This window comes from Carcharhinus amblyrhynchos, chromosome 12 (genome assembly GCF_965287045.1).
Source record: "Carcharhinus amblyrhynchos chromosome 12, sCarAmb.v2.hapA, whole genome shotgun sequence".
Lineage (NCBI taxonomy): Eukaryota > Metazoa > Chordata > Chondrichthyes > Carcharhiniformes > Carcharhinidae > Carcharhinus > Carcharhinus amblyrhynchos.
In genome coordinates, this window is record NC_137335.1 from 4,625,913 (window position 1) to 5,771,420 (window position 1,145,508).

Sequence of the window (1,145,508 nt, forward strand, 5' to 3'; positions counted from 1 at the left end):
TTCCACCTGGCTGCCAATATTTCACATTGACATGGAGAAGAGTGCAGAGGAAGCTATGTTTGAGGTTCAGTTGCAGGTTTCCCTACTATCAGTGCGTATCACAGACAGCAGTTTTCTTTGGCCAACAAAGAGAGAGGACCGCTTTGCTTTGCAAATTACCACAACCAGATATGGGAGGGATATGGTCTCGTTGGATGAACTGTCCCTGCTGCTATCTGAGGATTTCCATAGAGTCGTCCTGGTGTGGCCAGAGGAGAGAATCATCAGGACGAGCTCATTGCTGATAGTGGTTTTTAGAAATTCTCTGAATTTAAAAAAGTGTCTGGAAATGGCCACTTGAAGTACAATGGAGAAATACAAACCCATCGAAAGCCTGAGTGACTGTGGACTGTTGCTTATAAGTGCAATTCAGTGGAGAGCATGATAAATTGAAAAGGGGAATATTCCAATCTATCATTTAAAATATAAGTCAGCCACTAAAAGACAATGGTGCTTAGTCAACAGTGCTTTTAGTCATTTGTTACAGTAAAATCTTAACATGTGAAATCTTGCCATTTCATACTTTTCTGCTATTAAATGTACATTTGAATTTTTTTTACATTTGTCAGGTGCTTCGGGGATTGTGACATTTGTAATGTCTTGCCACTGGGTACTGCCCTAAATGAGGTTTATTGGTGTGTGTATAGATTCAAGGCTGATAAACTTAACATTGGCACTTAGCTTTGCAGTAGCTCATTAATATAATCAAATGGCCTTAGGATGATCTGGATGGTGTTGTAAGATATCTTGAATCATCCTACCCCTTTGGATATTTTGAAGCTGACAGTCATTTAAGGAAGGATGTAAATGTATTGGGGATGGTTCAGCAGCGGTTCACTAGATTGATGCTTGGAGTGAGCACGTTGCCATACGAGGAAAAGTTAGACAGACTGGGCTTGTTTCCACTGGAGTTTAGAGGAGTGAGAGGCTGACTTGGTTGAAGTGTGTAAGATCCTGAAAGGTCTAAGATGTTTCCTCTTATGGATGAGTCCAGAATTAAGGGGCACTGCTTTAAAATTAGGGGTCACCCTTCTAGGACAGAGATGAGGAGAATTTGGGGTTGTGCGACTTTGGAACACTCTGCCTCAGATGGCAGTGGAATCAGAGTCACGAAATATTGCCAAGGCAGAGAATCACAGACTACCCAGAGAAGATGGGAATGTGGAATTTGAAACAAACATCAGCCATGATCGTAATTATGAGGGAGCCAGTGGCCTAAAGGTATTAATCCAGAATATCTGGGAACCCGGGTTCAAATCCTGCCATGGCAGATGGTGGAATTTGAATTCAGTAAAAATAAAAAAAATCTGGAATTAGGAATCTATTGGTGACCTTGAAACCATTGTCGATTGTGGAAAAACCCATGTGGTTCGCATGATGTGGACTGCCGGCGTTGGACAGGGGTGGGCACAGTAAGTAGTCTCTCAACACCAGGTTTATTTGGAATCATGAGCTTTCGGAGCACTGCTCCTTCATCAGGTGAGTGAAGAGGTAAGGCAGTTGTGTCTTTGCCTATATATGCCGTGTTTGTGAACCCAACTCTGCACTCATCTGAGGAAGGTGCGGCGCTCCAAGAGCTCGAGCTACCAAATTAACCTGTTGGACTTTAACCTGGTGTTGTGAGACTACTTACTGATTTATTAGCGTCCTTTAGGGAAGGAAATCTGTCATCTTTACTTGATCTGGTCTACATGTGACTCCAGAGCCACCGCAATGTGGTTGACTCTCAACTGCTGTCAGGCAACGGGGGATGGGCAATAAATGCTGGCCAGCCAGCGACACCCTTGTCCCACGAATGAATAAAAAATAATATTGAATGGCAGAGCAGGCTTGAGGGGCCAAATGGCCCACTTCTCCTATTACGTATGTTCGGATGTACAGTTGCTACACATATTTTGTGATGATGTTTTGCTATCTGGCCCATCAAATTTATATTGCTGTTTAATTCTTCTGCCAGTAAGGAAATAGAAAACTAGAACATAGTGCTCTTCTATCACTAAAAACTGAATAGAAACTTGTATTTAGTTAAAAAGTTTGGATTCTGTTGTACTTGATTTTGATTTTCCTGATGGCATTGCTCTGAAAATGTCCTGAGATTTAGTTCTTTTATTCTCCTGTATTGGAAATACTGGAGCACTCAGTTATTTATCTTCTAGGTACAATAGATAAAATCAGATGTTTTATGATCTGTATTCAGCTTATCTGTCTTCTTCAGGATACTTAAACAAGCGTGCCTGAGTGAAAAGGTGATAATATCCTACTTGTATCCTACTGACACACACACTTCCTGCAGTTGTTTACTCAGTAAGAGCTTGAAATGCTTTTTTCATTTTTGGCAAATGAGACTGATAAATTTGCTTGCTTTCGCCAGATCGGTGGCCTGGAATTCCCTCCAAAGAAGTTGTTTGGAAACCGGGATGAAAGAGTGATTGCTGAGAGACGATCACACTTAGAGGTATTATTGCATTTTTATTCAAATGTAAAGCTAAACAACTGTCTCACTTTGCCTTTATTGCAATAGTCAACAATTGATACATTTCCTTCCTAAACTGAAAGGTTATAGCACATGCTTTAAGTGAACATCGAATGTAGTATCAGTAATCTGTGCCTCGGTCAGAGAGCACAGAGGTGACAGATGAGTGCAATTTGGTGCAAGTTATTTGATTTATTATTGTCATGTATTAATATGCAATGAAAAGTATTTCTTGTGCGCTATTCAGACAAAGCATACCTTGCATAGAAAAGACCCTAAGATATAGGAACAGAATTAGGCCACTCAGCTCATTGAGCCTACTACGCCATTCAACCATGGCTGATATTTTTTTCATCTCCATTCTCCTGCCGTTGCCCATAACTTGTGATCCCTTTATTAATCAAGAGCCTATCTGTCTCTATCTTAAAGACACTGGATGACCTGGCCTCCACAGCCTTCTGCGGCAAAAAGTTCCACAGAAGAAAAAGAAAGGGTGCAGAATGTGGTGTTATAGTCATAAAGAGGGTGTAGGGACAGATCTACTTAATATGAGGTAGGTCCATTCAAAAGTCTGATGGCTAGGATGGCAGTGGCAGGGTTTTGGATGGGCTCAAGTGTATGGAGGGTAATAAAATGGGAAATCAGTCAGGAGCAGGTTGGAATGGTCAAGGCCAGAGGTAACAAAGGAATGCCTGAGGGTGCAGCAGTAGGTGAACTAACTTGGTAATTGAACAGATAAGTGACAGAGAACGTTAATAGTGGTTTTTATTTTAAAAGCCCATAATCAATGGGCACGAAATTGGCCGATGGAATACAATGTGAAAAATTGTAAAGTTATCCACTTTGATAGGAGAAACTGAAATTCAAAGCATTTCTTAAATGGTAAGAGATTTGGAAGTGTTGATGTCCAAAGAGACCTTGGTGTTCTTATTCATGTGTCATTGAAAGTTGACATGCAGGTTCAGCAAACAATTAGAAAGGCACTTGGTATGTTGGCCTTTATTACAAGAGGATTTGAATACAGGAGTGAGGGAGTTTTGTTGCAATTGTGTAGAGACTTGGTGAGACCCCACCTAGAGTATCGTGTACAGTTTTAGTCGTCTGACCCAAGAAAGGATATACTTGCCACAGAGGGAGTGCAACAATGGTTCACCAAACTGATCCCTGGAATATTGGGATTGCCTTATGAAGAGAAATTGTGGAGACTGAGCCTATATTCACTAGAGTTTAGAAGAATGAGATCCATTGAAGCATACAAAAGTCTTACAGGGCTCAATCGGACAGATACAGGAAAGATGTTCCCCCTGGCTGGGGCGGGGTTGGAATCAGGAGACCCAGTCTCAATAGTATTGGCTATGTAGGAATGAGATGAAAAGGAATTTCTTCACTCAACAGTGGGGTGAATGTTTGGAATTCTCTACGCTAGAGGGCTGTGTTGGCTCAGTCATTGAGATTTATTCAAGAGATATGAGTTGATTTATTACTGTCATGTATTAACATAGTGGAAAGTATTGTTTCTTGTGTGTTATACAGACAAAACATACTGTTCATAGAGAATAAAATGAGAGAGTGCAGAATGTAGTGTTACAGTCATAGCTAGAGTGTAGAGAAAGATCAACTTAATGCAAGGTAAGTCCATTCAAAAATCTGACAGTAGCAGGGAAGAAGCTGTTCTTGAATCGGTTGTTATGTGACTCAAATTTTTGTATCTTTTTCCTGACGGAAGAAGGTGAAAGAGAGGCTGTCTGGGGTGCGTTATTATGCTGGCTGCTTTGCCGAGGCAGCGGGAAGTTTAGACAGTCAGTGGATGGGAAGTTGGTTTGCATGATGGATTGGGCTACATTCATGACCTTTTGTAGTTTTTTGCAGTCTTAGGCAGAGCAGGAGCCATACTAAGCAGTCATACTACCAGAAAGAATGCTTTCTAAGATGCATCTGTGAACGTTGGTGGGAGTTGTAGCTGACGTGCTAAATTTCTTTAGTCTTCTGAGAAAGTAGAGGTGTTGGTGGGCTTTCTTAATTATAGTGCCAAAAGGCATGGAGAGGCCAGGACAGGTTGTTGGTGATCTGGACATCTAAAAATTTAAAGCTCTCGACCCTTTCTGTTTCGTCCCTGTTGATGTAAACAGGGGCATGTTCTCCTTCATGCTTCCTGAAGTCAATGACAGTCTCCTTCGTTTTGACATTGAGGCAGAGATTATTGTTGCAGCACTAGTTCATATTTCTAGATATTAAAGATATTTAAGGATTTTGCAGGAAAATGTTGAGGTAGATGATCAACTGTGATCTAGTTAAATGGTGGAGCAGGTTCAAAGGGCGACTAGCTGCCTCCTGCTCCTATTTCCTATTAACCGTGATCTAATTGAACATCAGTGGCATAGACTCCAGGAGTTAACTGGCCACCTCCTTGTTCCTATGCCCCTATGTTAGAAATGATCCATTAACTCAATCCACTGTTAAAATAATAGACACAGAAGGCAGTCTTTGGGCTCATCATGCCTTTGCTAATTAGTCCAGTTCCTCTGCCTTTTGACCAGAGCCATGTAAATGTTTCCCACTCGTGGTATATATCCAACTGCCTTTTGAAGGTGGTCAGTGAATGTGCTTCACCCCAGCACCCAGCCCCCTTTTTGGATATTGCATTACAGATCACTCACTGTGTAAGCAGAAATCTCGTCATTGTACCCTCTGCTCCCTTTGCTAGTTGCCTTAAATGTGTGTCCTTTGGTTACTGGCCCTCCTGCCAGGGGAATGGTTTCTCTCTAACTACTTGCTGAGTGTTTTTTTGAACAGATGGAACACTCAGCCTGTTTATTCTGCTTCTCCTGCAGAGATACCTCAGGAACTTCCTCACGTTGATGCTAAAGTGTCCGACTTCACCAATAAACCCACACAACAAGGATTTTACGCTTTCAAAGCACACTCTGTGTGAGTTTACACCGTTCTTCAGGAAAGGAGTTTTTGACTTCAGCAGTCATGGAACTGGGTAATGGTATGAGACAACTGGAAAATTTATTCTTATTTAAAAGTATCAGGACCAAACGCCGTGCCTTCTCACCATCAGACCAGATTTTCTAACCAAACACACAGCTTATCTGGTATCCAGCAGTCCCATTCTGAAAGGTATCTCCAGTTTCTTCTGTTTACATTTTAATATAAAGCACCACCATATGCTATGTGAAAATAATATATGCACAGTCAATAAGCTCTGTCTTGTGTTAAAAGTGATTTTCTCCCATTATGGTCCATTGAATAAAACTCTCCAGCAGCCAGAGGCAGGCGCACACAATGCATCAATCTGGCAGGTATGATTGATTATTGCAATGCTGCATGCCACAAATCAAACTGTGTTTGCCTAGATTAGTAAGTTGTTACAAATGCCAGATGATGCATTTCGCTATCCGTAGTTATCACTTGAGCTAGTCTAATGTGAACCATTAGCTGAATTGCTCCAGTCACCATTGAGCCCTAACCATTCCAAAGATGTGCGGGTTAAGTGGATTGACCAGGCTAAATTGCCCCTTAATGTCAGTGGGACTAGCCGGGTAAACACGTGGGGTTATGTGGATAGGGCCTGGGTGGGATTATTGTTGGTGCAGATTCAATGGGCCAAATGGCCTCCTCCTGCGCTGTCAAGATTCTATGATTGTAAATGCACAGAGTCCAGCTTTAAGAGTACATATGGACTTCTCATCTCCAGTTTTGCTGTGATGTTTTTAGACAAAGAAAATGGGACTGAAGCTTTTAAAATATTTTTAACCAATGACAGGCCCATTTGATCTAATAAAATGGCTCTATTGATCTAATAAAGTATACTTAGCAATTACTGTAATACCTGTACCATGACTATGAGGATAGGGCCTGGGTGGGATTGTGATCAGTGCAGACTGAATGGCTGAATGGCCTCTTTCTACACTGTAGGGATTCTATGATTCAATGACTATTTATAGTGGCCCAATGGTGTACGAGGTGTACAACAGTTTAACCTGGTATGAATCTCTCGATGTTGCTTTCAATCCTGAAAAACATTGCAAGGTTTAACTTGAACTAAGTTAGCAACTTGACATGAAGTGGTCTGTTTATGGGCAGCAATGGCCACCTGACTGGTGTAGAAATCAGTACCTGATGTGGGCCAGCAAGGGCTATAACATATTACTGCTAGACATGCACAGATGCGCTCCAGAGATGTGCGGATTAGGTTAATTGACCTTGCTAAATTGACCCTAGTGTCAGGTAGATTAGCAGGGTAAATATGTTGGTGGGATTGCAGTCGGTGCAAACCTGATGGGCTGAATGGCCCCTTCTGCACTGTGGGGTTTCTATGGTTCTATAGAATACTTCAGGAAATCACACTGGGGGATAGTTTGAATCGATGCCACAAAATATTTTGTAATTACCTATAAATAGATATCTCAGGCATTCTTAATTGATTCTCATTTAAATGCTAATCCATTTTAAAAAATGCTTCCTTCCTTAAAATCACTTGGCCTTCTGAAATTTAGGTGAGATTTTTGATCTGACAATGGGCTTTATAAAGGCATCGGGATGGGAATTCGTCTCGGGCAATGGCACAGAATGGATAGCATCAGATCCGCTGGCCATTAGATATCTATTCCACTGCAGGGTGTGAAGCTAAGTATCAGACGCGCTGTATAACAGGTGGCTGGTCTGGTAGCTCCTGCCCCCTTCAGCGCACAAATTCCTTCATCATTTGTTTTTTAATGTTATGGCAAGTCAACAGAAGTGGAACAGACGTTCATCAAATTAATCCCTAGGATGTTGGGATTGTCCTAGGATGAATGATTGTGGAGACTGAGCCTGTGTTCTCTAGAGTTTGAACCATGATGTGGAGATGCCGGTGTTGGACTGGGGTGGGCACAGTAAGAAGTCTCTCAACACCAGGTTAAAGTCCAACAGGTTTATTTGATATCACAGGCTTTCGGAGGGCAGCTCCTTGATCAGGTGACTCACCTGATGAAGGAGCAGTGTTCCAAAAGATGATTCCAAATAAACCTGTTGGACTTTAACCTGGTGTTATGAGACTTCTTACTGTCTCTAGACTTTAGAAGAATTAGAGGTGATGCATTGAAGTGTACAAAAGTCTTGCAGGAAGGATGTTCCCTCTGGCTGGGGTTGGGGGTTGGAACCAGGGGACCCAGTCTCAGAATATTGTAGGCTATTTAGGACTGAGATGATAAGGAATTTCTTCACTTGTGTGTGGTGAATATTTGGAATTCTGTATCCCAGAGGGCTGTGTTGGCTCCATCATTGAGTGTGTTCAAGGCAGAGATTGTCAAAGATAAACCTGTTTATTTCACTAATACTCAAAGCGGTATTTTTTTCTCTTAGAAACAATTTGTTCCTACTGATTTAGTAAGCAAGCTTACATAATGGGATGACATTAAAATACCCACTTATCATGAAAGCTAGGTTTTCAGCTAAAACTTTGTAGCTTTGGAAATTGTGCAAATGCAATATTTTGTGCCTCTGGCGAATTGTATTGCTCTGTTCACATGGCTGGGCTCAAAATTACTTTTCTCACTCAAACTATCAATGCAGAGCTCAGTAATGCAACCAGAAATTAAATTGGGTTGTATCAGCAGTGCAGCAGAATATTTGGCTTGAGGATTTGTTTCCTAAGTTGTGTGAAGATAAGATTGGAGAGCACCTCAGGGAGTGTAAGTTGCCCCAATTCTTGTCTTGTATCCACTTTCAATATTAAACTGCAGAAGGTACAGCCGCCTGACGCTCAATCTGGTGAGCTTTGATTATTTGCTAAGACTGCAGACCTGAGTGATGTAGAGCTATTAAGACTTGATTCACCCCACTGAAATAGCCACAGTCCGCATGTTAGGCGGATTGGCTGTGCTAAATTGCCCCTTAGAATCACGAGATATGTAGGTTAAGGGATAAGACCTGCTAAGTTGCCTTTTAGTGTGCAAGGATATGTAGGGTTGGTGGATTGGCCATAGTGTATGTGTGCGGATGGAACAGTGGAGTGGACCTGGGTGAGATGCTCCTTCAGAGAGTCAGTGGGAACTCAGTGGGCTGAGTGGCTTTCTTCTGCACAGTAGGAATTGTATGATTGAGAAGTCACAGGGAATCTAAGCTAATCACATCAAAGCAAGCATGAACAAAAATGAGTTAGAATCATAGAATCCCTACAGTGCAGAAGGAGGCGATTCAGCCCATTGAGTGTGCACTGACCACAATCTCACCCAGGCCCTATCCCCATAACCCCATGCATTTACCCTAGGTAAGGGCCAATTTAGTATGGCCAATCCTCCAAACCCACACATCTTTCAGACTGTGGGAGGAAGCTGGAGCACCAGAAGGAAACCCACTCAGACACGGGGAGAATGTGCAAACTCCACACAGACGGGGATCCAAGCTGGGAATTGAACATGGGTCCCTGGCGCTGCGGCGGCAGTGCTAACCACTGTGCCACTTGTTAAGAAATGCAGGGAAAGTAAGAGAGGTGATAACATTATGCCATTTTGTACAAAGTATCATCTTAATATGTTTATATTTAATATTTTTTAAGGAAAGGGGCAGAAGTTTAGCGGGGAGGTGAGGAAAAACATTTTTCACCAAAAGGGTGGTGGGAATCTGGAACTCACTGCCTGAAAAGGTGGTGGAGGCAGAGACCCTCATAACGTTTAAGAAGCATTTAGATGAGCACTTGCGATGCTAAGGCACACGAGACCAAAGTACAGGAAGATAGGATTAAATGGCTTGTCTTTGACCAGCGCAGATGTGATGGGCCAAAGGATCTTTTCCTGTGCTGTTTACTTCTGACTATAATTAAGAAGCAATTGGAATTGGTGTCATTCTTTTGTGTTGAATCACCTATTCATTACAGACTGAAGCTCCATTGACATGTATAGTTGTTACAACACTCCTCCTGAGTTTCTTTGCATCTTTGATCAGTTAACATTCAGGTACTTTATTGAGATAAACTTTCAGTGCGAGTGATAATCACGCCCTCAACTAATTAATTATTCATATGTTGTTGATAGATTTCTGAAAATAATTCCTTGAAGTAAAATGAGCTTGTTTTGTACAACTTCTAAAATGCTTAGCTATTTGCTGCTGATGTTTATTTATTGAAAGCACTGCCGCAAGCTATGCACAATTTACAGATCAGCTTGGAGATAGTGCACCAAAGTTTTAAACGCTCGACTACAATGATTACTTTCATTGCTGTAGCCTTCAGTACATCAAAGAATGTTGCTATGCTAATTTTTTCTCGTGAGTGTACCATTCACATTTTACTATAATGCTCAAAGCTAAATATTCATCTTTCAGTTTAAATATATATGTTTGTAGAAACCGTAACTACTTCCTTCGCTTCCCATAATGGCCTCTGCTTTTTAATTATTTAAAGTTTTACAGGTAGTCATCTCAATTCATAAATCTTCCATTCAGTTAGAGAAGCATGGATTGTTCCGATGTGGAATAGCATCCATAGCTGCTTTGGTGAAGAACAAAATGCAGGTTTCGATGGTCAACAGAAATTGGTATGTGAAAACTGGACATTTAGACACAATTCCTAATTTGTTACCATGTTGTGAAGCACAATTTCACACTGAATGAATGAATTACTTTGAAGTGCAGTGCCTGTTCATGGGAAATCTTGGGTAACGTTTGTCCAGGATGGACTCAATTGGCTGAAATTTGATTGGTGTGTACTATGCAACAAAAGTTATTCCCACCACCCATGCCAAAGCCACATTTAAAACTATTACCCCGTGAAGATCCATTACATAGGAATAGTTTCCCATGACTTTCATTATTTTTCAGGTAACTTGATTGCAAAGAGAGGTTTCAAACAATCCAGAATTGTTGTAGTGTGTTTATTTTTCACCATGTTATGGATGCAAAATGTTTACTGTATGGAGTTTGTATTTTTTTCTGTTGTATGAACTATTAGTCACTAATGACCATTACTACTTTGGAGTAGTTTTCATGTGAATGGAGCGACACTGAACAGCTTCGGGTTCACAAGTTTTACATTTATAATGTATTTTGTGACAATCATAAAGTTCATTAAACCAGTTATGGTCCTGATTGTAGGCTGGTTCTAATATATGTTCTTAGCTACTAGGTAGACTGTTAAGTAACGAGGAAACAGTATAAATATTGTACAAGGAAAAATGTGTAAAGTTTTTTTAACATTTTTTTTTAGTGACTATGGGAATTTATTGAGGGCCCTGTAATTACCAAGATGATCTATTTGTAAACTGTGTATATAAGCATAAATAATGCAAATCTCAGCCTGATTCTGCACCTAATTGTATAATCATTTATAATTTATAACTGCGGTGAAAGCACTTTGTGTTTTTATAGTGTTTAAAACTGCTATTTGTAAACTCACTGACCTCAAATAAAATGTTACGCTGAACAGCTGCTCGCATTCTGCGCCTCGTGTGCATAAAACTAAAAGCTTCATTTATGAAGGAACAACATTTCAGATGTTTGGTAATAAGATTCAGGGCTCTCCTGAGATCAATAGAACATTGCTGCACAGATTGTTGGTGTCAGCACCATATGTACCAAGCAACCACTGATCAAGGGCACCAAAGAAGTTCAGTTCACATTATCACACTGGTGTAGTCTGCAAACTTAGGGGAATAAATGTTATTCCCACCATTGTTCCATCATTGCTTCCAATTACTTCCCAATTTGATGGTTTTTTTATCTGCAAAGTCGGCCACCTCCAGTGGTATCTTGTTCCTTAATACATTAACTATATTCCTACAAGTCATTACATGGAGCATGGGAGTGATCAATAGTTTATGCCATGAGGACAGCAACATGGAACATTTCCTCTGTGAGAACTTTTTCATTCTTAAATCATTAGGTATGAAATATAAAAGTCAAACCAACATTTGAGACGGTCATTAGGGAACTAATTGATTGGCACCACCTTGAGCATTCACTTCCTTCACAACGGTGCAGCGTGGCTGCAGTTTGTGTCATCTGTAAGATGCATGGCTGCAACTCTTCAGCGCTATTTAAACAGCACCATCCACGCCTGTGACCCCACTTTCACTGGGAAGGGCAGCAGCCCTTATGGGAAAACCACCTCTTCAAGTTCCTCACCAAATCGTATGGTAACCTGACTTAGAAATACATCACACCCTCACTGTCGCTGGGTCAAAACCCTGAAACTCCTTCCCTAATTGCAGCGTATGAGTTACATTTACCAGATTGACTGCAATGGTTTAAGAAGGGGGTGCTGTCATCACCTTCTCAGGGACAATTAGAGATGGGCAATGAATACTGGCCTTGCCAGTGACAATCACAATAACTAGAAAATAGGCAATATTAAAGTAATTGACTGCAGATACTTTTTAAAAAAAAATACATTTATGAGACATGGGCATTGCTGCATTATTGCACATCTCAAATTGCCCTTGGAGAGCAGTTGAGAGTCAACTACATTGCTGTGGCTCTGAAGTCGCATGTAGGCCACACCAAGTAAGGACAGCAGATTTCCTTCCCTAAAACCACTTGGGTTTTTTTTCTCATAATCAGCAATGGTTTCACAGTCATCATGGAATTTGAAACAAAAACACAAAATCTCAGCAGGTCTGACAGTGACTGTGGAGAGAGAATAGAGCGAATGTTTCGAGCCTGGGTGACCCGTGGGTGGCACAGTGGTTATCATTGCTGGCTCATAGTGCTCGGGACCCAGGTTCGATTCCTGGTTTGGGTCACTGTCTGTGCAGAGTCTGCACATTCTCTCCTACCTTGGGTGGGTTTCCTCCCACAGTCTGAAAGACGTGCTGGTTAGATGGATTGGCCATGCTAAATTCTCCCTCAGTGCACCCGAACAGGTGTCAGAGTATGGTGACTACAGGAATTTCACAGTAACTTCATTGCAGTACTAATGTAAGCCTACTTGTGACACAAATAAACTTAAAATTTAAAAATCTTTGTCAAAGCTGAAGAAAACGAAATATAAGATGAGATTTATACTGTTAGGGTGAGGCCAGGGGAATTGACAAATGTCATAGAGAAAGGGCAGTGTTCATGGCTAAGAAGGGTGCTGACAGCAACCCATTAAGAGATCAGAATGTGTAAATGGCAGAACAAAGGTAAGCAGTGTGACAAAGATTTCAACTTTAAACTAAACATAATTAATAGATGTTACAGCTAGAACACCTTGCATTTATATAATGCCTTTCTCAACCTCTGGTCATCCCAAAGTGCATCAAGCTAATGAAGTAGTTTTGAATTGTAATTGCTGTTGTAAATGTGGCAGATAATTTTCACACAGCAAAGTCCCTTAAACAATGAGTTAAATGGCCAGATAACGTGGTTTTGGTGCTATTGGTTGAAGGATAAATTTGTCAAGGACTCCATTTAGAAAGGCTCTTCCTGTTCTTTGAATACTACTGTGGGATTTTATTGCCCACCTGAGAGGGCAGGCCTGGCCTTTATTTATCTCCTCATCAGAAAGAGAGCACTTCCTGGCAATGAAGCATTACCCCAGTACCGCACTGAAGCGTCAGCTGAGATTATGCCCTCCCCCTTCTGGAATGGGGCTGGAGCCCACAGCTTTCAGACTCGGAAGGAAGAGTGAGCCAATGCTAACACTGTGTTGTTAGCCGTGGCCAAGTCTGGACATGTAGGGTCAGATGTTAAAAATAGGCATTCAGCGCTGCAGTAACCGGATTGGTTAATCAATGAAATAAAGTCATAAAGTCTTGGACCAAAATATTAAAGGAAGTCAAAGCTTTTTAGGCAACTTTACACACCTCTCAATTATTAATTTTGATAGCATTAGTGCTTTTCATTAGAAGGCTTTCAAATGGTTCAGATCTCAAAATATCATCCGTGGTGAGATCTAGACATAATGTACTCCAATATCAGCTAAAGAGCTCTCAGCTCAGTACATCTATTATCTAGCATTGCTGTCATTGTAGCAGCATCATTTACAAATTCATCTCTTCAGCTTACTAGAAGTTTGTCAGCATGACATGAACGCGTGGACACCCATTAACTTATCTTGGCGGTGAGATGGAAGAAATTCATAGAAACATACAGTGCGGAAGAGACCCTTTGACCCATTGACTCTGCACCCTGGATTTCTTGTTGGAGGAAGATACAAAGGAAGGCACTTTCTCGAAGGGAGGGAAGGAAAATTGGCTGGTGCCGATCCTTGTTCATGCCCTATTATTTGATTGCAAAATGTAATTGATGGGAGCTCATCAATGAGCATATGGCAGATCTCAAATCAAGATTTGAAAATAAATTGGAAAGGAGGTGAAGTCACAACAATAGCAGGAAGCATTATAGGTTACAAGTAATTGTAATTGTAAATTTATTAAATGTCTAAAATTCATAGAAATTATTTTAGGCACGTGATACTTCATTCTAAGATGATGTCTTGACTCTTCAATGCTTAGGGGTGGCACAGTGCCACGGATTCAGGTTCATAGAATCCGTCCAGTACAGAAGGAGGCCATTTGGTCCATCAAGTCTGCACTGACCACAATCCCACAGGCCCTTTTCCCAATTCCTGGCTTGTCTGAGCAGAGTCAGCACGTTCTCCCCGTGTCTGCATGAGTTTCCTCCAGGTGCTGCGGTTTTCTCCCAAAGTCCAAATGACGTGCTAGTTAGGTGGATTGGCCACGTTAAATTCTCCCTCAGTGTACCCAAACAGGCACCGGAGTGTGGCGACTATGGGATTTTCACAGTAACACTGTGTTAATGTAAGCCTACTTGTGACACTAATAAATAAACTTTAAACATTTTCACTCATGACTAACCATTCATTCTCTCAGTATATACAGTGAAGCTCTCATTGAGTTCCTTTGCCTTTAAGTGATATATATTTAATTGCAATAATGCTTGCACAGTCTGAAGGATCAAAAACTGGAATTAATGATTTAAATGTTGTGTTTTGTTCGTTTGTGGGACATGTGTGTTGCTGGCTAGCCAGCATTTGTTGCCCATCCCTAGTTTTGCCGGGGGGCAGTTGAGAGTCAACCACATTGCTGTGGCTCTGGAGTCACATGTAGGCCAGATCAAGTAAGGAGAGCAGATTTCCTTCCGTAAAGGACATTAGTGAACCAGGTGGGTTTTTCCCACAATCGACAATGGTTGCATGGTCATCAGTAGATTCTAAAATTCCAGATATTCTTTATTGAATTCAAACTCCACCATCTGCTGTGGTGGGATTCGAACCCAGGTTCCCAGTACATGAGCTGAGTTCCTGGATTAATAGTCTAGCGATAATATCACTAAACCATCACCTAACACACAATAGCAAGGAAGATAATACATTGGTAACAAATACATTAGGCAGAATTAAAAGCTTTACTTTTATCGTCAGGCTTGGAAAACAGTTTCACTCTTGCAATGTCATTAGAACCCCTGGATGCAATTACCATCAGTATATGCTGTTCCCAAGTATCTATTACCATCTACATAACCTTTCACCATGCTGTTAGTATCTCAGCTCAGTGCTGTTCTGAACACTGAGATAGCAGATTGCATGAAGGCTAGGAAAGATATATAATTTATAATGACCTCCTTCCGTTACATTTGTGTTATTTTCATCTGCATATTTAAAGGTTAACCACGTAACTGATTTGACATGTTTGGATTAGATATATATATAAAAACTTAACCTGCAAATTACATCCTTTCAACAATTTAGTCTCAACGGGAATAAGAGGAAAATAGCAACCTATCTGGCACATTCAGATGACACCCAACATCTACTGCTGTCCTTCAGGGAAATATGGTGATATATACACATTGTTTCACATACTCCAGAGTAGGTGGGCTATAGTGCTAGAAGACATAGGTAATTTTTATGTCTCTCCTGATACCTCAGTTCACCAGGTCTGTCAGCAGGTATGTAGAGTAAGAAGCCTCACAACACCAGGTTTATTTGGTAATAAATGCCACTAGCTTTCGGAATGCCGTCCCTTCGTCAGGTGAGTGGAGAGTTAGAACATAAGAAATAGGAGCAGGAGTAGGCCAACTAGCCCTTCGAGCCTGCCCCGCCATTCAATAAGATCATGGCTGATCTGTCTTGGCTCAGTTCCACATTTCTTTCTTGATCTTTCTCTACACCCTGACTGTAACACTACATTCTGCACTCTGTGTTTTCTCTGAAAGATCCTGATTGATAAAGATGACAGCCTCAACCAGGATCTTAGGTTCATGTCACACTATCTGTAATGCCCCATGACTTACCTGGGCTTGCAAAATCTCACTAACTGTCCTGGCTTGAGACAATTCATACCTCTAACCTGTGCTTAATCCTCTTTCCATTCATATTGTCTGCACCTGCAAAGACTTGATTACTTGTTAAGACTCGCATTCCAACCATTATCTTGCAATTGAGTTTATGTCTATATATGCCCTATTTGTGAACCCAACTCTCCACTCACCTGATGAAGGAGCAGCGCTCCAAAAGCTTGTGCTACCAAATAAACCTGTTGGACTTTAACCTGGTGTTGTGAGACTTCTTATTCCGAATCTGCTTAAACCCTGCTTCATCACATTTTCTGCTTCTGATGAAAAGGCCATTGACCTGAAAGGTTAACCAGTTTCTGTTAATTTGATTTTTAACAACTGACGTTGTTAGCAGCAAGTTCCATTTGCAGTTGTCACAGCTACCACTATGTGAGATTGGGGGCATAGCCTCAAAATAAGGGGAAGCAGATTTAGGACTAATTTGTGGAGGAACTTCTTCACCCAAAGGGCTTTGAATCTATGGAATTCCCTTCTCAGTGAAGCAGTTGAGGCTACCTTATTGAATGTTTTTAAGGCAAGGATAGATAAATTTTTGAACAGTAAAGGAATTAAGGGTTATGGTGAGTGGGTGGGCAAGTGGGGCTGAGTCTACAAAAAGATCAGCCATGATCTTATTGAATGGTAGAGCAGACTCGAGGGGTTAGATGGCCTATTCCTCCTGGTTTTTATGTTCTTATTGCTGTTGCCAGGAGTTCAGAATTGCTGCTTTAATTTCAGGGTGTCACAATAGCACAGTGGTTAGCACTGTTACCTCACAGCACCAGGGATCCAGGTTCCAATCCAGGCTTGGGTCACTGCCTGTGTGGAGTTTGCACATTCTCCCGTGTCTGCGTGGGTTTCCTCCGGGTGCTCCAGTTTCGTCCCACAGTCCAAAGGTGAATGATCCTTCGTGTCAGGGGAGCTAGCCAGGGTAAATGCATGATATTATGGGAATAGGGCCTGGATGGGATTTAGTCAGTGCAGATTTGATGGGCCAAATGGCCTCTTTCTGCACTGTAGGATTCTAGAATTGCCACAGAATATTGCTTCTTTTCCCCCAGGAAAATCTATTGGAACACAATAGGAAGCAGGAGACGTTTTTCAATTAATAATTGTCCTGGATGTCTTCAGGCGTGGTAATAATTGTACCAGTATTTCAGTTTACAAGGTGTTGTGACATTCAGGCTAAATTTAAAGTTTGTGAACATTGGTCGTGGGGACTCTTCATCCATCGCTTAACCTTCAATTATCCAGTTCATCTTGAAACCCATCAAAAGGTCATAAGAAGCATTCACAGTCATACGTCCATCAACACTTTGCCAGTTAGGCCAGATACAGTGGAGATGGAAGTAGGACAGGAAGATGCTGAAAGTGTCACTTGAGTGAGAATGCAGAGGGAAAATGGATTTTGGTATGGATCTGAATTGCTAGTTTCTGCAGAGAACTGGCGATGCTCCGTTGCGAAAACGAAAATCCTCGGAAATGAAATGTCAGTTGTTCTCAACAAAGCTTAGCATTCAGGTTAACAAAACAGAGCCAGCAGGTGACATTATTTTAGGTACAAAAAAACATTTTTGGTAAAAAATTTTATTAAAGTCAGTATTAAACTTTATGACAGTCAAGGTACTGAAAAAATGGGTATTGCTGGAAAAAGAGGCTTTGTTTTGTCAAAGTTTTTTTTATCTGGCACGCATTGGGACAATCACCAAGAATACCACATATGAACAGAGGGAACATATACACACACTGTGCCTGTTCCAGCTAAACAGGGTGGCACAGTGGCAAAGTGGTTGGCACTGCTGCCTCACAGCACCAGGGACTAGGTTCGATTCTGGCCTGGAGTTATAGGGCAGGTTATACATAAAAAGGGGCATTGTCCTATACTCAATCTTTCACCATTCTGATTAATCTGATGCTAAATCTACAATAATGGTACAGTCGATCAAATCTCTAATCTCAAAGGTTTTCCTTTTTGTCCCCACACTTCCCGAAGAGATTGAAGCAACCCCCATGGATAGACTTCCAGAGGAACTAGCAGCCCTCCAGAGCTGGTTTTGTATTCATTCGTGGGACATGGCAATTCCTGCATTTATTTAGTTGCTCTTGCTAAGCCATTTCAGAGGACAGTTGCGAGTAAACCATGTCGCTGTGGCTCTGGAGTCACATGTAGGCCTGATCAGGTAAGGATGGCAGATTTCCTTCCCTAAAGGGCATTAGTGACAATTGGCAGTGGTTTCATGGTCACCAGTAGATTCTTAATTCCAGATATATTTTGTGGTTTTTAAGTTTATTTACTAGTTTTATAAGTAAGCTTACATTAACACTGCAATGAAGTTACTGTGAAAATCCTCTAGTCGCCGCACTCCGGCGCCTGTTTGGGTGCACTGAGGGAGAATTTAGCACTGCCAGTGCGCCTAACCGGCATGTCTTTTGGACTGTGGGAGAAAACCAGAGCACCCAGAGGAAATCCATGCAATGTGCAGACTCTGCACAGACAGTGACCCAAGCCAGGAATCAAAACCTGATCCCTGATGCTCTGAGGTAGCAGTACTAACCACCATGCCGTCCATTCAAATTCCACCATCTGCTGTGGCGGAATTCGAACCCGGATCCCTAGAACCTTAGCTGAGTTTCTGGATTGATACTCTAGCGGTAATACCACGAGGCCATCGCCTCCCCTTGTAAATGAACAGCGACTGGACAAGATTGCAGAGTCACAGAATATCATAGTGCAGAAGAGGCCCTTCAGCCCATCGAGTCTGATTGACTGTAGAGGATCTTCATCGAACCAACATGTGTGTTTCCAACATGTCTCATTTTGCTGTGATTAAAATGATACTGGGCCAAAAAGGGATAAACTATGAGGGCTAGGCTTTTATCCCCTTGAATATAGTAAGGGAGTGCAATTGTGTCTATTTTGTGAAACCTACTTCTCCACTCACCTGATGAAGGAGTAGCGCTCTGAAAGCTCGTGATTCCAAATAAACCTGTTGGAATTTAACCTGGTGTTCTGAGACTTCTTTCTTAAATTCCGCCAGTAGTTATGAAGGGAATCGAACCTGTGTCCCCAGCGTATTAGCCTGGGGCTCTGGATTACAGGACATTACCACCACACCATAGTCTCCTCATTGGACCAATAAATCCAATCAGAAATTCAGGAGAAAGTTCTTCACCCAGATAGTGGTGAGAATGTGGAACTCACTGCCCCAAGGAACACTCGAGATGAACAGTGTAGATTAATTCAAGGAGAAGCTACCTAATTAGATGAGGGGAAATGGAAGCAAAGGATACGATTACAATGTTATGAAGAAGGGGAAAAAGGACTGGAGCGTAAACCGACATGGATCAGTTCACATGAATGGCCTCATTCAAAGCTGCAAATACTTTGAAAGGAATTCCTTCGGGTTGTGTCCAAGGCCCAGCCATCTTCAGCTTTTTTATCAATGACCTTCCTTCCATCATAAGGACAGAAGTGGGGATGTTCGCTGATTACTGCATTATGTTCAGCACCATTCATGACTTCTCAAATATGAAAACAGTCCATGTCCAAATGCAGCCAGACCAGGACAATACCCAGCCTTGGATTGACAAGTAACATGTACCATTCATGCCACACAGGTGCCAGGCAATGACCATTCTCCGACAAGAGAGGACCTAACCATCACTCCTTGATATTCAATGACATTACCATCACTGAATCCCCTGCTATCAACATCTTGGGTGTTACCATTAACCAGAAACTGAACTGGACCCAGCCGTATAAATACAGTGGCTGCAGGAACAGATCAGAGGCTGGGAATTCTGTGAGAAGTACGTCACTTCCTGACTCCTCAAAGCCTGTCCACCATCAACAAGGTTCAAGTCATGAATTTGATGGAACGCTTTGCATTTGCCTGGATGGGTGCATCTCCAAGAACAGTAAAGAAGCTTGTCACCATCCAGGACAAAGCAACTTGCACCCCATCCACAAACATTCACTCCTTCCACCACCAACGAACCATGGCAGCAGCGTGCAACATCTACAAGATGCACTGCAGCAACTCACCAAGGTTCCTTAGACAGTATCTTCCAAACTCACCTCCACCACCACCTAGAAGGACAAGGGCAACAGATACATGGGGACACCATCACCTGGAAGTTCCCCTCCAAGTCATTCACCATTCTTACTTGGTGGACGTTCCATCACAATTATTGGATCAAAAATCACAGAATCCATAAAATCTACAGTGCAGAAGGAGGCCATTTGACCCATTGGGTCTGCACCAATCCCAATCCCACTCTGACCCTATCCCCATAACCCTATGTATTTCCCTAGCTAGTCCTCCTGACACTAAGGGGCAATTTAGCATGGCTAATCTACCTAGCTTACACAGCTTTGGGCCGTGGGAGGAAACTGGAGCACCCGGAGGAAACCCATGCAGACACGGGGAGAACATGCAGATTCCATACAGTGACCCAAGCTGGGAATTGAATCCAGATCCCTGGCGCTGTGAGGCAGCAGTGCTAAGCACTTTACCACTGTACCACCCTGGCATTCCCTCCCTAATAGCATTGTGGTGTAACCACACAACAGGGACTGCACTGTGGCACGGTGGTTAGCACTACTGCCTCACAGCACCAGGGACCCGGATTCGATTCCTGACTTGAATCACTGTCTGGGTGGAGTTTGCACATTCCGTGTCTACGTAGGTTTCCTCCGGGTGCTCCAGTTTCCTCCCACAATCGAAAGATGTGCAGGTTAGGTGGATTGGCCATGACAAATTGCCCGTTAGTGTCGGGGGGCTAGCTAGGATAAATGCATGGGGCTAAGGGGATAGGGCCTGGGTGAGAATGCAGTCAGTGCAGAGTCAGGCTGAATGGCCTCTTTCTGCACTGTATGATTCAAGAAGGTAGCTCACCGTTACCTTTTGAAGGGAATTAAGGATGGGCAATAAATGTTGACCTAACCAGCGACACCCACATCCTTGAATGATTTTTTTTTTTCAAAGTCTATTTCTCCTGGTGGGAAAGTTAACAAGTGACCTTAAGCTTAAAGTTGGAACTGGGCTGTTGAGGAAGGCGTGTTAGGAAACACTTTTTCACACTGAGTAGTGAAAGTCTCAAACTCTCTTTATCAGAAAACTTGAGTTGGATAGATTTGTGTTGGGTGAGATGATTATGAGTTAGCACCCCAAGGTTAATAAATGGAGTTAAAATGTAGATCAGCCATTGAATTGTGGCCATGATGTGGAGATGACAGCATTGGACTGGGGTGGGCACAGTAAGAGGTTTCACAGCACTAGGTTAAAGTCCAACGGGTTTATTTGGAATCAGGAGCTTTCGGAGCGCCGCTCCTTCATCAGGTGAGTGAAGAGGTAAGGCAGTTGTGTCTCTGCCTATATATATATGCCGCGTTTGTAAATCTACCTCTCCACTCACCTGGTGAAGGAGCAGTGCTCCGAAAGCTCGTGCTACCAAATTAAACTTGTCGGACTTTAACCCGGTGTTGTGAGACTTCTTATTGAAGTGTAGAACAGACTGGAAGGGCTGCATGGCCTCCTCCTGAGCTCAGTCTCTCACCCCTCGTTCTTACTTCCCAGGGAACGATTTCAAAAATTCAAATAAATTGTGAGCCGCTGACAAAAACTTTTCGCGGCTGATTTCAGTGACCTGTGGTTTGATTGGCGGAGCGCTTGCTTCTCTTCGATAGACCTAAGTTTTCATGTTTACTTTTCAAAGCTGGGTTGAATGATTAAATAAGCCTCGTGGGATAATGCTAAAGCGACTTGTGCAGCCTGGCTCCCGTTTTAGCAGTTTGTCAGGCAATCAAATCAGAATTCCACTCACTGATAAATTTATACTGTGCCTGGAATAACTCCACATAAATTAAGCAACCTTGAGGGTTCTAAGTAACTTGGGTAACTGAATCCATCAGATTTTTTGCGGCGTTCGAAATCCAATTATAAACTGTGCAGCAAAATGAGTACTAAAGGCGCTAATTACACATGTATAGTTTGAGCAACTGCTAAGGCAAAGTCATCTAAATGGAGTTGATTGGAACAAGCCACTTCAGTCACTGAACAAAATCAGATCAGTAAACAGACTGAATTGCCCCTTGCGCAACAACATTTAACAATGGCATTTCAATGTTTGAGCTTCCAAGAGGCACGGTGGTGCAGTGTTTAGCACTATAGCCTCACAGGAACCCGGGTTCAATTCCCAACTTGGGTGACTGTCTACACGGAGTCTGCCTGTGCCTGTGCGGGTTTGCTCCAGTTTCCTCCCACAGTCTGAAAGACGTGCGCTGGCTGTGCTGAATTCTCCCTCAGTGTACCCAAACAGGCACCGGAGTGTGGCGACTAGAGGATTTTTACAGTGACTTTATTGCAGTGTAAATGTAAGCCTACATGTGACACCAATAAGTTAACTTTAACTTTAAAATTCATCGCATGACTTCCAAAAGTTCTAAATGTTAACAAGTCAAATTCTAAAATTTCAGACCTTGCTTGAACCCGAATACGATCACATAGAAAAAGGGCTGAGAGTTTGAGCACTGTTCTTCCTTCTGAAAAACAAATGTCCAATTAAAGTTTCATGGTTGACAGATATAACAGGTGAATTTCTTTGGGGTTTTTCTCTTTCTCTCTCTCTTGATCCCTCTTGACATAAGTTCTAGAACAAAGAACAATGAGAACAAAGAACAGTACAGCACAGGAACAGGCCCTTCGGCCCTCCAGGCCTATACCGATCATATGTCTGAACTAAACTAAAACCATATGCACTTACAGAGTCCGTATCCTTCCATTCCCATCCTATTCATGTATTAGTCTTCCAGACATTCACTGTATAAAAAACTTGCCTCACACATCTCCTCTAAACTTTTCCCCACGCACCTTAAACCTATGACACCTAGTTCTTGACTTTTCTACCCTAGGAAAGAACATCTGACTATCCAGTCTTTCCGTGCCACTCATAATCTTGTAAACCTCTATCAGGTCACCCCTCAACCTCCGCCGTTCCAGTGAGAACAAACTGGCGCTGTGAGGCAGCACTGCTAACCACTATGCCACCATGCCGCCAAGGCATGCGCTATGCCAGATGGAAGGCAAGCCTATGACCACGTGACCTCACTCTCCATTGAACAGGTTAGCACTGACGGGAATCAGGGTGCAGTAAGCAGGAGGTAATGAGGAGCAGGAAGTGTAGTTTTGGATTCAGGGCACATCGTTCTGGGCACAGCAAAGGCGCCACTTTGTTAAGTTAGAGGCTGATAGCTGATTTCCTGTCACAGGATGTAACTGATCACTTTCAGCATTACCTGATTCAATCAATAGAGGTTTTCTGATGTGACTGATGGTCAGGAGCAGTTTGGACTGATTGTCAATTCCATAGCTCTCAGGGAGGTCACTGTGGGGCATCACTTACTTGGCGCTAGGCTGCAGACGTTTTAATGTGATCTGCTCGTAGCTGCCCTTGTCGACTGATTGATCTTTACAGAAGATTTCAGAGATAAATTCTCAGTGAAGGGCAGCGTGAGAGTGAAGTAATTTCGAGGCAAGGTGTGAGTAAAGACTTAGATTAACTACCTGACAACCTAGAAACAGCAATGTGACTAAATTTCCCTAGGCAACTTGAACCAAAAAAACCCCCATATTCTTCATATACACCACGCACCACTTCCAATACTGCACACTAGAATCCAGTGAATGGATATTCAATGGACATCCATTCATTGTGACCATGATGTGGAGATGCCGGCGTTGGACTGGGCTGGGCACATTAAGAAGTCTGTCAACACCAGGTTAAAGTCCAACAGGTTTATTTGCTAGCACGAGCTTTTGGACCGTGGCCCTTCATCAGGTGAATGAAGAGTTGGCTTCACAAACAGGGCACATATAGACACAGACTCAATTACAAGATAACGGATGGAATGCTAGTCTTAACAGGTAATCAAGTCTTAAAGGTACAGACAATGTGAGTGGAGAGAGGGTTAATCACTGGTTAAGGAGATGTGTATTGTCTCCAGACAGGACAGTTAGTGAGATTTTGTAAGTCCAGACGAGTCATGGATAGTGTGACATGAACGCAAGATCCTGGTTGAGGCCGTCCTCGTGTGTACGGAACTTGGCTATCAGTTTCTGCTCGGCGATTCTGTGTTGTCTTGTGTCGTAAAGGCCGCCTTGGAGAACGCTTACCCAAAACTCAGAAGCTGAATGCCCGTGACTGCTGAAGGAAGGGATCATGGCTAATCTGTCGTGGCTCAGTTCCGCTTTCCCACCCTCTCCCCATAACCCTTAATCCCCTCGCTTATCAAAAACCCATCAACCCGCGTCTTAAAAATATTTAGCAAGGCAGCCTCCACCACTTCAACGGGCAGAGAATTCCAGAGATTCACCACCCTTTGAGTGAAGAAGTTCCTCCTCAACTCCGTTCTAAACCGCCCCCCCTTTATCTTGAGGTTGTGCCCCCTAGTCCTACTGTCCTTTCTGAGCGGGAAGAGTCTCTCCACCTCTATCCTATCCATCCCATTCATCATCTTATATGTCTCAATGAGACCTCCCCTCATTCTTCTAAACTCTAACAAGTACAAGCCTAGTTTATTCAGCCTCTCCTCATAGCTCAACCCCCTCAACTCCAGCATCAGCCTAGTAAACCTCCTCTGCACTCCCTCCAACGCCAAAATATCCTTGCGTAAGTGCGGCGACCAAAACTGCACACAGTACTCCAACTGCGGCCTCACCAGTGCCCTATACAGCTGCAGCAAGACCTCCCTACTTTTATATTCAATCCCCTTCGCTATGAAGGCCAGCATCCCATTCGCCTTCCTGACCACCTGCTGCACCTACAAGCTGGGTTTTTGCGACTCATGCACAAGGACCCCGAGGTTCCTCTGCACCGTCGCCTGCTGCAGTTTTTCTCCACGTAAGTAATAGTCCTTCCTACCATTCTTCCTACCAAAGTGGACCACCTCGCACTTGCCAACATTAAATTGCATTTGCCAGTTCCTGGCCCATTCGCCCAGCGTCTGTCAGGTCTCCCAACCATTCGCCCAACCTCTGTCAGGTCTCGTCTCAGCCTCTGTCTTTATTCAACCTCTCCTCATAGCCAACACCCTCAAGACCAGACAACATCCTGGTGAACCTTCTTTACACTCTCTCCAAAGCTCCAAAGTTCTTCTGATAATGTGGTGACCAGAACTGCACACAATACTTAACTGCTGAATGAGGGATTACCTGCTAAAGTCAGGGGGCAAGGCACGAGCAATGCCAAGATTGTTAGCAAGCTGGTGTTATATTTGCAAACAGGGAACTGGCCGACAATGGACTTTCCGGGATTCATTGATTCAACTCTTCTCGTTTACTAATATTCATCAAAGGGCTGGCGGAAGGGAAAGGGAATTAATTAGCAATCCCATTTGCTGATGATTGCGAGTTGTATGGTACACTCCGGAACTTGGGAGAGACGCAAAAGGATCTAGAGAGACATTTGGGAAGTGTACACACGATTGATAAATATCCAGAGGGCTGGATGCTGAGAACATTTAAGATGGAGACCAGTAGATTTTTGGATATTAAGGATAGTGCAGGAAGATGGTGAAGGGGGTGGAGCAGGTTTGATGGGCCAAATGGACATCTCCAGCTCCTACATCTTACGTTCTTGTGAGAAAAGCCTGATCATCCCTTGGTCTGAGCAGAGTGATTGGGTTTTAAGAGAGGGATTGCTTTGTGTTGTAGAGTACACAGTTTGGGCATCCCCTTACCTTAAGTAGATTGTCAAGAAAATGTTACAATGATTATGTACATGTTCTTAAAGCAATTAATTTTCTTTTAACAAGTCTCGTGGCCGAGGAATGAGTCTCATCATGTGGGAGTGACGAGATGGAGCTCAGATGTTAAAGTTTATTTATTAGTCACAAGTAGGCTTACATTCACATTGCAATGAAGCTATTGTGAAAATCCCCTAGCTGCCATGCTCCGGCGCCTGTTCGGGTTACACTGAGGGAGAATTTAGCATGACCAATGCACCAAACCAGCACATCTTTGGTCTGTGGGAGGAAACCGGAGCACCCGGAGGAAACCCACGCAGACACAGGGAGAATGTGCAGGGTCCGCACTGACAGTGACCCAAACCAGGAATCCAACCTGGGTCCCTGGCACTGTGAGGCAGCAGTGCTAACCCGCTGTGCCTTTGTGCTGCCCATTATCTCTGTTTGAGAACAAATAAGAAAGCTGCAACCTAAATTTGAGAAACCACCTTAAATATTTCCATGGTTCAAGCTCCTTTGAGTTATCGCAGAACTTGGCTTTCCTCCAGTTAATTGTGAGCCACCTAATCCTACCGGTCTTCTAATAACTTTTGTCCTTGTATGTTTTGCAAAGACAGTGTTACTCATATCAGGGTCAGATGGATGGAGGCTGGGATGCATTGCCAAAGAAGTACAGCTTTATGTGGATTCTGAGCCCATTAAAATTAACAGAGTGGGAGATATTCATTTTCCCCCTCATTTCACAGTGCGATACACAGAAAGGCGCTGCGTGTTCCTCTTACACAAATAACCACTGTTCACCTTTGGAAACAAGGGACAGACTGGTTCTGTGGCTCTTGAATGAAGGTGCAGTTTCTGCAGTGAAATTATTAACCCCGACACGTGGAGTAGGGACTGCTGAAGGTTCAACTCTGTAATCTGACAAGCAGCAACATACAGCGAATGGTTGAATTGGGAGTGTAATGCTGTGTTACTACATGACCGAGTTAAAACACAGAGTTCTGCTCAGAGAGGATGGCACAGTTATTAGTAAATATGACTTGTGAGAATAAAACTGCACTTAAAAATCCTCCCCTGTCATTCCAAAGATGCGACGAAGTCTAATTGTAAGTCCCCTGCTTTAGAGTAAGTTTTCACCTTGATTTGATTTGATTTATTATTGTCACATGTATCAATAGAGTAAGAAGTCTCACAACAAAGTCCAACAGGTTTATTTGGAATCACGAGCTTTCGGAGCAGTGCTCCTTCATCAGGTGAGGTGTCACATGTAGGCCAGACTGGGTAAAGGATGGCAGATTTCCTTCCCTAAAGGACATTAGTGAACCAGATGGGTTTTACGACAATAGTTTGCATCACCATTATTAAACTTTTAATTCCAGATTTTGCTGGATTCAAATTTCACCATTTGCCGTGGTGGGATTTGAACCCAGGTCCCCAGAGTATTACCCTGGGTGTCTGGATTATTAGTCCAGTGATAATACCACCACCAGACCACCACCTCCCCTTTTGCAGTGGGTGGGAGCTTTGCGAAAATAGGAGTTTTTCAATGTTTAACCATTGAAAAGTTCCCATCTCCAGAACAGCCTTGGTGACTGCGGTCTCTGGACAAAACTCTTGGTGCGTGCTCACTGCCCTCCCAGACCAGATGACCAGTCCACTCTGTGCTCTGCGTACCCCATCCCAACCTCCGGAAAATCTCTACGGATCCCAATTTGAGAACCACCCATGCAGAGGCATTCCTAACTCAGAGTACTGTAGTTATTATTAATGCAAAACGCTACTTTGATATCCCATTAAACATTTAACACAATTCAAAATAATTTTGAATCATCCCCAACTACAAATGGAAAATACAGCACCTACTATAACATTATGCAGCCAATCAGGGAAATGTCCCTTGAACTGTGAAAGCAAGAGGGAGGATTATTAACTTATTAATGTAGATAGCGCTGCAGTTTCTGGAATTCAGTGTTGCTTCAGGAACTCTCATTTCAAACCAGTTTCTCTAATAATTCCATTCACTCTGTTAATGTAGTTCGAGCCAACATATTGTATTTATTTAATCCCTGGTAGAATGATGTAAACATGGATTCACTAGTCGCAGATCCACTTAATTCTGCAGCTCACGATCATTTGTGATCATTTGCTTAAAAAAACCTCCTGTATTCGCAAAGGCGGTAACTCTGTGTCAAGGCTCTATGGGCGGCACTACTGTCTCAGAACGCCAGGGATCCATGTTCGATCACAGTTTATGTCACTGTCTGTGTGGAGTTTGCACGTTCTCCCTGTGTCTGCATGGGTTTCCTCCGGGTGTTCTGGTTTCCGCCCACAGTCCAAAGATGTGCAGGTTAGATGGATTGGCCGTGCTAAATTGCGCCTTAGTGTCGGGGGACTAGCCAAGGTAAATGTCTGGGATTATGGGGATAAGGCCTGGGGTTCATGTTGGTGCAGACTCGATGGGCTGAATGGCCTCCTTCTGTAGTGTAGAGATTCTATGATAAAGGCAGCCAATCAGTCCTTGACCCAAATGGCCATGTCCGAGGCACCGGCTTCAATGGGAAAGGTTAGAAAGCTGCAGCTGATCCTGAGCAGCCAGCATCAGACGTCCACTAGCACACACATATCAGTGAAACTCGCAGGGATATTGATGCAGTGTAGGATTTTCAATCATCACCAAGGGAGCGCCGTCCCAGCAGTCAAATCGAACACCTCTGCTGCCGTTCTGATTGAGCCATTGCATTGAGAACAGCCCAGGGACTGAACCATTTGCAAAGCTTTGAATCATCCTCAACTACAAGTGGAAAGCTCAGTGCCCACAATCACTACAACACAGTTTGGGGCGGCACGGTGGCACAGTGGGTTAGCACTGCTGCCTCACAGCATCAGGACCCGAGTTCAATTCCTGGCTTGGTACGGTCTGTGTGGAGTTTGCACATTCTTCCTGTGTCTGTGTGGGTTTCCTCCAGGTTCCCCAGTTTCCTCCCACAGTCTGACAGACGGTAAGCAGTCTCACAACAACAAACTGAAGTCCAAAATGTTTATTTGGAATTACTCCGAAAGCTCGCGATTCCAAGTAAACCTGTTGGGACTTTCACCTGGTGTTGTGAAACTCCTTACTGTGCCCACCCCAGTCCAACGCCGGCATTTCCACATTAAGTCCAAAAGATGTGCTGGTTAGATGCATCGGCCATGCTAAATCCTCCCTCAGTCTACCCGAACAGGCGCCGGAGTGTGGTGACTAGGGGATTTTCACAGTAACTTCACTGCAGCGTTAATGCAAGCCTACTTATGACATGAATAAATAAACTTTAAACATTATGCAGCCAATCAGGGAAATGTCCCTTGAACTGTGAAAGCAAGAGGGAGGATTATTAACTTATTAATGTAGATAGCGCTGCAGTTTCTGCAATTCAGTGCCGCTTCAGGAACTCTCATTTCAAACCAGTTTCTCTATAATTCCATTCACTCTGTTAATGTAGTTCGAGCCAACATATTGTATTTATTTAATCCCTGGCAAAATGACGTGAACATGGATTCACAAGTCGCAGATCCATTCAAACAGGGAAATATGTCATGTCAGCAACAACTCTCACCAACTTTTACAGATGCCCCATAGAAAGCGTTCTTTCTGGTTCTATCACAGCTTGGTACGGGCTCCTGCTCTGCCCAAGACCGCAAGGAACTACAAAAGGTCATGAATGTAGCCCAATCCATCATGCAAAACAGCCTCCCATCCGTTGACTTTGTCTACATTTTCCATTGCCTCAGAAAAGCAGCCAGCATAATTAAGGACCCCACGCACCCCGGACATTCTCTCTTCCACCTTCTTCCATCAGGAACAAGATACAAAAGTCCGAGGTCACGTACCAACTGACTCAAGAACAGCTTCTTCCCTGCTGCTGTCAGACGTTTGAATGGACCTACCTCGCATTAAGTTGATCTTTCTCTACACCCTAGCTATGACTGTTACACTACATTCTGCACTCTCTCCTTTCCTTCTTGATGAACAGTATGCTTTGTCTATATGGCGCACAAGAAACAATACTTTTCACTGTATGTTAATACATGTGACAATAATAAATCAAAAAAATGTCTCAAGCACTACCTGTTGTGATGTACCTTTAAGGAAGCATATCTTAAACTGCTGTCCATCAAGACCTGGGGGAGGCAATAGCCTAGTGGTATTATCGCTAGGCTATTAATCCAGAAACTCAGTTTCTGTTCTGGGGACTAAGTTTCGAATCCCACCACAGCAAGTAGTGGAATTTGAATTCAATTAAAAAAAAATCTGGAATTCTGTTAATCATGAAACCATTGTCGATTGTTGGAAAATCCCATCTGGTTCACTAATAGCCTTTGGGGAAGGAAATGTGCCGTCCTTACCTAGTCTGGCCTACATGTGACTCCAGAGACACAGCAATGTGGGGCTGACTCTCAACTGCCCTCTGAAATGGCAAAGCGAGACACTGAGTTGTATTGAAGAAGGCAACTCACCACCACCTCCTCGAGGGCAACAAATGGGCAATAAACGCTGGCCAGCCAGCGACGCCCATGTCCTGAGAATGAATTTTAAAAATCCGCCATGAGACAAGATGTGATATATAATCCATAATGTAGGGTTCTCCGTGGGTGTCAAGGTATTTTAGTCTGAGATAGTCCAACAATAATTTTGTTCACTGCTGGAAACTATATAGCGATATGCAGTAAAGTGTTTAAGCTAGAAACTGTCTCCATGCTTGCTTGCGCACACAGCTCTGTCCAACACTGGACTGACCCCTATGTGTGGGTCATGCATTCTCTTACATCATGGCAGAATCAATAAGGTGGTTGACTTTGGTGTGACCTGTGATGTAATCGGAAGGTTGCTGCAATTGTTTTACCGATGAATCGGATCTGAGTGAAACCACACGACTTTCTCTCTCATTACTCTTGAACTATTCCCAGTCCCCGTTTACAGGTTCAACACCAGCTCAGCCAGCTTGCTAACTATCTCAGCATTGCTCGTGCCTTGCCCCCTGACTCCAGCAGCTAATCCTTCACGTGACGGTTGAGTATTGCGTGCAGTTCTGGTCACCACAAAACCAGAAGGACGTGGAAGCTTTGGACAGAGTGCAAACGAGGTTCACCAGGATGTGGCCTAGTCTCGGGGCATTGGCTACGAGGAGAGGGTGAATTAACCAGGATTGTTTTCACTGGAAAGACGGAAGCCGAGGGGAGACCTGATAGAGGTCTACGCAATCACAAGAGGCATGGACAGGGTGGATAGTCAGAAGCAAAGGTCAAATGCAAGAGAGCACAGGTTTAAGGTGAGGTTGAAAAGTTTAAGGGAGACGTGCAGGGGAAGTTTTTTACGCAGAGAGTGGTGGGTGCCTGGAATGCGCTGCCAGATCGTTTTCTTGACAGCATTATCAAACACTTCTGTTATACAGCATTTTCATTGCAAATATTACACGTCACTGTGTGGGTGGCACAGTATTCAGCTTAATGTTGACCCTGGCAGTGCCAGTAGAGCCTTATACTACACTCTATCAGCAGAATGTAACAGCAGTCTGACTGGTCAGACATGTCTACATAGTCTCCCCACTACCATCGTCTCTACATAGTCTAGTTTTCAAATGGCGAACGCACACTATTGTTTTACCAGTCCTCTTTGTATGATTGGTCCAGCTTTGATTTTTTACTTGTTTATTTTGATTCGATTCAATGTATTACCGTCACATGTATTGGGATATACGCTATACAGAAAAAGCATACTGTTCATAGAGCAGGAAAGGAGACAGTGCAGAATGTAGTGTCACAGTCATAGCGAGGATGTAGAGAAAGATCAACTTAATGCGAGGTAGGTCCATTCAAAAGTCTGACAGCAGCAGGGAAGAAGCTGTTCTTGAGTGGTGGTACGTGACCTCAGACTTTTGTATCTTTTTCCCGAAGGAAGAAGGTGGAAGAGAGAATGGATTGCATCACTTCACTGAAAAAATTGTAGGACGGTACAGCACAGGAGGTCATCGTGCAGGTAAGCAAGATTTCCATCTCAATCCTAGCAAGGATGTAGAACGGGTCCAGCTCTGGAGAATTTCCTGATCGAGGTGCATAGACGTGTCTATCACAAACAGTACGTACATTTTCTCAGACTAACTTCAGAAAAGGGGAAATGGGATATTTAAAATCTGAACTAGTTTTTAGTCAGAGTGGTCTTACTTTATGATTCATTTAGCATTCTCTGGACAAAGTTAAATGGGATCAATTTAATTTCAATGTGGATAAAGCTGAAGGCAGATGGCATTGAAAGAGGTGTGGTCTGTAACGTTTAGGGTGGGATTCTCCAGCTGCCCTAGTCCCAAGGCTGGAGAATCTCGCCCGAGATCAAAGGACCATGTTTCCCTCCCACCCCAGCTACGATTCCCTTGGTGGGCGGGACAGGAAAATTCTGCCCTTAATTTCAGATATGGAACTGGTCTCATAAAACTCGCCTCAGACTTTGGCAGGAATTTTACTACCTGAATTTCCCATCCTGCCACTGTGAACGGAGATTTGGCTGGCTGCCGGATTCTCCGACTTTGCCACAGCGAGGGAGTGGATTGAATGGCTGTTAAGGTCGCGTCCTCTGTTTGCAAAGATATAAGTACGTTATTATCATGATTCATACATGTACCACCCATATCTTCCTGCCTCCATTCGATCATTGGAGACTGGAAAGATGACCCAAGTTGTGTGCCTGGACCCTATGAAAGTCCTGCTCTGCTGATCTCCGTCGGAATTACCCTGCAAATTCAAACTTCCGATAACCAATTCCTCAGTTTCCCTGGATGATCCACAAATGTCTCCAATTCAGAATTAAATTCAGAGACTTTGAACAGTTTCAACTTACTCACAAAACTGGTGATAGATCCAGGCAACTTGGGACAACAATTTACTGATTTCTATCTTTAGCTGTGCAAGTGTGGACTCCGGAAGGCTTGTTACGTTCGCTCCATAATAAGAAAGCATTGTTAGACAGACTATTACCATAGAATCCCTAGAGTGTAGAAGGAGGTCATTCAGCCCATCAAGTCTGCATCAACCACAATCCCAACCAGGTCCTGTCTTCATTATCCCACGTATCTACCCTGCTAATCCCCCTGACACTAAGGGATAATTTAGCATAGCCAATCAACCCACACATCTTTGGACTGTGGAAGGAAACCGGAGCACCCGGAGGAAACTCATGCAGACACAGGGAGAATGTGCAAACTCTGCACAGATTTGAACCTGGGTCCCTGGCACTGTGAGGCAGCAGTGCTGCTGGAATAACTGTTCAATAACTCTCAAACTGGAAACTGCTAATTAAAAATAAAAAGAACTTAACGTGTGCATCAAGTAAATTATCCACAACTCCCTCAGTACATCAGAATAATTCAGCACAGTGTGATGATTAAAGTCAGATTCCTTAGGGCGTATTTAACTCTGTACAGAGTTATCTAACGTGGCACAGTGGTTAGCACTACCGCCTCACAGCGCCAGGGACACAGGTTTGATTCCCGGCTAGGATCACTGTCGGTGTGGAGCTTGCATGTTCTCCCCGTGTCTGCATGGGTTTCCTCCCACATTCCAAATATGAGCGGGTTAGGTTGATTGACCATGATAAATTGCACCTTAATGTCAGGGAGGTTAGGAAGATAAACATGTGCGGTTACAGAAACAGGACAGAACCTGGGTGAGATTGTTGCTGGTGCAGGCTCGATGGGCCAAATGGCCTCTTTCTGCACTGTAGCTTCTGCAACAAAGGACTGAGTTGGGATGTAAGGCCACACCTGGAATACTGTGTACAGTTCTGGTCACCCGATTATAGCAAGGATATTATTGAACTAGAGAGAGTGCAGGAAAGATTTACTAGGATGCTACCAGGACTTGATGGTTTGAGTTATAAGGAGAGGCTGGATAGATTGGGACATTTTTCTATGGAGCATAGGAGGCTGAGGGGTGATGTTATAGAGGTCTAATGTTATAGAGGTCTGTACAATAATGAGGGGCATAAATCAGCTAGATAGTCAATATCATTTCCCAAAGGTAGGGGAGTCTAAAACTAGAGGGCATAGGTTTAAGGCGAGAGGGAGAGATACAAAAGGCTCCAGAGGGGCAATTTCTTCACACAGAGGGTGGTGAGTGTCTGGAACAAGATGCCAGAGGCAATAATAGAGCTGGGTACAATTTTATCTTTGAAACAACATTTAGACAGTTACATGGGTACGATGTGTATAGAGGGATATGGGCCAAATGCGGGCAATTGGGATTAGTTCAGGGGTTTTAAATAAAAGGGCGGCATGGACAAGTTGGGCCGAAGGGCCTGTTTCCATGCTGTAAACCTCTTTGATTTTATGACTGTATGAGTCACCACAGAAACCCAGGAGTGGTTTTTATCAAGTTAAAAAGTACAAATGCTCACATTTCCAGAGAAATTAAATGAAAATTAACACAATGCAATGAATAAATACCAAAAAAATTCAAATAATTATTGCAACAGCGGAACAAACAAATCAAATTAAAATAATTTAAAAATTCTATTTTTGTTTCGTATCGAATTCTGATCTGTTTTCTTGTCGGCATTTCAAAAACAAGAAAAGTTAAATTTGGGCAAAGTTGCAAATTTCAAAATATCCCTGAAATCAATTACATTCCTATTTATTTTCAAACCCTGGAGTGGTTTCCACGGATTCTTTCTTCCTCTAATCGCAACTTTGTATGAAATCCAATTAACTGAAAAATATTTTCATTTTTCCAAAGGAGTTTTATCACCCCTTCATTAAAAGTTTAATTTATTTATTTGGCTCTGTATAATTGATCTTTTATTCATTGCATATAATATTTCCAAAAGGTGTTTCATATACATATAGAGCCAGTGCTCCCAGCACCACTCCCTGGGATAAGTCACTCAGTACTTGTCCTGGCACAATATAACTCCAGCAACTACCTACTGTTTTCTACCTTTCAACCAGTCTCAAATCCACAACATCCATACATTACATCCCTTTTGCTTTAAGCTTAAACAAAAGTTTTGTGTATTGCTGAAAAAAAGAGACATACTATCAAAGTTTTTCATCTTGCACTCAACAGGACAAGATAAACCAAAAGTAAAGGGAACTGCAATTTACACTGCACAGGAGGAGAGTGCTAATTGGCTAGCAAGTGGACTAGGATTGGTCAAGACATTGCCATGACGAATGCAGCAGAGAGCAGTTAATTGCCAAACTAAAAGCAAAATACTGCAGATGCTGGAAAGTGAAATAAAAACAGAAAATGCTGGAAAATCTCAGCAGGTCTGACAGCATCCGTGGGGAGAGAATAGAGCCAGTGTTTTGAATCTAGGTGACCCTTCATCAGAGCTCTGAAAGAGCTCACTCAGAGACTGGAAACATTGACTCTATTCTCTCCCTACAGATGCTGTCAGACCTGCTGAGATTTTCCAGCATTTTCTGGTTTTAATTGCCAACCTTTTGTTTCAATTTCAAACCAGGCAAGTTGGCTCTGATTGGTCAAAATATTACTATGGACAATGAATCAGCTAATGGCTATCTCCCAAGGTTTTTTTTAGTTGAAAAAAGCACAATGTCTGCAAAGGACAGGGCACACTGTGTATGAATATATGTATATAGGAATATATATGTAGCTTCACCCTACAAGCCTTGCAGATAATTTTAATCGATTAATCTTTAAATAATTAATAATTAATCTTTAATCTTTAATTAAGTGCAATTCTTAGCACATTCAGGATTGTTTAGCAGGTGTTGTCCAATTGTGGAATCACATCTAATGTTGGACTCTATGCTCTAAGCTTTGCAATCATGGGCTGGTCACTCCTTTACCTGTGGTGAACAGGGGAAGGGACTGTTTGATTTTATGACTCTATGAGTCACCACAGAAACCCAGGAGTGGTTTTTATCAAGTTAAAAAGTACACAGCCTACATACTCAGCATCACACTGACACTGAAATTCATATACACATCATTCATTTGTGTAAGAGACAGAAAGTCTTTTAGCTTGACCGAAGCATCCTTTTTTTATTATTTATTTGTGGGACAGGGGTGTCGCTAGTTGGCCAGCATTTATTGCCCATCCCTAGTTTCCCTTGATCAGAGAGCAGTTGAGAGTCAGTCACATTGCTGTGGCTGTGGAGTCACGTGTAGGCCAGACCAGGTCAGGACAGCAATTTCCTTCCCTAAAGCACACTAATGAACCAGATGGGGTTTTTCTGATAAACGTCAAAGTTTCATGGTCATAGAATCCCTACAGTGCAGAGAAGGAGGCCATTTAGCCCATCGAGTCTGCACCGATTACAGCCTGGCCCTATCCCCATGCATTTACCTTAGCCAGTGCCCCTGACACTAAGGGGTAATTTAGCATGGCCACTCCACCTAACCCACACATCTTTGGACGGTGGGAGGAAACCAGGGCACCTGGAGAAAACCATGCGGACTTGGGAACAATGTGCAAACCCCACACAGACAGTGCCACAAGCTGGGAATAGAACCCAGGTCTCTGGTGATATGAGGCAGCAGTGCTAACCACTGTGCCACCGTGTCGACCACCATCTGTTGATTCCTAATTCCAGATTTTTTTTTACTGAATTCAAATTTCACCATCTGCCATGGCGGGATTCGAACCCAAGTCCCCAGAACATTGGCTGAGTTTCTGGATTAATAGTCCAACAATAATATCACTTGGCCATCACCTCCCCATACTAGTGGTGAATCCTGTTTGTGGTGAATATCACTCATGTTGCTGCTGCATAGTAACAGTGTGAAACAGCCGACTTTAGCTGTTGCTCAAATTTTGGAGGTACCTTACCCTTTCATGGTAATCTGAGGAAGAATGGGATTCAATTCGGGGCTGCTGAAAGTGGCAGCCTTGGACCTATTCATGAGTTTGTGTGAGATAATAATCTGACAAGGTAGCCATTATTCTGCAGAAATAATGCAGCACGGTGACACAGTGGTTAGCACTACTGCCTCACAGCACCAGGGACCCGGGTTCGATTCCCAGCTTGGGTCACTTCTCTGTGCAGTCTGCATGTTCTCCCCATGTCTGCGTGGGTTTCCTCCAGGTGCTCCGGTTTCCTCCCACAGTCTGAAAGATGTGCTGGTTAGAGTGCATTGCTAAATTCTCCCTCAGTGTACCTGAACAGATGCTGGAGTGTGGCGACTAGGGGATTTTCACAGTAACTTCATTGCAATGTTAATGTAAGCTGACTTATGACTTATGAATAAATAAACATTAAACTTTGAAAGTTTTGACGAGCCTATTTGAGTATCAACTTTGCAAGATGAGCAAATGACTTGAGCTCCATGTATGACGTTGGCAATGAGGCCAATCTAATGGTGAATGGAATGAGAGGAATCCCAATGCATGTACTGACCATTGAAGGTAGGCTTCCAGTTGGCAGTAGTAGAGAACCAGATTTCTCAACCCGCAAAAAATAGAGCTCATTCAACTGTTCATTTCAGAGGTGAATTTGGTTGCAGAGTGGAGCCCTAGGGTGTGGAGGGAAGTTCTTGCAATGGAGCTGCAAATTCAAGTACAACAAACGTGTCATCTATGTGTTGGAAATATGCAAGGTTAGGAGGTTAGGTGTCATCAGGTGCCTTTCTTGTGGAAACTGGGAAAAATGTGTGTGAGAGCTAGACCTCGAGGATTTCCCTTGGCAATGCTCTCTATTGGGACAAACATGGCCTCTGTCCCCGCTGAGATGATAGAGAGGCTGAGAGGTTTAGGGAGGAAATTCCAGAACTAGGGCATTTTGTAGCTGAAGGCATGGATCCAAAGGAGAAGCATTTAAAAAGAAGCGGTTGGGGGCAGGGGGGGAAACAATAGGCCAGAATATTGGAAGAGATCAGAGAATTCCTACAGTGCAGGAGGTTTTTCCACCCATCGAATCTCCACTGACTCCCTGACACAACATCCCACTTAGACCCTAACCCCGTAACCCCAGGTATTTACCCTGCTAATTCCTCTAACATGTATATCTTTGGACACTAAGGGGCAATTTAGCATGGTCAATCCATCTAATCTACACATCTTTGGACACTGAGGGGCAATTTAGCATGGCCAATCCACTCAACCTGAGCATCTTTGAACATTCAGGGGCAACTTAGCGTGGCCTATCCAGCTAACCTACACATCTTCGGGCTCTAAAGGGCAACTTAGCATGGCCAATCCACCGAGCTTGCACATCTACTTCCTCCATCTTTCCAGAACAGTGCTTTCTGATTTGATTTATTATTGTCGCATGTATTAACACACAGCGAAAAGTATTGTTTCTTGCGCACTGTACAGACAAAGCATACCGTACATAGAGAAGGAAACAAGAGAGTGCAGAATGTAGTGTTACAGTCATAGCTAGGGTGCAGAGAAAGATCAACTTAATGTGAGGTAGGTCCATGCGAAAGGGAAGAAGCTGTTCTTGATTTGATTGGTACGTGTCCTCAGACTTTTGTATCTTTTTCCCGATGGAAGAAGATAGAAGAGAGAATGTCCGGGGTGTGTGGGCTCCTTAATTATACTGGCTGCTTTGCTGAGGCAGTGGGAAGTGTAGACAGAGTCAATGGATGGGAGGCTGGTTTGCGTGATGGGACTGGGCTTCATTCACAACCTTTTGTAGTTCCTTGCGGTCTTGGGCAGAGCAGGAGCCCGTACCAAGCTGTGATACAACCAGAAAGAATGCTTTCTGTGGTGCATCTGTAAAAGTTGATGGAAGTCCTAGCTAACATGCCAAATTTCCTTAATAACTTGCAACATTTAAATAAAGTCCCCTCTTGCCAATTAACTTATGTCTTTGTGTTGTGTGTGTTATTGACCCTCCGCTCAGTGCCAGACAGTTTCTCCTTATTTATTCTGTGATTGGCTCCAGGCTGCTGTCTGAACTCTCTGTTACTGAGAGCAATGACAACCTGCATTTAAATAATGCTTTGAACACAGCGGCACATCGTGAAGCGTTGTGACCCCAGCATCCTGCTTAGGTGCCGGATTGCAACTGCCTGAGGCAGGGAGTGCTCCCTGCTGCCTTCGTCAATATTTACACCTCAATCGATATTCCCAAAACAGATTATCCAGTCATCATCACATGGCTGCGTCCAGGAGCTTGCCGTGTACAACTTGCCTGCGGCGTTCCTTACATTCCAACAACGATCACACTTCAAAGGTGTCTCACTGGCTGGTAAAAATACTTTCAGACATCTCGCGGTTGTGGAAGGCGCTATATCAATGCAAGCCTTTCTTTTTCTCTTTGAAATCACGGGAAGTAGCAACATTTGTCAATAAGAAAGGCAAGCCAAACACTGGCTTCATTTCTAGAGGGATAGAATTGAAATGCAGCTATGTTCAACTTGTGTAGAACCTCAGTTCAGCCACACTGACGTCCGTAGAATCCCTACGGTGCAGAAGGAGGCCATTCAGCCCATTGACTCTGCACTGACTCTCCCACCCTTTTCCTGTAACTCCACATATTTAGCCCAGCTAATCCCCCTAATTTATACTCCTTTGGACATTAAGGGGCAATTTAGCACGGCCAGTCCACCTAACCTGCACATCTTTGGACTGTGGGAGGAAACCGGAGCACCCGGAGGAAACCCATGCAGACACGGGGAGAACGTGCAAACTCCACACAGTCCGGGTCCCTGGAGCTGTGAGACAGCAGAGATAAGCAATGTCACTGTGCCACCCGTACTTTGCTCCTTGGGCAATGCCAGGTAGCACTACCAAGGTGGCCATGCCCAAGGGCAACCCTTTCCCTTACCCCTGACCCCCTCGGGGACCTCAATGGCTTCCCCTTCGCTCCAGCAGGATCGGCCTGTTAATTAGCGGGGACTCATTGCAAATCCCGCTGGAGTGAACAGTCCTGGTGGGTAGGGGGGGAGATGTTAGCAGGCCTGGAGACTTCCGTCCTGGGCCTGCTAATTACATGTTAAATATATTTAAGTTATAATTTGCATACATTATGCAGCTCCGTGCTGGTTTCTGGCAGGGAGCTGACAGAGCCTGAAATCCAGTGTCGGAGACGAGCAGAGGCTCTGGTGCCCAGTGGGAATTCCCCAAAACAGTCTCCACTTGATCTCCTGGCCCACTGCACCACAAGAGCAGTGTGGTGGGATGGGAGAATTATCCCAGTATCAATCAGGAAAAATTGAACAGGCTGCAGAAATCTTTCCCCGAGAAGGGATAAGGCCTGACCTGATAGAGACCTTGAAGACTATGAAAATGTTTGATAGGATTGATATTGAGAGTTGCTTCTACTGTAGGAGGATCCAAAATGAGGGGTCAAAAGAATCGATTTGGACTTTGGCTGACTGTGTGACGTTTACATATTCTCCCCATGTCTGCATGGGTTTCCTCTGGGAACTGCAGTTTCCTCCCACAGTCCAAAGATGTTTACGTCAGGTGGACTAGCTACGCTAAATGTGTGGGGTTACGGGGATAGGGATGTGGGCCTGGGTAAGATGTTCTTTCTGAGAGTCAGTGGGGCAGGTGGCCTCTTTCTGCACTGCAGGAATTCCACAGTACAGTGGCACAGTGGTTGGCACTGCTGCCTCACATCACTAGAACCCGGGTTCGATTTCCAGCTTGGGTCACTGTGTTGTGTCTGCACATTCTCCCCGTGCCTGCGTGGGTTTCCTCCGGTTGCACCGGTTTCCTCCCACAGTCTGAAAGACGTGCTGGTTAGGTGCATTGGCCATGCTAAGTTCTCCCTCAGTGTACCTGAGCGGGCACCAGAGTGTGGCGACTAGGGGATTTTCCCAGTAACTTCATTGCAGTGTTAATGTAAGCCTATTTGTGACACTAATAAATAAACTTTCTTTTCTTTCCCTGGTTCTATGATTGTATAACTTGGTCACCTATGAATCCAACTTAGAACTCAGTAGAAACTCCCTGACCAAGAGAGTGGAGGGAATATGGAACTCGCTCCCAGAGTGTAGTTCAGACTAATACGGATGAAGAGGTGTGGAAGGAGAGGGGCAGAATGAGGAGAATGGACATCAGCGTGGAGCAGAGAGGCAGAATGGCCTGTCTCAATGGTGGAAACACTTTGTAACTCCAGCCAATAAGCTCAATTTCTCAATTAAAATACCCCGTGATAGGATTCCATGAACAGAGATAAATAAATGTCCGATTAGTTTGTGTTTTCAATGAAACAAAGTTCAAGGTGACTTTATATATGCATTTTAACTTCACTCTTTAGTTTTGCATACGTGTCATTGCCTTGTGATAACGAGGTTGGATATAATTGACAGCAAATCCCATTAACACTGAATTTCAATGATCAATAATGTGATTAGTAACAACCAATGGTCAAATAGAATGCTTTTAAGGAGTATCTATATATTACTTTCCAAATGGCAGATTTATCTGAATAGAGAGAGAGAGATAGCAATCATGGCACTGTGTTCTAAATGGTTTATAATGGACCGGGCAGGGGAAAAATGCGTTAATCTCCAGCCCATTGTTAAAGGTCTGCAGACGGGATTGATAGCCTGAGCTTACTATTCAAAAAGGGAGGTAGCGAGAAAATAAGGAACTATAGACCAGTGTGTTTGGCGGATGGTGACTAGTGGAGTGCCCCAGGGGTCGGTGCTGGGGCCTCAGCTATTTACCATTTATATAGATGATCTGGAGGAGGGAACCGAGTGTAGGGTGTCGAAATTTGCTGATGACACCAAAATTGGTGGAAAGGCAAATTGTGCGGAGGGTGTGGAGAGTCTGCAGAAGGATCTAGATAGGCTGGGCGAATGGGCCGGGAAATGGCAAATGGAATTTAATGTTGGCAAGTGCGAGGTGGTCCACTTTGGTAGGAATAATGGTAGGAAGGATTATTACTTACGTGGAGAAAAACTGCAGCAGGCGGCGGTGCAGAGGGACCTCGGGGTCCTTGTGCATGAGTCGCAAAAACCCAGCTTGCAGGTGCAGCAGGTGGTCAGGAAGGCGAATGGGATGCTGGCCTTCATAGCGAGGGGGATTGAATATAAAAGTAGGGAGGTCTTGCTGCGGCTGTATAGGGCATTGGTGAGGCCGCAGCTGGAGTACTGTGTGCAGTTTTGGGTGCCGTACTTACGCAAGGATATTTTGGCCTTGGAGGGAGTGCAGAGGAGGTTTACTAGGCTGCTGCCGGAGTTGAGGGGGTTGAGCTATGAGGAGAGGCTGAATAAACTAGGCTTGTACTCGTTAGAGTTTAGAAGAATGAGGGGAGATCTCATTGAGACGTATAAGATGATGAATGGGATGGATAGGATAGAGGTGGAGAGACTCTTCCCGCTCAGAAAGGACAGTAGGACTAGGGGGCACAGCCTCAAGATAAAGGGGGGGGGCGGTTTAGAACAGAGTTGAGGAGGAACTTCTTCACTCAAAGGTGGTGAATCTCTGGAATTCTCTGCCCGTTGAAGTGGTGGAGGCTACCTCGCTAAATATTTTTAAGACGCAGGTTGATGGGTTTTTGATAAGAGAGGGGATTAAGGGTTATGGGGAGAGGGCGGGATTGTGGAACTGAGCCACGACAGATCAGCCATGATCTTATTGAATGGCGGGGCAGGCTCGAAGGGCTAGTTGGCCTACTCCTGCTCCTATTTCTTATGTTCTTATGAGCCTGACGTCAGTACTGAGGAAGGTGCTAGAGTCCATCATCAAGGATTTCATAACTCCTTGGAAGGCAGTGGTATAATCAGACAAAGTCAGCATGGATTTACAAAAGGGAAATCATGCTTGATGAATCTACTGGAGTTTTTGAGGATGTAACTGGTAGAATTAACCGAGGAGAACCAGTGGATGTGGTTTATTTAGACTTTCAGAAGGCTTTCGACAAGGTTTCACTATGTAAAGTTAAAACAACATGGGAGTGCAAGGCTTGAGATGGATAGAAAGCTGGTTAGCAGACAGGAAGCAAAGAGTTGGCATAAATGGGCCTTTTTCTGATTGGTAGTCAGTGACTAGTGGGGTCTGTGATAGGACCCCAGCTGTTCACTTTATATGTTAATGATTTGGAAGAGGGAGCTGAATGTATTATCTCCAAAATTTGCAGATGATCCCGAGAGATCTTGGAGTCCTTGTGCATCAGTTGCTGAAAGTAAGTGCGCAGGTACAGCAGGCAGCAAAGAAGGGAAATTGTATGTTGGCCTTCACAGTGAGAGGATTTGAGTATAGGGATAGGGATGTTTTGCTGCAATTGTATAGGGTGTTGATGAAGCCATACTTGGTGCATTATCCGTAGTTTTGGTATCTTCATCTGGGAAAGGATGTCCTTGCTATAGACATTAAGGTTTACCAGGCTGTTTCCTGGGATGGCAGTTTGTCATATGAGGAGAGATTAAGTCGGTTAGGATTATATTCACTGGAGCTTAGAAGAATGAGAAGGGATCTCATAGAAACTTATGAAATTCTAACAGGGTAGATTCAGAAAGAATGTTCCCGATGGTGGGGGAGTCCAGAACTAGGGGTCATAGTTTGAGGATAAGGAGTAAACCTATTAGGACTGAGGTGAGGAGTGATTTCAAGAAGAAATTAGATATAGCTCTTGGGGCTAAAGGGATCAAGGGATATGGGAGGAAGTGGGGGGGGGGCGGGTGGTGTCAGGATATTGAATTTGATGATTGGCTATAATCAAAATGAATGGTGGAGCAGGCTGAAAGGGCTGAGTGGTCTACTTTTTTATTCATTTGATATAGTCATTGCTGCCTGGCCAGCATTTATTGTCCATCCCTAATTGCCCTTGGAAGGCAGTTGCAAGTCAACCACATTGCTGTGGCTCTGGAGTCACAGGTAGGCCAGACCAGATAGGGATGGCAGATTTCCTTCACTAAAGGAACCAGATGGGTTTTTGCAACAATCGACAGACATGATCATCAGTGGATTCCTAATTCCAGATATTTTACTGAATTCAATTTCTGCTATCGCCATGGCCTGATTCGGACCTGGGTCCCCAGCACATTAGCTGAGTTTCTGGATTAATGGTCTAGCAATAATACCTTTAGGCCACTGCCTCCCCTGTACTCCTGCTTCTATGTTTTTATGAGATGCTACAGGGATGGGAAGGATAGCCCACAGTGCAATCTGCTGTTCTTCACTCTGATGTGCATTAAACATAGATGTGTCAGATTAGCTCCGCACTCCATTAACTTCATGACTCTCTTTTTGACAAGGTGTTTAAACAAGTCACTGCCCAGATCTTGTCTTGGCGTAGCTTGTCTTAGTTGAAGGAAGATAACGGATGTGCACTCGGCACATTACAGAGTCGGCAGTGATGTACTGAATGTTAAAGCGTCTCGACTTGTAGCCAGGCGAGTGTTAGCTTCTCATTCCCTCTTGAAGCTTTCCAACGCAAACCAAGCGTGTTGTAATTCAATCATTGCCGTCTCCAATCAAGCGATATTTTCTCTTCACAAAACAATTTTAAAGAACATCTGAGCTTTCTGACAACAATATTTAATACAGTTTGTGACTGGCTGGCCAAAAAATACTTTGACTTTACACTTAACATGGAACAAGGTGGCAAAGTAGGAATTTGGACTAAAACAGTCCAATTCCTGTGGTTGCTGCCGAAATAAAGACCGAGGGCGGAATTTTCCAGCCACACTCGCCAAATGGGGGAAATTCTTGCCCGAGGTCAACGGACCTTGCATGGTTTGGCCCCCGCCCCCCCCACTACGATTCCCGGGATGGGAAAATTCCACCCTAAAACTTAGAACCATTGAACATTACAGCACAGAAACAGGCCTTTTGGCCCTTCTTGGCTGTGCTGAACCATTTTTCTGCCTAGTCCCACTGACCTACACCTGGACCATATCCCTCCACACCCCTCCCATCCATGTACCTGTCCAGGTTTATAGAACAACACTTCTGGAAAAGCTTGGCAAGTCTGCCAGCACAGTTGGAGGGAGTCAAAAGATTGACAACTGCTGTTGGATCGGGGATCTGGTGAGGGTGACCATCGAAAAATTGCAGTCGCAGAGGATCCTTCCGGAACAGTTTTGGAATTCCAAGGAGGGAGGGAGGGAGGAGTAGCCAACGCTAATTAATTCAGAATTAGGAGCTCGTTAAGTGCTTGCCACGTGCAGTCCCGTGGCCTCCATTAACCATCGCTGGGACAGTGTGAGACGCCGAGGGCAGTGGAGGGGGTGGGAAGAATGGGAGTGTATGGAGATTGGAATGTTGAGGGTCACACTGAAGACAGAACGGGCATGATCCTCAAGGTGATTCCCCCAATCGGAAATGAAAGAAGGGCTGCAGGAAAAAAATAGGAGTATGACACTAGGTGAAGTGTTCTTTTGGAAATCCATCGCACATACAACGGGCTGAGTGGCCTCATTCCATGCTGTCACAATTTTGTGAATCTGTTATCTGTGATGGGACTGTACTGCTAAAAAACGTATTTTAATCATGTATCTCTACAGGATGATTTGTCGGCACTGTGTTGTCTGTACCCGGTGTCATTTATTGTCACTGCGGCTGTATAATTGATATTGTGTTAATTTTAATCTGAACTAATGCAGTGTTCTGTTGCTTTAATGTTCCTCTGGGATTGCTGAGTAGAGCTTGATCGGGGATGATTGCCAGGTCATGTCATGTGACTGAGGATAGCTATTTTTCGCAGAGCATTATGGTTTTAGTTTTATTTTAAAATTTTTTTCAAGTTTATTTATCAGTGTCACAAGTAGGCTTACATTAGCCCTGCAATGAAGTTACTGTGAAAATCCCCCCAGTCGCCACACTGCTGAGCCTGTTTGGGTACACTAAGAGAGAATTTAACAGGGCCAATGTACCTAACGTTGATTTCAGAAGCAGCTTGAAGCTAAGACAAACAACATTGTTTTTCCCTCCTCTCTCTGTGGAGTTGAGGTTTTTGCTGTTTAAGTGTTGCTGTATTGGAAGCTCCCAGAGACTGGGTTTACCTCTCTGAGGCTGGAAGATTTACCCTTCCCTGAAAATTGCTGCCGGGTTCGCTGTCCAGAAGTATTATAACAGCTGGAAATCTGGCATCACATGAGTATACTGGTTTTTGTGCAAACAAAGTTTGAAGGAGGGTATATGCTTGTGGAATTTTGCTTCAGCTTGGAACAACAGAGATAACTAGCTGAAATCAACTAGGGCACAGTGGTTTCAGATTCCAGCACTCGCAGTAATTTGCTTTTATCCAGTTATTATAGAGACAGTTAGCTGTAAGGAGTTAATTTGTGTCCTGCTTCAGTCTTGTAATTGGTAAAAAAAAGTTGTATTAATTCTTTTTGTTACATTCTGTGTTTTTAAATAAACTTTATCCGATAAAAGCTTCCTAGTCGGTCACTTGAATCATACCTGGAGTGAAACACCTTATCCTCGCCCTAATGCCAAAATCAAATGTAAAACTTTGGCTCTTGGCTAACTTCACAAAGCATCTTGGAGTTTCTGACATGGGTCTTAACAATATCTGTGTTTGGTGTCCCCAAGGAGAAGTGTACTGATCCGAGAAAAGTATAAGTAAAATGCTGTCTCATCTTAAGGAGTGCTGAATAAAGAGTTGCCACAATATATAATCCATTTCTGAATTACTTTTAACCAAGTGCATTTCAGATTCATCCAGATGGTGGAAACTACTGATCAAAAGGTGTCTAACCTGCCTCTTACTGGTGACCCCCTGGGGGGAGGTTGAGCATGGAGCATTAAATTTACAAGCATTCCCAACCTGCATTCCCAATATGTTTGTTTCTTTCCTTCAGGAGGAAGATAGAGGGAAAGAGCCAACTGTGTCGGAGATGGGAATCACCGAGAGAGCAACAGTAAGGAGCTACATTTCTGTAGCTGCCCGATCTCCAAACCCAGTGTGGATACTGTTTTCCCCTAGAGGTTTGTTCATGTAGATATTCCACTAGCCCTGGGTCATTGTCTGTGTGGAATCTGCACATTCTCGCCGTGTCTGCATGGGTTTCCTCTGGGTGCTCCGGTTTCCTCCCACACGCCAAAGATGTGCAGGTTAGGCTGATTGGCCATGCTAAATTGTCCCTTAGTGTCCAAAGATATGCAGGTTAGATGCAGTTTCTCCATAATTCTATTCACTCTGATAATGTAGTTCAAACCAATATATTGCATTTATGTGACTGTGGATTCACTAGTCGCAGATCCTGTGATTCATTCTGCAGCTCATCATCATTTATGACTCAGCTTGCTTAAAAAAGCCTCCTGTATTCACAACGGTGGGAACTTTGTGACAAGGCTCCATGGGCAACACGGTGGCACAGTGGTTAGCACTGCTGCCCCACAGGATTAACACTGCTGCCTCACAGCGCCAGAGACCTGGGTTCAATTCCCGGCTTGGATGACCGTCTGTGTGGTGTTTGCACATTCTCCCCGTGTCTGCATGGGTCCCCTCCGGGTGCTCCAGTTTCCTCCCACAATCCAAAGATGAGTGGCTAGGTGGATTGTCCATGCTAAATTGACCCTGGAGTCAGGTAGATTTGCAAGATAAATGTGTGGGGTTACAGGAAGAGGGCCTGGGTGGAATTGTGGTCAGTACAAACCTGATGGGCTGAATGGCCTCGTTTTGCACTAACTTACATTTATATAACACCTTTAATGTAGTAGAACATCTCAATCTGCTTCCAGGAACATTATAAAATAAATGCAGACATGTAAGGAGATATTAGGATAGATGATGGAAAGTTTGGGCATGGAGGTTGATATTTAAGGAGTGTTGTAAAGAAGGAAAATGTGGGGAAGAGGCGAAAGGAGGGCATTTCATCATATAGTACAGGGAGAGGCTTGTGTTGCCTAGTTTAACATCACCAATCCGCAACCTCCCCCAGTGGGGAAATGGGACAATTGTCTCTTTGCACCAAGTGTATCTAAATCACAAACAGAGGGTGGAATTTACCATCCCGTTTCCTCATCCTGCCTACCACTGGAATTGTAGCGGGAACGGGGCGGACTGTGCAAAGGTCCATTGACCTTGGGTGGGATTTTTTTGGGGCAAGAGCAGCCAGAAAATCCCGTCCATAGTCTTGATATGAGGTGACAGGGGCTGCCCTCAATAGCAAGACAGCCTTTGACTGAGTGTGACATCAAGGAGCCCTAGTAAAAGTTTAGAGGAGATGAGCGAGGCAAGATTTTTACACAGAGGGTGGTGAATGTCTGGAACACGCTGCCCGGGGAGGGGGTGGGAGCAGGTACAATAACGGCATTTAAGGGGCATCTAGACTAATACATGAATAGGATGGGAATGGAAGGATATGGACTCTGTAAGTGCACACGGTTTTAGTTTAGGCAGACATCACCATCGGTGCAGGCTTGGAGGGCTGAAGGGCCTGTTCCTGTGTTGTACTGTACAAAACTGGAGTCATGGAATCGAAGGAAAACACTCCACTGGAGTCATACCTGGCACAAAAGAAGATGGTTGTGATGGTCTCTGGCCAAGCATCTCATCTCCAGGACATCACCAGGAGTTCCTCAGGATAGTATTCCGATTCCACCATCTTCAGCTGCTCCATCATTCTGCACTTACCTGGATGAGTACAGCTCCAACAACACTTAAGAAACTTGACCAGCTCTGGCAAAGCAGCCCACTTGATTGGCACCATGTACCACCTTCAACACCAGCAGTGCGCGGTGGCAGCAAGTGTGTACCACACAGGATGCACTGCAGCAATTTGCCAAGGATGCTGCCACAGCACTTTCCAAATCTGTGATCTCTACCACCTGGAAGGACAAGAGCAGCAGACACCTGGGAACACCGTCACCTGCAGATTCCCCTCCACGCCACTCACCATCCTGACTGGGCACCACGTTGTTCCTTCACTGTCACTGAGTCAAAATCCAGGAACTCCCTCCGTAACAACACTGTGGGTATTCCTACACCATGGTCACTGTCATCTCTCAAAGGCCAATTAGGATTGGTTGATAAATGTCCACCCTTGCCAGTGACACTGAGATCTTGTGAATGAATAATTTTTAAAAATTCATTGACAATTGTATATAGTGCATAATATTTTAAACCCCGCACTGTTTAAAATAAACTATCCAAATTTTATTTAAAAAAGAAAATGAAGATAATGTGAGGATTATATAAAAAAACTACCAGTGACTCTTACATTAACTCGGTATGCAGATGCAGCATGTAATAAAAAAGCCAAATGGAATGTTGGCTTTTATTGCAAAGGGACTGGGGTATAAAAGTAGTGAAGTGTTGTTGCAATTGTATAGGGTTTTAGTGAGACCACATCCGTAGTGTTGTGTCCAGTTTTGGTCTCCGTAAGTGAGGAAGGATGTGGAGGCATTGAAGGCAATTGAGAAGGGGTTCACCAGATTGATTCCGGGGATGAAAGGGTTGGCGTATGAGGAGAGATTAAACAGTTTGGGCTTGTACTTCTTGGCATTTAGAAGGATAAAGTTGAAGTTTATTAGTCACAAGAAGGCTTACATTAACAGTGCAATGAAGTTACTGTCAAAATCCCCTAGTTGCCACACTCCGGCACCTGTTCGGGTGCATTGAGAGAGAATTTAGCATGGCCAATGTACCTAACCAGCACCTCTTTTGGACTGTGGGAGGAAACCAGAGCACCCAGATGAAACCCATGCAGACACAGGGAGAATCCACACAGACAGTGACCCAAGCTAGGAATCGAACCCAGGTCCCTGGCGCTGCAGTGCTAACCACTGTGCCAATGAGAGGGGATCTGATCGAGGTATATAAAAAGGGATTGATAAAGTAAATGTAGACCAAATGTTTCCCCTTGTGGGGGCAACCGGGAACAAGAGGTCACAGGTATGGGTTGAGAGACGGTAGATTTAAAACTGAGATGAAGAGGGTGGTGGAATCTGTGGAACTCGCTGCCCCCATAGTGCGGTGGATTCTGAATCATTGAATGGTTTCAATAAGGCGATAGATACATTTCTAATAAAAAGGGATAAGGGGAGATGGGGAACAGGTGGGGAGGTGGATTTGAGAGATCAGCCATGATCTGATTGAGTGGCGGAGCAGGCTCGAAGGGCTGAATTTGCCGACCTCTGCTTCTAATTCCTATGTCCCTAAATAATTAAACCAAGAGACTAAGGAAAGGATGGTTTGAAGGTGCGTCCCCTCAAAGCAACGTCCATATAATTTTAATCTCATGTCTTGCCCGGGTGACTGTTGCACACACAATAGCAACATTTTGTGGGGTTATTACTGCCCGCTTGATTGAACTGCCGTAAGAATAATAGCAGCTGTCATCAGAACTGCTAACGGAACTAAGCAACTCTCCTTTCGCAGTCTTCCTGTCCCGGAACCCAATTACGTTAAGAAGCTTAGAGATCATATCAAATCCCTGCTCCGCACAAAGCAGTGAATCAGGAGCCGGCTGCAGCTTACTGGCTGAGTGCTGGAATGAAAGAGAGGACAGCTTTGTACAATCTACAAACCGGATCAGACAAACATGCGTGCCCATAATCGTGAGTAGCTCATTCAGGACTCCTCCGTTTCTGAGTTAACAAATTAATTGCAGAAGCTGCGGCTTACCCCGATTCAGCATTTAAAGAAAACATAACTACTCAATAATAAAAAAAACAATTGTTTAAACCTGCCTGGGTGATCATTACGTGCTATTGTTAGATCCATTCTCAGAAAGCCAGCTTCCTAGGAGATGAACTTTCTATCTAATAAACTCCAGTTTGAAATGGGATTCATATCAAAAATAAATGTAAACTTTTATTCCGTTTCCAGTGTACGCACAAAGGTTTCGCTCACTCGCTTTAAACTGGGCTCTCAAGCTGAAATTACCTTTTGTTATAAAAAGGATTGAGTATTTTTCGGTCTTCTTGCTGCCAGCTTTGCTTTTTCTCTTTCCTCTCTTCTTGCAGCTTCTGTAGTATTTCACATTGTGCTGAATTCCCCCTCTGTATTCTCCATTACGTTACGAGTGGTAACGATGAGTGGTGGGCATTGGGGGAAGGGGAGGCGGGGGAGAGGGGAGAGGTGCGAAGATGTAGAAATGGGAGCAGTGAAAACAGGAAGAGGTGACCGACAGAAGGTAGAATGTATCCAGAAGAAGGTAACAGAGCAAAACTCAGCTTGGGATGGCGGGGAGGAGGGCGAGATCTGTATTTCTGTAGTGCCTGTCAGGACAGCATGGTGGTCAGCACTGCTGCCTCACAGCGCCAGGGACCTGGCAGAGTCTGCACGTTCTCCCCGTGTCTGCGTGGGTTTGCATCAGATGCTCCGGTTTCCTCCCACAGTCTGAAAGACGTGCTGGTTAGGATGCATTGGCTGTGCTAAATTCTCCCTCGGTGTACCCGAACAGACACTGGAGTGTGGCAACTAGAGGATTTTCACAGTAACTTCATTGCAGTGTTAATGTAAACCTACTTGCGACACTAATAAATGAACTTGAAGCTGTGTGAATTTAGCCTTGAAATGACAGCTACTTTTAATGGGGACTGATCAAATTCTGATCATCTCAAAGTTAAAGAGATGTGCAAAGCTCTCCCTCAGTGTACCCGAACAGGTGCTGGAGAGTGGTGACTGGGGGATTTTCACAGTCACTTCATTGCAGTGTTAATGTAAGCCTACTGTTGACACTAATAAATAAACCAACAAAACAAACAAGAAGCACCAGATGGATCAAAGTGTTTTGCAGCCAACTAAGTACTTCTTGAAGTGTAGTCACTGTTGTAATGTCGGAACTACATGGATCACAGCTCCCACACACACAGCAATGTGATCATAACCCAGCTTTTGTGATGTTGCTTGAAGGGTGAATATCGACCAGGATGAACACACCCCCCTCCACCCGCTTTTCTTCGAAATAATCATAGAATCCTACAGTGCAGGAGGCCATCTGGCCCATCGAGTCTGTACTGCAGCTGTATAGGGCATTGGTGAGGCCACAGCTGGAGTACTGTATGCAGTTTTGGGCGCCGCACCTGCGCAAAGATATTTTGGCCTTGGAGGGAGTGCAGAGGAGGTTTACTAGGCTGATACCGGAGTTGAGGGGGTTGAACTATGAGGAGAGGCTGAATAAACTAGGCTTGTACTCGTTAGAGTTTAGAAGAATGAGGGGCGATCTCATTGAGACATATAAGATGATGAATGGGATGGATAGGATAGAGGTGGAGAGACTCTTCCCACTGAAAAAAGACAGTAGGACTAGGGGGCACAGCCTCAAGATAAAGGGGGGGGCGTTTTAAAACGGAGTTGAGGAGGAACTTCTTCACTCAAAGGGTGGTGAATCTCTGGAATTCTCTACCCATTGAAGTGGTGGAGGCTACCTCGCTAAATATTTTCAAGAAGCGGGTTGATGGGTTTTTGATAAGAGAGGGGATTAAGGGTTATGGGGAGAGGGCGGGAATGTGGAACTGAGCCACGACAGATCAGCCATGATCTTATTGAATGGCGGGGCAGGCTCGAAGATGGCCTACTCCTGCTCCTATTTCTTATGTTCTTATGTTCTTATGTACTGGCAACAATCCCACCTTGGCCCTATCCCTGTAATGCCATGCATTTACCCCACTAATCCCCCGACACTAAGGCACAATTTAGCACGGCCAATCCACCTACCCCGCGGGTTCTTTCATGTCTGATTGAGAGGACAGACGGGATCTTGGTTCAACACCTATTCCAAAAGACAGCATCTCCAACAGCGCGGCACTCCCTCAGTTATTGCACAGGGGCAGCAGCTAAGACTGTCGTGCTCACACTTACGAATGAGACTCGACGGCAGAATCTTCTGTCCTGGGGGCAAGCCAGCTGCCAGTGGGAGCCACAGCTGGCACAAGGTAGGAAGGTGTAACGTGTTAAAAATACAGAGAGTGAAGTGGATATTGAGTTTCAGAGTGATAATGGAGATATTCCGAGTACAGTGAGCTGTCGGGTAGCCTTCTCTGTTTGTGTAGAATCTGACCAAGTCCTTGTTGATTGTGTGGTTGACACGGCAAAGACTTTACCAAGGACCATGATGTCTCCACTCACCTGCTGAAGGAGCAGTGCTCCAAAAGCTCGTGATTCCAAATGAACCTGTTGGACTTCAACCTGGTGTTGTGAGATTTTCTTACTTTACCAACTAACAAACCAAAGTGAACTCTGAATTTACACGGGTGGTGTGTGATGCAGAGGTGCTTGCAAGTTGTACGTCCTATTTCTTACGTTCTTATGTATGATAATCTACAAAAGCTGTTATTAGTTTGAAAGGGTTATTACAGCATCAAACATATCAATAGATCTTTCCAAATCTTTACATCATATTTGATCAGGTTTCTGGTAAGGTCAGGCATTTGGATTAGGCAAAAGCTACTAACATTATGATGATATAATTACTGAATTCTCCAGTGATGTTCCTGTCCGAATGCTCTCCATCTGGAAATTCGGTCTACACGGAAACATGAACATTGAAGCTTTGCTTCCTTTTTCCCAGCAGGCTATTTTTCCACAAAAGATGGGGAGTGGCCTCTTTATTACGGATTCTGCAGCGTTCAATTCCACTCACAACTCTTCCAATGTGAAGGTTTCCATGCCAGCGTACAGGAAGATCTGAATTTCATTCAGGCTTGGGTTGACAACTGACTGAGTCTTTTTTTTAACATCACAGTGGGTAAGGTGGCAGGGCGGGTAAGGTCATGAGGTTAGGTCACCAGGGTTAGAGGACGGGCGAGAAGTTGGAGGGGTTGGGGGAGTCAGCGGGTCAGGGAAGAGTCAGAGAGTTAGGGCTGGTCGGAAGGTTGGGGAGGGGGAGTTGGATTGTCGGCGTGGAGTCAGGGTCGGGGGAGTCGGAGGGTTAGGGGTAGGAGGAGTGTTTAGGGTGGTTGAAGGGTGGAGGGGATGGGCAACATCAGTGGGACCTATGTTTAGGTGTTGGGGTGGGGATGGCAGTTGTGTGGTTACCTAGTTGTTGGACCAAAGGCTGGATTTTCCAACCACGCTCACCCTGAAACCGGAAAGTCCTGCCCGAAGTCAGTGGACCTTTGCACTGTCCGCCCCTCGCCTGCTATGATTCCCATGGCGGGCAGGACCGAACACCCAATAGCATTTCTTTGTCTATCATTTCCTGGGTGAGTATACGGTTAACTGAGTCGGAATTGTTGAAAACCTTCTTGGAAGGTTCCGGGGAGCAGGGGATGCGCCCACCAGGAGTTCAAACTTCCCAGGCAATTCCCACAGAGTCAGAGGGCAGACTTTTACCCGCCATGGGAATTGTAGTGGGAGAGGGGTACACCATGCAAAGGTCCGTTGACCTTGGGCAGGATCTTCCAGTCTTGGGGCGAGTGCAGCCGGCAAATCCCACCCATTGGGTTGGGACTTCCGAAAGATCCCCGGGGTGCATCTTCCAGGTATGACTATCCGCCAACCATCAGATCCGGGCCAAATTCTACTTCAGGCAACTTTATTCATTATTTTTTATTCGTGTCACAAGTCGGCTTACATTAACACTGCAATGAAGTTACTGTGAAAATCCCCTAGTTGCCACACTCCTGCGCCTGTTTGGGTATGTTGAGGGAGAATTTAGCACGGCCAATGCACCCTAAGCAGCACAGGAAGAAACCGGAGCACCCTGACGAAACCCACGCAGACATGGGGAGAATGTGCAGACTCCACACAGACAGTGACCCAAGCTGGAAATTGAGCTCGGGTGCTTAGCGCTGTGAGGCAGCAGTGCCAACCACTGCGCCACCCTGCTGTCAAGTGGTAATCTAAACCAGTTGTTGGTTTACCAGAGTGCATGTATCAATAACAGCCAAAAGTGGAAGGTTGAACTAATACATTAGGATGAATGAGCTAATAAGAGAACGAAACCCAGCCCAGAAATACCTTTTGGAATAAGTGAAGAGTCGTGTCTTTCGAAGTGCTGTTATCCCTCATTTTATTCCACAGACATAATATGAAGGTATCATTTTCTATTGATGACAATCCAAATTCATGGCACAAAGAGAGAATAAGAAGAAAAATCCTTTTCTTGATTATGTAATGCTGGCTATAAAACAGGTTGACAACAAGGCAGTAAAGTAGACCAACAAGATAGTTTCCGCTTTGATCCACTTGTCTCGAGGTTACAAGCGATGACTGCCAGTTACTATTACATACCATCAGGTAAGGCAAATCTTTAAAGCATCCAAGGGAAAAAAAACTATCATATTCCAGAAAGGTCTATGGAAAGTAAGACATCTATCTAAACATATTCTGAAGCAAAGCAGGCATGCATTGCAAAGTGAAGTTTCACAAGAATGCATTAATCCGGTAAAGAGCGTCTCTTGAACTTTTTTTTTGCTTTAAGTCAGACAGAATCTGGAGCTTTGAACTGTAGATTTGGAAACAAGTCTTCATATCAACCAGATGATGACTCAATGGGGGGGGGAGTTAGACTTTGTGTAGAATGGTCGATAGTGAGCCTGATTTACATCCCCCCCGACCCACCCCCGCACTGGTAACAATAGTAAGCAGGTGGGGGTGTAAAGCAGGTTGCTGATTCGCTCATGTCCGCTGCACAGTGCCAATGCAAAGTCAAGATCCACCCCAAATTCTGTGCATCACACCTCAGAGTGCCACCAATCCCATCACAACAGTAAGGTGCTGCCTCCAAATCAGCGGGGAGAATTCTGTCGGGTGTTGTTCCCGTAGACTTGCGTCAAGTGTCTCCCAACTGGACAGCTTTGTCAAGGGGCCAACACATGCACAATGGGCTGAGTGGCCACTCTCCCCGTCACATCGTTCTGCGGTTTGAAAAAGTGGATTCCCTTCCCTTGTCCCCGGCAGCCAATCCTTGAGGGAAAAGGCTAAATCCTGGAGCAGCGAGCCCTTTCCCGATTAGGGAGGCAACCAACATTGGCTGCCTGGGTTACCCTTTACCCCTGTGAGCTGGAAATTAATAAATGGGAATAGCAGCACGTAATCCCCTTGTTGATCTCCTGGTCAAATAAAACACAGATGGAGTTTTTTTTAATTTTTCTGCTAATGCCTAAGTTTGTGGACAATTTGAGAAAAGAAAATCAGTAAAATTATTATACTGTTAAAAGTATATCCAAAATTCCGAGACTGGCCCTGAGCACTTGTTAAAATGATCCTGCAGATATTGAAAGGATGTGGGAGCAGCTGCAAGGATGGAGGTATAGAACTATGAAGAGTGGCAATTCTAAATTGGGCTTGTTCTGACTGAAAAAGAGGAGACTGAGAGGTGATTATAGAGACACACTGCACTGAAGGAGGTCCTTTGGTTCACTGTGTCTCATTGATATGATTGCTACTTTTAGGATTTCAAAGAGTTTGCAGCTATTTCATCTTGTCCAGAGCAAGAGAACCAGCAGGGAGATGGATCACCGATAACAGCTTGGCTACGATATGATCCTTCCCGGGGTGGTGGACGAATTGGACCCTGGGTCTTCCCTTGTTTAGACGTTACCTTGTCCTAAAATAATGTACCTCCTTTTAAAGAGCGTTGTTATATTCTGTGCCGATTGCGGGTGAGGCTTCCCATTTAGCCCAACACAACAAGCCTGGCATTGATCTGTGCCCTGGAGGTTCACAGCACCCTGGGCCTTCTCTAGCCCAGAGAGCTGGCCAGGCACACTGTGGCAGGAGGGAGAAGGGCAGTGACCAGGCATACCAGCCCCAAATAAAACTCCACACGGTCTGCCTTTGTCTAGTCTTGAGTATCCTTAAGGATGATGCAAAGTGCCAGGGCCTGTCTCAGTAGCAGCCTTCAGCATTTGAGTGTGCTGGGATCGGGGAGGGGGTGGGGATTTAAATTGAAAAGGGTGTGCGCGTGTGAATGGGTTACAGGTCCACAAGGAAGAGGCAGAGGGAGAGGAGTGGGACCATTGAGTTATTGTCGGAGACAATATTGTGCTGGATGGCTTCCTTGTGTGCTGTGACCATTCTATAACTTCAGGTTGAATGAAGGCCATTTGAAACTGAGATGTGCTGCGTCAGAACTTCATGTTGAGAATGTTAACGGGTGGACATTAATAAATATTTCGATATGACTCCACTGAGTTTCAATAACCCCCAATGTACCAGCTTCAATTTGGTGGAGCAGAAATAGACCAATGTAAGGGGGGGCGGCACGGTGGCACAGTGGTTAGCACTGCTGCCTCACAGCGCCAGGGACTCGGGTTCAATTCCAGCCTCGGGTCACTGTCTGTGCAGATTTGGCATGTTCTTTGCATGGGTTTCCTCCGGGTACTCTGGTTTCCTCCCACACTCCATAGATGCGAGGGTCAGGTTGGCTGGCCAGGCTAAATTGCCCCTTAGAGTCAGGGCGATCACCAGGGTGAATACGTAGGGTTACGGGGATAGGGTCTGGGTGGGGTTGTGCAGGCTCGATGGGCTGAGTGGCCTCCTTCTGCACTGTAGGGATTCTATGCTTCTTCACAAAATTAAAATAATATCCATCTATCCCAATAGGAAATATTGATTGTAAGATTCCCAACTAACCTACTTGCTTCATCAAATCTCCTACACTCTCCATTTTTGTAAAAATGTGACGCAGGGTTTTTAGATCAATACATTGGGGCCAGTGTTAATGAAATTAATTCCTCTGAAATGTGAATTATATATATTTCTAAAAAGCCTGGTGCCAATATGTAAAACTGTGAGGGGAATGGGTGGTAGTTGGTCTTTTTCTGCAATGTTATATGCATCTGTAACGCAAGGGGTGCCAGAATAGGTTAAAAGCAAACAAGGTGACACAGGAGCGGAAGACAACTCAAACATTTCTCCATGCAGGGCAAAAAGGGAGAGGATTAGGGGACCCATATCACACATCTCCCGCCCCAGCGAACATCTCTGTATTGGAGGAATCTTATGAGGAACGGTTGAGGACTCTGGGTCTGTACTCATTGGAGTTTAGAAGGATGAGGGTGGATCTTATTGAAACTTACAGGAAACTGCGAGGCCTGGATAGAGTGGACATGGACATAGTAGGAAAAACTAGAACCAGAGGGCACAACCTCAGGCTAAAGGGACGATCCTTTAAAACAGAGACGAGGAGGAATTTCTTCAGCCAGAGGGTGGTGAATCTGTGGAACTCTTTGCCGAAGGAGGCTGTGGAGGCCAGATCATTGAGTGTCTTTAAGACAGAGATAGATAGGTTCTTGATCAATAAGGGGATCAGGAGTTACGGGGAAAAAGCAGGAGAAAGGGGATGAGAAAAATATCAGCCGTGATTGAATGGCAGACTCGATGGGCCGAGTGGCCTAATTCTGCTGCTATGTCATATAGTCTTATGAGAGAGAGAAAGAGAAGTCTGAGGGGAGCATTAATTAGCACCCACCTTGTCCATGTTAAATTGCCAGTCCAATGACGTGCGGGTTAAGTCGATTGGCTGTGCTAAATTGACCCTAGTGTCTGGGGGAATTATCTGGGGGTTAAGAGGATAAGGGCTGGGTGGGATTGTGGCCAGTACAGACTCGTTGGGCCGAATGGCCTCCTTCTGCATTGTATGGTTTCTATGATTCTGTCAAATGAGCTACAATACATGGCAGTGAAGACATTGCTTGGGGTAATGTGACTTTTTAAAGTAACCAAAAAGTATTTTAGTCCATTAAGCTGGAATTCCCCAGTTGATAGGAATGACTTGATCTGCATCAATGCTGAATTATCCTGAGCTCAACAGGAACATATTATCCACCAGTTTTCAGGTTATCAGATCTGCATTAACAATTTTCAAATAGCTGCTCGATTACAAACTAATGGCTGGCAGCAAATAGCAAGTCGCAGGATGATTTTCCAAATTAACTACAACTTTACGACCAATTAGTTCGAATGATTAGTAGCCACTATTAATACTTTACACTTCTGTTTATTAAGCGGAGCCAGTCCTCACCACCACTTCTGACTCCTTAAAGGTCTGATAATCATAGAATCCCTGCAGTGCAGAAGGAGGCCATTTGGCCCATCGAGTCTTCACCCACCACAATTCCACCCTGGCCCTATTCCCATAACTCCACGCATTTATCCTGGCTAATCCCCCTGACACTAAGGGTAATTTAGCACCTAACCCGCGTATCGTTTGGGCAGTGGGAGGAAACTGGAGCACCCGGAGGAAACCCACACAGACACGGGGAGAATGTGCAGACTCCGCACAGACAGTGACCCGAGCCGGGAATCGAACCCCGGTCCCTGGCACTGTGAGGCAGCAGTGCTAACCACTGTGCCAAAACACTCTGGGGGAAAATAAAGCCACCGAAATGTTTTGGGGTGAGTTTCAATGTATGAGGGGCTGTCTCTGTGTTGGGGTGTTAGGGAATGTAGAGGTTAGACTGTCCAGTCCCCAGTTTTCAGAGCAGGGACCTGGGCTTGTACTGAGACAATACAACACTGCAGCTCCATATCAGAGAATCCAAAACCAACAGCGTCACTTGTGATAAAAGTTAACACACCCCCGCACCCCCACCGCCATTTAAAATCTGAAAAAATGTTGAAACCGCTTCAAGTACCCAGCAAGGTTGGTCAGTAACCCAAAGACCAGATGCCCCAATCGGCCAAGGAACTGATTTTTTCATAATCAGAAGCTGGTTTACCCAATCTACATCTTCCAGGCTTTCATTCCATTTTAATCCGAGCTCACGCTCAGTGAGGTGAGCACTTAAGGGAGGGGTTGGAGGTGGCAACAGCGACTTGCATTTAGGTAGCGCCGACAGTGCAGCAAAACATCACGAGGCACTTCCACGGCAGCAGGAGCCAGTCAAAGTTTGACGCCGGGATAACATAAGGGAGACATTAAGATAAGGAGACCAAAATGTTTGGGCAGAGCGATAGGTTTCAAGAAATGTCTTGAAGGAAAAGAGATTGTGGGGGGGCGGGGGGGAGGGGGGGGGGGGCGGTGCTGATTTTGGGAGAGAATATTCCACAACTTTGGACCTCAGCAGCTGAAAAAAACGAGGGTCTGACAGGAGAGGAACCGATCGAAGGTGTCAAAGTGAGGCAAAGCCTGGGCAAATTGGAAAAAAAAACGAAAGGATTCCCAAAGACAAAGCGAGACAGAGACAGAGAAAGTCAGTCTCTTACCACCATCCCCATCAACTACTTTGTCTGTTATTTCTCAGTTTTGTGGTAAAACACGTCACTCTTGGGTTTTGCAAAAACCATCTGAGATCTTACCAAAAACCCAGCCAATCTTCAAAGGCAAATCACTTTTTCTTTCTTCACAAGTTGAGAAAGAATCTTTACTTTATCGAGGGATTGCCAAAGGAGGTGGTGGGGTGGGGAGTCGGGGGGGGAAGAGAAAAGAACGAGAGAATCAACATTTTCATTCACCCACTATCTCGAACCAAAAAAAGATTCCAAATATCTGGCCGCCGACATAGTGCTGAACAAAGTGAGTTCAGAGGTTTAGGCAAAGTCATCACGCACTCGATGGAAATATTAGTATTACACTCTGTAGTTGTTTCGGGGTCAATTCTCAAGTCAGTAATGGGGATCAGAACAGCGATATACCCGGTGTAACGGAGGTGAATGCAACCTGCTCTATCATCTGGTGTGAAGCTGATATGATACTGGCTTCATTAATCAACAGAACAACAGTTGCAGGCAGTGAAAGTATTATTCAGAAGCACATCATTAAGCCAAAATATTCCTTCAATAATACAGTTACTGAACATAATACAACTCAGAATTCTAATACACAAAACTGAACAAGGTGGCTACCTAAAAACGAGCACAAAATTGTACCATACACCTTCCGGAGGTCTAAAGGGGTTACGGTCTGCCGTCACAGGCATCGGTGTGTCTTGATCCGGTCAAGCGTAGTCCTTTCTCACTGTCCGCTTTCTGTGGAGAACAGAAACATGAATTTCACCAAAGAAGTCGCCAGGCGAAGGAAGGGAGCGTTCCGTATAAAAGGGCAAAGAAAGATGTGTGTTAACTCAAACGTGCTGAACTCAAACTGCGGTGGAAAAAGGCCACATCGACATTGAGCGGAACCACCAACCGAGGCTTCTGCTTACAAGCGACATTCATTCATTCCTGTTAAAATGTTCAACAGGGGCAGAAACAGCCTTGGCTCTCGAGTCCTCATGGCTGAACAAAGGTCCCACTTTAAGAATGGCCACAAATGGAACCGTCTGGCGTCAGACATTCCAGAGTACATCTGGGTGCCAGACAGGAGGACCAGACCCAACTGTCTGCCCATATACCATGGCTACATCCTACTGGACAATGTAACCTCTACGTTCCCTAACACCCCATCACAGAGACAGCCCTTAATACACTGAAACTCACCCCAAAACATTTCGGTGGCTTTATTTTCCCCCAGAGTGTTTTGGCACAGTGGTTAGCACTGCTGCCTCATCGTGCCAGGGACCCGGGTTTGATTCCCAGCTTGGGTGTCCCTGGAGAGGGAGCAGGCAGTGTCCAAGGGCACTGTTGAGGCCTTCCATGCCCGCTGGGCACCGCAGGGGTGGGGGTGCATTATCGACCCCTTCAATCACATTTCAGTTTGATGTTTTAAGTTTCATTTCTACTTTGTCTTTTGTTTCAGGCTGTTCCTTTCTTTTTGGGGACCGCCCCTTTTGGTTTGTCCCTCAGTCAATTTAATTGTCTTGGCAAAAAAGAGTTAGCGATTTATCCCTCGTCTAATTGGAAATGAGGAATTTTGCCAAGAAGATTAACAGAATGTTTATTTATCCCCCGTTTGATTTGATTTAGTTTCATTGCTTTAGCAGGGAGACCAGCTGATTAAAATGGCTGCACAGTGGTGCGGATCCAGAAATGGATAGTATTCTTTCTCTGCTGGTGGACAGAATATCCAACCGCAGGTAGAAGCTGAATAAACAAACAATTAAAATGCCTTATCTTCAAATTAATTTGGTTCAAAAAGTGCTCATTAAAATGATAAACAATTCTGGAAAATTGGGATCTTGGTTAATCCACATTTTCCAGCTCTTTTGTCACTCTCTCATTTTGTTTTTCAAATGTTTCAGTTTTATTATTTCTACCACTCATTATCGTGAAACGAGAACTTGTCCTACCATCTTCACATTCATCAATATAGGGTATGCGGTCGTTATTTTCCTTATCTTCTCCTGAAAAACATTAAAACGAGGGCTTTGTCAGGTGTGTGAACTTGTGTTTCATGGGCTTCATTTATTGTCCATCCCTAGCTGCCCGCGGACACTTCAGAGTCAACCACATTGCTGTGGCTCTGGAGTCACATGTGGGCCAGACCAGGCAAGGACGGCAGATTCCCTTCCCTAAAGGACCAGATGGGTTTCTCCAACAATCGACAATGGTTCTGTGGTCATCAGTAGATTCTTAATCTTAGATTTTTTTTTGAGTTCGAATTCTACCATCTACTGTGGCGGGATTCGAACCCGGGGTCCCCAGAACATTGGCTGAGTTTCTGGGTTAATAGTCCAGCGATAATACCACCAGGCCATTGCCTGTGGGAAGAAACTGGAGCACCTGAAGAAAACCCATGCAGACATGGGGAGAACTTGCAAACTCCACACAGACGGTGACCCAAGGATGGAATTGAACCCGGGTCTCTGGAGCTGTGAGGCAGCAGTGCCAACCACCGTGCTGCCCACAAATGTCTGCAAGAGATTGACAATATAAATGGTGGCCTACCTAGCCCATATCCTATGAAAATAATAGTACTAAAAATGCAAACCTGCTATCCTAACCTAATCTGACTTACACGTGACTCCAGACCCAAAGTAATGTACTTATCCCCTAACAACCCTCTGAAATGGCTTGCTCAGATCCAGGGCAATTAAAGATGGTGATAAATTATGGCCTTCTCACTGACGCCCTCATCCCACAAAAGAATAGGGAAATATTTGAGTTTAACAACTTTAGTTCTTAACCACATCTCTCATTTTATCTTGGGCAGCAGATGCCGGAATTGAGAAAGGGTGCACCGGGATTGGGAGCAGGGGAGGTGTGACCTGGTATTTGGGGAGGGGAAGTTCCAATGGTACACGATTGGTAGGAATAGTCTGCACCCCCAAGGTTTTACTCCCACCCAATTCCTGGGCCGTGGGAGCTTTCTCTGCATTTTCCATGATTCCCTCCACCGCTACGATTCTATAGTAACCATTGACACCCTACTCTGGGCCTATCTCTTGTCCCTTTACATGTCTCATTACCAGTCGCCTTGCAGGGATTCTGACGGCAACTTTGAAATGAGAAATGCTTGCCCACAATTTGTGACTGGGGTCAATTCAATGGAGAGCGACAGTGGGGGGAGGGGGGAGCAGGGGTGAGGAATGGGGGAAGACTGGGTTTCTTCCCACAGTCCGAAAGACACGCTGGTTAGGGTGCATTGGCTAAATTCTCTCTCAGTGTACCCGAACAGGCGCCAGAGTGTGGCAACTTGGGGATTTTCACAGTCACTTCATTGCAGTGTTCATGTAAGCCTACTTGTGACTAATAAATAAACTTAAAAAATATACACACAGGACTCAGATATAGGGTGATCTCATCAGATAAGGGCAGATTGGTCACCCTTGGTGGAACCTATCTCTCCCAGAGTGGTCTCTTCAGCTACCGGCGAAAGTGTATCATTATGGCGCCACTCTATCCCTGACAGGATTTGGTTTGCTGTGCAATTTAAGTAAACAGAAGGATGCCGGCAACCAGGGACCCGGGTTCAATTCCCGGCTTGGATCACTGTCTGTGCGGAGTCTGCATGTTCCCCCCATGTCTGCGTGGGTTTCCTCCGTGTGCTCTGGTTTCCTCCCACAGTCCAAAGAAGTGTAGGTTAGGTGGATTGGCTGTGCTAAATTGTCCTTCAGTGTCAGGGGAATTAGCAGGGTAAATACATGGGGTTACAGTGATAGGGCCTAGGTGGGGATGTCGTCTGTCCAACTTAGTAAGCTAAATGGCCTCCTTCTGCACTGTAAGGATTCTATGATTTTGAGCTGCCTCACAGTTCCCGGGGCCCAGGTTTGATTCTGGACTTAGGTCTATATGAAGAATGCACATTCTACCCATGTCTGCGTGGGTTTCCTCCAGGTGCTCCAGTTTTCTGCAACACTCCAAAGATGTGCGGGTTAGGTTGATTGGCCTGTTAAATTGACCCTTAATGTCAGGGGGACTAGCTAGGGTAAATGCATGGGGTTACAGGGATAGGGCCTGGGTGGGATTGTTGTTGGTCTAGGCTCAATGGGCCGAATGGCCTCTTGCTGCACTGTAGGGGTTCTATGACAATTCTTACCTTGAGTTGGAGAATTTTCTTCATCTTCACTCAATTTCTGCGTACCTGTTTGAACAAAAAGAAACCACATTTAGGCAGGTATAGAGTTTGGAGGGGAGCACAGAGTTGGGAATTATTGGACTATGTGAATGCCTTTCCCCTCCTCACTGTGATCTAACGTGGAGCTTGTGAGGAATGGGTTAGTGTTGTTGAAACTGGTGACAACGAATCAACTAATCCAGAGTCAATGGATTGCTTCCAAGATTTTGGTTTTGATGAATATGAGCAGGCTCCTTATAATTTCCTCATTACACTGAGAACAAATAAATTCATACGATATTGAAGCAGAATTAGGCCATACGGCCCATCGAGTCCGCTCTGCTATTCGATCATGGCTGATCTGCTCCTCATCTCCATTTTCCTGCCTTCTCCCCATAACCCTTCAACCCATTAACAATCTGTCCAACTCCTCCTTGCACATTCCAGCATCCACCACATTTTGGGGTAGCGAATTCCACAGATAAATGAACATTAACTTTCTGAGCACTGCTGTGATTTCTACCATGGAGAGTGAGTCAAACTATTTAACTTCATGCCATAGAATTTGACCCTTTTAAATGCAGCATACAGTCTCATTCAAATAAGAGACTTGTACAGGTTCAATAGGAGTCCAAGTGTACGAAATGGCAGCACAAGGTAAACTGGTGAAGCCTTCATAGCAACTAGGAGATCTCCTGTGGCGTTGTTCAGTTCAGAGTCAGGAGATCTGCTACATTGTCGAAGGAACATTGAACCATGTGGGTAGCCCTCTTCCTTTTGAGTCGGAAGGTCGTGGCTTCAGGTCTCGCTCTGGAGACTTGAACACCAAAAAAAAAATCAAGGTTGATGTCCTGAGGGAGTGCTGCACAGTCAGCGGTACCAACTTTTGAATGAGATGTTAAAATTGGGGTCCCATCTGTCCCCTCGGGTGGACAAAAATGATCCTCCGATACCATTGTTGTAAAGGAAGTTGTTCCCCTCTCTAGGAACTAACACTGAACCACTCAAAAAGGAGTACCTTGCTTTATAATCTGTAAAGAGTAAGTGTGAAGTGGTACAATCTGCTGTTCAGCAACCTTTTGTGGTTAAATCAAAATAACTCCCTGACGCTCTCTGTAAAATCAACAAATAACACTTTATTTATCTACCTAACAGTGAACAAGTTAATTAACTATTAACAAACCAAATAAACCACAATTCTAGTGGAATGCTGTTTATATAAATACAATTTCCACTTATTAACAAAAAAAAATAGAATTTTAGTCATTCTCTAAATTATAGCCAGATTTGGAGTCCTCCGGAATATTCTGGGTTTCTCTGTTGATTCTTCTGTCTGGAATGTCTGTATTCTTTCTTTCTTTGCTATCTTTGGTACCTTCGCTATTAAGATGGTGCTTTCTTTTAAGACATAAGTGAGGCTGTTATCTGGCAGATGGCAGCTGCGCTCCTGCATTTCTCCCACTGCCTTCTTCTTTTATACCTGTGATGACACATCCCTACAACAGGATTGGTCCCTGGTTGCCAAAACTATCAAATTTAAATCTAATAGGTTGCTGGTATCCAAGTGCTTGATTTAAACTGATTGGTTGAATTCAAAAGCCTGTTCTGATTCATAAAGCCTGAAAGCCTGTTGCCTTGGTAACCTTACTGCTTGGCCTTCGATACAAATGTTTCACTTTGGGCACTCGATCTGTTCTTGCATTTTTTTAACTTTCGAAGCACAGAAAAACCTCCACCTTTTAAAAGAGACAATGCAACACTTTCACCCCTAAGCAATTTACATTTTTTAAAAAATAAGTTTGCAAACACCAAATTCTAACATTCTACTTCTCAATCTACAATCACTCTACTCAACTTCGCAACACCATTTTAGAAAACAAGATGGGGCCATTTCCCTGATGCACTGGCCAATATTCATCCCTCAATCAACATCACAAAAGCAAATTATCTGGTCATCATCACCCTGCTGTTTGTGGGATCTTGCTCTGCACATTACAACAGTGACTGGCACAATAGTTAGCACTGCTGCCTTACAGCGCCAGGGACCTGGGTTCAATTCTAGCCTTGGGTGACTGCCTGTGTGGAATTTGCACATTCTCCCCGTGTCTGCATGGGTTTCCTCCGGGTGCTCCGGTTTCCTCCAAAGATGTGCAGGTTAGGTGGATTGGCCATGCTAAACTGCCCCTTAGTGTCCCAAGATGTTAGGGGGATTAGCAAAGTAAACACTTGGGGTTATGGGGAACAGGTCTGGGTAAGATTTCCCCTTAGAGTCGGGAGGAATTCTGTGAGGCTACTAGGTTAAGGCTTAGATGGGATTGCTGTTGGTGCACACTCGATGGGCCAAATGGCCTCCTTTTGCACTGCAGGGATTCTATTCTATGACTACACTTTGAAACTACTGCATTGGCTGGAAAGTGTTGAGACATCATGACAAGCGCTATCGAAATGTAATCCATTCTTAAGTTCATTCAGTGTACCATAATATTCACCCATCACATTGTTCATGACTAAAACAATCTCTCTTATTCTGTAACCATCTTGCTGTTTGTTTTTATGTTGCTTTTCTCAGTTACATCACCCTTTTGTACCATCTTCTCTCCCATCCAGGAGTCCAGCAACAACATTAGAAGTGCGTTGTGCATAATGCATGGAATCTACAGGAATCTGGAGACATAACTGCAGGGAAAGGTTGAAAACTTTCCAGCATTCTGGAAAGTTCATGTTCATAAATATCTGCTGAGATATTCATGTGATGTATATCACATGAGATGATGTATCCTGCTTTGAGTTCTGTACTATGTTGGAATTAACTAGTCAGCAAATGACTCTCACTTCAAGTTGTTCCTTAATAGATCACTAAATGTTTTTACGTTTTTAAAGTTTATTTATTAGTGTCACAAGTAGGCTTACATTAACAATGCAATGAAGTTACTGTGAAAATCCCCTAGTTGCCGCACTCGGCACCTGTTCAGGTACACTGAGGGAGAATTTAGCCCAGCCAATCCACCTAACCAGCACGTCTTTTGGACTGTGGGAAGAAACTGGAGGGAACCCACACAGACACAGGGAGAGTGTGCAGGCTCCACGCAGACAGTGACCCAAGCCGAGAATCGAACCCGGGTCCCTGGCACTGTGAGGCAGCAGTGCGAAACATTTTGCCACCGTGCCATCCCTGCAGGGAAGGTTTCCATCAAGTCGCTGCTTACTCTATGAAACTCGAGTTGATATAAACCTAATTTTTTTGTCACAATGCATCCTGCCCATTCCTGGTATTAGATTAGTAAACCTTCTCTGAACTGCTTCTAACGCATTTGCATCTTTCCTTAAATAAGGAAACCGATATTGTACACACCACTCCAGATGTGGTGTATCAATGCCTTGTACAACCGAAGCATAGTGGATAATGAGATCGATTGATTGATATTCTGAAGCCATGAATACAGCAGGTAAGGAGATAAGGGTTATAGATGGGGAAAGGCTGCAACAATAATTTCACAACAACAATGCAATAGTGGCTTTAAAACGGCTTTTCTGGCTGAGAGCTAAGCATGCTGGGATTTTTGATCAACATATAGATTAAAACCAGATGCAGGTCGTAAAAAGGCTCTGGTTTGGGAGCTGTGATCTGAAGCTTCCTGTGTTTGCCGAGAGAAGGGAAGTTGTTTACATTAACCGAGACAGTGCATCTCTGATTTATATGACTGCTATGTACGGGACATGTCAAATGAACTGAGCATCATGGCCTCGTTCAAAAGTGATTTCACTGGATGCTCGAGCCACGTGATCAGTTTTTCGGTGACACAGTTGGCTGGAGTTTTTTCCGGCAGTGAGTGGAGAATTGTGGAGGAAGAAATATGCGAATCCATTGTTTGGCAGCAATAACTCGAAGAGGCCAACCATCGCAACAAAACCTGTACCCTAAAGGTGCTTCAGAGAAGGAGAAGATAGATTCTACATTGAGGATATTTCTTGGCCAAGCTCTTCCTAAACTTGGTGGCATATACTATCAGTTAAATAGTTTAAAAAATTGACGTTCAGTTAAAGTGCAATTTAAGAGTTAAAGTTCAGTTGAGTGTTGACGTTCGGTTAAAGTTCAGTAAAGAGTCAATGAGTTGCAACTGTTTATGTTTGAGTTGGTCCCAGAAGTGTTAAATAAAGAAATAATTGAGTTACTGGCCTTGTTTGTCTCATTAAACTGGAACACTTGGAAGGTGTTTAAATTAAGACTGTATAACATAGTGAACTCCTATAAGATCCTGGAACAAAACTGTGGACCACATTAATGAACAAAAAGGACAGTTTCAGGAACATAATTATAGGAAGGATGCAAAGCCAGTGGGAAAAGAACAGCGTGGATTCACTTGGCATGTCGCAAAAATAAGAACTGCATGCGTGAAAAGAGATCTAAGAAGTTAGGCCTTTATTTCCGCCCGAAAGTTGAGTGGTGGCCTCCGGAGTTATGGAGCATGATGATGAAGGAAGCTGAGGTACATTGTTTCCAGCAGTCAGCAAAGTGACAATGAAATAGCAGAAACCGCAAGATAATTACACAAAGACAATGAGGGGAAGTTGGAAAGAAAAAAAAAATCAACCACTTGAATAAGATAGGTAAGTGGAATCTCGATGATATAAGTGAGTGGATAATAAAGTAATTAGGAAATGATATGGCCATTAGAGATACTGAACTATTGAGAAGCATACACAACTCGACCCAATTCAAACCATAATTGAACTCCTCGTTATCTTTATAATGGTATTTATGCAAATCCCAGTGCCAATACTTCAACTTTTATACAGTAATTCTGCAGCAACTGAGACTCACTGGGAAATGTGAGATATTTAGCTTATCAATATTCGCAAACTGATGCATCTATTTCAAGATTCGCAAAAAGAAATGTAATTGCCAATCAAACGCAGAGTAAAGAAGCATTTTTTAAAATTAATTCGTAAGACATGGGCCTTGCTGGCTGGGCCAGCATTCAGTGCCCATCCCTAGTTGCCCTTACTGAGTGGCTTGATAGGCCATTTCAGAGGGCATTTGAAAGTCAAACATATTGCTGTGGATTTAGAATCACATGTCAGCCAGACCAGGTAGGGACAGCAGATTTCCTTCCAAAGATCAAAGAACTGTACAGCACAGGAACAGGCCCTTCGGCCCTCCAAGCCTGCGCTGATCACATTGTCCTATCTAGACCTATATCCCTCTATTCCTCGTCTGACCATGCGTCTATCCAGATAAGTCTTAAATGTCAGTAATGTATCTGCCTCAACCACCTCACTTGGCAGTGCCACCACCACCCTCTGTGTAAAAAAACTTCCCCCGCACATTCCAACTGAACTTTCCCCCCTTTACCTTGAACCTGTTCCCCCTTGTAATTATCATTTCTGCCCTGGGAAAAAGCTTCCAACTGCTCACCCTATCCATACCCCTCATAATTTTATAAACTTCTATCAGCTCACCCCCTCAGCCTCCATCTTTTGAGGGAGAAGAAAGGACATGAGTGAACCAGATGGGTTTTTCTGACAATTGACAATGGTTTTGTAGATTCTTAATTCCAGGTTTTTGTTATTGAGTTTAAATTCTACCATCTGCCATGGCAGGAATCGAACCCAGGTCCCTGGATTAATAGTCTGGTGATAATATCACTAGGCCATTGCCTCCCCAATTCTCCAATGTAAGCTTTCCCAGGACAGGTGGTGCAGGAGTAAAGCCCCCTTAAAGGGTTATGCTGGACTACCACATGATATAGAGTGGGACAAAGCTCATATGGAACATGAAGATTGGTATGGAGTGGCTGGGTTGAATGACCTGCTTGGTGTTGTCGTTCCGACATTATTTTACAGAATACGAGGGCCTGCATTTATATTGTTCCCTGGTACTGTCAGGCAGCAGTGCTAACCACTGTGCCACCCATTTTTTGACCTTTACCAATATGACCCACCATTGGTGGCCATCCCTTCAGTTACTACGGGCCTAATCTCTGGAATTTCATCCCTAATCTTCTCTCTCCTCTTCAAGACGCTCCTATTTCCTTGACCAGGTTTTTGGCAATGTATCTTAATCTTCCCTCACGTGGCTCTTTGCCAGATTTTCTTTGATAACTGCTCCTCTGATAGCCTTGGGGAGTTTTTACTTTGGGAAAAGTGTCATAGAAATCTAAATTGCAAGGCTCGGGTTTCTGGTGGGTTTTAAAATCTGACCTTGGCAGTCCTTCAATGCTCCAGAGCAAATTTCAGACTGCTAGCTGGTTAGGCCACGATAGAACACAAAAGCTTCTCAGGATTTGTGCAGTACAAGTACCAAAGGGGCTTTTGCCCATTCGAATTGGGGAACAGGTGCAGGAGTCTTGTTTGTACACTTAAACTTGGCAAAAGCTGATTTCAGCAGGGTGTTAGGACACAAAGAAGCTACAAAATAGTGTTAAGGATGTCACTGCTGCCTTGTGTGGGCAGAAATAAGTACACGTTTTATGTCTGAGTAACAGGCAAATTGTACACAATTTCTACTGCTGGTGTGTAACAGCAGTGCTACATGGCAAATAGTCGAGGGGGGGGATTGATTTAGCTCAGTTGGCTGGAGGCTGGTTAGTGATGCAGAGCGATGCCAGCAGCGTGGGTTCAATTTCTGTACCGGCTGAGGTTAGCCATGGTTATCTCTGCCTTCTCAACCTTGCTCCTCGCCCGAGGTGTGGTGACCCCCAGGTTAAATCGCCACCAGCCATCCTACAGTTACCTGGGACTCTGGAGACTTTACCTTTTAATGGAAACAGTCCACAAAGTAGCATTTAGACTAAAATGCCCCCATTTATTAAATGGCATTTTCGCTTTCAAGTGAGTTTACTTACTTGAAATTTCTGAAATTAAATTAATTTTCAGGACCTGGGAGTTTTACACTCAAGGCTGCAATTGTATAGAATCCTACTCTGAGAATCAGCTCACTAATTACCTAAACATTCAGCCATTCCATTTGCTTTCTCATTGCCCAGAGGTGCTCAGATAGGTGTGTACACTCTGAATCCATTAAGCAGTGCCCTGTGACCTGCCTAAAGGGAAGTGGCCCCATGTTAAATACCCCCGACCAGTGAAACACACACAAATACACTAAGTGGGCACAGGGTTCATCATCAATATTCCCCAGATTAAAAACAAGAAAGGGGGCCTCCTACGCTCGCTGACATGTGGCTTTGAGTAACCTTACAAGATTTCCCTTTGCAAATCTTTATTGAAATCACTCAGGTCTTTAGTCAATCCCCTGCAGTGTCTGAAAGGCTGAATTTAATTGCACGACACTAAGACATGCTTGATGTGATGGGAAAACCCCGGAGCTTTAAAAGGCTGAAATCTCTGACCATCTGCTTGCCATGTCGACGGACAAACAATGGAAGCAAAGAGAAAGGCTCGAGCCACGGGCATTGGGTACCAGGGATTCTTTTAATAATCAGGTCAGTGAGACCGTCAGCAATGTGGGGAGTGGGGGGGTGGTGGTGGGGTGGGGAAGACACACATATGAAAGCCAGTGTGTGGAATACCAGCTCCCAGAGCGACTATTTAAAATAAATAGGAAGCACCTGTCAATCACGTTGGCGTTTAATTCTCTTGACGCTTATTTGACAAGGATGTAATCCTGCCAAACGCAATCCGTCACAAAAGGAGTCACAAGCAGACGAACACTGGTTGTAATTCAGCAAAATTATAAATAAACTGGCCTCGCCGTAGAGCGTGAAGTAACTTGGAGTGCATTTGTTGAAAATAGCTGTGATATTAATTTTCGCAGTGGCTGGAACAGGGCAGGGTTTAAATGTACAAACAAGGGTCCTGCATCTGTTTCACAATTTGTTGGGGGCTAAACCCCCTTTGGTACCTGTACTGCACAAACTCTGAGAGGTTCTAATGCAGGGTTTTGGCTGTTTGCCCTTCTCTGAGCAAAGTGCAAGTTGGCTGAGAAATGTAAGTTGATCACCATGCATCAACGTTGCACATTTTAAAGTTAAAAATTTATTTATTAGTGTAGGTTTACATTAACACCGCAATGAAGTTACTGTGAAAATTGCCACACTCCGGCGCCTGCTCGGGTACACCGAGGGAGAATTTAGCATGGCCAATGCACCTAACCAGCACATCTTTTGGACTGTGGGAGTAAACCAGAGCACCTGGAGGAAACCCATACAGACACGGGGAGAAGGTGCAGACTCCGCACAGACAGTGACCCAAGCTGGGAATCGAACCCAGGTCTCTGGAGGCAGTAGTGCTAACCATTGTGCCACGGTGTCACCCTCATGGTTTGAGAACTGATTAAGTCTCAGAATGTAAGGCTAGTACCTCAAGCGCTATGCTCTTGGCATTTAGCTGTTACAAAAAAGGTTTTTTTAAAAAATACATAAATACACTTTCAAAGTGCTGTATAACAAAGTAAAACACTGTTCCATCTTAATTTGTCCCATGTTTTGGACAAGAGTAATTTAAAAATTAGCCCCATGTTTTAGACGAAGTCTTATATAAAGGGTGACACAGTGGTTAGCATCGCTGCCTTACAGCGCCAGGGACCCGGATTCGATCTCAGCCTGGAGTGACTGTCTGTGTGGAGTTTGCACATTCTCTGCGTGGGTTTCCTCCGGGTACTCCAGTTTCCTCCCACAGTCCAAAGATGTTTGGGTCAGGTTGTTTGGCCGTGCTAAATTGCCCCTTAGGGTCAGGAGGACTAGCTAGGGTAAATACATGGGGTTATGGGAATAGGGCCTGGGTGGGACCGTGGTTGCTGCAGACTCAATGGGCTGAATGGCCTCCTCCTGCGCTGCAGGGATTCTATAATAAACTGGTCTGGCCAAAAGGTAACCACAGCAGTGTATGTTGAACAGTACCCTCAGGGGTCGCTGCAAATCAGAAGGTTTCCTTTTGGATTGAAGAATACTTTTGACAGTCTGGCCTCATTTTCACTGACCAGCTGGCAAACTGACAAATCCAGAAAATGTCTCTGAGTATTTCACATAAATCAATAATCACAACCACCGAGCAGAAAGAGGCCATTTGGCCCATCGAGTCTGCACCTACCACAATCCCAACCGGTTGGGGAGGGTGATGCATGGATGGGACTCCCTCTTGTATCCTGCCTCCCCCGAACCAATGCAGTTTCACTGTGGGGCAGGGTCAGACCTTGGACAGCTAAACCACCCATGCCCCTATTGAGGCCCATAAGTGACCACTTAAGGGTCCTTTCCTGCCTTACGGGCCTGCTTCTGCATTCCATTCATGGGATGGAAATTAGTTCCACGCCAGACCCTGGGGAGGGTTTTCCGGGCTACCATGGCAGGCATCAGTGGATGATCCCAGTGTAAATTCCAGCTGGCGTGAAACTGATTTCCAGTCCTGCTGCTATATTCTCCTGGGCGGCACGGTGGCACAGTGGTTAGCACTCCTCACAGCGGCAGGAACCCGGGTTCAATTCTGGCATTGGGTGACTGTCTGCGTGGGTTTTCTCCGGGTGCTCTGGTTTGCTCCCATACTCTAAAGATGTGCAGGTTACGTTGATTGACCGTGCTAAATTGCCATCGGTGTCTGGGGCCTAGGAAAGTAGATACATGGAGTTAAGGGGATTGGGCCTGGCTGGAATTGTTGTCAGTGCAGACTTGATGGACCGAATGGCCTCCTTCTGCCCTGTAGAAATTCTATGATGAGGGAGCTTGGTGGAATTCCGATCTCTTGCTACTAATTGGAGCTACTTAGTTCAACTTTAGTTGAAAGAGTAAGCAACCTCTGCAGTGTGCAAGTTACACGTGGATCCAAAGAAAATTCTAACATGAAATGTCACAAAATACTTTGAAGTGTAGATTTACATTCTGCAGAATGTTCATTTCCAGTTTGTGTGGAATAGAACATCATAAAACATCGGAACGTCCAAAACTAGAAAGACAGGACCAGTTAAGGGACAAGTTTTACGCACTATTGCCTCCATTGTGTTCCCACTCGTCCATATCGCTGTGAATTAGCAAGTTAGCATTTGCCAATCCATCGTCAGGTGGAAAGGGGGAGACACATGCGCTTAGAGACATTTTTAATGTCTGAACTGTGTGCTAAAACGCTAATTAAAGTTTTATTCATTAGTGTCTCAAGTAGGCTTACATTAACACTGCAATAAAGTTACTATGAAAATCCCCTGGTTGCCACACTCTGACACCTGTTCGGGTACACTGAGGGAGAATTTAGCATGGCCAATGCACCTAACCAGACATGTGAGGGGAAACCGGAGCACCTGGAGGAAATCCACGCAGACACGGGGAGAATGTGCAGACTCTGCATGGTGACCCAAGCCAGGAATTGAACCCAGGTCCTTGGCACTTTGAGGCAGCAATGCTAACCACTGTGCCACCATGACACCCTTATCTGAAGCAGGCTAGTCGGTGGTCTAAATAGCACTGGAGAAATTAACCATTCTGTGTCTTATAATGAGCTGTGCCTGCATCTCTTTTCCACTCATCAATTTCCATCCATCTCTTCCCTCTAACCGGCCTGGAGTTGGAGACAATGAACAGGCACATCTCTGGTTAATGTTGCTCCCCAGGGACACTAGCTTAAATGGAAAGTGTCTTGAAGCTCCACACGTAAAAAAATAAAAATGCTAAGATTACACTGCGAGCGAGGGTTGTGTAGGTTGGAGGGCCTCATCTCTGCTCCTGGGCCGAATAAAAGTGGCCACCTAACAGGTCGTGGCTGGATAGCCTCCAGGGGGCACAGAGTGATTGCTGCACAGTTGATATCCACAATCATATTTACATCTATGTATTATTTGATTAATTAATGGTGGCACAGTGGTTAGCACTGCTGCCTCACGGCACCAGAGACTCGGGTTCAATTCTGGACTCGGGTTACTGTCTGTGTGGAGTTTGCACGTTCTCCTCGTGTCTGTGTGGGTTTCCTCCGGGTGCTCCGGTTTCCTCCCACAGTCCAAAGTTGTGCGGGTTAGGTTGATTGGCCGTGCTAAATTACCCCCTGGTGTCAGGGGGATTAGGAGGATAAATACATGGGGTTACGGGGATAAGGCCCGAGTGGGATTGTTGTCGGTGGGCTGAATGGCTTTCTTCTGTACTGTAGAGATTCTATGCTCCAATTCTATAACAATTATTTTGGGGTTGGGGGGGAGGTGAAGAAGAGGAGGAAGCAATGGCTTGGTGGTATTGTCACTGGATTGGTAATCTGGAGACCCAGGATAATGTTCTGGGGACAAGGGTTCAAATCCCGTCATGGTGAAATTTGAATTCAATGAATCTGGTGGTGACCATTGTCAATTGTTGTAAAAACCCAACTGATTCACTAGTGTCCTGTAGGGAAGGAAATCTGTCCTTCCCAGTCTGGCCTACATGAGCCTCCAAACCCACAGCAAAATGGTTGACTCTTAAATGTCCTGTGGAGTTGAAGGGCAGTTCAGGATTAGCAATTAACGCAGCAGCTAATTCCCACACACTCAGTAACAGCAAAATGATCTGATTCAGTGATACTCACTGAGGGACAGGAGATGAGGGATAATTCTCTTTCTCTCCAGAAAGCACACCTGGGTGCCATGGTGGCACAGAGACCCGGGTTCAATTTCAGTCTTGGGTCACTGTCTGTGTGGAGTTTGCATGTATTCCCCGTGACTGTGTGGGTTTCCCCCGGGTGCTCCGGTTTCCTCCCACAGTCCAAAGACGTGCTGATTAGGTGGACTGGCCTTGCTAAGTGCATAGGTTACGGGGGTCAGGCCGAGAGGAGGGCCTGGGTGGGATGCTCTTTCGGCGAGTCAGTACAGACTCGATGGGTTGAATGGCCTCTTTCTACACTGTAGGGATTCTATGGCTGTCTGAATATTTTGCACTTGGGAAGGGCTATGTTTTAACTCCCACCTCTGGAAGTGCAGCACCCTCTTCTGTGAGGGATCAACTTCAATTTAGTGCACACGTCTCCAGAGTGGGGTTCAAACCCACTAACATTTGACTCAGTGGTGAGAGTGTGACCCACTGAGCCACAGCGAACAGCATCCAGGCCTGATAATGTGCTCACAGACAGTCTCACTCTGTCCAGTTTGTGATCTGAGTCATAGTCCCTTCTTAACACAGCTGTTAGATATGGTGGATGAAGAAAGAGGATAAACAAGCTAAAGCAAGGGATAAATCTGTCCAAATACTGCCAAAATATAAAATTAAATACACATGGCTAAGGCAAAAATGTAAGGGGATCTTTAAACCACTGCAATAGAGTGGGCATAGTAACAAACTGGTTAGTACTGCTGCCTCACGGTGCCAGGACCCGGGTTCAATTCCTGGCTTGGGTCACTGTGAAGTCAGCACGTTTTCCCCATGTCTGCGTGGGTTTCCTCTAGGTGCTCTGGTTTCCTCCTACAGTCTGAAAGATGTGCTGGTTAGGGTGCATTGGGCCAATGCTAAATTCTCCCTCAGTGTATCCGAACAGACACCAGAACGTGGCGACTATGGGATTTTCATATTAACTTCATTGCAGTGTTAATGTAAGTCGACTTGTGACACTGATAAATAAACTTAACTTAAAAAAAATTCCATTGTGCCCATTGGGAGTGTGAAGAATTAAAACTGAGTTGCTAAATCATCTCAGTTTGTTTTGCTTTGTACTGGGGCAACTTGTGTTCAAGTCAGACCCTCTGCACCATTTCATTACCTCCTGGTAAAATACAGAATATATTTGGCTGGTATTCCAAATTGTTTCATTCTTGGCCTCGTACTCTTTGATTTCTCAGGCCCATGACAGGAACTCTCATCAGATTCCTGTGCGTTACTGATAGAGATTTTTTCTGTAAGCATTGTACACCAATACATAGACATCTCAGTACAACCTGAGGGTGGAGTTACTGGTCTTTGTCGAAAACTGTTAGAACAATGCATCCCTCGTGATGACTGACAGGAACACTAATGATCAGGTGAACATGAACTCAGATCTAAGCCAGACATGATGTTGGCAGTTCAGTAGACCTGCCACATGGACTCTGTTAACTCTGTTTTTCTCTCCGGGGGCCCTGCCAGACCTGCTGAGTATACCCAGCATTTTCTGCTTTTATTTCTGATTTCCAGCATCTGCAATACTTTGCTTTTATGTCATATTGGGATAGGTGTTTCCAATAGACATGGACTCAACAGGCAGCAAGCACGGTGACACGGTGATTAGCACTGCTGCCTCACGGTGCCAGGGACCTGGGTTCGATTCCTGGCTTGGGTCACTGTGCGGAGTCTGCATGTTCTCCCCGTGTCTGTGAGGGTTTCCTCCGGGTGCTCTGGTTTCCTCCCACAATTGGAAAGACGTGCTGGTTGGGCGCATTGGTCTAAATTCTCCCTCAGTGTACCCGAACAGGCGCTGGAGTGTGGTGATTTTCACAGTGACTTCATTGCAACGTTAACTTGTGACACTAATAAACAAACTTTAAAATTGAACTCGCATCCATTCCACCTATTACATTTTAAGTCCATCTTCTCTTGGCACTGGGTCTTTTTCTATCTTTATATTTTTCACAAACCGTACAATGAGTAAGGCCTGAAGTGCTTCATACTTGGATCTATTAATTTTAAATTCTTCCAAGCGGTGATTCGAGTTAAAAGGTGAAAAGAGAGATCTCAGAGTTATGTGCAGGGCTAAAATAATCCTCCATCCTGTTGACTTGCACAGCCAATCTTACTGTCTGCTGATTAAGCGTGTTTCAGAGACAGAAAAGGCTTGAATCAGTCAAACAATCCTCTTAACAATAAGAGGCTTGCAAGCCAGAGACAGAATTCTGCAGCTTTACAGCAGAACAATAACTTTGAAACTGCCCCTTGTGCCAGACAAATGAGGGTGAAATTAATCTTACTGCCTCTGTGCAGTTCCGGTGGATTTGAATGTTGGAATAAATTGCTGCACAATTTTAGCCACGAGGGAGCTGATTTTCAGCCCGCAGCGAGTGGCAGCAGGAGGGAGAGGGGGTGAGAAATCCGGCCGCAAAGCCAGTTTCATGATGGCTTGAAGGCCTCCGCGTTGTTTGACCTACACGGGGTCTGAAATGCCTGCCAGGCGCTAGCGAGGGACAGTCTTCGGTTGCACTCGCTCGAGGGGCTATGTATGTCCATGACTCGAGTGAAGGAATACAGCTGTAACGGGGATGTAGAGTTGTTACTTGGAATGCAACCCGGAATCACGGAATCATAGAATCCCTACAGTGCAGAAGGAGGCCATTCGACCCATCGAGCCTGTACCAACCACAATCCCACCCAGGCCCTATCCCTGTAACCTCACATATCTATCCTGTTAATCCCCCTAGCGCTAGGGCCAATTTAAAAGCAAAAGTAAATAAAGTTTATTTATTAGTCACAAGTAAGGCTTACATTAACACTGCAATGAAGTTACTGTGAAATTCCCCTAGTGGCCACACTTTCTCTACACTCTAGCTATGACTGTAACACTACATTCTGCACTCTCTCCATTCCTTCTCTATGAACGGTATGCTTTGTCTGTGCAGCATGCAAGAAACAATACTTTTCACTGTATACTAATACAAGTGACAATAATAAATCAAATCAAGAGTCAATGGGTTGATGGCTTCCTTCTGCTCTGTAGGGATCCTATCAAATGGATGATGTTTCTGAATGAGCAGTGTAAATAGTTGGCCAATTCACGAAGATGGAAAGAGATGCAGCAATTGTGTATGCAATTGGGTTGAAAAATGCTCTAAAATAAGCAAAATACCGCAGATGCTGGAATCTGAATCGAAACATTAGACACATTACATCCCTCAGCACATCTTCAGATTGTGACCTTTCTCTTCCACTGTAACCCCTTCCCTATACCCTATACGTTTTTACCTCCATACAAACCCTCTCTTCCCTCCCTCACAATGGGTCCTCTGTCCCTTGTTCATAGAAGCATTGAATCATCCAGTGTAGAAGGAGACCATTCGGCCCATCAAGTCTGCACTGACCACACTCCCTCCCAGGCCCTATCCCTCCAAGCCCCATGCATTTACCCTACACAGTCTCCCTGCCACTAAGAGGCAATTTAGAATGGCCAATCCACCTAACCCACACGTCTTATTAACTGTGGGAGGAAACCAGAGCACCCGGAAGAAATCCACGCAGACACGGGAGAGGATGGGCACACGGACAGTGACCCAAGACGGGAATCGAACCCGGGTCCCTGGCACTGTGAGGCAGCAGTGCTAACTGGGCCGCCCCATTTGCTACATCTTTCTTGCAATCACTCCCAGCCACAGCACACTATCCAGCACATTTCCCCTCTTCATTCCTGGAGAAGATTCAAATGGATTCGAGACACATACTCTGCTTCTTCTCCCAACAGATGCTGCCAAACTCGCTGAGTTTTTCCAGCTTGGTTTGTGAAACATACTCGAGTCGTTATCTTGTTAGAGTGTAAATAACCTCTTACCCTCTGACTGAACTTGAGAGTTGTCCATTTCCATTTCTTCTGTTTGGGTGCAAGGCTGGCTAAGCATTTCACTTTCTTCAGGCTTATCTGGAAAGCAAAGTTATTTTTAAAACCGCAAAGAAAAACATTTTTTTTCCTGAAAACTCTAAACCACCCCATATCCTGTGGGGCTACGGTACCAGGTAAACTAGCAAAAAAAAAAATTATCAGAGGTTGCTGGTACTCCAAACAATCAGACTGGGTCAGGCCAATCAGTTATTTCAAGAAAATCTGTACACAGCCCAATTTGGAGTGACCCACTTGGGAAAATCTCTAGCGCATAGCCAGTGAGGGATATGTGTTGCTCCGTTCAAAGTCGAATTTCTTCATCCGACAATGAGGAGTCTATCATAGAAACCCTACAATGCAGAAGGAGGCCATTTGGCCCATCAAGTCTGCACCGACCACAATCCTACCCAGGCCCTACCCTCATATTTCTACATGTTTACCCGCTAATCCCTCTAATCTACGCATCTCAGGACTCTAAGGGGCAATTTTTAGCATGGCCAATGCACCTAACCCGTGCAGCTTTGGACTGTGGGAGGAAACTGGAGCACCCGGAGGAAACCCACGTAGACACGAGGAGAATGTGCAAACTCCACACAGACAATGACCCAAACTGGAATCGAACCCAGGTCCCTGCAGCTATGAAGCAACAGTGCTAACCACTGTGCTACCGTGCTGCCCGTCTATCTAGTCTATTGGGTGTGGTAGAATAGCAGGTATGTCAGCAGAACTAATATTTCAGAGACTTGTACTAATGATCCAGAGACATAAAAAGAAAACAAAGAACAATACAGCACAGGAACAGGCCCTCCCGGCCCTCCAAGCCTGCACCGATCATGATGTCTGCCTAAACTAAAACCGTACGCACTTACGGAGTCTGTATCCTTCCATTCCCATCCTATTCATGTATTGGTCTAGATGCCCCTTAAATGCTGCTATCATACCTGCTCCCACCTCCTCCCCAGGCAGCGTGTTCCAGACATTCACCACCCTCTGTGTAAAAAACTTGGCTCGCACATCTCCTCTAACCTTTCCCCCACACACCTACGTCCCTGAGTACTTGAGGGGGTTTGACGTATGAAGAGAGATTGAACAGTTTAGGCCGACACTGTCTGGGATTTAGTAACACTCTCATTTCCTCTGCCCACGTGGAATTTAGGACAATGAGAGGGGATCAAATTGAGGTATATAAGATGGTAAAAGGTCTGGATAAAGTAGATGTGGAGCGGATGCTTCCTCTTGAGGGGCATTCTGGTACGAGAGGTCATAGTCTTAGGATAAGGGGTAGCAAATTTAAAACAGACTTGGGGATAAACTAGTTTTCACAAAGGGTTGTGAATCTGTGGAATTTGCTATCCCAGAGTGCGATGGATGCTGGAACAGTGATTAAATTTCAGGAGTTGGACAGATTTTTAATTGATAATGGGCTGAAGGGTTATGGGGAGAAGGCAGGAAAATAGGGATGAGGAGCATATCAGCCAGGATCGAATGGCGGGGTGGACTCGATGGACTGTTCATGAGATGTGGGTGTCGCTGGATGGGCCTGCATTTATTGCCCATCCCTGTAGGCATTTCAGGGTCAACCACATTGCTGTGGCTCTGGAGTCACATGTAGGCCAGACCAGATAAAGATGGCAGATTTCCTTCCCTAAAGGACATTAGTGATGGGTTTTTACAACAATCGATAACGGTTTCATGGTCATCAGTAGGTTCTTAATTCCAGTTATTTATTGAGTTTCCAAATTTCACCATCTGCTGTAGTTGGATTTGAACTCAGGTCCCCAGAACATTACTCTGGATCACTAGTCCAGAGACAATAACACTACGCCACCACTTCCCCCAAGTAAAGGTGGCAGGTTCCCTTCCCTAAGGGGATTGGTGAATCATACAGATTTTTATGATGATTGATAATAGTTTCATGGCCATGTCTACTGATACTAACTTTCAATTCCAGATGTCTCTTTATTGAATTTTAATTCTAACAGCTGCCATGGTGGGATTTGAACCTGTGTCTCCAGAGCATTTGCCTTTGAGTTACCAGTCCGGCAGTATTCCCACTACATCACCATCTCTCCAGCGTGGACACAGTATATTGTGCATCCTGCATTGACTTTAGTTGTGCCAACTGTAGTTCCTACCTTCAACCTGGCTGTCCATGTACACGTCACTGGGTTTAGAATCAGCATCTTGACTCCCTAATGGCGCTGCTGAAACAAACAGAACACCAGAGTACAGTCAGGTATAGAAGCACTTGCATCGAAACCCTTCCTCAGTGAGGCTGAAAAATTCTTAAGCTCAGTTTCTTGGAATCTATTTACACACAGTTTAAGCAAAGCGAAAGGTACAAGATTTGAGCAAACACAAAGTTTGAAAATCTTACAAGATGAATCAACACATTTCTCAGCTTCTGTCTTTTTTGGTGAATTTTCTGCCTGACCATCGGGACTTTCTTCTGTTGAAACTGTAGAAATGAAAGAGAGAGACAAACATATTTTCATTTGATAAGTCTGAGCTCAATAAGTCGGGGGGGGCAGCACGATGGCACAGTGGTTAGCACAGCTGTCTCACGGCTCCAGAGACCTGGGTTCGATTCCTGGCTTAGGTCACTGTTTATGTAGAGTCTGCATGTTCTCCCCAAGTCTGCGTGGGCTTCCTCTGGGTGCTCCGCTTTCCTCCCACAGTCTGAAAGCTGTGCTGGTTAGGGTGAATTGATCTGAATAGGCGCCAGACTGTGGCGACTAGGGGAATTTCATAGTAACTTCATTGCAGTGTTAATGTGACTAATAAATAAACTTTAACTTAACTTTTAACAGTGAAATTTATTGCATGGTAAAATTGACTCAATTGAATTATTAAAACTGAACAGGCCATTTTTGTAAGAGAACGACGGGGGTTGAGGGACGATCTGATAGAAGTCTACAAGATTATAAGGGGCACGGACAGAGTGGATAATCAGAAACTTTTTCCCAGGGTGGAAGAGTTAATTACTGAGGGGCGTAGGTTTAAGGTCCGAGGGGCAAGGTTTAAAGGAGTTCTAGGAGGCGAGTTTTTTACACTGAGGATGGTGGGTGCCTGGAACTCACTGACAGGGGAGGTAGTGGAAGCGGATACGATAGTGACTTTTAAGGGGCACCTTGACAAATACATGAATAGGGTGGGAATAGAGGGATACAGTCTCCAGAAGGGTAGGGGGTTGGAGTTCAGTCGGACAGCATGGTTGGTGCAGGCTTAGAGGGCCAAAGGGCCTGTTCCTGTGCTGTAATTTTCTTTGTTCTTTATTCTTTAAACATATTATTTTTAAATATTTTTGTCAACACGTGAAGAAAAAGTTTTTTGCCAAAGTTACTTGCTTAGACGTCCAATAATCAGAGGGACAATAGAAATCCTCCATTCGTTTGGTTTCTCCATTCCAAGCAATCTGGGTGGAATTTTCCCCGTCCCACCCACCACGGGAGTCGCAGAGGGCGGGATACAGACCACATGAAACCTCGGGTGGGATTTTCTGATCTTGGGGCGAGCGCAGCCAGAAAATCCCGCCCTGTGTGTCCAAGAGTGCAAGTCAGCGCTCGGTGTGCCAGAATGATTACAATGTGGAACCCACTACCACAAGAAGTGGTTGAAGGCAATTAGCATAGCTTTACTAAATGAGAAGCTTGATAAAACGAGGAATAAAGGATTGGAAGGATATGTTGATAGGATGAGATGAGGTTGGGAGAAAGAGGCCAAGTGTTTAAGATAAACTCCAGCACAGAGTAGTCGGGGCAAGTGGCCTGTTTCTGTGCTGTGGACTCAGTGTAATTCTCTGCAGATCAATGATGATAATAATAAAATAATTCATTCTTATGATCCTCTTCTGGAGCAGCTTTTCAACTTTTTTATTCAGTACTGGATCATGGGTGTCGCTGGCTAGGCCAGCATTTATTGCCCATCCCCAACTGTCCTTGAGAAGGGGGTGGTGAGCTGCCTTCTTGAAACACCGCAGTCCATATGGGAAACATAACTGGATAAAGATGACTTTGTTGAGACACTCACGTGCAAGTTGGATGGAGTAGGACTGTGTGGAGTACAAATTCCAGTACAGACTAGCTATCTCTATCGTTCCAATTTATGCAAAATTCCCACAGACATAAAACCCTCTACAGGATCAGTGAGCACAAAAAACATACAGGTTCACATGGATGCTAAGTTTCCAGCTTTTTAACCCTCTGGACAAAGATACAGAAAGACATCCATCTTCTGACTCTCACTCCAGAGAAAAATCAATCTTCAAACAATAGAACATTAGAGAAAGAGATCTATTTTCTGGCAGGTCCCAGTCTCCAATCTCCAGAGAAAGAAAGAGAGATACTTCTCTCTAAAGATCCCAAGCAGCAACTGAGCTTGTGTCTCCCTCTGTGAGCCAGCCCCGCCCAGTTACATGATTTTTCCTGTCAATCAACCTAATAAAACTCTACTCCGAAAAACCCCAGGGACAACACAAAAATAACAACACTGCATTAACCCAGATTAAATCAAACATTCCAGCAATTAAGATCAATTATACTTCTGCAGCACCAAGATGTAGGCTGCCAGTTTTAAACAAAGCGGCGCCTATAAATAGAACTGACTTCTTAAAAAAAATCCTGCACAAGAAACGTGACACAAATACATTTCTTACAGTCACAGTTCAAGGAAATAATATGAGAAAGCAGGTAGATTTTCATTCCAAATGGGACTGAGTTAATTCTATCTTTTAACTATCAACATTTTTTTCTCAATGGATATGAATCCTGGTGAAACTTAGAAGTGTGAAAGGTAAAACAAGAAGGAACATTTCGTGGTGATGAGTAGTTAAAAAAACAGAAAGCGAGGAAAGCAACGAGCAAGTATTAAAATCTTTAAATTCAAAAAATATTAAATCTTTAAAATTAAAGTCCAAATATGGGCATGTGAAAGTGGTAGAGGAGGTTGATCCTTGTCCAGTAAGGCATGGTTGTCTGCAGTAGTGAGGACCAACTGGGTTATTGCAGGAGGGAAACTGACAAGAAATGGCCAGCCAACAGCTGAAAGAATCTTGTGTCCAAGCTTTTAAAAGACCTATGGATATATGCCCGGGGTTGGAAGACAGCAAAACTAGCGACCACAAATATAAGATAGGCATGGCGGTGGCAAGCGGTTAGCACTGTTACCTCACAGTGCCAGGGGCCTGGGTTCGATACCTGGATTGGGTTACTATCTGTGTGGAGTCTGCATGCTTTCCCCTCGTCTGCGTGGGTTTCCTCCGGGTGCTCTGGTTTCCTCCCACAGTCCATGCTAGTTAGGGTGCATTGGCTGTGCTAAATTCTCCCTCAGTGTACCCCCGAACAGGCGCCAGAGTGTGGCGACCAGGGGATTTTCACAGTAACTTCATTGCAGTGTTAATGTAAGCCTATTGTTTCACTAATAAAATAAATGTTAAGGTAATCACTAATAAGTCCAATGGGGAATTCAGGAGAAAATTCCTTAACCAGAGAGAGGGATTGGGGGTCACAGCAAATAGTTCAGGTGGGTAACACTGATGCATTTAAGGATGAGCTGGATAAACTCATTGGGGGTAATTAATAGACGGTTATGCTGATAGGCATTGGGTGAAAAAGGAGGTTTGAATGGAGCATGGGTCCCAGTATAGACCAAATGGGCTGAATGGCCTGTTTCTGCACAGTAGACTTGACGTAATTCTACATGACCTTTTCAATGATTAATTTAGAAAGGTTAATAAAATGAGGAATACATTTTAGAAAAGAAGGCAAAGAATAAAAGAGGACACACACTTCTGGAACAAAATGATTACCTTTTCAATTATCGCGACAGGACCACTAAGCACGGTACATAAATGTGGCTATCTTTCTTGATGTACATCCTAAAAACTGATGACAAAATCCTGATAAAAATTAAGCGATTGGACATACCTTGTTAACTTTCAGCCTTTTGACCAGGTTGCATTTTATAATCCCAATTTTATTCAGGGCAGGAAAAGCACTTTGTTTTATTAGGCAAGTGAATAGGGCAGCTGTATAGGGCATTGGTGAGGCCGCAGCTGGAGTACTGTGTGCAGTTTTGGGCGCCGCACCTGCGCAAGGATATTTTGGCCTTGGAGGGAGTGCAGAGGAGGTTTACTAGGCTGATACCGGAGTTGAGGGGGTTGAGCTATGAGGAGAGGCTGAATAAACTAGGCTTGTACTCGTTAGAGTTTAGAAGAATGAGGGGAGATCTCATTGAGACGTATAAGATGATGAATGGGATGGATAGGATAGAGGTGGAAAGACTCTTCCCGCTCAAAAAAGACAGTAGGACTAGGGGGCACAGCCTCAAGATAAAGGGGGGGCGGTTCAGAACGGAGTTGAGGAGGAACTTCTTCACTCAAAGGGTGGTGAATCTCTGGAATTCTCTGCCCGTTGAAGTGGTGGAGGCTGCCTCGCTAAATATTTTTAAGACGCGGGTTGATGGGTTTTTGATAAGAGAGGGGATTAAGGGTTATGGGGAGAGGGCGGGAAAGTGGAACTGAGCCACGACAGATCAGCCATGATCTTATTGAATGGCGGGGCAGGCTCGAAGGGCCAGATGGCCTACTCCTGCTCCTATTTCTTATGTTCTTATGTTCTTATTGGTAGAAGGTGAAATTTAGCAGCAACTAAAGTACGCTGACTGACATAGTCAGCGAGAATTAGAGAGAGGGGGGATATTTGATAGAGGCATACAAAGTCACGGATGGAGAAAAACTGTTCCCATTGTAGCAAGGATCGAGAGGACACAGATTTAAGACAATTGTCAAAAGAAGGCAAAGATATGTGAGTTAGGTGGATTGACAGTTATTAAACTGTGTCCCCTAGTTTCTAGACTCCCCCCCCCATGGGGAAACATCCTCTGGAAATCCACCCTTTAATCACAGTGCAGTGCAACGAGTCCGCACCAACCACAATCCCACCCAGGCCCAATCCCCTGTCAAGCTCTCTCAGGATAAATGTTTCAGGAAGATCACCTCTCATTCGTCTAAACTCCCAGGGTGTGGGCTCAACCTGCTCACCCTTGTCTTATAAGAGTAACCCCCTCATCCTAGGAATCAGTCAAGTGTGTTAATAGTAAGCTCCAGAACCTGAGTGAAGGAAATAGTACGAATTAAGGAATTAAATTTAATCTCAAAGGCAGCTAATAGTCGGCAGCAACAATGTTTCAGTTACGTTTTGAGGTTGTTGCATTCAAAAACCATTGCAATTTGCCTCTCCAAAATGCTCCAAAAGGTACTGACGTTCACATGCAAAGCTAAAGAGATAGCTTAGCTGTCAGCAGTGGCTCAGTGGGTAGCAGTCTCAGCACTGAGTCTGATGAATGTGGGTTCAAGTCCCGCTCTGGGCGCACAAAGGAATCAAGGCTGATACTCCAGAGAGATTTTCTGATGATATCCCAAAGTAAAGCCCGATGATAATCAGGGATGGTGAGTAATAGTTGGATGAATGTAGGCTGTCTGGGGCAAAGTAGTCAGCATAATTAAGGACCCCACGCACCCTGGACATTTTCTCTTCCACCTTCTGCCGTCAGGAAAAAGATACAAAAGTCTGAGGTCACGTACCAACCGACTCAAGAACAGCTTCCTCCCTGCTGCTGTCAGACATTTGAATGGACCTACCTCGCATTAAGTTGATCTTTCTCTACACCCTAGCTATGACTGTAACACTACATTCTGCACTCTCTCCTTTCCTTCTCTATGTACAGTATGCTTTGTCTGTAAAAGGTGCAAGAAACAATACTTTTCACTGTATACATATGACAATAATAAATCAAATCAAACCAAATCAATTGTTTCAAGAACAGCTTCTTCCCTGCTGCTGTCAGACTTTCGAATGGACCTATCTCGCATTAAGTTGATTTTTCTCTGCACCCGAGCAATGACTGTAACACTACATTGCGCGCTCTCTCCTTTCCTTCTCTATGTACAGTATGCTTTGTCTGTTTAGCGGACAAGAAACAATACTTTTCAACGTGTACCAATGTATGTGGCAATAATAAATCAGATCAAATTATTGTAACACTACATTCTGCACCCTCTCCTTTCCTTCTCTATGAACGGTATGCTTTGTCCGTATAGTTCGCAAGAAACTATACTTTTCGCTGCATACTAATACATGTAACAATAATAAATCAAATCAGAGAAAACATATGTACAGAAACTACCCTCTCTGGTGGCATTAAAGATCCTGCGATGATGTTGGGAAGAGAAGCTATGGAATTATTCTTGGAATGGCAATCAAATTTACCCTCAATCAACTTCACAAAAAACACATTGGGTGGAATTTTCCCGTCGCGCTCGCCATGGGAATCGTGGCAGGCGGGACACGGGCCATGCAAAGCTCTGTTGACCTCAGATTGGATTTTCCGGCCTTGGAGCGAGCGTGGCTGGAAAATCCTGCCCATTGTCTCAGTCATCATCACATCACTGTTTGTGGGATCTTGCTGTGCACAAATGAGCCGCTGCGTTTCCTACATCGGGAAAAAGGGGCTTCTTGCAATGGCCGGTGCCCATGGATGGTGCTATACAAATGCAATCCCTTCTCCTTCCTCGTGAGGCTATGTTCTCCAAGTGCAAGGCTGGATAGTAAGTCTCGGAGGGTTACTTAATCACAGGGAGCATCTCAAACAAGCTGCCTTCACCCAATATCCATACTCGCAAACTTCCCGGCAATGACTAGTTGGCGCTTGCGTCGTTCCTCATTGCTTAATACCCCTTTAAACCGAGCGGCTTTTAAACAGGAAACCGGGGCAAATTCATGCAGAAAACACAAAGTCGGCAAAGATGAAAGGCAGGTTAAAGGGGAGCGCAGATATAGATTTCACATTCTATCTTTTCGCTGCGGACACCATCATTGTGCTGAGGAGCAGAAAATGGGACCACAGCCAAGACCTGGTATTTGAATAGCGTAGGATAGCAGAAAAGGAAGAAAATCATCTTCGCTGGCATGTGGTATGAAAAGACTGTGCTTAAACTGATGGGTATAATTTATATTGAAAAAGCAGACTATAATAGCAGGTTTCACCATCGGTCGGTGCCTCATTTCTTTCCTTTTTTCTGCATGACCTGGGGAGGTTAACGATTCTTGTATCATCCATTCCAGAATTGTTTGGGGCAGCACAATGAATCTGCTTAAAGTAAATAATAATCCAGTAGGTGGCACTTGTGTACTGATGTTGCTGTGCGATCCTGCCTAATAATATCTCTTCGACCATTGGCTTCAGACAACTGGCCACAGCAAGGCAGGGAGACAATGTACCTCCAACATTTCCAATGCTCCACTGGCTACTGCCACAAGTTCAATGCAGGTGTGGTCTCCACGTTAAGCTTTCATGCCTGGATTGCGCAGTCAGGCTTACTGGATAGTCCACCGCTGAGTCAGAGGGTTGTGGCATGGTGGCACAGTGCTAACCACTGCTGCCTCACAGTTGCCACAAACCCGGGTTCGATTTCCAGCTCGGGTCACTGTCTGCGCACAGTGTGCACATTTTCCCCGTGTCTGCGTGGGTTTCCTCCGGGGGCTCCGGTTTCCTCCCAAAGTCCGAAAGACGTGCTGGTTAGATGCATTGGCCAAGGTAAATTCTCCCTCAGTGTACCCGAACAGGCACCGGAGTGCGGCAACGAGGGGGGATATTCACAGTAACTTCACTGCAGTGTTAGTGTTAAGCCTATTTGTGACACCAATAAATAAACTACCTCACAGAGCCAGGAACCTGGGATTGATTCCCAGTTTGGGTCCCTGTATGGGCATGTTCTCCTCGTGTCTGCGTAGGTTTTCTCCCACAGTCCAAAAGATATGCTGGTTAGGGTGCACTGGCCATGCTAAATTCTCCTTCAGTGCACCTAGACAGGGGATTTTCACAGTACCTTCACTGCACTGTTAATGTAAGATACTTGTGACACTAATAAATAAATTTTAAACTTGGATCCCACTTGGCGTGACTTTAACGGTAGCTATCGTTGGTGCAGACTGGATGGGCTAAAGAGCCTTTCCTGCGCTGTGTAACTCTATGATTCAGAGAAGTGGGCATCAGATTCTGGGCTGAGGGAGTGCTGCATTGTTGGATGTGACATCTTTTGGATGAGACTTTAAACAGAGGCCCCATCTGCTGTCTCAGGTGGACAGAAAACTTCCCATGGCACTGTTTCATTGAAGAGTGGGTGTCCCACCCACCCCCACCAAATCTCCAAACAGTTATTCTTCAACTAACATCATTCAAACACGGTATCTGGTCATTGACACACTGCTGCGTGTGGGATCATGCTGTGCACAGATTGGCTGCCGCACTTCCTATATTACCACATTGGCTACGCTTTATAAGGTACTCCTATAAAGCACTTTGGGTCATCCACGAAAGCCCAATGCCTCACAGACATAGAATATTCTGGAAATCCTTGGCAGGTCAGGCAGCGTTGATGGAGAAAGAGAGTTAATGTTCCGTCAGAACTTGTTTCTGTTACATTCTTCTTCTCTTCAACGTAAAGGTGCCAATCACACACAAGGATTGGTGAAGCAATATTGTGGGTTCTTGAAGATAAGACTATATACAGATAGAGATTACTGTTGTACATGAATCTTACTCTTAGCTCTGCTGCTCACACACTTTTGGACACTTAAAGGGGCAATTTAACATGGCCAATCCACCGAACCTGCACATCTTGAGACACTAATGGGCAGCTTGCAAGGCCAATCCACTGAGAATCATAGAATCCCTACAGTACAGGAGGAGGCCATTTGGTCCATCGAATCTGTACCAACCACTATCCCACCCAGGACTATTCCCATGATCCTCATTTACCCTGCTAATCCCCCTGACAATAAGATCAAGTTACGATGGCCAATCAACCTGACCCACACATCTTTGGACTCTGGCAGGAAACCGGAGCACCTGGAGGAAACCCATGCAGACACGGGGAGAATGTGTAGACTCCACACACAGACAGTCATTGAAGCCAGGATTGAACCCGGGTCCCTGGCGCTGTGAAGCAGCAGTGCCATACCACTGTGCCGCCCAACATGACAACAGTTGCATTGAAGACCTACAGACACATAGAAGATAGGAGCAGAAAGAGTCCCTTTGAGCCTGCTCTGCCATTCAATACGATCATGGCTGATCGTGCAACTCAAAAGCCTAATCCTGCTTTCTCCCCATAACCTTTGATCCCATTCACCCCAAGTGTAATATCTATAGGAACACCTAACCAGTTGCTATTTTTCATGCTTTTAAGGGGTTAAGAGGATAGGGTCTCTGTAAGATGCTCTGCTGGAGAGTCGGTGCAGACACGATGGGCCAAATGGCCTCCTCCTGCACTGTCTATCAGCTGTGTTAATACAAATTAAATCGTAATGAAAATAGCAACTATGCACAACTGTGGTGCTAGTAGATAAGGGACAATTGGATCGATAGAGTAATCATGGTACAAGCACCCACTAAGACTTGCACATGAATATCAATGCTCACTTAGATACAGGAGAACGAATATTGCTGAATCCAGAGAGGTCATTTCATTTATATACTTAGCATAAGCTTCCTGTGCATTTTCCCTCAGTCTCGGATGCTAAATAATTGGATTTTGGGGCTGCTGTCTTGAGTTACAAGCAGCTGACTTTTATTCTGCAGGAGTTTACAAGCCTTGCCTGCAATGGGATACTCCGTCGGGAATTGCCAGGAGAACTCTACAGGCTCCCCGGCTGTGCTGATAACCCAGAGAAAATGAATTCAGCTCCTGTCGTGGCAGCTTGAGAATTGAAGTTCAGTTTCTTTTATGTTCCAGTTCAGCAGGAAGATACGACAATCAGATCTTACTGAACGGTGGAGCAGGCTCGAGGGGCTGAATGGCTCACTCCTGCACCTATTTTCGGATCTTTCTACTTGTTTAAAAAGCAAAAGGAAACAGGAAAATAAAATGCTGCTACCAGTGGGAATTGGATTGTTGCACATTGAAATCATAGAATAAGAGCCATAAAATCATAGAATCCCCACAGTGCACAGCTTCTTCCCTGCTGCTGTCAGACTTTTGAATGGACCTACCTCGCATTAAGTTGATCTTTCTCTATACCCTAGCTATGACTGTAACACTACACTCTACACTCTCGCCTTTCCTTCTCTATGAACGGCTTCATCTATGTAACGCACAAGAAATAATATTTTCACTGTATACTAATACATGTGACAATAAGAAATTAAATCAAAATCAGAAAGAGGCCATTCAGCCCATCGAGTCTGCACCGACCACAATCCCAAACAGGCCCTATTCCCGTAACTCCACATAGTTATCCTGCTAATCCCGCTAGCTTACACACTAAGGGGCAATTTAGAATGGCCAATGCATCTAACCTGCACACCTTTGGACCAATCAAAGCTAATACTTCAGTGCAGTACCAGGGGAGTACTGCACTGTCAGAGGTGCCATCTTCAGCTGAGACTTTAGCCCCACCCGCTCCCTCTGGTGGATGCAAAATGTCACTATTTTGAAGAGGAGTAGGGGAGTTATCTCTGGTGGCCAATATCCATCCCTCAGCGACAACATCACAATAAAGAGATTATCTGGGTCATTATCACGTTGTTGTTTACGGGAGCTTGCTGTGTACAAATCGGTTGCCATATTTGCTACATTAGAATTGTGACTGCACATCAAACATGAGTGGCACAGTGGTTAGCACTGCTACCTCACAGTGCCAGGAACCTGGGTTCAATCCCTGGCTTGGGTCACTGACTGTGTGGAGTTTGCACATTCTCCCCGTGACTGCGTGGGTTTCCTCCGGGTGCTCCAGTTTCCTCCCACAGTCCAAAGATGTGCGGGTTAGGTTGATTGGCCGTGCTAAATTGACCCTTAGTGGGTCAGCAGGGTAAACATGTGAGGTTAGGGGGATAGGACCTGGGTGGGATTGTGGTTGGTGCAGACTCGATGGGCTGAATGGCCTCATTCTGCACTGTAGGGATTCGATGATACAAATATAAGTTGTTGCTGTTATTGATCAGTAACTAATGATGCAGAGGCTGTCAACAGGCCCCTCATTAACATATTCAAATTACCCAAAATCCATTTTACACCCAGGAGGGAGAGGATCCCACAAATTTATCAGAGAGCCAAGTGGGGGAATGGAGTTGGACATATACATTCCTGCCAGATAATGAAGCAATTAAAAATGAATCTGCCTCTTGGTTCAGACGTGCGCTGATGTGGTGAGAGGCCCAGAGCAGATTCCACTCCGTTGTGTCTCAAGATCTGCCTCTGAAAGCTCAGGCTGGCCTCTGAGAAACGGAGAGAGTATCCGGCGGATTAACAGCAATCGTGCAAAGTGGGACTGAGCAGAAATCCGTAAATTCTTTAAACCGTGGCTTCTTAACTTTGTCTTTCCTTTTATGAAACTCCAGGGATACAGAAAGCGGGGAAAAGCCTGTTGAAATATCACGGCCTTTGGGGAGCACTGCCTCTCTGATCTCTCCTGAGAAAAGCAGCTCCTTTTACACTCCCCATTTCATGACTAAAGTGTCTCATGGAGTCACAGAGGTTTACAGCACGGAAACAGGCCCTTCGGCCCAACTTGCCCATGCCGTCCTTTTTTTTTAAACCCCTAAGCTAGTCCCAATTGCCCGTGTTTGGCCCATATCCCTCGATACCCGTCTTACCCATGTAACTGTCTAAATGCTTTTTAAAAGACAAAATTGCACCTGCCTCTATTACTACCTCTGGCAGCTTGTTCCAGACACTCACCACCCACTGTGTGAAAAAAATTGTCCCTCTGGACCCTTTTGTATCTCTCCCCTCTCATCTTAAGCCTATACGCTCTAGTTTTAGACTCCCTTACCTTTGGGACAAGATATTGACTATCTAGCTGATCTGTGCCCCTCATTATTTTATAGACCTCTATAAGATCACTCCTAAGCCTCCTACGCTCCAGAGAAAAATGTCCCAGCCTATCCAGCCTCTCCTTATAACTCAAACCATCAAGTCCCGGTAGCATCCTAGTAAATCTTTCCTGCTCTCTTTCTTGTTTAATAATGTCCTTTCTATAATAGGGGTGGCCAGAATTGCATTGAGTATTCCAAGTGTGGAAGCTGATTCAGTTATGTTATTGCGGTCTGTCCTAAATGCAAGAAGAGTAAGATGGGGGACATTGCAATCAATAAGTCTTGAAGCAATAATTTAACACAGTTACAAGGGACAAGACGACATTGTACCTCAGCAATAAACATAAGCGACAGCAACTGACAAAGCATACACTGACCACAAGACTTAGACAAAAACTTAACTGATCCAATCAATAGCTCCATATCCTCCTGTTTTAAATCATACAAAGCAGCCATCTTGTAACACAATCGATCATGTATAAAAATAAAGCCCCATGAAATAAAAACTGAATCCACACAGCAATGAGATAGATTATTAACAAACCCAACCAGCAAAGCTGTATAAAAGTGGTCCTACTTACTATTCCCAGTCAGAACTGATTCAATCCAAAGATGTGCGGGTTAGGTTTTAAACTTTATTAGTCCCAAGTAGGCTTGCATTAACACTGCAATGAAGTTACTGTGAAAATCCCCTAGTCGCCACATTCCAGCACCTGTTCGGGTACACTGAGGGAGAATTTAGCACGGCCGATGCGTCTAACCAGCACGTCTTTCGGACTGTGGAAGGAACCCCGGAGCACCCAGAGGAAACCCATGTAGACACGGGGAGAATGTGCAGGCTCCACATAGACAGTGACCCAAAGCAGGAAGCGAACTGGAGTCCCTAAGCTGTGAGACAGCAGTGCTAATCACTGTGCTGCCCGACTGGCTATGCTAAATTGACCTGAGTGCCAGAGGGATTAGCAGGGTAAATATGTGGCGATATTGGAATAGGGCCTGGTGAGATTGTGGTCGGTGCAGACTCGATGGGCCAAATGGCCTCCTTCTGCACTGCAGGGATTCTATGATTGAGACTATGCTGCTGTAAGTGAGCAGGATTGATGTCACGTGCATTATTTATTGGGTGTTTGATGGCCTAGTGGTATTATCGCTAGACCTTCAATCCAGAAACTCAGCTAACGTTCTGGGGACCCGGGTTCGAATCCCGTCACGGCAGATGGTGGAATTTGAATTCAATAAAAAAATCTGGAATTAAGAATCCACTGATGACCATGAAACCATTGTTGCAAAAACAGATCTGGTTCACTAATGTCCTTTCGAGAAGGAAATCTGCCTTCCTACCAGGCCTGGCCTACACGTAACTCCAGAGCCACAGCAATACCATGGAGGGATTGAAAGCGTGAGGTGGTGAGAATGTAAAGCAATAAAAGGCCATTCGGCCCAATGAGCACGTGCTTCTATACACAATTTGGCTGTCAAGGCAAGTGATTTCTCCCGCCTCCCACAGGCAGATCAGCGAACCAGTGTTTAATCCCGACAAGCCATAGAATTTCCTTCTGATCACCTACTTTCCTTTGCGTAATATTGTCACCGTTCCAGCTACCACAGGAACCATCGTGCCACACAGAACCATCTCTATTTCTATCTGCCCTCGTAACTGCAAATAAATAATTAATCAGCAGCAGAAGGTAATGCTATAAATAACATTCCATCCCACTCATAAGTAGATATTTATTCTGTTTTTTTAATAAGTTAATCAATACATGGACAGTTCCACCTTTTCGGAAATTTGTAGAAGTATTACTTCACATTTCCCACCTTGATTAAGGTTTATTAATCCCATGCATGTTTTCATCTGGGATCTACATTCATTACTAGATAATAATATTGTTTGCGCTGAATATTTAATTCTCTTTTCCAGAAACTTGCATCATGATTTGCCTTAAGGTGGCACGGTGGTTAGCACTGCTGCCTCACAGCGCCTTTGACCCGGGTTCGATTCCCGGCTTGGGTCACTGTCTGTATGGAGTTTGTACATTCTCCCCGTGGGTTTCCTCCGGACGCTCCGGCTTCCTCCCACACGCTACAAAAACAGAACTCCGACTGTGCAGAAGGGGGCCGTTCGGCCCATCGAGCCTGTACTGACAACAATCCCACCCAGATCCTGTCCCCGTAACCCAAAGGTTTACCTTCCTAGTCCCCCTGACACTAAGCGGCAATTTAGCATGGCCAATCAACCTAACCCGCATAACTTTGGATTGTGGGAGGAAATTGGAGCATCTGTAGGAAACCCGTCCAGACATGGGGAGAATGTGCAAACTTCATACAGACGGTGACCCGAGGCCGGATTTGAATCCGGCTCTCTGGCACTGTGAGCTGCGGTGCTAACCACTGTGCCGCTGTACCGCTCCACAATTCATGGGCCATGCTAAATTGCCCCTTAGTGTCTCGAGATGTATTGGCAAGGGGGATTAGCCATGGTAAATACATGGGGTGACAGGGATAGAGTATGATGTCCTTTTGGAGAGTTGGTGCATAGCTGATGGGCCAAATGGTCTCCTTAAATGGGCTCCTATGATTCTACCACCCTGACCTTGAATCATATTTCCATTCCTTCACTATCGCTGGATCAAATACCTGGAATCCCCGTCCTAACAGCAGTGTAGATGTACCTACACTTCAGGGAGTGCAGCAGTTCAAGAAGGCAGCTCACCATCACCTTCTCAAGGGTAGTTAGGGATGGGCAATAAATGCTGGCCTAGCCAGCAATGGACTACGTTCCATAAATTAATTCTAAAAAGCTACATGACATTTCATGAACACTTAATAATCAATACTAAATGCTGTGCACCTTTTGCCCGGACAGCACTGTGTCACAGATTCTTCTTCCAATAGGCATTAGGTTCCCACTTCCAATAGTACGTTATAAAGCTTTAAAGTTTATTTGTTAGTGTCACAAGTAGGCTTACATTAACAGTGCAATGAAGTTACCATGAAAATTCTCAAGTCGTCAGACTCCGGCACCTGTTCGGGTACACTGAGGGAGAATTTAGCACGGCCAACGCACCCTAACCAGCACGTCTTTTGGACTGTGGGAGGAAACTGGGACACTCAGAGGAAACCCACGCAGACACAGGGAAGACGTGCAGACTCTGCACAGACAGTGGCCCGAGCTGGGAATCGAACCCGGGTCCCTGGCACTGTGAGGCAGCAGTGCTAAACACTGTACCGCCCCAATATAAACACCTATACCAGGTCACTGGGGTACTGCTTAGGATCACATATTGCAAATAAAAATCTCATACCTTCAATCTTATCATCATTTTTCTGTGATGATTCTCTATTTCTATACTTCTTTGTAGATGGGGAGTTTTCATGCAGATCTTCTTCATCTGGAGAACAAAAAGAAATCATGTGAAAGCGAGATCTGTGGCAAGCTCACCTTTATATTTCCCTAACTGGCACCAACATGAGTTTAGTGGAATCAAGTCTGTTGCTTGTCTACTGCCTGAATGAGACAAATCCATGGTTATCTTCTAAGTGCCCATGAAGGGCACTTCAGCTGATTACTGCAGCAAGGAGTATCTCTTGCAGGCTAGTCTGTCAGTCAGAATATAACAACACAGCATTAGAACTTTGCAATGCAAGCTCTTCAACATGAAAAACTTTAATGCTTTACCCGGAGAAACAAGTGATTTAAATGTCCTGAAAGATATGCAACACATTATTAGAGGCATGAATAAATGATGATATATGTTTTTTCACTACAAATCCCAAAGCATAGTCTATTACTTCAGAGTACATGAAATTCCTGAACAAACGCTTTATTCCATTTGAACTTTCCAAACTTGGATGAAGATAAAATACAATTTAATTAAATCTACATTCGGCAACTACCAATATGAAGAAAACTGGAATCAAAGTGCCACTAGATGGCTTTTTATAAAAATATTCCTACAATGTATTAATAATTACACTGTCCAATCTAACAAAGTATTTGATTTGATTTAATATTTTCACATGTATTAGTACACAGTGAAAAATATGGTTTCTTGCACACTATATAGACAAAGCATACTGTTCATGGAGAAGGTGTGGTGACGAGGGGAATTTCACAGTAACCTCATTGCAGTGTTAATGTAAACCTTATTCGTGACTAATAAATAAACTTTAACTTTAACTAAATAAATAACTAACTAAAGGTAAGGAGAGAGTGCAGAACATAGTGTTGCAGTCATAGCTAGGGTGTAGAGAAAGATCAACTTAGTGCGAGGTAGGTCCATTCAAAATTTTGATGGCAGCAGGGAAGCAGCTGTTCTTGAGTCGGCTGGTATGTGACCTCAGACTTTTGTATCTGAACTGTTTCCTTTCCTTATATCTCTTTATTTAATTAATGCTTCAGCTGCTTTAGGTATTCCCATCTGTCTACACTTCCCACTGTCTTGGAAAAGCAGCCAGCATAATCAAGGACTCCACACACCCCAGACATTCTCTCTTCCACCCTCTTCCACTGGAAAAAGATACAAAAGTCTGACGTCACGTACCAACCGACTCAAGAACAGCTTCTTCCCTGCTGAATTTTGAATGGACCTACCTCGCATTAAGTTGATCTTTCTCTGCACCCTAGCTGTGACTGTAACACTACATTCTGCACTCACTCCTCTCCAAATCAGTCCATGTGTGCTTAAGGCATTGTAGACATGTTTCCACGCTTGAAAGAAACAATTGTCACGTGAGCATCTTCAATGGTATTCAGGAGGCATGTAATGTCAAGCAGAAGAGATTTATTTTATGCAGTAGGATTGACTGAGCAGCTACAAGCTCTGACATTTCAACAATCCTGATTTATCTGTAACACTTGTTTAAGCACAACCCCAATCCTAGCCAATATTAGAGTTTATCTGGCAAGTATTCTAGCTTTCCATTCTCTTGTCAATGAAAATTCTTCCAAGAACCACCTCCGATTTTCAAGGGACTGGGAATATCTACACACTTTTTCTCAAACCCCAGGACCAATGGTGGGATAGGAGCAGGAGTCGGCCACTTCGAGCCTGCTCCGCACCATTCAATAAGATCACGACTAATCTGGTTGTGGCTCAGCTTCACTTTGCCATCTCCCATTACCCTTGACTGCCTTATTTATCAACAATCTGTGTATCTGGCCTTGAATAAACTCAGTGCCCCAGTTTCTACTGATTTCTGGGAAGAGAATTCCACAGACTAATGAATCTCTGCGAGAGAAAATGTCTCCTCATCTCTATCTTAAAAAGGAGACCTCTTGTTCCTAAACTCTGCCTCCTGGTGGGTGGCACAGTGGTTAGCACTGGTGCCTCTCAGTGCCAGGGACCCGGGTTCGATTCCGGCCTTGGCTGTGTGTGGAGTTTGCACGTTCTCCCCGTGTCTGCGTGGGTTTCCTCCGGGTGCGCCGGTTTCCTCCCACAGTCGACAGATGTGCAGGTTAGGTGGATTGGCCATGCTAAATCGCCCTTTAATGTCAGGGAGACTAGCTAGGGTAAACACCTGGGGTTATGGGGAAAGGGCCCTGCTTGGATTGTGGCTGGTGCAGACTCGATGGGCTGAATGGCCTCCTTCTGCACCGTGGGGTTCTGCAATTCTATGATTCCAGGAAGAGCTTCTTTGACTGGAAAGCTCTTTGAGATGTTTGGTGACTACGAAAAGTGTTGCCTAAATAGAAAAACACCATCTCCGGCAGGGAGTCCAGCATGGTGACTCACAGGAGAGTTCTGATCAAAGTAAAGCGGTTAATTCTGGTGTTTGTTGTTTAAATGTTCAGACAAATGGGGTTTCCCGAGTCTGGCAACAGATGGTATTGGCTGGACAAAAGAATATTCTTCTCAGGTTAAAAGGCCCCGGGCCTTGCTTCGGAACTAAAAGCACAGTGCGATGACTGAAAGCATTTCGTAATAAATCTACCGGCTACACGTTATCTTGCTCGACTTCCCAAGCTGACAGTGACAGCTCCTCCACAACTGACCTGTGTCCCCGTGTGACATCTATAAGAGGGGGGTCTGAAGTGAGCAAATTGGTCGCTGATTAGTTAACACACTTAAAGTGGAGGCTTTCTTTGTGGCAACCTAAGGCATTTAGTATCCGTTCACGTAATGGGAGGAGGTTCTGCAATGTGTACACAGCAAGTGTTAGAAGACTCGAGGGGGCTCTTAAAGGTAGAGTGTTTCACGATGCAAAGCACCAACTGCCAAGAAGTTCAGAAAAATAACATGGTGCAACAACTGAAAAAAACAGCCCATCGCGTGATGCCCAGATATCTTTTTGAAGCCAGTTTGGCATTGTCCGATGTCACAGTGAGCAGCGACAGGGCAAGAGGTCTGATTTTCCTGCTCACTTCACCAACGGGGCAAAATCGGTACTCAGGAAAAGACAACTTTCTCTCCCCGTGTCCGTGTGGGTTTCGTCCGGGTGCTCCAGTTTCCTCCCACAGTCCAAAGGCGTGCAGGTTAAGTGAGTTGGCCGTGCTAAATTCTCCCTTAGCGTCAAGGGGGACGCGCAGGGTAACTGCGTGGGGTTATGGGGATAGGCGGGATTGTTGTCGGCGCAGGCTCGATGGGCCGAATGGCCTCCTGCAGTGATTGTATTGGTTTACTGATGTCCCTATAGGGAAGGAAACCTGCCATCCTTACCCGGTCTGGCCTACCTGTGACTCCAGAGTCACAGCAATGTGGTTGACTCTCAACTGCTCTCCATGGGCAGTAAGTGCTGGCCCAGACAGCGACACCCACGTCCCATGAATGAACAATAAAAAACAATAATGGGCAAGTGTTGATTGCTCCCGAGTATCGTTATTACTTGAAGCAAATGGAGAAAGCTCCTAATATATCGGGAGTGCAATTAGAATGGCATTTCAGGAAATAAATCATTACCTTACGAACAATTTAAATTTCCTTCCTACAAGCAACACCTTTGCACAAGATGTACATTTAAACAGATTCGCTTGGTTACTGTGGGCTGACCCTCAGAATTGAAAGGTAATTTATTTGCTGCAGACAAGAATGTAATTCATTTACTGAGCCCTGGAGGGCTGGAGAAAAAAATGAATTTTCACTCAAGCCATCAATTCTGCTGTGCCAAGCAAACTGGTATTTAGTGGACAGGCTTCAAATAGAATCTTAGAATGATACAGCGCAGAGGAAGGCCTATCAATCTGTCTTGCCTGCACTACCTCTCTGAAACGCTGTCCAATATAGCTTGCACCTTAGCCTTACCCCCGTAAATCAGCCCCCTCTGAGTGACCGGGGTACCTTTTCAAAGCCCCTTGACGCTCCAACCCTATCGCCTCGCACCGTGCCTCCCACCACTCTCTGTGCGAAGGAATCCCTTCTCCTTGCGCCCCTAGTTCCCTTTGCTAATTATTTAACATCCATCAACCAAATTAATCTCAATTGTTAAATTACATTTTCTCAAAACAAACGCTTGGCAGCGGAAAGGCAGAGACGGGAGACTCCCAGATAAATTCTAAGTGCGGCATTCACGGGAAAACTGGAGTAAATCTCGCTGGTTTTTTTTTCAGTGGGAGATCAGAGAAGAATCTCCCACGCTCTGTGCACTGCAGAAGTACCCTAGAATCATAGCATCCCTGCGGTGTAGGAGGAGGCCATTCGGCCCATCAAGTCTGCACCGGCCACAATCCCATCCCTGTAACCCTATTTATTTACCCTAGCTAGTCCCCCTGACATTAAGCAGCAATTCACCTTTGGCCAAAGCACCTAACCCGCACATCTTTCGGACTGTGGGAGGAAACCGGATCACCCGGAGGAAACACGTGCAGACACGGGGAGAACGTGCAAACTCTGCATAGTGAGCCAAGGTCGGAATCGAACCCGGGTCCCTGGCACTGTGAGGTGGCAGTGCTACCCATTGCGCCACCATGCCACCCAGCATAAATCATGCTGAAAATCAGTGGGTGAGGGTAGGACCCCCCCCCCCCCCCCCCCCCCCATAGATCACCCCCTAGGCCCTGCCCCCTTGCCTGGTGGACAATGCCAAGATGCCCTCTGGGCACTGGCACTTCAGCCCTTGGGAAGTGCCAGTGGGCCCAGGCTGGCAATGCCCAGGGGGCACTTCCCAACCTGGCGCCCAACCCTCTGTTGCCCCTGCATAGCGGTTTCGCACCTATTTCTGGTACGGAGCTGACAGTGCCAGGAGACACACTTGGGGTTGGACGCCCAGTGCGGATCCTGCGGATCGGGCAATGCTTCAGTCTCCCAGCCCGCTGCACTGATTTTTTAGCGCAGCAGGATGGGAGAATCATCCCAATTGTACAAGCCCTTTTTGTTCAATCTTGCTTTAATTAATTTAAACATGAGGACAATAACATCCTAACAAGTCACTGCGGCTTCCAGGAACCTGGGGAAGATGAGTTGGCTGCTTTAATACATTTCAGTGCAGAAACAGACCACAGTTAAGAGGTCAGAGTGATTAGCTCACAAAGTAGATTGTCTTGTTTCAAAGTTCCTTGAACGTTTCTCTTTATCAGATACATAAATATTTTGAATGGAGGAGAAAAAAGGGTTCAATTGACTGACACGGGTAAGCATCATGCAGTTGGGGAAGGAGTGTTTTTGCTTTTCAGTTGGAGTAGGAAGGCAGTAGTATATCACAAGGATGGATGGGTTGGCTGATGAATGTGGGGGCAAGTCATGAGATGAAATACACTGAATCACAGTTGGCAGCCCCCACACCCAACATGTACACACACTGATCTACAGCTCTGCATCATGTGGAGATGCCAGCATTGGACTGTGGTGGGCACAGTAAGAAGTCTCACAACCCCAGGTTAAAGTCCAATAGGTTTATTTGGAAGCACGAGCTTTCGGAGCGCTGCTCCTTCCTCAGATGAGTCGAGAATTGGGTTCACAAACATGGCATATACAGACAAAGGCACAGTTACAAGATGATGCTTGGGATGTGAGTCTTTACAGGTAATCAAGTCTTTACAGATACAGACAACGTGGGAAACACATCTCCACTCGCACTGTCCGTACCTGTAAAGACTTGACTACCTGCTAAGACTTGTATTCCGACCATCATCCCTGTCTATGTAAGCTGTGTTTGTGAACCCAACTCTCCACTCACCTGAGGAAGCAGCAGTGCTCTGCAAGCTCGTGATTCCAAATAAACCTGTTGGACTTTAACCTGGTGTCGTGAGACTTCTTACTAAAGCTCTGCATGTCAACAAAAGGTAAAACAATAAAGGGCAACATCAGAAAGTCAGACAGCAGAGATTTAGATTTGCGAAGAGGGAAAAACGCTTCGATTAAACTGTCTAATTTAAGGAAGAATTCACTCATGGATGAAAAACCCAATAATTAACTCACCGAAATAGCTCAGTTGTGCAATTACTGTGCACTATGAAAAACACTAAATTAAAAAAAAGAATCTCAGCCACTGCAACGGCAGCAATGACAAATATTTCTTCTTGGTTCCAGAGATCAGCATCTCTTTCCACAAGACATTGAGTTTCCTTTTACTTTATTAGCGGTAAGGATGATTACCAGCTTTGTGCAGATGTTGCATATTGTGCTGTGCGTCACAGCCATTTTCAAATGCCATCCTTTTGAATAAATTGCTCTGATACATAGCACAAACTCTGCTCCCTGACGATATTAGTATTTCTGTACAAAAGCAAATGCTTAGCTTTATTATTTTCCAGGGAATACACGCATTTATTTCTGTTGTCACATCAGCTGCATGTAACCGCAGAAGTCTTCATTTCTTAACAGAGACTAACCTCCAAAAGATGCTTCGTAGGCTGCACACTGGCGCAGCGCCAGGAACCCGGGCTCGATTCTAGCCTCACGTGACTGTCTGTGTGGAGTTTGCATGTTCTCTCCATGTCTGCGTGGGTTTCCTCCGGGTGTCTGGTTTCCTCCCAAACTCCAAAGGTGTGCAGGTTAGATGGATTGGCCATGCTAAATTGCCCCTTAGTGTCCCAAAATGTGCAGCTTAGGTGAATTGGCCATGCTAAATTGCTCCATAGCACCCAAAGATGTGTAAGCTAGGTGGATTGGCCATGCTAAATTGCCCCTGAGTGTCCAAAAATGTGTAGGTTAAGTGGATTGGCCATGGGAAATGTCTGGGGTTATGGGGTTGGAGGGAGGGAAGGGGCAGCGGGCGCAGTCGGGGAAGCTTCTGGGTGAGATACTGTGTTGGTGAGTCAATGCAGACTCGATGAGCCGAATGACCTCCTTCTGCACAGCAGGAATTCTGGGATTCTGTGAAAATGTTTTGGTCATCCAGGGCCTGTGAAAGGCTCTATATTAATGCAAGACCTTTGTCACTCATGGCTTCAGACAGGTGTATATGGCTCCAGGGAATTTTCTTTTCTTCTTTCTCCTAATTTCCAACGTTACCCAAATTGTCTTGCTCCCACACTTACCCCCACCTTCTCTGAATTAGTGGTTGGATTTTCCTTTTGAGTTACGGTCATTCAAGTGGTTTTTTTGTGATGTAAGACCCCTTTTATTAAAAATTCCTTTACAGGATGTAGTGCCACTGTGTAGTCAGCATTTATTATCCATCCTTAATTGCCCTTTATATTAATCGAATTTAAATTCCACCAGCCGCTGTGGGTGGGATTTGAACCCTTGTCCACTGGGCATAAGCCTGAGTCTGTGGATTATATTCCAGTGCCTTTACCACTACACCACTGTTGCCCCTTGAATGCCATTCACACATACTGGGGCAGACTACCGGGGTGAGTTAAATAGCAAAAAAATTTCTATGCTATTGTGTGAAGTCATTTCGAGGGCAAGATTTCAGGATGGCTTTCATACATTTATAGTCACATGGAGGAACAGAACTTGAGTGTTGTTAAAAAAAAACACATGCTGTCGAAGCTTTTCATCCTGCATTCATCAGGACAAAGGAGGTGGGGGTCAGCTACCTTCTTTAACTGCCGCAGTCCACATGATGTTGATACACCCGCAGCACTGCCAGGGAGGGAATCCCAGGATCTTGACCTTCTGATGATGAAGAAATGGCGATATCACTCCAAGTCAGGGTGGTGAGAGACCCTGAGGGGAACTTGCAGGTAGTGGCATTCCCATCCACCCACTGCCCTTGTCCTTTTGGGTGTAGTGGCATTCCCCTCTAACTCTCCCCGGTATCCTGGAGAGACTCAGACTAATGCCCAGTGGACGCAGGTTCAAGTTCCACCATGGTAGCTGGTGGAATTTAAATTCAATTTATTCTCAGTAATGGTCACCATGGAGTTATCATTGATTGTCGTAAAATCACATCTGGTTCATAACCCCCTATAGGGGAAGGAATCTGTAGTTCTTACCTGGCCTGGCCTACACGTGACTCCAGACCCACAGTAATGTGGTTGACTCTCAAATGCCCTCTGAAATCATAGAATCCTGACAGTGCAGAATGAGGCCATTCAGCCCATCGAGTCTGCATCAACCACAATTTCATCCTGGCCCTATTCCTGTAACCCCATACATTTGGGTAGCACAGTGGTTAGCGTCAGGGACCCAGGTTCGATTCCCAGCTTGGGTCACTGTCTATGTGGCATTTGCACATTTTCCCCATGGGTTTCCTCTGGGTGCTTTGGCTTTCCTCCCACAATCTGAAAGACATGCTGGTTAGGTGCATTGACCCAAACAGGCGCCGGAGTGTAATGACTAGGGGAATTTCACAGTAACTTCATTGCAGTGTTAATGTAAGCCTTACTTGTGACTAATAAATAAACTTTACTTTTACCCTGCTAATCCCCTGACACTAAGGCCAATTTATCCTGGCCAATCAACCTAACCCTCACATCTTTGGACTGTGGGAGAAAACCGGAGCACCCGGAGGAAACCCAAGCAGGCACGGGGAGAATGTGCAAACTCCACACAGACGGTGACCTGAGGCCGGAATTGAACCAGGATTCCTGGCGCTGTGAGGCAGCAATGCCATGAAATGGCCTAGCAAGCCACTCCGTCGAATGACAAATAAGAACGGACAACATATACTGGCCTCGCCAGCATTGCCCACATCCCGTGAAAGAATAAAAAAGAAAATATATACATGCCAAATATTGTCAATGATGTTAGAATTGATCAGGTGTTAATAACATATTAACAGGATTTATAGTTGCCAATATGAGTAAACATTTACACTGGTGATTTTAGACCTTGGAATTGTAAAATTGAGTGGCAATGTGCATTAATAAACGCAAGAACAAAATAAGAAGTGACATCTGATTATTGCCCTCTCAGTTCTGTCTATGCAAAGTTGCTGTCCTATCATTTTGACCATTACTAACACAGCAATTTGTATATTTCATACCATGGAATAGAATCATAGATTCCCTACAGTGCAGATGAGGCCATTTGGCCCATCGAGTCTGCACCAACTCTCTGACAGAGTATTTTACCAGGCCCTCTCACCCACTCTATCCCTGTTAACCCTACTCATTTCCCATAGCTAATTCATCTAACCTACACATCTTTGGGCACTAAGGGGCAATTTAGCATGGCCAATCCACCTAACATTCACATCTTTGGACACTAAGGGGCAATTTAGCATGGCCAATCCATCTTACCAGCACATCTTTGGACATTATGGAGCAATCTAGCAAGGCCAATCTACCCAGCCTTCCCATCTTTGGGCACTAAGGGGCAATTTAGCATGGCCAATCCGCCTAACCTGCACATCTTTGGATAGTCAGGGGCAATTTAGTATGGCCAATCCATCTTACCGGCACATCTTTGGACATTATGGAGCAATCTAGCATGGCCAATCCACCCAGCCTTCACATTTTTGGACACTAAGGGGCAATTTAGCATGGCCAATCCACATAAGCTGCACATCTTTGGACACTAAGGGGCAATTTAGCACAACCAATCCACCTAATCTACATTTCTTTGGATACTAAGGGGCAATTTAGCATGGCCAATCCATCTAACCTGCACATCTTTGGACTGTAGAAGGAAACCCATGCAGACAACAGGGAGGATGTGCAAACATTTGAGGCCAAGGAGGCTATTACGTACCCAAATAAAGGACATTGTGTGACCAAATTGCCAGGCCTTCATTTAATGATTAAACTAACCCATTTGTGAGTTGTTCATCCCCTTAGAAAATCGCAATATCTTGCTGGCGAAATTGCGATCTCAGACCTCCCCCCATTCGCCAGCGATGTCATCAGTATCAAAGACTAAACCTTATTTTTTGTAAAATTGTACTTATTTAAATAACGCACCTATAGGGAAGTGGTGAAGCATCTTCTCCTGGTAGATCTTATGGTCACTTTCCAAGAAAACGCAGAAGATAACACGATCCACCTGGAAATAAAAGCACCAAGTTTAATTTTTGCTATAGAGGAGATCCAATATAACCTGCAACAGGGAACAGGATGTACATTTGAATGAAAAAAAAATTACAGGGCCAAGGGGAAAGGGGCAGGAATGTGGAATTAATCTGAAAACACTTTCAAAAGAGCCAGCACAGGTAATGATGACCAAATGGCCTCCTTCCATGATTCTAAGACTGAGAAAGGAAATAGTTTCCATATATTGTGGGCAAAAGAGAGATATGTTGCTAAAACTTTTTAAGCTTGCACTCATCGGGACAAACACAAGAATACAAAATTTCAAACCATCACAACAATTTCAGTCCAGGAGGAAAGGGGTGCTGATTGGTTGGCAAGTTGACTCTGATTGGCCAATACTACGTCATGTATTTACCTATGTCGTCCAGGCATTAGAAACAAGGGGGTGTAAATATTCTGGTCCCGCCTGCAGGCAGGATGGACAATTTGAAAGGTCAGGTGACCTTGGGCTTGAATTTCTGGTTCCAGGGTGGACGGGTCCGGAATGTTCCACCCAGGATTTACAAACGGCAAGTTACAAAAATGTTTCTATGCTGCTGTATGAAGTAATTTTGAGGGCCAGATTTCAGGATAACTATAATACGTTTGTAGTCACTTGGACAAGCAAAACTTGAGTTTTGTTGAAAAAAGAGACACGCTGTCAAAGTTTTTCATCCTGCACTCATCAGGACAAACTCATAAGGATACCGAATTTAAATGGAACCACAATTTATACTGCATGAGAATAGCATGCTGATTGGTTGGTAAGAGGACACTGATTGGTATAGGCATTGCCAGGGAGAATGTCCCAGGGGTCAGTTAACTGCCAAATATTTGTTTAAATAGAAGCGGGTACATCAGTTCTGATTGGTCAAGCACTGTCATGGGGAATGAATGGCTGTGCCCCAATCCTTTGTTCATCTGAAAATGGTGCAATGTATGGACACACTTCTTTTGTCTGCGAAGGATAAGGCTGTGTATGCAAATACAGTAAGAAGTCTCACAACACCAGGTTTAAGTCCAAACCAGTTTATTTGATAGTAAACCCACAAGCTTTCGGAACCGGTGTTCCTTCGTCAGGTGTGTAGAAGGTTCCGATCAGAGAAAGGCGTATAAAGACACACACAAGTTGATCAGAACCTTCCACATACCTGATGAAGGAACACCGTTTCCGAAAGCTTGTGGGATTACTATCAAATAAACTGGTTGGACTTAAACCTTGTCTTGTGAGACTTCTTGCTGTGTTTATCCCAGTCCAACGCCGGCATCTCCATATTATGCAAATATATGCAGCTTCTCGCATGCATAAGTGAGCCACGTTATAATATATTTAGTGAGCTACTGTAGAAAACATACCGTACAATAGATTGTTCATCAAAAGTTAAATTATGCCTCAGCAAAATGCTACATTGACTTCATACACTACTTAAAGAAACTTCACTGCTTTGTAAAAGTTAACTTTGATTGCACAGTGTGAATCAACACAATTTTCCAGCCAGTCACAATAATTCCAATTTGCACGGTGGCACAGTGGTTAACCCTGCTGCCTCACAGCACCGGGGACCCAGGTCCAATTCTGGTCTTGGGTCTCAGTTTGTGAGGAGTTTGCACATTCTCCTCGTGTCTGTGTGGGTTTCCTCCAGGTGCTCCAATTTTCTCCCACACTCCAAAGATATGCGGGTGAGGTTGATTGGCCATGCTAAAATTGCCCCTTAGTGTCGGGGAGAACTCAGAAGGTAAATATGTGGGGTTACGGGAATAGGGCCTGGATGGAATTGTTGTCGGTGTAGGCTCGATGGGCCAAATAGCCTTCTTCTGCGCTGTAGGAATTTTATGATTCAATCAACAGCTATTTGATTGCAACTGAAGAAACCCCATCTGGATGAAAACAAGAAAATAGCAAGATATAGAAAGATCAAAGGTACAGAATGAGGTCCTTCGGCCCATCATGCCTGTGCCGGCTGGGCGAAAAGAACTACTTGGTCTAATCCCATCTTCCAGCTTTTAGTCCGTACCTCTGTAGGGTACGGCACTTCAAGTGTGCATCCAAGTGTTTCTTTAGTAAGAGTGATGGTGGGTTTCTGTCTTGTTTGCCACCCTTTCGTGGTAGAGGGCTTCAAACCCCCACTAACCTCTCAATACCCCTCTAACAGTCCTGCCAATTACTTCAAATCTGAGCCTCATGATTAATGGCCTCTCTACCGATGGAAAACGGCTCCTTCTCTCCACTTTGCCTGGGCATGGTAGCACCGTGGTTAGCTCTGCTGCCTCACAGCACCAGGGACCCAGGTTCAATTCCAACCTCGGGTCACTGTCTGTGTGGAGTTTGCACATTCTCCCCGCGGGTTTCCTCTGGGTCTCCAGTTTCCTCCCACAGTCCAAAAGTGTGTAGGTTAGGTGGATTGGCCGTGCTAAATTGTCCCTCGGGGGATTAGCAGGGTAAATATGTGAGGTTGCAGGAATAGGGCCTGGACGGGATTGTGGGCGGTACAGATTCGATGGGCTGAATGGCTCCCTTCTGTGCTGTAGGGATTCCAAATTCACCTGCTCAGCCTTCTCTCTTCAAAAGAAACTAACTCTAGCCCATTCAGTGTTGTTTTCTCATTGTTAAAACCTGCTTGTATATCTCTTCTGTGCCTTTTCTAGAATGTTCAAAATAAGTGAGAAAATAAACTGCATTAACAACACATCAGTCGCTGGTGTATGGGCAGGATACTGACGCCAAGTATCAATTTTTCACACTGACTGTTGCTCTTGAGTTGAATTAGTCAGCGTTCCAGCATTTGGAGGAGCTATTGGAACGCAGATTTGGATAAAATGGTTAAACCGGCTCTATTTCAAAGAACATCAGGGGAGTTATCTCTGGTGCCCTGACCAACATTCATCCTCAATTAACAACGTGCATGAAAATACAGATTATCTGGTCATTGACACATCGATGTTTGTGGGAGCTTGCTGTGCGTAAATCCACCTGCATCCTTCATACAGTCAACCGCTGACCACACTTCAAAAGTGCCCCTTGGCTTAAGATGCTATTTTTACCTGAGGTTGTGTGCTAATGGACTCACTGAAACCTCAGTGCCATTCCTAATGGCAGCAATCCGTGAGCAGGAACTTTTCTAGGAATGGGAGTTCTTGTCAGTGATATAGAAACATAGAAACTAGAAGCATGAGTAGGCCATTCGGCCCTTCAAGTCTGCTCTGCCATTCATTATAATCACGGCTGATCATCAAATTCAATATCCTGATTCCCCCCATATCCCTCGATCCCTTTAGCCCCAAGAGCAATATCTAATTTCTTCTTGAAATCACACAACGTTTTGGCCTCAACTGCTTTCTGTGGTAGTGAGTTCCACACATTCACCATCCTCTGGGTCAAGAAATTTCTCCTCACCTCAGTTCTAAAAAATTTACCCCTTATCCTCAAAGTAACACCCCTAATTCTGGACTTCCCCACTATTGGGAGCATTCTTTCTGAATCTATCCTGTTTAACCCTGTTAGAATTTTATAAGTTTCTATGGGACCCCCCCTCACTCTGCTAAACTCCAACCATTGTCAATTGTTGAAAAAACCCATCTGGTTCACTAACGTCCTTTAGGGAAGGAAATCTGCCGTCCTTATCTGGTCTGGCCTACATGAGACTCCAGAGCCACAGCAATGTGGTTGACTCTCAACTGCCCTCCAGTTGAGAGTCAACCCCCACATTCTAACTGAGTTAGTATCTCCTCATAGGACAGACCTGCCATCCCAGGAATCAGCCTGGTAAAGCTTCACTGTATTCCCTCTATAGCAAGGGCATCCTTCCTCAGATAAGGACACCAAAATTGCAGTGAAACAGCCCTATCCTTATACTCAAATCCTCTCACTATGAAGGCCAACATACCATTTGTCTTCTTTACAGACACAAGGCTGTCTGCTCTTTCGAGGTACATTGCAGAGAGTTCTGGTCTGGTACAATGGCAGTGAAACTTAAGTAGCCAGGGAAAGGAGAGGGACAATGGCAATGTGGAAGGCAATGGATGGAAAGAGGTTAATGATATAAAGAATGGAGGAGAAACCTTTTGAGGTGAGATATTGGTGTGAGCGTGGAACTCTCTACCACATGAGAGCATAGATAGATTCAAGACAAAACTAGATAAGTACAAGAGGGACAACGGAATATGTGATAGGGTTAGATGAAGAGGGTGGGAGGAGGTTCAAGAGGAGTTTGAATGCTGGCATGGATTAGATGGGCAGATTGGCCTGTTTCCTTAGTTTAAAGGTTTATTTATTAGTGTCACAGGTAGGCTTACGTTAACACTGCAATGAAGTTACTGTGAAAATCTCCTAGTCGCCACACTCCGGGGCCTGTTCAGGTACACTGAGGTAGAATTTAGCACGGGCCAATGCACCTTAACCAGCACGTCTTTCAGACTGCGGGAGGAAACCGGAGCAGCTGGAGGAAACCCATGCAGACACGGGGAGAACATACAAACTCCACACCGACAGTGACCCAAGCTGGGAATTGAACCCGGGGGCCCTGGCGCTGTGAGGCAACAGTGCTAACCACTGTGCCACCGTGCTCTGTAAATACAGTGTAAAAATTAATGCCAGTCTTGGTTCATTCCTCTTAGATTTGATTCACTGAGGATTATACCAGATCACCTGGAGGCAACAGAAACTATACTGGATAATTGATAAATAATAATAAATAACCACTGTAATCCAAGCGAGACAGGCTTTTCCAGTAGCACGCCAAACCCTCAAACATAATACATCATTAATAAACTGCCTACTTTAAATTCCCCTACATAAAGCTCACTGCAGTCTTATTTATTGCTTAAGTAAATATCACTATGGAACAATCTAGTTTGAAAGACCCTGAGACAGATCACTTAGACAAATAATTGTGTCATCTGATATCATTAATCAGACACAGCTTCAATTATCTTTTAATTGCGCTTGCAAACAACATTTTCTAATTAAAAAAAAACAATCTGACAATCAAATAATCACAGAATCTCTAGAGTGCAGAAAAAGGCCATTTGACCCATTGGATCTGGGCTGACAATAATCCCACCCAGGACCTATCCTCGTAACCCCATGTAATTACTCTGCTAATCCCCCTGACACTAAGGGGCAATTTAGCACGGCCAATCCACTTATCTTGCACATCTTTGAACACTGAGGGGCAATTTAGCACGGCCAATCCACCTAACCCGCACATCTTTGGACTGTGGAAGGAAACCAGAGCACCCGGAGGAAACCTACAAAGACACGTGGGAGAATGTGCAAACTCCACACAGACAGTGACCCAAGGTCGGAATTGAACCCGTTCCGTGGCACTGTGGGAGGTGTGATTTTCACAGTAACTTCATTGCGGTGTTAACTTAAGCCTACTTGCAACTCATAAATAAACTTTGCTTTTCACTTTGTGAGGCGGCAGTGCTAACCACGGTGCTGCAATTTAGTTGAACACTATGGAACCTGTCGGGGTTACAACAGATACGGAAATTAGTTGAATTGAGTCCGGAGGCCAACCATCCTTCGGAATATTTATATCTGTCAGGTGCAGAGACAAACTTGGTAATGGGAATGAGCTTCAGTGAACAGCAGAACGTGGTTGCTCAGTTGTCTCAGCGGCCACAGACATAGCGACACCGTCCCCATTTGTCTTCCTCGCTGCTGTCCTGAAGCGAGTTACAAAGTGATGCATGTTCGGAATGCCGAAAGGGTCCCGCTTTTCCCGCACTTCACAGTGAAAGGGTGGGGGGGGGGGGGAAGGGAGCTGACACACACACACACACACACACACACACACACACACACACACACACACACACACACACACAGAGGTAATCCTGTACCCAGCGAGTCGGGGCCAGGGCGGAGTAAGATGGATGTACATTGCTGAGTGATGAATGATAAAATGAAAGGCAAGGCAATGTACATGCAAATTCAATGAAGAGACGAAGAATGGATTGAGCCCACAGCAACACTATTAATATTTAATATGCAATTTCACGTCCGATCTACTACTTCTGAAGGAGTCCATCTGGAATAGATATGAGGAAGTGTCAGTAGGACAAGTTCAGCTTGTGTGGACTGAGGCTACAGACACAGCAAATTGCTCATATATTGATGCCCAGTGTTATTTATTAGCATGAAATCATCAAAGTGGAGCTTGGTTCATTGCAGGGTCGCACCGTGAGGGCTCTAAGCAGAAAGGGGAAAAAAAAACATTTCCGTCAATGCAAAACTTGTCAAAGAGATGCTTTAGTTTTTCTGCAGTTTTGTAGGAGGAATGATAAGGCTGATTATCTCATTTTAATATCTCCGTGAGGTAGCTGTCCCCAGCTTTAAATTATTAATTACATCGTAGATTAAAACCAGGGATTGAGCATTATCCATGGATGAGAAATCACTAGTCCTACTTTATCCCCAATAATACTTAAAAAAAAAATGAAATACTCTGAGGGTCTGAATGATATATCAATGCGCACTGCCACAGAGTGCTGACAAGTCCTTTCAGCCCTCCCAGTGAGCCACCTATCTCATCACGTTACAGGAGTCGTGCACAAACTAGCATAAACAAGAGCTTTCAAATATAAGAAATAGGAGCAGGAATAGGCTACTCAGCCCCTTGAGTCTGCTTCACCTGATCAGCAGTTTCCTGCGTTATTCCCATATTATTAATTCCCCAAGCGCCCAGTGCTCTGTCTTGAATACCAACGTCCAGAGCCTCGGGGGGTAGAGAATTGCAGAGATCCTTAATCCTCGAACGAAGAACCTGCAGTTCCCAAATTAGTGGGAGAGACTTGGATCCGAGGGCATAGCCTCAGAGTAAAGGGACGACCCATTATAACAAAGAACAAAGAACAGGAACAGGCCCTTCGGCCCTCCAAACCTGTGCCAGTCACATTGTGCTATCTAGACCAACAGCCTGTATCCCTCTATTTCCCACCTGTTCATGTGTATCCAGAAAAGGCTTAAGTGTCACTAACATGTCTGGCTCGACAACCTCACTTGGCAGTGCATCCAGGCCCCCACCACCCTCTGTATAATAAGTTCCCCGCACAGCTCCACTGAACCTTTCCCCCCTTACCTTGAACCCGCTCCCCCTTGTAATTGTCATTTCTGTCCTAGGGAAAAAGCTTCCAACTGTTCATCCTATCTATACCCCTCATAATTTTATAAACTTCTATCGGATCGCCCCTCAGCCTCCATCTTTCCAGGGAGAACAATCCCAGTTTATTAAATCTCACCTCATAGCTAATATCCTCCATACCAGGCAACATCCTGGTAAACCTTTTCTGTACCCTCTCCAAAGCCTCCATGTTCTTCTGGTAGATTCGAGATGAGGAAGCGTGTCTTCAGCCAGAGGGTGGTGAATCTATGGAATTCATTGCCACAGAAGGCTGTGGACGCCAGATCATTGAGTGCGCTTAAGACAGTCTCACAACACCAGGTTAATGTCCAACAGGTTTATTTGGAATCATGAGCTTTTGGAGCGCTGCTCCATCGTCAGGTAATCTCATCACACACCTGGTGAAAGAACAGCGCTCCAAAAACTTGTGATTCCAAATAAACCTATTGAGCTTTAACCTGGTGTTGTGAGACATCTTACTGTGCCCACCCCAGTCCAACGCCGACACCTCCACATCATGGTATTTAAGACAGAGATAGATAAGTTGTTGATTGGTAAGGGGATCAAAGATTAAGGGGAAAAGGTGGGAGAATGGGGTTCAGAAACTTATCAGCCATGATCGAATGGCAGAACAGACTTGATGGGCCGAATGGCCTCGTCCTGCTCCTATATCTTACGGTCTTATCAATGGCTGATGACCAATGCCCTGTCTCCCCACACCGAACCCCCAAGGCTTATCCTGAAACTGTGACCTCCAAGTTCTAGATTCTCCACCCAGCGAGTATATCCTCCCAGCACAACTTCCCTTCCACCTCCCCCCCACCATGAGAAGTTTATATCTTTACTGGAGATCACCATTCCATCTTCTAAACTTGAGGAAACATAAGTCTAGTCTACTCAACAGAAGGTGAGTGATTCTCTGCTTTGCCTGAGAAAGAAAACTGAAATGGCACCAGTTTAGGGTTGCTGGCTTTATTCCTTCAGGTTTGATTACTGGTCCTCCAACTGCAGCGCCCCCCCTCCCCCCCGACTCCACCCACCATTGGTTACTGCACACATACTCTTCCTGGTGCCCCAGCTACCCAGCAGATAATTTGAAAGTTCATGGTTGCGTATCTCAGTCTGTTATTGGAATTTTGCCACTATCCAGCGGAATCTGTACTTTGTACCCTCGGCAGACCAGACAAAGCTTTTGGAATTTTAAATCAATCTTTATTCAAGCCATAGTGAGGAAGTCTGCCTTCCTTCCACAAGGTGGCGTACAGACTTGCTAAGTGTTACAAGGCATGAGGAATTATACCTTTGCTTATCTTATAAGTAATTTGTATAACTCAATCACAAGTATACATTTATGCTGAAGTCATTAATGCCCAATTACAACCAATAGTTCTAATTATTTCATTTATGTCAGATGAATATAGTTAACCAGTTACATCGGAGTTTAGAGGAGTGAGAGGGGATCTCATAGGAACTTGAGAAATTCTAACAGGGTTAGACAGGGTGGATTCAGAACGAACGTTCCTGATGGTGGGGGGAGTCCAGAACGAAGGGCCATAGTTTGAGGATAAGAGGTAAACCTTTTAGGACAGAGGTGAGGAGAAATTTCTTGACCCAGAGGGTGGTGAATGCGTGGAATTCACTACCACAGAATGCAGCTGAGACCAAAGTCTTGTGTGATATCAAGAAGAAATTAGATGTAGTTCTTGGGACTAAAGGGATCAATGGATATGGGAGGGAGAGGGGGATCAGGAGATTGAATTTGATGATCACTATGACCAAAATGAATGGTGGAGCAGGGTCCAAGGGCTGAATAACCTCCTCCTACTTCTAGTTTCTATGAGAGCTTTTGCCCTCAGGTGAATGGATCCGGAAATGATTTCTTTTCCTGCAACTGCACCACACTTGGAACATTTTCTTGAGAAGCATCGCTCCCCCTTTTCCATAGATTATTTCAGGTTTGTTGAACGAGGAGGTTATAGAATCGCAGAGTTAGGTCACAACTCAAACAGCATCACTATGAATTAAAACTAACATTCATTTTCGTTCAAGGTGACTTATCTCACAAGCTTGTCGAGTAAAGAATTTGCTTGCAAAGTCCATCGGCAGACTTTCGAGATCAGAACGTAACAATCATCTAAACTGATTTGACCATTAGAACCTTCCAGCTGCTTCCGAGGGGTGTGTTTTTTTCACAAATGCAATTGCCCTTACAGTATACGATCCCGTAATGATTAGAGTATGTCAACTCCCAACATAATGCTATCAACCTAATGAGACCCTGGGGACCTTCTGCTTGTTTTGCATGGTTTAAAGTACTTAAATAATAAGGTGATTTGCACCTGGCAGTTGGAGTCAGAACAAGGTTATATATCATTAGCATACAGCAATCCATTGAGTGGTCACGGTAATATTAGCCCTTCAATTTGAGATTGGTTAAGAACATTCCTGCTTTAAGGAACACTCGAGACCAAACAAAGTGGACGTAAGGGGCAATGGGTTAACAGGAAAATGAATTAAGATATGGGTACATATTTACATGTATCAATTAAAATTAATCCAACCTTGAACTTTTTTCTGCAAATCATTACGTTAGTCTAGACTATCTGAGATGTTATCAGTTTCTTGATGAATGGCAGCATTCAGCAGTAAGCAACCAATGGCGTTTCTTGCATCAGCATGCCAGGAAATCACCAGCTGGAACGGCCAATTGAATTTCTTTTTGGTGTGTGTGTACAGGAGGAAGCAGGGAAAGGTGAGCAGTGCCGTTTTTGCTGGAAGGGAACACTAATAAAAGTTCATTACACTTCGAATCATACTTCAGACTTAATGGGGTGGAAATTGCAGTCATACAGAACTGATCGGTATATCAGGGGTGGCACAGCGGTGAACACTGCTGCCTCGCAGCACTCGGGGCCTGGGTTCAATTCCAGCCTCGGGTGACTCCCTACGTGGAATATGTGCATTCTCCCCAGCCTCCCATCCATTGACTCTGTCTACACTTCCTGCTGCCTCAGAAAAGCAGTCAGCATAATCAAGGGCCCCACACAGCCCAGGCATACTCTCTTCCACCTTCTTCCATTGGGAAAAGGGTGCAGAAGTCTGAGGTCACGTACCAATTGACTCAAGAACAGCTTCTTCCTTGTTGCTATCAGGCTTTCGAATGGACTTACCTCACATTAAGTTGATCTTTCTCTACACCCTAGCAATGACTAACACTACATTCTGCACTCTCACCTTTCCTTCTCCTCTCAATAGTCGAGAGTTGAGAGCTTCAAGATTTTAGCTGTCCAGATCACCAGCAACCTGTCCTGGTTCCCCCCATGCTGACACTATGGTTAAGAAAGCCCATCAATACCTCTACTTTCTCAAAAGACTAAGGAAATTTGGTATGTCAGCTACGACTCTCACCAACTTATACAGATGCACCATAGAAAGCATTCTTTCTGGTTGTATCTCAGCTTGGTATGGGCTCCTGCTCTGTCCAAGATTGCAAGGAACTACAAAAGGTCATGAATGTAGCCCAATCCATCACACAAACCAGCTTCCCATCTATTGACTCCGTCTACGCTTCCCATTGCCTTGGAAAAGCAGCCAGCATAATCAACGATCCCACACACCCCGACGTTCTCTCTTCTACCTTTTTCCATTGAGAAAAAGATACAGAAGTCTGAGGTCACATACCAACTGACTCAAGAACAGCTTCTTCCCTGCTGCCATTAGACTTTTGAATGGTTCTACCTTACATTAAGCTGATCTTTCTCTACGCCTTAGCTATGACTGTGAAACCACGTTCTGCACTCTCTCTTTTCCTTTTCTATGAATGGTATGCTTTGTCTGCATAGCACGCAAGGAACAAGATTTTTCACTGTATATTAGTAGATGTGACAATAATAAATCAAATAAATAAAAAAAACAAGTCAAATAAAAGTGTGAGTGGGTTTTTTCCGGGTGCTCCAGTTTCCTCCCACAGTCAAAAGATGTGTAGGTTAGGTGGATTGACCATGCTAAATTTTCCTTAGTATCCAAGGGTGTGTAGATTGGATGGGTTGGCCGTGCTAAATTGTCCCTTAGTGTCAGGGAGACCAGCAGCGTAAATTATCAGGGTTACGAGGATAGAGTCTGGGTGGGATTGTTATCAGTGCAGGCTCAATGGGCAGAATGGCCTCCTTCTGCACTGTAGAGATTCTATGATGCTAATTAGTTGTCTGTTATAAGTAGTAGCTGAGATTTGATTCCCTTAGCTGCAGTGGGACTGAATATCTGGTGCTGAGTGTAGCAGACGGCACAGTAGTAAGCACTGCTGCCTCGTTGCGCCAGGGACCCAGGTGACTCTTTGTGTGGAGTTTGCACATTCCCCCCGTGTCTGTGTGGGTTTCCTCCGGGAGCTCCGGTTTCCTCCCACAGTCCAAAAGATGTGCGGGTTGTGTTGATTGGCCAGGCTCAATTGCCCCTCGTTTCGGGGGGATTAGCAGGGTAAATATGTGGGGTTATGGGGATAGCGCCTCGGTGGTCAGTGCAGACTCAATGGGCCGAATGGCCTCCTTCTGTGCTTTAGGGATTTATTTCTGCACCAACGTCTCTCACCCCACTGGACCACGGTGCACATTTTGTCAAATCACCCACCGCAATCTACAAGAATCCGTTGCAAAATGAGTTTAATCAGCTTTGAACCAGTTTGGGGATGATGGGTGGGTGCGCACACACACACAAACAAACACACACAAAATTCCCCACAACAAAGGGAAAAAAGGGGGAGGACTGGTGTGGGAAATGTTATTTAAATGGTCGCTCTGATGAAGGCACATTTTGGTGGCAGAATAGGGGAAGCATTGAGCAGGGGCTGTCTTCAGTTGTGCTGCCCCTATCCTGTTGCGCACCAAGTCTCATTCAGAATTCACAGAACCAAAGAATCCCTACAGAAGGAGGTCATTCGGCCCATCGAGTCTGCACTGACCACAATCCCATCCAGGCCTCACTCCTGTAGCCCCACACATTAACTCTGCTAGGATCAATTTAGCATAGCCAATCAACGTATCCCGCACATTATAGAAAGGGTATTATTAAGCTAGAAAGAGTGCAGAAAAGATTTACTAGAATTCTACTGGGGCTTGATGGTTTGAGTTATAAAGAGAGGCTGGATGGACTGGGATTTTTTTTCCTCTGGAGCGTAAAAGAGCATAGATCAGCTAGATAGTCAATATCTTTACTCAAAGGTACAGGAGTCGAAAATTAAAGGGCATAAGTTAAAAGTGAGAGGGGAGAGATACAAAAGGGTCACGAGGGGCAATTGTTTCACACAGAGGGTGGTGAGTGTCTGGAACGAGTTGCCAGAGGTAACAGTAGATGCAGATATAATTCTGTCTTTTAAAAAGCATTTAGATAGTTACATGGGTAAGATGGGTATAGAGGGATAAGGGCCAAACGCGGACAACTGGGACTAGCTTAGTGGTTAAAAAAAAGGGGTGGCATGGACAAATTGGGTTGAAGGGCCTGTTTCCATGCTGTAAACCTCTATGACTGTATCTTTGGACTGTGGGAGGAAACCGGAACACCGGGGGGGGGGGGGGGGGGAACCCACGCAGACATGGGGACTACGTGCAGACTCCATATAGACAGTGACCCAAGCTGGGAATCGAACCTGGGTCCCTGGCGCTGAGAGGCAGTGCTGTGCCACCGCGCTGTCAACCTGACAGGAAAAGGGTGTGTTTGAACCATTTCAATTTAAATTTCAAAATAAAGTCCAGTTGGTTAAACAATTAATTCAGATACACTGCTAATTATAGATCAGGGTGGGGGATAAAACAATTTTCACACAGTATCTGATATGCTGGAGGTGAAAATAAATTTAGCTTTGATTTTCCATTTGTTTTAATTACAGTGATCTATTAAATATTACCCGTGACAAATGTTTCTCATTTTTTCCATCAGTATTAATTAAAACTGCAGGAACACTCCATGCTTACAAAGTGATGTCTGATTATGTTTACAGTTGGCTTCAAACTAAGATGATAAAGAAAAGTGCAATGAAATATTTCATTTTTAATGAGATATTGTGTCTCCAACATTTGCAGTGACCTTTATTGACAGGTTCATATATTACTATTTAAATACAGATCAAACTCACCTCATCTTGTCTTACACAAAAGGGTAGACTCCAGAGTTAAGGAGCAGCATTAGTGTAACTTGTGTCTTTGGAGGTGGGAGGTTAAATCATTAAATCATAGAATTCTTACAGTGCAGAAGGAGGCCATTTGGCTCATCAAGTTTGCACCAATTCTCAGCATCTTACCGAAGCTTATCCACACCCACCTGTTAACCCCACACATTTCTCATGGCTAATCCCCTTAACCTGTACATTTTGTGACACTAAGGGGCAATTTAGCTTGGCCAATCCACCTAACTTCTTTGGATTGTGGGAGGAAACTGGAGCATCCAGAGAAAACCCGCACAGACACAGGGAGAATGTGCAAACTGCACACAGACAGTGACCCAAGCTGGGAATCGAACCCAGTCCCCTAGCGCTGGGAAGCAGCAGTGCTAACCACCGTGTCACCCAATGAATTCAAATCGTTTCAACCCTGCTCGTGGGAGCAAATGTCTACATATACATGCACACAAGCCAAAGATGTGTAGGTTAGGTTGATTGGCCATGGCAAACAGTCCTTTCATGTCAGGGGGATTAGCAGGATGAATATGTGGAATTACAGGGGTATATTGGGTTTGGGTGGGATTGTCATCTGTGCAGGTTTGATGGGCCAAATGGCCTCATTCTGCACTGTAGGAAATCTATGGTTCTATGTATATGCACGCACACACACCCATAGATCACAAAATAGTGCACAATATTGCTCGGTTGCTGGGTAAGGAAATCTTTCATGTTTGTTAAGGGACAATTTGGGGGAGGAATAGAGGAAACATTAAGCAGGCACTGGCTTCACAGTTCAGCCTAAACTCAGATGCCCTTATCCTGTGGCACAGCAGCTCCCATTCAGAATTGGAGGAGTGCAGAGTTCACACAGGCAGAGGGCTGGAGGAGATTACAGAGATTAAGGGTTATGGGGAGAAAGTGGGAAAGTGGAACTGATTCACTTCAGATCAGCCATGATCTTATTAAATGGTGGGGCAGGTTCGAAGGGCTAGACGGCCTACTCCTGCTCCTGTTTTTTATGTTCTTATAGCGACATGCTTTAGGTGACGGTGGAGCGTATCCATGTGGCTGTGTGTGCGTCTGTGCTAACTGGTATTTTCTAACAAACCAGCTTAGAAAATATCAGAATGATGAAGTCTGTTATTATCACTGAAACTCTTCATTGCTGATATTTCCTGACATGCTTCAACCAGACCTTATTCCGTCTTCCCACCATCACTGACAATGGATGTGTCATCCCAACGTCTCCGTACAAGAGGGTAATTCCGAGCTGCCACCGGAGATAATCACGGATATTAGCCGGTCAGGTGCCTTGCATATTGGAGCAAGCCAACTGGTCTGACTATTTTCTATCACCTTCCCCCATGGACAACAGGCAGTTAGCTGTATGAAGGAGCAGTGTAGGGATGCCCTCAAGGTCAAAGGAGACTTTGTTTGCACCTGTAGCCCCATGCGTGCCCAACAGAAAAGACCTCCGCTCATGCAATGTGGTTAGCTGAACAGAACCAGGGACCTGGGTTCAATTCCGATCTTGGGTGAGTCATGGAATCATAGAATCCCTACAGTGCAGAAGGGGGCTATTTGTCCCATCGATTCTGCACCAACAACAATCCCATCGAGGCCCTATCCCCACAAACCCACATATTTACCTCATTATTCCCTTTAACCTACGCATCCCGAGACACCGAGGACAATTTATCATGGCCAATGAACCTAACCAGCACATCTTTTGGACTGTGGGAGGAAACGGGAGCACCCGGAGGAAACCCATGCAGACACGGGGAGAACATGCAAACTCCACACAGCCAGTCACCCAAGCCGGGAATTGAACTCAGGTCCCTGGAGCTGTGAGGCATCAGTGCTAACCACTGTGCCACCATGCCGCACAACTGTCGTCGTGACTGTGTAGAGTTTGTACGTTCTCTTCGTGTCTGCGAGGGTTTTCTTCACGTGCTTCGGTTTCCTCCCACACTCCACGCAGGTTAGGTGGATTGACCATGCTAAATTACCCCTTAGTGTCCCAAGAAGTGTAGGTTGGGTGGACTGACCATGTTATATGCGCAGGTTTAAAGGGATAGGGTGACCAGGAGAGCCTGGGTGTGATGCTCTTTTGGAAAATTGGTGCAGAGCTGATGGGCCGAATGGCCTCCTATAGGGATTCTATGGGATCATTCAAGTGAGTATTCACTTTTTTTGGTAGCCCCTAGGGTGCCTTTCTTTTCACATCAGATAATCTAACACATCGCAAGTTCCCACAGGTCAGAATGTGACATTGACTGGACAGGCAGTTAATAAGTACGTTGGTTGAAGAATAACTATTGATCCAGGATTTATTTGAGAGGTTGGAAAAGGTTAACTTCAGTGTTGTGTGAAGTTAAATGGTGAAGTGAGACAAGGTGGTTCAAGTTCAAATGAGCAAAACATCATGTTCATATCGATATCAGGAAATTTGTTCATGATTGATGCAACGCTGGAAATGGGCTTTTGAGAAAAGTAGCAGAGATAAAAAAGTTTAGATCTTCTAAGAAATAGCTAAAGCTGAAATGGGAAAATGTCAGGATCTTTCTAGTTAGATGAATGAAGATGCATTCCACCTCTTTTCTAATCTGTAACTATCATGTGATTTTGGGTACCCAAGAGTCATTGTTACATTGCATTCACAAATCTGTTTGTCTTTTGAATACTTCAACAACGAGGTGGGACGTTGTGAGTTTGTGTAGTAGCTGGCCCCTTGTGACCCGACTGCCCAATGGGGAACGAATGGGGGGGGTGGTTTTGCAATCAGAGTGGATCCTAAAGCTGGAAATGTTAACATTGTGAAAGTACTCTGTATATCTATCTGCTTATGAATAAACCGTTACAGTTCGTTATATACTAACTGGCAGCCACCAATCCTTCCTAACTAAGGTAAATGCATGGGGTTATAGGGATAGGGCCTGGGTGGGATTGTGGTTGGTGCAGGCTCGATGGGCTGAATGGCCTCCTTCCGCATTGTGGGATTCCATGAAGAGTCAAACACTTTGAGCACTATTGGCATTTCCTTTGTGATATTAATATCCCTATTTTGACTCAGATTAGTTCTTTTGTTTGCAGCACTTCACAAACATGTCCATCATTCTCACAGACTATCCTTTAGTTTACAGGAATCAATACTTAACAAAGTTTGTAAGCGTGAGTTTCAATATCTCAAAGCGGCAACAGCCCACATTAAGATGGTGCTGTTAATAACAACACGCACTTCCCAGAAGCATAGTCAGACAAAACTAGGCACCTCGCAAACCACCCGTTTTGAGAACACATGCCCTCCAAGTATGCACAAATCACGCTTACCCACCTAAACCATAATGTGCCCAATTCACCCTGATAATTTAAATTGATTTGATTTGACTTATTATTGTTACATGTATTAACATACAATGAAAAGTATTGTTTCTTGCGCACTATACAGACAAAACATAGCGTTCATAGAGAAGGAAAGAAGAGAGTGCAGAATGTAGTGTTACAGTCATGGCTAGGGTGTAGAGAAAGATCAATTTAATGCAAGGTAGGTCCATTCAAAAGTCTGACAGCAGCAGGGAAGAAGCTGTTCTTGAGTCCGTTGGTACATGACCTCAGACTTTCGTATCTTTTTCCCCATGGAAGAAGGTGGAAGAGAGAATGTCCAGGGTGTGTGGGGTCCTTAATGATGCTGGCTGCTTTGCCAAGGCAGCGGGAAGTATAGACAGAGTCAATGGATGGGAGGCTGGTTTGCGTGATGGACTGGGCTACATTCACGACCTTTTGTAGTTCCTTGCGGTCTTGGGCAGAGCAGGAGCCATACCAAGCTGTGATACAACCAGAAAGAATGCTTTCTATGGTGCATCTGTAAAAGTTGATGAGAGTTGTAGCTGACATGCCAAATTCCCTTAGTCTTCTGAGAAAGTAAAGGCGTTGGTGGGCTTTCTTAACTATAGTGTCAGCATGGGGGGGGACCAGGACAGGTTGTTGGTGATCTGGACACCTAAAAACTTGAAGCCCTCGACCCTTTCTGCTTCATCCCTGTTGATGTAGACAGGGACATGGTCTCCTTTATGCTTCCTGAAGATGAAGACAATTTCCTTTGTTTTGTTAACATTGAGGGAGAGATTATTACCAGGAGGAATGAACAGGAGAAATACAATTGTGGAAATTTGTGACAGTCATTCTTTTGGTAAGCGTATCTAACATGCTGCTCAGGGAAGCATCAGAACAACTAAAACAAATGATGTTCCAAGTTGGAGTTACTATGGTACATAATTCAAAACGCTTGACGTAGAATTTTGTCTTCAAGTAAATAATTGAAATCTTGAATCGTTTTTACACAGTAAAGCCCCCACTAATCTTTAATCAGATACCTTCTAAATGAATAAATGAAAATACAGTGTAAATCCTTGGAAGCTGGAATTTGCTTTGAGACATTGGAGCCCTTGCTTAGAAACCTTGTTAAAAATTTATTCGAGTAGATTAAGGGATAGTCTGTAAGAGTGATTGATGCGTATAGCAAGCATTACAAATATAAAATCAATCTGAGTCAAAATAAGGAGATTTCTATATTTTACAATGTGTGAATTTCAATAAGCAGGCTAAATCCAATTCAAAGATTGCCTCAGTCGGCTGCCTCTCAAAGGGAGTTCTTTCTGAGGCAGTTGCGGAAGTGGAGGAATCTTGAGCTGAGATTCACTCAGCAGTTTCCAGAAGGGATAGTTAAAATACTGCATCAACCTCACTGTGTTTCAGAGAACATTCCTACAAGGTTCTTTCACTCCGACAGCAGGAGCATTGGACAGGATTATTCGCCCCTCGTTAGAGTGAGATTGGAAATGCCCGCCCAGGATCAGTGGACATTTCCGTTGTCCGCTCCTCACCCGCTCCGATTCCGTGACGGGCGAGGTGGTAGAGTCTCCGCGAATGGGTCAGCTCATTTTGGGTTAGTGCATGGCAGAGGATGGAGGGAGACAGGGAGCGCAATCTTAGCGACCGTTCACTCCACGCTCCCGCTGCTGTGAGATTGGAGAATTTGGTGCCTAGCCAAATCTCTGTCCCCTGCAGTGGGGTAGGAAAATCCCGTCGGTCTGAACGGCCATAACATTCCAGCCAGCGGATTGGATTCTCTGACCTCACCGGCAGCCGGGATTTTCCGGTTCCGTTGCTGTGAACGGAAATTTGGCTGAACACCAAACTCTCCATTCCCACTGGCAGTGGGGTGTGGAAGATAGAGTCATAGAGGCTTACAGCATGGAAACAGGCCCTTCGGCCCAACTTGTCCACGCTACCCCTTTTTTTCTTAATCACTAAGCTAGTCCCAATTGCCTGCGTTTGGCCCATATCCCTCTATACCCATCTTACCCATGTAACTGTCTAGATGCTTTCTAAAAGACAAAATTGTACCCACGTCTACTACTACCTCAGGCAGCTTATTTTAGACACTCACCACCCTCTGTGTGAAACAATTGCCCCTCTGGACACTTCTGTATCTCGCCCCTCTCATCTTAAACCGATGCCCCTTAGTTTTAGACTCCCCTACCCTTGAAGATCACAGAATTCCGGTTATTATCTCTGATAAGCTGACACAGAATTTTGTGGGATTCTCCTTTGCCCACTTGTGCAGGCCCAGTTCAATTGCTCCATTGCCAGCTGTTGTGCTTCCAGCTGCCTGGATCCTAACCTCTGGAATTTCCCTCTTCCTCTGTCTCTCTTCCCTTCAATATGCTCCTAAAAGCTAAGGGCTTGCTAAGGCCAGCTGGAAGAGGGATCCTGCTGTTAATGTGCAATGGGAGAATGGCAAGCTGATTTTACACTGACGGCTTTCCGACTTTTGGTCTCTCTTTGAATTTACCAGACCCGCTCACCAGCAAACACGCCATTGGGGGGGCGGGGGGGGCGGCGATGGGAGAGGGTTCCACCGAATGTTCTCAGGTTATGGTGTAAACCTGGTCCTGCTACTTTGCTTCCAATGTATGTGCATCTAATTCAAATCCTAACATTACAGCGAGATCCCCCCTCCCCCTCCCCGGGACTTAAAGTCCCTGAGCTCTCAATCCCAATCCTATCAAAGCGAAACCTGTTAAATCCATCACTGAGTTGAAGATATGGGCAGGCGATGGCTTAGTGGTATTATCGTTAGACTATTAATCCATAAACTCAGCGAATGTTCTGGGGACCCGGGTTCGAATCCTGCCATGGCCGATGATGAAATTTGAATCCAATAAAAAAATTTGGAATTAAGAATTGACTGACGACCATAAAACCACTGGGAAAAACCCATCTGATTCACTAATGTCCTTCAGGGAAGGAAATCTGCTGTCCTTACCTGGTCTGGCCTACCCAAGCCACAGCATAGGACACAGGAGCAGAATTAGGCCACTCGGCCCTTCGAGTCTGCTCCACCATTCAATCATGGCTGATATTTTTCTCATCCCCATTCTCCTGCCTTTTCCCCATAACCCCAATCCCCTTATTAATCAAGAACCTAACTGTCTCTGCCTTAAAGACACTCAATGACCCGGCCTCCACAGCCTTCTGTGGCAAAGAGTTCCACAGATTCCCCACTCTTTGGCTGAAGAAATTCCTCCTCATCTCTGTTTTAAAGGATCGTCCCTTTAGCCTGAGGTTGTGCCCTCTGATTCTAGTTTTTCCTACTAGTGGAAACATCCTCTCCACGTCCACTCTATCCAGGCCTTGCAGTATCCTGTAAGCTTCAATAAGATCCCCCCTCATCCTTCTAAACTCCAATGAGTACAGACCCGTGCGGTTGACTCTCAACTGCCCTCCAAGGGCAACTCGGGATGGGCAATAAATGCCGGCCAGCCAGCGACGCCCATGTCCCACGAACGCATATATAAAAAGAATTCCCGCAATGGATGGAGACTGTCAAAGCTCCTCTCTCAAGTGGCTTGTTATCGATCATAACTGAACTGGACTTGGGTGACTTTTGCCTCATTTATCCCAAGCTTAGGTTTTACCAGTTCTTCGGAGAAAGAAAGAAAGTTAACAACTAGGATTAATGTTTCTGCCTCTTAAAAAAAAAACCTCTGTACCAACTGGCAAAGAGATGGCAGAAATCCAAGCCGTTTTTTATCAGATGACTTACAAGTAAGCTGTCAGGCGTTTGATAATCTGACTGCAGCCACCAACCCAAAAAAAAACATTGATTCTCAGAGAAAGGAGGAGCGTCTTGTGGTCCTTGGGGCTTATCGTATCTTTTGATAATACCCTCTGCTGCGGCCACCAAAAGTCAAAGTTGCAGTTTTAAAAAAAATACACAAACCATGTCAAAAATGCACAGCAGACTCATAGAGGCATTAAGGTTCACAATGTCGAGGTGCTGTAGATGGAACGCAGACCAGAGGGGAGACAAAGATAATCCCTTAAAAGGTAATAAAGATACTAAATCTACACAAGCCATCACATAAATCTGTTAACTGCAAAGCCGTCTAAGTAAACCACTGCTAAGTTAAAGCAGTAAATGCATAATAAGTTGCATTTTAATTTTTTTTTAGGAAATTAAATCAAAGCCTAACAATCCAATTAAAAGTGCAGAAAATACAATCATTTTCAATTGATTCTGATTCAAATGGGTCAGCCAACTGATTTCATAATTTTCCAAATTGCCCAAATATGAATAAAAAAGACCACTACAATGATTGTCGCAATGATCTGTACTTTATAAGTGATTACAAGTCAAAGGTACTCAGTGACAATTCAACCAAAATATTAATGATGTTGAAAAGGGGAAGTAAATAAGTTTGCAACCTCACTCATTATTCCTCAAAAAATAAACTTGAGTATTGAAGGTGGCACAGTGGTTAGCACTGCTGCCCCACAGTGCCAGGGACCTGGGTTCGATTCCCAGTTCGGGTCGCTGTCTGTGTGGAGATTGTATGTTCTCCCTGTGTCTGTGTGGGTTTTCCCCAGGTGCTCCAGTTTCCTTCCACAGTCCAAAGATGTGCAGGCTAGGTGGATTGGTCATGGCAAATTACCCGTTAGTGTCCAAAGATGTTGGGGTTACGTGGATTGGCCATGGTAAATTACCACTTTTTGTCCAACGATGTAAGGGTTAGGTGGATTGGATGCTAAGCTGCCATTCGTGATCTGCACCCGAGTCCTGTGATTGCGGGGGGTGCAATCGGTCTGAGAAGTGGGGGGGGGTCGATAAGGGGGTTAGTGATGTGTGTGTGTGTCTATTATCCTCCCCACCCCCCCCCTTACCCACACACATTACTGTCCCCCTTATCCACACCCCCACTACCCAGAACGATCACCCCACACTGCCTCCGCTCCCTTCCCCGCTATTAGTTACCTGCAGAGGACCAGCGGACCCACCAGAGATCCATCTGCCCGCCCCCCCCACCCCGAGATACATCTTACCTGCCTCCCTTCCCCCCCTCTCATCCCCGAGATACACCGTTGCTTTTACTTTTCGCTCCCGGGCCGCTTTCTCTGCTTTCTGTGACTTGGGAGCGATCTGACGTGGGCGCGCTTTTTCAAATTTTTTCTAACTGTGCGTGCGCAGTTCAGAGCTCTGATCATTCCGGCAGTGCTAAGTGCGGATCAGACTGGAGATGGCTGACAGCATATGGGGGGGCGGGGGCCGCCTGACAGCGGATTTCTGAATCGGATCTGTACTACACTCAGAATCGGCACTGAGAATGAAAATGGTAAAATCGGGTCCTTAGTATCCACAGGCAAGCCAGTTAGGTGGATCGGCAATGGTAAATTGCCCCATAGCATCGGGGGGTTAGCTTTGTTTTTGGAAGAGCATGGATGTTGAGTAGAAATTGTTGAGAGCCTTAAAGTAATGTGGTTACTTTATCCACAGTGTTTGAATATTTGATGGAGAGAGTGAGCAGAGAGTGAGGAGGCATTAGCTCAAGTCACAAAGGCAAAGGTTTAAGTTGTCCAGCCATTCTCACCAACGGGATCTTCCAGTCCTGCCAACTGTGAGCCCCTGATGCAGATTTTCCAGCAGCAGAAGGAATCCCTGTCAACAGCAGCGGGTAATCATGATGTAGAGATGCCAGCGTTGGACTGGGGTAAACACACTAAGAAGTCTCACAACACCAGGTTAGAGTCCGACCAGTGAGATTACTATCAGATAAACCGATTGGACTCTAACCTGGTGTTGTGAGACTTCTAACAGCAGCGGGATCAGGAGATCCCACTGCCAGCCAATGGCAGGCTGCCTCCGGCCTTTTGTCTCCCACAAAACACGCCACAGGCGGGCGCGGAAAATCCTGCCCAAAGAGTTGGGTTGGGATGAGAAAGAACTTCCGTTTTGGGAAAGGGTAACTGACTTCTGCTGGAGGTTGCCAGCATTTGTGAGCATAAATTCCCTGGTGACATTCCAATGGGATGTGCAAGAGTGAGAAGAGTTCCCAAAAGTGGAAGCATGTGTCATTTCCTTTTTTTTTATTCATTCGTGGGACATGGACGCCGTTGGCTGGCCAGCACTTATCCCCAGTTGCCTTTGGATTTGATACAACTGACTGTCTTTCTAGGCCATTTCAGAGGGCAGTTGAGAGTTGCTGTAGTTCTGGAGTCACATGTAAACCAGACCAAGTAAGGACAACAGGTTTCCTTCCCTCAAGGACATTAGGAAATTTGGCATGTCAGCCACAATTCTCAGCTTTTACAGATGCGGTATAGAAAGCATTCTTTCTGGTCGTATCATAGCTTGGTATGGGCTCCTGCTCTGCCCAAGGGCGCAAGAAACTACAAAAGGTCATGAAAGTCGCCCAATCCACCAAGCAAACCATCCTCCCATCCACTGACTCTGTCTACACTTCCCGCTGCCTCGGAAAGGCTGCCAGCATAATTAGGGACCCCACGCACCCCAGACATTCTCTCTTCCACCTTCTTCTTTCGGGTAAAAAGATATAAAAGTCTGAGGTCCCGTACCAACCGACTCAAGAACAGCTTCTTCCCTGCTGCTGTCAGACTTTTGAATGGACCTACCTTGCAATAAGTTGATCTTTCTCTGCACCCGAGATATGACAGTAGCACTACATTCTGCACTCTCTCCTTTCCTTCTCTATGAATGGTATGCTTTGTCTGTATAGAGCGCAAGAGTCAATGCTTTTCACTGTATGCTATGACACGTGACAATAATAAATCAAATCAAATAGTGAACCAGATGGGCTTTTCTGATATGGTTTTCATGGTCATCCGTAACTTCTTAATTCTAATATTTTTTAATTCAAATTCGAACCTGAGACCCCAGAACATTACCTGAGTTTCTGGGTAAATAGCCTAGCAATAATTCCACTCGGCCATCACCTCCCCACAGAAGGAAGGTCAGATTTTCGGGGATCTAATGCACCGCAGCCTCCTGCAGCTTGTTTGTTTGCTTTTGGGAGTCAGGGAGGAAGCTTTCTGTGTGTTTTCCTCAGTTGGGGTCTGGTATTTATTTTACTGCCTTGCCCAGGAGGGGAGGATAGGGGATGGAGTTGACAGCGAGTGTAGACTGCACCATGAGGAATTATGACAGGTTTTTTTAATGACCACATAGGTCTTTGCCTTTTCTGCACCCTCCCCCCACCCCACGCGTTTGTGAGTTGGGCTTTTAATGCACTAAGATGATCTTTTTGTTCTCAATCGGGCGGCACAGTGGTTAGCACTGCTGCTTCACAGTGCCTGTGAGAGATCTGGGTTTGATTTCCAGCTTGGGTCACTGTCTGTCTGGAGTCTGCATGTTCTCCCCGTGTCTGCATGGGTTTCCTCCCACAGTCCGAAAGACTGGTTAGGTGCATCGGCCATGCTAAATGCTCCCAAACAGGCGCCAGAGTGTGGCGACTGGGGGATTTTCACAGTAACTCCATTGCAGTATTAATGAAAGCCTACTCATGATTAATAAATAAACTTTAAGTGGCTTTGGGTGGGAGACAGAGGAGGGAGGCGATACAGCAAGTTGTAAAAGATATGAAGTGATAATGAAGCAGGAGAAAAATATTGAAGAACAGCGGGAGACATACCATGTTATTACTCACAAAAACCTACGAATGTCTCGGTCTTGTTTAGCAGGTGAGGAGGTTCGGTGGAAAATATCCCACTGAACCGGTACAATTCATTTGAGAATGAATTAAAAAGCAAACGTGGACAACACAATTCCGCTCCAAACGTGACAGCGGGTCACGGAATGGTTGCCACACAGGAGGAGATCCTTCACCCCATCGTGTCTGTGCTAGCTCGCTGAAAAAGCAAACACTCACAATCTGCCTGTCTCAGACTAATGATGCGTTTTGACTCGGTCCCCAGAGGGGCTGTATTGGCACATTATTTCATTTGCATGTGTGGAAGAGCTTCTGTTTCTGCAGCACAATAGGGGTTCCACAGGGACCTTTAATAAAGGTTACTTCCCACAGTACATGTACCATTTACTGACATAACACAGGCAGCCAAGACACCGTTGATAAATGATGGAGCTGCAAATGTGAAAAGCAGTCATATAATTTTTCATTCCAAGGCTGACTGGCTGTTGCATTAACAAACTGAAATGTCCTAATCAGACATCACCTCTTAAAAATGGAATGAGATATTTTAATTAACTTTACACAGTTGGCAGAGATGCAGTTATCTAGACAGCAAGCGAGTCGCTCAGAACAATGCCAACAGTGGGGTGGGGGTTCCAACCACTTTCGCACTGAGGTAGACTCTGGCCTGCTTCCTCACCCTGCCACACAATAGAAATATGGGTGGTGCAGCGGTTAGCACTGCTGCCTCACAGCGTCAGGGACTCGGGTTTGATTCCGGCCTCAGGTCACTGTCTGTGTGGAGTCTCCCCGTGCCTGCGTGGATTCCCTCCGGGTGCTCCAGTTTCCTCCCACACTCCAAAGATTAGGTGTATACATTAGGTGGACTTGCCATGCTAAATTTCCCCTTGGTAGCCCAATGTGTGTAGGTGCTAAATCTGCATCATGCTTTTCTCTGATGGAGGTGATGACAAATTCAAGTAGGAGCCCAGCGGACAAATTTAGGAGAGATGATTCGAATAAAGTAGGTTTTTCACAGCTGGCATAGACGTGATGGGCTGAAGGGCCTCTTTTTTGTGCTGTAAGACTGAAAGAGGTTTCCGAGGGTAAAATATTTCCAAACAACTTTGATTTTTTAAAAAATCGAACTTAAATCTCATTTATATGGAAGTAATAAGCCCAGAATGTTATTGCCACAGAGGTCTGCACATGCGCAATGGTGCCCTCTGCTGCCACAGCAGGCAATTTAAGCCTTGTCCTTTCCCCTACAGGTGAGGAATGGGTTAGCCCACTTTTTCTTGCGCTGAGTGGATACAATACTGGGTTGGAACTCACCCAAAAACTGGGTGAGAAACTTTCCTGTTTTCCAAACCAACCTGGACTTAGAATTTATTTGGTGAGATCAACCCCAAAGTTTTTCTCTGCCATTTCCTTATTCCCCATTAAACCTTATATTCAGTCTTTAAATGCTAGCCATTGCCTGTCTAACTTCATATCTTTCAGTGTAATTTCCCAATATACCACGATCAATTTGTCTCTCCTGCCCTCGTAGTTTTCTTTGTTTATATTTGAGACCCAAGTTTGGAATTGAACTATATCACTTTCAAATGTAATCTATAATTCCATCATGCTATGATCACTCTTCCCTAGAGCCCCCTTTACAATGAGATTATTAATTATCTCTTTCTCATATTGCTTGATACTAGATCTATTTTCTAGTTAATTCCTTCACCTACTCTTCTAAAAAATTATACATTGCAGGAATTTGTTCTCCATAGTATTTGTGCTAACTAGGTTTCTGCAGATGGAAGTCCCCCATGATTACAATCTTACTCCTGTTACCTTCAACAAGACACAGGAGGGATAGCTGTGTAATGTAAAGTAGGTGCATAAAATCAATCCTAGTCATTACGGCGGTGTTCCATGTCATAAATCCAGGCGTGATTGATGGGGGGATTAAATAATCCATCATAACTGCAAAAAAATGGTGGCACTACACCCATCAAGCCATGACACATGATCCTCCTGCCATTTCCTTGTTAGTCTTAAATTCAAAGCACTTAAAACTTTTCACTGGTGAATCACAGTGCGGAATTTTGCCAGTAAAAACTGATGCACAGACAGCACCTGAGAACTGTTGATAGCTCATGCATATCACAAACACTGAGCATCTCCGCACTTACTTCACAGGATTTGGCAGCCTGAGCTCAAAAGAAGACTAATAAAACTGCAATTTCCATCCCTTCACAGATCAGCAGAATGGAGCGACTCTTGTTCAGAACTCAATGCACCTGCCTAACAATTGCTTTTTGCAATTTGCCACATTTAATAATGGGTGGCACAGTGGTTAGCACTGCTGTCTCACTGCGCCAGGGACTCGGGTTCAATTCCAGCCTCGCTTCACTATCCAGGAGATAGAGAATCTGGTGAACTGGTACAGTGACAATATCCTCTCCCTCAATGTTAACGAAATGAAGGAGATTGTCATCGGCTTCAGGAAGCGTAGTGGGGAAAACGTCCCTGTCTACATCAGTGGGGACGAAGTAGAAAGGGTCGAGAACTTCAAGTTTTTAGGTGTCCAGATCACCAACAATCAGTCGTGGTTTCCCACTCCCACCCCCCCACTCTCCCACTGCACCTCCCCACCCACTCCCCCCCCAGTGCTGACACTATAGTTAAGAAAGCCTCTACTTTCTCAGAAGACTAAGGAAATTTGGCATGTCAGCTAAGACTCTCACCAACTTTTACGGATGCACCATAGAAAGCATTCTTTCTGTTCGTAACAGCTTGGTATGGGCTCCTGCTCTGCCCAAGACCGTAAGGAACTACAAAAAATTGTGAATGTAGCCCAATCCATCACTCAAACCAGCCTCCCATCCATTGATTCGGTCTACACTTCCCACTATCTTGGGAAAGCAGCCAGCATAATTAAGGAACCCACACATTGCAGACAAACTCTCTATACTCTCTTCCGCCTTCTTCTGTCGGGAAAAAGATACAAAAGTTTGATGTCACGTACCAACCAACTCAAGAATATGCTGCTATCAGACTTTTGAATGAACCTACATCGTACTAAGTTGATCTTTCTCTACACTATAGCTATGACTATAACACTACATTCTGCACTTTCCTTTCCTTCTCTATGAACGGTATGCTTTGTCTGTATAATGTGCGAGAAACAATACGTTTCACTGTATACTAATACGTGACAATAATACATCAAATCAAATCAAATTGAATCAAATATCTGTGTGGAGTTTGCACATTCTCCCCATGTCTGCGTGGGTTTCCTCCAGGTACTCCAGTTTCCTCCCACAGTCCAAAGACGTATGGATTTAGGTTGATTGGCCATATTAAATTGACACTGCTGGTGGAGGGATTAGCTAGGGTAAATACGAGGGGTTACGGGAATAGGGCCTGGGTGGAATTGTGGTCAATGCAGAGTCGATGGGCCGAATGGCCTCCTTCTGTAGGGATTCTATGGTAAGATAATCGCTAATTAATCCAATCAGGAATTCTGAAGAAACTTCTTCACACAGGGCGCGGTGAGAATGTGGAACTCACGACCACAGGGAGTGATTGAAGCAAAGAGTATAGGTGCACTCAAATATGATGTGGAGATGCCGGCATTGGACTGGGGTGGGCACTGTAAGTAGTCTCACAAAGCCAGGTTAAAGTCCAACAGGTTTATTTGGTAGCACGAGCTTTCAGAGCACTGCTCCTTCAACTCACCTGATGAATGAGCAATGGTTTGAAAGCTCTTGCTACCAAATAAACCTGTTGGACTTTAACCTGGTGTTGTGAGACTCCTTACTGTGCATTCAAATAGAAAGCTAGAACAATGGATGGGATGATTACAGCAGGAAAGGAGGCCATTCAGCCTATTGTGCACATGCCAGCTCTCTGCAAGGGCAACTCCTCTAGACCCACTTCCCCACGGCTCTGCAAATTCTCTTCTTCAGTTTCTCAAAGCCCTGATTATATTTGACTCCACCACGCTCTCTGACAGTGCTTGAATGGAACAGAACAGAATAAAAGGAAATAGAATAGAATAGCATAGAATCGTAGAATCCCTACAGTGCAGAAGGAGGCCATTTGGCCCATTGATCCTGCACTGACAACAACCCGACCTGTTTCCTATTCCTGTAGCCCTTGTATTTGCCTTGCTAGTCCCCTTGCCATAAGGGGCAATTTAGCATGGTCAATCCACCTAACTCGCACATCTTTGTACTATGGGAGGAAACCAGAGCACCAGGAGGAAACCCACGCAGACACGAGGAGAATACGCAAACTCCATACAGACAGTGACCCAAGCCTGGAATCGAACCCGGGTCCCTGGCACAACAAGGTAGCAGTGCTAACCACTGTGCCACTGGCACAGGAATGGAATAAACTAAATGGCAATGGGATGAAACAAAATAGAACAAGAGCAGGACAGAACTGAATGCGTGAGATTGGAGGAGGCCTGTGTGGGGCAGTACAGACTGGGAGGACCAAAGAGCCTGCTTCTGTTAGAAAGGCTGGAAAATCTCAGCAAGCCCGGCAAAATCAGTGGATGGCGACACAGGGATAATGTTTCTTGTCCAACATGACTTCTTCGAAATGTTTCCGAATACATTGTAAAACAGGGAATGGAGAAAATCAGGGGTGTCGGTAACTCCAGAAACTTATCCAAGTTCAGGGATGGTGCCATTCTTTTCCTATGATTCATTCTGCTCACCACGTCCCACTCATTTACTGAGCCACACAGGCATTTATTGCACCACAGCACATTGACACACAGCATGTTGCCATGTTAAATTGTGCTCAAAGGGGCTTCCTGCACCCAGCTTCCTAACATATGTTCCTCCTCCAGTTTTGTAGGCATTTCCCCAAGAAACAGTGACTGCTTCAAACGCTGTCAAAGAAGCCAAGACTTTGAGTCATTCCCTCCATCTGTTACAAACAAGAGCGGCGGTGCATTGCTCAGGACAATATCAAAAGACTTAGCTCTCAATGAGACAGTGAGCAGCATGGTGGCACAGTGGTTAGCCCTGCTGCCTCACAGTGCCAGGGACTCGGGTTCAATTCCTGGCTTGGGTCACTATCTGTGAGGAGTCCGCACGTTCTCCTCGTGTCTGCATGGGTTTCCTTTGGGCATGCCGGTTTTCTCCCACAGTTCAAAGATGTGCGGGTTTGGTGGATTGGCCACGCTCATGGGTGGCACAGTGACATAGTGGTTAGCACTGCTGCCTTAGAGTGCCAGAGACCCGGGTTCAAAACCCGTCTTGGGTCACTGTCTGTGCAGAAACTGCACATTCTCCCCATGTCTGCTTGGGTTTCCTCTGTGTTCTCCGGATTCCTCCCACAGTGAGAAAGACGTGCTGGTTAGGTTCATTTGCCGTGCTAAATTCTCCCTCAGTGTACCCGAACAGGCGCTGGAGTGTGGCGACTAGAGGATTTTCACAGTAACTCCATTGCAGTATTAATGTAAGCCCACTTGTGACACTAATAAATAAACTTTAAATTGCCCCTTAGCGTCAGGGGGACTAGCTAGGATAAATGCATGGGGCTATGGGATTGCAGTCGGTGCAGACTCGATGGGCCGAATGGCCTCCTTCTGCACTGTAGGGATTCTGTGATTCGATGATAAGCATTAAGCAGATAAGGAGGAGACAGTGGATGTGCCAGTGAAGGAAGAAGGAACAAGCGAGGTCATTGAAGAGAATAGTCTGGGTTCTAGATAGGGGCATGAGGGAAGAAGGAATAGAGGCTAAAGTTCGGAGACTGAGATACAGCAAGGTGGAGAAAGGTTCATGTGAAACATAAACACCAACATGGACCCGCTACACTAAACTGCCCATTTCTGTGCAGTAAATTCAATGTGATTGTGTGTAATAAGGGCACAGGGGAGATATTTGTGAGGTCCAGTACACCTGGACACCTGGTCAACTGCACATCCACATCTGAAAGAGTGTGACCAGGGGAGACCTGGGTCCCATACCTCGCCACCTCTGACCCGTGGCTCCACAGTAGCTGGCTGAGTGAACCTGGCATCTCAGCTTGGCAGCCATGCGAAGCTAATTGAGGAGCCTACCAGTGCTGTGGTGCGGGGACAGGCACCCCTCAAGACATCGATTTGTTTAATGTGTGTAGCAGTGTTTAAAGTTCCAAGGGTGGCACAGTGGTTAGCACAGCTGCCTCACGGCGCCAGGGACTCGGGTTCGGTTCCCTGCTTGGGTCATGGTCTGTGCAGAGTCTGCACATTCTCTCCGTGTCTGCGTGGGTTTCGTCCCTGTGTTTCAGTTTCCTCCCACACTCTGGAAGATGTGCTGGTTAGGGTGCATTGGCCGTGCTAAATTCTCCCTCAGTGTACCCGAACAGGCACCACAGTATAGCGACTAGGGGATTTCCACAGTAACTTCATTGCAGTGTTAAGGTAAGCTTACTTGTGAGACTAATAAATAAATTTTTAACGTTAAGAAAGAAAGACTGGGAATGGCTGAAGAGGCAGGAGGATCCCTACAAGCTTGTCGGAGAATGGTTCAGAAGATGGAGCCCAGTCAGGTGGATGACATGCACCTGAGGGCACGATTATGATGCCAAGGAAGGCAATGTGGCCAGAGCAACGTGGTGAAGAGCTGGCACCTCACTTACTCTCAGCCCCCTAGCTAGTCGGGAATGCCGCAGGGAGGGATTTTCCTGCAGCCTCATGGGGGGGGGGTCGCCCGGTCTTGCCAAAACTCAATGGACTTGTCTGAGCCGTACTCAGGGAGAGCTACTGAGGAAATTGAGCTGCTGCAAACACACAGTGGGTGGCTCGCTTTCACAGATGGCCTACAGCAGACACGTGAAGATAGCAAGACAGGCGGACGTGACGTATACCATGATAGAAGTTCTCGAAGACTTGGCTACGCAGAAGCACTGACAAACCTGTCATAACCTGTGTCAACCTTTCCCTGGGTGGAATCTTTCCGTCCTGCCCACCATGACGATCGTAGAAGGGGCGGGGGGGGGGCGACCATGCGAAGGTCCGTTGATCTCGGTTGAGTATTTCCGGCCTTGGAGCGAGCAGAACCGGAAAATCCCAGCCCTCCATCTCTCTCCTTGGCTAACAAGCTATTTTATCTCTTCTTTGTTTCCCAGTTCTGACGAGAGGTCATTGAGCCAAAAGGTTAATTTTTGCTCCTTTCTCCACAGATGCTGCCTGACCTCCTGAGTGTTATCAACACTTTGATTTATCTGGTCGGCTGGGAATTTTAGTAATCAGCTCTCGCAGTTCATAAGATATTTTGACTGCAGACGGGACACTCGATGGAGTATCGAACAGACTTTACTGACATACAATCATTAGCTTAACCAATACAAAGAGAACTGCCATTTAGCTTATACACCCTTCCAGCTCCCACTGTTGAAAACCGTGCTCCTTTATCCTTAACCTACATCAATGATGCATGACACAGTTAAGGCCCTACGACTTACCCATTTTCAAATCCTTTGAAGATATTCAGTTGTTTACTGCAGACTTGCTTCCCTCAGCCAAGACTTCCTGACATAATCGTGCTTAACCTCTTAGAAGACAGGTTGCCATTTTCTATGGGTGGGATTCCCCCTGCCCCAGTGTGCTTTGTGGTGGCCATTGGCAGCCTGCCAATAGCATTTCCCGTTGTCCGCATTCTCTGCCTTTGGAGGACCTCATCGGATCCCTACAGTGCAGAAGGAGGCCACTCGGCCCATCAAGTCTGTGCCGACTACAATCCCAGTCGGCCCTACTCCTGTAACCCCAAACAACTGCACCGTTAATCCCCCCTAACACTAGTGTCAATTTAGCGTGGCCAATCAACCCAACCCGTACATCTCTTGAACCTGTAGCAGGAGTGTTGCCATCGGTGGGATTGGAAACTTCTGCCAGCAGGAACAGCCGGAAAGCCGCACCCAATGTATCTGAAGCATTGCAGGTTCTATACATCTGGGCAGCACGGTGGCACAGTGGTTAGCACTGCTGCTTCACAACACCAGGGACTCGGGTTTGATTCCAGCCTTGGGACACTTCTTTTATTCGTTCGTGGGACACGGACGTCACTGGCTGGCCAGCATTTATTGCCCATCCCTTGTTGAGAAGGTGGTGGTGAGCTGCCTTCTTGAATCGCTGCAGTCCATGTGCCATGGGTTGACTCACACTGCCGTTAGGGAGGGAATTCCAGGATTTTGACCCAGTGGCTGTGAAGGAACGATGATACATTTCCAAGGTGAGTGGCTTGGAGGGAAACTTGCAGGTGATGGTGTTCCTATGTGTCTGCTGCACTTGTCCTTCTAGATGGAAGTGGTTATGGGTTTGGAAGGTGCTGTTTAAGGATCTTTGGTGAACTGCTGCAGTGCATCTTGTAGATAGTACACACTGCTGCTACTGAGTGTTGGTGGTGGAGGGAGTGGATGTTTGTAGGTGTGGTGCCAATCAAGTGGGCTGCTTTGTCCTGGATGGTGTCGAGCTTGTTGAGTGTTGTTGGAGCTGCACCCATCCAGGCAAGTGGGGAGTGTTCCATCACACTCCTGACTTGTGCCTTGTAGATGGTGGACAGGCTTTGGAGAGTCAGGAGGTGAGTTACTCAGCACAATATTCCTAGCTGCTGATCTGCTTTTGTAGCCACTGTGTTTATGTGGTGAGTCCAGTTCAGTTCCTGGTCTTGGGTAACTGTCTGTGTGAAGTTTGCACATTCTCCCAGTGTCTGCGTGGGTTTCCTCCGGGTGCTCCAGTTTCCTTCCACAGCCCCAAGATGTACAGGTTCGATGGATTAGGTATGGTACGTGCAGGGGATTGGGGGGATGGGGGTGGGGTATGGGCCTGGATGGGATGCTGTTTTGGAGAGTTGGTGCAGACTCGATGGGCCAAATTGCCTCCTTCTGCACTGAAGGGTTTCTACTGGTCTCTGTACCTTTAAATTAACCAGTCTTGAAAGTTAGGAAGGGCTTTAGGCGGGATATCATTTTGAGCAGAAATCCCAACCACTGCCCAACCCCCCACCCCCCAAACTTACTTCCTATAATAGAATTCTTACAGGTAAGGGTGGCATGGTGGCACAGTGGTTAGCACTGCTACCTGGCAGTGCCAGGGACCTGGGTTCAATTCCTGACTTGGGTCACTGTCTGTGTTGCACATTCTTCCCATGTCTGCATGGGTTTCCTCCCACAGTCCAAAGATGTGTGTGTCAAAGGGTCATCTGGACTCGAAACGTCAGCTCTTTTCTCTCCCTACAGATGCTGCCAGACCTGCTGAGATTTTCCAGCATTTTCTCTTTTGGGTTGAGGATTAGTGTGACTGGCCATGCTAAATTGCCTCTTGGTGTCAGGAGAATTGGTTAGGGTAAACACATGAGGTTATGGGGATAGGATCTGGGTGGGATTGTAGTCAGTGCGGGCTTGATGGGCCAAATGGCCTCCTTCTGCACTGCAGGGATTTTATGATTTGAAACTTTAGAATCAAATCCACCTGATATACTTTAACAACAAGCTTGAATTTATATAGTGCCTTCAAAGGAGTAAAATATCCTCAGGGGGGAGATTATCAGGCCCAATTTGACATCAAAGCGTGCCAGCAGGCATGAACGAAAGGAGGTGGGTATTAATGATCCTGTTAAAGGAAGATAGAGAAGCAGGGAAGTTTAGGAAGGGAATGGTAACCACACTGCCACCAAGGATGAAAACCAGAGGATACGCAACCGTCAGTGTACAACATTTACCGAGCATCATCTCTTTCTCAGCCAGTGGAACCCAACGGTGCATTTCCATTCGATCCAATTTGACAATGGGGACTCTTTTTTTCCCTCTTGCAAGCTGAAAACGCGATGTGAGCCAATTGTCCACAAATACAATTCCCAGGGACTCTGAATCAGCGCAGAGGCGATTGGGTTCAGAGCTTGGGAGTGAATTAGAATCAATCCCATCTTTATACTCCGGGTCACAGCTGAGGCAAATATTGATTCAGGGGAAACTTAATGAGAGGCTTCAATTCAAAGTTAGCTTTGGGGGGGGGGGGCCTGGGTGACTGTCTGTGCAGAGTTTGCACATTCTCCCCATGTCTGTGTGGGTTTCCTCCTGGTGCTCCGGTTTCCTCCCACAGTTCGAAAGATGTACTGACCAGGTAATCAGTGCACCCAAACAGGCGCCAGGATGAGATGACTAGGGAATTTTCACAGTAACTTCATTGCAGTGTTAATGTAAGGCTACCGGTGACTGATAAACTTTAAAACGGGCTACTCTTTTTTGTTGTAGGGATGGGTCTGAATTGGACGCAATGCCACCAGGAGAGAGAGAATGGGCTAAAGCAAAGACAAGTTGGTCAGTGCACAGCAGTAGCTGCAATGGCAGGAATTCTATTACGCTGCCTCATTGCATCGCAAAATACCCCAGGAGGGTAAGAACCATCTGGAAATTTCTATGTGGGAGGTAAAAGGCCCAGCTAGATAGATGTGCAGACATCTTTGTCGTGGGGACAAACCAAAAGCAGCAACTGTGGCAGCAAACCAAACATCTGCTGTTAATTGAGCCCTGTACCCAGAGTACAGACCGAGAGATCGTTCCAGCTGCAGTACGAGTCCTTACAATGTGTGCCACCTATACAGCACACAACAGTTGCTGGTTTCGGTACATCAAAGTTTTCAAGCAGGGTTAGACTTGCTACATGTTTTTTCTCTCCCCCACCCCCCCTCAGCCCCTAGAGAGGCTGAAGGCCCTCCCTGTACTCATTAGCAATCAGAAATTCACTGCGTTTGCCAACGATAATATCTCGCACATCATCGCTCCAGCCTTGAGGCTTACAATCTGCTCCAGCACAGACAGCTAGCATCCCGTGCCAAGTGCAGTTTTGTTTGACACAGAGCGCTCTGACGCTTATTTCCTCGTGCAAACAGGCCAACCCCCTCCTGAGCTAGCTATCCAGTCCATGGTGGGGGGGGGGTGGGGGGAGCGGGGGTGCGTGGAGATAACTCACTTTGCGGCTTACAGAGCACCGCATTCAAGTCCAGCCAAACCCAAAACTTCTTAAAATGCCCAGGGTGGTCATGTCTTAAGCGACCGCCTCACTTTTTAATCTCGTCAGGTTGGGCGTTAAGACGTAACGCGGAGGCACTGACAGAATTTCTTTGATTGCACCCAGTTTCCCAGCGTGGCTTCACGCAGGCTGTAAATTTAATTCACCAACCGTCACGAAGGAGGCAAGAGAAAAAAAGCAACCTCCAACTTGGTCACGATTCACTGGAATAGTCAATAGTATTTCTTATCAGTGGGGGCATAACATCTTAGCCAAGCACAAGTCAACAGCAAACAGATCTGTAGAAATAGCGGCTAAGTAATCAACGACTGCAGAAATGTTATTTTATCCAATAAAACACAAAGTGGGGAAGCAATTGAAATGAATCCACTTAGGCCTTTATTTGAACTCTCTCCTAATAACAGCTCCTGACAGGAAAGTCACACAACTTCTCCCCGTTGAAATGCGTTTCCGTCCTCTTAAAAACAAGTCTGTTTTAATCTTGTTGAATCCCTGCTCCCCTCCCCAACCCCCACGACAGAATTCTAACTGCCGGGACCTGTCTGCCCCGGAGGAAAGGTCAGAGCTCTTTTGAGGCACGGCTTTTGATGTACGGTTCTGCCTAACCTTGCTTACATTAAACAAACCGCTCGGTCAGGCCCAATACCTCGATGGATAGTCGGCACAGCTGCGCTCGCGAGTTAAAAAAGACCCAGACAAAACAGGAAGGAATGCAAAGAAGTCTACTGAACCATTGAAATCCCTTCTCCCCCCCCCCCCCGGCACCCACCCAGCCCCTTAACAATCGAGGAAAAAGTGAGTGCGGGGGGGTGGGGAGGAGAAGCAGCTCTGAGTCTTCCATCACACCAAGCATTTAAGCAGCACACCACTACCTTGCTGATCGATAACCAGGCTCGTTCTTGCCGTCTAATCATTTTCTGTGACGGTAAAGTGTTGGCAAATCCACGCCAAATCGGGCCTTGTTTCAAGGCTCAATGCGGTCTTACCACAAGCCGCAAAGTAAAACAGAAAATTGATTTTGATTTGGATTCCATTGTCACATGTAGACAGTGAAAGGTATTGTTTCTTGCGCGCTATACAGACAAAGCATCCCGTTCATAGAGAAGGAAAAGGCGAGGGTGCAGAATGTAGTGTCACAGTCATAGCTAGGGTCTAGAGAAAGATCAACTTAATGCAAGGTAGGTTCATTCAAAAGTCTGACAGCAGCAGGGAAGAAGCTGTTCTTGAGTCGGTTGGTACATGACCTCAGACTCCTGTATCTTTTTCCCCAATGGAAGAAGGTAGAAGAGAGAATGTCTGGGGGGGGCGGGGGTCCTTAAACAATTATGGTGGTTGCTCTGCTGAGGCAGCGGCAAGTGTAGACAGGGTCAGTGGACGGGAGGTGTGCTTTGAACACGCTTTAGAATGATAGAATCCCTTCAGTACAGAAGGAGGCTGTTCGGCCCTTCGAGTGTGTACCGACCAGAATCCCACCTAGGCCCTATTCCCGTAACTCCACACATTTACCCTACTGATACCCCTGCCACTAGGGTCAATTTAGCACAGCCAATCAACCTAACCTGCAAATCTATGGACTGTGAGAGGAAACCCACGCAGACACGGGGAGAATGTGCAAACTCCACACAGACAGTCACCTGAGGCCAGAATTGAACCATAGAAAATTACAGCTCAGAAACAGGCCTTTTGGCCCTTCTTGTCTGTGCCGAACCATTTTTTGCTTAGTCCCACTGACCTGCACTGGGACCGTATCTCTCCACACCCCTCTCATCCATGTACCTGTCCACGTTTTTCTTAAAGGTTAAAAAGTGACCCCGCATTTACCACTTTATCCGGCAGCTCATTCCACATTCCTGCCACTCTCTGCGTGAACCTGGATCCCTGGCGCTGTGGGGCAGTAGTGCTTACCACTGTGCCACCGCGCCACCAGAAGATCAATAAAAAGAAGCCCAATACCCAAAACACCAAAATACCCAGGTATAAAGTGTCTGAATGTCTAAAATAGAAAACCACTACCATTTGCCAACAACTATCATTCAGTTCAAACTTGGACCTCTGCTTATCACTCTGTTACATTTTATCCTGAGATGAGGTTCTGGCCTCATGTTGGTTCCATCACTAAGACTGCTTATTTCAAGCCCCATAACATCGCCCAAGGTCAGCTCATCTGTTGCTGAAGCTCTCACTCATACCTCCGTTAGCTCTAGATTCGACTATTTTGATGCCCCCATGGCTGCTATCCCATATACGACCCTCTGAAAACCTGAGGTCATGCAAACCTCTGCTGTCCACATCTCAACTTGCACCAAGTTCCATTCCCCTATCACCCCTGTGCTCGCTGAACTACACTGGGTCCCCATCAAACAACACCTTGATATTAAAATTCTCTGCCTTGCTTGCAAATCCCTCCACAGTCTTGTTCCCCTTTATCTCTGTAACCCCCTCCAGCTCCACATCCCTCCTGGGACGGCATGGTGGCACAGTGGTTAGCATTGCTGCCCCACAGTTACAGGGACCCGGGTTTGATTCCTGGCTTCGGTCACAGTCTGCATGGAGCTTGTATGTCGTTCCCGTGTCTGCGTGGGTTTATTCCGGGTCCAGTGGTTTCCTCCAATAATCTAAAGATGTGCAGGTTAGATGGATTGGCCATGCTAAATTGCCCCTAAGTGTCAGGGGGGTTAGCAGGGTAAATACGTGGGGTTATGGGGGATCGGGCCTGGGTGGGATTGTGGTTGGCGCAGACTCGATGGGCCAAATGGCCTCCTTCTGCGCTGCAGGGATTCTATGAGTCTACAAAATCGCTGCACTACTCTAATTTTGTTTTCTAATGTCTCCCTGATTTTACCATTGGTGGCTGTGTCTTTAGCTGCCTGGATCCCAAGCTCTGGAATACTCCCGTCTTTGAATCCTGATCTCCTGTTCCTGCTTTAAGGCAATCCTTAAATCCTTCCTCTTTGGCCAAGCTTTCGAACACGCGGCCTGCGATGCCTCATCCTGGGGTCCGGTGTCATACTTAGTTTCCGAATACTCCCATGAAACATTTCATTGCATTAAAGGTGCTATACAAGTATAAGCTGTTGCTGTTAGTTGCTCCGTAGGGAACTTTACAGAGGATCCAGGGGGATTTAGATTAAGTTTAGTTCAAGCTTCATATCAATCTTATTGTTTGTTGTAGGACATTGATGCATAGTCGCTGTAAAAAAAATCTGACATCTGGTCTGATTGTCCTGTAAGTGCAGAGTACAGAGGTGATTGTGTTAGACGGCAGCATTCTGTGGTCCGCCCTCAGGCAAATAAAGTCACTCCAACCGTATGGCAAGGAAATGGGATAGCAGCTCTCTAGTGACATGTCAAAATGTTCCTGTAAGATAAAATCCAAAGACGTGCGAGTTTGGTGGATTGGCCATGCTAAATTGCCCCTTAGTGTCAGGGGGGCTAACAGGGTAAATACTTGGGGTTACATAGAACATAGATCATTACAGCGCAGTACAGGCCCTTCGGCCCTCGATGTTGTGCCGACCAGTGGAACCAATCTATTGACCCTCTAACCTAAACTATTCCAATGTTATCCATATGCCTATCCACAGACCATTTGAACGTCCTTAAAGTTGGCGAGTCCACAACTGCTGCAGACAGGGCATTCCACACCCTTACTACCCTCTGAGTAAAGAACCTACCTCTGACATCCGTCCTATAATTATCACCCCTCAGTTTAAAGCTATGTCCCTTCGTGTTAGCCATCACCATCCGAGGAAAAAGGCTCTCACTGTCCACCCTATCTAATCCTCTGATCATCTTGTCTGCCTCAATTAGGTCACCTCTCAACCTTCTTCTCTCTAACGAAAACAACCTCAAGACCCTCAGCCTTTCCTCATAAGACCTTCCCACTGTACCAGGCAACATCCTGGTAAGCATCCTCTGCACCCTTTCCAATGCTTCCACATCTATTTTATAATGCGGCGACCAGTTACGGGGATAGGGCCTGGGTGGGATTGTTGTCGGTGCAGGCTCAACGGGCTGAATGGTCTCAACGGGCTGAATGGTCTCCTTCTGTACTGTAGGGATTTTAAGACAATGGCCTTTCTTTTCATGATCCAAACAGATGTTTCAGAATGTTGATTAATGAACCCACAAAGCGTGCTTTAACTGTAAGGCATCCATCGCAAGATCATAACTAAGGCATGGTGGCACGGTGGTTAGCACTGCTGCCTCACAACGCCAGGGATCTGGGTTCGATTCCCAGCTTGGGTCGCTGTCTGTGCGGAGTCTGCACGTTCTCCCTGGGTGGGATTTTACGGCCTCACTCGTACCAAAACCGTAAAATCCCACCCCAGGTCAACAGACCTTCTCATTGTCTGCCCCACGTCCGTGTTGATTTCCGTGGTGGGCGGGGTGGTAATATTCCAGCCCGTGTCTGCATGGGTTTCCTCCGGGTGCTCCGGTTTCCTCCCTCCAACCGAAAGACATGCTGGTTAGGTGGATTGGCCGTGCTAAATTCTCCCTCAGTGTACCCGAACAGGCGCCGGAGTGTGGCAACTAGGGGATTTTCACAGTAATTTCATTGCTGCGTTAACATAAGTCTACTTGTGATACTAATAAATAAACTTCAAATTTAACTGGGTGGCACAGCGGTTAGCACTGCTGCCTCTCAGCGCCAGGGACCGAGGTTCGATTCCTGGCTTGGGTCACTGTCTGTGTGGAGTTTGCACGTTCTCCCTGTGCCTGCGTGGGTTTCCTCCGCATGCACCAGTTTTCTCCCACAGTCTGAATGGCGTGCTGGTTAGGGTGCATTGACCCGAACAAGCGCCGTAGTGTGGGAATTTCACAGTAACTTCATTGCAGTGTTCATGTAAGCCTTACTTGTGACTAATAAATAAACTTTATAACTTTAAACTTCACATGTTCTCAGTGTATCGATAAAGGTGCCTGCGGGTACTCTTTAAATTTCGACCACTAAAAGCGCCCCAGCCTCGCCAACCGACGCAGTTGGAAAAATAAATCAGACAATAGTAAACACAACGGATTGGGGCTGTTCTGCCCATGGTGTAAATAAAACTGAATACAGTCAAAGCAAGATAAACATGTCATTATTTTATGGGAAAGTCGGATGAGTGTCCCTGTGCCCCATTTAAATGGTCACATTCCTGTGAAAAATCAAGCTTTTTCAGAAAGATTCTATTCTTCCTCAGCCCAGCTATGGTTCGATTTCTTAGCCTCTCTTATCTCAGGAGATGAATCCTTTGCTTTCAGACTCAGAGTTTTTACACTCCTTCTTGTTACTCATCTCGTCCTATCCACAGGACCCTTTTGATGTTCTGTCTCGGTGTAGAATGGAAAGTACAAGCGAGTTGCATCAGTAAAATCAGTGAGAGTCCAGAGAAACTTCTCTAAGCCCAGGTTTCTGATAGACCTTTGCCTGTTTCAGTTACCTGGTTTTGTGAACTGATGCGGCAAAACTCTGTATTTAAACTTCTGCTTCTGCTAACACCATCTCGCAGAGAATCTCACGCCAAGAGGTTACACTGCCCCGATTTCACTGCTTGCATTGTGAAACCCCGTCTCACAGAAGGTTATGTGCATTAGTATTCATTATTATCAAGGGTAGCCACGATAAACATGGAGCCCTGACCTAACTGCAGAGGATCATCATTGCTTTATTTCCATCACTAGCTGCACCTTTGCCCCTACATGGCACGGTGGCACACTGGTTAGCACCGCTGCCTCACAGCGCCAGGGACCTGGGTTCGATTCCAGCCTTGGGTCATTGTCTAGGCGGTGTCTGCACGCTCTCACTGTGTCTGTGTGGGTTTCCTCCGGATGCTCCAGTTTCCTCCCACATTCCAAAGATATACGGGTTAGGTGGATTGGCCATCTAAGTTGACCCTTGGTGTCCCAAGATGGAATCATACAGCTCCTACAATGCAGAAGGTGGCCATTCAGCCCATGGAGCCTGCACCTACCACAATCCCCCCCTTTACCTTAGCTAGTCCCCCTAACACTAAGGTGTGCAGGTTGGGTGGATTGGCCATGCTAAACTGCACCTTAAGTTAGATAGATCAGCCATGGGGAAGGGATGGTGTTACAAGTTAGGGCAGAGTAGAAGGCCTGGCTAAAATGCTCTGTCAGAGGCACAAGGGAAAAATGGTCTCTTCTACACTGTGGGGTAAGTCCAATTCTTGCATCTCCCTAAATTTAATTGCTCCATCGTTAGCAGTCCTTTCCCAAACCTCTCTGCTTCTCTCCTCCTTTGAGAGGCTTTTTCAAACCTACCTCGTCCATCAGACCTTTGCTCATCTGACCCAAAACCCCCGACCCAGCTTGGTGTCAAATTTGGTTTGATCACCGCGCCTGTGAGATGCCACGTAGGGCATTTTATGACATTATAAAGATGTCAAGGGCAAACTTGCTTTTCGTAGAACGGTTACAGCATAGAATGAGGCCATTTGGCCCTTTGAGTTGGTGCCAGTCCTCTGCAAATATTTGTGTAGACTGAACATAGTCTAGGAGCAATATATGAGTTAGATCCACAGTCTGGAAATTGAGGTTACAATACTGAATTCTCACTGTGTCTCTTCCACTGGCTTGCTGCAATGAATATTCTCTGTCATAAATACTCAAAATGGATTGTAACTTGTACAGCAATCAAACAGGAGTCAATACTCTGACAGTAGGACACTGATAGTTCGATCCAGTAACCAGCACAAACTCAGAAAGGTACCCTGAACATATAAAGACAGCTTGCCTGGATAATGACTAAGATCACAAACTTTCCAGTTTACAATCAGTGGTGTAGAAGGACTCACGTGCACAGTATTTTTTTTAGTGTAGCAGCAATTTGTACTGCAATTCTAATTCTTTAGGGAAATAGGAAAAGGAGGAAGCCACATTCAAGAAGGCAGCTCACCACCACCTTCTCAAGGGCGACTAGGGATGGGCAATAAATGCTGGCCAAACAGTGACACCCATGTCCCACGAATGAATAAAACAAACACAGCCCTCAAGCCTGTTCCCTCATTCATCGGGATCCCAGCTGGTTTGTGTCCCAATTTCACACACTTGTCTGTGGTCCGTATATGGTGGCACATTGATAGCACCGCTGCCTCACAGTGCCAGGGACCCAGGTTCGAATCCCGGCTTGGGTCAGTAGTTGTGCAGAACCTGCATGTTCTCCCCGTGGCCGCGTGGGTTTCTTCCCACAGTCTGAAAGACGTGCTGGTTAGGGTGGACTGGCCGTGCTAAATTCTCCCTCAGTGTACCCGAACCGGTGCTGGAATGTGGCAACTCGGGGAGTTTCACAGTAACTTCATTGCAGCGTTAATGTCGTGCCCACCCATGCCTGTGTGATGTGATTTGCGGCAGTGGAGGCAGCATGCCATTGGGATCCTGCTGCTATCAACAGGGTTTCCCGTTGCATGCATAACCTCCCACCCCCCCGGCCCCGCCCAACTCCAAGAAATCCCGTGGCGGGAGTCACCATCGGCAGTCACCACCAAAAGATCCCACCAACTGGAATGGCCAGAAAATTCCAGCCATATTTGGTTTGATTTATTATTGTCGCATGTATTGGTATGCAGTGAAAAGTATTGTTTCTTGCGCACAAAACATACCATTCATAGAGAAGGAAAGGAGAGAGTGCAGAATGTAGTGTTACAGCCATAGCTAGGGTGTAGAGAAAGATCAACTTAGTGCGAGGTAGGTCCGTTCAAAAGTCTGATGGCAGCAGGGAAGAAGCTGTCCTTGAGTGGGTTGATGCGTGACCTCAGACTTTTGAATCTTTTTCCCGACAGAAGAAGGTGGAAAAGAAAATGTCTGGGGTGCGTGGGGTCCTTAATTATGCTGGCTGCTTTTCCAAAGCAGTGGGAAGTGTAGAAGGAATCAATGGACGGGAGGCTAGTTAATCCCCAAAAAAATCCCATGGTGTTTTCTATCGACACATCTCTTGCCTTTAATTGAATCGAGTCACCCCTAACCTTTTCCATCACGGGAATTAGATCCTGGCTTGTGTAATCTCTTCAATAATTTAACATCTTTTAACGCTAAGAAATAAATTGAACTAAGTTTCGGATAAAACTGCTGCTGTGTCTAATGTGTTTGGATTCCCTCTCCATGTTACACAGCATGAGAGATACTCCTTGACGTCCTCCACCCTCCCCCCTGCTCTACACCCACCTCAGAACTGTGAAAAAGCAGATTTCCAGGTGTAATGCAATCCAAGGTGCAATTAGTGGAAGCCAAGTTTTAGGTTCGTAGTGAGGAAGTAGTTGAGTTTCAGTCTCAAGTGACAGGTTTGTAGCGCATTCTGTGCAATAAATCTTACAACACCTCTCTGGGCTGCTATTTAATTGGCGCTCGAAGCTCAAGTGATGCCAATGGTCTTTGGGGCCTACTTCCCAAAGATTCCACTGGAAGGTTATAAATCCCAATGCATTACCTTCCACATGCAGCTTTCCGCATTCCTGAGTATTCAAGCAAACCCTCGCAGACAAAATGAAGCAACTGCTCTTGCTCCCAGTTCGAATTTGGTCAGACATTACTCAAGCGTGTCTGTCATTCATTGCTGCCCTGTTTGAAAACAGTCGCCTTCTGCTTCAATGCCTTCGTTAGTTAATCTTGTTAACTGCACAAGATTTAACCAGTTTGCAATAGCGTGCTACACGGAAATACAGCGTTCACAACACACAGAAAAAGGCCATTCAGCCCAGCCATTCCATGCTGGTATTCATGACTTATTCCAAAGGTGTGTAGGTTAGGCAGATTGGCCATGCTAAGTTACCCCTTCATGTCCAAAGATGCACAGGTTAGGGGGATTGACCATACTAAATTGCCCCTTAGTGTCCAAAGATGCACAGGTTAGGGGGATTGACCATACTAAATTGCCCCTTAGTGTCCAAAGATGCACAGGTTAGGGGGATTGACCATACTAAATTGCCCCTTAGTGTCCCAAAATGTGTAGGTTAGGGGGATTAGTGGGGTAAATACTTGGGGTTATGGGGAACAGGTCATAGAGTCATGGAGGTTTACAGCATGGAAACAGGCCCTCTGGCCCAACTTGTCCGCACTATCCTTTTTTTAAACCACTGAGCTAGTCCCAATTGCCCGAGTTCGGCCCATATCCCTCTATACCCATCCTACCCATGTGACTGCCATCAGTGTTCCCTCTGGGCAGGATTGCCCCTTAGTGTCAGGGAGATTGCCTGGGGTTACAAGAATAGGGCCTGGGTGGGGTCAGTGCAGGCTTGATGGGCTGAATGGCCTCCTTCTGCACTGTAGGGATTCTCTACTCAGGGATTTGAGTTTAGGGATAGGGATGTTTTGCTGCAATTGTACAGTGTGTTGGTGAGGCCACACCTGGAGTATTGTGGGCAGTTTTGGTGCCCTGATCTGAGAAGGACGTCCTTGTTACAGACACAGTACAGCAAAGGTTTCCCAGGCTGATTCCTGGGATGGCAGGTCTGTCATATGAGGAGATACTAAGTTGGTTAGGGTTATAGTGACTGGAGTTTAGAAGAGTGAGAGGGGAATTTCATAGAAACTTATAAAATTTTAACAGGGTTAGACAGGGTAGATTCAGAAAGAATGTTCCCAATGGTGGGGGGAGTCCAGAACTAGGGGTCAGAGTCTGAGGATAAGGAGTAAACCTATTAGGACTGAGGTGAGGAGAAATTTCTTCACCCAGAGGATGGTGAATGTGTGGAATTCTCTACCACAGAAAGTAGTTGAGAGCAAAACATTGTGTGTTTTCAAGAAGAAATTAGATATAGCTCTTGGGGCTAAAGGGATCAAGGGATATGGGGGAAGAGGGAATCAGGAGATTGAATTTGATGATCAGCCATGATCAAAATGACTGGCGGAGCAGGCTCGATCAGATGGTCAGGTCTGCCCAGAGAAGGTGATCACAGCGGTGAGCACTGCTGCCTCACAGCGTCAGGGAAGAGGGTTCAGCTCCCAGCTTGGGCCTTATGATGTGCACTTTCCTGCTTCTGATCGTGACTTTTGAATCTGGAACTTTAATCTATTTTAAGATCAAGGTTCACTGATGTCCTTTAGGGAAGGAAATCTGCTAACGTTACAAGGTCTGGCCTACAGAGCCACAGCAATGTTGTTGACTCTCAACCGCCCTGCAAGGGCAACTAGGGATGGGCAATAAATGTTGGCCCAGCCAGCGACGCCCATGTCCCACGAAAGAATAAAAAAAGACTAGCTGGATTGGGAGGGCTGTCGCTGATACCACAATAGCAGCATTGCAACCTTTGCCAGGTAATCGATGTTGAGTTCCCTTCAGGCACGATGGCACAGTGGTTAGCAGTGCTGCCTCACTGCACCAGGGAATCAGGTTCGATTCCCGGTTTGGGTCTCTGTCTGTGTGGAGTTTGCACGTTCTCCCCGTGTCTGCGTGGGTTTCCTCCACGTGCTCCAGTTTCGTCCCACAGTCCAAAGATGTGCAGGTTAGGTTAATTGGCCATGATAAATTGCCCTTTAGTATCAGGGAGACTAGCTGGGGTAAATGCATGGGGTTATGGGTGTGGGGTCTGGATGGGATTGTGGTCGGTGTGTTTCGATGGGCCGAGTGGCCTCCTTCCGCACTATTGGGGTTTTATGATTCTAAGTGCAATTAATAATATTTACAAAATAAGCGGACAATGTTGGTTACTCTAGAATTCCAAGATGATCCTCAGTAATAGATTAAGTTCCGCTAACAGCAGGATACATTTGAATGCCATTGAGAATAAATTCTTATTAACACATGTAAGTTCCAGTTATTTCTCATGAAAATTCAGAGTTTATCCAAGCAGTGGATTGTTTCTGACAATTTACACAAGCAAAAAAAATTGTTGCCCTTCAAGTGTCAAAAGAAAACTCATTAGAGAAGACCGAGCAACTCCAAGAAACAATCTTTATGACCATACGTAAGCAGAAAGGGATTTTTTAAAAAAATGTGCGGCAGACACAGGCCGTATGTTTTTGGGGTTTTCTGGTTCATGGCGGCTCTCAGCCAATGGGGGGGTATCTGGTGGACAGTTAAGGTCAGCGACCTGAAATATTAACCCAGGGCGGAATTTAGTTTGAGGCGATAGAGTGGTTGGAGAACTGGTGGGAACTGATAGTCTTTCCTTGTTAGCCCCAGTGCAGTCTAAGTGCCCTACTGCGTCTGGCCTCCCACTCGATGAGGTCCTCAGTCAGACTGAAATCCTAACCCCCTCCAGCAACACCCCCCCCTCTCCTGAGAACTACCAGTTTGATATTTCTTCACCTGGAAACAAGGCTCCCACAAAAAGTTTATTTATTAGTTTCACAAGTAGGCTTACATTTACACTGCGAAGCAGTCACTGTGAAAATCCCCTAGTTGCCACACTCTGGCGCCTGTTTGGGTACACTGAGGGAGAATTTAGCACGGCCAATGCACCTAACTAGCACGTCTTTCAGACTGTGGGAGGAAACCGGAGCACCTGAAGGAAACCCACGCAGACACGGGGAGAATGTGCAGACTCTGCACAGACAGTGACCCAAGCCAGGAGTCGAACTCAGGTCCCTGGCATTGTGAGGCAGCAGTGCTGACCGCTGTGTCACTGCGCTGCACAGTAAGATCTTCTGGGGCCTCACAAAATGCTGCTTCCCTGTTGGCGCAAATTGGATGTGGAGCCTTCCACTTGACTCTCTAAACTGCCCACATGTCTGCATGGGTTTCCTCCAGGTGCTCTGGTGTCCTCTTACAGTCCAAAGATGTGCAGGTTAGGTGCTTTAGCCATGATAAGTTGCTCTTTAGTGTCAGGGGACTAGCTAGAGTAAATTTGTGGGCTTATTGTCGGAGCAATCTTGGTGGGCTGAATGGCCTCCTTCTGCACTGTAGGGATTTTGTGATAAGGTGTTAAATGCATGTCTGTTTTACCAAATGGGCATATTGGGGGGGGGCAAATTTTCCCATTCGGCCCACCATGGAAACCGGAGCAGGCGAGGGGCAGACCACGGAAAGGTTCTTTGACCTGGGGCAGGATTTTCCGGTTTCGGGGCGAGCGAGGCTGGAAAATCCCAGCCAGGGTGTAGGATTACAGGTTGAAGTGAATAAGTAAAGTCCTTGACTTGGGCAGTAATGAAGAGTTGCGCAGCCAGGATAAATATTTGAAAAATACACAGGCATTCACCAAGCACAGTGAGTCAACAAAGAGGAACGTGAAAGGTTCTCCTCTTGGGGCGTACAGTTAGATGATTAAAGAGACAGGCAGACACATATAAAGCCAACTTATGTGACAGCTGAGACTGCATGGACAGTCACTGATAAGAAAACCCTCTCAGTGTTCTGGCAAATCTCTTGGTTGTCATGGCTTTTCATGTAAACAAGGCTTTAGTGCTTTTAATGAGTCACTAATACATTCCATAAAAGCTCGGAGCTTTAACCTTCACAATCTCTTTGTTTTAGTGAAGTATCACGTTTTATATTGACTGGAGAACGGTGCTTTGAGAATGTATGTGTGGCACTTACTGGTGTTTTTCTTAAAAGATGAATAGTACAAAGACATTTTTATGGAGGCCTAACAAGCCAGAGACACACAAGTGTGAAAAAAACATGGCGATGTGGAAACTGAATGTACAAACGTGCAATGATGTATGTCACATTATTCAGTAGCGGAGCTGCCATGGACAAGTGTGTGTTTGGGATCATTCAAAATCTCCGGTTGAGAGTTAAATCTATTCACAGTTCGAGACTTTCAGCAACATTAGGTTATTACAAAGCTCAGGACAAAGATTTGAATGGTTAGCTGCACAATAACAATAATAAGGCGCAGGAGTGCGAATATGCCACCCAGTCCCTCAGGCGTTTAATAAGATTATGGCTGAACTTCTCCAGCAATATTCTGGCTGTGCTTCTCATATCTCCCAATCTGCCTAGTGTTCAAAAATCTAACAATTAGAAGGGGAGGCAATAGACTATTAATTCAGAAACCCAGCTAATGCTTTGGGGACCCCAGTTCGAATCCCGCCACAGCAGGATAAAAATGATCTGGGATGAAGAATCGACCATGAAACCATTGTTGATTGGTCAGAAAAACCCATCCAGTTCACTAATGTCCTTTAGAGAAGGAAATCTCCCGTCCTTACATGATCTGTCCTACATGTGACTCCAGAGCCACAGCAATGTGGTTGACTCTCAACTGCCCTCTGAACAAGGGCAGCTAGGGGTGGGCAATAAATGCTGGCCCAGCCCAGCGATGCCCATATCCCAGGACTGAATTTAAAAGAAATCTCAGTCTCGATTAAACGCAATGACTGAGCGTCCACAGTGCACCGGGCTGGAGAGTTCCAAAGCTTCACAAAGGATCTCTCTTCACCTCAGTCCAAAACGGCCGGCCCCTTATCCTCAGACCGTGACCCCCTGGTTCAAGATTTTCCAGACAGGATCTGCCCTGTCAGGCCTTTTAACAGGTTTCAATGAAATCACCTCTCAGTCTTTAAACTCCATTTGAAATTGAATCCCATTTCGCTCCAATACGTCTCTCAAGATAACCAACATTGAATCAACCTTGAGGTATAAGGAACCATTGAATCCCTACACTATAGAAGAGGCCATTCGGCCCATCAAGTCTGTGCCAAACCTTTCACAGAATATCTCACCCAAGCCTTCTCCCCTGCCCAATCTCTGTAACCCTGCACATTTAGCATGGCTAATCCAGGTAACCTACACATCCTGGGAGACTAAGGGCCAACTTTATGGTCAATCCACCTAAGCTGCACATCTTTGGACTGTGGGAGGAAACCGGTGCACCCGGAGGAAATCCAGGCAGACACAGGGAGAATGTGCAGACTCTGCACAGACAGTGACCCAAGGCCAGAGTTGACCCCGGGTCCCTGGCGCTGTGAGGTGACTGGGCTAAGCACTGGTGCCGACTCAGCAACACAAACGACACAACTTTTATTAGGTGGAACACTGTGCTGGCGGGGGTGAGAGTGAGGAGTGGGGTGGTGGGGGAAGCATCTTGGATGATGGGAGAAATTAGAAGGCAGACTCTGACAGATTCAACTCCAATTTCAAGGCAAGTACTCCGAATGATGACCACGCTCAGTGTCCCCCTACAGCGTGGCACTGGGGGAAGTGTCAGTGGAAACAAAAGGGTAAATAATGAGGAAAAAAGAAATGCAAAAACAAAACACGCACCCACGTGGATTACTCTTGCTTTATGCTGGAAAGTTCTGATGAAAATGGGACTGAAATTACAGCAATCTTTCGTGGAATGCTGCAGATAATTGATTGCAAACCACAAAGGGATTTACAACCTTTTCCTCCTAAACTATCAAGTGGCACTAAGTGAAACCAGACTGTCTAATTAACATTGTGCTGAGATTAGAATCTGAAACAAATAAATGTTGCAGAGAAAAGACATTTAATCAGCTCTGAGGTGGGGGGGTGGCGGGGGGACTGGTCGGGAGAAACTCATGGTGTGGAGATGCCGGCGTTGGACTGGGGTAAACACAGTCAGAAGTCTCACAACACCAGGTTAAAGTCCAATAGGTTTACAGATGAGAAACTGATGAGAAACTTATCAGTATAAACTCTGATTATTCTCACATTTTAACAGAGCACAAGCGCATATTAAGGGCAAGAGCCTAATGTGGGCTGGATCCTACTTCCAACTGTGTGCTCACTATTAGTGGGTGCAGACATTTTTTTCAACAAAAGTAGAACCATAGAGAAGTTACAGCACAGAAAGAGGCCATTCAGCCCGTTATGTCTGCTCCGGCTACCAGCACGGCGGGTTAGCACTGCTACCTCGCAGCGTCAGGGGCCTGGGTTCAATTCCAACCTGTCTGTGCAGGTTAGGCTGATTCGCCATGCTAAATTGCCTCTTAGTGTCAGGGATATTAGCAGGGTAAATATGTGGGTTATGGGGACAGAGCCTGGGTGGGATTGAGGCTGGTGCAAACTCAATGAGCTGAATAGCCTCCTGCTGCGCTGTAGGGATTCTATAACATGGATGATGCTTTTGAGTGAGCACTGTAAATAATAGGCCAAGTTCAGAAAGATGGAAAGACATGGAGGCTCGATGGACCGAATGGTCTCTTTTTGCACTGTAGTGATACCATGAACATAGCCCATAAACACCTTTCATAATTCTTAAGTCCTCTACTAAGTAATGCTTCAGTTTTCTATTTTCTACTGAGAACAACCCCATCGAAGCCCAGATGGCACAATGGTTAGTGCTGCTGCCTCACAGCACCAGGGACCCGGGTTCGATTCCCGCCTTGGGTCACTGTCTGTGCAGAGTTTGCACATTCTCCCCGTGTCTGTGTGGGTTTCCTCCAGGTGCTCTGGTTTCCTCCCACAGTCTGAAGATGTGCTGGTTAGGGTGCATTGGCTGTGCTAAATTCTCTCTCAGTGTACCCAAACAGGCACCAGAGTGTGGCAACTCGGGGATTTTCACAGCAACTTCATTGCAGTATTAATATAAGCTGACTTGTGATGAATAAATAAATTTCTAAAACATCCTGTTCAAACTTTCCTGATACTCATTAGCCCTCAACCGTGATACCATCCGTAGGAATCTACTTCCTCCACAGCCTCAATGCCATTTTCTTATATAATGGAAACCAGAAGCGTACACAATACTCTAATTTTGTTTTAGCAAGGTTCTATGTAAAGTAAGCATGACTTCCTCCCAGAATGTTAAATTTTTCTATTCCAGCTTCTAACTAACTTATGATGCGCTTCCAACATTTTCTGGCCTTTCTCCATCTCTGTGCATTCTCCCTTGAATCAGGAAACAAGAGGGGAGCTTTGGCCTCTTTTAGGTAAAGGGGAGTTTTGGCTGTAACAGGGATCTGCAATCAATAGCTGGTCGGCTGGAGGTTGAAGGCAAATCAAGTTCAGTTCATTGATTCTACAACATGAGTCATAAAGAACAGTTACTTACTAACACAAGATAGTTCAAACCAATGCAAGGCTCTTGCAGTGCAGTATATTTTGCTTTGATTTGATTTATTATTGTCACATGTATTAGTATACAGTGAAAAGTATTGTTTCTTGCGCACTATACAGACAAAGCATACCGTTCATAGAGAGGGAAAGGAGGGAGTGCAGAATGTAGTGTTACAGTCATAGCTAGGGTGTCATAGCTAGAGAACAATCAACTTAATTAATGCAAGGTAGGTCCATTCAAAAATCTGATGGCAGCAGGGAAGAAGCTGTTCTTGAGTCAGTTGGTACGTGACCCCAGACTTTTGTATCTTCTTCCCGAGAGAAGAAGGTGGAAGAGAGAATGTCCGGGGTGCATGGGGTCCTTAATTACGCTGGCTGCTTTTTCAAGGCAGCAGGAAGTGCAGACTGGATGGGAGGCTGGTTTGCGTGATGGATTGGGCTACATTCACAACCTTTTGTAGTTTCTTGCAGGGGGCACAGTGGTTAGCACTGTTGCCTCACAGCACCAGGGACCCGGGTTTGATCCCAGTTGGGGTGGCTGTGTTGAACTTGCAACATCCTCCCCGAGTCTGCGTGAGTTTCCTCCGGGTGCTCCGGTTTCCTCCCACAGTCCAAAGATGTTTAGGTTAGGTGGATTGGCCATACTAAGTTGCTCCTTGGTGTCCAACAATTTGTAGGTTTGGTGGATTAGCCATGGCTAATCCACCAAACCCAGGATTGTGGGGATAGGTTGGAGGGAAGGGCCTGGTTACTATTTTGGAGAGTTGGTGCAGACTCGATGGAAAAATGGCCTCTTTTTGAAATGAAGAGGTTCTATGATTCACAAAACTGCCAGACAAGGACTATCTCCAACAAGACAGAATGTAACTATCTTCCCTTGACAATCAATGGAATTACCATCATTGAATCCCCCATTGGGAGTTACCATTGACCAGAAGCAGAACTGGATTTCAGAGAGTTGTTTTTCAAGTGGGAGGCCTGTGACTAGCGGTGTGCCTCAGGGATCGGTGCTGGGCCCACTGTTATTTGTGATTTATATTAATGACTTGGATGAGAATATAGGGGGCACGGTTAGTAAGTTTGCAGATGACACTAAGATTAGTGGACAGTGAAGAAAGTTATCTCCAATTGCAACGGGATCTTGATCGATTTGGCCAGTGGGCTGACAATTGGCAGATGGGGTTTAATTTAGACAAATGCGAGGTGATGCATTTTGATAGACTGAACCAGGCCAGGACTTACTCAGTTAATGGTAGGGCGTTGGGGAGAGTTACAGAACAAAGGGATCTCGGGGTACAGGTTCATAGCTCCTTGAAAGTGGAGTCACAGGTCGACAGAGTGGTGAAGAAGGCATTCGGCATGCTTGGTTTCATCGGTCAGAACATTGAATACAGGAGTTGGAATACCTTGTTGAAGTTATACAACACATTGGTAAGGCCATACTTGGAATACTCTGTGCAATTCTGGTCACCCTATTGTAGAAAGGATATTATTAAACTAGAAACAGTGCAGAAACGGTTTACTCGGATGCTACCGGGACATGATGGATTGAGTTATAAGGGGAGGCTGCATAGGCTGGAACTTTTTTCCCTGAAGCCTAGGAGGCTGAGGGGTGATCTTATAGAGGTCGAGAAAATAATGAGAGGCTCAGATCAGCTAGATAGTCAATATCTTTTCTCAAAGGTAGGGGAGTCTAAAACTAGAGGGCATAGGTTTAAGGTGAGAGGGGAGAGATACAAAAAAGTGTCCAGAGGGGCAATTTTTTCACACAAAGGGACTGATTGTCTGGAACGAGCTGCCAGAGGTAGTAGTGGAGGTGGGTACAATTTTATCTTTTAAAAAGCATTTAGATAGTTACATGGGTATGATGAGAGAGATATGGGCCAAATGCGGGCAATTGGGATTAGCTTAGGAGTTTTAAAAAGAAAGGGTGGCATGGAGAAGTTGGCCAAAGGGCCTGTTTCCATGCTGTAAACCTCTATGAATGGCCTCCTTCTGCGTTGTAGGGATTCTATGCAAGTTTCTCCACAAGCCATCCACCATCCTGACTTGGAAATGTATTACTGTTCCTTTACTGTCGCTGGGTCAAAAGCTTGAAACTCCCTTGCGAACAGCACTGTTGGTGTACCTACACCACGTGGACTGTTGCAGTTACAGGCAGTGTACCATCACTTTCTCAAGGGCAGTAAGGGCTGGACAACAAATATTGATCTTGCCAGCGATGCTCACATGAAAAACTTTGTTAAAACTTGTAATCGTGGTCAGTACAGACTCGATGGGCCAAATGGCCTCCTTCTGTACTGTAGGGATCCTCCGTAAAGCTTGTCCTTAACAGGAAAATTGTTGTTGGTACCTATTCAAAGCTGGAGTTACAGCGGTAGAAAACAAATGTACATTTTTGTAGCACCATCCACAATCTCAGGGCATCTGTAACTAAAACTTTATCATCAACTAAGTATTTTTTCTCTGAAGTGTAGTCACTATTGTGACTGAGGGAAGGTGGCAGCCAGTTTGCATTCAGCAACTCCCACACGTAGCAATGTGATAACAACCAGAGCTTCTGCTTTTTGTGATGTTGACGGAGGGATCATCACCAAAACACCGGGGATATACCCCTGCCTTTGTTGAAAATGCTGCCAAAGATCGTTTGTGTCTGCCTGAGAGAGCGCGCCTCAGCACAACGTCTTGTCCGGGTGACAGTGTATCACTCCTTCAGTACTGTGTGGAGTTCGCACCTTCTCCCCGTATCTGCGTGGGTTTCTCCGGGTGCTCCAGTTTCCTCCCATAGTTCAAAGATGTGCTAGTTGGGTGGATTGACCAGGGTAAATTGCCCCTGGGGAACTAGTTAGGGTAAATGCATGGGGTTATAGGGATTGGGCCTGGGTGGGATTGTGGTCGGTGCAGACTCGATGGGCCAAATGACCTCCTTCTGCACTATAGGGATTGTATGATTCTACTCTTCAGGGAGTGTCAGCCTTAATTTTTGTGCTCACATCTCTGGGAACGCGAACGAACAATTTTCTGACTCACCAGCAAGATTGGTACAGACTGGGCCAGAGCAGACAGCAATAAACCTACAGAGCATCCTGCACCATGTGTACTCAGGCTGCTACCTACACCGATGTAACTGGCTTCTAGCTCAGTGACTAAGTTAGCTGCACAAGCATATAACTGTGCAGCGCTGAATCCTCCAAGCTGATTTATTAAAGAGCAAGCAAATCAGTGCACAAATGTGATGAGAAACCTCCCGAGTTCAGATGCCATAGGCTTAGTTAAACCGCCTCAGAAGCTAGCACTTGTGTTACCATAGGCTGCACCAAACTATCACTGGAGCTGCCTCCCTAACAGCACTGTACCTGTAACCTGCAGGGCTTTGGTGGGGGCAGGAATATGGGATTAGAAATGGCACCTGGGCGTCGTTGGGTTGGCAGGGGCAAGATGAGCCAAATGGCTTCTTTCTGTGCTGTAACTCTTCTATGGTTCTATATCAGGGGCAATTAGAGATTGGTCCCCATCCTATGAATGAATAAAAGAAAACACAAGGCCAGTCAGGGTGGGGTCCAACCAGGATAGGGAAGACAGGGTGGGTGCAGCCAGGGTGGGGTCCAGCCAAGGTGGGGTGCAACCAGGGTGGGTGAAGCCAAGGTGGGTTCTTTCCCTTTTATTGAACAAATAGGGCAGCATGGTGGCACAGTGATCAGCGCTGCTGCCTCACAGCACAGGGACCCGGCTTCAATTCCTGGCTCTGTGTGGAATCTGCACATTCTCCCCATGTCTGTGTGGGTTTCCTCCGGGTGCTCCAGTTTTCTCCTGCACTCGAAAGATGTGTGGGTTAGGTTGATTGGCCATGTTAATTTGCTCCTTAGTGTTAGGGGGGCCAGCAGGGTAAATAGGTGGGGTTAAGGGGATAGGGTCTGGGTGAGATTGTGGTCAGTGCAGACTCGATGGGCCAAATGGCCTCCTTCTGCACTGCAGGGATTTTATGAAATCTGATTTTTATTCTTCTGAAACCAGTGGGATGGAGATCAGATGGGTTCTATCAGAAGTGAGTAATCTGTCCTGAGGTTATTCCCAGGTGGTGAAGACTACAAAGACCCGGGAACATTATTTTTGCTGGCTTCCAGAGAATGTTCCTCTTGCCTATCTCTCTGCCTTTCTGTGACACACAATGTCCCCTCTAATTGCCCGCAATTAATTTGCCCCTTCACAAAGTTCTGCACAACTGCACACACGTGGTGTCTTAAAGGGGTTGACTTGTGCCCTGGAACTTTTACATTGCTATGAGGCCACGCACCTCGGAGTGAACACTGGCACTGGAGCTCTTAACCAATTTCAACAGGACAGGTTGACAAATTCAATTGTATTTGCAAGTTTGATGAGGGCAAATAGAATTCAAATTTGCATCTCTGAAAGAGCAGGCTGACAAGTGTCGCCCCTGAGTGTGTTATCACCTTGAAAATTTTTGACAGTATCTCCTGCCATTCCTTGGGGAGTCTCTCCAATCAGCCTTCTGTGCACTTAAACAGACTGAATTGTAGTGCGTTGCCCTTCCCTCCTCTGATACTGTTGACTGCACCGGCCTCCTCCAATATCCACGTAGATGCAGTGGGCCTTCTGTGGGTTCTGCAATAACCTCTCCAAACATACTCAGATAACCTGTGGAAATAGTTTTGTCTCTGGCCCTATTCGAAAGCTTCAAGTTTTTCAATGTCCAGATCACCAACAACTTGCCCTGGTCCCCCCATGCCAACACTATAGTTAAGAAAGCCCACCAACGCCTCTGCTTTCTCAGAAGACTAAGGAAATTTGGCATGTCAGCAACAACTCTCACCAACTTTTACAGACTCTGTCTATACTTCCCGCTGCCTTGGCAAAGCAGCCAGCATAATTAAGAATTCTGAACATTCTCTCTTCCACCTTCTTCAGGAAAAAGATGCAAAATTCTGAGATCATGCACCAACTGAACAGCTTCTTCCCTGCTACCATCAGACTTTTGAATGGACTTACCTTGCATTAAGTTGATCTTTCTCTACACCCAGCTATGACTGCAATACTACATTTTGCACTCTCTCTTTTCCTTCTCTATGAATGGTATGCTTTCCCTGTATAGAGTGCAAGAAACAATATTTTTCATTCTATACTAATACATGTGACAATAATAAATCAAATCAAAAATAAAATTACCTAATGTACAAAACAAGACCTCCCACAGCCCCCACCGGTCCCATCCCCAACCCCAACACCCCACTTCCACCTCAGCCACATGCAATCCCTGAGCAAAATCATCCACTGACATGAAGGTCAGCTCTCCATGTATATTCCATCACACCCCCACCCCTTTCTCTATGCTAGCGTGCTAAAGTGACATGCAGGATTGCTACACACCAAGTACCAACTCATAGAATAGAATCATTGGATCATGGAATCCCCACAGCGCAGAAGGTGGCCATTTGGCCCAACGAGCCTGTACCGACAACAATCTCACACAGTCCCAAAAGCCACAACCCCACGTATTTACCCCGCTGATCCGCCTGACATTAAGGGGCAACATACTTTAACTCTAACTTTCAATTTAGCATGGCCAATCAACCTAACCCACACATCTTTGAACTTCTGAGGGAGCAAAAAATTCCACCGGTGGGAGGGGCCATTAACTTTTGACCCTTGAGAGAGGCACCAAAGGGCCCGAGACACATGTGGGATCACATGCCGATAAGCTCGCAAGTTTACAAAGGGAAATCAGGGCGGAATAAAACTTGCTATTAACTTTTCTGATTATGCCCCATGACTCTTTCAAAAAACATCTTTTAGTTCCACGGTTTGTTGATGTCCACCCCCATTCCTCCAGAAAGGTGGGGTTTTAGTTTATTTATTAGTGTCACAAGTAGGCTTGTGTTAACACAGCAATGAAGTTACTGTGAAAATCCCCCAGTCGCCACACTCTGGCACCTGTTCGGGTACATTGAGGGAGAATTCAGCATGGCCAATGCACCTAACCAGCACATCTTTTGGATTGCGGGAGGGAACTGGAGCAGCTGGAGGAAACCCATGCAGACACGGGGAGAATGTGCAGACTTCGCACAGACGATGACCCAAGCCGGGAATTGAACCCAGATCCCTGTAGCCGTGACACAGCAGTGCTAACCACTGTGCCACCCTAATGCCCCCCGTGATATTGGAAGGAGTCCCATGTGGTCAATACAGTATTGAGAGGAGGAGGGCAATTTGCCGCAATTTTGACGAAGGCAAAATTCTCCAGATCTGAAATGAAAACAGAAAATGCTGGAAAATCTCAGGAGATCTGACAGCATCTGTGGAGGTGAGTCACGTCTTTGTATAAGAATTTAACAAAAAGATCAAACTTGCATGCATGGTATCTGTCCCAAAGGACTCGGAATGTTGGCTCTATTCTCTCTCCACAGATGCTGTCAGACCTGCTGAGATTTTCCAGCATCTTCTGTTTTTGCAGTACAACACAGAACATGTTGCTGACACACACCCTGTGATGGTACGGTGGCATAGTGGCTAACACTGCAGCCTCACAGCGCCAGGGACCTGGGTTCGATTCCAGGCTTGGGTCACTGTTTGTGTGGAGTTTGCACGTCCTCTGTGCAGGTTTCCTCCACATGCTCCGTTTTCCTTCCAGTCTGGAAGATGTGCTGGTTAGGTGCAGTGGCCCTGCTGGAGTGTGGCAACTAAGGGACTTTCATAGTAACTTCATTGCGGTTTTAATGTGAGCCTTACTTGTGACTAATAAATAAACTCTACTTATTTTTTTAATATGACAGTGCCTCCCTCACACTGCCTCTCTGCCGCCGGTGTTACCGGGCTCAGGGGAGCTGACCCAATGTGGAAGGTCAGGAAGATAAACACCCCATACCTACACCAGAGGTGAGACTACCCCAAAAGAGGACTGTCGCGCCGGCGGTGATAACACATTGCCGAGGCACAGGGGGCTGATCCTGCCAGAGAGGGCACGTCTTTCAAAGAGAAAGCAAGCCGGCTGTACCGCAATGCATTTTAATTATTGACGGCAGTCACCACACCAGACTCTTTGAAATGATCAAGAGTCTCAGCGGCAGGGACAGGCTGCTGAGTGGTATACTTTGCACAGGTTTCAAGTGCACAGTGGGAGACCTGCATCCAGGATCACCCTGCGGGGATGTGAGCAGAGGATCAGAATACAGTTTCCTCCTCGCAGCACTCGGGAAACTGAAGACCCTGCCCGCTCAACGCAGTGCCGAGATGGCTTTATAGTCCCCACGGCTAACGTCACGCTGCTGCGGACTAAACGGGACTGCTCCGGTCCACAACTCCCCAGCAGCCCTCAAATGATCGATCATTGGCACGTCTCGTTCAAACGAAAACCTCTGCCTTCATCGGATTTGTGACACACACTGCTGCCTCACAATGGCAGGGACCCGGGTTCAATTCCCGGCTCAGGTCACTGTCTGTGTTGTGTCTGCACATTCTCCCTGTGTCTGCGTGGGTTTCCTCTGGATGCTCTGGTTTCCTCGCATTGTCCAAAGACATGCTGGTTAGGTGCACTGGCCATGCTAAATTCCCCCTCTGTTCACAAACAGGTGCTGGAATATAGCTGGAGGGATTTTCACAGTAATCTCATTGCAGTGTTAATGTAAGCCTACTCCTGACACTAATGAATAAACCTTAGTTTAAACTTTTATATGAAGCCATTCTAGGCCACAATGCAAGCAGGCTTTGGGAGTTCATAGAATCATAGACTTCCTACAGTGCAGAGAAGGCCATTTGGTGTCTGCACCAAACACAATTCCACCCACGTCCTATCCCTACAAACCCATGTAGTCTCCCTGTCATTAAGGGGCAATTTACCATGGCCAATCCATCTAACCCATGCATCTTTGGACTGTGGGAGGAATCTGGAGCACCCAGAGGAAACTCACGGGGAGAATGTGCAGACTCCACGAGGACAGTGACCTGAGGCCAGAATTGAACCCTGGTCCCTGGTGCTGGGAGGCAGCAGTGCTGACCATTGTGCCACCCTCTTATATACAAGTGATTGAATTTTCACAAAAAACAGCCCGCAATAAAATAGCTAAAGTTATGCATAACTACAGTCCGTGTTCACAAACCCCTCTGACCTGTGTTCAGTCAGAATATAGAACGAGCTCGGGGGGAAACACGGGGTGTGAAACAGAGGCAGGCATTTGCCTTTTATATTCCCAGTCCTGTTGCGAGCAGGGAGCGTTGGAAACATTCGTAATTATTGATCACAGTTTGGGTTCCCTGCACTATTAGCTGACCCTGGATATCTGCTTCTGCTCAATGTGAAGTGTGAGTGCTCATTGGAGTTAAGCTATTGAATCAAGGTATTAAGGGATTGACGTGTGGTAGCAATACGATGCATTTCATAGATACTTTAAGGTAGACTTCATACTTACAACATTAAGTGGAACGGTGGCCTGTTGGTAATGCCATAGAAACAAAGGAACTATACATCAGGAGGCCATTCAGCCCTTCCAGCCTGCTCTGCTATTCATTATGACCATGGCTGATCATTGAATTCAATATCCTGATCCCCCCCTTCCCCTCATATCCCTTGATTCCTTCAGCCCCAAGAGCTTTACCTAATTTCTTCCTGAAATCAGACAACATTTTGTCCTCAACTACTTTCTGTGGTAGAGAATTCCACACATTCACCACTCTCTGGGTGAAGAAATTTCTCCTCACCTCAGTTCTAAAAGATTAACCTCTTATCCTCAAACTATGACCCCTAGTCCTGGACTCCCCCACCATCGAGAACATTCTTTCTGATTCTACCCTGTTCTAACCCTGTTAGAATTTTATAAATTTCTATCCCCTCTCAGTGAATTTAACCCCAACTGACTGAATCGCTCCTCATATGACAGACCTGCCATCCCAGGAATCAGCCTAGTAAACCTTCACAGAGTCATTGGGCAGGATTTTCTCGCCTCGCTCACTATGGGAATCGTAGCAGGTGGGACACGGACCATGCAAAGGTCCATTGACCTTGGGCGGGATTTTCTGGTCTTGGAGTGAGTGTGGCCAGAAAATCCCATTCATAGAGTTTTATAACACAAAAAGTGGCCCTTTGGCCCATCATGTCTACACCAGTCACCCAGCACCTATTTACTCTAATCCTACTTTCCAGCACATGGTCTACAGCCTTGTATGCGACCGCCTTTCAAGTGTTCACCTAAATGCTTCTCAAATGCTTTCCCACCTCCCCTGCCCTTTCAAGCATTGAGTTCCAGTTTCCCACCACCCTCTGGATGGAAAGGCTTTTCCTCAAATCCCCACTAAACCTCCTGGCCCTTATCTTAAATCTGTGCCACTTGGTTATTGACCCCTCTACTATGCAGAAGAGTTTTGTCCTATCCATGTCCTTCATAATTTTGTACAGCTCGATTAGGTTGCCCCCTCAGCCTTCTCTGCTCTATAACAAGCCCAGCCTATCCAGCCTCTCTTCACAGCTGAAATGCTCCAGTTCACACAACATCCTGGTGAATCTCTACTCCACCCTCTCTTGTGCAATCACATCCTTCCCACAGTGCGGTGACCAGAGCTGAACACAGTACTCTAGCTGTGGCCTGATGAGCGTTTTATACAGCTCCACTGTAACCTCTTAAATTCTATGTCTTGTCTAATAAAGGCATCGCATGTGCCTTCTCAACCACCTGATCTGCTTGTCTTCGGTGGCATGGTGGCACAGTGGTTAGCACTGCTGCTTCACAGCGCCAGGGACCTGGGTTCGATTCCTGGCCTCGGGTCACTGTCTGTGTGGAGTTTGCATGTTCTCTCTATGTCTGCGTGGGTTTCCTCTGGGTGTTCCGGTACCCTCCCACTGTCTGAAAGATGTGCCAGTTAGGGTGCATTGACCCGAACAGGTGCCAAACTGGCAACATGGAGAATTTCACAGTAACCTCATTGCAGTGTTAACCTAAGCCTTAGTTGTGACTAACATTAACTTTAACTTCAGGGATCTATGAACATATACCCCAAGATCCCTCTGGGCTAGTAATCCAAAGGCCCAGACTAATATCCTGGGGACACAGGTTCAAATCCCACCATGGCAGTTGGTGAATTCAATTAAAAAAATTTAGAATATAAAGCTAGTTTCAGCAGCAGTGACCATGAAACTATTATTGATTGTTGTAAAGAAAAAGTATCAGAGCAAGGCGATGCGTTGCAAACTGTTCACAGCATACCCTCTAACTGTATCTATTATTTCCGTTCTGTGCTTCTAAAGCTGCATTCTAAATCTTTTAACCATCTAATTCTCCCATCTATTAAGCTGATCTTTCTCTCCTGTAACTGTAACACTACGTTCTGCACTCTCTCCTTTCCTTCTCCCCTATGTACTCGATGAATGGTATGCTTTGTACAGCCCGCAAGAAACAATACTTTTCACTGTATCCCAATTACATTTGACAATAATAAATCAAATCAAATCAAAACCCACCTGGTTCACTAATGTCCTTTAGGGAAGGAAATCTGCCATCTTTACCTGGTCTGGCCTACCTTTGGTAATGTGTTGACTCTTAACTTCTCTCTGAAATTGCTGAGCAAGGCACTCATTTGAAGATAAATTAGAGATGGGCAATAAATGTTGGCTTTCCCAGTTACGCCGTTGTGAGGACTTCAGCCAGGCTAATGAGATTGGCTTGCCAGAGTGTGAACTACCTGATGAGTCCACCCTTAAGTTAATTTGAGTCCATTTATTTGGTTGGTGTTGAAAGAGATACCTGAGGAATCCTAACTGATGGTTAAATCAGGGAGCCTCATGCTCAATTGCCCCTTTGTGCGCTGAGATGTGTAGGTTACAGGGATTAACGGGGTAAATATGCGAGATTACGGGGATAGGGCCTGGATGGGATTGTTGTCAGTGTAAGCTCAATGGGCTGAATGGCCTTCTTCTGCACTCTAGAGTCTCGAAGAGACCATCCAATTAATCACCATCCAAACTCCATCCACCTGAATTGATCCAAATCCTGAATCCAAATTTGCAGCTGTGACAAGGGGGCAAAACTATAAGATTCATGGTGGGAGATATAGGAGGGATGTCCGAGGTAGATTCTATACTCAGAGAGTGGTTGGGGTGTGGAATGCACTGCCTGCTGCGATAGTGGAGTCGGACACTTTAGGAACTTTCAAGCGGTTATTGGATAGGCACATGGAGCACTCCAGAATGATAGGGAGAGGGATAGCTTGATCTTGGGTTCGGACATAGCTCGGCACAACATCGAGGGCCGAAGGGCCTGTACTGTGCCGTACAGTTCTATGTTCTAAACCTTTATGTAACAAAAATCAATCTCAGATTTAAAATTAAGTTACCTTGCACCTACGGATTTTTTTTTTGCACAGCAGAGTTTCTCACTTGCACCGTGTTTTATGTGAAAGATGTGACTCCTACTTCACTACTGAATGTGTGTCAGGCTCCCAACCTGCAGGGAGCAACTGGAGAGCTGGCTGTGTACAGATGTACGGTGCAAATAAAGTAACTTGGTGGTGGGACTTCTGCCTCTGTGGAGTTATTACAGCCGTCTGCCTTACAAGAAAGAATAAAAAGGATGACTCAGCCTCTGATTTTTCCTCCATGTTTGTCTGACAGATTAATTTATATTCGGCTGCTCTACCTGCTTGAACCCCAGGAGGTGAGGCCGCACTTTTCTTTTTCCTCCTGTTTTTGAAAGTGAATTCTGTCAGTGTATTGGAATGCAACACACCCCCGGACACCCTCTCTGTGGCTGCTGGGCTTTGGGAGAGGTGTAAATAATAGACAAGCCAGAGACATGAAAAATACAATCATCTGGAGCTATTCCTGTGGGAAACTATTGTTGTTATGGATACCACTGAAGGAGCCAGTCTCTTTATTGAAGATTTATTGTTCAATATTTAATCAGAAAAAAATGGGAAAAAAATATCCATGACATTTGATTTAATTTCTCTGCTTTCAAAAATGCTACACAAATAAAAAATCTAATTTTTTTTTTACCAACTCCAATATTGATTCTCAAATAACAAGCCAACACTTTGATGGCAGGCTAAAATATATTAGAGAACAAATAACATAGCTCTGGGGTGGGGGGTGGGGGTGGTGGTTAGTGGTGAGACAGGTTAGTAACGTGGCTTTGCTTTTATGCAAACCACGGTATGAATATTTAATGAAGTGGATTACACCTCCCTTTCACTGATCTTTATGTGCATAAGCAGCCTGGGATGTTTTATTGAGTTAAAGGTGCTATATTAACAAAAGTGGTTTTTGTAATAAGGCTTGCATTCAACATTTTGAAAACATTTTGAAACACTTTAGAATGTAGTTTTGGGACCTCGTTCGAAAAAATAACAACTCCTTGAGTCTTTCCGTCATGTTAATGGTATGTCAGTTATAGTGTTCAGATGCACAAGTAAAGAGGTTTGTTTAAAGTTCATTTTATTGAGTTGGCTTGCATTCACACTGCGACGGTGTTACTGTGAAAATCCCCTCGTTGCCACACTCTGGCAACTGTTCGGGTACACTGAGGGAGAACTTAGCATGACCGCTGGAATTATCACTGGACTCTGGGGACCCAGCTTTGAATTCCACCACAGTCAATGTTGAAATCTGAATTCAGTTAAAAGTCTAATGATGAACCTTGAAACGACACAGTGGTTAGCACCGCTGCCTCACAGCGCCAGGGACCTGGGCTCGATTCCCAGTTTGGGTGGCTGTCTATGCGGAGTCTGCACGTTCTTCCAATGTCTGCTTGGGTACCCCCCCATTGACTTCATACCCTTAATAAACCTTTATGTAGCAAAAATCAATCTCAGATTTAAAATTATTAAGTTACCTTGCACTTACTGATTTTTTTGCACTAGAGTGTTTCTCACCTGTACTGTGTTTTATGTGAAGATGTGTTTCCTATCTTCAAAACTGAATGGCCTGTCCCTCTTTTTAACGGTTATGTCCCATTGTCCTAATCCCCACCCCCACCTGCAGGAAAAGTTGCTCTCTCTCTCTATACCCTAGTAATTCTTAAGATTCTAAAAGCCCCAATCAAATCACCACTTAACTTTCTATCTACTTGGCAAATACAAGACAGGTTTATGTTTCAATCTTACCTTTGGAACCTTGGATAATATTCTGCCAGATCTGCGCTGCATGACTTCTGCAGGCTAAATCATACAGTGCAGGAGGAGGCAATTCGGCCCATCGAGTCTGTACGGATTCTCCAACAGAGCATCCCACCCAGGTCCCAGCCACATAACTTCAAGTATTGCTCTGCTAATCTACCTAACCAGTGATAATTCCACTGGTCATGCTAAGTTCTCCCTCAGTGTACCCGAACAGAGCATGGCAACTAGGGGATTTTCACAATGACACCATTGCAGTGTGAATGCGAGCCAACTCATGACACTGATAAAATAAGCTTTCAGCAATTTTCTTTACTTGTGCATCTGAACAATATAACTGATACACCATTAACATGACAGAAAGACTCAAGAAATTGTTTTTTTTTCAAACAAGGTCCCAAAACTACGTTCTAAAATGTTCTCTGTTGATCTTGGAAATATCAAGGGCAATTTACCATGGTTAATCCACCATTGGACAGTGGGAGTCACCTGAGGCTAGAATTGAACCTGGCGCTGTGAGGCAGCAGTGTTAACAACTGTGCCATCCTCTACTGGGGTCTAAATCTACAAAACCAACACATCGAGCCATCTTCCTCTGAACTCTGACCTCTTACACGGTGCTGGAACAAAACCACAAAGATAAGATACTTCACTGAAGAACTCTGAAATGTGGGCCAGAATTCTCCAGCCGTTCATGCCAGCGGGATTCCCCAGTCCCGCTGGTGGCACGTCCCCTGCCGTGGGTTTCCCGCTGCTGTGAGGAGATGCCAGTGGGAATTCCCACTGACAGCGATGGGACCAGATGCAGCCAGACTGAAGGATGGCCAGAGAATCCCACCTTGACATTATTTTGGTGAATCGTTCCTCGCACAGAATGCGTTATTGCAGAAGAGATTAGTTTTCGAGGCTCGTTTATAATGTTTGACAGTGGTACCTCAGTGAGAATGTGAAGGTGAACATTAGAGCTTCAAATTTTTAGTTGTCCAGATCTGTCCTGGTCCCCCCATGCCAACACTATAGTTAAGAGAGCCCACTAACGCCTCTACTTTCTCAGAAGACTAAAGAAATTTGGCATGTCAGCTACGACTCTCACCAACTTTTACAGATGCACCATAGAAAGCATTCTTTCTAGTTGTATCACAGCTTGGTATGGGCTCCTGCTCTGCCCAAGATCGCAAGAAACTACAAAAGGTCATGAACGTAGCCCAATCCATCAGGCAAACCAGCCTCCCATCCATTGACTCTGTCTACACTTCCCGCTGCCTCGGGAAAGCAGCCAGCATAATCAAGGATCCCACGGACCCCGGACGTTCTCTCTTCCACCTTCTTCCTTCAGGAAAAAGATACAAAAGTCTGAGGACAAGGACCCCCACCCGACTCAGGAACAGCTTCTTCCCGGCTGTTATCAGACTTTTGAATGGACCTACCTTGCATTAAGTTGATCTTTCTCTACACCCTAGCTCTGAATGTAACATTATATTCTGCACTCTCTCATTTCCTTCTCTATGAATGGTATGCTTTGCATAGCGTGCATGAAACAATACTTTTCACTGTATACTAATATATGAGACAATAATAAATCAAATCAAATGAAGTTGATTATTTCTAATGAATGTTGATCAGGGAGAGTTGAAGAATTTACGTTTGGCACGGACAGATTCCTCACTCTCTGTCCTGTACAGGGCAGCACGATTCAAGACTTGAGAATCGAATTTTAAGAGTAAAGTCTATCATATGAGAGATAATTAAAGAAAGCCTGCCAAGCTTTATATCTTATTAGAAATGGTCAGCTAATGTTTCATAGCCATGAGTTGCTGACATGCCATGGGGCGGCATGACGGTACAGTGGTTAGCACTGCTGCCTCACAGCGCCAGGGACCTGGGTTCGATTACCGGCTTGGGTTACTGTCTGTGTGGAGTCTGAATGTTCTCCCCGTGTCTGTGTGGGTTTCCTCCGGATGCTCCGGTTTCCTTCCACAGTCCAAAGGTGTGAGGGTTAGGTTGATTGGCCATGCTCAATTGACCCTTAGTGTCAGGGGGATTAGCGGGGTTATGGGAATAGTGCCTAGGTGGGATTGGTGCAGACTCGATGGGCTGGAGGGTCTCCTTCTGAACTGTACGCATTCTATGGTTGCCTTGAGCTTTCGATAGGTCAGCATCCAGGGAACACTGCAGCAGATGGACAGAGGCACTGTCCAAAAGTGGTAGTGGAAGCAGATTGAATAACATGAAGAAATAAGGATTTCCCCCATGCTGAAGATTAGATATAACTGGTCCATGCACACAACTGTCTCCACACAGTTATGTCTCTGATCAGAAAACCAGTATTGTTTGAGAATCCACAGCACAGAGCTCAATCTTATCATTTTTTTAGAAAGAAAGTATTATTTCATGGAATCATTTGTTAGGCCAGCATTTATTGCCCATCTCTAATTGCCCTTGAGAAGGTGATGGTGAGCGTCCATCTTGAACTGCTGCAGTCCATATGGTGTAGGTATAACCAGAGCGCTGTTAGGGAGGGAGTTCACAGTACTGAAGGAGGACATTTGGCCCATCAAGTCTGCACTGCCAACAATCCCACCCTATCCCTGCAACTCCACATATTTACCCTGCTAATCCCCCCCAAAACTAGGGCCAATTTAGCACGGCCAATTGACCCAACCCGCACATCTTTGGACTGTGGGAGGAAACTGGAGCACCCGGAGGAAACCCATGCAGATACGGGGAGAACATGTTCACTCCACGCAGACAGTGACCTAACCCAGGAATCGAACCCGGGTCCCTGGCGCTGTGAGACAGCAGCACTAACCACTGTGCCACCCCAGGAGTTCCAGGATTTTGACTCAGTGAAGGAACGGCCAATATGTTTCTAGGTCAGGATGGTGAGTGACGTGAAGGAGAACTTGCAGGTATGGTGTTCCCATGTCACTGTTGCCCTTGTCCTTCACACAATAATAAAGAAGCTCCCCCTTCAAGAGACCAAAAACAGATATGTTTCCACAAACAATACCCACTGACGTGCAAGATTAATTAACTTCCACTTAAATATGTACATAATAGAGATATCATTAATTATTCTCTTTTTGGGAGAGTTTCCTCACATTCTCCAGCTATAATTCAGAAGTTAGCATGAATTCTATTGCCTTCTGAATTTTGTTTTTGAACTGTTTTGATTTCCTACATTGTAAACCGTCTTTGTAAATTCAACGTCAGTGGGACTGTTTGAAGTTTCTTTTTTAATGAACAGGAAGGTGATATATATTTAAAATTCAGAAGTACAACTGTCCAAAGATTCGAGAAGAAAACAAAGGAATCAACTTAAAGTCTAATTATGCTGTCTTCCAAAGGAAGACAAGTTTCGCATTCATTCACCCTATTTCCTTTGATTCAAACACTGCTTTGAAAACATTAATCCATCAAATTTAACAATCCAATTGCTCTCACTTCTCAATTTTCTAAAATTAAGTCATTATTGTTTATTTGCAGTTTTGGCGTTTTAAAATTCCGACACTTTTTTGTTTCTTGGAGATTTGCGCGGTTATTAATTACATGTTCAGACAAACATGTGAACTGTACCAACTGTCCTTCATCCAAGTTATTTAAAGTTTATTTATTAGTGTCACAATTAGGCTTACATTAACACTGCAATGAAGTTACTGTGAAAATCCCCTACTCGCCACACTCAGGCGCCTGTTCGGGTACGCTGAGAGAGAATTTAGCACGGCCAATGCACTTAACCAGCATGTCTTTCGGAAACGGCAGCACCCAGAAAAAACCCATGCAGACACAGGGAGGATGTGCAGACTCCACACAGACAGTGACCCAAGCCAGGAATTGAGCTCAGGTCCCCGGTGCTTTGAAGCAGCAATGCTGAACACTGTGCCTCTGTGCCGCCCTAAGTTGTAAAAAGTTGAGGCCACAGCACTGATCCCTGTGGGTCACCACTCGTTACATCTCACCCAACTAGAAAACGATCCATTTATGGCTACCCTTGTGCTTCCTGTCAGCTAGCCTATCTTTTATCCAGGTCAATGTGCTATAACCACACCAATGAGCTTTTATTCGCCGCAATAACCTTTGACGTGGCACCTTATCAAATGTTTTTTGAAACTCTAAGTTCAGTACATCCATCGGTTCACCTGGATCTGCAGCACATGTGACTCCTTTAAAGGACTCCGACAAATTGGTCAAACATGATTTCCCTTGCACAAAATTATGTGGGACATAGGCAGGGTGGATAGGAAGAAATTTTCCCCTTAGTAGAGCTGATAATAACCGGGGGCAAAGGTTTAAGAGAAGGGGCAAAAAATTTAGAGGGGATTTGAGAAAAATCTTTTTCACCCAGATGGTGGTGGGAATGTGGGACTCACTGCCTGAAAGGGTGGTGGAGGGGGGAACCCTCACAATGACTCTCACCAACTTTTATAGATGTACCATACAAAGCATCCTTTCTGGCTGTATCGCAGCTTGGTATGGTTCCTACTCTGCCCAAGACCACAAGAAATCACAAAGGGTCACGAATGAAACCCAGTCCATCACGCAAACCAGCCTCCCATCCATTGACTCCGTCTACACTTCCCACCGCCTCGGAAAAGCAACCAGCATGATCAAGGACTCCACGTATCCTCGACATTCTCTCTTCCATCTTCTCCCATTGGGAAAAAGATACAAAAGTCTGAGATCACGTACCCACCGACTCAAGAACAGCCCTGCTGCTGTCAGACTTTTGAATGGACCAATTCATATTAAGTTGACCTTTCTCTACAACTGTAACACTACATTCTACACTCTCTCCTTTTCTTCTCTATGAATGGTATGCTTTGTCTGTACAGCACGCAAGAAACAATACTTTTCACTGCATGTTAATACATGTGACAATAATAAATCAAATCAAAATTAAATTAGGAAGGTGATCTCATTGAAACGTATAAAATGCTGAGCGGAATTGAAAAGGTGGTTACCATGGCGGATGTTTCCTCTTGTGGGGGAGACCAGAATAGTGCTGGAAAACGGGATTAGAATCCTCCATTTCCCAACTAACAGCTATTTCTGGGATATTAACTTGTATCCTCCATGGTGAAGACTGATGCAAACTACTTGTTCAATCCATCTGCCATCTCTTTACCTTCCACTATAAATTCCCCAGACTCAAGGGCCCATGTTCGATGTGTTAACTCTTTTCTTATTTAAATACATATCGAAAGTCTCCTACTCTAATATTTCCCTCCTTATTAATCTTTAATGTAAAGGCATTGAAATGAAGCAAATCGGACAGAAAAAGAATAATCTCTCTCAAACAGCTGGTTCAGCCTTTGTTCCGTCAATATTAAAGACTGTTCTCCTTTTGCTTCATTATCTTATTAATTGCTTTCCCTCACATCATCGGGACCACTCACTTCTCTGTCCTGAGCTTTTTTCCCTCTGATCTTTTCTGGCTTAACGATAAAATATTCAAAAAGTTAGACGACTGTCCATCAGCAGGATTGACCTCTTTTAACCTCCAGAACATCACTTGTCTCCACCCTTCCTCAGGCCTGTTGCTGACACCCGCTAAACCCTACTCATTCCAATGTATTCCTGGCTGGCCTCCTCCACGCTAAGCTTGAGATAAGCCAAAACTCTCCAAAGCTCAGTGTGTTGTAATTTGCACCATTCACCCATCACCCCTGTCCTCATGGACCTACATTTCCAGGTGAGCAATGTGGCGATTTAAAAATTCTCACGCAGTGGTCAGCACTGCTGCCTCACAGCGCCAGGGACCTGGGCTTGATTCCCGGCTTGGGTCACTGTCTGTGTGGAGTCTGCACATTCTCCTCGCGTCTGCGTTGGGTTTCCTCCAGGTGCTCCGGTTTCCTCCCACAGTCCAAAGAAGTGCGGGTTAGGTTGATTGATCTTGCTAAAATTGCCCCTTAGTGTCCTGAGGTAGGTAGGAAATTAGGGATTAGCGGGTAAAATATGTAGGGATAAGGGGGTAGAGCCTGGGTGGGATTGTGGTCGGTACAGACTCGATGGACTGAATGGTCTCTTTCTGTACTGTAGGATTTCTATGATACCGCCCTTTGTCCACTAAGCTAATCCCAAATGCCCATGTTTGGCCATATTCCTCTATACCCATCTTACCCATGTAACTGTCTAAATGCTTTTTAAGACAAAATTGTATCCACCTCTACCGCTACCTCTGGTAGCTTGTTCCAGAGGCTCACCATCCTCTGTGTGAAAGAACTGCCCCTGGACCCTTCTGTATCTCTCCCCTCTCACCTTAAACCTACACCCTCTAGTTTTAGACTCCCCTACCTTTGGGAAAAGGTATTGACTGTCTAGCTGATCTATGCCCCTTATTATTTTATAGACCTTGATAAGATCACCCATAAGCCTCCTAGGCTGCAGGGAAAAAAAGTCCCAGTCTATCCAGCCTCTCCTTAAAACTCAAACTCATCAAATCCCGGTAGCATCCCAGTAAATCTTTTCTGCCATTGGCCATGATCAATTGCCCCTTAGGTGTTCAGAGATGTGCAGCTTAGGGAGACTAATGGGGTAAATGCATGGGGTTACAGGAATAGTGAAGGAGGATGTGCTGTTTTGGAGAGTTGGTCCAGAGGACATCTACCAACTGACTCAAGAACAGCTTCTTCCCTGCAGTCATCAGAGTTTTGAATGGACCTACCTCGCATTAAGTTTCTCTACACCCTAGCTATGGCTGTAACACTACATTCTGCACTGTCTCCTTCCCTTCTCTATGAACGACATGCTTTGTCTGTATAGCATGCAAGAAACAATATTTTTCACTGTATCCCAAAAAATGTGACAATAATAAATCAAATCAAAGACTCATTGGCACAAATCATAGAATCCTACAGTGCAGAAGGAGGCCATTTGACCCATCGAGTCTGCACCGTCCACAATCCCATCCAGGCCCTATCCCCATAACCCCATGCATTTACCCTAGCTAGTCCCCTGTCACTAAGGAACAATGCATCTAACCAGCACGGCTTTAGGACTGTTGGAGGGAACTGGAGCACCCAGACAAAACCCACGCAGACACGGGGAGAATGTGCAAACTCCACACACACACACACACACACACACACAGACACACACACACAGTAAGAAGACTCACAACATCAAGTTAAAGTCCGCCAGGTTTATTTGGAATCATGAGCTTTCGGAGTGCTGCCCCTTCATCAGGCGAGTCAAAACTCCACACAGACAGTGACCCAAGCCAGGAACTGGAACCTGGATCCCTGGTGCTGTGAGGCAGCTGTGTTAATCACTGTGCTTCCTTCCACACTGTAGGGATTCTATGGCTGCACTCTTTTATGTGTGAGATTTTTATCTTATGGAAGGTAAAATGAAAGCTATGGCAGGATTGACAAAGGGCAGAAGAAGAGCAAAGTGAAGATCCACTGAAGGTGTTGGCAAGAGAGGTGCTCACATAAGTACTGAGAAGGGAGGGGTGCGATCTGGATGTAGAAAAGCGCTAACACTAAGCCTTGACTGCACCGTGAACAGCTACTGTAAATACCTGACTGACAAATCACCGAGATTTCTTTTAAAGTTCCGTTTATCTGTTCAAATGTGACAGTTTTGTTCTAATTTCATTGCAGCGCCAGAACAGCTAAGTAACTCTGCCTATTTGTCATTTGGTGCTCCCTAATTCGCTCTTGTACTGCATTATTGTTTGAATGTCAGCAATTATCGTTACATTAAGTAAAGTCACTTCGCAAATAATGTGTTATTCGCAGCAACCTTCCGAGCAACGGTAACCTTTTCAGAGTTGCCGAAGCTAACGTCACCTTTTTTTTTGATGCCTTTGCCTTTTGAATGCTACCTGAGTCCTCTGGACTGCCTCTGTTTTACAGTCAGCTCCTGACTGTACATCACACATACATGATTTTAAAAGTTCAAACAATGCAACGCTGTTATTACTCAAGCTCAGACAACTGCTTTTGTTGTTAATGCCTGGATTTATCCTCCCCAGCGGGTGGAACCGCTTACTTTCCTGCTCACATTTGCCATTTTAACCTGCCGGGTGAAGTGCCTGATCGGCTAATGCAAATGCTGACCAACTGTACCAGGCAGCTTTATCCAGTTCAACAATGTTACCTCTGAACTTTCCCCTCCACCTTTTAGTTTGGTTCCCCTCTCATCCCGCACCCCTTCCCCACGTTGAAATTCAATAAATGAATCAGCAACCTGAAGCTAAAATATAACAACCTTGATAACTATCATTAATATTTATTTGTTAGCGCCAAAAGTAGGTTTACATTAACGCTGCAATGAAGTTACTGTGAAAATCCCCCTAGTCGCCACACTCTGGCGGGTGACACTGAGGGAGAATTTAGCACGGCCCAATGCACCCTAAACAGCATGTCTTTCAGACTGTGGGAGGAAACTGGAGCACCTGGAGGAAACCCGCGCAGACATGGGGAGAATGTGCTGACCCAAGCCGGGAATTGAACCTGGGTCCCTGGCGTTGTGAGGCAGTGGTGCTAACCACTGTGCCGCCCCAGCATTTTGCGCTAGCCCTGACAACAGTCCAGTTGAAACTGCCCTCTCAACCCCAGTCTTTGAATCTCACAGAATCTTTACGTTGCAGGAGAAGGCTATTGAGCCGGAATCTGCACCGACTCTCTGAAAGAGCATCCCACTCCCCTGCTTTATCCCCATAATCTTGTACATTCTTTTCAGATAGTAATCCAATTCCCTTTCAAACACCTCGATCGAACCTGCCTCCACCACTCTCTCTGAAAGTTCATTCCAGACTCCAAACACCCTCTGGGTGGAAAGGTCTTTCCTCATATCACTTTCTGCCAATTACTTTGAATCCCTGCCCTCTAGTTCCTGATGCTCTGTTGAGTGTGCAATAAATCTGAAGGCCACTCTTTGTGGCTTCAGGTTACAAAGGGTTTATTAACAAAAGTGTTTCCATATGTACCAGCGATGGTGTACAGAATTGCAATATGCATCCGCCCTCTCCTGCTCCCTGGCTCCAACTGAGCTTCCCCCCTCATGCGAGGTCTGCACTCTTGCTCCCCATTGGCTCAGCTTCCCATGCTGTCTCCCCATAGACTCCGACCCAATCACGTGGCCCTCAGAGATCGCACCCCCCCACCCCCGCCTCCCTTAAAGGGACGACCACACCACAGAACGGAAAGTGTTCCTCACTTTTTACACCTCAGGATCTTACATATCTCTATCAAATCCACCCTCAACCTTCTTTTCTCCAAGGAAAACGTTCCCAACCTCTCCTCCTAGCTACACTTTTTTATCATAGAAAACCATAGAATCATACAGTGCAGAAGGAGGCCATTTGGCCCATCGAGTCTGCACCGACCACAATCCCACCTATTCCCCACGCATATAAATGCGTATAACCCCATGCATTTAGCCTAGCTAACCTCCCTGACACTAAGGAACAACTCACCTAAGCAGCACATCTTTCGGGCTATTGGAGGAAACCAGAAAACCTGGAGGACACCCACGCAGACACTGGGAGAACATGCAAACTCCACACAGGCGGTGACCTGAGGCCGGAATTGAATCCAGGTCCTTGGGCAGCAGCGCTAATCACTGTGCCACCCCAAGAATCCTTGGAATCATTCTTGTGAATTTCTGGTTCTTCATTTTTTTATTGGCTTGTTGAAGCTAGCTGTTAACTTAATCCAGAGAGATAAATATGGGCCATGTGGCAGAATATCACAGGAGCTGGCGTGGCAGGAAGGACCCAGCTATTTACTGTTGAATGACTTGCACTGCAGCCATTTTTACTCCAGGGATCTCGGAAGAAACACAGAGAGTTTCGAGGCATCAGGTTTTGTTTGGTTGGAATGACAGGGCGTGGGGATGGGGGGGAGTGGGGATTGGGGGGAGTGGGGATGGGGAGTGGGGGGCTGGGAGGGAGTGGGGAGTGGGGGACTGGGGGGGAGTGGGGATGGGGCTGGGGGGAGTGGGGGACTGGGGGGGAGTGGGGATGGGGCTGGGGGGAGTGGGGGACTGGGGGGGAGTGGGGATGGGGAGTGTGGGGCTGGGGGGGAGTGGGGGTGGGGAAGAGTGGGGATGGGGAGCGGGGGGCTGGGGGGGGGTGGGGATGGGGATTGGGGGGCTGGAGTGGGGATTGGGGGGCTGGAGTGGGGATTGGGGGGCTGGAGGGGGGAGTGGGGATGGGGAGCGGGGGGCTGGGGGGGAGTGGGGGTGGGGAAGAGTGGGGATGGGGAGCGGGGGGCTGGGGGGGGGTGGGGATGGGGATTGGGGGGCTGGAGGGGGGAGTGGGGGGCTGGAGGGGGAGTGGGGATGGGGAGGGGGTGCTGGGGGGGTAGTGGGGATGGGGAGCGGGGGGCTGGGGGGAGTGGGGATGGGGAAGAGTGGGGATGGGGAGCGGGGGGCTGGGGGGGGAGTGGGGATGGGGAGTTGTGGGGTGGGGGGAGTGGGGATGGGGATTGGGGGGCTGGAGGGGGGAGTGGGGGGCTGGAGGGGGGCGTGGGGGCTGGGGGGGGAGTGGGGATGGGGAGGGGGTGCTGGGGGGGTAGTGGGGATGGGGATTGGGGGGGGGGGGAGTGGGGATGGGGAGTGGGGGGCTGGGGTGGAGGAGTGTGGTGGAGGAGGAAAGAACATCTCCAAGAATCAGAGTTACTCAAGAGCAGGATTGGGGTGGGAGGTTTGTGAAGAAGGTTAAAGAGGATGTGGGAATTCACAGGTTGGCCCTCAGATGTTCCGGGGAACGTAGCTGACAATCCCGCTGCCTCCCTCCCCCCCCCGGTCAAACTTTACTTCAACTGAGTGAACACGATGCAAAGCAACATTTGCTTGCTGTTCTATGCTTTGGTAATTCCCACCTAACAAGCTTTCGTGTTAATCCTCAGGCTTTGCTCTTTATCAAAAGCAGCATTGGAGGAAGCATTTTTTCTCCCCCCACCAAACAGTTGGATTTGCAACAACATTCAAAAGAAAAACTAATAATATGGTTGACAGAGTTGAATAATTGTGAATAAACCCATTAACAAACAAAGCTAGAGATTTCCTTTGCAAAGTTAATAGATTGCTTTCTGCTGTCTGTCGGCTAAAATGCACATCACAACTGCAAACAGTCATTTATTTGGAGGACTGATTAGTCCTGGCCATTGCAATGCAATATACCAGAGTCAGGAGACTTATCAGTGCCAGGACTTCTGTATTCAGCCTTTTGAGTTCATTGGCTAGGGCTAATAGCTAATCAATACCCATGATATGGAGTTAGTGCACAATAAAGGTGGCCAGGCTTTTAACTGTGATAATCTCTCAAATTTAACGAATGGAATGGCTATACTCTGTTACCCTGGAGTACAGTGCTGACACACTCTAGGGAAAGTAGCCAGGGTTGATTTTACAATACAATACCACAATCAGATAAGAGGACTTGTTTATGAGTGGATAGATTGTCCTCATCTATCCCCTGGGAGCATCTTATCATTTTAATATTTATGGGCACCATATCCGTTTCATTTGGAATTGTGAAGTGCACCGCAGAGAGGCTCAAAATATGCTGAACAGAATGGAACGGTGGAGCAGTGGTTAACACTGCTGCCTCACAGCGCCAGGGACATGGGTTCAATTCCCGGCTTGGGTCACTGTATGTGTGGAGTTTGCACATTCCCCCCATGTCTGCGTGGGTTTCCTCCGGGTGCTCTGGTTTGCTCCCACAGTCCAAAGACGTACTGGTTAGGGTGCATTGGACATGCTACATTCTCCCTCAGTGTACCCGAACTGGCTCCGGAGTGTGGCGACTAGGGGATTTTCACAGTAACTTCATTGCAGTGTTAATGCAACTCTACTTGTAACTAATAACTAAACTTTAAACTTTGTTTGAAGCCAGACAAGCGACATAACAAAACACAAACTCCAAAATGTTTTGGTGGTCCAACACAAACTTTCAAGCACTCTTCAAATTGATGGAGTGACAGCCTGGAAAAAGCAGCTTAAAATTAATTCCCACAAAAATGGGCTGCTCAAATGTTACAAATATTTGAAACTACCTATTTCAGGCAGGGATCACATTCTGAAAAGTTATTTCCTCATTACTGTAATGTTATAACCCCTAATAAAGCAGCTCGTGGTCCTATCAAGGCAATGAAGTTTAAAGTTTATTTATTACTGTCACTAGTAGGCTTACCTTAACACTGCAATGAAGTTACTGTGAAGATCCCCTAGTTGCCACACTCCGGCGCCTGTTCGGGTTCACTGAGGGCGAATTTAGCGTGGCCAATGCACCCTAACCAGCACTTCCTTCAGGCCGTGGGAGGAAACCGGAGCACCCGGAGGAAACCCATGCAGACACAGAGTGGGGAAAGGACTGAGACTCCACACAGACAGTGACTCAGCCAGAATTGAATCTGGATCCCTGGCGTTGTGAGGCAGCACTGTGCCACTCCCCTTATTTTTTCCCACTAGTCCCGTGAATTTGCCCCCTTTAAGTGTTTGTCCAATTCCCTTCTGTGATTGAATCTGCAATAACCCGCTGCGTAAAAAATAGTTTTCATCCTGTTTCCTCTTTTGCCAATGTCATTAAATCGGTGTCCAATCCAAGCCACTGGAAACAGTCCTCTTTCTCGCTAACAGAACCCTTCATGCTTCTGAACATCAAATCTGCCCTTCCATCTCTTTGCTACAAGGAAAAGATACCCCTGTTCCTGCAGTCACCCCTTGTAACTCGATCCCTCATCCTGGTACATCGAGGAATGATTATGACATAAGAAGTGGAAGTGGTGAAATATTTCAGAAACAGAGCCCTCACAAACAGTTAGTGATCTCAAAGCTGTGAAGCCTTTCATGTGGTTAATGTTGACATTGGACGTGCCAAACAGATTAGACAGTGGGGAAGATGGCATTAGCTGCTAGATCTCTCCACAAGCTTCTTGACCAGAACACACTAGCTTCAAAGGTCTGCTACTCTCTGCAAAATATCAACAAGCTACAAGCTGAAAGTGAAGGGTAACAAAGGGTAACTTCAGAATGGCTGTACAATTGGCCATCTGGCTGGAGGGAGCGTGTCACGCAAGTTCATCAAACTCCTGTGGGCCAAACAAAAAATAAAAAACACTACACACCGTCCCTCACGACTTTGCTTTAATCATCATTTCTCGGAAATTCTTCTCTTCAGACCGAACCTCAGCTGGTATTTTTTTTGACAGGATAAAGTGCATACAGATCGTGCTTTGCCCAGTATTTTATCTGTACTTTGCCAGCCCTGTCTCCACATCAAACATAAAGATTTTAAACGTTCTTTACCTCCAGGCATTTTGACTACAATGTTGGGAATTTTGTTGAATTAGTGAAAAGTTCCTGTTCTACAATATTTTCTCTTTGATCCCTGCACAATTTATGTTCATAAACATGTGTTACTTGTTTCGTGTCACAGAGAGTTCCAAGATTGTGGGTTTTTAAACACGTCAACACCAAATACATTCAGTTTAAGCGAGGGCGATAAACTTTGGCACCTGCCCCTAAATAATTCATTCCAATGCTCTTTGCACTGAGCTGTCCAAGAGTTCTGCCTTTCTCGGTGACCGCAGGATGTTTCGAAGCTATCTGCAGTGAGCGAGGGTCTTTATGAAGTGTAGTCACCGTGTGATGGAGGGAACAGAGTGGTCAATTTGCCCACAGCAAGCTCCCAAAAACAGCAATGTGACAATGACCACAGAATCTGTCCTTGCAATGAAAACAGAAAGTGCTAGAAAAATATAGCAGGTCTGGTGGCATTCAGGTTGGCACGGTGGCACTGCTGCCTCACAGCGCCAGGGACCTGGGTTTGATTTCTGCTTGTGTGAGTTTGCAGCTTCCCCCAATGTCTGCGTGGGTTTCCTCCGGGCGCTCCAGTTTCCTCCCACGCTCCAAAGACGTGCAGGTTAGAGGGGAATTTTCCCATCCTGCCCACCACAGGAATTGTAGCAAAGATCCGTTGACCTTGGGCAGGAATTTCTGGTCTGGGAGCGAGTGCAGCTGGGAAATCTGGCCTTAGTGCCCAAAGGTGTGTAGGTTAGGGTGGATTGGCTGTGGTAAATGTGCGGGGTTACGGGGGAGTCGGGGGGCATGGGGCCTGCTTACTTTTTGGAGAGTTGGTGCAGATTTGATTGGTCAAAGGGCATCCATCTACACTGTAGAGATTCTACGATTCCATGATTGCTGTGTAACCCATTCGAATCAAACATGGCAGATCAGTTTCCTCCCACAGTCCAAAGATGTGCAGGTTAGGTGGATAGGCCATGCTAAATTGCCCTTAGTGTCCAAAGATGTGCAGGTTGGGTGGATTGGCCTTGCTAAATTGCCCTTAGTGTCCAAAGATATGTAGGTTAAGTAAATTGGCCATGCTAAATTGCCCTGAGTGTCCAAAGATGTGCAGGTTAGGGGGATTGGCCATACTAAATTGCCCCTTAATGTCCAAAGATGTCTAAATTCGGTGATTTTCCCAAGGTGTCTCTTGAGAGCAAATATTCTTTCTAGAATTAAAGTACAGTGCAATTATTTTGTTGTTTGGTTGATTGAATTCTAGTGCCTGATTCCTGTTGGTCAGGGAGCTCTTTGCAGCTCTGACAAGTTTCTATGTCTAGATCGCATTGAAGTCCAACACTGGGGCTTTGTTCCAGTGGTTAGGTGGATTGGCCATGCTGAATTGTCCTTGAGTGTACAAAGATGTGCAGGTTAGGGGGATTGGCCATGCTGAATTGTCCTTGAGTGTACAAAGATGTGCAGGTTAGGGGGATTGGCCATGCTGAATTGTCCTTGAGTGTACAAAGATGTGCAGGTTAGGGGGATTGGCCATGGTGCATTGTTGGTTTACAAGATTGGGGAGGGTGCAGTTGGGCCTGGGTATGAGAGCCAGTGCAGCCTCGGTGGCTTGAATGGCCTCCTACTGCACTGTAAGGATCCTATGAGATTCTATTCTCCGGTCAAATCTCATCGCAGTGAGAATACCAGCTGAGACACATCTCAGACCTTTCGGAGTCATGGAACAAAGCCCCAGTGCTGGACTTCAATGTGATCTAGACATAGAAACCTGTCAGAGTTGCAAAGAGCTCCCTGACCAACAGGAACAGGCACTAGAAGGCAGTCAATTTCTAATCAGAGAATTCAATCAACCAAACAACAAAATAATTGCACTGTACTTTAATTCTAGAAAGAGTATTTGCTCTCAAGAGACACCTTGGGAAAAGCACCGAATTTAGAATTGGTGTTGGGAGAAACATCAAGACTCCAAGACAACATTTGATCTGCACAACTAGTGCACAGCATCAGTGTGAAGTCGCTTTGTCAACTCAGAGCTGACAGCACAATAATCTATTTCTCCCTCGTCCCTTAGAAAGGCAATTAAAAAAATGACCAAAACCCTCACAGAGCAACAGAAGGAGGAGTATCTGATAGCACTCCCAGTCAGCAAAGGGTAAAGTGCGTCAGAGAGGAAAGGAATGTTGTATGAGGAGCAGTTGAGGACTCTGGGTCTGCACTCCTTGGAGTTTAGAAGGATGAGGGGTGTTCTTATTGAAATGTACAGGACACTGCGAGCCCTGCACAGAGTGGACATGGAGAGCATGTTTCCACTAGTAGGAAAAATTAGAACCACAGGGCAAAACCTCACGGTAAAGGGACGATCCTTTAAAACAGAGACAAGGAGGAATTTCACCAGAGGGTGGCATTCTGTGGAACTCTTTGCTGCAGAAAGTTGTGGAGGCCAGGTCATTGAGTGTCTTTAAGTCAGAGATAGATAGGTTCTTCATTAATAAGGAGATCAGGGGTTATGGGAAAAGGCAGGAAAATAAGGATGAGAAAAAATATCAGCCATGATAGAATGGAGGAACAGACTCGAAGGGCCGAGTGGTCTAATTCTGTTCCTATGTTTTATGGCCTCATTGAAATAAAGTTTTGCATTAAGCCTCAAGCTGGCTGGTTCAAGCAATCATAGGGTTTCAGCAGATTAAGCTTCCCATCAATTCACAGAATTTATCACGATAGATTAGAAACAAATAAATTCTTCTTGTATTTATTCATTCAGTTGAGCGAGATTCTCAATTACAGTTTTGTTTTAGTTTTTAAGTTGCCTCACTCCTGCGCCTGTTCGGGTACACTGAGGGAGAATTTAGCATGTGTTTCGGACTGTGGGAGCCATGAGGTTGAATTGCTGGTGTTGGACTGGGGTGGGCACAGTAAGAAGTCTCACAACACCAGGTTAAAGCCCAAGAGGTTTATTTGGAATCACGAGCTTTCGGATCGCTGCTCCTTCACCAGGTGAGTCAACCTGACGCTGAGAGACTTCAGACCATGGGAGGAAACCCACGCAGACACACAGGGAGAATGTGCAAACTGCGCACAGGCAGTGACCCAAGCTGGGAATCGAACCCAGGCCCCTGGCACTGCGAGGTAGCAGTGCTCACCACTGTGCCACCTTCCCCTCCTTGCAGTTATCTAAGCGGAAGGGAGGTCTGTCTCTACAGGGCTGGCTTTGAAGAGCTGTTCGTACTCAGGGATGTTAACTACAGGCTCCCTATTACTGTCAGTATACATGTTTAAACAGCTGATGTTCATTAAACATGAGTTCAATCTCTTTAATCACCTCGCACATACTAAAATGACTGCACTGAAACAGTATGCAAACACGTGTGAGAGTTTGCACTGCTGTCCAATATTTGTACAGGGATGCTCATCATGAGATCTTTAGAGACCATTTGTAAATAAGCATCAGCTGAGAATTCTAGAATCAGCAGTGTACTTTTCCCTCTCTTCCTTAAGATGCTAGCTAAGCCACTTCTACTGATGATTCCAGAGATTAAAAGTAATAAAATGCTGTGGCATAGATGGGAACCTGTAACCATATTGATTGTGCAGCAGCCTGTGTTTGTTTAAAGTGTGTACACTCGCTGAACGTCCACAAAATTACCAGGGACAGTACAGAACATGCAGTGAAAGCCAGTACAGTTGAAAAAAGAAACACGGCAAAACTAAAGGTGAATTATTTTTACTCAATGAGTAAAACTGTCTGGAAGCATCTCCGCTGAGGAAGTGAGGAGACTGGGTGCCCACCACCCCACCTCTGAAATATGAAGTGTGATGTGGGAGGATGGTTAATAGACAGAGTTCAGGAAAGAGGTGGAGAATCTGGCGAACTGGTCCCTCAATGTCAGTAAAACGAAGGAGATTGTCATCGACTTCAGGAAGCGTAGTGGAGGATGTGCCTCTGTCTACAACAATGTGAATGAAATGGAAATGGTTGAAAGCTTCATGTTCCTAAGTGTCCAGATCATCAACAATTTGTCCTATTCCCTCCATGCTGATGCTATAGTTAAGAAAGCCCACCTACATTCTTACAAAACTAAGGAAATTTGGCATATCTGCTACGACTCTCACCAACTTTTACAGATGCACCATAGAAAGCATCCTTTCTGGTTGTAACACAGATTGGTATGGGCTCCTGCTCTGCCCAAGACCACAAGAAACTATGAAGGGTTGTAGACATAGCCCAACCCATCACTCAAACCAGCCTCCCATCCATTGACTCTGTCTACACTTCTCGCTACCTCGGAAGAGCAGCCAGCATAATTAAGGACCCCCACACATCCCGGACATTCTCTCTTCCACCTTCTTCCATCAGGAAAAAGATACAAAAATCTGAGGTCACGTACCGACCGACTCAGGAACAGCTTCTTCCCTGCTGCCATCAGACTTTTGAATGGATCTACCTCGCATTAAGTTGACCTTTCTCTGCATCCTTGCTATGACTGTAATGCTACATTCTGCACCTTCTCCTTTTCCTCTCCCCTGTATACTCTATGAATAGTATGTTTCGAGTCTGGATGACCCTGTTTCAGCTGAGGAAAGAGTCATCCAGCCTCGAAACACTGGCTCTATTCTCTCTCCACAGATGCTGTCAGACCTGCTGAGATTTTCCTGCATTTTCTGTTCTGGCCTCGGGTTTGCCGAGCTAACGGCACAGTGAATCTCAACACCGTAGATGCTTCACATTCAAAGCTGCTCTCCTCCCATTCACTAAGTTTGCCCTTTCACTTACATTCTCCAAGTCATTAAATTCTACTCTTTAAAATTCATTTTTTTACAAAAATCAGCAATTTGAGCTCAAGCAGAGTGTAAATGACGTTAGAAAATTGCTGTCCAAGACAAATAAACCCGGTGAAATGAGTTATTACTGTTAAAAGAATGCTCATTAACAAACACAGTGTTTGGCAAAGTGAGTGGTGAAAATGCAAAGCAGGTCCCGTGAGCATCTGTGAAGGGCAAAGACCGGCGCAGGTGGGTTCTGTTCATCAGCCCAGGAAATATCACTAGCAGGTTTTCGTTACAGCTGTGAGCACTGGGGGAGGCACAGTGGCACAGTGGTTAGCATGGCTGCCTCACAGCGCCAGAGACCCCAGTTCAATTCCCAGCTTGAGTCACTATCTGTGTGGAGTCTGCACATTCTCCACGTGTCTGCGTGGGTTTCCTCCAGGTGCTCTGGTTTCCTCCCACAGTTGGAAAGACATGCTGGTTAGGTGCATTGGCCGTGCTAAATTCTCCCTCAGTGTACCCGAACAGACGCTGGAGTGTGGTGATTAGGGGGTTTTCACGTTGCAGTTTTAATGTAAGCCTTACTTGTGACTAACAAATAAATGTTACTTTAGCACTGCTGCCTCACAGTGCCAGGGACCTTGATTCAATTCTGGGTGACTGTGTGGAGTTTGCACATTCTCCCCGTGCCTGCGTGGGTTTCCTCCGTGTGCTCCAGTTTCCTCCCGTTGTCACAAAGCTGTGCGGGTTAGGTAGATTGGCCATGCTACGTTGTCCCTTAGTGTCCCAAGATGTGTAGGTTAGGGGGGAGGTGTTAAATACATGGGGTTACGGGGATAGGGCCTGGGTAAGATGCTCTGCTGGAGGATCGGTCCCCTGCTTCTACACTGTAGGGATTCTGTGGCCGGAATTTTACCATTTTGCTCACAACAAAATGGGAGCAGACGAGGCTCACAGAACAGCATTTTCAATTGGCCTTGGGTGGGATCTTATGAATCTCGGGCGGGATCTTATGAATCTCGGGCGGTCGAGGGGATAGATGGGCGTGTGATTCTGCACCACTTGTCCTTTACCCTGTCTCAGAAAGTAGTAACTTCATTGGCTAGACAATGCGATCAGCAGCGAGAAAGCAGCACAATTCTGTGTATTTCTGATCTGGATCATTCATGCAATCGTTAGTTCCCAGTTAAGCAATGAAGAAGCGACCATCCCCTTGAGAAAGAAGGCATCAGGAGCATTGGGAGCTGGGCTGAAAGGGTGAGGTTCACCGGATCATACACTTCAGCACTGTCTGTTTCATCCTTTTCCGCCCCAATCTATTGGGAAGCATTTTCACCGCGATTTAATTACAAATGCAAGGAGTACATTTGAAAAGGAAAGGTTCAGTTTTATGCTGAGTGCAACGTTCTGCAGCTCTGCTGCTGTGTGATACTCAGCAGAAAACTCAACAGCACTGCCACAGATTTATAAAACCTATTTTTAACAACCTGTTGCGTCCAGCATGAAAAATAACCACCTCAATTTTAGATAATGAATATTTTGGGGCTTTTCTCGTGGTGCAGGCGAAGGTAAGGGATTGTCATTGGGAAACATAGAAACATTGAAGAGAGCAGCAGGAGGAGGCCATTTGGCCCGTCATGCCTGCTCTGCCGCTCGGTGACTGTCTGTGCGGAAGTTGCACGTTCTCCCTGTATCTGTGTGGGTTTCCTCCGGGTGCTTTGGTTTCTCAGAATCATAGAAACCCTACCATGCAGAAGAGGCCATTCTGCCCATCGAGTCTGCACCAACAGCAATCCCATCCAAGCCCCATCCCCGTAAACCCTGCACATTTAGCCCCTCCAACATACACATCCCAGGAGATTAAGGAGCAATTTAACATGGCCAGTGCACCTAACTGCACATCTTTGGAGTGTGGGAGGAAGTCGGAGCACACAGGCAGGGGGACAACATGCAGACTCTACACAGACAGTCACCCGAACCGGGAATCGAACCCAGGTCCTTGGCGCTGTGAGGCAGCAGTGCTACCCCTTCCGTCCTGACATCGATATTCGGATAATGTTCAGCAACAAAGTGAAGTCATGCAGAGTTCCCTCTCTCTAAATGGAAAAGCTTGATTAATGCTTCTGCCCGGTTTTGAACTGGGGACCACTACATTACAGAAACTATACTCCTCCCGCACTCCAAAGGTGTGCAGGTTGGGTTGATTGGCCATGCTAAATTGTTCCTTAGTGTCAGGGGGACTCAGAGGGTGAACATGTGGGGTTAAGGGAAAAGGGTGGAATTATTGTCGGAGCAGGCTCGATGGGTCGAATGGCCTCTTTCTGCACTGTAGGGATTCTATGATTCGATGAACTAATTCCTTAAACTACAAGATACAAAATGCTGGGACATAGCTATTGTGAACCAGAGTGGCACTCTTCTCCGACCCTAAAATTAAGCCACACCTTTCTTGTCTGACCTCCTGACCCAGGCCGCGTTATAACAGCAGCTCTTCGAGGTTATGTATCGAGGGCTGGTGAGTCAGGGGTAAGGAAGATGGGCCCCTTTTTGGAAGCTTCACGTTGAGGATCCGGGGAGAAGGTAGATTTATAAAGTCAATGGGTAGGATGGAGACTGTTTGAAGGCAATCTTTCCGCAGAGGTCTTTAGTCGGGGTTGGAGCCGGGAGAGTGGGTTTTGTTCCCCAGTGTATCTTTGGGGCAGCACCTCCCATTCCGATCCCCCCACCCCCAGGTATGATAGCCCTGGGAACAGTAGTTAGAGGTCATTCTTTCTTTACATCAGGACTGAACTTGACATCATGAATGCCAACGTGTAAAGGGGAGGTGATGGGCTAGTGGTATTATTGCTCTGCTATTAATCCTAAAACTCAGCAACTATTCTGGGGACCCGGGTTCGAATCCCACCATGGCAGACCCGTGGAATTCGAATTCAATAAAAAAAAATCTGGAATTAAGAATCTACTGATGACCATGAAACCATTGTCGAAAAAACCCATCTGGGTTCACCGATGTCCTTTAGGGAAGGAAATCTGCTGTCCTTACCCAGTCTGGCCTACGTGTGACTCCAGAACCACAGCAATGTGGTTGACTCTCATCTCCCTCCAAGGACAACTAGGGTTGGGTAATAAATGCTGGTCCAGCCAGTGACACCCATGTCCTAGGAATGAATTAAAAAAGGTACGAGCCTAATTCTAACTTTTATGCAAGTAAAAGGGTTTTGAATGAATTCAAGTATTGCCTGCTGTGTCAACAGAAAGATTGCTGGCAAGAGAGAGAGAGAAAAGACATATTTCATGACAACATTGTGCATAATTGATGTAATGTTAACATTTTGATCTGATTTGCAACATTTATCAAATGCTTGTTTTGAAGAAAAAAACTATTAAATTGTTTTTGTGAAGAATTTGGCTGATTAAAGTGAAGTTTGCTTAACCAATCCACCAAACGAATGTCTTATTAGGAATATATTCGATTTCATTGTCCAGTAATCCATGTAGGAAGTAAAACTTGCTCACGTTGTCTTGGCTAATGTGAAGCAAATCATTTGAGTGGCACAGTGGTTAGCACTGCTGCCTCACAGTGCCAGGGCCCCAGATTTGATACTAGCCCCGGGTCACTGTCTGTGTGGAGTCTGCACGTTCTCCCCGTGTCAGTGTGGGTTTCCTCTGGTTTCCTCCCACAGTCCAAAGATGTGTGGGTTAGGTTGATTGGCCATGCTAAATTGACCCTTAGTGTCAGCGGGATCAGGGTAAACATGTGGGGTTATGGGGATTGGGCCTGGGTGGGATTGCTGTCGGTGCAGACTCGATGGGCCGAATGGCGCTGCACTGTGGGATTCAATGAAGTCTTCTTTTAAGAATGATTAAGGCTAATTAAGTCTTTAACATTATTCTCTCATTCCTGCTTGATTGTCAAGTTTTCTTTGGCACTTGACGAGGAATTCACTGAAATTTTTATAGTGGGGGGGCGGGTGAAATTCTTAACTTACATCGAGTTGAATAATGCAATTGTGGATCTAACCCTTTCACGCCCGCCAATGTCTGGAGGGCACAGTGTGAACAAAACATCACCAGGGCAAAGCAGTCAAACAGAAACTGACCCTTTCCTGGTGGCTTTTAACATTTTTGTGTGTGAGCGATTATTCTGGGCCTCAGGCCATTGTTGTACATCAGGATGTTTGATGTCATTGGCACGGACATGACTGGGTCAAAACAGTGACCTCTGAGCGAGTGCACTGCTTTCAGACGTTCCTTGCCATTAATACTGAGGCCGGAATTTTCCAATCTTTGGGCAAAATGTTGCCTCTGGTGGGAAAAGCGGAGGCTTGCCCGCCAGCAGTCTTGCCAAGTTTTCCGACTAAGGTTTCAAACACTTTGATTTGATTTGATTTATTATTGTCACATGTATTAACATACAGTGAAAAGTATTGTTTCTTGCGTGCTATACAGATAAAGCATACCGTTCATAGAGAAGGAAATGAGAGAGTGCAGAATGTAGTTTTACAGTCACAGCAATGGTGTAGAGAAAAATCAACTTAATGCAAGGTAGCTCCATTCAAAAGTCTGACAGTAGCAGGGAAAAAGCTGTTCTTGAGTCAGTTGGTACATGAACTCAGGCTTTTGTATCTTTTTCCTGACGGAAGAAGGTGGAAGAGAGAATGTCCGGGGTGCGTGGGGTCCTTAATTATGCTGGCTGCTTTGCCGAGGCAGCAGAAAGTGTAGACAGAGTCAATGGATGGGAGACTGGTTTATGTGATGGACTGTGCTACATTCACAAGCTTTTGTATGTTTTTGTGGTCTTGAGCAGAGCAGGAGCCATACCCAGCCGTGATACAACTAGAAAGAATGCTTTCTATGGTGCATCTGTACAAGTTAGTGAGAGTTGTAGCTGACATGCCAAATTTCCTTCGTCTTCTGAGAAAGTGGTAGGCTTTCTGAACTATAATGTCGGCATGGAGAGACCAGAACAGGTTGTTGGTGATCTGGACACCTAAAAACTTGAAGCTCTCGACCCTTTCTACTTCATCCCCATTGATGTAGACAGGGGCATGTTCTCCACTACGCTTCCTGAAGTCAATGACAATCTCCTTTGTTTTGTTGACATTGAAGGAGAGATTATTGTTGCCGCACCAGTTCACCAGATTCTCTATCTCATTCTTGTACTCTGTTTCATCATCATTTGACAGCTGACCCACTATAGTGGTGTTGTCAGCAAACTTGAAAATCAAGTACCAAAAAAAAGGGAAGGGGAGATCCCAGGACCCCCATGCTGGCTCTGATTGAGCCTACCCTGCCAACAACTTAAGAACAAAGAACAGCACAGCAAAAGAACTGGCTCTTGAGTCCACTCAGCCTGGGCCAACATACGACCAAACCAAAGACCTTTTGCCTCTATGTGGTCCGTATTCCTCTTTTTTAAATTCATTCCTGAGACATGGGTGTCTTTGTCTGTCAACCATTTATTGCTCATCCCTAGTTGCTCAAGAGGAGTCAACCACTGAACGTGGTTAACTCTTAACACTTCACAAGGGATGGTCATGAAATCTTCTCCTTGTCAACAACACCTATATCCAATCAATAAATAAAAAGGATGAAGCTACTGTATAATGAACTTTTGAATTTATATTTTGCCTACAGTATTGGAAATACTAAACAAACATTCCACCACTTATTTTGGCATGTTTCTTGATTTTCTAAATGCATTAGATATGAAAATCAGTATTCAACTGCACATTTTCTAACATTTGCGTCAAGTTGCTTACGTTTTCGGGCAGCACAGTGGTTAGCATTGCTGCCTCTCAGCGCCAGGGACCCGGGTTTGATTCCCGCCTTGGGTCGCTGTCTATGTGGAGTCTGCACATTCTCCCCATGTCTGCTTGAGTTTCCTCCAGATGCTCTGGTTTCCTCCCACAGTCCAAAGGTGTGCGGGTTAGGCGAATTGGCCATGCTAAATTGACCCTTAGTGTCGGGGGGATTAAGCAGGGTAGATATTTGGGATTACCTGGATTGGGTGGGATTGTGTTCGGTGCAGGCTCAATGGGCTGATTGGCCTCCTTCTGCATATGTAATGAACAGAACAATCTTTACCATCAAACCCCAGGATCGCTGGAGGAGTGTTCCAGACTCCCCGCCCCCGGCCCATTCCAGCTATTTGCTCAGAAATTTTCTGTGACCTCTACAAGTTATTTGCTGATTTAATCCGATAATTATAGCATGGTAAGGACTGAGCACGGAATTGGCCAGTTAAAGTTTAATATATTGCTGCCTCGCAGAAGAATGGAGTGGTTTGTAAATTTCAAACTATTTAACTTTTGCTTCAATTAAATTTACAATATTACAACAACCTTTTGTATTACGGGGCATTCATTTTAATGGGTGAAAACATTGACAGTCCGATTAAAAACTGGTTAATCATTTGCTCCAATAACACAATGATCTGGTGTATTATTCCAGTTTATGAGCTGGATACGGTTTGTCGAGGCAGGTTATTGGTATGAGGCACAGAGGTGACGGAATTTTGGAAAGTTCCCACACCAGATCCTCAATATCGGGAACGGACAAAACCAGAAAATGCTGGAAATACTCGGTGGCTCTCATCAGTAACAGCGGAGAGAGAATCAGAGTTAACTGGCGAGGTTCTCTGCCCTCCCAGCTGTGTGTTTCCCGCCAGCGCGGGACCCCGCGTGACTATCTGGAGGAAACCGGAGCACCTGGAGGAAACCACTCAGACATGGGGAGAATGTGCAGCCTCCAAGCCCTTCGAGCCCGCTCCGCCCCATTCAATATGACCATGGCTGATAATCCAACTCAGTAGCCTGATCCTGCCTTCCCCCCGCGCCCCCCCCTCCATATTCTTTGATCTCCTTCGCCCCAAGAGCTATCTCTAACTCCTTCTTGAAAACTACATTCTGCACTCTCTCCTTACCTTCTCTATGAATGGTATGCTTTAGTGTAGTATGTCTAGCGTGCAAGAAACAATACTTTTCGCTGTATCCCAATATGTGTGACAATAATAAATCAAAAAACAATGTTTTGGCCTGAACTACTTTCTGTGGTAGTGAATTCCACACATTCACCACTCTCTGGGCGTAGACATTTCTCCTCACCTCAGTCCCAAAGGTTTACCCTGTTTCCTCAGACTGTGACCCCTGGTTTTGGACACCTCCAACTATCGGGAACATCCTTCCTACATCTACCCCGTCTAGTCCAGTTGGAACTTAACAGGCTTCAGTGAAGTTGTGTCTCCCCCCCTCTCCCCCAACCCCCCCATTCTTCTGAGCTCCAGCGAATATCCAGCAGGATCGGGCTACTGAGTTGGATGATCAGCCATGGTTATATTGAAATGGCGGACCAGGCTCGAAGGGCTTAGTTCGTTGTCTGTGTGGATTCTGCATGTTCTCCCTGTGTCTGCGTGGGTTTCCTCCAGGTGCTCCGGTTTCCTCCCACAGTCCAAAAGACATGCTGATTAGGGTGCACTGGCCGTTCTAAATGCTCCCTCAGTGTACCCAAACAGGTGTCGGAGTGTGACGACTAGGGGATTTTTACAATAACTTCATCGCAGGGTTAACGTAAGCCTACTTGTGACACTAATAAATAAACTTAAACTTGAATAAGTGAACTTAAATAAGGGCTGAGTAATCTACTCCTGCTCTTATTCTCTATGTTTCTAATGTGGAACTTTTCAAGTGTCCATTCTGTCCTTTAGAAGTTTTCCGAAGCCCATTCACAAACCACGTTGAGGGAAACCTAAATATTTTGGATGTCTACGACACTGTTGGTGCAAGGTAGTGAGTGGGCACCACCTGTCCATGATATTCTTTAATTCAGGCTCTGTAGACATAGACATCATTATTCCCCAGCACAAATGGTGGCTGTAGTGATTCTACGATGTAACTATATTTCTATGATGTAACCAGCACTGCTACCTCACAGCTTCAGGGACCCGGGTTCGATTCCGGCCTCAGGTCACTGTCTGTGTGGAGTTTGCACATTCTCCCTATGTCTGCGTGGGTTTCCTCTGGGTTCTCCGATTTCCTCCCACAGTTCAACGAGAGGTTTACAAGCATGGAAACAGGACCTTCGGCCTATGCCAACCTTTTTTTTTAAAATCCCTTAGCTAGTCCCAATTGCCCTCATTTGGTCCATACCCTTCCATACCCATCTTATCCATGTAACTGTCTAAAAGCTTTTTAAAAGACAAAGTTGTATCTGCCTCCACTATTACCTCTGGCAGTTTGTTCCAGACACTCACCACCCTCTGAGTGAAAAAATTACCCCTCTAGACCCTATTGTGTCTCTCCCCTCTCACCTTAAACCTATGCCCTCTAGTTTTAGACTCCCCCACCTTTGGGAAAAGATATTGACTATCTAGCTGATCTATGCCCCTCATTATTTTATAGACCTCTATAAGATCACCCTTCAGCCTTCTAGGCTCCAGAGGAAAAAAATCCAGTCTTTCCATCCTCTCCTTATAACTCAATCCATCAAGTCCCGGTAGCATCCTAGTAAATCTTTTCTGCACTCTTTCTAGTTTAATAATATCCTTTCTATTATAGAGTGACCAGAACTGTACACAGTATTTCAAATGCGGACTGACCAATGTCTTGTACAACTTCAACCAGATGTCCCAACTCCTGTATTCAATGTTCTGATCAATGAAACCCACCAATGCCTTCTTCACCAACCTGTCTGCCTGTAACTCCACTTTCAAGGAGCTATGAACCTGTACCCCAAGATCCCTTTGCTCTGTAACTCTCCCTAACAACTTACCATTAACTGAGTAAGTCCTGTTCTGGTTCAATCTACCAAAATGCATTACCTCACATTTATCTAAATTAAATTCCATCTGCGTTTGTCAGCCCACTGGCCCAATTGATCAAGATCCCATTTCAATCTGGGATAACCTTCTACACTGTCCACTATGCCACCAATCCTGGTGTCATCTGCAAACTTACTAACCATGCCTTCTATATTCTCATCCAAATCATTAATATAAATGACAAATAACAGTGGGCCCAGCACCAACCCTTGAGGCACACCGCTGGTCACAGGTCTCCAGTTTGAAAAACAATTCTCTACAACCACCCTCTGGCTTCTGTCTTCAAGTCAATTTTATATCCATTTAGCTACCTCACCCTGGATTCCATGAGATTTAACCTTATGCAACAACCTAGCATGCGGTACCTCGTCAAAGGCCTTGCTAAAGTCCATGAGTTCAACATCAACTGCATTACCCTCATCTATCTTCTTGGTGACCCCTTCAAAAAACTCAAATTTGTGAGGCTTGATTTTCCACTCACAAAGCCATGCTGACTGTCTCTAATCAGTCCTTGCGTCTCTAAATGCCTGTAGATCCTATCTGTCAAAATACCTTCCGACAATTTACCCACCACAGATGTGAGACTCACTGACCTATAGTTCCCAGGTTTTTCCCTGCAGCTCTTTTTAAACAAAGGCACAACATTTGCCACCCTCCAATCTTCAGGCACTTCACCTGTGACTATCGAGGATTCAAATATGTCTGCTGGAGGATCCACAATTTCCTCCCCAGCCTCCCACAATGTCCTGGGATACACTTCACCAGGTCTTGGGGATTTTTCTATCTTGATGCGCTTTAAAACTTCCAGCACCTCCTTCTCTTTAATACATACATTCCTCAAGACATCACTATTTATTTTCCCAAGTTCCCTAACATCCATGCTTTTCTCAACAGTAAATATTGATGAGAGAATACTGATGAGAAATATTCATTTAGGATCTTACCCATCTCTTGTGGATCTGCACATAGATGATCTTGTTGATCCTTAAGAGGCCCTACTCTCTTCCTAGTTACTCTTTATATATCTATGCTCTATGGCTTCTCCTTTGCCTTATCTGCCAAAACAATCTTGTGTCCCCCTTTTGCCCTTCTGATTTCTCTCTTAACTCTACTTCTACACACTCTATACTCTTCAAGGGATTCACTTGATCCCAGCTGCCTATACACGTCATGTGCCTCTTTCTTCTTCTTGACCAGGGCCTCAATATCCCGAGTCATCCAGGGTTCCCTACTTCTACCAGCCTTGCACTTCACTCTAAGAGAAATGTGCTTACCCTGAACCCTGGTTAACACACTTTTGAAAACCTGCCACTTACCAGACATCCCTTTGCCTTCCCACAGACTCCCCCAATTAACTTTTGAAAGTTCCTGCCTGATACCGTAAAAATTTAGAATTTTAACTTTTGGGCCTCACCTATTATTCTCCATTGTTGTCTTAAAACTAATAGAATTATGATCACTGGTCCCAAAGTAATCCCTCACTAACACTTCTGTCACCTGCCCTTCCTTATTTCCCAAGTGGAGGTCAAGTTTTGCCCCCCTCTCTAGTCAGGCCACCCACATACTGAATGAGAAATTCCTCCTGAATGCACTCAACAGATTTCTCTCCATGCAACCCTCTATTACTACGGATATGCGGGTTAGGTGCATTAACTATGCTAAACTGCCCCTTAGTGTCCTGGGATGTGTAGGTTAGAGGGATTAGCAGGGTAAATGTGTGAGGTTATGGGAATAAGGCCTGGGGTGGGATTGTTGTCAGTGCAGACTCGATGGGCCAAATGGCCTCCTTCTGCAGTGTAGGGTTTCTATGACCTCCCTGTCCCTCGTGAATCGCTACTGGAAATACCGTAAGTAATGGGGATTGTTTATAAGCACAAACATTGTGTTCACAATCATCCTCCACTCACTGCATTTTACTGGAGACATGGGCCTGGATTCTCCAGCCTCATCTGCGGCTGGGATTCTCCAGTCCCGCTGCAGTGAATGGCGATTCGGGCTGAGCGCCAAATTCTCTGCTCTCGTCGGCAGTGGCAGCAAGACAAACAAGATCGGAGAATTCTGGCAAACAAAATCTCTGCAGTAAACAGAGTTTGCTTGCTGAGAAACAGATGCAAGTCCCACGTGGCCTCCCACTCAAGTGGTTGTGACTGTGGGCTCAGTTGGTAGCGCTCTGAGTTACAAGTTCTGGGCTCAAGTCCCACTCCAGAACTTGAGGACAAACATCCTAAACTGAGATTGGGCTGCACTTCCGCAGGTGCCATCTTTCAGACAAGGCTGAGGTCCCTTCTTTCCTCTGTGGTTGGCGTTAAAAATCCCCAGGGCACATTGTTCCAAGGAAAGAACTGAAGTTATTCCCAGTGTCATGCCCAATTTTTAATCTGTGAATCAGCAGATTATCCGGTCTTTCGCATGGTGTTCTTAATGGGAGCTTGCTGTGCACAAATTGGCTCCCGTGTTTCCATCGTTACAGCACCCACTCCATTCAAGAAGTAGCTCATTGGTTGAAAAGTGCACTGGCTTGTCCTGAGGCCATGAAGGGTGCTACATGAATGAAAGTTGCTTTCTCCCTCTCCTCGACTCTCGAGCGATTGAAGGGTTAACTTTGAGTTGGCTCAAGTTCAGGAACTTTGTCGGCAGAATATAGGGAACGTGCTGGGATTACTGCCAACAAATCCTGATTTGAAGATAATTACGTACAAACTATGTGCACAAAATCAATCCCAAGTCACGTTAAGCAGTGCAGACTCGGCAGATAGTGAGGAAAGAGTTCCTCGCCAGAGTGGGGAGAGGAGAATGAACCAATCAGCACAATTCTGAGTCACAAGATGCAGTCACCCTTAAAATCAATTCCAATCTCACCAGAGGAGCTACATACCCTGTAATCTTTGAATTGATTTGATTTATTATTGTAACATGTATAGATATACAGTGAAAAGTACTGTTTCTTGCGCGCTATACAGATAAACCATACCGTCATAGAGAAGGAGAGAAGGTGCAGAATGTAGTGTTACAGTCATAGCTTGGGTGCAGAGAAAGAGTAAATTTATTTATTAGTCACAGGTAAGGCTTACATTAACACTGCAATGAAGTTACTGTGAAATTCCCCTAGTCATCACACTCCAGCGCCCGTTTGGGTCAATGCACCCTAACCAGCACACCTTACAGACTGTGGGAGGAAACCGGAGTACCTGGAGGAAACCCACGCAGACACAGGGAGAACATGCAAACTCCGCACAGATAGAGACCAAGCCGGGAGTTGAACCCAGGTCCCTGGCGCTGTGAGGCAACATTGCTAACCACTGTGCTGTCTTAGATCAACCTAATATGAGGTAGGTCCATTCAAACCTCTGGTGGCAGCAGGGAAGAAGCTGCTCTTGAGTTGGTTTGTTCGTGACCTCAGATTTTTGTATCATTCTCCTGACGGAAGATGGTGGAAGAGAGAATGTCCAGGGTATGTGGGATCCTTAATTATGTTGGCTGCTTTGCCGAGGCAGCGGGAAGTGTAGACAGAGTCAATGGATGGGAGGCTGGTTTGCATGATGGACTGGGCTACATTCATACACTTTTGTAGTTTATTGCTGCCTTGGGGAGAGCAGGAGCTGCGATACAACCAGAAAGAATGTACTGACCACAATTCCACCCACCTATTCCCATAACACCACACATTTATCCTACTAATCCCCCTGACACTAGTGTCAACTTAATGTGGCCAATCCACCTAATATGCACATAGTTGGAGTCAGTCAGTGATTCCCCCATGCAAGTCAGGGTAAATACATGGGGATAGGGCCTGGGTGGGATTGTGGTCGGTACAGACTCGATGGGCTGAATGGCGTCCTTCTGCACTGTAGGGATTCTGTGATTCTACGAAGTCCCGGGGGTTATTCGCAGCCTCGAGAGAATTAGCCTGGGCCTCTGGCTAATGTTACCACTGCGCTGCCATCTCAAATGGATAGTACTACCATCAAAGAGAAGCCAATCTTATTAACTTAGGAGCAGGAACTTGGTCCCAAGAGGTTAACGACCGTACCAATGAGTTAGCGGGATCGCTGGAGCAGCATGGAGAGTTAGCCGGGATCAGAACTGACAGCTGTATAGCCAAGTCAGTTCCACCCATTTGATTCCACCCCCCCGCTCCGCCCTGCAGCACAGATCTAGTTTTTCTCAAGAGGGTCTCTTGCTGCTCTTACATTAAACAAAAGGCTTTTGCAACAAAAGATAAATTATTTTGAAAACAGAAAATTTCACAATAGGGACACAAACCAAGCAGCTGAAGCCTCCAGCTAACATCAAATGTGCAGCACAATGCACTCGCTGACAGCAAAACAGCTCAGCACTGGTAATCAATGAGAATACTTTATCCAAACAAATTGATTCTCCCCCAACGTAGGCTTTTTTTCGTTTTGCTGCTTTATCTCTGCAGGTTCTCAGTGGGAATAAGAGAATGCCACTGTGAAAGGTGAAGCACGTTCCCTTTTTGGCTTTATCTCTTTACTTTCACAATACGCAATAAGGTGCCGTGGTGGTACAGCTTTGTGGCATTCTGAAAGTGGTCGCTCGAAGATTCACAAAAGCAGCAATCCCTTCCCTCACTGTGAGCTGCCCACCTCATTCCGTCCACAGCTTGGATTCCAATCCTCCTTCAATTTACAGTTGTGAGATTATGATGCTTCGCTCTGGATCGTTAAACTTGGGGGTTGAAAACAAATGGGGTGGGCGTGGTCGCCGGTATCGGGGACACAATGGCCTAGTGGGTATTATCGCTAGACTATTAATCCAGAAACTCAGCTAACGTCCTGCGGACCCAGGTTCGAATCCTGCCACACTCCAGCACCTGTTCGGGTACAGCGCACCCTAACCAGCGCGTCATTCAGACTGTGGGAGGAAACCGGAGCATCCAGTGGAAAGCCTGGAGACACAGAGAGAAAATGCAGACTCTGCACAAACAGTGACCCAAGCTGGGAATTGAACCAGGGTTCTTGGTACTGTGAGGCAGCGCTGCTAACCACTGCGCCACCCCTGAGTGGTAATGGGAACAAAATTAGGCTGCATAAGTACTTTTGAGTTCAGCATTTTGTTGTACAAGCTGGGGCTTTTTTAATAGTTATTGCCAGAAGAAATTAAAATGTTAAGCTTATTTATTTGTCACAGGTAAGGCTTACATTAACACGGCAATAAAGTCACTGTGAAATTCCCCTATCTAATTATGAACAGCAATACAAGCAACAACAACATTACTGTGCGAGGCGGTAAGGGTTCGATTCCCAGCTTGGGTCACTGTCTATGCACAGTCTCCCCGTGTCTGCGTGGGTTTCCTCTGGGCGCTTCAGTTTCCTCCCAAACTCCAAAGATGTGCGGATTAGGTGGATTGGCCATGCTAAATTACCCCATAGTGTAAGGGGCACTAGGAGGGTAAATACGTGGGGTAATGAGGGGAGGGCCTGGGTGGGAGTGTGGTCTGTGCAGACTTGGTGGGATTCCTTCTGCACTGTCGGGATTCTGTATTTCTATGTTTATGTTTCAAGGCAGTACACTTGCTGCTTGAGGTTACAATGGCACACCTGGTGAGGATAACCTGAAGAACAGGCTTTTTGGATCCCTTTTGGATTAAGGTTCTATTCACATGCTCTTTCCACTTAGAACTGATGAAACCTATCAGGTGTTACTTTACTCAGGCTCGACTGAAGTTACCTACACCTAATGCGCTGATGGACATAACTGTCTGAAACCAGAACAATAAACACTGCAGAGGCTGGAAAGAAAAATACAAAGTGAATAAGAATACATTGCCAGTTTGGCTCAATGACACCGGTGGTGGGAACAGACTTGTTAATGTTGGTGGTATGACCGCCGTGTTGAAGGATCCGCTACTGAGACTACAAAACCAAGCTCTGACATCTGAGAAGCTTCAAAAACTATTCTGAAATTGTTCTGGGGACATTGAGGTAGAGGTTCAGTAGGCTTGGTCGATATTCCAGGTCGATACTCCAACGTATGAAGTTAAGTTTTGAAGTTTATTTATTAGTGCCACAAGTAGGCTTACATTAACACTGCAACGTTAATGTAAATCCCCTGGTCGCCTGTTCGGGTACATTGAGGAAGAATTTAGTACGTCCCATGCACCCTAACCAGCTTGTCTTTCGGACTGTGGGAGGAGACCAGAGCCATCTATCCATCGACTCCGTCTACATTTTCCTCTGCCTCGGCAAAGCAGCCAGCATAATTAAGGGCCCCCACGCATCCCAGACATTCTCTCTTCCACCTTCTTCCACTGGGAAAAAGATACAAAAGTCTGAGGTCACGTACCGACCGATTCAAGAACAGCTTTTCCCCTGCTGCCATCAGATTTTTGAATAGATCTATCTTGCATTAAGTTGATCTTTTCCTACACCCTAGCTATGACTGTAACACTACATTCTGCACTCTCTCCTTTCCTTCTCTAGGAACGGTATGCTTAGAATGAAAGAAACAATACTTTTCACTGTATACTAATACATGTGACAATAATAAATCAAATCCATGCATACACGGGGAGATTGAGCAAACTCCACGCAGGCAGTGACCCAAGCTGGGAATTGAACCCTGGTCCCTGGCACTGTGAAGCAGCAGTGCTAACCACTGTGCCACCCATTTCTAAAGGGGCTGGACAGCTTAGATGTTTCCCCTGGTTGGGGAATCCACAACATGGAGGCTGGATTTTGCCCTTTCCTCCGTCAGCATATTTGAAGGTGGGGATGGGAGGAGGATTTGTGGGTGTGAGGGGGTGTGGCGCAGAGACATGTAAAATGCAGTAGGTGGCCTACCACCAACTCCAACTCTTTCTGAAATGTAATGGGGGTGGTGTGGGGAGGGACAGAGCGTCGAGTATCTCTCCTGCCCTTGGATCCATTGAGGCCCCTCAGTGGTCAGTTAATGGGCGTTTAAGGACCTCATCCTGTTGGCACTGGCATTTTACCTGTAATGAGGAGAGGACTACGCCATGTGGGAGGCACGGCAGTTTTATCCATGTGGGTTGCTTTCAGGATATGTGTGGGGGAGGAATCAACCCTGGACCATTGGGCGCTGAAGCACCCTCTCCACATCTACAACCCTTGTCCAGACCTCTTGATCAGACCCCCAATCCCCCCTTACCCTGCCTCTCGCCGAGACTCCCAATGCCAAAGTAAGCTCCTCAGCACAGGTGGGGCTACCTGTAATCCCAGCGGTGACCACCACACCCAGCTGGCACTATTGCTTTTACCAAGCTGCCAGCCAATCGGATTAAACAACAACTCTCTCTACGGTGGGGCTTCCTCCTGAGAAATGGGCAGAAGTATCAGCTTCAAGCAAATAATGCATGTAACTGCAAATGATACGTCAGCCTTCATTGTGAGAGGTTCTGTGTAAAGGGATAGGGATGTTTTGCTGCAGTTGGATAGAGAGTTGGTGAGGCCTGGAGTATTGTATGCAGTTTTGGTGTCCTTATCTGAGGGAGGATGTCCTTGCTATAGAGGGAACGCACCAAAGGTTTACCAGAGTGATTGACTGGAGTTTAGAAGAGTGAGAGGGAGCTCTCACAGAAACTTACAAAATCCTAACAGGGTTAGACAGGGTAGGTTCAGAAAGAATATTCCCGATGATGGGGGAGTCCAGAACAAGAGGTCATAGTTTGAGGATAAGGGATAAACCTTTTAGAACTGAGGTGAGGAGAAATTTCTTCACCCAGAGGGTGGTGAATGTGTGGAGTTCACTCCCACAGAAAGCAGTTGAGGACAAAAGGTTGTGTGATTTCAAGAAGGACTTAGATATAGCTCTTGGGGCTAAAGGGATCAAGGGATATGGGAAAAAAGGGGGAATCAGGATATTGAGTTTGATGATAAAACCATGATAAAAATGAATGGCAAAGGAGGCTCGAAGGGCCAAGTGGCCTATCCTGCTTCTAGTTTCTATGTATGCTGTGCCCAGCATGAAACTAATGTAGAGCTCTCAGAGTTATCATAGGCAGAGATCCCTTGAGCTTTCAGCCAGGTGGAACCCAGAAGATTGTGCCACAAAAAAATCCAGCTGGGGTCACATATCTCCAATTCAGGCCCATTTGAAACTGAGATTGGGATAAATTTCTTCACTCAAACAGTTGTGAATTTGAAATTCACAGATTGATCGAATGGGGGGAGATCTTCTCGAAACAGGGGTGGCACGGTGATTAGCACTGCTGCCTCACAGCACCACGGACCCGGGTTCAATTCCAGCCTCAGGTCACTGTTTATATGGACTTTGCATGTTTTTCCCGTGTCTGCTTGGGTTTTCCTCCAGGTGCTTCAATTTCCTCCCACACTCCAAAGATGTGCAGGTTAGGTTGACTGGGCATGCTAAATTGACCCTTAGTGTCAGGGGGACTGGCTAGAGTAAATATGTGGGATTATGGGAATAGGGCCTGGGTGGGATTGTGGTTGGTGTAGACTCAATGGGCTGAAAGGCCTCCTTCTGCACTGTAGGGATTCTATGATTCTAAGATTATGAAGAAAATAAATAAGACAGAAGCAGGGAAGTTGTTTCCACTGGGAGGTGAAACTCGAACTAGGGGGCAAAGCTTCAAAATAAGGGGGAGCAGATTTAGGATTGAGTTGAAGAGAAACTTCTTCACACAATGGGTTGTGAATCTGTGGAATTTCCTGCCCAGTGAAGCAGTTGAGGCCCCTCGTTGAATGTTTTTAAGGCAAGGATAGATAAATTTTTTGAACAGTAAAGGAATTAAGGGTTATGGTGAGTGGGCGGGTAAGTGGAGCTGAGTCCACAAAAAGATCAGCTATGATCTTATTGAATGGCGAAGCAGGCTCGAGGGTCCAGAGGGCCGACTCCTGCTCCTAGTTCCTGTGTTCTAACGTTCTTGTTTTCCCTTTTCTACAATCCCACAATTTGCCCCTGATTAAATTGGCCAAATGTGGACATCTCCAGAAACTCTCCAAAATAAAAGCTACAAAGCGAAATGCCAGTGAGTCAATTCACATAAGGAAGAATTAAAAGCCCCAGGCTGGTTGGCTGCACAAAGTAGGTGACATCTCCCCGGTGTAAATGTCAAGACGAGACAGGAAGGGGTGACTTCAACCTCTATAACTGAAAACAGAGTGTTTTAAATTGAAAAAGGTTCGCACTCTAAGGAAGTTCCAGCAAACAGCGTAAGACTGGCAGAGAGAGAGAGGGAGGGAGGCAGAGCCTGTTCTTGTGTGGCTTGCCTTCAGCACCAAAGCCCGGTGTCACACTTCACGGATACATTACCTGAGCTGTGACAGCAGGTGCACTGCAATAGGAAACAGCGGTCCCTGTCTGGCAACCACTCTGGTTACTCATTTTGCAAGGAGGAATGTACAGAGCAGGGAGCAAGTGAAACTTGATCCGCTCGCCACTGATGCACCGCATTCCATTCTTATTAACGACTCCTTTGTACAACGTGGAACAAAGGGTGCAATTATCACAACAAGTCGCGCCTTCATTAGTCAGCATGTTAAAGAAAAGTTACACTCGCAATGTTTTCCGTATGCAGCAGTGTGCAGTTTCTTTAATGTTCTCCTTTCAAACACTTCAATAAATTATTAACAGCCTCTCACCGGCAACATCCAGTAGTCATCCTGCTTTCTAAATGTTATTATTGTTAAGTAAGCGCAAGAGGTAGTATTTAATAGGCCAGGTTCTAAGTATAAGACACTGATGAATGGACAATTGCAGGAACTGTTCAGGGAAAAAGAAATGGTGGCTGATTATAACCACTATTGCTGAGGCTGGTAAAACTATCAATGGGGAATGTTACCTTATTCTCATTTATTTTTCGGGGGGTGGTGGGGAGATGGTCTTTGACACATGAACATTAAAGAAATCAACCATTGCAAGCATAAAATATAGGTGCTCAGAATTTTCTTTAATTTTAAGAAAACTGGCCAAACTAGCCGTATCAACAAAGGTTCATCTGGACTCGAAACTCTTCTCTCTCCTTACAGATGCTGCTAGACCTGCTGAGATTTTCCAGCATTTTCTCTTTTGGCTCCAGATTCCAGCATCCGCAGTAATTTGCCTTATCAATACTGTGGCTCCAAGAGCAGGTCAGGGGCTGGGAACTCTCACCTTCTGACTCCCGAAAACCTGAGCGCCAAGTCGGGAGCGTGATGGAATACTCTCCACTGGCCTGGATAAGTGCGGCACCAAAAGCACTCAAGAAGCTCTACGCCACCCAGGACACCCACTTCCAACATCAGAACCACTCCCTCCCTCTACCCCCGGCGCGCAGCGGCAGCAGGGCACAAACCACCCACCGAGCATGGAAACAGAGAAGACGGCCAGGATCAAAGCGTGAAACGTGGTGAGGGAAGGGAAGAATAAAAATAAAAATAAAAAAGACGCAAGTTACTTTGAGCATAAATTGAATTTCCACAGTCCTCAATGCCAACTTCAAAGCATCTTTCTGAAGCACTCCGCATATACAAAACTAGTCGGATCAAATAAATCAGTCAGGATAGTTTCAGCTGATTGCGCCTGGCCCACTTAGCTCTTCATATTAATCTCTTCGTTTTAGCTGCGAAGGCAACAGTCGGCATGTTTTAAATAGCAAAAAAATTTACTAAGAAAGTGACTACACCATGGTCTTGCCCCTCCCTTTCTCTACAACTGGTGTCCTAGTGGTATTATTGCTAGACTACAATCCAGAAACTTGGCTAATGTTCTGGGGGTTGGGATCCACGGCAGTTGGTGGAACTTGAATCCAATAAAAAAAAATCTGGAATTAGGAATCTACTGATGATCACGAAAGTGTTGTTGATTGCTGGAAAAACCCATCTGATTCATTAATGTCTTTCAGGGAAGGAAATCTTCCATCTTTACCTGGTCTGGCCTACATGTGACTCCAGAGCCACAGCAACGTGGTTGACTCTCAACTGCCCCCAAGGACAACCAGGGATGGACAATAAATTCCAGCGATGCCCGTGTCTCATGAATGAATAAAAACCTCTTCCAGCCCTACAACCCTTCAAAACTGGAGTTTTCTCAACTCTTGTCCCTGCGTGGGGAATGAAACACCAGGCCTAGGTTCTACATTGCGGTATGGAATGGTCAGAATTCGGTTTGCCTGAGTGCCAATATATTCCTAGACGTATTGTCTGCAGGTTCATTCCTGTGAGAGAGTTTTAAAAGCTTCGCTGGGTGTTGTGGGATCCTGACTGTATATTAAAACGAGGCAAGCAGAAAAAGATGACAGGAGGGACAGCAGAGCAACTGAGATTTATTTTTCTTTCAGTGAATGAAGGAACGAATGGAGGTCCGTGATAATCCTTCTGGTGTGAAGATGCCGGCGTTGGACTGGGGTAAACACAGTAAGAAGTCTCACAACACCAGGTTAAAGTCCAACAGGTTTATTTGGTAATAAAATCCACAAGCTTTCAGAATGCTGTTCCTTTGTCAGGTGAATGGAGACCTGATCAAGGAACAGTGTTCCGAAAGCTTGTGGATTTTATTACCAAATAAACCTGTTGGACTTTAACCTGGTGTTGTGAGACTTCTTACTGTATAATCCTTCAGAGGCAGAAGTCCCTTCACCAAAATCCCTTTATTCACAAACTCTAACAGCAGCACACAGAGTGCTCACAGTCAGCAGTCTATCTCTGGGGGTGCCAGAGGAACCGACAGTCCCCGGTTAAGTAGAAGGCAAAGATTCCCTGATTGGCCCATCATTTGGATCCTTGATCAAGGAGTTCATACTCCAGTAGGCCAACCTCAATGGCCTGATTGAAGTCATTGCAAAGCAGAAATAATGAGCACTTTGCAAAGTGAACACAGCACTTACAATGGAGCTGAATATCAGGCGCTGTGTATGATATAATAGATGACTGATCTGAACCTATGGAATTCACCATCCCGGAAAATTGTGGATGTTCCAGCAAGAAACATATTCAAAGCTGGGATATGTAGGTTTCTGAGCTGGAATTCTCCAGCTATTCACGTCATCGGGACCTGCCGATAGCACACCCCAGCCCAGGGTGACATCAATGGGAATTCCCATTGACAGGGGCAGCACAGTGGCTAGCACTGCTGCCTCACAGCGTCAGGGACATGGGTTCGATTCCCGGCACCACAGTGGGTTATCACCGCTGCCTCACAGCGCCAGGGACCCGGATTCAATTCCCGGCTTGGGTCATTGTCTGTGCAGAGTCTGTGCGTTCTCCCCGTATCTGCATGACCTTCCTCCGGGTGATCCAGTTTCCCCCTACACTCCAAAAGTGTGCGGGTTAGGTGCATTGGTCATGCTAAATTGCCCCTTAGTGTCCCAGAATGCGTAGGTTAGAGAGATTAGTGGGGGGGGGGGTTACGGGATGGGGCCTGGGTGGGTAGAATGGCCTCCTGCACTGTCGGGATTCTATGGTCCTTTCTGTGACCAAAGAATCCTGCCGCTAGCAAACAAAACACCATTCCTGCCGGCAGGGAACACTCAGCTGGGAGGCCGGAGAATCTCGTCCTTGATCTCTCAAGGATCGAAGGGATATGGGAAACAGTTGGGAAAGTAGAAACTAAGCAAATGATCACAGTGAACGGCGGAGCAGGCTCGAAGGAGCCAATACCCCAGTTCCTATTTCTCATGTTTCTGGAATACCTGTATTCTTGTCATTCTGGCTCCAGCATTTTAAACACTCCACCACTGGAAGCTGTTCCTCTGCTACCTCAACCCTTAAGCTGTGGACTTTCTTTCTTAAATCTTTCTGCCTCTCTCTCTCTCTCTCTCTCCATATTCTTACTTCTTTGACCAGCTGCTGGCCTTAAGGTTTCCTTACACGGCTTAGTGTCAAATATTGTTGAAATTACGCTCGTCTGAATCACCTTGGGACCTTTAACAATGTCCGAAGTGGTCTATAAATGCCAGCCGCTGTTTACTGTGTCATCCCCAGTGATCTGAGCAAATCCACAAGTTTACATTGCAGTTAAAATGAAACGTGCGCGGAATAACATCGAGCAGGCCCTCAGGACTAAGGCAGGCTTTCATAAAGCCTGAGTTCTTAAATTAGATAGCTGTTAGATAGTTGTGAAGACTGCAAGAAACTACAAAGTGTTGTATGTCTGTAGCCCAATCCATCACGTGAACCAACCTCCCATCCACCATCCATTGCCTCTGTCTGCACTTCCCGCTGCCTCAGCAAAGCAGCCAGCATAATTAAGGACCCCACACACTCCCTCTTCCACCTTCTTCCGTTGGGAAATAAATACCAAAGTCTGAGGTTACATACCAGCCGACTCAAAAACAGCTTCTTCCCTGCTGCCATCAGACTTTTGAATGGACCTACCTCATATTAAGTTGATCTTTCTCAACACCCTAGCTATAACTGTAACACTACATTCTGCACTCTCTCCTTTCCTTCCCAATGAACGGTATGCTTTGTTTCTATAGCACGCAAGAAACAATACTTTTCACTGTATCCCAATACATGTGGCAATAATAAATCAAAATCAAATCAAACATGGATGACGTGTAGCCCATCAAGAAAGGAAGCTCAGCAACTTTTACCTATGCTGCTGGCGACACATTTTGGGCATCTCATAGGAAGGAAAATCACAAAGGTGGGGGCAGCCGCTCAATGGCAAAGCTCCCACGGGCAGCATGTTGGCACTCATTGAACACAGGTGGCTGGCTCGGGGCATGTTTGCAGGATGGGAGATGGTCACACACTCAAGGATTATCTGTGTGAGGAGGAAGCCGGAGTCAGAGGCCACTGGGGCCCCCTAAGTTCTACCAAGAATATCCGCAAGACGACGTGAGGAGACAATTTTCACACCTGGTAGACACCAACCAACAACGGAGGAAAATGTCTTCATTGCCTGTGGGCCAGTGTACATCGCCATGACGATCAGTGGCTACAGCAGCTTGGCAACAGGCGCCAACACAGGCAACCATCGGTGATACAGGCTAACCACATCATGTGCAGCACTTCTGGCAGAATCTCAAGGTTTGGTATCTGCAGCCAAAGTAGCACTATATGAAGCTACCCACCTCCCACCATCTCCAACAGACGATAAGATCATAAGATATAGGAGCAGAATTAGGCCATATGGCCCATCGAGACGGCTCCACCATTTTTCTTGGCTAATAAGTTTCTCAACCCAATTCTCCCATCTGTTCCCCGTAACCTTTGATCCCCTTACCAATCAAGAATCTGTCCATCTCTGTCTTAAATACATTCAATGACCTGGTCTCCATAGTCTTCTGTGGCAACAAATTCCACAGATTCACCACCCTCCGGATCTGTTTGACAGTGCTGAGCGTGCCATTGTCCTTTCTGGTGCCTAGGTGGGTGTTGGGTTATGCGGAATAAGTCGTTCTCGAGTAGGTTGGTACATGATCTCAGACTCACCGCTCCCTGGCTGAAGAAGTTCCTCCTCTCAGTTCTAAAGGGTCGTCCCTTCACTCCAAGGCTGCGCCCTTGGATCCCAGTCTCTTCTACTTCTGGAAACATCTTCCCCATGTCCACTCTATCCAGGTCTTTCAGTACTCTGTAAGTTTCAATGAGATCCCCCCCCAGCCACTCATCCTTCTAAACTCCATCGAATACAGACCCAGAGTCCTCAAACGCTCCTCATGCGCCAACCTTTTCTTTCCCGTAATCCCGTGAACCTCCTCTGCGTCCTCTCCAAGGCCAGCACATCCTTCCTGAGATAGGGAGCCTCGATTTCTACACGCCTGTCCTCTTGTGGAGATGGACGGGTGCTGATGACTATGGCATTGTGGTTGACAACCGTTGCATGAAATGTGCCCATCAACTGCATTGGCAGGAGTTTTCTCCGGGCAACATGAATGCTGCTCTGTCTGGAACCCAGCTATGAGTAAACAGCTACATTACCTAGCCACAGAGCAGAAGGTAACCGGGCCATGAGTAAGCTGTCGAAGTCCACGGTGTGCCATTTGATATGGTAGAGAGAGGCAGCTGAAACATTGGGATCCCAGAGCGCAGGAGGGTAATTGTTCACCACTACACCGTCGCAGCAAATGCAAAAATCTTGCTTGCAATCAGCCACAGGATGTTCTGTAATTTCGATGTGCAATCAGCAATGTGTAATGCGGCACTTTAAAAATAAACCAGCTTTTAATTTTTTTTTTACACCGCTAATTAAAACGAAAATGACTGCAAATGAAAGCGCCACAATAAGCTGCCAACATTATAAAAACATTTTACTCAAGATGACACCCACTTAATTCTAATTACAGTAAAAACTCATTAATTCAAATTGCACTTAACTGGAAACTTCAATTTATCAAGGAAAGAAAGCGCCTTTGTAATCATGATGAATACGCTCCCATTTTATTTGGGCACTTAAGCACATTACAAGGAACGGAATTATGCAGAACAGTTCTGTCGGCAAACAGGCTAGGGCTTCCCAAGACGCGAGGTCCGTTGACCGAAGCAGTCGTGTGTCCGTGTTGTGAAAAGAAAATGGCAATGGTAGAAAATCAGCAGGTGGACCAACAAACAAGGGGACTGCCATCAAAGCAAATGGTGATGGGCTTGTGTGAAGGCACAGTGCAGAGAGCCAGAGGCACGCTGCTTACACAATGGCACAGTGGTTACCACTGCAGCCTCATAGCGGGTTCGATTCCCGATTGGGTCATGAGGAGTCTGCACGTTCTCCCCATGTCTGCATGGGTTTCCTCTGATGCTCTGGTTTCCTCCCACAGTCCGAAAGACATGCTGGTTAGGTGCACTGACCGTGCTAAATTCTCCCTCAGTGTACCTGAACAGGTGCCGGAGTGTGGCGACTAAGGGATTTTCACAGTGACTTTGTTGCAAGGCGAATGTAAGCCTAATAAATGGACTTTACTATTCTTGGCTTGGGCCACTGTATGGAGTCTGCACTTTCTCCCCATGTCTGCGTGGGTTTCCTCCACAGTCTAAAGGAGATGCGGTTAGGTGCACTGACCATGCTAAATTGACCCTCTGCATACCCAACAGGTGCCGGAGTGTGGCGACTGGGGGATTTTCACAGTAACTTCTTTGCAGTGTCAATATAAGCCTACTTGTGATACTAATGAATAAACATTAACTTAGACACTGTCCAGCAATGCTAAAAAGACATTTATTAATTGAAGCTATTTGAAAAAAAGTGCGTGGAAAATTAAGAAGCCCGCATCAATTTTTTGATGCTAACCTCTACTGATGGTGCCTCTAGTATCTCACCATCAGAGCTAAACAGCATCAGCTCAAAATTAGATTTACGTCCTGTAAAAGACAATTATCCATGCAGTGAATAAATGTCCGCTGTGAATGCAAATATCATTCATTTGCTGATAAAGGTCCATGATAAATGCCACAAAGCGAAATGCTATTCCATTTAGGTTGTTGTTATTACCTTAGAGAGGACATTTCTAATTATAACTAAGAGCAAGCTAAGGATTACACAAACTGCAGACGTTTAAATGCATTTTCAGAATTAAATAATTGTTTTCAAATCAGATCCGAATCAATAACACATTCCTTTTTTGGATTATACTTCTGCATGTTTTGATAGTGGGATCTGTTCTGTGCAATTGTTTTTTCCAGAAGGGTGAGTGTGACAGGGCCACATTTGCCACCTATCTCCAATTGCCCTTGAGAAGATGCATGTTCTGCTGCATGCTTTGAAACCTTGCAGTCCATGTTGTGTAGGTACACCCGTAGTACTGGGGGATTTCCAGGAATTTGACCAGGCAATGCTGAAGGGATGGTCAATAAAGTTCCAAGTCTGGGACAGTATTTGGCTTGGAGGGGAACTTGCAGATGGTGGTGTCCTTATGTATCTGCTGCCCTTGTCCTTCCGGCTGGTAGAGGCTGCGAATTTGGAATGTGCTGTCGAAGGAGCCTTAGTGGATTGTTGCAATGCATACAGTACACACTGCTGCCATTGTGCATTGGTAAGGTGGGAGCAAATGTTTAAGCTAAATGGACGGGAGGCTTTGTCCTGGACGGTGTAAAACTTCTCAAGTGCTGCTGGAGCTGCACTCAATCGACTCAAGAGCAGCTTCTTCCCTGCTGCTGTCAGGCTTTTGAATGGACCTACCTCGCATTAAGTTAATCTTTCTCTACACCCTAGCTAAGACTGTAACACTACATTCTGCACTCTATCCTTTTGTTTTCCCCTGTGTACTCTACGAATGGTATGCTTTGTCTGTATAGCGCGCAAGAAACAATATTTTCCATTGTATACATGTGACAATAATAAATCAAATCAAACTTCAGAAATTGGAGAGAATCCATCATTCTCCTGTCTTGAGTATTGAAGGTGGGGTGACAGCTTTGGGAGTCAGACTCTTTGTCACAAAATACTCTGCCCCTGTATTTATGAGGCGGGTCCAGTTAAGATTCTGGTGAATGGTAATACGGAGGAAGTTGATGGTGGGGGATTGAGCGATGGCCATCCCCACTGACCTTCAAGGGGAGATGGTTAGATTCTTTCTCGTGGGAGATAGTCAATGATTGGATGGCACTTCTGTGACATAAATGTTCCTTACCACCCCAAAGCTGAATGTTGTTCAGGTGCATGTGGGAATGGACTGTGACATGCTTTGATGTCATTTAAATGTCGGTGAAGGTCACAGTACTGGCTGTTTAAGAAATACAAGTGTTTCTATTCAATTCTACCTGTCGGTGCAGCCTGAGCGTCTGTCTATGACATTAAATTGCATCTCAGTCCAGATGCCATTCAAATTAAACTACTTGTGTTTGTCTGTGTGTCTGCGTGTGCATCTGTGTGCGTGATCTGTGATTGCATGTGTATCTGCGTGTGTGTGTGTGTATGTATGTGCGTGCATGTGCGTATGTGTCTGCATGTGCATCTGTGTGTACACCTGCGTGTCTGCATGTATCTGCATGCGTGTGGTTGCATGTGCATCTGCCTCTGCCTCTGTGTGTGTGTGTGTGTGTGTGTGTGTGCATCTGCATGTCTCTACATGTACGTGTGTGTCTCTTTGCCTGCATGTGCCTCTGCATGTGTGTGTGTGTGTGTGTGTGACACTTTTTAAAAATCATGTTCTCTGTAGCTCTCAGCTGATATCACTGTTGCTGAGTTGTCTGGAGAGGTCCTTTTATTGCTCCTTAAATGATTAAAAGTGGTTTTTACTTTGGGGATTAGTTTTAGGACCCTGCATTGTCAGGTGGAAGAATCTTTGCAGACCAGCTGACAGGAGTTCTTCCATTTTCAGTCCTGAGCTGCTGTTTAGTTTTAGAAGGGACATCAAGCTGGAAAGAAATCTCTCTCTCCCCTCAGTTTTGGAAATTCTGCTGGTAAGCTGAAAGCCTTCCTTAAGTAGAAAATCTGTTGTTGGTGGTTTGACCAGCGTCTCCCTGATATTCTGGGAAGCTGTTCTGACATCAAACTGTTCTGAGTCTATCAGGAGGTCTGCAGCATTCATCCAAAGGACTTAATTCCAGAGTCACATGAGCTTAGCTGTGTTAAATCTGTGAAAAGGTGTGTTTGTGGGATTGGTCTGATATTAGATGTGTTTGTTAAGGGTTATACATTGCTGTGGTTGTTTCGTGTTGTTGGTAATTGATAGAAGTTGTTGTGAATATTCTTACTATACACGTGAACTATGTTCTTAAATAAACTATGTTTGATAAAAGCTCCCTAGTAGTTTACAGAATCACAGAATACTACAGTGCAGAAGTGGCCCTTCGGCCCATCGAGTCTGCACCGACACAAGAAAGGTCCTGACCTGCCCAATAATCCCACTTGCCAGCATTTGTCCCATAGCCTTGAATGTTTTGGCGTGCCGAATACTCATCCAGATACCTTTTAAAGGATGTGAGACTCCACCACCCTCACAGGCACCGCATTCCAGACTGTCACCGCCCTCTGGGTAAAAACATTTTTCCTCAAATCCCCCCTGTAAACCTCCCACCCCTCACATTTAACTTGTATCCCCTCGTAACTGGCCGTTCAACTAAAGGGAACACTTGCTCCCTATCCACCCTGTCCATGTCCCTCATAATCTTGAGCACCTCAATCAGGTCGCCCCTCAGCCCTCTCTGCTCCGGTGTCAGTTGAATCTCACCTGAAGTGAAACATCTCGTGCTTTTCTTCGCCAAAGTCCAGAGGCAAAACTTCTGATCCAGGCGGGTTCAACAAAACACTTTGGAGTTTCTGACCTGATCCGTATCAGTGTGTGTCTGTGTGTATGTGTGCATGTGTCTGCTTGTGTGTGTCTGTGTGTATGTGCGCGTGTCTGCTTGTGTGTGTCTGTGTGTACGTGCGCGTGTCTGCTTGTGTGTGTCTGTGTGTATGTGCGCGTGTCTGCTTGTGTGTGTCTGTGTGTACGTGCGCGTGTCTGCTTGTGTGTGTCTGTGTGTATGTGCGCGTGTCTGCTTGTGTGTGTATGTGCGCGTGTCTGCTTGTGCGTGTCTGTGTGTATGTGCGCGTGTCTGCTTGTGTGTGTCTGTGTGTATGTGCATGTGTCTGCTTGTGTGTGTATGTGCGCGTGTCTGCTTGTGCGTGTCTGTGTGTGTGCGTCTACATGTGCATGCGTGCACTCAAAGAAAACATGCATGTCTTTTACTTGACAATGAATTTTTCATTTTGTGGATCAGTATAGTGTTGAAGAATGGAAGCTTTCAAACAAATGAGTGACTCAAATGGCCAATCCATCAGAAAAACTAACCTTTACAATACAGAAGCAGGTCAGGGATGTGATCTGCTTGTTGAGGAGACTCTGGCTGCTCCAGAAAGGCCAGGCAGGTGAGTGGGGGAGCGGGAGGAGTTGCAATTTACATTTTGTGTTACCGGAAAGGTATAATTAGAATCATAGAATCCTACGGTGCAAAAGGAGACCATTCGACCCACTGAGCCTGCACTGACCACAATCCCACCACAGGCCTACACTTCCCGCTGCCTCAGCAAAGCAGCCAGCATAATCAAGGACCCCACGCACCCATCTCTTCCACCTTTTTCCTTTGGGAAAAAGATAAAGAAGTTTGAGGCCACGTACCAACTGATTCAAGAACAGCTTCTTCCCTGCTGCTGTCAGACTTTTGAATGGACCTACCTTGTATTAAGTTGATTTTTCTCTACACACTAGCTATGATTGTAACACTATGTTCTGCACTCTCTCCTTTCCTTCTCTATGAACGGTGTGTTTTGTCTGTTTGGCACGCAAGAAACAATACTTTTCACTGTATACTGATACATGTGACAATAATAAATCAAATCAAATCTCCATACATTTACCCTAGCTAGTCCCCCTGACACCAAGGGGCAATTTAGCATGGCCAATCAACCTAACCCGCACATCTTTGGCGTGTGGGAGGAAACGGGAGCACATGGAAGAAACCCATGCAGACATGGGGAGAATGTGCAGACTCCACACAGACAGAGACCCAAGCTGGGAATTGAATCCAGATCCCTGGCACTGTGAGGCAGCAGTGCTAACCACTGGGCCATCGTATCCCTCGAATTAATTAAGGGTATCCTAAAAGACCTGAAACTTTCTTTAAGAAAAAATTGTTCAGTGAGAAAAACTGACTCCTTTGTTCTGAATTGTGAGAAGCTGCTTGAATCTGTAGACCTAGATCTTCAATTGATTTCTCAACAGGTAGTGCAGCTCACCGCAGTGAGGTAGAACTCTGAGCACAAAGGCATGTGATTACTTACAATGCTTGTCAAAAATCTCTCCGAGTTCTGGTTGCTAGCTACCTATCATCCCACCTCCAACCTCCCTTCCCTCACCCAGTCCCTGAGCTTGACAGTCAAGCTCTAAATGCATTTGTCCAACGTCTTTAATTTGCAAATTCCTTAAACCTTGTTTCTGTTCTTCCAGCTTCACTGAATCAGCCTTGAACAAAGTCACAAGGGGTATTTTTTGGTGCTGATTGGGGTTCATCATAGAATCCCTACGGTACAGTAGGAGGCCATTCAGCCCATCGAGTCTGCACTGACTATATCCCACCCAGGCCCCATCCCCACAACCCTGCTAGTCCCCCTGACACTAAGTGACAATTTAGCTTGGCCAATCAACCTGACCCGCATATCTTTGGGCTGTGGGAGGAAACCGGAGCACCCAGAGGAAACCCATGCAGACACAGGGAGAATGTGTAAATTCCACACACACAGTGACCCAAGCCAGGAATTGAATGCAGGTCCCTGGCGCTGTGAGGCAGCACTGCCAACCACTATGCCACCATTCCCCCCCATCCTGCCTCTCGCCTTCTCTGCAACTACCCCTGTCCTGCCTCTCGCCTTCTCTGCATCTACTAGGCTTGAAGGGTCAAAGGAGCTACTCCTGCTCCTCATTTCCATTTTACTCTCTTGTTCCAGATACTCACCACCCTCTGGACCCTTTTGTATCTCTCTCCTCCCACCTTAAACCTATGCCCTCAAATATTAGACTCTCCTACTTTTGGGAAAAGATATTGACTATCTAACTGATCTATGCCCCTCATTATTTTATAGACCTCAGCCTCCAATGCTCCAGAGAAACAAGTCCTAATCTATCCAGCCTCTTCTTCCTCACCTGAGGAAGGAGCAGCACTCCGAAAGCTCGTGATTCCAAATAAACCTGGTGTTGTGAGACTTCTTACTGTGCATGTCTTTGCTCATTGCCAAGTAGTAGACAATGCCACTGTGATAACATTCATTCTTGCTGCTGGTACCTTTGCCCTGTGGAGCTAGGAGTGCATCTGTTGCCAAAGTGACTTCTGCTGATGGGGTTGGCCTGCAGCAAGAGAGTCTCTCAGGGCACTGATGCTGGGTCAGGATGAAATCTACCAGCGAGATTTCAAATCAGCTGAGTGTGGAGTAGATTCCTGGTTGAGAAAGAGTTGAGCCAAAGCAAACTCAAACTGTACAGGTAAGGCTGTCATCAGATCAGCAATCTGTTAGTAGATTTTCACTGGAACCCATCTGCAGAAGATACACAATTCTTGAGCATCTTTGAGCGATATGGAGGCTTTGAGACTTTCTGCTTGGAAAAACCACGCTCTGAATACAGGAGTTGAGATGGGCTGTGTCTAAGATTTATCGTAACTGACCGCAAATCACCGCTCCTGAACTGCAATGAGTCGCTGCTTCAGGGCTGATTGAGTAGATTCCAGACAAGAGGGTCTGACAAGCTATTCATTCAGGGGAGAGGTAAAAATGGAGATTTGGCACCCTGTGAAGATTTGTGACGAGGGACTGACACTTTGTGAAACTCTGGGTGCTGAGGAGGACAAGTGGAAATATCTCGCACTAATTGCTTTGCCCTTTGAGGTCCGTAGCGAAGCAGAGGAGCTTTCAAGTAACATAAAGAAGTGGTCAATGTTCAGGCTGCTAGCTAACTCCCTGACTGAATAACACAAACTAATCCTGAATCTTGCAAGAGAAGTTGTTTTAAAAACCGGGGGTTTTGCACTGGATTGAGTTATCCAGCTCTGAAGAAGCACAAGACACATCTACCGGCATAGTGGTTAGCACTGCTGCCTCACGGCGTCAGAGACCTGGGTTCGATTCCCAGCTCGGATCACCGCCTGTGCGGAGTTTGCACATTCTCCCTGTGTCTGTGTGGGTTTCTTCCAGATGCTCTGGTTTCCTCCCGCAGTCCGAAAGATGTGCTGGTTAGGGTGCATTGGCCGTGCTAAATTCTCCCTCAGTGTACCCGAACAGGCGCCGGAGTGTGGCGACTGGGGGATTTTCACAGCAACTTCATTGCAGTGTTCATGTAAGCCTACTTGTGACACTAATAAATAAACTTTAAAATTATCCAAATCTCTTGACCCCAGCAGACAATGTCATTAGCATTGTGAGAAGCTGCAGCGCATATTGGCCAAACTCGGGGATTGTGCAGGTACTCAACCCAGTATCTGGGAGTCTCAAGAGCGGGTGTGGGTCAGCTTTGGGATTTTATGGATTTTTGGGTCACCGTAACATAGCCTGTGTACCAACTCAGCTTGTTACCCAGGGTACCAGCTCTGAAAAAGGGTCATCCACACTCGAAACATTGGTTCTATTCTCTCTCCACAGATGCTGCCATGTCTGCCGAGGTATTACAGCACTTTCTGTTTTTGTTTCAGCGACCTGCATCCGTAGGATTTTGCTTTTAGCTTAGAATGTTTCTGGGTCATTCCGGCTTTTGGGACGCCGGATTAGTGAACTGGCCCCTAGACTGGCAAACCGGAAGGGGCAGCCTCTGGCCACTATACGTTTGCAGTGATTTTTACTTTGTTTGTTGCCAGCCTCAGTAAGTCACTCCCCAAGTGAATGGAAGATGGAATGACACGGTGGTGGTGGTGCTGGTGGTGGGTGGTGGCGGAGTGGAGATTCATGAGGAATGGCACTCGTGAAGGAGACAGTCATCGACTTCAGGAAGCATAGAGCAGAACATGCCGCTGTCTACATCAACGGGGACAAAAGGAGCAAGAGCTTCAAGTTTCTTGGTGTCCAGATCACCAACAACCTGTCCTGGTACCCTCATGCCGACACTACAGTTAAGGAAATCCGCCAATGCTTGTACTTTCTCAGAAGACTAAAGAAATTTGGCATGTCAGCTACAAATCTCACCAATCTTTTACAGATGCGCCATAGAAAGCATTCTTTCTGGTTGTGTCACAGCTTGGTATGGCTCCTGCTCTGCCCAAGACCGCAAGAAACTACAAAGGATTGTGAACATAGCCCAGTCCATCACGCAAACCAACCTCCCATCCATTGACTCTGCCTACACTTCTCGCTGCCTCGGAAAAGCAGCCAGCATAATTAAGGACCCCACACATCCCGGACATTCTCTCTTCCACCTTCTTCCGTTGGGAAAAAGATACAAAAGTCTGAGGTCACGTACCAACCGACCCATGAACAGCTTCTTTCCTGCTGCTATCAGACTTTTGAACGGACCTACCTCGCATTAAGTTGATCTTTCTCTACACCCTAGCTATGACTGTAACACTACATTCTGCACTCTCTTCTTTCCTTCTCTATGAACGGTATGTATAGCACACAAGAAACAATACTTTTCACTGTATGTTAATACATGTGAGAATATTAAATCAAATCAAATCAAATTGTGAGAACCTTTTGTCTCCTGTCCGGGCAGCTGAGGTATGAGGAAGGGGAACCTCGCGCCGAGCGGGAGAAGTTCAGGTTCTGTGCCCAATTTGTTTTATTTTTGAAGGAACTGCTTCCACCCAGCAATTTCTCAACCTGACTGAGGGGAGAAGAAAAATGCTTTTCCTGTCAAAAAGTAGTTTCAGTGGCTGCTGCTCTTTCCCCCCACGGGAGTTGTAATGACTGTTGAATTCTGCAGCGCAAAACAGCAGAAGTCAGGATTTAGCCTCCGAGTACCAGGCACACACAGCATCACCAGCTGCTATTACTGTTGGCTCTGGCTCAGTGGATAGCCCTCTCACCTCTGGAGCCAGAAGGCGGTGGGTTCAAGACCCATTCCAGCGCCAGGAGCACAAAATCCTGACTGGCGCTCCCAATGAAATGTGCAGTCGGCAGTGAGAATCTCCAGGTGAGTTATTAAACCAAGGCTCCAACTGCCTGTCATGTGGACGTAAAAGATTTCTTTTCATAGAACTCTTGCAGAGCAGGAGGAGGCCATTTGGCCCATCGAGTCTGCACCGACCACCCGAACTCCATAACCACAGGCATTTACCCTCGCTAGTTCCCTCTGACACCAAGGAGCAACTTATCATGGCCAATTCACCTAATCTGCACATCTTTGGACGGTGGGAGGAAACTGGAGCACCCGGAGGAAACCCACGCAGACCGAGGGTGAACATGCAAACTCCACACAGACAGTGACCCAAGCCGGGATTCGAACCTGGGTTCCTGGAGTTGTGAGGCAGCAGTGCCACTGTGCTGCCTACTTAAAAGCTCACTTTATAAAATTCCAAGACTCCTGCCTTTGTTTCAACATGTCCAGATTGTTCAGATGTATTTTACTGCAGAGTTGGATTGGGCAATTCTTAGATCTTGTCAATTTTCTTTCCTCAACAATTGCTACGTTGCAGATTTCTCAAGTTTCTCAGTTTTTCTTAAGGCCGTTCTCCACCAAACACAAATTTCAGTACACAAGATGTTCCAATCGCTCCTGCAAACTGAACCAGTAGGATGGAAGAATTTCACATACTTACCCAGTGGTTTATTTCAGTTGACAAATCGTTCGGAAACCCTTTGGTAGTTTGTGGAATGTAAATTAATAAACAGAAGCCCAGCGATTGCCAAGGCCATTGAGGCTCACAGTATCTAGATTGTGGTCACCTTGTTAGGCAGTGAAGATATCATCCTCCATTCCATTAGCCGCATGGACCAAACCTCATACCTTCACTAAACACTTTTTCTTCAGATTTAGCTTTGAAAAGCTAAATGTCTGGATCTGAAAATAGACCTTGGGATAAACACAAGAGATAGGGGCAAGAGTTGAGTCTGTTCCATCATTCAATGTGATCATGGCTGATCTTGGGCCTCGTAAAATCAAGGTTAATGTGAAATCTATTACTGCGGCTCTGAAGTGTTCTGATCTGTGGCATATCTATTGAGTGGGAATCGGTTTAGCTCAGTTGACTGGATGGTTGGTTAGTGATACAGAGCGATGTCAACAGCATGGGTTCAATTCCCGTCCCGGCTGGGATTATTCATGAAGATCCCACCTTCTCAACCTTGTCCCTTGCCTGAGATGTGGTGACCCTCAAGTTAAATCACCACCAGTCAGCTCTCCCTCTCTAAGGGGACAGCAGCCTTTGGCCATCTGGGACTATGGCAACTTTACCTTTATGAAGTACTAAAAATTCTGTATCTGCAAAGACGTCTTGTCAATTTCTATGAATTAATTACCAAACCATCATTAATGACTAAGTCTCCCTTAACAAATCGTGCTAGTTTGATACAGTCAACGTCTCTGCAAAGGGGAAGAACGACAGCTAGTCCCGGAACTTTCCGGCTGTTGACTCTGGCGAGATGTTCTGGTCCTGCCGATGGCACACCACTGCCATGGGTTTCCTGGCTCTGTGGGGTGGAATCAATGAGAAATCCCATTGACAATGGTGGGACCAGAAGATCCCACCACTGGGCAATTACCGCCCTATCCCGCCCTATCACCATAATCCCACTCTATTCCCGTAACCACATACATTTACCCTAGCTGGTCCCCCTGAAAAGCAGCAGCAATTTATCAGGGCCAATCCATCTAACCTGCACGTCTTTCAGGAGGAAACCAGAGCAGTTGGAGGAAACCCACGCAGACACAGGGAGAATGTGCAAACTCCACACAGATGGTGACCCGAGCCGGGAATTGAACCCAGGGACCCTGAAGCTGTGATGCAGCAGTGCTAACCGCTGTGCCGCTCTCTTTGGAGAAGAGCAGGTGAGTTCTCCCCAGTGTCCTAGCCGATATTTATCCCTCATTCAACAGCACAAAAAAAATGCTGTTTGTACAGCTTCACTCTGAGCGAGTCGACTCTTGTGTTTCCTGCAACAACAATTACATTTCACGAGTGCCTAATTAGCGGTAAAGCATTTTGGCGCATCATAAAAGCCACTACGGAAACAAAAGGCTTGCTTTCTATTTTCAAATGAAGGCACTTTGCCCACAATACACATCAGGCGTGCAGGGACAAAAACAGAAAATGCTGGAACATCTCAGCAGGTCTGACAGCATCTGTGGAAAGAGAATAGAGTAAGAAGTCTCACAACACCAGGTTAAAGTCCAACAGGTTTATTTATCCAACAGGACTTTAACCTGGTGTTGTGAGACTTCTAACTGTGTATACCCCAGTCCAACGCTGGCATCTTCACATCAGACAGAATAGAGCCAACGCTTCCACTCACAAGCTTTTGGAGCGCTGCTCCTTCATTGGATAAGTCATCGGAGCAGCGCTCCGAAAGCTCATGAGTCCAAATAAACCTGGTGGACTTTAACCTGGAGTTGTGAGGCTACTTGCTGTGTCTACCCCAGTCCAACGCTTGGCATCTCCACATCATGACTTTCTCAGCCTATGTAAGCTCTCACCATGGATGGTTAAATCCATAAATCCGCGAGAATTATTTCCATTAATGCAGGACATTTTACTGACTTGTCCTCTCGTAAAGCAATAACCATTAACAGTAAATTAATTATTTTCCAATCATACTTAGTTTCAACCCCATTGGCATCCTTTAATGTTCTCAAGCCTTTCCTGGCTTCTTGTTGTAAGGGTAAAAAATTTTTCCAAGTATATTTGATACTTGTTCTTGGATCCTTGTCACACTGACCATGGCCAGAATTTTACTGGCACGCCTGCCCCATTCCAGGGGTGGGCGAGGCTCAGAAAATAGCATTCTCCATTGGCCTCAGCTGGGATCATACGAATCTTGAACGGATATGCCGGTAAAATTCCACCCTATTTCTCTGACATACTTCTGAAATGTTTTCATAGAATCCCACGGTGTAGAAGGAGGCCAGTCGGCCCATCGAGTCTGCACTGTCCACAATACCACCCTGGCTCTATTCTCACAACTTCACGTATTAACCCTGCAAACTAGGCTCAATTTACCTTGGCCAATCTACCTAACCCCCACATCTTTGGACTGTGGGAGGAAACCAGAGCACCTGGAGGAAATCCACGCAGACATGGGTAAAATGTGCAAGCTCCACGCAGGCAGTAACCCAAGGCCGGAATTGAGCACGGGTCCTCGGCTCTGTGAGGCAGCCGTGCTAACCACTGTGCCACTATGCCACCCCCCATTCTTGCATTTGTCCTGATAAGTGCAAGGTGAAAAACTTTGGCAGCATGTCTCTCTTTGCATTAACATTCAAATTCTCTACTGGTTGGGGCAGATAGGCAGCACATGTAATTCAATGTAGAAAGTTTGAGTGATCCAGCCGTGCTATTCTGTTTACATTAGTAATCCACCTTGTTCCCTCCCCTCCTGTGAGAGTAGAAGATTCTGGCAATGGATTCAAATCTCACTAAGGCAACCGGGGAATTTAAGTTCAGCTGCTGAACTAAATCTGGAATTAAAAAAGCTCGTATCAGTGCCGGTGACCATGAAACATATCAAAATACCATAAAAACCCAGTTGGTTCACTGACGTCTTTTCCGGAAAATATTTGACATCCTTGCACGGTAGCACAGTGGGTTAGCACTGCTGCTACACAGCTCCAGGGACCTGGGTTCGATTCCCGGCTCGGGTCACTGTCTGTGTGGAGTTTGCACGTTCTCCTCGTGTCTGCGTGGGTTTCCTCCGGGTGCTCCGGTTTCCTCCCGCAGTCCAAAGATGTGGCTGATTGGCCATGCTAAAATTGCCCCTTAGTGAGATGCTTTGTTACAGGGATTAGTGGGTAAAATATGTAGGGATGTGGGGGTAGGGCCTGGGTGGGATTGTGGTCGGTGCAGATTCGATGGGCTGAAGGGCCTCTTTCTGCGCTGTAGGGTTCTATGATTCTATGATCCTTACCCAGCCTGCAGCCTACGCGTGACTGCAGACCGACAGCAGAGTGACTGACTCCTAACTGCCCTCTGAGATGTCCCAGCAAATCACTCAGTGGTATTCAAAAAGGCTGTTCATGCCTAACTTCTCAGGGGCCACTCAGGATGGGGAATAAATATTGATTGAAACAGTGTAAGTTTAATTCCAAAAAATTAAAACTTATTTGGAAAATTATACACCTTAATTTTTAAGATTTTTGATGGAACATAATGGCTAAGATACCTTTTGTTGTTACAGTGGTTAGCACTGCTGTTTCACAGCGTCAGGGATCTGGGTTCAATTCTCGGCTTGGGTCACTATCTGTGCAGAGGCTGCACATTCTCCCCATGTCTGCGTGGGTTTTGTCCCAGCTGCTCCGCTTTCCTTCCACACAGTCTGAAAAACGTACTGATTAGACGCATTGGCCATGCTAAACTTAGTGTCCCCGAGCAGGCAGGGGAGTGTGGCGACTAGGAGATTTTCACAGAAACTTCATTGCGGTGTTAATGCAGCCATGATGTGGAGATGCCAGTGTTGGACTGGGTGGGCACAGTAAAAAAATCTCATAACACCAGGTTAAAGTCCAACAGGATTATTCGGAATCATCAGGTGAAGGATCAGCACCCTGGAAGCTCGTGATTCCAAAGAAATTGGTTGAACTTTAACCTGGCGTCCACACCAGTCCAACGCCGGCATCTTCACTCCATGGCTGTCTTTTGGTGTCACAGTGGTTAGAACTGCTGCCTTACAGCTCCAGGGACCCGGGTTCAATTCCTGGCTTGGGTCACTGTCTGTGTGGAGTTTGCACATTCTCCCTGTGTTGGTGTGGGTTTCCTCTGGGTGCTCCGGTTTCCTCCCAGAAAAGACCTGCTGCTTAGGGTGCATTGGCCATGTTAAATTCTCCCTCAGTGTACCCGAACAGGTGCCAGAGTGTGGCGACTCGGGGAATTTTCACAGTAACTTCATTGCAGTGTTAATGTAAGTCTACTTGTGACACTAATAAATAAACTTTGAACTTTCATCATTAAGAGGTGGCAGTACAAGTAAATAAGGGCACACCACAGCCAAATGTAATCATTGGTTTTGTACCAATAAGTCAGAGAATAGCCAAACAGAAAGACAATTTGGAACTTGCAAAGGACATGAGTTCAGGTTGCATTTGAGCATAGTTTGAGGCATCCCATCATACAATGGATATCAAACTGGATCCATTAAGCTGGTATTAGGGATGAGGGTTTGGAGTTATGGAAAGAAACTTGAGGCATTATGGCATTTAAAAAAAAAAGCTACAGCTGGCTGGGTTAATGGACACTCCGTCAGAGGTATTTAGGTTATGAAGGGCAATGATCAGTGATGTATTGTTTCTACTGACTGCAATTATTTAAGATCGTCAGAAAATGAATTGAAGGGGAGGAGGTTAGAGAGAAAATCCTTTATACGGAGGGCAGTTAGAATATGGAATTCTTTGCCATAAATCACCGGTGAAACAAAGTCCATAAATTATTTGAAAGAGGAATTAAGGACTTGCTTGAAGAACAACTTGCATTTATATAATCACTTTAATGTTGACAAACGTCCCAAGAGTCTCCCGAGGCATAATCAGAAATCAATGGAAGCCAAGCCAAGGACAGACTTGCATTCCTAAAGCGCCTTCCACCACTTGTGCACAATTTTGGTCCCCTTATTTGAGAAAGGGTATGGTTGCATTGGAGACAGTTCAGAGGAGGTTCACTAGATTGATTCCAGAGATGAGGGGTTTGTCGCATGAAGAGAGATTGAACTGTTTAGGCCAATACTGTCTGGAATTGAGAAGAATGAGGGGAGATCAGATTGAGGTATACAAGATGATAAAAGGTATGGATAAAGTAGGCGTTTGCTGGTGGGGTATTCTTGGACGAGAGGCCATAGTCTTAGGATAAGGGGTAGCAAATTTAAAAAAGGGTTGAGGAGAAACTACTTCTCGCAAAGGTTTGTGAATCTGTGGAATTCACTACCTCAATGTGCGGTGGATGCTGGGACAGTGAGTAAATTTAAGGAGTGAGACAGATTTTCAATTGGTAATGGGTTGAAGGGTTATGGGGAAAAGGTAGGAAAATGGGAATGAGGAGCACATCAGTCATGATCGAATGGCGGAGCAGACTTGATGGGCCAAATGGCTTAATTCTGCTCCTACATCTTATGAACTGCAGGACAATCCTAAGCGCTTTACAGCCAATGCAATACTAGTGAAATGCCGTCAGTGTTGGAACAAATATGTTCGGAGGGATGACCACAAACCTGGGTGAAGGCGTGAATTTTAAGGGAGATCTTAAAAGCAAGGGAGATGGAGCGACTTTATAGAATCACAGAATCCCCACAGTGCAGAAGGAGGCCATTCAGCCCATCAGTCCGGATGTTTTGACCAAGTCAACAAAGCTCAACAAGAACAGGTGTAAGCAGAAAGCACAGAGTACAGGGCTTGAGATGAACTTGAGTTTACTGATGCCGAGAGATGAGGGGCAGCATGATGGCATGGCGGTTAGCCCTGCTGCCTCATAGCTCCAGGGACCCGGATTCAACTCCTGTGTGGAGTCTGCACGTTCTCCCCATGTCTGCATGGGTTTCGTCCGGGTGCTTCGTGTTTCCTCCCACACTCCAAACACGTGCAGGTGGATTGACCATGCTAAATTGCCCCTTAGCGTCCAAAGGATTACAGGGATTAGCAGAATAAATGCGTGGGGTTACGGGAAAGCTCTGTTGGAGACTGGTGGCAGACTCAATGGGCCAAATCCCTGCACTGTAGGGATAGTATGGAGAGGCTGGCCAGACAAGCTTTGGGAGAGCCAAGCACATGGAAATAACAAACCATACGTGAAAGTTTCAGCAGCACATGAGCTGAAGATATTAATAAACTTGCATAACAGGTAATTCAAAGGCAGATTAATTTCAATATAGACATGTGTGAGATGGTCCATGTTGGACAGAATAATCAGGAAGAGACTGACTCAGGTTGAGTGGGTAATTAGGGAGATAAATGCAACGTTAGCATTCATTTCAAGAGGACTGGAATACAGGCAGAGATGTACTGCTGAGGCTTTCTATGGCTCTGGTCAGACCCCATTTGGAGTATTGTGAGCAATTGTGGGCCCAGTATCTAAGGAAGGATGCACTGGCCTTGGAGAGGGTCCAGAGGAGGTTCACAAGAATGGACCTGGGAATGAAATGATTGATGTACGAGGAGTGTTTGAGGACTCTGGGTCTTTGGAGTTTAGAAGGATGAGGGGGGGGTGGATCTCATTGAAACTTACATAATACTGAAAGGCCTGGATAGAGTGGGCATGGGGAAGATGTTTCCATTAGTAGGAGAGACTGGGATCTGAGGGCGCAGCCTCAAAGGAAAGTGATGACCCTTTAGGAATTTCTTCAGCCAGAGGGTGGTGAATCTGTGGAACTCATTGCCAAAGAGGGCTGTGGACGCCAGGTCATTGAATGTATTTAAGGCAGAGATAGATAGGTTCTTGATTGGCAAGGGAATCTAAAGTTATGGGGAAAAAGTGGCAGAATGGGGTTGAGAAACTTATCAGCCATGATTGAATGGTGGAGCAAACTCAATGGGCCTATTAGCCTAATTCTGCTCCTATATCTGATGGCCTCCTTGGAAGGCAAGAGTCTAAAAGGGATCGAGTGCTGTACAGACTCAGAAATTGTTAACAACAGTGTCACGGGTTTGAAAAGTTGTAAGAAATTAGACAAGCACTACCCTGGGGTTTGTCTCAGCAAAAACAGCATTCAAAAGAAGAGAAATTATGTCGAGCCTACACAGAACATCAGTTAGGCCACACACGGAGCACTGTGAAAGGTGCTGGTCTGCACATTACCAAGATGATGAGGAAGAACCAGAGAAAGTGTAAAAGATTTATGAAGATAACAGCAAGAAATGTTAGAACAACCAAGAAAGATTGAACAGGCTGGGGCTCGTGCCCCTGGATGAGACTCAGGGGTGCCCTGATTGAGCTCTTTACCATAATGAAAGTGTCCGATAGGGCAGACATTGAAAATAAGTCTCAATTTATTGACCAATCCAGAACTAAAAGGGCCATAAATATAAGATAGTCATGAAAAAATCAAATAAAGAATTTAGGAGAAACCTATTTACTTGCACGGTGGTGAGAATGTGGAACTCGCTGTCACATGGAGTGACTGAGGCCAATAATGTGATTACACTGAAGGGGAAGTTAGACAAGTTTCTTCTCTTTCCTGGAATGTGGGTGTCACCGGCTAAGCCAGCATTTATTGCCCATCCCTAATTGCCCTTGAACATGTGGTGGTGAGCTGCCTTCTTGAAACACTGCAGTCCACGCGGTGTAGGTACACCCACAGTGCTGTTAGGGAGGGAGTTCCAGAATTTTGACCCAACAACAGGGAAGGAAAGGAGATATATTTCCACGTCTGGGTGGTGAGTGGCTTGGAGCGGAAATTGGTGATGTTCCCATGTGTCTACTGCCCTTGTCCTTCCAGGTGGCAGAGGTCACGGCTTTGGAAGGTAGACAAGAGGTAGAAAGAAATTTACGGATATATTTAGAAGGCTGGGATGAAGTAATTGGAGGAACCTTCATGTTCTTGTGCTGTAAAACCATAGAATCCCTACAGTGCAGAAAAAGGCCATTCAGCCCATCAAGTCTGCAGCGACCACAATCCCACCCAGTTTTTTTTTTATTCATTCATGGGACGTGGTGTTGCTGGCTGGCCAGCATTTATTGCCCAGCCCGAGTTGCCCAAGGGCAGTTGAGAGTCAACCACATTGCTGTGGCTCTGGAGTTATATGTCGGCCAGACCAGGTAAGGATGGCAGATTTCCTTCCCTAAAGAGAAACCAGATGGGTGTTTTCAACAACTGACAATGGTTTCATGGACATCAGTAGATTCTCAATTCCAGATATTTTTATTGAATTCAAATTTCACCATCTGCCGTGCCGGGATTTGAACCCAGGTCCCCAGAACATTAGCTGAGTTTCTGGATTAATAGTCTCGCGATAATACCACTTGGCCATCACCTCCCCATTTTCTGTAACCCCACATATTTACACTGCTAATCCACCTGACACTGGAGTCAATTTAGCATGGCCATGTAAATCTTTGTAATCGAGAGGATGTGGGGTTGGAAATTTCAACTTTGTGTTAAGTCATGGCCCAGGGTTGCTGACGATCTAGCTCAACCTAAGATCAGGTCTGGGGGAGGGGAGGAGGAATGGAATTGGTGGCGAGCATTTGGTGCATGTGATGGGGTCCAAGGACGATGGTTGCAGTCAACGCTGATCTGAAGTAAACTTGTTCACCCAAGATTGGAACTATGACTAACAACCGAATGATGTTGAGACACTGGGGGGGGGAGGGGGGTTGAGAGTTAATGGAGAGATAGAGAGCTTAGATTCATTCAAGAACAAATGTAGGCTGATTCCAAAAGTCTGTGGATCATGTCACCAAGGAACAGATGAGGAAAAGCAAGCGGCTAGGGATAGATCCTTGGGAGAATCTGGAAGTAATGGTGTAGAATGGGACAAAAAGCCATTGCTTGCGATTGGAATGAGAAGAGGACGATCGTGTACAAGCTTAAGTTCATTTATTAGTGTCACAAGTAGGCTTACATTAACACAACAATGAACGCGCTGGAGTGCGGCAACTAGGGGATTTTCACAGTAACTTCATTGCAGTGTTGATGTAAGGCCACTTGTGACCAATAAACAAACTTTAATTTTAACAATGAACTCCTGTTCGGGTACACTGAGGCAGAATTTAGCACCTAACCAGCACGTCCTTCGGACTCTGGGAGGAAACTGGAGCACCTGGAGGAAACCCACGCAGACACAGGGAGAATGTACAAACTTCACACAGACAGCAGCCCAAGCCGGGAATCGAACTCGGGTCCCTGGCGCTGTGAGGCAGCAGTGCTAACCACTGTGCACCCGCGCTGTAACAATGGGAAAAAGGTCACTAAAAGAGAAAATGCTGGAAAATCTCAGCAGGTCTGGCAACATCTGTAAGGAGAGAAAAGAGCTGACCCTTTGTCAAAGCTTCAGATTCCAGCATCTGCGGTAATTTGCTTTTCTGTAACGGGGGAGAGGGTGGTGACTGCTGAGTAGTTAAGGCGGAGGAGGAAGGATAACAAGCCAAGGTCACAGCAGAACATTCATGGCTTTGGGAGCTTGCAGGAAAGTAGGGTCAAAAGAGATTGCTCACGTGGAGAAAAACACTGGCACAGACCTGATCAGGAAATTTCTGTCTCACACACACGCGAGTGAATGTCTGTGAAAGAGGCAACGGAACACAAATGTACGGACGCAGCACACAAATACAACATTTATACCACAGCTGGGCAAGAACAGCCAACATCACCCTAGGCTCATTGACAAAGTCAATAAAAGCAACCTCATTTATATCTCCACTGCCGACAGGGGACTGATATAAAGCTTCACACGCGCGCCTTATGGCATGCTCAAGGCGGTTTGACATATATCTGACACATGATGAACACTGCTGCACTCTGAGGGTGAGGCGGACACGCTATTTACACTGCATACCTTAGCAGTTTGTACGTTGGCAGTAAATGCACTGAGAAACTCACCCACTCGTTATTGGACACAACCACAGACCGTTCGACACAAGAAGATGGGATAAACATTGAAACCAGTTAAATTCTGCAATAACAGGTGCAGTATGTGTTCATTTCAGTTTAGTACCAGGCTAACAGATGGGATATATATTTATGCCAATTTAGGACTGCACCAACAGATGGGAAATGAATAATACTACATTAACAGATGGGACCTTTTTTTGCGACTGGTTCTCGAAGCTAACAGTATGCTCTGGCACTCTGATGCCTTGCTGTTTCTGTCTCAGCCCTGGGACACTGTGTGACCCTTTCTGCCTGGCTTTCTTCATAGCGAGGGGGATTGAATATAAAAGTAGGGAGGTCTTGCTGCAACTGTACAGGGCACTGGTGAGGCCGCAGCTGGAGTACTGTGTGCAGTTTTGGTCGCCACACTTAACGCAAGGATATTTTGGCCTTGGAGGGAGTGCAGAGGAGGTTTACTAGGCTGATACTGGAGTTGAGGGGGTTGAGCTATGAGGAGAGGCTGAATAAACTAGGCTTGTACTCGCTAGAGTTTAGAAGAATGAGGGGAGATCTCATTGAGATGTATAAGATGATGAATGGGATGGATAGGATAGAGGTGGAGAGGCTCTTCCCGCTCAGAAAGGACAGTAGGACAGCCTCAAGATAAAGGGGGGGCAGTTTAGAACGGAGTTGAGGAGGAACTTCTTCACTCAAAGGGTGGTGAATCTCTGGAATTCTCTGCCCGTTGAAGTGGTGGAGGCTGCCTCACTAAATATTTTTAAGACGCGGGTTGATGGGTTTTTGATAAGCGAGGGGATTAAAGGTTATGGGGAGAGGGCGGGAAAGTGGAACTGAGCAGCGACAGATCAGCCATGATCTTATTGAATGGCGGGGCAGGCTCAAGGGGCTAGATGGCCTACTCCTGCTCCTGTTTCTTATGTTCTTATGTTGTTCTTATGTAATAAATCAAATCAAATCAAATCAAAATCGCACAAACTAGATTTGTGTACAGAAAATAAGAGGGATCCCATTGTTGAGGCAAAAGTAAAATACCACAGAAGCTGGAATCTGAAACAGAAACAGAAAATGTTGGAAAATCTTAGCAGGTCTGACAGCGTCTGTGGGGAGTGAACTCCATGCAGACTGCGACCTGAGACTGGAATCAAACCCGGGGTCCCTGGTGCTGTGAGACAGTAGTGCTAACCACTGTGCCAACCAACCCACGTTCTCTGTTCCAATGGTCTTATGACAAATTCTGGAATTTTCCATTTGGGGATTGACCTCGGTGGAGGCTGCCAATGTAGCAATGGCCCCTTTTCTCAACCACAACTTAATTTCGAGAAAGGTCTTACTTAACCTGCAAGCGGAGTTCAAATCTAAGACTTACATGTAAGATCTCAGGCCATGCAGCTGAAAAGTTTACTTAATTCAAACATAAATACTGATACAAATTTTTGTTTGCAATCTATTACGGCAGTGCAAGGCACAAAATGTGCTTGAGCTTAATAATGACAGAACCCCTATTGGGCCAATCGACACAGTTCCTCTGTGTTAATACAGAGATGGTCCGTGCTAAAGAATGGGGGATAACGCTTCTCCATTCACCCAAGTTTGCCAACAATTAGAGGAGTGACGCTGCTTTTATTTTAACAGCAACATGGAAGGATTTTCTTTAAAGGACGAAGCTTCAAATCAGCAATTAGAAATTCAAATGTCAACGTACACTAGTTAGCACAATGTTTCTGTGCTTGGATAACCGTCATGATTCACGGCACTGGGTTCAAATGCTTTTAATTGCCCCTGGGTCAGCGTGGATGTCAGATTCACATGCAATTAATCAGCGTAATTAAAAATGAATCCACTTTTTTCCTTTAATTGATGACATTGGGTTTTTTTTTTGTTTTGGTTTGGTCTGTTACTGACAGGGCTGGTGAGCATTTTATGTAGAGATGGCGACGTGACCACGATTCTCTGGGCTCCCCGCCGCGACCTTCTCGTGGCGGGAGGTGGCGGGCAGTTGCCTCGTGGTCAGATCTCCTGGTCCTGCCGCTGTCGATAAGATTTCTCACTGGTTCCACCCCACACAGCCAGGAAACCCGCGGCAGTGGTGTTCCGTCAGCAGGACCGGAATATCTTGCCGGAGTGGACAGCCGGAAAGTTCCAGGATGAGCTGTCATTCCTCCCCTTTGCAGAGACGTTGACCGTATCAGACTAACACGATTTGTTAAGGGAGGCTTAGTCATTAATGATGGTTTGGTAATTAATTCATAGAAGTTGACAAGAAGTCTTTGCAGATACGGAATTTTTAGTACTTCATAAAGGTAAAGTTGCCATAGTCCCAGATGGCCAAAAGGCTGCTGTCCCCTTGGAGAGGGAGAGCTGACTGGTGGTGATTTAACCTGAGGGTCACCACATCTCAGGCAAGGGACAAGGCGGGATCTTCATGAATAATCCCAGCCGGGACGGGAATTGAACCCATGCTGTTGGCGTCGCTCTGTATCACTAACCAGCATCCAGTCAACTGAGCTAAACCGATTCCCACTCAATAGATATGCCACAGATCACAACACCACAGAGCCGCAGTAATAGATTTCACATTAACCTTGATTTTACGAGGCCCAAGATCAGCCATGATCACATTGAACGATGGAACAGACTCAACTCTTGCCCCCATCTCTTGTGTTTATCCCAAGATCTATTTTCAGATCCAGACATTTAGCTTTTCAAAGCTAAATCTGAAGAAAAAGTGTTTAGTGAAGGTATGAGGTTTGCTCCATGCGGCTAATGGAATGGAGGATGATATCTTCACTGCCTAACAAGGTGACCACAATCTAGATACTGTGAGCCTCAATGGCCTTGGCAATTGCTGGGCTTCTGTTTATTAACTTACATTCCACAAACTACCAAAGGGTTTCCGAAGAATTTGCCAACTGAATAAACCAATGGATAAATACATGAAATTCTTCCATCCTACTGGTTCAGTTTGCAGGAGCGATTGGAACATCTTGTGTACTGAAATTTGTGTTTGGTGGAGAACGGCCATAAGAAAAACTGAGAAACTTGAGAAATCTGCAACGTAGCAATTGTTGAGGGAAGAAAATTGACAAGATCTAAGAATTGCCCAATCCAACTCTGCAGTAAAATACAGCTGAACAATCTGAACATGTTGAAACAAAGGCAGGAGTCTTGGAGCTTTATAAAATGAGTTTTTAAGTGTGCGGCACAGTAGTACTGCTGCCTCACAGCGCCAGGGACCTGGGGTCAACTCTTGGCTTAGGTCACTGTCTGTGTGGATTTTGCACATTCTCCCTGTGTCTGCGTGGGTTTCCTCCGGGTGCTCCAGTTTCCTCCCACAGTCCAAAGAAGTGCGGGTTAAGTGGATTGGCTGTGCTAAATTGCTCCTTAGTGTCAGGGAGACTAGCTAGGGTAAATGCATGGGGTTATGGGGATAGGGCTTGGATAAAGAACAAAGAACATCCCAGCACGGGAAACAGGCCCTTCGGCCCAACGAGCCCGCGCCGCCGCATCTTCCTACACCTATCCTGCCCTGCGTGTATGTGAGTGGAACCCCTAACGTAGCCAGATTCAGGGGAGAATAGTGTCAATTTGGTACACCAATCAGCCTAAGAGCACAACTTTGGGGTGTGGGAGGAAACCGGAGCGCTGGGAGGAAACCCACGCAACCACAGGGAGAATGCGCAAACTCCCACAGACACAGGCCCGGATGAATTGTGATTGGTGCAGACCTGATGGACCGAATGGCCTCCTTCTGCACTGTAGGATTCTATGATAAGTGATTCCTCTGGCACTAAGATCTACCAATCCTAGTTCCTCCTGACCTCATGACCGCTGCTACCTAGGAGGACAAAGGCACCAGAATCGTGGAAACACCACTTCCAAGTTCCTCCAAAAAACACAGACCATCCCGACTTGAAACAAATTCTACCGGCCAAACAACCAGCGCAGAGAGTCAGTAAAATCGCGGGAGAGGCTGAAAATAGATTTGATCTATTCTAAATGAATAGTTTTTAAGTTTTTAGTTGCTGTAGGAGGGATGAAGATGAATCAATACCGTCAAAACAAAACTATAGACAGTTGTGTCAAATGGTCAAAGCAAAACATGAATGTGGCACAGAGTAGGTCCTTGAATACACAAATGATGCAATTGGAGATGAGTGAAGGAGCAGATACACTACGAGTCCTCTGGTCCCTGGTGGGAGCCCAGAAGGAAAACCACTGCACACAGGTAGACAAAAGGTAGGTGACCAAACTGGGGCCACTTCTACTTGTGTGAGCAGCTGCACTGAAATTTAACTGGTTAATTGGTTGAACATTTCTGGCTTACTTATCACGAGCAGAGATTGCAAACAAGTCTGATTCACCAGTGCAGGGACAAGCTATACCCAGTGGACCTTCTCAGATACATGGAGCCATTTGGCTCACACGCTTACAGCATTTGCAGTTCAGCCCTATTAACAAATACAACTAAGTATCATTCAGCCTCCCTCGTGCAGATATCCTGGCAATTTGGCCGGGCATCACAAGAAATAAACAGGTCCAATGCGCTGTCATCAAGTCAGCACAGTGGGTTGCACTGCTGCTTCACAGCCCCAGGGACCTGGGTTCGATTCCCGGTTTGGATCACTGTCTGTGTGGAATTTGCACAGTCTCCTCATGTCTGCGTGGGTTTCCTCCGGGTGCTCCGGTTTCCTCCCACAGTCCAAAGATGTGCGGGGTAGGTTGATTGGCTATGCTTAAATTGCCCTTTAGTGTCCTGGGATGCGTAGGTTAGAAAAGTTAGTGGGTAAAATATGTAGGGATATGGGGGTTGGACCTGGACGGGATTATGGTAGGTGCAGACTCGATGGGCTGAATGGCCTCTTTCTGTACTGTAAAGTTTCTATTTCTATGATGAGGTTGAAATGGGAATCCTATCTTATGCAGCTGAACACAATCGAGAAACTCCTGAATGGGCAAGCATCGCGCCTTTTATCACAAAACAGTGCGATGGAAAGCCACTATGAACTCACAACTGGCCACTTTTTTTTTCCAAATGTTTAACATAGAAACATAGAAGATAGGAGCAGGAAAAGGCCATTCGGCCCTTTGAGCCTGCTCCACCATTCATCAGGATCATGGCTGATCATCCAACTCAATAGCCTAATCCTGCTTTCTCCCCAGAACCTTTGAACCCATTCACCCCAAGTGCGATATCCAGTTGCCTCTTGAATACATTCAATGTTTTGGCATCAACTACTTCCTGTGGTAATGAATTCCACAGGCTCACCACTCTTTGGATGAAGAAATGTCTCCTCATCTCCGTTCTAAATGGTCTACCCCGAATCCCCAGACTGTGACCCTTGGTTTTGACTCTCCCGCCATCGGGAACATCCTCCCTGCATCTACCCTGTCTCGTCCTGTTGGAATTAGTATTGGTCCTGAAATTCCACAGTGTGGCTGGGCTTTCCGATTGTGTGTTGAGTGTTACAGGAGAGGGAAACATCCCAGTGTTTACACTTTGAACCCCAAAAGTGCTATTCGGTCCATGATGTCTGCACTGATTCTCTGAAGGAGCATCTCACCCAACCAAACCAGACCCCCCATCCCATCCCCGCCACCCCATGCATTTACCATGGCCAATCCACCCAACCTATGCATCTTTGGACACCAAGGGGCAAATTCTCTCGTTCCACAGGAATCGTAGTGGGTGAGGGGCAGACCATGGAAAAGTCTGTTGACGGGATTTTCCGGTTTTGGGGCGAGTGAGGCCGGAAAATCCCTCGCTATGTGACAATCTGCATGACCGCTTCACCTAACCCACGCACCTTTGCGACACTAAGGGGCGATTTAGCATGGCCAATCCACCTAACCTGAACATCTTTGGACCGTGGGAGGAAAGCGGAGCACCCGGAGAAAACCCATGCAGACACGGGGAGAATGTGCAGACTCCACACAGACAGTGACCCAAGGCGGGAGTTGAACTCGGGTCCCTGACACTGTGAGGCAGCAGTGCTAACCACTGTCCCACCATGCTGTCCCAACATGGTCAATTTCAAAATAATAAAAGAAATATACACTCGATGCTTATCTGTGTGGCCGCTGTGGAGCAAGAGCAGGTGATCAAATAGGAAAACTCGTTGATGGGCTCAGTGCACCCTTTTACAAGTTGCAAATGAAATAACTGGTTGTAAATCAGAGCGCTGGCACAGTAACATAAATCACTTAGCTGTAGGCTGGTGATTAAAGCTTACTCGAATTAACAGTCAATCTAAATTAAACAGAGCCACCTAATTGTTATGAATTTGCATAAGTCAAAGTGAATCTGATTTGAAAAGGCACCCTTGCAATTACAGGATTAACTCTGAATTAAATTCATTCTTGAGCTGTCTAAACCAGTGCAAGCATCTGATCCTAATTAAAATCAGCTCAAGTGTCCATTATGGACTTCTGCATGTTTGTCAATGCACATGTGTCCTATGTTACACTGGGATAAACCCAGGATGCAACCAGATGACATGAAATTCTATTTTTTTTGGCCAACCATTTCGTTTAGGAGTGAACACGTCCTCCCTGATGAGGTGTCAGCAACTCTTTGACTCTGGCTGTTTGTTCACCATGAGAAAATCACTCAAACCAGTCTACCATCCACAGTGGTTAGCACTGCTGCCTCACAGGGCCAGGGACCCGGGTTCGATTCCCGGCTTGGGTCACTGACTGTGTGGAGTCTGCATGTTCTCCCCGTGTCTGCATGAGTTTCCTCCGGCTGCTCCGGTTTCCTCCCACAGTCTAAAAGTCATGTAGGTTAGGTGCATTGGCCATGCTAAATTCTCCCTCAGGGTAGCCAAACAAGTGCCAGAGTGTGGTGACTAGGGGATTTTCACAATAACTTCAGTGCAGTGTTAATGTAAGCCTACTTGTGACACTAATAAATGGATGGCCTCCCATCCATTGACTCCATCTCTGCTTCCCGCTGCCTCAGCAAAGCAGCCGGCATAATCAAGGGCCCCACGCACCCCGGACATTCTCTCTTCCACCTTCTTTTGCCGGGAAAAAGATACAAAAGCCTGAAGTCATGTACCAACCAACTCAAGAACAGCTTCAAATTTTTGAATGGACCTACCTCGCATTAAGTTGATCTTTCTCTACACCCTAGCTATGACTGTAACATAAGAACATAAGAAATAGGAGCAGGAGTAGGCCATCTAGCCCTTCGAGCCTGCCCCACCATTCAATAAGATCATGGCTGATCTGAAGTGGATCAGTTCCACTTTTCCGCTTTCTCCCCAAAACCCTTAATTCCCTTGTCTATCAGAAAGCTATCTACCCACGACTTAAATATATTCAGCGAGGTAGCCTCCACCACTTCAACGGGCAGAGAATTCCAGAGATTCACTACATTCTGCACTCTCGCCTTTCCTTTTCTATGAACGGTATAGCACGCAAGAAACAATACTTTTCATTGTGTACTGATAAATGTGACAATAATAAATCAAATCAAAAATCAAAATGAAGTTAACTCACGCTTACTGATACTGGGAGATTATTAATGACATAAGCTGTTGGTCAGTTTCTAGATCTAGGGATCGTTCCCCAGACTGGTTACCTACCTGGATTCTGTGCCGCTCCGAGGGATCCGGACCGAGATAAATACCAACTGTAGCAGGAGGACCATCGACTTGGTGACAAAACGTCACTTGGTCTGCCCAAAATGAGTTGGTTGCCCAGTGAAACAAGTGGGTGGGGCAGACTGGCACATTCCAAGGTCCAAGAATATACAGGTGGCGTGGTGGCACAGTCGTTAGCACTGCTGCTTCACAGCGCCAGGGACCTGGGTTCAATTCCCGGCTTGGGTCACTGTCTGTGTGGAGTTTATATATTCTCCCCGTCTCTGTGTGGGCTTCCTCCGGGTGCTCCGGTTTCCTTCCAGAGTCTGAAAGACATGCTGGTTAATCGGCCATGCTAAATCACCCTTTAGTGTCAGGGGATGAGGAGGATAAATATGTGGGATTGTAGGGAGATGTCCGGGGTGGGATTGTTGTCAGTGCAGGCTCAATGGACTGAGTGCCCACCTCCTGCACTGTAGGGATTCAATGGTTCTATTCTATGTGTTGAGTGACACACTCAGCCATGGCAGAGATGCAATCAGCAAAGGCCATCCTCTAAAACCTTTCAGGCGTAGTACACCGAGGGGCTGAAAACTGGGCAGTCCCTGTGTAGCTCGGGATTTGGTTAGCTCAGTTGGCTGGACGGCTGGTTCGTGACGCAGAGCAATACCAACAGTGCAGGTTCAATTCCTGTACCGGCTGAGGTTATTCAGGAAGGCCGCGCCTTCTCAATCTTACCCTCGCCTGTGGTGTAGTGATCCCCAGGTTAAATCACCATCAGACGGCTCTCCTCTTCGGAGGGTGAGCAGCCTCTGGTCACCTGGGACTATGGCGGCTGACATGGAATGTAAATTGTGGAGATCAAGAGTGTTGAAATTGTACTGAGACACTTCAAAGTGCCTTATGGAGACGAGTTGAATTTTATTGCACTTTCTGTAATCACAGAATCAAACCGTACAGAAGGAGGCCATTCGGCCCATCAGCAACCACAATCCCACCCAGACCCTATTCCCATACATTTCCTCTAGCTAATTCCCCGACACTAAGGGTCAATTCTGTATGGCCAATCCACCAAACCTCCATATCTTTCGGACTGTGGGAGGAAACCGGAGCACCTGCAGGAAACCCACGCAGACATGGAGAGAATGTGCAAACTCCACATAGACAGTGACCCCAGCTGGGAGTCGAACCCTGGTCCCCGGCGCTGTGAGGCAGCGGTGCTAACCACTGTGCCACCGTGCCACTCACGTTCAGTTTGAAATGTTTCTGAATGTACTTTTTCAAATTTTATGAAGTGTATTTTGGTTAAAAATAAACTTTGTCAGCTGGGTGATCAGTCATCAGGCACATTCCGTCAAATAGGAACAGTAATTGGCTGAAAATCCCGCCCCTTAGATCAGATTTAAATGTTCCTGACGCAACAAGCCATCAAACGGCATTATGTTTCTTCCCCGTTGCTACCAATCATCCCCTCAGCTGGCGTCCAGGCTTCCTGCCTCAAGATGCTGAGAAACAGCAGAGAAATAACAAATCGCATCTTTTCCACGGAGTGTGTTTAGAATATGCAAAAGCTTCACTGCTTGACTTGACCTTGGAATCATCAACACACCTACCCCATATCAGACTCCAAATATTCATACTGCCTGCCTCTCCAGAGGTTCCCTGTAAATCTGGATGAAGGGGGAGTTGCAGAGACTCAAACCTTCACAGAATACAGCCTCCTTATATCTAAACTGGGAGCTGTCATGTTTGTACTTACAACTATTTGAACTAAACTTGGCATCACCTCAATCTCAAAACACCATCAGATCATAAGAGCAGAATTAGGCCATTTGGCTCATCTAGTTTCCTCCGCCATTCTATTGTGGCTGATGAGTTTCTCAACCCCATTCTCCCACCTTTTCCCTGTAACCTTTGATCCCCTTACCAATCAAGAACCTATCTACCTCTGTCTTCAATACACTCAATGACCTGGCCTCCACAGCCTTCTGTGGCAATGATTCCCACAGATTCACTACCCTCTAGCTAAAGAAATCTTCCCTGCTGCCATCATATTTTTGAATGGACCTACCTCGCACTAAGTTGATCCTTCTCTACACCCTAGCTATGATTGTAATGCTACATTCTGCACTCTCTCCTTTCCTTCGTTATAAACAGTATGCTTTGTCTGTATAGCGCGCAAAAAACAATACTTTTCATTGTATCCCAATATATGTGACAATAATAAATCAAATCAAATCAAAAGAAATTCCTCCTCATCTCAGTTCTAATGAATCTTCCCTTTCCTCTGAGGCTGTGCCCTTGGATCCGAGTCTCTCCCACTCATGGAAACATCTTCCCCACGTCAATTTTATCCAGGCCTTTTAGTACTCTGTAAGTTTCAATGAGATCCCCCCCACCTCCATCCTTTTAAACTCCATCGAGTACAGACCCAGAGCGCTCAAACACTCCTCATACGCCAAGCCTTCCATTCCTGGGATCATTCTCGTGAACCTCCGCTGGACCCTCTCCAGGGACCTGTACATCCTTCCTTAAATACAGGGCCCAAAATTGCTCACAATATTCCAAACGTGGTCTGACAAGAGCCTTATAAAGTCTCAGTGGTACACCCCTACTTTTGTACTCCAGCATTCTAGAAACACAGTTCACAACAGGGCAAAAGTCAGAACTAATTGCCATCAGCAACAACCAAGAATTGCGCAGTCTACTTAGTTTGAAGTTAAAGGCAAACATGGCTAAGTTTTCAGACACTTCTCTACATAATGCCAAATTATCAAATAGCTACCGTACTTGTTAAACAGAAGTGAATGTTTGACCATGGGGTCCACAGGTTACGTTGTCCTTTGCAATCATTTGACAGCCATGGCCACCTATTTCTGAAGTTGACTCCACACAAAGCACTGCAACGCAGCCAGTTGAGAATCCACTCGGGGAAAAAAAATCTCTGCCAAGGCTGACCAGGAAAGCGTTCAGGCTCGGCCAATACAGGACTCAATTCACAAAACAACTGATCCGTAACGTCTAGGCGGTTTGATACTTCACTGCTCAAATCCTCAAGAGGAGAAAACAGGTTACGTACCAGAGCTTGCTTGTCAGCTAGCCATTCTTTGATCGTCGAGACCGCAATTTCAGCAGCATCATCTTGAGGAAAGCCTGGAGGAAAAGGAAATGAAGATCTCCGTTTTAATTTCAGAAATGTTTGCTAACACGGAATGGGAAAATATTCACGTGGGACCAGTGTGATACGGATCCTTTGTATTTCCACAACCAATTGCTTCTCTTCATAACCTATCCCTGCTTTTGGCAGGAGTTACAAGGAAAGTTTAAAGTTTTCTTTATTTATTAGTGTCACGAGTTGGCTTATATTAACACTGCAATGAAGTTACTGTGAAAATCCCCTAGTTGCCACACTCCGGCACCTGTTAGGGTAAATGCACTCTAACCAGCACGTCTTTCAACTGTGGTGGGGAGCCAGAACAGCCGGAGGAAACCCACGCAGACACGGGTACACTGAAGGAGAGTTTAGCATGGCCCAACGCACATAACCAGTACGTGTTTCGTTCGTGGGAGGAAACTAGAGCACCTGGAGGAAGCCCACGCAAACACAGGGAGAACATGCAGACTCCACACAGACCCAAGGTGGGAATTGAACCCGGGTCCCTGGCAGTGCGAGGCAGCAGTATTAATCGCTGTGCCACCATACTGCCCAAAATCAAAAGGAAATGAAAGTGGGTAAATTATCAATGTCTTCTGGGGCTTAAGCAATTGTAGGGTTTGGATTGTGAAAGGGGAGAGCTGTCAGCATGGAAGAGATTATTAAAAAAGGTAACAAAACACAGCAGAATTTCTATAGCGTCTTTCACCATCAACAGACAGTTCAAAGCACTTTACAGCCAATGAAGTACTTTTGAAGTCTAGTCACCACTGTAATGTAGGTGACCCAGCAGGCATTTTATGCAGAACAAGCTCCCATGAACTTATGATAAAGACCCAGATAATCAGCTATTAATGAAGGTAATTCAGGGATAAACATCGACCCAGGGCACCGGGTAGACCCTCGCCCTTCCTCAAAATCAGTGTCGTGGGAGCTATTATTATCACCTGCGGGAACTTGGTTTAACATCTCACCTGAAAGACAACTGCATCAACAGCAGTCCCTCAGCACTGTATTGCAACGACAGCCTCGGTTTCTATGTAGCCTCACATTGCCAGGGACCCATGTTCAATCCTGGCCTTGGGTGATTGACTGTGTGGAGTTTGCATGTTCTCCCCATGTCTGCATGGGTTTCCTCTGGGTGCTCCAATTTCCTCTCACAATTCAAAGATATGCGGGATAGGGAGATTGGCCATGCTATTTTGCCCCTTAGTGTCCAAAGATGTGCAGATTGGGTAGATTAGCCATGCTAAATTTCTCCTTAGTGTCCAACGATGAGCAGCATAGGTGGATTGGCCATGCTAAATTGCCCCGAGTGTCCCAAGATGTGTGAGCCTCATCTGACACTGATACTCATTGATTTTAGATAGGCAATTGCTACACGACAGAGTGCTCAGACCTGGAGGTTCCCTGGATGATTTTAATGCTATGACAGACCATTTAAGAAGAATTTTAATTCATACAGCACCTTAAACATTGCAAAACAAAAGATTCACAATTGTGACTTGTGGAAAAAGGATCCTGTTCATATTGAGACAGTTTTTAACAAGAAAAAAATTCTCTTCTGATATGACTAAAGCAGGTTAAACCAGTATTATAACGAAATTACTGTTCTCTTCCATGGGAAACCTACAATGCCATCTTTTTCTCATTCAGGCAGTGGATCGTGCTTCACCGATCAATGGAAATCGATACGTTCAGTTGCAAGGTGCTTAATCTCTGCCTGCACATTGACTAAATCCCTTAATTATAATTTCAGCAGTGCCAACTCCTGTGATTCTCAAAGGAACCGATGTAGCTGGTATAGCGGAGGTCTGAGGCTGACGCCAGTGTTGTGGCAGGGGGTGTCAGCCCTGCCTCCTCCAGCTCTGCTTCAGCACTGACCCAGGACTCCTGGCTTGGGCGCGATACTGGGGCTTTGTCCGAGAATCGCAGAGCGCACTCACTGCTGCAGCTTTAGATATGTTCAGGCGTTCGGTTCCAACTCGAGGGCAGGAAACCATCCAGAACATTCTGTGTGAAACGCGCTGATGGTTCCAAGTCACCCGCACAAGAGAAAGGAGAGCAGCTTTCGAACTGGAAGAGTTTTTGCAAATCAGTTTTGAGAATCTGACGGTTTCCCATTGCAAATTGAGTGTAACTTTTTTTTTATTCATTCTTGAAAATGTGGAAGCCAGCATTCAGTGCCCAGTGGGGTTAGCACTGCTGCCTCAGAGCACCAGAGACCCAGGTCCAATTCCCAGCTTGTATGGACTCTGCACGTTCTCTCTGTTTCTGTCTGGGTTTCCTCCAGGAGCTCCAGTTTCCTCCCACAATTCGTAAGATGTGCTGGTTAGGTGGATTGGCCGTGCTAAGTTGTCCCTCAGTGTACCCGAACAGGCGCCGGAGTGTGGCGACTGGGGAATTTCACAGTAGCTTCGTTGCAGTGATAATGTAAACATGCTTGTGACACTAATAAATAAACTTTAAACTTTAATTGCCCTTGAGTGGTGGCGAGCTGCCTTCTTGAACCCAGTGCAGTCCATTAAAGTAGACTTACATTAACACAGCAATGAAGCTACTGTGAAAATTCTCCAGTTGCCACACTCCAGCGCCTATTCGGGTTCACAGAGAGAATTTAGTGTGGTTAACCATACCGTCCTGTGGTATAGGTGCACCCATAATGCTGTTAGCGAGGGATTTTCAGCATTTTGACATGATGACAGTGAAGGAAAGGCGATATATTTCCAAGTCAGGATGATGTGTGGCTTGGAGGGGAACTTGCAGGTGGTGGTCCTCCCACGTATCTGCTCACCTTGTCCTTCCAGATGATCATGGGTTTGGAAGGTGCTGTCCATCTGAACTGGAAATTACTGCATCTCCCATTCCATCAAAGTGCTTCTGAGAAACACTTGACAACAAAACCCCAAGCCTGAACGATTGGGAATTCTCGCCATCCAAAGAGTTGGTGGGAGACACAAGACTCCAAGAGCATTCCACCGCCCCCCCCCACTACTTTACACTTTAACAAGCTGAATCAGGAGGAAGACCAGCCTCGCAGAGTTGCTGGCCAATCATATTAGCAGCAGCTCTCCAGTCTCTACGGCAACAGTGACCGAGAAAGGCACTCCAGGGAGCTCCCTGGTGCTAAGTCCCAAGGTGTCAGAGGTTCCAGGGTGGGAGGGTTGGGTAGCCCTTGACTAGGGGGTGGGGAGGGGCAAAGGGAGGTCCAGAGTCCACCAAGTCTAAAGGGAGGTATTAATGGAGATAGCCACCACCCCCCCTAACCATTCTCCCCACTCCCCAAACACTCTGCCTGAGATAGACCTTTCTTACTTTCTAGGTTGACTCTCTGGGCTGTAATCCATCTGAATATTGAGGCTCGGTAAATGTAGGCTTCCCGTCTGAGCAGTGGCTAAAAATCACTGCGACATCACCGGGAGGAAATCGCGTCTCTGCAGTTTCATAAGTTCATAAGATAAAGAAGCAGAATTAGGCCATTCGGCCCATCGAGTCCACTCTGCCATTCAATCGTAGCTGACATGTTCCTCATCCCCATTTTCCCGCCTTCTCTTCATGATCCTTCAACCCATTACCAATTAAAAATCTGTCCAACCCCTCCTTAAGTTTACTCACTGTTCCAGCATCCACCTCAGTTTGGGGTCACGAATCCTACAGATTCATAACCCTTTGGGAGAAGCAGTTTCTCCTCAACTCTGTTTAAAAGTTGCTACCCCTTATCCTAAGACCACGCGCTCTGGAATGCCACACAAGAGGAAGCATCCACTCCGTGTCTACTTCATCCAGACCTTTTATCATCTTGGAGACCTCAATTTGATCCCCTTATTCTTCTAAATTCCAGAGAGTATAAACCTAAACTGTTCAATCTCTCTTCATACGGCAAACCCCCTCATCTCACATGAATTGCATGTTCTCTTCACCCTACAACCCACTGAGGGGCGGGGGTGGGAGTGGGGTAAATGTTTGGTACAACAGTTAAATAAACGGCAACAAGATTTAACCAGTAAAAGGTCACATGCTCAAATTTCAAGAAAAACCATTGAATAGTGAGCACTGTCACTTCGCTACTGATCACAAAATCCAAGTTGTATATTTCTTAAATGTTCGGTATTGGATTCCGGACAACAGTGGCATTTGGCACCTATCTGTAACTGGCCTTGTGGAGCTGATGGTGCACAATCCTCTTTAAATGCTTGTGGTGTAGGTGTATATAAACGTATCTATATTTTATCCTTTAAAAATCTAATGTTGGTGAAAAACACTTGTCCATTTTTATTCTATCTTAAGACAGGTTACTAAATCTCCCTCTCACAGTCTTTTACAAATCTTTACATTCCAACTTTACTTCTATACTGGGCAGGACTTTCTGCACTCCCCGTAGAATCACAGAATCCCTACAGTGCAGAAGGAGGCCATTTGGCCCATCAAGTCTGTACTTATTCTTACTCAGGCATAACCCATAACCCCACGTCTTTACTCTGGTAATCCCCCTAACCTATATATCTTGGGACACTAAGGGCAAATTTAGCATGGCCAATCCCCCTAACCTACACAACTTTGTATGGGGAGAATGTGTAAACTCCGCACAGACAGGCACCTGAGATTGGAATTGAACCCGGGTCCCTGGCGCTGGGAGGCAGCAGTGCTAACCAGTGTGTCATCACGCTGCCGTTGGCATGTTTCGTGATGGGGGCAAACTGCCATTGGCTGGTGGCAGGATCTTCTGGTCCCACAGCTGTCAACAGGACTTCCTGTTGTATGTAGCACCCCCCCCCCCCCCCCCCCCCCCCCACCTCCACCCCATCGGCAGAAAGCACGTGGCGAGGTCTCATCATCAGGTGGACAAGTTGGAAAATTCTGACCACTGTATATCTGTATGCATGTACACACTATTTATACATTTACAGACATACACACTATGTACACACACACATACACACGTGTGCAAATATACATCCACACACACACACAAAATCATTTCCATTATGTCAACCCTAACAAACTCTTTATAGTCTTCACAGAATCCCTGCAGAAGGAGGCCATTCGGCCTTATCGAGCCTGCACCGACCACAATCCCACCCAGGCCCCGTCCCCATAACCCCAGGCATTTATCCTAGCTAGTCCCCCTGACACTGAGGGACAATTTAGCATGGCCAATCCACCTAACCCCCACATCTTTGGCGTGTGGGGGGAAACCGGAGCATCCCAGAGGAAACCCACGCAGACACGGGGAGAACGTGCAGGCTCCACATGGACAGTGACCCAAGCTGGGAATCGAATCCAGGTCACTGGCACTGTGAGGCAGCGGTGCTAACCACTGTGCCGCCATGCCACACTTAAAAAACCTCCATCATGTCACCGCCCCCAGCCTTTCTCTCCCTGTGTTTGCTGTGATGTATTTTTGAGCACAAAGGAAGGGTTATCCGCCATTGGCCAGTACAGATACAAAGTTCCATTCAGCATCCATGTCTCAACCTCACTGCCAGCATTAAAGTGATAGATTTTATTAGTAAAACTTAGACCATCCAAAACCTGTTGCATCAAACTCATTTAAACACTACGTTAATTAACTTCTGTGATTACCAGTTTTGTCTCAAGTAATTACTTTGTGTGGACAGCTACAATCCCATGGACTTGTACTTAGATATATCAAAATGTCAAGCCCACATATCTGGAAGCTGCATTAATCTTATGATGCACTTAATTATTTTAAAGTTATTCTTAAACTGCTCGCGTTATTTAGTTTTTTAAATTAAAGTACAGACATTTCCAGATAACTGAAAACATCTTGGAAAATTAAGTCAGCGCTCAGTTTCAAGATTTGTTTTTTTTAAAACCAATCTTTCTCTTGCGTTTTCCATTTATTCTTGAGTGGTTCTGCAGGCAGCAGGACTCACCCAAGTGACATTCTTGACAAGGAGTGTCAGTAACTCTTCAGCCGCTGAAGTGTGACCATCTAGCCCTCAGACGTGTCAACTGTTTGCATCCTGGGAAGCTCGTCAACACGTCAACCGGAGCTACAGACCTTGCAGGAATGATACAATCCACTTCAGAAGAAGTTAAAGTTTATTTATTGGTGTTGCAAGTAGGCTTACATTAACGCTGCAATGAAGTTACTGTGAAAATCCCCTAGTCGCCACACTCCGGTGCCTCTTCGGGTACATGGAGGGAGAATTTAGCACAGCCAATGCACCTTAACCAGCACATCTTCCGGACTGTGGAAGAAAACTGGAGGAAACCCCTGCAGACACGGGGAGAATGTGCAAGCTCCACACAGACAACGTCCCAAGCCGGGAATTGAACCCAGATCCCTGGTGCTGAGAGACAGCAATGCTAACCACTATTCCCCCTCACCTACATTCTTTCTAGCTGTATCACAGCTTGGTATGCCTCCTGCTCTGCCCAAGACCGCAAGGAACTACAAAAGGTCGTGAATGTAGCATCACGCAAACCAGCCTCCCATCCATTGACTCTGTCTACACTTCCCGCTGCCTTGGAAAAGCAGCCAGCATAATTAAGGACCCCATGTACCCCGGACATTCTCTCTTCCACCTTCTTCCATCAGGAAAAAGATACACAAGTCTGAGGTCGCGTACCAACTGACTCAAGAACAGCTTCTTCCCTGCTGCCACCAGACTTCTGAATGGACCTACCTCACATTAAGTTGATCTTTTTCTACACTCTAGCAATGACTGTAACACTACATTCTGCACTCTCTCCTTTCTTTCTCTATGAACAGTATGCTTTGTCTGTATAGCATGCAAGAAACAATACTTTTCACTGTATGTTAATACATCTGACAATAATAAATCAAATCAAATCACTGTGCCACCATGCTGCGATTGCGTTTGTCAGACTTTGGTGACATGTTTGAGGTGATACTTAAGCAAGAGAGAAATGAAGGCAGTGCAATTTCCACTGTCGCACTTCATGGTTTCCACAGATGCACGCTGCTGAGAGAGCAGTTCACAACTGTGTTAACACTCTTAAAAGTTCTTACAAACAAGAAATGCTGTGTGCCTGGTAAAGGAGCAGCTGAGATTGAGATGGCTAGGTGGATCACAACTAACTGAAAATCCTGTACCGGCCTTGAGCAATGTGGCATCAACAGCCTTGCGAAAGTTACACAAAGTTGTAGAATCCCTGCAGTGCAGAAGGAGGCCATTCAGCCCATCGAGTCTGCACCAACTCTCTGACAGAGTATCAATGGGTCCACCAACACCCACCCCTCCCATCCTATGCCCTAACCCCACATATGTAGCCCTCTAATCCTCCTAACCTGCATAGCAATGGGACACTAAGGGGCTATTTAGGATGGCTGATCCACTTCACAATATGGCACTGAGGAACACGCAGAAGCTTTCACTGCATCATAGAATCCCTGCAGTGCAGAAGGAGGCCATTCGGTGCATTGAGTCTGCACCAACTCTCTGACACAGTATCTTACCCAGGCTCATTCCTCCACCCTATCCTCTATCCCCCCCCAACATTTACCCCACTTATCGTAAATTAACATGGCCAATTCATCTAACCTGCACAATTTTGAATGTGGGAGGAAACCGGAGAACCTGAAGGAACATAAGAACATAAGAAATAGGAGCAGGAGTCGGCCATCTAGCCCTTCGAGCCTGCCCCGCCATTCAATAAGATCATGGTTGATCTGAAGTGGATCAGTTTCACTTTCCCACCTTCTCCCCATAACCCTTAATTCCCTTGTCTATCAGAAATCTATCTACCCGTGACTTAAATATATTCAACAAGGTAGCCTCCACCACTTCAATGCGCAGAGAATTCCAGAGATTCACCACCCTTTGAGTGAAGAAGTTCCTCCTCAACTCCGTTCTAAACTGCCCCCCCCACCCTTATTTTGAGGCTGTGCCCTCTAGTTTTGGTTCCCTTTCTAAGCGGAAAGAATCTCTCTACCTCTACCCTATCTAGCCCCTTCATTATCTTGTAAGTCTCTATAAGATCCCCCCTCTGCCTTCTAAACTCCAACAAGTACAGACCCAATCCGTACTGTCCTCATAAGCTAACCCCCTCATCTCCGGTGTCAGCCTGGTGAACCTTCTCTGCACTCCCTCCAAGGCCAATATATCCTTACGCAAATAAGGGGACCAAAACTGCACACAGTACTCCAGTTGTGGGCTTACCAGTGCCTCATGCAGACATGGGGAGTACGTGCAGACTCCACACAGACAGTGACCCAAGGCTGGAATTGAACCCGGATCCCTGGCGCTGTGAGGCAGCAGTGCTAACCACTGTGCCACCGTGCTGCTTTCCAAAGTATTCCAAGAGCTCTGGTCTATGAAGATGATTTGTTATTTCATTGTATGCAGTACTCGAGGAAGGAACCAAAAACATTGGATTGGATATTCAAGGCAAAGATTCATGGCTGAAGGGCTTGCTTGAGGCTGGAACACTAGACCAATGTTCGGCTAAACACTGGGGGATTAACCTCTCTGCAACTGTTCTGAGAGTGGACCAGATAATAATGGCAAAACATTAAACAAAATGACACTTAGACAAATACATGAATAGGATGGGAATAGAAGGATACAGACTCTGTAAGTGTATACCATTTTAGTTTAGACAGATATATGATCAGCACAGGCTTGGAGGGCCAAAGGGCCTGTTCCTGTGCTCTACTGTTCTTTGTTCTCTCTGTTCTTTGTTCTTTGACACAAATCAGCACTCACTTCCTTGCGTACTTCCTACAATTTATGTTGGGAAGGGATTCCTACAGACAGGAAGATCGGTCTGCTCGATGCTGTATGCAGTTTAAAGTTTATGTATTTAAGTAAGCTTACTTAAATACGCTGACAATTAAATAACGTAAGTAGGCTTACATTAACGCTGCAATGAAGTTACTATGAAAATCCCCTAGTTGCCACACCCTGGCGCCTGTTCGGGTACGCTGAAAAAGGCTCACAAAACAAGTTTTTTTCAGAATATTTTAGCTTTACCTTCACTACGTATGTGTTCAAATCTTTAATTTGATGTACGTAAACATTTTTAAGAAATGATTTTAGTTTTTAAATTTTAAATTTCCTGGTTAGGTGGTAGGGAGGTCAATGAATATTTTTTGTTATTTGGCAAATTTGGCATGTCAGCTATGACTCTCACCAACTTTTACAGATGAACCATAGAAATCATTCTTTCTGGTTGTATCACAGCTTGGTATGGGCTCCTGCTCTTGCCAAAATCACAAGAAACTACAAAAGGTCATGAATGTAGCCCTGTCCGTCACGCAAACCAGCCTCCCATCCATTGACTCTGTCTACACTTCCTGCAAAGCAGCTGGCATAATTAAGGACCCCACACACCCTGGACATTCTCTCTTTGACCATCTTCCGTCGGAAAAAAGATACAAAAGTCTGAGGTCACATATCAACCGATTCAAGAACAGCTTCTTCCCTTCTGCTGTCGGACTTTTGAATGGACTTGCCTTGCATTCAGTTGATCTTTCTCTACACCCTAGCTGTGACTGTAACACTACATTCTGCACTCTCTCCTTTCCTTCTCTATGAACTGTATGCTTTGTCTGTATAGCACGCAACAAACAATACTTTTCATTGTGTGCTAGTACATGTGACAATAATAAATCAAATCAAATGGGATTACGGTCAGTGCAGACATGATGGGCCAAATGGCCTCCTTCTGCATTGTAGGGATTCTATAAAGATACTATTAACAGCAGGACTTTTTCCCCATCTGACCTACATTATTTTATAATCCCCGTGAAGTTAAAGCATGTTTGCAATAAAAACTTGTATATCCTACTTATTTTCACACTTTCATTGCGTTGTAATTGGAACAAATTTATCATTGAATTGAACCGTCCTTTCCACAGGATCTCAACGGACATCCAGCCCACTGTAATGGGATTAAAATCTTTATCATAAAATCCGCTTCTGGCTGCCTCAATGCTGCTCTGGGATAATGCAACATAAACTGATGCTAAATTAGCAATCTCACTGAAGGAGATCCGAGTGATTGCTTCTATTACAAATGGGAACATTCAACGTTAGTAGTAACAACAGGTCAAGCTTGGGCTTTGAGTAGATTAAATATTAATTCAGGAAATTAAAACCAAAGTTAGTTAACTTTCTCAACTACTATTTGAATTGTTAAGCTTTTTTCTAAAATAATAGGGTTGGGATACAAACTGCCACCTCCCCTCCCGGTCTATCTTTCGTCTGTTCTTTCAGTTGATGGTGATTAGCTGTGGGAGAATTTAACTGACCCCGACCTCTCTCACACTGGAATATCGAGACCAATTGTAAAGCCCTAATAAATGCTGAAAGAATAGACCAGACACAGCACATTCTGCTCCGTATTTATTCAATTAGGTGTCCGGGGAAGCACCCTCAAAACCCTTTTTTATTGAAGGTACCATTCAATTGTTGTTTCAGGAGAATTTAGCAAAGAATTACGTTGAACGTACGTGCTCCGAAACAGATATTTCAATCTAATTGCTTTACACTCCAACATGAACAACCTCCCATTCCTCTATCTCATCCTATCCCTTTCTCCCTCACATGCAAAAACACAAGACTTAGGGTCAGCAGGAGGCCATTCAGCCCTTTCAGCCTGCTCTGCCTTTCATTAAGATCATGGTTCATACAATCCCTACAATGCAGGAGGAGACCATTTGGCCCATCGAGCCTGCATCAGCATCAACACCACTCAAATCCTATCGCCATTACCTCATGTTACTCTGATAATCCACGTAGTTATCTTAATAATCCCCCTGACACTGGTGTCAATTTGGCACGGCCAATCCATCTAACCCGCACATCTCCGAACTGTGGGAGGAAACCGGAGCACCCAGAGGAAACCCATGCAGACACGGGGAGGAAGTGCAAACTTCGCAGAGACAGTGACCCAAGCTGGGAATCGAACCTCTTCATCCCAGGAATCAGTTAATTGAACCTCTCTGAACTGCATCTAATGGCACAGTGGTTAGCACTGCTGCCTCAAAGCGCCAGGGACATGCGTTCGATGCCGGCTTGGATCACTGTCTGTGCAGAGTCTGCACATTCTTCCCCATGATTGCATGGGTTTCCTCTGGGTGCTCCGGTTTTCTCCCACAGTCCAAAAGACGTGCTGGTTTGGTGCATTGGCCGTTCTAAATTCGCCCTCAGTGTATCTGAACAGGCACCGGACTGTGGCGACTGGGGGATTTTCATGATAACTTCATTGCAGTGTTGACGTAAGCCTACTTGTGGCAGTAATAAATAAACTTAATCCAATTATATCCTTTGTTAGATAAGGAGGCCCCCAGACTGCACACAGTACTTTAAATGTGGTCTCACCAACACCCTGTACAACTGTAGTCAAACTTACCTCCCATGTAACCAACTTCAGTTTGTATCAACCACTCCCATGGTAGGTAGTTCTGCATTCCAAGTTTTAGTCTATAATCCTAGACCACAGTGCACTATTCACATTCCGACCATTATCTTGCAATTGTGTCTCTGTCTATATATGTTGTGTTTGTGAACCTACCTCTCCACTCACATAATGAAGGGGCAGCACTCCGAAAGTTTCAGATTCCAAATAAACCTGTTGGACTTTAACCTGGTGTTGTGAGACTTCTGACTGGGCCCCACCCCAGTTCAACGCCGGCATCTCTGCATCAAGATCTCGAGACAGTGAACCAAGGCATTTAACATCACAGGAAGCAGAGCTGCGTACTCATGATAAATTAGGCTGTTTCGTTTAGACTGGCCTTCCCTAAAAATCGCAACTGAAGTCCAGCCCACGGTGATGGGAATAAAGTCTCAGTCGGAAAATCTGTTTTGGCACTCTCAACCCAACATAAATGAGTTGTAAATTGGCAATCTCATTGAGAGGGATCCAAGTGACTGCTGGACGTTGGAAATGGGATAATGCAGTAACAACAGCTCACTCAAGCTTGAGGTGAACTCGTTTTAATTTTTCTCTGCAAGAGCTTCCATGTATTTTGTGGTGTTATCCAATACTCCTGTCAGTGCTTCTGTTGTGGGATGTGCACATCTTCTGCCATGAACCCCACTTCCCCAAGGCACAGGACAATTATATTTTTCTCTCACTAATTTCTCTTTCCACAGAGCCTGGTAACCCACGTGTGAAATATAGCCCAGAGAGCAGGTAGGAACATTCAAAATAGGAGAAGTAAACCAGGTGGAGAAGGTAGTCAGGAATGCTTGCCTTCATCGGTTGGGGCAATGAGTTTAAAAATTGGTGAGTCATGTTGCAGCTTTAGAGAACCTCAGTTAGGCCGCACTTGGAATATAATGTTCAATTCTGGTCACCACACTACCAGAAAGATGTGGAGGCTTTGGAGAGGAAACAGAAAAGATTTACCAGGATGTTGCCTGCTATGGAGGGCATTAGCTATGAGGAGAGGTCGGAGAAACTTGATTTGTCCTCACTGGAATGACGGAGGTTGAGGGGCGACCTGATAGAAGTCTACAGGATTACGAGGGGCATGGACAGGGTGGATAGACTGAAGCTTTTCCCCAGGATGGAAGAGTCAATTACTAGGGGGCACAGGTTTAAGGTGCAAGGGGCAAGGTTTAAAAGAGATGTATGAGGCAAGAGGGTGGTAGGTGCCTGGAACTTGCTGCCGAGGCAGGGAATGGAAGCAGATACGATAGTAACTTTTAAGGGACATCTTGACAAATACATGAATAGAGTGGGAATAGAGTGAGACAGTCCCCAGAAGGTTAGAAACCAGCCTCCCACCAACGGACTCTATCAGCTAGCATCATTAAGGACTCCACGCACCCCGGATATTCTCACTTCCACCTTCTTCCTTTGGGAAAAAGATACAAAAGTCTAAGGTCCAATCGACAGGGCCTTGGTGAGGCCACACCTGGAGTATTGTGTGCCGTTTTGGTCTCCTTTTCTGAGGAAGGATGTTCTTGCTCTGGAGGGAATGCAGTGAGCGTTTACCAGGCTGATTCTGGGGATGGTGGGACTGATGTACGAGGAGAGATTGACCAGGTTAGGATTGTTTTCATTGGAGTTCAGATGAATGAGGGGGGGACCTCATAGAGACTTATAAAATTCTAACAGGACTAGACAGGGTAGATGCAGGGAGGATGTTCCCGATGGTGGGGGGAGTCCCAGAACCAGGGGTCACAGTCTGGGGATTCAGGGTGGACCATTTAGGACAGAGATGAGGAGACATTTCTTCACCCAAAGAGTGGAGAGCCTGTGGAATTCATTACCACAGGAAGTAGTTGATGCCAAAACATTGAATGTATTCAAGAGGCGGCTGGATATACCATTGGGGGTGAATGGGATTAAAAGTTAGGGTGAAAAAGCAGGATTAGACTACTAAATTGGATGATCAGCCATAATCATAATGAATGGCAAAGCAGGTTCGAAGGGCCAAATGGCCTCCCCCTGCTTCTATCTTCTATGTTTCTATGTCTCATCCTTTTAAAAAGTATCTGGATGAGCAGTTGGCACGTTCAGGGCAATGGGCCAAGTGCTGGTGGATGGGATGAGGTGGGAGGTCACGTGTCAGTGCAGACTCGACAAGCTGAAGGGTCTCTTCTGCACTGTGCAATTCTATGGTCCGGCGGTGAGACAGCTCTGCCTCAGCATTCCTTCAGCGAGGACTGCAGAATTCCCAATCAGTGCTACGTTGACAATCGTGTTGCATTGATGGGGAGGCGATGGCGTAATGGTATTATCGTTAGACAATTATTCCAAAAACTCAGCTAATGTTCTGGGGGACCCGGGTTCGAATCCCACCATGGCAGATGGTGGAACTTGAATTCAATTTTTTTTTGAAAAATCTGGAATTAAGAATCTACCGATGGCCATGGAACCACTGTCGATTGTTGGAAAAACCCACTTGGGTCACTAATACCCTTTAGGGAAGGAAATCTACCTCCTTAACCAGTCTGGCCTACGTGTGACTCTAGAGCCACAGCAACGTGGTTGACTCTCAACTGCCCTCGGAAAACTAGGGATGGGCAATGAATGCTGGCCAGCCAGCGACGCCCATGTCCCAGTAATGAATAAAAGAACAAATTGACCCAAATAAAAAAATCTCAGCCAACCATTGAAAAAGCATGATTAATTTAAGAGGGAAAGCCTTTTGTTCAAAACCTGTGGGGAGAGTGAGGAATATTGAACATAATGTCAAGGAGATGCGTCTTGCCAATAACCCCAATTTTAATCATTGATATTTCTGAACAAAGACAAGAAAATCTTTGTGAAAGCTCCATGAAGCACAGTAATGCAGGATCTCCTGCAGCTTTTATATGTGATTTTTAACAGCTTTTACTGCCATCTAATGAATCAATTCAGCCTGGATTAACTTTTCATCAGAATATCCACTTTCAATCTTATCTCCGGAGACACACTCAGAAACTGCATCTGACAATTACACATTTCAGTGCAGCCAGTGACAGGCAGCCACACTGAATCCGTCAACCAGAGACCAACTTTCCAGCCCCTCGCTGCGACACACAACAACATCGGCGAACCTGCCAAAACCGGCGGGCAGGGAAGCCACTAGCCGCGCCTCACTGCTGACCGGTTCCGTAAAGCAGCTTGGACAATCTGGACAGGGAAAAAAAAAGCTCAATTTCACGAAAGATAAAAACCCGTGGAGGTGATGGGAAAGAGCGCGGGCTTGCTGCAGTGTGTGTGCCTGCTTGGAATATTGAAAAGGATAAAGGGAACCTCAGAGTGTAGAAAATTCTCCAGCACAAAATGAGGGTCAGAGAGGAGGTGGTGAAAGCAGACTGCAGCCTATCAGGGGAGCACGGCTCAAAGCACACCAGAGGCTGAAAAATAGTCCCAGCTTAAAGATACCGTCAGAGTCGGGGAAAAAACACTGCATTCTGAACAAGCTTCGCCCATGCATAGTGGAGATTTGATATTCACTACAGTTTGGTTATATTGCGGGCAATCACATTGGCCGCCTGTGCAAACACTGGCGGGGCCTCAAGATCCGAAACATCTCCAGATCTTTCCCGCCAGTGACATCATCACGTTCTCACGTAGGATGGGCGTCAACGTGCTGTACATTCACAGAATCATAGAACCCCTACAGAGCAGAAGGTGGCCATTCGGCCCACTGACCACAACTCCACCCAGCTCCTATCCCCCTAACCCCAAATATTTATCTTTCTAGTCCGCCCGTCACTAAAGGCCAATTGATCCTGGTCAATCAACCTAACCCGCACATCTCCAGAGTGTGGAAGGAAACCCACGCAGACACGGGGAGAACGTGCAGACTCCACACAGGCAGTGACCCGAAGTCGGAATTGAACTCAGGTCCCTGGTGCTGTGAAGCAGCAAGTGCTAACCACTCTGCCATCTTACCACCCAAGTGACATTGTGATAGTCAATATCTGTATCACAGCAATTCATTTAAGTATATTTAAGGGGAGGCGATGGCTTAGTGATATTATCACTAGGCTATTAAATCAGAAACTCAGGTCATGTTCTGGGGATTCAGGTTCGAATCCCGCCATGGCAAATGGTGGAATTTGAATTCTGCAAAAAAAAATCTGGAATTAAGAATCTGCTGATGACCATGAAACCAAGTGTCGGAAAAACCCATCTGGTTCACTAATGTCCTTTAGGGAAGGAAATCTGCCGTCCTTACCTGGTCTGGCCTACACGTGACTCCAGAGCCACAGCAATGTGGCTGATTCTCAACTGCTCTCAGGGGCAGTCAGAGGCGCCGAAGCCCCACATGTGAATAATAAACAAAAACTTCCTCTCGTGAACCTGCTGTACATTCATTTGAATATATTTAAATGTTGTGAGCTCGCCCCTTCACCAGATACTGACCCCCCCCTACACCATATATTAACACCGCACAGACGTGACTTTACTGCAGGTTCACACAGACAGACATAAAGGTGAGTACAGCCCCACCTCTCACCCAAAGTGGAGAGGGATGTGGCCAGGCAGGGCCCTAACCCGTGGCACAGATTGGCATTGCCAGGTTGCCACCAAGCCCCTGCCAACTTGGCCATGCCGATCTGTGTCAAGGAGCAGGTCCCAGTGAGAGCCTCTTGGGGGAAAGGGAGGAGGATTCGTTTAGATTATGGTGGTGGCTGGGAGTGGATGGAGGAGCTGGAAATGCTGGCTCAGACTGTGGATTGGTGGGGGGGCGGGGGGGGGGGGGGAGATTTGGAGAAGGAGAAAAGGGGCCACTGATTGGAGGGGGTGATTGGAGGGGGTGATTGGAGGGGGTGATAGGAGGGGGGAGAAGGGGCCAATGATCGGGGGGGGGGGGGGGGCAGGGGGGAGAAGGGGCCAATGATCAAGGGTGGGGAGGGGAGTCCCTGAGACCTCCCCTGGTTGTCTGGGGAAGGGAGCTTTATACAGGTTATGATCAGGGTGCCTCTTGAAGATGGCACCCCAATTTCTGTGCAGCCAGATTTTGCCGGCATGTTAACACGACCTCCTCCCCGTATTGGGGTGTGGAATGCACTCCCTTGATTGTTTTGACAGAGTGTGGTAAGCTCTGGAGAGAAAACCAACTGGTTTCCTGGAAACACATTGATTTTCTTGCCAGAAACAAAGTGTTGCTATCTGTTGGTAAGATTTAGCTCGTTGAGTTTGCATTCTCATTTCTGTGCTCATAAAGGTGAGGGGCGGGGGTCAACACTGAGAGTGAAACACGTTACACATTAGCATTTTCTATTGGCACCAATGCAGTTCAAGGTCAAGCCGTGAGCAATGCTTTAGTGCAGTTGTGGGTTTGGCTTGGCTGCATCACGTTCTCCTACATCACGCCAATCTTCTTAAAAATGTCATTTCATTTTCATTTTCAGGACATGGGCATCACTGCAATCCCTGTAGTGCGGAAGGAGGCCATTCAACCCTTCAAACTTGTGCCATCAACAATCCCACCCTGACCTTATCCCCGTAACCCCATTCACTTATCCTTCTAATCCTCCCTGATTCTAAGGGACAATTTAGCACCTAATCTGCACATCTCTGGAGTCTGGGAGAAACCGGAGCACCCGGAGTAAACTCCCACAGGCAGGGGGAGAACGTGCAACCCCCACGTAGACTGTGACCCACGGCCGGAATCGAATCCGGGTTCCTGGCGTTGTGAGGCAGCAGTGCTAGTCACTGTGTTGCCCTATTATTCTTCGCAAGTCAGTCAATATAACAAAGACCAACATGATCTGCAGTGACACAGATATTGACCATCAGGTGCCACTGTGTGAGAGTGAACCATCTTACAAGACCCCCAGTTGCAGGCACTACTGAGGAATTCTCCTTTAAAATTCAATTACAAAGTGTTAGGGTTCATGAATATCTTTCTTGTTCCAAAGGTTGGGTGCTGATAAAGAAGTTAACCAAATTACACGTAAAGGTGTGGGGAAATTTAATGAACGCCACTAAAAGTATAGACATTAAGGCAGTCTCAGCAATGGTGTTATTTCACAGCATTACACTGTCAGGCTTAAAGCTTCCTCAAGGCTTGTTCTCCTGATGTAATCAGGGCTCCAGAAGCAGCTATATATCTGCAACACGCCCTCTAACTTTAAGATGCTCAGGGCATGCACAGGCTCAGGCCTGGATACTTATTCTCTCTTTAGTGTACAGATCTGGAAAGAATTCCCAGCTCCACAAACACAACATTTTTACTGCAGTTATATAGGGCGTTAGCGAGGCCACACCTGGTGTACTGTGTGCAGTTTTGGTGTCCTTATCTGAGGAAGGATGGTTTTGCTATTGATTTTGATTTGATTTGATTTATTGTCAAATGTATTCATATACAGTGAAAAGTATTGTTTCTTGCGCACTATACAGCAAAGCATACTGTTCATAGAGAAGGAAAGGAGATGGCGCAGAATGTAGTGTTTTAGTCATAGCTAGGGTCTAGAGAAAGATCAACTTAATGCGTGGTAGATGCATTCAAAAGTCTGATGGCAGCAGGGAAGAAGCTGTTCTTGAGTCGGCTGGGACATGACCCCAGACTTTTGTATCTTTTTCCTGAAGGAAGAAGGTGGAAGAGAGAATGTCCAAGGTACGTGGGGTTTTTAATTATGCTGGCTGTTTTTCTGAAACAGCAGGAATTGTAGGCGGAGTCAATGGATGGGAGGCTGGTTTGTGTGATGGATTGGGTTACATTCATGACCTTTTATAGTTTCTTGCGGTCTTGGGCAGAGCAGGAGCCCATACCAAGCTGTGATACAACCAGAAAGAATGCTTGCTATGGTGCATTTGTAGATGTTGGTGAGAGTCGTAACTGACATGCCAAAGTTCCTTAGTCTTCTGAGAAAGTAGAAGTGTTGGTGGGCTTTCTTAGCTAGTGTCAGCATGGGGGGACCAGGACAGTTTGTCGGTGATGTGGAAATTTAAAAGCATGAAGCTTTCAACCATTTCTACTTCATCCCCTTGATGTAGACAGGGGCATGTTCTCCCCTTACGCTTCCTGAAGTCGATAGCAATAGAGGGAGTACAGCGGAGGTTTACCAGGCTGATTCCTGGGAGGGCAGGTCTGTCATATGAGGAGAGACTAAGTCAGTTCGGATTATATTCACTGGAGTTTAGAAGAGTGAGAAGGGATCTCACAGAAACTTATAAAATTCTAACAGGGTTAGACAGAGTGGATTCAGAAAGAATGTTCCCGATGGTGAGAGAGTCCAGAATTAGGGGTCATAGTTTGAGGATAAGGGGTAAATCTTTTAGGACTGAGGTGAGGAGAAATTTCTTCACCCAGAGGGTGGTGAATGTGTGGAATTCACTCCCACAGAAAGTAGTTGAGATCAAAACGTTGTCTGATTAGAAGAAGAAATTAGATATAACTCTTGGGGCTAAAGGAATCAAGGGATATGGGGGGATGATCAGGATATTGAATTCAGTGATCAGCCAGGGAAGAAGTTGTTCTTGAGCTGGTTGGTACGTGACCTCCGACTTTTGTATCTTTTTCCAGACGGAAGAAGGTGGAAGAGAAAATGTCCAGGATGAGTAGGATCCTTGATTATGCTGGCCACTTTTCCGGCAGCAGGACATAAGAACATAAGAAATAGGAGCAGGAGTAGGCCATCCAGCCCTTCGAGCCTGCCCCGCCATTCAATAAGATCATGGCTGATCTGTTGCTGCTCAGTTCCACTTTCCCGCCCTCTCACCATAAACCTTAATCCCCTCTCCTATCAAAAACCCATCAACCCGCGTCTTAAAAATATTTAGCGAGGCAGCCTCCACCACTTCAACGGGCAGAGAATTCCAGAGATTCACCACCCTTTGAGTGAAGAAGTTCCTCCTCAACTTATGTAGGACATGTAGAATATGCAGGAGCGTCATAAGTAGTTTTCTTAACCACTTAATGCTGAGCAAATTAATTTTCTACTGAACCACTGAAGGTTTACGTTGAAAGGAGACAAGAAAGCTGCCGTCATCGGTTGTCCCAATGGTAGGAGTGGAAGGTAGGAGTGTTGATCGGCAGAGGGATCTGGGTGTACAGGTACACAAGTCACTGAAAACGGCAATGCAGGTGGAGAAGGTAGTCAAGAAGGCATATGGCATGTTTGCCTTCATCGGCCGGGGCACTGAGTTTAAAAATTGGCTAATCATATTGCAGCTTTGTAGAATCTTAGTTAGGCTGCACTTGGAATATAGAGTTCAATTCTAGTCGCCACACTGCAGAAGGATATGGAGGCTTTGGAGAGGGCACAGAAAAAATTTACCACAATGTTGCCTGAAATGGAGGGCATTAGCTATGAGGAAAGGCTGGAGAAACTTGGTTTGTTCTTACTGGAACGATGGAGGTTGAGGGGTGACCTGATAGAAGTCTACAAGGTTATGAGGGACATGGACAGAGTGGACAGTCAGATGTTCTTTCCTAGGGTGGAAGAGTCAATAATTAGGGTGCATAGGCTTAAGGTGCGAGGGGCAACGTTTAAAGGAGATGTATAAGGCAAATATTTTACACAGAGGATAGCGGTTGCCTGGAACTCACTGCCGGGAGAGATAGTGGAAGCGGATACAATGGTGACCTTTAAGGGGCGTCTTGACAAATCCATGAATAGGATGGGGATGGAGGGATATGATCCCCGGAAGGGTAGGGGGTTTTTAGTTCTGTCGGGCAGCATGGTAGGTGCAGGCTTGGAGGGTCGAAGGGCCTGTTCCTGTGCTGTAATTTTCTTTGTTCTTTGAGAATCATACAACGATCTTTGTCAGGTCGGATTGAAGTTTAAGGGAATAAATGTGCTTGCAAACAAGCTTCGTGGATAATTTCTTTAAAGCTCTTCATAAAGTCGCCTCCGAGTGAAGACGGGCTGACCTGTGCTCTGTCAGTATTTCAGGTTAATCTGAATCCCAATGGCACGGTGACAACATCCAATAGGCTTGGCTCTGCATCCTTGCTGTGAAGTTGTAATTAGCCTTCGTGCAAAGGGAGAAAAGCAAATTACTTCCAAAAACACCACTTACCACTCAGTGGCGAAGGTGACAGCAGCACCTGCCACTATTGGAACTAAGACATAATTGCCAAATGGAAGATTTTTTTTTTTCTGTTCGAGATGCTTTGTTCGGGAAGCGGGTCCTGTCAGGAGAGATTTGCATGCAGCTGAGGACGCTTTGCGGTAATTGTGGAGGCGTCAGCACATTTGTCAAACTCTTAAAAGGTTGCTTTTGTAAGTGTGGCAAGGAGCAAAATGATCTGGTAGAACGCGGTGCAGTACATCTCTTCAATAACCAGCATCGGAGCACTCGTGCCCAAGGGTCAATAATAATAATATTTAAAGACCAAACGAGGACACAGTGTCTGAGGCTCAGGAGACCCTGAATAGTGTGATTGGAAATTGAAAATGAAAGTTGGTACTAACGCTACACCTTCCAGGCAAGACAGGTGACTTTTTCAGGAACATATGTGCTACTGAAATACATCACTATCATCGTAAATTGACTCACGGATGGATGGGTTCATCATTAATATTCAATTCTTCCCCTAATAGAAGTTAAAACCACCAATATTTAATTCACCTGCCTGAGTGTATGACTGGCGCTGATATTTAGCACTGCCTTGGTATTACTGCCTCTGGAAGCCAATCCCTTCATTGTTTTCTCCTCTGCTCTGCAGAATTAGACTGATTGATGACATATGGCGACTGTGTGTCCAGAGAGAAAGAGGGGATGCTTCTCAGTCCCTTCGAATGAACATTTTACTGAGGTCCCTCACATTCTACTTATCTGCAAACCTGTCTGGAGCAAAGTGGGAGGCGGCGGGGTGGAGCACTTAATCCTTTACATGTGGAACGTCCCTTAATCATGGGATAGAGGGTGAGTCACGGTAAGGAGGCGCAGTGTATTGCCGTGAGTACATCTAATCTATTTAGCTCACAATTCCAACAAACGCAATATTGATTTTGGTTTTGTGTGCATTAATCATACTCGGAAGCCTTCCAACCAAGTGACAAATATTGCTACAGGGTCACGCAATCGAGCGGCTGGCCACAGGAACTGCAGAAGGGAAGGCAAAGAAACGAAACTCTACGCTCAAGGTCAAACATGGTGACATCACATTGGCAACAGCTTTTATTTGTTTTCTGAGCACAGATTTTTGCTCCACCTTCATTTTCGTACCACAGCACTTAAGAGGGGAATGGCGGCCACCGGATTACTGGTCCAGAAGCCCAGGCTAACGCTCTGGGGGACATGGGTTCGAATCCCACCACGGCAGCTGGTGGAATTTAAATTCAACTCACGGTGACCATGATAACTATCATCCATTGTCGTAAGGACCCACAAGGAATTACAAGAGAGTCATGAACGAAGCCCAGTCCATCATTTAAAACAGCCTCCATTTGACTCTGTCTACACTTCCCGCTGCCTCAGAAAAGCAGCCAGCACAACTAAGGACCCGACGCACCCCGGACATTCTCTCTTCCACCTTCTTCTGTCAGGAAAAAGATACAAAAGTCTGAGGTCACGTACCAACTGACTCAAGAACAGCTTCTTCCCTGCTACCGTCAAACTTTTGAATGAACCTACCTCGCATTAAGTTGATCTTTCTCTCAACCTAGCTATGACTGTAACACTACATTCTGCACCATCTCCTGTCCTTCTCTGTGAACGGTGTGCTTTGTCTGTATAGTGCGCAAGAAACAATACTTTTCACTGTATACTAATACATGTGACAGTAATAAATCAAATCAAATCTGGTTTGTTAATGTCCTTTATGGAAGGAAACCTGCCGTCTATACAGGGTCTGGGCTACATGTTACTCCAGAACTCCAGCAATGTGGTTGTTTCTTAAATCCCCCTCTGAAATGGCCCAGCAAACCACTCAGTTAAAAAAAATAATTAGGGAGCCTTGACTCTGACACAAATGCAGAATCACAGAATCCCTGCAGTGCAGAAGGAGGCCATTCGGCCCATAGGGTCTGCACCGACTCTCTGGCAAAGTATCTTACCAGGCCTCACCGCCCTATCCGCACAAACCCATATGTTTACTACACATCTTTGGACACTAAGGGGCAATTTAGCATGGCCAATCCATCTAATCTGCACATCTTTGGACACTAAGGGACAATTTAGCATGGCCAATCCACCTAACCTGCATATCTTTGGACACTATGGGACAATTTAGCATGGCCAATCCACCTAACCTGCATATCTTTGGACACTAAGGGACAATTTAGCATGGTCAATCCACCTAACCTGCATATCTTTGGACACTAAGGGACAATTTAGCATGGTCAATCCACCTAACCTGCACATCTTTGGACACTAAGGGGCAATTTAGCATGGCCAATCCATCTAATCTGCACATCTTTGGACACTAAGGGGCAATTTAGCATGGCCAATCCATCTAATCTGCATATCTTTGGACACTAAGGGACAATTTAGCATGGTCAATCCACCAATCCTGCATATCTTTGACTGTGGGAGGAAACACACACAGAACGTGCAAACTCCACACAGTCACTCAAGGCCGGAATCGTAGGTGGGTCCCTGGAGGTGAGAGGCAGCAGCGCTAACCACCGTGCCACCCTCACATCACATGAACAATCTTGTTGTAAAAAGGAAGGAACTTTGCCCAGAGTCCTGGCAATGGGAATGTTTTCCTGCACCTCTCCCACCCCTCCCCAATCCCCTCCCTGCCCCCAATCTCCCTGTTGTTTCGGAATTTTCAGCATGTAGACTGGACCAGCTGAGATGTCACTGGGGAATGCTGATGATTGGGAATGCTCGCATTGGGCAGAAAGATTTACTGCAAAACTTGTGAACGTGTATTAACGATTAAGCAATTGATGTTTTTGTTCCAAATGGGCAATTGTAATATCTTTGCCCCCGCATTTCACTAACATAAGGAAAGTCTCCGCCCATGTCACACTCAGCACAGTCATGATGGGCTGGATGGTGGCACAGTAACTAAAGGGGAGAGAGAGAAATCAGAAAAGACATCTTGTTTTCTGCATGAAAACATTCTGGATGATAAATTACACAATTATAATTAGTGACCAACTACACAGCTTACGCTCAAACTACTTTGACACAAGAAAAAGATTCATTTGCTCAGTAAATTGCACTCTCCTAACCCAATGTTGCTTTCCCTTTGCGAGGCAACAACTAATTATAACCATTTGGTGATGCACATCACAGGGACTGTCTGTAGCCATTATGCAGCAGAAAGTAAACCATTTCAAAAGGAAATGCTCCATTTATGGATGGGGGAAAAGAGGAAAAAATAACCTGTGTTGATATAGTTCTGGCACAGATTCAGGGAATGAGTTCTGGAGAGACTCTAATTGGTTCATTTACTTCCACCCCCAACTTAAACCTTTTTATCCAAGCAAGCCCCCCCCATCCACCCACCCAGCACCATGTCAGTGGTTGAGACCCGCCCCACCTCCCCCCAACATGTCCTGCACCAATGGGCAACACGGTGGCACAATGGGCAGCATGGTGGCACTATAATTAGCACTGCTGCCTCACAGCGCCAGGGACTTGGGGTCGATTCCCAGCTTGTGTGTGGAGTCTGCACGTTTTTCCCAGTGTCTGTGTGGGTTTCCCCCGGGTGCTCCGGTTTCCTCCCACAGTCCGAAAGGCGTGCTGGTTAGGGTGCATTGGCCGTGCTAAATTCTCCCTCAGTGTACCCGAACAGGTGCTGGAGAGTGGCGACTAGGGGATTTTCACAGTAACTTCATTGTGGTGTTAATGTAAGCCTTATTTATGACACTGATAAATAAACTTCAACTTTTAGTGATGGATTTTCGCTATGGAATTTTTTGAATTGAATCTGTGTTTTGAATTGGCTTGATTTATTACTGTCACGTGTATTGGGATATAGTGAAAAGTATTGTTTAAACTTTAAACTTTGAATGAGTTCTGGGGTGACTTTAATTGGTTCATTTATTGGGGTTTGGAGGAAACCCCCTCAAACCCCTGCACCTATGCAAACCCCCTTCACCCTCCTCCCACCAGCACCATGTTAGCGGCTGAGATCCCCCACACACTCTCCTGCACCCCAAGGGTTGGTGTTCAGTGGTGGATTAAGTTTAGTTGACACTTCATCAGTGGAAACATTAAGCAAGAAGGAACATTGTTTTTTGTTTTGCAGCTTTTTAGACTAAGAAATTTGGCATGTCCACTACAACTCTCACCAACTTTTACAGATGCATCATAGAAAGCATTCTTTCTGGTTGTATCACAGCTTGGTATGGGCTCCTGCTCTGCCCAAGACCGCAAAGAACTACAAAAAGTCATGAATGTAGCCCAGTCCCTCACACAAACCAGCCTCCCATCCATTGACTCTGTCTACACTTCCCACTGTCTCAGAAAAGCATCCAGCATAATCAAGGACCCCACACACCCCAGACATTCTCTCTTCCACCTTCTTCCAGCGGGAAAAAGATACAAAAGTCTGAGGTCACGTACCAACCGACTCAAGAACAGCTACTTCCCTGCTGCTGTCAGACTTTTGCATCGACCTACCTCGCATTAAGTTGATCTTTCTCTACACCCTAGCTATGACTGTAACACTACATTCTGCACCCTCTCCTTTCCTTCTGTATGAACGATATGCTTTGTCTGTGAAGCGCGCAAAAAACAATATTTTTCACTAATAAGTGTGACAATCAAATCACCATCAAAACACCCAGAGCCACAAGAAAGGACGCTCAGAAAAATAAGGACTAACATCCTCGTTTGTGTCCTTCTTTCTCGGTTCTGTGTCACTGTACATTCAAGTACCCATAACCAACTAAAGATCAATGTGTTTTGTCATCCTGCTTCACTATTTGCTTGACAGTTTTGCTAATGAATCACGCAGTGGACCGGGGAATTTTAAGACTAAATCTTTGCCTGATTGTTTGAGCCATGCTGTTAATTTTGCAAAAAAAATTAAAATCTGATTAAATCTGTTCAGAGATATAAGAAAATGAAGAGAAATGATCAGCTGGTTATTTTCATTCTCATTAACTTTTATTTCCCCCACTTCTGTTCCTGATGATCTATTCCAGTAATAAATTAGAACACATTGTTGTTTATTGACCATTTTATCAATGCTTTATTGAGTTGAGATGCAATTTATGGGTAACTTAACCTGGTGGCATATTCATTTTTTTCTCATTAGTAAACGCAAGCAATATTGTTGCACTCCCCACTGTGTAAAGTACCTCTGAGTGGCACTGGCCAATTTCACACATTACAACTTGGAAATTAATGGCATCTGCTGAAATGAGCAGAAAGTTCCCTGAGTGCAGGGCTGGCTTTAGAAAAGAGAGAGAATCCTCTCTGACAAGAAGGGCAGCCTTCAGCACGGACTTCACGTTTCCCTCAGTCGGAGCCGGCATAAGGAAGAGGATTCAGGGGTACACACAGGAGAGTGAATTGTATTATTGTCCATACTTCCACCAACTCACCCCTCCCCCCGACCACCCCCACACTCCCCTTGCCACACGCCCTTCTCCCCCACACCCGCCCCTGCCCGTGGGCAGCTCGGTGGCACAGTGGTTAGCACTTTTGCCTCACAGCGCCAGGTACTCGGGTTCGATTCCTGGCTTGGGTCACTGTCTGTGAGGACAGTGTCCCCATGTCTGCGTGGGCAGGAAATAATTAATTGATAAGCGGTCAGCCTGTTTCAATACAATTGCTCTTTCTGAACTAATTTGGAGTAATCGGGCGGCACGGTGGTTAACACTGCTGCCTCACAGCGCCGGGGCCCAGGTTCAATTCCCGGCTTGGGTCAATGCGTGGAGTTTGCACATTCTCCCCGTGTCTGCGTGGGTTTCCTCCGGTTTCCTCCCACAGTCCGAAAGACGTGCTGGTTAGGGTGCACTGGCCGTGCTAAATTCTCCCTCATTGTACCCGAACAGGCGCCAGAATGTGGCAAGTGAGGGATTTTCACAGTAACTTCATTGCAGTGTGAATGTAAGCCTACTTGTGACACTAATAAATAAATGAAGATTAAATAAAAAAACAACTATAGCACGAAGGGTGTCAGGTTTCTAAACGAGTGACAGACCCCACCTCCAGTCTGACTTTCATCGTTACTAAAGATCAATTAAATGTACGGGCCTGGGGTAATGTACAATTGCAATCAAGAAAGATTAGAAATGCAAGCTTGAGGGGGTGTGATCTCAGCATGAAAATGCTCCAGTGATCTTCCAATTAAAAGCAATGGAAGACCCTTTCTCCTACTGCCTTAGCAGGCAGTACATTCCTTCCCTTTGGGATCTGCCATTTCAAGGCTCCACCCACGTGTCAACCACACTTTGACACCACATTTTACGTTGCCTCCCAGAGCGCCTCATTTATATCCACTGGGCCACCCCCGGAGATTGATCAGGATGGAGAAACTACCTCTGGATTTGATTTGATTTGATTTGTTATTGTCATGTGTATCAGTATACAGTGAAAAGTATTGTTTCTTGCGTGCTACACAGACAAAGCATACCATTCATAGAGAAGAAGACAGTGCAGAATGTAGCATTACAGTCATAGCTAGGGTGTAGAGAAAGATCAACTCAATGCGAGGTAGGTCCATTCAAAAGTCTGACAGCAGCAGGGAAGAAGCTGTTCTTGAGTCGGTTGGTCACGCGACCTCAGACTTTTGTATCTTTTTCCCGAAGGAAGAAAGTGGGAGAGGGAATGTCCGGGATGCGTGGGACCCATGATTATGCTGGATAAAAGCAAATTACTGCCAATGCTGGAATCTGAAACCAAATAAGAAAATGCTGGAAAATCTCAGCAGGTCTGGCAGCATCTGTAAGGAGAGAAAAAAGCTGATGTTTCAAGTCCAGGTAACGTTTGACAAAGGGTCATCTGGACTCGAAACGTCAGCTCTTTTTTCTCCTTACAGACGCTGCCAGACCTGCTGAGATTTTCCAGTATTTTCCCTTTTGGGTCCTTAATTATGCTGGCCGCTTTGCCGAGGAGCAGGCAGTGTAGACAGAATCAATAGATGGGAGGCTGGTTTGCGTGGTGGATTGGGCTACATTCATGACCTTTTACCTCAGCGTGCTGGGGATCTGAGTGGTGAAAATAGCGAGCATGGCATCTTCCACCCTCGGCACTCAGAGTACACTCAGCCCTGCCCACCAGACCAAAGGTTACTCACATTGGTTGCTCTTTGTTTTGATGTGGGCAGCACAGTGGTTAGCACTGCTGCCTCACAGCACCAGGGACCTGGGTTCGATTCCCGGCTTGGGTCACTGTCTGTGTGGAGTTTGTATGTTCCCCCCACGTCTGGGTGGGTTTCCTCCGGGTGCTCCCGTTTCCACCCACACTGCACTCCAAAAATATGTGGCTTAGGTGGATTGGCCATGATAAATTGCCCCTTAGTGTCAGGGGGGCTAGCTGGGGTAAATGCATGGGGCTTTGGGCGTAGAGCCTGGGTGGGATTGTTGATTGGTGCAGACTCAATGGGCCAAATGGCCTCCTTCTGCACTGTAGGGATTCTATCTGTGGGACTGCTCACCTATATGGATCCCTGTTCCCATATTTTCTTAAAAGGACCCAAATCTGTATGACCATGAATTCTTTTTGACTACGCTCTCCAAAGAAAAATTATCTCGTGTTTTGTTCTTCCTGTGTCAAAATAATGACCACAGTGGGTTTGAATTTTGGAATCCCTACAATGCAGAAGGGCCGTTCAGCCCATCAAGTCTGCACCAGCTCTCCGACAGAATATCTTACCCACGCTCACTCTCTCCTGCCCCACCTCCGTAACCTCACACATTTACCAGTCAATCCATCTAACCTACAGATCTTGGGACACTAAGGGGCAAATTAGCACATCTTTGGAACGTGGGAGGAAACCGGAGCACCCGGAGGAAACCCACACTCCAAGGCCGAACTGAACCCGGGTCCCTGGCACGGTGAGGCAGCAGTGCCGACCATCGTGCCACCCCTGTGCGGTGGTGAAGGTATGGGTTGGAAGATGTGCGGTACTTTTTAAGGAGTGACAAAGGCTCAACAAAGCCATTTATCACCATTCAGGCACCATCTCACACACTGGAGGAGCCACAGAAGAGTTTGATGACTCTCGGTCAAGTTGCCAGGCCGTGACCCTGGACGGGACCCCCCCGACAGGGTGTGGCCAGTTCCGACCCAGCAACCGTAATGGGTCTGTGCTGATGGCTCCCTCACTTGAACCATCACCCCATCCCTTCACCTCTCCCTGTCAGTTTACCTCGCTGCCCCACATTGCTGAGTAAAGGTCTCAGTTGGTGCAGGAACAGTGGGATCGAGATCCCACACTAACGTAAAAATCCCGGCCACAGAACGTAAAATAAAACCTGGGTGTTCCTTCAATCTCTCTCACCTTCTCAAACATGTCCAAACAGAACGTGAACTTACTGAAACAAAGGACACTTATTTCGCTTCACCTTGGGAAATAATGGATGCTAAATCTGAAAGTTCTAGAAGCTGCAGTCAGCATGTTTTTGTTGTCACTGAGTCAGCAAGGCTTAGGCAACCAAAGTAGCGTTTGTTAATACTGCTTCACAATATTGTACACTTCAAAATGAAAATAGCACAGCCCTATGTCGTCCTGTCATGCTTTTTTCATCTCATGCATTTAATACTCTTTGGGAGCCAGCTCTTGTTTGGTTGTCAAGGTGATTGGCGTCCATCTTGAAAATCCATCTTTGGTGACAAATTCACTTTGTAAAAAATGTATTCGTTCAAAGAAATTGGGATTCGCTGGTATTTATTCTTCAACTCTAATTGCCCTTGGGAAAGTGTGAAGAGCTGCCTTCTTGAACCGCTACAGTCCACGTGATGTAGGTACACCCACACTGCTGTTAGGGAGGTAATACCAGGAATTTGACCCAGCAACGACGAAGGGACAGCAATACATCTTCAAGTCAGGATGATGAGTGACCTGGGAGGGGAATTTCCTGGTGCTGATGTTCCCACATGGTTGCTGCCCTCGTCTTTCTAAGTGGTAAATGTTCTGGGTTTGGAGGTTGTTGTCTAAAAGCCTTTGCGAATTGTGGTAAAGTGTCTTGTAGACGGTACACAGCTGCCGCTGTGCATTGGTGATGGAGGGAATGAAAGCTGAAGGAGGTGGAAGGGATACCAATTAAGCAGGGCTGCTTTTCCTGGCTCATGTTGAGCTTTTCAACTGCTGTCGGGGCTGCACTTATCCAGGCAAGTGGAGAGTATTCCATCACACTCCTGACCACAGGTTTTAGGGAGTCAGGAGGTGAGTTACTAGCTGCAAAATGCCCAGTATTTATGTACCTGCACGCACCATCCCAGAAACTGCTTCCTGAACCATTACTGGCAGCCACTTTGAACTTTAATTCTATGGTCTTGCATGAGAGTACAAGAAGAAGAAAAATTAATCAGCTTTTCGAGGATGAATAGGAAGAAGATCTGCCATTACTCTCCAATTCCTGGCAGCAAGGCAGCAGTGCAGTACTGCTGTGGTTTATTGGAATCTAGGATGAGGAGATCGCTCTTCAACCTATCCAGCTTGTTCCCCTATTTAATGAGATCAATGCTGATCTGTACCTTAATTCTATCTATCAGTCTTGGTTCTGTTACCTTTAATTCCCTCGCCTAAACAAAATCTCTCAAATTCAACTTTATTATTTGCCACTGACACCAGCTTCCAGCATTTCTTTGGGAGAGTTCCAAACTTCCGCTGCTCTTTGTGTGACAAAATGTTTCCTGACATTGGCCTTGCTTAAACTTTAAGGTTTTCCAATTTTCTGGATTGCCCACCAGAGGAAATTATCTCTCTCTCTTTCTGCCCTATCAAATTCTTTAATCAATTTACACACTTCAATTAGATTACCTAATGTTCACCCATGTTCAAGGCAATACTGACCTGAGACCATATAACCTATCGTCATAATGCAATGCTTTCAGTCACAATATTAATCTACAGAATCTACAACTACAGGCACTCCATGGCCAGTGTCTCCTTCCTGAGCGCCAATATGTAAAACTTGGTACTTTACGAGGCAAAGGAAAAACATCACAGAAGGGTGATACAAAGTATTTTGGGCAGTGGAGCGTACATGCCAGACATGTACATCTTGAGGGCAGAACAATGTTCATAGCTTGTTGATTTTCAACACTTTACTTTGTGCATTTTGGTATCTGCAATGCAGATAGGCAACTCAAATCACAGAATCAAAGAATTTCTACAGTGTAGAAGAGGTCATTCAGCCCATCAAGACTGCACCAACTCACCGTCACCACACCCCACCGCCCTATCTCCAAATCCCCAAATATATAACAGCATGGCCAACCCTCCTAAGGTTCACACCTTGGAACACTAAGGGGCCAAAGGACCTAACCCGCACATCTTTGGACTTTGGGAGGAAGCCGGAGCACCCGGAGGAAACCCACACAGACACAAGGGGAGAACGTGCAGATTCCACACAGTGACCCGAGCCGGGAATCGAACCCAGGTCCCTGGCGCTGGGAGGCGGCAGTGCTAATCACTGTTCCCATAGTACGCGAGATAGTGAATCTTTGGCCAGCGTGTTGCTGTTTAATTCACTCCATTATAACAGCTTCCCCATTATTCGTAACACAGAATCAGAGACAATATTATTAAAGTTCGGTTAGGTTAACCGTCACTTTTAGAAACATGGGGTGGAATTCTCCCATCTGGGACTAAGTCCCATGGTGGGGCCGGTGAGGAGGGGTGGGGTGGGGAATATTTCCTGCTGTCAAGGCCAATAAGGAACCATATCTTCCAGCCCCGATAATAATTAATGATGTATCTGAGGGTTTTGCGCCATCTTCCATGGCAGGATGGGTTTGATGGCATGTGTGCCACTGCCATACCCGGGTGCCACATTGAAAAGGCATCACTGACCCACCGCCGAAGAACAAAGATGGATGTCCTGAAGAACGTAGGCGGATCTCCAGGAATATTCTTTGAGTTGGGAAGGTGGATTTTCCCGAGGACATTGAAGCCGGAAGATCCACTTGATAGACGCTGCTTGACTGGTGGCCTCCATCCCAAACTCCAGAGACTGCCCAGGTAAGTCCTGACTTTTGCACGCCATGCTGTTGTAGACGCGTTCCGGACCTGGTAGGTTTTCCCACTGGAATAACCGACAAACGGACGTGGGGGGTGGGGGGGTGCAGGATTGGTGGATTCCAATCAGGCCTTTATTTGCACCCCATTAGCCTTAATGACTATCGTCCAGTGGCTTGGACATCCATCATTATGAAGAGCTTTGGAAGGTTAGGAATCAATTCCAGCCTCCCGGATTGCCTGGATCCACTACGGTTCACCTACCACCGCGGCAGGTGCACAGCAGACACCATCTCCCTGGCCCCGCACTATCAGAAGATCCCGCAGTAAGTTCACACCGATTTCTCCCTCCTGCTGCCCACTGCCGTTAATCCCATGGTGGGGGCGGGGTGGGCGAATTCCACCCATGGTTTTTGGTCAACTGGCAGAGTCACAGCCCCTGGTTAACCTACAAAACCAGCCTGCCCGTGCTGTTAAGTTAGTCCTCTTTCAATTCTTGTCACATCTCTGTAACTCTCAACAGCTTCATAGTGAAGTGAACTTTGGGTCTGATTCAAATTTTTGCACTAAGGAACTCACAGCTGGTTCCCATCCGGCGGTGATTTAATCTCCAGGTTCAAACAACTTCACAACCTTCATTCGAACCAATTTCTAACTTCAGCTGAACCCTATCTGCCACAATCTAATGACAGACTGGAAACCTGCTATTATCATCTGTGCAATGCAGTTCCTTTCATGGCTTTGTCTTAAACAACTTCCTCTTAGGTGCTTCAGAATCTCAGCTACCTGGGCTTAATAACAGAGAAACGTTACGATCTGAATCCATTCCTGTTTGAAGTCCCCACTGAACTTTGAACGCGAGCCTGCGTGTTTCCACTGGTCAGATTGTAATACTTATCAATGCTCACGGAATTTCTTTGTGCTTTCTACCTGCGCTCTTCCTGAGGGGAGAATGCATTAGAAGAAAATTAGGGAGGACACTGGCAGCACGGTAGCACAGAGGTTAGCACTGCTGCCTCGCAGCGCCAGACACCTGGGTTCGATTCCAGCCTCACATCACCGTCTGGGTGAAGTTTGCACGTTCTCCCTCTGGGAGCTCTGGTTTCCTCCCACATCACCTGACGAAGGGACTAACCCCGAAAGCTAGTGAGTGTACTATCAAATAAATCGGTTGGACTTAAACCTGACGTTGTCAGACTTTTTACTGTGTTTACCCCAGTCCAATGCCGGCATAACATCATTCCTCCCACATTCCAAAGATGTGCGGGTTAGATGGATCGGCTAAATTACCCCTTAGTGTCGGGGGATTAGCAGGGTAAATATGTGGGGTTATGGGGGGGGCTTCAGGATATTGAATCGATGGGCTGAAGGTCTCCTTCCGCATTGCAGGGATTCTAGGAATCTCTGATTTCAAGAAGAAATTATATATAGCTCTTGGGGCAAAAGGGATCAAAGGTTTATGGGGGTTTCAGGATATTGAATTCGATGATCAAAATGAATGGCAGGGCAGGCTTAAAGGGCCGAATGGCCTACTCCTGCTTCTCGTTTCCACAATTCCCTTCTGATCCCCTCACTGGACCTTGCCTCCATCACACTCTCACACAGACAGTAGGGACATAAATGGAATGGAGAGAGTGGGCGGGATTTTCCGGCCACACTCGCCCCAAAACCACCCTGTGGTCAACAGAGCTTTGCCTGGTCCGTCCCCCTCACCCCCCGCCTCTCGCCCCACCTCCCCCCCCCGGGTCTGCTACAATTCCCGTGGTGGGTGGGACGGTAAACTCCCCCCAGCATTTTTTTTCAAATGTTGACGCTGGAAATCCTTGTTTTGGGTTTTCCCTTTGATAACCTTTGGGCTGTCACTGAATCCCTACGGTGCGGAAGGAGGCCATTTGGCCCATCAAGCCTGCACAATCCCATCAAGACCTTATCCCCGTAAACCCCACGTATTTACCCCGCTAATCCCCCAGACACTGAGGTGCAATTTAGCACGGCCAATCCACCTAACCAGTACGTCTTTCGGATCGAGAGAGGAAACCCACGCGGACACGGGGAGAATGTGCAGACTCCGCACAGACAGTGGCCCGAGGCCGAAATCGAACTCGGGTCCTCACCACTGTGTGGCAGCAGTGCTAACCACCGTGCCATCCCCAGGGGGAATTCAGAGCGAAGGAAATTGCTGTGTTCGTCTGGAGTTAGTAACGCCTGGCGAGGAACAGGGAAGGACGGATGAAGGGGTGGCACGGTGGCCAACTACACAGCTTACTCTCAAACTACTTTGACACAAGGAAAAGATTCATTTGCTCAGTAAATTGCACTCTCCTAACCCAGTGCTGCTTTCCCTTTGCGAGGCAACAACTAACTATAACCATTTGGTGATGCACATCACAGGGACTGTCTGTAGCCAGTATGCAGCAGAAAGTAAACCAGTTCAAATGGAAATGCTTCATTTATGCATGGGGGAAGAGGAAAAAATAACTTGTGTTGATATAGTTCCTGCACAGATTCAGGGAATGAGTTCTGGGGAGAGTCTACTTGGTTCATTTACAATCCCCCACACCCACCCACCCCCACCGCCCCCCCCCCCCCAACCCCCAATCCCCCGTCAAAACATTTCCATCCGTGCAAACCACCCACCCAGCATCATGTCAGCAAATGAGATGCCCCCTCGCCACCTTTGCAGCACCTATGGGTGGCACAGTGGCACAATGGGCATCACAGCACCAGGGACACGGGATCGATTCACAGCTTGGGTCATTGTCGGTGCAAACTCTGCATGTCCCCCCCGTGCCCGCATGGGTTTCCTCCTGTTTCCTCCCACAGACCGAGAGATGTGCTCGGAAGGTGCGTTGGCCAAGCTAAGTTCAATCATAGAATCCCGACAGTGCAGCAGGAGGCCATTCGGCCCATCCACTCTGCACCGACCACAATCCCACCCGAGTCCTATCCCCACAACCCCATGCTGGTCCCCAAGAGACAATTTGGCACGGCCCATCCACCTAACCCGCACATCTTTCGGACTGTGGGAGGAAACCGGGGCACTCGGAGGAAACCCACGCAGAGACAGGTGAAAGTGCAAACTCCACTCAGACAGTGACCCGAGCTGGGAATTGGACACAGGTCCCTGACATTGAGAGGCAGCAGTGCTAGCCTCTGCGCCATCCCAACCACTGCGCCACCGTGCCACCCTCAGTGTTCCCAAACAGGCGCCGCGTGTGGCAACGTGGGGATTTTCACAGCAGTGTTAACGTCAGCCCACTTGTGACACAAAAAAAAACATAAAGTGAAAAAACTCAAACTGAGTTGGAATCTTTGTTTAGTCCAAAATGATGCCATCTTCTCATGGGCTATTAATCATCAGGACTTCTGAAAGAGTTAGCTGAGTTAATCTAACGACCGGCACACACTGAGCTTCCTTCACACTTCCCGTAATAACATTGTTCCTCGGTCACAGGTGAGAATGACAAACTGATCTTAAATTTTACAGTAATTAGTGCTCTGAAGTGTCAGTCAGATGTCTATGGGCGGCACGGTAGCACAGTGGTTAGCACTGCTGCTTCACAGCTCCAGGGTCCTGGGTTTGATTCCCGGCTCGGGTCACTGTCTGTGTGGACTTTGCACATTCTCCTCGTGTCTGCGTGGGTTTCCTCTGGGTGCTCCAGTTTCCTCCCACAGTCCAAAGATGTGCAGATTAGGTTGATTGGCCATGGTAAAAAATTGCCCGTTAGTGTCTAGGGATGTGTAAGTTAGAGGGATTGGTGGGTATAATATGCAGGGATATGGGGGTAGGGCTTGGGTGGGATTGTGGTCGGTGCAGACTCGATGGGCTGAAGGGCCTCTTTCTGCCCTGTAGGGTTCTATGATTCTATCCATTCCATCTTTAGGAGGCCAGTTGCCAGCTTACAAGTTTCCAGCACAGCAGATAGAAGCTGGACGAATGTTTTGAAGAATCTCTCATATCGCCACATGAATCTGAAACGGTCACATCAAAGCATCGCGTTCGCACAGACACTATTACAAAAGGCTGAGGTAATGTGATTTGCGATACTTCAAACTGCGAAGTCTAACAAAGCCTTTCTTCAACAGCTGTCCTTCAAACGGCTCCCAATTCGATTTGTGGACATTTTCAATTCAGTTTGCAGCAACAGTGTGCTCTCGCACAGTGTAAATATAATCCACGGCGTTTCCATTATAGCGACAAGGACAATGGAGAGATGATGGCCATTTAGGTGGAAGATGTGGATTCTGAGCAGGTTGTTAAAGACAGAAGCAATTCAACCACTTCTGAGCTGTTGAAATGAATCCGAATCTGAGGTGCTCCAAACACTCAACTGTTGACTTATGAAAATATAAGACTAGAAAGGTTTTTTGTGGTGCAGTGTCCCTGCCTTTCTACAAGTGGTTCTTGGATCAAGTCCCACTTCAGGACTTGAGGGGCACGGAAAATGCATTCATGTGGTCAAACCCATTAGGGGCAGGAGTAGGCCATTCGGCCCCTTGAGACTGCTCTGCCATCCAGCAAGACCGGGCTTGATCTGATTGCAACCTCAAGTCCACATTCCCGCCTACCCCTGATAAAACTTTCACCCCTTTTGTTTAATTGAGCTCTACCAAAAATATTCAAAACAAGGGTGGCACAGTGGTTAGCTCTGCTGCCTCACAGCTCCAGGGACCTGGGTTCAAATCCTGGCTTGGGTTACTGTCTATGTGGAATTTGCACGTTCTCCCCATGTCTGCGTGGGTTTCCTCCACGTGCTCCGGTTTCCTCCCACACTCCAAAGATGTACGAGTTAGGTGCATTTGCAGTGCTGAATTGTCCCTTAGTGTCCTGTGATGCGTAGCTTAGAGGGATTAGAAGGGTAAATATGTGGAGTTAGGGGGATAGGATCTGGATGGGATTATTGTCGGTACAGATTTGATGGGCTGAACGGCCTCCTTCTGCACTGTCAGGTTTCTGTGAAAACTCTGGGTGGAATTTTCCCACCCCCGCTGGCAGGTGGGACAGAACAAAAAATTTGGGGAACCATGAAATTTCCGCTGACCTCAGGTGGGAATTTCCAGTCTTGGGATGAGCCTGGCCCAAAAACCCCAAACTCTGTGCTTCTATCACCTTTTGAGGAAGAGTTCCAAAGGCTCACTATCCTCTAAGAGAAAATCTTTTTCCCTATCTCTGCCTTAAATGGGCAACCCCTTATATAAGCAGTGACCTCTAGTTCTCAGTTCTCCCACAAAAGGAAACATCCTTCCCACACGTGCCAATATTTTCTACAATTTGAAGAATTTGTCTCTTACTGTTTCAAGTCCAGGTTGATTATCAACCTGTAAATCCTTCCACTATGTCTGAAGGCAGGCAGGGAGAATGGAAAAGATTCCACTCTGCAGAAGACAAAGGCAAACCACTTCAAGACTTTGCCAAACATAAACATGAACCAGTCCAATGGAAGTCCATGGGTAGGGCAGTTGAGGGAAAGTGAGGAAAGACTAGGAAATGTGTAGGCATGATGCTTGATTATTAAATTTTAGAGTTGGTTCAAACAATTCATTAAGGACATAATCCAGGACAAAACAAGAATGCTTTTTGGCAGCCCATCCAACACCTCACTTCCTTGGGTACCGGTACACTGCGTCTACAGTGTGTGTACCATTTACAGGATGTCACAACTTCTTCAACAACACCTCTCAAACCTGCAACATGCAGGACCTAGAAGGACAAGGGCAGCAGCCGCATGAAAAAACCACTACCTGCAAGTCACTCTTACTGATCACACACCGTGCTGACTCATCATCGCTGGGTCAAAACCTCCACCTCACAGTGCTGTGGGAGTGCCTTCACAATGCAGACTGCAGCAACTCACCACCAACCTTCTCCAAGGATGGTCAATAAAAAAATTGCTGGTTTTGTTAGCAACCAAGAATCAATTTTTAAAACTAACTAAAGATGTTTTGGAACAGGGTAAGAACTGCTATAGTATCGGGATAGTGGTGACATTGTGGTATTGTCATTGGACTAGTAATCCAGAGATCAGCACTGGGGACCCGGTTTCAAATCCCACTACAGCAAGTGGTAAAATTTAAACTCAACAGAAATCTGGCATTAAAGTTCTAATGAGACCATAAAACCAGGGCAGCATGATGGTACACTGGTTAGTACTGCTGCCTTATAGCTTTAGGGCTTGATTCCCGGCTTGGATCATTGTCTGCGTGGAGTTTGCACGTTCTCCCTGTGTCTGCTTGAGTTTCCTCTGGGTGCTCCGGTTTCCTCCCACACTCCAAAGATGTGCGGGTTAGATGGATTGGCCATGATAAATGGCCCCTTAGTGTCAAGGAGACTAGCTAGGGTAAATACAAGGGGTAATGGGGATAGGGTCTGGGTGAGCTTGTGGTCGGTGCAGACTCAATGGGCCAAATGGCCTCCTTCTGCACTGTAGGGATTCTATGATTCTATGAACACCATTGTTGATTGTTCTAACAATCCATCAGGTTCAGGGAAGGAAATCTGCCATCACTACCTGGTCTGTCATTGACTCTTCACTGAATCCCTAACGAGTCACTCAGTTCAAGGGCAATTAGCGATGGGCAATAAATGCTGGTGCCCACATCCTATGAATGAATTTAAAAAACCCAACAAGTCAAGCTCTTAAAAATAGTCAAACTGTAATGGTTGCATGTCCCTTGAGTGGGCATGGCCTCAGAATAAGGGGGAGCAGATTTAGGACTGAGTTGAGAAGGAACTTCTTCACCCAAAGGGTTGTGAATCTGTGGAATTCCCTGTCCCAGTGAAGCAGTTCAGGCCCCTCGTTGAATGTTTTTAAGGCAAGGATAGATAGATTTTTGAACAGTAAAGGAATTAAGAGTTATGGTGAGCAGGTGGGTAAGTGGAACTGAGTCCATGAAAAGATCAGCCATGATCATATTGAATGGCGGAGCAGGCTCGAGGGGCCAGGTGACCGACTCCTGCTCCTAGTTCTTACGTTCTTTCTTCAGAATCACTGCCTAATTGCTTGTTGGACCCACACATTGCGCATTTTCCAAATAATCTATTCCATCAGTCCCCATTGGGTGAAAATATCTCACTTATTCTTGATCTCACTCTGAGCATTATTTCGTTCTCTTCATGCCCCTGGTCGGTGACCCCCTTCTTCTTAGGATTGGTGGCTATTGGCTTTGTTGCTTGGAACAGAATAAAATATCTAGAATACGAAAGGTTGCCAACAGAAGGGCTGCTTTTTCATCTCATCAACAGATATCCAAAACAACTGAAGTAGAATAAAACAAAACAAAATCGGAATATTGGGTCGGATTCGCCAAACTCGCCCGCGGCTGAGATTCTCCAGTCCCGCTGCAGTGAAAGGAGATTTGGCAGAGCGGCAAGTTCTCCACTCTCGCTGTCAGTGGTGGCGGGGTGAATGAGACTGGAGAATTCCGGCCATTAATTTCATAGATCTATTCCTTCATTTACAATTTTCTTTCCATCTACTTCAGAAATTCCACCAGGCAATTAATTAATTCCAACAGATGGAATCTTAATATTACTTCTAATGGTATTAAAACAGACAGGAAACTTCTGATCGGGTTCAACCACAAATGTTTTTCAGTAGCCATCTTGCACAATTATGCAGCTTGGACATTGGGGAAAAGAATATTTTGCTCCTTCACCTCAGCACTAAACAGGCACCGGTCTCATCTAGACTAAAGCTGAATTCAAATTCTTTACCAGTGTCCATTAACGGTGCTCATTCTGGACAATATCCAGACCTCCTGTGATCATCTAAATCGGGCCCCTTGGACACCCCTATTCTCATTGCCTCCTTCCCCCTCCCCTCCAGCCGTCCCTCCCCATTCGTAGCCATGTCCCTAAACCCTGTAATTCCCTCCCTCAACCCCTTCACCTCTCCTTCCGCTCTTAAGATGCTCTTTCAAACCTGCCCTTTATGACCAGGCTTTCTTAAGGTTTATTTACTAGTGTCACAAGTAGGCTTACATTAACACTGCAATGAAGTAACTGTGAAAATCCCCTACTCGCCACATTCCGACGCCTGTTCGGGTACACTGAGGGAGAATTTACCATGGTCAATGCACCCTAACCAGCGCGTCTTTTGGACTGTGGGAGGAAACTGCAGCACCCGCAAGAAACCCACACAGATACAGGGAGAACGTGCGAACTCCACACAGACAGTGACCCAAGCCGGGAATCGAACCCAGGTCCCTGGAGCCGTGAGGCAGTAGTGTTAACCACTGTGCCACCGTGCCGTTTCATGTTCGCCGTTTCTTCCCTCTCCAAGGCCACCCAGCTACCAACATAACCATAGCAGAGGGGCAGAGAGGCAGGTCAGGTAACCCCCTCAACAGGCTCACCCCCTCCGGCGTCTGGACCAGTTAATGGTCAACGTGGCCAGACAGTCCCTTCTTATATGTGCTCAAGCTACTGAATCAATCAATACCTTCCACCTGTCTACCCTGAACCTTAATTAACATAACACTAATAAAAAAATAAGCGAGAGAGACCCAAAACACTATTACTCATGAGACTGCAATAACAAATCTTTCCAATTCCTAACCTAAAGGCCACAGTAAACAGACTGCTCAACTTACCTTCTGTAAAAATGCTACCACAGCCAAAAGGCATTTTGCATAAAAATCCCAGCTTGGTGTAAAACTTTTGTTTTCTTCAAAAATGTTAATGCAAAAGGTTGTTATAGAAGAAGAAGTCATAGAATCCTTACAGTACACAAGGAGGCCATTCAGCCCATCGAGTCTGCACCGACCACAATCCTATCCAAGCCCTTTTCCTGTAACCCCACGTTTACCCTACTGATCGCCTGGCACTGAGGCGCAGTTTAGCATGGCCAATCCACCTAACCCACACATCTTTGCAGCGTGGGAGGAAACTGGAGCACCCACAGGAAACCCATGCAGACACAGGGAGAACGTGCAAACTCCACACGGACAGTGGCCCGAGGCCAGATTCGAACCTGGGACCCTGGCGCTATGAGGCAGCACTGCTAACCACTGCGCCACTGTGCCTCCCTTATCTTAGCAGTTTCACAAAATACCAGCATCCCAATCTCTGTGCAATCCTCACAATGACTCTTATTGACAAAAAAGACTAAAGCAAAATATTACGGACGCTGGAATCTGAAACAAAAACAGAAAATGCTGGAAAATCTCAGCAGGTCTGACAGCATCTGTGAAGAATTTTGAGTCTGGATAACTCTTCATCAGAACTAAGAGCAGCTCCCCACCCCTCACCCTCACCTGAAAATCTTTCTGATTTTCTTTGCTCTGATGAAGGGTCATCCAGAATCGAAACGTTGCCTCTTTTCTCTCTCCACAAATGCTACAAGACTGCTGACATTTTCCAGCGTTTTTTTGCTTTTGCTTCTTTTTGGGCGGCACGGTGGCACAGTGGGTTAGCACTGCTGCCTCACAGCACCACAGATCCGGGTTCGATTCCCAGCTCGGGTCACTGACTGTGCGGAGTTTGCACATTCTCCCCACGTCTGCGTGGGTTTCCTCCGGGTGCTCCGGTTTCCTCCCACAATCTGAAAGATGTGCGGGTTAGGTACATTGACCTGAACTGGTGCCAAAGTGTGACGACTAGGGGAATTTCACAGTAACTTCATTGCAGTGTTAACGTAAGCCTTACTTCTGACTAATAAGTAAACTTTGACTTTAGAAGTTTGGAGAAGACATTTGGTGTCACAATTTTTCACTCCAAGGTGTATCGTCTCCTGTTTATGTTTGGTTATCATAGAATCATAGAAAGCCTAAGTGCAGAAGGAGGCCATTTGGCCCATCATGTCTGCGCCGACCATAATCCCACCCTATCCCTGTTACCCCACATATTTACCCAGTTAATCCTCCTAACACTAGGGTCAATTTAGCATGGCCAATCAACCTAACCTGTTCATCTTTGGAGTGTAGGAGGGAACCGGAGTACCTGAAGGAAACCCACGCAGACACAAGGAGAACGTGCAAACTCCGCAAATGCACCTTTCAAAAAAAGTCATGAATTATTCCATTCCTCGTGGCACTCATATTCTGCTCTTACCAAAACCTGCAGCCTCATTGGATTGCACACAACATGCTTGCACTTTCTAACCTATCACTGTTGCAAACCTACAAGTGGTGCTACTGAGTGCGTGTGGAGTAATCCGGTGACAGAATGAGGTTAATAAGGCAATAACCCCATGTTGGATCAATCACAAAGCAGCCCCTCAATTTTCTTGCAAAATGTTTTGTGCCAGGGAGAGGGCAAAGATTCGCAGAATTACAGTCCTTCAAATGGTTAACAGGCTCAAAGCTAAGCGAGCTTAATCCCAATTTAAAACCGAGGTTTATTAAGGGGCGAAAGGTACGCCGCGGTGCTTACTACGTGGGAAAGTGATTAGTTGGTCCGGAAATAACAGAAATAGCTGCAAAAACAGATTTGCCGGAATGCTTTTGCTGCGAGTGGGAAGAAAAATGTAAATTTGAAAATAAATGTAAGGGGAGTCAGCTATGTCACGTCGCAAAGATGAAAAAGTTGCACTTACCGTAGATACCAGTGGATATACAAGGGAAAGCCTGCAATTAGAAAAATAAAATCAACAAATTAAGGAGAATTCCAATGAAATCAAATCAGAGGTTATCACAGGTCGCCTCAGATTAAATCATTTACAAAAAGTACAGCTGAACCTTGATAATCCACCATTAGGAAATAAATCTCGGCGCTGAATAATAATGGAAATGTGTAGATCATCAGGATTCCATTGGGATGGCCAATCATACATTCAAGGGAAAAGGAAGCCAATTATATATGGTTCCCTTTAGCATCTCCTCCCAGTTTTTATTTAATCAACTCTTGAGTGAATTAAGGCATCCGTGTATTTTTTTCTCTGAACAAACTGCTACATGGTAAGACATCAGAACAGAACACGAGTAGGAAATGTAGCTTTACATAAACCACTCAATTAGATCTGTGGCTAATCTGCATCCACATACTTCCACAGAATCATAGAACCCCTGCAGTTGTAGCATGGTGGGTAGCACTGCTGCCTCACAGCGCTAGGGACCCAGGTTCGATTCCTGGCTCTGGGTCACTGCCTGCGCAGAGTCTGCACAGTGTCTGCATGGGTTTCCTCTGGGTGCTCCAGTTTCCTCCCACAGTCTGAAAGATGTGCTGATTAAGTGCATTAGATGCTAAGTTCTCCCTCAGTGTATCCGAACAGGCGCCGGAGTGTGGCAACTAGGGGATTTTCACAATAACTTCATTACAGTGTGAATGTAAGCCTACTTGTGACTAATAAATAAACTTTAAACTTAAATAAGTAAACTATAAACTGTGCAGGAGGCCATTCGGCCCATCAGGTCTGCACAGACCATAAGCCCACCTATTCCCATAACTCTATGCATTTGCCCTAGCTGGAGTGTGGGAGGAAACCTTGGTTCTGTAATACTGAATAACCATCCCAAAGAAAAGTCCACCAACCCTCATTCGGAAATTATTAAATGACTGATTCAACCTTTACGAAGGGTCGGGAAGGAGGGAACGGATTCCAGATTTCCACTCTTCTTTGTGTGAAGAAGTGCTTCCTGACATCAGGAGGATAGGGATGAGAAAAATGTCAGCCACGATTGAATAGCAGAGCAGACTCGATGGGCTGAGTGGCCTCATTCTGCTTCTAGGTCTTATCAGCCCTGATCTCTCTGACACATGTTGCCTCAGGAATGGAACGCACCCACCTGAATGCTGATGTGACAGAGCACTCCCTATCAGCAGCTGGGAGCAAATACCTGGGCTGGGCTAACATGGATTAAGCACATATGAAATAGAACCACAGCACCACAGAGTCAGCTAATGTTCTGGGGACCCGGGTTCAACTCCCGCCAAGGCAGATGGTGGAATTCGAATTCAATAAAAATATTGAGAATTTAGAATCTACTGATGACCATGAAACCATTGAGATTGTCAGAAAATCTGATCTCTTTTAGGGAAGGAAATCTGCCATCCTTACCCGGTCTGGCCTACATGTGACTCCAGCACCACAGCAAAGTGGTTGACTCTCAACCGCCTTCCAAGGGCAACTGGAGATGGGCAATAAATGGTGGCCAGCTCACGAATGAATAAAGAAAGACTAGCAGGGCGAGGAGGACCAATGCTGATGCTACAATAGAAACATTACAACCTTTTCCAGGTGACGAACATTCAGTTCCTTTCAATAGTAATCATATCCAATCTACGTTGGAACAAGTAAGCTGATAAGGTGATCAGCGAAACTGCTGTAAGGATGGGAAATCTCCAAGAAGGTCAGGCCCATGTGTCATGCAGGCAAACCCCACGTTCGATAAAACACACTTCCATGCAGAATGATCTAGCTTGTCTGAAAAACTGAGGAGAACCTCGCTCCCAAGATTAGACTCAATATTCTGTAACATCAATGACCATCTGTTGAGACGAAAAACAGCCAAATATTCTGGGCAACACCAGAATTTCAAGCATTGCTACATCTGAAAGGTTGAGGAGGAAGCTTTCCCTGTGCCATTTCTCTTTCCCACCCCCCAGCAGATTCTATCCAGTCTCACATCAATTACTGAAACCTCATCCTTTCATATAAAATACTGTGTGTTCCTATCCATACAATTCATGCAATTTCTACAGTGCAGAAGAAGGCCATTCAGCCCATCAAGTCTGCACCAACCGTAATCCCACCCAGGCCCTATTCCCGTAACCCCATGTATTTAGCCTGCTAATCCACCTGACACTAGGATCAATTTAGCATGGTCAATCAACCTAACTTGGGCTGTGGGAGGAAACCGGAGCACCTAGAGGAAACCCATGCAGACACGGGGAGAATGTGCAAACTCTATACAGACAGTGACCCACGACCAGAAGTGAACCTGGTCCCTGTGGCTGTGAGGCAGCAGTGCCATCCACTGTGCCACCATGCCACCTCCTATGAGAGTCAATCATCAGTTATCGAACCATGCTCAACTCATGGAGCCACAGGAAGTGGGAGAGATCCTTAATGAGTACTTTGTATCAGTATTCACCAAGGAGAAGGACATGACAGATGTTGAAGTCAGGGATAGGTGAGTGAATGATCTAGCACAAGCCAAGATATTGAAGGAGGAGGTGTTGAGTATCCTAAATTACACTAAGATAGACAAGACCCCGGGGCTGGATGGGATCTAACCCAGGTTACTGCGGGAGGCAAGGGGAGAAATAGCCAGGGCCTTAACAGGTATCTTCCCATTCTCTTTGACTGGAGATTCCAAAGGACTGGAGAATAGCCAATGTTCCCCTTTCTAAGAAAGGGAGCAGGGACAATCCAGGAAATTAGAGGCTGATGACCTGACTTCAGTGGTGGGAAGCTTTTGGAGAAGATACTGAGGGACAGGATATATGCACATTTGGAAGAAAATGGACTAGTTATTGATCGGCAGCATGGTTTTGTACAGGGAAAGGCCATGTCTCACCAACTTGACTGAGTTTTTTGAAGAGGTGACAAAGATAATTGATGAGGGAAGGGCCGTGGATATAGTTTATATGGACTTTAGTGAGACATTTGACAAAGTCCCACATGGGCAGACTGGTACAAAAACTAAAATCACATGGGATTCAGGGTGGGCTGGCTAAAACTGGCTTGGTTATAGAATGAGTGTTGGTTATAGAAGACAGAGAGTAGCAGTGGAAGGGTGTATTTTAGAATGGAGATCTGTAGCTAGTGGTGTTCTATAGGGATCAGAGCTGGGACCTTTGTTGTTTGCATTATAAGTAATGTGGAGGAAAATGTGGGTGATCTGATCAATAAGTTTGTGGATGTCACGCAGATTGGTAGAATTGCTGATAGTGCCAGGGACTGTCAGAGGATACTATAGGATATAGATTGGAGGCTTGGGCACAGATATAGTAGATGGAGTTTAATCTGGACAAATGTGAGGTGATACATCTTGGAGGAGCAAACTTAGGTGTGAATTATACTGTAAATGGCAGAACCCTTAGGAACATTAACATACAGAGGGATCTGTGTGTGCAGGTTCACAGTTCCCTAAAGGTGGCAGCATAGGTGGCCAAGATGATTAAGAAGACATATGGCATGCTTAACTTCATCAGCCAGGGTACTGAGTACAAGAATTGGGCAATCAAGTTGCAGCGATAGCAAACCTTGGTTTGGACACATTTGGAGTGTTGCGCGCAGTTCTGGTCACCACATATCAGAAGAAAGTGGAAGCTTTGGACAGAATGCAAAGAAGATTCACCAGGATGTTGCCTGGTCTTGAGGGCGTTGGCAAGGAGGAGATGTTGAATAAACTAGGATTGTGCTCACGAGAAAGACGGAAGCTGAGGGGAGACCTGATAGAGGTTGATAAAATTATGAGAGGCACAGACAGGGTGGATAGTGAGAGGCTTTTTCCTCAGGGTGGAAGTGTCAATTACAAGGGGGCACAGGTTCAAGATGAGAGGGGCAAAGTTGAAGGGAGATGTGCGGAGGATGCTTCTCACACGGAGAGTGTTGGGTGCCTGGAACGTGCTGCCGGAGGAGGTGGTGGAAGCAGGCACACTAGCAACAGGGTGACTTGATAGAGGTTTACAAGATTATGAGTGGCATGGACAGAGTAGACAGTCAGATGCTCTTTCCTAGGATAGAAAAGTCTAGTAGGGGACATAGATTTAAGGTGCCTGGGGAAAAGTTTAGAGGAGATGTGTGAGGCAAGTTGTTTTACACAGAGGGTGGTGAATGTCTGGAACATGCTGTCTGGCTAAGTGGAGGGGCAGGTACAGTAGCGGCATTTAAGGAGCAACTAGACGAATACATGAATAGGATGGGAATGGAAGGGTACGGGTTCTGTAAGTGCGTATGGTTTTAGTTTAGGCAGGCACCATGGTCAGTGCAGGCTTGGAAGGCCAAAGGGCCTGTCCCTGTGCTAAACTGTTCTTTGATCTTATTTAAGAGACATCTGAATGGATATATGAGTAGGGAGAGAATAGAGGGATACGACCGAGTGAGGGCAGGAGGTTTGTTTTACTTGGGGCATCATGATCGGCACGGGCTTGAAGGGCCTGTTCCTGTGCTGTACTTTTCCTTGTTCTTTGTTTGTCATTCAGTAGAGGGGTCAATTAGGTCTGAAACATCTGTTTCTCTCTACAGATGTTGCCAGGTCTGCATTTTCTGGTTTTATTTCAGATTTCTGGCATTCGTAGTATTCTGCCTTTAACGCTCACTAGGAGAGTGCCTTGTGTTATGTGTGGTTTTCTCATTTGTTTCTTGTCCACACCACCAAGCGCTCCAGTCAAGCCATCCCGTCCGTTTTGTTCCGCTCAGCTGCATGATTTTTTTGACTTTGGTGGCACAGTGGTTGGCACTGCTGCCTCACAGCACCAGGGGCCCAGGTTCAATTCTGGCCTCGGATCACTGTCTGTGTGGAGTCCGCATGTTCTCCCCGTGTCTGCATGGGTTTCCTCTGGGTGCTCCGGTTTCCTCACACAGTCCAAAAGATGGATTGATTGGCCATACTAAATTGCCCCTAGTGTCAGCAGGATTAGTAGGGTAAATGTGTGCAGTCATGGGAATAGGGCCTGGGTGGGATTGTGGTCAGTACAGACTTAGTGGGCCAAATGGCCTCCTCTGTACGGTAGAGATTCTAAAATTAGGTAGAATATTCAAAGTTGCTCGTGGCCCATGCCTCACTGAGTAATATTCAAAGTGTTCGGCTGCATACGGTCAGCACCACCGGGAATCGAACTCTGGGACAGCTGAACAAAGCTGCTGACCTTGTGCTCAGGGATCTCCCAGAGAGGTCTTGAACAGGGTTGATGTCTGAAATGCATCAGCGGACGCTACAACTTCACAAAGCTGACAAAGATGTTGAGGGTGTTTATGCACGGATAAAGTTTCAAGGTTATTTATTAGTCACAAGTAAGGCTTACATTAACACTGCAATGAAGTTACTGTGAAATTCCCTGAGTCGCCACATTCCAGCGCCTGTTCAGGTCAATGCACCTAACCAGCACATCTTTCAGACTGTGGGAGGAAACCGGAGCACCTGGAGGAAATCCATGTATACATGGGGAGAACACGCAGACTCAGACAGTGACCCAGACCAGGAATTGAACCTGGAGCTATGAGGCAGCAGTGCTAACCACTGTGCCACCCCTAATTGGAAGAGCATTGCAAATCATTCAGCAGCCTCTCACCAATTTTTACAGATGCACCATAGAAAGCATCCTTTCCAGATGTCGCACAGCTTGGTACGGCTCCTGCTCTGACCAAGATCGCAATAAACTACAAAGGGTTGTGGACACAGCCCAGTCCATCACGCAAACCAGAGTACTCAAAACCAAAGTATTGACTCTGTCTATACTTCCTGCTGCCTCAGAAAAGCAGCCAACATAATCAAGGATCTCACACACCCCAGACATTCTCTCTTCCACCTTTTTCCATTGGGAAAAAGACATAAAACTCTGAAAACACGGACCAACCAGCTCAAGAACAGCTTCTTCCCTTGAAAGGTAAGGCGCTCTTTGTGGGTTTGACAGGGCAGATGTTGCTTCCTCTGATTGTGTTATCTAGAGCCAAGAGGGGGTTCAGCTTTTTAGATGAAGATGAGGAGCAACGTCTCCCTTCAGAAGACCCTTTGTCTCTATCCCAAAGGACTGTGGAAGCTCAGTCATTGAGGATACGAAAGCACGAAATTGATGAATTTCATTTGGTCACTGAGGGAATCGAGGGAGACAGGACAGGGTGGGAAACTGCAGTCGACGCAGATCAGTCATGAGTTTATTAAACGGTTGGTCAGGCTCAAGGGGCCACACGGCCTACTCCTGTTCATATTTCTTATGTTCTTATCATGTCACTTTGCAAACTGGGTCACCTCAATCTAGTTCACATTCCCTAGCACTTGACTGTTCTGTAGACTTAATCCCTCGTGGACGAAATTTAATTTATCATTTTAATATGAACTCCACTGAAATCCTTCCAGTGCCAAGTAGACAAAAGTTCCAAAGTGTGGTAGCATCACATTTCCAAAATGTATCTTTCAGCCTCACCTTACTGGTGCTCATATTGGCTAATTAAATTCAATCGAGTCAATAAAAGAAAAATAGACATATAAATATCTGGGATGTCCATACCTCACCTGTTCAAGGTTGTAAGGTATACTTTTAAAGAGTTCCTTCTTTAAAACAATTGCTAGATTGTTAATGGTCAGGATTTGATCGAGCTTTCTTCAAAGGAACTACAACTAGACAGGTGTATTAATTGCAGTTGTATTAACCAAGTGAGAAATCAGTTAGCTGAGTTGGCTGGACAGTTGGGTCATGATGCAGAGTGATGCCAACAGCAGGGGTTCAATTCCCGTACCGGTTGATGTTATTCATGAAGGTGCAGGGGGTCCTTGATTACGCTGGCTGCTTTTCCAAGGCAGTGAGAAGGATAGACTGAGTCAATGGATGGGAGTGATGGTTTGATGATGGACTGGTCTTCATTCACAACCTTTTGTAGTTTCTTGGGCAGAGCAGGAGCCATACCAAGCTGTGATACAACCAGAAAGAGTGCTTTCTATGGTGCATCTGCAGGAGTTGGCGAGAGTTGTAGTGGACATGCCAAATTTCCTTAGTGTCCTGAAAAAGTAGAGGCGTTGGTGGGCTTTCTTAACTATTGCTTTGGCATGGGGGTGACCAGGATGGGTTGCTGGTGATCTGGACTCTAAGAAACTTGAATCTCTCAACCATTTCCACTTCATCCCCGTTGATGTAAACAGGGGCATGTTCACTACTACAATTCCTTAAGTCGATGACCATCTCCTTTGTCTTGTTAACATTGGGGGAGAGATTATTGTTGCTGCACCAATTCACCAGATTCTCTACTTCATTCCTATACTCTGCCTCGTCATTGTTTGACCCATTAGGGTGGTGTCGTCAGCAATCTTGAAAAATCACATTGGTGGGGAATTTGGTCACACAGTCATTAGACTTTCAATTCTGGATTTGTATTGAATTCATCTGCCACGGTGGGATTTGAATCTGCGTCCCCACAGCATTACCACGGGTCTCTGGATAGCTAGTCCAGTGACAATACCACTGCCTCCCCCCGAGAGGAGATAGTTTACTGAGGGATGCTACATACAGCTGGTATGCAAAATCATACCCAAAAGTAAAATTTCTAAACTGCTTTAGAATAAAGTCCATTTTACCGTTAAACTGTGACTTGCTGAAAGATATGATAAACAGCTCAGCTTGAGTTCAAGGCAGGTTTTAGTGATGTCTTCATTAGGCTGTATATATGACAAGTTCCAAACAGAACAAGCTTTTGTTCAATGCGACAGATAACAATGGCTCAGTCTGCACACTCTGTCTCCATCAAACGTGCATGCTCCTTTTCCAATGCTCTATAATTGGTCCAGAATTTCAGTTCAGTTCCACTGAGTCACTTACATTTGAGTAACAAAAGCCTGCATTTACATTGCACCCTTCATCTGGTAAAACATCCCAAAGTGCTTCACTGGACCATCATTGGACAACGTTCGACACTGAGCCACTTAAGGAGATGCAAGGGTGAGTGAACAAAAGGCTCCGAGGAACATAACATTTTCATAGAATCCCTACATGTAGGAGGAGGCCATTTGGCCCATCGATACTGTACCAACAACAACCCCACCTGGGCCCTATCCCGTAATCCCACGTACTTACATGAGCTAGTCCCCCGACACTAAGGGGCAAAAATCATGGTCAATCCATCTAATCTGCACATCTTTGGACTGAGAGAGGAAACCAGAGCACCCGGAGGAAATCTATGCAGACACGGGGAGAATATGCAAACTCCACACAAACAGTGACCTGAGGTGGAATTGAACCCGGGTCCCTGGGTGCTGTGAGACAGCAGCGCTAACCATTGTGCAGCCCTTCAAAAAGGAGAAGAAACAGGTGGAGACGTTTAGAGGGTTTTCCAGTGCTTAGGGCCTTAGGGGCAGGATAGTGGAACAGTAATTAGCACTGCTGCCTCACAGCGCCAGGGACCCAGGTTTGATTCCAGCCTCGGGTCACTGTCTGTGTGGAGTTTGCATGTTCTCCCTGTGTCTGTGTGGGTTTCCTCCAGGTGCTCTGGTTTCCTCCCACAGCCCAAAGATGTGTGGGTTAGGTTGGTTGGCCATGCTAAATTGCCCTTTTGTGTCAGGGGGATTAGGACTGAAAATATGTGGGATTATGGGGATGGACCTGGATGGGATAATTGTCGATGCAGGCTTAATGGGCCAAATGGCCTCCTTCTGCACTGTAGATTCTATGAAAGTATAACTAGCAATGGTAGAGTGATTAAAATGCGAGGACACATAAGAGGCTAGAGGTACATTGCTGAGTTGAGTCACCAAATCATAGAATCTCTACATTGCAGAGGGTGGCCATTTTGGCTCTTCAAGTCTGCACCGACACTCAGACAGAGCATCTCCATAACCGCATGCATTTACCCTGCTAATTCCCCTAACCTACACATCTTGGGACACAAAGGGGCAATTTAGTAGGGCCAATCCACCTAACCTATACATTCTGAGACACTAAGAGACAATTTAGTAGGGCCAATCCACCTAACCTATACATTCTGAGACACTAAGAGGCAATTTAGCACGGCCAATCCACTTAACCTGCACATCTTTGGAATCTTCCACTGTTTAAGAGTGATATTTCCAAGGCTTTTTTCATTAGCCAAGGCTCTTCCAAAGCAGGTAGCGAGATTACAAACCCAGTTTAGTTGGAAAACCAGTCCCCAGCATTCTCCAATACATCCCCTGAGCATACAGACTCCGTCAATGGAGCAGTCACATATATCGGACTTGGAGATATAACTGTCATCGTATTCAATTAACTGCAAAAAGATTATGATCCAATGATTCATTGTGGTGACCTATTTATCCTCCACAGGCATACGTTAAAAATCCAATTTTTAAGTTTATTTGTAGATGCGAGTGTGAACCCTTTTGTCTGACAACTTAAGCATTCAACCTGCAGTGACCCAATTACTTCTGATAATGTGCTCTTTTAGACAAAACCCATCATCTTTATTGCCTCTTCTCTCCTGTAAGCTGAAGGGTGCTCTCAATTTCACTCTGCTGACAGACTCCACAAAGATCAAAATTAAACTCGGGCAAAAGATTGCCGCAAAATGCTTTAGAGATTTTCTTTTCATTAAATTGTTCAGGTTGTAAAGTGAGCTGCAATTCTGTGATTCCAATATGTCATTGCTGCTGATGAAAATGACCTTACAACAAGGCACCCTGTCTGATTTGTGGTAGGTACAATGAAGAATTGCAGCAAAAACTATCAACTGCTACAACATGAACTCGTTCACAGTAATTAAACTGAGGCGGGCAATCATTCCGCTGATGTTAACCACAACAAATGGCATCTCACCAACACAACATCAGGTCAGCACAGCGGCACAGTGGTTAGCACTGCTGCCTCACTGTGCCAGGGACCTGGGTTCAATTCCCGGCTTGGGTCACTGTCTGTGTGGAGTTTGCACATTCTCCCTGTGTCTGCGAGGGTTTCCTCCGGGTGCTCCGGTTTCCTCCCCCAATCCAAAGATGTTAGGTGGATTGGCCATGTTAAATTTTCCTTAGTGTCCAAAGATGTGCAGGTTTGGTGAATTGGCCATGATAAATTTTCCTTAGTGTCCAAAGATGTGTAGGTTAGGTGAATTAGCCATGCTAAATTGCCCCTTAGTGTCCAAAGATGTGGAGGTTAGGTGGATTGGCCATGGTAAGTTGCCCCTTAGTGTCCAAAGATGTGCAGGTTAGGGGGATTGGCCATACTAAATTGTCCCTTAGTGTCCAAAGATGTGCAGGTTAGGTGGATTGGCCATGGTAAATTGCCCCTTAGTGTCCAAAGATGTGCAGGTTAGGTGGATTGGCCATGCTAAATTGTCCCTTAGTGTCCAAAGATGTGCAGGTTAGGTGGATTGGCCATGGTAAATTGCCCCTTAGTGTCCAAAGATGTGCAGGTTAGGTGGATTGGCCATGCTAAATTGTCCCTTAATGCCCAAAGCTGTGTAGGTTAGGTGGATTGGCCATGGTAAATGTGTGGGGTTATGGGGATAAGGTGGGGGATTGCGCCTAAGTTGGGTGCTCTTTTGAAGGATTGGTGCAGACTTGATGGGCCGAATGACCTCTTCTACACTGTACAGATTCTATGATTCTATGAAATAAAAGTAGACAATGCTGGAAATGCTTAGCCCGTGGCTAACCCATTGCAAGCGAGAACGGAGAATTTGCCACTCCGGTCAGAACTCTGTTTGCTTTCTGCGGTGGAGATGTCAAGACAACGACTTCCGGGGAACATTTCAGGTCCCTGCCTTTCCATCAGTTCTGCGTCACTCTCTGTTTGGATCTCAGACTTCCAACATCTGCAGTATTTTGCTTCTGTAGCTGTAACCCATGCTTGGTGTAACCCACCAGGCATTCACATTAACAGTCCCTACCCTTGCGGTTCGGAATTACGCAGTGCAGATCTCCCCAGGCTCCACAGCAAATCTCAGTACTCGTACACTTAACACAACAATCTTCAGAAGCTCTCAGCAATATTACTTCGGGAATCTGTGAGAATTTTCTTTTTTTCCAACTTGTTGCATGGACCAGGGGACATTCTAATGAGATTAAGAAGTAGGACATAGAACCATAGAAAAGTTATAGCACCGAAGGAGGCCATTTGGCCCACCTTGTTCATGCCAACCCAAGGACACCCAGGTGCCTTTTCTAATCCCACCTCTTGCACCCGGCCCATAGCCCTGTAGCTCACAGAACTTAAGGTGCAGGTACAGGTACTTTTTAAAAGAGTCCAGATTATCTGTCTCCATCACTAACTTGGGCACCCATCATTTTCCCTCTATACCTACTGCCACTTCACCTGAATCTATGTTTAAAGTTTATTGATTAGTATCACAAGTAGGCTTACATTAACACTTCAGTGAAGTTACTATGAAAATCCCCCGGTCGCCACACTCCGGCACCTGTTCGGGTACACTGAGGGGGAATTTAGCACAACCAATACACCTAACCAACACGTCTTTCAGACTGTGGGAGGAAACCGGAGCACCCGGAGGAAACCCATGCAGACATGGGGAGAACATGCAGACTCCACATAGACAGTGACCCAAGCCAGGACTCGAACGTGGGTCCGCGGTGCTGAGACGCAGCTATGCTAACTACTGCGCCGCCCTATGTCTCCTGGTTCTAGAATCACCCCTAAGGGAAACAATTTTATCCTGTCCACTCTATCTCATAATTTTGTACACCTTTTCAAACGCTGAAGGAGAGTAGCAAAAGAGGGGGAGGTGATGGCCTAGTGGTATTATCGCTGGATTATTAAGCCAGAAACTCTCTGGATGTTCTAAGGACCCGGGTTCGAATCCCACCACAGCAGATGGTCTAATTTGAATTCAATAAAAAAAATCTTGAATTAAGAATCTACTGATGACCATAAAGCCATTGTCGATTGTCAGAAAAACCCATCTGGTTCACCAATGTCCTTTAATGTGCGACACAGTGCATAGTGGTTAGCACTGCTGCCTCACAGCTCTAGGGACCCAGGTTCAATTCCAGCCTCAGGTTACAGTCTGTGTGGAGTTTGCACATTCTACCTATGTCTGCGTGGGTTTCCTCTGGGTGCTCTGGTTTCCTCCCATAGTCCAAAGATGTGTGGATTAGTTGGATTGGCCATGCTAAATTAACCCTTGGTGTCAGAGGAACTAGCAGAGTAAATAAGTGGGGTTGTGGGGATAGGGCGTGGGTGGGATTGTGGTTGGTGCAGACCTCATTCTGCACTGTACGGATTCTATTCTATTCTATTAGGGAAGGAAATCTGCCACCCTTACCTGATCTGGCCTACATGTGACTCCAGAGCCGCAGCAACATGGTTGATTCTCAACTACCCTTCAAGGACAACCAGGGATGGGCAATAAATGCTGGCCAGCCAGTGACACCCATGTCCCATGAATGAAAAATCCAGGGGGAAATAAACCGGGTTATCAAAATGGGGGACCGGGGGGGAATGTGCAAGTTAACATGGAGAAATGTGAATAAATTCTGTAAGGAGAAATGGGGAATGGGAGTTGGTGGAAATTTGCGACCGGATAAAGACTGAGAGACTCAAAGACACCGAGTGCAGGTCAAGAAAGCCCCACACACAGAAAGAGAGAAATAACATTTAGGTTTTAGGCACTATGCAAGACCAAAGGGTTAAAAGATTTGATCCTGGCAACAGTTAGAACCCAGTCAGAGCATTCTGTGCAAATTGGGATTTCCAATTATAGAACAAACAGCGAAGCCATGGAGAGAGCGCAGAATAGATAATCGCAATGATGCCGGGGAGGAGAAAGTGGAGATAGAAAGTGACTTGAATCAGTATTATTCACAGTGGAGCGAGCAAGGCTAATGGGAGATTTAATAGAGGTTTTGTTTTAAATTATAAAAGGTTTGGATAGTGGAATAGAGCAAGGACTATTTTTCTTCATGGTCCAGTAATGATCATAAGGCTTTGCCACAGGGAGTAGTGTAGGCAGAAACTATATCATTTTCTAATGGAAAAGTCGTTAAACATTTGAACAGAGAGGAAACAGGGTAGTGGAATTAATAAAAAGCTAGCACAGATAGACTGGGCCAAATGGCCTTCCCTCTGCGCTGTAAGTTTCTACAGTTTGTTGCGTGGAATTTCTTGCTTTTCCGTCCAAAGTTACCATTGAAAAAACTTCTCCATGTAACAATTAAGCCCAGAAGGCTGTCACTGCCTCGTCTGTGGGTCAAAAACCGAGTCTCACGTTCCATTTTCTGGCAACAACCAGAATCTATTTTGTGAGACTTGTGCCTTTGTTTTTACCCGCGCCCCACCGTTAGCAATCAACATCAGAATGCATGAAGTAACTCGCGGACAGCTCCCCTGGGACTATTTCTGGGGAGGGGATTGTGCTATCGGATAAGCAGCGCTTAAAATACATTCTACAGAAATAGCCCGGCACAGTTGAACTTCTTTCCCAGTGGAATATAATGGTTCGTTCATTTAACAAACATTCCAACCTGTACATTTCCTGCAAATTTAGCCACACCAGGGACCGTTTTGATCCAGGATAAGGATGACAGTTGAAATGAAGTGTCTTGGCAGTGCGTAGATGTGAGATATTAACTTTCAATTTCATCAGCTGGACTCACATATGGAACTTCTTTTGCAAAGGCAACTTCAAGCACTGAGTTAAGATGGCCACCAAACGTCACCTGACACTTGGGGCTCAAGCTGGCCAAGTTTCTGGAAGCTGTTAAAAGTGGATTATAAAGAACATGTTCGCCCACATCCCTGTGGAATTTTGCACCTTCACTTGTCAACTGCTCCCCCCCCCACAAACAGCAAGGGCAATAGAACACAGACTTTCTGTCTCCTGGACTATCAGGGAACGAAGGAGAATTCACAAACTGATGATGTGCAGAAGTACTAAGAACCACTATCTGCGTCCACTGTATGTCTTGACCACGAGAGATACAAACTCCTTTGGTTACATAAATAGACCCCCGATTGTTTGCTATCGCAATATCAATGTCACATAACCCAGACTCACTTTTAAAAGTCCTTTATTGTACAACCCTGCTAGCTTTGGCACATCTAGGATAGAGACATCACAAGGTCATAAGACATAGGAGCAGAATTAGGCCATTCAGCCCATCGAGTCCACTCCACCATTCAACCACGGCTGATATGCTCCTCGTCCCCTTTTTCCTGCCTTCACCCCATAACCCTTCAACCCATTCGCAATTAAAAATCTGTCTAACTCCTCCTTAAACTTACTCACTGTCCCAGCATCCTCCATACTTTGGGGGAGCAGACTCCACAGATTCCCTTTGGGAGAAGTAGTTTCTCCTCAACTCTGTTTTAAATTTGCTACCCCTTATCCTAAGGCTATGACCTCTCATCCCAGGATGCCCTTCAAGAGGAAGCATCCACTCCACGTCTACACCAAAAAGGCTGCGGGCCTCTCTCCCTTTCAAGCTCAGCTGGATCATACCGGCTTATATTGTACTGTGGAGAGCGGGAAGACTACACACCGATTTCCCCACCCGAGGTGAGGCTTTGAAAAAACATTGAGAAATATCTACCCAAGGACAACAACTTTAAAAACTGCCTCAGCCACAGATAGGAAAGAACTGGTCACTGGTGGACACTTAGCCTTTTATCACTGATTTGTAATTTGTCCAAAAGTTAACCTCACTTTTGTAATTTGAATTTTGCACATTTATGTGTGTGTGAGGGTGTGTATGTGTGTGTGAGGGTGTGTATGTGTGTGTATGAGTGTGTGTGTGTGAGTGTGTGTATGTGTGTAAGTGTGTGTGTGTGTGTGTGTGTGATTGCGTGTGTATGAGTGTGTGTGTATGTGTCTATGTGTATGTGAGTGAGTGAGTGTGTGTGTGTGTGAGAGTGTGTGTAAGCGTGTGTGTGTGTGATTGCGTGTGTGTGTATGTATGTGCGTGTGTGTGTGTGTAAGTATGTGTGTGTGTGTGTGTGTGTGATTGCGTGTGTGTGTGTGTGTATGTGTGTGTGTGTATGTGTGTAAGTATGTGTGTGTGTGTGTGTGTGATTGCGTGTGTGTGTGTGTATGTATGTGCGTGTGTGTGTGTGTAAGTATGTGTGTGTGTGTGTGTGTGTGATTGCGTGTGTGTGTGTGTGTGTGTGTGTGTATGTGTCTATGTGTATGTGAGTGAGTGTGTATGTGTGTGTGTGTGTGGTGTGACATTTATTCATTTTTTTTAATGTCTTTATCTGGGTGGATTTTTGGCTCATTAAAAATTAATCCCTGACACGTTGAAACTCAGGAAAGCCTGTCTGACCCAGTTCTTTGCTATCAGTGCATGAACTCAATTGGCAGATTCGTTATCATAAATTTCAACAAACCTCTGACCATCAACTGAGGAGTGGGGAGAAAAAGGGGCAAGTTGGTAGAATGGGTGGACGAGTGGCAGAAAAAGCTCCGTGCGGAGAAATGATTCATTTTGGTAGAAAGATCATGGAGAGACAATATAGAATTAAACTCTAAAGGGGGTGCAGAAGCAGAGGGATCTGGGTATATATGCGCATACATCATTAAAGGTGGCAGGACAGACTGAGAGAGTGGTTAATAAAGCACAGAGCATCCTGGGCTTTATTAACAGGGCAATAGAATAATAGTGAATAATAGGTAGGTTGAACTTGTATCGGGCATGAGATTGGCCTCAGCTGGAGTACTGCATCCAGTTCTGGAAGCCACGCTTTAGGAAGGAGGTGAACAAATTAGAGAGAGTGAAGATAAAATTCACAAGAATGGTTCCAGGGATGAGGAACCTTAGTCATGAAGGCTGGCCCCCATGTACAAAGAACAAAGAAAATTACAGCACAAGAACAGGCCCTTCGGCCCTCCAAGCCTGCACTGACCACGGTGCCCGACTGAACTAAAACCCCCTACCCTTCTGGGAACCATATTCCACTATTCCCTTCCTATTCATGTATTTATCAAGATGTCCCTTAATATGTGTACCCCAGGCATTCTCCCTTCCACCTTCTTCCACTGGGGAGAAAGATACAAAAGTCTGAGATCATGTAACAACCCATTCAAGAACAACATCTTCCTTGCTGCCATCAGACTTTTGAATGGACCTATCGTATATTAGGTTGATTTTTCTCTACACCCATGCTGTGACTGTAACACTACATTCTGCACCCTCTCCTTTTCTTGTCTATGAATGGTATGCTTTCTCTGTATAGTGCACAAGAAACAATACTTTTCACTGTATCCTAATACGTGTGACAATAATAAAGCCAAGATTGGAGAAGTGAGGACATTTTTCATTGCAGGGAGGAAGGCTGAGAGGAGGTTTGGCAGAGATATTCAATTTCATGAGAAATCTGGGCAGAGTAGATAGGGAAAAACTGTTTCAACTCATAAAAGGTTTGAGCACAAGAGGGCACAGATTTAAAATAATTGGCAAAAGAAGCAAAAGTGACATGAGAAAAACTTCTTCACACAAGAAATAGATAAGGTTTGGCATGCATAGCTCGACTGTGCGCTGGAGACAAGTTCAAGTCAGATATTCAAAAGGGAATTAGACTTTTTCTTTATTATGCATTGGTGAGACGTGGGCATTGCTGGCTGGGCCAGCATTTAATGCCCATCTCTAGTTGCCCAAGAGCAGTTGAGAGTCAACCACATTGCTGTGGCTCTAAAGTGTAAAGTTCATTTGTTAGTCACAAGTAAGGCTTACATTAACACTGCAATGAAGTTCGTGTGCAATTCCCCTAGTCGCCACAATCCGGCACCTCTTTGGGACAATGCACCTAACCAGCAGGTCTTTCAGACTCTGGAGTCACATGTAGGCCAGACCAGGTAAGGACGGCAGATTTCCTTCCCTAAAGGACATTAGTGAACCAGATGGGTTCTTCCCACGATCGACAATGGTTTCATGGTGATCAGTAGCTTCTTAATTCCAGATATTTTTTATTGGATTCAAATTCCACCATCTGCCATGGCGGGATTCGAACGAATAGCCTAGCAATAATACCACTAGGCCATGGCCTCCCCTTCCGTAAAGGGGCAATGTGCAGAGTTATGGGGAGGAGGCGAGAGTGGCACCAAGTGAATTGTTCATTTGAAGAGACAGTGTAGACATGCTGGGCCAAATGGCCTCCTTCTGCTCCGTAACAATTCTGTGAGAGCTGTATCTCTGAGGTGACATAGGTGAGATGGCTGTGGGGCCAGAGACTTGAGCACAAAGATCCAAGCTCACATTTAACGCAGTATCATCGAATCATAGAATCAACAGCAGGCCCTTCAGCCCAAACTGATCCATGCTGACCAAAATGTCCATCAAAGCTAACCCCATTTGCCTGCATTTGGCCCATATCTCTCTAATTGTTTCCCATCCATGTTTAAAGTTTAGTTATTAGTCACAAGTAAAGGTGACATTAACATTTCAATGAAACGACTGTGAAATTCCCCTAGTTGCCACACTCCGGCGCCTGTTCGGGTCAATGCACCTAACCAGCACGTCTTTCAGAATGTGGAAGGAAACCGGAGCACCCGGAGGAAACCCTCGCAGACATGGGGAGAATGTGCAAACTCCACATAGACAGTGACCCAGGCCGGGAATCGAACCTGGGTCGCTGGCGCTGTGAGGCAGCAGTGCTAACCACTGTGCTACTGTGCCGGTCCAAATATATGCCTATAAGGATGGTCCAAATGCCCTTTAAAGGTTGTCAATGTTCCTGCCTCAACCACTTCTTCCGGCAGCCCGTTCCATATACCTACCACCCTCTGTGTAAAAAAGTTGCTGCGCCAGTTCCTATTAATTCTTTCCCGTCTTAACTTAAACCTCTGCCCTCTAGCTCTCGATCCCCCAACCCTCGGAAAAAGACCGAGTGCATTCACCCCTATCCATGCCTCTCACGATCTTGTACACCTTTATAAGATCACCCCTCAGTCTCCTATGCTCCAAAGAAAAAGCCTGTCCAGCACTGAGGATATGTTACACCATTGGGAGGTGTCACTTCTCATTACGGCTCAGAGGTCCCATAATCAAAGAAGAGCAGGGGGAGTTATCCCCGGTGACCTGGTCAACATTTAACTCAACACCATCAACATCCCCTAAATAAAACAGATTACCCGGCAATTATCATCCCATCGCTGACCGTGCTAACTTGCTTTGTGCAAATTAACAGTCCCACTTCTGACATCACCAATAATGACAATGCTTCACAAGTGCTTCATTAGCTAAAAAGCGCTTTGGGATCCCCTGAGGTCATAAAAGGCGCAAGTATTTCCTGATGCAGCTCAACACAAACTAATTAACCCTTGTGTAGTACAGAAAAACAAAAACCTTTCTTTGTCAAAATCTTGCAAATGCTACTAAACCAGACATTCGTCGACGGGACAAAACTGAAGGTTCTTAACCAAGTGTTATTTATGTTATTAACCAAACAGTGGCTCAGTGGTTAGCACTGCTGCCTCGCAGCGCCAGGGATCCGGGTTCGATTCTCAGCTAGAGTCACTGTCTGTCTGGAGTCTGTGCCTAGGTGGGTTTCCTCCAGGTGCTCCGGTTTCCTCCCACAGCCCAAAGATGTGCAGGTTAGATGGAATGGCCACGCTAAAGTTGCCCCTTAGTGTCAGGGGGTCTAGCTAAGGTATATAGATGGGGTTACAGGGATAGAGCCTGGATGGGATTGTGGTCGGTGCAGACTCGATGGTCCAAGTGGCCTCCTTCTGCGCTGTAGGGATTCTATATAATAAAGGTGAATATGGTCATACAAGGTATGAGATTGTGCGGGTCGATTTTTCCATTGCTTGGAGAGCTGGGGTGAGTGATGCAGAGCGATGCCAGCAGCGTGGGTTCAATTCCCGTACTGGCTGAGGTTATTCAGAAAGGCCCCGCCTTCTCAACCTTCCCCCTCTCCTGAGGTATGGTTAAATTACCACCAGTCAGCCTGTGGTTGACAGTGGTGACTTTACCTTTTCCTTTATTATGAGATGATCTCACTAAAGCAAAGATGGGTATGATATTGAATTCAAGTTTACACTGCCTGATAAGGGACCAACCTTTAGCCCTTAGTGATCGAGGATTAATACGTGGGATTTTCCAAAAGTGTTCAAAATTTATTTTCACATTTCTATTTAAGGTTTCTTAACTAACTAACGAGGAGGCAACAATGGCCGAGTGGCATTCTCACTTGACTATTAATCCCGAAACTCAACTAATGTTCTGGGGACCCGGGTATGAATCCCACCACAGCAGATGGTGGAATTAGAATTCAATATAAAAAATCTGGAATTAAGAATCTACTGATGACCATGAAACCATTGTAGGAAAAACCCATCTGGTTCACTAATGTCCTTTAGGGAAGGAAATCTGCCACCCTTACCTGGTCTGGCCTTCTGACACTAATAAATAAACTTTGAACTTTATTTCAAAAGGTTTAAGTTTATTTATTGTCACAAATAGGCTTACATTAACACTGCAATTAAGTTACTATGAAAATCCCCTAGTTGGCACATTCCGGCGCCTGTTTGGGTACACTGAGGGAGAATTTAGCATGGTCATTGCACCCTAACCACCACATCCTTGGGACCATGGGTGGGGGGGGGGGGGACCCACGCAGACACAGGGAGAACGTGCAGACTCACACAGACAGCGACCCAAACTGAGAATCAAACCCGGGTCCCCGGCGTCATGAGACAGCAGTGCTAACCATTGTGCCACCACGCCGCCCATTGCAAATTTGCCTGAGAGTCATGCATCGTCTTCCAGTGTGACATTTTCCTTTGGTGCAAAAGATGAAAACAAATGAGAAATTCGCAGTTGCAAAGTATATTCTAAATGATCGAGTTAATTGTTATGTTAATGCGGTGAAAAGATGCTGCCTCACTTTAAGCACCTGCTGAATCCTAATAATATTTTGTTACAATGCAGCAGCAGATGGAAATCTAACTTGAAATGTGTTTTGTGTAGACAGGCAAGGCTGTCACGAGTGTAACGCATTAGTTACAAGAACTTATCTTCCCAGAAAGTGGCAAAATTGTCAAAATGAATAATGCCACAATAACTGGAGCCCTGAATTCTCTGCAGCCTGCAAGTTAAATTCTCAAAACGTCGCTACAGCGAGACTCTGCTCAAGTGTTCTTTGGAACTAGTTTTTGTTTGACCAAGGGTGCTTCTGAACACTGGAGAATCAGGATTCCGAAAAAGCAACAGAATTTGCATTGCGAACAGGAAAAGAAAGAGAGCAAGCACTCACTGAATCATAGGCTGGAATTTCACCAGCACGCCCGCCCCAGAATCGGGGAGGGTGAGGCTCACAGAACAACATTCCCCATTGGCCTCGGGTGGGATCTTACAAGCCCCGAGGAGTAAAATTCCACCAATGGAATCCTACCGTGCAGAAGGAGGCCATTTGGCCCATCGAGGCTGCACCGACCACAATCCCACCCCGGCCCTATCCCCATAACCCCGGGCTCTTACCCTAGCTAGTCCCCCCAACACTAAGGGAAATTTCAGCATGGCCAATCCACCTAACCCACACACCATTTCTGGAATTAAGAATCCTACTGTTGGCTATGAAACCATTGTCGGAAAATCCCATCTGGTTCACTAATGTCCTTTAGGGAAGGAAATCTGCCGTCCTTACCTGGTCTGCGACTCTAGAGCCACTCTCAACAGCCCTCTGAACAAGGATAATTAGGGATGGGCAATAAATGCTGGCCAGCCAGTGACACCCATGTTCCACAGATGAATAAAACAAAATGCAGCAACTAATTTGTGCACAGCAAGCTCGACAAATAACAGCTCGGATATAGATGATCTGGAGGAGGGAACCGAGTGTAGGGTGTCGAAATTTGCTGATGACACCAAGATTGGAGGAAAGGCAAATTGTGCGGAGGGTGTGGAGAGTCTACAGAAGGATCTAGATAGGCTGGGCGAATGGGCCAGGAAATGGCAAATGGAATTTAATGTTGGCAAGTGCGAGGTGGTCCACTTTGGTAGGAATAATGGTAGGAAGGATTATCACTTATGTGGCGAAAAACTGCAGCAGGCGACGGTGCAGAGGGACCTCGGGGTCCTTGTGCATGAGTCGCAAAAACCCAGCTTGCAGGTGCAGCAGGTGATCAGGAAGGCGAATGGGATGCTGGCCTTCATAGCGAGGGGGATTGAATATAAAAGTAGGGAGGTCTTGCTGCGGCTGTATAGGGCATTGGTGAAGCCGCAGCTGGAGTACTGTGTGCAGTTTTGGGCGCCGTACTTACGCAAGGATATTTTGGCCTTGGAGGGAGTGCAGAGGAGGTTTACTAGGCTGATGCCGGAGTTGAGGGGGTTGAGCTATGAGGAGAGGCTGAATAAACTAGGCTTGTACTCGTTAGAGTTTAGAAGAATGAGGGGAGATCTCATTGAGACGTATAAGATGATGAATGGGATGGATAGGATAGAGGTGGAGAGACTCTTCCCGCTCAGAAAGGATAATAGGGCTAGGGGGCACAGCCTCAAGATAAAGGGGGGGTGGTTTAGAACGGAGTTGAGGAGGAACTTCTTCACTCAAAGGGTGGTGAATCTCTGGAATTCTCTGCCCGTTGAAGTGGTGGACGCTGCCTCGCTAAATATTTTTAAGAAACGGGTTGATGGGTTCTTGATAAGAGAGGGGATTAAGGGTTATGGGGAGAGGGCGGGAATGTGGAACTGAGCCACGACAGATCAGCCATGATCTTATTGAATGGCGGGGCAGGCTCGAAGGGCTAGATGGCCTACTCCTGCTCCTATTTCTTATGTTTCTTATGACCCAGGTAATTTGCATTTTCAGTGATGTTGATTGAGTGATAGTGGATGACCTGGTTAACTCCCTTGCTCTTTTTCAAATAGTTCCATCATATCTTTTGTGTCGGTCTGAGAGAGGATGAACAAAGGCCCACGCAGCCTATAGTGCAAGCAGGTGTCAGCCTGGATTTTTACACTCAAGACTCTGAAGTGGGACTTCAGCCTACAATCGTCCGTCGAGAGTGATAAGAGTGTGACCAACTGAGCTACCACTGAGTTAGCTGATGCAAAAGTGCACGCATTTTCAAGGTGGTTACGGGCAAAAATGAACATTATACAGATTTGAGTAATCCCTTCCCTGTATTCTGTTCTGTAGGTGTAGAAGGAGCCAGTGCACCTTCAAGCATAAACACCCCAAACAGGTTAGCAGATGAAGCACTGAAAGGCAAAATATATTGCAGATGCTGGAATCTGAGACAACAGAAAATGCTGGAAAATCTCAGCAGGTCTGACTGCATCTATGGAGAGAAAATCGAGCCAACGTTTTGAGTCTGGATGACCCTTTGTAGAATGCCTACAGAGCAGAAAGTGGCCATTCAGCCCATCGAGTCTGCACCTACCACAATCCCACCCAGACCCATTCTCATAACCCCATGCATTTACCCTGCTAGTCCCCCCAGCACGGCCAATCCACCTAACCTGCACATCTTTGGACTGTGGGAGGAAACTGGAGCACCCGGAGGAAACCCGCGTGGACATGGGGAGAATGTGCAAACTCCGCACAGACAGCGACCCAAGTCGGGAATCGAACCTGTGAGGCAGCACAGCTAACCACTGTGCCAATTCACTGGGTATAATTTAGCACCTAACCAGCACGTCTTTCGGACTGTGGGAGGAAACCGGAGCACCCGGAGGAAACCCACACAGACACAGGGAGAACATACAAACTCCACACAGACAGTGACCCGCAGCCGGGAATCGAACCCGGGTCCCTGGCGCTGTGAGGCAGCAGTGTTAACTACTGCGCCACCGTGCCGTCAGAGCACAGTTGCTTCGAATCAAATGGATGGATGTTATGTAAGGGCACAAGACACATAATTATATCAGTGCCCGCTCTAATCTTAGAAAACATTGAGTGCAATGGAGGAACTCATGATGAGGGTTGCGGGGAAGAGAATCAATAAGATTGTATACAATGTCTGTGACAAAGGACAGGGAAGAGATATTAATTAAGGCTGCAAACATAATTGCTTCCTATCAACATCAAAAAAATGTTTTCAAACGTTCGAAATGCAATTTTTGAACATCAATATCACACAAGTTCAAAGACTCAGGTGACAGATTATTTATCTTAATTCAAATTGTTTCTCCTCAGTCATTAGATGCAGTCTAACGCTAATGTTTTATTTAAAAGCACTGTAGTATGCCTGCATAAATTAAGCTTCCCCCATGCCTTATGTTTACTCTGACAGATGATTAGAACGGTGTGGCAAACTGAAGTGTGAGCGGACTTTAATTTGCTGTGAGCAAGCATTTCATTTCATGTTTGCAACATGTTTCCCTGGCAAACAAATGGATCTTTCAATCTTGTGAACTGGAAGCTAAGTAGCCCTGCTCGCAAACAGCGCAACCAATGCCTTGTTTGCAAATGTCATTAATTGATATAAGAAGGGATTTGGATGTATTTCCTTCTATCCCCCAGATATCTTCTGGAGAAGTCTATAAACGAACACTTGAAAGAACTGTTTACTGTCTGAGTGCAGTGCTATGCATTGGGATTGATATATTAAAAAAGCCCTCAAAGATTTCAAGATCAAGTCGGTGGATCTATTATCATAAGGAATGTTTTTCTTCAGCTGTTAAATCTTCCCTGATTGACAATTATCTGTCCAGCATACTAAACTTTGCTTCCTGCTTCACTGAATAACCTTTACACTCTGTGACACCTACCCCTGAATCTCAAGCCATGAAGCAACCCCTGAATTAAAATCATACCAGGTCATTTTTGTTTTATTCATTCGTGGGACCATTTATTGCCCAGTTGCCCCTTGAGAAGGTGATGGTGAGCTGCCTTCTTGAATCGCTGCAGTCCACGTGCTGTGGGTTGACCCACAATGTCTTTAGGGAGGGAATTCCAGGATTTTGACCCAGTGACTGAAGGAACGGCAATATATTTCCAAGTCAGGATGGTGAGTGGCTTGGAGGGGAACTTGCAGGCGGTGGTGTTCCCATGTGTTTGCAGCCTTTGTCCTTCTAGATGGGAGTGGTTGTGGGTTTGGAAGGTGCTGTCTAAGGATCTTTGGTGAATTGCTGCAGTGCATCTTGTAGATAGTACACACTGTTGTTACTGAGCATCGGTGGTGGAGGGAGTGGATATCTGTGGTGCCAATCAAGTGGGCTGCTTTATCCTGGATGGTGTTGAGCTTTTTGAGTGTTGTTGGATCTGCACCCATCCAGGCAAGTGGGGAGTATTCCATCACACTCCTGACTTGTGTGCACATTATGAGTGAGCTACCCAATGAAGGAGCAGCGCTCCAAAAGCTCGGGGTTCCAAATAAACATGTTGGACTTCAACCTGGTGTTGTGAGACTTCTGACTGTGTCAACACTTTGCCATTCAATGAAGTCAAAATGAAATGCAAAAGATTAATAGAAGTCAGGAGTGAAATTATTGGCTAGGCACAATGCTTGAGTTGCAGATTCCATTGTGGTTATTCAACCCAATGTTCATGTGAATGCGCAAATGAAAACACCATTGTTCATAAGTGATTTCTACCAAATGGAAAACGTTCATTGGAATATTAAAGAATGATGCAGAGTGACACAATCGTTTACAAACCATTTCATATTTTAAGTGTGAGAGAAATCATAGAATCCCTTCAGTGCGCAAGAGGCCATTCAGCCCATTGAGTCGACACTGACTCTCTGACAGAGTACCCTACGCAGACCCTCTCCCCACAACCCCACACGCTTCCCATGACTAATCCCATCTTTGGGCACTAAGGGTAGGATTTTCCAGCTGCGTCGCCCCAGGACTGGAAATTCCCACCCGGTCTTTCCCAAAGATCTTTGCACGGTCCTATCCCGCCCGTTACAATTGCAATGTGGTGAGTGGGACTGGAAAATTCTGCCCTAAGCGTCAATTTAGCATGGCCAATCCACCTGACCCGCACATCTTTGGAGTGTGGGATCACACAGAGGAAATCCACGCAGATTCAGGTAGAACGTGCAAACTCCACACAATCACTCAAGCCGGGAATCGAACCCAGATTCCTGGTGCTGTGAGGCAGCAGTGCTAAGCACTGTGCCACCGCGCCACCCTAAAGTAAATAGAGTAAGAATGTGCACATGAATGTTTTTGTCACAATTAGAACTTGTACTGCACATCCCATTAAAAAGTCCTATGAACTCCATGTTTGTATATCCATTTTTACTCATTAGACCACCATGTGATTCTACCAGGATGTGCTTCAACTCTACTCCTCATTTACCACCTCCCATCTCACTCCGCTATCACTCTTGATCAGATGTTAAATTATCTTTTCCCCACAAATCACTCGAAAAAGTGTTGTCAGGGACCATTTTGTTCCGGAGTAACCAAAATTCCGAATATCAAAGGTAGAATTTTAAGTAATGCACAAAAAAATCTATAAATTACATGTGTGATAATAATATGGTTACATTTATGCATTGACTTGTCCTTTGTGTCTTTTTATGCAGAGGCTGAGGGGTGACCTTATAGAGGTCTATAAAATAATCAGGGGCACAGACAAGGGAGATAGTCAATATCTTTTCCCAAAGGTAGGAGAGTCTAAAGCTAGAGGGCATAGGTTTAAGGTGAGAGAGGAGAGATAGAGGGGCAATTTTTTCACAGAGGTGATGAGTGTCTGGAACAAGCTGCCAGAGGTACTGATAGAGACGAGTACAATTTTGTCTTTTAAAAAGCATTTAGACAGTTACATGGGTACAACGGGTATAGAGGGATATGGGCCAAATGGGGCAATTGGGATTAGCTTAGAGGTTTTCAAAAAAAGGGCAGCATGGACAAGTTGGGCCAAAGGGCCTGTTTCCATGATGTAAACCTCTATGACTCTATGAACAATTCCGACAGATAAAGAGAAAGATTGACATCCAGATAAAGAGAAAGACAAGGGTGTCTTTCCTCATTCTAATTTTCTTTTTCTTAAATTGACAATCAAGTTTAATTGCGAAAGCTATATTCAGAGAAATGGATAAGAATGTACTGGAATGCATGGTATTGAGAGGGAAAGGGAATGGGTGACATAGATTTAAACAAGGGGATCTCTGGCTACTTAATTTGATTTGATTTGATTTATTATTGTCACATGTATTAGTATACAGTGAAAAGTATTGTTTCTTATGCTTTATACAGACATACCCATTCGTAGAGAAGGAAAAGAAAGGGTGCAGAATGTAGTGTCACAGTCATAGCTAGGGTGTAGAGAAAGATCAACTTAGTGCGAGCTAGATCCATTCAAAAGTCTGACAGCAGCAGGGAGGAAGTTGTTCTTGAGCCGGTTGGTGCGTGACCTCAGATTTTTGTATTTTTTTTCCCGGTGGAAGAAGGTGGAAGAGAGAACGTCTGGGGTGCGTAGGGTCCTTGATTATACAGGCTGCTTTTCTGAGGCAGCGGGAAGTGTAGACAGTCGATGGATGGGAGGCTGCTTTGAGTGATGAACTGGGCTTCGTTCACGACCCTTTGTAGTTTATTACACCAGTTGTCAGCTGCCCTTGGCAGAAATTGGATGGAAACGAGTGACAGTGGAGCGTGCAGGAGGGGACGATAAAGAAGGAGCATTTCAAAGCAGCAGGGGTAGCAGCAGAGGCTGAGAATCCTGCGGCGAGTAACCCACCTCCTGACTTCCGTCTGTCCACCATCTACTAGGCACGAGTGATGGAATACTCCCCACCTGCCTGGTGCAACTCCAACAACACTTAAGAAGCTCAACACCATGCAGTACAAAGCAGCCCGCGAGACTGGCACCACATCTGCAAACATTCGCTTCCTCCATCACCAACAAATAGTGGCAGCAGTGTGCACTATCTACAAGATGTGTTGCAGGAACTCACCAAAGATGCTTAGACAGTATCTTTGAAACCACAATCACTGACTGCCAACTAGAGCAGCAGATACATGGGAACATCACCACCTAGAAGTTCCCTCCAAGTCACTCACCATCCTGACTTGGAACTATATCACCATTCTTCCACTGGGTCAAATTTCCCTTCCTCACAGCACAGTGGGTGGACCTACATCACATGAACGGTGGTGATTCAGAAAGGCAGGTCACCACCACCTACACAATTGCAGCCCCGTGGCATAATGGTTAGCACTGCTGCCTCACAGCTCCAGGGACCTGGGTTCAATTCCCGACTTGGGACACTGTCTGTGTGGAGTTTGCACATTCTCCCCGTGTCTGCGTGGGTTTCCACCAGGTGCTCCGGTTTCCTCCCACAGTCCAAAGATGTGCGGGTTAGGTGGATTGGCCGTGCTAAATTGCCCCATGGTATCCCGTGGTGCGTAGGTTAGGGGGATTAGTGGGGTAAATATGTGGGGTTACAGGGATGGGGCCTGGGTGGGATTGTTTTCAGTGCAGACTCGATGGGCTGAATGGCCTCTTTCTGCACTGTAGGGACTCTATGGTGCAAGGGGAGTTTGGGATGGACAATAAATGCTGTCCCAGCCAGTGACGCCCACATCCATGGGCGAATATTAAAAACACGAGCAACTAATAGCAAGCCTACACATCAAAAATACACAATTTGGCTTGTTGTGTCTAATTTAAATGTCATTTGTGTTTTATCTCCTGATAAAAGGAACACAGATATGAAGCTGCCACCGTGTACTTTAATGAAATGTCGCATACTTTACTGTCAAACTGACTGGATCATTCATTAAAACACCGACTTTGAAGAAATGTATGGCTCGGTCTGCATATTAATGGCAGCGCGTTTAAAAATGCAAATTTCAGCCGACAATTAATTTGTTGTCGCAAGCAAACTTATTTGCATACTCGACTGTCAATACACATACTCCTTTCTAACACAACTCATACAAATACAGATGCTTTTCCCAACACTGAGAACACTGTGTGATTTTTTACGGGAGGTCTCTCTTTCTCCACTGTTAGGCGGCTGATTTCTTCAAGGCATCCTGATCCAGTATTACAGATCATTATCAGACGCATCAATATTGATACAGCTAATAATGATCTGAGTGGGTTGAAATGTCCTCAGGAATGAATTAACCTTCACAAAAAAAAAATAATGAAAGCTGCAAGAATTAAGAACACCAGCGCGTACGTACGCCCACGCACACCACCTCCCCCCTCCCCGTTACATTCCCTGCGAGAGGGAAAAGAGAAGCCGGATGACAAAAGCTTCAAGGAGATGTGCAGAAACAAGAGAGGCGTTGGAAATAAAACAGGGGAGCAGAGTTTCGCCGGTGCTCTGGGCCATTTAGGATGATGCTGCTGGAGTTTGCAAATGGATCAGATCATAGAGTTACAGCATGGAAACAGGTCCTTTGGCCCAACTTGTCCATGCCGCCCCCCTTTTTTTTAACCACTAAGTTAGACCCAATGCCCGTATTTGGCCCATATCCCTCTATACCCATCTTACCCATGTAACTGTCTAAAAGCTTTTTAAAGGACAAAAATCGTGCCTCCCCTCTACTACTGCTTCTGGCAGCTTGATGTGGAGATGCCAGCGTTGGACTGGGGTAAACACAGTAAAGAGTCTCACAACACCAGGTTGAGGTCCAACCGAAACCCACAAGCTTTCGGGGTTTGCCCCTTTGTCAGGCAGTTTGTTCCAGACACTCTGTGTGAAAGAATTGCCCCTGCGCACCACTGACTTACTTAAGCTGCACAATGCCTGCCTGGCAACAGGCGGGTTGGTGAGGGAGAGGGAGAGGGAGGGGGTGGGGGTGGGTGGGGGGGCATGCGGGTGTGAGGATCGGTGTGAGAAGTAGCTGAACATTAAGACGACAATGAGACAAAAGCAAAATACTGAGGATGCTGGATATTGGAAATGAAAGCTGGAAATACTCAAAAGGCTGGGCGACATCTGTGGGAAGGGAAACAGAGGATGGAATTTTCCAACAACACCCCACCCCCCACCCCTGCTGCGTGTCTTCCAATTGCCATTGGTCACTGGGATTATGGTGACTTTACCCTTACATCGGATGTAAGGCACTGGATGGGATTTTCCGGCTGCGCTCACCCCAAACTGGAAAATCCCGCCCGAGATCAACAGACCTTTGCATGGTCCGCTCCTCACCCCCACCCACTATGATTCCTGGGGCGAGCCGAATGGGTAAATACCCCCCACCATCTTCCAGGTTAGTCTCAAATCTTAGGTTTGGCACATTGGCTGAAGGCTGTGGAAGCATATCGAGTGAAAATATTGCAAAATGAAACGGTTGGCTCTTGGTGTGCTGTGTTAATAAATATTTATTGGATTCACAAAAGTAGAATGATGATTTATTTAGTTTAGTTATGTGTAACAAAATTATAAATATCTGTAAATAATGGGATTATAACTTTTGTCATATGTGACACGGATAAGGAAAGTCTCCCCATTTTGAGTTGGGAGTATTTTTTAATTAAATTTATAAGGTGCAGTGATGAATGATTTTAGTTTTCATATAACAATCCCTGCTGCAATGACACTTCTCCAGTAATGAAATGTTTTATAGTCTCAGTGTGGGACTAATTAGGTTGTTTTTGATATCTATTTGAGGTGAGAAACAATGCTTTGTAATAAACAAATTTTGCACAATTTGTTCTCAGATTTAATCCTTTTTTAAATCCTCTCTCTGGTAACTCCCTCTGTAGCAATTCTTTGTGACTTAGGATCCGACTTCTATTGCCAGTGAGGTTATGTTTGCTCTTGACAAAGCGTTTTAACAAAAAATGAAATCCCTCCATAACAAGTTTGCATCTTCCAAAAAATGTTCAACTGGATATTGACTCAAACAATCCTCGGAAGAACCCGGAATGAGAAGCAATGTCTTTCCAGATGAGATGCTTCAGAAACACTCTTTGATCTTTCCCTTCCTAAACCTTAAACAGAGGATAGCTTGCTAGGGCACACCTATCATTTCTATATCATTGCTAACCAGAAACCACTTTGCAGCAGTGATGTTAATATGGAAGGTATTATACATGTAGGTTGGGAGGTGCTTGCTGCCCCTTTAAGAGCCAATGTAGCCAGCACAATCAAGGACCCCACGCGCCCCAGACATTCTCTCTTCTATCTTGTTCCGTCAGGAAAAAAATACAAAAGTCCGAGGTCACGTACCAACCGACAGAAGGACAGGTTCTTCCCTGCTGCCATCAGGCTTTTGAATGGACCTACCTTATATTAAGTTGATCCTTCTCTACACCCTAGCTATGACTGTAACACCACATTCAGCACTCTCTCCTTTCCTTCTCCTCCTTGTACTCTATGAATGGTATGATTTGTCTGTATAGCCAAGAACAAAGAAAAGTACAGCACAGGAACAGGCCCTTTGGCCCTCCAAGCCTGTGCCGATCATGATGCCCTAACTAAACTAAATAAAACCTTCTGCCCTTACTCGGTCCATATCCCTCCATTCCCTCCCTATTCATGTACCCATCCAGATGCCTCTTAAATGATGTTAATGTGCCTGCTTCCACCACCTCCTCTGGCAGCGCGTTCCAGGTACCCACCCTTCTCTGTGTGAAAAACATCCCATGCACATCTCCCTTAAACTTTCCCCCTCTCACCTTGAACCTGTGCCCCCTTGTAACTGACACTTCCACCCTGGGGAAAAAGCCTCCCACTATCCATCCTGTCCATGCCTCTCGTAATTTTGTAGACCTCTATCAGGTCTCCCCTCAACCTCCAACTTTCCAGTCAAAACAATCCTGGTTTATTTAACCTCTCCTCATGGCCAACACCCTCGGGACCAGGCAACATCCTGGTGAGCCTTCTTTGCAAGCAACAATACTTCTCACTGTATTCCAGTACACGTGACGATAATAAATCAACTCAAATCAAAGTACGGGTCAAGTGGCCCTGGGGGCTAGTTCACCCAGGGTGAAGCTTGGAGAGTCAGTCTTGGATTGAGTTGGTATGACAACTGCTCTGCCCAAGACTGGAAGAAATTAGTGTTTTCAAACGATGTTTGCTGGATCACTATATAGCAGGATAAGGTACAGCAGGATTAGCAGAATCCAGTCTAAGTCACTGCCAGATACAGAAGACGTGAGAAAGAAAACTGCTGGCAGAGAGCTCAGCACAGTTCATTCAACGCTGGGTCATTCTGTGTCTGGGTCTAAGCTTGTTCTCAAACTATCTTCGCCCTCTGTTTCCCAATGGAATGCCTTCATTATCTCTCGACTCGACTGCTCCAACACATTTTTGGCCGGCCTCTCACATTCTCTCTTGCATATATTTGGAACATCCAAATATTTCTGACTTAACTCCAAGTCCAATTTACCCATCATCCCCGTGCTGGCTGACCTGCACTGGTTACCAGGTTTTTTAATTCAATTTTTATGGGAGTGGGCGTCGCTGGCTGGGCCAGCGTTTATTGCCCATCCCTCCCTGTCCTCCCTTTCAGAGGGCATTTGAGAAGCAAGTTAAATCAGAGAATCTTTACAGTGCTGAAGGAGGCCACTCGGCCTATCGAGTCTGCACCGACCACAGTCCCACCTAGACCCTACTCCTGCAATCCCATATATTTACCCTGCTAATCCCCTGACACTGAGAGGCAATTTAGCATGAGCAATTATCCTAACCTGCATATCTTTGGACTGTGGAAGGAAACCAGAGCACCTGAAGGAAACCCATGCAGACACAGGGAGAATGTGCAGACTCCACACAGATAGTGACCCAAGGCAGGACCTGAACCTGGGTCCCTGGTGCTGTGAGGCAGCAGTACCAACCACTGTGCTGCCCTAGAGTTGTGGCTCTGGAGTCACATGTAGGCCAGACCAGGTAAGGATGGCAGATTTCCTTCCCTAAAGGACATGAGTGAATGAATGTTATAATTTACGCTGCTATTGCTGAGCTTCAAATTTCCTCCCTAAAGCACTCCCCGTTTCTATTCCATTCCTCCTTTGCGAAGCTCATTAAAACCTACTTCTTTGACCACACTTTTGATCATCTTCCTCATATCTCCTTATGTAACTTGATATCATATTTTGCTTCCTGGTGCTCAGGTGGAGAGCAGTGGTATGTTAAAGGTGCTATTAAAATTCAAATCGTTACAACACTTCAGTGTGGGGAGATAGTGGCATGGTTGTCATGTCATTGGACTAGTCATAGAGCTTTACAGCATGGACACAGGCCCTTCGGCCCAACTTGTCCATGCCGCCCTTTGTTTTTTTAAACCACTAAGCTAATCCCAATTGCCCGCATTTAGCCCATCTCCTTCTATACCCATCGTACCCATGTAACTATCTAAATGCTTTTCAAGAGACAAAATTGTACCTGCCTCTACTACCACCTCTGGCAGCTTGTTCCAGACACTCACCACCCACTGTGTGAAAAAATTGCCCCTCTGGACACTTTTGTATCTCTCCCCTCTCACCTTAAACCTCTGCCTTTAGAAAAAGATGTTGACTATCTAGCTGATCTGTGCCTCTCATTATTTTATAGACTTCTATAAGATCACCCCTCAGCCTCTTACGCTCCAGAGAAAAAAATCCCAGTCAATCCAGCATCTCCTTATAACATGCCGAATGCCTTCTTCACCACTCTGTCTGGAGTCACTACCTGTGACTCCATTTTCAAGCAGCTATGAACATGTACCCCTAGGTCTCTTTGTTCTGTAATTCTCTCCAACGCTCTACCATTACCTGAGTAAGTCCTGCCCTAGTTCAATCTACCAAAATGCATCACCTCAAATTTGTCTAAATTAAACCCCATCTGCCATTCATCAGCCCACTGGCCCAGCTGATCAAGGTCCCATTGCAATTGGAGATAACTTCCTTCACTGTCCACTAGGGCACCAATCTTGGTGTCATCTGCAGACTTACTAAGCATGCCTCCTATATTCTCATCTAAATCATTAATATAAATGACAAGTAACAGTGAACCCAGCACTGATCCCTGAGGCACACCGCTGGTCACAGGCCTCCAGTTTTAAAAACAACCCTCTACAACCACCTCAGTAATCCTGAGGCTCAGGCTAATGCCTTCAGCAGCAGGGTGGTACAGTGGTTAGTACTGCTGCCTCACAGTGCCAGGGACCCGGATTCAATTCTGACTTCGGGTGACTGTGTGGAGTCTGTCAGTTCTCCCTGTATCTGCGTGGGTTTCCTCCGGGTACTCCAGTTTCTTTCCATTGTCCAAAGATGTGTAGGTTAGGTGGTCATGCTAAATTGCCCCTTAACGTCTCAAGATAAGCAGGTGAGGTGGATTGGCCATGCTAAATTGACCATTAGTGTCCCAAGAGGTGTAGGTTAGGGGGATAGAATCTGTACAGTGCAGAAAGAGGCCATTCAGCCCATCAAATCTGCTCCATTCACGATCCCACCCAGACTTTATTCCCATAACCCCATATATTTACCCTGCTTAATCCCCTGACACTAAAGGGAAATTTTAACATGGCCAATCCACCCAACCTGCATACCTTTGGATCGTGGGAGGAAACTGGAGCACCCAGAGGAAACCCACTGCCAGACACTGGCAGAAGGGTGGGGTATACACGTGGGATTACAGGGATGGGGGTATGGGTAAGATGCTCTTTCGGAGAATCGCTGCAGACTCGATGGACTGAATGACCTGCTTTTAGGGACACTTTGAACATTGAACCCGACCGCGGCAGCTGGTGGAATTTAAATCCAATTATAAAATGTGGAATTGAAAGCCAGTCTCGGTAATGGTGACACCCTCAGGAATGACCTGGAAAACCACTTAGTTCAAAGGCAATTTGGGTTGGGCAACAAGTTCTGACCTCGGCAGTGACGCCCACATCACACAGAAGGGTTTAAAAAAAGAGTTGTGCACAGGATAATAATCAGGAACAGAAGTTTTGCATCTCCGTTTCCACGGCTTCCTGTCTAATGAGACTTTGGAAACGCATCTGAAATTTCATTGATAAACATAACGGATCTTGTTACAGCTTGATGCGCGTGTAACTATGAGCTATAATACTTAGCAAATGTGTCGGCGCTATGGACAGTTACAAGGCGTTAAATACACACACAGGCGTCAACCTGTCAAAAGTAACCTAAACTGTTGTTTTTGATCCAATTTATGGAGAAAAATCTTGTCACTCAAATATCTGAAATGCTTCCAATTTGCTTATTATCGCAGGCTTCAGATGTTGGCACTGCGTCAACTGAAAGGAAGTGCCACATAGATCGTGCTGAACACGACACAGTCGTCACATCAGGTACTAGGTGTGCTTTACGTAGAGGGTAACCAATGGAAATGATTAGCCTCTTCATTGATTTTGATTTGATTTACTATGTGTCTTAGTAAACAGTGAAAAGTATTGTTTCTTGCGCACTATACAGATAGAGCATACTGTTCATAGAGAAGGAAAGGAGGGAGTGCAGAATGTAGTGTTACAGTCATACTAGGCTGTAGAGAAAGATCAACTTAATGCACGGGAAGTCCATTCAAAAGTCTGACAGCAGCAGGGAAGAAGCTGTTCTTGAGTCGGTTGGTACGTGAGCTCAGACTTTTGGATCTTTTTCCCTATGGAAGAAGGTGGAAGAGAGAATGTCCGGGGTGCGTGGGGTCCTTAATTATGCTGGCTGCTTTGCTGCGGCAGCGGGGAGTGTAGACAGATTGCTGGTCAGTTCACACTGCACCTTCTATACTGTTCCATTTAGCATCCTGATGTCAGTTCTTACCATTATGTTTTGGTCTTGTTATAAGCCATAAACAGAGTGGCCTGTGGAACTTAAAAAGGGAATAGCTTACTTTAGGTCTTTCCGACCACACGGTCCAAGAGTGTACCTGAACAGGTGGGGAATGTGGCAACTAGAGGATTTTCACTGTAGCTTCATTGCAGTGTTAATGTAAGTGTACCTCTGACACTAATAATAGATAAACTTTAAATACAGAAAGCTTCTTATCTGGATGCATCACAGCTTGTTATGGCAACTGCTCTTTCCAAAATTGGAAGAAATCACAGAGAGATGTGAACGTAGCCCAATCCATCACGCAAACCAGTCTTCCATCCATTGACTCCGTCTACACTTCCTGCTGCCTCAGGGAAGTGGCCAACATTATCAAAGACACCTCTCACCCCAGATATATTCTCTTCCACCCACTTCTGTCGGGCAAGAAGTACAAAAGTTTGAAAGCACATACCAACAGCTCCTTTCTCAATGTTACCAGCCTTTTGAATGGACCTCTTAGATACTGAACTGATCTTCTCTGTAACACTGCACTCTGTAATCTGTTCCACTACCCTGATGTACTTATACATGTTATGACTTGTATGCTTAACATTCAAAACTTTTCACTGTATCTCGGTACATGTGACAAGAATAAATCAAAGCGAATCAAATAGAGAGAAGTACCAACACAGTCACTGTGTAACCATTGATTCTTTGAGAATACTTAGTTTGCCAAGTTTGTCTCCTCTGTATATACTTCAGTAAGTTTTGATATCCTACACATCTCCATCTCCAGAGTGACGCTTGACCATTCTGCACAACAGCAAGATACCAGGGATCGAAGGAATAAAATACCAGAAAGGGTTTCGTAAACGTGTCTTTGGCTGAGAAGCTTGAGGGGTTCATCTAATCAAGCTGTCTAAAATGATAAATGAATTTGATGGGGTAAAAACAGCCAGCCCATTTCATCTGCGGGGGAAGCCAGAACAAGTAGGCACGAGCTTAAAATTAGAACCAGTGCCACTTTGCAAAAATATTTTTGCTGCTCAATGAACGAGATGGGAAAATATCTGGTATTTACTTCACAGACAAGGGTAACCATGAACAAGGGTTAGGCAAGCAAAGCAGTCAGAAAAGCTTGCACACATGTCGTTGTGCAGCCAGTGAAAATTTACATGGGCCAAATGAGCTATCTCTCCTGTCCCAACCGCTATCAAAGCCAAGAGTTGGAATGACATACAGACATTGAATAGAATGATTAATTATCCTATTAAACTCCAAAATCGCCTGCCATTGATTGATTAACTCACTGAGAAAGAGAGGCACCAAATAGCAGAACAAAAACAAGTTCAGCTTGCTGTAGCTCAGTAGACCATATCTTCCTGACTTGGAGGCAAATTGACAATCGTGCTTGGATTCCAGAGATAATAAAATTGCAGCTGGAGCCATCAGTGACGTGCTACATGTGCACAGCTACATTGATGTACAAAACACAGGATTTGGACCGGTTCTCGTTATGTTACAGTGTTCTCTTATTACAAAGGCAAAGCAGATTAGAAGCCCTGATGCAAACAAGAGAGAATCTAACCACACCAGCATTTTGTGCACAGTTTTAGTCCCCTTACTTGAGGAAAGATGGAGTCGCTTTGGAGGCAGTTCAGAGGAGGTTCACTAGATTGATTCCAGAGATGAGGAGTTTGTCGTACAAAGAGAGATTGAGTTTAGAACCGTACTCTCTAAAATTTAGAAGAATGAGGGGAGATCAAACTGAGGTATATAAGATGATAAAAGGTATAGGTAAAGTAGACGTGGAGCGGATGCTTCCTCTTGTGGGGCATTCTCAGATGAGAGGCCACAATCTTAGAGTAAGGAGTGGCAAATTTAAACCAGAGTTGAGGAGAAACTACTTCTCCTAAAGGGTTATAAATCTGTGGAATTCGCTACCCCAAAGAGCAGGGGATGCTGGGACAATTAGTAAATTTAAAGAAGAGTCATAGATTAAACAGATTTTTAATTGGGAATATGTTGAAGGGTTATGGGGATAAGGCAGGAAAATGGGGCTAAGGAGCACATCAGCCATGATGGAATGGTGGAGCAGACACAATGGGCCGAATGGCCTAAATTCTGCTCCTATATCTCATGAACTTATGAACCACCTCCCCCTTTCGACAGCATTAACAAACTTGGGGTTATCATTGAAGGGAAACGTAACTGGACTAGTTGCATAAATATAGTGGACAGGGGAGCTAATCAGCAACGGAACATTCTGCCAAAAGGAGCTCTTGACTTCCCACCATCTACAAGACACAAGTCAGGAGTGTGATGGAATACTCTCCACTTGCCTCCGGATGGGTGCAGCTCCAACAACACTCAAGAAGCTCAACACCACCCAGGACAAAGCAGCCCTCTTGATTTGCACTTCATCCACACCTTAAACATTTACTCTCTCCAACAAAGGGACAGTAAGTAGTCTCACAACAGGTTTATTTGGTAGCATGAGCTTTCAAAACACTGCTCGTTCATCAGGTGAGTTGAAGGAGCAGTGCTCTGAAAGCTCGTGCTACCAAATAAACCTGTTGGACTTTAACCTGGTGATGTGAGACTACTCATGCCCACCCCAATTAAACACGGGCAACACCACATCATGTCCAACAAAGGGCACAGTGGCAGCAGTGTTTTTTTTTCAAGTTTATTTATTAGTGTCGCAAGTAGGTTTACATTAACACTGCAATGGAGCTACCGTGAAAATCCCCTAGTCATCACATTCCAGCGCCTGTTCGGGCACACGGAGGGAGAATTTAGCACGGCCAATGCGCCCAACCAGCACGTCTTTCAGACTGTGGGAGGAAACCGGAGCAACTGGAAGAAACCCACACAGATACGGGGAGAACGTGCAGACTCCACACAGACAGTGACCCAAGCCGGGAATGGAACCCAGGTCCCTGGTGCTGTGAGGCAGCGGTGCTAACCACTATGACAGTATGAAACACGCCCCCTTGCAGTTTTTGGGGAGTGTATCGGTAAGAATTGGACAAACACAAGGGTTTTCTTGCCAGAAACAACACTATTTTGATTAGATTTAGCTCTATGCTTCACAAGGGAAATTAGAAATGGACAATAAATTCTGACCATGCTAGTAATGCCAACACATCGTGAATGAATAAATAAATATTTTAAAACTCTGATCACGACCCCTTTTACAGCAGAAATAGTTTTGCACGGGAGAAAAGAGCTTCAATCCATTGAAACTGTCTCACCAGTGTTCCCTTGGTGCATTTTTATTAACCCAGAATCCTATTTAATGACCAAAATTTGTCCACTATTTTCAAGGATCCCATTAATGTTTCCGGAGTTGTGTGTGGACACCGATATTTGTAGGATAGTTTCTGCCCCAGAAAATAGCTCTCGTCTTGATGATGAATGTTGCCGACAAGCTGGGGCTACAGACTGAGAGCAGAGGCCACTCGGTGCTCACTGTCAATGTCGACCCAGAATTTCCAATCTCGCAGGATAAGGGGGGATCATGCCAGGGAGGTATCCCAGAAGCTGCTGGGAGGAGGAACACCCTAGAACACCTCCCCCTTAACCATCCTCCAGGTGCCCCGACCAACCTCCCGAAACTCCAACTACCCTCCGCAAACCCGACAAATATCTCCCCCCCTACTTCCCAACTGCACTCCCCTCCAACTGCTCCCCCAAAACTCCGACCACAGCCCCTACCCTGGCCCCCCCCCAACTATCCTCGAACACACTGTCCATTTTCCCGAGATGTTCAACTACTCACCCACCAGAACGCCCACCAATGCCTCTACTCCGTTCTTCATTCAACCGTCTCAGGCTGGGCCAGGTTTCTGGCAACCTCGGCATCATAACTGGTGGCCCCGTGGCGCGCTGCCAACCACATATTCCTGCCTTCACTGAGTTTGCACATTTCTATTTCCGGAACGTCAGCTGATTCCCGTACAGTGGTTAGCACTGCTGCCTCACAGTGCCAGGGACCCAGGTTTGATTCCTGGCTTGGGTCACTGTCTGTGTGAAGTTTGCACATTCTCCCCGTGTCTGCGTGGGTTTCCTCCGGGTGCTCTCCTCCCGCAGCCCAAAAGATGCGCTGATTGGATGCAGACGTCCCTCAGTGCACCCAAACAGGCGCCGGAGTGTGGTGACTAGAGGATTTTCACAGTAACTTCATTGCAGTGTTAACATAAGCCTACTTGTGACACTAATAAATAAACTTCAGCTTTGTCCACTTCTGTATCCTTGGGGGTTGGAACATTTCAGATCCATCCCTGGCTGGCCTCCAATATTCTACAATCTTGAGGTCCCGAGTAATAGGCTCTCAGAAAAATAAATCGCTGCTTGGAGCATGCATTTCTATTAACAGGGTCACTTTGGACACAGTATATAAATTATTTAAAAGCCACACTCCCTGGTTACAAGGCTTCTCTAAACAAATTATCTTCGATCGCGCTGCCGCATTTGTTCACCATTACAATGGCTTCAAAGTCATTTTTATATATCTTAAATTATGTCCCCTGCAATATTTCAGCGGTCCTCAACATTAATAAGAAGTTTAGCTCAAGGGACATACAAGACACAAGAGAAAACAAGCTGCAGATCTATCCTGGCTTTATGTTGCAAATTGTAAGAGGCAGAAGCTAGCTAAGAGTTCTCATTAAGATTGCAACACTGCCTTACTTACCTTTGGAATGTAAATCACTGAAAAGATCGACAGGGTAAATCTATCTTGTCCCCATTTTCTCCCCTTATATTTTCTTTGACTCACTGAATAATTTACCGGGCTTCACCACAGTTTATTCCAAGTTCTGAGCATTGCAAGATTCTCCTTCATGCCAAAAGGAGTTTGCGCCGTTTTGGTTTTAAGGATTTAATATTGCGCTATAGCTGTGTGCTGATCATAGCGAAAGTAAGAATCCCCGCAAAAAAAGGGAGCAGCTGATGTTAGACGATGGGCTGCAGAAGGACTTGGACAGGTTCGGAGAGTGGGCAAAGAAGTGGCAGATGGAATACAATGTGGAAAAGTGTGAGGTTATGCACTCTGGAAGGAGGAATGGGGGCATAGACTCTTTTCTAAATGGAAAAATGCTTAGGAAATCAGAAATACAAAGGGATTTGGGAATTCTTGTTCAAAATTCTCTTCAGGTTAATGTGCAGATTCAGTTGGCAGTTAGGAAGGCAAATGCAATGTTAGCATTCATGTCAAGAGGGCTAGAATACAAGAGCAGGGATGTATTTCTGAGGCTGTGTTAAGCTCTGATCAGACCCCATTTGGAGTATTGTGAGCAGTTTTGGGCCCCATTTCTAAGGAAGGATGTACTGGCCTTTGGCAAGAGTCCAAAGGAGGTTCACAAGAATGATCCCTGGAATCAAGAGCTTGTTGTATGAGGGACGATTGAGGACTGTGGGTTTGTATTCGTTGGGTTTAGAAGGATGAGGGAGGATTTTATTGAAACTTACAGGAAACTGCGAGGCCTGGATAGAGTGGACGCGGAGAGGTGTTTCCACTAGTAGGAAAAACTAGAACCAGAGGGCACAACCTCAGGCTAAAGGGACAATCCTTTAAAACAGAGATGAGGAGGAATTTCTTCAGCCAGAGAGTGGAGAATCTGTGGAACTCTTTGCTGCAGAAGGCTGTGGACGCCGGGTCATTGAGTGTCTTTAAGGCAGAGATAGATAGGTTCCTGATTAATAAGGGGATTGGGGTTATGGGGGAAAGGCAGGAGAATGGGGATGAGAAAAATATCAGCCATGATTGAATGGTGGAGCTGATTCGATGGGCCGAGTGGCTTAATTTTGCTCCTATGTCTTATGGTCTTATCTCCAACAAGAACTCTGTTCCCTCAGATACTGAAGAATTCTACATCCAAATGCAGCCAGATTGGACAATATCCAGGCTTTGGCTGACAAGTGGCAAGTAACATTCGTGCCACAAAAGTGCCAGGCAATGCCCATCTCCAACAAGAGAGAATCTAACCATCCCCCCCTTGACATTCGATGGCGTTACCATCACTGCAACCCCCACTATCAACATCCTGGGTGGGGGGGTAACCGTTGACGAAAAACTGAACTGGACAAGGCAATAAATACTGTGGTTACACCATGTGCCAGCTGGGGGTTATGAGGATAGGGTGGGTTGTGGTCAGTGCAGTCTCAATGGGTTGAATGGTCTCCTTCTGCACTGTAGGGGGTCGATGATCTATGAACGAAGAGCAGGTTAGAGGAGTAGGCCATTCCACCCTTCGAGCCTGTGCTGCCATTCATTTGGTCATGGCTGATCATCAAATTCAATATCCTGATTCCCTCCTTTTCCCCCATATCCCTCGATCACTTTAACCCCAAGAGTTATATCTAATTTCTTCTTGAAATCACACAACGTTTTAGCCTCAACTACTTTCTGTGGGAGTGAATTCCATACATTCATCACCCTCTGGGTGAAGAAATTTCTCCTCACCTCAGTCCTAAAAGGTCTACCCCTTATCCTCAAATTATCACCCCTTGTTCGGGGATTCCCCCACCATTGGGAAACTCCCTCCCAAACAGCACAGTAGCTACACTAGGTGCACTGCAGCGATTCAAGAAGGCAGCTCACCGCCACTTTCCCAAGGTCAAATAGGAGTGGGCAATAAATGCTGATCTTGCCATCAACACTCATATGGAAAATTAATAACATGGGAGTCCAGAAGGCATTTTACAGGATACTGTACAGTGAGAATATTTACACTTGAATTTACTGCATTAGTGCATACACACACATTTGGGCTCAGTTTACTCCATTTTTTTGAGGAAAAATTATTTCTATTAAATTGCAATTATAAACCATCGCACCGTATTTTGTAACTGTTTCTCACTTTCATCACTGTTGAAAACTATATGGAGTATAAAGGCAGGCATAGCCCAGTTGGACGAATGGCCTGCTGTAGGCATGATACGGTGGCACAGTGGTGAGCACTGCTGCCTCACAGTGCCAGGGACCCGGGTTCAATTCCTGGCTTGGGTCACTGTCTGTGTGGAGTTTGCACATTCTCCCCGTGTCTGCGTGGGTTTCCTCCGAACATTCCGGTTTCCTCCCACAGTCCAAAGGTATGCGGGTTAGGTTGTTTGGCCATGCTAAATTGTCCCTTAATGTCAGGGGGATAAGCTAGGGTAAATGGATAGAGCCTGGGTGGGATTGTGGTTGGTGCAGACACAATAGGCTGAAGAGCCTCCTTCTGTACTGTAGGACACTATGATTCTATGCGGCATCTGCCAATTTATAGTTTCCGATACCCGGCAAGGCCACGTTTGGTAAAAGGCAGAACGACAATAGAACTAAAAATGCATTAGCACACATTAATGCATGAAACGCTGAACGTAATGTGTTCAGTAAATTCAGGGCTTCATCAGAATCTAGTTAAGTACAACTCTCACCAGTTTTAAAAGATGCACTATAGAAAACATTCTTTCTGGTTGTATCACAGCTTGGTATGGCTCCTGCTCTGCCCAAGACCGCATGAAACTGAACATAGCCCAGTCCATCAGTCAAACCAGCCTCCCATCCATTAACTGTCGACACTTCCCACTGCTTTGGAAAGCAGCCTGTATAATTAAGGACTCCACACACCCCGGACATTCTAATCTTCCACCTTATTCCGTCGGGAAAAAAAGTACAAAAGTCTGAGGTCACGTACCAACTGACTAAAGAACAGCTTCTTCCCTGCTGCTGTCAGACTTTTGAATGCATCTACCCCATATTACGTTGATCTTTCTCTACACCATAGCTATGACTGTAACACTGCATTCTGCATCAGAATAAAGAACAAAGAAAAAAGAAAATTACAGCACAGGAACAGGCCCTTCGGCCCTCCACGCCTGCACCGACCATGCTGCCCAACTGAACTCAGACCCCTACCCTTCCGGGGACCATATCCCTCTATTCCCATCCTATTCATGTATTTGTCAAGAAGCTTCTTAAAAGTCACTACTGTATCCACTTCCACTACCTCCCCCAACAACGAGTTCCAGGCACCCGCTACTCTCTGTGTAAAAAAATCTGCCTCGTACATCTCCTTTAAACCTTGCCTCTCGTACCTTAAACCTGTGCCTCCTAGTAATTGCCCCTCTCCTTCCCTTCTCTAAGTACTTCTCTAAGTACTACGCTTTGTCTGTGGTCTGCAGCACGCAAGAAACAATACTTTTCACCGTATCCTAATACATGTGACACTAAATCAGAACAAAATCTCTCAGGGGCAACTTGGCTCTTAGACAAAGAACAATGAACAGGAACAGGCCCTTCGGCCATCCAAGCTTGCGCCGATCACATTGTCCTATCTAGACCAACTGCCTATATCCCTGTATTCCTCATCTGTTTGTGTCTATCCAATTAAGTCTTAAAGGTGGCTAACGTATCTGCCTCAACCACCTCATTTGGAAATGCATTCCAGGCCTCCGCCACCCTCTGTGTAAAAAAACTACCCCCGCACATCTCCACTGAACCATTTCTCTCCCCACCCCCCCCCATCCCCCCGCCCCATCCCCCCCGTACCTTGAACTTGTGCTGCCTTGTAATTGTCATTTCTGCCCCGGGAAAAACTGTTCACCCTATCTGTACCTCTCAAAATTTTATAAACTTCTATCAGCCGTTAGTTATAGCTGTGGGTTCCTGGACGCTGGTTTAGTTACATGACAATTCCACGCTTCATTTATTTGGAAGGATCACCTTAATTCCAGGGTCAAGAATGAGGAGGCGTTACCTTAAAATCCCAGCTGGGCCATTCATGGAGGATTTCAGGAAGGATTTAATGTGACAGGTAATAGAAATCTGCCACTCTTTCCTTCCCCAACAAGCTGCTGAGACCGGGACCCAATTAAGAATTCCCAAATTGAGTTTGATAGATTTTTGTTGGAAAGGCATTAAGAGACAGAGAACCGAGACAGGTAGATGGAGTGAAGATACAGATCAGCCACAAACTAATTGAATAGCCGAACAAGCTCCAGAGACTTAATGGCCCCTTCCTATCTTATGTCAACACTGATAAAGCACTGGATGGCAAATGAAGATAGGACATAACATTAGAATGCACTCCTTCAATATTTATATATTCTTACCTTTCAATAAACACCAAAATTTCTGGATATCAGGAGAAATAATGGCAAATTTAATTTCAAAAATGTAAGAAATGCTCATTTAGTTTAACATGTCTGCTCCTTCCCTAGACTGTAAACATTCTTTTTGGTTTGATTTGATTTATCGGAGTTGAGGGGGTTGAGCTATGAGGAGAGGCTGAATAAACTGGGCTTGTACTCGTTAGAGTTTAGAAAAATGAGGGGAGATCTCATTGAGACGTATAAGATGATGAATGGGATGGATAGGATAGAGGTGGAGAGACTCTTCCCGCTCAAAAAAGACAGTAGGACTAGGGGGCACAGCCTCAAGATAAAAGGGGGGCGGTTTAGAACGGAGTTGAGGAGGAACTTCTTCACTCAAAGGGTGGTGAATCTCTGGAATTCTCTCCCCGTTGAAGTGGTGGAGGCTGCCTCGCTAAATATTTTTAAGACGCGGGTTGATAGGTTTTTGATAAGAGAGGGGATTAAGGGTTATGGGGAGAAAGCGGGAAAGTGGAACTGAGCAGCGACAGATCAGCCATGATCTTATTGAATGGCGGGGCAGGCTCGAAGGGCTGGATGGCCTACTCCTGCTCCTATTTCTTATGTTCTTATGTTCTTATTATTGTCACATGTATTAGTATACAGTGAAAAGTATTGTTGGTTGCGCGCTGTAAAGCATACCATTGATAGAGAAGGAAAGAAGAGAGTGCAGAATGTAGTGTTACAGTCATAGCTAGGGTGCAGAGAAAAATCAACTTAATGCGAGGTAGGTCCATTCAAAAGTCTGACAGCAGCAGGGAAGAAGCTATTCTTGGGTCAGTTGGTACGTGACCTCAGACTTTTGTATCTTTTCCCTGAAGGAAGAAGGTGGAAGAGAGAATGTCCGGGGTGCGTGGGGTCCTTATTTATGCTGGATGCTTTTCCGAGGAAGTGGGAAGTGTAGACAGAGTCGATGGATGGGAGGCTGGTTTGTATGATGGATTGGGCTACATTCACAATCTTTTGTAGTTCCTTGAAGTCTTGGGCAGAGCAGGAGCCCATACTAAGTTGCGTTACAAACAGAAAGAATGCTTTCTATGGTGCATCTGTAAAAGTTGGTGAGAGTCAGAGCTGACATGCCAAATTTCCTTAATCTTCTGAGAAAGTAGAGGCATTGGTGGGGCTTTCTTAGCTATAGTGTCAGCATTGGGGGGACCAGGACAGGTTGTTGGTGATCTGGACACCTAAAAACTTGAAAACTCTCAACCCTTTCTACTTCGTCCCCAGTGATGTAGACAGGGGGCACGTTCTCCTTTACGCTTTCTGACTATTGTGGATTCCATCTGACTCTGGGGGAGAAAGGATCTTCTTCATTCGCTCAAAATCCCAAAGATAGTCAACAACAACTTATATTTATATAGTGCCTCTAATCCAGCAAAGTTTCTTAAAGGGTGTCACAGGGCCGAAGGGGCAATTCAGCATGGCCAATCTACCTAACATACACATCTTTGGAGTGTGGGAGGAAACCCATGCAGACACGGGGAGAACATGCAGACTCCACATAGACTGTGACCTGAGGCTGGAATCGAACCCAGGTCCCTGGCAACTGTGCCACTGTGCTGCCCCTGGAAATTAGATGGGATTTCTTTTCCCAGAGAAGCAGTGAATACTTACTCAGTTAACAGTAGGGCACTGGGGAGAGTTGTAGAACAAAGGGATCGAGGGGTACATGTTCCTTGCTCCTTGAAAGTGGAGTCACAAGCGGACAGAGTGATGAAGAAGGCGTTCGGCACGCTTTGTTTCATTGGTCAGAACACTGAATACAGGAGTTGGGACGTCTTGTTGAAGTTGTACAAGACATTGGTAAGGCCACATTGGTATACTGTGTATAGACCTGGTCACTCTATTATAGAAAGGATATTATTAAACTATAAAGAGTGCAGGAAAGATTTACTACAGATGCTACAAGGACTTGATGGACTAAGTTATAAGGAGAGGCTGGAACTTTTTCCTCTGGAGCATAGGAGGCTTAAGGGTGACCTTATAGAGATCTATAAAGTAATGAGGAGCACAGATCAGCTAGATAGTCAATATATTTTCCCGAAGGTAAGGGAGCCTAAAATTGGAGGGCATAGGTATAAGGTGAGAGGGGAGATTAAAATGAGAGGGAAGAGGTGCAGAGGAGCAATTTTTTCAAACAGAGGGTGATGAGTGTGTGGAACAAGTTGGCAGAGGCAGTAAAAAAGCATTTAAGCAGTCACATGAGTAAGATGGGTTTGGGGGGGGCGTGGGCCAAACACGGACCATTGGGACTAGCTTAGCCATTAAAAAAGGGGCAGCATGGACAAGTTGGGTCAAAGGGCCTGTTTCCATGCTGTAAACCTCTATGACTGCTCTTTGGGGTCTAATTTCCCACTTTCAACACACTACTGGACTGTGTGCTCAAGTCTCTGAACATATCAAGTCCTGTGTGTGTGTGTACAGGAGGTGCCAGTTTGGACATTCCACTGCTCATACTTTTTGTTGATGTGGAGATGCCGGCATTGGACTTGGGTGAGAACTGTAGGAAGTCTCACAACACCAGGTTAAAGTCCAACGGGTTGATATGAAATCACAAGCTTTCGGAGTGCTGCTCCTTCGTCAGGTGAGTGATAAAGGAGAAGCACTCCGAAAGCTTGTGATTTCATAGAAACCCGTTGGACTTTAACCTGGTTTTGTGAGACTTCTTTCCAATACTTCATGTTGCACGGATGGTGTTGTGTTCCCCTACTGCAGAAAATAACTCAAGATAAAAATCATTCCACAAAACAATTCCTTGAATATCAACAACTGAATTGAATAGATATTCTTAAAGGTGATAACAAAGAAGATTTCACTGTCATATTATTCAAACTCGATTGCTACAAGCCCACAATTCAGAGTTGAATTTAAAGATTCGGAAAACTTTGGTCAAATCAAGGCAGTTTCAAACTTTTCTCGTTTGGTGATAAGGACAATTTAAGAGATTTAAAGTAATTGAATTTTGGAAAATAAAAAAAAGGATGAATGTTAAGCATCAATTTATCAAGGCAACATCCAAGTTCAGAAGGGTCAATCCTTTAAAGATTTAGCCTGCAGACTTGGCTATCGTCCACTGAATAAATGATAGTAGTTTCTTGATAACTCTAGTAAGAAAAACCAATCCTCCAAGCGACTACAGTGGTGACTGGATCAGAACATGAGGGCATAGATCAAAGACATCTCGGAATAAATGGAATTCTCATTTAAGACCTTGTCCAGATAATCTCAACAGTGGAAAACTCAAAGGCGACTATCATTCCCAACCCTCCACACACAGAATCAGAGAATCCCTACAGTACAGAAGGAGGCCATTTGGCACTTTGAGCCTGCACTGACAGCCCTATCCCCCTAAACCTACGTATTTATCCAGCTAATCCTCCTAACACTTTCTAGCATGGCCAATCAATCTCACCCGCATATCCTTGGAGAAAACTGAAGGACCCGGAGGAAACCCACGCAGACATGGGGAGAATGCGCAAACTCCAAACAGACAGTCAACCCAGGCTGGAATTGAACCTGGGACCCTGGCGCTGTGAGGCAGCAGCGCTAACCACTGTGCCACTGTTCCACACCAATTATCCAACAATAAATGTCCCTTTGCCTGATTCCCTTTATTTACAAACTCTATTCCAATCCTAGAGTGCTTTGGGTACACAGTTAGAATCAGGAGTGCCAGTGGGCCTGGCACTGTGATATTTATATACAGGTGAGGCACTCGGATTGGGCAGGCAATTATGACCTTAGGGAGCTCGTGCTTCATGAGGTCTCGGCAAAGTAATTACAAAAAGGGCGGCACGGCGGCAGAGTTATTAGCACTGCTGCCTCACAGCACCAGGGACCTGGCTTCGAATCCCAGCTTGGGTCACCGTCTGTGTGGAGTTTGCACGTTCACCCCGTGTCTGCGTGGGTTCCCTCCGGGTGCTCTGGTTTCCTCCCACAATCCGAAAGACAAGCCGGTTACGGTATTGGCCATGCTAAGATCTCCCTCAGTGTACCCGAACCAGCGCCGGAGTGCGGCGACTTGAGGAATTTTCACAGTAACTTCATTGCGGTGTTAATGTAAGCCTACTTGTGACACGGACAAATAAATAAATACAAAGAGAAAAGGCACTACTTCAAAGAAGAGCAAGAGGGTTCTCCCTGGTGTGATGGTCACTATTTATCAACTATACAATCATAGAATGTAGATAATAAACAGATTATCTGTCCTTATCACATTGCTCTTTGTGGGAGTTTATTGTGCACATATTGGCTGTCGCACTTCCTATGTCACAACAGTAACAACACTTCAAATGTACTTGCTTGGCAATCTAGTGCTTTGAGATATCAGTGTTTGCGAAAAGTGCCAGATAAATCCAAGTCTTTCTTTTTGTGTACACAGAACCGTTCGCAGTCACTTACAGCAATATGGTCTCCAGGACTGATTGCTAAAGGAATTACCCCAATCATCTCCAATCTGGCTGGACTGACTGGCATCGCTACACACACACACACACACACACACACACACACACACACACACACACACACACACACACACACACACACACACACACACACACACAGTACATTCGGCAAGACTGTCAAATGGAAAATAATGACAGAGCAACTCAAATTGGACTTTGTACCCCTGGAGTTGAAAATAGTGAACAAGAATTGTTGTTGCAGCACATGGCTGTTCAACATAACTTTGGGGCTTCTTTCAATTGACCTGGAACATAGTCTGTGAAGAGTCAAGGGAAAGCAGGTTCAAGGTGATTGAAATAGTTGTTTTGAAAGGGTACGGGGAAGAATAACAAGAACGATCCCAAGAATGAAAGGGATGAGCCATGAAAAATGAAATCAGAACTTCAAGCTCAATAGTCCCGAGAGCAGAAAGGTGAAGGGATCAGAGGCATCATCAAGTTAAATCAGTACCTATTTCTGGGCATCCATCTTCCAATTAAGTCAGGGTGGTTTAGTGCTGTGTAATATTGTCTCAGTCTTTTTCTCCTGATTGGAGGGGCTTGGAAAAAAACTCCCATCCATTGACTCTGTCTACACTTCCCGCTGCCTCGGAAAAGTAGTCAGCATAATTAAGGACCCCACGCACCAGGACATTCTCTTTTCCACCTTCTTCCATCGGGGAAAAAGATACTAAAGTTTGAGATCATGAACCAACCGACTCAAGAACAGCTGCTTCCATCAGACTTTTGAATGGACCTACCTCGCACTCAATCGATCTTTCTTTACACCCTAGCTATGAGTGCAACACTACATTCTGCACTCTCTCCCCTCCTTCTCTATGTACGATATGCTTTGTATAGCGTGAAAGAAACTGTATGCTAATGCATGCGACAATAATAAATCAAACCAAATCAAAAATTAGAGACTGGAGTTTAAGGTCTCTGTGTCAACAAAAGGATGAGAGATTTGGGCCTGAAGGAAAGCAGAGGCTAACTTGATAAATAGTTTTGAAATATGGAGGAGAATGGAAAGGACCAGTTGGACTTGTAACAAATGATGAAATAGTGTGGAGGGTCAATGAACAAATGCATTTGCTGAACGTAATTAGGAACAGGGGGTGCTGTTCATGCCACGCTCCCACTGCAGCAGGGTCAGAGAATTTGGAGGCCAGCCAGATCTCCGTTCACTGCAGCAGGATAGCAAAATCCCGCCTGTGTGAACAGTGATAACATTCTGGCTAAAGAGTCTGGGTAGGGCACATCTTAAGAGGAAGCAGATCTCTGACAGGCGTTATGGAGGGAAGATTTCAAGGAGAAAGAGGAAAAGAAAAGAAAGAGAATATCGTTGCTGGGTGGCTGGAAAATTGAAGCAAGGTATATTATAAATGAAAAATTCAGGCACTAGGTGGACAGACTTGGAAAGACTGCCACAAGTCAGGAACCTGCCTTAGCACAGAATGGACCTGATGATGTTGCCAACAAAATAAATATCCACAAGAGATAATTTCCATGTAAAAGGCCTGTCACAAAAGTATCTCTACTTCAATAGGAGAGGGAGGTGGGGAGGCAGAGAGGTTGAGGGAGGGAATTCCAATCCAGCCAGTTGAAGGTACAGTCGCCAATGGTGAAGTGACTACAGGTCAGGAAGAGTGCAACAGGTCAGGAAGAGAGAGGCACAAGCATCTCAAGGGGGCTGCAGGACATTTGAAAATCAAGGTCTTACACAACCAGGAGACACTGCAGACCAGCATAGTATAACATAGCAAAGTGCTTCAAACAGAATCCACCACATGGGGAGAGAAATTAGGACAACTGGCCAAAGGTTTGGATAAAAAGTTAGGTAGTTGGATGTTAATCTATTCAGGGTACTGTAGGCATGTTCTTAAAGGATGGATCAGCCTTTTCTCGTCTGGACTTTGCTAACATTAGATTGGTAGGCTAAGCTTGGTGCAGACAAAGCCAGACATCTCAGTGTCAGCTTTCTGAAATAGCCCAACCCTTTAACAGGCAGATTGTTGTAGACAATGCTGTCATAGTCAACAATCCCACACTTATTTATGAGTCACAATTAGGCTTACATTAAAACTGCAATGATGTTAGTGTGAAAATCCCCTAGTCACCACACTTTGCCTGTCATAGAAACCCTACAGTACAGAAAGCCATTTGGCCCATCGAGTCTGCACCAACCACAATCCCACCCAGGCCCTACCCCCATATCCACCCACTAATCCCTCTAACCTACGCATCTCAGGACACTAAAGGCAATTTTTAGCATGGCCAATCAACCTAACCCACACACCTTTGGACTGTGGGACGAAACTGAAGCACCCGGAGCAAACCCATGCAGACATGAGGAGAATGTGCAAACTCCACACAGACAGTGACCCAAGCCGGGAATCAAACCCAGAGCTGTGAAGCAGCAGTGCTAACCACTGTGTTACCGTGCTACCCTACTGTGCGTCTGTTTGGGTACACTGAGGGAGAACTTAGCTTGGCCATTGCACCTAACCAGCACATCTTTCTGTGGGAGGAAACCCACACTGACGTAAGGAGAACGTGCAAACTCCACACAGACAGTGACCCAAGCCAGGAATTGAACCCAGGTCTGTGGCACAGTGAGACAGTAATGCTAACCACTGTGCCACCTCAATTATCCAACAAAAAAATGACACCCAGCTACATGTCCCGGGAGTCTTCGGGAGCCAAAAAAAAAGACTTCTATTTAATCAAAGCGGTGCTTAATCCCACTGCTCTGGTGGATTTTGAATCTCGTCAAGTGAGGATCAGATTGTATCTTTGTTTCTCCAGCCCAACATTACTCTGAATTCAGACAGTAACAAACTCAATTTCTCCAGCGCATCTGGATGGGTGAAGAAATTTGCTTTCTTTTCTCTGTTGAGCATCTTCTATGGAGACCGGGGCACACACCTCCCTCACTTAAACCAGAAAGAAAGAACAATGAGTGGGATTCTCCGGCTGTTCAGGCAATGGGATTCGCCCTCTCTGGCAGTGGCAGCGGGGCGTGAACAGCTGGAGAATTCCAGCCATTGTTTGCTGCTTTAAGTACAGGTTGCAAATGGAAATTTGGAAAAGTTTTGTTTTGCTTGACACATCTGTCTAAAATGATACAGCCTGGAATTTTCACTAAACTGTGCTGGTTTTGCCGCAACTAATTAAGTTTAAATTTTATTTATTAGTGTCACAAATAGGCTTACATTAATACTACAATGAAGTTGCTGTGGAAAATGCCCTAGTCGCCACACTCCGTTTGGGAGAGTTTAGCATGACCGATGCGAAACCAGCATATCTTTCGGACTGTGGGGGGAATCCGGAGCACCCGGAGAAAACCCACACACACAATCGGCCGCAGGCGAATTTCAAGTGCAAATTATGTTCCGCAAAACCCAGGTGTGGGTGAACGTTTACGCCTGTTTTTAAAAGGGATTGTGCCAGGAGTCAGCCATGTTCACAGAACAGGACACACTCCCCGATTAAGTGAATCATCTTGGTGAGTTTCCACTAATTGTGCTTTTCAAGGGAGCTCTTCCATTTCAATCACTTCTTTTAGACACAAGGGCACTAATGGATACATTTTAAAAGCTTCTGCAAATAATTTATGTTTTGTTTACGAAGTAACTGGAACAGTAAGTAGTCAATGCTTCTGCAGAGTTTTTGTAAGTGATTTTAAAACAAGGTGATGGACTGAACATTGGAAATGCTTACCTTTTTTGCAACTAACTCATTTTCCGTCACATTATTAAAGCTTAGATTTGATCTAATTCATTATTGTCGCATGTACTGGGATACAGTGAAAAGTATTGATTCTTTTGCGCTACACAGACAAAGCATACCATCCGTCGAGAAGGAAAGGAGAGAGTGCAGAATGTAGTGTTACAGTCATAGCTAGGGTGTAGAGAAAGATCAACTTAATATAAAGTATATCCAATCAAAAGTCTGACAGCAGCAGGAAAGAAACTGTTCTTGAGTTACACCAAGTTATTTTTTCTAATTCATTTATGGGATATGGGCATCTCTGGCTAGACCAGCCCATCCCTAATTGCCCCTTGAGAAGGTGGTGGTGAGCTGCCTTCTTGAACCGTTACAATTCCTGAGGTGTAGGTACGCTTACAGTGCTGTTAGAGAGGGAGTTCCAGGAATTTGACCAGTGACAGTGAAGGAATGGCCCTCCCAAGGGGGGCAAGATGACACAGTAGTTAGCACTGCAGCCTCATAGAGACAGGGACCTAGGTTCGATTCCTGGCTTGGGTGACTACCTGTGTGGAGTTTGCACGTTCTCCCTGTGTCTGCACAGGTTTCCTCCGGATCCTCCGGTTTCCTTCCACATCCAAAGATGTCCAGGTTAAATGGAGTAGCCATGCTAAATTGATCCTTGGTGCCCAAGGAAGTGTAGGTTAGCGTGATTAATGGGGTAAATACCTGGGGATAGAGCCTAAGTAAGATGCTCTGTTGGAGAGTTAGTGCAGACGCAATGGGCCAAATGGCCGCCTTCTATACTGTAAGGATTCTGTGAATCTATAAGTCAAATGGTGGGTGACTTGGAGGGGAACACCCCAGGTTCCCACATCTCTGCTGCTCTTATCCTCCTAGGTGTCAGCAGTCATGGGTTTGGAAACTGCTGCCTAAGAAAAGTTAGTGAGTTCCTGCAGTGTATCTTGTAGATGGCACACATGGCAATATATCCAATAATATTTTAAAGGGACTTTTCTAAAGGAAAAATGTCATTGTAGAAAAAAAACGCAATCGTGTTGGTTCATGGCAAATTTTGAAATGGGCGCTACACAAATGAATTTGAATGGGAATTGGTGGGGGGGAAAGATATTGCTTGAAACCTGCGCAATTTTTGAAGTTTTATGTTTATTCATTAGTGTCACAAGTAGGTTTACATTAACACTGCAATGAAGTTACTGTGAAAATCCCCTAGTTGCCACACTCTAGCGCCTGTTTGGGTTAAACTGAGGGAGAATTTAGCATAGCCAATGCACCCTAACCAGTACGTCTTTCGGACTGTGGGAGGAAACCCACACAGACATGGGGAAGAAGGAGCAGACTCTGCACAGACAGTGACCCAAGCCAGGAATGGAACCCAGGTCCCTGGCGCTGTAAGGCAGCAGTGCCTACTGCTGTGCCACTGTGTATATAGGCATGCTAAATTCTCCCTCAGTGTACCCGAACAGGTGCCGGAGCGTGGCGACTGGTAGGTTTTCACAGTAACTTCACTGCGGTGTTAACGTACTTGCGACTAATAAGTAAACTTTTAAAAAAAATTTTGAAGCACATTTGCAGCCGGGACTGAAACCCGACCTTGCTAACTTTAACAAGCTTGTGCAGAGGAGTAAGCTCTTCCCTTCCATTCAGTGTATCGCCACATGTAGAATCCCTGGGTGAAATTAGCTGTGAAAGGTACAACTTTGGAGTTCAGTAAGTCAAAGTGGAAGGAACAAAAGCCATTAGCAGCATGTCAAACACATCCTGGCCCAGCACACAAGACACTCAGACAGATAATTCCAAGCACAGACAAAAGGGCGATCGCCTCTTTTAACTGAAGTGTGTTTGGAGTACAGGTTTAGCCAGGGAAGAGATAAATAATACCATCAAACGGCCTTCTGCACGAGAGCAAATATGACCTTGGCAGCCTAAGTGAAGCACAATATAAAGTATCTCCAGCACAACCATATTAAACTCTGGTCGCATTATCTGTTAGATAAATAAAAATACTGATGGTTTTTATCACTGGCTTATTGCAGGTCTGCGTGATTCTCTCCGCCGCCAGCCCCATCCCCTCCAGATAGAAGCCACTTAGGATCTGTAAAAATGTAGACTCAGGCTCCCAGGTCAAGCTTGCAAATCTGCCGCTTAAGAAGCAATAACGTGGAAGTTATTTTACTCCAACTGATTACTTATTAAGATTTGACGCAGTTACAGCCCGGGGAAAGGCAGATACAAGATCACAAGGGACCGGAGCGGAGGTAGGCCACTCGGCCCATCAAGTGTCTAAAAATTGGTTTTAAACATACACCATGAAAGAAATGACCAAGCCCTCCCATTTTATCCTTACCTAGCGAGGCAAAGAGAATCCACGCATCAAGTTTTCAGGGTATAGTGCAGAAGTGGAATCAAAACTGTCAAAGTGCCTCTGTGTGGCCTTTTTTTAGGTGGCACAATGGTGAGCACTGCTGCCTCACAGCACCAGGGACCAGGGTTCAATTCAGGTGACTTTCTGCGTGGAGTTTGCACATTCTCCCCGTGTCTGCGTGGGTTTCCTCCAAGTGCTCCGGTTTCCTCCCAAAGGTGGACTGAGCTACATTCGCGACCTTTTATAATTCCTTGCGGTCTTGGGCAGAACAGGAGTCTCAAGAACATAAGAACTAGAAGCAGGAGTCCACCATCTGGCCCCTCGAGCCTGCTCCACCGTTCAATAAGATCATGGCTGATCTTTTCGCGGACTCAGCTCCACTTACCCGCCCGCCCACCATAACCCTTAATTCCTTTACCGTTCAAAAATTTATCTATCCTTGCCTTAAAAACATTCAATGAGGTAGCCTCAACTGCTTCACTGGGCAGGGAATTCCACAGATTCACAACCCTTTGTGTGAAGAAGTTCCTCCTCAACTCAGTCCAAAATCTGCTTCCCCTTATTTTGAGGCTATGCCCCTTAATTCCAGTTTCACCTGCTAGTGAAAACAACTTCCCTGCTTCTATCTTATCTATTCCCTTCATAATCTTATATGTTGCTATAAGATCTCCCCTCATTCTTCTGAATTCCAATGAGTATAGCCCCAGTCTACTCAGTCTCTCCTCATAAGCCAATCCTCTCAACTCCGGAATCAACCTAGTGAGTCTCCTCTGCACCCCCTCCAGTGCCAGTATATCCTTTCTCAAGTGAGGAGACCCAAACGGTACACAGTACTCCAGGTGTGGTCTCACCAGCACCTTATACAGCTGCAACATAACCTCGCTGTTTTTAAACTCCATCCCTCTAGCAATGAAGGACAAAATTCCATTTACCTTCTTAATTACCTGCTGCACCTGCAAACCAACTCCTTGAGATTCCTGCACAAGGACACCCAGGTCCCTCTGCACAGCAACATGCTGCAATTTTTTACCATTTAAATAATTGTCCATTTTGCTGTTATTCCTAACAAAATGGATGACCTCACATTTACCAACATTGTAGTCCATCTGCCAGACCCTTGCCCACTCACTTAGATTATTTATATCACTTTGCAGAATTTCAGCATCCTCTGCACACTTTGCTCTTCCTGCTATCTTAGTCTCATCTGTGAATTCTGACACACTACACTTGGTCCCCAACTCCAAATCAATATGTAAATTGTAAACAATTGCCCAACATGACCTGCCCTTTATGAACCCATGCTGCGTCTTACCAATGGGACAATTTACATCCAGGTATCTCGCTATTTCTTCCTTGATGATAGATTCAAGCATTTTCCCTACTGTAAAAGTTAAGCTAACCGGCCTATAGTTACCTGCTTTTTTTATACAGTGGCGTCACATTTGTTGTTTTCCAGTCTGCGGGAACGACCCCAGAGTCCAGCGAATTTTGGTAAATTACCGCTAGTGCATTTGCTATTTCTCCCGCCGTCTTTTTTATTAACCTGGGATGCATTCCATCAGGACCAGGAGACTTGTCTACCTTTAGGCCCATTAACTTGCCCAACACTACCTCTTTTGTGATAACAATAGCTTCTAGGTTCTTACCTGCCATAGCCTTCCTGTCACCAATTTTTGGAATGATATTTGTGTCTTCCATTGTGAAGACCGACACAAAATACCTGTTCAATGCCTCAGTCATTCTCTCACTTCCAGTTATTACATCCCCCTTCTCGTCCTCTAAGGACCAATGTTTACCTTCATCACTCTTTTTTGTTTTCTAGCCATACCAAGCTGCGATACAACCAGAAAACATGCTTTCTATGGAGCATCTGTAAAATTTGGTCAGAGTCATAGCTGACATGCCAAATTTCCTGAGTTAATTTGACTTGCTGGTCATGAACCTAAAGTAACTTTTCTGGAATTTCTCGCATTCTCCAATGTTCATTGATTGGAAATTAACAATATTAGTTTCCCTGACATTGTACAGAGTCCGTTAAGGAGCAGAATGTGGTTTGTACGTTATCCTCTCTTCTGCTAACATTTTTCCGTTTTCCTCTTCCAAATCGGTGCCAACCTCTCGTTGGGGTTCAGCTCCAAGGGTGTGTCGCGACCTCATTCACATAACCAACATTCACATTTGACCCCTGGCAACCACAACCTGCATTTATGTATCACCTTAAATGTGATCAAACCATCCCAAGTCGCATTTATCAGACCAGGCGTGATCAGACAAAGGGTGGCACGGTCGTTAGCACTGCTGTCTCGCAGCGTCAGGGACCTGGGTTCAGTTCCCAACTTGGATCACTGACTGTGTGGAATCTGCACGTTCTCCCCGTGTCTGCATGGGTTTCCACTGGATGCACCAGTTTCCTCCCACAGTCTGAAAGACGTGCTGGTTAGTACATTGATCTGAACAGGTGCCGGAGCGTGGCGATTACAGGAATTTCATAGTAACTTCATTGCAGTGTTAATGTAAGCCTTACTTGTGACTAATAAATAAACTTTACATTTTTGATGTTCCAATCAGGGAGGGAGATATTAGGGCAGGTGACCAAAAAGCTGGGTCAATGATTTGATTTCGATTTCTTATTGTCACATGTTAACATCCAGTGAAAAGTACTGTTTCTTGCACGCTATACAAAGGGTACCTTTCATAGAGAAGGAAACGAGAGAGTGCAGCATGTAATGTTAGAGTCAGAGCTAGGGTGTAGAGAAAGATCAACTTAGTGCAAGGTAGGTCCATTCTGAAGTCTGACAGCAGCAGGGAAGAAGGTTTTTTTCAGTTGGTTGGTATGTGACCTCAGACTTTTGTATCTTTTTCGTGACGGAAGAAGGTGGTAGGGAGAATGTCCAGCGTGCGTGGGGTCCTTAGTAATGCTGGCAGCAAGAAATGCTCCCTCTGTCCTCTCATGTGCCCATACAAAGACCCCGAGGCATGATCTTGTCCTGGCCAACATTCTTCCCTCAATCGACATCACAAATCTGGCCTTCTCACATTGGTGTTTGTGGGAGCTTGCTGTGCACAAATTGACCGCCTTGATTCCCACACTGCAACGATGGCTTGGGTGGGATCGTGGTTGGTGCAGACTCGATGGGCTGAATGGCCTCCTTCTGCACTGTAGGGATTCTATGAAATGTTGGCTCTGTTCTCTCCCTCCAGATGCTGTCAGAGCTGCTGAAATTTTCCAACATTTTCTGGGTTCTGATTTACAGACTTGCGGTCCAAGCAAGGGCTTGTTAACTTTCCACAACAAATCAACAGGCCAGAAACAGTTCCAACCCAACCCAGGGAAGATGACTCATTTTCGGGTCTCTGCAACCAGGATATTTAGAATATAAATTCAATTTGTTTCCTGCCCTGGAATGTAAACCTAACTAAGCATTTTATTTGGTAGAAAGTACTAATTAACTTTCAGATTAATGTTAATTGGAGCTGAACAATAAATTGCTGGAACCTTTGATTGTGCTAATGGAGGTCCAGACTGTGCTTACTCTGAACAATTTACATTCAAACGGTCCACAGTTCAGTGATAAAGAGCAGTAAATGATGATGCAACATTTTTAAACAACCTTCAGGATCAACACAAAATATTCATTAAGGAACGGTGCCCAATATATTGCCTCAAATCATTCTCGCCCACTGACACCGTAATGTCCTTTCTGTCGCCTCGCCTTTAGCACAAATGCAGATTGTTCCCAGGACTCCCAAGAACCATCGATACCACCTGCAGAATTTTCCGGGGATCACAAAGTGTTTGTGCAGAGAAGCCATAAGTCAGGCGCTGACAACTCGAAACTCTTAGTGCGTGCCTGTGTCACTAGGCACCACTTTGCGAAGCGGATGATGAATGAGGCACGACTTGGTTCCATATATGTCCCCATCTTCCACGAAACGGGGCTGGGACGACAGGGGAAGGAATCCATCAAATGAAATATTCATTGAGTGGCCGAGTTGTGCCTCTCCGCAACTGGTGCAGTGCTGTTGTTATTTTAAGGCACCTCCAGCCATGTCTTCTTTCTTATCAGGAGCTTGGCAATCTCTTGTTCTCTTTCATTAACTTGATGTGAAGGGGGCTCTTGAGTTCAACACCAACTCTGACAGATCTTTACAAGCCGCAGCTCCGATATTTGCTGCGTTAATGTCATCATTGTCGTTTGTCAGCATTTATTTTACTTTTTACTTCTCTCCCCCCCACAAGCCCTGCCTTGTGACTCAGACAGCTTTTGTTGACAAATTGTCCTAATGGAGTGGCCCACTTAATTCTGATCAGCCACAGTGTCACTGCGCTGTAAGGTAACCTCTCTGAGAGCATGCAGGCTAGATAAAGAGGCTGGGGAATAGAAGAGCGAGTTCTCCACTGGCGGTAGAGCTCGTTTTATGGCTTCATCATCCATCAGCAAGCAGAGAGAGTGAGAGTGCTCGAAAGAGAAGGGAGAGTGAATGTTGATGGGTGGCACAGCCGTTAGCACTGCTGCCTCACAGCGCCAGGGACCCGAGTTCGATTCCTGGCTCGGATCACTGCCTGTGCAGACTCTGTACATTCTCCCCATGTCCACGTGGGTTTCCTCCGGGTGCTCTGGTTTCCTCCAACAGTCCGAAAGATGTGCAGATTAGGTGGATTGGCCAGGCTAAGCTGCTCCTCAATGTCAGGAGGACTAGCTAGGGTAAATGCATGGGGTTACGAGGACAGAACTTGGGTGGGATTGTGGTCAGTACAGGCCCAATGGGCCAAATGGCCTCCTTCTGCACTGTAGGGATTCCTGTTAAGTTTCCAGCTGGCTTGACATGGCAAGACTTTATCAAGAGGTTCCTTCAGTTTCTGAACATGCACCCACTTCAAAGGTCTCAACTAACATCAATGTGTTCAATAAATCTCGGTTCCTTCACTGGTGTTGGAAGAGAAGAGATGAGGTAAGGGGGTAAGTGATGGTAAACTGGAGAATTGTTTCTTTTACATACTGAGGAGTGTCAGGTTCAACTCCCATGGCTGCTGTTCTGGCAGGTATTGTGAAAGCTGACTTTGCAGATTACCAGCTCAAATCAGACTCAGGAATTTGCAGAATGCTTTTCATCCGATTTTACAGTCACTGCTTAAAACGTTGCAGCGAATGGCACCGCGTAACATCGCGTCTCACAGGACCTGCCACTGATTCAAGTCATCACCTACACCAGACGAAAATTTTCCCAAGTGGGGGAGACGGGAAGGCGGATGAGGGAAACGCTCAAATAAAGCTTCAACATTCTCGAACAAATCTCTTTTAATCAGCTTTTAAATCAAGTGACTTCCATCGCCACCCGGTAACACCCCCTCTGGCCCTCAAAGCATGCATCGCCATGATTCCATTAACCTTTAACTTGCCCTGTCAGGGTTTGCAAATCAAGTGCAGCTTAGAAAATCCGACATTTCAATGAGCAGCACTTGGAGCTCTGCTGGCTAACTTGTGCCCGACTAAAAAACATTAAAGGAAGATACACCGCTATGTTTGATCGATGGAGATTAATGTCGTGGTTATAATGAAGTTAACCAAGCTCCTTGTCCACTCAAACGAAAGCAAAATATCGCAGAGTCTGGAAATCACTTTGCGGAACACCTTTGCTGTGTCTGTAGACACGATCCCAACCTTCTTGTCACTTGCCATTTCAATTACACACCTTGCTCTCATGCCCACAGGGTGGCACAGTGATTAGCACTGCTGTGTCACAGCCCCAAGGACCCGGGTTCGATTCCCGGCTCGGGCCACTGTCTGTGCGGAGTTTGCAATTTCTCCTCGTGTCTGCGTGGGTTTCCTCCGGGTGCTCCGGTTTCCTCCCACAGTCCGAAAGACGTGCTGGTTAGCTGCATTATCCGTGCTAAGTTCTCCCTCAGTATACCCGAACAGACGCCGGAGTGTGGCGACCAGGGAATTTTCACAGTAACTTCATTGCGGTATTAACGTAAGCCTACTTGTGACACTAATAAATAAACTTTAAACGAAACCATGCCTGTCCTCAGCTGGCTGCAATGCTCCTGTGATGCCCAGCGCAAACTGGAGGAACAACACTTCATCTTCTCATTAGGCACATCACAGCCTCCGGGGCTCATCATTGAGTTCAATAACTTTACACTGTGAACCTTCACCTTCACTGTGACCCTCCCCAAGCGTCCACCCTCCCTTTACAAAATGGCCAGAAGAAAACAGCAGACCTGAGGATTGGGAGCAGTTTAGAATTCGGCAAGGAAGGACAAATGGATTGATCAAGAAGCAGAAAACAGAGTAAGAGAGTAAACAAAGTCCTTGAACTCTGTCCTGAACCACACGGTGCGTGTTTCTACACCACGTGTACTGCAATGGTTCAAAAAGGCAGCACTGTCTTATACACAATTACAGATGGGCGATAAATGATATGTAACAAACTTAATCAGGCAATTGAGGTGCGGCTGATTGAATATGAACTCCCTGATTAAGGGCCAATCAGGGAGCTTCTTGCTTTGTATTTAACCAGGCGTGTTCTACTCTCTGTTCTCCCTATTCTCTCATGCTCACGTGTAGCTTCTTTTGAAAATATTTAATCCATTTGCATCAACCAGATCCTGTGGTGGAGAGTTCCACATTCAAACAATTCTGTGTGACAAAATTTCTCCTTACTGTAATCGAGTTAATGTGACCTTGTATTTAGGGTCCCTAGTTTTAGGTCCTCCCAGAACTGGAAACGTTCTCTCCACAGATACCTGTCTCTCCTGGCTACAACACGCAATCAGAGTTCAGGTATAGAATATAAAGATATGATTCTGTCGCATGGTGGGATCACATTTCAAATACTGCACTGTATTCTGTTCTGAGCTCCCCAGTTTGGGAAGGATGCACTGCTGTTACAGGATCCACTCTGCCCCAGGTTCAAATCCCACCACTGCAGATGGTGGAATTTGAATTCAATAAAAAATAGAATTAAGAATCTATTGATGACTGTGAAACCATTATCGATGGTTGGAAAAACCCATCTGGTTCACTAATGTTCTTTAGGGAAAGGAAATCCTTATCTGGTCTGGCCTACATGTGACTCCAGAGCCACAGCAACGTGGTTAACTCTCTGAAATGGCCGAGCATGCCACTCAGCTCAAGGGTAAATAGAATTGGGCAGTAAATGCTGACCAACCAGCGGTGCCCACATCCCATAAGTGAATAAAAAATTCACCAAGGTGATACTCAAGATGAAAAGCGAGAGCTACTGATATTGACTGAGAAGTTGGGCGGCATGGTAGCACAGTGGTTAGCACTGCTGCTTCACAGCTCTAGGGTCCCGGGTTCAATTCCCGGCTCAGGTCAGTGTCTGTGTAGAGTTTGCACATTCTCCTCATGTCTGCGTGGGTTTCCTCCGGGTACTCCGTTTTCCTCTCTCAGTCCAAAGATGCGCGGGTTAGGTTGATTGGCCATGCTAAGAAATTGCCCCTTAGTATCCAGGGGTGCAAAGGTTAGAGGGATTAGTGGATATAATATGTAGGTATGTGGGGGTAGGGCCTGGGTGGGATTGTGTTCGGTGCAGACTCGATGGGCCAAAGGGCATCTTTCTGCACTGTAGGGCTCTATGATTCTAAGTTTGATGGATTAAATGGACAGTTCTTATTCCTGAGTGTCCTGGTCTCTGGAATCAGAGAGAACTGCTCCAGTTATGCACCAATGTTTGGTTGAGATCGGTGAAATAAATTAAAGACCAGAAATAAATTCTGGCTGAGGTACATGGTACAATTTCAATGGGCAAATATAATGGCTTGGAGATATTGTATAATCTCAGTGAGAGCGAGCTAGTTGCTCTGGAGCTTAATGGAGATCCAGACCTCTTGGGCAGTTTCATGCAATCAGTATTGACTCAAACTGCATTCCACGTGTAAGTGGACACTGTACATTTACATAACATGGAAGGTCAATTGTACATAATCTATGTTTGGGATAGATGTAGTGTGTATCACAGAATCCTACAGTACAGAAGAAGGCCATTTGGCCCATCGAGTCTGCACCGACCACAATCCTACCCAGGCCCCATCTCCATAACCCCATACATTTACCCTAGCTAGTCCCCTTGACACTAAGGGGCAATTCAGCATGGCCAATCCACCCAACCCGCTCATCTTTGGAGTGTGGGAAGAAACCGGAGCACCCGGAGGAAACCCACACAGACAACGGGGAGAACTGGAGCAGTTCTCTCTGATTCCACAGACCAGGACACTCAGGAACAAGAATTGTCCATTTAGTCCATCAAACTCCGCACAGACAGTGACCCAGAGCCGGGAATCGAACCTAGGTCCCTGGCGCTGTGAGACAGCAGTGCTCAGCACTTTGCCACCGTGCCGCCCCAAGCTTAGGGAGGCAGGCAGCCAGAACTCTTTGACTAGATATCAGAATCAGAGGACGAATCTTTCCAAAGAAACATGAATAATGTAACACTATAATTATCACTTGATACATGCTAAATCAGTGTCACAGTTAACTTCTGCAGAGAGCTGGAGAATCCCAAGTTTCCTGACCTGATTTTCTAATAAATTGTGGCTCTTTCAAGACCTTTGATGTTACATTTATTTTTAGGTTTAGAAAGCTGAAGAGAAGTCCTTTATGTGGAATCATCATCGGATCTGTGCAAAGGATAATCTACACTCCTCGCAGTGTAACACTTACGATAGATTTCAGCCCTTGGGTCTCCAACAGCTTCAGGGAGGTCTCATAGCAGTTTCTCAGCTGACGTTTAAGACGCTCATCACAATTCCCTCTTGCTACAGGTCCCACGGTGTGAATGACATCTAAAAAACAAGAAAAGAACAAAGATTTTCAGTTAGGATCATGCAGCAGAGCAAGAGGCCACTTGGCCCCTCATGTCAGCGCCCTTTCCAACCATTACCCAATCCCTCTTGAACCTAAAAGCTTGGCAACAAGGAAAACATGGAATAATAAAATGTTTTTTTTCCCCATCAATCATTACATTGGTACATCCAACATTTTTAAATTCCTTCACAGGGCGTGGGCATTCCTGGCTAGGCCAGCATTTATTGTCCATCCCTAATTGCCCTTGAGAAGGTGGTAGTGAGCTGCCTTCTTGAATGGCTGCAGTCCGTGTGGAGTAGGCGCACACACACCAGGTGCTGTTAGGGAGGGAGCTCCAGGATTTTCACCTTGCCACATCAAAGGAATAGCAAGACAGTTCCAAGTCAGGAGAGTGACATGGAGGGGAATTTTCAGATGATGGTGTTTCTTTTTTGTTATTCATTCGTGGAACATGGGCATTGCCCATCTGAAGTTGCCCTTGGTCAGAGGGCATAAGAACATAAGAAATAGGAGCAGGAGTAGGCCATCTAGCCCTTCGAGCCTGCCCTGCCATTCAATAAGATCATGGCTGATCTGAAGTGGATCAGTTCCACTTTCCCGCTTTCTCCCCATAACCCTTAATTCCCCTGTCCATCAAAAACCTATCTACCCGTGACTTAAATATATTTAGCGAGGTAGCCTCCACCATTTCAACAGGCAGAGAATTCCAGAGATTCACCACCCTTTGAGTGAAGAAGTTCCTCCTCAACTCTGATCTAAACTGCGCCCCCCTTATCTTGAGGCTGTGCCCTCTAGTCCTGCTATCCTTTCTAAGCAGGAAGAATCTCTCTACCTCTATCCTATCCATCCCCTTCGTAATCTTATACGTCTCAATAAGATCCCCCCTCATCCTTCTAAACTCCAATGAGTACAGACCCAGTCTGAGTTGAGAGTCACCACATTGCCGAGGCTCTGGAGGTACATATAGGCCAGACCAGGTAAGGACAATAGATTTCCTTCTCTAAAGGACATTAGTGAACCAGATGGAGTTTTCCAAACATTCGACAATGGTTCCATGGTCATCAGCAGATTCTTAATTCCAGATATATTTTGTTGAATTCAAATCTCGCCATCTGCTGTGGCGGGATTCGAACCCGGGTCCCCAGAACATTAGCTGAGTTTCTGGATTAATAGTCTGGCGATAATACCACTAGGCCATCCCCATACCAATATAATTTGTCATGCACCTTGCTGGGCATATGAACTGACTGCAGTGAGGACAACAGGAATCTTTAGAGAATGGCTGGATTAGCAAGATCTCCCTTAACATATGAGATTTAAGGATTGAGAAGAAAAGTGGAAAAATGGTTTGAGGAGGAGGGTAAATTTGAGGTCAAGTCAGGTACAGAAAGAGAAATAAAGAGGGAAGGTTTGACGGAGAGAGAGAAAGGGAAATTCAACATTTTTAAAATCTCAAACAATGTGCAGGAATGACATTGAAGATTTTTTAATTGCTCCTACTTTGCATCAGAAAGGCACTGCATGAACAATTATCACGTCATAAAAAAGGGAATTTATGTTCTTAATTGAAGGAGTTAACTTGCTCCGGTAAACCTAATGGGCAATAAATGTACTAATCCAACAAGCTCTTAAAAATAACGGTCAGGTTAAGGGAGAGATATTGGGGGCAATTCTCCCAGCGTTGCAGGCTGGGAGATATCAGCGGAGGCCATTCAGCAGGCTCCCCGCTGGGCGCCATGGCCTCTGTGCGCCTTCAGCTCCATGTTTTTTTGCAGTCATCATCAGCTGAGTGCCGAATATCGGCTTGGGGCTGAGTTAAATATTTAAACCTCAATTTACATTTCATTAGTGGGCCCAGGACTGAAGTCTACGGGCCAGCTAGCATCACCCCCCCCCAACGGCCAGCAGTGGTTCACTCTGCTCCCACAAATGGGGAACAGGTGGCCGACCCCACTGGAGGGGACAAAGGCCATGGAGGCCCCCACCCCTCCCCGCCCCAGGAGGTCAGGGATAAGGAGTTGGGGTGTCCCCTGAGCATTGCCAGTCTGGCAGTGCCAGCCTGGATCCCTGACACTGCCCAGGGAGCAAACAGGCACTTCCTTTGAGGCACCCTGGCATGGCCCACTGGGCATCGGGGCAGGGCCTATAGGGGGCCAATCAATGTGGATAGGGGGTTCCCACTGCCACACCGCATTGGGATTGGCAGCAGAGGGAAGGAAAATGGCAATCGGGGCTGGCCATCCGGGTTGGGATGGGGGTCAGAATGTTGGTAATGTTGGTATAAATCAACCAGCAAATGCTGGAAATGTGCAACTCACAGCATTTCTTTCAATCCCGTGGGTTTGCCCACTGATTTATACATTAATCACTTTACCACACCATTATTCCCCCTTAATATTTCAGGCCCAGTAAGCTTTCAGCTGAAAAGAAATGATGTTTTGCAATAATGTATTACTGTTCTTCGACAGGCAAGCTTTATACATTCCATTAGCCTCTTTAATAGAGAATTTGATTAGAGTATTGACAGTGTCATTTGTATTAACAAAAACAGATGTATTAATGAATTCTCTACAGTAACTCTTGCAGGAGCTGGTTCCTACACATTAAATGTTCTCACTGCTGAAGTCTTATATATGTCAGCTATTTGTGGAGAATGATGGTTTTGCAGCCAGATCAGGCAGATACAGGAGGATGCCATTCAGCCCGTCGAGCCTGTTCCGTCATTCATTGCAATCATGGCTGATCTGCAAACTAATTCCATATAGCTCCCTTTGTCCCATATCCATTAACACCTAAATATCCAGCAATCTCAGATTTAAAATGAATAACTCAAACAGCAACCACTAATGGAAGAGAGTGCTAAACTTTTGTCTTTCTTGACACCGCAGTGGTTAGCACTGTGGCCTCACAATGCCAAGGACCCGGGTTCAGTTCCTGGCTTGGGTCACCGTCGATGTAGAGTTTTTATGTTCTCCCTGTTTCTGCATGGGTTTCCTCCGGGTGCTCCGGTTTCCTCCAACAGTCCGAAAGACGTCCTAGTTAGGTGGATTGCCCATGCTAAATTCTCTCTCAGTGTACCCAGACAGGTGCTGGAGTGTGGCAACTAGGAGATTTTCACAGTAACTTCATTGCAGTGTTATGTAAGCCCACTTGTGACACTAATAAATAAACTTAAAAATAACTTCACTCCTGAAAGACTTTGCTATTGGGCACCAAGGAAAATAACCAAACGGAAAGACATAGGAACTGAAGGAGACTGTTCAACCCCTTCAATCTGTTTTGTTTGCTATTAATAAGATCAAAATGATCTGCTTCCTAACTGCATTTACCCACCCTGGGTCCATATTATCTTCATAGAAACATAGAAAATAGAAGCAGGAGGAGGCCATTCCGCCCATTGAGCCTGTTCCACCATTCACTTTGATCATGGCTGATCTTCCCCTTCATATAAGGTTTATTTATTTATTAGTGTCACAAGTAGGCTTACATTAACACTGCAAAGAAGTTACTGTAAAAATCCCCTAGTCGCCACACTCCGACACCCTGTTCCGGTAAATGCACCCTAACCAGCACGTCTTTCAACCATGGAAGAAACCGGAGCACCCGGAGGAAACCCACACAGACACGGAGAGAACGCGCAAACTCTGCACCGACAGTGACCCAAACCAGGAATCGAACTTGGGTCCCTGTCGCTGTGAGGCAGCAGTGCTAACCACTGTGCCACCGTGCTGCAGTATAAAGTTAAATAAAAGTTTGTGTTAATCAACAATTTAGCCCCCAGCTTTATCTGCAAATCCAGAACCACGAAAACCCCAATTCCAGGAACCACAATGATGATAACACATGGTGGCAGCGGGGAAGCAGAACAGAAGGAGCAACAGGTGAAGAGCCCAGCGACTGGAAGAAGCAGCAAGAGAACAACAAGAACAGTGTGGGAGAATCTTCAACTAACCAGTAAAGGGCACAGAATAAATCCTACCTTTACCAGAGTGCTTCAACCACATGGATTGAGGCCTGGATTGAGTCAAGAAGTGGCAGAACTGACATTGTAGATTGATCAGGTACAGAACAGCATCAGAATTAGCAGAGAAGACTGGCAACGGAACAGATCAGTATCTTACTATATGCCAGAGGCAGTGATGCAGACAATGTAATGTTCAGACAGGACCTGAACACAGACACACAGCACATGAAGAAGTTATCAAGACCGTTGATACCCATTTTAGCCTTTGACACAACACCATTACAGAGACAGCAAAATTCAATTGGAGCACCCATAGGCTGGGAGATCACACGGAGAGTTCGAACTCTGTACAACGTCAGAGATCGATGAGAACAAGGCCAGGGAGATTGGTGAAACCACCCTGAGGCTTATTTCTGAACCAGAGATGCGGGCAGAGAATTCTGGGGAGAACTGAAGGATAATGTGTGCAGTATTTATTAAAGCCAGATGCTTGGGGAGGTGGGGGGGAGGTGGGGGGGGGATGTAGTGTAAAGGGTTAATGTTAACATGTGAACATCATCAGTGACGTAGAGGAGACAATGGCCCAGTGGTACCATTGCTAGACTATTAATCCAGAATTTCGGCTGATATTCTCGGAACCCAGATTCAAATCCCGCCACAGCAGATAGTAGAATTTAAATTCGATAAAAAATATCAGGAATTAAAAATGATCGTGAAACCACTGTCGATTGTCGTATAAACCCATCTGGTTCACTAATGCCCTTCCTTTAGGGAAGGAAATCTGCTAGGCTATTTCAGAGGGCAGGACTCTCGATTTCCCTCTGAAATAACCCAGCAAGCCACTCAATTGTCAAGAAGGCACCTCCTCAAGAGTAATTAGGGATGGGCAATAAATGCTGGCCAGCCAACAACACCCATGTTCCACAAATGAACAAAAATACACAAAAAATGACAACAGAACTTGGAGAGAGATATTTCCATGTAGAACTGTATGGAGTTAGCCTAATGTCCAATAAAACTGCTTAACCTCCAGCATAATGTGAAATATGGATCCATGACCTAAAACAATGATAACAGGAATCTATTTGGTTCCAGGTTGAAAATGATTGATTGATTTAACATCTACTGCTTTTTGCGTAAGACAGTTCTGCATTTCTGCTCCCTCCTGTGCAATAGCCTGCTTTGGTGTACCACTGACCCTGAACAAGATTATCCTGTAAGCTTTGCTGCATGCCCTCGGCATATAGCTGTGGTTCCGTGGTAGCATTCTAGCCTCTGAATCACAAGGTTGCTGGTTCAAGTCCCACCTGAGCCTGGATTTTCCAGGCACCTCCCCACCCCACCGCCGTCTTCAGTGATGTAGGGGAGGTGATGGCCTCGCAGTATTATTGTTAGACTGTTAATCCAGAAAGTCAGCTGCTAGAAGACATACCAGTGTATGAGCAGAGCTGCTCACCATTGGATGCCAGCAGGATATTCTGATCCTGCCGAAGTCCATGATATTTTATCCGGTTCACCCACCCTACCACCAGGGAACCCTGCCTGTGGTGTGGCTGGAAGATCCTGCCAGTGGGAAGGGCTGGAAAATCCTGCAAAAGTCAAGGCTGACAGTCCCACTGTAGGAGGGAATGCTGCGCTGTCAGAGGTGCTATCTTTCTGGTGGGATGTCTGACCCGTTCAGTAGCATAAAAGACCTCATGGTATTGTTTAATTCTTGTGTGTTGTTGCATCCAAGATTGAGTTTGTCGTAGCGACGATCACTGAGGGAGTCAAAGTCGGCAAGGGTTAGTGCAGGCAGGAATGTGGAACCACAATCAAATCAGCCGTGATCCTATCAAATGGTGAAGCCGGCTCGAGGGGCTGAATAGTTACTCCTGGTCTTAATTCTTGTGTTCACTCATCAGGTCACTCAGTGAGTTATAGGATAGATCATTTCATACTAATGATGGTGTCCCTGTCAAGAAGGAGATAATGTAAGTGAATAAGTCCAATTCCATCTGAATGAAATCTGGGTTGGTTCATTGGTCTAGCGGTATGTTTCTCGCTTAGGGTAGTTATAATCAGAGGTACTTGCGAGGGATCCCGGTTTCAAATCCCGGGCGAGCCCTTTGCTGCTGTTTCCTATTGGCCAAGTGGCAGGTATTGTTCATTTAATGGGCGGCACAGTGGTCAACACTGCTGCCTCACAGCTCAAAGGAACCAGGTTCGATTCCCGGCTTGGGTCACTGTCTGTGCGGACTCTGCACGTTCTCACCGTGTCTGGGGGATTTCCTCTAGGTGCTCCAGTTTCCTCCCACACTTTAAGGATGTACAGGTTAGGTTGATTGGCCATGCTAAATTGCCCCTTCGTGTCCCAAGTTAAGGGGGTTAGCGGGGTAAATATGTGGGGTTACGGGGATAGGGCCTGGGTGGGATTGTTGTGGCCTTCTTCTGCACTGTAGGGAATCCATGGTTCTATTGAGTGTTTAAGCTGTTTTGATGAATTCCATGATTGTTGTTTGGTCTATGAAAACCACAAATAAGTGGTTTTTATTCACTATTTGATAAGTTGTCAATGGGATCTTGGTGTAAACTGACCTTTTGTAGTTCAAACTGTCCATCAGGTGTAAGCATTAGAGTCATTCAAGCGATGGATACGCGCAGCCTTTGTATGGATGGCCTGTATTTGTGCACTTTCCCCATATTCTGGATTATGATTACCACATGTCCAGCAAAACTACAATTTAAAAATGTCTGCCAGTAACGTTTAAAAGCCGTCACAATAGAAGAGAAACTCAAAGCATTTATTCAGCAGTGGCAGAGAACATCACAAAATGGTTCACTAGAGTCACAATGGTATTGATCTGTGTAAAGAAAATCAACTCAAGATTTTACATTTTTTTAACATGCGTCGATGTGGAAGAACCAGCCAGCTTGTTAGTCACAAACACCAATAAACAGCAGATAATTAGGTCTCAAACCCTTATTCAGTCTTTGTGACCCTTTTCTTTTCAACATTTTTGGGATGTGAACCTCTCACAGCCAACATGCTAATTTTTAAGTTTATTTATTAGTGTCACGAGTAGGCTTACATGAACACTGCAATGAAGTTACTGTGAAAATCCCCTAGTTGCCACATTCTGGCATCTGTTCAGCTACACTGAGGGGGAATTTAGCATGGCTGATGCACTTAACCAGCACGTCTTTCGGACTGTGGGAGGAAACCGGAGCACCCGGAGGAAACCCACGCAGACACGGGGAGAACATACGGACTCCACACAAACAGTGACCCAAGCCAGGAATCGAACCCAGGTTCTTGGCGATGTGAAGCAGCAGTGCTGACCACTGTGCCACCATGTGCTTGTGATCAGTCTACAATCGAGTGTCATGCTATTAGGCACAGAGAGGAATCAACATGACTGTGGGTCTGGATCTATACATGTGCCAGGCTGGGTAAGGATAGCAGGATCCCCTGAAGTAAAGCCAATGGGTTTAAACGACAACCGAGTCTTTTCCCATTATTATAAATGTGACCAGCATTTTAATCCCGATTTATTAAATAGATTTTTTTTTGAGTTGCTGTGGCGGAATTTGAAAGTTCTCTGGAACATTGATCCAGACGCCACCATCAAATTCTGTTTTGTGAATTGTGAAACACAGAGACAGTGCAACAGGTGGGACAGAAAATTTGGCAGACCGTCTAAAGATCTGTTGACCTCGGACAGGAATTCCCGGTTTTGGAGTGCTCATAACCAGAAAATCCTGCCCAACATCTTAAAATTTGCTGATGCAAGTCCATTTTAAGTCTGATTTCACCCCTACCCGAGAAAGCTCGGGAACAAAGTCTAGAATTTCAAAGAACAAAGGAAAAAACAATACAGCACAGGAACAGGCCCTTCAGCCCACCAAGCCTGTGATGATTCCTAATCCTTATTTAGACCCACTGCTCATTGCCCATACGCAGTTACCATCGCTCTTCTCGCCTCCCGTTCATTTGTCTATCAAGATACGCCTTGCGTGTTGTTAACATGCCTGCTTCCACTGGCAGCACATTCCAGGCACCCACCACCCTCTGTGTGAAAAACTTTCGTAACACCAGGTTAAAGTCCAATAAATTTATTTGATAGAAAACCCACAAGGTTTTGGAAAGTTCCACACACCTGACGAAGGAACGGTGTTTCCGAAAGCTTGTGGGTTTACTATCAAATAAATTTACTGGACTTTAACCTGGTGTTGTGAGACTTCTTACTGTGTTTACCCCAGTCCAACGCCGGCATCTCCACATCATGCAAAACTTTCCCCACACATCTCCCCTAAACATCCCCCCTCTCATCTGGAACCTGTGTCCTCTAGTAGTTGCCCTTTCCACCCTGGGATAAAGCCTCTGACTATCCACCCTGTCTCCGCCTCTCCTAATTTTGTAGACCTCTTATCAGGTCACCCCTCAGCCTCCAGTGAGAACAGTCCGAGCTTCTGCAACCTCTGCTCACATCTAAAAGCACCAACTGGAAAGTACCTTTCCTGACTGAGGATGTCCCAATGTTCTTGAGAACCAACAAAGTATTTTTCAAGTTGCAATCACTGTTGTGATATTAAAAAACACAACAGTCAATTGTCACACAATCAACTCCCACAAACAGCAATATATGCCGGAATTTTACTACCTCGCCTGCCCAAGGTTTGGAAGATCCCGCCTCAGGCTAATGGGGAATGCCGTTCTGCGAGCCTTGGTAGAATTCCAGCCTTAATGACAGAATAACCTACTTTTCCAGTCATGATGTGGAGGTGCCAGCGTTGGACTGGGATGGGCATAATAAGACTTCACAGTAAGATTTTCTTAGTGATTCTGATTGAGGGATGAAGATTGGTCTCAGGAAACTGTGAAGAGCATCTCCAGCTCTTCCTCAGAATAGTGGCACTGGATCTTCTCCCTCTGAGGAAGCAGCCATAGTCTCTGAAGGCTCAGTCATATCCCCAAAACATTTTGCCAGTCACAAGTAGGCTTACATTAATGCTACAATGAGGTTACTGTGAAAATCCCCTAGCCGCCACACTCTGGCGCCTGCTTAGATACACTGAGGGAAAATTCAGCACGGCCAATGCACCCTAACCAGCACGTCTTTTGGATTGTGGGAGGAAACCCATGCAGACATGGGGAGAATGTGCAGGATCCCCATAGACAGTCAGCCAAGCCAGGAATCGGAACCCAGGCTCCTGGCGCTGTGAGCTAGCAGTGCTAACCACTGTGCCACTGTGATGAAGGGACAAATAAACAGGGGATATTACAGACTTTCCACACCCGCAGCATTACTCTGAGCAATTTCAGTGTAGTTACAATAGGAAATTAAAAAAAAATGCAATTATTTCATTCCCACTTTGCATACCACTCTCCAGATTTGGTGAATACATTGATACATTTTCAGAATATTTGATCTATTGTACTTTATTTAATCACTAGCCAACAATAAACACCGAGTAATAATTCTACAACTTCTATTAAATATATTGCAGATGATAATCATTTTCTAATCAAAAAGCTGAATACAGTTAAAAACAGGGGCTGTATCTGTTGCTTTGGGATAAGGGGATAATTCTCGGAGGTTTACTTGTATTGGTTGCCTGCCTCAAGAGATGGGTCTGAATGCTAAAACGACAGCACGGCAGCACAGTGGTTAGCCCTGCTGCCTCACAGCACCAGGGACCCGGGTTCAATTCCGGCCTTGAGTCACTGTCTATGTGGTGTCTGCATGTTCTCCCCGTGCCTGTGTGGGTTTCCTCCGGGTGCTCCAGTTTCCTCCCACATTCCAAAGATATGTGGGTTAGGTGGATTGGCCATGCTAAATTGCCCCTTAGTGTCCAAAGATGTGCAGGTTAGGTGGATTGGCTTTGGTATGCTTTGTCTGTATAACACGTAAGAAACAATACTTCCACTGTATACTACTACATGTGACAATAATAAATCAAATCAAATCAAAATCAAATCAAACTAAATTGTCCCTTAGTATCCAAAGACATGCGGGTTAGCTGGATTGGCCATGCTAAATTGTCCCTCCGTATCCAAAAACTTGTGGGTTACGTGGATTGGCCGTGCTAAATTGCCCCTTCGTATCCAAAGATGTATAGGTTAGGTGGATTGGCCATGCTAAATTGCCCCTTCGTATCCAAAAACTTGTGGGTTACTTGGATTGGCCATGCTAAATTGTCCCTTAGTATCCAAAAACATGCAGGATAGGTGGGTTGGCCATGCTAAATTGCCCCTTAGTGTCCAAAGACGTGTAGGTTAGGTGGATTGGCCATGATAAATATGTGGCGTTATGGGGATAGGGTGGAAGAGAGGGCTTGGGTCTCTGTCAGAGAGTTGGTGCAGACTCGATGGCCTGAATGACTCCTTCTTTAATCTTCTGCACTGTAGAGTTTTTATAATTCTATGATACATCCACCCTGGTAGCTTAAAGAGGAATCTAATATTCTGGCCCCACAACTCAAGTTTTCTAACCAATAGATTTTTTAAAAATTTCTATTTGAAGCATCACAAGATGAGCAGAAATAAAAAGATAATTTTAAATCTAAAAGCCTGTTTCAAGGAGAGAGCATTAATGATGCTGCAATGGGTTTGACTGTTTTAAATCTATTCCTTATTCAACAATCATGCTGCGACGGTACAGAAGATAAGTAGAGAACAGACCTCAGCGCAGAGCATGTTTTCATAAGACCCAGTAATAATCTCGATTGTAAATTTATAAACAGCTAGGGATCCAAAACTGTTAATTGGTTATGGTCTCTTCAAATGATGAGTGTTAAAAAGTAATGAGATGGAATGGCACAACTCCAATTGCCTAGTTGTCCTTCAACTCTTGCGGTTAATTTGTTTTTTTTGTACATTAAAGTGGTTTGATTGTCTGTGTGGGACTTCAAGAGGTGTTTGATAAGATTCCTCTGACATCTTGGATCCTTTCCATCATCCGTCTCCAAGATTACACACGGACTTTTATATTTTAGCTAACTCCTGCAAGCAAGCTCCAATTCCCCCTTGTCTCCAGGGCGACCGTTAACCTCAGACGCCTCAATTCCTTTTACCTGCCGCGCTTCACTTAAACCTTTAATCACCGCTAACCACGCACCCCCCCCACCCCCCCCTTGATGAACAAACGTCACGATTTCAGGAGTGCCGAGTGGGTTTTATTTCACACAAGATCAAGTAGCAATCGAGTGAGTCGCGTAATATTGACTTCCACTCACTTTCTCAAGTGGACAACACCATCTCAACTCAAAGATGGGACCTTTCAAAATAACCCTAAAACCCACCACACGCCTTTTCCACAAAGTCTTCGCTTTGAGAAGCAGCTCATGTTGGTTCGATTCTCAGAGTTCAAACCATATTTTCAATCTTTTGAACTTTGCAATCTGTCAAGTTCCTTCTTTTGAAAGGTCTCCAGGCGCCAAAACATTGAAGAGGCAGCTAGATATAACACATGGAGCGAATGGGATCAAAGGTTACGCGGAGAAGGCAGGATTAGGCTACTGAGTTGGACGATCAGCCATGACTGTGATCAATGGCAGAGCAGGCTCGAAGGACCAAATGGCCTCCTCCTGCTCCTATCTTTCTATGTTGATTCTTGGTTTTGGTGTCAGCTTTAACTCAGTGGGGAGCACTCTTGTCTCCATGTTTGGTTTGACTTGATTTATTATTGTCACATGTATTGGGATGCAGTGAAAAGTATTATTTCTTGCATACTATACAGACAAAGCATACAGTTCATAGAGAAGGAAAGGAGAGAGTGCAGAATGTAGTGTTACAGTCATAGCTAGGGTGTAGAGAAAGATCAACTTAATGCGAGGTAGGTCCATTCAACAGTCTGACGGCAGCAGGGAAGAAGCTGTTCTTGAGTCAGCTGGTTAGTGACCTCAGACTTTTGTACCTTTTCTCCCGACGGAAGAAGGTGGAAGAGAGAATGCCCGGGGTGCGTGAGGTCCTTAGTTTTGTTGGCTGCTTTTCCGAGGCAGCGGGAAGTGTAGACAGAGTCAAAGGAATGTCTGAGGTTTGTAGCTTTACGGTGCATCCGAGGCTTGAATGCAACAATCTGAGTGGACACTGATGGCTGAATGATAATATCGCTAACTACTAATCCTCAGCTACTGTTCTGGGGACCTGGGTTTGGATCTCGCTATGGCAGGTAGTGGAATTTGAATTCAATAAAACATATCTGGAATTAAGAACCTAATGATCGTTTGGAATGAGTAAACAGTTACATTCCACTTAAGTCCTAAATTGGATGTTAATCATTTAATAGAAGTCACTGGGATGTATAAAGAGGTTAGAGGTGGCACTGGGTGTTGGCGATGTGTATGTGGAGTTGAATCAGAAAACAAAGTGAGTTTGTGAAGAAGCAGGACTTGTGTTTCCTTTACTGGACTGCAAGTGAGAGGCTCAAACACTGATGGCCGTGAAACCATTGTCAATTGTTGGAAAAACCTTGTTGGTTCACCAATGTCTTTTAGGGAAGGAAATCTGCCATCCTTACCCAGTCTGGCCTACATGTGACTCCAGAAACACAGCAATGTGGTTGACTCTTAACTGCCTTTTGGGCAATTAGGGATGGGTCCAACGTGTGGAAACTGAATCCACTTCAGATCAGCCATGATCTTATTGAATGGCAGGGCAGGCTCGAAGGGCTAGATGGCCTACTCCTGCTCCTATTTCTTATGCTCTTAACATTTTCTGTTTTTGCTTCCACGGTAACTTCATTGCATTGTTAATGTAAGCCTTCCTGTGACAATAATAAGTTGAATAAACAAAACTTGAAATGCTAAGAAAAGTGATAGAATTGTTGTCCACCATTTTAAGCCATCTTTTAGCAGGCCTGTAGGCCACACTTGGGAAAATACTAAGGTTATCGCAATCAGATCCACTTCAATCTTGATAGACTTAAATGTAGATATATCTTTGGAGAAGAACGTGGCATGGTTCACTGCCAACTCGCAGAAGTCCAAATAAAGCCAATTTGATTCACTGAGTTCCAGCTTGTGGCCTATTCTACTCTGACCCAAATTATTTTCAGCTCACTAACAGCACCAGTGCATTTTCTTGTTACTCTAGAGAAAATAAATAGGATGTTATAGAAATTAGCTTCCTTAGCATTCAATGACAACACCAGCTTATATTTCATCTTCATTCAAGGTACCCTATGTGACAAATTCCACTTCACAAGTTCAGAATTAGGCCATTCAGCCCATTGAACCTGCTCTGCCATTTGATCATGGCTAATACGCTCCTCATCCTCATTTTCCTGCCTTCTCCCCATAAGCCTTCAATCCATTCCCCATTAAAAATCTGTCTAACTCCTTCTTAAACTTACTCACTGTCCCAGCATCCACCGCACTTTAGGGTAGCGAATTCCACAGATTCACAACCCAGATCCACCAAGTTAGGACGGGAGAACAAAAGTCTTGTCAAAGAATTAGGTTCTGAATAGTGTCTTAAAGGAGCAGAGAGAGATAAAGAAGCAGAGAGGTTTCAGGAGGATTTTGGCAGAGCTTAGGGCTCAGGTAGCTGGGACACACAAGTGGTGTAATGAGAATCGGCAGAGATGTAGGTTGGAGGAGGCAAAGCAAAAGAGAGGGGTGAAGCTATGAAGAGATTTGAAAAAAAGAAAGTGGCGTTAGTAACTATGTCACGTGCGTCAATTTGGGACCGAATTTAGCATTTTGGATAAAATGTCACAACTCGAAGGACAGAATATGGGGAAGGGGTGGCACGGTGGCACAGTGGTTAGCACACTGCTGCCTCACAGTGCCAGGGACCCGAGTTCAATTCCGGCTTTGGGTGCTGTCCCTGTGGAGTTTGCACATTCTCCCCGTGTCTGCGTGGGCTTCCTCCCACAGTCCAAAGATGAATAGGTTAGGTAGATTGGCCATGCTAAATTGCCCCTGAGTGTCACAAGATGTGTAGGTTAGGAGGATTGGCGGAGTAGATACGTGGGGTTTTGGGGATAGGGTGGGATGATCTGTGGTGCAGATTCGATGGGATATGGCCACTTTCTGCACTGTAGGGATTCTTGATTCGCTTCCACATCCTGTGAGAGACAAACTCTGGACAATCTACACAGAAGATACACACTCCGCAACCCTAACGTTTTCCCACACAGCCCAGTTAACTGGTGAAGCTTGCTGTGTCTGGCAGGCTCAAGACCAGAGCCATACAAGGGTTGTGTGAATACGCTGATAAATCCCTGAATCATAGAGACCAGGCTCTTGGCTCTTCAGTAATCATAGAATCCCTACAGAGCAGAAAGAGGCCATTTGGCCCATTGAGTCTGCACCAACCACAATCCCATCCAGGCCCTATCCCCATAACCCCATACATTTAGCCTTGCTAGTCCCCCTGATACTAAGGGGAAATTTAGCATGGCCAATCTACCGAACCTACCCAACTTTGGACTGTGGGAGGAAACCCGAGCACCAGGAGGAAACCCACGCACACATGGGGAGAATGTGCAAACTCCACACAGACAGTGACCCTAAGCCGGGAATCGTACCCCGATCCCTGGCACTGAGAGGCAGCAGTGCAAACCCACTGTGTCGCCCTAGCCTGTCACTTTTCTTCAAGTTCACCAGAGCTCATTTCACTTGAAAGCAATTCACGGCGCCGATGGAACAATTTGTACTGACTGCCCCAAGGAGCACTTTTGAAGAGATGTCCGATCTGAGTGAGGATTGCAAGTAAGAGCAGAAGTTTATTTATTAATGTCACAAGTAAGGCTTACATTAACACTACAACGAAGTTACTGTGAAAGTCCCCCAAGTCGTCACATTCCGGCACCTGTTTGAGTCAATGCACCTAACCAGCACAATAAAAGCAAATTACTGCGGATGCTGGAATCTGAAACCAAAAGGGAAAATGCTGGAAAATCTCAGCAAGTCTGGCAGCACCTGTAAGGAGAGGAAAGAGTTGATGTTTCGAGTCCAGACAACCCTTTGCCAAACCTTAGCAGCACATCTTTCAGACTGTGGGAAGAAACGGCCAGACGAAATCCTTGCAGACATGGGGAGAACGTGCAAACTCCACACAGGTAGTGACCCGAGCTGGGGATCGAACTTGGGTCCCTGGTACTGTGAGCCAGCAGTGCTGACCACTGTGTCACCCTGCTGCCCCAGTGGGTTTGAAGTGGGTTCAAAGTTCAGAAATGAGAACAATTTGTGCAAAAAGATTTTGATATAGGTATATGTGTGTGTGTATGTGTGTGTTTGTGTATGTAAGAGAGTGTGAGTGTGTGTGTGTATGTGTGTTTGTGTATGTAAGAGAGTATGAGTGTGTGTGTGTGTGAATGTGCGAGAGTGTGAATTTGTGTGTGTGTGTGCATGTGTGAGTGCGTGTATGTGTGTGTGTATACGTGAGTGTGTGCATGTGCGAGTGTGTGTATACGTGAGTGTGTGTATGTGCGAGTGTGTGTATACGTGAGTGTGTGCATGTGCAAGTGTGTATATGTGTGTGTGTGTGTATATGTGAATGAGTGTGTATCAGTGTGTGTGCGTGTGCAAGTGTGTGTATATGTGAGAGTGTGTGTGTGTGTGCGATGTGCAAGTGTGTGTGTGTGCATATGTGAATGAGAGTGTGTGTGTGTGCATGTGCGAGTGTGTGTGTGTGTGTATGTGAGAGTGTGTATGTGAGTATGTCAGAGAATGTGAGCGTGTGTGTGTGAGTGTGAGAGAATTTGAGTGTGTGTGTGTGTAATCAGGACATAAAAAAAGACTGGAGTGATGCCGCGATGATGAAATGGCACTGTGCAATTAGACTTATTAGAATTCAGTGGAGTTGACAAGCCGTGATTAAAACCACTTTCATGCTGCCCATTGCAATCATTGATGCACTCCAAGAATCAACAAAGCACATAATGACTGACAATCTCTGGAAGAATTCAGGAGAAAAGGAACCTTTAATTGGTATGTGTGGGCTACCTTGAGTCTTGCATTAGATCTCTGCCAGATTAACAAGTTGAAAAAAAAATCAGTCAAATTGCAAAAAGATAATTAAAGTCAGTGATTTGCAAGACTGCTTCTTAAGATTTCTATGATCTGGAATTGAACTCCACTGAAAGACCAGCTACAATTAAAGGATGTTCAAGTGGCAAGAGAATACGAGGAACAATGAAAAGCGGCCTCTTATCGTGGAAGTCAGGGTGGAAATTTAACGAAAAGGCTTTGGTTTCGAAAATTGAACAAACTTCCAAACTTCAGTTTATTAAAAAGTCACCACACTTTCAGAAGACAGTTTCTCATCGAATTTCATAGCATCCTGATAGTGCAGAAGGAGGCCATTTGGCCCATCAAGTCTGCACCAACCACAATCCCACCAAAGCCCCATTCCCACAACCCAATGCATTTCCCCCAACTGGTCTCCCTGATACTTAAGGGGCAATTTAGAATCATAGAATCCTACAATGTAAAAGGAGGCCATTTGGCCCATCGGGTCTGCCCCGACCACAATCCCACCCAGGCCCTACTCCCACAAGCCCATTCATTTACCCTAGCTAGTCCCTCTGACACTAAGGTGCAATTTAGCATGGGCCAATGCACCTATCCACATGTCATTTGGACTGTGGGAGAAAACCGGATCATCCGGAGGAAACCCATGCAGACACGGGGAGAACATGCAAACTCCACACAGACAAGCCACTCAAGCCAGGGTTTGAACCTGGGTCCCTGGCGCTGTGAGGCAGCAATGCTAACCACTGTGCCACCCACGAAGCACAATTCTTGAGGACTTGTGGTTTGCTACCTCTCACAGGAGTCATTATTCGGGTTTGAAACCTTTGAAAGATAAGTTTAAAAGCGCTCACTCACACCCCTCTCTGTCCCTCCATATCACCCATGCCCCCTGTGCCCACTCAACCAGAATGCACTAGGTACAGACCTAATCAGGCGTGTTACAACAATGGCAAGTCTTGAAATATCCGCGAAAAGTAAATACCAGTTTAGAAATCTGCTTTGAAAAAAAACCTCTGCTTGTACAACCTTACAAGAGTGTCAGTCAGACACGCAAAGTTTCAGTAATGGAAGCTTTATCTGACTTCACACCCTTTAATCTTGTCCAAATAAACATACAGGCAAAAAAAAATCAAGGAAGTTATAATTTCTTACAACCTCATAAAGATGTCAATCGTGGCTACTGCTCCAGCTGTATCTATGTAAACAGACCCCTGCTGAGGTAAATATATTACTAAGTCTTAGAGCTCAGCCAAGCATTCATAATCTGGCAGCTCTATCAACAGAAACAGATGGTCAAGTAGTAAATAGATTAATTCAGCCCAAGACAGCGGCTGAAGGGGAATTGAAGTTGATGATGAAGATATGGATTTAGTGGAGGGAGCTGAAGCTCGTGGCTTTGATCTTCCCAATTTTTAAGTAGATGAAACTTTGGGCTCATCCAAGTCTGAATCCAAGAACAGAGGTAAAAAAAAGGTGAAGATGGTGAAGAGATAGAGCTGTGCATCACCAGCATAAATATTTAAGCTAAGCAAGTTTACTTTTGATAGAGGTGAATGCAAGGAAACTTCTTAAAAAGGATAAAGCTTACAAGGGTCTTGGTGCTGTCAACCTGGTATTGTAGTTGTCTGGAAGTCCTTTGCCTCACAGCACCAGGGGCCTGGGTTCAATTTCGGCCATGGGTCACTGTCTGTGTGGGCTTTGCACCTTCTCCCTATTTCTGCATGGTTTTCCTCCGGATGCTCTGGTTTCCTCCCACAATCCAAAGATGCAGTGGTTGGGTGCATTGGCCCTGCTAAATTGACCCTTAGTCTCAGGGGGATTAGCAGGTAAATATGTGGGGTTATAGGATAGGGCCTGGGTGGGATTGTTGTTGGTGCAGGTTCAATGGGCCAAATGGCCTCCTTCTGCATTGCAGGCATTCTATTCTTTTCCAGAAGATACCAAATGAGCCCATATTCAAATGGACAAGATTCTGGATCCTCATCTCACATGTTAATGGAAAAATCCTTTGGATGTCTTATTTAACTATTATGAATGGTCCTACTGAGGGTCTCATTGGATGAAGTGAAGGGAATGTCTACAGATTTATAGAAAATAATCACAGAGGAGATGGCCATTCAGCCCATCAGATGCCTACCATTTGAAAGAGATTCATTTTTCAGCCCCTGGCAGTAGCTCCGTAGTTCATGCTACTTCTCACGGGTAACCATGTGCTGCATGTTTTAGAAGTTTCCATCTTCACTCTCTGGTTAAAATATTTGCCCCTGAAGTCCACTTTAATACTCCAACTGTCACTTTGAATCAATGTCTCCCGATGACTCCTCTGCTGTTTGAAATAGGTCCTTCCATTTCCACTCTGTCAAACCTCCTCATTACTTTGTATACTTCAATTAAATCTTTCCTTAACCTCCTCTATCTTACAGACAAAAAGCCCAGCCTATCCAGCAATTAAAAAAGAAATGGCAAGAGAAAAAAGCGGTAATATGAAGCTGTGTTCGGTGGCGGGGGGGCGTGTGGATTTCAAAGTGACCAGGCCACTTCAAAGGTTTTACCGAACGGAGACAATAATGAAGAATTTTAGCAGAAAGGTGCCCAAAATCACTATCCAAAGGGTGATTTCCACGTTTTCCAGGGCAACACGGAGAAGCCCAGTCACGAGAGCCCCATCCCGAGGGAGAGCTCTGGGGTCAACCCCTTCCCCACAAACCCCAGTTCCTTTGAGGCTGACCGCTCTGCAGCATGGCAGTGGCAGAGGAGCCCACGGGTGCAGATGGAGGCATCTTGCCCCTCCCAACCCCTCTGGGTCCTGGTCCCCAATTGGCAAGACAAGGATTAATTGGTGCTGGCCTTCCTGTTTCGGGGGGGGCATCCCAAGAGGCTGTTGAATTGGGCTTCTAGCCTGTTAATTGAATTGCAATTGATTTAAATCAGTTGTAATCAGGTTATTATCTACTCGGGGTGGGGGGAACCTGATCTCGCCATGTTGGGGGTGGGGGGTGGGGGGTGGGCAGGCTCTCAATGGGTTTTACACCGGCAAGAATCCCATTCTGATCCTCACGAGTCACCGGGAATTCCAGCTGGGGCTGGCGGCCCCCCCCGGAGAGCCACCACCCTGATATTATCCAAAGAACGGAATGGCAGAACGGTGACAGCACGGAGGGGGGGTGGCCATTTGGCCCATCTTGCCTGTGCCGGCTCTCTGAAGGAACAATCCACCTCGTGCCACCGCCCTGCCTTCTGCCCGAAGCCCATTTCCAATGTGGTTTCCTCACGGGCGCCTCGGTTGTCTCTCCCTCCCCACCACCCCCCCCTCCCCTCCCCAACTCTCAGGCTGTGTGTACCACATCCTTGCTGAGCAAAGTGATTATTTCCTCATGTCACCGCTGCCTCTCGACCCCCTCGGATGAGCCAAGCGGTATCGCTGCTAACGATTTCTGTCCTTTCCGTGTCGAGGCAGCCCTGGTGTCAGCTGCTCCGTGGGAGACAAATTGGCTTTAATTGTTTGTTGCTCTTGCAAGAGCAAGATTGAGTGCGGGACAGCATAATTAACTGTCAATGCCTTAAAATGTACAGCGTGCAGCGCGTCTTGGGTAATGCAGGCTGTACGTCACCGATAGTACAGTTTCACAGCTCGCTGACAATGGGATTCGAGATTATCCGTTGGAAGTATCTTAGCTCGTCAGTGCCACCCCCAGAATGCACTCTCTCAGGCAACGATGAGAGCTAGTGGCAATCTATTAAGCACAGTGTGATCTACACAGGTGGGAGAAAAGCGATTCTAGGGATTGTGAAAGTATTTGGCTGCGGTTAAAGACAATGCTTTACCTTGACGCGCTTGGTGTTCACACATGCTCACCATCGTGGCTGTGGACCAGCAAACACCACATCCTGCATCTGCACGTTGACCGAGTGAGAACGATTTCCGACTTGACTGAGGGAGTCGCAGGTCTGGATTGCTCCTGGTTCCGGTCTTTCTGATTTTTCCTTTCTCATGACGTTTCGCCGAGCTCTCGACAACATACCCTGAAATTTCCTTCCCAGGTTATCAGGAGTCTAATTATTTGGGATGCTCCCCCCCCCTCCTTTGTGCGCTGCGATGGAGGTGGTCGGTCTTTCTTTCCGATTCACGCGGGTCCCATGCAGCAGTCCAGGAGGCTGGGTCTTCACTAGCAAACGAGAGCTGTGGGACCATTGACCATAGGGCAATGGTCTTGGCAGGGGAACCGAGAGCAGAACCATGGGAGACAGAGCGCGGTTCAATAGAATAGAATCATAAGGGCAGGATTTTCTGGCCACATTCATCCCAAAACTGGAAAATACCACCCGAGTTGGGATTTTTGTTCTTTTCTCCGGAAGGGTAGGGGGTTTTAGTTCACTTGGGCAGCACGGTCGGTGCAGGCTTGGAGGGTTGAAGGGCCTGTTCCTGTGCTGTAATTTTCTTTGTTCTCTTAGGTCTTTGAGGTTAACAGATCTTCCCATGGTCCGCCCCTCACCAGCTCCGATTCCCGCAGTGGGCGGAGCAAGAATATTCACCCTGTAAAATTACAGAATCCCTACAGGGCAAAAGCAGGCCATTTGGCCCATTGCGCCAGCACCGACAACAATCCCACCCAGGCCCTATCCCCGCAACCCCACACATTTACCCTGCTCGTCCCTCCAACACCGAGAGGGAATTTCTCACAATCTATCAGCCTAACCTGCACATCTTTGGACTGTGGGAGGAAATTGGAGCACCCGGAGGAAACCCACGCAGACACGGGGAGAATGTGCAGACTCCGCACAGACAGTAACGCAAGCCAGTATTCGAACCCGGGTCCCTGGCGCCGTGAGGCAGCAATGCTAACCACACATTGGGCTCAAAGTTTTAACCCACTTTCTCCCTTTCCACGGATGCTGCCGGAGAGCTGAGCTGTTCCAGCACTTCCCGATTTTATTTCAGATCTCTAGCATTTTGCTTTTACTTTCGCAGCCACTGCGGCCGATTGGCTGTTGCTTGACTGGTGTTCGAGAATGGCTTAAAAAACAGATAACCAACTTCACAAAATTCACTTGAATATCATTCGTCCCATTACAATGTTAAACTCTGCCTGGGTTCAAAAAGTTACATTCATTTCTAAATGGCAAAATGAGTCTGCCAAGCTCACAAGTAAAAGAGACATTATTTTTCGCCTGAAAACGATAGCATCTTTGACAAAAAGGAAAATTTTAAATTGCACAAGCACTCCGCAAAGGGACCTTTACAAAACAGCTGCAGCTTCAGCTGGGCTAATGAGATCCTTGGCAAATTAACATTTAAACAAAAAGCTAAGAGACAGAATCAGGTAAGGAATGGAATTAATAAATTCACCCCAGAGAAACCAAAACGCAAAGACTTCAATGTTTTCCGAAGTTTCAATATTATTCCTGGAAGCGTGCAGAAATAATGCCTAAATATAGAGATAAATGCAGACTCAAGAACAACAAATCATGTCACTTTGTAATCTGAGGAATTCTTAGAAAATGGCAAGACAGCAGAGACTGTCATTAAGGGGATGTTTTTAACAATAAAAGCCTATCATTACATGAAGGTTACTATTCAAAATAGCTAGTGTGACTGCTTTTCCTTTTTTTAAATTTATTACTTAGTATCACAGGGAATTTGAGAGGTTGCCTTTTAATCAAAATAATAATGTGCATTTGGATCGTGAACCCAGCACACCAAAACGCCCTGGCTGTTTGGGAATCTGTCTGTGTGGACTTTGCACATTCTCCCCTTTTCTGTGTGGGTTTTCTCTGGGTGCTCCAGTTTCCTCCCACAGTCCAAAAGATGTGCTGGTTAGGTGCGTTGGCCATGCTAAATTCTCCCTCAGTGTACCCGAACAGGCGCCGGAGCGTGGCAGCTTGGGAATTTTCACAGTGACTTCATTGCAGTGTTAATGTAAGCCTACCTGTGACACTAATAAACTTTAAACTTTTTGCTTGGTGCCCATTTCTGTCCAAATGTGCAACCAAAGTTCTTTTTTATACTGTCACAGGAAGGTTTACATTAACACTGCAATGAAGTCACTGTGAAAATTCCCTGGTCACCACATTCCAGCACCTGTCTGGGTACACTGACGGATAATTTAACATGGCCAAAGCGCCTAATCAGCAATCTTTTGGAGAAAACCGGAGCACCCGGAGGAAACCCACGCAGACACGGGGAGAACGTGCAAACTCCACAGAGACAGTGACCCAAGCCGGGAATCGAACTCAGGTCCCTGGTGCTGTGAGGCAGCAGTGCTAACCACTGTGCCACTGTACTGCCCAAAATGATTGATGAGCATGTGCCATCGTAGATGTTAGGCTTTGGATAGTGAAGATAAAACATCAGTTTTTTTCCATAAAGCGAACCACAGCAGTTGTTTTCCTGCCTTCCAAATTTGCACACTTTTCCCTGAGCATGAAATTCAGAATGTGTTTTGCTTTGTTGTCAGTTCAGCCTTTACTATGGTACCTGGAAGTGTTTCGCTAAAGCACACTGACTCTCTGACTCACAATAATCAGCAACACTTCATGTGGCTGTAGCCCAGGTACATTTTATCCTTAACATTTGTAATTTTAGGGGCCAGATGTTTCCCTGGGATAATAAAATGATACTTTCAGATGATTCGAAAGGTATGCAATTCAGTAATAAACCTTAAAGGACTGTAAAATACGATTTTAAAAAAAGCTATCAAAGGGAGCTGACAATAATTGGAACAATGTTTAAGTAAAGCACTTCCATATGGCCAATTAAATGGGAAAAAAACTTCTAAAAGATTCATATTGGAGCGGTTTTAACACGAAATGTCAGGGCAATTGTGTTAGGTAGGGTCCATTCACCTGTGTAATATGCCAGGAACTGAGACTCCTTTATGGATTTACCTTGGGCAACATCAGTTTGACAGCAAAACGGTTTTTAATTTTAGTCTAATTGGTACTAAATAGTCAATTTGATCCACAGGCCATAGGAGTAGTCAGGCTAAGGAATAGTAATTCTGCATTACCGCTGCATTCTGCAGGTTTTGAAAGCCGCTGAACTGCAATAATCAATGTCAACTAACCTTCTGGGGGATTTTGTTTGCTGTGTGGAAGAGCATATACTTGCAGCTCTGATGGAGGGATGTTCATCCAGCTGTTGTGCATGTTTACATACAGCGTAGACCAGAACCCCCACAGTCCAGATGAAGGCCAGTCGGCCCATCGAGTCTGCACCGAGTCTCCAAATGAGCATCTCACCCAGGCCCTATCCCCGCAATCCAATACATTTACTCCACTAATCCTCCTAACACCAAGGGGTAATTTAGCACAGCCAATCCACCTAACCAGCACATCTTTGAACACTAAGAGACAATTTAGCATAGCCAATCTACATAACCCGCACACCTTTGGAACATGGGAGGAAATCGGAGCACTCGGAGGAAACCCATTGTAATGACTTTAATCAGACAATTGAGGTGGGCCTGTTAGAATATGAACTCTCTGATTAAGGGCCAATTGGTGGGCCAATAGGGAGCCTGTTGCTTTATACTCAACCAGGCGTGTCAGTTCCTCTGGGACTCCGAGTGTAGGCTGCTAACTGAAAGTGCTGTGTATGCTGTTGTCAGACTCGTAAATAAAGGGATTTTGATGAAGGGACTTCTGCCTCCGAGGAGACAGGGTCACCGTCTGTGTGGAGTTTGCACGTTCTCTGCATGGGTTTCCTCCGGGTGCTCCGGTTTCATAGAAATTATAGAACCCTACAGTGCAGGAAGAGGCCCTTCGGCCCATCGAATCAGCACCGACCACAATCCCACCCAGGCCCTACCTCTTTATTCCGACATATTTTACCCTCTAATCCCTCTGACCTAAGCATCTCAGGACACTAAGGGGCAATTTTAGCATGGCCAATCAACCTAACACGCACATCTTTGGACTGTGGGAGGAAGCTGGAGCATCCGGAGGAAACCCACGCAGACACGAGGAGAATGTGCAAACTCCACACAGACAGTGACCCGAGCCAGGAATCGAACCCAGTTCCCTGGAGCTGTGAAGCAGCAGTGTTAACCACTGTGCTACCGTGTCGCCCATGCCAGTCCCACAGTCTCCCCCCCACAGTCCGAAAGACATGCTGGTTAGGTGCACTGGCTGTGTGCCCAAACAGGTGTCGGAGTGTGGCGACTAGGGGATTTTCACAGTAACTTCATAGCAGTGTTAATATAAGCCTACTTGTAACACTAATAAATAAATATTTAGTTGGGAAAACTGTTAAATGTAGTTTCGTTTCTTGAACATTTAACTGAGGCACACACAAGCAGAGCTTTGTAACGCAGCCTAACCAACAGGACGGTGGATGGATAATTGAGTTCTAACCAATTGAATGTCCCTGTCATTTTAGCATAAACACTGAGGGCATTCCCACCAATAGCTGAATACTTCATGGAAACAAGATTATGTTTGCGGCAGAGGTTTTGAATCTCCAGCTGCTTGTAGTTCTTGTTCAGCAACAGTTCAAGTCCCATATAAGAACATAAGAAATAGGAGCAGGAGTAGGCCATCTAGCCCTTCGAGCCTGCCCCGCCATTCAATAAGATCATGGCTGATCTGAAGTGGATCAGTTCCACTTTCCCGCTTTCTCCCCATAACCCTTAATTCCCTTGTCTATCAGAAACCTATCTACCCGTGACTTAAATATATTTAGCGAGGTAGCCTCCACCACTTCAACGGGCAGAGAATTCCAGAGATTCACCACCCTTGGAGTGAAGAAGTTCCTCCTCAACTCCGATCTAAACTGCTCCCCCCTTATCTTGAGGCTGTGTCCTCTAGTCCTGCTATCCTATTGAAGTGGGGAGAATCTCTCTACCTCATCTGCCATGTATTGACTGGTGTTGAGTGCTCTTGCAGTAAGCTGATGGCAAAGAGTTACACAGCAGTGCTTTACAATGCTCTGGGTCCTCCAGTAACTATCAGCAACATGATCTTCTTTGCTGTTGCTTATCAACTTATTTCAATTGCTTCAGAAGTGCGTGCAAAGATCCGACACTGCAAGTCAAATATTTGCTCAGGTTCACAGTTATCCAGCATTGTACATGCTTCTCTCAAGATGTTTAGTGCTTAAACAACGTCTGTGACACTGATAATTGCAAGGTCACTTTGGCAACCCATCAGACAATAAGTTACCAATTAATTGCCCTTAAACAGTGGTAAACACTGCATATTCTCCAAGAGCAAAGCCAAGATAAGCTGATCGGCAAAGGAACCAGAGGTGAGATGAGGAGAAATTATTTTTTCCGCATCAAGTTTTCAGATCTGGAACACACTGCCTGGAAGGGTCAGGGCCAGGGGTCACGGTCTGAGGATTCAGGGTAGATGAGGAGACATTTCTTCACCCAAAGAGTGGTGAGTCTGTGGAATTCATTACCACAGGAAGTAGTTGATGCCAAAACATTGAATGTATTCAAGAGGCGGCTGGATATAGCACTTGGGGTGAATGGGACCAAAGGTTATGGGGAGAAAGTGGGATTAGGCTATTGAGTTGGACAATCAGCCATGATTATGATGAATGGTGAAGCAGGCTCAAAGGGCCAAATGGCCTCCTCCTCCTCCTCCTATCTTCTATGTTTCCATGACTGCAAGGTTAGCAATAACCATAAGAAGGGCGATTAAAAAACTTCAAGGGGAACATTTTAGGGCAGGAGGGACTGGGATAAATTGAATATTATACTTAAAGAGCTAGCATAGGTTGGCAGGCCGAATGGCCTCCACGTGTGATGCATCATTCCACAATTCTAAATTGTACCCATTCAGCTGATTGTACTGCCCCAATGCTTAAAACTATTGCTTCCTTGAATATAATTCAATTTCAAAAGAAGTGGAAACATTTTTATACTAGCTGCCTAAGTAAGAAAGACCACAATTATTTTTTGTTCATTCATGGGACATGCATGTCACTGGCTGGCCAGCATTTATCACCCATCTGTAGTTGCCCTTGAGCTGAGTGGCTTGCCATTTCTTAACACTTTCCATTTCAGAGGGCAGTTAAGAGTCAACCACATTGCTGTAGCTCTGGAGTTACATGTAGGCCAGACCAGGTAAGAACAGCAGATTTCCTTCCCTAAAGGACATTAGCGAACCAAATGGGGTTTTTCCCACAAATCAACAATGGTTTCATGGTCATCTGTGGATTCTTAATTCCAGATTTTTTAAAATTGAATTCATATTCCTCCATCTGCCGTGGCAGGATTCGAACCCGGGTCCCCCAGAACATTAGCTGAGTTTCTGGACGAATAGTCTAGCGACAATACCATTAGGCCATCGCCTCCCCTGAAACAGCAGGGAGTGTCCAGGTGAAGTCTGCAAATCAATGTAAAAATGGTTCTTCCATATGGTAACATGGATAAGTTTTATTCCTGCTGACTCGAGTAAAAGCAGATACCATTACCACAAAGGAAAGAATATATAACCTGCCACACATTTCAGATGTTACGATTATCAGTCAGATGCAGGCATGGAGCAAAAATGTGCTGAGCACTAATTCTCACAGTCACTCACTTTCAAAAAGAATTGACAAATGTGCAGCTGACAAGCAACTCTGTAAGTGAGCCCAGGATTTAAAGTATTCCATCAATTTTTATCTCTCAATCCAGAATTGTTTGATAAAGTTAATGTTGCTTAGAGCCATCTATTTAGTCTGTCACAGAATCACAGAATCCCTACAGTGCAAAAGAAGGCCATTCAGCCCATCGAGTCCACACTGACCCACTTTGTTTTATTTTATCCAGGCCTATCGCCGTTATTCCACATATATACCCCACTAACTTCCCCTCCCCAACTTACACATCATGGGACACAGTTTTTGATTCTGATTTATTATTGTCACATGTATTCGTATATAGTGAAAAGTATTGTTTCTTATGCGCCATCAGACAAAGCATACCGTTCATAGAGTAAGAGGCAATTTAGCTTGGCCAATCCAACTAACCTGCACATCTTTGGACAATAAGGGACAACTGAACATGGCTAATCCCCCTAATTTACACATTTTTGGACACTAAGGGACGATTCAGCATGGCCAACCCACCTAACCTACACATCTTTGTATACTAAGGGGCAATTGACTGTGGCTAATCTCCCTAACCTACACATCCTGGGACACTAAGGGGTAATTTAGCATGGCCACTCCACCTAATCTGCACATCTTTGGACAGTGGGAGGAAACCGGAGCATGCGGAGGAAACCCATGCAGACACAGGGAGAACACTCAAACTCACTCGAGGCTGGAATTGAAGTCAGAACACCAGAAGAAAGCAGCCTGTTTGATTGGCATCATGCCCACCACCTTCAAGATTCGCTTCCTCTACCACTGGCACACAGTGGCAGCAGCGTGTACCACCTACAATTCACATTGCATCAACTTGTCAAAGCTCCGTTCCAAACCTGTAACTTCTACCACCTATGAGGACAAGGGCAGCAGAACACATAGGAACACCACCCCCACCTCCTGCAGATTCCCCTCCAAGCTCCACACTATCCTAACTTGGAAATATATCACTGTTCCTTCACTGTCGCTGGGTAAAAATCCTGGAACTCACTATCTAACAGCACTGTGGATTTACCTACACCAAATGGACTGCAGTGGTTCAATAAGGCAGCTCATCACCATCTTCTCAATTAGAGATTGAAGATTGGCCTTGACGCAGTGCTCACATCCATGAACGAAAAGAACCAAAGAACAGGCACATTATCCTTGGTGAAACATCCAATATTCACTCCCCAATTCACATCACCAAAACATAAGTGAGTCATTATTCCATTGCTATTTGTGAGAGCTTGCTGTGCACAAATTGGTTGCCACATTTCCTAAATCAAAACTGTCAGAACAGTTAATAAGTAATTTGTTTGCTGTAAAGTGTGTGGCATCATCCTGACCTGGTAAAAGGTGCCACTTAAATGCAAACATTCCCCACAGAACCATAGAAAAGTTCCAGCACAGAAGGAGGACTTTCGGTCCATTTTGCCCATGCCTGTCACAGGGAGGCAATGGCACAGTGGAATTATCACTGGACTAGCAATCCACAGACACAGAGCAACGCACTGGGGACTTGGCTTCGAATCCCACCATGGCAGCTGGTGAAGATTGAATTCAACAAAAATATCTGGAATTAAGAATCTACTGATGACCTTGAAACCATTGTCGGAAAAATCCATCTGGTTCACTAATGTCCTTTAGGGAAGGAAATCTGCCGTCCTTACCCAGTCTGGCCTACACATGTCTCCAGAGCCGCAGCAATGTGGTTGACTCTCTCAGATGCCCTCTGAAATGGAGGGCAGTTAGGGATGGGCAATAAATATAGGACCCAGCCAGTGACACCCACATGAAATGAATTTTTAAAAAATGCCAGCCCAAGGGCACCTGGGAGCCCTTTCTAATCCCACCGTCCTGCACCCGGCCCATAGCCCTGTGGCTTACAGCACCTAAGGTGCAGATCCAGGTACTTTTTAAAAGGGTTTAGGGTCTCTGCCGCGACCACTGGCGCCCACTACCCCCTGTGCAGCTCTCCAGGTATCCCTGCTGTGCCAACTCATCGCTTCACAAAGAGCGACGGCAACGTGGATGCTGTAGCAAATCGCTCAAAGATTAAAGCAGCAATTTCAGTTACTTTATCTCTCATTGTTGGAATAGTAAGTGGCAAAAGGGTTAGGTCTGCTTGACCTTTCTCAGGCGAAGGGAGACAAGGTAAATTGACCTGACTGTGAGTAACTGAAAGGTTCAACAATGGGTTACTTGGAGTGAAATTTCAGCTGCCATAAAGCTATCTAAGTGGAGCAAATGAAAAAAAAATACAATAATAACAAGCAAAGAGGATTAAATATATCCTTCAAATTCTAGATAAACTTGGAGGAGAGTCAAGGCTAACTGGATGACTTAACCCTTCAAATGGCCATACACTTGGTGCGCTCAGAGTAATGGCAGAGGAACACTGAGTGTCAGCATCTTCAGCTTTACTGATGTTTGGGGAGTACAAGTAATTCCCTCACCGGGTAATGGCTGATAGCTCCCACAGCTGAAACTGTTTTGTACAGAGCTACTTACGTGAATAATGGCAACCCTGAACTAAACAAGGAGAGCTGCGCTCCAAACACAATCCAATCACACTGCATGATATTCTCTGTATAAATAATTCCACACTCAGTGCAGAAGGGTCTCCACCAGACCTTGATGCGGTGGAATGTTCTCGTTACGAAATATGACTTGAAATACACAAGACAAGTAATTACCTGGCACAATGCGTCCTTAAAAGGAACCATTTGATTTCATTTATTACGGTCACGTATCGGTATACAGTGAAAAGTCTTGATCTTTTACGTGCGATAAAAAGCATACCATTCACAGAGAAGGAAAGGAGAAAGTGCAGACTGTAGTGTTACAGTCATAGCTAGGGTGTAGAGAAAGATCAACTTCATGCAAGGTAGGTCCATTCAAAAGCCTGACAGCAGCAGAGAAGCTGCTGCTCTTGAATCGGTTGGTACGTGACCTCAGACTTTGTATCTTTTTCCCTGACAGAAGAAGATGGAAGAGAGAATGTCCAGGGTGTGTGGGGTCCTTAATTATGCTGGCTGCTTTGCCGAGGCAGCAGGAAGTGTAGACAGAGTCAATGAATGGGAGGCTGGTTTGCCTGATGGATTGGGTTATATTCACGACTTTCTGTAGTTCCTTGCAGTCTTTGGCAGAGCAGGAGCCCATACCAAGCTGTGATACAACCAGAAAGAATGCTTTCTATGGTGCATCTGTAAAAGTTGGCGAAAGTCATAGCTGACATGCCAAATTCCTTTAGTCTTCTGAGAAAGTAGAGGCCTTCGTGGGTTTTCTTAACTATAGTGTCAGCATGGGGGGACCAGGACAGATTGTTGGTAGTTTGTGCACATGGCAAGCTTGGGAAAAACAACCAGTGAGCCATTCTGTTGAAGGGGCCAGCACTGTCTGGAAAATGCAAACTTGGAATTTCTAACTTCATACTTAGCTGTTTCTTCACACTTTTGATATAGGAGCAGCACAGTGGTACAGCGGTTAGCAATGCTGCCTCATAGTGGCAGGAACCCGGTTCAATTCCCGGCCTTAGGTCACTGTCTGTGTGGCGCTTGCACATTCTCCCCGTGTCTGCGTGGGTTTCCTCCAGGTGCTCTGGTTTCTGCCCACAGTCCAAAGATGTGCGGGTTAGACTAATTGGCCATGATAAATTGCTCCTTAGTGTCAGGGGGCTTAATGGGTAATCATATGGGGTTGGGGGATAGGGCTTGGGTGGGATCGTTGTCGGTGCAGGGTCAAATGGCTCTTTGCACTGTAGGTTATATGATAAGCGGCCACACCTTAACAGGACATGTTACGTAAACCATGTTATTGTGTCATCTTCCACATGAATCAAAGGTGTGTGCGCTAGCTGGATTGGCCATACTAAATTGCCCCTTAGTGTCAGGGGGGCTGGCAGGGTAAATATGGGACTGCAGGGATGGGGCCTGGGTGGGATTGTTGTCTGTGCAGGCTCAATGGGCCGAATGGCCTCTTTCTGCACTGAAGGGGTTCTATGAACAATGGTTCTAACCTGCCACGTCTCCCTATTTCTTTTATCCCCGTACCATGAATCACTTACCAAATCCACTTTCATCCTCACTACTTCAGTGTCCAACCTCTGGTGGTGCATTTCACAACCTTATAACTCTGTGCAAACAGACTGCTTCTGCTGTCTGTCCCAGATCGCTTACGTTTAAATCTTGCATCCATATCATGTGCACAGTGGCACCCCATTTATCTGAATTCCTACTCCAAATATATTCAGTTCCACAACCAAGTTTTGTGATTGAAATGGAAATCAAACCTACAAAACGATTTGACACAGCATCACAGAGCTTAACGGAGGAATCTTGTTCCACACACCATAATCTCTGCTGTGTCAGGAGGGGATATGTTCCAGAGATTATTAACTTGGTCATAGAAAAAAAATCACCAGTTAAATCACTTCCCAGCAGGCAGCTAGAGAGGATGAGGTTCTTCACCCACAGAATTCTCTCATAGCATGTATGCAAGTGTTCCTCCGTGTGTGTGTGCATGTACATGTATGCACTTGCATGTGTGTCTTTTGAACGGTGTGTGTGTATATATGTATGTGCGTGTATGCATGTATGTGTGCATGTGTGTGTACATGTATGTGTGTGTGTGCATGTGTGTGCGCGGAGAAAGGAAGCGATATAATGTTAAAGTCTTCATATGAAAGTCTGACAACAAGTCTGTCAAAGCTTATTATTTGAGTAGCCTCAGTGAAGCGTGTCGAGAAGGTTTAACATCAAACCAATAATTTGTGTGTTTTGGCTGTGTTGAAAGAACTCTGTACATCTTCCAAAGAAAAGGAGACAAAGATTGTGTCTTTATACTGGAATGACCCACCAACTCATTCCTCCAGTGAGCCAGAGGATACAGCATGCACATTCTCATTGAGAGAAAGTAATTGTTTGCTACGTTAACCAGAGGTCAGTGAAGCATTATAAGGAGTAGTCTCAAAAAGAAAATCACCCAGTAGCAGAGAGCACGGCTAGAGTGGGTGGATAGGAGCTGAGAACCACCACGTACATGAGTTTTACACTGACAAACCATAACTTGATTTAAAGCCTGAAGACTCAAAAGAATATATTCGGAGAGTGTTTATTCAAACAGCCAATAAAAAAAATTAGGAAACTGCAAAAATTGCTCTGTTATTTAACAATGAAATTGGTTGATCTGAAATTACAAATATGATAATACATCAACTCTTAACCAAAGTTATATTATCTGGTACAAAACGTTTATAGATGCACCATAGAAAGCATTTTTTCTGGTTGTATCACAGCTTGGAGTGGCTCCTGCTCTGCCCAAGACTACAAGGAACTACAAAGGATTGTGAATGAAGCCCAGTCCATCAAGCAAACCAGCCTCCCATCCATTGACTCTGTCTGTACTTCCTGCTGCCTCAGAAAAGCAGCCAACATCATCAAGGACCCCACACACCCCAGGCATAGTTTCTTCCATCTTCCATTCGGAAAAAGATACAAAAGTCTGAAGTCACATAGCAACTGACTCAAGAACAGCTTTTTCTCTGCTGCTGTCAGACTTTTGAATGGACCCACCTTGAATTAAGTTGACCTTTCTCTACACCGTAGCCACGACTATTACACTACATTCTGCCCTCTCTTCTTATCCCATATGTATTCTATGAAATGTATGGTTTGTCTGTATAGTGCACAAGAAACAATACTTCTTACAATATCCCAATACATGGTGACAATAAAAAATCAAATCAAATAAAAATGTATTGTTTTCCCCTCCAATAGTGCTAATTCTGGGACTTTTTTGTATCAGATCCAAGTGCAAATTGGAATTCTAATTTCTAACGCATAACAGAGGAAAACAAGTTTTCAAAGCAACAAATGATTTATATTATTTTATCAAACTGCGACAGCCACCTGCTAACAGATGGTCATGAATTGTAAAATGAGTTATATGTTACATCAGCTATAAATAGCAAGCAATTTCAAGCAAATGGTAAAATCCCTCAGAGATAAAGTAAAACAAAGGCATTATGCCTTCAGTTGTCTCAATTTCATGCTAAATTTTTTTGTGCAATACTATTAGAAATGTGTGTATATTTCCATGTAGGATAATCTGAGATAATCCTAAATTGATGTAAACTGAACATTGTTAAGGATTTTTTGTAAAAAAATTCTTGCCTCTTTTTACTTCTCCCTATGCCTTTTCGTCTGTCCAGTGATAGTGACAGGACAGTGGGCAGAATATTTTTTACCCCCACTGCAAAATCATTGGGTAGTAAGAGATCATTGAACAGCTATGCCCACTTTGGGAAATATCATGTCCTGCTTGAGCCTTGCAGTGGCAGAAGTGAAATGAGCAACTCACTGGGGTGAGAGGACAGCACCTCGTTTAGAACGAAAAAGTCCACTTTATCATTAAGGGTTGGTGCCATTCGATTGCCTGCTGGTGTCTGTGTCCAATTCAATCTAAATGAGAGGACTTAAATCTAGCACACTCATTTCTGGAAAGAGTTACAACCTCCAACATAAATTCCTCTAATGCCGATTGCAAACGTAACTCACAGCAAACTCTCTTTATGATAAACTCAGAAGGTTAGTTTATTCATACATTCAAATTGGCGAAGAGGGGAGATGATGGCAACTGCACACATGCGTGCGCACATACACACACACACGTACACATATACATACGCACATGCACAAATCTTCAGCAAAGGAGACAGAAAATTATTACAACTATTAATAACAGTAAAAGAGCCAGAGAAATGAGTATTAGAATAGAATCATAGCGCCCTATTTTACCATTTTGATTCTAAGTGCTATGCAAACTTGAAACTGGAAGTGTTTCAGATCCGACTTTTAGACCTGTTCTCAGGTGCCTCCATATGCACTCTGCCTGAAAAAATATCAGCAATTTCGAATCGTGCAGCACAAGCCTGTGGGCACCCGAAAAGCTGCAGCTTCGATCGGCACCTTCAACTGCGCATGAGCAGAAAAAAAAAATAGAATGCTGCTCTCCTGCCACATCCCTCCCAGGCCAGACGATGCCTCCCCCTGGCCCCATAGACATTTGCCCGATCCCCCCCCAACATTACTGACCCTCTTAACCCCCCACCCCCTCCACCAACCAGACCGATCATGTCCCCGTCCCCTTCCCCTCACCCCCCAACCCCACTGATTTCAGGCAGAATGGCAGCGGACTCCCCTTTCTCCCATGATCTCAGGCAGAGTGGGAGTGGACATCCCCTTCTCCTCCACTGGTCTCAGGCAGAGTGGCAATGGACCACCTTCATCTCCCCACCGATCTCAGGCAGAGGGCCGTCGGGCGCTAGACATTTACCTCCTCACTAACTCTCACTGATGGAGCGCCTGAATCGGACTAAGTAAGGAGCATGTCTGTTTCATGTTGATTCCAGATGGGCGAACGTGGTGGTAATGGGGGAAATGCCAGTAAGATTGGGCGTGCAGTCCATTAAGTCAACTTAAATGCATGCAAATGTATTTAAATGGCTATCGTGCCCATTTTGTGCAAAGTCCCAGTTGCATCCATTTTTGGGCCTTGGTAAAGGGAACTGTGCGGAGGGGGGGTACAGATTGCACTACTTGCCTCACGACTGACAATACCAGGTTTTCGTGCCCAGAAATGGGCACAACGCGATGATAAAATCAGGCCCACAGTAACCATAGAGTACAGAAGGAGTCCATTCAGCCCATTGAGTCTGCATTAACCCCACATATTTATCCTGCTAATCCCCCTGACAGTAATGAGAAACTTAACGTTGCCAATGCACCCTATCCACACATCTTTGACTGTGGGAGGAAACCGGAGTACCCGGAAGAAATCCATGCAGACACGGGGAGAATGTGCAAACGCCACACAGACAGTGACCCGAGCTGGGAATTGAATCTGAGTCCCTGGTGCTGTGAGGCAGCGGTGCTAACCACTGTGCCACTGGTATGATTTTCAGAGTCCTGAAAGTCAAAATGCAGAGGGGGATGCTTCCATGATGGGACAGGAGGAGGTTCCAATTCTGGTGGTTTCTTGGCTGAAGACAGCAGCCCAAAATTCTTTTGAAGATTAGATTGATATGAAGAGACTTGTTCTGTTTGGCAGGCAATGAACAGGCTTCAGGGAGCTCAGATATATTGCCAGCTATGGTTCTTTTTGGTTTGAGGCCAATCAAAGTTCTCACCTGAATAGGGAGATTTAAAAATGGTCATTCAAGTTGTGTGACCTCCTTTCCCCACAATTAAATCACAAAGGGACATCTATCTACTATCTGGCTTTTGTTTTATGCCTTACAATAGGCCAGTTATTTGAAAGATTCACCAATCGTATTGTGTGCAGCCCGGTGGCACAGTGGTTAGCACTGCTGCCTCACAGCACCAGGTTCCCAGGTTCAATTCCAGCCTCAGGTTGCCATCTGTGCAGAGATTGCATGTTCTCCCGTGTCTGTGTGGATATCCTCCAGGTGCTCCGGTTTCCTCCCACAGTCCAAAGATGTGGACGTTGGGTGGATTGGCCATGCTAAATTGCCTCTTAATGTCCAAAGATGTGTAGGGTTAGGTGGATTAATAATGGGTTAAAAAATAGGGTATGGGGATAGGACAGGGGAGTAGGGCCTGGGTAAGAAACTCTCTCAGAGAGTCAGTGTAGACTCAATGAGCCAAATGGCCTACTTCTGTGCTGTGCGGATTCCATAGATTCTATAAGTACCTTAATGCCTCTATTCCTGTGTCTGTGTGGGTTTCCTCCGGGTGATCCTGTTCCCTCCTACAGTCCGAAAGATGTGTGGGTTAGGTAGATTGGCCATGCTAAATTGACCCTTTGTGTCAGGGGGACTAGCTAGGTTGAATGCATGGGGTTGCAGGAATAGGGCCTGCGTGGATTGTGGTCAGTAACAACTCAATGGGCCAAATGGCCACTTTCTGTACTGTGACCCTGTTTCGGGTAGGCATTGTCTATGGCACTGCTAAAGGGGCAAGCTTATAACAATTTAAATGATGTCCATTTCCCTTCTATGGGTCATTTTTAGAATGGACCTTGATAGTCCCAGGTGTGAGATGGGGCTGTGAGCACCTCTGCAGGAATAATGAGCTTTGGTGTCTGTGAATCCCCTGGTTTCATGATTATAATGTATTCTTACAATGTGGACTGAGATTCCATGAGATAAAAGTGGAACTCTTTTGTCCTTGTAACTGCTGTTAAAGACTTAAAAATAGAGAAGCGATAGCCTAGTGGTATTATCGCTAGATGATTAACCCAGAAACTCAGCTAATATTCTGGGGACTGGGGTTCGAATCCTGCCATGCCAGCTGGGGGAATTTGAACTCAATAAAAAAATTTGGAATCAAGAATCTACTGATGACCATGCAACTTTTGTTGATTGTTGAAAAAACCCATCTGGTTCCCTAATGTCCTTTAGGGAAGGAAATCTGCTGTCCTTATCTGGTCTAGCCTACATGTGACCCCAGAGCCACAGCAATGCGGTTGACTCTCAACTGCCCTTGGACAACTAGGGACAGGGAAGAAATGTTGGCCAGCCAGCGCCGCTCATATCCCACTTATGAATAAAAAAAATTTCCAGAGCAGATTACCAAATTTGGGCATCACGTGACCCACGACAGCCATCTTTTGGTTCAGCAAACGTTCATTTCAAAATAAGCAAAGCAGAATAAAATTTGATGTGCACAATTCTTGATCTCTTTCATGTTTTATTGATGTGTCAATGTAGCTTCAGAAAGATTGAGCTTTTCCGATCTCTCACTCAACAAGGTATTATTGATTTTGACTGGCCATCAACAAAACACATTTCTGAAAATATGCCCGCTCCATAACTATAACTAACTGCATTTATGGGGTATATTTAACATTGCAAAATGTCCTGAGGAACTTCACAGGAGGGCTATCAGACAAGAATTTGCCACGGTTTAATTTCATTTTAGGTAAGCAATTGCCATATTTGACACACAATTAATTGAAACTTTTGATATATCTCGGGGCGATTAGTTCTCCTCAGAGGCAGTGGCAATTAAGGCCTTGAGATTCCTGGACTCTGAAGATGAAAACAAATTACAAGAGTCCACCTCCCCGCGCCCCCCTCCCCAGTCTTGTGGAAATGTAGTTAATAGGGAGGATGAGAGACAGCAACCAGAGGACCATGAACTTGAACATCTGTCTCAAGTGATAATTCCTCTTTGAACCTTCCTTCTCCCACCAGCTAGAATTCGTCAGGTTCAGGTTGCTGGAGTTGTGTGTGACAGGAGGAACTAGCAGAACCTGTGCTGAAACATGTCTCACATGGGTTGGAGGCAGTAATTTCTTGTCCTGGAGGAAGCGAACTATCTGTGAGCTGTCCTGCCGACATTATAGAACAAAGCAAATCACAGTTCAGGAACAGGACCTTTGGCCCTCCAGACCTGCACCGACCATGCTGCCCGACTTAACTAAAATCTCCTACCCTTCTGTGGACCATAACCCTCTATTCCCATCCTATTCATGTATCTGTCAGACACTTATTTAAAGATTTAAATTTGTCATTTAAAAGCCACTACCGTATCCGCTTCCACTACCCGGCAGCGAGTTCCAGGCGCCCTCTGTGTAACACATCTGCAACGTATATCTCCTTTAAACCTTGCTCCTCGCACCTTAAACCCTCGTAATTGACTCTTCCACTCTAGGAAAAAGCTTCTGACTATCCATTCTGTCCATGCCTCTCATAATCTTGTAGACTTCTATCAGGTCACCTCCATCAGCCTCCGTCGTTCTAGTGAGAACAAACCAAGTTTCTCCAACTTCTCCTCTTAACTAATGCCCTCCATACCAAGCAACATCCTGGGAAATGTCAGTGTCTAGTGGTGTGCCTCAGGGATCAGTGTTGGGGACCGCAATTATTTACAATTTACATAGATGATTTGGAGTTGGGGACTAAGTTTAGTGTGTCTAAATTCACAGATGACACTAAGATGGGTGGAACAGCCAAGTGTGCAGAGGATGCTGAAATTCTGCAAAGGGATATAGATAGTCTAAGTGAGTGGGCGAGGGTCTGGCAGATGGACTACAATGTTGGTAAATGTGAGGTCATCATTTTGGTAGGAATAACAGCAAAATGGATTGTTATTCAAATGGTAAAAAAATTGCAGCATGCTGCCGTGCAGAAGGTCTCTTTGTGCAGGAATCTCAAGGAGTTGGTTTGCAGGTGCAGCAGGTACTTAAGAAGGTAAATGGAATTTTGTCCTTCATTGCGAGAGGGATGGAGTTTAAAAACAGCGAGGTTATGTTGCAGCTGTATAACGTGCTGGTGAGACCACACCTGGAGTACTGTGTACCGTTTGGGTCTCCTCACTTGAGAAAGGATATACTGGCACTGGAGGGGGTGCAGAGGAGACTCACTAGGTTGATTCCGGAGTTGAGAGGGTTGGCTTATGAGGAGAGATTGAGCAGACTGGGGCTATACTCATTGGAATTCAGAACACTGAGGGAAGATCTTATAGAAACATAAGATTATGAAGGGAATAGATAAGATAGAAGCAGGGAAGTTACTTCCACAGGCAGGTGAAACTAGAACCAGAGGCATTGCCTCAAAGTAAGGGGAAGCAGATTTAGGGCTGAGTTGAGGAGGAACTTCTTCACACAAAGGGTTGTGAATCCGTGGAATTCCCTGCCCAGTGAAGCAGTTGAGGCTACTTCATTGAATGTTTTTAAGGCAAGGATAGTTGAATTTTTGAACAGTAAAGGAATTAAGCGTTATGGTGAACAGGCGGGTAAGTGGAGCTGAGTTCACAAAAAGATCAGCTGTGATCTCATTGAATGGCAGAACAGGTTCAAGGGGCCAAATGGCCCACTCCTGCTCCTAATTCTTATGCTCTTATGTTCTTAAATCCTTTCTCTATCCTCTCCAAAGCCTCTACATTTTTCTGGTAGTGTGGCGACCAGAATTGAACACTATATTCCAAGTCTGGCCTAACTAAGGTTCTATAAAGCTGCAACATGACTTGCCAATTTTTAAACTCAATGCCCTGGCCGATGAAAGCAAGCATGCCATATGCCTTCTTGACTACCCTCTCCGCCTGCATTGCCACTTTCAGTGACCTGTGTACCCGTACATCCCGGTCCCTCTGCCTATCAATACTCTTCAGGGTTCAGCCATTTACTGTACATTTCCTAACTACATTAGACCTTCCAAAATGCATTACCTCACATTTGTCTGGATTAAACTCCCATCTGCCATCTCTCCACCCAAGTCTCCAGCTTATCTTTACCCTGCTGCATCCTCTGATGGTCCTCATCATTATTTGCAAATCCACCAACGTTTGTATCGTCTGCAAACTCGCTAATCAAACCAGTTACATTTTCCTCCAAATCATTTATATATGTTGCAAACAGCAAAGGCACCAACTCTGCTCCCTGAGGAACGCCACTTGTCACAGCCCTCCATTCAGAAATGCAACTTTCCACTGCTACCTTCTGTCTTCTTTGATGGAGCCAGTTTTGTATCCACGTTGCCACAGCTCACCTCAGATTCCATGCAACTTCATCTTCTCTTTCTGCACCAGTCTGCCATGAGGGACCTTGTCAAAGGGCCTTACTGAAACTAATTATAGTTAAGAAAGCCCAACTACCGCCTCTAATTTCTCAAGAGACTGAAGAAATTTGGCATCTCCGCTACAACTCCCACCAACCTCTACAGGTGCACCTAAGAAAGCATTCTTTCTGGCTCTATCACAGCTTGGTATGGCTCCTGCTCTGCCAAAGACCGCAAGAAGCTACATAGGATTGTGAACAAAGCCCAGTCCATCACGCAAACCAGCCTCCCATCCATTGACTCTGTCTACGCTTCCCGCTGCCTTGGAAAAGCAGCCAGCACAATTAAGGATCCCACTCATCCCAGATATTCTTTCTTCCACCTTCTTGCATCGGGAAAACGATTCAAAAGTCTGAGGTCACGTACCAACCAACTCAAGAACAGCTTCTTCCCTGCTGCCATCAGACTTTTGAATGGACCTGCCTCGCATAAATCTGCTCTTTGTCTATACCCTGGCTATGACTGTAACACTACATTCTGCACCCTCCCCTTTCTTTCTCCATACAGTGCACAAGAATACATGTGATAATAATAAATCAAATCAAAGAACAAACTGGTGGCCTTCAGAATCATTTTCTAATGCAACCCACAACACAAATTCTCCACTTGTTGGAGTGAACTCACAGCCTCTCTTGTTGTTCACTGGGGAGATGGTTGTGTAGTGGTAACTCACAGAATCCCTACATTGCAGAAGGAAGCCATTCAGCCCATTGAGTCTGCACTGACAACGACCCCACCCAGGCCCTCCTGTAACCCCACATATTTACCCTGCTAATCTTCTGACAACAAGGAACAATTTATCATGACCAATCCACCTAACACGCCCACCTTTGGACTTTGGGAGGAAACTGGAATATCCGGAGGAAACCCACACAGACACAGGGAGAACGTGCAGACTCCACACAGACTGTGACCTAAGCTGGAAATCGAACCTGGGTCCCTGGCGCTATGAGGCAGCAGTGCTAACCACTGTGTCACCGTGCCGCCTTAATGCTCTAGGACGAGCAATCCAGAGGCCCAGGCTAACGCTTTGGGGACATGTGTTCAAATCCCACCAAGGCAACTGGTGGAATTTGAACTCAATTAATAAATCTGGAATGGTCTCAGTGATGGTAATCATTAATTGATTTTGTGGCCATCCATTGGCATATAAAATTTGTCACGAATGTCCTTTAGGGAAGGAGATTTTACCTGGTCTGCCCTATATTTGCCTCCAAACCCACAGCAATGTGTCTGACTTTTAACTATTCTCTAAACTGATCCAGCAAACCACTTAGTTCAAGGGCAATTCAGGATGGACAACAAATGCTAGCTTTGCCAATGACGCCTGTATCCCATCAAAGTGATACCAAAACAAGGTTGCATACACATTGCGAGTGGAAGAACATGCCATTAGCTGAAGGAACATGGCACCTTGAAAAACCCTTTGTCTGCTGATCACCAAATCAAATACAACAATACAAAATGACAGCCAACTGCTGGAGTATATGAAGCTAGAGAGAAATACTGAATTTGATGTAAATGCAGTGAATAAGATGCAGCGGGGTGGCACAGTGATTAGCACTGCTGCCTCACAGCACCAGGGACCTGGGTTCGCTTCCCGGCTTAGGTCACTGAATGTGCGGAGTCTGCAAGTTCTCCCCATGTCTGCGTGGGTTTCCTCCAGGTGCTCCAGTTTCCTCCCACCGTCCGAAAGACATGCTGGTTAGGTGCATTGGCCGTGCTAAATTCTCCCTCAGTGTACCCGAACAGGCGCCAGAGTGTGCCGACTTGGGGATTTTCACAGCAACTTCATTGCAGTGTTAATCTAAGCCTACCTGTGACACTAACAAATAAGCTTAAATAATAAACAAATCAAATGTAAATACTGACAGCAGTTTTCTGTTGATGAATCAAACTGATGCGAGTTGGAAAAGTGAGAGTGTACTAAACGGCATGGCATGGTGTATGATCTACGCGCATTTATTACCAAACTCTTTAAGTCAATACTGTATGGTTAACACTGTCAACCATGTTTTGGAAAGTATTTTTTTTGTGTATTTTGTCATAGAATCACAGAACCATAGGATCCCTACAGTGCAGAAGGAGGCCATTTGGCCTATCGAGTCTGCTCCAGCAACAAACCCACCCAGGCCCTATCCCCATCACCCCACCTATTTGCCCTGTTAATTCCTGACCCTAGAGTCAACTTAGCATGGCCAATCAACCTAATCCCCATGTCTTTGGACTGTGGGAGGAAACCGGAGCACCCGGAGGAAACCCACGTAGACACAGGGAGAAGGGCTGTCACGGTGGCGCAATGGTTGGCACTGCTTCCTCGCGGCACCAGGGGTCCTGGTTCAAATCCTGCCTCGGCTGACTGTCTGTGTGAAGTTTGCATGTTTTCCTTGTGTTATGAGAACATAAGAACTGGGAGCAGGAGTAGGTCATCTGGCCCCATGAGCCTACTCCGCCATTCGATAAGATCTTGGCTGATCTTTTTGTGGACTCAGCTCCATTTACCTGCACACTCACCATAACCCTTAATTCCTTTACTGTTCAAAAAAAGTATCCATCCTTGCATTAAAAACATTCGATGGGGTAGCCTCGACTGCTTCACTGGGCAGGGAATTCCACAGATTTACAACCCTTTGGGTGAAGAAGCTCCTCCACAACTCAGAACTAAATCTGCTCCCCCTTATTTTGAGGCTATGCCTACGAGTTCTAGTTTCACCCATCAAAGGAAACAACTTCCCTGCCTCTATCTTATCTACTCCCTTCATAATCTTACATGTTTCTGTAAGACCTCCCCTCATTCTTCTGAATTTCAATGAGTATAGCCCCAGTCTCTCCTCATAAGCCAACCCTCTCAACTCTGGAATCAACCTAGGGAATCTCCCTGCATCTCCTCCAGTGCCAGTACATCCTTTCTCAAGTAGGGAGGCCCAAACCATACAGAGTACTCCAGGTGTGGACTCACTAGCTGCTTGCGTTATGCGTGGGTTTCCTTCGGGTGTTCTGGTTTCCTCCCACAGCCCAAAGATGTGCAGGTTAGGTTGATTGGCCATGCTAAACTAACCCTACTGTCAGGGGGATAAGCGGGGTAAATACGAGGGGTTATGGCAATTGAGCCAGGATGGGATAGTGGCTAGTGCAGACTCAATGGGCTGAACAGCCTCGTTCTGCACTGTAGGGATTCTACGAATGTACCATACAGACAGTGACCTGAGGCCAGAATTGAAGCCAGGCCCCTGGCGCTGTGAGGCAGCAGTGCTAACCACTGTGCCACCGTGCTGCTCCACTAATGTGTTCATGGGCACGAATGTGGAGGACAGACACAAATAAACTAGGCGCAAATCCTCCTCTCCAACAGTGGCCGCAACGTATTTCATTTAGTCTCACTCACTTGGCTTGGATATTATGTATAACTTGGCTGCGGGTCTAATCAAGTGGTTAACACAGAGATCCACAAATTCCAGAGGCGAAGGGAATTAATGCTATTCTCACAGTTCACTCCGGCTCTTGCAGTGGGTTGACAGGTGAAGGGAGCTGATGTGTGTGCTGACCTGGAAGCCGTGAGGACTATAATTTCAAGCCTTCAGAATTAATTTACTGGATGAAGCACCCTGCAGGTGGCCCAGCACACACAGCACTGAATGCGATCTACATCTTATAGCCCAGGCTTGGTGTGCCGAGACTTAACCTGGAAGCCTCGGGGTCACAGTTACGTGCACTCCAACTTAATGCGGGTACAACTTGGAGTGCTTCAGATTCCACTTGCTCAGCAGCACTTGAAAACACTTTCAACACGGCTTTAAGACACAAAGTTTATTTGACATATAAACTAGAGATGTTGCAGACAACTCAATCAGTAGGCACGGCATTTTAGTTTAGCAGAATGGAGATTTCAACAGTGGCACTAAATGTTTCCATCTCTGTGTACGTAGAATCATAGAACCCCTATAGTGCAGAAGGAGGCCATTTGGCCCATCGAGTCTGTACCGACCACAATCCCATCCAGGCCCTATTCCCATAGTCTCCTGCATTGACCCTAGCTAGTCCCCCTGACACTAAGGGGCAATTTAGCTTGGCCAATCCACCTAACCCGTACATCTTTGGAGTGTGGGAGGAAACCGGAGCACCCGGAGGAAACCCACACAGACATGGGGCGAACATGCAGACTCCACACAGACAGTGACCCTAAGTCGGGAATCAAACTCGGGTCCCTGTTGCTGTGAAGCAGCAGCGCTAACTACTGTGCCACGGTGCCACCCAGTACTGCCCGTATTGAGATGGCCTATACTGAGGCTTCTTGTACTGCCCTGCATCCTTACACATTTCCTTTATGGAACAGTGACTAGTAACCGAAATATTGGGACTGATGCTGGTTTGACATGCGTACCCATCAAACACTGTTCATTACAAGTGCAAACGTGCTTCTGAATAATTCTAACCACACAGTGCAGAATGCAATACCGAAACGATCATTGCAGAGACAGAGTACAGGAAGGAGAGAGAATCTGGTGAACTGGTGCAGCAATAATAATCTCTCCCTCAACGTCAACAAAAAGAGGGAGATTATCATCAACTCCAGAAAGCGCAGTGGAAAACATGTCCCTGTCTACATCAATAGGGACAAAGTAGAAAGGGTCGAGAGCTTCAGGTTTTTAAGTGTCCAGGTCACCAACAACCTGTCCTGGTCCCCCCATGCCAACACTATAGTTAAGAAAGCCCACCAACGCCTCTACTTTCTCAAAAGACTTATGAAATTTGGCATGTCCACCGGGACTCTTACCAACTTTTACAGATGCACCATAGGAAGCATACTTCCTGGTTATATCTCAGATTGGTATGGCTCCTGCTCTGCCCAAGACTGCAAGACACTGCAGAAGGTCATGAGTGTAGCATAGTCCCATCAGGCAAACCAGCCTCCAATCTATTGAATCTGTTTACACTTCCCGCAGCCTCGGAAAAGCAGCCAGCATAATTATGGACCTCACGCACCCCGGACATTCACTCTTCCAGCTTCTTCCGTTGGGAAAAAGATACAGAAGCCTGAGGTCACGTACCAACCAACTCAAGGACAGCTTCTTCCCTGCTGCTGTTGGATTTTTGAATGGACCTACCTCGCATTAAGTTGATCTTTCTCTACACCCTAGCTGTGACTGTAACATCACATGTTGCACTCTCTCGTTTCCTTCTCTGTGAATGGTATGCTTTGTCTGTATAGCGCGCAAGAAACAATACTTTTCACTGCACGCTAATACATGTGACAATAATAAATCAAATCCAATATAACACTCCTGCACCACAGTTCATCCATAGTTAATCAATATCCTTACTGGTGAATCCAGCTGGGTATCTCCTGAAGATTCTGATTCATCCCTATAAAATCGAGATATTTATCATAGCCATGCCACTGCTGTGATTATTTTTTAACACCTAATCAAGTACATTTTCAAAAGGGAAAAAGAAATACTGGGGCATTCTCGTACTGGGCTTTATTGAATAAGGGAATGTCAGTTCAAACTGGCCATGGATGTTACTCATTCATTGCAGTAACCATAGAGAAAATTTAATTTTTATTTCCCCAGGCATTTTTCCCACCATTATTCTGAAGCTGAATAATTAAATCTAATTGCAGAAAAAGTTGCATTAAAGTGGGATAATAGCAGTGATAATACCATGTTAGCACTAATCATCCACCATCACCATGAAGGTGATTCATTTCCCATTAGTTCCTGGATATTAGCTGATAAGTCCAACTTCAGACTCCAATTTAACAGGTTTTATCCACTGAAGATTCTGACTGCTTTATTCAAAATGGTCTTCAGGTCGGGCGCGAGCTAGTCACCACATTCTGGTGCCTGTTTGGGTACACTGAGGGAGAATTTAGCATTGCCAATGCACCTAATCAGCACATCTTTCAAACCGTGGGAGGAAACCACAGCACCTGGAGGAAACCCACGCAGACACAGGGAGAACGTGCAAACTCCAGGCAGGCAGTGACCCGAGGCCAGAATCCGGTTCTCTGGCAGCAGTGTTAACCACTGTGCCACTGTGCTGCCCCTACAGTATAAGGATAGAGTATTGTATCCAAGAGATTTTCTTGCTTTTTCAGTTCTGATGAAGAGACAAAAGAACTCAAAACTTTGACCCTGCCTCTCTCCCTCACAGATGCTACCAGACCTGCTGATTTTTTGCAGCTTTCTTTGTTCCAGGTTCCAGCATCCGCAGTGTTTCGCTTCTTTCATCATGTGTCTTGGTGTCAAATTTTGCTTAAGAATCACTCACGCGAAACACACTGGGATGCTTTCCCACCCTGAAGCTCTATGTTTAAATGTGTGAATAACTGCCGTGAATAAAGTTCTAACATTGTTCACTTCTTCACCCTCAGTCCAAAGGGTGCGGTAAAATTAGCAGTTAAGACAAGACAACTTTTAAAATTAATTTTTTATTTCTGCAAAATAAAATTTCGCAAGGGTCTCCAAGCAGACAAATCGTTCAGGTTTGTAGGAAACCTTTCGATCTTTCCCAAGTTGGTTAATTATTTAGCAGCATTTGTGAATCGGAGGTACCATTCATTTTGAATCTGCTTTCGTTTAAGATGTTTCCAATGTTGTGAATAATTTAATACCGCAGTTAAGAGAGAGAGAAAAAAATCTTTGGTTGTGTTAACAATTCTGGACATTACACTGCTGAAGATGTCGGTTTGAACTCAGGGGTTTGTCACACACACGGGAATCATTTGACTGGAATGGAAGGCAAAAAGGCATGAGGGGCACGGACAGGGTGGATCGGGAGCAGCTGTTTCCCCTTAGTTGAAGGGTCAATTACACAGGGGCACTAGTTAAAAGTGAGGGTTGGGAGGTTTAGGGGAGATTTGAGTCTGGAATGCACTGCCTGGGAGAGTGGTGGGGGCGGGATGCCTCACAAGTACCTGGATGAGCACTTGGCACATCATAACATTCAGGGCTATGGACCAAGTGCTGGCAAGTGGGATTAGGCGGGGAGGTCAGGGCATTTCATGCGTCGGTGCAGACTCGATGGGTCAAAGGGACTCTGCTGCACTGTAATATTCTGTGATTCTGTAAACCACCACAACCTTAACTATAACCTACCCGAAACAGCAAGTAATTAAATTCCACGTCAAGCACAAACAAAAATAAATCAAATCAGATTTGAATTATTGAGCTGGACAATACACTGAATGCAAATCAAAGTAAAAGAAAGGCTTGTATTTCTCTGGTGCCTTTTATAACCCCAGGATATCCCAAAGTGAGTTCCAGCCAGTTTTTCTCAATATTGTTTCAGAATAGCGAGAGGGAGTTACAGCGATCTCCTCTGGAAATATAAATAACTCCATAATTTCCATTCACCATTTCGCAGGCTGACATATTTAATCTGCCCCGAATGTGATTTTGTTTTGCTGTTGTTGGTGTTAAGTGCCCTCCTGTGAGGGCATAAACTCCAACTAAACCAATTTCCTGCCTCTTACTGGTCTCGCTGGGCTAAACTGTCTCCTGTGGTTGTGGCAGCTCTTGGCTGATCACCAGGGGTCATGATTTGGTGGGACTGCCTCAGGTTTCTCAAATAGAATGGCATCACAAAACACAACGACTGTGATCCTCCTCCCATGGGCTTTCCTGGCAAGAGCTTACCACTTCAACAAGGCGCCAAGCTAACTTATTTTGGCATTTGAAACTGCTCCGTGTTAGGCATGGCCATTACAACATGAATGCACAGAGATCTCCATTTGCACCGTTATAAAAATGACCAGCTTCTTTTAAAACTCAGGTAATATTTACAAAATAGCATTAAGTTTAAGGGTGGCACAGTGGTTAGCACTGCTGCCTCTTAGCACCAGAGACCAAGGTTCGATTCCCAGTCTTGGGTCTCTGTCTGCATAGAGTCTGCTTGTTCTCCCTGTGCAAATGTGGGTTTCCTCTGGGTGCTCCGATTTCCTCCCACAGTCCAAAGATGTGCGGATTAGATGGATTGGCCATGCTACATTGCCTCTTAGTGTCCCGGGATGTGTAGGTTAGGTAGTTTGGCCATGCTAAGTTGCCCCTTAGTCTCCAAAGGTTAAATGGATTAGCCATGGGAAATGTGTGTGGGGTTACGAGGAGAGGGCCTGTCAAAGAGTCAGTGCATGCTCAATGGGCCGAATGGCCTCTTCTGCAGAGTAGAGATTCTATGAAAGAAAAAGTTACTGACTGCTCACAGCACAGAAACAGTCCATTTTGCCAAGCTGGTCTGCAGTAGTGTATATGCCCACACACAAGCCTACTGTCTACCATTGCATCCAATCCCCCCCCCAACAAATCTTTCTACTCCTATCTCCATACTGTGCTTATCTACCTTCCCTCTTAATGTACTTATACTATTCGCCTCAACAGCCATTGAGTCTCACATTCTTACTGCTCTCTGGATAAAAATGCTTCTCCTGAATTCCCTGTTGGATTTGTTAGTGACTCTCCTATGCTTCTGGCCCTTGGTTCTAGCCTCACCTGCGACGACCCTTTCAATCCATCCTTAACTGTGAAGACCTTTATCAGGTCCCCCCACCTCCACCATCAGCGACAGGACTTTGCCCCCACCCCAGCTAGTTCAACTTTCCTGGTTGGTCAGTAAAACTGAAATAACCTACGATCCAACTCTGGATGAAGAAGTTGACTTTGGATTGAAAGCAGAAGGGCACGTATTGAAAATGATGAGCGGCAGTGCAGATTATTCAGAAGGGTACCAGGGTTACAGATGATGAGGTTGAATCGACTAGCTTTGTGTTCCCTTGAGCACAGAAGATAAGAATGATTAAATTGAGGCATTTAAGGTGATTAAAGGATTTAAAGAGTAACTCACCCCCACAATCCCTGTAAATTGCAGGGTCAATATGTATCTTGGCGACTTCTTGCGAGCTGTCCCCAGCATACCCTCTAACTGTCTTTTAGAACAGTACTCCATCTCTTTTCAACTCTCTATGGCTCCTGCTCTGACCAAGACTGCAAGAAATTACAAAGGGTCATAAACTTGGTCCAGTCCATCACCCAGACCAGCCTCCTTTCCATTGACTCTGTCTACACTTCCTGCTGCCTCGGAAAAGCAGCCAGCATAATCAAGGACCCCACGCACCCCGGGCATTCTCTCTTCCATCTTCTTTCATCAGGAAAAAGATACAAAAGTGTTAGGTCACGTATCAACCGACTCAAGAACAGTTTCTTCCCTGCTGCCATCAGACTTTTGAATGGACCTACCTTATATTAAGTTGATCTTTCCATACAACCTAACTCTGACCGCAATACTACATTCTGCACTCTCTCCTTTCCCTCTCCCCATGTACTCTATGAATATAATACTTTGTCTGTGTAGCACGCAAGAAACAATACTCTTCATTGTCCCCCAATACATTTGGCAAAAATAAATCAATTATTGAGCAGGACAATACACTGAATGCAAATCAAAGTAAAAGAAAGACTTGTATTTTTCTCTTGCCTTTTATAACCCCAGGATATCCCAAAGTGAGTTCTAGCCAGTGTTTCTCAGGTTGGCTTACTGTTGCAGCTTTATTATGTAAGGTGATGACTGAGGAACAACAGAAAGTCTTCGTCATTAACTGGAATGAATTAACCATACCTTTCAAAACGCTGTGAGCAACTAGGTTAAGTTTATTTATTAGTGTCACAAGTTGAAGTTACTGTGAAAATCCCCTAGTCGCCTCACACCAGCGCCTGTTTGGGTACACGGAGGGAGAATTCAGCATGGCCAATGCACCTAACCAGCACATCTTTTGGATTGTGGGAAGAAATCAGAGCACCCAGAGGAAACCCATGCAGACACGGGGAGAATGTGCAAACTCCACACAGGCAGCGTCCCCAGCTGGAATTTGAACCCGGGTCCCTGTGCTGTGAGGCAGCAATGCAAACCACTGTGTCACCCTGCTGCGCAAGGACTGGATTCCTTCTTTTTTAAACAGGTGAGAACAGGGAAATCCCATGCTCATACGGGAAATCCTGGAGAATTTTACAATTAAAGACATCAAAGATATAACCAACGTGAAGCAATATGTACAATAGGGCCAAGAATAACAACTTCACCCTGTTCAAGCGTTTCGTCTTTCTCAAGAAATCTGGCATTAAGGAAATCTTCTTGTAGAACATCAATAATGTGCATGTTAAGATGCCTGAGGCTCCGAATGTCTTGATGGGTGCCAACTACAATACAGAGAAGCTAGCAATATGATATCTGGCCTGATGGATTAAGCACTCAAATGTGATGGACTAGGGCAAAGGAATCAGATGCACAGTGAGGGCCAGTTTCCGGTGTCGCCAACAAAATATAAAGCACAAACATTTTCTCCATTAGAGTACTTACAGAGAATTCCAGAATGGTTACAACACAGGAGGCCATTTGGCCACTCTGTCCCTGCCTGCCCTCTGGTGCTGCTCTCTTGCATTTTCCTGCAGCCCTACACATCTTTTCTCTTCAGATCAGCCTTTGTGAAAACCACGATCGAATACACCTCCACCACATTCTTAGACAGTGCATTCAAGAATCTCACTACTTGCTGAGCAAGAAGGCTTTTTCTTATATTGGTGCCTTTTGCAATTTAGAATCTCGAATCAAAACTCCACAACATTTGCCAGCTATCAAACATCACAGCTTATGCAATGGGTACACTTAAGGATTTTAGGCGATGGCCTAGTAGTATTATTGTCAGACGATTAATCCAGAAACTCAACTAATGCTCTGGAGACTGGGTTCAAATCCCGCCACGGAAATAGTGAAATTTGAATTCAATAAAAAATACCTGGAGTTAAGAATCTACTGATGACCATGAAACCATTGTCGATTGTCGGAAAAATCCATCTGGTTCACTGATGTCCTTTAGAGAAGGAAATCTGCCGTCCTTACCCGGTCTGGCCTACATGTGACTCCAGAGCCACAGCAATGTGGTTGACTCTCAATTGCCCTCTGAACGAGGACAACTGGGGATGGGCAATAAATGCTGGCCAGCCAGCGACACCCATCCCACAAATGGATTAAAAAAAAAGCTTTGGAGGACTTTGATAGGTTGGATGGTGTACACAGATGCATGATGTGGAGATGCCAGCGTTGGGCTGGGGTGGGCACAGTATCCGATCTCACAACACCAGGTTAAAGTCCGACAGTTTATTTGGAATCACGAGCTTTTGGAGCACTGCTCCTTCACCAGGTGAGTCACTCACCCTAAGGAAAGAGCAGTGCTCCAAAAGCTCCTGATTCCATATAAATCTGTTGGACTTTAACCTGGTGTTGTGAGACTGGACACAGTTCACGAGTCAAACTGCCATAAACTATATTCGTGAATTTTTTTTTTGGTAAATTGCGATTAAGCTAAGAAGAACATTATTTACCGTTCCCCTCACTCTCCTATTTAGCTGGCTAATCCGGAATCAGCTCACAGGGTGATTATTATTTCAATATAGTGGGATATTGCTCTTTAGAGTGTTTCCACTGGATTCTTGTTCGAATTCAGCCCTCTCTGTGAGATAAATCAGGAGAATTATAACCCAGCTGTTCAAGGATATGGAGACCGCAGTACAAATCGACTCATGGGCTTAGCGCAAATTGGATCGATACGGGCAATTTGACTCAGATGGCAAGGGTGGAAAGTGTTGATGGAAAAAAGAGTCAAACTAACGCAGCAGCAGATGCCCTTGCGAGGTGTGGAAAGGCAAAGGCACCTTTCCTTTCATCTGAACATGTTACATCTGACCTATAAGAGCTTGATGACGTTTAAATGGCAACGGAGGAAATTGATTCCATTTCAGCAATGATATCTATCAATTTGTGCAAGGCAAGAGCCTTTGAAAGACCGGTAAATCAGCAGATATGACCATAAATGCATCAACTCAACAAACGTTAGAAGAAATATTGCGATGTGGGCATTGTCAACCTCTCATCGATTAACACTTTCAGGTGGCAATTACTACTCAACAACATTGTTGTGGGTCTGGAGTCACACGCAGACCAGGTAAGGATGGCCGATTTCTTTATTAGTGAACCAGCTGGGTTATTATGACAATCAGTGATAGTTTCGTGGTCAGAGACGAGATGCACGGTAGCACATTGGTTTGTGCTGCTGCCTAACAGCGCCAGGGATCTGGGTTTGATTCCCAGCTTGTTTGTGTGGAGTTTGCACATTCTCCTTGTGTCTGTATGGGTTTCCTCTGGGTACTCCGGTTTCTTTTCACAGTCCAAAAAACATGCTGGCTAGGTGCATTGGTCATGCTAAATTCTCCATCCCTGCATTCAAACAGGCGTCGGAGTGTTGCGACTCAGGGAATTTCACAGTAACTTCATTGCCCTGTAAATGTAAGCCTACTTGGGACTAATAAATAAACTTTACTTAGATTTCAATTCCAGCTGCCACGGCGGGATTCAAATCTGTGTTCCCCAGATCATTAACCTGAACCTTTGGAGTATGAGTATGGGGCTGCACGATGACACAGTGGCACTGCTGCCTCCCAACTCCAGGGACCCGGGTTCGATTCCTGGCTTGGTCGCTGTCTGTGTGGAGTCTGCATGTCCTACCCATGTCTGCGTGGGTTTCCTCCGCGTGCTCCATTTTCCTCCCACTGTCCAAAGATGTGCAGGCTAGGCTGATTGGTCATGCTAAGTTGCCCCTTAGTGTCTCCAGATATGTATGTTAGAGGGATTCGCAGGGTAAATACGTGGCGTTTCAGGGAATAGAGCCTGGGTGGGATTGTTGTTGGTGCAGATTCAATGGGCTAAATGGCCTCCTTCTGCACTGTAGGGATTCTATGATTCTATGACCAGTGACATTATCACGGTACCACTGTCTCCCCTTTGATCTGCCCTACGTTACGATCTTCAGTCTGCTCTTTTTAAGAGAAGAGAGGAAAGTATAGTTTGGCGATTTTGCTGTGTTTGGGTGGATTTGGCAGAGTAATTCATGGAAATTCTGTGATCTTTGGTGGAAGGGTTGGAGGCTGGAAAGTGGGCGACTGGCAGGGTTGGGGGAGATGGAGGGAGGGAGGTTCAGCAGCCATTGGACCTGAAGGGGGTTAACTAAAGATAGAAAGAGGTTTCTGATGGAGTCAAAGCCCTCACTCCCCGTCGCCTCTTTCTGCCCACTACCAAACCGGCCATTTTAGAGCTTCCACCATATCTGGGAAATACTCCCATCAGCTTAAAAATTGAGGCTGGGCGGGGGAACGTCCTTAAGTGGCCAACTGGCCAAAGGCCTCAATTGGGGCTGGGGTGGGTCTTGTCCCAGTATGAAATTGCTGGAAGATGGATGAAAACCCAGTGAAATGGAAGCCAATTCATCCTATATCACATTCTACCCTGCCCTACTTAAACTCCTGCCAGCATGGGACTGTGAACCTCAGGCTCATGTTAAGTCTCCGCTAATTGTGCCTGTTTGCGAGACAGCCCTCCAGGTTAAGTGGGATTTTTAAGGGCACATACTGAAAGCTTTTATTTTTTAAAAATTATTAACTAAGAAGCTGACTGCTGTAAATTGATGGACCTGATAAATGGGTCCCGTATAGTTTTGTCTGAAGTTATTTTAAATCATGTAACTTGGAGTGGGCGACACAGTGGGGTTAGCACTGCTGCCTCACAGCGCCAGGGACCCGGGCTCGATTCCCAGCTTGGGTCACTGTCTGTGTGGAGTTTGCACATTCTCCCCCTGTCTGTGTGGGTTTCCCCTGGGTGCTCCAGTTATTCCTCCCACAGTCGGAAAGACGTGCTGGTTAGGTGCGTTGGCCATGATAAACTGATCCTAGTGTCAGGGGAATTAGCAGGGTAAATGCAGGGAATAGGGCCTGGGCGGGATTGTGGTCAGAAGAGACTCGATGGACCAAACAGTCTCCTTCTGTACTTTAGGGATTCTGTGATAACTATATTTGGGGTGACTGGGATCCAAGGTTATCGGGAGAAAGCAGAATTAGGCTATTGATTTGGACGACCAGCCATGATTAAGTGTTGGAGCAGGCTCAAAGGGCCAAATGGCCTCCTCCTGCTCCTTTGTTTCTAAGATAGAGGGCTAGACTATTATAACTGCTTAGTTTTAATGACCAACCCATTTTCAGCTGTGCTAATAAAATGGTAAGATGTCGCACAACACCAGGTTAAAGTCCAACCAGTTCATTTGATAGTAATCCCACAAGCTTTTGGAAACGGTGTTCCTTTGTCAGGTGTGTGGAAGGTTCTGATCAGGGAAGGGCATATAAAGACACACACAGTTTACAGAGTACTGATTAGAATGCAAGTCTTTACAGCTAACCTGCTATTCCAGTCTTAAAAGTGCAGACAATGTGAGTGGAGATAGCATTAGCATAGATTAAACAGATGTGCATATTCTCCAGGCAGGACAGTTAGTGAGATTTTGCAAGCCCAGGCAAGTCACGGGGGTTACAGATAGTGCGACATGAACCCAAGATCCCGGTTGAGACCGTCCTCACGTGTGCGGAACTTGGCTATCAGTCTCTGCTCAGCGACTCTGCACTGTCGTGTGTCGTGAAGGCTGCCGTGGAGAACGCTTACCGGAAGATCAGAGACCAAATGCCTGTGACTGCTGACCATGACTCTACGTCACGACTAATAAAACAGCACAAGTTGCCACATCTGAAGAGCTCCAGGAGTATTTTTTAATGCATTTTTTAAAATATTACACTTTAAAACGCTCCCTGGTTACTGAAAGATATTGCACATGGTGAAATGCTGATCAGTTTAAGTGGAAACTTGAACAAAAAACCTCTTTGTAAAGTGACTATAGCTTTGAGTCCAAGAGCTCCTTTCTGAAACCTTAACTGATCATCAAAACTTACATCAATCACGATCAGGAGATATTTTATGAAGCAACAATCTCAACAGCTAACATTATTCCCCTAAGGCATACGCTTACAACTTTTGTTTGGTACGTGTAGTGTTTTGATTGTGATATGTCAATTACTGAAAAATACAACTGGATGAAAACTGACCTCAGGAACTACATTTCTGACATATTTAGAAATTAGTTTGCAGAAGCCTAGGATCAGGAGAACACAGTTTGCAAAAAAGAATATTCAAAATTTAAAAGCAAACAATGGCTATGAGCGAGGTGCCTTGGCTTGACGCATTATGTAAAGAACAGTTGGTTAAGTATTTATAAAGGTCAGTCTAACCCAGAGAAAAGGAAACAACATGTACAATACAAGCTCCTTTAATGGACCAAACCATTTAAATTTCAATCCACTCCCAAAGTTGTAGAATGTAAACAGAAAAAGAAGAAGCAAAGCCCGTTAGTCACAAAGAACCTTAAATGACCCGCCACCTGTCACTTCCTTTGAACTTTCCAGCTGTGTACAGCCACCTTTTAATCAGCCAAATGTCAACTCGGAGAACGTCAAGTATGCTCTGTACTTTTCAGTCAACCTTTTGATCCAGAAACCTCCAGAGTTACACACAGTAGGCTGCAAGTGTAAGTCTTAAAAATCCGCGCACGTTTTTTTTTGCTGTACGCAGAGCCACGTGAGAAAACAAAGATGTTGCAAAATGTTATTCTGGAAGTCCATTTTTTTAAAATATTTGTTCTCACTGTTTGCCCATCCTCAATTGCCCCCCTGACCGAAGGGTTTACGTTGCCTTTTCAGAGTGTAGTTAAGAGTCGGCCACCACAACTGACTCTGTTAGTCTTTTCTACACTCTCTCTGAAGTTTTCTCGAACTTCCTAAAGTCCAGTGCCCAGAATCCTTTCTTTATTCTCTCATGGGACATGGGCGTCACTGGCCAGCATTTGTCACCCATCCCAAATTGCCCCTTAAACATAGTAGCTTCTCAGGCCACTTCAGAGGACATTGAGGGTGGCACAGTGGCTAGCACTGCTGCCTCACAGCGCCAGGGGCCCGGGTTTGATTCCTGGATTGGGTCAGTGTCTGCGTGGAATCTGCGTGTTCTCCCCGTGTCTGCGTGGGTTTCCTCCGGGTTCCTCCCACAGTCTGAAAGGCGTGCTGGTTAGGTGCGTTGACCCGAATAGTGCTGGAGTGTGGCGACTTGGGGGATTTCACAGTAAGCTCACTGCAGTGTTAATGTAAGCCTTTCTTGTGGCTAATAAATAAACTTTAAAAAAAACTTTTAAAATAAGAATCAACCACATTGTTGTGACTCTGGGGTCACATGTAGGCCAGATCAGGTAAGGACGGCAGATTTCCTTCCCTAAAGGACATTAGTGAACCAGGTGGGTTTTGATGGTAACCGGGAGGATCACTCACTGAACAGTTTTGCTCATTTTTCCGACACCGAAGATAATAATTTTACTTTCTTCATTAATTGGAAATACGCCTTGAAAATTTTCACCTTTCTTCTCAAAGAAATTACTTTTGAATTCGGGGGCAATTTTTTCACACCTCTGAGATAGATTAACAAAGCAAACACAAGGTGCTAAGCTACACAGTACCAAAGATTACTTTTCTAGTGAAATAATGCTAAGGTGAAATACATTTTAAATTTTAAAAGATAATTGCACAGTCTGCACATTCTCCCCGTGTCTGCGTGGGTTTTGTCCAGGTGCTCCGTTTTCTTCCCACAATCCAAAAGACATGCCGGTTAGGATGCATTGGCTGTGCTAAATTCTCCCTCAGTGTACCCAAACAGGCGCTGGAGTGTGGTGACTAGGGGATTTTCAGAGTAACTTCATCGCAGTGTTAATGTAAAGCCTACTTGTGACACTAATAAATAAACCTAAACTTAATCCAATCTAAGAGTGGTACCATACTCAGGTGTGCAATAAAATATGCAGATTTACTGTGGGATAAACGTAGTATTCAATTCCTTCCTCTAGATGCTGCTAGCAAGCCACATAATTTGCTAACATTCGTTTAATTGGGGGTGTCCATTGACTATGTTCATTGAGTCTTGGTTGAGAATGGCTTTGAAGCGGCAAATTGCAATCCTATGTTGCCCATCACCATAAAAACATTCGGGAAAATAATCTTGTTTGTGCACGAATAGAACTGTTGAAGTTACTTCATGGAAAAGACAGTGTAATGTCACAGCCATTGAGCGCTGCAGTTACCAAGAGTCCCCACAGCTGTTTGACACTCAGAACTTCAGCGGTCATCCCTGGTTAGGCATGGAATAATTCAGAAGTAGAAGACAGAATGAGATTCCCGAGTTCATGTCCAGGCCATCTGAAGCAGTAGAGTCCCACAGAAATAGAACGATTCACCACGGGGGGGGAAGACGTGACCCAGATTGTTTAGCTCGATGGCAAAGATGGATCCCATTATATCTGTGCTCGCTGACCTATTCTGGCTCCTTGTCCAGCAACGCCTGGATCTGAAAATTTTCATCCTTGTTCACTGTTCATTTTCTCCTCTCCCTCCTCGTCTCTGCAACCTCCTCCAGTCCCAGCCCACGCCAAGATCCCAACGCTTCCAAACATATCCTTTTAAGCATTCCAGTGATGACTTCAACGAGGCCATTGAGGTTGGCCTCTTAAAATATGAACTTTCTGATTGATCTCTTTATTGCTTGTCCAATCAGGGAGTCTTTGTTGGATAAATAACTGGGAGAATCAAGTTTCCAGATGCTGAACACTCGATCATAATACGGCCTCAGAGGCGGAAATCCCTTCACCAAAATGCCTTTATTTGCAAGACCCAACAATACTATACAGAGTGTACTCAGTAAGTCATCTCTATCCGGAGTGCCAGAGGAACTGCCACTCCTCTTTAAGTACACAGCATGGGGCTCCCTGATTGGACCATCAATTTGGCTCTTAATCATCGTTACACTCCTCTCCCCCAAAGACCGAAGAATCCTCGCAGCCTGATTGCCTCAAGGATCTTTTCCTCCGTTTGCGCGCCGGGTCTGGATCCGTGGCCTGTAACATTGGGAGGGGATTATATCGGTTGGGTGTCCTCTTCCTCCATGGGAAACTCCTGCAGCTTCATCCCCTGTGTCCATTTCAAACTCTGAGGTTCCCGCCAGGGGTGCTGGCCAAGGAGGACTCTCCCCCGTCCTGAGATCTGCAGGCCGACTCGGCTTGGAGGGCCAGGGTTGCGCACAGCATGTCCCGGAGGTTATTACTCAATCCCTGGGGACTCCAGGCCAATCATGGAGGGTTGGCAACCCTACTCAGCCAAAATTCCCATCTTAAACCTGTTTCCCTCTGTTGTCTCCTTTCAGATGCTCCTTAAAACCTACCCCTCTGGCCACTTGTTCTAATATGTCCTGAGGTGTCTCAGAGACAAACTTTGACAACCACTCCAAAGTGTCACCTTGGGATGCTTTTCTGTATTATATGTGCCTTATAAAGCAGCACAGTGATTAGTACTGCTGCCTCACAGCTCCAGGAATCTGGGTTTGATTCCCAGCTTGGGGTCACTGTCTGTGTGGAGTCTGCACATTCTCCCCGTGTCTGCGTGAGTTTCCTCCGGGTGCTGTGGCTTTCTCCCACAGTCGGAAAGGTGTGCTAGTTAGGTGCATTGGCCATGCTAAATTGACCCTTAGTGTCCTGGGACGCAGGAGTTGGAAGGATTAGCAAGGTAAATATGTGAGGTTATGGGGATAGAGGCTAGGTAGGGTTGTTGTCGATGCAGATTTGATGGGCCGAATGGTCTCCTTCTGCACTGCAGGGATTTTATGATTCTAAAAGGAGTCTGTTGCTGTTGTCAACAGGGACTTGGTACCTTGTCACCCGTTACACTGAGAATAAAACCATTTTTACAGTACCTCTAAATTGCATTGGGATCTTACATGCGGTGTAGGATCTCGCTCTGCTAGGTATAGAATCATAGAATCCCTACAGAGTTGAAGGAGGCCATTCGGCCCATCACTGATCACAATCCCACCCAGGCTTTATTCCCTTAATCCCACATGTTTACCCTGCCAGTCCCCCTGACACTGAGGGGCAAGTTAGAATGGCCAATCACTTCCTCCCACCTGAAACATGTCACCACCTGGCCCATGGGAAAGCTCCATCTGAATGGCCAATAGGGGGCAACCAATCAGCAAGGTCAAAATCCCACTGCCAGGCAGAGGTCCTCAAAATTTGAGCCGCTGTCCCTCAGGAGATAGAAATATCCAGTGTCCCTGACTAACGTGGCACTGGTTAGGTTTGATTATTATTGTCGCATGTATTGGGATACCAGGAAAAGTACTGTTTCTTGCGCGCTATACAGACAAAGCATGCCGTTCATAGAGTACATAGGGGAGAAGGAAAGGAGAGGGTGCAGAATGTAGTGTTACAGTCATATCTAGGGTGTAGAGAACGATTAGCTCAACACATGATAGGTCCATTCAAAAGTCTGACGGCAGCAGGAAGCTGTTCTTGAGTCAGTTGGTACGTGACTTCAGGCTTTTGTATCTTTTTTCCGATGGAAGAAGGTGGAAGAGAGAATGTCTGGGGCCCTTGATTATGCTAACTGTTTTTCCAAGGCAACGGGAAGTATGGACGGAGTCAATGGATGGGAGGCTGGTTTGTGTGAAGGACTGGTCACCTTCTTCCGGCGGGAAAAATATACAAAAGTCTGAGATCACACACCAACCGACTCAATAAACTGATCTTCTCTACATCCTAGGAAGCAGGAAGTGTGGACAGAGGTTCCAAGACAGAGCTCGCTAAAAATACCCCAGCCATCGGGGAGAGGTCTAAGTTCGAGTCATTCCCAGCAGCAATGTTGTCAGCCTCTCCAGTTCTGATCTGAGCAGAGGGGCCAAGTTCCAAATCAGCGTGTGACTCAGCTGACTTACAGGGGCCGGTCAGGAATGCAATGCGTTTTATACAATGATTAACAGCGTGCTCTCTGTGAAATGGCTTTCACATGGAGGTGAGGGAGCTACAGCTTGTTCATTTTCAGATAACTATAGTCATGTGTTTAATAAAGCAATTGTGGAACAAATGGGACAGTAAACATTGACTTTACCTACAGCTCACAACACTCATGGCCCCATTGGTTAGAGGACAAATTGGACATACAACAGCAAACTGTTGATTACTTTCCCCGCAATACGTTCTCATGTTGCTTAATGATCGTAATTCAAAGTAAATCTACACACACACACGTACACATTACACAGGATGTTAACTGGGTTTAAGAAACAGTGATTGATTTTATTTTTAACTCTTTAAAAGCTACGTTCCACAGATGCAACACGATAATGGAGAAGCTTCAAAGACACAGTGGAAAGACTGCAGCGTAAAGGTTAAATTTAAGCTCCGAACATTGCTGCTTTCATGCACAAACTGACAAGCAGCCGGATGAATTCCTTTGCCCGCAGGGGATCCCTGTGCATGGGACCACCGTGCCTATTCCACATGCATTATACTGCACACAACAATCCATACAGGAATATACTGGTCTCACGTCTGGTGTTTTGACTACAGTTGCGCTGGCGTTAAACGCCTCAAGCCTTTCCATGTGTCTCAGTCAATCATAATGAGTGTTTTCCTTACGCATTTGCATTAGTCAAGTAAGCATGTTACATTCGCACCAGGGCTGAAAAAAAAGGTCTTCAAAATCCAAAGCAACGGGCTCTATCTTTTGCCCAGAAATTCTTCTGTTCTCCCGGGGCAGAGTCAGACATTGCTCTATTTCCTCTGGCCCTGGTAACCGTCAAATACTGAACATTATAAAAGCATGACTACGGTGTCGCTGGGTTAGGTCATTTATTTCTTTTGTAATTGCAAGTTTTGCTGGCCGGCACCGTGTTTCATCAGCTAAACAAGCATTTTACCAAAGATCAAAGGTCAGATTTCATCTGAGTCTTCAAGGCTACTTCCAGGACACCAAAAACGTGTAAATATCCCAGCTGGAAATTGAGGGTAAGGTTCTTTTGAATCAAACCACAGTTAAAGTAGTCAAGAGGGCATACAGCATGCTTGCCTTCGTTGGCCGGGATATCAAGTATAAAAGTTGGCAAGTTTTGTTACAGTTGAATAACATTTTATTTAGGCCACATTGTTGTGCAGTTCTGGTCACCACACTACCAGAAGGACATGGATGCTTTGGAGAAGGTGCAAAGAGGTTTACCAGGCTCTTGCCTGGTCTGGAGGGTTTTAGGTGTGAGGAGAGGTTGGATAAACTCAGATTGTGTTCACTGGAAAGACAGAGGCTGAAGGGCGACCTGATAGAGGTTTACAAAATTATGAGAGGCACAGGTAGGTTGGGCAGTCAGATGCTCTTACCAAGGGTGGAAAGGTCATCTATAAGAGGGCACAGAGGGGGTAAGTTCAGGGGAGACGTGCAGGGCACAGAGAGGGTGGTGGGTGCCTGGAACGCATTGCCAGTGAAGGTGGCGGAAGCTGGCACATTTGCAATATTGAAGACCTATCTTGATAGACACATGAACAGGAGGTGAATAGAGGGATAGAAACGACACATCAGCGTAAGCTTGGTGGGACAAAGGAGCTGCTCCTGTGCTGTATTGTTCTTTGTGTGTGTTTTGCCTAAGGTTTTATTTCTGGAAATTTTAGTAACGACACAACAGTCTTTCTGCTATTTTTGTCAGCAGTGTATCATAGTCCAATTGCTGTAAAAACAGAGATTCAGAAGGGCGAGGGGCTGGTTCAGATTTGACACTGAAAGCAAATGGAGGTGTCAGTACCCCATCTCCCTGAGACCACTGGAAACATCTATCAGCACAAAGCCCACGAGACACACATTTTAAACATTACAGAACAATACCAGAACTGAGAATTTATATCCATCAGGAAGGATTGACTGGGTTGGGGTTACTTTCTCCACAAGGCTTCAGCGATGAATAGGGGAGGCACGGTGACACAGTGGTTAGCATTGCTGCCTCATGGCACCAGGGACCCGGGTTCAATTCCCGGCTTGGGTCACTGCCTATGGTGGAGCTTGCACTTCTTCCCGTGTCTGCACGGATTTCCTTTGGGTGTTCCAGATTCCTTCTACCAGTCCAAGGAAGTGTAGGTTAGGTGGATTGGCCATGCTAAATTGCCTGTTAGTGTCTCAGGTTTGGGGGGGTGGAATCAGGGATTTAAATCCACAGGGTTATGGGGAAAAGGGAGGGGCTGGGGGTGAGGAACAGTGCTAATTATTATACTATTGTGAAGGTTCATGTGGAACATAAATACTAGTAGAGAATGGCCTGTCTCTGTGTTGGAAATACTTTAAAACTGGAACCTTTCCCTTTAAACTCAGATTTCAGATCCCAGACTAACGGGGCAGGCATGGGATACTGTCACTGGATGTGCAGTCCAGAGACCCGGACAAATGTTCTGGGGACCCGGTAAATAGTGACATTTGAATTTGATAAAAATCTGGAATCAGGTGTCCAATGAAGACATGATTGATTGTCATAAAAACCCATCTGGTTCACTAATGTTCTTTAGGGATGGAAATCTGCCGTCCTTACCTGGTCTGGCCTACATATGACTCCAGAACCACAGCAATGTGGTTGACTTTCAACTGCAGTTGACACTTATCTGAAATAGCCGAGCAAGCCACTTAGCTCAAAGGGAAATTAGTGATGGACAATAAATGCAGGCCCAGCCAACGATGCCCACAAACCCTGAATGAATTAAACACCCCATGTAGGGTCAGTCTGGGATCCAACCGGAGGGGAGAAAACCATCAAACACTAAAGTGAAATCTACAAAGGTTGAGTGAGATTGTTTTTGACTGACTAGCATTTTGATGGAGAGCTTTTACTTGAAAAAAGACTTGCATTTATATTTTGATTCAAATTGGTAAGAAGTGATCCCAGGGAAAGGTGGGAATTTGGTGATGTTCCATTTAAGCACAGTTAGAACTTACAAAAAGCCTTCAAAATGATAAAACATACAGGAAGGCTGACAAATAAAATCTGACATTGAGTCTCAAAATGGGATTTCTGAGCAAGATGACCTGATTTGATTTATTATTGTCACACATATTGGGGCACAGTGAAAAATATTGCTTCCTGCGCACAAATAGACAAAGCATACTGTTCATAGAATCCACAGGGGAGAAGGAAAGGAGAGGGTACAGAATATAGTGTTGCAGTTAGATAGAGTGTAGAAAAAGATCGGCTTCATATAATAAGGTAGGTCCATTCAAAAATCTGACAGCAGCAGGGAAGAAGCTGTTCTCAAGTTGGTTGGTGCATAACCTCAGATTTTTGTATCTTTTTCCTGACGGAAGAAGGTGGAAAAGAGAATGTTTGGGGGTTGGCTTCCTTCATTATGCTGGCTGCTTTTCTGAGGTAGCAGGAAGTGTAGGCAGAAAAGCTTAACCGAAAAGGTTAAGGAAAATGTAAAGGAGTATCTTAAATGCAGTGGTAATGAAGCAGAGAGGTCATAGACTTGTACAGTGCAGAAAAGGCCCTTCAGCCCATCTGCACCACTAAAGGCGTGCTAATCCTATTTTCCAGCACCTGTCCCACATGCTTGAACGTGATGATGTTTCAAGTATTTATCCAAATATCGTTTAAAGGTTGTAAGGTTTCCAGCCTCCACTCCCTTCCCAGACTAGATAAAGGAAGGAATTCCAGATCATAGAATCCCAGCAGCTAAAGGCTTGGCCAGCAACGGCGGCACGGTGGCACAATGGTTAGTACTGCTGCCTCACAGTACCAGCGACCTGGGTTCAATTCTGGCCTCTGGACACTGTCTGCGTGGAGTTTGCATGTTCTCCCCATGTCTGCATGGGTTTCCTCCGGTTTCTTCCCACAGTCCAAAGATGTGTGGGTTAGGTCGATTGGCCGTGCTAAATTGCCCCTTAGTGTCAGGGGGATTAGGAGAGTAAATATGTGGGGTTATGGGGATAGGGTATAGTTGGGATTGTGGTTGGTGCAGGTTTGATGGGTTGAATGGCCTCCTTCTACACTGTAGATTCTATGAATGGTGATGTGATTAAAATCAGTGAGATTGAAAAGGCCAGAATTGGAGAAGCGTAGAGAGCTCAGAGGTTCATAGTTGCCCCACATCAGTACGTACAGCTCCATTGAAAAGTCTGAGACATTTGTCCCCTTCTCTGAATGAAAATTCATGGCAGCCTCCAAACATATGACTTCATGAGCTGTCTAATTTGAGAAATATCACAAGAGAACAACCGTGTCTCATTGCAACAACACCTAGACTGTGAAGAGGTAAAACAAGCCTAAATCAGCATGTGGTGAACTTTGCAAATATCAACAAGCACAGATAAAGAAATACAGCGTGAAAGAGGGTTGTATAACTTTCAAAAGCAAAAAACTCGCCAATTCTAATGAGTACTAAAGGTAAGGTCATCAGCAGTAGTGATATAAGGGACCGTAGTCACAGAATAGAAGCAGGCCATTTGGCCCTTTGAGTCTGCACTGACTCTCCAACAGATCATCCCACCCCAGACCTAACTCTGCAACCCCATGTATTTACCCTGCTAATTCCTCTCAACTCTCTTGGTACACTAAAAGGTAATTTAGCATGGCCAATCCATCTTTGGAGTGTGGGAGGAAACTGGAGAACCCAGAGGAAACCCACACAGGGAATGTGCAGACTCCGCACAGACAGTTACCCGAGACTGGAATTGAACTTGAGCCCCTAGCGCTGTGTGGCAGCAGTGCTAACTACTGTGCCATCGTGCCATGCCAGTCATCTCTCAATCGCTTATCTAGTTTGAGGGCCACCATCACGCTACATCACGCATGAGGCAAGGCAACAAGTAGCAATTCATGTACCATCGCAGCGGGTACAGGGATTGAACCCATGCCACTGGTGCCACTCTGCACCACACTCCAGCTGTCGAGCCAGCTGAGCTAACTGACCCCCAACAGGTACAACGAAAAATGAGTGCGTCTGAAGTGGGACAGAGAACTGCATGGTTTTCTGAACTGAAGGAAAATTGAATGATTTTTGTCCAAGTGATTTATCATAAAAGGAACTAATTGTGAAAGAAGTATTGCCCCAGACTTTGTAATTGCAGTGACTTCGAAACTGCCAGTGTTCATTGCCATTTTAACTGTGAAACGTGACAGAACCTTTGGGAAACCTCATGCGCACTTCACAAAAATCTATTCAAACAGAGCCTTTCAGAACCTGAGGACCTCCCAAAGTGCTTTCCTGCCGCTGGAATACTTTTGAGGCATAGTCACTGCTGTAATGTAGGAAACTGGGCGGCCAATTTGTGCACAGCAAGCTTCCACAAACAGCAGCCCGATAACAGCCAGATAACCTATTTTTGTGATGTTGATTGATGGCTACATATTAACCAGGACAGCGGGGGATAAGTCCCCTGCTCATCTTCAAAGTAATGTCACAGGATCCTTCCCGTCCATCTGAAAGGAAGCAACAGTTTAACATCTCATTGGAAAGGCAGCACCTCTGACATTGCAGCACTCCCTCAGTACGGCACTGAGAATGTCAGCCGAGAGTGTTATGCTCAGGTCCTAATGTGGAACTCTACCTGCACTGCAAAATTCCAACACAGAGGCACCCAAGCTACCTGAAGCCACTGTGAGCAATTAACTAGGGTGTGCTGTCGATGTCACTACAGATGGAAATTTTAGCAATCGCTTAAATTAATGTAAACCTCCACTTTTGCTCCATCAGTCTCACTGTACAAATGATGAAAGTTGTTATGCTTTGTTGAATAAGGTACAGCTGGGCTTTCAATATTGAATTAAATTCATAATTACCACTGAACAGTTTCTCTAGCTCTGAAAAGCAGATTTTATAATTGTGAAATATGAAATTTCTTCATTAGACTAAAAAACCCTTAGGGTTTTAATATTCTTCTTAAATTTCAATGGTACAATGGTTAGCACTGCTGCCTCAAAGCACCAGGGACCCAGGTTCAATTCTGGCCTTGGGTCACTGTCTATGCGGAGTCTGCACGTTCTTCCCCGTGTCTGCGTGGGTTCACCCGAGGCCGGAATTGAAACCGGGTCCCTGGCGTTGTGAGACCGCAGTGCTAACCACCGTGCCACCATGCTGCACTATGCCACCATGAATTTCCTCAGCGCAAGTGAAGAAAATAATATAAATAATTAAAATTGCACCCTCAGAGCTCTGACAAAAGGTCTTCCAAACTGGCTCCATTCTCTCTCCACAGGTGCTGCCAGACCCGCTGAGATTTTCCAGATTTTTGTTTCAAATTCCAGCATCCACAGTATTTTGCTTTTAAAATTATACCAGTGATTGGTGACCATTCCCACAGAAAGCAGTCAAGGCTACGAGGATTGCTTTTTCTCCTTGCAACAGCCTACACTGAAGGCAAAGTGTAAGTAGGTGCGTTTTACACACGATTCAGGGAAACAAGGTTAGACAATGTTAACAGTATTCTGTGCAGGGCCCAAACTATTGGATTGAAATCCACTAATGGCTGACAAATTAGAGATTTATTTATTTGATTAAGTTTGAGATTGTAATGGTATTATACAATTGCGATAATTTCCTTTGATCAATACCATAGATTCCTAATTATTTCTCATGCTGAACATTAAATCAATAATAGTTTGCTCTCCAATTGGACCTTCAGCACGAGCTTGGCAGGGAATCAGTTTAATTTCCCCTTACTGCTGTAGTCTAATCTACACTGTACAAACCTGCTTTACAAAATCAACTCCAGGTTAGAAGTTCCATTAGGAACATGAGAAACAGAAGCAGCAGTTGCCCATTCAGCCCTTCAATAACATCTATCTGAACTCCAATTTTAAAGTTTATTTACTAGGATGCTTACGTTAAGAGTCTTTGTCTTAAGGGACCCGTTGTCAGATGGTCACCGGGATTCAAAACGGCAGCTCTTTTCCCTCCTGACAGGTGCTACCAGGCCCTCTGAGATTTTCTAACATTTTCTCTTTAGCCTGACATTAACACTGCAGTGAAGTTACTGCGAAAAGCCCCAGGTCATCACACTCTGGCACCTGCTCGGGTACACCGAGGGAGAATTTAGCACGGCCAATGCACCCTAACCAGCACGTCTTTTAGATTGCGGGAGAAAAACCGGAGTACCCGGAGGAAACCCATGCAGACATGGGGAGTATGTGCAGACTCCGCACAGACAGTGACCCGAGCTGGGAAGCGGAGCTGGGAAGCGAACCTGGGTCCCTGGCGCTGTGAAGCAGCAGTGCTAACCACTGTACTACTCTCCTTGCACTCTCACAATATTCCTCTATTCTCCCGTGACCAAAAAAAGAATCCCCATCTTGGAAGTACTCAACAGCTTGGCATCTGCAGCCCTCGAGTTGAGAATGTCAAAGGCTCACCACGCTTCTGAGTGGAGAAACTACTACTTATCTCAATCCAAAATCATTGACCCCTAACCCTAAGACCATGACCCAATGTTCTGGACTCTCCATCCAGGGAAAACATTTTCTTAATGTTTATCCAGCTGGAATCTTTAAGAATTTTGAAAGTTTTAATAAGATAACCTCTCATTCTTCTGGACTCGAGGAAATATAGGCCAAATCTGCTCAATCTCCTCTCGAAGGGCAATCCAAACGTTCCGGGAATCCATTAGTGAACTTCTGTTGCATTACCTCGAAGGCATGAATATCCTTCCTTTGTCAATGAGATTATTTTCTGATCATTACAATAATTCTGGGGGAGATGCCAGAGTAGTATTGTCACTGGACCAATATTCGAGAGGCCCTGTATAATGAGCTAGAGGCACAGATCCAACTCCCACCACGGCAGCTGACAGAATTTAAATTCACTTAATAAAATCTAGAACATAAAGCTGACATCAGTAATGACAACAATCATCGATTGCTGTAAGAACCCATTTGATTCACTAATGTCCCTTTGGGACACTTCGGACACTTGCTTGGCCTGGCCTACATGTGACTCCAGACCTACAGCAACGTGATTGGCTCTTAACTGTCCCAAGAAATCATAGAATCCCTACAGTGCAGAAGGAGGCCATTCAGCCCATCAAGTCTGCACTGACTCACTGACAAAGCATCACACCAAGGCCCAATCCCAATCCTACTTTGACCACATTAATCTACCTAACCTGTACATCTTTGGACACTGAGGGGCAATTTAGCATGACCAATCCACCTAACCCACACATCCTTGGACACTAAGTGGCAATTTAGCATGGACAATCCATCTAACCTGCACATCTTTGGGCACTAAGGGGTAAATTAGCATGGCCAATCCACCTAACCTGCACATCTTTGGACTGTGGGAAGAAACCGGAGTACCCGGAAAAAACCCACACAGACACGGGGAAAATGTGCAGACTCCACACAGACAGCGATTCGAAACCAGGAATTGAACCCAGGTCCCTGACACTGTGAGACAGCTGTGCTATTCACCGTGCCGGCGTTTGATTGAGCGAGGCACTCATTTCAAGGGCAATTAGGGATGGGCAACAAATGCAGGCACCCTCATCCCATGGAAGAGTTTTAAAAATAAATTACTGATTTTAACGCAACTGTTTGCAATCTGCCACTCAAAATGATGGAAGGCAGAGTATACAATTTGCATCTTATTCTTTTCATCATCCTGTATGTGTATATAGTTTATAATAAGGATGATAATTGCAAGTCAAAATGAACATCTGTTTAGAACCTCATTTTTTCCACAGTTTCAAGGGGATTTTTTTCTGAGATTTAATTCTAAGGAGGTTTTGTTTTAGTGGATGCAACGTAGGCTTACTTCTTATTTTCTCAAATCATGCTCTCAGGCAAAGTTACCCTTATAACCACACTGCATGTTTCTATGAATAACACACGACTCAGACAGTTCAGAAGACAAAGCATTCTGACCGCAGTGGGCCAGCACGGTGACACAATGGTTAGTACTGCTCCTCACAGCGCCAGGGGCCTGGGTTCGATTCCCAGCTTGGGTCACTGTCTGTGCAGAGTTTGCGCATTCTCCCCATGTCTGTGTGGGTTTCCTCAAGTTTTCTTCCACAGTCCAAAGATGTGTGGGTTGGGTTAAGTGGCTACGCAAAATTGACCCTAGTTTCGGGAGGATGAGTAAGGTAAACGTGTGCAGTTACGGGGATAGGACCTGGGGTGGGACTGTTGTTGGTGCAGACTTGATGGGCCGAATGGCCTCCTTCTGTGCTGTACGGATTCTATGATTCTAAAGTGCTTTACACAGCCAATTGCTCTCGAAATGTAGTTACTTCAAAGTGCTGCAACCGATTTGTACACAGCAAGATCTCACCAACAACAATGAGTTAATGACCAGACAAGTTGGTTTAGTGGTGTTTGTTCAAGGATAAATGCCTCAAAAGATCTGCCCACTGAAGGCATCTGGAAGCATTTTCAGCTAACATTCAAAATATTTAGAGGTCTCTCGGCTGCGAGGCAGTATGAATCAGACAGCTGGGATGTGGATCTGTTACACAGTGGTTACCTGGCTGTGACAATGCCAGTGCAAAGGATGGAAACAATTACAAGAGTTATGAAGGATCAGTGCTCCAAAAGCTTCCAAATAAACCTGTTGGACTTTAACCTGGTACTGCAAGACTTCTTACTGTGCCCACTCCAATCCAATGCCAGCATCCTTACCCAGTCTGGTCTACATCTAACTCCAGAGTCACAGCAATGTGGTTGACTCTCAATTGCCCTCCAAGGGCATCGAGGGATGGGTGATAAATGCTGGCCCAGCCAACAACACCCATGTTCCACAAATGAAAATATAGAGCCGGGGCAAGATGTTAAACTGGGCAATGGTGAGGAGAGAAGGTGCAGAACAGAGGCCGCAAGGGGGAGGGGGAACGGTTGAAGGAGATAGTGATACCTGCCTGGACGTGTCCAGCACTTCCTGGTGATCTGAGATTAGCTGACGGCACAAGCCAAAGATGAGCCAATAACTACAACTCATCAAAAACAAATTTCTTCAAAGTACAGGAAGCTTAAAATGGGGAAAGACATAATAACCACATTTTAAAAAGGACATGGAGGCACTGGAGAGCACGCAGAGAAGGAAATGAGTCAGGCAAAAATGTTTACATCTCAGAAAAGGACAAGGTCCCTTGAAAAATGAAGGCTGGGTGGTGGTGACCCGATAGAAAGGTCATTAACTTCTGAAAGGTTTTGATAGATTGGATGCAGGGAAAATGCTTCCTGCCATGGAGGAGAGCAAAACCAGAAGCTATTAATGCAAGATAGTTACCAGGAAATCCAACCGAGAATTCAGAACAGTCTTTGTTATCCAAAGAGTGGTGAGAATGTGGAACTCAACACCACAGGGAGCAGTTGAAGTGGGATTTGAGAAACTAGACCAGCATATGAAGTTTAAGTTTATTTATTACTGTCACAAGTAGATTTACATTAACACTGCAATGAAGTTACTGTGAAAATCCCTAGTTGCCACACTCTGGCACCTGTTTGGGTACACTGAGGGAGAATTTAGCATGGCCAATTCACCCTAACCAACACGTCTTTCAGACTGTGGGAGGAAACCGGAGCACTCGGAGGGAACCTACACAGACACGGGGGGGACAGTGCAGTCGCCACACAGACAGTCACCCCCAGCCAGGAATCGAACCCGGATCCCTGGTGCTGTGAGGCAGCAATGCTAACCACTGTGCCACCGTGCAAAGATGACAAAGGTAGAATTCAGTGCAGGAGGGGCAGGAGGAGGCTCGAGTTGTGTGTAAACCATAGCATGGATTGGTCATCATGTATCCCACGTAAAAGAGACGTAATTGGGAAAAAAAACACAGGAAAATCATTTGAAATATACTAAAAATTCTCCATTCACTGCCATTTGTCTTACCAGGAAAAAGTTTGATAGTTGCTGCTGCACAATTAATGCATTTGCTTTGTACAGTGATTTATCAAGAGGAGAGTACTGCATATTCTCATTTTAAACTAACATGATGAATTTGACTGCGTAATTACAGCAGATTTGGTGCTCATCAGATCTGAGAGAGCTGAAATTCCAATTCTGCGTTAACTCAATAATGCCACTGCACTTTCAGAAGCTCGCTCGCCGACATGAGACGCGGGTGCTGGAAACAGTGCCATAAATCAGCTTACTGCAAGGTTAGAAACATCAGGCCGGGGGACGAGATTGCGTTTAATAACAACTGGTTTGTCTTCAAAAATACTCAACAGTGTTTTCCATCCGAGTCTGGCCGCTGCCTAATACTGGGTGATCAGCATTACCCACGTTTGCATTAGGATCGAGAGGGTGCAGGATCCACAGACAAATGTCATATATGATTCAGTGCCGGAGATTAAGTGATAATAAAGGAGAGAATTTGCACCACCGGGTGAATAATGCATGCCACAATTAATTTGGGCATGAGGTAGAGTGTGTGTCTGAAGCAATCCTGGAATGCATTATTCAACAAAATTGCTCATGTTCAACTTCAGTGCAGTTATTACACAATGTATGGGGTATCGCCCATCAGTCTGTACAACAGCCACATCAATATTTGATGTCATTTCAAATTAGGGCTGGAGAAGAAAGATGAAGAAATTTTGCCCAGTCAAAACTAACAATATAATCATTTTGTAACCCGCGATGGAAATGATCACTGTTAGAGCTTCTGCATTCCCGTATGATCTTAAATACTGAGGTGTTGCTATGTGGCTGCCTAGACATGCCCAACACCAGGGTACCTGGAATTTAATGTTGGCAAGCGCGAGGTGGTCCACTTTGGTAGGAATAATGGTAGGAAGGATTATTACTTACATGGCGAAAAACTGCAGCAGGCGGCGGTGCAGAGGGACCTCGGGGTCCTTGTGCATGAGTCGCAAAAACACAGCCTGCAGGTGCAGCAGGTGGTCAGGAAGGCTAATGGGATGCTGGCCTTCATAGCGAGGGGGATTGAATATAAAAGTAGGGAGGTGTTGCTGCAGCTGTACAGGGCACTGGTGAGGCCACAGCTGGAGTACTGTGTGCAGTTTTGGTCGCCACACTTACGCAAGGATATTTTGGCCTTGGAGGGAGTGCAGAGGAGGTTTACTAGGCTGATACCGGAGTTGAGGGGGTTGAGCTATGAGGAGAGGCTGACTAAACTAGGCTTGTATTCGTTAGAGTTCAGAAGAATGAGGGGAGATCTCATTGAGACATATAAGATGATGAATGGGATGGATAGGATAGAGGTGGAGAGACTCTTCCCGCTCAGAAAGGACAGTAGGACTAGGGGGCACAGCCTCAAGATAAAGGGGGGGCGGTTTAGAGCGGAGTTGAGGAGGAACTTCTTCACTCAAAGGGTGGTGAATCTCTGGAATTCTCTGCCCGTTGAAGTGGTGGAGGCTACCTCGCTAAATATTTTTAAGACGCGGGTTGATGGGTTTTTGATAAGAGAGGGGATTAAGGGTTATGGGGAGAGGGCGGGAATGTGGAACTGAGCCACGGCAGATCAGCCATGATCTTATTGAATGGCGGGGCAGGCTCGAAGGGCTAGATGGCCTACTCCTGCTCCTATTTCTTATGTTCTTATGTACCTGTGCAACAGTGGTTAGCACTGCTGCCTCCCAGCGCCAGGGACCCGGGTTCGATTCCCGGCTTGGGTCACTGTCTGTGGGGAGTCCACACCTTCTCCTCGTGTTTGCATGGGTTTCCTCCGGGTGCTCCAGTTTCCTCCTACAGAACTAGAGGGCACAGCCTCAAAATAAAGGGGGGGGGGTGCAGTTTAGAACACAGTTGAGGACACTCAAAGAGTGGTGAATCTCTGGAATTCTCCGCCCATTGAAGTGGTGGAAGCTACCACGTTGAATATATTTAAGTCACGGGTAGATAGATTTCTGATAGACAAGGGAATTAAGGGTTATGGGGAGAAAGCAGGAAAGTGGAACTGATCCACTTCAGATCAGCCATGATCTTATTGAATGGCGGGGCAGGCTTGAGGGGCTAGATGGCCTACTCCTGCTCCTATTCCTCATGTTCTTATGTACAGTCTGAAAGACGTGCTGGTTAGGGTGCATTGGCTGTGCTGAATTCTCCCTCAGTGCACCCAAACAGGCACTGGAGTGTGGTGACTGAGGGATTTTCACAGTAACTTCATTGCAGTGTTAATGTAAGCCTACTTGTGATGCTAATAAATAAACTTAAAACATTTGCAAAATTGTATTTCAGGTTTCATGGAGAGATGAAAATGAAACTATTTCTCATGCCGGATAGTGTAAATGATTTGTCTTAATCAAGCTGAGAGTTTGAACCCATTAGGTGAGGGCTGTGGCTCAGCTGGCAACACTCTCGCCTTGAAATTGGAATGGAAGAGGTTCAAATCCCCCACCCGGATCAGAGCACAAAAATCAAAGCTGAAACTCCAGCGTGGTACTGACGGACAGCTGCGCTGTTGGAGGCGCGTCTTTTGGGCAAGATGTTAAATCGACGTCGTCTCTGCTGTCTGAGAGTGGATGTAAAGGATCCCACGGCTACTATTTTGCAGAAGAGTGGAGGGGGGAAGAGTTATCTCCTGCGTCCTGGCCAATGCCCATCCCTCAATCAACACCTCCACTAAATCACAAGAAAATTATCTCGTTATTATCACATTGGCTGTTCTGCCACATTTCCTAGATTACAACAGTGACTGCTTTTCTAAAGTAGCTCACTGTCTGTAGAGTTATTTGAGACATTTGATGGTCATCATAAAAACTATGGAGCTAGTCTTGATAATGGAAGGTGGCCATGAAACTCATCAAGTGCCCTTCAAAGATTAGTTCCACCTACGCACCATCTCCCTAAATTCCTTTGCTTTTCCAGTTACATTCTCCTACTTTACAATGTTCTTCTCATGAACTTTTCCTGACAGATTACTCCGCAGCTAAATCTTTTGGTGCAGATCTTCCACCCTGACTTCCTTATTTGACCTTAATTATGAAATACTTAGTAATATATTTCAAACCAAAAGAGCTGGAAAGTCTCAGCAGGTCTGGCAGCATCTGTAAGGAGAGAAAACAGCTGATGCTTTCAGTCCAGCTCTTTGTCAAAGCTAAATGGCATACAAATTGGGAAATATTTATACTGTAGGGTGAGGGAATGAAAGATGAGTCAGAGCAGCGGCACGGTGGCACAGTGGTTAGCGCTGCTGCCTCATAGCTCCAGGGACCTGGGTTCGATTCCGGCTTGGGTCACTGTTTGTACAGAGTATGCATGTTCTCCCAGTGTCTGCATGGGTTTCCTCCGGGTGCTCTGGTTTCCTCCCACAGTCTGAAAGATGTGCTGGTTAGTTGCTTTGACCACAACAGGCGCCAAAATGTGGTGACTAGGGGATTTTCACAGTAACTTCATTGCAGTGTTAATGTAAGCCTTGTTTGTGACTAATAAATAAACTTTAACTTTAGCCACAAAAACAAGGGGAGAGGCTGCTAATGGCAGTCACTTTTTTTTAAGCAATACATTTAACTCTGTCACTCACTGAATAACTTCCCTGGATTAAAGTTGTCAGTTCACTTCACAGTCCTGAGATCATTAACTGTTAAAAGTCACCAGCTCTCTCTCCTCCTGCCAGATGCTCCTTAAAACCAAACTGGGCTTTTGGGCATATCCTAATTTCCAAATGTGACTGATGCATTTCAGTGGCGGTGTGTTGCTAGGTATGTAGGCTGTATGTCCTAACAAATGGCGGATCACATCAAACTCAGAATCACAACATTTTTACGGAGCAGAAGGAGGCCATTCAGCCCATTGTGTCTGCACCGGCTCTCCAAATGAGCATTCTGACTTAGTGCATTCCCCTGCCTTTTTCCCGTGCCCCTGCACATTGTTTCTATTCAAGTAATAATTTAGTGCCCTCTTGAATGCTTCAGTTGAACACAGCCATTACCTGGTTCATTCCCCATGGCAAAGCTTCAACTATTAGAGTCAACCTGCATGTTTGAATTTCATTAAAAGCTTGGAAGTCAACTGCTCCCTGGTGAATTCTCCATGACAATGCCTCTACCAATCAGTGTTAACCATGCAATGTAAGTTGTTGATTCTTTTACAATTGGCATTCTTGTAAATCTGTCCCAATGAGTGAAAGATGAAAAGTTTTTGCTGCCTGTCTTTTAATTCCTAATTATACAGCATCATGGTCTGTTTTTGTTGTCTTTGGTCTGGCAAGTGGTAATTGGGGTGGCACAATGATTAGCACTGCTGCCTCACAGCGCCAGGGAGCCGGGTTCAATTTCAGCCTTGGGTGACTGTGTGGAGTTTGCACATTCTCCCCGTGTCTGTGTGGGGTTCCGCCGGGTGCTCTGGTTCCACAGTCCAAAGACGTGTATGTTAGATGTACTGGACATGCTAAATTGCCCCTTAGTGTCCAAAGATGTGCGGGTTAGATGATTAATTAATTATGGTAAATGCGTGGGCGTTATGGGGATAGGGTGGAGGAAATGGCCTCAGTAAGAAACTCTGTCAGAGAGTCGGTGCCGATTTGATGGGCCAATTGACCTCCTTCTGCACTGTAGAGATTTTATGATATGATAATTGTTGCCCTGGGTTAAACATGGAGGCAAATTCTTATCTTTTATTGAACATTACAACTTAAAAAAAAAATTGGCCGCCATCAACTGATACAAGGAGAGAACATTCTCTCTGAGTCTAGTGTGTGCTGAGATAGTGGCCTCAGATCTGGATAGTTCTCGTAATCCCTGGCTGGCTAAAGTACAGAGCTGATTCACAATTCACCATCAGTTATTAAATAAAAGGGAAGAACATTCGTGAACTTGTTTAATCAGGAGGACTGTAATGAATACTTCATGCAATCTCTTCAGCAGAATGAACAAATCAACATTTTAATGTGGGGTTAGATTAAGCCTGATCACAAGAGTCACATGCTAATGGAGTCAAAAATTCATCTAATCATTGAAAGAGTGTTGGAAAGGAATGAAAACGTCAGATGCTTCTGTATTCCCAGAGCATAATTATCAGCTATCATTTGTCAAGCATTATTAATGACTGCCGTGTCTTAGAACAGAAGCTCTGGAATTCTTTCCCTAAAATTTTTCAATTTTCCCGTCCCTTTCTTTCTCTCTCCTTCATAGCGATGCTCTTTAGAACCCAGCTCCACGGTTTTAGTCATCTACCAGAATACCTGCTGCGACTCAATGTTAAACCTTTCGCAGAACACCCTTAGTAAAACATCCTACGTCCTTTCACATGTTCAAGATATCGTAGAGGTAAGAGTTATTGTTTCTTTTACATTATAGCCACATCAAGAAACAGAGGGATTGATTTCATAATCATCTAAAATTAGAGTTTTACGAGGGAAAATGTTGGGGAGTTTCAACGCACTTACACATACATTCAGCTCAACGTATCCGTGCCAGCACTTTGGTGCAATCCCACGCCACTGCTTTTTACCTTTACAACACAGAAGGAGGCCATTCAGCCCATACTGTCTGCACTGGCTCTCCAAATGAGCATTATGATTTAGAGACACCCCCTGTTTTTATCCAAGCAATTATCTCATTCCCTCTTGAACGCCTCGATTGAACCTGCCTCCATCACACTTCCAGGCAGCGCGTTCCAGACCCCAACCACGCCCCGCGTGAAGAAGTATTTTCTCACATCACATTTGCTTCTTTAGCAAATCACTTTAAATCTGTGCCCTCTCGTTCCCGAGTCTTTGCATCAAGGACAAGGGGACACGTTTAAAACGGTTTACAGAAGAAGGAAATGTGATGTGGGAATGTTTTTGTTTCACACAGTGAGATGTTGGGGTCTGGAACGCGGTGCCTGGAAGTGTGGTGGAGACAAGCTCAATCAAGGCATCCAAGGGAACACTGGGTGATTATTTGGATAGAAACAATGTGCAGGAGTACGGGGAAAAGGCAGGGGGAAGGCACTAAGTCATGATGCTCATTTGGAGAGTCGGTGCAGACACGATGGGCCAAACGGCCTCCTGCGGTGTAACAATTCTGTGAACAGTCTCCCCCTATCTGTTCTGGCCAGCTCTGGCATCATGAACTTGAACATCTCTATCAAATCTCCTCTTAGTCTTTTTCTGTCCAAGGAGAAGAGTCCCAGCTTCTCCAATCTATCCCCATAACTGAACTTTCTCATCCTTGGAACCCTTTTTGTAAACCTCTGATGTGTTCACATTCCCTCCTGTAGTGTGGTGTCCAGGACTACACACGATACTCTATAGTTCTGTAAATTATTATCCTTCAAATATTTATCCAGTTAAATTTAGTTCTGCGGCTCTTTCAGACTGCGCACTCCAGATTGTAAACAATTTGCTCTGTAAAAGAATGTTTCTTTGTGTCCCCTCCAGTTCTTTTCCCGATCACCTTAAATCTCCCTTCTCCGCTCACTGCCTGTCTGCCAGAGGAAACAAGATTATTTTACATTTTCCACCAAAAAGAAACGAGGGGACGGTGATTAAATCACCAGGAATAAATAGTGGCCGTGCCAGCAATGCCCACATCCCGTGAACAGATGAGCCGCAGAGACACTTTCTCATTGAATGGTTAATGAACACCCCTCTTGAGAAAAGGATAAAAAGAACCTCTCAATCAGAAACTTTATCTTCATTAAGACCCTACAGGCGCCGTCAAAAGTCACCATTTCTGTACATCATACTGAATACCAAGCACACACTTTATCAATCTATCCAGGAGCCGTCTGGTGGAGAGCTAGTCTTTTGAATGCAGAGTTCAATTGATTCTCATCAGTTATATTGAACACAATGGTAAGACAATTCACTGCATCAAAATGTACTTATTTCATTCATTGATGCAACATCTTTTGCCCTAATGGGTGCAATGTCGGTCACAGTCTTTCGCATTCCCTTAACCAACAGTGGCCAACACTCTCGATCGCAAGAATAATGTGCCCCAACGAATGACCAAACAGTCTAACTGCAGCCTGGCGCGAAAGGTAGAGTGAACCGCTCTCTTGTTTCACGCCGGGCGGCAAGGTGGTACAGTGCCTAGCGCTGCTGCCTCACAGTGTCAGGGATCTGCATTCAATTTCCAGCTTGGGTCACTGTCTGTGCGGCCTGTTCATAGAATCCCAACAGTGCTGATATCCCATTCGCCCATTGAGTCTGCACTGATCACAACCCCACCTAGGCCCTATCCCCCGTAACCCCACTTATTTACCCGGTTAACCCCCTGATTGGCATAGCCAATCAACCTAACCTACACATCTTTGGACTGTGGGGGGAAACTGGAGCACCCAGGGAAAACCCACGCAAACACAGGGGACAACATGCAAACTCCACACAGTCACCCAATCTGTCCACCAATGTCGGGTGGAATCCAGATGCAAAAACCCCTTCCCCATTTCTGACAACCAAGTTTTGCTGATGGAGGAAAGGAGGTGTAGCACAAATTTCACAACGGGGCCATTTGAATTCAGTGGTGAGATCACACAGACCTCATCATGGATACTCCAAGAGGCTTAACCCACAGTATGGGAGTCACGTTTTGATGGGGTTGACTTAAACACTCTTTAGGCTGGGTAAGTGTCATGTTCTTTAAATCCCCTGTTCTTTAAACTTCATAAAGCAGACAGGTTTGAGTAGTAAGTGCAAGTTCCAAAAAGCACTGTGTGGTGGAAGGCTTTTATTGACAGGCCAGGTGTAGGTAGAAGAAAAATATCATTTGCTTGTGCTGTTTCAATGGAGTTCTTTATTGATATTTCCTGAGGGCTATAATTAGGCCATTATGAATGTTTCGCTGAGTTTCAAAAGCTACAATGATCTCAGCAGGGGTTTCCAGTTCATAGTTTGATTGACAGATCAAAGAGGCTATTACATGATTAGCTGTCTTTGACAAGGCACAAGGCGTTGGTCAGGGTGCACAAACCTCTAAACATCTCATGTGTCTGACCCTTCAAGCTCCACCTGTTCCACATGTGGCAGTCTGCAGATCATGCATCAGACTGACCAGTCATGTCACAAACCATTCAATCGCGGTGGAATCAAGTCATGCTCAATCCCAAGAGACTATTCAGGAAGGAAACGCTACATATGTGATAAGGAGGAGAATTCGACCTAAATTCAAGCAATCCAGTTCTTACGAATTAAAGCACGCATTTTGAATGTATTTTTGTAAAATATTTGTTAGATGGAGAGGGAGAGAAATGTGAAATGTAGGTTAGGTGGCACAGTGGTTAGCACTGCTGCCTCACAGCTCTAGGGACCCAGGTTTGATTCCCGGCTTGGGTCACTGTCTGTGTGGAGTCTGCACTTTCTCCGTGTGTCTACATGGGTTTCCTCCGGGTGCTCCGGTTTCCTCCCACAGTCTAAAAGATGTGCGGGTTAGGTGCATTGGCCATGCTAAATTCTCCCTCAGTGCAGCCGAAGAGGCCCCAGAATGCGGTGATGAGGGGACTTTCACAGTAACTTCATTGCAACGTTAAAGTCGGCCTACTTGTGACTGATAAATAAACCACTTTATTTAGGCTGCCTAAAACTGGGCGATTCAACGTGCACCAGGCTTTTTCGCCTTGCAAACTAGTACAGTTGTACATTAATTACCAATTAGTACAAACCTCCTTATTTATTAGCACGTCATTACGATTCTGCAGAACACTGCATTATGCAGATATTAGATAATGAAGAGCATGCTTTGCAAAGGAAGCAGTGCATCACTTACTGGATAATTTACCTTTCTGGCAGTTATAGTCCACATTAGACAATCACACTCTGTTCAGGACAAGGTCAAATAGAGTGCTGCAAAGATCCTTGAAGAGCGCTGCCTTTTGTTTGGTGTACAAGGAGGCACGGCAACAGAGAGGCAACTATAATAAGGAGCAATGTTTCACACATTTTACTATAGGGGCTGCTGGCATCAATTTGCACAGAGGTCACAAGAGATAAACCTTACCCCCTACCAGGCCTGATACATATATCACTCCAACAATCTCAACTTACTCAAGGTTAAAATGGAGTGGAGCACCAACCTACTCCTTCAGAATCACAGACTCACGGAATACTACAGTGCAGAAGAGGCCCTTCAGCCCATTGAGTCTGCACTGACACAAGAAAGGCCCTGACCTGCCCACCTAATCCCACTTGCCAGCACTTGGCCTATAACCTTGAATGTTATGGTGTTCCAACTACTCAACCAGATACTTTTTAAAGGATGTGAGTGAGGCACCCCGCCTCCATCACCCACCCAGGCAGCATACTCCAGACCGTCACCACCCTCTGGGTAACAAAGTTTTTCCTCAAGTCCCCCCAAACCTCCCACCCCTCATTTTTTGTGGTAATATAAAGAGGGCCTAGTTTTAAATTGGATATCCTAAATTAAAGAATTAGGCATATTAAAATCAAAGACAAACCTTGGGCAGCCCAATTGTACAAATCCACAAACATGACCCATCAAAGGTTCTTGCACTCTACTGATACTTAGCAGGACATCATTGCACCCCATTGAAATGCACTGGCCTACTGTTAGAAGCCCAGATTGGGCCAGACTTTCTGTCACCGAGACTTCCTGCAGTTACTTCTCTGATAACAGGTTACACGTACCCAACAGCATGGAGATGGTGTCCTGTCAGGCAGACATCAAGAAACCCACTGGGTATTGGAGCCCCCTCCTGGGACCTCATTGGCCAGAAGCCAGAGAAGTTTCTGGAAAGACAAGCAGGCAGGGGAATAAAGAGAGACACATTTCAGATACACCAGTAGCAAAGACTTGACGAGGGAGGCGACCTTAACTATCCAGAAGACTGACCAGAGAAGGAAGGAAGGAAGAAGCTACCATCGAGACTCACCTTTGTAATGACAGACCAGAGAGACTCAGAGAATTGAGTCTACAGTTTAACCAAACCATCTTTGCGGGTAGTATACTTGAATCTGGGGTGTCCTCTTGTTTTATGTGGGTAATTTAAGGGCTAATAGTGCTATTATTCATAAAGTTGTTGAATCTTTACTTGTGTTTGTCCTTTGTCCATCTTGCAAATAAGGACACCAGGGTAAAACCTTAGAGTAAGCAAACTGGTCTAAAGTATCTGAGAATTAACAGGTACAACACTTTAACTTGTATCTCCTCGTAACTGATCCTTCAACTAACAGGAACAATTGTTCCCTATCTACCCGGTCCATGCCCCTCATAATCTTGAACACCTTAACCAGGTAGCTTCTCAGTCTGCTCCAGAGAAAACGACACAATCCTATCCAACCTCTCTTCTAAACTTAGATGTTCCATCCCAGACAGCACCCTGGTAAATCTACTTTGCATCACTTCCAGTGCGTTCAAGTCTTTCCTATAATGTGGTGATCAGAACTGCACACAAGCTGTGGCCTCCCCAAAGTTCTATACAACTCCATGATGCGTTTGTAATCTAGACCCTGATTGATAAAGGCGAGTGTGCCATATGTCTTTTTCACCACCCTGTTAACCTGCCTTTCCACCCTTCGAGTAATTTGGATAAACAAGCCAAGGTCCCTGTCTTCTTTAGAACTTGTGATGTGGGTATGCCGGCGTTGGACTGGTGTAAACACAGTAAAAAGTCTGACAACACCAGGTTTTAGTCCAACCTATTTATTTGATAATATACTCGCAAGCTTTCGGGTTAGCCCCTTCGTCGGCCAGAACTCTCCATTCACCTGACGAAGGGGCTAACCCGAAAGCTTGCGAGTATATTATCAAATAAATAGGTTGGACTAAAACCTGGTGTTGTCAGACCTTTTACTTTCTTTAGAACTTCCCAGTGTCAAACCTTTCATAGTATGCTCCCCTGTCAAATTACTCCTTCCAAAGTGCATCACCTCACATATTTCAGGGTTAAATTCCATTTGTCACTTATCTGACCCATTTGACCATCTGGTCTACATGTTCCCTTCCTAGCTGATTCCAGTCTTCATTCATGAACCTAACTGGAAGATGTTAGCGGCCTACCCACAACTGGGTGCACTGCATCCAAACCCAATCTTACTCTCAGCCAATCTAGTCATACCCAAGTTCAACATTTGCTGCAAATTAACAAACAAAGTTGGAAAAGTTGCCTGATCCCTACCACTCTTATCTAGCTCTGGATGTTTAGATGACTTGCAGCACTTCCTTAGAAATGAATGACTGAAGAGGCTCAGACTGGCTGAGAGCTTAAATCTAGACCTCTGTGCTCTGATTATGGGTCAGTGCAGCAAGTGGTTGTTTGTTAACCAGTCATCTCAGCTCCAGGACATCTCTGCAGGAGTCCCTCAGGATAGTGTCCTAAACCCAACAATCATCAGTTGCTTCCCTCTGTCATTAGGTCAGAACCGGGGATGTTTGCCAATAATTACACAACGTTCAGCACTATTCGCGACTCTGCAGATACTGGAGCAGTCCATGTTCAAATGCAATAAGATCTGGACCTTATCCAGGCTCGGGCTGACAAGTGGCAAGAAACATTTGTGCCACACAAGTGCTAGGCAATAAGAGATAATCTGAGCACCAGCCCTTGACGTTCAATCGTGTAACCGTCACTAAATCCCCTACTATCAACATCCTTGATGTTACCATTGAATAAAAACTCAACTGGACTCAGCACGTAAACACAGTGGCTACAAGATGTTAGCCGTTAGGAATACTGTGGTGAGTAATTCACCTCCTGACTCTCCAAAGCTTGTCCACTATCTACAAGGCACAAGTTAGGAGTGTGATGGAAAACTCCCCACTTGCCTGGATGGGCGCAGCTTCAACAATGCTCAAGAAGCTTGACATCATCCAAGACAAAGCAGCCCTTTTGATTGGCACCACATCCACTCCCTCCACCACCAATGCTCAGTAGCAGCAGTGTGTACTATCTACAAAAGGCACTGCAACAATTCACCCTAGATCCTTAGACAGCACTTTCCAAACCCACGACCACTTCCAAATAGAAGGATAAAGGCAGCAGATAAATAGGAACACCACCACCTGCAAGTTTCCCTCCAAGTCACCCACCATCCTGACTTGGAAATATATCGCCATTTCTTTGCAGTTGCTAAGTCAAAATCTTGGAACTCCCTCCCAAACAGCATTGTGGGTCAACCCACAGCACGTGAGCTGCAGCGATTCAAGAAGGCAGCTCACCACCACCTTCTCAAGGGCCATTAGGGATGGGCAATAAATGCTGGCCTAGCCAGTGACACCCATGTCCCACGGTTGAAAAAAGAAAACACCCAAACCACTGGATCTTTTTTCCATAGAGCAAAGCATGCTACACTGATTGGGTAGGATAATTACAGGCAGAATTTTTCAAGTAGATGAGCGTTCACGTATGAAAGAACAAGAATGAAGGGACAAAAACCAAAGGGGCAAGAATGAAACACCATTCCCTTGCAGGATTAGTGATGGAGATGTATACTATGTCAACATTAAAGTTGAAATTTAATAGGTGGATAAAGAAGAGGGGTGAGTGATATGGGGCAGGTAAACATGACGAAAACTATTTACTCAAGTGGATAGTAAGTGGACAGCACAATGACACAGCGGTTAGCACTGTTGCCTCACAGCACCAGAGACCCAGAACATAAGAACATAAGAAATAGGAGCAGGAGTAGGCCATCTAGCCCTTCGAGCCTGCCCCACCATTCAATAAGATCATGGCTGATCTGAAGTGGCTCAGTTCCACTTTCCCGCTTTCTCCCCATAAATCCTTAATCCCCTTGCCTACCAAAAACCTATCTACCCGTGTCTTAAATATATTTAGCGAGGCAGCCTCCACCACTTCAACGGGTAGAGAATTCCAGACATTCACCACCCTTTGAGTGAAGGAGTTCCTCCTCAACTCCGTTCTAAACTGCTCCCCCCTTATCTTGAGGCTGTGCCCTCTAGTCCTGCTGTCCTTTCTAAGTGGGAAGAATCTCTCTACCCCTACCTTGTCCATCCTCTTCATCATCTTATACGTCTCTATAAGATCCCCCCTCATCCTTCTAAACTCTAATGAGTACAAGCCCAGTCTATTCAGCCTCTCTCCATAGTTCAACCCCCTCATCTCCGGTATCAGCCTAGTGAACCTCCTCTGCACTCCTTCCAAGGCCAAAACATCCCTGCGTAAGTGCGGCGACCAAAACTGCACACAGTACTCCAGCTGCGGCCTCACCAGTGCCCTATGACCAGTTGCAGCAAGACCTCCCTGCTTTTATATTCTATCCCCCTCGCTATGAAGGCCAGCATCCCATTTGCCTTCCTTCCTTCCTGATCATCTGCTGCACCTGCAGACTGGTTCAATTCCAGGTTCAACTCTGGCCTCAGGTGACTGTGTGGGGAGTTTCCACATTCTCCCCGTGTCTGTGTGGGTTTCCTCCGGGTGCTCTGGTTTCCTTCCACAGATGTGGATGTGCCGGCGTTGGACTGGGGTAAACACAGTAAAAACGGTAAAACCTGGTGTTGTCGGACTTTTTACTGTGCTCCTTCCACAGTCCAAAGATGTGCAGATTAGATTGATTGGCCATGCTAAATTGTCCCTTAGTGTCAAGGGATTAGCATGGTAAATATATGGGGTTAGGAAGATAGGACTGGGCAGGATGTTGTCAGTGCAAGTCTGATGGGCCAAGTGGCCTCCTGTAGGGACTCTATGATTGTCTGACAAGCATGTGTTGGGAAGTATGACCAGTTTCCGTGTGATATTTCTCCTGCGCAGGCCTGGCACGCAAACTGGTGAAGCGTCCCATTCTCCATATCACTTGTACCTGTTTAAGATTTGTGGCGTGAAGCGAACAGCATCATTGAACAGAAGGGAAGGAACCTTCCTCAGGCTCAAACAGCACTCGTCAGCACTATTTTTTGGCAGCGGCCCAGCAAGACATATTTGAGGCACAAATCTGGACTTTTAAGAAACAAAGTCTCCAGCTGCTGCGGCGCAGAGTGGCACCCACATGTCTGAACGAACAGGAGGAGAAAATAAATCAGGTCAGTTAAAATTAAGCACGGAACAATAAGTTTCTGTTCTGTACTGGGTGGAGTAAAAGTATTCTGTATACAAGTGCAGAGGACGTACAAGTAATTACTAACCACCATAAAAGTTCTGGATTAAAATAACCACTTTGCTCATATATATATTTTATATATACATATATATATTATGTATATATATTGTATTTATATATATATGTGTGTGTATATATGTATATATATATATATGAGGAACAAAGCCCACAGAATTCAATTACACTAATGTTAAGAAAATCTCAAACTGAAACCCAAAGTCTGGCCATTCTAAACCTGACAAAGAAAGAAATGAAACCTACAATTAACTGACACTCAGACAATCATACTGGTTGTCAAAAATACAATGGATGCAAATTCCAAACAAAGACAGGGACAAAATCTTTCCCAGTTCTTGCTTTCAGGCATCTTAACGTAGATTGTTCACACTTGTAATTGATCTAAGTGGATGTTGGCTCTTTGTCTGAAAGCAACTCTCCAAGTTCAAAGTTTCACGTTAAAGTTTATTTATTAGCAAGAAGTCTCACAACAACAGGTTAAAGTGCAACTGTTGTTATTTGGTAGTTTTTGGATTGCTGCTCCTTACTACCTAGTTTTACAAGTAGGCCGACATTAACACTGCAATGAAGTTACTGTGAAAATCCCCTAGTTGCCACACTCCAGCACCTGTTCGGGCACACTGAGGGCGAATTTAGCACGGCCAATGCATCAAACCAGCACGTCTTTTGGACTGTGGGAGGAAACCGGAGCATCCAGGGGAAACCCACGCAGACACAGGGGAGAATGTGCAGATTCCGCACAGACAGTGACCCAAGCTGGGAATCAAACCTGAGTCCCTGGTGCTGTGAGACAGCAGTGCTAACCCACTGTGCCATCGCCAGGTTTTCTAATGGAGCAAGATTCGAACGACACAAAGACTAGAGTGTTTATTTCAGCTCAAAACTTAGGTTGTTGAATTATAGAGCACAAAAGGAGGCTATTCAGTCCATTGAGTCCGCATCAGCTCTTTCCTGTTATCCCTGCCTTTTTTCCTGCTTTAGGTATTTATTCAATTCCCTTTTCCAAACTACGACTGAATCTACCTCCATCAGCCTACCACACAGTGCACTGCAAATCCTAACCACACGCTCCATTCAAAAAGAGAGGTCTTCCTCAGACCTCGGCTAGTTCTTTTTGCCAATCACCTCAAATCTGTGTCCCTTGGTTATCAACCTATTCACCTTTGGAAACAGTTTCTCCTTATCCACTTTCTATGGTTGGGAAAATACAGGAGAATCTGATACCTAGCCAGCTTCTTAAAGCGTGAAGCTCCCTTTTAGGAGGTACAGCCCAAAAATACACCAAACATTTCCTGTCAACTTGTTCCACGTTAATTATTGACCCAAGATAGGGCATTGCACAATCTTATAGCTACTGTCTGTGTGGAGTTTGCAGGTTCTCCTCATGTCTGTGAAGGTTTCCTCTGGGTGCTCTGGTTTCCTCCCGCAGTCCAAAGATGTGTGGGTTAGGTGGATTGGCCATGCTAAATCATAGAGGAATGAGGGAAATCCCTACAGTGCAGAAGGAGGCCATTCAGCCCATTGAAGCTGCACCAACTCTCCGAAAGAGCATCTTACCTCAGTCCTATCCCCATAACTCCATGCATTTACCCTGCCAATCCTCTGAACCTAACATCCTGGAACACTAAGGGGCAATTTAGTACGGCCAATCAACCTAACCTGCACATCATTGGACTGTGGGAGGAAACCGGAGCAGTGTCTCTTCGCGTCAGGGGGCTTAGTCGGGTAAATACTTGGGGGTCACAGGGATTGGGCCAGGGTGGGATTGTGGTCGGTGCAGACTCGATGGGCTGAATGGCCTCTTTTTGCACTGTAGGGATTCTATGATTCTATTCTATGATTTTGTTTCTTCTCTGACCACGCACGCCCATTCTTTCTGAGGAGGAGAGAGGTTGAAGACAAAAGTTCCACCAAATTGGATTCAGATTACATTTGTAAGACAGCAGGAATGTCGCATTATCAGTTTCAAACCACTCATCCATTCTGTTTGGAAAGGCTGGCATCCAGAATTCTCTCCGATTATAACTGATGATGTCTGGTTAATGCAACAATCTATTTTTTTCAAGCAGGAACAGTAAATCATTCCTGCAGCCAGGAGGCTTCATTTTAGATAAGGAAGGACCCTTTGCATCTCTTTCTGAGCAGAAACACGGCGAGTACTACAGTTCTTAAGTGTGTTTATGTAGCACCTTCAGCGCTGTTACGTATTCCCAAGGCCTTTCACAGGAGAATTCCTAAACAAATTTGGCAGAGCCACGTAAGGAGATATTGGAACAGCTTACCAAAAGCTTGGTCAAAGAGGTTGGTTTTAAGGACCACCTGGTAGGAGAGATGGGGGCGTTTTCATAGAATTATAGAATCCCTACAGGACAGAAGGAGGCCATTCAGCCCATCAAGTCTGCACGGACAACAATCCCACCCTATCCCTGTAACCCCACATATTTGTTAATCATCCCCCGAAACTAGGGCCAATTTAGCATCAACCTAGCCCGTGCCTCTTCTGGAGTATGGGAGGAACCAGAGCACCTGGAGGAAACCCATGAAGACACAGAGGGAGAACGTGCAAACTCCACACGGATCAGCGACACAATCTAGGAATTGAATCCGGGTCCCTGATGCTGTGAGGCAACAGTGCTAACCACTGTGCCACCGTGCTGCCCCAAGGTCTTGGGGGAGGGGTGAATGGGGGCTAGTTCCAGAATTTAGATCCTCAGGTAGCCAATGATGGAAGGCGCATAACAGGCAAGAATTGGAGGAGAGCGCAGACGTCTCAGGGTTGTCTGTCTGAAGAAGTGAGAGTCTGAAGGAATTTGACAACAAGAATGAGAACCACCGTTGTAGCAACAACTTGCATTTAAACAGCATCATTAAGGTAGGAAAACACCCGAAGCCTTTTCACAACAGCCTTAAAACTTGACACTGAGCCACGTTAAAATCATAGAATCACTACTGTCAAAAGGAGTCCATTCGGCCCATCAAGTCTGCATCGACCACAATCCCACCCAGTCCCTATCCCCACAACCCCAGGCATTTATCGTAGCTAGTCCCCCTAATACTAAGGGGCAATTTAGCACGGCCAATTCACCTAACCTGCACATCTTTGGATGTGGGAGGAAAACAGAACACCTGGGGGACACCCATGCAGACACGGGGAGAATGTGCAAACTCCACACAGACAATGACCCAAGTCTGAAATCGAACCCGGGTCCCTGGTGTTGTGAGGCAGCAGTGCCTCCGTGCTTGGTCGAAAGCTTGCTTGAAAAGGTGGCTTTGCAAAAGGTAAGATTTTCCAAGGCAAAATATTCATAGGAAAGTAATTCATCAGACATAGCAGGTCAATTTCCAAGGTTCAGCCCTTCAAGCAAAGCAGTCTTTTAGATTTCAGAAAGCTGTTTTCAACAGTTCCTCCGTTTGGGCTGGCTGATGCAGCATATTTTCTGAAAGATCGATTGTATTTTCCATCTGTCACATCTTCTGTGAAAATATTCAGCAATGTGACATATCTCATTGGAGTGAAGTTTACAACTTGCCGCCCAGCTGACCCTGTGCCAGAATGCTGTTGCTTACTATACAGACCATGTTCCTGAGCTTTGCTGTCTTTGTGAAGCCCCATTCATCACCACGAGAAGTCTTTACTAAAAAATGATGAGAGGAAAAAGGCATGGCAGCATAGTGGTTAGCACTGCTGCCTCACAGTGCCAGGGACCCGGGTTCGATTCCCGGTGGCACAGTGGTTAGCACTGCTGCCTCACAGTGCCAGGGACATGGGTTCGATGACCTTAGGTGACTGCATGGAATCTTAGAAACGAGATTTCATGCAGAAGGTGGCCATTTGGCCCATCAAGTCTGCACCAACCACAGTCTCACCCAGGCCCCATTCCTGCAACACCACACATTTACCCTGCTCATTCCCAGACACTTGGGTCAATTTAGCATGGCCAATCCACCTAACCCGTACAACCTTTGGACAGAGAGGGGAAACCGGGGCACCCGGAGGAAACCCAAGCAGACATGGGGAGAATATGCAAACTCCACACAGACAGTGACCCAAGCCAGGAATCGAATCCGGGTCCCTGGCACTGTAAGGCAGCACTGCTAACCACTGTGCCACCTTAAGATAAATTATGATGCAAGTTTCTGGAAAGGGGAATTAAATATTCAGCGCAAACAATATTATTGTCCAGTAATGAATGTAGAACCGAGATGAAATGTGCATGGGATTAAAAGCCTTAATCAAGATAGGAAATGAGAAGTAATAATTCTTCTACAGATTTCCAAAAAGGTCAAACTGTCCATGTGTTGATTAATTTATTTAAAAAAAACGGTAGGTGGAAACTGGAGCGCCCAGAGAAAACCCACACAGACATGGGGAGAATGTGCAAACTCCACACAGACAGACCCAAGCCAGGAATCAAACTGGGATTCCTGGCACTAAGAGGCAGCGGTGCTAACCACTGTGCTGCCTTACCGCCTTAAGATAAACCATGATGCAAAACCTCAACATGCCAAGAGCCCAAGGCCAGTTCCAACTGCCCACCCATCCAGTTCACACTGAAGGTGCAGAATTTAAATCACACCTCGTTTCCGTGAAGCCAGGTGGCACAGTGGTTAACACGGCTGCCTCGCAGCGTTTGGAATCCAGGTTCAATTCCTGGCTTGGGTTACTGTCTGTGCGGAACCTGCACGTTTCCCCCATGTCTGCGTGGGTTTCCTCCAGTTTCCTCTCACAGTCCCAAAGGTTAGGTGGATTACCTAGGCTAAATGGCTCCTTAGTGCCCAAAGGTGAGTAGGTTAGATGGATTAGCCATGGTTAATGCATAGGGTTACACGGATAGAGTGAGTGGGTGGGCCTGGGTGGGATACTCTTTTGGAGCATTGTACTGTAGGGATTCTATCTGCTGCTGAAACCCTCATTCGTAACTTCATTATCTCCAGCCTTACTGTTGCAGAACACTTCTGGCTGCTGTCCCACGTTCTATCCTCCGTGAACTTGAGATCATCCAAAACTCTGCTGCCTGTGTCCTAGCTCACAGTGAGTCCAGTTCCCACATCACCGCTGATCTGCACTGACTCTCAATCAAGCAACATCTTGATCTGCATCCTTATTTTTAAATCCCTTCATCTCTGTAATCTACAACAAACCCCAGCATCCTGTACAGTCATCCAATTCTGCCCTCTTGAACATCCCCAGTTTTCATAATTTCACCAGTGGACATCACACCTCTGCGTGCTGGCGCTCCCTCTCTAAGCTTCTCTGCCTCTCCAGTTCACCAAGACCTACCTAATGAAAGCAAACTACTTCAGATGCTGGAATCTGAAACCAAAAGAGAAAATGCTGGGAAATATCAGCAGGTTTTGTTGTCAAGAAAGACAATAAAGAGTCAAATAAAAGGTAGAGAACAGTTAAAAATTAAATAAGATGAAAACAAAGGGGGTTGTGGCGGGGTCGAGCTGATCATCTGAAGTTGTTGAATTCGATGTTGAGATGGGAAGGCTGTAAAGTGCTGAGCTGGAAGATGAGATGCTGTTCCTCCAGTTTGCATTGAGCTTCACTGGAACATTGCAGGAAGCCAAGGACAGACATGTGGGCACGGGAGCAGGATCGTATGTTAAAATGGCAAACAACCGGAAGGTCGGGATCCTGACTGCACACAGACCGAAGGTGCTCAGCAAAGCGAACACCCAGCTTATTTAATTTTTAACTCTGTCATTTATTTCTTCATTGTCATTCTTCATTTTTCCCCCTTTCCATACCTTTTCTTTCCCTTTGCTTCCCTTTTCCCTCAATTTTACCTCTCTCCCACCCTCCCCCCACACCTTCATCTGTCACAGTTTACCCTCTGATTTCAGCTTCTCTGCCCTTTGGCCATTCACACCTTCTATTCTCTCTACGGGCTGCCATTAGCAGCCTTTCCCCTTGTTTCTGTGGCTATGACTCATCTTTCATTCCCTCACCCTGCAGTATAAATATTCTGATTTGATTTGGTTTGATTTGAATTATTATTGTCACATGTATGAACATACAGTGAAAAGCCTTGTTTCTTGCATGCTATACAGACAAAACATACTGTTCATAGAGAAGAAAAGAGTACAGAATGTAGTGTTACAGTCATAGCTAGGGTGTAGAGAAAGATCAACTTAATGCAAGGTAAGTCCATTCAAAAGTCTGACAGCAGCAGGGAAGAAGCTGTTCTTGAGTCAGTTGGTGCGTGACCTCAGACTTTTGTATCTTTTTCCTAACGGAAGAAGGTGGAAGAGAGAATGTCCGGGGTGCGTGGGGTCCTTAGTTATGCTGGCTGCTTTGCCAAAGCAGTGGGAGGTATAGACAGAGTCAATGGATGGGATGCTGGTTTGTGTGATGGATTGGGCTACATTCACGACCTTTTGTAGTTCTTTGCGGTCTTGGGCAGAGCAGAAACCGTACCAAGCCGTGATACAACCAGAAAGAATGTTTTCTATGGTGCACCTGTAAAATATCTCCCACTTTCTATGCCTTTCAGCTTTGACAGACGGTCATCTGGACTCAAAATGTCAGCCCTGTTCTCTCTCTACAGCTGCTGCCAGACTTGCTGAGATTTTCCAGTATTTTTTCATTTGGCTAAAAACCTACCTGTTTGACTCAGCTTTTGGTCATTTGCCCGAATATTTCCTAATCCTAAAGGTCATATCTCCTTTTATAACTCTCCCGGGATGCTCCGAAGGATATTTTGTGCTAAAGGTGCTATATAAATCCAAGTTGTTGTTGGATGGAGGTTCTCACATCTCAGTCCCATGTGGATTTCGCTCGTGCTTGTCGTCATTTAGATTCCACAGTGATTGATAAGTTAGATTAAAAGAAAAATGATTGAAAGGATTGCAGCATCTGAGGACTCCATTTCTGATCTGCAGATCCTAATCCATTTATATAAAAAAGATTAGGATGTCATGCCTTTTTTCATCATTAAATATTCATTAGTGGCTTTAAAGACACTACAAAAGGAAAAGCATCAAATAATAATAAGTGCGGGTGATAAAGGCATTCAGAAGCTAATGCAGGCAGCTGCACGCCAGGCTCAGGAACCCTAGCTTAATCCTCTGTGAATATTACAAAAACATTACTTGGAATCCTAAAGCTGGCCCAATAGAAGCCTGTCGCACAAGGCCACACGCACCATTTTCTCCAGAAGCCAGGGTACTGAGGTCGCTGTGCCAGGCCCGCAGCACGTTGGATACAGGAGGCAATGTTTGCAAACAGATTAATGGGGAAAATACAGGAAACTGGGCTCCTCCAGAATCATGACTGCAATAGGTCAACTGGCTTGAAGGCAACTAGGAGCCCGTTCAAAGGCAGTGTTGGCTACGCAACGCAGAGACACAGTGGCGAAGCATTCATACAATTGCCAAACAGGGTTGTCCAAGTAACAGCTGTGTTTTGGGGGAAATGCTTTTTCAAATTCTATTAAAAAATGGAGCAAAACGATACCCAGGTGAGGTCAGAATTGAAACGTCAGAATTTGAAAATTAAGGGTCTCGAGGAATGTTTATTTATTAGTGTCACAAGTAGGCTTACATTAACGCAGCAATGAAGTTACTGTGAAAATCCTCTAGTTGCCACGCTCTGGCACCTGTTTGGGTACACTGAGGGAGAATTTAGCAGGGCCAATGCATCCTAACCAGCACATCTTTAGACTGTGGGAGGAAGCCCACGGAGAGAACATGCAAACTCTGCACAGACAGTGACAGAAGCCGGGAATCGAACCAGGATCTCTGGCACTATGAGGCAGCAGTGCTTCACGGAAACGAGGTGTGATTTAAATTCTGCACGTTCAGTGTAAACTGGGTGGATGGGCAGTTGGAACTGGCCGTGGGATGTGGCACGTTGAGGTTCTGATTTCATCTTGGTCTTCTGAGCAAGTGGGAGGCACTGCTGCCCTCGCTGAATGTGCCACTTGTGCTCAGGCTGCTATGTAATCAGAGATTTGCCCACACCTGGAGGTCCCTCACTGCCACCTTCCACTAAACCAGCCTAGCAGGAAGAGACGTAAGGGTCAAAGGGGGGAGCAAGGTTGTAGGTTGCTTCAACTTTCCTTGTGAGGCCCAGAGGCAGAGAAATTTCAAACTCTCTCACCCCTGTGCTCAGCCACACAGGTTTCTGGTCAAGCAATACCTTGATTTTAAAGTTCTCACTCTTGTTTTTGCATCCCTCCAGCCTGTCTCATCTCCTCCAGCTCTGCAACCCACCCAGATCTCTGCGCTCTTCAATTCTGGTCTCTCGTGCACCCCTGAATTTCATGGTTGCAATATTGGTGGTTGTGCCTTCAACAGTCTGAGCCCCAGACTCTGGAATTCCCTCCCTATATATCTCTGCTACTCTATCCTCCTCAGAACGTTCCGAGAAATCTACCTTGACCAAGCCTAGTATTTCATTATATGGACTGGGAGAGATTCGAACTCAGCTCCCCTGAATGGGCTTTGGGACTGTGCTGTGGGAACTATATAAATGCAAGTTGCTACATAAACCAAGTCCTTGAATAGAGGTATGCTTGTGCACACGTTAGTCAAATCTAGAGGTTTTCAAAACAGAGAACAGGTACTTTCAAGAATAAACAGATTACACTTTATTTATTAGTGTCACAAGTCAGCTTACATTAACGCTGCAATGAAATTACTGTGAAAATCCCCTAGTCGCCACACTCCAGTGCCTGTTTGGGTACACTGAGGGAGAATTTAGCACGGCCCAATGCACCCTAACCAGCACGTCTTTCAGACTGGGGGAGGAAACCGTAGCACCCGGAGCAGACACGGGGAGACAGTCAGTGACCCAAGCCGGGAGTCGAACCAGGGGGTCCCTGGTTTTGTGAGACAGCAGTGCTAATCACTGTGCTGCCCCTGAAGAGGGTCACCCTACATTGTAATGAAAAAAAATACCAGCAGAACATATTGCGGCCCTTACAGGAGAAACCTCACTTTGGAGGGCTTGCTTATTGTTGAACACACTTTGGACTTCTGCTGGACTTCACTGGGAATAAGTGGATTATTCTAACTTAACTTCATTTTTCAATAATGCTGCCCTGTGCTTTTTACATCAGATTCTCATTTGCAGCCCATGCCTTGCTGCACTGCTAATCTGCATCTGTAACTGTTCCCATGGTGACCTGGAGTCCAAAAATGGGATTGGAGCTTGATCAGAAACATTTAATATTCACCAAATTTAATGAGGTCAAGACATGCATATATTAAAGAGCAAGACTACTTTTCCAACCAGATCCCTTATCTATCAGCATCCTCTCGCAATTTAAAAGCTCAGTTGGTGAAGGCAGGATATATCTAAGCCACACAAAGCAGGATGAATTTTGGTAACTCTCTCTTCACCTGTACAGATCTCAGTTGGAGAGCACTACAGGTGTTAAGGTTGGCCACAACACCTTTGTGTTAGGGAGGTAAAACCAGACTATGATCTGCCATGGTGCGCCATAGCGGCCCAGCGGTTAGCACTGCTGCCTCACAGCGCCAGGGGCCTGGGTTCGATTCCCGCTTGGGTCACTGTCTGTGTGGAGTCTGCATGTTCTCCCTGTGTCTGCATGGGTTTGCTCTGGTTTCCTCCCACAGGCCAAAGATGTGCAAATTAGGTTGATTGGCTGTGCTAAATTGCCCCTTAGTGTCAGTGGGATTATGGGGATAGGGCCTGGGTGGGATTGTTGTCGGTACAGACTCGATAGGGTGAATGGCCTCCTTCTGCACTGTAGGGAGTCTATGATTCTACGGCCATTTGAACTCCGTGTTGAGTTCAAGCAGACACAACTTTGGCTATTGCCAGAGCCTTAAGCCACAGTGTGGGAGTCACACATTGATGGAGTCAACAAAAAGGGACTGTTTATCTCTCATGATCTGTTAGAGTTTAGAAGAATGAGGGGAGATCTCATTGAGACATATAAGATGATGAATGGGATGGATAGGATAGAGGTGGAGAGACTCTTCCCACTCAGAAAGGACAGTAGGACTAGGGGGCACAGCCTCAAGATAAAGGGGGGGCGGTTTAGAATGGAGTTGAGGAAGAACTTCTTCTCTCAAAGGGTGGTGAATCTCTGGAATTCTCTGCCCGTTGAAGTGGTGGAGGCTGCCTCGCTAAATATTTTTAAGATGCGGGTTGATGGGTTTTTGATAAGAGAGGGGATTAAGGGTTATGGGGAGTGGGCGGGAATGTGGAACTGAGCCACGACAGATCAGCCATGATCTTATTGAATGGCGGGGCAGGCTCGAAGGGCTAGATGGCCTACTCCTGCTCCTATTTCTTATGTTCTTAAATCCCCCACTCCTTAAAGTTTAAAAGGGGAAACTGACACAGGGAGTTAAACAGTCACCTCTGCCAGACTGCATTAACAGGCATCTGCTGCAGGTTAGGAAAGAACAGTCGCATCTTTTTCTGTTGCTTCAATAGAGTTCTTTACTGAATATCCCCAAGGGTTGTTATTATGTCACTATGCATGTTTATCTGAGTTTCAAATTATTTCAGCTTGGGTTTCTGGATTCATAGTTGACTGTTTAAAGAGGCTACTAAAAAATTAGTTGTCTTCGATGTGGGGTCTGAAAAGAAACTTTTTTCATAAGAGATTAAACATGTGAGGAGCTTTGATCAGGTTTTATAAACAGGAGGGTTTTTCACTATGAAGTGTGTGTGAGTGAATGCTACATTCGAAGATTTTTTTCATCTCCACATGGTTCCTGAGGTCTGCCATGGTGGATACTGTGTGAATTGGGATTTAGTGGGCAAGGAGGGTATGGGAGTGGGTGATGGGCACGGGTTGGCATGGAGGGCATGAGGAGCAATTGGAGGTTTGAGGCCTAGCAGCTTCTGAAATAACACAGACAAAGTCCCAGAGAAACAAAAAGAGAAAATACTAGAAAAACAGCACACCTGGCAGCATCTGTAACGGGTGAAAAGACCCTTTGTCAAAGGGTCATCTGGACTCAAAACGTCAGCCCTTTTCTCTCCTTACGGATGCTGCCAGACCTGCTGAGATTTTCCAGCATTTTCTCTTTTGGTTTCAGATCTCAGCATCCTCAGTAATTTGCTTTCAACCCAGAGAAACAAGTTGGGCCTTCCAATCAGTCTGTTTCAACACTCACCCACCCCCATGATCACCTACGCTCTACTTCTGGGTCGGTGGGCCTGACTCCATCCTGTGTGCACCCCCCCAACCCCGGAATAAAGATCCTACGATTCTGGGTCATTTTGATCTAGGTGGGTTGGTGAAATTTCCCCAATTGGAACCACCTACCTTGGTAGCGAATATGCAACCCTCAGTGCCTGGCTCCTAAATATATAATAGCTTTGTGGGATCAGGTTACTGAGGGCTAGCTTTTGGGAGGACAGCACTCGGAATGGAGGGAGGATGCAGTAACGCAAGCCACAAATTTTAAGAAGACAAGTTTAAAATGAGCACTTTTTTAGTCTCGGGGTTGAATGCAGAACGTTGGCGATATCTGTTAATAGCACACTTGGCCACGATATGACCTACATGAAGTCCCCACCCTCATTACTCTGATAACCATCAACTTAGACAAGCTCATTGAGCCAATAGTGTTTGACCTGAATGTTCAGGATCAGCCCGAACATAGACAGAATAAAGCATTGATATTGAAGGTCAATTCTTGATAAAGTTAGCATAAATCCTAGAGAGTGTAAATGTGCAATCAAAGTGCTCGTTGCTTTAGGTAACTAAGTTTGTTGCAAACGTAACAACAGAAAATAGTGTCTGTTGAATTGTTCTGTCCGGGGCTTGGTCCCAAACCTAAACCGTTGGAAGGAATAAATAATCAGACAAATGTAGATGAGGTCTGGAGAATTCTATTGTGATACAGCCCTAATACACACAGCCAATTATGCAAATTGCTAGTTGCAACAGACTGAAAGAAAGACGATCCTATTTATCCTTTCACAACTGCTGGACACTGGAAAACACTTCATGGCCAAAGTGGTGCTTAGTGTCCTTTGTAATGTAGAAAATGCAGCAGCCAATTTGTGCACAGCAAGCTCCCACATACAGCAATGCGATGGTGGTGTTGCTGGTTATAGAATCATAGCACAGAATCATAGAATCCCTACAGTGCAGGAGGAGGACATGACCCTTCAAACCTGCATTGGGAACAATCCCGTCCAGGTCCTATCTCTGCAATCCCATGTATTTACCATGCTAATCCCCCTGACACTAAGGGGCAATTTAGCACAGCCAATCCACGTAACATGCACATTTTTGGACTGTGGGAGGAAACCGGAGCACCTGAAGGAAACCGACCCAGTCATGGGGAGAACATGCAAACTCCACACAGACAGTGACCTGAACCAGAATCAAACTGGGTCCCTGGCATTCTGGGGCAGCAGTGCTAACCGCTGTGTCACCGTGCCGTCCACCGTTGGTTGGGGGGTAAATGTTGGGCAGGGAAAAACTCTCCTGCTGGTCTCCGAAACAGTGCGACAGCATCTTTTCCCGTTCAGCTGAGAGTGCAGGCAGGATGGGAGGGGTGGGGGAAGTGGTCTCAGTTTAAACTTGCGCCCAGGAGACAACGCAGCAGCCCCCTCCGTTCTTCACTGCGGCGCCAGCACAGAATTTTGTGCTGAATCCTCTGGGGTGGGACTCGAGCCTACAATATTCTGAAGGACATCCCTTAACTCTTTCTAAGAGGCAATGTACGATGGGCTGAATGGCCTCATTCTGATCTGACTGTGCCCTCAAAGGCAGGAAAAACAGCCCTGAAAGAAACAAGAATGCATCAATTTTGCTTGTTTAAACTGTCCATTAATTGGACCAAAAGTATGGACCCTTAAATTCATCCCTGCACTCCAGCTGGTAAGAACAATGCCAATAATACAACTGGATGACAGTTAGAACACTAAACACACACGTATTAGTGTCTGATTAGTTACAAGTATTGTTAAACTAACACACCTAATAAGTCAGTTTTATGAAGTCTGGCAACTTGCCAAGCTCCGATCTTAGACAGCCAATATTTAGATTCCTCAGTTACGATGTAACGTGCGCTTGGTAATCCTATGCCCTATTTAGCTGAGCCCTGTATGCCAACAGTGGGATGCTGGGGAGCATCTAGCATGCATGATGGTACAGGAGCAGTGGGGTTTGGGGAGGTCCAGTGAGCCCGGGGGGGGATGTAGGAGGGTTAAGTGGATGCAGAGAAGATTTAACAGGATGCTACCTGAACTTGATGGCTTGAGTTATAAGGAGAGGCTGGATAGGCTGGGACCTTTTTCGCTGGAGCGTAGAAGGCAGAAGGGTGGTCTTATAGACAGCTATAAAATAATGAGGGGCATAGATCAGCTAGCTAGTCACCATCTTTTCCCAAAGGTAGGGGAGTCTAAAACTAGAGGGCATTCGTTTAAGGTGAGGGGGGGGAGATACAAAAAGGTCCAGAGGGGCAATTTTTTCACACAGAGGGTGGTGAGTGTCTGGAACAAGCTGTCAGTGATAGTAGACAGAGACAATTTTATCTTTTAAAAAGCGTTCAGACAGTTACATGGGTAAGATGCGTATGGAGGGATATGGACCAAATGCGGGCAATTGGGGCTAGCGTAGTGATAAAAATTGGGTGGCGTGGACAAGTTAGGCCAAAGGGCCTGTTTCCATGCTGTAAACTTCTATGACTCTAAGTGGATACAGAGGCTCCAGTATGGGAAGGATGTATGGTCTCCAATGGGTATCGGGGTGTAGGCGGGTCCAGCAGACAGAGAGGTACAGGGATCTGACAGGTGTGGGAGGGGGGTGGATAGGAGGACGGAGTTATGCAAGATGGTGTGAGGTGTCCAGTTGGTTCCTGGAAGGCCCTGGTCCTCCAGCCATGAGTGAGACGAACTGGGTAGCTCTTTCTAGGAGCCAACGTACGATGGGCTGAACGGCCTCATTCTGAACTGACTCTGCTCTCGAAGACAGGAAAAATAACCGCTGAAAGAAACAAGTCAGCAGGCGACTAATTGTCCTTTTTATTTCCAACACAGTTTGACAAGCTTCCACCTTCCAATCCAATCAATTCAATTGATTAATAACATGGGAAGGTTGGCATAAAGATCCACGAATCATGGCTGCTGCTGCAGGAAGTGCTTCCCGCGGGTTTTTCCAATTCCACGCTGCAATTCAGGATGGGCACTAACACAAGCCTGAGCAATAACGCTCACAACCTACAAACTAAACTATTGGATAAAGTTCCTGCTCCCTTTAGCCGGCAGGGAAATCCCAGGGTTCCCCCTTGTTCAGGTCAGTGGTTAAAACTGCAGTCAGCTTCTGACGAAATCTGAAGGATATAACAGGCACAGAAGCGAAGGAGGATGCCCCACACTGGCTCCAAGAGGCTGTCCTGTCAGTGGACTGGGTTAAAATGGGATTTCCCGGTAAATCTGCAGTGGGTAAAGCAACCTTGGTGTTTTCTTTTCCAGTTGCCCACCCACCTAGCCTGCCACTGGGTGGGTAGGACTAAAATCACTCATAGGGGATACATGTGGCAACTTGAGTGATCCCTGCAACACCTCCCATTGTGCACACATACCCAGGAGCACCGGGGAGTGGAATTCTTACCATCAATCACACACAGTGCTGCCTCTGCTTCCTAATGAACACTCCCAAAGCAACAGCAAGCTGTGTCCCATCGAAGAGCTTTCAAAAAGGTCCCACATCGACTGCCTGTTAGAATGACTAATTTGGTTTTGCTGTTAGAACAGCAAAGATAAAACACTTAACTGCCTCGTTCAAATCACATTTCTGCTCAGGACGGCTGCTGTGGCCATCGATTACGCTGCCTTCCAATAGTATCTACGCTGTTTGTCACATCACTATCACATTTTCTTTGCTTCATCCTCCTTAAGCTAATGGCTCCTCTACTCATCACTCGAAAATGAACAACAAAGAACAGTACAGCGCAGGAACAGGCCCTTCAGCCCTCAAAGACCGGTCATGATGTCTGCCTAAACTAAAACCGTATGCACTTATGGAGTCCGTATCCTTCCATTTCCAGCCTATTCATGTATTAGTCTAGTTGCCCCTTAAATGCCGCTATCGTACCTGCCCCCACCTCCACCCCAGGCAGCGCATTCCAGACATTCACCACCCTCTGTGTAAAAAACTTGCCTCGCACATCCCCTCTAAACTTTTCCCCAGGCACCTTAAACCTATGTCCCCTAGTACTTGACTTTTCTACCCTAAGAAAGAGTATCTGACTATCCACGCCACTCATAATCTTGTAAACCTCCAACAGGTCACCCCTCAATCTCCGTCATTCCAGTGAGAATAAACTGAGTTTGTCCAACCTCTCGTCACAGCAAATACCCCCTCCAAATCCTGGAAAACAACTTCTGTGTCCTCTCCAAAGCACCCACATCCTTCTGGTAGTGTGGTGACCAAAATTATAAGCAATATTCCAAATGAGGTCTAAGGTTCTGTACAGCTGCAGCATGACCTGCCAATTTTTATACTCAATGCCCTGATCAATGAAGGCAAGCATGCCGTATGCCTTCTCAACTACCTTATCCACTTTCAGTGGTCAGTGGACGTGTAGGCCCAGATCTCTCTGCCTGTTAATACTCCTAAGTGTTCTACCATTCACTGTATAATTCCGACATGCATTAGACATTCCAAAACACATTACCTCACATTTGCCTGGAAGCTGGTCAAATCTGCCACCTGCTCTCAACCTCTGGCAAAATCAGCCATCGACTCTCAGAGAGAATTGTCCCTACACAGAGATTTTCACTCACGTTTGGCAACCTTTGACCCACTCTCTTGCACCACTTGCCGCTCAACCCCAGCTTGCTTCACAGAACTGCTGTGCAGAGTTTCCCCATGTGAACCCAAATCTACTGCACCGAGAGAGGGACATTTTAACATCGCCCCACTGACATTCTCAGTGTGGATAAATTCTGCAGTAAAGCAGGAATGAAACCCGCAGATTCCTTATTAATTCGAGGGAGGTGATGGCCTAGTGTATTATTGCTAGACTTTAAATCCAGAAACTCAGCTAATGTTCTGAGGACCTGAGTTCGAATCCCACAGTTGGTGGAATTTGAATTTAATAAAAAATATGTGAAATTAAGAATCTACTGATGACCATGAAAATCATTGTCGGAAGAAAGGAAATCTGCCGTCCTTACATGGTCTGGCCTACATGTGACTCCAGAGCCACAGCAATGTGGTTTACTCGAAACTGCCCTCGGGCAACTAGGGATGGGCAATAAATGCTGGCCAGCCAGCGACACCCATGTCCCACAAATGAATGTAATAAAGAATAAATGAATTTAAGCTTATCTAAACTCCACTGGCCCATTTTCTAACCTTGCCCTCTTTATCCATCACCCCTATGCTAGTTCACCTTCATTGACTCCCGATGCCTAGCTTTTAAACCTCTCTCGTTTAATTCAAATTCCGCCCCGTGTCACATCCCCCATTATTGTAATCTCCTCCTTCCCCACAACCCTCCACACTTCCTTGTGCCCTGGGAAAGCAGCCAGCATTATCAAGGATAAACGCAAAATACTGCGGATGCTGGAATCTGAAACAAAAGCAAAAAAAATGCTGGGAAATCTCAGCAGGTCTGGCAGCATCTGTGGAGAGAGAATAGAGCCAACGTTTCGTGTCTGGATGACCCTTCATCAGAGACCTTCATGCGCCCTAGACATACTATTTTGCACCTGCTTCCATTGGGAAGAAGATACAAAAACCTGAGGTCACGTACTAACCGGCTCAAGAATAGCTTCGTCCCTGCTGCCATCAGACTTTTGAATGAACCTACCATGTATTAAGCTGATCTTTCTCTACACTCTAGCTATTTCTGTAACACTACATTCTGCATCCTGTCCTTTCCTTCTCCCTTTTGTACCCTATGAACGGTATGCTTTGTTTGTATAGTGCACAAGAAACAATACTTTTCACTGTATCCCAATGCATGTGACAATAATAAATGAAATCAAATTAAATTTTTCACTGCCTGATTATGGAGATTTTTCCTTGGATATATTGGCGGCTATCCTCTATTTACTTCCCCTCAGCCGGAGGGAGTATATCTTCACACCCTCCAGTTTGCTCTATTTTGGTTGGACAGTAATTGTGCAAATTATGTCTGATACACAGACTGCTTTGCTGGCGGGGATTTGATCAAATACCAAAGACTCAGACACCGTGGACACTGTATTAACATTTCTTACAGAGCTACACGTTGTTGAATACTTCATTAGTTCAGAAAACAAAGTCAGCATTTGCGTAAGGGTTTCCATCAAGCCAGTTGCCTTGGTCTTGGTCCTGCTCAAATGGACAAAACCACGGAATGGTCTGATGTGAGAAAGGAGAAGATAATATTCTGAGACAGCGCAGTGGGACACACATGATTTGGAAAGTATAATGGAGCGTGACTCAACATCTAAAGGCTATCACTAGGGGTTCCCCACTCCAGCACTAACACCAGGCTAACCCATTAGACTACACACTAACATCCAGGGGCAATAGTCACTTCCTGATGTCATGGTTTCGATTCAGCTAACATCCCATGTTCCAATCGGTTTCCTCAGAGACATAGCGAGGGGGATTGAATATAAAAGTAGGGAGGTCTTGCTGCAGCTGTATAGGGCATTGGTGAGGCCGCAGCTGGAGTACTGTGTGCAGTTTTGGGCGCTGCACCTGCGCAAGGATATTTTGGCCCTGGAGGAGTGCAGAGGAGGTTTACTAGGCTGATACCGGAGTTGAGGGGATTGAACTATGAGGAGAGGCTGAATAAACTAGGCTTGTACTCGTTAGAGTTTAGAAGAATGAGGGGAGATCTCATTGAGACGTATAAGATGATGAATGGGATGGATAGGATAGAGGTGGAGAGACTCTTCCCGCTCAAAAAAGACAGTAGGACTAGGGGGCACAGCCTCAAGATAAAGGGGAGGCGGCTTAGAACGGAGTTGAGGAGGAACTTCTTCACTCAAAGGGTGGTGAATCTCTGGAATTCTCTGCCCGTTGAAGTGGTGGAGGCTGCCTCGCTAAATATTTTTAAGACACGGGTTGATGGGTTTTTGATAAGCGAGGGGATTAAGGGTTATGGGGAGAGGGCGGGAAAGTGGAACTGAGACACGACAGATCAGCCATGATCTTATTGAATGGCGGGGCAGGCTCGAAGGGCTAGATGGCCTACTCCTGCTCCTATTTCTTATGTTCTTATGTTCTTATATGGGGAGGCGATGGCCTAGTCATATTATCACTAGACTATTAATCCAGCTAATGTTCAGGGGACCCAGGTTTGAATCCTGCCATGGTTTTCTAATGTCCTTTAGGGAAGGAAATCTATCGTACTTACCTGGTCTGGCCTACACGTGACTCCAGACCCACAGCAATGTGGTTGACTATCGTCTGCCCTTGAACAACTAGGGATGACCAATAAATGCTGGCCCAGCCAGCGACACCCACATCCCATGAACGAATAGAGAAGGTCCTGTGCACAAAGGTTCGAACAAGACCTCTTCACCGCACAGGACGTTCAACTGACGCTATACATTAGATAAACTGATGATATTTTCTTCCTTTGGCCTCATGGTGAACAATCACTGAAACAACTATATGATGACATCAACAATTTCATTCCACCATCAAACTCACCATGAACTACTCTCCAGGATCGGTTGCATTCTTGGACACACGCATCTCCATCAAGGACAGTCACCTCAGCACCTCACTGTACTGCAAGCCCACAGATAATCTCACAATGCTCCACTTCTCCAGCTTCCACCCTAAACACATTAAAGAAGTCATCCCTTACAGACAAGCCCTCCATATACACAGGATCTGCTCAGATGAGGAGGATCGGAACAGACACCTCCAGATGCTGAAAGATGCCCTCATAAGAACAGATATGGCGCACGACTCATTGATCGACAGTTCTGGCATGCCACAGCGAAAAACCGCACCGACCTGCTCAAAAGACAAACATGGAACACGGCAGACCAAGTACCCTTTGTCGTCCAGTGCTTCCCCACAGTGGAGAAGCTACGACATCCTCTCCAGAGCCTTCAACTTGTCATTGATGAAGACAAACTTTTTTCCAAGGCCACTCCCACACTCCCACTTCCTGCCTTCAAACAACCGCACAACCTCAAACAGACCATTGTCCGCAGCAAACTATCCAACCTTCAGGAGAACAGCGACCACGACACCACACAACCCTGCCACAGCAACCTTTGCAAGATGTGCCAGATCATCGACACGGATGCCATCATCTCACGTGAGAACACCATCCACCAGGTACACGGTACATACTTGTGCAACTCGGCTAATGTTGTCTACCTGATACGCTGCAGGAAAGGGTGTTCTGAGGCATGGTACATTGGCGAGACCATGCAGATGCTATGACAATGGATGAATGAACACCGCTCCAATCACCAAGCAAGAGTATTCTCTTCCTGTTGGGGAACACTTCAGCAGTCACGGGCATCTGTATCTATCTGTAACCCCCACAACTTGTCTGGGCTTGCAAAGTCTCACTAACTGTCCCGGCTGGAGACAATACATGTCTCTTTAACCTGTGCTCTACGCTCTCTTCATTCACATTGCCTGCATCTTTAAGACTTGATTACCTGTAAAGACTCGCATTCCAAACATTATTTTGTAAATTGAATTTGTGTCTTTATATACCCTGTTTGTGAACTGAAATCCCACTCACTTGACGAAGGAGCAGAGAGTGCTCCAAAAGCTAGTGGTGTTTGCTACCAAATAAACTGTCGGACTTTAACCTGGTGCTGTGAGACTTCTTAATCTGGAATCAATCCAGTGAGTCAATCAATCTACTTGCGACACTAATAAATAAAATATAATAATAAAAAAAATTAAAATGAGCAACACCCCTCACCGGGACAGCACATTTTATTCTGTATTCCAACTGACTTATTTCAATGGCTAAGGGCAATTTGGGAACATTTCTGACTGTTTCCCAAAGGTAACTGAGTTAAATTAAAAAATATTTATCTACCCCAAGCATGCATATTTTCATAGAGGCAAGGGAGAGATTAGAAGACAGAGTAGGGGCAAAAAAAGAACTGCAAAAGATGATGTGGGACAGGGCACTGTATGGGCCACTGGACTCCTTTATCTGAATCTGAGGTCACGTACCAACTGACTCAAGAACAGCTTATTCTCTGCTGCCATCAAACTTCTGAATGAACCTACCTTGCAGTAAATTAATCTTTCTCCACACCCTAGCTATGACTGTAAGACTACATTCTGCACTCTCTCGTTTCCATCTGTACGAATGGTATGCTTTGAATTTGATTTGATTTATTACTGTCACATGTATAGACATACAGTGAAAATTATTGTTTCTTGCGCGCTATACAGACAGAGCATACCATTCAAAGAGAAGGAAACAGCAGCGTGCAGAACATAGAGTTACAGTCATAGTTAGGGTGCAGAGAAAAATCAACTTAATGCAAGGCAAGTCCATCCAAAAGTCTGACAGCAGCAGGGAAGAAGCTGTATAAAACTTGTCTGTATAGCAAGAAACAATACTTTTCACTGTATATGTGACAATAGTAAAACAAATCAAATCAAAATCAGTCCTGATCCCAGTGGATAGCAGGAACAAATGAGGGGCTGAATGGCCTCTTTTTTTAAAAAATGAATGACTATAAATAGATATATCATAAAATCATAGTTTAATTTAAACAATAAGAAGACGCCTTGGTTATTTAATGTTTGTACGTTATTGTAAAGTGTCTGAAATATCAATTTGTAATCATCTCACCCACCTCCTCTTTCAGATAATCATATCTCCCACTCCCGGGGAGGGACGAGGCCCAGTTTTCCTCGCTGTCTTTTCATCTTTTTGTCAAACACGTTCAACAATACTTTTCACTGTGTCCCAATACGTGTGACAATAATAAATCAAATCTATCTGGAAGATTAGACTTGACTTTTTTTTAGTGAAAACGTTGGAATCACCGAATGCAGAGGAAATAATTCACGTACTGTTTAACTAAGCACGAAGAATAGCTTAAATGAAGAATGTACTGATGTATATAAAGCAGCATTCTTTCTTCCCCAGTGAAATAATGAAAGAGCTGCACAGGTCAGAGAAGTGAGCCTGGCTCATGTTAATCACTTGATATTCACCTCAGAGTCTTTTTCCCATTACCGTTTTCCGCGCAGTAATGTGACTTTAATCTCGCCAACAGTAAATCTAAAGTCGATCTGCTACAGCTGCAACCCAATCAAAAAGAAAATTAACGAGTGGGAGGGCTGGGCTCGGGGTTATTAAAGATGCTCGGTGGCAGCTTTTTTTGCGCTCGGCAGAGCTGAGGGCGACAGCTTTCCAAACACAGAACGCAGTCGCCACAGCAAAATGTCCACAGTTGAAAATCAACTTAACCGTGCCTCTGATTTATTACACTTTGCATTTCTGCCTGAAGGTAATTATCATAAACTCCTCATAAATTGTCCAGGCCATCATTCCTGCATGGGAAAATGAAGTATAAGGTAATCATATCCCCTGATTAAAAAGTATAATACAATCCGCACTACTGGATTACTGCCAATTATAAATACATATTGTGACAGCCTTTGACCCGGAAGCGGTAACAGTAAGGCAAAGTTGTAACATTTGGGGAATTCCATAGAATTGTAGATTCCCGACTGCGCAGGAGCAGGCCATTTGGCCCAACGAGCCTGTACCAACACAATCACCCCCTCATCCCCATGACCCCACGTATTTACCCTGCCAATCTCCATGACACTAAGGGAGAACTTAGCATTGTCAATCAGCCTAACCCGCACATCTTTGGGCTGTGGGAGGAAACCGGAGCATCCAGAGGAAACCCACGCAAACATGGTGTAGACTCCGCTCAGACATCGACCCAAGCCAGGCATCGAACCTGGGTCCCTGGTGCTGTGAGGCAGCAGTGCTAATCACTGTGTTGCCGCATCGTCCATTCGAAATTGAAATTGTTTTTTTCAGAATGTCTGCAAAAGGACTTCTAAGAGTTTGTAAAGAGATCAACTGAAATTCTCTTGCATAATAAAGTAATACTGGTTCACCTGACTTGGCAACCCTTCATGTAGAGGCAGTACAACAAGAGGGAAGTTAAGATAGAGAGGTTCTGTGTCTGAGAGACACTAATGAGGTACTGCTGTGAAGAGGATAGAAAAGTTGTAGCAGAAGGTGATCAGCACATGAATGCAGGCAAAAGAAAGAAGAAGAGCCAGGGATCACTTGAGAAATTCGGGAAGGAAATGCGCCACACAGAGAACAGTGCAAGTCCTTTAGGGAAGGAAATCTGCTGTCCTTACCTGGTCTAGCCTACACGTATCTCCAGGACCATGCAATGTGATTGAATCCCAACTGTGCTCAGAGCAAGGGCAATTAGGGACGGGCAATAAATGCAGTCAGCGATGCCCATATCCCACGAATGAATAAAAAGAAACATGGGTTGAATCCTGTTTACATGGAAGGGAATTGGCAAAGTCCTTGAAAGAAAGGGACTGGAATACTGCTCAGGTGAAACGTGCCATGAAATCTGGGGTTCTGCGGCTGGAGAGAAACAGATATGATAGTGACTTTTAAGGAGCATCTTGACAAATACATGAATAGGATGGGAATAGAGGGATATGGTCCCCGGAAGCGTAGGGGGTTTTAGTTCAGTCGGGCAGCATGGTCAGTGCAGGCTCGGAGGGCCGAAGGGCCTGTTCCAGTTTCTTTGTTCTTTGTTTGTTCTTCAGTTGGGTTTCTTTCTATTCATTTATGAGACATGGGCGTCGCTGGCTGGCCAGCATTCATTGCCCACCTCTAGTTGCCCTTGTTCAGAGGGCAGTTGAGAGTCAACCACATTGCTGTGTTCCTGGAGTCACCAGGAGGGCAGATCAGGTAAAGACGGCAGGTTTCCTTCAATAAAATGAACCAGATGGGTTTTCCAACAATCGTTTCATGGTCATCAGTAGATTCTTAATTCCAGATATTTTTTACTGAATTCAAATTCCACCATCTGCCGTGACGGGATTCGAACCCGGGTCCCCAGAACATGAACTGAGTTTCTGGCCTGACAATAATACCACGAGGCCATCTCCTCCCCATTGTGGTTTATGGTATTCCCCAAAAGGGATCATAACAAAATATTGCATATATTCATATTACAAAAGTCAAAGTAGACAATTATTCACGGAGATAATGTTGCTCTTTTCTCCCCATACATCAGGACTGATGAAAATGAACTGCTGCTGAGTTTTTTCAGTGTAAGCCAATGCGATGATTGAGTTAAGCTATGAATATTTTAGCAATTTCACCGCGATGCCAATGTAGTGTGTGTTTCTGGAGAGAATATATGCATAAGAGCAACCATTATGTGATTTGTAAAGCCACTTGATAACATGACATCGGTCCTTCAAATTATAACATGGCCACATTGTCCTGAACTCAGGAAATGTTAAGAAATAAAGGTTAATGGATGGCACTGTGTTGCAAAGGAAGAATTCGATTTGAGACATCAAAAATCCAAGGAGGTCACTAACACTGAATGACAGCTTGGAATTCAGACGTGTTATTAATTAACTTTATACAGTCTTCTCAGTCTTTCACAGTGGTCACCCCCAAACTAGCAGAGGAAGATTAAGTTGGGGGGAATGTCAATAAGCTGACAGAGACTTAAATGTCACACTTATCACTGTGCAGTGTCCCCCAAAAGCAGCATGTATCTGCTTAGCATGGTTTTTGATTTGATTTGATTTGATTTATTATTGTCCTAATATACAGTGAAAAGCATTGTTTCTTGCGTGCTATACAGACAAAGCATACTGTTCATAGAGAAGGAAAGGAGAAAGTGCAGAATGTAGAGTTACAGTGATAGTTAGGGTGTAGCGAAAGATCAACTTAATGCAATGTAAGTCCATTCAAAAGTCTGACAGCAGCAGGGAAGAAGCTGTTCTTGAGTCAGTTGGTGCATGACCTGAGACTTTTGTATCTTTTTCCCAAAGGAAAAAGGTGGAAGAGAGAATGTCCCGGGTGTGTGGGGTCCTTAATTATACTGGCTGCTTTTCCGAGGCAGTGGGAAGTGTAGACAAAGTCAATGGATGAGAGGCTGGTTTGTGTGATGGATTGGGATTCATTCACGACGTTTTGTAGATCCTTGCAGTCTTGGGCAGAGCAGGAGCCCATACCAAGCTGTGATACAACCAGAAAGAATGCTTTCTATGATGAATCCGTAGAAGAGGTGAGCAGGGCAAAAGAACAACTTTCAACCCTCTCTGAGGCATGATTCATTCTCACAAGTCTGTTGGAGGGGGCAGAGGGTATTGACCTGGATAGAGGTCCCTGGCTAATTTGCTCCTCCCATCCAGCAAACACTGCAGCCCGCCATCACCCACCCTGGAAACTCAGCAGAGGAGAACAGACAGCTCATACTTAAAAAAAAGACAAGACATGTCTCTCTCTTTCTGATTACTGGATGCAAACATGGAATGATCACCTGGAAATAAAACCAGAAGAGGACTCAACAAAACAAACCTTGTAGACCATGAGGAGTGAACACAGAATTTATATAAGAACATAAGAAATAGGAGCAGGAGTAGGCCATCCAGCCCTTCGAGCCTGCCCCGCCATTCAATAAGATCATGGCTGATCTGTCACTGCTCAGTTCCACTTTCCCGCCCTCTCCCCATAACCCTACCACCCTTTGAGTGAAGAAGTTCCTCCTCAACTCCGTTCTAAACTTATTTGCGCGTTAACAGCCCGCCCCATCTCCAGATCATTATTCGGGGGCCTATAGACAAATCACTTTGATGGAAACTCATCATCCCTCCTCCGTATTACTGTACGATTATAAAGACAGTATATTTCTATGAAAAATGGAGTATTTACTTGTGCAGGAATAACCTCCCCGCCACCCCCTCTCTTATTCCATGTAGTAGAACCAAAGTCTGAAATTCTGATTGGAACTTGCACTCAACCTTACGGGAGGCACGGTGGCACAGTGGTGAGCACTACTGCCTCACAACGTCAAAAACCAGTTTGATTCCCGGCTTGGGTCGCTGTCAATGTGGAGTTTGCACATTCTCCCCATGTCTGCATGGGCTTCCTCTGAAAGTCCAACAGACACACTTGCTAGGTGCATTGGCCATGCTAGATTCTCCCTCAGTGTGCCCGAACAGGTGTCGGAGTGTGGCGATTAGGGGATTTCCACAGTAACTTCATTGCAGTGTCAATGTAAGCCCAGTTGTGACACTGATAACAAATTCAAAACTTACAGTTCAAACATAAATATACCTGTTTAGTTTAACAGTGAAGCAATATTTTGCCCACAGACACTGTTTTTCAAGCTAAGATGATTTTGAAGGAAGATACCAGAATACTGCTTCAAGGGTAGAGGATTTTAACCCATTCGCTTCATACCTCCGCAACCCACTTCATTAATTCATTGTCTGTCAGGGATGCAGGTATCAACCTCAGTGCACACCTGTCATTTATCTGTCCCTGAGCAAAGAAACAACCAATAAAGTGACACAACTTCCTCTCTGAAAGTTCTTCCAGTTAGGCATCCTGAATCAGAACCAATCAGCTGTCCAATATTGTGTATAACAATGATCGAAGGAGTTTGTCTTGTCTGCCATGGCTGGTGATAGGATTGTAAATATTATGTGTCAACATTCTGATGATACAATGATATAATGACGTGGGCGGCATGGTGGGGTTAACACTGCTGCCTCACAGCGCCAGGGGTCTGGGGTTTGATTCCCGGCTTGGGTCATTGTTTGTGTGGAGATTGCACGTTCTCCCCGTGTCTGCATGGGTTTCCTCTGGGTGCTCCAGTTTCCTCCCACACTCCAAAGATGTGCGGGTTAGGTGGATTGTGTTAAATTGCCCCTTTGTGTTCTGAGATGTGTTAGGAGGATTAGCGGGGAAAGTGCGTGGGGTTATGGGGATAGGTCAGAGGGTGGGTCTGGGCAGGATGTTCTGTCGGAGAATCGGTGCAGATTCAAAGGGCTGAATGGCCTCCTCTGCACTGTGACGATTCTCTGATTCTTGAACCATTGCAGGCATCTCCGTGAGGACGTCAACTGGGATGTTGCAGTGTGGTAGGATCCCACTCAGTTTCTGCGCTGCTAGTCCCAGCCATGTCACTCTGATGAGGTATCAAACTTGATGTCTTAGGCAGTGTACAAGTTATGTCATTAGGAGTGCTTGTCAAGTACAAATGCCCCAGAGCTACCTGGACAAGGGGGAGGGGAAAGTGAGGGAGATACTGGTCAACGGGGGAAAAGAGCAGAAAAATGGATTCAATTACATTCGATGCAAAGGGGTCTCAAGGCGTGCAGAGCTTACATCTGCATGTCACTGCACTATCACTGACTACAAGCAGTCACTGTGTTCCAAAGCAGTCACGTATCTCTTTGGCATAGTCCTGGTGAGCAGAAAAAAAATATGCAGCCTTCTCACAAATCCTCCAGTTTCATTCTTTTTAAAACAAAGCTCCAAATTGCCCTCTAACTTCTCTGATCATAGAATCCCTACAGTGCAGAAGGCTGCCATTCCACCCATCGTGTCTGCACCGATCGCAATCCCATCTAGGCTCTATCCCCATAACTCCACATACTTATCCTGCTAATCGCCAGACACTAGAGTCAATTTATCATGGCCAGTGCACCTAACCCACACTCCTTTGGAGTATGGGAGGAAGCCGGAGCACCCGGAGGAAACCCATGCAGACACAGGGAGAATGTGCAAGCTCCAGACAGCGACCCAAGGTTACGATTGAACCCAGATCCCCGGCGCTGTGAGGCAGCAGTGCTAACCATCGTTTCTGAAGATGATGCTTGCAGCAGCACAGTTCAATTAGCAGTGACTGCAGTACATTGCCCAAATGAGCTTGGTGGTGAGGATCAACATAACTGAATAACCCATCACCAGGGACCCGGGTTCGATTCCTGGCCTCGGGTCACTATCTGTGCAAAGACTACACATTTTTCCCGTGTCTGTGTGTGTTTCCTCCCACAGCGTGAAAGATGTGCTGGCTAGATGCACTGGCCGTGCTAAGTTCTCCCTCAATGTACCCGAACAGGCGCCGGAGTGTGGCATCTAGGGAATTTCACAGTAATTTCACTGATTTGATTTATTATTGTCACATGAATTAACATACAGTGAAAAGTATTGTTTCTTGCGCGCTATATAGAAAAAACATACTGCACATAGAGAAGGAAAGAACCAGGTGCAGAATGTAGTGTTACAGTCATAGTCAGGGTATAGAGGAAGATCAACTTAAATCCATTCAAAAGTCTGACAATAGCAGGGAAGAAGCTGTTCTTGAGTCAGTACGTGACTTCAGGCTTTTGTATCTTTCTCCTGACGGAAGAAGGTGGAAGAGAGAATGTCCGGAGTGCGTGGGGTCCTTAATTATACTGGCTGCTTTGCCGAGACAGTGGGAAGTGTAGGTAGAGTCAATGGATGGGAGGTTGGTTTGCGTGGTGGATTAGGCTACATTCACGATCTCTTGTAGTTTCTTGAAGTCTTGGGCAGAGCAGGACCCCATACCAAGCTGTGATACAACCAGAAAGAATGCTTTCTATGGTGCATCTGTAAAAGTTGGCGAGAGTCGTAGCTGACTTGCCAAATTTCCTTAGTCTTCTGAAAAAGTAGAGGCGTTGGTGGGCTTTCTTAGTGTCAGAATGGGGTGTCACTGTCATGCAGTAAGCCTACTTGTGATGCTAATAAATTTTTTTAAAAGTATCGCGCTTCTGGTCAAAGCGGTAGGTTGTAAGGAGTGGCTTAAAGGAGGAGGGAGAGCCCGTCACCTTAAATACGTCCGACATGCAATTTCCTTACTTCCACTACTCGCAGGTTTCCTGTAAAAATCCAAATTTGCATCATTATCTGGGCCCTCCGCCTCACAGCAGTGGTAAGCTGGTCATATCAAGCTGTGTGTAAACAGCACCAGTCTTCAGATGAGTTTTGTGTCTGTTGATAGCCTTCCTGAAGTAAACTACATCCATATCAAAATATTGACTCACTCAGCTGGAACCGCGTCACGTGGCTGCAACAGTGTTATGTTCGCTCCAATCATTTAACCGAGGCAGCAGATAAGGACATCAGAATGTGTTCCAAGGATTTAACCTTTCATAATGATTCTTAATTTACCTCTTTTTAATCTTCAAGAGAGTTCAGGGCCAAGTTATTTCACGATAACGGCACCAGTGATGAGCTGCTCTCCTCACGCCACATCAATAGGTTATTCTGACAGTGAAACGGGTAAGTTATCGCGCAGGTTCGTTCCTGCGGAGCTGATTATACTGTCAAGGTTACGAGATCCAAGTGCTGCCGAGCAGTATAGAATCATGGAATCCCTGCAGTGCAGAAGGGCATTCGGCCCATCGGTGAGCACTGCTGCCTCGCAGCACCAGGGACCCGGATTCAATTCCCGGCTTGCGTCACTGTCTCTGTGGAGTCTGCGCATTCTCCCCGTGTCTGCGTGGGTTTCCTCCGGGTGCTCCGGTTTCCTCCCATAGTCCGAAAGTCGTGCTGGTTAGGTGCATTGGCCATGCTAAATTCTCCCTCAGTGTACCCGAACAGAGTGTGGGGATTTTCACAATAAGTTCATTGCAGTGTTAATCTAAGCCTTATTTGTGACAATAATACATTTCAATTAAATATTGCATTTTTGGTCAAAGCAGTCTGTTGCAAGCAGTGCCTTAGAGGAGAGAATGCCCATCGAGTCTGCACCAACAACAATCCCACCCAGGCCCTATCCCCATAACCCCCACATATTTTTACTCCCCCTGACACCAAGGGTCAGTTTAGCACGGCCAATGCACCTAAACTGCACATTTTTGGTCTGTGGGAGGAAACCGGAGCACCCGGAGGATACCCACAGAGGGCTTAGGAGGAGAACGTGCAAACTCCACACAGATAGTGACCCAAGCCGGGAATCGAACCCGCGGTCCCTGGCGCTGTGAGGCGGCAGTGCTAACCACTGTGCCACTTGTTCACTTACATCCACTGGCAACCTTATACATTCCAAAGCTGGGGCTGAAATTGCGCGCAACAACCTGTAAAGGTGCATGAATTCCAACCACAGGAAAATGTTTGCTACTTCATTCGTGTGAGCAGTCACCTCTCCCCCAAATGTCACCTTTCTCGACTGTCTAATTGCTGTCAAACCCAAGGTCGTATTTTTTGCTTGGAGGCCATCCAAGCTCATTTCACACAGGGTCCAAAAAGCAGGATGATTCAGTCGGACCTCAGCCTGGGATGGAGTCCAACATTGTGCAACTTTTCTGTTGATATTTCCATCGATGGGAATACAGGGTCAAGGATTGGCTGTTGCGTATCTTCAAACATGTGAAACCAAAACATTGCTTTCACATTTATTGTAGAAAGAATTACCTGTTGACCAAATGGCTGTGGAGCAATGTTGGCTTTGTGATAATGTCAGAGGCCCAGCCAGTGCTCTGGAGACACAAGTTCAAATCCCAGCATGGTGGAATTAAAAAAATTAAATTAATAAATTTGGAATCGATTGAAAGCTCGCCTCGGTGATGGTGACCACGACAACTGCCATCGATTGTTGTAAAAACCCCCTCTGGTTCACTCGTGCCCCTTTAGGGAAGGAATCCTTACCTGGTCTGGCCTACATGTGACTCCAGTTCCCACAGCAACGTGGATGACTCTTAACTGCCCTCAGAAATAACAGAGCAAACCATTCAATTCAAGGACAATGAGGGATGGACCTCATACAGGTCCTACTTATTAGTGTCACAAGTAGACTTATATTAACCCTGCGATCCCTTAGTTTGAAAATCCCTTAGTCGCCAAACTCCTATTCGGGTGACGCTGAGGGAGAATTTAGCTCAGCCAACGCACCTAACCACCATGTCTTTTGTACTGTGGGAGGAAACCGGAACGTCCAGAGGAAACCCACGCAGACACGGGGAGAACGTGCAGACTCCGCACAGACAGTGACTCAAGGCTGGGAATTGAACCTGGGTCCCTGACGCTGTGAGGCAGGAGTGCTAACCACTGAGCCACCGTGCTGCCCACAACTCGTGAAAGAATGAAGAAAATAAAACCCTCTCCCTGTTATTGTGCATGAGAAATAATAATACAAATGTCCCTTGGTGCTTGACAACCAGGTAGGGTCACTTACACAGGGCTGTTTCAAACTGCCACTGACAGCTTGGACAGAAAAATTCAAAAATATTATTCTTTGCCATGTATAATACACTGGCCTAATCATTTATTTAGTAGGAGAAAATATAAATTTCCAAATGTCATGTTCTGAGAACCTATCGTCGTACATCACTCTGGCAGCTCTGTTGCTGCTTTCACAGCTAATCTTCTGTCATGTCCAGCATATGCCAAAGGTTTTTTTTTTCCACACTTGTTTGAATTACAATGAGCCTGGCTGCATCTCTTAACGCGGCTGAAACTTTTTGTTATTCTGCCACTGTGCGTTTATTAAAGAAAGTCCCACTGCAGCCGGCGTGACTTTCACCGACACATCTGTTGCGTGGGTGTGATATTGAGAGAATTTGCGACCGCCCAATTTATCGATGACTACTTGCGAGGCATTGGATCACTTGTCCGCATTTGTGTCAGGACCAATTTCCCACAATATTATAATTTGTTCATTATTTTAAAAAAATACACGCACTGACTCTAAAGATTACTGTTGCTTATTTGTGTAATTTGTTGTGAAACCTGAACTTGATTTGATTTATTCTTGTCACGCCTATTAGCATACAGTGAAAAATACTGTTTCTTGCGCGCTATACAGACTGACTGACTTTAACACTGAGAGCAAAGGCTGGGAGTTCCAAGTCCTGACAAATCTTGGACTACTCTCACACACAGCTTTTACCGCTGCACCACAGAATACATTCTTCCTGGCGCTGGCGTGTTTCTGAACCACACACTAGCCCTCTAGCCGATCGAGCCGGAGTGTTCAAATCCAGCTCCAAGTGCCTGTCCGCAACAAATTCCCCCTTGGTGCCGCCCAGGAGAGGACATTCCACTACGACGCTATCCAATTTTTACAGATGCTCCATGGAAAGCATCCTTTCAGGATGTATCGCAGCTTGATTTTGGCTCCTGCTCTGACCAAGACTGCAAGAAACTACAAAGGATCGTGAATGTAGCCCAAACCATCATGCAAATCAGCCTCCCACCCATCAGCTCTCCCGCTGCCTCGGCAAAGCAGCCAGGATAATTAAGAACTCCAGGCACTTCGGACATTCTCTCTTCCAACTTCTTCCATTGGGAAAAAGATACAAAAATTTTTTTTTTTTTTCAGAAGGCGTTTGACAAAGTGCCTCACAAGAGGTTATTGCAGAAGGTCGAGTGTCATGGAGTTGGGGGTAGGGTGTTAGCGTGGATAGAGGATTGGTTGTCAAATAGGAGGCAGAGAGTGGGGGTCAACGGGTGCTATTCGGATTGGCGGATGGTGACTAGTGGAGTGCCCCACGGGTCGGTGCAGGGGCCTCAGCTTTTTACCATTTATATAGATGACCTGGAGGAGGGAACCGAGTGTAGAGTGTCGAAATTTGCTGATGACACCAAGATTGGGGGAACGGCAAATTGTGCGGAGGGTGTGGAGAGTCTGCAGAAGGATCTAGATAGGCTGGGCGAATGGGCCAGGAAATGGCAAATGGAATTTAATGTTGGCAAGTGTGAGGTGGTCCACTTTGGTAGGAAGAATGGTAGGAAAGACTATTACTTACGGGGCGAAAAACTGCAGCAGGCGACGGTGCAGAGGGACCTCGGGGTCCTTGTGCATGAGTCGCAAAAACCCAACTTGCAGGTGCAGCAGGTGGTCAGGAAGGCGAATGGGATGCTGGCCTTCATAGCGAGGGGGATTGAATATAAAAGTAGGGAGGTCTTGCTGCAGCTATATAGGGCATTGGTGAGGCCGCAGCTGGAGTACTGTGTGCAGTTTTGGGCGCCGCACCTGCGCAAAGATATTTTGGCCTTGGAGGGAGTGCAGAGGAGGTTTACTAGGCTGATACCGGAGTTGAGGGGGTTGAGCTATGAGGAGAGGCTGAATAAACTGGGCTTGTACTCATTAGAGTTTAGAAGAATGAGGGGAGATCTCATTGAGACGTATAAGATGATGAATGGGATGGATAGGATAGAGGTGGAAAGACTCTTCCCGCTCAAAAAAGACAGTAGGACTAGGGGGCACAGCCTCAAGATAAAAGGGGGGCGGTTTAGAACGGAGTTGAGGAGGAACTTCTTCACTCAAAGGGTGGTGAATCTCTGGAATTCTCTGCCCGTTGAAGTGGTGGAGGCTGCCTCGCTAAATATTTTTAAGACGCGGGTTGATGGGTTTTTGATAGGAGAGGGGATTAAGGGTTATGGTGAGAGGGCGGGAAAGTGGAACTGAGCAGCGACAGATCAGCCATGATCTTATTGAATGGCGGGGCAGGCTCGAAGGGCTGGATGGCCTACTCCTGCTCCTATTTCTTATGTTCTTATGTTCTTAAATCTGAGGTCACGTACCAACCAATTCAAGATCTTTCTCTACACCCTAGCTATGACTGTAACACTACATTCTGCACTCCCTCCTTTCCTTCTCTATGAACTTTGTCTGTACAGCACACAAGAAACAATACTTTTTACTGTGTCCTAATACATGTGACAATAGTGAATCAAATCAAATAAAATCGCATCACATGAGTACACTACCCATGGAAGTCCTTCGGTCTCAGAGCGGTCTGAGGCGCCTCAATAGACCAGAGACACAAAGACATCCATATGCTTCTTTGTCCCCTTGTTTGTCAGTCAGAAGGCGTGATACTGAGCGTCCTATTTCTCCAACTTACTGCGTTTCCAGCTTGTATTTCAGGTTCCCACCACTGGGAATATTTTGCTTTGTACTTGTCATTATCTCAGTTTGTTATTTTATGTTAACGAGAGTCAAGATGAGATGTGGGAAAATACCCAGGAAGGAAATGAAACTGTGACAAACTGACTTCATTGTTTATAAAGCTGCCCAGAAAAAATTTTCTTAAAAAAAAGACAAAGAATTGACTCTAACATTAGATGGGTAAATGGCCCTGACCACATTGCTAGTTTTCAGTTCTGTTCTCAGTGTCTGCAGGAATAGTTCATGGAGCTGTAATTCCATCAGCAATGCTGAGATATTCGCCATGATGTGCAGTTGCCAGCGTTGGGCTGGGGTGGGCACAGTAAGTAGTCTCACAACACCAGATTAAAGTCCAACAGGTTTATTTGGTAGCACGAGCTTTTGGAACATTGCTTTGAAGGGGCAGCGCTCCATAAGCTCGTGTTACCAAATAAACCTGTCAGACTTTAACCTGGTGTTGTGAGACTACTTACTATCTATTCACCAGCACAGATTGGTCAGCCATCAGGAAATAAGTTTAAATTTATTTATTTGTGTCACGAGTACACTTACATTAACACTATAATGAAGTTGCTGTGAAAATCCCCTAGTCACAACGCTCTGGTATCTGTACAGGTACACTGAGGGAGAATTTAGCATGGTCAATGCACGTCTTTGGACAGTGGGAGGAAACCAGGGCACCCGGAGGAAACCCACACGGGCACGGGGAGAATGTGCAGACTCTGCACACACAGTGGCCCAAGCCAGGAATCGAACCCAGGTCCCTGGAGCTGTGAGGCAGCAGTGCTAACCACTGTGCCACTGTAGCTTGGGTCCAAAAAGCAATATTGCTTACAGATTACTTTGTGAAGCCAGTTTCTAACAGATTTAAACTAACACGCAACTTTTACATTAGATTTTTAATAAATCCTCCCAATAATATCCTATGCAAATATTACTGATTCAAGTAATTCAAGAACAGCCTCTGGCCAATAGTTTGATTCAGAAATCAACGGGCAATTTACAAGCTGGTTCCTAATAGTGGGCACTCTGTGAAATTGCAAGCAGCTGCTTCCTCACTGTGTGGGAAGGAAAACAGGAGGGGCGTTTCGCACTGCCTCCTGGTGAGTTAAAGCCAGGTACAGAAAGAGGATCGATCCTCAGGCAGGAAATGTCAAGTGTTTTCACACGCTGTTCAAGAGGAGTAGGGAAGATAAAGAGACAAATGCCTAGAAAATATCAGGGATCTGCAACCACGTAGTTTACAGATTCCCTTTCAGCTACTACAGTTCTTCTGGGTAATGCTGGGCGGGCGGGCAAGTGGGGCCGTGTCCACGAGAAAATCAGTCATGAACTTATTGAATGGCGGAGGAGGCTCGAGGGTCCTGCTACTAATCCTTATGTTCTTATGAATTGAAAGGTGGAGGGTAATGAGCTGGGAGGTTACTCGTGAAGGGACAATTTTTTAAACATTCATTTACAGGGCGTGGGGGAGGTTTGCTGGTAAGGTCAGTATTTATCCGCAGTCCCTACTTGCCCTTCAGAAGGTGGCGGCTGAGCCTCCTTCTTGAACTGCTGCAGCCCATGTGGTGTAGGTCCATCCACAGTGCTGTTAAGGGAGGGAGTTCCAGGGTTTTGACCCAGCAATGGTGAAGGAAAGGCCAATATCATTCCAATTCAGGATGGCGAGTGGCTCAGAGGGGAACCTCCAGGTGGTGACCCGCCCAAGTATCTGCTGCCCTTGTCCTTCCAGTTTAAGTTTATTTATTAGTGTCACAAGTACATTATCGCCGCAATGAATTGAAAATCCCCAAAGTCGCCACACTCCGGCGCCTGTTCGGGTACACTGATGGAGAATTCAGCGTGGCCGATGCACCTAACCAGCACATCTTTTGGGCTGTGGGAGGAAACGGGAGCATCTGGAGGAAACCCATGCAGGTATGGGGAGAATGTGCAAACTTCACACAGACAGTGGCCCAAGCCGGGAATTGAACCCAGGTCCCTGGGGGTCACTGTGCCACAGTGCTGCCATGACCAGATGATCCTTTCTCATGATGTTTGCGGAATAATTGTTGGCCAGGAGATCAGGGTAAACTCTCCTGCTCTTCTTTGCAAAGGTACCGGGGGATTTTTTACATCCACCTGAGAGGGAAGTTTAACATCTCGTCCGAAAGGTGCCACCTGTGACATTGCACCACTCCCTCACCACTGCGTCAGAATATCAGCTGAGATTTTTGTGTTCGTAAGTCGAGAATTCCCAAGATTCGCAATGCTCTGAGTAAACAGATCTCCTCATTCGGTCCTAAGTTGCTTACCCTTACTTTGAAATCATGACCCTTGGTTCTAGACTTCTCACAAGGGAAAACATCAGACCCACATCCACCCTGTCTACGCCCCAAAGCATTTTATAGGTTTCAATGAGATCACCTCTCAATCTTCAAAACTCTAGTGAATACAGTCCCAGTTTTCCACCGGAGAACAGTCCCGCCACCCTGGGAACGGATCTGGTGAACCTTCATTGCACTTCCTGGCTGGGATTATCCGGCTCCGCCATGACGGGACCCACCATGGGGAGTGGGCACGGCCAGTTAAAAGTCCAATGAATGTCGACAGTTCCGGAAAATTCCACCCCCTCTACAGTAATATAATCCTTCATTCCTTCAGCTGGCACGGTGATCAGCACTGCTGCCTCACAGTGTCAAGAACCCAAGTTCCATTCCTGCCTCAGGTCGCTGTCTGTGTGGAGTTTGCACCTTCTCCCCATGTCTGCATGGGTTTCCTCCGGGTGGTCCGGTTTCCTCCACACTCCAAAGATGTGTGGGTTAGCTGCGTGGGTCATGATAAATTGCCCCTTAGTGTCCCGGGATGTGTAGATCGGAGAGATTAATGGGGTAAACGTGTGGGGTTGTAGGGATAGAACGTAGGGTGGGGATTGTTGTCGATGCGATGGGCCAAATGGCCTCCTTTTGCACTGCAGGCTTTTTTGATTTCTATGATTCTTGTGGCGTTGCTGTTGTGGGATCTTGCTGTGCCCAAACTGGCTGCCAAGTTTCCCACAGTACAACAGTGATTGCACTTTGAAAGCATGTGGGCTCGTTCTGGAGTCGTGCCAGGAGCGACAGAAATATAAATCTTTTATCCAATCCATTCAGCAAATGATTTTATCTCGAGAGCTCTGGGATATTGAAAATGAGTGTGGGTGAGATTTTATGGCCTCGCTCATCCCAAAACAGTAAAATCCTGTCCGAGGTTGACGGACCTCCCCCATGCCCATCCCGATCACTCCAATTCCCGTGGATGGCGGGCAGCGAAATTCTGGTATATGCCTCAATGAAAAAGATACAAGAGTCTGAGGTCACATACCGGCCAACTCAAGAACAGCTTCTTCCCTGCCCCCATCAGACTTTTGAATGGACCTACCTCACATTAAGTTGGTCTTTCTCTACACCCTAATGACGTCTACAACATTACATTCTTTTTTATTGAGTCATGGGACATGGGCGACACTGGCTGGCCAGCATTTAGTGCCCATCCCTAGTTGCCCAAGAGCAGTTGAGTCAACCACATTGCTATGGCTCTGGAGTTACATGTAGGCCAGACCAGGTAAGGCTGATAGGTTTCCTTCCCCAAAGAACACCAGTGAATCAGTTTTTCTGACAATCAACAATGGTTTCATGGTCATCAGTAGATTCTGAATTCCAGATATTACTTTTTTTTATTGAATTCAAATTCCACCATCTGCCGTGGCGGGATTCGAACCCAGGTTCCCGGAACATTAGCTGAGTTTTTGGATTCATAGTCTAGCGATAATACCACGGAGCCATCGCATCCCCTTCTCTCTCCTTTCCTTCTTTATGAACAGTATGCTCTGTCTGTATAGCATGCAAGAAACAATACTTTTCACTGTATGCTAATACATGTGTCAATAATAAATCAAATCAAATCAATATTACAGTAGTAAAAGCCATTTGGAAGAGCAATGAGATTCAGAACTCCAATCTCTACACTGGAGTTTCGGGTGATATTGCGATATGAGAAAGGGCCAAAATACATTCAATAACAGCCTTACTGTTGGAAGGGCTGAGGGCCTTTTCTGCATTGTATGACTCTATGACTGTGTGAAGTAAATCAGACAAGTGAAACAGGGGAGCTCAAGTAAATGACGGCCAATTGTGTGGAAAGATGATGGAAGTAAGTACATCTTTCACCATGAAATTAAGCACCGCGCCTTCCAAATAAACCCCTAAAGAGCTTTCACGCGCTTCAAGTACGACAGACTAAATCTTGGCAGTGAGATTGGAATCTCGAGCTTATTGAGCTGTGTGTAAAGTTGACTTGCGTCAAACATTCTAACTTCCTTTTCAGATTGGATTGATAATCACAGCATATTGTTCCATTTCATGTTCATAAGGCTGAAGGGTTGACAACCAGAGAGCACAGATTGAAGGTGATTAGTAGAAGAATCCTGAGACAGCATGAGGAAGCGGTTATTTTACATAACCTATGGCTAAGATTTGGAATGCACTTTCTGACGAGATGATGGATACAGATGAGGCAGTTAAGTCATAGAGGTTAACAGCATGGAAACAGGCCCAACTTGTCCATGCGCCACTTTTTTTTAACCACTAAACTAGTCCCAATTGCTGGCGTTTGGCCTATATCCCTCAATAACCATCTTACCCACGTCTAAATGCTTTTTAAAAGACAAATTTGTACTTGCCTCTAGTACTACCTCTGGCAGCTTGTTCCAGACACTCACCACTCTCTGTGTGAAAAAAATTGTCCCTCTGGTCACTTTTGCACCTTTCCCCTCTCACCTTAAACCTATCTAGTTTTAGGCTCCCCTACCTTTGGGAAAAGATATTGACTATCGAGCTGATCTATGCCCCTCATTATTTTATAGACCTCTATGAGACCATCCCTAAGCCTCCTGCGCTCCAGGGGAAAATGTCCCAGTCTACCCAGTCTCTCCTTGTAACTCAAACCATCAAGTCCCAGTAGCATCCTAGTAAATCTCTTCTGCACTCTTTCTAGTTTAACAATATCCTTTCTATAATAGGGGGACCAGAACTGTACACAGTTGAGAAATTTATTTTCATTAATCCCAATTAACGTCTCTGGTGGAGTTTTGAATGAGTACCAAGAGCCTTGATCCCGCAGTGGATCAGCAAGGTAGGCCGGAATGTTACCACTGTCCACGGCGGCAGGATTTTCCCATCTCGGTGCAGTGCACGGAGATTTGGCTGGGCGTCCCAAATTCTATGACCTCACTGCAGTGGGAGCACAGTGTGAAGGGTCAGTGAGATCGTGCCTGTAATATCATTTGAGGGTACTTACTGGGCGGCACGGTAGCACAGTGGTTAGCACTGCTGCTTCACAGCGCCAGGGATCTGGGTTCGATTCTGTGGTCACTGTTTGTGTGGAGTTTGCACATTCTCCCTGTGTCTGCGTGGGTTTCCTCCGGGTGCTCCGGTTTCCTCCCACAGTCCGAAAGACGTGCTGGTTAGGCTGCACTGGCCATGCTAAATTCTCCCTCAGTGTACCCGAACAGGCGCCGGAGTGTGGCGACTAGGGGATTTTCACAGCAACTTCATTGCAGTGTTAATGTAAGCCTACTTACGACTAATAAATAAACTTTAACTTAACTGGTGGCTCCCGTAAGCCCGTTCTCTCTGCAGATACTGAGGGCCACATTCCCACAGACTCCTACAAGGCACACATCAGGTGTCAAATATGAAAACCAATTGTACGCTTGTTGCAAATTATATCTTTTAGGATATCTTTTAGGCAGAGAGTGGGGGTCAATGGGTGCTATTCGGATTGGCGGTTGGTGACTAGTGGAGTGCCCCAGGGGTCGGTGCTGGGGCCTCAGCTATTCACCATTTATATAGATGATCTGGAGGAGGGAACCGAGTGTAGGGTGTCGAAATTTGCTGATGACACCAAGATTGGTGGAACAGCAAATTGCACGGAGGGTGTGGAGAGTCTACAGAAGGATCTAGATAGGCTGGGCGAATGGGCCAGGAACTGGCAAAGGGAATTTAATGTTGGCAAGTGTGAGGTGGTCCACTTTGGTAGGAATAATGGTAGGAAGGATTATTACTTACGTGGAGAAAAACTGCAGCAGGCGACGGTGCAGAGGGACCTCGGGGTCCTTGTGCATGAGTCGCAAAAACCCAGCTTGCAGGTGCAGCAGGTGGTCAGGAAGGCGAATGGGATGCTGGCCTTCATAGCGAGGGGGATTGAATATAAAAGTAGGGAGGTCTTGCTGCGGCTGTATAGGGCATTGGTGAGGCCGCAGCTGGAGTACTGTGAGCAGTTTTGGGCACCGTACTTACACAAGGATATTTTGGCCTTGGAGGGAGTGCAGAGGAGGTTTACTAGGCTGATGCCGGAGTTGAGGGGGTTGAGCTATGAGGAGAGGCTGAATAAACTAGGCTTGTACTCGTTAGAGTTTAGAAGAATGAGGGGAGATCTCATTGAGACATATAAGATGATGAATAGGATGGATAGGATAGTGGTGGAGAGACTCTTCCCGCTCAGAAAGGACAGTAGGACTAGAGGGCACAGCCTCAAGATAAAGGGGGGGCGGTTTAGAACGGAGTTGAGGAAGAACTTCTTCACTCAAAGGGTGGTGAATCTCTGGAATTCTCTGCCCGTTGAAGTGGTGGAGGCTACCTCGCTAAATATTTTTAAGACGCAGGTTGATGGGTTTTTGATAAGAGAGGGGATTAAGGGTTATGGGGAGAGGGCGGGAATGTGGAACTGAGCCACGACAGATCAGCCATGATCTTATTGAATGGCGGGGCAGGCTCGAAGGGCTGATGGCCTACTCCTGCTCCTATTTCTTATGTTCTTATGTTCTTATATCAAATGTGTATTCAGTTCCACTCTCAAGCCTGATAGCTCGGAAATCTTCCAAGGTCCACAACACCACAATTGTTAACTAGATTACACCTGTGGAAAATTATGCTGATTGGTATTATTCATCCGTCTTTTGTAACTTGCTGCAGAAATAGTTAGAGTGAGCTGTGGGGCAGATAAACAGAATTTTTCATTAACCTCCAACTGATACACCACGAGTATTAACGGGAGGCTTTATAAAAGCGTTAAAGAGAGTGCACAAAGGCGTGCAGCCCTTGATTCCTAATAACACTGAAAATGACAAATTGCAGCCAAGCGGGGAAGTAAACAGAGAGTAAGCCAACACACTATTAATCAACAGACATTTCCAACTACTAATCCTCAACTCCCACCCCAAGATCAGCTTCTGTGACATTTTTCCCTCATTACTATGTAAATAGTGAGCGCAAATGTAGAAAATTAAACAAAGCGAAGACAGTTCTGGGTCAAACCCAATCTCAAAATGAGCTCATCAAAATACGACGGGGCGCGTGAAAGTTCCAGAACAACCACGACGACCCATTTAACAGATTCGAAAAGTTACCGTGGCGGAACAGTAAGAATCATAGAATCCCTACAGTGCAGGAGGAGGCTGTTCAGCCCATCGAGCCAGCACCGACAACAATCCCACTCAATCCCTGTAACCCCATGCATTTACCCTGCTAGTCCCCCTAACACTAAGGGGCAATGGCCAATCCACCTAACCCGCACATCTCTGGGCTGTGGGAGGAAACCGGAGCACCCAGAGGAAACCCACACAGATTAGGGGAGAACGTGAAAATTCCACACGGCCACCCGAGAATTGAACCCGGGTCCCTGGTGCTGTAAGGCTAGCCGCTGTGTCACCATGCCACCCAGATCACAGGGAACCTCTAGCAACTGAACCCTCTTTCTGAGGAATAGATGTTGGGGAATGTGAGCCATTAGTATTGTTTGGGGGGGGTGGTGGTGTACTTAGACCTGAGCTATTACGTGTTACAAGAATGCTAAAGATATAAAACATAGGAAAAATACAGCACAAACAGGCCCTTCTGCCCACAAGTTGCACCGATGATATCCTACCTACTAGGCTTACCCTCAATTCTATTGAGTCCCATGTACTCATCCAGAAGCCTCTTGAAAGACCCTATCAAATTTACCTCCACCACCACCGACGGCAGCCGATTCCACTCACCCACCACCCTCTGAGTGAAAAACTTACCCCTGACATCTCCTCTGTACCTACTCCCCAGCACCCTAAACCCGTGCCCTCTCGTAGCGACCATTCCAGCCCTTGGAAAAAGCCTCTGGGAATCCACCCGATCTATATCTCTCAACATCTTACACACTTCTATCAGGTCACCTCTCATCCTTCGTCTCTCTACGGAGAAAAGACCGAGCTCCCTCAACCTACCCTCATAAAGCATGCCACCCAATCCAGGCAACAATATATTTGTACCTTAATTCCAACTGGACAGTGCACAGAATGTTGGAAGACCCAATTTTACTCTCAACAAGACTACGTAGCTATAAAGTGCCTCTAAAATAGTAAAAAAATCCTAATGTGCTTCACAGTAGCAATTAGCGAGCAATGAATAGCAACCAGTTTGATTCACCTGGGTGATTGGCATTGCTAAGATGGGAGGAAGGTTATTGATTAAGCAGCTGAAGATGGTTGGGCCTTGGGCACTACCCTGAGGAACTCTTAAGTCCTATGTTGCCATGTCCCTGCGTGATTTGAAACAACTGAGTGGCTTGCTTGGCTATTTCAGAGTAATGATTGATGTGCATGTGGAATTACACGTAGGCCAGGCCATGCAATGATGGCAGATTTCCAAAGCAGAAGCACACAAACATTTTAAAAGTTTCTTTATTAGTCACAAGTAAGGCTTACATTAGCACTTCAAAGAAGTTAGTGTGAAATTCCCCCTTGTCGCCACAGTTCAACACCTGTTTGGGTCAATGCACCTAACCAGCATGTCTTCCAGACTGTGGGAGGAAACGCAACCAGAGAACGTGCAAACTCCACACAGACGGCGAACCAGGTTAGGAACCGAACCCGGGTCCCTGGCGCTGTGAGGCTGCAGTGCTAACCATCGTGCCACCGTGCTGCCCAACTCTCCCTCTAACAGCACTGTGGATGTACCTCATAGCACATGTAGTGCAGCGGTTTAAAAAGGCAGCTCACCCATCACTTTCCCAGGGGCAATCAGGGGTGGGCAATAAATGCTGGTCTAATCACTGATGCCCACAGCCTAAAAACTAATATATAACAAAACAAGACCAGAAGTTTAGAGAAAAAAATAGAGAAAATACAAATATCCCAATTCAGGATGAATGCAGTTCAAATACTTATGCAGAGATGAAGAAATAGATTACATGTTTCATTCAAAACTTGTCTTATGTATTTATAGATATGATGGTAAATGGGAGGGAACGCTATTTGTGTGATACTTAACTAAAACTGCTTCAAGGCAGCCAAAAATAAACGGGCTAATTATAATGAACAACACAACACTGAAAGGATGTAAAATAAAGTATTAATAAAAAGTTATGAGAGACAGGCATATGGAAAGGAAAACAGTTATCATCTCAACACTTGAACTGGCAATCAACACTGTGGTAATTCTGTTGGAAACATCAGTGGAACAACAGAAAAAACAAATTATCTTGGAAAGCCAAGGATTTAAATTCTCACATTCACAAGAGAAATTTACAAATGCCCAGAATGGGCGGGATTCTCTAGTCGCACCCATAAAATTATAGAGTCCAATGGTGCAGAAGGAGGCCATTCGGCCCACTGAGTCTGCACTGACCACAATCCTACCCAGGCTCTATTCCCATAACTCCATGCATTTACCCTAGATAGTCCCCCTGACGCTAAGGGGCAATTTGGCACAGCCAATCCACCTAACCTGCACATCTTTGGAGCGTGGGAGGAAACCAGAGCCCCCGGAGGAAACCCACGCAGACATCGGTAGAACGTGCAAGCTCCACCGGGTCCCTGGTGCTGTGAGGCAGCAGCGATAACCAGTGTGCCACCCGAAGATCAGGGAGTCCCGCCCGAGATCAATGGACTTCTGCGTGGTCTGCATCCCACCCGCTATAATTCCCAGGCAGGACGGGAGAATTTCCCCCCTATCTGCGTAATTATATCAAAGCACATTTCCCAGCATACAACAGTGATATGAACATTTATATTATCTGCACGGTAGCACAGCTGCCTCACAGCGTCAGGGACCTGGGTTCGATTCCGGCTTGGGTCACTGTCTGTGCGGAGTCTGCACATTCTCCCGTGTCTGCGGGAGGAAACTGGAGCACCTGGAGGAAACCCACGCAGACACAGGGAGAGCATGCAAACTCCACACAAACAGTCACTCAATGCCAGAATCGAACCCAGGTCCCTGACATTAAGGCTAAGTGCTGCAAAAGGCCTAAGTGTGGGTGGGTTTGCTGACATCTTAACTGCCACTGTATTATGTGGGTCAGCTGGAGATGGATGGTTTTCCTTCGGGTGCTCCTCTTTCCTCCCTCAGTCCAAACATGTGCTGGTTAGGTGGATTGGCCACAGTAAATTGCCCCTTTGTGTCCCAAGGTGTGTAGGTTAGATTGGATTAGCCACGGTTAATGTGTGGGGTTACAGGAGTAGGGTGGAGGGGAGGAGCTAGGTGGGATGCTCTCTCTGAGATTTTGTGCAGACTCGATGGGCCAAATGGCCTCTTTCTGGACTGTAAGGATTCTTTAATTCTATAAATTGGCCAATTAATGGACCCATTCTGCAATAAGGTACATGGCTGGGGAAGGCAAAATGGAGGCCAACTCGCTGCTTTACCATCTCAGATGAAAAAGCGGGAAAAAGCCCAGGGAGGCCACCTCACCCCCATCTGCTACTTGTCAAATTATTACCATGCCCCCACTGCCCTTTCTGATTCACCACCCCCCACCCCACAGGCCTCCAAAGCTCGGTCCCCAAGCTCCTTCCCTCCGCCCCACTGTCAGGATCACCAAACCTTCCACGACCAAGACCTCCCAGACCTACCCCTAAGGCCAGACATCATGATCTTCTCCTTGGCACTGTGGGGTATGCCCAACAGCCGCCATTACTGAGCTCTGCCACTGCTGGGGTCACTCAGCTGCCAGCCAATTAGATTGTCTGGCAGCTCTCCTCGGCAGGACCTCCTGTCCCTGAGACGGGGGAGTCCCGCAACGACCTTGCCGAACTGTCTTCAGTGTATTCTCGCCCTTTCTAAAGGCTTGTGACTGACCTTTCCACCAGACGGTGCCAGTAATATAGCCCTCCCTCTCCCAATATTAAATTCGACCCGATAAATTTGACTAGAGTTGATTTATTATTGTCACATCTATTGCAATACAGTGAAAAGTACTGTTTCTTGCTAAGTTAACTGGGCGCCACGGTGGCACGGTAGTGAGCACTGCTACCTCACAGCACCCGGGTTCAAGCGCAGAATGTGTCGTTGAAGTTATAGCCAGGGTATAAAGAAAGATCAACTTAATATATGATAGACCTATTCCAGGGTGGCGTGAGGTCCTAGGCAGAGAGAGAGAGAGAGGGACACTTCCACCTTCTTCCATCGGGAAAAAATACAACAGGCTGAGGTCACATATCAACTTCTTCCCTGCTGCTGTCAGACTCTTGAATGGACCTACCTCACATTAACTTGACCTTTCTCTACATCCTAGCTACGACTGTAACACGACATTCTGCACTCTCTCGTTTCCTTCTCTATGAACGGTATGCTTTGTCTGTGTAGTGCGCAAGAAACAAAACTTTTCACTGTATGTTAATACACGTGACAATAATAAGTCAAATCAAATCAAATACTAATTACTTAACATAAGACTGCAACAGCAGGGGAGAGTCAGTGTGCGTGTGTGTGCACAGAATAGCTTGGAGAGGGTGAAGGCAGAAACAACAAAGAAGGTCTGTTAGAATTCTATCCATCAAAGAGGCTTGCGCGTGGAAATTTGCATTGCTACTTTATTTCTGTTCAAATTAAGAACTCCACTGGGGCAACTGCCATGCAGCACCATGAGTGACACAAGGCAAATATAGTGCTGCATCATTAATGGCAAAGCAGCCTGGATGCCAATACTGAATAAAAGGAGGCATTGATAGCAGAAAAGATGCAAGAGAAAGCAAACAGAATCAAAGGATCCCTGCAATGCAGAAGGCGGCCATTTGGCCCACTGAGCCTGCACTGACAACAATCCCACCCCGGCCCCTATATCCGTAATCCCACGCATTTATCCCACTAATTCCTCCTGTGCCTAAGGGTCAATTTACCATTGCCAATTCATCTAGCTTGCACATCTTTGGAGTCTGGGAGGAAACCGGAGCACCCGGAGGAAACACACACAGGGAGAGCGTGCAAGTTTCACACAGACAGTGACCCGAGGCTGGAAATTGAACCCAAGTCCCTGGCGCTGTGAGACAGCGATGCTGACCAATATGCCACCAACTAACCAATAACCATTGTCCATCTTTGAGCACTAAGAACAATTTAGCGTGGCCAATTATCCCAACAGCTGCATCTTTGGAACATGGGAGGAAACCCACACAGACATGGGGAGAACATGCAGACTCCACACAGATAGTGACCCAAGACCTGAATTGAACCGGGGTGCCTGACGCTAACCACTGTGCCACCATGGTGAAATAGTTCCAGCACAATGTGAACTCAAACCCTGTTTGTCATTATTGAGAAGAGAAAACCTGACGGATTCAAGATTACAAAAGGACTTGATCAGTCAGACAGAGAGAAGGTTTTATTCACGTGTGGGCGAGACCAGAATTAGCGGTCATCAATATAAGATGGTCATAAATAAATCTAACAGGAACTGGTGAGAAATTCATTTAGCCAAAGAGTGGTTGGAAGGTAGAGCTCACTACCACAGGGGGTAGTTGAGACAAATAGTACGGATGCATAACATGAGGACGAAATGATTGGTTGATTGTGTTGATGGAATTTGGCGAAGGTGGGTGAAGACAGCACAATGTAAAAGCAAAGTACCATGGATGCGGGAATCTGAAACAAAAACAAAACGCTGAGAAATCTCAGCAGGCCTGGCATGGGCAGCAGGTGGCACAGTGGTTAGCATTGCTGCCTCACAGTGCCACGGTCATTTCTGGCCTTAGGTGACTGTCTCTCTGGAATCCGCATGTTTGACCCGTGTCTGCATGGGTTGCCTCCGGGTGCTCTAGTTTCCTCCCAAAGTTCGAAAGACAGCTGGTTAGGTGCATTGGCCGTGCTAAATTCTCCCTCAGTGTACCCCGTGGGCCAAAGGACCTGAACTGTGCTGTAGGTTTTTTCTATGTACCCAAACAGGCACCAGAGTTGGCGACTCAGGGATTTTCACAGTAACTTCATTGCAGTGTTAATGTAAGCCGACTTGTGACACTAATAAATAAACTTTAAACTTGAAAGCATCTGTGGAGAGAGAACTCAGCCAATATTTTGAGTCTGGATGACTCTTTTTAAAACCCCAATAGAAATACCAGCATGTCCCTGTTGGGCTGAGTGGCCTGACTCTGTGCTGTTAATATTTTGTAAGATTAGGGATGGGCAATGCAAGCTGAGCTTGGCAGCAACACTCACATCCCTCAGGCCAACTTGAGGGAAAGATGCAAGATTACACAAAACTGAAGTCAGGCAACAGGAGCAAAGAGGAAAGTGGGTGGACTAACAGCTGGATGCAATGATTAATCCTCAGGTGAATCCAGCTTCGTCTAGGTTACAGCGCCTCTTTGTCTAGAAATGGCTTTAAAGCAGACACTGTGTCACACCAGGTATGTAATCAGACTGCAATGGTGTCACAAGGAACACTCACTGCCCAGTATGAAGACACACGGGTGATTCAATACCCTGAGCTTATAAATGACAGCCAGGCATTGGCTCACATAACGGCTTGGCAGTACAGAGAGACAGACTGTGAAGAGCTGGTTTTGTTGATTCTCGTCCCTTCCATTGCCTGTATACCACTGAGTTCGCTCATTTTCCCTGTCGGTGATGTAGCCTTGTGGGATTTATATGGATGAGTCACTTGCAAGATGTGGAGATGCCGGCATTGGACTGGGGTAAGCACAGTAAGAAGTCTCACAACACCAGGTTAAAATCCAACTAGTTTATTTGATAGTAAACCCACTATCTTTACTATCAAATAAACTGGTTGGACCTTAACCTGGTGTTGTGAGACTTCTCACTTGCAAGATCACAGAGATGGCTCCAAACCTTACAAACAGACCCACGTTTCAAAAAGGGAAGTTAGCTTGCATGGTTGGCCAGTGGCTGTGAGAGCCTCCCCATGTCACTAGACTTTGGCGATGCACACAGCCCAATTCAAAAAATGGCAACTTGCAACACGCACCCCGAATTGGATAGATCTTTCAAGGGGTTAGCACTTGCATGGCAGGCAAATGGCCCGCTTCTGTGCTATATCGTTCTTTCATTCTACAATCGTTCTATAATAAAAGGGCAGCATGGTGGCCCAGTGCTGGCTCACAGCACCAGGGACCTGGGTTCGATTCCCAGCTTGGGTGGCTGTCTGTGCACATTCTCCCTGTGTCTGTATGGGTTTCCCCTGGATGCTCCGGTTTCCTCCCACAGTCCAAAAAGACTAGGTAAATTGACCATGCTAAATTCTTCCTCAGTGCACCCAAACATGCGCCGGAGTGTGGCGACTAGGGGGTTTTCACAGTAACTTCATTGCAGTGTTAGTGTAACCCTACTTGTGACACTAATAAACTTTAAACTATAATTGGATGCTGGCGGTTTGGAAGAGCAGGAGGCTGAGCTGAATCTGAGCTTGATGAAATGCAGCGATAGTTCAATCCTTAGAAAAGGAATAACCCTTAAAAGAAAAAGTTAAAAGTTTATTCAATTCGTCACGACTAAGGCTTACATTAACACTGCAATGAAGCTACTGTGAAATTCCCCTAGTTGCCACACTCAGGCGGCTGTTTGGGTCAACGTACCTAACCAGGACATCTTTCAGACTGTGGGAGGAAACTGGAGCACCCAAAGGAAACCCACACAGACACGGGGAGAATGTGCAGACTCCACACGGACAGTGACTCAAACCAGGAAAACACAACAAAGGTTGAATTCCTGTCCGTGTAATGTGTTGACCCTTGCTGCCTGCTATTCCAGAACGCTGCAGAGAACAACTACATCTTGCTCATTGATTTCTTATGCCACTAATAAACACACAACATAAGGTCAGCGCAAAACGTGTGACTGTTACAATGATGACAGTGATTCAAGTGTTGGGGGGATGGGGGTGAGGGAGAAGCCACAGTAGGTTAGGAATCTCATTAGATGTCTCAACATGTTCTCGAAGAGCAGAATGGGAACGAACAGCTGATCTTTTTAAACACAGAAAGTGCTGTATCTCTTATGAAAACATTTACTTTTCACATTCCATTCGCCGTATTCTCTCTGTGACAAGAGTATCAAAACCAGACTGAGCTTCCGCAAAGCAAGAGCTAAGGCAAATCAGAGAATCCCGACACTGGAGGAGGAGACTATTCGGCCCATCGAGACTGCACCGAGAATAGTCCCAAATAGGCCCTATCCATGTAACCCCACATATTTACCCTGCCAATCACCCTGACCATAAGGGGTCATTTAGTACGGCCAATCCCCCTAACCTATACATCTTGGGACAATTTAGGATGGCCAATCAACCTAACCTAACCTACGCATCTTCGGAGAGCAGGAGGAAACCGAAGCACCCGGAGGAAACCCAGGCAGACATGGGGAGCATGTGCAACCTCCACCCAGGCAGTCAGCCAAGGCTGGAACCAAACCCGGGTCCCCGGCATTGTGAGGCAGCAGTGCCAGGCGCTGGGCCACCCAAACAGTAACCAAGCTTTTGATCAGTTGCCCTAATATCCCCTTACCTGTCTCGGTGTCATACTATGCTTTACAATGCTCCTGTGCAGCACCATGGGGCACATCCTTCCATTAGAGGTGCTACGTAAAGTTATTGCAATGAAGTAACCCCTAGATATTTGGTAACGTCGCCTGGCTACTAGCAGCACTCAAGCAACTTGCTTCGCCCGCACAGCTGACACTTGAAAAGGTTTCTAATAAAACAAGCTTGTTGTCACCCCACCGAGACTGGAAGAAATGAGAGATTAGTTCGAGGAGTATCATGCTGTCTACACCTGTACCGCAAATAGAGACAGCATGGGAGCATTTCTTCCTGTTTCACAGTCAAATTGAATTATGTGGAACTTTTTCTTTCAACCTTCAGCAGCAATAAGAGGCGTACAAAGAAAAATAATCGCACGTAAAATTCAATGGGAATCACAGCACAGTTCTCAGTAGATTAATGGGATGGCATTGTGACACAGGACACACTACCTGCTGTGCCAGAAGACAAGTACACACTTCATTTGCCAATTGAGGCACATTTAGAGGAGGCGACCTACACTGAAGATGCAAAAAAAACCCCTTGCATTAATAAAGGGCCTTCCATGACTGCCAGATATTCCCAAAATGCTTAGAATCATAGAGTCACGGAATCGCTACAGTGCAGCAAGAGGCCATTTGGCCCATTGAGACTGCACTGACCCTCTGAAAGAGCATTCTACCCCATCCCCTTCCCTCCACCCTATCCCCATAAACCCACACATTAACTGTGGCCAATCCACCTTACTTAACCATCTTTTGGCACCAAAGGGCAATTTAGCATGACTAATCCACTTAACTCGCACATCTTTGGAGAATGGTTGGAAACCGGAGCATCCAGAGGAAACCCATGCAGACCAGGGAAGAATGTGCAAAGTCCATACAGATACTTGAGGCTGGAATCAAATCCAGGTCCCTGGAGCTGTGAGGTAGCACACTGTGCCGCCCCAAAAAAGTCAACACAGAACTTTTAACTGTTGTAAGGTAGGAAGTGCAGCAGCTAACCTACGCACAGCAAGCTCCCATAAAGGGCAATGTGATATTGGCCAGGCTGTTCCTCTGACACAGCTGTTTTTTGCAAAATTCTGGACTGGCATTGGTGGGAACTTGGAGAAAAATGTTGCCCAAGTTTTGGTGGAAGCCTCATGTACTGAAATTGGAAATAAGGAGAAAGTAAAGATATGGGGGGAGGGAATTTTGCGGTCCTGCTCACCATGCGTATCATAGCTTTGACATCTGGACAGATGCTGCCAAATCTAATGAGATTTTCCAGCATTTTCTCTTTTGGTTTCAGATTCCAGCATATGCAATAATTTGCTTTGATGAAATCACCTTCCCATCTTAATTTCTTCCTTGCTGGAAACCCCCTGACCTCTTGAGTTTGCTTCCAAAATACAGTGGCTTTGATTAGGAAGTTACCAGGTGTATCACCAGGCGCCACAGTTTTTTTACAAACCACAAAAAAAGGCTTCAAGAATCGGAAAGGTCAATGAAACCTGTCTTGAAGCATCAAGAGGAACTTCAATCCAGAGTGGCTGTCCTCTCTCTCTGCTGGAGGACTTGGCTCTCGCAACGACTCTGACTCTTCCCTCAGAAGAAACCATCCTCACTCCCAATGCATACCAAGGTTCAAAGTTGAAAATAAGGCTTTCAGGCAAAGTACAATTATCACAGCAGGCAACGTTAGGCTGAGTGACCCATTAGACAGTGAGAAGAGGCCACAAACAAACTTTTCCTTTCTAGGTGGTGATACAAAGAACAAAGAAAATTACAGCACAGGAACAGGCCCCTCGACCCTCCAAGCCTGTACCAACCTTGCTGCCCATCTGAATTAAAACTCCCTATCCTTCCGGGGGTCAAATCCATCTATTCCCAACCTATTCATGTATTTGCCAAGACGCCCCTTAAAAGTTATTATCGTCTCTGCTTCCACTTTCTCCCCCAGCAGCGAGTTCCAGGCACCCTTGGCCCTCTGTGTAAAACACTTGCCTCGGACATCTCCCTTGAACTTTGCCTCTTAAACCTGTGCCCCTGGTAATTGACTCTTCCACCTTAGCAAAAAGCTTCTGACTATCCATGCCTCTCTGTCCGTGCCTCTCATAATCTTGTAGACCTCTATCAGGTTCCCGCTCAACCTCTGTCGCTCCAGTGAGAACAAACCAAGTTTCTCCAACCTCTCCTCATAGCTAAAGCCTTCCATGCCAGGCAACATCCTGGTAAATCTTTTTGTACCCATTCCAAAGCCTCCACATCCTTCTGGTAGTGTGGCGAACAGAATTGAACTCTATATTCCAAGTGCGGCCTGATCAAAGTTCTATAAAGCTGCAACATGACTTGCCAATTTCGTTTTGAACTTTAATGAGTATACATGCCAGCATTTCTAAGGGATGATTTTAGCCTCACCAAAATATTTTCCTTTCCATCTTTCTTGCTCCATTCTGTGTCAGGCCAGCGAGCAGAGAAATTCCCTGCCAGGCACTCCTTAAACTAATAGATTGTGGCTATTTGCCTTTCAGTTGATCTCTAAGCTAAAGTTTTGCTAAACCAAACCAGTATAACAACAATCCCAAGCACTGGACATTCTTAAGAAGCATTCCTCTGAGTGACCTTACACTTTATTAAGTAGGAAAATAAATAAAATACACTAAAGCTCTATAGAGAAGCTCTACTTGTACAGGCGAAATGGATTCACTCCTAATGATTCTCCTTTTCGTTGCTTAATGTGGGTGATTATTGCACAATTAGTTAGAGTTGAGGAATATCATTCATCAGGAATAATGGCTCCATTTTGCCAGCGCAAATAGCACTTTCTGTATTGGCGTTATCATCTGGGTGGCAGGGTGGCACAGTGGTTAGCACTGCTGCTTCATAACATCAGGGACTCAGGTTCGAATCCCGGCTTGGGTCACTGTCTGTGTGGAGTTTGCACATTCTCCCCGTGTCCGTGTGGGTTTCCTACGGGTGCTCCAGTTTCCTCCCACAGTCTGAAGGGTGTGCTGGTTAGGTGCATCAACCTGAACAGGCGCCAGACTGTGACGACAAGGGGAATTCCAGAGTAACTTCATTGCAGTGTTAATGTAAGCCTTACTTGTGACTAATAAATAAACTTCACTATCTTTCACTATTTTACATCCACAGAGGAAGGCAGCACGGTGGCACAGTGGTTAGCACTGCTGCCTCTCCATGCCAGGGACCCCGGATTTGATTCCAGGCTTGGTTCACTGTCTGTGTTCGCTTAGCACGTTCTCTGCGTGGGTTTCCTTCGGATGCCCTAGTTTCTTTCCACAGTCCGAAAGACTGTTTAGGTGCACTGGCCATGCTAAATTCTCTCAGTGTACCCGAACTGCATTGCAATGTGAACGTAAGCCTACTTGTGACATGAATAAATAAACTTTTAACCTTTAAACGTGTATATCAGCTTCCATACTCTTTATGGATTTAGGGACTCCCAATCCACATTTAAATCAGGGTCGCCGAAATGTAAGACTGATTAATCTGCCTTTCTGCCTGGAAACAGAAGGTGGAATTTCACCGGCACGTCCGCCCAAAGTTCATACAATCCCACCTGAGGCCAACAGAGAATGCCGTTCTCCAAGCCTCGCCCGACCCCGGAAGCGGGATGGGAATGCCAATAAAATTCCGGCCAGAATGTCAGGCGTAAAAGCAGTGCTGAAATTGGCCAACGTATCTACAAAGTTATGGGGGGGATATCTTATGGTCTTGCTTTTGGAAAATCCCGCCCAAGATCAATGGACCTTTCCATGGGCCATCCCTCGCCCGCTCCAATTCCCATGGCGGGCGGGACGGTAAAATTCACCCACGTTTAAGGTCCATTATGGTTTATTCTGTGTAACCTTAACAGCACAAACATTATGGGCATGATTCTACAGAAATTCAACACTGATGTTTCAACCAACAATTCAACAAAATGAACAAGTGAACTTGCATTTCTGTAATGCCTTTCAGGATGTCCCTTAGTGCTTTCTGGCCAATTTTCTAGCTTATTGAAGAAATAGCTGGGAATATGTTGCATTGGATTCCATTTCTGAGGTTTTGCTGAGTTAACCTTGTCAAGCTGCTTTGAAGGAATATGATCTCCTTAATGTTGCACAGTAAATGTTTTTATTTACTTGCTTTAAGATCTTCAGAAGACTTTAGTGAAGTAAAACTATGAGTGCAGAAGAAAAAAATGTATGGAAATAACTGCCTATTAAATGTTGGGTTGAATATTTAACAACCAGACATTAAACAGGGGGTGCACATTTGCATCTACGAATTAATTAGCGTGTCCAGAGCTGTGCCAGTGAAAGCGTTGATCTGAGCTTCCTCCCGTACCTCTCCGAGACACCCAACTGGGCCTTTCAGCCTCTCCTTTAAGAAGCCAGAAGGAAAAAGGACAGGTCAATGTTTTCTTTCACCAAAATTGTAGGTGAATGGCCAAGACCTGTACTGGCTGGAGAGAGTCAAAGGAACGTTAGATCAGGAATTAGTATTTTTGCTGACCCAAAAATTTGGATCAGAAGACTTTTCAGGTTCGAGGAAGAATGTGAGATTTAGCAGCCACAATGTGGAGATGCCGGCGTTGGACTGGGTGTAGAAACTTGATATCTGTGTCGATGTGCGCGAACCTCTTGGAGATTCTCTCCGCTTGGAGCTGGCAGTTTGCGGTGTCAATGGTAGCCCTGATGTGGAGATGCCGGTGTTGGACTTGGAGATTTAGGAGCTAAAGAGTTTTCAGATTTAGGGGCTGCAGAGTTTTGAGGTTTGGGGAAATATTGAATCAGAGCAGGAACTCTTGGCTACAAGGAGTGGTTGTGGTGGCTAACGTACTTATTTATCAGTGTCACAAATAGGCTTACATTAACACTGCAATGAAGTTACTGTGAAAATCTCCTCGTCACCACACTTTGGCGCCTGTTTGGGTACACTGAGGAAGAATTTAGCATGCCCAATGCACATAACCAGCACACCTTTTGTACTGTGGGAGGAAATCGGAGCACCCGGAGGAAACCCACGCAGACACAAGGAGAATGTTCAAACTCCATACGGAGAGTGACCTGAGCCAGGAATTGAACCCAGGTCCCTGGCGCTGTGAGGCAGCAGTGCTAACCCACTGTGCTACCAATCACAGATGCATTCTAGGGAGAAGCTGAATAGTCACAGAAGGATGAAAAAAACCCCAGCAGGATGTGCTAATAGCATTGGATGAAGAAGGGCACCAGGAGGCTCATGTAGAGCACAAACACCAGCAGGGGCTAGTTGGGCCGAATGGAACAACAGAACAACTTTATTAACTACAATATTACTGACACAATAGAGAGAAAAATCAAAAGCAAGGTGGAGGTTAGGAGAGGTAGAAATAGAGGTATCTTTCGAATGTTTAGTTGCACCTTAGTGAGGAAAGACTTGTGTCTAAAGAAGTGTTTTCACAATCATCAGATGTCGCAATGATCCTTACAGGCTGTGAAGTACTTTCTAAGTGTAGTCACCGTTGGTAATGTAGGAAACATGACAGTGTTAATGGACAGATCATCTATTTTTGTAATTTTGATTGAGGGATAAATATTGGTCAGGACACTGGGAATAATTCCCTCACTCTACTTCAGAATAGTGCCATGGAACCTGATGGAATCTATAGAATTGTAGAATATTACAGCACGAAAGGAGGCCATTCGGGCCATCACGTCTGCACCCTGGAAGTTTAGCAGAGACTGCGTTACAATACCAGCTATGTTTGATCAATTAGCATTAGTTTTCTGCACATCTCAAACATGTATTCGACAAATCCAAACTTCAGTCGGTGCAGTCTCGATGGGCCGAGTGGCCTCCATCTGCACTATTGGATTCTGTGATTCGATAATTCAGTGCTGAGTTACCGAATCTCAACTGGGACACAACTGTACTTCCCCAGAAAAGGACAGTGACATCACATTTTGCCTTTGAGTGTGGATTTGCGGTAAATTAATTAACTCAAACTAGCAGAATAAAACAATTCTTCTGGGGCTGGAATGCTTAAATGATTAAAGTTTTAATTATGCACTTGTCCCCATGAGGGATTCTTGCATGGTTCGCTTCAAAACTATTTGGTTTCTGGTCCTGGCTGGTTTTCAGATAGCTGGGTTTGAGGAACTGTACTTGTACTCATCATCATAATAATATGTGGCGATGCCAGCATTGGACTGGGGTGGGCACAGTAAGAAGTCTCAAAACACCAGGTTAAAGTTCAACAGGTTTATTTGCAAGCACGAGCTTTCAGAGCACCGCTCCTTCCTCAGGTGAGCCCTGATGATAGAGCAGAGCTCCGAAAACTCATGATTCCAAATAAACCTGTTGGACTTTAACCTGGGGTTGTGAGACTTCTTACTGTCCTTATTCATATGACGCATTTGGTCTTGTTGTGGGAAATTTACCACCTCGGATTCAGACTTGGAGGTTTCAACAATGCCGTTTTATTTTGAACAAAGCTTTGGGAGAAAGCACAGGTACTCCACAGCACTTGAACATAAGAACATAAGAAATAGGAGCAGGAGTAGGCCAACTAGCCCTTCGAGCCTGCCCCGCCATTCAATAAGATCATGGCTGATCTGTCGTGGCTCAGTTCCACATTCCCGCCCTCTCCCCATAACCCTTAATCCCCTCTCTCATCAAAAACCCATCAACCCGCGTCTTAAAAATATTTAGCGAGGCAGCCTCCACCACTTCAACGGGCAGAGAATTCCAGAGATTCACCACCCTTTGAGTGAAGAAGTTCTTCCTCAACTCCGTTCTAAACCGCCCCCCCTTTATCTTGAGGCTATGCCCCCTAGTCCTACTATCCTTTCTGAGTGGGAAGAGTCTCTCCACCTCCATCCTATCCATCCCATTCATCATCTTATACGTCTCAATGAGATCTCCCCTCATTCTTCTAAACTCCAACGAGTACAAGCCCAATCTATTCAGCCTCTCTTCATAGCTCAACCCCCTCAACTCCGGCATCAGCCTAGTAAACCTCCTCTGCACTCCCTCCAAGGCCAAAATATCCTTGCGTAAGTACGGCGCCCAAAACTGCACACAGTACTCCAGCTGCGGCCTCACCAATGCCCTATACAGCCGCAGCAAGACCTCCCTACTTTTATATTCAATCCCCCTCGCGATGAGGGCCAGCATCCCATTCGCCTTCCTGACACCTGCAAGCTGGGTTTTTGCGACTCATGCACAAGGACCCCGAGGTCCCTCTGCACCATCGCCTGCTGCAGTTTTTCTCCACGTAAGTAATAATCCTTCCTACCATTATTCCTACCAAAGTGGACCACCTCGCACTTACCAACATTAAATTCCATTTGCCATTTCCTGGCCCATTCGCCCAGCCTATCAAGATCCTTCTGCAGACTCTCCCCACCCTCCGCACAATTTGCCTTTCCACCAATTTTGGTGTCATCAGCAAATTTCGACACCCTACACTCGGTTCCCTCCTCCAGATACCAACTTCTCAACAAAACAATGGTAGTTGATCCTTTTCATACCTTTTAGACAATAGGCAGTACGGATATTGGCTGTTAACACATCATTACAAGTCAAGCAGACAGATGGACATCGACAGTTAACACATCGTTACAAGCAGACAGGTACGGACATGGACAGTTAACATATTATTGTTCATAGCATGGATACATTTATGCACTTACATCTTCTATCAATGACTGGTTCTGATCTACACATTTAGTGGCTAATCTTGTTACATTTATGTATTTATGTCCCCATCTGTGGCTGAACTTATTATCAGACTCGTTGTTCTGGGTCTGCCCTTATCTAGAGTGCCTCAACCTCTGACCAGCTTCCTGCAGATTTTAACCTTTGGTGTAACTGTCTGTGCCTAAAGCCAGTGCCTCTTCATGTCTCGTCCCATTGTGTCCATCACTTCTGGTTCACCATAACAATCTCAAGACATCTGACAATGGCTTACGCCCAATCAAATTACTTTGGAAACATAGGGCAGGATGTTGCGGCCTGGCTCGTCCTGGAAGTATAAAATCCTGCCCCCGGTCAATGGATCTTCCCGTATACCGCCCCTCGCTCACTCTGATTCCCGTGGGTGGGTGGGACAATAAAACTCTGGTCATAGTGACTAATGTAGCCTCCCTTTGATAAAAACGCTGTTTAAAATTTTGCAAAAGTTGTGAACCATTTAATATTGCAGTTTCGAAGCTCACGGCCTTTCCTCTTATCCTGCTTTACAAACACAGCATACCTCACCGAGTCATGGCTTGTGTCTTGCATTTTTGCTTTGTCAAATAGCCCCATTAAATAACAATCAGTCAAGCACAGATATATCTTAGGTTCATTTGTAATTAAACTGGGGACCACTTTACTTCAGTTGGCGGAAGAGCTGTTTAGTAATGCAAAGCGATGTCAACTGATTCATAGAATCCCTACAGTACAGGAGGCCATTCGGCCCATCGAGCCTGCACTGACAACACTCCCACCCTAACCCCGTAAGCCGACATATTTACCCTGCTAATCCCTCCGAAACTAGGGTCAATTTAGCATGCCTAATCAACCTATACGCACACATTTGGGCTGTGGGAGGAAACCGGAGCACCTGGAGGAAACCCACGCAGACACGGGGAGAATGTGCACACTCCACACAGACAGTGACCCAAGCCGGGAATCAAACCCGGGTGCCTGGCACTGTGAGGCAGCAGTGCAGTGCTAACCACTATGTCACTGTGCCGACCCGTAGGGGTTCAATTCCGGTACCAGCTGAGGTTATTTATGAAGGCCTTGCCTTCTCAACCTTGCGCTTCGCCTGGAGGTGCGATGACCCTCAGGTAAAATCACCACCAGTCAGCTCTCCCCACAAAAGGGGGGAGCAGTTTTTGGCCATCAGGGACCACAGTGACTTTACTCACAACACTGTAGAATTACAACTGGATCTTCAGGTTTGCCAAGAATTGTTGAGCTTCCATCAGGATTTTCAAAACCAGTTTTTTCCGCTCTGTTTCCATCTCCTGACAAAATGCAAAGCTGTATCGTCTGCTCATCATTCCAGGAAAGCCCACACTCGAACAGTGATTGAGACTATAACAAGCATCACTACCAACAAGATGTTCTCTGTTCCGCCAAGGAGGTTAACCATGCTTTTTAAAGTTTAAAGTTTATTTATCAGTGTCATGAGTCAGGCTTACATTAACACTCCAATGAAGTTACTGTGAAAATCCCCGAGTCGCCATACTCCGGCACCTGCTCGGGTACACTGATGGAGAATTTAACACGGCCAATGCACTAACTAGCACATCTTTTGGGCTGTGGGAGGAAACCGGAGCACCCGGAGGAAACCCATGCAGATACGGGGAGAACATGCAAACTTCACACACAGGGAGTCACCTGAGGATGGAATCAAACCCGGGTCCCTGGCGCTGTGGGGCAGCAATGCTAACCACTGTGTCACTGTGCCGATCCGCAGGGGTTCAATTCCCGTACCTGGGAGGAAACCGGAGGAAATCCATGCAGACACGAGGAGAATGTGCAGCCTCTGCACAGACAGCGATCCGTGCCAGGAATCGAACCTGCGCCTCTGGCGCTGTGAGACTGCAGCACTAACCACCGTGCCACCCCAAGGCCAGCCCAGATAAGGGCAGAACTTGCATTTCTGTGTTACCTTTCAAGATCTCAAGTGTCTTAAGCATTCGAGCAAACGCAGCAGTCAATTTGTGCACAGCACGCTCCATCAACACCACTGAAATAGATGGTGTGTTTTAGTGATGGGGTTAAATATTGGTCAGGACACTGTGATGGTGTTGTGGGTGGGAGGGGGTGGGGTTTGAATTCTCCTCCTTTCCGAAATAGTAGCAGGGGATCATATACATTCAGCTGAAGGTGGGGTGGGCTCATTTCAATGTCTCTTGACTGTCCTGTACTTTCTCATTATGGCGCTTTCAGTCTGCATTGTGGGCTCAGGTCTCTGGAGTGAACCATTCCCTCAAAAAGGAGGGAATGCTAAACCCCTGATTCTAAACCGCCAGGGCTAATTCCGATGATAGCCCTGAAAGCCCCGGATGCCATTGCTCGGCCAATGAAGAGGTTAAAAAAGAACTTCTGGACTAGCATCTTAGCACTGGGCTGTAAGGGAAACCAGAAGTGGAGACAGCAACATCATTCATGGGAAATGGGTGTCACTGGCCAGGCCAACATTAATTGCCCATCCTTAGTCGTCCTTGAGAAGCTGGTGAGCCGCCCTTCCTGAGCCGCTGTGGTGTAGATACACCCGCAGTGTTGTCAGGGAGGGAGTTCCAGGATTTTGGCCTGGGAACGCAGGCCATTCAGCCCAACGAGCCAGTTCTGCCATTCAATCAGATGGATGGTTTGTACCAAGAAGAGAGCGGGAATGCTTTAGAGCTCTCCTGAAAGCATCCCTGAAGAGGTCAAACACCCCGGAGACCCCGGCTGAGCTATGTGGTCAGGATTCATTTTGTTATGCGGCGAACACATGGAGATATTTTGTCGTGAGCTTGCAGAGTCAAATTCGAGGCGTTGGCGAGCGCATGCAACCCTCCAAACGGCTCATCTGTCTGATCCTTCAAGCACCACCTGCCCGACATGTGGCAGAATCCACACACCGTTCGTGCACTGGACTTAGCACGGTGGCACAGTGGTTAGCACCGCTGCCTCACAGCGCCAGGGGCCCGGGTTCAATTCCAGCTTCAGGTCACTGTCTGTGTGGAGTCTGCACATTCTCACCCCGTGTCTGCGTGGGTTTCCACCGGGTGCTCCAGTTTCCTCCTACAGATTGAAAGACGTGCTGGTTAGACGTATTGGCCAGGCTAAATTCTCCCTCAGTGTACCCTAACAGGTGCCAGAGTGTGTGGCGACTCAGGGATTTTCATAGAAACTTCACAGTGTTAACGTAAGCCCACCTGTGACACCAATAAATAAACTTCTAAAACTTTAGAACCCATAAAACCAGGAAGGAAACATGTCATTCTCAATCCCGAGGTGTACCAATATTACATTCTGAGGTTGTAACTAGACCTACTCCCAGTCACAATGACACAACCTTTGAACGTAACATAGAATTCGATTATACAGCAAGACTGCCACAAAAAAATCAACGTGAGCAGCAGCTGGTGAGAAAAACACACTTGACTAGAAGTTTGCAGAGCCACTGCTGAAGATTTATAAAGCAGCTTTATTGGTCTTTTTCAGACACTAAGCAGTAGCAATTTCCGTTAATTTTTGTTTGAATTCTCATGTCAAAACATCTGTATTATATCATATGGCGCTTCAACAATATAGCATAACTGTTAACATGCTTTGTTGGGTTATATAACATTCTGCGAAGTGGTCCAGTCTCTACAGGGGATGTCTCGGAATGTGTCTTAACAAATTCACCTAAAATCTCTCTCTTCTCCATGTCACCACTGCTTTGTCCATTAAGTTCTCAGATGCCATGTCCCTTGGTAGCTTGGCTATTTTCCGCAGCTCCACTTTCACTGCTCCAAAGCAGTCAGTAGGGAGAGACTGGGGTAGAGAGTGCTATCAAAATTAATGGTAAGTTACCTGTTATTTCCAGGTAAATGGTTCAGCAACATCAGGCAGGTTGCATGATTAAATCTAAATCTCCAGGAGTTGCTGTCCAAATTTTGCGGTCCCTAACATTAGCTTCACAATAATGGCATCCCACTCTTAACAACCCATTTTATTTGGAGGGCGGCACAGCGGTTAGCACTGCTGCCTCACAGTGCCAGAGACCTGGGTTCAATTCTGGCTTTGGGTGACTGTCTATGTGGAATTTGCACATTCTCCCCATATCTGCGTGGGTTTCCCAGGGGTGCTCTGGTTTCTTCCCACAGTCCAAAGATGTGCAGGTTAGGTGGATTGGCCATGCCAAATTGCCCCTTAATACCTCAAGATTAGTGGGATGAAAACAGGGTGACGTGGATAAGGGTGAGATTCTTGTCAATGTAGTTCAATGGGCCAAATGGCCTCCTTCTGCAGAATTCTATGATTCTATTAAACTTGCTGAATTTGCTCATTAAATACAACATAGAAAATTAAGTTTTGTTATTGAAAGTCTAAGTACCTTTTTAATAACAAGTGCTAATTATTGACTATCTACCTCTGATGTGGAAAATGAATTATGACAAGTGTGGAGACCCATTCCTTTCAAGATTTTGAAATTCTGAGATAATAAAACTGCCAAATATTAAATTTAATTTGTTATTTCTTAATTATCTGTCTTTCTTTCTCAATCCTGCCTTTCTTTCCCCCTTCGTTCTATATCTGAATTGGGGTGGAATATTGTGGGCAGTTCTGGTCGCCACACAACCAAAAGGACATGGATGCTTTGGAGCGGGTTCAAAGGGGGTCCACCAGGATGTTGCCTGGTCTGGAGGGCTTTAGGTATGAGGAGAGGTCGGATCAACTTGGACTGTTTTTGCTGTGTAGACGGAAGCTGAGGAGTGACCTGGTAAGAGGTCTACAAATTTTGCCAGGGTGGCACAGTGGTTAGCACTGCTGCCTCACAGCACCAGGGACCTGGGTTCAATTCCAGGCTTGAGTCACTGTCTGTGTGGAGTTTGCACATTCTCCCCGTGTCTGCGTGGGTTTCCTCCGGTTGATCCGGTTTCTTCCCACAGTCTGAAAGACGTGCTGGTTAAGTGCATTGACCTGAACAGGTACCGGAGTGTGATAACAAGGGGAATTGCACAATAGCTTCTTTCAACATTAATGTAAGCCTTACTTGTGACTAATAAATAAACCTTATGAGAGACGTAGAGAGGGTGGATAGTCAGAGGCTTTTTCCCAGCGTGGAAGGGTCAACCACAAGAGAGCACAAGTTTAAGATGAGAGGGGGGAAATTTAGGGGAGACGTGCGGGTAAAGTTTTTCACACAGGGGGTGGTGGTACCTGGAATGCATTGCCAGTGGAGGTGGTGGAAGCAGGCACATTAGCAACGTTCAAGCTGTACCTTGATAGACGCATGAACAGGAGGCAAATAGAAGGCTAGAAACCACGTATGGGCAATAGGTGGTGGTTCTAAATAAGGACTGGGAAGCAACTCAGGTTGTTTGGGCTGAAGGGCCTCTTCCTGTGCTGTATTGTTCTTTGTCCTTTGAATTCATCTACTCCAATTCACCATCTCTGTCAGCCCTTAATTTCCACTGGTTGAGGACAGCACCTGATGGTTGCCCTGTTCACTTTAAGAAGTCTCACAACGCCAGGTTAACGTCCAACCGGTTTATTTGAGGCAAACGCCACTAGCTTTCGGAACTGGCTGCTCCTCCGTCAGGAACTCCCACCCACCTGATGAAGGAGCAGCCAGTTCCAAAAGCTAGTGGCGTTTGCCTCAAATAAACCTGTTGGACTTTAACCTGGTGTTGTGAGACTTCTTACTGTGTTTACCCAGTCCAACGCCGGCATCTCCACATCACTGCTGCCCTGTTCACACAGGGTGTCCTCTTTCTGCTTTCCCCCCTTGTTGCCAGCTCCCGCGTTCAGCAACTTTGTGGGCAAAACGCTGCTGAGCTGGATGATAGCGGGACCAGTCTGACTAACAAGTGGAGGTGCCATTCAATGGCTTTGCTGCAGCAACGCTGTCTCAATCTTTGTGGCACATTGTGCTAATTTGGTGAACCTTATCCGGCAAGAAACTGGAGCCAGTCTGTCTTCAACAGTGGTTTATTCACAAAACCACACAAGTGCAGACTGCTTTTCCCTTCTGCACTGTTTCTCCCACACATTGGTAGATATCAGTTCTTATATTCTTACGAATTAAACAAATTAAAAAAGGGAGAAAGTAAGAAAAGATCAAACAAACTAATAAAAGTAGAAATTCCCTTAAAGGGGCACCGTAACCAAAGAACAAAAATACAAAGGATCAGCTCTTATTTATGTGCCCTAATCTTTCCTCAGTAAATATCAGCTGCTCTTCATCACAACTCAAGCATTCACTCAGTTGACAACGTCCATAATTGTAAACTCCATAATTCACTTCCCAAAACCAAATGGAAATTCACAGCAATGCCACAAACACCCAATTATTCCAAGGCACAGGACATTCCAAGAAGAAATTAGATATAGCTCTTGGGGCTGAAGGGATCAAAGGATATGGGAGGAGGAGAGTGGGGAGCTTTCAGGATATTGATTTCCTTGATCAGTCATGGTCAAAATGAATGGAGGAGCAGGCTCAAAGGGCTGAATGGCCTACTCCTGTTTCCATTCTGGTCTTGAGCCACTGTCTGTGTGGGCTTTGCATGTTCTCCCCATGTCTGTGTGGGTTTCCTCCCATATTCCAAAGATGCACCTGTTAGGATGATTGGCTTTACTAAATTGCCTCAGTGTTCGGAGATGGACAATGGTTGTTGTTTAGTTGTGGTTAGCACTGCTGCCTCACAGCGCCGGGTTCGATCCCCGCTTGGGCCACTGACTGCGCAGAGTCTGCACGTTCTGTCCGTGTCTGTATGGGTTTCCTCCAGTTTCCTTCCACTGTCCGAAAGATGTGCTGGTTAGGGTGCGTTGGCCATGCTAAATTCTCCCTCAGTGCACCCGAACAGGCGCCAGAGTGTGGCGACTAGGGGATTTTCACAGTAACTTCATTGCATTGTTAATGTAAGCCTACTTGATGTAATAAAGTCTACGTTTCTAGTTTTCAAGAGAGATCCAGCATGGATTCAATGGGCAGAAAGGACCTTGTTCTGTGCTGTTATGACTCTAAAAATATCTTGCTTACCTCTACAGGTGGTGACCATATAGGATGGATGACCCTGCCGATCGCCCGCTGCCTGGACCTATTGATGGCATACCTCGCCAGGCCCAGAAGCAGGTTCACGAGGAGGTCCTCCTCCTGACCCACCCCCTCTCCGCACCAGGTGCCCTTGTTCAGGAACACGGGTGCAAACAAAACATCAATAAGAGATTTTTAAGAAAACTGAAAAGGATTTATAACATAGAACATAGACATGGTCCACAGAGTCCACAAGATTGCAAAAAGACTCATCAGGTAGTTCATGCTCTAGCAAGCTAAGCTCATTTGTCCGGCTGAAGTCATTGCAGCCCATCAAGCCTGCACTGACAACAACTCCACCCAGGCCCTAACCCCATAACCCCATTTATTTATCCTGCTAATTCCCCTGACACTGGGGTCAATTTAGCAAGATCAGTCAACCTAATCTGTACATTTTTGGAGTGTGGGAGGAAACCGGAGCATCCGGTGGAAACCCACGCAGACACGGGGAGAATGTGCAAATTCCACACAGACAGTGGCCTGAGGTCGGAATTAAACCCAGGTTCCCACGCTGCGGGGCAGCAGTGCGAACCACTGTGTCACCCTTTAAAATCCCAAAATTAGACATGTTCAGATCATGCATGCATGTGAGCACACAAGAGTGAGAGAAAGGGATAGTGTGAGAGTTTGCATTAGCTCATTGTTCAGTCAGTGTAACAATCTCCCCACTCATTCTGTTTTCCAGATTACCTGGGGGGAAAAAGGAGGAACTTGCATTTATATAGCATTGCTAATATCTCGGAACGCCACAAAATGTTTTACAGCCAATGAAGTATCTTTGAAATGTAGTCACTGTTGTATTAAAGGAAGTGCAACAGCAAACATGTACACAGGAAGCTGCAATGTGATCATGATCAGATTATTTGATTTTGTGATGTTAATTGGGAGTAGAAATATTGTCCAGGCACCAGGAGGGAACTCCCTTCTCTGCTTGAGAATAGTGCCATGACATCTTTCATATCCACCCCAGAGGGCAGGTGGGCTTAATGTCTCATCCAAATGATGCACCCACAACTCTGCAGTACCCCCTCTGCCTAGATTTTTGCACTCAAGTCTCAAGACCGGGACTTCTACAAGTGCGGTTGAGTTTTCTTTTCATTCATTTATGGGAGATGGGCTTCACTGGTTGGCCAGCGTTTAGTGCCCATTTCTAGTTGCCCAAAGCCAGTTGAGAATCAGCCACATTGCTGTGGCTCTGGAATCACTGCAGGCCAATCAGGGTAAGGACGGCAGATTTCCTTCCCTAAAGGACATCAGCGAAACGGATGGATTTTTTCCCCCCGATAATCAACAATGGCCATCGGTGGAATCTTAATTACGGATTCCTTTAAATTGAATTCAACTTCCACCATCTGCCGTGGCGGGATTCGAACCTGAGTCCCCAGAGCATTAACTGAGTTTCTGGATTAACAGGCTAGCGATAATACCATCGCCTCGTGGATGAGTGAAGTAATTTTAAAACGCCATATTTGCATGGTTGATTAAAGCACGAAGGAGCTACACTGTACAAGCACTGAGCTCACTCGCTCCATACATTTATCCAGAATGTGCATTTGTACAGTCGGCATTCCAGTACGTGGAGTCAAGAGAGAATTTATATCTGTAAAGTAGAAAGGACTTATACAAGCATCATCAAGTTCTGTATAATCACATCCAGCCACACACAACTCGTGTTCCAGCTGAAATATACAGAGCACAAGTAAAATTGCTGCAATTAAATCATTTGACCTGTGACTTTGAAATTCGAGAATAGCAATATTTAATGAGTGTCCAATGTCATGGTACAAACACACACATTTAATCAAATTAATTTCATTTTTAGAAAAGCCACCCAAATGTTTACGGGCATCAATTCACACACTTACAATGGTGATTCTGCTGTTAAAGGAACAAATATTTCTGACAGAGACAATGCAATTTTAATTGCTTGCATTAGGCAGCCATCTGTTAAATAAGCCAGGGGGTAAAACAATATCCTTTGTTTGCGCCTCATAGGAACAATTGTACTGATGCTAACAAACAACACGTTATCACTGCCTCATGGATTCCACCAGAGCACAAGGAGATAAGTATTCTCCAGGATGGAATTGCCTGCGAGGGCCAGTGTGTTAAGAAAAAGTCACACCGGCTGATGCAATCCCTGCCCTTCCCAAGTGGGAATTGGGGAAATTCATTCTGTTGTTCCCTTTCTGTGTCTAATCAAGAGACAGCAACAGTCGGACAGTTTGTTATCTTGGCTGTGTCTCTGGCAGTCAGCCAGAGACTGATAGCTATTGGTATACTGCTCCATGTCATACACACCACACCGTTCTGAAATGAATAACTTTTTTTTCCCCCCATCACCCAGGGATTAAAGTAGAAATCTGTGAACCTAACAAGAGGAGAAAGAGTTATTGCAGATGGGTTGGGGAGGGGTTGTGATGAGAAGATATTTTTCCGATGGTCACAAAATAACAAAATCAAATCAGAAATTGTGTTCCTCCTTAGCCAGTCTAATATATTATAATGATCATAAATACCCCTAAGGTATTTATTAGTATCACAAGGCTTCTTTCCTGCTGCCATCAGACTTTTGAATGGTCCTACCTCGTACGAAGTGGATCTTTCTCTACACCCCAGCTATGACTGTAACACTACATTCTGCACTCTCTCCCTTCCTTCTCTAAAGTTAAAAAGTTTATTTACTGATGTCACGAGCAACTGACACTGCAATTAAGTTACTGTGAAAATCCCCCAGTTGTTACACTCCGGCATCTGTTCAAGTAACAAAGGGACAACTTAGCACGGCCAATGCACCTAATCAGCACGTCTTTCCGACTGTGGGAGGAAATCCAGGGCACGCGAAGGGCACCCACTCAGACACGGGGAGAACATGCGGACTCTGCATAGACAGTGACCCCAGCCGGGAATCGAACCCAGATCCCTGGCACTGTGAGGCAGCAGTGTTAACCACTACGTACGATATGCTTTAACTGTATAGCGTGCAAGAAACAATATTTTTCACTGTACATTAATACACGTGACAACAATAAATCAAATCAAAAGGGTTCCAAACTGCTTTGGGTTTCGAAGTGTTTCTTTGTTTACTTCTGGAACGTGGCAGCACATTCATGATTTACAGTGATGAATGGCAGAATGAGAAATATCATTTTTAACAATTAAGGATCCCACACACCCCGGACATTCTCTCTTCCACCTTCTTCTGTCAGGAAAAAGATATAAAAGTCTGACGTCACATACCAACCGACTCAGAAACAGCTTCTTCCCTGCTGCTATCAGACTTTTGAATGGATCTATCTCGCATTAAGTTGATCTTTCTCTACACCCTAGCTATGACTGTAAAACTACATCCTGCACCCTCTCCTTTCCCTCTCTATGAACGGTATGCTTTGTCTGTATAGCACGCAAGAAACAATATTTTTCACTGTACACTAACACACATGACAATAATAAATCAAATCAAATCAAATCCAATGAGTAACATTAATCCACAAGAAACTGACAGAATCAGATCAGACTCCCATTTCCCAGCCTGTCTAATTTAACATTCTGCTAAGGTACAGAAAAGGAAGGAACATTGCTTAGCAAGGAGAGGAAGTGCATTACGGACAATGAAATACTTTGAAGGTGAGTTGTTGTTGTTATCTACATGAATTGCAGAGACCCTGTGCACACAGCAGGACCTCACAAACACTGGCCTTTTGGGTTTCCTCCCACAGTCTGAAAGACGTGCCGATTAGGTGCACTGGGCCATGGTAAATTCTGCCTCAGTGTACCCGAACAGGCTCTGGAGTGTGGCTCTCATCCCATTTTAATTTCGAGATGGCGCCGGAGCGAGGTGACTTCTTGCAAGCTGTGCCCAGCATACCCTCTCACTCTATCGTTTACTCTCGTTCTGTGCTTGTTAAACTGCATTCTAACTCTTTCAAACTCTCTAACAATGCTGAATGAATTCAATACATTCTGCACTCTCTCCTCTGCTTCTCTATGAACGATATGCTTTGTCTGTGTAGCGCGCAAGAAACAATACATGCGACAATAATAAAGCAAATCAACTCAAAAATATGTTAAGGTATGGAAGTGAGTTCGATATTCCACGCAGATGTTTGGATCCAAGGTTTGAAGGCAGCAAGTTCCCAGCTTGCTGCACATAATTGCACACTTCTTTCAGGTTAAAGGTTGAAAGCAAACCTACCCAGCTCACATAATACAGATTCAATTAGTTCTGCATTACAACCGGCTCTGTAAGACAGCACATTGATCCTTCCTGACAAGTGAAGTCTGCAAACTATTTATTTATGACTGGCCACCACTGGCTATCTTCTCGCACACAGCCACAGCACAAACTGAGAGAGAGGGGAAAAAAAATAATCTGAAAGATGGGAGCTCTGTCCTAACATTGATTTAGATTTAAATCGAGCTCGCTGAAAAGACACCAGCGATGTGGGTGAGGTAACGGTCCCTCCCGACCGCCAGGGCAAATGATAGGATCAGCTTACATTTGCACTCTCACCTCACCGGGACAGGGAGAGGGGGGGGAGCAGGTGCGGTGACAGAGTCTTTTCCCACACCACTTAAGTTCACCTCTCGACGGATACTCATAAACGGAGGTCCTGGGCAGTGTAGGGGGGAGGTGGGGTGGGGGGGGTGGATGCAGGTAAGAAAAGATTTCTGTCTGTGGGTGATCTGAGAGACGCGCCTCCTACTCAAGTGAGCATCGAGTTTGAGTGGGCTGGATGTGTCCATTTCCCTGACAGCAGTTAGTACGGCAAGGTGGGGATACAAAAGGGAAAAACACAAGGTATTTTAAGACATGCATTTCTATCTCCACCTTTCACAACCTCAGGTGTCACGCTCCACAGGTAATGAAGTACTTTTTTTTTTACAAAAGGTGTTTGCAGCAATATAGGACATGCAGCCGCTTAAGGCAACAGGCAGATCGCACAGATGGAACAGCAGGAGGATAAATATTGTCCAAGGCATTGATTGGGGTGTAACTCCCCAGCTCTTATTTAAAGTACTGCCCAGGGGTCTTTTACACATCCACCTGACTTGGTAGGTAGTCACGCCCAAAAGATGGCACCTCCGCCAGTGCAGCACTCGCTCAGCACTGCATTGAAATGTCAGCTTAGACCCTGTGCTGGCGTTGAGCGGGTCTGGAACACAACTTTCTCATTTGGAGGTGAGTGCGCTACCCACCGAAACACAGCCACAGTTTTGGGGACAGCAATCTGTCACCTAGCCCCCTCGTAGTTACTTCTGAGGTTGCCAATAAGCAGACAGGGTGAGGTTTTCCCATCTATGTTTCTATAGAGAATGGCACAGTTTCACAGCATAACAAATACGTGAAGGGGGGGGGGAGGGTCCATGCAAAGATCTGTTGACTTGGAGGGGGGATTTTCCAGCTTTGGGGGCAAGTGCGGCTGGAATATCCCACCCTCAATGTCCTGGCTTCACACGAGTTGGAAGGCAGGCAAAGGGAAGGCCAGATTTCACTGGCCAACAATTTAGAACATGAGTTCATTTCATTCCCCTCCCAACGAGTGCTCCAATTGGGAAAGTCTTTCTTACTAAAGTAGCATCAATCAATTCCTGTGCTGCCTCTAACTTGTCTTCATCTCTTAAATTACCGGGTTCTACGAGTTATTAGAGAACATTAATGTTATTTGCTCAACAGCTTCTCTCAGGCTGACAGAGTAGCCCAATTTAACATGCATGGCACACGCACACCTCAAGGGCAACTTGAACTACACAGTTTGCAGAGTGCGACGTAATTAAGGTATAATTCACCCAAATCGAATAAAGCAAGTGGAGAGGGGGAATCTTCCACAAGTAGTCGCAGACTATTTGAATCGTACACCAGTTGCAGTATAGCTCAAATGACTATCCACACTAGAGCATCTTAATGACCCGAAGCAAAGAAGCAGCGATCTCACAGAAATAAATTTTTTAACACTGAAGATAAACTGAGGGCTTTCAAGGAGGTAAAGACAGCAGATGATAAAATAATTCATGTAATATTTCTGCTTGGAAGATTGAAAGGGTTGTTGGTCTAATCATAGCAGAGACCCACCAGGCCCTGTTTGTGCAACTGGAGGCCTAACGTCACTGATAGGGGCTATCAATGATTGTCCCGAGATTTCGCTTCAGTTTTCCAAAGATTGTGACTGATGGTGGTGGCATGCCCAAATGGGCAATGATGCATCCGATATGGCGGCTGTCATGCATGTTTGTTTAGCCATGGAACCACGCCACGCTCTACGTTGGCTTGGTGCGGTAACAATAATCTCTCTCTCAATGTCAACAAAACAAAAGAGATTGTCATCGACTTCAGGAAGCGTAAAGGAGAACATGCCCCTGTCTACATCAACAGTGACAAAGTTGAAATAGTTGAGAGCTCCTGGTTTTCAGGTGTCAAGATCACCACCAACCTGTCCTGGTCCCTCCATGTTGACATGATAGTTAAGAAAGTCCACCAACGCCTCTACCTTGTCAGAAGATTTAAGGAAATTTGGCATATTAGTTATGACTCTCATCAACTTTTACAGATGCACCATAGAAAGCATTCTTTCTGGTTGTATCACAGCTTGGTATGGCTCCTGCTCTGCCCAAGACCGTAAGGATCTACAAAAGGTCGTGAATGTAGTCCAATCCATCACACAAACCAGCCTCCCATCCATTGACTGTCTACGCTTCCCGCTGCCTCGGCAAAACAGCCAGCATAATTAATGACCCCCACGCACCCCGGACATTCTCTCTTCCACCTTCTTCCTTCAGGAAAAAGATACAAAAGTCTGAGGACACGTACCAACCAACTCAAGAACAGCTTCTTCCTGCTGCTGTCAGACTTTTGAATGGACCTACCTTGCATTAAGTTGATCTTTCTCTACACCCTAACTATGACTGTAACACTACATTCTGCACTCTCTCATTTCCTTCTCCATGAATTGTATGCTTTGTCTGTATAGTGCGCAAGAAACAATACTTTTCACTGTATGTTAATACATGTGACAATAACAAATCAAATCAAAAAACCCAGCACCTGCTGAGGGAATATACCCCAGAACTATTTAGAACAATATTCACATTCGGGTCCTGGATCTGTGGTTGGCCCTTTCCTGATATTGGTCTGCTTCAGTGCTGGACTCACCATCTGACACACTCGCCCATTAACACACAGTATATAAATAAACAGGGTGGACTGTCCACCTGCTCCATTTAAAGGGCTTACCAAAAATTTACAAGGTTTGGAGCTAGCTTGGTGTTTCAGGCTACCGGTCAACTTCAGGGTGTTCTGGGGCTTTTGTTCTTTAACTGGGTATGCTTAATTGTGAACTTTTGGCCATGTTGCACTGCTCAGTGGGCTGTCATCTAAACAGTCGTACTGCAGCCGTGGGGTGGTCAGATATAGCTGGCCTTGGGGCAGGAGGACAAAGGGAGGCAGATGAGGGCAGCAGTGGCTGGGGAAAGAGTGGGCGAGATGGAGGGCAAAGAGATCGTGCCCAATTTGGGTCTTCAGGAGGCGTCTAAAGCAGCAACCTCTCGCAGCATCAACGTCCAAGGCACTTCATCGGGGAGGTGGTCACTAAGTTCTGTCACCTGCTGAAGCCACAAGATGAACCTCAAACCAGGGCATGGATGGCACTGCCTATGGCTCTCACCCTTGACCTTTATGCCATTGGTTCATTGAAGGCGACATCTGTTAGAATGTAACCATTGGATCTGTTGTAATGCGACCAACAGTAACAAGCTGTAAGGATCAGCTGACCTAGTAACCAATGATAGAATGATGTGATGATCAGCTGACTCAGTATAAATTAGAACATGAGATGGGAGAGGCAGCCTCACTCCAGCCAAAGTCACCATGGGGTTGTGGGGAAATTGAAATGGCCCAGGGTGAGGCCCCAAGTTTGGAGTAATAAAGTTTCTTTATTGAAGCTTTGATTTATAATGTGGATCAAGTTTTGTTATATTCTTGTTGCCTACGTTTGAAGAATTCCTTCTGGATCAACAACGTCTCCAAGTCCGACATTCAACACTATTGGGGAGTCACACAAACTCGGTGGCCAGGGTACGATCAAACGGGTTGTGTCTGATAATTCCAGTGCTGATTTGAACTGTACACCAAACTTTCACACCTGGTGTAAGGGTATGATAACTACAGAATGAAAGCATGAGGGATTTTACAGCAGGAAGGCATGGTGATGTAGCAGGCAAAAAGCTCTGCATTAAAGGACTTAGCCCAACAGGCGTATGTCCTTTGCATGGGCCATACCTTTTCACAGGAATACCACCGCATGAGTGATGAATACACTAGAACTTCTAATGGCCACTTTAATTGGCACTCTGATGATGAACTGGTGCTGTCCTCCAGCCACTGAAATGTTCATTACCCGCACGGCATGCTGTTCAGACCAGCTGTGGGTGGGGGGTGCACATCATCAGTAACAGCAGTATGGTCACATGAGGACACGCTAAACAAATTGTCTACAAGAACTCAGACCTCCAGGGGCAAGGATCCAGTTGTGAGACAGCTGTACCACGCAGCCAGGAACTGCTTCATCACATTCAATGACAGAATCAGACACTGAGGCTCAAGGTCTGATGTGGTTACACGGGACATATCGCACCGTGAGATGGGAGAGGCAGCCTCACTCCAGCCAAAGTCACCATTCTCACCAACACTGACGACTCTCACCAACTTTTACAGATGAACCATAGTAAGCATTCTTTCTGGTTGCATCACAGCTTGGTATGGCTCCTGCTCTGCCCAAGATTGCAAGAAACTACAAAAAGTCGTGAACGTAACTCAGTCCATCCCAAACCAGCCTCCCATCCATTGACTCTATCTACACTTCCCACTGCCTCGGAAAAGCAGCCAGTATATTTAAGGACCCCAAGCACCCCGGACATTCTCCCTCTCACCTTCTTCCAATGGGAAGAAGATACAAAGTCTGAGGTCTCGTAGCAACCAACTCAAGAGCAGCTTCTTTCCTGTTGCTGTCAGACTTTTGAATGGACTTATTTCGCATTAAGCTGATCTTTCTCTAAATCCTAGCTATGAGTGTAACACTACATTCTGCACTCTCTCCTTTCCTTCTCCATGGATGGTGTGCTTTGTCTGTATAGCGTGCAAGAAACAATACCTTTCACTGTGTACTAATATATGTGACAATAATAAATCAAATTAAAATTAATTTAATTGGCAGCAGGAATAACATGTAGTTTTATGGGGTTACTGGTACTTGTTGATAGAAATTGTAAAGCTACTTATGCACCTATTCAGTGAATTCAAACATTTTCTTAAATGCTACGCTCTCGCTTGGTGTAACACTGTTTATGTGAAATTTGGGAGCCAGAGGGAAATTGCTGCTGGAGCAGGACACGGGTTCCATGAAGAACATTAAGGAAAGGTGTAAAGAGGGAGGGTCTGCCCCGAGGGAGGATGTGTCCCGAGGGAGAGTCTGCCCCAAGGGAGCTGTAAGGAATTCTCCACAGAGACAGGAAAAATATTGACTACCTGCACTTCCAAGATTAAAGAAAGATTTGTGTTTAGATAGTCTTTCATCACCCTGGGGCATCCCAAAGCACTTTACAGCCATTCGGGCATTTCTGAAGCATGGCTATTGTCATAAAGTAGGAAACAGAACAGCCAATGTGTGCACATTAAGCTCACAGCAAGGAACGAAAGGGATTCTAAGCCAAGCGCTGAATTCTCTAAGGGCTGCTGTGCTCTCCTCGGTGAGATGATCATCGAAACATAGAAACAGAGAAATTAGATGCATGAGTAGGCCATTCAGCCCGATCCCCCTTCCCTATCCCCATATCCCTTGATCCCAAAGACAGTGAAGGTTTACGAGGATGGTTCCTGAGATGGCAGGTCTGTCATATGAGGAGTGACTAAGTCGGTTAGGGTTATATTCACTGGAGTTTAGAAGAATGAGAGGCAATCTCATAGAAACTTATAAAATTCGAACAGGGTTAGACGGGGTAGTTTCAGAACGTTCCCAATGATGGAGGAGTCCGGAACTAGGAGTCATAATTTGAGGATAAGGGGTAAACCTTTTAGAAATGAGGGGAGGAGAAATTTCTTCATCCAGAGGGTGGTGAATGTGTGGAATTCACTACCACAGAAAGTAATTGAGGCTAAAACGTTGTATGATTTCAAGAAGAAATTGAAGATAGCTCTTGGGACTAAAGGGATCAAGGGATATGGGAGGAACGGGGGGGGGGGGGGGGGGGTGGTGGGAATCAGGATATTGAGTTTAATGCTCAGCCATGATCAAAATGAACGGTGGGGCAGGCGCGAAGGACCTACTCCTGCTTCCAATTTCCATGTTTCTAAGCAAGAGTTATATCTTATTTCTTCTTCTCTCAATCAATGAGCTAAAACAGACCATCTCACCTTCACCACGTGGCTGTTTGTGGGAGCTTGCTGCATGCAAGCAGGCTGCAATGTTGCACCACATTACAGCGAGTTTTACATTTCAAAAGTACTTCATTGGCTGTAGAAGTTGACATCAGGAAAGGTGCGACATCAATGCAAGTTCTCACCTTAATTATAAGTTGAGTTACTATTCATCCTTAACTAACTGTCACCTTCCTGTATTCCTGTCTCATCTTGCAGTACACTATCCCATTGCAAAAACAAACCCTGTTTCTTTTTCCGACCTCAACACTTCCATCATCTCCAACCACAGACACCACTTCCTCAATCCTCCCCTGTGCTCAAGAAAAAAAACCATCTGTCTCAACCATTTTCCTTTGCCCGTAATTGCAAAACAGTAATTAAGCACTGATTATTTAATTTAAGAGATTGTGGTTTAAGGATCACATTATCATGTTTGAGAAATAAAAAGTTCAAATTTACATTTTATAAATCAAACAAAGCGTGGCGATGTGAAAGTCGCGATCCTCGGCAATCACACCAACGACAGGATTTCTGCTGCGACCCTGATTAACCCTACCCCTGCTGGCCAACTTACAGGTCACCATATGTATTCCCATCAAGGCTTTCCCATGTAGGGTTAACTTGGGGAATGGAAACAAGAGTAAGTAGGGAAAATTGGATTGCAAAGTTTTGCACTTCTATCCGATGATGTTTGGGATGGGGGGAAGCAATGACATTTCAAATTTACAACTTGTAAGAAGAAGAGTTCCAATATGAACCCTGAACCTTATTTTATGCAATTCCATACTCCAGGGTAAGAACATGACAGCAGAGATATGCTGCACTCAAGAACATAGTGTATCAGATTAGACCATTTCAGAATGAGTCTTTTTAAAGAGCTAGCCAGTTAGTGATGAGAACCCTGTTAATATCAGACGCAAGGGTATTCCAAAACCTAGAAGGGTAACTTTGAACGGTGTTTTTTCAGAGTGTATTTTTTCAATTTGGTGCAGTGCAAGGAAAGTTATGCACGTCAGTAAGGAAAGATTCAGCCTCGTAACCAATCAATAAAAGAATGCTTATCAACATGTAAAAACACAAGAAAAGCCACAATGCACAACAAAGATTGGCTCTTCCAACAACTCTTTAAACAATCGTTGACCCCAAGGTTGACTCGCAGACTGTTTACTGAAGGCTTGTCAAATCACCAATTGATTACAATGCTTATTTTTTTACATTGATTTGATTTATTATTGTCACATGTGTTGGGATTCAGTGAAAAGTATTGCTTCTTGCGCGCTATGCAGACAAAGCATACTGTTCATAGAGGACACAGGAGAGAAGGAAAGGAGAGGGTGCAGAATGTAGTGTTACAATCATAGCTAGGGTACAGAGAAAGATCAATTTAATATAAAGGTAGGTCATAAGAACATAAGAAACAGGAGCAGGAGTAGGCCATCCAGCCCTTCGAGCCTGCCCCGCCATTCAATAAGATCATGGCTGAGTATGCAAATAAGGTCTGATGGCAGTAGGGAAGAAGCTGTTCTTGAGTTGGTTAGTTCATGATCTCACAACTTTCGTATCTTCTTCCTGACAGGCTGGTCTAGCAAGAAAATCCAATGAAAGGGAGTCTGACCCCAAGGGAGTTGCCAGCCCTCTGATATTTCTCTGGAGTCTGCAGGAATTGAAGATTCATCTCCACAATGGTGATTTGTTTCCCTAAATTCTCTGAACACTTTAATGTTCTAGTTAGAAATTTGGTGGTGAGTGGGGTAAAAGCTGTTTTATTGGGCAAGGGTGTTGGTAATGGGAGAATATGTAGTGAAACTCTAAGAATTTGCCAATCAAAGTTACTCTTACCTATAAAGCTGTGCATCACAGAAGGCTACAATAAATCAATGATCCTTGCTGCACTTGATTGAAGTCATTAGGTTACATTTCAGCGTCATTTGAAGCAACTTTTTAAAGCGTCATCTGGACCTTTGGGCTAAGATGCAAATGAGGTCAAACCTTGGAGGTGGAGCTACACCTATTCCAATCTGCTTGGATCATGTAGATTAAGCCCAAGACAGGAGGTGAGAGCCCTGTCTTGTCAGCTTGGATCGGGAATGTCCCAACTTGTTGGGACTCTGAATTGGCTTTAATTTGACTTGATTGGATTGGAATAAAGTTTAACAAAAATCAATGATCCTGCCTACTTCTCATAATACTAAATATAGCAGGAGTAGGCCATTCGGCCCATTAAGCCTGCACTACCATTTATATTGATCATGGCTATTCATTTGAATTCAATATCGTGATCCCCCCTTCCTCCCATATCCCTTGATCTTTTAGCCCCAAGGGCTATATTTAAAACTCTTAGAAATAGCTGTCAATCAAAGGCATCATCTCAGGCTATTTGACTGGTGACTTGGGAAGACTCGCTTAAATGGCTGGGGTAATTTTAATTTAACTTACCCATAGGATTGGATGGGATGTCCATTTTGCACCCTGCCCCATATTGTACTGAAGTTGATGGAGAGCAGAGGGGTGTGAAATCAGTGCTCCAACTGAACTCAGCAGATTCCGGATGAACAGGCTAGTATGTCACAGGTGATAATTCTGACTTAAGCACAGAATCCGTACAGTGCAGAAGGAGGCCATTCGGCCCATCAAGTCTGTACAAACTCTGTCAGAGGATCCCACCCAAGCTCTTTTCCATAACCTCATGTACTTACCCTACTAATCCTCCTAAGCTACACATACTAGGGACACTAACGGGCAGTTTAGCATGGCCAACCCACTTAATCTGCACATTCTGAAACTCTAAGGGGCAATTTAGCATGGCCAATCCCCCTAACCTGCACACCTTGAGACACTAAGGGGCAATCTAGCATGGGAGAACTTTGCATGGCCAATACACCCAACCTAAACATATTGGGACACTAAGGGTGGATTTAGCATGGCCAATCCACCTAACCTGCACATCTTTGGAGTGTGGGTGGAAACCCACGCAGACACAGGGAGAATGTGCAGACTCCACACAGACATGGCTTGTAATGTAAGGTTGCTGTATAAATAGAAAAGAAAGAGTGCTGAGCCAAGGAAGGGGAATTCAGGAGATCTCTCAGTTTCACTGAAGACATGGGGTTTTATAAAGTCTTTAGAAGAGAGAGATATGGGGTGTGATTTTAGGACCCTGTCCCAGTGGGATGGGCCAGGAAATGTGGCGACCTGTTCAAAACTCCATTGATGGGACCTGAAAATCCCACTGGTAGAGGAGCCGTAAAATTCTGTCCATGGAAAGGCTCCAGGGTTTGGAGAGGGGGAGAAGTTTCAGATGGTAGGTACAAGGTAGCTCACAGCTTGACCAACAATACTGGGGAAAATAGAGGGAGAGAGATGTATAGAGAACCCAAAGACGCAGGAAAGAAATGAAAGCAAAACATCGGTAGGGCCGAGACTGTGTTGGGGTTTTGAAAGCAAATGTAAGATGGGCGCGATCTTACCGGCTGTTCACGCCATTCTCCTGCTGCAACAAGGTCGGAGAACTTGACAGCCAGCCAAAACTCCGTTCACTGCAGCAGGATGGGAAAATCCCACCGATGCAAACGCGATTTTGCCAGGGGTCCGGGGGACAGTGGGGGTAACAGCATCAGCTGGCAATGATGGATATGGACTGTGTTTCTCAGAGGATTGAGCAGGCAAGCTGATTATGAGGCATTGGGAGAACCTAATGAAAATTCTGCCCCGAGATTACAAGGTTGAACCCAATCAACACTTGACATTTGCGATCATCAATCGATCTGCCACCTTACCGACCCACTGCCAAGTCGCTGCATCCAGGGTAATTTCACACATCTGCTCAGTTCCACTTATTTTTACTCAAACTTATCAATTACTCTGAACATTTTTCTTGTGAAATACACCGTTCTATGCCTCCGTTGGCTTTAGGGTGGCATAGTGCCTCAGTGGTTAGCACTGCTCCCTCACCAGGGATCCAGGTTCAATTCCTCCGGGTGCTCTGGTTTCTTCCCACAGTACAAAGATGCGTGGGTTAGATTGATTGGCCAAGCTAAATTGACCCTAGTGTCAAGGTCAATTCCGGCCAAAGGCTTGAAAGTTGTTTGGGTGGGGAGGTGGCAGGCATGTTGACCGAAGTAGTTGACAAGTAAGCATGCAAACAGAAATGATATCGAACGAGTTAATGCAGGGATAGGAGTTTGAGGAAACCCTTCCCCTTCTGTCCGCCACTGTTTCCCATCAATTCAAATAAAAGCAACAAAAGAGCTTCATAGAATCCCAGCATCGTAGAATCCCTACAGGAGGCCATTCAACCCATCAAATATGCACCGATCACAATCCCACCCAGGTCCTATCCCCATTAACCCCATGCATTTAACCTAGCTAGTCCCCCCGACCCTAAGGGGCAATTTAGTATGGCCTAACCTGTGTGGGAGAAAATGGAAGCACCCAGAGGAAACCCACGCAGACACAGGGAGAATGTTTAGACTCCACACAGACAGCGACTCAAGCCGGGAATCGAACCCAGGGCCCTGGCGCTGTGAGGCAGCAGTGCTAACCACCGTGCTGCCCTGCTTCACCTTGTTGGATTGATGTAGAAACTAATGCTTGCAGCATGGTGAGATTAGAATCGATATGGCGAGACAAAAGACATGGATTTCAAAACTGACCACACGGGATCAAAAGAGAAGACAAAGTGAGCAGAACTTACAGTCTTTACTTCAAACGCGTCAACTTTTCCAATTCCAATCATTTTCAGCAATAAAACAACTGAACAACGCAGCGCTGCAACATGAGAGTTTGTTTTAAAGAAGAAAAATATATAGTAAGCTGGAGGGATGACCATTTGCCAAGTCCTGCTGGCAATTCAAGCATTAAAGAACATATTTTGTACATGACATTAATGGGCACTTACTAGGATTCTTTTTGTGTTACACTTGAGGTGATTTGGCAGAGAGTACAAGGATGTAAAATTAGTCCTGTCGAACATTAAAGGCACCATGTGGCCAACCATCATTAATGCATGCTGCGAGTAAGAGCAATAGAAACAAACAGGGACCTGAGTATATGTTCTTTCACCAGTGGGATGTGTTGCAATCGCCACTCAGGAGTAGGAAATATTAAATCATTACTCGCTTACATGCCCAGTCACAAACATTCAATACTGATAATTGCTAAGGACTTTTACCCATGATATAGTTAGAACCGTATAGTGCAGGAGGAGGCTATTCAGCCTATCAAGTCTGCACCGACCCCAATCCCACCCTATCCCTACAACCCCATGCATTTACCCTAGTTAGTCCCCCTGACACTCAGGGGCAATTTGGCATGGCCAATCCACCTAACCCACACATCTTTGGAGTGTGGGAGGAAACCCATGCAGACACGGGGAGAAAGTGCAGACTCCACACAGACAGTGACCCAAGCGAGGAATCGAACCCGGGTCCCTGGCGGTGTGAGGCAGCAGTGCTAACCACTGTGCCACCATTGTTCAGCATACAACAATAACGTGACAAAGTACCTCCAATATCCCTCCAGTATGGACTTCCATATAAACCATCCTTTTATCTTTTAATAGCCACCTCATCAGGGAAAAGCTTTAGAACTTCTGAGGGGGGAGTTCTCCCGATCTACTGTTGCGATGTTGCCAGCGGTCCAGGGGGATGGTGGGAGTAACATGATCAGCTGGCAATGCCGGATATGGACTGTGCTTCTCACCGGCAAGCTGATGATTAGACATTGGGAGAACCTAATGAAAATTCTGCCCTGGGATTACAAGGTTGAACCCAATTAACACTTGACATCTGCGATCATCAACCATTCTGCCACCTTACCAACCCACTGCCAAGTCGCTGCATCCATGGTAATTTCACACATCTGCCCAGTGCCACTTATTTTTACTGAAACTTATCAATTACTCTGAACATTTTTCTTGCAAAATATGCCGTTCTATGCCTCCATTGGCAGCACTGTGCCACAGTGGTTAGCATTGCTGCCTCACAGCACCAGGGGTCCGGGTTCAATTCCTCCGGGTGCTCTGGTTTCCTCCCACAGTACAAAGATGCGTGGATTAGGTTGATTAGCCAAACTAAATTGACCCTAGTATCAGGGGCTTAGCAGGGTAAATGTGTGGAATCACGGGAATAGGTGGGATTATTGTCGGTGCATACTCAATGGGCCAAATGGCCTCCTTCTGCAAGGATTCTATGATATCTTCCCCAACGCTGATCCCCAACAGAGCTTAAAAACAACAGCATGTAACAAAACTGGATCCATATTTTATTTAGTCCCCATTTTGCAAAGAGGGAACACATCTGCAGCCCTATTCTCTGACCTTGCCCACGGCTGGGATTCTCCAGTCCCATTGCAGTGAACGGGGATTTGGCTGAGTGGCAAATTCTCCATTCTCGCTGGCAGTGGCATTGGGACATGAACGACAGGAGAATTCCAGCCCTGCTGTTCTCTGGATCTCGCTGACACATCTCTCTTCAATATATTCCTTAAAGGGCAAACCCACAGGTCACTGGCTCAATCCATGCCTCTTGAGACTGCAAGCTGCAGATTCAAATCCCTCTCCAGGACTTGAGCACAAAACCCAGGCTGAAGCCTCCGAGCAGTACTGAAGGAGGGTTGCGTTGCCAGAGGTGTGTCTTCAGATGTGAACCTGAAGTCCCCTCTGGTGATGCAAGTGGGTATTAAAAGTCCCCAAAGACATTATTTGCAGGAGGGCAGGGATTTCTCCCAAGGTGCGAATTGATATTCCTCCCCATCCAACAGCAAGAGAGACAGGTCAACAATTTCTTCACAATGATCTTGGGGCAGCACAGTGGTACAGTGGTTCGCACTGCTACCTCACAGCTCCAGGGACCCGGGTTCAATTCCCGGCTCGGGTCACTGTCCGTGCGGAGTCTGCATGTTCTCCCCGTGTCTGCCTGAGCTTCCTCCGGTTTCCTCCCACAGTCCGAAAGATGGGCAGGTTAGGTTGATTGGCCATGCGAAGTTGACCCTTAGTTTCCCAGCATGTGTAAATTAGAGGGATTGGTGGGGTTGTGGGTTAGGGGCGGGGGTGATTGTTGTTGGTGCAAACTCGATGGGCTGAATGGCTGTCTTCTGCACTGTAAGGATTTCTAGGATTCTATGGTTTGCATGACCTTATTTCTGTTTACATGATGCTGCTTTGTATGAAACGAAATGGTCACTGCATTAACCTGTAAAGATAAAAGTCACCACAGTCCCAGATGACCATCGGCTGCTTTCCCCTTTTGACAGCGAGAGAACTGACTGGTGATGATCTATCCTGAGGGTCACCACACCTCAGGTGAAGGGCAAGGTTGAGCTGGTGGGCACCCTTAGTGATTAACATCAGCCGGAACGGGAATTGAACCCAAACTGTTGGCATCACTCTACATCACTAACCAGCTGTCTAACCAACTGAGCTAAACTGACACCCAACCTGCACAATAGAAGCAACTGCACATTGAAATAATTCACTGTATGTTAAACCTTTGGGCTATTTCTGAGAGACACGATAAGGCGCAATATAAAAGTAAATTCTTCCTTCCTATCTGATTCTCAACACATTATTTTCTGCTTACATAGTTAAAAAAAACCTAATTCCGCCACCATTGGAAATCTGTTTCTCTATCACCCTCTTAATTCTTGAAATGTTAATTTCAGCTTTCCTCCACTAATCTTCAGGGGGAGACGGTGGCCTAATAGTGATGTTACTAAACTAGTAATCCAGAGACTCGGAGACCAGGACACCGTGGGCAGCAAAAGTAGCACAGTGATTAGTACCTTTGCCTCACAGCTCCAGGGACTTTGATTCGATTCCCGGCTTGGGTCACTGAGTGGAGTTTGCACATTCTCCTCGTGTCTGTGTGGGTTTCCTCTGGGTGCTCTGGTTTCCTCCCACAATCCAAAAGATGTGCTGGTTTGATGGATTGGCTATGATAAGTTCTCCCTTCGTGTACTCGAACAGGCGCTGGAGTGTGGCGACTCGGGGATTTTCATAGTAACTTCATTGCAGTGTTAATGTAAGCCTACTTGTGACTAATAAATAAACTTTTACTTTATGTGACAACAGACTCCTATGGCAATGTTGTTGATATGTAAGAGGAATGCACTACCATAGCACTGTGTCATCAGGCTGGGAGGGTATAAGTAAAAGTGATAAAAGGAAAGCACCATACCAAGATGTGGGCATTGCTGGCCAGGCCAGTATTTCTTACCCATCCCGTCTGCCCTTGAAGCAGCCTTGATTGATGAAGCTGGAAGTCGTAAGAAGGATAACTGGGGGCATGAAGGATTAGTAGCCTGAATGAGGAAAAAGGTATCTAACTATCCTCCGAAATAGCTACTTAGCTGTGCTGAATAGGAATGGATGACAAATGCTGGCTTGGCCAAAACCCCACGAAACCAAGAATCATCTCTTGATGACCTGTTTGGCTTACTAGATATGGGTGGCACGGTAGCACAGTGTTTAGCACTGCTGCCTCACAGCGCCAAGGGCCCAGGTTCAGGTGCTCCAGTTCCCTCCCACAGTTTGAAAGACGAGCTGGTTAGATGCTAAATTCTCCCTCAGTGTATCCAAACAGGTGGCGACCAGGGGATTTTCACAGTAACTTCACTGCAGTGTTAATGTAAGCCTACTTGTGATGATAACAAATTAGCTTAACACTAGATCTGATTAGGTTTCCTTTGAGGATACCTTTTCCTCGTTCGGAACACTAATCCTTCACGCCCCGTTATCCTTCACTTATCCTTCTTACGACTTCCAGCTTCATCAACTCGAGGCCTGCTCAAGGGCAGAGGGAATGAGCGAGAAATGCCGGCCAAGCTAGCAATGCCCACATCCCGTTAAAAAAAAGCACTACTTGGAATGGTGCTTTCCATCTGTACCCTCCCAGCCTGGTGGTGCAGTGCTGAGGTTGTGTATTCCTCTTACATATCAACAAAGGAGGGTGGCTAGCTGGTGTGAAGGATGCTGAACAATAACTGGCTGTCTTTCCAACTTATATTCCTGGTGCATTTTCCTCTTTGACAATGAAAAAAAATCTGCATTCTTTTATTTGTTAAACTAAGTAAGCTCAGAAAATGACCTTGAGCTGTTTATGGTAGAATTGCTGTAAAACTGTTTGGTTCTTTTATATATAATAGGACCATCCATAATTGTCACGGATTCACAAGTGTTCTCTTTTGCCTGCCTTCCCCATTTCCAACAGCACGTTGCTTAAACATCACAACTAACAAAGACTGAAAAAACGGCATTAACCTCTTAGCCAACATGCTCCACGCACTGGATGGTAACAATTAGCATTGGTTCTATCGATCGCCCACAGATAAACTGGCTTATGAAAGTCCATTCAACAGCAATGCAAAAACCTGCATTCATATAGCACCTCTGTCATGATGGAAATTTAGGAAACTAGAAGCAGGAGTAGGCCACTTGGCCCTTCGAGCCTACTCCGCCATTCATTATGATCATGTCTGATCATTAAATTCAATATCCTGATCCCCCCTCCCCTTCCCATATCCTTTGATCTCTTTAGCCTCAAGAAATACATCTAATTTTTTCTCGAAATCACACAATGTTTTGGCCTCAACTATTTGCTCTGGTTGGGAATTCCCCAGAACCAGCAATCCTTGGGTGAAGAAATTTCTCCTCATGTCAGTTGTAAAAGGTTTAACCCTTATCTTTTAGCTATGACCCCTAGTTCTGGACTCCCCTACAATCAGGAGCACTCTTTCTGAATCTACCTTGCCTAATCATGTAAGAATTTTATAAGTTTCTATGAGATCCCCTCTCACTCTTCTAAATGCCAATGAAATACAATCCTAACTGACTTACACTGTCCTCAAATGACAGACCTGCCATCCCAGGAATCAGCCTGGTAAACCTTGTGTGTACTCCCTCTATGATATGGAGATGCCGGCGTTGGGCTGGGGTAAACACAGTAAGAAGTCTCACAATACCAGATTTAAGTCCAACCAGTTTATTTGATAGTAATCCCACAAGCTTTCGGAAATGGTGTTCCTTCGTCAGAAAATTCAGAACTTTCCACACACCTGACGAAGGTACAGCATTTCTGAAAGCTTGTGGGTTTACTATCAAATAAACTGGTTGGACTTTAACCTGGTGTTTTGATACTTCTGACTGTACTCCCTCTATAGCAAGGACATCCTTGTCAGCATTCTGTTTTTACTTGAGATGTCGAATTTTGTGTTTGTCTCTAAATTTATCCTACAGAATTCTCTCCAATTTTCAAGACCCCCATCACATCACACTTCAGCTTTGACTTTGCCTGGAAGAGAGCCTCGAACTGTCCAATCTGTCCTGGAATGTATCCATCTGGGCTAACAGTACTGAAACCTGAGCAACAGAAAATACGACTTTTAAGGATTAAATTGTAAAAGGCAAAGAGTTGCCTGCCTTAACCCAACTTCAAACAAATTTTTGAATCATCAGTGAATTGTAGCTGGCAGATTTTTGGACCTCAAACAAAAAATATTAAAAACATAGTTTATTAAAGTTGGTGATCATTTTGCATTTGTATTCCGCACATACAATGATGGAGAAAAGCCCTGGAATTACACATGGAAATATTTGACTTTAAAAAAAAACTTGAGAGGCCCCAACCTCTGACAGGAATGGCTGCAGGGGGTTTCTCGAAGAACTAGTGAAACTCCCTCCCTGTGTTCCCTAACAAGTAAACCCATCTAAAGACTGATTATCATCTCTGGCAGAGAGAAAGGACCATAACAATACCTCATCTCAAGGACTCTAGGTATAATTGCCTAGACGAGAGTGTGCATCTTAGCCCCAGTGCGAATACACAAAGACAGGAGTTAAGAGCTGCCCGAGAGCGTTGCCCAGGGTTGCTGCTGGTTGTCCATTGGTTTGGGTGTGTGCACTGTGAGAAAAGTAGCTGGAGGTTTGCTGCTGTATCAACCTGTATCAGTCACAAGGCATCATCATCTATTCATCGCGATTCAAGGACTGTTCCGTATAACTTTTATTTACATTTACTTACTTAATTGGATTCAGTTCTTACTTCTATTTAGTATGAAAGTACATTCACGTGTTTTATCATTTCTCCATACCTCTTAAGCAGTTAATAAGCTTACTCTACCTTAACTCAAGAAATTGTGGTTAAATTGTTAACTTTTTAAACATAACTATTGGGTCTGAAAAAGGTACTCTAGGGAAAGGGAACCTTGTTAGACTAAATCTTTGTTACTACCAGCAGAGAGTGGGTTGAATAAAAACATAGAGCCAGTCATCCCTCTTCACCCGGCTTTGTAACAATTTGGAAATGGGGTGGTGACAAACTGAGGGGTCGTGACTGGATTGACAATTTCTGGGGAACCTCGCCTGGGGCTGGTCCAAACACCTTCATCCCAAGGCACTTCATAGCATTGTTATATTGCACCACAAGGGAGCGAACAACATTTTTGACCGAATGTTTGGAGAGACAGGTTTTAAGAAACGTCATAAGGGATGGGAGAGCGTGGGGAGCTTCAGGGAAGAGCTTTAGGTTAGAACCCTGGCAGCTGAAAGCATGGTCACCAATGACTGAGCAATTCAATCAGAGGACTAAAGACTTATGGCCTTCACATCTAAAGATAAACAATAAGGATGATGTATAGGTGAGGTAAAGAATTAAGAGAACTCTTTGCATATTTAAAATTAACATAATCTCACATAGCAGAAAATACTACGCATTCAGTTGTACCATTCTTTCATTGTATCACAGATCTTCTATCTTATCCTTTCCCCTGCTCCTGGGACTTTGAGGGTTGCAAGGGCTGGAGGAGGCACAAAAACTGGGAAGTGCAAGATCATTGAGGGAATTGGTTTGATTTATTATTGCCACGTGTATTAGTATACAGTGAAAAGTATTGTTTCTTGCGCACTATACAGACAAAGCAGACCTTTCATAGAGTACATGGGGGAGAAGGTAAAGAGAGGGTGCAGGATACGGTGTTACAGTCATAGAAAGATCAACTTCATATAAGGTAGGTTCATTCAAAACTCTAATGGTGGCAGGGAAGAAGACCTTGAGTCGATTGATAGGTGACCTCAGACATTTTCCTTTCCCGACAGAAGAAGGTGGAAGAGAGAGTGGCCAGAACTCTACTACCTCGCCCGCCATGGAATCAGCATAGGTGAGGGTCCGGCAATGGAAATCTCCATTGACTTTGGGTGGAAATTTCCAACTCGCTTGCGTGAGGCCGTAAAATTCCGCCCACCATGTCCGGGATGCGTGGGGTCCTTGATTATTCTGGCCGCTTTTCTGAAGCGGCGGGAAGTGTAGACAGCGTCAATGGATGGGAGGTTTGTTTGCGTGATGGGTTGGGCTACAATTCTTGATCCTTGGTGCGAGAGTTAGGATAGACATTGAAATACGACCAGCTCGGAGTTGTGTAATACGCTGGCCAGAAGACCTTCAGATTTTTGCTGACGTGTTCTAAATGGAGGAGTTTGTTTTCGAGATTAGTTTTAATTATAAACTGACAACCAGTTTCAGCTGATTTAAACCAGAAGTGTCAGATCTCCAGTCTTGGTGACTCTCTGCAGTTTTTTTATAATGAGTTTGTGAAGTGATCCATGCTACAGTACACCTTAGTTTTAAGTGGCGATGCAAACAAACATTCAAGGCATTTTATGAAGCACTCTGTGACCACCTGTTAGTTCTTAATCCACATCTCCAGGGACAGTATTTCTGGTTCTGCTATTAATGTTCTGGCATTCCAAAACCCTGAACATTCACAAAAAGCTTTTCTCTGAATTAGACTTGGCAAACATCGTGCAAGGTAATACTCCCACTTGATTCTGGATATAAAATGTATTGAATTCTACAATACCTCATTTGATTAAAGTATTATTGACTATGGATCTGAGCCAATCAGAAACAGGGAGGTGTCTGTTTCCATCTATTTCAGTGTTGGGTTCCCGAAACCTCTCCGTCACTCTCTTCTCCTTTAAGACGCTCCTAAAAACCAACTGCCTTGACCAAACCTTTGTTCATCGATCCTGGTATCTCCTTATGTAGGTTCTGCATTAAATTTTGTGTTTGTGATCACTTGTGTGAAGCACACTGGGACATTCCTACTGGCATTCGCAGGACTCAAGATCGCGATGCACTACATCTTCTGGTTCCCCTCTATCCACCCTGCTTGCTACATCCTCAAATTCACCATACCTGGGGTGAGATTCTCCAGCCTCCCATCCTGTGCTTCCTGCTGGCGGGCGGTGGTGCGTTGTTTGCTAGCGGCGAGGTTCTCTGGTCCTGTCGCTGTCAATGGGAATTGCCATTGACGTTACCCCACGCCAGCGGGAAACCCGTGGGCGGGAGAGTGCTACGAACAGGGCTGGAGAATCCTGCAAGAGTGAATAACCAGAGAATTCCAGCCACAATCTCCCTTTCGCAAAACCGTGTTGACTCTGCCGAACGGTATTATGATTTTCTAAATGTCTTTGTACTACCGCATTAATAATGGATTCTAGCATTTTCCTGACAACAGATGCTACACTAACATACCTATAGCTTCTTGCTTTCTCTCTTCCTCCTTTCCTGAACAGGAGTGTTAAATTTGTAGTTTTTCCAATCCAGTGGATACCTCCTAAGATCTGGAATACAATCAAAACGTCCATTATCTCTGCAGCCACTTCCTTAAGACCCTTGGATGCAGGACATCAAGTCCAAGGGATTGGCAACATTTTGGTTGATATTGTTTTTCTAGTACTTTTTCTCGAGTGATTGTGATTGTCTTAAGTTCCTTCCTCCCTTCAGCTTTTATACATAAGAACATAAGAAATAGGAGCAGGAGTAGGCTACCTAGCCCTTCGAGCCTGCCCCGCCATTCAATAAGATCAGGGCTGATCTGAAGTGGATCAGTTCCACTTTCCTGCCTGCTCCCCATAACCCTTAATTCCCTTATCGATCAGAACCAAATGATATATGTTGGGAAACTTTTTGTTTGTGAAAACAGATATAAAATACTTGTTCAAAGAGTCTGCCATTTACTCATTTCCCATCATTAATTTCTCAGTCTCATCTTCTGGTCCGTTCCAAAACATACTATTCTAAGAAACTGTCCCAAATACACTCGATGAGGTCGTCTCCAGGTTCCCTTTGCGAATTTGATTCATCCAACCCTTATGAAGATTAAACTTTCCCACAATTATTGCAATAGCTTTCTTACAAGCCCCCATTATACCTTGATTTCAACTCTGTCCTGCTGGGTAACTACTCAAGGGTTCTGAAACTATTCCTGCCAGTGACTTCTTTCCTTTGCTATTTTCCTACATTTTGATCCTTTGAGTAAGAAAACTTATTTTCTATTCAATTTAATGCAATGTAGAGCCAATTCATAAGGTGTAGGTGTTTTGAAATGATGGAAAAGTAACTTCTTGCAATCGAATCTCGTCTGTAGTGGTGATGCATTACTATCTGTCCCTTCACTAGGTCTGCTCCTCTTGTCAAAACAAAAAAAAACTCAATCAGTTTCAGCACCCCGGGGCCATTCCAATGCTCAAAGTAATATTCCAAGCCGCTCGGTGCCGGTGCTGTGATACACAGTACAAGTCAGTAATGCCATCACTGGGCCATGCTCCCTAAGATTGGATAGGGGGGGCAGTTGAGAATATATAGAATCTAGCAGCGAGATATATCAGAGCCATGAGATGAAAACCAAATGAATGTTACACTCGTCTCTCCGAGGATTCAGTGAATTTCAAACGAACGACTGGAAGTAATCAGGAAAAGAATTTGCCTTACAGACCATGCTTCACTAAGCAATATTGTCAGTGTACCTCACCAGTTGTAAGATAAAGGGTGTATACACATTCACTGTCTAACATTGACAAAAACATCTGGTTAATTCTGTATCTGGATTGTAAAATTAGCCTGATCAATTAATCATTTAGAATTGAATTAATTTCTTTATTCTTTCACGGGATGTGGGCCAGCGTTTGTTGCACATGCCTTGAACTGGGTGGCTTGCCACACCATTAACAGTCAACCACATTGCTGTGGGGTCTGGACTCACATGTAAGCCAGGCTGGGTAAGGATGGCAGATTTCCCTTCCCTGAAAAACACTAGTGAGCACTCGTATTCACGACCATCCACCACAGCTTCGTGGGCACCGTTACTGAGACTGGGTTGCTCAATTCCACATTTATTAATTGAACTTACGTTTCACTAGCTGCCGTGCTGGAATGTGAACCCACACCACCAGGGATTGAGCCTGGGACTCTGGATTACTAGACCAGTGACATTACCAGGACCATCTCCCTGGAATTTCCAGGCCAGGGTTTATGCTCTACACACACATCCTCCACACCCTTTCATCTCACTAAATCAACATATTCTTCTATTTCGTTCTCCCTTCTGTGTTTATCGAGCATCCCCTGAAATATACCTACACTACGCAACCACTCGCTATGGCAGCTAGTTCTATAATCGCACCACTCTCTGGGTAAAGATGTTTCTCCTCAATTCCCGAATGCATTCATTAGTGACTATTTTGAATTTACGGCCCCTAGTTCTGGTCTCACTAACAAGGTTTATCAATTTGCAATTCCAGCTACGCACAGGATTTCAATAATCACACTGCACCCAGCCGTTACAACAGGGACCAGATTCTGGCTGGAAACAGCACGTATTACCCCGGAGACCCCTTCAGAGTGAACTGCAAAACTCTCTCTCTGAGCCTTCCACAAGTTCTGCAATTCTTTGGAGGCTCAGAGACGCAAGCAGCTGCAGGCTCGTCCTGACTTGACAGCTTTGCTTTATAACGGAGTCAGCCTCTGGAGCTTTTGAGTCAGGATTTGAGTTAATGACCAACCAACTCAAGAACAGCTTCTTCCCTGCTGTCATCAGGCTTTTGAATGGACCTACCTCGCATCAAGTTGATCTTTCTCAAACACTAGCTATGACTTTAACAGTACAATTCTGCACTCTCTCCTTTCTTTCTCTATGCACGGTGTGCTTTGTCTATATAGCATGCAAGAAACAATACTTTTCACTGTACATATGTGACAATAATAAATCAAATCAAATTTTCTAGTCAGTTTTGCAATCAGTTTCCAGATTAAAGGAAGGCCTCTGGTATTATGGGTTTGGAGAATGTAGATATGCTAAGAGATCCTGAGATAAATAGGTGTGTTGTTTTGGCTAATGGGACATGGAGACAACTCCATGCCATCAGAATTGTTGCTTTATTTTATAAATAAAACTTACAGGTCTGCAGTTATGAGGAGAGACTTTGCTTGAATTAAAGTTTCTGCTGCACAGATTTTTTTTAAGTTCACAGAATCCCTACAATGCAGGAGGAGGTCATCAAGCCTGCAGTGACCACAATCCCACCCAGGCCCTATCCCCATAACCCTAGATATTTACCCTGCTCACTCCCCTGACACTAAGGGGCAACTTAGCATGGCCAATCCACCTAACCTGCACATGTTTGGAATGTGGGAGGAAATCGAAGCATCTGAAGGAAACCCACGCAGACATGGGGAGAACTTGTAAACTTCCACACAGAAAATGATCCGAGGCCGGAATTGAACCCAAGTCCCTGGCGCTGAGAGGCAGGATTGCCACTGTGCCCTCCATAAATTATGTTATGGAATGTGGGCATCACTGGTGAAACCAACATTCATTGCCCATCCTTAGCTGCCCTTGAGAAGGTGGTGGTGAGCTGCCTTCTTGAACCACTGCTGTCCTTGTGATGTAGGTACACCCGCAATGCTGTTAGGGAGGGAATTCCAGGTTTTTAGATCCAGTGAAAGTGATGGAACTGCCGTATATTTCCAAAGACAGGATGGTGAGTGGAACCTCCAGGTGATGTTGTTTTCAGGTAATTGCTGCTCTTGTCCTTCTAGATGGTAGTGGTCATGGGTTTGGAAGATGCTGCCTTACCAAGAAACCTTGGTAAGCTCCTGCAGTGCATGGTAGCAGTACCAGCAGCTCCTGGTACTGTTACCATGATGTGGAGATGCCGGAGTTGAGCTGGGGTAAACACAGTAAGAAGTCTCACAGCACTGTCAGGGGAAGGGGCAGAGACCCGAAAACTAGTGGCGTGTGCTACCAAATAAATCGGTTGGACTTTAACCTGGTGTTGTGAGACTTCTTACTGTGTTTATCCCAGTCCAACACCAGCATCTCCACATCACTGCTACCATGTACCAGTAGAGATGGTGCACGTGGCTGCCAGTGTTTGTTGGTGGTGGAGGGGTTGAATGTTTGTGGAAGGGGTAGCAATTAACCGGGACTGCTTTGTCCTGGATTTACACGAAACACCTGGCTGGTCATGTGAAAATCGATTTGTCACAAAACCATTTGCTGGCGTTTTCATCTTTTGCCCTGGATGGAGGCCGGTCTACGAAAGTTGGATGGGGTGACCTCATACACCAAAAATATATTTCTGTGATATCAATAAAAACAAGCCTTTACTTAAATGGCTCAGCAGTTGTGAAGGAAAGATAGCCAAGAGAGTTTATAGATGGTCTTCATCGACAGTTTGCCATACATAAGTGAGACTCGAGCTGTAAGCAAGCTAATCTGAGGCAGTCTACAGTATTAACTATTCCCCATAATGTCACCTAAAGTTATTCCAGGGCACCTGCCTAAATTTACTACCTAAGGGCTGTGAACGAAGCCCAGACCATCACGCAAACCAGCCTCCCAACCATTGACTCTGTCTACACTTCCCACAGGCTAGTATAATTAAGGACCCCACACACCCCGGGCGTTCTCTCTTCCACCTTCTTCTGTTGGGAAAAAGTCTGACGTCACGCATCAACCGACTCAAGAACAGCTTCTTCCCTGCTGAATGGACCTACCTTGCACTAAGTTGATCTTTCTCTGCACCCTAGCTATGACTGTAACACTACATTCTGCACTCTCTCCTTTACTTCTCAGTGAGCTGTATGCTTTGTCTGTGTAGCGCCCAAGAAACAATACTTTTCACTGTATGCTGATACATGTGACAGTAATAAATCAAATCAAAAAAAATGAGCAGAGCAAACTTTTTTTTAAACAGTAAAGTGAAATCAAAGGCAACTTTTCTCCTTAGGTGAAAATAAAATCAAAGAACAACTTTCACTTTCTGCGGCTGCAAAGGAAATAGGACGGCTATAAATCTCCTGGGTGGCAGGTAAGTGCAGAGAACAAGGGCTAACTATATTGTGATGAATTGGACCTGTATACACCACCAAAGCTGCAACAGCTCACACTCCTTTTTAAGTCACGTCTGTGTCATGGTGTGACCAGACAGGTTTCTGAACTAGCCATTCCCAAGATCAGGTTTCAAGATTGGTTTCTCAAGAAGTGTCCTTTGTCCCTGAGATATTGTGAAGTCAGGTCTTTAGAAATGCAAAAAGCTCGAGGTCTGAAGTAAACACAGAAAATGCTGGAAAAAAGCTCTGGCAGCATCTGTGGTGGCACAGTAAAAAGTCTGACAACACCAGGTTTTAGTCCAACCTATTTATTTGATAATATACTCGCAAGCTTTCGAGGGGTTACCCTCTTCGTCAGGTGAATGGAGAGTTCTGGCCTCAGACAGAGCATATAAAGCACAGACAGTTTAGAGATTACTGATTAAAATGCGAATCCTTACACCTAACCTGCTGTTCAAGACCTGAAGTGGCTGATAATGTGAGTGGTAGGAGCATCTGTGGTGGCACAGTGGTTAGCACTGCTGCCTCTCAGCGGCAGGGTCCTGGGTTCAATTCCCAGCTTGCGTCATTGTGCAGTGTCTGGACAGACATTCTCCCCGTGTCTGCATGGGTTTCCTCTGGGTTTCCTCCCACAGTCTAAAAGACATGCTGGTTAGGTACCTCTGTGTACGCGAACAGACGCCAGAGTGTGGTGACTAGGGGATTTTCACGGTAACTTCACTGCAGTGTTAATGTAAGCCTACTTGCGACTAATAAATAAACAAAATAAATAAACAAAGTTAACATTTCGAGCCTGGTTGATGCTTCTTCAGAGCTGGGGAGAGATAGAACTGTGATGGGTTTTAGAGAGAGGGCTGGAGCAGGTGTGGCAAAACAGCAGATCCGGGACATGTCGCCCAGGACACCAAGGGTTACTCCTCATGTTCTTCTTTGAAAGAATTCAGTGGGATCTTTTGCCTCCACCTGAGATGTAAGGGTTATAAGCACTTAGTCACAGAGTCACATGCACCTCCAAATGCAACCAGAACATTTGTAGCATGTTCCTATTTATAGGGGCACATGCAAAGCTCCTGTTAATGCCCATGACATTTTATAGATCATAGAATCCCTACAGTGCAGAAAGAGGCCATTTGGCCCATCGAGTCTGCACCAATCATAATCCCATCCAGCCCCTATCCCCATAACTCCATGCATTAGCCCTCTGACACTAAGGAACAATTTACCATGGCCAACTCACCTAACCTGTACATCTTTGGACGGTGGGATGAAACCGGAGCTCTCGGAGGAAACCCACACAGACACGGGGGGAATGTGCAAACTCCACACAGACAGTGACCCAAGCTGGGAATTGAATCTGGGTCCCTGGCGCTATGAGACAGCAGTGCTAATCACTGAGCCCGTCCCCAACCCCACTACCTCTCGCATCTTTTATACAATTAAAATCCAAGTAACAACCATCTTAATATATAGTGTTCCATTTTATATATATTGAGCTAAGCCACTACAGGGAAATGTGGAATCACTCATTCTAGAGCTTTACAATACAACCGTGGCGACACTTCAAAAGAGAACTTCATTGGCTGTAAAACTACTTGGGGCATCCGAGGTCATAAAAGACACAACGCAAAATGTAAGTTCTTGCTTTAGGCACCATGTTAGCCATTTTGATGGACTAAGTGCTGTTTTGACACCCAACACTCTGGAGTGGATTGCCGGGGAACGCATCACACATGTTCTCGCTGACAAACAATGGGAGCACAGGGCGGCAGAAGAACAGCAACTTTACCCCAAGGCCGCGGGATGAGGTTCGACATCATTCTCAATGGGACAATCAAATAGCCAGACATATCTCCCTGCCAGTCTCCCGGACAGCTGTCTCTGGTTAACACAATCTTTGATGTAGCGGGGCTTGACACAAGGCAGATAGTTTATGATTCTTCCTGCAATTCACAACCTGCAGGAAGCACCATCTCTTTCAATTGATCTCTGCACTCTTCCCCAGTGACAACCCGACAGAGTCAGCTGAGGGCAGATTGAAAGAGAAACTGTTTTGAAGCTGTCAAGTTAAGTTAAACTGGTAAAGGCCCCTGGCCAGGTTGCACTGACGGTAGCGTTCGCAGTTCCAGTCTCCGTGTTTAGTACTGGTGAGATAATTTACGAGTCGGGTGTGAGGACTGAGGGATTACAGTTCTTGGGAGATTGGGCCATGGTTCCTTCCTTTTGAAAAGAAAAGGCTTAGAGACATTCTGATAGAGCTCCTTAAAATGACGGATGAGTTGAACTTGATAGCAAATGTTTCCACTTATGGGAGAATCCAAATCTAGGGGTAATAAATACAAGCCAGAGTGTAATAAGTCTTTGGAGGCAGAAGTCCCTTCACCAAAATCCCTTTATTTACAAACTCCTACAGCGGTACACAGAGTGCTCGCAGTCAGCAGTCTACCTCTGGGGGGTGTCAGAGGAACTGGCACTCCCAGTTAAGACAGTAAGAGTCTCACAACACCAGGTTAAAGGACTTCCTACGGAAACTCAGCACACATGGAGCAGTTGAACCAGAGACACTCCTCGTCATAATGGATGTCTTGGCACTCTACACCAACATCCCCCACGACGATGGCATTGCTGCAACTGCCTCAGTACTCAACGCCGACAACAGCCAGTTTCCAGATGCAATTTTACAACTCATCCGCTTCATTCTGGACCACAATGTCTTCACCTTCAACAACCAGTTCTTCATCCAGGCAGACAGAACAGCCATGGGGACCAAATTCGCACCTCAATATGCCAACATCTTCATGCACAGGCTCCAACAAGACTCCTTCACCGCAAAGGGCATTCAACTGATGCTACCTGGTGTTGTGAGACTTCTTACTGTGTTTACCCCAGTCCAACGCCGGCATCTCCACATCATCACTCCCAGTTAAGTACAAGACAAAGATTCCCTGACTGGCCCATCAATTGGATCAGGGATATCTTTTGAGTTTAACCGAATAAACAAAATCAACTTAACTTAGGGACAACGCAAAAAGGGCAGCTCCCTAAAAGGAGGGGAACTGCCCAAAACAAAATACAAAGTGGAAAGTGAACTTAAAACATCAAATTAAAATGTGACTAAACGGGCCAATAGTACACCCTAGTCCCTGTGACACCCAGCGGACACAGAAGGCATCAACTGTGCCCTCAGACACCGCAGATTCTTAATCCGAGAGTTCATACTCCAATCGGCCAATCTCAATGGCCTGACTGAAGTCATTACACAGAGAATGTTGGAAAAATTCAGCAGGTCTGGCAGCACCAGGAGGGGGAGATAAAACAACTGACACTTTAAATTCGTTTGCCTCTTCTTCAGAATTAAAGAGAGGGAAAATGTGTTGTAAATCGCACTGTAGCTGGGAGAAATTGCAGCAAAAACATAGCAAACTCGCAAACAAGCCATAAGTACCAGATCATTCCAGATAAATCCAATGGGGAAGCAGGAGAAACATAGAAACTAGAAGCAGGTGTAGGCCATTCAGCCCTTCGAGACTGCTCCGCCATTCATTATAATCACGGCTGATCATCAAATTCAATATCCTGATCCCATCTTCCCCCCACGCATCTTGATCCCCTTAGCCCCAAGAGCTATAGAAATGTCTTAACTCAGAAAGCCATTAAACTGTGGAAGTCGAGCCGGAATTTTACCAGCCCGCCCGCCACGGGAATTGGATTGGGTGAGGGGTGGACCATGGAAAGGTCCGTTGACCTTGGGTGGGTTTTTACAGTTTTGGGACAAGCAAGGCCGTAAAATCCTGCCTACCTCTACAGGAAGTGTTTGAGGTAAATATCTTAGATACTTTCAAAAAGAAACTTGGTGAATATGGGCGGCACAGTGGTTAGCACTGCTGCCTCACAGCGCCAGCGACCCAGGTTCAAATCCAGTCTTGAGTCACTGTCTGTGTGGAATTTCCATATTCTCCTCGTATCTATTTGGGTTTCTTCCAGGTGCTCCGGTTTCCTCCCACAGCCCAAAGATATGTGGGTTAGGTGGATTCGCCATGTTAAGTTGCCCCTTAATATCAGGGGGACCGGCAGGGTAAATACATAGGGTTGAGGGGGTAGATCCTGGGTGGGATTGTTGTTGGTATAGGCCCAGTAGTCATGATGTGGAGATGCCGGCGTTGGACTGGGGTAAACACAGTAAGAAGTCTGACAACACCAGGTTAAAGTCCAACCGATTTATTTGATGGTAAACTCACAAGCTTTCGGGGTTTGTCCCTTCGTCAGGTGACAAACTCCGAAAGCTTGTGGGTTTACTATCAAATAAATCGTTTGGACTTAAACCTGGTGTTGTCAGACTTCTTACTGTGTTAGGCCCAATAGGCCAGATAGCCTTCTTCTGAGCAATACGGATTCTATGAGTACATAAGAGAAAAGGGAATATAAAAATATACTGAAAGGCTGAGAGGAGGTAGATGGAACGGGAAAAGAGTCCTGTAGAGTATAAACAGCATAGAATAGTGGCACTGAATGGCCTGTTTCTGTGATGTTCTAGGTCATTCCAGGTAACCCTCCCCGTTCCGTCACGACGAGACGAGCTTTTCTGCCCCTCAGTCTAAGGCCTCACACGCAGGCCCATCGAGCCCTGTCCTCTGCTGCCTTCTCCTCCACTTCAGCAGTGGCCAACATCATCTGGCCTACTCTTGGCAAACCCTAACAATGGCAGCCACAGCTATACAAGCAGGTGAGCTATAAAAAATGGTTGGCTTTGTTGTGACATTTTAGGTGAGCATGTAGGGGATGGAACAGGAGGAGGTTTGAATAGGAATATTAACAAAGACACAGTCTAACTTGGCTGCTGTTGGCTCTATGTAATTCTATAAAGTAATGCACTATTTGTCTCTCCATGTTCTCCCTCCTCTGAAGATTTTATAAGTGGTGGATCTGGTCCTGAGAAGGAAGTCTGCTGCCGAGGTGATTCACTTAATCTGACCGGTTCACTTGGCATGCCCAGTGATAAACAGGAATTTAAAGACTGAGACCAAACTGAAGGAAGCCATTTGGCCCATCTTTGAAGGGGCTATCAGATTAGTCTCCTGCCCTATCCCCACATATCTCCACATGCTGCATCTTAGCAACCTTGGGCTCTCTTCCGCTGCACTGCTCCTTGCATTCCATAGGATGAGAAAGAAGATTTGAGATAAAATTATCACATCACTGTTAGGATTTTTAGGGAATCAGTCTGAGAGAAAACACAAAGATTTTGCTGCCCTTGTTCCCTCCTGCAATCTTTCCACATTTCAAAGAATGATTCAGTCCAGTTATTATAATAAGCTCTGCTATTCAATGCTTTGCTTTAAGTGACAGCTTGGGCATGATTAAGGCAGCTCCCTCAAACTTCCAAACTCCCTTGCAAGGAGAAAAAAAATCCCTAACAAGAAAAAAATTTGAAGTGGAGATCCATTTGTGAAGCTTCCGGGACTTTTTGGGACAACAGTTAGAAACTAACACCACCTGGGGTGTCCTTGATTGTGCCTGTGCCCTGTTGCCAAGAAGCCAAGTTGTTCCCCCCGTCCCCAACCCCCATCATAAACCAAAGGTCAGGCAAAGCCTTCCTCACATCACACTTGTGACAGCGGGCATGTGCATCCAGGGCTCACTGAGGGAAAAGCTCAACGCGATCGGAAAAATTGAGAGAAAGGAAAAGTTGCTGGAATGTTGAACTAATGAAGCCAACGCAAGAACAAGGCTGCAGGCTCAAGTAAACTGCCCCAGCCTTCTCCGACAGCCAGTAAACTGTCCGACCCTTCTCCAGCCGGCAAAGTCAGAAAGGCAAAATACTGTGGGCTGCTGGAATCCGAAACAAAAACAGAAAATGCTGCAGTAACTCAGCAGGTCTGACAGCGTCCGTGAAGAGAGAATAGAGCCAACATTTGAAGTCTGGATGACCCTTCATCAGAGCTGGGCCAGTCAACCTGACTCGAAACATTGGCTCTGTTCTCTCTTAAGACAGAGATGGATAGGTTCTTGATTAATAAGGGGATCAGGGGTTATGGGGAAAAGGCAGGGGATTGGAGATGAGAAAAATATCAGCCATGATTGAATGGCAGAGCAGACTCGATGGGCCGAGTGGCCTAATTCTGCTCCTATGTCTTATGGTCTTATTCTCTCTCCACAGATGGTGTCAGAGCTGCAGCATTTTCCAGTGAAGTCAAGGCTGATCCTCGACTTCAGCTTCTCCTTCCTGCCCTGGCCTCCCATAATCTTGAATCCCTTACGTTAGTCAGCCTGTCTGCTACAGACTCTTCATCCAAAACAAAACCTGGAAGATAGGGCTGCACCGAAAGAGCTTCCGGTCCCAGATTGTCCGATGCGACACTGTGATGGGGCACACGCCATGCGCGGGTTCCCAAGACTGGATGAGGTGCAGATCAAAATGGAGGTTGGAAGGAGGAGGGACATCCATTTAGCAAATCCAGTGCCTTTATTTCATTTATTCCTTCATCACTGGCCAAGACCAACATTTGTTGCCCATCCCTAATTGCCCCTGAACTGAGTGGCTTGCCAGGCCACTTCAGATGATCATTAAGAGTCAACCACATTGCTGTGGCTCTGGAGTCATATGTAGGTCAGACTGGGTAAGGATGGCAGATTTCCTTCCCTAAAGGATATAAGTGAACCAGATGGGATTTTATGACAAGCGACAATGGTTTCATCGTCACCATCACTGGGACCAGTTTACAATCCTAGATTTATTAATTGAATTTAAATTCTACCAGCTGCCGTGGGATTTGAACCTGTGTCCACAGAATTTTAGCTCTGGGCCTCTGGATTACCAGCCCAGTGACATTACCCCTACACTATCAGCACCCCCTAATTACAGAGTAGCGTGGCAATGCAGTATCCTTCATTTTCAAATCAGTGAAACTGAAAAACAAATCATTGCACCTCTTTTGGATTGAAATCACAAAAATAGATTCTTCAAATGGCGACACTTCAAAAGTTTGCGCTTTCCTTTCAGATTCAGGGTGGATGTGTGCAAGATGTGGTGAAAGTAAAGACCACGCAGTTTATGAAGAACAGCTGGTAAGTATCCTATTTGGGGATATTTCAAGGCATTCACTTTTCTGCACAATTTGAAACCTATTTTCTGCCCTGCGGCATGCACACAATTGTGCTCAGCGGTCAATGGCCAAGAGGGAAAAAAGCAATTCCTGAACTCCACTGTTGGTCCGTTGACAAGTCAGGCAGCCCAGTGCAACTGTCCACCGTGAATGAACAACAAGCAATTTGAGTGTAGATCTTGCACACCGGGAAGACGACGAACATTTGTAACCCTGGTCTCAGGGACCTCCCATGGCTCACACGTTCAGAGGCTTGGGGTGGAGGGTGGGGGGATATGGAGGGTGGGGGAGGGGAGGGGTGGGGGGGGTGGAGTGGAGGGGAGGGGTGGGGTGTCTTCTGATTGCTAGCCCAGTCCACTTGCCAGAGTTACCAGGTCAGACCAAACCTTCCTCATGCATTGAAGTCAAAATGTTTGTTAGACATTAATGAAGGCATTTGGAGAGGGTGCACCTCTGCAAGGACTCAGCACCATGTGGAGGGGAGAGGCAAAAATTAGCAGATAAGAAAAGGAAAGGGGTATAAGTAGATAATGGTGGAAAAACAGATTGAATGAATCAGTATATTCCTTTCCTTGTGCCCACATCATTGTCCATCAATGAGCATTCATTTCATTGACATCTTTATTTCTAGATTTTCATAGAATCTCTACAGTGCTGAAGGAGGCCACTCGGCCCACTGTATCTACAGAAACTCTCTGACAGAACATCGTACCCAGGCACAACCTTAACCCGACATTCGCACTTACCTCGCTGATCCACCCAAACTACATAGCTTCGGACACTAAGGGACAATTTAGCGTGGCCAATCCACCTAAGCTGCAGATCTTTGAAGTGTGGGAGGAAACCAGAGCACCCGGAGGGAATCCGTGTAGACACGGGGAGAACGTACAGACTCCGCACAGACAGTGACCCAAGTTGGGATGGCACAGTGGTACAGTGGGTTAGCACTGCGGCCTCACAGTGCCAGGGTTCGATTCCCGGCTTGGGTCACTCTCTGTGTGGAGTCTGCTCGTTCTCCCCGTGTCTACGTGGGTTTTCTCTGGGTGCTCTGGTTTCTTCCCACACTTTGTAAGACGTGTTGGTTAGGGTGCAGTGGCCATGCTAAATTCTCCCTCAGTGTACCCGAACAGGCGCCAGAGTGTGGCGACTAGGGGATTTTCACAGTAACTTCATTGCAGTGTTAACGTAAGCCTACTTGTGACACTAATAAATAAACTTTAAAGACAAATTCAGGCGCTGTGACAAAGCAGTGCTATGCACTGTGCCACCGTGTGCCCCAATGGAAGATTCACATTAAAAATCCATCAATATTTTCAGTGCATGGCATTACTCAGAACTCATTGCATCTTGGTGTCATGCTGCCATTCCAAGAATATCTTGCCACAGTGCTCACTAGTTTAGACATGACGAGTTATCTAATTGACTTCCTGATGATGCCTAAGTTAGTTGGGAACTGTGTCAACTGTACAAGTGTGGAATATTTAATCGGATTTTTCCAATAAGAATTTTTGCGATTGCGTGCAGGATGTACTAAAATAAAATAAATCACCATGTGCAGAGACACTTGGAAAGGAAAATGTAAATCTGCTACTTAAGCTGCAGAGGATGACAGTCCATCTACCCAAACATTAGGATTCTCAAATAATTAAACTTCCGTGAGAATCTATTTCATCCTTTAAGCGCCAGATCAAGAGTTTCTCAAACACATAAAAGATCAAGTTGCCCGTTGCTGAAGTGTTACACACTTCAAAATATTGTTGGCAGGTACAATTGAACTTTTTAGCTGGCAATTGTATTCTGTGCGGTTCAATAGGCTAACAAAGCAAGATGTACTCTTCAAAATTCAGACAACATTGATACTGGCACCTTTTTATCCATGTTATCCATTCCTAACAATGTAGGTTGACTTTTTAATGCTGCAATGGAGGTTGGAAGGGTTTCTTAATTACTTAAGAAAAGGGCCATAAGATACAGGAGCAGAATGAGGCCATTCGGCCCAGCAAATCTGCTCCACCATTCAATCATGGCTGATAAGTTTCTCAACCCCATTCTCCCTCCTTTTCCCCATAACCGTTGATTCCCTTATCAATCATGAACCTATCTAGCTCTGTCTTAAAGACACTCAATGACCTGGCTTCTACAGCCTTCTGTGGCAATGAATTCCGCAGATTCGCCACCCTCTGGCTGAAAAAGTTCATCTTGGTTCTAAAGAGTTGTCCCTTTACTCTGAGACTGTGCCCTCGGATCCGAGGCTCTCCTATTCATGGAAACATCGTCCCCACGTCCACTCCATCCAGGCCACTCTGTATTCTGTAAGTTTCAATGAGATCCCCCTTCATCCTTCCAAATACTATCATATACAGACCCAGAGTCCGCAAACGTTCCACACATCAAGCTTTTCAGTTAATTTAACTCAAACTTATTCAAGAACCCTTTAAAATCTCTACCACCAGAAGTGTCACACGCACACATACACACGGCGGCACAATTGTTAGCACTGTTGCCTCACAGTGCCAGGGTCCTGGGTTCAAATCCCAGCTTGGGTCACTGTCTGTGTGGAGTTTGTACAATCTCTCCTTGTCCGCATGGGTTTTCTCCGGGTGCTCCGGCTTCCTCCCACAGTCCGAAAGATGTGTGGATTAAGTGCATTGGCCGTGCTAAATTCTCCCTCAATGTACAATTGAACAGGTGCTGGAGTGTGGCAACTAGGGGATTTTCACTGTAACTTCATTGTAGAGTTAATGTAAGCTTACTTGTGACACAAATAAATAAACATTAAACACACACACACACACACACACACACACACACACACACACACACACACACACACACACACACACACACACACACACACACACACGTGCGTACACATACACCAGGAGGGAAGTTAAAAGAGATATGACTAGCAATAAAGTCTTGCAAATCTCACATAACAAATTCAAATGTTTTCTAAATAGTACGGCAGAGCAAATCCACTGTTGTTGATTCTGTCATCATGGAACCAGCAAATAGATAAAAGATTGAAAAAAGTACACCATCAATTAAAACAGAATGCTTCATTAATCTTCACTGCCAATGGTAAAGTTCTGCTGGGGTGGCTGCTGCAACATTGTATGTGTCTGAAATGTAAAGCCATCGAGGGAAGACAACTTGAATGGTAAAACCGAGCGACATGAAGATGCAAACAATCCTATCGCTAATTCTTTGGAGGATTGAGTGCTTTCTGTATTTTTCTTCCATTCTTTTTAACCATCTGAGTTCCTACCAGACACATTCATTAAAGAGTCTAGTTATGATCAATTGTCATCACCATGCTATGTCCTGCATTCAATGGCCATACATACACAGTCACAATAGTACCTGTCTTGGATCTGTGCAAAGAAGGTTGTGGATTCAAGACCCTCTCAAGTAACACTTCAGTAGGGTACCGAAGGAGTGCTGCACTGTCAACGCCGTTCGATTCCCTGGTAACTCTCTGAGGCTGCATCAGTTAATAATCCTGGTGTCTTAATTGATTCCATGATGAGCTTCTGAAGAGAGGGACGCACACCATTTTATTCATCTATGGAACATGGCTGTCGCCGGCTGGCCAGCAGTTATTGTCCATCCCTGGTTGCCCGTGGGCAGTTGAGAGTCAACCACATTGCTGTGGCTCTGAAGTCACATGTAGGCCAGACCGGGTAAGGACGGTAGATTTCCTTCTCTAAAGGACATTACTAAGACCACTCATGTTTACCTCCATAACACTGTCTACTCCTCCCCTCCTCAGCTTATCAGATGCACACAATCCACACATTTGTTACCTTCAGATTTGACTATTTCAATCTGTTGTATGTTGTCTCATGAAGAGATCTAGGGGTTTGTGTGGTTGAAAAATAACTGCTCATTAATAAAATGTAACAAAATACAGGATACAATCCAAACTAGGTGCTATTTTTATTCCAACTTCCACCAGATTTACTATTACTCACTACCATACCTATGTGACTCTCCAGATCATAATGTAGGTCATATTCCAGTCCCACATAGCCCTTACAGTTCCAAACATCCTCCTCTCAAGTCTTTACCCAAGTGTATTTACATTAATATTTACATGCTACTCCACTCCCCCGTGTCTCTTCACAGATTCAGACAGTCTGGAGATTTTACGACTCTTTCAGATCTCGTTCATTTCAAGTTTTAAAGGGTAATCTTAGACTGACTTTGTTGGTCTGGGGTTGAATTTCTAGTACTTGGTGTTTCAGATACTCAGTTGTCATCATCTGCTTCACTCAAATGTACGACAGGAGGTTCACCGCTAGGAACAAGGAGAAAAGACTTTGATCTCATTGAGACATATAAGATGAAGAATGGGATGGATAGGATAGAGGTTGAGAGACTCTTCCCGCTCAGAAAGGACAGTAGGACTAGGGGGCACAGCCTCAAGATAAAGGGGGGGCAGTTTAGAACACAGTTGAGGAGGAACTTCTTCACTCAAAGGGTGGTGAATCTCTGGAATTCTCTGCCCGTTGAGGTGGTGGAGGCTGCCTCGCTAAATATTTTTAAGACGCGGGTTGATGGGTTTTTGATAAGAGAGGGGATTAAGGGTTATGGGGAGAGGGCGGGAATGTGGAACTGAGTCACGACAGATCAGCCATGATCTTATTGAATGGCGCGGCAGGCTCGAAGGGTTAGATGGCCTACTCCTGCTCCTATTTCTTATGTTCTTATGTTCTTATCTGATTGTACCTTCTGGATAGGTATCAGCAAATAGCATAATCAATCTCCAACCCTCAGGACAATCCTACCTTCCCTGTCATGGATCCTGAGCCAAACATTATCACCTCTGTTTTGTCTGGGGCAGGTTTCTGGAATGGTACCTCCTACTGTAAGTGGAAGTTGTTGCTGTCAGTCAGACTGTTCTTGGTCCTGAACTTGCTGATAGTCCCTGACTGCTAACTCTGGAATTCATTTCTTTGGCAGAATGAAAGCTGAGTGCAAAGAATTCTGCCCGTCGGCAGCTCTGATGGGTCTAATCCACATTGTACTGGGATGGATCTATATGTTTGAAGCATCACTGAAAATCGAGGTGTTAAAATCCATAATTGCTGGCAAAGTGCGTGAAGTATTCAGGAGCACATTACGATCCAGCTACTCTGGGGTGTCAAGGATTGCAAAGATTCCTTTCAATGAGTGATCCTGTGGTCATTGTGTGTAAGCATTTCACTTCAATTCAGCAAGACAAGCTGTCAGCAATAAGGTGGAAGGACTTGCCATTGGATATGAATAGGTCCACCTCTAAATGTTCCCGTGGTCTGATAAGTAACTGTACGATGCTAAGTTACTCCCTCTGGACTGCTTTGTGCAGTGCACACACCTCATGGTTTGAAACCATCTCTTCAATTTCTTTTTATATTTGTCATGTCCACTACGACTCTCACCAACTTTTACAGATGCACCATAGAAAGCATTCTTTCTGGTTGTATCACAGCTTGGTATGGGCTCCTGCTCTGTCCAAGACTGCAAGAAACTACAAAGGGTCGTAAATGTAGCTCAAACCATTACGCAAACCAGCCTTTCATCTACTGACTCTGTCTACACTTCCCACTGTCTCAGAAAAGCAGCCAGCATAATTAAGGACCCCATGCACCCCGGACATTCTCTCTCCCACCTTCTTCCATCGGGAAAAAGATATAAAAGTCTGAGGTTACATACCAACCGACTCAAGGACAGTTTCACCCTGCTGCCAACAAATCTTTGAATGGGCCTACCTCACACTCAATTGATCTTTCTCTATACCCTAGCTATGACTGTAACACTACATTCTGTACCCGCTCCTTTCCTTCTCTATGAATGGTATGCTTTATGTATATAGTATGCAAGAAAGAATACTTTCCACTGTATCCCAATACATGTGATAATAATAAATCAAATCAAATCAGATCAAATGATATTCCTGGCCACCACACTGCAGAATGAGCCCGTGATGTCCAAGTGGACATTGTTGTAGAATCTACAGCCAGAGTGACCAGTCACTCGTCATACACCAGCAGATCATCAATTACACTGAAGTGTTTCTGCTGTTCAAAGTCAATTTTCATAACATTCCCACCTGGTCGCTGCAGGAGCCAACCTGACAGGCAGTACCGACTGATGTGGAAGCGCTCCTCACCTCACACCTGCTCCTGGCGTATCTGTTGAGGCTTTTTGGAGCTCGCTGGCCATTGTGTTCTCATGAACTGGGAGTATGGTTTGAGCTCAGTGGCCAGATACACATCATGTGTCGCAGGATGCTCAGCTGTGGCCCTGGACAGGGTGTCCAGAACGGTTTTACGCTTTCCCTGGGTGTACACTGTCATGTACAAGTGGGGGAGCTGGAAGCAGCTGTTCCCCTTGGTTGAGGGGGTCAATCACGAAGGGGTTTAGTTTCAGGGTGAGCAGCAGGAGATACAGAAAGGATTTGAGAAAGAAGATGTCACTCAGAGGGTGGTGAGACTCTGGAGTGCACAGCCTGGGAAGTCAGTTTAGGCCAGAAACCTTTACAATCTTCTGGATAAGTCTGGGGTTGGCTGGAAGTTCACTACGATTAAGCATAGTTTGCTGCATGGAATTTTAGTCAAAATTTATTCTCTGCAGCTGAGGCACTGCTTTTTTAAATTCATTCATGAGACATGGGTGTCGCTGGCTGGCAACCATTTATTGCCCATCCCTACTTGCCCAAGGGTAGTTGAGAGTCAACCACATTGCTGTGGCTCTAGAGTCACATGTCGGCCAGAGTGGGCGTGAGTTTCCAATGGGTGCTCCGGTTGCCTCCCATAGTCCAAAGATGTGCAGGTTAGGTGGATTGGCCATGCTAACTTGCCTCTTAGTGTCAGGGGGATTAGCTAGGGTAAATGCATGAGGTTATGGGAATAGTGTCTGGGTGGGATTGTGGTTGGTGCAGACTCAAGGGGCTGAATGGCCTTCTTCTACACTGTAGGATTCTATGATCTAGGAGTGCTTGAAATATCATAACATTCAGGCATAAGGGAGAAGTGGTGGAAAATGGGATTTGCGCAACTTTATTGTTGGTAGTTTGTAGTTATTGTTAGTACACACTTGATGGGCCGAAGGGTCTTCTCTGCACTGTACAACTCTGTGGCATACATGCATTGTGCAGCCAATTCCAGGATTTTAAGTGGAGGCCTAGTTGCTAAGGTACATGATCGAGTGAAATCTTGAACTGTGCCCAGGCTTAGAACGGTTAATCACATAGAGGGTCAGATTCCCTGCAGAGTACGTCACCCAGTCCTACTCTTCCCGGGGCCCTGCAATTTTCTCCCTCTTCAGACAATTGCCCAGTTCTTGTTTGAAAGGGAAATTGCGGGAGTGAAATTCTATCCTCTTCCCAGCAACTCAATGCTTTCGCGTAGGATTACCCTCTATTATTTTGAACAGCCAGCCAGCCAGCGATAGAGACAATGAAATCCCGTCAATGGGGCATGATATCATAGTCATTTTACTCAACTAGTAATCCAGAGGCCGGGTGAATGAACTGAAGACATGAGTACAAATCCCACCATGGCTGTTGGGGAATTTAAATCCAATTAATTAAATCAAATCGGGAATAAAAAGCTTGTATCAATAATGGTAACAATGGGTGCTAGCAGATTGTTGCAAAACCCTGACTCTGGTTCACAAATGCCCTTTAGGGAGGGAAATCTACGGTTTTCATCCTGCCTGGGTCTAAATGTTACACCTGACACTCAGGAACGTGGTTGACTCCATTGTGTTTAAGGTCTAATTATGGATTATAAAGAGATGAAGAGATAGGCAGCAGACACATGGGACCACCACCACCTGCAAGTTCCCTTCCAAGTCACTCACCATCCTGACTTGGGAATGTATCACCGTTCCTCCATAGTCGCTGGATCAAAATCCTGGAATTGCTCCCTAATGGCATTGTGGGTCAACCCACAGAACATAGACTGCAGCGATTCAGGAAGGCAGCTCACCTTCACTGTCTCAAGGACAACTAAGGATGGGTAAGAAATGCTGGCCAGCCAGCGACACCCATGTCCCATGAATGAATTAGAGAAAGGTAGGTGTAAATCAAACAGGAAAGGTTTATTCAATGTCTTCATAGCAACACAGTCAATCCACGATTGACTCCAATAAGCTCCACCCAGGGTGGAATTTTTCCCCTGGGTCATCTGACCCACTCTCTTAAAGAGGCAGACACCCCAACTACATACATAATAGACTCTTAATTGCCCTCTGAAATGGCCAGGCAAGCCACTCCATTATATCCCATCTTCTCAAGGACGTTGGGAATAGGGAGTTTCCCATTCATTTCGTGGGACATGGGCATCGCTGGCTTGGCCAGCATTTATTGCCTAAATCTAGTAGCCCTCGAGAAGGTAGTGGTGAGTTGCCTTCTTGAAAGCCTGCAGTCCCGTGCTGTGGATTGACCCACACATGTCATTAGGGAGGGAATTCCAGGATCTTGGTCCAGCGACTGCGAAGGAACGGCAAAATATTTCCACGTCAGGATGGTGAATGGCTCGGAGGGGAGCTTGCAGGTGGTGGTGTTCCCATGTATCTGCTGCCCTCATCCTTCTAGATGGAAGTGGTTGTAAGTTTGGAAGGTGTTGTCTAAGGATCTTTGGTGTCCTATTGTCCTTGAGAAAATGGGATACAATGGAGTCAGCAATGCTCACATCCAGCAAGTTAATGAAAAAATATATAATTATTTCAGAGCAAGAAACTTATATGGACAGAAAGCAATTTCCACAACTACTAATCTACTCTAATATTATCAGTGGTGGAGTGCGATTTGATTCCTTGTCTGAGACAAATGCAATTTCCTCTGTGTGTGAGATTGCACAGTCGTCAGTGACTCGATACTGTGATTAATCTCCATATTGTTTCAGCAACCTGTCCCTGTGTCTAATGTTCTGTGTTTTTCTTATTTTAGACTAAATGCACTAGAATGCTTTCAACACTGCTGTTTCGGTGAACTTGATTCTGATTTGATTTGATTTATTATTGTTGGATATACTAGTATACAATGAAAAGTACTGTTTCTTGCGCATTATACAGGCAAAGCATACTGTTCATAGAGAAGAGAAGGAGAGGCTGTAGTGTTACAATCATAGCTAGGGTGTAGAGAAAGATCAACTTAATGCGAGGTAGGTCCGTTCAAAAGTCTGACAGCAGCAGGAAGAAGTTGTTTTGAGTCGGTTAGTACGTAACCTCAGACTTTTGTATCTTTTTCCCAACAGAAGAAGGTGGAAGAGAGAATGTCCGGGGTGCGTGGGGTCCTTAATTATGTTGGTTGCTTTTCCGAGGCAGGGGAAAGTGTAGAGAGTCAACGGATGGGAGGCTGGTTTGTGTGATGGATTAGGCTACATTCATATCCTTTTATAGTTCTTTGTGGTCTTGGGCAGAGCAGGAGCCCATACCAAGCTGTGATACAAGCAGAAAGAATGCTTTCTATGGTGCATCTGTAAAAGTTGAATTAAACTTGCATCGGAACTTTAAATAACCAAGCTCTCCAATTCAATGGGAAAGGATCAGGGTAAGCATTCAAGGTTAATGTCACAGTGTTTTTTCCACATTCGGAGGTGCTGCAATTCCTACAACCAAAAGTGAGTCCGTATACATGCAACACCAGCGACATAGCTAAAAAAAAAAAGCTCTTTCCAAATCAAATACTGTTTGTATCTATGCTCATCTCTATGAAGTAGGTCTCAAATCCTGCGGTTCAGCAAACTCCACCAAGGGAACAATTTCAACAAAGCTGAAAATAGAAGAAAGTAAATACCATCCCGCCCAGTTGCTGGGGGAAAAAAACAAATTAGTTAAAGCTTTGTATGACTCAGCAGCCTGGTTTCTTAGCATGTTGTAAAAATCAGCAGGCAAAACAGACAAAAAAAATCTGACATCAATCACTCACACCACACCACAAAGTGTGCAAACACTTGGAAATAAATTGTTTCCATTATGTTTTTAAAAGAGCGCTCCAACTGCTTCCAGGCGGAAAGCTCAAACCAACATGCCTGGTCCATCTCACACTAACACTGCACCAATATCTCAGAGCATTTCACAGTGGAGTATTTCAGTTACTACACAGCTCGACACATGCCTGATTTTAACACTCCACCACTGGCGGCTGTGCCTTCAGCTGCCTGGGCCCTGAGCGCTGGAATTCCCTCCCTAAACCACGGTGGGACAGTGGTTAGCACTGCTGCCTCACAGCGCCAGGGACCCGGTTCAATTCCCGGCTTGGGTCACTGTCTGTGTGATGTTTGCACGTTCTCCCCATGTCTGCATGGGTTTTTTCTGGGTGCCCCAGTTTCCTCCCACAGTACAAAGATGTGCGGGTTAGGTTGATTGGCCGTGCTAAGGTGACCCTAGTTTCGAGGGGATTAGCAGGGTAAATGTGAGGGGTTTCGGACAAGAGGGTGGGATTGCTGTCGATGCAGGCTCGATGGGCAAATGGCCTCCTTCCGTACTATAGGGATTCTATGAAATTGAGAACATGGAGAGAAATTCCCTGGCTTTAAGCTCAACCACGCCAGATCACCCGGGTGAAAAATCTTTTATGACCGCACGTCACACTCTGTCAAATTTTACAAAGCTCGCGACATCAGGAGACCATGAAGAATCGAGCATAACCCGACGTTTAGGCAGATGATGTTACACCTGGGGTGCCAAAGGTGACCCCTCTCTCTTTCCGCAGACAGTGCCTTGCCTGCAGATCGAGTATTTGCAGCACCTTCCCTTCGGATTCCAGATTGCAAACGGATACAGTGCTTTAGCTTTAATATTAACGGATGAACAGTGATTCAGCCAAGCAGCTGAATATTTGAAATGGAAAAGAAATTACAATTTAGTGAGAGGCGGTAGGGCAGCATCAAAACCAATTCTTCTCAACACCATTCACAATTAGTCCTCTCAATTTGCTAAAAATGATCCATTTCTCCATCGAATTCCCAATATTCCCTCTCTGTCTAGAGTGATTCAGTCACTCTTTGCTTTTTCCCAGGGTGGTCTAGTGGTATTATCACTGGACTAGTAATCCAGAGACTCAAGTTAATGCTCTGGGATCCAGTTTCGAATCTCACCAGGGCATGTGGTGAAATTTGAATTCAATAAAAAAAATCTGGAATTAAGAATCTACCGCTGACCATGAAACTGTTGGTGGTCATAAAAACACATCTGGTTCACTAATGTTCTTTAGAAAGGGAAATCCGCCGTCCTTACCCGGTCTGGCCTACATGTGACTCCAGGGCCACAGTAATATAACTAACTTTGAAATGGCCCACCAAAGGCAGCTCGGGATGGGCAATAAATGTTGGCCCCATCAGCAATGCCCATAGCCCCTGAGAGAATACATTAAGTTCCCGCTTCCAAATTGGGAGGCATAGTTAGCACTGCTGTCTCACAGCGCCAGGGATCTCAGTCCGATTCCCAGCTTGGGTGGCTGTCTGTGTGGAGTTTACACGTTCTCCCCGTGGCTGCGAGAGTTTCCTCCAGGTGTTCTGGTCTTCTCCCATAGTCCAAAGATGTGTGCATTAGGTTGATTGGCCATGCTAAATTGCCCCTTAGTGTCAGGGGGATTAGCAGGGATTATGGGGATTGGGCCTGGGTGGGATTGTGATCGGTGCAGACTCGATGGGCCAAATGGCCTCCTTCTGCACTGTAAAGACTCTTTGAATCTTCCATGGAATCATTAATATATAATGCGATTATACATATTGATGCACAGTTTTTTTTAAATGGCTTAGTTTCAAAATTGGCTCAGGCACATTGTAGTTGATTAACAAAGCAAAGTGGTAAAATTAAAGGTGATTAAGAAATTGATGGGAAGCTTGAGTGGAACCAACCTTGTCACATCGGCACAAAGTCACACAATGACTAATGGCACTTTTCAAACCAGCAAATTACAGAATATGCAAAAGTGATTTACAAAATTATACTGTAAAATCAATTCTGGGCTGAGAGAATAATAATTAACAGGAATACGATTGCAGAGTGTGTTGGCTTTAAATCAGCAACAAAAAGAGTTGCAAACTGATGCACCAAAGTAGTTTCAGGGGAAGCGGTGTTACTTAATGCCTGTGGTTCTGTACCAACAAGTACAAATTTCTCATTTTGTATAACCCCGTTGATTTAAGTACATTCGAGGCCATAAAGTAACAGATGGAGAAAGATCCCCACCAGCAGCTGAGACTCTTGGTTATCCAATTTATTGCTTTTATTGACTGGTAACTCGCACATCTGCAGTCTTACAGAACAAGTTAGGGATAAACATGAATGTAGATCCAAACAGATTGCACAAACACAAGTCTGACCATCAGCGACATGACTTCTGCTCCAGAGCTGCACTCTCACATTCACAAAAAGGCCTTGGATACCAGTGTGAAAGGTTTATTTATTAGTGCCACAAGTAGACTTCTATTAATACTGCAATGAAGTTACTGTGAAAATCCCCTAGTTGTCACACTCCGACGCCTGTTCCGGGAAAATTTAACATGGCCAATGCACCTAACCAGGAAACAGGAGCGCCCAGAGGAAACTCGCACAGTAATCGGGAGAAATTTCAAACTGTTTTTATTTCGAGATTCCTGTCCGTAACTTGCTTTCTTGAAGATGGTGGCTGTATCATGTGCACCAGCGCGTAGGTTAAAATAATGGGACATGAAACTGGGACATTTCGAAGGACAGGAAATAAGATGACACTGGGGTGACACGGTGGCAAAGTGCCTCACAGCGCCAGGGACCTGAGTTTGATTCCCAGCTTGGGTCACTGTCTGTGCGGAGTCTGCACATTCTCCCCGTGTCTGCATCGGTTTCCTCTGGGCGCTCCTGTTTCCTCCCACAGACCGAAAGACATGCTGGTTGGGTGTATTGGCCATGCTAAATTCTCCCTCAGTGTACCCGAACGGGTTCCCCTGTGCGGCAACTGGGAGATTTTCACAGTAACTTCATTGCAGTGTTAAAGTACAATCATAGAATCACACAGCAGACAGGCCCTTTGGCCCATCAAGTCTACACCAACACATTAGAAACACTTGATCTCCCACCTAATCCCATCTGCCAGCTCTCGGTCCAAAGCCCTGAATGTTATAATGTGCCAAGTGCTCGTCCTAGTACTTTTTAAAGGGTGTGAGGCAACCCGCTTCTACCATCCTCCCAGGTAGCGCATTCCAGGCCAACACCCACCCCACAATGTCCACAATCACAACATTATCACAAGTCTATAGAACATTTCTATGTTCTATAGACTTCTGGATGAGTAGATGGGGTTTAATGGGATTGAGGGTTATAGGTAGGCCTAGTAGGTAGGGATATGATCAGCGCAACTCGTGGGCCGAAGGGCCTGTTTGTGCTGTGGTTTTCTATGTAAGCCTATGTGAGTCACTGTCTGTGTGGAGTCTGCACATTCTCCCCGTGTCTGTGTGGGTTTCCTCTGGATGCTCCAGTTTCCTCCCACAGCCTGAAAGACGTGCTGGTTAGGGGCGTTGATCCGGGCTGTGGCAACTAGGGGAATTTCACAGTAAGTTCATTGCAGTGTTAATGTAAGTCTTACTTGTGACTAATAAATAAACTTTAGGAATAAAGGAATAAAAATAACTAAAGGGAAGGTATTGATTTTGAGTGTGAGAAGGATGAGCTGGGAGAATCCTGAAATAAGTGAAAAATATCACTTTAAAAACCAGTGCACAGGGTAGGAAAAGGGAAAGTGCAATGTTGGTGTTTATTCCAAGGGAGCTGGAATAAGAGAAGTGAGGACATTAATACTTCAGCTATACAGAGCACTGCTCAAACCATTCACTGCATTCAATTCTGGCACCTAACCTCAGCAGCTATCTACTCCGGCTGGGATTTTCTGGCTGCGCTCACCCCAAGGCCGGAAATTCCTGATTGAGATCAACGGATCTTTGCCCTGTCCACCAAATTTTCTGCCCCGCCCGCTACGATTCCCATGGTGGGTGCGATGAGAAAATCCCCCCCTTTGTCTTTCATTGGGGTACATCAAAGATTCAACGGATTGATACCAGAGCTCGAATCACTAAACTACGAGGACGGATTGCAGAGATTAAGCTGTGACCTTTGGGCTTGGATTGATGGGTCATCATGTCGGCAGTTAGGAAGGCAAATACAATGTTCGCATTCGTGTCGAGAGGGCTCGAATACAAGAGCAGGGATGTACTTCTGAGGCTGTATGAGGCTCTGATCAGACCCCATTTGGAGTATTGTGAGCAGTTTTGGGCCCTGTATCGAAGGAAGGATGTGCTGGCTCTTGGGAATGGTCCAGAGGAGGTTCACAAGAATGATCCCTGGAATGAAGAACTTGTCATTTGATGAACGGTTGAGGACTCTGGGTCTGGGCTCGTTGGAGTTTAAAAGGATAAGGGGGGATCTTATTGAAACTTACAGGAAACTGCGAGGCCTGGATAGAGTGGACGTGGAGAGAATGTTTCCACTAGTAGGAAAAACTAGAAGCAGAGGGCACAACCTCAGACTAAATCGACGATCCTCTAAAACACAGATGAGCAGGAATTTCTTCAGCCAGAGAGTGGTGAATCTGTGGAACTTTGTCGCAGAAGGCTGTGGAGGCCGGGTCATTGAGTGTCTTTAAGACAGAGATAGATAGGTTCTTGATTAATAAGGGGATCAGGGGTTATAGGGAAAAGGCAGGAGAATGGGGATGAGAAAAAAAAATCATCCATGATTGAATGGTGGAGCAGACTCGATGGGCCGAGTGGCCTAATTCTGCTCCTCTGTCTTATGGTCTCATGTGAGGATATTTTTACCAATCCCATAAGAAAGGACCAGAGCTGCCTGGATCCTCTGTGGGGTGAGGGATTGGGTTCTGGGAACATGTGTAGATTATCTGGAAAAACAACAAGTACCACAGTTGCAATAGGAGATCACAAATCCAGCAGTCATCCCTCTAACGCTGGTCTGTAAGATTCCATAGCACTTATTTCAACAGCTTCACTTTCCATCCAATATCCTCCATTGATCTGAAAGCTGTAATGCGGCGTAACAAAAATCAGGAATACTTCCATCCTGCAACATTTCAATGGCGAGGATGTATAAGTCTGTTGAACCATGCAGAGAAATCTTTATTGGAATTATAGGATCTTTACAGTGCAGGAGGTGATTCAGCCCATCGAGTCTGCACCGACAACAATCCCATCCAGGCCCTATCCCCGTAACCCCATTATACTAAGGGGCAATTTGTCATGGCCAATCCACCTAACCCGCACACCTGCTAGGGTGCCATGGTGGCACAGTGGCTAGCACTGCTGCCTCATGGCACCAGGGACCCAGGTTCAATTCCCTGCTTGGGTCACTGTCTGTGCAGAGTTTGCACATTCTCTGTCTGCGTGGGTTTCCTCCGGGTGCTCCGGTTTCCTCCCACAGACCGAAAGATGTGCTGGTTAGGTGCATTGGCCATACTAAATTCTCCCTCCGTGTTACCCGAACAGGCGCCAGAGTGTGGCGCCTAGGGGATTTTCACAGTAACTTCATTGCAGTGTTGATGTATGCCTGCTTGTGACACTACTAAATAAACTCTAAACTTTGAAAAATCTTTGGACTGTGGGAGGAAACCGGGGCACCCGGAGGAAATTCACGCAGACATGGGGAGAGCGTGCAAACTCCACACAGCCACTGACCCGAGGCTGCAATTAAACCCGGGAACCTTGGCGGGGTGCGGTGCAGGGTGAAGGAAGCTGGCAGGCTCTCTCAAGGCTGAGGGAGCAATAATAATTTTACTGCGTTGCTGTGCAAGGAAACAAGAGTTTAGCGGTAGAGTGGAAATCGATCGTCAGGTTCAAACCTCATCACCCTTTTCTTCTGCTAACCTGCTCAGGCACAGCACAGCCTGGCTTCCACTTCCCAGCAGAGATGCATCGCAGAGGAGAAAACACAGCCTTCATTTTGCTGAGCACTTTAGCCGCGACCCGCAGCATCTGGCTTCTGTTAATTTTAGACAAAGTCAATCAAGGTGCAGCAATTAAGGGATGAATCTGAAATGTCGACTTGAATTTGATTCCCCGTGTCCAGAGCTCACACAGCAGCGCTGGCTACAATTCATGTGGAGCTTTCACTGCCTGGGGAGGAGTTGATATATGGCTAGGGCGATGATATAACGTGACAGCGCGGGTAAAAGGCACCTCTCTGACCGCTGTTTCATTTGCTTTTATATTGCGAACCTTCAGCAGCACCAGAGGAGAATGAACCATAAGCTAAACAATCCAAAGGCAAGTTGGTTTCTAAGACACAGAGATATTTATAAGCTTCTTCCATTTACAATCAGGTGAGGTGATTCATAGAACCCCTACAGTGCAGAAAGAGGCCATTTGGCCCATCAAGCCTGCACCGGCCCTCTTACTAAGCTCACCTGGAAGAATTATAGAATTTTTCATAGAAACCCTACAGTGCAGAAGGAGGCCATTTGGCCCATCGAGTCTGTACTGACAACAATCCCACCGGGGTCCTATCCCCGAAACCCCACATATCTACCCTGCTAATTCCCCTAACCTATACATCCCGCACACTAAGAGGCAATTTAGCATAGCCAATCAACCTAACCTGCACATCTTTGGAGCGTGGGAGGAAACCGGAGCATCCAGAGGAAACCCACGCAGACACAGGGAAAACATGCAAATTCCACACAGACAGTGACCTGAGCCGGGAATTGAACCCAGGTCCCTGGAGCTGTAGGTAGCAGCGCTAACCGCTGTGCCACCTTACTGCCTGGTGCGATAAAGAACCTCTAAGGAACCATGCCACTTTCATTTTAGAGAAGCTTTTTTTTTTATTCTAACATGGGATGGGGGTGTCGCTGTCTGAGCCAGCATTTATTGTCCATCCCTAATTGCCCTTGGTCTGAGAGCCTTGCCAAGCCATTTCAGAGGGCATTGAAGAGTCAGCCACATTGCTGTGGCTCTGGAGTCACATGTAGGCCAGACCAGGTAAGAACAGCAGATTTCCTTCCCTAAAGGACATCAGTGAACGAATCCATCGGAATTTTCTGAGGATGTAACTGGTAGAGTTGACCAAGGATAACCAGTGAATGTGATTTATTTAGACTTTCAGAAGGCTTTTGACAAGGTCTCACGTTCAGAAGGCTTTTGACAAGGTCTCACATAATAAATTTCTATGTAAAGTTAAAGCACAGGGGATTGCAGGTAATGTCTTGAGATGAATAGAATAGCAGATAGGAAACAAAGAGCTGGTATAAATGGGTCTTTTTTTGATTGGCAGTCAGTGACTATTGGGGTGCCACAGTGATCTGTGTTAGGACCCCAACTGTTCACATTGTATATTAATGATTTGGAAGAGGGAACTGAATGTATTATCTACAAATTTGCAGATAATACAAAGTTGGGTGGGAGGGTGAGCTGTGAGGAGGATACAGAGATGCTTCAGTGTGATTTGGACAGGTTGACTGTGTGGGCATCGGCATGGCAAATGCAGTGTAATGTGGATAAATGTGAGGTTATCCATTTTAGTAGCAAAAATAGGAAAACAGATTATTACTTGAATGGGTGTAAATTAAGAGAGATGGATACTCAACGAGACCTTGGAGTTCTCATGCATCAGTTGCTGAAAGTCAGGTACAGTAGGCAGTAAAGGCGGCAAATGGTATGTTGACCTTCATAGCAAAAGGATTTGAGTATCGAGATTGGGATGTTTTGCTACAATTGTATAGGGTGTTGGTGAGATCACACCTGGAGTATTGTGTGCATTTTGGTGTCCTTATCTGAGGAAGGATGTCCTTGCCAAAGAGGGAGTACAGCAAAGGTTTACCAGGCTGAATCCTGGGATGGCAGGTCTGAAATTAGCTGTAGCTCTTGGGGATCAAGGGATACGGGGAGAAGGGGGAATTGAATTCCATGACCAGCCATGATCAAAATGAATGGGAGAGCAGGCTTGAAGGGCCGAATGGCCTACTCTTGCTTCTAGTTTCCAAGTTTCTAATAAATCCCTTTCTTTCTTAACAAAGCCTGAAATCTCTTGATGGTGTTAGAGTGCCACCACGTAGCAAAAAGGTATCCTGGCTTCAAGTGAACCAAAAGATTCCAGTCACCCTTTGTCCAACATTGAGGTAGTAGATCACATGACCTCACCTCAAATTGCACTTCGATACCGTCTGCTGGAACTGAATTCGAGCAGTTATTGTTTTGACCTGATAGAAGTCTACAAGATTATAAGGGGCATGGACAAAGTGGATAGTCAGAAGCTTTTCCCCAAGGCGGAAGACTCAATTACCCAGGGGCACAGGTTTAAGCTGTGAGGGGCAAGGTTTAAAGGAGATGGACGAGGCAAGTTTTTAACACAGAGGGTGGTGGGTGCCTGGAACTCACTGCCAGGGGAGGTAGTGGAAGCAGATATGATAGTCACTTTTAAGAGGCATCTTGACAAATACATGAATAGGATGGGAATAGAGAGATATGGTCCCCGGAAGGGTAGGGGGTTTTAGTGCAGTCGGGCAGCATGGTCGGTGCAGGATTGGCGGGCCGAAGGGCCTATTTGTGTGCTGTAAGTTTCTTTGACCTGTAACGTGAGCAGAACTTCAGGCAACAACCTGCATTGTCTGCTATCAAGCTGGTGGCAACAGAAAGAACTCTGATCCTCATCAAACCTTCCCACTGCTGGAAGATTGGAACTCATGCCTCCAAGGTTAACTCACTCCACGTGCCTTATCCTGTCACGGAAGTATTGCTCTGGAAAAGTGAAACATTCCACAACCAGTCAGCCTCCTCTCGTAGGAACATTCTAGTTGACTTCTGATTCTGGACACGTGTAAAACCAGACTTGTATTTTATCGTGGCCATGCCTTGAACCCTCTTCGTTTTTCCTTATTCCCCATTTAGTGTGCAAACGTAAAAGGGGCAGACATTGCGAAACCCCTCTTATGTGTTTGTGTGTGTAAAAATAAACTCACCCTTCTATTTGCATCCTGTCTTGAGCTTGCTGTGCAAGTTACTCATTGAGAATTGGAACATTTCCAAATTAAAGGGTTGGGGAAAATACGCCACCAATTATAAAGGGGGAAATCAGAACAAAATAAATACACCTTTCAGTTTACAGATGAGTAAAGAGCACAGAAATCAAGGCAGTTCAAATTGACAACCCCTTCTTTCCATAACACATGGCACAGCACTTTTGTTTGCCACTGGGCTACACAATTGCCCAAAAGGCAAGTGAAAAATTACGTTCACCTCCCTTGACAAATGTGGGTTTTAAAATTGTTACATCAATCAAGTCAAAATATGGAATCATAGAATCGTTACAGTGCAGGGGAAGGCCATTTGGCCCATCGAGCTTGCACCAACAGCAATCCCAGCCAGGCCTTAACCATGTAACCTCACATACTTATCCTGCGAGTCCCCCAACACTAAGAGCCAATTTAGCATGGCAAATCACCCTAACCCACACATCTTTAGACTGTGGGGGGAAGCTGGAGCACAAGAGGAAACTCGCTCAGACACGGGGAGAATGTGCAGACTCTGCACAGACAGTCACCCGAGGCTGGAATTGAACCTGGGTCCCTGGAGCTGTGAAGCAGCAGTGCTAACCATTGTGCCACCATTTCCAGAGCAGCCGTGCCAGAGTCTTATCTGGAGGGATACAGCAAAATAGAGCTTAAACCGGGAACTCATTACAGGATGGGGTGCCTATTCGCTCAGCCTTGTGATGTGGCACATGGGTGTACTTAAGCTTTAGACCGCAACTTCTCGTCTCCTTAGGTCGCCTATCCAAACCCAATTATGGTGTGATTAATAAGATACCTTCTCGCCAGCACTAACAAATGCTACCTCCTGCAAGATATATGCAAAGGGAATTAATGAGGTCCACTGGCAAAACCTAGTCCTGCTGTGAATCTCTCTCTGTTTCCTTCGCCATCCTCCTCAGACGCTGCACCGAGCACGAAAAAGATGACAATTAGCAAAAAGGCAGGGTTCCAAGTTAAAATAAAAACATGACATCTACTTCGACTACTGTAGTGTGCGGGTATGAGGAGCTGTCAAAAGTAATCATCAAGCACTGGTTGTTCTTTTAATAATTTCATCTGGGTGTGTAGATCACAGCGGCATTGGGAACGGTTGTGATAATGGGAGCTTCTTAGGGATGAGCAGCCACGTGGGGAGCAGGCACAGATATGAGTGGGCAATGCCAGCAAGAAATTGGTGCCTAATGTGACGGGCATCACATTTTCCCCGTGACAGGGAGAAAAAAGGCTGGAGGTCTGCTTAAAGCACTTGTCATAACCTTTGATGGTCTATCACTTAAATTACAGGTCAGTGAGACAGCACGCCAGGGACACACAGATGGTGTGGTTGCTAATTTGCTCATTTTATAGTCAGATATCTCCCCGCTCCCCCCCAACCGTCACACTTGTGCGTCTGGATCTCCAGTGATCCCGAAAGCTCATTAAGGGTAAACGCATTTAGCTAAGAGGTCAGTGCTAGTTTTAACACAGAGCGACAATGAATGGTACTCTGAGCATTTCTACATAGTTCCAACAGCACAGGCAGACACAAGCTTGAATTTCAAACAAAACTTTGCAAGTTTGAGTCCCAGCACTGACTGTGACTCAGGTTACTGGCTGTGCGATGGGAGTGCTTTGCGAGGGGTGGGCACGGTGGCACAGTGGTTAGCACTGCGGTCTCGCAGGGACCCTGGTTCAATTCTGGCTTTGGGTGACTGTGCGGAGTCTGCATGCTCTCCCCGTGTCGGTGTGGGTTTCCTCTAGCTGCACCAGTCTTCCCAAACATTCCAAAGATGTGTGGGTTAGGTGGATTGGCTATGCTAAATTGACCCTTAGGACAAGATTTTCAGGCAACGCTCGCCCCAAAACTTGAAAACCATGCCCGAGGTCACTGGAGCTCTGCATAGTAAAATTGTATGGGAAAATTCCTCCCGAAGTGGGGTAGGGAGGTACACACAATCTCCAGCTTACTTTAGTTACGTATCAAACAATAATTGTTTGAAGGTCTGTGGCACAGGCCATTCATTTGGTGGCTGGGAGAAAGTTTCATCAAATACGGCAGTCTTGCAAAGGGAAAAATCTAAACGGTGCTGTAAGCATAAGAATAACAAGCTGCATTTGTGGTATTAAAATGAATTTTCATTCAAGTACAATATCCATCCCAATAAAAGTGTTCTTTTGCGCTGTGACAACTTGTCTTTTCATTCACGGGAAGGCTGTTTTGGTAAATCAGGAACAAATCCATCCAACGCCAACATCTCTCCAAGGAGAGGTCCAATTAGTTTCTGCGTAATGACGGTGAAAATTACATTCAGAATCAGCTAAAGCAAAAGCAGAAGTTTCCCCCCACTGCGATGTGTGGGTGCAACGATAAAAACAGCCCCCTGGCATGTTCCTAGGGAGATCCAGGCAATGTGGCTTCGTTCGAAAACCACTATAACTGATGGAGTCAACAGAAATAGTGACACAATTCTTCCAGTGCCCCAACCCACTCTCAAAAAAAATATGAATCTATTGTAAAAAGATGCAAAGGAAGGGGATAAAAGCTAACTTAGCACAGGCCGTCCATTACAATTCAGATAGCCAGGTGTTGAAGGATAAAGTTTGCCGTCCTTGCAACCTTTTTTATTTACCGACACATCCATTACATTTCACACACCTCCAAATTCAACAGCCGTCGGTTCAGGCTTCTCCAATGTATCTGAACACGCGGGAATTCCCAGTGAAATTTATTCTGTGGGCAGATTCCGGGTTTGTTTGCATGCTCTCGCGCCTTGTCCAATTTTATTCAGCACTGTAGGGCAGGTCATATCAATGTAATGGAATGGAAATGATCAAGAGGTTCTGGGTGTCTAGGTCGTCAACAACCTGTCCTGGTCCCTCCAAGTTGACGCTATAGTTCAGAAAACCCACCAATGCCTCTACTTTCTTGGGAACTAAGGATATTTAGCATGTCGGCTATGACTCTCACCAATTTTTTTTTTACACATACACCATCGAAAGCATCCTTTCTGGTTGTATCACAGCTTGGTATGGGCTCCTGCTCTGCCCAAGACCGCAAGGAACTACAAAAGTTTGTGAATGTAGCCCAATCCAACACGCAAACCAACTCCTGTCCATTGACTCCGTCTACAGTTCAGGCTGCTTTGGCAAAGCAGCCAGCATGATTACGGATCCCGCGCACCCGGACATTCTCTGTTCCACCTTCTTCCGTCGGGAAAAAGATACAAAAGTCTGATATCAGGTATAAAATCCCTACAATGCAAAAGGAGGCTGTTAAGCTCATTGAGTCTGCACCAACTACGATCCCACCCAGGCCCTATACCATAATCTCACGTATTTACCCTACTAATCCCCTAATACTGGGATCAATTTGGCATGGCCAATCAACCTAGTCTGTACATCCGCACGTACCAACCAACTCAAGAACAGCTTCTTCCCTGCTGCCGTCAGATTTTTTCTGGACCTGCCTCGCATTAAGTTGATCTTTCTCGACACCCGAGCTACGACTACGTTCCATGCCCTCTTCTTTCCTTCTCTATGAATGGTGTGCTTTGTCTGTGTAGTGTGCAAGAAACAATATGTTTCACTACATCACAATACATGTGGCAATAATAAATCCAATCAAAAAACGTGTAACCTTTCCCCAAAACAAGTGCTGTCTTCCAATAACAATGGTCGGCTTGCCTTGACGTGGGATCCATTCTTTCTGAGTGTTCGATCTTCCTGTATGCTCACAAACCTCGTGCTGTTTTTTGCCCAGACAGCAACTTAAGTTGGGCTGTGCCTGGTTACCATTCCGTCAATCATCAATTGTTGTCTGCCTCGCCTCACAAGGGGCCTGTAAACTGATTTCAGTTAATTAGCCACATGCAAAGTGGACACACTCCTGACAAATCTGTGCCGCTTTTCAATAAACGGTAGAACGGCGCGACCAAACACACAGGAAATCAAGCCAGAAGTTTTTTAAAACGTCACCATAAATCAGGTGGGCAGGATATATTACAGCTGATGTCTCAGCTGTTACCTTCAGGGACGAATTACGATCAACTCATGCAAATTAATAAATTAGGAGACACAAAGAAAAATCAAGAGGATTTGTTTTGAACCACTCTGAGGCAGTGCATTTTTAACATGTCAATATTTATATTGGTGTCTTGGTAGAATTCCCTTTACATGTTGCCGTTAAATCAGTCAAAAGGCAGGGAACGTGCACCAATGTTTCGATTGTTAAGTACATAGGGTGGGATTTTTGGCCACACTCGCCCCAAGGTCCGGAAATCCCCCCCAGTGTCAGGGGACCTTTGCATAGTCTGTCCCCACCTGCTACAATTCCCATAGCGGACGGGAAGGGAAAATTCCGCCCCTAGGCTGGGATTTTCTGCCCTCCATTTTTTGCAATGCCAGAGGCAGAACACCATTGGCCGGTGGTGGGATCTTCCAGTCCCACCACTGCTAATTGGTTTTTCCATTGTTCGTCCCCTCTGCTGCCGGAGAGCCAGTGCCGGGGATTCGCTGCTGGCGGGACTGGATGATCCCACCAGCAGGAATGGCCAGAGAATTTTTATTTTGATTTGATTTGGTTTATTATTGTCACATGTACGAGTATACATGGTGAAAAGTATTGCTTCTTGCGTGCTATACAGACAAAGCATACTGTTCATAGAGAAGGAAAGGAGAGGGTACAGAATGTAGTGTTACAGTCATAGCTAGGATATAGAAAAAGGTCAACTCAGTGCAAGGTAGGTCTATTCAAGAGTCTGACGGCAGCAGGGAAGAAGATGTTCTTGAGTCGGTTGGTACATGACCTCAGACTTTTGTATCTTTTCCCTGAAGAAAGGAGGTGGAAGAGAGAATGTCCGGGGGTGCGTGGGGGTCTTTGATTATCTTGGCTGCTTTGCCGAGGCAGCGGGAAGTGTAGACGGAGTCAATGGTTGGGAGGCTGGTTTACGCGATGGACTGGGCTACACTCATGATCCTTTGTAGTTTCTTGCAGTCTTAGTCAGAGCAGGAGCCATAACCAAGCTGTGATACATCCTGAAAGGATGCTTTTCATGGTCCTGGCCACAGTGTTGAAAAAGAGCTCCTAAAATCTGGTCTTTTTCCAGTCGTTATGTCTTTGTGCAAGAATAGCCCGGTGCCGCTGACAGTAAGTGGTAGTTTTGCATGTGTTGTGACACCCTCTCCGGATAGATCCGTGTGCATCAATCATTTGAGCAATACCTCCAGCTATTCCGAAGAGGAGATAAGTGGGCACAGGTCTTGCTTAACGACATTTGGCATTGTTGTCCATTGACATCATTCACTTACAATCTCACATCTCAAAGCAGATTTGAATTAAAGCGACTCCTATCTAATGGCTTGCGACAGCATTTAGTCCATTGTACTTTTCTTTTGATGGATTCAGCTCAGCCTTGGCAGTTCTTGTTGCAGTACCAAGGAGTGAAAAAGAACTTCTAAAAATATTTGATGCTTAAACCTGTAAGAAACAAAAGGCGCTAAAATTGCAACATGTTTGTCAAGTGGTGACAGGGGAATTAAATAGCGTGAAGGGTTCCGATTGAGTAAAGAAGGAGAAATTGATTCCAGCGGCAGGTAACCAGAGGGCACAGGTTAACCAGATGTGAGGTGGAGAGATTTTTGCTTTCGAAATGCAGCCAGTTGTGATCTGGGGTGATCTGTGGTTTCTGCCCACAACCCAAATCTGTGCAGGTTAGGTTGACTGGCCGTGTTAAATTAACCCCTACTGAAGCGAACTGGCAGGGTAAATATGTGGGGTTATGGGGATAAGGCCTGGGTGGGATTGTTGTCAGTGCAGACTCAATGGGCCAAATAGCCTTCTGCTGCACTGTAGGGATTCTAGGATTCAAAGAGGGTGCAGAAATCCAACCGTGACTTTCAAAAGGGATAAATACTTGAATGAAACATTATGGAAGACAGTGGAGAAACTGCAGGGCGAGTGATGCTAATTTTATAGCTCTCCAGCATTGGTTGGATGGCCTTGCACCTGTGATGCACTTGCTCCTGAACAATTCTTAGAATTATCGCCAAAATCGAACAAAAAGCCAGATCTGAGTGTGCAGCTTTTGCTCAGTTCTGAAAGTAAGCAAAAAAAAAAGAAAATTGAAGACACCGCAAGACACCTTAAAGCGAAATAAAATTTAGTCCCACTATGGACTTGGCCCTCCCTATCTCCTGCCCCATCACCCTCTGAGATCCCTGTACTCCAAAGATGCGTGGGTTAGGTTGATTGGCCATGCCAAATTGACCCTAATGTCAGGGGAATTAGCAGGGTAAATGTGGGGTCATGGGAATAGGCCTGGGTGAGGTTGTGGTTGGCGCAGATTTGATGGGCCAAATGGCCTCCTTCGGCACTGTGGGATTTCTATAATTTTATGATCCTCCAATTCTGACCTGTGTCCTAAACCTCTCTGCTTCACTACCTCCCCTTTCCTTATTTTAAGATTATGCTTAAAACCTTTAGTGAGGTGATGGCCTATTGGTATTATTGCTAGACTATTAATCCAGAAACTTAGCTAATGTTCTGGGGACCCGGGTTCGAATCCTGCCATGACAGGTGGTGAAACGTAAATTTAATAAAACATATCTGGAATTAAGAATCTCACGACGAGCATGAAACCATTGTCGATTGTCGGAAAAACCCATCTGGTTCACTTATGTCCTTTAGGGAAGGAAATCTGCCGTCCTTACCTGGTCTGGCTTACACGTGACTCCAGAGCCTCAGCAATATGGCTCAACTGCTCCCCTGAAATGGCCTAGTCAGCCACTCAGTTGTCAAGAAGGCAGCTCGCCACAACCTTCTCAAGGGCAAACAGGGCTGGGCAATAAATACTGGCCAACCCATGTCTCATGAATGAATTAAAAAAAACCTACTACGAACAGCCTTTTGACCACCTCTCCTAATGTGGCCTCAAGTGACGTATTTCCCTTTAGAACACTGCTGCGATGCACTTAGGGGTGTTTTGCAAACGTAAAGGCACTATGTAAATATAAACAGATGGTGCCAGACCTGCGGAGTTTTTCCAGCATTCTCTGCCTGTCTCAGTATTTTGCCTGTATAAATACAAGCTGCTTTTATTTTTGACCAACATTCTGTTGGAATCAAAATGAGATCGACACACAAGACTTGCATAGGAAAAGGAATCAGTTTTGGATATTATGTCACATGAACTGAGCGTGATTCCAAGAAGAAGTGATAGAATTGTAGACTCCTACAGTGCAGAAGGAGGCCGTTCAGCCCATCGAGTCTGCACTAACCACAATCCCACGCAGCCCTATCCCCATAACCCCATGCATTTACCCTAGCTAGTCCCCGAGGCTATTTAGCATGAACATAAGAAATGGGAGCAGGAGTAGGCCATCTAGCCCCTCCAGCCTGCCCCGCCATTCAATAAGAGCGTGGCTGATCTGATAGTGGATCAATTCCACTTACCTGCTTGCTCCCCATAACCCTTAATTCCCTTATTGATCAGAAATGGCCAATTCACCTAACTAAATTAGATACAGCTCCTGGGGTTAAAGAGATCAAGGGGTATGGGGAGAAGGAGGGGATCAGGATATTGAATTCGATGATCAGCCATGATCAAAATGAGGAGCAGACTCGAAGGGCTGAATGGCCTCCTCCGCTTACATTTTCTATGTTTCTATGAGTAAATTACACTGCAATATTTAAAAGGTTTTGGAAGAAAAATGCTGCAGTGCGATACAATCTATTTGTATTTACCTTGGAGCAGCAATAATCAATCAGCAAAGATGTGTTTTCTTTTTCAAAACAAAAACAAGTAAATGCAGATTTAAGGCTGAATTGCTCCAAATTAGTCACCACATTATATATTATATACGCGGGAACACATGGAAAGGACAAGCTTAAAACAAATGATCACTACTGCTTTCCCTTGAGGATACCGACTGATTTATTTTGAATCAACTAATTATAATACTGTTCCAAAACAAATCCCTTTGTCTCTCGAAAATATACTGCGGTTCTAAAGCATTCCAATCCACTATCAAATATTCGGCAGGTCAGACGGTGTTTCGACATATTGTGAGCACTATTTCATTTTTAATACTTTATGAATTAGCTACCACTTTCGTGTGTTGACTTCAAGATCAAACTCCACGCATTCAGAATATGGAGTTTATTTAACAAGGGATAGGGGATTGTATCTATGATGCTTCAGAGCTGGTGTCTCCAATACTGTACATAATCCACCTTCAGCGCATTTGCAAATAATCATAACTCCAGGTGATGGGACAGCGATCTGTAGGGATAATTGATAATGAAACATTCCATTGCTTCGGGATGTGATTGCCTGCCTGGATGAGGGGGAATGTTAAAAAGGAGGAAGCCCAACTGTCTACGCTTCATTTTTTAAAAAAGAAAATCAAACGATCATTTTTATCGTTGCTGTAACGTGTGTGCATTAATGGTCAGTGTAAATGACTATCATGAGTACTAGGTGGACAGTTCGTGAGACTGTCTGCACGGTCTGTGCTTTTGAGACAAGGAACCCAACGAATGCCCGTGAGGACCACACATGAAGGATCACAGAATCCCTACAGTGCAGAAGAGGCCATTCGTCCCATCGAGTCTGCACCGGCTCTCTGATAGACTATCTTCCCCCAGCACTCTCCCCCTATCCTTGTACCCTACACATTTACAAAGAACAAAGAATCGTACAGCACAGGAACAAGCCCATCAGTTCAGCAAGCCTGTGTCAATCACATTGTCCTGTCTCGTCTAACTGCTTGTATCCCTCTATTCCCCATCTGTTCGTGTGTCTATTCAGATAAGTCTTAATTGTCGCTCAAGTGTCTGCATCGACCACCTCACTTGGCAGCGCATTCCCGGCCCCCACCACCCTCTGTGTAAAAAACTTCCCTCCGCACATTTCCACTGAACCTCTCCCCCTTACCTTGAACTTGTGCCCCCTTGTAATTGTCATTTCTGCCCTGGGAAAAAGCTTCCAACTGTTCACCCTATCTATTCCCTTCATAAACTTGCATCAGGTCACCCCTCAGCCTCCTTTTCTCGAGGGAGGACAATCCCAGTTTATTCACTCTCTCCTCATAACTAATACCCTCCATACTCAGCCACATCTTGGTAAACCTTTTCTGTATTCCTTCCAAAGCCTCCAGGTCCTTCTGATAGTGTGGTGGCCAGAATTGGACACAGTATTCCAAATGTGGCCTAACCAACGTTTTATACAACTATAACATAATTTGCCAACTTTGATACTCGATGCTCCGGCCGATGATGGCAAGCATGCCATTTGCTTTCTTCACCACCTATTTCACCTGTTCTTCCACTTTTAAGGATCTGTGGACCTGTACTCCCAGATCTCTCTGTGTGTCAATACTCCTGATGGTTCTGCCATTTATTTTGTAACTCCCATCTGAATTGGATGTACCAAAATCCATTACCTTGCATTGGTCCGGATTAAATTGCATTTATTACATTTACCATGGCTAATCCAACTGATCTACACATCTTGGAATACCAAGGGGAAGAATTCGTGCCCTCTCCCATGCTTCCAAGGTGGCCCTCCATGAAGACCCCCCTCCCCCGAGGTGAACACAAAGATTCCAGGGGGCTGTTTTCATTATCCATGCCTTTTAAGATGGAATAATGTTAACAAGAGTATCCCAAGCATTCTCTCCTTCAGAAATTTACTCTGCAACATAACAAGGTCCATAGTAGACTCCGTATTATAAGCTACGGTGATGCTGAAAATTTGAAACAATGCAGAATATACTCAGGAAAGCATCTGTGCAGAGAAAAATGCAGTTCACGAGTTGGATTTTTGATATGAGGGATTCGGGAAATTCTCTGGCACAGCAGCCCTGCCTCAAGAGAAAGTGTCTGAAAAGGCAGGATTTTTGTTTTGGGGAAAGGCGGGGAGGCATGGTAGAGAGGGGCTATCTAAACCCCAGACACAGTTTGGAAGCAGCCACAGGGACTGCAGAATGCTGAAGCAAGCTGATGAAAAGGCTCGCCTGAATGTCAGGGACTTTGTCTCATTTGTTTTATTCTGTATTAGGCCTTTTATGTGATTGGCAAAGGAAACAGAGGCAATGGGAGGGGGGATACTTTTTTCCTTAAACAATGGCTGGTTATGATTTGGAACGCGCTGTCTGTTAGGGTGGTGGGTACACATTCAATAGTGACCGTCCAAAGGGAATTGGATCAATATTTTGAGCAGAAAGAAAGAGCAGGGATATGAGATTCATTCATTTGTTCTTTGAAACAGCAAGAGCAGACATGATGGAGAAGGTCTTGTGGCACAGTGGGTAACGCCCCTCTGCTTCGGGTTTGAATCCCATTCCAGGACCTAATGGCCAACGAAGTTGCCTTCATAACGTGGTCAAACAGCTTGAATGTCAACCTGCAAAAATACACCAGTGACGGGCGGCAGAGATTCCTGCTCCTGAGCCTCTATCAACACTGTCCATAGCTCCAGAGTGCAACAAGAATGTGATGTGGAGATGCTGGCGTTGGACTGGGGTAGACACAGTAAGAAGTCTCACAACAACAGGTTAAAGTCCAACAGGTTTACTTGGGAGTATGAACTTTTGGAGCGCTGCCACTCACCTGATGAAGGACCACTGCTCCGAAAGCTCATGCTACCAAGTAAACTTGTTGGAATTTAACCTGGTGTTGTGAGACATTTTACGTCATGAATGTAAAAGTATATGTTGCCACAGCAACAAAGAGAGAGAATATGTGAGTTGTAGTATGTGTATATGTGTGTGTGCATGTGTATGTGTGTGTGTGCGTGCACGTGTGTGTTCATGTGCATGTGTAGGTGTGTGTATGTGTGCATGTGCGAATGTGCGTGTGCGTGTGTGCATTTGCATGTGCACATATATGTGTGTATGTGTGTGCATGCACATGCCTATGTAGGGACCAGCCAACACAACAGGCGGGACAGCAGTGTGAATCGGGCTAAAATCAGCAGCACAGGGTTCTGCCTCCCCTTTTTTTAATTCATTCATGGGACATGGGTGTCGCTGGCTGGCCAGCATTTATTGCCCATCCCTAGTTGCCTGAGGGCAGTTGAGCGTCAACCACATTGCTGTGGCTCTGGGGTCACATGTAGGCCAGACCAGGTAAGGACAGCAGATTTCCTTCCCTGAAGGACATCAGTGAACCAGATGGGTTTTTCTGACAATTGACAATGGTTTCATGGTCATCAGTAGATTCTTAATTCCAGGTATTTTTAAATTGAATTCAAATTCCACCATCTGCCGTGGTGGGTTTCGAACCTGGGTCCCCAGAACATTAGCTGAGATTCTAAGTTAATAGTCTAGCGATTATACCATTAGGCCATCGCCCCTCCATTTCTGACTGGCTTGGATTCAGGAGTACCCTCACTCTACCGAGGGCAGCGATCACGGTGCTGTGGGTCAGCGTGCCTCCAGGCAGAGAGAACAGGAGGAGATGACAACTTGATGGCCTGACTGGCCTCCTTCCTGTGCTGTGCTGTGCCTCTGGATCAGCAGTAACCTGAATCCATGCAGAAAGTAAAAAGCAGTCTTGTGCGCAGACAGTCCCTTGCAAGGTCTGAAGTTGGGGAAACAAAGTGAGATGTGTGCCTGCTTTTCTGCTTAATTTTTCTCACCCCAGGGCCTCTGTGAAATAAAACAGCAACGAGGTGAAAGGTAATGTGCACACCCTCCTTCCTCTCCCCAGTGAAGTGAATGCTGCATCTGGTTAACAGAGAGTCTGTACAAGGGTCGGTGGCTCCTTTGCGAGCTCACGCTTTGAATGCTGTTGTAACTATATAGCAGTGGCCCGTTTCCTTTACATGTGGTCTGGGTGGGATTGGCAGTGCTGAGGTCTCCTGGCTCAAAACTCAGCTGAGTACGTTTCAAAAGAGAGCCTTTTCTACGAGGAGCCTGTTGTTTTCCTGAGTGCCCTGGGGGGCTGCCTGCCTCAGGACAAAGCAATCTTTCAGCGAGAGTCCTCAGACAGGTGCTACAGATCCTTATCTGCAAGTATAATGCCTGTCTCAAGTGTGGGCACTTAGTGACATTCATTCTAGTTCCTTTCCCATGTGAAAGGACAGTGTATTTGCAATTGGAAATGTGCACCTCATTCCTGGCTGCCGTACCAGAGGGTTAGACCTTCTAACGGCTTCCACTGGTCCCGGGTGGGATGATGGGCAGCAAGATTCCAACACCGGCCCCCGTCATAGAATCACAGGATCCCTACAGTGCAGAAGGCGGCCATTTGGCCCATCGAGTTTGCACCTACAACAATCCCACCCAGGTCCTGTCCTATCCCTGTAACCCACGTATTTACCCTGCTAATCCCCCAACACTAAGGGACAATTTAGCATGGCCAATCAATCTAACCTGCACACCTTTGGGCTGTGGGAGGAACCCGGAGGAAACCCACGCAGAGGGAATGTGCAAACTCCACACAGACAGTGATCCAAGGCTGGAATTGATCTTGGGTGCCTGGCGCTATGAGGCAGCAGTGCTAACCACTGTGCCACCGTGCCGCCCCATCGCAATCTTTTCCCCTCCAGACCAGGCAGTGTCCCTATCACAGAGGTTCCCTTACAATGTCTATCGCCCAATCTTCTTTGGCTGATCTAGTCTTCCCTTTCTGCCTGGTGGTGTCCACGTTGGTACATCTGGGGGGGGTGGGCAAAGTATGTGTCCTGCCAGCATCAGTCACCCCTCTGTCGCAATGTCCTGCAGATACCTCTGATTGGTCCTCTGTAACACGTCCTCCTTGGGGAGGCTGTTGCCTCAAGTGATGTCCACAAGTATACAAAACGCTGCAGTGAAAAACACCTCGCTTATTTGACACCTTTGCTCTCTTCCATGTCTCAATGGCATAGACTATAAGTGGTACTACCACCTATAGGCCTGGAATTCTGGGGCCTGACTACCACCATCTCAGCTGGGACAGAACGATTTGGAGAGCTGTTAACTTTTAACGCTGTCCAGGGTTTCCTGTTTGTCCCCAGTGCTGGTGCCAGAAGATCCTAACCTGATGAAGTAGAGAGGGTCGAGAGCTTCAAATGTTTAGGTATCCAATGACCTGTCCCCCCATGCCAACACTATAGTTAAGAAAGCCAACCAACGCCTCTACTTTCTCAGGAGACTAAGGCAATTTGCCATGTCAGCTATGACTCTCACCAACCTTTACAGATGTACCAGAGAAAGCATTCTATCTGGTTGTATCACAGCTTGGTATGGCTCCTGCTCTGCCCAATACCGCACAAAACTACAAAGCATCGTGAATGTAGCCCAGTCCCATCAGGCAAACCAGCCTCCCATCCATTGACTCTGTCTACGCTTCCTGCTGCCTCGGAAAAGCAGCCAGCATAATTAAGAATCCCATGCACTCAAGACACATTCTTCTGTTGGGGAAAAGGTACGAAACGCCAGAGATCATGTACCAACCAACTCAAGAACAGCTTCTTTCCTGCTGCTGTCAGGCTTTTGAATGGGCCTATCATATATTAAGTTGATCTTTCTCTACACCCTAGCTATGACTGTAACACTACATTCTGCAATCTCTCCTTTCATTCTCCCCATGTGTACTCTATGAAGAGTATGCTTTGTCTGTATATAGCACACAAGAAACAATACTTCTCATTGCATCCCAACACACAAGACAGTAATAATTCAAATCAAACTATAGCTTCACGGCCATTGGGGGTTTTATAGTAACACACAAACAAATGGTAGCTGTCTGGGTCGACCTAAAATCCTTAGTTTAAAATGTTTACCATTTTGCACTATTTAGGACACAAGATGTATGTGATGAAATTAATGTACAACCTTGGAAACAGAATTCCTTGATGAAATAATAGATTGGAATGTGTACGTTATCAATGAAGTTATCACTGAATTCTAAAATGTATCATGTTTATTCAGACAGGAATAATTTCCATAATTCATACAATACCCGACAGTTAGGCGGTAATTATATTCTGCCGACAGCAATATTATTCACACTTGTTTCCAAATCTGACTCTCAAAAAAAAATTATAGGTTTATTTTATTGGTTTAAGAAAAAATTCATACAGCGAGAAAACAGATTCAAGGTGTGCATTCTTTCTGTTTGCTTTCCTTTCAAGTTCCATCCTGTTAACACTGTCGGCACTGCTGCCTCACAGTGCCAGGAACCTGGGTTCAATTCCAGCCTTGTGTTTCTGACTATGTGGAGTTCTGCCCCGTCTCTGCAAGAGTTTCCTCCAGGCACTCCTTTTCCCTCCCACAATCCAAAGATGTGTAGGTTAGGTGGATTGGCCATGCTAAATTGCCTCTTAGTGTCAGGTGGCAATATGTGGAGTTATGGGGATTGTTGTCAGTGCAGGCTCAATGGGCTGAATGGCCTCCTTCAGTACTGTACGGATTTTAACTCCCCTGAGGTGATTGGGAGTTATTGGATGTGTGACGGAATCTTTCAAAGTTTAACCTTTGTGAGGCAAACCAACGGAAAACAGGAAGGGAAGGCAGAAAGGATTAAAGAAAGGATGTGATTGCACTGGAAAGGGTGCACTGGAAAACCCCCAGGATGTTGACTGGGCTGGAGCGTTTCAGACGTGAGGAGAGGCTGGTGAGGCTGGGGTTATTTTCCTTAGAACAAAGATGGCTGAGGGAAGACCTGATTGAGGTGTACAAAATTATGAGGAGCATGCATAAAGTAGATAGGGAGAAACATTTCCCTCGTGTAGAAGGGTCAATGGCCATGGGATACAGATTTAACGTAAGGGGCCGGAGATTTAGAGGGGATTTGAAGGAAAATATCTTCACCAGAGGGTGGTGGGAATCTGGAACTCACTGTCTGAAAGGGTGGTGGAGATGGGAAGTCTCACAACATTTAAGAACAGTGAGAAGTCTCACAACACCAGGTTAAAGTCCAACGGGTTTATTTAGAACAATAAGCTTTCAGAGCACTGCTCTTTCCTCAGGTTAGTCTTTCAAACACATTTACCTGATGAAGGAGCAGCGCTCCGAAAGCTCGTGATTCCAAATAAACCTGTTGGACTTTAACCAGGTGTTGCGAGATTTTTTTTGCTGTGCCCACCCCAGTCCAACACCGGCATCTCCACATCATAATACTTAAGAAACATTTAGATGAGCACTTGAAATGTCATAGCATAAAAGGCTATGGACCAAGTGCTGGAAAATGGGATTAGGATAAGTGTTCAATGGCAGACACAGACACAATGGGCTGAAGGGCCTCTTTCTATGCTGTAACGCTTTATGGGTTATTTTCCATCCCGCCCGCCACGGGAATCGTAGTGGGTGGGACATGGACCATGCAAAGATCTGTCGACCTTGGAAGGGATTTTCTGGTCTTAGGGCGAGCGTGGGCAGAAAATCCCGCCCTGTGACTCTATGAAACCAAAACTGAAACTGAGAATTGGAAACCAAAAGTTCTAGGCAGGCCGAAACTGATCCATAAAGGGGTGCTGAGCCATCCAAGCTCAGCAGCAGCAGTTGATGAGTCCGGTGGTAGAGTGGAAGCAAGCTGAAGGAGGCAAGAGTATGGATCCAGAAGCCAAGAATAGACAACTGCAGCTATTTCTGTTGCTGCAATTGGAGGATCCACATCATCCAGGCCAAGTTGAGGTGATGCTGCGTGTGTGTGCCATTTAGACTCCTTACAGCACAGAAGGAGGCCATTTGGCCCATTGAGTCTGCACTGACTGCAATTCCACCCAGGTCCTTTTCCCATAACCGCACACATCTACCCTGTTAATCCTCCTAATACCAGAGTTTAGCATGGCCAATCTACCTAACCTGCACATCTTTCTGACTGTGGGAGGAAACTGAAGCACCCAGAGGAAACATATGCAGACACAGGGAGAACATGCAGACTCCACACGGACAGTAACCAGAACCTGGGTTGGTTGCGCTCTGCTGTTCTGTTGTTGGCCAGGATTCAGAAGAGGAGCTCCAATTCTTCAGAGGGATGACAGCTTTTTAATGATTATGTGACTTTGGTTGATGACCTATATGCTCTGTGGAAGCCAATTTGAGATTTGCCTTAGTTGTAGCTACCATTTAACATGTAATTTATAGTTTAGAGTTATACACAGAAGGAGACAGTGCCATGACGATAGTTGTGTCATTGGACAGAGGTCCAAGTTAATGCTCTCGGGACAAGGCAGTAGCACAGTGACACACTGGTTAGCACTGCTGCCTCACAGCACTAGGGACCTGGGTTAAATTCCGGCCTCAGGTCACTGTGCGGAGTTTGCACATTCTCCCCGTGTCTGCGTGGCTTTCCTCCAGGTGCTCCAGTTTCCTCCCACAGCTCAAAGATGTGAGGGTTAGGTTGACTGGCCCATGCAAGATTGACGCTAACGTCAAGGGGATTAGCAGGGTAAATCTGTGGAGTTACGGGAATGGGGCCTGGGCAGGATTATGGTCGGTGCAGACTCGATGGGCTGAATGGTCTCCTTCTGCATTGTTGGGATTCAATGTTTTTGAGGGTTAAAATCTCACCACGGCAACTGGTGGAATTTAAATTCAATTAATAAATCTTTAATTAAAATTAGTCTCAGTAATGGTGACTATGAAACCACTGTCAATTGTCGTAAAAACCCATCTGGTTCGCTAACGTCCTTTAAAGAAGGAAATCTGCTGTTCTTATGTTGTCTGGCCAACATGTGATTCCAGCTCCTTGGCTCTTAACCACACTCTGAAATGGCTTATCTAGCCACTCAGTTCAAAGCCAGATAAGTGCGAGCAACAAATGTCAGCATTATTAGCGACACTCATATCCCATGAAATAATTTTTTTAAAATTGATCACAATTTGCCTGTTTGACTTCTGATGATTCTGAATGTTAGAGCATGATAGGCTATCTCAGATGGTATTCATCACTTGCTTTTTTATCTTCTACAATAACATTTCTTTTGTTGGAAAACAGGGAATCTTGTGCTTTCATTCTTTTAGCAAATAGCTGGAATTACACATCTTACCTTGTCAAAGAAAATATTTTTAGTAGTCTCTCCAAAAGCTTTTCAAAGGAATAAAAGATTTAACTCATTTATTTTAGGCATCATTCACTTTGTGGAGGTCTGAAATTAAGCTTAAATTTGTTAATTCAATTTTAATTTGAAATGCATGCAGCAACAAAGAGGACACAACAGAATCTGCAGCTTAAACAGCAGCAGAATCTGCAGCTACATTTCCTGGTGAAACAAGCAACTAACCCTGTGGACTGGACAACATAAAGGTCTTCCCCATGTTTAGTTCAGCAAACATTGAACCACATTTCTGGTCCATTTTGAAGCAAAGAGCTGCATTTCAAGCAACAATTAATAAATCCTTATTAGAGAAAACAAACGCAGCAAGATACAAACTGCTGATATTGATAGGGTTTGGGTTAGAATCCCTACAGTGCAGAAGGAGGCCATTCAGCCCATCAAAACTATACTGACTCTCCGGCAGAGCATCTTACTCAGATCCACCCCGTAACCCTGCGCATCTACCCCGCCAATCCCCCTAACCTACGCATTTTGGGTCACTAAGGTGCAATTTAGCATGACTAATCCACCTAACATGCACATCTTTGGACACTGAGGCGCAATTTAGCATGGCCAATTCCCTTAACCTGCATATCTTAGGTCACTAAGGTGCAATTTAGCACGGCCAATCCCCCTAACCTGCACATCTTGGGTCACTAAGGTGCAATTTAGCAGGGCCAATTCACCTAACCTACACATCGTTGGGATGTGGGAGGAAACTGGAGCGCCCGGAAGAAACCCATTGAGGCTCAGGGAGAACCTGCAGACTCTGGGGTGGAGGGTAGGTGGAGGGGGGAAGAGTAGAGGCACTTTCCTCTTCAAAGATAACAATGATTGCTTTCTATACGTACGCGATGCTCTTGAATTGGAATCCCCATTGCCAATGGAGGCAGGCAGAAGCGATTGGAATTGGAGGAGAACCAGCAATCTCCCGCGTTTGAAAGGGCTACCGCGAATCAGATAATCCCCCGAATCTTACCTCAGGCACTCATGTCAAGTAATTAAACTGACCTGCCGTATTAAACGATAACTTGACAGATTTCATTTTATTACCAGAAGATGCATTCGACTTTGAAGCCAGTTACCAAAGGTCCTGTGAATTTCATTACGAACGTGTCACGATGGATTACATTTCAATTCTTGGCATGCTTGAAATTCTTTCTGTAAACCCACATTACTGCATTGTATAATGTAACTTTAGGCCTTCATGTCAACAGCCAGTTTATTTAAATCTACCAACCTAATTCGACCTAGATATTCTACTCGATGGTAAATTAACATTCTTTCACTTGTTTTTCACAATGCAATGATTTGTTTTCAATACTCAAACTTCTAAAGGATTCCTTAATTTCATTTGACGCAAATAAAAGGCTACTTTATTTCATCAATGGCAATGTAACTCTGAGGTCAAAATCTAATTCAGTCAGTCTCTGTGGCCTTACACTGTGCATGGGGGTAAGTGCTTTACCCCGCAGGAGTGTAAAATTACAACCTCTGGCCCAGCTGAAATATCCATCGCTGTTTGGGAATGCCTGCCTTTTTGAGGCAGATATTAAGACATGCAAATGTGACATTCCATAAAAAAGTCGACTGTATATCATGAACTTGCTGCAAGTTAATTTAAGTGTGCCCTCTGAGGCGATGAATCTTAAATACCACTTTATATCGTTGCTTCTCATGAGAGGTGGACTACAGGAGTGCACGGCACAGTGTGACAGGTCGCACACATACATTTTCAGTGCTAACGACAACTGGTGTTTTTTTTTTAAATGTTTTGCCCTTGTTAGAAGGGATTAAGCGTTTTTAGGTGATTTTCTGCAAGAACAGGCAAAGCCAGGGACCCGGGTTCGATTCCCAGCTTGGGTCACTGTGTGTGCACAGTCTGCACATTCTCCCCGTGTCTGCATGGGTTTCCTTTGGCTGCTCCAGTTTCCTCCCCCATTCTGAAATACGTGTTGTTTAGGTGGCTTGGCCATGCTAAATTCTCCCTTAGTGTACCCGAACAGGCGCCGGAGTGTGGCAACTAGGGGATTTTCACAGTAACTGCATTGTAAGCCTACTTGTGACATTAATAAACATTTAACTTCATATCCCCTTATTTGGTTCAATGGGGATTTTTGTAACCCACACAAAAAGTACATTTTGCCAATCCACATAAATCCCAAATTATAATATAAACTTCATAAATTGAGCTTTTAATCATTAAAACTCCCGTCATTTCTGAACACTGCATTTTACTATTTGCTTCGTAATTAACTATTAAAACATAGGACATGGAGGAGGTGAATAGCCAAGGTCTTTTCCCCAGGGTAGGGGAGTCCAGAACTAGAGGGCATAGATGTAAGGTGAGAGGAGAAAGATTTAAAAGGGGTCAGAGGGGCAACTTCTTCACACAGAGGGTGGTGTGTGTATGGAATGAGTTGCCAGAGGTGGTGGTAGAGGGCGGGTATAATGACAACATTTAAAAGACATTTGGACAAAGGTATATGGATGGGAAAGGTTCGGAGGGATATGGACCAAACACAGGCAAACGTGACTAGCTCAGATTGGAAAACCTGGTCGACATGGACAAGTTGGGCCAAGCAGTCTGTTTCTGTGCTGTACATCTCAATGACTCTAATGTATATCATGCTTCTCCCAGCAATAGATTTGAAAGCGATGGGGGAAGGATACTCAAAATCCAGTGGGTGGTTTACCCGCTTTCTACCCGACCACAGCCATTTAAGGGCCTCATCCCAACACTACTGCCATTTTACCTGGGTTGGTGAGGGCCCAGGTCATGCAGGAAGATTGGCAGCCTTCACTTTGCAGGCAGGTGTCCAGCCAGTTGAGACAGTCCCCCTTATGGACCGCCAGGGTCCGTCATTGCTCCCTCGTCAGGTGAGTGTTGTGAAACTTCTTTGACCTGATGTTGAGAGACTTCTTACTGTGTTTACCCCAGTCCAACGCCGGCATCTCCACATTTGAACTCAGTGGCCAGACAGGCCATTTTGGAGGGCAATTTAAGAGTCATGGACCTGGAGTCACATATTGGCCAGAACGTGTGAAGACAGCAGATTTCCTTCTTTCAAGGACATCAATGAACCAGGTGGGTTTTTACTGTTGGGACAGTGTTTGGGCCCCCTACTGAACTTTTAGTCCAGAAGCATTGCTAAAATCTGGGCCCATGAGCTCCTCCCAAAAATCTTGGGAGGAATTTTCTGGTCACCCTCACTCCAAGACTGGAAAATCCTGCCCGAGGTCATCGGGCCTTGGTCCATGGTCCATGTCTCACCTGCTACGATTACTGTGGTAGGCGGGTTGGGAAAATTCCACCACTTGCCCTGCTGACTTTGCAGAGACATCGTGAGTACAATTTGGAAATGCAAGACCTTTTGGGGATCATTAGTTATGCTGCTTTCTAATTTACCTGCATGGGGTAGCATTTCTACTAATGCACCAGCAACCTGTGGTCTAAGTACAGGTCTATTTGTGCGTACTTGGATCTCTAGCAATATCCCTGCACTGTGACCAGAGAGAACTCCCTGCCTCAGGAACCCCTTCTCCTTGCTTACCCCTACTCCTCCAACCATTCTGTTCAGGTTCTCTCTCACCCAGGGGCATCGTTATTTAACAAAGCCTTGACTTTTTAAACAATATATTTTCCGTAGTTCCTACTTGCTTGTGGTTTTTCTTGGCGAATTGATGTAAAGGGGTGCACAGCATTGAGCAATTTTAAGGGCAAATTCTGTTCAGCGCAACCCCAGTTTCTGCAATCACTTGCATTAGTCCCAATACAAAATCGCACTCTAGTAAGGCCTCAGTCATATATTGGCCACATTCCTCAGTGAATTCTTCAACACTGGCGTTTCCATGAATTGTAAAATCTGCCTTTGACAAGCTCCAAGCTGGATCTATTGGGTGCAATGACACTCAGAATCCCCACTGGGCCGCAGGAGGTTGTTTATCCATCAAGTCTTCACGGACTCACCAACAGACCATCTTACCCAGGCCCATCCACTGCCCTATCCCTATAACCCCACATATTTACTCCACTTGTCCCTCTAACTTGCACATCTTTGGACACTAAGGGGCAATTTAGTATGGCCAATCCACCTAACCTATACATCTTTGGACATTAAGGGGCAATATCGCATGGCCAATTCACTTAACTTACATGTCTTTGGACACTAAGGGACAACTTAGCATGGCCAATCCACCTAACCTGTACATCTTTGGACTGTGGGAGGAAACCTGAGCACCTGGAGGAAACCCATGGAGACATGGGGAGAACATGCAAACTCCACACAGACAGTGACCCAAGCCAGGAATCGAACCCAGGCCCAAGCGCTGTGAAGCAGCAGTGTTAACCATTATGCCACCTTGCTGCCTGTACATAGCCAATACATTTTGAAAGGTTTTGATCATAAATTTAATACAGGACTAAACCCCGTGTAACAAATGGTTTTGCACACCTTCTTAAAGCCATTGTTGGTAATTTCTAATTGAACAACTCACTGGTGAGAGATTGACACTGTGATTCAAAATGCTTATTTTCTTTCTGGTGAGATAAACCTGTGTTCAAATGTATTAACTGAACTGCACAAGTTACCACTCAGGTATATCAAGGCATGTTTCTCACAAACCTTTCTTTTTAAATTAAATTTTGAAATACTGCCCAAATGCACTGGCAGATTTTTGCCAAATACCTCCAACCTCGCCCATGGCTGGGATTCTCCAGTTCCGCTGCAGTGAATGGAGTTTTGGCTGAGCGCCAAGTTCTCCATTCTTGTTGGCAGTCGGAGTGGGGACGGACACGATTGGAGAATCCCACCCTTTATATTTGGCGGTATGCAAATCAGCTTAAGCATCAACCTGGTGGGGGCAGAGGGGATTGGCTTCTCATAGAAACATAGAAACAGAAATAGACTGCAACATTTTTCCCTGGAGCTTAGGAAGCCTAGGGGTGATCTTATAGAGGTCAATAAAATAATGAGGGCCATATACGTATCAGCTAAATATCAACATCTTTTCCCAAAATTAGGGGAGTCTAAAACTAGAGGGCTTAGGTTTAAGGTGAGGGAGAGAGATACAAAAGGGTCCAGGGGAGCAATTTTTTCACAGACAGGGTGGTGAGTGTCTGGAACAAGCTGCCAGAGGTATTAGTAGAGGCGGGTACAATTTTGCCTTTTAAAAAGCATTTAAACAGTGACATGCTTGGTGGGTGGCACAGTGGTTGGCACTGCTGCCTCACAGCACCAGGGACGCAGGTTCAATTCCCGGCTTGGGTGACTCTCTGTGTGGAGTTTGCACGTTCTCCCTGTGACTGCATGGGCTTCCTCCGGGTGCTCCAGTTCCCTCCCAGATTCTGAAAGACATACTGGTTAGGTGCATTGATTCGAACAGGCGCCGGAGTGTGGCAACTAGAGGAATTTCTCAGTAACTTCATTGCAGTGTTACTATAAGCCTTACTTGTGACTAATAAATAAACTTTACTTTTATGTGGGAAAGATGGGTATAGAAGGATAAGGGCCAAATGCGGGCAATTGGGACTAGCTTAGTGGTAAAAACTGGGTGGCATGGACAAGTTGGGTTGAAGGGCCTATTTTCATGCTGTAAAACCCCTATGACTCTACGAGTAGGCCATTCAGCCCTTTGAGCCTACTGCACCATTCATTTTGATCATGACTGATCATCTAATTCAATATCCTGAGCCCCCTTTCCCTCCATATCCCTTGATTCCTTTAGCCGTAACAGCTTCATTTATTTTTTTCTTCTTGAAATCTCAGAATGGGCGCAATTTTAAGCCAGAGTTTCTGGTTGCGTGAAAAGTGAAAACACAACCCAAGCAACTCTGAATTTATAAAGAATTATTGATTGGCTGAAAATTGCCCCCATCGCTTCCCCCACCCTCACACATCTATGAAAGTGCATTTCTCTATCAGACGCCAATGAGAGAGAGAGAGAGAGAGAGAGATCACTAGCTGATGCCTGGCTTCACCAACTCTAAAAATTAACAGCAGTGAGTAGGTCTGCTTGACTTGTATTTCTCAATTTCTTTGAAGGCAGCACAGTGGCACACTGGTTAGCACTGCTGCCTCACAGCGTCAGGGACCCAGGTTCAATTCTGGCCTCGGGTCACTGTCTGTGCGTAGAGTGCACATTCTCCCCATGTCCGCGTGGATTTCCTCCGGGTGCTCCGGTTTCCTCCCACAGTCGAAAGATGTGTGGGTTAGGTTGATTGGCTGTGCTAAATTGTCATTTTAATCAGTAATCTCTAAACTGCTTTATATGCTCTGTCTGAGGCCAGAACTCTCCATTCACCTGACGAAGAGGCAGTCCCCTCGAAAGCTTGTGAGTATTATCAAATAAATCGGTTGGACTAAAACCTGGTGTTGTCAGACTTTTTACTGTGTTTACGCCAGTCCAACGCCGGCATTCCCACATCATAAATTGTCCCAGCAGGAAAAGCAGGGTAAATGTGTGGGGTTGTGGGGATAGAGCCTGGGTGGGATTGTGGTTAGTACAAACTCAATGGGCTGAACAGCCTCCTTGTGGACTGTCAGGATTTTCTGAGTATTGCCCGCAGTTGACACCATCTTGGAACGTACCGCACCCCCACCCTTACAATCTCCGCGGTGGTGCTGCATATGAAGTATCAAGTAGCGGATAAAAGCACACTGTCATCAGAGTTCAAGTCTGGGTGGCTGCTGGACATTTTATTACAGCACAATGCCACCGTGACAGAGTGTGACAGCTGAAGCAATGTGCACAGCCATCAGCTGCCATCAAGGGTGACAACCTCTCCTGTTAGAAAGCTCTTAACTATTCTTTGCATGCGGCTGCACAAAGTGCGAAATGCAGAAACCAACGGCCACTCTGTGCAAAATACTCGCTCTCACCTTGCAGAGACCACTGCCATAAGTTGCTGGCTGTTCACGCTGGCCGGATTCTCTGGTCCTCCCACATGCCCCGCCCCCCCCCCCCCCACCCATGGGTTTCCCAGCACGCACGGGGCTCAGTCAATGGGAAATCCCACCGCCGGCCATTGGCGTTCCATCTCCAGCTGCCGAGAAACTCGCCGATCGGAGACCAGAAACTCCCACCACAGAAATTTCACCGACAGTCGCACAAAAATGGTGATCTCAGTACTGAAGGAGTAGGAACATAATAATAACACAAGAACTAGGAGCAGGAGTAGGCCATCTGGTCCCTCGAGCCTGCTCCGCCATTCAATAAGATCATGGCTGAGCTTTTCATGGACTCAGCTCCACTTACCCACCCGCTCATCATAACCTTTAATTCCTTTATTGCTCAAAAATTTATCTATCCTTGCCTTAAAAACATTCAATGAGGTAGCCTCAACTGCTTCACTGGTTAGGGAATTCCACAGATTCACAACCCTCTGTGTGAAGAAGTTCCTCCTCAACTGAACCCTAAATCTGCTCCCTCTTATTTTGAGGCCATACCCCCTAGTTCTAGTTTCACCAGTCAGTGGAAACAACTTCCCTGCTTCTATCTGATCTATTCCCTTCATAATCTTATGTTTCTATAAGATCTCCCCTCATTCTTCTGAATTCCAATGAGTATAGCCCCCAGTTTACTCAGTCGCTCCTCACAAGCCAATCCTTTGTGAGAGTGCTGATGCATTGCTGCTCGTTTCCTTCCAAAGTAGGTTACCAATGTCTAGTAACTTCAGTTGAACGCGCCAGAGAAGGGGCCTGGAACCTGTGGCTCTGGAGACACATACAGCTCAGTCAGGCCTCCAGTGCAGCTCCCAACCCTGATCGATGGAACCCTGGAGCTGATCCTGCCATTCTAGAAGACCATGGCTGTTCCGTGTCATAATGACCCGCACACAATCTGGACGGAATGTTCCCACCCTGCCCTCCACGGGAATCGGAGCGGGCGAGGGAGCAGACCACGGAAAGGTCTGTTGACCTCGGGCAGGGTTTTCCGTTTTGGGGGCGAGAAAATCCCTCCCAACGTCACAAACTACTAAAGCCATGAGTTACTGGGGAGGGTGGGGGGGGGATTCAGAATCTGCACACCCAGCCCTATCACAGTTCAATTTAGGAGAAATATCCTTTGAGGGATGATGGGGGTGGCACAGTGGTTACACTGCTGCCTCACAGCGCCAGATTTGATTCCCAGCTTAGGTCACTACCTGTGTGGAGTTTGCACGTTCTCCCCGTGTCTGTGTGGGTTTTCTCTGAGTGCTCGGGTTTCCTCCCACACTCCAAAGATGTGTAGGCTAGGTGGATAGGCCACGCTAAATTCTCCGTTAGCGTCAGGGGGTCTTGCTAGGGATAGGGCCTGGGTGGGATTGTGGTCGGCACTGACTCAATGGGCCGAATGGCCTCCTTCTGCACTGTAGCTTGTGCGATTTCAGTAACATCCCAACAGCGCATGACAGAAAGCTGCCTGATCCAACGCGGGGAAGATTGAGTGCAACGGGTCGTGACCACAAGATTCTTGTTGCGTGGAAATTCGAAGCTGCAGCAACCTCCTTCAAACATTCTGCGCCGGGAGATTTGGAAGACCGAGGCCAGTCTTTCGGAAAACACTGAGTCTTCGAAGCTGTGGATCGCACATGCCAAAGGTGAAGCCAGTTCAATTTGTCCACTCGAGATGGGAGGGGAGGACAGTGTGTTTGACTGATGAGTACCATCATTGGTTTTAGATTTGCTTAATATTTAGCACCTCACTTGAAAGAAATTATAATTGATAAACCAACTGCAACACGTAGTCGATTAGGATGGCCTCACAGCCCCAGGGACCCGGGTTTGATTCCCGGCTTGAATCACTGTCTGTGCGGAGTTTGCACATTCTCCCCATGTCTGTGTGGGTTTCCTCTGGGTGCTCCGGTTTCCTCCCACAGTCCAAAGACATGCGGGTTAGGTGCATTGGCCATGCTGGTGATGGCTAACACGAGGGGACATAGCTGTAAATTAAGGGGTGGTAATTATAGGACGGATGTCAGAGGTAGGTTCTTTACTCAGAGGGTAGTAAGGGTGTGGAATGCCCTGCCTGCCGCAGTTGTGGACTCGCCAACTTTAAGGGCGTTCAAATGGTCAGTGGATAGGCATATGGATAACATTGGAATAGTTTAGGTTAGAGGGTCATTAGATTGGTTCCACTGGTTGGCGCAACATCGAGGGCCAAAGGGCCTGTACTGCGCTGTGATGTTCTATGTTCTAAACTGTTCTTTAGTGTCCCGGGCTGTGTAGGTTAGAGGGATTAGCAGGAGATAAATATGTAGGATAACAGGGATAGGGCCTGGGTGGGATTGTTGTTAGTACAAGCTCGATGGGCCGAATGACCTCCTTCTGCACTGTAGGGATTCCATGTTTCTATGTACAATGCAACGAAAAGCAACAATGGGGCAAATTACATCTGCCAGATTCCACTCGGAGCAGGGTTGTGACGCTTTAGCGAAGCAAAAAGAATCGGCATTGGCTCAAACAAGGCAGGACCTTGAACCTCAATTACAATTGTCTCAACCTGTGCAAAGGTCAAACTCATTTAACATGAAAAAAATTGAAAAAAAGCTCATCGCGCTTCCCTCGGATTTACCACATTCACAAATCATTTGCGAAGGTAAAGGTATTTTCTTTTGATGCCCTGTCATCTTTGCAGATTGGCGTGCAGGATTTACGACCATCGCCATACCTCCGAGCTGATTAGAATTGAATTGTTGTGACCCGCGGAACTCGCAACCAGAAAGCTTCGGACGTACCTCAGTGCAGGCAAATTTCTTTTGCCTCGAATTCCCACCATTGACAGAATAGATTTATACTCCTGTTTACATAGCCAGCTAGTTTATAAAAAAAAACCTACGCTCAATTTTCACAGTAATAGAAGCCTTCCAAACACTTGCTGCAGTGCCTTCACCTCAGTTACAATTTACAATGGGAAATGTTGCCTTTATTTTCTGTCGGAACCACCACTTTGTTTTAATAGAAACCTTAGTACGTGCTGCCGAATTAAGTGTGCGAGTGGGTGCGGAGACACCCAAAAGGCTGGCCATGATGGTGGATTAATAAGGCTCCAAGCAAAGGAATTTCAGAAGAGCAACCACATGCTTAGGAACGCCGGAACTAATGAAGGGCTTCCAGCCCCCCGAGCCTGCACCTCCCGCCTCCCATCAATAAGATTATGGCTGGCCTCTACCTTAACTCCAACCCAGCTGCCTTGACTCCACTTTCCCATCGAGCACATTCTCCCCGTGTCTGCATGGGTTTCCTTCGGGTGCTCCAGTTTCCTCCCACACTCCAAAGGTGCACAGGTTAGGTTGATCGGCCACACTAAATTGACCCTTGGTGTCCAGGGGGATTAGCAGGGTAAACGCATGGCGTTATGAGGATAAGATCTGGGTGGGATTGTCGTCAGTGCAAGCTTGATGGGCTGAATGGCCTCCTTCTGCACTGTAGGGATTCTATGATTCTGTGACGTGGAAAAAGATGCAACCCCAGCTTCCAAACAGCAAACTGCTTCTTATTGTACATTCGAGAATTCGACGAAGCGCATTAAACAAGATTACTTGAATCCAGTCCATTGATTAGAAGAATTAGAGGGTATATTACAGACTTGTAGAAACCAAAACTAACACAGCAGCATCACAGATTCTCAGGAGCCTTTGCACTACCAACATTCGAAACCCCTTCAAACAATTCCCACACATCCATGTAAATACTTACACACATTAAAGAGATCAATCCATGAAAGCTTACATACTGTGTTGATAATAAAGCAAATCCTATAACAATATGTATAGGATCATGGAATCCCTGCAGTGCCAAAGGAAGCCATTTGGCCCATTGAGTCTGCACCGACCACAATCCACCCAATCCCTATCCTCTAATCCCACATACTTACCCTAGCTAGGCCCCCCTCCGACACTAAGGGGCAATTTACCATGGCTAATCAACCTAATCCGCTCATCTCTGGATTGTGGGAGGAAACCCACGCAGACACGGGGAGAATGTGCAGACTCCACACTGACAGTCACCCGAGGCTCCCTGGCACTGTGAGGTAGCAGTGCTAACCACTGTGCCACCGTATCACCCATGATGCTGAAATGAACCTGCTCAAACTCTGCAAGGGCACCATATTTGTACAGCATACAGACTGTGGCAGGAGGTGGGGTGGGGGGGGGCGCTGGTGTTCAGTTTTTCCAAGGCCTCTCTGATCTTAATGGCCAGTGTATTAATCCAGGTGGGACTTTAGGAGGTGGTGGATGGTTACTTCTCCATTGTTTGAACTCATGCAAGGCAAAAAGAAAAATGGTTGTTTTATTCATTAAATGGGGAGGCAATGGCCCAGTGGTATTTTCACTAGACTATTAATCCAGAAACTCAGTAAATGCTCTGGGGACCTGGGTTCAAATCCCGCCACGGCAGATGGTGGGATTTGAATTCAACTAAAATATCTGGAATTAAGAATCTACTGATGACCATGAAGCCATTGTCGACTGTCAGAAAAAACCCATCTGGTTCACTAGGGAAGGAAATCTGCCGTCCTTACCTGGTCTGGCCTACATGTGGCTCCAGAGCCACAGCAATGTGGTTGGCTCTCAACTGCCCCCTGAAATAGCCTAGCAAGCCACTCAGTTTGAGGGCAATTAGGGATGGGCAATAAATGTTGGCTAGCCAGCGATGCCCATGTCCCACAAATGAATAAAAAATCTATGGGCAGAACTTTCCTGTCCCACCCGCTGCGGGAATCGTAGCAGGCGGGGGAGCAGACCATGCAAAGGTCTGTTCACCTCAGGTGAGATTTTCTGGTCTTTGAGGAAGCACAGCTGGAAAATCCCACCCAACAATTCTATCATTAACACTGGGGATGAAACATCACAATCTGACGATCCATTTTTGTTTTGGAATCACATGCTTTTTAAACAATTATGGGGGTGGCATGATGACACAGTGGTCAGCACTGCTGCCTCACAGTGCCAGGGACCCGGGTTCAATTCCAGCCTTGGGTCACTATCTGTGTGGAGTCTGCACTCCCCCCGCCCCCCATGTCTGCATGCGTTTCCTCCGGGTGCTCTGGTTTCCTCCCACAACCCAAAGATGTGCAGGTTAGGTTGATTTTCCACGCTCCTAGTGTCAGGGGGGATTAGCAGGGCAAATATGTGGGGTTATGGGAATAGGGCCTGGGTGGGATTGTGGTCGGTGCAGACACAATGGGCTGAATGGCCTCCTTCTGCACTGTCGGGATTCTATGAAACTCTATGAAATAAATAGCCAACGTGATCCCATTTACAGATAATCGTATCTATTTTGTAATACATTTTCATAGTCTACATTTACAGGAGCAGTTAAACATAGTCACACTTTAAAAAGCGCCAGATGGATTTCACTGTGTCTTTAACTGTCGCTCAAGTTTGGAACTGTGCTAATAGCAAACAGGATGGTTCCTGCATTAACCTCTTGCTCCCTTGCAGCTAAGTCCCCCTGCTCCCTGCCCGCGTCCCCACACACCCCCCCACTGTTCCGTCCAGATGAATAAACAGAGCGTCCATCTGAATATTCAAGAGTATCGGTAACCTTAGGATCGAGGTCTTTGTAATTACACGGAATGGTTTCCTGCTCCCCTGCAATGTTATCCATTCCGAGTCAGGTCGGTCCATGCGGAGCATGTGGCGCTTTTCCGATCACGTTCCCGAATTCGCCACCGCACCGGGCTTCCATTTCTATGAACGCAGGAGGTTCTTTTCAAATTTCTGGTGGAGAATGTGATTGGAGCCCAGGCACAGAGTGCAGGAGTAGAGGGGAAATTCAGAGCCTACATTCAGAGTCACCCGTATCGACTTCAGGAGTAACTCAAGTGGGAGCAGCTGTTAACACTTCCCGTATCAGACGGAGAAAAAAGCTCTCTTAAGCTCTCCATTAATACAGATACTTTATTTGGATAACATTTGTGCAACAAGAGACAACTGCAAGGCGCCACCTACCCACATGCTATCGGCAGCTCAATTTTCTATTAGAAAGCCTCGGTCTCTTAAAAAAGACAAGCTATATCTTATTCTGTGTTGCTGAAGCAATAATATTGATATTACAGGATCTGATAACTGTGAAAACAGGAAAGACAGGATCATTGGGAGTGGGAGGTGGTAATGTATGATGAAGCACTCTCCTATCATAAAGGGACTGGTTGAAGTCAATATTGTTTTTCTTTGTTCTTTCAAAACTTGGAACATCTTCAAAGCAAGTGAGATTGGCAACTGTTGGAGGCTGAAGCAGGCAGCTCTTTTATTTATTCGTGCCACAGTAGGCTTTCATTAACATTGCAAAGTTAAAGTTAAAGTTTATTTATTAGTCACAAGTAAAGCTTGCATTCACACTTGCAGAGAAGTTACTGTAAAAATCCCCCAGTCGGGTACACTGAGGGAGAATTTAGCAATGGCTAATCCACCTAAGCAGCACGGACTATGGGAGGAAACCCACGCAGACACGGGGAGGACGTGCAGACTCCACACAGACAGTGACCCAAGCCGAGGATTGAACCCGGGTCCCTAGGGCTGAGAGGCAGCGGCACTAACCACTGTGGCAAATAAAAGCAAAATACTGCGAATGGTGGGAACCTGAAACCAGAAGAGAAAATGTTGGAAAATCTCAGCAGGTGGGGCAGCTTTTCTCAAAGTTTTGACAAAGGGTTATCTGGACTGGAAACGTCAGCTCATTTCTCTCCTTACAGATGCTGCCAGACCTGCTGAGATTTTCCAGCATTTTGTTTTTTGCTAACCACTGAGCCACAGTGCAACAACATCGGTGCCATGTTTTAGACTCTGAAATGCATTTCCAACCACTAATTCACACCATCACTAAGTCCCCCTATTTCCACCTCCGTTGATTCACCCAAATCTGCCCTCGCCTCAGCTCATGTGCTTTTGTAGTCCTCGTTCATGCTTTTATTAACTTTAGGCTCGACTATCTCCATGCACTCCTGGTGGGCCTCCCACTTCCTATCCTGCATAAATTTGAGCTCATCCAAAACTCTGCTATCCCTGTCTTAACTTGCGCCAAATCCCCCTCACCCATCGCCCATATTCACTGGCAACCGGTCGAGCAATGTCTCGCTTTTAAAATTCTCATCTTTGTTTTCAAACTCCCCCTGACTCCTCAGGATCTCTGTAATCTCTCCCAACCCCACAACTCTCCAAAATCTCTGCATTCCTCTAACTCTGGCCTCCTGCACATCCCCGATTTTAGTCGCTCCACTATTGGTGGCTGTGCCTTCAGACGCCAAGAACATAGAACACTACAGCACAAACAGGCCATTCCGCCCACAAGTTGCGCCAATCATATCCCTACTTACCAAACTTATCTGTAACCCTCAATCCCATTAAATTCCATGTACCCACCCAGAAGTCTCTTAAAAGACCCCAGCGAGTTTGCCTCCACCACCACCGATGGCAGCCGATTCCACTCACTCACCACCCTCTGAGTGAACAACTTACCCCTGACATCTTCTCTGTACCTACTCCCCAGCACCTTAAACTTCCACCTTAAACCAAGGTCCCAAGTTTTGGAATTTCTTCTGTGTTTCTGTCTCTCTGAGGTGCTTCTTAAAACCGACCACATTTGCCAAGCTTTTAGCCATTTGCATTAATATCTCATTATGTGACTGTGCGTCAAATTCTGCTTTATAACACTCCTCTGAAGTGTGTGGGGCATTTTATGACGATGAGGGCGCTATAGAGATGCAAGCTGTTAATGTAAATAAAACTACCTAGAGAGCTCCATCAGTAATGGCACTGCCCACCCCCTCCATCTCCCCATAAAAACAGTGGGATCCCAAGTTATTTGCACTCTGCTGGGCCAGAATAAGGACCAGAAATAAATCAGTCAGACACCCTGCTGCTGATGCTGAGAGATCCGTCATTGCTTCTGGAACCGTATCCCTGAATGAGTCAGGGATAAAAGGAAGGATGGTGGATGAATAAACAGATCAAACTTTGATGAATACAATTAGGGAGCTCTGGTATGTAGCAAATGTTTAGAATCATAGAATCCCTACAGTGCAAAAGGAGGACATTCAGCCCATCAAGTCTGCACTGACCACAATCCCATCCAGCCCTATCCCCACGACCCCATGCATTTACCCCAGCTAGTCCCCCGATACTAAAGGGGCAGTTTAGTATGGCCAATCCACCTAACCTGTACATCTTTGAACGGTGGGCGGAAACCAGAGCACCCAGAGGAAACCCACGCAGACATGGGGAGAACATGCAAACTCCACACAGACATTGACCCAAGCTGGGCATCGAGGTAAGGTCCCTGGCACTGTGAGGCAGCAGTGCTAACCACTGTGCCACCCCGAGAGTGTGAACGCAATCCCCCACTACTACAAATTCTACAGTCAAGCATCCCACATTTGGGGAAATCGCAGGCGTCAGCATACCCGGACAGCAATGTGATAGCACTCCTTGGGGAATCAAACAGTCTGATCATTGACGTTCCCCTCGCTCAGTGAGACAACACTCTCAATCCTTTCAGCAGCCGCTGTATTTTTCAATCAACCACTACCGGGGAGAATGCCATTCATAGGAGTCATAGGGCAGGAATTTACAGCTTTCCTTGGGCAAGACCAGAAATTCCCTCCCAAGGTCAACAGAGATTTCCATTGTCGGACCCTCACCGGCTCCGATTCCGTGGGGGAACAAGGTGGTAGAATTCTGGCACTGAGTCATACAGCGCAGAAAAGGCACTTCAGCCCACCGAGTCTATACCGACAATAACTGCCACTAAAGTCACGCTAATCCCATTTTCCTGTACTGGTTTAATATCCTTAGATGTTACGATATGGGCGGCACGGTAGCACAGTGGTTAGCACTGCTGCTTCACAGCTCCAGGGACCTGAGTTCGATTCCTGGCTCAGGTCACTGTCTGTGTGGAGTTTGTACATTCTCCTCGTGTCTGTGTGGGTTTCCTCCGGGTGCTCCAGTTTCCTCCCACAGTCCAAAGATGTGCAGGTTAGGTTGATTGGCCATGTTAAATTGCCTGTTCGTGCGCAGGATGTATAGGTTAGGGGGATTAGCAGGGTAGATGTGTGGGGTTTCGGGGATAGGACCTGGGTGGGATTGTTGTCAGTACAGACTCAATGGGCCGAATGGCCTCCTTCTGCACTGTAGGATTCTATGATATTTCAAGTTTTTGAATTTGATTTATTATTGTCACATGTATTGGGGTACAGTGAAAAGTATTGCTTTTTGCGCGCTATACAGACAAAACATAGAGTATATAAAAGGGAGAAGGAGAGAGTGCAGAATGTATCCCCATGTAATAAAATAAAAAGCTTGATGGTACCATAAGAACATAAGAACATACCCATAAATGCACAAGCAAGTCTCCCAAGGTGTTCCTCAAGATGATTCTGAGGTTACTCTTGCAGGGAGGAGTTGGGAAGTAGAACTGGGATGAAGCACACAGCTTCAGAAAGAGAATTTAGGAAGTTGCTCGTCACACCAGTGAAAGTGAAGCACATTTTGACTGGTTCAGATAAAATACAGTAGATTAATAAATAGTTGCAATGCTTCCACAAGCAAATTTCCAGATACGATAAAGGAATCTGCTGATATCTATCACAACATGCTGAGGTTGTGGAAGGCACCGCAGAAATGCAGAGCGCGATTTTACTTCCCGCTCAAGCCAAGCTCCCATTGCAGCGAGGCCGGAGAATTTGATAGCCAGTCAAATCTCCGTTCACTGCAGCGGGATGGGAAAATCCCGCTGGCGTGAACGGTCTAAGATTACGGCCGTACTCTTTCTTCCTTAAACGTGGATGTGAAAATGCCTGACTGCAAACACGACAAAGAATATTAAGAGCTCTTTTTTTTCCAGAAGGATAAAGCTAAAGCTGGGAGATTACTGTTCAGTCAAGCAAAATATTACCAGAAGTTATAACTTGTCTTCACTGCATTTTGTTGTGTGAATTCCTCTCATAAACAGACTTGGAAATATGATATTTATGTAGCTGGCTGATATTGTTTGCAGAACAATAAGTTGAGGGAAATTGAAGAGTTTATGATCCATCATTAAAGTTTTGATGTCAGCAAAACACATTCATGGTAAGGACTGCCCGAGGTATTTTCCGATGTGGAAGAAGCCGGCTGGAATTCTCCGGCCGTTCATCCCGGCGGGACTCTCCGGTCCTGCCGGCAGCACAAACACGCCCGCGCGTTTCCCGCCAGCGTGGGGGCGACGTCAATGGGGATTCCCATTGGTAGCGGCGGCACCGGAGAAACCCGCCGGCGTCAAACACCGCGCCACCTCCCACCGGCTGGGAGGCCGGAGAAGCTCGCCCGTGGTCTGCTGTTTCCCCATTCAGTCTGGCTGGTAATCTCGCTTGGGAGAAAAATGCTCGGGCACGTGACTGTCTTCCATGTTGTCAAAGTATCCAAAGGCAGTGCAGTCGCCTACGCTTGATGATGACCGCCAACAGGAAAAGCCGCTACGTAAATATTGTCAACAATTTTCACTTCACCCCGACAGCAGCCAGGTGTGGTCATTTGATTCAAATCTTTTCATCGCTTCTTTTACTTAAAGTCGCACCGTCTGTGCAGTTCCTTTCAAGTTGCCCAGTCAGTCACACAAAGTTGAACTGCCCGCATCTAAAGATTTTCCTATTTTTCCAGGGACGTCAATATTGACAAGCGCTATTTACAGTTTCAACATTTGAGACGCAGGGATCTGAGGATCGCCATCAAAGGGCTCACCGTTTCACTCCCAGCAAGTCAAAGCTAATCTGCTCCTGACATAACAAAGTGATGCTGGAAGTTAAATTCCCACCAAACGTGTTTGTTTTTACACCACCGGGTAAAACCGTGTTCAAATTCCTCTTTTACAAGTGAAGATCATATTCCACAAAGTAACCGCTGCGCTGACCACCGCCCCGGGACTTTATAAAACGGGCAAGAAAAATATGAATGGGTTGCTTGAATCGGAGGGCATTACGCTCCTTCATTCCAGAAGGGTCTCAGCCCCTGAACTTTTAATCCAAATATAAACACCAATAAAATAAACTCATGCACTATTTAACTTTCTGAAAAGTGTACTCTGGTCTCTGCAACTCCCCCCACCGCAATACTTTAGAGATGCAGAATAACTGAGTACTCAAATATTAGCAAAGCCAAATAAACCTTGAAAAATCTAAATTTTAGCTTCTGATTCCAAATACAGTAAGAATAAAATTGAAATGTCCAAGGGTTGCACTTTGCAAACCCTCCCAAAACACAGAACCTTTTGTTTACTGAGCAAAGATAATCCACGTTCGAATACCTGTAATCCTGTTTAAAATCGTAGCTTTTGTGTTAATTCACCTATCATAAAATCAACAAAAAGTACAGCACGTGAACAAGCCCTTTGGCCCTCCAAGCTGATACTGATCGTAATGCCGTAACTAAACTAAAAGAACTTTCTGCCCTAACTTGGTCCTTATCTCTCTATTCCCTTTTTATTCATGTACCCATCCAGATGCCTTTTAAATGTTGCTGATGTTCCTGCTTCCACCACGCCCTCCGGCAGTGCGTTCCAAGCACCCACCACTCTCTGTGTGAAAAACTTCCCCTGCATATTTCCCTTAAACTTTTTCCCCTCTCATTTTGAACCTGTGTCTCCTTGTAATTGACACTTCCGCCCTGGGGATAAAGCTTCTGACTATCCACCCTGTCTGTGCCTCTCATAATTTTGTAGACCTCTATCAGGTCTCCCCTCAGCCTCCGTCTTTCCAGTGAAAACGATCCTGGTTTATTCAACCTCTCCTCATAGCCAACACCCTCGAGACCAGGCAACATCCTGATCTCACAACACCAGGTTAAAATCCAACAGGTTTATTTGGAATCAGGAGCTTTCGGAGCGCTGCTCCTTCATCAGATGAGTGGAGAGGGAGGTTTCACAAACATGGCATATACAGACAAAGACACAATTGTAAGGTGATGGTTGGAATGTGAGTTTTTTCAGATAGCCAAGTCTTTATACGTACAGACAGTGCGCGTGGAGAGAGGGATAATCATAAGAACATAAGAAATAGGAGCAGGAGTAGGCCATCCAGCCCTTCGAGCCTGCCCCGCCATTCAATAAGATCATGGCTGATCTGTCGTGGCTCAGTTCCACATTCCCGCCCTCTCCCCATAACCCTTAATCCCCTCTCTTATCAAAAACCCATCAACCCGCGTCTTAAAAATATTTAGCGAGGCAGCCTCCACCACTTCAACGGGCAGAGAATTCCAGAGATTCACCACCCTTTGAGTGAAGAAGTTCCTCCTCAACTCCGTTCTAAACCGCCTCCCCTTTATCTTCAGGCTGTGCCCCCTAGTCCTACTGTCCTTTCTGAGCGGGAAGAGTCTCTCCACCTCTATCCTATCCATCCCATTCATCATCATATGTCTCAATGAGATCTCCCCTCATTCTTCTAAACTCTAACGAGTACAAGCCTAGTTTATTCAGCCTCTCCTCATAGCTCAACCCCCTCAACTCCGGCATCAGCCTAGTAAACCTCCTCTGCACTCCCTCCAAGGCCAAAATATCCTTGCGTAAGTACGGCGACCAAAACTGCACACAGTACTCCAGCTGCAGCCTCACCAATGCCCTATACAGCCGCAGCAAGGCCTCCCTACTTTTATATTCAATCCCCCTCGCTATGAAGGCCAGCATCCCATTTGCCTTCCTGACCACCTGCTGCACCTGCAGGCTGGGTTTTTGCGACTCATGCACAAGGACCCCGAGGTCCCTCTGCACCGTCGCCTGCTGCAGTTTTTCGCCACGTAAGTAATAGTCCTTCCTACCATTATTCCTACCAAAGTGGACCACCTCGCACTTACCAACATGAAATTCCATTTGCCATTTCCTGGCCCATTCGCCCAGCCTGTCTAGATCCTTCTGCAGACTCTCCACACCCTCCGCGCAATTTGCCGTATCATAAGTTAAAGAAGTGTGAATTGTTTCAAGCCAGGAGAGTTAGTGGGATTTTGCAAGCCCAGGCCAAATGGTGGGGGTTACAGATAGTGTGACATGAACCCCAGATCCCAGTTGAGGTGTCCTTGTGTGTGTGCAACTTGGCTATCAGTTTCTGCTCGGTGATTCTGCGTTGTCATGGGTCTTGAAGGCCGTCTTGGAGAACGCTTACCCGGAATCTTCACTCAAAGGGTGGTGAGTCTCTGGAATTCTCTGCCCATTGAAGTGGTGGAGGCTACCTCGCTGAATATATTTAAGTCACGGGTGTTTAGGTTTCTGATAGACAAGGGAATTAAGGGTTGTGGGGAGAAAGCGGGAAAGTGGAACTGATCCACTTCAGATCAGCCATGATCTTATTGAATGGCAGGGCAGGCTCGAGGGGCTAGATGGCCTACTCCTGCTCCTATTTCTTATGTTCTAAGCAGAAAATCCTACTGGCGTGAAAGGCTGGGAAATTCTGCCACTAAGCCTTGAGATAGCGTCTAGCCTGCACCCTTCCTGTGTATGCGCATCTTGTTACAAGTAGCTAATAAAAACTGGCTATGGGCTACGCAGACGTCTTGAAGAGAAACCATTTGTAACCACACACACTCAACAATATGGGCAGCTGATCAGCTTTTTAGCAGCATCGATCAAAATCTGGAATTGGTGCGTGTCTGTCGACATTTTTTTCTCAGTTCTGATGAAGATGGGTATTGGACTTGAAACGTTAACTCTGCTTCTCATTCTACGGTGGGATTTTCCAGCCATGTTCACCTCAAGACCGGATCCCACCCGAGGTCAACAGGCCTTGGCATGGTCCTAGCACGCCTGCTTCGATTGCCGTGGCAGGTGGAACAGGAAAATTCTGCCTGGCAGGTGCTGAATCTTCCCGGCAGTTTCTGTTTTTTCTCAGGTTTCCAACATCAGCGACATTACCTCAGGCTACAACGTAAACAAATCAACTTCCTTCCTCTCAACGTTTTGGACTCAGATGGATCACATAAATCTGCCAACAGAAAGGGCAAACAGAGGGCCTCCACCCAGACCATAATCAACCCTTTTTACTGACCACTAGGAAACAGGGCAGGCGAGGTGACAAGAATAGCAAGAAATGAGAGTCTTGGGACAGCTATACTGCCAATAGCCTTGTAACATGACATTTCGTTCAATACCAATTGAACTAAACCAAAATATCGATCACAAAAGCCAATGAGCTTTAATCTTCTGTAATGTCGATGGGCCCTGCACCTCACAACACAATCGCACGGCTAATACTTATCCGTAACCCTGTGCATTTCCTATGACTAATCCCTCTAACCTGCACATCTTTGGAAACAAAGGGACAATTTACCATGGCTAATCCCCCTAACCTACACACCTTTGGACATGAAGAGACAATTTAACATGGCTAACCACACACCGCCCCCCCTCGCAACCTACACATCCTTGGACACTAAGGGATAAATTTAACACGGCCAATCCCCCTAACCTGCACATGTGGAAAGAAACCGAAGCACCTGGGAGAGAACATGCAGACTGCGCACAGTCACCAGTCAAAGGCTAGAATTAAACCCAGGACCCTGGTGCTGTGAAGCAGCAGTGCTGCCCATGTTAACATTATTGTCCACAGAAGAGAGTATTTATGCAGCTGCCTTTCACAGCACTGTAATACATGTTTCTGTTTGACAGCTGCAGAACTACGACAACATGGCTCCTTAACTAGGTCTCAAAGTGGCTTTAAAACTCAGTCTCGAGAGATGTCCTCAATGAGACGTCGTTATTATGTTTGGACATGGTGCTGAGCGGAGTTGAGATCCCACGTGGTGTTAAGCAGGTTGAGAAAGTGCTGGGGGCCTTGTTGAACCTCTCAGAAATGGTTGCTTTCAAACACTTTGAGAAAACAGACTGCACTTGCAAAACATTAAAAATTTACCAGTCAAGAGTAGAGCTCAGTGCCTGGTCTTCAGGCGACAGGAGTGTGATTCATAAGCGGAAAATATAACTGGGGTTTTGGCAGCTGTTAATTCCACTTTGCATCATTCCAGAGCATACTAATAACAACTTGCATTCATATAGCACCTGTAATGTAGAAAAGTGTCCACATTTGCCACACAGGAGGAATTATCAAGCAAAGTTTTGACGCTGAGTCATGTAAGGAGATATTAGCACAGGTGACCAAGTAAGTTGGAGAGTCAGTGGCGCAATGGTATTGTTACTGGATTTGTAATCCAGAGACCCAGGGTATTGCTCTAAACTGGGTTTGAATCCCACCACAACAGATGGTGAAATTTGATTTCAATAAAAATCTGGAATTAAAAGATGACCATGAAACCACAGACAGCAGACCCAAACCAATATGACTGACTCCTAAATGCCCTCTAAAATGGCAAGAAACTCAGTTCAAGGGCAATTCGGGATGGGCAATAAATACAGGCCCAGCCAGGGGCGACCATATCCCCTGAATGAATAAAGAAAAGGTTTAAGATGGACAATTATGGGCAAGGGAAATGGAGAAGCAACAAGGGAGGGAACCTAGCCAATTGAACGCATGACCATCAGAGTGACTAATATTGAGTCACCCACGAGACCAGAATTGGAAAAGTGGAGACATCTCGGAGAATTGGAAAAGGTGACAGGATTAGGGATTTGAAAATGAGGATGGGAGTTTTTAAAATCAAGGATTCATAGAACATAGAATTGAAACTGGAAGCAAGAGTTGTCCATTCGGCCTTTCGAGCCTGCCCCGCCATTAATTATGATCATGGCTGATCATCGAATTCAATATCTTGATCCCCTCCTCCCCCCCCCAACCACCCCTTTCTTCCACATCCCTTAATCCCTTTAGCCCCAAGAGCTATATCTAATTTCTTCTTGCAATCAGACAACATTTTGGCCTCAGCCACATTCTGTAGATTCAGTGCAGGTCAATGGACAAGGGGTGAAGAGCAAGCAGGACATGACATGGGTAGCACCAACCTCAATCTAAATATCAGAGAGAAAGCGGCGCCATGGGTGTCCAGTGGGTTAGCACTGTGCCTCACAGCACAATCATAATCTAATCTATTCCGCAGAGTAATGGCAACAAGCATTCCGTTCAAGGGTGTTACAAACTAGATCCATTCTGGTCAGAATCAGTAAATCAGCCAGGATTTAATCCAGTCTTGACACATTTCTGGCCACAGATTGACACCGATGTGTGCGAACAAATACACTTCAATTCCCCTGGCTAATTATTAAATGGCATAATCCATGAAAAAGTCACTTGTTCTTTATCGGGCGCTGCATTGACAAAGCAAACAGAATCAACCGCCCAACCTGGGAATCTGCAGCACAAAAATTGTTTGTCAAAAAGTAAAACATCTTTTGTTGAGGTATTTAAAGTATATCGGGCTCCTTTCACACGGATGTCCATCAGATTGAATCCATCGGTATGCCAAACCAAGTCTAACTTTGATAAAATGTGGAAGGCAGCACACGTGGTGCATAAATACCTACACTGACCATATCAGCATAACCTCAAAGTAAGGGGATTGCCCACTTAGGACAGAGATGAGAAGGAGTTTCTTCTCCGAGGGTAGTGAATCTGTGCAATTGTTTACCGCAGAGGGCTGTCGAGGCTGGATCATTAAGTATGTTCAAAGCTGAGACACATAGTCCAGAAAGATAGTTTTCCCACTCACAATCGCAGAAACACTGAAGAGTTTCAACACAGAATGAGGCCATTTAGCCCACTGTGTCTGCACCAGCTCTCCAAGTGAACGTTGTGACATAGTGCCATTCCCCTGCCTTTTCCCGTATCCCGACACATTGCTCTTTGAATAGAAGCAAAGAACAGAACAGCACAGGAACTGGCCCTTTGGCCCTCCAAGCTGATCATGATGTCTGCCGAAACTAAAATCTTACACAGTCCTTATCCATCCATTCCCATCCAACTCATGTATTTGTCTATTCAAATAACACTCTTGGACTCCTCGATTAAATCCGCCTCCACCACTCTTCCAGGCAATGCACTCCAGACCTGAACCACACTGTGAAAAAGTGATTTCATACATCACGTTTGCTTTATTTTTGTGAATCGCTTTATATCTGTACCCTCTCGTTCTCAGAGGAGCTGGAGCAGTTTCATCCTAATCAGTCCAGTCCTCTCATGACTTTGAGCATCTCTATCAAATTGTACCAGGCAGCAGGTTGGCACAATGGTTAGCACTGCTACCTCACAGCGCCAGCGATTGCAGGTTTGATTCCCAGCTTGGGTTACTGGCTGTGTGGAGTCTGCACATTCTCTTCGAGTCTGCGTGGGTTTCCTCTGAGTGCTCCGGTCTTCTCCCACAGTCCGAAAGATGTGCTGGTTAGGGTGAATTGGCCGTGCTAAATTCTCCCTCGGTGTACTCAAACAGGCGCCGGAGTGTGGCGAATAGGGGATTTTCACGGTAACTTCATTGCAGTGTTAATGTAAGCCTACTTGTGACACTAATGAATAAACTTTAAACTTTAAAACAAATCCATGGTTAGCTTTCTTGTCTCCAAGGAGAACAGTCCCAAACTCTCCAATCTCTGAAGTTTCTCATCTCTGGGACCATTCTTGTAAACCTCTTCTGCACTCTTTCCACTGCGTTCACATCCTTCCTGCAGCGTGGCGCCCAGAACAGTACAATTCCTCCACCTTCTGGGCCAACCACTCATTATTATTACGTAAACAGGTTGGAACTGCAGCAGTCACATGTTTCGAGCCTATGCCATGATCTGTCTCACAGGATGAGTGGGGCAAAGCAGGCAGCAGGGGAGCTGAGTAAGGTTATAGAGGGAGAGAAAATATTGGAATGCAAAAGGGGAGGAAGAGGCAAACATTCTCAGACACAACGCTGAGGTGCGGGTATAGGAACACTGAGGTGTAGATGACAGCATCTGATACATACACATCTCAGTGCTACCTGGGACAGGCAGGGCTGCTCTCGGACTGTAGAGTTCACATTCTTCTATATCAAAACCATTGACAGATTCCTGGTGTTATAAAGTAGGGATTGATTCCCCCCTCTGAGAACTAACACTGAAACATCCAAAGAGGAGTACCTCACCCTATAATCTGTAAAAAATGTGTGTGTGAAGTGGTGTGACCTGCTCTTCAGCAACTTCTAGTGGTTAAATACAAATAAATCCCTGACACTCTCTTTAAAATCAACACGTAACAATTTATCTAATCAGCAGGGAACAAATTCATTAAACTATTAACAAACAGGATAAATCCCCTCTAACTATTAACTATTCCCGAATAAAACAAGATTCTAATGGTATGCTGTACAAACAAATATAATTCCCACTCAGCAACAAAATTAGAATTTAGTCACTCTCTAAATTACAACCAGGTTTTGCATCTTCAGGAATATTCTGGGCACTCTTTGTCGATTCTTCTTTCTGGTACTACTTTTTTCTTTGATACCTTTGCTCTCTAGATGATACTTTCTCGAAGACATAGATGAAGCTAAGAGAGCCCGCAATTCTCTCTTTCTTGCAAGCTCTAAGCTGTTATCTCTGACAGGTGGCAGTTGCTTTCCCTCTTTGTCCCACTCTCCCCCTTCTTTTATACCTGTGATGGCACATCAGTATTCCCCACAACAGGATTACTCCTAGGTTGTCAAAACCGGCAGATTTAAATTTAATAGGTTCTTGGTATCTAAGTGCCTGATTCAAATTGATTGGCTAAGTTCAAAATCCTGTTGTCTTGGTAACACTGCTGCTTGGCCTTTCGATACTGATGTTTGAGTTTGGGCTCTCTATGTACTTGCATTCTTTTTTAACTCTCTAAGCACAGAGAAAGCACAAACTTTAACGGGACCACACAATGCTCTCCCCCATCCTTCCCCCGAGCATTTTCCACTCCGAAAGCTCGTGAATCCAAAGAAACCTGCTGGACTTTAACCTGGTGTGCTTTTACCTCAGTCAAGAATAGATCCTGGTTCGTCCAATAGTGCTTGGGCCTGACATTTACAGATCTGTTAATATCTGTTTCACCTCTTGTTGGCCGGTTTGAACTTTCTATTTGTGAAATCGGGTACACATGCATCTGCCTCATCAAAACCTTTCCTGCACCAAACTTCCTTGGAGCCCAGAGTTTGAGATATTCTCTGGCCTTTGACAGGAAACATCACAATCTCAACGGACGGACAATAAAGAGCATTCCTGCAAGCAGGGATTAATTTACAGAGCAGCAGTTGGTAGGTATTTTCTGGGAACCAAGCAATCACAAAAATCTAATGACCATCTTTGCAGAGGTCAGGCAGAAGTAACTTCCCAATTTCTTTCTCTAAGAACGTTGCCACGCACCTCTCACAATGTGCACCCGCGCATCCCACTTGTTGCCAATGATCCAAGATATGATTTGCCATTAGAAGCGCTACAGGAGATTTTATACAATGATACAGTGCGGAAGGAGATCCTTCGGCCCATCCAGGCTATGCTGGTACATCAGAAGAGATATCATGGAAACATGGAATCACGACAATGCAGAAGGAAACCATTTCACCATTGAGTTTGCACTGGCTCTCCTACCCCCCCAACCCCATGTATTTACCCTGTACATCCCCCTAACCAACACACTAGGGGGCAACATGGCACGGCCAATCCATCTAACTGGCATACCTTTGGATTGTGGGAGGAAACAGGAGCACATGGAGGAAACCCACACAGACATGGGGGAAAAAGTGTAAATTCCGGTCAGTCATCAAAGGCTGGAATTGAACCCGGGTCCGTGATACTGTGAGATCACAGTGCTAACCACTGTGACACCCTGTCCAGTGACTCAAGGACAGCTTCTTCCCTGCTGCCATCAGGCTTTTGAACGGACCTAACTCATATCTTTCTCTACACCCTAGCTATGACTGTAACACTGCGTTCTGCACCCTCTCCTCTCCTTCTCTATGAACGGTATGCTTTGTCTGTATAGCACGCAAGAAACAATACTTTTCACTGTTTACTAATACATGTTATAATAATAAATCAAATCAAATGTCCAATTGCTTGAATTTTAGAAGAAAATAATTCTCTTTTAAAAAGAGGACCGAATGGCCTCCTTCTGCACTGTGGGGAATCTATGATCTGCTGTGTACACATTGTATTTTCCCTTTTCCAGATTGTGCACATGGCTTGCGTAGCAACAACATACATTTGAATTAAAATCAGTGTTGAAAGCCTCTGTTTTAAAAGGGCTAATTTATGCGATCGGTGGACAGTCTATGAGTCCTGTAAATCTAAAGACCAATCAATAGGCATTGCCTAGATCACTCATAACACAGTTATCTGCTCCAGTATCTGTTCTGCTCCTAGTGGTAGCGATCCTATCAACAATAGGTCATACACTTACACCTCTGAAGCACTAAAGAGCTCTTAATTGAAATGAAACCCTTTCTTTAAAAGCGCAGGAATCTGTATTCCAATATTTGACTGCTTTTTGCAGTCTCTTCCAACCAAAATATTTCATGACCTTTTATCTTAAAGTAGCGAAACGTACTTAGATAAAGGCTGGCTAAATTGATTGACTGTACTCCAATATTTACAATTAATACTTCTGGGGGTGGTTTGCAACAATTGAGTCTGTCTCAATCCGTGCGTGGTGAGGTTATTTACTCTGCTATCCAGCTGTTGGTAACTGACACAAACACATCAGCTGTTTGAGAGTATTGGTATAAGATGTTGCAGCCCCTGTTAAGTGTACTCCAATGTGTGCACTATAGTGTGAGTTCCAGGAAACTCCATCTCTCCGATAAAGAAAATCTAATCCCTGAGCAGCAAAACTGACACTCGAAGATAACGAAAGGCTATTACACCAACACAGATGGGGACAAAGTGAGAAACCACAGTTGATACGATGCTCAGGTTGTGCTTTAATTTGGAGGCATTATAGTAACTCAAAAACATTGGGGGCGTTCTTACCTTCTCTTCCATTGGTCAATGGGCAGGATGCAAGAGAGATGAAAGATCAGTTTCATGTCCGATTTCTTACCAGGCCTGAATATCCAGTGAGATTAGCCTTGTGCCTGGGAAAGAGATCTGCACATGCGCAATTGCGTACTCTACAGTGAGCTGCCGGCTTTCTGGTGTGCTTAGGCCCTACCCAATCCCCCTGCTGGTGGGAAACAGATTCAGCATTATTTCTGCACAGACTGGCACAAGATTGGACTTGAGGCCTTGCCGAAAAACAGATCTGAAACTTTCCTGCTGTCACACTCGTTCAGGTCTTAGAATATTTTTGGTAAGGTCACCCCCCCCTCTTTATTTCTAAATACACACCAAAAGGGGTAATGCATGTAATAATAAATGATACATTTAACATGCATTGGTCAAACATTCTCTATTTCCCAATATTCGGATCTAAAGGCCATGTGGAAATAGGTTACTTCAATGTGAAACTCTGCACTGCTCCCAATATAAAGGCAAGTCTGCTAAGAAACTAGCAATGCATTCCTTCTGGAAAAGTCATGTAATGTGCAGAGGTTTTGTACAATATAAATGTAAATCTTAAAAATCCCAAAAATCCGTGAAGTAACCCTGAAGCTGTTGCGAGCATCGTACAGACCTAAGTGGCTCCTTAATAGAGAGAAATGTCTATTTTAGACAGAGATGGGTGGGTTTTTGATTGGTAAGGGGATCAAAGGTTATGGGGAAACGGCGGGAGAAAGGGTTTGAAGAACTTATCAGCTATGATCGAATGGCGGAGCAGACTCAATGGGCCAAATGGCCTAATTCTGCTCCTACATCTGCCATTTTTACCATGCTCTAAATCAATGTGTGTTTTTGGTCCCACACTAACGTGCAAACTTTCCTTGAAAACCTCAATTACATCCAGCCAGTTCTGCTTCAAGAGGCATGCCAACTATTACTTTCTCAGGGTGTCCAGCGACAGGCTGTAAATGCCAGTCTTGCAAGTGACACCCATTCTCCCAACAAACATTCTCCCAAACCTTCCTTCCAGAATTATTTTCGGATAACGCTTATAAACAAACAATGTCTCAATAGCCGCCTTACTGCAGACCATCGATCCGCCCTTTATTTGAAGGGGCTTTAAGATTCCTCAGCACACAACTGTGCCGGCACTATCGTGTCTGTGACAGATACCGACAGAATCTGCTTAAGGTTGCTCATCAGGACGTGGTTTAAATAAAATAACAGCCAACAATGTACTCGCAAGCTTGGAAGAATGCCAGCTATCAGATAAAGGGTAAGGCATGTTTCTGTGTGGGCTGTATGAAGCATTTCACTTTGAGTGACCTTGAGAGATGAGAAAATGTAGTGTTGAATTTCAAAACTTTCTGCATCCCACCTGCCACTGACCATTATTCTATTATGCCTTTTTCATTCCACATGTTCCTAGCAAGGCTACAGCATAGAAAATGTGTTCTTTAATTGCTAACAGAATACAACATTTTTCTACAGGACAGTATATTTCTGAACCGAGTTTCATATTTATAGCTGGAAATCTGTCGGTGCAGATGGACTGTGCTGAGGAGTGGCTGGGGTTGCAGTTATTAAGCAAAGAGTGCAGTACACTGGGTCATAAAATCATAACATGATACGGCACGGTGGCACAGCGGTGCTCCGGTTTCCTCACACAGTCCAAAGATGTGCAGGTTAGGTTGATTGGCCATGATAAATTGTCCCTAGTGTCAGGGGATTAGAAGGATAAGTATGTGGGGTTACGGAAATAGGGCCTGGGTGGGGTTGTGGTCGGTGCAGACTCGGTGGGCTGAATGGCCTCCTTCTGCACTATAGGATTCTAAGATACAGCACACAGAGGCCATTTGGCCCATGTGCCAATGCCCAGGTGGCACAGTGGTTAGCACTGCTGCCTCACAGGGACCTCACAATCCCCATGGCAGGCGGGATGGGAAAATTCAGTCCTTTTTTTAATCCCTCAGAAGGCTTTCCTGGGGAGGAGCAGGTTTCACTCTTGAAAGCTGGGAATTGCTGGAAGCACCAACACTTCTTGTTACTTAAGTAAGTTTACTTACTAGTCACAAGTCGGCTTACGTTCACACTGCAATGAAGTTACTATGAAAATCCCCTAGTCGCCACACTTGGGGGCCTGTACGATGAGGGAGAATTTAGCATGGCCAATTCACCTTTTGGAGCGTGGGAGGAAAAGCGGAGCACCCGGAGGAAACCCGCGCAGACACGGGGAGAATGTGCAAACTCCACACAGACAGTGACCCAAGCCGGAAATCGAACCCGGGTCCCTGGCGCTGTGAGGCAGCAGTGCTAACCACTGTGCCACCGTGCTGCTGGGAATCGAACCCAGGTCCCTGGCGCTGTGAGGCAGCAGTGCTAACCACTGTGCTGCCCCTCTGCCCCACGTAGAAGGGGGAAAAGACGTGCAACTCAAGTTATCGTAACGTCTCTCACGACTGTCACTGCATTTAGGAATACATCTGGAAAGTTAAAACTTTCAAAGGTCCCCAAAGAATTGGCATCTCTTCAAAACTACAGCACCGCAACATTGAGAAACAGCAGCTGTAATGAGGGTGGCAGTACATGCTAACTTTTGGGATTAGCTAAATCAACTGATAAATTGGAGCTGCTGTTATCTTGAACACGGATTGATGGAACGCCAGTTTCTTTACCCTGTTTGTCGGTGATTTAGCATCATCTCACCTCACTTCAAGTAGATCACACAAGATAGTGTCACCTCACGAGATCATCCCATTAACAGATAAGTTGTAAATGACAAAATGAGAGGGAAAAATGAGGTGCATTCTTCTGGGAGCTTGCCACTTGAAGGGGAATAAAATGGCTTGCTCTTGTCAGATAGGCTACACAGCAAAAGTTCTATTGATTCTTGATGTAAGTGCCCTGTAAAATGAGTAAGGAATCAATCAAATTTATACAAGCGCTTGTTTGTTTTAATCATAAATCTTCAGTGATTCCCCTGAAATGACAGTGGGAGGAAGCTGAAGGAATGTGGTCCTAAACTACATACATACACACACACACTTTCTGCAGAGTATAGTTAGGTGACTGTCTGTGTGGAGTTTGCATGGGTTTCTTCCCACAGTCCAAAGATGTGTAGGTTAGGGTGGATTGGCCAAGCTAAATTGCCCCTTAGTGACCAAAGATGTGCAGGTTAGGTGGATTGGCCATGATAAATTGCCCCTTAGTGACCAAAGATGCATCAGTTAGGTGGATTAGCCATGGTAAATGAGTACGGTTTTAGGGATAGGGCGAGAGGGAGGGTTGGATCAGATGCTCTTTCAAAGAGTCGGTGCAGACCCAGTGGACCGAATGACCTCCTTCTGCACTGCAGGGGATTCGATGGTTGTGTGGAACCCCAAGGGGAAGATTTCACAGACAAGCTCGAGGCAACCACAAGAAGAAACGGTAATAAAACTGAGAGGTGAGGGATATGTTAATAAATGTTGCTCACTCGTGTCTTTGAATGTGGCTTGACAGAATATTTTCCTCTCGCTGTCGTCTTAAGATTTGAGTCACAACACTTCAACCTAGGCAGATCTCACAAACTGTGCCACCTCATGTGAATTGGAAACTAATACAGAGAATAACAAAGACCTGAGTGAGCCAGGGCACTGACAGAATATCAAGCTGCAGGGTCCTCAGAAGGGTCAGGTACAATAAGAGCAAGCAGACAGGTTGAAGTGTGGATAAGCAGCCAATGCATTCAGAAGAATGATAAGTACATTGGCCAATACAACGGAACAATATGGATTGAGGACAAGGAAAATAAAGAAGTCAGCTATTTGTTGTTGATTCTTTTTGTTGTGGAGCTGCTGGACAGGACAAGGTGGTAAAATGCTTTGACAGATTAGGAAGGCTAAAACTTTAAAGTTCATTCATTAGTGTCACAAGTAGGTTTACATTTACACTGCAATGAAGTTACTGTGAAAATCCCACCATTGCCACACTCCAGCGCCTGTTCAGATACACTGAAGGAGAATTTAGCACGGCCAATGCACCTAACCAGCACATCTTTAGGATTGTGGGAGGAAATCGGAGCACCCGAAACCCACGCAGGCACGGGGAGAACGTGCAGACTCCACACAGACAGTCACCCTGCTTGTGAGGCAGCAATGCCGACCGCTGTGTCACCCAAACGACCCAAGGTTTATCATAAAAGGACTTTACAATTATCCCCACATTGTGTTGGAGAGAGAAATATAAATGCAGTTCTCTCCATGTGTTGGGTGATGGTGCAAATTGAGCCCTAAGTCAATTGGTTGAGAGGTTGATGGTCTCTTTGCGAATCTAGCCTTCAGTAATGCTTTTGATATTGTTCTCTGTGCATGACACACTCCTCTCCCCCTCCCCCATTCCCTCACCCCCAACTATCCAAAGAAATCTCTGTGTCTCTGAATTCTTTGCTCAAAGTTTTACAGTTACAGTCACTCTCCTGTCACAAGCTACTTAAGCTCTACTTCGAGTGCGCTACTGATTTATCGCCTATCACAAGTTAGTGACTTGGGAGTGCTGCTTAGGGTTAAAATGAACTCCAGCTACAACAGCAGTCCGAGGGGATCACTTTCTGGATCTCCATGCATGGCGTGGATGTAGAATAATAGATAACTATGAGAACTAACCACTCTCACGCCATTGGTCATTTAGAATTCCAAAATTAACCCACTCGACACCCGGGTGGTTTATTCCATTTTGAACAACTTTGAGCCTCTCACACTTTGCCTCTGCCCAGACAGAATTGCCAGTGTCATGTAGAAATTGTCTCACAATACCAGGTTAAAGTCCAACAGGTTTATCTGGAATCATGAGCTTTCGGAGTGGTGCTCCTTTATCACCTGATGAAGGACCAGCACTCCAAAAGCTTGTGATTTCAAATAAACCTGTTGGACTTTAATCTGGTGTTGTGAGATATCTTACTGTGCCCACCCCAGTCCAACGCCGGCATCTCCACACCATGCAGAAATTGGTTACCTCGATATGTGAAGAGATGGACCATAATGGACTGGGGTGATTTCTTGGCAATAAAGAAGCATTATGATGGGCATTCACACAGAGCACGATGACAGCAAAGATGTCTCCACATTCTGAGACAGTGCAAGAACACCACTTGCTTATATCTCATCCACCTTCCAAAATTACCTCTGACAATCGTGGGTCAGTTTCTCAGATGAAATCCTGTGAAGTGAACAGGAGGGCACCAGTCCCACTAACTGCCCCAAAGAACTCTTCAGGAGAAGACTGACACTTGTTTGAGAAGATTTACTACTGCTCTGCTATCTTGGGTTGACTGACCACTCAGAGTGCTCACCCAGAACTTTCATGATGATTGGCCTTGATTTTTGATTTGATTTGCTTTGATTTATTATTGTCATGTGCATTGGGATACAGTGAAAAGTATTGTTATTTACAGACAAAGCATATCATTCATAAAGAAGGAAAGGAGAGAGTGCAGAATGCTAGTCATAGCTAGGGTGCAGAGAAAGATCAACTTAATGAAAGATAGGTCCAAAAAGATTCAAAAGTCTGATGGCAGATTTCTTCAGCATTGCAGTAGCACCATGGTTAGCACTGCTGCCCCACAGCTCCAGGGACCTGGGTTCGATTTCCGGCTTAGGTAACTGTCTGTGCGGAGTTTGCACGTTCCCCCCTATCTGCATGGGTTTCCTCAGCGTGCTCTGGTTTCTTCCCACAATCCAAAGAAGTGAAGATAGGTAGATTGCCCTAAATTGCCACTTAGTATCCCAAGGTGTTAGCTTAGTGGGTTAAATACATAGGTTACGGGAAAGGACTTGCGTGGGTTGCTCTGTTGGAGAATGAGTGCAGACTAGATGGGCAGAATAACCTCCTTCTGCACTGTAGGGGTCTAAGATTCTATGATCATCTCACAAACCCAGGATCTCCGCCCCAAGAGTAAAGATAACAAATGAACAGGAACCTATGAGTTACCCTCCAAGTGGCAAACTGATCTGACTTGGGAATATATCGGCTGTTCTTTCCTCATCACTGGGCCAAAGTCCTGGCACCCCTAATGGCACCATGGGAGTACCTTCAGTACCATACTGCAGCAGTTGAAGAAGGTGACCTCACCGCTTTCTCAGAAGACTGAGGAAATTTGGCATGTCAGCTATGACTGTTTCCAACTTTCACAGATGCACCACAGAAAGTATTCTTTCTGGTTGTATCACAGCTTGATATGACTCCTGCACTGCCCAAGACCGCAAGGAACTCCAGAAGGTCATGGATATAACCCAATCCATCACACAAACCAGCCTCCCTTCCAATGACTCTGTCTACACTTACCGCTGCCTCAGCGAAGCAGCCAGCATAATTAAGGACCCCCACGCATCCCGGACATTCTCTCTTCCACCTTCTTCCATCGCAAAAAATATACAAACGCCCGAGGTCACGTACCAAACGATTCAAGAACAGCTTCTTCCCTGCTGCTGCCAGACTTTTGAATGGACCTACCTCGCATTGAGTTGATCTTTCTCTGCGCCCTAGAGGTGAGTGTACCACTACATTCTGCTCTCTCTCCTTTCCTTCTCTATGAACAGTATGCTTTGCCTGTATAGCGTGCAAGGAAACAGTACTTTTCACTGAATGTTAATACATGTAACAATAATAAATCAAATCAAATCAAAGGCTATGGTCAGATTGACACAGCTACTTCTGAAAATGGAACCACAGCATCATTCACGTTTTGTTTTCTGGTCCCACTTGCTCCTCGAACATTAAATTTACATTGCAGCATAAACAAAGCAGCTTGCAGGCTGCACTGTAAAATAAGTGGCACGTCAAGCTATAAAATAATGAAGGAAGCATTGTGGTGCAGTGTAACAGTTGTTGCAGATCCTGCGTCGGGAGGTAGCAGGGCAGGGTTTCATGTCTGCAATTCCAACCTCAGGCACCTTCACAAAAAAAACAGATGTCTTCCTTTGGGGGAAGAGGCAAATGAAATTAGAGGGTGAACCCAGTCCACCTTCTCGTAGATCCCAATAATCCTCTGAAAATGGATGTTGGTAGAGAGCTGAAAATGGTCCTGGGCACCCCACCACTCCACCATACAATCATAGAATTCCTACAGCACGGAAAGAGGCCATTGGGCTCATCGACCCTGCGCTGACAGCAATCCCACACTGGCCCTATCCCCATAACCCCATGCATTTACCCTTCTAGTCTCCTTGACACTAAGGTCAATTGGCACAGCCAATCCACCTAACCCGCACACCTTTGGAGCGTGGGAGGAAACTGGAGCATCCAGAGGAAACCCACGCAGGCACGGGGAGAACATGCAAACTCCGCACAGACAGTGACCCAAGCCGGGAATCGAACCTGGGTCCCTGGCGCTGTGAGACAGCAGTGCTAACCACTGTGCCACCACTGGGGTCCGTCCTGTTGTATACCTTTGACTTTGCCCTGGAATTCCTGCCCTGAGGCACCAGCTGGCAGTCATTTCTAACGAGGCGGAAGAAAGAAAATTGCGGAGGGCTGAGGAAGTAACACCAAAACATTGCAGAGGGAAAGGTAATCGTAGATCACAGAGTGAGGCGTTGGCAGCTTTTCGGGACTCTAGGAACCGTGTCTGAAACAAAACATCACTCGCCTTTTTTCACTAATAGCACAGGCTTAAATATCAAATATACAATTTCATATCTGTTGTGCTGATGTACAAAGTGAGTTGGATCTGCAGCATGATTCTCTTAACCATGTGTCTGGAGTCCAAATGATAAATTGAACAGAGCCACATCTTTACTGCAGTGGGGCTGAAATGGGTGGCATCGTTTTAACAGACGTGGACACTTTATGGCAAAAATATTGCAACTGTTATGATTACGACTTGGAAAATCCGATTTCCTTTACACTTACGAAGAGCTAAGTAAATAGTGTTCGAGATACAATGCTGGAAGGTCAGGGGGTAATGGTTTTTAATGTGTGTTGATATAATTTGTTTAAAGCTCATTTTATGTGGGTTGGTTTAATATGGGACAACCATAGCGCGTCAAATGTGGCTTCATACATTCAACCTTCAGCCCACATTAATCATTCCTACCCATCCTACTGCCCAAAGTATCAGCAGCTACTTTACGAGAAGCAAGAGAGAATGTCTGCCCGCTGCCTTGAAATGATTTGGAGGTGATCCTCTGGTGTTTGTTTCCTGATTCGCACCAAGTTCCGTTTCATCCATCATCCCTCATGCTCATTGGGTCTACAGTGGATCCCCGTCTGTGATAACACCCAGCAAGGGGAATCACTGATTGACCTTTCTGTAGGACTTGTTGAATACGAGCTCCCTGGGGATTGATAATTAACTTAACCAGGTGGAGCTCATATACCGAGCCAGTAAAAAGCAGGCCCCTGAGTGGATCCATTACTGCAATGTCCTGATTGGGACTTGTTTGTGTTCACCACAGTTTATTTTGTGCAATAAAGCATTGTTCCTTCACAGCTGGCTCCTGGAGTTACTACACCGTCCTTCTAGGCCAGTAAAAAGTGAAAAGAAATATGATATTATGACAGATGGCCAAAGAGATGATAGAATCATAGAATCCCTACAGTGCTAAAGGAGACCTTTTGGCCCATCGAGTCTGCACTGACCACAATCCCACCCAGGCTCTATTCCTGTAACCCCCACATATTTATCCTGCTCATCCTCTAACATCAGGGTCAATTTAGCATGGCCAATCAACCTAACATCTTTGGACTGTGGGAGGAAACCGGAGCACCCAAAGGAAACCCAAACAGACACAGGGAGAACATGCAAACTTCACACAGACAGTGACCCGAGGCTGGAATTGAACTCAGGTCCCTGGTGCTGTGAGGCAGTAGTGCTAAATACTGTGCCACCCATTGTGATGCCACCCATTGTGTTTTAAGGAACAACTCAGGTGGAGAGAGAGGGCTAAGGGAGGGAATTCCAGTGCTTTGGACCATGGCAATTGAAGGCACAGCCACCATTGATGGAACAAGTAAACTCACAAGTGTGCCAGAGACCAGAGGAATGGCGTGCAGAGATCTCAGAGGGTTGCAAGGTTGGTAGAAGTGATAACGATTCCCACAGGGATCAGTGACACTCTCAAAGGAAAGGAATTCTCATGCCATGAAAGGAAAGAAAACCGAAAACCCAAGATGTCACTTCGTAAAACTTTTACTGTAACAAATCAACTAAGCTTAAAACAGGTCAAACATTAATGAACATGTGACAGATATTGAAAATCTAAAGGTAAATGTCACTTTGATTGGTCTATGCAACAAAGATACGGCTCACATAGTTACAAACACTTGCATTATTTCCTGCATAAAAGTCAATATATCCTTACCAAGGTACAAAGATGAATTTGTAGGCTCTGTGCGGGAAGGCGTGCAACAGGCGAGCACACGATTTCATGGTGCTGACCAGTGTTCTGGTTACCAGCTCCATCCTGCACCCGGGCCAGTTTCCCAGAGGCAGGATGTGGAGATTGCAGGTCAAGGCTAACTCTCGGAAGATGACTCAAAATTTCCACTCAGGTCCCCGGAGGCATCGGGGAACAGTGCTGGTGGGAGGTGGCGTCCTGACTGCGTCAGTGCCATGAGCAGGCTTGGAGGCCCTCCCAGGCAAGCCTGGCTTTCACTGCAACTATAGTCTGCTACCTGTCTGCTGTGGCCCATTTTTAAAATCTAAAGTTGCAAAAGATGGAGAAAGGAGGGGGGCACAACCATCTTGCGACGCTCTCTCTCCCTCAATTAGCTGTAAGGAAAACCCACTGCATCTCCTAGGCTGGAAGACTCCCTGTTCGTTCCCCAGCTTTGAGAGACCATCTAATTTCCTGGAATAGGATGGAGAGGTTGTCCTCAAGCTAAGGGAAGGTAACGGCCTGGCGGTATTATCGCTTGACCATTAAACCAGAAATTCAACTAACGTCCTGGGGGCCCGGGTTTGAATCCCACTACGTCAGATGGTGGAATTTGATTTCAGTAAAAAATATTTGGAATTAAGAACCGACTGGTGATCGTGGAACCACTGTCAATTGTCGGAAAAACCCATCTAGTTCACTAATGTCCTCTGGAGAAGGAAATCTGCCATCCTTTCCTGGTCTGGCCTACATGTGACTCCAGAGCCACAGTGATATGATTGCCTCTCAGCTGCCCTACAAGTGCAACCAGGGATGGGCAATAAATGCTGGCCACGTCCACGTCTCACGAACGAATTTTTAAAAACTCATTGTGGGAAATTCACGGCCAGGAGTCTGCTCTTGACTTGGGTGTAGGTTTCTGACACCCACCTGATGACGATGGTGGGGTTCCAAAGCACACAGAAATCTTGCCCCTCAAGGCTGAATGTAGTTCCCCTGCTGGGGTCTAGCTAAGGTAGTGTGACTGAAACCTCACTTCACCCACTTTCTAATTCCAACCCCCCGGCAAACATCCCATTGGCTTTTTTTTTGATTACTTATCCATAACCTGGCATTTAATGTTCTAATGTTGGTGAATATCGAGAGAAGGGAGAAAAGCAGGCAGATGGCCTACTCCTTTGTGCTGCGCCATTACTTACTGCTCTGAAAAGTTTGTAACTTCTGGCCACATATTGTAGTTAAATGCTGCATGCTCAAGAACAGTAGGCACAGATGGTTATTTAGCTCCAAGTACTTTGTCTTTGTCACGGATCCGGGTTTCCTGGATATGTGCCCATTTTTTTCTCTATCAATTTGGTTTACGTTAATTTGACAGTACTTTCTGCAGTGCATTCAGAGAAGATATTTCTAACTAATGCCTCGTGCACGTAATACATACTCTCGGAGTTTCTTTCTTAAAAAAAACTTTGCTAAACTAATGAACATTTTCTTCATCGCTTTGAAAGCGGCAGCTGCTGTCAAATCTTTTCTTTTAAGGAGTTACTGTCCTTGAACTTGTGGAAATTACTGATCTCAGCAGCTTTGCGATAAACTTCATTGATGAGATTAATCAATTTTCGAGAACAAAGTGGAGGAGAGAACGATTGTTCTTATCTTGTTGTAGAAGCCCCTTTGCAAATAATTGGGCCTAATTTTCAGCCAAGGCTATTGGGGTTTGCGATACGGCTCGCATCCCTTCAAACTGAGGAGGGCAAGCATGCCATCTCACCTGCTTGACTGTAACGTCTGACCAGTGGGCCATCGTATTTTTAACATTGCCAGCCACCTCTGCCCACAGCAAGGAGTCCAGTAGCATAGCGCTTAAAAACAATCCACCCCTTCAACCAGCCAGCCTGTCCTTCTTAAAGGCAGGCTGTCCCTCTTACAGGGAAGCCGCAGTGAAGAGCATTGCTGCGATGTGGATGGCAAAGTGAGGGTGAGAGACATCACGCGGGAGACATGGGGTTGGAGGTGAGCAGGAGGAGAGATGTTACTGCTGCACCGTGGAACTCGCCACAGTGAATCATAGAATCTCTGTGGTGGGAAACCGGAGCACCCGGAGGAAACCCACGCAGGCACGTGCAAACTCTGCACAGACAGTGATCCAAGTCGGGAATCCAACCCGGGTCCCTGGAGCTGTGAGGCAGCAGTGCTAACCACTGTGCCGCCCTACGAGTGCTACGAGGAGCTGCATTAATTCACACAGGTAGTCTAATACAAGGAGCCACACTATCGCTGATATTGTGCCCTCTTGATTGCGGGACAGAAGCACACAATAGTGCCAAATTAGTGAGGGGCAAAGGGCCTACATAGGAGATGATTTCCGGCATCATGGAGCTAACTGTGACGGAGCCCATGGCATCTAGCATCACACAGAACACTGAGGATGGCGGAATGCCCCTTATGTCACTTCCCAACTCCCATTTCACCCCCTTCCTGCCATTGGCAAGGTGAGAAAGTGGCTGATGATGGGGCCATGGACCTCTTCCTTCCCAATGTCAGCAGCTGCTCCATCCAGGCCTCTCATGATTTTGAACACCTTGGGCAAATCTCCTCTCCAAAAAAAGAACAACCCCCAGCTTCACCAATCTATCCATGCGGCTGGAATTCCTCATCCCCGAAACCATTCCCTTCCGTCTAAGGGAGAGCTACAAGCTTGGTGCCAGTATTAAACGAGGGAGCCTGGCATCCTGCCAGCTGCCTGGGCTTTGCTAAGGCAGGATGGCATTGCGTCAAAGCCTTTTGGTGGCAAACACCAGGGTGGTCCCTGGGTGGGTCTTGGTCCTCACAGGACAGGCCATGAATCGCATAGGCCACCTACCAATGCAGCATAAAGCAAGGGAACGCTTCTTACTGTCTATCTCTGCAACGTATTGAGCCCTTTATCTGGGAGCCTGTAAGTGACTGCTATAGTGGCTTGCATTTTAATGAGCTGTTCACAGAATATTATTTACGGCGTTTTTATGGAAAGGCTCTGATAATGAACTTTCAAGTGTGTTTAAGCTGGGATAAGGGATGTGGAGCTGATTAAAGCATTTTACATTCCACTCCCTAATACAGTATAAGATAGACTGATTACCATATACACAGTGTGATATTCAGCTTGCATTTTTGAAAGAAACAAAAGAACCTCTATTAGGGGCAAGGAAAAGAATTATTAGGAAAGTATTAGAGCCGCAAGTGACACGCAAAACAGAGTGTGGTCTCGGTGATATATTTCACAGGCTCAATGGTGTGCAAATGTCATTTTCATCTTCAGAGGAGCTCTTTACGGGGGTGGGGGGGGGGGAGGTGAACAGAGGATCTGTCCTTGAAAGTCCACTTTCGACAGAAGAAGCCTTATTTACGTGAAACCCATGAGTTAAATCTTAATACACAAATCAGAACTCACAAGTGCCAAATGCAAGTGGACTGTGTCAAACAGGTAATGGAGGCTGCATCAAACCTTGGTATTTAACTCGTGAAAGTATTCACTGCAATAAATATAGAAACAGAGAGCAGATGGTGGCCATTCAGCCCTTCAAGCCTGCTCTGCCATTCATTCTGATTATGGCTGATCATCCAAATCAAGAGCCCGATATTGCCTTCCCCTCTTTGATCTCCTTCACCTCAAGTGCTATATCTAACTGCTTCTTGAAAACATTCAATTAAAGTTAAAGTTTATTTATTAGTCACAACTAAGGCTTATATTAACACTGCAATGAAGTTACGGTGAAATTCCTCTGGTAGCCAAGGTCCGGCGGCTGTTCAGGTCAATACACCTAACCAGCACGCCTTTCAGCCTGTGGGAGGAGACCGGGGCACCCAGGGGAAACCCACGCAGACATGGGGAGAACGTGCAGACTCCACACAGACAGTGACCCAAGGAACTGAACCTGTGTCCTTAGCGCTGTGAAGCAGCAGCACTAACCACTGTGCTACCATGCTGCCCACAACGTTTTGGCCTCAACTACTTTCTGTGGTAGCGAATTCCACAGGCTGACCACTCTGGGTGAAGGAATGTATCCTCATCTCTGTCCTAAACCGTCTAACCTGTATCCTCAGTTCTGGACATTCCTCACCATCAGGGACATCCTTCTTACATCTATTCTGCCTCGCTGTATTGGAGTTTTATATGTTTCCATGAAATATTCAAGTTAACATCACTTAAGTTCTCAATTAAGTTCTGGAATTTCCTCCCTAACACCTTAACCCTCTTTCTTCCTTTAAGATGTTGTTTAAAACTTCTCTCTCGGACCAAGCTTCTGGTCAGTGTATCTGATGGAACTACAGACCGATCTCCTTGGGAAAGTTTGCGACATTAAATGTGCTGGATAAATGCAGGCTGATGATGAGGAAGATGAAAGACAGATCACTACATCTGTAAAACTTGTTCAACTCCAGCCTATACCGCACACCAGACTTATTCTTCAGAGCAGTGATCTGAAGGGACCAATGAAGTCACTTTTCAATGAGATGGGCTGCATGGAGGCACAGTGTTAGCACTGCTGTCTCACAGCACCAGGGAGCCAGGTTCAATTCCAGCCTTGGGTAACCATTTGTGTAGAGTCTGCACGTTCTCCCCGTGCTCCAGTCCCCCAAGCATACTCTCTTGCACCATCTTCCGTCGGGAAAAAGATACAGACGTCGAAAAACATGTACCAATTGGCTCAAGAACATCTCCTTTCCTGCTGCCATCAGACTTCTGAATAGACCTACAATATATAAAGCTGATCTTTCTTCTCGCCCAATCAGTAACTGCACTACTATATTCTACACCCTCTCCTTTCTTTCTCTGCTATGTACTCTATGAATGGTGTGTTTTGTCTGAATAGCGCGTAAGAAACAGTACATGTTTCACAATAATAATATCACAATACATGTGACAATAATAAATCAAAATCAATTCAATTCAACATAGCCCAAAGATGCGAGGGTTAGACTGATTGGCCATGCTAAGTTGCCCCTCAATGTCCCAATACGTGTAGGGGAATTAGCAGAGTAAATACGTAGGGTTACGAGGATAGGGCCTGGGTCAGATCTCTGTCAGAGAGTCAATGTAGACTTGGTGGGCCGAATGGCCTCCTCCTGCACTGTAGGATTCCATGATTCTATAAACACGGATGGCAACCATGTGCTTCAGCTAATGTTCCACGTGCTGTAGTGAGAAAAATAGCATGGCACACACAAACAGATCTGCAGTTTCACTCTGTATATGTTGAAGATCAACCTTTGGAAACAGTTGCTTACATATGCAGAAGTTATGGAATACTGCGAGGCTAGCTGGTAGGAGGTTAAGCAGTTTATTCATTCACCATGCAGCTTTTCACCCCAGTGCAGGACTGAGGGACTGTTGCATTGTCAGAAGTGCCAGCCATTTTTCAAATGAGACGTTAAAAATGTGGACTAATGTAGGGCGGTAAAATTCCAGCCATTACCTCGTTGATACTGTGACATCTTGTTGTGTACATATTGACTGCCCCATCTGCTGCACTCAGACCAGGGGCTATACTTCAGAAAATATTTCTTGCGCCGGAGGGTACTTTGAGATGAGTACACGGGAGTTAATGGGATTGAGAGTTATAGATAGTTCTATGGCCTGGTAGGTATGGATATGATCGGCGCAACTTGTGGGCCGAAGGGCCTGTTTGTGCTGTAGTGTCTATGTTCTATGTCCTAAGGCCTTGAAAGAAGAAAAGCAGGTCTTTTATATCTTAATTCAAGTCAAGTCCAAACTGATGTGGATTAGAATCCTACTGTGTCTGATGGCATGGTCTGTGGTAACTCAGATCCAAGTGGCCCTGGATCTTGTTAGAGAATTCCTCACGGAGAGTAAGTAAAGGTCACTTATGTGTGAAGTGAAGAAATTCACACAACAGAGCAAGTGGTACATTGTCCAGGTAGGAATGTGTGATACACTCCAACAGCATGAGAGACAATCTATCAAGAATCATGTTGCCAATGAGGTTACAACCAGCACTGCAAGTTCATTTGATGTATTTACAATTTTGTCTATTCCATTTTATTTAAAGCAGCCAGGGATTCAAAACCAGATTGCACCTCTTAGAAAGGCAACGTCAAAATCTAATTACTCCAGTAATAAATGATGGAGAATTAGAATGCAAATTTTTCAGGATTCAAGCAAAAGGGGAGGATTTTAAAATTGAGCTACTGGGGCACTGAGAGCCATTGGAGATCCATGAGAAGCAGAGTTCTGGATGGGTTAAGATAGAGAGAGAGAAAGATGAGAAGCTGGCCAAATATGTGTTGGAATAGACAAGTCTAGAGGGAGCAAACTTTGGATTTTTGAATTGATTTGTTATTGTCACATGTATTAGTACACATATTGTTTCTTGTGTGCTATACAGACAAAGCATACCATTCATAGAGAAGGAAAGGAGAGAGTGCAGAATGTAGTGTTACAGTCATAGCTAGGGCAGAGAGAAAGATCAAATTAGTGCGAGGTGGGTCCATTCAAAATTCTGATGGCAGCAGCAGGGAAGAAGCTGTTCTTGAGTCGGTTGGCACGTGACTTTTGTATTTGGGTTGCAGATGAGTTGAGGCAGGGGTGCTAACCACTGTGCTATAGTGCCGTCTTCGATCTGCTGCAGTCCGTGTGGTGTACTAACACAGATAGACGGAATAACGTTCTCACCTAGCCAGAAAATTGGATATCCAACTCAGTGAGCACAAAAATGTATCTCTGCTCGTGTACAAATGCTACACGTACGCATAGGGAGCAAGTCTCTACGGTGTTTTGAGAAATCAGAAATACTTGCCTGAACGTTGCACTTTGTCGCATCATTGAAACATTTTAAAGCACTTAATAGAGACAATTGTCTTTGAAGTGCAGTGGTCGTCATTATGACGACTGCAAAGTAGAGGCAGACCCCTAGGAAATCTCTGCCAATATCCAGCTCAATTAAACATACATTTGTGGCTCAGTTGCACAAGAGAAGCTGGTGTTACAGGAGAAGCATGTTCAAGGCTCCCTCTCACTTGAATCCACCAAGCACAATTCGACATGATTTAACTCAGCCAAGCACAATTACAGGCAAAATTACACCGTAAAAAGAAAAGGGACATGTTCTCTGGGAGGAGCTTTCCCATTGCGCCCGCCAGGATGAATCATAGCGGGTGGGACACAATGGACCATGCAAAGGTCCATTGACCTTGGAGGGGACTTTCCGGTCCTGGGGCAAATGCAGCTGGAAAATCCTGCCCCGTGTTTCCGCCACACCAGAATTGTGCCTTCTCCCTCGCTAGTCTTTGGACAGCGGATCACCATTTGGGAGAATTTTATCTCCCAGGCAAGTCTACCATCCCAACTTTCCCAGGAATAAGGGATATCAAACATCACTGTTCCTTCACTGTCCCAAATCAAACTCCGGGAACTCCCGAACAGCCGTGGGAGGACCTTCACCACGTGAACTATTATAGTTCAAGAAGGTGGCTCAACGTCAGCTCCCCCATCCATTGACTCTGTCTACATTTCCCACTGCCTCAGAAATGCAGTCAGCATAATCAAGGACCACACACACTCCGGACATTCTCTCTTCCACCTTCTTCTGTCGGGAAAAATATACAAAAGCCTGAGGACATGTACCAGCTTCTTCCCTGCTGCCATGAGACTTTTGAATGGACCTACCTCGCACAAAGTTGATCCTTCTCTACACCCTAGCTAATTCTGTAACACTACATTCTGCACTGTCTCCCTTCCTTCTCTATGAATGGCATGCTTTGTCTGTATAGTGCACAATAATCGATACCTTTCATTGTATACTAATACATGTGACAGTAATAAATTATTAATAAAAAAAAGAGCGGCATGGTGGTTAACACTGCTGCCTCTCATCGCCATGGACCCGGGTTCAATTCCCGCCTTGGGTCACTGTCTGTGTGGAGTCTGCACATTCTCCCTGTGTCTGCGTGGGTTTCTTCTGCGTGCTCCGGTGCCTCCCACAGTCCAAAAATATGGTGCATTGGTCATGTTAAATTTGACCCTAGTGTCAAGGGGATTAGCAGGGTAAATATGTGAGGTTACAGGAATAGGACTGGTTGGGATTGTGTTTGGTGCAGACTCGATGGGCCGAATGGCCTCCTTCTGCACTGCAGGGACTCTATGATTATATTCTATTCTAAATCAAATATTACCCTATCTGTAACTGTAACACGACCTTCTGCACCCTCTCCTTTCCTTCCCCTCTATGTACTCGATGAAGGGTATGCTTTGTCTGTATAGCGCGCAAGAAACAATATTTTTCACTGTATACTAATACATGTGACAATAATAAACCAAACCAAATCAAATCAAATTAAACACCCCCTCCCTCTCGATGGGAAATTAGATATGAGTGATTTAAATGCTGGCCTTTCAGTAACAACCACAGTCCATGAATGAATAAAAATGTATAAATGTGATGGCAGACAGAGTGAAATCTCGGTGATAAAGTGTGTGTGTGAAAGACTGACTGTGTCAGCGATAAAGTGTGTGTTTGCAAAGAGTTCTTTCTCCTCACGGTTAAATCGTTTAGCCACTGATAGATAGTGATTAATGGAGGTCAGAATACATAGAACACAAGGCCTGTTCTTGAAAGGTGCTCAAACAAAACACATATCAACCCCACACCTGGCCAGCCAAATATTCCACCTCCTGCATAGGTTGAAGGGGTCTGGAATATATTTGACAGCCACCTCTTTCAAAAAGCCACGCATGGTGAGGAAAGCCAACAACAGACCAGTTGCACCAGCTCAGCCTCTGGCTGTTTGCTGACAAAGACCTCCATAAGTCAAGGAAAGTCCCAGCCCGTAATGTTAGAATTGTTTATGCTGGCAATTGCACCAAACTCTCCAACTTCAGCTGCAGCGAGGGAGTGGCATGAAAGGCAGATCAGAGTGTGCCTCTGGTGTACAGGACAGTTGTCAGCATGGCTCTCCTATACTGCAGGGAGACCTGGACTGTGCATCATCAATGCATAAGAGCTTTGGAGAACATTCAGCATCTAGGCAATAGGAGAAAATTCAACTGGAGAACCGTCAAACAAATGCTGCAGTCCTCCTCAAAGGCAGCTACACAAACATTCAGTCAAAATTCAATACCAATCAACTGGATACCCTGTCTGGATGGGTAAAGACCACAATTTCTCCACCAGATCTAGTTTTCTCAACAGGCAAAGTCAAAGGAAACACTTTAACAAAGTTCTCTCCAAAGTGACTGACAGGAACCTAATAGTTCGAAATGGCAATAACTTTTCCATCAAGCTTGGAGTCACACACTGTCCTAATGGGCAGTCGAGAAGGAAAAAAAAGGAAGCAAATTGCACACCATCCCATGGGACAGCCTGCTCCAAGTGCTCAGGAACTGGTCTGTTCAGTCACATGAAGACCTAACTCTAGCCACAAAGGCTGGACGTGAGCCAAAAGAAAAAGTGGCAGAGCACAAAGGAAAGAGGAATGTCCCCTCTCTGCCTGACCCCGAAAACCTAACAATATATATGTGACACGCCCAACCCTGCACAACCAACAGAAAGGAAAAAGGGCCAAGAAACGAAGAACACGGAAAAAGGATTCCAACAAGAAAAGGCCTAGGAGACAAGAAGACATCAAGCCACAAGATAAGGGCAAGACATCACAGGGGGGGCAGCAAGTGTTGGACATGACTCGAAAAATAAGTGACACAGCACGAAGAAAAGGATCCATGTCCTCTCTCTTTTCGATCCCAAAAACCTAACCCTATTGCAGGGCACCAAGAGTTAGATGTGGGCTGAAAGAAAAGTGGCAGAGCCCGAAGAAAAGGGTCAAGTCCTCTCTCTGACCACAAAAACGTAACCTTAACGCAGAAACTTCTGACTGTGAGTGGATGTCCTCCAGGAATCGAGGGACAGCTGATGATGAATGCAGCCCTGAATACACTCCCCAGTACAGGTGAAAACATGTTCAAATACAGGTGGCTATTGTTAACCTGTGATTGGAATGTTAGATCAACATTCTTACACTAAAACTTTACTCACAAAAGAAAATCAGGGTTAGATCAATGTGGCTTGTTGCTCTGAAAGGAAATGAGTCATGTCTCTTTGTAAAACTATTTTGTCTAGCTCAGGAAATAATACTTTCAGTTTAAGCTAGGTCAGGGATATTCCATGTGCGCAATGATAAACGAGTTATCTCTGCATGGTCGACTTCACACCTCACATAAAGCACAGTGTTAAGACTCCCAAAGACAGAGTGTTACAGGTTCAGCCTGGTCTCTTTTGTCAAATCTTGGCACTTTCTATTCATGTTATTTGACAAAGCACAGTGCTGTACCAGAATGGTCTAACTTTCACCATCGCTCACTACTCTCACAACTCAACTCACAGAATCGCAAATTTAACCAACAAACATTTTGCTCACGACAATTCGGAAAGTTTTTGACATCAACCTAGTGACAGTGTAACTTTATGTAATCCACATCATTCAGAGCCACTTACTGCCACACTGCAACTTTTATTCATGTTTTGTTCTTCATGTAAGTTTTTGTTCAGTGCAGATATACAACAGTGGAGTTGATATCTAAACTGATATTGCAGAAAGCCATCTGGCAGGGACTTATCACCACATTCATAATTGAATGCATAGTGGCACAATGCTGCTGCCTCACTGTGCCAGGAACCTGGCTTCAATTCCAGCCTCAGGTAACTGTGTACAGTCTGCATGTTCTCCCCGTGTCTGCGTAGGTTTCCTCCACATGCTCCGGTTTCCTACCACAGTCTGAAAGACGTGCTGGTTAGGTGCATTGGCCATGCTAAATTCTCACTCAGTGCCAGAACAGATGCCAGAGTGTAGCATCAAGGGGATTTTCACAATAGTTTCATTGCAGTGTTAATGTAAGCCTACTTCATAGCATCCTACAGTGCAGAAGGAAGCCATTCTGTCGCTTCAGTTTGCACCAAACACAATCCCATACAAGCCCTATCCCCATAACCCCATGCATTTACCCGGCTAATCCCCCTGACACAAAAAGGCAACTTACCATGGCCAATTATAGAATCACAGAAACGGTACAATGCTGAAAGAGGCCATTTGACCATTGAGTCTGCACCGACCAGAATCCCACCCAGACCCTTTGAATTTAGAAGAATGAGAGGGGATCTTATAGAAACATATAAAATTATGAAAGAAATAGAAAAGTAGATAGTAGCCAGTTTGAGTGGTTTACAAACTGCTCAAAGTAAAACATCTAGCATTATTAAACAATATAAGAACATAAGAAATAGGAGCAGGAGTAGGCCATCTAGCCCTCTGAGCCTGCCCCACCATTCAATAAGATCATGGCTGATCTAAAGTGGATCAGTTCCACTCTCCCGCTTTCTCCCCATAACCCTTAATTCCCCAGTCTATCAGAAACCTATCTACCCATGATTTAAATATATTCAGCGAGGTAGCCTCCACCACTTCAATGGGCAGAGAATTCCAGAGATTCACCACCCTTTGAGTGAAGAAGTTCCTCCTCAACTCCAATCTAAATTGCCCTCCCCTTATTTTGAGGCTGTGCCCTCTAGTCCTGCTATCTTTTCTAAGCAGGAAGAATCTCTCTACCTCTACCCTATCTGTCTCCTTCGTTATCTTATATTTTTATATAAGATCCCCCCTCAGCCTTCTAAACTCCAATGAGTACAGACCCAGTCTATTCAGTCTCTCAGAAATATAGTTTTATAAAATATATTTTTTATTCATTCAAGAGACATGGGCATGTCTGGCTGGTCCAGCATTCACTGCCCATTTCAGGTGGTGAGCTGTCTCCTTGAACTATTGCAGCCCGTGTGGTGTTAATGTAAGCCTACTTGTGACACTGTAAGTAATTAAGTTTCACTTATTAGTGTCACAAGTAGGCTTACATTAACACTGCAATGAAGTTACTGTGAAAATCCTCATGCAGACACAGGGAGAACATACAGACTCCACACAGGGTGGGCTTGTGGTGCAACAGTACCACATCTGAGTCCAGATCAGAAGATGGTGTGTTCAAATCGCGGTGCTTTTCTCATGGGCGGGCATGGTGGCACAGTGGGTTGGCACTGCTGCCTCACAGCACTGGGGACCTGGGTTCAATTCCCGGCTTGGGTCACTGCCTGTGTGAAGTCTGCACATTCTCCACGTGGATTTCCTCCCACAGTCTGAAAGGCGTGCTGGTTCAGTGCATTGACCTGAATAAGTGCCAGAGTGTGGCGACTTGGGGAATTTCACAGTAACTTCATTGCAGTGTTAATGTCAGCCTTACTTATGATGAATAAATGAACTTTAAAAAAAAAGACAGTGACCCAAGTCAGGAATCGAACCCAGGTCCCTGGCATGAGGCAGCAGCGTTAAACACTAAACAAAAGCAACGAGGTTCAGGAACTATTTATCGCAAATTTCAGAACAGGTGCTACTGATAAAGCATCAACGTTATATTTCATCTCAAGTAGAACGCCAGCACAGGGCTGAAAGAGGCCAACGCAGCATTGGAAAAAAATAATCTCTTTGCAGGCTCCTCTTGCAAATAAATCATCAGTCTTTACTCAAGGATTTCTGATAGGTTGTTGTGAAATAGATTCCTGTGACCCTGACTTGAAAGGTAGATTCAAAAGTACATCTGAATTCAACCAAAACCGGCATTACTCATCTCTTGTTTGTGGTCCGATTGTGTTCTGACAGATAAGCAATCTGCTTTGGCACTCTCCTGGTGCAATGTTTCTCCTCGTTGAAAGTGTTCCAGTTTGAAAATATTGTTTGTGGAAAATACAATCCACTTGTCATTTCTGATGTACAGCAAAGAAAGCAAAATAAAACTCTTAGCCCATCCCGGTGTGTTTCCTCTTTACAATTTCTCTTCATCGCCACTCAACAGATCAATGATGATGCGATATGTTCGCCTTTCTAAATGCACAATAGCAAAACGCCCCCAAGAGCGGTTATCAAACAAAATCTGACAGCGAGTCACTTGAGGAGATAGTAGGGTAGGGCAGGGCAGCACAGTGGCTAGTATTGCTGCCTCACAGAGCCAGGGATCAGGGTTCAAATCCAGCCTTACGTGACTGCCTGTGTGGAGGTTACACGCTCTCCCCATGTCTGCGTGGGTTTCCTCTGGCTGCTCCGGTTTCCTCCCAAAGAGGTACAAGTTAGGTGAATTGGCCATGCTAAATTGCCCCTTAATGACCAAAGATGTGTAGATTAGGTGGACTGGCCATGCTAAATTGCCCCTTAGTGACCAAAGATGTGTAGATTACGTGGATTAGCAGAGAAAATATGTGGGGTTACGGGGTTGGACCCTGGGTAAGATGATCTTTCAGAGAGTCGGTTCACGCTCAATGGGCTAAATGACCTCCTTCTGCACTGTAGGAATCCTACCCTCTGAAATGGTCTGGCAGGCCACTCAGTGCAAGGGCAATTGGGGATGGGCAATAAATGCAAAGCCTTGTCAGTGACGCCCACATCCCATGAAAGTAGAAAGAAACGCTGACTCTGCATTTTTTTTTTAGCTTCTGTGTAGAAATATGCCTCGAAATTGCAAGATGTAAAACACTCGGGCAATTTTAAGATGCTTGCACAGAATTATTCACCTTGCCATGAATCAATTTTACAGTGCCAAGCAGAATCAGAAAGGAAATACAAGAGTTTGTATGTATCAGTTTAATGATGTATATGATGAATAAACTAAATGGCCAAAACTCCAAACTATTCAACAGATTAGAAAGTGGGCAAATGTAACTGGAAGGCCCATAACATATCACTTATCAAGTGACATTACTTCAAAATAACATATTGGTGCATTGTGTCATTTGCAATATAATATTCCATTGACTTAAGATTAAATCATAACATTTTGTACATTAGACATAAATCAGCCAAGCAATGTCATGGAAATCTTGTTACAGGCAGACAGTCATCATAAAAACCAGACGTATTAAGTAATGGTTCCTTTGCTTCTATGAAATGCAGTTGAAATCTTAGAAGAACGCAAGGCATTGAAACACAAGCTACACGATAGTAAAGCAACACTTTGATGAACTGCTAAACCTTCTTGTTGCTTTTCACCCTGGTCGTGGGTTGCATTGCCAGAGGTCACCCTCGATAACATTTCTCCAAAGTACCAAAGTCTAGAGATTTCCAGTACCTCTCTGTCCGACTAGAACCGTAAGGCTGAGCAACGATAGGGTGCAAAGGAATTCCAACGCCAAACATTAGTTCCATTCATAGAGTATTAAATGCAAAATTAAGACATTGAGCAAAAGACAGTTCACTCCTCCACTCTTGGTGGCATGGTGGTCAGCTTTCACTGAAGCAAAATCCTTAGCAGTGGTTTTTCTGAATTTGACAGAGCAATATCTGTTGAGGTTCCCTTTATATCAGCAAAGGTTATTTCCAAAGCCAACATAGCATCTGCAGGAGTGGACCAACTGGTGGTCACAATTTCGTTTGGCCGTCAAACGTTTTCCATTTGCTTGCTTCATGCGTGATTGCAATATATTCCACTGATGCTTGGAAACCGAAAAGAAGGCACGCACGTTTGGAACAAAGTCAAAAAATGGACAGTTCTCTCCCAGGATTCAGCTGCAGCATTGCTGATTAAATTCAAGGAGTGACTGGAAGTGCACAGGGGGCTTGCACTGTTCAGTCTTGTTTGTGGAGCTGAATATTTTCCTGACATATTTTCTGCATTGTCGAAGCTCTGCCCGCGACAATTTTTGCTGCTCGACCTAAACCTGCAACGATTTCCAAAACACTTGTCTCCAGACACTCAGAAGTGTGGGATCATAGCTGGACAAAACAGAGCAATCATTCTACAACTGCACCATCGCTAGTCACATATCTTCACATTAACACTCATCGGTCCACATGACTCTCAGCTGGTGTTCAATCAACCGTTGTGGAATAGTATTTGGAATCTTAAGCTTCATTATTGAACTAGTTTCTGGGCCGCCCTGCCGTTGTAATGATGAAGTCACTGTAGGCTCTGTGTGTTAAAAAGTTGGTCTTTCCTGAGCCACAATATTGATAACGTTTCAAATGTTCTTTGGGAAGCTCGTCAAATTCACCGGGATGTTCAAGGCAGGATAAAAAATTACCTCTTTGACTTGACACCAATAACTCGTCACGTCCTCTGCGAGGGAGTCCCGAAGAAGACAACAGTTTGACTGCGGCAACAACACGGCTCAACACTTTCCTCCAATGAGAACATTCCATTTCAAACTGCACCAATAACACAGAATCAGTTTTTCCAGATGACTCACATTTTTGAACGAACGCACACGTGGCTTTAATATGAACTTCAGAAATTTCAAGATCAGCGATATCTCTTCTGATATGGTTTGATTTATTATTGTCACATGTATTAGTATACAGCGAAAAGTATTGTTTCTTGCACACTATAGACACAAAGCATACCTTTCATAGAGAAGGAAAGGTGAGGGTGCAGAATGTAGTGTTACAGTCACAGCTAGGGTGTAGAGAAAGATCAGCTTAATGCAAGGTAGGTCCATTCAAAAGTGTGATGGCAGCAGGGAAGTAGCTGTTCTTGAGTCGGTTGGTATGTGACCTCAGACTTTTGTATCTTTTTCCCAACGGAAGAAGGTGGAAGAGAGAATGTCCGGGGTGTGTGGGGTCCTTGATTATGCTGGCTGCTTTCCCGAGGCAGTGAGAAGTGTAGACAGAGTCAATGGATGGGAGGCTGGTTTGCGTGATGGATTGGGCTACATTCACGACCTTTAGTAGTTCCTTGCGATCTTGGGCAGGACAGGAGCCCATACCAAGCTGTGATACAGCCAGAAAGAATGCTTTCTGTATGGCTTTCTGTGGCAACAACACAGCTCAACACTTCCCTCCAATAAGAACACCCCGTTTCAAAATAAGCCAATAACACAGAATCCAGATGACCTACGTTTTTGAACGAACGCACACATAGCTTTAAGATGAACTTTGGAAGTTTCAGGATCAACAATATCTCTTCCGATATTTCTCCAGTTCGAGTACCCATTGACAAGTACCCATTGACACAAGTAGACTTACACTAACACTGCAATTAAATTATTGTGAAAATCCTCTAGTTGCCACACTCCGGGGCCTGTTCGGGTATCTGAGATGGAATTTAGTATGGCAACGGAATTTAGCACCTAACAAGCATGCCTTCTGGACTGTGGGAGAAAACCAGAGCACGCGGAGGAAACCCACGCAGACACAGGGAGAATGTGCAGTCTCCACACAGACAGTGACCCAAGCCGAGAATTGAACCCTGGTCCTTGGCGCTATGAGGCAGCAGTGCTAACCACTGTACCACCATGCTGCCCGTGGTATGCTTCATTGTAAATCCACCTCTGAGTCAGTCGGCTATCTGATGAGGAAGAACGTGAGAAGGCGTGACGCTCGATGAACTGCCCATTCATTGAGCCGGGGCCAACATGATGGGCCGAACAGCCTCTTTCGACACTGTAAGAATCCTATGATTCTGTGCTAGGCCTTCCAATTCCTTCATCTGAATCATTAATAAACATAGGGAAAAACTAAGGCCCTGGTACTGATTCCCTGGTGACACATCACAAATCACATGCCCATTAATCCAATGCCCTCTCTCTTACCTCCTGTATTTAATTGCCTACTCCCACGACAGGAGGTAACCCCTGGAAAAGTGTCACCTGAAACATTTGTGAGATGGCAGCTGAAGAAAGAGACTTCTTAAAAAATTGCATTCATGTAATATGACAAGCAAATTAAATCACCGCTGGTACAATAGAATGGTCCAACTAACTAAGTGCTCATAAACTGACAAGCCAGTGCAAAACACCACAAAGGAATGCATCTGCTTGATTCATTGCCAGAACACTAAATGGCAGCATTACATTTGCAATTGCCAATGTAATGAAGAAGTGCTGAGTGTGAAGACAGTAGCGAAACGGCTGGAAAATAAACTAGCAATTAAGGCTAAATGTGGACCAGACTCGACAACAAGAGAGACAATTCAGACAGGCAACGCTTGTAGCTTTCATCATTGATGATTTATTCAGGACCATTTCCAGATACTTGGAGTGGGAAAGTGGGGTTGAACGTTTAACATGCTGTTGCGACACTTTTGAACAGGAATAAGCCATCTGTTGCCATGCATTGGTGTTTGTTTTTAAATATACTAAGCTTCCTCTCCACTTCTGCACCGAATAAGTTGACACAACAGGTAAGGGCACGTAGCACTATTAATTTAAAGTCCTTTCCTTTATTTTAACACATTCCAGTGCTAAACACAATGGCTGGGATCTTACCACCCTTCACGCTGGCGGGACTTACCCAACCCACAGCAGTAAGCAGTGATTTGGCTGGCCACTAAATTCTCCAACCTCGCTGCAGTGCGAATATGGCGTGAATGGCCGGTACATTAACACCAAAAGTGTAGCCTCACAAATGGACCATCTTCTTAGTTGCCATCCTTTTGGCGTACGTCCACAAAGTCAAGGCGCTAAGCTGTTTCGCAAGGTGTGGTACATGGATAGTAACAAAGCAGCAGTCTGGGACAAGGTACCGCATAGTAGGTTGTTGCATAAGATTAAATCTCACAGGAGCAAGGGTGAGGTATCTAAATGGATACAAAATTGGCTCCTTGACAGAATAAGAAGTCTGACAACACCAGGTTTAAGTCTAACTGATCTATTTGACAGTAAACTCGCAAGCTTTCGGGGTTTGTGACGAAGGGTTAGACTTAAACCTGATGTTGTCAGACTTCTTACTGTGTTTACCCCAGTCCAATGCCGGCATCTCCACATCCTTGACAGAAGCCAGAGGGTGGCTGTAGAGAATTGTTTTTTCAAACTGGAGGCCTGTGACCAGCGGTGTGCCTCAGGGATCAGTGCTGGGTTCACTGTTATTTGTCATTTATATTCATGATTTGGATGAGAATATAGGGGGCGTGCTTAGTAAGTTTGCAGATGACACTAAGATTGGTGGTATAGTGGACAGTGAAGGAAGTTATTTCCAATTGCAACAGGATCTTGATCAATTGGGCCAGTGGGCTTACAATTGGCAGATGGAGTTTAATTTAGACAAATGTGAGGCGATGCATTTTGGTAGATTGAACGAGGACTTACTCAGTTAATGGTAGGGCATTGGGGAGAGTTACAGAACAAAGAGATCTAAGGGTACATGTTCATAGCTCCTTGAAAGTGGAGTCACAGGTGGACAGAGTGGTGAAGGAGTCATTCGGCATGCTTCGGTTCATCGGCCAGAACATTGAGTACAGGAGTTGGAATGTCTTGAAGTTGTACAAGATATTAGTAAAGCCACACTTGGAATACTGTGTGCAATTCTGGTCACCCTATTATAGAAGGGGTTATTAAACATGAAAGAGTGCAGAAAAGATTTACTAGGAAGCTACCGGGACTTGATGGATTGAGTTATAAGGAGAGGCTGGATACACTGGAACATTTTTCTCTGGAGTGTAGGAAGCTGAAGAGTGATTTTACAGAGGTCTATAAAATGGGGCTTAGATCAGCTAGATAGTCAATATCTTTTCCCAGAGGTAGGGAGCTTTAAACCTAGAGGGCATAGGTTTAAGATGAGAGAGGAAATATATAAAAGTGTCCAGAGGGGTAATAATTTCACACAAATGATGGTGAGTCTCTGGAACAAGCTGCCAGAGGTAGTAGTAGGGATAGATACAATTTTGTCTTTTAAAAAGCATTTAGATACTTACATGTAGGTGACACAGTAGCACAGTGATTAGCACTGCTGCTTTATAGCTCCAGGGACCTGGGCTCGATTCCTGGCTTGGGTCACTGTCTGTGTGAAGTTTGCACATTCTCCTCGTGTCTGCGTGGGTTTCCTCCGGATGCTCCGGTTTCCTCCCACAGTCCAAAGATGTGCGGGTTAGGTTGATTGGCCATGCTAAAATTGCCCTTAGTGTCCTGAAATGCATAGGCTAGAGGGATTAATGAATAAATATGTAGGGATATGGGGGTAGTGCCTGGGTGAGATTGTGGTCAGTGAAGACTCAATGGGCCAAATGGCCTCTTTCTGTACTGTAGAGATTCTAAGATTCTAATTCTTCTTCTATGGGTAAGATGGGTATAGAGGGATATGGGCCAAATGTGGGCAATTGGGACTAGTTTAGGGGTTTTAAAAAAAATGGCGGTGTGGACAAATTGACCCAAAGGGCCTGTTTCCATGCTGTAAACCTCTATGACTCTATGGGAAAAGGCCTCTATCATAATTTTTTATGCTTTCCAAAAATTGCTAGTCCTGATCAGGGTAACACTAACAATTTTGCCTGGTAGCTCTATTCTATCATCTGGTAATTCATGGAAGTGAGTCATTCAGTCCAAATAATTTACACCAATTTTCTCGTACAACATTCAGCTCATCCCCACTCCTCCCCTCCCCCATTCTTTCTCCATCGCCCTGTGTTTTTTTTTCTTTCGAGTATTTATTTCCTTTTGAAGGTTAGAATGGAACTGCACCCACCACCCACTCCAGACTTGTGTAAATAAAAAATCCATCTGGCACCTCTGCATCATTCACTAATACGCTTCAATCTGCGCCCTTTAGTAATCTAGATTTTTACCGAATTCATATTTCACCATCTGCCATGGTGGGATTCAAACCCGGGACCCTGGAGCATTCTCTGGATTACTAGTTCAGCAATAATCCCACTACGCTGCTGCAACCCTTGCACCACAGCAAGACATGGTGCCACTTTGAATTCTCAGGTTCTCCACCCACTTCAGGCCATCAAGTTCAAAGGCTCATAGGAGCAGAATTAGGCCATTCGGTCCATCGATCATGACTGATAAGTTTCTCCACCCCATTCTCCTGCCTTTTCCCCATAACATTTGGTCCCCTCACTAATCAAGAACCTATCTATCTCTGTCTTAAACGCGCTCAATGACCTACCCTCCACAGCCTTCTGTGGCAATGAATTCCACAGATTCACCACCTTCTGGCTAAAGAAATTCCTCCTCGTCTCAATTCTAAAACGTCTGTCCCTTTACTCTGAGGCTGTGTCCTCGGATCCTAGTCTCTCCTACTCAGAAACATCTTCCCCGCTCTATCCTGGCCTTTCAATATTCGGTAAGTTTCAACGCGATGCCCCCTCATCCTTCTAAACTCCAGCGAGTATAAACCCAGAATCCACAAATACTCCTCATACATCAGGCCTTTCGTTCCCGGGATCATTCTTGTGAACCTCCTCTGGACCCTCTCAAAAGCCAGCACATCCTTCCTTAGCTACGGGGCCCAAAATTGCTCACAATATTCCAGATGGGTAACTAGCAGCACTCTCTCTCTTATTCTAGGCGCACATTACACTGAACAATTAACTTCTAAAGCCAGACAGAAGCAAATTATATCAGTAAACGCTGCTATATTTTGGTTTCTTTGTCACACATGAAGTTTCTTCACCTTAATTTTAAATGTCCTGTTTCTTTCAGGCAATGGGCCAAGGATAATGCCACAAGCCAAGCTTAAACATTAAACATTTATCAAGACTGGTTTATCCTCAAGAAAAAAAAACACTTTACTGAGAAATAATCTAAATCCATTTCTGTGCATTCTTCAGTTTATTTCTTACTGGAGAGGGAGGGCGTTTTTTCACAGGCTGCGGAATTCTGTGAAATTCTAAGAGTGCAGGGGTGCCAACATGCAAAATTCACTCTTGATATTTCAGAGCATGCCATCATCTGATTTCAAAAGCTTCCGGGGCCAAGTCAGGCAACCACCTGGCTTCAGAACAATTTTGATGGAATTAAATTTTGATTTGAAATATCTTCAAATATTCAAAGGTTCTTTGCGGCTCCGTGTGGTAGAACCAAAGGCTCTCGGTGCCGTCAAGGCGAGGATTCGACGGACAATTTCCCAGAAGGCACAAAGCAATCGAGGCGAATTTCATTTTCTGAGTCAATACTGAACATCTCTTGAGGGTGCGGCAAGTTCCCCCAAATCTCCGTTACGTAATCGCCAAAGTCAATAAGATGTTCTCCCTCCAGCTCAGACTTTTCTTATATATACATACTCTGACCTGAAAGGCTGTACACTCTGATCACATGTTATGAGATAAACTACCAACACACATACACAGACACACGCACAGTTTTGTTCCTAGGGAGTCAAGTCTACATGAGGGAACTCATTGCCATGAAGTTGAGTTGTAAAGATGTAAAGAATGTTTATAAAGATATAAAAGAATTGTAAAAATTGCTAGAGGGAGAGAAAACACTGTGTGATCCCTTTAAAAGCTGATTTTGAGTTCTGTGCTACAATGCAGTGTGCACACAAACTCCAGTTTCAAATCAAAAGCTTCAGGGTTGCCTTAGTAACCGGCTCTGCAGGTTTTTGCATTTTGTTAGCCTATGAGTTTAAAGAAGACACCCAGCTAACAGCCTATGAGTTTTAAAATAACACTCAACTATTAACAGCCCATCAGATTTGAATTTGACAGTGTTGATGGCATCGAACCAATCATAGTTTAAGAAAATTGTGAGATTACATCGCAGTTATAAAAGCCAAAACAACAGCCATTTCATAGAGCATGTTGGAAGAACACCTCCAGAGGCCAGGGCAGCTAGTCAAAGAAGTCAGCCCTCCTCTCTAGAGCAGTTCTCCACCTCTGTCAGTTTAGGTAGCTCTTAAGAGAATTATCCAGCTATCTAACAGAAGAATACCAAGTTAGAAAGATCTTACAGGCAGCAGACAATTACAGAAGAATTCCAAAATCTCCAAACACTACCAGACCCGGTTACGTATTGTTTTTGAGTGTGACTAATATTCTGTTATTACTATTTTGGTAATGAATGTTCCTTATATTATTTGGACAACATTTCAGTCAAAACATACCTTAGTTAATATGTTACTTGTTTCGTTAAAGTTCCTGGTTATTTAAATAAAACACCTTGTTAATTATTCACTTTAAGCAAGTATCAGAACTTTATGTTAAGGAATCTAAACATTAATTAAGAACTGTTAACACCTTCCCAAATAATTGTAGCAGATTATGACGCAAGATAAAGGGAATTAACCTCTGTGTCGTGACATTATGCTTGGCCAATTTATTGGATTTCTTTGAAGGAGTCACATGTGCATTGGATAAAGGAGAACTGATGGACGTACTGAGTTTAGATTTCCAGAAGGCATTTGAAAAGGTGCCACATCAAAGGCTATCGCAGAAAATAAAAGCTAATGGTGTAGGCGGTAACATACTGGCAATGGATTGAAGATTGGCTAGCTAATGGAAAATAGAGTTGGCATCAATGGATCTTTTTCTAGTTGGCAGCAGGTGATGAGTGGTATGCCACGGGGATCAGTGTTGGTGCCACAACCTTTTACATTGTATATAAATGACTTGGATGAAGGAAGTGAAGGTATTTGCTGATGACACAAAAGATAAGTAGGAAAGCTAAAAGGATGTTAAATAGAGAGGTTATGCTTCAGGTATATGTGGCATTGGTGAGACCACACCTAGAGTATTGTGTACAGTGTTTATCTCCTTATTTAAGGAAAGATGTACATGCATTAGAAGTGGTTCACAAACAGCTAACCACGAATGGGCAGGTTGTCTCATTAGGAAAGTGTTGTCAGGATAGGAGAAGGTTTGAGGGGCCAAGTGGCCTACTCCTGCTCCTATTTCATCTCTTTGTATAATTGCTTCCACTTCAGTTTGATAGGTGCAGAGATGGTTGATAAGACCATGATCTGCGGACTGCCAAAGGACAGGTAGTGCTTGGAGGCTGGGCTGGTGAGATGTTTGCACTCTGCGACATCCCGACTTTGTCTCAGAGACCAAATCTTTTGATATGTTTGATGCCTTCCTAAATGGACTATTTCCATTTTTGTCAGTCAAAAGCCTCAGTGCTGGGCACAATGACTTGGGGGAGAACATTAGACCCCTTTTCTTGCCATCAGATTGGGAGAAGCTTGCAAAGCCATTGCTGAAGGTCCGTACCCGAAGAGACTTGAGGAGTTTGCGGTCGGTTGTCCAGCTCTCTGAAGCAGACAGGAGTACAGCAATCACTGATGCACTAAATCAATGCCATTGTCTCAGGTTTGAGATGCTGGTCCTTTTCAGCAGTTGGACGGAGGCTGAATTGGTTGATTGGAGGTTCTGATGAATCTTGTCGTCAGGAGCTATAGTGTGCTCACAGTGTCTAGTATAACCCAGCATAGCAAGCATCTGCAGGTAGGTCCTTCATCTCTCTACCAGGTGACATTGTGATTGGTTTGACAAAAGGAATATACAATCTAACTGTAAGCGCAGAGCTTTTGCAGACTGGATACTTCACTACACCTCAAGAGAAAAGCAGCAGGCCTCGAGGCAACTGAAGGCAGAAATGCAACAGAAAATCCTTGAAAGAACAAATGGTGGGGAGTGCAGGGATCTGACAACTCATGGACACCAACACAAATGCATATGCAAACACATGTATGGTCACACACATGCATAAACATGCAAATGCATTAGAGCACACACACACATGCATGGGCACACACACGCATACACACACACATGCACATGCGTACACACGTATATATATTTCAAGAGGCAAAGGATGAATTGAAGAACACAGTATATTGAATTATGTATGCAGAAAAGGAAATATTGAATGCTCATATACATGTACAAGTAGACACACTAGAATCGAGGTCTAACATCTACTACAGTGCATCAAGATCATTTTTGGGTGGAATTTATATCTGGAGTGGACTGAATTACACGGAATGGATTTATAATCGGAGTTAAACACTAAGCCAGGAAAAAGTAGGTCATTGTTGATAAAAAAAATACATAAAAGAACAGGAAGAGGAACACATTTGCATTTGCATAATGTTTTTCACAGCCCCGGGATGTCCCAGAAAGCTTCACTGCCAATGAATTACTTTTGAAGTGTAGTTATAATTGTCACGCAGGCAAGTGAAGCAGCCAATATGAGTACACCCACACCCAGTGAGAAGCAAATGAGGAAGAATTCTAGTTCCTCTCTTTTGGCGGTGCTAGTTCAAGGATAAACGCTAGCTGGGAGCCGGGACACTAGAGGCCCTCGACAATTCTTTGTTACAAAACTACTATAAATGTCAATGTCTCCTTCATTTTACCCTGAGCAGGCAGAGAGTCCTTGTACTGACATCTTATACATAGGATACCATCTCCAAGAAAGAAGTATTTCTTCTCTACCCAAGTGTCAGCCCGAATTCTGGTACAGACTCGACAGGTCAAATGGCCTCCTTCTGTGCTATATCATTCAACGATTGTTTGCTCAACACTTGGTGTGGGGTTCCAACCTCCCTCACGCAGAGATAAGAGCACCCCTATCAAACCATACCAACAGGGTTTCTTACTTGCTTATCTAAATCAGATTCCCCTAAAAGTAATATTTAGACCTCCTCAAAAGTGTGTTTAGAACCCAGCTGATGTTCAATGTTGGGATGTTCCAATTCCCAGCAGTGAAACCTGGAATGCCAGTTCCTGACTTTTTTTGTTTTAATTTGGTGTAATACGAGGAAAGATGTGAAGACAGGTGGGGAATATCCCAGTCTTGTTGTAATAATTCTACAAAATGTTTTTTAAACAGTAAAAAACACAGCAAGAGAGGTAACTAAAGATGTACACCTAACTGTGTTAATGGACTGTACATTTAAATTGGCCCAGTTCCAAATCCCTCTACATTCTAAGCCTCAGGGCTGAACCTCCCCAAATAACATCCCATAGGTTTTAAACTCTAAGCAAAATCCAGCAACAGTCACCACACTCGGCACCCATATATCTCATGGGGTTGCTTCTGACTTAGCACAGAGACAAAGTGGCTGTGCAAACATGGTTTCCCGGGCCCTTGCTGGTTTGGGAATGAACACAGCTTCTTGCAGAGATCTTGGATCAGCTCTGCTGTATACAATGAACTCTGCTACTGATATACTGCTTTTCCCTTCTGATCTTTTCTTACCTGAACTACATGTCTTCAACGTCCTTCTTAATTACGTTTCTTACGGGAGTTCACTCTTATAGAATGTCAGTGTGAAATTCGCCCTCACCTTCTCTTTTAAACTTTTACCATCTTTGCTTTAACTCCTGAGCATTCATGTCCTATTGTTACCCACTTCTCTTCACTGAACATCTGTTTCTGGTGTTGCTAGGCTAATCCACATTTCAAAAGCATCAGTTCCTTTACCTCGGCCAGTCTCTCTTCCTAACCAATTCTAATTTTAAAATACTCTGCTCTCCATTAATCAAAACACATTACCAATCATTAAATTCTTAATTTTCATTTCATCACAACTTCTTGACAAGTGCCACCACTTTAGACTATTCCAGCTGAGAACATGTCACATTAACCAATGACTTGCTGCTTGGTTAAACATTTAACTTGTTTCATTTTGCACTAAAAAATATGCCCATCACTTGTGCGGTGAAAGTTCGATAAAGGCATTTCAGTGCATCCTTTTGAAGACGATCCAAATTTTTTGTTTTGACTGAGGCAGAAACATAGGAATTAGGAGCAGAAGTCGGCTAATTCAGCCCTTCGAGCCTGTTCCGCCACTCAATCAGATCATGGCTGATCTCTCCCTGGTCTCAAATCCACCTCCCCACCAGTTCGCCAATCCCTCTTGCCCTTTTTTTTATTAGCAATATATCCTTCTCCTTCTTGAAACCATTCAATGATTCAGATTCCACTGCGTTACGGGGCAGCGAGTTCCACACATTCAGCACTCTCTGCCAGAAGCAACTCTTCCTCATCTCAGTGTTAAATCTACTGCCTCCCAACCTATACCTGTAACCTCCTGTTCTAGATTGCCCCACAAGGAGAAACATTTTCTCTACATTTACTCTATCAATCCCTTTTAAAAGTTCCTCGATCAGACCCCCTCTCATCCTTCTAAACTCCAGTGAGTACAAGCCCAAACTGTTCAATCTCTCCTTGTACGTCAACCTTTAATCCCCAGGAAGAAAATAAACTGTATACATTATATAGACCGTAAAAGCACAGAAATTGGTCACTCAGTCTCAACTGGTCAAAGCTTATGTTCCTCACAAGCTTCCACCACTTACAAGGGCAAACTCTTTGTGGGAAAAGTGATACTCAGGTAAATATGGCAATATTATTGTACCATTCTCAGAACAAAAATTTAAAACAGAATGGCTGGAAATGTATTTCTAAGCTGGAAGGTTTGAGCAACCGGAAATATTTTGTACTTACATTACGTGCTGCCAAACTGTGTGTGGTTTGCACTGAGACAAAACGTTCCATTCGCAACCCAAGCTGAGATGAAAATGTTGTGAGCATTGAAAACTCGAGAGGCATCAGTGGCACATCCAGTCTCATCCATTTGGAAACACTGCTAGGCCAGACAGCAGGGTATTGGAACAAGATGCACAAAACAAGACCCAGCAGTCATTTTATTTTTAATCAAAATTACAACTGCGTTTGGGAAATCTCTTGTTGCTTAATTCGGAATGCTAATTTACTTCTCCGCTGTTGGCCCTAACACCAAGATATTCCCCTCACCTTGCAAACATTATTAACCAGCAGATTTCTGATTTATGGAACTCATTTGGAAAACTGCAGTCAGTGGAGAACAGTTTCACTCAGGTAGGCATATTACCTCATTACCCCAGCGGTAATGAATGTGGGAAGTAAACTTAATGTCAATCCCTGTATTACTCTCAACCATGAACTGCTGTTGATTAATGGGCAGCATTATGTACAGATCAACACTCAAGTCACCTTGCGCTAACCATTTGCAGTGAGTTGGAAAGCCTCTGCAAACAATTAAGTCCCTGTTAATCTGTCACAGCGCAGCTCTTTCAGTACACATGAGAATCGATTGAAATATCTTTCGATAATATGAACAGAAACACGAGCAGACACGATCAGGCAGAATTCTTTCATTTCAAAATAAGGGGCAATGTTGCAAAATACTGTTTGCTGGTTGAGACTAATTTAAAGTTTATTTATCAGTCACAAATAAAGCTTACACTAACACTGCAATGAAGTTACTGTAAAATTCCCCTAGTCGTCACACTCAGGCACCTGTTCGGGTCAATGCACCCTAACCAGCACGTCTTTCAGACTGTGGGAGGAAAGTGGAACACCCGAAAGAAACCCACACAGACACAGAGAGAAAATGCAAACTCCACACAGACAGTGACCCGGGCCCCTGTGCTGTGAGGCAGTAGTGCTAACCACTGCGCCGTCAAAACAAGAATCTTGCTTTCTGACGAGGGGCGAGATGCTCCAGCCCTGTACACCACTGGATTAGTACAACTAGTCAAAGGCTCTAGAGCCAGGGGCCATAATCTAAAAATTAGGTCCAAACCTTTCAGAAGAGATGTTTGAAAACTCTTCTATGCACAGAGAGTGAGGGAGGTTTGGAACTCTCTTCCTCAAATAGCAGTCGATGCTGGTTCAAACGTTAGGTTTAAGTCTGAGATTGACAAATTTTTATTGAACAAGAGCATCAAGGGATATGGGCGTAGGGCAGGTACATGGAGGTGGGTCACAGATCAGTCACGATATTATTGAATGGCAGAGCAGGAAGAAACTGTTTGGCCCATCAAACTTGCACAGAGAACAATCCCACTCAGGCCCCATCTCTGTAACTCCACAACTTTACCCCTGACAATATGAGGGTATTTGACATGGCCAATGCACCTAACTCACACATCTTTGGACTGTGGGAGGAAACTGAAGCACCCGAAGGAAACCCATGCAGACACCGGGCGGAATTACAGACTCCCATACAGACAGTCAACCGAGGCTGGAATCGAACCCAGTTCCCTGGCGCTGTGGGGGCAGCAGTGCTGCCCAGTAGCTACAAAACCCAAGAGAATCCTGCCAGCAGCTCTGATTGGTTTAAGAAATTAAGTTACAGAAAGAAGTATTTAGCAGGGTTCTCCCAACCCTTTAGGTGGCACCCGTCCCAAGTGTAATAGCAGTCGTATCCAATCACTTTTGCAGTACTGCTTCCAATACAGCGGCAGTGCTGCCTGGACCGTGACTAACAGCAGTCTCCTTTAATTATCGTCAAGATAGAAATTTCCTAAGGCCCGATCAAATGGCAGTGAGCTTACACAATGAAAGATGAGGATCATATTCCAGAATTACAGCAAGAAGCAATAAGATTTTCCCCTTTCCTTTCTTTTAAAGTTTGAGTCACAAATCCAAACTATCAGTTGCCAAAGATATTTCAATTGAATTATCCTCCTCTGCCCTATTTCAGTCTGCTCCTACCTTCGAGATATGTATACAACTTAAATCCACACCACCTCCCGCTATCCACTGACTCCAAAATGTCTCTATACATATGTATAAATCACTTGAAACTGGGCCACTTTGTCTGCCTAAAAGGGCACACCTTGGCTCCAGAGATAGTCCGTTCTACAAACCAGTCAGTCAAAACATAAGACATAGGAGGAGGAGGGGGCAGGCCATTGGGCCCCTCGAGCCTACCATACCTGTCAACAAGATCATAGCTGATCTGATCTAGCCTTAACTCCGTTTTCCTGCCTGTCCCCTATAGCCCTGGACACCCACGTCAATCAAAAATCTGTCTTTATCAGTCTTGGATTTATTCAATGATCCAACCTCCACAGCTCACTGGGGGAGAGAATACCATACATTGGTGACCCTCTGAGAGAAGAAGTCCCTTCTGATCTCTGTCTTAAATGGGAGACCCCTTATGTTGAAACTGCAGTGCCCCCTGGATTCTCCCACAAGGGGAAACATCCTGTCAGCATCTACACTTACAAGGCCCCTCACAATCTGGTATATATCAATAAGACCATTGGGTTACTGCAGCAAAGACTCACAAAGTTATCAATGGACTAGTGACGTGGGTGACTGTGGTTAGAGTTTGGATGTTCTCCCCGTGTCTGTGTCGGTTTTCTCCCGCACTCCAGAGATGTGCAGAGACTGGGGAAGCAATGGGCTAGTGGTATTATCGCTGGACTATTAATCCAGAAACTCAAATAATGTTCTGGGGACCCAGGTTCATATCCCACCACGGCAGATGTCAGGAATTTGAATTCAATAAAAATATCTGGAAGTAAGAATCTACTGATGAGCATGAAACTATTGTTGATTGTCAGAAAAAACCATCTGGTTCACTAATGTCCTTTAGGGCAGGAAATCTGACGTATTTATCTGGTCTGGCTAACTGTGACTCCAGCGCCACAGCAATGTAGTTGACTCTCAACTGCCCTCTGAAATGGGCCGAGTCACTCAGTTGTCAAGGGCAACTAGGGATGGGCAATAAATGCTGGCCAGCAGCGCCCATGTCCCATGAATGAATAAAAAATAGGTTAGATGGATTGGCCATACTAAATTGCCACTTAGTGTCTAAAGATGTGTAGGTTAGGTGGATTAACCATGGTAAATGCACGGGAGTTACAAAGCTAGGGTGGAGGGGAGGGCAAAGTTGGGATGCTCTTTTGGAGAGTTGGTGCAGACCTGATGGGTTGGATGGCCTGTTTCCGCACTGTAGGGATTCAATGATTCTATGTCAGCTTTAACTGGGCTTTGGCCTTTCAAGATTTTATTTGATAAGATGGATTTTCATTTTCCTTCACATTAATGGATCTGCTCAAGTTTCCATTTGAAACTCATTGTGAAATCCCTATTTGAAAACATAAGCCTTTTCATGTCTATTTTTTGGGTTGGGGGGGGCTGCTGGGGAGAGATGGTTTGACAAACTTACAAACACCAGCTGGAATGAAATCCCGCCAACACCACGGTGGCACATTATTAGCACTGCTGCCTCACTGCGCCAGGGACACGGGTTTGATTCCCAGCTTGAGTCACTCTCTGTGCAGAGTCCGCACATTCTCCCCGTGTCTGCATGGGTTTCCTCTGGGTGCTCCAGTTTCCTCCAACAGTCCGAAAGACATGCTGGTTAAGTGCACTGGTCACACTAAATTCTCCCTCAGTGCACCTGAAAAGGCGACTAGGGGACTTGCACAGTAACTCCATTGCAGTGTTAATGTAAGCCAAATTGTGATACTAACTAAAAACACATCAAGAGTTAACGAAGCAATGGTTACTCTCCGAATGTTGAGCATCTGAGGCTTAAAGAAAAATACTGACTGCTAATTATCGCACAGTCAAACTTCAGGGTCAACCTTAACCCCCAGCTTACAATTTGCCAAGAACTCAATTTCTGAAAAATAACTACACTTGGATTCACCAGTGGAGAAAGTTCTCAGGTTTAAAAACTTAAATTAAACCACAGCAGAAACTTGTGTTGAAGTGTAATGAGAAAAAAAATCCAATAATTATTTTGTTACCTTCACAAGATCACAACCTTGGGATTCAATTTATAGTTCCCAAAAAAAAACAATTCACATTTCTGCCATAAAATACTTCCATATAACACCAATGAAAAAGTCAATTTTACCCAAGTTAATTCACATCAGTCCATCATCTCCGATTCTACAAAAACAATAGAGTTTAAATCATGTCCTTTTTACCCACATTGCTTGGACACGATGGCAAGCAGTTGCTCTACCGGGCTACCAAAGGTCTCTGGTCTCCATGAAACATCCATGCCAGGAATGCACTGAGATGTCATGTTTAACACACCGGGCTGCAGAATTTTCCCATCCCGCCCACCGTAGGAGTCGTAACAGATCATGCAAAGGTCATATGACCTTGGGCAGGATTTTCCCTACACCTTGGGGCCTATTCCTACTTCTATTTTCTATGTTTCTATGACTGAAATAACTCCTCAGAGGCCGGTGTCCCTTCCTTAGATTCCCTTTCTTTACGAACCCTATTCCACTCCTGAGAACACTTCAGGTACAGTCAGAATCCAGAGTGTTAGTAGCCCTGACACTCCTCAATATATAGATATATATACAGCTGAGGCTGCCTGGCTGATCGTTAGCTCAATCGGGGATCTCGTACTTCAAGGACCTCGTTGTGGTCATTACAGTGATCTTGGTCTAAGAGTGAGCAACTCACTTCACCAGTCCAGGCTGTTTTCACAGTAAAGAAGCTACTGAATGCTCCTTCAACACATGATGCTGCACTCACAAGTTACTAACACATAGAAACACAATCCTTGAAACAAATGCATCTGTTTGTTGAGATTTCCCCTCAAGTAAGGAAGCCCGTCTTCATCTGAAAGGCAGTTTGAAAACCTGGGGCTTTCAAGTGGAAACAAGAGGCAAAGGTGTTTCCCAAGGAGCCCTCACAGATGTATTAAATCACATTGCAGCCAATCGAGTACTTTCGAGTGGAGTCACTGTTGTTGTGGAGGGAAGGCGACAGCCAACCAGCACATAGCCAGGACGGAGGGAGGGGGCAATTCTTCTGCCCCCCCCCCTTTGAAATACTGCTACTGGATCTTTTGCATCCACCTGAGAAAATGATGGGGCCGTGTGATAAATGTCTCGTTCAGGAAGGCGGCATCACTGACAGCACAGCACTCTCCTGGTACTGTGCTGGCAGCGTCAGGCACGATTTTCTGCTCAGGTTTCTGGAGTGGGTGATGGTTTAAATTGCCCCCTGAGGTGGTCCACTTTGGTAGGAAGAATGGTAGGAAGGACTATTACTTACGGGGCAAAAAGCTGCAGCAGGCGACGGTGCGGAGGGACCTGGGGGTCCTTGTGCATGAGTCGCAAAAACCCAGCTTGCAGGTGCAGCAGGTGGTCAGGAAGGCGAATGGGATGCTGGCCTTCATAGCGAGGGGGATTGAATATAAAAGTAGGGAGGTCTTGCTGCAGCTGTATAGGGCATTGGTGAGGCCGCAGCTGGAGTACTGTGTGCAGTTTTGGGTGCCGCACCTGCGCAAGGATATTTTGGCCTTGGAGGGAGTGCAGAGGAGGTTTACTAGGCTGATGCCGGAGTTGAGGGGGTTGAGCTATGAGGAGAGGCTGAATAAACTAGGCTTGTACTCGTTAGAGTTTAGAAGAATGAGGGGAGATCTCATTGAGACGTACAAGATGATGAATGGGATGGATAGGATAGAGGTGGAAAGACTCTTCCCGCTCAAAAAAGACAGTAGGACTAGGGGGCACAGCCTCAAGATAAAAGGAGGGCGGTTTAGAACGGAGTTGAGGAGGAACTTCTTCACTCAAAGGGTGGTGAATCTCTGGAATTCTCTGCCCGTTGAAGTGGTGGAGGCTGCCTCGCTAAATATTTTTAAGACGCGGGTTGATGGGTTTTTGATAGGAGAGGGGATTAAGGGTTATGGGGAGAGGGCGGGAAAGTGGAACTGAGCAGCGACAGATCAGCCATGATCTTATTGAATGGCGGGGCAGGCTCGAAGGGCTGGATGGCCTACTCCTGCTCCTATTTCTTATGTTCTTATGTTTGCCTGCATACAACATGTCACCCTCATCCCAATTCATTCAAATCAAATAAAGCCCTCCATCCATGGCGATTAAGACATTATAACAATAAAACCAGATAACTGAGCAAGTGAAATATAATTGCACTCTCTCATCAGTTCATTGTACTTGTATATTTTTTTGCACAAATTGCTTTGTGTGGCTTGTACACACCAGTGCTGTTAATCCACCAAAAACAATATCTATAAGGTTTCAGGCGGATAGTTTGTTGAAGTCCAACTCTCCCCAGCCCCCACACATCGAACCTCGACACATCATAATAATGGAAGGAAGTGATTATATAAACTGTCATTCAGCCAGGAGGCAAAAGATTTATTGCGTCAGGTAAGACAAAGAAAGGAAAATCCATTAAGAAAAATGTAATAGGATCCCATCCAATCTTGGGTGAATTTAAACTGTTTCAGGGAAGGAAGGCAGTTGGCATTGAAAAGTAACAAAGGCACCTCATGGTTGCTCTAGCAACGGGCAATATGTGGAAGTCATCTGCGGTCAGAGGTGATGGCAAGACCTAATAGGAAAAAAGACCTGCACTTCTACAGCGTCTCTCATGGCCACAGGATATCAGAGCGCTGTAATGCCAATGAAATTGTTTTGAAGTGTATTCACTGCTGTAATGTGGGGAAACATAGAAGATAAGAGCAGGACGAGACCATTTGGCCCTTCACGCCTGCTCTGCCATTCATCATGGTCATGGCTGATCGTCCAGCTCAATAGCCTAATCCTGCTTTCTCCCCATAATCTTTGATCCCGTTTGCCCCAAGTGCTATATCCAGCCGCCTCTTGAATACATTCAATGTTTTGACATCAACTACTTCCTGTGGTAATGAATTCCACAGGCTCACCACTCTTTGGATGAAGAAATGTCTCTTCATCTCTGTCCTATATGGTCTACCCCGAATCCTCAGACTGTGACCCTTGGTTCTGGACTGCCCCACCACCAGGAACATCCTCCCTGCATCTACTCTGTCTAGTCCTGTTAGAATTTTATAAGTCTGAGACCCCCACCTTCTTCAGCTGAACTTTCCCATCAGGGCAACCAATTTGTATGCAGCCAGCTCCCACAAACAGCATGAGATAATGACACAGATAATCCATTTTTGTGATGCTGATTGAGAGATAAATATTAACCAAGATTATTGTATCAATATGTAGAAAGTCCAACAAGGGGTGGTGCATGCTGCATCTGGTTCTGGGGAACAAGGTCGGACGAGTTTTCAACGTGGCAGTGGGAGGCATTTTAGGAAAAACGACCACAACATATTATGCAATTCTTGGAACTTGGGCATCGCTGGCTGGCCAGCATTTATTGCCCATCACTTGTTGCCTTGGAGGGCAGTTGAGAGTCAACCACATTGCTGTGGCTCTGGAGTCACATGTAGGACAGAACAGGTAAGGATGGCAGATCTCCTTCTCTAAAGAACATTAGTGAACCAGATGGGCTTTTCCAACAATTGACAATGGTTTCATGGTCATCAGTAGATTCTTAATCCCAGATATTTTTTATTGAATTCCAATTCCACCATCTGCTGCGGCGGGATTCGAACCCGGGTCCCCAGAACATGAGCTGAATTTCTGGATTAATAGTCTGGTGAAAATGCAACTAGGCCATCTTCTCCTCAAATTTGTTGTGGACAAGGAGAAAGATGGCCTGAAAATGGTTGAATTGGGCGGCGGGAAGGCAGATTTTATTAAAATAAGGCAGGATCTAAGAACATAAGAAATAGGAGCAGGAGTAGGCCATCTAGCCCTTTGAGCCTGCCCCGCCATTCAATAAGATCATGGCTGATCAGAAGTGGATCAGTTCCACTTTCCTGCTTTCTGGCCAATGTTGACCGGGAATAGCTTCTTGCGGGTAAGTCTACAGCAGGGCAGTGAGGGGCATGGAGAAAGAAGCTGGGTAGAGTACAGATCCATCCAACATTTAGAGGGGAACGTGGGACCAATAAGTTCAGGAAACCCTGGACGTCTCGAGTAATTCAGGACTGGATGAGTGCGTCACTAACCAGAGATCATAGATTAAAAATCATTGAGAGAAAAAAAAGAGGGCTGGTGAGAAGAATTATGATTTGCAGAGAGAGCTGACAGGAGCTGGGCTTCTCGACATGAAAAAGTGATGGAAGTGACACGGTTTTAAAAGAGAGTCAGATAGTTTCTTAAGGATGAGAAACTTACAGGGTTATGGCAAAAGAGCAGGAATGTGGGACTAACTTTGACTGCTCGTTTGAGGAGCCAGTACAAGCTTGATGAGCCGAATGGCCTCTTTCTGTGCTGTAAGCTTCTTTAATTCTCCGAAATCAGTCAGTGGATTTTCCATGGCTCAACGGCCGCCTGCAGGACTGCCAGTTGTGAGGAAGAATCTTAAGAGTGGGCGGTACAGTGCCACAGTGGTTAGCATTGCTGCCTCACAGTGGCAGGGATCCAGCTTCAGGTCACTATCTGGAGTTTGAATGTTCTCCTCGTGTCTGCGTGAGTTTCCTCCGGGTGCTTTGGTTTCCTCCCGCACTCAAAAGATGAGTGGATTAGATCAATTGGCCATGCTAAATTGCTCCTTAGTGTCAGATGAATTAGCAGGGTTACAGGAATAGGGTTTGGGTGGGATTGTTGCCGGTACAGGCTTGACGGGCTGAACGGCCTCCTTCTGCTCCGAAGATCTGTATTGTGCATCCTATGAGCCGGCACATGGATTGATCTGATCCCTTTTCCTTCATCAGTTCTGTTAAGTATTTCCAGTTTGGTTCCGTTTATGTAGATAAAACACCATGGGAGTAGGTGGGGAGTTCAGGTATTTCCCACATGCCGGGGCAGACTCGAAGGGCTGAAGGGCCTCATCTGTCCTGTGAGATGCTATCAGGCTTTATTAAGAGAATGTTTCATTTTAGTATTTGATTTGGACCAGGTGAAGATACATTAATGTCAAAAAACATTTACCGAACATGTAAAGATTTGCAGCATTTCAAGGTGAACGTGGTTAAATTGATTGACCAGGTCTGCGTTTCGGTAAACGTACACGTGAGGTACAGAAGACAAAGACCACACAAGCGGAAAGACGGCTGTAAAGTTATCACAGTCCATTCAAAGTGACAAGATCTTTCATGTTCTGTAATGTTCATCCATTTGCACAAGACAGATAAATCCCTTCAGAAAAGAGAGATACATCACAGTTGGGGCCTTCCTCTCTGAGTTAAGTGTCAATGGAAAAATCTGCTGCCAACACTGAGGCACTAAAATATCAGTGGGAAGAAACCCAACTGATATGAAATATTCTCAGCCAGAATAAGCAGCACTGCACAAAAATAGCAGGCACGTAAAAATACTCTGCTGCACTATTCTTGAACCTAAGGAGCTCACAAGAGCTGTAAGTATTGCGGACAACTGACCTTGGGTTCCGGCTCCAAAGTTCATAGGTGTCAGGAGTCCGCTGTTTCGTGTGACAACAATGGGAGTCCGCATTGCCTCTGCTACACCCAGGGCAGCAAAGAAGTCCAGCGTGGACCGCTGTGTTCAGGGGGAGGATGCTGGATCTCTGCCTGACTCCTTCACCTCAGCTTTGCATTCATCTTGTGTGGTTTTCATTCATGGAGCCACCTTGGCCTTTGGATGATCATCATCAGTGCTCCACTGGGTGATTCTGAAGTCCAGGAAAGCTACCCCCCCCCCACCCCATCTCCCCCACACCACCCCCACCCCTCCATACCCCCAAACCCAACCCCGCCCCAAGACCAACAGCCTGGAAGCTGCCCAGCCACACACAAGCCTAATCAGGAATTCTAACTGCGGACGGATCTCGAGCGATTGAGCCCTGATTTTTTTAAAAAATTCATTCGTGGGACATGGGCGTCGCTGGTTGGCCAGCATTTATTGTCCATCCCTAGTTGCTCTCGAGGAGGGTTGACTCGCAATGCCGTTAGGGAGGGAACTGCAGTGTGTTGACCCAGCAACTGCGAAGGAACGGCAGACGGTGAAATTTGAATTCAATAAAAATATCTGGTATTAAGAATCTACCGAAGACCATGAAACCATTGACGATTGTCGTTTAAACCCCATCTGGTTCACTAGTGTCCTTTAGGGAACCTTTTGGGGTTATTGGTGCTGCAGGTTTGATGAGCCGAATGGTCACCTTCTGCTCTGTAGGGATTCTATGACACTGTGAAGGAAATCTGCCATCTTTATCTGGTCTGGCCGACACGCAACTCCAGAGCCACAGCAATGCCCTCTGCTCTCTGAATGGGCAACACCCGCATCCTGTCAAAGAATAAAAATAAGGTAGGCTTTACAGCACACCTCAAAAGGAGGAAAGCAATGTATGAAGCAGAGAAGTTTAGGGAGGGAATCCCAGAGTTTAGGGCCCAGGCAGTGACGGCATGGTCACCAAAGGTGTAACAGGGCGACACGATGGCACAGTGTTAGCATTGTTGCCTCACAGCACCAGGGTCCCAGGTTCAATTCTGGCCTTGGGTCACCATCTGTGTGAAGTCCGTACGTTCTCCCTGTGTCTGTGTGGGTTTCCTTCAGGCGCTCCGGTTTCCTCCCACACTCCAAAGATGTGCAGGTTAGGTTGATTGACCATACTAAATTGACCCTCGTGTCAGTGGTATTTAGCAGGGCAAATACGTGGGGTTATGGGGATAGGGCCTGGGTGGGATTGTGTTTGGTACTGACTCGATGGGCCAAATGGCCTCCTTCTGTACTGTATGCATTCTATGATTAAAGTTGAGGGTGTGCAAGAAAACAGAATGAATGGCGTGCTGGGAGCTCTGGGGCTCAGGTTGGTTATCCTATCAAGGCAATAATCTGTCAATGTATACAGTTGAATTAAAACCAACTTCCTGATTTTTATGCCGACATTAATGCAGTCGAGAATTTTGCCAGGGTCAGAATGACAAATTCATAAGCAAAAAAAAACCTTTTCCAATAAAGCAGATGCAATTCGCAGCAATTCAGCTCCAGATCCATCAAGTTTATTCGTATCACAGAATCCCTACAGTGCAGGAATAGGCCATTCAGCCCATCAAGCCTGCATTGACAACAATCCCACCCAGGTCCTATCTCTGTAAGCCCTGTATTTGCCCTACTAGCCCCCCTGACATTAAGGGGCAAATTATCCCGGCTAATTAACTTAACCTGCACATCTTTAGAGTGTGGGAGAAACTGGAGGAAACCCACACAGACACGGGGAGAACATGCAAACTCCACACAGACAGTCACCCAAGGCCAGAATTAAACCTGAATTCCGGATGATCTGAGGCAGCAGTGCTAACCATTGCATCTCCGTGCCGCTCACGATTGCGTCATCGCACCATATCACAGGACATCTTTTGCCACTTAGAGAATGCGCACAAGTACAGGCTATTGCAGGTGACCACTCTCTGCCACTTGCTACTCAAATCAAAAGTCGCTTGCAACTCACTGCTCATCTCAATCAACCGTTTATATTAAAAGAAGGTGGGCGGGATTTTCCGACCACGCTCGCCCCAAAACCGGAAAATCTCGCCCGAGCTAAACGGACCTTTCCAATGGTCCGCCCCTCACCCGGTACGAATCCCGTGGCAGGCGGAAGGGGAAATTTCACCTTGCTTACTCCGGGGAGAAGCTGAAACCAAGCAAATCCGCTGCAAGACCTCAAATAACACCTTCACGTGAGTTTGCAAACAGATTCAACACAGAAGACAAGTTCATCGACATCACTCTGGCAGTTTTAGATGAAGGGAAGAGAAGGAATCTGCTTTTCAAGAGTGGGATCACTGCAAAATCAGACGGATATTTTTTGCAACATAATTGTATACTTGCCATGCACCCCGAGTCAAATACCTAACATAAAGTTACTTTCACTCTCAAGACCTTACTTTATAACTTGACAGGTGTGACCGTTAATTATAGCGTTAAGCCATTGGAACATGGAACAGACGTTGGTCATTGCAAAGCAAGGCGGGTGTTGCTGCATTTAATTCCACCACCAAAAGGGGCAAACCCAAGATCTGAGCCATCGCACAGAATCACTCACATTTTACACAGCTTCTCACATCAAACAGAATTAATTGCTAGGCGAGAGCGGGGGGGGGGCGCGAATCAGCCTGCAAGTAAATATTATCGTCACATTCCCTTTCCTTCAGGTACAAAAATACAATCGCACCGCTGCCCACTGGTACTGAAAACGTCCAGGGATGCCGCTGGAGTGTAACCGATGCACTTAATTAGCCGGCTCTCTGCGCCCACCGTACGTGCACACAACAACATGGAAGTGAATCCCACCCCCCTGCCGCCGCAACCTCCAGCAGCAAGATCGATCACTGAAAAGATGGTCACCAATACTCCAGCCAGGCTGCTCAGGATAAAACGGGATTACTCACGTTTTGCAGGAAGGTCGTAGCCGGGCGTGATTTTGGCCTCCCCAGTGTTACATCCGTTGAGTTGGCGACACGCTGACAACAACTTAGGCCCAGCGGCCCTGTGGATACAGCCATCAACTGGAAGACAAAATAGAACGCAGGCAATCAGAAACTTACAACTCCACATTGGTCGCCACAATGTATTGTGTTACCGCCAGTTATGAAAGTAAACAACAACAGCAACAACAACTTGCGTTCACGTAGTGACTTTGACAGAACTCCAAGCTACTTCACAAGAGCATCATCAAACTACGTTTTACACCGAGCCACAGTAGGAGATATTAGGGGAGATGGCCAAAAATTTGGCACTTAGGTTTTTAAAGGAGTGTCCAAAAGGAGGGAGGGGGAGAGAACTAGAGTGGGGGGGGAGGGGGGCGGGGAGAAAGAGAGAGAGAGGGGAGGGGGGTTGGGGGGCACGGTGTGCAGGCAGGGAGGTTTACAGAGAGAATTCCAGAGCTTGGGGCCCAGGCAACAAAAAGAACAGCCGCCAATAGTGGAGTTAGCAGCATGGTGGCACAGTGGTTAGCACTGCTGCCTCACAGCACCAGGGACTTGGGTGGAGTTCTCTCCATGGATTCTGCACGTTCTCTCCATGTCTGTGTGTGTTTCCTCCCATAGTCCAAAGATATGCAGGCTAAGTGGATCGGCCACAGAAAACATGTGGGGTTACAGGGGGTAATGACTTCAGTCAGGCCACTGAGGTTGGCCTATTGGAATATGAACTCCCTGACTAAGGATCCAATTGATGGGCCAATCAGGAAGCCTTTTCCTTGTATTTAACCGGGAGTGTCAGTTCCTCTGGCACTCCCGGAGGTAGACTGCTGACTGCGAGCGCTGTGTGCTGCTGTTAGAGTTTGTAAATAAAGGGATTTTGGTGAAGGGACTTCAGTCTCCAAAGACTCATTACACTGGGATAAGACAGGGCAGAGGGCCTGGGTAAGATACTCTGTCAGAGAGGCGATGAAGACCCCATAGGTCGAAAGGCCTCTTCTGCACTGTAGGGTTTCTATGATTCTGTGAATGATTTAAAATCAAGGAATCTGCAGGAGGCCAGAATCCCAGGAGCGACCGAGACCAAACAAATTGGCACCAATTAGAATTAAAATAATCTTATTTGCTCAATTTGAAAACAGGCCCAACATCACCACACAAACCTCACCTGGTGGCATCATTCGCAGGATAGAGGACTAATCTTACAGAGTGGGGTCTTTGCCAATATTAGCTGGATTTTTGAAAGGAAAATAGCAATATTGCCTGGGTATGCTCGGAAAGTTACTCACATCATCAGCAGCAAACCTACAGTTTGGGTCTCCTTTTCTGAGGAGGGATGTTCTTGCTCTTGAGGGAGTGCAGCAAAGGTTTACCAGGCTGATCCCGGGGACTGATGTATGAGGAGAGATTGACCAGGTTAGGATTGTTTTCATTGAAGTTCAGATGAATGACAGGGGATCTCACAGAGACTTACAAAATCCTAACAGGACCAGACAGGGAGGATGTTCCCGGTGGTGGGGGGAGTCCATAACCTGAGGATTCAGGGTAGACCATTTAAGACAGATGAGGAGACATTTCATCACCCAAAAAGTGGTGAGCCTGCGGAATTCATTACCACAGGAAGCAGTTGATGCCAAAACTTAGAATGCATTCAAAAAACAGCTAGCTAGAATACTTGGGGTGAATGGGGTCAGAGGTTATGGGAAGAAAGCAGGATTAGACTGTTGAGTTGGATGATCAGCCATGATCGTGATGAATGGTGAGCAGGCTCGAAGGGCCAAATGGCCGCCTCCTGCTTCTATCTTCTATGTTTCTTATGATTAACAGATATCACCTTTAATCACACCATTAAGATGTTAGCATGTAATAGGAAGCATGAGAATTTATTTTAACCAATATGTTGTGCTAATATGCTGCTTGAGAGGGCAGAGCAAGCAAACTCAATAGTAATTTTCAAAAGGGAATTGGATAAATAATTGAAGGGAAAAGCAGTGAAGTGGGACTGATTGGATAAATTCTTCCAAAGAGTCTGCATAAACAGCTTTGCTGACCTCCTGCGCTGCAGTAGTCAACTATTCTATGAGGCATGATATGTGGCTTGGATGCCATGGTCAACGGCATCATTTTGAGTCATACGTCAAGTCAAGGGATCTCCCATCACCTAGCAACAGTGATGTCATCAAGCAGGGTAAGCAGCCAATTACATTAAAGCATCCTCATAGTCAGCAACTCAGGAAGTAAAAACCGCTAAACATTTCCATTTCTAAGAAAAATTTTACTGAGTTAAAAGCAAATGATCATGACAGGCGCATGTGAGTAAGCTGGAAATTGAAATGTCATAAACAAACTCAAAACTAAAAGGCAAATTTCATCATAATGGGGCGGCAGGATGGCATAGTGGTTAGCATTACTGCCTCACAGTGCCAGGGACCCATGAATAGAAGTTACACCTCTATTCATGAAAGCCTATTCTTGATTGGTAATTGGATCAAAGGTTATAGGAAAAAGCAGGAGAATTCCAACCTTGGGTGACCTGTGGAGTTTGCACATTCTCCACACACGGGCTGTGTGCGTTTCCTCCGGGTGCTCCGGTTTTCTCCCATAGTCCAAGGATGAGAGGGTTAGGTGGGTTGGCCGTGCTAAATTGTCCCATAGTATCAGGGGGATTAGCAGGGTAAGTATGTGGAATTATAAGGATAGGGCTTGGGTGGGATTGTTGTTGGTACATGCTAGATGGGCCAAATGGCCTCATTCTCCATTGTAGGGATTCTATGATTCTGTAAAGGAGAAATCTGCCACGCCAAAAATATAAAACAAACATATTGAGGTTGAGAAAGCTGTGAATAGAATGCCCTGTTAAAACCTCATTCATCAAAAGTTTTTACAGCAAAAATAATTGTGTAGAAGATAACTTCTGCATCTGTTCACTGAGGTTGTGAAACTTCTGGTGTTTGCCATTGTTACTGTCTCTCTGAAACTGTCAGCAACTTCTGGAGTCCACACATGTGCAGTTAAACATGTAAATCTAGAAGTTAAGCTGCCTGTAATGCTATGCTTTTTCAAAGGGTATTCTGTTGAGTTCTCCCAGTTAATTAGAAATCACTGAATTGATGAAGAACTTCCATTCTGACACTGTTATTTTCATCGTAGGAACATGAAAAAGTTACACCTTGTTGCATGAGGTGTAACCGGGAGTTTAAAAACTGTCCTGATTTCAAAAATAATATTAAACTGTCTCGCTGCTCCATGAAAGAGTAATTTATATTTGCTCAATGTCAAATTTTTCCAATTTGTCAAACGGTTGAGCTTTTGATTATAATAAAAAAAGTTTTAAATATAAAAATGTAAGATTGATGATATTTTAGCTGCAGGCCTGGATAGAGTGGACGTGGGGAAGAAGTTTCCATGAGTAGGAGAGATCCGAGGGCACAGCCTCAGAGTAAAGTTAGAAGCGAGATGAGGAGGAATTTCTTCAGCCAAAGAGTGGTGAATCTGTGGAATTCATTGCCACAGAAAGCTGTGGAGACCAGGTCATTGAGTATACTTAAGACATAGATAGATAGGCTCATGAACAAAGAACAGTACAGCACAGGAACAGTTCCGATGGTCCTCCAAACCTGTGCTGATCATGATGTCTCCTGAAACTAAAACCATATGCACTTACGGAGTCTGTATCCTTGCATTCCCATCCTATTCATGAAAGCCTATTCTTGATTGGTAAGTGGATCAAAGGTTATGGGAAAAAGCAGGAGAATGGAGTTGAGAAACTTATCAGCCATTATTGAATTATTGAAGACTCGATGGGTTGAATGGCCGAATTCTCCTCCGATATCTTATGATTTTATTTAACCTCATGCGTGTGTGTCATTTATTCCCACTCTCTGTAAAGCATGAGGTTAAAAAATGAGGAGTTCAGTGTTTTTAACCTCTTGGTTTTCTGTCTATGGGGATACCGCAAAGCCAATGGCTCACCCCGCCTGATGACATTAACTCGACTGGATGCCTAGGGAACCTCTTAATTTGACGCGTGACTCAAACGCTATGGGAGAAAGGGAGAACTTATGCCACAGTGAATGCCAGATCTTTGCAGGCTTTCTTCGATGTCAACACTGCGTGCCATCATTTGGCGACAACTGCAAAATCCAGCCCAATATGCTATAAAGTTTGTTTTATTCATTCATGGGACACAGGCGTCACTGGCTGGCCAGCATTTATTGCCCATCCCTAGTTCCCCTTGGAGGCAGTTGAGAGTCAACCACATTGCTGTGGCTCTGGAGTCACATGTAGGCCAGATCAGGTAGGGGCAGCAGATTTCCTTCCCTAAAGGATATTAATGAACCTGATGGGTTTTTCCAACAATTCTCAATGGTTTCATGGTCATCAGTAGATTCTTAATTCCAGATATCTTTTATCGAATTCAAATTCCACCATCTGCTGTGATGGGGATTCAAACCCGGTCCCAAGAACATTTGTTGAGGTTCTGGATTAATAGTCTAGCGATAATACAACGAGACCATCGCTTCCCCGTAAGTTTACATCGATACAAAACTGCTTCACATTGTGTAATGTGCCTGGCTTCCATGCAACTGATAGAACTCTTCACTTTTAGAAGCATGACTCACTCCTCTAACAAAAATGGAGGAGGAGGAGCCATTATATCAATACAAGTTTTTTTTAAAAAAAAGATACATCAATTATACATATAAAACCAAATTATTAATATGCAACCAGTTTTGAGGATATGAAGCGTTCACTCGGGAGCTGCTGAAACTTAATGGATGGCATATTTTGTGTTCTTTCAAATGTCAGTTTAGATTAGGCAGATGATGAAAACTAGAGGAGAATTACAAACAGTATCCTCTACCCACCCACATGAAACAACAATTACATAACAAAGATCTTCCCATCAGCGCTTCCATCAAAACTACAATTTTGTTAAAAAGGACAAACCTCCGCAATGCCTTACTCCCCCAAAACATTCTTTATTTCTGATCTGTAGACCTTTTTTAGTTGTGTAATTATAACGTGAGATGGAAGTTGGTGGACAATTAAAAGTTTGAAAACATGTTATCAATCTATCTCAACATTTCTTGGGACATTGCACTGTGTTGAAGGCACTGTACGAACACAAGTTGTTGGTGGTGCCTTACAACACTGCAGTGCTGTCACAGGCAGAACTTCTACAATGAACACCGTAGTAGAGGAGGAGGTCATCAGCAAAGGCATCGCAACTCTCAAATCTGAACACAGTCAACAATAATCAGTCACATTGGACATTGCTTCCTTTGCTTAGCAACCTAGCGCATACAAATTCTTGGTTTCGGTGTTGGACTGTATAAATAAGTGCAGATACTCAAACACAGCTGCATCAGAGAAGTAAATCTATTTATTAATTTACCACCAAGGTAGAATGATGCAACTATACCTACCTCCCTTCACTTATCTCTGGCCATATCTCAGTCGATTACGTGTTCATTTCAATAAAACTCGGATAATTTTATGAAGGTATATAATCTATAAATACATTGTCCTTATAAACAGACAATAATAAAGGGTCTGGTTGTAAAGTGCTTCTTCGGTAAAGTGCTTCTTATACCCTGGGGTAATATTTTAGCATGAACAAGAATTCACTGGGGCAAGAGATTTGATTTGATTTATTATTGTCACGTGTATTGGGATACAGCGAAAAGTATTGTTGCTTGAGCGCTACACAAAGCAAACTGTTCAGAGGGTACATAAGAGAGAATGAAAGGAGAGGATGAAGAATACAGTGTTTCAGTCATAGCTAGGGAAAGATAATCTTAATATAAGGGAGATCCATTCAAAAGTCTGGCAACAGGGAAGAAACTGCACGTGATCTCAGACTTCTATGTCTTTTTCCCGACAGAAGGAGGTGGAAGAGAGAACGTCCGGGGTGCGTGGGGTCCTTGATTTACTGGCTGCTTTGCTGAGGCACCAGGAAGTGTAGACGGAGTCAATGGACGGGAAGCTGGGTTGCGTGATGGATTAGGCCCCCAAGGTTATTTGTAAATATTTAATAACAAAAACAGTTCCCTTGCAAGCTGAGCAAGTCCACTAGATATATTCCTGGGTAAAACAGTAGAAAGTCTGACAACGCCAGGTTTTAGTCCAACCTATTTATTTGATAATATACTCACAAGCTTTCGAGGGACACCCTCTTCTTCAGGTGAATGGAGAGTTCTGGCCTCAGACAGAGCATATAAAGCACATTGTGCTTTATATGCTCTGTCTGAGGCCAGAACTCTCCATTCACCTGAAGAAGAGGGTGTCCCTCGAAAGCTTGTGAGTATATTATCAAATAAACAGGTTGGACTAAAACCTGGTGTTGTCAGACTTTTTACTGTGTTTACGCCAGTCCAACGCCGGCATACCCACATTAAAACAGTAGAGGCAGAGACCAGGGGCGGAATTCTCTACAGCCGAGTCATGATGGGGCAATGCCGGAAATAGCAGCTGGTCAAAAGTCCATCAACATTGGTGGGTCCGGAAGATTGTTGGCAGCAGAGGACATAAAATTCCATCCCACATTTCCCTCATTTACAAAATAGCACCATCTCGATTGCATACTTCAAAAACAGAAAATGCTGGAAAGTATCAGCAGGTCTGACAGCATCTGTGGAGAGAGAATAGAGTGTTTCGAGTCTGGATGACCCTTCATCAGAGCTAAGGGCAACGGAAATCAGGAGAGATTTATATTATGAGGTTGGACGGGGTCTGTAGTTGATTTGATTTGATTTATTACTGTCACATGTATTAGTATACAGTGAATAGTATTGTTTCTTGCACTCTACACTGACAAAGCATACCATTCAAAGAGAAGGAGAGACCGCAGATTGTAGCTTTACCGTCATAGCTAGGGTGTAGAGAAAGATCAACTGAATGCAAGATAGGTCCATTTAAAAGTCTGATGGCAGCAGGGAAGAAGCTGTTCTTGAGTCGGTTGGCACGTGACCTCACACTTCTGTATCTTTTTCTCGACTGAAGAAGGTGGAAGAGAGAATGTCCGGGACCCTTAAATATGCTTAATTATTGGACAAAGGGAACATAAATGAGGATGAAGGCAGCAGAGAAAGGTCCTAAAAGTGTCCATTAAGTGACCAGGATGTGTGAATGGCAGAACAGAGGTACAGATGGTTAAGGCAGTTGCCCTGAACAACTGCCAATTACACATTCTGATGACTGAAGGGAGATTTTTAGTACCTTTCTCAGCCTTATTCATCCCTATTTACAATCCCTTTGCCCACTTACAGCCCACCACCCAACCTCATAATATAAATCCTTCCTGATTTTCTTTACGCTTATGAGGGGTCATCCAGGCTCGAAACGTTGGCTCTATTCTCTCTCCCCCGATGCTGTTAAACCTGCTGAGATTTTCCAGCATTTTCTGACTTGGTTTCAGATTCCAAAATCCGCAGTATTTTGCTTCTACAATTGCATATTCACTTGCCAAGGCTTCTTTGCCACAGAACGTGCTGAAGAAACAGCCGGATGAGTTTGAGGCCACGTCAGACCATTCTACTGGGGTTACCAGCTTTGACATGTGAATCTCGTTTCAGTGGTAAGGTTTCAAGAGAAAGAAAGCTGCTCTGAAAACTTAACATGTGACCATCTCATCTCTTTGAAAAATGTGACACTCTTGACACTTCATTGCTCCTCACTCTCATCAAAGGCAACATGTACAAGTGAAACTGATATACTAAACGGTCAAGGTCTGAGCTCTTAGTCTTCAATCAGAATAAAAATGTTGTGAATTTCTCATGCATTTCTCACCGGGGGGCACAATTCATAGAGGCACAGAGGCCACACGTGCCATCAAATCCATGCTAGCTCTCTCCCGAGCAATCTGCCAGCCTGTTGCTCTGCTCTCTCCTCGTAGCCCTGCAGGTTTCATTCTCTCAAGTACCTATCCAATTTCCTTTGGAAATCATTAATTGTCTCCACTTCCACCACTCTCAGAGGTAGAAAGTTCCAGACCGTCACCACTGGCTGTGTAAAAAAGTTCTTCCTCTTCACATTTGGCCCAAAACCTGAAATATATCCTTCTCAGAAAATGCTGGAAAATCTCAGCAGGTCTGACAGCATTGGTGGAGAGAGAATAGAGCCAATGTTTCGAGTCCAGATGACACTTCGTCAGGACTAAGAGCAAAGAAAATCAGGAGAGATTTTTATGATGAGGTTGGACGGGGGCTGTAATGGACAAAGGGATTTAAGTGAGGAGACAGTAGGCTGAGAAGGATGCTAAAAATGTCCATTAGGTGATCAGAATGTGTGAATGGCAGAACAGAGGTACGACAGTTAAGGTAGTTGCTCTAAACAAGCCCCACTCACACATTAATGGGAAAAGTTTTTTTTTGTCCACCTAATCAAAACCTGTCATAATCTTGGGCACCTCCATTAAATCTCTCCCTTTGGTCAAAGGAGAGCAATCCCAGTTTCCAAAAATGATCTTGCAACCAAAATTGCCCAAAGTGTCTCAGTGTCATCGATTTCAGGAAGCATATTGGAGAACATGTCCCTGTCTACATCAATGGGGACGAAGTAGAAATGGTCAAGAGCTTCAGATTTTCAGGTGTCCAGTTCACCAACAACCTATCCTGGTACCCCCATGCTGACACTATAGTTAAAAAAGCCCACCAACGCCTCTACTTTTTCAAAAGAGTAAGAATTCTCACAACACCAGATTAAAGTCCAACAGGTTTATTTGGTAGCACGAGCTTTTGGAGCGCTGCTCCTTCTTCACTCACCTGATGAAAGAGCAGCGCTCCAAAAGCTCGTACTACCAAATAAACCTGTTGGCACTTCAACCTAGTGTTGTGAGACTTCTTACTGTGCCTACCAAATAAACCTGTTGGACTTTAACCTAGTGTTGTGAAATGTCTCGCTGTGCCTACCCCAGTCCAATGCTGGCATCTCCACATCATTTCTTAGAAGACTAAGGAAATTTGGCACGTCCGCTACGACTTTCACCAACTTTTGCAGATACACCATAGAAAGCATCCTTTCAGGGTGTATCACAGCTTGGTATAGCTCCTGCTCTGATCAAAACAGCAAGTAACTACAAAGAGCTGTGAATGAAGCCAAGTATCACACAAGACAGCCTCCCATCCATTGACTGTCTACATTTTCCACTGCCTCAGCAAAGCAGCCAACATAACTAAGGACCCCACGTACCCCTGAGTCTCTCTTCCACCTTCTTCCATTGGGAAAATGATACAAAAGTCTGAGGTCACATACCAACCAACTCAAGAACAGCTTCTTCCCTGCTGTCATCAGATTTTTGAATGGACCTCTCATTAAGTCGATCTTTCTCTACACCTAGCTGTGACTGTAACACAACATTCTGCACTCTGCCCTTTCTTTCTCTATGAACAGTATGTTTTGCTGTATAGCGTGCAAGAAAAAATACTTTTCTCTGTATCCCAATACATGTGACAATAATAAATCAAATCAGATCAAAACATAACGTTGCAGTGAGATTTGGCTGGGAGGGGAAGGGTCGACCTTTCTGACACCAGGAACCACAATACCCCTGTTCCTCTCACGCCACCCCACCAGCCGAAATGGTATCACATCAGGGACTGGTCCAGGATCTGTATAGGGGAGAAGGGTGGCACCAGTGTGGAGAATCAACCCAATACTTAGTTACTCCGCAAGGCAGTGAAATGATTCCAAGGATCAGCAACATCAGGAAGAACTCAGGTTTAAATGAACTCCATGATTAATTGGAACAACTTTTTATTAGAAACCTGCGCTAACAGAAAAATCTAATGTTATTAAAAGGGAGATTAAAGCATATCTTGATGGTCTGTTTAAATTAGTTTTAATTTTATTCGAAATCACAGCTGCTTCAAATCAAAATACTGTATAATTAATCTATTACAAACTTGGATCAAAGTTCACATACTTGCCGCACAATCTATGTCACAATATGCCAGAAGTTAATCACAGCCCAATTTTCTTCTGAATTACTTAGTGGCTGCCTCATCTTTATTGCCTCCTTCACTGGCCTCTTCAGGGCGGATCAGTGGCATAGTGGTTAGCACTGCTGCCTCACAGCGCCAGGGACCCGGGTTCGATTCCCAGCTTGGGTCACTGTCTGTGTGGAATCTGCACATTCTCCCTGTGTCTGCGTGGGTTTCCTCCAGGTGCTCCGGTTTCCTCCCACAGTCTGAAAGACGTGCTGGTTAGGGTGCATTGGCCATGCTAAATTCTCCCTCAGTGTAGCCGAACAGGCGCCAGAGTGCGGTGACTGGGGAATTTTCACAGCAACTTCATTGAAGTGTTAATGTAAGCCTACCTGTAACAATAATAAATAAACTAAAGAGAAAGCAAATGGAATCATCTTCTCCAAATCTATCCCATTGAGCCTTTCCACAATCTTCGAGATTTCTATCAGAATACCTCCTCACTCTTCCTTCCAGAGAAAATAACTCCTGCACGTTCCATCGCTTCTGAAAGCTGTCACTCACAGTTCTGGCTTCTTTCTAGAGAATATTGTTTGCATTTTGTCCAATGCCTCTATACCTTGTCCACACACCAAGAGACATCAGTGATAGCAAAGCACTCTGAATGGAAAAATCTAGCTTTCAGATGAAAATTCTGGCCAGGATTTTCCAGCCTTGCACATGGGGCATTTTCTGGTGGTAAAAGCAGTCTGCCAGTGGTGGGATCTTCCAGTGCCCCCACACTCCAACAATTCGTCAGTCAACTCATCCATCCTTGTGAAGCATTGCCTTCCTTCGCCAATCGGAGAGAAAAACATTAATTACCCAAGTGGACGATGCTCGACTCTCAGGCGATCAGCCTTTGCCCCCCATTTTCAATATTTTCATATGTGGTAAAGACGAACATTCAAAGAAAATTACAAAAAGAAATCCAATCTTTTTGAATGTCCTGATGATTTTTCTCCCGCATGGCACACAGCAGCGAGCTGGAGATTGTTCTTTCAACTCCTGAAGACTCCTGGCCAATCCTGGAGGGTTGATAACCTCTTAAGCAACATTCAATCTTATGTCTCCATTCATCCCTATACCTTCAATCAAATATTTTATTTCATATATCGGTGACTAAAAATTAAGCAAAATACAAGTGTATTTGCATGTTACAGTAGCACAATGGTGAGCACAGCGTATACACAAGATCTGCACTGATGAGGAGGATCACAACAGACACCTCCAGATGCTGAAAGATGCCCTCATAAGAACAGGATATGGTGCTCAACTCCTCGATCATGTTCCAATGTGCCACAGTGAAAAACCGCACAGACCTCCTCAGAAGACAAAGCCAGGACGTGCAGACAGAGTACCCTTCGTTGTCCAGTACTTCCCTGGAGCAGAGAAGCTATGACATTCTTCCCTGGAGTCTTCAATATGTCATTGATGAAGACGAACATCTCACCAAGGCCATCCCCACAACCCCATTTCTTGCCTTCAAACAACCGCACAACCTCAAACAGACCTTTGTGCGCAGCAAACTACCCAGCCTGCAGGAGAACTGTGACCACAACACCACACAACCCTGCCACAGCAACCTCTGCAAGACATGCCAGATCTCAAGGATGATCTCACGTGAGAACACCATCCACCAGGTACACGGTACATACTCTTGTGACTCGGCCAACGTTGTTTACCTGATACGCTGCAGGAAAGGATGTCCCGTGACTTGGTACATTTGGGAGACCATGCAGACGCTACAGCAATGGATGAATGAACATCACAGGCAAAAGTGTTGTCTTCCTGTCAGGAAACACTTCAGCGGTCACTGACATTCAGCCTCTGGTCTTTGGGTAAGTGTTCTCCAAAGCGGCCTTCACAACATGTGACAATGCAGAATCGCCAAGCAAAAACTGATAGCCAAGTTCCTCACACATGAAGACGGCCTCAACCAGGATCTTGGTTTCATGTCACACTATCTGTAACCCCCATGACTTGCCTGGGCTTGCAATATCTCACTAGCTGTCCTGGCTGGAGACGATTCACACCGCTTTAATCTGTGCTTAACCCTCTCTCCACTCACATTGTCTGTAAAGACTTGCGTTCCAACCATTATCTTGTAAACTGATTTTGTGTCTATGAATGCCTTTTTTTGTGAACACAGCTCTTCATTCACCTGAAGAAGGAATGACACTCCAAAAGCTTGTGCTACCAAATAAGCCTGTTGGGCTTTAACCTGATGTTGTGAGATTTCTTCCTGTGCTTCACAAAGCCAGGAACCTAGGTTCGATTACTGGCTTGGGTCACTGTCTGTGTGGAGTTTGCACATTCTCCCAGTTCTGCGTGGGTTTCCTCCAGGTGCCCAAGTTTATTCCCACAGTCTGAAAGACAAGCTGGTTAGGTGCATTGACCCGAAAAGGCACCAGACTGTGGCGACTAGGGGAATTTCACAGTAACTTCATTGCAGTGTTAACATAAGTCTTACTTGTGACTAATAAATAAATTTTAAGTGTGGAGAAGGAGGAGGAGAAAGAGAGACAGATGAAAGTGTAATAGGAACATTAAAGCAATGATCAAATCCTTGCTTTGCAGCATCACTAAGCACAAATCTTACAGCTCATTCCAATTTTAATACAAATTACAAATCACATCTGTTGCGTGTGTTTAACACCCCCACGGTTTAGATCTGCAAGAAGAATTTATATTATTAAAACAAATGATGAGGAATTATAGTTTCCTGATATCCAAGAGTAAAAATAGCTGAGTTTATTTCTTAGTGTCACAAGTAGGCTGACATTAACACTGCAATGAAGTTACTTTGAAAATCCCCTAGTTGCCACACTGTGGGAGAACTTAGCATGGCCAATGCACCTACCCAGCAAACTGTGGGAGGAAACCCGCACAGACACGGAGAGAACATGCAGACTTCACACAGACAGTGACCCAAACCGGGAATCGAACCCGGGGTCCCTGGCGCTGTGAGACGGCAGTGCTATCCACTGTGGCAACACCGTGCCGAAGTAAGTTGTAGCAGTTTGAGTGATGGTGCCACAGAATTACTCTTTCGCTGCGAGCACCACATACCAACAGAATCAACCAAAGCAGCAGTTCGTGTCCATCAGTGGACCTGTCACTGACGGAAAAAAAGCATCAGAAAAGGATAAAAATAAACTAAATTGCCTGCACACACTCACTCAAACGTTCATTATGGAGAAATTGAACAGGAGTAAGCAATTAGTCCAATACAGGGATTAAGATAATGGATGATTCAAAACTCTGCTCTGACAGTTCATATTACCTGAATCCCCACCTCTACCCCCCCCCAAACATGCAATTATTCCTTTGTAATCACTTCTGCTATTTATTATTATTACCCAAAGGGATATTAATTTGCGAAGATTAATTATAATATCACTGTCTTCAAAATAATGTTAACACCTTTTTTCACCAACTTTAATTTTAAAAAATGACTTTAACGTCACGATAATCAGAGGCTGTGCTGTAAGCGTTGGTACAGAATGAGGCCGAGCGATGTATGGGAGGCTATATAAAAGTGATAAGAAAAAGCTGATGATTTTCAACATCAAAACGTGGATTATTATCTGAACGGAAGATGAGATTGTGGTCGCTTGGCCAAAAGATTCATAAAATCCTAGAATCCTCATATCCTGACAGTGCACAAGAGGCCATTCAGCCCATCAAGTCTGCACCAACTCTCTGACAGAGAGGTCCTCTACCCCACCCTATCACTGCAAGCCCATACATTCCCCACGGCCAATCTGCAGAGTATGGGCCACAGGTAGATCCTTAAAGGGAACAATCGCCACAGCATACATCTATAGAAGCAGAGTCCCACTGAGGAAGCAAGTGTGAGGAAAATAACACAGAACCTCAATGACCTGCAAATCGATTGGTACCAGCAGACTGTCGTCAACTGGGAGCCGTTCAGATTCGTAACAGCAACTTTTGCACACTAGATATTAGTTCAACAACACTTAACATGGAACTGTCTCAATTGCTTAGTTGAAAAATAGGTAGGGCAGTAATGTTTTAAGCGCTAACGCTAACTATTGCTAGAAACTTGGAGACCAGGTGCATAAAGTGGCTTTTATAAAAATTTGCAATGTCGGGCTTTTCTCCTTACTCTGTTCTCCCCACATTCCCCCGCTTCTCCGTTTCTCTCCACATTCCCCCCACTTCTCAGTGCACCCCTTGGGTGGGTGCTGATAAGCCTTAGTCCTTGTTCCAGTCTCTCTTCTACTCCTACATATTACCCACTCGCACCCAGCCAATTTAGTGACAGTCAGAGAGTGTGAGGCTGAGTGCATGTGTGACGGATCAGTGCATGTGTGAGGGATCAGTGCGTGTGTGAGGGGTGAGTGTGTGTGTTTGTATGTATGTGGGCAGAGGGGTGGGTGGATGTGATAGAGACCATAGTTTGGGTACAACAGTGGGAAGCGAGATTTTAAAAAGGTGGAAGAATGAAATGATGGAAGAAATGAAAATAAACATATTAAAAATGCAGACATATAAATAAATAAGACAAAATGAAATGAAATAAAATTCAATGGATGGAAGTGGAGAGGAGGCCATTTGGCCCCTTGTGTCTGTACCAGTTTTCTAAATGAGGGTCATGACTTAGTACCATTCCCCTGCCTTTTCCCCTTTTGAAAGGCAGTTGCTGTGTAGGGGATGCAGCAATCAATTTGCACACAGCAAGCTCCCACAGACAGTAATAGAACATAGAACATTACAGCGCAGAACAGGCCCTTCGGCCCACGATGTTGCGCCGACCAGTTACAAAACAATGACCCACTAACCTAAACCAATCCCTTTTCGTCCATAAATGTGGTAATGTGATAATGACCCAGATACTCTGCTTTGTATGAAGTTGACTGAGGATAAACATTGGCCTGGACACTGGAAAGGGCTCCCTGCTCTTCAACATAATGACATGGATCCGTTCAGTTCCACTTGAGCAGTTCAATACCTCATCTGAGAGGTAGCACATTTTTTTGATTATAGTTTGATTTTTATTGTCACATATATTGGGATACAGTGAAAAGTATTGTTTCTTGCGCGCTATACAGGCAAAGCATACCATTCATAGAGAAGGGAAGCAAAGGGTGCAGTGTTATGGTCATAGCCAGGTGTAGAGAAAGATCAATTTAACGTGAGGTAAGTCATTCAAGAGTCTGACGGCAGCAGGGAAAGAGCTGTTCTTGATTCAAATGGTACATGATCTCAGACTTCTGTATTTTTTTTCCTGACAGAAGAAGGTGGAAGGGAGAATGTCCATGGTGCGTGGGGTCCTTAATTATGCTGGCTGCTTTCCTGAGGTAGCGGGAAGTGTAGAGAGTCACTGGATGGAAGGCTGGTTTGCGTGACGGATTGGGCTACATTCACGACCTTTAGTAGTTCCTTGAGGTCTTGGACAGAGCAGGAGCCATACCAAGCTGTGATACAACCAGAAAGAATGCTTTCTATGGTGCATCTGTAAAAGTTGGTGAGAGTCGTAGCTGACATGCTGAATTTACTTAGCCTCCTGAGAAAGCAGAGATGGTGGTGGTTTTTATTCAGCGCTCCTGCAGTGCTGCATCGAGTATCAGCTCTGACTTCCACACTCAAATCCCAGATTGGGAGTTTAACTAGGAACTTCAAAAGAAAGATTGCTACCCACTAAGCCATGACAAACAGCAAGATCCTTTCAACATGTATAATTTAGTTTCATGGTATAATCAAAGAAAGATAGTAAAATGTTAATCAATGCAACCCAACCTGAAATATGACAGTAATTATTCAAGGAGGAGGATAAAGACTGTCATCATATTTAGTGTCATCAAATCCTTTCGTACAATTAACAGCTCTTCACTACTAATAAAACAGCAACTTTCCTTTATAAAGCCATCAATCCACATTACTCAAATATAGGTGTGAACCCATGCTGATGATTTGCCTTGCAGAGGTGGAACAGTTGGTTGAGAAAATCTGCTTTGAAAGAGCTTCAGTTGCCAAGTAATTCCACCAGGCCACCAATACTTCAAGTGTGACCAAGTTTCAGTCAACTTGGCCTGTATGTGTTATAGATCCATCTTACTCCAGCAGCAGCCTAAAGTAAATGACACATACAACCGGATGATGTTTAGAAGTGCTTTTTTTCTCTTTATTGTTTTGTGGGATGTGGGTGTTGCTGGTTACCCTAATTGCCCATGAACTGAGTGGCTTGCTCGCCCATTCCAGAGGGAAGTCAAGAGACAACCACATTGCTGTGGATCTGGAGTCACATGTAGGCCGGACCTGATGAGGACGGCAGATTTCCTTCCCCAGAGGACACTGGTGAACCAGATGGGTTTTTACACCAATCAGTAATAGTTGTCAATGTTACTGGGGCTAGCTTTATATTCCAGATTTACTAGCACAAAGAACATAGAACAGTACAGCACAGGAGCAGGCCCTTCCACCCAACAAACCAGTGCTAACACATGATGCCTTTCTAAACTAAAGACTTTTCACCTCCATGAAATCTGTATCGCTTTATTTGCTGCCTATCCATGTATATTAAATGAATTTCAATTTCACCATCTGCTGTGGTGGGATTTGAATCCACGTCTCCGGAGTTTTAACCTGGGCCTTGGGATTACTGGACCAGTAGAACCACCATCCAGCAGAACCTCCAACCCTCCCTGACCTCTCCTGGCACACTACTGCTTGCACACCCACACTCACACTCCTCCCCTGGTATATACATCAACAGAATCACTTCACAAAGTGGTGCCTTTGGCAATGTGGATTTAAAAATTCTTACCCTTGTTTTCAGGTTCCTCCTCAGCCTCATATTTCCCCTATCTCTTTAACCTTCCTCCGAGGTATCTGCTCTCTACTCATTCCAGCCTCTTCAGCACCCAATTTTAATCAGTCCACTGGTGGTGGCCTTGCCTTGGGTGGCTAAGCTCTGGAATTCCTTCCCTAAATCTCTCCAGCTCTCTTTCCTCCCCTTGGACACTCAATAAAATCTGCCTGTCCGGCCAAGCACCCGGTCAACTGGCCCAACATTCACTCGTAATGCTCAGAGTCAAATTGTGTTTCAAAATGCTCAGGTGAGTACCATAAACTGACCTCACCTGCTGAAGGAGCAGTACTCCAAAAGCTCGTGCTACCAAAAAAACCTGTTGGACTTTAACCTGGTGTGGTGGGACTACTTACTGTGCCCACCTCAGTCCAATGCTGGCAACTCCACATCATGGTGACCATTAGGATGTCTTATGAGTTTGACGGCGCTATGTATAATACAAGTTGTTGTCGGCTGAAATCAGACACATTTCCCATGGAACCTGACAACTTGCACTCACAATGGCTGCTGTCTGCACAAGTAAAGTCACATCTTGCTTTTTTTTTGGCAAACACTGAGTATATTTGTGTGTGTAAGGTTGTTTGTCTTGGAAACCATGAGCAGTCAGACAAAGCAAACAGGGTCATTTCTGTCTGAACCACGCGTACTATCCACAGCCCACTTGCACTCCTCCTATCCAAGCAGGAAAAGAAACCTGCTTTTCATTCTTTCACGGGATGTGGGCATCGTTGGCTAGCCTGGCGTTTGTTGCCCATCTCTGACTGCTTTCAAGAATGTGCTGGCAGAGGCGAGCTCCCTTCTTGTACCGCTGCAGTCTGTGTGGTGCAGTGACAGTGCTGTTAGGTGGGAAGCTCCAGGATTTTGATCCAGCGATAGTGAAGGAACAGCCGATAAGTGTTCCAAGTCAGAATGGTTTGTGGCTGGGAGGGGAGCTTGTAGGCAGATGGTGATAAGAACATAAGAACATAAGAAATAGGAGCAGGAGTAGGCCATCTAGCCCTTCGAGCCTGCCCCGCCATTCAATAAGATCATGGCTGATCTGTCGTGGCTCAGTTCCACTTTCCCGCCCTCTCCCCATAACCCTTAATCCCCTCTCTTATCAAGAACCCATCAACCCGCTTCTTAAAAATATTTAGCGAGGCAGCCTCCACCACTTCAACGGGCAGAGAATTCCAGAGATTCACCACCCTTTGAGTGAAGAAGTTCCTCCTCAACTCCGTTCTAAACCGCCTCCCCTTTATCTTGAGGCTGTGCCCCCTAGTCCTACTGTCTTTTTTGAGCGGGAAGAGTCTCCACCTCTATCCTATCCATCCCATTCATCATCTTATACGTCTCAATGAGATCTCCCCTCATTCTTCTAAACTCTAACGAGTGCAAGCCTAGTTTATTCAGCCTCTCCTCATAGCTCAATCCCCTCAACTCCGGTATCAGCCTAGTAAACCTCCTCTGCACTCCCTCCAGGGCCAAAATATCCTTGCGCAGGTGCGGCGCCCAAAACTGCACACAGTACTCCAGCTGCGGCCTCACCAATGCCCTATACAGCTGCAGCAAGACCTCCCTACTTTTATATTCAATCCCCCTCGCTATGAAGGCCAGCATCCCATTCGCCTTCCTGACCACCTGCTGCACCTGCAAGCTGGGCTTTTGCGACTCATGCACAAGGACCCCGAGGTCCCTCTGCACCGTCGCCTGCTGCAGTTTTTCGCCACGTAAGTGATGTTTCAATGTATGTTAGAATCATAGAATGTCTACAGTGTAGGAGGAGGCCATTGGGTCCACTGAACCTGCACCAACAACAATCCCACCCAAGCCCTTTCCCCTTTAACCCCACATATTTACCCTGCTAGTCCCCCTGACACTAAGAGCCAATTTACTATGGCCAATCCACCTAATGTACACATCTTGAGATACTAGCGGGCAATTTAGCATGGCTAATCCACCTGATTTACATATCATGAGACACGAAGAGGAAATTTACTATGGCCAATCAAACTAACCCGCACATCCGTGCAGTATGGGAGGAAACTGGAGCACCCAGAGGAAACCCACGCTCGCACAGAGCAAACTCCACACAGTCACCCAAGGCTGGATTTGAACACTGGGTCCCTGGCACTGTAGGGCAGCAGCGTGGCACCGTGTCCCCTTGAGGTTCTGCAATTCAATTAGATCATGGCAGATCCGCATCTTAACTCCATCTACTCGTGCTGGCTCCATAACCGAACAAAATACCCGTGAGAATCGGCGACGAGCAATCATTCCTTCCCCTTTGGCAAATGCACAACATTATTACATCATCCGGCCGGCCGTAGACTCACGCTCACAGACAGCGAAAACCAAGCAATCCAAATGGCATTGCCACTTCAGCAAATATGTCACAACTGGTTTGTAAACTTAACAAAACATAACAATATTCAGCTGAAGCACGGGTCTCTTTTCTTGGAAGGCAGGAAGGTATTTTCACAGGAAAGGTGGCACATGAGGATGAAGGAAGCTTTCAAATAAAAAACAACATGAAAATACCCTGCCAACTTGTTATGGAAAAAGAGAATTAGCTGTAGATATTTTAATTGGAGTGTTTATGATTCTCAGTTGTCTTCTCAGTGGTAGCATCATTTATCTGCTCATTATCTTGGACTTGTGTAATATTTAGTTCAACATTAGCATCACACTAGCAAAATCACTGCGTTCCCAAAATTCATTATGCTTCCTCGTTTACAAGTATCCAAAAAAGAAACGCTTGGAATATAAGTTTAAAGAACCTTACAAGCACCCCAGAATCCAAAAAAAGAACCAACGCATTCAGGGTAACCTTGAATCTCAGGCATTTTATGCTGTAAGCATCTCAACTGTCGATGCTACTCCCTACAGACTTTAAGCAACTAACTCCAAACTATGCTGGTTTAAGTTGTCAACTTTTTTTTTACACTCTGCTCATCACTTGCTGGAGAAAGTCTTCCTTTACACAGAACTGCAAGATCCTAAAATAAGATTGACTTTTATCTGTTGCACACTTCGCAATGGCCAGGCGTCTCAAAGCTCTTTACAGCCAACTAAGTGCTTTTGAAATGCAGCCATTTTTCTGATTCATTCATTCGTTGACCAGCACTTATTGCCCATCCCGAGTTGCCCTTGTTCAAAGGGCAGTTGAAAGTCAACCACATTGTTGTGGATGTGGAGTCACTTGTAGGCCAGGCCAGGTAAGGGCAGCAGATTTCTTGTTGCAATGTGGGATAGGCAGCAGCCGATTGGCACCCAGCAAGCTCCCACACACAGCAATGCAATAATCTGCTTCTTGTGATGTTAGAATCATAGAATCCCCACAGTGCAGAAGGACGCTATTCAGCCCATCTGCACTGCCAACAATCCCACCCCACGCTGTATCTCCACAACCCCACAACATTTACCCCGTTAATCCCTCGAACCTACACATCCCAGGGCACTATGGGGCAGTTTAGCATGACCAATCCACCTAATCCACACACCTTTGGACTGTGGGACGAAACCGGGGCACCCAGAGGAAACCCACACAGACACGGGGAGATTTGCAAACTCCACACAGACAGTGACCCAAGCCGGGAATCGAACCCAGGTCACTGGAGCTGTGAGGCAGCAGTGCTAACCACAATGCCACCGTGCTGTGATTGAAGGATAAATATTGCATGGTCAGGACGCCAGAGTAACTTCCCTGCTTCCCTCTGCATTAGTGTTGCAGCACTGTTTATATCTATCGCCGCAGGCATACAGGGGAGGTCACGATGGAATGTGACCTCCCCTGTATGCAGCTCCAACAGTGCAGCATTCCCTCAGCGCCAACCTGGATTTTTGTATTCAATTCTGGGGATGGGATTTGATCCTAGAACCTTGTGACTAGAGGCAAGAATATCCACAGACAACACAATAAGATACAAAGGCAGAAGTAGGCCATTCAGTCCATTGAGACTGCTCTGCCATTCAATGAGGTCATGATTGAATTGATAATCTTCAACTCCACCCTCCCGCTTTATCTCCGTAACCCTCAATTTTCTTATCACCAAAGCCCTTTCTATCTCAGCCTTGAACATAATTAATGACCCAGCCTCTACAGACCTCTGCGATGAAGAATTCCACAGATTCACTCCCCTCTGAGAGAAGAAATTCTTCCTCATCACCATTTTAAATGGGTGACCCCCTTACTCTGAGATTTTGCTCTCTGGTGCCAGACTCTCCAACAAAGGGAAACAACCTCTTAGCATCGATCTTGTCAAGCCCCCTAAGAATCCTATGTGTCTCAAGAAGGTGGGCCTCTCATTCTTCTAAAAACCAATGAATTTAGGCCCAGCCCACTCAAACTCTCCTCAGAAGGAAAATCCCTTCATACTGAGTATCAACCTAATGAACATAAGAACATAAGAAAGAGGAGCAGGAGTAGGCCATCTAGCCCTTCGAGCCTGCCCCGCCATTCAGTAAGATCATGGCTGATCTGTCGTGGCTCAGTTCCACATTCCCGCCCTCTCCCCATAACCCTTAATCCCCTCGCTTATCAAAAACCCATCAACCCACGTCTTAAAAATATTTAGCGAGGTAGCCTCCACCACTTCAACGGGCAGAGAATTCCAGAGATTCACCACCCTTTGAGCGAAGAAGTTCCTCCTCAACTCCGTTCTAAACCGCCCCCCCTTCATCTTGAGGCTGTGCCCCCTAGTCCTACTATCCTTTCTGAGCGGGAAGAGTCTCTCCACCTCTATCCTATCCATCCCATTCATCATCTTATACGTCTCTCTGGACTTCCTCCAATTACACTCCTCATCCTGCAGTTAAACTAGCTCTCTTCTTTCTGTCTTGAAAATTGCAAGTGCCCCATCTTCAGCCTCGACCAGTCCCAGACATCCTGATCACGGCTCAAGTGGATCTTAGATGCACTACACAAGGAAATGTCCCCATTACCCAGCAGCCAAGATTGAATTATTGAATTTCACCATCATCAGGTTGACATTCCCACCTTAATCCAGGATCAGTCCTCCTGATCACTTGGTTCTTGAACAGGAAAGCTCAATGCAAAACTGTGTTCTTTCTATGATGATGGATACCCTAAACACTTCCATCTACAATTAAGGCACGTTCCAGACATGCTGCCAAAGGACTCACAATGTGGTTAATTTTAGCACTGATTAAAAACTGGTTCCATTCGAAAGTTCCTGGAGCTGCTATTTCAGCTTTTCACAAACCTTTACAAACTCATTAACTGGTGTCAAGCTTCACAAAGACAATCCGGAAATTATATTCGCTTAGACTTTCATTGGCCCGATTTTGTGGTGACAATGACAGTGGAACAGTCAGCGTTTACAGTCATCGCTCCACTGAAACAGCCAGCAACTGAAAGTGCACACATCCGGAGTGAGAGGTGGAAAGTGGTTCGATGTTTCTAAAGAGGATATGCCGTTTTGGGTCCTCCATGCTGCAATCAATGCAAGCCTTAGCATTGACAAGGGCCAGTACAGACTGAATGGACCAAATGCTCACCTTCTGTATCACAGGTTGTATGTTACAATGAACTTCCATTCGAAAGCCCGCCAACGCCTCTATTTTCTCAGAAGACTAAAGGAATTTGGCATGTCAGCTAGGACTCTCACCAACTTTTACAGCTACACCACAGAAAGCATTCTTTCTGGTTGTATCACAGCTTGGTATGGGCTCCTGCTCTGCCCAAGACCGCAAGGAACTACAAAAGGTCGTGAAACCATCACATAAACCTGCCTCCCATCCGTTGACTCTGTCTACACTTCCCACTGCCTCGGCAAAGCAGCCAGCATCATTAGGGACCCCACGCACCCCAGACATTCTCTCTTCCACCTTCTTCCATCGGGAAAAATATATAAAAGTCTGAGGTCACGTACCAACCGACTCAAGAACAGCTTCTTCCCTGCTGCCATCAGACTGTTGAATGGACCTACCTCGCATTATGTTGATCTTTCTCTACACTCTAGCTATGACTGTAACATTACATTCTGAAGTCTCTCGTTTCCTTCTCTATAAACAGTATGCTTTGTCTGTATAGCGCGCAAGAAACAATACTTTTCACTGTATACTAATACATGTGACAATAATAAATCAAATCAATCCCATTCTTGCACTGTTATAATCTTCCTGTAGAAGCTCTTGATAAGCTTATAGCTTGGGTGAATAAGGTGTAACTGGGCTTCTGATGACATACTAACTTTATAATTATTGTTAAAAACTGGCCTTGAGAAACTAATCTGATATTTATAGAGTATCTATTTCTAATTAGATTTAAAGAACATTCTTAGAAGTAGTGTCCCGCTATAAGCATTAGTTTCAGCACAGAGTCCATGAGTGCAAATCATCATTATAGATTCATCCGACTTACTCTTCTTCCCTAAGTGACGAGTCTCAAAACTCACCTTAAACTCCTTCTTGGAGCAGCAGTTTCTCCTCAGGAAGGCAGTGCTTTAATGTTATTTTCACTGGATTAGTAATCCAGCGACCCAGAGTGACGCTTTGGGGACCCAGGTTTGAATCCCACCACAGCTGATGGCGAGACGTGAATTCAATTAAAATCTGGAATTAAAAGTCTAGTGATGATCATGAAGCCATTGTCGATTGTCATAAAAAACCCATCTGATTCACTAATGTCCTTTAGGGAAGGAAATCTACCATCCCATCTGGTCTGGCCTGAATGTGATTCCAGATCCACAGCAATGTGGTTGACTATGTCCTCTGAAACTCAATTCAATGGGCAATTTTTTAAAAATCCCCAACTCATAATTAAGATGTCTTCACCGGCTCTGTATCCTGCTGACAAGACGTAGAGATGCCGGTGTTGGACTGGGGTAAACACAGTAAGAAGTCTCACAACACCAGGTTTAAGTCCAACCAGCTTATTTGATAGTAAACCCACAAGCATTCGGAAACGGTGCTCCTTCGTCAGGTGTGTGGAAGAACCTTCCACACTATCAGATAAACTGATTGGACTTGAACCTGGTGTTGTGAGGCTTCTTCCTGCTGACAAGGCAGAGTTTGCCAATTTCTATCCACCTGACCAAATCAATTGGTAAATCATAAGAGTTAGTTGTTTCTTGAGCATCAAGGGTAAGCCACTAAGTAGACAAGGCACGGTTAAATGGATGGTGGAACATATTCTCGTTAATGCCGAACAGACACTGAACTCAACAGGATAAGCTAAAGTTCATTTTACCCATTCCATCGTGTAATCTGAGGCATCCCTCACTAACCATCCAAACTGACTTGTGAGCCTGCAACGTGGGAGTATCAATTCACCTTTTAAATTTGATTTGGCTGCTTCCTGAGATATAACCTTTGTCCCTTCTTCGAATGTTCATTGTAGGAACAAGGACATCCCTAGCATTTACCGCCGATTTCAAGAGATCTTACAACCATATGTCTTGCTGAAGTTAACCATGTTAGAATGGGATGCTTTAAATTCCTTACTGGGATGGAAGTGATGGCCAGCATTTATTGCCCGTCGCTAGTTATCCTTGAGAAGGTGGTGGTGAGTCACCTTCTTTAGCAGCTGCAGTCCATGTGGTGTAGGTACATCCACAGTGCTGTCAGGGAGGGAGTTTTAAGGTTTTGAACGCTGATAGAATGGACAATATATTTCCAAGTCAGGATGGTGATTGGAGAGGGACATTCCACCATTCATTTAGCTGCACATTGTTTACTTAGTGGCTTATCCTTGATGTTCAAGAAACAAGTAACTCTTTTGATTTACCAAATGAATTGGCAAACTCTGCCTGGTCAGCAGGATACAAAGCCAATGAAGAGATGTGATGAATGGTTGAGGACTCTGGGTCTGTACTCGCTGGAGTTTAGAAGGATCTTATTAAAACCTACAGAATACTGCGAGACCTGGATAGAGTGGTCATGGAGAGGAATTTTTCCACTCATAGGAAAAGCTAGAACCAGAGGACATAACCTCAGGTTAAAGGGATGATCATTTAAAACAGAGATAAGGAGGAATTTCTTCAGCCAGAGAGTAGTGAATCTGTGGAACTCTTTGTAGCAGAAGGCTGCGAGACCAGGTCATTGAGTGTCTTTAAGACAGAGATAGATAGGTTCTTGATTAATAAGGTGATCTGAGGTTATGGGGAAAAGGCAGGCGAATGGGGATGAGAAAAATATCAGCCATGATTGAATGGGGGAGCAGACTCAATGGGCTGAGTGGCCTAATTCTACTCTGTGTCTTATAGTCTAAGACACGTTAATTATGAGTCGGAGATTTTTTTGAATTCTCTCATGGATGTGGGTGCCACTGTCTGGGTCAGCACTTATTGCCCATCCCTAATTGCCTCTTGAACTGAGTTTCAGAGGCATTTAAGAGTCAGCCACATTGCTATGGATCTGGTGTAGGCCAGACCAAGTAAGGATGGCAGATTTCCTTCTCCCTATAGGGCATCAGTGAACCAGTTAGATTTTTACAACAATCAGCAATGGATTCACAGTCATCAGTAGACTTCTAATTCCACATTTTTATTGAATTCGCATTGCATCTCACATCTGTTACCGTGGTTCCTCTTGGTGGTGGACGCAATGGGTTTGACTTCACATTTCAGCCAGATTGGGTGCGGACTACAGGTTTGGTTACTTAAGGACGTTCGTGAAGTCTTTACAACAAACTGGCAGCTTCATCTAAACTGGAGTCAGAGAAACAGAAACTTGGGCGAGGAAGAGAGGGCTGTGGGAGGACGCAAGGTTGGCAAAGGATGAATTTAATTAAAGTGATTAAAATTTTAAATTTGCGAGGTTGCAGCACCAGGATCTAAATGAAGGCAGTGACAGCAAGGAGTGGGATTTTATACAGAACAGAATCAGAGATTTGGCAATTTAGGGAGAGTTTTTTTATTCTTTCACAGGATGTGGATCTTGCTGGCTGGGTTATGTATTTATTGCCCATCCCTAATTGCCTTAAGAAGGTGGTGATGAGCCCCTTCTGGAGCTGCTGCAGTTTGTGTGGTGTAGGTACACCCACAGTGCTGTCAGGGAGGGAGCTCCAGGATTTTGACCCAGTGATAGTGACGGAACGGCGGTTTATTTCCAAGTCAGGGTGGTGACTGGTTTGGAGGGGAACTTGCAGATGCTGGTGTTCCCATACATCCACTACCTACCTGGCTGAGGCATGGGCAGCTTACTGGCACAGTAAGAGTGAGGGGGTGATCTAAGCACGGACCAGTTATTTTAGTTCCAAAGAGCCTGAGAAAGGGGCGTGGGTGGGCAGTGTTACATTGATGAAATTAGATGTCAATTGTATTGCTAAAGTTTAATAGTCTGTGTAAAGAGCAGAGAGTCAAGATAGATTCTTGACCCTGCACTCCCTCTCTGTCATTCTTGTCGACACTGTACAGGTTTACTGAGCTTAAGCCAAGATATATCACCAAGCCAAATACTATTGGGCAGATGAGTTGGCACTTAATTATAACTGTTATCATAGATCATAAAATCCCTGCAGTGCAGAAGGAGGCCATTTGGCACATCGAGTCTATACTGACTCTCCAATAGACAGCATCTTACCCACTCCGTCCACTCCGCCTGCTGTAACCACACAACACCCCCAACCTTCACTTCTTTGGACACTAAGGGGCAATTTAGCACAGCCAATCCACCGAACCTGGAAAGTGGCACGAAATTGGAACACCCGGAGGAAACCCACGCAGACACGAGGAGAATGTGCAAACTCCACACAGGCAGTGACCTCAGCCGGGGGTTGAACCAAAGTCTCTGGCGCTGTGAGACAGCAGTGCTAACCACTGTGCCACCGTGCTGCCCGTGGCTTTTATATTGGTCACACAATTACATGTCTTCATGTGCCATGGTCTTCATAATTTTGCAGGGCCAACAGAAGGCAGGGCAGCCTGTCTGGCAAGTGGAGAATCCTTCACTTGAAGACTGAAGATTATCCAAGTTGGATAATCCATCTTGTCCTAACAGAGGTCGGAGTGCCTTAAAAAAAATCAGAACAGGTGGCACAAATTTCTTTATCATCTGTAGATTTGACTATTCCAATGCAATTCTGCCCAGCTCCCACATTCTTCCCTCCATAAACTTAAGGGCATCTCAAATTCCGCTGCCTTTACTCGTATCGTTCCCCTGTCACTTGCAGATCTTCTTGGCTCCCAGTTAAGCAATGCCATGATTTTCAAATTCTCATCCTTGGTAGCATGGTGGCACAGTGGAGCGGCAAGGTGGCACAGTGATTAGCACTGCTGCCTCACAGCAGCAGTTTGAGAGTTTACTTGTGAGTTTACTGTCAAATAAATCTGTTGGACTTAAACCTGGTGTTGCCTCACAGCGCCAGGGACTCAAGTTCGATTCCAGCTTGGGTCACTGTCTGTGTGGAGGCTGCACGTTCTCCCTTTATCTGCGTGGGTTTCCTCTGGGTGCTCCAGTTTTCACCCACAGTCCAAAAGATGTGCTAGTTACATAGATTGGCCCTCAGTGTAACATAGTTACTCAGTGTACCCGAACAGGCACCAGAGTGTGGCGACTAGGGCATTTTCACAGTAACTTCATTGCAGTGTTAATGTAAGCCCACTTGTGACGCTAATAAATAAATTTATTTCCAAATCCATCTATGGCCTCACTCTTCCCCTTCTCTGTAATCCCCTTTAAGCCCATAACACTCCGAGATACCCTGTGCTCCCTTCACACTGGTCTCTTCAGCATTCCCGATCATAATTGCTTCACTGTTGGTGGCCATGTCTTCAGCAGCGTTGGCTCCAAGCTCTGGAATTCCCTCCCTCTGCCTTTCCAACTCTGAACCTTGACTTCCTCTTTTAAGACATTCCTTAAAACCTGCCTCTTGGACCAGGCTTTTGCTCATTAATTTGATAATTTATGGGACCACATTCTGCACAAATTGTTTCCCACATTACAACAGTTACAATTCAAAAGAACGACACGTTGTGCTGCCAAGTTCTTTGTCATGATTGGCCATAGTAAATTGACCCTAGTGTCAGGGGGATTAGCAGGGTGGATGTGTGGGGTTACGGGAATGGGGCCTGGATGGGACAGTGGTCAGTACAGACTTGATGGGCCAAATGGCTTCCTTCTGTACTGTAGGGATCCTATGATTGTATGCCTTGAGGAGGTGAAAGGTGCTACATAAATGCAGGTCCTTTTTTTTGTCTTAAGGTCTCATTATTTTCATCAAGTGGTCAACATGGGCTGCACAATGGTTAGCACTGCTGCCTCACAGCTCCAGGGATCCGGGTTCAATTCCTGCCCTGGCTGACTGCATATTCTCACTGTGTCTGCATGGGTTTCCTCTGGATGGTCCCGTTTCCTCCCACATGTGCAGTTTAGGTGGACTTGCCATGCTAAATTATCCCTTAGTGCCCAAAGGTGTGCAGGTTAGGAGGATCTGATCTCCTGTAGTGTAAAGCCTCTTTATTCCCTGCTTGCAGCCTCATCTCCATTCTATAAAGCAAGTTCAACATTTTGCACCCTTGTTAATTGATTGATGTTGGTTAGGGAAAACAATAAACACATGCTCTTGAAAATACACTTTATTAAAAATGTTTTTAAAAGGGCGACATGGGGGCACAGTGGTTAGCACTGCTGCCTCACAGCTCCAGGGAACCAGGTTCAATTCCTGGCATGGGTCCCTGTCTGTGTGGAGTTTGCACATTCTCCCTGTGTCTGTGTGGGTTTACTCCGGTGCTCCCACAGTCCAAAAATGTGGGGGTTAGGTGCACTGGCCCAGCTAAATTGCCCCTTAGTGTCCTGGGAGGCATAGATTAGCGGGATCAATGGGTTAAAGATATGGGAGCCTCTTTTCTGCAAATTCATAAATTTGGAAGGCCTGTGCTTTGGTATTGTTCATTGAAACCCTACAATGGAGAAGGAAGCCATTTGACCCATTGAATCTGCACTGACAACAATCCCACCCAGGTCCTGCGTAGGTTAGCAGGATCAGTGGGGTAAATATGTGGGATTATGGGGAATAGGACCTGGGTGGGATTGTTGTCAGTGCAGGCTCAATGGACCGAAAGGCCTCCTTCTGCACTGTCGGGATCTGATGAACAACACTTTTGCCGCTACCTTCCAATTTATGAATTTGCAGAGAAAAGGGTCATATCTTTAACAATTGAGCAGAGTAAATGACCTGAGCTTGCCATTTGTAGTCCAATAAGATGTCTTAGGCAGAAATGAAAATCTTGTGCGTACGTTGCCCACATGCTGGAAACTGGAGGCTCTGTAATCAGAGAAATACTGGAGAACATGTCCGCTCAAATATGTAGGATATTCGGTTTCATCTAAGGAGTCTCGCAGCCTGTTCCTGGAGGTAAAATGAATACCTTTTGAAATAAGGCTTGTAAGCTAGTTAAAAACACATGGGCGTGCGGGATGGGAATCAGGAACTTCCTGTGTGTGTGTGTGTGTGTGTGTGTGTGTGTGTTTGCATTCAGAGAGATGGACAGTCAGGATGCAAAAGTGAGCATGTGATGTAGAAGGTGGTCAAAGCTTTGGGTCAAAGTGAGGTACGCACCCAAAGAGCAATGCGTCCAAATTGCCTCCTATGGCTGTTCATTACTCCCTCCATCTTCTGCCCCCCTCAATTACGGAGCCTCAAATGGACACATTTCCTACAGTCGCGCCTTGCTCCTAAGATCTCCTCAAATTGTGACCAGATTTCTAAGCTCAACAGGAAACCAAGTAATTTTTCCGGTGTTATATTGCACTGGTTTGAATTTTTTTTAAATAAATATCTTGCTGTGGCCCGCTCTGTGTTTTACGTTGCTTCAATTGCAATTTTCTGGCATGAGGATGTCACGTTAAAACTTAAAAAGACATCTCTGACCGCAGATTCCTAAACACGCTGTGCCAAATGTGTGTGAGAGACTGCAGATTCCTAAACACGCTGTGCCAAACGTGTGTGAGAGAGAGCAATGGATGAAGGAGCTGAAACAGTTTTTTTTGTATTTGAGGAAGGAATGAATCATAGTATCTCTACAGTGCAGAAGGAGGCCATTTGGCCCATTGAGTCTGTACCAACTCTTTGAACGAGCATCCTACCCAGGCCCATACCATCCCACTATATCCCGTAACCTCACACATTTACCATGGCCAATCCACCTAACCTGCACATCTTTGGACATCTTTATACACTAAAGGGCAATTTAGCATGGCCAATCCAACTAACCTGCACATTTTTGGACACCATGGGGCAACTTATCCTAGCCAATCCATCTAACCTGCACATTTTTGGACGCCAAGGGGCAACTTAGCATGGCCAATCCATCTAACCTGCACATCTTTGGACAATAAGGGGCGGCAATCTAGCATGGCCAATCCACCCAAACTGCACATCTTTGGACCCTAAGGGGCAATTTACCATGGCCAATCCACCTAACCTACACATCTTTGGACATCATTGGGCAATTTTGCATGGTCAATCCACCTCACCCGCACATCTTTGGACTGTGGGAGGAAATTGGAGCACCCGGAGAAAACCCACATAGACACAGGGAGGATGCGCAAAACTCCACACAGTCACCCAAGGCCAGAATTGAAGCTGGATCCCTGGTGCTGTGAGACAGCAGTGCTAACCACCTGATGGACGGCGTGATTGAGGGACCATCTCTGGACCCTGAGTTTTTACACTGATTCACACCCAATTTCACTTTCCGGTTTCCATCAATCATATTGGTGGGAGATTTGGCCATGACTTGAGATTGACAGTAAATTTGGTGCATCTTCTGGTTTGATAGAAATTCCAAGCAGTGTTCCAATCCAACACGTGCCATTTTTTATGTTACATCTTGACGTTAACACCTGAGCATCTGTTGTCCAGGTGAAGTGACTAGCCAGAGCTTCAGCATCCTGGGGAAGAACATTACTATTAATGTCCTGTTAATAGCTGAAGACTTACTGTTGACTTAGAATGCTGAGGCATGAAGAATTCTTCACTGTGAAACAGCGATAGATCTGTTTTCTGTACAATATTTACATTATAATTCAGTATCAGCAAATCCATGAGAAATGGGCTCCAGTACAAATGGGTCATTAGTCTTGCCAATTAAAGAACATTACCCATTAGTATTTCCTGCAAGATGATTTGACATAATTTATGTAGGGGCTTGAGATCATCCCTTCAGCATCATAAAATAATGAAATTACTCGAGATGCGTGAATCCGGCAACGACTGACCTTATTGACATTTTACAGAATACTTCATTACCTTCCCAATCTTAAACTTATTTATTTTGTTACGCACGTAACAAAACTGCTCACTCCAACTGAAAGCTTTCATCTCCTTCAGGTTCCATATTTCTCCCAAAGTCATTCATCATCAGTTAATCACCAAACATGCCGGCTGTCAGATGATTAACCAACACTTCAAACAGAGGCCGCCTATACAATAATTCGAAAAAAAAGGAATGAATGATTATTAAAGGATCGCTTCTGGAAATGCTAGGGGGGTGGTGTGAAAAGTTAAGGGTTGAGCAATCATCCTTGCCATTCTTTAGATAAGAAACGACAATAAAAGATATCTTGTTCTGATGTCAGTGGGAATTCTTGCACCTCCACTGTAACGTACCAGCAATCGTTTTGTTCCTTTTCTGGCACTAGAATGTGCGTCGGAACGGTGGCACAGCGGTTAGCACTGCTGCCTTACAGCGCCAGGGACCCAGGTTCAATTCCAAGCCTCAGGTCACTGTCTATGTGGAATTGCACGTTCTCCCTGTGTCTGCATGAGTTTCTTCCAGGTGCTCTGGTTTCCTCCCACTGTCCCAAAGACGTGCTGGTTAGGGTGCACTGGGCTAAATTCTCCCTCAGTGTACCCGAACAGGTGCCAGAGTGTGGTGACTAGGGGTTTTTCACAGTAACTTCATTGCAGTGTGAATGTAAGCCTACGGGTGAATAACAAATAAATTTTAACTTTTGCTTTAGTGGGCCAAATGGCCTCCTTCTGCACTGCAGGGATTCTGTGATCGAGACTAGGTTTCTATTCCTTATTTACTTTAAACAGTTGGGTTTAAATTCCACAGCTGCTACAACGGAGAACCGATGTTTCCGGGTCAGTCCAGCTGCATGTTGGATTACTGGTTCAATGCACCATAGAAAGCATTCTTTCTGGTTGTATCACAGCTTGGTATGGGCTCTTGCTCTGCCCAAGGCAACAAGGAACTACAAAAGGTCATGAATGTAGCCCAATCCATCCGCAAGCCAGCCTCCCAACTATTGACTCTGTCTATACTTCCTGCTGCTTCAGCAAAGCAGCCAGCATAATTAAGGACCCAACGCACTCCGGACATTCTCTCTTCCACCTTCTTCCATCGGGAAAAAGATACAAAAGTCTGAGGTCACGTCCCAACCGACTCAAGGACAGCTTCTTCCCTGCTGCCATCAGACTCTTGAATAAACCTATCGTGCATTAAATTGATCTTTCTCTACACCCTAGGTATGACTATAACACTACATTCTGCACCCTCTCCTTTCGTTCTCCATGAATGGTATGCTTTGTCTGTGCAGCATGCAAGAAACAATACTTTTCATTGTATACTAATACATGTGACGATAATAAATCAAATCAAAATCAGTGTCATAATAAAATGCGCATTCATGGCAAACGGAGACGTGTACAGTGTAACTCTGATTCAGCGTAGCTCGGTTTTCATGAGCCATTCTATCTTGGGCTGTGTGGCATTCCTATTTTCATGTATTATGTCATGGTGGTGTTTGTTTACCAACACTTTTTGAGTTAAGCATTCAAACTAAAAACCAAATAAAAACCAAGGGAGAAATCCAGAACCAGAACTGCAGGGAAACTCCATGAGCCTGATGTGATTTGAACATGCAACTTTCTGATCTGGAGTTAGACGCACTGTGTCATGGACCCCGTCTGATATCGATCTCGGGTGACTGTCTGTGGGGAGACTGCTCAATTTCCCCTTGTCTGTGTGGGTTTCCTCCGGATGCTCCGGTTTCCTCCCACAGTCCTAAAGATGCGCACGTTATGTGGACTGGTCACGGTAAATTGCCCCTCAGTGTCAGGGGGATTAGTAGGGTGCAGTAGGGTAAATGCATGGGGTTGTGTGGATAGGGCCTGGGTTCGGATTGTGGTCGGTGCAGACTCGATGGGCCGAACTGCCTCCTTTTACACTGTAAGGATCCTATGATTCTATGGACCACACCTGGAGGATTGTGAGCAGTTCTAGGTACCACATTCTAAGAAGGTTATATTGGGTGGGTTTTTTTGGCTGCAGTCGGTCGCACCTGAGGGCAACAGACCTTAGCATGGGCTGAATGGCCTCCTTCTGCACTGTAGGGATTCTACGATGTTTGTTTGTCAATAAGCCATTGAGTGAAGGTTGCAATCTGAATCATTTTATGCATTCATTCATCTCACCTTGAATTGAGTCAATAGTATAACTCGATCTAATATTGGGCATACAGAAATATATTGAATCAGTTTGGCTAAATAATTATTATGACTGTGAAGTTTAAATTTAGTGCAACAAGCTAGTTGCAGTCAAAAAAGGTGAGAATATTCATCATGATAACATGTTAAGAAGCGTGCGTCCAACAGTGCCGTGCTGTTTAATTGGTTACAAATGTCTATCTATAGGGATTTAGGTCACTGACAAATTGTCTTGCCATCAGGCTAGGCAGGAGAACATGCTTTGATTTGTATCCCATTGCTCAGAAAAAGGCAAAGATCATTTCAATAATAAAACATTTTCTGGAGATTTCTGAAAAGTGCTGTCGCTTTTGAACTTATTAGGAATTTCGAACAATTGCGGAAGGGCGGGGGGCAGGAAAAGTAGGTGCAAATAAAACGCCTGTTGTAACAGGCAACCGATACAACTGATTACTACAACTGATTCTTTCTCTCCCCGCTCCATGGGGCGTGCTTTATTCTTCCCACATTGCAAAAGTGATTACACCGCAAAAGATAAGTACATCATTGACTGTAAAGCACTTTGGGATATCTGGTGGTTAAGTTAAAGTTTAAGTTTATTTATCAGTGCTAACCACTGTGCCATCATGCCGCCCTTTGGTCTGCACCGGCTGTCTGATAAGAGTATCTTTTCCAGGTCCTGTCCCCATAACCTCACATATTTATCCCACTAATCCCCTAATCTACACATCTTTAGACACTAAGTGACTCTCTGACAGTTTCTTACCCAGGATCTCTCCCTCGCCCTATCCCTTACTCACCTGATGAAGGAGCAGTGCTCTGAAAATTCGTGCTACCAGATAAGCCTGTTGGACTTTAACCTGTTGTTGTGAGACTTTTGACTGTGCCTATCCCAGTCCAATGCCAGCATCTCCACATCACCCTATCCCTATAACCGCATACATTTACCATGATTTATCCATCTAACCTACATATCTTGGGACACTAAGGGGCAATTTAGCATGGCCAACCTGCACGACATTGGACTGTGGGAGGAATCTGGAGCACCTGGAGGGGACCCACACAGACATGGGGAGAATGTGCACTCTGCACAGACAGTGACCCAAGGCTGGAATTGAACCCGAGTCCCTAGCGCTTTGATTAATTACTAGCTATTAGTGCAATGGCCCTTTCCTTCAACATTTTTCAGAATTTTTATTCGTTAATCTTCCTGCAGTCACGAATGTGAGATCGGTCTCTCCTTGTCCAAATGCAGGCTGGATGCAGATTTTTAGGTGTTTGTCTTACTGTCCCTGTGAGACCAGAGAAAACATTTGGTCCACTCCAAATGTATAAAATTGTCAAGAAGGAAAACTGGAAATCAGCCTCCATCACTGGGTTTTATATTAGGTCACTCATAGAATCCTACAGCACAGAAGGAGGCCATTCAGCCCGCCAAAATCCCACTCAGGCCCTATCCCTGTAATCCCACACATTTACCCTAGTTAATCCCACTGACACTAAGGGGCAATTTAGCATGGCCAATCCACCTAACCCCGCACATCTTGGGAGTGTGGGAGGAAAATGGGGCACCCGGAAGAAACACACGCAGACACGGGGAGAACGTGCAAATTCCACATAGACAGTGACTCAAGCCGGGAATCAAACCCGGGTCCCTGGCACTGTGAGACAGCGGTGCTAACCACTGCGCCGCTGTGTCACCCTAGTAACGGACTGCTTACGAGAACCTGGCCCATTGATTAAGAAATCACACAGGGCACCGGAATCGTGTTCCTGATAGAAATTGAACATGAAATGTTTCTGACACCTCCACAGCTCCATAAGAGGTGGACAATCTGCAATAAATTGTCCATTTGCATTCCATGAATACATCAGATTGAATGCTAATGAACAGTACAAGAAGTTTGGCAGCCAGAAAAGCTGTCAGTGAAAACCTGTTTTGTCCAGTACTCATCAGTGTAAGAAACACAGTCTTAGAAACAGTGGGTTATTAACCCGTTGTGGATTAATCCAAGTGAGCCCCAAAAGAATTCTGCTGTTTCAGCACTTCTCCATATGATTCCGTGTTCCACTGTTATTTAATCAGCAAATCTATCTGGAAATGCAGGTCACAGTTCTCCCAAGTCTAAGTGCTATGACCAGTGAGAATGAATGCAGAACCGGAGTGTGTCCCGCTGACACCGGCGAGGCTAACCAGATGAGATTCAAATCACACTTTGGGTGCAAATAAGCGCGCTGGCAAGCCCGGCTTCACAGAGGTCGGGGCGCCCATTTTAAGGGGTTCAGAGCACAGCATCAGCCAACATCTCACTCCCTCCCACCCCGCCCCCATCCCCAGCTACGGACACGGCAACCCCCCACGCAGAAGAAAGTATCCCCAACCCTGCACCACAGAACAGCAACCTCCTTCCCACCACTAGATGTTTGGGTCACTCCACACTCGGTACGAGGATGAACCAAACACTTTCCCCCACCTCCCCCCCAACACCATCTCTTAAAGATTTTAACATAAATTTCGCCTGAAATCTTGCATTAAGTTGATCTTTTGCCACATCCTAGCTATGACTGTAACACTACATTCTGCACTCTTTCATTTCCTTCTCTTTGAATGGTATGCTTTGTCCGTATAGCACGCAGGAAACAATACTTTTCACTGTACGTTAATACATGTGACAATAATAAATCAAATCCAAAATCACCTTCCTAAATGGGATTTCCACATTTTCCAGGGCAGGTAAAAAGAAGTCCAGCCATGAGTCCCCATCCTGCGGGAGAGCCCCAAGGTCTATCCCTTCTTCCCAGCCCAAGTCACACTCAACCCCCAGATCCCTTTGAGGGATCCAGGCTCTGCAGCCTGGCAGCAGCAGAGGGGCAACGGACACAACTGGAGACATTTCTTCCCTCCTTCTCCACCAGCCTCTTCCTCAGACTCTACGGCACCTAGTCCCCTCTTGTCAGAACCAGGAGGGATTGGCTTCTGTTGGTGCTCCAGCCTCAGACCCAATAATTATTAGTTTATTTATTAGTGTCACAAGTAGGCTTACGTTAACATTGCAATGACGTTACTGTGAAAAACTCCCTTAGTCACCACACTCTGGAGCCTGTTTGGGTACACTGAGGGAGAATTTAGCATGACCAATGCACCTAACCAGCACATCTTTCAGACTGTGGGAGGAAACCGGAGCACCTGGAGGAAAGCCACACAGACACAGGGAGGACATGGAAACTCTGCACAGACAGTGACCCAAGCCGGGAATTGATCCTGGGTCCCTGGCACTGAGAGACAACAGAGCTATTTAGTGCAGTTCTCACTCGCTTTGGATGAGAACCGGATCGGGGACAGGCGCAGCGAGCCTGGAGACTCACAATGGCTTGGATGCCTAGCGAGAATCCCGATTGGGCCCTTGCACCCAATTCAATGTGCCAACGGGAATCCCAGCTGGGGCTAGTGGATCCAAAGAATCGCCACCGTAGTTTTATCCTGCAGATGTTAATCTCTGTGTTCTCCACATATCAGAAGCAATTGGGCAACCTGACAGGTATTATGTGTTCAATGAGAAATATGCTACTATTATCAAACTCAGTTATGCTAATCAATACATAATGAAACAGAGTATGTTTTAGCTCCTCTCGGATCCTTTCTCGCTAGAAGCAGTTGAGTCAAAAGCCTGAACTGTAACCTTCCCATCCTATTCATGCGAAACCTGTATTCAATCGGCACGCATTTTTCTGGTCCATTGGTGTAATTATATTGAAGCAAAGTACTACAATAATCTTTCATTTAAAAACGAAAGTGGAACACTTAGTTGAAGTAAGACCATACACAGTATAGTGCATTCCACTGAATCAAGAGCTTCAAACGATGGATATGTAACCATCCATTTCAGAGTAGGAATTGATTATGGATCGTATACCAATTTCATGCTGGTAAACACCATTATTATTGTCAACATGATGAGCTACTCCTGTCAAAAATACATTCTGTGTTACATTTGTGTTTCTCGCTCTATGGTGTGACAGCACATAGGTTTCTGGTGCTCATGCCAATCTGAGGAAGATAAATGTTAAAAATCACACTCCGTTTATTGTCACAAGCAGCTGAAAAGAGTTATATTTATATTTAAATTTAAGTTTATTTATTATCGTCACAGGTGGGCTTACATTAACACTGCAATGAAGTTACTGTGAAAATCCCCTAGTTGTAAGACTCGGCCACATGTTCGGGCGCAGAGAGAATTTAGCATGACCAACGTACCTAACACTGGACTGTGGGAGGAAACCAGAGCACCTGGAGGAAACCCACTCAGAGACGGGAAGAACATGCAGACACTGCACTGACAGCGACCCAAGCCGGGAATCAAACTTGGGCTGTGAGGCAGCAGTGCTAACCTTTTATAACCATGGGGCATTGCAAAGTGCTTTAGAGTCAATGAAGTACTTCTGATGTGTACAGGTAGTCACATCAAAATGTTGTATTGTGGGAAATATGGTAGCCAATTTGTGCACAGCAACCTCCTGCAAACAACATTGCAAAAATGATTAAATTTCTTCTTATAATGTTGATTTGAGGGATAAATATTGGTCAGAACACCAGGAATAATTGTCCTTTTCTTCTTCAAAATATGTTTCATGCCCTCTTATGATATGGCTGGTGATGACTGCCAGGCTGCCCAAATTCCAACGGGAAACTTGGACAAGCTATCATAACAATTTGCAATTTGTATTTTATTACAAGGAAGTGTTTTCACTGGAGCCAGAAGTAATAACTCAAATAACACTCTTGGAGATTTTAAATGTTAAATTAAAACATTAACAAAAAGAAAAGAAAACTTAAAGACCCAAGATTACATTTACACAGTCTAAAGTAGTTCTGCAAACATTCCCAAAAGATTTCTGCTTAAGCTCATGATCAAGAACAACTTTTAGGAAAGAGTCCCTATAGAGTTTCAGTACTATTATCACAAGACATCCACTGATGCTATCGGGAAGGTATTTTGCAAGGTGCTTTGCTCTCTCACTCCATGAAGGAATTCCAAGGCCTATAACAAAGCTTTACTTTCTAAAACAGACAACCCCTCTTCAGAGGGCAGCTGGCGCACACTTTGCTTTTCGCTGCATTCTTTAAGCACAGCACATTCTTCAGGGTATCAGATGGCCACTCTCACTTCTCTATCCATATAGCTTTAAAACTTTTTAAAAATATGCTTTTTCTTCTCTATCATCTTTAAATCCCCAACTTTCTTTAGATATTACCTTTCCCAGGATATAAAAAATATTTCTTGTTGATTTTATGGCTACAACCTTTGGATAAAAATAAACTTAATACTTCACTTTATTCATTTATGATTTAGATAACTTTTCCTTTCGAAGTACAACTGAACTGTCTTCTAAGGCAAATTTCTATTCATGTTGTGACCTGGTATTTCATCATAACTTTGTTCATCTCTACTTCAAATGTTTTCTTTTATACCTAGCCCCTTTTGATGATTCAAATCTTGCAGCCTAGCTATCTTCAGTTTAATTAAATTTCATGCACTAACACACATGTAACACATGCAAACACACACATCACAAACACGCAACACATGTGTAACACACATGCAATGCACATGCAACACACACACAACATGCACGCAACACACGCAACATATGCGCAACACACACCTTGGGATGTAGGCATTGTTGATTAGGCCAGCATTTATTGTCTATCCCTAATTGCCCTTGAGAAGGCAGCTGCCTTTTTGAATCACTGCTGTCCAGGTGATGTAGGTAAACACTTTGTGCTGTTAGGGAGGGAGTTGGGAAGAAATGATGATGTGTGTCCAAGTGAGTGTAGCGTGTGGCTAGCAGGAGAACCTGTAGATTGTAGAGTTCCCATGTATTTGCTGCCCTTGTCTTTCTAGGTGGCAGAGGTCATGGGTTTGGAAGGTGTGAACTGAGGACCCTTGTCAGTTCCTGCAGTGCATCTTGTTGATGGTACACACTGCTACCACTGTTCATCAGTAGTGGAGGGAATGAATGTTTGTGGATGAGATGCCAATCAAGCAGGCAGCTTTGTCTTGGATGGTGTTGAGCTTCTTGACTGTTGTTGGACTTGCACCCATCCAAGCAAATGGCAAGTATTTCATCACAATGCTGTTTTGTGCCTTATCGATGGTGGACAGGCTTAAGTGAGTCCACTTCAGTTTCTGGTCAATGGTAACCCCCAGGATGTTGATGGGGGATGGAGGAGGTGGGGGGGGGGGGGGGGGGGGAGAGAGTCAGCAATGGTAATGCCATTGAATGTCAAGATGCAATGATGAGATTCTCTCTGGTTGGAGATGATCATTGCTGCTGATCATCAGTCGCTTTTATGGCGCTTCTGTTATCTGCCACTGCTCAACCCAATGCTGGATATTGTCAAAGTCTTGTTGCATTTGCACATGGACAGTTTCAGTACCTGAGGAGTCGGGAATGAGCACTGTGTGAAGTCATCAGCAAACATGCCCATTTGTGACCTTACATTGGAAGGAAAATCATTGATGAAGCAACTGAAGATGGCCAGCCCCGAGGAACTCCTGCAGTCACGTCCTGGGACTCTACTCGTGCTGTTAGGGAAGAATAATATTGACTTCCAACAACTAAAACCATCTTCCTTTGTGTTAAGTATGACTCCAACCAGCGCAGAATGTCCACTCCCTCCCCCCAACCCACTTGCCACTGACTCCAGTTTTGCCAGGACTTCTTGATGCCATAGTCAGTCAAATCTGCCTTGATATCTAGGGCAGGCAGTCTCAATTCACCTCTGGAGTTTAGCTCTTTTGCAGAACCCAGTTGGATGCATATGAGGGACAAGATATTTTGGATAAGCTTCAATAAAACTGTATGGCATCCACAAAGTTTCTCTGTTGCGTCTTCCTGAGAATGGTGGGATGCTGTATAATGCAAGGCCAGCTGGCCTGCCATGAGGTGGTGGCGGTGTGCTCTGATGTTGCATCCTTCCGTCCTAGCCAGTTCCCTATCAATAAACAATGAGCAAGCTGTTAAAAACAAACAACTCTTCAAACATCAAAGAGATGGCATCTGGGATTACGGCTTCAGTGCTTCAACTTGTCTTGGCCAGGAGAACTAAGTTTAAGTTTTTATTTATTAGTGTCACAAGTAGGCTTACATTAACGCTGCAATGAAGTTACTGTAAAAATCACCGCGTCGCCGCACTCTGGCATCTGTTCAGGTACACTGAGGGAGAATTTAGCATTGCCAATGCATCGAACCAGCACGTCTTTTGGACTGTGGCAGAAATCTGGAGAAAACCCACGCAAAAACACAGGGAGAGTGTGACAACTCCACACTGTCATCCCCGGGAATCAAACCCCTGGCTCTGTAAGACACCAGTGCTAACCACTGCGCCACTGGACTGCTTGGGCAATCTCATGATTCGTTGAACTACTTTGCACCCAGTAAGCATGAGCCAAACAGTACGGATCTCAGATTTTCAAGGGAACTTGGGGCTCTGGTACCTTCTTATCCCTTCTTCCTCTAAGGAGATTTGGATTTGGACTCAAGCAAGAACATGGGCGCAAACCTCCCAGTTATAAAGTCATAGGGTCAAAGAGACATACAGCACAGAAACCGGCCCTTCAGCCCAACTCACCCATGCCAACCAGGTTTCCTAAACTGACTAGTCCCATATGCCTGCGTTTGGTCCATATCCCTATAAACCTTTCCCATCCATGTATCTGTCCAAATGTCTTTTCAATGTTGTAATTGTATCCGCCTCTACCACCTCCTCTGGCAGTTCACTCCATGCACGCACCACCTTTTGGGTGAAAAAGCTGCCCTCGGGTCCCTTCAAGTTATCTGAAATAATGTTTTCTCAGTGAGATTTATTAGTCATAAAATCCCTACAGTGCATGAGGTGGCCATTCAGCCCATCGTGTCTGCACTGATTCTCTAATAGAGCATATTGCCCAGACCCTATCCCAGTTATGCCACATATTTACCCCACTAATCCACCAAACCTACACATCTTGGGACACTAAGGGGCAATTTAGCACGGCTAATCCACACAACCCGCACATCTTTGGAGCGTGGGAGCAAACCGGAGCACCTGGAGGAAACCCACACAGATATGGGAAGAACGTCAAAACTCCACATAGTTACTTATGTCTCCAGCCCACCCACAACTTTATGACTCTTTCTTGCAGTGACCTGGCAATCTTCTTGAAACATACCAGATTGTGAGGGGCCTTAACAGCGTAGATGCCAAGAGAGACTGTGGAAGGAAACCAGAGCACCTGGAGAAAACCCACACAGACATGGGGAGAATGTGCAAACTCCACATAGACAGTGACCTGAGGCTGGAATTGAACCTGGGTCCCTGGCACTGTGAGGCAGCAGTACTAACCACTGTGCCACTGGCAAAGTATTGAAAGGTACGTGGAAAAACTAAGACAGTATATATATTTTGTAACCTCAGCAACTAAGGGCTAACTAAATGTATCTTGGAAACTGGGTGCAATCAGATTCTTGGAAACATACTGCTGGAGGGATTAATGAGTTACTTTACTTTTGAAGTGTTGGAATGTAATCATAAGGTCCTATTCTGCCAAAAATACTCAGGGTTTCTCATGGAACAAATCAAATATCTCACAAAGGTTGCAACATACTGCTGACAATTTTAAACAGCATCGCAAAACGAATTTTAATCTGTCCAATGACGTCTTCAGTAACCATCATCTACACCCCCACCATCTATAAATCAAAACCAGCCAGCTCCTACCCATTCAACATCTAAATATTTCTGTTTTTTAAAGAAGTACATTTACTTTGTTTTTTTTTCAATTTTCACACAAGGCTCTTATAAGCAAGCAACATTTTATTTAAACTTATCATAGGATAAAGCAATCAGAGGGAACACAAGGAGGCCATTTTATAGAATTGTAGAACCTTACAGCGCAGAAGAGGCCATTCAGCCCATCGAGTCTGCACCGACCACAGTCCCACCCAGGCCTAACCCCATGCACTTACCCTAGCTAGTCCCCCTGGCACAGTTTCTCTTTATTTGTCCCATCTAAATCTTTCATGATTTTGAGCACATCTATTAAATCTTCTGGTGGGGCGGCACAGTAGTTAGCACTGCTGCCTCACTGCACCGGGGGCCTACACGCCATTCCCAGCTTGAGTCATTGTCTGTGCAGACTCTGTGCATTCTCCATGTGTCTGCGTGGGTTTCCTCCGGGTGCTCCAGTTTCCTCCCACAGACCAAAAGACTTGCTGGTTAGGGGGATCGACTGTGCTAAAATTCTCCTTCAGTGTCCCTGAACAGGCTCCAGAGTGTGGCGACTAGGGGATTTTCACAGTAACTCATTGCAGTGTTAAGGTAAGCCTACTTGTGACACTAATAAAACAAAACTTTTCTCTTAGTCTTCCCCATTCCCATGGAGAATAACCCCAGCTGCTCCAGTGTGACTATAATCCTGCAATTTTGGAACCAAACTCTCTTTTGTATTCTCTTCAATGTCCTCATGCCCGTTCTGCTCAGAATTGGGCATCATACCCCAACTTAACCAATATTAGACATATCATCGTGAAAGACGCTAAACATACATTATATGTTCATGATTGCAACCATTTCTCTTACCATTGCAATAGTCATTGAACTGTTGCTGCCAACATTCACGTTCCCTGGAATTCCATGTAAAGCTCATAATTCATGCAGGAATTTTAGCATGTCGAAGCCAAGTTTAATTTTGCGTGCAAATTATAAACAATCAAAAAATCTGCACGGTTTAAAAGGTCTCGGTGAATTAAGAATAGCAGTGACCCCTTAAAGGATGTACTACAGTGTTTCACATGATGCTAGATGCCATTTAAGCTGAATCTTCCACTCCCTGGCTCCAGCGCTTAACTGAGTGCGAAAAAAAAAATTACTGGGCCACAGCTTGCTCTCAAATTAATGGTAAAGTTAATGATGCTCTTCAATATTTATGCACAGCCAGTACAGCAATTCCAAGCGAGCGGTCAGGTATGTGCTTCATCACAGATACCAAAAAGACCTCCACAAGGACTGCCACCCCTGCAAATGGCATCTCCCAACACTTCACCATTCAAAGGCTTTGAATGCAGCCAAGCTACTGTATCTGTACACTAAACGCAAACTAAAAATTCCATAGAAAACTCTCTCTTTGTTTTACAAGTCTAAAGAATACTTTAATAATGGTATAACAGCCAATGACTGCCAACCAACCTCTGTTGGACTAAATGTTACCAGAGTGGAGTCTCATTCTTTCAGGTTTTAATTGTTGCTGGAGATTTTATAAATGTGATTTTTAAAAGACTTTCTTTTGCTGTTTTTTTTTTAGTTCTTTGTCCAATCTTTCTTTCCATGCTCTTTCTGCACCTGAGGTGATATTGAATTCATCCATTCTAATCTGAACCTCTTTCTCAATCCTTGCACTGGTTAACTTTAATTCTTCATTAGATGCTGTTGAAATGGTGAAATAGGGCCTGTATTGTCTTGTCCCCTCAGCAGGAAGATGCGTTCTATTTATCGCCTTCTCACCACTGAAGAAGGTTACTCTGATTCTCCTCCCCAGACCATGCTTGAAGACTTCCCTTGGTTGGAAAGCCTTGTGAATGTGTTAGAACATTGCCGTGTCCCACTGCTCCTTGTACAACAGTTCAAAACTCCTTGTATCCCGTGCTGAGCAATTGCAGCTTTTTCATATCAGTGTTGCAAGATGGTTTGATGCAACTGGTAAGTTGTTGAGTCGTTCAGTGATGCCTACCGCTATTGTGAGAAATCACAAGAACCTGTCAATTGCCGTAAGCAGAACGTCATGTTCAAGGAGAATTACCTGCTGGAAAACAACACCCCACCTTCACTGGTCCAGCTGTGATGGCTTATTATCTATAATACAGCCCTTCATGGGCTCTGATAGTGAATGAAAATTGCAGCTGGAGCCAAAATTGGCTGCACTTTTCCCATCAGAGTAGTGAATAGTTTCTAACGGCTGTCAAATATATGACCAGCCATAAACATAAAAGATTAAACTATCATTAAACACACCTTGGTGCCAACGCAGTGCGGTGGGGCAATAAAAATGCATCCCTGCCTTGTTGTACACAAATTGTACATATGCTTTCAGTCTCCCCTACTTTAACAGGATGCAAAGAAATACAATACGCCATTACATTCGATTCTTCGCACAGCAGACTTAAAATCTTCTTAACAGCACACTTCTCCTGTCTAGCAATGTACACCTCTCCAAGATGCTTTTAAACTGATTAATAATATTCCCACATTTAATATCTTCTCGACTAGAATGAATACTATGACAAATCCATTTCCTTACAAAAGGGTAAATATTCTAATTTAGCACATTTTTTTTTACATGCGCACAATTCTGTAGCAACATAATAGTCACTGGAGCACTCGAGTAACAAAACAGATTTTCTCTGAAGGTTATTGACTTTAGTTTTTAAAAAGTAGGCAATATTAAATAGATGCACACATCCATTTTTGCATTAAACTTAACCCTCATTTCCTTAAAACTGAATCCTGGTATTAACCAGCATGTTTCACGTGACATGCAAATTTCACTAACATTGCTTGCCAGATGGAAACCTATCCCCTGCCCTATCTCTGCTCAAATGTGCTTTTTGAATAGTAAACAGAAATGTGAGAATACCACTTAGTCCTGTGAATTTCGAGTTGGGGAGGCCAGGGAAAATACTTGCCCTCAAAAGGTCAACCTTAATAACTTTTATGAAAATCGTACCCAACCTCAAGACGGTTAAGAGATAAGGGCTTTTATTTGCTCGCACAGTAAATCTAACGATGTTGCCAAACAACTCTCATTGTCCTTCCCTTCCAAAAATGCACCCTGCAAACATGTCAAGATTAGAGAGATAACACTCCACACAGTTACAATAAATCAATGAAACATCAAAATGGATGAATGCAGTTATTTTCCTTCAGTGCAAAACTATGCCAAAGTTTCTGGCAATTGCTACTCCGTGTGTTAGCAGTTAACTACTTCTGAGTCAACTATTGAGAATCATAGAATCCCTACAATGCAGAAAGAGGCCATTTGGCCCATCGAGCCTGCACCAACAACAATCTCACCCAGGCTTGATCTCCATATCTCCACATATTTACCCCGCTAATCCCTTTAACCTGTGCATACCGGAACACTAAAGAGCATTTAGCATGGCCAACCCATCTAACCCGCACATCTTTGGACTGTGTATAGAAATATACCTAATTTCAGTGCTTGTTAAATATCTAAAAAAATTGTTCATTTATTAGGCGTAAGTAAGCTTACTTGTGAAGTTACTGTGAAAATCCCCTAGTTGCCACACTCCAGCACCTGTTCAGGTACACTGAGGGAGAAATTAGCATGGCCAATGCACCTATCCAGCACATCTTTCAGACTGTGGGAAGAAACAAAAGTACCCGGAGGAAACCCACGCAGACACAGGGAGAATGTGCAAACTCCACACAGACAGTGACCCAAGCTGGGACTCGAACCCAGGTCTCTGGCACTGTGAGGCAGCAGTGTTAATGACTGTGCCTCTGTGCCACCCTAACTAGACAGTAAGTGAACCAGTTTGCATTACTTCTTTCCCCTTTCTGTTCCTATCTGTGCTAACATTCGAAATTCAGACTCCTCAGTCACAACAAACAGATTCACTTTACCAGCTCGACTGAAGGGAATTAAACATGAGGAAATAGACATTTCTCTTTGGGTATAATCTGGAAACTGCGTCTGAAACATGCCTGCAATTGATTAGACTACAGTTCACACTTAGCTGAAATTTGTGTAATCGTAATAATTCTTCAAAAAAGTTTACCATTCACAGTGGCGCAGTGGTTAGCGCTGCTGCCTTACAGCTCCAGAGACCTGGGTTCGATTCTGGCCTTGGGTCACTGTCTGTGTTGAGTTTGCACGCTCTCCCCGTGTCTGCATGGGTTTCCTCTGGGTGCTCTGGTTTCCTCCCAAAGTCCAAAGATATGTAGGTTAGAAGGACTGGCCATGCTAAATTGCCCCTTAGTGTCCCAAGATGTCTGGGTTAGATGGATTGGCCATGCTAAATGTGTATGGTTACAGGGATAGGGTGAGGTAGAGGTCTTGGGTAAGATACTCTGTCAGTGAGTTGGTGCAGACTCGACGGGCCAAATGGCCTCTTCTGTACTGTAGGAATTTTATGATTCCATGATTTTGCACTCATATCCTAAAATGGGACTTGAACCCCATAGCCGGAATCCTAACGTCCTGCTTCCATTTCTAAATCTCTGGGTGCCCATCAAGCCCTCCATCCTCTATATGGTTTAAAGTTGATTTAGTAGTCAAAGTGGGTTTACATTAACACAGCAATGAAGTTATTGTGAAAATCCCATTACACTCCGGTGCCTGTTCGGGTACACTGAGGGAGAATTTCGCACGGCCAATGCACCCTAACCAGCACGTCTTTCGGACTGTGGGAGGAAACCGGAGCACCCAGAGGAAACCCATGCAGACATGGGGAGAACGTGTAGACTCCGTGCAGACAGTAGTGACCCAAGCCAGGAATCGGAGCCGGGCCCCTGGCACTGTGAGGCAGCAGTGCTAACCACTGTGCCTTCCATTCAGCCCATCAAGCCTGCACAGGCAACAATCCCACTAAGGCCCTAACAAAGTAACACAACATATTTACTCTGCTAATCTCCTGACTCTAAGGGGCAATTTAGCATGGCCAATGCACCTAACCAGCAAGCCTTCTGGATTATTCCCTGCTTTCACCTGATTCTGCCACTCCATGATCATCATTTGTCGATCTCCTTCTCTCACCCCCTTCCTGCCTCATCATCAAGCCAGACACTTTGGTGCCAGGGGGAGTGAACTGGGTACATGTGCGAAGAAAGGACAAAGTTCTCCCTGGCATTCAGTAACAATGCTCCAGCCCCACAGACACAGATGTTACACAGAAACATCGGAATATCGAAGATAGGAGCAGGAGGAAGCCATTTGCCCTTCGAGCCTGCTCCGCCATTCATCATGATCATGGCCAATCACCCAACTCAATAGTCTAATCCTCTTTCTCCCCATAATCTTTGATCCCATTCACCCCAAGTGCTATATCCAGCTGCCTCTTGAATATATTCAATGTTTTGGCATCAACTACTTCCTGTGGTAATGAATTCCACAGGCTCACCACTCTTTGGGTGAAGAAATGTCTCCTCATCTCCGTCCTAAATAGTCTACCCCGAATCCTCAGACTGTGACCCCTGGTTCTGGACTCCTCTATCATCAGAAACATCTTTCCCACATCTATCCCGTCTAGTCCTGTTAGAATTTTATAAGTCTCTATGAGGTTCCCCCTCATTTGTCTGAACTCCAGCGGAAACAATCTTAACCTAGTAAATCTCTCCTCGTACATCAGTCCTCGCTAGCTCGTGGAAGTGTCTTCGTCAGTCACAGTTGTTCTCCATCTTCCTCGTGGCATCCAGAGATCCCTCCATCCTGAGAATCAGGGTTAGCCAGCTCTCTTCTCCTGCTGATCACTGTCATCACATTCACCCTTCTGGTGCCCCACAGCTAATCAAAGCAAGCCAGCGCTGGTGAATCGGATGATTTGTGACTGTTGGTCAAACAGATTTTTTCTCTTCCCCAATTAAAAAAATAAACAATAAAAGGCTTTGAAGGGGTGGAGAAGATACTTCTTTCTCCTGAACGCATCCAGTGGTTTCCCCTCCCTGGCTGCTCACAGCAGCATCCCAGGGATAAATCTTTCATTCCCGGAAAATCCGGGGCAATCCAGGAGAGCTGGCAAACGAACCGAGGAAGATTTTTTTTTTGAAAAGTGCCCGAGGAACCCTCTCGAAGGAGAGCGTAATGAACAATATTCATCGCAAATGTCGACCAGATGGTTCCACTGCACTAACCAAGGAGAACAATTAACAACACCATGTGTGCATTTTAACAGCAACGAGGAAATGGAAACAGGGAGGAACTGACAAGAAATAAAGTGAAATAATAAAGTCTCTGGGTACATTCTATCTTCAGGAAAGCGCTACAGTCTCAACATCAATTAGTTTATTTTTGACTTGTCATTGCACGCCTGATTAACCTCGAATCATATCTGAATTACAGGTTGCAAAAAGCAAAGTGACACATTGGCCAAATTCACACTGCATACAAACTGCACCTTAATCCAGTCGCACATACAGGGAACAGGGCGAAAAGGTGCAAAGCGATTTCTATGATAAAGAGTAAAAACTGGATGCTTTACAAGGTGATAAAATGGTTAATTGCCTCTGTGAAGTAATTCCAACAGATGTGGAAGGCAAAAGCTTTATTCCCAGATCAGGTTTCTCTATGCCTATTGACCTCCAGAGAAAAGCTCTCACACTGTGTGAAAGCCACAATTAAACACCACCGAGTTTAACACGGAGATGTCTCTCTTCCTTTGGTCTCCTTTAATAATTTCTTTTTAAAGAAAATCTATTAAAAGGAAGAGAGGCATGCGGGTGTTACTTTACTGTAAACAAGAATTTGCATCAAACCTTGTGCAGGATTTTAGGAAGTGCATCACTTCAGATCAATTTTTCATGGTTAGCGCAGCAGCTACTAGTGGTTTGCAGACTAAAATAACATGGATGTGCAAATGTTTTGCAAGATGGCTCCAATGCGAAGAGATGACTTGTTTTCACTGGTGTTAAAGACCAACAGATGTTAACGCCATTACAACCTACTAATGCAAATTTAAACAGGGATCTAAACTTGCATGTTGATTCAATTTGGGGCAGCACAGTGGTTAGCGCTGTTGCCTCGCAGTGCCAGAGAACATAAGAACATAAGAAGTAGGAGCAGGAGTAGGCCATCTAGCCCTTCGTGCCTGCCCCGCCATTCAACAAGATCATGGCTGATCTGAAGTGGCTCAGTTCCACTTTCCCGCTTTCTCCCCATAACTCTTAATTCCCTTGTCTATCAGAAACCTATCTACCTGTGACTTAAATATATTTAGCAAGGTAGCCTCCACCACATCAACGGACAGAGAATTCCAGAGATTCACCACCCTTTGAGTGAAGAAGTTCCTCCTCAACTCCGTTCTAAATTGCCCCCCGTGCCTTATCTTGAGGCTGTGCCCTCTAGTCCTACTGTCCTTTCTGAGCGGGAAGAATCTCTCTACCTCTACCCTATCCATCCCCTTCATTATCTTATACAGAGACCCGGGTTCAATTCCAGCCTCGGGTAACTGGAATCTGCACGTGCTCCCCAGCCCAAATTGTACCATCCGACTTGCCACAGGGTACGGGGTGGGCGAGGGGCGGACCGTGGAAAGGTCCCTTGACCTTGGGCAGGATTTTACAGTTTTGGGACGCCGCTCGTGTCTGTATGGGTCTCCTCTGGGTGCTCCATTTTCCTTACACTCTCCACCCAACAATTTGATTTGATTTATTATTGTCACATGTCTTAATATGCAGTGAAAAATATTGTTACTTGCTTACTATACAGACTAAATATACCGTTCACAGAGAAGGAAAGGAGCGCAGAATGTAGTATTACAGTCATCGCTAGGGAGTAGAGAAAGATTTGAAGTAAAAAGTTTATTTATTAGTTACAAATAGGGTTTCATTAACACTGCAATGAAGTGACTGTGAAATTTCCCTAAAGGTCAAATTAATATAAGGTAGGTTGATTCAAAAGACAGATGGCAGCAGGGAAGAAGCTGTTCTTGACACTTCTGTATCCTGACGGAAGAAGGTGGAAGAGAGAATGCCCGGGGCGTGAGATATGCGGGTTAGGTGGATTGGCCATGCTAAATTGCTCTTCAGTATCAAGGGGATTCGCAGGGTAAATACATGGGGTGACAGGGATAGGGCCTGGATGGGATTGTTGTCATTACAGGCTAGATGGGCAGAATGGCCTCCTTTTGCACTGTTGGGGTTCTGTGATTTTAGGATATGGTTGTGTTTAAAACAGCAATTAGAACGTAAAAGATGTATTAGTTAATCCCAGCCGCTTTCCATAAAGGCAAAATATGGAAACCACTGTCACACAGATGAACATTTCTTTAGAAATCCAACAGTGAAGGAGACCATCACCGCGTTGTTATATTTTTAACATTAAGAAGGATTTTATATGATAGGTTAACAGCTTCAAAAAAAAAAGCAGCTGCCACCACTTGGTTAATGGTTTAAATAAAGCAATTGAGTTCACCTTTTTGATATGAATCTTGCACGGTGCAGAACACAAACCTGTCTCCTCATTATTTTCATTGCGTTTAATGGCCACGTACAAAAGGACAGGCCATAAAACAAGGATACTCGTCATTGCGCTCTCTTCCAGTGGCGCAGGCCTTTCGCGCGGAAACAAGAGGCTCGTCATATTTCACAATTAATGAAGGCACTCAGAAAAAAAGACAATTCGCGAAATTGAAAGGCATCCTGGAGGAGTTTAATGTTTGGCAGTTTTGGAGCTGCAGTCGGTGAATCAAGACAAAATGAAATCATCATCATTCCAAATGCATTAAAAGGAAAGGGGACGTTTGAACGTTTCACACTGCCTCAAATAATTTCCCCGCGTCAGTTTTATTGATTTGGTGCTGCCTCTCACTTCATTAATTCAGGCCTTTGCTAAACATCTGAGCTAAAACGGGGAACCCACCGACTGGCCGTCGGGAAGCACTGAACCAGGGCTGGCACGGTGGCACAGGGGTTAGCACTGCTGCCTCACAGCGCCAGCGACCCAGGTTTGATTCCCGGCTTGGGTCTGCGTGGAGTCTGCACGTTCTCCCCGTGTCTGCGTGGGTTTCCTCCAGTTACCTTCCCAAAGTCCGAAAGACGTGCTGGTTAGGTGTACCGGCCATGCTAAATTCTGTCTCAGTGTACCCGAATACACGCCAGAGTGTGGAGTTTGCACGATCTCCCGTGTCTGTCTGCATTTCCTCTGGTTGCTCCAGTTTCCTCCCACAGTCCGAAAGATGTGCTGGTTAGGTGCTAAATTCTCCCTCGGTGTATCCGAACAGGCGCCGGAGTGTGGCGACTAGGGGATTTTCGCAGTAACTTTGTTAATGCCAGCCTGCTTGTGACACTAATAAATAAACTTAAACTTTTAATTCTTCTGGCGACTAAGGGATTTTCACAGTGTTAATATAAGCTTACTTGTGGCTCATAAATAAACTTTTCTTTACCATAATGCTGTTAGTGATACAGCAGTGAACCTTTTACACTGTGCTTTGAATCGTTTCGATAATTATAAGCCTGACTCGACTAAGCTAAAATACAAAGAGTGATAGTAATGATGCATTAAAATAAATAAATGTTGGTGTGCTTTAAGAGATGCCAGTCAACTGCCATTAGTATTTCAGTTGTAGTCATTTTCTTTTTGCTCCCCAGAGGTCTGTTTGGTCACCTGGGTATTAATTTGCCTAACAAGCCTCAAATTCCAACTTTGAATTGGAGGACTCAAGATGGATTAGGGGGGGATTTTGGAACAAGCTTAAAACCAAGGTGACTCTAATCAGCAACCTCCACAACTTTAGTCATCAGCCAGTCACTTTAATTATCTTACCCAGCTTCTGTGCAATTATGCAGTCACACAAATCATGAAGGCATTCATTCATTCATAGATTATTCTAAGTAGGTCCCAAATTAACAGCGTCAGGTTCCCTCGAGACAAAGCCGCAGATTTGTTTTATCACCTGAATCTCGCCTCTCTCCTTCTCCTACAGCCGAATGGATCATTTGCCATGGTTGAAATCAATCACTGGAACTTCAGGAGACACTTCAATAGTCCACCCCAGTTAAAACAACACAGAGCTAGGGTTGCTATATTTTTACCTCGCTCACGATGGCCGTATGGTTAGCACTGCTGCCTCACAGCGCCAGAGGCCCAGGTTTGATTCCCAGCTTGGGTCGCTGTCTGCGTGGAGTTTGCATGTTCTCCCATGTCTGTGTGGGTTTCCGTCCACCTCGGGAGGGATTTTCTGGGTTTTTGGGGCGACTGCTGCTGGAACATCTCCCCCACAGTGTCCCAAGATGTGTAGGTTATGGGAATTAAGGAGGTATTTACATGGGGTTACAGAATAGTGTCTGGGTAAGATGCTCTGTTGGTGAGTCAGTGCAGACTTGATGGGCTGAATGGCCTCCTTCTACATTGTTGGAATTCTATGAAGTAGCTTTACATGTGAGCCAAACAATGCGTGTAAAGATCAGAAGAAGTTTGAAAATTTGGATTTGTCCAGGAATCTATTTCTATAATAGAAGGATAATGAAAATAATTTGCTGAAACATTGGGATTTGTCAATATTCTCTTTTCTTTGAAAAGTATACAGCTGATTCTGCCTTGAAGGAAATAAAATAAGTTGCCAAAAGAATGAGTAGTGTCTTTAAGGCTAGCATGAGGGGTGGCAGGAGTTTGGCAAAGTTACGTATGGGTCTTTCCCTCTTTATGCTTTCAAGAGTCAACTCATTAAAGTACCTTCCAAATCCACAACCTCTACCACCTAGAAGGACAAGGGCAGCAGATACCTGCAAACCCACCATCTGCAAGTTCCCCTCCACGTCACTCACCATCCTGACTTGGAAATATCTCAGCTGTTCCTTTGCAGTCGCTGGGTCAAAATCCTGGAATTCCCTCCCTAACGGCATTGTGGATCAACCTACAGCACGTGGGCAAATAGGGATGGACAACAAATGCTGGCCCAGCCAGCGACGCCCACATTCCGTGAATGAATTAAGAAAAAAGAGGGTGAGTTTGAAGTTACATTTTTCATTTGGTCATTTGATGTTTAGGCTTTTTTGATCTGGTGCAAACACGAGAACAAGACTGATGAACCAAAATTAGACAGAAAGTCAGGCATAAATCCCAGGCATTTATTCAACTATGGCCCATTGCTACAGGAAAATTGGCAGTAATTGAATAAACAAAAACAATTGTGATTTATATCTAATTTAAATCTTTTATCTTTCTGAAGCGACCAATTCCAGATGGAATTCAAAGATTACCATGATTTGAAAAGTTGGATCAAGTGGATTACTTGGATGCCATTTGATGTGTAATGCCAACAAAGCATTCCATTTTTTGAGTCTACGAAGAAAGTTCTCAGATACTGAAGCTGGAGTCACATTGATGTAATGCCACACCAAATTTAACTTCACAATCCGATTTACAATAACAGACATTTCAGATTATATGGAGTAATGCAAGCCAAATGCTTTTCCTTCACCCTGTCACATTTTCCCACGCTGTTGCTGTTGCGTACACAGAATGAAGTACAACCCTGCAACGGGAAGACTTTGCTGCAAGTCCGTATTCAAACAAAGCACATTCAGAAAAGTCAGGGTCGGCAAGAAGCCAACTCAGCCCCATGCAAGCTCATCCCTCGACAACAGAGAGGAGATGCGTCTTACTGGACTGTTTAATTACATACCACATTGTCTCATGGGCCACAGATAAAATACTCGAGAGTGGAAAACATCGGGGTTGATTCTAACCTGGAGCATTTTGGGCGTGGGCAGACATCAGGGCTGTCAGAAGACCCCCTGCTGATTGCTTAACACAAGGCCCCATATTAACTCCCAAAACTCATTGCAATTCACCTCCTGTCTCTCCCACCCAACTCAGGTTAGGCAGCTCCCTGGAGGTTGCATCATACGATCTCTCTGCCTCCACGACACCCACCCTCGCACTTCCACCATTGGACACCCAACACATGAGTTGCTGAGGTGCCCCTCCTTCCCACCAACAACTCTTACCCGATTGGACGATTTGTGACCCTCAATCAAACAGCCAAGTTCCTGCCTCCAATTTACCTTTGCCACTTTGGGTTGCTCGCAGCTATCTCCAGGAGATAAATTATTAATTCCAGGAGACTGTAAGAAACTATGCAAGGAAAAATAGTGGTGAAATAAAAGTCAGGGTAGTCAAGTTTTAGAAGCCATGTTTGATCCCTTTATCCATCAAACTTACCACCACGGCTTCATAGAATCCACAAAATCCATACAGTACAGAAAGAGGCCATTTGGCCCAGCAGACACGCACTGACCACAATCCCACCTAGACCCTATTCCCGCAACCCCACATATTTACTCTGCTAATCCCCCCGGCCAACAGTAGAGTCAATTTACCATGGCCAATGAACCTAACCCGCACATCTTTCAGAATGAAACAGGAAACTAGAGCACCAGGAGGAAACCCACGCAGACACAGGGAGCATGTGTAAACTCCACCTGGGTCCCTGGCGATGTGAGGCAGCAGTGTTAACCACTGTGCTACCGTGAAGTGGTTTCAAATTATATTTTGACTAATCCCAATAGTTTTTGCTGCAAACTGCCTTGTTCAGTAAATTATTCAATTACTTCCTCAATGAAGAATTTCTTCCTGGTGCGTGCTGTTGTGAGCTCAGTCTCACACTGAATTAATAATCAGGTTTAATCTCTAACCATATTGTGTAAAAAAAATTCCAAACCAAACCCCTTGGCGCTTCCGATCACCGCTGCACCTCCTCTCTTTACTCTCTCAAGGTCTGTGAGCACATCATTGTTCCTCATCTTTGTGTACATCCCTCCCACAACTCACTCTTTGAATTCTGCCAGTCCTTGTCACTGCAATGAAGCAACCTCAACTAAAGTCACAGACATCCTCTCTTGGACTGCGACAGTGCTGCTTTATCTCACCTCCATATCACACTGTCCACAATCTCTCTACAGTGTTTGATTTTTTTTTTGTTCAGCAGCAGTTATTATTCACACCACTGTTAGAAAATCCAGTAATAACTGATTATCAAGCTGTAACCGTTTAAAGGGATTCTCACAGCGATGTGGGAGTGGGGCTTCAGAATTCAGGTCTTTGGCCAATTCTTTATTCATCCCCGAACCCCTCTCCAAATCCATGTCTCCTGCTGTTAACTGGGGCAGGTGGGGGCTCTTGGCAATGAGTTTTTCTTGCTGAGCTGCACTAAACTCTCCATCACCCCTTTTTAGACCAGGCAGTTTAAATTCCCTGATGTTTATTTGCAGACTCACCTGAGCAGAAGTTGATCATGATTCCCAACAGCTGTAGGTTGGGGGTGGGGGGCGGGGGGTCGTTGTGCCATTCTCATAGAATCTCTACAGTGCAGAAAGAGACCATTCAGCCCATCAAGCCTGCACTGACCACAATCCCACCCAGGCCCTATCTCTGTAACCCCATGTATTTAATTTGCTGATCTCCCTGACACTAAGGAGCAAATTCACAATCCAATCCAAGATGGCGCGAGCGTGGTGACTTTTTGCAAGTTGTTACCAGTATACTCTACAATTCTATCTTTTACTCTCATTCTAGGTTTCTGAAACTTTATTTTAACTCTTTTTAGGTTGATCTTTCTCTACACCCTAGCTATGACTGTAACCCTACATTCTGCACCCTGTCCTGTCCTTTTCTGTGCACAGTATGCTTTGTCTGTGTAGCGTGCAAGAAACAATACTTTTCACTGTATACTAATACATGTGACAATAATAAATCAAACCAAATCAATTTAGCATGGCCAATCCACCTAATCGGCATATCTTGGTACTATGGGGGGAAACCGGTGCACCCATAGAACATAGAACATTACAGCGCAGTACAGGCCCTTCATCTAACCTACACTATTCCAATATCATCCAAATTTTTATCCAACGACCATTTAAATACCCTCAATGTTGGCGGAGGAAACTCACACAGACATGGGGAGAATGTGCAAACTCCACACGGACAGTCACCCAAATTGGCATATTTATATAACAGTGTCCCTCCTCCACTTCCTGTCCCGCTCTACCAGCTCTCTGTGCTGTTTGCACAGATTGCTTCCCGAGCATGTACTTCCACAGGAGGGAATCGCTGAAATTGGACCCGGGTTCCTGGTGTTGTGAGGCAGCACTTCTGCCTCACAGCACCAGGGACCCAGGTTCGATTCCTGGCTGGGGTCACTATCTGTGCGGAGTCTGCACATTCTCCCCATACCTTTGTGGGTTTCCTCCACGTGCTCCGGTTTCCTCCCACAGTCCGAAAGACGTGCTGGTTAGGGTGCATTGGCCATGCTAAAGAGTGTGGTGACTGGGGGATTTTCACAGTAAGTTCAGTGCAGTGTTAACGTAAGCTTAACTTGTGACACTAATAAATAAACTTTAAACTTTAACTTTTAAACTCTAAACCAGAACGCTGCCCCTTCTGGAACATGATCTGGAACGAGATCACTGCAGTTCGTCTTAGAACCCATTCAACTTTCACAGGGTGCGGGTGTCACTGGCTAGGCCAGCATTGATTGCCCTCCATGGACTAACACAGCCAGTGAAGGGGATTGAACATCGCAGTTGGCATCACCCTGCACCGTACCGTAGCCATCCAACCAATTGACCAATCCTCCACACACACAATTGCAAGTCAGGCTTCATTTCATCAAGTAAACTCGCAAACACGTGACTTAATAATGTATAATCTGTAATAATGTTTAACGGTTATTATACTTCACTTACTATGCATTCAGAAACATGGAGGGCGCAATGATTGAAGTTAGCATCCAAATTCTACCACGGTTATGTTTAAGCATCCTTGCATATAAGCAGAAAAAAAACTCAGCTGTCATTTTAACATCATAAATAAGTAAAGGGAGCGGACTTGCGCTTTACAAAGACAGGCTCATTAGAATTCCCCACACTGACTGGATATCTACAAGCCATTTTTTATTTATGAATGAAAGCATTAAATCGAATAAACAGTTTTTTTCTCCGCAAAGTCCCCCGTGAGATGCTGTGGAGGTGAGACGAGAAATCAGAAACAAATACACTATTTGATCTCGGCGTATTTATATAACAGCATCTCTCCTTCAGCTCCTCTCCCACTCTGCCAGCTCTCCGTGCTGTTTGCACAGATTGCATCCTGAGCATGTACTTCCACAGGAGGGAATCGCTGATAAGATATTGGCTCTAATAGCTGAGTTCCTATTATCTTCTGCAGTGATAATCAAGTGGAGGTGTCCCATATCACCTATTTATTTTTTGACTAGAAATCCCGCGAGTTAAAGAAGCATGCAAAATTACCCATCTCAATGCTTATAATGCATGTGAATGTGAACAAAGATTAGATGGCACCACGTTAGATTTTACAATCTTTACAATTCAAATGGAATGTGCATTTTTTTTTTGTCCCTATCCTCATCGCTTCTCTGCCTCTTAACAATATTAACCTGCATTCAGTTTTGGTTATCTTATTTAAGAAGGGATGTGCTTCCCTTGAGGGTGTACAGTGAAGGCACACCAGACTGATTCCTGAGATGAGGGGCTTGTCCTGCCAGGAAGGAATCAAAGGGGCAAAACCAATATTCCCTGCGAGTTAAATGATTGAGAGGTGATCTCATTGGAACATGTAACATTCTTAAAGAATCAGAGAATCAGATCTTAGAATCCCGATAGTGCAGAAGGAGGTCATTTGGCCCGTCATGCCTGCTCCAAAAACAATCCCATCCAGGCCCTATCCCCGTAATACCACGTCTTTACCCTTCTAATCCCCCTGGCACTAAGGGGCAATTTAGCAGAGCCAATCAACCTAACACGCACATCTTTGTATGGTGAGATGAAATCGGACGCCCAGAGGAAACCCACGCAGACACAGGAATAATGTGCAAACTCCACACAGGCAGACACTGGAGGCTGGAATTGAACCCGAGTCCCTGGTGCTGTGAAGCAGCGGTGCTAACCACTGTGCTACAGTGGCACAGTGGTTAACACTGCTGTCTTACAGCGCCAAGGATCCAGGTTCAATTCCCAGCTTGGGTCGCTGTGGAATTTGCATATTCTCCCCATGTCTGTGTGGGTTTCCTCCGGGTGCTCCGGTTTCCTCCCACAGTACAAAGATTTGCAGGCTAGGCGCATTGACCTGACCAGGCATCGAAGTGTGGCGAATGGGGGAATTTTCACTGTAACTTCATTGCAGTGTTAATGTAAGCCAACTTGTGGCACTAACAAATAAAACTAAACTATAAACTAGAGTTGGCAGCGGAATAAGACACTAAATAAAGCTAAGTCTTACTACAATCGTAAATTAAAGGAGAAAACATTACCATGACAGACACATGGACACTTCTAATGTTCCAACTGATGGAGGGTGACAATCCTAGGAATTATTGTACGCTATAATACTGCTTGGCTGACTTTTAAACCAATCAGTCTTTGGAGACAAAAAAGAGGAATGGATTTACATCATTACTAAGAAAGGTATTGTGACAAAAAAAGATTGTTTGTGGCCACCGGTATTCAAAAGAGCATCAGAAAGCCATCACTTTGACCTACAGACAAAATGCTGTGATTTTGCAGTGCTGTCACTATGAAAGATAACGATGAAAGGTTTTTACAGCTACACTTACGGTGGTTTAATTACTGTAAAATAATAATTCACCACTTGTTGCAAACAATAATATTCTTGAATATTTTGTCACGTTACTAACTGCTGATGCCAACAGAGCCTATAGACCTAAACAGTCAATGAACTGTGTTAAAACTTTATGACCCACCCGCTCTTTAAAAACTGAATATCATTTACGGCGAGGAATTAGAACTTGTCCATCCCGGTTGGGGAGAGGAATTCCTTCAGTTCAGACTTGCTTTGGGAGAGGATTCGGAGAAGTAAACTTGCTCTCTACCGCAGGCAATAAAACAAATATTTTGGAGTGGAGGTGGGAATAAACAGTATTATGGTCTCCCCGCAAGCAGCCGACAACTCTCCCGCGTGCTATCATCGCGGAGATAAAGATGATGCTGGTGTTGTTCAGATTCACGGGAAGAAAAGCCAATTGCCATGTCATGCGTTTCATTCCCCAGCCTGTGGTAATGGTGGACCTTTAGCCTCTGAGACTTTCACAAACAATTGGATTTTCCAAATTTCATTGTGCTGCGCCAAAGTGACTAATCATTCCCCGGTAATTAGGCTATTACTCCGTCATCTACATTTGAAGCTCACTCCAGGATCACTGACCTTTGCTTGTAGGCGCACAATTCCACACTAAAGTCCATGGACAATTTAAAGGAGTTCTGTCAGCCTTTAAATACCGAGACTCTAATCAGCAAAATTCCCCAGTTAAGCTTCAGTCTAAAAACTTTGTGCAAATAAAAAACCTGCCAATGAACAGGAACAAAACTGCATGTATATGTCCAAATCGTGCTTTATCAGGTTATAGGCATGGTGCCACAGCGGTTAGCACTGCTGCCTCACAGCGCCAGTGACCCAGGTTCGAGTCCTGGCTTGGGTCACTGTCTGTGTGGAATCTGCATGTTCTCCCCGTGTCTGCATGGGTTTCCTCTGGGTGCTCCGTTTTCCTCCCACGTGCTGATTAGGTGCATCGTCCATGCTAAATTCTCCCTCAGTGTACCCGAACAGGTGCCGGAGTGCGGCGACGAGGGGATTTTCACTGTAACTTCACTGTAGTGTTAACATAAGCCTAGTAGCTTACTAATAAATAAACTAAAAATTCAAACATAATTTGGACTCTGCAATGCATCTAGTGACTAAAGCTAACACCACCTCTAAAATCAAACGCAGTTAAATAGCTCCTGTTAAAATCTGGATATTTTGTCATCTGCAATTTAAGTGCGTACATGGAATTTCTATTCAAATTTATGAACTAAGCACATATTAACAGTTCAGTTCACTTACTCGCAGTCAGAAAGCAGCACAATCAAAAAGATATGATTTGCCATTTAAAGTTTTTTAATTAGTATCACAAGTAGGCTTACATGGACACTGCAATGAAGTTACTGCGAAAATCCCCTTGTCGCCTGTTTGGGTACACTGAGGGAGATTAGCATGGCCAATGCACCTAACCAACATGCCTTTCGGACTGTGGGAGGCTGGGCCACCTGGAGAAAACCCTTTGTGGACACGGGGAGAATGTGCAGGCTCCACACGGACAGTGACCCAAGCCGGGAATTAAACGCAGGTCCCTGGTGCTGTGAGGCAGCAGTGCCAACCACTGTGCCACCTATAAAAGAAAATTGAGCGGTAATAGTAATTCCCAATTTGCAAGAAGCAATTTTTTTTTTACACAACCACTGGTGTTCTGTTGTGGCTCAATTTTCAACTCACGATTTCTTTTCCGCTGATGCTCACAGAAAATCAGAAGCGGTGTACATTGGGTGAATCTGTTCCAACGTTCCCAACCAATCTCGCCCCCAAAACCTGCTATCACTGGTCTCAGGTCAGGCTCTCCTCCACTCCTGTCTATGAGGTAGCATCACATTATGCTTAACCACCACGCTAAGTGCTCTATGCTTGCACAGCCAGCAACCAATCGGACCAGTGGAATCCAGGACCAGACCAGATAAAAAGCACAAACCATTCGACCCAAGAAGAAAAGGAGTAAATCTCTTAGGACTGAGGTGAGGAGAAATTTGTTCACCCAGAGGGTGGAATTCACTATCACAGAAAGTAGTTGAGGCCAAAACATGGTGTGATTTCAGGAAGAAATTAGATGTAGCTCTAGGGACTAAAGGGATCAAGGGATATGGGGGGGATTGAGGGGGAGGTGGGGGGAGGCAGGATCAGGATATTGAATTTGATAATTAGCCGTTATCAAAATGAATGGCTTGAAGGGCCAAATGGCCTACATCTGCTTCTAGTTTCTATGTTTCCATCATATAAATTGCATGGTAGGGTCAAAAATGGAATCTTGACTGCCCCCTCTTCAATGTGGCGGCGAGTAAGATTGGGGAAATGTGGCGGGTGGGGAAACAACGCTGTTCCCAAGCCCACACACACATTCTGCATATATACACGTGCCAACGCACACGCAATACAACACTCATGGACAATGATCTATAACCTGCATCATCCCTTCTCATCAGAGCTGAAGGGAACAATGGAGTTGGGTTTCTTCAGTGATGAGCACCTAGAATCATAAGAAGTCTCACAACACCAGGTTAAAGGTGTCACCTGATGAAGGAGCAGCGCTCCAAAAGCTCGTGATTCCAAATAAACCTGTTGGACTTTAACCTGGTGCCATGAGACTTCTTATCGTATCCACCCCAGTCCAACACCCATCCACATCATGGATCCCCGAGAAGAGAACTTCTCATCCCACAAGTGAAGCTGCCGCTGCTTACAAAGCAAGGATCACACTGAGGACACCTATCTGTATCAAGCAACAGAGTGTGTTGTCCACGGTAGAGCTGGAAGTCATTTTATTCCAAAATGCAAGTTTTGTTCTACAATGAAAGTTTCATCCTAAACTGAAAGCCTGCAAAAGCGTTCTGCCTCCACAAAGCCATCTGACTATTGTTTGATGAGGAGAGAAAACAGTGCATTGATCAAGAATGATCAGCATAAATGGTATAAAATCTTCAGTCAAACTGCACCAAAAATAATTAATCTGCTCAGTGACCAGGGTCCTCCAACACAACATTGCCTTCCTCATTATTTTCAGCTACAGCTCCTGTAGTTGTGTGTGTGGGCACATACATATATATATATGCATTGTGTGTGTGTGTGTGTGTGTGTGTGTGTGTGTGTGTGTGTGTGTGTGTGTGTGTGTGTGTGTGTGTGTGTGAGAGAAATACAACACCCTATCGCTAATTAAGCTATCAAAGACCTCTGATCCTGTTATTATCACACCAGCGGCTCTCATTAGGGCAAAGAAGTGAAGCTAAAGACAGCTTCATCTCTTTTTCTCCATGGGGATTCACCCTGAGGTGAACACACTGCTGCACCTGATCGCTTGTCAGTGCGAGATTCAGACTGTTGGACTCAGAACCTGCAAAGATACACAATATTGGCTAATTTGACAACCTGCTTCCGTTTAGCCACCAATGGTGCAGGTACCATTTGGATCCGCGTTCGTTGGGTTATTCACACATCCTGGTACACCAAGGGTGCTCCTGTTTCTCTCCACCTCTCAAAGTATTTTTTTTCTCTGAAGAGCTGCCAATTACCCTCTGCCTTTCCCTCTCTTGGCTTCTGTTATCCGGTAGTACTGACAGAAACAGCCAACTTCCCTGCCCCAGTCAAATGTAAGAACTAGTTTCAAAGTTTCTGCCAACTGGCCTGAGGGCAGCAATCGACAATTTTGTCAGCAACAGCTCAGAAAACATGGCTGCTTCAAGACACTTCCCAAGTATCTTAAATACCAGTAATAAACCAACTTAATAAACAGAGCAAATAGGTTTGACTCAAAATTAATGTTAGTATTATTATTTTCATTGACTCCAAGATATTACGAAAACAAAAAAGTAAAAGAAGTAACCAGCTTTCATGATTGTGGGACTTTCATAGATCTAAAACCAATTAATTATTTTTTGAAGCGTAATTTTTTTAATTCATTACTGGGACATGGACGTCGCTGGCTGGCCAGCATTTATTGCCCATCCCTAGTTGCCTAAGGGCAGTTGAGAGTCAACCACATTGCTGTGGCAGTGGAGTCACATGTAGGTAAGGATGGTAGATTTCCTTCCCTAAGGGACATTATAGTGAACCAACTGAATTTTTCCAACAATGGTCATTGGTAGATTCTTAATTGCAGATATTTTTTATTGAATTCAAATTCCACCCTCTGCCGTGTCGGGATTCGAACCCGGGTTCCCAGACCATTAGCTGAGTTTCTGGATTAATAGTGATCATACCACTAGGCCATTGTCTCGATCACTGTTGCAATGCAGGAAATGCACAACCAGTTTGCACAAAGCAAACTTCCACAAACAGCAATGGGCAGCACAGTGGCACAATGGTTAGCACTGCTGCCTCACAGTGCCAGGGATCCTGGTTCAACTCCTGGCTTGGGTCAGTGTCTGTGTGGTGTTTACACATTCTTCCCGTGTCTGCGCGGGTTTCCTCCTGGGGCTCTGGTTTCCTCCCACAGTCCAAAAATGTGCAAGAAAGGTTGATTGACCATACTAAGTACTCTATAGTGTCCAAAAATCTGCAGATCAGATTAATTGGCCATGCTAAATTGCCCCTTGGTGTCCAAAGATGTGCAGGTTAGGTTGATTGGCCATGCTAGATTGCCCCTTAGTGTCCAAAGATGTGCAGGTTAGGCTGATTGGCCATGCTAGATTGCCCCTTAGTGTCCAAAGATGTGCAGGTTAGGCTGATTGGCCATGCTAGATTGCCCCTTAGCGTCCAAAGATGTGTGGGATCGGTTGATTGACCATGCTAAATTGTCCCTTAGTGTCTCAGGATGTGAAGGTTAGAGGGATTAGCAAGGTAAATATGTGGAGTTCTGGGATAGAGCTTGAGTGGGATTGTTGTCAGACCAAATTCTATGGGCCGAATGGCCTCTTCATGCACTGTAGCGATTCTATGATCACGAGAAGATGATCAGTTTCCGTGATGTTTGACTGAGGGATAAATATTGGGCGGGACTCAACCCAACTCCCCGGCCCTTCTTCGAAATAACGCAATTGGGTCTTTTACATCCACTTGAGAGGACAGACTGTTTCACACCTGAGCCAAAAGATGGAACTGCCGATGGTGCAGCCACTCCCTCAGTCCCTCATCGGAGAGTCAACCTGCACTGTGCGCTCAAGCCTTGGCAGCAAGGCACAAAGCCACAGCGAGCTTAGCTGTGAGAGTGCTACCCACTGACAAAACAACATCAACACCTGCGACTTGGTTTAAGCAGCAAGGTAGGTAAAAACACTAATTTCCTATCTGTATATCCTACAGTAAAAGTTTTCTTTAATATCTCAGCACTTCAGATGCAAGTGGTCTGCACAACTTGTAAAATGTATTATTAATCATCTGAAGCCTAAATCAGTGGTGGATCAGTGTGAAGTTTTAAATGACTATCTGGATAGAAATACTGGATAAGTGTTCTTTAAGAACAAAAGATTTGTATTTATCTAGCATCTTCCATGACCTCCAGACATCTTAACATGCTTAGCAGCCAGTGACGTGCTTATCTGAAATGGAGTCTCTGTTGTGGTGTAGTGGCTAATTTGCGCACAGCAAGATCCCAACACAGCAATGTGAAAATGACCAGATGACCAGTGTTTATTTGTGTGATGTCGATTGAGGGATAAATATTGGGCAGGACAACAGGAATAACTCCCCTGCTCTTCCTCAAATAGTGCGGTGGGAGCTCTTTTAAGGCACCAAACGAGTAAACAAACTCAAATTAACTTAGTCTTTTATATCCACCCAAAAAGGCCAATTGGCCCTTTGGTTTAACATCTCACCATAATCACGGCACCTCTGGCTGTGCAGCACGCCCTCGGTGCTGGCCAGTGGTTTAAATTTTGTGCTCGTGCCCTGGAGTGGTATTTGAACCTGGAACTATGTGATTTAGGGCCATTGTGCTACTAACTAAGCAATGACTGACATGCAAGGACTACTATTGAAAACAGTAATGAGTTAACACAGTTTTAACTAGGTGCAGTAATCCAGTGGGTGCTACTGCACTGTGTGAGTGGCAATAGAACATAGAACATAGAACACTACAGCACAAACAGGCCATTCGGCCCACAAGTTGCGCCAATGATATCCCTACTTACCAATGTTGATTTCTATCAACATGACCCATGTGGCCTGGGACCAGATTAAATGAACTGACCGAGGAAGTGGCTGGATTGGCCTAAAAGCCAACTTGGCTAGCCAATGTCATTCCACAAAGGGACTTCCAACCCTTCTGCCCAAGCCAGAGTCCTTTCCATATCTCATGTAGAGTTACTAAAAGAAATAAACATCTTAAACTAGGCTGAAATTGAACTGTACGTGTAACAGGACTATTAAAGGAATAGGTTGATATGTTTATACAAAATCTCCTGACTCTCAATTTCAACAGAGACTTGCTTACAATGAACAAATTAAGTTCTTATGAACACATTGGGAAAGAAAATCCTTCAGCTAAAACTCTTGCACAAGTTAACTCTGCTAGATGAGCTATCATAAGCTGCAAAGTTTTGTGACATTTCATTACAAATGTACATTTTGGTTTCCAATAGACACGTGGGAATGATACTTGAGAACCAGAAACACGACCAGACTTCTCCGGACATTCACGCCCGCCGCTGCCACCAGAGAGGACGGAGAATTAGGCGCTCAGCCAAATCTCTGTTCACTGCAACGGGACCAGAGAATCCCACCGGCGTGAACTGCCAGAGAATCTTTATGGAAAAACCAGCCTCCCATCCATTGACTCTGTCTACAGCTCCCACAGCCTCGGAAAAGCAGCCAGCATAATTAAGGACCCCACACACCCCAGACATTCTCTCTTCCACCTTCTTCCATCGGGAGAAAGATACAAAAGTATGAGGTCACGTACCAACTGACTCAAGAACAGCTTCTTCCCTGCTGCTGTCAAACTTTTGAATGGACTTACTTCGCACTAAGTTGATCTTTCTCTGCACCCTAGCTACGACTGTGACACTACATTCTGTACTTTCTCCTTTCCTTCTCTATGAATGGTGAGCTTTGTTTGTATGGCGCACAAGAAACTATGCTTTTCATTGTATGTTAATATATGTGACAATAATAAATCAAACCAAATTAAAACATTAGCTTGTTTTCAGACACCGTGGGCGTGACTTTCCGGCTGTGCTCACCCTGAAACCAGAAAATCCCACCCAAGGTCAATGGACTTTCCGTGGCCCGTCCTTCTCCCACTACAATTCCCATTGTGGGCAGAATGGGAAACTTCGCCCCCATAAATCTCAGATCTTCTGATTTTCCCAGTGGGGGGGGAAAGAGAGGAGAGTGCAAGATCGAGCAAACCTCAAATAGTTTCTTCATTCATTTTGCAAAGGTGCCCAACAGTTCACTCAGAAACTCAAATATCAAAATTACAATCTGGTCAGAATTATCCAGGAAGACACACAGGCAGCACCAAGCAATCCCAACAGGTTCCAAACACACAGCATTTAAATAATCATCATTTCATGCTCAGGGAAGGGTCAAGAGAGCAAAGTCATTTTGCCTCATCTCCAGGGGCACAATGCCATTTTTAGGACATGATTCACATCATCACAATGCAAATTGAGGCATCATGTCAACGATGGCCAATGGCATCAAGTTGAACTGACGGCCTCTGTAACTCTTACTCCTTCTGATGCAAGCAACATTTCAACTCAAACTTCATTCGCAGTCATGTGCGTTAGTCACGTCAGTTGCTTGTGCAACAAGCTACACTCATCACCCTTCTGCTTCTGTCTCTCTTAAAGAAGTCTGTATTGTTTAATAAAGAAAAATCAAAATTGAGCCACAGGATTTTGCAGAAACTTGGCTTCTTTAGGTGTTTGTAGAAATGTTAGGCATTTGTAATCTAAGTATCGGCATACCAACGAATAAAAAGAAATGCCATACTTCTCAACATTCAAAATGAGTTTTGATATTTCACAGGTTAAGAATACTAATGCTATATCATACTGAACCCACTGCAATTTCTGCTTGGAAGCAAATCTAAAGGCACAGTGGTTAGCACTGCTGCCTCACAGCACCAGGGACCCGGGTTCAATGCCCAGCTTGGGTCACCTTCTCCACCTGCGTTGCCACTTTCAGTGACCTTGTACCAGTGTACTTGTACACTCAGATCCCTCTGCCTATCAATACTCTTCAGGGTTCTGTCATTTACTGTATATTCTCCATCTGTATTAGATCTTCCAAAGTGCATTATCTCACATTTGGTAAGAAATTCTAGCTCGTGACACCTGGGGGGGGGTGGCGGAGGTGGCGGCGATATATCAAAGTGTGACAGTGAGGGGTGTGGGATATATCAGAGTGTTCTAGTGAAGAGTGTGGGATATATCAATGTTATACTGAGGAGTATGTCTGTAACCTCTAATTTCCTATCTTGTGATAATCAACTAAAGGTTTCAAACTAAATTAAACTAAACGTTTGCACAAATTTAATTGAAATTCCAAACTTAAAACAAAACTTCCAGTAAATATTTAGCCCCACAAAGGTATTAACATTTATTTCTTCACCAGCCATATGTTTCATATGGGGTAGCACGGTGACACAGTGGTTAGCACTGCTGTCTCACAGCACCAGGGACCCGGGTTTGATTCCTGGTTGGGGTCACTGTCTGTGTGGAGTTTGCACGTTCCCCCCTGTATTTGCACGGTTTTCCTCTAAGTGCTCTGGTCCCTTCACACAGTCGAAAGACGTGCTGGTTAGGTGCATTGGCCCGAACTGGCATTGGTCTGTGGCGACTAGGGGAATTTCACAGTAACTTCATTGCAGTGTTAATGTAAGCTTTACTTGTGACTTGTAAATAAATAAACTTTTGCTTCAATTTCACCATTTTTCCAGCAAAGAGAGATCTTTTTTGCAGCAAGTTCATATTGAAATGTTGATGAATACTTACAACTGTATCCCCACCCAGTAAGTTATTAGTCCAGTACCCTCAATAACAACAATTATTGATCTGTCGCCCCTGTTTAAGTACTCAATTGTCTCATAGGTTTTAAATCAATGAAGTTTTACCTCTGTCACAGTTGATGAATGAAAAGCATAGAGCTTATTATCTGTATGAATGAAGATCAAATAGGGATCTCTCAACAAGGAACATGTTAGTAGAGAGAGTTGGGAAAATAATTTTTAAAACAGTCAAAATGTTGAACAAAACTTATTTACAAATATATGCAAAGCGTTCAACCCTTTGGGACACAGCCCCAACTGTTGTGATCCCGGTGAAGAGCATTAACACTTAAAAGGAAACGTATAAAGAAAATGAAACATAGGTTCAAGGTGAGGGGTGAGAGATTTAGGGAGGATGGGGGTCTGGAATGCACTGCCTGGGAGGGTGGTGGGGGCGGGATGCCTCACATGCTTTAAAAAGTACCTGGATGAGTACTTGGCAGGTGATAACATTCAGGGCTATGGGCCAACTGCTGGCAAGTGGGATTAGGTGGGAGTTCAGTTTCTCACACATCGGTATAGACTTGATGGGCTGAAGAGCCTCTGCTGCACTGTATGATTTTAATTTCCCAACAACTGAAATAATGAACGCAAGAGCTGTAGTTTTAAGACCTTTACTGTAAATGAAATCTATAGGCAATCCTCGACTTTATGATGTTGAGTTACAACGAATAGCATTTATATCATTTATAAATCAACACCCCGTTTCAACTTTACAATATTGTTTCTGACTTTACTGCACCAGTATGTGCCTATGTGCACATCGACATTCTGCGCCCGCCCATCCATATGACTACCATCCATATGACATCCATAGTTCCTACCACAAAATCCAAACATTACATTACTGGTATCAAAACTGCATTCAAAAAAAGATGGGCAGAAGACTTAGCTTTTGGCAGCAATGGACTAGAATAGAGAATCAACAAACTGTTCATTGTGCGCTATGAAAACACCATGCCAAAATGAGAACATTTATGATCTGCTCTTTGGCATTGTATAAAATATTTTGGAGCAATGTAGACTTACGATCAAGTGTAATTGCATTTTGAAGATCTGTATTTTTACTCCAAGGTTTTATTTTTGGGTTTAAACTTTCAAACAAAACCGCTGACCCGGTAACTTTGCGGTCGATTTTAACTCATAATCAGAAATGTAGCAAAATAGGCGGCCTGCTCAGGAGCGGTCACAGTGGGTGCTCGGCTAATTTGAGGAATGTGGTCTTATTCGAATGCTCTTGCCAACTCGTTTGCAAGAAGCAACTGTTCAAGTACTAACATCAAGTGACGGGAAGCTGGAGTCATAGAATCTAAGAATCCATACAGCGCAGAAGGAGGCCATTTGGCCCATCTATTCTGCACCAAGCATCTTTCTCAGGATCTTTACTCCACCCTAGCCCCATAACCCCACACGTTTCCCATGACTAATCCATCTAACCTATACATCTTGGGACACTAAGCGGTAATTTAGCCTGGCCAATCCACCTAACCTACACATCTCTGGAGTGCGGGAGGAAACCAAAGCACCCAGAGGAAACCCACACAGACAGGGGGAGAATGTGCAAACTCTACACAGACAGTCTCCCAAGGCCAGAATCAAACCTCAGTCCCGGGTGCTATGAGGCAGCAGTGACTTCAGAGAATAGCTCTTGGCATAAAGAAAGCTGCAGGGAATCCTGATTGAGGGAAGAGGGGAAAATCCCAAGGATAGGGAGGGCCAGGTTTTTGATGACCTACACTGGGCCTTGGTCAGACATTGTCGCAATTTGGAAATTCTCATCCTTGATTTAAATCCTTCCGTGGCCTTTCTCATTCCGAGCCCCATAACCTTCTCAACTTCAACAATCCTAAACAATCTCTGCACTCCAACAGTTCTAGCTTCTGGCTTGCAGATTTCCTCGGTGGTCATGCCTTCAGCTGCCTGGGCTTGGGTGGGATGCCCTGTGAGAGAATCAGTGAAGACTCTATGGGCCAAATGGCCTCCTTCTGCACTGGATTCTCTGGGCGGCACTTTCCCATCCCAGAATTGTAGCAGGCTGGGGACAAACCATGCAAAAGTCCACTGACCTTGGGCTGGAATTTTTGACCTTGGGGTGAGTGCGGGCAGAGAATCCCACCCTGTGTGTATTCTATTTCAGGGGCCTGGGCCTCAAGGTCTGGAATTTCCTCCTTGCGCCTCTAAGCCTCTTTAACGCTCTCTCTCCCCAAATCCTGCCTCTTTGGCCAAGCTTTCATTCATTCATCGTGATATCTCCTTATGCGTTTCAGTGTCAAAAATATTCTTAATGATAATGTTATTGGTAAAACACCTTGAGACAATTTTCTATATCAAAGGGAACATGCCACCATAAGCTGCTGCCATTGTGGTTTCAGGGCCTGGAGGAGCACGTTAAAGAGTTTCCATCCTGACAAATGCCCCCAGCACAGAAGCCTCCAATCCCTCCCGGCTTAGGGCTCAGGTCAAATTGGCAAAGTCAACCATATCATCGGAGAATATTTAAAGAGACTTGCTCTTGTTGCCAAAGGATAAACAATGTAAAAGCTGAAATATATTTTACAAATTACTTTGATTTTAAAGTCTTGTGCTCAGCGAGTCTCCCAAGTGTTGCGCACCAGTGAGTCAGAGGTTCTCAAAAAGAGTGCTAAGCAAAACGTTACATCACAAGGAAGAAATATTTCTCCTCGCATCACCTTTGGCACTTCTACCATTCATCTGAAATCAGTGTCCTCTGCTTTTTGAACTTTGCACCAGCTTTGGTCTGTCCAGCCCCCTCATGATTTTGATCACCTCTATCAAATCCCCTCTCAACTTTCACTTCTCCAAAGAAAACAATCCCAGCTTCTCTAATCAATCTTTGTCACTGAAGTCTCTCATCCTCAAATTCATTCCAAAGGATGTTTTCTGCACGCTCTCCAATGCCTTCACAACTTTCCTTAAAATTGAGCTCAATAATCTACCTTGGCAATGGTAGCACAGTGGTTAGCATTGCTGCTTCACAGCTCCAGGGACCTGGGTTCGATTCCCAGCTTGGGTCACTGTCTGTGTGGAGTTTGCACATTCTCCTTGTGTCTGCATGGGTTTCCACCAGGTGCTCCGATTTCCTCCCACAGTCCAAAGATGTGCGGGTTAGGTAGATTGGCCATGCTAAAATTGCCCCTAGTGTCCTGAGATGCGTAGGTTAGAGGGATTAGTGGGTAAATATGTAGGGATATGGGGATAGGGCCTGGGTAGGATTGTGATCAGTGCAGACTTGATGGGCCGAATGGCCTCTTCCTGTGCTGTAGGGATTCTACAATTCTAATCTAGCTGAAGGCGAGCCAGTTGATTTAAAAAGGTCATCAGGAAAATACTGGAACCCATAATTAAGGAAGTGGGCATAAGATATGTCTTCAGCTTTAAGCGATGGAGACAGCCATGAGATCCATGTGGTGTGGAAAGTGTCCAAGGATATGGTAAGACTGCAGATTGGTTTCAGGGACTTTTCTTTGACCTCTTCACTGGCTTTGGATAAGGTCATCATTGATTGCCCACCCCTAGTTGCCAACAATGTCTTCTTAAATACAACAGAGTGACTAAACTTGGCCAGAGGATGGTTAAGGGCCAACCATACTGTTGTGGATCTGGAGGCACACATCAGCCAGATGGAAAAACTGGCTTCTACCCATGATTGAACCAGGTGGATTTTTATGACAAGCTGATGGCTTCATGGTCATGACTACTGACAATTTTTTAGTAAGAAGTCTCACAACACCAGATTTATTTGGTAACACAAGCTTTCAGAGCACTGCTCCTTCATTAAAGAAGAACAAAGAACAGTACAGCACAGGAACAGGCCCTTCGGCCCTCCAAGCCTGCACCGCTCATGAGCTCAACTAGATCATTTGTTTATATCCTTCTACTCCCAGGCTGTTCATGCAGCTACCTAGATAAGTCTTAAACGATCCCAGCGTGTCTGCCTCAACCACCTTGCTTGGCAGTGCATTCCAGGCCCCCACCACCCTCTGCGTAAAATACGTCCCCTTGACATGTGTTGAACCTTGCCCCCCTCACTTTGAACTTGTGACCCCTCATGTTCGTCACCTCCGACATGGGAAGAGCTTCCCACTGTTCACCCTATCTATGCCCTTCATAATTTTATACACCTCTATTAGGTCACCCCTCATCCTCCTTCTTTCCGGGGAGAACAACCCCAATTTATTCAATCTCTCCTCATAGCTAAGACTCTCCACACCAGGCAACATCCTGGTAAACCTTTTCTGTACTCTCTCCAAAGCTTCCACGTCCTTCTGGTAGTGTGATGACCAGAACTGGACGCAGTATTCCAAATGTGGCCTAACCAACGTTCTATATAGCTGCAGCATCATACGCCAACTTGTATACTCTATTAGGTGAGTGGAGAGGTAGGTTTCACAAACACAGCATAAGCAGACAAAGGCACAATTGCAAGATAACAGTTGGAATGCGAGTTTTTACATGTGCTCAAGTCTTTACAGGTTCAGAAAGTAAGAGCGGAGAGGGGGATAAAGAGATGTGAACTGTCTCAAGCCAGGATTTTGCAAACCCAGGCCAGGTGGTGGGGGTTACACATTATATGACATGAACCCAAGATCCTGGTTGAAGCCTCAATTAGGCCTTATTTAATGAATTGAATTTAAGTGTATCTACCTGCCAGAGTGGGATTCGAACTTGTGCCTCTGGATCAATATTCCAGGCCTCTTGATTAATTGTCCAGTAACTATGTCGGACGTATTTAGAAAGAAATAATGGGGCCGTTCTTGACATCCTAAGGGCATTGGGGAGGGGAAAAAGCCATGGGTCAACAGCATTTCTGTTTCTTCCAGAGCATCAGGAATGTCATCCCGCGATCTGTGGGGGAGGTGAGAATCTGAGAATAAACTAGAAATCCTGGCGAGATGCCTCAGGTGCTGCAGGACTTAATGGTGGAGGTGCAGAGAAGTCGAACATTTAGCATATCATCAGAACATTCAGGTGCAAGCTCTTTACTCGAGAGAGAGAGAGCGTTTAGAACGTGGAACTCACAGCCACAAGGATAAATTGAGATGAATAACACGGGTACATTTAAGGGGAAGCTTTGTAAATTCATGAGCAAGAAAGCAAATGGTGGGATGTTGATGGGATGCAATGAAGAACGGGAGGAGGTTTTTGTGGAATGTAAATCATTTGAGGCTCTGGGTCTGCAGTCGATGGAGTTTAGAAGGATGAGGGAGATCTCACTGAAACTTACAGAATACTGAATATCTGGAATTCATTGCCACAGGAGGCTGTAGAAGCCAGGTCATTGAGTATATTTATGACAGGTTCTTGATTGGTAAGGGGATTAAAGGTTACAGGGAAAAGGTGGGAGAACGGGGTTGAGAATCTTATCAAACGTGATTGATTTGATTTAATTTATTGTCACGTATTGGAATATACTGAAAAGTATTGTTTCTTACTTGCTATACAGACAAAGCATACCGTTCACAGAGAAGGAAAGGCGAGAGTGCAGAATGTAGTGTTACAGTCATAGCTAGGGTATAGAGAAAGATCAACTTAACGCGAGGTAGGTCCATTCAGAAGAATGAGGGGAGATCTTATAGAAACATATAAGATTAATGAGGGGAATAGATACGATAGAAGCAGGGAAGTTGTTTCCACTGGCGGGTGAAACTAGAACTAGGGGGCATGGCCTCAAAATAATGGGAAGCAGATTTAGGACTGAGTTGAGGAGAAATTTCTTCACATAAAGGGTTGTGAATCTGTGGAATTCCCTGCCCAGTGTATCAGTTGAGGCTACCTCATTGAGGCAAGGATAGATAAATTTTTGAACAGTAAAGGAATTAAGGCTTATGGTGAGCAGGTGGGTAAGTCCATAAAAAGAGCAGCCATGATTTTATTGAATGGCGGAGTAGGTTCGAGGGGCCAGATGGCCTACTCCTGCTCCTAGTTCTTATGTTTTTATTCAAAAGTCTGTTGGCAGCAGGGAAGAAACTGCTCTCGAGTCGGTCGGTACGTGAAGCAGACTCAATGGGCTGAATGGCCTAATTCTGCTCCTATATTTTATGGTCTTATGGTAAATCCGAGCATGGGCCTGCTGGGCCAAATGGCCTCTTTTTGCATTGCAACTATTATGCAAGATTATGTGGTAAGTTTGTTGACTTGTATAGTCCATAATAAACATAAATTTCCAAGCTATGTAAATTCCTTAAACCTCAAAAGAGATTTCTGCTGCAATAAATCCTCCGAAAGCAATCTGTTATCTGTTCTAAGTCAACAAAGAAAGCATATTCACAGATAGTTCTGTTCCTGCTCAGACTTGGCTCATTTAAATAACTAAGCATATGACAGTTTTGTCTGAAATAGAAGCTTTGACAGTCTAATCTTCAATTTCTTTGGCAGCCTTTTGGAAAGCACAAAGAAAATCACAGAGCGACAGACAATGAGAATAAAACTGCCATACTTGAAATCAAGTTCATACATTGCCTGAATCCAGAGCAATGCAAAGCATCAGGATCTATGGATGCAATTTAAAGCTCTCCAACAGTTGTGCAAGATAAAAATATCAAATCAAGGGCAGTTTATTGACCCAGACTGACATTGTGAAGCAAGAACAACAGTGCAAGTATGAAAAGACAATTTAGTGTATAATTTGTGTGACGTTAATGCACCTTTAGGAATTTTCTTTTTAAATCATGTTCTCTGCAGCTCTCCCAGCCTCAGCTGATGTCATTGTTGTCGAGTGGAATTCACTACCCCAAAGCGCAGTGGATGCTGGGACTGAGTGAGTTTAAGGAGGAGTTGACCAGATTTTTAATAGGGTTGAAGAGTTATGGGGAAAAGGCAGGAAAATGGGGACGAGGAGCATATCCTCACCCCCACAAAGGTACTGCTGCCTCACAGCTCCAGGGACCTGAGTTTGATTCCTGGCTTGGGTAACTGTCCGTATGGCGTTTGTACATTCTCCCCGTGTCTGCGTGGCTTTCCTCCGAGTGCTCTGAATTCCTCCCACAGTCCAGAAATGTGTGAGTTAGGTTGAATGGCTACACTGTGTTGCCTTTTAGTGTCCTGGGAAGCATTGGTTAGAGGGATTAGTGAGATAAATATAGGACCTGGGTGGGATTGTTGTCAGTGCAGACATGATGGGAAGAATGGCCACCTTCTGCAGGTAGGAATCCTACGGATTCTATCAGCCAAAATCGAATGGTAGAGCAGACTCAATGGGCCTACTTCTGCTTCTATATCTTATGAACTTATGAAATTAGCTGGAGAAGACCTTTTATTGCTCCTTCAGTAGCTTAAATGGGGTTTATTCATTTTTACTCTGGGATGTTTTACGACCCTGCATTGTTAGGAGGAAGGTCATGTGTTTTCGGACAGGTTATTTACCTTCCTAGTGAACTTAAGGTTTCATTTTCTGTTTTGGCAGGCAGTAGTTGAGTTATAGAAGGGACATCAAGCTGAAAAGAAGTGTTTCACTCTCTCTCCCTTTTTTTGGAAATTCTGCTGATTTGTTGAAAGCAAGGCTTCTTACTTTCCTGAAGTAGAAAATCTTCAGTTGGTGGCTTGACCAGAGTATTTCCCTGGCGTACTGGGAAGCTGTTCTGACTTCAAACTATTCTGGGTGTATCCAGAGGGCTGCTAGCAGTTACAAGGCCAAGAAGCCAGAGTTTCAATTCTCCAGCTCAGTTCCAGGATCACGTGATCATTTGTCTTTGCTGTGTTAAATCTGTGAAGGGTTTTTGTCTCTGGGAAGTTTTTACTTGATTGGAACATTTAAGAGATATTTGTTAAGGGCTAACATTATCGTGGTTGTGTTGTTTTTGTTTGAAACTGATAAACGTTATTGCTAATTTTTTTTCGATACATGTTAACCATATTCTAAAATAAACTTTGATGAAAGCTCCCCAGTGGGTCATTTGATTCATGCTTAAGGTGAAATATCTTGTGCTTATCCTAGGCAAATTCAAAGTGCAAAGCTTATTATTCAGGCGGACTGCATGCAACACTTTGGAGTTTCTGACCAGAACCATAACATTTGCGAAGTATGTACCTTTTAGCACTGACACTCATCATTGTGGTCTAAGTTGCCTGAAAGGCAGCAAGTGTAAAACCTGCCATCAAGAAATGCGGGACAGAGAAATCAAAAAACTACAGGCCAGTTAGCCTGACATCTACCATAGAATCATATAATCATAGAAACCCTATAGTGCAGAAAGAGGCCATTTGGCCCATCGAGTCTGCACCGACGACAATCCCACCCAGGCCCAGCCCCCATATCACGTAATGGTTACAGCACAGGAGGAGGCCATTCAGCCAATCATGTCTATGACAGCTCTCTATGAGTGCCACTCAGCCACCATTTTCACTCTCTGTCTTATAAATCTGTACAATTCCCCTTTGAAAGCCATAACTGAATCTGCCATCACCACACTCTCAGGCAGTGTCTTCCAAATCTAAACCACTCGCTCGCTGCGTAAAGTCCTCGCATTGTCTTTAATTCTTTCGCCATTCACCTGAAATCAGTGTCCTCTGCTTTTTGAGCTCTGCGCCAGTGGGGAACAGCTCCTCCCGGTCTGCTCTGTCCAGCCCCTTCATGATTTTGATCACTTCTATCAAATCCCCTCTCAACCTTCACTTCTCCAAGGAAAACAGTCCCAGCCTCTCCAATCGATCTTTGTCACTGAAGTCTCTCATCCTCAAATTCATTCCAAAGAATGTTTTCTGCAGGCTCTCCAATGCCCTCACAGCTTTCCTCAAGTGTGGTGCCCAAAATTGGGCTCAATAATCCAGCTGAAGGTGAGCCAGTTGTTTTGAAAAGGTCTTTGGGAAAATGCTGGAACCCATTACTCAGGAAGTGGGCATAAGAAACGATTTCTTCAGCTCGCTGCCTGAAGGCAGTTCTGACTCATAGGGCCACGACCTCCACCATGGGTAGGGCAAGGAGCCAGGTCCCGAGTTCGCTCAGACCACGACAGGGATCTGCTGGTACTAATATGATCTATATCAGCCATCCAACCAATGAACCAACTGGTCCATCCCAGCAGCACTTTTGCCTCACAGGGACCCAGGTTCAACCCTAGCCTTGGGTGACTGTCTATGTGGAGTTTGCACATTCTTCCCCAGTCTGCATAGTTTCCTCTGGGTGCTCTGGTTTCCTCCCACACTCCAAAGATATGCAGGTTAGGTTGATTGGCCATGCTAAATTGAGCAGGGTAAATATGTAGGGATAGGACCTGGGTGGGATTGTTGTCTTTGCAGGCTTGTCGGGCCAAGTGGCTTCCTTCTGCACTGTAGGAATTCTATGATTCTACAGTCCCCACTTGCCTGGATAGGTGCAGCTCCAACAACATTCAAGAAGCTTGACACCATCCAGGACAAAGCAGCCCACTTGATTCCTTCACCACCAACACTCAGGTGTGCTGCTACACCACCGTAGCAGCAGTGTGTGCTATCTACAAGATGCACTGCAGCAATTCACCAAAGATTCTTAGACAGCACCTTCCAAACCCACGACCACTTCCATCTAGAAAGACAAGGGCAGCAGATACCTGGGAACACCACCACCTGCAAGTTCCCCTCCAAGCCACTCACCATCCTAATTTGGAAACATATTGTTGTTCCTTTGCAGTTGCTGAGTCAAAATCCCAGAATTCCCACCCTAACAGCATTGTGGGTCAACCCACAGAACATGAACTGCAGCGATTCAAGAAGGGAGGTCACCACCACCTTCTCAAGGGCATCTCGGGATGGGCAATAAATGCTGGCCCAGCCACATGTGCAGTTCCACATATTTAAGCTCTTTGGGGCCCAGGACAGGTTCCAGCCTGCCTGCGCATTGAGAAAATGTCACCCCACTACAACTATGGTCTACGGGCTGTTCCCGGAGATGCACACAAAGACAAACATCAACTGCTGTTGGAGGGTCATTAACTTGGTGGAAGATACTCTTTGGTCTGCCCAAAACTTGTCGATCTTCCAGTGCAAAGATTTGTCCTTGGCTGAGTGTTGCAGACTGGCACACTCCAAGGTCCAGGACGATGTGCTGAGGGATGCACTTGAGCTTGGGGTAGTCAAGGCACTATGAAGAAAGGCCACTGTGTAAGTCCTTTCAGCTAACATAGACTGAAGGGTTAGTAACCATGTAAAACCATTCAAACATGGATGGCACAGTGGTTAGCACTGCTGCCTCACAGTATCAGAGACCTGGGTTCGATTCCTGGCTTGGGTGACTGTCTGTGCGGAGTCTGCATGTTCTCCCCATATCTACATGGATTTCCTCTGGTTGCTCCAGTTTCCTCCCACAGTCTGAAAGATGTGCTGGTTAGGTGCACTGACCACGGTAAATTCTCCCTCAGTGTACCCGAACAGGCGTAAAGTGTAGTGACTAAGAGATTTTCACAGTAACCTCATTGAAGTGTTAATGTCAGCCTATTTGTGACACTAATAAATAAACTTTTTACACTTAATTGTAACCATATGTAACTTTATAGGAGCACTGCAGATTTCAACATTATCAATGTATATAGTCTGAAAAGAATTGTATTTTCTATAATGAAAATATTGAAATGTGTGTAATGTTCTCATGAAGATATGAATATCATTACACTTTACTGTTATAATAATTTGAAATGTTTTTGTAATATTTCTTTCAGAGATTTTATGAATATTTTTGCAAAAAAAATTATTTCAGGTCTTAACTCTTTCCAAGCTCCTCCTCAGGCTCACTAACTTATCTTACCAATTCACCATTCCTTGAACTTCAATAATGTAAGGCTGATGGCTTTTGCTGAAGGATTTCTCCCTTGGCACTTTACAAAGAATAAATTTAATATATAGTTCAATGAAATCTGCTTTACAAAGCTTTCCAACAGTGACTGCAATGTACACTTACATTTCACATTTCCCTGTAACACCAATCGGTGACTACCTAATAGGACTATCAATGTTAATCTCACAACAGCTCAATCACAACTCAGTGTAAAGTGCATTACTTTATTGTCGCGTTCTGACAAATCACTCAAAACATTTTCTGGGGGGAAAACAAATTCCATTCAACCAAGTTGCTCCTAAGTAACTGAAATTTCTATTGACCAATTTTTCTTTATTCATTTGTGGGACCTGGGCGTTGCTGACTGACCAGCTTATTTTGCCCATCTTTAGTTGCTCTTGGAGGACAGTTGAGAGTCAACCATACTGCTGTAGCTATAGAGTGACATGTAGGCCAGAGCAGGTAAGCTTGGCAGATTTCCTTCCCTAAAGGACATTAGTGAACCAGGTGGGTTTTTCTTTCAACCGACAATGGTTTCATGGTCATCAGTAGATTCTTAATTCCAGATATTTATTTTATTGAATTCAAATTGCACCACCTGCCATGGCGGGATTCGAACCCGGGTCCCCAGAACATTAGCGGAGTTTCCGCATTAATAATCCAGCAATAATCCAGGGTAGCGGAGGTTAGAGGGATTAGTGGGTATAATATGTAGGGACATGGGGATAGGGCCTGGGTGGGATTGTGTTCGGTGCAGACTCGATGGGCCGAAGGGTTTCTGCACTGTAGGGTTCTATGATTCTATGAATAATACAACAAGTCCATTGCCTTCTCATGACCAAAATAAGGTTTTATAAGAGGTAGGCTTTTTAAAATTTTTTTTGAAGTATTACATATCTCACTTCAAGATGATTACATTTACCTAGCCCTCTCAGGATAATTGCAGTCAACTTTTTTTTTTAAAAGGAGCTTTTTCATTCATGCCCCTTAACTGGAAATGAGGTTTTGTTTTTCATGCCAATGATTTAAATGTGTAAGGGTTCCAAGTTTCAGGCAACCAATGGCACGCAGCAAATACCCAGCTTAATTTGCAAGGTAAACTGATCAATCCAATGATCACAAAGTGATAAACTTGGGCAGATAGATCCATTAGACTTGCTTGCTTTATTGGCATTTGAATAGATGGGTATTTGAAAAAGAAAGGCTTGCATTTATATAGTGCTTTGCACAACCTCCGGAGGTCTCAAAGCACTTTACAACCAATGGAATACTTCTGAATGGTAGCCACTGCTGTGATGTAGGTGACACAGCAGCCAATTTGCGCACAGTAAACTCCCAAAAGTAGAAGTGTGATCATGACCACCCAGGAGCGTATTAGGGCACAGATTCAAAATAATTGACAAAAGGAGTACAAAATGATGCAAGGAAAACATTTTTCACCCAGAGTGTTTTTGGAGGCTGGAACAAACTTCTTGAAAGGGTGGCGGAAGCAGATATTCAAAAAGGAATTGGATTGCTATCTGAAATGAAAGAACGGTTACAGGGATAAGGCAGGGGAGTGGGACTTGGTGGAATGGCCTTTCAGAGAGTCGGTGCAGTCTAAATGGGCCAAATGGCCTCTTCTGCATTGTAAAGATTCTGTGATCTGGATTTTTTTTTGCCAAGTTGATTGAGGGATAAATATTGGGCAGGATGCCAGATTAAACGCGCTGCTCTGCTTTGATATAGTGCCTTGGCTTCTGTTTCATCCACTCAAACAAGCAGATGGGGCCTCCAGGGAGGAGCAGAAATAGACTGAACGTTGGGCACTTCTTGGGCATTGAGTAAGCAGCTGGTGCAATTGGTGCTGCTGACTCTGCATCAGCTGCAAGAAAAGAGCAAGGTTCCTGATTAGGACAGTGCATCACCCAGAAACTAAGTGGGAAATCAGCGGACACAGAGTCAACGTGACCACAGAATCCCTATAGTGCAGGAGGTGGCCATTTGGCCCATCAAATCGCTCCGACCACAATCCCACCCTAGCCCTATCCCCATAATCCCATATATTTACCCTGCAAGTCCCCCTGACACTAAGGGGTGATTTAGCACGGCCGATCAACCTAACTCGCACGTCCTTCGGACTATGGGAGGAAACCGGAACGCCTGGAGGAAACCCACACAGATACAGAGAGAATGTACAAACTCCGCACAGACAGTGACTTGAGGCTGGAATTGAACCCGGGTCCTCGGTGCTGTGAGACAGCAGTGCTAACCACTCCTGAACTGGGTGCAATCAGTTGAAGGAGCAAGAGGATAACTTCCCAGAGTATCTTATCCTTTAGTGGCCATGGGTTCATTTTTATTAGCTTATCCCAGGAGATTACATGGCTCCAGGAACAGAGGGAGGTGCTATTCACAATACTGCAGCTGTTGTGTGTGGAGCAGTCTTGATGGACCAACTGGTCTTTTGCTATTTGTCAATTTTGCATGGTCACACCCATTAAGCTTACTCAACTGCCAATGTCATTTTTTCAGACACTCCAATATAGGACACACACTACTGAAGAATGTGCATTTCAACTATAAACAAATACATATGTGACAAAGATACATTTCTGTAAACTACAGTGCAGTGGAAAGACTTCCCAACTTGTGGTAAAATATGGTAGGTTATAGTATTCACAGCTTTAGCACGGCTGTCTCACAGCATCAGGAATCCAAGTTCAATTGCCGGCTTGGGTCACTGTCTGTGCGGAGTCTGTACCTTCTCCCGTGTCTGCGTGGGTTTCCTCCGGGTGCTCTGATTTCCTCCCACAGTCTGAAAGGTTAGGTGCGTTGGTCGTACTAAATTCTCCCTCAGTGTACCCAAACAGGCACCAGAGTGTGGCAACTGGGGGATTTTCACAGTAACTTCATTAACATAAGCCTACTTGTGACGCTAATGAATAAACTTTAACTCTTTTTTAATGCAATAAATCATCTAAGTATTTGCGTTTACTACAATCCATTTTCAGATTAGTTTGCAATGCCAAGTCTTCCGAGATCCAGGATTGGTCATTTTGTCCATCTGTACCACAGGAGGATTCAACACTTGAGCTATGCAGGAAAAGCTCAGCCGAGTTCTAATGGGTAATTAGATGTTGCCTTTTAGCATTCATTGCTTCATGGGTGCCAATGTCTCTCACTTGGTTGGGCACGAAAGATCCAAGTGCGATTTTAAAAATTCTTTTGTCATTTTAGTGATTTTTTTGAGTTAATTGCACATCAAAAATCAAAAGCAGCAACTAGAGGATTTTCTCTTTCCCCCACTGAAAGTTGATAACTCAAAACACGTGAACCATTCCTGAGATAGGAATGGGAACTCCTGTTTGTGTAACATGCGTATAAGAGCAGGAATGTCTTGTTGCAATTATACAGGGGCCTTGGTGAGGGCACGCTGGAATATTGCGTGCAGTTTTGGTCTCCTCATCTGAAGAAAGATGTTCTTGCTCTAGGGAGAGAGTGCAAGGCAAATTTACCAGGCTGATTCCTGGTAAACCTGGTCTGACGTATGAGGAGAGAGATCAAGTCGGTTAGGATTATATTCGCTGGAGTTCAGAACAATGAGTAGGAGGGGTCTCATAGAAACTTATAAAGTTTTAACAGGACTAGACTAGGGTAGATGTAGGAAGGCTGCTCCTGATGGTGGGGGAGTCCAGAACCAGGGGTCACAGTCTGAGGACACATCTTTTAGAACTGAGATGAGGAGAAATTTCTTCACCCAGAGAGTGGTGAACCTGTGGAATTCATTACCACAGAAAGCAGTTGAGGCCAAAACATTGCATGTTTTCAAGGAGTTAGATATAGCTGTTGGGGCTAAAGGGGTCAAAGGATATTGGGGGCGAGGCAGGGACAGGCTGTTAAATTGAATGATCAGCTATGATCATACTGAATGGCGGGGGACCGGGCTCAAAGCATCAAACGGCCTCCCCTGACTCCTATTTTCTATGTTTCTATGTAAATGCAGAACCTATTATGTATTAGAATACCATTCCTTACCTGGAAAGGCCCTGCCAGGACTTCCATCCAACATGAACACTTTGCTGTATATTTTTGTGTTGCCTCTCACACTGACGTGAGTATGAGAAATCCAATCTATTCACTCACAGCACACAGCAAAATAAACAAGCAATGTAAAATTTCAAACACAATATCACACTTGTCACATCTGCGCCGTTAGTTTTGGAGTCTCATTTCCATATGGTATTGTGGCAGTTTGATATTTCAGTGTTTCCTTCCCTGATCCATCTAAGAGTGACAGTTTTACAGGTTGGTAGGACTCCTTCTGTCCGATGGGAAACGTTCAGACGAGGATATCTAGTTTGATGAGAGATCTGATGGCCTTCTGGGAGGTGAAATGGAGGAAAGAGATTTGACAAAGGGTCATCAGGACTTGAAATGTCAGCTCTTTTCTCTCCCAACAGATGCTGCCAGACTTGCTGAGATTTTCCTGCATTTTCTCTTTTGGTTGGAGGAAAGAGATGCCTTGCACAACAGATCTTATGGACAGGTTATTGTGATGTTACCCATGACCTAGGGCTCATGGCCACAATCGTACTTTAGATCATTCTTCATCTTCTACTTGTGGATTCAGTTGAAGGCTGTTCACTCTGTCCGAGGAAGACTGAAGCCGTGGTCTTCTGCGTTAGTGTCAGTGATAAGGTGCCGTTTCCTCATACTAGATGCCCTCCACATCTCCATCCACCTTTGTGGCAAGTTGATAGCAACTGCATGAAGATTAGCTGCAGTTTTTGGGAATGGCCGGCACAATTTTAAGTACTTCCAAGATGGGTTTGCTTAGTGAGTGGGAAGGTCAGCTTTGCCCAAGGTGTTTTCTCTGCTGTTTGCGTTGATGTCGGAATCCTGACTGATGTAACTAAAACCTGAAATGGCTACAATGGAATTGGAGAGAAACACTCTCAGTTTCAACAGACTGTCTCATTGATTCAAATGTTGTGTGATTTTGACACATCTGCCTGTCCCATAATGGCTTCCACCACCCACTTATCTCACGTTTTGTAAAGTCCATGTTTTGCCCTCAGTTGATATAGCGACGTAACTGAGAACAAATCAACAGCTCAGATTTGTGGCTTCCTTTTATTATTAACGGGCAATATCTGTCTTCAAACAGCACATGGAGGTTTATTAGTTACTGTGACCACACATGCTACGCAAACGCACACATACTTTCACACACTCTTACACACTCTGAGGGGAACATAAGATTATATAGGGAATAGATGAGATAGAAGCAGGGAGGCTCTTTCCACTGGCAGATGAAACTAGAACTAGGGAGCATGGCCTCAAAATAAGGGGGAGCAGATTTAGGACTGAGTTGAGGAGGAACTTCTTCACACAAAGAGTTGTGAATCTGTGGAATTCCCTGCCCAGCGAAGCAGTTGAGGCTGCCTCACTGAATGTTTTTAAGACAAGGATAGATACATTTTTGAACAGTAAAGGAATTAAGGGTTATAGTGGGCGGGTGGGTAAGTGGAGCTGAGTCCACAAAAAGATCAGCCATGATCTTATTGAATGGCGGAGCAGGCTCGAGGGGCCAGATGGCCCACTCCTGCTCTCAGTTCTTACACACACACTCTCACACACATATAGACGCACTTACGCATGCACACACACACATGCACACCACACACACACAAGCATGCATGCGTACACACAGGCACACCACACACATACATGTACTACACACACATGCATACTACAACACATATGTGTACACAAGCACACCACACACACATATACACATGCACACCACACACACACACATATCCATACAGCACACCACACACACACACATATCCATACAGCACACACATTGGCATACTACACACACGTTGCGCAAGACATCAACAATGCAACCATTCCTTCCCCTTGATTAGTTTTCCTTGTAAATAATCAGATAACCCCATTCCTAGAAAAAAGATCCATTGCAGAATATATTAAGATTTAATTTAAAACTCAAGTTAGATACCTGATGCCTGTACTATCCAAGGTCAATTGTTATTACTTCTGTCAGCATTTGAGAAGCTTGGGATGGGGCGGATGGGGAGAATGTTAATGCAGGTAGATCATTGATTTCCATCACATATATCAGTACAACTTTCCATTTCTCTGCATCTTTTCAATTACAAGGGTCTCATGAGGTGGTGCAGGGTAACGAGTAGTGTGACAATCACAGCACTCTTGTGTAAATGGCACCATGCACAATAATTCTACTTTTTTCCTCAAGACAGTCGTTCGTGAACATGAACAAAGAATGCTTGAATTATACATTATATTAGCACAGTTCTGCCAACCATTTTTTTGCAATTCCTTTTTCTAATTTAAAGCTTAATGGAGGACATACAGAAATTCAGCAAACTGAAATCATTTTGAGATCAATAATGTGAAATGATCACACCTCATTTAGTGTAACGACTTCAGGTACAATCGAGTAATTTACCAAAATACTAAACTGAAGCAATTACATGCAAACATATGCGGCAACTGGCAATTTCCTGCATTAAGGAAAAACAATTAATTTTTGTCAGAATGTCTGTTTCTCTCAGGATTCTACTTTTACATATAACGGATGATTGGTTAACCATGCACTGGAGACATCTAAGAGTGAGCTGTTAGATATCCTATTTACAATTTCGGCCTCAGTTTACTGTCTGTACGGAGCCTGCGTGTTCTCCCCCTGTCTGCCTCCAGGTTGCTCCAGTTTCCTCCCACACTCCAAAGATGTGCGGGTTAGGTCACTAGGCCATGCTAAATTGCCCCCCCAAGTGTCAGGGGCGTTAGCAGGGTAACTATGTGGGGTTACAGGGATAGGGCCTGGTTGAGATTGTTGGCTGTGCAGTCTCGATGGGCCGAATGGCTTCTTTCCGCACTGTAGGGAATCAATAAGCAATGCTGTAAAAACAATGGCCAAAAAAACCCACTGGCTGTGGCGGGACTGTGTAATAAGTCCTTGGAGTCCCTTCATCGAAATCTCTTTAATTACAAGTCTGACAGCAGCATACAGAGTGCTTTCAGTTAGCAGCCGACACTAGGAGTGCCAGAGGAACTGACTCGCCTGGTTAAGTACAAAGCAAGAGGCTCCCTGATTGGCTCATCAATTTGGCCCTTAATCAGGGACTTCATGTTCGAACAGGCCCACCTCAATTGCCTGATGAAAGTCATTGGGAGGTCCCAATGCTGCAAAGCATGTCTCAGGACAGGGGAAGGGGAGAATCTGCCCAATAAGTGAAATTTTATGGTCCCTCCTGCCAATGCAAATTTCCAGTCCCGCCAATGTCGATGGAATTTTAAATGGCTGGCTGCATTTTCTGACAGTGTTGGGACTGTAAAATTCCACCCAATCTACATTGTAAAACAAGACTAACCACTAACATAGTAACACTACATTTGCTGAGCTGCTCATATTTAATAGATCAAATCAGTTAATTTAAGCGATAACATATCACTGGCGCACTCAAAGCCCATCTCCATGGTAACATGAATCACGTGAGCCTCTTATCTAGGTAGAAATTCTACTTATCTATTGTCTAGACCCTCAATTCCATTCTATCTTGAATTACGATATAACCATTTACAAAACATGGCATTCCTAATACCTGCTCAGGACTTGGAGACGTACAGACTACCTGCCATCAGCACAACTACACTGGTCATTGCTTACATATGTAAATTTCTTGCACCTTCTTCCCAGCAGTAAAACCTTTTACAACCAACCATCCATGATTCATGTTGAATAGAATTCTGATAAGGTCACATAACTCCATTTTAAGAGACAGTCCAAAAAACTAAACTTCATATTTGTAACACCCTACATATTATATATATGTATTTTGTATGTACACACATGTATAGAATCCCAACAGTGTAGAAGTAGGCCATTTGGGTCATCGAGACTGCACTGACCATAATCCCTCCCAGCCCCTATCCCCTTGGCCCCACATATTTATCCTGCTCGTCCCCCTGATATTACGGAGCAATTTAGCATGACCAATCAACCTAACCTGCACATTCACATCTTTGGACAGAGGAGGGAAACCAGAGCACCTAGAGGAAACCCACGCATAGGGGAGAACGTGCAAACTCTACACAGACAGTGACCCAAGCTGGGAATTGAACCCGGGTCCCTGGCACTGTGAGGCAGCAATCCTAACCACTGTGCCACTGTGCTGCCCTACTGTGCCGCCATGCCACCCTGTGCTACTGTTATATAGATAACGTCACATGCTGTTAAGGCAATCTTATAACAAACTCTACATACAATGGCCGGAATTTTCCAACTATTTGTGCCTGTGGGATTTTCCCATCACACTGCAGTGAATGCAGGTTTGGCTAAGTGCCAATTTCTGTGTGGCTGATCAGGCCCAATGTAAGAGAAACTATAATCACAATAGTTGCTCACAGTGACTATCCAGTTAGCCAAAATCCCCGGCCAACAACGATTCCAATATTGAGGCATCTTTTTTGATAGGGTTTCCAGAGAAGGTGTACAGAACTTGGGCAGAATGTGAAATTCGCAAAAGACAAGCTCAGGTGGTAAACTTTGATGCACTTAAGAGGAAGCTGAAAAAACAAATGGAGGAGAATGGATTATAAGGTCATGTTGATGGGTTCAGTTGAAGAAGGGCGAGAGAAGGTGTATGGAGAGTACAAACACTGGCTTGGAGCTGAATACAGTAAGAGGTCTCACAACACCAGTTTATTTGATAGTAAACCCACAAGCTTTTACTATCAAATAAACTGGTTGGACTTTAACCTAGTGTTGTGAGACTTCTTACTGTGTTTACTCCAGTCCAATGCCGGCATCTCCACATCATGGAGCTGAATAGCCTGATTGTATGCCGCACATTTTATAAGAACATAAGTAGTAAGGGATAGGAACAGGAATAGGCCATTTGACTCCTTGAGCCTCTTCCACTTCTCAAAATGACTGTGGATGAACATCTACACCAATTCCACATTTCCACCCAATCCCTATATCCTATAATTCTCTTGTGTTCAAGAATCTATTGCTCTCAGTCTGAGATAGACTCAGCAATTGGGTATCCATAGCTTTCAAAATTCCAAAGGCCGACCACGGCTCCCAGTGAAGGAATTACTCCACATCTCAGTCCAAAACGACTGAGCCCTTTTCCTGAGACAATGGCCAGCTGATCCAGACTCTCCCACCAGGGGAAACAGACTTTCAGCATCTACCCTGTCAAGCGCTCCAAGAAGGTTATCCTATTGTGTGCACCGCAAGTGCATTTTTACCAACTACGTTTTCTGCAACTTCACGTATTGCAATAATGGTTCCAATTTTTCGGAAGTATTATCTTAAATTACGTTCGCGCGCAATGGCTACAACTGCCGCCTCACAGCACCAGGGACCCAGGTTCAATTCAGCCTCAGGTGACTTTGTGGGAGATTACACATTCTCCTCACATCTGCATGGATTTCCTCCGGGTGCTCCGGTTTCCTCCGACCGTGCAAAGATGTGCGGGTTAGATTGATTGGCCATGCTAAAATTGCCCCTTAGTGTCGGAGGATTAGCAGGGTAACTATGTGGGGTTACGGGAATAGGGCCTGGCTGGGATTGTGGTCGGTGCAGACTCGATGGGCCGAATGGCCTCCTTCTATGCTGTAGGGATCCTATGATTCACACAATTATCTATGATTGATAGATAAGGAATAAGCTAGCGTACAATTACAAACTGATAGTGACATCGTGGTAACGTCACTAGACTGGTAATCCAGAGGGTCAGGCTAATGATCTGGGGACGTGGTTTAAATACCACACAACGGCAGCCAATAGAACAGAAATTTTATTAATAAATCTGCTAAACTCTGTAACACTAAGAATGAAACTATCATCAAGAGTTATAAAAATCCATCCAGGCCACTGATGTCCTTTAGGGAAGGAAATCTGCCGTCCTTACCTGGTTTGGTCTACATGTGACTCCAGGCCCACAGGAACACGGTTGACTCTAAATAGTCTACGAAAGTGGCCTAGCAAGCCACTGGATGATACCAAAAACTTCTCCAGAAAAGCTGACCCAGATGGAACCAAGAAGGCATCACCATCGCCAACTTCTCAAAGGCAATTAAGAGATAGGCAACAAATGTTGGCCTTGCCAGCACTACTGGTAGCCCATGAAAGGACAAATACATAGATCCAACATACAAAGTACGATTCTTTTCATAGAATTTTGTATAAATTATAAATAAAAAAATCAAATGATACAAAGACATGTGGATCCTGAAGATGTACAATTCTACAAACGAAACAGTCAATGCACAATCACAAATTGATTTTGGATTAAAGCATTATGCAATCGTAAAGAGCCAGTGAGTGAATTCGACATGTGTAACAGCTTAACGATAAATGAGTTAGCTCAAAGCATAACTACTGCCTACAATGCTTGAAGGACCTGATAAAGCAGCAGCATGGCAATTATATCATCACATAATACTCTAAACGGGGGAAAAAGTGGTTAAAAATTCAACAACTTCAAGTCCGAAGAATATTTATCGTGAATTTATCATGTTACAATCAAAGAAGGCATGGATGGGCAAACAGCATTGACAGAAACTATAATAAAGACTCAACAGAATTAACATAAACTCACCTCCACCTCCTCCGAGCAGAGATTTGTTTGCTGCAAGAGATGAACAAAAAACAAAATCAACATCCAAGACTTAGACTTCGCCAAACGATTGTGAGAAATGGTTCTGAAGTGCTGCAGTGGGGGGTCAATGTTATCATTCTGGATACAGGGGCCGTGCTCACTGATGCACCTCTCAACTTTAAACCGGATTTTTTCAACTCAAAATCAATAAGATTTTCAATGCGATCCACATGCACCGTTTTCAATGCCAATCCAGCACAGGAATCTCCCATCGCTGCCCATCCGACACACCCCCCCACTCTCCACCTCCAACCCACCCCACTCGCCACCTCCGACACCCCCCACTCTACACGTCCAACCCACCCCACCCCTCACCCACCACCCACCCCTTCTTGTCAGGGCCAGCCTTGATTCCCCTCTCCACTCTAACTGTCCATATCTCCCAATATCCTCCCAATTCTCCACTGGCAGCCCTCACCATCATACCCACCCCCCCCACAGTCCCAAATCCCCTGGCAAGCCCCCCCCTCACCCCCACCTCGATGGCCAGCCGTGATCGCTGGCCTCCCTCCGTCTGTCACCAAGCCTGAGTGCAGAGTGGCAGCACCTCCCCACTTCCACCCCGCCCCCATTAGGTTCCACACCCTTGTCACAGCTTGATGCCCGCTGGGCAGTGCCAGGCAGCCAGGTTGACACTGCCAAGCCCAGGGCACAGCACCCCCCCATCATCCAGGAGAGCTCCTGGGGGACATCAGTGGCCCGCTTTCAGTGGGATCGGGTGGCCAGCTCCCCCCCCCCCACCGAGTGGGGAACAATTGTGAACCACGCTGAGGTGAAACACTCCCGGCGAGGGGGGGGGGGGGAGAGGTGAACGGGTCTGGGACTGTAAATTCCATTAAAAATAGTCTGACGTCCGGTGCAGGTGGGCCATTGAGGTGGGGGAGGGGGAAGATGGGGTGGAGCTTGCAAGAGGAGTTAGGGCTGAGGGTGGGGGGGTGGGGGGGGGAGCATGATGGTCAGGGCTGGTTAGGTGGATTTGCTGTGCTAAATTCTCCCTCAGTGTACCCAAACAGGCGCCAGAATATGACGACTAGAGGATTTTCACAGTAACTTCATTGCAGCGTTAATGTAAGCCTTATTTGTGACACTAGTAAATAAACTTTAAACTTTTCTATCTACCCCGTCAATCCCTTTCAATCTCCCAGAACTTTATATGTAGGGACAGAAAAGAACAGTTATTCATTCAGCACCAGAAAAAAAAGAACAGACAGACTCCTTGGCAAGTCCTACATTTTCCCACAACAATGGTTTTTATTCCAGATTACTAGCAGCTGCAGTGGGGTTTTTTTTTTACTCCTTATATTTCTACCACATCATTTCTGAAAAGTAAACAGATCATTTCTAGTCCTTGCCAAGAAGCTCCTGGAAGAATTTGATATTTTGCACTGGGTTTTCAATCTGCTACATGTACAGTTCATGCTCCGTTCTGTTTCTTTAATTTGATGAGCGCCAGCATCCTTTTCACTCCTGGATGCAAACGGGCAGCACTCCAACACTGAGTAAAAGTAACTGGGGAACGCCACAACAACTGGCAGTGCCAAAGAACATTATACGGGGCTTTGGTGTGACTGAACCTGCGGGGTGTTGTATACAGTTCCCGGCTCCTGGCCCAAGGCGGATAGTGTAAGTGCCTCGGAAGGAGGTACACCAAAGAATCAACAGACTGATTTCAGCAGTGAGGGGGGTGTCTGATCAGGGGGAGAGTTTGATATTCTCCAAAGTTTCGGAGGATGCAGGATGTATTTTAACACAAGATTCTGAAACTGTGAGGCAGGGTAGATAGGACGAAATCTTCTACTCTGGTGGGTGTGGAGGGGGGGGCGGTGGCGTGGTAATGGGATGGGTCTTCTAATCACACACAATTTCAATCATACAGCCATACATTTCCTACAGTGCAGGAGGAGGTTATTCGGCCCATCAAGTTTGCACTGACCCTCCAAGAGAGCAGCTTAACCAGGCCCTATCCGCGTATCCCCACGTATTTACCCCTAACCTACACATCTTGGACTCTAAGGGGCAACTTAGCATGGATAGCCAACCTATCCTGCACATCTTTGGAGTGTGGGAGGAAACTGAAGCACCCGGAGGAATCCCGCGCAGACATGAGGAGAACATACAGACTCCACACAGACAGTGACCCAAGACAGGAATTGAACCCGAGTCCCTGGTGCTGCGAGGCAGCGTTGCTAATCACTGTGCCACCATACCACTCCCAGTCTGTTCAGCTTATTACTCATACATCCACGAGGAGCACAGCGAATCTTATGGTGGAAGCTGGCAGGAAGTTCCACTCCTTTCCCTTACCTCGTGGGCTTGATGGTCTGGGTGCCTTATTTAAAGGACAGTCTCTCCCGTTCCCCTTCTCCTCAGTTTGCCTCTCAGATCCCGCCTCTGCTCCCACCCTCCACCCGAAACATCCCCCTTCCAGCTTTCACACAGCTTGAGTTACTGGCACCCATGTGGGTCAAGTTATCAATGGTCCCCTCCTCAAGGCGGCAAAAGCAACACATACTGACCTCAAAACAGAGGAAGAGAAACTTGCCAGATACATATCTGTGCAGTCTGAGAAGTGAACATTCTAACTTCCCCCTTTTACTGGGCATGCACAAGGTGCTAATGCATACACAAGGGCTTCCCGACACTGGTTATTGAGAAGTTCTTTAACCTGTCATCAAAGTCCCAAGAATCCCATTCCGACAGTTCATCCAACCGTCGAGAAAATGATTATTGGCCTCGTGCCAAAATAAGTTGCCCTGGCTGCCACGGTTCCCCCAGCTGTTGGGACCAGAAGATTCTGCCCATAGCAGCTGTCTCTCACTGACTGAGGAACCCTAGAATTAGGAATCAGAATGTACTTGGTCAACAAGGGCTGAGAGGAGGAGAAAGTTCTCCGGTTGGAGAGTTTGAGAGTTTTGGAATTCTCTACCTCATGGATCCTCACCAATCCAATAACATTGAAGACGGAGATCAAGATGTATTTTTTGAGTATGGAGGGATTTGACAATGATTTGAAGGCTTGGTGAGCTAGCTGAATTCTTAATGATCAAACAGATGAAGGTTTCTAGCAAAACCGAGGTTGAATGCTTCCACCGTTTTTTTTTATTCATTCATGGGACATTGACGTTGCTGGCTGGCCAGCATTTATTGCCCATCCCTAATTCCCCTTGGAAGGCAGTTGAGAGTCAACCACATTGCTGTGGCTCTGGAGTCACATGTAGGCCAGACTAAGTAAAGGCCGCAGATTTCCTTCCCTAAAGGACATTAGTGAATCAGATGAGTTTTTCCAACAATCGATAATGGTTATCTGGTCATCAGTAGATTTTTAATTCTAGATTTTTTTTATTGAATTCAAATTCCATCATCTGCCGTGATGGGTCCCAAGAAAACTAGCTGAATTTCTGGATTAATAGTCTAACGATAATACCACAAGACCATTGCCTCTCCCCTTGGGTAGCAATAGAAAAAGTTCTGTTGCTTGCAGTAGACTGGAATACTGCTGCTCCAGTTCCAGTTTTCATCCTAGCTTACATGTTTGAAATTTAATTTAGTTACCGGCAGAATTGGAAATGTCACTGAAATATTGTATTACACTGAAATAGTTGAATATAATAGGAAGGCCTTTGTGGGGCTTTCAACAGATTGATTGCTTTCATAACGCACAAGAGTACTTCTTTGTGGCAAAACCTCAGTATCATATGCTAGTCCTATGGGCTAGCATTCAGGAAACCTTCTTTCCTTTGGTTACATTCATAAAAGACTTCCATACTAACCACACCGACACAAATCAAGTGTGCCATTTCAGAGCGTTTTGGAAATGACAGACCTCTCGTGTCAAACGACTCAAGAACAGCTTCTTCCGTGCTTCCATCAGACTTTTGAATGGACCTACCTTGCATTAAGCTGATCTTTCTCTACACCCTAGCTATGACTGTAACACTACATTCTGCACCCTCTCCTTTCCTTCTCTATGAACGATATACTTTGTCTGTATAGTGCGCAAGAAACAATACCTTTCACTGTACGCTGATACATGTGACAATAATAAATCAAATCAAATCAAATCAAATTCCTTGAAACAAAGTCTGGAAAAACCTGACATGAAATGTGACTTTTTTAAAACAGGGGCATGATCTTACCACCTGCTCACGCCACACTTCCCGCTGCAGTGAAGGTGGAAAATTTGGCTGGGAGAAATCCCGCCGGCGCGAACAGTCAGAAAATTCTGGCCCGTTTCTCAAAGGATTCAGAAAATTCACACAAGGCATTTGGATGGTAGCTCCGTTCCGTGAGAAAACAAAATATCATTCCAGGTTAAGATGTGGAGATGCCGGCATTGGACTGGGGTGGACACAGTAAGAAGTCTCACAATACCAAGTTAAAATCCAAGAGGTTTATTTGGAATCACAAGCTTTCGGAGCACTGCTTCTTCATCAGGTGAGTCGACTTAGTGGACTCCACTCACCTGATAAAGGAGCAACGTTCCGCAAGCTCATGGTTCCAAATAAACCTCTTGGACTTTAACCTGACGTTGTGAGACTTCTTGCTATTACAGGTTAAACACTCCACCATTAGTGTCAAGTTCAAATTAGAAATTCTTTCCTATCTGTACACTTTCAGTGTCAACGAACAGAACAACAATGGCTTGCGGTACTTGGAGTGTTTCATTATCTTTAGAAAGAATGTATTTATATGTGGCTGTGATGAGGATGGAGCAAATTCTCATACCAACTTACAAGACTATTAGTGCCCCAAACAGAGATAGTCTAAAACAGCAACTGATATCTAAGCCTGAAGGATGCCCCAATTCTGCTAAATGTTCCAATGGCTGTCTTCGCCTCTTTTCAAATCGAACACTTACCTTGCCAACCGACTCTGCTCTACATTTTCCACTTAATTCCTGACTTTGATTGACTTGCAATTAAAGTGTAATTTTCCCTGCTCAAGAGAGGTCGGAGACAGAGACACAGAGATCACCTGCAGTTCAGCAAGAATCAGGTTGGAATGGAATATTTTGAGGGACCACGACAATGAGTGCCCCGTTTTAATTAATTCCACTGAAAGCCATGACCGGGTGAAGGCTTAACTGTTGCATCTTGGTGTCTAAATCTCCTTTCCTTATCCACCACCAGGGCTTCTTTCTTCCATCATCAATAAATTAAACATCAATCTGCATCCAACTTCCAAAAATAGGCATCACGCATCTTTTTAAAGACAAACACTTAAAAACTAACCTTGATGCTGTCAAAATGCCGAATGTTATTTGGAGCATGACTGTCAAGACTTTCCCATTTTCGATGCCAAAGCATTTAATGTTAGCTGCGTCATCATTTTCCCAATAAATGATTACATAACCTCCTTCAAACATGACTAAAGATAAACTAGCAGACTTGAACTTCCAAGTAAAACAAGTCCGATGAGGGGGATATTGCGGTATCTTACAAGTTGCAACATACCATAGGATGATATAAATTCAGCCACACAAGTTTCTAATTACAGCCCACTGTCTTCCATATTGATTAAACAAGGTTAAATTTAATTTTCAGAAGATAATTCCACACATAGGGCAGCACGGTGGTTAGCACTGCTGCCTCACTGCGCCAAGGATCCGGGTTGAATCTCGGCTTGGGTCACTGTCTGCGTGGAGTCTGCACGTTGTCCCCGTGTCTGCGTGGGTTTCTTCCGGGTACTCCCCCCACAATCTGAAAGACATGCTGATTAGGTGCCTCGGCCATGCTAAACATGGCTAGTTACGCGGGTAAGATGGATACAGGCCATACACAGGCAATTGGGAATAGCTTACCGATAAAAACTTGGGCAGCATGGACAAATTGGGCCGAGGGGCCTGTTTCTGTGCCGTAAACATGTATGACTATAAATTCTCCCTCAGTGTATCCAAACAGGTGCCGGAGTGTGGCAACGAGGGGATTTTCACAGTAACTTCATTGCAGTGTTAATGTAAGCCTACTCGTGACACTGATAAATAGTCTAATAAAAAGATATCATAGGATGAATTTTTCAGATGCAATCTTTCAAATGTGTGCTCAATCTCTTCCTTTATCAGAACAGGAGGTGGCCATTCAACCCTTCCAGCCTGTTCTGCCATGATTAAACATCTGCATTTTGACTCCCTCCACCTACCTTGGTCTCTTAATCCAGAATATCTTCACTGTCTGTAACATAAAATCTGGCCATCGCAGCTTAGGAGTCTTAAATTGACCTCTAGTTTCAATGAAACTTTCCTGAGAAAGAGTGAGGCAAAAGGCCACATGAGACTGCAGGATTGTGGGTTCATTGCACATTGAGCTGATCTCACTCTGGCTGCTAAGGGAGATGACACAAAGGTTCAGGGAAAGTTACTTTGGTGGTTGTGAATATTGGAGGAGAAACAGCAGATTCTCCTCCATAGAGTACATAGAATATAGAACAGTATAGCACAGGAACAGGCCCTTCGGCTCACAATATTGTGTCAAACATGACGCCAAATTAAACCAATCCCTTCTGCCTGCCCTTGGTCCATATCCCTCTATTCCTTGCATATTCATGTCCTTATCTAAAGGCCCCTTTAGAATCTGCCTCCACTACCACTCCTGGCAGCACGTTACAGACACGTACTGCTCTGTAAAAACTTGCCCCTCACATCTTCCTTGAACTTTCCCCCTCTCACATTAATTGCATGCCCCCTAGTTTTAGGCATTTCAACTCTGGGAGAAAGATTCTGACTGTCAACCCTATCTATGCCTCTCACAATTATACAGACCTCAATCAGGTCTCCCCTCAGTCTCCGCTGCTCCAGAGAAAACAAACTTAGTTTCTCCAGCCTCTCCTTACAGCTCATACTCTCGAATCCAGGCAGCATCCTGGTAAACCTCTTCTACATCCTCTCCAAAGCCTCCACATCCTTCCTGTAATGGGGTGGCCAGAATTGAGTGCGACCTAACCAAAGTTTTAAAAACCTGAAACATGACATGGTAACTCTTGTACTCAATGCCCCAACCAATAAAAGCAAGCATGGCATATACCTTCTTTACCTGGGTGGCAAATTTCGGGGAGCTACAGACTTAAAACCCCGAGATCCCTCTGTACATCAATGCTGTTCAGGGTCCTGCCATTAACTGTACACTCACCCTTAATATTTGAGCTCCCAAAGTGCAGCACATCACACATGCCCGGATTAAACTCCATCTGCTGTTTCCCCTCCTATATCTGCAACTGATCCATATCCCACTGTATCCTTTGACAACTTTCTACACTATTCTCAATTCCACCTTTCTGTGCGTCGTCTGCAAACTTACTAACCCACCCATCTCATCCAAGTCATTTATATATACCACAAACAGCAGAGGTCCCAGTACAGATCCCTGCGGAAGATTACTAGTCACGGACCTCCAGCCAGAAAAACACCTTTCCACCACCGCTGTCTGACTTCCATGGGCAAGCCAATTCTGAATCCAAGCGGCCAAGTCACTGCGGATCCCGTGCATCTTAATCTTCTGGATGAGCCTATTATGAGGGACCAAGTCCAAAGCCTTATTAAAATCCATGTAGGCAGCATCCACTGCTCTTCCCTCATCAATCACCTTTGTCCCCTCCTCGATAGAAGTCCGTTACCTTTTCTCTCCAACACTTTAGGCTTCAACAAAAATTCAGCACACCTTCCCTTTCTGCAATTCCAGTGAACTCTACTGAAGTGTGCATGCTCATGGACAGGGGATGAAAACAGCACCAGCTTTGGCTCCTAAAAACTAGGAGACTCACCATCCAGGCGACCTGACAAAGAGCTGCGTGAACAAGGGCGGCCGTCGCCTGTGGAACTGTAACCAAGAATCAGTACTTTCAGAAGGAAATGAAGGTGGGGGGAAAGAAACCTTTAAATAAAAGATTTGAGACGCAAAGAAAGATGTCCAACATGGAACTGGATACAGTAACCAATACCTGTTCGACACAAATTAAGGCTTTAAGGCGCCATTTAGGTTCTTTGTTGTTCTAAGTAATATGGAATTTAACTCAAAGGTAAAGGTTAAAATGCCAACTCCTCAGTCCTGCGTTAGTTTTAAATTACATGGAAAATGAGCCTGTTATGAAAACTGCCAACAAAACGTCTCCCAAACATAAATGATAAGAAGCAGTAAGCAAACACATTAGACGCATAAAAAAATTGCAAATGACAAAATGAATGTAGCTCTTTAGGAGAGGCGACTTTTACGGGTGTTAACATTGCTAGGATCAGACTGGTTCACCGAATCCACTGCTGCACACATTAAACAAATTAATGTCACTCATTTAATGACAGTACATACAATTCAAGCAAGCCTGCAATTGCCTGGGCCACAAACTCTGCAATTGCAAACCCAACCCCCCCCAACCTTTTGCCTCTCAAACTCTCTTTCACTCCTCCTCCTGAAACGTTGCTTCTTCGACCTTTATTATTTATTAGTATCACAACTAGACTTACAGTAACCCCGCAATGAAGTTACTGTGAAAACCCCTCTAGTCGCCACACTCCAATGCCTGTGCAAGTGAACACTGAGGGAGATACTTAGCACAGCCGATGCATGTCTTTCGGACTGTGGGGGAAAACTGCCACACCCGGAGGAAATCCACGCAGACAGGGGGAGAACGTGCAGACTCCACACAGACAGTGACCCAAGCTGGGAATTGAACCCGGGTCCCTGGTGCTGAGAGGCAACAGTGCTAACCATTGTGCCATCATGCCGCTAGTGTTTGATCACCTATTCTGATGTCTCACTGACTTGAGCTCAAGAGTGACAGAAAGCCTGCTAACCCCCACATAATAAAAAAATTACATTCAGGCCAGCATGATGTAATTTCAAATGAGTGCTGCAATGGTGAATGCAGTGCTTTCAAATGAAGAATATCATCAGGGGAAAGCTATACAAGTGAATGAAGGGCAAGGGGAGGTTATAAAGGTCAGATGGGACGACACCATGGAGGGATTTATAACTTGAGTACTAGGTTATGTATTCAAGTCCGTAAAGTAGGGACGGAACCCTACACAGAGGTGTAAGTGCTGCTAACATAGCAACAGCAGGTAATAGTGAGGCTCAGCACCAGTGCACAGCTGCTTTAGCAACAGGGAGATGAATTATTACAAATTAAAAATACCAGACATCAAAGGTGTCCGGTACTGCACAAGGTATAGACCAGCTGAAAACCAGGCTGTCCGGAATAAAACTGGACAAGTGGTCTCTCTACATTACAATCCATTTTGCTGTGACTCGCTGTTATTTATAGAATTCCATTCAACCTACTGTCTCCCTGTCTGTTCTCTGTAAGAGCTACTCAAAAGCAGAGCAATGGCTGAAAAGATTGACTGGTCTTTACAGACTGCTGTTTAAAAAAAAAGATAAATTAACCAATAAAAGAGATTCTGCGCACTTCACCCAAGATTAACACAGATTCACAAACCAAGGGCGGATTTTCCGGCCACACTGGAAAATCCCGCCCGAGGTCAACGGATCTTTGCACAGTCCACCTGATGGAGGAGCAACGCTCCAAAAGCTCGTGCTACCAAATAAATTTGTTGGACTTTAACCTGGTGTTGTGAAACTTCTTGCTTGTTCTTCGAGGCAGTAGAGATCACGTATTTGGAAGGTGCTGCCGAATGAGCCTTGCTGAGTTACTGCAGCGTTTAGATCTTACTGTGTGTCGGTGGTGGAGGAAGTGAAAATTGAAGGTGGTGACGGTGTGCCAGTCAAGTGGGCTGCTTTGTCTTGGATGGCACTGAGCTTGTTGGAGCTGCGACAAGCAATGTCCAGGCCACCTCACTCCTGACTTGTGCCTTGGATATGGTGGATAGCCTTTGGGGAAATCAGGAGAAGAATTACTCACTGCAGAATTCTCAGCCTCTGACTCATTTTGACTGATGATTAGACCATGCGGGTCCTTAGAACATGAGCCTCAGCTTCTGTGACTGAATAGCAAACGTATATAAAATGATTGGTATCTCTAAAGCATGAAACTTGGCCATTTAATCCAAGGGAGGTGATGGCTTAGTTAGTGGGATTATTGCTAGACTATTCATCCAGAAACTCGGCTAACGTTCGGGGGACCCAATTTCAAATCCCACCACGGCAGATGGTGGAATATGAATTCGAGGAAAAAAATTAAGAATTTACTGATGACCATGAAAGCATTGTCAATTATTGTAAAACCCCAACTGGTTCACTAATATCCTTTAGAGAAGGAAATCTGCCTCCTTACTCGGTCTGGCCTACACGCGACTGCAGAGCCACAGCAAAGCAGGTGACTCTCAACTACCCTCCAAGGGCAACTCGGGATGGGCAACAAACGCTGGCCAGCCAGCGTTGCCCATGTCCAGAGAATGAACAAAGTTTTCCTCAATTAAAGACCATAAGACATAGGAGCAGAATTAGGCCACTCGGCCCATCAGGTCTGCTCCGCCATTCAATCATGGTTGATATTTTTCTCATCCCCATAAAGGTGCTCTTGCTTTCCAACAATACACAATTAATCATGTGAAAACTTACTTGAATTTGCACCAGCTCAAGAACTGCATCTGCTTGCACACATCTGGCAAGCTTAGAAATTCGCTTTCTTTTCATAATTGATAAGCTCGGCATTTACTCATCAGCATGAGAGTCAAACAAAGCTCTTTGTAGTTGGAATTTTGCGATCCTTTGTGCAAAAACTTAACCTCTAGGTTTCCAACCCCTCTCCACTTCTGAAGTCAGTAATAATTTCCACATTGTGAACCCGTGACATAATTATCAGGCCGCCTCATTTTATTTTAAGCTATGGGAACGTGAGGGAATGTCATTCAACATCACAGGAGCATCTGCACAAAAGAAACAAAAGCAGCCCAAACTGGAGTTCCAACATTTGAAAATTTGGTAGCTTGCCGGTTTCGACTAGCCTGCAGCAGAATGCGCTGAGAGTTTTGACCTCTGCTAAGATTATGTTGATAATGAGGGAGTTTAGAAGTCCAGGGTCAGTTCTACTCCCCTGCTACAGAAAGCCGTCAGCCTTCACTTCTGCTTATCCATGCTGGATGCTTCAATTGCTTCCATGTCTTGTTTAGTCAATCATAAATGACAGGACATTTTTTTTTAAAAATCACAACAGTATTTGATCGCCAGTACTTCAGTCTTGGAGACCACCTCCCCCTCCACTCTCCTTGGCTACTCGGTATAAAAGCATACCCAGACAGATTCTGCAAGGCAAATCCTGCATCAATGCTTCTGCTCATGTCAAATTAAAAGGATAACCTGGGAGCAAACAGGTACTAAACTGTGTTCCAAGACCATTGGGTCGGGTAACCGAAGGCACCATCCCTGATGGTGAGGCAGAGTGAAGAGAAGAGGATTCAAACAAGGTTCCAATGATCAGATGAGTAGAGTTTCTTCACAGAACCACAGAATCCTACAGTGCAAAAGGAGGCCATTGAGTCTGCACTGAACACAATCTCCCTCAGACTCTATCCCCATAACCCCATGTATTTACCCTAGCTAGTCCCCCTGACACTAAGGGGCAATTTAGCCAATCCACCTAACCCGCACATCTTTGGACTGTGGGAGGAAACTGGAGCACCCGGAGGAAACCCACACAGGCACGGGGAGAACGTGCAGACTCTGCACAGACAGTGACCCAAGCCAGGAATCGAACCCAGTTCCCTGGCGCTGTGAAGCGGCAGTGCTAACCACCGTGCTGCCCTTTTGCGAGTTTGTTGGGGGGAAATGAAGTGGGAGGACAGAGTAATTGGGGGGGAAGAGAAGGTTAGTACTGGTATCGACATAGAAAGAGGTCAAGGAGAAAGTGAAACACAGGGACAAGACCGTTCAATATGGTGAACTGAGGAATCAGCTACTGCAGGTGAATGATAGCAAAGGTTTTGGACGAGGGGAGATGATGCTGAAAAAGATACAACTCATGAAATTTTGGATGAATTGAGGGCAAAGGTTGGTAAATAAACGTAGAAAGCATCAGAGCACTGAACTTGGAGGTCATGAAAGAGAGTTACAGCAAGGCAGGCAAAGAGATGGAAGTAGGTGGTCTTTCGGATTGAGACGAGAGTTTGAGTCAGTGGGCAAGGAATGTGGCGGGGAGGTGAAGCAAACAAAGTGGTTAAACTCATGGTTTTTATTTCAGTGATAAAGGAAATTCCTTACACTTGTTGGGAGAAGTGAGTCTTAGGGAAGAGATGGTTAATAATAGCAAGTAACAGTAGCAAGCCACCAGTGGTACGGTGATACAGTGGTTAGCACTGCTGCCTCACTGTGCCAGGGACCCGGGTTCAATTCCAGCTTGGGTCACTGTGGAGTCTGCATGTTCTCCCCATGTCTGTGTGGGTTTCCTCCAGGTGTTCCAGTTTCCTCCCACAGTGCAAAAGACGCGCGGGTTAGGTGCACTGGCCGTGCTAAATTCTCCCTCAATGTACCAGAACAGGCGCCAGAATGTGACGACTAGGGGATTTTCACAGTAACTTTATTGCTGTGTTAATATAAACCTACTTGTGACACTATTAAATAAGCTTAAAAAAGAACACAATAGCTTCCAGTTTTGATAAAATGAAAAATGATTGGAATCAAATAAACGTTTATACTATTAAAGAATAATGAACTTTCCATAATCTTGTAAATTTAGTGTTTAAGCAATTATACTTTCGGTTGGCAATATCACCAAAATTTAATTTCTTAGGTAAAATTACTAGCCACGTCAGATGAATTAAGTTGCCTTTTATAACAAAAGGCCACAGTCTTTCTATTGTTCCTCAGTTTTGTTGGACTCTGAAGGTTTTTCAGACAAAAGAATACTATGAGTATTTGTCTCAGTAATTGAATGTGAAACCCCTAATCAGAGGAATATGACTCAAGGTAGCGCTCTCTTCCTAAGGGGGCATGTGAAGACTAGACTTTCTGCATTCACCATGCTGGCAATGAGGGCTTGGTCTTCATCCAGAAAGTGATCCCAACAACCCAAACAAGGGCTGACATGAGCTCTGGTGAACTATCTGTTACATATCATCGCCGCTTTGTACTGAGGTTATTCTAATTCTCTGCGTTTTACAATTATACCTGAAACCATAAACATGTTTCGTTAGTCAATTTAATCTGCTGAGTATCCGATCTACGTGCATATGCCTGCCCATCTGAAATGAGTTAGGAGCATGTGTCTACATTTCTGTACAAGCTGTACCACATGTGGAAGAAATGTTAATTCTCAGATTGTTGTACTCTGTTGTAAAGTATTTGTAGTACAGCAATGGACCATTTAACCCAAGTGGCACATACCAGTGTTTATGCTTCACATGAGTCTACTTATCTCACCTTGTCAGCATAATCTCGTGTTCCTTTCTCCCCCATATGTTTATCTAGCTTCCCTTTAAATACAGCCAAACTAATTGTTTTGATTTTTCTTTGTGATATTCAGTTGCACACTGCTTTCTAGGCAAAGAAATTTCTTCTGGATTCCCAACTGGATTTAATATTGTCTGCCTGATCTTTCTGGCCTTCTGTTGCGGTGGTCTCCTCGGGTGAAAAAGTCTTCCCCACAGCCACTGATTCCAAATCCCTTCACAACCTTAAAGTCCTCTTCCAGATCGCCAACCCTGACCCCTCAGCCTTCTCTTCTCCAGAGTCCAGTTTGGACAGAAAATGAGAAAGAGAAGACTTCAGGTCACAGGGGAATTTGCAAATGCTCAGGCAGCTGTTGAAGATGGAATTAAAGAAATGTCAAGGAGAACTGGGGTGGGAGAATTTTGACTGCTCTTCAGACTGCACATCTTGAAGTCAAAAAAAGCCACATGTACAAAAAAAACATTGCAAATTACACCCATTTTGAATTGTAAAATTAAAAATAAAGATTTAGGTAATTCAGTGCATCATCTTAGATTAATATATTTTAATGTAACACTAAACTAGTGAATTAGAGATTAGGGAATTAGTTATTATCCCTTATGACAGGTGACAAACTATACAGATAACTGCAATATTGTGTGTTACAGAAAAGCTCTAAGACAGGAGTGACCAAATTCATAGAATCATAGAAAGCCCACAGTGCAGGAGGAGGCCATTCAGCCTCCAACACTCCGAACGAGCATCCCACCCAGGCCCTATCCCCATAACCCCTTGTAATTAGCCCACTAATCCCTCTAACCTTTTGGGCACTGAGGAGCAATTTAGCATGGCCAATCCACCTCCCCATTCGGCCCATTGAGCAACTTACCAAGGCCCTATCCCCGCAACCCCACATACTGTCCTCTAATCTTGGGACACTAATGGGCAATTTAGCATGGCCGATCCACCTACCCTACACATCTTTGGAGTACGAGAGGGAACCGAAGCACCCAGCGGAAACCCAAGCTGACAATGGAGAGAACGTGCAAACTCCACACAGACAGGTATCTGTGTTGAGGTTGAAGAGGTTCCTTATGCAGTCTAGTGATGCTGTGCTGAGCAGGGACATACAAAGCACTCAAGTCTAAACAGAGTGTCCAAATCCTTTGGCATCACAAACACAACATGAATGATTGGCCAATTAAAATAATCATCAGGCTCCATGAGCCTACTATGCCATTCAGTACGATCATGATGACCGATCTTTCGCATCAACTGCACTTTTCCATCCCCTCCCATCTCGTCACACATGTTCCAGACTGTGGTCACACGTGTCACAAGACTGAGGTCCCCCACTCATTAAAAGGAACAAATCCAAGTGATCGTGGGACGGTTGAACCTTTTACTGAGATGATCAAACACATGTCGGAGGCAGGGATGACCATGTCTTCCTGCCTCCTTTCGAGCGGAAAGAAATCGGATTACACAGTGCCGAAAAGAATTCACAGACTTCAGGGTTTAATGGAGGAAGAAGGACCTCGGGTGTGGTTAGCTCAGAGCTTCATACTGCAGCAAACCACTCATTTCCCTGCATATTTCAAACCTATAAACCAACCAAAATGCTGAATTATTCAGGGAATGTTTATTTATTAATAAAATGAGCTTTATTATATTGCTGTGGTCAGTTTATGAAGCAGTGGGGCTGCTAAACAATTGAAATAAATTAAAATGTGTTTCATTCTCGTGTGCGCTCGCGCGGGAGGGAGAGTACATTTTTTTAGGAAGCTTCAATATTCATGAACGTCATCTGTGCAGCGCCGTACAGTACATCATTTCAGAGACATATCACACTCGAGTCTGAAACAAGCAAAAGAAAGTGAACATAGGAACCCAACAGTGCAGAAGGAGGCCATTTGGCCCATCAAGTCTGCACCGACTATAATTCCACCTAGGCCTTATCCCATTAACCTACATATTTGACCCGCTAATCCCTGTAACTTATGCATCCCGGGACACTAAGGGGCAATTTAGCATGGCCAATCCCCCTAACCCACACATCTTTGGACTGTGGGGGGAAACTGGAGCACCCGGAGGAAACCCACACAGACACAGGGAGAACATGCAAACTCCACACAACCCAAGCCAGGAATTGAACCTGGGTCCCTGGCGCAGTGAGGCAGCAGTGCTAACCACTCTGCCACCCAAAGCCATCACGCCATCCACTGAATGAAAGGTAAGAAGAAACAAGTGAGGAAACTTTGCTCAACTTAAAAATGAGGTACACAAGGTTCTGGTAAAGACCAGACCAATAAAGCTTCAATCTTTTAGATATTTAACAATCAACACGGTATCTGTTCTTTTAATATCCTGGGCTATTAATTACACTTTTACATTTTTCAAGCAAAGTTGAATGTTTTACCAGATACTTTTAAGTTATGCAACTGTTTTTGAAACTTTAAAAGCTAGCAGAACCCCCAGAAAGGTCGCCATGCTTGTTTTGAATTCATCGGAGTTGGGATGATATTCTCTGTCGCTTGGTAGGACTGAATTTGAACATTGCTGTAAAGGTTGCCAATACTTTTCATCTTGAGCTCATCAGGACAAATGCAAGAAAGCCAAATTTCAAATGATCACCACTATTTCAACTGCCAGGTGCTAACTTCTAACCAATCAACCACGACAGCTGGTGGAATTTAAATTCAATCGATAAATCTCGAGTTAGGAGCTAGTCTCGGTAATGATAGCCACAAAATCATCATCGACGATCGTAAAAACCCATCTGGTTCACACTGTCTTTCATGGGGAGGAAATCAGCTGTCCTGATGTGATCTGGCCCACGTGTGAGTCCAGACCCCACAAGCAATGCAGTTGAGTCTAAACTGCTCTCTGAAATGGCCTGGCAAGCCACTCAGTACAAGGGCAACTAGGGATAGGGAACAAATGCTGGCCTTGCCAGGAACACCCACATCTAATGAAAAACAAATTCTGTTACCATCATAAGTCCAGGTGGGGTGGTGAATAATTATATGCATGAGTTTACAGATCATGAGTGATATGTGGATTGGGATTCAGGTAAATATTAAAGCAGCCCTAGTCCACCAGTTGATGTGGAAGATTGGCCACCATGATCATATTAAGTGGCATAGTAGGCTCAAGGGGCCAAACGGCCTATTGGTTATTTTAATTCAACTACCATTCATGTTTGTGTTTGTGATGTGAAAGGATTAGGACTCTATGTTTAGACTTGAGTGCTTTGCACAGCTCTGCTCAGCACAGCATCACTAGACTGTATAAGGAACATCTACAACCTCAACACAGGTACCTGTCCGTGTGGAGTCTGCACATTCTCCCCATGTCTGCATGGGTTTCCTCCGGGTGCTCCAGTTTCCTCCCACATTCCAAAGATGTGCGGGTTAGATGGATTGGCCACGATAAACTGCCCCTGAAGATGACAATTAAGTTGCTATCCTAAATGGCTACCGTGCCTTGTATAAATAAATGCATCTTGACTAAAACCTTTGCAATGTTAACATATTAACCCAATTTAAACGTTAACACAAAGCTGATTTTCTATTTTTCATTCTTTCATGGGATCTGGATATTGCTGGTAAAGTCAGCAATTACTGCCCATTGATTATAACTCTTAAGAGTCGACGGCATTGTTGAGAGTCTGGAGTCACATATAGGTCAGGTTAGGTCTGTTCTGGTCTGAACTTCAGTAAGAATATCAGCTTTCTTTGCCCAAAGAACTTGAATGAACAAGATGGAGTTTTGCAACAAGTAACATTAGTTTCATGGTCACCTGAGATTAGCTTTCAATTTCAATTTTATTTTTAAAGATTGAACCAAATTCAAATTCCATCAGCTGCCATGGTGGGATTCGAATCCATGTCCCTAAAGCTTTAGCTTAGGCTTCTGTATGGCTGGTCCAGTGATATCACCACTATGCCACCATCTTCTTGCATTCTGCTTCTATTCCTCCTTCCCACAGTCTCATTGGCCAAATAAGTGGAAAGGTGTGACGAATGCATTAGGATTTTGGAAGTATCATCAAGCACCTTTCAATGAACAAAGAGCAGTACAGCACAGGAACAGGTCCCTGGGCGCTCCAAGCCTGTGCCTATCATGATGCACTACCAAAACTAAAAAAAAACAAACCATCCGCCCTTACTCGGTTCGTATCCCTCTATTCCCTCCCTATTCATGTACCCATCCAGGTGAATGTTGCTAATATGCCTGCTTCCAATGCCTCCTCTGGGAGGCACAAAGGCACAGTGGTGAACACTGCTGCTTCACAGCACCAGGGACTGGGGTTCAATTCCCGGCTTGGGTCACTGTCTGTGTGGAGTTTGCACATTCTCCCTGTTTCCTCTGGGTGCTCCAGTTTCCTCCTAAAGTCCAAAGACGTGCTGGTCAGGTGCACTGGCCACGCTAAATTCTCCCTCAGTGTATCCGAACAGGCGCCAGTGTGTGGAGACCAGGGGATTTTCACAGTAACGTCATTGCAGTGTTAATGTAAGCCTACTCGTGAGTAATAAGTAAATTTTAACTTTTGGCAGCGAGTTCCAGGCACCCACCTCTCTCTGTGTGAAAAATGTCCCCCACACATCTCCCTTAAACTTTCCCTCACTCACCATGAACCTGTGCCTCCTCTCAATTGACACTTTCTGCTACTACAACTTTACGTGGAAAGCAAAAAAAGTATGACAAAGGAAAAAGTTATCTATAAAACTGACCAGACCAAGACTGTACTGTATCCCTTCCTGAAGGGCAGAAAAACCTCTAGACATTTATTCCTCGTCTAGTTTCAGCATGAACACAATTGGAGTAAGAAACCCAAGGTGAAATAATGAAGCAAAAGCAATTGAGCCTCAAACCAAAGATTTTACAAGATAAATAACTAGATATTACATTTAAAACATTAATAGCGATGCACAATGGCCAAAATATATAATTGTGCACTAGACTGACCAGAAGCCATTTTCATGAGTATTCTTTGAAGAGGGAGGTACTTGCATCTTGAAGGATATTTCTTGTCCGAGAAACGGAGCTCACTGTACCCCACCACTTACCCATGTTTAAATACCATGGCCCAACATAACAAAGGATAAGTGGAATGATCAGGATGTGGAGATGCCGGCTTTGGAATGGGGTGGGCACAGTAAGAAGTCTCGCAACACCAGATTAAAGTCCAACAGGTTTATTTGGAATCACGAGCTTTCGGAGCACTGCCCCTTCATCAGGTCAATGGAGAATTGGGTTCACAAACACGGCATATATAGGCAAAGGCACAATTGCCTTACCGCTTCACTCACCTGATGAAGGAGCAGCGTTCTGAAAGCTCGTGATTCCAAATAAACCTGTTGGACTTTAGCCTGGTGTTGTGAGACATCTTACTGATGATCAGGAAAGTGAAGGAGAGAGATCATAGAGAATCACAGAATTCCCTACAGTGCAGAAAGGGGCCATTCGACCCATCAAACCTGCACTGACAACAATCCCACGTAGCCCCATAACCCCATATATTTACCCTGCTAATCCCCCTGGCGCAAAGGAGCAATTTAGCACAACCAATCAACCTAACCAGCACATCTTTGGAGTGTGGGAGGAAACCGGAGCACCTGGAGGAAACCCACGCAGACATGGGGAGAAGGTGCAGACTCCACACAGGCAGTGACCCAAGGCCAGGAATCGAACCTGGGGCCCTGGCACTGTGAGTCAGCAGTGCTAACTGCTGTGCCACCCAATTCCCCACACGAGATTAGCTGTCTTCCCACTTGCACACGAAGTTTGCTCCTTGCCACAGCGAATCGAACAGGTTGTGGCTGATGGTCATGCTCTCCTCCCTCTCTCTTGTGCATTCCTATGTGACAGCACAAGGCTCCAATCGGGGAAAAAAAATGGCTCCAGAGATCTGCCTATTTGCAACAATCAAAACCTTTTGTCACAACTAATGTGCTCAGCTGCTTGGTGCACAATAAAATGGTGTTGAAAAGGTTCAAAGATGTGTCTGACATCATTAATCCGTTTGCCCTCTGACCCATGGATCTAAGCTGCAGCTACGGCAACCGCAGATTGACCTGACAATGCTGAGAAACTTTCTGAAGCTACGCCATTATTTGAGTGTCACGCTGGTCATAGGCAAACCGAAGGCACAAGGGAGGAAAGTACAATCCTGCCCACGCAAGATCAAAAGCTGTAGTCCAGACGGACGTGCCGCATTCCTCGCAGCCTCCAGCATCGCCAGACAAGCCGAGGTTCAAACCTCCGAGGGTCACCTTCCATCATTTTAAAAAGCACCAGCTTGCTGAAGGCCCGCAAGTCCGTTCAAGCAATATTTCTCACATGAACAGGGTAGGCATACCTGACTAACCGCGGCGTCAAAACAACAAGGGACTCGGAACCCAACCGAACGTGAAGCAGTTTGACAACTTAACACTTTGCTCAGCAAGCAAACTTTCTGAAAAACAGTTTTTAATAGGTGCGAAGGAAAAGATGCCTTTTGTGAGCAAACAAAATCAACTTAAACCCCACTCGTCATCCCTCCAATCACCACTGGAAATGAAGCTGAAATTTGTAGGCTGAGTTTTGGAATCTACAGGATTAATCTACAGTCCAAAGATGTGGGGGTTAGGTGGATTGGCCATGCTAAATTGCCCCTTAGTGTTCAAAGATGTGCAGGTTAGGTTCTTGATTGGTAAGGGGATCAAAGGTTACGTGGAAGAGGTGGGAGAATGGGGTTGAGAAACTTATCAGCCTTGATCGAATGGCGGAGGAAACTCAATGGGCCAAATGGCCTAACTCTGCTCCTATATCTTATGGATATTGACTAAATATGCACGGTTTAATTAGCCATAAAGCCTTGTACTATACTTCCCTCACATTCAGGGCAAACTCTTGAGAACAAATCTACACATTAGCAGAGAAACTAAACCAATCCAACTGAACTTTCCAAACTATCGCAAACCTTTTATTTACTAATTAAAATTTTCCTTCACTTCAACGTTGCGTTTTGCAAACTCGAAGTCCCACAACTCGTAACTGTCGATGTAGGAAACCTACCCAGGTGCTAAGTTTGGTAATTAAATTCATGCCCCGGCACATTGCTGAAGCAGCCCAGGGGTGGAGCTGCGCACACTGTTGGTGTGGACACAACACTGCCGTATCTCTCAGGCAGAAACTTCTAATTCTCACCAGGAAAGTCCTGCGCGTTTAACATCCTCTCACTGCCCCTGCCAAGGCAGCGCACAGCAATCTGGATACCTTATCCCTCCCTTGCTGGAGGAGAGCTGAAAGGAGCGAGGAGACAGTGGCACTTGGTATCAAGCCAATGCTCCACCTGAAAGTGGAATCACTTGCAACAGACTTTGGTCTTCTGAAAGCGCCCTGTCGGGTGAACTGATGAATCCAAAGATTGGGTGGCACAGCAGTTAACACTGCTGCCTCACAGCACCAGGGATCTGGGCGCGATTCCTGGCTTGGGTCATTGTTGCGTGGAATCTACATATTTTCCCCATGTTCGCGCGGGTTTCCTCCGGGTGCTCCAGTTTCCTCCCAAAGTCTGAAAGACGTTAGATTGGCCATGCTAAATTGTCCCTCGGTGTACCCGAACAGGCGCCGGAGTGTGGCGACCAAGGGATTTTCATTGCAGTGTTAATGTAACCTTACTTGTGACTAATAAATAAACTTTACTTACTTTAAAGACGTCAATTGTAATTCTGTTACTGACACCACATCCAGTTCTTTCCAAGCCAATCTCATCCAAGGTAATTAGGTTGGCTTTTTGAAAACAACTCAGGTGTGATTGTGAAGTAAACACAATCTAAGCCCTTTAGAGTGGACATGAGGAAGCTGTTTCCATTCAAAGGGGGGACTTGGATCCAAGGGCGTAGCCTCAGAATAAAAGTGCTTTTGATTTGATTTGATTTGATTTATTATTGTTACATATATTTGTATGCAGTGAAAAATATTGTTTCTTGCGCACTATACAGACAAAGCATACCATTCATCAAGAAGGCAAAGAGAGAGTGTTGCAGTCATAGCTAGGGTGCAGGGAATGATCAACTTAATGCAAGGTAAGTCCATTCAAAATTCTGATGGCAGCAGGGAAGAAGCTGTTCTTGAGTCGGTTGGTATGCAACCTGACTTTTGTATCTTTTTCCCGACAGAAGAAGGTGGGAGAGTATGTGCAGGGTGCATGGAGTCCTTGATTATGCTTTCTTGATTATGCTGGTTGCTTTTCGAGGCAACGGGAAGTGTAGACAGAGTCAACGGCTGGGAGGCTGGGAGACAATGCCTGAGAACCGAGATAAGGAGGAATTCCGATGGGTTGGTTGGCCTAATTCTGCTCCTATATTTTATGGTGTTATGGGGTGGGATTTTATGAAGTCACTCGATCTGAGATCAGAAAAGCCCACCTGAAGTCAACAGACTTTCCCATCATCAACCCTTTGCCTGCTCCGATTCCGGTAGAATTCCCATAATGGTCTTTGTCTAAAAATCATCATTATTAGTGAACAAGTGCCAGTTGTAAGACAGATATTGTATTCAGTGCAGCCATCAAATTTAATCAACAACTGTGCACCAAGATTTTAATATTTAGACGTAGCATTTGCTCAGAAAATATCCATCTGGAAATTGGGTTGCTCAACACAGCAGGATCTCATAATGTAACTTCCGAATACTATTTCTTAAGGAGCACGGCTCATGTTAAAACATCTGGTTTTATGTGGAGGCGATGAGGGTTCTACAATTTGGTCCAGACTTTGGTATGTCTGAATTACTTGTACAGAACCAAGAGGTGATAATCATCACGAAAGTTCGAACAGGTTTGGATTCTTCCAGGTTGAAAGTTGACAGAGTGACTGAACACAGGTCTATACAATAGTGAAGGGGTTTGAAAGGTTCAATGTAGATGTGCCTCCAGCTGTGGGGAACACTGAACCTCACCACTGTGCTGAGATTTAGATCAGGGATGTCCAACATATGGTCTGCAGGCCACAAGCCAGCCTGCCATGCCTCTCTATCTAGCCCGTGAACTCACTGTTCAAACTACAGCTAAGCGGAAGTCTCGGACCTGCAAGGAGTTGCTCCTCTAAGCACATTTCTCTCCCGCATTTGCTTCTGATCATAGAAATCATAGAATCCTTACAGTGCAGAAGGAGGCCATTTGGCCCATCGAGTCTGCACTAATCCCTATCCTCATAACCTCACATATTTACCCCGTTAGTCCCCTGACACTAGAGTCAATTTAGCATAACCAATCAACCTAACCCACACATCTTTGGACTGTGGCAGGAAGCCAGAGCACCCAGAGGAAACCTCTGCAGACATGGGGAGAATGTGCAAACTCCACACAGGCAGTGACCTGAGGTCGGAATTGAACCAGGATCTCTGGCGCTGTGGGACAACTGTGCCAACCACCGTGCTGCCCTGATGGCCTCACTGAGTAGGCTCCTCCTCAGCTGAAAAATGCCTAACCCTCGCAGGCTTGGGCACGGAGTGAGGGAGTCCAGATGAGAGGGCAGGTATATGTGAGCTTCTGTGGCTGAGAGGGAGTATCAGCGTGCACGTGAGGGAGAAAGAGAGAGAAGGAAAGCGAGTACATGGCAACTGGGAATGAAGCGGACACACAAACACACCCATTCCTTCTTCCTCCTCCTCTCTCCCCAAATGCCCATTGGCAGTGCAGGCCAGGAGAGGAAGAAGCCCCAGGTTGAAAGGCAAACCCCTTCTGACCCCCATTTTCAGATGAATTTTGGTGAGGCCAGCTCAGACTGTGTGCTGTCAAAGGCAAATGCTCAGTCCGTGTTTGTTAAACCCAACTCCTTGGCTCAGGCCCAGCCCCCCCAGGCTTAGGACTTTATTAGGCCCTCTTTAACTCTGCATCCTTAGTGAAAAGATTTTATTGGTCAGCTCTGCTGCTTGGCACTTTTAATGGTCACTTTTATTAATTACTCTTTTTAAAATTAAAAGCAGCAGGTATAGACCGTATGGCTCATCGACTCGAGGGTTGTACAACTACAGCATTGTTGCAACTTGAAGTACTGAGAGCAGGTGTGGGCACCACATCTTAGGAAGAATGTTTTGGCCCTGGAGGGAGTTCAACACAGAATTATAAGAATGATACCTGGACTTCAGAGCTTAAGCTATAAGGAGAGATTAGACAAATTAGGCCTTTATTCTCTCAAATTCAGAAGGTTGAGGGGTGATCTGATGGAAGTCTATAAAATATTTACGGGGAAGGACAGGGTGGATAAGGATAAATTGTTTGCACTAGCCGAAGGCTCTAAAACCAGGGGCCGTAATTTAAAAATTAGAGCCAACTCATTCAGGAGAAATGTTTGAAAACACTTCTACACACAGAGAGGGGGGAGGTTCGGAACTCTTTTCCTCAAACAGCAGTCAATGCTGGTTCAATTGTTAGGTTTAAGTCTGAGATTGACAATTTTTTGTTGAGCAAGGGTATCAAGGGATATGGGCCTCGGGCAGGTACACGGAGATCAGCCATGATCTTACTGAATGGCGGAGCAGGCTCAAGAGGGGCTGAATGGCCTACTCCTGCTCCCACGTTCCTTGTTCCTAAGATGTGATAGTCAAAAAAAAGCAAACCCCAGCAGTTTGAAATCAGTTAGACTACTTTGTAGGAACACACTTGCAGCAGTGTGCGCGATTCAGGAAAGCAACTTGTCCTTTGTCTCTCCTAATCTTGCTCTGAATCAACCTCAGAGATTCCTGTGGCATTATTAATTTTACTTAGACGCAACATCACACTAAGTCATACTCCACAGGAGCCAGCATCTGTCCCTTAATCAGGAGAGCACCGAGAGCCAGCACAAAAGGGATTGTGAGGCACAGTGTGTCATTTTCACCTCAGACACCAACATTCAAATCAGGCAGACACATTGACTGAAGGATTCTTCATGGCCATCGTCACAAGGCACTCATTGCAAGGCCTTTTTTTAAAAACTTGCTTCCAAATGACATTTGTTAACCAGTAGAATACGTACGTAGCTTCGAAAGGTGCTTTACTCAAGTGAGGGTTAAAACATTTCCATCTGTAGCTTCACTCAGAGCTCAGGGCCCAAGATATAAAACAGCCGCGAGTAAGTTCAACAGAGATTTCAGGAAAAACTTCACGACCCGGAGAGTGGCAAAAAAGCGAAATTCACTACCGCAAGGAAGAGATGACGGAAATAGTTAACAGGGGAGCTGGTTAAGCATGTGAGAGAGAAAGGAAGAGAAAGATGGTGCGAGGTGAAGAATGGAGGAGGCTCATGGTGGGTGGGTAAGAAACTCTGACGCTGGCTGCCAAATAGAATGCGGCGTTCTCCTCGATATTCCTCAATACTCCCTCCCACATTGCTCATGCTTTACCCGGCTCTCCTCGGAAGCATAAAAACGTAAACAATACGTAGGGGAATCTAAAACTAGGTTTAAGGTGAGAGGGGAGAGATACACAAAGCTCCAGAGGGGCAATTTTTTCACACAGGTGGTGGTGTCTGGAACAAGCTGCCAGAGGTAACAGTAGAGACGGGTACAATTTTGTCTTTTAAAAAGCATTTAGACAGTAAGATAGGTATAAAGGGATATGGGTCAAATGTGGGCAATTGGGACCAGCTTAGAGGTTTCAAAAAAAAGGCGACATGGACAAGTTGAGCCAAAGGGCTTGTTTCCAAACTATAAACCTCTATAACTCTACGATTCTAGTAGAACCAGGAGGAGGCCATTCAGCCTCATGGCTGATCATCAAATTCAATATCCTGATCCCACCTTCCCCCCACATCTACACTGACTCCTTTAGCCCTGAGAGCTATATCTAATTTCTTTTTGAAATCAGACAACATTTTGGCCTCAACCACTCGGTTCTGCTTGTCAACCAGTAACAACTTTCAGATCTTCGAGGCCCAAACGACCCCTATTCGATCACCACCTTTGGGGTAAAAGATACAAAATGGAGAAATGGACAACAGGCCAGTTGCATGCTTAAAGCTGAACCATAGCTGAGAACGTTTTTGGCATGTACCAGTCAGCAGAACCCTCACAAAACATCTCAACCTGCCTTGTCTCTGCAGATAAGAGTGACCTGCGCAGTATTACCTGCATTTTATGTTCCCCAACACATCCCCTCAACACTGTGATTTCCAATTGATTTTCCATTCATTTTGTTGGGGTTGAATACAGATGATTGAGGTATTATTTGCTTAAAGTGGCATGCGGATGGCACGGTGGTACAGTGGTTAGCACTGCTGCCTCACTGCACCAGGGACCCAGGTTCAATTCCCGCCTCAGGTCACCGTGTGTGGAGTCTGCACGTTCTCCCTGTGTCTGTATGGGTTTCCTCCAGATGCTCCGGTTTCCTTCCATATTCCAAAGATGTGTGGGTTAGGTTGATTGGCCATGCTAAGTTGCCACTTAGTGTCAATGGGACTAGCAGGGTAAATAAGTGTGGCTATGGGCTGGGTGGACATCTTTGCACATCTTTGGGCACTAAGGGACAATTTGGCATGGACAATCTATCTAACCTACACATCTTTGGAGTGTAGGAGGAAACCCGAGCAGACATAGTGGGGGGGCCATGCAAAGCCCACAGACAGTGACCAGAGCCTGGAATCAAACCTGGATCCTTTGCACTGAGACACAGCAGTGTTAAGGGATATGGGTCAATGCAGGGCAATTGGGACTAGCTTAGAGGTTTCAAAAAAAATAGGCAGCGTGGACAAGTTGAGCCAAAGGGTTTGTTTCCATACTATAAACCTCTATAACTCTATGATTCTAATAGAGCCAGGAGTAAGCCATTCAGCCCTTCGAGCCTGCTCCACCAATGTTTGACCTTTGTACTTGCACACTCTGGTCCTACGTTTGCGGTTTATGATGAGTGTCATGTCAGTCACGTCTTTTAATATTTTGAACAGCTGTATCATGTTTCCACTCCTTAGCAGAAATAAGTTTGCTGCTGGGGTCTTTCCTCATAATGTAATCACTCAAGGCCAGGAACTGCCTTGGTCGCTCTCCCTTGAACTCTTCAAACGCATCTATAACTTTCTTGAGGTAGGGGAACATCACACTCACTGTTCAGTGCCGGTGTGATGTCATGGTGCAACTCCTGCACCCAACTCCCCAACTAAATTAAGAAAATACTGCGAACACTGGAATCTGAATCAAGAATGGAGGCTGCTGGAAAAATTTAGCATCTGTGAGGAGAGAAAGCAGAGCCAAATAGACTGTAAAGGTTAACTCTGCTCTCCCTCTCCTTATCGACGCTGCCAAACTGGCTGACTTTTCCCTCTGTTCTTGGCTCTTATTAAATGACGATCTGAAGGCAGCCAGGCGTGCACAGAAGATGGTCAGTTATTGTTCCAAAATTCTTTTGCTTTTGACCTCTGCTAAAAGGGGATTCTAAAAAGAAACATTTTGGATTCATCCAAATTATAATTCGGTTTTTCGATCTCAAGCTTGGCTCAAATCCCTTGGGAGATAAACAACATCCAATCCAAACATTACAGGTTGGATTCTCCGGCCTTGCTCACCCTGAAACCGGAAAATCTTGCCTCAGGTCAACAGACCTTTCCATGGTCTGCCCCTTGCCCACTCCGATTCCCACGGCAGGTGATATTCGCCCTGTTTGCCCAAAGACTTAGTCCTTTCAGTTTATACTGCTTTCAGGCTGTTCCCTACCGAAAGCACAATCATTGTAAATATATACTCAGATGGTGGCACAGTGCTTAGCACTGCTGCCTCTCGGCACCAGGGACCCTGGGTTTGATTCCGGGCTTGGGTCGCTGTCTGTGTGGAGTCTGCACATTCTCCCCGTGTCTGCGTGGGTTTCCACCGGGTGCTCCAGTTTCCTCCTACAGATGTGCTGGTATGGTCTTGCTAAATTCTCCCTCCCATACAGGCACCAGAGTGTAGCAACCAGGGGATTTTCACAGTAAGCTCATTGCAGTTTTAATGCAAGCCTACCTGTTACACTAATAAATAAACTTTACCTGCAGTTATTTTCTCACAGGCTGAGTGTTTTCCATTTATCACCACATTATCCCCTGAAGCTAAGGCAATTGTCATCCATCTAGACTAATGCACCAATTAACATTATTAGACACACTTTAACATTTAGGGTATTCTTTTGGTGTAGACTTTCTGACAATACATCAGGTGGTCTGGAGCTGACACCTTGTCAACTTGATGCAAACATCAAAAAACATCGATATTGACCGTGTGAATCTGGCAGCAGGTGCCCAGTAACTCTAGTACCACTAAAACACGGAAGCAGCTCCAGGTCTCCCCAACGTGATCCAGGATCTGAAATCTCCCAGAAAGATCTATCAGGGTGTCAGACATTGTAGGCAGGGAAGAAAGAGAGTGACACTCTCCCACAATCAATCCAAAGGTTTCTTTGGAGAAATGATGTGGATTGATGTGTGATTCAGCAGGCAATGATGGCAAGGTGCGTGTGAAGCTTCCCAATGTATTGAATGTCTGTTCTGTCCCTGGTAGAACTATTACATCAGTGACATCTGTTCCAAACTCGCTTTCCCATCAATCAAAGAAGCGAGCTGCTTGGGTTGACCAGTTGAGGGAAACTTCTCGGTTACCATTAAAGAGGTTCCGCTCCTTTCTGGTATCCTCTAGTTCAAGTCAAGGTAGTCAGGAAATGATGCTGCTGAATACTGTGTTATAAAATCAGAATGACCACTCCGCACAAGTGAGTTGCTTTTATTCCGAGGTGCCAACAGCCCAGAGAGGTGAGATCCTAACTGTTTTTAAACCCACATTGTTTTAAGTTTTTTGAGCTTTGAATCCATTGAATCCCTACTGTGCAGGAGGAGGCCATTTGTTTCATCGAACCTGCACCGACAACAATCCCAACCAGGCCCTATCCCCATAACCCCACATATTTACCCTGCTAATCCCTCTAACCTACACATCCTGGGACAATTTAGAATGGCCAATGCACCTAACCCACACATCTTTGGATTGTGAGAAGAAACAGGACCACCCTGAGGAAACCCATGCAGACAGGGGGAGAACGTGCAAAGCCCACACAGACGGTGACCCAAGCCAGGAATCGAATCCAGCTCCCTGGAGCTATGAGCAGTGCTAACCACTGTGCCACCCTTCTGCACATGAGGAACGGATGACTGGGGGGGTTTCATACATTGATGTTTCTTTGGGGAACAAAGGAGTTCCAAAGGAAGAAACAGCGCACAAAGTTTCATTCCCTGCTTCCTGTATCAACTTCTCTACCTGAAATCCGAGCTGTAGCAGTCCATTCTCTCAGCAAAGACAAAAGTTTGGACTGAGCACTTGGAACTTCTTTATTTTTGCTCTGATAACAATTCAATTTAAAAAGGTGTCGAGAGAGAACCAACCTGCATTTTTAAAAGATCCTCATCCGCGATACTTCCCATCATCTAGACTTTTCTGTCCAGCAAGCACTACCATTTGTTTATCAACAAACTATAATTAAGTACCATTCCACTAACACCAGGAGAACTAATAGGCTATTTACAAATGTTTATTTTTGTCCGCTGAAGTGATGATTAAATGAGATTCGGTGGGATTAGGGGGCAGGGAGGTGCTTTGTTGAAGCAGGCTGTGGACGAGAAGAGATTAAAGATCAAATGTCAGCCTCTGCATTTCTAATATTAACCCAGCAAAAGATATTTGATTTAAAAAAAAATCACAAGCACCAAAATAAATCAAGCGTTGAATGCTGATGACACCATCTGGGGAATAGGCTTGGAGGAGTTGCTTAGCCTGACAGTGAGAAAGAGCTAAATAATATGCACAGTTGAAGCTGAATTATCCAAGGTTAATGACCATCTCTACGGATGTTAGCTTAGTCCACGCACTGTCACCAAGATTAATATAAGCAATAAAGTAAATCTATAGATCAAAGAAATGGATAAAAGAACATTAGTGATAATAGTTCTTACAATCTGACAGGCATGCCCACACCTGTATCCAACAATTATCTTGGAATTGTAAGAAACCAGAATTACACAAGTATTGTAATTGAAGGCCATGGTACAAGTATTTCAGTCCTCTAAGCGATAATAGCTCATGCAATAAAGCCCACAGACCTGAGAGATGTACAGTTCTGCTGCAAGATAAAAAAATGGGAGATCTTAAAAGAAACCTTAGAAATTCGTTGACAAAAGTACTGAATAAACGGGAGAGAAAGCAGTTGCGTCAATGGTCCACTGCAGGAAACATGAGCAAATTTTGCCATTGAAAAGAGGCACTGCAGGGTTTTATTCTGCATCTTTGCACCTTCGACAACTCTGTTGGTGGATAATAGGATGTTTCCCCACATTACAACACAGTACACTTCAAAAAGTATTTCATTGGTTGCAAAGTGCTTTGGGTTGTTCTGGTGGTGAAAGGTGTTCTCTTTAACAGAAGCAGAGTAGACATGGTGGTGAGTGAGCTGTCGTTATCGGAGGCCGCCTGACTGAAGAGTGTTTTTACCCAGCTTTTCTTATTTATCACACTCCCATTCCCGTCGCTGTTTACTTTTCTCTCCTCTCCTGACCTTTGCCTTGCAACGACCGTTGCAGTTTCGAGGCAGATGCTTACTTCCTGTTACGGTTCTCTCAACATTTGTTTTTGAAATCTCTGCACGTTCCTCACTTTGGCGCTAAATTCAAAAAAATTACTGCAGCGGCACACTGGTTAGCAAGGCCTCTGTGCCAGGGACCCAGGTTCAATTCCGGCCTCACATCGTTGTCTGCGGGTGACTGTGCGGAGAAAGTGCAAAAATGCTGAATAAAATCATGCAGTGTGGAGATTGCACATTCTCCCCATGTCTGCATGGGGTTCCTCTGGGTGCTCCAGTTTCCTCTCACATTTCGTGTTCAATTTCTACCTGGAATAAAATTCCAGCACCCTGACTGATTTCTTAATCAATGGGCCAGGTTCTCATGAGCAGTCCGTTACTGGTAAGCACAGTGGTTCGCACTGCTGCCTCACAGCTCCAGGGACCCAGGTTCGATTCCCAGCTTGAGTCACTGTGCGGAGTCTGCACGTTCTCCCCATGTCTGCGTGAGTTTCCTCAGGGTGCTCCAGTTTCCTCCCACAGTCCAAAGAGGTGTGGGTTAGGTGGACTGGCAAAGCTAAATTGCTCCTTAGTGTCAGGGGGGCTAGCTAGGGTAAATGCGTGGGTTATGGGGTTAGGACCCGGTTGCCCCAGTAATGGACTGCTCATGAGAACCCAGCCCATTGATTAAGAAATCACTCAGGACATCGGAATCTTATTATTGGTCGGTGCTTACTTAAATGGGCCAAATAGCCTCCTTCTGCATTGTAAGATTCTATGACACGGGAGTCCCTGGCTCATGACCAACCAAAATAGAGAAGGCACATCCAGGAAGACACTGAGCACAAGTGGAGACTTGTCAGGAGTGGGCAGAGGCAAAGCTGAGGCGTCGGAGGGACCATACAGTCACCTTACCTGTCTCGCCCTCCAAACATCCCCTGTCCCACCTGTGGCAGGGGATGTCTGCAAATCGAGCATTGAAATGCGTCAGTCATTTCATAACCCATCAAACTGGAGTGGAAGCAGGTGACCCTCAATCCTCAGAGGCTGTCTGAGGGGTAGAAGTATGGAACGGGAGCTTTGGTGGAGTCCCGAGGAACCATTGCCAACCCAGAGCTGTACTGATACCAATGAAGGCAAAGTGGTATGTGAACACAAAGCACTAAAACCTATTTTTGACTATCTGCTGCAAGAACAGATACACTTACCATCCCATTACAGACAGGTAAAATCATCTAAACTAATGAATGCATTAGTACTTCTTCTGCACTTTATCTTATTAGTAGAAAGCAAGTGCTGAAAAATAATCAAAAAAAACACTTAAGAGATTTGAAGGGAAATGTGAAAGCATCACCCTCTCTAATTACATAGTTTCATCAGTCAACATTCAAGCCTACTTTCTGAGTAATGCTTGATTAGATAAGCATTCAGTGTTTATCTTTGGCTAGCCCCAGGGAAGAAACGGATAGAGCCAGGCTGTGATTACATCAGGGGGGCTCTCCACAATTTATAGGCTTTCCCAGTGCCACTGGAGAGATAGAAACACATCTGGGGTAGCTATTTGTGTGGCTGGTAAGGTAAACAACAGGCAAAGGCACACATTTCTAATTCTAGACAGCGCCAGCAGTCCAAGATAAAGGGTTATGAATAAGAAGCGTATTTTACTTTCCCTCAAATCTGTACTCTATCATGAGCATGTTCTCAATACAAAAATGTTCTTCTTAATCAATATTATAATTAATTGCTTCCATTTATTGTGAAAAATTTCACAACATTCTTACTCTTCTTGCAAGAGAAGCTGATTACGCTCCTCAGAAGAGACATATTCACTCTCGCAATGTTGCGATGTTCACAGGGACGGTGGCACAGTGGTTAGCACTGCCACCTCACCAGCGCCAGGGTCCCGGGTTTGATTCCCAGCTTGGGTGACTGTGTGGAGTTTGCACATTCTCTTAAAGTTTATTCATCAGTCACAAGTAAGGCTTACATTAACACTGCAATTAAATTATTGTGAAATTCCCCTAGTTACCACACTCCGGGGCATCTGTTCAGGTCAATGCACCTAACCTAGCCAGCACGTCTTTCAGACTGTGGGAGGAAACCAGAGCACCTGGAGGAAACCCATGCAGACACGGGGAAAAATGTGCAGACTCCACACTGACAGTGACCCAAGCTGGAAATCAAACCCAGGTCCCTGGTGCTGTGAGGCAGCAGTGCTAACCCACTGTGCCACCGTGCTGCCCACTCGTGTCTGTGTGGGTTTCCTCCAGGTGCTCCGGTTCCCTCCCACATTCCTAAGATGTGCTGTTTAGGTGCACTGACCCAAATAGGCACCGGACTGTGGCAACTAAGACACGACAGAACTGAGACACGACAGATCAGCCATGATCTTATTGAATGGCGGGGCAGGCTCGAAGGGCTGGATGGCCTACTCCTGCTCCTATTTCTTATGTTATTATGTTCTTAACTAAGGGAATTTCACAGTAACTTCATTGCGGTGTTAATGTAAGCCTTACTTGTGACCAATAAACTCGACTTTTACCTGCTCCAGTTTCAGGTTGGTTCAGCTGCCAGCTCCAGCCCGCAATACCAACAAACCTTTCGGGTTATCTAAACTGGGCTTGTAAATCTTTTCCGAGTCTCGCAAGCTTTCCCGAGGTGGTCACTGGCACAGCTGAGATGCTCATTAGGGAACACAGCTTAGTTTTCAAAACACACACCACACTGGACATACTTTGGAGAACCCATCCATCAAAGTAACCACACACATCCCCCACGTGACATAAACAAACAGCAAGACGTTAAAAAACATATTTCTAGAAATGGTGCAGAGAGGGGGTTTGATTTGATTTATTGTCATATCTATTGGGAAACATGAAAAGTATTGCTTCTTGCGCACAAAACATACCGTTCATAGAATAAGAACATAAGCCTACTCTGCCATTCAATAAGATCATGGCTGATCATTTCATGGACTCAGCACCACTCACCTGCCCACTCACCATAACCCTTAATTCCTTTATAGCATTAAAAATATTCAACAAGATAGCCTCAACTGCTTCACTGGGCAGGGAATTCCACAGATTCACAATTCTTTGGGTGAAGAAGTTTCTCCTCAACTCAGTCCTAAATCTACTTCCCCTCATTTTGAGGCTATGGCCCGAGTCCTAGTTTCACCCGCCAGTGGAAATAACCTCCCTGCTTCTATCTTATCTATTCCTTTCATAATCTTATATGTTTCTATAAGATCTCCCCTTAATACATAGGGGAGAAGAAAAGGAGAGAGTGCAGAATGTAGTGTTACAATCATAGTTAGAGTGTAGAGAATGATCAACTTAACATGAGGTAGGTCTATTCAAAAGTCTGATGGCAGCAAGAGAAGAAGCTGTTCTTGACTCAATTCATATGTGATCTCAGACTTTTACAACTATTTCCCAATGGGAGAAGTGGAAGAGAGTATGTCCAGGGTGTATGGGGTCCTTAATTATGTTTTCCTGAGGCAGTGGGAAGTATAGAAGGAATCCATGGATGAGGTGCTGGTTTGTCTGATGGATTGGGCTACTTTCACAACACTTTGCAGTTCCTTGCGGTCTTGGTCACAGCAGGAGTCACACCAAGCTGTGATACATCCAGGTCTCTTCATTGATACTTCGAGAGCATCCCTAAAATATTTCCGCTGTCCTCCTGGGAGTCTCCTGCCAAGGCCATGCTTTGGGAGACTGGTGTCAGGCACACTGACAAGATGTCCCACCGGTAGAGCTGGTTGTGTGGGATCAGCACCTTGATTCCAGGGTATGTAGGGTGCAGGGAAGTGCATAAGATGTACGTTCACACAGGTAGGATAAATCTTAAATGCTACTTCGATGGATGACTGTTGGATTAACTGCGAAAGTTTAATTTAAAGCAGACTTTTTTGGACAAATTACTTCATTTAATAATGGCCCATTCCAGGACCTTAAGCACCAGTTAGACTAACATCCTTATGCAACACTGATGGGAGTGCCATAGTGCTGCAGGTGCAGTTTTTCAAATAAGATTCTAAACCAAAGTCCCACCTGTATGCTCAGAGGTCCAAAGATCCCAGATGATTCCAGGATGAGAAGGAGAATTTTCTCCTGACGGATATTCATCACTCGGACAATGGCCCCAACAACAGGTTAACTGGTCATTTATCTTATTACCATCTAGGAGACCTTGCTGTGCATAAATTGGTTGCAGCATTTGTCGGCTAGTTATGGGCAACATGCCCATGGGCATTATGATTATGTTACTGGAGTCGCAACTCAGGAACTTGACGAATAACCCAGAGACACGAGATCAAACCCCACCACTGCAACAAGGGAATGTAAATTCAGTTAATTAAATAGATTTGGAATACAAAGCTAGTGTCGTTAATGGTGACCATGGAACTATCCAATTGTTGAAAAAAAAACCCATCCGGTTCCTTCCTAGTCTTTATGGAAGGAAATCTTCCATCATTTTCTGGTTTAGCTATTATGTGACTCCAGACCCACAGTAATGTGGCTGACTCTTAATTGCCCCTGAATTGGCTTCTTTTTTTTCATATTCATTCAGGAGATGTGGGCACCACTGGCTGGGTCAGCATTTACTGTCCATCCCTAATTGCCCTTAAACTGAGGCCATTTCAGAGGTCATTTAAGAGTCAACTACATTGCTGGGGGGTGAAACCATGATCAAGCAGGTGGTTCGCCCAGGACAAGACTAGCCCATTGCACTTTGGGTGTGCTGATGCCTGCGACGTCCCCAAATGCGGGATACTTGACTGCAAAATTTGTGGAGTCACACGTAGGTACAGTGGGTGGCACAGGGGTGCCAGTGCCAGTGGCCTGGGTTGATCCAGCCTTGGGTTACTGTCTATGTGGAGTTTGCACACTCTCCCGTGTCTGCGTGGGTTTCCTCCCACAGTCCAATAATGTGTAGGTTAGGTGGGTTGGCCTTGCTAAATTGCCCCTTAGTGTCCAAAGATGTGTAGGTTCAGTGGATTAGTCATGGTAAATGCACGGGGTTAGAGCAGGGTTGCGGAAAGCTGAGCTGATGCAGGCTCGATGGATTGAGAGGCCTCCTTCTGCACTGTAGTGATTCTATGGATTCTATAAGCCAAACTGGGTAAGGACAGTCAATTTCCTTCCCTAAAGTGAACCAATGGGCTTTTACATCAATTGACAATGGTTTTAAAGTCATCATTAGACTTTTCATAGAATCATACAATCCCTACAGTGCAGGAGGCCAGTCGGCCCATCACATCTGCACCTACTTTCCGACACAGCTTCTCACCCAGGCTCTATCCCCATAACCCCACGTCTTTTCTCCGCTAATTCCCCCAACCTACACATCTTTGGACATCTTTGGGCAATTTAGCAGGGCCAATTGTCAGATTCCTGAGTTACAACATCCTTGGAGCGTGGGAGGAAACCCACGCAGATACAGGGAGAATGTGCAAACTCTGCACAGTCACCCAATTATTCCAGATTTTTATTGAATTCACCGTCTACCGTCATGGGATTCAAACCCGGGGTCGCTAGAGTATTACCCTGGGTCTCTGGGGATTACTAGTCCTGTGACAATACCATTACGCCGCCATCTCCCCAATTGTATGGGGAATGGTCAATAAGTGCTGGCATTAACTGCGTTCACACCCCATCAATGATTAAACAAAGCTCAGCAAATGGATGCCGAGATGGGAGTGTTATGGTGCTGAAAGCTCCTTTCTTGCTTTGTACTTGTTTTACATTCCCAAGTTATTCTTCCATAAAGCCACATATAAAATGCTGATTTCACGCTGCAGCTGAAGAGCTTTGGCTTTGGTCGGCAGCAGAGACTGCAAACCCCTCCTTGTGATGCAGCACAACAGAGGTGGCCGCCGCTGGAACACAGCACTCAGCCTTTGATGTCTGTCTCCAGGCAACGGGAGACGCATCGCCAGCCTCGCTGCACATCTGCATTTAAAAGGGGGCCTGCGATGTACAGTGGTTGTAAGGGCTGCTGACTAAACTAAGCCAAGTGCACTTCCCTCAGGGCCAAGCAATGGGGGAGGTAGCCCTTAAGGAAGGAGCTTCAACAGGGGAAACGCTGGCTAAACCTTTGCTCGCGAGGGAGGAGAACGAATCATTTTGTCACCATATCGTCATGTGCAGCTAATACGGCAAAGAGTGTTAAATACAGCTTTTTTGAACATTTTTTACTCCATTCTTAAAGTTACAAAGCCAATGCTTGGAATGGACAGGGGGCAAACCCAAATCCATTCCTTACTTGTTCCAAAAACCAAATCCAAAATCCAACTGAATCCAATTCAAGTTCCCCACAAGAGACACAAACAAGATCCAAGCTGACAAGATGAGGCATTGCACCCCATCCCGGACTTGATCTGATGCTTGATCTTAGTCGAGCTCTTGGGACTAAGGGGATCAAGGGTACTGGGGGTGGGGGCCAGGATAATGAATGTGATGATCAGCCATGATCAAAATGAATGGCAGAGCAGGTTCAAAGGGCCAAACGGCCTACACCTGCTTCTAGATTCTATGATTTAAAATGGAAACAAAGACTTTGCAAAGACTATGGGTGGGATTTTCCAGCCGCGCTCGCCCCCAAAACCGGGAAATCCCACCTGAGGTCAATGGTCTGCCCCCCCCGCTACAATCCCCCATGGCAGGCCGGACAGGAAAACTCTCCTCGATGTAAGCAAAGACAACTGTCATTCTGAAACTGATTAAATGCCTTTAATTATAGGGAACTCTCAGCTTCCAAGTTCCAGATGTTGATTCGATTAGTGACCCCTGCTTACAATTCAGGATGCCCCTAAAACTGTGCTACACACACGTGTGTGTATGTGTGTGTGTGTGTGTGTGTGGGGGGGGGGGGGGGGGCACTTTCAGATACTGAGACATCCGATCAGCCCTCCAGGGACTCTGTAAATATCAACACCTTCACAGGTATCCGCATGGTTAATTGCCGAAAGACTGTGGCAGCTGCCTAGAGGTAAACAGGACTATCGCTGCAGAACGTTTTAACAGTAATAACTATCTGAGTAACAGCGTGATTGCAGAACAACAGACAATTCCCGTAGCCAATCTGCTGGAAGTCAGGTAACCTCCACATGTCCCGAGATCTTAGTTTGGAAGCAGTGTTGTTGTAGTCCGCCATCAAGCTTGTTCCAGTTTGCTGTGATGTAAGTATCTATGTTCCTGAGGCAATGTGAATAATTTGCAGCGAGTTCCTTCTGTCACGAAGCCTACCTAATTCCCTAACGCTGGGGGTAATTTGGGGATTAGAATGCTTGTAGGAAACCTACATTTACAGCTTTCACAACTACAGGAATATCCTGCAGCACTTTCCAACTCACCAAGTACTTTTTCGAAGTTTAGTTGCTGTTACGATGTTGAGAAACTCAGCAACTAAATTTGCGCACAGCAAGATCTCACCAAAATGAACTTGCATTTATATAGCGCCAATGGTGACCGCTGGGCCTCTCAGAGCACTTTGCAACCAATGAAGTACCATTCTGATTTTTACTCTCTATTGTAACATCGGAAATGCAGCAGCAATGAAATAAATGACCAAATCATTGTCTTTAAGCGTTGACTTAAAGGAGGTGATCAAAGTGGCAGAGAGGGAGGGAACTCTGCAGGAGTAGCAATCAGATTGGAGGGAACTCTGCATGGGTAGCGATCGGAGTGGAGGAAACTCTGTAGGGGTGGCAATCGGGGTGGGACGGAACTCTGCAGGGGCGGGAAGCAGGGAACTCTGCAGGCAGGGGCAATCTGCAGATGGGGCGATTGATAGGGTGTACATTGGCACAGAGATCAATTGTCAGCCGGTGTGATGTCCTAATGCACTGGGAGATCAGGGCGTCTGTGCAATGGCGTCCCAAGAGCTCAACAGCTGGCTTCACCAGTGAGCTTAGGCTCCCCCCACTGGCGAGAATCACATTGTGGCACATTCTTGTGCTCTAAGTTTCATAAGATTGCGATCGTAGCTCGCCGAAAAATACGGCGCCCTTCTCTCCCATTTTCTTGCTTGTTCAGCACTTAGAATTTATTTCCTAAGATCACACCCCGAATCTTTGCAATTGTTCCAGGCACCCGGTCCGTCTGCCAGCCGGAGGCCAACGCGGAGGTGATTTAAAGTTAAACACATAAATGGCCTTGGTTTCCCTGGAATCACAAAGCAATTGAGACCAGTGTTGCTTTTAATCATCCCATTGACCTCCCTGCTTTGATACAGCACTCTGCGCTGAGCCCACAAACAAAACGGCAGATAATAAAGGGAAAAATAAATTAAGGTAATTCAAAGAGTGGGCTATGAAATACTTATGGGAGGTTGTACCTGACGCCTTACATCTTCAAAGAATGCCCACATGGAAGGGAAAGAAATAATCGACAAATTCGATTTCTGTCAGCCTTTGGCAGAATTAATGTAACATTCAGAGGAGAGGCTTCCTTTACACTGCTTGGGTTAACCACATATCAATGGGATTACTTTTTATTTAAATGCAGATAGCATCTGATGCCTAAAAGGACTCCGCTGTCCAAATATTTTGCAAAATTCACTTCCCATTTTGTCCCTTTGCATAAAGATAAGTTAAGATTCAAAGGGGAGATAATTCAGCTGGTTAATAAAAGAGTGTGTCTGAGCAGAGGAGAGGCGGAATCAAACGCTCCTGCCTGGGAGTCATTCACTGTTCGAGGCTCTGTCTCCTCCCCACCCCCCCCCCCCCGCCCCCACCCCCACCCCCACCGCAGCCACCTTCAGCTTTGCCTCCCTCTAGTGTGTGAAATGCACTAGTCTCGGCTTCGGTGTCTCAGCAATCTCACCGCATTCACCAGCTACCCAGGCAAGCCCTGCCTCCCTCTGACCTCACCAGTCAATTCAACTACTGGCAGACAAAGCTTTTAACTTCAGAATTTCTGGAGAGCTCTCCCTGTCTTGACTGCTGGCACTCCTCCCTAACAGTGCATGAGGACTGAGAGTGGGCACGGTGCGAGATAAGATACTTCTTCCTCTTTCTGTTGTGCTCCTCTTGCTTGCTTTAGGACAGACAGAATGATTGCTTCCTCCCATTCCCCGGTTTAACAAACTGGAATAATTAACTGCTGCGCTCACAGACGCGGGATGCAATGAAGTTTCTTCATTTTTAACCTGGTAAGTTTTTTTTTGTTACGGTTCCTTTCATAAAGGTGAGGATGTTAGGCATTTTTCCCTCTCTTCTACCCGCCCCCCCCCCACCCACCCCGTTAATAATTGGGGCGAGGGAGGTTCTTCTTGGCTAATTGTCAGAGGAAGTCAATAAGATTTCTGTACCGATAAAGGCTTTTGAACAACTGCATTGTAAACTGCCCGGCAGCAAGCAGGTTTGGAATCTATATTGTGAGCGAGATTGTGAAACTCCCGTTTATTGCACTGGACCCAACTAAGCAAGTCCAGTTTGCACTCTCGGTGGGAACAGATGAACGCTCCCATCTAAATTTACCCTGTTTCCTTTCCCCATCACTTTAAAAATAAAACTCTCCGGATAGATTTTTCTGGAGGATCTGATTAAACCAAATTGGGGGGGGGGGGGGGGGCGGAGGAGGCTCTGTTTGCAAGAAGCCTGATAGCTTCCCATCACATATCAGAGCTCTGAACACAATCTGCTGCTTTTTATTCACATCTTGCATTCCACATCTCAGCATTTCCCCCAGATCTGTAAAATTGATCTTCAATTCATCCTCCGCCCCCCGCCCCCTCCATTCATACCAAAATGCTGTTGTGTCAACAACTCGTGTCGATAGAAAACAAGAAATAATTTTAAAACAAGATGCGTAATGCACAGAAGTCAGAACGATGTCCCTTAATACAATGGCACGCTGCAGCAAAGTAAGCAAACCCCGTTCAGCTTAATGTGGGTTCAGTCAGAAACATGAGGGGCTGGCAAAAACGGGCCAGCAGCGACTGGATTTTGTTTTTAGTCATTGTGTTGTCACAGATTTAGTTCAAGTATCCTAGCCACATTAGTTCAGCCGTAAAGTTTGTCTCCTTGCATGTACAGTCGGAATGTGGCCATTAAAAAGGTGATAGCTACTAAAGCACATTTGGATCCATGGCAATGCAGTTGTCATCAAAGTTCTGCAGTTGCATTGCCTTGTGTGAAATGGGGAGGGCGGGGGGAAGAAATCAATCCTCTATTCCAGTTAATTTTAGATGCAAATTCTCCCTTTCTCCAACAACTGGCAAGTGTGCCAATGGGTCACTGGGGTGATCTGCAGAGATGTGTGACTGGCAGAGGTCTAAAACAATAGCAATGATATCTTTAAAATGGACAGAATGCAGACAAGCTGGGCACCCTCAGCACCCAAGTCAAACTGGCAAGTAAAACCCCCCTGTATATTTCGCATCCAGGACCTGGGGCTTGTGAGATGCAGCATGGGGTTTATTATTGTGACTCCAGGGACCAAAAGACAAATTATAAATTATACACAGGCAGCGAGGAAAATTGGCAGCTGTACAAAAGCAGCAGCTTAAGCTAGCTTCCCTCGATTATAAAACAGGAGGATCAATAGCTGAAGCCGACCATGGCAGGGAAAAAAAAAGAAGTTATGTTAAAACAAATCGACTTCCCAACGATTTGTGGCCTTTTTAATATTAAAAATAAAGCACAAAATCCGGAGGCTGCCGTGGTTTCGTTTCTCTCGACGGTGGGGCTTCGCCGCAATTAAAGTAAATTAAGGTGAATGCCAGCCGTAAACATCTGACCCAAGGGTCCTGTAAAGGCTGGCATCTTGCAGCTCCTACCACCCCCAAGTGGGCAAAAGTCTCGCACACAAGAGCGGCTGCGGCCAGCTTCCACTGAAGGGAAACATCAGTCAGCCCCGAGGAGGAAGCATAAAAACAAGGGAGAGTGTTTGACCTTATCTACCAACGTGCTGTAAAGTTAAGGTTGTTTCAATTAGACAAATCTGGAACAGATTACACATCTTGTAACATTTCAAGCCCTCCAAATTCCACTTCACAAGGGGTCGTGTCCGGCTCCTGAAGCTCCACTGCGTTTGATTTGAATTTGCTTGTAAAAAAAAAGCACAACGTTGGAGCTTTAAGAGATGGGCATCTTTAACCAAAAACCAAGCCAGCCCTTTAAGGCAAAGACTCTTCTGATCAAATCGAACATTCCCCTATTTTAAAACAGAAATATTAAGAGTTCAATCCGGCGTTGCAAGGGTTGGCAAAGCCCGCCTTCACGATTCTCTGTAATGTTTTTGTCCCAGTAATGTTTACAGGCAAGATTAAAATGATGTTTTTTTTCCCCCACACCAAAGTCAGTCAGTCAGTCGCCTTCAAGGGTCCAGCTAACACTTCACTGAACAGCCAGTCTCCCCTGCACAGCGGTAATATTACGGCAGAACAGGGATGAAAGAGAGAAAAACTGCAATTTTTTTAAATTGGGGGAGAACAGGGAGCTGAAGGGCGAGGGGGTGGCGGGGGGGACTCACACATTCCTGCATCACTCAGTTAACTTCTTTGTATAAACAGGCTTTGGGTTTCAAGACTGGTGTAATCTATTAGTGGGTTACACAGGGGAAGGGAGGGGGGGGAGACAGGAGTTGTGAGGAAGGATTAGCAGCGCAAATCTGGGGGTGGAGGGAAGAGAAGAAAAAAGAGTAGCAGAAGAGATTAGCATTCTCTGATATCAATTTGCCCTCAAAATATTTGTTGTGTCCTTCAGGGAAACGTTATAGGTTTGATATATCCCGTTTAGAATCTAGAATGGAGAAACATAAAGGTCCCCTGTACTTGGACCAACAGGCTTGCCCTTTGTTCTCAATTCTGACGTTTATAGGTACAAGATTCCTTAGGAACCCTGCAAGTAGCTCCTAAGGCCACAGCAGCACAGGGACAGCGGTGAAAAACTGGGGAAAACAATAAAACTGGTCACGATGGAGAATGCACGAAGTTTGCTGCTGTTTATTCTAAAATACGTGTGCAATTTCAAGAGTCTGTAATTAAAATTGCCACTGCACAATTAGTCTATTGACCAAAAGTTAAGCTTTTAAAAAAAGCTAATCCCCCCACCCAAAAAAAATCGCTGGCGTAGAATCTGCTTGTGAAAGGAAGACTTGTATGATTCCCCCGCTAATTTAATCACCAGTCAACCACTTCCACTGCCAGAGAGAGAAAATGTCCTCAACAGCGAAAAGGGCTTAAAAAAAATCTTTTTAATCAAACAGCAAGGGTAATGTAAACCTTGTGGTCTGCACCTGTGATACTGAGTAATCAAAACCAGTAATAATGTCTCATCAATAATATTGAGGAACACAGTGAGCTGTCAGCTGATTATACTCAGAATGGAAACTAACGTTGCCTGAAATAGTCTAACATCATCTAAAGAGCTAGCCAGTGCACTAACACGTTACGCTTCAGCCGATTGCCACTGTGCAAGAAACCTGCACAGTTACTCACTCCCTTTGTACAACTGCATAATGCGCAGAGATGGAATCTGAAACTACGGCGTACATGTTGTTTTCCAAATCTTCAACTTGGTGCTGACTTAGTGAAGCCCCGTCCATCATTAAACTCTGCACTCAATCCAAGCCACAAGAGGAGCACCGGACTCGGTGCGCCCTTTTACAAAACAAAAACCAAGCACAATCGTAGCGTGGCCCGAGATGTAAAAATCTGTACACAAAACAAAAACCTCCTGGATTCAAGTGTTGTTCGTTTCTTAGGTTCTACACAACGGAGTGGAACCTCTCCCCCACCTACCCACACACAAAATGTGATCAAGAGGCAGCACTGATGACAAGCCATAGCTCCTTGTGAGGTGCTAGCTGATTATATTCAGAATGGAAGAATTCCAAGTGAAGAATTAAGCAAAGTAGCACCTCTAGTAAAGGTGGGGGGGGGGGGGGGGGAAGCTACACTGCACATATCCTCCCTGCTAGGGAAGGCAGGAGTTGAGATAGGATAGTAGATCCCAGGACTCAGAACGAGGAGCTGTTTCAGTCTTCTCCACAAAAAGAAGGGAATATTTTGGGGACTCACTGCGACAAGGAACATACACTTCAGGGAAGGTTTGTAAATCACACAAGGGACAAGGGAATAGAGGGTGCTTCTGTAGGGTCAGATGAGAAAGGATGGAGAGAGACTCCAGTGGATCTGCATGGACTAGCTGGGCCGAATAGACTGTTTCTGTGCTGTACATTCTGTGTAATGGCTCACAACACATAGTGACTGGTACGAAGGGACACGGCAGCTTGTTGGAAATGACCATCCCGTGCCAACAATATCATTTGTGAGTTAAGCGCAAGCAGGCACACGCCGCTCTCCCCCCCCCCCCCACCCCTCTCAATCACTGGAGGTACAGAAGACTCCAGGGAAACATCCAAAAATATTCTCCTCTTTCCTTTGGAGCCGTTCCCAGTTTCTGGACGGGACTGTCTCATCAAAGCAAAACTGGCGTGTCGTAACTTTTTCTTCCTCATTTATTATCCCAGACATCGCTCACTGTACACAAGATACACATTAATTTGCTGCCAGCGTAAAAACGTGGTCGCTCACTCTCTGCAGTGCATTTTTTTAAAAAAAACCTAAGCTGTTTGGAAACAGCAATTAATGGCGCCACAGCACCAGTTGCAAGTTTCTGAAACATATTGATATCAAACATCCTGACAGGGCTAATAGATCAGACTATTATTAGTTTGGGACAATATTTTAATGCACTGTATCACTTTACATGGACTGGACTACCTGCATTTTGTTAGTGGCCTCCTCTGCAACTCTGCATTTACAAAGCATCACTCGACAAAGTTAAAAACTCAAGAGTTGCTTACATACAACACCGGTCTCAGACAATTTAAACAAAAGACGCAAGTCAAGGCACCACATCCCTAACTAGCATCTCTGAATTGTGTCCCTGATGCAGTCACTACACAATGCAGTTTAATCTTTCTTTGAAGCTGGAAGGCTGTGCAGCAACAATAAATGTACATCAAAAACCCGTTTTCACCCACATCACTGCACGGTTCAAGGCTGCAGGAGAACAGACTCTGACAGCTGTCAAAGATTCAGTTTATTGATCAGTGTCACAAGTAGGCTTACATTAACACTGAAACGGAGTTACTGTGAAAATCCCCTCGTTGCCACACTCGGGTGCCTGTTCGGGTACACTGAGGGAGAATTTAGCATGGCCAATGCGCTCTAAACCAGCACATCTTTTGGAGGAAACTGGAGCACCTGGAGGAAACCCACACAGATACAGGGTGAATGTGCAGACACCGCACAGACAATGATTCAATCTGGGGGAATGGAACCCAGGTCCCTGGTGCTGTGAGGCAGCAGTGCTTACCACTGCGCCATGTAAATGTGAAGACTGTGGGAACCTGACATAGAACATTACAGCGCAGTACAGGCCCTTCGGCCCTCAATGTTGCGCCGACCAGTGGAACCAATCTAATGACCCCCTAACCTAAACTATTCCAATGCTATCCATATGCCTATCCACAGACCATTTGAACGCCCTTAAAGTTGGCAAACAGAGAAACATAACAGGGGGATGGTGATTATTTTTCTCTACACCCTAGCTATGACTAACACTACATTCTTCACTCTCTCCTTTCCTTATCTACGAAGGAAAGAAAGGCAAGAAACAATACTTTTCACTGTATCCCAATACATGTGACAATAATAAAATCAATTATTAATTCTGCCCTTGTTTAAAAAAAAGGACATTTTTGCTTGATGACACAGGGCAATCCAGTGTTTCTTTATTAGGGTATTTAGAAAAAAAAAGCTGAATTGTATTTTTTAAGCTTGCACTTCTAATTGTCATTTAAGAGATTTATTTAAATAAAATCACTCTGCACTGGTTGCCTAGATAGGCATTTAGAAATCTGTCTGCCCAAAGTAGGTTGATTTAATTTTATAACCAAAACAGAAAATGCTGGAAAATCTCAGCAGGTGTGGCAGCATCTGTAAGGAGAGAAAAGAGCTGATGTTTTGAGTCCAGATGACCCTTTGTCAAAGCTTTATGATTTAATTTTATACCACGGGCTCAGGAACCGGCCCTCGGTGGCAGTGAATCATAAGCAGCAGCTTCGAGAAAGGGCACAGCCGGCAGGATTTCCCCACTTCTGTTTGGTTAGGATCACAGTAAAGCTTCTGATGCGCGAAGGCATTCTTTGCTGCCGTCACACAGGGATGTGAAAGGCAGAGCCTGGCCGGGAAGCACGTACAATCAAGGGAGAGTCTTTTTTTTGAAAAAAAAGACCCAAAGCCGTTCCAACTAATCCTGGAGTCAGGAGCGGTGTCCACTTTCAAAGAGGTTGTCACGCCTTTTATCCTGCTCCAATTTGGAGGGGAAGACAGGAGGGGAAGGAGAGGAAATAAGTCCTTTGGTACACAAGAATTTAATGAGTTTCATGCTCTCACCAAAACAGACTGCTTTTACCTTTGCGACAAGGCTTCTGCCAGTGGGGGCTTGCATAAGAAATGCATTTAAAACCAAGCTGATTCAAAGCTTAAAAATGAGAACTAATCACCATTCGAGCTTTGGTGTCCTTTGCAGGATTTTGGCTACAATTGGGTATCGCAGTAACAAAATGCGCTCAACCCAGTCTTCCTCTCTCTTTGACTCAAATGCTTTTGACAGAATTCAAAATGCTTTTCTCATTGAAAAATTCCAACACACCCCTGTGCGAATGAATGTTGAAAACCCTGTCAAGTCATCCCGAGAGTGCATTAATTGCCACTTAGAGCCTTTGATCATATATCCAAAGATTGATTTTTGTTTCACAAGCTATTTCATTTCTTTACCTTGCTGCCCACAATAAAAGTTGCAACAATAGAGCCATAAGATGGCAATCTTGCTAAGGAGCAGATCTCGAACACAATCTGAAATCACCACTGAATAATTACAGAATCCCTACAGTGCAGAAGGAGGCCATTTGACTCATCGAGCCTGAATCGACCACAATCCCATCCAGGCTCTATCCCCGCAACCCCTCTTATTTATCCTGCTTGTCCCCCTGACACTAAGAGACAATTTGGCATTCCAATCCACCTAACCAGCACATCTTAGGGTGGCACAGTGGTTACCACTGCTGCTTCACAGCGCCAGGGACCAGAGAGATTAGCAGGGTAGATAGGGGGCCAGATGGCCTACTCCTGCTCCTAGTTCTTATGTGAGGTTACAGGGATGTTGTCGGTGTAGGCTCGATGGGCTGAATGGCCCCCTTCTGTACTGTAGGGATTCTATGATCTTTCAGGGTGGGGAGGAAACCACAGCACCCAGGAGAAAGCCACACAGGCATGGGGAGAATGTGCAAACTCCATACAGACAGTGATCCGAGGCCAGAGTTGAACCCTGGCGCTGTGAGGCAGCAGTGCTAACCGCTGTGACACCATGCCATGCACTATATTCTCTTTATTCTTATTGTGTTAGAACATTATTTGTTTGTTCCTTAAACACATGTTTGGGCACAAAAAAGTATGACCATCATGATAAAATAAAAAGTTGATACCACAAATTGCCTAGCTGCAAGTTTGACAGATTGTCCCTGTGGTTATGCTGCTCAGTGGAATAATTAAATGAAGTCTTCTATAATTTTAATTTTCATATTAATTTCCTTCACCTAGTCCACATTTCCAAAATTAACAGTGAGTCACCCAAACAAACCGGCCAGATATACTAAATTTACTCCAAAAATTAATTACCTTCTCTGCCATAGCTACTCTGTCTAAACCCTTTGTAATTATAATTCAAATTTTAATTCAATGCTGACCTTTCTACAGATAGACTGAAATATTACCAAGTAGGATCTTATCCCTGCCGATATATAAAATCCCCAGCACCAAAGGTAACCTCCAAGACAAATCCAATATGAAACTGTACTGAATAAATGAATCTGAACATTTTTAATTAAACTGAGAGCTGGACAAAGGCTAACACTTGGCAGAAATGGATTTCAGAGCTGATGTCAATTGGACTGCTTTGTACTGAGTGTGATCGCTATATGCCCTGATCCTCTGAGTAGGACTTTGTTGGCTAAAACCATTTAAGGCTTCCAGTATATGAGTATGAAACAGAGAAAATAGGAGCAGAAGTAGGCCATTCAGCCCTTTTAGCTTGGTCCATCATTCATTATGATCATGGCAGATCATCCAACCAGCCTGGTATGGTGGCACAGTAGTTAGCTAGCTGTCTCACAATGTCATGGACCCCTGTTCAATTCCTGACCTTGGGTCACTGTCTGTATGGAGTCTGCATGGGCTTCCTCCAGGTGCTCTGGTTTCCTCCCACAGTCCAAAATATGTGATGGTTAGGTGCTACATTTTCCTTCAGTGTATTCAAACAGGGGCTGGAGTGTGGCGACTAGGAGATTTTCACAGTAATTTTGTTGCAGTGTTAATGTAGGTCTACTTGTGACACAAATAAAACTTTTCAATATCCTGATCCGACCTTTCCTCGATATTCTTTGATTCCTTTCATCCCAAGAGTTTTATTCTAACTCCTTCTTAAAACATACAACGTTTTGGCCTCAACCACTTTGTGATAGTGAATTCCACAGGCTCACCACTCTGGGTGAAGAATCTTCTCCAGATCTCAGTCCTAAAATGTTTACCCCTTATCCTTAGATTATGACTCCTGATTCTAGACTCCTCCACATTCAGAAACTTCTTTCCTGCATCTACCCTGTCTGGTGGTGTTAGAATTTTATAGATTTCTACGAGACTTCCCCCTAATTTTTCTAAACTCAAGGCAATATAATCCTAAGCAATCCAATCTCTTGTCACACATTAGTCTCACCATCACAGAAATCAGTCTGGTGAACTTTCGCTGCACTCCCTCTATAGCAAGAATATCCTTCCTTTGATGATGAGATCAAAAGTGCACACACTATTCCAGGTGTGGCCTCACCAAGGCCCCATATAATCACAGCAAAACATCCCTGCTCCTGTACTTGAATCCTCTCGTTATGAAGACCAACATACTATCTGCCTTCTATACCGCCTGCTGCACCTACATGCTTACCTTCAGTGACTGGTATACGAGGATATATAAGTCTCGTTGCACATTCCCCTCTCTCAATTCAGATAATAATGCTCCTTTCTCTTTCTGCTACCAAAGAGGAAACCCTCAGTTATCCACTTTCTATTGCATCTGTCACACATTTGCCTTCTCATTCAGCTTTTCCAAATCACAATGAAGCATCTCTGTATCCCCGTCACAGCTCACCATCCTGCCCAGCTTTGTGCAATCTGCAAATATGGAAATTGAGTGCACAGCTAAATTTAATATTTACTATTTCCTATTTCATGCACCATACATTTTCCGAATAACAAAAATGCAAAGTGAAAGGAGGGAAGTGTGACAGAGAGAGAGAGAAAGTGAATGTGCACATGGAGAACCTACTTGACACCTCACAAAGTCACAAGGCAACAAGTTGCATGCTGAGCCAAAAAGAGTCAGAAGGCTGTTGGTTCAAATCTCACTCCAGACACTAGAGCACAAAAATCCAGGCTGACACACTAGTGCCGTTATTGAGGTAGTGCAGCACTGTCACATGCGCTGTCATGACAAATGAGACCCCATCTGCTCTCTCTGGTCAATGTAAAAGATCCCGTTGCACTATTTTGAAACAGAGTTACTGAGAGTTACCCCCAGTGCCTTGGCCAACGTCTATCCCTCAGTCAACACCAAAAATCATCCAGTCATCTTCCCATTTCTGTTTGTAGAAGCTTGCTGTGCATAAATTGACTGTGGCACATCCCTCATTACAACAGGAACTATACTTCAAACATACCTAACTGGCCGGAAACTGCTTTGAGACTTGCTGAGGTCATGTTTTTGCAGCTGTTTCCAGATCCATTATCGAATAGGTGGCCAATACCCTTTACAAGTTTACACACAGAGTATGGCTACATGTGCGAGGTATCAGATAGATCCTGTCTAGAACAGGTTCAGCCAATGCTGGACCAATGCCAATGCCCTGCTACTGCTGCCAGCGAGAACAGAGAATTTGGCGCTCAGCCAAATCTTCATTCACTGCAGCAGGACTGGCGAATCCCAGCCACGGGCAAGGTCGGAGAATTCCGGCTGTTATTAAATATATAAACATAAGAACATAAGAAATAGGAGCAGGAGTAGGCCATCTAGCCCTAATATGGCATGGTCTCGACAACAGCTCACATTTAGAAACTCTTAAGATCAGCAAGGTGCCTTGTGAACCTTCAGTGTTGAAAATGCCATTGTCTTTTCAACCAAACAAGCCAACTTTCAGTTGCTTTTTTCAGTATTCTCATTACCCTTCCCTACCCTAGCTCCAGACTCCTGCACCTCTGGCAGTCCTGCACAATACTTAGTGTCCTGTATTTTTCAGGCCAGTAGTTATGCTTTTGCAGTACATCATTCTTGGCAGTGATGATTCAACTGACAAATCCACATTTAAATTTAAGGCCAGCATTATCCAGCACCTCTGCAATTTGCCTGGGTTGAAAGAAGTCAGAGGTGTACTGTGAAATCAGACAGTACCAGCTTTCACAGATCCAGCAGGTTAGACGGTACACTGCACAGTGGCACTGAAGTTAGCATTGCTGCCTCACAGCACCAGGGACCAGGGTTCGATTCTGGCCTTGGGTGACTGTGCAGAGTCTGCACATTCTCCCCGTGTCGGCATGGGTTTCCTCCGCATGTTCCGGTTTCCTCCCACAGTCCACGGACGTGCGGGTTAGGTGCATTGGCCATGCTAAAGTGCCCTTAGGGTCAGAGAGATTAACAGGGTAAATACATGGGAATAGGGTCGGGGTGGGATTGTTGTCAGTGCAGGCTCGATGAGCCAAATGGCCTATTTTTGCACTGTAGGGATTCTGTGATAGATCTATAGTTCAAGATATGCAACACTAAAACATCTGCCTGTACTTCAAACACTTGTTAATTTAACGACTGTGACATGCACAAACATAAAGAAATGCGGTTGTAAAATAGCCTGTCATGTTACCACTTTTCCAGTATGAAAGCAGGTTCCATGTATTTAGAAAAATGAATCACCAAAGGAGATTTCTAAGCACTTGTTGTTCGGAGATAGAAACAACAATATATAAGAACCTGCCCTGTGCATCTACTGCTATTTATAATCCAGGAAGGAAGGCATCAGCATTTGCAAAGTCATTTTCCCTACAAACTGCTGATTTGGACAGACTGCAATTAGCATTTTCTCAAATCCTGGAATGCCTGAAGTTTGGAGGCCTAAAACCCTGCCAAGTAATTGCCAAAGGTGATTGCTTGAGATGAGCAGATGCCCTCCCAACCAGGGCGTACTGAGAGGATAGATATATTCATTATGCAGTAATCAGGCTATTTCATTCAGCCACTGACACTATCAGAATTGAGTGCCAGAAGTAATTGATGCCTGAGGTACAGCTTTCAGCTTTAATTACGTCAACTGAAATTCTATCGAAATTGTGCTTTCAGCCTGCCCACCCATTGCCTTTCCTAACTGTGTTCACAGGTCAAACTCTGGCACAGAGAGAAAAAAAAAATTCACTGGAAACCCAGCAGCCGCGAAGGAAAATCAAGATCTGCATTTTGTCCCAGTGAAATACTTCCTGTGGGAAGGAGTTGGGGGTTGACATCATTGGACCCACTCTTGCCCCTTACTTCTCAAGGATCGGGAGTACAATTTCGACTTAGAGGAACTGCAGGTGGAGCAAAAGGAGCTAAAAACTGAAACAAAAAAAAAACACACACACACCTTGGGGAACCAGTTCTCCAAAGAAGGTGTCTGTGTGTGTGCAACACACGGTTTGGCATTGACAATACGTTTTCCAATGCCCTCCTGCAGTCGGAACATTACAGATCACCCTTGGTTCGGCTTCAGTTGTGTGAATGGTTCCCTGGATGTGGAGTTTTGACGTTGCTGCTCTCTGCCACGCTGCTCGGATACACAAAGGACCCAATTCAGACCACAGCTGCGGGGCAACCACAAAAGAGGTCTTATCATGCTTCCGTTTTTTTTGATATAAAAGGGAAGCAAAGTGCCAATTTGCCCCAGAGCGTCAAGCAAGTTGGCACATTTCCTCAAGCGGGGGTGGTTCTTTATTTTAAAATAATAATAATAACATAATAATGCTGATTTGGCAATCGTAAACTTCTGTGGGCATGCCCACTGAAAGACTGGGCGCAAATCAGGTGGCGTGGAATGTAAACCAGGATCAGTTGTGTCAACACCAAGACATCAGGAAATAATCACAGCGCTGGAGGGATTAAACTGGAGCATTATTCCGGGAGAAAGAAACTACTATCTGGACATGCTGAATTTACGTTTCAAGATTTTCCTCCTTTTGCAAACACATGATTTTCTGGGATGCACTAGATACGGTAAGATTCCATTTCTTTCTCCCGTCCAAATGTTAGTGCAGATTAGGGATAAGCATGCTGAAATTGTGGCTTTTGTATTTCAAAGCAGAGATGGTGATTTTGTCCGAATTACACAAACATCACCAGTGATTTCCTTCTAGAAGTCAGTGTGAGTCATTATTAAATTTTAAAAAAAAGTGCCCACTTTATCAGTCTGCAATGTGGCAAAACATGGAAAAGGGAGGAACTGGTGTGACACATTTATATTTGCTCAGGTCAGATTCTGATCCAAGGTTGAAGTGACAGCTGCCCACAAGTGTTGCTCTCTTTTAAAAAAGATACTTGACAAGAAATGCCTCTTTGCAAGAAGCATTAGTTTGGTTCATATCAAATTATCCTCTCTGACTTTAAGTGCACGCTTAAGTGAGGCCAAAAGTACGAGATACGTTACTGGCAAGAGTACAGCCACAACCAGAATGAAAGTGAGACGAGCTTGAAATGAAAATAACCCTGGTCCTTTTGTTTTGTCTTAGGGAAACAGTACAAATTATACAAAACACTTCACTGCCTGCAATTCTGATCTGAGGATAAGCAAGGACCCTTTTGGAACAACGCTGTTCCAGGGAAACTGAGACAAATCGGTGAGTCCAAGGATTCCAAAGGCTTACAATGGAAAACATTAAAATGGAGAATGACTGTTTACTGGGGAGGGGGACACTACCATACTTAAGGATGCTTAACTCAAGCATTTGTTTATAAGATTGCTGTTGTTATCTTCTTCCAGCTCAGATTATACATCAATTATATTTTCTCTGCCTTCCAGGTTCTTGAAGAACCCACCGATCAACGATGACCCTCGACATGATCAGCAAGGCCTGGAGTTTCTTTGTGTGGGCTGGCGTGGGATCATTCCTGGGGCTGTTGGTGCAAACAGTCACTGTGGAAACATGCCCGTCAGTCTGCCGCTGCGACCAAGGATTCGTGTACTGCAATGACCGGGGCCTGACGTCCATACCGAGCGGAATTCCACACAATTCCACAACCCTCTTCCTGCAGAACAATCAAATCAACAACGCTGGGATTCCAAGGGAGCTCCTCAACCTGCTGAAGGTGGAGACCATTTACTTGTACAGCAACTCTCTGGATGAATTTCCCACCAACGTCCCAAAGTACACTAAAGAACTCCATCTGCAGGAGAACAACATACGGACAATTTCCTTGGATTCGCTTTCCAAAATCCCCTACCTGGAAAGGCTACACTTGGATGATAATTCAGTCTCTGCTGTCAGTATTGAGGAAGGCGCTTTTCGAGAGAATAAGTACCTTAAGTTGATTTTTTTGTCCAGGAATCACCTCAGCAGCATACCCATCGGACTCCCCAGCACGATTGAAGAGCTGAGGCTGGATGACAACAGAATTGCCACCATTTCTGAGAATGCCCTCCGACACCTCGTTGGCCTAAAACGCCTGGTGTTAGACGGGAACTTGCTCACCAACCAGGGGCTTCGAGATAAGGTTTTCATGAACCTTGAGAACCTTACAGAGTTATCACTCGTGCGCAACATACTGACTTCGCCTCCCGCTCTGCCCATTACCAACCTGCAGAAGCTGCACCTCCAGGAAAACCACATCAATCGGATCCCCTCCAATGCCTTTTCCTATCTCAGACAGTTACAGCGACTGGACCTGTCGAATAATAACTTGACTAACTTGCCTCAGGGAATCTTTGATAATCTGAACAACCTGTCCCAGCTGCTACTCCGCAACAACCCCTGGTACTGCGGATGTAAGATGAAATGGGTCCGGGACTGGCTGCGTTCCCTTCCAGTTGGGGTCAACGCCCGCGGACTGATGTGCCAATCCCCTGACAAGGTGAGAGGCATGGCCGTTAAGGACCTAGCGGTCACAATGTTTGGCTGCAAAAACACCTCTTCGGAGAGCACCTTCCCCACCATCCCACCCACCGGCGGGACGTCAGTCGGGATCTCCGTCACTCGTGGGCACTGGCCTCCGTTCGAGTCGAAACGGCCGGACTGGAGAAAGCCGGACCGTGGCAAAAACCATCAGCCCACGGCAGTCCCGGGGGGTAGAGCCGTTCGAATCAACGTGAAATCCGTCAGCGTAGATACAATTCACATCACCTGGAAGATTGCCCTGCCCATGGCGGCACTAAGGCTCAGTTGGCTCAAGTTGGGCCACAACCCAGCGTTGGGAGCCATCACGGAAACCATAGTGCACAGCGGGAGAAGTGAGTACCTGCTCACAGCCCTTGAACCAGAGTCATCCTATCGAATATGTATGGTTCCCATGGAAACCAGCAATGTTTACCTGTTGGACGAGACCCCAGTCTGCACAGAAACACAGACCGCATCTCTGACGATGCACAATCCTACCACCACCCTCAACAGAGAGCAAGAGAAGGAGCTTTACAGGAACTCACGGCTGCCTTTGGCAGGGATCATCGGGGGTGCAGTGGCTGTAATAGCGATTGCATTACTTGCACTGGTCTGCTGTTACATGCACAGAACCGGCACGCCTTTCTCCAAGACCTGCGCGTATAGCAGGGGGCGGCGAAGGAAGGACGACGATTACGCAGAGGCTGGCACTAAGAAGGACAACTCGATATTAGAAATTCGGGAGACTGCTTTTCAGATGATTCCTATGAACAGTGAACAAGCGGCCAAGGAGGAGTTTGTAATACACACTATATTCCCGCCTAACGGGATGAATTTGTACAAAAACAACCACAGTGAAAGCAGCAGTAGCAACAGAAGTTATAGAGACAGCGGGATACCAGATTCAGATCATTCGCACTCATGATAATTACAGGGACTACGAACTTAAAGTGACTGTGGGGGTGGCTGTACTACTTGGAAACACTGGATTTGGGAATACTGGAGGAAACAGGACTGTACATTTGCCATATAATTTATATTTAATGAACTTTATATCAAAAGTTGCAGAATCCGGGTGAATATTGCCGATTGTGCAGTATGGATGCCAGATCGCTGATTACAATTCTATATTTTAGTAACTTCTAGTAATTTGTATTTTTTTCTTTGATAATCTTAAAAAAGATTTAAGAGAATTTAAATTTCCATGCTTTATTGACGGAAGATTGCTTGTCAACTGTGAAAAAGTGAGTTTTCTTACAAGTGTTGAACATTCAGATACTTTTTTTTTAGCCTATTTGAGAACCTTGTAGCTCAAGCACAGGTCTTTTTCCTAGCTACTGAGGGTAGGTATCCTACAGTTGAGTAGTAAAATTTGGTGAAGACGATTTTAATTCAGGTTGATGGGGAGACTATGTATGTTGTTCACACCTGACTATGTTGCACAGAAGTAACTATGATACCTGAAGTACGACAGTGGTTGTAATACATCATTCCAGCTTACAGTCTACATTACCTGCGATTAAGTTTAGACTTTGAGCCACAGGCCTCTTTGTTGCCACAGGAAAAAAAAAGGTACTTTTAAAAAAAAGTTAAACCAAAGTGCAGTCTTAGCCCTTTGGCCAGTCTTGTACGTGCCTTGACCGAATGTTAATTGTATTCAGCGTTTTAAAAATTCGGTAACTTTTTTTTCTCGCCATACTTGTTAATGAGAAAAACGTGGTCTTTCTGCAGAATAAAACCGAACAAAATCGACTGCTGTGTTAACTGCTCCACAATGATGCAAAATCAGCCTGTGTTTTAACGTCGCCAACTGTGATTAAATATATTCATAGAATCCCTGCAGTGCAGAAGAAGGCCATTGAGTCTGCACTGACAGCAATTCCACTCAGGTGCTATACTCACAACCCCATGTATTTACTCTGTTAATCCCCCTGACACTAAGGGGCAATTTAGCACGGCCAATGCACCTAACCCGCATTGTGGGAGGAAACCGAAGCACCCGGACAAAACCCACGCAGACATGGGGAGAAAGTGCAGACTCCACACAGCCAAGGCCTGAATTGAACCCGGGTGTCTGGTGCTGTAAGACCATAAGACGTAGGAGCAAAATTAGGCCACTTGGCCCATCGAGTCTGCTCCACCATTCAATTATGGCTGATATTTTTCTCATCCCCATTCTCCTGCCTTTTCCCCTGTGATGCAGCAGTGCTAACCACTGTGCCACCATATTCCTGGACGTTCCACCACATGACTTTCCCTCCCAGGCATTAGCCAGCCAACACATCCAACCCTTGTGACGTACGGCCTTCCTATGCCAATTGGAAAGCTCAAAGGCTCATTACCCAATTGGATAATGTTGGCCAACTGGCCTTACTTTCCTCTATTTTAAGATATTTTCCTACCTGATGAGGAGAAACGTTCAAGGTCAAAAACAATCTTTATTAATGCCCCAGTGACTTTTCGAAACTGACCCTGGGGCAGAATTTTACGCTCTCCCACCCCCACCAAAGACAGTTCTGAGGCTGGGGATGATTGTAAAATTGAATGGATGGGAATGCCCCCCTGGAGCCAGTCCAAACCCAGACACTTGACAGATGGCAGGCTGCATGTGGGGCAGAAATCCCACTTTTTCATCCACTTGGCCACCTTCCGCCCAGACTCAACTTTTAGGTTGGTGGGAGCAGGTGTGGGTAGGGTGGGAAAATGACAGTATAACCTTTCTCTAACTATGTTAGAGAAAAGCTGGGAAATTGGGGTGGGTGGGGGGGCATTTCATTCTGAAGGCCCCGTCAGAATTGGGATAGCTTCCCCCCCAGCCCCACTCGGATACCTTGGAGCACTGGGACTCCAATCCTCTCCCTGACCTAACCCCCATGCCTCAATCACCCCCTTCCCAACTGCCCATGGCATTCCCTCCCTCCCACCCCCAACCCTCCCACCTCAGAACTTGCCTTTCCAAAGATCCCGGGATTTAATACTTGGCGGAGCACTACAGTACCACACCTGGCCAATGCAGCACTGTACCTAGATGGCTTGAAGAGCTGTTGGCCACCTGATTGGCCCACAGCCCTTCCAGGTGGGGCTTCCTTCCAAGGACAGATGGAATTCCTGCCCACTGCCAATTAATGCTCAAGTGAACGTGAAATAATAGTGTTAGTTTGAGAGTCGGTGGTTGCAGATTATGTACTGACTCTCAGGATGGCAAGCACCAATCACTCATCATCCTTAAAATCCTACTTCCAGGGTGGGAATTTCCGATAGCACTCATCCCAATACCGAAAAATCCCACCCAAGGTCAGTGGACCTTTCATGGTCCGTGCCCCCATAGCAGGCGGGACAGGAAAATTTGCCCCAAGGTTTTCGTGAGCTGTGAGAACTTCACAGAGTTATACATACTTAACTAGCCTCCCACTCTACCTACTAGAAATTGCAGAAGCCATGCCCACAATCAGACCCACGCCAATAGCTTTTCCCATCTCAGACAATTACAGCAGCTGAACTTGTTGAATTATAATTCAACTAATTTGCCTCAGGGAATCTTTGATAATCTGAACAATCCGTCCCAACTGCTACTCCCTAATAACCCCTGGTACAGTGGCTGTAAGAGGATGCACTTGTCAACTTTGACATGAAGGGGGATATCTTTCATGACAATCCCTAGTTGGGTTGCAACCGATTGGTTAAAAACAAAATACTCAAGGAGGCAGTGATTCCTTACTACAACAATTTGCATTGACATAACAGCGTAATAAAATGTCCTAGTGCTCTCGCCAGGAACCTTTTAAAGCAATATTTGACAATGTGCCACCTAAGGTGACACCAGGCCAAGTATTTAGTCAAAGAGATAGACTTTATGAAGCATCTTAAGGGCGGAGAATGAGTCAGAGATGTTTAAAAACATCGAAAATAGGAGGAGTAAGGCATTCAGCTCTTCAAGCTTGCTCCACCATTCAATATGATCCTCTATCCCAATACCATCACCCTGCTCTCTTCTCATACGCCTTGATGCCTTTAGAAATCTATCTATTCCCTTCTTAAATATATTCAGTCACTTGGCTTCTACAGCCTTCTGTGGTGGAGAATTCCAAAGATTCTTCACCCTCTGAGTTCTTCACTCATGCTCCTCAAGCTCCTTCTCATGAGGAGCAATGAGAAGTTGCTCCTCATCTCAGTCTTAAATGACTTACCCCATTTCTTGAGATTATAACTCCTCCTTTGAGATCCCCACCCCCTCCTCTGCAGCTAGGGGGAACATTATACCTGCATCCAATCTGTCTAGCCCTGTCAGAATTTTATACGTTTCAATTAGATCCCTGCTCTTTCTTCTAAACTTTAGTGAATACAGGCATAGTTGACCCCGCTCTCCCTTCATACAATAATCCTGTCATCCAGGATTCAGTCTGGTGAACCGTTGCCGCACTCCCTCTATGGCAAGTACATCCTTCCTTTAGTAAGGAGTCCTAAAGTTGCACACACAATAGTCTGGGTGTGGTCTCACCAAGGCTCAGTGCAGCCACAATAAGACATCCTTGCTTCTGTACTCAAATCCTCTCGCAGTGAAGGCCAACATACCATTAACCTCCTTAACTGATTGTTTTCAGTGGCTGGTGTTCGAGGACACCCATGTCCCTTCGTACGTCAATATTTTCCAATCTAGCACTATTTAATAATGCTTTGCCATTTCTGTTTCTCTGTCTGAAAAGGATAATTTCACAATTATCCACATGATGCTGCATTTGCCATGTATTTTCTTACTCAAGTTATCTGAATTGTCTTGAAGCCTCCTTACATCCTCCTCAGTACTCACATTCCCATAGTTCTGTGGCGTCAGCAAAATTGGAACTATTACATTTAGTTCCCTCATCCACATCAATGATATAGATTGTGAATAGTTGCAGTGCCAAGCACTGAACATGGTACTGACCCATGAGTCAGCACTTAGAGAGGGGATTCCAGAGATCAGGATCTAGCTGAAGGCATAGTCACCAATGGTGGAATGAAAGATGTCCAAAGATGTGTGGGCTCGGTGGATTGGCCATGCTAAATTCCTCCTTAGTGTCAGGGGAACTAGCTAGGGTAAATGCATGAGATTATGGGGATAGACCCTAGGTGGGACAGTGATTGGTGCAGACTCAATGGGCCAAATGGCCTCCTTCTGCACCGAATGATGCTATGATTCTGTGATAAAAATCGGAAATGCTCAAGAGGCCAAACTGGGTTAGCAGGCTTTGAGGTTCCAGAAATAGGGACAGGTAAGGCCACATGAACATTTTAAAATCAAGATGTCACTTGGCCAGAAGCCAATGTGGGCTAGCGGCACAGAGTTGATAAGGGAATGGAACTTAAGTAACTTTAGATGTTGAATTACCTACTTAAAGGACATTGTAAGTGAAGTGTCAAAAAAAAACAAAGGTTCTTGTTTCATGCTATCGAGTGCACATTCCTTCTGGAGAGGAGTGACATTTTTGTATTCTGAACAAACACTAAAAGTAAGAAAAGCTATTGCTCCTGGTCATGGGATAAATTAGAGACACAAAGGACAACTTCATTACACATCAAACGATAATTAGATTGCTGAATAATTAACTGGAGGGAAATTAATTTGAATTTTTAATATCATTTTCAAAGGAAAATTTGAGTAAAATTCTAGCTGATCTGAGTGGTAGCTGTGTTCTTGTGATTTCCTGCACCTCAGATAAATCCCTCCTTAAATAAAGAATAATCCCAGCTTCCTCAGTCTCTCCACACAAGTGAATTCCCTCTTCCCAATGCCACTGCAGTAAATCCCATCCACACCCTCTCTAAGGCCTTTACATCCTTCCAAGAGTTGGTGCTCAGAGCCCAGTGCTCTAGCGTGGGGCCTAACCAGTGTAATAAAAGCGTAGCAATTTTTTTGTTAGAGTCATAGAGATACACAGCACAGAAAAAGGCCCTTCGGCTCCTCATGCTTGCACCAAAAACAAATCACCTAACAATTCTAATTCCATTTTCCAATGCTTGGTCTATAGCCTTGTACAAGGTGTGGTATCACAAGTGCACATCTAAATACTTCCTAAATGTTGTGAGGGTCTCAGTCTCCACCAACCTTTCAGGGGGAGTGAGTTCCTGACTCCCACCACCCTCGAGGTGAACAAGCTTTTCCTCACATCCCCTCTAAACTTCCTTCCCCTTACCTTAAATCTATGCCCCCTAGTTATTGATCACTCCACCAAGTGGAAACGTATCTTCCTGTCTATCTATGCCCCTCATAATTCTATACATCTCAATTATGTCGCTCCTCTGCTCCAAGGAAAACAACCCCAGTCTATCCAATCTCTCTTCATAACTAAAACTCTCCAGCCCAGGCACTGTCGAAGAACTGCATCGCAGGCGCAAAATACAGCAAGAATTGAGAAATGAGTTTGTTGCTGGCAGGGTCATCTGAATTTTCAGTGTGGTAAATCTCCTCTGCACCCTTTCCAGTGTTATCACCTCCCTCCCATAATATGGATTCCAGAACTGCACACAGTACTCCAGCCGTGGGGCCTAATCAACACTTTAAACAGTTCCAGCATAACCTCCCTGCTCTTAAACTCTATGCCTCGGCTAATAAAGGCAAGTTGCCTCCATTACCACTTTATCCCCCTGTCCTGCTACCTTAAGTGACTGGTGTACACGTACACCAAGATCCCTCTGATCCTCGGGGCTTCCCAAGGTCCTGCTGTTCATCATGTATTCCCCTGTCTTGTTTGTCCTGCCCAAATTCATCACGTCACGCTTATCCAGATTGAATTCCATTTTCTACTGGTTACCTGTCCGACCAGCCTATCTATATCCTCCAGTAATCCGAGGCTATCCTCCTCACTATTTACCACCCCACCAATTTTATGCAGACTTGCTGATCAACCCTCCTACATTCAAGTCAAGATAAACCACAAACAGCAAGGACCCCAAGACAGATTCATGCCCGACCCCCACTGGACACAGCCTTCCAGTCCGAAAAACACCTCTGTGCCATCACCCTCTGCTTCCTGCCACTCAGTCAATCCTGGATCCAATTAGCCACAATTCAAAGGACAAAGAACAATACAGCGCAGGAATAGCCCCTTCGGCCCACCAAACCTGCGCTGACACCAGGTTTCTATCTCTCTGTCCATTTCCCATTCATGTATCTATGAAGATACACTTGAACATTGCAGACATACCTGCACCTCCTCTGGCAGTGCGTTCCAGGCACCCACCACCCTTTGTGTGAAAAACTTTCCCCGCATGTCTCTCCTAAACTTCCCCCCCTCTCACCTTAAACCTGTGCCCTCTTGTAATTGACCCTTCCACCCTAGGAAAAAGCCTCTGATTATCCACACTATCTATGCCTCTTATAATTTTTATAGACTTCCATCAGGTCTCCCCTCAGCCACCAGCTTTCCGGTCAAAGCAATTCTACTTTATTCAATCTCTTCTCACACCTAAATCCCTCCAGACCAGGCAACATCCTGCTCAACCTTCTTTGCCAAAGCATGCACGTCCTTCTGGTACTGTGGTGACCAGAACTGCACGCAATATCCCAAAGGTAATTCCCTGGCTCCTGTGGGCACTCACCTTCGTGTTCTTGGTTGCGGGGTTTTCTCTGCTGTTCTAATGAAAGGTCACTGGCCAGAAAAGCTAACTCTCGTTTCTCCCCATGAGCGCTGATGGAGCGGCTGAGCACTTGCAGCATTTTCTGTTTTTATCTCAGATTTGCAGCATCTGCAGTATTTTGCTTCTGGCGTGTTCACTGTTGTTGGTATTGAGATTTTATAATACATGTATTTGGTTCAGTTATTTTTTGCTTAGCTTTCAGCGTGAGAGCATGCAGTATTCATCAGGGTAGCTTCGTTCAAATGACCTTCTGAATTCAAAATACTGAACTGCAGATTACTTAATTGGTTCTTTGAATACGAATATAGGCTACCAAACACAAGCTACTGACTGCAGATTAGTCCATTTTCACTTGTACTCTTCTCTGGGGGCCCATTTTAGACCTAGAAATTAAAGGAAATGGCTCCAACATGTTCAACAGTAAACTCCACAACAAAATGATGGGCAGCACAGTGGCTGGCACTGCTGCCTCACAGCACCGAGGGCCAACACGGTGGCACAGTGGTTAGCACTGTTGTCTCACAGTTCCAGGGACCCAAGTTCAATTCTGGCCTTGGGTGACTGTGCGGCGTTGCATGTTCTCCCTGTGTCTGTGTGGGTTTCCTCTGGGTGTTCCTGTTTCCTCTCTCAGTCCAAGGATGTCCAGGTTAGGTGGATCGGCCGTGCTAAATTGCCCCTTAGTGTCCCAAGATGTGTAGGTTAGAATGGATTAGCCATGGTAAATGTATGGGGTTACGGGGATAGGGTGGGGGAGAGAGTGGATAAGGTACTCTGCCAGTGAGTCGGTGCAGAGTCAATGAGCTGAATGGCCTCTTTTGCACTGTAGAGGTGCTAATGTATGAAAGCAAGACCTTTTCCAATCACATGTAAAGGAATCTTAAGAAAAGACCAGGGCTAAGGAAATCTACTATCCTTTCCTAGTCTGGCTTACATGTGACTCCAGACATACAGCAATGTGGTTGACTCTTAACTGCCCCCTCAAGAGCAATTAGGAATGAGCAATAAATGTTGGCCCAATCAGCAACACCCTAAATAAAAATTACACAAGCACAGGACAAACTAAGAGTAACTTTTCCTGTGGGTTGCCTCAAGAGATAGTTCACAGTTTATCTCTTTGCACATTTTGCCATGGGCCATGATCCCCATGGAGGGTGATACATGTTCTAGAGACTAAATGGTCTACTCCTGTTCCAGTTCATTATTCTCAGGTAATTAGGTAAGTCCATGACAACTAAGCAAACACCAGTGACAAACTTGGTCAATGCTGTTCAAACCCAAGGTCTGCAGACCCGAGAATCAGTGAAGGGAAGAAGCACGCTTTAAAGTTCAGAGTTTATTTATTATTGTCACAAGTAGGCTTACATTCAAACTCCAATGAAGTTACTGTGAAAATCCCCAAGTCACCATATTCCAGCACCTATTCGGGTACACTGAGGGAGAATTTAGCACGGTCAATGCACCTATCCAGCACGTCATTCAGAATGTGGAAGGAAACCGGAGCACCCGGAGGAAACCTACGCAGGCACGGGAAACGTACGAACTCAAGACAGACAGTGACCCAAGCCAGGAATCGAACCAGGATCCCTGACACTGTGAGACAACAATGCTAACCACCGTGCCACCTCAAGACTGTAGTTGGTCAAATCCTCCCAAAGTTGGTTCCAATTCTCAAGTTCGATAATAATTGAAGAAACATTACGCTGCAAGTGCCACAGCTCCAGCCTCAGAGAGCACCCCCAAAACTGCAGCCTTAGCACATTTATGAGAAAGAGAAAAATGTTAAATTTCTCCATCCTTCCTTCATCAAACAGAAGTCAAAGTAAATTCAATCAAACACACATCATGTAATCTCCAGCAACGCTGGTAATTAGAATCCAATGCTTTTACCTACTCCAGTTCCACATTAAATTGCTAACTGCAAGGAAACAGGCAACACTGAGAAAAGTTAGAGGAACAGCTCATTAATGGCTGGTGATAAGCCTGTTGTGAAGATTCACACTCCTGAGTGAATAACAGGTCATAACTTTCAGACCCACTATTCAGCAGTAAGACATTACAGCCAGTGTTGTACAAACCACCCATTTAATAAATTATCCACAAACTGCATATTTAATTCTGGCTAAAAAGAAAAACAAGCATTTATATAGCACTTTCCATAACCAACGGGTGTGCTAAAGTGCTTTACCGTTAATGAAATGCTTTTGAACTGTGGTCCCTGTAATAATGTAGGAATCACAGCAACCAATTTGCCTGCAGAAAGCTCCCACAAGCAGCAGTGTGACGACAACCAGATATCCTGGCTGGAATGTTACAGCCATTCACGTCGGTGAGACTTTCCTATCCCGCTGTAATGACTGGAGATTTGACTGGGCATCAAATTCTCTGACCTCGCTGCAGCGGGAGTGTGGCATGAATGGCTAGTAAAACCGCGCCCAATGTTTTCGTCATGTGGATAAATATACAGGCTGAGAAATCTCGGGCGAGATTTTTCTGACCGCACCCACCCCAAAATCAGAAAATCTCACCCGAGGTCAACGGACCTATGCATGGTCTACCCCACCCGCGATGATTCCCGTGTCAAGAAAATCCCACCTCTTGAATAACTCCATTGGTCTTCTTTGAAATACAGTCATGTGATCTTTTACATCCACCAGAGGTTTAATGTCTCATCTAGAAGATGGCACCTCTGACAGTGCAGTACTCCCTCAGTACTGCCAACTGGGATGCCAACCCAAACTACTGTGCTCAAATTCTGGAATGGGACTTGAACCCACAGCCTTCAGGCTCAGAACACAAGAGTGCTGCCCACTGAGCTAACTCTGGCACACAGCTGGTACATATCGTAGAAGATATTAAGGTACAGGGGTCCTTATTCTTCAAATGAAATAATACTCCATATATGAGACGCAATGTCCAAATGGGCAGAGGGATTGGGATGGTGATTCTAGAGGGTGCTGATGGTGGGTGGCGCTTTTAAGATATTTTCAGTCAGAAACAGACAACGTAACATCTACGTGTATCAAATTATTTTTGTTGGAGAAAAGATTAATAATGGACAAGATTCCGATGCTGGAGAGATGGATGACCTTGATTAACTTGGATGTAAACAAGTTAATTTGTTGCAGAAGACTGAAACAGAATTGGAAATTCTCGTGAGGCAGTGGAGACTAAATAATTTCCCTCCTGTGTTATTAAATATATGGAATTGTTTCCCATCAAAACAAATAACACTGTTATTTGCTGAACTTTTTTATAAAAGGAGCTGATTTGATATCAGTGCAACTGGGACATTAACCGGGGTTTTACAAGGCTAAATATGAAAACAAATGATTAACCACTCGAAAGTCTATTCCTGCCTGGAATATCATATTGGGTCTCAATTTAACAAGGAGGTAGTAGCGTAGTGGTATTGTCACTGGACTAGTAATCCAGAAACCCGAGTTAATGCTCTGAGGACCTGGGTTCAAATCCCACCACAGCGGATGGTAAAATTTGAATTCAATAGAAATAAAAATCTGGATTAAAAGTCTAATGATTATTTGAATCTTCAAGTTGCAATTTTTCTCTGGAGCATAGGAGGCTGAAGGGTGATCTTAAAGAGGTCTATAAAATAATGAGGGGCACCGATCAGCTAGATAGTGAATACCTTTTGCCAAAGGTAAGGGGATCTAAAACTAGATGGCATAGTTTTAAGGTGAGAGGGGAGAGATACAAAAGTGTCCAGAGGGGCAAACGTTTTCACACAGAGGGTGCTGAATGTCTAGAACCAGCTGCCAGAGGTAGTAATAGAGGCGGGTACAATTTTGTCTCTTAAATAGCATTTAGACAGTTACATAACTAAAATGGGTGTAGAGGGAATGGGCCAAATGCAGGCCATTGGGATTAGCTTAGGGGTGTAAAAGAAAGGGCAGCATGGACAAGTTGGGCCGAAGGGCCTGTCTCCATGCTGCAAACCTCTATGACTGTGAAGTAAAGAAGACACGCGTTCTGCTTCTTCATAAACTATCTTTACTTCTTTAATCCAACTCCATGTAAAATTCTCCATCAACACCCAGTGCCACTTGTAACCTTTTCATATCTAAGTGACTTGTATTGAATAATTGACATCAAATTAGGATTTAATTGGAAGCTCTGTCAACCAATTCTTAACACTGGGGACCATGAATGTCGATTGTTGTAAAATCCCATCTGGTTCACTAATGAAAGGGAAGGAAATCTGCTGTCCTTACCCAGTCTGGCCTACATGTGACTCCAGAGCCATGTGGTTGACTCTTAACTGCCCCCTCAAGAACAATTAGCAATGGGCAATAAATGCTGGCACAATTAGCAATGGAAATAAAAACTACACAAGCACATGACAAACTAAGGGTAACTTTTCTTGTGGATTGCCTCAAGGGACAGTTCACAGTTTATCTGTTTGCGTATTTTGCCATGGGCCATAATCCCCATGAAGGGTGATATGCATCTGAGGGGCTAAATGGTCTACGCCTCTTCCAGTTCATTATTCTCAAGTAATTAGTTAAGTCCATGACAACTAAGCAAACGCCAGCCTCAAACTTGGTCAATGCTGTTCAAACCCAAGGTCTGCAGACCCCTGACAATCAGTGAAGATAGAAAACACCCATTTAAAGGTCAAAGTTTATTTATTAGTATCACGAGTAGGCTTACATTAACACTGGAATGAAGTTACTGTGAAAATCCCCTTGTTGCCACACTCCAGCGCCTGTTTGGGTACACTGAGGGAGAATTTAGCACGGCCAGCGCACCTAACCAGCACATCTTTTGGACTGTGGGAGAAAACCGAAGCACCCGGAGGAAACCCACGCACACATGGGGAGATTGTGCAAACTCCACACAGTCACCCGAGACCGGAATCGAATCCAGGTCCTTGGCACTGTGAAAAAGCAGCGACTCCAGAGAATGGGAGTGCTGAACGGGAGGGAAGGGAGATACCCAAGGCAAAAGGAGGCCCAGCCTTTTGCCAATCTACATTGCTCCTTGTTCAGACATTGTCTAATCTGAAATTTATTACAAATTTTGAAATGGCTGAGAGCCTTCATGAATACAATGGGAGTTTGGATGACCTGGGGCGGCATGGTGGCACGGTGGTTAGCACTGCTGCCTCACAGCGCCAGGGACCTGGGTTCGATTTCCGGCTTGGGTCACTGTCTGTGCAGAGTCTGCACATTCTCCCCGTGTTTACATGGGTTTCCTCCCACAAAACCTGCAGGTTAGATTGCTTGACCATGATAAATTGACCTTAGTATCAGGGGGATTAGCAGGGTAAATACATGGGGTTATAGGAATAGAGCCTGGATGGGATTGTGGTCAGTGCAGACTCGATAGGACAATGGCCTCCTTCTGCACTGTAGGGATTCTATGACCTCTCTGGCTGAGGATAGAGAGGAAAAGCTTTGTTTAACAGAGTTGTACACTGTGGTTAGGGGCAGGACTAGAGATTTTTATGGTCCTGATAAACTGGAACACAAATAATGTGTCTGCTGCACACTTTTATTGCAGCAGATCTGGCATTCAGAACACAAGTACAAAATTACTCCATTGAAAGTAAGTGAAGCCCTGGTCCATGTGATCTACATCTGAAAAGAAGTGACTTCATTTACTCGCAATTGCCACCTTTTTAAAAATGGATTAAAAATTGCTTAATCAATGTCGTCTGGGCTAAGTTAGCGGATCATAAATTAGGCATGAAGGAGAGTTCTATCACTTGCATTTATTATCAGGGTTAGGAAGGCAACCAAGACTGGAAAACTTCAGCGATGTAGAAAGTTGCGATTGTGTTCTTTGGAATAGAGGAGGCTGAGAGGTGACTTACTCGAGGTGTATAAAATCACCTAATAATTTTAGCAGAGATTATTGCAGACGGAACAAGGAGGAGAAGAATATTTCTCCAACCAGTGGGCAGTCAGGACCTGGAAATCTGCCTGAAAAGAAGGCAAGGCGAAGGCTTCTCACCACATTTCAAAGATTATTGGGTGTCTACTTGAAGACCTGTGACCTGCAGGAAGGTGGGATTAGGCTGGGCAGTTCTTCATCAACCCACACAGACATGATGGGCCAAATGGCCTCCCTGTGTGGTGTAATTTCTAAAGATTATTTATTATTGTCACAAGTAGGCTTACATTAACACTGCAATGAAGTTACTGTGAAAATCCCCTGGTCGTCACACTCCAGCTCCTGTTTGGGTACACTGTGGGAGAATTTAGCACGGCCAAAGTGCCTAACCAGCACGTCTTTCGGATTGTGGGAGGTAACCAGAGCATCCAGAGGTAACCCACGCAGACACGGGCAGAACATGCAGACAGCGACTCAAGTACTTGAACCGAGCCTGGGTCCCTGGGGCTGAGAGTCAGCAGTGCTAACCACTGTGCCATCATACCATCCTTCTAGCCAGCACTGCCATCCTGTGACAGATGGCCAACAATTGACAAAAGACGCACATATCTAGTCATGCAACAAACACATATATGGAGTTATGGATTTAGGATCTGGGTGGGATTGTGGTCGTTGCAGACTCAGTAGACCTGGTGGCCTCCTTCTGCACTGTAGGATTCTATGATTCTATAACACTGCAATGAAGTTACTGTGAAAATCCTGTAGTCGCCACACTCCGGCACCTGTTTGGGTACACTGAGGGAGAATTCAGCATCGCCAATGCATCTAACCAGCACGTCTTACAGAGTGTCGGAGGAAACTGGAACACCCAGAGGAGGCCCATGCATTCACAGGGGACAACGTGCAGACTCCACATAGACTAGCTAGTGTAAATGCATGGGACTATGGGAATAGGGCCTGGGTGGGATCTGGGACATGGAGTTGGGGGTAGGGTGTTAGCGTGGATAGAGGATTGGTTGTCAAATAGGAGGCAGAGAGTGGGGGTCAACGGGTGCTATTCGGATTGGCGGTTGGTGACTAGTGGGGTGCCCCAGGGGTCGGTGCTGGGGCCTCAGCTATTTACCATTTATATAGATGATCTGGAGGAGGGAACCGAGTGCAGGGTGTCGAAATTTGCTGATGACACCAAGATTGGGGGAAAGGCAAATTGTGCGGAGGGTGTGGAGAGTCTGCAGAAGGATCTAGATAGGCTGGGCGAATGGGCCAGGAAATGGCAAATGGAATTTAATGTTGGCAAGTGTGAGGTGGTCCACTTTGGTAGGAAGAATGGTAGGAAGGACTATTACTTACGTGGCGAAAAACTGCAGCAGGCGACGGTGCAGAGGGACCTCGGGGTCCTTGTGCATGAGTCGCAAAAACCCAGCTTGCAGGTGCAGCAGGTGGTCAGGAAGGCGAATGGGATGCTGGCCTTCATAGCGAGGGGGATTGAATATAAAAGTAGGGAGGTCTTGCTGCAGCTGTATAGGGCATTGGTGAGGCCGCAGCTGGAGTACTGTGTGCAGTTTTGGGCGCCGCACCTGCGCAAGGATATTTTGGCCCTGGAGGGAGTGCAGAGGAGGTTTACTAGGCTGATACCGGAGTTGAGGGGATTGAGCTATGAGGAGAGGCTGAATAAACTAGGCTTGTACTCGTTAGAGTTTAGAAGAATGAGGGGAGATCTCATTGAGACGTATAAGATGATGAATGGGATGGATAGGATAGAGGTGGAGAGACTCTTCCCGCTCAAAAAAGACAGTAGGACTAGGGGGCACAGCCTCAAGATAAAGGGGAGGCGGTTTAGAACGGAGTTGAGGAGGAACTTCTTCACTCAAAGGGTGGTGAATCTCTGGAATTCTCTGCCCGTTGAAGTGGTGGAGGCTGCCTCGCTAAATATTTTTAAGAAGCGGGTTGATGGGTTCTTGATAAGAGAGGGGATTAAGGGTTATGGGGAGAGGGCGGGAATGTGGAACTGAGCCACAACAGATCAGCCATGATCTTATTGAATGGCGGGGCAGGCTCGAAGGGCTAGATGGCCTACTCCTGCTCCTATTTCTTATGTTCTTATGTTCTTATGATTTTGATTTGATTTAGTATTGTCACATGCATTAACATCCAGTGAAAAGTATTGTTTCTTGCGTGCTATACAGGCAAAGCATACCATTCATAGAGAAGGAAAGGAGAGAGCGCAGAAGATAGTGTTACAGTCATAGCTAGGATGTAGAGAAAGATCAATTTAATGCAAGGGAAGTCCATTCAAAAGTCTGGCAGCAGCAGGGAAGAAGCTGTTCTCGAGTCAGCTGGTATGTGACCTTAGACTTTTGTATTTTCTTTCCTGACGAAAGAAAATGGAAGAGAGAATGAGCGGGATGTGTGGAGTCCTTAATTATGCTGGCTGCTTTGCCAAGGCAATGGGAACTGTAGACAAAGTCGATAGATGGGAGGCTGGTTTGCGTGATGGATTGGGCTACATTCATGACATTTTCTAGTTCCTTGCAATTTTGGGCAGAGCAGGAGCCATACCAAGCCATGATACAACCAGAAAGAATGCTTTCTATGGTGCATCTTAAAGGTTGGTGAGAGTCGCAGCTGACATGCCAAATTTCCTTAGTCTTCTGAGAAAGTCGAGGCATTGGTGGGGCTTTCTCAACTAGTGCCGGCATGGAGGGACCAGGGCAGGGTTGTTGATGATCTGGACACCTAAAAACTTAAAGCTCTCAACTCTTTCTAGTGCATCCCCGTTGATGTAGATAAGGGCGTGTTCACCTTTATGTTTCCTGCAGTTAATTGTGGATAGTGCAGACTCAATGGGCCGAATGGCCTCCTTCTGCACCACATGATTCTATCGTTGTGTGAAATGCGCATGCAGTGGCGTTTTATTGTGTTCTTTTAGCATCCCTGACACAGCATGTCAACGCATTGCCCATTGTTAGGTTTGTTTTCTATGGTGTTCTGTAATCTGCTGTAATGAGCTGCCTTTCCCCTCGTGGAGAAATGCCTTGGGATCTGCTGCTTCCTCGGAGATGAGGAACTGAGGGAATCACCGGCCCCTTAATATTTAGTAAAGGGAGCAAGCTAATGCATCAAAACAGCAACACCTGCTACAGGGTTGCTTCAAAAGCAAATACTCCCCTGACCTTGGGGTAGAACGCTTTAATTTTCTAACAGTGTTTTATCTATTGATGAGCCTGCCAGAATCCAGTAATGCAGACTCAGGAATAAACAAACTGCACAATTTAAACTTTAAGTGCACGTTAACATTGATTGCTTCTTGTGAAAAGGGGCGGTAATTAGATTGCCAAACCTATGTTTCAAAGACGCCCTCAACACTTGCGAAACACTCTTCATCTACTTCACCTTCCCTTGAGAAATTAAACTCACAGGCAGGGTTCTATAAAAACCGAGAGTGTTACAATACCAAAAGCGGGAATTGTCTTTTGATCCACTTGACTGCGTCCATCATGAAAAAGTTGGAGATGTGTATTTAAAGCAAAACCGTCAGCCAGCAAGCTTTTTAGATCAAACACAGCAAACAGCGAAGAGCAAAGTTACTGACACTTATCGCAACGGCACGGTGGCACAGTGGTTGAGATGCTGCCTCACAGCGCCAGTGATCGGGGTTCAATTCCTGGCTTGGGTCATTATCTGTGTGGAGTTTACATGTTCTCCCCGTGTCTACATGGGTTTCCTCCGGGTGTTCCAGTCTCCTCCTACACTCCAAAGACGTGCTGGTTAGATGCACTGGCCGTGCTAAATTCTCCCTCAGTGTACCCGAACAGCTGCCAGAGCGTGGCGACTAGGGGACTTTCACAGTAACGTTATTGCAGTGTTAATGTAAGCCTACTTGTGACACTAATAAATTAACCTAAACCTAAATCAACAATATTTTGGATCTCATCAGCACCATTAATTATTCATTTCCTTTCACCCCCCTCAGGACACAAAATTGGCAGGAGTCGGAATGCACTAACTTCAAAATGGGAGGCCAAGTTTAGAGAACTGGCAAACACCAGAACAGCTATATATATATGAAAAGAAACTGCCAACACAGCAGCGCTGATGTGCCAAGATAAAGCCAATTGCAGGTTTGTGCTGAGCTGGCAAGGCAAATTTCCCACTCCCTGACCCACTCTGCAAAGGAGCAAGACCTTTCTTTATTCTTTCATGGGATGTTGGCATCGCTGAATTGGCCAGCATTTATTGCCCATCCGTAGTTACCCTTGGAGGGCAATCAACCACATTGCTGTGGCTCTGGAGTCACATGTAGGCCAGACTGGGTAAGGGCATCAGAATTCATTCCCTAAAGGACATTAATGAACTAGATGGGTTTTTCCTACAATCGACAATGGTCATCATTTGACTTTTATTATTCCAGATTTTTATCAGTTCAAATTTCACCATCTGCCGTGGTGGGATTCGAACCCGGATCCCCAGAACATTACCCGGGGTCTCTGGACTACTAGTCCAGTGACAATTTGGCACGTCAGCTACGATTCTCACCAACTGCACCATAGAAAGCATTCTTTCTGGCTGCATGGTATAGCTCCTGCGCTAACCAAGTCAGATGTGTAGAAAGTACTGTCAATTTGAAATGAAACACATTAGGTGGGATTTTCTGGCCACGCTCGCCCCAAAGCCGGAAAATCCCGCCCAAGGTCAACCTTTCTTTTCCCACCCACTGTGATCCCCGAGGTGGGCAGGGCAGGAAAATTCCACCAATTGGATTTCTGTATACCTCTAATTTACTGAGGGGTTTACTGAGGGTAAAATCTATCTAATCCACCCAAAGAAGGCTGTTCCTCCAGGCTGGAGAGTCTAAAACTAGGCTGCTCATAGAATTAGGATAAAGGGTCAGCCATTCTGGATTGAAATGGAGAGAGATTTCTTAAACAGAGGGTAGTGACTCTTGGAAATACTCAGTCTGAGAGCAGTGTGCTCAGGCAATCAGCATAGCCATGAGCGAGATCAACAGAACTTTGGGCAACAAGGGAATTGAGACATGTGGGGATAGGGCAGGAGAGGGTAGTTGAGATAGAAAATCAACCATGGTCTTATTGAACGATGGAACAGGCTTTGAGAGGTCAACTATTTCTTAAAGGAACATGAAGTACAGCAGAGATAGAGAATCTGGTCGTTTGGTATGACGACAGTAATCTTTCCCTCAATGTCAACAAAGCAAAGGAGATAGTCATCGACTTCAGGAAGCATAGAGGAGAACATGCCCCTGTCTACATCAACAGGGATGAAATAGAACTGGTCTCGAGCTTCAACTTTTTCGGCGTCCAGACACCAACAATCTGTCCTGGTCCCTCCATGCCAATGCTATAATTAAGAAAGCCTACCATGCCTCTACTTTCTCAGAAGATTAAGAAAATTTGACCTGTCCGCTATGATTCTCACTAACTTTTACAGATGCACTATAAAAAGCACTCTTTCTAGTTGTATCACAGCTTGGTATGGCTCCTGCTCTGACCAAGACTGCAAGAAGCTACAAAGGGTCATGATTGAAGCCCAGTCCATCATGCAAACCAGCCTCCCATCCATTGACTGTCTTTCCCGCTGCCTCAGAAAAGCAGCCAGCATAATCAAAGACCCCACGCATCCCAGAAGTACTCTCTTCCACCTTCTTCCAGCAGGAAAAAGATACAAAAGTCTGAGGACACATACCAACCAACTCAAGAACAGCTTCTTCCCTGCTGCCATCAGACTTTTGAATGGACCTGCCTGATATTAAGTTGATCTTTCTCTGCACCCTAACTATGATTGTAACACCACATTCTGTGGTCTCTCCGTTCCTTCTCTATGAACGGTATGTTTTGTCTGTATAGCATGCAAAAAACAATACTTTTTAATATATGTTAATACACGTGACTATAATACATCAAATCAAATCAAGTTAAATCACCAAAATCTTCACTGCACTGAAGGAAGCCAATTATCTCAGCAAGTCTGTGCTGGCCAAAGCTATCCAGACCAATCCCACTTCCCAACTTTTGCTCCAAATCCCTGTAGGTTATGGCATTTCAAGTACTTATCCAAGTGTTTTGATTAATATAGTAGGGGATTCTGCAATCTATCACACCCTTATACGGTGAGTTCCAGAAACCCACCACCCTGAGAGTGTAAATATTTTGCCAGAACTCCCCTGCAATCCTTATGTTCTCAAACTGAGGTGGAAAACAGCGCCTTGTGATGAGCTGCTATTAAGCATTTGGGTGCTTGAAGCAAAGATGCTACTGCTGTTTGTACCAGTGCTAATGACTGTTCCAGGGCATTGGAGGAGGGGGTGTAGGAATTCAGTGTTTCGAAAAGCCAATATCTATCCTAATCTTAAGGGACATTTAGAGAGCTGATGGATGATCACAGCAATGGAAGTAAAGGAATGCATTCATCTCGCAGTTAATAGCTCAGTTTATTCATAATGCATTTGTGAAACTTGCACTAAGGCTTGCAATAAATTAAGCTCATGGCACAATGGAGTCAACGTTTTCCAAAATTAAATACATCGAGTGCTAAAGGCTAAATGGAATAAGAATCTGGATATTCTTACCTAGCTTGAATACTGAAGGAAAAATACATCCTTTTGTTTAATACACTTTATTTTTTAAAAAATCAGATAGAGGTGACTGGCTCCATGATGAGCAACCTTCTTTTGCAAGACTAATCATAGAGTCCCTACAATGCAGGAAGAGGTCATTCAGCCCATCGAGCCTGCACAGACAACAATCCCACCGAGACTCTTTCCCCATAATTCCACAAATATACTCTGTTAACCCCCTTACACTAAGGGAAAATTTAACAAGTCCAATCCACCTAACCTGTACATCTTCGGACTCTGCGAGGAAACCAGAGCACCCAAAGGAAACCCATGAAGACACAGCGGAGAACGTGCAGACTCCACACAGACAGTGACCCAAGGCTGGAATTGAACCCAGGTCCCTGATGCTGTGAGGCAGTAGTGCTAACCACGTGCTGCCCATAAGAGGAGAAACTTCAAACCTGGTGTTACGTCATTCAGACTTAACTCCTAACAACAGTTTCAAAACAAAATGAATTTACAAATTGAACAGACTGGGTTCTTTCAAACCAAATACGAACTTTGAATATCAATTAAAAACACAGCAGGTCAGAAGTATCTGGGAAAGAAACAGTTGATGTAACAGATCGTTGAACTAGTTCTGATGAAAAATTACCAACCTGGAACATTAGCTCCAGGTTTTGGCTCCACAGACGCTGTGTGACCAGCTGAGAATTTCAGGCATTCACTATACATGGCTTTTGTCTAAGCTCCTATTGCCGTGTTCATTCCTCAGGGATCCTAAGACTGTCAGACAGCGTGACAATCCTATTACTATTGACACTTTAAAAGCACGGTTCTCGAAGTAGAGAGGGGAGCTCTAGCTTAAGTCCACTGTTTCTCCCACTCACAAGCTAGCGTTTTGATAGCTGGAGAGATAGAGGTCTCTGTAGCCTGGGTGATGTGTTTGACAGCATCACACTGTTATCTTTTGAACAGCTATGTCAACAGTTTGATATTCCAAAGCATTACTTTTTTTTAGGTACTTGCAACTCAGGAACTTTATCCTTAATAAAATAATTCTTCTTTGTGATGCGAAGGCTTACCTCAGATTAAGTTGTAACACGACATTCTGCACTCTCTTCTTTCCTTCTCTATGAACGGCATGCTTTGTCTGTATAGCGCGCAAGAAACAACACTTTTCACTGTATATTAGTAAATATGACAATAATAAATCAAATCAAAAGATTTCCCCAGTAGAAAGATTCCTGAGAGAGGTAGAGCCTAAACAATTAATTACTTAATCTTATGATAGTTTATATTCATAAAATCCCTACAGTGCAGGGGGCCTTTTGGCCCATCTGCACCAACCATAATCCCACCCAGGCCCTATTTCCGTAACCCAACATATTTATCCTGCTGATCCCCTGACACTAGGGTCAATTTATCCTGGCCAATAACCCAACCCACACATCTGCGGATGAAACCTACGCAGACACAGGGAGAATGTGCAAACTCCACACAGACGGTGACCTGAGGCCGGAATTGATCCCTCGCGCTGTGAGGCAACATCGCTAACCACTGTGCCACTCTGCCACCCGTGTTCATGGAATCCCTACAGTGCAGGAGGAGGTGATTCGGACCATCAAGGATACACTGGATATGCTGTGGTCCTGGGAAAGCGACCATGCAATAAATATTAAAGAGACATGGGGTGACATTTGGGAATAAACCAATGAAATCTCAGTTTGGAATAGAACAAAAGAGACTCAATTTAGGATATTACACCATCCAAGTTTAAGACATAGGTTTGATCTCATTGTATCCTTGTTACGCCAAAAGTGCAAGTTGGCACGGAGGACCACCTGCATTGTTTTTGGCCGTGTTAAAAATAAATCCTACTGGTTAATATCCTTAAAGAGCTTGAGGGGATTTTTGATATGGCCTTAGAATTTGATTGCTGGTATTTAATATTGGGTCTCCTAGATAAAAAGATATATGATTTTGATGGGAAGAGGCTGTACAGTATCCTAACATTTGCAGAACGGAAGAACATCCTCTGCTCGTGGATTAGTGTTAAGTCTTCAGAATTGGCATAATATTCTTATGGCATGCATCCCAATGGAATTCTTGAGCTGTGTACTTCAAGCTAAATCGGACACATCCCATAAGGTATGGGACCCCAACTTAAAACTCTAGGCTCCACATTGTCTGACTCGCTCCTACAAGGTTTTTCATACATTATGTGGCTTTGTTGTCGTTATCCTGTAAGCTTGCATAAGTACCACAATGCCATTTACAGAATTATCCTAATAACCCCCCCCCGTTCTCCGATGTATTCTCATTATGGGAGGTGCTGGGTACAATGAATAATCCCAACCAACTTTGTTGGTATTTTTCTCTCTTCCCCCTACATATATTTACTGTAAAGGGATCATGCTGTAATGTACCAGTCTCTGAGGATTTGTTGCAGTATTTGTAAGAATTGAAAAATCTTCAATAAAAATTGTAATAACTGGAGGCAACTCGACGTGGCTCCAACAACAAAGGGTTTACTAAACTAATATAGTTATTTACAAGGTTTGAGTCCAACAGAGACGCACAGGGTCTACTCTCTTCTCCTCCCTGGCTTCAACTGAATGTCCTCCCCATCCCAGGACGTGCACCCTTGCTCCAAAGAGTCCAATCTAATCACGTAGCCCACAAAGGGTTGCCCCTTAAAGGGCCCAAGTTACCACACTCCTTTCCACCCCCCTAACTCTTGACTCCACCTACAAGTGAAAATAAAAGAGGAACAACTTTATACATCGACACAATGTCAAATTAGGGAGACCAAGAGAAAGTCCATTCACAAAGTCAATCGATCCGGAGACTTCCGGACTTTTGCAGGATGCCTCAAATCAACGCAAGCAATGAATCCAGCCAAGCCAAAGAGAAAGCCGAACTCATGGCTCAGGGTCGATATCTTCCACAGTGACTTCTTCCTCCTCAGTTACAGAAGCCAGAGGCTGCCTTAGCTCCAGAAAGGCCACAGGTCTTCCCGGTTCCACAGCAGGACATGTTGGTCCCCTGGATCAGGCCCAGCGTTCTTCCTCAAATGATCTACATGTTTTTTCACATGGCGATCTTGTGCTTCCAACATACATGAAATTGGTCCCATTCCCCCTGCTAACCTTCCTGCCACCCAGGCCAGTCGGCCACCAAAATATCTCACCATGACAAGGTGACCAATGTTAAACGTCTGTCCCTTTTCTTCGAGTCATGGTGTTCTTTCTTGCCTAGACTCCACCGTCCCTGACAAATCTGGAAATACCAAATCCAAGCAGGTTTCTATGCATTATTCCATTAATAATTCAGCTGGCATAACCCCAGTGGTAGCTTTCGGCGTAGTATTAATATGATAACAAGAAACGTGACAAACACAAGGTCAGTGGTCTCTGAGCTTGCTTTTTCATAGAAGTTTTAAATATTTACATGGCTCACTCTGCCAAGCCAGTCGAGGCAGGGTAATTCAGGGCAGAATCCCATTTGATCTGATAAATTGGCAGAACTCCTCAGCTGAAAACACTGAGCCATCGTCGGATACTAGGACCTCAGGGATGGCAAAAATCTGCCGCAACCTGTCGGTGGTGGCAGTGGCCATTGTAGATTTCATCAACTGGACACTAGCCATTCTGAATGTACATCTACCACGATGAGGAACATATGTCCCATGAACAGTCCTGAGAAGTTTATGTGCAATCGCAACCACGGGCGGCCCAACGCCTCTCACTGAGGCAAATTCACCGGTGGCAGCAATGACTGCTGGGTTTGACAACTCGGGTTCTAGCTAACCATTCCTTCAATCCCTATATCAATACCTGGCCACCAGACATAGCTTCAGCCCAACGCCTTCATCTGACTTTGCCCAAGGTGTGCATCATAAAATTCCTGCAGTAAAAGCCATCGCCCCTCGGGTAGCATTGTATCATGAACCACCCCCGCCAACAACAATAACATGCCATCCTCACGTTATCTCTGCTGTCGTAGGATCTGATCTGCTCTGATTTGTCGTAGTGCCACACCATTCTCTTAACTTTGGAGAACAATGGGCACCTCTCAGTCCAGGATTGGCCATGCTAAATTGATTTGATTTGATTTATTATTGTCACATACATTGATATACAGTGAAAAGTATTGTTTCTTGCAGACAAAGCACACTGTTCATAGAGTACATAGGGCAGAAGGAAAGGAGAGAGTGCAGAATGTAGTGTAATAGTCACAGTTAGGGTGTAGAGAAAGATCATCTTAATGTGAGGTAGATCCATTCAAATGTCTAACCGCAGCCTCAACCACAAACTTTGGTAGTGAATTCCAGACCTCCACCACCCACTGGGTTAAACACCTTTCCTCATGTCCCCTCTACTCCTACCAATCACCTTAAATTCTATGCCCCCTTGTAATTGACCCTTTCTAGGCACCTCATAATTTTGTGCACCTCAATTAGGTCATCCCTCAGTCTCCTCTATTCGAAGGGACACAGATCCAGCCTAGTCAATCCAAAAAGTTGAATAGAGTAGGTAGCTCCATAAACGGGAAGGCAGTGGGGTAGTGATATCATCGCTGGTCTAGTAATCCAAAGGAGCAGAAGGCTCTGGGGACCTGGGTACAAATCCCACCACGGCAGATGGTGAAATTTGAATTCAATAAAAATCTGGAATTAAAAGTCGAATGATGGCCATGATCCATTGTTGTAAAAACCCATCTGGCTCACTAATGTCCTTACCTGGTCTGGTCAATATGAGACTCCAGACCCATCGCAATGTGGTTGACTTTTAAATGCCTTTAGGGAGGGATGGGCAATAAATGCTGGCCCAGCCAGCAATGCCCGCATCCCATGAACGAATGAAAAAATCAAATGCACAGAATTTCTATCGCTCATTCGTTATGAAATATCACCAAGACCCAACTAACATAGTGTCCAGGTCAGGTCAATATAGATATGGCAAAAAATATACAAGCATCACGTGCAGGTTAGATGGATTGGCCGTGCTAAATTGCCATTTAGTGTCAGTGGGACTAGCTAAAGTAAATATGTGATGTTACATATAGGGGATAGGGCCTGGGTGGGATTGTGGTTGGTGCAGACTCGATGGGCTGAATGGCTTCCTTCTGCACTGCAGGCATTCTATGATTCATTGCAAAGCAAAGCAAATGCGAATTAATCCAGGTTCAGATAAATGAGCCATGGAAATGGGCTAACAAAATGAACTATATTCTCACGATAGGGGTGGAGGGTGGCGGGGGTGGGGATAGGATTCACATTCTCATTTGAATAATGCAAAGACAGATAATGAGAAAGTCAAATTGGTTTGTGTATAATGAGTGAAAATCCAGAAGGCATGACTCTAAAAAGGAGAAAACGGGAAGGTATGTAGCTTCCATCTGGCTTCACTCTCTCACTTAAAAGTCGTCGGAAGAGATAATACCACTTAGTGCGGCAAATAAGACTCCAGTGAATCACTAAATGGCAACAGAGTGAATTCCTGAATCAGCAGACACATGGCTTTCTCAGGTAGTTAAAATTGTGTGTGTGCGTGTGCGCGTATACACAAACATGGGTACGTGTGCACGCATGTGTGGGAGGGGAAGATGGAGAAAGGAAGATGGGGCGGGGGGGGGGCGTGGAGAAAGACTTCAAAGGAGGGGCTGTCAGTCTCCAAATACGTAGATCATATACAAGAGTGGTTAGCATTACTACCGCACAGCATCAGGGACCCAGGTTCGATTCCAGACCAGGGTGACTGTCTATGTGGAGTCTGTACCCTGTATCTGCGTGGATTACCTCTGGGTTCTCCAGTTTCCTCCTAAGAATGTGCAGTTTAGATGAATTGGCCATGCTAAGTTGCCCCTTAGTGTCCAAAGGTGTGTAGGTTAGGTGATTGGCCATGGTAAATATGTGGAGTTATGGAGATAGGAGGGGGGGGGCGGTGGTGAGCCTGGGTATCATGCTCTACCGGAGAATTGGTGCAGACTCAATGGGCCAAATGGCCTCCATCTGCATTGTAAGGATTCTATAAACATATATCATTTCTGGTTTCCAAGTCTTTTATAAACTCAGGTATTCAAATGAAAAGTACAACTATTACTTATGATCAAGAAACTCTAGCTGATAAATTTTTTAAAAATCTTTCATGGGATGATTGAACGCAGGTGTTACTGGCTGGGCCTGCATTTATCACCCAACATTTATTGCCCTTGAACGGAGTGCTTGCTATTGCTATGCAGCGGGAGTCACATGTAGCCAGGATGTTGGTGAACCAGATTAATTTTTACAACAACCAACAATGGTTATATGGTCATCATTAGACTTTTAATTCCAAACTTGTATTCAATTCAGATTTCACCATCTGCCACGGTGGGATTCGAAACTGGGTTCCCATCGCCCTGGGTCTCTGGGTTACTAGTCCAGCGACAATACCACTAAGTCACCACCTTCCTGGAGCATACTTCCAATATCTTTTTGCAGATAACCTCCCTGTTCAAGTTACAATGTTTGAGATGCAGATGACAACAACAATGACAACCTGTGTCTATCTGGGCCTCTGAAGTGTAATAAAAGTCCGGAAGATTGAATGGTGTATAATGATGAGCCAAAAGGTGAGGGGTTAAAAAAAACAGCCAAAACCTTGGTTAAGGAGGTGAGTTTTGAAGACAGCTTCAGATGAAATGGAAAGGCATAAGGGTTTGTGGGGGAAATTCATGCAAGGGGGAGATATTAAATATTATATATTAAATACTTAGGTATTTAATTTGATTTATTATTGTCAGGGACACAGTGAAAAGTATTGCTTCTTGAGTGCTATACAGACAAAGCATACTGTTCGTAGAGAGGGAAAGGAGTGTGGGCAAAATGGAGCGTTACAGTCATGGCTAGGGTGTAGTGAAAGATCAACTTAAAATAAGGTAGGTCCATTCAAAAGTCTGACGGCAGCAGGGAAGAAGCTGTTCTTGAGTCAGTTGGTACGTGACCTCAGACTTTTGTACTTTTCCCCCAATGGAACAAGGTGGAAGAGAGTATGTCGGGGTGCAAGGGGTCCTTGATTCTGCCTGCTGCTTTTCTGAGGCAGTGGGAAGTGTAGTCGGAGACAATGATTTTTTTGATGGACTGGCTTCTTTCATGACCTTTTGTAGTTTCTTGCAGTCTTGGGCAGAGCAGGAACCATACCAAGCTCTGATACAACCAGAAAGGATGCTTTCTTTGGTAGATAATCACTGACATGGACTGCTTGGCCAAATTTCCTTGTAATTTCCTTGTCGTTCACCTGTCCATCCCCGATTACGACTTACCTACTCGATTGCATTTGCTGAGACAAATTCATCAATAAAGCTGTTGCCTAACTCTCATTCAAATATGACTCAAAACTATTTTGGAATAGCTCTGCTCACAGTTTACAAGCACAATGGCCTTCCAAACTGTTATATTATTCATTTGACATGCTTATGCGAGGAATTGAGCTCACACATGTGTCAAGAGTTTCACCGTCAGGTCTGAGGTTTCTGTGAAAGAGTATTAAGTGCACATTGGCATCCATTGTCCAAACAGCCTTTAAGGATTAAGGAGGGGTAACACTCGTCAGCTTGAAAGAGACACGTCTCCTACAAAGTGTGTTTTCAGGGGAAGTAACAGACCAGGGTGAAAAAGGCAGTGTCGTTGAGAGAGCCCCCAAGCAGACAACTCCTGTCAAGTGATGTTAGTACCCTCCTCCTTCACACACTGGTCTCAGTCATGCCTTTTATCAACTGTACCATGAATGCTCATTGCTTCAGTGGGAGTGAGAAACAGGAGTTATTTACCACTTGAATTTGAAAAGAGGAAAGAATCAGAAAGTGCTGCTTGAGATGGCATTCTGATGGCATGTGCAGATTTAAATTTCACAAGTGAAGAATAGTCCTGCAACCAGGTGGGAATCCTTCCTAATATTTACTGCTGAGGCAAACTGAAGACTTTCTCTGTAAAATGAAAAAATCTAATAAGAAATTCAAGAGAATCTCTCTTATTTATAGGGGGCATCAAAAATATAAAGTGGTCTCTAATGAATTCAATAGGGAATCCAGGAGAATTTCTTTCAGGAAAAGGGTGGTAATTGTGTGGAACTCGCTAGCATAGCGAACAGTTAAAATGAATAGTGCTGTTTAGTGTGAAATAATATAGATGCATTGAATTAAAATCCCTGCACAATGCAGAGAGGAAAAGGAGGATTTGATTATAGGACTCGATGAAAAAGAGTGGGCAGAGGCATTTTTACAGCATAGAAGCCCTACAGTACAGAAGGAGGCCATTCGGCCCATCGAGTCTGTACCAACCACAATCCCATCAGGCCCTATTCCAGCAACCCCATATATTTATCCTGTCAGTCCCGCTGGCACTAGGGTCAGTTTAGCATGGCCAATCAAACTGACCCGCCCATCTTTGGACTGTGGGAGGAAACCAGAGCACCCGGAGGAAACTCACGCAGTCACGGGAAGAACGTGCAAACTCCACGCAGACAGTCACTCGAGGCCGGAATTGAACCCGGGTCTCTGGCGCTGTGAGACAGCAGTGCTAACCACTGTGCCACCCACAGGAACTGGCAACTTGGGTAAAATGGCTGGTTTCCATGCTGCAAACCAGGGTTTTTCAAAGTGGGGGTGGCGACCTGCGTGTGGGTTGCAGGGACGTTGAAAATAGGCCGCTGAGTATCCAGTTTAAAAAAAATGTGGGATGCTCTGTGGTCCTTTGCAAGAAATGGTGAGATGTACTGTGAACCTGCTCAGAAGAAAAGTGGGATGTTCTGTTTATAGCGCATTTTGTAGGAGAAGGTTTGACAATGAGGATCTCTCGACTCAAACAATGACATAGCCAGCATGAGGAGGAAAAGCTTGATGCAATTCAAGTTAGGTGTATTTTTAACTGTACAGTAAATCCGGTTTAGATTGTGACCGTAGCAGCGTGCCTAGACTGTGGGTTGCGAGGGATGGCCATTTTGTAAAAGTGAGTCACGGGGGGGGGGAAAAAAATCATTGCTGTAAACTCTTACGCAATTCTATGTTTTGCGATCACAAGCCTGAAGCAAAGGCCAAAGAAAGCGTTTCGCACATCAATAACAAAGCGGTATACAAAAAAAAAATCAATATTGTAGAATATAATCATTGATCCCACTTTCTGAATTGGAATAAATTATTTGGAGTGCATCAAATCGTTCAGCATGTGAAGAGGAGGCCATACTGAGCTCTTCAGTTTGGTGCTGCTGTTTGTTATTGGCGAATCATGAAATGAACAAGGGGGCACTTATTTAATGGAAATAAAAGGCAGGATTTTCCATCCGCACACGTCCCAAGGCTGGAAAATCCTGCCTGAGATCAACGAACCTCTACACGCTCTGTGTCCCAGCCACTGTAATTCCTGTAGTGCGCAGGATGGGAAAACTCCACCCAAAATGCCTTGATTTGATTTGATTTATTATTGTCACATGTATTAACATACAGTGAAAAGTATTGTTTCTTGCGTGCTATACAGACAAGGCGTACCGTTCATAGAGAAGGAAACAAGAGAGAGCAGGATGTAGTGTTACCCTCATAGCTAGAGTGTAGAGAAAGATCAACTTAATGGAAGATAGGCCCATTCAAAAGTCTGATGGCAGCAAGGAAGAAGCTGTTCTCGAGTCAGTTGGTATATGACCTCAGACTTTTGTATTTTTCCCAACAGAAGAAGGTGGAAGAAAGAATGTCTGGGACCCTTAATTATGTTGGCTGCTTTACCGAGGCAGCAGAAAGTGTAGATAGAGTCAATGGATGGGAGGCTGGTTTGCGTGATGGACTGGGGTACATTCGTGAGCTTTTGTAATTCCTTGCAGTCTTGCGCAGAGTAGGAACCCATACCTAGCTGTGATACATTCAGAAAGGATGCTTTCTATGGCGTGTCTGTAAACGTTGGTGAGAGTCGGAGTAGACATGCCAAATTTTCTTAGCTTCCTGAGAAAGTAGAAGCTTTGGTGGGCTTTCTTAACTATAGTGTCAGCATTGAGAGACCAGGCAGGTTGTTTGTGAGCTGGAAACCAAGAAACTTGACCATTTCCACTGACAGAAGCTTGAAATTGTTACTGCCCATTATGCTAGTTTTTACCTCCCCCCTCTTAAAAATGATTTCAGCCCCAAAGACATGCTTGCCATTGAGGTGGTGGTAGCAGAATCCACTCACATTCTTCAGCTGCACTTGGATTTCTGCTTTTCCATGTGTTATTCATGATTTGCAGGGCACTGTCAATCTCCTTTGATACACAAAATTGTTTCTATGTACAACGTACTGTGAAGAGAAACATCCCTTACTAAAAGGGAAAGACATGCAACTTTACAAAACAGGCCTTTTTCCCTGAACTTTCGAGTCAAACTTTTCCAGAGAATTTCATGGCTGCTGCCCATCACTAATTAGCTATTCCAAAATATGCCACACTTGGAGGTTTGTGACTTTGGGCTCCATTAGCAGCTGCAAGTTGCAGGGTAGAATAAAATGACTGACAAACACAATATATCATTAAATTAGACACCTCATGAGAACTTGATTGGTTGCAGAGCTGAAACAAGGCTGAAGGGAATGGCAACTCAATTTACAGCAATGAGACTAATTGGTATCAGATGAACAGAAAAATCTTGATTGTTCCACAAACAGAATCACTTAACTGAAACAGAGACAAATCAAACTTCTGGCATCAATTGGCACAGTTGATTCCAGCTCCCCAGTCCCTAACTCAACCCAGCAGGAAGTAACAACAATCATTTTTTCACACAGTGCCTATAATATAGTAAAACATGCTCAAGCATTTCACAGCGGGGCGGTGGCATAGTGGTAAGGTCACCGGGACTGGTAATCCATGGACCCAGGTTAATGTTCTGGAGATATAGGTTCAAATCCCACCACAGCAGTGGCCTGAGTTTAAATTTGATGACTAAATTTGGAATGTAAAGTTTCAGTAATGGTGACCATGAAACTATTAACTGTTGCTGTGATGAGTTCAATCAGGCAAATGAGGTTGCCCTGCGAGAGTATGAACTCCCTGAGTCCCAAAGTTAATTTGATTTTGTTTATTTGGTTAGACACAAAAATGTGTCCCTAACTGAGTCTTTATCACAGCTATATTCACAGCCGGGTGTCCCTGGAGAGGGAGTGTCCAAGGGCACCACTGAGGCCTTCTGTGCCCGCTGGGCACCGCAGGGACTGGGGTGTATTATTGACCCCTTTAATCATATCTTAATTTGATATTTTAAGTTTCCTTTCCGCTTTCCCTTTTGCTTCCCCTCCTTTTAGGAAGCTGCCCCTTTTGAGTTGCCCTCAAGTTAAGTTGATTTCGTTGGACTCAAAAGGATGAGTGACCCAATCAGGGAGTCTCATGTTGCCTAGTTAAAGCAGGTGTGTCAGTCTCTCTGCCTGCTGAAGTAGGGAGCACATAAGAAGCACTCTGTTGCGTAGATCTTGTAAATAAAGAAACTTTTGGGGACAGGACCTTTGCTTCCATGGATTTATTTCAGCTACAAACACCTATTTGGTTCACTAATGGGCAGCACGGTGGCACAGTGGTTAGCACTGCTGCCTCACAGCGCCAGGGATCTGGGTTCAATTCATGACTTGGGTCACTGTCTGCGTGGAGTTTGCATGTTGTCCCTGTGTCTGTGTGGGTTTCCTCCTGGTGCTCCAGTTTCCAGGTTGACATTCCAGTTGCCATATACGATGCAGTGCTGCCGGAGGTGCCACCTCATGATTCACTAATAAATAATTTGAGCTTTCTCCTATTCCTCATCAACATAATCTTCTATCCCTTTTTCCCTCGTGTTAATCTAGTTTCCCTTTCTATGCATCCAGGGAGACGATGGCCTAGTGGTATTACTGCTAGACTATTAATCCAGAAACTCAGCTCATGTTCTGGGGACCCAGGTTAGAATCCCACCACGGTAGATGGTGGAATTTAAATTCAATAAAAAATATCTGGAATTAAGAATCTACTGATGACTATGAAACCATTGTCAAATGTCAAGAAAAATCCATCTGGTTCACTAACATCCTTTAGGGAAGGAAATCTGCCATCCTTACCTGGTCTGGCCTATATGTGGCTCTGGAGCCACAGCAATATGGTTGACTCTCAACTGCCCTCCAAGGGGGACTAGGGATAGGCAATAAATACCGGCCAGCCAGTGACGCCCATGTCCCCCAATGTATAAAAAAAAAGGAGAGCAGGGTAGAACACCCACACGCAAATCCCCAAAAGGTGTGCACAACCTCAAGCTCTTAAAGAGGGGCATTGTTGGATTCCTGATAGCTGGCAGGGGGGACCTATTTTATTCATACTTCATGCGCTGGATTTCCCAATGGATTGTTGCCACATGATATTCGATAAATATAAACTCATTTTTCAGGGCCTTAGAGGTCGTTCAGAAATAATTATTAACTTAGTCCCAATTGAAAGCCAGTTGCTCCTCATCCAACAAGATGCAATTTTGTTGAGGTTCTTTAGAGAGAAATAGGGCGATGGCCAGTGGTATTATCACTAGACTCTTAATTCATAAACTCAACTAATGTTCTGGTTTCCACGACAGATGGTGGAATTTGAATTCAATAGAAAATATCTGGAACTAACAATCTACTGAGGACCATGAAACCATTGTCGATTGTCGGAAAAAGCCATCTGGTTCACAAATGTCCTTTAGGAAAGGAAATCTGCTGTACTTACCTGGTCTGGTCTACATGTGATTCCAGAGCCACAGCAATGTGGTTGATTCTCAACTGCCCTCCACATGCATGGGCAATGCATTGTGATGGGCAATATATGTTGGCCAGCCAGCGGTGCCCACCTCCCATGAATGAATGAAAAGAAAGAAACGAACAGCATCAAAGCAGAAGTTCACACCAATTCAAGTGACTTTCAAAGGTCTGTGTATACTTCAACAATGCAACCCAAGGCAGAGAAAGGAATCACTGGCAGCGGCGTCTGGAGTTTGGCATTTAACCGTGCAAGCTTGGACTCGAGATGCTGCTGTCAGTTTCAAAGTTGCAATGATAGAGAACGCTGACAGCTTTGTCATCATTACAACCTCAAAATCAGGGCCAATGTACACGCCAATTAGGAGAGCTATAAACAGTGGAGAAAAAAATCAAATAAACGCAGCAATAGCAACCACCAGGTAATTCCTCATCTCTCTATAGCATTCCCTGCAGCAAGCTGTTTTCTTCCAGCAAACTGAATAAACTATTCTGCAGCCAAAAATGAGGGTTATTAATCTCAGTATGTTTATTTGTTATTACTCAATAAGGTAACCCTCGAGAGATGCATTCAACTGTTCTCTGAGCCAACAGCGCCATTGACAATATCAAAAACCTGCTGGTAATCAACATCCTTTCTTTCCATGGGATAAATATTGTGCTTTTATCCACTTGATAATGAACAGTATTTTTGGCCCATCAGTGCATTTTTCATTCATATTTTCCATTTATGAGACATCAGCCTGGTCTGTATTTTAAGCTGTTAAGTCTGATGTATGTACACCTATTACCCTTTACTACACAGATCCATAATACAATAGCTCATATGCTAAGGAGATTTTTTTGCATGAAAATTGGTTCCCAGGGTAGACCAGCGCAGCAACAACTTAATAGCTATTTGCTTTACAAAAAAAATACAAACAGCATCATTCAAAGTATTTATTAGTCAGACAGTAGACCACAGCAGATTTGAATCTTAAGTGCATATTTCAATTATTCTGGGCACAGATACAAATATACAATAGGATGAATGATTTTTAAAGTCAGATATTTATTGTTACTCTCGAATCATTCTTTTTATCCAAATAATCTACAGAAATGTGATCTACTGCAGGTATGTTGTAAAGGATGATGTGGAGATGCTGGTGTTGGACTGGAGTGGGCACAGTAAGAAGTCTTACAACACTAGATTCATCACGACTCACCTGATGAAGGAGCAGCGTTCTGAAAGCTTGTGATCCCAAGTAAACCTGTTGGACTTTACCTGGTGTTGTGAGACTTATTATAAAAGAAGATTAGTGGCTTCTCTTTCTATCAAGAATCAATTCAGGCAAATGTTGAGTTTGAGAGAGGGGCTTAACGTTAAGGTGACACAATGACTCATTAAGTACAGTCTTTTTCCTCATCGTAGGAATAATTTACAGCAATTATCAAATAACACTGAAGTACGCAATGTTGCTGGACCACACATGCAACTACATTTATTTCCTCCAAAACAATATTCTACAGAGAAATTTTAAAAAAGGCTTACACAGAGCATTTTCATATACTCGGTGCTAATATTTCTCAGCTGTTTGATTTATTATTGTCACATGAATTAACATACAGTGAAAAGTATTGTTTCTTGTGCACTATACAGACAAAGCATGCCGTTCATAAAGGAGGAAAGGAGAGGGTGCAGAATGTAGAGTTACAGTCATAGCTAGGGTGTAGAGAAAGATCAACTCAATTTGACGTTGGTCCATTCAAATGTCTGATGGCAGCAGGGAAGAAGCTGCTCTTGAGTTGACTGGTACATGACTTCTGTATCTTTTTCCCAACAGAATAAGGCGGAAGTGAGAATGTCCAGGGTGCGTTGGGTCCTTGATTATGCTGGCTGCTTTTCCAAGGCAGTGAGAAGTGTAGACAGAGTCAATTGATGGGACAAAAACAGAAAATGCTGTAAAATCTCAGCAGGTCTGACAGTATCTATGGGGATAGGATAGAACCAACGCTTCCAGTTTAGATGACCCTTCATCAGAGCTCAGAGCAAAATAAAAATCATCAAAGACTCATACTATGAGGATAGTGGTGGTGGTGGGGGGAGGGGGAGTGAAATGGGACAAAGGGAATGTAAATATGGATACAGAAGGCTGAGAAAGTGCTGAGAGTGTCCATTAAGTGATCAGAATGCGTGAATGGTAGAACAGAGCTGCAGATTATTAAAGGACTGCCTGAGAATGTGGCAGTTGCACTGAACTTGGTGGAGGGGGAAAGGAGGAGAGCTGGGACAGAGAAGTGGAAAATGGAAGTGAGAGAGAAGGATGATAAAAATGGATGAATGAGATAAAACAAAATGAAATAAAATAAAAAATGGAAGTGGGGTGAAGGTGAAGGGAAGAGCTCACGCTCTGAAGTTGTTGGACTCAATGTTCAGTCCGGAAGGCTGTAAAGTGCCCAATCGGATGACAAGGTGCTGTTCCTCCAGTTTGCGTTGGGGTTCGCTGGAACATTGCAAAAGGCCAAGGACGGATATGTGGACAGGGGAGCAGGGTGGCGCACTGAAGTGGCAAGTGACAGGAAGGTCAGGGTCCTGCTTGCAGACAGACTGGTGTTCAGCAAAGCGGTCACCCAGTCTACGTTTAGTCTCTCTAATGTTGAATAGACCACATTGGAAGCAGCGAATGTAGTAGACCAAATTGAAGGTGTACATGAAGCACTGCTTCACCAGAAAGAGGTGTTCAGGACATGGAACGGTGAGCAGGAAGGAGGTAAAGGGCAGGTGTTGCATCCTCTACGATTGCATGGGAAGGTGCCGTGGACAGGGGGTGGGGTGTTGGATGTGATGGAGGAGTGGGGTAGGGTGATCCAGAGAAATCAGTCCAAGCGGAATGCTGACGGGGACTGAGGGGATGGTGCATTGAGTAGTGGTGTCATGCTGGGGTTGGCGGAAATGGTGGAGGATGATCCCTTGAATGCAGAGACTAGTGAGTAAAAAGTGAGGAGAAGGGGGACGCTATTCTGGTTCTGGGAGGAACGGGAAGTAGTGAGAGCAGTGGCCTGGAGAATGGGATGGATGAGGCTGAAAGCCCCCTCCCCTACTTTAGGGCTACTGCCACATTCTCACTCTAATGCCACAATAGAAAACTGTTGGGGTCTAGTCTAACTTCACAATATACCCTGGGGTTCCTGATCTGGTATCCTAACAATACTGATTATTCATTCATCAGCAAAGGCACTCCATGATTGTTAATGGTTTGAACTAATCCAGATCAGACAATCTGGGTACTTTCTCCACCTTGCTGAACAGGGATTGGAATCTGGATTTATTTCAGCCTCCACCTCTCCATTGATAACATAGGATGTTCTGTGAAGACAGCTATCATCAATGGTTGACAACAGTTACAGAATCATAGAATGAAACAAGAAAGGGAGGCCATTCGGCCCGTCGTGCCTGTGCCAGTGGAACTATTCCAATTGTCGGATGCTTGGTAAAGCTGTGCAAAACCTGCGGGCAGTCTGAGCATCACTTAATCTCTGATGCCAGCAGTGACCTTTTTTTTTAGATTAACTGCATTGAAGTGCAACTGGGACTCAGATGCCTGGGTGCAGAACTTTGTTCTCCCTGTGTAGTGACGTGGCAACGGCAGCGTAATTTGCGAGAAGCATGCACAATGCTCAGCCTCGACACCAATAATGTGCAAACCACGTCCAAAACATCTCATCCTGATAGCCAAAGCGAAAACAGGAACTTACAAAAAAACACAAGTATTTTGGCAGCAAAGATTTGATGGTTGAGAATTCTACAGTGCAGCAGGACGCCATTCAGCCCATCAAGTCTGCATCCACCACGATCCCACCCAGGCCAGTGGAACTATAAAAGGTCACGAACGTGGCCCAATCCATCACGCAAACCAGCCTCCCATCTGCCTTGGCAAAGCAGCCAGCATAACTAAGGACCCCACGCACCCTGTACATTCTCTCTTCCACTTTCTTCCTTCATGCCAACTGACTCAAGAACAGCTTCTTCCCTGCTGCTGTCAGACTTTTGTATGGCCTTACCTCGCATTAAGTTGATCCTTCTCTACACCCTAGCTATGACAGTAACACTACATTCTGCACTCTCTCATTTCCTTCTCTATGAACGGAATGCTTTGTCTATATAGCGCAAGAAACAATACTTTCACTGTGTTAATGCGTGTAATAGTAATAAATCAAATCAAAATTATTTCCATAACCCCACATATTAACCCCGCTAATCCCTCAGAAACTAGGGTCAATTTAGCACGGCTAGTCCACCTAACCCACACATCTTTGGACTGTGGGAGGAAACTCACGCAGATGCGGGAAGAACGTGCAGACTCCGCACAGCCAGTGACCCAAGGCTGGAATTGAACCTAGGTCCCTGGCGCTGAGAGGCAGCAGTGCTAACCACTGTGCCACCCCAAATATTTCACGTGGAGCTGCTCAGGATCAACTGAACGTGAAGAGACAGTCTCTGGTGTGTGCGTTACTCGAGAGTTTATCAATGTGGGAAAGATGCTGACATTGTTATGAAAATTTCAGAAGGAAATGCAGCACCATGCTTCTCTGAAACAGAGAGTATGACCCTTGATTCTTGAGCGACTTGCGATCTGTCAACAGGCAGGCAGTTTGCAGCCTGAATTTCAAAACCACCGAGGTGGCCCCAATCCAAATTTCCATTGTTACTGCAATAAAACTCTCGATTATTAACCAAAACTAAAACAAAATAGGCAGCACAGCTGGTGCTCCAGCATGCTCTGCAGTGGGATCAGGAGATGTGGATTTGTACTCAAACCTCTGCGGGGTACATACCAGATTCAAGAGGAGGAGTAAGCAGGGGCCCAGTTCGAAAGAAACATCACTATTTCCAGCTCAGAAATGGATTTCAATATCACAGAGGAAGAAGTCCGTTACCTTAAATTTTGGATAAACTGGCAGCTGGCAGGGTTAGGCAGCACAGAAATAGTTAAGGAATCGGTGAAGCAAAGAGGGGACCCGCGTTCCATCGCCATCTCTAATCCTGAAATAACTATCCCAACATCCTCCTGCAAGGTATGCAGGTAATAAACCACAGGTTGTCAACGTTCAAAGAAGCCTTACAGTGCACAAGAGGCCATTCAGCCCATCAACTCAGCACCTACTTTTCATCTGAGGATCCCACCCAAGCCCTTTCCTGTAACCCCACATATTAACTTCACTCATCCCCCTAACCTAGGCATCTTGTGACACTAAGAGGCAATTTAGCATGGTCAATCCATCTAACCTGCACATCTTTGGACTGTGGGAGGAAACTGGAGCACCCGGAGAAAATCCATGCAGACACAGGAAGAACATGCAAACTCCACACAATCACCCAAGGCTGGAATTGAACCTGGGTCCCTGGCGCTGTAAGGCAGTAGTGCAAACCAATGTGCGTCCATGCTACCTCCCAGGATTAACCCCAAGCCTAAATATCCATTCTCTTTCTTTATAAATGTTGGAGAGGATGCAATCTAATCAGTTGTCATTAGGACAGGTATATAATAGGCATCCTGCACATACCCTTACCTGCCCATTATATACCTGTCCTAACAAAACTGCATTCTTTCCCAATTTCCCAACAAGGCACGTAATCCAAAGTGACAAATCCTTGTCCTCTTCTGCAAAATCTCTCCACGTTCTCATTCAATCCTGTAGTCACCCTCCCCATCTATATTCTATACCCCCATCCCATTCCCGTAGGTTTCATTTATCCCTCCGAGACTTCATTTTCTCCACTCCTCGAGGCTTCATTTTACCCCTCTCAGCCCAGCAACTATCCAGCTGTTTGGAATTATCTGGCCAGATTACTTATCAAGTACTACTTAATACACTCAACTGCTCCTCACAGGACCAGGAACCCCGGTTCAATTCCCAACTTGGGTCACTGTCTGAAAATGTCCTTTAAATACAAGGATTAAAAAAAAAGACAGATGGGGGCTTGCTTGACAATCAAGAGAGGAGATTAGGGAGAGGGGAATGTGGAGAGGAGGCCAGAGGCCCCCCGTGCCTGTGGGGGGTTTCCTCTGGACGCTCCGGTTTCCTCCCACAGTCCGAAACATGTGCTGGTTAGGTGGACTGACCGTGCTAAATTCTCCCTCAGTGTACCCGAACAGGCGCCAGAGTGTGGCGACCAGGAGATTTTGACAGTAGTAGCTTCATTGTAATATTAATGTAAGTCTACTTGTGACAAAAATAAATAAACTTTAGTTTTTCTCCATCTTTTCAAGGATCACGGGGCATCCCTCCCTCCCTATGTGCTCCTTTTGAGTTTGGCGACAGTTTTTGTTTGAGATAGTACAGAATCTGAATATTGCATGAAAAGCAGGATAGGTCTCTGAAGCATTCCGTCTCCTGTACATCAGGACAAATGCAAGAATTCCAGATTTCAAGCCATCACCCGTTTGAAATTTAGTATTCTTGTATCTGTCCTGATGTACAAACTGGAAAGTTTTGGCAACATGCCTCACTTTTTGTCGATATTACACGAAATACCCCGAGACGATCCCAACATTAAAGTAGCCATAAAAATGCAACTTGCGATAGCTTGAATCATGTTCCTGGACAGGAAGCCAGCCAAACATTAAATAAATATTTAAAATGGAATTGGATATCTCTGGTGCAAGGCCAAACGGGCAGTAAATAAGTAATGTAACCTGAATAAAAAGCAGCAAGGCTTCAAGGCGAGCAGGTCAAATAAATGGAAATTCCGTACACGAAATCGGGCTTTGGGGAGAATAAGGCAGCTGACAATTCATTAACTAAATAAACGGGAGCTGAACAAATTGAATTTTGCTTCTGGCAGTGCACAGTAGCCCAAATGCATTAATTAAATAAATGGAGTTTCGGTAAACAAAATGAACTGTCTGTTCTCCCTCCGGCTCACACCTCCCTTAGCTCATGTTCCCTCTCTCCTCCCCAACTCTATAGCTATCTTTCCACGCTTCTGTTAAGCAGTTTCCTTTCTATGAGCCAAAATGTGATCTCTATCACTGGCCTAACACAGAATCGTAGAATCCCTACCTCGCAGACGGAGGGCCACCGAGCCTACATCGCCAGCAATCCCACCCAGACACCACGCCGGTAAACCCACATATTAACCCTGTTGGTCCCTTGTCACTTCGGGGCAATTTAGCACGGCCAATCAAGGTAGCCCGCACGTCTTTGGAGTGTGGGAGGAAACTAGAGCACCTAGAGGAAACTCACACAGACACAGGGAGAACGTGAAAACTCCACACAGTCACCCAAGGCCGGAACTGAACCAGAGTCCCCAGCGCCGTGAGGCAGCAGTGCTAACCATTGTGCCAGTGTGCCACCCACATTAAATCATTTTCCCTCAAAGGTGCATTGAAACACACACACACATTCCACAGTCTTTGCCCACTAGCCACGTCCAACCTACAGTCCTTCCCGAACTATCCATGGATACCTATTACTCCAAATACTAATTATCCAAAACTTTTGCCTCTCTTTTCCCTCCATCATTTACTACCTATTACACCCATGTCCACCATCTTGCCCCTATAGTGACAATACGCAAACATATACAAAGTTGCAATAGGCCAAAGCAGTCAGTGTCCGCAGTTACAATCCTGGTGAGATTTCGGTCCTTGTCACATTTAGCTTCTGGTCCCCATAGCTGTTTTTAGTTACCCAAATGTAGTGGCTACTGTTTTAGAGCAGTGAATACACATTACAAAATTGAAAGAATTGCAAGTAAGTTGCTTGCAAAAGGAATTCACGTCTTGGTCAGTGGGAAGGAGATGTTAAATTTTGATTTGATTTATTATTTTCACATGTATTAGTATACAGTGAAAAGTATTGTTTCTTGCGCACTATCCAGACAAAGTATGCCGTTCATAGGGAAGGAAAGGAGACAGTGCAGAATGTAATGTTACAGTCACAGCGAGGGTGTAGAGAAAGATCAACTTAATGTGAGGTAGGTCCATTCAAAAGTCCGACGGCAGCAGGGAAGAAGCTGTTCCTGAGTCAGTTGGTACGTGACCTCAGACTTTTGCATCCTTTTCCCGAAGGAAGAAGGTGGAAGAGAGTATGACCAGGGTGAGTGGAGTCCTTAATTATGCTGGCTACTTTGTCGAGGCAGCAGGAAGAGTAGAAAAAGTCATTGGATGGGAGGCTGGTTTGTGTGATGGATTGGGCTGTATTCACGACCTTCTGTAGTTCCTTGCGGTCTTGGGCAGAGCAGGAGCCAGCAGGAGCCAGCAGGAGCTGTGATACAACTAGAAAGAATGTGTTCTATGGTGCATCTGGAAAAGTTGATGGGAGTCATTGTAGGCATGCCAAATTTCCTTAGTCTTTTGAGAAAGTAGAGGCATTGGTCTGCTTTCCTAGCTATAGTGTCGGAATGGGGGGACCAGGACAGGTTGTTGGTGATCTGGACATCTAAAAACTTGAAACTCTAGTTGAAAGAGGAGGGGAGTACGTATTTGATGGTAGTGGCGCAGAAATGGCGGAAAATGATCCATTCAGTCCAGAGGCTGGTGAGATGGAAGATACAGGCAAACGTAACTCTATCCTGGTTCTGAGGGGAAGGGCGAAGGATGAGAGCAGGAGTGTGGGAGAACAGCCATGGTTGAGGACTTTGTCAACCAACGCAGAGGGGAACGATCATTTGAGGAAAGGGGAAGATCTATCAGAAGCATCGGACGGAAAGTTGCATCGGCAAAACAAACGCATTGGAGATCAAGGAACTTGGAGACAGAAAGCTGGAAGGGAGGAAGAGCTGTCAAGGCAGCTATGAGTCATTAGGATTATAGTAAATACTGATCAAGGGCCTAAACCCAGAAATGGAGACAGCAAAATTGAGAAAAGGAAGCAAAGAGTCAGAGATGGAGCAAGTGAAGGAAAGGAAGAGGAGGAAATTGATTAAATCTTCCAGTTTGATGCAAAAACAGAAAATGGCATTAATAGTCATAAATCTACTGGAAAAAGATGAAAAAGAGACAGGATAGAAGTGGAACAAAGTGAGCACCACATATCCCACAGAGGGGTTGACAGAGTTAGGGCCCCCAAAGCAAACCAGTCTGGTCCATGTGTGACTCCAGACCCACAGAATTTAGTGGCTCTTAACTGCTCTCCGAATTAACCTGTAAAGCCACTTAGTTGTCGAGACCTGGCTCACCACCACCTTCTGAAAGGCAACTTAGTATATGGGCAACACTTATGGCCAATACCATCAACAAATAAAATAAAAGTCCCAGATCATGACAACATACCACAGAAAGCACATGGGTGGTATTATAAAAAGATGCAAGATTTCCCCGCTGCAGAACAAGCTCCTCACTACCTTGGCAGAGGAAAAACTTCAGATTTGAGCACAACCAGGGTTGTAGCTAGGGGAACAAAGTGGCATGGGCCAGCAGGGTGGCACAATGGTTAGCACTGCTGCATCGCAGCATCAAGGCCCAGGTTCGATTCCCAACCTGGGTCACTGTCTGTGCAGAATCTGCACGTTCTCCCCATGTCTGCGTGGATTTCCTCCAGATGCTCTAGTTTTGTCCCACAGTCTGAAAGACGCACCGGCTAGGTGCATTGGCCATGTTAAAATTTCCCTCAGTGCGCCCGAACAGGTGCCGGAGTGTAGCAACTAGAGAATTTTCACAGTAACTTCATTGCCATGTTGATGACGTCCCAAGTTAACTTTAAAACTAATATTCTCAGGAAAGAAGTATGAGGGGGTCATTCAGAAGTTACTCCTGCAGACTGTACTGGTTTTTGGTGCAATTCTCCAACTGGTCGGCAGTACAGCAGATGATGTATGTTGTGGTACAAACTCTTCAACATTATAAAAAGCATTGGGTGAAAAGTCAAAAATAGACATGGCACAGCAGCTTCTCCTGCCCACTGGATGATTTCATATATAACCCCACATACTTACCCTGCTAATTCCCCTGGCACCAATGGACAATTTATCATAGCCAATCCACCTAACTCGCACATCTTTGGACTGTGGGAGGAAACTAGAGCACCTGAAGGAAACCCACGCAGACATGGGGAGAATATGCAAACTCCATGCAGACCCAAGCCGGGAAATCGAACCTGGCTCCCTGGCACTGTGGGGCAGCAGTGCTAACCACTGGGCCACCATGCCGCCCTTTATCAAATTTCCATTTGCTGTTACACCGCTACCAATGGTCAAAGTGAGCCTTCAGGTTGAAAGGGCTGAGACGGTTAAAATGAGAAAGACACGTAACTTCCAGAGGGAGAAAATAAATAGCCAGATAAAATAGGCGCATACATCCTCAACATTGGCAGCGTCCCTTGTTCGAAGGCCAAGGCAAATGTCACTGCGCCGCATCAGGTTGGCCCCAATATCAGATGCACACCTCAGATCTGAAATCGTACTGCGCTTATGGCTTCAGATGCTGAGAAAAAAATTGCCTCATTTACATTCCAGGTACATTTCACAGCATCAGCACCAATACTAAAGAAACTAATTACATGCAAGCTCGCAATCACAATGATAGGCCTATTACAGTTTTGCTGCGGGGCATCTCCAGCAGCAGTTATGGGATATATCACTGATGAGGCATAGCAAAGCAAGCCACAGCAACAGAACGGTGCATGTAATGTATCACAACCTCAGTGCTGCTACCTACTGCAAGTTGTTATTTCTGTTGTGTTATCACATCTGACAAATGGAATATTATTTCAAAGAGGAGTTAAACACTCAAGGATGCTCTGTGTCCAAACATATGGTTGCACTGTGCTTCACAGATGCTCATGTTCACCTGAAAGAGAGACTATGATGAAGCAGGAAGTCATGTATCAATCTAAAATACATCTTTTAACAGTGATAATCTTGGGGTGACATTCTTCCAATCACTTCAGCACTGTTCCTATTGTCTGCTTTCTTTTAAATCTTTCAAAGTAGTACGAAATTAGCTTGATCCTTTGAGTGCACATGATGTGGCGACAGATACGAGGTGGTCCCGTTGCAAAGCTGCTATGTGGAGAACAAGGTCTGAAGTGGGGCGTACATTGGTTCACCGGGGAGGCCTGGTGGATATGCGGCCATCTCGGCACAGTGGTTAGCACTGCTGCCTCACCGGGACCCAGGTTCAATTCCAGCCTTGGGTGACTGTCTGCGTGGAGCTTGCAGGTTCTCCTGTGTCTATGTCGATTTCGTCTGGGGTTGCGGGGGGGGCTCCAGTTTCCTCCCATTGTCCATAAGATGTGCTGTTAGGTTAACTGGCTGTGCTACATTGTCCTGAACTGCCAGGGGGATCAGCAGGATAACTATGTGGGGTTACGGGGATGGGGCGTGCATGGGATTGTGGTCGGTGCAGATTCAATGGCCAAATGACCTTCTCCTGCATTGTAGGGATTCTACGATACTATCTGCTCGTTACATAGCTTAATCGACCTGACTCTAACATTAAAGTCAATTGGGCAGTGGTTCTCCCCAGAGCTCTGAACGGTGCTGAAGACTGGGCAATCATTGATGCCATTTCAATACCAGTGAACAACATCAGCAACAAGGACTTAGAAAGATCTTGTGAGTCAAGTGGGAGGACAAAACAACAAGTATCCTCCAAGATACACTTATGCCAAGTTCAGGGGCCATGATTATCTCAGATCAGCTATGATGGATGGGATACGTTGTCTGACTCAAGACTGCGGAGATGCTGGTGTTGGATTGGGGCGGCGGAGCAGGCTTGAGGAGCTGGATGGCCTACTCCTGCTCCTCGTTCTTATGTTCTCATGTTACGTTGACTGTGGGCAGTCACCGCAAGTCATATCCACATCCCATGAGTTTTGGAGGAAAGGTGAATTGGGACCGAGTTGGCAGGTGACTGATCCATTGTTGCCTGGGATACTAAAACCAAGTCTAGCACAACAAATGTCACTTTGACCTAGATCAGCTAGAGTAAATGAGAATCAAAGCTGAGAGGAGGAAGGGGGTGAGGTGCGTAACTCTCAAGGCTGGCAGAGGAACAAGTCAAAGAGAGGAAGCCAGTCACATGTATTGGAATACAGTGAAAAGCATTGTTTTTTACATGCTATTCAGGCAAAACACACTGTTCATAGAGTAAATAGGGGAGAAGGAAAGGAGAAGGTGCTGAATACAGTGTTACAGTCATAGAAAGATCAACTTAATGCAAGGTAGAGCCATTCAAAAGTCTGATGGCAGCAGGGAAGAAGCTGTTCAAACATATTCCTCCAAACACTCTGACATTACCCTCTCTAATCTTAAGGCCATGCTCTGAACTTTCGACCCAGACAAAATAGTTTCTGTCTACCTAACCTATCAAATCCTTTAATCATCTTGAACACCTGAAATAGATCACTCCTCAATCTTCTATACTCAGGCGAATATCAAGATAAATTATGTGAGCTTCCCCGTGATTCAACGCCAAGTCCTAGTATCACTGCGCTGCTTCTGCACTGCACTCCCTCCAAGACCACTGTGCGCGCAATGCCAGAAAGACTTGCATTAATATAGCACCTATCACACCACCAGATGGGCGGCACGGTAGCACAGTGGTTACACTGCTGCTTCACAGCTCCAGAGACCTGGGTTCAATTCCCAGCTCAGGTCACTGTCTGTGTGGAGTTTGCACATTCTCCTCGTGTCTGCGTGGGTTTCCTCCGGGTGCTCCGGTTTCCTCCCACAGTCCAAAGATGTGCGGGTTAGATTGATTGGCCATTGTAAAGTTGCCCCTTAGTGTCCTTAGGTGCTTAGGTTAGAGGGGTTAGCGGGTAAAATATGTAGGGATATGGGAGTAGGGCCTGGGTGGTCAGTGTAGACTCGATGGGCCGAAGGGCCTCTTTCTGCACTGTAGGGTTTTATGATTCTATGGCTGAAAGCTCTTTACTTTCAATGTCCAATTATTGTTGTAATGTGGTAAACGCAGCAGCCAATTTGCGCACATATGCAAACGCCCATAAACAGCAGTGCGATAGTGACCAAATAATCTGTTAATCTGTTTTCGTGATGTGGATTGAGGGATAAATATTGGCTAGGAATCCTGAGCTCCGTACAGCTGCAATATAACTTCCACCTCTTTTGTATTCAAGCTCTTGGATAATGGCCAACACCCCATTAGTCATTTAATAACTACCAGCACTGAGTTTCTTCATGATTCAATTAGATCTCTGCCAATACTGAATTCTGTGGCTTTGTTTAATAGCAATAGCAGGGAACTATAATTGGTCTGATTGTCTCTGTGACAATAAAAGTGCCACCGACTTCACCAAGTTGGCACTGTTCCTGCCTTCAGAGCAGAAGATGATGAAGAGAATCGAAGGACTGCAAAACATTTTGTAAGGTGCCAAAACAAAGGAAGGCTCATGTTGGTGATCATGCCATTATGTATACCACAGTGAGGAAGGCTGCAGTGGAGCCTAGCATCCAGCACAGGCTCTTACACACTAACAGTGAAGCAAATTAGCAAGAGTCCTAAATATCAACTAAGGGCCCACGGCCAGAACTAGTTTTGTTTGACAAATGGGCTTGGTGCTTTGGGATCAGTAGAACGGCGATGGAGGCCAACTCAACTGTTTGAGGAGAGCAAGATTTTCCCAGGAATGAAAATGACTGCATACCTCAGCAGAGAAATTTAGTGCCGTGGGGCTCCAGCAAAGAGCTGCCCAAAATGCAAATTTGTTTTCTATCTGTGGGGCAAATTGGGAGAAATACTTTTCTCTTGAGCCACACTGTGAGTAAAACTCTGTCCGGCAAAGTACTTCCAACAGTCCATCAACCTCATCGTGCAGATAAAAGCAAAATACTGCGGATGCTAGAATCTGAAACAAAAACAGAAAAATGCTGGAAAATCTCAGCAGGTCTGACAGCAACTCTGGAGAGAGAATAGAGCCAATGTTTCGAGTCTGGATGACCTTTAGTCAGAGCTCGTCATACAGATACTGTAAGAAGTCCCATATGGCTCATTAGGTTATACATTGCATCACTTTGGCTACCTTGAAATTGCTAACACAGTGAATCAAATCGCTCCTTTAAAAACATATAGCCCAACCATTGCAAGTGGTAGGCTGCTTGCACATTAACACTACATCACTTTCAGTTGCTGTGCAACACATGGGATTAAATGTCAATCCACTGACACATGTCTGACCACCCTCCCGGTCAGGAGGCTTGCAGCAGTAAGTCAATTTCAATGTGTACGGCTGCCAATTCAGGTGAAGCAGTTCAGGCACACTGGGTAACGCAATGTAATCCGAAGCCAGGTGGGCGACACGCATACATCCCTGCTCATCACATTGCAGCTCTGGGTTCCGGAAACGACCACAGCACCATCGACTGTTGGCAAATACAACACAGACTGTGCAAGTTCCACGTTTAATGTTCTTAGACAGATGGTTTGCCTGTACTCAGTTGGAAAGAAGCCACACAGAGAAAAGATACAGCTGGAAGCCGCTGATAAACATAAATATATAGAAACACACAGAATAGAAGCTGACCTCATGTCTGTGGCTAATTGGGTCCTTAATACTGGCAGCAGCAGAAGGTTCCAATTTGGGATTCAATCAAGTTTCCATTCAGGAAAAGCAGCAACTCAAACTTGGATAAATATATGAAAGGGGAAAACTTACAACGCACGAGAAAGGAGTGGAACTAATCTGGTAGATTTCTCAAAAAGCCAGCACAGGCATGATGGACAGAATGGCCTTTGTCTGTGATGGATCTGAAAGAGTGACGAAGCAGAAGCTTGTGAAGTAATACCAAGCTAGGACTGAGATTCAGGGGGTTGTGGTGCTGTAGGAAGGGGAGGCAGGCAGTAGAACAGGGCCAGAAATTGAGTGGATGTGTGTGTGTAGGAGAGGGCAGTTTTTGCCCAGAATGACGGCCAACAAATGCACGTGAGTTCACAGGTGCCTGAAGGCACAGCAAAGGGTTTGGTATTCTGAATAACACTCTCAGAGAGGGGTATCGGAAATCTGTGCCCTCAGGTTACCAATACGAAAACAGAATAATTACTTATTCGATGAAAACCCTACATATCTTTGAACATCACTATCAAATTTCCCCTTAATCCTCTCTACTGGGATTGCTCTCCTTGGAGTAATGATACATCCCCCACTAAAAGTACTCTCCATGCGTCAACAATATGAGCAACGAATTTAATGGCCACAAAAATTTTTTGATATATAATGGATACAACGCTAAGTTAGGGGTGAATGTCTTAGAGTCAGTGAGTGATTATGGCACAGAAACCATCCAATCTAGCCCTCAAAAGTGCAATCCAGTTGGTCCCATTTCAGGGCTCTACTGTGTAGCCCTGCAAGTTTGTTTCTCTCAAGTGGCCACCCAATTTCCATTCAGAATCATAGGTCACTTCCAGTTATCAGGCTTAACAATCTTAGTTATAGAAATCGACTATGGTGTATCACAATGATTAGCACTGCACCAGGGATCCAGGTTCAATTGTGGCCTTGGTTTACTGTCTGCGTGGGGGTCGCACGTTCCCCCCGTGTCTGCGTGGGTTTCTGCCGAGTGCTCCAGTTTCCTCCCACAGTCCACAGATGTACGGGTTAGGTTGATTGACCATGCTAAATTGCCCTTAGTGTCGGTGGATTAGGAAGCTAATTATGTGGGGCTATGGGTATAAGGCCTGGGCGGGATTGTTGTCAGTGTACACTTGATGGGCCAGATAGCCTCCTTCTGTACTGTAGGGATTCTATGTATCTATGAATGGTTAATTGGGTGAGCTTGTAAAATGGCCAAAAACCAAAATTCAACCCTCCACCTCCACCAAATTTTCAATACTTAAGGACTGAAAAGATAACAGTGAAATGTGCTTGTATAATGCCAGGCAACTTCGTTCTGTTGCTGAGCAAGCAGTTAACTGGGGAAGTGAGTTTCCAGCGCACTGGTTCAGTGGAAAGTAATACCCAAGGAGATAACAATGAAATCCTTTTAAGTGTACAAATCATTGGGCTGTGTAACCACAAGCGAGTACGACATTTTATCAAGAGCAGAAGGCTATTATTCTGTAATTGTGCTGCCCATATATTAAAGAAAACAATTAGGATTCAAACTGTTTACTTCACAATAATAATGCAAAGCTCCCTCAGAAACGGCACGCCAGCTGTCACAAAATTAAAAGGTACAAAATCCCAACACAATTCTTGCCTACAACATCTGATTAAATCAGCCTTTTAACTAGTATTTACCTGATAATTACCTTTCAGGATAACATGGTCTATGAAAAAACTGGCTACTTTACAACTTCGTCTTATTCAATACTCTATTTATTCATCATGATGGGAACTGAATGAAACCTAGCTGTGGTTCTATTTGCCACCCTACACACACGGGGAGTGAATGGCCTCCTGGTAAAAGTTTATTTATTAACCACAAGTAGGCTTACATTCACACTGCAATGAAGTCAGTGTGAAAATCCTCTAGTCGCCACACTCCAGCACCCATTCAGGTACGTCGAGGGTGAATTTAGCGTGGTCAATGCACCTAATCAGAACGTATTTTTGGATTGTGGGAAGAAATCACAGAGCACCCGGAGGAAACCCAGGCAGACACAGGGAGAGCGTGCTGACTCCACACAGACAGTGACCCAAGCCGGGGATCGAACCCGGGTCCTTGGCACTGTGAGGCAGCAATGCTAACCACTGTGCCACCATGCCATCCTAGCATATTATCACTAAACTATTAATCCAGAACCTCAGCTAGTTGTGGGAGAATTTAAAAACAAGTGGTCACTGTTTAAAAATAAGGGTGATCTAGTTAAGACAGAAGCTTGGAGTTTCTTTTCCTCATGAGTCTCTGGAACTCTCCTCCTCAAAAGATGGTGGAAGCAGAGGCTTTGAATATTTTTAAGTCAGAGGTGGGTAGATTCTTGATAAGGGGTGAAAGTTTATCAGGGTCTGGTGGATAGGTGGAGTTGAGGTTGCAATCAGATCAGCCATAAGAACATAAGAAATAGGAGCAGGAGTAGGCCATCTAGCCCTTCGAGCCTGCCCCACCATTCAGCAAGATCATGGCTGATCTGAAGTGGATCAGTTCCACTTTCCTGTTTTCTCCATGGTTGTACTTGATGGCGGAAGAGGCTAGAGGGGCCAAAGGGCCTGATCCTAATTTGTACATTCCTACGTCTTGCTGCTCAAAAGGTGGCATTGCCTGGCCACACTATTAGAATGGCATGGTGGTACAGTGGTTAGCACTGCCATCGCACAGCGCCAGGGACCCGGTATCGATTCCTGACTCGGATCACTATCTGTGCAGAGTTTGCAGGTTCGTCCCACGTCCGCGTGGGTTTCCTCCGGGTGCTCCAGTTTCCTCCCACATTCCAAAGGTATGCGGATTAGCTGGATTGGCCGGGCTAAATTGGGTGGCACAGTGGTTAGCATTGCTGCCTCACAGCACCAGGGACTCGGGTTCGATTCCTGGCCTGGGTCACTGTCTGTGAGGTGTCTGCATGTTCTCCCCGTGTCTGCGTGGATTTCCTCCGGGTGCTCCGGTTTCCTCCCACAGTCAGAAAGACGTGCTGGTTAGGCGAATTGGCCGTGCTAAATTCACCCTCGGTGTACCCGAACAGATACCGGAGTGTGGCGACTAGAGGATTATCACAGTAACTCCTTGTAAGCCTACTTGTGACACTAATAAATAGACTTTAAACAAATGTGGTGATTTGCACTTTTGCAGGTGGCTGTTGCCCTGCTCAGTCCCATAGCTTTTTGTGCCGTGGCATCAGGAATTGTCAGGTCAAATTGAATTCCATTCTCCATTAGCTTTGGACCTTGCTTCAGATCAGTATCAAGGATGTTTGACGGGGCACGTTGTGGTAATAGGATGTCCCTGAGGAGAAGGAGCCAGCATGTCCCGTCTCAGTGTGTAAGAGTTCACTGCTTTTGGCTCATTATGAATTAATAGTGACAGCAGCTGTAGCAGAATCTGCAGCTCGAAGCACCATCATGGGATTGGAAGATTTTTATTTGTAATACTGCTTTGACAAAAGCATAGAATTCCTACAGTGCAGAAGGAGGCCATTCGGCCCAATGAGTCTGCAACAACCACAATCCTACCCAGGCCCTAACCCCATAAGCCTATGCATTTCCCCTAGCTAGTCCCCCTGACACTAAGAACCAATTTAGCATGGCTAATCCACCTATCCTGCACATCTTTGGAGTGTGGGAGGAAACCGAAGAAAACCCATGCAGACACAGGGAGAACATGCAGACTCCACACAGACAGTGACCCAAGCCGGGAATCGAAGCTGGGTCCCAGGCGCTGTGAGTCAGCAGTGCTAATCACGGTGCTACTGTGCCACCCCTAAAAGTTCACCCTTTGCCAGTTTTGTCGTTCTCCTGCATTAAAGGGCAGCATAGTGGCACAGGGGTTAGCACTGCTGCTTCATAGCGCCAGGGACCCGGGTTCGATTCCGGCCTTGAGTGACTGTCTGTGTGGAGTTTGCACATTCTCCCAGTGTCTGCATACGTTTCCTGCGGGTGCTCCAGTTTCCTCTCACACTCCAAAGATGTGCAGGTTAGGTTGACCGGCCATGCTACATTGCCCCTTAGTGTCAGGGGGATTATCAGGTTACGTGCATGGGGTTACGGGGATAGGGGCTGAGTGGGATTGTTGTTGGTGCGGGCTCGATGGACTGAATGGCCTTCTTTTCAACTGTAGGGATTCTCTGATAAAGGGCATTTCATCCCAAGCACTTCAAAAAATGAGATTATTTTCCGTTATTACAAATAAATGCAATCTTGTCACCGCATGGTGGAAATTGAATTGGTAACCTTTTTTTTAGGTGAATTAATGCTTTATTTTTGCCGGCTTCCACTGGCATCTTTCAGTCCACCCGTCCCAACAATAATCCTTTGGAAAGAAGGTGACCATGGGATAAGTTTAAGTTCATTTCTTTGTGTCACAGGTAGGCGCTTACATTAATACTGCAAAGAAGGTACTGTGAAAATCCTAGTCGCCACATACTCCAGTGCATGCTAAACAGTGCAATGGAAGACCAGTGATCTGCCACCGACAGAACTTAAGACACATAGAAAATAGAAGCAGGAGCAGGCCATTCGGCCCTTCGAGTCTGCTCAGTCATTCGTTTTGATCATGGCTGTTCATCAAATTCAATATCCTGATTTCCCCACCACCACCCCCCCCCCCAACATCACTTTAGCCCCAAGAGCTATAGAACAAGTCAGGGATATCAGATTCTCGAAAAGGTTAAAGGCTGACACTACACGTTGAACGTTGCAAGTCAGCGGATTGAAAAACAAGCACTTGGCACAGGACTGGGTTTCAGAGGAAATCAAATGCATGTGTGTTTAGGCTGTAGCACATGCTGCAATTATCCTTCGAAACCCAGAATGCTGACATTTTCCTTTATTTACATGAAGCTCACTCATGGAACTGGAACGACGAAGAACATCAAAGTAGTTTCAGTGGAGTGAAGGGCTGTTATGAATAAGGAACAGCAGAAAACATTATTCCACAACAAAAGAAACACTGTGTGCGCATGGGTGAAATCTGACAGTTGTCACCGTGCTATTAAATACAGATATTTAGATAAGGGTATACGTCTGTGCACCTACACACTCCCTCATTTTGCAATCCAGTGGCCATTATTTCACCTTCAGATGACTGAAGCACACTAGTACAATAGCAATTAGATAGATTTCATTCTTATTCAGCTTTCCGTAAGGCTCACTCCAAAAAGATTTTCCAGCTTATTCTCTTTCCTGAGACACGATTGCAGCTTCTGCCCTCGGGCTATTGCAGGATAATAAAGGGAGAATGTCAAGTTAATCATTTTTCAAAAAAAAATGGAGAGCGCAACGATCTCCAAAAACAGTAATTCCAGATGATACGATATTCAACAGGGGATTACATGCATCAAGCTGCCCTTTACACACTGCCACCTCCCTCCCACTCCCGACCAAAAAAACCTGTACCAGAGGTACTTTGGTTACAACTTACCAAGTCTTAAAATCATTAAAAGGCCTGAAGTGCTCTGCAACCATTGTTAAAAAGATTCCTTTTGCTAACTTAACTCCAAAAATATATCTAAACCTGTGAATAAATCAGTTTATTCCTGCAGTCCATGCTATTAGGGTGTTCATGATATAAACAAATTATTTAACTGAGAATTGCACAAAATTTCGAGCATGTATTTTTTATCCCATTAGGTATGCAAATAAAATGTAGTTGCTGCATGAGAAACAGAAGTTTGCATCAACTTAGGCTATGCAAATTTATTTATTAGTATCACAAGCAGACTTAGATTAACACTGACTGCAATGAAGTTACTGTGAAAATCCCCTAGTTGCCACACTCCGGCGCCTGTTTGGATAAGACTGAGGGAGAATTTAGCACGGCCAATGCACCCTAACCAGTGTGTCTTTTGGACCGTGGGAGGAAACGGGAGCACCCGGAGGAAACCCACCCAGACACGGGGAGAAGGTGACAGTGACCCAAAACTGCGAATCGAAACCAGGGCCCTGGCACTGTGAGGCAGCAGTGCTAACCACTGTGTCAAATAACACCATTATCGTCAACTTTGCCCCCAGCCCCCTCTGTGTAAGAGGTGCTGCAAACATGGTTGTTAATCGGTTTTTAAATGGAACAGAGTCACTTCATATTCACTTCCTTCACAGCGCACAGTTCTGGCACAAAACTGATTTTACAGAAGGTCAAGTTCAGTGGCAGCGTGGTGGTGCTGGGTCTTCCGCGAGGGGTTACGGCTGACAACGGGGGTGCAAATGCTGGAGGAGCTGCGAAACGGTGGGGTGGGGGTGGGGGTGAGGGTGGGGGAGAAGACCAGGGTGAGCATGGGGCTACCCCTCTCCTTAAGAACATAAGAACATAAGAAATAGGAGCAGGAGTAGGCCATCCAGCCCTTCGAGCCTGCCCCGCCATTCAATAAGATCATGGCTGATCTGTTGTGGCTCAGTTCCACATTCCCGCCCTCTCCCCATAACCCTTAATCCCCTCTCTTATCAAAAACCCATCAACCCGCTTCTTAAAAATATTTAGCGAGGCAGCCTCCACCACTTCAACGGGCAGAGAATTCCAGAGATTCACCACCCTTTGAGTGAAGAAGTTCCTCCTCAACTCCGTTCTAAACCGCCTCCCCTTTATCTTGAGGCTGTGCCCCCTAGTCCTACTGTCCTTTTTGAGCGGGAAGAGTCTCTCCACCTCTATCCTATCCATCCCATTCATCATCTTATACGTCTCAATGAGATCTCCCCTCATTCTTCTAAACTCTAACGAGTACAAGCCCAGTTTATTCAGCCTCTCCTCATAGCTCAACCCCCTCAACTCCGGTATCAGCCTAGTAAACCTCCTCTGCACTCCCTCCAGGGCCAAAATATCCTTGCGCAGGTGCGGCGCCCAAAACTGCACACAGTACTCCAGCTGCGGCCTCACCAATGCCCTATACAACTGCATCCTCCCACCTCCCAGCCCCACACAGTTGCCCGAGGGGAACACCCAACGGACCCAACCTAAAACTTCAGCAATGCGTGTTGGAGGGGGCGTGCGAAACACTTTAGTCTCCACTTTCAAAGACAGATTGTTAATACAGCAATAAAACTTGGCATCGCTGTGGGAATTATCCCAAACGGACACATTTTGATTGCTAATAAACTCAAAGCCAAGTCACTTTACAGAGTAGTAATCCGGCTGGGTGGGTTCACATCCTCTGGTGAGCAGTATTTCGCTGTGTTTCCATATCTGCTTTGAAATCACACTCATTCAGGCAGATCTGCTCACTGGGTTACAGGTGAAGCAAGTCTTCTGTTAGCGCAGCCGGATTGGGGGCAATGTTTTATAACCTGCCCTGTTTGTACAGCCGGCTTCGTACTGCTGCACCGGGACAAAGACTAAAAACTCTAAAACGCACCAAAATTTAATCTGTGGTTGGCCGACCCAAGCGGAAACGGCAGGCACAGAACGACTACGAGCAAGATGCAGCCTTTGGCATCGCAGTTTCTACCGTTGCCACGGCAACATTCTGGCAGTGTCACTCAAAATCGAAAGCTTGAGATAGGGTCTTGCACAGAGTGGAGTCATTCAACTTTACAAACCTGTATCGAAAAGTGGAACACTAACCAACCAATGAAGTGACTTAATTTCGAGTTTATTGGCAATAGAAATGTCTGCTGTCGGATAATTCCCACGGCGATGCAAGCAGAGAATGAAACAGAACCTCTCTCTCACTGCTTGACTGCAAATCGCTGTTACATTTTTTTTTCAAGAGCTCAATAATTACCATCCCGAGTGAAACAAGTTCAGGAAATGTAATATTGTTCCCGAGCCTACAGAGATGCACCCTGTAAAACCTTCTCCAACAAAGCACAACTTACCATCAAAGTGGCAGTCACGTTCAGACAAGTGTAAGGATGGCTAACGCGAGGAAAGAAAAAGTTCAATCTTGCACTGAGGAGTTCAGATTAAATACAAACTTCAAGGGGTTGAGCACTGTACAAAACCTGGGAGTGATCCACTCTCAATGAAGTACCCATTACAATGGTGGGACACCTTAAATTGGTGAACACAAAATTCCCCCCAAATATAAAATGAAGAAAGTGGGCCCTGTAATTAACCAAATATTCTTGTCATCATGTCATCTTCTTCTGCTTTTGGCTCCTCCCATTTTACTCAGGGTTGCCTCAATCCTAGTTGATTACCCTCTTACAGGTGGCACGGTGGCACAGTGGTCAGCACTGCTGCCTCAGCGCCAGGGACCCGGGTTCAATCCTGGCCTCGGGTCATTGTCCGAGCGTGGGCTGCACGTTCTCCGTGTCTGCATGGGTTTCCTCCGGGTGCTCCGGTTTCCTCCCACAGTACAAAGATGTGGGTTAGCGGGATTGGCCATGCTAAATTGCCCCTTAGTGTCAAACGGACTAGGGTAAATATGTAGGGTTACAGGCATAGGGCTTAGATGGGATTGCGGTCAGTGCTGACCCGATGGGCCAAAAGGCCTCCTGTAGGGATTTTATGATTCTCTCCGTCTCCTCCTGTAAGTTGCCCATTCCTCTTCCAATCCTGCTACGTCCAAGTCTCTCACCGTTGCATCTTTCCATCTGGTCTGAAGCCTTTCTCTCTTCCTTCTTCCCGGCAATACACTTTGTGCCGTTATCCCGCCTTCTTGCTGAAGGCCTGCATTTGCTGCTTTTTCAGGTAACCGTCCAACACCCCTTTGGAGTGCCCTGGCTAAACCGGCTTCCAACACATTCACAAGCACAGACCTGAACCAATCACTGTGTGCAAGAGTGTTTTCAATGTCACAAACTGGGAAAAGCATGGTCATGATGGCCAGGGGGTGCGGGGGTGGGCGAGAACACTGTTGGTGGGGTGGGGGGGGGCAACGTATGTGTGGAGGGGACCACCAGACTTTTAGGAGGGTGCATTCCATTTTATCTACAATGCACCTTGTTCATCTCTGACATCGAAGAACTACTGACTTTGAATTATTGAGCTCCTGGCAAAACGAAACAGTGATTCCTAACTGTGTACCTACGAGTATAAGGGGAATAATGATAAAAGGCTTTGATTAATTAAACTGGTGGACTTGGTAATAGTTGACGCCTTTTCATGTAGATAAATGTAAGATAGCAGGAAACAACGATGATGAACAAATAGGAACACCCAGGTAGTGTCTCTCCAAACAAAAGGGCAGCACGGTGGCACAGTGGTTAGCACTGCTGCCTGACAACGTCAGTGAGTTGGGTTCAATTCCAACCTTGGGTGACTGCATGGGGTTTGCACATTCTCTCGTGTCTGCGTGGGTTTCCTCCGGGTGCTCAGACCATTCAGCTCAAATGTCCATGCTCCACATTACTCCCCAAACCTTCTTCGTCTATCCTTAACATCTATTTCTTTGTACCTCATGATTATCAAGGTTCACCTTAAGTATCATTCACTTCAACCATTCCATGGTAGCGAGGTCCACATTCTCACCATTCTTTGGGTGAAGAAATTTCTTCTGAATTTCCTACTGTATTTCTTGATGACTATTTTTGATTTGATTTTATTGTCACATGTAATGGTATACAGTGAAAAGTATGACAAAGCATACCATTCATAGAGAAGGAAAGAAGGTGCAGAATGTAGTGTTACAGTCATAACCAGGGTGTACAGAAAGATTTTATGTCAAGGGCCGCTAGTCCTGTTCTTCCCCACAAGTGAAGACACTCTCTCCATACCCACTCTGTCAAAACGTATCAGCATTTTCGAGATCCACACTCCTCAGCCAATTTCTTTCAAGGAGAATTGAGACCCAGCCCATTCTTCCCATTCTGGTCGATACAACTTCACCATTCTACTGTCATCCTGGAAATCTTCCTCACATCCTCTACAGCGCCTCTGTATCCTTTTGACAATATGACAGCAAAAAAAACGTACACGAGTTTCTATACAAGATTAGCATAACTTCGCTATTATTCAATTCAATCACTGAAGTTGCTTGGTTTGCTTTTTTTGTCGTTGCCTGCAACTGTACAGCTGGTTTTTATCCATTAGCATATTTATACTTCCAGATCCACACTCTCCTCTCTCCCAGATTTGTATGTCGCAAGTAGTATATGGCCTCCTCATTTTTCTTACCAAGATGCAATAACGCACACTTGCATTGAAATCTGTCCATACAGCAAGTTTATGCACATTCTCTTTCATTTGCTGCTGTCCTCCTCTGTGTCGCATTCGATCCCCAGCTTGGAACAATCCAGGGTGGCACAGTGGTTAGCACTGCTGCTTCACAGCGCCAGGGACCTGGATTCAATTCCTGGCTTGGGTCACTGTCTGTGCGGAGTCTGCACGTTCTCCCCATGTCTGCATGGGTTTCCTCCAGTTTCCCCTCACAGTCTGAAAGATGAGCTGGATAGGTGCATTGGCCATGCTAAATTCTCCCTCAATGTAGCCAAACAGGTGCCAGAGTGCGGCGACTAGGGGATTTTCGCAGTAACTTCATTGCAGCATTAACATAGGCCTACTTGTGACACTAATAAATGAACTTTAAACAATAGATTGAGAATTAACGTTTTTGACTCTTTAGGATAAATTGGGAACAAAAGTGGTCCCACTGTAGCCTTAAGAGGGTTTTTTTTTAAAAAAGCATTGCAATTAGCTGGAAAGACAGAACACTTAAAGGGATCATAAATATGGATTAAAGCCCAGATTTCTCCAGAGTGTGAATCCCTGGTGGTGCAGCTCACAGCTACTGATTTAGATTATATCCCTTCAGTTTTCAATAAGATTAAAAGATGACGGAGGAGGAGGAGACATCTTGAATACTTCACTTGACTTTAACATGTGTGAAGTTTCACGGAAATAAATTAGACTTCAAAAGGGAGCAGAATTTAAGACAAAGTTGATGATCATGGAAGCAGACCAATCTGAATGATTAGCCAAGAAAATACATTAAGAAATGTGTCCAGGCCGCTGCTCAAGAAGCACAAATCTCTGAAATTTGTTTTAAAGAATTAATTTCAGTTCAGGCTGTTGGATAGTTTTTCACTCCTGGAGTGAAGATTATCAATTCATACAGCATGATAAACATTTAACATTAATTTGATATTAAATTCACATCTCAATGCTGGGATGGCACAGTGGTTAGCACTGATGCCTCACAGCGCCAGGTACCTGGGCTCGATTCCCAGCTTGGGTCACTGACTGTGTGGAGTTTGTACGTTCTCCCCGTGTCTGCGTGGGTTTCCTCCGGGTGCTCCGGTTTCCTCCCACAGCCCAAAAGATGTGCGGGTTAGGTGGATTGTCCATGCTAAATTGCCCCTTAGTGTCAGGGGGGTGAGCAGGGTAAATATGTGGGTTACGAGGATACTGCCTGGGTGGGATCATTGTCGGTGCAGATCCGATGGGCCAAATGGCCTCCTTCTGTACTGTAAAGTAAAGTAATGCGAAGTAAAGTTTATTTATTAGTCACAAGTAAAGTTTACATTAACACTGCAATGAAGTTACTGTGAAATTCCCCTATATTCTATAAGTTAGTCCCTGACAGTGCCTAGTTTCTGTGGAAGGAAGAGCTTTTCAAAAATTCATTCATGAGAAGTGGCCTTTGCAGGCAAGGCCAGCATTTGTTGTTGTCCATCCCTAATTGCCCCTGAACTGAGTGGCCTATTAGACCCATTGCTATGTGTCTAGAATCAGACGTAGGCCAGACTGGATAAGGACAGCAGGTTTCCTTCCCTAAAGGACATTAGTGATCCAGATGGGGGTTTGGAGGTTATCCAGTAATCTCATGGTTACTATTCGTTAACTGCATTTAAAATTCTCCAAGTGCTGTAATGGACTTTAAAAGTGGATTCTTTCAAGGGATGTGGGTGTTGCTAGCAAAGGCAGCATTTGTTACCCATCCCTAATTGCCCTGGGACAGAAGAACGTAAGACATAGGAGCAGAATTAGGCCACTCAGGCTCTCGAGTCTGCTCCGCCATTCAATCATGGCTGATATTTTTCTCATCCCCATTCTCCTGTCTTTTCCCAATAACCCCTGATCCCCTTATTAATCAAGAACCTATCCATCTCTGTCTTAAAGACACTCAATGACCTGGCCTCCACAGCCTTATACGGCAAAGAGCTCCACAGATTTTCCGCCCTCTGGCTGGAGAGTGTCTTGCTCTGCCACTTCAGAATGCAATTAAGAGTCAACTACATTGCTGTGAGTCTAGAGTCACATGCAGGCCAGACCAGGTAAGGATGGCAGATTTCCTTCCCTAAAGGCCATTATGTTCAAGTTCATTCATTAGTGTCACAAGTAGGCTTACATTGACACTGAAATGAAGTTACTGTGAAAATTCCCTAGTCGCCACACTCTGGTGCCTGGTCAGTACACTGAGGGAAAATTTAGCATGGCCAATTCACCTCTTTCGGACTGTGTAGGAAACTGGAGCACACGGAGGAAACCCATGCAGACTCTGCACAGGCAGTGATCCAAGCCAGGAATTCAACCTAAGTTCCCTGGTGTTGTGGGACAGCAGTGCTAACCACTGTGCGTTAGTGAACCGGATGCGTATTTACGACAATCTACAATGGTTTCACGGTTACCATTACGGAGACTGGCTCCTCAATCCCAGATCATTAACTGAATTTAAATTCTACCAGCTGCCGTGGTGAGATTCGAACCAGAACATTAGCTTGAGCCTCCAGACTACCAGTCCAGCAACATAACCAACGTGCCACCATCGCCTGTATTTTCTTTTCAAACGCCGAAGTGACTAGTGATAAGAAAGGTAAAGAGCTATAAGACATTGTACTGCTAGTCCAAAAGTGAGAAGACCAACTCAATTGGGCTCCCCTGTTGGCAAACGAGAGAACATCCTGTTACTTACGTGACTCTGGAGGTCTGGGATGTACTTGTAAATAAAAAGACAAACTTAGATAGTACGGATGGACAACCTTCAAAGTCACAAGAGCATTCCCATTTATCCATTCATGGGATGTAGGTGTTACTGGCTGGGCCAGCATTTATTGCTTATTGCTAATTGCCCGCCATTTCAGAGGCCACTTAAGCACCTACCACACATTGCTGTGGGGTCTGGAGTCACATGTAGGCCAGACCAGGTGAGGACGGCAGATTTCCCTCCTCAAGGACATCAGTGAACCAGATGGGTTTTTCTGGCAATCGAGAATGGTCTCAACATCATCATTAGACTTTTTTTAAAATTCCAGGTACATGTTGGGGCTCAAATTCCACCACCTGTCATTGTGGGGTTTGAATCCGGGTCCCCAGCTCATTGTGCTGGGCGTCTGGACACTAACACTGCGCCCCCGCCTTCCCTGCATTCGTAAGCTTACAGCTGCCTTCAATCATTTACGTGAAAGCAAAAACCCTCACTCCAGCATGATTAGGTGTTGAATGAGAAATGGAGCCTTGCTCTGGAAAACAACACGCAGTTGTTTCGTAGGAGCTCTGCTTTCTTTTTAATAAGACAGAGATGCGGGCAATGGAGGGCGAAACGCTGCCAAGACGACTCAGGGTCTGCGTTCACTTATCAAATGAAGCAGGTCAACTCTCGGGGCAGTGTTTATGACAGCGACACAGTTAAAGCGCTGGTTATCACATAAACAGGCAAATTGCGAATGAACTTTTACCCTCTCCCTATTTAATCAATGCAGTATGTTGCGGGAAAAAAAGGCCATTGCCTTGGACAGATTCTGATTGGGGTGAGATGAGAAGCACATAGGTCTAAAAATAAAAAAAAACGTACAACCGTGAGGAGCATAGCCCGAGCTCAGAAAGAGCATGTTAGCGGATTGCACAAGCAGACGGGAGAATGCTAATGGAAGGCTGCAAGCTGTTACACAATCAGCTCATGCTTGTGCCTAGATGCTACATACAGACAGCCCTGTAGTATCTATGACCCACACTTTGCCGACCAAGCTCAACGTACAACAGCCCAACATCAAACTCCTCTTTCACCGCCCCTGCTGTTGTACATATTTGAACTGTTAACTGTATTAGGGTTGAGCGATAGAAATATCAGCACCCTCAGCCAATCATTTATTTACCGGGTGACTGTGTGTCAACCCAGTACAGTATTAGTCTGACCAGGTACCGATTGGCTCGCAACCATAAGTGACAAGAGGGTCTGACAGAGTAGATAGACAAAAACTCTTCCATCTGATTCTATTTTTGGGAGGAAGAGGGGTGGGGGGAGTGGAGGGGTAACGCTTTCACACAGCGAGTTGTCTGGTTCTGGAACACCATACCTGAGAAGGTGGTGGAAGTTGATTCCATAAATAATTTTGAAAGAGAGCTGGACAGGTAGAGGACTACAGATGGGGTTGTGGGGCTAAGCTCCTTCGAGGGGCCAGTACAGACATGATGGCCTGAATGGCCTCCCCTTCCAGCGTTGCAAATTTCTTCGGTTCTATGAATGGTAACATCTGAATCAAAAACAGATTTCCTCCCTCATCAAAGCGTCAGGATAATATATGTACGACCATTGTCTGTCTCACAGAGTGACCATCTCTGTGAAATATTATACGATGAAACCATTTTAATTTGAAGTACAGCACGGTTGACTAACTATTGGGAGTGATTTTCCAGCCACACCGGCCCCAAAACTGGAAAATCCCGCCCATGGTCAACAAACCTTTGCATGGTTTCCCCCCATCCTACTACAGGAGAACTCCCCCCAAAAATTCTCCAATGGAATTCCTTTTCTTAAAAAAATTGGTTGTCAATTTTGAGAAGCATTATAAATCCGCCCCAAATAAATAAGATCACAATTAGTCAAATATCATAGTTAAATTGAGTGTGCCATTAATAAGTGTTAAATAAAAACATGTGTGAGGGCAACGCTGGCTTTGTTATAACACGTTACTACTGCACAGGGACATCCTGCAAACCACACAAAATAATGATATTGAAGGTGTTCATACAAGAGAGAGAGAACGCGAGTGAGAAAATTGGAATGTAAACTACAAGGTGAATTCTTAAGAAACCCAGGTGATGGAAAAGCATCAGGCTGAAAAATTCACAGGCACCAAACAGCTGGAACAGAATGCAAATGTACCATCGCACAGAATTGACTCTGCAAGGTAGAACTGAGGTAGATGGAATGATTGCACCCTCTAATGGCAGAATTCATATCGACCAGGACTTCATGCACGTTAAGAACTGCCTGGCCTATTATGCACCAATGCAGCAGTAAATTATGGTGCAGTACTTAAATATTTATAATGGGTCCACAGAAATCCAATATCTAAACTGCATTGGATCTGCTGTACTTCCCTCTAAACTACAGGTCGAGTATTGTTTCGGCTTTTTGATCTGCTAGATGATCCGCTAAACCTTGGCCTACTTACATTACAATAGCCTAAGTTTAGGCTTGCTATAGAATTCCCACAGTGCAGAAGGAGGCCATTTGGCCCATCAAGTCTGCACTGACAACAATCCCACCCAGGTCCCGTAACTCCACGTATTTACCTTGCTAATCCCCTGACACTAAGGGGGATGGCCAATCAACCTAACCTGCACATCTTTGGACTGTGGGAGGAAACTGGGGCACCTGGAGGAAACCCACGCAGACGTGGGGAGAACGTCAAAACTCCACACAGGGACCTGGGTTTAATTCCGTTCTGTCGCGGTGAGGCAGCAATGCCAACCACTGATAATCTGGAAACAGTCGATTGTTTCTCCATTTGCCAACTCTCATAAGAATATAAGAACATAAGAACATAAGAAATAGGAGCAGGAGTAGGCCATCTAGCCCTTCGAGCCTGCCCTGCCATTCAATAAGATCATGGCTGATCTGTCGTGGCTCAGTTCCACTTTCCCGCCCTCTCCCCATAACCCTTAATCCCCTCTCTTATCAAAAGCCCATCAACCCGCGTCTTAAAAATATTTAGCGAGGCAGCCTCCACCACTTCAACAGGCAGAGAATTCCAGAGATTCACCACCCTTTGAGTGAAGAAGTTCCTCCTCAACTCCGTTCTAAACCGCCTCCCCTTTATCTTGAGGCTGTGCCCCCTAGTCCTACTGTCTTTTTTGAGCGGGAAGAGTCTCTCCACCTCTATCCTATCCATCCCATTCATCATCTTATACGTCTCAATGAGATCTCCCCTCATTCTTCTAAACTCTAACGAGTACAAGCCTAGTTTATTCAGCCTCTCCTCATAGCTCAACCCCCTCAACTCATACACCTTACAGGGTGCAATTTTCAGCCCGCGTTAGTCACAGAGTAATAGGTGCGTACAGCACAGAAAAAATCCCTTCAGCCCATTCCATCTGTGCCTGTCAAAGACAAGCCACCTAACTACTCAAATCCCATTTTCCAGCACTCGGTCCATAGTTTTGACATCGCAACTGCACATCTAAATACTTCCTAAATGTTCTGAGGGTCTCCACCTCTAACGCCCTTTCAGGCAGTGAGTTCCAGAGCTCCACCACCCTCAGGGTAAAAAAGTTTCTCCTCACAATCTCTCTTTATAAGTAAAATTCTCCAACCAAGGCAATATCTAAGAACTGCAACGCAGGCACAAAATATGGCAAGAATTGGGAAACGCGTTCCTCGCTGGCAAGATCATGTTTTCTGAATTTTCAGGTCCCTCGTTGATGGCTCATTAAGAAAGGGTTAGGGAGTGGACTAGGCCACAGGCTTCCCCTTGTAGAGGCGGGGCACTCCGGTTGCACATGAAGACCGCAATTTATGTCAACTTCATCCTTAGATAGTACCCCCATTCTTCCAGCTCTCCTGGCTGGAGATGTAATGTGAATCCTGCTCTGGAAAGTCAGGAACCTCATTTAAATACATTAGCATCTTATTAGCGAGCCCTCCCACCAGAACATTTCCCCACCCGCAACCCGCGGTGTGACATCACATCGGCGATTACAACAGCTGTATAAAAATAAAACCGGTGACCTCGTCTCCAAAGGGGATATTGGTGAGCGCTCAGACCACCATCACCCACCAAACGGCCAATCTGCAGGGGGCTGGGTGGACACTGAAGAGGAAGACCCTCAAACTCGAGGAGACGGAGGGGGAAAGATGAGCACAATCAGAATAAACCTCCAAACGCAGGTTGCATGCAGCTGTAGGTCAAGTCCACTGATTATGGAGGCCAGGCTGTCAGACTGTGGATGGCTGACTGGCTGTTCTAGTTGGAAGTTTCATTTAATCCGCAGCCAATGAGAGCTGGATGAATGGGGATGCCATCTAAGGGTGAAGTTGACTGAAAATTGCTGTTTTCACGTACGTCGCCTGCCACAGCAGGGGGAAGCCAGTTGCCCAATTGACCCTTCTTTGACAAGTAATTTGTACCAGTTTATTCAGCACTGCAATGCCTGAGTGCCTAGCTTCCGATTGTTAACCTTTTGAATTCATCTGGGAGTGACACTGTCAGGAGAAAGCCATGATGATCCTCTGAGTATCCCAGTTTGAATCCCAGCACAGCTGAACTCTGGAAAGGAACCATCGGAAAAAGGAAGGAGTTGGGAATTGCAACTCCAAGGGGGCGATGGCAGTGTTAATGTAAGCCTACTTATGACACTAATAAATAAACATAAAAAACAATGCGGTACTCCTGCTCCCTAAATGCGCTGAACACCAGCTTGTCATCACCAACACACTGTTGAATCAAAAAATCAAATTTAAGCCTCCCCGGAAACATCCACGATCGAACCGCTGATAAATAATCGACTTGATGATCATCTGATCCTGAGGCCGGAAGGATGTCCTCATCACCAAAGCGATGACTGGTACTGGACAGAGCACCAGCTCATCCGTTCCCCTATGTCCATCAAACTCCACCAGAAACAGCAGTAGATGAAGAAACAACTCAGATCAAAAATCAATATTGAGCTTGCTTTAAGAGCCAAACATGCTTGTAAACTTCCAATGTCTTCCCTGAAATCTCAAAAGTGCTCACTCTAATGAAGTGGAGGAAAACTGGAAAGAACTGAAGACACCCATCAGCTACAAGACCAAAAGATGCCGAGACTGGTTCGACAAGAACAACAATACCATCCAACACCTCATCGAAAAGAGGAGGAATACTTTCCACAGCTGGCAAAACAACATCAACAGCAAGGCAAAGAGGAAAGCTCACTAATCAATAAACTCAGAGGTACAAAGAAGAACTATGGAAATCAAGAATCAGTGGTGGATTGAGAAAGCGAAGGAGCTGCAACTGGTTGCTGACAAGCGATTTATCCTGGGCCAAGGCAATATATGGACCCTTGGCCTTAAACCAGCGTGGGGTATGGAAAGAGCCTCCTTGAGAGGCAGAGAAAACACGAGCCTTCAAAGGAGAGAACACTTCAAAGAACTTCTAAACAGTGATATAATCATAGGTGAGTATGTGCTTGAGGGAATCCCCCAAATCCCCATCGCTCAAGTGCTCTCTCTCAATGGGCATTAGGGTTTTTAGCTTGGGTATGACTCCAGCAGGCTGCACCCACCCATGCCAGCTGTGCTTGAGTTTATCCTGCAATGAGACACACGGGGAAAGTCCTGTAAGGTCAAGTAGTAATGAAGTCTAGGAAGCGTAGGTGGGAGAAGGGGTGTGAATAGCAGGTTATCTACTGGGGGGGACCATGAGCCACTTGGGGGATGGAGGGGCAGGCATGACTAGTGTTAGGACCCCTGTGAGGTGGCTAGGATAGAGATCACCATGGATGTATGTTGGCAGCAGGAGACACGAGGAGGCAGACTTACCCTGGCTACACAAAGAACGTCCTTCATTTCCTTCAGCACTGTAGCCCCGTTCTCTTGTGGACAGTCACAATCGCTACCAAGGCCTCCCATAATATAAAACGTGTTTTCCCGCTGAGATTCTCCTGTTTTCCCATCTAGACTGACAGTTTGTAAAATTATTGGAAAACTGTGCCCTACATCTTACCTGTTAGCACTTATTACACCTGTATTATAATATTACATTGCTTTGTTAACATACAAATTAGCTGCATAGCTGTTCGAATGAAGTCCAGTTCTTGGACATGTTCGATTTTTGGATAAAGAATATTCAACCTGTACCTCAATATGTTGATAACAAATGGGAATTTACCATTTCAATGCTTACCTCACCTCATCACCACTAAATCTCACAACCTGCCAGGGTGGCACAGTGACACAATGGTTAGCACTGCTGCCTCACAGCGCCAGGGACTTGGATTCAATTCCAGCCTCGGGTTACTGACTGTGTGGAGTTTGTACATTCTCCCTATGTCTCTTTAGGTTTCCTCCGGGTCCTCCAGTTTCCTCCCACAGTACAAAGATGTGCAGGTTAAGTTGATTGGCCATGATAAATTGACCCTTAGTGTCAGGGGGATTAGCAGCGTAAATACATGGGGTTACACAAAATCATAGTGGGCTGAATGGCCTCCTTCTGCACTGTAGGATTCTGAGTTCTCACTGACAACAATCCCACCCTATCCCCATAACCCCCATGCATTTACCCTAGCTAGTTATGGGGTTAGGGGCTGGGTGGGATTGCTTTTGGTACAGGCTCAATGGACCGAATAGCCTCTTCCTGCTCTGTAGGGATTCGATGATTCTATACCTTGGCATATGGGGCTGATCCTGAGCTCATGCTCTCCAGTGGGAGATCATCGGCTAGGGCTCAAGATCCAGCGAATCCAGGTGATCCAGAAATCGTGAACCCCGCCGAGGAGATCACAATAACCGCTTTTTGCCGCCCCTCACCAGCGAGGCGGTTAAGTTCATGTCCATTCATGTTTATTTCAGAGATTGGAGTGTCCTGATCTCCAGCTCCCAGCTTCAAGAGTCCCTGCCTCGCCAGGGCGATGGCACAAATCATGCCCACTTTCTTTGGCATGTTAAAGTGACAAGACCAGGAGCAAAAACTGGCCAATGGAATTGGATAATTCCATACCAATTTTCTCATCAGGACTGACACTCCGCCAAATTCTATCCATATTTTTGTCTTACTTCCCAAATTGCATCTCTTGCTCTTCCAAATCCTTCTGCATCTCCATCCCTCCCCACCCTCCAACTCCAATTCCTTCAACTGTATCATCAGTTGTCACCAGCCCAGCTGATGTTACTGCTGGATAAGTCAGAGGGGAACCAAAAACAAAAACAGAAAATGCTAAAAATCTCAACAGGTTTGACAGCATCTGTGGGGAGAGAATAGAGCTAAATGGGCTTGGTACTTTGGGATCAGTAGGACCGTGATGGCGGCCAACTCAACTGTTCGAGGAGAACAAGATTTTCCCAAGAACGAAAATGACTGCATACCTTAGCAGAGAAATCTAGTGCCGTGGGGCTCCAGCAAAGTGCTGTCCAAAATGCAAATTAGTTTACATCTGTGGGGCAGGTTGGGAGAAGCACTTTTTTCTCGAGGCACATTGATTCCAAATTAACCTGTTGGACTTTAACCAGGCGTTGAGAGACTTCTTACTGTGCCCACCCCAGTCCAACGCTGGCATCTCCACATGATAGAAATTTTATGCGAGTCTTGCACTGGACTGTCAAGAGTTCTTGAAATGAAAGAAATTAAGCTGAAACTCGCATACCTCTCCTTTTGTTTTATTTTATTATCATAAGTAGGTTTATGTTAACACTGTAATGAAGTTGTGTGAAAATCCCCTAGTCGCCACACTCCGGCACCTGTTTGGGTATACTGAGTGAGAATTTAGCACGGACAATGCACCTAATCAGCACATCTTTCAGACTGTGAGAAGAAACCGCAGCGTCTGGAGGAAATCCACGCAGACATGGGGAGAACATGCAAACTCCACCCAGCAACCCAAGCCGGGAATTGAACCCAGGTCCCTGGCAAGGCAGCAGCGCTAACCACTGTGCCACCATGCCGCCCAATTAATTAGGCCTAACTCACGTAAGGGGCAGGAGACGGAGAACCATGTTGCAATAATATCTACAACGTTCAATAAAGAGGTATGGGAAAATAAGCTGCCCAGAAGATAGTGTTTGGTCAATGAGATCTCCTGATTGGGAAAATGACCCAGTTCCACACCAGAACGTAGTAATGAACCGCAACAGATCAAGGTAGCAGGTTCATGGTTATTTCGAGTGCCAGGTGCTGTGAACAGTTAGCCTGGACCTTGACAACACTGATGTCCCAAAAATTAACCTCGAGGTTAGAGGAACAAAAAAAAAATCCAACTAAAATCCATCCTAACATTTGTAACAGGTACTGCAAGAATATATTTTCATCTGACTTTATGACTTGTAGCTGAGTGAACGTGTAGCTTCCAGACATTAGTGTCCAATGCTAGCACTTAGATTTGGCATCCAGCAGAGGTAAGAAACCCTTTGTTTTTTTCCCCTTATTGTGTCCAGACAGATTTTTCTGAAGACGAGTAGGCACATTGGCAGTCTTAGTTTAAAAAAAATACAAAAATTTACATGCTCTGTTTCAGAAATTGTACGCATGGATCTTTGCTAAATCCATGGAGCTATAACAATGCAATCTCATTATTATGTTAATATATGGGGAAAGGAGCAGGTAATTAAGTTTTCAAAATGAAACAAGACAATGTGAACCTTCTGCTTTGTGATCTGACGTTCTGAGGTGTAAAGTATTTTACATATTTTACAACCGAGGCTGACTGAATAACATGTACTATATAGACTGTCAGTGGGGCACACCTTAATCGAGGCAGAATCAAAATCTGGAGTTAACTGGATCCAGGCTGTGCACCCAGAGGAGAGTTTAAGCTTGGGAAACATCAGTTTCAAAACAAATACAAGCTCCTGCACTGCCAACACTTCCCTCTGCCTCGGCAAAGCAGCCAGCATAATTACGGAGCCCACGCACCCCGGACATTCTCTCTTCCATCGGGAAAATACAACAGTCTGAAGTCACGTACCAACCAACTCGAGGACAGCTTCTTCCCTGCTGCCATCAGACTTTTAATGGATCTTGCATTAAGTTGATCTTTCTCTACACCTTGGCTACGACTGTAATGCTACATTCTGCACTCTCTCCTTTTCTTCTCTATGAATGGTATGGTTTGAGTGTATTGTGTGCAAGAAACAATACTTTTCACTGTACACCAATATATCTGACAGCAATAAATCAAATCAAATTCAAGTTTATTTATTAGTCACAAGTAAGGCTTACATTAACACTGCAATGAAGTTACTATGAAAATCCCCTAGTCGCCACACTCCGGCGCCTGTTTGGGTACACTGAGGGAGAATTTAGCACGGCCAATGCTCCTAATCAGCACATCTTTCAGACTGTGGGAGGAAACCGGAGCACCTGGAGGAAACCCACGCAGACACGGGGGAGAGTGTGCAGATTCCACACAGACAGCAACCCAAGCCAGGAATCGAACCTGGGTCCCTGGAGCTGTGAGGCAGCAGTTTATACTGGAAATGGTTTTAAAACCTCATGCCTGTCAACTCGGTGCAAAGCATCCATTCTCCACAATGGTTGAGTCTTGGAATAGGGTGGCAGCCACTCCAGCCAGCACAGAATGCCTTTCTGACAGGGGCAATTAAGCCTCTCTGACAGGGGCAATTAACAGGAGGTGGCGAGTAACCTTCATCGGCAATAATACTGACAAGGTAATGCTCCACAGGCTGCTTGTAGTGACAAAACTATTAATATAATTAACTAATAATTTTTCAGGACCTTGCTTTATCGATTTAGCTGGAATTTCAATTTACTGCCTCCAAGCATTACTTTCCACTGTCAATGAAGCTGAATTATGTGACCTCTTAAGGGATCTTCACACAATGACACTACGTTGGCAGGCAGCAGCGTAATTGTGGTGGTCGCCAAGGCAATGAAATACTGCAGTAAGCTGGCGGTGGCAGTACGTCAGATAAAGAGAGCTGTCAGCTGCTGCAAATGCTGTCAACGGGATAAACAGGAATACCGAGAAGCGTAGCTTTCAGGAAAACTAAATTCTTTTGTCAACTTGCTGCAAGTGGCTTTGTGGATGTGTAACTACACGATGGGATGGAGGCCACTTTTAAATCAACCTTCCAATTAACTTGTCAACTTCACAAGTTGACAGGTTTCGGTGATCTGGCACAGCTCAGTTTTTCCCCATCCGTGACTTGGTTACCCCCAGACTTGACTATTCCAATTCCAAAGCTGCCCTTTGCTCAAATGCTTTCTTGCCCCTCACCTCTCCCGGTTGGCCTTCCACTTTGCACCCCACGTAAACTTTGCTCTCCAAGATTCTGCTGCTCACTCTAGCTCGCACCTTGTACCACTCAACCGTCGCCTGTTGAGCTCAACAACGTACACTGGCTCTTGATCAAAGTCTCGATTTTAAAATTCTTATGCTGATTTTAAAATCCCTCCATGGCCTCCTTGCTCCCTCCCCTTCTCTGTAACTCACCCCTAGCCCTGTGATCCACCAAATCGCTTACACATTCTGAATTTCAATTGCCAGACCATTGGTAGCTGTGTCTTCAGTTGTCTTGGGCCCAATTTGCTGCCGAAAGCCTTCCAACACGCTCTCTCCTCCTTTTAAGTTTAAGGCTCTGGAGCTCTCTTCCTCAAAAGACAGTGCAAGCAGAGTTTTTTAAAATTTTTAAGGCGGAGCTAGACAGATTCTTGATGAGCAGCAAGGTGAAAGGTCATTGAGATAGGCGAGAATGTGAGCTTACAATCCAAACACTCATGATCTGATTGAATGGTGGTGCAGGCTCAAGGAGCCAGATGGCCTACACCTGCTCCTAATTCACATGTTCTTAAAGCGTATCGCACTTGTCCCAATATCCCTGTGGTTCTGTGTAAGATTAATCCACCAGTAACGTTAAAAAAACAGGAAAGCCTTTTCCAAAACCCCAAACCCATTAAACTCTAACAGGGCAAACCATTAGAGAACAGGAACACAACTGGGGAGGTGATGGCCTAGTGGTATTACCGCTAGTCTAGTGTTATCAGCTCATGCTCTGAGGAATCATTGAATCATAGAAACCCTACAGTGCAGAAAGAGGCCACTGGGCCCATCAAGTCTGCGCTGACCACAATCCCACCCAGCCCCTACTCCCACATATTTACCCACTAATCCCTCTAACCTACACACGGACATGGATTCAAATCCCTGCCATGGCAAGAACAAAGGAAAACAAAAAACAAAGAACAGCACAGCACAGGAAACAGAACCTTTGGCCCTACAAGCCAGCGCCGCCCATTTTAACACTCAGCGAGTGCCTTATTCAAGTCTTTTGTCGATCGTTGACGTTTTTGTCTACCTCTAGTCTCCACAATAAAGGGGGTGCAAATTTAGAGAATTATATGTACGCCAGATTAAGGGAGATCCAATTCAGGGACAATTTATTGACACAGATTAATTCAATTAAAAAATATCTGGAATTAAGAATCTATTGATGAACATGAAACCATTGTCAGAAAAAAACCCATCTGGTTCACTAACGCCCTTTAGGGAAGGAAATCTGTCGTCCTTACATGGTCTGGCCTACATGTGACTCCAGGGCCACAGCAATGTGGTTGACTCTTAACTGCTCTCCAAAGGCAACTAGGGATGGGCAATAAATGCTGGCCAGTCAAGAGATGCCCCACAAATGAATTAAAAAAAGACGTCTTCTGAGCTTCGAGGGTTATTCGTGTTCACGAATAACATATGGACTGCAGACAGCAGTTTGGACAGGGCTGGCCCCACACTGACAACTTGCTTCAAATACATTCTCAAAAATTTCTTCCAACACACTTCCAGTCAATGCTGAACTGTAGGTTGGTCTGCTTTTGGATTTGTTAATGCGACTCTGCAAGTGTGCATTTGAAAAGTCAATCCTCCAACATTTTTGTTCCAACAAAAAACAAGTCTCACATCCACCCCAGCAATGTTGGCTTGCAGAAATCACACTAGATTCACTTGGCTGGGGGCGTACGTGGTCACACATTAACCACTGACTGATCTTAAACATACCGGTTATAACTGCAATATAAAGTCACCATAGTGCCAGACGACCATAGGCTGTGACTGGTGGTGATGTAACTGCAATGTATATAGTGTTAAGAAATAGAGATAGTCAAGTAAGTTGTATTCATACCCCTGGCTTTTAGGAATAAGCTGTAAGTTTAATTCATTTTTTTTTGGTTGTGGGTTAAAAAGAAAGAAACCTGGGTGTAGTTTCACATTAGGGCGGAGACAGCACTTCTGGAGTTGTTTGTATTCCTGAATTTTAATGACTCTCGAAGGCAAGTCCAAAGAAACACAAGGTCAAAAAAATCTGTGCTGTGGCCTAGCAACAGGGATCGTGAGAGAGGGACCACTGAGACACAACAGCAGCTTTTAGTTCAGTTGGTGATTATGCTCTAAGGTGAAGTGGACCATCCATCTCTCTCTAACTGGGCATTCTAACAGTCTGCAGAGAAAAATAAATCTAAGAATCTTAGGTGTGTTGCCCTACAGTTAAAGTAACAATGAACATTGAGTGAGTTCTGAATCGCACAGGAGATATCAAATTGTCAGCACTCCAGTGGGAGAGGGGATGCCAGGAAGCAGATTCCAAAGGAGGAGGAGGAGGAGGAGAAGGAGAAGGAGAAAGGTCCCAAGAATACCTTTAGTTAAGTCAAAGGATAGGAAGAGGAGAATGGAAAAGGTCCTGTTAAGTGAAGTAAAAAGCGAAGACCAGAGGAAGGATGCAAGTTTGAAGAGAGAAAGCTGCTGGAAGCAGACATGGGACAAGTTGGCTTGCCAGAAGCTCCGTATAGACAGCCAAAGGTGGGTGACTCCTTATTATGGATCTGGGAAAGCAGTGGTGCTCGGTTGGTACAGCCGAGTATCTGAGGGACTGTGTGTGTGGAAAGCAAAACTTGAATGCACACGACAATTCAGGGATGAGGAAGATCTGAAGAAGAGATTGAAACCCTGGAGGTGGACCCTTGTGGAAGGAGTCTGAGAAAAAGCATTTTCAGCATTGAGACTGGAAGCCCTCATGTAAAAGGCAGAGTTTCAGTGAGATCAGTTGGCTCACAGTGTGAGAAGCATCTGCTTGATGAGGTAGCACCTGTTTTGGGGTGACCTCTGTCGCTGGGTTTCAGAGTGTGATGTGTCCAGCCACAGGGGGCCAACTGGTTTACGTGGACTGTGTACTTACTGTGAACACTGGAGTACAAGACAGATTTTGTAATTTGTGTTATCCTTACTAATCTGTATATATCTGTAAAGATATAGCTGTGGGTGAAGGAGCATTGTAATATAGCTAATCTTTTCTTGTTCAATAAATGTTTTGTTAAAGGTTCACCAGCAGACTCCTGTAACTCTGTTCAGTAGCTTCCCTCCTTGTTTTTAAACAAATAATCAAAGTTAGAATTGAGTAAACCGGGTTCCACCCTGGGATCCGACTTTTGTGGTCGTATCAGTTGGGATAACAACAATGCATTGCACTCCATGATCAAGGATAGCAATTCTAATGTATAACAAACCAAATGAAGGTTCTCCAGAGAGTTTGTCTAACCCCATTTGTTCATCAGACGTCCAGGTAGTGATGTGCTTTCTGCTGTCACAGTGTTGATCTCTACCCATTTCTCATCTTGTCTTTCCACCTTTGAATACATTCTCAAAACCAAAGGTGAAGTGAACAGAAAGGCTGAACTTCCCAGATTTAGTAACCCTAAAGATCCTGGGCCGAATACGAGGTCAAAGGAGGGGTTATAAAGGTCACGGAGGGGTTTGCATTAGGGGTTAGAGATCTGATATGAGAAGGGGCGGGATTTTCCTGTCCCACCTGCCTTGGGAACCATAGCAGATGGGACATGGATCATGCGAAGGTCCATTGACTTTGGGCAGGATTTTCCTGCCTTGGGGAAAGCGTGACTGGAAAATCCCACCCGGATTTTCACGTCTACGATCAATTTCCCTTAGTCGGGATTCAGATATAATTATCAAACTAGAAAATATTAGTACAGGAGAAGGAAAAAGGGACAAGTGATTCTTTTAGGTATATCTTCCACTGGTATGGCAGGTAGCCAATTTATCATGCACCCTCACCTGGAACACATTCAGGTAAAAGAGCCCTTCATGTCATTCACTCGATAATGTATTTCGAATAACTGCACAAACGTTAACGCATGTTTAGCTTTCTCCGGCAATGTGAATGTAACACTTCAACAGTTTGGATCAATCACCTTTTGATTCGGAATTGCAAAATAAAAATTGCCTGGATTTGAACTCTCAACCAGTTCAATGCTAAATGATTTTGATTTCTTTTTATTCATAAAAGCCTGTCAGATTTGCAATTACAGAACAGAATACTTTCCACTTTACCAATTACTGCACAATCCAATGTCAGGCTATGGTATTAGTAAGTGGTATTAGTAAAATTCCTCTAAGCCTTACAAAAACAGTAGCACAATGGGCAGCAAGGTGGCACAATAGTTAGCACTGCTGCCTCATAGCGCCAGGGACCTGGGTTCAATTCCGGCCTTGGGTCTGTGCAAGTTTGCATATTTTCCCTGTGTTTGCATGGGTTTCCTCCCACACACTGTGAATCTATGAATATTTACGTTGGAAATCTTCAGTCACTCGCTTATTTTAAGCCTTCCACAGTTCTGATGCACAAATGATGGGTTAAAATTTGGCGCAGGTTAATTTTACGCTGCAGAATATTTTCCCTTTGAAAATGGATAGAAAACCACCGAGGTGCAACGTTTACTGGAATTGAGACCAAGGTTTAGCCTACGTTCCAATCCTATGTTCAATGCTGAAAGGATTGTACTGAAGTTGCTCTCATGTATTACTGCCATTCAAACCTCCAAGTGACCAAGCAAATTAGAGTTAACATCTCCACACCATAGCAACAACATCAATGTGGCAATCTTATGGTGGTTTAAGTTTATGTATTAGTGTCACAAGTAGGCTTACATTAACACTGCAATGAAGTTACTGTGAAAATCCCCAAATCACCACACTCCGGCACCTGTTCGGACACACTGAGGGAGAATTTTCCTCCTAACCAGCACGTCTTTCGGACTGTGGGAGGAAACTGGACCATCTGGAGGAGACCCACGCAGACACGAAGAGAACATACAGACTCCGCACAGACAGTGACCCAAGTCAGGAATCAAACCCAGGTCCCAGACGCTGTGAGGAAACAGTGCTAACCACTGTGCCACCATGCCGCCCACACATTGGAGAGAAAGAGGAGAAAGGGACGTGTGGAGATGAGGTGGGGGTGATGGTTGTAACGAGTAATGATGTGGGTATGCCGGCGTTGGACTGGCGTAAACACAGTAAAAAGTCTGACAACACCAGGTTTTAGTCCAACCTATTTATTTGATAATATACTCACAAGCTTTCGAGGGACACCCTCTTCGTCAGGTGAATGGAGAGTTCTGGCCTCAGACAGAGCATATAAAGCACAGACAGTTTAGAGATTACTGATTAGAATGCGAATCTTTACACCTAACCTGCTGTTCAAGACCTGAAGTGGCTGATAATGTGAGTGGAAGGAGCACTGATCACAGTTTAAAGAGATGTGTATTGTCTCCAGACAGTACAGTAAGTGAGGTTTTGCAAACCCAGGCAAGTCACTCTTTAAACTGTGATCAGTGCTCCTTCCACTCACATTATCAGCCACTTCAGGTCTTGAACAGCAGGTTAGGTGTAAAGATTCGCATTCTAATCAGTAATCTCTAAACTGTCTGTGCTTTATATGCTCTGTCTGAGGCCAGAACTCTCCATTCACCTGACGAAGAGGGTGTCCCTCGAAAGCTTGTGAGTATATTATCAAATAAATAGGTTGGACTAAAACCTGGTGTTGTCAGACTTTTTGCTGTGTAACGAGTAAGACATAGGAACTTTGGAATTAGGAGCAAAAGTAGGCAAATTCAGCCCTTCGAGCCTGCTCCGCCATTCAATCAGACCATGGCTTATCTCTCCCTGGTCTCAAGTCTACTTCCCTACCTCTTTCCCATATCCCTTTAATCTGTTTTTTCAAATCAAAAATATACCTATGTCCTTCTTGAATCCATTTAATGATTCAGACTCCACAAATTCACCATCCTCTGTTTGAAGTAGTTCATCCTCTTCTCAGTTTTAAATCTAGCACCTCTCAACCCATACTTGTGATAGAAATATCCAATAAATGATTCATACTCTTTATAAAGCTATTGTCCCCTTGAATGTAGAGTATTGAATTTTGTTCAGGGTGTTCACCAAGCCTTTACTTAACGTTCAACCAAAGCTCTACAAGCAGTAACGAGATAAAAGGATGGGGGAGAAAATTTTGATTTTGATTTGATTTATTATTGTCACATATATTGGTATACAGTGAAAAGTATTGTTTTTTGCGTGCTATACAAAGCATACCGTACATAGAGCAGGAAAGGAGAGGGTTGCAGAATGTAGTGTTACAGTCATAGCCAGGGTGTAGAGAAAGATCAACTTAATGTGAGGTAGGTTCATTCAAAAGCCTGATGGCAGCAGGGAAGAAGCTGATCTTGAGTCGGTTGGTACGTGACCTCAGACTTTTGTACCTTTTTCCCGATGGAAGAAGGTGGGAGAGAGAATGTCCGGGGTACATGGGGCCCTTGAATATGTTGGCTGCTTTGCTGAGTCAGAGGGAAGTGTAGACAGAGTCAATGGCTGGGGGGCTGGTTTGCATAATGGATTGGGCTACATTCAAAAAAATAAACACCAACTACATATTTTTTCAATTGTGACTGATAAGATCAGATTGCTCCAGGCAAGTGACCAATAACATCTGTATTTGATACTAATATTTACATTAATAATTGGCTGTGATTTTTCCTTTAAATTAATGTTAAAAGCTGTTTCAAGCACACACAAACTAATTTGGCAGTGCTCTGTATAATTAACCCTCTTGATTCTGACTGCAACTTCAGGATTTAGTGCAAACACAGATTCAGACAAATTCTGAAGTTGCTGTTGATCTTTTGCAGCATAGAAACCACACATAAAATTGAACTATGTTGAATAAGGTGCAGCTGGGTTCTTAGTGGCAATTTGAGTAATAACTACTGATAAACAACTGTTCTGACCCTGAAAAAAATTACAAAATTCCATTAAGTCACTGCAGTATGGTTAATTCCTAGATTATTAAAACTAGTTTTCTAAAATAATCTAAGACTGGGCGACACAGCTGCCTCACGGCGCCAGGGACTCAGATTCAATTCCCGGCTTGGGTCACTGCCTGGACAGAGGCTGCACATTCTCCCTGTGTCTGCGTGGGTTTCCTCCAGGTGCTCTGGTTTCCTCCCACAGTCCAAAGATGTGCTGGTTGGTAGATTAGCCAGGCTAAGTTCACCCTCAATGTACCCGAACAGGCGCCGGAACGTGGTGACTGGGGGAATTTCACAGTAACTTCATTCCAGTGTTAACGTAAGCCTACTTGTGACACTAATAAATAAACTTAAACTGAAACTGCGGAAGAAAACTGAGGCCTTTGAAATGGGGAGACTGAGACAAGTACTAAAAATTCCACAACAGGGGATAGGACAAATGAAAAGGTGACTTAAGATTGCAGGAATAAAAATAACTCCAAAGGTGGCGTCTATAAAAGAAAATGTCAGCACTTTGGTCATTTGATCAGAATTAAAAAGCTACAGAGGTCTCTTCCAGACAGCAACCTGGAGGGCAGAGAGAGGGATCAACCTAGGTGTGGTTGGATGACAGATGTCACAGAGTAGCAGCAGCTGGGATACAGTGAATGACAGGGGATGGTACATGACTGCGACACCTGATCTCCAGGTAGAGTTACAAGCATGGCAGGAGAGCAGCAAATTCTTGTACATAAATTGGGAGTTAAGGATGAGATACAATTCCTGTGTTGCAAACAGTGCAACGGCATAATTCAGACCAAAATGTTTGGATGTTCACATTTAGCTCAGCATCACTTGAAGCTGCTGTACCATAAATCAAGGCGGTTGCTATTAGCCATGCTGACATCTCGACAGCAAATTCTGCCCTTGTCTCCACACTGACCACTTCAGAACCGCGTAACAGGAGCTGCAGCAATAGATTGTACACAGAGTGACACCGTCTTGTATCAGGGTAATTAACAGACAAAAGAAAATTACTAAGGCGGAGAGGAGAGAGATTTCAAAAGGGTCTGTCGAGAAGCTTTGCAGGAAATCTTCTGCAGCAACTGGAATGGTTCACAGAACGTCATTTAACCCAACGGAGCATGGTAATGGTCATGGGAAAAGTGCCACACAAGCTGAACATTGTGGATGGAAATCAGAAAACACTGCAAATACTCAGCAGGTCTGACTGCATCCGTGAGGAGAGAAACAGTTATTGGCTCAGCCCTACGACCTTTTGGCGCAGGAACAGTGCAGCCTATTCCCACATCATAGAATCCTTACTGTGCAGAAGGCCATTTGGCCCATCGAGTCTGCACCAACCACAAACCCACCCAGGCCCTAACCCACAATCCCATGCACCCACCCCAGCTAGGCCCCCTGACACGAAGGAGCAATTTTCTCAATCCGCCTAACCTGCACATCTTTGGAATGCAGGAGGAAACCGGAGCATCCCGGAGGAAACCCAAGGGGCGAACGTGCAGACTCCACACAGACAGTAACCTAAACTAGGAATCGAACGTGGGTCCCTGGCACTGTGAGGCAGCAGTGCCAACCACTGTGCCGCCCAGCAGAACGTTAAACGCTCAGAGCAAAACTCCACAGAAATAGGCAGTGATTAAAGCCTATCGGCTGTTTCGTAAATCCTCAGATCTCTGCAAGCTTCCAAATTTGCTGCTGTATTTGAAGAAGGCAGGGTGATCAATTCATCTGAAAAAGGCAACACGCTGCCATCTGGAGGCCAGAACCTACAACATCACGTCGACTCAAAATCCAGGTTAAACCTCAATAATGCCACTGTTTCATAAATCACCCTTAACCGTCAAGACATAGGGTATATAAATCATGAGCTGTCATTTTTCCTAACATAAAGCAATATCGATTGCTAGTTGCTTTCTAGAGCTGAAAACTGGTCTGTTTATTTTATCTCTAATAGGTCTTCACAGAAGCCTTACTGCTGCGTCTGTAAATGCTTCACAAAAATCTTCTCAAAAAAATCCTATTTGCAATTACAGTATCCAAAGACAAAGTCTGATCCTCACTGGTGTTTGTACTAATTTGAGTGTCCTCCTATCAGTCCAAAGATGTGTGGGTTAGGTGGATTGGCCATGCTAAATTGACCCCAGTGTGTGGGGATTAGCAGGGTAAATATGTGGGGTCACAGGGATAGGGCTTGGGTAGGATTGTGATCGGTGCAGACCCAATGGGCTGAATAGCCTCTTTCTGCATTCTAGGCATTCTATGAATCTATCCCTCATTAACAATAACCATAGGGGCAGAAGGTAGCACAGTGGATAGCACTGCTGCTTCGCAGCTCCGGGGACCTGGGTTCGATTCCCGGCTTGGGTCACTATCTGTGTAGAGTCTGCAATTCTCTTTGTGTCTGTGTGGGTTTCATCTAGGTGCTCCAGTTTCCTCTCAGTCCAAAAATGTGCGGGTTAGGTTGATTGGCCATGCTAAAAATTGCCCTTGCTGTCCTGAGATGCGTAGTTGGAGGGATTAGTGGGTAAATGTGTGGGAATGTGAGTGTGCCTCCCTGGATGCATAGAAAGGGAACCTTAATTAACATAATGAAGAAGAAAGGGATAGAAGGTTATAGAAATCATAGAAACCCTAGAGTACAAAAAGAAGCCATTCAGCCCATCTAGTCTGCACTGACCACAATCCCATTGGCTGAATGGCCTCTTTTTGTACTCTAGGATTTCTATGATTTCTATAACCTTCTATCCCTTTCTTCTTCTTTATGTTAATTAAAGTTCCTTTTCTATGCATCCAGGGAGGCAATGGCCTCGAGGTCTCATCGCTAGACTATCAATTGAGAAACTCAGCTTATTTTTCTGGGGGCCCGGGTTCGAATCCTGTCATGGCAGACAGTGGAATTCGAATTCAATTTTAAAAAAGATCTGGAATTAAGAATCTTCTGATGACCACAAAACTATTGTTGATTGTCTGGTTCATGAATGTCCTCCTTTAAGGAAGGAAATCTGCCGTCCTTACCTGATCTGACCTACATGTGACTCCAGAGCCACAGCAATGTGGTTGACTCTCAACTGCCCTCTGAAATGACCTAGCAAGTCACTCAGTTGCATTCAAGAAAGTAGTTCACCATCACCTTCTCGAGGGCAACTAGGGATGGACTATAAATACTGGCCGGCCACTGAAGTTCTTGTCCCACAAACGAATAAAAAAAGAAATCCATGCCTTTCATCTCAACTATTTCCTGTTGTAGTGAATTCAACACAAGACCATAAGGCCATAGATGTAGGAGCATAAATTGGCCATTCGGCCCCATCAGGTCCATCATTCAGTGAGACCATGACTCAACTAAAATGATAATTCCACTTTCCCATTTTATCTCCGTAACTCTTCACTCCTTTATTATTGAAAGGGCACGATTCTCCCGAATTGGGACAAAGTGTCCATGCAAGTGGGAAAATCAGGGAACTTCCCACTGGTGCTGGCAGCATCTGGCAAGTGGGATTCACCCCCCTGAAAGATGTGAAGCAGCCGATCCAGAGAGAAATTCCGGCCAGATCAGCTGTTCAGATATTGAGACGCCTTCTTCAGAGAGAATAAGCCACAGCTGACAATCAGGCTCAGAGTCTTTGCAAGAATTGGGAGAATTGAGGGACTTGTGATGCATTCAAGCGTGAAGGGAAATGTAAATAAACATAGCTGACTGGAGGCCAAATAGAAACACATTAAGCTGTGAATGAATGCCTATTTCAAAGCACTGCATTATGAAATTGAAACAGATCAAAGGTTTTCAGTGCAAGAGAGGGTTTCAAAGGTTTCAGCTTTCTGGGAAGGCCCAGAGCCTTCAAATAAACAATGCGTAAATACACTGGGGCTAAGTGCTCAATTGTGGAGAGGGGATCCTCCCCCCAGTGAAATTCACATCTATTAGAGGACTTCAAAAGAGATTTGATTTGATTTATTATTGTCATACGTATTAACATACAGTGAAAAGTATTGTTTCTTGCGCGCAGTACAGACAAAGCATATCGTTCAGAGAGAAGGAAAGGAGAGAGTGCAAAATGTAGTGTTACAGTCGTAGCTAGAGTGTAGAGAAAGATCAACTTAATGCAAGGTAGGTCCATTCAAAAGTCTGACAGCAGCAGGGAAGAAGCTGTTCTCGAGTCGGTTGGAATGTGACCTCAGACTTTTGTATCTTTTTCCCGATGGAAAGAGGTGGAAGAGAGAATGTCCGGGGTGTGTGCGGTCCTTAATTATTCTGGCTGCTTTGCCGAGGCAGCGGGAAGTGCAGACGGAGTCAATGGATGGGAGGCAGGTTTGCGCAATGGATTGAGCTACATTCACAACCTTTTGCCAATTCTTGCAGTCTTGGGCAGAGCAGGAGCCATACCAAGTTGTAATACAACTAGAAAGAACGCTTTCTATGATGCATCTGTGAAAGTTGGTGAGAGTCATAGCTGACATGCCAAATTTCCTTAGTCTTCTGAGAAAGTAGAGCTGTTAGTGGGCTTTCTTAATGATAAGTGGGGGAGCCAGGAACCTGATAGGATTAGATTGATTTAAAAAAAAATCAATTAAAAAACAGAGCAAGATTAGATTGGGATTAGAGAAACTCCTGGGCTAAGTGGTACTGCTGTTTCTTGTATTTCTATGGTTGTATGTTACTTATTATGATTCAACCACAGTGGTACTTAACATAACAAACATCCCTTTGTTTACAGGGCAATTAGCTATGTTCATTGTTTTATTTTGTGTTGTCAAATAGCTTACCCTGCCATCCCACATGACACAAAGTACCTCAAAATGTAGGGCAAGGAAGATTCAATGTTGAAAATTACATGGTGGAGCATGGAATAAATTAACTCCTCACTGAAGAATTTCTTCACGCCCAGCCAGAGCTGCTCAACACTGGCCTAATCGGTCACACTTGTGAATTCATTTCCAGTCCTTGCTTTCAGAGATGCAGATCCCTAACTCGGTGATTAATTGTGCTGCCAAAGGAATGGATCAGCGATCAGTGAAATCACTTGATAGGCTGTCAGAGCTGTGTCACATTAGAATTCATCCTTTCTGCACCTGTTCATTAAGAGCAAGGTTCATCCCCAACTTCAAGGATTGATTGCGAGCTTACATTACAGTGATGTATTCACAGCCCCATAAGTGGACCTCATTATAATGAGTTTCTGAATGGCAGGCGAGAGAAAAATAAGACCTAAATGCAATCCGGTGCGCACACAAGATTGCTACCTTGATTTTTCGAATTTAGGGCACAAAAGGAAAGTTTTTCTATGCACTACCAAGTTGGAAACTGAAAGGAAAAAAAATGAAATAATAACTCGCCTCACAATAGAAAAATACAACAAAATCTTCATGCTTTTTCCAAATACTTTTGTTAGTCATTCAACAATGATGAACAGTGCTGACGTCTATGTTCGCCTGTGACATGTCAAACTGACAAATCAATGAAAAAGTCACAATAATCAGTACCATGAAAAATGTCACATGAAGCTTCCATTTCAGTCTTTACACTTAATTCTGAAGCAAACCTCAAATACGCAACATTGACCAAGCTCCTGTCAATAAAGGAGAAATTAGCCAGCATTTGTAACAAGGCCACTCCAGGAAGACAGCTATGACAGCTTATTGACCATTGTCAAGATTATCAATATTAATTTGACTCGATTTGATATATCATCATCACATGTATTAGTATACAGTGAAAAGAATTGTTCCCCGCGCACTATTCAGACAAAGCATACCGAACATAGAGAAGGAGAGAGTGCAGAATGTAGCGTTTACACCGGAAAAGCAGGCTTTTAAGATTAACGTTTTTGTCTTTTTATTCCGCAGGTGGAGGTCCACCTCGTGTCAAACGAGGGGCATGCACACGGTGGGTCGTGTGTGGGCTGCTCTTGGAAGTTCCAGGAGTGGCCTAGTACTTCGTGTCGGTGTGTGTGCTTGATCCTAGACCGGTAGACGGGCACCGCAACAGCTCGGTGACTAGCACTGCTAGCTGTGCAGATACATGGATTTGGGCCTGTGTCTGTGGGAGTTTGCGCATTCTCCCTGTGGTTGCGTGGGTTTCCTCCGGGCGCTCCGGTTTCCTCCCACACCCCAAAGATGTGCTCTTAGGCTGATTGGTTTTACCAAATTGACACTATTCTCCCCTGAATCTGGCTAAGTTAGGGGTTCCATTCGTAGACACGCAGGGTAGAATAGGTGTAGGGTAATGCGGCGGCGCGGGCTCGTTGGGCCGAAGGGCCTGTTTCCCGTGCTGGGCTGTTCTTTGTTTGTACAGTCATAGCTAGGGTGTAGAGAAAGATCGACTTTGTGCGAGGTAGGTCCATTCAAAAGTCTGATGGTAGCAGGAAGAAGCTGTTCTTGAGTCGGTTGGTAAGTGACCTCAGACTTTTGTGTCTTTTTCCCAATGGAAGAAGGTGGAAGAGAGAATGTCCGGGGCGCGTGGGGTCCTTGGCTATGCTGGCTGCTTTTCCCAGACAGTGGGAAGTGTAGACTGAGTTACTTGCCTGTACTTAACTATCATATCTATATTTTACTTAAGAGGCAACAGTAATTTGTCACTTCCCAATATCAGTCATTATAAGAACCAAATGACAGCTAGTATAATGGACGTTCTCATACATTGCCTATAACATTTCCACATAAGGGAACCTACTAAACATCTGCTTTGCCTATAAGCTTCAAAAGCAAACACAGAAGCTGATATGTAGGGTTGGCTATATGTTGTTCATTTTTTTAAATTCATTCTTGGGACATGGGCATTGCTAGTTGGGCCAACATTTACCACCCATTCCTAATTGCCCTTGAGAAGGTGGTGGTGAGCTGCCTTCTTGAATCACTGCAATTCTTGTGGTGTAGGTACACCCACCACGTTGTTAGAGAGGGGGTTCCAGGTTTTGACCCAGTGACAGTGAAGAAACGGTAATATATTTACAAATCAGGATGGAGTGTGGCTGGTGTTGTTCGAGAACGGGATGGTAGAGGCAAGGGGTGGTGTAGGAGGGAGGTTTCAGCAGGAACTAAGAGGGAAGGAAAGTAAGCCAAAGTGAGAGGGAGTGAGTGCACGAGAACATAAGTTTGGGGGGGGGGGGTGCATCAGAACGTGAAACAGTCAAACAAATATTTTAAATCTTCTTTCCATCTCTGATGAAGGGTCATCCAAACTTAAAACACTGGCTCTATTCTCTCTCCACAGTTCCTGTCAGACCTGCTGAGTTTCTCCAGTATTTTCTGTTATTGTCTGATTCCAGTTTCTAATAGTAAGAATCTTTATGTATGTCACAAATTAAGCGTGACAATAAATAATTCTGAACATAGTTCAATACAAGAATATTCCAACAAGTGAATTATTCGACTGGTTAATGAACCCGGAGTGAAGGGATCTCGTGCCAGATTCTGCTTTTGGAACCGTATTAATTTGGCACAGACAAGTTCTCTGACTCTCCTGGTGGAGCTGATTCGTCCGCCAGTTGACAGGTTTGAAGTTCACAGCGTCATTTTTAAATACCAGTCCGGCACACTCATATTACTCCCTCCAGCCTGCCTGTCTTCACCAGTGCAGGAAGTCAGTGACCCAGAGGGAAAAGGCTAGCAACTCCAAGAAGATATTTGATCCCTTTGACCCCCCGGTTAGTGAGCTTTTCCATGTTGAGTTGTCGGGGTCCAGCCTCCCTCTCCTCGGTGTTCGCTCTGCCTTCCATCATTCATCTTCATTCAACCACCATCTTACCCTCTGCCTGCCATCACCCCGCTCCTCTCCCCTTGAATAGCCCTCCTTCCACATTCCGAAGGCCTTCGTCAGGTCATGAAACCACCTCCTCCTCACCTCGCGCTCCATCCCCGGTCGAACTTCACATCATTGTTGCGGTGACTGCACGGTGATGTCCAGATGTGTGGCACCAGCGAAAGGGGAGGAGATCCCTGTAGCCCACAACCCCAGGCACATCTGACTCGGTGACACAGGAGGATCCAAGAGCACCATGCAGTCCATGGAGACCAGCTTGGCATGGAGATAGAGAGCCGTAAACCAGTCTGCTTGGGCAGAGTTGTGTTCAGCGCATCAGGAGCGGTGCGGCACTATGGCAGAAAATTGTTGCCCTCACCCCAAAACCTCTGGGAACGGAGGACCACTTTGCGCGCGCTACTGGTTAACAACTGGGTTTGACACTGACATGATTTCTTGTTGGTGTGACACAAGACTAGAAGGGCTGAAGAGACGTGGATGGGCAGCTATGTTAATAAGCTGCAAATGAAAGTAAATAGCATTCACGCCACGTGTCAGCAGAATAATTGGAGAATTGCAATGTCATTTTACACTGGAAGGTTTCCCACTTTTTGGCTCCTGTCAGATCCTTCACTGCCAACCTGACCGCCACCAAACCCGCCATGGCTGGGTTGAGAGAATTCTGCCAAGATTGGTCTCACCTAGAGAGTGGTGGGTCAAGGGTAGCAGACATACTCTGTGAAGTTTGTAGGCTGCAATGTTTAAAAGCTTGATGGGCTGAATGGCCTCCTTCTGCACTGTAGGGGTTCTACGATTCTGTGAAAAGGTTGATCCTTGGGATGTAATTGCCCATGAAATGGCACAGTGGTTAGCACCACTGCCTCTCAACACCAGGGATTTGGGTTCAATTCCCAGCTTGGGTCATTGTCTGTGCGGAGCCTGCACGCTCTCCCAGTGTCTGCGTGGGTTTCCTTCGGGTGCGCCGCTGTCCTCCCAATCTGAAAGACATTTTGGCTTGGTGCGTCGGCTATGCTAAATTCTCCCTCAGGTGTACCCAAACAAGCATCGGAGTGTGGCAACTAGGGGATTTTCACAGTAACTTCACTGCAGTGTTAATTTAAGCCTGTGATACTAATAAATAAACTTTAAACTATTTAACTTACAGTGGAGGAGGAAGTATATTTGGGGAATGGTCAAATTCTTACATTTAGTGCAGGAGGGGGCCGAGAAAGGAATTTCATTGCAAGAAATTCTATTCTTGTGGTTGGGGATTGGGATTAACCTTCCTCCTTTTCACAGCAATTTTCTGTTGCATGGGAGGAAGATGACTCTTGTACCCCAAGACGTTGTTCTTTGAGGTTTTGGGTTGGGATTATGTTTGGGGTTTTGTTCATTGTTTCCTGCTCTTTGAAGCCTCTGGTGAAAATTGAGTGTGGGATTGCGGTTCTAATTGGAATTTGTTCACAGCAAGAAACTCTTGTTGTTCCAATCACGCATGTTATGATCTGTGGCAGGGAGCAGAAAAAGGGTTTCAGCTGTGGTTTGTCTCATTAGTTTACTTAGTAAAGGCTTTCCAGTCAGTGGAAGTAGGCTGATTGGTTTCAGGCACAATCTGAGTTGAGGAACCTATGTTCCTCTCCAGCCCAGCATGAGATACTTGTGCATCAGCTTTCCTTTCAGATCAGCAGCTGTCCTGCTGTAAGACCTCTTTATTTTCCAGACATAATGGCAAAGGGACACAGAAACAGTTGCGCGTAGGAGTAGCAGGGAAGGTTTACCTGCAGATTTGTAATTAAGTGGATTAGGTGGCAAGACCAGAATTTAATGTGTAACTCTTAACTATCATTGAATAGGTAGGGGCGAGCTGCCTTTTTGAACCACTGCAGAGTATAGAAGTACTGTTAGTGTTGTACAAGTTCCAGGATTTTGATCCAGCATCGATGAAGGGACGGTGATACATTTTCAAGTCACGAGGGTGAGCAACTTGAGGGATACTTGCATGTGGCGGTCATCCCACACATCTTGTTGTGCTCCTTTTTCTAGATGGCAGAACTCACGGATTTGGAAAGTGCTGCCAAAAAACTTTTGATGAGTTGCTGCAATGCATCTTGTAGATGGTGCACACTGCTGCCACTGTAGATCAGTAGAGGAGGGAGTGAATATTGAAGGAGGTGTATGAGGTGCCAATCAAGCAGGGCTGCTTTGTCCTGGATGGTGTCAAGCATCTTGAGTGTTGTTAGAGCTGCACCCATCCAGGCAAGTGGGGAGTATTCCATCACACTCCTGACTTGTGCCTCGTAGATGGCAGACAGGCTTTGGGGAGTATGGAGGTGAGTTACTCGCTGCAGAATTCCCAGTTTCTTCACCTGGGAAATCAACTCCAGCTGCAAAGGGCTATTTGTTGGATAGATGTGTCTTTCGACACTTTGCTGTTTGTCTTTTACAGTAACTTCAAATTTTGCCAGTTTTCAATGAAAAGTGTTGGTTGAAGTGCAGAGTTTAATGCTATAATACAACAGTAGAGGCCCCCTCCATTTTTTTCCGATCCATCGCATAATGTTAGGTTTTCAGTACCATCTACTGGTGCAGAAATCGTGAGACCACTCACTTTAATATCGAATACATATACAGATATATAGTGCAGTCTGGAACAACTACTGGCAACAGAGAAAATCACAAAAGTCCGAAGATGTATCGGTTAGGTGGATTAGCCTCAAACACAATGGGAAGCAAGAGGACGCAGGTCTGTTTTATGTCAGGTGGGAGATGGATCTAGGCCAAACCAAGTACCGCTCAAACAACTACAGGCATCTCCTTGGATGACACCTGGTAAATAGAAAAGAGACTGCTTGCCTAAGTTTTTTAAAAAAGTAACTTTGAATGACATTTTTCTCGTAGGAGTCAATGATACAGCATGCCTTCAGGAGTGTCAACATGGAAATGCACTGTCAACTTTCCCATTTTAAATGAAACAGTTTTTCCACTGCGGCAAATTGGTGTTCCTTAACTCCACAACCTGCTTTACTCAACCCTCACCTGTACTCATTCCCTGTGTGGAGTTGGCTCACTAACAACATCAATGACTGAATGAACAATAACACACAAGAGTGTATTTGATATAACTGTGCAATATCCACCTTTTGCAATAGTTTGGTCAGATATCACATTGTATATATCTGCACACCTATTTTCACATTCCTATCTTACGTTTGCAGTATATGATCCTGCAATGCAAACACATTTGGTACAAATCTTCTGAACAATTAGATACAATTGAAAAAACAGAGCACGGACATACCACTCATGACCCAAACATAGAATACTATTGGATAGAGCACAGTCCCTGGTAAAAACACCTTGAGAATTCATTTATCCAAGAACATAAATAGTAAGTCTAATGGCTTGCTACAGAATCACAAATTTAGCTAATGCCCTACACTTTGTCTCTCACAACCGCCTTCTTTCATTAGATTGTAATTAAAGTACCGACCTGCATTTACGATCGCATCAATTTTGAGCTTTGTTATGTCGCCTCGGTAGAGTGAAACATTATCGTTCAACTTGGGGGATTTTTGAGGCGGGACCTCTTCGTCTTCTTCACCTGCAACATGGAATCAAGGAGATTATCATCAGCTTTCCCATCTTGGTCTGCTCTTTCCCAAGGCAAGAGCAAACCAAGGCACAAGCACCGATAGAAGCAACAAAACTGCGGCGGCTAGAATGCAGAACTCGCTACCACAGGAGATATAAGTATCTTATATGATGAACTGAGGAGTGAAAATGGAATAGAAAGATATGCTGAAAGGCTGAGATGTAGATGGAATGCAAGAAGAATAAGTAGGATCCCTATGGAGCAGAAGAAAGCCATTCATTCCACTGAGTCTGCACCAAGTCTTACCTTGGCCCTATCCCCACCTACCCCTTAACCCCACATCTTTTACCCCACTAATCCCCCTAACCTAAATATATCTTGGACACTAATGGGCATTTTAATCTGCACATCTTTGTGGAATCTAAAAACCCAGCAGAGACTAGTGGGGCTGAATAGCCTGCTACTGCACAGCATGTTCAATGTATCAAAGAATCATAGAATCCTTACAGTGCAGAAGGAGGCCATTTGGCCCATCGAGTCTGCACTAACAACAATCCCATCCAGGCCATATCCCTGTAACCCCATGTATTTGCCTTGCTAATCCCCCTGACACTAATGGTCGATTTAGCACTGCCAACCAACCTAACTTGCACATCTTTGGACTGTGGGAGCACACTGGAGCACCCAGAGGAAACCCATGCATAAACAGGGAAATGTGGTTACAGCATTCATTCCTACTTCCACGGGGACACATTTCCACTGCAGGAACAAGGAATGCTTTTGGCGAAAATTCAAATTTGGAATTTTGTCATCCCTTCCTGAATATAGTTTTTACCGAGTATACTTGAGTCAAGTATAAAAATCTCAGCATCTGGATTTTTGTAATTAACCTGACATTGAGTTATAGTTTGTGATATAACATTAGAATTAGATTATTATAATGCTTTTACGTTCCCAAGATCAATGTTACTTTGCATGCCACCTAATGGATGGCTTGAGTGGCATTGCATTATATCTCTTTTTAAACCATCCATCTTAAATAAAAGGCATTTTTAAAAAAATTATTTCAAAGGACGTGTGCATCGCTGGCTAGGCCAGCATTTATTCCCCATTCCCAATTGCCCTTGAGAAGGTGGTGGCCCTAATTGTCCTTGAAAAGGGCTGAAAGAACACCAGGTTAAAATCCAACAGGTTTATTTGGTAGCGCAAGAACTGCTGCATTCCTTGTGGTGTAGGTACATCCACAGTGCTGTTAGGGACTGAGTTCCAGAATGTTGGCTCCTGCGATAGCGAAGGAACAACCAATATATTTCCAAGCCAGGAGAGCGAGTGGCTCGGAGGTGAACCTCCAGGTGGTGGTGTTCCTGCGTATCTGCTGCCCTTGTCCTTCTAAGTGGAAGGGATCATGGGGGTCCAAGGACAAGTTGCTGCATTGCATCTTGTATATATTTCATACTTCTGCCACACTTTATTCCCAATTTATATCACAGCATGAAGTCAGAACAATACAAAATAATTGGGTTAATACAAGAGAAAAAACTTACAGTTCATAAAGAATATTATTCAGAATGAAGAGATGCTCTTTTAAAACTATGAGAAGGAATTTCTTCAGCCAGAAGGTGAATCTGTGGAACTCATTGCAACAGAGGCCTGTGGAGGTCAGATCATTAAGTGTCTTTAAGACAGAGTTGGTAGGTTCTTGATCAGTAAGGGGATCAAGGGTTATGGGGATGAAGATCATATCAGCCATGATTGAATGTCGGAGCAAACTTGAAAGGCCAAATGGCCTAATTCTGCTCCTCTTTGTCTTCCCAAAGTGATATCAACACAACGGCTGGAATCTTATCACTGTACCACCGGCAGGATTTTCCCACCCCACCGCAGTGAATGGAGATTTAACTGGCCACTGAAAAACTTCACTGCAATGAGAGAGTGGCATGCACAGCAGGTAAGATCGCACCCAATACTTGCAATGCCAGGTTCACCATACAAAAGGCAGAGATTTTTGTCTTCGTTGACTAGACGATAGTCTTGCAAATCAATTGCCCTTCACATAATCCTTTCTGTACACCTGAGCAATTTAACACAGGTAAGAGAGGCTGAGGGGTTTAGAGAGGAAATTCCAGAGTTTAGAGTCAAGGTTAACCAGAGGCCAGAATTGGGGGAGTGCAGAGACCTTGGCAAACTGCAGGGATGGCAGACGTAGGAAAGTGGCACATGCAATGCAAGGTGGAAAAGTTGAAGTTATTAACTTTTGCACAAAAAACAGAAGTAGAGTATTTCTTAAATAATGAGAGATTGGAAAGTGTTGATATCCAAAGCAACCTTTTAGCAACTTCAGAAGTCCCTAAAAGCCCATACGTAGGTACAACAAGCAATTATGGAGGCAAATTGCTTTTACTGAAGAAGAACTTGAGTACAGGGGCAAAGACGTCTTGCTGCAATTGAACAGAGTCTTGGTAGTCTTCTTACCCAAGGAAGATTATAGTTGTCATAGTGGCAGTGTAACAAAGATTCACCACACTGATCCTTGTGAGACTGAGAAGTCTGGGGTCTACATTCTCTGCAGTTTAGAAGAATGAGGTGATCTCATTGAAGCATAAAAAAATTCTTCAATGGGCTTGAAGGAAAATGGGTGGCATGGTGGCACAGTGGTTAGCACTGCCGCTTCACAGCATCAGGGACCCGGGTTCAATTCCAGTCTCGGGTTTGCACATTCTCTCCATGTCGGCGAGGGTTCCCTCCAGGTCCTCCAGTTTCCTCCCACAGTCCAAAGATGTGCAAGTTAGGTGGATTGGCCGTACCAAATTGCCCCTTAGTGTCAGGTGGATTAGCAGGGTGAATACATGGGGTTACAGGGATACAGCCTAGCAGGATTATTGTTGGTGCAGGCTCAATGGGCCAAATGGCCTCCTTTTGTATGGAAGGACTCAATTCAATTTTATGACAAGATAGATGCAGGAAGGATATTTCCATTGGCTGCGACATCTAGAACCAGAGGGCACAGTCTCAGTACAAGAGGTGTCCATTTCGGACTAAGATGAGCAAGATTTTTCTGCAGCAAGAAGGTAGTAAATCTTTGGAATTCTCTCGACCATGGGATCATGGAAGTGTATGGTAACTTTAACCACAAAGGATACAAGATCCAAGTAAATTTTTAGTCCTATGTTAGTTGCACCCAGAAGTTGGAATGAATGGGAAAAGTTGTAACTTCCACGGTTCAGCTACACAGTGGAGCAGAGCACGGAGAGAGATGAGAAAAGTAAATCCTTTGATTTTGGCCATTTGTGAGCAGATTATTTCTGGTTTACTCAATTGTAAGGATGGAGAAATGCTTTCTTGTTTGACAAACAGCAGTACAGCGGTTAACACTGCTGCCTCACAGCACCAGGGACCCGGGACGCTGTCTATGTGAAATTTGCACATTCTCTCCGTGTCTGCGTGGGTTTCCCCTGGATGCTCCGGTTTTCACCCACAGTCCAAAGATGCGTGGGTTAGGTTGATTAGCCATGTTAAATTGCCCATGTCAGGTGGACTAGCGGGGTAAATATGTGGGGCTATGAGAATAGAGCTTAGGTGGGATTATTTTCGGTACAGGCTCAATGGGCCAAATGGCTTCCTTCTGCATTGTAGGGATTCTATGAAACTTTGTCCTTTTCTAGCAGTTAGCTAACATTCCAGCGTTTTATTGCTCTCCATGAGAAGGATGCAAATTAAATTAAATCATCCAAAAGCCATAACAAACTAAATGAAAATATTAATTTGCAAGGTCAGGATGGATTAAGAATTATTGAACCTAACAACAGCTACCTTGTAAAGTATACAGAGTCAACAATAACAAGCTCCTCAAGCTTGCACTTACCAGTTCTTTCCTTCAATGGAAAACATTCATCTTGCTCTTTATCCTCCAGCTTCTCTTTCAGGTATATCTCTGTTATGAATGAATTGTGAAAAAGAATGCAAATAAATCACAATATCATCAGTCTGTGCACTGAATATTCAAATTATTTGAGGGATGCAGGAGTTCTGGAGAGATGAAATGTACAAAAAAAAACTCCAGTGTCTGGATATTATACAGCAATAATTATGGGGAAGATAAAAAGTAGGAAGTTTCAACAACAATAATTGACTGGACTAATACCTGGAATGACTTGGTCGTCTTAAGAGGAAAGGTTGGACAGGTTATGGTTGTATCTGCTGGAGTTTAGAACAACTTGATTGAAGCATACAAGATTCTGAGGGGTCCTGACAAGGTGGATGCAAAGAGGTTTCTTCTCGTGGGGAAGAAACTAGGGGTCGCAGTTTAGAAATGAGGTGGGGGGGGGTCATTCATTTAAGACATTTGGGGGCTCTTCTCGAAAGGTGGTGGAAGTCGAGTCAGAGCTAGATACATCCTTGATAAGCAAGGGAATGAAAGTTTATCGGGGAGGGGGGACATGGGGTTGAGATTACAATCAGATCAGCCATAATCTTAATGAATGGGGTGGGGCAGGCTCGAGGCGCCGAGTGGCCTACCCCTGCTCCGAATTTATGTTTGTATGTATTTATCAAAATTGTACCCACAATTCTTTCAAATAGTCTCTCACCATCCACTCTGCCTATTCACAATTTTGAACAGTTCCATCCTATTTCCTCCATACCTTCTTCCCTCCAAGATGAGCAACTCCAGCCTCTTCAATATATCTACGCACTCAAGTCCTCAGCCCTGGAACCATTCTCGTAAATCTTTTCTGCACCTCCCTAAAGCCTTCACATCCTCCTTAAAATGTGGTTTCCAGAATTGGATTCAGTAGTTGGAGCTGAATCAATCTTCCATAAAGGTTCACCATAACCTGCTAACGTTTGAGCTCGATTCTTCTATTAAAAAGTTCCATGATTCCACATGCCCTTATAACCACTTTGTCAATTGCTCTTCCACTTTCAATGATTTTTGCCCAAATACCCAAATGGTCTCTTTATACCTGCATCCCCTTTTAGAATCGCATGCTTTATCTCTTTCTTAGGAGGCTAAGGAAATTCAGCATGTCTGCTACGACTCACAACAACTTTCGCAGATGCACCACAGAAAGCATTCTTTCTAGCTCTATCACAGCTTGGTATGGCTCCTGCTCTGACCAAGACCGCTAAAAACTACAAAGGCTTCTAAATGTAGCCAAGTCCATCACACAAACCAGCCTCCCATTCACTGACACTGTCTACACTGCCCACTGCCTCAGGAAAGCAACAGTCATAATCAAGGACACCACGCATCCTGGACATACTCTCTTCTACCTTCTTCCATCAGAAGAAAGATACAAAAATCTGAGATCACATACCAACCAACTCAAGAATAGTTTCTTCCCTGCCGCCATCAGATTTTTGAATGGACCTATCTTATATTGAGTTGATCTTTCTCTGCATCCTAGCTATGACTGCAAAACTACATTCTGCGCCCTCTCCTTTCCGTCTCTGTGGTATACTTTGTATAGCGTGTAAGAAATAATACTTTTCACTATGCTAATACATGTGACAATAGTAAATCAAATCAAAAAATGCCCTATTGCCATTTCAATATATCTCAAAGCAGCTTGTTGTTTTCCACCAGAGTTTATTTAGGAGGGCAAATGAAAAATTTTACATTAATATCTCATGTGATATGAATCATGGCCATTCATTTTTTTTATATTCGCGTGCCAGGTTTTCCATCATCATGCTTCTGGCCATCCACAGAGAGGAACAATTAAGGGGAAGGAAAATATTGGATAAAAGAGGAAGGCAGGTTTCACTACAATTTTAAGTTGTGTGTCACTGCAGATTTGCATTAAGGTTCAGATTTCTTCATTCTATTAAAATGAGAGAATATTAGATCAAATACTAAGGTGTTTTTACACAATGTCTGCCTCTACATATTTAAAATAAAAGACAGAAAGTACAAGACTGCCTGCATCGGGAAGCTGAATGCTCTGTCCTGCGAGTTAGTGTGATTCGCATGACATTGAATTTGTCTCATTCATACCGCAAGCAATTCTCGCAACACGGGAACAAAGCAGCCCAAAGTTTCAACATAACAAAACACAATCTTCTGCTCACGTAGTTATTGCAAAGCTGTCAGGGATTTTATCATTTCCATCAAGAACAAAGAGGCATTAATTTGGGACTGGATCCAGAAGAAACTGCGAATGAATAGAACGTTCTCAAAGCTGTACCAGAATAATTTTGGCAAGTAGCCATTAGTATTATGTTTCCACGTAGCTATTTGGCAATGATTAGAAATATGATTAAATCAAAAAATAAAGTTGAAAAGGATACAAAACTGGTTACTTGGTTAACTGCAAATTACCGGTTGAAAAGATTTCTAGGAGAAATTAATCTCCTCTTGAGTTCTTCTTCAATATTTCTCAACTCAATGTTCCCTATCCAAAGGGCAAAGGTCAAGATCCATGTGCCAAAAGTACTCAAAAGCCAACTCCAGAAGATAAACCCAGGATCTTCACTTCCAGCAGGGAATTTTGGAATTCAAAGCTATATTACTTAACTCCAATTTAATGCTTTTAAGTTAAACATTTACATCTTATTCAGTGAGCTATAAAAACCATTATGTAAAACTTGTAACAAAATGAAGTTGTGCAAATTTGTGAATATAGTTCCCATATATAAGCAAAGTGAATAACTTAATAGATTTGTACATCTTTTGTAAACATTATTAAGACACAGGAGCAGAGCATGTCATACAGCTTTTAAAACTTATCCTGCCATTCATAAAGGTCATGGCTGCTCATCAAAGTCAACTCCAATTTCCTGCCCTACCTCCATTTCCCTTAACTTCCTCAGTGCCCAATGTCTACTGATCACAGTCTTGAATATACTCAATAATTGAGCAAGTATAGCTCTCTGGGATAGAGAATTGTAAAGATCCACAACCCTTTGAATGAAGAAAATTCACCTCATCATGGTCCTAAGTGGCTGACCCCTTATCCTGAGACAATAACTCTTAGTTCTAGATTCTCTGCATAGTGGAAACATATTATTGCAGCTATATAACAAAAGGTAATTACCTTAAACAGACATTAGACTGGTCTGACTGCACAGGCCAGTCGGACGGATCCGACAGCGCTGGTTCAAGTTATCTTGAACCTTCTATGTACACTGGTCCCAAGCCTAGTTTCTGGTTTGCAATGCCACAACACCAGGGTACATCCTTCCCCAGCAAAATATTTTAGAGGGGTCAGATGGAGTTGAAACTTCGGCTCTATTCTCTCTCCACAGATGTTGCCAGCCATGCTGCGTTATTCCAGCATTTTGTGTTTTTATTATTGAATATGTTAGAAGCTTTGTTAGATGAGAAATAGTGATTGTAGTTGGCCTAAGCCCCTGTATGACCATTTTATGTACTCAACCACTGGGTTTGATTTGATTTATTATTGTCGCATGTATTTACAGTGAAAAGTATTGTTTCTTGCACGCTACACAAACAAAACATACCATTCATAAAGAGGGAAACAAGAGAGTGCAGACTGTAGTGTTACAGTCATAGCTAGGGTGTAGAGAAAGCTCAACTTACTGCAAGGTAGGTCCATTCAAAATTCTGACAGCAACAGGGAAGAAGCTGTTCTTGAGTCGCTTGATATGTGACCTCAGACTTTTGTATCTTTTTCCCCACTGGAAGAAGGTGGAAGAGAGAATGTCCAGGGTGCATGGCATCCTTAATTATGCTGGCTGCTTTGAGTTAATGGATGAGAGGCTGCTTTGCATGATGCATTGGGCTACATTCATGACCTTTTGGTAGTTCCTTGCAGTCTTGGGCAGAGCAGGAGCCATACCAAACTATGGTACAACCAGAAAGAATGCTTTCTATAGTGATGCCAGTGTGGAAATGGCCCGCTTGCCTTGTCAGACTAGCATTGGAATTCTACACTGATCAGTGAGGATGAGGATCATCAGCAGGGTTCATTGGCAGCCTTCCGAAAGAACACTGGCCTGAGCTAATGTAGATCTCCTTATAGAAACTGGAACATGAGTGGATCGGACCACAGTAAACATTTCACAACATTATTCCTTCACGCTTTTTAACTCTTTATAATATAAACATTCAGCTTTGGGGAAAAAAATAAAGCTTTTCCAAAGAAAGAAAAATATAGACAGGATGCATATTTGGTCATTGGATGTGAAATAAATGCAGCAAGTTAGTCCTGGTGTAAGGCTTATTATTATCCAACCTCATGGAGCTATCAAACATGCAAAAGATCAAGAATATAAACAAGTAAGTGATGCATCCTTTAAGTAACGTCTTAGTTAATCCAAATCATACTCATCACAATTCTGAAATATTATTTCTGCATTAACTTGTGTTTATTTCTGTAATAAAGTGTTTAGCACTGCTGCCTCACGGCACCAAGGGCTCAGGTTCAATTCCAGCCTTGGGTGACTGTGTGTGCATGGAGTCTGCATATTCTTCCCGGGTCTACGTGATGCTCCAGTTTCTTCCCACAGTCCAAAGATGTTGTTAGGTGGATTGGTCATGGTAAATTGTCCCTTAGTATCCAAAGATGGATAGGTTAGTTGTGCCAACCATGGCAAATGCTTGGGGTTGTGGGGGGGGGGGGGTGCCTGGGTGATACGCTCTTTCAGAGAGTTGATGAAGACTTGATGGGCCAAGTGGCCTCTTTCTGCACTGTAAGGATTCCATGTCATCATTAATTTCAAAGAAATTAATCCCAAAACAATGAAATAAGCTTCAAATAAAAGCTACTTACTTTTTGCTTCTTCTCTCCATACTGAAATATCCTTCAGCTGTACAATCCCATCATCAGAAGAGTCTGTATTGAGAAGATAAAAAAAGGTAATTTCTAGACGTTAAATACTGACACAAAGATAAATTTGTGTACCAGCATGATTTGGTCATTTTACATTTGGGTGCCAACAGACTGATTTCTCACATGCAAGTCAGCAACAAATCTTCTTCTCTGGTTTGTTTCTGCTCCCTCGTTTTTGCATAACTTCTGCACTTTAATTAAATGTAACCAGCAGAACCTGTAACTTGGTAGCATAATCTGGATGAAGACACTGGGAGTGCTGCTGTGTATCTGCTGTAAAGAACAGAGCTGGTATCAGAATCTCAGTCGAGAAAATAGAACTTGTTGAGCCAATGGAAGGAATGGATCAGCTGGTGGCAGATGGCATTTAGCATAGGTAGGCATAGTCTTGAGTTCATGGTTAGGGTCAATCATGTGAATGCCATACTAGATTCCAAATTGATACGTTTTGAGCAGGAAAGAGACCTGGACTGCGCAGAAATTTGAATATCTTTATTAGGTCTCCCTTTTGCTGCTCTAAGAAGAGCAATCCCTGTTTCCCCACTCAGTATAGTGTGTGCGTATATATATGTGCTTGTGTGTATGTCTAGTAAATATATATGTGCATATATATCCATTGGGATGTATAGCTATGTTGATTCAACGTAAAACCAACAGTGTTATACTGTCCTTGCTCAAGACTTCGAATAGATATTGGCCGGAATGTCACAGCCATTCACGCCGGCGGGATTTTCCCATCCCACTGCAATGAATGGAGATTTGTCTGGGCGCCAAATCCTCTAATCTCGCTGCAGTGGGAGAGTAGCATGAACAGCCGGTAAGATCGCACCCATTTAGAATACCAGTTGGTTCCCCCCAAACCGTGGGAGGTTCCAGGAATAGCTCTGGAGTCAGGCCACAGACTTAGTAAATCAATGGGATCACTGGCTCCTTCTAATCCATCAGCAAGTTAGCCAAGCAGAACAGATTGGATATTACACAATACAGCAGAAAGCACTGGAAAATTTCAGCGGATCTGGAGCAATTGTGGAGAGAGAAACTGAGTTAATGGTCTGAGTTCAATATAAGAAGAGTCATACTGGATAGTGGAAGGTCACTCAACTCATCGGTGCTGGTTCTTGATAAACCAAATTATTCTGGAGTGAAATTTAAGCCAAATGGACATCATTATTCTGATCTTTATTCACAGAGTCAGAACGGTGGACCTTTTTACTTCACTTGACCTTCACTTCTGATCTTCAACCTTTTCAGACACAAATACACGGCCACCCATCACTTCTTCCTGATTTGAAAACTTAGTAAAAAATCCTCTGGGCCTGCGATATTTTGTATCCTGGTTCCTTCCCTGTGTGTTGGTTTCTCAGTAAATGCCATTCTGAAAACTGGGCAGGCCCCTTGGGAAATAGCTGCATCTCATTTACACCAAAAATCAAGAGATTATTGCAAAGATGCTAATAATGTGGGGACAGCAAGTCTTACTGAAACATGCACATTAGACACAAGTTGTACATAATACTGAAATGATGAATACCACCAGGGACTTAAAGGCAACAATTTAAGAGATTGTACTGTTGACCTCAAACCATAGCACGACACAGCATAATTCAGAAACACATCAAATTATTTTAGCTCAAAAGCATAGATCATTTAATTATAAAGTGAATGCAGTTCTCACAAATGTTTTTGCCTCCTCTCTTGTCCTTTAGTCTTCTGTTTTGTCAACCACAGGATTTCACAGTTATGGTCATCCTTCCAGCATCTTGTCCAAAAGACCGCTCAAAGGAGAAATTCACTAGCCAGTGATAGCGACCTAATCCACTCTGCAGGCATCACAATCTTTCATGTCTTACCATTATGTTCGGGCAGGTGTAGTATCCACTCTGAGGCAGTTAACAGCAATTGGGAGCTCAGACTTTGGCTGTCTTTACTCTCCATCCCGGCATGTCTCAAGGGCACTGAAGCTAATCGTAGCAATCTTTCTGCTGATCTGGCTGATGCTAGCAAACAGCACAGACTAGGAGTCTACCCTAGGGAATATTCCTGATCTGCACGCCTTCATCTTCATTGCCTTACTCAGCCACTTATCAACATGAGCAATTGCGCCTCAAAACAAAGCAGCCCTGATATTCCTCTGACAGCATGCAATATAAGCACTGCTCTCGCTGATGTCTTACTTATTTGACTTCTGTCAAGCATAAAAATATCATCCAACATACCAGTGCAGTTCAGTCCCTTAAAATGTTGTCAAGATCATGTGCTTTATGCCAAACAGTGATTTTTTAATCCATCTGCTGGAAACTGGAATTGAAGTTCTGAGTCTTTCAAAAAAAAAAGTGACTTGACCTCTCAGCCCCAGGCAGCCAACACCAATTTTGCATTACTGCATGTTCCATATTCCAGTTCATTGGTGTGGAGTCAGTCTGACTGCAGAACCATCAAAGGCAATGACTTCAGGGGAGTGTGAAGGATTCATATTTCCTGTTTTAGCAAGGCTTCTGAAGTAATCACGTCAGGTATTCATCTGTTGGAAATGGACCATTAAGACTAAATACTTGGACAATGGGACCCTGGCTAAGTCAGCTTCCAGACATAAGCCAAACAGGTCACATTTCGATGTTTGTTGTAGCCCAATCCAATCACGCAAACAAGCCTCCCCTCCTGACTGTCTATAATTCCTGCTGCCTTGGCAAAGCAGCCAGCGTAATTAAGAACCCCACGCACCCTGGACTTTTCTCTTCTACCGTCAGGAGAAGGATACAAAAGTCTGGAGGTCACGTACCACCGATTCAAGAACAGCTTCTTCCCTACTGCCATCAGGCTTTTGAATGGACCTGCCTTGCATTAAGTTGATCTTTCTTTACACCCTAGCTACGAATGTAACACTACATTCTGCATTCTCTCCTTTCCTTCTGTATGAATGGTATGCTTTGTCTGTATAGCACGCAAGAAAGAATACTTTTCACTGTATGCTAATACGTGTGACAATAATAAATCAAATCAAAGAAAGGTCATATGACAAGCCAATCCTTTGTGTGTGTGTTTAAGCACATATACCTCAGCGTTACACAGGACAAACCACCCAATCTCCTTTTATTCCTCCAACTTACCTGGTAAGCTCAGAGCCCTGTTTGCCTGTCATCGTCCAGCAGCATCCTGCAGCAGGGAGATTTCTTAAAAGAATCCATCCCAGCACTACCAGCCTCTCCTGAAGGACATGCAACTTAATTGTCTACATCTTTAAATCAGATGCATCGAGGCCATCAAGTTCAGCATGAAGCCAGCCAAGCCACTAAGCTACAGAGTGTGTTCTTACTTTTTTTTGAAAGTGGACTAGAATTTGGTCAAACTATTTTTCCCCACTTTGTAACGTAGGTGTGTGCATATGCAAAAGGTGGTGCATTTAAAATCCTACTTGGATCAATTTAAATATAACAAATAAACCCCATTTTTCAAAAAAAATCCATCACAGAATCCCTATGCTGCAGGAGTCTATTTCGCCCATCAAGCATACATGGACAACAATCCCACCCAGGCCCTATTCCCAAAAACCCTCTTATTAACCATGCTAATACCCCCGACACTAAGGGGCAATTTATAGGCAAATCAACCTAACCCCTGCATCTTTGGAATGTAGGAGAAAACCAAAGCACCAAGAAGAAACCCATGCAGATATGAGGAGAATGTCTGTGTGGAGTTTACACAGTCACCAACACCAAAATGGAACCCCTTTTAAGTTTATTCATTAGTGTCACAAGTAGGATTACATTAACATTGCAATGAAGTTAGTGAAAATCCCCTAGTCATAAGAACACAAGAAATAGGAGCAGGAGTCGGCCATCTAGCCTGCCCTGCCATTCAATAAGATCGTGGCTGATCTGAAGTGGCTCAGTTCCACTTTCCCACTTTTTCCCCATAACCCTTAATTCCCTTGTCTGTCAAAAACCTATCTACCCACGTCTTAAATATATTTAGTGAGGTAGCCTCCACCATTTCAACGGGCAGAGAATTCCGGAGATTCACCACCCTTTGAGTGAAGAAGTTCCTCCTCAACTCCGTTCTAAACTACGCACCCCCCCCCCCCGCCCCCCCCAACCCTTATCTTGAGGCTGTGCCCTCTAGACCGGCTGTCCTTTCTGAGCAGGAAGAATCTCTCTCCCTCTACCCTATCCATCCCTTTCATCATCTTATACATCTCTATAAGATCCCCTGTCATCCTTCTAAACTCCAACGAGTACAGACCCAGTCTATTTAGTCTCTCTTCATAGTCTAACCCCCTCATCTCCGGTATCAGCCTAGTGAACCTCCTCTGCACTCCCTCCAAGGCCAAAATATCCTTGTGCAAGTACAGTGACCAAAACTGCACACAGTACTCCAGCTGCGGCCTCACCAGTGCCTTGTACAGTTGTAGCAAGACCTCCCTGCTTTTATATTCTATCCCCCTCGCTATAAAGGCCAGCATCCCATTCGCCTTCTTGATCACCTGCTGACTGGGTTTTTGCGACTCATGCACAAGGACCCCCAGGTCCCTCTGCACCGTAGCACGCGGCAGCTCTTCTCCCTTTAAATAGTAATCCCTCCTGCTATTATTCCTGCCAAAGTGGATAACCTCTCACTTGCTAACATTGTACTCCATCTGCCAGGTCCTCACCTACTCGCTCAGCCTATCCAGATCCCTCTGCAGAATTTGCTTTTCCACTCATCTTTGTGTCATCAGCAAATTGTGTCACCCTACACTCAGCCCCCTCCTCCAGATCATCTATATAAAATGGTAAATAGCTGAGGCCCCGGCATCGATCCCTGCGGCACTGCACTAGTCACCAACCGCCAATCAGAATAGCACCCATTGATACCAACTCTGTCTCCTGTTAGAGGACCAATCCTCTATCCACGCTAACACCTTACCCCCAACTCCATGCCCCCTAGCCTTCTGAAGCAACCTTTTGTGTGGCACCTTATCAAACGCCTTTTGAAAAAAAAAAAATATTGAGAAACACCACATCCACCAGTTCCCCTCTGTCTACTGCACTAGTCACATCCTCATAGAAATCCAATAAATTCCATAAGTCCCCACACTCTGGCATCTGTTCAGGTACAATAAAGAAAAAGGAGAATTTAGCATGGTCTAATCCTAACTCTAATGCACCTCTAATCAGCATGTCTTTCAGATTGCAGGAGGAAACTGGAGCACCCAGAGGAAACTTATGCAGACAAAAAGGAGAACATGCAGATTCCACATAGACACCAACTCAAGCTGAGAAGGGAACCCAGGTGCCTGGCGCTACGAGGCATCAGTACCACTGTCTTATTGGGTCTTTTAAGATTAGAGCGAGTAAGCAGTTAAGTACTCAGTGAATTGATAAGCATGCACCTTTCAAATAAAAACCTGGTGCAGTCAAAGGAGGGGCCAAGGAAGAGAGCCATTTGACCTCTCTTCACTTTAACAATGCATTGTGCATTGCGTTGGAAGTACGTTAAAGTCTTATTTATGCCGCAGTAAGATTTCAGCACAGAGGTGCTAATTATCAATTAAAATTATCCTCATTTGAGAAGCAGCACACATATATAGATGCAATTTTTTTTAAAAAAGTAAAAATTTATTAGTCACAAGTAGGCTTACATTAACACTGCAATGACATTACTGTGAAAATCTGAACCAATTACATAAAGTACAAGAAACTCACAGCATAAATCAATGGTAAGGAGATAGAAATACTAACAGGGGATTGTTTGTTTTTTTTAATTCCACTTCTGTGCTGCTTTAGATTCAATAGCAACTTTCAAAAAAAAATGAAATCAGATATATTCTTGAAAAGTTAAACATTTGTTGAGCTATGGAAAAAGACGAATATGGAACTGATGGGATCAAGCTTTCAAAGGGCCAGCGCTGGCAAAATGGACTGAATGGCTTCCCCTGATTTTGTATCACAGTGAATCTAGCTACAACCCCCTCTACAATTTCTCTCCACTCTACAGTGTTTGTAAAATCTAAAAATTGGATCTACTCATTTAAAGAGATGGAGCTCACTGACTGCCTCGTTACGGTTCAGACTCAAGCTGAACAGTTACTGCTAAAGTGTTAGATGATCAGACAATCATTTTCATTTCCAAAAGGGATGCAGGAGCAAATGGATCTGGAGGTATAGGTATACAAATCATTGGTGGTGGTAAGATTAGAGTCCTGGCAAAGGGTCATCCAGACTCGAAATGTTGGCTATATTCTCTCTCCATAGATGATGTAAGACCTGCTGGGTTTCTCCACCATTTTCTGTTTTTGTTTCAGATCCCAGCATCCACAGTATTTTGCCTTTATTTTATACATAGGGTGATGGGAGTACAAATGACAAGAAAGTGATGATGAACCTGTATAACACACTGGTTTGGCCTCAGCTGAAGACCTGCAACTAGTTCTTACCCCACACTGTGGGAGGATGTGAAGGCATTTAAAAAAAGAGAGTGCAGAAAAAAAACTTAATGATCCCAGGGATGAGGGACTTTAATTACTTGGATAGCTTGGAGGAGTTGGAGCTGTTTTCCCTTGGAGAGGTGGTTTTATAGAGATATTCAAAATCATGACGGGTCTGGGTAGAATAGATATAGAGGGAAACTTTGCCTATTGGGGGAAGCATCAAGAACCAGTCAATTGGCAAAAGAAGCAATAATGTCATGAAAAAAATTCACAAGTGGTTGGGATCTGGAATGCACTGCCAAAGAGTTTTGATTTATTAGCGTCACAAGTAGGTTTAGATTAACACTGCAATAAAGTTACTGTGAAAATCCCCTGGTTGCCACACTCTGGTGCTTGTTCGGGTACATTGAAGGAGAATTTAGCACAGCCAATGCACCTAACCAGCACGTCTTTTGGACTGTGGGGGGGGAAACTGGAGCACCCGGAGGAAAGCCACACAGACAGTGACCCAAGCCAGAAAAGAGCACGGTGGGGGCAGATGAAACAAAGCCTTGATAGAGAATTGGATGATTAGGATCAGCTAAGTTTGTTATAATCCTGTTAGGCACTGTTAACTTTTAAAGAAGAAATCCCAGCAATTAATGGACACAACTACACCACAAGATTTCATGCTTTTAAACAAAAAAGCTTTATTGTATATCACAAGAGAATTAAACAAAGCAAGTACTGTTAACTTAGCACTATCGTTTAAATCGTTTAAGCTTAAAAATTCAGTTCACATGAGTTCCTTTATTAAACACTGATGGTTTTTTTCCCTAGGACCACCCCAAAGTTATGCCACAGCTTTCTAGGATTCATTTTAATTCTTCTCAGTATTCCAACTATCCTGCGAGATGAGGTTCTAGGAGCACATGAGGAAGGATGAAATCTAGAAGGTATCCACTGAATCCCTCAGTGCAGAAAGAGGGCAGGTAGCCCATCAAGTTGGCACCGATTCTCTAAAAGAACATCCTACACAGGCCCCACCCCACCTCACTTATCCCTGTAATCCCTCACATTTACCATGGCCAATCCACCTAACTTGCACATTTTTAGACTGTGGGAGGAAACCCGAGCATCCGGAGGAAATTTGTGAAGACACGGGGAGAACAAGTTATTCTGCCACACGCTGGTTACTTTTAAATTCATGAAATACAAAGCTCGAGGAAAAATTAATTCTGCATATGGTTTTCAAGTAAAGAAGAAAAAAATTGGAAAACATTTTTACTCCATGGAAGACACATTTCTCTGCTGCAAATCAGACCTCCATCCTCTCTAACAGGACCCTATAACCAGGAATTTACAGCTTCGCTCGTCCCAAAACCGCAAGTTCCCTCCCGAGGTCAACTGACCTTTCCATGGTCTGGCCCTCGCCCACTTTGATTCCTATGGTGGGCAGGACGGTAAAATTCCAGCCTATAAATCTTATGGACACAGTGGGATATTGCACACATTCTGGAGTCAGTTAATTGAGAGATAACAGGCAGTCATCTCCCAATTTATAGCCTTCAAGTAAAATCAAAAAAGCCACTCAAACAACAATAGACAGCTTCACAGGCAAATTTTAAAGTTAATAATGTTCCTGTGATTTCTTTTTGGATCTTGAAACGTTTAGGGCCACGTGAACTCAGTGGGCAAAAAGAAAAAAAAAATTGACAAAATATCTTTTGAGTATGTTTGCGTTTTTTTGCCTTCTTTTTATTGTTTGTTCTTCTGACTGGTCATTCAGGATTGGTTGTTCTCACAAGTCCTTAGTAGTTTCTCACAGGTAGTTTTCTAGTACTGTCCTCGTTTTTGATTTGTACGTTTCCCCTCTGCCAACAGACAGTGAAGCAAGTGTTTTTTTTTGTTTGGTTCCTGGAAAATATACAAAATAGTACTTTCTTTACCCACTGCAGTAAATAAATAACTCCGTCACACAGCTAGATCTGTTTTATGAATAATCGCTGTTCTAATCATAAACAAAACGTGGATTCTAGAACACAAACACCAGGGCAAGACTTGTATAGTTAATAGTAGGGTCCTCTGTTGTTGAGCAGAGATCAGGGACATAGATAAAGGTGAACAGCCAAGGTCTTTTCCACAGGCTAGGGGAGTCCAAAACAAGACGGCACAGGTTTAAAAGGTGAGAGGGGAAAGATTAAAAGAGACCTGAGGGGTATCTTTTTCACACTGAGGGTGGTGTGTAAATGGAATGGACTGCCAGAGGAGGTGGTAGAGGCGGGTACAGTTACAACATTTAAAAGACATCTGGACAGGTACATGGATGGGAAGAGGTTTAGAGTGATATAGACCAAATGCAGGCAAATGGAACTAGTTCAACTTAGGAAACTTCATCAACATGGACGAGGTGGGCCAAAGGGCATGTTTTTCTGTGCTGTACATCTGACTCTATAAATAAAATCAAAAGAATCCACTATGAAATTGGTCAGATATTTAAACAGTCTGCAGATTATCACTGATTATAGCAATTCATTTTTGGCAAAATCTCAGAAAATTCAAAGTTCCCTGCTTCATCCAGAGGCGATTGATTAGGTTGCCATGGTAATTAAATATGTGACTGCTTTAAATAAACAACCTGCATGAACAATCGACCGTCTGGACAATTTCATGCAAGTTACCTCAGGAAAAGTACAAAATGTCACGGTTTGTTTGCTTCCAATATGAAAACAGAAGAAAGATCACCAAACTTTGCCATTGTGGAAGCATGCCAAGGTTTGTATCATTGCTGATTTCTACAACAAAACTTGAAGAGCCAAAAGGGATTTGCTGTGATGAGTAGGCATCAACAACAAGAGGGTCAACAAATTCCTACTCCATAATTCAGGCTCTATCCAGATACTCCAAATTGAGATATCTTGAGGGTTGGATTTCTCCATGAGAAAAGAGTTCCTGGTAAAAACACACCATTGGCAAACCCAATTATGAATAAATCCACCACACAGTACATGCTAACTGTCGAAGGTTATTTTCTGTTTATGCAGTTAGTGCAAAACTTCAGCTGGTAGAAAATTGAACATGGCAACTTATTTTAAAAAGTAAAAACTTAAAATTTCCACAAGCAGCCAATGCTTAAAACATAACCTTCAGATGAATCAGGGTTACCAAAGGGATATTAATTGAACCAGGGTATTATTCATGCCTCAGGTTTGAAGCCTTGCATCTGTCCCAATATTTGCATCTCAACCATAAATGCTGATATCTGAATCTGTCACAGACAGTCACCATAATCCACACCATGTCTCACTCACACATAGCCGCTATGCTCACCTAACCTACACTGGCTCCCTGCAGTCTACCAAATCTCTCCCGGCACACAGCAACTGCCCCAGCCCTACAACTCTCCATTAACTTTGTATTGCTCCAACACTGGCTTTTTTGTTCATCTTCCACGCAATTGGCCCCATGACTTTGCCTTCAGCTATCTCAAATTCTTGGAGACCCTCCTTAAAACATCTCCATCTCTCTTGGACTTTCTAATGCTCCTCAAAATCTACCTCTCAACCACATTATCAGGTCACCCTGTCCCAAAAATCTCTTTTTTGTTGAATTATACCATGAAGCACCTTGAGTTGATTTGCTGTATTAAGTGGGTGCTATACAAATGCAAGGTTGTTTTTATAATAGTGGATTAATGAAAAAGTTGTACCTACTTCTTCCAACAGTAGTGCTGCAGGAAAAAAAGACGTCAACAAGTTTTCAAAAAGGTGGTGGTGGTGAAATTGGATGAATGGAATTCCCCCCCCCCCAACCCCCCAGAATAAACCTAACCCCAACCTGCCCAAATCCAGTTGCAATTTCATGATGGCAGACAGGAAACCTGCCTTTTCACCTATAAAGGCCCTTAAAAGCAGCAACTTAATGACCGTTTCCTGTCCAGCCTCAAATTTTTAGGCTGGTGGGTGCAGGTAGGGTGGGAAAAAGAAAAAACTCCACCACCCCCACCCCCTCCCTGACCTCAGGGACTTAGCTTCCCAGTGGTCCTAAGGTTTAATGTGAGGTAGAGTGTTGCAGTACCAATTCTGCCCACTGCAGCGCTGCACCTGGCCAGGTGACAAAATTTGATTGGTTGGCAACTCAGAAGGGCAGGCATTCCTTCCAAGGGCAAACTCAAGTCCTGTCAACTGTAAAAATGAGCATAAAATGGCAGCAGTACCTCAGGACAGCAAGCACCAAATCGCTCACCATCCTTAAAATTCTGCCCATAGTGTTCATTGACGAAAAGTGCAGGCCAGTGTTATTTGATTGATATATTGCCCGAAAACTTTCCATTGTGGGTATGGTAGCAATGCAATGGGGAGTGCAATGATCTTTCATGAATCAACTTCCCATGGTACATTATAGTTCAGAAAAACCAGTCACCCTATTTAAAAGGTCCCTGATGTCTTGGTATTGCCATGTCTTAGTGTTTCCCTTCCTTACTACTTTTTCCCCCCTTTTATCTTACTTCATGTTCCTTTCAGCTGGGATAAGGCAAGTGATAAGGCAGGATAAAGAGCCACCAACAGCTGCAAGTTGCATTGAGTAGCTTCTGCAGGAAATGGAGACATCCCTCAGTACTTCCCTTCTCATTCTCTCCCCAATTCTTTAGGCTTTCCACTCCTCCGCATCTCCGCCCCCCCCACCCCCATCCCTTTTTCACTCACAAAAACCCTTCTTACAGTCCAATATTCCTGTTACTAGCCCCACCTCCTCTGCTTTGAACCATCTACACAATCCTTGCCCCCACCATCTTGCTTCACCATTGCCCACCACACCCTTCTTCTAATGATCCTGCCTCATTTCTCACCACCTCCACATTTTAAATGTGAATCAGACCAGTGGCACTTAACTATTCCCTGCACTCCCCCAACCCCTGCACTACATTCCCACATATTATTCTGAAAAATGTTCTGTTGGCTTTCAAAATTCACCAGATCTCTCTCAAAATGAAAATTAAATTTGAGAAACAAAATGCACGCCTGCATTTCTCTCAACTTTGATCACGCTGTCATTCACTGTTGGAAATTTGAATTGTTCACTAAGTGTAAACACAGTGAAGACAATTATTTGCCTTCAACATTCAACCAACATTTCATAATATTAAACAAAGAAAGCAACCTCCTTTTTCAGACCTTGGACCCTTTTTTCTTTTGTCAGAGCAAAGTTTACAAAACACGACGCAATTGCCAAAACTGGCGTGCTGCCAATCTCTTTGACTAAACAATTAAACTAAATCAAATTAAAAAGAGGCATACTGTTGGAACACTATTTCTCTGCCTTATGTACTTGGCCTCTCCGATAAGTATGAAGTTAGTTGGTTAGTTGGTTTTTCTCCTCCCCTCCGCACCCCCCCCCAAATCTCTTCCGCAATATTATTGGAAACTACCAGCTTGAAGAAAAATATTGCATCAGTACAGCCAGCTAACTGAATTTTGATGCATTCGGTGATCCAAATTCAACTCATAACCTCAGGGAAAAAAATGGAGTATAAACTCAAGCCTGTGAGGTTTAAGGGCTTGTGGTTAGAAAAAAAATTAATATGGACACTAAAAGACATTTCAAATGAATAAATTTAAAGCATGTTATCGCACAATATATAACGTCTTAGTTTTATTTTGCATGTGTCCTTATCTCATTGTGCCACCTATAGGCCTGAATTAAATTGCAGGTGCTTTTAAAGTTAGTTTTCTGTGAAAGTGGCGTGCATGTAGAATTTAAACATAATGGCAATCACAATTGCTGCTTTTTAATATTTAATAATTGACTACAGTAGACACTATTTTATATATTTGAGGACCAGGAACAGCCAGTACCTGACAATAAACTAAATATGATGATCTTGTCATCAGACTCACCATGGACTACTCCCCAGAATCAGTTGCATTCTTGGACACACACATCTTCATTAAGGGTGGCCACCTCAGCACCTCATTGTACTGCAAGCCCACAGATAATCTCAATGCTCCACTTCTCCAGCTTCCACTCTAAAGAAGCCATCCCCTATGCACAAGCCCTCCGTAAACACAGGATCTGCTTAGATGGAGGAGGATTGCAGCAGACACCTCCAGATGCTGAAAGATGCCCTCATAAGAGCAGGATATGGCACTCAACTCATCGATCAACAGTTCCAACTTGCCACAGCAAAAAAAAAACTGCACTCACATGGGACACAATGAACAGAGTACCCTTCATTGTCCAGTACTTCCCCGGAGTGGAGAAGCTATGACGACATCTTCTCCAGAGTCTTCAACATATTGTTGATAAAGACGAACATCTCACAAGGCCATCCCCACAACCCCACTTCTTGCCTTCAAACAACCACGCAGCTTCAAACAGACCATTGTCTGCAAACTATCCAGCCTTCAGGAGAACAGTGACCATGACAGCACACAGCAACTTTTGCAAGACGTGCCAAATCATAGGCAAGGATGCCATCATCTCACAAGAACACCATCCACCAGTACTCTTGCAACTCGGCCTACGTTGTCTACCTGATACACTGCAGGTAAGGATGCCCCAAAGCATGGTACATTGGGGAGACCATGCAGACGCTACGACAACGGATAAATGAACACTGCTTGACAATCACCAGTCAAGACTGTTCTCTTCCTGTTGGCGAACACTTCAGCAGTCACAGGCATTTGGCCTCTGATCTTCAGGTAAGCATTCTCCAAGGGGCCTTCACGACACATGACAGTGCAGAAACGGATAACAAAGTTCCGCACACAGGAGGACGGCCTCAGCCAGGATCTTGGGTTCATGTCACACTATTCGCAACCCCCATGACTTGCTTGGGCTTACAACATCTCACTTATTGTCCTGTCTGGAGGCAATACACATCTCTTTAACTTATGGTTAATGCTATGTCCACTCACATTAGAATGCAAGTCTTTACAGCTAATCACTATTCTATAAACTGAGTGTGTCTTTATATGCCCTGTGATCAGAATCCCCATTCACCTGACGAAGGGGCAGAGCCCCGAAAGCTACTGGCATTTGCTACCAAATAAACCTGTTGGACTTTAACCTGGCGTTAAGACTTTGTACTGTAACTAGTATGGAGGGGATAATTTGGAATTCAGATGAAATTTCTTAAATATTTACAGGAAGGAGGAATAATCAAAAACAGCTGTAAAAAAAGGTTTTTCAGAAAGGATAATCCTCCTTGATAAACAGGGATGGAGCACACTGGAGCAGTGATAGCTATCAAGCCGATTTGATGTGGTTTGCCAATTTGTAAAGGCATCACAAAGACGACTATTGGGGGAAAACAAGGGGTATAAAAGTAAAGGGGGAGATTAGCAAACAGGATTTAAACAAACAAACCAACCAAAATCACCTACTGCCTCCCTTATTAGTAAGGACAGTTTCTCAGTGTGCTTACAAGTAGATGGTTGTGCCCCATGGAGTTGTGTTGGGACTGTTGCATTCACTACTTACACAAGTTGGATTTGTATCAGAGGAAGTTTTCAAAATTGCTGTCAATGTTAAAATAGGAATTATGACAGAAGGTGCCAAGGGTGTTACTGATAAGGCAGCCACAGAAAGGTGACAAATGTGACACAATGCCATTAAAACGTGAGGTGGTACATTTTGCTAAAATGGTGAAGGGATTTGGGATTCAGGTCAGTCCAATCTTCTCAGAAGCAGCCAAGATGGGAAACATTTAGCAAAATTGAGGAAACAGAAAACCACCATCATTCCAATTTACATCTTATAAATCACAGCTCATAGAACATTGCCTAACATAAGGAAGGCAAAAATCACAAAACTATGATGTGAAAAAATTTGAGTATATGTTCAAGTGCTTCTCAAACAATGTAGTTTATGAATGACCATGTTTTTAAGCATACATGCAGTCACTGAACTTGATTTTTTTTGAGAAGCAGTCAAACAACTAGAATAGCTTAATTTAAAAAGTCTTCAGTCTGTTGCTCTCCTAATCTATTACATGCAGTCTGATTTGCAGTATGTTGACTATCAGTATCTACACACAAATTCAGCCCCCTCACCTCAAGTCACAGTATTATAGACCAGCATTTTGTAATCTGAATTTCTGCAACTGAGATATGAGGTTAAGTAGTGTTAATGCTGGGAGCTGACTCACAGGTACCCATCTTCCAGAAACAAGCATGTATAAATGTAATTATCTTTGCTCTGCAGTGTTTACAAATATTTAATGGTAGGTGTCACGGAGATCAAAGTAAAGCACATTTCTCAAATGACACATTCAAAGAGAAAACCTGTTTGAAGCCTCCCCCAGTTGTTCATTCAACAACGGCTGAAGAAACACTATTGCAAAAACTGCAGCCAGAATTCTCCCAAAAAGATTTAAGTGTCGAATTTGATTTGTTTCGTTGTCACATGTATTAGGATACAGTGAAAAGTATTGTTTCTTGCGCACTATACAGACAAAGCACACTGTTCATAGAGAAGAAAAGGAGAGAGTGCAGAATGTGGTTTTACAGTTATAGCTAGGGTGTAGAGAAAGATCAACTTCACACAAGGCAAGTCCATTCAAAGGTCTGACAGCAGCAAGGAAGAAGCTGTTCCTGAGTCAGTTGGTACAATACCTCAGACTTCTGTATCTTTTTCCTGATGAAAGAAGGTGGGAGAGGAGAATGTCTGGGTTGCATTGGGTCTTTAATTATCATGGCTGCTTTGCCGAGGTAGCAGGAAGTGTAGACAGAGTCAATGGATGGGAGGCTGGTTTGTGTGATGGACTGGGCTACATTCAAGTTCTTTTGTAGATCCTTGCGGCCTTGGGCAGAGCAGGAGCCATACCAAGCTGTGATACACCCAGAAAGAATGTTTTTATGGTGCATCTGTAAAAGTTGGAGAGAGTTGTAGCTGACATGCCTAATTTCCTTAGTCTTTTCAGAAAGTAGAGGTGTTGGCAGGCTTGCTTAACTGTAGTGTCGGCATGTGGAGGGAGGGAACAAGCACAGGTTGTTGGAGTAAACCACGATGTTTTTTTCAGCTGAGTTTCAAAGTGGATCTCATACTCTATGCACTGCAGAGAGCACTAGCGTGATTCACTTCACAATTCAGGGGTTTGGGTGTATTCCTGCCTGGGAGGCCAGCAACAGAGCACTGAGTGGGCCATGGCACATGTGCTGATCTGTCAGTATCAAAATCAGCGCACGTGCAGTAGCTCTGCACTGCCAGCCTCCAGATTGCTGGTCGGTCCTATGATCCCCACAATATGGGCCCTCCGCACCTCACGGCCTGATTGCTGGCCCCCAACCATGTCCAGCCCAGCCTCCACAACTCCCCCACCCCGCAGCCCTGATCTGACCCACCCCCCATCCCACCCTCAAGGCAAGCCCCCAGTCCCGACCCCCTCCCACCCTCCCCACTCCAATGGCTAGCCCCGATCACTGGTTTCGCTCCCTCCTCCACTGATCCCTGTGCAAAGTGACAGCGGGACACCCCCCCCCCCATCCCCCGTGATTGTCCCACCCAGTCTTTCCCTCAGATGCCCTGCTTGCAGGCTCCTTGGCAATTTGGCCCTTGGGCAATGCCAGGGAGCTCAGGCTGGCACTGCCAAGATGGAGCTTGGGGAAGGGGGAGGGATGGAGAGAAGAGATGCTAGCGGGCCCAGAGGCTTTAGCCCTGGGCCCACTAATCACATTTAAAAATATATGGTAATTAGCATTTATGTGCTTCCCCACCTATTTCCAGTGCGTATGGGACATCACTGGAAATCAGGCACTGGGAGATGCTAGCAGGCCAGGACGCCCAGTGCAGATCCTGTGCATTGGGCACTGCTGGAATATCCCAGTCCGCTGTGCTAAAAACAAATTAGCGCTGCAGGATGGGAGAATCGCTCCTCCCACAAGTTCCATTCACAAGTCTGGATAGAAGCAAAAGAAAAGAATCAAACTATGCTGACAGGATACAAAACAAAAGTCCTTGAAAACTATGCTAGGCCTTTTGTTATCTGGATAGAAATGTTCCGGCATTCTAGAAAAAAAAGTGACCAAAGATCCACGTGAACAGTTAATTTTGAAGAAACATTTGAGTCTGAAACCTTTATTTCAACAATTTATAATTAATTAGAACGTTAACCAAAAGTAATCAATTTGTAATCTAAACTGTTATTAATTGTTCCAATGAAATGTGACTGACCGAAAGATTAACTCCATTCCTCTGGCCACAGATGCTGCCGACCTGCCGAGGCCTTGCAGCATTTACCGTTTAAAAAAAAATCCAATTTCCAGCGTCCAATGTTCTCTGCTTTTGAACAATTAACAGACTGTCAACTGCAATAAACAGCACCCACATAACTGCAATACAATGCTAAAAAAATGGCTTTTAAACCCAGCTCTTTCTCAGAAGACTAAGGAAATTTGGCATGACAGCGACAACTTTCACCAACTTTTACAGAAGCATTCTCTCTGGTTGTATCACAGCTTGGTATGTCTCCTGCTCTGCTCAAGACTGGAAGAAATACAAAAGGTTGTGAATGTAGTCCAATCCATCACACAAACCAGCCTCCCATCCACTGACTGTCTACACTTCCCGCTGCTTCAGCAAAGCAGGCAGCATAATTAAGGACCCCATGCACTCTGGACATTCCCTCTTCCACCTTCTTCTGTTGGGAAAAAGATACAAAAAGTCTGAGGTCAGGTACCAACTAACTCAAGAACAGCTTCTTCCCTACCGCTGTCAGTCTTTTGAATGGACCTACCTTGCATTAAATTGATCTTTCTCTACTCCTAGTTATGACTGTAGCACTACATTCTGCACTCTCTCCTTTCCTCCTCTATGAAGGGTATGCTTCATTTGTACAGCCTATAAGAAACAATAGTTTTCACTGTATCTTAATATATGTGACAATAATAAATCAAGTCAAATTTAGCCCACGTACAAAGATCAGTTTTCAGTTAGTTTCTTCCCTTGAAGTGCCTTGGGACATTTTCTACACCTACATGCTAGAGGAAAAAAAAAATCTGCTTTCTGTATTGAAAAGAAGAAAAATCTTAGTTTGTTGAAATCTATTTAGCCCAGACTACAATTCACCAATTCAAGAGACCTGTCAGTTGTTCAGTATTATGTGGGGATGCCAGCACTGGACTGGGGTGGGCACAGTAAGAAGTCTCACAACACCAGGTTATAGTCCAACAGGTTTATTTGGTATCATCAGTTTGAGCAGAGAGCTGGGTTCACAAGTACAGCACATACAGACAAAGACTCACCTGATGAAGGAGCAGTGCTCCGAAAGCTTGGTGATACTAAATAACCTGTTGTTCAGTGTAGCAGTGAAGTTTTCATTTGCAATAAAATCAGGTGGGCAAACCTATTCTAAAAGCACACAAGGTTTACCCACATGGTTACCTTCAGCTGTACCATTCAGCTTAAATGATCTAGAAAAGAAGCTTAAAAGGGCCACCTATTATGTTGTTATGTAACTGTCTTACAAAAATTGGTTTCATGGTGATTTTTCCAGCTTAGATTTGGGAAGAATGAGGCCCACAAATTGGTTCTCATGCTGTTAATAATTCCAGCTCTTAGTCCAGCAGCAGACTCATGAAAACACACACGTGCACAGCAAAGGAAGCTATACAAAATGACAGAAGCACAGTGACCTTTCAGTATCCAAACTGATTCAGTACCAAGATAAAATGTGGCATTAAATGTCTTCAGGCTTTTGGCCTTCACTATTCTGTCCAAAAAAGGTAATCCCACGCATTGATCACTGTGAAGAAATCTGCTGATGTTAACTGCGACAATGTCTCAAAACCCAAAGGGCAAACTTGAAACAATGGTTTAGTGGTGTTCAGAATAACGTGAGGAACCATATAAAACAGTGAAGAACTCAGTCCACTGTGTAAACAGTTAACGGAGTCCTTAAAGTAAAAGGAAAACACACAATTAAAACTAATAACTAGAGTGACACTATTAATAACTAAAACAGTTTTAATCAGAAATTACTTCTTGTTCCCAACATATACCCACCTTTCCTGAATTTACTGAGACATTTCCCCCAGACAAGTCAAATCCAGCTCAGTTACCTCACAATACAGCTTGGATGACGAAGTCTGGGAAAATGTCTTTTCCTGATTCAGCATGGGCACAAAACTGCATCTGAGGAGAATATTTGCAATCTGTTGTAGCTCTAAACATTAGATGGAACAAGCCTCTGACTGATGGATGGAAAACTTCCCCACTTGTCCAATAAGGGTTCTAGCAGTTGCATTTTCAGTTTCTTTGATATTCTACTGTGAACTGGTCTGACTGCAGTTATTCAAATTCTTTGCCCTTAGAAGTTACTACCTGTACAGATCCACTGATCTCCAATAAACAGATTGTCCTGAAAAGAGGGGAAGGAGAAATCACATCTCAGGTGTTCCTTGAGATGCCTGCTAATCTTATTACTTGTTTGTTGTGTGTTCACCACAGGTTCAACTATTAGCTTCCCAAATTCCTAACAACCAGAGTGTGGAGATTGTCCTGGCATCAGTACTCCTTGTGCCTTTGTATTAGTACTAAAGATGACCAGGATACAGTGATCTGATCCAAATGTATAAAAACGTGATTGACCAAGTCCATCAAATAAGAAAAAGAGTAGATATGGCAAGTCCCTGCAATATCCAGGTTTCTCCCTACATTCAGAAATCATAGAACCTTTGTTTATGAGGCAAAATGAACCCTGTTGGAATGCAGGCAAAAGCAAGACTGACCTTCAACTGACTAAGCAACCTGACCTGAGTGTCAAAAGTGGAAGAGAAATACAAAACAGAAAAAGATGAGAAGGGAAAGTAAGAAAAGCAAAAGTCAAAGAAATCAGAAAGACATTAAATAGGTGAAAAGAAACCATCTCAATTATTAAAACAAAAACATTTTAAACAGCAAGTTTAAATGAATGCATTCAAAAAAAAAAGCAAGGCAAGAAAGTCAAGGAGAAAAAGATAAAATGTTATCTCCCGACAGCATTAGTTGAAGAGAGATTGAAGGCAGCCCATAAATGCCAGGATAGATTAGTCGTGTTGAATGTCTGTTTTTATGCCGTAAACTCAACATAATGGTCAATCGTTTTCTTAAAATGTTAAGAAAGTATACGGACAACTAAGGTGAGAACCCTTATTGTGAATTTTTGGTTAGAAGAAGTGCTTTGAAAGGCTAGTCATGACATGAATCAATTCCAGCCTCCCGGATTGCATAGATCCACTGCACTTTGCCTACCACAATAGGTCCACAGCAGATGCCATTTCCCTGGCTCTGCACTCAATCCTGGAACACCTAGATAACAAAAGACACCTATTTATTGACTACAGCTCAGTCTTCAACACCATTATTCCTATGGAACTAATCTTTAAACTCCGTGGCCTGGGTTTCAGCTCCTCCCTCTGCAACTGGATCCTGAACTTCCTAACCCACAGACCGCAATCAGTAAAATAGGCAACAGCACCTCCTCCACAATCATCCTCCAGACCGGTGTCCCACAAAGCTGTGTTCTCAGCCCCCGACTGTACTCCTTATACACCTATGTGGCCAAATTCCTCTCCAATTCAATTTTCAAGTTTGCTGACTACACCACCGTAGTGGGTCGCTTATCAAACAATGACGAGGCAGAGTACAGGAATGAAACAGGGAATCCGGTGCGGCAACAATAATCTCTCCCTCAATGTCAACGAAACAAAAAGGAGGAGATTGTCATTAACTTCAGGGAACATAGAGGAGGTCTGTCTACAAAATAGAAAGACTCGCTAGCATCAAGATTTTAGATGTCCAGATCATCAACAACTTGTCCTGGTTCCCCCCACTATAGTTAAGAAAGCCCACCAACACCTCTAATTTCTCAGACTAAAGAAATTTGGCATGTCAGCTATGACTTTCACCAGGTTTTACAGATGCACCATAGAAAGCATTCTTTCTGGTTATATCACAGCTTGGTATGGCTCCTGCTCTGCTCAAGATTGCAAGAAACTACAAGAGATCACGAATGTAGCCCAATCCATCACTCAAACCAGCCTCCAATCCATTGACTCTGTCTATGCTTCCCTCTGCCTCAGCAAAGCAGCCAGCATAATTAAGGACTCCGTGCACCCCAGACACATTCTCTCTTTCACCTTCTTCCATTGGGAAAAAGGAAGATACAAAAAAGTCTGCGGTCACATAGCAACCGACTGAAGAACAGCCTCTTCCCTGCTGCCAGACTTTTGAATGGACTTATCTTGCATTAAGTTGATCTTTCTCTACACCCAAGCTATGACTGCAGCATCACATACTGCACTCTCATTTCCTTCTTTATGAATGGTATGCTTTGTCTGTATAGCACGCAAGAAACAATTCTTTTCACTGCATACTAATACACGTGACAATAGGTCAAATCAGAGTGACAAGAAATGATTAAGATTCCAGGCTGCAGGGAGCCTTGTATCTCTGGCAAAAGGCCCTCAAAGGCCACACCAGATTGGCGGTGGTTGTAATCACACAACTGTGGTTTAATTTGATCAAAGTGGTTATTCCTTTAGAGTCAACATAAAGATCTTTTTACAGATGAAGGTTCCAGAAAATGATATGGTAAAATTCTACTTCTAGCAATGCAATCATAGAAAAACTCCATGCAAAACAGTGAAATGGATCAATTGACCACAAACAGGAATGGGCACTCATAAGAGTTCAAAATTCATATACTCCTCTTGAATGCCTCCATTTTCAAGTGCTTCTTGCTGGTGGAGAACACTTCAGCATATTCCTTTTCATTATTAAAAAGTGTGGCAGACTCTCCATCTCCAAATTTGTCATGTCCAATTTGGTTCTGTGCATACCATGCTCTGCTCTGTTAGAAAAGGCGATGAAACAATGAAATTAATGGCCCGTCACTTTTAATGTGCACAACTTTGTCTCGCAGCTTGGGACACAGAAGTACAAAATAACTCTTACGTAGCCTCCAGAGTAAGCCTACTGGTTTGTTCTAACTTCACAAACCCCCAAAATAATAAGTTTATGACCGCTCAGGATGGGTCAGTACAGTAAACAGAAATCTTTCAAACAAAAGAGCGGAGGGGGGTTAAACCAACCGTCTTCACTCAGGCCAGCAATCAATCAACAGACTCAGGTCGTGAATGGTGTTCAGACCTCACTAAATAAAGGAATGATTGGTGACAGAGGACTAGCCTCTGTACAGTCAGGCAATAAATTAATGGCAGGGGGGTGGAAAATCAAATCAAACTAATCATTTGTCAGTCAATTCTCACAGTTGAGAGAAATTTAATAAAGGAGAATTTGTAACCAGTAAATGCAATATGGGGCTGAATAAAAAAAAAAGGAAGGAGAAAGATAACAAAATGCTTAATATCATTTGTAGAACAAAAAAACAACTAAAATCCACTAAGAACAGGGACAGGATCTACCACTTATGCCTCGAGTTTAATTTATGATGCAGCTTAGCTCACGAACAATCTTACATATCCTGACTCATTTTATTAAAACTGTCAAAGCCAGCGTTAACAGTGTGATACAGAGCTGCAAAGATATAGTATCTATTATTGGCAATTTAAAAATAGGTACCTGAACCGAGAGAAGGTACATTGGTAAAAAGTGTGAAAAACAAAGTAGCATGACTTGGCTGATTATTTTGTTGTCATGATGGATATCAGAGCAAATCCCTTTCTTTGAGCCAATTATCCAGAAACCTTGGGTAGGATTCGCTAGCTGCACTCTCCCCACAACAAGAGACTCCCAGGTCAACCACTACTGCCATTCCTGTGATGGGTGGGAAGGGAGAATTCACCTGCCCCATATATTTGTTAAAGTAGCTTCTGCCTGGTCACAATGTCCAGAAGAATAATCCCTTGTGTCTTTTGCCTAGCTAAGTAGCTTGCTTGACAAAAGATCCAGTACAAACGCTTTCACCTGGACTGAATGGCCTTCTGCTGCTGTGGTATTTAAACGATTCTCATGTTCAAACTGGTATCAGTAATAAATTAATCTGAAAGCATTAAATTGAGATCCTCCTGCACACTTCAATACTTTTGACAAATATAAATATAGCTCTTATGCAGTACATCATCTGACGTTCATTAAGTAGCTCGATTCCTACACTGAATATTTATAGGGCTCCAATACATTGGGAATATATGGAAATAAGCATTTGGGCTGGAAAACCATGTTAAATAAATTTAATAGCAAATTCTGCATTAAAACACTGAAACCTTCACGGTGTAATATAAAATCCAGTACACAATTCACTCATGTTTCCTATAATTCAAGAGGGAACTTGTGCAGGAGTGCCAATCTTTTTCTGGGCCAGTGTTCAAGTTCAACGTGCAACTAATACACCACCTATTTTGAGATTGGGAATCAGCAGTTCATCAAATTTCTGCTTATTCAATCTTAGACAGACTGAAGAACTCCACACTCTGCATTTTGTTTTTATTTGCCAATTTGTAACGCATTGATTCAGTTGCTGCAATTTAATAAAATGCATCATCACTGATAGAATTGTTTTCCTTTTGATTAGCCTCAGCCTTTAAGAAACTGGAACATGTAGTCCTTGAGAATGTGCTAATGCCCTTATACAGAAAAGTTTTAAAACACACTTATTTTACACCAGGAGACTGTAACATGTACTACTTCAGAGGTCGGAAGACTATCAGGGGTGCAGAATAGAATACAGGTTCTTGTTCATTCTTGGCACCCAGTGTCAGTATCAAACAATCCCTGGACAGGTTTGCCACCAAGGAAAGATCTGTATTCTACCACAAATGACCAATGTTTGCAGACAAAAAAAATTCTAGTTTGCCTCTCTAAACACTCAAGATACACAGAAATGGGAAGTTTGCATCCTCGGTTCTGGATAAACTCATTATGTTACTTCCAGGACATGGAAGTAGACATAATTCATGTAATCATTAGGAATGGGTAATAAATGCTAGCATAAATGCCCACATCCCAGGAAAGAACAAGATTTCAAAAATACCTACATGGCTGGATTCAAATCCAATGCAGATCTGTTGGGCAAAATTTTACGAGTCCAGGTGCACACAACCTCAGAAACATGCAAGACTGTGTGATGACACTGGGTATGCATCCTGACATCATCCCACACTCATGATATTTCAGTTGGCAGGCACCAGCACAGACCAGCAGCACATCCAGCAATAATTAATTACTGAGCCAATTGAAGGGATTATCTATCCTTTTGCCTGGAATATTATGTTGTTTGTACATTTTAAGTCATTGCATGGGCAGCTAAGTAATCCATTTTCCACTGTTCTCCATGTCAGACAGGAACAGGTGCCTCAATTTGAAGACCAGTTCAGATTTGAGGCACCCTCTCCTCTGGGAAACCTTCTTCCCCCTCTCCTTCCACTCCCCAAGGCATCCTCAAATCATCCCATCCAGGACTTACCTTAGAACAGTCCCAGGATTTAGTTTCAGGTAGAGCGCTGCAGTATCTCTGATTACTGCAATGCAATGGTCGGGTTGGAGAGCTGTAGGCCAGTCAGATTGATCAACAGTTCTCCATGGTGGGACTTCCTTCAAAAAAGGTGGAAGAAAGTCCTGCCCACTGCCAATGTTCAACTGAGTGCAAAATAGCTTTGGGTTTCCTCAGCACTCGCCGTTGTAAAAATTATACCCATTGTGCCTTTAATTCCCACATACTATTTTCCTGAATTATCATAGCAAGTGTCCTCTAAAACCCTATTGCTTTTAAAGTTGTCAAGATTTTGCTAAATAATAAAATTTTAAAAACAAAATATTCATATCTGCCAGTTTGCAAAAGCAGACTAGAAAGGAAGGTTAAAAAGTTTACAAATGATCTAGATTTGTAAAGATACCATTAAAAACTAAGCCTTCCTTTTCTAAAGGAACTCATTTTTAATCAAACATGCTCATTGGAAGCAAATCTTAAAATTGCAACTCAAGCGTTTGCATAACTTGTATCGTAAAAGAAACTCTCACCCGTAACATTTTCTTTTAAACAAGAGATTGAGCTTAATTAAATGTTCTACAACTTATATTAAGGGCAAACAAGCTGTGATTCCTGCGTAATAGCCTTCAAAGTTGTAACCTGTCGAATTGATGGAATTGGGCACTTGCTTCCCACCTGTGCACATAAACACCAGCAACATGATGTTGAGTCACAGAGGTTCACAACATGAAAACAGGCCTTTAGCCCAACTTGTCTATGCCGCCCAGTTTTTAATCACTAAGCTAGTCCCAATTGCTTGCATTTGGCCCATATCCCTCTATGCGAATCTTACTGTCTAAATGCTTTTTAAAAGCTAAAATTGTATCCGCCTCTACTTCTGGCAGCTCATTCCAGACACACCACCCTCAGGTGTGAAAAAATTGCCCCTCTGGACTCTTTTGTATCTCTCCCCTCTCATCTTAAACCTATGCCCTCTAGTTTTAGACTACCCCATCTTTGGGAGAAGATATTGACTATCTAGCTTATCTATGCCCCTCATTATTTCACAGATCTCTAAGATTACTCCTAAGCCTCCTACATTTGCAAACCAGCTTTAAAAACAGAAAATATTGTTCAGTTAGAAAAATAATAGAATAGATTCAGAAATGAATAACGAGCTACAGATGGAAACACAAGGAGTGGTGGTTGGTCAACAAGTTGAACGTTAAGATTTTTGGGAGAGGGGACAACCATGCAAAGGTGGGGCATTTGACATGGGGGTGGGTTCAAAGGATGGTTGTCAAGTAGCTGGAAACTCTGCTGTATAGGTCCAGAAGAGAGGGTTCTAGAGGATGCGAAGGTGCAGAAGGGAGAAGTATAAGGCTGGAGAATGGAAAGGGTCAAAAATCATAGGAGGTTAGATGACGAGGTTTATGAATTCAATTTGCTGAGAAATATGAAAAAATATAGATTAGGTGAGAATAACACGCAGCTTAGTCAGTGTCAGTTAAAACAAAAGGAGATAGTCGTCAACTCCAGGAAGCATAGTGGAGAAATGTGCCTACCTACATCAACAGGAATGAAGTGGAAGTGGTCAGAACCTTCAGGTTTGAGAGCATCCAGATCACTAACAACTTGTCCTGGTCCATCTATGCCAACACTATAGTTAAGAAAGCCCACCAGCACCTTAACTTTCTCAGGAGGCTCAAGGAAATTCAGTATGTCCACGATGACTCCCAGCTACTTTAACAGATGTACCACAGAAAGCATCCTTTCTGGATGTATCACAGCTTGGTATGGCTCCTGCTCTGCCCAAGACCGCAAGGCACTACAAACGGCCGTGAACAAAGCCTAATCCATCAATCAAACCAGCCTCCCATCCATTGACTTCCCAATGCTTTTGAGAAGTAGCCAGCATAATTAAGGACCCCCACGCACCCCAGCCACACTCTACCTTCTTCTGTCTGGAAAAAAGACAAAAGTCTGAGATCACATACCAACTGACTCAAGAACAATCTTCTCCTCTGCTGCCAGACATTTGAAATTGACCTACCTTATATTAAGTTGATCTTTCTCTCACCCTAGCTATGATTGTAACACTACACTGCACACCCTCTCCATGAATGGTATGCTTTGTCTGTATAGTGCAAGAAACAATACTTTTCACTGTATACCAATAATAAATCAAAATGAGTCAGTTATGGAGAAGCCAACATTCCTGTTAAAAAAAAAGCAGTGACACAAATGGCACACAAAGTGGATGCTGGCCGGTATATGGTAAGAAAGGAAAGTTGCTTCTATAAAAAAAAACACCTCTATCCCGCCAAACAATACTAAAGTCAGATACATCCATATAGTTATGTCGTCCTTGGATGTGCATACTGGAAACTACTACTACTCCTACTACATTAAGAAATTAATTCTTCTGACATGAGCTTGGTTGGCAATATCTACAGTTGTTGCCCTCTAAGGTGGTGGCAAGATGACTTCTGCACTAACTGCAGTTCATCTCTTGTAGTACAATGTGGTTGGGGAAGGAATTCCAGAATTTTGACCCAGCAACAATATTGTTCCAAGGTAGGATGGATGCGACTTGGAAGGAAACTTGTAGGTGCTGGTGCTCCCATACGTCTGCTGTCCTTGTCCTTCCAGATGGTAGAGGTCACGGGTTTAGAAGCTACATCAAATGAGACTTGATCAAGTTGCTGCAGATGATGCACACTGCTCCCACTGTGCACTGATTTTGGAAGAATTGATACTTGAAGGTGGTGAATGAGGTACCATTAAGCAGGCTGTTTTGTCTTGGATGGTGTCAAGCTTGAGTGTTGTTGGAATTCCACTCAGTCAGGGAATTGGTGAGTCTTCCATCATGCTCTCTGACTTGAGCTCCGTAGCCACAGTTTTTAAACGTCCTTGGCCCAGTTACGTTTCTGATCAAATGTGTATCTTAGGATGTTGACGGCTGGAATTCAGTGATGGTAGTGTTGTTGAATGTCAAGGAGAGATGGTTAGACTTTTGTTCAAGGTGGGTGCCACCACTTAATTGCCCCAAAATCAGAATGTTGTCCAGGTCTTGCTGCTTGTGGGCACATAAACAGCTTCAGTATTTGAGGAGTCACAACTGCACAATATTCAGCATCATTCAGTGAACATCCCCATTCTGACCTTATGATGGAGGAAAGGTAATTGATGAAATAGCTGAAGATAGTTCGACCAAGGGTCCTCAATTCCCTGGGGCTGAGTTGACTTCCAACCATAAACATCTTCCTTTGTGAGAAGTATGATTCCAACTAGTGGAGAGTATTTCCCCCATAATTCCCAATGACTTCCATTTTTCTAGGGATTCTTGAAGCCACACTCATTAAATGCTCCCTTGATGTCAAGGGCAGTCACGCTGTCATCATCTCTGGAATTCAGCTTGCATCCACGTTCGGGCCAAATTTGTACAAAGGTCTATTGCCGAGAGGATCTAGTGGAACCCAAACTGAACACTGGTGAACAGGTTATTGTTGTGTAAATGTTGCACGCTAACACCTTCAACGGTATCATCTATCATTTTGTTAATGATAGAGAACAAATGAAATTGGGGCAGGGTAATTGTGATTGGTCTTATCAGATAATCCACACAAAGCAGGTCTAATCCATGTTTTAAAATTTTAAAAACGTGACTAAAAATTTGCAATGTGAATTCCAACTTAGTTACTACAAAGTTTAAACAATTTACAAGTTGTATTGGGAGTTGCCCAATTGTGCAATTTAGCTAGTTGAGCTGTAGCAACAAAATCATGAAACCATAAACCACTTGCAAGCACAGGAGGCCATTTGGCCCATCATGTCTGTGCCAACCAACTCCCTGAAAAAGTAATTCAGCTAGTTTCTTTCCTCTGACACCCTGCAACGTTTTCTCTACAGGTAATAATTCAATTCTCTAAAGCCTTGACTGAATCTGCCTCCAACATTTCAGACTGTAATCACTTGCAATGTAAAATAATTTTTCCTTCTGTCATCGTTGCTTCTTTTGCCAATCTCTTTAAAATCGGTGTCATGTGGTTCACAGCTCTACTGCCAATGGAAACAGTTTCTCCATAATCTACTCTATCCAGACATAAGAGGGCGTAGATTTACAACAGACTGAGTAACTGTGCCAAAATGGAAATTCATTACCCGAGGTTGGGGACAAATGACAAAAATAACAGAATTGTTATAAAACAGGAGGCAGCGGCCATTTGGCCCATCATGTCTGCACCAGCTCTCTGAATTAGCAATTTAGTCAAAACAGACAAGCCTGAGACAGGATGCCTAGTGCAGGAAGACGTGCTATATGGCCAACACAAAGCTCGTATGAACCTAAAGGGAATCAGCACCAGCAGAATTATGCCAATTAAAACCTTTCATGGTGGTGGTGGTGGTTGTTAAATATCAGAGAAAACTGGAAAAAAAATAAACATTCATGGTTCCACTATCAGGTTCCTTCACAATAGAAACACTAAGTGTCATCTTCCGCTTGGCTGGGAAAAATCATTGCAAATAAATTTACCTTCTCTCTCCACTTACTTACTAAAGTTGAATTTTTTGCACTGATCAAGGTCTAACATATGCATCAAGGAATGGAATGCATTTCCTCTTTTCAGCATCAAACAATAACAAATTGGATATTTTACATGTAAAAACAGTAATACTCTGCAATATCACACCAAGTTTTAAAGTGCAGTTTCAGAAAAACACAAGTGCGAAATACAATTTCCCTACAGTAAACATTCATATTGCCTGAATTGGTGCAAATAGGCTATGGCCTCATTTTAATAGGAATTAGATTAACATCGGCTGAATTCATTTTGTGTAGGAGTTACACAGCCACTAAACAGAATTGACTTTCATTCCATCAATATGGGTGGCATGATGGCAGTGGTTAGCACTGCTGCCTCAGGGTGCCAGGTTTCATTCCAGCCTTCTGTGACTGTCTATGTGGAGGTTACATGTTCTCCCCATGTCTGCATGGATTCCTCCAGGTGCTCCAGAATCCTCCCACAGTGCAAAGATGTGCAAGTTAGGTGGCCTGGCCATGACCAATGTGCAGGGTTACAGGAGAATGGGCCTAGGTAGAGTTTCTTTAAGTTTTATTAGTCTCACAACTCAGCTTACATTAAATCTGTAATGAAGTTACTGTGAAAACCTCCTAGAGTACAGGAAGAATACGTTTGAGGGGCAATGCAGACTCGATAGGCTGTACGGACTCCTTCAGCACTGCAGAGATTTTACGAAATGTGGATTCTCAGGTAAAAGGAACAGAAACTTAGTGCAACAACAAAACGTAGGTCCTCCCTTATAGGTTGTTCTGTGTCCAGTTTCTAGTTCAACATTTTGGCAGTGGGATCTGGCTAAAGCAGGTGTTGGTAAGGCCAAGATCAGGCATAGGAACTTGAATTTAGCGGTATCTTCAGTATCCGAATCATTCAACTACGATCATGGCAAGGAACAGAATTTTGTAATATTTGGGTAATAAAACTATCAGAAATTGTACTAAACAAGTTGCAAGACAAGCCATTAATTTTAAGATTGCAAACTTAAAACATCTGCAGCATGCTTGCAGAAAAGATGCAATTTTAAATTAAAAACATTGCAATAGTATAGTATCCACAAGTAATTCCCCACAATTTTATAACAACTTTCACTAACTACTTATCAATTATCAAAAGCAAAAACTGCAGATGGGGGAAAAGCTGAAATAAAAGCAGAAAGTAACAGCATCTGCAGCGAGAGAAGCAGAGTGAATGTTCAGTCAATATGATTTCTTCAGATCTGATGAATTATAGAAATAGGTTTAATGCTGTTGAAAAAAGGTAAGTCAGATAAAGCAAAAGAAAAGATCAGGGATGGGTTAGAGAGAGGGAGAGTTTAAGTGACAAAGCCCTCGTGGAACCAACGGCAAAGAAAGGCAAAGATAGTAAAGAAACAAAGCATTTGGCCCAGAGTAAGTACTAATGGCAGAATAAAAGGACAGTTATATGTGAAAGCAAAAACATGAAATGTATAGAGTGTGACTCTTTGGCAAAAAAGCAGCAAAATAGAGGGTAAAGTTCACTGTTGGGTTGTTTAACTTAATGTTGAGTCAAGAAGGCTGTAAAGTGCCTCATTGGAAGATGAGGTGCTATTCCTTATGCTTTTTGATTTAATATTGTCACATGCATTGAGATACAATGAAAAGTATTGTTTCTTTTGCACTATACAAAGCATTCCATTCAGAGCACATAGGGGAGAAGGAAGGAAAGAGTGCAAAATATAGTGTTACATTCATAGCTAAGGTGTAGAGAAAGATCAATTTAATATAAGGTAGGTCTATTCAAAGGTCGGATGGCAGCAGGGAAGAAGCTTGTCAAGTTGGTTGGTACGCGATCAGGTTTTTGTATTTTTTTCCTGATGGAAAAAAGGTGGAAGAAAGTACATCTGGGGTCCTTGATTGTGCTGGCTGCTTTATCAAAGCAGCACGTTCCAACGTTTGCTTGGACCGCTACAGCAAACCGAGGCCAGAATTGTGATCACAAGGCTAAAATAATGAATGAAAATGGCAAGCAACCAAAAGATTTTGGTCATGCTTGCAGACTAAATGGAAGTGTTCTGCAAAGCAGCCACTGAGACTACATTTGGTCTCCCCAGTGTAGAGGGGATGAGAAGTATAACTACTTCACTACAACCATTAAACACCAGCCCTTTGTTCTATTACTTTTCGGTCATTTAGTCCCCCCCATACTCTAACCTATCCCTGGCTTTCCTTATCATTGGACCTCACCCTTCCACTTTTTTCAACAGCATAAATCCCATCACATTTCCACCTCCCTTCAGTTCCAAAGAAGTTTCAAAATGTTGTTAACTGTTTCTCTTTCCACAGATGCCGTCAGACATGAGTTTTTCCAGCAATTCCCTTGACTCATTTCATCATTATGCAAGATTGTTTACTGCTGCTAAAGAAAATCTATCGATAATCTGTATGTTTCACATCGGAATAGTTTACTTATGTAGCTCGGTTGCAAAAGTAAACATCCTTGTTGAAAAATATACTGGTGTTCCAAGTCAACAAAACAGATTAAGATCTCAATAATAACCCACTTCTCTATTAGCTGAGTCAATGATGACTTTTTTTTATTCCATAATGTTGGCAAACATATTTGAGACACAAACACCCATAAAAAGAAAACAGAGACCATAATTAATGCTGCACCCAGAGTAACAAACTTCAGAAAATTGAACAAAAGCAAGGCTATAGTCTTCTTCTGTGTTCTTGCTCAGAATATACTTGTAGTTATTGTGCTTTTTGGATGCAAAATTACTCTCAGCCTCCTCTTTTCTGCACAAAATGGAAACTGGCCCAAACATAAAAGTTAGCAAACTGCTGAAAAAGAACCTGCGATAATAACCTCAACTGCCATGCAACATTTTGTACTTCCAGGGTGAATCTAAGTCATGCAAAACGTATGCCATACTATCTACAAATAATTTAAAATACCCACCAAAACCTTTAAAATGCACACCAGCAACATCTCAAAAAAAAAAGGACAAGCAGACTGAGATCTGCCTGTTGTAGCCAATAAAGAACTCAACAGCTCATTTCTGTCCCAAAGGAAGTCCAATTGAATTAGTAATCATGCATCATATAACCCACACCTGCATTGCACCTCACTTAAATACCACTATCATTATATCTCGTCATTGTCCCTTCAGACTGATTGCAGCAGAGGTTCCTACTAAAATGTCTCCACAGAGAAGATGTAATTCAGTGGTCCCTAATAAAACGTCTAAACAGAGCAATTGCAAATGCCCATTACAGCCCTCTTTCCCTACAATCAGAGCCTGCGACATCCTAATTCCATGTGGCAATGTTGACAAGACATACTTTCCTCCCAGGCACAGACATGCCTATGTGTATATACAGTAAATACCGTAATTCAATTGAATTCACTGCCTGACGCTTGTATTTTTTTAAAAAGTGTCAAGTATATTTGGAAAGCAAGATGATGGAAAAAAGTATCCAGTATATTTGGAAAACACATCCTTGATTATTTTCCCTATTAATATTTGGAAATCACATTAATAGAAAAAAAAAGTCCAGTATATTTGGAAAACACGTTAACAAAGACGTGTCAAGTATATCTGGAGAACAAATTGATAGAGAAGGCGTCCAGCATATTTGGAAAAGCCAATCTCCTTCCCCAGCATCCGTGTGTAAGACAAAGAAACGTCTTCGCTGGCAGACAGCTGTAGACCAGGCTAGGCTAGAAAGAAAGCGTGTGAGGTGTAGAGTAGGTAGGGCAAAGTGTGTGTGCGCCTTTTGACAGCTTGGGCGTCAGGGCCTAGTCTGTTCCTGGGGCAACCCAGCAGCCTTGCCCCAGCCAACTTTCCCTTTCTCTCAGAGGAGACAGAAGTGAGGAGGAGATGAAGATGACAGGAGGTTTTTTTCCCCTCCCTCTGACAGATGGAGAGAGAGAGAGAGAGGCTGACATACACCGGCTTCAGAAACACACACACACACACACACACACCCACCTGTGGCTTTCTTCTCCTTCGGCATGTTTGCACCCTTCTCCTTTTATTCTCCCTTCTTTTATTTCCTCCTCTTCACTCTCGACCAGCCTTGATGTGGCGGTGTGACAGGGGGAAGCCGCTGGCCCCCTTTATTCAGCTGCTGTTTTTAGTCCCAGTCGAGCCGTCCCTTCCCCGGCAACGGCGCCTCCCCCTCAACCGAGTTTGCTGCTTCGGCCCCGCCCATCAGAGGCGGGACCATTCGGAATCCTCCACGATGATTGGTAAATCCATTCGTCCATCAACATCATCCAGTCAATGATTGGTTAATCTCCAGGTTCATCTTCGCTCCCCCGCACCGTATTGGTCGATTGACCTGTCCATCATCCCCATTCCGCAGCCCATTGGGTGCGGCCCGCCTTTCATCAAGGGCGGTTGCGCCGCCCCTCACAAGTTTTCGGTGCTGTCAAAGCTCCCTCGGCGCCATTTATAGGGGGTATGAGAAAGGATTTACAATACTGGCCGGCGCGAGGAGAGCGGGCGATCACTCCCGGCCGATGCGGGTGGATTCTTATTGTTTTTGTTGAACGCGATGCCTTGGGGGAGGGGATCGGAACCTTTGGGAAGCGCTCGCGGGGAGCGGGGGAAGAGAGTGGGTGTGGTGGTTCCGGGGCAGGGGTCGCGGAGGGGCAGCCTGGCGCTCTGATTGGCGGAGGGTGGCGCGGCGGTCGCCTAGCGACGGGAGGAGAGGGTGGTTTGAAATGATGCTGGAGCGTTGGAGCGGAGGCCGCGGCTCCGGCTTTCGCAGGACATGGCCCGCTGCACCTCACTCATCCTCTTCCTGCTTATCCCGGCAGCTTTGGGAAGTAGGTACTTACTGAAAACACAACAGCTTCGAGAAATGACAATGGATGCTGAGGATTTGGAAAGTTGGGGTCAGGATGACCATCTGTCCCCTATTGAGAAGCACTGCCCATCATTCTGACTGTCCTGTAGGGGACATTTTGATTTGATTTATTATTATCACATGTATTAGGATACAGTGAAAAGTATTGTTTCTTCCATGCTATCCAAGCAAAACATACTGTTCATAGAGAAGGAAACGGGAGATTTGATTTATTATTGTCATGTATTGGGATACAGTGAAAAGTATTGTTTCTTGCACATTATACAGACAAAACTTACCATTCATAGAGAAGGAAATGAGAGATTTGATTTATTATTGTCACATGTATTGGGATACAGTGAAAAGTATTGTTTCTTGCATGGGGTCCTTAATTATGCTGGCTGCTTTGCCGAGGCAGCGGGAAGTGTAGACAGAGTCAGTGGATGGGAGGCTGGTTTGCATGACGGATTGGGCTACATTCATGACCTTTTGTAGTTCCTTGCGGTCTTGGGCAGAGCAGGAGCCATATCAAGCTGTGATACAACCAGAAAGAATGCTTTCTATGATGCATCTGTAAAAGTTGGTGACAGTCGTAGCTGACATGCCAAATTTCCTTAGTCTTTCTGAGAAAACAGAGGTATTGGTGGACCTTCTTAACTATAGTGTCAGCGTGGGGGGGGAAGCAGCGGCTACCAGAATAGGTTGTTGGTGATCTGGATACCTAAAAACGTGAAACTCTCAACCTTTTCTACTCTGTCCCCATTGATGTGGACAGGGGCGTGGTCTCCTTTATGCTTCTTGAAGTCAATGACAAACTCTTTTTTTTTGTTGACATTGAGGGAGAGATTATTGTTGTCGTACCAATTCACCAGATTCTCTATCTCATCCATATACTCTGTCTCATCATTGTTTGAGATCCGACCCACTATAGTGCTGTCATCAGCAAACTTTAAAATTGAGGTGGAGGGGAATTTGGCCACACAGTCATAGGTATATAAAGAGTATAATAGGGGCTGAGAACAGAGCCCTGAGGGGATCTGGTGTTGAAGATGATGATGGAGGAGATGTTCTTGGGTATCCTTACTGATGGTAGTCTATGGGTTAGAAAATTCAACATCTGGTCATAGAGGGAGGTGCCAAAGCCCAGCCCATGCAATTTGGAGATGAGTTTCATGGGAATAATGGTATTGAAGGCTGAGCTGTAGTCAATAAATAGGAGTCTGTCATAGGTGTCCTTGTTATCTAGGTGTTCTAGGGTTGAGTGCAGGGCCAGGTAGATGGTGTCTGCTGTGGACCTGTTGCGACGATAGACAAACTATAGTGGATTCAGGTAGTCCAGGAGGCTGGAATTGATTTGTGCTATGACTAGCCTTTCAAAGCTCTTCGTAATGATGGATGTTAGAGCCACCAGCTGATAGTCATTAAGGCACGCAGCCTGGTTTTTCTTTATTTATTACAGCATCCACAGTGTTCGGATTTATTTATTTGTTTCTCTCTTCTCTCTTCTTTCTCCTCTCTCCGTCCCTGTCCTCTTCTTTCTCCTCTCTCCGTCCCTGTCCTCTTCTTTCTCCTCTCTCCGTCCCTGTCCTCTTCTTTCTCCTCTCTCCGTCTCTGTCCTCTTCTTTCTCCTCTCTCCGTCCCTGTCCTCTTCTTTCTCCTCTCTCCGTCCCTGTCCTCTTCTTTCTCCTCTCTCCGTCCCTGTCCTCTTCTTTCTCCTCTCTCCGTCCCTGTCCTCTTCTTTCTCCTCTCTCCGTCCCTGTCCTCTTCTTTCTCCTCTCTCCGTCCCTGTCCTCTTCTTTCTCCTCTCTCCGTCCCTGTCCTCTTCTTTCTCCTCTCTCCGTCCCTGTCCTCTTCTTTCTCCTCTCTCCGTCCCTGTCCTCTTCTTTCTCCTCTCTCCGTCCCTGTCCTCTTCTTTCTCCTCTCTCCGTCCCTGTCCTCTTCTTTCTCCTCTCTCCGTCCCTGTCCTCTTCTTTCTCCTCTCTCTTTGGTTAGCACTACTGCTTCACAGTGCCAGGCACCCAGGTTCGATTCCAATCTTGGGTGACTGCCTGTGCAGAGTCTGCACACTCTCCCTGTCCCTGTGGGTTTCCTCCCACAATCCGAAAGACATGCTGGTTAGGTACATTGGCCATTGTAAATTCGCCCTCCGTGTACCCGAACAGGGTCGGAGTGTGGCGACTGGGGGATTTTCACAATAACTTCATTGCTGTGTTATGTAAACCTACTTGTGACACTAAATGTACTTTCAACTCTCTCTCTCTTGCCCTGTCATGCTCTCTTTTTCACTCCATCTCTTTCCTCTCTGTCCTTCCATTCTTTTTCCTTTTCTCTTCCCATCCCTAACTGCCCTTGCTCTCCAGGAACCAAATGCCTTGCTCCCCTCCTAATTCCAAACAAATTGGCTGGTTAGGCAACTTCAGAGGGCAGTTAAGATATCAGACTGTCATAGAAACCCATCTGATTCACTAATGTGAATCATGAACTAATGATCTGGAGGAGGGAACCGAGTGTAGGGTGTCGAAATTTGCTGATGACACCAAGATTGGGGGAACGGCAAATTGTGCGGAGGGTGTGGAGAGTCTGCAGAAGAATCTAGATAGGCTGGGCGAATGGGCCAGGAAATGGCAAATGGAATTTAATGTTGGCAAGTGTGAGGTGGTCCACTTTGGTAGGAATAATGGTAGGAAGGACTATTACTTACGTGGCGAAAAACTGCAGCAGGCGACAGTGCAGAGGGACCTCGGGGTCCTTGTGCATGAGTCGCAAAAACCCAGCTTGCAGGTGCAGCAGCTGGTCAGGAAGGCGAATGGGATGCTGGCCTTCATAGCGAGGGGGATTGAATATAAAAGTAGGGAGGTCTTGCTGCAGCTGTATAGGGCATTGGTGAGGCCACAGCTGGAGTACTGTGTGCAGTTTTGGGCGCCGCACCTGCGCAAAGATATTTTGGCCTTGGAGGGAGTGCAGAGGAGGTTTACTAGGCTGATACTGGAGTTGAGGGGGTTGAGCTATGAGGAGAGGCTGAATAAACTAAGCTTGTACTCGTTAGAGTTTAGAAGAATGAGGGAAGATCTCATTGAGACGTATAAGATGATGAATGGGATGGATAGGATAGAGGTGGAGAGACTCTTCCCGCTCAAAAAAGACAGTAGGACTAGGGGGCACAGCCTCAAGATAAAGGGGGGGGCGGTTTAGAACGGAGTTGAGGAGGAACTTCTTCACTCAAAGGGTGGTGAATCTCTGGAATTCTCTGCCCGTTGAAGTGGTGGAGGCTGCCTCGCTAAATATTTTTAAGACGCGGGTTGATGGGTTTTTGATAAGCGAGGGGATTAAGGGTTATGGAGAGAGGGCGGGAAAGTGGAACTGAGCCACGACAGATCAGCCATGATCTTATTGAATGGCGGGGCAGGCTCGAAGGGCTAGATGGCCTACTCCTGCTCCTATTTCTTATGTTCTTATGTCTTTCAGGGAAGTAAATCTGCCATACTTACCTGGTTTAGCCTGCATGTGACTCCAGACGCACAGCAATTTAGTGCGTTTTGCAATAGTGTAGCCACTCTGTTGGATTAGGGATGGACAACTGATGCTGGTCTTGCTAGTGACCCTCCTATCCCAAGAATGAATTTTTAAAAATTTGGTCTTTGGTTTATGCTTTACTCGCAAAAAGGAACCTCTCAATCTAAGTCTTATCAATTCCTTCTCATGCTGAACCTTATTACCCACTCTTCTCCTTGGCAGTCTCTTGAGATTGAGGGTGATTATTTTCCAGTCTGGTTTGATGGGTTCTGAGATGACTGTTGTGCTAATGGGCAGTCTGCAGACTCTGACAGAGAGAGGCATGTGGTGCTTGAAGGGTCAGACAGTGGAATTATTAAGAGTTTTGTATGCTCTCTCTACAAAGCCTCAATTTCACCTGTGTGTGTTTCTGGTGAAGTCTCTCAATGTGTTCAATGTCTTCCTGCATGAGCCCTGTCCATTTTAGTTTGTCACAAGCCAGGGACTTCCATGAGTCAGTGGGAATGTTTGAACTCTTCAGGGATGTTCCGAGTAGAGCATTTACTTTGAGATCACTACCTCATAGGGAAGAAACAGATGTTGACACGGCAAATCTAGCCATGTAGACTTGACATCTACAAACATTTGGCACTTTTAATCGTTGTGGCACAATTGCAAAGCACTAGGACTGTGGTAAAAGGCAAACTGAGAAACATGCCCTAACCTAGCCACTGCACTATTAAGTTACCTGGAAGTCTTGGATCCTCCTGTGCTCTGGGATTATGCAATAGCAACTGAGAGAATGGGAACAAGAGCACATAACCCTCTTCCATCAGGGAGCATAGTGGAGATCATGCCCCGGCCTACATCAATGGAGATGAAGCGGAAATGGTCGAGAGCTTCAAGTTTCTAGGTATCCAGATAGCCAACAACCTGTCCTAGTCCCTCCACACTGATGCTATAGATAAGCAAACACACCAGAAGTCCTGCTGACTATGGCGAGGTCTGTAAGACCTAACAGGCTACAAGGCAAAAATCGCTGGCTCCAATGCACACCTCCCCGTGAGGCATTGTATGCCTGTTTTGAGCAAGCAGTCAATGACAGCATCCCCTCCACCCTGAAAGCCTCGGGTAAACCTGTATCCAAGGTCACCATTGACAACATCAGAGCAGCCTTCTTGAAAGTCAACCCACGGAAAGCAACTGGCCTAGCTGGGTACCCAGATGAGCACTTGGGTGCTGTGTGGATCAGCTGGCGGGGATATTCGCAGACATCATCAAGCCAGTTTTGTATCCATTTGGCTACTTCACCCTGGATCCCGTGAGATTTAATCTTATGCAACAACCTGTCATGTGGTATCTTGGCAAAGGCCTTACTAAAGTCCATGTAAACAACATCAACTGCACTGCCCTCATCTACCTTCTTGGTTACCCTTTCAAAAAACTCAATCAAATTTGTGAGACATGATTTTCCACTCACAAATCCATGCTGAATGTCCCTAATCAGTCCTTGTGTTTCTAAATGCCTGTGGATCCTGTCTCTCAATACCTTCTAACAACTTACCCACTACAGATGTGAGGCTCATGGGGCTTTAGGTCCCAGGCTTTTCCCCTGCAGCCCCTCTTAAACCCTCTAGTTTAAAGAAACTCCTATTCATAGATTACTGCTCAACCTTCAACACCATTTATTCCTATAAGACTCATCTCCAAACTTTGTGACCTGGGGCTCGATGCCTCCCTCTGCAACTGGGACTGCACAAACTGCAGTCAGTAAGGATAGGCAATAACACCTCCTCCATGATCATTCTCAACACCGTGCCCTCAACCCTTTACTATACTCCTTGTACAACTCTGACTGTATGACCAAATTCCCCTCCAACTCGATTTTCAAGTTTACAGGTGACACTGTTGTGGGTCAGATCTCGAACAACAACAAGACACAGTACAAGAAAGATATAAAGAATCTCGTGAACTAGTATGACGACAATAATCTCTCCCTTAGAGAGATAGAAGTTTATAGCGTGGAAACAGGCTCTTCGGCCTAACTTGTCCATATCGCCCCTTTTTTTAGCCCCTAAGCTAGTCCCAAATGCCCGTGTTTGGCCCATGTCCCTTTCTATCCATCTTTCCCATGTGTCTAAATGCTTTTCAGAAGACAAAATTGTACCCGTTTCTACTACTACCATTGGCAGTTTGTTCCAGAGACTCACCACCCTCTGTGTGTAAAAAAATTGCCCCTCTAGACCCTTTGTATCTCTCTTCTCTCACCTTAAACCTATGTCCTTGAGATTTAGACTCCCTATCTTTGGGAAAATTTGTTGACTATCTAACTGATCTATGCCCCTCATTTTTTTGTAGATGACAGAAGACAGAAGGTGTTGTAGAGGGTTGTTTTTCCAAACTGGACACCTGTACTTCAGGGACCGGTGCTGGGTGCACTGTTATTTGCTATTTATATTAATGATTTGGATGATAATTTAGTAGGCATGGTTTGTAAACTTGCAGATGACACCAAGATTGGTGGCATTGTGGACAGTGAAGAAAGTTATCTCAGATTGCAACAGGATCTTGATCAACAGGGCCAGTGGGCTGACGAATGGCAGATGGAGTTTAATTTTGGTCGACTGAACCAGAGCAGATCTTACTCAGTTAGTGGTAGGCACTGGGGAGAGTTATAGAACAAAGAGATCTTGGGGTACAGGTTCAGAGCTCCTTGAAAGTGGAGTCACAGGTGGACAGAGTGGTGAAGAAGGCATTCAGCATGCTTGGTTTCATTGGTCAGAACATTGAATACAAGAGTTGGGACATGTTATTGAAGTTGTACAAGACATTGGTAAGCCCACACTTGGAATATTGTGTGCAGTTCTGGTCACCCTATTATAGAAGGGATATTATTAAACTAGAAAGAGTGCAGAAAAGGTTTATTAGGATGCTACTGGGACTTGATAGTTTGAGTTATAAGGAGAGACTGAATAGACTGGGACTTTTTTCTCTGGAGTGTAGGAGGCTTATGTTAACTGACTCCAAAACAGCTTCTTCCCTACTGCCGTCAAACTTTTGAATGGACCTACCTCACGTGGAGTTGATCTTTCTCTACACTAGCTATGACTGTAACACTACATTCTGCACCCTCTCCTTTCCTTCTCCCCTATGTACTCTATAAACGGTATCTTTTGTCTATATAATCCACAAGAAACAACTTTTCACTGTATCCAATTATGTGACAATAATAAATCAAATTGTTAAAAAAAAGACATCATGAATTTTGTGGATGTTTGCAATTATTGTTTCAAACTTTTCAATCTTGAGAGGACCCACATAGATGAAAAAAAATTACAGTTTGGATATGTTCGAATAACAAGGACTTCACAACAATATTTCCTTGTGCAGAGTCAGTTGGACAATATAAAACGTACTGCACCAAAACAGACCATTCAGCCCACCTAGTCCATGCCAGTATTTATACTCATCTTGAGCTTCCTTTCATCATTTAAATACCCAGTTTATTCTCTTCTCCTTCATTTGCTTCTCTAGCTTCTCCTTAAATGTATCTATACCTGTCTCTTCAACCACTTGGTGTGTTTGGATATGCCATCGTCTTACCACTCTGGGTAAATAACATACTTTTGGACTGCCTAGTGGATTGCTTGATGACTATCTTGTAGTGATGGCCTCTACTTCTGTTCTTCCTCACAAGAAATCATCCTCTCTGCGTTCGGTCTTATCAAACCAGTCTTACAAACTGTTACATATTTGAATGGTTGCACGATTGCTTTATGAACTGATCACATGATTTGACAATGATGTAATTAGGATGTTTCACAGGCTGCTGTTTAGTTTCATTTTCTAATCTCTACAGGCAAAAGCTCCTCGGATGAATCTATTGTTAGTTTGAATTTACCTGTGAAAACCACTTTTTTTTTGTTTTTGTTTGAACCCCACAACCCTAATTTAGTTAGTACATTACCAACAGAAAATTGGTAACAAGTCAGAATTTTGTTTAGTTGAGAACATTGAGACTAAGTAGAGGAAAAAACATTGTGGGTCTTTGCTGTTTGAATATTAGAAGCATGGGGAAATAGGATTAAAGCTATAAGTGCCAGTGCAGGAACAGCAAGTAAGAAAAAAGCTCTGCATGGGTTTGGGAAAAATATCAGAAGTGTGAGATTCCAGACAACACCTGGCATATTTGAAAAGAAGGGATGTTCTGCTGTAGGGCTGGAATCGTTTGGGGAAAAAGAATGCACCATATCAACAGTCTTCAGGATAAAAACAGGAGTACTTGGAAGATAGTAAAAAAAAATTAAGCTGTCTCAAGTTGTTGGTGCCTGCAAGAGAAATGGTGGGTCAGTTAGGATCCATGGGTTCTTTCAATGAAGGAAATGAATAATTGAATTCATTTGCAGAACATTTTCAGTACTTTGCACAAGTGAATAATATTGCAAGTGAGTTGCTCGTACCAGCTTTCCTCAATACAATAGGAAGTAAAACCTTCAATTCACTCCAGAGCACAGTTCATCCAACAAAGGCAGGAACCAAAAATTACGATGACTTGACAAAGGTATTTGAAGAGCATTACTCTTCAAAGCCATCAGTCATCGGCAACTCTTCAGGTTCCACTGAAGAAATCAATTGGAAGGCAAAAACATTGCTCAGTTTTTGGTAACTTTAAAAAGGCTTGTACAGCATTGTGAGTTTTGTGAGTCATCTAGTTCATGGTCTCCAAAATGAGGCTTTCCAAAGAAGGTTGGTAACTGAACGTTCTTTGACTTTTAAAAACAGCAATAGAAATCAGTGTTGTTGGAACTGACTGCTAAAGAGATTTTACATTTTGATGCAGGAATGAAGGTCCACATGTTGAGAACTGCCCATAAAAAGTCAAAACCTCAACAAGCATGTCACAGAATTGCCAAAATGGGCCATTCAGCGAGTGAATACTGGAGCAAGGATAGTCAATGTTTGTTAGAATTGTGGCAAAATGGGTCACATTGCAAAAGCTTGTTGGGTTAGACTGTCTTCTGCTGAAGAATTTTCAAAAGAAGAACAAATTCCATTCTACGAAAAGAATTTACAACATGGAAGGAAAGAATCACGACCAGAAAGAAGAGAATGTACAGAACATGATGAAAAGCTACAACCAAACATTTTATCCATACAGGGTGAATCTCACAGATTCTGGGTGATTCTGAAGTTAAGTGGACAACCTATTAGGTTGGCGGTTGATACTGTATCTTCATTTACTGAGACTACACACGAACAAAAGCTGAAATATCTTCCTTTAAAACCAGCTCATGTGATTTTAAGGACATACACAGAAGAGATTGTGCTGTTAAAAGATTATATCACAGTCAATGTAATCCTCTGCCCTCATGTATTCTCTCGCTTGACACCGCTGGAGTCCATGCCTTCAAACCGCTCCACAGATTTTAATTTCTAATCTAAGCTTCCCCACCTCACTTTCCTCATTAAAGAAAATGTATGAAAATCACCACTTAGGAATTTGGTCACACTTTCCAATGTCTTCTGTTTTAGCGTGCTGTCTCTTTTCTCGAATGCACCACTAGGGACATTTATTTTAATTAAAAAGTTGCTATAGAATTCAAGTTGTTGTTATTGGTATATAATTAAAATCAGCATTTTATTTGAGCATTGAAAACAGTCACTGGAATCCAGGCAGTTAACAGAACAAATTATAATGTCAATTAAGAAACAGTAGGAATTGTGGAATACAATCATAGCATGCTAGCAAAATTGCTAGTTCCTGTTGCTTTAAGACAATAAAACTGACCATTTGAGCTCACTTTGTTGCAATAGTCATTAATAAGGAGCATCCTTATCTATTGGTAAAGCTGGCTTGTTTTATTTTCAGTCAATGTTGGTATATTCATTGTGGATTAATTAAAAAGGGCATATTTTTCGCAGCAGATCAATTGCATAATCCCCAGGCAACCTATAGCAAAGACAAAAACAGAAAATGCTGGAAAATCTCAGCGTCTGACAACATCTATGAAGAGAGAACTGAGCTAATGTTTCAAATCTGGACGATTCTTTGTCAATGAAATATCAACATTGAAATATTCTAGTTGAGTCTGAAGGTGACTAAGGCTCAGATGTTTCAGCAGCAGGAGAATTTGTGTCGGGACAAAGGAGGATGATTTTATAGCGATGTAAGTAACTGCGGTCAAAACTCAGGTCAGGATTGAATAGGAAGTCAAGGTTGCAAACTATTGCGTTTGGCTTCCAGTGACATTGGTCTTTTCAATGTTCAGCTGCAGTAAATTGTGATTTATTCAAGACTGGATGTTGGACAAGCAGAAAAGATATTGAGACTGATGTTTGAGAACACATCATCTGTAGCTGGCCATATTGGCAAGATGTTAAGCCACTCAAAACCCATCAACTTGCAGAGTTGACTTTGGATCCTATGTCTTCAGATGATGTCATCAAAAGGCAGCATGTGAATGAGTAAGAGAAGGAGGCAAGCAACCTTTTGGGGTTGATAGGAGGCTGCTACTGGAAGTAGCAGTGTGCAACTGGGAAGAAATGCCATTGCTGGAGATGTTCTGTCTATGGCCGCTTAGTAAGAGAGTCAAACTGAGCAGGACAACAGAGGAGAGGCAATGGAGGAGAAAAGTCTGGTCAACTAAGTTTTAAGTGTTCCACAGAGGTTGAGAAGGATGGTAAGGGGTATTGTAAAAAGTTAAGCACTCTTATATGTTAAATAGAGCAGCTTTCTTGGACATAAATAGGAGCAGGAATAGATAATATAGCCCAGAACCTGCTTCGCTGTTCAATATGATCATGGCTGATTTTGAGTTTCAACTCCATATGCCTTGATTGTGTGAACTTGTCACCTTCAGTGATGTGAGGGTTTGGGAGCATGTAAAAGAGTATTTGAGGAATTAGATCATTTTGATAATACAGTACCTTTTGAGAAGCTCTGAAACAATTTTTTAAAAAGAAGCATATTTTGGATATTGTTGAAGTTTTTACTTACAATATTATGTAATACTTTTGTATTTTATTTTTGCCTGCACTTCCCGAGCTCCTACTGGGGGAAAACTAGCTTTACAATAGTTGGATAGTGCCCTCTCATATCTGAGATTTGAGTTCAAACCCAGTCCAGATTGATTGAAAGGCTTTCCTGTCAATTGACCTTCAATCATCTCATAACATGTTTAAATTGTTACAAATGTAATTGTAAACTTGCAGAGAGAAATCAGTGGTTAACTTTTTTTCCATTTTGACTTTGTTTATAGACATAGATAGCAGTGTTACAAAAAAGAAAATTAGTCGTGACAAAAATGAGGTAAGACAACTGGACTACGCAAACGTTTAACTGTTACAAAAATTAGACAATACCTTCTTTTATAAAGGTGACTTTTTTTGTTCAGTGAAGTCACATTGGGAGCACTGTGTGCGATTTTGAACACACTGGCACAGTGGTTAGCAGTACTGCCTCACAGCACCAGGGCCCTGGGTTTGATTCCGGCCTCGGGTCATTGTCTGTCTGTGTGGAGCTTGCACGTTCTCCCCGTGACTGCGTGCGTTTCCTCTGGGTGCTCCAGTTTCCTCCCACTGTCCAAAGATATGTGGGTTAGGTTGATTGGCCACACTAAATTGACCCTAGTGTCAGGGGATTAACAGGGTAAATATGTGGCGTTACAGGAATAGGGCCTGGGTGGCATTGGTCGGTGCAGATGGGTCAAATGGCTTTTGCACTGTAGGGATTCTATGATTATTGTCAAAAAGATATTCAGGTGTGTAAGGCTATTTAAAGATACTTTCAAACCCTTAATTACAAAAATATGAAGAAAGCCTCACAAAATGGAATTAGGTTTTATTCAAGAAAGGTTTTGGGTGATTTAAAACTATTGACTTGAACTATGAAGGAAGTGGACAGATGCACAAAATGACAATTTAGATGTTAGAATAATAGAGATTAAAAGAATCGTTTTGAGTGGTGTGAATCTGCAACAGAATCCGAGCACTTAGAACAAAGAACAAAGAAAATTACAGCACTGGAACAGACCCTTTGGCCCTCCAAGCCTGCACCGACCATGCTGCCCATCTGAACTAAAACCCTCTACCTTCCCGGGATCATATCCCTCTATTCCCATCCTGTTCATGTATTTTTCAAGATGCCCTTTAAAAGTCATTATCATATCTGCTTCCACTACCTCCCCTGGCAGACAGTTCTAGGCACCCACCACCATCTGTGTAAAAAAAAAAGCAGTTGGCTTGTATATCTCATTTAAACCTTGACCCTCACACCTTAGAGAAAGGCTCAGCAATCTTGTGACAATTGACTGCTTTTTATTTGAAGAAATTGATCTTTAAATGAAGATATGCCACTTAGTTTAGCGTTTATTAACAGGGGGTTTGAGTTTAAGAGCTATGGGGTTATGCTGCAGCTATACCGGACCTTGGTGAGACCACAGTTGGAATATTGTGTGCAGTTCTGGTACATCACAATAAGAAGGATGTGGAAGCATTAGAGAAAGTACAGATGAGATTTAGCAGGACGCTGCCTGGTTTGGAGGGTAGGTCTTATGAGGAAAGGTTGAGGGAGCTGGGGCTTTTCTCTTTGGAGCAGAGGAGGATGAGAGGTGACTTAATAGGGGTTTATAAGATGATGAGGGGGATGGATAGAGTGGACGTGCAGAGACTATTTCCTCGGATGGATGTCGCTGTTACTAGGCATAACTATAAGGTTCATATGGGAGATATAGGAGGGATATCTGAGGTAGATTCTTTACTCAGAGTGGTTGGGGTGTGGAATGCACTGCCTGCTGTGATAGTGGAGTAGGACACTTTAGAAACTTTCAAGCAGTTATTGGATAGGCACATGGAGCGCACCAGAATGATAGGGAGTGGGATAGCTTGATCTTGGGTTTGGACATAGCTCAGCACAAGATCGAGGGCCGAAGGGCCTGTACTGTGCTGTGCAGTTCTATGTAATTTCCCCCATATCTTTAATCCCCTCCAGACTGAAAACCCTCTGAGGTCTCTGTGCTCCTCCAATTGTAACCTCAATGCATCCCTGATTTTAATGTCTCCAACATCAGCAGCCATGATCTGAAATTCCCCCCCCTAAATTTCTCCATCTCTTTCCTCCTTTAAAATGCACTTTTAAACCTATCAATTTGACCAAGCGTTTGGTTACCTGCCCTAATATCTCCTTAGCTCATTCAGTGTGGGATTTTGCTTGATAATGTTTCTGTGAAGCACCTTGAAACCTTTCACTGCGAAAATGGCTGCATTGATGTGATATGCTGTTGTTCTTAAACAGATGTCAGATAAAATCTAAAGTGGAAAAATAGTGCATTTTAGGGAGTAAAAAAAACAGGAAATACATCCTAAATGGCAGTTTATAAAGGGAAAAGTTTGTGGGCTCATCCATATGTATTTAATAATGAGGGGATAAATAGATAAAGTCAAATGAAAACAGTTAAAAAGCATTTGAGGTATTTGTGTTCATAAAGAGGAACATAGAGTAAAAAATCAGAGCTACCGGGGCTAAAACTATAAAAACCATTGGCTAAATCACAGTTCGAATACTGTGTGCAGTTCTAGGCTTACTTTGGCAAGGATACGTAAACGTGATGACATTGTGAGATATTGATTTGTAACAATATTTGCAAAACACAAACTATTTTCACTACAATACAGAATGTTTGAAAGATGTGCTCAAAATTAAGAGGCGTTTGACTAACCAGTGGGGAACAAAAATTATTTCTGTTGGTATGTCATTAACGAGGCGGCATGAATTTAAAATTGCCAACAAAAGAATAAAGGAATTGGTTCCAGGAGATTTTTCCACTTAGAGGGTTGTTAAGATATGGAATTCAATTATAGAAGAAGAATCTATAACAACTTTTAAAAGGAAGATGGATATATATTTGACAAATATAAATGTAAAATGGCTTGGGAGAGAGCTAATGAATGGGAATGAGTGAATGGCTCTTTCAGAGAACCAGTTCAGGCGTGGTAGGCAGAATCCCTGCCCAGTTTGATGAAATCCCTGGATTGCAATCTCTGTTCTCTGTGGATTTATTGCCAACAGCAGAGACACTGCAATTTGTCATATCCCAGGATATGGAAACATTTTCAAGAGCTCTTAGTGCTGATTACTATCCAGTGAACCTTACTGGAAAGTGCACATGCCAAGAGTTATTGCTACTTGCGTCAAGGCACTGACAAGCTACTGTATCTGTTGGACTGCATTCTCTGCATGTGTTATGAGAGAGCGCCAGTTTAAGTTGAGAGGGGGGTAAGTTTCGGGGAGACGTGCAGAGAAAACATTTCACACAAAGGATGGTGAGTGCCTGGAATGCACTGCCTGTGAAGGTGGTGGAAGCAGGCATGTTAGCGACACTCGAGACATGTCTTGACAGTCACGTGAACAGGAGGTGAGCAAGGATAGAAACTGCATATCAGTGCAAGCTTGGTGGGCCAAAGGGCCTGTTCCTGTGCTGTATTGTCCTTTGTTAGTAACTCCTAGAGATGGTGTGAGGGAAAAATCTGCCCCTCTCTCCCCCTCTTTTTAAAAAAAAGTACGTTCATCATCAGTTTTATCAATGTGAAAATCAATCCCAAATAACTCTGCATTTCAGGACATGGAAGATGAAAATTATGAATTACAATTGGAGGAAATATTAAAACAAAATCATGTTACCAGTGAGTCAGAAGTCAGCAAGTCAACGACAGTCCAGCAAAAGCAGCCTTCACCCAGTGAAAAAGAAAATAAGGATAGTGAGCAAAAATTGCAAAAGACAAATAATGGTTCAAAAGAGATTTTTCAAGGTAAGAAAACTGTACAGCAGTAAAACGGGGCAGGAAGAATCAAAGAATCCAAGTTAATTTATACAAAAAACAGACAAGACTGAGCTTAACAAACATCTCAAGGTTTCAGGTGTTTCTCAGATTGTATCTCTTTCAGCATTGTCAACACCAGTTTATAAGATTGTGATGAAATGGAGAACAAGTGGTTCTCAATGCTTTACTAATGCTACTATCTGTCCACTTACTAGTGGAGAGGGGGATAAATTTACCTCCAAGAACATTATAGAATAGAGTGGTTACACAGCACAGAAGGAGGCTATTCGGCCTGTCATGTCCATTCTGGCTATCCGCAACAGCAACTCTCAGTTGTTTTCCTTTCAGGTTGCTATCCAATTCCTTTTCTTCCAGTACACACTCAAGCAGTGTATTCCACATCCTAACCACTCACTGCATGTGAAAAAATGTTTCCTCATGTCAGTGTTGAATCTTTTGCCAACCCCCTGAAATCTGATTCTCAATGTGAAAGATGACCAGACCTAAAACATTGGACTGGATTTCACAGAAACTCTCCCCACAACTGCCACATTTGAAGGGTGCGCATAAAATGCAGTCCAAAGCCTTCCCACCAACCTGCACGAGTGTGCGTTGCTTTGTCCTGCATCCGCCTTCACCTTCAATAATGTGTGATTGTTGGTATTAATATCACTATCAATGGCAGGAATAAAATTTAGCATTATATAACTCAGTATAAGCAGTATTTCATAAGGTCAAAGCTATTGTGACAATGACTTAAATTGAAAATAATTCTCTGGTTCATGTCAAATAGCACAGAATTATTGGTAGATTGGCACATTACCTTATTGCTCAGTGTGCACAAAATATTGCAGCAGTTGTTCAAGCATTTTCAGTACTAAACACCTGTGACATTTTGGACATAACAGACCAACAAGAGACAGTGACAAGCAGGCAAGCAGAGGAAATGGAAGAATTCTATCAGAATGGCACCAAACTCCTGAAAAGGTCAAGAGATAAGAAGTTGAGGAAGGAGTGAGTATAAATAAATAAAATCTGAGTTGTGGATGCGTTTTGTGCTCAAATGCAGTAGGTTCCAACATTGTACACTTTTTTCCATGGTTTTTAAGGGTCCAGTATTCCCGAGCAGCTATCGTATGAGAACAACGAGCAGTCCTTATCTTCATTAACCAACAAACTGTGCCTAAAATTTCCAGCATTTAGAGTATAACAATGTCTTTTTTTTCTCTCAAATCCTGTGGAAGAACCTTGTCTACTGCAGTTTTGTAAGCTGTCCCTTTCTTGTTCAATAGCTGGCCAATGAAGACGATAGGTGGCTGGCTGATTGCTCCCTGGATTTATTGAGAATCATGCTATAATACCATCTCTTTTACTCTAGCTACACAAAGCCCATTTTCAGTGAGTGCTGATACCAATCTGTCCTAAAAACCTCCAGGTATCCCATCAGCCTGGTACCGGTGCCCCTTTATTTCCTCCCAATATTACATAGAATCTCCACAGTGCAGAAGAAGGCCATTTGATCCATTGTGAATGCACCAACTCTCCGACAGAGCACCTTACCAAGTCACTGTTCCCATGTACTTACCCAGCTAATCCTCCTAACCTACACATCTTTGGATGCGATTTATCATGGCCAATCCATCTAAACTGCACAACTTTGGACTGTGGGAGGAAACTAGAGCACATGGAGGAAACCCACCCAGACATGGGAAGGATGTGCAAACTCCACATAGACAGTCACCCAAGGCCGGTTTTGCACCTGGCACTGTGAAGCAGCACTGCTGTCCACTGTGTCACCGTGCCCTGCTTTCTTGAGCTGTATGCCTGTTGCATTGGGAACGTTTTCTCTATACAGTGGCCATCCATTGGCCCTGTCAAGAAAAACACACTCAAACCAGTAAACTATATAGATAAGCATTCACCTGATGAGGTTTGCCCCAGTGCAAATATTGTTCACACAAACGTACAAATTAGGAGCAGGTGTAGGCCATTCGCCCCCTCAAGCCAGCTCCATCATTCATAAGATCATTGCTGATCTGATAGTTTTCCTCTTTTAAGGCCACAATCATGTGGGACGAGGGACTCTGATTAGCACAGGGGATCCAAGAGGAGGCAACCTTCCTTTTCATCACCCCTTTGACTGACCAGCTGCCCAAGAGGCCAAATGTGAGTGTAGGCCCCTCCTGCTGCCTGAGTGGTGGGCTAAGACCCTTAAGTGGTCATTAATTGCCCAGACGTCTATAAATTTCCCTTCCATCCCACCTCAGTCATCCATTTAGCTGCAACCTTGCAGACCCACGGGATGCATGCTGATGATCTGATTCATCGGTTAGTTTGTTTGGCATTTTTATTAAGTCCCTGGGACTCAGTGCCATGCACTGATCAAAATCACTGGGGCATCCTACTTAGAACCATGAATGGTCTGTAAAAACCTTGGGGAAAAAGAATCTTATAGATTATTCAGAAATCCATCATTTAATGTTGTTTACAGGGAGCGATTCCAGAAGATGGATTTCTGAATAATCTGTAAGTTTTTTTTCAAGCTCTTTATCAAGCATTTCTCTGTAAGGACAGTCATGAACTTTCTGTAACCTTTCAAATTTCTGCTTGCGTTTCTAACATCGAATCATTAGTCATGCGAATCACTCACTTTGTAGAGTCATTATCCGCACTTACCACCAGATCAACACAAAGTGAATCCTTCACCACGAAGCGATGATAGCAAATTTTCCCTTTTATATTCCTTTATCCTGCTTGCTGAATAACACAAAAGCCCTGAAGGATCTGCCTGTCACGCTGCTTTAAAGTGGAGAATAATATTTGGTTTGCAAAAATTATTATGCCTGTAGTAAAGCATTCTGATCAGCTGAACCCTGAGTCGCCAGTCCCAAAGTTGCTCAGCCTTTGTCAAACCAAATGCTGGATAGTTTCCTTTTGTTCAGCCTTGTGCTTGCACAAAACCTCTTGAATCTGGCTCTAATGTTTCCTTTTAATTTTGTTTTCATGTTGACGCTGCTTTGAGGAGAATATAACTGAACTTTGGTATGAAACTGTCTCATTTCTAAACCAGCAATTAACATAAATTAACAATTTGAACAATGTTCAGTAAATACTATTGGAGTGGCTGTTTTGTTTCCATACTAACCCCTTTACATTGGCCTAAAACCAAGATTCATATCATAATAAATGTGAATTTTGCATAGAATCTCCACAGTGCAGTAAGACGCCATTTGGCCCATGCACTGACTCTCTGACAGAGCATCTTTCATAGGCCCTATCCCCATAACCCTAAGTAGTTATCCTATTAATCTTGGGATACCGATGGGCAATTTACCATGGAGGATCCACCTAACCTGCTCATCTTTCATGAGTGTGGGAGTAAACTGGAGTGTCCGGAGGAAACCCATGCAGACATGGGGAGAATGTGCAAACTCCACACAGACAGTCACCCAAGGCCGGAATTGAATCCAAGTTCCTGGCACTGTGAGATAGCAGTGCTAACCACTGTGCTTTCATGCCTATCTTGTGTAACTTTGGCATGTTTCGAAATTTTGTAATTCAAAGTAACCTTTGTGATCTACATAGTAACACTTTACAATAAGAACAATATTTACACATTCAGATTATATCTTGTGTTGTCGTAGAATAACTTTCTAAATGAATTCTTAAAATCTGCTTTAAAAACATTCTTGTTTTATGTTATCGTCAGACATATTAATGGTAAAGAAAGATAACTCACAGACGGACACAGATAATCCATTAGGTTCTTATAGCTTTATACCTAAAGATTCTTAGATTGGTTAATGTTCTATGTTAGGGAAAATAAAATAGTAATAAAATAGATGTAATAAGTTGATTAAAAAACATTGGAATGTTGTAACTCAATTTGGACATTTGATATCATAAAATATGAAAATAAAAGGACAGCACAGTGGTTCAATGGTTAGCATGGCTACTTCAGATCCTCCAAAGATGTGAAGGTTAGGTGGATTAGCCATGCTAAATATGTGGGGTTACAGGGATAGGGCTGGGGAGAGGGCCTTGGTAAGATACTCTGTCAAAGAGTCGGTGCAGACTCGATGAGCCAAATGGCCTCTTCTGCACTGAAGAAGATCAATGAACTATTTACATGGCTATATCATGTCTGTATAGTAAACATACTGAGGCACATGTATTTCAAATAAGTGTTGGAAAATTCTTACATCAATAAAAGCTTACTATCTGCAAAACTTGACTTCCTTTTGCCATGTTTGTGTCACACTTTTTGTCCATTTATTTCCAGTACAAATTCCTGTGTCCACAATGTTAACTGTCTACATAATCTTGTTATGCCATTCCGCCTTTGGTATTGTAGCATCTCAGTGTGTGTGTCATAGCTTCTCAATCTGCATTAAAGCTGCTGTGCTGCAACGAATTCTATTTCTCTGTTTTCCAATTTACCATCTTTTTGCTGGCTAACAATAATCAACAATATGAAAGCAAAGAATAATACCAGAAAAATAATGACAGCTTGCACAACTTTAAAACGGGGACTGAATTACCACTGATTTACAAAGATGTTACCAGGACTGGAAGGTTTGAATTTTAAGGAGAGGCTAGATAGGTAGCAACTTTTTCCCCTGGAGTGAGGAGGATGAGGAGTGACCGTCATAAAGACTTATAAAATCATGAGGGGCATAGTGAATAGCCAAGGTCTTTCCCCTAGGGTTGGGAAAGTCCAAAACTCGAGGGCGTAGATTTGAGGTGAGAGGGAAAGATTCATAACGGGCCAAAGGGGCAACTTTTTCACCCAGTGAGTTGTGCGTGTATGAAATGAACTGCCAGAGGAGGTTGTAGAAATGGATACGATTACAACATTGAAAAGACATTTGGACAGACACATGGATGGGAAAGGTTTGGAGGAATATGGGCCAAATGCAGGCAAATGGGACTAGTTCAGTTTAGGAAACCTGATAGGCATAGGTGAGTTGGACCAAAGGGCCATTTCTGTGCTGTGTTCCACTCTGTATTAAGCATTCCCCCACTCTGGCATGGCAGTCTATGCCACATTTGCTGCAGAGGAAGCAGTGGGCTGGGAAAATGGAGGATTCACTGCCATCTGAGCCATAAGGTCAAGGGTTGAGTTCCAGTGGCCATGGAAGGAGCATTCACACAGCTCAAACTTTCACAAATGCAATGCCATACATGAGTGATGAGTTCTATGATCACTTAAAGTTTACATTAATAACCAAATTATTAAGAAGTGAAGTTTCTTATCGTGTGAATCTTCTGATCCATGGTGCTGTGGATCATATTAACAGTCAGTCCACAGGCATTCTCATTTCATCAACATGCAGTCTCCAATATCTTGATTTGATTTATTATTGTCACATGTATTGGGATACAGTGAAAAGTATTGTTTCTTGCGTGCTATACACAAAACATACCGTTCATAGAGAAGGAGAGGCGAGAGTACAGAATGTAGTGTTTCAGTCATAGCTAGGGTGTAGCAAAAGAACAACTATTGCAAGGTAGGTTCATTCAAATGTCTGACAGCACCAGGGAGGAAGCTGTTCTTGAGTCGGTTGGTACATGACCTCAGACTTTTGTATCTCTTTCCCGACGGAAGAAGGTGGAAGAGAATATGTCTGGGGTGCATAGGGTCGTTAGTGGGGATGGTGGGACTGATGTATGAGGAGAGATTAACTAGGTTAGGATTGTTTTCGCTGGAGTTCAGATGAAAGAGGAGGGATCGCGTAGAGACTTATAAAATTCGAACAGGATTAGACAGGATAGATGCAGGAAGGATATTCCCAACGGTAGGGTGCCCAGAACCAGGGGTCATGGTCTAAGAATTCAGGTTAGACCATTTAGCATGGAGGTGAGGAGACATTTCTTCACCCAAAGGGTGGTGAGCCTGTAGAATTCATTATCACAGGAAATTGTTAATGTTAAAACATTAAATGTATTCAACAGGCGGCTGGATATAGCACTTGGGGCAAATGGGATCAAAGGTTATGGGGAGAAAGCAGGATTAGGCTATTGAGTTGGACAACCAGTATTGATTGTAATGAATGGCAGAGCAGGCTCGAAGGGTCAAATGGCCTCTTCCTGCTCCTATCTTCTATGTTTCTATATAGCAGAGAATTAAATACAGCAGTATCTGGAAATGTTTAAAATACAAATTTCTTGCTTCTAAAACTTATTCCTGTTTTTAAATAGAGGTTATAAGCTACTGGTGAAAGCAGCTGACTTCGGAAGTACGAAAGCCATGGAACGAATAGCCTTTGCCTTATTGTTTGGTGACCAACTGCCCCAAAATGTTACAGCAGCTAAAGATCTCTTTGAGGCCTTGGCAGAAAATGGCTCGCATAAAGCCCAAACTGTGAGCTCCTTAAGAATGGATTTAACATGTAAATAATATGATAAAACATATAAAATAAACCAAATACTGCAAATGCTGGAATCTGAAACACACAGAGTGCTGGAAAAGCTCAGCAGGTCTGGCAGTATCTGCAGGGTGAGAGAACAGAGTGTTCCGATGGACGTTGCCAGAACTGCTGAGTTTTTCCAACAAATGGAATGCTGGCTTTTATTTCAAGAAGGCTATATTAGAAAAGTAAAGTGTCGCTGCAATTGAACAATGTACCAGGGAAGTCACATTTAGAATACTGTGATTAAAAACAAATTACTGTGGATGCTGGAATCTGAAACAACAGCAGAAAATGCTGGGAAGTCTCAATAGGCCTGACAGCATCTGTGGAGAGAGAATAGAGTCAATGTTTTAAGTCTGGATAACTCATCTAGACTCAACGTTGGTTCTATTCTCTCTCCATTAATGCTGTCAGACTTGCTGGGATTTTCCAGCATTTTCTGTTTTTGTTTTAGAATACTGTGTACAGTTCCTCATTTAAGGAAAGATATATTATCATTGAAGGCAGTACAGAGAAGGTTTATTAGGACAATCCCATAAGATCATAAGATATAGGAGCATAAGTAGGCCATTCAGCCCATCGAGTCTGCCCCAACATTCAGTTGTGACTGATACGTTTCTCAACTCCATTCTTCCGCCTTTTGCCCGTAACCTTTGATCTCCTTTTCAATCAAGAACCTATCTCTGTCTTAAATATACTCAATGACCTGGCCTCCACAGCCTTCTGTGGCAATGAATTCAACAGATTCACCGCCCTCTGGATGAAGAAATTCCTCCTTATCTCAGGTATGGAGGGATGCCATGAGGAAAGATTGGACAGGTTAGTTCTGTACTCCTTGGAGTTCAGAAGAATGAGAGGTGATTTGATTGAAACATCTAAGATTCTTAGGGGGTTAGAGAGGGTAAATGTTTGGAGGGTTTTTCCATTCATGAGAGAGTGTAGAACCAGTGGGAATAGTCACAGATTAAGGGTCTGCTTTATTTAAGATGGATTAGAGGAAGAATTTCTTCTCTCAAAGAGAATCATTAGAATTCTTTATCCTGGGAAGCTGTGGAAATTGAGTCCTTGAATATTTTTAAGGCTGTGGCCAATAGTTTTTAGTCAGTAGAGAAATTAAGGATTACAAAGAGAAAGCAGAAAAGTGGATTTAGTGAGTGTTAGGTACACCATAAACTTATTAAAAGGCAGAGCAGGTTCGAAGGGCTGAATGGCCTACTCCTGTTCCTATTTCTTATGGTCTTCTCTGCATGATAAAATTTATAGTTGATCATTTATGTTGAACTTCCAAAACTGAACTATCTTTGGAAGGACTTACCATTATCGATAATATCTTGGTATAGGCTTCCTCAAATAGCGCTCAGGAAAATGATTTGATTTGGTAAACAGATGTTGCATCATAGTTTTGCTCCATTTAAAAAAAATAAAATAATTGTTCAATTTAAACAAAAGAATATCAGTATTCCTGACCATTTAAGGTTGAGATTTAATTTGACCTTGCCTTCATGGAACTTTTTCAATATTTAACCTGGTGAATCAAAGGACTTGTAATATATTCCTCCCTCATTTGAAGAATTATTGTCTGCTTCAACCATCAATATGTGTACATATTGATTCCAACCAAGAAGTTTGACTGTGTTGCAAGTGATATTCAGCAACCAGCTACTAGATAGTATTCAAGAAGAATTAGGACATGTTGCGTTGCCTTTCAATTTTATTTTTTCCCTTCTCTCCATGAAGGAATGATTTAACTTCATTCAACAAGAACAGCTTGTCTTTACACTTTGTTTAACATAATAAAATGTCACAAGATGTTGCCCAAGGATATTATAAAACAAAATATAAACATTGAGCCATGTAAGGAGATATATGGGCAGATGGTCAAAAATTTAGTCAAAGAGGTATGTTTTAAGGAGCATCTTGAAGGAAGAATGAGAGGCAGGGAGCTTTAAGGAGGTGATTGCAGAGCTTAGGGCCCAGGCAGCTGAAGGTACAATCACCAATGGCAAAGCGACTAAAATCAGGGACGTTCTAGAGGCCAGAATTGGAGGAGTGGAAGAATCTCCAAACACTGTAACATTCCAGCCATTCACGCAATCAGGATTTTCCCATTCCATTGTAGTGAACAGAGATTTGGCTGGGAGCAAAATTCTCCAATCTTGCTGCAGCAGGAATATGGCACAAATGGCCGGTAAAATTGTGCCCTCTGGCTGAGAATTGTGTGGCGGTAATAACCCAAAGCCCACATCATAGAATCTGCCCGTTGAAGTGGTGGAGGCTACCTCGCTAAATATATTTAAGTCACACATAGATAGGTTTTTGACAGACAAGGGAATTAAGGGTTATGAGGACAAAGTGGGAAAGTGAAACTGATCCACTTCAGATCAGCCATGATCTTGTTGAATGGGGGGGCAGGCTCGAGGGGCTAGATGGCCTACTCCTGCTCCTATTTCTTATGTTCTTATGTTCTTAATCCCAACAGTGCAGAAGGAGGCCATTCAGTCCATTGAGTCTGCACCAACCACAATCCTACCACAACACATTGCAAGTGTTAGATTGCTCATAAACAGTTCCTTTTTATCTTTCTACCATAGAAAATTATGCCACAGATAATGGCCCTGATTTTACTGGCATGGTCGCCCTGAAATTGGGGCAAGCGAGGCTCACAGAGCAGCACTCCCTGTTAGCCTCGGGCGTGATCTTACAAACCTTGGGCAGCCGTGCAGTAAAATCAGGGCCAATGTTTTGAATAGGTATTTCAATATACTAATTTTTTTTAATTGGGATTTCATTTATCTGTTTCTTATTGTTTGTTATCAAATTAGCATTATTTCAAAGAGATAGACACAAATATTTTTCATGTGATGAATAGTTTGTTAAATTAACGTTGCATTAGTAATCGATCTCTTCATGAATGCTTAAGGTGGAATAATGTGGGTCTAAATGCTGTGAATATTTTTGAAGGTTTTAAACATGTATTTTTTGGGCTTTTGTTAGGCATTAGGATTCATGCATGCCACCGGTATTGGTGTGGGTTTTAACCAACCTAAGGTAAGAAAGTATCGGTAGTGTCATTTTATGCAGTAATTACATCAAAAGGAAGATAACTCGTTCTACTGCTGGTGAGTTGACTGAAGATGACGTGATGCTAAAACACCTTCAATGTATTCAGAACAAATGTCGCATTAGTTGAGAATATTACAATGCATTCAGCTACTGCTCCTAATGTTCTTCAATCCAACAAGATCTAACGTGACAACCTTTGCTGGATCCTGCATTGCCATTTTTTAGTCTCTATTTCTAATGTAGAGATTGGACATCGCAGCTATTGTTCTGGTTTAAGAAGCCTTGAGCAATGTGCATGTTTTGAATGAAGAATCAAATTGTTGTCAATCAGAGGTTGAGGTTGTTTAAGTGAGCCAACCAGACAAGCCACTAATCTTTTAACAGCGACTTTGCCTTCAGGGGCAATATAGTAATACTTTTGACAGGACTAATAATCACAAGACATGCCACACAACTTGATCGCACACTGTCACTTGGATTCACAAGAGACAAAAATAAAATGACAAATGAAATTCTGCTGAAAACTTAAGTATCAAGTAATAATTTTCTTAAAAGTCAAAATGAGCTGTTAAAAGAGTACATTGCGGAACCTGTCAGTGTGGTCCATTTTGGAATGAAAGGCATAGACAGGTGTAGGCGAGTAATCTTTCAAACTAATTTCAGACAGCGAGACAAATTAAGTGATGAATCAATGCAGTAGCATTCTCTGAAATACCAAAGAATGCCAATATGCATTCAGAAACAGGCACAGACAAACGATACCGATGTATGGCTCAGGGTTTAGTATTGGGAGCAAGTAAAGAAAGACTTGCAATTCCACAGTGCCTTCACGGACATTGGATGGCTCAAAGTGCATTGGAGCCAATTAAGTACTTCTAAAGTACAGTAACTGGGGTGAATTTTCCTATTCCGTCCACTGCGGGCATTGTATCAGATGAGGAGTGGAACATGGAAAGGTCCATTCACCTCAGATGAGGTTTTCCAGTTTTGGAGCGAATGCATCTGGAAAATCCCATCCACTATTATAATGTAGGAAACACAGCAGCTAAACAATGTGATAATGACCAGATAATCTAGTTATGTGGTGACAGTTGAAGGAATTAGTCATTAAGAAAAAAGCAAATTACTGTGAATACTGGAATCTGAAACCGAAGAAGAAAATGCTGGAAAATCTCAGCAGGTCTGGCAGCATCTGTAAGGAGAGAAGAGCTGATGTTTCGAGTGCAGATGACCCTTTGTCAAAGCTTTCTGTCCTTATGTATGTTGCCAGAGCTGCTGAGTTTTTTCAGCGTTTTCTCTTTTGGGAGGAATTGGTCATTAACCAAGAAGCAGAGGGGCTGCTAAAAGAAGAGCAAGATAACTTGTTTTGTCTGTGATTCATGTCACATGAATTAATTTTATCACAATCCATTTTATTACAGGTGTAACATTCTTGTTGTTTTAAGAAAGCACCCTCTGACACCTTGCAACCAAAGGTGCAGATTCAGAAATAGATGACTTGTAACTCATTGTTTAAACAGATCACTAAAATATATCTATGTGACACTAGATTTAAACTACCCGAGGACTTGGCTGATCATAATGCTCTTGTGAGTTCATCACTAGTTTATGTGTTAGATCGTGATGTAGTTTGGACTCGATGATAAGTCTATTATTTTACATTCCATCATGGAAGGTGACAGTGGTACAAAAACACATATTTGACGACAAGCATGTGATACTATCATTGTAAATCTGCATGTGATGGTTACCATTAAAACAAATGATCATAAACAGGAGCAGACCATGTGGGTCCCTCAAAGCTGCTTCACCATTGGATCATTGCTGACCCTTAATCTCAACTCCACTTTCCCACCCAATCCATGTAGCCCTTGATTATCTTAAAGTCCAAAATACCTCTCAGTCTTAACCCTGAATACACATCATTAGAGCATCGACAGACCTCAACAGCCAATCCTTTGAGTGAAGACATTTCTCTTCACCTGACATCTAAAATAGCTGTCTCCTTAACTCTTATACATTGTGAATCTCACTAATTCATTACTAATGTATGATAGAATTATTTTGTTAGCATTGAGGCTAGATTTTTATGGGCATATTTTTGTATTCAAGAAACTTTGCTACAAATATTTTTCAGGCACTGGTATATTATACATTTGCAGCATTGGGTGGAAACTTTATAGCACACATGATTCTGGTAGGTGTATTAATTGAATCATTTCAATTTGTGTAGTTATATTAAATTATCAATAGCTGATCATTATTAAGAACAGTGTTATATATAATGTTTTATCTTTCAACAGGGCTACAGGTATCTTAATGGTATTAATCTGCCACAGCACTGTGAAGCAGCTCTTGTTCATTACAAAACTGCAGCAAAATACGGTAATCATCTTTGAATTTGAATAGGGAAAATATTAGTTGTCCTTCAAGAGGCAGAAGTTATCAATGCAAAATCTGCATTGTTTAAGTAGTTTTCAGACTGTATATGCTATAATAATCCAGGGATTTACCTTTTCAATGTTCCTGCAGTTCTGCAAATACAGTGTACTTATTGTTGTGACATATCACCTTACACAGTTAGTAATGGGTGGGGGGCATCATCTGCTACACCACTGTAGGAAAGAAAGAGGTGAAGAAATGAAACATTCCTTTATCAGTGCACAAAGGGTAACAAACCTCACTCGCATATTATGGAAGGAGATTACAGAGATTGAGGGGGGCAAAGCCATGGAGTAGTTTGAAAACAAAGGGCAATAATTTTAAATTCAAGGAGTAACCACAGTGGTTAGCACTGCTGCCTTACAGCATCAGGGACCCGGGTTCGATTCCCGGCTTGGGTCACTGTTTGTGCGGAGATTCTCCCTGCGTCTGCCTAGGTTTCCTCCGGGTGCTGCGGTTTCCTCCCACGGTTTGAAAGACACGCTGGTTAGGTGCATTAGCCATGCTAAATTCTCCCTCAGTGTATTCGAACAGGCGCCAGAGTGTGGCGACTAGGAGATTTTTTCAGTAATGTCTTGGAGTGTTAATGTAAGCCTACTTGTGACACTAACAAACTTTAACCGGACTGGGAGCCAGTGTGAGCATGAGCTAGATTTTTTTTATGAATTAGTATACGAGCAACAGGAAGGTCAGACACATTTGTGTATTATTGATTTGAGATGTCATGGGGTGAGCTGAACATCACTTTGAGTGCTTCCTGAGCATCAGTCCTAAATCTCACTCCAATCAATTTCTTGATACTGACATTCTCGCTGTATAAACTTGTGTTAATACCAATTCAAATTACATTTTGCAGCCTTCAGTTGGTTATTTTTCAAGTGTTAATGCAAAATGCTTCCCTCTTCTGATATATTTTAGATTAGCAAAGAGGATGTCACCTCATAAAATAGTTAACTCTTGCTTCTTCCACTCAAACAGTGGCCGATAATGTTGCCCTCAGTGGAGAAATTCTAACTGAAAAAGTTAGATTGACGGAAAGAGCTGAAAACCTTAGCTCCAATGGTGAAATCATGGATTTAGACCTGTATCAGTACTACCAGTTTATAGCAGAGAAAGGAGATCTTCAGTCACAGGTATGAATCCGCACCTCCCTTCTCCTTTTAATTTTTTTTTAACAACAGCAATTTATTAAGCAGATGCCGCCAAACATGTTGAATAGTTAATTTCAAATTTTGCAGATTTAATTTTTTTTCTGTTAGGAGTCTACAAAATGTTTAGGGGGAAGGACAGGGTGGTTAAGGATAAATTGTTTGCACTGTTTGAAGGCTCCAGAACCAGGGGCCATAATCTAAAAATTAGGGCCCAGCCATTCAGGAGAGATGTTCGAAAACATTTCTACATGTAGAGAGTGGGGGAGCTTTGGAACTCTCTTCCTCAAATGGCGGACGATGCTGGCTCAATTGTTAGGTTTAGGCCTGAGGTAGACAATTTTTTATTGAGTAGGGGTATCAAGGGATATGGGCCTAGGGCAGGTACGTGGAGTTAGGGCACAGATCAACCATGATCTTACTGAATGGCACAGCAGGTTCAATGGGCTGAATGGCCCACTCCTGTTCCGATGTAAGTTTGTATTGAGACTGACTTGAAAAGACTCCAGCAGACATGCTTTTGGAATTTTTTTTTCATTTGTGGGGGTTGGGTGTCACTGGCTGGTCGGCATTTATTGCCCAAGCCTAGTTGCCCTTAGAGGGCAGTTGAGAGTCAACCACATTGCTGTGGCTCTGGAGTCATATGTAAGCCAGACAGGGTAAGGACGGCAGATTCCTTTCTCAAAAGGACATTATTGAACCAGATAGGTTTTTTCAACAATGGTTTTCACATTCTCATTTCTGTTTTTCCATATTAAACTTTTGTTGTAACCCCTTCATTATTTTCATGGAATGCTTACAACACTGAAGACCATTTGGCCCATCACATCCCTGTCAGCTCTCTTGAGAGCAATTCAGCTAGTCCCATTCCCTTAAAATAAGTTTAAATGTTAATATTGGTCAACACTCTTAATTGAATTTGTTTATACGTATAAATTACACAATAAATTAGTTGTGCATGAAAGAGCTTTAGTTTTTAATTGGTTGGGTAAATTTTATATACTGACTTTCATAAAAGGTCTAGGATGTGTTTTCAGCAATGTGTATTGTGTAAGGTTTGTTCCAATAGCAGATATTTCATTCCTGTGATGGAATACTCTGCTGGATGAGTGCAACTCAAGAAACTCGACACCATGCAGGAAAAAGCAGTCCATTTGATTGGCATCTCAACTACCACCTTAAACATTTGTTCCCTCTACCATCAACACACAGTGTCAGCTGTGTGCACTATCTATAAGATTCACTGTAGCAACTCACTCAGACTCCTTTGACACTGGGCGGCACGGTAGCACAGTGTTTAGCGCTGCTGCTTCACAGCTTCAGAGACCTGGGTTCAATTCCCAACTTGGGTCACTGTCTGTGTGGGGTTTACACATTCTCTTCGTGTCTGCGTGAGTTTTCTCCGAGTGCCCCGGTTTCCTCCCACAGTCCAAGGTGTGCGGGTTAGGTTGATTGGCCATGCTAAAATTGCCCCTTATTGTCATGAGATGCATAGGCTAGAGGGATTAGTGGGCAAAATATGTAGGGATGTGGAGGTAGGGCCTGGGTGGGATTGTGCTCAGTGCAAGCTGGATGGGCCGAATGGCCTCTTTCTGTAGTGTAGGGTTTCTATGATTTCTATGATTCTGTGACAATATTTTCTAAACCCGTGACCGCTATCATCTGGAACAAAAAGGGCAATGGATGAATGGACCACAAGTTCCCCTTTGAGCCACACACCATCCTGACTTGAAAATAAGTAGCGTGATAGTATTTTCCCTGGAGAGCCATAGTAATGCTCTAGGGATCCAGATCAAATCACACCATAATGATGACCATGAAATAATTCTCAATAGTCGTGAAAACCCATCTGGTTCACTAGTCTCCTTTTAAGGAAGGAAATCTGCCATCCTTACCTGGTCTGGCTTACATGTGACTCCAGAGCCACAATAAAGTAGTTGACTTGTAAATGTCCTCTGGAAAGCCCAACAAGCCACTCAATTCAAGGGCAATTAGAGATGAGCAATAAATGCTGGCACAGCCGGCGATGCCCACATCCCATGAATGAATGAAATAAAGTTACCGTTGTTTCACTTTCGCTGAGTCAAAATCCTGAAATCCCCTTCCTAACAGCACAGTGGGTGTATCTACAACAGATGGCCTGCCGCGGTTCAAGAAGGCAGCTCACCACCGCCTTCTTGAGTGCAATCAGGCAAGGGCAACAGATGTTGCTTAGCCAGCACTACCCACATCCTGTAAAAGAACTTAAAGAAAGAAAAGCCTTGTACATTGACTATTAAGAAACAAGTACTAAATTAGTGAAATTATTTATTTTTTATTTCTTCAGATTAGTGATGTTTGTGGCTATCTGAAATTGTTTTAAAAAAATTGTCTCTTAGGTTGGCCTTGGTCAGCTACATCTAACAGGAGGCAAAGGAATTGAACAGGACTACGAAGTAGGTGTACACTAAAGAAGGGTTGTTTGGAAGCTGTGGTATAGGTGGATGGAAACCAAAGAAAATTGCAAATGTATATGAGAGTCAGTAAAGATACATTTCAAAAGAAAAGCAATTCATAAGTTCTGGATCAGTGCAAAATGAAAATCAGTGCTGAAATATGAATCACAATTTTAAAATTTTGGTTCTCTTTTATGGTGGCACAGTAGTTAGCACTGTTGCCTCACAGCTCCAGGGACCCAGGTTCAATTCCCAGCTTGAGTCACTGTGTGTGGAGTTTGCACTTTCTCCTTGTGTCTGCATGGGTTTCCTCCGGGTGCTCCAGTTTTCTCCCATGGTCCAAAAATGTGCTGGTTAGGTGCATTGGCCATGGTAAATTCTCCCTCAGTGTACCCAAATAAGGGCTGGAATGTGGCAACTAGGTGATTTTCTCAGTAACTTTGTTGCAGTGTTAATGGAAGCGTACTTATGACTAATAAATAAGTAAGCTTTACATGAACTACTCCCTGTGGCAGTGGGTCCATGTTCTAGCCGCTTAAAGAAGTTTCTGTCCTGAATTCTGAATCTCTGAATGTGGGACCTTGCAGTGTTCAATGATAATGAAATCTACAACTACACACATATACATTTTTGATTGTTTTACTCTGAGCTTTTAAAAAAAACTTCACCAAAGTAATCTTTCTTCCCTTCTACACCATGATTATCCTGGATTGAGAATCCAGTGTCTGTTCTCTATTGGGAAAAATTGCCTCTTTGATGGGCTCCTGTGTTTCCCACTGGTCTGTGTCCAAAAGCTCATGTAGGAAATCAAGGTACAAGCCAATAACCCAAAACTCTATTACCATTTATGACCATGTTTATCTCCCTTTTAGAAAACTTTTCTAATTCATTACTGTTGACCAATTTATTGACCATCTTAGATGAAAAGTAAGAACTTACATTTATGTATCACTTTATATGCTTGACACATAAACTGTGTCAAGACAAATGAATTACTCTTGAGGAACTGGCATTTGGTCCTGTGATGAATCATGGTATTCAGCGGTTCAGGATTGAAAAGGTTAATGTGTGGACTGGAGGAACATTACTGCCCACATGGTGATGTGAGAGACACAAGTATGAGTCAAGAGGAAGAATGCTCATGGCTTAGATTGAGTAATGCCTAGTCTTGTGTATTCCATACCTAGTTATGTTTATCCAATGTACCAGTACATATATGCCTCAACAATCATTCCTTTGCCAGTCCCAACCAACATTCAACAAAATGCGGCAGCAATTTGCACACAAATCCCACAAACAGCAAATGGGAGAACTGACCAGTTAATTAGTTTTGATAGTCATTAGGCGAAGGAATCTTGGCCTAGACATCCTGCTGCTCTTTCAATATGGTTGTGGACTACTCTGCATCTCCCAGAAGAGACAGGACCTCAATGTAAGAGCTGGTTGGACTATGAAGGGAGGCTGAATAGACTGGGTCTGTACTCGGAGTTTAGAAGGATGAGGGGGGATCTTATAGAGACGTATAAGATAATGAAGGGGATGGATAGGGTAGAGGTAGAGAGATTCTTCCCGCTCAGAAAGGACAGCAGGACTAGAGGGCACAGCCTCAAGATAAGGGGGGAGCAGTTTAGAACGGAGTTGAGGAGGTCCTTCTTCACTCAAAGGGTGGTGAATCTCTGGAATTCTCTGCCCGTTGAAGTGGTGGAGGCTACCTTGCTAAATATATTTGAGACATGGGTAGATAGGTTTTTGGTAGGTAAGGGAATTAAGGGTTATGGGGAGAAAGTGGGAAAGTGGAACTGAGCCACTTCAGATCAGCCATGTTCTTATTGAATGGCGGGGCAGGCTCGAAGGGCTAGATGGCCTACTCCTGCTCCTATTTCTTATGTTCTTATTTTCTGAAAGATTGCACCATCTTAGTAGTGCGCTGCAAAGGTAGCCTAGAGAATGCACTCAAATTCAGTGGAGTTTGACCCCAAGTTCCTCAGACTCAGAAGTTACTAATCTATGTTGATCCAGAAGAACTCTTTCAGTGCAGACAATAAAAAAAAAACAAAATTTACTCCAACTAATGAATCAAAGAAAAGATTTACTAAAGAAACTTCATTACTCCAAACTTGGGGCCTTAACCTGGGCCACTCTAAGTTCCCTACAATTTGCACCATGTTCTAATTTATATTGAGTCAGTTGGTCAGCTGATCATCACACCATTCTGCCATTGGGTTACATGATTTACTGGGTCAGCTGACCCTTACAGCTTGTTACCATTGGTCACATTACAACAGATCCAATGCTATTACTGGTTACATTCTAACAATCAATACAAATGACAGTAAAGTACCATATGTGGACCTGCACTTATTGAAATATAAATGTCAGTGAATCGGGGGTGGGGCAGAGAATGCAGGGTGAAGACTCATTCATTGTATAACACATGTACAGGTTTAATTATAGATAGACCTCATTAAAGCAACAAGATTTTTATAATAATCTTAAGACTATTTTCTTTTACTCTAGAAGGCTTTCTACTACTTATCAAAAGCTGCTCACGGTGGCAGTACGAATGCCTTGGGCTTTTTAGGAAAGGTAATAATATTAAAGGTTTAAAGGTTTACCTTTAATATTAAAGGTTTATTTAGCCTTTTGTATTAACAAACATTTCAACTTGATAATATAACCTAAAATTGTAATTTGTGACACAGATCATGGTTACGTAATTTACTGATTGAATATTGAGAAACTATTGAATGTTAATAAAGTATAATCTAAAGGAAATTTAAACAGTAAAGCATAATTAATCATGCATATTTACTTCTGAACCTGTAAAATTATATGTTCTGATCTGCAGAATTTTAGCATATAACCAGAAACAAGTCAAGCCTGAAAATATGTTGTTAGGTGAAATTATTCATAATTCCAATGCAATATTGCACTCTTCCATAGAGGGCAGAAAATGTTGATATGAGGTAAAATGAAATATCAGCTATACGTTATTAAGGTTGTTTTAAGTAATAGATAAAATTAAAGAGTACTTCGCTTCCAGCGGTGCCTAAAATAGAAATAATAGGCAGCGCTGTGGCCATTAGTTTATTTTTAAAGAACCAACTGACTTACTAAATGTTTTTGAGATGCACAGGACTCCAGGAAACACAAACATTTTCTGACAAGCTGCAGTTTCACACAAGCTGACCAGCTGTGTTCAGGGAAACCTGATCTACACTCAAGGCCTTAAAGAGACCACGCTGATTGTTACACTCCTGAAAGCCAGGTGGTGAAGGATAGAACTGGAACCAATCTTTACATCTATTTTTAAAGCTTTTATTTACAGAGATGCATGTTTCAAACATGCATCCCCAAACCTAACAACTACTGGTTTTAAACATAAGAAATAGGAACAGGAGTAGGCCATCTAGCCCCTCGAGCCAGCCATTCAATGAGATCATGGCTGATCTGATCGTCGTTCAGTTCCACTTACCCGCTTGCTCCCCATAACCCTTAATTCCCTTATTGATCAGAAATCTACCTACCTGAGATTTAAACATATTTAACGAGGTAGCTCCACTGCTTCAATGGGCAGAGAATTCCAAAGATTCACTACCCTCTGAGAGAAGAAGTTCCTCCTCAACTCTGTTCTAAACTGACTCCCCCTTATTTTGAGGCTGTGTCCTCTAGTTCTTGTTTCCTTTCTAAGTGGAAAGAACCTCTCTGCCTCTGTCCTGTCCAGCCCTTTCATTTTCTTATATATCTCAATAGGATCTCGCCTCAGCCTTCTAAACTCCAACGGGTACAGGCCCAATCTACTCAATCTCTCCTCATAAGCCACCCCCCCCCCATCAACCTGGTGAACCTTCTCTGCACTCCCTCCAAGGCCAATATATCCTTTCGCAAATAAGGGGACCAAAACTGCACACAGTATTCTAGTTGCGGCCTCACCAGTACCGTGTATAATTGCAGCAAGACCTCCCTGCTTCTATACTCCATTCCCCTCGCAATAAAGGCCAACATTCCATTTGCCTTCTTGATCATCTGCTGCACCTGTAAACTAAGTCTTTGCGATTCATTTTGATCTGCTTCTGTTTATACTGGCACAAGTGAATGCCCAGTTAGTGCCCGCCATCTTACACAAGTAATATTCAATTAACACAGTCAGTCACTGAGTGCAGGAATAAGTTCGAGAATCTGGTGAACTGGTGTGACAACAATAATCTCTCCCTCAATGTCAATGAAACGAAGGAGATTGTCGTTGACTTCAGGAAGTGTAGTGCAGGACATGGCCCTATCTACATCAACAAAGTGGAAATGGTCAAGAGCTTCAAGTTTTTAGATGTCCAGATCACCAATAACCTGCCCTGGTTCCTCCGACACAAGAGCTAAGAAAGCCCACCAACACCTCTACTTTCTTAGGAGGCTAAGAAAATTTGACACGTCAGCTACAACTCTCATCAGCTTTTACAGATGCACTATAGAAAGCATTCTTACAACTTGGTATGGCTCCTGCTCTGTCCAAGACCGCAAAGAACTACAAAGGGTTGTGAACATCCATCACTCAAACCAGCCTCCCATCATTGACTGTCTACATTTCCCACTGCCTCAGAAAAGCAGCCAGCATAATTAAGGACTCCACACACCCTGGACATTCTCTCTTCCTCAGGAAGAAGATACAAAAGTCTGAGGACACGTACCGACCGACTCAGACTTTTGAATGGACTTACCTCACACTAAGTTGACTTTTCCGTACAACCTAGTATGACTGTAACACTACATTCTGCACTCTCTCTTTCATTCTCTATGAACAGTATGCTCTGTCTTTATAGCGCGCAAGAAACAGTACTTTTCCCTGTTTACTAATACACATGACAATAATAAATCAAATTTAACAAATCACAAAAAGGTACCTTTTTAAAATATACTTTGCTGATTGTGTTTTTCCTTCCGCCATGTTAAAACTGCAACCCACTACTGATCACTGCTTGTTTTGATGATAGTGTGGCATTAATTTATTTTATTTAATGCCGCACTAAAATTCAACTTTTTTTCTGCAGGTAGTCGGTATGTCTGGAGGAATACAACTCAGATGCTGAGAAAGCAGGATAATTAGTTATCTTAGCCATGTAGTGTTTACGTAGGAGAGAGCTAATCAATTTTTGCCTATAGATAAAGATTTCCCCTGGGGCTTTTGACTAGATTGATTGATAGGGTAATGTGAAATGTGGTTATTGGGAGGAGCTAGGTTTGTAGCAGAGAAGAAACAACTTTCAATTTTGGCTGGGGTTTCTTTCAAGACAGATGTCTTCAAGCTGCTCTGAAAGCTTCAAGACTGTACTCACTATAGCAAGTATATTTATGGTTGCTAACGACTTAAAGTGAAATTTTAAGTCTGTAATGTAAGAGAATGTTGCTTATTTGGAACTGAAACAGCGATAAATTAGAAATTGAAGTTGTTTCCTTTAAGTTTTTAAAATATTTCTCAACTGTTAATGGTTAAATTGTTTCTTTTATTAGGGTAATGTCTAAACTGTGTTACGAATAAATCTTGTTTTGATAAAAGATCCCAATTTGTCAGTGGAATTACTCCTGGAATGAAACACCCTTTCCTCATGTTTATGCCAAAATAGAAAAAATGTTGGTGTCTAGTCTGGCTTCATAATATGTCTTGGGCTTTGTGTCCAGGACCCTAATATTATCCTCAGATCGAATTGCTGCCTCACTCCCCAACCCCTCCGTGTTTAATTATCTTGAATGAAGAAGCACTTTAATTTAACTGTAACTTTTATTTTCTAGATGTATTCAGATGGGAATGAGATTGTGCACCAGAACAATGAAACTGCTCTCATGTACTTTAGAATGGCAGCTGAAAGGGTAAGCTTTGCAAGTAGTTCACATATAAATTATGCAGCCATTAAAATCTGAACAAAAATCATGAATATTAAATAGTGGCTGTAAATGTATTCTTCCATAAAAGGAAGGTGTGTTTGTGTGGAGAACCCAGCTAAGGACAGTCGAGAACCCAAGCTGTAGAAGTCTGTCCCTTTTCAACACACTTCCGTTCCGTTTCATATACAGCAACGATCAACATTTCCATTGCTGAAGGGTTGTTTCTTGATTTATTAACTTGTTTTATTAAACAATCCTTCTCTGCATGCTTACAATATTGGGGGCCATCGGGAGAGAGAAGGAGCGAGAAGAGCACAGAAACTGGCCTTTCTTCAGCCCTCACCTGATTTGAGTTTTCATGTTGTTCTAAAATGTAGCATTGTGGAGAGTAATTGGGATGGTGGCTCACAAATATATTACAAGTTCTGAGTATAGCTCTGTTTACATGGGATTTGGTCCTGTTAATCGACGCCTCAGTGGATGAGTGAATAAATTGAAAAGATATATTTAGTGAGCATGTCCTTTATAGGTCGCTGTCCATCTCAAAGCCAAAAGGCACGTATAAGCAGGCAAGCCCTTCACTGGCCTCCATCTAGACACGACTCCTTCACCCCTTCCAGATAAAGGACATCCTGGAGGATTAGAGATTGGTGTTCCTGTTGCCCATACATGAATGTGTATAATGTCATTGCTCTTTGTCCAGTGTGATAACAGCCTCACGTGGACATTTTTCTGCTTGTCTCCATGATCCTCAAGGCTAGACTGTTGCCTTGGCAGCAAAGAAAGACTAAATGCATGGTCCCTTGTCAGCTGAGATCATTCACCCGGGAGAATGGAGGTTTGGGGTCGCAAGTTATCTGCCCTCCACCTGCCTTGCTCCTTGGAGGCCTCCACCTCATCCCTTTTCTTTATCCCTGCCTCTGACTGCAGTCGGTGACAAATGGCACAGAATGAATGGCAGCTCTACACCTTACTGGGATCTCGATGATATGACACCCCTGAGTACAATCAACCCTACTGCAATGTGGGCTTCACCACAGAGAGAAGAACAGAAATGACATCCCATTATTATTAAGGCGTCCCTTTACTCGGTCACTTGTGTTGACCTCCCAGCTGGGAAAAACACCCCTCCACTTTGAGGGATCTCACTGATTGACTCACTGTGTACTCAAGGTCAATTTGGAACAATTGTTTCACATTACCTTTCAAACTTGCTCATTCCATGAAGTGGCCATTAATCGGCCAATAAGGGATATAGTAGGTCCAAGGGTACGCGGGTGACCCAATACCTACCCCTACCCCCACCCCCGCTGCCCAGAGCAGCTGGTGAGGAAGAGTAAAATCTAACTCATAAAGTGTTGCTTTTTTCTATAATGGCATCATTAAACATGAAGTAGGAAATAATTGTAATGTGGAGAGGAACGCAGGCAATCATTAAACATTGAATAATATATACAGATAGATAATGTACCTCATCAGTAACTTTGCTCTGATTTATTGAACCATTCCTAACCAAATGAGAAAGCAACTCCAGCTGGCATTTTATTTCTTTCTGTCCTGTTTGCATGTAATAAATGAATTTGAGTATTTTTTTTGTGTGTAAATCACTTCCAATTGATTAATTTTCCTTGGTTCTTCATTATCATTTGCTCGGCTGGACCTGGCTAGAAGCCCAGTCTGAGCAGTATTCTATTTCCCTCCTAGCAACCCCAGCGTGTTTTAATTAAAAATTAGTTTTATTGATTTTGCACATGTTTCTTTACAGTCTAAAAGTTGAAGAGTGTATAATCGTTTTAGTTTGATTCCAAATTCTTTCCCCTCCCTAGATCGGATGGGAGGCCTCCGCCAGATACCATTTTAATTAATTCTTTGATCATTTGCAGCCAACTTTTATTGATTGTGTTTCTTTGGCGGTACACAAGCTGTTTCCTCTTTTATTCTCCCTCTCCATTTAGTTTGCTGCTTCCTTAGCCTTCACTCCATCACCCTCCTCACCACCACCAAACACTGAAAAACACTCCAAATACAATGTTTTTTAATTGCTTGTCAAGAAGCCTGCTGCAATTCACTTGAAAGCCTTTTTACAGTTTTGTAAATGATTCCTTACAGCACATAAACTGCTCTTGGAGCAATCCACCAACTTTTTGAGGATTCCACTTTTAGTCCCATGGACAATTGCATGCCTGTTTAACTAGCAGCCTCTTTGTATTCTTTTCGTTAATAAGTTAATTATTGAGGAACACAGTCCAATTAATTGGCATCTCTCATATAATTTATTTATTTTACTTAATCTCCTTGCCATTGAGGCCATTATAACTGGGTGACACTGGCATAATGGTTAACACTGCTGCCTCACAGTGCCAGGGATCCGGGTTTAATTCTGATCTTGGGTGACTGTCTGTGTCGACTTTGTGCGTTTTACCCATGTCTGCGTGGATTTCCTCCAGGTGCTCCGGTTTCCTCCCACATTCTAAACATATGCAGGTTAAGTAGATTGCTCATATTAAATTGTCCCTTAGTGCTCCAAGATAAATAGGTAAATACATGGAGTTACAAAGTTAGCTTGGGTGAGAGTCAGTGCAGTCTCGATGGGCCGAATGACCTCCTTCTGCACTGTAAGGACTCGATGATTTTAAATACTTCCCTGCAGTGCATAATCTTCAGTGGATTCCTGTCTTCTCATGTTCCTTTGTCCAATGGGAGCTGTTCAGAATTTTAATTAATTCGTTAGTTGCTGAGCAGCCCATTCCAATTAGTTAGGAACTGTTTTTATGTGTAAGTTAACGAATTAATTCCTAGGAAGCCAGTCCCATTTAATTGGGATCTGTTCAATAAGTGTATTTTATTGAATTAATTACCGAAATGGTTGTTTCGTTTAATTGCAAACTTTATTTTATGCATAAAGATTTTTCATAGCATAATGGGCAAGTGTGTGGGAACTTAATCTTCAGAAGACTGGTAACATTTTCAGAATGCTCTGTTATAATAGCAAAGTACTTATCCAGAAACTTCAAAATCAGTGGTTATGATGATCAGGGCCGGCACAGTGATTAGCGCTGCTGCTTCACAGTGCTGGAGACCCGGGTTCAATTGCCTCAGGTGACTGTGTGGAGTTTGTATATTCTCTCTGTGTCTGCATGCATTTCCTCCAGGTGTTCCAGTTTCCTCTCACACTCCAAAGATTTGTAGGTTAGATGGATTGACCATGGTAAATGTGAGTGGTTACAGGGCTATGGTGGCTGAGAGGGCATGGGTAAGATACTCTGTCAGAGAATCAGGGCAGGCTCCATGGGCTGAATGGCCTCTTCTGCACTGTAGGGATTCTATGACAATCATCCATTGCATGACATAACTCACTAGTGCTGTTACTAAATTGAAGACCAACCAACTAACTCACAGTGCCCAGCACCAGTGTCTAACCTATATACAAAAGATATTGAAGGTCGGTCACTGTTCAGATGCCATGTGATTGCCATCTTCTTCGTGGGGCCCACAGCCTCTAGTTCTCTGTTCTCTCCACAGATCTTCAATCCTGTTTCTATTGTCTTATTTCAGGGCAACCCCATTGGAATGACGGGTTTGGGATTAGCTTACCTTTACGGAAAAGGAGTGCCAGTGGTAAGTTTCCTGTTTTGAAACGTCGGGCATTTTGATAACGGGAAAAGAATCTGTACCTCTGGGGTCAAGTAGGACTCCTGCTTCTTTGTACGTTTTGTTTCAGGATTATGAAGAAGCCTTAAAATACTTTAAGAAGGCAGCTGATAAGGGCTGGGTAGATGGACAATTTCAACTAGGAGTCATGCACTACGGTAAGGCAAGAAATCCATTGATTTGGCATATGAGTGCTCAAAAGTGACATTAATTACATGATTAATTGGATGTGAACCTTTTTTTATTGCAGCTGGTCTAGGTGTGAAGAGAGACTATAAAATGGCCGTTAAGTATTTTCACCATGCCTCGCAAGCTGGCCATGCCCTTGCTTTGTACAATCTGGCCCAGATGTATGGGAGTGGAACTGGTGTGGTTAGATCTTGTCTCACTGCTGCTGAGGTAAGAGAACCAATGCGATTACTGTTGATGGATTCAGTGTGGTTGATTCGAATAGTAAAATAAGCGAGAATGGAAGGAGGTAAAGGCCAGATGGACCCAAAAGCATCTTCCATCGATGGACCTGTCGCATTTTAAGTCACTCAAAACCCATTAACCCACACAGAGTTAAAATCAGCTCCACCATGGACCCAACTCAACTGCAGTTTTTCCCCCTTGCCAGTCATGTTGCATATAGAACCTTGACTGCACTTGGAGTATAGTCTTCAATCTTGGTTGCTACACTACCAGAAGAATGTAGAAGCTTTAGAGAGGGTACAGAAAAGATTTACCAGGATGTTGCCTGGTATGGGGGGCATTAGCTATGAGGAAAGCTTGGTGAAACTTGGTTTGTTCTTACTGGAACAACAGAGGCTGAGGGGTGACCTGATAGAAGTCTACAAGATTATGAGAGGCATGGACAGAGTGGATAGTCAGAAGCTTTTTCCCAGGGTGGAAGAGTCAATTACTAGGGGGCACAGGTTTAAGGGGCAAGGTTTAAAGGAGATGTATGAAACAATTTTTTTTTACACAGAGGGTGGTGGGTGCCTGGAACTCACTACCGGGGAGGTAGTGGAAGCAGATACGATAGTGACTTTTAAGGGGCGTCTTGACAAATACATGAATAGGGTGGGAATAGAGAGATATGGTCCCTGGAAGAGGAGAGGGTTTTAATTCAGATGGGCAGCATGGTCGGTGCGGACTTGAAGGGCTGAAGGCCTTGTTCCTGTGCTGTAATTTTCTTTGTACTCACAAAACGTAAGAATATCTAACCTTGAATCTACATTCATCCTTAACTTGCATCCTGCATTAATCATCATGATCGGTTGCCTTGTTGACATGACAGGTTCGGAGTCCAAATGGTTCAGGAAGAATCATGGGGCACAAACCACTTGATCATCTCCACCTGCTCTATGTCCTCCGTCCTGCTCTTAACCAGATGAACGATTCATCTTTCCTTTGAATCTGTTGGCTGTAGTTCAACCCATACATAAATAATCCATCATCTTATTCTCAAATTGTGCTTGACTCCTGTTAATGTTGGAACATTATTGAATTTTGCACTCACAGTGTGAACTAAATCATTTATTTTCCATCTAGATTATGAATGCTTTTCTGTAATAAAAACAGGTTTTGACCTGTGAGTGTTGCTTCATGTCCCAGAATTACCCCCATAAATGTGCTTTTCCATTCACTCTTCCACCCCTTTATCAATTCTCTTCCATTTCCTGATGTGAAGGTTAGCACAGCATTAGGTTGTCATGCAATATACCTTTCCAAGCCAGTCGAAAGCACACTCTCCACATTGGGCAGTTTATAATGTTTACATGCACCAAGTGGCAAATGCAACATTTGCAAGGGGAAGCATCTTCACTGTTATCTCAGTCGATAGAAGTACGACCTTGCCAGAACACCGAGCTTTCAATGGATAAGAGTCTTACTATGAGTGCATCACAGATTCCATTCATGATTTTCTCCAGGTGCCCCGGTTTCTTCCCACAGTCCAAAGATGTGCAAGTTACATGGGTTAGCAATGCTAAATTATCCCTTAATGTAAGGAGGACTAGCTAGGGTAAATGCATGGATTGTGGGAATAGGGTGTGGATGGGATTGTTGTCAATGCAGACTCAATGGGCTGAATGACCTGTTTCTGCACTGCAGGATTCTATGATTGAACATTAAGACTCCTCACATTCACCCAATGACATACACAGACAACAATAGTTTGCTGTCAAGATTTAGCCAAATGCCTGGACACTGCGACATCATAATGCTCAGCATTGGCCCTAATTCAGGAGGCAGCCAAGATGTCTTCATTATGCACCACAACAGGGAACAGAATGACTGTTACAAAACTCGGCACCAACTTGCTTTTCGACACCACCTCCCCCAGTACAACTGTGCCTTACGGATTTTTCACAATGCAAGTGCGTGTGCATATTATAGAATCCCTACAGTGCCAAAGGAGGCCATTCAGCCCATTGAGTCTGCACCAACTCTGACAGAGTGACTTACCCAGGCCATCTCCCCCTCCCTATTCCCGTAATCCCATAAATTCTCCCCCAGTGTACTAAAACAGGCATCAGAATGTGGCAGCTAGGGAATTTTCACAGCAACTTCATTGCAGTGTTAATGTAAGCCTACTTGTGACAGTAATAAATAAGTTTAACTTAAATTTAACCCCACATATTCACCATGGCTAATCCATCTAACCTATACGTTGTGGGACATCAAAGGGGCAATTTAGCATGGCCAATCCACCTAACGCACATATCTTTGGAGTGTGGGAGGAAACGGGGAGAATGTGCAAACTCCACACAGACAGTCGCCCAAGGGTGGAATTGCACCCGGGTCCCTGGCACTGTGAGGCAGCAGTGCTAACCACTGTGCCACCCTTCATACGGGTGATGATTGTGTGCAGAACTAAAAATAATACCTCCCAGATTGTGATATTGTTCTCTGTTATGTATGATGGGATATTGGCAAAAGTGAGGAAGGCGATTAGCTTTACCTCTGTCCTGACATTAGCAAACTGCTTTACCAGTTGCACCAGTGAAGAAATTACAATGGCTCATTTGGTGGTCTCTTCCCATGCAGTTTTCACCTTGATATTATTGGATGGTGGGATTTCAGCCCACGGTCCTGGATACATTTCCTTAGAACATGGATGCTTCAGTGTCAAAGTGGTTGTGTCACTTTCTGTCATTGTGAAGCTTTTGAAATTTCTGACCCACTTTAAAATCGCAATCCTTAAGCTAATAAATCACAAAACGAGGCTTGCATGTATTAATTGACAAGAACAAAGCTAAAGTGTTTCATTATTGCAAACTGGGATTTTGCCAAAAATACACTTGATGCTTGTGATTAAAAATGAATTTTTTCTTCCCATGACAGAATATCCATTGAATTGCTGCTTTTATCTGAATATCCTTTATCCGTCTTCCTGAATCATTTGAATCGCTTGGAACAGATAGGTGGCTTCCTGGGAATAGGTCAACCTATTCCAAGATTCCTGGGAATTGCTGACTATATAATGTACTTGAGAATATAGGAACAGGGGAGCAGGAGTAGGCTGTTCAGCCCATGGAGCTTGCTCCGCCATTCAATGAGATCATCGCTGATCCTCTATACATCAGTGCCATTTTTTTGCTCCTTCCCCATATCCCTTGACATCTTCAATATCTAGAGACTACCAATCTCTATCTTGGACATATTCAGTAATTGAGCCTGTTGAGGGTAGAGAATTCCAAAGATTCTGAAGCCTCTGAATGAAGAAATTCCTTCTCATTGCAGTCGTAAATAACTGACCTTTTAAGGAACGGCACAGTGGTTATCACTGCTGCCTCACAGTACCAGGGACCCGAGTTCAATTCCGGCCTCGGGTCACTGTCTGTGTGGAGTTTGTACATTCTCCCCGGGTCTGTGGGTTTCCTCCAGGTGCTCCGGTTTCCCCCCCACATTCCAAAGATATGCGGCTTAAGTTGATTGGCTGTGATAAATTGCCCCTTTAGTATCGGGGGGTTAGGAAGGTAAATATGTGGGGTTACAGGGATAGGACCTGGGTGGGATTGTTGTCAGTGCCAGCTCAAAGGGCCAAATGGCTTCCTTCTGCACTGTAGGGATTTTATGCAGACTTTACACTGCTGCTTCACAGCGCTAGGGATCCAGGTTTGATTCCCAGCTTGGGTCACTGTCTGTGCAGGGTTTGCACGTTCTTCTCATGTCTGCATCGGTTTCCTCCTGCAGTCTGAAAGATGTGCTAGTTACGTGCATTGACCCGAACAGGTGCTGGCTTATGGCAACTAGGGGAAATTCACAGTAATTTCATTACAGTGTTAATGTAAGCCTACTTGTGACACTAATAAATAAACTTTTTTACTTTTACCTTTCTTTTATGCTGAGACTGTATCCTGGTTCTAGAGCCCTCCCCTACCCCACCAGCCAACTGGGGCAATGTCCTTCCTGCACCCACCCCTCTGAGGCTGTGGAATTTTGTACGTTTCAATAAAATTACCTCTTATCTAAACACTAGTGAATACAGGCCCTGTCCCCTCAATCTTTCCTCATAGGACAAACTTGTCATCCCAGGAATCAACCCTGGTGAGCACGGTTCAGTTTTAAAATTCCTTTCATTCAGAACTCTCTTCCAAAGCACATTGGTGCAGTATCTGTAATGATGTTGCAAGAGGAAAGGTGGCAGAGATAGGTCAGCAATTCCACTGCCGCATATAACCAAACACAGAGTAAATGAAAAACATTTCAAGGGTCAGTTTAAACATCTAGTATTGAGATACTGGACACAATATATTCCAGTCAGTTAGAACACATTGAGTTCAATGTCACTGACTACTTCCATAAGAGAAGCTCATTGTCACCACTGGTTGGTAGGGATGTATGGTTTATTTATAGGGGTGATTCAGTGCCTCAGCACATCATTCATTTTAGTCGTTGCTTCAGATAATGGAGAAATATGTTGGATATTATTACTGAATAATTTGTTTTACTGATCCACCTGCAGGATATGGAGTGAATTATAAAGAATCTTCACAATAATTTTAAGGCTCTTTCTGCTACTTATGGACAGAATATTAAACTAATGTAACACTTTTTAACAGTAAGAGTACTGATCAGACTTTCCTCATGCAGTATAAATTGTTATTCCCTTTGAAATTTGGCATTCTTGAGTCTGTTCTGATGTCTGCTGTTTTGGCAATACATCTCCTTTATTTTTCAATTTCTGTATCCCCAAGCGACTATTATTAGTTTTTTAAAATTAAATTTGGCACTGATTCCAAAGTTGAAACCTTACCTTTCATTTGTAAGGGGTGTCAGGGTGGCACAGTGGTTAGCACTGCTGCCTCACAGCTCCAGGGATCTTGATTTGCTTCCCGACTTGGTCACTGTCTGTGTGGCGTCTGCATGTTCTCCTCCTGTCTGCATGGGTTTCCTCCGGGTGCTCAGGTTTCCTCCCACACTCCAAAGATGTGCTGGTTACATGAATTGGCCGTGCTAAATTCTCCCTCGGTGTACCCGAACAGGCGCCAGGGCTTTTCACAGTAACTTCATTGCAGTGTTAATGTAAGCCTACTTGTGGTTAATAAATAAATTTTAATTTACTTTCAATCTATAATGTATCCAAGTCTTCCTTGTTTAGTTGTACAAGAATGTTTGTGAGCGCGGCCAGTGGACGGAGAGATTCTTGTCTGCATATTTCGCCTACAGGGAGAACCAAATAGATTCTGCCTTTCTTCAGTATTTATTCCTTGCAGAGCAAGGGTATGAAATGGCTCAAAGCAATGCGGCCTACATTCTAGAATATGGTAGGTTCACAAAACCAATACTTCAAAACTCCCAAAGATTTGATGTTTCCATTGTTCTTTTGAGAAGTAAAATCTGTGAAATGTACTGTTGTTTTATTAATAGAGAAGTCTGCACTCCTCTCTCAGATTGACTGCTATCACATGGCCCTGATATACTGGAACCGAGCTGCAGCTCAAGGTACAGGTGTATATATAAGTTACACGATAGAAAACTACTCGCTTTATCAGAAACTCAACCTTTAATGTTGGACATAGTAACTCAGAAGAACTTGAGGTGCCAGTGAGTTATTGATCCAATTCATTGGTGTTGGCATAAAAGGTACACACCAGCAACTGGCGAATTACAGAAAGTAAGTAATTGAGTGCTTCATATTGACCTGGATTCAGGTGATTTATAGTCTCATTTCCAAAGCACATTTTATTTTTGGAATATATCTGGCATATGATTATTTGTTTAAGCAGCTTTCAAGTTGTTTGAAATGCCCTATGGGGTGGTACAATCTCTTCCTTATCTGGTATGGTCCAGTACATTATCATAGAATCCCTACAGTGCAGAAGGAGGCCATTTGGCCCATTGAGCCTGCACCAACTCTCTGACAGAGTATCTTACCCAAGCACTCTCCCCCATCCTATCCCTTAACCCCACATATTTACCATGGCTATGCCATCTAACCTACACAAGTTGGGACACGAAGGAGAATTTTCTTTTACTGTCGCCAATCCACCTAACCTGCACATCTTTCAAGTGTGGGAGGAAACTGGAGCACAGGGAGGAAACCCACGCAGACACAGGGAGAACGTACAATTTCCACACACACAGTGTCCAAGGTTGGCGTTGCGGCGCAGCAGTGCTAACCACTGTGCCACTCTTGGGTCATCCAGACTCAAAACGTTGGCTCTATTCTCTCTCCACAGATGCTGTCAGACCTGTTGAGATTTTCCAGCATTTTCTGTTTTCATTACATTATATCTGGTATTATTTCAAGCTGCAGTTACAGAGGTAAATTCTGGAACAGGATGGATAATTAAAAATGATTAGGTATTTGCTTGCAGTAATAACATTGATAGTTATTCCGCATCTGTATTTGGCTTTATGTTTGCAGTATGATTGATGGCCACTTACAATAATTAATTCTAGAGCTTTCAGCAGCTATGTGCCTCACTGCTTAATGCTGTGTTAAAAATAATGGTGCTTGATTAATGTCTTCTACTTCTTCTAGACAAAATTTCAAACACAGTTATAGTAACCATTAACACTGACGCTTGTGCCAACCGTTCTCACCTCTCTTTTCTCAGCCCTTTCCTACTTTCACATACCCTTCTGGGTTTTGCTGAGGAGGAAAAGCAACAACTGCCCCCCCCCCCGCCCCCCCACTACAGCCCAGCCTATCGGGATCATGTATAAATCAATGTAAAGGCAACACACACTGTATTTCTAATATGTAAGCACAGTACTAAAGGGGCACTTGGTAATAGGTTTTCCGTTTAGTTTTGGTCCCCAGTGTGATATGATCCTGGTTAGGTAAAATCCTTTTTACTCATTTATCAGTTAAGTTCCTAAATTAAACTTCTCAACCCAGGTGAAAAGGATTCCATGATCACTCTCAACACCGTTGGCCCACCAGGCTGTGTTCTCAGCCCCCTACTACACTCCTTGTACACCAATGACTATGTGGCCAAATTCCCCTTCAATTCGATTTTCAAGTTTGCTGATGACACCACTGTAGTGGGTCGGACCTCAAACAATGATGAGACAGAGTACGGGAATGAGATAGAGAATCTGGTGAACTGGTGCAACGATAATAATCTCTCCCTCAATGTCAACAAAATGAAGGAGATTGTCATTGAATTCAGGAAGCATAAAGGAGAACATGCCCCTGTCTACATCAATGGGGATGAAGTAAAAAGGGTCAAGAGCTTCAAGTTTTTAGGTGTCCAGATCACCAACAATCTGTTCTGATCCCCCCATGCTGACACGGTAGTTAAGAAAGCCCACCAATACCTTTGCTTTCTCAGAAGACTAAGGAAATTTGGCATGTCAGCTATGACTCTCATGAACTTTTACAGATGGACCGTAGAAAGCATTCTTTTTGGTTGTATCACAGCCTGGTATAGCTCCTGCTCTGCCCAAGACCGCAAGGAACTACAAAAGGTAGCCCAATCTGCCAAGCAGACGAGCTTCCCATCCAGTTGCTTTGTCTACACTTGCTGCTGCCTCGGCAAAGCAGCCAGCGTAATTAAGGACCCCACGCACCCAGGACATTCTGTCTCCCACCTTCTTTCTTCGGGAAAAAGATAGAAAAGTCTGAGGGCACGTACCAACCAAGTCAAGAACAGCTTCTTCCCTGCTGCTGTCAGATTTTTGAATGGACTAACTTGCATTAAGTTGATCTTTCTCTACACCCTCGCTGTGACTGTAACACTACATTCCACACTCTCTCGTTTCCTTCTCTGTGAATGGTATGTTTTGTCTGGATAGCGTGCAAGAAGCAATACTTTTCACTGTATGTTAATACATGTGACAATAATAAATCAAATCGTATCAAAGGTGGGTGTCAGTACAAAACTGTGCATAAGTCAGAACTCTCACTGAAAACACCCATCAGTATATTTTCTGGTTGTGAACAGAAAATTCAGCAGTTAGAGGTCATTCTATTTCTCCCTTTGCCAGTATACAAAATCCTTTGAATTCCTGGATTTTGCAAATAGCTTCTGTTTCTGATAAACCTGTAAATTCCACCATGAGCAACTAAATGGTAACAGTGTTAGGCTTTTTCCATATTCCTCTGTGTGAGTGAAAAATAATTTAAAAGCTGTTTTTCAATATTGAAAATGATATTGAGTTATTAATGAGTGTATTCAATATCCCTGTACAGAATGACACAAAGCAACTTCTAACTTGAATCTGGTCCCACAGATTTCATCCATTCTCAGTCAGATGACTGATCAGGGCAGCACGGTAGCACAGTGGTTAACACTGCTGCTTCACAGCTCCAGAGACCTGGGTTTGATTCCCCAGCTCGGGTCACTGTCTGTGTGGAGTTTGCACATTCTCCTCATGTCTGCGTGGGTTTCCTCTGGGTGCTCCGGTTTGCGGGTTAGGTTGATTGGCCATGCTAAAGTTGCCCCTTAGTGTCCTGAGATGCGTGGGTTAGAGGGATTAGCGGGTAAAATATATAGGGATATGTGGGTAGGGCCTGGGTGGGATTGTGGTCGGTGCAGACTCGATGGGCCTCTTTCTGCACTGTAGGATTCTATGATTTCTATGATCTTGCTAGTGGGGAAGGTGTTGGTTGCTTTCTTGTGTTCTGATTATACCCACTGCATTTAATTATCTGCAAAAGCATGCTTCATGCTCCACAAAGATTACAATTGATCTCATACGTTCCCTGTCCTTCCCAGATTTCAACATGAAACCTTGTCTGCTTGGCTTGCTTCCTGCAGGATGAGTTTCTTTTCTTCATCCCACTCCAAGTCCTACAGACACTAACATCATTAGCACATAAATCATATCCTGCTCTCTGTGACCTCTCTCCTCTCTCTCCCTGAAATATATAAACGTACAGTCGGATTGCATCAGATCAGGTGTAGATTTTTGCTAACATTTTAAGGGAGAGGGGAAGGAGATTCACTGTCTATATTTCCCACTGCCTTGGAGAAGCAGCCAGCATAATTAAGGATCCCACATGCCCCGGACATTCTCTCTTCCACCTTTTTCCTTCGGGAAAAGGATACAAAAGTCTGAGGTCACTTCCCAACTGACTTAAGAACAGTTTCTTCCCTGCTGCCATCAGACTTTTGAATGGACCGACCTTGTGTTAAGTTGATCTTTCTCTATACCCTAGCTATGACTGTAACGTTACATTCTGCACTCTGTCCTTTCTTTCTCTATGAATGGTATGCTTTGTCTGTATAGCACGCAAGAAACAATATTTTTCACTGTTTGTTAATACATGTGACAATAATAAATCAAATATTATGTAACTATGGTACCCATAATGTTTTGTCATGAAATCTTAAACTTGCAACAGTGCTGCTTGATGTAAATATGACAAGTCAGTTAATAATTTGTAATCTATGCACAAACATCTTTTAAAAATTTTTTTTTTGCTAGGCTATTCATATGCTAGAATTAAACTGGGTGATTATTATTACTATGGATATGGAACGAACGTGGATTACGAAACAGCTGCAATTCACTATCGTTTAGCCGCGGAGCAGCAGCACAGTGCACAAGCTATGTTCAATTTAGCATACATGTATGAACATGGTCTTGGGGCAGAACAGGTATGGAGCTCCTTATAGCAGAGTGAAAATTCTGTTTGGAAATTTAAGGGATGTTTTACTGCTCTCCAAATTTTCACTGTCTCCCACAGCCATTATTTTTGACTAGTCTGTATTTTAAATAATTTATGCGACAGACACCTCTAAAAAATTCTCAAAGTTATTAATCTTTAGAACATATTACATGATTTTTCAAAAAGCTCTTTTATGTAACTATGGTATCCACAATGTTTTGTCATGAAATCTTAAACGTGCAACAACGCTGTTTGATGTAAGTTTGGCAAATCAGCTAATAATTTGTAATCTTAATCATTTATAGTTTTATTGAGGGTGTGAAGCATCACATTTAAAGACTATATAGCCTTTGAGCAGCACGGCGGCACAGGAACCTGGGTTCAATTCCTGCCTTGGGTCACTGTCTGTCTGGAGTTTGCACGTTCTCTCCGTGTCTCTAACTTTATTGCAGTGTTAATGTAAGCCTTATTTGTGACAAACAAATAAACTTTACTTTTAGCTTGCTTGAGAGGTTTAGATGGTTTTTAAAATGTTATTCAGCGGATGTGAGATTGTCAATGATGCATTTATTGCCTGAGCCGGCTGCCTTGAGAAGGTGGTGATGGACTTTGTTAACCCACCACAGCCCTCATGACAATAATGTTCAACTGGCAAATGAAGGACTTGGACTCAGAAATGCAACAGCTGTTTCTTCATACTTGTTAAGTCAGGATGATATGTAACTTGGTGGGAAAGCTGGAAGCATTTGGACATGAGGGGCTGAATGGTCTCTTTCTGTTGTGTAATTATTCTATGTCCATAAGTCCTGATCTCGTACAATGGGTATATGTTTGAACTATAGTCCCAGCTGATATTTGGATTTGATATTTTTTAGTGCTAGACCAATATCTGGCCACAAGTTGGAATATTTCACATGGGGCAGTAAAAATGATCTTGACGTTTCATTCTCATAATGTTTGTACCCTACACTCATCTCAAATTCTGAAACCGGGACATCAGCCCAGTATAAATATTTCAGTTATCTGCAGAATCATGATGGTAGCTCTTTATCCATAGAAACGTACACAGAAATTAGAAGCAGGAGGAGGCCATTCGGCCCTTCGCGCCTGCTCTGCCATTCATAGTGATCATGGCTGATCGTAAAATTCAATGTCCTGATTTCCCCCCCCCTCCAAATCTCTTGATCTCTTTAGTCCTAAGAGCTATATCTAATTTCTTCTTAAAATCACACAATGTTTTGGCCTCATCTATTTTCTGTAGTAGTGAATTCCGCACATTCACCACCCCCGGGTGAAGAAATTTCTCCTCACCTCAGTTCTAAAAGGTTTACCCTTTTATCCTCAAGCTATGACCCCTAGTAACATTCTTTCTGAATCTACAACTGATAGAAGTATATCTTGCGTGTACAATTTCAGCTCTTTTTGGCAGGGGCTAAGTACCATTAATCATCATTAATATATATCCATTTTAAGTCTTCATATTGGATATTCTTAAAATCACTTATTTTTGAGAATATTGCTGTTTTCACATACAGCATCCCTCACACACAATTAAAAGATTCACGTTTCTTCGATGATTCCAAAGTTTTTGTCTTCACTCTACCCAAAAGTGTAGAATCATTGAATCCTGACAATGCAGAAGGAGCCATTTGGCCCATTGAACCTGCACTGACAACAATCCCAGCCAGGCCCTATCCCTGTAACCCCGCATAGTTACCCTGCTAATCCCCCTGACACTTAAGGGGCAATTTAGCCTAGCCAACCCACCCAACCTTCACATCTTTGGAGTGGGGGAGGAAACCAGAGCACCCAGAGGAAACCCATGCAGACACAGGGAGAACATGTAGACTCCACACAGTCACCCAAGATCGGAATTGAACCCAGTGAGGCAGCAGACTTAACCACTGTGCCACACCACTGATCTTGGTGTTGATCATTTTATCTGAACAAAAATCTGACAATTTAAAATTTGCTTTGTTTTACTAGATTGATCCTGTTCTACTTCATCTTTCTGTGTTCTGGATCTAATTTTCAGCCAGGCCTCAGAAGATCATTCACATTTGTTTCCAGTTTTGCCTTAATTATATCAGTAATTTAAATCCCAAATATCATATCTTTTAACTGAACTCAAATTATATTTCAATAAATAATATACAAATTCTTCCTTAGGATCTTCACTTGGCGAAAAGATTCTATGATTTAGCTGCAGAAACGAGTTCTGATGCGTATATACCAGTGTTCCTGGCACTTTGCAAGCTTGGAGTCATAAATCTCGTCCATTCGGTTCATTATACCAATGTAAGTATCAATTTATATTCGTTGATGTAAAGAAAGTTCTGAGGTCACCTGTAATGGAAATAGAATGAACAAATTGAGGAAGAGATTCAGCAGTTTTTAAAGATAAATGGAAACAAGTGGAGGGATTTTAGGGAATAGGATTTAGGGAGATCAAGAAAAAACATTTGCAATTAAATGATAATGCAAACAAAAGAATTGCATTTATATAGCACCCCTCATGATCATGAGGCTGGTTCCTGGGATGGCAAGTCTGTCACGAGAAGAGACTAAGTTGGTTAGGATTGTATTCACTTGAGTTTAGAACAGTGAGAGGGGATCTCATAGAAACTTATAAAATTCTAACAGGATTAGACAGGGTAGAATAATGGGGGGGAACTAGGGGGTCATAGTTTGAGGATAAGGGGAAAATCTTTTAGGACAGAGGTGAGGAGAAATTTCTTCACCCAGAGGGTGATGAATGTGTGGAATTCACTACCACAGGAAGTAGTTGAGGCCAAAACATTGTGTGATTTCAAGAAGAAGGCTGAAGGAATGAAGGGATATGGGACGAAGAGGGAATCAGGATATTGAATTCAATGATCAGCCATGATCAACATGAATGGCAGAGCAGGCTCGAAGGGCCGAATGGCCTACTCCTGCTTCTAATTTTATGTTTCTATCAGATGTCTCAAAGTCTTTTACAGCCAATGGAGTACTTTTGAACTGTAGTAATGTCAGAAACACTTTTGGGAAGCAGTCTATAAATGTCTAATTCTCTATCCTACATAGAGCATTGATTTTAATGTTATCTGAGTCAAAAGGTAGATTGTTCATGGAAAAGGTTAACAAGACTATATCATCAGCAACCCTCTTTAACAATAGTGCTGTATAGGAAAGAATTAAATTGAGGGGGAAATTTTTCAACAAGAGGCATTGGATTACTGCAGATTTGCTGACAACATAATCTGTATCTTTGCAGCTCAGTCAAGTATGGAAACAAATAAGTCTCGATCGATTGCTATGGCCTCATTGGGATCTATTTCTCATAATGATTTTAACTTTGCTGCTGGCTGTATTGATGGTCTATAGACATGGTTAAAAAATGTGCCATAGGTACTACATCTCCATCTTTCTAAACGCTGGATAAGGACCACAATTACCTTACGGATTTAATCTTTCTGTAAATAACATCCAACAAAGATTACTGTAATGATTTAAAATACAAGTTTTAATATACAGCAACATTAAAACAATCAAAATGTTAGTGTATACTTGTCTTCTTTATTCTCAATTGATTTTTCTCCAAGTAGTGATGGGTAATTAGAGACTGTCAATTTACTAGATACAAAAATGGTGTGTTAAAATTATAGATAAATAAAAAATCTTTTAATAATTTGTGTTCATAGAGCAACTAATGAAAAAGTTTTAGGAGTACAGATATTCAGATTAATTTTCCCATTTCTGGGAACCACACTTTAGGAAAGATGTGAAGGCATTGCAGAGCACAGAAAAGTTTCACGAGAATAGTTCCAGACGTGAGAAGGTAGATTGGCGAAGTTAGGTCTGTTTATCTTGGAGAAAAAGCGGCTGAGAGGAAATTTGGGAGAGGTCTTCAATATCTTGAGGGGTTTGAACTGTGTGGATAGGGAGAAATTGTTTCCACTCATGATAAGATCAAGAATGAGAGGGCACAGACTGATTGGTGAAAGAAGCAAAGGCAGCAGAGGAAAATGTTTTTCATGTTGCAAGCAGTTATGGTGTGAAATGCACTGCCTGAATATGGTAGAGGCAGGTTCAATTGAGGCACCTGCTGAACTGTAATCGTTTTATAATTAACCTCCGAAAAAAGTATTAGTTTAACATCCAGAAGGATTTTGCACATGTGCAAAACTCTTTCCTTGGAAAATTTCCAACCAGTTGTACAGATTTGTATCTTGAAGCATTTCAAGCATTTATTTTCTAACCCCAACAACAAAGAAATCTACAAGCTGGCCATACATGCTGTTGGAGGTGAGGGTGGACGGGATGGGGATAGAAGTTCAAGATCATGTTTCACAAATTTGCTTGAGTTTTTTGAAGGGGGTAACCAAGAAGGTAGATGAGGGCAGTGCAATTGATGTTGTCCATATGGACTTTGACAAGGTACTACATGGTAGGTCGTTGCAGAAGTTTAAAATCTCACAGGATCCAGGGTGAGGTATCTGAATGGATACAAAATTGGCTTCTTGACAGAAGCTAGAGGGTGGTTGTAGAGAATTGTTTTTTCAAACTGGAGGCCTGTAACCAGCGATGTGTTTCAGGGATCAATGCTGGGTCCACTGTTATTTGTCATTTATATTCATGATTTGCATGAGAATATAGGAGGCATGGTTAGTATGTTTGCAGATGACACTAAGATTGGTGACCTAGTGGACAGTGAAGAAAGTTATCTCCCATTGCAATGGGATCTTGATCAATTGGGCCAGTGGGCTGACGAGTGGCAGATGAAATTTAATTTACACAAATGCGAGGTGATGCATTTTGGTAGATTGAACCAGGACTTACTCAGTTAATGGTAGGGCGTTGGGGAGAGTTACAGAACAAAGCGATCTAGGGGTACACGTTCACAGCTGCTTGAAAGTGGACTCACAGATGGACGGAGTGGTGAAGAAGGCATTCGACATGCTTGGTTTCATTGGTCAGAACATTGAATACAGGAGTTGGAATGTCTTGAAGTTGTAAAAGACATTGGTAAGGCCACACTTGCTATACTGTGTGCAATTCTGGTCCCTCTATTATAGAAAGCATATTATTAAACCAGAAACAGTGCAGAAAAGATTTACTAGGATGCTACCAGGACTTGATGGATTGAGTTATAAGGAGACACTGGTTAGATCGGGCTTCTTCCTCTGGATTGTAGGAGGCTGAGGGGTGTTCTTACAGAGGTCTGTAAAAGAATGAGGGGCACAGATCAGTCAATATCTTTTCCCAAAGGTAGGGGAGTCTAAAGCTAGCGTGCATAGGTTTAAGGTGAGAGGGGAAGAGATACAAAAGGGTCCAGAGGGGCAATTTTTTCACAGAGGGTGGTGTCTGGAACAAGCTGCCAGAGGTGGTAGTAGGGGCAGGTACAATTTTGTCTTTTAAAAAACAGATAGTTACATGGGTATGATGGGTACAGAGGGATATGGGCCAAATGTGGGCAATTGGGATTAGCTTAGGGGTTTTTAAAAAAAAGGGCAGCATGAACAAGTTGGGCCAAAGGGCCTGTTTCCATGCTGTAAACCTCAATGACTCTGTGGATGGTAGTGAAGGAAGGAAGGAAGCTCAGACTAATCTTACTCTCCAGGAAGATCCTGGAGCGTCAAGTGGTTTCAGGGGAGGAGAGAGCAAGACCTGAAAAAATACCAGGCAGTCCAGCCCGATGTATTGATGGATGGCTAAAACTGGATGTTCTCAAAACTATGTCCCTTGGACTTGAGGTTGCAAAGCTGAAATCCACAGCAGGGGAATGGCCAGGATGGGAGGTTAAAGAGTACGCTTGAAAAAAATATCGGGAGGTGGAAGATGGACAGTTACAGAAATATTGTGAATGGAATACCAAAGGGTAAGCAATTGAGAGATTGAAAGTAGAATTGTTAGTGACTTATACAATCAAACAGCAAGAGTTCAAATTGCTACAAGGCAACCAAATGTCTCTCTTTTTAAATCTGACTGGCAGTGATGTGAAAACTGGGGCTAATCCAGCAAATGCCTAATCTTCATTGATTTTAATCAACAGTGAAACTACTGCAACAAGGGAAACTGCAGAGTTGAGCAAAAGTAATGACAAGTCGCTTAGGTCATCGTTTCCTGCAATATCACAACAAAACTCAAATCTGTGCTCACTTAGCATCCATTTATGAGAAAGTCATTACAGTACATAGAATCCCTACAGTGCAGGAGGCCATTCGGCCCTTTCAGTCTGCACCAACCACAATCCCACCCTGGCCCTACTCCCATAACCCCACGCATTAACCCTGCTAATCCCCCTGACACTAAGGTCAATTCAGCATAGCCAATCAACCGAAACATCTTTGGACTGTGGGAGGAAACCAGAGCACCCAGAGGAAACCCACGTAGATGCAGGGAGAAGGTGCAAACTCCACCCAGTGACCCGAGGCTGGAATTGAACTTGGGTCCCTGGCATTGTGAGGCGGCAGTGCTAACCACTGTGCCGCCTACATCAAGGCTGTATCCTCTCTCATACTCCCTAGCATCCCAGACCATTGGCAAAGGATACGAAATAATCACCTCCATCATGGCCAGGAACTAAAAACAGAACATGTCCCATTTCAAAATGACAATCATTCTTTATTGTTTACATTTATACAAGCCAAACTTGGCATACAATTGCTATTTAAAAACAAAAAATTAATGTTTACAACTGTTTAAAACTATTTGTTCTTCTTTGTGATCTGTTCAGACATTTTCCCCAGATCACCAATTGATAATGTAGCAGACCCTCTTTGTGCTGGCTTAGCCTGAAAGAAAACACAGATAATGAATGTAATACAGCAGTGCAATAACTTACTCCTGTCTGTGTGAACTGACAAGGTTGCAGACACTCTGGATTCGCTGAAATCAGTAGGAAGTGCAGACACTCCCTCTTCAAAATTGCTGACTTTACAAAGAAAAATATTTACTTTTATATTATAATTCAGAAAACTGACACTATTGCAACATTTGTAAAACTCAGAGGCCTAAATGCCCTCCTGTTATTTATTACCTTTACGTATTTTGCATGAACACAGCACAGTGGTTAGCACTGCTGCCTCACAACGCCAGGGTCACAGGTTCAATTCTGGCCTCAGGTCACTGGCTGTGGGGAGTTTGCATGTTCTCCCCATGTCTGCGTGGGTTTCACCCCACAGTCTAAAGAAGTGCTGATTAGGTTGATTGGCTATGTTAAATTGACCCTAGTGTCAGGGGGATTAGTTGGGTAAATGTGGGGCTTTGGGAATTGAGCTTGGGTGGCACTGTGGCCAGTACAGACTCAACGGGTCAAATGGCCTCCTTCCATATTGGAGGGATTCTACGAAAATAAATCTTCCCATCTCATTAGGCTGTTTACATAACCCCCCCAGCCCCAATTTCCTCTCGGATAAAACTCCTTATCTCCAGTTAGCAATATTTATTAATAAAAAGGTAACTGCTTTTGTTGGATCGAATACAGCTAAAGCATGCCTGAATTCGCTGATCAGCCATGATCGAGATGAATAGCGGAGCAGGCACGAAGGGTCGAATGGCTGACTCCTGCTCCTAGTTTCCACGTTTACCTGGTTTCAGGTGGACCAGATTCCTGACCACAAAATGGTTGCCATACTAAATGAGAATCACTATTTAAAGTCATGTCTCAGATCATAGGTTCACAGAATCCCTACAGTGTAGGAGGCCATTCGGCCCATCGAGTCTGCACCGACCACAACTCCACCCAGGCCCTATCCCCATACCCCTAGCTAGTTCCCGTGACACTAATGGGCAATTTAGCATAGCCACTGCACCTAACCAGCACATCTTTTGGACTGTGGGAGGAAACCGGAGCACCTGGAAGAAACCCATGCAGACATGGGGAGAACATACAAACTCCACACAGACAGTGACCCAAGCCGGGAATCAAACCCGGCTCCCTGGAGCTGTGACAGTGCTAACTACTGTGCCACCCTTTGCTGATCCTATAAAAATGTATAAATTTATACGAAAGCGACATAGTCAATCCAAGAATTTTATTTGCCTTTTTTTAAAAATTGGCTGCTGGTGCAAAAGCTAAAGATCATTGCCCCAGTACAGAATGGAATCGCATTGAATGACGAGTAAAGCTAATTAAACTCGCACTTAGCATATTAGAGACAAAAATGCACCAGACTGGTTCAAATCAAACTGGACAAGGGCTAGATCAATGGACAAGGGCTAGATCAATGAACAAGTCACAAGGAAGCATTTGATCATGGGACAATTAGAAAACCATTATAATGTTGGGCTGTGTGTTTGGCAAATCTGCTCAGGGTTCTGAGATTCTGTCCAAAGATAGAGAAACCAAAACAATAAATTTTCAAATAAATATTCACTGAAGTGCGGCACAAGATGTTAACTGCATCTTATGGACTTATGGGATTGAGGGCAATATATTGCCATGAAATGAGGATTGGTTAAGACAGAAAACAGAGGGTAGGAATAAACAGGTCAGTTTTGGGTTATAACCAGTAAGGTCCAGCAAGAATCAGTGCTTAGACTTAAGCTATTATTAATCTGTGTGAGCGACTTAGCCGAGGGGACTGGGTGCAACAGATCCAAGTTTGGATGACACAAAGCTCGATGGCAAAGCCAGCTGTCAGGGGGATGCAAAGCAATATAAACAGGTTAAGTGATGAGCAAGAATGTGGCAGAGGGAATATAACATGGAGGAATGTGAAATTTGGTAGTAAAAATAGGAAAGCAGAATATTTTTAAGATGGTGAGAAACTGGAAATATTGATGTCCAGAGGGGTCTAGGTGTACTTAAACGCAAATCTCAACAAGTGAGCATGTAGAAGCAGCAAGGAATTAGGAAGACAAGAAGAATTTAAGACGAAGGTGAGAGATTTGCTCACAGGGTGATGAAACTTTGAAATTCTCTGCCTCAGAGGTTAAGGTCACATATCAACTGACTCAAGAACAACTTCTTCCCTGCTGCTGTCAGACTTTTGAATGGACCTACCATGCATTAAGTTGATCTTTCTGTAACACTACATTCTGCACTCTCTCATTTCCTTCTCTATGAATGGTATGCTTTGTCTGCATAGCGCAAGAAACAATACTTTTCACTGTGTGTTAATACATGTGACAATAATAAATCAAATCAGATCAGATCAAAAAGTCCTATGCGGTGCCTAACTCTGGGCACTAATCCTTCAGAAGGATGACAAGACCTTAGGGATAGTATTTGTAGTCCACATACCTGTGATTCATGAGGTTTCCAGCCGATCATGTACAGAATCTGAAACGTTGCTGGCACAGATCCGTCATCATTCCCATACATCTCTTAGGAGAGAGACAATTAAAGCAGGGGATTTTAATATGATCGTTACAATTATTCAAATATTACTTTAAAATGTAGACAGCAACTAATTGAAACCATTCCTGAAAAGCTCAGGAAGCGTATTAGTAACCTAGAAAAAGAAGAGCGAGTTAACCAGCAACACTGCTATTGATGTGCTCACAACCAGCAAGTTCAAGCAGAGAAAAAATAAGCCACGAGTTGCGAATCTCTCTAATTTGCCAGCCCATTTACACCACTCCATTATCATGCAAAAACAGCAGCTTCTCTGTAACATCTCTTACTGATTCAACTTTATCTGGAGTGTGTTGCAATCCTTGACTGGATGTATGTTCTTATGTTCTTATGAGTATGGCTCCAACAACACTCAAGAAGCTCAATGCCAAAGCAGCCCACTAATCTGGCACCTCATCCACCATCTTTAACATTAACTCCCTCCACCACTGACGCAAGTTGGCAGCAATGCGTGCCATCTGCAAGAATCACTAACTCACCACAATTCTTTCCAAAGCCGAACCTCTACCACCTCAAAGGAAAAGAGCAGCAGATATGTGGGAACACCACCACCTGCAGGTTCTCCTCCAAGCTACTCTTTATCCTGACTTGGAAATATATCGCTGCTCCCTTAATATCTGAATACTTTGCAACTTCCTAACAACAGTGTGGGTGCACCTGATAACAGCGGTTCAAAAAGGCGGGTCACCACCAATACCATTTCACGGGCAATTAGGGTGGACAATAAGTGCTGGCCTTGAAAATGATGCCCACATCCTATGACAGAAAAGTACCTGACTTTGCACGAATGTGTAAACTGAAATGCATTTCAATGAGAAAAATTTCAGGTTGAATCCACACACCATCTAATATTTAGTTATTCACAAAAATTATTTTCAAAAATAAATCTCCAGGTAAAATTATAAAGTATATGGGAGTGAGCACTTCTTGCGTAAACTACTCCAAATTGATACAAGTTAAAAAGATTTTGAGAATTACGTTGACCCAAACACGTTCTGGACTGTGGCGACTAGGGGAACTTCACAGTAACTTCATTCAAGTGTTAATGTAAGCCTTACTTGTGACTAATAAATAAACTTTCTTTTTGGATCTCTGCAGGGAAATAAAATAAAAACATATTTAAGAAAAACTTAAGCTTACCTTGACTGGAGTTTAGAAGAGTGAAAGGAGATCTCATAGAAACCTATAAAATTCTAACAGGGTAGATTCAGAAAGAATGTTCTTGATGATGGGGTATCCAGAACTTGGGGGTCATCGTTTAAGAATAGTTTTAGGACTGAGGTAAGGAGAAATCTCTTTACCTGCAGGGTGGTGAATGTGTGGAATTCACTACCACCGCCTCTATTTTCTATAACTGGAGGAAGAGTTCTTGCAATGTTAATCAAACCGTGAACGAAAACTTAAAGCTGTTTTCACAATTTGATATTATTACATTTTTGCTTCGTTATGCTTGTTGGATTAATTTTGCATAGTTAAGGCACAGCTTAATCCCTGTATGTTAGAGGCATGAAGCATTGTTTGGGCAGAAAAGTGAATGTGCACCCATTAAAAAAAACCTAAGTATAAAATTCAGCTTCACTTCACACCAAATATCAGATTCAATTCTAACTTGCTGTCTCACCTTTGTAGATTGCCGCAGCTGCCAGCATTGTGTCCCTGTGCAACAAGGGTTTTCTTGTCCAAGCACAATTGCTCTCTCCCATACCTTCAGATTGAGAGAAGTAAATACAAAACTGTCAGGAGATTTTAAAAAGTAAATAAAATCACATCAAGTATCTGGCATAGGCACAATGGGCCACATAGCCTCTCTATCCTGTATCATCCCATTATCCTAGGATGTGTCATGTACTGGTAACATATATACTTCCAACTGTAACATATATACTTCTCCACTTCTTCACACAGAGTAATAAACAGGTATCTATTTCACAGAACTTTTGTAATATTTTCAGTTATATTCCAACACAACATTTTGAAAATGACATTTCAAACGATCAAAGTCCTCAACACATTGAATCCTGTCATTAAATACCTACGTGTTTATGTTGTAAAGGCATAAGTTCACCTACCTTGCAAGTCCTCCATTACTTCGAAGATTCCAGGGTAGTTGACCACGATTTCATCAATGTCCTGTAGGAAAGTGACAATATGCAGCTGCACGTAAACCATTTCATAGAATCATAGAATCCTACAGTGCAGGAGGGCATTCAGGCCCATTGAAAGCATCAATCACAGACCCACAGCCTATTCCCATAACCCCATGCATTTACCCTAGCTAGTCCCCTTCACATTAAGGGGCAATTTAGCATGGCCAATCCACCTAACCCGCACATCTTTGGATTGTGGGAGAAAACCGGAGCACCCGAAACACAGACAGACATGGAGAGAATGGGCACACTCTGCACACTCAGTGACCCAAGACTGGGAATTGATCCTGGGTTCCTGGAGCTGTGAGGCAGCAGTGCTAACCACTGTGCCACCGTGCCATCCCCATTTCTTTCTGAGACTAAATTTCACATTTAAAGCGCCAACCCACTTAAGCACACATTCCTCCCTTTTCAGGTTTCCACTTTTAAAAGGCGAATCAAAAGTTTACGAATATTTGACTAATTTGTAAGAGCAGGACAGGGGAAGATTGAGTCCTCACAGCTGATGGGGCAAAGCCAAAACCCTTCGCTTCTTGTTGGAGAGGAAATCAAAAAGTCTCCTTGACTGATTTTTTTATGACCAGGAGCCATTGACAATTTAGTTTATGGATACATTGAATGTGATTTATGCAAGCGAGGCATTACTTATTGGTCTAGATTCTCATAGCATTTTAAGGCATGGCATTAGCCTGGTGATTAAGAGAGGGTTTCTTATCTCAGTGAGGGGAGCTAGCTCTTGTTGCAGCAGGGATGAGGTAGACCAGCCAGTCCGAATCCCCTAACTGGATGTGACATTGCTAGAAATCTGGGCCCTTTCTCCTGCCCGTCCTCTCCGCCAGAAAAGTAAGGTGGCTTAGACAGACTCCTTGAAGGAAATAATAGGTAACTAGTTTCAGCTGCAATAACATGTATTTAGAATAACACAAGGTCTCATTTCTGTTTTCTTTCTAAACACAAATTCATCTTAATGCAAGCTGGGGAGATTAGAGATGTAATGAAGCAAATCCATTATTTAATTTGCCTTACCACAGTTAACATATTAAATCCTGCTTGTTCCAAAAGATTTCCCAAGTCTGTAACAGCGGTGAATGGTGATATGTGAGGAGCAAACCCTCCTTCACGCTCCAGTTCTGCCAGCTGCAGAGAACAGCGAAGTTCGTATAAGGTTTCCCCTCCCATCATAGCACCAACGAATACTCCATCTGGTTTCAAGGAATACTGAATCTGCAGAGGATAGAATCAGCACTGTGAGCAGCACTGCTGCCACATCGCACAAAACCACAAACCAGCATATAAAAAAGTAAAAAGTAAAGTTTATTTATTAGTATCACAAGTGGGCTCATATTAACACTGCAGTGAAGTTACTGTGAAATTCCCCTAGTCACCACACTCCGGCGCCTGTTCGGGTACACTGAGGGAGAATTTAGCACGGCCAACGCACCTAATCAGTACATCTTTCAGACTGTAGGAGGAAGCCGGAACACCCAGAGCAAACTCACGTAGACACGGGGGGAATGTGCAAACTCCGCATACACAATAAGAAGTCTCACAACATCAGGTTGGAGTCCAACAGATTTATTTGGAATCACAAGTTTTTGGAGCACTGCTCAAAACTCCACACAGCCAGTGACCCAAGGCCGGAAGCAAACCTGGGTCCCTGGTGCTGTGAGGCAGCAGTGCTAACCACTGTGCCACCATGCCGATATGAATATGAATCATCATCCTCGAATTTACATCTCAACAAGCTGCACAGCTAACTCTACAGCTCTTTATTGAGACAGCAGACAGTTTCTTAAACCTAGACCATTTATGGAAGGCTAAATCTGCAAGATCATCTTCACAAGCATATCTCCTGCTACCAACTATCAAGGGACATCACTGTAAACCGTAAAGATTCCAATGCCCAAATATCCCTGTTCTGTGGTGATGAGTGAAAGAGATATACCAGGAAACCAAAGTGGGATGATTAGTGGACTGAATGTTCATTCAAAGCAAATACATTTTGTTATTGTTTTGCTGATGTTCAGCAACAATAAACCACATTTTACTGCAAATTCTTCATGTGGCTTGTCAGAATAGAAACAAACTCCAAAGTATTACCTTAGTCACTTTTTATGCTTCATTCTCAAATACAAAGCATTGTCAATTCATCACGCAAACTAGCCTCCCATCCATTGACTCTGTCTAACTTCCCACTGCCTCTGAAAAGCAGCTAGCATAATTAAGGACCTCACATACCCCGGACATTCTCTCTTCCACCTCCTTTCATCGGGAAAAAGATATAAAAGTCTGAGGTTATGTACCAACCAACTCGAGAACAGCTTCTTCCCTGCTGCCATCAAACTTTTGAATGGACCTACCTCGCATTAAATCAATCTTTCTCTACACCCTAGCTATGACTGTAACACTACATTCTGTACTTTCTCCTTTCCCTCTCTGTGAATGGTATGTTTTGTCTGTATCAGATGCAAGAAACAATACTGTCACTGTGTGCTAATACATGTGACAATAATAAATCAAATTAAAACCAAATCAGAGAGTAGACGGATCGAATTTGAATATTGTTATTTTCAATATCATTAGCAATACAGGGGAAATTTTAATGACTTTAAATATGGTTGTGTTCTTTCGTGAAAATGGAAATGTCCTTCCAGTTAAAAAATTAAGCTATTAAAAATAACTACGAGATACCAGTTTTAAATACCAATACTAGTTGAAGTTGACATAACATGACTTATAGTTCAGTTTTTCCCCGACCTCTTTGCTTAGTAAAGTGGCATTCTTACCTGTTTGAATGCACGAGGAAGGTCATTCACCCAATGCAAACTGAAAATAAGAGAAATAGATTTTAAAAAAATTTTTAAATTATTTCAGTTACTAACAATTTGGATTAAATTAAATGTTGATTGTAGTTCTATTTAAGTCAAACAATTTTGTAAAAGTCAAATCCATGTCCTCTGTAAATCACATTTCTGTCTTAGGAGACACTTTATTCAAGGTGTTTTCATTCATTCAGAAAAGGTGTTTAATCACATTTTCATGTACCTTAAACTGCTGAGAATGAGGTCAAATGTATTTTCTTTGAAGGGTAGAAACTCTTCATCTGCTAAGATACGATAGGTGGGAATTTCAGTCTCAACTGGGTGTTTCTGTGAAGGAACATTTAAAACAAAAGATAGTTATAATGAAAAATGACTGCCCAACAAATACAGCTGTTAACAAGTGAAGGGAAGTCAGCAGAGCAAATATGTTGTTTTAACTCAATGTTATTACAATTATGTAGCGCAGCCTCGAGACTTTTTCCTGTCTGATTGATGTGATGTAATTATAAAGCAGAAAAAGTCATATTTTTAGGGGTTTCTTCTCACTGAGGCGACTTCAGGCCAATCCACATCCAACAACCTGCTCTGAAAACTCTGTCCACATCTTGACAGCTGTGACAAATTGCACCACAAGTGTGGAGACAATCCAGAATATTCCAAAACAATCAGCAACATTCTAAATAATTCACACCATTCTGAAAAAAGTTAATTGGCCCCAACTCCTAATTGCTGACAGAGGTTTTAAAAGATTTCAGGATTTTGGTCAGTAACTTAACCAAAAATTAATCAGTTCCTCATTGGGCGATAATCTATCTCTGGACCATATTTTGTTGAAATGTCTGCAATTGGTTTTAAGATATATTGTTTACAAACAGGCTAACAAACTGGCAAAAACGTTAACTCTACCTGTTTTCAGTGGCAGAGATAACTAAACAGCACCAAAACCAAAGACCTACTGTCCTGGATTCCAAGACGACTCTGCATTCTCTCCTCTTACCACACCTGCCACCCCACTGCTCAATAGGTTATTTTCCTTCTCAACATTCATGCTATTCTCAGACTCTGCTCCAGAGTGATGCAAAGGCAGACAAAATGTTGACTTGCCCCTCCAACTTCATTCACTATATTAGGAGGAGTAGAGGTAGTGGTAGGGTGGGGGTAGGGGTGGAGGTAGGGGTGGGGGCAAATCAGGCGGGCTACTTTGTCCCAGATGATGTCTAACTTGAGCATTCCATCGCACTCCTGACTTGTGCCTTGTAGTTGGTGGTCAGGCTTTGGCGAGTGAGGTGGTGAGTTACTGGCTGCAGTATTCCCAATCTCTGATGTACTCTTATAGCCACAGTATTCATATGGTTAATCTAGTTCATTCTATGTTCTAATGGTAACCTCCAGGATATTGATAATGAGGGGATTCAGCGACGGTAATGCCACTGAGCATCATGGGGAGATAGTTAGATTCTCTCTAAGCCTTGGGCTCAGTAGATGCTCACTCATTGTTTCCAATAATCCAGGTGGGAGCAGATTCTTGACAGCAAAATAACCCGACTTCCAAATCTAGCATGGGAAACATGAAGATAATGGCCTTGTTCGTATGTCGAGAGCCTGTGTAATTTAAAAGTCAGACATTTCAATTGAATGTTATGGCTGGGCTTAGTAATTACCTATTTCTTTAAACTAAAATTGCTTTTTTTAAACGAATAGAACAAGTTATAAAGGAATCCATCAGGCTACCTACCAAAACATTCTCCGCAATATCCACTTGAAAGAGTTTTTGAACTGTGTCCTGAAATAAAACAAGAGTGATAAAAATTTGTGAAACTAATTCTTCTTTCAGACAGAAAACTTCCAATTCATCCATTTGTTGTGGACAGCACGATGGCAGAGTGGTTAACATTGCTGTCTCACAGCACCTGGGTTCAATTCCCAGCTTGGGTCACTGTTTGTGCAGAGTCTGCATATTCTCCCCATGTGCGTGGGTTTCCTCCGGGTGCTCCAGTTTCCTCCCACAGTCCGAAAGATATGCTGGTTAGGTGGATTGACCCAAACAGCCAGCAGAGTGTGGTGCCTAGGGGAATTTTACAGTAACTTCATTGCAGTGTTAATGTAAGCCTTACTTGTGACTAATAAATAAACTTTAAACCTTCTAAATTTTTTTTTCTTAGTATTACATTCTGCTACAGGCACAGGAAAATATTTTGAACTAAACGATTTTCATGTTCTTCAAAACAAGACAAAAAATATTATCTTAAATACTCAATTAATTTCTTGAGTGCAGTCAGTATAATAAATACTTCAGTTTTAAAAGAATGTTCAACTATGCTCGCAATTTGGTGTTTTGGGGTCTTGATGAACAGTTAAAGTTTAAGTTTATTTATTAGTGTCACGAGTAGGTTTACATTAACACTGCAATGAAGTTACTGTGAAAATCCCCTAGTTGCCACACTCCAGCACCTGTTTGGGTACACTGAGGGAGAATTTAGCATCGCCGATGCACCTAACCAGTTCGTCTTTCAGACTGTGGGAGGAAACCGGAGCACCCAGAGGAAACCCATGCAGACATGGGGAGAACATGCAAACTCCACACAGACAGTGACTCAAGCCGGGAATGGACCCCCAATCCCTGGCGCCACAAGGCAGCTGTGTTAACCACTGTGCCATTGAGGAATATAATTCTGTACAAAATTCTATCCAACACGCTGCATAGACCAGTTTCATGAGGGTGTTGCATCGTGGGGACTGTAGCCACAAAGATTCTCCAGCTTATGATTCATGGAGCATTAAGGCAATCCAATATAACAAAAGATTTTGCAGCACAACTGAAGGCACAAGATGGAAAGATTCAGAGGGGGCAATATCACACTGAACTTAAATTTAAACAAGAAATTAGGCTAAACTCAGTGAGACATTAGTTGTGCTTACCATCAGTGCAACTATGTCTTACATCATTGTGTAATGCTGCAACAGTCTAAACTCTCACATCTTCCAGAGTTCTTAATGTTGCCAATTTTAAATGATGAGTAGTTTACAGAAAAGGCATTTGGTACATGATTTAAATACAAGGTCTTGTGGTGCAGTGGATAGTGCCCTTGTCTCTGGGCCAGAAGTTCCCGGTTCAAGTCCCATCCCAGGCTTGATGGCTACAGATGTGTTCATAACATAGTCAATCAGATTGAGTATCAAATCCCCCCAATATATGCCACTGGCAGGCCACAAGAACAGGGGAGATTCCTGGTCAGCCACGTGTTGGAAGGAAAACTAGAGCCTCTACCATCGCTACTCACAGCCCCAGATTACAACATGCATGTACAAGAGCACGTTGCCACAGCAACTTGAACTCCGCCAACGGCTGGTTGGTTGGCTGGCTGGGTGTTGTTTTTTGTTGTGTTTTTATTCCAATTCAATCCAATCAAGTCCAATTCAGAGTCTCAACAAGTTGAGACATTCCCGATCCAAGTTGACAAGACAGGGCTCTCACCTCCTGTTTCTCGCTTTGATACTACACTTGATCTTAGCCAAAAGGCTGAGAAGCTGGCTGAGTGGTCTACAGCAGGGGGGTTTGACCCCAGTTCCAGGTGGATTTGAGACCTGCCTCATTACCCTACCTGTGGTGCAAGTCACCCCGCTGTTCAGACCTCCCTTCAGGCAGAGAAGAAAATGTGATTCAAAACCAGGCATTAACTCTTTTAGAGCCGTTTTCTTTGGTGGTTTTGCTGCTATCTGTGCTGGTGTTACCTTGTTTAGGTTTCCTGCTATATGGCCTTTTCCACACCCAATATCCAACGCCACAGGAAAGGTTCTAAAGTAGTAAAGGATAAAAGCAGATAAAATTTCATGTAGTTTTTTTTGCATAATACTACGATTTTAACAAGATTGTAGAAAGAAAGATTACAAAGATGGGCATACTGTAGGTGCAGGAAATATTCAACCAGTGACAATATAAGGGATAGCATAACAGTTTTAAACTCACCTCACAATATCAAAAACACGATCCACAACTCTGCTTCCAACCTGCACAATTGCAAAATTATTGTGATCTAGAGGATATAGAAAGATATCTCATAACTGCAACTTAGATATAAAGATACAGTTTGCTTTACAATCGGTCAGCCAACATCTGACCGAACCAGAAGAGGGTTTGAGGGGCTAAATGTCCTGTTCTACAAGTTTAGTCCAGTGAAATCACCTGCCCCCACCTGCCCAAGATATTGTCAACTGGGAAGAAGCAAGACCCTACCTCCTCGCCCTCAATATACAACTTAGTTTCCTTCAGTGATGCATGCAGATATCTAAAACTGAGAGATGAACTTCCCATCAGATATTTTACATCTGTTCCACATCAGATATGGCACAGTAGGCTCAAGAGGCCGAACGGCCAACTCCTGCTCCTTGTTCTTGTGGCTCTAAGCAGTGGTTCCATTGCACAGCAGAGAGTAAAGTGAAGTGCCTTGACAAAACACTTTCAGTTTGGGGAATAACTCAGTTGAGTACCATTAGCAAAAATAAAAATCAAGTTTTTGCAATCTTGAGAGGACAAATTGAATATATTATATAATAGTTTTAGACTGCTGTTCCTCTATTAGGTTCACTCAGAGTAACATTCAAGAAACAAATGCAGAAAAACACTAGAAGATCTCAGCAGGTCTATCAGCATCTGTGGAGAGAGAATAGAGCCAACCTTTTGAGTCTAGATGACCCTTTGTCAGAGCTGAGAGGAAAGAGAGTCAGCAGAGATTTATACAATGAGGGCAGGGAGGATTGGTGAAATTGGAACACGCAGAAGGCTGAAAAGGTATTGAAAGTGTGATCACTTGCAAACCACTGTGTCGCCTTCCTAAGGGTATCCTAAAGTGAAACAACAAATTTTATATAATAAAATATCCCAGGATGCCTCCCATCAGCTACAGATTCCAGCATCTGTAATATTTGGGGTTTATCTCAATGTTTACGAAACCTGTTCCAGCAAATGGTTTCACTGCTATCTCCCAATAGCACTGCAGAATCAAACAACAAGGGTAGTCACAATCCACAATGTTTATTTGTGCACAAAAGCTTCAGTTCCACCTTATAGAGTCTCTACAGGGCAGAAGGAGGCCATTTGGCCCATCGAGTCTGCACCCACCACAATCCCACCCAGACCCTATCCCCATAACCTCATGCTTTTACTCTAGCTAGTCCCTCTGACACGAAGGGGCAATTTAGCATGGTCAATCCATCTAACCTGCACATCTTTGGACCTTAGAACCTCCAGGCTAGATAACTGAACTCTGAAACTTTCAGCGAGCAAATTAAAAATGAACACACATCTTGCTCAACCGGCATATTAGACAACCAATTCTGTAAAGTAGCCTTAAATAAAAGACTGCCTTATCATCACAATAACTCAGATGAAGCAACTAAAAAACCAAGGAACATTCACAATGACCCTAATCCCGGACATTATTTTCGATTACAAACCAATATAGCATCAAAACTACAGTCATAAATTTTAAAGAGAATATCATAGGATCCCTACAGTACTGAAGACAATTCGGGCCATTGAGTCTGCACAGAATCTCCGATACAGTATCTTACACAAGCGCACTCCCCCTCCCCTCCCCCACTCAATCCCCCTAACCAACACATCTGAGAACACTTCAGGAGCAATTTAGCTTTATCAATGCACCTAACCTGCACATCTTGGGACTGTGGGAGGAAACCAGAGCACCCGGAGGAAACCCATGCAGACACGGAAAGAAGGTGCAGACTCCACACAGACGGTGACCCAAGGCGGGAGTTGAACCGGGGTCCCCGGGGCTGTGAGGCAGCAATGCTAACCGCTGTGCCACCTTCCTAAGGGTATCCGAAAGTAAACTGATATCTTGTATTTAAATAGCACCTTTAACATAATTAAATATCCCAGCAGCGTTAAGGCAAGATTTGACACAGCCACAGAAGGACAGGAAGACGGAGAATCTGTGAGTTGGACAGACAGGGGGCGGGAGGGGGTCAGGAAGCAGGAAGGTCTGTGAGTCGGAGGGTCCAGAGAATGGGAGAAGCAGAAAGTGCAGGAAGCAGGAGCAGCATAAGCAAGACTTACTGTAAGTAGAAAGATGATCTTACAGAACTTAACTACAGCTTTAACATTGATTTGAATGTTTCATTTAAGTTTTAACATTAAAGTTTTACAGTTTAACATTTATTTATGAGTGTGACAGGTAGCCTTACATCAACACTGCAGTGAAGTTACTGTGAAAATCCCCTAGAGTCCCAAAGTGATATCAAATAAAAGCTTATTGGGATGTTTGCTGTCTGGGTGGCAACATAGACCAGCACAGACAGGAGCAGCAGGGTTTGCTGCAGCAATAGTACTTGGAGAAGGTCTAGTTTACAGAGTGTGAAGAAATGAATGATTATGGAACCAACACAGCAGAATGGATGTTAAAGATCACGTAATCCCAAGTTCTAAATTAATGAGTGGGATGGCACGGTGGTTAGCACTGCCGCCTCACAGCGCCAGGGACCCGGGTTCAATTCCCGGCTTGGGTCACTGTCTGTGTGGAGTCTGTATGTTCTCCCTGTGTCTGCGTGGATTCCCTCTGGGTGCTCCGGTTTCCTCCCACAGTCCAAAGATGTTCAGGTTAGGTTGTTGGCTATGCTAAATTGCCCCTTAGCGTCAGGAGTTTAGTAGGGTAAATAAGTAGGGTATGGGGATAGGGCCTGGGTGGAATTCTGGTTGGTGCAGACTTGATGGGCTGAATGGCCTCCTTCTGCACGATTGAGATTCTATGATCTGGAGAAACAAGTTCAAATCCCCCCATGGAATTTAAATTAAATTGAAATAAGAAACTAGTGGCGACATTGGCAGGACCGGATCATGCTAGGAAACCCACCAGTACATCCACTTGTTTTATTGTCATGTGCACTGGGATACAGTGAGAAGTATTGTTTCTTGCACGCTATACAGACAAAGCATAACATTCACAGAGTATGTGGTGGAGAAGGAAAGGAGAGGGTGCAGAACGTAGTGTGACAGTTATAGGTAGGGTGAAGAGAAAGATCAGCTTAATATATGATGTCCTTTAGGGAAGGAAATCCTGGCATCCTTACCCAGTCTGATCTACATGAGAATCGAGAACCGCACAACAATGTGGCTGTTTCCTAACTGCTCTCTGAAGTGGCCAAACAAGAGAATGAAAGAGAAGTAGAAAGGGGAATAGCTGCTTAAGATGCCAATATCATCCACATCCAGCAAATGAATAAAAAGGAACTAAGTTACAAGCACAAGCACTCAGATTCTGCTGACGGGAGTATTCGCAGACATCGTCAACCTCTCTTTATAATCTGAAATCCCAATCTGCCGCAAGAAGATAACCTTCATCCCCGTAACAAAGAAATCCAAGCAGCTTGCCTTAATGACTATCCAGTGGCTTTGGCATCCATCATCATGAAATGCTTTGAAAGGTTAGTCATGGCACAAATCAATTCTTGCCTCCGAGACTACCTGGATCCACTACAGTTCATTTACTGCCGTAACAGACAGCATCTCCCTGGCCCTGCACTCATCCCTGCAACACCCAGATAACACCTACATCAGACTTCTATTTATCAACTACAGCTCAGCCTTCAAAATTCATCTCCAAACTCCATGGGCTGGGGCTTGGCTCCCCCTCCCACACAGTGTGATAACCACTGTAGTACAGTGATTATCACATTCACCTAACAGGTGAAATACGTGCAGTCCTAAACCAGGCAGGTACCAAAAAGAGCAGGATCAGCTCCTCCCTCTGCAACCGGATCCTGAACTTCCTAACCCACAGACCACAGTCAGTAAGGATAGGCAATAACACCAGTGCCCCACAAGGCTGTGTTCTCAGCCCCCCACTATACTCCTTATACACGTATGACTGTGTGGTCAAATTCACCTCCAACTTGAGTTTGCTGATGACACCACTGTAGTGGGTTGGGTCTCAAACAATGATGAGACAGAGTACAAGAAAGAGATAGAGAATCTAGTGAACTGCTGCAACGACAATAATCTCTTTCTCAATGTCAACAAAACGAAGGAGACAGTTATCAACTTCAGGAAGTGTAGTGGAGGATATACACTGTCTATATCAATGACAAAATAGAAATGATCAAGAACTTCAAGTTTTTGGTGTCCAGATCACCAACAATCTGACCTGGTTCCCCAATGCCAACACTACAGTTAAGAAAGCCCACCAACATCTCTTTCTCAGAAGACTAAGGAAATTTGGCATGTCAGCTAAAACTCTCACCAACTTTCACCAATGCGCCATAGAAAGCATTCTTTCCGGATGTGTCACAGCTTGGTATGGCTCCTGCTCTGCCCAAGACCGCAAAAAAACTAAAAAGGGTTGTGAACGAAGCCCAGTCCATCATGCAAACCAACCTCCCATCCACTGGCTCTGTCCACACCCCTCGCTGCCTTGGAAAAGCGGCCAACATAACCAAGGGCCCCACGCACCCCGGACATTCTCTCTTCCACCTTCTTCCTTCGGGAAAAAGATACAAACGTCTGGGATCACGTACCAACCGACTCAAGAACAGCTTCTTCCCTGCTGCCATCAGACTTTTGAATGGACCTACCTGACAGTAAGTTGACCTTTCTCTACACCCTAGCTATGACTGTAACACTACATTTTCCAGTTTCTCATTTCCTTCTCTACAAACAGTATGTTCTGTCTGTATAGTGCACAAGAAACAATACTTTTCACTGCATGTTAACACATGTAATAACAACAAATCAAATCAAAAATCAGTCCTGATCCCAATGGACAGCAGAATAAGTGAGGGGCTAAATGGCCTTTTTTCAAAAAAAAAATGAATGAATACAAATAGATATATCATAGAATCATCGTTTAGTTTAACAATAAGAAAATACCTCGGTTATTTATTGTCTGCACATTATTGTAAAGTGGCTGAATTATCTGTCACCTCACCCACCTCCTCTTTCAGATAATCATATCTCCCACTCCCAGGAAGGGAGGAGGCCCAGTTTTTCTGACGCCTTTTCATCTTTCTGTCAAACACATTCATGGCACTGCCCGCCCTGGATGAGCAAGGCCGCCACCTCGGGTTGGGGTTAGCGATGCTCCCCAAACCGGGGGGAGGAGGAGGAGGCGGCAGCAGCCCGGAACCCAGAGGGCGGCCGAGGTTAGGGGGCAGGAAGCGATGGAGCCGCCCCTCACAGCGCCCGGCCCAGCAGCGGAGCCGGCAGGGAATCCCACTCATGCTCTCTCTCTCTCTCTGTCTCTCAGTGCAGAATGAAGAAGAAAAGCCGCTGCGCAACCGGGAGCCCTGACCGGATGTGAACTCCACCGAGGCTCGTTGCCGACTGGAAGTCACGGCTTTGGTAGTGGGTGGGGCGGGGCGGGGCGGGGGGGGTCGGAAGAATGGGACATGCGCATGCGCCCGCCGAGCCCGGCCGAACCATTCCAGCCTGAAGGGGGGGTAAGGATGTGCGTGTGAGGTACTGGGTCACATGGAGGTGCGAGGCGGAAAACCCCCTCCTGCCGAAATGAGTCCCGAGCTCGACTACGCCGGGGAGGTGAAAGGTCACGAGGCTATCGGGAGGGGGTGCTGCACGCGGGGTTCAGGTGGGTTCAAACGCGCTGTTGTACCAACTGCTGGTAGGCCCTTTTCCCTGGCCGAGCGGTAACGTGTTAGCTTAGGGCGCTGCTCGGAGACTCGAGTTCGAATCCCAGCCCTGGCTGTGGAATTTATTAAATTAATGTCATATCGGTAATGGTGGATTGTTATTAAAACCCATCTGGTTCAGTAATGTCATGTAGGGAAGGAAATCTGCCGTCCTTACCTGGTCTGGCCTCTGTGTGACTCCAGAGCCACAGCAACGTGGCTGACTCTAATCTTACTTGGATAGCCAGGTAAATAAAGGAGTGAATGGCAATGACCACCAGTCCAGGTTTAAGAGGGACCTTCTTCAGCTAAAGTGGGCCTCAAAAATTGAATAGGGAGCAAATCCTATTGTCACGCGTATTGGGATGCCAGTGAAAAGTATTGGTTCTTGTGCGCCATGCAGACAAAGCACAACATTCATAGAGTATGTAGGGGAGAAGAAAAGGATGCAGAAAGTCATGTTACAGTCACAACGGGTATGTGTAAAAGAGTGGTACAGTAGTCAGCATTGCTGCATCACAGTGGCAGTGACCTGGGTTCAATTCCCTGTCTGCAGATTCTCCCCGTGTGTGTGCAGTTTTTTCCTCCCATAGTCTTAAAGATGTGCGGGTTAAGTTGATTGGCCATGCTAAATTGCCCCTAGTTTGGGGGGGGGATTAATAGGGTAAATATGTAGGGTTATGGGGATAGGATGGAGGCTTGATGGGCCGAATGGCCTCCTGCACTATTGGGTAGGTGCATTCAAAAGTCTGAAGGCAACAGGGAAGAAGCTGCTGATTTGCACAGGCCTAGCAGCTGAAAGCAATGTCCAAATTAAATGTTTTGGGTGCTGAAGAGGAGAGAGGATTGTTGGGGGATGACAGAGTGAGTGGAGGGGGTTTGAAAACATGGGTGCAAATTTAAAAATTGCTGATGGAGCTCAGCATCAAGGGTGTTGGGTGAATGTGGCCTGGTAAATAAGGTAAGGTCATCACTCACCTGATGAAGGAGCAGTGCTCCGAAAGCTCGTGATTCCAAATAAACCTGTTGGACTTTAACTTGGTGTTGTGAGACTTCTTACTGTGCCCACCTCAATCCAACACCAGCATCTTCACATCTTGGTAAATAAGGTTTATTTGGTAGCATGAGCTTTTGGAGCATTGCCTCTTCATCACCTGTTGGACTATAATCTGGTGTTGAGAAACCTCTTACTGTGCCTACCCCAGTCCAATGCTGGCAACTCCACATCATAGTAAATAAGGATAAGGACAGTGGATGATCGCATGTTTATGGAAGGCTGGTCAAGCCCACGTCTGGTCCAGAGTAAGAAAGACACTGTTGAGGAGAGTTTTGAGCAGATGAGTGTTATGGCAGGGGCAGAGAGCAGAATATCCCATAAGAATGAGCTACAGTGAGTGTAAAATCAAATAGTTCATAAAACCCTACAGTGCAGAAGGAGGCCATTTGTCCCATTGAGGCTGTACCAACAACAATCCCACCCAGGCCTTAACCCTGTAATCCCACATATCATTTACTCCTGACACTAGGGTCAATTTAGCGTGGCCAATCATCCTAACCCACACACTTTTGGACCGTGGGAGGAAACCGGAGCACCCGGAGGAAACCCACGCAGACTCCACCCAGGCAGTCACCCAAAGGCAGAATTGAACCTGGGTCCCTGGTGCTGTGAGGCAGCAGTGCTAACCACTGTGCCTATTTGAGAACAAAAATCCTGCATTTATGCCAGAAGATTAAATATCAATAACAAACAAAAAAAGAAAATGCTGGAAAACCTCAGCAGATCTGACAGCATCTGTGGAGAGAGAATAGAGCCAGTGTTTCGAGCCTGGATGACCCTTGCTCTGACAAAGGGTCATTCAGACTCTCAACATTGGCTCTATTCTCCCTCCACAGACAATGCCAGACCTGCTGAGATTTTCCAGCATTTTCTGTTTGTATTTCAGATTTTCAACTTTGGCAAGTATCCGGTTTTCTGAGAAACTACTGATGATTGGTCCTTTGTGTTTTTGTGTTAGTGTTGTTTTACGGTCATTGTTATTTATTCTTTTAACCTCAGCAAAAGAACAGCGAGACGTTCATTGACGAGGCGCCCTTTTCACAGTGTATGGAGTTTTCAAAAGTAACCTTCCTGTGAATATGTGCAAAGTTGCTCCTGAGCACCTTGGACATTAAGGCGTTACAAAGTGGACCTCGGCGATAGGTGTTCTAATCCACAAAGCCACGGACTGAGTTGTGGGAAGGCAACTTTAAACCAGTGATTCCACACAAGGCAAGTTCCAAAGACAATACTGTAAACGTATCAAGGTTACTCATCTGTAAATAATGTCATTTTTGCATATGATTTGTAAGTTTTAGATTAAGGAACGGAATAGGCAAAGGCTTAGAATATTAGAATCTCTACAGTGCAGAAGGAGGCCATTTGGTCCATCAAGTCTGCAACAACTCTCCATCAGAGCGTTTTTCCCAGACCCACCCCCGCGTTCTATCACTGTAACACGGTGGCACAATGGTTAGCACTATTGCCTCACAGCGCCAGGTTCAATTCCTGGCTTGGGTCACTGTCTGTGGAGTTTGCATGTTCTCCCCAAGTCTGCATGAGTTTCCTCCGGGTGCTCCAGTTTCCTCCCACAGTCCGAAAGATGTGCTGGTTAGGTGCATGAGCCGTGCTAAATTCTCCCTCAGTGTACCAGAACAAAGAGTGTGGCAACCTGGGGATTTTCACAATAACTTCATTACAGTGTTAATGTAAGCCGACTTGTGACACTACTAAATAAACCTGACTCCAATTACCCCTCTAATCCCCTTAACTTGCACATCTTGGGACAGTAAGGGGCAAATTTAAGATGGCCAATCCACCTAACCTGCACATCTTTGGAGTGTGGGAGGAAATCGGAACACTAGAAGGAAATCCATGCAGACACGGAATGTGCCAAACCCCACACAAACAGTAGCCCAAGCCAGGAATCGAACCCAGGCCCCTGGCACTGCGAGGCAGCAGTGCTAATCATTGTGCCGCTTTGGTAAAAGATTGCTTCATCGCAGTTGGAATATCTATAACGATTGAGGAAAATTCCTGTACCACCAAAGCATTTTCATAAAATGTAAGTCAGATAATCCCTTCACCCCTAACATCACAGCATAATCGCTTCACTTTAAACTGATATATTTCAACAGTGATCCTCGTGGGACTCTTGATTACCTTTCATTAAAAAACTTTTTTTTTTAATTGCAGTTTTCTTTTGGTCAAGTGATTGGGTAAAAAATGGCAACGAGATCACAGGAAATCCTGAACGATGAACGCTTCCGTCACGTAACGAAGGACCCCAGGTTCTGGGAAATGCCCCAAAAGGAACGTAAGATCAAGATTGATAAAAGATTTCAGGGCATGTTCCATGACAAAAAGTTCAAACTGAACTACATGGTGGACAAGAGAGGGAGGCCACTCAACCACAGCTCCACCGAGGATCTGAAGCGATACTATGACCTGGATTCCGACAACTCCGACCTGGACGAGAGTGAGGACGAAAAGGAGAGGCAGAAAGGGACAGGGAAAAAGTTGAAACAGAAAGGTAAAAGTGGTCCTGACACAGAGGCGAAAGGCAGCCCGCTTGTCAAAAAGAACAGAAAGCAGAAGAGGTTTTTAAAATCGGATGTGGGTGAGGCGGCAAGACAAGGAACAGGGAAAGAATCAGAAACCAAGGAGTTGATGGACAATCTTGCTGACGTCTCCAACAAGACTTTTCCAGTTGAAAAGGAAACAGCCAGTGCAGTAGGCACATTCAAAGCTGATAGTTCTGAAAGCAGTGATGAAGAACTGGAGCAGGCCAGCACAAAGCAAAAGAAATCCATTTTAACCCAGGACAAACGAACAAAGAAAACTATCAACACAAATCAAGATAAAGCCAAACAACCGGATGAAAGGATTCCTGAAAGGAGTCGGAAAGGTCTGACTGCATCAGAAGATGAAAGTAACTTAGGTATGTAACAATCTTGCATTTTATCCTCTTTTCCATTCCTCTAGCCTTGGGACTCAGCCCCTTGCAAAGACCGATCCGCCAAGCATCATGCAGTATAACGTATATGAGTACATGGATTTATAGGGGAACATGATAGCACAGTGGTTAGCACTGCAGCCTCACAGTGCCATGGACCTAGGTTCGATTCTGGCCTTGGGTCACTGTCTGTGTACGTTCTCCCCACATCTGTGTGGGTTTCCTCTGGGTCTTCTGGTTTTCTCCCACAGTCCAAAAGATGTGCTGGTGAGGTGTGTTGGTCATGCTAAATTGCCCCTTGATGTCCCAGGACATTTAGGTCAGAAGGGATTAGCCATGCGAAATGCGCAGGGATAAAGTGGAGAGGAGCGTCTGGGTGGGATGCTCTTTTGGAGAGTCCACGCGAACTCGATGGGCCGAATTGCCTCTTCTGCACTGTGGAGATGCTATGGTCCATTTGTTTGTTTACATGTTTCATTTAAAACTTTGTCCTAGTATGTGAATTGTGTGCTGGTGACTTAGACAAACATTTTCTTCAGCCGGTAAACTGGATATTTATGAACATAGGTACAGGAGGAGACCATATCCCCTTCAGCCTGTTCTGACAACCAATGAGATTATGACAAATCTGCAACCTAACTTCACCTTCCCGACTTTGCCCCGTATCCATCAACACTGGTTAAGAATGATCTCCAATTCCACATTAATGATTGAATAATCAATTGTTGTTGCAGGAGAGAGTTCCTGACTTCTGCCTGCCTTTGCGCGATGAATGTTTCTTCATTTGACTCCTGAGAGGTCCGCCTTGAATTTTTAGACTCTGTCCTTGTAATGACTTTAATCAGGCCACTGAGGTGGACCTGTTAGAATATGAACTCCCTGATTAAGGGCCAAATTAATGGCCCAGTCTGGGAGCCTCTTGCTTTGTACTTAATGATGAGTGTCAGTTCCTCTGGAACTCCTAGTGTAGACTACTAACTAAAAACACACTGTGTGTTGCTGTCAGACTTGTAAATAAAGGGATTTTGGTGAAGGGACTTCTGCATTACAGTCCTCCGGTCCTAGACTCCCAAGCCAGTGAAGATGGTTTCTCTCTATTCCCTGTAATACCTTGAAAACTTAGATCCAATCATCCCTTAACCTTCTCAATTCCAGGGAATACAACTCTGGTTTAGTTTGTATTTATTTAGAAGTAGGCTTACATTAACACTGCAGTGAAGTTACTGTGAAAATCACCTAGTCGCCACACTCTGGCGCCTGTTCGAAAGGCCAATGCACCTAGCCAGCACGTCTTTCGGACTGTGGGAGGAAACTGGAGCACCCGGAAGAAACTCAGGCAATGTGCAGACTCTATACAGTGACCTGTAATAAGTCCTCGGAAGCAGAAGTCCCTTCACCAAAATCCCTTTATTTACAAGTCTGATAACAACATAGAGTGTTTTCAGTTTGCCGTCTACACTCAGAGTCCCAGAGGAACTGACACTCCTGGTTTAAATACAAAGCAAGAAACTCCCTATTGGCCTATCAATTGACCCTTAATCAGAGAGTTCATATTCTAACAGACCCACCTCAATTGCCTGATTAAAGTCATTACACACCCGATGCCAGAATCGAATACGGGTCTCTGGTGCTGTGAGGCAGCAGTGCTAACTGTGCCACCATGCTGCCCCAAATTTTGAGAGAGGAGATTTGTGTTTCATCTCCTAGTAACTTAGTTTTTGGAATGCAGGTATCATTTTGCGCTCCCTCCCAGGTTAGTATGCTCTTCCTAAGCCATGTAAGAAATGTTCTGCTCTTTTGCTTTGAGTTTGAAACTTAAGTCCTGTTTGCTATTCATTTCCTAAGGTTAACTTTTGGCTTCAATGTCCTTTTATAACCCCTACAGCAGCTTCAGATTCAGTGGTTTAGTTTCAGATATGTTCATGTATTTTGGTTTGATTGAGTTGGTCATACTCATAACTGTGTGTCAGAAGATTTGTAAGTGTACGCCCCATTGCAAGGGTTAGGGTGCATATTCTAGCCTGACAATCTAGTGCCGTATTAAGGGCATATGGCATTGTTGAAGATGCTTTCTTTCAGATCAGATGTTATCCACTCACAAATTATCAATATCCAAGGGGTTACCATTGACCAGAAACTGAACTGGACCCAGCCGTATAAATACTATCACTGCCACAGCAGGTCAAAAGCTTGGAATCCTGCAGTAATTCACCTCCTCACTCCCCAAAGCCTGTCCACCATCTACAAGGCACAAGTCAGGATGCAGCTCCAACAACACTCAAGAAGCTTGACACCATCCAGGATAAAGCAGCCTGCTTGATTGGCACCCCATCCACCACCTTCAATATTCACTCACTCCACCACCAACACACAATGACCGCAGTGTGTACCATCTATATGATGCACTGCTGCAACTCACCAAGCCTCCTTCAACAGCACCTTCCAAACCCACCACCATTACCATCTAGAAGGACAAGGATAGCAGATACTTGGGAACACCATCACCTGCAAGTTCCCCTCCAAGACATTCACCATCTCAACTTGGAAATATATCACCATTCCTTCACTGTTGCTGGGTTAAAAGCCTCCTTCTCTAACAGCACTGTGGGTGTACCTACACCGCATGAACAGCAGGGATTCAACAAGGTGGCTCACCACCACCTTCTCCAGGGCAATTAGGGATGGGTAATAAAAGTGCAGGCTTTGCCAGCGATGTTAAAGAACAAAAACAAGAAAGATATTGGGAGCCTATTTGAAACAGAGCAGGGAGTTCTGTTACAACAGCAATTTGTATTTGTGTAGCACCGTTAAAGGAATAAAACATTCCAGAGTGCTTCATAGGTGCATTACAAAGCCACAAAGGCTTGGTCAAAGGAGCAAGTTTTAAGGAGCATCCTAAGGGCACAGGGAGAATGGGAAATGTTTGGAGGTGGGGACATTCAGAGCTATGAGGCAGCTGAAGATGTGGCTACCAATGGCGGATATGCAAGAGACCAGAATTCATAGAATGCTAACAGAGCAGAAGAGGCCATTCAGCCCATCAAATCTGCACCAACTCTGTTGACACAGAGTAACTTCATAGAATCCCAACTCTTTGCCACAGAAGGCTGTGGAGGCAAGGTCATTGAGTGTCCCTTGATTAATAAGGGATTGGGGTTATGGGCAAAAGACAGGAGAATGGGGATGTGAAAAATATCAGCTATGATTGAACGGTGAAGCAGACTCGATGGGCCAGGTTGCCTAATTCTGCTCCTATGTCTTATTGTACAGAAGGAGGCCATTCAGCCCATCAAACCTGCACTGACAAAGATCCCACCCAGGCCCTATCCCCCTAACCCCACATATTTACCCTGCTAATGCACCAGAAACTAGGGTCAATTTGGCATAGCCAATCCACCTAACCTGCACATCCTTGGACCATGGGAGGAAACCGGAGCACCTGGAGGAAACCCATGCAGATACAGGGAGGACATGCAGATTCCACACTGACAGTGACGCAAGCTGGGAATTGAACCCGGGTCCCTGGCGCTGTGAGGGCAGCAGTGCTAACACTCTCATCACCGTGCCGTTCCAGACTCTTATCCAGTCTCTCCTCCCCGCCCTATCCTCGTAACCACACACATTTCCCAGGGCCAATCCACCCAGTCTACGCATTTTTGGACTTGGATTCGTTGTTGATAGAATTGGATGAGTGAACCAGATATGTTGGAGGGTTGTTGGGCTGGAAAGGTTACGGAGATAAAAAGTTAGAGATATTGAAGGAGTAGGGGCATGGAAGAATTTGAAAAGAAAGAGGAAATTGAGGCATTGTTAGACCAGCAGCCACTGTGGGTCAGTCATTGGAAACAGGGTTTTGAACAAACTAAAACTGTAGAGAGTAGATGTAGGAGTCTGGCCAGGAGTGGGAACAAAGGGTGTGGATGAGGGGTTCAGCAATGGGTGAGCTGAACTGTTCCACGTGCTTCCTTCCGCGTTCCTATTTAAAACTGTAATTAAACGCTCTTCTGGTTGTCATTGTACCGCAGAGAGCAGCGACAGCCGTGAAGGTGATGGTGATGGTGACGGGGGTGGAAGCAGCAGGTCTGAGGAAGAATCTTCAGGCAGCCAGAGCCAGGAGGAACAGGAAGAAACAGGCGACAGTGAAGATGACGAGGAATTATCCGGGGAGGACACTGATAGCGACAGTGGGCCAGACCTGGCCAGAGGGAAAGGGAACATCGAAACAAGCTCAGATGATGATGACTATTTTGACGATCCGTCATCAAAGGAACCCGAAATTGAACACAAATGGGGAGGGCTGGGGGAAGATGCACCGCGTGGAGAAACCGTACGTCCCTCAGTTATTTTCTATCTTTATTTGATCATGTGGGTTGTAAATAAAAATCTGAGGATTAAAGACCACATCTAATTATTGGATCATTCATTTTCAACAAAACAGTTTGGAAGTGGAATGTTGAGTTAGAATCATAGAATCCCTACAGTCCAGAAGGAGGCCATTTGGCCCATTGAGTCTGTACAGATTGAAATCCCACCTATTCCCATAACCCCACACATTTACCCTGCTAATCCCCCGATACTAGGGGCAATTTAGCACGGCCAATCAACCTAACCAGTACGTCTTTCAGACTGTAGGAGGAAATGGGAACACCCGGAGGAAACCCACACACGGGGAGAATGTGCAATCTCCACACAAACAGTGACCAAGGCCGGAATTGAACCCAGATCCCTGGTGCTGTGAGGCAGCAGCGCTTGACCACTGTGCCGCCCAGTTCAACAACTTCAGAGCATGAATTCTCCCCTCCACCTTCACCTCATTTCCATTTATTTTGTTTCAATTCCTTTTTTCGTCTCATCCATTTTTATCATTTTTCATTCTTTCTTCTACTTTTCCACTTGCATAAGAATTGGGAGCAGGAGTAGGCCATCTGGCCCCTCAAGCCTGCTCCGCCACTCAATAAGATCATGGCTGATTTTTTTCGTGGATTCAATTCCACTTACCTGCCCACTCATCATTACCCTTAATTCCTTTACTGTTCAAAAATTAGTCTATCTTTGCCTTAAAAACATTCAATGAGGTAGCCTCAACTGTTTCACTGGGCAGGGAATTCCACAGATTCACAACCGTTTGTGTGAAATTCCTCCCTAACTCAGTTCTAAATCTGCTTCCCATTATTTTGAAGCCATATCCCCTAGTTCTAGTTTCACCCGCCAGTGGAAACAACTTCCCTACTTCTGTCTTTTCTATTCCCTTCGTGATCTTAAATGTTTCCATAAGATCTCCCCTCATTCTTCTGAATTCCAATTAGTTTTCTGAAATCTTGCTCTCCAAATTGTCTCCAAACCATCCCCCCCACCCACCCCCACCACTGTATAACTCCTGTCTGATTTTCTTTGCTTTCAGCTCTGACAAAAGATCATCCAGACTTGAAACGTTGTTCTGCTCTCTCTCCATAGATGCTACCAGTCCTGCTGAGTTTCTCCAGCATTTCCTATGTTTGTTTCTGTATGTTCCAGCATCTGCAGTATTTTACCTTTATCTACTTGAAAAGTGAGGGAATTTTCCTGAGATTGCTGTAACAACTTGTCCTGTTTTACTCAATAGATCAGTCATCGATTAGCAGTTTGCAACGTGGACTGGGATAAAATAAAAGCAAAAGACCTGTTCGTATTATTTCATTCCTTCGTCGTCCGAGGAGGTGCTGTGTTGTCTGTGAAGGTCAGTGCTGTTAAAGTTTTCCATTTTTTTCACCTTGTTTTTAACCCCCCTCCCCCCTTCCCATTGTGATTTAATTCCAAGGAAAACTTATACAGTGCCTTCATTGTAATAAAAAGTCCCTATGTGCTTCAAAAGAACATTAACAAACAAACAGTGACACAGCCACATAAGGAAATGTGGGCCAGAATTCTCCAACCTTGCCCATTGAGGTTGGCCGTTAGAGCATGAACTCCTTGATTGGCCCGTCACCAAAAGGTGTCCCTGATTGGCCCATTAATCGGATTGGTAATCAGGGAGTTGTTACTCCAATAGGCCAACCTCAATGGCCTGATTGAAGTCATTGCACTTCCTGATTAGCCCATCAATTGGATCCTTAATCAGGGAGCTCATACTTCAATCAGTCAACATCAATGGCCTGATTGAGGTAATTTATGGCTGGGATTCTCTGGTCCTGCTGCTGTTATCCTCCACTCTCACTGGCAGTGGGACACGCACGACCAGAGAATTCCAGCAATTAGGTCAGGCGAACCTGGTCAAAGAGGTGGGTTTTCACCCACCTTAAAGGGAATGCCTTAAAGGGGCAAAGTGAGGTAGAGAGGTTTATGGAGGGAATTCCAGAGACTAGGGCCTGGGCACGTGAAGGCACAGCCATCAATGGCCGAGTGATTAAAATATGAGTTGTCAAAGAGGTCCAATTGAAAGAGTGCAGAGACCTTGGGTTGGAGGGGCTAGTTGTGGAGATGGAGGAGAGTACAGAGATAGGGTGGGGCGAACATTTGGCCACTTCAGAATATTGCGCATAGTTCTGGTTGCCACACTACCAGAAGGACGTGGAGACTTTGGTTTACCAGGATATTGTCTGGTATGGAGGATATTCGCTATGAGGAGAGGTTGGAGAAACTTGGTTTGTTTTCACTTGAATGTCGGAAAGGGGCGACGTGATAGCAGTTTATGAAATAATGCGCAGCATGGATAGAATGGACTGTCGGAGTCTTGTTCCCACAGTAGAAATGTCAATTACGAGTAACTTAAAACTTATAAAGAAAACGCATACTGCTTGTATCTTTTTTGCCAGAAATGTACAAATTAAGGAGTAAGCTAACAAGTGTGATGATGTTTACTGTTATGTAATTGAGCTTGATCACAAATTTAAGCTATATGTCCAATCTTGAAACAAGATGATTGTGTTGTTATTCTTGTGGCTGTGTGAGGGATGGAGGGATGAGCAAGCAAAGTGTCTATCTTGCTGCAATTGTCTATTCTGCCAGTCACACTCCAGTTTCTGTTCTCCCTCCTGCTTTCTGATCCCATCCGTTTATTTTTTTTACACGCTTCTGTAGCATTTGTCTTTATCTCTGTCCAGTCTAAACTTTGCTTTAGTCTGACTGTCTGTTTGTCTCTTTCTCTCTGTCTCGTTCCTGTGTACATCAAGCAAATGCCACACGCTTTCGGAACACTGGCCTTTCATCACAGGACTCACCTGATGAAGGGACAGTGCTCCGAAAGCTTGTCGCTTGTGCTACCAGATAAACCTATTGGACTTTAACCTGGTGTTCTGACTGTGCTTACCCCAGTTCAATGCCGGCACCTCCACATCATGCAGCAAGCATAACCATGAATGTTCTTTTAGTCTGTAATTTCTTCAACTTTCTGTCCCATTCTTGAATATATGTCTTGTTCTCCAGTTTCTTTCTTGGGAACGGGTTGCAGATATGATGTCCCGCTCCCCCTCTAATTTCAAAGATATGACTTCTCTTATTGTTGGCCTGAAACTCTAAAAGAATCTGCCAACATCAGAAATATTTTGTGAAAAGAACCTCAGATCCTCTGACCTGGTCTTGGGGGGGTGGGGGGGGGAAGGGGGGGTGTCAGAATCTGTTCCATGGCTCCTCTTATCACTTTCTTCTATTACCCTCTACCCTTTTTTTACTGAGTGCAACATTCAGACTGTGGTCCATGAAATAATTTGTATAAGTTTGGCGTCACCATTTTTTTTCAGCTTTCTTGTTTTTATTAAGTTTTATCCTCTTGTCCTTCTAGTTTTAAACATTTGTGCATCTCGATGCTGAATTTTTCTATTTTCAAAGCTTTACCGTTTTGTGTGTGTGTATCTCGCTTTACCCTCAATTTATTGTCTAAGAAACGTTTTCTTAATTTTTCATCTATGCTGTTTATAATCCACCACAAGTCACGACAGTACTCTCTATTCATGATCCAAATTTAAATGAAAATCTTGCCTGTGTGCACTTTGTCAAAACTTTCCATTGTATATTTCAATGTACGCTGTCACTGCTGAAAGGATGTAATTATTACATGAAAAATTTGCCTTTGTCAGCCGGGGCATTGAGTTTAAAAATTGGCAAGTCATGTTGCAGCTTTGTAGAACCTTAGTTAGGCCACACTTGGAATATAGTGTTCAATTCTGGTCACCGCACTACCAGAAAGATTGAAAGCTTTGTAGAGGGTACAGAAAAGATTTACCAGGATGTTGCCCGGTACGGAGGGGCATTAGCTATGAGGAGAGGTTGGAGAAACTTGGTTTGTTCTCACTGGAGTGACGGAGGTTGAGGGGTGACATGATAGAAGTCTACAAGGTTATGAGGGGCATGGACAGAGTGGATAGCCAGAAGCCTTTTCCCAGGGTGGAAGAGTCAATTACTAGGGGGCATAAATTCAAGGTGTGAGGGGCAAGGTTTAACGGAAATGTACGAGAAGTTTTTTTACGTAGAAGGTGGTGGGAGCCTGGGACTCGCTGCTGGGGGAGGTAGTGAAAGCAGATACAATAATGACTTTTAAGGGGCATCTTGACAAATACATAAATAGAGGGATATGGTCTCTGGAAGGGTAGAGGGTTTTAGTTCAGTCGGGCAGCATGGTCAGTGCAGGCTTGGAGGGTCGAAGGGCCTGTTCTGTAATTTTCTTCTTGTTCTTTGTTCTTTGACATAGGTTTAAGGTAAAAAAGGGAAAGTTTAAAATAGATGTGAGAGGTAAGTGTCTGGAATGGACTGCCAGAGGAGGTGGTAGCAGCAGACAGAAAAGCGATGTTTAAGAGACATCTTGACAGATACATGAATAGGCTGGGAATAAAGGGATATGGACCGTACAAAGACAAAGGGTCTTCAGAAAGACATCATCTGTCGGGGCAGGCTTGGTGGGCCAAAGGGCCAGTTCTTCTGCTGTACGGTTCTTTGTTCTTTGAAGCCATGGAGGGATTTGAAAATGAGGATGAGAATTTTAAAATCAAGATGTTGTCTAACTGACTTCCAGTATAGGTCAGTGAACACAAGGGCGAGAGGGGGAAACAGGACTTGGCGTGAGTTAAAACATGGGCAGCAGATTTTTAGATGACCTTCAGGGTTAGAATGGGGAAACTAACCAGGAGTATGTTGAAATAGTCGAAGTGAGAGGGAAGGAGGGTGTGGATGAGGGTTTGAACCAAAGTCAAGCGGAGATTTTTTAAAGTTTATTTATTAGTCACAAGCAGGCTTACATTCACACTGCAATGAAGTTACTGTGAAAATCGCCTATTCGCTACACTCCGGTGCCTGTTCGGGTACACTGAGGGAGAATTTAGCACAGCCGATATACCTAACCTGTACATCTTTGGATTGTGGGAGGAAACCAGAGTCCTCGGAGGAAACCCACACAGACATGGGGAGAACGTGCAGATTCCACACAGACAGTGACCCAAGCCGGGAATTGAATCCACGTCCCTGGCGCTGTGAGGCAGCAGTGCTAACCACTGTGCCACTCTGGGTGAATTTGAGCAATGTTACAAAGGCAGTCCCAGTGATAGCATGACCTCACTCCATAGTCAAATATAACACCAAGGTTCCAAATAGACTTGCTTAATCTGAGACAGGGAGCCATGATGTGGAGTTGCTGGCATTGAACTGGGATGGGCACAGTAAGAAGTCTCGCGACACCAAGTTGAAGTCGGAGAGATTTATTTGAAATCGTGAGCTTTTGGAGCACTGCTTCTTCGTCTATGAGTCACCTGATGAAGGAGCAGTGCTCCAAAAGCTTGTGATTCCAGATAAACCTGCTGCACTTTAACCTGGTGTTGTAAGACTTCTTACTCAGGGAGAGGGATGGAGTTGGTAGCTAAGGGAATCACAAATAACGCCTTCAGTCTTCCCAATCTTTAATTGAAAGCAACTTTACCAAGGACTGAATGTTAAACAGCCTGTGCTAGCAAGTTAAGACTGATCTTTAATCAGTGATACGGTTCTTGTGTATTGGTTATCTTATATTAGGTGATAGTAGAATTTAGGATTTCCTCAACAACGAGAAACACTATGGTCAGAGACATAGAAGCAGATCCTTGCTCTTGGGAACTATTGTATGCTGCAGGGAACAGAATTCAAGAAGAAATGGTTATTTTTAAAATTGGGTGGGGAGGGAGGCAGGTACATAAACTTTGAACTGTTTATAGTTAATTTGTGATCAGATTAAGTACAAGTTGCCACGTCTTAGAAAAATCCATAGAACCCCAACAGCGCAGAAAGTAAAATAAAGTTTATTATTGTCACAAGTAGGTTTACATTAACACTGCAATTAAGTTATTGTGAAAATCCCCAAGTCACCACACTCCGGCGTCTGTTCGGGTACACTGAGGGAGAACTTAGCGTGGCCAATGCACCTAACCAGCACATCTTTCGGACCGTGGGAGGCAACTGGACCACCCAGAGGAAACCCACGTAGATACAGGGAGAACGTGCAGACTCCACGCAGACAGTGACCCAAGCTGGAGATCGAACGCAGCTGTGCTAATCACTGTGCCAACATGCCGCCCCATCACCGTGGGTCATTCACCCCAACGAGTCAACACCGACCTCCAAAAGAACACTCTATCTCGACCCACTCTCCTGGCCCGTAACCCCATGCACTGATCATAGCCAATCCATCAAACTTGCACATCTTTGCACGGGGAACAAGAGTCGAGAGTAGCGAGTGTAGAACTCTGGTCTGAGAAGGCTGACTTGTGTCCTCTGATTTCTTGGACACAATCATGGATTCAGAGTGTCACCACAGCCTTTTCATTGAACAGTAACTAGGAGAAAACTCATGCAAGTATTTAACTCGGTGTCTCCAACGCAGGGGCAACAGTGAATCTCCGGCTGGGATCTCAAACACTAGGAAGTTCCTCTTCGTTGTCAGACAGCCACAATAACTCAACAGTCACCTCCCTCCGCATAATTATGGCATGGCCACATAAACTGGAGTGTGGCTTTATCCTGGGTATGGCACCAATTAACACTTGGATATTACGATCTTTGAAGTGCCACAATTATTTTTCATGGTTTCTGTCCACAGAATGATCTTATTTTCATGGTTTTCTTTTATTCTTTTGCGGGATGTGGGTGTCCCTGGCTAAGCCAGCATTTATTTGCTCATTCCTAATTTTCGCTGAGAAGCTGGCGGTACACCGTCAGCTTGAACCGCCGCTGTCCCTGAGGTGCGGATACACCGACAGTGCTGTTAGGAAGCGGGTTCCGGGTTTTGGACCCAGTGACAATGAAGGAACTGCCGATATACTTCCAAGTCACAATAAAGTGTGGCTTGGAGGGGAACTTGCAGCTCATGGTGTTCCCATGTGTCCACTGCCCTTGTGCTTTGAGGTGGTAGAGGTTGTGGTTTTGGAAGGTGCTGTTGAAGGGGCTGCGGTGAGTTGCTGCAGTGCATCTCGTAATTAGTTCATACTGCTGCCACTGTGTTGGTGTTGGAGGGAGTGAAGGTTTAAGCTGGTAGATTGGAGACTGGATCGTGTGGGGCTTCGAGTGATGTTGGAGTAGCGCTCATCCAGGCAAATGCCTATTCAGCCTGTTGTGCCTGTGCCAGATCTTTGAAAGAGCTGTGGTTAGCACTGCTGCCTTACGGCGCCAGAGACCCGGGTTCAGTTTCAGCTTCGGATGACTGTGTCAAGTTTGCACGTTCTCCCCGTGTCTGCATGGATTTCCTCCAGGTGCTGCGGTTTCCTCCCACAGTCCAAAGATGTGCGGGTTAGGTGAATTGGCCATGCTAAAATTGCCCCTTAGCATCCAAAGATGTGTAGGTTAGGGGGATGAGCAGGGTAAATAGATGGAGTTACGGGAATAAGACCTGGGTAAGATACTCTGTCAGAGTCGGTGCAGACCTGATGGGCCAAATGGCCTCCTCTTGCGCTACAAGGATTCTATGATTGTGTCCAAATAGTTCTTCTCCCCTGCTCATTTCCCATCACCTCAGAAATGTTTTTAAAATAAGTAAAAGAACCAAGGGCAAAATAAGGAAAAGTTTTTTTCCCTTACTCAGTGAGTGGTTAGGATCTGGAATGCTCTACCTCAGTGTGGCGGAGACTGAATTAATCGTGGCTTTCAGAAGGAAATTGGATAATTGTTTTTATTCAGACAACGTGCAAGGGAAAGGTGGGCGAGCGGGACTAGCCGAGTTGTTTTCACAGAAGGCTGGCACGGAAAGGCTGATTGTCCTTTTCCTGTGCTATGATTCTTGTGTTTACCCAATTCCGTTTTGCGTGTTACTATCCAACCTGCTTCCAACTCTGTTTCAAGCAGCATGCTCCAATTTATTGAAGTTTTTAAAGTTTATTTATTAGTGTCACAAGTAGGCTTACATTAACACTGCAATGAAGTTACTATGAAAATCACCTAGTTGCCATACTCCGGCGCCTGTTCGGGTACACTGAGGGACAATTTAGCATGGCCAGTTCACCTAACCAGCACGTCTCTCGGACTGTGGGAGGAAACCGGAGCACCTGGAGAAAACCCATGCAGACTCACACAGACAGTGACCCAAGCTGGGAATCAAACCCGGGTCCCTGGCGCGGTGAGGCAACAACGCTAACCACTGTGCCATCTATATTTACAATACCTTGCTGCATTTAGTAACAATAGTTCAGGTTCAATTTTATTTATTACAATTTGTCACAATTAGGCTTGCATTAACACTGCAATGAAGTTGCTATGAAAATTCCCTATAATCTAGATCTCCCACTGATTCTTAAATCTGTATTTTCTAATTACCAAACTTACAGCCAGTGAGAATCATCATTCCTTATTTACAAAAACAATGCTTCATAATTTAAACAATTCTGTTAAATCCCCTACATAAAGGGAGAACAGCCACAGATTCTCATATCTCTGAAGTCGCTCTATCTTGGTATAGTTCTGTTAAGGCTTATATCTCCAGGGGTCAGATGTAAAGGAACTAAATAGTGCTTTATTGTACAAAATGAAATAAATCAAAAACCACAAGCCTGTGGTGAACACAAACAGGTCCCAACCGGGACGTTGGAATAATGGACCCACTCAGAGGCCTGCTTTATATTGGGCTCGGTATTCAGACTCCACCTGGTGAGTTAATTGCCAATCTCCAGGCAGCTTGTATTCGATTTCCCCTTGCAAGTCCTGAGGGCTATCACAAGTCTCTCCTCTGCACACTGACGTGCTAAACACAGATGCTTGTTTGCAGTATTTGCTCAGAATTAACCAGTGACTTAGAGCAGTTCAGCATTTGGAGCATGCCAGCCACCACCATTTGGATGGAGGCCTGGGTGAAAAGACTTTGGCCATGTTTGACCATATGGCAGCTCCTGGACGTTGCCGCTTTACAAGCAATGGGCAGCCATTTTAGATGGTATGCTGCACTGTTGCTAACATTTCTCTTTTTCTACACACTGGCTCATTTCTGTTCAACACCTTACCTCCCTGACACGTGAGAGTGACTGTCTAGCCTCCATCTTCAACTGGAGGTCTTAGGCCTCCTTTGTACGTTCTATTTTCATTCAGACTTTTATTTAAAGGGGTGATGGAAAAACAGTAATGTTGACTTGGCTAAAAGTGCTCTTCCTGTGTTCCTTCCAATTCCAATTCCTTTTCCGCACCCAGGCAGACTTTTGTCTGTTGCCATAGCTAGTAATTCCCGGAACAGGTCACTAGTCTGTCGCCGGCGGGGTGGGGGGAAGGTTTATAGCTTGAGGGGCGCCACTCCACATCAAGTGTGGCTGACCAGGAGCCTCTCCCACTCTTACCGCCAGGCACTGGCGTATTTGGAAGGATTTTTGCAGGCTGGCGCACTTAACTTGTCTGACTGTGTTATGAGTGAACCTTCGTTGGCCATCAAGTCTTGGGGTGGGACTCACACCCGTAGCTTCTGGCTCAGAGGCAGGGACACCCACAAGACCTCCTCTTGTATTCCTTAATAACCGGAAAAAAAATTTTACCTTTGAACATAAATTGCTAGATTTGAACATTTTTGACAAAAGAAAAGTCTAATTTCTTAGGACGATGTAAGAAGTTTTGTCATCTGTCCCTCTTTAGAATATTGCCACTAAATTCTAAAGTCTATGTTGGTGAAAGGATTTGCCACAGTGGGAACAGAGTTTGCTGCCTTTAATCCAGCAGAGGGTGCTGTCGATACAATTTTAAAACTTTTTAAGAGACCTTGACTGCTTACAGCAACAAGTTGCACAAAATCATTCATTCGATCCTTCAAATCTAAACAACTAAAGGAGAGACTTTTAGTACGAGACTGTAAAGGTTGTAGATTGCACTGCTGCCGTTGAGAGGATGAGAATCGGGGATTAGAAAGTTAAGGGGTGCATTATTCAAAGTTTTGTTTTAGGATATTAAGGGGAACAGATAGAATAGCCAGAGGGAAACTATTTCTGCTGCCGGGGAATGTAGAACTGGGGAGGAATTGCCTGAGAATCGAGCGAGCCTTTCAGAAGTGAAATTAGGAATTTCTCCTGCGTGCAAGAGATGAAGAAGGGATTGGAACTTCCTTCTGCAAATGGCAATTAATTATAGATGAGGGTGTCAGTGGGGAGAATGTGGGAGTATGGTGTTGTAGTAGACGATCAGCAATGGTCATACTGAATAGTGGAGCAGACTCGAAGGGCCAAATAGCCCACTCTTACTCCTAGTTTCTATGTTAATTGTAAGACAGTTACTCAGCTGTCAGGGGAACTGGTTGTGATGAGCCGCCTTGTGTTATGACTAATGAAAAGATTGACCATTATTTTCTCCAGCCTCAATAAGTAAGCACCCTCCCTAGCTTTAAAACAAAAACATGCCTCAGGGTCGAAACACGGAACCTCCCAAAAAGTTTGCTTTGAAGAACATCGTGACCAGAATTCTCTGATCGCGCCACCCCTTTGTCAGCAAGAACAGAGAATTTGACGCTCAGCCCCAATCTCCATTCACTGCAGCGGAACCAGAAAACCCCGGCGGCGGCAGGGGGGGAGGTCAGGGAATCCTGTTTGCGGGGGGGGGCGGGGGCAAGGTGAGGTCAGGGTCAGGGAATCACGGGGGCAGGAGGTGGGGGTCAAAGTCAGGAACCCCGGCTGGGTGGGGGCAGCCCAGGGAACCCCAGCCCCATTTACCTGCTGGAAACCTGGATAATGCATAACTAAAAACTGAGCCAATTTGCTTCCTTCAGATCTACCCCTCAGAATTTGGAAAGGCAATGATGAAAAAAGAGGAATTGCATGGACCTGAAGAATTCTTGCATAGCAATTTACCAGAAAATTCGGATGAAGAGACTGAAGATCAGAGGTAATCATCAGTTGGTGGCCTCCACTTCTCTCTGCCCCTTTTAAATAAGCTCCTTTTAATAACACACCTCTTTGATCAAGCTTATGGCCACTTACCGAATTGTTTTCCTCTCGGTCGTCAGTTGGTGAGCGAAGAATCCAAGGTCAACCTTCATTTGGGATAGTTTTATTCAGAGTGAAACATGGCAGGTACATATCTCCCGATTTGCACTCAACTCCTGTGTTATAGGATCATAGAATCCCTACAGTGCAGAAGGAGGCCATTTGGCCCATCATGTCTGAACTGACAACAATCCCACCCAGGCCCCATCCCCGTAACCTCACATATTTACCTCGCTAATCTCTCTAACCTACACATTGCAGCACAGTAAGGGGCAATTTAGCTTGGCCGATGCCCCTAACCTGCACACCTTTGGACTGTGGGAGGAAGCTGGAGCATCCAGAGGAAACCCACAGAGACACAGGGAGAATGTACAAGCTCTACACAGGCAGTGACCCAAGCCAGGAATTGAACCCAGGTCCTTGGAGCTGTGAGGTAGCAGTGTTAACCACTGTGCCACTATGTCATCCATAAATGTCACTATCTCAGTCTGTGCTCAGATAACTATCCAATCACTGCCATCCACCTGTATGATCTTACCTTCAATTGATGCACCAGTAATTGACAAAGTGTCACATCAAAGGTTACTACATAAAACAGGAACTCGTGGCATAGGGGCCACATATTATCATGGATAGAGGACTGGTTCAGTAACGTGAAGCAGAGAGTAGGCATAAATAGGTCAATTTTGAGTTGGCAAGTTATAACCAGTAGAGTACCATAGGGATCAGTGTTGGGCCTCAAATTATTTACAGTCGATATAAATAACTTTGATGAAAGGACCGAAAGCATGGTTGCTAAATTTGCTAAGGACACAAAGATAGGTAGGAGGGTAAATTGTGAATAGGACTTAATTTACCTAAATTTCTTTGTAGACTTAAGTGTGTAGGCAAAAAGTTGGCAGAAGGCATATAATCAGAGAATCACAGAGACATTCATGCACAGAAGGAAGCCATTCAGCCCATTGTGTCTGGGCCCACTCTCCAAATGAGCAATTTACTTAATGTCATTCTCCTGCCTTCTCCCATAACTCTGCACACTGTTCCTTTTTAGATAACACTTTAATCCTTATGCAAGTTCAGCAAAATCTCCTTGTCCTTATACTCTATGCCCTGATAAACCAAGGACACTGCATGCTTTTTAAATTACACTCTCAACCTGTTCTGCCACCTTCATTGACTTGCGCACACAGGACCTTCTGTTCCCCCCCCCTTACCCCTTAGAGTTGTACCCCCTATTTTGTATTGTCTCTCACAGAATCAAAGAATTGTAATGGTGCAGAAGGAGGCCATTTGCCCATTGTGTCTGTGCTGGCTCTCCAGAAGAACCCGGGGCGAGATTTTATGACCCCCCCCACCCCCCCAGGCAAGATCGTAAAATCCCGCCTGAGACCAATAGGGATTTCCGTTCTGGACACCTCGCCTGTTTTTCAGTGTAATTCCCCTGCCTTTTCCCCTTACTCCTGCATACTATTTCCCTTTAAGTAATCGTCTAACGTTCTCATGAATACCTCGATTGAATCTGCCTCCACCACACTTCCAGGCAGTGCATTTGAGACTCCAAACGCTCACTGTGTGAAAAAGTTTTTTTCACGTAAGCAATTGTATGGGGTGTTTATGAGACCACATCTGGAATACCGTGGACAGCATTGGTCTCCTTACTTGAGAAAATATAGGAACAATGGAACCCGTTCAGAGGAGTTCCACTCGACTGATCCCTGGGGTGAAGGGATTATTTCATGAGGAAATGTTGGACCTGTAACCATTGGGGTTTTAAAAAATGAGAGGTGATCTCATTGAAACATGTAAGACTCTGAGGAGAATTTGGTGGGGGAATGCTAAGAGGATGTTTGCGCTTGTGGGAGAGACAAGAATAAGAAGACGAGCACATGGCAACTATTTCCACCCCTCTTGCATACTTTCTTTCCTTACATCCTTAGTATTTAATTATTTGTACTTGCTGCATCACCCAACGGGAAAGGCTGCCAGTGCCAAGCACGAGTTGGCTACCACTGAAATCCCCTCTGGCAACACCCCCTCTAATATAGTTCTTTTCTGACTGGTTCCTCTGTCACAGGCTGAATGGGTTCGAAGACAGTCTGTCATGTCAAACAATACTAATGCACGTCAACAAATAGTTTATCGCAAAGAAAATTTGTTAAAGTAATTTCAACTATAGGGGAGGTGATGGTGTTATTGCTAGACTATTAATCCAGGAAGCTCAGCTAATGTTCTGGGGACCCAGGTTCGAATCCCGCCATGGCAGATGAGAAGAATCATACAATCCCACAGCGCAGAAAGAAGCCATTTGGCCCATCGAGTCAGCACCAACCACAATCGTACCCATATCCCTACATGTTGCCCCACTAATCCCTCTAACCTATGCATCCTGGGACATAAGGGGCAATTTAGAATGGCCAATCGACCTAGCCCGCACATTTTTGGACTGTGGGAAGAAACCCACACACAGGAAGAATGTGCAAACTCCACATAGACAGCGACCCAAGCTGGGATTCAAACCCAGGTCCCTGGAGCTGTGAAGCAGCGGTGCTAACCACTGTGTTACCGTGCCACCCAATGTGGAATTTGAATTCAATTTTAAAAAATCTGGAATTAAGAATCTACTGATGATCATGAAACCATTGTCGATTGTCAGAAAAACCGATCTGGTTCCTTTAGGAAAGGAAATGTACCGTCCTTACCTGGTCTGGCCTACATGTGACTCCAGAGTCACAGCAATGTGGTTGACTCTCAATTGCCCTCCAAGGGCAACCAGGGAAGGGCAATAAATGCTGACTAGCCATCAATGCCAATGTCCCACAAATGAATTAAAAATTTTCTTTGACAGCAAGCAAATTAAATTTGCACTTAACCATCAGAGCTACTCTAAATAGAATTACAAGTAGTATTGGTAATTTTATCCAATTGCATTAATGTAGCATTTTTGTAAAAGGAGGTATGCTGTAGGAGCTTTTAATCAGGACAAATGCAAGAATGCCAAATTTCAAAGCTGATGGGATTATTGGCAGTTAAAAGTTGAAAGGTCCCTAAACCTACCAACTGGGACAGCCACGTTCATATGCAAAATCATCCCAGGATTCCTACAGTCTTTAGCACTGTCACCATTTTCCCTTTTGTTAAATGACCAATATCACTGACATCTTTATCTGTCAAAAGTGGTGACTATACAGCACAAGAAAAGAATTTTGGCCTTCTGAAATGTTTGATTGTTGCACGTGGTCCTATTAGTTAACTCCTCCTTCAACTTATTGCATACAGTTCCTCTTAGACTAACTAAATCTCATGTTGTAGTTATACCACAGACTCCCTTAAAAGTGGTATCTCTCTTTGGAATCAGCAATGTCAAATTTTACAACAATATATGTCATCCACACATTGCCTAATAGCAGACATCTATGCAAGGCCACATTTGGAATCTTGCGAGCAATTTTGGGCCCGGTATCTGAGGAAGGATGTGCTGGCCTTGGAGCGGGTCCAGAGGAGGTTCATGAGATGATCCCGGGAATGAAAGGCTTGACGTATGAGGAGTGTCTGAGGACTCTGGGTCTGTACTCAATGGAGTTTAGAAGAATGAGGGAGGATTTCATTGAAACTTACAGAATACCAAAAGGCCTGGATAGGGCGGACATGAAGAAGATGTTTAATTTGTAGGAGAGACTAGGATCTGAGGGCACCACCTCAGGGTAAAGGGACAATCCTTTGGAACTGCGATGAGGAGGCATTTCTTCAGCCAAAGGGTGATGAATCTGTGGGATTCATTGCCACAGAAGGCTGGGGAGGCCAGGTCATTGAGTATATTTAAGGCAGAGATAGGTTTTTGATTGGTAAAGAGACCAAAGGTTACGGGGAAAAGGTGGGAGAATGGGGTTGAGAAACCTATTGGCCATGATTGAAAGATGGAGCAGACTTGATAGGCTGAATGGCCTATTAATGTTCCTATATCTTATGGTCTTATGGAATATATTGAAGTACAGGTTCACTTAGGCTCCGCTTGATGGGTGGGTATAGTTAATGTCACTGAACAGGTAATCCAGGCCCAGGCTAATGCTCTGGAGAAATGGGTTCAAATCTCACCAAGACACTGGAATTGCTAGAATTTAAATTCGATTAATGATGACCTGAAATTGAAAGTTAGTCTCAGTAATTGAACATGAAACTATCGGCATTGTTGTGAAACCCACCTATCTGACTTAGCCATCTGTCTGGCCAACATGTAACCCCTGACCCACGCCAATCTGGTTGACTCTTAAATACTCCCTGAAATGGTCTAGCAAGGCACTCCGTTCAAGGGTAATCAGGGAGAGGCAACCAATGCTGGCCCAGCCAATGACACCCACAAGAATAAATTAAAACAACAACCTTCTAACTGCAACCTCTACCACCTGGAAGGACAAAGCAGCAGAAAACTGGGAAGACCACATCTGGGGGTTCCCCTCCAAGTCACTCACCATCCTGGCTTGGAAATATGTCACTGTTCCTTCACTGTTGCTGGGTCAAAAACTCTCTCCCTAACAGCACCGTGGATGTACCTACACCAAATGGACTTGCCATGGTTCAATAAGATGACTTACCACCACCTTCTCGAGATCGATTAGGGATGAGCAACAATGCTGGAATAGACAGCGACGCCCATCCCCTGTACAAGGATAGAAAGCTTGATGTTTGTATTGTTGGTGAACTGAATCAGGAGCAAACACAACTTAATACAAGCAGTGGAACAGAGGGATTTGATAGTGAGGGCAGACAAACGTTTGAGTCGGAGGTAACATAGATGCGTACAGGACTCTAGGTTTTACAAATAAGGGATCTGTTAGCGCTCAACATTCCCAGCATCTCACCACCAGAGTCAATGTGAAAGCAGCTATTACAGCATATCACTAACTTGAGAGGCATAGTGGGGAGGTTTTTTTTAAATGCAGAGAGCTGCTAAAACTATGGAACTTCCTACCAGAAAGATGGGTGGAAACAGAAGACTTCTCAAAGGGAATAAGATCAGTACTTGTTTGAAATCGGAAAGGACAGATAAATGGATAGTTCTCTGCTAAATTGTAGAATCCCTACATTGCAGAAGAGGCCATTCAGCCCATCGATTCTGCATTGACTCTGACAGAGTATCTTACCCAGGCCCTCTCTCCCTGCTTTATTTTCCATAGCCCCACACATTTACCACGGTTAATCCCATTTAACCTATACATCTTAGAACACTAAGGGACAATTTAACATGGCCACTCAACCTTATGTGCACATCTTTGGACTATGGAAGGAACCGGATCATCCGGAGGAAACTCATACAGACACGGAAAGAACATGCAGACTCCGCACAGACAGTGACCTGAGGCTGGAATTGTACCCAGATCCCTGATGCTGCGAGGCAGCAGGGCTTAACCACAGTGCCACTGTGTTGCCCCAAATCTGAGTGTTGTAAAATTACATTCATTAATTGCCTTGCTGACATTTATAAACCTAGAAAATAACTACTAAAATGTCGAACCCAATCCATCACACAAACCAGCCTCCCGTCCATTGACTCTGTCTACACTTCCCGCTGCCTCAGTAAAGCTGCCAGCATAATTAAGGACCCCATCTTCGGGAAAAAGACACAAAAGTCTGAGGTCACGTACCACCCAACACAAGAACCGTTTCTTCCCTGCTGCCATCAGGCTTTTAAATGGACCTACCTCGCATTAAGTTGATCTTTCTCGACACTCTAGCTATGACTGTAACACTACATCCTGGACCCTCCTTTCCTTCTCTATGTACGGTACGCTTTGTCTGTACAGCGCGCAAGAAACAATACTTTTGACTGTACGTTAATATATGTGACAATAATAAATCAAATCTGGTTTTTGCAATAATTGCAGTTGTACTGAGGGAGAATTGAAACACACTTATTCAGTAATGCATACTTAGGACTTTGAGATAGACATTTTACAGCGAATAGCTCGGGTTTCTTTTTAACCAGTTTTGCTTTTCCTCGTAGAATTATCCGGGAAAAGATGCGAGAGTACCAATTCAAGCGGCTGAGATATTACTATGCTGTGGTGGACTGCGATTCTCCAGAAACTGCGAATAAGCTTTATGAACAATGTGATGGGATGGAGTTTGAGAGCAGTAGTTCCTTCCTGGACATCAGGTGAAGATGTTGAATTTCTATAGCCTCAGCTTGTGAACAGCAAAGTATAATTGCATGGGAGAGCCTGCACGTGGCAGCTGACAACTTCTGGTTAACCTTTGCAAATAAATATTGTGGGGTGGCACAGCTACACTGAAGAAGTGGCTGTTTGAGTTATAATATAGTTCAGCATTCTATTAGATTGCCTCTCTGCAGTGTTACTGTAGAATCTCTACAATACAAGGCCATTTAGTCCATCAAGTCTGTATCAACTCTCTGAAAGAGCGTCTTCCCCAGCCCCCAGATCCTAACCTACACAGTAAAGGGAAATTTAATATGTCCAGCCGCGCCCCACCCCCCCCCCCCCCCCCCCCCCCCCAACAGCTTGCATATCCTTGGGCACTAAGGGGCATTTTAGCTTGGCCGATCCATCTAAGCTACACATCTTTGTACTCAGAAGCCTCACAACACCAGGTTAAAGTCCAACAGGTTTATTTGGAATTACGAGCTTCAGGAGCGCTGCTCCTTCCTCATATTGGACTGTTGGACTTTAAACTGGTGTTGTGAGATTTACTGTGCCCACCCCAGTTCAACGCCAGCATCTCCACATCATCTTTTGGACTGTGAGGAAACCGGAGCACCAGGGGGAAACCCACACTGAAACGGGGAGAACGTGCGCTTCGCACAGACAGTGACCTGAGGCTGGAATCAAACCCGGGTCCCTGGCGCTGTGAGGTAGCGTTGCTAACCACTGTGCCGCACTGCCACACATTAGGACATGTGGAGCCTGCTTTGACTGGCAGCCTGTTCTGTATTTGACCACCTTTAATTTCAGCCATTCCTTCTGCTCTGCGTTTGGTGCTTTTACCTGTTTTCCTGCATCTGTGAACGGTAGAAATTGGCTTGTGCTGGTGTACAATGCACGAGCAGCAGTCCCCTTCATTCCGTTCCCTGAAGGTGGCCACTCTTTTGTGTTGGGCCTGAACAGTGCGTTGCAGGAAGGGCAGGCAGGAGTGCCACCCTTGTGGATATGGATCTCATTTTCACATAATGAATAAGTGTAGGAAACGGTGAAGACAGTCACTCCTCTCCACTTCAGCTGTCCTATGTCAGTTAATTAGAGCCCCAATTGGAAAGATGTTAATGCAATTTCTAACAGATGTTCGCGCACCAGCTCGCATTACTGGAACAATGGAAGCAATGCGAATAGTAATTGGATTATCTGTGCTGATTTTCATCCCCAATTTAACCCATTATGAGTTCCATTAATTGGAGGTGGTCTTGGAGCAGCAGCCCTTTGTTCTTTGGTAGCTTAATAACCCATTCTAATTACATTGCAACAGTTGGTGTTGTCGGGGGAAATGGAAGATTTATGTGTCTGAAAGAGGTCTGTTTGGGTTTGTGTTGTTACACAGGTTTGTCCCAGACGAACTTATATTTGAAGATGAGCCAAAGGATGTTGCTACAGATGTGGATTTGCCATCGTACAAGCCAAAATGTTTTTCATCAGCAGGACTCGGCACATCAAAGGTAATTGAGGGAATTTGCATGCAATCTTATAAACAACACGGGTCATGTGTTTGTGCACAGCTTACCGTCAGTTTCATAAACTGTGAACGTGGAATTTATTTTAAAAAATCAAATTAGATCAGTTTGAAGCAATAAATAAAGTCTCAACGGTAATGGTTGAGACGCAATGTAATTTTTTACTTTCCACATTCCTGCATGCATCGATTTAAACAAGTTTTTGAAGAAAACATCTTGGACTCAGAAAATTGCATAACGTAGTCCAGATGAAGAAATGGGAGCATGCGACGGGGCAGATTTCAAGCAACTTTTATCACTCTGATATGCCAAAACAAAATCGCTTTCCTTCAGGAATGGATTCGATAATTATATGTCTGAGAGATGTAACGTGTGCCTCATTTTTTAAGAATAATTTTCTGCCATAAGTTTAAGAGTTTGGCGGAATTATTAATTTTTTTTGGTATGTTACCAATAAATCACCTCACTTTTCAGAACGTAGGTTTATTTGCACATAAAATGGTGCGGAGGCTGATCTATGTCTGATCGTTACCAAAATACGGATTGTATTAGTGCTGTATTAGACCCTACCTTATTAGACCAGCACAGTGGTTAACACTGCTGCCTCACAGCACTAGGGACCTGGGTTCAATTCCCGTCTTGGGTCACTATGTGAAGTTTGCACATTCTCCCCGTATCTGCTTGGGTTTCCTCCAGATGCTCTGGTTTCCTCCAACAGTCCAAAGATGTGCGGGTTAGGTTGATTGGCCATTGTAAATTCCCTTAATATCGGGGCACTAGCAGGGTAAATATGTGGCATTGGCACGGTAAGTATGTAGGGGCAGCGCAGTAGCTAGCACTGCTGCCTCACAGTGCCAGGGACATGGGTTCGATTCCTGGCTTGGCTCACTGTCTGTGTGGAGTTTGCACGTTCTCCCTGTGTCTGTGTGGGTTTCCTCCGGGTGCTCCGGTTTCTTCCCACATTCTGAAAGACGTGCTTGTTGGGTGCATTGAACCGAACAGGCACCAGACAATGTCAACTGGGGGAATTTCACAGTAACTTCATTGCAGTGTTAATGTAAGCCTTACTTGTGACTAATAAATACATTTTAAAACTTGCAGGGATAGGGCCTGGGTGGGATTGTGATCAGTGCAGACTCAATGGGCCAAATGACCTCCTCCTGCACTGTAGGGATTCTGTGATTCTATTCATGCTAACATTATATATGTATGTATGTGTGTATATATATGTATATATATATGTATGTATGTGTGTGTATGTGTATGTATATACCAACAATCATTTAGTCCAAGTAGTCTTTATTGGCATTTACTGTCTGTGTCAACAGATGGTTCTAATTACATTTGCCCATCCTATTTTCATATTGCCTCAATTTGTTTTTCATATATTGAATCTAATCTTGAGTGTAGAATTAATTTCTGTGTCAACCTCTAAACTTAGAAATGAATTCTACAGCCTCACAACTTGCCCTAATGTCTTTGCTCCAACTTCTATTTAATCTTCTGTCTAGAGCCCCCTGTTCTTCACCCTCAAGTACTAGAGGCAAAGTTTAGCTAACATTTTCCATATTTTGATTTATAAAACTTCTGTGTCACCCTACATGCTGTGTTGCTGGAAGAAAAAATATCCAATTTCTCAAGTCTTTCCTTTATTTGTATTCCATGAAACCATTGTCGATTGTCAGAAAAACCCATCTGGTTCATTAATACCCTTTAGGGAAGGAGATCTGCCGTCTTTATCTGATCTGGCTGACGTGTAACTCCAGAGCCACAGCAATGCGATTGACTCTCAACTGCCCTCTGAACAAGAGCAACTAGAGATGGGCAATAAATGCTGGCCAGCCAGCGACGCCCATGTCTCATAAATGATTTTTTTAAAAGTACCCTTGTACCTGGTTCAACCTGACTGAATCTGCATTGAACATCCCTATTTAATCAGGTACAGGGACTCACCCAAATTTACATAAGCAAAATAACAGGACTGAAGAAAATAATGACCCCCCCCCCCCCCCCCCCGCCCCAACCAGTGACAAATCCCTCAAATCCTAGCCCAGGGTTTTAAAGGAAGTAGGAGAGGACACTGGAACCTGAGCTATAATCTTTCAAAGTTCTCTCAACTTGGAAACCATTCTTTTTCGATTAGAAATTTGTGCCTGTCACTTCGATACTTTGGGGAAAAGAAAGGTGAGAGAAGGAAACCAGGGAGTTGGGGAGAAGCTAGCCTAACATTTGTCATCAGGAAATTACTGCAGCTCGTAATTAAGGTCAGAGTGACTGAACATCTTGAAAAAATTGCAGCTGATCAGAGAGAGCCAGATTGGATTTGTGAAGAGTAGGTCATGCCAAACAAAGCTGGTTGAATTTTTGTTTTTTTAAGAACTGACTAGGAGTTTGGGAGACAAAGGGTAGGATTCTCCAGCTGTGCGTACCCCAAGACTGGAAATTCCCCCTCGAGCTCAATGACCTTTGAATGTTCCACCAAATTTTCTGTCTCGTCCACTACAATTCCTGTGTCAGGCGAGACAGGAGAATTTCGGCCAAAGTACGTGGTAAATTAAGATGTACGCCAGAAACTCCAAGGTGCTTCGTGAAGTTAGCCTATACCCTACATTTTGCATTTGATTTTGACATAGGTGAGCATAAGGTGTTTCACTCCAGATATGATTTAGGTGACCCACTTGGAAGCTTTTATCAAACAGTTAAAATATAATAAAAAGAATTAGCATAAGTTTTACCACAGAATCATAGAACTCTACAGTGCAGAAAGAGGCCATTCAGCCCATCGAGTCTGCACCGACCACAATCCCACCCAGGCCCTAACCCCATATCGCTATATATTTGCCCATTAATCCCTCTAACCTATGCACCTCAGGACACTAAGGGGCAATTTTAGCATGGCCAATCAACCTAACCCACACATCTTAGGACTGTGGGAGGAAACCAGAGCACCCGGAGGAAACTCACGCAGACACGAGGAGAATGTGCAAACTCCACACAGACAGTGACCCAAGCCGGGAGTCGAACCCAGGTCCCTACAGCTGTGAAGTAGCAGCGCTAACCACTGTGCTACCATGCCACCCCTATAGAGGTAGCAGCTGCCACTGGGCAGCGGGTAAGATGGATCACCTCAGAGAGGAAGCGCTCAATGATTTATAAATTCTTCCTTTCTAGCAGACAGAAGCCCTTAAGTTAGAAATACGAGATTCAAACACGGGCATAGTGGCACAGTGAATAACACTGCTGCCTCACTGCGCCAGGGACCCAGATTCAATTCCTGCCTTGGGTCACTGTCTGCGTGGAGTTCGCACACTCCCTGTGTGTCTGCGTGGGTTTCTTCCGGGTGCTCCATTTTTTTTTCCCCACAGTCCAAAGATGTGCAGGTTAGGTTGATTGGCCCCATTAAATTGACCCTAGTGTCAGGGGACTGGCAAGGTAAATATTTGAGGTTACAGGAAAAGGACCTGGGTGGGATTGTAATTGGTGCATTCTATTCTATGATAATACAGTACAAACCTTTACAGCTATATATCTGTGTTGTTCCAAGTCAATCAACATGCCACAGACATACACCCTTCTCTAGACTTGGCACAACAGCAAGTATACTCACGTGATGCTGGAATTTCAGTATTTTAACACCTGCAGTGAATTGGTCCTTTCAATGTTGGAACAAATCTCTGGGGCTTCCCAGTCTTGATACTTTCAGCACACCTTCGGAGAAAGAGAGACAATGCCTTCTACCAGCTTCTAACAGCAACGAAACCAAAATTAAAAAACTTTTCGGTGGGGGAAAGGAACTTTTCGCCAAGCGTATACTTGACCTGTCAATCATCCCCAAATTAAGCTCTACTCAGCAATCCCAGAAAGGACCACAAAATTATGTTGCTTCAGTAACAATTAGAGGACACCGGTTACACACATCTTGGTACCAGGGCCTGTTTGAAAAACCTGCAGAGAAACATGATTAAAATACATTTCTTAAAGGCACAATATCATCACAAAATGAATGTCTAGAGGTGCTGTTTATTTGAACTTTCAGAATCATAGAATCCCTACAGTGCAGAAGGAGGCCATTTGGCCCATTGGGTTTGCACTGACCACAATGCCATCCAGCCCTATCTCCATAACCCCATGAATTTACCCTAGCTAGTCCCCTTGACACAAAGGGACAATTTATTATGGCCAATCCATCTAACCTGCACATCTTTGGACTGTGGGAGAAAACCAGAGCACCCGGAGGAAACTCTTACAGACACGGGGAGAACGTGCAGACGCCACACAGACAGTGACCCAAGCTGGGAATCAAACCTGGGCTCCTGGTGCTGTGAGGCAGCAGTGCTAACCACTGGACAAAGTCCCTCATAAGTTGGCTGTTTGCTAAAGTTGAGGCTCATGAAAGTGAAGGCAAATTATTGTCTAGATTAGGAAGTTGGCTAAGTGACAAGAGGCTAAGAGCGGGGATAATTGGTAGCATGTGACGAGTAGTGTCCCCGTTGTGTTGGGACTTCAACTATTCAACGTATTTCTTAATGTCTTAAACGATGGGATTACAAAACCAATGCCACTGAAATAGTGGTGCTGTAAGCACTGTAAATGGAAGCATAAAATTATTGAGAGTTGTTAATAGATTAAGTGAATGGGTAAAACTTTGGCAAACAAATTCCCATGCAAGCCAACCATTTAGATCTAAAAACGATGGAATGGAGTATTTTCTAAATAATGAAAAGGTAGAAACTGAAAAGGTTTATGAATCATTGTACACGGACCATTACGAAGCCATGAAGAACAGAAAGTAAGCAAAATGGCTAATAGAATGCAGGCCTTAATATCTAGAGGACAAGAATACAAGAACAAATGTAAGCATAATCTGAATTCAAGTCCCAAATATAAATTATGAATAGCAATGTTCCATATACCAATCCCTTTATTCAATTTTTACATATTGGTCAGAGTATTTTGGCCATTCATGTCAGTGGGATTCTCTGCTTCCACCAGCGGCTCACCCCCAGCCGTGCAGCATGGGTTGGCTTCACTGGGAATTCCCACTGACAGCAATGGGATCAGAAGATCCTGTCGCCAGTGAATGGCGCGCCACATCTCGCCACACGAAACATGCTGAGGGAAGACCAGAGAAACGTAGAATTCTTACAGTGCAGAGGAAGGCTGTAGGGCCCTTCGAGTCTGCACTAACAACAATCCCAACCAGGCCCATATCCCCATAACCCCACAGATATACCCTAGCTAGTCCTGCTGGCATTAAGGGGTTAACATGCAAGTTCAGTAGGCAGTTAGGAAGGCAAATACAATGTTAGCATTCATGTCGAGAGGGCTCGAATACAAGAGCAGGGATGTACTTCCGAGGCTGTATAAGGCTCTGGTCAGATCCCATTTGGAGTATAATATGATATGGCCCCATATCTAAGGAGGGATGGACTGGTCTTGGAAAGGGTCCATTCACAAGAATGATCCCTGGAATGAAGAACTTGTCGTATGAGGAATGGTTGAGGACTCTGGGTCTGTACTTGTTGGAATTTAGAAGGATGCGAGAGGATCTTATTGAAACTTACAGGGTACTGCGAGGCCTGGATAGAATGGATGTGTAGAGGATGTTTCTACTAGTAGGAAAAACTAGAACCAAAGGGCACAACCTCAGGCTAAATCAACGATCCTTGTGGTGAATCTGTGGAACTGTTTGCTGCAGAAGGCTGTGGAGGCCATGTCATTGAGTGTCTTTAAGACAGAGATAGATAGGTTCTTGATTAATAAGGTGGTCAGGGGTTATGGGGGAAAGGCAGGAGAATGGGGATGAGAAAAATATCAGCCATGATTGAATGGCAGAGCAGACTCGATGGGCTGAGTGGCCTAATTCTGCACCTATGTTTTATGGTCCTTATGGTCTAATTTAGCACATCCAATCTACCTAATCCGCATGTCTTTGGACTGTGGGAGGAAACCGGAGCACCCAGAGGAAACCCACGCAGACACGGAGAGAATGTGCAAACTCCACACAGTGACCCAAGGTCGGAATTGAACCCAGGTCCCTGCTCTGAGGTAGCAGCGCTAACCACTATATCACCGTGTTAAACAACAAAAGAACAAAAACAGCCCGGGAAACTGGCCCTTCAGCCCAATGAGCCCGCGCCACCATTTTAACACTACCAGTGCCCCCCTCCACCTGTGACCCTTACCTATTGTTTTATGGCCATCCACATTGAGGGAAACTAATTTAGGGACAATTTATTACTTCCAATCAGCCTAATAGCACACCTTTGGGGTGTGGGAGGAAACCGGAGCACCTGGAGAAACCCACGCAAGCACGGGGAGAATGCGCAAACTCCCACAGACACTGGCCCAAATCCATGTATCTGCACAGCAAACAGTGATAGTCACTGAGCTGTCGTCTTGCCCAGCATCTGGTCCAGTTTAAGCACACACTAATGACATGAAGCACTAGGCCAATCTCAAACAATCAAGAGCAGCCCAAGTACGACCCATCGTGTGTATGCCCCTCGTTGGACAACAAGGCGGACCGACTTAAAACCTGTGAATAAAAAGAGAAAAAACATTATTATCACACCATATCCATTTACCTTACCAGGGATGTCCCAATGCTAATGAACCTTATGTAAAACAATCTCCTATATCCACCCATCTCCAACCCACTCATTTGCCTGTCTGAGTTACTCTTAAACATCTCTAGCGTGCTTGCCTCCACCACCTTACTTGGCAGAGCATTCCATACCCCCACTACCCTCTGTGTGAAAAACCTCCCCCTAATATCTGTGTTATACCTCTCCCCCCTCACCTTAAGCCCATGGCCCCTCGTACTGTGTGTCTCTAACATAGGAAATAGCTTACCTCTGTTTACTCTATCTATACCCTTCATAATCTTATATATCTCTATTAGATCCCCCCTCAGTCGACGTCTTTCAAGGGAAAACAGCCCCAATTTGTTCAATCTTTCCTCATAACCCAGTCCTTGCATACCAGGCAACATCCTGGTAAACCTCTGTGCCCATGTACTGATGCATTTGGTACTGCATGACGCGCCCATCATCTTGCCTCGACTTCCAGACAGCAAAAACCATCAACACAATATGACAACCTGTTATAAGCCTGTTGTCCTCTTGGCCAGAAATCAACCCTGATTTTGTGGAGAGGGAAGGGTCATCCATACTCAAAATGTTGGCTGTATTCTCTCCCCACAGATGCTGTCAGACCTGTTGAGATTTTCCCGTATTTCTGCTTTTGTTTCAGAATCCAGCATTCGCAGTATTTTGCTTTTATCAACCTTGGTTTTGTTTTTGTTTTGTAGGTGGCACTGACATGGGACATGACTGACCATGACCGCATCTCTACCCTAATGAAAAACTTTAAAACGCATGAGATTGAGGAAATGGATTTCAAAGCGTACTTGGCTTCTTCGAGTGAGGAAGATGATGAAGCAGACATGGAGGATGCAGAGGAGTCTGAGCAAGGTGAGGATAGATTTGTGGATCTCTCGAAAGCGGTGGTGCAGCTGCGATTTGCCTGTGCCCATCTAGTCTTTCTCTTATGGTCCTCAGTAAATGTGCTTCACTGTGTATCTCTCAGCCTTAGCACCCTGCAGCTCTGTGGTATTACTGTGATGTGTCAAATGGAAAGTATTATTTTGACTTAGGAACAGCGATTGATCATGTTTGAAGATTTGGTTATCGTTGTTTGTTGTGTCTGCACAATGGCATGTGTGCATTATTAATGGGATACCTTGATTTAGCATTGGAAGTTGAAACTCTATGTATAAACACTAAGGGCAGAATTCTCCAACCTCCCATGCGGCTGGGATTCTCCAGTCCTGCTGCAGTCAATGGATTTTTCGCTGAGCGTCAAGTTCTCCATTCTCGCTGGGCAGCAGTGATAGGGCAAATCAGATCAGAGAATTCTGGCTTAAGACTCTTAGCTTTCTTTCAGCTTTGTTCTTGGCTACTTCAGTGGCATTCACGGACTACTTGCCTATTTTTATTATTTTGTACAATGCTTGATATTTGATGACGTTAATTGTAATTTACCGTTGTTCTATCCACTTATCCTTTTTTTCTAATTTCGGAGCTGTATCACAGCTTGGTGTGGCTCCTGCTCTGCCCAAGACCACAAGGGACTACAAAAGGTCCTGAATGTCGCCCAATCCATCACGCAAATCAGCCTCCCATCCATTGACTCTGTCTACATTTTCCGCTGTCTCGGCAAAGCAGCCAGCATAATCAAGGACCCCCACGCACCCCAGACATTCTCTCTTCCACGTTCTTCCATCGGGAAAAAGATACAGAAGTTTGAGGTCATGTACCAACCGACTCAAGAGTAGCTTCTTCTCTGCTGCTGTCAGACTTTTGAATGGATTTATCTTGCATTAAGTTGATCTTTCTCTACACCCTAGCTATGACTGTAACACTACATCACTACATTCTGCACTCTCTCGTTTTCTTCTCTATGAATGGTATGCTTTGTCTGTATGGCGCGCAAGAAACAATACTTTTCACTGTATGTTAATACACGTGACGATAATAAATCAAATCAAATGTCTCCACTGAGTCCATTTCCTCTATTGGTTTAAGCATCATTTTCCAAATTTGATCCATTTGCAAAGGGGTTCTGAATCCAAGTCAGTAATGTGTTACAATGTGTGCACCTTCAGTGGTTTCGTTCCTGGACATGAGTAAAATTGCGACACAGTGGCACAGCGGTTAGCACTGCTGCCTCACAGCATGGGAATCTGGGTTCAATTTCTGGCTTGAGTCATTGTCTGTGTGGAGTCTGCACTTCTCTCCCCATGTCTGCATGGGTCTCCTCCGGGTGCTCCAATTTCCCCCCACAGTCTGAAAGACATGCTGATTAGGTGCATCGACGTGAACAGGTGCCAGAGTATAGTGACTAGGGAATTTCACAGTAACTTCATTGCAGTGTTATTGTAAGTCTTACTTGTGACTAATAGATTAACTTCAAAATTGAGTTTGCACATTCTCTTTTCAATCCATATTTTATTCAGAAGTATTTGTGCGCTAAATTATACCATGGTGAACTTACAGATGTGTTTTCCTTTTTAGAGGGTGACTCTCAAAGTATGGCAGAAAGTAAAGGAACAACTAAAACAAAGAAGAATGTTGAAGACCAGATTTCAAAATACAGAGAGCTGTTGAAAAGTATACAAGAGAAAGAGGAAAAAAATAAAGACACGGAGATGGAGATCACCTGGGTTCCAGGTAAGCTTGTTGTCTGAATGATTCACAAGTTAGATAACACTTTCTTTTTATTCATTCATGGAACATGAATGTCAATGGCTGGTCAGCATTTATTATCCATCCCTAATTGCCCGAGGTCAGTTGAGAGTCAACCACATTGCTGTGCCTATGGAGTCACATGTAGGCCAGACCGGGTAAGGATGGCAGATTTCCTTTCCTAAAAGACATTAGTGAACCAGCTGGGTTTTTCCAACAATCGACAAGGGTTTCATGGTCATCAATAGATAGTTAATTCCAGATTTTTTTAAAAATTGAATTTGAATTCCACCATGGCAGCTGGTGCAATTTGAACCCGGGTCCCCAAAACATTAGTTCAGTTTCTATATGAATAGTCTCGCGATAATACCACTAGACTATTTCCCCCCCCATCCAAACAAAATAATACAACAAAATAAAATGTCTGCTGGATACACCAGTCTTCCTTGCAGCTAGAGGTGAGATGGATTGTGCTTTGGAGATTTTTTTCCAATAGTTTCTCTGGGTAAAAACCACTCTTTCAGCCAGCAGGTGTCATTGTGGCTACAACTCCTATCCTGTGACCACAAAACTTTGATTGATTTGTTTGGCCATTTGTGTGGAGGCATACTGGTTCTACAGCGGGAAGACTGAGTTTAAATAAAAATCTTCACTGCACCTGCTTGTACACGCAGAACGTAGAACTTAAGCACCACATCTCTCCAATGGGGGGGGTTCTTTTAAATGTGGTATGCTGTTGGCCCTCTTGTGGGTGCATTTTTACTTTGCAGTGGGGGGAAACCAGTGCAGCAGCTAAACAGTCCGCGTGGAATTTTTTTTTAACTGAACCCTTATGTTTTCTCTAAAATAATGGTAAAGTTTGCTTGCAAGGAAGTTAAAGATTATCTCCAGAGATTAATTGAAGTGCTGCGTTTACAGTTCAGTAACTGCCTTCAGTTCAAGATGAGTAATCTAAATCTTCACTGAGATCCCTGAGGCCTTGATCACTGGCTGTGTATTTCAACCATTCACTTTCCACAGAAAATAGCAACGGTTTCAACTCCCACTGGTGAAGTGGAACACATTGAACGAATCAGTGTCTCGAGCAGAAACATGATTTCCATTCCCTTTAATTTTTGACAGATTAAACGCTCCATTGCATTCAATAGCAGTGCTTTTAACTTTGGTCCTGCACTCATTATCATCTGTTAATCCTGAGGTGTTGATGCAAGTGTATTGAGTCTAAACCAACATCTGTGTCTAAATCCCAACAGTGAATATTCTTAGCTGTCCTTTCAGAACATTTTTTGGAAGTATGAAGGATAAGCAATGCCCTGCACATCTGTTTTTTTTAAGAAACTACATGACATAATGAATTTTGTCACTTTTTTTTCTTTAGTATTGTTTACCCAGCAGAAGAGAAGTAAAAGTAAAGTTTATTTATTAGTGTCACAAATAGGCTTACATTAACACTGCAATGAATGGAGTTACTGTGAAAATCCTCTAATCCCACACTCTGGCGTCTGTTTGGATACACTGAGGGAGAATTTAGCATGGCCAATGCACCTAACCAGCACATCTTTGGACTATGGGAGGAAGCCAGGGCATCCGGGGGAAACCCACGCGGATGTGGGAAGAACGTGCAAACTCCACACAGACAATGGCCCAAGCTGGAAATTGAACTTGGGTCCCTGGCGCTGTGGGGCCCAGCAGTACTAACCACTGAGCCATCTTGCTGACCCGCGCGAATGATACTTGGGCCAGAAATCTGGGGGTGCCCGCTGGTGGGAGACAGAAGATTCTCCAGAAGACCTGCCATGACTTGCCTGAAATTTATTGGGGCCCGCTCACCCTCGCCTCACTTAAGGACCTTAAGTGGCCAAATAATGGCCCCTTACAGGTCATTTCCTGCCAGCCGCAACTGTGAGGAGTGGGAAGACATCAACAATTAGGTGAGGATTCATATGTAGAGGTGAATTCCAGGATATTTTCTTCAACAACTACAAACTGATAATTGAGTTACAAGCTCCCGATTCTTGCTAATAATCTCATATGGACACAGTGCTAGTCAGTCTTGATTTAAAAAAAAATCAAATTACAGCATAACTTAAAAATATGTAATAATGTGACATTAAAAATAGCAGAGCAGATATTGAAAACTGCAGTCTAATCTGTGGGCTCAGGGAAATCTTCTAAACTCTCGCATTTCCCCCTGGCAATGTTCATCATCTAAAGCCCCAGTCGCAATACATTCTCAGGTGTTCATTTTATATATGTGACATCTAATGTTTTGCTTTAATAAATGAAATGTACCAGATGTTAAAGCTACAAGCCAACCTGGTGCTCAAATGAAAATGGCTGACTTGTAATTTTTCAGATCAATTATTCCAGCTGAAAATTGCCTTTGCATCTTTGTCCAATGCTGTTGGAATGGTCGCCAACAATCTAATATAGACTCACGAACCATTGGATCCAGCACAATGGGATTTGTCCTGCCAGGTGTTCAGAAAACATCAGCCTGTGTAAAGAGATGAAAGTGGATGAAAGAATTGCAACTCACTGCATTAATAGGACCTGGGTGGGATTGTTGCCTGTTCAGGCTCAATGGGCCAAAAGGCCTCTTCTGCAGAGATCAACAGCGGAGGAGAAAATTCAATAAATATTCTGGATTTCACATTCTCCAAGAGGAAGTAAAAAAATTGTCAATCCACAAGTTTTTCTTCAAATTCACAATACGCAAAGGGACAAAAATGATCATTTCCTCGTCTGGAGAAGCATGCGTTTTACTGCTACAATATTGCAGAACGCAACTTCAGCTCAATCACAGAATCCCTACAGTGCAGAAGGAGGCCATTTGGTCCATTGAGCCTGCAACGACAACAATCCCACCCAGGCCGTATTCCTGATAATTCCACACGTTTATGCTGCTAATCCCCCAGGCAGTAAGGGTCAATTTAGCATGACCTTACCTGCACATCATTGGACACTAAGAATCAATTTATCATGGCCGATCCGTCTAACCTGAACATCTTTGACTGTGGGAGGAAACCCACGCAAACACGGGTAGAGTGTGCAAACTGCACACAGACAGTGACCCAAGCTGGGAATCGAACCTGGGTCCCTGGCGCTGTGAGGCAGCAGTGCTAATCACTGTGCCACCGTGCCGCCCACGGTCATAAAGCAAGTGTGCTTTTGGAAAAGTAAATGTTGTGCCCAGTTCCACTCGGGTTACAGAACCTGAGTGGGTCAGGGAAGACCAACCAGATAATTATCCAGTGTGGGACCAGCAAGATGCGGATTGTGGTGGGAAGCCTCTGACCAAGGGCCAGGCCTGCAATGGTAACGTGCAGGCTTAGTGCTATTGAACCCAGCAATCCAGGAGGGGTTTGGGTTAAATAGGATAAAACACAGTTCAGGTGTTCACCAACTAGGTCCAGGAAGGATCGTTGGGTCCAAAATTTGATTAGTAATGCTGAGAGAGCTAGTTACCATGGAGTGATTCTTCTTTCCAGATAGTGGGCTCAGATTGGGTAGTGTGTGCTTCATGGGATACACAACAATCCTCTTCTATCCTTAATAGTGATTTTTTTTTTGCTCGGTATAGTTAATCTGTGACTTGTCACCAGGAGAACTCAACAATAGACGGGATTTTCCGGCCGCACTCATCCTAAGTCCGGGAAATCCCACTTGGGCCGTGTGATCCATGTCTCACCCACTATGATTCCTGTGGCAGGCAGGACAGGAAAACTCCGCCCGTATAATCCCTACAATTATAGGAGGCCATTTGGCCCATCCAGCCTGCACTGACAACAATTCCACCCAGGCCCCATAACCCACACATTTACCCTGCTAATCCCCCTGATAGTAAGGGTCAATTTAACATGGCCAATCAGCCTAACCTGCACATTTTGGATTGTGGGTGGAAATTGGAGCACCATATGGAAACCCATGCTAACACAGGGAGAATATAGAAAATCCACACAATCACCCAAGGCTGGATTTGACCCAAGTATTGGCACTGAGAGGCAGCAGTGCTAACCACTGTGCCTCCCTCACTAACGATTGTCTGCAGTTTTCCTGCCTATATCATGCCTTTGTATGCTGTAATACTTTGCATCATCACTGGATTCTGAAACTGGAACCTCCTGCAACCATCCGAGACATTTTGTACATCTTGCGCGTGACTGGAAATGTTACATCTTATTTCAGGTCTAAAAGAAACAACAGAAGCAATAGTAAAAAAGAAATTGGAGGCGGCTAACGAACTGACACCATGGGAAAAGTACTTGGAGAAGAGAAAGGAGAAAAAACAGAACAGAAAGAAAAAGAACAAAGCTGAGAAGCAGCAGGTAATTAGTCATTTATAACATTAAAACTTTATTACGGTGAAAATGAGGCAAAGTTAGGATGTGCAAACATGATAAATTTCTGATGAATAGCAAATATTGGCTGGTCCCCAAAGACAGTTCTGTTTACTTGGAAACCGCATACCATGCTTAAATAATCTCCTTTAATTTATAACTTGAATGACAATCGAGCTTGCAGTGTTTTTTTGGAGGGGGAAAGAAAAGGCATTCTACATATTTCTAATCTTCGTGTGACTGCCAGGATAAACATCATTAAGAGTCTTCTGTGATTAAAGAAAAATAAACGTCTTCTTGATCCACCCAAGAAAGTTGGAAACTAACTTTGATCATTTGAAATTTGTCAAGTTTTGGAATGCGCTTGCTTAATTTAACTGTTTGGACTTCTGCAGAAAAAAAAAGTAAATATTGGATTAATGTCTGGCATTTGTTTGAGTCATGCTTCCAAATGTAACTGTTTGTAGGGTCTTTCTGCTAATTGGACTATGTGGATCACAATGTGTTTCTGAAACTGTTCATTAACCCTGTAGAGATTTCAGTGACAAAGTTCAAATTGAACAAAATTGTCTCAGTGATGAGGGTCTTTTAGCCCCGGGGTTCTGTACAGCCCTGTGAATGTGCATTGCAATTCCGCTCTTGTAACCACTTTGTTTTGGGGTGGCACAGTGGTTAGCACTGCAGTGCCAGGGATCCGGGTTCAATTCCGGTTTTGGGTGACTGTCTGTGTGGCGTTTGCACTTTCTCCCTGTGTCTGTGTGGGTTTCCCCCGGTGCTCCCGTTTCCTCCCGCATTCCAAAGCCGATGTGGAGATTCCGGCGTTGAACTGGGGTGGGTACAGTAAAAAGTCTCACCAGGTTTAAGTCCAACAGGTTTATTTGGAATCATGAGCTTTCAGAGCAGCGCTCTTTCCTCAGGTGAGTCCTCCTGCGGAAGGAGCAATGCCCTGAAAGTTTGTATGATTCCAAACAAACCTGTTGGACTTAAAGCTGGTGTTGTGAGATTCCAAAGATGTGCAGGTTAGGTGGATTGGCCATGCTAAGTTATCCCTTAGTGTCAGGGAGATGAGCAGGGTAATTATTTGCAGTTATGAGGATGGGGTCTGGGTGGGATTGTTGTTGGTGCAGACTTAATGGGCCGAATGGCCTCCTTCTGCACTGTAGGGATTCTATGATTCAAGTGGAGAGGATGGGTGAAACATGTTTTGCAAGCTGAAAAAGGTCAGTAAACAAATGGTTTATGTGAAGGATATAAATAGACCCCATGTATTGGACATATAGTCTGGGCCTGAAAGGAATTTGGAATAAACTCCAGCTAAACATCAGAAGAGGACAAATCAATGTACTGAATTTCTATTGAAGTTGTAAACTGAGAAATCCCTGAGTTTCCCGCTGAATTTCACTGGTAATTTCCATTTAATGGATGTTGAAACCAAAGCACAGGCAATCTGTTAAATTAATAGTTTAAACATTTGAAGATTGTACGGGGTGGGGAAGAGGGGGCCCTTTGGCAACCCGATTGCGAAGTTTCAATTTACAGAGTTCTGAGAAGACAGCCTGGCAATTTGGCAGAATCGTGCGTATTGTACAGGATTGGAATTCTCTCTTTTTAAATCTTGCAGATGTGTGATTGAAACCGGCCTCTTATGGAAGGTGCTGAGGGAATTTAGTTCTCGAAAGATCAAGGGGCACACTAGCATCGTATGTGATCCAGATGTTTGGGATAATTTTTGTGAAGGAAGTTACTATAATAGGTGACCAAGCAAAATTGATTAGCCCCCTTTTGCTGGTTAATTTAACACCATTAAACAATTGGTTTCTTATGAAAGTGGAGAATTGTCAATCTGTAACAATTTTCGTTCCCTTTTTTCCCCCTATTATTCAAGTGTACTTGGAACATGACACCAATGAGAAAATGCCGTTCTGTACGTCACACATGTATACTTGGCCATAAAAATGTCGATATTCGCCTTCTACACATACTTATTGAGTTAAACTTTATCCATATCCACATTAGGTATCTACCTGATAACCTTTAACTTGTGTACACCTCCCTCACAGGTACTATCTCTGGCCTTACTGTCAGTCAGAAGGTTCATGTATTAGAATCATAGAATCTGTACTGTACAGAAGGTGGCCCTTCAGCCCATCAAGCCTGCACCAACAAAAATCCCACCCAGGCCCTTCCCCCGTAACCCCACATATTTACCCTGCTAGTTCCTCTGACACTAAGGGGCAATTTAGCATGGCCAATTCACCTACCCACACATCATTGGATGGTGGAAGGAAACCGGAGGAAACCCACGCAGACACGGGGATACATGCAAACTCCGCACAATCACCTGAGACCGGAATTGAACCCAGGTCCCTGGTGCTGTGAGGCAGTGCTAACCAATACGCCACCTGCAGTGTTGTCGAATATAACTTTTAGTTTTAGGAATTAAAAGTTTCAGCTGAAGAAAATGGCGTAAATATACTTAAAGCACTAATTAGTTTGGGTGCCACACATTAGGAAGGATGTGAAAACATTACAGTGGGAGTTTTCCTGTGTTATAAATGTTGTGGCACTCCCCTTTAAGAGAACAGGTCAGGTGACCTGGGACTCAAGCTTCACCCTAGGTGGAGTTTGCCTTGTGCTGACTGTGCTAGAAAACAGACATGTTAATAAAGAGTTCCAGTAGCTTATTTCTATTGACCCCGTGGTCTGTTATTAGTCTTTATAATGTGGGTATGCCGGCGTTGGACTGGCGTAAACACAGTAAAAAGTCTGACAACACCAGGTTTTAGTCCAACCTATTTATTTGATAATATTCTCACAAGCTTTCGAGGGGACAGCCTCTTCGTCAGGTGAATGGAGAGTTCTGGCCTCAGACAGAGCATATAAAGCACAAAAGTCTTTATAATCAGACCTCAAAACGTAATATTCTGAATCACGAGAATGATTCCAGAGATGAGGAACTTCAGCTATGAAGATAGATTGGAGAGTGTAGGACTGTTTTCCTTGGAGAAGAGGAGATTTGAGAGAGGGACTCAAAATCGTGAGGCATCTGCACAGAATAGATAGGGAAAAACTGTTCCAACTCATGAAAGAATCAAGAATCTGAGGGCACAGATTTAAAGTATGGCAAAAGAGGCAGGAGTGATATGAGGAGAAACTTTTTCACCCAGCAAGTAGTTATGGTCTGAAATGTATTGCCTGAGAGTATGGTGGAGGCAGGTTCAATTGAGGCATTCAAAAGGGAACTAGACCATTATTTGAAAAGGAAAAATGTGCAGGTTTACAAGAAAAAGACAGGAAAATGGCATTAAGGTCATTCAGAGAGGCAGTGCAGACATATATTTAAAAGGGTTGCAGGTTTCTATAAAAGCTGATCACATACTTTGATGGTGATGTCATTAGGTATGTGCTCATGCTGCTGTTTTACTTGCAACTTTGTGAACTCCAGTGCAAAGAGCAGCTCTTCAATAAAACCTTTTGTTAGTTTGAACCTACATATACAAACCAGATAGTTTCTTTCTGTTAAAACCCATAACCCCGAACATAATGTTGGGACGTTACAGATATGATGGCCCGAATGGCCTCTTTCTGTGCTGTAACAGTTCTGTGATTCTGTGTAAACATAGACTAATGATTTATCTTCTCATCTTAGAATTTACAACAAAACAACAGGCCGTTCAGCCTAAGTGGTTTATGTCACTGTTTACACTCTACGTCAACTGCCTCTAATTACCTGCTGTCACCCTATCGCCATATTCCTCTGTGCCTGAGCTCTAATGTGCAATGTAATGCGTCAAGCCTCTTGTAGATGCAGCAAAGCTATCTGCATCACCTGTGTCCAGTTCTGGTGACCACATTACAGAAAGACATAATTGCTCTGGAGAGAGTGCAGAGATATCCTAGAATGTTGCAGGCCTGGATAATTGTAGAAACGAGGAGGGATTGGAAGGGTTGGCGTTCTTTTTCTTGAAACAGAGAAGTCTGAGGGGTGACATGATTGAGGTGTATAAAATTTTAGAAATGGAGTAGACAAGAGGAACTTGTTTCCCTTGCAGAGTGTTCAAAAACCAGGGGTCATAGAATCAAGCTAAGTGGCAGAAGGATTAGAGGGGACTTGAGGAAAATCTTTTTTACACAGAGGATGGTGGATGTTTGGAATTTGCTGCCTGAATTGTACCTGGATCTGCACCTTAAGTGCTGTAAGTTGTAGGGCTATGGGCTGCGTTCAGGAAGATGGGATTAGAAAGGGCACCAGGGTATCTTTGGGCGGACAAGATTAGCCTAATGGTCCCTTTTGGAGCTGTATCATTTCTATGGTTCTATTTCAATTGGCATCATCGTCCAGTTTCTCATTATGCAATAAAAACAAATTCTTTATTTGATCTGTTAGTGAAGTTCTGGTATTTAATTGCCTTTTTTTGGAATCATTCATAGTTTCTTTTCATTGATGTTACCGAACTGCTCTGGAAATTTTAAAGACCTGAATTAGAGTTTCCTTTTAAGCTCTTCTCCCCCGCCCTGAAAACTTCACTCACTTCTCTGATAGTTGCATCCTCTTAATTCTGGTAGCCTGCCTGTAGATTTCCAGACCTGCAGTATCCATTTTGTAGTGCAGAAACCAGAATTGTAAACAGCGCTTCAAGTGTGACCTAACCAAGTTCTTATAAAAATGTAACTTTACCATGATGCTTTTCAAAACAAAATAAATTGCTGCAAGTGCACAGCAAATTGGGCAACATCTGTGGGAGAAACGTTAGTGGGTTCAGACCCTGATGATGTTTCGTTGCTCTAGAAATGAACCACTTTGCACACTTTATGGTCATATCAACCAGTGCTACTACTGTTACCAACTCTTGCAACTGCATCCCCAGATCACTTTGCTCTTCTGCCTTCCAAGAAATCAGAGGCCCCCTCTTCCTCCCCTTCACCACACCCCCCCCACTAAAGCAAACCACTTCACACTTAGAGGAAAGAAATACTTGCATTTGTGAACGTCTCACTGCTTTACAGCCAATCTTATACTTTCTGAGGTTTAATGTTGCAGTGTTGGATACTTCATTACGTTGAATCTCATATACCATTTAGTTGCCCTCTTCTTCTTTTAAGCTTATTTGCAGCTTCCTGCATTTTGCTGCCGAGTTCTCTACATTATTACCTATGCAGCCCCACCCCAAATTGGTTAAGGGGGCAAATGAGGCACAAGAATGACTACAATCCACCCAATTTTGACACGACACCCCCACAATTCCCAAGTCCAAATATACACATGCACACGTGGCCTTTCAGGAATTCTCCCCTGATCTCTCCCCGTGTTGTTCTTAATCTATAATTTTCAATTCATTCTGCTACCTTGCCTTTGACGTGACTCTATTATGTGACACCTTGATTGAAGAACTTCAGAGAATCTTGATCAAGTACAGATGTAGTTTAGCTTTCTGTTTTCTGCTTTTCTAACTTTTTATTTTCCAAAATGTTCCTGTACCTTTCCTGCAAAGTGCCTTTGGGTATTTTTTCTTTCTCTACACCAAAGGCACTATGTAAATGTAAGTAGGAGTTGTTGTCTTGGGGGATGTGGTTGTGATATTTGGTGGTCACATTCCAAGCAAGGGAGTGAAATTTAGAGCATGAAAGCGTTTTGCAGACCAGTGGATTGCAGAACTTATTAAAATTAAAATCACTGGCATTCGATAAGTCGGGGCTGATGTTTTATTTTCGTTTGGAAACTATTAACTTTAAAAAAACTCCCAACAACTTGTTGGTGAAGTGAAATAGATCACAGCATATTCCGTGCCGTCACACATTCAATTGCAAACTATCTCCAGTGGAATGTTGTGGTCAATCCTCCCATTTCACTACCCCAAATAACGCAATGTTGGTAGGTTAACCCCTGCCTGCTCGTGTGCTTCGCTGCTTGGTTAAAATAAGAACTTTTATTTTTACTTTTCTGTTTAAACTGATGTCACGATGGATAGCACTGCTGCCTCACAGTGCTAGGGACCCAGGTTCAATTCCCGGCTTGGGTCACTGTCTGTGTGGAGTCTGCACGTTCTCCCTGTGTCTGCGTGGGTTTCCTCTGGGTGCTCCGGTTTCCTCCCACAGTCCGAAAGACGTGCTGGTTAGGGGCATTGGCCATGCTAAATTCTCCCTCAGTGTACCTGAACAGGTGCTGGAGTGTGGCGACTAGGGGATTATCACAGTAACTTCATTGCAGTGTTAATGCAAGCCTACGACGTGACACTAACATTAAACCATAAAACTTTAACTCATTTGTGGTTGATAAAGCTTGCATTTACCAGTAACTGAATTTTTAAGATGTTGAAATCCTTTTTCAATAGCTGTCAAAAGTCCAAAGATGTGTGCGTCAGGTTGATTAGCTAAATTGACCCTAGTGTCAGGGATTAGGAGGGTAAATATGCGGGGTTATGGGGGTAGGGCCTGCATGGGATTGTGGTTGGTGCATACTCAATAGGCCGAAGAGCCTCCTTCTGCACTGTAGGGATTCTATGATTTGCGGGGCTTACTGGCCCCAATAAAAGGGTTGTCTATGCAACGTGGCCTGCAGTTAAAATCAAAAATACTCGGCAGGTCCAGCAGCATCTATGGAGAACAAATCAGAGCTAATATTTCAAATCAATCTTTAATCAGAACCCTGAGCACCCAACAATCCTCATGGCTGAGATGGAGGAGCGGTTCCTTTGATTTGATTTATTATTGTCACATGTATTAGTATACAGTGAAAAGTATTATTTCTTGCATGCTGTACAGGCAAAACATACTGTTAATAGAGAAGGAAACGAGAGACTACAGAACGAGAGGGCGGCACGGTAGCACAATGGTTAGCACTGCTGCTCCATAGCTCCAGGGACCTAGGTTCGATTCCCAGCTTGGGTCACTGTCTGTGTGGAGTTTGCACATTCTCCTCGTGTCTGCGTGAGTTTTCTCCAGGTGCTCCAGTTTCCTCCCACAGTCCAAAGATGTGCGGGTTAGATTGATTGGACAGGCACCTTAGTGTCCTGAGATGCGTAGGTTAGAGGGATTAACAGATAAAATATGTAGAGATATAGGGGTAGGGCCTGGGTGGGATTGTGGTCAGTGCACATGCGATGGGCCAAATGGCCTCTTTCTGTACTGTAGGGTTTCTATGATTTCTAGAATGTAATGTACAGTCATAGCTGGGGTGTAGAGAAAGATCAACTTAATGCGAGGTAAGTGCATTCAAAAGTCTGATGGCAGCAGGGAAGAAGCTGTTCTTGAGTTGGTTGGTGTGTGACCTCAGACTTTTGTATCTTTTTCCCAATGGGAAAAGGTGATAGAGAGAATGACTGGGTGCATAAGGTCCTTAATGATGCCGAGTGCTTTGCTGAGGGAAGTGTAGACAGAGTCAATGGATGGGAGGCTGGTTTGCGTGATGGATTGGGCTACATTCACGACCCTTTGTAGTTTCTTGCTGCCTTGGTCAGAGCAGGAGCCAAACCAAGCCGTGATACAACCAGAAAGAATGCTTTCTAAATTGCATCTACAAAAGTTGGTGAGAGTCGTAACTGACATGCCAAATTTCCTTAGTCTTCTGAGAAAGTAGAGGGATTGGTGGGCTTTCTTAACTACAGTGTCAGCATGGGGGACACCTGTTGGACTTTAACCTGGTGTTGTGAGACTTCTTAGCGTAATTGTCAGAACGAACATGTGTCTGGACAGGAAGATATGACCCATCCACTGTCTGGAATTCTGTTCATTGCAATGTCTGGCTTTATAAATTTTAGTGTGAAGAAACTTAAGCTTTTCATTTTATTTATTAAAACAAAAGTCAAAAATTCAACTCTTTCTCCAAAAATGGCTCTGTGTTTCATAGCTATGGAAATTTAAGGAAAGTTAAAGGTTCACTTTATGATCAACCTCTTGATTTTTGCCAGACACTCGTTGGGTTGAATTATACTCTGGGCACTGTTTAGGTAATTGTGCATTGTTCATACTTAAAGCCTGCAATGGCCTGCCGTAGCTGCGCTATCAGCTAATGTTATGTAGATTTTAAAATCTGTATATATTGACATTTTTGGCTGCCTGGTGGCTTCAGATGTTAAAACAAGGCAAAGTGTCGTGACAACCAAGCTGCCAGATTGAATCCATATGGGGTGGATAGTCTGCTGGCTGCCTGTCTCAATTACGTGGACACGCGAGCTGGGATACTGCAGTGGTGTGTCACTTCAACTTCAGCAATCAAAAATTACAGAATTTAAACATTCCAATCTCTTTCACACTGTAAACTTGTGAGCAACTATTTTACCAAATGTTAAGCGATTCATAACTGCAGAGCGCTCTACAAAATTGCTTAACAGATTTTTGTTTTAATTGAATTTCCGCATGGGGACTTTAAATGGGAAACTGTTTGTTTATAATTGTTTTTCGATCTTCTCATTTATTGGTTTACAGATGAGTATGTACCTCTTCCATTCACGTTTGAAGCAAGCTGTGTGGGGGGAGGGAGGTAGAATGTTTAATCGACAAATGTACAATTTTGATCAAATTTGCAGTTTTTTTTAAACTTGCACAGTGCCAGAAGCCACTAATTTTGATTTATTTTGTAATGCCTTTAGACAGCATTGTGAATCGTGTTGGAGTAGATTGATGTTACCTTGCCAAATGTAACCATCCAAGGTAAACTGAAAGGGATAAACTCGGATATCATCTATCTAAGTGAAGTAATGCACTCCAAGAGAATACAGCTAAGCTACAGAGTTATTGTGAAGTCATCCAGTTTGGAGACTGGTGTACCGAACAGACACAGGTCATTGAATGTGACTGTGCCAAAGCTATCACAAGAGTTGAATCCTGAACAACTAAGGGATTCCATTCAGTGATCATTGAGATAAGCAATGTTTAGGAATGGAGAAAACACTTAGGGCCCTGTTTCGCCATTTTGATTGTAAGTGCTGGGCGGACTTGAAACTAGGAGTATTTCAGATCCGACTTTTAGACCTGTTCTCAGGTGCCCCCATACACATTCTGCCTGAAAAAACACCAGCAATTCTGAATTGCGCTACTGAAGCCTGTGGGCGGGGTTTAATGCACCCGAAATCCTGCAGCTCCAATCAGCGCCTCCAACTGCGCATGCACAGAAAAAGAAATGATAGAATGCGGCTCCTCTACCACATCGTTCCCGGGCCAGATAATGCCTCCCACTGGCCCCCACCCCCACAACATTAATAACTCCCTTATCCCGCCCACCACCCCCTACCACCCGGGTCCCTTCCCCCTCACTGATCACAGGCAGAGTCACAGCAGACCCCTTCCCATCCCCCAAATGATCACAGGCAGAGTTGCAGCAGATTACCCCCCGCCCTCCCCAACCGATCTCAGGCAGACAGCCATCAGACCCACCTCCCCCATGCCCAACCCCCCACCAATCTCAAGCAGAGAGCCGGCGGACGCTCAGCACTTACCTCCTCACTAACAGGAGTGCCCGGATTGGACCTTTGAGGAGCGTGTCTGTTTCCCCCTGATTCTGATTGGGAGAACGTGGTGGTAAGTGGGGAAGTGCTGGTAAGGTTCGGCATCAGCCCATTAAGTCAATTTAAATGCATACAAATGCATTTAAATGACCGTCACACCCGTTTCGGGCACGGGCTCAATCACGGCCATTTTTGGGCCTTGGTAAAAGGGGAACCAGCGCAGAGGCGGGCGCAGATCACGCTACTCGCCTCACACCCAACTTTACCAAGTTTTCACACCCAAAAATGGGCACAATACGATGGTAAAATTGGGCCCTTTCTTAGAGATATACAGCACAGAAACAGGCCCTTCGGCCCAATCCGTCCACGCCGACCAGGTTTCCTAAACTGAACTAGTCCCATTTGCCTGCATTTGGTCCACATCCCTCTAAACCTTTCCCATCCATGTATCTGTCTAAATGTCTTTCAAATGTTGTAATTGTACCCACCTCTACCACCTCCTCTGGCAGCTCATTCCATACATGCACCTCCTTCTGTGTGAAAAAGCTGCCCCTCAGGTCCCTTTTAAATCTTTCACCTTAAACCTCTGCCCTCTAGTTTTGGACTCCCCTATCCTGGGGAAAAGACCTTGGCTATTCACCTATCTATGCCCCTCATGATTTTATAAATCTCTACGAAGGTCATCCCTCATCCTCCTACAGTCTAGGGAAAAAAGTCCCAGTCTATCCAGCCTCTCCTTATAATTCAAACCTTCCAGTCCCCGGTAATATCTTTTCTAAAACTTCTTTGCACCCTTTCTAGTTCAATAACATCCTTTCTCTAGCAGGGTGACCAGAATTGTGCGCAGTGCTCCAAATGTGACTGTACCAATGTCTTGTACATGTGTAACAACGTTCTGGGCATTTGAAGTGGTTAGTGTCAGCATTAAGTGCTACCAGGACCTGCCTTCTCAGGTCAGTCTGTGATGAATACCAGGTGATTTGGCATTGAGTTGATATGACAGTCATGAGGGTGGTTGAGAGGTATGAGAGCTAAAATCTTCTAAAAGTGCTGTGACCAAATCACAGAGTATGGAGGGGCACCTTCTAATTAATCTACATTTGGAAGGTGTCTAACCTAGAAGTGATGGTGTTTCCAGGCATGATTCCAAGGCCAGAATCAAACCTGGTGCCTTTGTTCTTCTGGTCATGGGCTTGAGAGATGCTGGCTGAGTAATCTTGATGACTTGCTGTAGAACAGCCTGTAAATAGTACACACTACAGTCAGGGTCCGTCCATGGGGGAGTGAGTGAATGTTAAAGCCAGTCAATGGGATGGCTATCAAGCAGATGGTTTGTCCTTTTTCATTGCTGGACTTCCACCCATCATGGGAAATGGAGAGAATCCCATCACACCGCTAACTTGCGAATGGTGGAGAGGCTTTGGGAGAGTCAAGACTTGCTGCCCAGAATAGCCAGCCCCTGACTTGCTCAAAGCCACAATATTTTATGTAGCTGGTCCAGTTGATGGTGGGAAACTGGTGATGCGAATGTCGTGGGAAGGTGGTACAGCTCTTTTTTGTTGATGGTGACCATTGGTATGGCATGAATGTTACTTGATAGGAAGAAGAAGATAGACAGACTTAGAATTGGTATTTATGAGCTAAATCCTGGTTGTCTAGGTCTTGCTGCTTGCCGGCACGAACAGCTTCACTATTTGAAGAAATGCGTTCATGACATAGTCCATTTCTGACACACACAAACACACCCCCTTGCCAATCACAACGTCTAAGTGTCCATTGACCCATTTCACATAGAGACAGGACTTCATTCCAAATGTTAAACCTCCATTTCTCACTGTGAACGAGTCATCCTGAAATGATCTATAAATGAGATCTGATTCAAATGTGCATGGATGCCAACAGGTTTGGCATAGGATGCCTGCTGGGAACCCTGTCAATGTGTTGCTTACCTCACACCTCTATTTTAATCAAAAATTAAGTAATGAGCATTTTATGAGAGTTAAATAAAACATATACCCAATTTGAACATACGGCTTTGGATGCTGATAATAAAAATGCGAATTACAAGAGAGAATAATAAAATTCACAGATGTGGCCCGTTGGCATTTGCATGAAGCAGGAACAGCTTTCACATCATACTTGTCAATTATTCTCATTAAGAATATTGAATTGTAGAATGCAGCATATTGGAGGGGATGGAGAAAAGAGCTAGTTAAAGTGGATAACTAAGTTTAAGGTTCCTTTGGCACAATTGATATTTGGGCTAGTACAGCTTTTGTAATTGTAGAAGTCTGTCTCTATAATAAAATTTGCATTTTGTATGTTTTGTTTTGAAACGTATGTGATGAGTATGTCATTGTGAATCTGCAGTCTGGGAAAACAGCTGGAACAGCTTATCTCCTCTTTGCTTTTTTTTCAATGCAGGACATGAAGAGTCCCAGCATAACAAATTCTCTAAATGATCTATGTCTACTCAAACACCTTTTGATCTATACTATCATTAGGAAGAAGTCAGTGATCTGATTTTGTCAGGGTGACTGTTTGCATTTTTATATAGTGCACAAGACTGACATTGGGGACAAGATTCACTGGCCTTCCCTCAATGTTTTTCTCAGTAGAAGGAGGTGGCACACTGTTAGCTGCTTCAGTTCCGTCGCAGTCAGTGGGAATTCCTGTTGAAGCCACCCCACATCACCTCGGGACCAGAGAATCTCAGCAGCGTGAATGGCCAGAGAATTCTGGCCCAATTCATTGTACCTGATTTTTGATGGTTGTGGTATTCATATTTCTACTCTGATTTCTGCACAGGCTAAAAATGCTGCAGGGCTGATTGATGATGAGATTCCATCAGATGTGGATTTGAACGATTCTTTCTTCACAGATGAACTGGGGCCATCAGGTAAAGAGAAAAAAATATGTTTTTGTAGATCATGCATGGGCACATTAACTCTTCTCAGCCTATTGCTTGTATTTACTTTAAAACTGAGTTTCCAAAATCAACTGAAAGGTACCAAAATAAATATTAGATTTATACTTTAAACTGTATAATTATAGTGGTATTTGTGATAAGCCCCGTTCTTTCTTCAAATCTTTTTGAAAGCACAGAAAAACATCTTGAATATTGTGGCATACAAGTTACTGCTGCTTACATATCATTATTTAGTCTTATATGAAGATGGCAATGGTGATTTTATATGAAATCTTAATAGCAGTCTTTATCTAAAGTCTTCGTCTAAAACATGTCTGGAGATTTATGGTAGAAGCAACTCAAAATTATCTTATGTAAATTTTAACATGATTGTTGTGACAGTGCACTGAAACTACAGGAAGGATTTGTAGTATTTCTGTGTTGACACTTATTTGATTTATTAGTATACAGTGAAAAGTATTGTTTCTTGCGCGCTATACAAAATATACCGTTTATAGAGAAGAAAATGAGACAGTGCGGAATGTATTGTTACAGTCATAAGTAGGGTGCAAAGAAAGATCAATTTAATGCGAGGTAGGTCCATTCAAAAGTCCGATGACAGCAGGGAAGAGGCTGTTCTTCAGTCAGTTGGCACGTAAACTCAGATGGAAGAAGGTGGAAGAGAGAATGTCAGGGGTGCATAGGGTCCTTAATTGTGCTGGCTACTTTGCCGAGGCAGCGGGAAGTGTAGGCAGAATCAATGGATGGGAGGCTGGTTTGCATGATGGACCAGGCTACACTCACAACCTTTTGTAGTTTCTTGCGGCCTTGGCCAGGGCAGGAGGCATACCAAGCTGTGATACAATCAGAAAGAATGCTTTCTATGATGCATCTGTACAAGTTGGTGAGAGTCATAGCTGACATGCCAAATTTCCTGAGTCCTCTGAGAAAGTAGAGTCATTGGTGGGTTTTCTCAACTCTAGTGTCAGCATGGGAGGACCAGGACAGATCAGTTATGACAATCTAATTAGTTGTGTGTCAATTTGATTTATATACATATGTACATTCTGGTTCAGCAGAGCACCAGTCCTTTTTAAAGCTGAGCAATGATTCAGGATTAATTTTTGCTTTTAGACTTTGACCTTACACCATTTTTTGTCAGATAAATAGGCAAATAATGCATCCAGTATCTCCAAAATTGGGTTATGGAATGAAAACGTGGAATAAGGATTATTATTCCATACTTCTTGCACACAAACCTTCAATTCAGTTTCAATTTATTTAAGTATACAGTTTATCTATTATTGGCACAAGTGGGCTTACATTAACACCGCAATGCAGTTACTGTGAAAATCTTCGAGTCGCCATACTCCAGCGCCTGTTCGGGTACACTGAGGGAGAATTTAGCACGGCCAGTGCACCTATCCGGCATGTCTTTCGGACTGTGGTAGGAAACCCCCATGCAGACTTGGGGAGAACGTACAGACTCTGCACAGACAGTGACCCAAACCGGGTATCGAACCTAGGTCCCTGGAGCTGTGAGGCAGAAGCGCTAACCAGGGACCCAGTGCCGGCCATGTTCATCAGTCACACGGGTGCTGCTAAATGATGTCATTATATATTCAATAAAGCAGTGAAAATGATCTACTAGGCAGATTGTATTCTGATTTACCAGTGGTTGCATTTTGCTTCTCCACTTTGCAATAACATTCGCTGCATTTTGCAGTTCACTGCGAGAAGCATTTTGAGATATTTCAAAAATGCTGGGGTCTTTTATTCAAGCAAAATTGGAATTCAGGCCAACCCTTATGTTTTGTTCTTTGTTTTCCTCTCACTTGCAGAATTGCAGCAAATGAAGACACAGAAGAAGATCAAAAAGCCAAAGGATAAACCGCTGACACCAGAGGAGGAAGATGATTTGGAAAGGGAAAAGGTCAGAATGAGCTCCATATTGGAAAAATTGAGCAACATCATGTATATTGGCATGAGTGAGATACCTCATCTTTCGCATGAGAAGCTAATTCCTGTCAAAGTTGTCACTGCATCCTTTTGTGACCATGTTTTAAAGGTTTTTCAAACCTGAGTTTGTATGGAAACTAAGTATAAATCCTAGCCCTTCTTTCCTTCCTGCCTGCCCTTCCCTCTGCCCATTGACCAGCCATGACATTTTCATCCAAGCTGTAGGTCTGTGACAAAAAGGGTGGCACAGTGGGTCAGCACTGCTGCCTCACAGCACCCAGAGATCCAGGTTTGATTCTGGCCTTGGGTCACTGACTTGGAGTTTGCACGTTCTTCCCTTGTCTGTGTGGGTTTCCTCCCACACTCCAAAGATGTGCAGGTTAGGGGGATTAGCCATGCTAATTGTCCCTTAGTGTAAAGATGTGTAGATTAGGGGGAAAAGTGGGATAAATACGTGGGGTTACAGGAATGGGCAGGGGGTGGGCCTGGATTAGATGCTCTGTGAGTCAGTGCAGACTCAATGGGCCAAATGGCCTTCTGCACTACAGGGATTCTATGAAAAAGCTGAAAATTAACAATTTAATGGAAGATTTATGCAGGGGAAATAAATTTACACGCTAGTAATGTCATGCTTTACTTTTTCTTTCTTCTGCCTTTCTCTGCTTTCAAGTTATTTACTTTCACGCTTTTGATTTTCAATCCTTGGGTGAATTGTAGAAATTCATAATAAGAACATAAGAAATAGGAGCAGGAGTAGGCCATCTGGCCCCTCGAGCCTGCCCCGCCATTCAGTAAGATCATGGCTGATCTGTCGTGGCTCAGTTCCACGTTCCCGCCCTCTCCCCATAACCCTTAATCCCCTCTCTTATCAAAAACCTATCAACCCGCGTCTTAAAAATATTTAGCGAGGTAGCCTCCACCACTTCAACGGGCAGAGAATTCCAGAGATTCACCACCCTTTGAGTGAAGAAGTTCCTCCTCAACTCCGTTCTAAACCGCCCCCCCCTTTATCTTGAGGCTGTGCCCCCTAGTCCTACTGTCCTTTCTGAGCGGGAAGAGTCTCTCCACCTCTATCCTATCCATCCCATTCATCATCTTATACGTCTCAATGAGATCTCCCCTCATTCTTCTAAACTCTAACGAGTACAAGCCTAGTTTATTCAGCCTCTCCTCATAGCTCAACCCCCTCAACTCTGGCATCAGCCTAGTAAACCTCCTCTGCACTCCCTCCAAGGCCAAAATATCCTTGCGTAAGTACGACGCCCAAAACTGCACACAGTACTCTAGCTGCGGCCTCACCAATGCCCTATACAGCCGCAGCAAGACCTCCCTACTTTTATATTCAATCCCCCTCGCTATGAAGGCCAGCATCCCATTCGCCTTCCTGACCACCTGCTGCACCTGCAAGCTGGGTTTTTGCGACTCATGCACAAGGACCCCGAGGTCCCTCTGCACCGTCGCCTGCTGCAGTTTTTCTCCACGTAAGTAATAGTCCTTCCTACCATTATTACTACCAAAGTGGACCACCTCGCACTTGCCACCATTAAATTCCATTTGCCAGTTCCTGGCCCATTCGCCCAGCCTATCTAGATCCTTCTGCAGACTCTCCACACCCTCCGCGCAATTTGCTGTTCCACCAATCTTGGTGTTATCAGCAAATTTCGACACCATACACTTGGTTCCCTCCTCCAGATCATCTATATAAATGGTAAATAGCTGAGGCCCCAGCACCGACCCCTGAGGCACTCCACTAGTCACCAACCGCCAATCCGAATAGCACCCATTGACCCCCACTCTCTGCCTCCTATTTGACAACCAGTCCTCTATCCACGCTAACACCCTACCCCCAACTCCATGTCCCCTGACCTTCTGCAATAACCTCTTGTGAGGTACCTTGTCAAACGCCTTCTGAAAATCAAGAAAGACCACATCCACCGGCTCTCCTCTATCCACCGCCCTAGACACATCCTCATAGAACTCCAGTAAATTTGTCAGACACGACTTCCCCTTAACGAAACTGTGCTGCGTCTGCTCTATCAAGCAATTCCCCTCAAGATGCCATTCCTGTGCTTCTCTTGCCCCTACCTCCGAGAAGAACTGATAATTGCACGTTTGATTTAGGATCTGCAACGATGGACAGCCAGTATGGCTTAACATCTGGACCAACAGAGGGTAGGAACATCGGGATCAACAGGGAATAGGAACATCGGGATCAACAGGGAATAGGAACATCGGGACCAATGGGAGGATGAACCGAGTGTAGGGTGTCGAAATTTGCTGATGACACCAAGATAGGGGGAACGGCAAATTGTGCGGAGGGTGTGGAGAGTCTGCAGAAGGATCTAGATAGGCTGGGCGAATGGGCCAGGAACTGGCAAATGGAATTTAATGTTGGCAAGTGCGAGGTGGTCCACTTTGGTAGGAAGAATGGTAGGAAGGACTATTACTTACGGGGCGAAAAACTGCAGCAGGCGACGGTGCAGAGGGACCTCGGGGTCCTTGTGCATGAGTCGCAAAAACCCAGCTTGCAGGTGCAGCAGGTGGTCAGGAAGGCGAATGGGATGCTGGCCTTCATAGCGAGGAGGATTGAATATAAAAGTAGGGAGGTCTTGCTGCAGCTGTATACGGCATTGGTGAGGCCGCAGCTGGAGTACTGTGTGCAGTTTTGGGCGCCGCACCTGCGCAAAGATATTTTGGCCTTGGAGGGAGTGCAGAGGAGGTTCACTAGGCTGATACCGGAGTTGAGGGGGTTGAGCTATGAGGAGAGGCTGAATAAACTGGGCTTGTACTCGAGAGTTTAGAAGAATGAGGGGAGATCTCATTGAGACTTATAAGATGATGAATGGGATGGATAGGATAGAGGTGGAGAGACTCTTCCCGCTCAAAAAAGACAGTAGGACTAGGGGGCACAGCCTCAAGATAAAAGGGGGGCGGTTTAGAACGGAGTTGAGGAGGAACTTCTTCACTCAAAGGGTGGTGAATCTCTGGAATTCTCTGCCCATTGAAGTGGTGGAGGCTGCCTCGCTAAATATTTTTAAGACGCGGGTTGATGGGTTTTTGATAAGAGAGGGGATTAAGGGTTATGGGGAGAGGGCGGGAAAGTGGAACTGAGCAGCGACAGATCAGCCATGATCTTATTGAATGGCGGGGCAGGCTCGAAGGGCTGGATGGCCTACTCCTGCTCCTATTTCTTATGTTCTTATGTTCTTATAGGAACATTGGAACCAATGGGAGGATAGGAACATTGGAACCGATGGGAGGATAGGAACATTGGAACCGATGGGAGGATAGGAACATTGGAACCAATGGGAGGATAGGAACATTGGAACCAATGGGAGGATAGGAACATTGGAACCAATGGGAGGATAGGAACGTCTGAACAAACAGGGATTAGAGTTTTCATTTTGAGGGCTTTTAGCTATGTTTGGACACTGTTCCAAGCATTGTACATTTTTTGCCTTAATTATCAGGTTTCTGCATTAAATCTTCAAGGAGTGATGTTTAGTTGTATTTACAACTCAAAATTTTTCATTACCAGGCAAAGATGTCCTTGCTTTTGATGGACGATGAGGCAGAAGACCGAGAGCACTTCAATTATGACAAAATAGTGGCACATCAGAATCTCAGCAAGAGTAAAAAGAAGAAATTAATTAAAAAGAAGGAACTTCTGGAAGAAGACAACTTCAAGGTAATTATTATTCACTTAATGCTTCTTTGTTTTAAGATTAGTTTATAATAAAATCTAAGCAAATTTTCCAGTCCTACCCACCCACTGCAGAAATCTTAGCAGACCAGACAGAAAATTTGGCAGACCATTTAAAGGTCCATTAACCTTGTGCTGGAATTTCCAATATTGGGGCTATGGATAGTCAGAGGCTTTTTCCCAAGATGGAACTGTCAATTACAAGTGGGCATAGGTTCAAGGTGAGAAGGGGAAAGTTTAAGGGAGATGTGCCAGATAAGTTTTTTGACGCAGATGTGTAGGTAGAGGGATTAGTGGGTATAATATGTGGGGATATGGGGGTAGGGCCTGGGTGGGATTGTGTTCGGTGCAGACTTGATGGGCCGAAGGGCTTCTTTCTGCACTGTAGGATTCTATGGTTAACTGAAATTCTATGGTCTATGGTCTAAGAAAGTAGTGGGTGTCTGGAACGCACTGCTAGAGGTGGTGGTGGAACCAGGCACATGAGCAACATTTAAGAGGCATCTGGATGAGTACATGGATAGAGGGATATAGACTGGGTAAGGGCAGAAGGTTTTTTTTAGTTTAGTTAGGGCCTCATGATCAGCATAGGCTTGGAGGGCCGAAGGGCCTATTCCTGTGCTGTACTTTTCTTTGGGGCCTATGTGGCCGCATAATCTTACCCACTATCTTTGTATATTTGTCAAAAATATAAAAATATCCTGCTGTGGATTGCTGATGTGATTCATGTTAAAATAGATTTCAAAGACAACGGAGAATAGAGTGCTTTAAATCTGACTCTGGGGTAACGATCTCCTGGTCCGTAGGTCAGGAGATGGATGGATGGATAGCCAGATATGGCTTTATGGTCGAGAGGACCAACTACAACCACAATGTCAGCCACACAAAGACAATGCTATTACAGTTCAAGCAATATTCTCCTTAAATTGTGATGTCCTGAGCATCACCAGCAGGGCTGACATTTATTGTCCATAAATTGAGTGGATTGCTAGGGCCATTTCAGAGGGGCTTTTAAGAGTCAACCACATTGTTGGGGGATCTGGAGTCAAATGTACGCCAGACCCAGGTAAGGACAACAGATTTTCTTCCCTAAAAGGACATCGGAAAACCAGGTGGTTTTTCCAACAATCGACAATGGTTTCAACATTAGACTTCCAATTCCAGATTTATATTGGATTCAGATTTCACCAGCTGCCATGGTAATACTTGAACCCTGGGTCTCTGGATTACTAGTCCAGTGACAATGCCACTACACCACTGCTTCCCCTTGGTGGTATGATGTAGTGCAATTGATATGCCACGAGCCAGAATGACTTGTATACTGTCTGACAAGAAATGCTTCCACTGCTCTCTCAATACCTTGAAGGTGCACAGCAGATTTGTTGGGATTCTCTAGGGCAAATGCAGAAAAACAATTTCCTCAGTTGAGGGAATCCAGAACAAGAATTGGAGCTCGTCTGCAGGTTCTAGATCAGTTGAAGTATTCAAGACTTGAATTGGCGATTTGTGTTGGTAATGGTATCAAAGGATTAGAAATGATTTTGAAGTACAGATCGACCTTAATCAAACCAAATGTAACAAGGTCTGGGAATTAATTCTTCAACTCCTGTTCTTTTGTCTCCGTGAGTTTTCTCCGGGTGCTCCAGTTTCCTCCCATACTCCACAAAGATGTGCAGGTTAGGCTGTGCTAAAATTGTGCCTTAGTATCAGGGGGATTAGTGAGGTAAATATGTGGGGTGACAGGGATAGGGCCTGGGTGGGATTGTTGTCCGTGCAGGTCGGATGGGCTGAATAGCCTCTTCTGCACTGTAGGAATTCTATGGTTTTATTTAATTCAACAATGAAAGTAAACCCAGAACAATTCTTTTCAGCTATGGGGACATAACACAGGTTCAGTTATGAAGAGAAACCAGAGAAACTGGGGGTCCATTTGTTAGAGCAAAGATAATTAAGAGGAGTGTCGATCAAGTAAACTAGGAAAGGCATTTCCACTGGACAAGGTATGATTAGTGGGCAGAAAGATCAAAGAGAGCAGTGAGAATTTATTTTGCTGATGCAGCGGATTGTTGGAGAATCAAATGCCCAAAAAACAAACACAATGGAAACAGAAATTGTACAAGATTCAATGGAGGAGTGGCTAATTGTTCACAAAATCAAAACTTCATGGCTCATTCAGGAAACCAGCCCAGGCACAATGAGCTGTGAGTGAAAACTAGAAGGCAACACTGCTGCCTTACAGCGCCAGGAACGCAGGTTCAATCCCTGGCTTGGGTTGCTGTTCCTGTGGCTTTGCACATTCTCCCCGTGTCTGCTTGGGTTTCCTCCGGGTGCTCCGGTTTCCTCCCACAGTCCAGAGATGTGCAGGTTAGGTGGATTGGCCGTGCTAAATTGCCCTTTAATGTCAGGGGGAGCTAGCTAGCGTAAATGCATGGGGTTATGGAGATAGAGCCTAGGTAGGATTGTGATTGGTGCAGACTCGATGGGCCAAATGCTCTCCTTCTGCACTGTAGGATTCTATAAGAAAGGGGCTTTGCATTGAATGCTTTTCCATTGACAATCTGACATAGAAAAATTACGTAAGAAGTTTTGAACAGCACAATCGTGTTACTATGGAGAGCAAAGTTTGCCTAAATTTGAAACAATGAACCTCTTGTAAAACCGCACAGCTAGAATGAAGGTTTAAGCTATTACGTTTGACTTTTTGTTACAGGTGGATGTTGCTGACCCAAGGTTTCAAGCCTTATACACGTCACACCTCTTCAACCTGGACCCTACAGACCCCAGTTTTAAGAAGACTAGTGCCACGCAGTCTATCCTGGAAGAGAAGTCAAGGCAAAGACGAGAGCAGCAGAGGCAGGCAGCAACACTCCGGAGAAAGGAAAGTGAGGTTACTGGAGAGGAAACAACGAAAGCCATGAAGAAACCAGTAGATGACACACTTTCTTTGCTTGTAAAATCGATCAAAGCAAAAACTGAGCAATTTCAGGCTCGGAAGAAACAAAAAACTGTGTAATAGAATGTGTGCAAAAAAAGAAAATTCATTCTAATTGCTGCAAATGTACTTTGATCGCTAAAAATGTACATAAACTTCACTGAAAATAGATTTACCAAAGTCAGTTGTTGAGTTAGTTTAATGTACATGCAGGACTAATATCACTGATGTTAAATGGAAGGATGTATTTTTATCAATAGATGCATTTGAATTAAATTCTCCTGCCCACAGTTGGAATCCAAAACTTCGAAATGTTGTGTATACCAGTTCTCTTTGTTGTTCATGCTCACATGTGCTTTGGTGATGCTAATATGGGGTGTATTCCTCTGGCATCATCACTTGGCATCACTAAAAAAGTGCCTTCCATCAGTAAAGTCTTTCATATAAAATCACATGGGAAAAATAAGCTAAAGATCAAATATTGGAGATTGTATTGGCAAAAGCTTTTAAATTTGTGATGAGGAAAAATATAAACATGGTTTTTTTTAATGCCCTCTCCAGATTTGCAAAAAAAGGTTCAACATTCAGGCAAAATACTGTTCTCCATTGTCCAAAAACTGTACTCAAAAACTTCAAATTAAATTTAAAGAGACAGGAACTTTGGAACAATACAGCTAACATTTTATACAAATGTTATTCTATATTTGGATATATTCAGGGAACTGCATTCCTTTGGAATTTGATGTAACATTAAAGTTTTTGAAAAGAAGACAGACTTGCATTTATGTAGCACTTTTCACGACCACCAAACATCTCAAAGCACTTTATCACTGTGACTACACTTACTTCGCTGACTATAATGTGGAAAACACAGCAGCCAACGTGCATAGACCAAACTCTCTCAAGTGATGTGATAATGACCAGATAATTTTTTTTTGCAACGTTGATTTATTCTCCTGTTGTTCTTCGAAACAGTGCCATAGGATCTTTTACATCCATGGAGCCCCAGCTTAACATCTCATCTGAAACACAGCACCTCAGACTGTGCAGCACCCTCTTAGTAATTGCTTGGTAGTACAGAACTTGAATATTGATTGAAAGAGAGACATGTTGCTGAAACATTTTGTCTTGCACCGAGGAAAAATGCAAGAATGTCAAATTTCAAACAATTACAACCATTTTTTTGTTACGGGAGAAAAGGATGGTGATTGGTTGGCAGGTTGACGCTGGCTGAGGCGTTGCCATGGAGAAAACAACAAAGAATTATAGGCTCTCCAAGCACTGGGTAATTGAGACCATGCAGAGAACGGATGAATGAGCACCGCTTGACAATCACCAGGCAGGAGTGTTCTCTTCCTGTCGGGGATCACTTGATATGGAGACGCCGGCGTTGGACTGGGGTAAACACAGTAAGAAGTCTCACAACACCAGGTTAAAGTCCAACCAGTTTATTTGATAGTAAACCCACAAGCTTTCGGAACCACCAGGATTTTAACCTGGTGTTGTGAGACTTCTTACTGGGGAACACTTCAGCAGTCATGGGCATTCATCCTCTGATCTTTGAATAAGCGTTCTCCAAGGCGGCCTTTGCAACACACGACAATGCAGAATCGCTGAGCAGAAATTAATAGCCAAGTTCCACATAAGAGGATGGCCTGAACCAGGATCTTGGGTTCATGTCACACTATCTGTAACCCCAATGACTTGCCTGGGCTTGCAAAATCTCACTAACTATCCTAGCTGGAGACAATACACACCTATTTAACCCGTGCTTAACCCTCTCTCCACTCACCTTGTCTGTACCTTTAAGACATGATTACCTGTAAAGACTCACATTCCAACCATTATCTTGTAAATTAAGCTTGTGTCTATATATGCCTTGTTTGTGAACACAACTCCTTACCTGAAGGAGTGACACTTTGAAAGTTTGTGCTACCAAATAAACCTGTTGGACTGGTGTTGTGAGACTTCTTACTGTAATTCAAAAAAAGGCAAGGCTTGAACATATTCTTTTTGTTTGCAGAGAATGGGTCTCTGCATAAGTATGTCATTTCTTGAACCATAATGTGCTCCTTCAATTGTTCGTTAATAAGCTAAGTACAGACAGTACACAATCAGCCTGTCCTTGCAAAACCCAAAAATGTCTCCTGTCGAACATGATTCTACGATTGAGCAGCATTGACTAAACGACCCTAAGTGTGCTAATAGCCACACTAATAACAAATTTTAAGATAATTGCTTGAGCTCGTAATATGGCTCATATTGGAGATAATGTATTTTGTCTGTTGGTCTCTTAAAATGAGATGGAAATTCTTAATATAAAGATTTATTTTTTCAGCTTTGTCTGGTTGATATTCAAGTCTCAAGGAAGAGTTGCATAATTGTAATAACTTAACACAGCATGACAGAGGCACATGGTCTCTTCACTTGTTTTATATATGAAATAGTGTCTCAGGTTTCTCTTCCCTAACTACTTTTAATGTGTGTGCTTGTTCAATCCTTCTGGAGTATGGGTTTATCTGCCAACAGTTGATTAGTTCATCAATTTTCTCCCCAAACCTCCACATCTTTTTAAAACCCTTGTTATGTCCACTTTGTCAATAGGTCCTGTAGTATATAGTGAGGCATGATAATTAGTTAATATTTTTGTCATTTTGCTGTTATAACTGGAGTTTATTGTGTGTATTCCTTAGGAGCCCTATCACTAGTGTGGTTTTTCTTTTGCCTGTAGAATATTTATATGTAATTTTGCTTTCCTAAAAGTTTTGACTTAAGGTTTTCATATATCCTTTTGTTATCCCCTATTTTGCTGTCCATGTACCTAATGTATGCCCTTTCTTTAATTTCAGTGTTGCCCTTAATTCTTTATTCATCCATAGTGGGGCAAAGTAGAAAGAGTCAAGATCTTTAAGTTTTTAGGCGTCCAGATCACCAAGAACCTGTCCTGGTCCCCTGGCCGACATTATAGCTAAGAAAGCCCTCCACTTTCTCAGAAGACTAAAGAAATTTGTCATGTCAGCTATAACTCATCAATTTTTACAGATGCACCATAGAAAGCATTCTTTCTGGTTGTATCACAGCTTGCTATGCTCCTGCTCTGCCCAAGACTGTAAGAAACTACAAAAGGTTGTGAATGTAGCCCAATCCATCATGCAAACCAGCCTCCCATCCACTGACTATGTCTACGCTTCCCGCTGCCAGCAGCCAACATAATTAAGGACCCCACACACCCTAGACATTCTCTCTTCCACCTTTTTCCATTGGGAAAAAGATACAAAGGTCTGAGGTCATGTACCAATTGGCTCAAGAACAGCTTCATCCCTGCTGTCATCAGACTTTTGAATGGACTTACCTTGCATTAAGTTGATCTTTCTCTGCACTCTAGCTATGCTGTAACACTACATTCTGCACTCTCTCGTTTCCTTCTCTATGAACGGTATGTTTTGTATAGCATGTAAGAAACAATACTTTTCACTGTATGTTAATGCATGTGACAATAATAAATCAGTGTAGCACACCTACTAGTTCAGCTGTGTGCCAGATACAGTTATGATTTGCATACCTTAAACATGAGAGAAGATGGGGGGGGCCAAACCAGTGGAGATGACCTGAATGAGAGTAAAGCCTTGACAAGGGCATCAAAAATGGGGAGTTGTACAGATGATAGTCTCTGAATGAAAGCCCAAAAAAAGCTCGGCATTTGGGAGTTTGATGGTATGTTTGCAAGTGACATGTGGGAGACTTTGGAGGTGAAATCATAAGGAAGTGGGGAAGTAGGAACACTGAAATAAGAAGTGGTCAGAGATCATTCACCTGCAATGAAGGCCATGGGAATAGAAAGGTCATGTGAAATGGTCATTTTTGAGGGGACAAATGTGATTATCGATGGGATTATTTATATGAATGAAGTGTATTGAGATGGAGATTAAAATCTTCAAGGATGAGGAATTACTCTACTGAGGATGAGGGAGGGTATCCCAGGGTGGAGTGAGATACCTCTGTTCATGCTTGGAAAAGGATAAACAATTACTATTTTAAAGAACCGACAAAAGAGGTGGCATAAGATGAGGTATGTAACTGAATACAGCCTCTACGTTCTTTAAATCTATGATGTTTTTGTTTTCCAATTTGTTTTCCTAGATATTTATACAATATCTGAAAAAACATTACAAACTTTTTTATTCATTAGTGGGATGTGGGCATCACTGGCTGGCCAGCATTTATTGTAAGAAGTCTGACAACACCAGGTTTAAGTCCAACCGATTTATTTGATAGTAAACTCACAAGCTTTCGAGGTTTGCCTCCTCGTCAGGTGAATGGAGAGTATTGGCCTCAGACAGAGCATATAACAGTGCAGACAGTTTATAGATACATAAACTCAACTCCATATCATCAGCATTTATTGCCCATCCCTAGTTGCCTAAAGGCAGTTCAAAATCAACCACATTGCTGTGGCTCTGGAGTCACATGTAAGCCAGACTAGGATAGGATGGCAGATTTTCTTTCCTAAAGGACATTAGTGAACCAGCTGGGGTTTTTTTTTCCGACAACTGACAATGGTTTCATGGTCATCAGTAGATTCTTAATTCCAGATTTTTTTTATTGAATTCAAATTCAACCATCTGCCGTGGCGGATTCAAACCGGGGTCTCCAGAACATTAGCTGAGTTTCTGGATTAATAGGCCATCAGACGCAGTGCAATAATGTTCAGGTTCTCTAGATATTGCTGCACTCAAGCTGCCTCAGCACAGTCAGAGAAACATTACAAACAATGGTCATTACAAACGGTGCAAAAGTATTTAAGTTGCCTACCTAGATAAAGTTGCTTCCCTACAATTGTGATTGTGATTCACTGTATACATTCAATGTGAGTCAAGAGTGTTCTGTACAATTCCCCTCCCCACAGTTTAGTGTGGTTGAAAGGTCTTAGACAGTGACGCTCCCCTATTTTGCCTCTGCAGCAGCTGCCCTGAGCTTTAATGCATTCCTCAGCACGTAGTCCGGAATTTTGGAATGTACCTGTCTGCAACACTCGATCAGGACAAAACTTTGTAACAAGTTATGGGCAGAACAACGAGTGTATTTCACCTAGTTGAAGTTTGTCTCGGAGTGTGGTCCCTGGGAACAGCCTGTAGAGCAGAATCCCACGTCACAGAGCTACTCGGGATGAAACTCAACCAAAAACTACCTCCTCTCTGTCCAGATCTCCTTTGCAAAAGCACATTCCAAAAGGAAGTGGACAACAGTCTCTTCACCACAGTCATCTCGATGGCAATGTGCAAATGGGACAAGACTCCAAGAAGGATCTGACAGGGAGGACCTTTCCTGTTACTAGCCAAGCTAACTCTTAGTGCTTGTTTGAAAGTTCTGGTGATGAGGCATTCTGCCAAATGACCTTGACAGTCCACTGAGGGAGCCATCCGACAGGATCCACCATCTCGTTTTCCTGTAGGGCCTCTACAACGTTACATGCAGTCCGCTGCCTGATAGACTTGTAGTCGAAGGTGTTTATGCATTAATTTTTCCAGGAGGGACAGATGGTGCAGCATGGTCCAAACTACTTGCAGCGTTCTGCAGCCAGACCCATCCTTCACAACATTGGAGGCAGGGAGAACTTCAGCACATAATGACAATTGGTTTTTCCTAGACACTATGAACAGCTTCTTGCAGCCACACATTAAAGATGGCTGTTTGAATCCATGATTTCCTGACCTTCTTCTGCTTTGACAATTTACCAATGTGAATCTCTGCTTTGGCTGATTTTACCCAGCTCAATCTCCCCACAACCACTTCCTGGCAGACTGTCTGTCCAACTTCAAGTCATTGATGTGTCACTACCACTTTCAACTTAACATTGGGTAGATTGAAGTCATTATTTCCGGCTCTCAGTTCACATTCAAATTCCTTAGCATTGATTGCACCCCTCTTCCCTTGGTCAGGTTGAACCAGACTGAGAGAAACTTTAAATTGTTCCACACAGAGCTAAACCTAATAAGACCACCTCCCATATGTCACCAAGACCCTTTTAATTCCACTTACACAGTGTGGACTACCTCCATCCCTACCTCCGCCTTTGTAGGGGAGGTAATGGCTTAGTGGTATTGTCACTAGACTATTAATCTAGAAACTCAGTTAATGGTCTGAGTTTGGATCCCACCACTGCAGATGGTGGAATTTGAATTCAATAAAAAAAATTTGGAATTAAAAATCTACTGATGACCATGAAACCATTGTCGACTGTCGGAAAACCCATCTGGTTCACTAATATCCTTTAGGGAAGGAAGTCTGCCATCCTTACCTGGTCTGCCCTACATGTGACTCCAGAGCCACAGCAATGTGGTTGATTCTCCACTGCCCTTGGGCAACTAGGGATAGGCAATAAATGTTGACCAGTTAGCAATGCCCATACTCAATGAATGAATAAAAAAATTTCTACTGAAACCATTACCCACGATTTTGTCATCAGTAGTTAGCACTGCTGCCTCTCAGTGCCAGGCACCCATGTTTGACCACCAAGTTTGAGCACTGTCCGGGCAAAGTCTGCATGTTCACCCCTTGTCTGTGTGGGTTTCCTCCGGGTGCTCCGGTTTCCTCCCACAGTCCAAAAGACATGCTGGTTAGGTGGACTGGCAATGCTAAGTTCTCCCTCAGTGTACCCAAACAGGTGCTGGAAATGTGGCAACCAGGGGATTTTCACAGTAACTTCATTGCAGTGTTAATGTTAGCCTATTTGTGACACTAATAAATAAACTTAAACTTAAAACTTCTGGCTTTTTAACCCCCATACTTCACAAGTCTCAAACTCTGAACATAAGCAAATATAGCAGGTTATATCATAGTCCCACAGTAAGCACCAATCATTGTCATTGGTTCTTTGTCCTCTAAATTTTAAAATTAAATTTTGCATGTTCATCTTCAAACCCCTAATTCCGTCAACCTAACACCTCCAATCTTACACACCCACACCGATACATTCAATTCTTTCACTCTGTCAGGAGGGACTAGCTGGGTAAATACATAGGGTTAAGGGAGTACAGCCTGGGTGACCCTATCCTGACTTGATGGGCCAGATGGCCTCCTTCTGCCCTGTAGGGATTCTTTGATTCTACCCTTTTAACATTTTGCCTCTCCTGTTGCATCAGGGACATTCTTCAACTGCCTTATTCCTGCTCTTCGGAACCCCGTCTTCAAATTGCCTCAGTTCTCCACATGCTCTCTTTTAAAAGTCATCTTAAGATCAATTTTTCTATCCAAACTTTCAGTCATCCTTCTTCGTCTCTCCCTGTGGTTCAGTGCCCATTTCCCTTTCTAATTTTGAACTTGTGAATTACCTCGGGATTTTTTTTTACATGAAAGATGCTCTTCAAAAGTCAGTTGGCTATCCTTCCAGAATTTTTTTTAAAATAGGAATCATCTTAAGTCATAAAACATCTGGAAAAATTATTTCAAAATTTGTTGTCCACTGCATACCATTGACAATGAAACAAAACCAGAATTTCTGGTGGGAAGTTTTCAGAGTTTCACCCTTCAAAGCATTTTTCTGTTAACACACTGCATGACTTTTCTGTGCCCGATACATTCCCCATATCATTGCTTCAGCTGCTATGGTCATCGTTGGCTTTCTTGACTCAAGAACAGCTTCTTCCCTGCTGCCATCAGACTTTTGAACTGACCTATCTTATATTAAGTTGATCTTTCTCTATGCCCTAGCTATGACTGCAGCACTACATTCTGCACTCTCTCCTTTCCTTCTCTTCTATGTACTGTATGAACAGTATGCTTCGTCTGGATTACATGCAAGAAACAATACTTTTCATTGTATATCAATACATGTGACAATAACAGATCAAATCAAATCTTCTCTGCTCCTGGACAATATGTATTTGAAAAACTATCTATGAAGAGTTTCAAGTCTTTTTTATTCCCGATCCCTTTTCCTATGTAACTAATGATTTGGCAAAAGTTTCCAACAGCAAAGGAGTGAATTTTCCTTTGATTTACTCCCTATCTTGCAGTCACTAAATACAACCAAGTAGTAATGACTAACATCTGAAAGCCACTACCAGAAAACAAGACCCGACTTGTCATGTGAAGATCCATCATTCCTAATAACTCTTATCCGTAGGCCATCTCACCACAAAGAGAGGAGGCCACCTCAGCCTTGACTTCATTCGCCCTTCCATTTATCCTCATTTGCATCCTGAATCCATATCAAAATGTTTCCACTGACACTAGCCAGGATTTTGTAGTCGGCAGAGAGGAATCAATGTTTGACATTCATTTCACTAAAAGTTATTGGCAATGTTTTCACAGACTGTCGAGCAAACTTGTTTTATACTGCTGTCTGAGCCACCCCAGCACTCTCTACATGGGATCCTCACTGAGACACACAGGTGCGATCTTATCAAAAAATTTGTGCAGTATTTTTGCGCAACTTGAAAATCAAATCTTACCTGATTTTGTCAAAAGAGTGAAGCCAATCCCGTGTCTCGCCAGCAGGAGTGAATGGGGCCTAAATTGCCCAAAAGCTGGTTGATAGCAGCAGAGGGTGCAATTGTACATGTGCAGATCTCTGTGTTCTGTGAGCATGAATATCTGTCACTGCCTCCCCCAGCTGTAGCCGGCATTCATGGCTGATCGTCCGCCTCTGCATGGAACAAATGTAACCAAATCCCTTAGCCCGCAGATGGACTAATCACAGCCGAATCCATCCCCACCCCACCCCGAACAGACTAAGTGATCATTGTTATAGAGTGGTCCCACCCACCTCAGGCCCCACCACTGAGGCCCTATCCACTTGGCAGTGCTTGATGTCTGCTGGGCACTGCTTGATGCCTGGTGGGCAGTGCCAGGGTGCCCTGTGGGAAGTGCCAGGCCCAACTTTTGAATCTTTTTTCCGATGAAAAAGGATGGAATAGAGTATGTCTGGTGTGCATGGGGTCCTTGATTATGTTGGCTGCTTTGCCAAGGCAGTGGGAAGTGTAGACAGAGCCAATGGATGGGAGGTTGGTTTGTGTGATGAACTGGGCTGTGTTCACAACCCTTTGTAGTTTCTTGCAGTCTTGGTCAGAGCAGAAGCTATGCCAAGCTATGATACATCCAGAAAGGATGCTTTCTACAGTGCATTGGCAGAAGTTGGTGAGAGTCTTTGCTGACATGCCTAATTTCCTTAGCCTCCTGAGAAAGTAGGGGCATTGGTGGGCTTTCTTAACTATAGCTTTGACATGGAGGCCAGGAAAGGTTGTTAGTGATCTGGACACCTAAAAACTAGAAGCTTTTGACCATTTCCACTTTGTTCTCCTTGATGTAGACTGACGCACGTTCTCCTTCCTGAAATTGATGACGACCTCATTTGTTAGACTGACATTGAGGGAGTCAATGGATGGGAGGCTGTTTTGTGTGACAGACTGGGCTATGTATTTACTCTGTTTTCTACAGTTAAGCGTTGATCACCCCAAAAATAATAACTATTGTAAAATATTATCGCAAGATAATTGTTTATAACAATTCCACTAACTCACACTCTCCCCCCCTATCCAACAGTTCACCATTAGTTGTCCGTTGATGTCTTCCCAATGCCCTCCCTCTGGTCTGGGTTGGCCACCATCTTCACACCTGTCCGCAGAGGGGGCGGGGCGAGGGGATCGTAGGCGGAGTTGGGCGGGTCGTGGACGAGGCGAATGGATTGTCGGCGGGCGCGGTGGGCGGGGCGAGGAGACCGTGAACACGGCAAGTGGGTTGTGGGCGGGGCGAGAGGACCATCGGCGAAGAGCGCGGTGGGCGGAGCGACGCGCGCGGTGGGCAGGACGAAACGCGCGGTGGGCGGGGTGAAGCGCGCGATGGGCGGGGCGAGTGGAACGCACGGCCGTTAAACCGCCGAGGCGCGAGAGCGGGGAGATTGCGCCTGCGTATACCCTAGACTCGGGCCTTCCCATTTTCGTATCTGTCAGACGGACAGGACGTCCGTCTTGGGTGGTGGGGTGTTTTGCGCTGCTCCCTTCCTCTCTTCCCTCACACTTAGCGTTGTTTATCTGAGCCTATGGCGGAAGGGGGGTGTTGCCATGCTGTCCGGCTGTGACCATGGAGGCCACAGGGAGCCTGGGGCCCGGTCACCTGCAGCCCCCTGGCGCTGCTGAGGGGGCCGCGCGCGTGGACAGGAGCGGAAGGGAAGCGGCTACCGAGGGGAGCAGCGTGGGCTTCGTGCTGGTGCACGCAGGTGAGCGGCAGTCCCTTCGGCCGGGGCCCAATGTCAATCCTACAAGGTGACTCCCAAACTGGGCCAGTTTGGCCTTGGAAAAGCACGAGTTGTTTCTAACTGCGGGATCCCGCAAGTGCGAAAGGTCATTTTCTGCACGATTGAAGGCGTCTTCCTGTTGTTTGTAAATATGAGCTGACCTCCCGCAGCGTTGCTCCTGGATAAAGAGGTTACTTTATGTCACTGTCATCCTCACGCGCACAAACTCTTCCTTCCAATTTCTCTTTAACTTGCCCTTTTCACACTTCTGTCGTCTTGTTTCCTTTATAAGTTTTCACTTTCCATTTTTCTTCTGCAGGTTCATCTTGATATTCATCTCCCGCTCACTTCAATTCTGCACATTTTTAATTTTTTTAGTGCATGTATCTAGGTCTTCACTCCATTTTCCTTCTGAGAGTTCATCTTTGTTTTTGCCCTCTTTCATTCTGCACATACCTTTAATTTCCTTGGTGTATGCATCTGTGTGGTGTGAATTGCCAATGGTGGTACATTCTAGACATTTTGGAAGCTTACAGTTTAATCTCTTGCAGAATTCCCTTTCAAGAAATTGTACATTTTCATTTGTACAGCTGCATCATTGGGTTTAAGTTTTTATTTATTAGTGTCACAAGTAGGCTTATGTTAACACTGCAATGAAGTTACTGTGAAAATCCACCACTTGCTGCACTCTGGCACCTGTTTGGGTATGTGGGGAGAATTCAGCATAGCCGATACACCTAACCAGCATGTTTTTCAGACACTTGGAGGAACCTGGAGGAAACCCATGTAGATGTGGGGAGAATGTGCAGACTGCACACAGTCACCCAAGCTGGGAATTGAATCTGGATTCCTAGAGCTGTGAAGCAGCAGTGCTAACCACTACTACCCAAGATGCCATTGTGCTCCTGCATACACCTGTGTGGCATGAATTGCCAGTGGTTGAGTTTAATCTCTCAGAATTTCCTTTCCAAAAAAAACCTACACTTACATTTGTACGACCATGTTATCGGGTTGAAGTTGACATCACTTTCAAGGAATGCAAAAAAGATGAAGTTCTGATAGTATGTGCCTTTTATTTTAAAAATAAGTGATTACCCTTTGCTGAGAATGTGGAATACATCCTTATTCTGGCAACTTCCTTGTGTGAATCCCAAAACATTCTTATCATTAAATATCTCTCAAATTATGCTGTTACCTTAAAGACTGATTAAATTTTTCATTCTCTTATTCTCACTTTTCTTATTTAAATACGGCAAGAATTTGAATATTTGACTATGGGGAAGAAGTATTTTCTCAATTTTGGACAGGAGAATGAAAATATTTCTGCAACTAGCAGGTAGGATAGGATGTTATTTTGTAAATCAGGTTAGAGTATAAAAATATTTATTTTAGACCATATTTTTGAGGTGGCATTTTGGTCAGCATTGCTGTCTCAGCATTCAGTTCCAGCCTTGGGTGACTGGAGTTTCCACATTCTCTGTCAGCATGGGTTTCCTTTGGGTTCTCCAGTTTCCTCCAATAGTCCAAAGATATAACACCTTGAATCTTGGTTCTTTTAAAACTTCTAGTTTTGATGGGGATTATAGAATAATTTCAGTTTGTGGTCAATTGAATAAATATATCCCAGGTCTGTCATCGCCAACATGATAACTCTGAAACTGGGTGTCCATTAGAGTTCACATGTCCAGCTTTCTGACATCAATGTCTTTATTGCATGGAGCAAAGGAGAGACAATTATGCAAAGGTAGATTTATTGTACCTCTGGTGCTGTTCCTCTCTTCAAATGGACCAGTTGGATGGCATTGAGTTGTACCCAGTGTCAGAAAGACGAGAAACACAGGGATTTATTTTCTGGCTGCGCTTGCCCGAAGACTGGAAAATTCCGCTCAAGGTCGATGAACCTTTGTACGGTCCTGTCCTGCCTGCTACGATTCCGGTGGCGAGTAAAATGGGAAAATTCTGCCCACGGTCTCTACACTCCATTAATACGCATCCATTTCACACTTAGGCTTTCTAACTGTCTTTTTTTAAAGAGTCATAGTCACAGTGCAGAAAAGGCCATTCAACCCATAGAGTCTGCACCAACAATAACTACCACTAAAGTCTTGCTAATCCTATTTTCCAACACTTGTCCCATATCCTTGAATGCTAACAGGAGCAATAACATTTCAAAAAATGGAAAGCGCCCAGGGGACAAAACAAGAACAAGCCAAAATAAAAGGACAGGACATCACAGGGCAACAAGAGTTGAACATGAGCCGAAAGAAAACTGGCAGAACAAGAACAGGGAACATGCCCTCTCTTTGTCCAAATTCCAAAAATAACTCAAGAAGCTGTCAAAAATTAGAACATTACTACAACACAAGTGCAGGTGAATCAACAGATACTGTGCCATTTGTCACTCTTCACCTGAGGTTTTGACTGTTTGGAAGATCTGTGAATGAAGTATCTTCTGCTGAAGATCCTCTTTCTGTTGACTGGCATTCTCTAATGCGTTTTGTTGTACTTGCAGGTTTAGCATATAAAATTCAATGCGCGTGCTTGTGATACCTAATGCTATGCCAATGCCTTTTATGCGCAAGCATTCTAATTTAGGCAACTGATCAGCTGATAATTGGGATGTCAGCTGTCTTAGATGAATGGGTGTGTAATTAAATTCAGCACTGTTGTCTGGTCATGACTTGAATTGTGCATTATAGCATCAAACTGACCTAGTGAAATGAATATGCGTCATCACTGATGGGGCAACATGGGCAGTTGGCCAGTTAGGTCAATTATAGTGCTTATTGAGGGCACTTATATACCATCTGGAATTTCCCAGAAGGAAAATAGGCACTCTATTGAGGCTGAAACCCTGATGGATGGAGATGGCTCCTAGCAGCAGGCTGGAGGTCCAGTGATATCTCATTTTAATTGCCCCCTCCCAAATCTCCCCTTGGGTCATGCCACCAGCATGAATCCCAGCAGTGTGACTGGGAGCTGGGAATGAAAATCCGACTCGTGTTTGTTCTGCTATCGTAGTGCACCACGTACCAGTTCTAGTCCAATGCTTCTGTGTACTATTAATGTTGCTTTATTGTATATTGTAAGTACACAATATTGTATATTGCAATATTGTAAGTACGCAAAATTCACCTTGATTCACCTGCACTTGTTTTGTATTAATGTTCTAATTTTTGACAGCTTCTTGAGTTATTTTTGGGGTCGGTCAGAAAAAGGACGTGTCCCCTTTTCTTGATGATCTGCCACTTTTCTTTCCGCCCGCGTTCAATTCTCGTTTTCCCCGTTATGTCTTGTCCTTCTATTTTGGCTTGTTCTCATCTTGTCTCCTGGACCTTTTCCATTTTTTCATACATTGTTACTCTTGTTAGTTTTCTCGTGCGGGGTGGTGAATGGGGGTGAAAGGAAGACAGGATGATGGTTCTGCTGTATTTTAGGTGGTTGGGGGAAGTGATTATTGAGGTGGTGTGTGCTGGGGGGAGGGGACTGTTAGGTTGGGGGTTTATGTGTTTCTGGGGTTGGGGTGGATGTCAAGGTACTGTGTGTGTTGGAGAGTTTTTTTGTGGGGGAGAGGGCTTTCTTGGCAGGAGAGGCTTTTTGTCTGTCGCTGAGCTTGGACTCCGTTTTTTTTGGGGCGGTGGGGGGATAGCAGTTGGTGGGCTACAGGGGTGGGGGGGCGGTAGCAGGTGGGCTACAGGGAGTGTGTTGGGGTGAGGGGGTAGCAGGTGGGCTACAGGGGTTGGGGGTGGGGGAGGTCAGACGATGTGGAGAGAAGTCCTGGAGGTTTTCTGATACGGATGTTGATGGGTAGGTTGTGGATTGAAAGGTGGTTTGTTGCTTTCCCATGTCTTAGCACTTTGTGTTTCAGTTAAAGGAGGGTGGGGTTGTGGGCCTCCTGGAACTGGTGGGATAGGGTGACTTTTTATTTGTGTGTTTTTATGTTGTGGGCAGGGTGGTGTGGGTGGATTCAGGTCAAATGTATTGGTTGGCAGAGCAAGAGGGTGTAGGGGGAATCCTCATTTATCTGGATGGTTTATGGGTTTGGCATGAGGCAAGAACTTTACTTGGCAGCACATAGATGACTTCTTTGACCATTTTCTTTCTTAATTAATTATTTCCCCTCTTAATAATGTAATGAAGTTACTGTGGAAAGGTACACTGAGGAAGAATTTATCATGGCCAATCCACTTAACCTTTGGAATGTGGGAGGACACTTGAGCACCCAGAGGAAACTCACATCGACACAGAGAGAACATGCAGGCTCTTCACAGATAGTGATCCAAGTTGGGAATTCAGCCTGTGAGGCAGCAGTACTAACCAATGTGCCCACACTGGCCGATTATGAATTATTTTATATATGTATATGTATTACTTTAAAGTGATCTGGGAATTAGTTGTTGCCCTTCTTGGGATAGTTTCTTTTGTCAATGATGGTAAGTTACCCTGTGTCCAGGGTTCTTTCCATTGCTGAAGGTGATTCAGGGAGTAGAGATATTTGCATTTTTAAGGGCGAGCCCTTCTATTAATTGTGACAACTTATCCTGTGTCCAGGTTTCTCCTGTTGTTCCCAGTGATCAAAATTGATTTGTATGTTATCTCGGCCTACCTGTGGTGTGTACAGTCACCAGCGTGTCCTCCATTTTATATCTTGCTTGAAAAGTTGCAGAGGACTTGTGTCCAACCATTTCTTTTAATGCAGTCTGTTAGTATATTGCTGAGAAACTGCATCCGGTTAATGAGATTTGACCTAATAATGTTGATTTGTGTACCTGCAAGAAACTTGCTACAAGAAAAAGTTTAAAGTTGTTTATTACTGTTGCAAGTAGGCTTACTACACTACAATGAAGTTACTATGAAAATCCCCTTGTCGCCACACTTTGACACCTGTTCGGGTACACTGAGGGAGAATTTAGCATGGCCAGTGCACCTAATCAGTTTCTCGGACTGAGACGAAACCGGAGCACCCGGGTAAAGCCCACTCAGACACCAAGAATGTGCAGACTCCGTATAGAAGTGACCCAAACCAGGAATCAAACCTGAGTCCCTAATACTGTGAGGTAGCAGTGCGAACCACTGCGCCACTGTGACACCCCTATGTGGCTCTGTATTGAGGATGGTTGAAGGAAACCTAACTGCCAATTTTTTGATGTTTGTAACTTGTCTTTTCCTAACTTTTTGAACATAGCCAAACAAAGTTACAAGCCTTTACACTGAAATGCATATGCCTTATAAATTCTATTGACCTATTATCTTATTATAGGCCTATTATAGGTGTTTACCTATTATCTTTCACATGCGAATCTGAAAGTTTTTATATGGAAAAAGTAAAACTACCAATACAATTTACTAAGGTAGCTATTTCAAGGTGTTTTTGTGCCACGAGATGTCACTGTGGTACATAGAGTAAATGTAACTTTTTAAACAAAAATATCCTCTCTGTCCATCTGTTCTGAAGATGCTACTGAAGTAGGTTCCCTGGGAATTGGCTGTCTCCACACTTTGCGTAAGTGAGCCTCGACTGAGAGAAGACGGCAACGTTACAGTCTAGTGTACTTCTGATCTCATCTATGTCTGTGGATATACACTTTCAATAAAGATCATTGGGAGTAGGAATTGGATGCTTTTCTAATCTTTGTAGCCCCAGGATGGTATCATTCCAATTCCTGCCTTGGTTCGAATCAATGAACGCAGCACAGACTGCATCTCAAGTTGGGATCATTTGGTCGGTGGGGGTTAGTACGTTGAGCAGTGACTTTGTTCACTGGGCTTTGAGGAAGCTTTTCCTTTGGAAAAAGTGCCCAACAAACAAGTTTGTATTTACAGTTTGATGCATGACGAAGTGGTTGATGTAATGAATTAAAATTATCATTAATTATTAATTAATTACTTAAAACTTGATTGTTTTAGGGGCAGGCTATCATTCTGAGTCCAAGGCCAAGGAGTATAAACAAGTTTGTAAGAAGGCTTGCCAAAAGGTAGGAATATTTGCTGCTTGTTGGCTGATACCGAAATCTTATTGACATCTGGCTTTCTGATGTTTTAAGTTATACTGTGTGTTCAAATTGCTCAATTAAAATGTGTTCACAAAAGTCTTGAAACTTGGTCAAAGTATTAAGAAAAAGCTTTTGTCAGTTCAAGTAAATTTTATGGTAAAAGATAATTCAATCAGAAACCGGTTTGTCTTTCAGGCAATTGAGAAACTACAAGCTGGAGCTCTAGCTGTTGATGTAGTCACAGCGGCGCTTATTGAGCTAGAGGTGAGAATATGAGTAGCAAACGGCTTCATAACTTGTATGAATAGCAGTTCAAAATTCGTATGACACGGTAGATTGGTCAGAACATTTTGTACGACTGGTTACTTTATCGCTTAACTATATTTCTGTTCCATATAGCTCAGTAAATGCAATCAAATCCCTTTAGTGATTTAGATAAATCCTATATTCATTAGTTTTAAATTAAAGCAAATGGACAGAAAATACTGAAAATATTCCAAAGTGAATTAGAAAATTCAAAATTTTGGGTGGAGTTCTTTTAAATAGTTTGGAGCAGTCATCCAGACCCAAAACAATAATGCCTTTTACATGATTAAGATTTGATGTTTATCGTCACTGTAGATTTTTTTTCTTTGAATTTCATTAATTCAAGTTTCTTGGATTGGGATTCCAAATGTAATGAAAAGGGGACACCAAGTAGCATGGTGAGTTGGAATCCAGCATCAATTAACATTAGGTTGGGTGGTGACTGATGCAATGAAGCTTTTCTCTGTTCTCTGGCAAAAAAATTTAAGTTTGAGTTTGTGGTTTTGGTCCTGTTCCTTGTGGTCACGGCACCCAGCACGCGACTGCCCCAAATTCAGAGCCAATTCACAAACTTTCTTGGAAATAGAAAAATTGAGACTGTTAAGCTTTTGTATTTGCAGTGGTACAGAGGGAACTATTTCTGCATCTAACTGTCCTATAGCTGACCTGAATGCTTGATGTTGACATTTGGCCCTTAAACTGGAATATGTTTAATTCTTACATCTTAAGTTAAAACAAGCACAAAAATCCAGACCAAATAAGAGAGTGGAAGACATTTGAAGCAGCCACACTGGAATCATGTAGTTTAACCAAATATGAAAAGGAGTCAAAGTCTACATTTTGGCTCCTTTTTAATCCATTTTTATTTTGCTTTATCACCACATTCATTTTTTTTTTCTCTCTCAACTTAAAATATACAACTAAGGGTGCTGTCAGCTATTTCTGCTTGCTCCCAAAAGTTTTACCTTTTTGTTCTATATTCTTTCATGGGATGTAGAAGTCCCTGATGAGCATTTGTTGCCCATCCCTAATTTTGTTTGAACTGAGTGACTTCCAAGGCTGTTTTAGAGAGCAATTAAGAGTCGGCTACATTGTTGTGGGTTTGGAGCCGCATGTAGGCTAGACTGGGTAAGGATGCCAGATTTCCTTCCCTGAAGGACGTTACTGAACTAGAGGAGTTTTTACATTGCAGGAGCTTGCCAATGTCACAGCAGGGTTGGGGAAGGAGGTGCTTGTGGAAAGCTCTGACCCTAGACTTTATCTAGCAGTTAGTAGAACTAGCAGAGCTGTACTAGATAAACAAAAGGGGAAATATGCCATTCCCCAGTGCCGGCACTCTATTATGGGTGTGCATTCACCAAGCAACTTCTGTTTAAATACTGCATTATTAGTTAAACTGTCAAAGTTGATGTCTTATGGGGAGTAGCCAGCAATTATATCTTTGGAACAAAGTTAGTTGCATTTATGTCTTTCCTTAAATTTGGATTCAGCCCATCTGAATTTTAGGGCTTGAAGCAAAAACAAAAAAAAGAACATTGTTTTTTGTAACAGATACAAAGGAAGGATGTTGTACTTGCTTAATTTCCAACGATTTTCCATTTTAGGACTCTCCTTTCACCAATGCAGGGATGGGATCCAATCTAAATCTATCAGGGGATATAGAATGTGATGCCAGTACAATGGATGGAAAGTCTTTGAATTTTGGAGCTGTTGGAGCACTCAGGGGTATGTACATTTTAGTACGAAAGAGGTTCAGTAATTAGTAGATTAAGGAACCTGCTATTAGTGAGAGGCAACATGGTTTTGTGAAGGGGAGGTCATGTGTCACTAACTTGATCGAGTTTTTCAAGGAAGTGACCAAGATGATTGATAAGAATAGGGCAGTGGAAGTTATCTACATGGACTTCAGTAAGGCCTTTGACAAAGTCCCTCATGGCAAACTGGTGCAGAAAGTGAAGTCGAATGGGAGCAGAGGTGAGCTGGCAATGTGGATACAAAACTGGCTCGGTCAAAGAAGACAGGGTAATAGTGGGGGTATGTTTCTGAATGGAGACCAGTGACAAGTGATGTTCCTCAGGGATCAGTGCTGAGACCTTTGCTGTTTGTAATATATATATATATGAGGAAAATGTAACTGATTTGTTTAGTCAGTTTGTGGATGACACAGAGGTTGTGGATTTGCCAATTGCGATGAGGGTCATCAGAGGATACAGCAGGATAAAGATCAGTTGGAGACTTGGGCAGAGAGATGGTAGATGGAATTTAATCTGGACAAATGTGAGGTAATGCATTTTGGAAGGCCTAATACAGATAAGAAATATACAGTAAATAGCAGAACCCTTAACGAGTATTGATAGACAAAGGGACCTGAGTGTACAGGTACACAGACCACTGAAAGTGGCAACGCAGGTGGAGAAGGTAGTCAAGAAGGCATGCAGCATGCTTGCTTTCATCAGCCGGGGCATTGAGTTTAAAAATTGGCAAGTCATGTTGCAGCTTTATAGAACCTTAGTTAGGCCGCACTTGGAGTATAGTGTTCAATTCTGGTTGCCACGCTACCAGAAGGATGTGGAGGCTTTGGCGAGGGTGCAGAAAAGATTTACCAGGCAGTTGCCCAGTATGGAGGGCATTGGCTGTGAGGAGAGGTTGGAGAAACTTGGTTTGTTCTCATTGGAACGGTGGAGGTTGAGGGGCGAGCTGATAGAAATCTACAAGATTGAGAGGCATGGACAGAGTGAATAGTCAGAAGCTTTTTCCCAGGGTGAAAGAGTCAATTACTAGGGGCACAGGTTTAACGTACGAGGGGCAAGATTGAAAGGAGATGTATGAGGCAGATGTTTTACACGGGATGGTGGGTGCCTGGAATTTTTTGCCGGGGGAGGTAGTGGAAGCGGATATGGTAATGACTTTATGGCTTGGAGGGCCATAAGGCCTGTTCCTGTGCTGTAATTTTCTTTGTTCTTTGAACCACAGGTGAATCAATTCTTTCATATTAGCATATTTCTTCATTTGACTGATTATTGGGAGATAGAAATAGAACACAAGAAGTACAAACAGGACTTGGCCACCAAGCCCTTCAAGCCTACCCCAGCATTCACTGTGATCATGACTGATCTATGCTGGCCTCACTCCATTTCTGTGCCATTTCCCTACAGCCCACTATTCCTCAATCTATCTAATATTTATCCACCTCCATTTTGAATATTTCTAATGATCCAGCCTCCATTGTCCTGGATTTCCAGAGAATCACCACCTGTTTTAAATGATCAGCCTTTTATCTTGTAGCTACGTTCTCTTGTTTGAGACTCTCCCACTAGTGAAAACATCTCACCATCTACGCTGTCAAGCCTCTTCAGGTATTGCATATTTGAATAAGGTCACCCTTCACTCTTATAAGTTCCAAGGAATGCAAAATTGATTTAAAGCTAATTATATACAGCCTTTTTCTATTACAATCAATGTTTCTCCACCTTGTTTGAGTGTCCCGCTCTTACTTCTCACGTTATTTAGGCTAAATGCAATGATATTATTCTTGCTAAGAATCAAGAGGAAGTTGTAGCCCTGTGGGCTTTTTCTCTTCGTAATATTATACTCACCAGTGTAAAATTATTTTTCAGTCTGGACTTCTTTGAGTTAAGTAACCCACAGTTCCTAGAGAGATGATGCTTTTGTACTTCACTCGCCCTAAGTGAGGAGGGACTGCTGTGTCCAAATGTATAAGTGGGTTCGGAAAGTCGGAGGCAAATTTATGGAAGGATTTCACTGATGAGAAGTCAAAACTTAAGTAGAGAATGGGCTTCTTATGTTTTCTCTGCTCCTGAAGACGGTGATGTTTGCCATCATCAAACATCGTGACAAACTTAAAATAGCAAAAGGCAAAAATAGTATTAAACTTGGATGACGCTTTATTCAAATTTTTTTCTTTATGCATCTAAATCAAGAGTACACGGCTGCCAGCTGTGTCATGATTTTCTACCACAAGTGAACCTGACCACATAACAAATGACTGACTAAGTTATGAGTCAATCATGTTTGTGAATGTTAGAAATATAAGATGTCACAGCTGGTAGCCATGTGTGTGTTTTTTTTTAATTGGGGTTGGAAGAATAATTTGCAGTATGATTTTTATAGTGTTGCACCACCAAGCAAAGCCCTGCTCTAAGCTTTGTTTTATATTTGCTGCGGAGAAAAGAATCAAATTCAAAATTAATAATTATTATGCAATTGAACTTGTATGCTGCTGAATTTAAGATCACATTTATACTAGTTGAGCATCCATTAGGCACCTCACTAGCTCCTTCAATCATGTGCAGTCATGCCATTACACCTGTACGTAGCTATACATAGAAATGGAATAATGTTTTGTGTGGGAAACTACAAAACTTTTCATAGAATCATAGAGCGCAGAAGAGGCCCTTTGGCCTATTCAGTCCACACCAACACGTCAGAAATATGACCCACAGTGCTGAATGCTATCTGCCAAATGCTCATCCAGATACTTCTTAAAGGATGTGAGACAACCAGCCTCTACCACCCTCCCACACAATGTATTCCAAACCATCACCACCCTCTGGTTTTAAAAAAAGTTTTTGCTCACATCCCCCTTCAACCTCCTGCCCCTCAACTTGAACCTATGTCCCCTCATGACTGACCCTTCAACTAAGGGGAACAGCTGCTCCTTATCCACTCTGTCCATGTCTCAAACATACCTTCATGTTTCGTACTGATAATAGGATTCATAGCCCTAAATTCTCCCTTCAGATAGATTTGTCCAGTCCTCATGGGAAATGTTCATCTTGGAGTTCAGTTACTAGTGGTGTACCACAAGGATCTGTTTTGGGGCCACTGCTGTTTATCCTTTTTATAAATGACCTGGATGAGGGTGTAGCAGGATGGGTTAGTTAATTTGTGGATGACACTAAAGTCGGTGGAGTTGTATACAGTGCGGAAGGACATTGCAGGTTAGAGGGCCATAGATGAGCTGCAGAGCTGGGCTGAGAGGAGACAAATGGAGTTTAATGTGGAAAAGTGTGAAGTGATTCACTTTAGAAGGAGTAACAGGAATACAGAGTACTGGGCTAATGGTAAGTTACTTTGTAGCGTGGTTGAACAGAGAGATCTTGGTGTCCATGTGCATAGATCCCTGAAAGTTGGCATCTAGGTTGATAGGGTTATTAAGAAGGCATATGGTGTGTTAGCTTTTATTGGTAGAGGGATTGAGTTTCGGAGCCATGAGGTCATGTTGCAGTTGTACAAAACTCTGGTGTGGCCACACTTGGAGTATTGCGTACAGTTCTGGTCGCCGCATTATGGGAAGGATGTGGAAGCATTGGAAAGGTGCAGAGGAGATTTACCAGGATGTTGCCTGGTATGGTGGGAAGGTCTTGTGAGGAAAGGCTGAGGGACTTGAGGCTGTTTTCATTAGAGAAGAAAGTTAAGAGGTGACTTAATAGAGGCATATAAGATGATCAGAGGATTAGATAGGTGGACAGTGAGAGCCTTTTTCCTCGGATGGAGATGGCTAGCATGAGGGGACATAGCTTTAAATTGAGAGGTGATAGATATAGGACAGATGTCAGCAGTAGGTTCTTTACTCAGAGAATAGTAAGAGTGTGGAATGCCCTGTCTGCAATAGTAGTGGAATCGCCAACGTTAAGGGCATTTAAATGGTCATTGGATAAACATATGGATGATATTGGAATAGTGTAGGTTAGATGGGCTTTAGATTGGTTTCACAGAATGGCGCAACATTGAGGGCTGAAGGGCCTATATTGCGCTCTTATGTTCTATGTTCTCTAAAACCAGTAATTGCTTTCATGTACTGTCATGTTGCCGATTATCTATCTTGTGGGTCCATTTCCCTATTAATAGATTAAAAGTTGCCTAATTTTTAATTTCAGTCTTTGACATGTTTAACTTTAGTGCTGTGTCCCCTGATTGAATGCTATTCATAACAGGAATTTTCCCTAATCCAAGTTCTCCATACCTATTCTCAATTAGTATCCATAGCCTGATTTTAATAATGAATGATTTGATAAATACTTTTAAATGTGATCTCGAAACCTTTGGTGTTGATCACCTACAAATAGGAGCTAGCCTTGAAACAACGTGTCCAGTACATAATAAAACTGTACAAGTATCTATTGAAAAGATGAATAAACATCAGGCAATTAGTTTTGAGATTCAGTTAACCAATTAAAAGCCTGCAGTCTTCACTTTTTTTGAACATTGACATCTTGACCCTCCAAGAGATTACCATGTTTTGCATTTTCATAACAAATTATTTACCCTTTTGACAGTGTGCAGGATCAGTCAGATTGTAACTCTCATGGGCAAGCCAGCAGAGCCCATTTTGAAACCAACATCTATATCCTTTTTGAGCATTTGCTACAGAAGCAGTTTATGTTTCTTTTCCGGAATTGTGGGCAAGTGACTTCCTTCCCCAAAGAGAGGTAGAGGCAAGGTCATTGAATATTTTCAAGGCAAAGTTAGATTAATTCTTCATGAACAACGGAATCTAAAGGGTATTCTGGGTAGGAAAGTCAGATCAGAATCAGACCGCAATTTTATCAAATGGTGGAAAAGCTTGAGGAGTCAGATGGCCTACTCCTAATTTGCATATTCATACATATCTATGTTCTATTTATGCTCTTCCCAAATCTGCAGTTGAGATTTTTAACCAAAGTAGTTTTGAGCATACACGGCTTTTGCTGTCCCATTATATTTATGTATTCTTATACAAAGAACCCTGATGTGTTTTGTGTGTTATTCTCTACAAATGTACTTTTTGAAAATTCCTGTCGTAAGAAATAAAGCATCAGTTGTTTTGAGGCTTGTTGAAGAATATGTGCTAAAACAGAGATGGCCTTTAAATTATGAGTGGCACGGTAGCACAGTGGTTAGCACTGCTGCTTCACAGCTCCAGGGTCCTGGGTTCGATTCCCAGTTCAGGTCACTGTTTGTGTGGAGTTTGCACGTTCTCCTCATGTCTGCATGGGCTCCCTCCGGGTGCTCCAGTTTCCTCCCACAGTCCAAAGATGTGCAGGTTAGGTTGATTGGCCATGCTAAGAAATTGCCCCTTAGTGTCCAGGGATGCGCAGGTTGGAGGGATTAGTGGGTATAATATGTAAGGATATGGGTGTAGGGCCTGGATGGGATTGTGTTCGGTGCAGACTCGATGGGCCGAAGGGCCTCTTTCTGCACTGTAGGTTTCTATGATTCTATTATTAATTCTGAAGAAGCTTTTTTAAGCTAGCTGAGTGAGTGGTGGAAGTTGGTTTCTGGTAAAATGCACTATTGCGCAACAATTATTGACATCCGTAGTTATTATTTTATTGGTTAATTGCTCTTCCCCATTTCACAAATCCCCTTTGAAATACAAAGAACACAGCAAGATGTTAGGAAAAAAGATTTGTGTTTATGTAGTGTCTTTCACAAACTCAGTATGTTGCAGAGCCCTTAGAACATAGAACAGTACAGCACAAGAACAAGCCCTTCAGCCCCCAATTTTGTGCCAAACATGACATCAAATTAAACTAATCCCTTCTAGCTACCGTTGGTCCATATCCCTGTATTCTTTGCATGTTCATGTGCTTATCTAAAAGCCAATTAGAGCTTTTGTGGTACAATGAAGTACAGCAAGCAAACAAAAAGGTAATATATTAATCTGCCTGGGATTTATTGAATACCATGCTCAACATTTTGAGGGGTGCTGTGGATAAAACTTTAACTAATTTTACTTTCAGGGATCAAGAATCCAATCTTAGTTGCAAATAAACTGTTAAGTGAAGCTCAGAAGGGGAAGCTCTCTGCTGGCAGAATTCCTCCTTGGTAATTTTTTTTCCTATTATTTGTACCTTATGTTTATAATGCACCATAGTTTCTGAATTTGTGCATGACCACAACATTTGATGTATTTATAACTGCATATTTATAAAATTAACATTATTTTCCTCAATGGTTTATGCAATCCATGTATGTACACCTGTCTGAAGAGAATTCTTGATATTTTCTTGCTTACTGTGCTAACTAAGAAACATTATCTTCTAATACTGTTGTAATTGGGAAACAAAATTATCTGTCCTACGTTAAGAAATAACCACTTTTGGGATCTGTGTTGTCTAATCAGGGTGGTTAGCACTGCTGCCTCACAGCACCAGGGACCTGGGTTCAATTCTGGCCTTGGGTCACTGTCTGTATGACATTTGTACGTTCTCCTACCAATCGGGTTAGGTGGATTGGCCACAGTAAATTGCTCCTTCAGTGTCAGGGGAAATACATGGGGTTATGGGCATGTTTCCCGTCTGCGTGGATTTCCTCTCACAGTCCTAAAAATCTGCGGGTTTGGTTGATTGACCATGCTAAATTGATCCTAGTATCAGGGGGATTAGCAGGGTAAATATGTGGGGCCTGGGTGGGATTGTGGTTGGTGCAGGCTCGATGGGCTAAATGGCCTCCTTCTGTACCGCAGGGATTCATGTTTAGGTGTGCACATCACCAACAATCTGTCTGGCCCCTCTATGCCAACACTATAGTTAAGAAAGCCCACCAATGCCTCTACTACCTCAGAAGACTAAGGAACTTTGGCACGGCAGCTACGACTCTCACCAACTTTTACAGATGCATCATAGAAAGCATTCTTTCCAGTTGTATCACAGCTTGGTATGGCTCCTGCTTTGCCCAAGACCGCAAGAAACTACAAAAGGTCATGAATATAGCCCAGTCCATCATGCAAACCAGCCTCCCATCTATTGAATCTGTCTACACTTCCCGCTGTCTTGGCAAAGCAGCCAGCATAATTAAGGAAACCACGCACTCTGGAATTCTCTGTTTCACCTTCTTCCGTTGGGAAAAATATACAAAAGCCTGAGTTCATGTACCAACTGAGTCGAGAACAGGTTCTTCCATGCTGCTATCAGATTTTTTGAATGGACTTACCTTGCATTAAGTTGATCTTTCTCCACACCCTAGCTATTCACTTGTTTCCTTCACTATGAATGAAATGCTTTGTCTGTATAGCATGCAAGAATGTATGCTAATACGTGCGACAATAATAAATCAGATAACATAAGAACATAAGAAATAGGAGCAGGAGTAGGCCATCTGGCCCTTCGAGCCTGCCCCGCCATTCAATAAGATCATGGCTGATCTGTCGTGGCTCAGTTCCACTTTCCCGCCCTCTCCCCATAACCCTTAATCCCCTCTCTTATCAAAAACCCATCAACCCGCTTCTTAAAAATATTTAGCGAGGCAGCCTCCACCACTTCAACGGGCAGAGAATTCCAGAGATTCACCACCCTTTGAGTGAAGAAGTTCCTCCTCAACTCCGTTCTGAACCGCCCCCCCTTTATCTTGAGGCTGTGCCCCCTAGTCCTACTGTCTTTTTTGAGCGGGAAGAGTCTTTCCACCTCTATCCTATCCATCCCATTCATCATCTTATACGTCTCAATGAGATCTCCCCTCATTCTTCTAAACTCTAACGAGTACAAGCCTAGTTTATTCAGCCTCTCCTCATAGCTCAACCCCCTCAACTCTGGTATCAGCCTAGTAAACCTCCTCTGCACTCCCTCCAGGGCCAAAATATCCTTGCGCAGGTGCGGCGCCCAAAACTGCACACAGTACTCCAGCTGCGGCCTCACCAATGCCCTATACAGCTGCAGCAAGACCTCCCTACTTTTATATTCAATCCCCCTCGCTATGAAGGCCAGCATCCCATTCGCCTTCCTGACCACCTGCTGCACTTGCAGGCTGGGTTTTTGCGACTCATGCACAAGGACCCCGAGGTCCCTCTGCACCGTCGCCTGCTGCAGTTTTTCGCCACGTAAGTAATAGTCCTTCCTACCATTCTTCCTACCAAAGTGGACCACCTCACACTTGCCAACATTAAATTCCATTTGCCATTTCCTGGCCCATTCGCCCAGCCTATCTAGATCCTTCTGCAGACTCTCCACACCCTCCGCACAATTTGCCTTTCCCCCAATCTTGGTGTCATCAGCAAATTTCGACACCCTACACTCGGTTCCCTCCTCCAGATCATCTATATAAATGGTAAATAGCTGAGGCCCCAGCACCGACCCCTGGGGCACCCCACTAGTCACCAACCGCCAATCCGAATAGCACCCATTGACCCCCACTCTCTGCCTCCTATTTGACAACCAATCCTCTATCCACGCTAACACCCTACCCCCAACTCCATGTCCTCTGACCTTCTGCAGTAACCTCTTGTGAGGTACCTTATCAAACGCCTTCTGAAAATCCAGAAAGACCACATCCACCGGCTCTCCTCTATCCACCGCCCTAGACACATCCTCATAGAACTCCAGTAAATTTGTCAGACACGACTTCCCTTTAATGAAACCGTGTTGCGTCTGCCCTATCAAGCAATTCCCTTCAAGATGCCTCGCAATTTCCTCCTTAATGACGGATTCTAACATTTTACCTACCACAGACGTTAAACTAACCGGCCTGTAATTCCCCGCCTTTTGCCTGGCACCCTTCTTAAACAACGGCGTAACATTAGCCGTTTTCCAATCCTCCGGCACTTCCCCGGAATCCAGCGACGTCTGGAAAATAACCACCAAGGCATCCACTATCACCTCCGCCATTTCTTTCAGAACCCTCGGATGCATTCCATCCGGTCCTGGGGACTTGTCCACAATCAGCCCCTCCAGTCTGTCGCGCACCACCTCTCTAGTAACAGTAATGTCATTAAGACCCTCCAGTCTTACCACCTTTCCATCGCTAACACCCGGCAAATTATTCACGTCCTCCTCCGTGAAGACAGAAACAAAAAAGTTATTCAAGACCTTAGCCATATCCCCATCCCCTACCACTAGGTCCCCTTTCTCATCCGCTAAGGGACCAACGTTCACCCTAGCCAGCCTCTTCCTTTTTATATATTTATAAAAACTCTTGCTATCCTTTTTTATATTAAGCGCTAGCCCAGCTTCATAGCTTCTTCTACCCTCCTTTATCAACTTTTTTGTCAATCTTTGTTGACATTTAAACCTTTCCCAATCCTCTTCTCGCCCACTGCTCTTAGCTACTCTAAATTCCTCCGCTTTTAATTTAACACTTTCCTTCACCTCCTTCGTTATCCACGGCTTATTACCTCTCTTCCTACTGTCCTTTTTAACCATCGGAATAAATTTCTGCTGAGCACCAAGAAAGATCTCCTTAAAGATCCTCCACTGCTCCTCAGCAGACCTACCTTCCAACGCGCTCCCCCAGTCCACATTCGCCAATTCTTCTCTCATCCTACCATACTCCCCTCTATTCAAACAAAGGACACGTGTCCGGGAACCCACTTTCTCCTCCTCCATCTGCAACAGAAACTCCACCATACAATGATCACTCTCTCCAAGAGGATCCTTCACCTCAAGGTCCCTAATTCTACCCGCCTCATTACATAGCACCAGATCCAGATATAGTAAAACATCCCAAGGTCTTCTATGGAAAAGGGGATAGGTGGGGAATTATCAAACAAAATTTGACACATGGGCACAGAGGAGACATTGGAACAGGTGACCAAAAGTTTGGTTAATAAGCTAGGTTTTAAGGTGGATCTCAGAGGAGAGAGAGTGTACTATATTTGTTTCATTCTAATTTTCAACCAATTCATCCTATAAGAAATGACTGTCTGCATCAGAGAACTCCCTGTAGGCATGTTATCATCTACTGAGGATTTCTGACAACATGAGAGCAGAATATTATGTAAGCCTTGGGAATATATTAATTCATTCCTCCTTAAGAAAGGGTATAATTGCATTAGAAGCAGTTCACAGAAGTTTTGTTCTACCAATTCCTGGGGTGAAGGGTTATCTTTTGTTTGGACAGTTTGGGCCTATATCCATTGGAGTGAGAAGAATGAAAGGTGATCTTATTGAAACATATAAGATCCTGATTGGGCTGGACAGGGTCAATGTTTCCCCCTGAGAGAGACTGGAACTAAGGGACACAGAGTAAAAATAATGGGTCTCCCATTTAAGAGGGAAATGAGGGGAATTTCTTTCTATGAGGGTCATATGCCAGTGGAATTTTCTTTCCCCAGAGAGCAGTGTTGGCAAGGATATTGAATACTTTTTAAGGCCGAGTTAGATTCTTGATTCAACAAGGGAGTCAGAAGGTATAGGGGGTGGACAGGAAAATGAGTCGAGGCCACGATTAGGTCAGCATTAATCTTATCAAATTGAGGAGTGTGTTTAAGGGACTGCATGGCCTACTGTAGATCTTAATTTATATGTTTGCATATCACCAACCCCAGCAAATCACAGAATACTGGACCAAGGGAGAACTAACTCAATTCGGCATCTCACATGTACCATGATTTCCATCCAGTTTAGTTAGTTAAGTGCTCGCAGGCCTGTAGCCAGATGGCCACGCTTCATACATTCTCAGTGTATTCCAGTATCAGTTCTTCTGGGTCAGTGCATACAGGCCACCAAAGCTGTGGCTGCCTTCCCGTACCACTAAACTCAACTCTACGTTCATTCTGTTTACTGCTGGAGCAAGGAATCCCCACGACTTGCAGGCATAAGTAATTTATTCTGCCAACAAGCCTAGCACCTTCTGATACTGCCTTCTTTTTAAAACGTGGGCAGAGAAGCTCTGGGCAAAAACAAATCTATGGAAGTTGTCAAACTGCTCCAGATTGTATTGAAGGAACAAGCTAGTTTCCTGCATGCTGATGTCCTTGCGTTCAGAGGTTTATCTTGTTTCCATTGACTCCTGAAAGTATTGTGAACCTGGTACCCACAGATATTTCTCCTCCTGCTCCACATGGTGCAACCTACACAATGGTGTTTATTGGATGTAGATTTTTATTAAATTTAAAACGGCATGCAGTATTTTGTGGAGCAAAGATTAAATTAGTTGGGCAAAAGGAGTGGATATGTGATATATTGTAAATTAGGAATCATGCATGGATTCGAAAGTTGGCATTTAATCTTGAACATACATTGTCCTGATCTATATGTTGGTTCACAGTGATTTTTGCTTAGTAATGTCAAACCTTTTCATGCCTCGGATTTAAACTGGGATAGAAATACAAGCAGTAGAGAAGCTGTGATGAGCAATAGAAATACCTGTGAACCCGTTAATAGTTTGTCTGAACCCACTGAGCAAAGATTTTGCGATGACAGCAGTATCTACTTTTCCTAATATAGTTGAATCAGTGTAGACTCCTAACACCCCCTTCCTGAAACCGTCCTGCCATGCCACATCTCTTCCCATTTTCAGAAACTTTTGTAAAATCTACTTGCCTTCTATCATTTTCCCTAACCTACCTCATAATTCCTGCTTGGCATCTGAGTTTCATCCCTTTTTAAAATGATGTGTGATGTTTTACCTTGGTTAAGGATGCTAAATAAATGCCTGTTGATAGTCAGCAGATTTCTGTGAAAAGCTTTAAGCTTGTTTGTGTTTCCCACAGAACACCATTAATGATTTGTGGTAAAACAATGGGTGGAATTCTTCTAAGTCCCCACTGGCAGGTTCAATGGTGGCTTGGAGGGGAGAATATGGCAGGAGGTCCATAAAATTAGTTTCACACTGGCGTGGATTTACAGTGTGATCTTCTGCTGATGCCCACCAAGGCAGGTCCAAAAAACAACCTGACTCTGGCATCAACATCACTGTTTCTTAATGGAGAAGAAAACACAATTGTGTTTTATTTTTCTGTCGAAATGCACTTCTTCATGAAATGTTTTGCCTATGTAAATGTGCAAATTAATTTTAGTGGAAATCTGAAGTGTCATATAACCAGCACTGGGTGCTTTTTTTTTGAGCTCTGAGAGGAACCTCTACCCCTTTCTCCTTTCTCCACTAACTGAAGTGTACTTGATATCTAGGGCTGTCAACAGCTGGTGGACAATTCAGGCCTTGCTTTTCAGATGAAAAGGATACACATGTAGGGATGAGAAAAGTGCATTTAGCTTAATCAACTGTCCTCAACACTTTATAACACTAGGCTCTTTTTATTCAAAATTGTGTTCCTATACTGCAAATTTTCCTTTTTATTCTGCAGAATTGTCCTAAAGTTCAATTTGTTTTTTTTTAAGAAAGGCAATTTTTGCTTGCATGAGGCTGCTATTGTACAACATGCCACTTGCAAATAACCACATCTTATTTTAGCTGCTTTAGATGTGTCCTGTTGCATGAAACAGCCTAGCGTGCAAACATTGTGTTTGTGTCAAGCTGTTGACGAATAAATATGGTAGCTTGGTTTCATTTTCAAATTAAGAGCAGATTTGTAACAGAGAGTGCAGGTTAGTGGAAGTTGGAATTCTGAATGCGAACTGAAGTGTCCATGTTGAAAAATTAGATATTTGCAAAATCTTAACGCTTTGAAAATTGTAAAACTGTACAATTTGCATGAATTGAGTAAAGCACCCAATTTAACTGATTGCAATGAATATCAAAAGAATATATGTCCATGAGTCATTTTTATATCAGTTACAAGCTTACAGAAGAGACAGTTTAAAGTATGTAATATCACTGGAGTGATATGTGTGGTTATTTATAGATATATTGGATGTAAATCTCAAACAATTAGCAATTGCAGTGAGGTAAAATCAGTACTTTGAAGAAAAGTGGATTGTACTGTAGTGGATATTTGGTTCAGCAGGTATACCATGTTAGGTTCATTATTGATTAAAACTTTCCTAATTGACACCAGCCCTGGGTATAAAAATATTCTTAAAATCCTGGACCATTTTTCTATGCCTGACTCACCAAACATTTCTCAGTTTTCCATCACGTTGACCTTAACTAACTTGTTTGTTGGAAGATTCTGACAACAAAGACTTTTATGGCTGAGGAGAGACCACTGTTTCTGTTTTTATCCTGAGGGCAGAAGCAAGTCTGTTGTAGACCAAAAAACGCTTCCAACAGTTCAAGTAGGGAGCACCTGCTCACTTGCCAGTAGAGAAGATGTCAAAGTTGTTCAAATTCACAAAAGACATCCTTTAACCTCAGTCACCAATTTGTACTATCTGAATTATTGCTGTAAAACTCACTTGACTAGAAGGGACAGAGAGGCTTAGTCCCCAGTGCTCATGCCATTATTGCAAGTCTTGGATTTGTCTTAAGTTGAAACTAGGTGTAATAGGTGGAAGGTGCTGTAACAATTAAGTTCTCCATCAACACCAGAACACTCTGTGGAAGAAGAATTGAGAGACTGCTTCCTCTCAGAATTTCTCAAAGTTCCTTCAATGCTATATCTTCAGCTATTGAGAATCTTTTTTGTTTGTTTTTACAGCTTGTTAAGTTGCCACACTTACTGGCTATTTCATTGGCTTCAGTGGAACTGACCTAGAAGTGCCAGTCTCGATCTCGTCAGCAGGAGAAGCCAGGGCAATCTTGGTATCTGATCCATTTTTGCAATTTTCATTCAACTGACTTGTCCAAGATCAGTGAATAGTTTACTAATTTCATTGTAGACTTACCTTTTCTCCTTTGAAGAGGATCATAGTGAGAGGCCCTCAAACTTTGGCTTTGAATCACATTCCCTTTTGAACATGGTTAGATGCTTCTTAAAAGGAGACATGTCTGACAGATGGGTGCATGCACATCAGCAGAACGATACCAGGGCTGAAAGAGTTAAATTGAGAACTGGCAGTAGCCTTATTTTCCCTTGACTGTAGAAGGCTAGGGGATGATCTAACTGAGATATTAGATGAGTAAAGGATTTGATGGGATAAATAGAAATTTCCTTTGGGACTACCCCGAACAAGGCTGCAAAATGTTAAAATTATAGCTCGACTTTGAGCTGATAGCAGCACAATACAACAGCTAGAAATGTGGCACTCTCCTTTGCCCTTCCCTTAAAGATATTGAGGTTATGTCAAAAGAAAATTTCAAAATTGAGATCTAAAGTCTTTTTTTTTGAGACGTGAAACCAAGGTGGGTAAGTAGAGTTGAGATATAGTTCAGCCCTAGTTCAATCGCATGGGAAAATAGGCTCAAGGGGCGAAACATTCTACTTCTGTTAGTATGGCCCATACAACTACAGGCCCATTAGCTGAATATTAGTAAGCAGTAATATAATGAAAATTACTCCAAACCAGAGCAACAGTTTTATTATAATATTTTGATGAACATCAGCATGGATTAGAAAGGAAAGGAGCTGCCTTTTAATGTCATTCCCCTCACTTGCATTTTGCTAAACTCACAATCTCACAATTCTCCCAATTTTTCTCCAGCGAAAACAGTTTTATTCCCATTAGCTTCTGCACCATCACCCCTCTCCTAGTCTTTCTTTCATCCTGAGATCTCTGCCGCCGTAGACTCAAATTTGTGCTTGTGTGCTGTTTTGATGACCTTTGTTCCCAACAAATTAATCACAACCTCTTCATTCCAGTGATCCCCCCCCATCTTCATGTTTTCAGGTCAGGTTCATCCAAACTTGGGCATACATGGTACACAATTGATCTTGCTAAAAATCAATTGCAAATTTGGCAAATACATATCAAGTATTATCACGCAGTCCGTTGCCCACATCAAGAGCTACTAAAGGTTCCTCTTGTGTACTGAGGAATTCTTAATTTTTCAGTGTCATAGCCACTTCATCGTCATCAAATTGTTTAATTCCACTTCAACATCAACTACCTCTTCATTGTCTAAACCTTTATTTATGCTTCTGTCACATCCAGACAATTATCCTTGCTCTGTTTTCCACAAATCCTTAACTTGTCTAAAACATAGTTGCTTGCATTGTGTTTTGGATTAAGTTGACACACTGCCTCTGTCTTTGTTAATCTGTTATATTTTCACATCTTGCATCTTTCTTCCTCTGCAAATACTCCCAACTTGATATCTCTGCCCACCACCTTCAGTTCCTGGCCTGTGTATTTCCCCCTACCCACCATACTACAGTTGGAGCCATTTCCCTAAATTGTCCTGTCTTTCTACTAAGCGCATTTAAAAACTTCCATGAGACCCACCTCAATCATTGCTTCCAGGGTTTGATGTGTTCTCCTTGTTATTCTTTTGTAAAGTACCTTTGTATGTTTTGTGATACCTTCTCCAATCCTTTGTTAAAGTTCCTACAGTTGGTGAAGGAGGAGACCAGAAGTCAATTTTAGATTTCTGCACAAAATGGGCCATTACAAATGTTCCTAACTCTACAACCCACCACCACCATCAATAAGTGTCTCTTTGTTCTTGTTAAAAAGAATATAAAAAAAAACAAATGACAGTTCCTTTAGGAGTACTTTCCTATTATTGGAACAAAATTGCGACGGGAAGCTTAACAAATTAAAATGACAATCCAATTGTTGATGATGACCTGTGGTGCCCACCAGTTGCAGAAGGCCTCGAGTTTTTCGGTGGGCATGGCTTGCTCCCTCTCCAGGGACACCTGGCATGGATGTAACCACAGAAGAGAAATAGGCAGTCGACCTAATAACCGTCTTAACTGCCCGTTGCCTGGACCTCTTTGATATCAACGTGCTCGGGTTATTGCTCAATGAGTGACCACAACCTGAAGGCATAACCTTAGTTTATACAATTAGCATCATTATCTTTTAATTACCTGTAAGGTATATGTGTATTGTATATGAATGTTGTTTTTTGAAATTACCAATTACTTTCTCCTTTTGTTTTAGTTTTTTAGTAGGCGAAGGGGCTTACAAATGGGCAGTAGATCATGGAATTGTACCTTGTCCTCCTGACGTAATGGCAACAAGTAAGGAGTTTTCAGCTTTGCTTTTCTATCCTTTAGAAAAATTGCCAGAATTGTTTATTCATCAAAATATAAAATTATTTTTTACAAAAAACCTTGCACTTACATTTGCTACATAGACTGTACAATTCTGCACGTTAAAGTTAGTGGCCAGCTTTTTAAAAAGTTAATTTATGGGAAGGAAAAGTGTTTTATTTTAAGAATCTTTGAAGATAACCTGGTTCCTAAGCTCTGCTCATATTGTCTTTAGGAGATTTTGGTGCATTGAAGCTGTCTAATGAGAATTTTCTACATTTAATCCATTGCTTTTTATTATTGGTGAATGATTGAGAATAGTGTTCTGACACCTGTCTTGATTGTTGATGCTTATTCGGTATAAATTAACAAAATGGTGCCTGGCCTACGTAATGCAATTTGTGGGGCAAACTGTGCAGGAGGGAAGAGCAGAGTGTGGAAGTGCAGAGGTCATAGGGGATTTGATAGTTGGGGAGAGATGGGCATTTCTGTAACCTCTGGCACCAGACTTGCTTCCTGATACCTGGCTATAGGATGTCATTTGGGAGAGTGCAGAATCTTTGAGAGGGTGGTGGTAACAGCCAGAAGTTGTGCTGTATGTGGGAATAATGAAATGGGCATGAAAAGGCTGAGGAGCAGCAAGTAGCATTTCAGGAGCTGGAGTGGAAGTTAAAAAGCTGGACCTCCAACATTGTTCCCATTATCACATACTAATGTGCATTGGGATAGTCGGATAAAACAAGTAGATGCAAGGCTATAAAATAATAAATAATGCAGGAGGTATAGCTTCAGATTTCGAGTATTGTGGCCAATTCTGGAATAGGAAGCTCCTGTAGAGGGTGGATGGGCTGCACTTCGACAAAGCCCAAGGATGTGCAAGTTAGGTGGATTGGCCATGCCACATTGTTCCATGGTATCCGAAGATGTGTGGCTTAGGTGGATTAGCCAGGGTAAATACACAGAATTATGGGGATAGGTGGGGGAATAGGCCTGGGTAAGATGCCTTTCAGAGTCAGTGCCAACACAATGGGCTGAATGGCATATAGGATTCTATGAAAGCTGAAATCAATATTTTTGTGGGGTGTGAGATGGAGGAGCAAGTTTAAATTAATTTGGCAAGGAAATGGAAAGATTAAGGGAAGAGAAAAGTTGTACACGGGAGGAGGACAAGCAGCTGGCACTGGAGTAGAGAATAGTTCAGAAATGGCAGTATAAGTTGGATTTGGAGTGGATGTACATAAACGAGCAAATAGTGGTAAATAGGGCTAATGAGCTGCAGATACAAATTGCCATGTGGAATTTCAAAGTGCCAAAAAAGGACATCCCTTTCAAAGAAGGGAACAATTATAAACTTAATGGCTACAAAGTATTGAAGAAAGACAAGGAGGGGGTTGACAATATTGTTGAAGAAACTTCCAACAGCACTAGCTGAGGACCAAGGACAGAGTCCATTTGGTTACAATTAAGAAATTATTCTCCCAATGTGTATACAATCGATCTCTATGTCGTAGGAAAGAAATGCTTGTGAAATTTACAAACTGCACGTATTTTTCAGAGACTTAACTATGTAATGGATCAGAATAGAAGTGTAGAATTTTAAAGCATAGGAAGGAAATGATTTGTAGCATTGTGTTTGTGGCAATCCTCCAATAGACCTCTGCACATTGATGCCAATCCTCTGCCTATCCCAACAGTTTAAATGTTAAGAATGAGGATTGCAGATTTTGTGTTCTCTAGCTGTTTAAATCAGGTAGATTTAAAGAACTGCTTGGTGCCCTCTAAGCTCCTTGAGAAGTGTGTAAGCTATGTTTAACACTACGCTGAGTTTAAACTCCATGCAATGCTAAATAGAAATGATGGCACGTGACACTGCTGTACTACAGAATTGGATAGGACCCTATTCTTAAATTCAAACAGCAAGTTTTGCTTCATGATAAGTTTAAGAAATTGTTCAGTTACTTTTGGGTATAGAACAATAATATTGTCTCAAATGTGGAGCAAAAGCTTCAGGCTGCGTTTAGATTTGGTAGCCTAAAGCAGGTGATGATGAATCAGCAATTTTTTTGCACCCTGCTAGTTTTGCTTTTAAAAGATTGCACATAGAACAGGCAGATTCCTTAGCTGGATAGTTACCAGAAGCAGGAACCCTAATCACATATATGAAAAAGAGTTAGATGTCATTTTCTCTTTCTTTTCTTTCCTTGCACTACTGTCCTAGCCAAGGTTGTCTATCTAAGCATTCAGTAGGTATAAAACAAGCTCTCTTTACAATGTATGACTCAGTCTCGCATCAAGTACTGAGTTAACTGACCCAACAATGTATGAGAGAAACACTGCTAAATCTTTGAACTCCTTTAAGGCTCATTTGGAATCTTTCATACGTTTCTTTGGTTGGTTCATTGCTACTAAAAAAAACTCAACCAAGTACAAAACTTCACTTCCATTTGTCAGTTATTGTAGGCTTTTGTGAGTAACTGTTTTTGGCATATTCCATCAATAGTGTCTTTTTTAAATCCTATTTAGAGTTCAGCTTATCTGCATTTAGGAAAAACAGACGAAAGCTGGAGCTTGCAGAGAAGGTGGAAACAGAAATGATTCAGACCAAGAAGAGGAGAGAAGTGTCTGAAAACGTTAGTGCTTTTTTTTTAAACCCTAAGTAATCGTGTAAAAAAAATTTTTAAAAAACCCACTATGGATATAAAACTGGAGGTCTTTCTGAAACGTTCGACAGGAGTTTATAGATTGTAAGATTTCCTGCCCTTAAGTTACGTCTTGAGGAGTCAGGGCAGGTGGGCATCCACAGCCTCACCCACTCCACATAAAATTATAGAAAGGATAAGGGTGGTGGGAAGGGAATTCTGGGGGCCCTTCACTTATAAACCCACTGGCAAGATCCATAAAATTCTGTCTATCGTTTTGAACCAGCTATTTGAGGAAGGCGCACTTAAGCCAGAAATTTCTACTGATAGTAAAAATACGTGGAAAACAACAGAAGCAGGTTCAGTCCACAAATGATTTAGTTTTTTGATGAAAGTCTTGGGCAAAACCTCACAGTGATGCAACACATGGGCAGTGTGAATCATTTATCAAGTCTGAATGCGAGTTCCAGAAATGGAAGTGAGTTAAAGATGTTGGAAAAAGCCTACAGTGTATACTCTGACCCAAAAGAACTCTGAAGGCATGTTAGTCTATCCAGTTCAAAGGCAAATTGATAGATGTTTGGATTCCGTGCTAATAAGCATGTCAGCTGTCAACCAGAATTTGCTAATGGTTTAAACCATGCATGTTTTGAACTTCTCCGAACAAAACACCATTGATAATCCAGCCATTTAGGGTGCACTGCGTGCAAACTTGTACTTTGATATTTGCTGGAAATTAAAGCTGCTCCAGCCTGATTGTCATAGTTTGGAATCTTCCCATTATCCTTCAAAGGGCCCATAATTTGATTAGGAGCTAGAACCAAAAAACTCTTTACCCTGGCCAGCTCCAGATCAAAGCACCTGCTTGGAACTTGAAGACAGCTAGGCTTCAGCTTCTATTTTGAATTTTAGTAAGGAAGCACAGACTCTGTCTTAACCCGAATTATTTCTAAAATATGCAAACCTTATTTGTAGCTGAATTTGATTTACGTTCATAAACATCAGGATTGCACCAGCGTGAGACTTATTTTTTGTCTGGCTCCGCTGAATTTACATTTCTGTTTAGTTCATACGACAACATGATTCTGATAAGTGCCAAATATAACTATAGTGCACTGTTCTTTTGGTGGTAATCTATCAGTGTTGTCTTTGTAGCCAAATAGGGATCACTTGAGGCTGATGCACTGATGCAAAGAACTGTGTTTTGGAAACAGTTTTGAAATGTACCACCTGCTCAATAAGACTCCAGTGTCTGTATCAAAAGAATATATTACCACCATCAGACAGAAAAAAACAGTTCAGACCAGCTTTCTTATTTTATTTTCTCATTTTATCAGTGCTCCACCTTATACAAGATCAGTTCAGACCAGTATTCTCATTTCCCCATTTTACTGTTTTTGTTTCTTTTTTGGGAGTGGGAATTCAAGATTTGAATGTTTTACTGCTTTTGAAGATCAATTGCTTTTATGTAGAAATTTTATGTAGGAGCGGCACAGTGGCAAACACTGCTGCCTCATAGCGTCACGGACCCGGGCTCGATTCCCGGTTTGGGTGACTGTTTGTGCGGGGTCTGTACATTCTCCTCATTTCTGCATGAGTTTCCTCCTGGCGCTGTGGTTTCCTTCCACAGTCTGATAGAAGTGCTGATTGGGTGCATTGGCCATGCTAAATTCTCCCTCAGTGTACCCGAACAGCTGCCGGAGTGTGGCAACTAGGATATTTGTTGCAGTGTTAATGTAAGCCTACTTGCGACATTAATAAATAAACTTTTATTTTGTTTTAAATACTTTTTTTTTCTTGACAAGCAAGGATAGTTTTACTGCTGTTTGTAACTGAGCCGGTAGCAGTCGTTCGTTTCTTACTTAATGAAGGGTCGGTTGATAACAACAGTGGTAAAAGTACTGAGATAAATCCTAGCATCCTTAAGCTCGGGAGTAGACAGATCAGTTAGTGATGCTGCTTAGAATGCCTTTGCTGGCAAACGTTTATGTACAGATCCTGGCTCAGGCTTGGTTGTGTTATCTCAGCTGTTGAATGCCATTTGTTATCCAAGTTCAGCAGCATGACCAACATGACCCAGTGCTTCCTCCAAAGAGCATTGGACTAATTAAAACCACCTGAAAATTCACACTTAACCTTTATCCATCTCCATTGTGGATGTGTGTATGGAACTGCTGGCTATGATCTTTCTGAAATTTTCAAATCATTAAAAAAAAATAGATTAAAGATGAGCTGATTTTCTGCTGTGTTTCTGGTGGATGAATCACTGCTCAGAGTCACTGGTTGACTTGTGGTGAGACAGTGGCATAGTGGTATTGTCACTGGACTAGTAATCCAGTCCCAATGTAATGCTCTGAGGACCCAGGATCGAATTCAATTAAAAATCTGAAATTAAAAGTTGAATGATGACCTCAAAACCATTGTCAATTGTTGTTAAAAACCCAGCTGGTTCACTCATGTCCTTTAAGGGAAGGAAATCTGCCATCCTTAAATGGTCTGGCCAGCATGTGACTCCAGATCCAATGTGGTTGACTCTCAGCTGCCTCTGAAATGGCCCAGCGAGTCACTGAGTTCAGAGGCAATTAGGGCTTGGGCAATAAATGCTGGCCCAGCTAGTGGTGCCTAAATCCCATGAATAAATGAAAAGCACTCAGATGGGGATTAAAGAAAAGGTGGATGAGTCTGCTGAAATGTTCATGAGACCCTCCCAGATAGACAGTGAAGTTAGTGTTTTAAACTTTTTAATCAAGGTAAGCAATGTCACCCATACCCATACAGGTAGATTTATTCTTTCACGTCCTGTCTGTGTGCTGGCAAATAAATATTCTCAGCTCTTTACTGTTTATTTCTTTTTAGGCATGAATTTTTATAGCAATGATTAAAAATAAATGGCATTATATAAAACTTAAACTGCTTTGGATCTTTTCTACATTAGCGCCCTATATTCATTTAGTTTCCAAACTTTTGTTCATAAACTTTCTCCATGATCCAATCCTTTAATCTTCAAGCTCATGATTTGCAAATGTAAGCTTAAAAATATACAGCCATGTAAAATGTTAAAAGCATTGCAAAATACCAAGTCTTACTTCTGATCATCTACAACTCCCTGGCCTTCTCTTCAGTTCAGTCTCTGTTCAATTCTTTTGCTACATTTATTGCCTGTAATTATAGGACATAAGTAGTATATAGCATAAACATATTTGCTTTTGAAGTTACTTCAGAAAATTTTGGCAAACTTATGATATGCCTAGAATTTGTTTTTTTTTAAGTACGAATTATCTAACAAATAGTTTCCTTGAGGCAAGGGGATTTTTTTTCAATTTAAAGAAGAATCCAGAAGCGTTTCAGATATTTGCATGGGGTAGCTTTCTTCTGGTGGCTTGAATCTTTTCTAAAAATGATGGGTGTACACCCACTCTCCCCCTGCCTTCCCCCAACCCTGAACTACTCCTGCAGTGGTGAATACAGCCCTGAGGTGGTCAATAGTTGGCTGGTCCTCAGCTGGTCTGGCTTTCTTGTGACTCCAGATCCACAGGCATTTTAGATCAAAGGTATTTAGGGATGAACACCCGCATTCCATGAAAGAATAAAGGGAACAAAATGTGTGGCACACTCTGGGAACTGCATTAGAATGTCAGCCATGATGTTTGTGCTTGTGTTCTTGCATGTGAATTTAATATTCAGCTGGAAGAGTTGACATGAAGGTTTCCAACAGGCCATAGCTTTACAGTCTGATAAAATAAAAGTGAAATACTGCAGATGATGAAAACCTGAAATAAAAGCAATCTGCTGGAAAGATTTAGGTCATGTAGCATCAATAAAGAGAGAAATAGTTAACAATTCAAGTCCCTATTACTCTTCTGCTTTGAATAAGGGTCAGTGATCTGCAAGGGTGGACAGAATGTAACATAGCAAAATTAGCAGATGATACTAAAATAGATGGGAAATTAGGCAATGAAGAGGATATAAAGATTTTACAGATGGATATAGCTAGGCCAAGAGAATGGGTCAAATTTTGGCGGATAGAGTTTAATGTGCGGAAGTGTGAGGTTGTCCATATTGGCAGAAAAAATAGGCAAATTATTACTTAAATGGAAAGCAGATTCAAAATGCGTGTGGGCAGAGGGATCTGGGTGTCTGTGTTCATGAATCACAAAGTCAGTATGCAGGTGCAGCATGTAATAAAAAAGACAAATGGAATGTTGGCTTTTATTATTAAGGGATTGGGAATATAAAAGTAGAGAACTGTTATTGTAATTGTATAGGGTGTTGGTGGGACCACATCTGGAGTATTGTGTCCATTTTTGATCTCCTTAATTGAGGAAGGGTGTGGTGGCATCAGAGACAGTTCAAAGGCGGTTCACCAGATTGATTCCAGGGATGAAAGGGTGGATGGAGAGATTAAATTTTTTTAGGCTCATACCTCTTGGAGTTTACAAGGATGAGAGGAGATCTCATTGGAGTATATAAAATTTTAAAAGGGAAAGGGATTGATAAATGTAGACCAAATGGGGCAATCTGGAACAAGAGGTATAGGTTGAGAGGTGTGGATTTAACATAGATGAGAAAGAACTACTTTTCACAGAGGGTGATAAATTTTGGAGCGTGCTACCCCACAGCGTGGTGGAGTCTGAATCATTAAATGGTTTCAAGAAGGAGATAGATATACTTCAATAAAAACGGGATAAGCGAACATGAGCAGGTGGGGAAGTGGATTTGAGATCAGGGAGAGATCAGCCATGGTCTGAATGGCAGAGCAGGTTTAAAGGGCTGAATTTGCCTACTTCTGCTCCTAATTCTTATGTTCCTATGTTCCATACAGATTCAAATGTTAACTCTGTTTCTCTCTCCACAGATGCTGCCAGACCAGCCAAGTCTTTCCAGCATTTTGTTTTTATTTACAATCTAGTGTTTTGGTCAAATGTCATATGAAATACAAGGAGGCTGCAAGTGGTTGAATGCATAATTTCTAAAGTGGCAATGTCTTCCACTGTCAGGTCTAAGGAGGGTTACATAGTTGGTAACCAGATCTGTGTCAATCTATTTTTATGAAGGGAAACTTGTGATGTGTTAGGTTTGATGTTTTGTATTCTATTTAACGATAATATAAATCTCTGTCAGAGTTGAGGTTTATCCTGGCATTGGTGTTTGCTTGCTTTGGCTCAGCTGTCTAAAGGGCATGTGTTTGCAGTAATTTGAACCTCTTGAAGAAGTAGCATGGTCTCAGTTTGGCCTATCTTGCATCGGCAAAATGGAATGATAAGCAGATACAATTGGGTAATGTTTTTCCATAACAACTTTATTGCTGAACATTGCCTAATATATCTAGCTCCATCTTGTGACTTAATGCACTTTATGAAATAAAAGATGGCAGTGTTCATTGCCAGACACTAGCAGTTTGGATAATGAAACTTACTGCAAATAAGGATCCATTTTGGAAATTTATATATTTAAATTTTACATTTTTAATAAATATCGCTGAAGTAGAAGACATTTGTCCAAGAATCTTTATAAGAACATAAGAAATAGGAGCAGGAGTAGGCCATCCAGCCCTTCGAGCCTGCCCCGCCATTCAATAAGAACATGGCTGATCTATCGTGTCTCAGTTCCACATTCCACATTAGGTTTACTAAGCTGATACCGGAGTTGAGGGGGTTGAGCTATGAATAAACTGGGCTTGTACTCGTTAGAGTTTAGAAGAATGAGAGGAGATCTCATTGAGACGTATAAGATGATGAATGGGATGGATAGGATAGAGGTGGAAAGACTCTTCCCGCTCAAAAAAGACAATAGGACTAGGGGGCACAGCCTCAAGATAAAAGGGGGGCGGTTTAGAACGGAGTTGAGGAGGAACTTCTTCACTCAAAGGGTGGTGAATCTCTGGAATTCTCTGCCCGTTGAAGTGGTGGAGGCTGCCTCGCTAAATATTTTTAAGACGCGGGTTGATGGGTTTTTGATAGGAGAGGGGATTAAGGGTTATGGGGAGAGGGCGGGAAAGTGGAACTGAGCAGCGACAGATCAGCCATGATCTTATTGAATGGCGGGGCAGGGTCAAAGGGCTGGATGGCCTACTCCTGCTCCTATTTCTTATGTTCCCGCCCTCTCCCCATAACCCTTAATCCCCTCGCTTATCAGAAACCCATCAACCCGCGTCTTAAAAATATTTAGCGAGGCAGCCTCCACCACCTCAACGGGCAGAGAATTCCAGAGATTCACCACCCTTTGAGTGAAGAAGTTCCTCCTCAACTCCATTCTAAACCGCCCCCCCTTTATCTTGAGGCTGTGCCCCCTAGTCCTACTGTCCTTTCTGAGCGGGAAGAGTCTATCCACCTCTATCCTATCCATCCATTCATCATCTTGTACGTCTCAATGAGATCTCCCCTCATTCTTCTAAACTCTAACGAGTACAAGCCTAGTTTATTCAGCCTCTCCTCATAGCTCAACCCCCTCAACTCCGGCATCAGCCTAGTAAACCTCCTCTGCACTCCCTCCAAAGCCAAAATATCCTTGCGTAAGTACGGCGCCCAAAACTGCACACAGTACTCCAGCTGCGGCCTCACCAATGCCCTATACAGCCGCAGCAAGACCTCACTACTTTTATATTCAATCCCCCTCGCTATGAAGGCCAGCATCCCATTTGCCTTCCTGACCACCTGCTGCACCTGCAGGCTGGGTTTTTGCGACTCATGCACAAGGACCCCGAGGTCCCTCTGCACCGTCGCCTGCTGCAGTTTTTCGCCCCGTAAGTAATAGTCCTTCCTACCATTATCCCTGCCAAAGTGGACCACCTCGCACTTGCCAACATTAAATTCCATTTGCCATTTCCTGGTCCATTCGCCCAGTCTATCTAGATCCTTCTGCAGACTCTCCACGCCCTCCGCGCAATTTGCCGTTCCACCAATCTTGGTGTCATCGGCAAATTTCGACACCCTACACTCGGTTCCCTCCTCCAGATCATCTATATAAATGGTAAATAGCTGAGGCCCCAGCACCGACCCCTGGGGCACTCCACTAGTCACCAATCGCCAATCCGAATAGCACCTATTAACCCCCACTCTCTGTCTCCGATTTGACAACCAATCCTCTATCCACGCTAACACCCTACCCCCAACTCCATGCCCCCTTACCTTCTGCAATAACCTCTTGTGAGGCACCTTGTCAAACGCCTTCTGAAAATCAAGAAAGACCACATCCACCGGCTCTCCTCTATCCACCGCCCTAGGCACATCCTCATAGAACTCCAATAAATTTGTCAGACACGACTTCCTGTTAACAAAACCGTGCTGCGTCTGCTCTATCAAGCAATTCCCCTCAAGATGCCTCGCTATTTCCTCCTTGATGACGGATTCTAACATTTTACCCACAACAGATGTTAAACTAACCGACCTATAATTCCCTGCCTTTTGCCTGGCACCCTTCTTAAACAACGGCGTAACATTAGCCGCTTTCCAATCTTCCGGCACTTCCCCGGAATCCAGCGACATCTGGAAAATAACCACCAAGGCATCCACTATCACCTCCGCCATTTCTTTCAGAACCCTCGGATGCATTCCATCCGGTCCTGGGGACTTGTCCACAATCAGCCCCTCCAGTCTGTCGAGCACCACCTCTCTAGTAACAATAATGTCATCGAGACCCTCCAGTCCTACCACCTTTCCATCGCTAACACCCGGCAAATTATTCACGTCTTCCTCCGTGAAGACTGAAACAAACACGTTATTCAAGACCTCAGCCATTTCCCCATCCCCTACCACTAAGTCCCCCCTCTCATCCTGTAAGGGTCCAACGTTCACCCTAGCCAGCCTCTTCCTTTTTATATATTTATAAAAACTCTTGCTATCCTTTTTTATATTAAGCGCTAGCCCAGCATCATAGTTTCTCCTACCCTTCTTTATCAACTTCTTTGTCAATCTTTGTTGACATTTAAACCTCTCCCAATCCTCTTCTCGCCCACTACTCTTAGCTACTCTAAATGCCGCCGCTTTTAATTTAACACTTTCCTTCACCTCCTTCGTTATCCACGGCTTGTTACCTCTCCTCCTATAGTACGATTTGATTTAGCTGGAGTTGTGCATTATTCCTTATCTGGTTGCTCTTAGACTATGATGTAGAGATGCCAGCGTTGGACTGGGATGAACACAGTAAGAAGTCTCACAACACCAGGTTAAAGTCCGACAGGTTTATGTGGTAGCACGAGCTTTTGGAGCAGCGCTGCGAAAGCTCATGTGACCAAATAAACCTGTTGGACTTTAACCTGGTGTTGTGAGACTACTTATTCTTAAACTGTGTACTTGTTTCTTAATGCACTGAATGGGAGTAGAGAATATTTTCTGGTGTCTGTAATGAAGATGCATTATTTTTGGGCACATGATCTCATGCTATTTCTTGTCTTACCTCGAACACTATCTGCTAGTGCAAGGACAGGGAGGTTGGTTGTGGAAATGTAGGGACGCTGGTGGTGTTTAGCAAGTCACTGGCTCAAATTGCCAATGCCCTAGCTGGAATCCTGAGTACTGGATAGGAGGTGGCTGAAAATACATTGGCAATAACAAAGAATAGTAGATGTATTAAAGTTGGGTCTTTGCTGAATGTAGTGAGGTTTTCTTCTGAATTCCATCTTCATTTTGTTGTCCCCCCCCCAGCTTTTGCTGCAAACGTTAATTGGATCTTATAAAAACAGGAGCTAATTTCTGTATGACTCCAACAGATGCAGTTTAAAACTATGGCCCTACTGCCTTTTCACTGTGGTCACACGGCTGGTATTTCTCATAAATGCTTAGTAGCTACTAACAACTACGTGTTTCCTTTCACTTATTATTTGAGGTGCTCTCGAGTTTGAAATTTGCAGCTGTCTGTCTTTTCATAGCAGTTTATCACCATCATAGTAAGAAATGGTGAAGTAAATAGACTGTTTGTAATCTGCTTGGCATGTCTACGAGATGTAGAATAAGTTGATAACATTTCCGAAAGTAATTGGCCTGCCTTTTGAATGCAGTCTGCTCTTTGTGGTTATCATGATGTGGGTATGCCGGCGTTGGACTGGCGTAAACACAGTAAAAAGTCTGACAACACCAGGTTTTAGTCCAACCTATTTATTTGATAATATACTCACTAGCTTTCGGGTTAGCCCCTTCACCTGACGAAGGGGCTAACCCGAAAGCTAGTGAGTATATTATCAAATAAATAGGTTGGACTAAAACCTGGTGTTGTCAGACTTTTTACTTTGTGGTTATCCCAGGACAGGTCACTATTATTGTTATTCCTTCACTAGCCAGTAGGTGGGGATATTTGAGTGGCACAGTTGATACAATGATTAAAAGTTTTTTCTCTTCCAGCTATTTACACAAATACCTTGTGCTGATTTTAGACACTTGGGCTAGAAATTAATTATGGGTTTTGGATGGGGAGAGAAAGGAAGGAGGTTTTTTTCCCCTTGTGAGAAAAGCTCGGCATTTGTGCTATTGTGTGATGCAGTGATACAGTTCACCAACTTACTGAGACACGCCAGTACTTAAAGTTTATTTATTAGTGTCACAAGTACGCTTACATTATCACTGCAATGAAGTTATCGTGAAAATCCCTAATCAGCACCTGTTTGGGTACGCTGAGGGAGAATTTAGCAAGGCTACTGCACCTAACCAGTGTGCCTTTCGGACTGTGGAAAGAAACCGGAGCACAAGGAGGAAACCCGTGCAGACATGGGGAGAACGTGCAGACTCCACACAGACAACGACCCAAGCCAGGAATCGAACCTGGGTCTCTGGCGCTGTGAGGTAGCAGTGCTAACCACTGTGTATTTAGCCCTCTGTTGTAGTTCTTTCTGAAATTATCAGTTTTTTTATTATTCATCATTAATCTGGTGAATTAACATTTTGGGTATTTGCAGTATTCTACTTTTGATTGGCCAGCTCCTCTTTGTGCAATAAGCATTTTGCATGATTAGACTGATGACATTTAAATCACTATGTTGGTATAGAGCTACCCAGAGTTTTCAAATTTGTGATAATTTATTTTCTGGCAAATAAATTCTCCAGTTATAAATTGGGCAAGATTCATTCCACTGTGGGTGGAAAAAAAAGTTGTATTGCCTTTCAATTTCTGAATGGAGACTGAAAAGTAAAATAGTTTGCCGTTCACTTAGAAATATGTAACTGAATGATCCTCAAAACATTTTTAAAAGTTGTACGACCACTTTTGGACATCAAATAAAAAACGGCCAACACCATTATTGTAGGAACGTAGCAAATACGATTTGGTCATTCAGCCCCTCAAGCCCAGTATGTCATTCAGTTAGGTCATGGTTGATCTGTCTTTGCCTAACAAACATCTATTAGTCTACGTAGTTGTTATTTTTAAAATTTTTCAACTGATCCAGCCTCTGCAGTTTTTAAGGGGAGTTCCAGATTTCGATTACCCTACATGTTATGAAGTGCTTCCTGACATCACCCTTGAACAGCTTAGATCTGACTTTAAGTTCATGACCCCCCCACCCCGCTGCTCACCATTCCCTAGAGGAAATAATTTCTCTATCTACCCTATCAACTCCTAATCATTTTATAAATACCTCAATTAGATCCCCCTCAGTTTTCTGTACTCTAGAGAATACAAGCCTAGCCTATAGAAGCTATTTCTCATAATTTAACCTTTTTTAGCTACAGTATCACTGTAATGAATCTGTGCTGAATCTCACCAAGCCCAGTATACCATTTGAGGTGTGGCACGCAGAACTAAATATAGTCTTTAACTGTAAAATGATTTCCTCTTTTGTTTACTGATCCCTTTGAATTAAAATCGAGAAAGGCAAGTCATATTTCTTATTTATTTCATTTAATTTTATGTCTGTAGGCCTGTACACTACATTTTTGCTGTGGCACTTCTACTGTTTATTTTCACTGTCGTGATAGTACAGGGAGTAACATTTTATATACATGTGAAGATCAGTATTGCTGAATTAACCACTGCTATAGTACTGGTAGAATTCAAATATTTTACTCGAAATGCATAGGGAAAGAATAGGTGTTGAGGAGTTTTGGAATTTAACACAGAATTGCATGTGGCACACGTAGGTAATAATTATAAAATTGAAAAAAAAACTAACTTTGACATCGAAATAATGCGCAGAAAACTGGATATGCTACTGAATATTCACAGATTTGTATTAAAAGCACCAATTAATATTGCATTGTGAAGTCGGAATGAAATATTACTACTAATTTCAATGAAAAGGTATCAATTTTTGTACAGTGATATCCTTCACTTATTTTTAAAAAAAAGTAATTCCTCTCCTGCAAAATAAGATTTAATGTATTTGAATTTGCATTCAGGAAATTCTGCCAAGTCTACGACCACTTTCACTCTGGTTGCCCATGCTTTGGTGACAGGAAATGGGACATTCAGTCCACAGGACTGAAGGAGTGCCGCGCTAATGGGTGGCACCATCTTTTGAAGAGGGGCAAGCTAAAATGAGAGCACCCCTTCCAGATTGGATGGATGTTTAAAAAATGACTTTTTGTATCTTGGGGCGGCACAGTGGTTAGCACTGCTGCCTCACAGTGCCAGGGACCTGTGTTCGATTCTGGCCTTGGGTCTCTGTATGGAGTCTGCACGTTCTCCCTGTGTCTGCCTAGGTTTCCTCCGGGTGCTCCAGTTTCTTCCCACAGTCCAAAGATGTGCGGGTTAGGTTGATTGGCCACAGTACCTTGCTCCTAATATCAGGGATTAGCAGGGTAAACGAGGGTTATGGGAATAGGACCTGTATGGGATTGTGGTCGGTACAGACTCGAAGAGCCAAATGATGGCCTCCTGTACTGTAGGGATTCAATGATTCTATAACTTCAATCAGGCCATTGAAGTTGGCCTTTTGGAAAACGAAATCCCTGATTAAGGAGTCAATTGATGGGCCAATCAGAGTCTTTTCCTTGTATTTAACAGGAAGTATCAGTTCTTCTGGCACTTCCGACGTAGACTGCTGACTGATAGTGCTCTACGTACTGCTGTTGGAATTGTAAATAAAGGGATTTTGGTGAAGGGACTCCTGCCTCTGAAGACTTATTACAATATCTTTTGGCACTATTCAAAGAAAAGCCAAGTTTTACAGTGTCGTGGCTAGCATCTATCTGGAATACAGAGAGAGTAGGAGGGAGCTCAAACGGGGAGTTAGAAGGGCAAAAAGGGGGCACGAAATGGCTTTAGCAGACAGGATTAAGGTAAATCCAAAGGCATTTCACTCCTATGTCAGGAACAAAAGGGTGGTTAGAGGAAAAATCGGTCCTCTTAGGGACAGAGGAGGGGAACGGTGCTTAGAGTCCGAAGGAATGGGGGAGATCCTGAATGAATACTCACAATGTTGAAATGGCGGCGTGGGCTCGTTGGGCTGAAGGGCCTGTTTCCCGTGCTGTGTTGTTCTTCGTTCTTTGTTCTTTCACTTAACACTGAAACCCTGGCGGCGCAGTGGTTAGCACTGCTGCCTCACAACACGAGGGACCCAGGTTCGATTCCTGCTTGTGTCACTGGCTGTGCGGAGTCTGCACTTTCTCCCTGTGTCTGTGCGGGTTTCTTCCAGTTGCCTCCCACAGTCTGAAAGATCTGCTGGTTAGGTGCATTGGCCATGCTAAATTCTCTCTCAGTGTACCTGAACGGGTGGCGGAGGGTGGCAACTAGGGGATTTTCACATTAGCTTCGTTGCAGCATTCATGTAAGCCTACCCGTGACACTAATAAATAAAACTTTAAACTGAAATAGATTATCTGGTCATTTATCACAGTGCTTTTGTCATACCTGTCAGTGTAAAATTTGGCACCATTGCAGCGCTGACAAAGTAACTGGTTTCAATGCATTATGAGGTGCTTAAAAATGTTCCTGAAAGATGACTTTATTGATGGAAGTTTATTTTTCTTTGTGTTTTATAGCATGTTATTTTGTAATCTTGAAATTCTAAATATGTATTTGGATCTCTGTTTTCTTTTAGACTAATGTCACAGCTTCACTTGATACTGTTGGGGCAGTAGTTGTGGACCATGCAGGAAATGTTGCTGCCGCTGTTTCCAGTGGAGGTCTGGCAATGAAGCATCCTGGGAGAGTTGGCCAAGTAAATATGCTCCTTTTATTTGTACGATATGTGTATTAACAACTACTTAGACTAATAGATGTTTGTTAGGCAAAGACAGATCAACCATGACCTAACTGAATGACTCAGTCAAGAAATAAAATCACCTTTGATGCTAGATGCCAACAGCAGTAAACAGATGTACACCATGCACATTTATCATGTTGAAATTTGTACATTGAAAAACAAATTTATTGTATCATTATTTTAGGATATTAATCCTCACTTGGCTGCCTATTCACTCACATTTAATTAGATTGTGCTGCATTCAGAAGAAATATGTATGGTATTTTTGATGTGATTTAGTTCAACCTATCTTTAAAGGAAACTCATCCCCTTTATACCAGGAATACTGCAGACAAGTTGTCTCTAATCAGCTCTTGACAGCCTTAATGTCAAGATAATCAAATTATTGGATCTTTCAAGGATAATGGTTATTTTATATCTAAACTCCAGTTTATACTTTTCTATTCCATTTTAGTTGTTGCCAGGTAATTAAAGAAAACTGACACATGGCAGACGTCTGAGGTTCACATTATAACCATTTTGACACAGAGGTTAACATCATTGTCTGACCATTGCAAAGGGGTGGCAGAGTCATTAGTACTGCTGCCTCAGACCTGTCTGTGGAGTCTGCACATTCTCCCTGTGTCCGCGTGGGTTTCCTCTGAGTGCTCCGGTTTCCTCCCATGGTCCGAAAGATGTGTGGGTTAGGTACATTGGCTGTGCTAAATTCTCCCTCAGTGTACCCAAACAGGTGCCAGAGTGTGGCGACAAGGGGATTTTCACAGTAACTTCATTGCAGTGTTAATGTAAGCCTACTTGTGACACTAATAAATCAACTTTAAACAAGTGAATGTTGATCATTATGCATACATTTTTTAAAAAAAATTAACATGGAGACCGGTTCTCCGCTGTCTCTTGTTTTAACTGCATGAGGAAACTTGAGGCATTTGCAAGCTCACCTACAGAGCTTTAGTCAGAAGCTACTGAAAAGAATTTGAAGGATTCGGAGCTCTCTTCTGGTTTTGAAACTGCTCTGTAATTGTGCAAGTCTAATTATACTTGGATGAAAGCCAAGCCGGATACTATTGGGTTGCAGATCAAGCTACTCATGAGCCTGAGTGGAAAGATTGAAAGTTATGTATTTACTATGTTTTGGAGCAGATGGGACAAAGTGGTGGGCATTCCACAAAATCCCTGGTGCGGTGGTTTAGGACTTATTATTGCCCACATACCACACAGTCAGTCATGGCATGAATAATGGCACAGGGCTTGACTCACCGGAAACTTGATTATCTTATGGAAACTGCCTCTTTGCTATGTTGTAAGAAAATCCAAACCATAGCATTGTTACTTGCGCAACAATGGAATGTAAAAATTCTGACATTTCAAGCCCAGTTCAGAGGCAGTGAGAAACCTGTAAGGTTTTCTGACAATATAGAGTCACGAACCATGCTGATGTTACCTGTGATTTGTGGTGATGTGCAGTCTTTTCGGGAAGAGTCATGTGAAACCCCAGTGAGGAACCAGTCCAGTCGTCATATAAACAATTATTAAAGAATATTTATTAACTTAAAAGAAAAATATTCATGAAAGGGATTACAATACTCTAAGGCACTTAAGTACGTGAATAACTAAACACATACATGTATACTTTATGTAGAAATTACCCCTTATTCTAAAATATATCCACAATCCCTGAACTCACAAAGACTTCCTTTTCCCAAACAGCATGCAAATTAAGCAACACTAAGCCAAATCCAGTTTATAATTACCATGCAATACAGAGCTGCTGATCAACTCTGGGAAATGTCTTTTCCTGGTGCAGCAAAAATATTCAAACTGTCTTTATGAAGGTTTCCTGCAGCACCTTGGCTCTAAGACTTGTGTGCAACAATATGAGAAGTAAAAAATGTTACAGGACTACGTGGTTGTGAAATGGGTCTTAGCCTTCCGGCTATGAGATAGGTACTGGCCTGTTTGTTTCTGTGGGAGTTGTTATTTCAAACTCAAGGCAGCTGCCTACATGTCTCGAATTTCTTCCTTTTTGTGGCACTTAGCAGTTCTATAGTTCTAGATCACTCAGTCATTTAGATAAACTGTTTCTGCTTGGGGAACTTATCATTTCTATTGCAGTCATCTAAGTAATCTATCTCTACTCCTAGAGAAATTCACGCCTGACCATCTTTAGATGGTCACTGGAATGTCCTGATCACGTTCAGAAGCTTGCCTGCCCCTGGAAACGCTGGCTGTTACTGTTACTAGGCAGATTTCTACATTTCAGGCCTTTATAAATTCCTATCACTGCTGCTAAGCAAATCCTCGACCGTAGTAAAGAGCAGAAAGATGAAAAATTGGAAGAATGAATAAAAATACAGTAGAATGTAGGGTCTAAATGTTATTCTAGTCATTCATCGCTGCCAAAGGTTTGGGTGCATTGTGAAAATGTTAATTAAAGGATAGATCTGAATTGCATGCTGAATGGGTAGTATGTACAGTAAACGTTGTTATCCGGCATGCTACCAACTGGAATTCTCTACTAACCAGAATTTCTGATGTTCATCTAATGAATCGCCACTTTACCAACCAGAAGCAATTAAGTTATCAGGAACCTGTATCTATATACTGTATAATTTTATACTTTGTTTTAATGCAAAGGTTAGAAGTAAGAAGGACACTATTCTTTACTTCCTGAGTACTTGGTTTTAGTTTGTGCACTGTATTCCATTGGTTAATGGGACTCTCTGTTAACTAGCACCACCCATTCTTCTCGCTTATCAGATAATAGAGATTATACTACAACATAATTATAAAGCAAATTAGGGTGGCACAGTGTTAGCGAGGGACCTGGGTTCAATTCCTGGCTTGGGTCAAGGTCTGTATGGAGTTTGCATGTTCGCCCCATGTTTGTGTGGGTTTCCTCCGGATGCTTCAGTTTCCTCTCACAGTTTGAAAGAATGCTGGTTAGGTGCTTTGGCCTGAACAAATGTCAGAATGTGGCGACTAAAAGAATTTCACAGTAACTTCATTGCAGTGTTAATGTAAAAGCCTTACTTGTGACAAATAAAACTTTTAACTTTCTAGAAACAGTTTCTCTCTCTGTTGAAGTTTACTGGGAAATTTTCAACATTCTTGCCTGTATTTGTTTGCAGGCGGCTGTGTATGGCTGTGGTTGCTGGGCAGAAAATACAAGTGGCCCTAATGTGTATTCTACAGCTGTGAGTACATCAGGTATTCGCTACATGTGCAGACATTTTCCCTTTCTAACTATTTTTATTAATGTATGCTCCATTAAGTAAATAATGGGAGTAATGGTGTGTCAGTGTTTTGCTTTTAAACCTCTTTCCACCCATTATCTAAATGCACACTTGTTCTTCTATGGTGCCTTTATATTCACGAAAATACTCCTAAAATTGGGAGCTGGATCCATGCAGGAGTTCTTGGGAGATAGTCAAAAAAGCAGTGAAAGGTAGACTTTAAACACTCTTTTTTTCAGTTGGGGAGAGAAGTAGCCAGTGAATGTATTTAGGAAAATTTAAATTTGTAAGCAAGTGGTGGCCGAATGCTTTACAAATGATGGAATGGGTGGAAAAGAGTAGTGCACAGTTGATTGGAATTGGAAAAATAGGTTATGAACTGAAGGAACAGGGCTGAAAGAAATTAGAGATGGATTTACAAATCTGCCATGATTTGGAGATGCTGGCTTGGATTCGGGTAAGCGCAGTAAGAAGTCTCTCAACACTCGGTTAAAGTCCAACGGGTTTATTTGATAGCACAGGCTTTCAGAGTGTCGCTCCTTCAGGTGAGTGAAGAGTTGTATTCACAAACAGGACATTTATAGACACAAACTCAATTTACAAGATAATGGTTGGAATGTGAGTCTTTGCAGGCAATCAAATCTTAAAGGTACAGACCATGTGAGTGGAGAGAGGGTTAAGCACAGGTTAAAGAGATGTGTATTGTCTCCAGCCAGGACAGTTAGGTTATAGATAGCGTGACATAAGCCGAAGATCCTGGTTGAGCCCGTCCTCGTGTGCGGAACTTGGCTATCGGTTTCTACTCAGCAATTCTGCGTTGTGTGTCACGAAGGCCGCTTGGAGAATGCTTGCTCGAAGATCAGAGGCTGAATGCCCGTGACTGCTAAAGTGTTCCCCAACAGGAAGAGAACACTCCTGCCTGGTGATTGTCGCGCGGTGTTCATTCATCCATCCCCACACCCCCATTCCTTGCCATCAAACAACCGCACAACCTCAAATAGACCATAGACCAATAGTGCAAACTACACAGCCTTCAGGAGAATAGTGACCATGACACCACACAACCCTGCCACAGCAACCTCTGTAAGATGTGTCAGATCATCGACACGGATGCCATCATCTCACATGAGAACACCATCCACCAGATACACAATACATACTCTTGCGACTTGGCCAACGTTGTCTGCCTGATACGCTGCAGGAAAGGATGTCCCGAGGCATGGTACATTGGGGAAACCATGCAGACGCTATGACAACGGATGAATGAACACTGCTCACCAATCACCAGGCAGGAGTGTTCTCTTCCTGTCGGGGAACACTGCAGCAGTCACGGGCATTCAGCCTCCGATCTTCGGGTAAGCGTTCTCCAAGGCTGCCTTCGCAACACACAATAACGCAGAATCACTGAGCAGAAACTGATAGCCAAGTTCCGCACACATAAGGACAGCCTCAACCGGGATTTTGGATTCATGTCACACTATCTGTAACCCCCACGACTAGCCTGGGCTTGCAAAATCTCATTAACTGTCCTGGCTGGAGACAAGACACACCTCTTTAGATGCTTAACCCTCTCTTCACTCACATTGTCTGTACCTTTTCAGACTTGATTACCTGTAAAATCTCGCATTCCATCCATTATTTTGTAAATTAAGTTTGTGCCTATATATGTCTTGTTTATAAATTGGAACAAAGCTTTTGCTGACTGACAGAGAATGGAAAGGTTAGGGGTGTTGAATGGGACCTAGTATGTATTCAGATGTGAACAGTGGAGTACTGGATGAAGTAAAAGCTGGTGAAAAGCGCAACCCTGAAGGTCATGACTGCATGGGTGCCGTTTTTCGCCAGTGAGAGCAAGGAAATGACTGAGCTTGGGCCAGATTTGAAATTATAACGTTTTTTTGATTGCACCAAATTTCTGGAAAGCCAATCCCATGGATTCACCATTCCTTTACAAGAAGAAATGACACCATAACTGCATCTGCATCCATCTTGAATTAGTGTCACTTTATCCTGGAGTTTGCAGGAACAACTGCTTGTAGCAATTTTGGAATATTATTACATCACGAGGCTGTTAACAGGAGTCTAATCCAACATAAATTTAAGAGGCTTTTGCAGGTGAGAAGAGAGGAAAAGAGGGTTATGAACAGATTGAGCCTTGACGGCTGAATACGCGACCAGTGATGGTGATATGATTAAAATCGGGAATGCTGAAGGCCAGAATTGGAACTCCTGCGCTCGGACACCTTTTTCAAGCTTGTTAATCAGGCTGAAATCCTACAACATGTGGGGAAAGCCATATTTTTGGGTTTTTTGAGCATTACTGAATCCACACCATTCCCCTCGCCTCTCCAAGTGCATTAGCAACTAAAAATAGCCACCACAATGGGCTAGAAAATTGAATCCCTCAAAGCTCGCAATCAATGTGGTGAACTTGTAGCAAAACTAAATGGAGTATTAGAAACTATTGCAAAGAAAACACTGCCAAACAAGAGGCAGTATACTGTAGCTGTACAAGATCAAGGTTAAGCCACATCTAAATTGCCACGTCTCCCAGAAGCATCTGAATGATACAAAAGTGAAGGAGGCCATTTAACCCATCATTCTTTTGCCAGTTATTTGGAAGGGCCATCCAATAGGCCTCATTGCCCTAGTACACTTTTCTCAAGTCTCTTTTGAAAGTTATTACTGAGTCTTCTTGCACTACTACCCTTCCAGATAGCACATTGCAAATCATAACTTGCTACTTCAATATTTATAAAAAATTCTCATCTTGTCATTTTTTTCTTGCCAGTTACTGGGCTGCTAAGTAGCTGAGCACATGATTAGACCATGTGCTGTTCCACCATACTGCCATTAAAACATTTCAACATTCTCAAATGACTTTAGAAACCTAGGACACATTGTTTTACACTTTTTGCTGTCAAGGATGACTTCTCGTGCAGAGAGAGGTCTTCTGCTATATAGTATGTTGAAGAGAGTTGTTTCCAATGAAAATATTTCATACCAAATTGCTACAAAAGATAACCAAGACTGCTTATTTTTTTTTAATGTCAATGTCACAGCCTGTAAAGTCTTCATCATATGGCAAACAGAACAGAAATGGATTTTATTTTTTCTTTTTGCCCTCTAACAGGAGGTTCTTTCATGTTTGGAAATTGAAAACGTGTGTATCTTAATGCAACAAATGTACGTGTGTTCTTTTACATGCACCTGTTTCCAATTTTCTAAGATGAAAGACGTGCCCATCGATAGATCTATATTAAAAAAAACAATTTTGCTGTGACATACAACAACTGTTTAAGCTTACACTTGGCATTTTTTGTCCATGAACCCCAAAATTTTCTCGTTTTAAGGCAAATGCGCATGTGGCACAAGCCTTAAGCAGTATATTTGGCTTCTGTTGTGGTTCTGTTAGAAGAACCGTCCCTCAGATTGACTTTTTTTTTAAGAATAATTCCGTTGTGGTTTGAACAGAGTTCTGACAGAAAACTAAAACGGTAAACACGAGAGTGGCATTCTTAAAAACTACTTTGCTTCAAGTGAACTTTATTTTCCGCAAAAGAAACGTTTTCCTATCCACTCATTGGCTAATATTAAATAGTTTTGAAAGCATGTGGCAGCATCTGTTTCTATTCATACAGCTATCTTTCTATTCGTGATCTTTTCTACAAATTATATTTTAAAAAATTTCCCTCTTCTAGGTTGTGGAGAGCACCTTGTACGAACTATGTTGGCCAGGGAATGTTCAGTGGCCCTACAGTCAGAAGATGCCCATCAGGCTCTATTGGAAACTATGCAAAAGAAGTTTGTTCGTAAGTTCTTGGGTTTTTTCTTATTGTCCAACTGAAATCCCCCTCTCATAGAATCTTTTCAGTGTAGAAGGAGGCCATCAGGTCTATACTGGCTCTCCCCTGCCTTCCCCTGGTAACCTTGCACATTCATACTTTTCAGATAGCATTCCGATTCCCTTTTGAATACATCAATTAAACCTGCACCCTCTCAAGTTCATCCTGACTCTCAAAATTTTCTTTGCATCACTTTTACTCCTTTTGCCAATTATTTTGAATCTGTGCCCTCTAGTTCCTGATGCACTTTGGGGTGGGAACAATTTCTCACTATTTACCGTATCCATATATCTATGAGGATCTTGAATACCTCTATCAAGTCTCCTCTCAACTTTCTTTCTCCAAGGAAAGCAGTCCCAATCTCTCCAATCTATCCTCATAGTTACAGTTCTTTAGCCCTGGAATCATTCTTTTAAATGTCCACTGTACTGTCTCCAATACCTTCACATTCTTCCTCAAGTATGGTACCCAGAGCTGAATGCCATCCTCTGACAGATGTCTAACTAGAACTTATACAAATTCAAGATGACCTCCTTACTCTTATACTTAATGCTCCTGTACTCAATGCTCCCATTAATAAAGCTTAAGATACTATATGCTTTACTAACTGCTCTCTAATGTCCTGCCACCTTCAATGACTTATGTATACAAACACCGAGATCCCACTGTTCCTGCAGAGCCTTTAGAGTTTCTCCTTTATTTATGCTGTCTCCATATTCTTCCTGCTAAAATGAATCCTTGCACACTTCTCTGCATTGAGCTTTTCGGTTTCTTTTTAACTATGTTTCCAGCCAATCAGCCAGTTTCTTATCCAAGTGCCTACTTTCCCTTTCATTCGACATGTTAGAATTTTGCTCAAGTCTGTTGCATGGCATTGTATCAAATGTCTTTTGGAAATCCATGCACCCCACATTAATAAGGTTGAAAGAGTGCAGGGAAGGTTTACAAGGATGTTGCCGGGACTTGAGAAACTGAGTTACAGAGAAAGGTTGAATAGGTTAGGACTTTATTCCCTGGAGCATAGAAGAATGAGGAGAGATTTGATAGAGGTATATAAAATTACCATGGGTATCAATAGAGTGAATGCAAACAGGCTTTTTCCACTGAGGCTAAGGGAGAAAAGAACTAGAGGACATGGTTAAGGATGAAGGGGGAAAAGCTTAAAAGGAATATTAAGGCGGGGGGGGGGGAGTTCACACGGAGTGGTGGGAGTGTGGAATGAGCTGCCAGATGAAGTGGTAAATGGGGGCTCACTTTTATCATTTAAGAAAAACTTGGACAGGTACATGGATGAGAGGGGTGTGGAGGGATATGGTCCAGGTGCAGGTCAGTGGGATTAGGCAGAAAAATGGTTTGACACAGCCAAGAAGGGCCAAAAGGCCTGTTTCTGTGCTGTAATGTTCAATGGTTCTATCAACAGCACTGCCCTTATCAATCTTCTCTATTACATTCTCAAAAAATTCCAGCAGGTTAGTTAAACATGATTTTCCATTAATAAATCCATGTTGGCTTTCCTTTAATTATCCTGCAATTGTTCACGTGACTATTGATTTTGTCCCGAACTACCGTTTTCAGATGTTTCCCTGTCAGTGAAGTCAAACTGACTTATCTTTAGTTGTTGGCTTTATCCTTGCACCCATTTTTGAACAAGGATGTAACATTGATAATTCTCCAGTCATATGGCACCACCTTTGTGTCTACATAAGACATCAAGATTATCACTAGTGCTTCTGTAATTTCTACTCTCACTTCCCTCAGTACCCTTGGATGCATCTGATCCGATCCTCAATACCTTATCAATTCTTTTCCTACTCTCACTGCTTTATGGGCTCTCTCTCTCTCTCTTCCCTAACTCTTTCTTCCTATGAACTCTCGCTCTCTCCAAACTCCCACTGCTCTATGGGTTCTCTGAGCTCCTGCTGTTTTAAGCGTTCTCTCTTGATATTCATCCCATCAAACTCTGTGGTTAGCACTGCCACTTCATGGCGCAGGAGCCCAGGTTCAATTCTGGCCTCGGGTAACTGTATGTGTGGCATTTATAAGTTTTCTCCATGTCTGTGTAGGTTTCCGCCAGGTGCTCCAGTTTCCCCTCTCAGTCTAAAGATGTGCAGGTTGGGTGAATTGGTCATGCTAAATTGCCCCCTAATGTGTAGCTTAGGTGGATTTGTTATGATGGACATGTTGAGTTGCAGGGTTGGGCCAGAATGGGATGGTCGTCGGAGGGTCGTACAGACTCTGGCACTTTAATGGCTTCTCTCTCTGAATTCCTGCTGCTTTGAGTGCACCCTCTGTGAACTCCTGCTGCTTTATGGGCGATCTCTCCCTCTGCGATCTCCTATTGCTTTATGGGTTATTTTCCTCTCTCTCCAAACTCCCACCACTCTGAGTGCTCTCTCTGTGAACTCCTGCTGCTTTATGGGCTTCCCCCCTCTTTGCGCTCACAATGTTTCTTGGAATGTCTCGCTCTTTTGCTCCTCTCCCTGCCCCGCCCTGCCCCGAATTCCAGTATGTTGTGGGCTCCTTCTCTCTCTTTGCAAACTCCTGCTGTTTTATGGACTCTCGCACTCTACTTTGCTCCTCCTCCTCCTCCTCCTCCCTCCCTCTTTCCAATTTCTATTCCCCTCCCCCTTTTTCTCCTCCTCTTTCCTATCCATGGTTGTGCTAAGTGCACCAATTGTGGCCTTGCTATTGTTTTATATAAATTCATCATTAAACCTTGACTTTTATATTCTATACTTCTTGCTGTAAAACTCTTTTTTTGTTGGCTTTTATTTTTGTGGCCTTAAGGTGATGCTTTTAAGAACTGGTGAACCTAAAACCCCAGTTCCTCTACTTTGTGTCTCCCAGCCTTTCCCATTTGAAGTATAATGTGAAACACATTACCTCACTTTTACTGACCTGGAATTCTATTTGTCATGTTTTGCCTAATTGACTATCTATTTATATGCTATCCTCTTCCCATTTTGGGCACCAGGTGTTGGCTTTTATCCTACTGATGGGTTACAAAAGTGAGCAGGATGATTCACTTTTAGCTAGACTTCAAAGGATTTTATTCATTTTGTAATAATAAGAACGATTATCCAAATCTTACTATCCAAATCATAGTAAATAGAAGCTTAGGCCAGGTTTTGATTGCCCTGCCATTGTATCCCACTCCCCCAGCGGAAGCAGAGAGCTGTTTAAATCAGCATTCAATTCAGTTAGACCATGATTTCCCGCCTATTGGGGGAGGTGTGGGTGGTGTAAAACCCTGGCCTTAGTGTAATTGAAATTAAAAACAGAAAATGCTAGAAATACTTAGCAGGTCAGGCAGCATCTGTGGAGAGAAACGGTTACTGCTTCAGATCAGTGACCCTTTGTCAAATCTTGTGGTTTGCATGGTGATGTTGTTTATTCTTTGAGAGTAGCTTAACAATGCTAGCTACATCAATTTTCCTTTCGAGCAACACAAAGTAAAGTTCCTTAATTGAAGTTAGTTGTTTGAATTTGGCTGAATCAGAGTCTGATGGAAAAACACAGTAAAGGACAAATTGGCCTTGCATTCACAGTGGAATCTTCGGGGAAAGTTGGAGCTAATTCAGCAAACAACACTTTTGCTAAATATTTCTGCCTTTTGTTAAGGCGTTCAGAATAATGGGCATTTAAGTGCCTCAGCTGCCCATGATGCTCATGACGTTTACACAATTCTTTGCGCAAATCTTGTTTATGTACAGGTTGAAGCAATAAAAAATTACAGGTACTATTTTACTTACTTTTTCAAAGTTCAGTTTTGTGTACAAGTTTCTTCTTAAGACTCCTTCCCATTTCTGACCTGGCATGGTTTAGAGCTACTGTGTTATTTATATTTCAGTTGTCTTGTGTTACTTGGATTTGACTGCTAGCATCTCCAGCCAAGAAATAAGAATAAGGGAATATTCAACAGAGTAGGAGACAACAACCTGGAACAGAAATACTTGACTTCAAAGGGATGAGAAGCTAATTCTTTGGAAGAGTGATTGGAAAACTATGAAATTATTGGCCCATTTAATAAATATAAAGGGAAGTTGGAAATCCAGGACGAAGTAGTACCAGAATATATCTTTAACTATGGCTGTTTCCCAGGAAAGATGTCCTGTTGCCAGGTCTGGCAGAGAAGCTGTGCAGCACACAAATAACATAATGATAATAGAGAGGACAGATGCTCTTAAAATAAGCAAGGCTTTTGAAGATGAAGATGCTTAATTTTAAACTTGGGAGAAATTTTTTGGTTGGTAGCTAGCCATCTCCATGACTTTGGCAAGGGCTGAGACTTGCCTGAAAATCACAGACTGATAATGACTAATGAAAATATTAGAAATGAATGTTGAACAATATAATATGTAAAATCTTGATAGGCTATATACGATAGCATATAGTTTACATAGATTTTGGAGGGTAGATCATACTTCACTAATGTTTTAAGATAATAATAGGCAAAATCCTGGTCGTGCATAACTTACACAGATGCTGGAGGGAAGATCATACTTAACTAACCTAGTGTTGCAGTGTAATTCAGTGCATGGATTTTCAGAAGGCTTGGACAAGTTCTACATTGATTTAGCTAAGGAATTGTGGAATAAATGGAAAGTCGAGTGACTTAAGTGTTGAATAAATAACGAAAGATGAAACAGAAAGTTAGCATAAACTTTCAAATGGAAGAGTTTATGTGCAGAGTGCTCTGGTCTTGGCTTTTATCCTACTGATGGGTTACAAAAGTGAGCAGAAGGATGATTCACTTTAGCTAGACTTCAAAGGATTTTATTCATTTTGTAATAATAGGAACTTGAAGTAACCTTGCAAGCTCCGTTCCAACGTTGATCCAGACAAGTTGTTCATTATGACAAGTGGTTTACATAGCAAGGACGGGCTTTAAAAAAGAATTTGAGTTAGAAATGGATGTTTTATTTTGTACCAATGGAAAATAGATTTGTAGCATAAGTTACCAGGAAGATCACTGAACTGAAAGCTTAAGTGGATTTGAGAGAGAACGGATGTATTTCTAGAGAGGGAAAATGTAGAGATTTTAGAGTCATAGAGTCATTTTGAAAAGGTTGAGATCATTTAAAAAGCACGGAACTTTAGCTCAGCCTGTTAACTGTCCTCAATGAGCCCAGAGTATTGACAGGGCTATTCAGTCAGAGAGGGCATGACATTTGAGCCTCCTCTCTCTGGTGTCACTAAATGTCCACACACCTGCATTTTTCAATTAAACTATTGAATCGACATTATTGGCAATGTTCCATCGTTTAATTCCTCTGCATCTACTCCTCTCTCATTTTGCCAGAGCACTGAGACTAATTGTAGCACCGCCAAATGCTACCTACCTCAGTTCAATGGTCCCATTAGATGTGTAGAATGGAACTTGGAACCCTCTGACATGCATGTTTAGTTCTGGTTACTGGATTCTCAAAGATTTCCCTTGGTTGAATGATAGCAATAATGAAGATGCAGAATGAGGATGACTACATCTCAGCAGTGTCACCTTAACATCTGAATTTTTTTTTGTGGCAATTGTTACTGAGCAAGATAGAGACCAGTGGAAATGGTTCTGCAAGAATGAGCTATTCTGTTGATCCGTTTATTAGGTTACTATGGCTGGAACAAAAATCTGTAATCTTGGTGATTTTGCTACTTGAGGTAATATGGGACTTTAATACCAGATGGGGAGACTATAACTCCCCTTTGTGTGCTTGTGTTTTAGTTGGTGTGGGTAAGGAAAGAACAGAAGCAAGGTATTTTGCTCAGGATTGATCTCCAGTGTACTGGATTACATGGGGCTGAATTTCCTACCAACAGATTTTTGGGGGATGTAGCATGAAATGGGCACGAATGGGCCTCTTACTGGTTTCTGGTTCGCCTCAATTTCACAGAGACTATATGCTGTGGTATGTGAGTCCTCAGATGGGCCAATTGTTGGAGCAGGTGTAGGCCATTCAGCTCTTTGGACCATTCAGTAGGTTCATGGCTGATCTGCCAGTGGCCTCAATTCCACTTTCCTATCTGCCCTCGCATAACCCTTGATTCCCTTTTCCATTGAAAATGTTTTTTAACTCAGCCTTAAATAGATTCACTGTCCCAACCGCCACTGCTGTCTGGGAAGGGGATTCCACAGACTAATAATCATTTGAGAGAAAGAGTTTCTCCTGATTGCTGTCTCGTCCAGATTGGCTGGTAGCTGTCTAAGGAGGGGCAGAAATTTATGGTTAACGTTCATGGATTTCACTAAATTATGTGCTATACTCCAGAGCATCCAAGTCATACCTTAATCTTCCAGAATTAGGGGCTTATTAATTGAGATTAAAATTCTTTGTGGACAAAACTAAAGTATTAACTTATTAGCATGATACAGTGACTTCTAGCTGATAAATTCTTCAGATTCAACTTGCACCCTTATGCTGTAACCTCTTGGGCACTGAAAAATTGCTCAGAACTCACAATATAGAGATACCCTTTACTGTACAGAGGGATTTATTGTGGCATGGTACTAATTAATAAAGTTTTAGTTAGGTTTACAAGAATCTATTTTGATATAACTGAAGTAGAAAAGCAAAGCATCAGTGCTTATTGCAGCTGCCTATTCTGCAAAACCAAACCCAATAAAATTTGCCCCACAGAAATAGTTCAAATGTCCTACATTTTATAACTGCCTTTCTGTATACAGGCTTTGTTTCATGGTCAAGATCTGAAGGCTTACATGCCAGTGGAATATTTCATAAAATGCAGATGCATTTTTACTTGTCACTCTTCATAAGTGCTGGAGAGATCAAAGCTGCCCAGTCACTTTTCACTGTCTTCCTGCAAAGGGATGCCATCCAGCAATGGAACAGACTGTTAGCGGACTCGAAAGAATAGCTTGGCAGGACAATGGATGTAGCCAGCAGGCAGGAAAGCAGCTTGGTTACATTTGTCCTTCTAGCAACTGATTGTAGCTCTTGCCGTCAGCAGCCAGCATCCTGTTTACAATTTAGATCTGAATCCCTGCGGGAGCTGTGGGCCTCTGGCCAAATTGGAAATGCCTGGCAAAGACATTCAGAGCTCTTTAAGCAGCAGGTGACAGACAAACTGATGGCAGATGTTCATCACTTGTGTAGCTTTAAAGCAGTGTGCAACATCGAGGTTGCTAAATTTGGGTTGGGGGTTGGGGCGGATACTATTGTTCAGAATAAATATTTTTATTCAGTAAAATTAAGAGTTACTAATTTGGAAAATATTTTGGAAATCAGGTGCAAAGCAAAACAAAATTTCAAAATCCTATTATTGCATATTTTGTTACATGTGTTTTGTTTTCAAAGTTATTTTCTTTAAATATTTCCGAAATCTGCCTCATTAAATATGATACGGGCCTCCGAAGAGTAAACTACTGCAGTAGAGACACATGAGAGGTTTACCTTACTTAAGTATGGTGACGAACAGAATTGTACTTTTTTTAAACAGAGGTTGGATATTCTAATCTTGAATTTATTCAGAATTAAAATCACAAGTAGACAGTTAGCTGTTTATTATTTGAGGTGCAGTTCTGTTTATGTGGATTCCTAAATTTGTCTTTTACCTTTCTACCCTAGCCACCTTTATTGCTTTATTTCTGTTTTTTGTATGTTCCTCCAAACTGTCCCATCTCCAACCTAGACACTTTTTAAGCATGTACCATTTACCTTGTGTTGAACGCAGGATCGTTTCAGGATCAAAATCAAAAGATGTAACTTTGGAACAAATATGAAAGCTAACTTATATAATGCACTTTTTTTTGGAGATTAATTTTATATTTACTGGTGGTCTGGAATGATCAGAAATTAATCACAGATTTATGTCTGCTATGCTGTTCTGCATAGTTTGTGTGTGTTGACTGTGGACAGCTGTGTTTCACGGATGTGATGGACCAGTGCCATTGTGAATTTGCTTGGGGCTGGTTATCGGTGCTGTGTAAAATCAGACCTGTGTTTAAGCAACTCTCAAGATTATGAAACAAAATTAAAGACATCATGAATGCTTAAAGGGGAGGTGGTGGGTCATGTGAAGAGGGAAAGAATAGTTCTTGACTCAAACTATTTTAAATACTTTGGGAAAGATGGAATTATGGTCAGGTTTTCTGTGATTCAAGGCAGAAGAGTCAAAACAGTTGATCATGTTGCCGGTATGTATGTATGTTGCTGATATTGTGTAAAATACACAGATGAGGGGAATTGCTTAATTGAGTACCTAGAGCACGTGTAAAGAGAGACTAGTAGGATCATTGGGTGGGGCTGGCGGGGGTAGGTTGAAAGCAGACATCTGTAATGAATTCTGTAAATAAGCCTATTATTAAGAAAAGGATTGACATTCAATTTCATAATTCACCACGTACTCAAATAGTAAGTAGAATAAAAAGCATTTCTGTAGGATACTAATTCATAGAATCCTACAGTGCAGAAGGAGGCCGTTCAGCCCATCGAATCTGCACCGATCACAATTCCACCCAGCCCAATCCCCGTAACCCCAAGCATTTAAATGTTTAAATGTCAACAAAGGGTGACAAAGAAATTGATAAAGAAGGGTAGGATAAACTATGAAGCTGGGCTAGCGCTTAATATAAAAAAAGGATAGCAAGAGTTTTTATAAGTATATAAAAAGGAAGAGGCTGGCTAGGGTGAACGTTGGACCCTTAGAGGATGACAAGGGGGACTTACTGGTAGGGGATGGGGAAATGGCTGAGGTCTTGAATAACTTTTTTGTTTTGGTCTTCACGGAGGAAGACGTGAATAATTTGCCGGGTGTTAGCGATGGAAAGGTGGTAGGACTGGAGGGTCTCAATGACATTACTGTTATTAGAGAGGCGGTGCTCGACAGACTGGAGGGGCTGATTGTGGACAAGTCCCCAGGACCGGATGGAATGCGTCCGAGGGTTCTGAAAGAAATGGCGGAGGTGATAGTGGATGCCTTGGTGGTTATTTTCTAGACGTCGCTGGATTCCGGGGAAGTGCCAGAAGATTGGAAAGCGGCTAATGTTACGCCGTTGTTTAAGAAGGGTGCCAGGCAAAATGCGGGGAATTATAGGCCGGTTAGTTTAACATCTGTTGTAGGTAAAATGTTAGAATCCGTCATCAAGGAGGAAATAGCGAGGCATCTTGAGGGGAATTGCTTGATAGAGCAGACGCAGCACGGTTTCGTTAAGGGGAAGTCGTGTCTGACAAATTTACTGGAGTTCTATGAGGATGTGTCTAGGGCGGTGGATAGAGGAGAGCCGGTGGATGTGGTCTTTCTTGATTTTCAGAAGGCGTTTGACAAGGTACCTCACAAGAGGTTATTGCAGAAGGTCAGGGGACATGGAGTTGGGGGTAGGGTGTTAGCGTGGATAGAGGACTGGTTGTCAAATAGGAGGCAGAGAGTGGGGGTCAATGGGTGCTATTCGGATTGGCGGTTGGTGACTAGTGGAGTGCCTCAGGGGTCGGTGCTGGGGCCTCAGCTATTTACCATTTATATAGATGATCTGGAGGAGGGAACCGAGTGTATGGTGTCGAAATTTGCTGATGACACCAAGATTGGTGGAACGGCAAATTGTGCGGAGGGTGTGGAGAGTCTGCAGAAGGATCTAGATAGGCTGGGCGAATGGGCCAGGAACTGGCAAATGGAATTTAATGTTGGCAAGTGCGAGGTGGTCCACTTTGGTAGGAATAATGGTAGGAAGGATTATTACTTACGTGGAGAAAAACTGCAGCAGGCGACGGTGCAGAGGGACCTTGGGGTCCTTGTGCATGAGTCGCAAAAGCCCAGCTTGCAGGTGCAGCAGGTGGTCAGGAAGGCAAATGGGATGCTGGCCTTCATAGCGAGGGGGATTGAATATAAAAGTAGGGAGGTCTTGCTGCAGCTGTATAGGGCATTGGTGAGGCCGCAGCTGGAGTACTGTGTGCAGTTTTGGGCGCCGTACTTACACAAGGATATTTTGGCCTTGGAGGGAGTGCAGAGGAAGTTTACTAGGCTGATAACGGAGTTGAGGGGGTTGAGCTATGAGGAGAGGCTGAATAAACTAGGCTTGTACTCGTTAGAGTTTAGAAGAATGAGGGGAGATCTCATTGAGACGTATAAGATGATGAATGGGATGGATAGGATAGAGGTGGATAGACTCTTCCTGCTCAGAAAGGACAGTAGGACTAGGGGGCACAGCCTCAAGATAAAGGGGGGGCGGTTTAGAACGGAGTTGAGGAGGAACTTCTTCACTCAAAGGGTGGAATCTCTGGAATTCTCTGCCCATTGAAGTGGTGGAGGCTACCTCGCTAAATATTTTTAAGACGCGGGTTGATGGGTTTTTGATAAGAGAGGGGATTAAGGGTTATGGGGAGAGGGCGGGAATGTGGAACTGAGCCACGACAGATCAGCCATGATCTTATTGAATGGCGGGGCAGGCTCGAGGGGCCAGATGGCCTACTCCTGCTCCTATTTCTTATGTTCTTATGTTCTATTTACTGTAGCTAGTCCCCCAACATTAAGGGGCAATTTAGCATGGCCAATCTATCTAACCCGTACGTCTTTGGACTGTGGGAGGAAACCAGTGCACCTGGAGGAAACCCACTCAGACACTGGGAGAATGTGCAAACTCCACACAGACAGTGATCCAAGGCTGGGAACTGAAGCTGGGTCCTTGGAGCAGTGAGGCAGCAATGCTAATCCCTGCCACTGTGCCGCCCTAAATATTTACCTCACTGATCCCCTAGCCTGTGCGTCTTTGAACACTAGGGAAAAATTTAGAATGGCCAAACCACCTAACCCTCACATCTTTGGACTGTGGGAGAAACCAGAGCACCTGGAGGAAACCCATGCAGATATTGGGAGGACATGCAAACTCCACACAGACAGTGACCCAAACCGGGAATCAAGCCTGGGTCCTTGGTGCTGTGAGGCTGCCGTGCTAACCACTGTGCTACCTTGCCACTACATTACAATTCACTCTTTAATGAATAGCAAAACAAAATGGCTAGTATTTTAGAGGTTAAACGGGTATCCATTTGACAGTGTCCACAGATCCGCTCTCTTCCATGGACTTTGACAAAAAAAATCACATTGAGTGGAACACTGTTTCCTTTTTTGGCAGTTGCTCACTCCTGTTGGCACTGCTTTCCAATATTTGCTCTTCCTTGTGAATTCCTGTGAACATTGGAAGTGCTGTTGTGTTTGTGATAGTCTTGAAAATGAGCATAAAAGGTAAACGTTGGTATGAATTGGCAAGATATCTTGATCATTGGCAAAGTCTAGAGAGACTAGGCAGCGGGAAGTATGCCAGCTACTAAACTTGACTTGCAGTTTCTTTTCATTTGCCCTTAATTTTAATGCATCTAGATACTTCCAGGAGACGTTACTTACTATAGAATCCTTACAGAAAGAAGCCATCTGGGCCCATCGAGCCTGCAGTATAGTCCAGGAAGCATTTGCTGAGTTATAATTGTTTTCTGAATACTCCATCATTTGGCCATTACCAACAGATAGGACCTCCCTATTACAGAAAATGCTGAAGATGCTGGGAGCCCTCTGTTGGAGCCCAGCATGATCATGGAGGGATGACAATAATGCCCAGCCATTTTACTGACAATATCAGGAAAGTCCAAGCCTTCATTTTGGCGTGATTGCCAAAAGGAAGGTGAAGGGAAATAGCATGCAAATTAGAACTTGGAGCATTTGAAATTCTGGAGGTGTAAGGACAGTACTCCAAAATACTTAATTATCCAATCCTTCAGCTGTTCTATTAGTTTTCCAACAATTAATTTAAATCATGGTGTTCACTACTAGTGTTTTCCTCCTCATTGAGGGATATGGAAGTGCAATTAGGTGGGGGGAAAATCCTTGAAGGTGCATCTATTGTCTTTCTGGGTGTTCACCAATTAAAGCCATGGGAAATGGAGTGTGTGCATTGCTTACGTGTCTAGCTCAACTCCATTCTTTGTAAAAATCTCTGTGAAAGGGGTTCAGATTTATTTCTTACTGTGTTGGGGATGACTTCCCTCCCTTCCCCTAGCTCACTGAGCCAAGCATCCTCAAAGGCTTCCTTCACTATCTCCCTGCACTGCCCCCCTCTCTTCTCCTCTCACCCCCTCATCACCATCTTTTAAGGACCTGACCACCTGCCCCAGCCCTGAATTTGTAAATTCCTCTAGTTTCTTTCCTGTGTCCTCTCACGTATTCTCTAAGTTTATCTCACTCATGATGCCTACTTCCTGCTCCCTAAATCCTATTTCCATTAAACTGCTGACTACCCCACTTTTCTTCCTAGCTCTTATGTTAACTTGTATTGTTAACTCCTTTGGTATTGTTTCCCTCTCCTTCAAACCTGCAATTATCACCCCTCTCCTCAAAAGCCAACCCTTGACCCCTCCATCTTTGCAAACCACCAGCATATTCCTTTCCTTTCTGAAGTCCTTTGAAAATGTTACTTCCCAAATTTATATCAGCTTTTCCCACAATTTCACGTTTGTGTTCCCTCAGTCAGGTCTCTCTCTCCATCTGCTCTCCCACAGGACTGGAAAGGCTATTATAGTCACAATTAACATCCTGTGTGATTATGACAAAGGTAAACTATCCCTTCTTGACTTGTCTGTAGCTTTTGACATAGTGGACCATACCATTCTCCTCCAGTGCCACTCCACTGTCGTCCAGTTGAGTGGAGCTGCATTCACTTGATGTGATTCTTATGTATCCACTTGTAACTAGAGAATCATCTGAAATGGCTTCTCTTCCCACTCCTAGAACATTGCCATTGGTGTCCGCAAGGATCTTGTTTCTCATCTGCATGTTGCCCCTTGGCAGCCTCATTTGAAAATATGTAATTCTAGATATGCGCTTTCAAACTCAGCTATACCTCACCATCTTGATCTCTCCACTATCTCTGAATTATCTGATTGCTGATCCGACATCCAAAATAAGATGAGCAGAAATTTCTTTGAATTAACTTTTGGGAAGTTTGAAGCCATTGTCTTTTTCCTTGCAACAAACATCATTTCCTAGCCAAATAATCCATCCCTCTTCCTAGTAATTGGCTGATGATGATCCAGACTGTTCATAACATTAGTATCACATTTGACCCCCACAATGAGCTTACAGCCACGTCTCCCCCATCAGGCCAGCTAGTTTCACCCCTGTTACATTGCCGAAGTCCACCCTTGCCTCTGCTCATCTGCTGAAACCTTCATCCATGTCTTTGCCACCTCTAGACTTGTCCATTCTAATGTACTGCCGCCAGCCTCCCACCTTTCTGCCCTCTCTTTAAACATTTGGTCATTCAAAACTTGCTATCCATGTCCATACTGGCACCATTTCCTTCAGTCGTCGCTCCTATGTTCTTGAACTACATTTGCTCCCAATTAAGGCTTAGATTTTAAAATTCTCATCCCGGAATTCACACACCTCTCTGTAGCCCGTTTCTCCTGTATCTCTAATCTGCAGTCCTGCCAAGATGTACGTGCTGATTCTGAGCCCTTCGACATCCCCAATTTTTAAAAACTACACAATTGATGATCATACCTTCTGTTGTCAGGACCCTAAGCTCTGGAATTCCCTCCATAAATCTCTTCACTTCACCTCTCTTCTTAAAACCCAACCAAGCTCTTGGTCATTTGACCTACAATCTCCTTGTGTAGTTCTGTGTCAAATTCTGTTTACCTTTCCTGTGAAGCATCTCTGGAACGTTTTGCTATGTTAAGGTTGCTATATAATGTGTTTTTGAGGAGATGGTGATATAGTGGTATTGTCACTGGAGAAGTAATTCAGAGACGTGCAGCAATCCCACCACGACCGATGATGAAATTTGAATTCAATAAGAATCTAGGTCGCAATCTTACCGCCACACTCCTGCTGCAGTGATGATTGGAGAATTTAGCAGCCAGCCAAATCTCCGTTCACTGCGACAGGATGAGAAAATCTTGTCAGCGTGAACAGTGTAATATTCTGGCCCTGATATTAAAAGTCTAGTGATGACCTTGAAACCATTGTGGATTGTGTAAAACCCTCTTGGCTCACTGTCCTTTTAGGGAAGGAAATCTGTCATCCTTACCTGACCTGGCCTGTGTGTGATTCCAGATCCAGAACAATGTGGTTGGTTTTTAAATACCCCCTGAAATGGCCAAGGAAGCCACTCAATTTATGACCACTAATAATGGTCAATAAATGCTGGCCTTGTCAGTGACACCCACATCAAATGAATGAATTTTTTAAAAAATACAACTTGTAAGGATTTCAATGTGAATCTTTTATTTATATTACCTGCCATAAAATGCTACTTTGGAACGTAATCTCTTCTGCTTTTATTGGTCTTAATTTTCAGTTTTATTCCCACAAAGGGGGAAAACATACTCCAGGGCTACAGAGAAACAAAGCAGAAAGCTCTGCCAAAGAGCCAGCACAGGCCGATAGACCAAATGACCTCCTTTGTGCTGTGTGATTCTCTGACATGTATTTTCAGCCATGTTTCATTCACCAGAGTAGCCTGTTGCGCTCCCATGCTGTTTTCTCATTGGACGGGACTAGGCAACTCAGAGAGCATGCCATTTCCACAAGGTTTCCTACCCAGCTGCCTGGCTGAGAAATTACTAAAATGGTTGCACATTGTGGGTGGTGGATTAAAATGTTACCTACTACTTGGATTTGAGTCCATAACCACAGTGGTATGAATTGAATATCTTCAGTAGGTTACCATGTAATTTTAAATCTATTTAAGAAATTCTGTGGCGAGTAACCCTCACATGGCCTCAGATGTTTATAGAGCGGCAGCTGTGATGGTGTTGCTCCATACGAAAATGATAAATAAAGCTGGATAAAAGGCAAAACAAATGTGAATGAATAAAAGCAAAATGCAACGAGATTAAGTTTCAAGTGCTGGTTTTGCCCCTTTTAACAAATTGAATTTCGATGTAATTTTATAAATGGCACTTGTAATGTTTATGGAGGTGGGGAACATTTAATTGGCTAGTACTGATGAAGTAAAGGGAACTAGCTGGGAAAAGTAACTATTCTGTTCATTCAGTTCTTCTAGTAAAGGCAGAGTTGAAATGACAAGTGCGCTGGAGCACCCGAGATTAATAACTGTTATTAATTCAGTTCATTCACAATGTCAATCTCCTTAATCCCTTTTCAACCAATTACTTGTTGTCACCCATTCAGTTTATGACACAAATATTTTTACATACCGACTGAATAAAGGCAAAGTATGATAATTAATCATAGTATTCATATTTTTTGAAAATATTAATATTGAGAAACAACCATTTTGATTTTCATACATTTATGTATAATTTTTCTTTTTGGAATTGGATTTCACTATGTCCAGATAAGGATGGTAGACCTCACAGTCCAGCAATGTAGGCAGATCTGCAGTGGTACTGGAACATCGTGCTGAGGTTTTGTTGTCCTAAAAGGTGAACTGTTGATCATTTGGCTACATGTTGTGTCTCCTGCAAGTCCTCTTTTAGCTATATTCATTCAGTAGTTGCCAAACAATTTGTGTGCCTGCCTCACCCTTCACCCCTACTCCTGCTCCTTATTCTTATGTTCTTATGACCCCAGCCGTCTATTTCAACGTAACCTAGATGACTAAGTGCACAAAAGCAGCCCATGGATTGTTGTGCTGAGGCTCAAACAGATACAGCTGAGTTTGCAAATGTAGCAGCATTGCTAAGATTGCACATCTAAAACTGACCTTTCTCTATAATCTTTTTAAAGAAGGGAACCGGTTCCCTTTACACATCAAAAATGTGGGCTGAGATTCTCCCAAAAAAAAACTAAGTGCCCAACAGGTGGTAAAATGGAAGAACTTCCTGCCCGTCTTTTAGGCATACTTAGCTGAACGAATCTTTGGCACACTGTGCTTCAGAGTGCCTCAGAGAGATTCACGCTGGAACGTGGGGTGAGGGGGAGAGGCAGGACCTCATTCTGCTGGAGAGGCTGGCAGCATAGTCCTATCCCGTCCCGTCCCATCCCCTCCCACTTACTGGCTTCCTCAAAATAACAATTTCCATATGGTAATCATCCCAATGCTGATTTCCAGTGCGGGGCTGATTACATGGAAAAAAGGAGCCTGGGAGACTTGTGAGCGGCTGGTCGCGAGCCCCCCCACTAATGTCTCCTGGCCCGCTTTGCTACTTGGGCAGTGCTGCAGGCTGGGGGAATCTGTCCGTAATGCCTAACTAAGCTTAAACTCTATTTTCATTGGGCTTTACTTGACTCTAACCTAGCTTGTGCATAGGATTTCTGCCTTTAGTTGTGGAAAACAGTTGGTGTGTTAATTATCTTGAAAGAAATAACAAAGTTTTGAAGCAGTAAGGCTACCAATATTTAAAATTGGAATAATCTGCAGGTTTCCGTTAGTAAAAGTCCAGTAACATTTGTCTGGTTTATTCACAGGTTCACCATTCCTTGCCCATGAAGATTCTGTCCTGGGAGGAGTCATAGTTCTCCGTTGCTGCAGATGTTCACTAGAATCCGAGTCGTCATTGAATACTCAAGCACTCCTAGGTAAGCGATATAACCAAAATCTTACCACCTTAGTCTCCTCTGTATTGATGTCCTACCTCCAGCCTCCTCAAACACTTGGGGAGGAAGGGCAGGATGGTGCAGGGACAAAGGGTAGGATGATGTAGCAACTCTGTCAAAGGAAGGATCTCTAATTATAGGGACCATGACAGGGATCAGAAAAGTTCACCATAGGACTCAAAAAGCAGATCTGTGAAGACTGTCCCTCAGCTCTGTGCCTCTGACCTGGATGTCCTGCTGCAGGACCAGAGGAATTTAGTGAGTTAAGCTCTCCCAAATATGGGAGGAAGAGGACAATCTATTCATGCAAGGAGGCACAATGGAAGTGACCCAAGAAATTCAGCAGCAAGAATGCGATCTCTCCAACCTGGACTCGGTGCGGTAACAGAATCTCTGATTTCAGGAGGGAATGACATGAGAGGTATAACACTTTCATATGCTCAAGTCCACATTGGCATCCAGCATTCTCATGCGCAGCACTCATCAAGGCAACACCTGTTGCAGCTTCACTCATTCTTCTCCCTGCAGGCACATCGTATACCAATCCAAACAGCCAAAATGCTCACTCTCCCTCGGCCTATTGACTTCCCACACCCATGTCTCACCGTCATCCTTCACAACTGGTGTCCTCCTCCAGCCACCATAGCACTTGTGCCTGAGTGCTTTCTCTTCTTGCAGAAGAGAGTGCACAACTTGGCAAGAGGGAGAGACCAAGGGGAGCGGGATGATTCCTTCCAGCAACAGATCATGTTGGCCATTGGCAATGCATGACCACCTGCTACACAGGGAAGAAGTCTTGTTCTGGGAGGCTAGAACTGGCAGCATTGGTCTGCCATGGAGCCTGAAACTCCTGTGACACTAGAGCTCACCTGTTGTAAAAACTGACCCTCAGCGTGTTGAGCGTCCTTCGTTCAGCTGGATCTTGGTGTCCATTCCATCTTTCCTCTGGCGTGGCATGTTGCTGATTAAAAAGGCCATTGATTCTGTGCATGTCGTTGGCAAGCCCCGTATTTGTTGTCCAGCGAGCAGTTGAGAGTCGACCACATTGCTGTTGATCTGGAGTCACTCGGTAAGGGCAACAGATTTTCTTCCCTATAGGGTATTAATGAACCACCTGAGTTTTGGTGACAATTATGACCATTACTTAATGTACTAAATTTACTTAAATTCCAGATTATTTTAATTGAATTTAAATTCCTTGGTGGGATTTCACCCTTATTTCCAGAACATTAGCCTGATGAGGATGTGTCTAGGGCGGTGGATAGAGGAGAGCCAGTGGATGTGGTCTGTGTTGATTTTCAGAAGGCGTTTGACAAGGTACCTCACAAGAGGTTATTGCAGAAGGTCAGGGGACATGGAGTTGGGGGTAGGGTGTTAGCGTGGATAGAGGATTGGTTGTCAAATAGGCAGAGAGTGGGGGTCAATGGGTGCTATTCGGATTGGCGGTTGGTGATTAGTGGAGTGCCCCAGGGGTCGGTGCTGGGGCCTCAGCTATTTACCATTTATATAGATGATCTGGAGGAGGGAACCGAGTGTAGGGTGTCGAAATTTGCTGATGACACCAAGATTGGTGGAACGGCAAATTGTGCGGAGGGTGTGGAGAGTCTACAGAAGGATCTAGATAGGCTGGGCGAATGGGCCAGGAAATGGCAAATGGAATTTAATGTTGGCAAGTGCGAGGTGGTCCACTTTGGTAGGAATAATGGTAGGAAGGATTATTACTTACGTGGAGAAAAACTGCAGCAGGCGACGGTGCAGAGGGACCTTGGGGTCCTTGTGCATGAGTCGCAAAAATCCAGCTTGCAGGTGCAGCAGGTGGTCAGGAAGGCGAATGGGATGCTGGCCTTCATCGCGAGGGGGATTGAATATAAAAGTAGGGAGGTCTTGCTGCAGCTGTATAGGGCATTGGTGAGGCCGCAGCTGGAGTACTGTGTGCAGTTTTGGGCGCCGTACTTACGCAAGGATATTTTGGCCTTGGAGGGAGTGCAGAGGAAGTTTACTAGGCTGATACCGGAGTTGAGGGGGTTGAGCTATGAGGAGAGGCTGAATAAACTAGGCTTGTACTCGTTAGAGTTTAGAAGAATGAGGGGAGATCTCATTGAGACGTATAAGATGATGAATGGGATGGATAGGATAGAGGTGGAGAGACTCTTCCCGCTCAGAAAGGACAGTAGGACTAGGGGGCACAGCCTCAAGATAAAGGGGGGGCGGTTTAGAACGGAGTTGAGGAGGAACTTCTTCACTCAAAGGGTGGTGAATCTCTGGAATTCTCTGCCCGTTGAAGTGGTGGAGGCTACCTCGCTAAATATTTTTAAGATGCGGGTTGATGGGTTTTTGATAAGAGAGGAGATTAAGGGTTATGGGGAGAGGGCGGGAATGTGGAACTGAGCCACGACAGATCAGCCATGATCTTATTGAATGGCAGGGCAGGCTCGAAGGGCTAGATGGCCTACTCCTGCTCCTATTTCTTATGTTCTTATTACCAGTCCAATGACATGACCACTCTTCCACCACCTTCCTCTGATTAGTGCGGCATGCCTCTGCACTTCACCCTCAGTGAAGATAAAAGATTGAACTGAATAAGCTGCTTGCAGGACATGCTGAAGACTGGCAGCAGTATGGTACTGCTGCAATAAGTGGAGGATTAACCAGCTGAAATGTCTTACCGTAAATTGACAATCACCTGTCAAGCTTTGAAGAAACTCAGGAGAAATGCTTTGAGCAGCCAGCTATCAGTGGCAATGCTTAGATCTCTTCAGTGTAACTGATCATAGCTGTCACAGCTAGTCATTTTCACTGAAGAAGCTCTTTCTACCATGCACTCGCCTTGGTGACCCTGGTGAATTGTTGACAGGTTAGGAAACTGTTTCAGTGGCTGGCAAGTCTAGTATCCAGGGTTAAAACACCCCATGACCGGCTTCTTAACAATTTCAACAGCTACTAAATCATTTAGTCCACAGGTAGGGAATTCCCTGCTCTCCTTCAATCTTGGGAAAAGCTGGAAGAGGGTGGGATCCCAACTTGACATCAGTTTCTGGGATTTTTCCCTGCTTGTTCACAAACCAGCCTCCAATAGCCTTGGAAAATTCTATCTTACATTTCTGATAGGATTCCTATTTGATGTACTCAAGGCATCTGTCTTGTCCCAAGAAGAGTAGTTTGTTGTTCAGATTTCTCCTGTTGGTAATTTTGCATACAAGTCTACCTTGGAGATGGCACAAAGACCTTCTGGAGGTTTATTGTACATGTAAAGCTTAATTACATATAATTTTCTGTCATACCATATCATCTGCTTTGATATCTTGTTGCAGGTTGTATTGTCCAATGTATAAAAATGAAATCGTGGCAAGGTTTCTTTACTTTGTTCTCTAAATTACTTGGACTTGATTTTAAATTAGTCCAGACATTCTTGAATTCATTTTTTTAAACCTTTTAAATGTGGCACTAGAAAGCTGGCACAACAGTAGCAATTCATATTTATGTTGGCATTTAACATAATAAAACATCCCAAAACATTTCACAGAAGCATTATGAAACAAAATGTGAGAGTCACGTGAGTTAACCTCCAATCAGATGACCAAAAGCATGGTCAAAATGCTTTATGAAGAATCTTAAAGAGCAAAGCAAGATCGAGAGCTCAAGTGGCGTAATGAACGAATCCTAGAGCTTGGGGCGGGAGCAACTGAAGGCATAGCCAGCAATAGTTCAGCAATTACAATTGGGAATTCACAAGAGGCCAGAATTAGAGGATCACAGCTATCTGATGTCGTGGGGCTGGAGGATATCACAGAAATAGACAGGAAACGCAGCTGAGAAATTTATAAAATCAAGGTGTTGCTTGACCAGGAGCCAGTGTTGGCCAGTGAGCGCAGGAATAATGGAATTTGGTGCAAGTTAAGACAGGGGCAACGTAGTTTTGCATTACCTCAAGTTTACAGAGGATGCAATGTAGGAGACCAGCCAGGAGTGTGTTGAAATAGTCGGGTCAGAGGCAATGAAGATATGAGTGAGGGTTTTAGCAGCAGATGAGCTGAGATGAGCAAAATTGACAATATTATGGAGGTGGAAATGGCACAAATACAAGCTCAGTAGCCTATCTGAGGATCAAATACGATACCAAGCTTGTGAACACTTTACGTTGTTCTCTGACAATTACTAGGGAGAGGAATGGATTCTGTACCTGGGAAACAGTTTGGAGTGGGGATCATAAACAGTGGCTTCAGTCCTTCCAATATTTAATTGGAGGAAATTTCTGCTTGTCCAGCACTGGCGGACTGACAAGCAGCTTGATAATTTAGCAATGTTGGAGAAGTTGAGAGAGTTAGTGAAAGAGAGCTGGATGTCATCTGTGTACATATAAGAACAAATATAGTGTTTTTGGATGCAAAAGTATGTACTATACAAAAGTAAATATATTACTATAACCTGCATTGATAAAGCACCTGTAACATAGTAAAACATGGCAAGGACTTCACAGGAGTGTTATCAAACACAATTTGACACTCATTCACAGATGGTGAGGGTTAAGAGGAAATTCCAGTGCTTGGGGCTTAGGTAGCTGAAGACATGGTTGCTCATGATGGAGCAATTTTAGTTATGCGTGTGCAAGAGGCCAGAATTGGCTAATCTTCTTACCCGCACAACTTTAAATGATTTTTATTGGAAGATTTGTGATAGGCCAGTTTTTTTTATTTACATAGTGAATACAACAAACCAGATGAGAAATTAGGAAAACTATAAAAATATCGATTGTTAATTAATTGTAATAAATTTTTTAGAAATAGATTTGATCTTTTTCAAACTAAGAACTTTCCCTCATGAAATATTGTGAACTGTGGAAGAGATTTGTTTTACAATTACATGCCATTGAAACATGAAATTACTACTGCAGTGTTGAAAATTAAACGTTTGCTATCCTTTGTTACTAAGTGACCTGTTTCTGTAAGTGCATTTAATTTTGCTTGTATTATGTTTTAAAATTGTTTCTACACAGTTGAGTTTTTATGGAGTCACACCACTGAGAGTATGTGCGTTGGCTACATGTCAACTCAAGATGGCAAAGCTAAGGTAAGTCTCAATCCACCCTCGTAATTTAAAGCTGTAATTCTTTTTTTTTAGTAAATGTCTTCTTTCCAATGTTAATTTTTAATTTCATTGAGGCAGTCCGGTTTTTTAAATATATAGTTATGCATTTTACAGATGCCAATCCAAAATGTATATTCTTAAGAGATCTCTCACAGCTGTGAGGTGAGTGGCTTTTTAGATCAATACAGATTGTGTTGGCTCACAAAAAAGTACATTTTGCAGTAGCTTTTGAAGTGTAGAACATCCCCTGAAGATTATTTTCTGTTACCAAATCATAAATCGTTCAGATCTCCAAACCTCTTTTTGATCACAGTACACTTTTTTGAGGTTTTCAAGGAAGATTTCTAACCTCCTTCACATTTTCTTTCTTCCAAGTACTTCAAAGCAACCAAGCAAAGACTTTTTTTGTGTTGAGTCTCTAAACGTGGTTCTCAAAACGTTTAAGAGCCTTGATTTATATTAGAACTCAACAGTTTTATTCTGTGTGAAATGTGGCTCAGTAACAGAGGTGACACTGGGACATTAAAGGCATGGTAAGTTGGCTGCTTGCTGAGCAGCTTCTCTTCCATTCTTTGACATCTGGTGCACATTGTTTCCATATTGCCCGCAAATTCTGCAGCTGGTATTGTTGAAGGCCTGACAGAGGCAGCTGCTCTTCTCACTTCAACTTTAAATTACGCTTTTGACCTTCCTTTACGAGACTAATCCCTCTTCACCACCCCCACTTTGAATCTGTGGCCACAAGTGTTTTTTAGCGAGCAACCACAAATACCCAAAACGGAGAAGGGTCAGTGGGGGTGGGGAGGGGGAAGGAATAGTTGACCAGTTTGATCAAAAAATAAACGTTAGGATTTGCAATTTTAAATTAGGTTCAACAATCACTGCCTTATTGGGAGTAAACCAGTTTAACTCATACTGTGACATTTTGGCATTTCGAGAAGATTTATTTTTGCCCCTTTTTTATTGGCTGTTTTTTATCCTTGGCAAATCTCTGGCCTTACCCAAGTTATTCTTCCAAAACACTGGCCTCATCCGAGTTGTTCCTCCTAATAGCCCATGGATATCTGCTTTCTCCAACTGACCTAAAGGTCCAATCATTAAGTCAATAAATGCTGGAATATTTTTGTTCAGACCCTCTCTTTGATAACTTGGAGCTTATTTAATGGTGGAAGTAGCCTGCCAACATTTGTCACTACGCCTTTCTTTCTGGCTGAGACAGGAGGGTGGCATGCTGTCTTTTCAAATAGAGTTTCAATATCCTTATTCTTGGCTCCATTTACTTCAAATGGAGTTTAAAGCCTAATTCATTTAGTTACATTGAAAATATTTATCCACTCTAGACACATCTAATTATGTTTGCGAATCAGACATGTTGCTACTTTATTTGTTCACTTGGAAAGAATTATCTCTGTTACCCTTGCCATTTGAGCATCGTTTCATTTTTATTAACTTAATATTTCTTTTCACGCTTATTTTTGTTACTTTTCTCACATTCTTAAAAAAAACACAAACTTCTATTCAGTTTTCCTTGACCTAAAGTTACAAAATGGATGAAATTTACAATACCAACAGAGAAATACCAATCTGTAAACGCCATTCTATGAGAATAACAAAATATAGTTAAGCATTTCACTTAAAATTCTTAGAATTTCTGTTGTTTTAAATCTCATAGTTCACAGACAGTCAAGTTTTTAGAAAGGTGGGAGATTTCATGAATAATTTTTCTTGAAGAAAATTTTGGGTAGACCATGTGATTATACAGTATAAACTATCACTGAGCAACAGAAACATTGGTCAGTCCCCTAGGGGACTAGATACTTATTGAGGGACACAAATGAAAACATGCTGTGTGAGCATAGAGGTATGAAAATGGCAGTCAAGAAGCTGTGCCTCCAAGTCCTGTCAAAGCATTGTAATTGAAAGTCAAGTAATTGAAAGATTTTTTAAAATGAAATTTGATTTTATCATTATTAATAGATTATGTAGACTTAATTAGAGCTACAAGGATGTTTTTCTGCAGTTGTCTGGGACTTTTGTGAGGCTACTGCTGGAATATCGTGTGCAGTTCACCAGACTGATTCCCGGCATGGCAAGATTGTCGTAAGAGGGGATTGGGTTGACTAAGCCCATATTCACTGGAACTTAAAAGAATGAAAGGGGATCTAATTGAGACACACAAAATTCTGATAGGTCTGGATAGACTGGATACAGAGTTGATGTTTTCTTCTAGAGCAATGAGTCACAGTCTCAGAATACGTGTAGGCCATTTCAGACTGAGGAGAGGAGAGCTTTCTTCACTCAGAGGGTAGCATTTTAAGGATAATGAGCTATTGGCACTCACCATCCTGAGAGCTAGCAGTGGGCGGAAATTCACCTGTGAGAACTGCCATCCAGTCAGATTGACTGAAAGCTTTTTAACCCAGTCAGGCACAGCATAGCAGTGGCCAGACATGATCATGTGGCACTCAGAGTCCTGGGACCTTCAATAGGTGAGATAAGGGAGCCTTAGAGTGAGGGCTCCCCACCTCCCATAATTCCTGCCCAAGATAAGAACATAAGAAATAGGAGCAGGAGTAGGCCATCTAGCCCTTCGAGCCTGCTCCGCCATTCAATAAGATCATGGCTGATTTGAAGTGGATCAGTTCCACTTTCCCGCTTTCCCCCCATAACCCTTAATTCCCTTATCTGTCAAAAACCTATCTACCCGTGACTTAAATATATTTAGCAAGGTAGCCTCCACCACTTCAACGGGCAGAGAATTCCAGAGATTCACCACCCTTTGAGTGAAGAAGTTCCTCCTCAACTCCGATCTAAACTGCACACCCCCCCCCCCCCCCCCCCCCCCCCCCCCAACCACCACCACCACCACTTATTTTGAGGCTGTGCCCTCTAATCCTGCTGTCCTTTCTAAGCGGGAAGAATCTCTCTACCTCTACCCTATCCATCCCTTTCATTATCTTATAAGTCTCTATAAGATCCCCCCCTCATCCTTCTAAACTCCAACGAGTACAGACCCAGTCTATTTAGTCTCTTCATAGTCCAACACCCTCATCTCTGGATGGGGTAAGTGTAAATGTCACTCTCCCACCCTTCCGCATCTGCTGCTGCCAGCCTAAAAATTAAGGCTGGGTGGAATTCGTTCCTTAAATGACTATTAACTGGCCACCTCAGGGCCTGAAGGGCTGACTGCCCAAATGTGTCTAGATTTGGCCGGGTAGGTTCCTAGGGGAAATCCAGCCCTTGGGTGGAGCATAAAATTCTGCCAAGAGGTTGGTGAGCCTGTGCAACAGAAGGCTGTGGAGGCCAGGTCACTGAAGACAATTTAAAAGGAAATAGATTTCTGGTCCATAAAGCTGTCAAGAAGTATGGGAATTCTCTATTGAGAAAGAAATTTAGTCGTGACATTGAATAGTGGAGCAGGCTCATGCTGAATGGCTTACGTACACTCACTCCTGTTTTCTATGTTTCTATGATTTCAGTTCTGGTGTAAGCAATTAATTCAACAACTGACTTCTCTCTCTCCCCCACCCCCGTGTCACCAAAATGAGTCAATGTTGACTCTACATACACCCTCCATTGCTGCTATCCTAATGAGACATGTTCATAACCATTGTAATCAAAAAAAAAGCTGCTTTTCTGATCATTTTATTCCAATATGTTTCCCTGCTAACAAAATTGTGATGCAGGTAGATGGTAGGAAAAGCAGTGGGTGGGGAACAGGAGGATAGTTTACAAAATGGACAGTATTTTTGCAGTCAAACTGTCAAGATTCTACCAAGAACGGAATTAACTTATCGTGTCAGCATTGGTAAGCGGAAGTGCCTAACCCTATAATTGGTAGACATTGTCTTGGTTCATGTGTAGCCAATTCAGATGGTTACTGCACCAGAGTTTGGCATTAGACAGGTATTAGCTTGGCAGCTGCTGCAATCTTGATACCATTTTAATAGTTTTAAGAAATCTGAGATACTTTAGATTTCTTGCCAGGCCCAGTCCAAATGGAGGGATTGAAGTTTGTATTATACCATGCAGGCATGCCAAGGCTGGTTTCCAAATAACAAGACTCACTCCTTGCATGTTGTTGTGGATTTTGGATCATGGCAAAACATTGTTTTTTGTTCTTGTACAGTTTCAACTATGCTACCAGCCATCCAGTATGTAACCCAAGAGGCTATTTTTCATGTATGGATCTAGAAAATGAACACTGATTTGCATCTGGCTTGTTCTTCCCTGAAGTGGCGTGGGCAGGATGAAAAATTTTGTAATGTTGGGAATCGTGGGATAGACATATCTCCAGGCATTCTGTAATGCTGCATGTTGTTGCTTCAGCCAGCTGTGTTGCTCTGTATGATTTGTTTTGGTTGGTTATCAGAGCATTTTCTGAATTTTTGTTTTGGTTGAGCCAGCTTGCTTGGTACTGTCTCAAATAACCCTGTCTGTAATAGTCATGGTTTTCATGATGCTTGGCACATTGGAGCAGGAGGAGACCATTTAGTCATTTAGCTTGGTTCTTCCATTGTGTGTGTGTGCATGCGACAAAGGTGGCCATTTGACCTATTGTTAGAAAGGAGAGAAAGGAGGCCAGAAAAGAGAGATCAAGCCTAATTCCACTTTCAGGATATACATGTCAAGGCTGCAGACCAAATGCCATGTGGGTTTCTGCCTCTCTTGCAAGCAGTGTCCAAAAAGGCAGCTCATCACCACCTTCTCAAGAACAATTAGGGATGGGCAATGAATGCTGGCCAAGACAGTGAAGCCCACATCCATGAATTAATTTTTAAAAATCATTTGCATAGATAGGGATTTTCAGCTACTCCCTTATAAATATCAATGGCTTGTGAATTGCCCTCATGGTTTGAATCATCATAGCATTTTAGAATCCTACAGTGCAGAAGGAGACCATTCACCCATCGAATCTGCACCAACCGCAATCCCACCCAGGCCCTATCCCCGTATCCCCATGAATTTACCCTAGCTAGTGTCCCTGACATTAAGGGGCAATTTAGCCTGTCCAATCCACCTAAGACACATCTTTGGACTGTGGGAGGAAGCCGGAGCATCTGGAGAAAACCCACGCAGACACAGGGAGAACGTGCAAACTCAGCACAGACAGTAACCCAAGCCGGGAATTTGAACGCATGTGCCTGGTGCTGTGAGGCAGCAGTGCTAACCACTGTGCCACCACAATTTTTAATGCAAATTTTTAATTATTGTTTCATGGGATGTGGAAGGTGGTGGTAAGCATCATGCTTAATCCATTCCACCTGATGCAGGTACGCCCGCAGCGTTGCTTGGAAGGGAGTTTCAGGATATTGATCCCATGGCCATATGGAATAAAAGGCTATGATAGAGTTCCAAGTGGCAGCACCATAGTGCAGTGATTAGCACTGTGCCTCACAGCACTAGGGACCTGGGTTCGATTCCCAGCCTAGGTTACTGTCTGTGGAGTTTGCATGTTCTCCCCGTGTCTATGTGGGTTTCCTCCAGGTGATCCTGTTTGCTCCCACAGTCCAAAGGTGTGCAGGTTAGGTGAATTGGGCATGCTAAATTACTGCATAGTGTCAGGGGGACTAGGGTAACAGGTAAATGTATTGGCCATGCTGGATTCTCCCTCAGTGTACCTGAATAGGCACTGGAGCACGGCGACAAGGGCATTTTCACAGTATCTTCATTACAGTGTTAATATAAGCCTATTCATGACTAATAAATAAACTTCTAAGTCAGTATGGTGTGTGTCTTGAAGGGAAACTTGCAGATGATGCGTTCCCATGAGTCTACTGTACCGGTCCCTCTTGTCGGTGGAGATGATGGGTTTGGAAGGTGCTGTCAAAAAGTACACTGGTATAATGCAGCTTATGTATAGTACACATTTTGTTATTGTGCATTGGTGAATGGGATGTATGCAAGTAGGCTGTTTTGTCCTGAATGGTATCAAGTTCTTAAATGTTGTTGGAGCTGCACTCATACTCCTGACTTGTGCCTTGTAAATGATGGACAGGTTTTGGGGAGCCTCAGAATCCCCAATCTCTGATTTGTGCATATAGCCAGTTTACATAGGTGGTCTAGTTCAGTTTCTGCTCAATAATATTGATAGTGGGGGATTTAGCAGTGGTAATGCCATTGAATATTAAGTGGAGATGGTTAGATTCTGCCTTGGTGGTCATTGCTTGGCATTTGCATGACATGAAATTGCCACTTATCGGCCCAAGCCTGAATATTGTCCGCATCTTGCTGAATATTAATATGGACTGCTTCAGTATCTGAGGAGCTGTGAATGGTGCTGGGCACTGTGCAATCATCAACAAACATAGCCACATCTGACCTTGTAATGAAAGGAAGGTAATTGATGAAGCAGATGAAGATGGTTGGGTCTAGGACACTGTCCTGAGGAATGAATGCAGCAATGTCCTGGGACTGAGACGATTGGCCTTCAATCAGCACAAGCTGTGCTCGGAATCACTTGAACCAATGAACAGAGTTCTCCCCGCCTTCCCATTGACTCTGGTTATGCCAGGGCTCATTGATGCCACATTTGATCAAAGATTGTGCTGATGTCAAGGACAGTCACTGGTTAGTTATGTCATTTTTATAGGGGAGGAGTAGACTGTTTATTCTTAAATTAAATATATTTGTAAGAGATCAAATTGAAAACAGTCAATTTAGCTAACTTCTGTTGCATGTTTGAAACAGGTCAGTGAAAGAATATGATCTGTTTAAAAGCAGTATTTTGTTCCTCCTCTGATTTTAAAATTATTTTACATGCTTGCCATAATTTATTTTCCAGTCAGCTGCTCTGTGTACTCTGACCCATCTGTATGTTGGATTTTGGAAGTTTTTTTTGCCAACATCTGTTGTCTTGATCAGTGGTGATGAAAGCGGCTTTTTTATGGCATGTGGAAAGGCTGGAGATATTGTTGCCAGTATTGGAAAATAATAGACTTCAACCTGGTATAGGAACAAAGCAAAAGCTGTTGACCTGATCTCTACAGGTGCAGATTCTGGTCTTCTAATTTTTGCCTTTCTGTTCTTTTACTAGTTAAACACTGTGGGAATTACAGTAAATATAAACTCTTTGAAGAGTAATGTGTTTCGCACATTATTTCTCAGCACATTTTTGGCATTTTACAGTTACCTAATTTACATAAATTTAATATTCAATTTGTGTATAATGTTTTCAGTACATGGCTTGAGCAGAGTACCCCACCCCTCTGTAATAATCATTAGTTGGGTAAAATAAATTCTATGGAAATTAGATATTTGAGTACACGCTTTTCCATCTAGTACTTGTGCTTGAAAATAACTTAGTTTTCTCTGTATTAGTCCAGAAGGCAGACCTCAAAATCACTACAGTGCAGGAGGAGGCCATTCAGCCCATCAAACCTGCACTGAAAACGATCCTGTCCAGGCCCCATCTCTACAACTCCACACATTTACCCTGCTTGTCCCTCTAACACTTAGGGACAATCTAACATGGCCATTCCACCTAACTTCCACATCTTTGGACTGTGAGAGGAAACTAGAGAATCTGGAGGAAACCCCCGCAGACACGGGGAGAATATGCAAACTCCATACAGTCACACGAGGCCGGAATTGAACACAAGTTCCTGGTGCTGTGAGGCAACAATGCTAACCTAAGATCTAAACACTGTCATCGGATCCCTCCTAAGTTCGCTTTATATTTTAAGTTCTCACCCTAAGTCCCTTTCGGATGCAATATTGTCCTGATCTTTTAGGGCAGGGGCCTCCAAACTATGGCCTGTTAGCCACATCCAGCCTGCAGTGGGCCGCATCTGAATTGGAATTTGGAGACCGCAGCTTTAGGGTGTCCTTAGAAACATAGAAAATAGGAGCAGATCATAAGCCCCATGAGCCTGCTCCCCCATTCTGTATAATCATGGCTGATCCTCTATCTGGCTACTTCCCTTCTCCCTCTTTTTTTAAAAAAAACCTTCAAACCCTATTTTTCAGAGCATATGTTTTCAGTTAACTCTGACACCCTTTTTAATCTCTTATTTATTTACTTTTTTCCCCCAAAAAACACCGAGACATTTTCTACGTTAAAGATTATTTAGAGTATTTTGTTCCCTCCTCTTTCATGAATAAGTAACAGATCCAGTTAACCTCTTGTTCTTCTGATCGATTTTCATATTTATTACATCCTAACCTAACAGTGACCCTGTTGTTTCCTGGACTGAGTGTTTTGGTCTGTCTGCAGATGCAGGCATTTTGAAGCGATAAATCGAGTCAGGCATCTGCTTACAGTTATGTCATTAATCCTTCATGTTTCTTCAGCTGTAATGTCTAGAGTTCTCAGCTTGCCACCATTTTTTGTTGTGCTGAGGTTGTATCTACAAAAATCCTTTAAGTAAACCACGAAAGAGAAATCTTGCCATTGTGTGATTCCTTGTAGTACAATGAGAATGATGTATTTGACTTTGACTTTTTTTCACTCACGAAAACATATCTCAACTGTGATAGGAGTAGTGTATGATTCCTAAATGCACATTATAAAATTTCCATTTGGAGTTTTTATTATTCCCTCAGAGTTTTCTGCCAATCCAAATGTTCTTTCGAACGTAAATCTGTATTTTATACACTCCTGTTTGCAATCTGTTGACCAAATGTAAGAATGTACATCAGGATTTCACCATGCCAGTGATTTGGCTCTTGACATTACCTCAAGCCAGATCAAGTACTAACTTGGTCAAACCCTTCTCTCCACACACAGACACATGCTAGTCATTTCCTATTGCTTAAATATAAAGCTGTTATTTGTCCCATGTGTTTGTTTTAGAACTGCAAAGTCACCCCCTTTGTCATATTTTTCTGATCTGTGCAACAGTTTAAAGCAATTGTTTTGTAAGAGTATTTTTTGATCTTCGAAGCCTGCCTTTTCTTCTTTTAACTTGGTTTCCATTGTAGTAAGCCGATCAAGTTTACTGTCAGTAATTCAATGCTAGAATTACTGACAGACGACTTTGAAGATTGTTAATATTTGTGAACATTTTGAAAAGCATGCCGAAAAATTGCAATACACTCTCCAACACAAAATGCCCCAGAATTGTAGGAAGCTTTTTCATACTCTTCTGTAGAAATCTCCACTGGGGTAAGATGTCATGAAAATACTAAAGGAAGGATGGGATTGGAACATCCAGTCCACTAAGCACCACCCATCCACTTAGTGTAGCCACCTGCACCATTTACCCCACACTTTGCACAATTCTCTAGGAGAGGTGCAAAAAATCTAGAAGCCAACGGAAAGAAAAAAACCTAGCTGTTTCTCTCGCCTCTCCCAAATAACCAAACAAAACTTCATAATTCTGAAATCCTCTTATTTTCAATTAAAGCAACCTTTCCAGATGTATCATAGCTTGCTATGGCTCCTGCTCTGACCAAGACCGCAACAACTACAAAATGTTGTGAATGCAGCCTAGTCCATCATACAAGCCAGCCTCCCATCCATTGACTCCGTCTACACTTCCCACTGCCTTGGAAAAGCAGCCAGCATAATCAAGGATCCCAAGCACCCTGGACACTCTCTCTTCCATCTTCTGCCGTCAGAATCAAAAGTCTGAGAACACGTACCAACCAACTCAAGAACAGCTTCTCGTGCCTCACACTTTTGAGCGGACCTACAATGTATTAAGTTGACTGTTTCGCTACATCCTATCTGTGACTGTAATGCTATGTTCTGTGCCTTCTCCTTTCCTCCTTCCTTATGTATTCTATGAACGGTATGCTTTGTCTGTATAGTGTGCAAGGAACAATACTATTCACTGTATCCCAATACATGTTACAATAAATCAAATACCCTGTGATGTAAAACTAGAAATGTGATCTCAAAACATTATCTCGTCATCTTCTGGGGAATTCATACTCACTCCAGGGGCAGTGGATCTAAAAAATGCTGTACTCCAAGGATCAGATCCAACTCCTTTGCTTGTATGTTTTATGTACAAAATCCAAGGCCTTCCCATGTCTTATCCATCTCAATGCAATCCAACAGGACAGAATCTTAATTCTACTTTTGTTTTAAAACCTTAAATCGTAATTTATAGTTGTGTTTTTCTGATAAAAGCAGCCCAGTAACTTGAGCTTATCCTGATAAGAGAGTCTTAAGGTATTTTTAGTTGCTCTTCTTTGTACCCCCAGTGTGTAGGGAGAATGTCAAGGCTTAGTACAACCTAATAATTAGTTTAATGTATTTTTGTAATCACACAACCTAAAACCTTATGAACTTTTCCAATACCCTTGTGTATCTTTACTGATTTATTGTACAATTAACTCTTGTATTAAACTCTAATACAAGTTTTTGATCTTCATATTGTGACATCTTTACCAATGACATTATTTGCCATTTTGTGCTGGGATCTATGTAAAAAATATATCCAAACTTCTGAACATCCACATGAAGAGTTTGCTTTGTTCCATGGCATTGGAAGGTTTGCAGATTTAGTTTGTATTGAATATCATTATGTTGTAACCCATTCCATACTCAAAATAATTTTTCTATTTTTGGCCACGTGATCCGTCCATGCCCCCGCCACCTCTTTGGATAAAAGGATGGGGAGGAAAGATTTGGTAGTTTGTCAACATTGCAGCTAGGAACGTATGTGGTCATCCAGTCGATTCATGATGTTCTAGTCCTTAATAGCTCAAGTGTTCCTTAATATCTCTCTCTACTTTCCCACAGCCAGTATATAGAGGGATGCTTGAACTCTGAGAAAGTGCATGCTGGATGCAGATGTAGTTTATTGCCAGCATAAATTGGTTGGATGGTATTTATCAATGACACTGTAGTTCAATTTTTTGATTCCGAGTGAGTAATTGAGGCAATGTTTGAGTCCACATTGTGCAGCTGTGTTTATCTGGAATTCTAAAATGGATGAATCTGTTTATTTACAGACTCACATTTCAAGGCTTCCACCAGGAGCTGTGGCTGGACAGTCGCTGGCAATAGAAGGTGGTGTCTGCAGGCTTCGAAACCCTGTGACCTGAATACAGTTGACTTCTTTAAGATGGCATCACATTGCAGCCTCAGACTACCCAGCTATAATGTATTTCATATATTTTAATTATGTAAAGGATATTGAGAGTTTTATCTTTTTTGATACAATAATATTTGCACTTTGTACTTTATGTATCCTGATTATGCTGGTAAGTGCTGCTTTATTCTGAGCATTTCATCTCTGCTTAAAATGAAGATGATTGCAGTTGGTTTGTCTAGAGTGTTCATCCTATTAATTGGGATTTTTTTTGGTCTAATATACAGTCTAATGTGAAAGAACCCTTCTTCCTGATCAACTTGTTTTATACAATGCATTGCATTCCACGTTTGCCATCTGATTCAGGTAATATATGCTATATTAGACACAATATTTCGTAGCTATTGGGTGGTCCAACTTCAATATTATTTGTTTCATTTCATAAAATAACTAGTTATTTAGTTAATATCACATGTACCAATCTTGGGGCTGCTAATAATTTGGAGATTTGATAGATATCTCCATTTTACATTTACAGGGGGAGCTATAATAGATGTGATTGTGTGCACAGCAGTGCGCTGTAACACGTTAAGCTTAGCATTCAGCGATCTAAATGTGAAACTTTAACCTTGTGCAATTAGTACTATCATACAGGACATCTTCCTGAGTTCGTTGGCAACTTTGGCTGAAAATATGGTAGCGTGTAATGTACGTGAAAATTATATACTTCAGACGTAAATAGTAAAACTGCACATTTAACAAGGATGTGCAATGGGTGTAGGTCCTCGATGTTTTTATTTTTATTTTAAATTGCATACAATTAAGAGTCATTAGGTATACACTGAAGTCAAATTGACTGCACCATGATATCCTGTAAAATGGTAATTCTTTCACATTTTCTTTAATGATATGTTCCCCAAACACTGGTGTGCACAAACTCGCTTCTGCCGCTTTTGCAATAGTGCAGCTTCTTTTCAAGAGGAGCACCTGATGTGGTGGACCTATCTAGCTTGCAATGCAAAGTTTATCTTTCAGCATCCATCCTACTTGCTGCAAGGGATTGTGATTAATGAATCTCCTAACTATAACCTCTTCCTGTTGTTCTGAAATATCCTACTGTGGTCAGTAGGAGAGTGCAAAATCTCAGCCAATGAATCAGTCCCTAAGATTTTGGACTGTTGAGGTTTGATTATTATATCTGATGTATTAACCCCAAGGTAGTCTTTAATTGTGGATCTGGGACAATCGTGGTGGCGAATAAATTTTAAAAATATAATGTTGAAAATAGATACATTTTTGGGTAATTAAATTGCAATTTCTATTCATGAAAATGTGAAACATTTCTCACGTTATTGCAATTACATGGCAATGTTCTGCTTTTTAAAAGTAATGTCATGTGATTGTCACTACATCTGGTGACATTTCTTCTCCCTGGATTTCAAGATCGTGTTTAAAGATGTGCCTCAAAGCTGCATTTGAAGCAATATCAAACTTGTCACAACAGATCAGCAATTCGAACACTGTTTTGAATTGCAGGCCCCTATTAAATGTGTGATCAAAAAGGACAAAAGGTTTTTAATAATTCTCTTACCGTCAGAAAGCCAATGATTGGCAATTTGTTTCTTTAATGAAATGTTTAAAAGTGCTGAACTTTGACTTACAGCCATGGAAACCCAGATTGTGATGGGAGGGGAGTAATGAATTTGTTTTCCACTAACCATGGGCTCAAGTTATCATGTGTAAATTTGGATATTTACAGTTGAGTTTGGATGTTTTACTGTACATTGTGTTTACAGCAAAAGGTAAATAGTTTTGTATATGTAACTCGATCTTAAGCAAGAATTAATCAGAAAAGAATTGATGTTGCACTGTATTAATTCCACTATATGTTATATGTAAACTGCCAGGGCTAAATGAAGAGCTTTAAAGGTGCTTTTAATTGATGATTACAAATTATTATGCTAATGTTTTATAATCTTTAATAAAATTTTTGGGAAAAAGGATTCTCCCTGTCTGTCGTCTCTGTCTCTCTTTCTGAATGTCATAACCTGAGTGTATATGTCTGTTTGTAAATTCAGCAATAAAGCAAGGATTTGAATGTGCATCAAGACTTGTAGTCAAAGGGAAGTTGGATGTTAAAAAATTAAAATAAAATGCAAGATTAAATGTCCCCTCCTTTTTGTGTGGTACCAGCACTATGTATCTAGCACAGGTGTGCCTCAATAACATTTTGCAGTGTCCAATGGATGAAGCATTTGGAAAGTACACACATTAAACAACACAATGACAGTACTTATATTTATCTTGATTGTATGTATCTCAGTTATTCCTGAGAACTAAAATTATGCTTCCAGATGTGGTTGCTGAAAAGCATAGAGCTGAGAACAAGATAATGCCATTTGGCCTGACATAACAATTCTTCCTGCAGCCTGTTCTCAGTATTTTCTTCATTTGTTCATGGGATGTGGGCATCACTGGCTAGGCCACCACTTATTGCCCATCTCTAGCTGCCCTTGAGAAAATGGTGATGAGCTCCCGCCTTGAACCACAGCAATCCACGAGGTAGGTACACCCGCAGTGATGTTAGGGAGAGAATTCAAGGACTTTGACCCAGCGATAGTAAATGAATGGCGACTGTTCCAAATTAGGATGGTGTGTGACTTGGAGGGAAATTTGCAAGTGGTTCCCATGCCTCTGCTATCTGTCTCCTTCCAGGTGATAGAGATCACAGGTTCGGAAGATGTTGCTATGCTGCATCTTGTAGATGGTGCGCAGTACTGCCACTGTGTCTCAATGCTTGAGGGACTGAATGATTAATGTTCAGTATGCCCTTCATGGATTCTGTCTCAGCGATTAAATATTCTGTGATCCTTGAACGTAATCAATCAAAAGATCCAGAGTATGTATTCAACTGCTTGTTGAACTCTGGATAAACTGGTCACATCTTTGATAAGGGCAATCTTTTGTGTTGGTGAGGAAAGGCTGGAAAAGCTTGGACTCTAGTCCAAGATGACAATTGAGAGGGGATCTTAAGAAATGCGCTACATATGAAGACAATTAAACGGTTAATTCTGAGCACTGTTTGAAGTTGAATACCACTGGAGGATGAGGCAGCTTGGGCATAAACTGGCAAATTCAAGACACAGGAGGGTGTGATCAGTACAGGTAATAGCCTTGCATGTAAGGTAGTGAGACGAAATGCGAGTCATTCAAGAGGTTGTTAATGCTGAAAATTGGAATTGGGGATGTTTATAAGTTTCAATGGAAGACTGAGCTTGATTGCTGAAGGGGATCCTTGTATTTCTGATTAGAGGATCAACAGCAAGTGTGCTGAAATAAAGAATATTCGATCAGCAAGTCAGAGACAGAAATGAGGATCCACTAGGAATCCTTGTGTGATGGTGATTCATCTCCCAAACATAATAGCTGTCACAAAGACAACCATGTTCTGTCTGGCAGTACAAGCTGCATGTTGCTTATAAGAAACCGTTGTGGTTTTTGAAGACTTCATGCATTGTGGTCACTACCTGCAGAGACAGCACCTGGACATCCTGAAATCCAGGACAAACTCAGGCCCTCTCCTGCTTGTGTACTTTGGGGAAGTCACATGAAGTGTCTGCCAGAGCAAGTAAATGTGGCAAGAACAGTTCTAGGGATGAGAAACTTCAGTTCTGAGGATAGATTGAAGAGATTGGGGCTTGTTCTCCTTGGAGAGATGGCAGAAGAGAGGAGGTTTGATAGAGACATCAAAAGTCATGTGGGGGCTGGACAGAGTAGATGGGGAGAAATTGTTTTCACTCGTAAAAGGATCGAGATTTAAAATGATTTACAAAAAAACAAGTGTGACGTGAGAAAATACTTCGTCACGTAGTGAATGGTTGGGGCCTGGAATGTTCTCCCGGAAGTGCGGAGGCAGATTCATTCGAGGCATTAGATGATTTGAGTAGAAACAATGTGCAGGGATATGGGGAAAAGGTAGGGGAGTGGCAGTAAATCATTTGGAGAGCTGGAAAGTACACAATGGGCTGAATGGCCTCCTACCCTGTAACAATGCTGTGATTGGGAGAATCTAAGCTGTGATGGGTAATGCAACATTCATAACTTTTTTCCATCTCTGGATGTTATTACAGGTTGGAAAGGGGAACAGAAATTGAAATTCTGAGGAACTTCAGACCAAATTCCATAACAGCAGAATGCTCTTTCTGGGGAATGAAAGCTAGAGCGTGATATTTAACTGTACACCAATAACCTTGGATGAAAACAGCAGGGAATAGTAGGTGTTTTGTTTGGATTGACCAGATGTGGGTTGTAGTGTTTCTCTGGGATCTATTTCAGGATCTGTTTACCATTCTTGTAAATAATTTGGGCAAAGACAGGATACATTAAATTTACTACAATCACATGAAAGGACATGGAAAAACTGATGGAGGAGGGTGTGTGGTAAGATTGGCAAAGTTGACAGGTGGCAGATGCAGCGAAAAATGAAGGCAGTAGATCTTAAGGAATAATGAAAGGAAGTGCACCCTAAATGCTAAGATGTGTAAGATCTACGAGTGTAAATACCTGGGGTGAATTGGATAGTGGCTGAAAATGGGGGACAGAGATCGAAAAATGAGAATAGGAGCCATTTTGAGTGGATAACATGCCAGTTTTGTGTTGTGTGCACAGCTAGTGTTAACCACTCTGTTTATAGACTGAATGTATCAGCTGTTCCTTATAGGTGTAACTTCCTGGCGTCACTTGCACCTCTTAAAGATGATGCTGCTTCCAGTCATGGGAAAGCAGTGAAGAAAGGCGCAATGTGGAAGGAAGTGGGCTCCAAGATTTTCAGATGCTGCGCTAACAGCCTCAGTGGCGGAGATGGAAAGGAGGAGGGATATCTGGTGCCTGCAGGAGACCCTCTCGGCATGTGCACGAAAGGCAATTGGAACAGATAATCAAAGAGATTAGTGCCAAGGGACAATCTCTGAGGACCTGGAGGCAGTAAAGAATTTCAATGACTTCACTGAAGTGGTTACAGACATTGTCTGCATCTTCAAGTGCTAAATCACATCAACTGCACCACTTAGCCTCAGGCAATGCCCAAATCAACACTCACCTCCCAACAATCTCTTTATCAATCAAGATTCACACCTGACTTTCACTGCGATAACCTACAACTAACACTATGGCATGCCCTCACCCACAATTCACAACTTGAATGCAGTCATGCCAGCCACGTCACCCAACCACATCCTCTATCATGCACCTCCATCTTACAAAGTGGCATACAGCAAATATGAACTGGA

General features: G+C 44.5%; 7 protein-coding genes, 1 long non-coding RNA gene and 2 pseudogenes across 15 annotated transcripts in view; 7 read left to right on the forward strand and 3 right to left on the reverse strand.

The window, feature by feature from the left end:
- Positions 1-10,914, forward strand: part of kif16ba (kinesin family member 16Ba) — a 152,000-nt gene extending 141,086 nt beyond the window's left edge. For all 3 annotated transcript variants that reach the window (XM_080200001.1, XM_080200002.1, XM_080200003.1), the window contains 2 exons: positions 2,411-2,494; positions 5,344-10,914. In XM_080200001.1, the coding sequence (XP_080056127.1) occupies positions 2,411-2,494; positions 5,344-5,502 (243 nt within the window). In that variant the 3' untranslated portion in view covers positions 5,503-10,914. The remainder of the gene's footprint in view (positions 1-2,410; positions 2,495-5,343) is intronic.
- A 48,353-nt stretch (positions 10,915-59,267) lies between these two features.
- Positions 59,268-914,977, reverse strand: macrod2 (mono-ADP ribosylhydrolase 2). Of its 2 annotated transcripts, none has more exons than XM_080200007.1 (17): positions 914,800-914,977; positions 882,410-882,472; positions 877,540-877,608; positions 873,576-873,686; positions 731,972-732,001; positions 643,027-643,143; positions 348,109-348,230; positions 285,150-285,180; positions 243,105-243,178; positions 106,192-106,273; positions 96,269-96,355; positions 81,466-81,546; positions 81,224-81,289; positions 79,041-79,127; positions 63,618-63,662; positions 61,429-61,482; positions 59,268-60,229 (listed from the first exon to the last, which is right to left on the reverse strand). In XM_080200007.1, exons 1-17 carry the CDS (start codon positions 914,822-914,824, stop codon positions 60,216-60,218), a joined length of 1,158 nt encoding a protein of 385 aa, XP_080056133.1. In that variant the 5' UTR covers positions 914,825-914,977; the 3' UTR covers positions 59,268-60,215. The 2 variants fall into 2 exon arrangements, with proteins under 2 accessions (XP_080056133.1, XP_080056132.1); XM_080200006.1 differs by having other exon boundaries at positions 81,224-81,292.
- LOC145351253 (U1 spliceosomal RNA) lies at positions 766,548-766,686 on the forward strand (annotated as a pseudogene).
- On the forward strand, positions 770,794-783,864 carry LOC145350521 (uncharacterized). Its single transcript, XR_013888216.1, has 3 exons — positions 770,794-771,043; positions 782,380-783,248; positions 783,761-783,864. It is a non-coding gene; the product is annotated as an uncharacterized LOC145350521 (long non-coding RNA).
- On the forward strand, positions 784,021-786,874 carry flrt3 (fibronectin leucine rich transmembrane 3). Its single transcript, XM_080200004.1, has one exon. The coding sequence runs from the start codon at positions 784,077-784,079 to the stop codon at positions 786,045-786,047; it is 1,971 nt and encodes a 656-aa protein (XP_080056130.1). The 5' UTR covers positions 784,021-784,076; the 3' UTR covers positions 786,048-786,874.
- Positions 914,978-929,772: 14,795 nt separating the features above from the next.
- LOC145350687 (protein sel-1 homolog 1-like) lies at positions 929,773-968,427 on the forward strand. The gene is made up of 18 exons (XM_080199898.1): positions 929,773-929,959; positions 930,880-930,985; positions 936,173-936,335; positions 939,379-939,432; positions 941,585-941,644; positions 941,751-941,832; positions 942,868-943,022; positions 945,416-945,472; positions 947,990-948,058; positions 951,254-951,331; positions 954,902-954,964; positions 955,068-955,155; positions 955,248-955,396; positions 960,588-960,753; positions 960,857-960,931; positions 964,868-965,040; positions 967,221-967,349; positions 968,308-968,427. The coding sequence occupies exons 1-18, from the start codon at positions 929,773-929,775 to the stop codon at positions 968,425-968,427; spliced, it is 1,974 nt and encodes a 657-aa protein (XP_080056024.1).
- Positions 968,428-971,276: 2,849 nt separating this feature from the next.
- Positions 971,277-988,681, reverse strand: ndufaf5 (NADH:ubiquinone oxidoreductase complex assembly factor 5). 2 transcript variants are annotated; one of them, XM_080199718.1, is made up of 11 exons: positions 988,307-988,681; positions 983,331-983,371; positions 983,096-983,159; positions 981,099-981,146; positions 979,587-979,690; positions 979,328-979,367; positions 977,568-977,765; positions 976,464-976,524; positions 976,016-976,099; positions 974,281-974,363; positions 971,277-971,827 (listed from the first exon to the last, which is right to left on the reverse strand). In XM_080199718.1, exons 1-11 carry the CDS (start codon positions 988,592-988,594, stop codon positions 971,741-971,743), a joined length of 1,098 nt encoding a protein of 365 aa, XP_080055844.1. In that variant the 5' UTR covers positions 988,595-988,681; the 3' UTR covers positions 971,277-971,740. The 2 variants fall into 2 exon arrangements, with proteins under 2 accessions (XP_080055844.1, XP_080055845.1); XM_080199719.1 differs by lacking the exons at positions 983,096-983,159; positions 983,331-983,371; positions 988,307-988,681 and adding an exon at positions 982,283-982,478 and having other exon boundaries at positions 971,278-971,827.
- On the reverse strand, positions 982,726-982,895 carry LOC145351228 (U2 spliceosomal RNA; annotated as a pseudogene).
- Positions 988,682-988,910: 229 nt separating the features above from the next.
- On the forward strand, positions 988,911-1,051,339 carry esf1 (ESF1 nucleolar pre-rRNA processing protein). The gene is made up of 15 exons (XM_080200008.1): positions 988,911-988,959; positions 991,056-991,268; positions 992,232-992,976; positions 997,017-997,318; positions 998,594-998,707; positions 1,008,146-1,008,261; positions 1,014,361-1,014,513; positions 1,015,908-1,016,022; positions 1,023,350-1,023,512; positions 1,025,115-1,025,270; positions 1,029,474-1,029,613; positions 1,041,877-1,041,967; positions 1,043,818-1,043,909; positions 1,047,474-1,047,623; positions 1,050,349-1,051,339. Exons 3-15 carry the CDS (start codon positions 992,262-992,264, stop codon positions 1,050,649-1,050,651), a joined length of 2,610 nt encoding a protein of 869 aa, XP_080056134.1. The 5' UTR covers positions 988,911-988,959; positions 991,056-991,268; positions 992,232-992,261; the 3' UTR covers positions 1,050,652-1,051,339.
- A 9,109-nt stretch (positions 1,051,340-1,060,448) lies between these two features.
- tasp1 (taspase, threonine aspartase, 1) lies at positions 1,060,449-1,142,223 on the forward strand. Of its 4 annotated transcripts, XM_080200009.1 has the most exons (13): positions 1,060,449-1,060,786; positions 1,066,712-1,066,779; positions 1,066,993-1,067,061; positions 1,068,708-1,068,828; positions 1,074,849-1,074,933; positions 1,084,707-1,084,786; positions 1,087,322-1,087,428; positions 1,100,405-1,100,524; positions 1,103,698-1,103,776; positions 1,107,504-1,107,614; positions 1,124,022-1,124,132; positions 1,129,144-1,129,217; positions 1,140,141-1,142,223. In XM_080200009.1, exons 1-13 carry the CDS (start codon positions 1,060,651-1,060,653, stop codon positions 1,140,231-1,140,233), a joined length of 1,254 nt encoding a protein of 417 aa, XP_080056135.1. In that variant the 5' UTR covers positions 1,060,449-1,060,650; the 3' UTR covers positions 1,140,234-1,142,223. The 4 variants fall into 4 exon arrangements, 2 of the variants coding, with proteins under 2 accessions (XP_080056135.1, XP_080056136.1); XR_013888248.1 differs by lacking the exon at positions 1,140,141-1,142,223 and having other exon boundaries at positions 1,103,698-1,103,763; XR_013888249.1 differs by lacking the exons at positions 1,129,144-1,129,217; positions 1,140,141-1,142,223 and adding an exon at positions 1,122,949-1,123,036 and having other exon boundaries at positions 1,124,022-1,124,104.
- Positions 1,142,224-1,145,508: the final 3,285 nt, after the last annotated feature.

Bases quoted from the DNA above. Each gene is read 5' to 3' on its own strand.
- flrt3 (XM_080200004.1), top strand. From the start codon at position 784,077: ATGACCCTCGACATGATCAGCAAGGCCTGGAGTTTCTTTGTGTGGGCT.
- macrod2 (XM_080200006.1), bottom strand. From the start codon at position 914,824: ATGCCGAAGGAGAAGAAAGCCACAG. The intron at 732,002-873,575 runs GTCGGTACTTTA...CATCTCTTGCAG, and splicing joins TGATGCGATCGTAAATGCAG to CAAACAAATCTCTGCTCGGA. The intron at 61,483-63,617 runs GTAAGAATTGTC...AATGTTTTTCAG, and splicing joins AGAAAATTCTCCAACTCAAG to GAGAAGATAAGGAAAATAAC.
- tasp1 (XM_080200009.1), top strand. From the start codon at position 1,060,651: ATGGAGGCCACAGGGAGCCTGGGGCCCGGTCACCTGCAGCCCCCTGGC. The intron at 1,087,429-1,100,404 runs GTTAGTGCTTTT...GTTTTCTTTTAG, and splicing joins GGAGAGAAGTGTCTGAAAAC to ACTAATGTCACAGCTTCACT. The intron at 1,124,133-1,129,143 runs GTAAGCGATATA...GTTTCTACACAG, and splicing joins GAATACTCAAGCACTCCTAG to TTGAGTTTTTATGGAGTCAC.
- LOC145350687 (XM_080199898.1), top strand. From the start codon at position 929,773: ATGGAAGATGAAAATTATGAATTACAATTGGAGGAAATATTAAAACAA. The intron at 954,965-955,067 runs GTAAGTTTCCTG...GTTTTGTTTCAG, and splicing joins ACGGAAAAGGAGTGCCAGTG to GATTATGAAGAAGCCTTAAA. The intron at 965,041-967,220 runs GTATGGAGCTCC...ATTCTTCCTTAG, and splicing joins ATGGTCTTGGGGCAGAACAG to GATCTTCACTTGGCGAAAAG.
- esf1 (XM_080200008.1), top strand. From the start codon at position 992,262: ATGGCAACGAGATCACAGGAAATCCTGAACGATGAACGCTTCCGTCAC. The intron at 992,977-997,016 runs GTATGTAACAAT...ATTGTACCGCAG, and splicing joins AGAAGATGAAAGTAACTTAG to AGAGCAGCGACAGCCGTGAA. The intron at 1,043,910-1,047,473 runs GTCAGAATGAGC...TTTCATTACCAG, and splicing joins ATGATTTGGAAAGGGAAAAG to GCAAAGATGTCCTTGCTTTT.
- ndufaf5 (XM_080199718.1), bottom strand. From the start codon at position 988,594: ATGAGTGGGATTCCCTGCCGGCTCCGCTGCTGGGCCGGGCGCTGTGAG. The intron at 983,160-983,330 runs GTGAGTTTAAAA...TTACTACTTTAG, and splicing joins CGTGTTTTTGATATTGTGAG to AACCTTTCCTGTGGCGTTGG. The intron at 979,368-979,586 runs GTACATGAAAAT...TCTTATTTTCAG, and splicing joins CTCATTCTCAGCAGTTTAAG to TTTGCATTGGGTGAATGACC.